General features: G+C 37.3%; 5 protein-coding genes across 5 annotated transcripts; 3 read left to right on the top strand and 2 right to left on the bottom strand.

Moving 5' to 3' along the window:
- The first annotated feature begins 47,576 nt into the window (after positions 1 to 47,576).
- LOC150080650 (insulin-like peptide receptor) lies at positions 47,577 to 562,508 on the top strand. Its single transcript, XM_090381758.1, is given in 26 exon segments — positions 47,577 to 47,771; positions 118,493 to 118,847; positions 222,584 to 223,123; positions 241,270 to 241,448; positions 245,860 to 246,037; positions 250,952 to 251,013; positions 251,015 to 251,051; positions 258,112 to 258,259; positions 285,138 to 285,352; positions 302,221 to 302,353; positions 312,407 to 312,460; positions 329,953 to 330,122; positions 352,507 to 352,677; positions 425,497 to 425,719; positions 431,991 to 432,258; positions 446,147 to 446,231; positions 474,414 to 474,565; positions 492,402 to 492,567; positions 497,809 to 497,908; positions 508,376 to 508,446; positions 517,792 to 517,934; positions 520,852 to 520,916; positions 531,613 to 531,745; positions 537,706 to 537,995; positions 552,662 to 552,796; positions 561,630 to 562,508. Coding segments are annotated over 25 exon segments (4,365 nt in total). The 5' UTR covers positions 47,577 to 47,771; positions 118,493 to 118,747; the 3' UTR covers positions 562,177 to 562,508.
- Positions 562,509 to 608,902: 46,394 nt separating this feature from the next.
- LOC150080649 (5' exonuclease Apollo-like) lies at positions 608,903 to 629,373 on the top strand. The gene is made up of 2 exons (XM_090380772.1): positions 608,903 to 609,097; positions 627,991 to 629,373. The coding sequence occupies exons 1-2, from the start codon at positions 608,903 to 608,905 to the stop codon at positions 629,371 to 629,373; spliced, it is 1,578 nt and encodes a 525-aa protein (XP_090236898.1).
- Positions 629,374 to 637,768: 8,395 nt separating this feature from the next.
- Atg7 (Autophagy-related 7) lies at positions 637,769 to 834,564 on the bottom strand. The gene is made up of 19 exons (XM_090381559.1): positions 834,478 to 834,564; positions 822,709 to 822,850; positions 815,230 to 815,284; positions 807,634 to 807,751; positions 804,997 to 805,074; positions 780,393 to 780,509; positions 776,161 to 776,301; positions 766,632 to 766,720; positions 761,344 to 761,465; positions 730,687 to 730,777; positions 714,117 to 714,261; positions 702,577 to 702,735; positions 691,812 to 691,869; positions 687,776 to 687,906; positions 683,584 to 683,739; positions 665,302 to 665,417; positions 655,349 to 655,517; positions 644,494 to 644,613; positions 637,769 to 638,057 (listed from the first exon to the last, which is right to left on the bottom strand). The coding sequence occupies exons 2-19, from the start codon at positions 822,848 to 822,850 to the stop codon at positions 638,022 to 638,024; spliced, it is 2,043 nt and encodes a 680-aa protein (XP_090237685.1). The 5' UTR covers positions 834,478 to 834,564; the 3' UTR covers positions 637,769 to 638,021.
- A 32,915-nt stretch (positions 834,565 to 867,479) lies between these two features.
- On the top strand, positions 867,480 to 874,287 carry LOC150080647 (uncharacterized). Its single transcript, XM_090380771.1, has 3 exons — positions 867,480 to 868,207; positions 872,366 to 872,514; positions 873,882 to 874,287. The coding sequence occupies exons 1-3, from the start codon at positions 867,480 to 867,482 to the stop codon at positions 874,043 to 874,045; spliced, it is 1,041 nt and encodes a 346-aa protein (XP_090236897.1). The 3' UTR covers positions 874,046 to 874,287.
- Positions 874,288 to 901,273: 26,986 nt separating this feature from the next.
- LOC150080646 (uncharacterized) lies at positions 901,274 to 901,894 on the bottom strand. Its single transcript, XM_090380770.1, has one exon. It carries the CDS (start codon positions 901,892 to 901,894, stop codon positions 901,274 to 901,276), a length of 621 nt encoding a protein of 206 aa, XP_090236896.1.
- Between the last annotated feature and the right edge of the window lie 39,314 nt (positions 901,895 to 941,208).

Here is a 941,208-nt window from a genome sequence, read left to right as displayed (position 1 = left end):
GGGCTGCAGCTTTTTTTACCTTGCAGTTTTCGGCAGCATTTGCGAATTTTTTTTTTTTTTTTTTTTTTTTTTTTTGTAAATGCTAATAGTACAAGTAGAGGCATGTGAAGCAAGAAAGCAAGCGTATGAACTTATGTAGCATCAGCCTAAAAAAAAACAAATTTTACACATCCATTCCCTCGAAAAATTTGTTCAGTTACTCCTTGAATTTATGTAAGTAATCAACTTTCACAACGAAAAATATATTCCGACAATCAACTACCAGCTGGCTAAAGGCAAATTTCCGCACACATATTCTACAACTGTCTTTCCTAAATTTGAATTTATGCCCCCGCAGGTTCGTAATCTGCGCAAGAGGAAGAATCCCATCAGAATTGATCCTGCCATTCAACCCATTTAATTCCATAATCCTGCAAACAGAGAGTGGTAATCAATGGATGCTGCTCTTCGTGGCCTAATGTTAGTGGACTGGCACATAGGGTTCGGCGTTGAGCCCACAGTTGTTTTGTATATTTATCAAGGATATTGATGAAGGTATATCAGGCTTAGTGTCGAAGTTTGCAGATGATACAAAGGTTGGTAGGGTTGTTAATGACATCAATGGCAATGTGCTAGTGAAACAGGATCTAGAAAATTTGGGCAAATGGGCTGAGAAGTGGCAACGGAAGTTTAACATTGACAAAGGGCAGGTTATGGAGTCTTGTCAATGATATGTAGGAATTTTGCTAGCAGGGACAGGGAGGTGATTATCCCGTTATACAAAGCAATGGTCAGGCCACACCTAAAGTACTGCGTACAGGTCTGTAGGCCTCATTTTAGGAAGGATGTAGAGTTGCTAGAACGAGTACAAAGAAGGGCAACAAGATTGGTGAGGAGAACAAAGGGGTGCTCTTAACAAGAAACGCTTAAATTCTGCAAATTGCAGCGACTGGAGAATAGGCACCTGCAAGGTGATCTGATTGAGGTGTATATGGCCTTGAATGGCTTGAGCAAGCTGAATGCTGATGGGATTCTTCCTCTTGCTCAGATTAAGAACCTGAAGGGCATAGATTCAAATTGAGGAAAAACAGTTGTAGAATAGAAGTGCGGAAATTTGCCTTTAGCTGGCAGGTAGTTGATTGGTGGAACAGACTTTAATCTTTTGTTGTGGAAGTTGATAGCCTAAATAAATTTAAGGCTAATTAAAGTAATAGAGGCATCTCATGCCTCTATCACTACTACTACTACTACAACGGGCTAAATGAATATTACATGAATGCAAACAATGTTTTAAACAGTTAACCAATTTTTACTCAATTCAGCTGAAGTTAGATCAGAAAAATTGATATAATATTCATAATGCCTGCCATGATTTTTTCTTTCTTTTTTTTTTTTTTTTTGGAAAATATCCAATAGTATGAAAAAGGTTCAGTATTTTTATTCCAGAAATTCAGAGCTTCATCTAGCAAACTATCGACAGACACTTCTGGTGCCTCGTGTCCTTAGCTACCCCAACGCTTAATCGAAAACAACAGCACCAGCACTTAAAGCCTCATTCAAAAATTAAAGAACATTAACGGTTTTGGGTACTTTGATCAATGTACTTTAGGTACTTTCAGCACATTCTCTGTTGATTGTTTTGGAGTATAAGGTGCATCAGGGAAATAGATTACATTACAAAAAGAAAAAAAAGAAAAAAACAATCACGGAGAACTAGGGATAATTGTATAGCTATAAATGAAGTTCTCTGAGCAGTGCAGACCGGGATAACCACGGATTTTGGCAATGATATACGATTTGCCAGCAGAGATAAGGAGGCGATCATTCCATTGTATAAGCATTAGCATTAGCATTAGCATTAGCATTAGTAGAGGCATTTGATGCAAGAAAGCAAGCTTATGCAGCATCAGCCAAAAAAAAAAAAAAAAAAAAAACCCACTTCCACTTCACCCCTCTGTTCGTTCAAAATACCTGTCCAGCTGAGCCTTAAACTTATTTAGGCTGTCAACCTCCACTACAACGGATGGACGTCTGTTCCACCAACCAACCAACCACCCGCTGGCTAAAGGCAAATTTCCGCACGTCTATCCTACATCTGTCTTTCCTCAATTTGAATTTATGCCCTCTCAGGTGAGTATTCTGAGCTAGAGGAAGAATCCCATCAGCATTGAGCATGCTCAAACCATTCAAGGCTTTATACACCTATATCAGATCACCTCGCTGGTGCCTAGTCTCCAGACACTGAATTTGCAAAACTTAAGCCTTTCTTCGTAAGAGCACCCCTTTGTTCCATTCACTAATCTTGTTGCCCTTCTCTGTACTCGTTCCAGCAGCTCTACATCCTTCTTGAAATGAGGCCTCCAGACCTGTATACAGTATTCTAGGTGTGGCCTGACCATTGCCTTATACAAGGGAATAATCACCTCCTTATCCCTGCTGGAAAAATTCCTGTATATCATTGACAATACTCCATGAGCTACTGTTGCGGCCCGTCTGCACTGTCCAGAGAACTTCATATCTGCCTGTACAACCACCCCCAAGTCCCTTTCATTCTCTACCACTGTCAGTGTAGTACCACAGAGTTGATACATTGCTCAGGGGTTGCTGTTTCCCATGTGTAGTACTTTACATTTGTCAATGTTAAACTTCATTTGTCACCTCTCAGCCCATCTGCTCAACATTTCCAGATCCTGTTGCAGCAGCATAGTGTCAGTAGTGTCCTTGACAACCCTGCCTACCTTTGTATCGTCTACAAACTTCGACATTAAGCTTGATATACCCTCATCAATATCATTTATGAATACAGAAAACAATAATGGACCCAACACTGAGCCCTGAGGGACTCCACTAATAACATTAGTCCACGACGAGCAGTGTCCATTGATTAACATTCTCTGTCTTCTCCCCCCCCCCTTAGCCACCCCTTTATCCACAGCAGCAATTTGCCTCCAATGCCACACTGCTCCAATTTGTGCAGCAGTCTTCCATGTGCAACCGTATCAAAAGCCTTTCTAAGATCCAAGTATATAATATCAAAGCTATTCCCTGCATCCAGTTCTTTTGTGACTGCATCATAGTACCCAATCAAATTGGTCAGGCAAGACTTCCCCTTAACAAAACCATGCTGTGTCCGAGCTATAACTGAAGTCTTGTCTAAATGATCCTGCAGTGCTTCTTTAACCAGTGCCTCCATTAATTTTCCTGGAACAGAAGTTAAGCTCACAGGTCTATAATTACTTGTGTCAGCCTTTGATCCTCCTTTGTGAATTGGGGTCACATTTGCACATCTCCAGTCTATGGGTACCTCCCCTGAGTCCAAGGAAGCTCTTGGACTCAGGGGAGGTACCCATATGGCTAAGGGTTTTGCTTACTTCCTTTGCTGCCTCCTTTAATATAAATGGATAGATCCCATCCACCCCGGGAGCCTTTCTTGTGTTTATCTTCAACAATTTCTCCTCCACTTTACTCCCAGTTATTTCAAGATTCTGTAGCTTACTGCTTGAGTTGAATACACCTCTGGCATTCCCCTCGCTGAATAACTCCTCATGTGTGAATGTCGATGCAAAATATTCATTTAGTTTGTTAGCTACCTGAGCAGGATCATCAACAGTTGACCCATCAATATCAAGTGGACCAATCTGATTCATCCCCCTTCCTTCTAGAGATTACATAAGTAAAGAACTCTTTGCTGTTTTTCTTTGCATCCCTTGCCAAGGATTTCTCGTAATCTGCCTTCGCCTGCCTAACCTCCTTTGTAACTTGGTTGCATATCAACTTGTATCTATCATAGTCTTCTGTGTCATGTGTTAATTTGTAAGTATCCCATGCATTTTTCTTCTCTGCCATATGCCTCATTAGTTCATCTGACCTCCATTTTGGCCTAAACCTTGAACAATATTTCTTAGTTGGTATGTAAAGCCTAGTAGCTTCCAAGATAAGTTCTTTGAATGCTTCCCATTTTGAATTTGCTGTTGGTAACATCATCAGTTGGTCCCACTGTATAGAATTTAAATACTGTCTCAGTCCATCGTAGTCGCCTTTACGGAAGCAATAACCCTTCCCTTTACCCCTAATGGTAGTTACCTCTTTGAGTAAATCCCACTTCAGCACACTGTGATCACTGCCACCTAGTGGTTCATTTATCTGCAGATTCTTAATGCATGAAGAATCACTGCTGATAATCAAATCAAAAGTATTACTCCCTCTAGTTGCCTCTCGAACATGCTGATGTAGAAAACAATCATCCAATAAATCCACAAAAGCCATGCTAGTGTGTGAGTGACCAGCCCCCAAATTCCAGTCAATATCTGGGAAATTAAAATCTCCCATTATAAGACTCTCTGATTTACTGGCCCACTCTATTTCCCTGTACAGTTTCTTATTATACTCATCAGAGTCATTAGGCCTATAGCACACTCCTACTCTCAATTTTGATCTCCCAATGCTTATGTCACACCAAACTGACTCAACACTGCACTGTCCAGCCATGTCGACTGGCTTCACTTCCTTGGTTTTTATGTGTTTCTTAACTAATAGCATAACCCCCTCCCCCCTTCCTATCCTGTCTATCCTTTCTGTAGACATTGTACTCCCCAAATTCCAGTTCTGCATCCCTTATATCTGTGTGACACCACGTCTCTGATATCCCAACGATATCTGCCTTTGATCTTTTGAGCAATACCTCAAATTCATCAAATTTATTTACTAAACTCCTAGCATTGGTGTACACGCAAGTATACCTGCACCTGTTTCTATTCTTAGCTACCCTAACACAACCCATGTGTTTACTTGTACCGCAATGGCTCCCAACAGTCTCTGAAATATCATGCATCTTGTTTTTCAGGCTTGTGCTCATTCTAATAGAAGCAGTGCAAGAATCTCTTTCACCTCTGCCAGTGGCTACTGTCAATCTATTATTGTTTGTTTCCCCCCAAGCTAGCAGTTTTCCGACCCACCTAACACTGCCTCGATAGCATCAGCAAATATTCTTGCACCCTTTCTATTTAAGTGTATCTCATCCCTGTAGAAGCAATCTCTCCTGTTAACAAGTACAGTCCAGGCTGAAAAAAATTCTACCCCTTGAGCCTTGCACAATCTTTCCAGGGCCGAATTGATCGACACGCCTCTCATCATATACTCCCTCCTATCGTGTCTGGGCAGAATTGCAGACACTTTCAAATTTAACCCTAATAAGGCAATAATTACATTGTTGTCTTCGATTGAAAGACAACTGCCTCATTAACGTTCACCAACCTCGTGCTCGTGTTCCCTGTTTAATACATGACCATGCCTGGTATCATTTGATGTTCCACAGTAATGCCAGCTGATGAATGGACCCGATATAGTTTGTATATTTTTAAATAGTTTAGTATTTTGTAAATATTTTAAATAGTTTAGTATTTTGTAAATATTTTAAATAGTTTAATATTTTGTAAATATTTTAAATTAACCAGCTTTGTAGGCCCTTTTGACCAGTTCCTCATGAGCTGGATTTTGAAAATAATTTTGATATAGTTTATTTGGATTTTAGCAAAGCATTTTACTCGGTCCCTCATGAGAGGTTACTTTATAAGCATGAACAGGTTAGGATCACCAGTAAGATTCTAAGATGGATTGTAGGGTGGCTGCAGGGCAGAAGGTCGTGATTAATTGATATTCTTCAGATTCGTGTAACGTCAGGAGTGGGGTCCTTCAAGGATCGATTATTTTACCACTGTTGTTTCTCATTTTCATAAACGACATCGATGAAGTGATAGAAGGCGTGATGTAAAAATTTGCAGATCACTTAAAGATTTACAGAATTTTTAATGATCAGTGCTTGTCACTGATCATTAACAATCAATTAGGATGACTTGAAAAGTCTTCAAAGATGGTCAGAGACGTGGCATCTTTGTTTTAATGCTGCTAAATGCAAGGTCTTACTCTTGGGGAATAGCAATCCACAAATAAATTATACACTTGGTGGGGTTGAATTAAAAACAGTGGAGGAGGAAAGGTATCTGGAAGTAACAATATGGGCAGATATGAAGTTTACTGAATAGTGTAAACAGGAAAGCCATTGGTGACCTATTGATAACGTATCGAACGCTATCCTCCAGAGATAGGGAGGTCATAATCCCACTGTATAATAAAATTGTAAGACCATATTTGGAATACTGTGTTCAAGTATGGAGACCTAATCTGAAAAAGATATTGAGCTTATGGAAAGGGTACAAAGATGGCAACTGGAATGGTGAGATCGACAGAAGGACGATTTTATGATGAAAGACTCCGATTATGTCGGCAACTAGGCACCTCACAAGTGATCTGACGTAGGTTTATAAGGCTCTGGAAGGGATTAGTAAAATTAATAAAGGTGGAATTCTCATTGTTCTAAAGAATTGCAGAACTAGGTTATAAAATCAAATTACAGGGTTTGACGTTTATATCGGATTGTAGGAAGTTTTCTTTTAGCCAGCGAGTAGTTGATAGGTGGAACAAGTTGCCCTCGTTGGTAGTTGAGGCTGCGAGTTTAAATAAATTCAAAGGTCAACTGGATACTTACTCTGATATCCTGTGTGAGGAGGAAAGCATATAATTTGTGTTTTCTTATCTGCTTGGTGGTTTTGTTTTTTTTTTTTTTTTTTGTCAGCGCAACAAAAGCGTGTTACTTCCTTGCACTGCATGGCGCATACAATTACTATTAATATTACTATTACCACAAGAGATTCCTTTTTAAGCTGGAGCATGTTGGAATTGCGGGAAAGATAATATGATGGTTCTCAGGAGGCTACAAGGCAGGAAGCAGAGGGGTGTGATTAATTGTTACTCTTCAGATTGGTCTAACATTAAAAGTGGGGACTTCCCAAGAAAATTGGTTCTGAGGCTACTGTTGTCTCTTATTTTCATAAATTATATGGACGAAGGGAAGCGAGTGTGATGACTATATTTGCAGGTGATGTGAAGATTGGAGTTTATGATCAGGGCCAAGAAACGCTCCTTGAGGTCTGAAATGGTAGCCAGAAGAGCGGCAGCTGTTTTAATGCTGGAAAAATGCTGGAAAACATCAACTTCAAATTACTTTATTAGCGTCATCAAGAATTTCTTCTCTATATCCATTTATGTGCTGTGTCTGTAAATTACGTATGTTCTCTGGTCAATTTTCCTGTTTTGCTGGACGAAAAACCCTCAGTTTCTGGGGGGGGGGGGAACCTTGCTATCTACGCCTGAGACCGACTAATTCAGCCACGGAGTGAAAAAAGCTCATTAAAGTTCCTCGCGTCGTCGACGGGATTCGAACCCGGGCCTTTTACACCCGGTGTGGGGAGGACGGTGACCTGGAAAACAGCAACATGAAAATAATTGGTGGGTTTGAATTAAAATCACTTGAGGAAGGGATTTGGGAGTTACGATATGAACAGACATAGAGTTCTCAGCGCCATATACACAGTCATCAAGGAAAGCTCCTGGTACTCTATCCATGCTTTATCAAATATTTGTTTGTGGAGAAAGAGGTCATAATACACTGTACCGTATAAGGTAACTGTAAGACTGTACTTGGAATATTGTGTCCAAGTGTAAAGACCGCACTAAAAAGACATCGAGCTTCTTGAAAAGCTCAAATAACGGGGAACCTGCTTGGTGAGATCTGCAAAAGGATACATTTATGGGGAAAGACTCATTGGGGAAAAAATATTTGGGCTACAGAGTAACCAGACAGCATAGAGGGAATCTGACTGAAGTGTATACTGTTCTGAGAGGAGAGAGTAAAATGAAGGAAGACGAAACTTTCACTGTTTCGAATGATTCCAGAATTCGGGGAAGTAAATTCAAATTACAGGGAAAGAGGTTTAGACTGAATTGTAGAAGTTTTCCTTTATAAGAGAAAAAAACTAGGTTATTTATTTTTCTTTTTTTAATTTTTTATACATTTTTTTTATTTTTATTATCTATATATACATTAAAAATGTTTTCCTCCCAGTGATATTTATTCGAGTCAATGGAAGAAAAGGGCGGGGCAATTGCGTCACTACAAATGCACAGGTAAATAATTACATTGTTGTCTTCGATTGAAAGACAACTGCCTCATTAACGTTCACCAACCTCGTGCTCGTGTTCCCTGTTTAATACATGACCACGCCTGGTATCATTTGATGTTCCATAGTAATGCCAGCGGATGAATGGACCCGATATAGTTTGTATATTTTTAAATAGTTTATTATTTTGTAAATATTTTAAATAGTTTAGTATTTTGTAAATATTTTAAATAGTTTAATATTTTGTAAATATTTTAAATAGTTTAGTATTTTGTAAATATTTTAAATAGTTTAGTATTTTGTAAATATTTTAAATATTTGTATAGTTTGTAAATATTTTAGTTAAATAATTTAGTCCTGCTCTTTCGAAAGCAACAATATTCCTCATGCATTATGGAACCCCGAAACAAAAGGGCTTTTCCTAAGTGACGTATGTAAACACAAGTAAATAATTGCATAGTGATATTTATTCCACTTTGAGAATGCCACGTGGTGGGGTAGCCAATGAGAGAAGAGGGATGCGGGTCACGTGGTACGTGTGCGCGGGGGAGGAGAGAATACGTCACTACAATATGCACAAGTAAATAATTACATAGATCATTTCCTGATTAGATATCGATTAGTGCGTTTCGACAGGTTTACTTTTACATAAAAAAGATTCGACTTACTCCGTCATACCTCTACATTTTATGTTGAAAAGCGTGCGCTGGGGTTGGTGAGCAGGAGCGAAGCCCCCTAGTTATTATTAATTTTAATTTTTCATTGTTTTAATTTTAATTTTATTTTTTTCCTTTTGTTCATTATTTTTATAATTTTATTATTTTTATTTATTAATTATTTTTATTTATTTTTAAAGTTTTATTTTTATTTTGTTAATTTTTTTTAAGTTTTATTTTTATTTAATTATTTATTTTATTATTACTTTTGCCTAGTAGTGCAGCAAAAGCCCATGGCTTCTTCAGACTGTATGACTAATAACAATATTTTCCATCATAATATCATTAATTTTGATATGAAACTCGTAATACTATCATAAAATCAGCTATATCATCAAAAAAAAATCATTACTTAGTCGGCATAATACATTGCCGCGTACCATTCGTTTAAAGAGTTCTGAATTAGATTCCCTTCAACGACTGGAGACATTCTAAAGTCCTGCTCGATCAAGGCTGTTGGATGCTGTCAAACCGGCCTGTGAGCACATATTTCTGCAAACAAAACAGACTGTTGCGTTTCGCACAGGTTAATTAGGAGACATAATATTGGTTACGGTATGCAAGTCAATTATCCCACTCGCAATACATAAACTGAGTGGCCACTTTATTTGGTACACCTACCCATTCCATGAATGGGGAGAGCTTCTTCAGTAACAGCATCACACAGTATATACGTTACATGGTGTACGTAGCACATGTGTTCTTTCTATGTGATACAAAACAGATAAACAGTTTATAAGGATGCTGCATATATGCGATTCACTGATAAAATGAGAAAGACTCAACATTTAAATGACTTTGAAAGGCCAGATGATAAATGTATGCCCCATTTCAAACTGCTCATTAAGTATTTTTGTAATCAGTGCTAAATACATATGATTTATGTATGGGTATATACATGTACATGTAGTGTACATGATGTACTTAGAAGTAACAGAATAGAATAAAAGAACTAATACGATTTATAAAAAAGGTAATGGCAAGCAATTTTATTCAAAATTATTATTCTGGATTCGCAATTTCAGATCAGAAAAGGTCATCACTTCATCAGAAATGCTTTCCAGGCTTTCCTTTGGGCAAATTCATCTATTACACCAGAAAAATCAAGCAACTTTGCCTTCTCACTGTTGATGTTCAAAATTGCTAATCCATTCAAATGTTCTTGAAGCATTGTGAACCGAAAGTATGATTTAATTCGTTTTAAGACACTGAAGCTCTTCTCATTAGAGGCCACTGTTGCAGGCAATGACAGAAAAATGCGCAACGGGATGAGGACATTTGGGAAAACATTGCCCAATCTCAAGTTCCATATTTGACCATAAATTTCCTTCAGTAACACAGCATCGAATTTGAAATTCATATCAAAAATTCTTTTAAGAAGAAGCACTTCACTCTGAATATCACTTGAAATATGACTTGGGTATCGCAGCTAAAAACTGTTTAGCTTTTTGTAACAACTCTTTCTCATCTAACTGCTTAAATTGCCACAAAAAAAATCAATAATTCCACAAATATCGCCGACTGCAGAAAAGCGACGTGAAAGGCCATCGATAACAAAGTCGATTATGGTTAAGAACATATTCACTCAGAAGTAATTTTCGGCATCCTTTTGAGTTGGGTACCCCAAGCGAGTAGCAAAACTATCTGGCACACCAATATTGATTGACACATGCCATGCTCCTTTAAGTATATCATTCCATTTCTCTCTCAGTTTCAGGATAACTGCCAGTAGTTGATCAGTGTTGTTCCTTTCTACATCTAATATGGCATCACGAGATTCTAACTAAGTTGACCTCATGGATCATTGTGAAAACTTTAATCCAAATGGCTGACATCAGTACACAATCAAAGGTATCCAGGTATTTTAGTAACTGTCAAATTAGTAACTTCACTCAGCTCTGCTACTGCATTTCTAACACTATGGTCATCGATGACCATCTTGTTTTTGACATTTTATGCAGTGAGACGTGAAGGTGTTCTTTCAGTATCTCCCACCGCTGGGAACTTGAACTGAAGACATTGAACATTTTCTGTATGATTCCAAAGAATGTTATAGCTTCACTGCAGTCTTCAACACAATCCGTACCAAAGAGATTCAGAGTATAATTTGTACAATTGGAGAAAATGCAGTTCTCATTCTTCTCCTTTAAGATAGCCTGCGCACCACTGTACTTTCCTGCCATATTGGAGCCATTGTCATATGCTTGACCCGCACAGTCTTCAAAGTTCTGATTGAGACTTACTAAGAAGTCTAAGATTTTTTCTCTGCAATTTCTTCACCAATCTTGTTGGAAAATTCATGAAATGCAAGAAATTCTTCAATTGAAAAACAGGTATCTTCCCTCTTCACATATCTGATGATGAATAATAGCTGTTCTTTGTGAGAACAATCAGGCGTTCCATCAACAGCAATTGCAAAATACTTTGCAGCTTTTACTTCTTCAATAATGCTCTTTTGCACAAATGATCCACAGATTTCAATGATCTTCTCTTCTTCAAGAGGAGTGTTTCCATTTACAATGGGATTCCTCAGCCTGCAAATTATTTCTTGCTAGGAATTTTTTCCCGCCATAAAGTGCGGTTCTGGGTGTCTTGGTCGGTTAAGCCACGTGATGTCATGAACTCCCGTACTCCATCCATCCATGTCCTCCTAGGTCTTCCTCTTCTAATTCTTCCAGGAATTATCCATTCCAGGATAGCCTTTGGATATCTGTTTTCTTGCATCCCTTTTTCCATGTCCATACCATGTTAAACGCTTTTCTTTGATGGTAGCAATAATAGTCTTTTTCACTTCCATTTTTACCCTTATGTCTTCATTCCGTTTTCTGTCTCTTCTAGAAGTTCCAATCTGATTCATCCCTTTCCATCTAGAGTTTACCTATGTAAACTCTAGAAGGAAAGGGATGAATCAGATTGGTCCACTGGATATTGATGGTTCAACAGTTGAGGATCCTGCTGAGGTGGCTAACAAACTAAACGAGTATTTTGCATCTACATTCACACATGACGAGTTATTCAGGAAGGGGAATGCCAGCGGTGAAGTAAACTCTGGCAGTGAGCTAGATGATTTTGTAATAACTGAGAGGAAATTGGGGGAGAAATTGTTGAGGATAAACATAAAAAAACTGGATACATCCCATCCACCCGGGGTGGATGGGATGTATCCAGTTATATTAAAGGAGGCAGCAAAGGAAGTAAGCAAACCCTTAGCCATAATTATGAGAGCGTCTTTGGACTCAGGGGAGGTACCCACAGACTGGAGATGTGCAAATGTCACCCCAATTCACAAAGGAGGATCAAAGGCTGACACAAGTAATTATAGACCTGTGAGTTTAACTTCTGTTCCAGGAAAATTAATGGAGGCACTAGTTAAAGAAGCACTGCAGGATCATTTAGACAAGACTTCAGCTATAGCTCGGACACAGCATGGTTTTGTTAAGGGGAAGTCATGCCTGACCAATTTGATTGGATACTATGATGCAGTCACAAAGGAACTGGATGCAGGAAATAACTTTGATATTATATACTTGGATCTTAGAAAGGCTTTTGATACTGTTGCACATGGAAGACTGCTGCACAAATTGGAGCAGTGTGGTATTGGAGGCAAATTGCTGCTGTGGATAAAGGGGTGGCTGAGGGGGAGAAGACAGAGAATGATAATCAATGGACACTGCTCGTCGTGGAATAATGTTATTAGTGGAGTACCTCAGGGCTCAGTGTTGGGTCCATTATTGTTTTCTGTATTCATAAATGATATTGATGAGGGTATATCAAGCTTAATGTCCAAGTTTGCAGACGATACAAAGGTAGGCAGGGTTGTCAAGGACACTACTGACACTATGCTGCTGCAACAGGATCTGGAAAGGTTGAGCAGATGGGCTGAGAGGTGGCAAATGAAGTTTAACATTGACAAATGTAAAGAACTACATATGAGAAACAGTAACCCAAGAGCAACGTATCAACTCTGTGGTACTACACTGACAGTGGTAGAGAATGAAAATGACCTGGGGGTAATTGTGCAGGCAAATATGAAGTTTTCTGAGCAGTGCAGACGGGCTGCAAGAGTAGCTCACGGTGTCTTGTCAATGATATACAGGAATTTTTCTAGCAGGGATAAGGAGATGAGTATTCCCTTGTATAAGGCAATGGTCAGGCCAAACCTTGAGTACTGTATACAGGTCTTGAGGCCTCATTTCAAGAAGGATGTAGAGCTGCTGGAACGAGTACAGAGAAGGGCAACAAGATTAGTGAATGGAACAAAGGGTTGCTCTTACGAAGAGAGGCTTAAGTTTTGCAAATTACAGTGTCTGGAGACTAGGCACCGGCGAGGTGCCTAGTCTCCTAGGCACTGGAGACTAGGCACCTCGCCGAGAGGGCATAAATACCCGAGAGGGCATAAATTCAAATTGAGGAAAGACAGATGTAGGATAGATGTGCGGAAATTTGCCTTTAGCCAGCGGGTAGTTGGTTGGTGGAACAGACTTCCATCCCTTGTTGTGGACGTTGATAGCCTAAATAAATTTAAGGCTCAACTGGACAGGTATTTCGAACGAACGGAGGGGTGAAATGGGAGTGGTTTTTTTTTTATTTTTTTGGCTGATGCTGCATAAGCTTAGAGGGGAACAGGTATCCTGTGTGTTATCAGACACTCAGCCTAAAACACTGATGGATCCAATATCTCTCTATTACAGAAGATTTAGGAGAAGTCCGGTTGGCCTGCCTCCCTAAAATCCACTCATGCACACCTTCTCGATGGTAAGCCCTGTTACGTCACTTAGGTGGCAACGAACGTGTAGAGTGGTTCTCTTCAAGACGCCTGGTCAGCGTGAAGAGGAAAAGACCAAACCCTCCAGCAATGAGAGCACAACAATACAAATGGCCCTCAGTCCCCAGCAGCTTTCACTCTCCCTCTTACGGCAGCGAGAGGATCAGAGTGGAAGCAGAGGGTGCTAAGAATCTCTGGGTACGACCAGGCTGCCATGCACGGAAATTGAACTTGGCCTGTTATAACGTACGATCACTCATCGGTGAAGACAGGATATTAGAGCTGGAAAAGGAATTAGAAAATGTGAATTGGAATATCATCGGTTTGGCTGAAACAAGAAGAAGAAATGAATCACTTATAAGTTTATCAAGTGGAAATCTGCTGTACACCAATGGAAACAGTGAAAGGAGTGAAGGTGGAGTTGGGTTTCTGGTCCATAAAGATTTAAAAACAACATTTTGGAATTCAAAAGTACATCACCAAGGGTGTCAAGACTAATACTCAAGATTTCTAAGAGGTACAAGCTAAAGATTATAATGATTTATGCACCAACATCGAGCCATGATGATGAAGAGGTTGAAGAAATGTACACTGAAATTGAGAGTCTTCTAGATGAGCAGAAAACCCACTACACTATTATTATGGGGGACTTCAATGCTAAGGTTGGAAAAAGGCAAAACAGCGCAGAAAGAGGAACTATAGGAAATTTTGGAATTGGTGAAAGAAATAAAAGAGGTGAAAGACTTGTGGAATTTGCAGAATCTCAAGGAATGTCAGTAATGAACACTTTTTTCAAGAAAAGGGTGAACAGAAAGTGGCCTTGGAAGAGTCCAAATGGATTAACAACTAATGAAATCGACTTCATCCTCACTAACAGAAGATATATTGTGAATGATGTTACCGTCCTGAATAAGGTGAATGTTGGAAGTGATCACAGAATGGTAAGATGTACACTTGATATAGATGTAGGAAAGGAAAGGAAAAAACTGACTCGAGTAAATAATACAAAGGTCTTTGAAATAACAGAGGAGGAGAAAAAGCAGTATGTACTGGAACTTAAGAACAAGTTTGAGCTTCTGCAGACTGCTCAGGACCAAGATATCGACGAGGAATATTACAACTTTCTGAAAGTGATAAAGCCCAAGAAACCTATAAGGAAACAGAAATCCAAAGAAGAAAAAATTAGTCAAGAAACACTTGTCATGATGAACCAAAGACGACAAATGAAGAGCAAGAAAAACACTGACAGGGAGAAAATTGAGTATACTGAGTTATGCAAAGCCATTAGAAAGAGACTCAGAGAGGACATAAGAAGATTTAACACAAGAAAAGTAGAACAAACATTAAGGGAAAACAAAGGATTTAAATCAGCAGCCATGAGCAGTAATACAGAAAGACAAATGATACTGAAACTGAAGAATAGCGATGGTGTAATTATAAACAGCAGAGAAGGCATAATTCAAATAGCAGAAGACTACTATAGGGAATTATACAAGCAGCGAGGGAATGATACCAGCAGTGGGGAAGATGGATTGGAAAGTAGCAACACATACGACATACCCGATATTCTTCCTGATGAGGTAGAACATGCATTGAAGAAAATGAAGAATCGGAAAGCCCTGGGGGAAGATGAAGTTACTGTAGAGTTGTTAAAATTGGGAGGAAGAGACATAACACAAAAACTGGCAAGGCTCTTCACAAAGTTCATTAGAAAAGGTGTGATGCCTAAGCAGTGGAATAATGCAATCATAGTTTTGCTGCATAAGAAAGGAGATAAATCAGAAATTGGAAATTATAGACAATTAGCTTGTTATCCCATATCTACAAGTTGTTCACAAGGGTCATTACTAACAGATTAGAAAGAATACTTGATGAGAATCAACCGAAAGAGCAAGCTGGCTTTAGGACAGGATTCTCAACTATGGATCACCTTCACGTAATATCACAGCTAATGGAGAAAGCAAATGAATATAAAACACCATTATGCCTGGCATTTGTGGATTATGAAAAGGCATTTGACTCCATACAGCATAAGGCAATGTTTCGGGCACTGGAAAGACAAGGCATAGATACTCCATATATTATGATTTTGAAGAAAATATATGAGAGTGCTACATCCTTTATTAGACTAGACAAAGACAGTAGGAAATTTAAAATCGAGAAAGGAGTTCGACAAGGAGACACAATATCTCCGAAGCTGTTTACTGCTGCCCTTGAGGAAGCTTTCAGAAGATTAGACTGGTCGCAGAAAGGAGTCAATGTGAACGGAGAGTACCTAAACCATTTACGATTTGCAGATGACATTGTGGTCATAAGCCACGATCCCAAAGAATTAGAGGAAAATCTTAATCAGTTATGCAGAGTTAGTAAGGATTTTGGACTAAAGATGAATATGGCTAAAACAAAAGTAATGATGAACAAGTATGCCACGGAAAGGGAAATAATGATTGAAGGAGCAGTAATTGAAAAGGCGGAGTCATATACTTATCTGGGACAAGTTATTAGCTGTAATAATGATAAATGGCTGGAAGTCAAGAGAAGAATAAATTTTGGATGGATAGCATTCAGGAAATATAGTCACATACTGAAGAGCAATATCCCAGTTTGTCTGAAACGTAAAATAATGAATCAATGTATACTCCCCACCATGACTTATGGAAGTGAAACTTGGGCACTCACCAAAAGAATGGAAGAGAAGCTAAGAACTACACAGCGAAGAATGGAACGAATTATATTGGGAATCAGACTGTTAGATAAGAAGAGAAACACATGGATTAGGCAGCAAACTCAAGTAAAGGACATTCTTATCAAAACTAAAGAACTAAAATGGTCTTGGGCAGGACACATAGCTCGAAGACATGATGACAGATGGACTAAGAAAATAACAGAATGGTACCCATGAGGAGCTAGAAGAAAACCTGGAAGACAAAGGCGGAGATGGATAGATGAAATTCATGAGTTTTTGAGTAGTAAATGGATGGCCAGTGCTCAAAACAGAAGGAACTGGAAAGTTGCTGGAGAGGCCTTCATCCTGCAGTGGATTGAAAATGGCTGATGATGATGCTGCATAAGCTTGCTTTCTTGCATCATATGCCTCTACTAATGCTAATGCTAACATCCAACGGGTTTTTTTTTTTTTTTCGCTCAATTGAAACCTTAACGTCTCTCTTCATCTATTTGGCATCTTTCTTTTGTGGAACTTCTTCAGTGGAATAAATACCTCGAATAGTACTACTATTATTATTAGCTATGTGGTGCAAGGAAGCCTGAGGCTTATGCTGCACATGCCAAAAAAAAAATTCCTAAATTACCCTGAGAGAGAGAGAGAGAGAGAGAGAGAGAGAGAGAGAGAGAGAGAGAGAGAGAGAGAGAGAGAGAGAGAGAGAGAGTCAAAAGTAGAAGGGAATCACCAAGAAGATAAGAATGATGATATTCATCTCAGGACCCTGGGTGTGCCAAACCGATACTCACCAGATGTGAGACCCTGGGGTAACTTTCCATATTGATCTCGTATCCAACAGCTTACAGTTGTTCCTCCAGTCGATAGAGCCCAAGATATACCTCAATCCACTGTGTCCCTTCTCTTGAAATTTGAAACCTTCATCTTTTTTAATTCGTTTTTTTTTTTTTTAATCGTCAATCACTACATCTACTGCTGGCGGGTGAATCTGATTCAAGATCTAGTTAGCAACTTCTTGATGACGTCAAGGGTAGACATTGGTGAGATGTTGTTGTAGTACAGTGGTCGTCATCCTTTTAATTCCTACCGCCCACTTTTGTATCTTTGTTGATGGTAAAATTTCCTTACCGCCCACCGGTGCTGCAGTAACTCAATTTAGTCCCTCGTCCACGAGTATACTTCGAGATGTGTCCGGTGAATTATTATCTATATTCAAATTTAGAGATGGAATTCAAAAGTAAACTGCAAAGGCATATTTTAAAAAGTCAAACCCGCGAAGTTGTTAGAAATGTATTCGATATATGGAGGAAGAACAAAATTTGTAACAACGGACAAAAACCCCCACCGCCCACACCATGAAAGCTTGAATCGCCCACTAATGGGCGGTACGGACCAGGTTGACGACCACTGCTGTAGTATATTGTCATAAGGTTTTAAAAGCATTAGTGACTAAAGCCATATTGCTACGTGACTGTCTGTAAATTGCGTGGGCTCTGAGAGTCGATTTTCTGTTTTTGTTGGACGAAAAACCGTGTTACGCTCGATTGAGACCGACTAACCCAGCCACATTGTGAAAAATGCCCATATAAAAATTCCTCCCGCATCGGCTGGACTCGAACTCAGGCCTTTTCCACCCGGTGTGGGGAACACGGCGATTCTACCAACTGTGCTACCGCGAAGGCTGGTGAGATGTACTCAGTGCAAACATTAGTCACAGCTGTATTGCAATCGAGAAATACAATCAATGCTTCATAATTAGTGGACTCACTTGATATTTTATTCTGTAATTTAATCAGTCGATGTTTAAACATCGACTGATTAAAAGTGCTTGAGACCGCCACGCTTATGCTGTCTGAAGGTAATAAGTCAATTTGATACACTGAACTACAGATTCCTGATCAAGTTTAACCAGGTTTCGATGATATCAGTTTGGATTGCTAAGAGGGACATCGGTTTGGTTTGCTAAGAGAATAATCTCAATGATGTCGATCTTATTTCTCACCCCTCTCGCATTTTGATGAATAAGGGAGAATAAAACTCTGAGAGGAATCCTCCTTATTTTTAATAATGTGCGCGGTGACGAAATTTCCTACTGGTGATTATAATTTTAATCGGGAGGGACATGAGGGTAATTTGATAATATCAACCATTAAGCAGCTTAAAGTAGAAAAAACCTTCTGTTATTCCTGTCTGTGTTTTTATAACACCAAGAAATACAAACAAGACGTGGCAGCTGAATAACAATTTTTTTTTTAAATAAAGACAAAAAGCATTATAATGTTAGATCAGCCACCACAACGCAAGAGAGGGTTGGGTGGGGCAATGAAGAGTTTTAGTCCTCGTTGGGTATATCTCGGGGAGCAGAATTTGAGTTGTACCCCTATAATCAGTTAATTTAATACAAAAAAGGTTATATTAAATAAATTACATATTTTATAAATTATTTGTTTTTGTTTTCAATCTTCACACGTTTCAAAGTTAATAGGTTAAAATGTTCATTCTGCAAGATGCCGAATAAGAAGAAAAGAAAGGAAACTGGATTCTTAAGAAAGGAAGATATAAAAGGCCGAAAGAACATAAAAATGCTAATGATTTGATTAATGTAATGATATAATACTGATATACATAGAGTTACTCATCATACACAAGGCCTGGGATGAATATTAACAGGTAGAATATCAAAGCTGGTACACAACAAAGCTGGCCATAACTATGATAATCCATTGGAGCCTTAAAGTTTCGTACATTTCTGTCAATACAAGTCGATCAAAATAGAAAATTAAGAAAACCGAACAAAACAAAATACAGTACAGTACTATGATTTCAGAATATGCATAACAAAAATGTTTTTGCCATGCATATTCTACATAATTTGTATATACTGTAATTGTCTGGTCTGCTATCTGTTGGAGTAGCTGTTATTCTGCCAGTAAGCTATAAAATTGTGAATAAATTATAACCTTTTTCTCTCTAAGGCGTCTGCGATTTATGGCAAATAACAATCAGAAACAGAGCTTTTGGTGGTGGCCTTTGATAACGCATACCATTCAATGTATCCTTTTACTAATAATTAGCAATAATTTTATTAATTTAATTAGTTTTTTAGGGCTTTCTCTTTGGTTATTGCTTAGGATACTCGTACCTTTTCCTTGCGATATAATTAACTGACCTATTATGCTTGGTACCAATATCTGCTATTGGCATTATTCACTTTTATTGATTTATATGCCTCTCTCTCTCTCTCTCTAAAATGCGTAGCCTTGTACATTCCCCCCCCCCTATTTTATCTAGTTCTTCATATTTTCTTATACACACACACACACACACACACACACTGATCAAAAAATGAGAAACCTTTCGCAATTACTAATGTAAGGTATGCAAATATAAGTAGTCACACGACATAATCAAAGTTCCATGTTATTAAATAAATATTTTACACTTTTTATTTTTTTTTACTTTTTACTTTCCCGGGGCTTTTTACTCGATCCGTCCATAGGGAAGACAGGCGAGTCTTTCCGGTTTTCAGAAAGGAGTTATTGTTGGAGCGCGTTTGGCAGGAGCTACAATTGAAAAAACAAAAGAACTCATTGGTGTGTGAAAGCAATCAACCATCTGAAAAGTATACAGAGTGGATGCGAAAGAATGCTACTCTAAAAGGAAGAAATGCGGCAGAAGTCGGTACTCCAAGAACGAGACAGTAGGAATTTAAAGCGTTACACTGTGCTGCCACTTTATTAGGTACACTACCTAATAGCGTGTTGAGCCTCCTTTAACCTTCAAAACAGCCTGAATTCGTCTAGGCATGGATTGAACAAGATGCTGACGTTGTGCAGGAATGGAGTACTATACAGACATGAATGTGTCACGCAGTTCCTTGAGATTCGAAGGAGGTCTAGGCCTGCAGAGAACAGCCCTTCCAGCTCATCCCAAAGATGTTCAATAGGATTGAGATCCCTGGACTGAGCGGGCCACTGCAGAAAGAAAAGTCTTTGTCATGTTCCTGGAACCATTCCATAGTGATTCGGGTTTTGTGCACCGGCGCATTATCCTGCTGGAAGTAACCATCTGACTGAGGATAAACTGTCAACGTCAAGGGATGCACTTGGTCAGCAACGATGTTTAGGTACGATGTGGCATTCGGACGTGAATCTATGGGTATCAATGGACCCAACGTGTGCCAAGAAAACATTCCCCAAACCATAACACTGCCCCCACCACCTTGCACAGTAGTCGTCAAACATGACGGGTCCGTGGATTCACGTTGTTTTCGAAAAATTCTGAGCCTTCCATCAACATGATGCACGAGGAACTTCGAGTCGTCAGACCAAGCAACTGTTTTCCAGTTCTCGATACTCCAGTGCTGGTGTTGCTGTGAACACACGAGGTGTGCTCTCTTGTTCTTCATTGATAACAAAGGTACGCGATGCCGTCGGCTGTTGTAGCCCATTCGCGACAAAGTGCGGCTAGTGGTCCGTTACGATATTTTGTTCTGCGCACCAAGGTTGTATTCTGACTGACGTGATGTGCGACATTGTGGCCCGTCTGTTTGCTTGCACAATTCTAGCCATCCTCCTCTGACCTCTCTCATCAACAAGCGATTTTCTTCCACAGGAGTGCCGTTGAGAGGATGTTTTCTGTTCGTTGACCATTCTCGATACACCCTTGAAACTGTGGCGCGTGAAAAGTTCAGGAGAACTGCCGTTTCAGAGATGCTTTGTCCAGCACGTCTTGCACCTACTACCATGCCACGTTCGAAGTCCGTTAGATCACTACTTTTCCCCATTCTTGCTACGGTTTGTACGCTTAACTGATACTAGAAAGGTTGTTCTGATGCATTTATATCCACAACTGTGGTCATGTGACTTGCAACGTGGGACAAACCATTTGTGTGCACAGCATGGGTGTACCTAATAAAGTGGCAGCACAGTGTATGTTTAGAATAGAAGGTCGGGTGTGCAGCAAATGACTGAAAAATTAAATTTACGCGAAGAAAGATCCCTTTCCAACCGAGAGCCACTTTCTTTCGAAAGATTCGACAGGAATAGAGCCGCCAACGCGAAGACTGGGCTGTGGAACAATGGAAAAAGAACGTGTGGTGTGACAAGTCATGGTATCATGATATGGAATACATTCTGTTGGTACGGACTGGGTCTGCTCAGTTAGGTACAGTTAGAAGGTCGTGTTACCGCCAATGAATATGTTTTTGTCGTATCGGACCAACTTCACTTTTCAACCCCAGGGGCTCACATCTGGTGAGTATGGGTTTGGCACACCCAGGGTCCTGAGCTGAATATCATCACCATCATTCTTCTCTTCTTGGTGATTCCCTTCTACTTTTCTGTCTCTCTCTCTCTCAGGGTAACTCGGGAATTTTTTTTTTTTTTTTGGCTGGTGCAGCATAAGCCTCAGGCTTCCTTGCACCATGTAGCTAATAATAATAATAATAATAATAATAATAATAATAATAACAATGCTTCATTTTTACCTGGATTGTAATGTATCCTTTCAAGATGGCGAAGCAACTATACGTGCAAAAATTATATCTGATGGTTCTAAGAACGTTCCCGAGATTTCCAACATCTCCCTGACTACCTAACTCTCCAGATCCGAATGCAATTGAGAATGTCTAGGATACGTTGGAAAGGGCAGTTCGACATCGTAGTTCTCTTTCGAGCAGTAGCCCACAAATATCCTGAGAAATATACAGCAGCTGACAAATATCCTGATCGAGGAATTGTCAAACCTAGAGCTAGACTCCCTCAACGGCCCAGTGGCGTATCCAGGTATTATTCTAAGGGAGGGCATGTGACCAGGTCCAGGGATCATCGTAAGGAGCGGTGCAAGCTGACCAGGCTTTTGAGGTTTTTTTTTTTTTTTTTCAGAATGCCCCCTGCGTTCTTTTTCTTTAATTTCAAATTTTTTGGTTAAAGGGGGGCATATGCCCTATCTTCCACCCCTGAATACGCTCCTGCCTCAGACACCTAGTGGAATTCATGCCAAGACATGTACGGACCAAAATGTGGCCCTACTAGATACTAAATAAAGATTTCTAATTTTTGTGCCAGTGACTATAAGTTATAAGTTTTTTTTTATAAGTTTTTATTCAATAATGTACATTATAGAGTTAACTTAAATGACAATGTAAATGTACAGTATTAAAGTACAAATTAAATAACAGTGCATTTAAGAATGATATACAGGATGTTTCAAAAATGATTGTCAATAATTTAAAGGTGAAAAGTACAATAAAAAATAAAAAAGTCCCAGTGAACATCGGGCCGCAAATGAATCGTTTTCGAGATAATGTACATTTTCTGTTAAGATCCGCCACTGACTATGGGAGCACTAGTTTAGCAAAAAACTGTGAATCCTTTGCTAAGAGTGGTTTTATTAAACATAAGATAATACATTTTTAATTTTTGGTTTAAACACCACAGGATTTTACAGGTGTTACATGTTACAGGATGTTACAAAAGGTGTCCAAAATGCTGTCCTTGCATCCGTACGCCGCTTTGTAGTCTTCTCTGCATTGAGTTGTGAATCCTCTCAGGCATTCCTGGGTCATTTCTGATTTGCTGAAAGGCTGTTTCAACCCGACGCTGCAATTCTTCAACTGTCTTAATGTCAAAAGTGTACACCAAGCTTTTTACATGAACCCCAGATAAAAAAAAAATCCATAGGATTTTAAGTCTGGTGATCTGTGAGGCCACATTACAGGCCCACCTCTACCTATCCACCTTTGACCATACCTTCTAGTCCGATACCGAGTCACAACTCGAGCAAAATGTGCCGGTGCACCACCATGAATAAACCACATGTTCTGGCGTTGCTGAAGTGGAACATTATCATCATCAAGGAGGTCTGGAAGAACATTCTGCAGGAACTGAAGGTACAGCTCGCCTGTTTGGCAGAAAGTGTGATCCAATTAGACGGTCTCCTAGTAGTTCTGCCCAGACATTCAACGAGAAACATTGCTGATGTCGTGACTCGTGAATTGCATTAGGATTTTCGTCGGACCAAACGTGATAGTTATGAAAATTAAAAATACCATCACGCGTAAACCCAGCTTCTTCAGTGAACAAAATGTTGTTTAAAAATTGGGAGTTCAGTGGATGCAACTGTTGTTGCATCCACTGAACCCCCTTCTGCCGGTGGATGCAACTGTTGTTGCATCCACTGGCAGAAGTTCACTCTGGGAAGGTAGTATGTATTGCTGAGACCTTTACACGTTGGATATGGTAGGGGTACAGTAATTGACGAGGTAAAATTCGCCACACACTGCTATCACTCAGTACACGCTCATGCAGAGCAACCCTCCTTGTCGAAATTCCTGGATTTTTTTTATTCTTTCTAACAAGAAAATGGACTGGTTCAATCCTGGTTTATACGTTACGTTTTTATATACCTGTCATGGAAGTCTTAACTTTAAATTGTTCTCACTAGGATTAAGTAACACTCCTCTCTGTAGTTGTGGTGCTCAAGAAACTGTTGACCACCTCGTCTTTCATTGTCCCCTGTACGATGATTTAAGACTGGACTTTCAACTTGTCACAAATGTATTTGACTGCTCCGAACTGCCTTCTCCACCTATGCAGAGAAATTGTTTAAACGGAGAAAAAGAATTCTTGCTCCTGAGGTTCAGTAAAATGGTAGACTGTTTCTTTGGATTACTCTTACCTGATGTATTGATCAGTCTGCTGGACTCCGAAGCCCAGTATTTATTTATGTATCATCATTGTATATAGTCTTTTTATGTACCATCATTATATATAGTCTTTTATGTATCATCATTGTATATAGTCTTTTTATGTATAATTAATCATTGTACTTTTTATGTATAATTAATCATTATAAATTGTACACAATGTATAGATTACTTTCAGCGGCGAATAGGGGAAACCCTGGAGCCCGCCAAAAAATAATAAATTACTTTGACCCGACTTGACTTATTCTTTCTAACAGTCTGCGTGGTTAGCACAGTGGTATCGTCACCGTCCACCCACATCAGGTGGAAAAGGCCCGGGTTCGAATCCGTCGGTGACGCGAGAAACTTTAATGGGCATTTTTCATTCCGTGGCTGAGTTAGTCGGTCTCAGGCGTAGATAGCAAGTTTTTTTCCCAGAAACTGGAGTTTTTCGCCAACAAAAACAGACAAATCGACCATAGAACACACGCAATTAACAAACATAAGACACAGCACGGCAAATAAATTTAATTATTCGGGTGGCCTAAATATAATAGTTTAACAATGCATGATTTTTCATGCATTAAGAACCTGCAGATAAAGGAACCACTAGGTGGGAGTGATAACAATGTGTTAAAGTGGGATTTACTCAAAGAGGTAACTACCATCAGGGGTAAAGGGAAGGGTTTTTGCTTTCGTAAAGGCGACTATGGTGGTCTCAGACAGTATTTAAATTCTATACGGTGGGACCAACTGATGATGTAATCAACAGCAAATTCAAAATGGGAGGCATTCAAAGAATTAATCTTGGAAGCTACTAGGCTTTTCATACCAACTAAGAAATATTGTTCAAGATTTAGGCCTAAATGGATGTTAGATGAACTAATTAGACATGTGGCAGAGAAGAAAAATGCATGGGATACATACAAATTAACAGGTGACACAGAAGCCTATGATAGATATAAACTAGTCTGTAATCAAGTCACAAAGGAGGTTAGGCAGGCAAAGGCAGATTACGAGAAATCTTTGGCAAAGGATGCAAAGAAAAACAGCAAAGAGTTCTTTACTTATGTAAACTCTAGAAGGAAGGGGATGAATCAGATTGGTCCACTTGATATCGATGGTTCAACTGTTGATGATCCTGCTCTGGTAGCTAACAAACTAAATGAATATTTTGCATCTACATTCACACATGAGGAGTTATTCAGCGAGGGGAATGCCAGAGGTGTATTCAACTCTGGCAGTAAGCTAGATAATCTTGTAATAACTCAGAGTAAAGTGGAGGAGAAATTGTTGAAGATAAACATAAGAAAGGCACCTGGGGTGGATGGAATCTATCCAGTTATATTAAAGGAGGCAGCAAAGGAAGTAAGCAAACCCTTAGCCATAATTATGAGACCTTCCTTGGACGAGGTACCCATGGACTGGAGATGTGCAAATATGACCCCAATCCACAAAGGGGGAATCAAAGAGAGACACAGGTAATTACAGATCTGCTAGTTTACCTTATGTTCCGGGAAAATTAATGGAGGCACTGGTTAAAGAAGCATTGCAGGATCATCTAGACAAGACTTCAGTTATAGCTCGGACACAGCATGGGTTTGTTAAGGAGAAGTCTTGTCTGACCAATTTGATTGGATACTATGATGTAGTCACAAAGGAACTGGATGCAAAGAATAATTTTGATATCATATATTTGTATCTTAGAAAAGCTTTTGATACTGTTGCACATGGAAGACTGCTGCACAAATTGGAGCAGTGTGGCATTGGAGGCAAATTTCTCCTATGGACAAAGGGATGGTTGAGTGGGAGAACACAGAAAGTGGTAATTAATGGACACCGCTCTTCGTGGACTAATGTTAGTGGAGTTCCCCAGGGTTCAGTGTTGGGTTCATTTTTCTTTTCTGTATTCATCAATGATATTGATGAATACAGAAAAAAACCAGGCTTAAAGTCCAAGTTTGCAGATGGTACGAAGGTCGGCAGGGTTGTTAATAACAGTACACTGCCTAATAGGATCTAGAAAAGTTGAGCAGATGGGCTGAGAGGTGGCAACTGAAGTTTAACATTGGCAAATGTAAAGTACTGCATATGGGAAGCAGTAATCCCAGAGTAACGTATCAACTGTGTGGTACTACATTGACAGTGGTAGAGAGTGGAAAGGAACTGGGGGTAATTGTGCAGGCAGATATGAAGTTTTCTGAGCAGTGCAGATGGTCTGTAAGAGTAGCTCATGGTGTCTTGTCAATGATATATAGTAATTTTTCTAGCAGGGATAAGGAAGTGATTATCCCCTTGTATAAGGCAATGGTCTGGCCTTGAGTACTGCACACAGATCTGCAGGCCTCATTTCAAGAAGGGTGTAGAGCTGTTGAAACGAGTACAGAGAAGGGCAACAAGATTACTGAATGGAACAAAGGGTTGCTCTTACGAAGAAAGGCGTAAGTTTTGCAAATTACAATGTCTACAGACTAGGTACCTGCGAGGTGATCTGATTGAGGTGTATAAAGCCTTGAATGGTTTGAGCATGCTCGATGCGGATGGGATCTCCCTCTTGCTAAGAATAATCGCCTGAGAGGGCATAAATTCAAATTGAGGAAAGACGGTTGTAGGATAGATGTGCGGAAGTTTGTCTTTAGCCAGCGGGTGGTTGATTGGTGGAACAAACTTCCATCTATCCTTATAGAAGTTGATAGCTTAAATAGATTCAAGGCAGAACGTTACAAATATTTGGAGCGAGTGGATGAGTGAAATAAGGGTTTTTTTTTTTTTTTTTGGCTGATGCTATATAAGCTTGCTTTCTTGCATCATGTGCGTTTGCTAATGCTAATGGAAGGTAGAACTCAAAGCAAAAAGGTTAGTAGAGGTTGGTGGAAAGGAAGACGAGATTGGAGTTTCCCTCCTCTCTTCTAAAGTTCCAAAGTTGCATAGTAATGAGCCTACAAAGAAGGTTTCGGATAAATTATTAAAAGGTAAAAATATTAAATCAAGCAGTGCTCCTAGTAGTGGAGTTAGCAATGTAAGGAGTAGTGTTAATGAGAATATACCGTAAATCTTGCTGTTTCTGGAATTATTGGTTCTAGTTCCCAGGCAAGTGGTACAGGAAATGTGGTTTGTACAACAGAACAGGGTGTCCGGGTTGCGGAAGAGGATGTGGTTATTGATTTAACAAATGTGTTGTCGAATGTTAAATTAACTGATTTTCCGGATAATCAGGCAGAGGACGTTGTTTCTGATATAAATAGCTTTTATTTGGAATCAGGCAGAAGCACTGGCACTAATGTGGGTGAAAGTGAAATTATTGTTGCTAGCATACAGGAGCAAAGGCAGACATACCCGGATGTTTCAACTATTTACGAATTTGTGGCAAAATTGAAGAAAAAAAAATTATCGATTACATGCCATGCGAAAGCAATAAAGTGACTAAAGCTGCAACTAATTTCTTATTAGACGTTTGGGTGGACATGGAGACTATTTCAACAGCCTTAGTTATTAACAATGAGCAATTGAAAACAAAAGTTGAAGAAATGGAAGTACGTGCCAGTCTTTTTAATGATATTATATGAGGACAGCCTTTCTTACCTAATGCTGTGGAACAACAAGAAACCTATGCATATAAAGTTAAGCGTGGTTTTAGTTCGTATCAACATGGAGCAGGTGATATTAAATAAAATTCCTATGGTTAATAGCCAGAGAACGCAGGTTATTTTTTGGCAAGACAGAATAATAAGGTTATTTTCAGGGCTTAGGTATGATACAAGTCAGGATGATACAAGATATGATACAAGTCAGGATGTTAAAGAGGTTATTGTTAATACATTAAAGGAAGGTTTCCGGGAGCTAAAAATTAGGAATTTGAGAACCATCCAGAATAAAGGGGTGTTAGTGGAGATAGATAATGACAAGGATTTAAATAAGTTGATACAGTCAGAGGTTTTCTCTCATAAGAGTATTAAGCAGGATAAAGTTAGGTTAAAAAAACCCAACCATTTTAGTTTATGACGTGCCAAAGAAGCTGACTCAGGAGAACATTATTATGTATCTTTATAAGAATTTTCAGGACTTTGGTTTTGATGAGCAAGAAGTTAGAGAGGGGGATTGTATTTAGATTTAGTAACAATTCCAAGGCCAGGTTCAATAATTGGGTTATTGGAGTAGCTCCGCACTTGCTGAACGAACTGATGACTAATGATAGATTGTATATTGGATTCAGGCAAATTCAGGCGCTTTACAATAGTGACTAAATGTTTCAAATGCCTGGGGTATGGTCACTCTGCACAGTACTGTACACACAAGAATGTGTCGTGTGGTCACTGTGCTCAGGGTGATCACCTCTTTGTGGACTGCCCAAATAAGAATAAGGATCCTTGCTGTGTAAATTGTAAGTGTACAGGAAGAACTTATGATCATTCATTAAGCAGTGAATGTCCTGAGTATAAAAAGGCACTTTAAATTGCAAGTACGCGTACTTATGATGAATAATTTCAGTACCTTTAATATTAATGACAGGTGTTAATCTCAAGCTGAAGCTAGGATATTTAAGCTAATACAGCATAATGCTCATTGATGCCGTATGGTGACTGATGAAATTAGAAAGGTTGTTTCGGAAGAATGTATTAACATTTTGTGTATTGATTCCTTTGCACATAATCATAAAATTTTGGTTTCCCTCTTGAAGCAAGAGTTATGTGTCACAAATGAAAAACCAAAAACAGCAATTGTTGTGTTTAACAGGCTTGTGAAGGTTACTGTACTGTCTGACTTATGCAATCAGAATTCAACACGTGTGAATATAAGTACTCCTAGGCAGAGCCGGCTCGAGGATATGTGTCGTCCCTAGGCCAGTTTCGTTTTCAGCGCCTGATCATTTTCCTTATTTTAAATTTTTAAGCTTTATAAATTTTACAAAAGGGGCATGTCGTAATAGAACATATTTTAAAAAAATCTACATAAAATTAATTTTACAAAAGGTATATAACAACAATAAATTATTCGAAAACTAAACAAAAAAATTCTTGAATTAAATATTTAAAATTATACTTATAAAATATGTGTATAATAATAATAAATGTAATAATTTTGCAAAAACAAAGCAAAAAAAATCTTTTTAAATAAAGTATATAAGCTGTGTCTATAAAGTATAAGAATAATTATTGAAAATCGTAGCAAAAAACCATTTTTTAACTAAATTAAAACTTTTCTGGCTTTTACTGTTGCAAAATTTGTTATCAATTCTACCATATCAAGTTCTTTTAAAATATCTCGTACAATCGATAATATTGTTAAACCGTCTAATCTTTCCTGACTGATAGTTGTTCTCAAATGAGTTTTAATAAATTTCAGTTTCGAAAAACTCCTTTCCGCGATAGCCACAGAGACAGGCAACGTTAGGAAAATGCAGATAGCAATGAATAGGTTTGGTAAGGAAGATGTTAATTGCTGATCACAAATGAATTGGAGAATTTTCACAGATGACATTTCTTCATTCGAATATGAAGAGTGAAGATTTCTAATATCGTGAAGCAAATCTGTTCCCGATATGTCTTTTTCTGCTGTTAAAAGCATTTCTAAATTCATACAATGTTTTAAAAGTTCTATGTCATTCATAGACTTACATTTATTTAAATTCAAAAGAATATTAAAATTATTATTGTCTTTCGCTAACAAATCAAAACGAACCTTCAAAGCAGTGATGGCGTCGTCTAAAATGTTCCAAAAAAAAGTTATTTTAAAATTTTCTTCGTCATCGCACATTGCATCATCTTTATTTTCGTTGGGAAACTACTTTTCGTCTCCGTGTTCTAATTTTTTCAAATTTTATTTTAATATCTAATTTTATTGCAATATCTTCTGCTTCCAGCAAAATATTTTTAAACTTTTTGTCGCACCTATAATCATGAAGATATTGCAACGAACTAGCAATAAGGGAATTTGCGTTTTCTAAATTTAATCCGACTTCTTACAAGAAAACGTGTTATATTATGTTGTTTAATGCATCGTGTCAAATAATTAATGAACAAATGAATTTAAAATTTGCAATGTTCTTGAGCGTGATAAAACGGAGTTTGGTGGGAAAAGTAAAATAGGCGCCCCAAAAATAAAATTTTAAAATGCAATACGGCGCCTAGTACGAAAAATCAAATAGGCAAACCAAAAACAAAAAAAAAAAATGCTAAAAACGACGCCCCTTGCAATACGGCTTTTGGGGGAAGGGAGCACTGCTCGTACCACTAACGCTTCGACTCTCTGGTCCTCTTTAATACTATTACTTTTTTTACGATGTTGGCACCCCAAAGCCATTGCGCCCTAAGCCTAGATTCGGCCCTGCTCCTAGGTCGAATTTTAATTTAGTATTCCTTTATTACCCTCCAAATCAGGATATAATTAATTCTATTCATTATAGTCTTAATTATAATTTTATAGTCTTATGAAACAGTCTTAAGCGTAATTGGTAATAGTAATTTAATTGTTTCATTGGATTCTAATGCTAGGTCTAATTTATCGTTTAGTGGTATGGCTGACCAGAGAGGTCGTTTGATGGAGGATTTTATTCTTTCCAACAATGTGCGTAGTTAATTAATAAACCAGGACAGCCTTATACTTTTAATAATGTTCATGACAGGTCAAATATGGATTTGACTTTAGTGACTCAAGGACTATCCAGACGAATTTGTCATTGGCATGTGCAAACAGATTATACGAACAGTGATCACAGATCTTTAGTTTTTCATATTAAATTAGAGGTTTTTAATGATAGTACAGATATTGATAACTCAGAGTTAATTATATTTACTTATAAGAAGATTAATTAGACACGTTTTGCAAGGTCCTTATCCATGGATTTTTCTAATGATAACATGTTTCATTTAAATTCTTTAAATGCTGGTGAATATGCTTTTTATGTTCGGTGTTCAGTGTTGGGCCTCTAAAAGACAAATTAAGAGACGTGTTGTTAGTTGGTGGAATGTTGAATTATATAGGTTAAGGAAAGAAGTTTTTGCATGTAGGAAGGCATATCAGAAGTACAGGCAGTGGGGCACAATGAGGCTTTATTTTATCATGCTTGTTATAAAAATAAAAAGGTTTATTATAAGGCTATATATGAGAGCAAATTAAGAGCATGGAGAAATTTAGTTGCTAATGTGGGCAATACAGACCCCCTGGAGCTTAATTTATAAATTAAGCACGAATAAATTAAGATCTGGAGATATGATAAACACTGATTGTGAATGGTGTGGAAACTACCGATTGGCTAACAACAGTGCAGGCAATAACATCTGAGTTGTCTCCATATGAGGTAGGCGGTGGGGGTTAGAAATAACAGAGCAAGAGAGTATTAGGCTGTATAATTTATCTTACCTTGGATCTGATGATACTGAATTATTTACTTTGAATGAGTTGCGAACTGTTTCTAAACAAATAAATATTTCTAAAACCCCGGGGCTTGACTTAGTTGAAAATGCTGCCATTCTCAAGTTGATCGAAATTTATCCTCATATCTTGGTTAATTTGTAGAATAAATGTTTACTTCAATGTACCTTTCCAGGAATCTGGAAAGCTCGTTTAGTTAAATTATTATCTAAGCCAGGTAAACAACTAAATGACCCAAGAGGATAAAGGCCGATTTCGTTGTTGGCCAATCTTGGTGAGAGGCTGCTAGTTTTATGACTTGGTCAACTCGTGGATCGAGTTGGATTGATGTTGCCACATCAATACGGCTTTAAGAGAGGGCATTATACGGAGGATGCCATTAATGACCTTATGAAATTTACTAGTCAGGCAATGGATAAGCATGTGTTAGTTACTTTTATAGACTTTACTGGAGCCTTTGACATGGCATGCCATGACAGTATCTTGTTTGCATTAAGGGGAATACAGTGTTCAACATTTTTGTACAGAACGATACAAAGTTACCTAACCGGTAAGAAAGTTATTCTTAAGTCGAAACATTTAAAGTTTGAAAGGAAGCTCTTGAGAGGGTGTCCACAAGGGACTGTATTGAGCCCACTTTTTTGGAATTTAGTGCTTAATTTATGGCTAGATCAATCAATGGAAAATGTGCAAAAAATTGCTTATGCAGATGACTTGGTCTTATGTGAAACAGATAAATCCAGATCAATTTGATGCCCCATGGTTGCTGGGGAATCAGTATGGTATTTTAGAGTTACAAATGGTAAATTTAAGCAGAAATTGTTATCTATACAGCGTTCAATGCTTTACGTTGTTGCTAATTTATGCAGAACAGTCTCGACCAATGCCATGCAGGTATTGGTTGGCCACTTGCCATTAGACTTATATATTGTGTATCGGGCACTTTGCTATTATATTAAAAAAGGTGAAGACCTTCTTGAACATTACTCCAGATCTTACTATTGGTATGACTAAAGCCAAGAAAAACATGCAGAGGTGGGACAGCAGTGCAACTGGAGAGGTGACTAGATTATTTATCCCTAAGGTCACATTTAATTTTGATAATAAGCATAACAAATGTTTTTTTTTTTCTGTTATGGAAATGTCATACATTTTAACTGGCCACGGGTCATTGAATTATAAATTACATTATTTTGGCCTGGTAAGTTCTCCTTTGTGCACTTGTGGTCAACTAGAAATTTGGAATCATATATTATATGATTGTTGTTTATATACTGAACATAGAGATAGGTTAAAACTAAAGATTAATAATTTAATTAGTGATAATGAAAGTGATTATATTGTCAATCAGGTAAAATTTGATGCTTTACAAGAATTTTGTGTAACTGTTTTCCAAAGGAGAAGACATTGGATTAGACTAATGCTTACAAATTAGGGTTGTTATTTATTAAGGTTACTTGTTACTCACTGTATATTGTGTTGTATTTTTTCTCTCTCTCTTTTTTTTTTGTTTATTTTATTTGTTTGCTTGGACAAGGGGTTGTTGGATAGTTCTCCCAGTGTCCGATTTTTTAAAATCTTTAATTTATTATTATTTATTTATTTATTATTATTTTTTTGTGTGTTTGTAGGACATGGGGTGTTGGACTGTTGTCCCCCTGTCTATTTTTTTTACATATTTTATTTTTTTATCATTATTTTTTTAAAATTATTATTATTTTCATTATTATTTTTTATTTTATTTTATTTTATTATTATTTTTTATATTTTGTTTTATATATATATTATTTATTTTGTTATTGTTATTTATTTTTTCATATTTTAGTTTATTTATTATTATGATTTTTAAAAAATATATATTTATTTTTTTATTTATATATATATTTTTTATTTCATTTTTTTTTTTTTGGCTCCAGGGTTTGGGCGGCCTGGGAGCAGGATCGCTGGCACCCAGCGGTATAGCACTACTTCCAGTGGGTGCGGGACTATCAGAATGGTGGACTCAGGCCCAGTTATATGTGCCTGGGGACGGCTATAGGAGGGGAATGTCCGGGTACCGGCTGCTCCCCGGTGGCGCAGAGGCCTCTTCCATACAGGCCCGTTTTGCAGAAGTTCTGTGTAAATTCGGCTTTTCAGGTGGTGATAGACGGAAGTCTAGGTGCCACCGTAGACATGATGATAAAAAAAACTATTATATTTAGGCCACCCGAATAATTAAATTCATCTGCCATGTTGTGTCTGTTAATTGCGTGTGTTCTATGGTCGATTTGTCTGTTTGCTGGACGAAAAACCCCAGTTTCTGGGGGGGGGGGAACCTTGCTATCTACGCCTGAGACAGACTAACTCAGCCACGGAGTGAAAAAAGCCCATTAAAGTTCCTCGCGTCATCGACGGGATTCGAACCCGGGCCTTTTCCACCTGGTGTGGGGAGGACGCTGACGATACCACTGTACTACACGCGTAGACAGACATGATGATGATGATGATAATAATAATCTTTCTAACACCCTTTCCTCAACATCAGGTGTTATGCTTCTAGGCCTACCTGCTTGTGTGCCTGCCTTCGGCGGAGAAATGCTTCTTGGTACAAACGTGCACTGGCTTTACCATACATGAAGTGCATGTCCTTTTCGTTGCTGTAACCTCTTTCCATGTTGCTCGGCGTCTGGGGTGGGCGGTTGGGGGTTTACCCCTAGCCGGCTGAACGGGTGTTTTGAGGTAGGAGGTGCAGAGTTGGTCAGGAGTTAATTGCATTTTGTGCCCTCAGGATTGTATTTAAAAGTTTCCTGGGACCCTGACTCGTTTGACTTGAGTAGGGATAGATTTTAAATTGGTTTGGATAGATTTCCAGACTCTGTTGTTAGTTTAATATTTTGTGAGTTAATATTTTTGAGTTCGGGTCTGTTTAAAACTTTTGGCCGCCAGACTCCTTTATTAAGAGTTGTATATAGTTGGCTAAATTGCCTTTTAAAAATTTTAACATGGCTAGTAAGAAGTCGAGCGCTGGCTCTCTTCCTTACGATAGAACAGAAACAGATTCAGGAAGTGAAGACTCAGATGATAGCTCTGTGTATGAATTTGATGAAGAACAGGATAAAAGTGCTGTTGCTGAAAAAAGGAAGTCTAAGGATTCTGTTTCTAAGAAGCAAAAGCAAGTTATGAGAGCAGAGTTAACAAAAACTAAGGTGACTAAGAGCAGTCAAGTGGTTGATTCACCTAGAAGTGCTAAGAGAACTGATATGTCTGTGGATAATAAGGAGCAGTTGTTTCAAAATATGAAGGTTATACTAGGAAGTATAAAAGAAAGTTCTGAAGATGTAAGTGCTGCAAAAAGATTGGAAAAAATAGCTGAATCTCGTTCTAATTTGAGATATATATCCTTTTTCAACGGGAGAATCGAATAACTAGTAAAGTATCAGCCCGAATTTTGGAGTTATGGGATGACCTAGAGATGGTTGTCTTAGAGCTTGATATTAATGCTCGAATAAAGAGGGTTAAAAAGGACACTCAAGGAATTCCTAGAGAATATGCAACTGTAGTAAAAGATAAAATGGAGAATAAACCGAAAGTTGCCATTATCTCAACCAAGAATGAGAAACATAAGAGCAGTGAAGATGTGAGAAATGATCTAATAAAGAATGTAAGACCGATACTTCATGATGTCAAAGTAAGAAACTTAAGGGCTGTTCGTGATAAGAAAGTGGTGATTGAAGTTGAAACAGAAAAAGATCTAGATATGATTACAAAATGTGTGAAGTTTAAAGAACTTAAACTGAATGCTGAAAAAGTGAAGAAGCAGAATCCGAAGATTTTGATATATGATGTTGAAAAAGACATTGATAAGAAGGAGTTATTAGAACAGCTATGGTTAAAGAACTTGAAAGATTATGGAATAAAAGAAGACCTGTTTCAAGAAAATCTGGCAGTTATATCTGTGAATAAAGCCAAGAAGAGGAATGTTAATAACTGGATTCTTCAAGTCTCCAGTCCTGTTCATAAGCAGTTAACAAGTGTGGACAGAGTATTTTTGAATTGGTCCGCTTGTCGAGTTCGTGACATTGTCACAGTAACTCAATGTTATAAGTGCATGATTTATGGCCACATTGCCAAATTCTGTAGGAATGAGGTTTTTTGTGGCTATTGTGCAGCACATGGGCATTCTTTTAAAGATTGCCCAAATAAAGATAAAGTCCCTTGTTGCGTAAATTGCAAGAGCAAGAAAATTGTAAGTGATCATGTTGCAGTAGACCATGCATGTCCAGAGTTTAATAATGCAATGGAATTAAATAAGAAGCGTACTGATTACTATTAGAAGTTAATGACATTATTTTGTCGATAATATATCAGGATGTTTTGATGTTGAGTTGCTGTGGCGGTGTCGTGGACTTGGCGAGTATGGGACTAGTGTGTGGATGTTCTATGTGTTGGGAAGAGATCTAGTGTGAGATTTGAGTTAGATAGCCAAATTGTATAATATGATTTTAGAATTTTAGTTAACCTTCTGAGCGAGTAGAGGTCTTCCTCCTCGAGGAAGGGGCGGCAACTGGAGTCGCATGAGATACTAAACTATCTTCATGCGATGACAGGCTAATGACCGAAAATTTGTAAGTCATTTAAACAATGGAATGGTTAAATGTATAATTAGGACATAGTTTGATTTGAGATTATAACACCAAAAATTTTAAAAGTACAAAATTTTCTTTAGACTTCTGTGCAGATAGGCATATTTGCCTAGGTGGCACGTTGAGGTTCCGTTGTTTATATGTTTCCATGTTGCTCGTGCGCCTGCTATCCTTTGACAAGTACTAGTATGCCTGCTACGTCTCAGAGCATTGAGAGAGGGGGGAAAGGGAAAGAATGAGCATAACCTAAACAAACAAGTCAGTGGTGGATGCCAACTCTGTACAGTTTACCTTGTCAGTGCTGGATCCCAACTAGAAATGTGCAATATCTCGAAAACGATTCACTTAAGGACCCATGTATACTAGGCTTTTTTTTGCACATTGTAGTCTGTACAGTTCACCTTTAAATTATTGACCATCACTTTTGAAACACCCTGTATATCTATACATATAATACAAGATATACATCTATCTACGAGGTTAAAGCAAACACAGCAAGTGATTGTAAAAAGAATCCTTTTTAACTAACCTATTTAGCTATTTTGAGAGCCACATGCATTGTTTATAGATTTTAGCAAAGCATTTGACTCTGTTCCGAGAGGTTATTGTATAAGCAGTAACAAGCTGGGTAGCAGAGAAAACCATGAAGGCAAGGATCAAGGTTCATTTAGATCTAAATGGAATTCTGAATGAAATATAATACGTTTTTTATAAGGGGAAAATCATTTTTAACCAACAAGCTATTTTGACAGAAATCACGTTAAATGAGTGTAAGACATTTTGTCGTACGATAATTCGGTGACAATTTGATGAAAGACAATATCAGTACGACAATTCGGTGTATCACATACAGACTACAAATTAACAAAATCAATGAAGTAAAAGGTTTTGGGAAACTATGAGAAAATTTGTAAATTAGACAGGAGGAATGCAGAAATTTAGAAAAGAATAGAAAAAAAAATATATTTTTTATCGATTTACTTTGTGTAAAGGTATTCTACTCGATCCTACTCATAGGAAAGTTGGAAACTGGTATGTTCCTATTATCTTCAGTATAACTGTCCATCCATATGTTAATGCAGTGGTTTTCAACCTGGGTGCCGCAACAACATTCCAGGGGTGCCACATAATTTGTGTTTAAGTTACTTAAACTTATTATTATTTTTTAATTTATATGTTTATTTCATTATAAAAAGGTGTACAGTATCTTTTTAATTTTGTGGTGATCTTTAATTGATGTTTACTTAGTACTCTATATAAAGAATAAAATTATATACTGTATATATATAATTTGTATTAAGAAATGTAATTTTTATAATTATATTATTGTAATAAATATTATATATATATATATATATACAGAGAGAGAGAGAGAGAATCGGATCTAACAGACAGAAAATTGAGTAGGGGTGCCGCAAAATAAAATAAATTACTTAGGGGTGCCTTTATTATAAAAAGGCTGAAAACCACTGTGTTAATATCATTAATATGAACAAACAGTCATGCTGAACATAATGGGCGCATGCTTAACCAATTCACCCTGCTATTTCAGGACTGTGCTAGTTATCCTACTAGTATAGGTATGCGGGAGCCTGATGTATAGTTGTTTTTGGGGTCCCCTTTCTTTGGGAGCCTCCAGATTTTTATTGGTCTGATTTTAATGAAATTTGGGAGGGATCAACAAATGTTTCTAAAAAAGCCAAATATAAATTTCATGAAAATCCATTCACTGAAAGTCGCGTTATTACATACGGGCTGGCGGACAAAGAAACGATAATTTCCGGATTTCTATTGCTCTGGTTTTAATGAAATTTAGAAGGATTCAACAAATTTTTCTAAAAGAGCCAAATATAAAATTTTATGAAAATCCATCAATAGGAGTCGATGTTATTACATGCAGACGGACAGAGGACGGATATGGTGAAGACAACAAACGCTTTACGCATATATGCTAATATCTGAAAACGAAAGTAGTTGTGCGATCTATCAAAAAATATGATCTATCAATAACCGTACCGTGATCTCTAAATTAGCCATTTACAGCACAGGCATGTTAAACGTTTTCATTTTCAGTCTTGCTTTGTCGTACACCGATTTCACGAATCGTCATAGTCACTAATTGTCTTTCACCAAATTATTATACAGCAAAGTGTCACGTGCAGTGAAATATCATGCACCAAATTGTCTCGTACACTGAACGTCATGTACATACTTAAGCCCAACGAGGGGAGGTGGGGGGTTAATTGTCATATAAACCGGGAACAAACTCACCTATCCATGTATATTTTGTACCTAATTTGCGTGTGTTCTCGTCGGTTTTTTGCTGGACGAAAAACTCTAGTATCCGGGAGAAAAAAAAACTTTATTTAGCAGTAACCTCAGATTGGCGTAATAACAACTGTGTGATACTACACTCAGAGTAGTGGAAAATGAAAAAGACCTGAGGGTAATTGTGCAGTCAGATATGGAGTTCTCTGAGCAATGAAGATAGGATGCCAGGACAGCTCATGGGGTTTTGTCAATGATATACAGGAATTTTGCTGGCAAGGATAAGGAGGTGATTATTCCATTGTATAAGGCAATGGTCAGGCCACATCTTGAATACTGCATACAGGTCTGGAGACCTCATTTTAGGAAGGATGTGGAACTGCTGGAACTAGTACAGAAAAGGGCAACAAGATTGGTCAGGGGGGAAAAGGGGTGCTCTCACCAAGAAAGGCCTTCAGTTCTGCATATTGCAGCATCTGGAGACTAGGCACCTGCGACGTGATCTGATTGAGGTGTTTAAAGCTTTAAATGGATTGAGCATGTTCAACACTAATGGGATTCTTCCTCTTGCTCAGCCCCACAGACACGAGGGGGGCACAAATTCAAATTGAGGAAGGGCGATGCAGAATAGAAGTGCGAAAGTTTGCCTTTAGACAGCGGTTTAAACTTCCATCTGTTGTTGTGAAAGTTGATAGTTTAAATAAATTCAAGGAAGAACTAGACAACAATTGGAGGGAATGAATAGGTGAAATGGGATGGGAGGTGTCGTGTTTTTATTTTTTTTTTTTTGACTTATGTTTGTATTAGCTTGCTTCCTTGCATTATTTGCACTGCTAATGCTAAAGCTTTCCATCGCAAGCATACTGAAGCCCGACAAGGGAGATGGGGGAGTTAAAATTGTCATATAAACTGAGAACAAACTCACCTGCCCATGTATATTTTGTACATGATTAGCCGTTAATATGCATTTCCGCGAAAGAGGAAAAATAAAAATTACACGCTCCCAATCCCCCTATAAATAAATTTTTATAAATTAACAATGAATTAATAATAAGATAATGAATTAATAATAAGATACTGTAAAATTAATGCCGCACTCATCTATTTTGCGGTATTTCAAAGCATTTACACTCTCGCCTAAAAGTTTGGAATCAAGTTTCATTTTTCTTAATTTTCAGTCATTATTAAAATAGGACAAACTTGTTTATCAGTTTTTATTCAAATATTTTCTATTACTGTATATATAAAAATCAAAAAACTGAAATAATATTTCTGAAATTTCTGCAACATTTTCGAATATTCCAGTGCTAAGTTCCTAAACAATTAATAGAAGTAATCACAGATATATATACACACCGGCCGAAAAAATGCGAACCTTTATTCAGAATCGAATGTCCACTTTTGTTACGAATAACAGAAAGTGTGCGGCATGGATTCTATAAGATGTTTTAGTGCCTTTTGTTTTAATTTTACGAGTTTTAAAAAAAAAATTCATAATGGAATTGGAAAGTTGAAATCTATTAACTGATTTCACTCATAACTAATCTTCCAGCAAAATATCCCACAGCTGAGGACAAAGTTGAAGAAGAGGACTTCATTGCCGAATAGTTTTGTTCAACATATTCCACACCTTCTCAACAAGATTGAAATCAGGTGAATGTGGAGAGCCTAAGGAAGATGGTGGAAATGCATATCACGTTCTCCGAAACATTCGGTGCGCTGTTGCATTGTCATTCATAAAGTGGCCATCACTTTTGAGATTAAAAAGTATAACATTGCAGGGTGCAATTGATCTGATACAAAATTCAGGTACTCTCTGAATAACATTCAACCTTCCATCGGTATCAACGGATCCAGTTCGTGCCAAAAAATCATTCTCCATGCCATGATACCTCCAGATGCTTGGGTTATCACAAGGCAAACCGGGTTCATCGCTTCGTGAGGTTCTCGCCACGCTCTCTGCCTAACATCAATGCAAAACAAAGTGTATCGTGATTCGTCTGACCACATGACTTTCTTCCAATGTTCCACTGTCCAATCACGACGTTGTTGGCACCACCCAATTTCCAATACCTTCAATTGCCTGCGCATGGTGCAGGTTGAAATAGGGCAGTTCTGCGCTTGGTTGAATTCAGATGTTATTTGCTGACAGCAGATATCCTATTTTTCCGTACAGTACTCCTTAGAGTACGATGGCTTCGCTCATGAAGTATTGTTTTTCTGCCACATTTACGCCTTTGAGATGTGGAATAACCGCTTGCTTTCCAGTCATTAAAAACCTTTGAGATGGATGCTTTTGAGGAAACCAGTTATGTCTTTCGTTTCTTGAATCGTCGCTCCTGCTAAACGTGCACCCACGATAAAACCTTTTTTGAAAGTCTGATTGATCACGCGTTTTCTCCATTCTGTCTTCAGATTACTGCAGTCGAACAGCCTGTGTAGTCTATATAATCTACGAGGTTTCGTAGATTATAAAGAATACTTTAAATCTACTGTTTTCTTTGCATCTATTCGCATTTTTCCTCTCTGTGACTGTCTTACAAAGGTTTGTATATTTTTGGCCAGATAATTATGCATTTATTGTCCATGTCCATGTCCACACATGGACAATAAATGCACAATCAAAACAGGTCAAATAAACACAGAAGAAATAAAGTAAGGATACTCGCTGAGTCCAACTCTTTTCAGCTTGATAATGGTTGAATTAATTAATGAAGTAAGTAGAGTAAATAAAAGATTCAGAATAAAATATAAAAATTAAATATAATCTGCTATGCAGATGATGCAGTGCTAATGGCAGATAATGAAAACAATTTGCATAGAATGCTACATCATTTTAATTTAAAAAAAAAAAAGCAAAGGCGTATAACATGGAAATTTCCACAGGGAAAACAAACAGCTAAATAATAACAGAAGAATCACCGAGATCTAAATTATAAATAATGGCATTTAAGTACCTAGGAATACAGATAAACAGGAATAACTCATGAAGAAGTGGAAGAATAAACATTGAAAGAGAGGAGAATATCAGGAGGTTAAATAATATAATTTGGAACAATCCAAACATCAGTTGAGATGCTAAAGATAAAATATATTAGTAAGACCTATAATAACATAGCTGAGACAAGAGGTACAACTGAAAAAAAAAAATAATAAAACGAATAAATGAAAACAATAAGATGTAAAGTTAAAAGTGAGGGAATCAGGAAACAATGTAAAATACAACTTATTAATGAATGGCTAGATAATAGAAAAAAGGTAAAGCAAAAACATAATAGCATGGATAATGTTAGGTGGGAAAAATGGTTAAAACTTTTCCTCTACTTAGGAAAAGAAAACAAAGGTGGAAAGATGATCCATCTTAATCCAACAAGGAGCATGCTTAATGGGAAAAGAAGAAGAATCTATGTAGTTTAAATCCTGCTGGCCACAGAAACATATTAAATGACAATATAGCCTGAAAGCAACTTGTAAAGAAGGAAATGTCACTCTTTTTTGCACGGATTCTTAAATAGAAATGCGAACGTTGATACGAGTGCCGGATTATTTTCTTAATATAATATTTCCTGATTGTGAAAATATTGATTTTTTTAAATCAAATGTACTGGATTTTAAAGTGCTTAAGATTGTAACGTGCCAGATTTTACTTGTGTGTGTGAGAGAGAAAGAGAGAGAGAATGAAATATTGCGAAATGAATGTCGCAACCATTCATTTCAAAGCATCTGTTTGAAAATATATCGAGGTTCTTGAGCTCATGGTTTCGATACGCCCAAGGAAAGTGGTGCGCACATATTGTAACTTTGATCCTGAGAACATTAATGTTTCAAGCATACTGAAAATATGCGATTTGTCCTCTCTTTTTCTGGGCATGAGAAACCTCGGCGAATGAGAGGTTATTTTCATTTATTAGTAATTTTTGCGGATCGGAAAAATCATCGATGACCTGAAACTGTAAAATCTTTATTGATAACCAAAATTAATTATTCAGAGAAATGTTTGTGAAAAAGAAGATGAACAGAAGATTATTCAAAAAGTTCAGTTCTTTCAACAAATACGAGTAGAAAAACTCACCATCAACTCCATCCATAGATTGAATAATGAGTGAAAAAAGTAGAAAGCATGAAAACCCTCAATAAATGTGGAAATCATATGTGATATTTGACACTAACTGATATTAAGCTAATTTCTTCGGTAGCTTTAATTTGTTACTCTTTTGATTTTAATTTATTCTTTGCTCTCCTTTCGGAATCTAAATTATTTATATTTCACGGTCTCTAACCACTGTCCTGCTATTCTTTGGTATTACTATTATTTCTTAATTTGGTATGTATGTGATATTATTATTAGCAGTAATAGTATTCATTTTAGTAGTGCCAAATGATGCAAGATAGCAGGCTCTAAAGCAGGGGTGGCCAATGAGTCGATCACGACGAAATTTAAATATACAGTCATCCCTCGATTTGTGCACCTTGTGCAATGAAATTTTTGAGATGGTAGATCGCGGCACATTTTGAAGGAAAAAAGTAGATCGCATCACAAATTAAGTTGGCCACTCCTGCTCTAAAGTATCAATCAAAAAAAAAAAAAAAAAAAAAAATCTAAATCCCACATTATTTGTCCACCTTCTTCCAATAGTTTGTCTATTTATTTGAACTACCTACTTTCAAAATAAATGACAGATGGAAGTTTGTTCCAACAATCAACCACCCGATATCATCAGCATTGAGCTTGCTCAATCCATTCAAAGCCTTAAACACCTTAATCACATCACCTCACAGGTGTCTAATATTATTATAATAGATGTACTGTATAAATATGACAATGTTAATTAGGTATAGTGGTCATTGGCCGAACTGCTATATAATGAAGAAAAAGGAGTAAGAATAAAAGTGTAAAAAATATTAAGACCTAAGTCGGTTGCATGTTGAAAAAAATTATGGCTGAGTAAACACCACTAAGAAATTATAACTGAATAAACAGTAATAAAAATTAATAAAGATTAATATATATAATCTATATAATATATAAATTAATTATTAAAACTTTAATAATTAATTAAAGCGACACTCTCAAAGTGATTGGGAGTGCCGCGAACTCCAATTTTTATAATAAAATTGTTATATAGGAAGTGATATTCGGTAGGAAAGTCGTACTGACAGTGCAAAAGCTATACGTTATCAGACCAAAAGAAGTTTATCAAACAAGATCATATGTTTAAATAAATGTCTGTTTATACTGTGGATGTCCGAGGCCAAAAGAGTTCACAACTTCATTGTAACTGTTTCTGTTGTAGTTGACATAACAGAGAACCAGCTAAAATGGGTCTGCACTTTTCTTGTGGCAGCGTACGGTTCGATCTCACAATATGCGAATTTGCTTCCTTGTGTGGTACGTTACCTAGGACCAAAATTTAAGGACCAGTGATGATTTGAGTCGATTCATAGAAACGCTGGCATTAAGCATGAAGAGCTGAGCCCAGCAAATCAGCTATTAATGGATTTCAAATTTCCAATTCATTAATGAAATTTTTTAAAAAAATTTTAAAAGTGTTTTGGGAATTTTAGGAAATTTTTTAAAGAGGTGTACATCTAGCAGACAAACTCTGTACTGCAAGGGACCACTATACATGTGTAATGTATGGAGAAGGAAAAAATGTGTCCACTAACAAATGGTAAAGAAGTCAAAGAATAGAACAGATGCTAAATATGGTAACAGTATTACCACAGAAATATTTTGGTATAGTAAATATTCACCATAGTAATATATCACCATACATTTCCTAAATCAAATTTAATTCATAATTAGTAATTTAGTTTACAACGTATATTAGTATTATATCTCTTAACATGCGGTCCACATCACAGAGTCAGGGCCACCATTTTTGCCAATGCATATGCTAAATTCATGTGTTTTGTATCCCTACTTATAGCATAAGAGAAATGTGGCATAGAGAAATTTAGATGAATTATACGTGAAAAAGAAAATAAAGAAATAGCTCTGAGTATAGATTACGATTGATGAAGATTACAATTTGATGTGTAACAGTATAATTAAGAGATGCTCTTGGGAAAGAGAAGAGTGAATGCATTATTAGAGGATTTAAATGTTAAAGGAAGTGAAAACTTGGGGTAGTGAATACCAGTATGTATATGTATGTATGTAAATAGTATAGTATAGCACGATAAAGGACTTTGTTGTGCTTAAAATGTTGCGTACCATTTGCTCTTGAATACATACAGATTACATAAGTAATATAATAATACATTATGTAGGGAAAAAAAGAATCTCTCAGCTCCTAGAAAATTCTGGTAATTTTACGCAGTCAGATAGCTTGCGGGTCTTAGTGCTTGAGGGGAGCTGTTGCACAAAATTTAGCAACAATTGCCATTGAAGGCAATACAGTACTAAGGTAAAGGGGTAAATAAAATGAATAATATAATATAAGAAGAAGAAAGAAGAGAAAACACCTCTCCAACAGAAGGATGGTTGCAGGCAGCGATGAGTTATCCTATAGGCAAAAAAGATCTGCCTAGTGCCCCAATTAGGGGGGAGGGGCAAACAAAAATCACTCTTTCAAAAATTCATTGCTGTTTTTTACTAATATTTTTAAGTGATTTTTATTGAAAACTGAACTTTCTACCTGCCAAGGTCAATGAACTTTACTTGAAGAACGTTTTTTCCCACTGGTTGCAGGATAGCTGTGCGAAAGTTTGCCTTTAGCAAGGGGGTGGTTGATTGTTGGAACAAACTTCCACCTGCCATTGTGGAAGTGGACAGTTTGAATAAATTTAGGGAATAACTAGACAAATTATTTGAGGTGATGTGGGAGGTCTTTTTTTTTTTTTTTTTTTTCCTTATTGGCTGATGCTTCATAAGCTTGCTTTCTTGCATTATTTTCCACTACTAATACTATATAAATCATTATCATATTGATTCTATATAGTATATTATTACGCTGTTTAAATCATTAGCATTTTTCATATTCTTTCAGCATCTTCTTTTTTTTAATACTTCCACTTTCCTTTCCTTTCCTTTCCTTAGTTCATTTAGGTTGGCATCTTGCATAACGAACACTTCAGCTTAATATTATTGCATTAAAATTCTTTTATATTATTATAGTTTAACTAACACTCTTCGTCAGCAGCTCAGTGCTTGAAGGCCATACAGTAACCATTACATACACTAACCCTTATCATTAACTATTTCTATTGGTATTTACGACTAATACAATATATATTTATATGTTTATAGGACTCACACTTGTTTCCAGTCCTCCAGTGTCCAACCAGCATGTTGTTGATACCACAGCATCACCGTCGACGGTTATCAGCGGTGAGGAGAGGTTGTGTTGTCTGCAGTGGAACCCCATAGGTTTAATTGTGCGGCACATCATAATTTGGGATATTGTTCTTGCATTCCCCGTAGTGTATTTGGATGTTACCTGTCGCACAGCGATGTGCCATTCGCGTTCGTACAACGCGCTATACCTTTCGCTCGCCACGAAAATCCACCTTGCGTAATCCTTTACAGTTCTGTCGGCAGGAGGTGGTTGTACCCGTTCAATACCATTATTTGTACATTTTAACCACAGTGGGCCTTGAGAAACCGACAAGACGTGACCAGAGGCTGACTGAGTCAAAATTTCTTACCGGGGAAAACTTGTAGCGTCCTCATACTAGTGTTTATATCCACATTATTTATGGCCAAAATCACACCGGTCTCCATCGGCTTTCAGTCTCCGGCCCACCGGTGTTTCCCCCCGGTAAGTCTTATGGCCAATCTGCCTCTGGACGTGACGTTTCCGACATGGAAGCACCCGACACACGAGCTCCCATAATTGTGCCCTTTTGCAATTCAATGATATTTTTACTACGTCCCATGAGTGCTACTTTTTTACTTTGACTTTCACGACCAGATGCAAATTACCACTGCTCTAGCGTACGAAATTGTTTGGCTTTTTATACTGTGAATTATGTGGCATAGTCCATTACGGATGGGTGGTCCCAATTCAGTGATCACTGAGTGTATATACAATCATACATAGTGACACTATGCACACTATGTATATACAATCATACTATACTTACACATCTAACACACTACATAAAAATGGCCGGTTTTGGCGTAAGCTTCTACACAAGATGTACAGCGGCGGCTGATGGGGGGAAACCCTGGGATTCCCCTCAACAACGCAGGAATTCCCCCTGATATACAATCATAAATAACCAAGAAAACTTTGTTGTGTCATTTTTCCAGAGTTTAGTTAGCAAATATGGTCATAGTACTGAACTGCAAGCCAGCTGCAGTCCTTTTATGATCAAAATAATATGGAATTTTTTTTTTTTTTTTACTACTACATGATAGTAAAAGCTTAAGATTCCCCTTTTCAAATGTACTCGTACTTGGAATGGACAATGACCATCGAAGAACATTTATTAAAAACTTTTTTGTGGCGTTTAGCAAACGGAACGCTTTAAACTAACTTAAAAAGTAAGCTATCAGCCGGAAAGGCGCTCTGACAATTCATGCGCACTTTAAGCCAAATCGCCATTGATCTGTATTATTAAAATGAAAGGACTTCTTTTTTTTTCCTGATGATATTAAAGTTTCTAGTTGGAAGTCCTTTTTGAATGCGGAAGCAATGTTCGCATTATATGCTTACTGCGAATTAATGTGTTTATTAAACTGATTTTTAATCAAATTACAACTGTGTATAGGTGTGTGCTGTGACATCACAAAAAAACATGTGGCGCCTCCGTAGCCAGGAGCAGCAGTGCGTAGCACACGCTTCTTGATTAAACAGGGATTCGAGCCCGTGACCACCAAATACGGAAAGGTCAGGGAATGACCACCGCATATCCCCGGAGCAATTGGTCTTAGTTGCTAATGCTCCAAATAACAACAAACAATCATGTATTGATTGTTAATTTATGTGACTTTCTCTTACTTAATTTATCTTTTTTTTTTTTTTTTTTTTCGTCCTATTCTTCCCGAGTTCAGGGCTCCCTATGAAACTGCACCACCTGCTCACTGGATGGTATCCCACTGTGTATGTGTAAAAATGAAATTTGAAAAATTTTTTAGAATCTAGTTTAATAATATGAGGACTGCGGTAAAGTAGTGTCATGTCCTATTTGAAAACGCTGAGGAGAAAATTTTAAAATATTAATGAAAATATGCTTACCGAATAATATTTCATATAAAATGAGAATTTCTACACACTAGAATGAAAATAATATTCTTCGTTAACAATATTATCAAAGAATACAACACAAATGAGTGTTATTGTATTACTTACAAATAAATTCGTCTCCAGTTGCGATTTGGAAGGTTTTTCTGCCTTCTACCCCCTGTAGTGGATTGGCGCTGTTTAATGGAATCGACCGTCTGTTCTAACCAATCAACGCAGACTCTTATTTACACTCTGCGATATGTGCGTAAATGATTGATTTAGAAGTCGTAAGTTGTGTAGAGTTGTTTACTAGAAAGTGACTTTTAATTCGTAACATTGCAAATACACAGGTGCTTAATTAGATATTGCAGTTAAATTTCTTTATATTGAGTGACAATAAGTAATCCTATTGAAATGAGGGAAGTCCAGGTTTTGGATTATGTATTACAGTGCGTCATGTAACATCGGGTACGGCCTCGTGGGTCATCCATTGAGGTTAGTGTTGGTATTGTTGGAATGTTGTTCGCTGTTTGTGAATGATAAACTTGATTGAAGTTAATAATAGTTTAGTTCGCAGAGATGGCAATAATATTTGGCAATAATTATCTATTGATGCAGATACAGTATTGGATACTACTGATGCTGCTTACAGAACTGGGTGGCAGTTTACTGTATTTAGAAATGAGAAGTGAGTAACCGTTTAATATTATACCATCTGTTTGTACCCGAAGCTAAGTACCCAAATATTAAATTATTTTTTTTTTTACTCATAATTTGCTTGTAGTTATAGGATATTTTAAATGGAAGGTCTGTGAATTCAGCAGAGGGTATTTTGTGTGGTATCCAGCTTTATATGAGAAGAAAGAAGAAAATAAAAATAACAATGAAACTTAAGAGGGGAAAAAAAAAACTTTTTTGAGTTTTGTGATCTGTATATGAATCTTTCATTATTGGACGTTAAGACATGGGAATATCAAACTGTTTATGAGAGAATTCTTTTATACAGTATATAAAAGAAGATGAATGAAAAAAAAAAAAAAAAACGAAATTAATAATGCCCGCTATTTTTAAAGCGCGGTGCACCCTAGACTTAAGCATTTCAAGGCTTATTTTAGTTTATATATTTACACCGATAATTGAGAACAATGGACAGAAATCTTATTCTGTACGATTCTGTCCATTATGAAAAAAAAAAATAATGCTTCGTGAACCCGTTATTTTGGGCGTCTTTATTTAAGGGTGGAGATCTAGTAGAGCATAATGCAAGGTTGGAAAGGTCTGGGTTCCAAGCCGATGTTGTGGAGGGTCAAGCCGTTCCCTCTGTTTTTATTTTATTTATTTGTTTATTTTTCTCCACGTAAACAAACCGAACATCATGCAGTTTACAAACGTAACTCATGCCTCACGGCCTAAGTTGCATTGCGTTGTTCAGAACAGTCCCTGTAGACGATGGCTATCCGGAAGGACCGGATAGTCATCGTTTACAGTCTTAAAACTAAGACGAAAGCATATCGTAAGGGCTGCCTGATTGAGCATACTTTGTTTCAAATGATACCGATTATGTTATACACCTTCCCAAATATGGAAGTTTAGCTTACCTGGCTCCCACTGGTGTTATTTTTTTAGAGCTTATTGGTGAGGAGCAACGTTCTCATTTCGAAAATGCAGTGGCGCTGCTAACGAATAACTATGATAATTTTTCAAACAATGGTCAAAGTATATAAATACCGATTGCTATCTGATCATTCGTCATAAGCATCCAGACTCGAGTGGGATGATCCTTATTGACGAGCACAGTGGCGAAACTACCATAGCCAGATTCGCCACCGCTGAGGAAGAGGGCGTTCGTGAATCTTGCGGGGGGGGGAGAGTTTTGTAGTTTCGCTGTTAACGAAGCATTAATAAATTTGATACAGGGGTGGTGGGAGAATGGAGGTGAGGTAAAAGTATTTGGAGAATCACAATATAGTATTTGTTATTTGCTCACAAGTTGCTGGTGTAAGCTAGCATAATGTTTCTCTATGGTAGACATACCCCAAGCAGGCCGACAAAGAGGAGGGTTTACTGCGAATTCTGGTAATGGACTTGATGTTTATCTTTTATTTGAATGTATCTTTAATTTCAACGCATTGTTATTGACAACCATTATTCAGTCGTTTACGTAGATAAAACTGAACGGTGTTGCAAAGCCCCTTCATGGCTAAAGGCCAGGGATTTACAATTAACAAGTTCATTAAATAGTACTGAAAATTAATATTGGGGGAGAGGGGTGATACCAATTCCATCCCCTCCCCAGAGAAAAAATTAGGAAATAAAATAATTTCAGGTCTATTTTAGGCCTCTAAAACCTGGGAACCTTGTGAATTCGGATTCTTTCCAGTGGTATATTCGGGCCGGAACAACGTTCCGGTATTTTTTTCTAAATGTCATAATAGAAAATCATTAAATTTATACACCTAATATTACGAAACTGGCATAATCAAAGGTGAGGGAGAAATAATATCTGTTTTACCCATTGCTATTAAAAATATATATTAATAGTAATCTTTAAAATTAATATATTTCTTTAAAAATTTATTTAAAAACAAAAATATAAATTTCGCAATGAAATTTGAACGTTTCTTACAGTACAATGTGTTAGATAAAGAGATCCATCAACAGCAATTTTCTTGTTTATTAAACTAAACGGTCCGCCATTAGAATTATGGATCCAAATTTTTATGTCCGAACTTGGTTGTGGTTTCATCGTTCTTCTGTTGATCAACAAACAAAAAGGGAAATCACAAGAATACATAATCGATCCTGTATGGGAATTTCTATGATTCTTCTGAACAGTATTTTTTATATTATTTTGGAGTTTTTGTTTTCCTTTTTTTTTTCTTTTCTGATTTTTAAAATTTTTTGTCTGTTTTTTACTTTTGAAAATTTTTATTTAGTAGTTATAAATAAATACTGAACAAGTATTCTAATCTTTGACTTTGACTACAAATAGTTACATACGCTTTTTTCATTTTGCAAATGAAAAAAGCGTATGTAACTATTTGTAGTCAAAGTTGATCGACGAGCGTTCCGGTACTATTTCTTTTATTTATTTATTTTTTTTTAGCAATACACCACTTATTCCCCCCCCCCGCCCTTATTCCCCCCACACCCACCCCAACCAAAAAAAAAAAAAAAAAACAAACGTTCCGTTATTCACTTTTTCTATGAAAACAACGGTTAAAATAAAATTTCCCTAGCTTATTAAACAAGAAAATTTAATTTTTTGTTTTTAAAAAATTAAAAATATTGCATAAGCTAGATTAAATGAATCTGAAATTAATACAAAATAAACTTAATGTGATGAATGATATCAGTTTTGCGCAGCTTTTTATAGTTTGGCTTGAAAACATTTGAGATTTATGCACATTAGGGTGTAAAATTATCATCTGTCGTAACTGAGAGATTATTCAATTGCATAACTGAAAAATTATTTCACACATTTTATATTAATCCAAACATTTAATAAAAATTTTATGTCATGTTCTTTTAGCTAGGCGAACCATTATTTTACGCATAAAGCTCAGAGAGAAAAAAAAAGATTACTTTGCAATTTTTATTTATTTATTATTATTTTTTTATGAATATTATCACGATTGCATTTTTTTCATTTAAACAGGGGCCCAACGGCTAAAAGGTCAGATGAACAACGGTACACAACACTCTACAATATCCATACACTTAAATTTCTGCCCTCTACAGTGTTCTGTATCACACAACAGTGCGGAAATGGGGAACCCCCCCTAATGCCGTTAGACCCTAAACACTCTATACACCATCTTCATTTAAATATTTGCATGTGCGTTTTCAACATCAAAGAAAGTGGGGCTGCAACTAAATTTAAATTGTTTTCAATTTTCTAAATAGAAACCTGTAATTTTGTCATGGACTGTTATGGTTGTACTGATTCCAGTTTTGCCACAGTCTGGAATGAAGCACCCGATCAGATTTGGCCCACCCCAGACAACCAGTTTTTTCAAAAATCAGAGGTTAACATGAGGGATGTTGCAAACCGCAGGTTGGGTGAATTTTCAAGTATTGTAAAGAGTGACCTTTATGTAGGGAAACACATTCACTAAAATTCAGCTATAATAACAATAGAGGAAAAAGGCACTTACTATAGGCAGATTATCATTATGACCAAATTAATGGTTGAAAGTTAATAACTGTTGAATAAAACAAAAGAAATTGAGAAAATATGTTGTATACATTCCCTTGCATTTATTCTTTCACTGTACTTTAATGACTACTTCAGATGTTAGTATCTTGCATATTAATAATTGCGAAGTGATTAATTGTTATTGATTAAATCAATATTAATTGCTGTTGGTGCGATTCCGATTTGGAGGAGTGTTAAGTAATGAAGAACATCTAACCCCAAGGGCTCACATGTGGTGAGTATGGGCTTGGCCCACCCAGGGTTCTGAGTTGGATATCATCATTCTTCTCTTCCTTGGTGATTCCCTTCTACTTCTGACTCTTGTTCTCTCTCTCTCTCTCTCTCTCACTCAGGCTAATTCAAATTTTTTTTTTTTTTTTTGGCTGGTGCAGCATAAACCTCAGGCTTCCTTACACCATATGGCTAATAATAATAATAATATTATTATCTCATAGATTTTGGGTATATTAGACCTGAGATCAGTCACTTTTCACATAAACCTGAAATGTCCCAGGGATGATCGCCTGGAGTAGCACACACACACATTGCTATTCTTTTGATGAGAGAAATAAAGTGCAACGTAAGTATCAAGATGCTAATAGAAATAGTCTGGAGGGGGGGAAGAAGAGCAAGTTATTTGTTATTTGTTATTTTGGTTTTTCAGGAGCATTAGCAACTAAGGCCATATTGCTCCGGGATATGCGGTGGTCATTCCCTGACCTTTCCGCATCCTCCGTATTTGGTGGTGACGGGCTCGAACCCCGGTCTAATCAAGAAGCGTGTGCTAAGCACTGCTGCTCCTGCCCACCTGGCTACGGAGGCGCCTAAGAAGAAGAGCAAGCATAGGTCCTTGGGGAAAATGGTCTCACTTGGTTGGCTGACCTTTCCCTATAGGAAGCCCAGACTCTGCACACCTTCACAATTTCCGGTATTGTTGGAGTACTACCCGAGGAATTACCCCCCACCACGCTCGTGGAAGTAATAGAGATAAACACCGTAACCTTAAACACGAAAATCTTACCCCACAATTAGATGTATACGAACTTTTACATAGCTTCAGCAGCTGCACAGTACTTCATTAATGGGAATGAAATACATACTTTGTGTTAGCTGATATTGTACACCCATGGATATGGGTGGAAAATAATTGAAGCACCTGTGATCAAGTTACAGGTTCATGTAAAGTTACAGGTATATGGTGTTGGTCAATCCTTTGCTTTTAAAACAGCATGTATTCTATGTGGAATAGATTCAGATAACGCTTGAACCGTCTTAAGAGAAATATTGGACCATTCTTCGCTGAGGAACGTTTCAAGCTCCTTGAGTGATAGTGGAGAAAATCTGTTCACTCTCCGCCCCAAACATGCTCACAGTGATTATAATGTGATTTTACAGTGATTAAAACTGGACACAAGAGGATGCGAATCGGGTTAAGTTTGGTGATTGTGCAGGCCATGGGAGATGTGCAGCCTCAGTTTCGTCCTCCTCAAACCAAGATTGGACACAACTGGCTGTGTGTATTGGAGCATTATCATCTTGAAACGTGGCATTGTTTGTGGGGAACAATTTTTCCACCATGAGATGAATTATCACTCAGAATATCAAGGTAACAGGACCTAAAGAATACCAAGATATTGCTGCCCAGACCACTGTTGATCTACCACCGCCAAACATAAACCATCCCTTATTTTGGAAAAAGTGTGAATGATTTGTCTGAAAATATGATATGCTTCCAATCATCAAGTGCCCCTTATACTACTGCTCCTCTTTCTAGCATTACCATCAAGTGGCTTCACAACAGCAGCGCTGCCATAAATCTCAGCTTTTTGAATTTCTTGTACAGCTGTTTTTCTAAAAACTAGATTGCTGAGACTCACATTTCTGATGTCATTTCGAGGGTTTAGTGTCAAACAACGTTAACTACAAAATCATTCTGTAGTAAATGTTTTTTTAATTAACCATTGACAGATTGAGTGGACCGTGACTGCTAAATATGATTAACGTTTGTATTGATGATTTATTGTAAACTCCACTGACCCCGATGGTCGTGTTGGAGTACACCGATGAGCCAAAACATTATGACCACCTAACTAATATGATGTCGGTCCTTCACGTGCAGCTAAAACAGCTCATACCCACCGAGACATGGACGCTACAAGATTTCTAAATGTCTTGTGGTATCTAGTACCAACACGTAACCAGCAGATCCTTTAACTCCTGTTAGGTCCATGGTTGAGACACCTCAAATCGGAGTTGCTGTTCCAACACAAACTGCAGATACTCGATGGGATTGATAGCTGGGGAAATTTGGAGGCCAGGGCAATACTTGGAAGTCTTCCTCATGTTCCGCAAATTAGTCTCAAACAATCCAGGTGGTGTGGCATGGCGCATTATCCTTCTGAAAGATGGCACCACCAGAGGGGAAGACCGTTGCCATGAAAGGGTATACCTGGTCAGCAATGATGTTTAGGTAGGTGGTAGACGTCAGAGTGCCCGGTACATGGAAGACTGGACCCAGGGTATCCCAGCAGAACATCGCCCAAGGCATGACACCGCCGCCCCAGGTAAACAACGCACACATACCCAGCCGTCCACTTGGTGCAACAGGAAACATGATTAATCAGACCAGAAGACCTTCTTCCAATCACTCAAGGGCTAGTTTTGCTGCTTGCGTGCCCATTGTAGGCGCTGTTGCTGGTGAGCCATGGTTAGCATGGGCATTTGGAACGGCCTGCGGCTACGCAGCTTCATTTTCAGCAGGGTTTGAGGTACTGTTAGTTGTGACACATTACAGTACTCCCATCACTAGCATTCCAATTACCGGCGAGTTGCCAGGTACCATCCGGGAGAGCCTTCGCTCACGTCGAGAATTGATTAGCTGTGGTCGTCCAACACCTCGCTGGCGGTTCGTGGGTTTTCCTTCCTCGGACCACTTTCGGTAGGTACTAACCACGGCTGGCTGTGAGCATCCCACCAGCCATGCCGTTTTGGATATGCTCTGACGCAGTCATTCGGCCATTACAATTGGGCCTTTGTCAAACTCGCTTAAGTCCGCTATCTTTCCCACCTGAAGAACAAGAGTAACACTGATTAACGGAGCTCAGTATCAGGTGTTTTTTATACTGTGTCCTGACCCGCACACGCATTGTAGTTCACCTGCAATGCTTCGATTTGCGTAACGACTCGCTGGTCATAATGCATTGTTATTTTGTAGTTAAAGTTGTTCGACACTAAACCCTCGATTTTTTGAGGCAGTAGTTTTTAAATTTTTGGGCTAAAATCCTTTTCAGTGCCCGGCAGTCCCTTTCAGTCAGCTTCGATTTTCTGCCATAGTTCGTCTTATTAGGTTTTTTTTTTTTTTTTTCATACATGGTGAATGCAGACATCACTTTCGAATACATTTTATTTGGATACATTGGACAAACCAACACTTTTAGTCATCGATGTTCAAGCTAAACGTGCACCAGCAATTTGACATCTTTGGAATTTAGACAGTTCGGTCATTTTTTTCCAAGTACCCTTTTTCGGTCACATCTGAATCAGCTTTTATCGTCTTTCCTTCACAGTCCTACCTACAATAAATAAACAAATCATGACTCACATTCATAAATACGGCATACAGGCATCACAAAAACTACTACTGTCATATCAGGTGTTTCCATTGTCCACCCTAATATAACTATTTTGTAATTAAGTGTTGCTACTCTTCTGGCACTGGGCAGGTGTGAACTTTTGCGAGATAACGGCATGAAAATTCGAAAGGACACAGATAATAATAATTTAAGTAGTATAGTAGAATCTCGATTTCCCGGTTAATCCAAAAATACAGAAGTCCCCGACATACGTAAGAGATACGTTCCAGGACTTCTTACTTCATTGAGTTTAACTCGACGAAGGGAATGACTAGTAACGTATTGCTACTATATTATTATTGACAAATTGAATTCAGCGCGATACTTGTTAATGTTTGACCATTTTCATACATCCTTATTAGTTTAATTTTCTGATCCAAATCAATCGCTTTCCTTTTGTTGGTAGATGTACCGCTGCCACTTATTCATAGTCAGCACCATGATAATGGGCAAAATAAAAATTTCTGTAAAGAACTTCACAGGGTGAAGGCGAAAACTCATTATTATCACTCCGCGCGAGCTCAAATTTTACTAAAGCACATTTCTGGAGGTCAACAAAAAACAAAAACAATTTGCACTTCCGTTTTATTTGGCGTTTCTGTTAGCGCAAGCTATTATAAACGAATAGCAAACTCGGTCTGATTGAATTTGCAATAAAACCAATAGCTGGAATTGTGTGGGTTTTTACGTTATTGTGGTGAAATGTGTGTCCCCTTCACTGAAATCTTCGGTCATATCAAAAAAACCCCATAAATAATTGTAAGAATCTTCTATTTTTTTTCCCTATTTTTTTGCTTGTTACTCCGATCTCATTTGTGCAATTTGTGCGTGCCGTGATCGTCGTTATTAATTTATTATTATTTTTTGTTGTTTTAAATTTTACAATCCTAAAAAAAAAAAAAAAAAAAAAAAATTGAGTGAAAACAAATTTACGTAAATCCGTAGTTGCGCAAGTCGGGGACTTACTGTATTGAAAAATGTTCAACAACCTACGTAAAAAAAAATATGGCAATAGATAAAAAAACTTACCACGTACTACCCGTGTGTCCAATACGATGCTCCCCTTTATTTTTTGCGATGTCGATTTTAAATCGAATAGGTTCCCTTTATTTTTTTACAATGTCGCGTATGGTTTGGTCACCAACATTATAATGGTTCCTTAGAGATTTAACGGATGCACCGTTTTCAAACTTTTGGATAATTTCAAGTCAAGCGCAACTCTTTTGCGTTTACCCATCATTTTTCGCGATTTCTAAACAGACAAAATAATAATAATAAATATTTACTATAAAAAATTTTTTTGACATCTCTGTTTATTTGTTTTTAGGAGCATTAGCAACTAACGCCATATTGCTCCGGGGATATGCGGTGGTCATTCCCTGACCGACCTCTCCGCATCCTCCGTATTTGGTGGTCACAGGCTCGAACTCCAGTCTAATCAAGAAGCGTGTGGTACGCACTTCTGCTCCTGCCCATGGAGGCGCCTATCTCTAACATAAATAACAGAACAAAATTTGACTTTTTGCGGTGTGACGGAACACAACAATCGACGCGACGCAGTAAAACAAACTAAACATTTTTTCTCTCTCTCTCTCTTTTTTTTTTTTTTTTTTTCCGAGCGGCGGGTGTGAAGACAGCAGGGATTGCAAGATAATAGGTACACTAATCTCCCAATGACGACTTATAATGTCGCTTATTTACTACTTGCAAAATATCTGTTTATATCTATTCTAGTTATTACTTCAATTTTTTGATTTCTGGTTGATTTTTTTTTTTTTTATTTAATTTGGAGCCTTGAAGTGTCTCGGTTAATCCGATCCCGGTAAATCGAGAGTCTGCTGTATTTATTTAGTATCCTGTGATTGTACGTACTGTACAATCACTTTACGCGGGCAAAGACCTCGTTTGTTGCATTGTTCCCCCGGCTCTGCCTTGTATAGGATAATGTTTTTCTTGTTATTTATCGTGCAGTACCATACATTTATTATTCAGACCGGTAATTTTCATAATAGAAATATTTTTGTGTGTGTATGTATGTAAAGTACAAATTCGGCAACTTTGGTCAGCACTGAATTATGGGTTACTATTATTTCTTCAGCCATCTTGAACAGTTTTGCTTGAACACAAGCAAAAAACTGTGCAAGTTGTTTGAAAGATTTGGAATTAGCAGCAGTTCCCCACCTTTTACTCTTTACAGATCCCTTGAATAATAGTTGAACTGTTTTTAATAGTTTATAAACTTTTAAAGTAAAACAACTTCTTAAATGTATTGAATTTAAAACAAAGAGTCTGCAACATACAGTAAATACCAGAATTCAAAGTTTACACATACAGTAAACTTTGAATTCTGGTATTGTCAGTAGTTTGTAGTTTGGGGCATTGTAATCAAAATATAATTCTGAAAACATGTGAACAATTACTATTTTTTCTCTTAAATAAATCTAAAATAAGTAAGAATTATAGTACCATGAAAGTGGAAAGGACACCATTATCAAATATTTCTTGTAAACTCCTTGGAAATTTCTTGAAAACCCCTAAATGTTCACAAACCACTGTTTGGGAAATGATCCACTAAAAATGACAATCCTATTGTGGGAACATAAACTCTTTTCAGTGGAAATGGTTTTGGACAAACCCATACCTAGAGGACCTCCAGCAGGTGAGAGCAACAGTGTTCACAAGTGGCAGTATCAGTTGAATGATCTCAGAGAGAGCTGTGCTGTAGAATATCAGTTGAATTTCATATTCCATTAACAACTTTATACAGACAAAGTTGAATCCAAATTAAAAAAATACATTTAAGCCTATTTATGGTAATGAACTCAGTAGCAGAGATAAGCAGAAAAGAATTGCAGCTTGTATCAGGTTCTTGAAACATTTGTGACAGTGTAACTTGTGGTAAAGTTATTATTTTTTATGTTTTTCAGTGAATGCACTATTTATCACAGTTATGGCATTCAAATGTTTTGTTTCTGGAGCAAAACAAATAGTAATTATTAAAATGAAATGAAGTATAGCTCATCACAATCATGTTGTGGCCACCAGTATGTAAAGTAATGTTTGGTCCATTTTTTTTTCTTCAAAAGATCAGTGAATTGGTTTATTCCCCACTTCAAGAATTAATTCCAATTAGCAGATGGGTTTCTGCAAGATGGTGCTTTAACTCTCTATGCTATCCATGTATGTGAATACCTTAATGAAGTGTTTCTGAATAAGAAGAGGATTGGTTCATTGTGTGCACTGTGATTGACTGTCTAGGAGTCCAGATCTGTTATAATGCACTATGGGAAATTACTAAAGAAGTTAAATGTTTCAACCAGTTAAATGTTATTGAACTACTGTATTAGTGAATTGAAAGATGTGAAAAGTGCTTTCAGAAATGTGAATAATCACATATTATGTAACACTACACATAGATTTTGATATCATGTTAGCATTAGCAAGGGCACATGATCCAAGAAAGCAAGCTTATATAGCATCAGCCAAAAAAAAAAAAAAAAAAAAACCCCTTATTTTACCCATCCCCTCACTCCAAATGTTTGTCAAGTTCTGCCTTGGATCTATTTAAGCTATCAACTTCTACAACGACAGATGGAAGTTTGTTCCAGCAATCAACCACCTGCTGGCTAAAGGCAAACTTCCGCACATCTATCCTATGACCGTCTTTCCTCAATTTGAATTTATGCCCTCTCAGGTGATTATTCTGAGCAAGAGGAAGAATCCCATCAGCATTGAGCATGCTCGAATCATTCAAGGCTTTATACACCTCAATCAGATTACCTCGCAGGTGCCTAGTCTCCAGACACTGTAATTTTCAAAACTTAAGCCTTTCTTCATAAGAGCAACCGTTTGTTCTGTTCACTAATCGTTTCCCTTCTCTGTACTTGTTCCAACAGCTCTACATCCTTCTTGAAATGAGGCCTCCAGACCTGTATACAGTACTCAAGGGATAAGGAGATGATTATCCCCTTGTATAAGGCAATGGCCTGACCATTGCCTTATACAAGGGGATAATCATCTCCTTATCCCTGTTAGAAAAATTCCTGTATATCATTGACAAGACACCATGAGCTACTCTTGCAGACTGTCTGCACTGCTCAGAAAACTTCATATCTACTTGCACAATTACCCCCAGGTCCTTTTCATTCTCTACCACTGTCAGTGTGGTACCACAGAGTTGATACGTTACTCTGGGACTACTGCTTCCTATATGCAGTACTTTACATTTGTCAATGTTAAACTTCATTTGCCACCTCTCAGCCCATCTGTTCAACTTTTCTAGATCCTGTTGCAGCAGTGTACTGTCATTAACAACCCTGCCAACCTTCGTATCGTCTGCAAACTTGGACATTAAGCCTGATATACCATCATCAATTTTATCCTATATGAATAAATATTTGTGGATTCTGTGAAAAGTGCTTTTAGAAATATGAATACCACAGGTTGTGTAACAGCATGTTATGCTGTATAAATAAATATTTGCACTACTGCATTTCATTTTTGTGGGGATAACAAGAACTGTAGAACACACTCTCTCTACACCGGTAGAAAAAAGTATAGTCAGGATGTGTGCCCTTGTTCACTAGTCATAAATGGAGGTAGCAAGGACTTTGAATGTCCAGCCATATTATGTGATATTGAAACAGAGATAGTGCTGGGAGATAAAGTATCTTGAAGGACTCTGCAAGGTTGACTAAGGGCTGTAGTACTGGAAAATGAACAATATCTGGCTCTAACTGCCAAAAGCATAGGAAGGTAATGGATAGTAACTCTGATGGTGGTTTGAATGTGCTTGTGGATGGAATATTTCCTGTAGCAACTGCACACTGAAAATAATTAGTCCATGGCAATGTTCATAGATTTTCCACATTAAAAGAATAATTGGAAGTATTTGGTCTTCTTTTGCAATGTGCGTATTTGTGTTCACCACTTGTTAACAAGCTAATAAAAATAAATAAGGAATACACTATTTTTAATTTTATTTGTAACATGAAATGGCTGAAAATATCCCCTCTCTCCTTTACATTACAAATCCTGATGATTCTACTGTTCAGTCAAGTTTTTCATAGAAATAGAAGTTAACAAAATGAGATTTTTATTTAAGAACAGTGCCCACCCAATGAGTTTTTAAAAAAAAAACATAATTAGCAGCTTAAAAAATAGCATGGATATACAATCCAAAAATAGAAAAGACTTTAATTTTCATTACACCAACTTATATAAGTCATGTGACAAAATTAATAAACAAAAAAAAAAAAAAAAAAAAAAATGGCATCCAGGTACAATATAAACGTAAATTTCAAACTGATTTATGAAATAAAGAAGATTTAAAGAGGTGACAGAAGTAATAAACAAGATAATTCTTTACTAACTTATATATATGTAGGGGTTTTCTGTGGTTGCTAGAGGAAGTTGCCTGCTGTCTTCGCCCTGTGGTGCCTCGCTACTGGAACATGGTTGATCGTCTTTTGATGTTGTAATTTTTAACTGACTTTGAATTTGTCTTCAAGACACTTCTCCTGTGTTCTTGATTTTACCATCCTTTTCTTCAATCCTTGTCATTACATTCCTTTTGTCCTTGTAGGACAGAAGGAATGTAATGACAAGGATTGAAGAACATTTAAAAAATATCAAATAGAATATATAAATCAGATGTTACCCAAAATTTATGTTCTTGTTTATACTCTGGCACAACCACCAGGTTAGAGGAGTTTATGATAAATCCTAAATACAATCATTAATCATATTTAGCAGTCACGGGCTTGAACCATGTCCACTCAAAGGGTGTGTGTGCTACTGCACTCTCGCTCCTGACCACTTGGAAAACATGTAGACCATTTTAGAATTATTGGAAGGTAAAAACATAATTATTTGAGAAATTAATGAAATTTATTTCATCTGTGAATATAAGTCAAAAACAATTGAAACAGGGCTTTTAATTTAAATTGGATGCACAAAATTTAAGACAACTGATATACTCAGCAACAGAGGAAGACTGCAGCCTTTTTTTTTTTTTTTGATAATTACAATACACTTAAAAAAAAAGAAAACAGATTAGCAAGTAGAAATTCAAGTTATTTTACTTTCAGAGTAAGTCACTTTATCTGCTGTAATTTGTTATGGATAATCTACATCAGAAATAAGAATGATGTTAACTCTGATTTCAGATAAATGCTAACCTGTTGTAGTTTCTTAATTATTTTTCTCTCTCTCTCTCTCTCTCTCTGTGTATGTGTGTGTAGATTTACATATGGCCACAAAACTGGCAGAAGTTTAGAAATGTCAAGTTTATTCTGTAAGAAGTCACAGAATAAAATTTATCTTTGTCATGATGCAGTTGTTTTATTCTGGATGAGTAATATTCCAATTTACTGACTGCCTTCTTTTGTAAAACAGTGACTAACTTTGACTGGACAGATGTGTGTATCTAGTTCCCATGTTCTTGCCAAAAAAGGAGTATGAGTAGCATAGAGATTGCAACTAAAGATGTCATCTGTTGGAAAACATCATTGTTCATGTGATACTGTAGGAATGTAATACTTATAGAATATGTGAATATGACGAGTTTGGATTCTGATTAACTTTAGAGGCATCATATATGGAGATTTGTTAATTTGGTTTATATAGAAGTACTTCATTTAAATGTTGTTAAATATGGATTGTCTGTTCAGGACATAAACATCCCTAAAAGTATGCTGTCACTCATCATTTGGGTGCTGTTTTGGTGGAGATGCAAGTTCATGTTTATAAGTATTATGGCATCTTGCCAGGTCACTTGGCCAAAATTTAACAACTGAATGCTGTTTACCTATAAATACATCCAAGGCAGAATAATTTGGTTGTTTATTATGCTTTAACATATGCAACTCCACATGGCTCATTTGTAACTCATCTAGGTATTTATATTGCTTTGGTATTTAATGTAAATTGTATGTAACTCATCTTGATATCCATATTGTGTGTGTGTGTGTCTACTCATTTCTTCAGAAGGGAAAGAGAAACATTTTTTCAATGAATGTTGTGTTTTGAATATACATTGTACAGAAAAAAAATTGCAAGCAAAAATGAAATAGTGATACATGGCCATAATTATTGTATATTTTTAAATCAATAGTGATTTGTTAAATGGCTAATTGGAATGGATAAACTTAATATAGTCCATAAATTTGCCGGTTTTATTGAAGACATAATTAAATGGAGTATTGAATTATTTTATAGTATTAGATTTCTAATTAAAACTGACTTTCATTATTAGAATTATCTGACTGAATTTTTGCTATATGTCTAGACCAGTGGCGTGCAAACTTATTTTGCTTGCAACCCCCTTTATTAAATATAAAAATTGAAGCGACCCCTCAGTGTAAACCCCGAGGTAGGATGACCAGATTTTTAGAGAAGAAAAATGGCATTTTATAAATTATGTAAATTTTATTTGAGTACTAAGAGAGGAATAAAAAAATTTGTTTAATATTTTAATTGAATACAGCAAAAACATCAAATAAAACTCTTATTCTTCAATTAAAACAATAAAAAATGAACAAGTACAAAACAATGAGAAGGAAGAGCCTGGATAACTGATAATATTTGGTTCATATTTTGGCACAATGTTTGAAATTACAAATTTCATGTCATCTTCTGGATCAAGTCTGGAGCACTTTTTTGTTTATATAGCTGTTAATTTAGGAAAACCAACCTCACATAAATATGTATACCTGAAAGGTAGCAATGTTTGTATCACCATTTTCAGGGCGCCTCCGTAGCCAGGTGAGCAGGAGCAGCAGTGCATAGCACGCGCTTCTTGATTAGACCCGGGTTCGAGCCTGTGACCACTAAATATGGAGGATGCGGAAAGGTCAGAGAATGACCACCACATATCCCCGGAGCAATATGGCCTTAGTTGCTAATGGGCCTAAAAACCAAAATAACAAACAACTAACATAACATCACCATTTTCGATAATTCTGGATATTCATCTCGAAGAGAAGGCCAACATTTTTCACAAGTTGTAGTTTTGAAACGAGCATGTGATGCTTTTTCAGATGACAGGTCGATAGATCTTTCTTTTGCTCAATGGTAATTTCAGAACATGAAGAAATTTCAAAAGCAAAGGGACCACGAATCCAATACAACTTTTTTTGTTTCTGGAGAGACATTAAATCATTTGGAAAAATTCTTAATTAGCATTGTTAGGTGGGTGGCAATGATATCCCTAAATTGTAAAATGTCAATATTATAACAAAATCAGAAAAGCATGGGAACATTTTAGTATTATAACGCTCAAATTCAGTTTTCCGAAGATTAAGCTTCCCTTTGAAAGTTTCTATTTTGTCACTGAGTATTAATATATTTGTTACCTGTCCTTGAAGACTTAAAGTTAAATTAAGTTTTTCAAATATATCAACAAGGGAACTAAGTTTTCCAAGCCATTTTTGATTTGTAAACAATTGAACAAGGTTCTGATTTTTATCTGATAAAAACAGTAAAATTTCACGTTTGAGGTCAAAAAAGACGAAGCAACACTTTACTACTGGACAACCACCTCACTTTCGTATATAAAAGAAGCACTTCATCCCATTTCATTACAAAGAATTGTGAAAAGTCTGCTATTTAAGCTTCTACTTTTTAATAAAGTTTATCACGCTTATTGCATCTTTCAAAACTTTGTGCAAATCAGTTTACATTTCCTTTGCTTCTGATGCTTCCCTATGTACTGTGTAATGCAATGATTCAAAACTATATTTGGAGCAATTTCCTTTACTTTGCCTTTTAAACCTTTATTTTTTCCTGTTAAGGGAGTGCAAATCCATCACCATCCGCACCATCAGTACAATTCGCAAATCAATTTTTCTATGTTAGATTGTTTGTTAGAAAGAAAATATTTATAACATCAAAAATATTCTCACCCATCATTCTTCCTTCCAAAGCTTTGCAAAATAGGAAATCCTCCAAAGTATCTCCCTCATCTGACATATACAGTAAGTTGAGCAAGGTTTTAAATATCTGTGAATTCATCTAACTGTATTGCAAAAATTGGACTTCCTCTAAATCATTTAATAAACTGAATTTTATGTTGTCCAAAATAACTGTAATACGCTGCAAGACTGTGGTGTCTGTGGATAGAGGAATGGTATTTAAATTGTTGCTGTACTTTTCTCCATGCATAATCAAAATCATTTTTTATAGCAGGACGGAGAACAAGAGATTCAGCAATAGTATGTGATTTCAAATTTTTTACTATTAAATATGAAACTTGCAATGATGCTCTTAAAGCTTTAAAGGAATTGCAGTATGTTTCTTCATGAAAGATTTCAGACCTTGTATGGTGTTGGCATCTGTTTTTAAAAGTTCAGTATTTTTCATTATCTCTGGATGTTTGTATGTTACGGCAGAATGGTATTGAGAGGTTTAGATGGGAAGGACATAACTGAAGGTCATTAGGTCATTAGCATCAGGCTAATTTGAAATAAAGGGTGGAATATCATGCTGAACCAAAAACCCAAATAATGCACAACATTACACAATGGAACTGCAGCTGCTTTAGCTCCAATTTTGATGACTTAGGATTTAATTAGTGTTATTATATTTGCAGACCTGTGTCTAAAGGAGATTTGCTTAACCCCCACAGGTTTCCTCTTTGATAAAAAAAAAAAAAAAAAAAAAAATTTCACTCTCTTCTGAATAGACAGGAAACACAAAGTACATCTTGTTTAGTTTACTAAGATGGTATTGGCCATCGTAATGATCAGAAACTGTCTAAGCACATTCCTCTTCAGCCTTGCATTGAAACTGTAAATATGTTTAAACATTGACCTCACATGCTTGTGTCCTGTATATTCCATCAAATGAAACTTGGTCAAGCAAAGAACTCGTAGGCCTATCAAATCTGCCTCTGTTTTTGTGAAATATTAATGGGCTTCTCCCACATTTAGCATCAACCATTTGAATAGATAATGAAGACTGATAGAAACATTATTTGATACACAAAATCTAACCTTATTTAATATTAGTTCTCATAGGCATATATGCTTTTCTATTGGAGTACCAACAACAGATCTGTCCCACTGCTTTCCTGTCTGCATCCAAATATAGAATGGACGTGTTAAAATAAATCTTGCAACAACTGACAAAATGTAAGAATGAAACTTTGGTGAAATATATAGACAAAAAAATTCATGGGATGGAAGCTAAATATATGAATAGAAATAAAAGTAATAAGAACGTTCAGATAAAGAATAAAAGCACTAAAAGTGATTTAAAAAAAAGTATCCACAAAGAAGCTTTTGAAGCAATGTGCTCTTTTATCAACTTTATCTTTCATTACAAGGATCACAAAAATGGAAAACACAGGGAAACATACAATAACAACAAACCAATGCAAATCATAAATGGTGACTACTAAAAAGATAAGTATTTTGGGTGCTAGACTTTGGGAAAGTAGGACAATGTATGTCAGCTGCATTATAAGCAGTTTGTTGTTTTACAGTGTAATGAGTAGTGGTGAGCTTCTTATATTGTGGCTAATATATGCCATCTTTACTTCCTTAGAGCTCTTCTTTAATCCCCTCATTTCTTTTTTTCAGTTTTCTGTTCCCCCCCCCCCATAATACCTATCTTCTGGTAGTCATTATTCATGATTTGCCTTGGTTTGTCATTATTTAATGCTGTCACATGTTTTCCAGTCTCATGAGCCTTCTGTTATATAATGATAGTACTGTATACCATACTGCTTTTCTCTAAAGTGATTAAAGGAGTGCATCACTCTGAAAGTTTATTTATGTATATATTTTGTTTTTATTTCTTTTGGCAGTTGTATTCTTTATTGCCGCCTCCGTAGCCAGGTGGGAAGGAGCAGCAGTGCGTAGCACGCGCTTCTTGATTAGACCAGGGTTCAAGCCCGTCACCACCAAATACGGAGGATGCGGAAAGGTCAGGGAATGACCACCGCATATCCCGGAGCAATATAGCCTTAGTTGCTAATGCTCCTAAAAACCAAATAACAAACAAACAAAGTATTCTTTATCTGTATATTCTTATTGCTTTTTTTCTGTTCATATATTTTAGCTTTTATCCTATATATTTTTTAATTATACTGTATTTTATTTTACCAGTATATTTTAATAAAGTTTTATTTCTTACATTTTGTTTGTTGCTGCAAGACTAATTTTAGCATTTTTATTTCCAATTCACAAGGCCTTTTTGCTAATAGAATGGAAAGTCTTAGTGACATTCTTATAGGTACAACTCTGCAATGATATGCAGTCTACACATATCAAGTGTTTCTTATGTGTTACCCACAAGAAATGGAAATTCCCTCAAGCAGAAATGATTGAGCTGAGTATAAATTATTCATCTCTCTTGATGAGAATCATATTCAACAGCAGTCCATAGAACGTGTCACTGAATATATTACTTTTTATCTCCTTGCTTCTTCAAATATTGCCATCCTCACACTTAAAAACACAAACTGTTATTGGAATGAACAGTGCATGAAAAAAAAAAAAAATTACACATTTCCTAGAATCTGGTTCACAGACATCCTCAAACTTCAGAAATTGCAAGAATCTCTGGGCGAAAATCTTGTTAATCTAGAAGACAAGCCAAGGAGAATTTTTGGACTAGATTTGCTTCAACCATTAACAAAGATTCTGACTCTAGTTAGCATGGTAAAAGATCAGACAACTTAGTGGCAAATTTCCTCCAAATTCATCTCCAATTCATTTTCTGGAATGTAAAAATCAACTCTTCTCCTTCAGGGATATCGGACCTTAGGAGAAGCATTTTCTCAAGTATATGTAGCAGAATATTGTCAGAACTTCCAGAGAGTAAAAACTTAAATGAATGGTGTAAGACTGATTTTCATACATCTGTCTTTCTGTGTAATCAATCATTTCCATTTTTGGAACTTTGTCAGTCTATTATTGCACCCATAACAGTGTTTCTGGATCCAGTTGGATTTTTTACTTAATGTTCCAGTGTCTTGATAAAATATTGTGGCATCTTCTGATTTTTTACAGTTGAATATTTCAGGAAAATGTCTATCCTAGACCTTGTGCATCATTCAGTTGTCATTCTGATCTGATCAGCACTCTTTCTGATTCTGCTACTTGCTACTGAAAGTCTGTCAAATGTCTGTCATCCAATTGTTCTGACTTCCACAAGGACAAATCAAATCCTTGAAACTGTAGACTGTTTGCAGCTGTCGTGGTAAAGTTCTTGAGAAAATGATTCACAGCCTTGACTTCTCAAAATCAAAAATCTAAATGAGCAATACTCAGGAGGCCTTCCATAAAAACAGATTCCCCCTCCCCTTGAATTCAGTGGTTAAGGCTGAATCTGACACGTGCGATGCCATTATTAGAAATGAATATCTGGTAATTGTATGTATAGATACTGAGAAAGCTTTTTGGGATTTTTAAAGACCTATATAACCTTGGACTGCATGGTAACCTTCCTTTATTCATTTTAAACTGCAGTATTGATCATTTCAAGTTTTGTTACCAAAATACTCAGTCACAGCATTTTTATTTAGAAAGGTGTTACATAAAGATTAGTACTAAGTGTTATCTTATATTTTCCTTGAAAAAATTCATATAATGAACCAACTCCAAAATGGTTGAGAAACCTACCTCTTTGCAGTTGATTTGCATGTTTTTTTTTTTTTTTATCTAAAAACCTTGGGGGAGAGAGGGGGTGGATTGGTGGAGGCTTCAAATCTTATTGAATAAATTGCTCTTGTGCACTGAACGTAACAGTTATCAACTGCCTCAGCAAAAAAACTGCAGAAGACTACCTTTACATAGAGATCTTGAACTTTACTTTCTCAATCACATCATCCAACTACTAATAGATTTGCTTTCTCCTGGGGCTATTGCTTGACAATATGCATAACTTTTAGAGCACATCAAATATGTCTACACTAGATTTCTTAAAACCTGAATATAATTGGAGTGCTCTCATCTGTGACTTGAGGTGCAGATAGAATTGCTCTGCAACATTTATACAGAACCTTGTTGGCCTTCACCTGGATTGTGGAGCACCTCTTTGTTTCTGCTACTTGCTACTGAGAGTTACTCAAGTAGCTAAATTATTCTAAAAGCACTGGCAGACTTGCCAGTGCTTTTAGAATACCATCAGTTCACAGCTTCTATATAGATGCTCATGAATCTCCATTACATCTCAGGAGGAAACTGCTCTTACTTAATTACATTGCTAAAATTAAAGTCTTTCCTCTCACCCCATTTGGAAATGTCTTTTTTTGAACTGCATTGGGAAATTTATTATGGAAACAAACTTAAAGTAAACAGATTAGCAGGCTTTAGATTAGTTGATTTGATATAGACAGTTAGAATATTGATCTTATTGAAATCCAAAAAGAGGCTGAGAACTCTGACCCACCACAAGCTTGTCTACTGACCAACCTGCGATAATGACTTTTTACACTGGAAAAAGAAATGCCTAGTAGATTTCAATATTCAACAGCCAAATGTAATGCATCTTCAGAATTATGCAGATTTACATTGATAATTTGATATTAAAGCAGCTATTTCTGATTTGCTTAGCCTAATTTATATTTAATGCTATTACCTAATAGGATACATTGATAGGTACAATATGGTTTTAGTTACTTTTGTGCCATTAAACTACAACAGCAATATACATGAGAGGATAGCTGGGAAGAGATCTGCATATTTAATGGATCAGTTGAACGTGGAGGTTTCTTGTCATATGGTTTTGGCCCAAACAAGATATATGACATTTTACTCTGCCTGTTGTACTATAAATACAAAACTCAGTGGATGCACAGGGAAATGAATTTTTTTGCAATCCACCAACATTTACACTGAGTTGCCACATTGTTAGGTACACCTAGTTAATAGCAAGTAGCAGGTCACTCTTTAGCCCTCAGAACAAGCCTGGATTCATTGTATTATGGACATTTTTGACATTGTATCATGTCAAAAATGTGCCACATGGTGCTGGTCAATTTTGACTCAGTTGCTTACCGCAATTGTTGCAAATTGCATGGTTGTGAATCTATGCTGAAAAACTTGTTCCACTCATCCCACAGGTGTTTAATTGGACGAGATCTGATAACTGGGAAGGCTATCACGGTAGGCTAAATTCACTCTAGTGTTTCTGGAATTGGCTCTGTGCAATTCTGGCCTTGTGATATGGCACATTTATCCTTTGGAAGGCTCCATTTATGGACACACACACACACACACACACTGCAGCCACAAAGGGATGTGCCTGGTTGAAAAATTTTAAGATAATTTCTGGCATCCAAATGTTGTTTCACTAATATGAGAGTCCAATGTTTACCATGAAAACACTCACCACATTTTATGCTGCTGCTACCAGCCTGTATTATTGACATCTGGCAGGATGGGTCCGTGGATTCATGGTTGTTTTTGTCAATATATGCTGGTCCTTCCATGTGAAACAGCAGAAAAAAGTGGGATTCATCAGTCCAGTTGTCCACTGTCTGGTGTTGTGGTTCCTTAGCCTACAATAACTGTTTGTTTTTTGATGACAGGAGTGGTTCAGCCTGTAATCTGGTTCAGTCATTGGCTATGATAGGTATCATCACAGCCAATGACAAGCTATGATGAGTTGGGCTTTCTGAAATGCCTCTTGCATTGGCTGGCTGTTTCCGAGGACAGGTTGCCATTGGCTGGATGTTATTTGGTTAGTTGACCAATCTCGAATACACCTGAGAGTAGTTCAGTAGGAAAACTCCAGTGGGGTTGCAATTCCTGAGGTACTAGTACTGACATATCTGGTGCTAGGTGCCATGTCATCCCAGTCACTTTAATTTTTTTGTCTTTCACTGAATTGCGCGTATACAGCATCCCTATTTATCTTCACACTTGCTTTATATCACATGATACAACATGTGATGCTGTCACTGAAGGAGCACTCTATTCCATGTAAAGTATAGGTACACCTAATAAATTGGCTATTTAATGCAGAAGTTCACATGATTGTAAGTAATATTTAAAAGGAGAAAATCCAAATAAATAGTAGAAGCAAATGTTCTGGTAGAACTTTATCACTAATTGCTGCAGTAATGTACTTTGGATGGAGCGAAGATTTTCTTTAAATTATTTCTTGTATTCTTTATGAATTGCATCTCATCTGTGATGCACAACTGAAAGTTTTATTCATTGACAAGATGTGAAGGATCCACAAAAATGTATTCAAAGCTCAGCATCATCATTCTCGAGAATTTATGCAAGCTGGATAAGAAAAAGGTGATATTACACCTCAACATGCAGTGTATACCCGAGAAAACTTGATTTTAAGAAATGTGTATTAATTCTTGGAGTGTTGGAGAACAGGTATTAAGCAATGAATATTCTTCTTGATTGTGCATGTTAGCCTTTTGGGAACCACATTCTGATGTGGGACTGTGGAATTCCTTTCTTGGTCAGTAATGAGTATTACTACAAGTAGTATTCAGGATCTCTTTGAGCAGATTGAAAGTTTCCACTGCAGTAATTTAATAAAATGTTTGCATACCTATCTCAATTTCCTTAACCCCAGGGGCTCAAATCTGGTGAGTAAGGGCTTGGCACACCCAGGGCCCTGAGCTGGATATCATCATTCTTCTTTCTTGGTGATTCCTTTCTACTTCTGACTCTCTCTCTCTCTCTCTCAGGGTAATTCAGAATGTTTTTTTTTTTTTTTTGGCTGGTGCAGCATAAGCCTCAGGCTTCCTTGCACCATGTAGCTAATAATAATTATTATTCGCTTTCATTCCTTTTGTTCTACAGGTAGCATTTGTGCATATGTCCACTGTGATATGCCTTGTCAGAGGCTTCCTAATTTGGAATCTTCTCTTTTTGATCTCCTCTGTTTTAAGATCTCACTACTTCTGTCAAATTCATCCGTTGCCTTTATCATTCTCCCAAGTCCACTAAATCACTTTGAACTCAGTGTTAAACTTCAGCTTTCTTTCTCAGGCCATCTGCCTAATTTTTCTTGATCTGGTTGCTATAGAATACCTTGATTACAGTCATTAACCCTCCAGCAACCTTTGAATCATCTGTAAACTTAGACATTAAGTCTGATATGCATCAATAATATTAATAAATATGGAAAACAGCAATTTCTTTCTTTATTTATTTTGTATGATGTGATCAATACACGAAGGAACCAGTTTTTTCTTGCTTCCTTCGTGTATCGTGGCTGGGATATCCAACCAACCGGTTGGTTCGGCACCATTGTGATATCCAGCCTGAGGTGGGAATCGAACCCACAACCTTTGGGTTGCCAGGCAGGCACTTTACCTACCCGGCTAGCCCGGTCGGTGAAAACAGCAATGAGCCATGCACACTGAACTATGGTTGACTCCATTAATAACATAATAACATTAATCTAAGAAGAGCAGTGCCCATTGATAATCACTCTCTCTGTACTTCTGCTGAATCATCCCTTTATCCATACCAGTAGCTTGCCAATAATACCACACTTCTCCAATTTTCACAAGTCTTTCATATGGAAAGACTGCTGTGAAAATTCTTTGTTACTGTATCATTAGTAGCTAATCACATTGGTCATATAAGATCATCCTTAACAAATCTGTGCTATGATTGCATTAACTGCATTCCTGTCAAGATGATCCCACATTATTTCTTTAACTATTGACTCCACAATTTTCCCAGGAACAAAAGAGCATACAGGTCTGAAACTGCTCACCTCACCCTTTGATCCTCCCTTTGTGAATAAGGAAGGCATATGCCTATCTCCAGTCTGTTAAGACCTTCTCTGTACACAAGGATGCTCATAATGATGTGTACAGTTTGCTTACCTCTTTTGCTGCTTCTTTTAATATATTTGGATAGAATCAGTCAACCCCAGGACCCTTATTCACTTTTAGTTTCAACAATTTTTTCTAATCTACTTATGAACACCACATGTACAGACATAACTACATTCAGCAGTATTGTCATGTGTACATAGGAGTCCAGGCAAATGATGTCATCAGAGCCACACAGTTTAACTGAGGGGCAAATGTGTGAAACTCATAGCTCAGTGAGTGCTTTGTTACATGTCACTTTTGTTGTACCTTTTCATGGACAATCAGAGAATTATGTGATTATAGCAGCTTTTTTAGCACTAGGAACTTATTGCTTTATATACTTTTAATAGCAATAATGTTGCTTTTAGTCCGATTTCAGTTATCATAAAATGCGTAGGTTCTCTGTTAGCTATTAGCTAGGTTACTGGTACAGTATTTATAATTTTAAAATCTTGCTAACATGAGAATGTGGATGGAAAATACTTATTCAAGTTATCAACAATCAGACTAGGCGAATCGATATTGTTTGCCGTATGTATCAAATAAGTCAGTATAATTTATTCATTTCATTTTATTGCTAGCATAAACAAAAAATTACTTGTGCTGTTCTTTATACTTTTAGATAGGAACTTCTGCTAAACTCCTTAGCATCTTTTAGTCCCTTTAATTACTGTTAACTGAGTATAATATATACTCAGGTATAAAAAACTTAGTAGCTTTCAGGATAGCCTCCTCAAACGTTTCCCATTTACTATTTGTATTTGTTAAAATTATCACTTGTCCCATTTGAAATGAGCCTGATGTGTAAGATCACTGTAATCTGCTTTTGAAAACAAACTTTTCCTCTAGTTATTTTTTATTTTATTTTATTTATTTTTTTTTATTACTCCAAAACAGCCGAAGCCTTACAGAGGAGTTATTTTTTTGAGAAGTCCCTCATTAATACTGATCACTGCTTTGCCAGTAGTAGTTCCATTATTTGAAGTTCTTACTACTTTATGAATCCTTATTTTATGGCCAAAGCCATAATATTTCTTTTCCTTGTATCAGTTATACTGTCTGATATGACATTACAATTGAAACAAGGTCACTTGTAATGTTAGTTAATGACTACTTTTTATTTCACATGATAGTATAGAAAGGAGTCATTCAGCAAATCCAGAAATGTCAGAAACGTGAGTGACTGACACACAAGTTCCAGTCAATTTCTGGAAAATTAAAGTTCCCCACAATAAGATATTCTGATTTGCTAGCATATTTTATATTTGTGTTCATTATATTCATCATGACAATTTCTGGTCTATAACAAAATCCTACTCATTTTTTGTTATGCTTATGCCACCCCAGACTGACTTGATATACAGTACTTATTTACTGAATATTTTCCTCTTGCCTCTGTACCAATGTGTCACATTGTATTCATGGGGAATTTAAATAAAGACATTACTCTCAAGGGTAAAGGGAAAGGCTTTTGTAAGGGTGACTACAGAGGTGTCAGACGGTTTTTAAATTGTGGGACCAACTGATGATGTTACCAAACACGTAAGCAATCAATCATGGAAGTAATCAAAGAAGCTACTAGGCTTTTTATACCGACAAAGAAATACTGTTCAAGGTTCAGACCTAAATGGATGTCAGATGAACTATTGAGACACGTGGCAAAGAAGAAAAAGTGCATGGGATGCATGTAAATTATCAGGTGATACAGAAGCCTATCGTAGATATAAAATTAGTCTGATGTGAAGTCACAAAGGAGGTTAGGCAAAATAAGGCAGATTATGAGAAGTCTCTGGCAAAGAAATACAGCAAAGTCTTCTATGCTTATATTAACAGTAGATGGAAGGGATTGAATCATATTGGGCCACTTGATATCTATGCATTAACTGTATAGGCAATTAGGCATTAACCTGCCCAGTTTGCAGACAAATTGAATAGGTAATTCTTTAGGGAAGGGGATGTCAGAAGTTTATCAAACTTATTACAAGGAGCTAAATGACTGTGATAACTGAAAAGAAAGTGGAGGAGAAATTGTTGAGGATGGGCATAAAAAAAAAAAAGGTATCTGGGGCAGATGGAATCTATCGAATTATATTAAGGGAGACAGCAATGGAGGTAACAAAACCTTAGTCATAATTATGGGAGAATCTTTGGATTCAGGAGGTCCCTATGGACTGGAGATGTGTGAATATATCCAAAATTCATAAAGAGGGATCAAAAGGTGACACGAGTAATTGCAGACTTGTTAGATTAACGTCTATTCCAGGGAAAATAATGGAGTCTGGTAAAAGAAGTAACGCAGGACCATTTGAACAGGCATGAAATTATAATGCAATCACAGCATGGATTTGCCAAGGGATGGCCTTGTCTAACCAATCTGATAAGCTACTATGATGTAGTGACCAAGGAACTGGATGCAAAAAATAATTTTTACATCATATACTTCGATTTCAGGAAGGGTTTTAGTACTGTTTCACACAAGACTGCTGTACAAACTGGAGCAATGTGGCATTAAGGGGAAGTTACTGCTATTGATAAAGGGATGCTTGAGTGGAAGAAGACAGAAAGTGGTTATCAGTGGACACTGCTCTTTGTGGACTAATATTATAGTGGAGTTACCCAGGATTCAGTGCTGGGTACATTGTTTTTTAAATATTTATCAAGATATTGATGAAGGTATATCAGGCTTAAAGTCTAAGTTTTGCAGATAATACAAAGGTTGGCAGGGTGAGCTGCTGCAACAAGATCTAGGAAAATTGGGTCGATGGGCAGTTGAAGTTTAACATTGACAAATGCAAGGTATGGCACATTGTAGCAGTAACACCACAGTAACTTATCAACTATGTGGTACTGTACTCAGGGTAGAAGTTTTGCAGATAATACAAAGGTTGGCAGGGTGAGCTGCTGCAACAAGATCTAGGAAAATTGGGTCGATGGGCAGTTGAAGTTTAACATTGACAAATGCAAGGTATGGCACATTGTAGCAGTAACACCACAGTAACTTATCAACTATGTGGTACTGTACTCAGGGTAGTAGCGATTGAAAAAGAGATGGGGATAATTGGGCAGTCAGAAGAAATTTTCTGAGCAGTGCATGCATGCTGCGAGGACAGCTCATGGGTTTGCTAGCAGGGATAAGAAGGTGATTAACCTTTGTATAGGACCATGGTTAAGCCGCATTTTGAGTACTGTGTACAGGTCTGGACGCTTCACTTTAGGAAGGATGTAGATCTGCTGGAACAGGTGCAGAGAAGGGCATCAAATTGATGAAGAGAACAAAAGGGGTGCTTTTACCTAGAAAGGCTTTAGTTCTTCAAATTGCATCTTCTCGAGACTAGGTGCCTGTGGATAGATCTGATTGAGGTGTTTAAAGCCTTGAATAGATTGAGTAAGCATGAATGTTAATGGTATTCTTCCACTTGCTGAGACTACACAAGGGGACATTCAAGTTGAGGAAGGATGGTTGCAGGATAGATGTGTGGAAGTTTGTCTTCAGCCAGCCAGTGGGTGGTTGATTGTTGAAACAGGCTTCCATCTGTTGTTGTGGATGTGTTGAATAAATTCAAGGAAGAACTAGACATATTCTTGGAAGACACTGATGGGTGTACTTCTTCCCTTTTTTTTTTTTTTTTGGCTGATTCTATATAAGTTGGCTTTCTTGCATCATTTGTGATTACTACTACTACAGTATTTGTCAATTAAAAGCGTACCCGCTCTTTCCCCTTTTGTTATATACTGTATATATCTCCTTCCTGTACACGTTCTGTTTATTACCAAGTTCAAATTCTGCATCCAATATACACTGAGTGATCACTGAATTATGACCCGTTGACGGTGAGGTACAAGAGTGCGGAGCTGGTCGACCTACGTAGCATAGATAATGTGGCAGTGGTTCAGTAGGTAGTAAAATTCCGAGCGTGATGGGTAAAAGGAAGGATTTATCGGACTTTGATAAACGACAGATTATGGGTGCTCGAAGAGCTGGTGCCTCGATTTCCCAAACGGCGGAACTGGTGGGGGTGTTCGAGAGCCGCCGTAGTTAAAGTGTATCAGGACTGGCGTCAAAATGGTCAAACAACGACTCGATGACAAAACTGCAAAGGTCAGCGAAAGGTTGATGTTAGAGGTGAGCGCCGGGTCCGACGCTCAAGCTTACTCAATTACTAACATTCAAGCTTACTCAATTACTAACATTCAAGCTTACTCAATCTATTCAAGGTATGGGCTATACTAGCAGACAACCCCTACGGCATCCTCTCCTAACCAAGGTTCATCGGCGTAAAAGACTCACCTGATGCAAAAAGCATGCAAGTTGGACGTTAGAAGACTGGAAGAAGGTGTGCTGGTCAGATGAGTCACGTTATTTACTCCACATCGTGGATGGTCGTTACGGATTTGGCCTCATGTGGCTCTTGATCCATCATGCATGGTATCAAAAGGGCAGGCCGGTGGAGGCAGTTGTATGGTGTGGGGTATGTTTCACTGGCAGGAACTTGGAGTCCTGGTGCATGTGGAACAACGTATAAGTGGTCTCCGTTATCGTCACTGCTTGCTGACTGTGTACACCCCGCTATGTTACACTTTTTCCCAATGGCGATAGTGTCTTCCAAGATGACAATGCGCAGAGCCATCGGGCACTTGTGCAGGAATGGTTTGAGGAACACAGTTCTGACTTTCAGCCTATTGAATGGGCTCCGAACTTCCCTGATATCAATCCCATAGAGCACTTGTGGGACACTGTAGAAAGGCATATCAGGTGTCTGGATACACCAGGGGTCGGCAACCTTTTTGAGTGAAGAGTCAGTTTTGATCTAATTAAAAAAAATGAGAATCCGAAGAGCTGCACTTCAGCTCAAGCTTGGGGGGAGGGGGGGAGTTTTTTTAAGAAATGGAATAGAGTGGGAAGGTGTTTTATTAAAAATATATATATTTTGAAATATTATTTGTTAATAATATTTTGCATCAGATTATATTATATAAGCTTATATTGCATCAGATAACCCCCCTTATTTCATCCACCCCTCGCTCCAAACGGTTGTCAAGTTCTGCCTTGAATCTATTTAAGCTATCAACTTCTACAACGGCAGATGGAAGTTTGTTCCAGCAATCAACCACCCGCTGGCTAAAGGCAAACTTCCGCACATCTATCCTACAACCGTCTTTTCTCAATTTGAATTTATGCCCTCTCAGGCGATTATTCTGAGCAAGAGGAAGAATCCCATCAGCATTGAGCATGCTCAAACCATTCAAGACTTTATACACCTCAATCAGATCACCTCGCAGGTGCCTAGTCTCCAGACACTAATTTGAAAAACTTAAGCCTTTCTTCGTAAGAGCAATCCTTTGTTCTGTTCACTAATCTTGTTGCCCTTCTCTGTTCTCGTTCCAACAGCTCTACAAAGGGTACTAGGAAAGTTTTGCAATACAGCTTTGTTTATTTAATTTTTTCAAAGTAATTTCCTCTACATTCAATACACCTCTCCATCCTCCGAAACCAATCTTTAAACCAGTTCTGCCAAGTTTCACTAGGGAGTAAAGCACACTCGTTGTCCCAAGCACGTAGAAGGTCCTCATCACTGGAAAACCACCTCCCTTTTAGCTTCATTTTCACATGCGGGAACAGTGCAAAGTCGCAGGGAGCAAGGTCTGGACTGTAGGGAGGGTGCTCGAGAAGTTTCAGTCCTGTCGTGGTCAAATATTCGGTGCAGGCTTTGGCGCGGTGAGCTGCAGCATTATCGTGATGGAGGTACCAGGTGTCCACTATTGACTTTGGCCGCAGATTCTTCATAGATCCAATGACTTTAGGCAGGCATTGTTCAGTATACCACTTAGCTGTGACTGTCTTCTGCGTGTCCAAAACGACATGTTCCACAATTCCACTCGCTTTGAAAAATACAGCTATCATTTTCTTCTTTACAGATCGGGATTTTCTGACAATTACGGGTGTGTCGTCATCATCAAAGACCCAAACTTTGTTTTGAGCCTTGGTCGGCAGATCGTAATAGTACAGCCAAGTCTCGTCACCTGTCACGATGTTGTTCACATACCGAGATTGTCCCTTATCAAACTTTTTTAACATCTCCCGGCACCAAGTCACACGTCGTGTCATCTGCTCTTCAGTCAGTTGATGCGGCACCCAGAGAGAACAAAGTTTCTTCACGTGCAAATGATCTTGCAGAATCGAACGAATTGCTGGTGCATTTAGGCCCAAAGTATCCTCTATCTGTTGGTAGGTCACTCGCCTGTTTTCGTCAAGCATTTTCCTCACAGCAGTAACGTTTTCCTTCGTAACTGACGTTCGTGGCCTTCCCGGCCTCTCAGAATCCTCCAGAGTGAAATTTCCCCTTTGGAATTCTCTATACCACCTGAATATCGTTGTACGATGTGGACAATCATCATCTAGTGCAAGAGTCATTTCTTCTAAGCACTGGTCTATGGTTAAACCTCGCACGAAATTATACCGCAAAACTGTCCCTATCTCATTTCGTGACCACGATGCCATCGCAAGCACTTTACACTCTCACTACTAATGAATAACTGAGCCCATCGACTTGGCGCGGCGGCTACTATGCACGTATGAACATGTCTCAATATGCAGCAACAAGCAGCTTCCTGTGATTCATTGTTGCGTCATATTGCAAAACTTTCCTAGTACCCTTTGTACATCCTTCTTAAAATGAGGCCTCCAGATCTGTATACAGTACTCAAGGTGTGGCCTGACCATTGCCTTATACAAGGGAATAATCACCTCCTTATCCCTGCTAGAAAAATTCCTGTATATCATTGACAAGACACCATGAGCTAGAATCTTTAATTGCAGCAGCAGCTAACCTTGCAGCCCGTCTGCACTGCTCAGAAAACTTCATATTAGTATTAGTAAGGCCAAATGATGCAAGGAAGCGAACTGCACCAGCCATTAAATAAATATAAATAATTAAATAGAAATAAATAAACGCTTGCAACAATAATAACAATAATTCAAACTAAAACAGTTTTTATTTCTACTATTTCCATTCTTACAAGGTAATCAACCAATTGTGACATTAAACTTAGTCATTTATTAACTACACTTGTAATATTAGCATGTACACCTCTGAGATGCAGTCATGTTTGTTGCGACCCTTATATTCAATGTAGTTGCTTGTGATTCTGTGTTTTTTTTTCAGGAAGTTTCATACTTAGATACGAGTTATGTTATTTATATTCGTATTATGTTAGTTTTAACACTATCTACAGAATTTTCTGTAATTCCCCATTATTTTACCACTTCCTTGGCTTCTCATTCTGTTGCAAATTCCTGCTGTGTTAATGTTTTAAGAACCTCAGTAGCCCTGTATTTCTCCTGCCGATTTCTAAGTCAGTGTGTTCTAGTATAACTGGTTCTAAGTACTGTTAGAATCGAATCTGTATCTTCTTTAATGTATCCTTTCCCAGCCAATAGTTTCCGAGAAACCAATCCTGCTAGAGTAGCATCAACAAATATCCTTTCACCTCTTCTATTTAATGTGTATTCCAGCTTTAGGAAACCATTCCTTTTTGTCGGCAATGATAATACTAGAATAGAGTTTGAATTGAATTGAACCGGAACAAAAATTTAGTAATTAATGTGAAATTGGCGTTGTTAACTATTAATCAACAGCGACTATTGCCATGAAAGCTGTAATGCTGTTGCCAAGCTGACACACAGGCATGTGACCAGTTGAACGTGCCTGCGTCAATACATTTCCGTATGTAAGTATTCTCGAGAGATGACGAAAAACGCTCTCAGATGCGATCCTGCTCCCGAGTATTGGATTGGCCATGCTTGAGTTTAAAAAATTAACTTGTATAACGCGACATCCCTTTCACTTTATATAAAAAATGTACATAAAAACAGTTAAATTGTCAATCAAAATAATTTTAATATGAGATTCTTCCATGCAGATAAAAAATCTTTCGTTTTTAATTATACTAGAGCATCGCTGTAAACGTCAATCCAGAAATTTTGAGATGAACGACTTCAGCTTCTTAACTAAGTGCGCACATAAGTGCACACATATACACACTCTCTCGCGCGACTGTCCTGACCCAAATTTTGTAACAAGGCAAACAAGATACGGAAAACAGATAACCCTCTCTTTGGAACCTGTTTGGATTTGTCATTGTCATTCCTTCCATTACAGCCCGCCTCTTTAGTGCCATTTCATCACCCCAGTATGCACAGAAAAACAGAGGAGGTCCCCTAAGGAACCAGCTGTTTGATTATCGTTATTACTATTAAGGTTACATTGATACAAAAATAATTTCCCGTTACTTAATAAATGCTTTCTGAGATAAGTAAAACGTATTCAGTAAACATAGTTTTTTCCATTAAAAAAATTATCTAAAAAGTGCGCGCGTTTGGGGGGAGGGGAGAATTGGCAAAATGCAGCCGCAGCTTGAATTTTATAATGATATGCGTTTGAAATATGTTACGAACATGGTGGTTATAGTGCTTTCCCATTGTCAAAAATTAATAACTAGATAACTGTAGCAGGTCGTATCGAAAAACGGTTTTTACATTGTATAATCAGTATGCGAACATGTAAGATTTTTTAAACAGTTAAAAAAAAAATTGATCGAAATCGGACTAAGCTATTTTATCTATCTATACATTAAAAAAGTTTCCCTCCTAGTGATATTTATTCCAGCCAATGGGAGAAGGGGGCGAGGCAATTACGTCACTACAAATGCAATTAATTATTGACAACTGCCTCCATAACGTTCACCAACCTCGTGCACGTGTTCTCTGTCTAACATTTGATGTAACTTTTTTTTGTATATTAATGAAATTGTATATTTGTAAATACCGTGGTTTAGTATTTTGTAAATATTTGTATAGTTTGTAATTTCAGTTAAATATTTTAGTCCTGCTCTTTCGGATGCAACAATATTCCTCATGTATGCCGTAGCCTAGTGGTCAGGCGCGCGGGTGCATAAGTACACGTGCCTTGAGTGACCGGGGTTCAAGTCCGTGACCACTGAATACGGTGCTGTTTCTTGTATTCTATCTATCTTGTGAACTTCTCTGACCGTTTGGTCGTCCCGGAGTATAAATAGAAAATTTAAAATTTATTTATTATGGAACCCGAAGCAAAAGGCCTTTTCCTAAGTAATCTGTGTAAACAATTAGATATGATGATGATATTGACTGAAGTCCAGGATAGTATACACCGGCAGGTACTTCGATGAAAGCAAGGAAGACTGCGATAATTGACAGGTGAAGGCACCTCCCTTTTCTGATTGTTTTGTGTCGTCGAGGCGGGGGGGGGGAACTTAGCTTAGGTAGGGTGTTTATCTCTCCATCCCGCTGTTTTAAAATGGGAAAACGAGTTCCCGATTTAAAAACATCAGCAAATGTGGGGAAATACACCCTAGGCATATCAACCTAGGATGGGTGGGGAAAGCAGTGAGTGACATTTGCCAATCACTGCTTTGTTCCTGTCCGTTTGTCGGAATTTTACCGTGATATTTATTCGACTTTGAGAATTCCGCGCACCACAAATGCACAGGTAAATAATTACATAGGTCATTTCCTGATTAGATATCGACCATTGCGTTTCGACAGGTGTGTCTTTTACGTAGAAAAGATTTGACTTACTCCGTATAGATCTACATTTTATGTAGAAAAGGGTGCGCGGGGGTGGGCGAGCAGGGGGCGAAACCCCATAGTTATTTCATTAAAAAGATTAACTTTTACGTTCGTTATAAAAAGCAGCTACACTGGGATCTAGAAATTTAAGTGTCTGCTCGTCATGCTCTTATTCTTCGTCGTCAAGATAAGCTTGAAGCTGTAGCTCCAATACAGTCGATTCGTTTTTAAAATGTTGACTAAAGGTAATCAAAACTATTACAAGCATAACGATTGTGTTATTGCAGCCTTTAGAGCGTATCAAAGACAGAAAAATGGCTCAAAGTCTCAAAGAAGAATCGTATTAAATATTGTAAGACGTTTTGAAGGAGGCCACTAGCTCCTAAGCTTAGACGTGGTCGTACTTAGCATCACAAAAAAAAAAAAAAAAAAAAAATGATTCAAAGAATTGAAGTACAACAACAGTAACAAGCCCGAACAAGTTCGTTGATATTATCTAGTGCTCGCTATACATTTTGTGTTTCCGGCATTCCGTGGAGCATAGTGCTTAAAGGTAGGTCTCTACCTGTTTCCCTATAAAATCAAACATCTGCATCGATTGGAAGACTATCAAGTAAAGTAAAGTAAAGTGTAGCCATTATCAACCCACTGCAGGATGGAACCCTCCTCAACAATTCATGCTGAGGGAAATGGACCATAATCTGCCACGCTGGTCCAGTGCGGGTTGGCAGATCGACCGTATTCAGCAGTCAGGGGCTTGAACCCCGGTCTACTCAAGGAGCGTGTGCTACTGCACTCTCGCTCCTGCCCACTCGGCTACGGAAGACTATCAAAGCAGTCGTAATTTGGCTTATTGGATAATTGACACCCTTTCACAAAATCTAGACTGATAAATCTTTTGGGTGGATGAAGTGCACTTCCTTTTAATGAATCTTGTTTGTTTGTTATTTGGTTTTTAGGAGCATTAGCAACTAAGGCCATATTGCTCCGGGATATGCGGTGGTCATTCCCTGATCTTTCCGCATCCTCCGTATTTGGTGGTGACGGGCTCGAACCCCGGTCTAATCAAGAAGCACTGCTGCTCCCTCCCACCTGGCTACGGAGGCGCCTTTTAATGAATCTGTGTTAGGCGCAAATTGTAGAAATTCGGCTACAGAGAACCCTGATATGCACGTTGAGGAATCATTCCACCCATTTAAGGTTGCAGTATGGTGTTGAGTTTTAGGCGCATGTTCACTAAGACCATATCGTGCCGTATTTGTATGTCTGTAAATTGCGTGTGTTCGGTGGTTGATTTTACTGTTTGCCTAACGAAAAATCTGAGTTTCTGGGAATGGGGGCGGGGGGGAAATCCATGCAACCCTTGCCTAAGAGTAACTAACTCAGCCACGTTGTGCAAAAATAATTCAAACTCTGGGATCTTCCACCCTCTGTGGAAGGACGGTGATTATATCAATGTGCTATCCATACGGTATGGTGGGAATTTACGATATATGTTATTATTATTGGTCTCTTTTCTTTGAAACCATTAATAATCGAGGGCATTTTGAGACATACACAATTAACGGATATCTTAGCCTGTTGTAGACCAGAATTTATCCCAGAGAATAATACTTCCTTGTTATTCACATGAAAGTATTAATTTTATAGAGGATTGTGCTGTAATAATGCCAAATATCTCCTCTTCCTATGAGTTATTTGGCATTATTCGCCCTTCCTTTATGGAAAAGCGAATTATCAGTCGGCATTTTCTACATCCTTAAAGTGCGAGATCTCCTGATCTGACAACCGAATTTTGTGTGTGTATGTGTGGCTAGCTCAGCCATAGGCGCCTCCGTAGCCAGGTGGGAAGGAGCAGCAGTGCGTAGCATACGCTTCTTGATTAGACCGGGGTTCGAGCCCGTCACCACCAAATACGGAGGATGCGGAAAGGTCAAGGAATGACCACCGCCTATCCCGGAGCAATATGGCCTTAGTTGCTAATGCTCCTAAAAACCAAATAACAAACATAACAGCTCAGCCATGTTGTGAGGGGGAAAAAAAAAAAAAAAAAAGCCTTAAAAATTCATTGCGTCCTTGATGGCCTTCCAACTCAGGCCTCTTCCCTCTATGTTGGGAGGAAGGACGAGGGATGTAACCATTGTGCTACAACGGATGGCCCTTGTGGGTAGCACGTGGATATAATCATTGTCCCACCGGGTGGAAAAGGGCTGGGTTCGAATTCTGCTAGTTACGCAAAGAATTTTTATGGGCTTTTTTTGACAACGTGACTGAGTTAGTCGGTCTTAGGGCGAAGGTCCCCTTTTTTTTTTTTTTTTTTTTTTTAATTTTTTATTTTGCCTTCGGAAACTTTGGTATTCTGTAGTCGATTTGCAAACAGGAAAATAGACTACAGGATATACGGGAACATACAGACTCTATAATATAGTACAGGGTTTTTAAAATTAAAGTATCCCTATGTAGAGGGCTCTGGAGCGCGTTCTAAGGCTCGTACTGAAGAGAAATTTGGTCAACAGGTACAATAAAGAATGCGCTCTCCATTTATTTGAAAAAAAAAAAAAAATAGTTACAAATTTTTCACCGTATGGCGCGTAACTATCTTAGTTACGATTATGCAAATAACTTACGTTATTTGCATAATCGTAAGTTATTGCCACTACTCAGCTCAACTGTACTGTATAAAAGCAAAGCAGTCTCTTCAAAATCATACAGTAGATGTTTGCCTGCACTACAGCAACAGTGCTAACAACGTTGCAGGAAAAGGCGCTATTAGTGAAGCTGTACTATCAGAACAGCAACAATGCAGCTATCAGAGAATTCCGGCGCCAGAAGCGCATAAGGCGTAGACCTATGACTATTTGTGCTGTTCGCAAAGTGATTGCGAAATTTGAAGCGACAGGACACCTTGGTGTTCAACCAGGTAGAGGTCGAAAACGAGTGGACTCCTCTCGTGTTGAAGATGTGGCTATGGCTGTCGTGGATTTATCGAGTCAATCTCCATGTGGTAGCGCAAGTGTGCCAGCTGTTTCTCATGAAGTGGACATGCCGTATTCCACTATAAAGCTAGTAATGCGTCAGGTGTTGCGGTACGATCCTTACAAGATGCACATGCTACAGCAGCACAAGTATGGTGATGCAGATATTTGTTTTACATACGCACTTCAGTTTCTGGCACGAATGACAGTGGATATCACTTGGCCATGGAACATCCTTTAGAGTGATGGAGCCCACTTCTGCTTAAATGGACAAGTGAATACGCATAACTGTCGCATTGGGGCAACAGAAAACTCGAGTTATCCATTGCATTCTTCAAAAGTGACAGTGTGGTGGTTTTTTTTTTTTTTTTGTAGTTGTTGGCGCATAGGCTTCTGTGGCCATAATGCACCTTCCCAGGTTTTTGCAGTACTTTGATCCAAGCCCGAGGCGGGAATCGAACCCGCGACCTTTGGGTTGCCAGGCATGCACTTTACCCACCTGGCTAGCCCGCTCGGCTAAAGTGTGGTGTAGATTTACAGCCGCATTCATGATTGGGCCATATTTTTTGAACAGGTAACACCGACTGAACCCGCACCTGTTCCGCCACTGGACAGCGATATTATGAAATGTTGGCAAATTTCGCAATACCAGAGCTGCAACAACGTGGGTGCCTTCAAGATACCATATTCATGCAAGATAATGCGCCACCCCACATCCACCTTTGTGTCCAAAGATTGCCAAGGCAACACTTTACAGACGAACGGGTCATCAGCCATTGTTTCCAGACATCTTAGCCAACCGGATCACCGGACCTCACCCCATGCGATTTCTAGTTGTGGGGTTTTTTGAAGAACCAGGTGTATCGGGAAGGGTGTCAAACTCTGAAGATCTGAAGGACAGCATTAGACGTCATGTGCTGGCTATTCCAGTTGACATGTTACGTTCTGCTGTAGAAAATGCTGTTCTTCGAATGGAAACTGCTGTTGACCAAAATGGAGGATACATTGAACAATTGTAGCGCTGTCCAAGTGATTTGTATTGCCACAGCGCCATATAGTGACAAATTTTGTAACAATTTTTTTTTTTCCAATAAATGGCAAGCGCATTCTTTATTGTACCTATTGTCCAAATTTCTCTTCAGTACGACGAGCCTTAGAACTCGCTCCAGAGCCCTCTACATAGGGATACTTTAATTTTAATAACCCTGTATATTATACTAATGCTTCTAGTCTTGCTTTGGCGATTAACACACACACACCACTGTGTGTGTGTGTGTGTGTGTGTGTGTGTGTGCGCGCGCGTGTATGCGTGCACTGCGCTCTGTCTTGATTGCTTATTAGAAAATAATGGTGGATACATGGGTAATTTTAATCTTTAATTAAAGATTGGTGGAAATTTTTATTCTTATTATTTTTATAAATTAATCATTTCCCATCCCGTGGCGGCCGAATTTCGAACAACTTTTTTATTGTTTAAAAAATTTGACATACACCGATTACAGTGAAAAAAAAAACAAACTATTTTTTGATACAATTTTCAAGTTATTAATTTTTGAAAGTGGAAAAGGACTTTATAACCACTTTATACAAGAGGTATTTTTCCCCTCTAAAATGTATATGCTGTGTACCGCGCTGTGGGGGAGAGACGAATACATATAAGCACTATAATGCTAAAAGCAGCCGGACACCCATGTTTCACAGAACCTTTATTGTTATACAATATTTGATAACGTGTCACTCTTTCTTTAGGTTATTCCTTCCACGTATACTCCGAACAAATTTTTTCTCCTTTTAGCAGTCAATTCAGCTGCTGATTGCAGACGTGTTGACTTGGTCCGAAGCACACTTCTCAGAAGTCTGGGAAGTCTGGGACTTCTTTATCACTGTATCTAATGGGATTAAGATCGCATATGTAGTATAATAAGCCAAGAAGCTTTCGCATGCTCAAGTCGTCAAACCAAGTCACCATGCTGTGCAGTATAACATGGTACATTGCCATTCTGAAACAGAAAAGTGCCCTTCCCATCTTCTGCCGCAGTGTAGGAATTGCCCATAATGTCATGTATAGTATAGTATCTTATGTAGGACGGCACCTGAACGAAAGTTCAACTCCGTCAGTATACCGTATGGCATTCATTTTTTCAGGAACGACAACCGATGGTGGAAGCATACAAAAACCAATCCCAGACAGTGACAGCACCGCCAAATTTCACAGCTGGAATGACACTCTGGTAAATAACGTTCTTAAGGATCCCCTTGTTAAATATTTAGAGATTATCTGAGCTCTTTTCCTAAAAAAATTTAACAGACTATTTTAACCGGGATAATCCTTAGCTGAAATTCTTCACGAGCGAGCCCCTTGTAAACAAATTGGCAGCACACTCCTGTATTCATCCCTTTCTGGTTGATACCACCAGGACTGGCCAGCTGTTTTTGAGAGCCCACAGAATTGGTCTCTAGGTCTGTACTCCCAGGGATTATAGACAGATAGGCCTGAACAAGTTGCACTGCAGAACCAAGTTACCGATGGAAGTCTGAGACATTGATAAAAGCCATGTGCAGAATTTTGACAAATTCCGTTAGTTCTCCGTAGTAATAGTAATTAAATTATCTTTCTGATTCTCCACTCTGTTGGTAATACTGCGTATACTTCAGATCCTTCTCTTCTGTAATGTAGTATGAGTAATATTATTTGAGGTTATGACAAGTATCGTGGTGAGATTCGATATTCCTTATATTTCGAGGGAACAGGGTTAAAACGGTTTTCGTTTTAATGCTGTCTTACTCGCTGGATGTTTTGGTGAATGTGAAGAAAGATTACGAAAATCATCGGCAACTTCCTGCTACGTGATCGGTAAACGGAGAGCCAGTGCTCTCGGTCATCAGCGTTCTGATACCTGCGACGACAAAATGCGAACGGAGGTAAACGAAGAAAAAGCCCTCGGTCAGCATCGTAACGTTCTACAAAACAACAAAATACAATCGATTGGAAGTTGGTGAGCAGTCTCGCAGTGAGCAGCACGAACACTGCAGCATGAACAACGAGGAAACTGTGTTTTCGTACAAAATTCGAATGTATTCTACTAACTGGACATCTTGCAAATTTATCTAAACTATCTTAACGTAACGTTTTTTATTTTTGAAATGTTTAATATTACTTAGAAACGGTTGCCAGTGGCTAATACTAGGTGTGATTAAAAAGTTCGGGGATTGACTTTGTACCCTGAAATCACGGTGTCGAAGCGAATTGCGACTTGTTGCCACATGATTGGTGACTCAACTAGTCAAAATAAAGCATAAATCATCAATTTATCTGCAGTCAATTTGAATTAACATAGGTGTTTTATGTGTTTAATCATCACATTTTAGAATGAACCATTTTACTGAGCAGCGAATTTGTATCAAATTTTATTTCAAATTATTGAAAAGTATTAGAAATCCACGAAATGTTAAAAAAGAGCTTTCGGAGAAGGTGCAATTTCGTTCGGAGACTTATCAGTGGGTCGCTTGTCCGTCGGAGGTGATCTTTGCCTTGGTTGCCCATTATCCTCAACAAAATCAGCGCTTCAGTTGTTTGTATTCGTGATGACGAGTAATCGCCGTTTAACATTTGCGAAGTTGTTAGATACCAATTTGTCTCTTAAGAAATTGGTATTTCTTAAGAGACATGTTAATTAATTTTAACGCGAGATTTAGGAATGACATGCGTTTCAGTTAAGTTTGTGTCTAGCATCCTCCCTGATCATGAATAGTGGCGAGTTCTTGTACGTTGCATTTTTGTCAACGTGTTACTGCTGCTTTTGATCCGCACTTTGTTTCCTCCATCGTTACTGGTTGCGAATTGTGGATGTATGGCTACGACGTATACAATTCCAGATACTGGAAGGCGCTACTGTGTCACCGTGTCTTCCATTTGCTGTACTGGGGAGGTCTTGGCGCAATATAGCCTTAGATGCTAATGCGCCAATAAAATCCAAATCAACCAACCAACCTGTACTGAGGTAATCCTTCCCCATGTGTGCCTGTTCCGAGGTGCCACTATCACCGAGTTCGTGTTTATGAATGATAACGCCACACCTCATCGCACTGCAGCTGTTGATATGCTTTTGGAAAGTGAGGATATTGTTCGTATGGATTGGCCTGTCCATTCTACCGATCAAAATCCCATTGAACACATATGGGACGCTCTGAGGTGACACCTAGCAGCACGTCCACATCTACCAGAAAATGTTCACCAACTGAATATGGCGCTGACAGAGGAATGGACGATGTTACAGCAAGAACTTCTCATCAACAACATTGTTCTAAGTATGGACAGGTGGTGCAAAGCCTGCATCGACATTTGGGGTGGCCATATCTCTACTGAGGACAACCTCTTTCCTTTGTTCCATCTCTGGCAGTGATGCATCTATATCATGGCAGCCAGTGCTATGTTGCCATTTTTGAATCAAGTCCCTCTGTACCGTTTTGTTTCCGTTGTTGTGTCGGTGTTGTTACCTTCATGATTTCTGTACCTCAGGAGGTTCCCTTTGGTGTATGCTTTTTCCATATTCAGGCCACTCCTACGAGAAGCTACAGGTGAAAACCTGACTGATCCTTAAATTTTGCACACCACTGTAGTATTCCTGGTTCACTATTTGAACCAGAAATTCTATAAAACAGTTCTACGGCAATCGCGCGATGATGTTCAGAGAAAATTGCAGGAAAAGTAAGCTTCAAGGAATTTCGCTAGCATCATGACAACGTCCCTAAACACTCGGTGCTTTCCATTTAAGAATGGCGCCTCCGTAGCCAGGTGGGAAGGAGCAGCAGTGCGTAGTACATGCTTCTTGATTAGACCGGGGTTCGAGCCCGTCACCACCAAATACGAAGCATGCGGAAAGGTCAGGGAATGACCACCGCACCGGAGCAATATGGCCTTAGTTGCTAATGCTCCTAAAAACCAAACAACAACAACAATTTAAGAATTTCTTGCAAAGCAGTCCATCACCGTGTCTCCCATTTGCCGTACTTGCCATATTTATCACCCTGTGGTGATTTTTTTTTTTTTTTGCCGAAGCTTAAATCCCTGAAAGGTCACAGACATGAAATGACTGCGGAAATTGTTCAGAACGCCATGCAGAAGAAACTGTCGTAAATTGCAAAAGAAGCCTGTCAGTAATGCTTTTAGAAGGCCGGGAAGCATTACTGACAGGTGTTGGAATAGATACCATGTGAGGCTACTTCGAAGGAGATCCACCCGAAGCCGGTAATCTTCATTATTTCCCAAATATTAATCCCTGTTATTAATCATTTCCCTCGTATCAAGCAGCTTTCGGAGCGGGAATGTTCGTACAGCTATTTAAAGATCTGCTAAACGAGGAATATCTCCAGTAGCAAATAAATGTGTTATTTTTAGTAATATGTATATTCACAGGCCTTTAGCATAAAATCACTGTATGTACAAATTACTACAGTGACAATTCTGCTATATTGTACAGCGGCAAATACGCTGGACTTAACACAATAAACCAGCTACAATTACAAAATTGCGTGGAATTTTTTTTTAAACTACCTGATAGGATATCCCGCATAGAGGAACAAAAGTTAAAAACTACATATTCTCTTATGTGTCTGGTTAGAATATTCAGGGCCGGTGCTGTCATTAGGCCAACTAGGAAGCCGCCTAGGGCGCTGACCTCAGATGGGCACAGTACTGACACCTTTGAGGGGAACAGTTTTATACAGATTAGTTTTTTTAACCCATGTAAAAATGCAACTGATAATTTATATTTTTTATTTTAAGATAAATATCACAACATTGCTGTGAATTATAATTAATTATAAAGTCTTAAAAAAATTTTCTATACTCTGTTTTTTGTTTATCCTTTTTATATGTTCTATTTTTCTTTTTGAAATTTAGTGATATTTTTAGCTAAGAAAAAAATCTTATTCTTCTTAGTTGGCAAAATGTGTTGTTTACACTGGATACGACGTTACGTCTTGTCATCGAGAGAGTAACAGCGGGTTTGTGCAATTTTCGCGTAATTTTTTTCTCGCCTGAAATTGAAACTTTTAAGAGACTTAAATTTTGGCATCACAATTCACAAGATTATTCAGGCGCCTCCGTAGCCAGGTGGGAAGGAGCAGCAGTGCGTAGTACACCCTTCTTGATTAGACTCGGGGTTCGAGGCCGTCACCACCAAATACGGAGAATGCGGAAAGGTCAGGGAATGACCACCGCATATTCCCGGAGCAATATGGCCCTAGTTGCTAATGCTCCTGAAAACCAAACAACAACAAACAACAAGATTATTCAAAATGATTTTTGTGCTAAAGCGTATTCTTTTGTATTTGAGAAAGATAATCAAAGATTGTTGTATTACTTATTGTTGCAATTTAAAATAAAATTAGCAGTTTCAAGTTTTGTTCTTTTCATTTTTTTTAACATTGAAGTTGGCAATTTTTTGGCGTGGGTACAAGTAGTTTGCCTTGCCGAGGACGTAAAAGGGGGCTTAGAGGGGAACAGGCATTCTGTATGTTATCAGACACTCAGTCTAAAACACTGATGAAGCCAATATTTTTCTATTTCAAAAGATTTAAGAGAAATCCGGTTGGCCTGCCTCCCTAAAATCCACTCATGCACACCTTCTCGATGGTAAGCCCTGTTACGCCACTTAGGTGGCAACAAACGTGTAGAGTGGTTCTCTTCAAGAGTCTGGTCAGCGTGAAGAGGAAAGTACCAAACCCTCCAGCACATGACAGCACGACGAAACAAATGGTCCTCAGCCCCAGCGGCTTTCACTTCCCCTCTTACGTCAGCGAGAAGATCATAGTGGAAGCAGAGGGTGCTAAGAATCTCTGGGTACGACCAGGCTACCATGTACGGAAACTGAACTTGGCCTGTTACAACATAAGATCGCTCATCGGTGAAGACAGGACATTAGAGCTGGAAAAGGAATTAGAAAATGTGAATTGGAATATCATCGGTTTGGCTAAAACAAGAAGAAGAAATGAATCACTTATAACTTTATCAAGTGGAAATCTGTTGTACACCAATGGAAATAGTGAAAGAAGCGAAGGTGGAGGGCTTTCTGGTCCATAAAGATATAAAAAAACGACATTTTGGAATTCAAAAGTACATCACCAAGGATGGCAAGACTACTACTCAGGATTTCTAAAAGGTACAAGCTAAAGGTTATAATGATTTATGCACCAACATCAAGTCACGATGATGAAGAGGTTGAAGAAATGTACACTAGAAATTGAGTCTTCTAGATGAGCAGAAAACCCACTACACTATCATTATGGGTAACTTCAATGCTAAGGTTGGAAAGAGACAAAACAGCGCAGAAAGGGGAACTGTAGGAAATTTTGGAATTTGTGAAAGAGGTGGAATTTGCAAAATCTCGAGGAATGTCATTATTAAACACTTTTTTTCAAGAAAGGGTGAACAGAAGGTGGACATGGAAGATCCCAAATGGATTAACAACTAATGAAATCAACTTCATCCTCACAGAAGATATATCGTGAACGATGTTACCGTCCTGAACAAGGTAAACGTTCGAAGTGATCACAGAATGGTAAGATGCACACTTGATATAGATATAAGAAAAGAAAGTAAAAAACTGACTTGAGTAAATAATACGGTCTTTGAGATAACAGAAGAGGAGAAAAAGCAATATGTACTGGAACTTAAGAACAAGTTTGAGCTTCTGCAGACTGTTCAGGACCAAGATATCGACGAGGAATGCTACAACTTTCTGAAAGTGATAAAGCCAAAGAAATCTATAGATAAAAAGAAGAAAAAATTAGTCAAGAAACACTTTTCATGATGAACTAAGACGACAAACGAAGAGCAAGATAGACATTGACAAGGATAAAATTGAGTATACTGAGTTATGCAAAGCCATTAGAAAGAGACTCAGAGAGGACATAAAAAGATTTAACACAAGAAAAGTAGAACAAGCATTAAGGGAAAACAAAGGACTTAAATCAGCAGACATGAGCAGTAATTCAGCAAGACAAACGATACTGAAACTGAAGAATAGCGATGGTGTACTTATAAATAGCAGAGAAGGCATAATTCAAATAGCAGAAGACTACTATAGAGAATTATACAAGGAGCGAGGGAATGATGCCAGAACTAGGGAAGGTGGATCGCAAATTAGTAACAGATACAGTGGCGGACAAAAAAACTGCATCACCTTAAAAAAAAGTAACATTTTAGCGAAACGTATAAGATATTGTTTGATTACAGTCATTTTGTTTATCGCAAAGCAAAGGTATTGCGTCAGATAACGCTTCTATTGCATCAGACTGTAATTGCATGGTATTGCATCAGCCGTTTATATAAATACGACGTTGAGAATGTATACACGCTCATTAGTATCCTGTTTTGCTGAGGTGTAAGAATGGTTCCATATATGTTCAATTGACACCAAGAAAAAAAAGTGTTAAAAAAAAAGCCCTTCCTGGGACAGAGTAGCTATTGCTCTGTCCCAGAAAGGGCTTTCTACGCGTGCTATCACTGATAAAAATAGGCTGCACCAGTCAGCAGTATCCCGGGTGCTGAAATTAAAGCGTGAAACCAGTGATATGAAGAGAACACCTTAATCAGGCCGTAAGAGAGTGACTACGCCTTCCCAAGATCGATATTTGAAACGGCTATGCCTTCGTAATCGCCATGATAGTGCCCTGATATAAAACTGGACTTTGAGATGGCCTCTGGTGTTGAAATAAGTGCACGAACTATCCAAAGACGACTATCTGAATGTGGTCTGCATGCCTATCGGCCCAAGAAGAAGAAGCGTCTGTTGACCCAACAAATGAGGAAGAAGTGACTTGCTTTGTCTAAAACGCATGTTTCATGGACAAAAGAGCAATTGGACACCGTCATCTTTTCTGACGAATCGAAATTCAAGCTGCATGTCTCGGATGGGAAGCGGTATTTCAGAAGACGAAAATCGGAGGCATCCCATCCTGACTGCATAACACCAACTGTAAAGTTGGTCGATGGTCTGGGGATGCATAACAAGCAAACGGGTGGGGGCGAATAAGTTTATTAACGGAACGGTGAATGCAGAAACCTACACTGCTGTCTTGGAGGAGTGTCTGAAACCCGTTATTAGGGATCGCCACCCAGATTTTCGAAACTGCATCTTTCATCAGCATCTTGCCACACAGCAAAATTGGTAAGTTTTATGCTATTTAGATTTAATGATGAGTTTGTCTTGTTTCACAGGGCTTAAAACGTGCAACAATGTTTTCCCACGTTTTTCTCCCTTAATGTGCAGTCATACCTCAGAAATGCTGGCATTACAGCGTTGGACTGGCCCGGCAACAAAAACAGATTTGAACCCTATCGAAAATTGCTGGTACATAATGTCGTCTAAAATTGCTCAGAAGAAGCCAACAAGTAAGATTCAGCTGCAGGAGAGCGTTGTAAGGGTTGTACCATGAAATTGGGCAACCATATATCAAGAAGTTGATTAACTCTATGCCAGATCGTTGCATTGCTGTAATTGGCAGCCGAGGAGGAACAACAAAATATTGAGGACTTATTTTGTTGATTTACAGTACATAGTACTATTACAATAAGTTGTTATTTCAGTTTGTACACGCAAATGCAATAAAATGTATGTTTGGTTGTCATGATTGCCATTTGCATGATTTCTCATATTTCCATTAATTACGCATTTACCCTTTGGGAAGATATTTATGGCAGTTAGGTATATCAGGTGGAGTCTTTATTGGATTTCATTCACAGAGATGTATATCCCATCTAACAAATGCATTTCGAACATTTCTGCAACTCACAATGCAGCCCAAAACATATTTGCAAAATTCACAAGTGATGCAGTTTTTTTGTCCGCCACTGTACGACATACCCGATATCCTTCCTGATGAGGTAGAACATGCGTTGAAGAAAATGAAGTATCAGAAAGCTCCAGGGGAAATTGAAGTTACTGTAGAGTTGTTCAAGTTGGGAGAAAGAGACATGATGCAGAAACTGGCAAGACTCTTCACAAAATGCATTAGAAAAGGCGTGATGCCTAAGGAGTGGAATAATGCAATCATAGTTTTACTGCATAAAAAAGGAGATAAATTGAAATTAGAGACCAATTAGCTTGTTATCCCACATCTACAAGTTGCTCACAAGGGTCATTACTAACAGATTAGAAAGAATACTTGATCAGAATCAACCGAAAAAGCAAGCTGACTTTAGAACAGGATTCTCAACTATGGATCACCTTCACGTAATATCACAACTAATGGAGAAAGCAAATGAACGTAAAACACCATTATGCCTGGCATTTGTGGATTATGAAAAGGCATTTGACTCCATTCAGCATAAGGCAATGTTTCGGATAATGGAACGTCAAGGCATACATACCCCATATATTATGATTTTGAAGAAGATATACGAGAACGCTACCTTCTTTATTAGACTAGACGAAGACAGTAGCAAATTTAAAATTGAGAAAGAAGTTCGACGAGGAGACGCATCTCCGAAGTTGTTTACTGCTGCCCTTCAGGAAGCTTTCAGAAGATTAGAACTGCTCGTAGAAAGGAGTCAATTTGAATGGAGCGTACCTGAACAATTTACGATTTGCAGATGAGATTGTGATCATAAGCCATGATCCCAATGAATTCGAAGAACATCTTAATTAGTTATGCAGAGTTAGTAAGGATTTCGGACTAAAGATGAATATGCCTAAAACAAAAGTAATGATAAACAAGTATGCCATAGAAAAGGGATATAGTCATTGAAGAAGCAGTAATTGAAAAGGTGGATTTATATTTTTTCTGGGACAAGTCATTAACTGTAATAATGATAAATGGCTGGAAGTCAAGAGAAGGATAAATTTTGGATGGATAGCATTCAGGAAATATAGTCACATACTGAGGAGCAATATCCCAATTTGTCTGAAACGTAAAATAATGAACCAATGTATACTGCCCACCATGACTTATGGAAGTGAAACTTGGGCACTCACCAAAAGAATAGAACAGAAGCTGAGAACTACACAGCGAAGAATTGAACGAATTATATTAGGAATCAGACTGTTAGATGAGAAGAGAAACACATGGATTAGGCAGCAAACTCAAGTTAAAGGAGGACATTCTTATCAAAACGAAAAATGAAATAACTAAAATGGGCTTGGGCAAGACACATAGGTCGAAGACATGATGACAGATGGACTAAGAAAATAACAGAATGGCAACGAAGAGGATCTAGAAGAAAACTTGGAAGGAAACGACGGAGATGGACAGATGAAATTCACAAGTTCGTGGGTAGTAAATGGATGGCCATTGCACAAAACAGAAGGAACTGGAAAGTTGCTGGAGAGACTTTCATCCTGCAGTAGATTGAAAATGGCCGATGATGAGGACGCAAAATAGCCTTGCACCGGTTCTGAAAATATTACAGCATTATACTCGATTTTCGCATGTAAAATAGCTGCGATTTAAAATTTCAAAGTCCCGTACTTGCTTCTGAGTTTTTTTTTAACCACTGCATAAATAGTCCACATAGAGGAACAAAAGATAAAATTCAGTTTATAAAATGAACGTGGTTATGATTGAGAGGTTAAAAAAAAAAAAAAAAGTTGAGGAGCAGCCATTATCAATCCACTGCATGATGGAAGCCTCATCAAACAGTTAGTTCAACAATTCATGTTGAGGAAAATGGACCATAATCTGTCGCACTGGGCCAGTGCGGGTTGGCAGATCGACAGTATTTAGCAGTCAGGGGCTTGAAACCCCGGTCTACTCAAAGAGCGTGTACTGCTGCATTCCCGCTCCTGACCACTCGGCTACGGAGGCCGTGGCCGAGTGGTTAAGTGGCCTTGTATAAATTAAAAAAGTGATTAAGAGTAGCCTTGTATAAATTAAAACAACAAAACAAAAATCACCCTTAATACCACGTATAAAAATTGCTCCTGAGAAGAATTAAATTTCTTATTTTCAAATTAGTCCGACTTTTCCAGTTCTCAGAGCTTTGGAAACTGCTTTTCAGTAGATTATGAAAAGTTACTTCGTTAAAATCTTAATAATAGGACTGAAAATATGTTACACATGTATTATTTATCTTATTAAAATAAAACTAGTCTTAACAGACCATAGGGCATTAAGCGCTGCCCGCTAAATTCGATTGTATATTAGACTCGAGTCGTTTGCTAGAATATTACTATAAGATATCGGTGTAAATACACCATAGTGAACTCATATTGAAAACTACATAAGTAGTGTAAAAGCATCGATTTGATTGTATCTTATATTGTGTCTACCTTCACAACGAGTTACCATGTATTGCACTACCTCGAATAAGTAACGTTGCACTAATAGAGAAAACTATTGTTACTTATTCTCAGTGGGCACCACCACCACCCATACGGGATCGTTTCAAGGCTTGTTGGCCTATAGTCGAATGCGAATAAGTAACAATTATCTATTAGTGAAGCGTTACTTATTCGAGGTAGTGCAATACATGGTAACTCGTGAAGGTAGTCTCAATATGAGATACAATAAAATCGATTCCTTTACCACTACTTACGTAGTTTACCATTATGAGTTCACTATAGTGTATTTACACCGATATTTTATAGTGTATTTTAAACTAATAATATATTATGCCTTGAGCATTTATAATTTATTTAAGTATTACCTTGGACACCTTTTGGCATCTCTATATTATGGAAATAACTTCACAACTGGGTTGGCATGATTGCAACACCAGGGTACCTACTCACCCACCGACGATATGCCAACAAGCCTTAAATTTGGGATTGGCCCTTAGGGCAGCAGTGAAAATCCTCCAGCCATAGGTATCCCTTATTATAATTTCTTTTTTTCTCTAATCAATATCTTGGGAAAGTAGTGGTCGTCGTCATTTTATCTACATTAAATATGGAAAGAAGAGGCTACACTCCGCCCGGAATTATCAATTTTAATGAGCATATTTTGTACAGTTCATAATGAACTGTACAAAGTGTGTGGTGTGATTTTTTTTTTTTTTTTTTTTTTTTTCTTTCAAATTTCAATCGAGGGTTATAATACAAGCCACTCGTAATTATCTGCATTTTGAATTGAAGATCCCTAGGCTTACGTAATGTAAACGACAATTTATAGAAAATTAATAGTACTACAGTATGTAGAATTACATTAAGAGGTCTTTGAGTTTTGGGCGGGCCGATCGGGTTAGTTCAGATTATGACATCATTGTGAGATTATAACAAATATTACAAAATTTCGGCCTTCTTTTCGGTTGAAAATTGAATCAGTTTTATTAATAGCAAATTGATTGTCAAAAGTTTTTAATTTAACAGTTACAGACAAATACGTGCTGTTTATCGTAGTTAGTATTAGTATTGGTAGTGGTAAAAGATGCAAGAAAGCAAGCTATACAGCATCAGCTAAAAAAAAAATCCCACATCACTTGTCTACAATAGCTTGTATAGTTTTTTTCTTGAATTTATTCATACTATCCACAAAAACAGATGGAAGTTTGTTAACAATCAGCTACCGCTGACTGAAGGAAAATTTCCGCACATCTATCCTGCAACCATCTGGCTCAATTCAAATTTATGCCCTTTTGTGTGTGTGTGTGTGTGTGGTATGAGTTGCCGATAGAAAAGAAACACCTAGGTTCAAATTTACTAGTTACTCGCAAGCCGTAAATGTTCATAATGCCACTGCAGATAGAGATGAAGTTTTCTGAGTTGCACTGTTTATAGCAGTAAATAAACCATAGCGTCTGTCCATGAAAAAAAAAAAAAAAGAAAGAAAGCTCCTCTCGTTCTTGTGTTAGATTCCCGTAGTGGGGACTCGAACACAAGGTCGGGAAGAACCATTATGGGCTTTCTTTTGTCATTTTGTGAGCGAATTAGTTAATTTGGGCGAGGCTTTACGTACTGTTTATATTTCAAGTTCAGTCTTTCAATCCCCGAAAGTCGGGTTTTTCATTCAGCGACACAGGCAAACCAACCATATAATAGACGTAGTTTATATTCACAGTATGTTGATTCTTCATCGCCGTAGTTTCCTCGTTATAAATTCAAAACAACTCGGCCATTAATAAAATTAGTGTAAAAAAAAAAAAAAAAAAAAACTAGGAGGATTTCTGTCTGGTATGGATCTTTGAATCCACTCTTAGTCGAATTGGGCCAGTCATCAGTCCTAGAAGGGCAAAATTAGAAAAGTTTGGCAGATACAGACCTCCGCGCAGAACACACACTATACATATTAGTAGGGAAAACTGGGATCCCAAAAAATTTTTTAATGGTAGCATGTTGTATATAAAATGTCAGCGAAAAAGAAAAAAAAAAAACCAGGTGTGCATCAAGAACAAAAGTGTAATGATAATAATAAACAGGTTAGTTAATCTAAGCAAGTTGTTTGCATTTCAGACGTATCCAATTTCTTTTTTTATTAAATTGAACGAGTTTTTTTTTTTAATTTTTTGTGATTAGAAATGAAAAGTAAATGTAGTTATCTCCTTATCAATTAATTACAAAGATTGTAACTTTATAGGATTACTAATAAAACTATAATTTTACGTTCTCTAAACTTAGCCGTTCAGTTAAATTACAGCTGCATAATATTTATTACTCTCTCTCTCTCTCTCTCTCTCTCTCTCTCTCTCTCTCTCTCTCTCTCTCTCTCTGTCTCTCTCTCTCTCTCTATATATATATATATATATATATATATAGCAAACCATCCCTAATCGGTTACAGTTAATCCAGGTCGAAATATGAAAAATTCTGTTCAAATTTGAAAGACATTGAAAGACATGGGATTTAGGCAGATAAGTCACTGGCTGTGCAAAGAGAGACGGAACATACGTTATATTGCCTTGCGTATTGTTCAGTATCGTTGTTGACAGAGTCGGACGGATGTTATTGCTTATATCGCTTAGAGATGCCTGGAGGCCGTGGTCTCAGCACTGTTTTATAGATTTATCCCAAGTTACTTTCAGGATCGTTCCACTACCGTTTCCTTTGGCTTTTGCATGATTAGGCGTGCTGTTATTAGGGGCTGTTCTCAGGGATCCGTTCTGGGCCCTGTATGCTGGAACTTTATCATTATCATTATCATTAGTAGAGGCATATGATGCAAGAAAGCAAGCTTATTCAGCATCAGCCAAAAAAAAAAAAAAAAAAAAAAACCCTCTCCCATTTCACCCCTCCGTTCGTTCGAAATACCTGTCCAGTTGAGCTTTAAATTTGTTTAGGCTATCAACTTCAACAACAAGTGATGGAAGTCGGTTCCACCAACCAACCACCCGCTGGCCAAAGGCAAATTTCCGCACATCTATCCGACATCCGTCCTTCCTCAATTTGAATTTATGCCCTCTGAGGTGATTATTCTGAGAAAGATGAAGAATCCCATTGGCATTGAGCATGCTCAAACCATTCAAAGCCTTATACACCTCTATCAGATCACCTCGCCGGTGCCTAGTCTCCAGACTCTGTAATTTGCAAAACTTAAGCCTTTCTTCGTAAGAGCAACCCTTTGTTCCATTTACTAATCTTGTTGCCCTTCTCTGTACCCGTTCCAGCAGCTCTACATCCTTCTTGAAATGAGGCCTCCAGACCTGTATACAGTACTCAAGATGTGGCCTAACCATTGCCTTATACAAGGGAATAATCACCTCCTTATCCCTGCTAGAAAAATTCCTGTATATCATTGACAAGACACCATGAGCTACTCTTGCAGCTCGTCTGCACTGCTCAGAGAACTTCATATCTGCCTGCACAATTACCCCCAGGTCCTTTTCATTCTCCACCACTGTCAGTGTAGTACCGCAGAGTTGATACATTGCTCTGGGGTTACTGTTACCCATATGTAGTACTTTACATTTGTCAATGTTAAACTTCATTTGCCACCTCTCAGCCCATCTGTTCAACCTTTCCAGATCCTGTTGCAACAGCATAGCGTCAGTAGTGTCCTTAACGACCCTGCCAACCTTTGTATCATCTGCAAACTTAGACATTAAACTTGATATCCCATCATCAATATCATTCATAAACACCGAAAACAACAATGGACCCAACACTGAACCTTGAGGAACTCCACTAATAACATTAGTCCACGTTGAGCAGTGTCCATTGATTACCACTCTCTGTCTTCTGCCACTCAACCATCCCCTTATCCATAGCAGCAATTTGCCTCCAATGCCACACTGCTCCAATTTGTGCAGCAGTCTTCCATGTGCAACAGTATCAAAAGCCTTTCTAAGATCCAAATGTATAATATCAAAGTTATTCCCTGCATCCAGTTCTTTTGTGACTACATCATAGTATCCAATCAAATTGGTCAGTCAAGACCTGCCCTTAACAAAACCATGCTGCGTCTGAGCTATAACTGAATTCTTGTCTAGATGATCCTGCAGTGCTTCTTTAACCAGTGCCTCCATTAATTTACCTGGAACAGAAGTTAAACTAACAGGTCTATAATTACTTGTGTCAGCCTTTGATCCTCCTTTGTGAATTGGGGTTACATTTGCACATCTCCAGTCTATGGGTACCTCCCCTGAGTCCAAAGAAGCTCTCATAATTATGGCTAGGGGTTTGCATACTTCCTTTGCTGCCTCCTTTAATATAACTGGATAGATCCCATCCACCCCAGGTGCCTTTTTTATGTTTATCCTCAACAATCTCTCCTCCACTTTCCTCTCAGTTATTACAAAATCATCCAGCTCACTGCCAATGTTTACTTTACCTACATCATTCTCCTTCCTGAATAACTCCTCATGCGTGAATGTAGATGCAAAATACTCGTTTAGATTGTTAGCCACCTGAGCAGGATCCTCAACTGTTGAACCATCAATATCCAGTGGACCAATCTGATTCATCCCTTTCCTTCTCGAGTTCAAGTATGTAAAGAACTCCTTTCTGTTTTTCTTTGCATCCTTTGCCAAGGATTTTTCGTAGTCTGCCTTTGCCTGCCTAATCTCCTTTGTGACTTGGTTACAGACCAACTTATATCTATCATAGGCTTCCATGTCACCCATTAATTTGTATGTATCCCATGCATTTTTCTTCTCTGCCACATGTCTCATTAGTCCATCTGACAACCATTTAGGCCTAAACCTTGAACAATATTTCTTAGTTGGTATGTAAAGCCTGGTAGCCACCAAGATTAGTTCCTTGAATGCTTCCCATTTTGAGTTTGCTGTTGGTAACATCATCAGTTGGTCCCACTGTATAGAATTTAAATACTGTCTCAGACCATCATAGTCGCCTTTACGAAAACAAAAACCCTTCCCTTTACCTCTGATGGTAGTTACCTCCTTGAGTAAATCCCACTTCAACACACTGTGATCACTGCCACCTAGTGGTTCATTTATCTGCAGGTTCTTAATGCATGAAGAATCACTACTGATAATCAGATCAAGAGTATTGCTCCCTCTTGTTGCCTCACGAACATGCTGATGTAGAAAACAATCATCCAATAAATCCACAAAAGCCTTCCTAGTGTGCGAGTGACCAACTCACAAATTCCAGTCAATATCTGGGAAATTAAAATCCCCCATTATAAGACTCTCTGATTTACTGGCCCACTCTATTTCCCCGTACAGTTTCTTATTATACTCATCAGAGTCATTAGGCCTATAGCACACTTCTACTCTCAATTTTGATCTCCCAATGCTTGTGTCACACCAAACTGACTCGACACTGCCCTGTCCATCGATGTCAACTGGCTTCACTTCCTTTGACTTTATGTGTTTCTTAATTAATAGCATAACCCCTCCTCCCCTCCTGTCCTGTCTATCCTTTCTATATACATTGTATTCCCCAAATTCCAGTTCCGCATTACTTATATCTGTGTGACACCCGTCTCTGATATCCCAACAATATCTGCCTTTGATGTTTTGAGCAATACTTCAAATTCATCAAATTTATTTACCAAACTCCTAGCATTGGTGTACACGCAGGTATACATGCACCTGTTTCTATTCTTAGCTACCCTAACACAACCCATGTGTTTACTTGTAACGCAATGACTACCAGCAGTCTCTGAAATATCCTGCATCTTGTTTTTCAGACTTCTGCTCATTTGAATAGAAGCAGTGCAAGAATCACTTCCACCTCTGCCAGTGGCTACTGTTAATCTATTAGTCCTTGTATCCTCCCCAACTAGCAGTTTTCCGACCCACCTAACACTGCCTCGACAGCATCAGCAAAAATTCTTGCACCCTTTCTATTTAAGTGTATCCCATCCCTGTAGAAGCAATCTCTCCTGTTAACAAGTACAGTCCAGGCTGAAAAAAATTCTACCCCTTGAGCCTTGCACAATCCCTCCAGGGCCGAATTGATCGACAAGGCTCTCATCATATACTCCCTCCTATCGTGTCTGGGCAGAATTGCAGACACTTTCAAGTTCAACCCTAATTCACGGCTTTTTTTCAACAGTGATCTGTACTTGCTAAGTAATTCCGCCGGTCTCCTACTCTTAATATCATTAGTGCCAACGTGTACAACTATATCACCTTTTGTGCCCTTAAAAGATGATATCTGCTCTACAACGTCATCAACCTTTGCCCCTGGCAGATGAGCGCTCGCTATACAACAAGAGAAAATCGTGAAAGTCGCGTATGCTGATGATTTGGTAGTGCTAGTCCTTGGTAATTCTAGGTCTGAGCTGGTGGAGCTGGCTAAAGATATCTTATGTAACCTTAATGAATGGTGTATTGTTCGCTAATTGGAAATTTCAGTAATAAAAACGAAACAAATATTACTAAATGGGAATCTGAATATTAACAGACCACCAAACATTATAATAAATAACGAGGCCATAAAAATTGTTAGAAATTACAAGTACTTGGGTATTATTATTCATGATAGGTTTAGTTTTATTCCCCACGTTAAGTACTTAGTTCAGAAAATCAAAACGCTTACTGGAAAAATAATTAGAATTACCAAAGACAGTTTGGAGTATAAAACCAGCAACATTAAAATTATAAGTGCTTATTTATACCGGTGATTTGTTAGGCAGCAGGTGCTTGGGCTTATCGGGTCAACAACTGCATGATTAAGAAATATTTATCACATGCCCAACGGTTTTTTCTGTTAGCTATACACCGATGAACCAAAACATGACCAGCGAGTCGTTATGCAAATTGAAGCAACTGCAGGTGAACTACAGCGTGTGCGTGGGCTGGGACGTGGTATGAAAAACACGATACTGAGCTCCGTTAATCAGTCTTGTTCTTCAGATGGGAAAGGCAGCGGACTTAAGCGAGTTTGACAAAGGCCAAATTGTAATGGCCAGACAACTGGGTCAGAGCATATCCAAAACGGCACATCTGGTGGGGTACTCACAGTCAGCAGTGGTTGGTACCTACCGAAAGTGGTCCGAGGAGGGAAACCCACGAACCGCCAGTAAGGTGTTCGATGACTATGGCTTATCAATGTTCAAGGTGAGTGAAGACTCCTGCATGGTACATGGCAACAGAAGGGCGACTGTAGTATAACTCATTGGTAATTGTGATGGGAATGTATCACAACAAACAGTACATCGAACCCTCCTGAAAATGGGGCTGCGTAGCCGCAGGCTGCTCAGAGTGCCCATGCTAACCATGGTTCACTGCGACAGCGCCTATAATGGGCATGTGAGCATCGAAACGACTTTGAGTGATTAGAAGAAGGTCGTCTAGTCCGATGAATCAGGTTTCCTCTTGCACCATGTGGATGGCCAGGTACATGTGCATCGTTATTTGGGGAAGTGATGGCACCTGGATGCACCATGGGATGAAAACAAGTCAGTGGTAGCGGTGTTATTCTTTGGGCGATGTTCTGCTGGGATATCCTAGGTCCAGTCATCCATGTGCCGGGCACTCTGACATCTACCACCCACCTGGCTGGAGCCCTTCCCCTTGACCTGGACTTCATACGCACTGGAATAACCTATTACATAACCAATGGAATGCCTTGCAGCCATCTAGACTACACAGTGGATAACAGTGCAACCCACAAAGCTGAAAAGAACAGGTTGCAGAAATACCTAAAACAAATCTGGCAAAACCGTTGGACAAACACAACAAAAGGGAATATCACCAAAGAGTTAATCCCAGACATGGACAGAGTATACACCATTCTCCAAACCTGGCTGCAACCTTACACGACCTACCTCCTTACGGGTCATGGGGCTTTCAATGCAAAGCTCACAACATTGAGAATAGTGGAGGACCCGCGTTGTACTTGTGGGGAACAAGAAAGCTGGGTGCAAATAATGTTTGAATGTGCCCAATACGAAGACCTTAGATGCAGACTAATGACTAGAGCTCACTATCCACAGAGGGATCTTGAGTCACATCTACTAGATACACAAGGGAGAACACTTAGCCTTAACTGATTTTGCCCAGGGATTATTTACCAAATCCACACTCTCTCTTCAGCAGATTTCTGTATCCAAACTCCTGGGGGGGAGGCTTGTTTCTCCTCGCCTCCCCAATTTTCCCACTCTGGTGGGGCACAGGCATGTCTCCCTGTCTACAGGGGCCATCTACTCTATTCTTGCCCAACCTATTTTGGTTTTTAAAACTCACTTTTACTGCACAGTCCCACGTCGCATATTATTAATACTAACTTGTTAAGTATCACTAATTCAACTGCGTTTTTTTTTGGCCCTAGCCACTGAAATCCCAGGAAAGTAAGCGGCAGGACCCGCCAGAGTACAAATATTGGTAACACCCGGCCGGCCTCCCCTTGGCTGGTATAGGTAACGTCGGGTCTCACTAGGGGCCTGGTGGCTAACAGGCCGGATGAACAATGGCACAATGTACTACATAGTACATACCCCCCACACACACTTTTAAATCCCTGGCTTGTCCGATACATAGAACATATGTTCACCCGAAGGAGGACACTTATTGCTATCTACAGGGATCAAGAATAGGCACCACGACGAAACTAACCATCCTTGGACCCAACGAAACTGGCTCTCACCCAGATACAAGACTTTCCTTTGGGACTGAACTAGCATAATAAAGGACTCGCAGGACCCGACCCAAGGTAGCGAAGGAACCCGCTCAAGATTAATACCACGGACCTGACAAACCACAGATGGACTCCAAACATCGGACTGCACAGATGGGATTTATCCCATGAATGACCTTATAATTGGTCTGATCCCTACTGGGATCAGACTGGGACAACCGGACAGATCGCACCTCTGCTGCCAAATACTACTGGGCGATCTGAGTATTGTATTGTATGTATTTAACTGTCAAAGGATGGCACCCGGACATACATCCATCTCCACCAGTTTAGCATATAATACCATCTTCTCATAATGGCCTGTTAGTATTAGTGTGTGTAATGTGTTGTAAAGTGAAACAGGCTATTCTGCCACCAGCTGATAGTCCATTGGGCAATTACCACCTGGTGACCAACCCTGGTACGAGGAGTTAAGCCTAGGTCTACTAACTCTGGTGGTGCATATTGCACCTAGATCCCGCACCCAAGAGCCAGCAAAAAAAAAAAAAAAATAAATAAATAAATAAAAATAAATAACATCCACCAACTAGGAGAATACTTCTTACTAGTGAGTGCAACAATCACCCTCATGGTCATTTCACAAAGCCTGCAAAAAAGAAAAAAAAAGAAAAAAAAAAAGCAGTTTTCTCCCGCCTCTCAAGACAGAATGCCTATCCATCCAGAGAAGGAGAGAAAAAAAAAAAAAAAGAGTACAGGTCTTTAGTCAGTATTAGTAACCACAGGTATACTCCTCCTTTTATTAAATGTCAACCTGCAAAACCGTCGAAATTCTACAAAATTCCTTTCATTAGACAGCCAAATTAATTTAGAACACATAATAAAATTAGGTACCAAATTAAATAATTCTAATCTAAATTCATCATACAAATTGCATTCATATAAGTTATGATCCCATGTTTCCAACCTGCCACAAACACAGTAAGGATCTTCCACTAAACCAAATTGATGCAACTTACTTTTTAAGGAACCATGCCCCCTAATCAAATATGAGCATTCCATACTTGGATAAAACCAGCGATGCAATTTGTTATTAAAATTAAATTCGACACTAGTGTGCGTGGAGTATAAATAAACTAGGTATAAATAAATAAGTTACTCTACCTGTAGGTGCCTCCGTAGCCAGGTGGGAAGGAGCAGCAGTGCGTAGCACACGCTTCTTCATTAGACCGGGGTTCGAGCCCGTCACCACCAAATACGGAGGATGCGGAAAGGTCAGGCAATGACCACCGCATATTCCCGGAGCAATATGGCCTTAGTTGCTAATGCGCCTAAAAACCAAACAACAAACAACCCTCCCAGTACTACTGGAATCCCAACGGTCCTGTCATAATTTAATTAATTTCACCAAAATTTCTTTCTTCTGTTTGCTAATTGCAGAAGAAACTTCATTAGTAATCCCCATAAATGTAATTTGTTTTTCCTTACGTATAAAATAACAAAAAGCTCTATACACGACTGTTAAATCCAAAGGCAATACCCCCACAATCACCCGTAGAGCATTAGTCGAAACGGTCTTACAAACACGCAAAATAGTTAAAACATTATTCTTTGTATTGATAATAATTTTTGTTTAAATTTTACATTGACAGTACGAACGTACCAGATTGATGCAGCATACGACGCAATCGGAATAAAAATAGCTTTATGATATAGATACAAAATGTGTTCTGGTAACCCTAACTATAGAGGCAGTGTAATTTTTTATTTTCCTACTTAAATAACTCAAATGTTGTGAAAACAATAACTTATCATCTAAGATAACCCCTAAATATTTTACCTGGGAAACAAGAGGAATTTGCTTACTGTTTACTAATAATCGAGGTGGTCTGTTGTAGTCTAATTTTCCTTTTAATAACATCATGAGAGTTTTAGTAGATGAAATTTTTTGTTTGTTTAACGTAGCCCAATCAGTCAAATCCTGAACAATAACCTCCATTCTACTTTCTAAGACTGCTCTAGATCTTCCTGTCACGCACAAAACCAAATCATCAGCATAAGCCACTTTATGACAATTAGGGTTGTTCTACTTAACCACTGGTTTAAGACCAGATTCCATAAAATAGGACCCAACACAGATCCCTGTGGACAACCGCGATCAATAACTATTAAATGTTAGATGTTGGGATCTTATAATAATCTGCCTATCCATTAAATAACTTTTAATAATTTGGTATAACAAATCAGGACAATTTAATTCTCTTAATGAAAAAAGAACACTTTGATACCATACAGTATCAAATGTTCCTTCGAAATCTATGAATAATGCTAGCACATATTTCTCATCAGAATTTGCACTAAAATTAATCAAATCACGTAGGGCGATCTGAATAGGGTTCTCTAACCCTATTCACTTTTAATTGCCAAACTTCTGGCAGGGGGGGAAGAACACTTTTTTCCCTCCCTTCCTTGCCGTGTTTTTTTTTTTTTTTTTTTAAGCCATGCTCCCTTGCGTGGCCCTTTGCCTCCACTCCCCGGGCGGGAGGGGGAGGTGGCTTCTGGGCTCCTCCTCCCCTCGCTGCCCCTCTCTTCCTTCTGGTGCATGGGCCTGCTCCACTGATTTGGGGGTTATCTTCTCTATGGACCTCTTATTTCTGTCTTTTCCCCCCAGCCTTCAGTCTCCCCACCCCTCTCTCCCTCTCTCTTACTTATAATTACTAGTGTCTGAACCATTGTTAAATTGCTTGAGCCCTACACCCAAAAACGTAATAACATCTATTTGCATAAATAGTACTTCTTTTGGCTGACCCATATCTATAACGGTTTTTTTTTAATTTGTTTATTACTATTATTATTTTATTTATTATTATTTTTATTATTTTTTTAAGGTCCTAGCCACTGAAATCTCAGGAAATTAGGTGGCAGGACCTGCCAGAGTAAATAACTATAATAGTGATGTACCTGGTCTGCCTCCACGAGGCAGAGTGTGGACAACGTTGGGTCCCATTAGGGGCCCAGCGGCTAAATTACCAGAGGAACAATGGTACACGACACTACACATGTACAAAATCCATATACTTTTAAACCTCTGGCATTGACGGTGTTCTGTTTCACACCCATAATGTATAGCACGCGGAGATGGAGGAAACCCCTGGTGCCGTTTGACACTAAACACACTCTACATAGAACATACGCGGAGATGGGAGAAATCCCAGGAGCCGTCAGACCCTCAACATACCTAATACTTAAACATCATTGCTGACCAGGTACATCCTTTCATGGCAATGGTCTTCCCCTCTGGCGGTACTGTCTTTCAGCAGGGTAATGCGCCATGCCACACCGCCTGGATTGTTCGAGACTGGTTCGCGGAACATGAGGAAGTTTTCCAGGTTTTGCCCTGGCCTCCAAACTCCTAGACATCAATCCCATCGAGCATCTGCGGTTTATGTTGGAACAGCAACTCCGATCTGCGGCGTCTCAACCACGGAGATTACAGGAGTTAAAGGATCTGCTGGTTACGTGTTGGTACCAGATACTATAAGACACATTTAGAAATCTTGTAGCGTTCAATCCTCGCTGGTTAAGAGCTGTTTTGTCTGCACGTGGAGGACCAACATCATATTAGGTATGTTGTCATAATATTTTGGCTCATCGGTGTATCTCGTAACTGCAGAACTGTTTCAACTCTTGCAATTGCAGGTAATTAGTGGAAAACTTCCAATACACTATGAAGTGATGTTTCATTACCTAAAATTCCATAGGCGCAAGACTTTGCCTGCTGTGGTTGAAAATTTCTCATTAAACGTAGATGTTCTAGTTAAAGAAGACAATATTAGAATTAGGAATGAGTTTGTCACAGACTGGCAGTTGCATTGGTCTGTTGCTGAACTTGGAAGACTTAAATTCTTTCCTAATGTATCAATTTTCTTACCAGAAAATGACTTGGCTTAACATAGGATTAAGTAAATCCTTTTTACTTAATGTGGGGTTCCAGAGACTGTAGAGCACATAATATTTGAGTGTCACTATTATTTAGACATAAGAAATGAGTTACAGTTATTGACAAATGTCTTTCTTGTCTGATTTCATGGACCGTGTACTGTATTTAAAAGGAGAAAGAGAATTATGAGTGTTGATCATTGAGACTGAAGATTGTTTCACAGCAATGTCAGGATTGTGGTGAGGGCTTGTCATCAAGAATATTGTACAACAGATTAAAGACTGCTTTTTGGTTTGAGAACGTTACTGTCTTGTAAATATAAACTGATAAATACTTGATTATCTTGTTTTTAGTGTATGGTTTGCACCTGATTGTACTATGGAATTGTAAATATGTTTTAAGAGTTTCTCCTCAGTGTTTGATTGAGGATATTGTTGGCAGGTTGGCAGCGGAATTAAATTATTATGGTAAAACTTTATTTTAATGGTACTGGTTACACTTAATAATTATAAAGATTAAAATCGGAAAAAAATTGTATAAAATTATTTAATCCTCAATCACGTTCTCTGTGTAAATGTTCAGTCATGTTTGAACAACTTGATAAATGGAGGGCTCTAGTGTTGGATTGGTGAATCTGCTGATTGGTTCTGCCAACAAATATTGGCTTGAATTTGCTGTTCTTGAAGTTTTGGTAACTTGAACTTGTGTTAAATTAGTTGCTAGGTGGTAACTCATTCATTTATAGTTGAGAGTTTGTATATATCTAAATGCTAATTGAGTTAACTTATTAATTGATTTCAGCTGTATTTTGATTAGTTTTATGTTTGTTTTGTTGAGCAGTATCAGATTCCACTGGTGACCTAAATTCTATAATCTGTTATTCTTGATTCTTCATTTTCGGGGCTCTCCTTCTCATCTCGTTGCTTTCTATACACTTTCATCTCTTTGCTTTCTATCCAATTTCCTTCCCCTTAATTTCCTACACTATTTCCTTAAATACTATGGGGATCCCAGGCTTGCCTGATAGCCCCAGTAAGTTTCTTTTTCTGATGGTAGAACCTGGTTGCCTGCACGTGGCTTGGGATGGGAGTCAGGGGAGCCCCTGGCTACGAAATGCCAGGCGCCGGCACTCAACACTCAACAGAATCTACACACACACGTACACACACTTGCCGGCCTTGGCGCTATGCCTTGTCAGTTGCATCAGCGGTAATAGGGGAAACCCCGGAACCGCCATACAAACACAAATATCTTGAATTCCATTAATCCCCTGTGGAGCATTGTTATTTGACTGTAACATATATTTGGATGTTAGACGTGAGCTACAAATCTTAATAGGATATTTGATTCGATCAATTTGACTCAATTCTTAGAGAGTAAGGATAATTTTATGGCTTTATATGAATATGCAGATAAGCTGTTTAACAGAAGAAAATCTATAATGAATAGAGATATGCAGTACCTTGAAGTGACTAACACAATTGTGGTTCATTACTTAATTAGTATGTATGTGGATTCTAAGATTAATAAAAGACACTGATAGGATATTGAGCTGGTTGTTTCATGAATCGAATATTGTACATAGTTGTAAATAATCTCTGGATCGAAATTTAGGTAGGTACGTGTATCTGTCCAGATTAGTGATTCTGGAATAAAACTTGGAAAGAGTATTGATGATGTATTGAATGTATTTATGCGTTAAAGACTGTCTAATTCCTTTTGTGTGAATCTGAATTCCGGAGCTCTTGTTTTAATTTCTGTGGTCTTATATTTAAATCGAACTGGTAGTGCTGGAACTATACTTTGGTGAACTGGCTGTGCTTGTTTTGATTTATTGCAAAACGTTAAACTATAGTCCTAGTAATATTAGAGTTGAATCAGACGGATGATTGGTTTAATTGTTTTTCGACAGCGTTATGTTATTGAGAACATTATGTTTATTGAACTTGGATTGCACTGCTGATGCTTCCTACTCTGTATGAGACTTGGTATGTACATGGTTGGATTTCTTCCATGTATGCAACATGGCTCACAGAAGTATTGTAGGAATTGTTGATTGGTTTATCGAAGCTGTATATATGACAGTTGTGGATGAGACAAGATCCTTAATATGAGTAATAGATGTTTTTTCTCATTTGGCCTTGAGTTGGTTGTAAAGACCAAACTTAGGATGAGGTTTGATTTGTTTGTGTTAGTTGTTAATTTGTTGGGCAATGCGGTGAGACCTGACATTCTAGGCATGAAAAGGATATATATATACTGTACGTTTATGTTCTCTTTTAGGTGTATTGTGTGTTGGTTAACCTAAGGGTTAAATTAAATTAATCTACAAAAATTAATTATTGTAGTTTTGATAACCAAATTTTTGTTGTAAATAGTGATTTGTCTATTGTCTATTCTTCTCTAATTGAGAGAAGAGTTAAATTGTTGGCTTTGTAAATAATGTGTATGTTAGTTTTACTTTTGATCTGGTTGCTGGCCTTACCGATTTGCGTAAGTTTTTGTTCACTAGTGTCTTATATTTTTTACTCAATTTGGGATAACAAGTTTTCTTGTTATCCCAATAAGAATCTTTGCTTGTTGGTGGTCTCTGGCACACCTCCATGTGGCATGGGATGGGAGTCAGGGGGGTAGTGGACCAGGTGTTCGCTGCTCCCTGGCTGCGAAGTTACCAGGCGCCAGCACTCAACATAACACACAAACTTTACACATCAATACTTATTCACACTTGCCAGCTTTGGCATATTTGCTTTTCAGACGCTACTGCGGCACATAGGAGAAGCCCTGGAGACCGCCTCAAAAAACAAGAATACTTTAAATCCCATTAACCTCAAACCACCGCAGAGCTCGTCGAAACTGGTGCCATGAACATATGGCACCAGGTGGGGTACATTTCATTTCTGTTCTCTGATGTCTCGGTTTAGCATACAAACAGATTTTATGACCGCTTTGGAGACAACGAGGAATGCGGTACCAACCCTCCAACATCAGAGAAAGGGACAATTACGATGGAGGCGGTGTTCTCGTGTGGGGCGGAATAACGACCAGTGGCCGCATCCCTCTTCATTTTTTGATAGGAGTACCGTAACTCTCAAGGATACGTAGAACAGATCCTCGAACCCTATGTGCGACTTTTTAGGGGTGCAGCTGGCCCAGATTTTCTTTTCCTGCACGACAGCACCACTACACCTAGAGCTCAAGTGGTGGAGGAATATCTTGAAACTGAAGATGTGTAGGACGGCACCTGAACGAAAGTTTAACTCCGCCTCTGTACACTGTGACGAATATAGAGCACTGTAAAAGGCCAGAAATGTGTGTAATATTATTTGTGCAGCGTGTGTTGTGTTGTTTAGTTGTTGAAACTGAAAATATCCAACGACTAGCACGATCATCATATTTAAACCCGATCGAACGTGTGTGGGACGCCCTTAGGCATCGCATTGCCCGCTGACGGCCAACTCTTCAGTCACTTGGTTAGCTAAGGTCTGCGCTGGTAGAATACCCTTCTAGCCCACTTGCTGTACAGGGGGGTGAACTTTGTGTTAATAAACTGATAGTAAATAAAAAAAAAAAAAAAAATTGTTGCCACAGAATCTTATAGACACTCTGATATCGAGCATGTTCACTGCTGTCAGGTCTGTTTAGCCGTTGGAGGGGATAATATGCATTACCGATGTCATGTGACCATGTCATCGAGGATCTTGTATGGACTTCTGTAATGTGACCATGTTAGTAATTCTTATACAACCCCTATAAATGTCTCTTATACCTTTCTGAAGTTTCTCGCTGTCTCCTCATTTCTTCGTTATTTTATGGTACACCACCATACCAAATTTTATCCCGCTTCATCGCAAACTGTATGAGTTACTCCACGTTTTCTATGTGTTCTGTTAATTTTGTCGAGCAGTGTATGTTTAACAAGCCCAAATAAAAAAATTAATGAAAATCCGTTCACTAGGAGTCTATCTATTACTTGCATCGAACAGACGGACATGATGAAGACAAATAGGCACTTAGCACATATATATGCAGGGTGTCCAGAAAAAATGTATACACGCTTTGATTTTTAATAACTTCTATGTTTATTTTCATAAATTCAGTTTCATAATTTTATAATGAATCAAAAATGAATTGAGGACAATTTGAACAAGTGTTCAAATTGTCCTCCATTCTCATCCAGGCTCTTGATATTGCTGCACATTCTGCTTCAATAGCTTGCCGTAATTCAGCGATCGTTGCTGGTTTTGTGACATAAACTTTATCTTTGAGGTATCCCCATAAATAAAAATCCAATGGCGTTAGATCTGAAGAATGCAGAGGGAACTAAACACTGCCTCTTCGTCTAATTCATCTGCTTGGGAAAGTTTCATCCATATAAGCCCTAACATCGCGATGAAAATGGGGAAGTACCCCATCGTGTTGAAAATAAAATTCATCATCATCCTCAACTAGCTCACGAATGCGTGGGACGATTGATTCCTGAAGCAAGTTGAGGTAAACAGCGCCAGTAACAGTTGCATCAAAAAAGAATTGCCCCATCAAACCCAAGGATGATAATCTACACCACACTGTAATGCCCGGTAAATTCAAATGTTGTTTCTCAGTAACGTGTGGATTCTCGGTTGGCCAATACGAACAATTGTGGCGATTAATTGTACCATTCAACTTGGATGTTGCGTCATTACTCCAAATGATCTAATTTGCAAACAGAGTGTCCTCTGCAGATTTTCATAAAAACCACTCGGAAAATTCAATCCCACGATCAGATTCTTTATTCAGAGTCTGCACTAATCTTGGAATGCACGTTTTCCATTTTGCACACTCTAAAATGTTATGCACACTGGATTTGGGGATTGCCGTTTCACAGGTAATCGGACAGATTTCGTTGGTGTTTGTCGGAAAGGTTCCAGCGCCTCTTGTGATCTCGTGGGGCTCGTGGATGTGCGAGGTCTTCCTGATCGTTGCCGGCATACATTTTGCACAGTGTCATCCGCTTCAAACTTATCACGGATATGCGAAATTGTGAGACGCGTTGGTGGTTCAGTGTGGTATTCACTCATAAACTGTGTGAATTCGTTGATATTTTCCGACTTCCAATACCACTTCAACACAAATTTCCGCTGTTCAAATGTAAGTTTGGCCTTCTCCATTATTATTAACACCTTGCAACTGAAAAAGAAAAAAAGGTTACTGAATTATGGGCTGATAAAGTGCGTATACATTTTTTTTGGACACCCTGTGTGCGCACGCGCGAACGCTTCTGAAAAAAAAAAAAAAAACATTGCTAATAAAAAAACAAAAAGAATCTGTTTTTACGTCCATATTTAATGAATAGTATTATATTACTTCCATGTATCAGTAATAATAATAATAACTAATAATAATTTATTTCATTAGTTTGCTGCCACACATCAATAAAGCATTCCTAATAATCAATAATAAATAGGATTATTTCGTTGTAATAATAATAAAAAATACACACACACACACACGAAAAATTACTTTTATTGATTTTGGCTAGTGTGTTTATAATAAGGAGAAATGCACAAGTTGTAAACAATATTAAAATACCGGGTGGTAAAAAAATAAGTTTCCCTATTCAGGAGACCCTAGTGTCAAAACGGTTAGAGTTAGCGCTGTGAAAATCGGTGGGTATGTCATTTAGGGTATGGGGAAGTGATCTGTAGAAGAAGAAAAAAAGAGAAAAAATAGTATACATTTCCGCCACCATGGGTAAAAACGGCGCTGCACATATGTAAAAGTTGTCATTTACTTCAAGCCACGCTGCTTAAGCAAATGACATCGTGTTAGATAAAAGAAGAAAGGCCAACGCCACCGTCCATAACTATTATGGCTCTTACAAAAAAGGTACGTGCTCTTTTAGTAAAACTATTCTACCAGAATAATAGTAATGCTAATGCAGCACTACATGAATATCGGAAACAAAGATTTGCGTAAAGGACCTTTGACGTCAGTGAGGCTTCGAAAACTAATAAAAATATTTGAAGCGACCGACTGGGGAGTTAGGTGTAATTCCAGGCAGGGGACGACCACGTATAGGAACGGAGGTAGTGGATAAAGTGGCGGTTGCAATGGTCAGAATGCGAAACACTACCAGTCAGTAGTGCCACAGGTGTGTCAAGAGACTTGGACCTTCCTTGGTCTACTGTACGCAAAGTGCTTCGGATAATTTTACGCTGGTTCCTGTACAAGATTCATGTAGTGCAAGAACTAAAATCTTGTGATCAGTAACAACAAATAGACTTTGCTCTACGATTTCTGGCTCGTATGGAACTTGACGATACGATACATGGGCTCGAATGATCTTGTGGTCTGATGAGGAACATTTCACTCTTCATGACGCTGTAAATGCACAAAACTGCCGAATATGGGGAACTTTTCTTTCTTCCATCTGCTGTGCATGAAAGACCACTACAAAGTCCATATACTGTATGGTGTGGATTCACAGCAGAGTTTATAATCGGACCTTTTTTTTTTTTTTTTTTTTTTGAAGAGTCTACACTTCATTGCCCCGTAAGGTGTACGGTACTGCACTACTTCTGAGAGATCACATCATTCCCACTCTGCAAGAAAGGCAATGCTTGGAGACCGTAGTGTTTATGTAAGATAGTACCCCTCCCCACGTTGGTCGACAAGTGAAGGAACTGCTCCGTTCACATTCGGAAATGACTGCATCGTTTCTAGAGACTTTCTACAGTTCTGGCCAGCCTGATCATAGATCTTAATCCCTGTGATTTCCGGCTATGGGGATACCTGAAAGACAGAGTTTACCGTGGCGGCATACAGACGCTTGTCGATTTGAAAGCAAGCATAACAGCATGTAGCCAATATCCCCAATGAGATGTTACGCGAAACTGTGTCGCACGCAGTCCTCCGTTTTCAGAATGTCATCTCAAGTGAAGGAAAGCACATAGAAGAATATCTGTAGATTTCTAAGGGTATTTCAGGTATGCCATAGCCGGAAATCGCAGGGATTGAGATCTAGTGATCAGGTTGGCCAGAACTGCAGAAAGTTCTGATATTAAAATCTAATCCTAAGGTAAGTATTCCATCTCATGTTTACAGTGCCAATTTCTCTCCTGGTGGCGGATATTTGAACTATATATATATATATATATATTTTTTTTTTTTTTTTTTTTTCTTCTTCTACAAATCGCTTCCCCATACTCTAAATGACATATCCACCGATTTTCACAGCGCTAGGGTCTCCTGAATAGGGAAACTTATTTTATAACCACCCGGTATAATGAAAAAAAAAAAACTGCCTGCTTTTCTTTTAAAGGTTCATTGGAAATGCAATGGTCTAGTCATTCTATAATTTAAATCAGGATTTTTACTTATATAGGCATACTTGTATTTAAGTATTAAAATTTAAAATTTGTTATTATTATTATACTATACGTTATTATTATTAGCGTGAGTGCGTTGTGTAAACGTTTATTTATTGCTTAAAGACTATAAAGTCAATTTATTAAATAAAATAAATATAACATGTTAATGCTACTGATACAGTTAACACTTATACATTATGCGCGGATTTGACTTTATTCCTTTGTATTGGATCCTATATAATTTATTATGGATCCAATTTCGTGGAGCGGATGCACTTATGATATGGTTGCATTTCAGGCATTTTAGCCTAATGGTGCTGACTAACAATTTTAGTTTTGTTAGTTGCAATATATATATATGCCAAGGTTTTTTAAAAAAAACTTAATCACCAATGCAAAATATACTAATCTAGATACTTAAATCTAAACTAACTAGAATTAACAAAAAGAAAAGAGAAAGAAAAATCCATTCATTCACAAGGCTATGAAACCCAAGAAATATTGTATAGCTAGGTCTCCACGTGGTTTTTGTCTTGCACTTGGTACACGTACCAAGTACATATAGCGTTTGATTTGATTTTTGCTTTGGATTTTAGTTCATTAGTTCTCCGTCGGGTAAATGATGATCGATGTGCACTGTAAAAAATTATAAAACATTATAATAACCTTTAGGCTTGATTAATACATTTGGTAACACCGTATTGCATATTGATTATCACAGAAACAGAGAATCCTTTATTTTCTGTTTTTCTTTCGATATGAGTGGTTGACCCCCGAAAAAGTCACCCAGATTGTAGGTATGCAACAATAGCATACTATCCTGTATATATTTTTAACAATCTCTAACATGAATTTACCTACGTGTACTCCTTAGATTCATTAATGTATAATATGCTATTGATTACGTTATAGTCTTAGTGTACATATTACTACGGCAATGGCACTAGCCCATAAATCCGTATAATAAATTTGATCATTAATTAGTATTTATTGTAGCAGAATAATCTAGCTAAATATATACACTCTCTCTCTCTCTCTCTCTCTCTCTCTCTCTCTCTCTCTCTCTCTCTCTCTCTCTCTCTCTCACGCACAACACACACAAAATGCCCTTGCAATAAAAAATCTAACCTTTTGCTTTTAAAAAAATTCGAAAAAGGCTTCTCTAAATTTGGTTTTGAAATTATTTCTACAGCACTTATTCCAGCACTAACTTACTCACAATACGAACTTTGATGACGTTGTTAATGATTTTGCTAATAGAAAAGGCTGAAGAAAGAATTTATCTTAGAAATCTGTGTTTAAAAATTAGTTTGCTAGAATAAAATCATGGAATTGGTCCTTGTTTTTTCGTAGACCCTAGGCACGGCGCCCTAATAGAAAAGACAGTTCTGAGGAGGAGGGAGAGCAAAGAAAGTAATTAATGAACTACAAGTATTTGAGATAGATAAGAAACGGTTTAGTCTGTAAGGCCAAACCGTTTAGGAGAACGTATAGTTCTCCCTCGTTTCCTTTGCTATCGTGGTGGCGGTAAGACTTTCCATCCGGTACCTAAATGCTCCCTCCTCGTTTTACTTGGTGTGTGTGTGGGGGGGGGGATTGAAGTTGTATCTTGACCTGATTTCATTATTTTAAATGTACGTTTTGATCAGACAGAAGTATGCAAGATGAGAAAAATGTTTTTTGTGTGTTGATGCTTTTGTTGCGTTTTTTACATTGTGTTAAATTACTTATAATGTATCTTTCTTTATGGCTCTGCAGGCATTAACAGGTTGTCTGTTTGCTTACAGTGCTTGCTCCTAGACGACTAAGAACATAGTGAAGGAATTTCTGATCAGGACGGTTGTTGTTAGAACGTCAGTTGGAGGGTCAAGGCCATCAGACGGCGCTTCAGTTAACGACTCCTTGTTTACCTGTGCTGAGTGAATCGTAGGCGCGCGCACACAAACACAAAAACACACATATACACATGGCTACAACCCCACACTCGGATACACTGTGTATGCAGGAGTTACCTGTGGTTCAATAAGGGAAGCTACTATAAGATGGCGACTGACAGCACGATATTAGTGCTGCTACTGGTGTTTATGTCTCCAGTCATTTTAACTTCCATCAGCATTGTGGACAGCAATCAGTCGGAATTCGGTAAGTTGCTCATTTTGTGTTTATCGTTTTAAATATGTATTTTATTTTAACGTTGACGTTTTAAAATGTATATTATTGAGTGTTTAAAAAGTTTTTAAAAATCGATATTGATTTTAATGGAATAGATACTCTAATAGCTTTATATGATTGAATTTTTTGAAGTACTTGAAGTACATAAATGGAACTGATTTATTGCTGGCCTTGAATATTAGAAAATTGCTGATGATATAACGTACCTTTTTATTGATAAAAGAAATTTTTGGTTGTGGTGGAATCGGTAAGTTTTTACGTGGTTGGTTTGTCGGCAGTTATGTTCAGGTATGTGTTATATATATATTATATATATATATATAATAGGAGAAATTAATAAATATCTTAAGCAATATAGTACAACTATAATAGGAGAAATTAATAAATATCTTAAGCAATATAGTACAGATCGGATTAATGCCATCATCTATTGTAGATAGAACATTACATCCGTCGTAATATTATATTTGATTATAGTCTAAGTGGATAAGGTACATGCTGTTTAATGGTATATTATGTTAGAATTTTTTATGTATATATGGTGCGTGTTGTTACCATCAATTGTGTTTTTGTCCCACTCCAGATATTGGGTCACAACTGTGAGTGACCCTAACTCTGGAGTGGAACACAACTCTTATTTATAACAGCTATTATTTATAAAATGCGAGTTCGTAAATTTGTCATTTGATAGATCAGTTAGTATGAGATTTCTAGATAAATTCTTTTTAAACGACTTGAATATGAAAAGTGTGTGTGTGTGTGTGTATGTAGCGGAGGATTGTATAAGTAGTATTTAGTTCCCATTTTATCAGTATAATTTACAAAATAATTTCTTTCATGAGAGTTATGTACTTAAATATGGTTCTGTATTTTTGTTGAGTTTCATTTAAACATATATTGAGAGAGAGTGAGAGTCAGCGTGTCATTTATTCATAATTGTTGTTGTACAAGCTTATTATGAGATTTATTCTTCTTCTTCGCTCTATTGTATCCATTCCGGAGTATTAACAGAATTATTTGTAATTTATAATCTAACTCGTGTGAAGTGTTATTTAAGCAGTGGGTTTATCTTATTGTATTTTTCGTACCATAAGAAGCAACAAATTTGAAGAATCGGGTAAAAACATTTGTTTGCAAACGCTTCGTTAGTTTAAGGTTTTTAATACTTACAGATCCAAAGCAAAAATGAAGAATAGCATGTTATTACAATGTGATACGCTCGTATATATTTTATAGCGCGTACTGCTGCTCTATTTCTGTTATGTTTTACGCATTTTATCATTTACAGTCCCCCCCCATGGTATAGAAAAACTGTTTCTCTTTTGTAGCCATGCATTTTTACCACAACTTCTTCATAAAGAAGTAAGGCGAACTGCTATACCAAGCCTTTAAACATTGACTGCTGTTTAGTAACAGCAAATGCCATTTGCTGTTACTAAACAGCAAGTGCCATTTAGCGCTCAGCTAAATGGCACTTTTTCTGCACTGACTACGGTGCTTTTAGCGAAGAAGCCAAAACAACCGTTGTGAAATCCACCAATGAAGGAGTAGAAAATTTTGTAGGGTGCGGGGAGCTGTTTCTGGTGCCATCATTATCATCAAAATATGAGTTAAGAAAAATATATGCATGATCAAATTCTTATAAAATATTTTTTGGAATATTCAATAGCCCTTCAAAGTACACGCATAATAGGGTCTTACATGTACTTTTTTATCGTTTGGCATTACAAATTCACCTTATCATGGAATATTGTTCCTAAATCTGGGGTTGTTCTCCTAAAACTTCTCAGGCTTTCTACACACTATCCAAAAGAAGGTAGTGAGGTTAGTTAATGACTGTCCTTACAAATTCTCGCCATCACGCAGGTTTCTTCTGTATGCCTTTTCTGTAGATATTTCCCACGGGCACCGTTCTTCTTAATTTACGTCTATAATTAGGAATGTTCTCTTCTCCAGTGGAGCTTCTCTCTCTCTCTCTCTCTCTCTCTCTCTCTCTCTCTCTCTCGTGGCCGTTCTCACCATATTTTCGTTTGTCATTACAAGGATGCAAATGGGATGATCTGCACGTTTTCTATCTATTGTTTTCAAATTTCCGATCCTAATGTTTGCTAGATTTGCAGTGAAATTATTCTTGTAGAGATGAAATACTTTATTCCTCATACCATTCTTAAATCTCGTCCTTTATCCAAACTGTGGTTTTACTAATACATGTGTAAAAGCTGTTCAAGTTAGCATACCGCAGTTGGCTTGTATCCAGATTTTCAGTTTTGTTTTCTGCTTTACATAAATTCCTTAATAGCGTAAGAAAAAAAAAAAAAGAAAAAGAAAAAAGTTATCAATCAATCCAAGCACTATTTCGTAGAGGCTAAGAGTAAACTTGCTTCTTTTCCAAATGTTAATAGTCTTCTAGTCTCAGGTCAAAGTATTGGCCATATCTATCCGTTCATACCTCCACTTCTGTTATATGCTGATGTCTTTTTCATTTTCATTTATTAGCATCTTTATTTTCTATTCAACCTTTGCAGTGATGAACTTTGTAAATCTTCTCCTACTGTATTGAACACATTCGGTATGGTAGAAAGAATTTAATGCCTTCGGTGGTTTTCCGACAGCAGAATGCATTACAAGAATTTTGAATAATTTTGATGTCAAGAAGTCTTTTGTGTTCCAGAGCTTATTCCTGTTTTGTGTTGTCAACTTTGTGCCCTCTCTTATTATCTGGTATTTTTCTTTATTCATGGACATTTGCTCCTATTTAACCAGTTACTAAAAATTGTGACAAATCTATCCCTTCCAACTATTGGTCCATTGCATTTACCTAAACTCTTTTCAAAGTAATGGAAAAATCCAATCGTTAACTCTTGTACTAGCTCGAAAGCTTTCATCTGATCAATTATCGTCATTGTCAATCCACTGGTAATGTACTGGCATATGTTTCACTAATCTCTGGACAAATTTGATGTGAAAATCAAGAGTTGTTCCTGACATTTCCAAGGCTTTTGACCCTGTCTGGTATAATGGTCTTCTAAAAATTTCCATCTTAAGGTTTGCCTTCTATTCTGCAATGGGTAGCCAGTTTTCTCTTCTACCGCTCACTGCAGGTGATAGTAGATTTGTGTTTTCTGACTTTTCAACTAACTGCTGGTGTTTCCCAAGGGTCACCACTTTTTCCTACTGTTTTTCCCTCATATATATTAATGATGGTCTGGAAAATTTCGGTCCATAGTTTTGCTGACGATAGCACACTACATTCACCTTCCAGTTTGGAAAAAAAAAAAAAAAAAAGAATACGTGCTTTGCACAAAATAGTTTCAACTTCTGCAATATCAGTTCGAGAAGTTGAAAACTCAGTTATTTTCATTGTAACTATACTCAGTTCTCTTCATTATAACTTATTTCCTGCAAAAAATATCTGCTTCTCCCATGCTCATCTTCCACAACACTCCAATTTCCAGGCAGAATCATATATCTTTATTTGGGATTACCCTGACTTTTATTTTTTTTCTGGCATAAACATACCACAAATATTGCTTCGTCTGGATCGAAAAAATGGGTTTTTGCATTTTCATTTCTCGGCGTTACTCTTCTTCTTCTAATCAGCTACTGACTGTACAAATCTTAAAACGAGCCCATGGAATATTGTTTGGGTCACCATTTCGGGGTAGTATCCCAAAAACCTCTCTAGATTTTAGACTATATCCAGACGAGCCCAGTTATGTCATTTATTTATTCTCTCTCTCTCTCTCTCATATACAGAAGTTAGTTTCTTTTCATGCCTTTTTAATAGATATTTCCATATGCACTGTCTTTGTTAATATCTATAATTCGACTCTCTTCCAAAACATTCAGGCCGCCGTAGCCGAGTGGTTAAGCGCGCGGGTGCATAAGTACACGTGCCTTGAGTGACCGAGGTTCAGGCCCGTGACTGCTAAATACGGTGCTGTTTCTTGTATTCTGTCTATCTTGTGAACTCTTCTGACCGTTTGGTCGTCCCGGAATATAAACAGAAGATTTGTTCTTTATTTCTATTCCGAAACACGTACGTGAATTAGTCAACATCCATTCACTGCCTCCATCTCCAAGCTCACAAAAATAACTTTTCCTCATTTATCAGTTCTGCTTCTGTTCTTTGGAACAACCTTCCTTACACGCATTTCCTAACAATTACAATCTACAGAAATTCAAGTCCAGTATTCGTTTGATACGTTGTTTGATGATCCATTTGATGACGTTAAGTGGCAGAGTCCATTGAGATGTTGTATGTGGAACGATGAGTAGTCTTTAATTTCTCAGATATTTCCCTATTATATATAAAAAAAGTCATAGATAATTCACATCAGAATTCATTGGTTAGTTTTTCATAGTTACAAGGCTGGAGTAGAAAATGGACAAATTGCAGTATTCAATCTAATAACTGTACAACGCAGATGAATTGATGAGCCAAAGTGAACAAAAGTAAGTAGGGTATACGATTGTGGCCTCTGCCACAGATGCCGATTCATCGTAGCTGCAAAATGGAGATGGACTTTAAATAATTAATTTAAAAATTATAACTTAAAAACTATGACAATTGTTATTATCTAAATCAGTTGTTATAGATGCTTTGCTTATTTTTTTATAAAGTACCATCTTACAGATAATAATTTAATTAATGTTATAATTAATTTTAAAATAAATAATGATATATTTATGAAAATTTGACACTGATAACCGGCCATCAGTGTCAAAATTCCTAGTTACATTTTGGCAGGTGAAGTTTAAAATTGGATGTGTGAGTATGTTTCTTTAAAGTATGAATTCAATATCTGTTATCCATAAAAAGTAGTTCCATCAATTTATTTCAAAGAGAGATAAGCTATTTCAAAGAGATAGTACTTATTGGAAACATCCTATTCAGAAATTGCATTTTTTTGATCTTGCTGTGTAATGGTCTGCAGTGGCATATTGTTTGATGCCCCAGCCGCTCCTCTTCCTGTTTGTTGGCATTCTGTGATAGTTAATACAGTAGGACACCTCGGGGCCGAACCAGTGCAGGTTTATGGAAGCCCATATACTATGGCCATAGATGCCGATGCGCCTAAAATATCCCCAAACAAACGAACGCCCATATACTAATGAAGCATAATGTAAGTACATGGACATAATGAAAAAAAAAAAAAAAAAAATTCAGTATTTAACATTCATGCGCTTAACAGTAATTGACATGTTGTTTAAAAGTCTACACGAAGGGAATTGATGTATACACAATAAGAAAAAAAAAGTTGATTATAATAACATTATGGTATATACTTCATAATTAAAAAAAAAAAAAACTTAAAAACTAAAACTTTTTATTCTCTGATAGAGCCCCAAAGTCGCTAGAAGTGCTGACAGCTTCATTGATTTGCGATTATCAGTCGGCTGTTCTCTTCTTCTTTTGGTCATACTCCGAGACGACCACAAGGTCAGAGGAGTTCATAATATAGAGATAATACAAGAAACGTCACCGTATTTAGTAGTCACGCCACCCGCGTGGATAGCACAGTTGGTAGAATTGCCGTCCTCCCTACACCGGGTGGAAAAGACCTGCGTTCGAGTCCCGTCGATGACGTAGAGAATTTTTATGGGCCTTTTTCACAACGTGGCTGAGTTAGTCGGTCTCAGGCGAGGGCAGCATGGTTTTTTCTCCCGGAAACTGATTTTTGTACATTAAACAGAAATCTACCAACAGAACACATGCAATTTACAGACAGTATATACGAAGCAATATGGTTTTAGTCGCTGATACTCTTAAAACCCTACAACAACGGTCACACCTGCGTTTGTACGTGTGTACCCTTGTGCTTGACTACTCGGCAGCGGAAGCGTATGGGCCCGATCTCGCAATATGAGTATATATGCATCCGCGTACCTTATTCCAAGACCACAGCAGGCCTTTACAAGTCATTTTAAGGATATTTGCTCAAAAAAATTCTGAATGAGTAGTGTCATAATTCAGTTCAATTTAATTTGGTATTGTTATGTCATTTATTACGCTGCTGGGACTACCTTGTTCAACTTTGACAAGATCGATGGTCCAATACTTCCAAAGGTCTGGTTACACAAAACATTATTCCACTGGTTTCTTTTGCTTTGCAAAAAAAATATACTAAAATGGTTTTCTCCAAGTTTAAACGCACTTTTCTTACTGACTCACTTCGAGCTAAACTTATGACCTTTAATCTATCTGAATCATCTTTGTTTCTGTGGCCAACCCGAGGATTAGGAACATGTCCTCTTTAAATGTCCGCTCTATGATGATCTTCGTTAGCCTCTTTCATTTTCTCCTGGGAACGAATCTTTTCTTCTGACACCAATGGAAATATATATTCTTCTTCAGAACTTTGCTTGCAACTCATTTACCCGCCGTAAACAGATCAGGCTTTCTCGAGACTCCAGTGATTCCTTTGCTCCAGCTTCCATCTTCTCTGAAGGTCCAAGCTGACGAAATTACTTAGGATTACGAATCTACATTGCGTCTGCTTCCGATCTACAACGCTATCTGCTGAATTTTACTGAATCCTTTCTGAACCTTCTCTTCACAATCACTGCTGGCCTCAGACTGGCTCTGTGGCGGGATTATTGCTGGCTCAGGTTTGCTTGTGCGCGATTCCTCTACATCAGTGTTTCTCAACCTTTTTTTTTAATTATCGCCCCCTAAAGGGCTTTTTTAGACAATTTTTTTCCTAATTGCCCATCCCCCATGAAAATTTTAAATAAGAATAAACTTTATACTTGCTCTTTTTATTCACTGGGATCCTTGAGCTTGATGCTTCTTCGCTAAAAGTTCAAAGTTCGGTATGATGTTAGTAAGTTTAATTCTATGTCTCCTCTTGAACATATATTAATTCTGTTTCTTTCTTTTGTTAATATTTTATTTACTGAACTAAAATCACTTTCAACCATATAAGACGTTGGAAAACAAAGAAGTATTTTGGCCATTTCAGATCACATTGTTGGATAAAGAAGTTCAGTTGGCTTTGATCCCCACAACTCAGCCATTCCACCTTTTTCAAATTTATATTTGCATTCTTCGTTACATTTTAATTCAATGAGTTCTTGAATTTCTTCACTAGCAGACCCAGCATCGTATCCAATTAGATCTAACCTCCATGGCTTCACTTCAAAAGAAAATAAATCTGAAAATCTGTTTTTCATTTCACCTTTTAAAGAACACAAGTGATCTGAATAATTCTTAAGATCATGCTCGCTGAGAGATTCGTTGATTTAAGCTAACTCTTGCATATCATGAAATTGTTTTCCCATTAAATTTCTTTCAAATATTTCCAGTTTTTCGGTGAAGACTTTTAATACGCGTTTGCAGTCGTCACCGTAATTAATTTCCCTCGAAGTTGAAGTGATACTTCATTAAGTTTTCCAAAAATCCAAGCCATATAGTGTATGTTGTTTTTGTGTTTACTGATCTCCTTTGCTAAATCCGTGCCTCCTTCGCTTTCTAAAAAATTAATTATTGTATCAAAAAGGTTTACAAATCTTGTTAGACAGTTTCCTTTAGAAAGCCATCTGACTTCTGTATGTAAAATAAGCCTCGCATACTGCTCTTCATTATCAACACAAATTTTCTGAAAAGGCGATCATATTTGCTATGTGACTTTATTTTATTGATAGTTTTAATAACTATACTGGGAGATTGATAAAGAACTGGACTAATACAAATTTTTTTGTATTTTTGGCAACCTGATGGTGTCGGTGCACAGTGCAGTGTATTGCAAGAACTTCAGGACATACTTTCTTTAGGTTGGCTATAAAACCTTTATATCTTGCAACCGTGGAGGTGGCACCATCAATGGCACAGGATATCAAATTTTCCAGTGGTACTTGTTTTTTGTCAAACCATGTTTTTATAGCAGCAAAAATGGGTGCTCCAGTATGGTCAGTTTATAGATTTTACAAACAACATCTCTTCTTGCAATTTACAATCGTCATTGAAATAGCGAACTTATGCCATAAGAAAGCCTTATTGGAACTAACTGCGGATTCATCAATCTGAATAGAAAATTTTCTCATGTTTAGTTTGTCAACTAGCTGCTCTTCAAAGTTAACTGATATCTTATCGATTCATCTTCGAATTCGTTGCTCAATGGCAATGCTTTTAAAAATACTGGAAAGATTTTGATGCATCACTGTTGAAATTACAGTCTATTCTAATGCGGGTCGTATAACAGTCTCAGCCACTGTATGAGCACTACAGTTTTTGCAATGGTTTCTGCAATTTTATAAGACACAATCATTCCATTTTGTTTGCGTGTTCTTCTTAAATAAGGAAGTAACAGTGTTACGTTGTTCAGAATTTTTTTTTTTTTTTTTTTTAATATTTGATATGTTTACCAACTTTATTAGGACGTCTCCTTTTTAAGTGATCGAAAAATCTCGATGGTTTCATAGTCCCATTTGAAAAAGAACTATTACACATAAGACACATAGGCTGTGTTGAGTCTAATGGGCTTTCGATAAAACCGTAAGCTAGATTCAGATACTGTCGACACTTTTTCTTTTCTGCACTTGACATGATTGATGATGGGTTGAATAACTACAAAGAATTAAATAATAAAATATAAACTACCTATTTTTATTTAACTCTCGTAGCCCATGTCACTCACAAAAGCACTGTGGATCAAAAATAAACAACTTCCACGAGGAAACAATAAAAATATAATACTAATTGTCGCTTAGAAAGTAGAAACAACAAATTAAAATTATTATATTAGGGCCACTCGTAATCTCTTACATATACCCATATATGTGTTTTGACTGTAAATTGCGTGTTCTCTGGTCGAGTTGCCTGTTTTGCTGGACGAAAAAACCCCCAGTTTCTGGGAGGAGGAGAACCTTGCTATCTACGCCTGAGACCGACTAACTCAGCCACGGAGTGAAAAAAGCCCATTAAAGTTCCTCGCGTCATCGACGGGATTCGACCCGGGCCTTTTCCACCCGGTGTGGGGAGGACGGTGACGATATCACTGTGCTACACACGCAGACACTGCTACCCGCTCAGACAATAGAAACCATTGCTCCATGCCTCATATATTGACCAATGAAATAAAAGAATAAATAAATAAACCACATTCACCACGCCACCGCCGATATCGCAGCTGTCGGAAAGGCGCAAACGCCATGGATTACGGAGACATTGCCTCTGAAAGAACTTAGGCATTTAATGCCTATGAAAAGTAAAGGTGGTTGAATTAAATCATGCCCACTATCTTTCTTTTATAAAAATTTATCACTCACTCCTAATATAATAAACCTAATGTTAAAAATCAGTTGTTTCGGGGGAAAAGAAAACCTAATGAGAGAAATTAAATATTAAGGAATAAGATGTTATCGTGTAGGGATGAACTTTGGAGGGCCACAAACCATTGTAAATACCCATGATTTTTTCGCCCCCTTGGGGCTGATATCGCCCCTGTTGAGAATCCCTGCTCTGCATCTTTTCATTTTTGTCATTTCCTGTTACTCAAGAAATGATGATAGGTCTTATAGGCCAATTGCTTTGTTGGTTAATATGGGGAAGATTCTGGAACGCATTATGGTTTCCAGAATAACTTCCCTCCGTGAGGTAAATTTAATTTCCACTCAGCAATGGATTTTGTCCTGGAAGATCCAGTGAGGAAACGCTCGTGGATTTTGTAAGTCACGTAAAAAATTCTTATATGTTTCTCTTAGATCTAAAGTAATTATCTCATTAAATCTCGTCAAGACGGTCAAGTTTACTGCTAACAACAAGCCACTCCACTTTATAAAAGCCTCCGTACGGTATGCAGGGAATTCATTGTTACCTAACATGTATAATTCTAAATCAAAAGTGACTGCAGAGTTAAAGAATGCCTTTTTTTGTAAGTGTATACAGTGATATTTCTATTGGAGTAATTTCTTGGTTGTTATCCAGTATGCTTTCCATAATTACTCTACTACTGTTGCTTTAACGAAGTAACTGCTGCAAAGTAACTTTTTTAATATATCAAATAATCTCAATATATTGTCATATCATATTTATAAGCACACTTACCGCGCATGTTCATAACTACTACTCATAACATACTACTCTAAACATAATTTAGACATTTCATAGGAAATATAGTCATCCTTGACAGACAGTAACCTTCACAACCTGCTATCATGCTATTTGCAAGGCTGATATTAAAGCTTGTGCCAATAAATACCACTTCTGTACAAGATCAGATCTTAGGTAATGGAAGGACTCTGGAAAAAAGGTCGACATGCACGTGCCTTAATTCGCTCTCTAACGCATTGCATACACACTCCGTCGGATTCAGATCCGGAGATTGGCTGACTTCTCCATTCGAAGAGTATCACTTCAAGTGGAAGAGCTTTATCATCCGTGAAAATGAATTTGGGATGGTTGGCGCCTCTGAGGAGCTTCATTTAGGGCTCGAGGATCTCTCCCCTTTACATTTTGAGCAATTTGCCCTCTCTGAAAGATGTAGAGAGATCTGTGTAGTAGTTCTTCATGATGCTTCCACAATGACAATAGTGGTTTCGTTACCTCATGTTACAAGATGTGAGCTTTTTCCACGTTCTTCCCATGTGAGAACATGTGGACAGGAGGGAGAGCATCCGTTTTAAGACTCATTCTTGGAAATTGACTAACTTGGAAAGAGAACAATTGTCTTGGCTCCACAGACAGTGTTGCCTACAGAAAGTAAGTCAGGCTCTCTCGTGGGGTGAGGCGAAACAAACTCTGGGCCTTGAAGCTCGTTATTCCTTGTTAGCTTGATTCAGTAGTTTATAGTATTTTTCTTATTGCGAATCCCTTGATTAATAATGTTTTGAAGCAGCCCCTTTCAATAGTAAGTAAAATTTTTAAGATAAAATAAATCCTTCAACATATAGAATTTATTGCAAGAAAGCGTATTTGACACAAAGTAGCACGAGTATATATAGTATGTTTAGAATTTCAGCTGGGACATAAAGAAAAAAAAAAGATGGCAGTATTATTTTATTTATTTATTTATTATTATTTTTTTTTAAACACCTGGGTAGGGCTTTCTAAATTGGATGGCGTCGTATCTCTTCCATATTTTGGCATCAAATCAGCATTTTTTTTGTTTTCGTTCTGATTTCCTTGCACGACCTGTATTAATGCATTTGGTTGATTAAAATATAATTATTGAGTAATACATTAAAATTTTACATTTATTTCTTTACTTGCTTTATACTCGGCGGGTGGTGAATTCTGGACCATTCTTCTTCGTTGAAAAGGAATAACTGACATGGTCGATTTCAAAATATCATAGTTAAGCCTGTGTTTAGTACTGCATATCTTTCCTTTTTCTTACTCTTGTCTACATATTTCTGGCCCCCAAAACAAAGGAAGTTGCGCACCGTTGCATTTGCCATGAACTTAAGGAGCAGGAATGGTGGGGTGTCGAGTAATTACAAAATTCTGAGTAGAGTATTGTTTTTGGCATGTACTACGGCATGTATGTCGGCATCAAAAAAGTTTGGAAAGCACTGACCTAGAGATTTGAGAAACGTGCTGTATTTTAATGGTTTGTTGCCTTTCTTTTTCAGTATGCCAGCATGAGTGGCAACACTTCGAGTTGAAGATCTATGAAGTTTTGATCAGCTTCTGATAAAGCAAACTTTACTCCTTTTCTCGATTCAGTCCTCTCTTCGAAAATAGCAGTCACATTAAGGACTTGAAAATTTCCCACTGCCCCAACTTGAATTTATTCTCTCGTATTTATTCCATCATTTTTGAGGCTCTTCCAGAATTTTTTTGGAATTGGTTATGTGTTGGCCATTTGTTTTTAAGGTTTGATAACAATGTGATTGTCATCCTCTGCAAGCAGTTAATCCTTCCCATATTTGATTCTTTAAGAATGAATGTACTTTGCAGTTAGACTTGAGTATATTCAAATTAAATTTGTTAGGTTTTCGGTTTAGGTCATCTATCATCCTCGTAACTATTATTGTTTCAAACTTCTGTTGTGATATGCATTATTTTAAAATACCTCTCTGTTCTGGAATATTGTATCATGGTTCTCCAAACAGGCCTCTGCGGTTGGGTATATCCATACTGTTTTTTTGAGTCTTTTTCACCAACCTTGCGTAGAATTAAAACACCAGGGAAACTAAACTTTTGATAACTGATTTATAATAAGTCAAAATACCCGCATCTACAACAAATTTAACTTTATAAAAACTCTACATATAAATTATTAAAATCTGCTACATTACAATCAATAAAATGCATAAAATATACTGATTAAAACGATAAAAACCGTAGCTTTCAAAGGCTCAGCCTTCTTCTTCAGCGGTAAACCTTGCTATGCAGTACAACTTTAAATATCAGCAGGCTAACGGTACTCCTCACGTGTTTCCATTCTCGTGTGCTTCGTTCTCTCGCGTTGTGGAACTGGAAGTGGCTCGAGTGGAAGCCACACGGAATCGTTCATCCCTTTTGAGGATAGTGGTCTCAAAGATGGGATGAATCCGCGTGCCTCTATCCCTATTTATGTTAATGGTAGAACAAATCCGCAAACTCTCGAGCCACTTACGGTCCCAGAACTTATGCGCCCGATCGGTGATGATAGCATCGTCCGGGGAGATCTGGTGTTGCTTCTCCCAAAAATGCTCGGCCACGGCGGACTTGCCATATTCCGCATTTCTTATTGCCTTAGTGTGCTCCCCCAAACGATCTTTAAGACGGCGTTTTGTTTCCCCTACATAACACTCCCCACAATCCGGGCATCTAATGCTATATACGACCCCACTAGTGTTCTCTTTTTTAATGGGGTCTTTAACCTGAGACACGATTGTGCGCAGCCTCCGTCCTGGAAGCTGCACACAACGCGTCTGGTACTTTCTTAGTATTCTAGCTATATGATCAGTCAAACCCGGGTAGTAGGGAATGTATGCAGTGGCTATCGGTGTAAATGGCTCGCCTCTCCTCTGATTTCCTTTAACATATTTCTCTATAATCCTCCGGGGGTAACCACATTTTGCAAGATCCGTCGCGACCCGTTCATACTCTAATTTTCTATCATCGGAGGTACTGCAATGTGATTTTGCTCTTTCAACTAAAGCTCTTACCACACTGTTCCTATGATGGTTGGTTTGGGCTGAGCTGTAATGCGCATACTGCCCTTTACACATGGACTTCCTAAACACCCTAGTCCTCAGCTGTCGACCTTCTCTACAGACCAACACATCTAGGAACGGCAAAACTCCTCCTTCTTCCACCTCCGATGTAAATTGTATGAATGGGGAGAAGCCATTTAAGCTGTTCAACACTTGATCCTCACTCCCCTTCCGAATGATTGAAAACGTATCATCCACATACCTTTTCCAGGGGCGCATAGGGAGAACACTAGCATTAAATATTCTGGCCTCGAGCTCCTCCATAGCTAAATTAGCTATAATTGCGCTGATGGGGGAGCCCATGGCTGCACCATTAACCTGTTTATACATAGTATTATCAAATACCATAGTGGTACTTGAGAGGCATAACTCTATTCCTTTCTCAATATCCTCTAGCTTTAGCTGTGTTCTAGTACTTAGGGTGGTGTCCCTCTGTAATGCCAAGCGTGCACACCACACCCCATGATCAATCGGAATACATGTAAATAGCGATTTCACGTCGAAGGAAATCATGATCTCATTTTCTTCTATGGGTTGGCTTCTAATAAACTGCACAAAGTCTTTACTATCTTTAATACTGTATTCTGAAAGTCCCACTAGTGGGGATAACAATTTGGCTAAGAAACCAGAAAGTGCATAGGTTGGACTGCCTATAAATGAGACTATGGGTCTAAGTGGCACATCCACTTTGTGAATTTTAGGCAAGCCATAAAATCTTGGCATTTGGCTACCTGTAGCGCGCAACATCCAATACTGTTCCTTAGAAATTTTGTTGGACTTAAGCCAACCCTGTACCATACCGTTCACTTGGCGTTCCAAACTAAGAAGAGGACTTTTCTGAATAACTTTATAAGTCATCTGATCTTCCAATAAACACAACGCTTTACTTCTATATGCTTCCTTATCAAGAACCACAGTTGCTCTACCCTTGTCCGCGGGTAGGACTACGATGCTATCATCCTGTTTAAGGCTTCTTAGCGCAATTCTTTGCTTCACATTAAGATTGGAGGGGGCATCCTTAGCTTGACTCAGGATCGCTGCTACTTTTACTCGAACTTCATTAGCTGTAGCTTCGGGAAGTTTGCTTATAGCCCTTTCCACGCCCATAGCTACTTCTGCAACGGGTAATCTGGGCGGCACCATGGCAAATTCCGGTCCTAAATTTAGAACCTCCAATTGCTCCTTAGTTAATTGTTTATTGCTCAAATTCACCACAAAATTCTTGGTGGTGCTATCACCACTGCCCCTAGGCTTGGTTCGTTCTTTAAGCTTGTCAAACTTCCCCATTTGTCTCCGTCTATAACTGTCCGAAATTCGTTTTGCTTTAGCTGTTACTACACTAACCACTCCTGCTAAGTGTATCGGAGACAACTTATCACTTAACTTATCCAAGCACTGCCTTTTACCTCTCCTAATGTGGTATAAATCATTATGTAATTTTCCGATCCATATATTAAGGATCTTCCTTTGATACCACTTGGTAATGTTAAATACTCGTTCATCCTCAAAGGGTAGCTTTGTTTGAAAGCCTCGTGGAATGAGATTATGCGTCTTGCATCGATGGGCAAACCTCAAATGTTGTTCATGTTTCGCCTCCCTAACACTATGCCTCTGATATTCTCTGACGCACTGCACAAATGGACGGCCATAACATCGAAATAATTCTCCAAACAGGCCTCTGCGGTTGGGTATATCCATACTGTTTTTTTGAGTCTTTTTCACCAACCTTGCGTAGAATTAAAACACCAGGGAAACTAAACTTTTGATAACTGATTTATAATAAGTCAAAATACCCGCATCTACAACAAATTTAACTTTATAAAAAGTGGCTCGAGAGTTTGCGGATTTGTTCTACCATTAACATAAATAGGGATAGAGGCACGCGGATTCATCCCATCTTTGAGACCACTATCCTCAAAAGGGATGAACGATTCCGTGTGGCTTCCACTCGAGCCACTTCCAGTTCCACAACGCGAGAGAACGAAGCACACGAGAATGGAAACACGTGAGGAGTACCGTTAGCCTGCTGATATTTAAAGTTGTACTGCATAGCAAGGTTTACCGCTGAAGAAGAAGGCTGAGCCTTTGAAAGCTACGGTTTTTATCGTTTTAATCAGTATATTTTATGCATTTTATTGATTGTAATGTAGCAGATTTTAATAATTTATATGTAGAGTTTTTATAAAGTTAAATTTGTTGTAGATGCGGGTATTTTGACTTATTATAAATCAGTTATCAAAAGTTTAGTTTCCCTGGTGTTTTAATTCTACGCAAGGTTGGTGAAAAAGACTCAAAAAAACAGTATTGTATCATGGTACTCTTTGTATATATTTGCATTAGTATTGTTAATTTGATTCTTATTTCTCGTCTCACCTGCTTTTTGCACCAATTGTTCTACTTTTTGCATGTAGTTTTACATGCAAAAAGATCTACGGACACCTTCAAAAATGAAAGAGGAAAAAAAAAAAAAAGTTCGTAGACTTCCTATATATGTTTCGCTGTGTGTGTGTATGTGTGTGAACACAGTTTTTTAAAAAGAAAATTCAAAGTTTTATGTTTAAAACAACTCAACTTTATTCTTATTTTTGCATAAATATATAATAATAACTTTATTTATCATTAATTTGCTATACATAGAACGAATAATTTGACCAGTTCCAGAGGGTCGTTTCGCGGCCCCCAGTTTGGGAACCGCTGATCTACACTGTTCTTCCACATTCAGTAATCTTCTACACCTTTCTGGAATATTCTCGAACATTATAGAAATTTTTAAAATATTTCTTAAATTTTATTTTAGCTTTTTGATTTTTTTTATACATAATAGAAAATAAAAATTAATAAAAATTGTTAAACAGGTAGCCCTATTTTAATAAAAACTTTGTTAAATTAAGAAAAATAAAACGTGATTCCATACACCTGCATATACACATGCCTTTTTAGGCAGGTGTGTACATGCAGGTGTATACGAGGTGTGGCAGTAAATTTCCCGGATCCGTGCTGTAGCGGTCGTGTTTGATGAGTTTGGAAATAAACAGAAGTGATAGATTGCAGTTCAAACTTCCTCCAACAGTCCAGTAGGCTGACAGGTTGCAAGTAAAAGCGAGTTCTTCAGTAGTGCTAACGTTCCGCGTCACGATGTTGCAATGAGCAACGAAAGAATATCAAATTTTGCTTTAAAGTGCGAAAATCTGGAACTGAAACGTTTATAAACTGTTTATGGTGATAAAACGTTAAGTCGTACCAGTGTATTTGAATGGTATAAGCAGTTCAAAGACTGACTTGAGGATGTTTGCAGTGACTCAAGAAGTAGTGGGCATCCATCAATCTTTCTAAACGAGGATAGAGTTTAAAATGTTCGGGAAATTGTGGCAAGAGATCGTCCTTTGACCCTCAGAATGATGGCTTCTAAGTTGGATATGAATAATTCGCCAAATTCTGTATGAAGATGTAGGGAAAAGGAAAGTCTGTGCAAAATTTGTGCCTCACGGGAGAGCAGAAGCAACGAAGAGTGTCATCATGCGAAGATTTCATCGAGACGTCATTCTTTCCTTCAAGGGTATGTTTCAATTTTGTAAGGTGGAAAAGTCCACCTTACAAAATTAGGTTTGTCAGGACAAACCTAATTTTCTCGACTGTGTATTGTCATTGGAGATGCGTGTAGGGTGTTTCAGTACGACCCAGAGATGAAGCCTCAGAGCATGCAGCTTCGTTTACAGAAGTCTAGGATCAAGACGATGTTGATTTTTTTTATTTTTTTTTATTTCGACAAACCGGTTGTAATTCACAAGGAATTTGTACATGAAGGGAAGGGAGTCAATGCTGTCTTTCTCTCGAAATTGCATCTTTACCCTGGCGTTTCCCGTGTGAAGCCGCAATTTCGAGAGAAAGGCAGTTGGTTCTTGTTTAACGACAATGTCCGCACATTCCGCACTTATTGTGAAGACATTCCTGAAGAAACATGGTATTGTACAGATCGACTATTCGCTATACGCTTCTCAATTAGCACCAGTGGACTTTTCCACCTTACAAAATTGAAACACCCTTGGAGGAAAAACATTTCAAGATGTTAAGGACATAAAGAAAAATGTAACAGCCGAACTGAACATCGCCTCTTTGGACGTCTTTGCTGACTTTTCAAAAATTTTTAGAACTGTGTAATAAGTGCGTTCAATCAGGTGGTGATTATGCTGAATAAAAATAAAGCACCTTCACTCCGTGTTCTTTTCGTTGCACCAGTCCGGGGAACTTTACTGCCACACGTCTTGTGTATATATGGGGAGACAGAGAGACTTAAAAGTATGTGGGAAAAGAGAAATAAATATTATATTGTTGTAATTAAATTGAACCGCTACGTTTAGAGAATGTAAAACTGTAGAGCTTTATTAAGTGTTCTGTAACGTTATAATCTTCTTGTAATTAGTTGATAAGGAAATAACTATATTTACTTTCAGTTCTCTTAATCACACAAAATTGAATGAAAAAAAAAAAAAAATCGAACGCGCCCGAAATGTAATGCATTTCCTAAATTAACCGACTTGTTTTGCTTTCTGGTGGGAAGGTGGGAAGGAGCAGCAGTGCGTAGCACACGCTTCTTCATTAGACCGGGGTTCGAGCCCGTCACCACCAAATACGGAGGATGCGGAAAGGTCAGGGAATGACCACTGCATATTCCCGGAGCAATATGGCCTTAATTGCTAATGCTCCTAAAAACCAAATAACAAACAAACTAACAAACACGCTTTCTGGAGGGGGGAGGGAGTGAAAATTTTGAAGTTTTTCATTGGATGTTGTTCTCTAGTGGAAATAGTAAAGAAAACACGATTTGTTAACAATAATGCTTTTGTGAATTGCATTACCAAGTTTTCAGAACTCCAGATCAAATGGACTGATACACGCTCAGTGACTGGGTACTCCATTTGATTTTGCGTCAAATAAAATTATTATTATTATTATTATCTGTTTATTTCTCTTTCGAGACACCCATAGACAGCACGTGGCTAGAGGGTGTGGGTACATTATAGTATTTACAAGCATGTTTACATGAACTTATTTACAAAATTTGGAGATGAAAAAACACAGAATATGTGGTTAATGAATTAATTGTTAAGTTGGTTTGTTAATTGCAAATGGTTGTTAAATGCTAAATATTATTATATAAATTATTAAATTAGTCTTCTTATTATATTTATACTTGCCGATACACATTACCAAAGATTTCTGTCCTATACACTTTGTCTGTACATAGTTTCTCTGGATCTATATTTAAATTATTAAAATAATTCACAGTATTTGCTGGGAAAAATCTCACCAGAGAGTCCAATTGAGTCAGTTGGCACTTGAGACTTGGTTCTTCCCTATTTATTCTCGGTCGTATCATCCGGGGGCGAGTGATCACGTTTCCCACTTTCGGGGAATCTATTCTCTCCGTTAGTAGCTTTGCCAGAGTTAAGATGTTTCTGGTTGTGATGATATACTTCCAGGGTGTGATGTCCAGATTGGCAGACAAGACCGCTCTTGAGATGGTAAACGGTTTCCCGGCAATCTTGTTTAGCCATCTCAGGAGCCAGTATTCTACTCCTAAGAAGGCCTTGATGTTGCTCTCAGTGGCTGATGACCAGATAGTCGATGCGTACAACGGAATCGGTGTAACGCATTTAAGGATGTATTGAATTATAAGATGAGGGCTTCGGAGACCGGTGAGTTCTTGTCTAGTGCTCCACAGTGCTGCGTATGTCTTTTTCCTAATGTGTTCGAAGTGAGGTATGAAGTTTAATCCTTCATCCCACTTAAGGCCAAGGTCAACATGTGCGGCGGAATTTTGGATTCTGGTATTGTTCACAAAAATCGTAATTTCATTTTTCTTCTTTTTGTTGGTGAAGGTCATTTGGGCAGTTTTCTTTTCATTAAGTTTCAGGCCAATGTAGTGCAGATATTCTTCTAGCTTCTTGATTGTCTTGTTTGCTTCCTCTGATAGATGGGGTGCAGTTTCTTGTCCCCTTGAGGTACTCCCCTGGAGATACAGTAAGATGCTGTTTGTTTCCCGTTTATTGCGATAATTTGTCTTTCTTGAAGGGTGTTAGTGAGAATGCTTAAAGTGCTTCCTGAAATGAGGAAATACTCCTTGAGGATTACTGTTATAGCTGGGATTGAGACGTTGTCGAAGGCTGCTGCAACATCCAGAAAAACGATGTCCAACTGTTGTTTATTATTTAAAGCTAACTGTATTCGGAGTAGAGTCTCCATTAAATTAGTAATAGTCGACCTTCGAGGAAGCACAGAATGTAAGTATTCTGGCCTGTCCCCAAAGCAGTGCTGATTGATGGTGCTCAGGATTGCTTTTTCAAATATTTTTTGCAGAGAGCATCCGATTGCGATGGGCCTGAAATCTTTACTGGTTTTAGGATTGCTTATTTTTGGAACTGGTTTTACGTAATATCTCTTCCATTTTTCCGGGATAACCCCCTCACTTAGTATTCGCTGGAAGAGGTGGTGGAGCGGTTCGATTATGTAAGCGCTACATATTTTTATCATGAATAGCGGGAACTGGTCCGGCCCGATCGTTGCTTTACTAGGGAGCGAGTTAATAGCTTCCTTTAAGTTTTCCCTGCTGATATTAATTTCACGTAATATGTTTCTAGCTCTAGTTTGGTTAGTGAGAGTGGGATCCGTCAGTTTTCTGCATCTCGCGGATGTTTTCCTCACAATTTTTCTGCTTTTCATTCAAAGGCTTTCCGAATGTGACTTCTGTCCACTCTCTAAACAGCTGTTCCGTCATTTCTTTTTTGTTGTTTTTCTCGCTAACTATTCTCTTTCCCTTTTTTAATTTTTCTTTCATAACCTCAAAGTACGCTTGTCTTTTCAGTCGAATGAACTGTGCCCTTTCGCGTTTGTACATAGCCAGATCAGTCGGGTGCCCAGTTCTTTTCCACTTTCGGTAGAGCTTTTGCTTTTTTTTAAACATAACTTTTACTTGTGGAGTGAACCAAGAGTTCGCTCTGTCGGAGAGCTTTAATACTTTTGCTGCTCCTAGACGGGCGATCTGCAAGAGTAACCTCGAAATCTCATCTATGGCTTCTTCAGTGGACATCTTATGTAAAGTTTGAAAGTTATATTGCTGTAAGCATTGCAATATGACCTCGCATTTGATATATTTTGTGGAAAATATCAAATTTGATTCATTACTCTGATGTGTGTCGCAGTTCTGATCGGCAATCTGTCTTCGAAGAGCAACTTCCATTGAAAGCGCAGAGTGGTCGGAGGAAAACTGTAAGGAGTTGTCTATTAAGTTAACATCTTGCGCGTTGTAATAAATTAAATCCAAGCACTGTAATCCTCTTGTCGCAGGTGTTGTTAATTGTTTCATTCCGAGTGCTTTCACTGTGGCGTCTAGCTCTGCTTTTGCATCTTTATTCCTCGGTAACGGCATATTCAGATCTCCTAAAATGATTGTCTCAATATTTACGTCTAAGTTTGATACCAGCCAGGTAAAGAACTCATTTCTGATCTCTCTCGTATGTTCTGGTGGCATGTAGATAAGACAAAGCTGTACCTTGCTGTTCTCATCAGAGAATGTGGCGATAACAGCTTCGAAGTTATCTGAATTAGAGCTTTGTTCTTTCCCAATCTGGAAGTCGGTTTTATATAGAGTAACCCAATCGATAACTTGTGATCGGACGGCATTACCCTCGTTTTATTCTGTCAATATACAAGATTGTGTTCGATGCTACCTGTTAATATATCGCTTTTTTTTTTTTGCTAATGGTACATCAGCTTTGGATATTATATCAAGCTTTCGTGATCTTATATTAGTGTAGGCGCAATTCAATACGTCTGCACTTCACTGACGTTTACTCACAAATTTTGATTGATAGTAGGTGGCGCTTCGATCATGGGATAGTTCAGTGGTATCTCACTCTCTTTAAAAATATAGAGGTCTATTTAGTTCTGTTGCTTTTTGAACAGCTTTTGTATTAGATAACAGAACTTCGTTGCTATTTTGGTGATCAAGAAGAGTTATGCATGGGAAAATGATAGGGGACGGCACAGTTCCACTTGATAGAATTTAAATATCTAGTGAGTTACTCAAGAAGAAATGTGTTATGATTTTAAGTCTATTTGAAGCCATGGACCGTTGTAATATTACTCTTGCATAGCGTTATTTGTTAACATATGAGTTATTCATAGCTGTTATCGGTGGGCTGTTTGTTGTTTTCCATTAGGGTTACCTTGTATATTTAATATTTCATATCATTACACAAGTTAAGAAACTAGCCTTTTGACGTTAAAAGTGTTTTTACTGGCGTTATTCCAAAAATTTTGTAACTAAAAACCGTCATGCGAAAAGCGTTACGGAAGTGATGGCATCTTCAGCTTCCGCCAGAAGCGAATTATTGTAACTTGTATTGTTGCAATCGTACTTGTATGATGACAACAGTAATTTATCTTCTACTGGACCAAATTTAATGAAATTTTGCACGGAGCTTCATCTTAGCTCTATACTAGAGGAAAAAACTTTCAAACTTATGAAAATTGCAGTTGTTTTTCAGGATAGTGGAAAATATGAACATGTAATCAAGGAAATTTTCTCACATAATAAACGGGAAAATGTGGATGTATAGCATATAGTGGGAAAGCTAAGGAATTTAGAAACAGAAATATTAAGATTTTAAGATACAAAAACGTTCGGAAACTGGGAAATGTGTTAATTCGAAAACGCATCTTGTTTTCAAGTCACCTGGTGTTTTCAGATTGAATGCAATTTTTTTTTCTTTACATTTAAACTCTGAGACTGGAAAAGAGTTGTGCACATTTATGAAAACATTCTTCGACTTGGACATGTCATCAGATCTTTCGATAAATACTACACGTAATGGAACAACTATAGATGGTGTATTTAGTCGTGAACTAAAATCTCTTCAGTGTAAAAATTATATATCCTACTTTAGTCATCACAGACCAATACTTTTAGTAACCGATATGTAATTATTATTAATAAAATAAAAACATTGTTATTTTATTATCCACGAATTTTATTAATATCTGAAAATTAAAACGTTTTTAACACCTGCCGATGACTCATAAATGTAAAAAACGTTAAATATGCTAGCGGCAGGACATATATGTACCTGTTACAGAATTTTTTTATTGTTTTTATAAGCTTAACCTTTTTTTAAACGTTGTAAGGTGTTTTCGACTAAAACTACTTCAGTCTTTCCTGTCATGAAAATAACAGGCAGAAAGTTGAATAAATATAAAGTATTTTATTGTTATTCAGTAATCGCGAGTCCATTATTTATTATGCAATTTGAAATCATAACGTTAACGTTATTATTTCAAATTTCATAACAATGAATCACTATTATTCATTAATAAAACTGTCATATTCTTGCATTGTTTAGAAATATTAAACAAAAAAATGGAGTAGCTAAACATTTTTTATCTCCTGTATACCCTTTTTTTTTTGTAAAATCCAGTAACAGTGTTCACTGGACGATTGGCATGTTAGGCTGTTTGTAAACCCCCGCGTGGATAAATCCTACACCCTCCGGCTAACTACAGCATCGAACGAAGAGGACTTTTGAAGTTCCTTCACTCGTTGACGGGAATCGAACCCAGCCTTCTCCATACGAGTGGCAGACGGCGATGCATTGTATCATGAACAAGTCAGTTATACTTGACAAATATTTAGAGGGAATTGTTTTGTAAAAAAAAAAATTTTTTTTTTGGTTGATGCTGCATAAGCCCATACATTTGCTTTCTTGCATCACATGCTACTACTACTACTACTACTACTACTACTACTATTCTTGTGGTTTTGATTCCAAAAGTTGTGCCAGTTTCTTTGAAGATTTAAATCCCGTACGTAAACAGCTCATTTTGTTCAGTTAGGTGTGGTTGTTTTCTCTTTGGAACGTCACATGGATTGGTCTTCATTGGGAATGGAAAGTTATTTTCAATTAGCTGGTTGTAGGAGTAAGACATACAAGCTAGACTGGCTTCGTTGCAGAAGCAGCTTTTGGATTTATTATTATTATTATTTATTTATTTTTTTTTTTCTCTCGAAAAATCTGAAATGTTTTTAAGTAAAAATAGCAATACAGATTAAGTTTGTTTGGTTTTGCATTTAAGGTTTATGATATGGAGCATACACACTGCATATCATACCTTGCCGTGCCCCTTCTGGTTTTATCTTCCAAGTAGTACACAAATTAGAGATAATAAATACGTTTAACCATTTTTATCCCCCCCCCCCCCAACACAAAACAAAAATTATAGTTTTTCCTTATATCATTGTTAGAGAACAACTTTATAGAAAAAAAAAAGAAAGATAATAAAACACAACTGGCCGAAAATGAGCACAAATGAAAAAACTAACACGCATAACCTGTTAGAACAGGTTTTCATGACAAAATACTCATTAACAGAATTTGAATAGCTCAGTAAATTAAGTGGCTAACATTTTTGACAGATCATATGTTCATTGGCTGACCAAAGTTAGTTTTTTTTTTTTTTTTTTTTGTATGTGTATATGCGCCTTTAGGGTGGAAGATGTACCGAATATTGCCTTTTATTGATAAGATAATGACTACTACATGTTTTTATTGGCTTGGATACCGAAATTGACATTAGCGTTAGTAGAGGCATATGATGCAAGAAAGCAAGCTTATACAGCATCAGCAAAACTTAAAAAAAAAAAAAAAAAAAACACTTCCCATTTCACCCATCTATGCGCTCCAAACTTTTGTCCAGTTCTTCCTTAAATTTATTTTATTTAAATTTATTAAATTTTTAAAATTTATTTAAGCTATCAACTTCCACAACGACAGATGGAAGTTTATTCCAGCAATCAACCACCCGCTGGCTGGCTAAAGGCAAATTTCCCCATATCTATTCTACAACTGTCTTTCCACTTTTTAGGTTTATATTCCCTCAGGTTCGTAATATGAAGCAATTCACAGAACTTAATATTGCCTTAATATTGTAAAAGCAACCCCTTGTTTCCCTCACCAATCTTGTTGCCCTGCTCTGTACTCGTTCTAGCAACTCTCCATCCTTCCTAAAATGAGGCCTCCAGACCTGTATACAGTACTCAAGGTGTGGCCTGACCATTGCCTTATACAAAGGGATAATCACCTCCTTATCCCTGCTAGCAAAATTTCTGTATATCATTGACAAGACCCCATGACCTGTTCTGGCAGTCTGACTGCACTGCTCAGAAAACTTCATATCTGAATGCACAACCATCCCCAAGGTCTTTTTCATTCTCTACTGCCCTGAGTGTAGTACCACACAGTTGGTGCATTTCTATGGGGTTACTGCTACCCATATGCAGTACTCTGCATTTGTCAATGTTAAACCTCAGTTGCCACTTCTCAGCCCATCTGCCCGACTTTTCTAGATCTTGTTGCAGTAGCATACTGTCATTAACAACCCTGCCCACCTTTGTATCATATGCAAACTTCGACATTAAGCCTGATATACCTTCGTCAGTATCATTGATAAACGTAGAAAACAACAGCGAGCCCAAACCGAACCTTGGGAGACTCCTCTAATAACATTAGTCCACGAAGAGCAGTGTCCATTGATTACCACTATCTGTCTTTTCCCACTCAACCATCCTTTTATCCATAGCAGCAACTTGCTCTTAATGCCATACTGCTTCAATTTGTACAGTAGTCTGCCACGTACAAATTGGAGCAGTATGGCATTAAGGGCAAGTTGCTGCAATAGATAAAAGGATGGTTGAGTGAGAGAAGATTTGACGTATTCAGCATTCGTTGATAATGTATTTGAATTAGACTGATTACCATCACTGCAAAAAAAAAAAAATTTAAAGTTCGTTTCGAATGCTAGATAGAAGATTCGTGGTCTGACTCCATGTACCAGGAGTGATACGTGCCACGGATGATGCATGAGAGGGAGCGGCTCAAAAAAAGATTTGTTCCACCCAGAAGTAGTTGAAATAGAAGGTTTAAACAAACCCCATGTATTACTCTTTTTCAACGTAGTCACTACACAAAGTGACACCTTTTTGCCAACTCTCGATACACTTCCGCAGGCGTTTTAAAGAAGTCCTCTGACTATTCTTCAAACCATAACTCAGCAGCAGAAATCACCTCATCATCATCAGCAGTAAAGTGCTTCTCACGAAGATAGGACTTCAGAGCAAGAAAGAGGAAGAAATCCCGAGGGTGCAAGTCCGGGAGAATAAGGGGATGCGGCAATATTTCAAACCAACTTCGTGATTTGAAACTGTAGCATGCGAGGAATGCGCAGGAGCATTATCGTGGAACAGGTACACACCTCTTGACAGCTTTCTTTTTTATTTTATAGCAGCACGCAGCTTTGAGGAAATTGGAATAATACTTCGCCGTCAGAGTACGGCCCTTTTGGATGTAATCTCTTAGTATTACACTATGGTGATCCCAAAAAAACTGACAGCATCACCTTGCCAGCACTTGGTTCCACCTTTGCGTTTTTTGGCGGTGGTGATTCTGCATGTTTCCATAGTTTTGATATTGTTTAGTTTTGTGATCATAGTGATGGATCCAAGTTTCATTTATGGTGATTGATTAGCCGTGAAAAAAACTACTCTTGCTTTTCTTGGTACATTGTGTTCTTTCCTTCTTCTGATAAAAGTTCTTAATTATACTCCGGCATGACCACCAGGTCAGTGGAGTGTACAGCAAATCAATCAATACAAACGTTAATCGTATTTAGTAATCACGGGCTTTTGAACCCCGATCCACTCAAAGAGCGTGTGCTACTGCACTCGCGCTCCTGACCACTCGGCTACGTCAGTAAGGGGTCAGAAGTCTGGGAACTCATCTACTAGACAATTGCATCCATCCACTGTGGATGAATGTTCTCTACAGGCACTACACTAATTTAGAGGCTCTGCAGTTGGTTCTTTTGATGCTAATACGGCAATTTTCCAGGATAAGTGCCTCAATTTTTTGCAACATTCTCTTCTGTTACAGCAGTTGCTGGGCGCCCTGGAATCCCTTCATCATGCACTAAAGTTTTTACACATTTTAATTCGCAATGGATAAAGTGTATTCCATTTTATCTATTGGGACACTTCAATTCATTCAGGGCTGGAAAAAAAAAATAATAAAAAAAAATAATAATAAAATAAATAAATAAATAAAAAAAAAAAAAATATATATATATATATCAGATCAAAACCAGAATTTGGTTGCATGATATAGAGGTTTCAAGGTATCTAAAAAAAAAAAAAAAAAAATCATTTTTCTATCACCACTACTTCTGTGTGAATACAAATCTTTTGGAACCAACCTTGTATCTGCACTGTGTTGAAAATAGGTGGCAGGTTTGCTAGAAAGCCAGCTGGAACTGCCTTGTTAATAAATAAAAAAGAAAAAAGTACCATTCATGGGAATAGTACTAAGTATATAAGCAGCAGTGCATTAGCATTAGTAGAGGCATATGATGCAAGAAAGCAAACTTATGCAGCATCAGCCAAAAAAAAAAAAAAAAACCACTTCCATTTCACCCCTTTGTTCGTTCGAAATATCTGTCCAGCTGAGCCTTAAATTTATTTATGCTATCAACTTCCAAAACAAGGGATAGAAGTCTGTTCCACCAACCAACTACCCCCTGGCTAAAGGCAAATTTACGCACATCTATCCTACATCTGTCTTTCCTCAATTTGAATTTATGCCCTCTCAGGTGATTATTCTGAGCAAGAGAAAGAATCCCATCGGCATTGAGTATGCTCAAACCCCTCAAGGCGTTATACACCTCTATCAGATCACCTCGCCGGTGCCTAGTCTCCAGACACTGTAATTTGCAAAACTTAAGCCTTTCTTCGTAAGAGCAACCCTTTGTTCCATTCACTAATCTTGTTGCCCTTCTCTGTACTCGTTCCAGCAGCTCTACATCCTTCTTGAAATGAGGCCTCCAGACCTGTATACAGTACTCAAGGTGTGGCCTGATCATTGCCTTATACAATGGGATAATCACCTCCTTATCCCTGGTAGAAAAATTCCGGTATATCATTGATAAGACACCATGAGCAACTTTTGCTGCCCAACTGCACTGCTCAGAGAACTTCATATCTGCTTGCACAATTACCCCCAGGTCCTTTTCATTCTCTACCACTGTCAGTGTAGTACCACAGAGTTGGTGCGCTGCTCTGGGGTTGCTGTTTCCCATATGTAGTACTTTACATTTGTCAATGTTAAACTTCATTTGCCACCTCTCAGCCCATCTGCTCAAACTTTCCAGATCCTGTTGCAGCAGCATAGCGTCAGTAGTGTCCTTAACAACCCTGCCAACCTTTGTATTGTCTGCAAACTTGAACATTAAGCTTGATATATATATATATATATATATATATATATAAGATTGTATTAAAGAGTAAAAACAGAAAACATCAGAGAGTTAAATAAACTGGATATGGCAAATGCACTGGATATATATATATATATATATAAATACATCACTATTTCCCTGTACAGTTTCTTATTATAGTCATCAGAGTCATTAGGCATATGGCACACTCCTACTCTCAATTTTGATCTCCCAATGCTTGTGTCACACCAAATTTACTCGACACTGCACTGTCCAGCGATGTCGACTGGCTTCACTTCCTTGGATTTTGTTTCTTAATTAATAGCATAACCCATCCTCTCTTCCTATCCTGTCTATCCTTTCTGTACACATCGTACTCCCCTAATTCAAGTTCTGCATTCCTTATATCTGTGTGACACCACGTGTCTGATATCCCAACAATATCTGCCTTTGATGTTTTGAGCAGTACCTGAAATTCATCAATTTATTTACCAAACTCCCAGCACTGGTGTACACGCAAGTATACATGCACCTGTTCCAATTCTTATCTACCCTAACACAACCCACGTGTTTACTTGTACCGCAATGACTCCCAGCAGTCTCTAAAATACCCTGCATCTTGTTTTCCAGTCTGTTGCTCATTCCAATAGAAGCAGTGCAAGAATCACTTTCACCTCTGTCAGTGGCTACTGTTAATCTCTTAGTCCTTGTATTCCCCTCCAAGCTAGCAGTTTTCCTACCCACCTAACGCTGCCTCGATAGCATCAGCAAATATTCTTGCACCCTTTCTATTTAAGTGTATCCCATCCCTGTAGAAGCAGTCTCTCCTGTTAACAAGTACAGACCAAAAATTCTACCCCTTGAGCCTTGCACAATCTTTCCAGGGCCGAATTGATCGACAAGGCTCTCATCATATACTCCCTCCTATCGTGTGTGGGCAGAATTGCAGACAGTGTTCATTTTTAAGCTACAAATTAAGACTGAATTGGGCTTTACCACTGCCGATTTTTGTTCCCTGGTTGAGAGTGACTGCGACGTTGTAGAACTGATATTTCGGAGCTCACAGATTTTATTCTTGAACTGAGAAAAGCGTCTCCGAATGTGGATGAAAATAATCCCAGTGGCTAAGTACACTGTTGTTTGCTCTTGAATTTGAATAGGCCGGAGGTTACTGTTGCCTACTTTTGAATCGACGTACCTCATTCTCTGTAAGTATTGTAAATCGTATCTGTTGTATGTACGGTATTGTAAATATACGGTGGGATTTCCATAATTTGGCAGGGACCGCCTGGTACAATAATAATAATAATAATTACCATTCATGGATTGAAGGCTGAGAAGACAGAAGATACTTGTTAATATTAGACTTGAATTTCTGTAGATTGTCATTTTCGGGAAATACATGTTTCAGAAGTAAAAAACAAAAGTAGAAGGCATAAAGAAAAAACATTGTACAGTAGTTTAAAGTGTTCTTACGTGTTACACGCGCGGTTGGATAGGTTTTACTAGGAAGCATATTAAAAGTTCAGAAAATAAGCCAGTCTTTATGTGCGAATTGAGGAGAATGTACACGTACATGTCGGTAATTACTCAGATGAGTAATTACCGTATTTCCCGCCATATAAGACGCATCCATAATTTAGTAAAGATTATTTAGGAAAAATAATTAAATTTTTGAGCAACTGATTTATTTTATTGCACATATCACATTACTTCTAATTCTTTTTAAACAAAAGCATTTTATTACGCATATGACTATTATTGTAATACCACACATACTAAGGTGAACTCAAAATATTTTAATCATCTCAAAATTCATATACAAAGATATTATTCTAATTCATCTTAAAAAAACAATGAGAAAATAGGCAATAAAAGGAAAAAGCAAGTTTTTATTCATTTTCAAAACCCAGATAATTGTCGTCATTCTAATCATGACGATCATCCCACTCTTCGTGGTCACTGCTGCTGTTTTATAGTGAACTCACATTCTCATCAAACAAAATATCATCTGTACTGTCCAAGGCGTTTTTGGTAGCACAACTTAAATGGCTTTCCAACTGTCTCGGTCTTCATTTGAGTTCCAAGAATTTTTACACATTGACAAGCCTGATAAATTGTGTCCTCTTCGTACGATCAGTAGGTGTTTAAGTTGTGCTGTAGTGCCTCCATTTAGTCCACTCTTCTTTCACGAAAGCTTTAAAGGGCTTACTAATAGAAACATCCAGTGGTTATAGTTAGCCAGTAAGTGCACCTGGAATTACAGCAAGTTTTGCTTTTAACTTTTCCACCCACTTTGTATTCCCTATTTTATGTGCCCGAAATTGGTCCCATACCAGTAAGTCTGGTTTCTTGAGAAGGTCACCAGAACGCTGTGGCCACACTTTTTCCAGCCATAGTTTGACTCCATCTCTCCATTCCCTTTGAAAGAACATGGACAAAAATACCTGGTGGAATTTTTTACTTTGGCAGAAGTTTTCTCTTGAATTCGAGGAGAGTTGGAAGTTTCGTTCCATCAGGACAACAAGCTAAAACAGCACTTCATCCAAATTTGGCCAAGCTCATTTGTTTGCTTCCTAGCATTAATTATAAATCTGTGAAATTCCATAATTTGTTTCATATTGTTCTGGCATTTTCTGGGCTATCTTTGTTCGTGTTCTCCTAGCTAAGACGTTTCGCTTCATAAATCTATAACACCAATTTGTTGTGCCACCAAAATTATCAAGTTCCTTTGCTGCTACCGTGACTTTTGCTTCAGAATTGTTTGTTTTTGTTGACACGGATATACTACAGTTCATCTGCTCTATTACTGAGCTATTCAATTCTTTCTCATGTCCCGTCCATTTTGCTGTTGGTCGAAGGTTATGCTTGTTTTTGATTGCCATACTGACTTTTAACGTTTTGTTTACCCCAATCCCGGGGTATCTTCTCTCTTGGTGGTGGTGGTGGCGGCGGCGGCGGTGGCCCAAAATTTCTTTCTGTAGCTCTTTTTTCTTGTTCCTTTGGCTAACTGATGACTTGTAATTTGTTGCCAATTGAGTAACTAGCCTTTTCTCTGTTGATGCCATCGTAATAGAGTAGGTAATCTGAAATATACGATTCAAGTTAATAAGTGTGCACATGCGCAGTAACTACAGATACACCATAAAATCATCGGCAAGACAAGACATAACAACATGGTTATTAATGATAGCCGTGACCATTGGCGTATAAAACGCAGAGCGATTTTTTTTAAAAATAGATTTCTGGAAAAAGAAGTGACTTATATGGTGGGAAATACGGTAATACTCATGTAAATTTTATTATTGCTAATTTTTTCCCCATCATACGGACCAACTTACGTAAAGAGCAAAAACTATGGTAGAAAAGACTTGAGCGAAGCGAGAATATTTCGTTTCTGCGCATCCATCATTACTCAAAGCTTTCACACATACCAGTGTGTATGTGTGCATTGAATGGTATGTACAGATACAACTCAGGTTGCAAACTTTGAAAATCTTTTAATTAAATTGGCCATACTGCATATTGCCCATTCATTTCTCCAATCAGTGCACAACAACATAATTACTGCTTCAGCCCCTGACAATTGGCAAGCTTAAACTAAAATTCATTCCAGTAAGCAGGCAGATTAACACACCCACCGATGACCAGTCCTGACACGCTTTTGCTGTGTATGCCCATTAACTTACATGATTTCTTTAAGGTGCTTGAAGGTGTTGATTCTCAGAAAGCAGGGCACCTTTCTGCTTGTGAGTACCCTAACGAAGGACAACGACCTGACTTTCAAGGATTACCTTCAAAGAATGAAGAAAAAAAGGCAATGGTGTATTATGAGTGACAAGACAGAAACAACAACAACAAAAAAACAGGATTTGCCGATAAATACATATCAAGAGATATACTTACAAATCAATATATGTTTAAAATCGATAGCATCAGTGGCCAAATGTGGTCACAAGAGTTCACATGATAGAGAATACAAGAACGTTACCGTATTTTAGCAGCCAGGTAGGCTCGAATCACGAGCAACTCAAATGCGTCTACGACTGTATTTCCGCTAACCATTTCGCTGTAAGAAATATTTCGCTATTATTACAGCGTATTCTCTTGACTTTCAGTGTTCTCTTTTAAGTTTTTGTTAATTTTTTAAAAATATTTCACCGATGAAGATAGTGATAAATATCTTGCGAAACGCTTGATAATTAATTGTTGTTGCTTTTTATTAGGTTAATTACATGCATTTCCAAAACAAAACAAAATTCTCTGAATTTCGCGTCAAACTAGGTGTTATAAAATCCATTTGTAGCACATAGTTGAAACATCATTTCCCTTAATCGCATATGTATTATATTATGCAATGATACAGGCCATGAACAACTGTCGATGAAGTTTTTTGGACCGGAAATGGTCTGGTCTGTTAATTTATTTATTATTAATTTATTAATATTTAGGGTGTCTCAAAAATACACGGCATAACTTCAGGAATGAGTTCCTCATATGTAGACAATAAAAATATTTTATATCAACATAGTTCCGGAAATGCTTGGTTCCCGAGTTGTTAACCGGAATGTCATCTCCCTAAGGTGATTTCCTCCATCACAAGGTACTGACAGAATCTGGTGGTTTTCCATTCCGATCATGTACTCAAATCAGGAGCAAACGGATATACACTTTATGTACGGTTTGGCGGATGGCAATGTTATGGAGGCTCGTCGTTTGTACCACGAAAGGTTCCCAGAACGAAGATGTCCAGATAGGAAAACGTTTGAAGGTATTCATCGCTGCCTTTGTGAACATGGGACCTTTACATTGCAGAATAGCAAGTTGCATTGCTATTCTGCTTATGCTGCCGACAGAGGACGACCAAGATCTACGGCTCCTGAAGTAGAGGAGGTGATTTTGGATGTTGTGCATGCCACTACTGGAATCAGCATAAGCAGAATAGCAATGCAACTGACTGTTCAACGTTACTATTTGGAAAGTTTTGCGAGAACACCAACTGCATCCTTACCATCTGCAACGGGTACAGGCCTTGTCACCAGATTACCCTTACTTTCCTGCCTTAGTGATATTCACAGATGAAGCACAGTTCGCTTGAGACGGAATCCAAAACTTTCACAATCAGCATGTAATGGTTGAGGAAAACACACATGCAATTCTTCCATCACATCACCAACAGCGGTTCAGCCTCAACATCTGGTCAGGTGTTTTTGGTGATAAGTTATTTGGGCCCCATGTACTTCCAAACAAACTCACAGGGCAGGCGTACAGAAACTTTCTGGAAAACAACGTGCCTGATTTCTTGGACGACACGCCACTGATCATTCGTCAACAAGGACATTTCATGCACGATGGTACTTCCGCACATTTCAGCGATCTAGCCCGCAGTTACCTGAATCGAAGGTTTCCTGGTCGGTGGATAGGTAGAGGTGGACCAACTGCCTGGCCTCCACGCTCACTGATTTAAACCAGCTAGATTTCTTCTTGTGGGGCCATTTAAAGTCATTGGTGTATTCGACTCCGGTAGCTGATGTGGAAACTCTCCGCAATCGAATTGTGGCAGGTTGTGAGACAATACGAAACATGCCAGGAATTTGGCATCGTCTTCGCGAGTCCATGAGACGTCGATGTGAGGTCTGTATTCAGGCAGAAGGTGGACATTTTGAACAATTACTATAAGGTGATGTGAACAGTTAAGTGTCATAGACAGACCTTCAAAACTCGAAAACCAAGCATTTCCGAAACTATGTTGATATAAAATATTTTTATTGTCTACATATGAGGAACTCATTCCTGAAGTTATGCCATGCATTTTTGAGACACCCTGTATATATTAATTTATTTCTTCTAATTCTGTTTCTTTTTTGAAATTTCCCCATTTAAATAATGATGTACTGTACGATAAATATTATGAAAACGTTTTCGGTACGAGATTAATAAGAAAATAAAATACCGTAGTAGTAGTAGTACAACACTAATTTTACACGCACACACTGTATTGTAATATAAAGTATTAATAAATTTTCTGTTTATATTCTGAGACGACTACACAGTCAGAGGAGTTCACAAGATCGAAGTAATACAAGAAACAGCATCGTATTTAGCAATCATGGGCTTAAACCCCGGTCTCTCAAAGCACGTGCACTTATTACACTAGCGCCTGAGCCTGATCGCTCGGCTTCGGCGGCCAATAACAGTACAGTAGTGGCAAATGATTTAAGGAGTAACCTTATATAGCACCAGAGAGTGGGGATAAAACCTTATCCATCCCCTCTAATTTGGCTAATTGTACTTGATTATCGTGAAAATTTATTCAAACTCTCACTTCCACAATAGTCTATTATTCTCTTGCCCATAGCAAATTTACGCATATCTACGAGGAAGGGGTTTCAAAAAAGATTTGTATTCACCAATAGTTGTGATAGAAAGATATATTTTGTTTGATACTTTAATCCCTATAGCTACCACATAAAATTTGGTTCCGATCTGACAATTTTTTTTTTTTTTTTGCGATGCTGAAAGAAGTGTTACATTGGATAAAGTGAAATACAGATTAATGATTCCGTACCTCTTTTTGCAAAGGGAACATTCAAAACAATCAACGAAGAAATGATCGCTGTTTATGGACAAGACTGCCCAGTTAGTGTTGTTACACATTGGTATTACAATTCAAATGTGAAAGGACCTCAGTGCATGTTGAAGAGGTTCCAAAATTTAAGGAAGTTGAAGTACTGTAAGTTTAATTTTGAATAAGGATGTATTGTGTCAAAATAAAAAACAATTTTTAAATTAAATTTAATAATAAAAAACTACTTCTCAACGCTAAAAATTGAACTTGTAAGAAATTGTTATGGGTTGTACAAATTGAAATGATCGACTTGTTCATCCCCTAAATTTGTTAATTGTAATTACTGTTGGTCTATTTTCCTCCTTTGGCCATTTTTGAGACTGTCACTGGACATTTGCAGTGAGTATGCAAGTAGCTGGTCGAAGTGGAGGGTGCTTCGGAATAGGCACAGGAGCAACGTCCTTGATGTTGTTGTTGGTTTTAAGATATTCTTACCTGTGCATTCAAAACAGCATTACTTACTTGTCTCACGCAATCACTCCTCACAAAATTTGTGTTTGAACAGAAAAATCTGAGTTCCTGAAAACGTGAGTTGATCTTGTAGGCTGACGTGTTATCTTGTAAATACAGCCAATGCCAACAGTGTGTCTCTGACCAGTAAACTTAATGGGAAATATAGCTCCCACACATTTGACGTTTGACATGTTTATATGTGAGCACCCGTGAGGTGATAATAATGTGTTTCCGCCCTTAGATTATTATTATCATATTTATTTATTTTATTTTATTTTTTTGTTAGACCGAGGAGTTTAAAATAAATTTTCAAAAACTCAATGTGAAAAAAATGTAAAAGGGAAAATATTCAAGTTCGCTTTCCCTTGGTTTCCTTTCCTGCGTAAATTTCGAAACATCATCTTGTCAGCACGAGCCGCATCTCTTTCCTGTTCCATGTAGTAGAGACTCAGTTGACAGTTTGATACCTTTTTCATGTTTTTTTTTTTTTTTTTTTTTTTTTAAAACTGCAGTTTTCCTTTCATAGAAGAACAATCTTTTTCCGTTTTACGCAAATTAAAAGAACTCTGAGAGAAATGTTAAAAACTGAAGGATTACTGAAATATGGTTCGAGTGAGTTTAATAGGGAGAAAGCAAAAGTGGAAATGTGGTTTTTGAGGAAATTTAACGGTCCTGACTACAGAAATATAAAATATGAACAACACTTCTAACCATGGGCGCAGGCAGCGTGGTGCAAGTGTACCACATTTGGATTTCGAAATAATACACAATTTTTAATATTTTTGTTAATTTATTGAAACATAAAATATTGCATGTATTCGAAAATTTGGTGAACAAAAAATTTATTCCCACATGCACCTTGCAAAATATCCTGCCGGCGCCAATGCTTGTAACGAATTTCACGTTTGTTATCCGACATGAACTGACTTAAACTTCTGTGGCCCTTAAGCGACTCCGGTGAATTCGCCCCTGGATAATCCGAGGGTCTCCTATATATATATATATATATATATATATAGGAGACCCTCGTATTATCCAGGGGCGAATTCACCGGAGTCTCTTATATATATATATATTAACAATGGATTTGATGTGGCTTATAGTTTTATAACCGATGTACGTACGTAGTATTGGGTTAAATAATTCTGCTTGGTTCTAGTACGAATTTATACATTTTCATTTAGCCAAGTTATGGATCGTAGAGTTCTTGCGTGACTAGTACTTGAAGTTTTCAGGACAGCGTGATATTAGTCATGGTTGCTTTTCTTGGATTTTTAAGCACAGCAGCGACTTAGATCATATTGCGTAACTGTGGTTTATGTTTTCGAACAAAACGTTAACTGTTCAAAGGTATAAAGACATGTTTCACTAAAACAGTTAACTGTTTTATTCAAAACCTTTCCTCCAGAAAAAAGAGAAAGAGAGAGAGAGAGAAAATCAGGTAGATAGTGCCTAAATTGGAATCAACATTGTATTTCTATTTGCAGATTGAAGGAGAAAATAAGCCGGCAAGCTGATCAACTGAAGTATAAAAGGGCAATGATCAGAGTATAAAAACGCGATGTTTTTTGTTGTTAACGGGAAAAGGATCTGGTGTAAACACAAGGTCGAGGAAAGCTGAGCACCTTGTAGCAAATGGGTTGTTCTGTGAAAGGGCGTTGCTCCGCCACTTGTTTCTCAATCATAGAATTCTGTAAAAGTATTTACAATGCTGGTGAATCGCCAAGTTTTGAAGAACTTTGAAGGAGCTAATCAGGATGATGAGAAAGGATTGCTGCAGACACATGGAGATGACGACTTGTTAAATGAAGAGTTGGGGTACCGGAATAGCAAAAACTGGCGATGGAAGAAGTGCTGTCAATGCACCCTAAGGAACTATCCAAACAGCTGTCTTAGTCTCTCTCTCCCAGCACCACAGTGAAGCAAAACTGAGAATGACCTGAAACGTAGCTCTGCATTAATTAGAAATCTTTGCAAGGAACTCTGATTGTGATTTTTAAAGTGTGGACTTGGAGCACTGTTATTTTGTTTTAACAAAAATTAACAAAATAGAGCTAAAGGTCCTGCAGGTGCTCACGGTATAGTCTAAACTTGCAATTGGATGTGTTTCGTTAGAAAAAGCCGAGCGGGAAACACATCCAATTGTGGCTAAAATGCTCAACTGGATCCTTTGGCCGCCGAAGTGTTTCTCGGACTGAAAAAGTTTTGAGAAACACTGCCCTATGATGATAAAAAAAAAAAAAAAAGGTCTAGGCAGGTATAAATTATATTTATTAATATTTTTTTGCATAAGCTTATTTACCTTTATTTTTGAGGGATAACTGAATTGATATGGTAAAGATACCCTCTGGCTCACATTAAAAAGTTTTCATTTTTTAACAAAAAACGTTTTTTTTTTTTTTTTTTTTTTAACTGAAGCCAGTCCAAATTTCATTTAAAATACGACTCGTAGAAATCCGGCAATTATTATACTGGTGTGCAAAACTTAAGGACCAACACTATTTCTAAAGGTTACAACCATAAAATCTTTACGTAAGGTACTCTTTACTGACGAGAGTAGATTCAGGCTTAGCAGCGATTCTGAATGTCAGCTAATCTGGCGAGAGGTTGGCACACGGTATCACCCCGCAAACATCACTGAAAGGGTCGATATGGCGGTCGAGGTGTTCTCGTCTGAGAAGGCGGATGGACGTACACAACTCCAGATACTGGAAGGCGGTACTGTAACCGGTGCACGCTACTGTACTGAGGTGATCCTTCCCCATGTGTGTCTGTTCCTAGGTGCCATTGACCCAGAGTTCGTATTTATGGATGATAACGCCACACCATATCGCACTGCAGCTGTTGATATGCTTTTGGAAAGTGAGGGCATTGTTCGTATGGATTGGCCTGCCCGTTCCGACCGATCAAAATCCCATCGAACACATATGGGACGCTCTGGGGAGACGGAGCACGTCCACACTCACCAGAAAATGTTCACCAGCTGAAGATGGCGCTGACAGAGGACTGGACGATGTTACCGCAAGAACTTATCGACAACATTGTTCTAAGTATGGACAGGCGGTGCAAAGCCTGCATCAACATTAGGAGTGGCCATATCTCCTACTGAGAACCACCTCTTCCCCTTGTTCCATCTTTGGCAGTGCTATGTTGCCATTTTTGAATAAAGTCCCTCTGTACCGTTTTGTTTCCGTTGTTGTGTCGGTGTTGTTTCCTTCATCATTTCTGTACCTCACGAAGTTTCTTTGGTGTATGCTTTTTCCATATCCAGGCCACTCCTATGAGAAGCTACAGGTGAAAACCTGACTGTTCCTTAAGTTTTGCACACCAGTGTATTTCTTTGTCCGTCCGCATGTCCTCTCAATGAATGGATTTTTATGAAATTTTATATTTGGCTCTTTCAGAACGATTTGTTTAGCAGTCCCAAATTTCTATTAAAACAGGACCAGTAGAAATCCGGCAATTATTTTGTTATTGCCATATATTGTAGCTGAAGAACTGGATGTTGTTGTTGTTGCCGTGCGCTGATTGAAAGAATGAATGGGCAATATGGCAAATGCCATATTGCCCAGAAAAGAAATGTTCATGGTTTTCGCGCATCAAAGTCATTGATCTTTGATTTATTTTTTTAAAATCATATTTACTGTTTGCTAACGCACTGCATACATTAACTGACTTGGTTATATATCGTTAAGGTAAGCATTTACTTCTATTTAATTTCTCTATGTTCGCGATTTTAAATCCATATTTCCACCAAATCGGGAGTTAGAATACATCCGTTATACATATTTAGCATTACATTTTGTGTATTACTGAATATGCTTCGCTTGCACAGTTTCTATATAGATGATGGTTTAAAGAACTCTTCTGTCAGATATATCAGTGCCTGCCTGTACAGTATTTGTTAAATTATAATTTATATAATATATATCCGTGGCATAACTACGGTATGACGGAATTGCCACGAAAATAGGAACAAAATTAAAGTAGGTGCCAAACGGTGTTAAGTCTCAAAATAAGCAGGTCTGAATTTGCGCCGCGACAATTTTCGACGGCCTGTGATTTTTTTTTTTTTTTGATTTGGTAGTTGTTGGCGCATCGGCTTCTGTGGCCATATTGCACCTCCCAAGGTTTTTGCAGTACTTTGATCCAAGCCCGAAGCGGGAATCGAACCCGCGACGTTTGGGTTGCCGGGCAGGTACTTTACCCACTCGGCTAGCCCGGTCGGCGATGGCCTGTGAAAATGGTCTCTCCAAATGTTTATTAATACTTAATTTTAATTTAATATTTGTTAATGATATTTATGTTAGAATTTCAAATTTGATGTCTAAGTTTACATGATACAAAGGTAGGCAGGGTGCTTAATGACATTAAACAGGATATGCTACTTCAAGAATATCTAGATAAACTAGGCAGATGGGATGAAAAATACAACACTGAATTCAAGGAATCTTATTCCAGAATTACTGAATTTGGTTAGCAGTAACCCTGTAATAACATACTATTTTGGTAGCACCAAACTCAAGGTAGCTGATAAGTAAAAGATATGGAGTAATTGTTCAGTTCGACATAAAAGTTCTCTCAGCAGTGCAAACAGGTAGCTGGAAAAGTTCACGGTGGCTCTGTCAGTGATGTATAGGAACTTTGCTAGTAGAGACAAAGATTAGGCCTAATCTGGAATACTGCATTCAGATTTGGAAACCTGATTTTAGGAAGGACATAGTCTGTTGGAAAGGGTGCGGAGAAGAACAACAAGATTGGTAGGGGTGGCACAAACGGTTATCCTCATCAAGAAAGATTAAGGTTCTGTAATGAAATTAGGCATCTGCGTGGTGACCTGACTTAAATCTAGGAAGCTTTAAACGGTTATCTATACTCTCTCCTTCTTTCGGACAATATAACACAGGGATCTTAAATTTAAATTAGAAAAGGATGACTGTAGAGTAAATATGAGGAAATTCGCATTGTCAGAGAATAATTGGTTGTTGAAATGAATTTCCAGCAATCAATTATTGTGGAAGTGGGTGGTAAATTAATAGACACATTCAGTGCGAATAAAATAATCGTATTTTTGCACAACAGGTTAAATTACGCACATTGCAAATGAATAAATTATTAGAAGAAATGGGAAAATTAAGTTGATTTTTCCTTTTTTCTGATGTAAACTTTGCTTTCTTGCACTTTTTTCATTTATGATTATTTTTTTTTACCAATACTAATATTGATCTCCAAGTCAGGGTTCTGTTGTATTAATTACATTATATTTTGAAATGAGGTGCATGTAAGCAGTTGCTTTAGAACTATACACTATACTTTAGAACTATACTGTACATGACGCAGCCATTTTTTTAAAATAAAAAATAGCCACAGTACATGGCTATATGTTAGAATGCACTACATAATATATACGTCGTATGTTGCTGTTATAAAAAGCATTTCTGATATTTAGCGATAGGCGCCAGAATTCTTAGTTACATCACTGATTTACGAGGAGTGGTCAAAAAGTTCTGAAAACAAGGTACTGTATATAAAATGTATTAATAAATTATAGAACAGGTTATTTTGATAGCTTACTGTCTTATAAAAAAGAACATGAAAAAAAATTGAATGTCAGTGTCTTATTTAGTTTTTAAAATTAAATTTTTTTTTTGTTTGTCGATGGGAAAAGAATGAATATCCAGTAAATCGAGCATTATTCAGTAATCAAATTTGTGACCACATTTAGTAATATTTTATATAGTAGTAGTAACTTGTAATGGAAATAAATCACACATCTACTACTCTAATCAATGTGTAAGAAGCAAAAGCAGGCCCTATATAATGATGTACTTATATTTAGAAAATAGATTTATCATTATTCTGGTTACGGTAGACTGTTGAAATAACGGCACATTGAGATTATGTATACCTATAGCGCAGATGTCTTGTGGTGCCGGGGGAAAAAAGAAAACGGCAAGTCACGTGATTACTGTATTTGTTTACATTCGCCATTTTCAAAGTGAATTCTCTACTGATATCACGGATTATACCGCTGTTTTACATTTATTTGAAATTTAAAAAACCCTTACTATGGCTCCTAAAGTTAATAAGCCTCACACAGAGAAGAAAAGAACAACATTAAAGCTTAGTGACAAACTTGATATAATCCAAACTATTATGTTAGGGTCACCCGGAATGTTAATTCATATGCCTGTGTGTATTGTGTCTGTAAATTGCGTGGGTTCTGTGCTCCATTTGCCTGTTTTTCTGGATGAAAAACCCGTTTCTGTGGGGGGGGGACTTGCTATCTACGCCTGAGACCCAATCAATCCACGGAGCAAAAAAAACCCCATAAAAGTTGCTCGCGTTCAGGACGGGATTCGAACCCGGACCTTTTCCACTCTGGAGAAGACGGTGACGATACCACTGTGCGACCGCGCAGACTTAACTTGATATAATAAAGAAAATAGAACAGGGCGCAAGCAGAAGTGTATTAATGGCAGAATAGAGGCCGCCGTAGCCTAGTGGTCAGGCGCGCGGGTGCATAAGTACACGTGCCTTGAGTGACCAGGGTTCAAGCCGTGACTACTGAATACGGTACTGTTTCTTGTATTAAATCTATTATGCGAACTCCTCTGACCGTTTGGTCGTCCCAGAGTACAAATAGGAAATTTATTTACAGTATTTATTTATAGCATTGGATCGTCAACGTGTTTATTTTTTATGGGCAGTTAATAAAATTGCATTCTTAATCTCTTTATTTCTTATTTGGCCCCATTATTTCTGTATTAAATGCATTAAAAATAAAACTTTCTAGATAACGGAAAAATCGAAATAATGTCACCTTGAAACCCCGAAGGTGCCGTTATTTCGAAAGTCGATTGTATTAAAAATTGCAGAGAAAATGTGAAACGTTTGCTGGGGACTTTTTCTGAAGGGGGCGCGAATAAAATGGCAGATAATGTCGGTTTCTGGCCGTACAACCTTAAAACCAGTTAAGAGAAGATGGATTACCCCGAGGCTTATTACACGGGGAGGGAGCTAAACTTATAAAGTTCCCATTATGTACATATTACATAACATGGGTGATGTACTTTCAAGATCTATTCATTACGAACTGGAAAATAATGAAAATATAGTAGTTCGTACATATGTGTCCAATTCTGAACTGACTGTTTGAATTTTAAAAAATGGCTGTGATGTTTTCAATGCTAATAAATAAACACGTACCTAGTATGAATAAACATTTTACTAGGTATGTGTCTGCTTATTCTTATTTATTATTTTATTATTTTTTTTTGCCATTGAAAACCTCAGCCCCATTTTTTAATTCAAACAGCCATGGCTCCGTAGCAGTTTAGAATTGAACACATGTTTTCTATTGTACTCTTTATACTAATGACTTTTTAAAATATTGCAATTATATAATTTTGCTGTATTTGTTTCTGTATTAAATATATAATTCTTCTGATATACAGCGAGTTGGCTTTGCATTAGCAACACACCCTTGTGTAGGAAGGAACTAGTCTGTGACGCTGGTGAAGATTAAAAGTTGGGAACGGCTGATATAAGATTGTAGTTCGTACACGTGTTGATTAGTTTTGGAGCGTTTGAGGGGAAGAATCGGTCGGCGTCCAGATATTTCCGACTTCGAACGCGGAATAGTTGTTGGCGGCAATGCAAGTTCCAGTATCTCAACAACAGCCAACATGGTTAAGTGCTCTCGTTTTGTAGTGGCGTTGATGGAAAGTCTAAAGCATTTAAGATAATTTTCGAGGTCGCTGAGAATTTCACTGATGTTAGTATTGATCATTTTGTTTCCACAATTGTTTCTTTTCTTTTTTTTTTATGAAACCCCCAAACACGAAAGGTATCAAAACCTATAGTACTTAGTACCATGCATGGGTTGAAAGAGAAGTATAAGGGGGGGGGGGTTTGCCGGAAACTTTGCTCTAGAGACTAAACATGGGTTTCACCACTTCAAGCCTCCAATAAGCAAAGTGGTGGTATTGCACCGGTTGATGAGTCATCTACCACCTGCACTAGTATCTTTAAATCATCGGCATCGCACATGAAGTTGTATGGAACAGTGTATAAATAATTAGACACTATTTCATATTCATTATTAATATGGAACAGTGTTTTAATTATTTCATTACGGTAGTAGTAGCAGTAATGGAGGCATGTGATGCAAGAAAGCAAGCATATGACCTTATGTAGCATCAGCCAAAAAAAAAAAAAAAAATTCACACATCTATTCCCTCTAAAAGTTTGTCCAGTTCCTCCTTGAATTTATTTAAGCTACACTTCCACAACGAGAGATGTGGAAGTTTGTTCCAGCAATTAACCACCGCTGGCTGAAGGCAAATTTCCGCACATCTATTCTACAACTGTCTCTCCTCAATTTGAATTTATGGCCCCTCAGGTTCGTAATCTGAGCAAGCGGAAGAATTCCCATCAGAATTCATCGTGCTTAACCTATTCAAGGTCTTATACATCTCAATCAGATCACCTCGCAGGTGCCTAGTCTCCAGCCGCTGCAATTTTCAGAACGTAAGCCTTTCTTGGTAAGAGGACCGCTTCGTTCCCCTCATCAATCTTGTTACCCTTCTCTGTACGTGCAGTTGAATGTCAAAAGTTGGGCACTATTTGAATATTTTTTGACCGCGGGTAGTCGACTATATACGAATTATAAAAAAAAAAGCACTGCAGATACCTGATTTATGCATTATGTTCCATTAATAATTAATAATCAATTACTAAAGTATAATAATATTGTTATCATCTTATAGTTTGCCTTCCACTGTTTGAATAAAGAGGTTCTTTATTATTACAAAACACCACTTTATTCAAATAGTAGGAGAAAAACTATACATTAAAGTACACATTCATTGCGAATAAAATAAAAGTATTTGTGTACAACTGATTAGATTATGCACATTGCAATTGAATAAAATTTTTCACTTAATGGGTTTTTCTCTTCATCTCGAAGCTGCCACGTCCGTGAGCTGTCAGTTTATTGTGTTTGCAAATTGCGTGAATTCTGTGATCAGTTAGCCTATTTTTCTAAATGAAAATCATTTTCTGGGATGATTAACTTGTCCACAGTGTGAAACAGCAATAAATAAGGCCCCAGAAGCCGAGTGGTTTAGTACGAGGTTTCAAAAGTGCACGCGCTTTGAGTAATTGTGTTTCAGGCTGTTGTTGTTATTATTTGGTTTTTAGGAGCATTAGCAACTAAGGCCATATTGCTCCGGGGATAAGCGGTGGTCATTCCCTGACCTTTCCGCATCCTCCGTATTTGGTGGTGACGGGTTCGAACCCCGGTCTAATCAAGAAGCGTGTGCTACGCACTGCTGCTCCTGCCCACCTGGCTACGGAAGCGCCGTTTCAGGCTGCGTGACTACTAAATACGGTAGAATATTCTTGTATTCCCTCTGTCTTGTAAACTCCTCTGACTTTATGTGGCCGTCCCTGAGCATAAACAGAAAATTTATCAAGTCCCCTGGGAGGGAGAAAGAAATGCGCCGACCGAAGAATGCAACACTTCGGAAGAAATGGCTACGCTGACCTCTCACCCCACCACTGATGCACATCACAGTGACTCTGAAACAATGGAAGAAGTAATAATTTAGAAAATAAAGAAGACGAGAAATATCACCAAAATTATGGCCATGAACGAACAAATGACTGTCTAAAGCATGTTAATGGGAAACACACCAGCAGAGAACTCTATTCTGACATTTTAAACGTCCTTGGTTGTGATACATGTCCCGAGGATTGTCTTCATGCAAATCCCCCTGTCAGCCCACCCTAAGGTTATGGCTAATCAGGCGAACACCCCTTTTTCAGTGGCACGAAACATCTGCTCAAAAGCGTAACAGATGAAGTATTTGGGGAATTTCTTAAACCTGTTGTAATCCAGGCCGAAGAATACATGCATAATCTAGAAGAAAAATTGCCCCGAATTTTCGAGTGCTTGTCCACCCTTCTCATCAACCAAAAACTCTGCGCACAGAAAGAAGAAATAAAACAGGAAATTTGCTCACAAAGAGGCCAGATCACTGACCTGAAAAGTTGTATGATGCTATGTAAGCCAGATTACCAAACAATACCGCGAGTGCCTCAAACCTCGGGGCCTGAACGCGAAGAGCATGGCGCTATACTCCATAGAAGCGGACAGGATGCCCAAGCTCATGCCCCCTTCTCGGCTATTAATGCTGAACCATTAGTGGGACATAGACCAAAATATGCCATATTAAATATCCCTCCCGTCACTCCCTATCGGCGAAACAAAGAAACTAGAGGACTTATAGAGCAACCACTGGTGATAATCATGAACAACAGCCCCTGGTAGAATATATGCAACAAGGATCTAAGGCCTATCCGAGCCCCCCCCCCCCATCTCCTTTACCACAGGACCTATCTAGCTCTTATTCTCCTGCCATATGTGAGGCTGATAGAGTGTGCCCTGAAAAGTATCCCAAGCTGACATATGCGGAAATAACATCAAACGGGAATACAAGGAAAACCTTATCTCAGAAGACTTATGGGAGAGAGCAGAATCAGTATGTCGAAGGCTGCCAACTGAAGAGCAACTTCCATAACAAATGTACACAATAGCGAGATCCGGAATAATAACTCTTATCCCTCTGCACAATCTCCGAGCTACAATTTTAATGTAGATACAGCGCATACAGACTTCCCTACAGATGGCCAATTGGCAAGGAGGTTCAATAATACAGCTGTCAGAACCCGAGAGAAAGTCTTTGTTAGTAATCTTGCCCCGAACACGCAGGCGAATGACATAAAGGCCATGTTTGCTCAAGGATTCGGAGTCCACACAGAAGTAAGACAGCTGAAAACAAGGCATCCTTCATATGCGTCATTTGTGCTCACATGCTCCGCTGATGACCTAAATCTAATCCTTGAAGACAACAACTGGCCAGTGGGTGCACTAGTTAAACGATATCGAGAAAAGAACACCGCATACGTGCAGAGAACCAGTAATACGCATCAACCTATATAGCCACTAAAGCAACGGAATGCCCCTTCTAGAGAATGCCAGACCATTTGCTGCTTTTTTATTCAGAACGCTAGAAGTGTTGTTAACAAACTGCACACATTGCAGACTTGCCTACTCCTTGAAGAATATGACTTTATGTGTATAGTAGAGACTTGGCTAAATTATAACAGGCAACTGGATCTGCTGGTACAATCCTCCAGTTACAGATTTATTGGGAACAGCAGAATAGATAAGTGGGGTGGAGGAGTTGCAATCTTTTATCATGAAAGTTTGCATCCTACAGAAATTAAACCAAGTCAGTCTGAAAACTTTGAAGCCATATCCGCGTCTTTCAGGAGGAAGGCTCAAGAAATCCAAGTCTGCCTTATCTATCTTCCGCCGGAACACAGTGCTGACACCAGCACCGAGCTTCTTGTGTGGATTTCAGAGAATCTTGGCACAGATATTCCCATGATTGTAACTGGCGACTTTAATATGCCTAGCCCAAGACACGATCAAGTTAAAGAATACCTTGATGCAACCCTCCAAACCTTAGGACTGACCCTACTTGATACGCTTCCGACTAGGGGAGAGCAGCATTTGGATTTATTATATCATAATCTGATAAAGATAAAAAAATGTCACCCCTCAAACTAAATTCCAGTCAGATCACAACCCAATATGTTGTGAAATTTCCCTATCCAATAGTGCAGGTGAGCAACGCATCGATGAGCAAACTCGTCAAACCAAGAAGATATACTCTCTTAAGTTCATTAGACCTGAGATTATTTTAAAACATCTCAAGACCTACAACTGGAATGCTCTATACAATAAACCGGTGGAAGAAGCTGCCAACTTGATAAAGAACTCCTATTTATTGCAGACCTGGGGCCTCAAAGAGGTAAGGGTCACCGACAAAACTAAACCGTGGTTCAACGAGTATTTAAAACAGGCGTTTGTGGCCAAGCAAAATGCTTATAGGAGATGGAAAAAAAATCAGGATTGAATGAAGAATTCACGGACTACAAGAAAAAAAAGAGCAATTTTCTTTTTGCTTACAAACCTCTTCGTAGCGAAGCTACGAAGAGGTTTGTAAGCAAAAAGGCAGCTAAATTTGAAATGGAAGAAACCACATTCGGACACTGGGCTAAGGAGTGCTTTGAAAGGCTGCCAGTTGAAGGTAAAGCAAAACATGTCCAAGGATATCAGCTGGAGAATATGGCACAACATATTTTAGCGAGAGGAGGCGTTTACGAGAATGCTTTATCCACAGTCACTATTTCTAGAGAAGATCTCATCAATGCCATAAATTCCTTGCCTACCAAATCTACGATCGGCCCTAACGGGTTTTCTATCTTTATTTTAAAAATATGCAGTGCCTATATTGTTGATGTGCTGTTGCACAATTTCCAAAACATCCTGAGAGATGAAGTCCTCCCCCAGAGATGGAATCACTACTTTATGCGACCGGTGCCAAAAAAGAAGAACCCTAAGGCCTCTTCAGACTTTCGACCTATATTCATCAGTTGTTCTCTTTTAAAGCTTTTTGAAAAGCCATCCTTCCTGCTTTAACCCAACAGTGTTTTGCGCACAGGCCACCCCACCTCCATACCGTAGTACCGAGACGATCCACTACTACTAATCTGTTGGAGACTCTCTCTTCAGAACGCAGCACGCATTAAATGAAAAAGCCCAAATTGACATCATATTCCTTGATATAAAGGCAGCTTTCGATAATGTGTCGTTACCTGCACTTGAAAACATATTGAAAGTTTATTTCCGCATTGAGGGCAAACTATTGCAGATCACCAAGACCATTTTGAAGCCAAGGCACCTCATTGTACAACACCAAGAATTCCGTGCAGAATACACCCTCACTTGGGGCATCCCTCAGGGAGGAGTTTTATCAGCTTTGCTGTTTGCTGCCGCCCTGGAGCCTTTTCTGGCGCGGAATCTGAATTTTATTTCCTATGCCGATGATATTAAGTATTTTGTTGTCTCTAACGAAAGATCTCAGGTGTCCGACGTAAATTTCCATGCCAACGCTAAGCTGTATCAACTGGAGACATACCTACGCAAAATCGGTTTGTGGCTAAACTCAGACAAGTCAGCACAACTGACAATAACTAATAAGAAGATAAAAAATCAAATCAAATTATCTATTAATGGAGCACAGATTAAGAAAGTCAACTCATACACCGACCTAGGAGTGACGTGGGACGAGAGCCTTACCTTCCAAAGGCACTTTCAGAACACGAGAACAAAAACTCTTGCTGCCATATGGACTGTAAGACAGGAAATAACTGGGATTCGAAACCAGCAGCTAGTGATCCAATATATCCAAAGATGTATCGTTCCTGTATCCTTATATGCTTCGACAATTTGGTCCTCTGCTCCAAATATATCAGGAAATTTCTCAGCCTGGAATATTGGTTGCTCCGGTGGTTAAATAGGATTGCCGGGAAGCCCTTCACAATTTCGAAATCCATACTGTGCGCAAACTTGAACACAGCTCCGTGGATTTAGATGATCACAATACGAAACATCAGCACTCTGGCACAACTTCTGACTGGGAGTTTAGATGCTCCTCAAATTGAAAATCTGGTAGTAAGGCCCCGCCCTGGAGCCCGCCTCCACAACCCTCATAGTCTCCGAAGCACTCTCAATAGCACAGACGGATTAAGCAGGATGTTTCCTGCCAATACTCTGGAGCTGTTTAGAGACCTCAAAATAGACCCGGACAGGTACTGCCATGAGAAAACTTACAGGAAGCTCATTGCAGCGGATCTGTATACGAAACTACAAATATGATGAAGAACGTAATTCAAGAAAGATGTAGCTGCCCTTCAAGTGCCCTCGAACTCATAAAAATCTTAAATGAACGATATATTATATTTCCAAAAGACTCTTATAGGACTGAGAGTATTCCTCAAGAATGACAATGAGGACCAATTCATAGTGTAAATGACGATGTAATTTTTCTATGTATGTATATTGTTTTGTAATTTTGTCATTTTTCTATGAATGCATGATTTTTGTATGTATGTAATTTTTTTCTCTATGTTTATATATCTTATGTATTTGCTGATATTTTATCCTATGTTGTACTCTAATAAGTTTAGTTGGATGTATGTATGCGCCACCCTCCTAGATAATTTCTGTACAGGGGTGTTTGTTGAATAAACTGATAATAATAATAATCTGGTTGTCAGCTCCACAAATGCACCTCAGTGACTTCTTTAACATTGAATACTGTCTTAACGCTGGTTGAGCAAAATATTTCATAAACCATTTATCATCTCTAGAAGGATCCTTTATGTCAGCCTCGATTGGACACCATGGAAGATGATGTTAAACAAACAATATTGTAATTCTGGCTAAACTCCTCACTGCCAGACTACACTCGCCAGAAATATATTCAATCGCCGCACCCTCGCTCAGCAAAAGAATTCTAGGATCTGTAGCTGGACCTCTAAGATGTAGTCTTTAGCAGCTAAGTCTGTAGGGATTGTTTCCCACCAGCACCATCGGCTTTTTAAGTCTTGGTGTTGACTGCGAAACCCTCTGCACTGACAAAACCAAACCTGCAGGATCAATGTACTGAAAGAACTGCTCACATTATCCGGTGTTCACCTCAATAAACTATCAAAAGGTATGCAATATATTTATCTCAATATAGGACTTGTGTTTATATGTACATTTTTGACTAACTGTCTAATCTGTGTGCTAAACAAAAACGTTGTAAACCCCTGGGACTATGCCGTGACGGTTTTTTTCCCCCTTGTTTCGCGTACTGTATACTTGTATTGTACATGCTTGCTGTTGTTATTGTTGTTATTTGGAGCATTAGCAACTAAGGACGTATTGCTCCGGGGGATAAGCGGTGGTCATTCCCTGACCTTTCCGCATCCTCCGTATTTGGTGGTCACGGGCTCGAACCCCTGTCTAATCAAGAAGCGTGTGCTACGCACTGCTGCTCCTGCCCACCTGGCTACGGAGGCGCCCGTACATGCTTGCAAGTAAACTGTTTGATAATAATAATAAAATTTCCATATTTTTTTTCCATACGTTTTTGTTTGGCACACAGATTAGACAGTTAGTCAATTTAGTCAAAAATGAACATACTTTTAAACAGTCCTACATTGAGGTAAATATATTGCGTACCTTTTGATAGTTTATTGAGGTGAACACCGGATAATGTGATGCAGTTCTTTCAGTACATTGATCCTATAGATTTGGTTTTGTCAGTGCAGATGGTGCTGGCGGGAAACAATCCCTGCATACTTATAGGTCCAGCTACAGATAAATAAATAAATAAAATAAATTTTCTGTATATACTCCGGCACGACAACCAAGTCAGTAGAGTTTACAATAAATCGTCAGTACAAATACTGTATTTCTCGTATTTAGTAGTCACGGGCTTGAACCAGGGTCACTCAAGGAACGCGTGCTATGCACTCTCGCTACTGACCACTCGGCTACGTCAGGCCTAAATCCTAGAATTCTTCTTTTGCTGCGAGAGGGTGCGACGATTGAATATATTTCCGGCGTGTCTAGTCTGGCAGTGAGGAGTTTAGCCAGAGTTACAATATTATGTGAAAGTTTGTAAACCATTTCGGTCACTGATAACCATATTTTCGTAGCATTGCATTAACGACTTAAAATTAACGACTTTAATTGTCTGTACATGCAAGGGGATAAATTCTATATCGTTTTTTTAACAAAATCTTATTGTTTTGTAAACCCAGTTATTTTAGATGAAATATCCTGTCTATACTGAAATCTTATAATTTTGTCCTCACTTCCGTGTACTGTGTCCCTGGGGTATCTTTTCGCTCTGTGGAAGGAGAGTGAGTAGAACACTATAGGAAGATTTGCCTTTGTTTCGCCGCCCCAGGAAAAAATCAAGTACCTGCTAAATATTTCTTTTTCTTTCTGGGCAGTTGTATTTTATTTATTTATTATTTTTTTTTTTATCGTAATAATCATGTACCTCTTATTTTATTATATATGCCTGCAATTCCGACGGCTGACACCTGTCGATGACGCTGGGGTTATGAGTTGTAGGGCAATCCCTTCTTGATTAAATGTATTATACGGCTATATTCTTTCTTGATTAAATTTGTATGCATTGTGTGAAATCTCTCCCTCTCATCTATTAACTATTTATCTTTCTCTTATCTTTCTTTTCTCTCCCTTTATTATTTATTTATTATCATTATACTGTATTTGAAAACTAATAAATCGTTCGATTGACCTTTTTATCATTACAGTTTTAAAGTAGAAATACAGGCAAAAATAAAAAGCACTTACAAAAAAAAAAAAAAAAAACCCGGAATTGATAGATACTAAATTAAACAGTTGAACAACCGAATTAACAACTATTTGTTAGTAAGCAGTGTACATTGATTAACACAAAATCAAGATGAAATTAATGTTGTCGCAATAATGACTCTTTTTGGAAAGATTACTCATATAAATTGAGTAATTAATTGACTGCGTTAAACACAGTTTCGTCATCATGTCGGACGAAAATCTATTTCATGCTGGCCCTGTCAAGCGCGGATTCAGAGACCCGCGAAAAGCATGTACTGCTTCTCCATTATCTGTAAATGTTAAGGAAATTTATTTCTTAATAGGAACAGTTTTCCTATTGCTCTAACCTCCCCCCCCCCAACATAGATGCTCTATTTCCCTTGGGGAATAGAGCATCCAAAGTGTTTTTAGAAAGATTAATAAGGCATTAAAAATTTCCCTCTAAATACATGGAAAATCACCACGTAATGTCATTTCTGAGGAGGTTGGGGCTAAAGTAGTGTTCCGAGGAATCATTGAACTTTAATCATGTAGCAATAAAAAAAAAAAAAAAAAAATCCATATAATTTTTATCATTGGGGCTATAGCCCACTTTGGGACAGCCACTAACAAAACATATCCAAAATTTAAGGCCCACTCGGTGCATTGGTTTTGTTTCGAGTTTTTCATTTGCAAGACTACCCATTTGGCACAGTGTTCATGAGCTTATAAAGCTCCCAAGAGCCAAACCAAAAGAGAAAAGAAAACCTGCTGAATCAGGCTTTAATAATTTGCTTTACCGAACATTTTTATTATAAAAATACATGAACAAATATTGCAGGCACCTGTGATTATATTATAGGTCCTATACAATGTATAGAAATATTTATATATAGATCTATTTTTTGGGCTTACAAAGATTTTAACCTGGTCCGTTTGGAAAGGTTTGTATCTACTCCTGTTACGGAGGAGAGGAATACTTTTGAGTCCCTGAGGATTTGGCAGTCTACCGTAGGAAAAGATAGGTGCACAGTTTATCTCTTAACACCGCTCCGGTTGAGTTTTTCGGCTTGCAGTCAAGCAAAACTAGTTTTAGAATATGACATATAAATGTAGATTAGTGACAAAGCGGAGGGGGAAGTTGGGAGGGTTCAGATTTGTTGGGAGGGTTCAAGGTTTGAACCTTGACTAAAACGAAGTTTTTACAAATATCAAAAAAGATACAGAAAGTTAACCAACACAGCTTTTCGTATATATTTTTGTTAGTATGCTAATTTAAAAAAAAAAAATTTTTTTTAAATAAAGTTGATCGAAAATAACGGCTTTTCACCTATACGACTGTTCCAAATCCCTGTTTCGCTACAGTATATTTTCTCTGGGCGGGAGATATTTTGTAGACAGTGAAATAAATAAAACTGCTGTTAGTTATTCATGATAGAGTTGCTGTGATTAATGTAATAATAGTGTTGTAATCTGTTTATTTTATTTTTCCTTTTCTGTCTATTCCAGACGGAGGCGTGATTACATCGTGTTGTTCTGTTGTGAAAGCTGCGCAGAGCTTGCTGAAGTTACGTCGAAGTGCGCTAAATAAAATAAGCCCATGCCGTATTTTGTCTTAGAGACCATCTGTCTAGGATAAATCAACTTCTAAGCAACTTTACAATTTATACTCGTAATTTTTTTTTTTTACCAAGTAATGATATTTAAACAAAATTTTATTTTTAAAGGATGGCGGCGCTATTTGATCCAACTTTGAAGTCTTGAAACGTGGATAGAGTGCACCAGTACTGCGCATGTGTGTCTGTGACGCAACTTGTTTACGAAAATAGTCGCTTTCAGTAGCTGTATTAAACAGAGCTTTATCAATAGAGGAGGCAGACGTATGGGCTTTCTTAGTCTAGACTGCAAAGGGGGGAGGGGTGAACATAAACGTAAATTGAAATGGGGGGAAATGGTGCCAGTGCGAGATTTGAGTGCCATTCCAAACAAGAATTTCGCTTATATATAATGTAAACTGTTGCCGACTTTATTTAGTTTATATATATTATTTTATATTACACATACACACACATACACTTTTTAATGTAATTATTGTTAATTTATGGTAAATTGCATTGTACAAATGACATTCTTCATTTCCACAATGCTTTCAGTATTAAATTCATAGGGTCTCCTTGAGAGAAATTCTCCCTTCAGGTTAGAATTTCTTCCTGCGATTAAATATAAAGTTACAGGTCTGTTTATTACTTAGCTCGCATTATTATTACGTACTTTCTCATTAAATTTTACCCCTTTCTTCCGTGTAAAGAAGTTTGAATTCATCACTGATTGCTTGCGTTTACTGGTTACCTTGCATAATTGTATTACGGGGTGTTGTTATCATACTGCATTTATATCCTTTGGAAATAAAGTGCATCTTAATTAATCCAGTATATTTATCTCCATTTTGTTAGCAGTGAACACTTAAATATAAATCCATTTATATTTAAGTTGTTCATTCAGTGACATAACATATTGCGAACATTTGGAGCTTCACCCTGCACAGAGCCAAAATATTTTATTTCTTGCTTGGAATAATTACAGATATTGCTTGCTCACTGCGTGTACTTTACCATTTCAGTGGTGACTTGGGTTGCTGTCTCTGCAGTAATTTCAACTCACAAACTTCAGAACAGACTGGTATACTTCAATTCCTCATGATTTCAACATGTATTGTTATTTTATTTATTTATTTTTTAAGTGATGTCCTTACTGCTCGGTTGTTTATGAAGGAACGTATATCTTTGAAACACTACAAAAAATGGTCCAAAATTTGAAGGTCGACTTATACGCAGAGTATAAAATAATCCTGATGTTTGAATTAAAATGCGTAGTATATTTTTATTTTTATTGTATATTTTTACAGAAACATGCATACATAATTTTTCACTTTTTTTAAAACCTCAGAATTTGTTTTATTGTCTTTATCAGGTGAAAACAGGTGGTGAAAGTCATTTTCCGGTTTACTTCTAGTTTTCGAAAGTAAACTTTGGACATTGTCAATTTTTCATAACAAATGAGTGTCCATATTGAAGCATTTGTTTAGAGAGAATCCAGTTTGGAATACGTACAGTAATACGCAGGCAGCAAGGCTACAGTCAAAGATATATGCATCAATGAGAGTCATATATCGTTTTACATATGCATTGTAGGTTTGGTTTCGTGACCAATTCTACATAAGGGAGAACTGTACAGCTACCGCTTTCTTTACAGTTTATCGTGCAGTGTAAATACAATGTAAACTTTAAAAGAAAGAGCAGATTTGATTGAATTAAAAAATACACATGGGTTCTTAATTTACTATAATACACCACTACGAAAAATGTGGAAGATTGTAAAAAAAAAAGGGGGGGGGGGAAGGGTTGACTTGTACACGCTTTGGAGTAGGGTGCCAGACGACTGCGATGTCCTGGCCTCAAGCTTTTGTTGTGTAGTCCAGATGTCAAATTTTAGAGTCCTCCGTGGCAGCTTACACTGTTCGTCCGGCACTCGTTTGGAGAAGCCATTGTCGATTGTCTATTATTGGAGGCTTTCTAAAGCCCTCTTCAATTGGGGCGTTATTAGCCGATCTCACAGGTTTTCACTGTGTTATTTCGTATCCTTCCTCCTCTAGCTCGCACTACATGTAAATTGCCCGTTCACGGGCAGTTTGCATGTAGTTTGCATGATCATTAATTAATCATTTGTATTAGTCATTTGCATGATTAATACATTCAAATTTTTGTTATGCAGATGAAAAAGAAGTCATAATAAACATTATTACAAGTTTCCCATTATAAATTAAGTGAAATACTTATTTATGAACTATGCAGACCACGAGCCGTAGGTAGCGTTATTCTAACACGCACACACGACAAGCTGCGGTAGAATTAAAAATAATTGATTTTTTTTTTGTGTAAAATTTGAAACCTATATGAAAATAATAGCACTTGGTTATATCGATTTAAGTGTATATCCGGAATTTTATAAAATTTCAATCCTAATAAAGGCTTGTTAAGCAGGTTGTGCATTGTTTGGCAATGATTGATACGTTCAAATATTTTTTTATGCAGATGAAAAAGAAGTAATAATAAAAATTATTACAAGTTCCCCCTTATAAACTAAGTGAAATACTTATTTATGAACTATGCAGACCATGAACGGTAGCCTTATTCTTTGGGAGTGCCATTTTTGTTCATTACACTATACTATACTATATATAGGGGGACCCCAGTATCCGAGTCCCCACCGTTACGACGATTTGAAAATTAAAGAATGAAAGCTTTTTCCCTTGAGAAAATTAACCAAGCACTTGAATATTATATACATCCGAATGGTTTGAGCATGCTCAATACTGATGGGATTCTTCCTCTTGCTCAGTATAATCACCTGAGAGGGCATAAATTCAAATTGAGGAAAGACAGATGCAGGATAGATGTGCGGAAGTTTGCCTTTAGCCAGCGGGTAGTTGGTTGGTGGAACAGACTTCCATCCCTTGTTGTGGAAGTTGATAGCCTAAATAAATTTAAGGCTCAGCTGGACAGGTATTTGGAACGAACAGAGGTGTGAAATGGGAGATTTTTTTTTTTTTTTTTTTTGGCCGATGCTGCATAAGCTTGCTTTCTTGCATCATATGCCTCTGCTAATGCTAATATTTTTAGTGAGAACGATCTTCTTCATGATCATGCAACAAATGTTAAGCGCGAAGTTAAAGACAACTAAATGCCACGGCACAATTTTATCTGAAAAAATACGACACACAAAAAAAAAATAATAATAATAAAATAAATAAATAACACGAACCACTCTGGATTCATTCTTTATTCGTACAACTGAAAAATAGCGTAACTTCAATAAACTTTACTTAACCTTACACTGTGTAACATATTATTATAAAAAAGTCTAATAAAATAATTTTCTCATTTTTCAGTTCCTTCAGCCATTTTTTTTACTATGTACAAGTACATAATAAACATTACTATATAATATCGGTGTAGATACACCATATCTACTCATCCTTCACAACGATTGCCCATGTATTGCCCTCCCTCGAATAAGTAACGCTTCACTTGCAATACTAGGGTACCTGCCCACCCTCCGATGAAAAGCCAACTAGCCTTGAAACGGTGCCGTCTGGGTGATGGCGCCCACCGAGAATAAATAATAATAGTCTTCTCTATTAGTGAAGCGTTACTTATTCGAGGTAGTGCGATACATGGGCAACTCGTTGTGAAGGATGAGCACAATATGAGATACAGATGAAATTGTAAGATGTAAAATCTTCCAAATGAATTAAAATAAAGATATTTGGTTTTTTTTAAAAGTAAGATTAAAATAGAAGAACGTTAGATTTAGAGATGGGATAATTTAAGGTGAGAATTAGGAATAGTAGCAAAGGAGTAAACTATCAATTCCCATAATACAAAAGAGCAAACAGGGACAGCAGGACTAGGTAAAGGGATGCCATTTGAGAATAGGCATGAAAAGGGTTGCTTGAGAACGAACAATAGGACGGGAGACGGGATTAGGCAAAGCGCCTCCTTTGATCTACAACACTGTTAGACCAAAACAGGAAGGGAGTGTTCGTTTCAAATTAAAACCGGCGTCAGGCTGACTGATATTTGAGTTCTGATACTGTTAGAAAGAAAGGTGCGATAATAAAATGAGTGTTTGTGGAGGTGGCCGGTGGACATTAAAAGGTCATGCTGCCTGTGAGAAAAAAATAAGAATGTTCGAAAAAGAGGTTGGGAGAAAGGTGTTAGCGAATGAAACGGAACGTAAATTTAAACTGTAAGGGGAGGATTGGTTGGAGTCCTTGGGGGAGGTGTGCCAGGCTTGAGGGGGCAGTGTAGAGTTCTGGGAACAAAAAGAGAGGAGAATTTATCGGGGAAAAAATGTAAGAGTTGAGTGAAATATAGTGAGGGGATAGTCAACGGAAAAAGTCGAAGTGAGGTTATTGGAAATGTAAGGGAGTAAGAAATTAAGGGATGAACGCGTATCATCATCAGCCATTTTCAATCCACTGCAGGACGAAGGCCTCTCCAGCAACTTTCCAGTTCCTTCTATTTTGAGCACTGGCCATCCATTTACTACCCAAAAACTCATGAATTTCATCTATCCATCTCTGCCTTTGTCTTCCAGGTTTTCTTCTAGTTCCTCTTGGGCACCATTCTGTTATTTTCTTAGTCCATCTGTCGTCATGTCTTCGAGCTATGTGTCCTACCCAAGACCATTTTAGTTCTTTGGTTTTGATAAGAATGTCCTTTACTTGAGTTTGCTGCCTAATCCATGTGTTTCTCTTCTTATATAACAGTCTGATTCCCAATATAATTCGTTTTATTCTTCGCTGTGTATTTCTCAGCTTTTCTTCCATTCTTTTGGTGAGTGCCCAAGTTTCACTTCCATAAGTCATGGTGGGGAGTATACATTGGTTCATTATTTTGTGTTTCAGACAAACTGGGATATTGCTCTTCAGTATGTGGCTATATTTCCTGAATGCTATCCATCCAAAATTTATTCTTCTCTTGACTTCCAGCAATTTATCATTATTACAGCTAATAACTTGTCCCAGATAAGTATATGACTCCACCTTTTCAATTACTGCTCCTTCAATCATTATTTCCCTTTCTGTGGCATACTTGTTTATCATTACTTTTGTTTTAGCCATATTCATCTTTAGTCCAAAATCCTTACTAACTGTGCATAACTGATCAAGATTTTCCTCTAATTCTTTGGGATCGTGGCTTATGACCACAATGTCATCTGCAAATCGTAAATGGTTTAGGTACTCTCCGTTCACATTGACTCCTTTCTGCGACCAGTCTAATCTTCTGAAAGCTTCCTCAAGGGCAGCAGTAAACAGCTTTGGAGATATTGTGTCTCCTTGTCGAACTCCTTTCTCGATTTTGAATTTCCTACTGTCTTTGTCTAGTCTAATAAAGGAGGTAGCACTCTTATATATTTTCTTCAAAATCATAATATATGGGGTATCTATGCCTTGTCTTTCCAGTGCCTGAAACATTGCCTTATGCTGTATGGAGTCAAAAATGCCTTTCATAATCCACAAATGCTAGGCATAATTGTGTTTTATGTTCATTTGCTTTCTCCATTAGCTGTGATATTATGTGAAGGTGATCCATAGTTGAAAATCCTGTCCTAAAGCCAGCTTGCTCTTTCAGTTGATTCTCATCAAGATCTTTCTAATCTGTTAGTAATGACCCTTGTGAACAACTTGTAGATGTGGGATAACAAGCTAATTGGTCTATAATTTCCAATTTCTGATTTATCAGCAAAACTATGATTGCATTATTCCACTGCTTAGGCGTCACACCTTTTCTAATGCACTTTGTGAAGAGCCTTGCCAGTTTTTGTGTTATGTCTCTTCCTCCCAATTTTAACAACTCTACAGTAACTTCATCTTCCCCCGGTGCTTTCTGATTCTTCATTTTCTTCAATGCATGTTCTACCTCATCAGGAAGAATATCGGGTATGTCGTATGTGTTGCTACTTTGCAATCCATCTTCCCCACTGCTGGCATCATCATTCCCTTGCTCCTTGTATAATTCTCTATAGTAGTCTTCTGCTATTTGAATTATGCCTTCTCTGCTGTTTATAAGTACACTATCGCTATTCTTTAGTTTCAGTATCATTTGTCTTTCTGTATTACTGCTCATGGCTGCTGATTTAAATCCTTTGTTTTCCCTTAATGCTTGTTCTACTTTTCTTGTGTTAAATCTTCTTATGTTCTCTCTGAGTCTTTCTAATGGCTTTGCACAACTCAGTATAATCAATTTTTTCCTTGTCAGTGTTTTTTTTTCTCTCTTCCTTTGTCGTCTTCGGTTCATCATGACAAGTGTTTCTTGACTAATTTTTTCTTCTTTGGATTTCTTTTTCCTTATAGGTTTCTTGGGCTTTATCACTTTCAGAAAGTTGTAATATTCCTCGTCGATATCTTGGTCCTGAGCAGTCTGCAGAAGCTCAAACTTGTTCTTAAGTTCCAGTATATACTGCCTTTTCTCCTCCTCTGTTATCTCAAAGACCTTTGTATTATTTACTCGAGTCAGTTTTTTCCTTTCCTTTCCTACATCTATATCAAGTGTACATCTTACCATTCTGTGATCACTTCCAACATTTACTTTATTCAGGACGGTAACATCATTCACAATATATCTTCTGTTAGTGAGGATGAAGTCGATTTCATTAGTTGTTAATCCATTTGGACTCTTCCATGTCCACTTTCTGTTCACCCTTTTCTTGAAAAAAAGTGTTCATTACTGACAGTCCTTGAGCTTCTGCAAATTCCACAAGTCTTTCACCTCTTTTATTTCTTTCACCAATTCCAAAATTTCCTATAGTTCCTCTTTCTGTGCTGTTTTGCCTTTTTCCAACCTTAGCATTGAAGTCCCCCATAATAATAGTGTAGTGGGTTTTCTGCTCATCTAGAAGACTCTCAATTTCGGTGTACATTTCTTCAACCTCTTCATCATCATGGCTCGATGTTGGTGCATAAATCATTATAAATTTTAGCTTGTACCTCTTAGAAATCTTGAGTATTAGTCTTGACACCCTTGGTGATGTACTTTTGAATTCCAAAATGTTATTTTTAAAAATCTTTATGGACCAGAAACCCAACTCCACCTTCACTCCTTTCACTGTTTCCATTGGTGTACAGCAGATTTCCACTTGATAAACTTATAAGTGATTCATTTCTTCTTGTTTCAGCCAAACCGATGATATTCCAATTCACATTTTCTAATTCCTTTTCCAGCTCTAAAGGGAATTCGGTAAACAGTGAGAATGAGAGCAGAAGATTCACATAGATGACCAAGTCCACCGAGGAAGGCGATAATACCCTGAAATAGTCTTGAAAGGCAAAGTATCAGATGCGGAAGGTGGGGTATGGAAAGGAGAATAAAGAAAAAGGTTCAAATAGAATATAGGCATTCATACAGATTAAAATCCCCCACAATTGTGTGTGTGGAGGTATTTTAAACCCCCCAAATTGTGGGGGGGGTTTAATCTGTGTGGTTGCCTATATTCTATTTAACCCCTTTCCTTACCCCACCTTCCGCATCTGACTCGTATATCTCACAGAAGAAATTGGGTCCTTGTGGAATTTCTATATTAAGTATATTCCTCCTTCGGATTGGGCTGTGTGTTCAAAATGACTAGTCTTAACTTCATTAAGACTATATGCAAATCATTATTACACAAATCTTTATATTTAAAATAATTAAATACACATGGCATAATACTTTAAATCTTAAAGTATTATGCCATGTGCATTTAATTATTTTAAATATTATCTTATACACCTTTTGGCATCTCTCATATTGTGCGATTAACTTCACAACTGGGTCGTCATGTCTGCAATACTAGGGTACCTGCCCACCCACTGATGATAGGCCAATAGCCTTGAAACATGTCTGGGTGGTGGTACTCACTGAGAATAAGTAACAATAGTCTTCTCTATTAGTGAAGCGTTACTTATTTGAGGTAGTGCAGTATCATGGCAACTCGTCATGAAGGCAGAGCACAATATGAGAAAGCGCAAATGATGCCCACAACAACTACTTTGCAGTTTTTTTAAGAGTGTCTATGGTGTATCTAAAAACCGATATTATATACAAATCTTTATAACACCACATACCTGACACAATTGTATGAACTAATTGGTTATGTAAATTTTCATTCATGTACATCACTTATTTAGCACAGGGATATTAAAACTTTCATGAATTTCCATTATGATAACTTCTCTAATGTATAATCAGTTTTTCTTTGGGATCACACTCAATTTCCACATTCAACTTTCTTATACAATCCTTCCTTCTTATATAGCAATACTAATCACAAAACCTCCTCTGGCTAAATTACCACGATACAAGTGAAACCATCCTTTTAAACTAGCTTTTATCTTAATTATCTGGTTCATACCAGCACTAAACAAAAAAACTTTCTGACTTGGTCACCATGGTACAACTGGATCATTATATATGACAGTATTTACCTTAATTATCCCTTTTAATTACCCCGTCTATATTAGCTACTTTACTTCTATTCATTCATATGTAATTTGACCATCTCCATATATTCTCCGTTCATTACTATGTTATAACACCACACCTATACTCATCTGCATGTACATGCATATATCCTAGTGTATAATTTTCCATATGACTTTTTCCTATAATTCTCTTATTATTCTGGCGGGATGTCTCCGTTAGGGCCTTCAACCTTTTCCTCATTCAGGGCTGCTATCTTCCGCCATACAGAGCAATATCTTACGGCTTACAGGGGAATATCGTACGGCATTCAGGATTGCTACTCAGCTTTCGGGATCTGCTACTCTGCCTGTCAGGACCGCTATCTTCAGTTCCAGGGCTGCTACTTTCTGTTCCGGGGCTGCTGCTTTCTGTTCCGGGGCTGCTGCTTTGCCTTTCCAGGCTATTTCAGGGTATTATCGCCTTCCTCGGTGGACTTGGTCATCTATGTGAATCTTCTTCTCTCGTTCTCACTGTTTACCGAACTCCCTTTAACTATCCCTTACACGTTCATCCTTTTTTTTTTTTTTTTTTTTTCACCCCCTTACATTTCCGATAACTTTACTTACAGAGGATCCTCTGTAAATCTTCGCGTGTGCCAATGATTGAATTATTATTGATTAATAATTTAAATATTGAATTATTGAAATGAATTATTAAGAAACGAGGAAAATCTAATGAAAAATTTTTAAAGTGACCTTATTGCGTGATGTTACAAGGTAAGCCAATTCTCTTCACAACACGTCTACTTTATCAACGGCGACGTTTCATCGTGAATCATTCAGAATAGAAATATTCAGCATGGAATTCATTAATGTCGCCCTTCATGAGAAGATAATTATTTGTAATGATCTGACGATGCTTACCATAAGCATCGTCAGCATCAGTAAGTTAGGTTAAAAAAATTCCCTTGAAAGTGTTAAAAAAGAATCAGTCTTCTGGAATCAAAACAAGCAAGCTGCTTTGCTTTTACTGCCCAATTTTTTATTATATATTTGAAACATTGTCTGTATTTCCTGTATATGAAATCCCATATATTGGTGGTATAGGGTGACCGGCTTTTAATATTTTCTCCCAGTTTTCTGAAATTTTAAAATGCACTGGCGTATGCAGCTGTGCTTGCACGAATTTATTTCTATTTTCAAACTAGATCCTATTAAATTTAACTTCATAAAGGGCATCAGCAGTTCTCTGTATAAAGCAGATATAGTCGGGAGCTGAGAGAGATTGTCTTACGATGTGACAGTGATCGTGGTAAAATAGTTATTCTTTGAAAATCGCGCATCGAAAAATCTGAGAGAATTTTGTTCTTTTAAATGTGAACAAACATTTAAAGAACAAAGCAGCTATTGACAAGCTATTTTCATTCAAAAAATCGCCGGTTAAGTTTATACTAACCGATCATTAAAATTTCAAAGTATTTAAGGCATTTTTTGTTGTAGGTCGTTGAAAAAGGTCGTTGAAATTTATTGTAAAACTTTCTGAATCGCCATGAAATGAAGAGTACTTTCCTGTTGTGCGTGCTGTGCTTTAGCATATTCAATAAGCAAGATACGAAAAATTGGATATTCTAAAAAAAAATTGCATGATACAGAATATGAGTAACCTGAAGCAGATGATCAAAATGTTGAAATCATGCATTCAAGAAAATTTTTCTCCATTGCAAAGCAAATGAACAAATTAAAAAAAAAAAAAGTGCTTGCAAAATTTTAACTGATCAGAATCTTCATGGTGAAGAAATGAAATATTTGATAAGTATAGAACTCAGTTTGGGAGGAAGTACAAAATATATTTAAAATATTATTTATGTGCAAATCTTTGGATATTGCATCATTTTAATATTAAGGCTAGTAGAGGTACTGAAGGTCCTCTTACCATCTGTTCATATAAAACAGACATAAAACAGTTTGTCAAGACTAGATTCAGCTGGATGCTGCTTTTCAATGTATTTTTTACAAAGCTCTGTGGCATCACTGCTAATGAATTCAGAACTAGTTATTGATGGACCACAGATCAAACAGTTGATGACAGATAATTTTTCTGCGTATATCTGTTATTAAGAAATGCAGTTTGGATATCATTAAGGGTATCTTGGAAAACGTTTTGGGTAATCATAAGGCAAAAAAGAATACAAAGAGATTGTCAACAACATACTAGCTGTGAAACTTCTGTTTGCGATATGAATTGGAATCTTTATTTTCTACGTCGTCTTGACCTGCTTCTTCCTCGAGTATTTTGATGCAGTTTAGGTAGTACACTAACAGGAAAAAAGCAATGCCATGCTAGATGGAATTAGGCAATGATGGCAGAAAATGCATGAGGAAGTGCAGATTCGCTCATATGAAATAATAAATGTGCATTCCCTCATTCAGTATTCTGCTTGTTGGGTTTAGGGTAGGTCATATTTCCATCTTCTTAGCCTTCCCTACTTCGTTTGTCTGTGGTTTTCAATTTAATATTTTTATCCACTTGTCTTTCTCTATCCTCCCTGTATGTGTTTCCTATTATTTTTTTTTCTTATTATATATCCGCTCATTAATATATTGCATTCTACTTTTTTTTTTCTAATTTCTTCGCTTTTAACATTTACTCGGAATGTTTTATTAGTACTTTTTCTTAATGTTTTCATTTCTATAATTTCGTGTATTTGTTTATTTTTGCTGTTGCACATCTTCTCTTATGTTTAAGAGAAGATGTGATCATTACCAAGGCATTACCGTACATTTCTACACTATCTGAACCGTTGAGAGGACTATACTTTTATGATGATTAATATTATTATGCTTCTCTGTTGATTTTATTCAAAATTGTGATGCGCTACAGCTGAACCAATACTACATTTCGTATCATTGTCCCCAGATTGTCAAAGTTCTTTTTTCAATAAGACAGCAGAGACATTTTGAGATGTATATCAGTATTTGTGTATGTCATAGTGCTACTATACACTGATATACGAGCTTTGATCAAAAAAGTTCAGGGGCTGAACTAATATTTCGAAAATTAAACTTATTGGCTATCAACGTTTCTGCAACTTCCGGAAGCATTACTGATAGGCTTATTTTGGAATTGCTAATAGTTCCTATATCACATTCACAATTTCCTCAGTTATTACAAATTTGTAGCTTTGAGCTGTGGGAGGGGAAAGCACATGTAGCTGACGTAGCCGAGTGGTCAGGAGCGAGAGTGCTTAGCACGCGTTCCTTGAATGGACCGGGGTTCAAGCCCGTGACTACTAAATACGATAAATATTTGTATTGATGATTTATTGTAAACTCTACTGACTTGGTTGTCGTGCCGGAGTATAAACAGAATATTTAGTTTTTCTATATCATCAGAGTATTGCGGACCACAGTGATGAAGTTATTCGCAAGAAGTTCTTGAATGGAAAGCGACGAGTGTGCTAGGGGCCAATCCTCTTGAAGCCAGCCGTTTTCTCCTGAACAGCTCGGCGTAGAGCTGTTTTGTTGTATTCCTGGTTCACTGTTTGATCACGCGGAAAATTACTAATGAACAATACCCTGTGAGTAAAAAAAAATATAAGCATGATCTTCACATTTGATCAAGATTGTCTTGGCTTTCGGAATTTTCCGTTGAGAGGACTGAACTTTTGTTTTCAGGTTACTACAAGCCACAAACCTACCATTCGTTACTAGCAACGATTGAAGAAAATGCGAGTTAGCAACAACATCATGTTGGCGAAGATTTTAACATACTACAATTCGTCTCTCTCTGTGATCATGTGAGGATGAAATGGTTGTCAGTGAGGATGCGAAGCACAAACTTGGTTAAAACGTATCGTATTTCAAAATCTTGTTTAAAACTGGAATGTCGCATAATTCAATATTTATTAAAATACGAAACCTTGCCGATAGTTAAAACATCGATTACGAACGTGAACGATTGAATCATTGGTTTTTGAAATTGAAGGGTGACCACAGAGAGAATAGGCGGCCCTCTTTAAACTTTGTGAACCATCGAAAAGTCTTCGAATGAAATATAGCATCTTCCCCGAAAACGCTTTTTTTTTTTTTTTTTTTTTTTTTTAAACGATTTTCGGGATGTTTCCATTGAACTTTTCCTAATTTGAAAGAAAATGATCTAAATTCGCTGCTCAGCGGTGAAACGCATATAGTATCTATTCAACGGGCGCCAATTCAAATAACCCTGCAGTTAAAAGGATTATTCATGCCTACTATGATTAGATGAGTTACCGAACATGTTGCAACAAGTGTAACATGCTGTTGATGCCGCAATTTCAAGATGCAAAATTAGTTCCCGAACTTTTTGATCACACCTCGTATTTATTTATGTTACGAACTGCAAAGTACTTAACGCTACGAGTGATCAACCGAGGTTCCATAATTCATCGCTTGTACGATTATCAGTGCAATGAAAAACGTGCCATATCGGGGAAAAAAAAAAAATGATAAAAAAAATACTCTATTAGGTTAATTGATCGTAGGATTACTGAATGCACGTTCCGGGGTCATGTTACATTTCCAACACAAGCAATATTTTTATATCTTATTACTAATATCATTGAGATTTATCTATTATTATTGTTGTTTTTAAGCTTGTTGGAGTTCAGTTTTTTTTTCTCTCCACAGAGAGGCAACTCCAGAAATTTGTTTCAAATCAAATCAAGGTGCCATTGACTTAGAGTATTTGGTTAGCAAACATAGGCTTAGTCCAACTGAATTGAATAAGATATGCTTAGACAAGCTAAATTGAATAAGATATGCGTAGACAAGCTGAATTGGATATATATAGAGTATAGCAAATTTGTGGTAATCATATGAAATGCAACTGATATATCATGCATACATTGTATGCTGCTACAGCATTTTGATGATTACATTGCGGCTCACATCTGGTATGGGCTTGGCACACCCAGGGTCCTGAACTAGATATCATTATTCTTCTCTTTCCTGATGATTCCTTTCTACTTTTGACACACTCTCTCTCTCTGGATAACTCGGGAATTTTTTTTGCTGGTGCAGCAGGCTTTCTTGCACCATATGGCTAATAATAATATTTTATTAGTGTTAAATTTTATTAATTTATTATTATTTATTTATTTTTTTTAAATGAAAGTTCTCTTTTCTTCTTAGGCTAGGTCTCTCTCAGGTATATTTGTTAAATTCACAGCGACATAACAAATTATCATTGTGTAAAATTACAGAAAATAAAATTTTTTATGTTACCGGATATTTTGCAATCACTTGGTCATCCATGTTAATATAATGGTTTTGTCACTGATCGAATAGGCCTTCTGGATCCGGGAGGTCTATTCGACCGGAGCTATAGTTGGTCGATTTTAGGTAGGGGAAGCAGGGTTTCCGTGAGTTATTCCGGGCTTTTGGCCTCTGATGCTGATGGGTTGTAAAACCATCTCTTTTTTTTTTTTTTCTTCTTTCATGAAATTATATAGTTAACTCTTTTCTTCCACATTTAATTAAAATTGAACCGTCCCATCCAGCAGTTATTCCTATTTTTCATCATATTACACATAGGCTATCCATATACCAATATATTCCAATAATATTTTCTTCTTCATTAGGAATTTTCCATTACGCAGTGGGTTTTCTTCGACCTAAAAATAAAAAGAAAACTTCTATTGTTCTAGTCTTTTTCGCCACAATTCTCTGTATCTTCCTCTCTCAGTCCACGTGTTTCCATACCTTTTCTGACTCAATCCATCCACACCAACCTTGGTCTTCCCGTGTTGTCTTTTATTCACCATCCATGTTTCTGCCCCGTAGAGCATAATGCTCTGTACTATTGTTTGGTGTATAAATCTTTGTCTTACTGATTTCCTGCACATATACTTTGTTTGGTGTATAAATCTTTGTCCTACTAATTTCCTGCACATATACTCTGCGTCATCCATGTCTTGAGTACGTATATTCCTACTCCAAAAGATTGCATTCAACATACCTATCATTTTCCTTCCATCGCTAATTCTCTTAACCTACAGTTTAGATTGATCCATCAGCCTGCATTATCGATCCCAAGTATTTAAAGTTATGTACTATTTTAAGTTTATATTCTTCTACCTCCAGAAATTCTTCTGCTTTCGATGTGAATATTCTGTCATCACAATTTATCTTCAGTCCCCATCCTCTAAGGGCGTGTTGTATGTCTCCACTAATTTCCTGCACATATACTCTGCGTCATCCATGTCTTGTGCTATCACCAACCGATCATCAGCGAATAGTAAGTTGAATATGTACGCATTGTCCTCAACGGGTATACCCATATTTTTGCATTTTGTGGACCATTATCTTAGACATATATGGATACAGATCTTAAAAAGAGTTGGTGACGTACAGTAGCCCTGCAGAAGGTCCTTTCAGGTAGTAAACCCTTGGGATACTCTGATATTTTGACTACATATGTTATTCTTATACATGGTCTTAATGATATTTATCAGTTGTTCACCGATAGAAAGCTTCCCATAGCAGTTTTCTAGGCACATTGTCATACTCCCTCTCTAAATCTATAAAGGTCATGCTGAAATCTTGACCTTTCTCGTACTCTTTTCTTTTTTCAATAATTTGTCTTATAGATATATTTGTCAAATTAGACAAATTTGTTTTAGTGTGAATATATAGTCTACACATCATCTGCCTGCTGTAAAACCGTATTGTTCTTCTGATCCCTGGAATTCCTTTTCCAATTGACTTCGTATAATCCTTTCCATGGTTTTCATAATGCAGTTAATTACGCAGATACCTCTATAATTTGAATAAGTTATTCTGTCTCATTTTATAAAAATTGAGACCATATACCCTGAAGTAATTTCCTTTGGTATTTTCTCTCCTCGAAATATACCATTTATTAGTTTTGTGATTAATGTAATCATTTTTCCCGACTCCATAGTTCATCAGTTCTAAGCTAATCCCTCCCGGTCCAGGTGCTTTACCATTCTTCCCTGTCCTCAGCTCTCTCTTTCTCTTTTTCCACCTCTTTAATCCTGTGTCCTTATGCAGATGTTCTTTCTCTTCTGTACTCTTCCCTTAGTAGTTTCTTATGATATAGTAGCCATTCCTTCATATCTGTTTTCTCTTGTGTTTTGATTCCTTATATCCTTTAATACTGACCAGACTTCTGTTGATCTTATAAACCCTAATTTCCGGTTTAAATTTGCGCACATTCTTTCCCATGCTTTATACTTTTCATTCCTTACTACCTTGTGTGTTTGTTTCTTCTTCACCTTATAAGCTATCTTATCTTCCTCACTCTTTGTGTTTAACCATTTTTGATACGCTTTCTTTTTGTCTTCTATTGTTTTGCTAATCTCCTCCGTCCACCAGTAGTTTTCCTTATGGCTTCCCTTACCTTTGTAACCAAGTACCTCCTGTGCTACCTTTTTTTATGTTTTGTGTCAAATATTCATAAATATTATCTGTGCAATCTTCAAACTTTTCATCTGTTTCACGATCCATTCTCTGAACATAGAGTCCTTATACTTTCATCATGAAGCAACTCAATATTAATTTTTTTAATTAAAAACTTTCTTTTCCTTTATTGTATTGTATCCTTCTGTGTCCAAGGCCAAAGAATTTTTGCTCTGATCTGCAATCAAATTCTCTATACACTCGCACGTCATTTAATATTACTCAGCATATTTGTTTTGATGTGACATAATCAGTGATGGATTTACATTGCTTAGTTGTTTGAGTTCATGTACATTTGTGGATAGTTTATGCTCAAAAAATGTGTTATTGATTTTAAAATCGAATTGTCCACATAACTATTAATTAATCACCGTTGTCATTTCTTTCTTCCTCTCCAAATCGCCCCACCACTCGACTTTGATCTTCCCGTCCTATCCTAGCATTCTATCTCTCATCATGCAAGCTTCCTTTCTTCTTGGTATAGATTCCACAGTCAATCTCAGTGTGTTCCAATTCCCAAAATTTCTTTCTCTTCACCTGATTTTTAATTAGTTGGAGCATACGTGCTAATTATCGCAACTTCTCTTCCTTATATCACCAGTTCTACCACTATAACTCTTTCATTCACATATCTCCAACTTCTTATCTTCTGTCTTTTATGTATGGCAATTGATACTCATGCTTTTGCTCTCATACTTTTGTCAACTCCGCTCCAAAGTAGATGTATTTTCCCATATAATCTTCACTCTTCTTCTCTGTCTCGGATAACACTGCTATATCAATGTTTCCCTTCAGTAACTCATTGGGCACTTCATTCACCTTGGTCGATAATCCCTGTACATTCCAGCATCCGAAAATCATGGTCCGAGTTCGTTTCCGATAAATCTGTCCGGTCATTCCAATTTTAGGCGTTTTAGCATTTTTTAGTGTTTTACATTGAACGAGGATAGTCCGTTACAGTAACCGCGCGGGTGCATAAGTACACGTGCCTTGAGTGACCGGGGTTCAAGCCCGTGACTACTGAATACGGTGCTGTTTCTTGTATTCTGTCTATCTTGTTAACTCCTCTGACTGTTTGGTCGTCCCGGAGTATAAACAGAAAATTTATTTTTATTTTTAATCTGGAGGATCAGGGGGGGGTGTTCCTCTTGTCTATCTCATCACCCTTGACTTGTCCAGCTTGGAAGACCCTACATGTTTCCGCTGGTATAGCTCTCAGGATCATATGGGCACTCCAATACGAACAAAGTGGAACACCATCGGGGAAGACAATAATATTATTATATTCTGTTTATTCCAGTAAATGTGTGCTTTTACCTCTTTTCCACAGCTGACTGGCTAGAACGGTATGCAAAAAAAGAGAAGACAACAATTATTTTCAATATTTATCAAAAAAAAAAAAAAGCAGCAGTTATTTACAGTATCTTATACAAGTAGTGGTTCAAGGATTTGTTCTGACAGTATTTCACAAGGTTTATTTCTAATGATTTAAGAAAGTTGACTACATTCGTTTTTTTGGAAAGAAATTCTTTAGACAGGAGAGGTTGAATAGTAAAAAATGTAACAGTAGTAGGGGTTGACGTTACATTTTAGCTAAAACACTGCATGTTATGTTTGTTACAGTGTGCTGATTGTAGGAATGAATGGGCAGTACGGTAGATGCACAGAAACGAAACGTTGCATAAAAGTCTTTGCTTTATGTTTTTTTTATTTTTTATTATTATTTTTATTTTTTTTTATAAATTTTAGATTAGTACCATTTTGCTAACGCACGTTCACCGTTATATCTTCTAACATAAGTATGGCGTATGGTAGAAGATAAACGTAGCTGGTGATGCGCCGGAAAAGTTCAAACAAACAAGCAAGCTACCGTTCCTGAAGTGTTAAGGCACTGCGTACATTAACTATAGTCCTACCGCCATGAGAATGAACTCGAGGTCACCGCCACACACATAGTCTATTTAAGAAGTGGAGGGTTAGTGAAGTAGGAGAAAAGAGAGTGATTTTTATAATGTACACAATGATCGAAGTGACACAGAATCGATTATATACATCATCTATATGATTACTTTTGTTTAAACTTAAAATCAATCAGAGTATCCTAATCACCGCATCACCTCCCTACTCTTAAAATAGCATCTGTTGGTGACCTTGAGTTCATTCTCGTTGCGGTATGACTATTAACATGTTTTGTTTTAGGCGCATTCGCTAATGCGTAACGCGCTTATTGGCCTTATGTCTGTCTGTCTGGTTTCATGTAATAACTCTACTCTGAATCGTCTGATTTCCATGGAATTTTGTGTGGGTCTTTTAGAAAGATTCTTTGAGCCATCCCAAATTTCATTAAAGTCGTACCAACAGAATCGCTCTCTCCCCTCGTAAAAATTCTAGTTCTCTATACATAAATGGAAAATGGAAGCAGAAGGGTCGGTCCATAAGTATTGTCCCTTTGGCCATAAAAATATAAATGAACAGAACAAAGTTGAAATTGATATAATTTATTGAACAAACACTGGGAACACGTCATCGACGGAACTCTAACTCAATTCTTTTCCATCTGGTGTGGGGAGGATGGCGATTCTACCTACCTACCTACACAAGGGCATTGGTCCTTGGCATAACTACTTCTCTCCTCCAAAAGAGAATATGTGTAAATTAAAGTATATTCCTTCATTTACTCAGGAAAGAAAAAGTCGGATGCACTATATTTTCATCTTATGTTTTGTTGATTCCTGTGGAGGAGGTTTTAGATTCAACCCCGATTTCATAGTCCTCTCTCTACCGAAACGTTGCGATTAATCTTAAATTTTGATCCTTTTCAAAATTTCAGCACCAATTTTGAATATTCTTCTGGTGGATCTTTGAACTAAGCTTTATTGATATTAGGTTAGTTTTATTTTAAGTAAATAGCAATATATAAATACATGACATATTTTTAGTCATCACGCTTATAGTGTCTGTCTTTTCAATATTTATATTTTAATTCTCTGAATATCGTTATTCTGTATATATGGAGCCGCAAATCTGTATTATCTGTGACTCTGTGCGAGGTGAATATCTATCTTGTAGCATCTGTTTGTACTTCTATTGCTTTAGCTGCAATCCTGCCAATCGCAAGCTATCTAGAAGAACCCCTTGGAAATGTGGGGACTACCTCCCCCTACTTCTAATGGTTATGGTAAATCTTCCACTTACTCTTCCAGTTTTCGTTTATCCAATACTCATGTTACATCGAACATCTGTTCTAAAAGAGGTTTAGTCAGTCGTTTAATCTGAAGCTTGTCTTTAACGAACTTAATTCCGTCAGAGAACGTTGTGACGCGGTCATTTCTGCTTCCAGCAAACAGTTCAAAAGCTTGCAAGATCAACTGTCAAAAACGTCATCTTTAGAGCGCAGTAATTCTCTATTATCTTGCCTTCTCGAACAGCAAATTGCTATAACAAGTAATCTCATGGGAGCAATGAATAGGTTCCAGCAAAAAGTAGAAAACCTATTTCAAATGCACAGAAAATATTCTAATCACGACTCTTCGATTTACCCAGAATTTGTTTCCAGTTCTACCATAGCTAAGACTGTAGATCTGTCATTTTACCTCATGTTTGTGTCTGCTGTTTCGATAATGTTTTTATTGAAGTTTTTTATTTTTATTTAATTCAGATAAAGTAAAAGTTACATTCACCCATAGACAGCAATCAAATACTAGGATGATAAACACAACCATAACATAGCAATACAAAATCTATATTGGGTAATATAAATATAAAGTATCTGAATATAAATATATACAAATACAAAGATACAAGGCGAAGACAGATTATGTTCGACATAAATGCTCAATATACAGTCAGCGTCTGTCCAAGCAGAGTGCAGGGATGCCGGCACGATGCTGTAAGCTGACTGGAACAGAAGGAGCACAAATGATCTTCAATTACAGAAGCCACGTAGGACGATAATGAAATGAAGGTCTAAAATTGCAAGATAGTGTAGGTTAAGTGCGCACTCTGTAAAAACTATTTATGTCAGCATTACCTCAACTTTCTGCCTGATGATATTTCTACGCCATCTTTATCGTTACTCTTTTATGTCAATTGTAGAAGTGTTGTAAAAAAATATCACTGCTTTTCGTCTCTTTCTTCTGCAACAAACTTTTGCCACAGTTGCTCTCGCCGATTACATCCACATATGCTTGGCAGTGAAATTTCGGTCTGTCGTTCGGATCGAGATCAGAGCGTGGTGGTGTTGATGTCTTTACCCATCACCTTGTCAAAGTGATAGAGTTCACTAAACATTCTTCCATTGAAGGTATCTCGTTATTAGTTAACTATGCAGGAAACTACTTATGCTTTTTACCTTGCTCCCTTAGTTTCTTTATCCACCATTCAACAATTAGAGAATATTAGAGATGAAGCAATTTTTTTTTTGGAAGTCTCCAAAAGCAATACCTCCCATTCTCGGTGATTTTAATATCCTTTTAACCGAATCGCTTGCCAAATTCACTGGCTAAGGAATTCTGCAACATTTGGCTTAGTAATGATCTAACTGAAATCTATGCCTTTCCGACCTGGAAATCTTCCTACCTTGATTTAGTTTTTACCTATGAATCAATTCTCTTCACAATTTCTAAGGAGGCCCTCGTGGGTACCACAGTCGGTAGAATCACCGTCCTCCCCACACCGGGTTGAAAAGATCCGAGTTCAGGTCCTGACGTGAGGAATTTTTTATGGGCATTTTTCACAACTTGACTGAGTTAGTCGGTCTCATGCGAGGGTAGCATGGTTTTTTTCTTCCGTAACCTCGAGTTTTTCGTCCAACAAACAGAAAATCAAGCACAGAACACACACACAATTTACAGACAGTACATACGGAGCAATATGGCCTTAGTTGCAGATGCTCCTAAAACCCTATTACAACAACAACAACATTTCTAAGGATGATAGTTTCATCCGATCAGATCACTTCCCTATTGTCATTGAATTCTTTACTTCTGTTTCTGAACCTTCCTCTGATAGATCCTTCTTTTAAGCTTTAGGAAGATTAGACTTCGTTAAATCGGTTCTGGACAATGTTGATTGGATCCCCCATCCAAAACTTTGAATTGATTGATCATTACATTAACTATCTGTACTTAATCCTCCATCGTGCGGTTTCTGAGTTCGTTCCCATCAAATTCTCGGTAATTGTAGTGACTTCCCTCACTGGACGTCAAACAAGCTTGTGTATCTAATTCGTCGCAAAAATTACCTCCACAAAAGGTATTTAAAACTCAAAACTAACTTTAGCTACTTTTAATTCTCTTCTCTTAGACGACATGTTAAGAAAGTTACGAAATCTCAATTTCTCATTATCTTCACTCATTTGAAGCTGAATTTATTCAGAATTTCAATTCCAGACCCCATTACAGTAATGGTACTAGTATTTGCCATATAGTGAAAGGAAGCCACAGGCTTTTGCTGCCCTGGCGCCCCTCCCACACCGCTCCTCATGCAGGTAATTATTCATTTGACCTTTGAATTTATTCACTCTGTCAGCTACCTGGGAGGGCAACTTGTTCCAGCAATCAACGACTCGCTGGCTAAAAGAAATTGCCTATAATCGAATCGAAACCTCAACCCTATAGTTTGAATTCTAGTTCTGGAATTCTTTACAACAGTGAGAATTCCACCTCCATTCATTTTACTAAACCCTCTCAGAGCCTTATAAACCTCCATCAGGTTACTTCTGAGGTGCCTAGTTGCCAAGCTCCTGTAGTCCACACAATCGGAGTCTTTCCTTGCACGCTCGTCGTTTTGCAGATCTCATCATTCGAGTTGCCAGTCTTTGGACCTTTTCAAGAAGCTCAATGTATTTTTCGGTTGAAGTCTCCATACTGGAACACAGTATTCCAAATGTGGTCTTACATTTGTGTTATACAGTGGGATTATGACCGCCCTATCTCTAGAGGATAACGTTCGATAAATCATCGACATTATGGGCTTTCCTGGGTGCCTGTTTACACTGTTCAGAAAACTTCATATCCGCCCGTATCATAACTCCCAGATATCCTTCCTCCTACACTGTTTTTAATTCAACCCCACCAAGTGTAAAACTTATTTGAGAGTTGCTATCACCCGAGTGTAAGACTTTGTATTTAGCAGCATTAAAACATAGCTGCCACTTCTCTGCCCATCTTTGAAGTCTGTTCAAGTCTTCTCGAAGGAGAGCGGCTTGGGCACTGATCATTAATGACTCGTCTAATCTCTACGTTGTCTGCAAATTTTGATATCACGCCGTCTATCTTTTTGCCAATGTCATTTATGAAAATGAGAAACAACAGTGGTCCAAGAACCTTGAGGTACCCCACTCCTGCCGTTACACAAATCTGAAATATATCAATTAATCACGACCCTCTGTATTCTGCCCTGCAGCCACTGAGCAATCCATCTTAGAATTTTACCAGTAATCCGAACCTGTTTAAGCTTATACAGTAACCTCTCATGAGGGACCGAGTGAAATGCTTTTGCTAAAATCGAAATAAACGATGTCGAAATTGTTTTCTACATTCAGCTCATGAGTAACTGTCAAAATAGCTTACTGTTAAACTTGATTTTCCCTTAACAAAGCCATGTTGTGTGCCCTTCAGAATGCCATATCTATCTAAATGTCCTTGGATTGCGCTCTTAATAATTGCCTCTAAGGTTTATTTCTCCAATCCAAAGGAATCCACCCCTCCGAGTCCAAATATTCACTCATAATCAACCTCAATGGTTAATTATGAGGGCATCTTTGGTTAACTATGATGCCCTCAAAACTACCGGGTATATACCATCAACTCCTGGAGCCTGTACTTGCCTTTTTGCTCAAAAGATTTTCTAATAAACAATCTGTAATTACGAAATCACTAATTTCATATGGCGGCCATCGTGGGTAGCATAGTTCGTAGAATCGGTTTCCTCCCCACACTGGGTGGAAAAAGACCTGACCAGGAATTTTTATGGACCTTTTTCACAACGTGGCTGAGTTAGTCGGTCTCAGGCGAGGGTAGCATGGTTTTTTTCCCCCGGAAACTCGGGGTTTCCGTCCAGCAAACAGAAAATCCACTGAACACATGCAATTCACAGACAGTATATACGGAGCAATATGGCCTTAGTTGCCGATGCTCTAAAACCCTATTACAATACAATAATTTCTGGCACAGCCTCTTTTCAGCACGAAGGGTCTTTTGGCAGTAAAGATCAATACAAAGTACTTATTCAATTCATCTGCAATATCAGCTGGGTTATCTAAGACTTTCCCACACCCAGTGCACAAGGGTCCGATCTAATTAGCTTTCTTCTTCGTTGTATTCACATACATGAAAATTATTTCCTTGTCCCCATTCTTTGCCAATGCTTTCTTATATGCCGCCTTGACCTCCAGAACCTTATTTGTGGTGCTATTACAGATCAGCTTGTACCTGTTGTAGGCTTCATTACTTTTCACCCCTCTATAACTATTCTATCTTTTTCTGTTCTATTTGACCAGCCACTTCCGCGGTATGAGGTATGAGGTATGAGGTATTGAGGGTCTAGCGGCTCCTGGGATTTCTCCCATCTCCGCGAATGTTCTATGTATCGGTGACAGTACCCTGTCAAAGCCAGAGATTTAGAAGTGTGTGGGTCATGAGTAGTGTTATATGTTGTGCCCATTGTTTCTCCGGCTTATTGGCCGCCAGGCCCCTAATGGGACCAGACGTTGCCCATACCTCGCCACGTGGAGGCTAGCCGGGTGTTACCATTGAGTCAATTGTACTCTGGCAGGTCCTGCCACTTACTTTCCTGGGATTTTAGTGGCTAGGACCTAAAATAAAATTGGAACGACCGCGGTTGATTTTAAATCACTTACATTAAAGCACTAATATGGGGTTTGACGCTGAAAGCCTGTTTCTAAAGTGCCTAAAAGGTTGGGCGAAAATTTTTGGTGTATTTTAAATTTGGACGTGTAGGGCTATACGCTGTGCAAGAAAAAGTGCTGGGAGGGGAGAGTGAAGGCTGGGGGGTGAAATAGGAAGAAGAGGGTCGATAGGGTAGGTGACCCCCAATTTTTCAGTGAGGCATGCCCATGCCCCACCAGAGGGAAGAAATGGTGTGGCAGGGAAGAGAGGCGACAGCAAGCCGTCACCTCCCTCCCCTGCCGGGAGTGGGAGTAAAAGAATTGCACTGCACAAGAGAGTGCAGAGCATAGAGCCAATATGGCTCCGTTGAGGCAGCAACTTGGAGTTTCTCTATCTTCGTTGGTCTTCTCTGTCATTGATAGCCATATTTTTCCTCAGCTAGGAACACTGGTCAGGTCTTCCGCGGTCCTTCATTTCGGTATCCTCCTGCAATATTTTCTTTATTATTATTAGTGGTTTTTTTTGCGGATTCTAGTGTTTTCCCCATTCGCCGCTTTGTCGTCTTGTGGTGAGGAAGCGCCATCGCCGACCGTTTGTTCGTAGTGTTGGAATATATGAAGGTGTGATGTGTTTTTTTTTTTTTTTTTTTTTTGTGTTGAGTGGCCGGCGTCAGGCGATTTAGCATCCGGGGGACAATAAACACTAGTTTGATTTCCCCCTACTCACATCTCTAGCTGCGCAGAGGCAGGCCAGATTCATCTTTTAGCTCCTGCTGGGCGACACCAGAACTGATGGTCTGGGGAAGCCCGTGGAAATATAGGAAAGGAGAGTGGATGTATAGCAGGGTGGAGATGGGGAAGGAGGGACTGGGGGAAATATAGTGATAGAAAGATGGAGACGATAGTTAGAGGCATCCACATAGAAATAGGAAGGAGGAGGAGTTGTTAGTTAAAGTGATAGAGTAGAGCACTAGACAGTATGTCCAGGAATCCCACCCCTTAGTAGGGGTCAGGAGTGCAGTCAGACTGCACCCCTGGGTGGGGGGGGGTCAGTAGCTGAAATCCCACCCCTCAGTAGGGGCAGCAGGCAGTGAGGATTCCACCCCTCAGTGGAGGTCAGCAGCAAATATCCCACCCCTCTGTAGGGGTCAGCAGGCAGTGAAGATCCCACCCCTCAGTAGGGGTCAGCAAGCATTGAAGATCCCACCCCTCTGTAGGGGTCAGCAGGCAGTTAAGATCCCACCCTCCAGGTAGAGGTCAGCAGCAAAGATCCATCCCCAGGTGGGAGTCAGCAGGCAGCAAAGATCCTGCTCCAGTTGGGGTCAGCAGTGAAGGTCCCAACTTAGGTGGGGGGTCAGCAGCATATATCCTGCCCCAGGCAGTGGCCAGCACAGAGGATCCCATCCCCGGAAGATCAGGGTCTGCAGTGTTTTCTGCCAAAGTGTGGTTCTGTAGGCCAAGTGAAGTGGCCATCACTGGATATAACTATGAATGATTGGTCACATTAATGTGTGTGACAAGATCACACACATTAATGTCACACACATACATGTCAGGAAGTCGTTGACGCTATCCTTCAGTAATAGTTGTCCTACGCCTGAAGAGGGTATTAGCATACTTACAGAAGGCTGCATAGTTAGCCCGAGTTGCAATTAATTCCGGCACTTCATCTTGGGTGTAGCAGCCAGTCTCAATTTCAAGTTGTGTCCGGATGTCCACGTACAGGTGACAGTCATACATCAGGTGGCCCCAAGATTCCCTATTTCCCCAGGTGCAATCTGGAGTGTCTGTGAGGCCCATGCTGTGAAGTTTTTCGTTGAAGCTACCATGGCCTGTTAACAAGAATAGGGCATGAAGCCCTGGAGTGAACCATTTCGTGTGGTTTTTGTTGTTCTTGGCTACCTCTGGTAGGAATTTACGGGTGATTGCTCCGTACTGTGTTCCATTTCTCCTGCCACCTCGAGACTAACAGCATTCGTATTCTATTCAGATCTTGTTTAGCAGGAATGGTTATGTCTATCTGGATGTTGTGAGCATTGTCCTATATGTTACTTTTGCGGAGAAACTTTATCTGATGATAAACAACTTCCATATCAAGAGGAATCTTGCTGGTAAGGACCTGGAGTGCAAAGGTGGAGGTTGTTCTGCAGGTCCTGGTCATTGCTAGGAGGGCAGCCCTTTGGGCCTGTAGTAGTTGATTTCTCACAGCCTGTATGTTGACTCTATGCCCCCAAGCCCCTGCTCCATATGTTATTATTGGAAGCACAATACAATTGTAGTATAGATGTTAGGGTTCGGGGTTTAAGGCCCCACTCCTTCTTAGTAATATTAATAATCGTTCTTATTTTCTTAATGATATGTGTGCGTTTCTGGCTTTTGTGATTTTAGCTTTCAAAGGATTCCATAATTCAAACGTATTCGCCCTCCCTCGGCAATTCGCCCAGTTCATAGGTGCCATAAAGCGCCTTAAACTGTCATAGCCCCCCCCCCCCTCTTCTGAAGTTAAAACCTGTGCCTTTACCTTTAACTGCAATATCTTTTGCCGTCTTCCAACTGATGATTGTATGATCACCTCCTGACAATAGTTCCTGTACTTTAAGCCTTGTGATGTTAACTTAATTTTTAATGATGAAGAGGTTAAGAATATCCTCATCCCTAGAAGATGATATCTCTAACAGCTATCGAGATCTCCCAGAATTCCTTTGTTAACTAACGATTCTAATATTTCAATCAGCTGTCCTATTGGCATTGCTAATCTTTTTGCTTATCATTTTTTGAAACTTTGTTCTCATGAACAGCAACGTTCTACTGCCTTTTATCCATTTGACTCTAATACCGGTGACTGTTATGGTAGCTTAGTTCTCACTATTGATGACGTCCAGTCAGCCCTTTCTCGGCCTAAAGATTTCTCTGCTCCTGGCCCTGATATCCTCCCTGCTGTTTTCTTCAAGTAAAGAAGTTCCTCTCTAGCTCCAATTCTTTGAAATCACTTCAATTACTATCTTCTTCATGGTTGTTACCCTTCAGTGTTCAAAGATATATTATTTCGATTTATAAAAAAAAAAAAAAAAAAAAAAAAACAGGGTGAGAAAGCTATGCTTAACTATCGATCTATTACTATACTGAATACAATCGCGACAATTTTTGAATATCTGCTTTATAAATATTTTAGTTCCTACCTTCACCCTTTTATCAATCATCAGTATGTTTTTCTTTCTAGGACATCATCTGTTTTTAAATCTGGCTTTGTTCTCCCATTCCTTACAAACTAATTTGGAGAAGGGAAATCAGATTTATTTGCTATTTCACATTATGGGATTAGGTTTTCTTTGCCTATATTATAGAGGCGTTAATTATGATTGGTATTTACCGTATTTCCATTTATACTCTAGTATAAAGTATGTGTATTGATATATTCCTTCTTTGGAGCACTACCAGATAGACATCACCATGGCAACGAGGAATGCTGCCAACAACATTTCCAATTGGACCATCCGTGAGGCCTGGACAACGTCTGATCATCGCGCCATTACGTTCAGTCTAAACAAATCACTGGCCACAGTACCTGTGAACAATAAAACCGCCCATAGATATGCCATAGCAAAGACAGATTGGGAACTCTTCCAGACCACCCTACGGAATAGCATACAACGACAGAGAGAACTCCAACGTATCGAGGACCCAAGAATCCTCCAAATTAAAACTACTGAAATCATAGCCAGCGACACAGCCATCAGGAAGAAAAATCCAACATCAGGGAAAGTGCCCTGGTGGAATCAAAACCTCCAGCGACTCAGGAAGGAGGCACAGGAAAGAAGAAAGGCCTTCTAGCGAGCCAGGCGCTCCTGGCCGATGGCAGAAATTGAAACCCTACGACAGAGCTACAAAGAGGCGAGAAACGCCTCAGCACAAATTAGAGAAAGCAAAAACCAATCCTGGGAGCGCCTGGTCCTCCACCACTGTAAACAAGGACCCTTGGGGACTTGTATACAAGCTCGTCACCAACAAACTTCCCAGAGGGGAAGTAGTTGAAGCCACTAAAACACCTGAAGGATACTTGACTATCACTTGGGAACACACCATCAACAATATCCTTGACACTGCCTTCCATCCAGAGATACCAACAATGACAGTAGAACAGAGCCGAGTTTGCCAGGCCAACGAGACTCATCAAACGGCAACAAAAGAGCACCCTTTCACCATGGAAGAGATCAGCAATGCATCAGACCAAATAAAGGGAAATAGATGCCCTGGACCGGACCTTCTGGAACCCGAAATTATCAAAAAAAAAAAAAAAAACGGTAGAGTACGCTCCGAACTTACTACTAAACCTATATAACCTCTGTCTCAGAGAAGGTACCTTCCTGAATTCCTGGAAGATGGCAAACGTTAAACTCATCCTAAAGAATCCAACAAAGCCACCACATCTTCCGGACTCCTACCGGCCCATTGCACTTTTGACAGTTATCAGTAAGCTATTTGAACGACTACTTTACACACGGATCCAACATTACTATGATGAGGCAGGCCTGGCCTCAGCAAACCAATTCGGCTTCAGACGGGGAACCTCCGCCGTGGACACCTTAACTCACCTCCTGACCAAAGTAAACAGATGTAATACAGAGTACTTCCTAGTGATAGCTGTGGACTTCGCTGGGGCGTTCGACTCACTTTGGTGGCCAAGCGTCCTGGCGAGGCTGCGCGAAGCCAACATGCCGGAAAACCTCTATAACACCATCAAAAGTTACCTAAGCAACAGAACCATCAAAGTCACCACCCCCTATGGCACACTCTCCAGGCATATCCATCGGGACTGCCCTCAAGGTTCGGTCCTTGGCCCACTACTGTGGAATATTGTCTTGGACACCTTTCTTAACATCGATCTCAATGAAGTACAATCTCAGGCATTCGCGGACGACCTCATTCTGACGATGAGGCAAACTCAAGAGCCGCGTTAGAGGTCCTCGCAAATCGGGCCCTGACCACTCTCCAAGAATGGGCAAACCGAAATCAACTCAAAATATCCCCCACAAAAACAAACTCCACCCTGCTAAAGGGACGCCTTGATCTTAGGCGGCCTCTGCAAATAAAAATTGGACAGGAAACAATCAAATTCTCCAACCAACTGAAATACCTAGGCGTGATACTGGACCAAAACCTGTCATTTCAGGACCATCTGAAATATCTCCGTAAAAAAATAAGACGCTACGCAGCCATGGTTACCAGGGTCACACGTAAAGAATGGGGATTGAAAAAGCGAGTCCTCAAACTGTTCTACAAAGCTATCTTCACTCCGATCGTCACCTACGCATCCGGCGCATGGTTTCAAAAAACTACAACAGCAGTAAACAGACGTATCACGGACCAAATTCACAGATCCATCCTCCTAACCATCACTCGCGCTTGCCGCACGGTGAGCACCCACGCCCTGCAAGTGCTCGCAGGCACTCTCCCGCTAGACTTAGAAATCATACAACGCGGCCTACTATACTACCTAGACAAAGACACCCCACAGACTTTTCTGGGGTTCACTATTGACCTAACCAGCAACAGAAATGTGGAAAAGAAGAGGATACAAACTCACTTGCAGCAGGCATGGCAGGAAAGGTGGTGCAACTCTCAAAAGGGAGAGATCACAAAGAAATTTCTACCCAATATTGAACAAAACTACCCAACCTCACCCAACTGGTTCTCCCCAGGTCTACAAGCAACGTACCTCTTAACCGGACACGGAGCGATTAATGCCAAACTGTCTCTACTTGGGATTCAGGTTGATCCAACTTGCACTTGCGGGGGGCTGGAGAGCTGGCAGCACCTAATGTATGACTGCAGGCTCTATGAAGACCTACGTGGTGTTTTACTCACCAGAATCCATTACTTACCACAGGGACAAGAACATCACCTCCTAGACACGAAGGAGGAGTATCAAGCCTTCTCGGATTACGTACAGGCACTGTTCATGAGGAGGAGGACGAGGAGAAACCAAATGGCCGCAGCCCACAACCCACTACCATTATAACCAAAGAACCTTTCCACCCCCTCCCCTGCGCCGGTGGTGGGACGGTCCCCCCGGCGCCCCCTACTTTCTCCTGGTGAGGCATGGCATGCCTCACTGACTTCTGGGGTTGCCTACTCTATCATCCCCATATTTCTGCCTTAAACCCCCCCCCCAGCCTTCAGTCTCCCACTCACTCTATCTTTATGCTAGCGAATGCCCCACACACAAAAACTTAATTATGTCAAAATTCCCGTTCGCCCATTCTTTCGGCTTTTATTATGCAAGCATTATCCCTCTCACCTAACGATCATCAAACCGACGATGATGGATATATGTATCTGTCTGTAGTACGTACGTGCATATAAAAGAGTGCGCGCGTTTTTTTTTTTTTTTTTTTTAAAGGTCCTAGCCTCTGAAATCTCAGGAAATTAGGTGGCAGGACCTGCCAGAGTGAAACTAAAACTACTGGGTTCCTGGTCTGCCTCCACGGGGCGAAGGTGGGGCAACGTTGGGCCTCAGCAGGGGTACAGCGGCTAAACGACCAGATGAACAACGGTACACGACATCACACAGATACAAAGCCCACACACTTTTAAATCTCTGGCATTTCCCAGTGAACTGGTACACCCACAATGAAAGCAACACGGAGATGGGGGAAACCCCTGGTGCCGTCTGACACTAAATACACCTTACACCTTACCGGACTTAAGCTATGAAAAGTTACCCCCTTTCTCCTATTCCCACTGCCCTATCTGACTATAGGTTACTAACTAGTTCAGGGATTCCTGGCTCGTGGAAGGGTTAAATATTCCCCTTAAATTCAATGGAATCTGTTTATAGCAGCAAGCAAGTGTCAATATCTATGAATAACTACAAACAATAAATATGATAAAAAAACAATTTTAATGCACATTAATGAGTAATTATAATTTAGATACATATTTGTCAATTTCATAAGATCTCACACAAATGAAGGGTTAAAGTTAGTCAGCTGTCAACGGCAATATGGCAGCAGCTATGTATTAATTAATTAGGCATTCTCTCCTCGATTAACAGTGTTCAGTTTCGCTTGGTTGATTTTTATATCATGCACAGTACATGGTCTAGATTCAGTTAAAGTAGTGTGTCCCGACTGTTTACCGATCTCGGCGATACGGCCGTGATTGACGGGTGCTGACTCCGCCCAGTGTCACGTGATCTCATGAACATACGGAAGCATCTGGCACTGGTGACACGCGGTGCGTGTCACTCATGTCAGATGTTTCCGTATGTTCAGGTTATGAACTTCGCTGTTCGAAATGTCACGTGGTGTTAATATCAAGCCGATTATTTAATTTTATGGATGCGTAATTAAAAAAATAAAATAAAAGTTGTTTGGTTTTGGAAAAGGCTGAATAACATGTGTAACGGGGGATGGGGCAGGAGCCCTCACACCACCGTTTATTCCATGGATAGTGATTTACTTTTTGGTTTCCCTTGGTTGAGGCGGGTGTATGTTGTATTGGCTGATTTTTTTTTTTCCTGTGAAATATTATTATTATTATCATCAGTTTATTCCAGAAAGGAAACCACCCCCGGACGGCAAAGTGCCAGGAGGGGTGCTAAGTACATATCAGGGTACGAGATACTACGTGCAGTGGGCTACACATACTGAACACGTAGTCTCGTCCCGAAATATTATATATGAATTTTATGTTTAATATATACAGTATTTACTACACATTAATGATTCTGTACATACATTATACAAATCATATATTTACAATTCACTAATAATTCCATATATAACTTACATATTTACATAACTATTAGAGAAGGTATATTTTTCCAGTCAACGTCTTACCAAATTATTATTGTTCTTAAAGCAGAAAGTTTCACTTCTACTCACAATTCTTTGGTACTTTGCAGGCGATTCATATTTTGGTAAGTCTGTACGAATTCTGGAATAAACTCTTTCTGGTATGTTGCATCCTCACACAGTTTTTTGGCATCTATGTGTAGTGAGTTAAATATTTTTGCTGCATTTGATGGGAAGAATCTTTGCAAGCTACTAAGATTGTTCAGGACTGGACGCAGTGGATGATTTACTCCTCCGCAATGCCTAGCAGTGGCACGTGGTTTGATTAGACTATTATCCAGGGCTGGAGCATCCACTCTGGCTGTGAGCATTTGTGCGAGGGTGTGTATGTTCCTGTTAATTGTTCGCAGCCAGGGTGTGATGTTAAGGTTTGAGTAGAGAATGGCCCTTGAGATAAAAGGGTGGCCAGCAACTCTGTTAAGCCATCGTAAGAACCAGTACTCGATCCCAAGGACGGACTTATGTGAATATGGAGCTGAAGACCAGATTTTCGAGGCACATATTTCAATTGGCAGGACACATATATTAAAATGTACTTGGTCGCTAACTGAGGATCCCTAATTCCTACCAGTTCTTGTCTAGTAGCCCATAAAGCAGCGAATATTTTTGTCTTCATATGGGCGAAGTATTGAGCAAAGGTGAGTCTGTCATCCCACTTAAGACCCAGGCCCAGGTGAGAGTGCACTTTTTCCACACTAGACCTGTTCACAGAGATCGAGATGTCAATTTTATTCTGCTTGTAAGTTATGGTCATTTGGGCAGACTTCTGTGCATTAATATTGAGCCCGATGCAATCCAGATAGCTCTCAAATTCTCGGATTGTGCTATTTGTCATTTGGCAAATACCTTCTGCTGATTCTCGTGGCCTTTGGAAGTGATGAAGAATTTTAGATCGTCAGCATATGTTATAAAATTGTAGTATCGTGCAAGAAACGGCTCCAGGGCGGCCGCGAAGAGGGTATTTTAATCTTTGGTATTGGAGTTACAATGTAATTTTTCAGTTCGAAAATGTTGGGTTGTTTAGAAAATATAATTCGATTGATGAGGTGAGTGCTTTTGTCTTTTTAGCATTTCTGTTGACGGGCATCGGCAATTTTCAGCGTGAAATTGTGTAATTATATCAGTGATTATTCGCTTGCTTGTGATTTACTTTTTGTTAAGTGCAGGTGTTTCTTCAACTGGGTGATTTATTCCTGCAAAATATTAGTGCGAAAATGTTGGATCGTTTAGAAAACATAATTCGATTAATAAGATGAGTGATTTCTGTCCTTTTATCATTTCTGTTGACGGGCATCAGCAATTTTCAGCGTTATTGCTCGTGAAATCGTGCGGTCTTCAGGGATTGCACGTGGTGTTAATTTTTGTTACAAATAATATGGTAATTACTTGTTTTTTAATGTTCGGGCAGAATAGCATAGGATCGGGATCCCCCTATCCCCCGTCTAGTAATATACGAGCGAGAAGAATCAGTGGTTGCACTTGGTGTGAAATTTTTTTAAAAAAAATTCCGTATTGCCTTTTTTTTTTCTTCATTTCGGCTTCGATTTATGGGGGGGGGAGCTCCCACCAAAAATTAAAACAACAACAAAAAAAGCATTCATGTTCAATCGCATCAGCAATTCTCGTTGTTAATGCTCGCGAAACAGTCTAGTAATGTACGGACGAGAAGGATCAGGGTTGCATGTCGTTCTCTCTAAAAGTCTATCAACTTATCAACTTCCACAACGACAGATGGAAGTTTGTTCCAGCAATTAACCACCTGCTGGCTAAAGGCAAATTTTCGCACATCTATTTTACATCTTTCTTTCCTCAGTTTGAATTTATGCCCCTTAGGTTCGTAATCTGAAGAAGTGGAAGAATCCCATCAGAATTCAGCGTGCTCAACCCATTCAAAGCCTTATACACCTCAATCAGATCACCGCGCAGGTGCCTAATCTCCGGCCACTGCAATTTGCAGAACCTAAGCCTCTCTTGGTAAGAGGATTTCTTCATTCCCCTCACCAATCTTGTTGCCCTTCTCTGTACACACTCAAGCAAATCTACATCCTTCATAAAATGAGGCCTCCATACCTGTACGCATTACTCAAGGTGTGGCCTGATCATTGCCTTACACAGAGGGACAATCACCTCCTTTTCTCTGCTAGCAAAATTGCTGTAATTCATTAACAAAACTCCATGACCTGCCCTGGCAGCCTGTCTGCATTGTTCAGAAAACTTCATATCTGGCTGCACAGTTACTCCCAGGTCTTTCATTTTCTACTACCTTAAGTGTAGCATCACACAGTTGGTATGTTTCTCTGGGGTTACTTCTACCCATATACAGTACTTTGCATTTGTCAATTTTAAACTTCAGTTCCCACTACTCAGCCCATCTGCCCAAATTTTATAGATCCTGTTTCTGTAGCACACTGCCCTTACTGTCATTAACAACCCTGCCAACCTTTGTATCATCTGCAAACTTTGACACTAAGCCTGATATACCTTCATCAATATCATTGATAAATATACAAAACAACAGTGGATCCAACACCGAACCCTGTGAGACTCAACTAATAACATTAGTCCACGAAGAACAGCACCCATTGATTATCACCCTGTGTTTTCTCCCACTCAATCATCCTTTTATCCATTGTAGCAACTTACCCTTAATACCAATCTGCTCCAATTTGTACATTAGTCTTCCATCCGCAACAGTGTCAAAAGCTTTCCTGAAATCCAAGTATATGATAATCAAAATTATTTTTTGCATCCAGTTCCTTTGTAACCACATCATAATACCCAATGATATTTGTCAGACAAGACTTTCCTTAACAAACCCATGCCGTGTCTGAATTATTGCTGCAGTCTTCAAGTAACTTCAAGATAACTTAATAACTGATAAAAAAGAAATTGCACACTATATTTCTGAACTTTATTGAGATAAAACCCTATGAAAGATAAATAGCTGGTTCTCAAAATTAGGGTGAAAGAATGTTCTAAAAACCTAATAACAATAATAAATCACTAATGACTTCGCACAGATTGTTAATTTACCTACCCAAATTGAATCCCGTCAATGATTAAAGGAATTTTCATGGGTCTTTTCCACAAGGTGGCTGAGTTAGTCGGTCTCAGGCGAGGTTAGCACGGTTTTTTCTCCCGGAAACGCAGGTTTTGCATCAAGCAAACAGAAAATCTACCTCAGTATACACACAATTTACAGACAATATAGACGGATCAATATTGCCTTAATCGCCGATGCTCCTAAAACCCAATAACAACATCAACAACCTTCTCGAATGCCAGACAGTCCTAAACACACCCAACACACTTGATCTTTTTCTTAAGCACATGGTCAAGGTGATTGGGCTTCCAAGCACCTCAGATCACAACTTGGCGATGGTCTCTTCTCCAAAGGAGCCTTCCTCTCGTGGCCATTCTCAACCTCATGTTGTTTGGCCTTACAAGAATGTAAAATGGGGTTGCTCTGCTTGATTCCATTACTTCTTAACCTTGGTTGGATTACTGTTTCAAATCTTTTGATGTCAATGCTTGCTCAGATCATGTCAGTGAAATTATCCTTGTAGGGATGAAATCCTTTATTCCACACTCTGGCTTAAAATTTCGTCCTTTATTTAATCTTTGGTTTTCAAATAAATGTGCTGTGGCTGTTCAAAATAAGAATGTTGCCTTGCATGCAAATTTCCAGGTTCATTTTCTGCCAACACCAAAGCACACAACAAGAGCAAAACTTATTAATCCATACAAACTATCTTTGGGCTGATTTCGAACGGGCTAAGAGTAAAAAAACTTGCTTTTTATCCAAATGGTATTCTTTCATTCTGGTCTTGCCAAAGATATTGGCTGCAACATTTGCCCATCTATTCCCACCTCTATCAAAACCTGGCGCTGTCTTGTCACTTCAGCCAAAAAAAAAAAGCTGACCTGCTAGCTTCCTACGTTTACTTTCTAGCTTGTGTAATGATTATCATGCTAAACCACCTCCTACTATTCCCAGTACGCTCCATTCAATTTGTCCTGTGGTCTTTTGTAAAAAGGAAATCAGAAGAATTTCGAACAGTTTGGATGCCAATAAAGCTCCTAATCCTGTGCTATTTCTCCTCCACATGTCACAAAACCTGTGCTCTTGAGCTTACTCCTTTTCTGTTTCGCTTTTTTTACTTTCTTTTTCCACAGGTGATTGATTGATTTCCCCTTCTGCTTGGAAATTTTCTAATATACAGCCAGTTTCTAAAAAAAGGTGACAGATCCATCCCATTCAGTTATTGCCCTATTGCACTTATTTCTACTCTTTAAAACAGTGAATAAATCCATTAACTTCCAACTGTTAATCTAACTGGAATCTTTCTTCCATGTGATCAGTGATTGCCACTATGGATTCCGTCAGTGTCGATCCATTGGTGATATTCTGGCTTGTTATCCATCTCTGGACAAATTCAATGGAAAAGTTACGTGAAACTCAAGCAGTTGCTCTTGACATTCCAAAGGCTTTTGATCGAGTTTGGCATAAAGGTCTACTAAATAAGCTTCCATCTTATCATTTACCAACTGTTTTTGTAATTGGATATCCAGTTTTCTCTCTGACCACTCACTGCAAGTGATGGTAGATGTTTCTCTGCCTTCTGCACTAATGCTGATGTTCCCCAAGGTTCAGTTATTTCTCCCACTCTTTTCCTGCATTTCCAGTCAATGACCTTCTTCCCTTGACTGGAAATGCAATGTGACGATAACACATTGCATTCCACCTTACAATTTGGGAAACCTAGCTCTGCACAGATAGCTTCAACTTCTCGAATATCAATTCCTTAAATGCTGATCTACAGGTATTCTTCAGTGGGGCAAAAATAACTTAGTTGATAGATATCCTTCTAAAACTCAATCCTGTCATATCTGACAAAAATGATTCTTCTGCTTTGATGACACTCTGATTTATGGAGAAGATCACAAAAAAACTATTGGAATTACCCTGACTGCTAATCTTTCTTAGCCTAAACTGAGCAGAAATATTGCTTCCTTTGCATCTGAATAACTGGTTTTTTTTTTTTTTTTCACTCTTGATGTTACTTTTCTTCCAAACAGCTGTTCATTCAGTACACATTGCAAATCCGCGCTACAATGAAATATTGTTCCCTCATTTGGTGCCATTCCCCTAAATTCTCTGAGTCTTTTAGATTACGTTAAAAAGAGGGCAGTTAGGTTAATTAATGACTCATCTGTAACACAGTGCCTCCACTCCCTGTCTCATAAATGCTCTTTTCAGCTGCATGCCTTTTCTACAGGTACTTCAATGCCACTTTTCTTCTGAATTGGCTTCTAAAATTCCACCCCTCTGTTTCACTTTTCTCAATCAGCCCGAATATGTGCTGCAACTAGTCAGCATTATTTTGCTCTCCAACCACTAACTGACAGAACCAACTTTTCTTCTTCCTCATTTATTCCCTCACTTCCGTTTTCTGGAACAACCTTCCGTCATACGTAATTTTTGAAAATTACAATCTACAGGAATTCAAGTCTAATATCAACCTTCAACCCATGCAAGGTACTAAGTGCTATAGTTCCAGTGATTCCAAAACTCCTCGTGTTTGGTGTTTTCATAATAATAAAAAAAACACACTTTTGGAGTCTTGGTGATGATTTCGAAGTCCACTGCATGCTCTAACTCTTTGTTTTTGGATTGTTGAAACGTCTAATACTCATCTCCAGTGATACAGTGGAGGAAATTAAGGTTGTCTTGACAAGTCTGGATGAAGTCTTTGCTTAATGACACTATGTTTCTATTGCTCATCTGTGAGGCTATGTGCACAAAATTTTGTACAGACATTCCTTTTGCTTAAATCTTCATGCAGAATTTGAAGAAATGTTCATATCCTATTTATGAGCCTTCATTCTGAAGGTCAGTCGACGATCTGTTACACAAAGTCCCGAAATTTTGCTAACTCTGCCCTCATTTCTATTGGTGGAACAGATGACCACTTCTTGGGTTATCATGAACATTCTCATATCTTTCTTTTAACCGCTTATGCCTTTAAATCGCACTGGCACAATTTAACCGTTCACGCCATAAATATTTTGAAAAATTTCATGTTTCTCTTGCAGATTTTCCCACTTTGATATCTGCAGACTTCTTTAATTTCATTTTTAACTGCAAAAGATCGATTCGAGAAGCAGCTGCTTAGAAGTTTGTATAAAGGTGCAGACACCTAGTCCTCCCAGTACCTCGTCAGGGCACTTTGCCACCACAGTGTGTCAAAGGCCCCTTTGAAGTCGACAAAGACAAAAGATATCTTGCACTAGTCTGCTCTCTAAGGGCTAAAAGCTAGACGGCATCTTTTGTGCCTCGCTCCATCATAAATCCATATTGGCATGGAGAGATAATCTTTCCTCCATGTACCATCAATAATCTGCATGCAATTAGTTTTTCTAAGGCTTTTCTCATCACCAGGAGAAGTGCAGTGGGCCTATAAGACAGCGGGTCATCAGCAAGTTTCTCTGGATTTTTAAGCAAGATCTTTCAGATAGCGTTCTTCCAGAACTTCGGAAAAGAGCAATTATTCAAACATGAGTTGAATAGGAAGATTATAGAATCTGGAGCAGCCTTCCAAGTTCTTTTTAGTATTTTAACTTCAATATAATAGTGCCCAGGACATTTCCCTGAGCGCATATCTTCACAAGAGAAAGGGGGGTTCGTGAGGATGACCAGTATAATTTAAAATTATTAATCTTGATATTAGTCTGTTCTAGAGAGTCATTAGACTCGTCATTCTGGTGTATAATCACGTCGAGAATCCTATTAAGAGTTGAGGTCCAAGAAAGCGTGTCTTGATTTCCATCAAGTTTTACAGATGTATAAATCTCCTCAGGTTGTAGTTTGCAATTAATTAGTTTGTAGACCAGTCCCCAGGGGTTAATATTTCCCTGAGAACTAACCAAGTCTTCCCAAGAAGCTTTCTTATGCCTATAAATATCTTTATGATATTATCTTCGTGCAATCGTATACCGATTCTGAAGTACTAACATTTCCAAGGGATTGCGAGTTCTATTACTCTTTTCCCTCTGATACTGATGTGCACTTCTAAGTGACTTAAGATTCTAAAGAACAGCCAATAACCACGGCACGTGATACGGTTTCCTTTTCTTGGCAGGGATAAAGTCGTCGCAAGCCTACAAAATATTTCCCTGTATGAAATTTACTTGATCATCAATAGATAGACTCCAAGTCAATAAGTTGATCAGCAGAAAGTGAGTGTTTAATAGAAGAATCAAATAATTGCCAATTTGCAGATTTGGTCTCGAATCTCGCAAAATCCGAGTTGTCGTTCCTCGAACGAATATCATTTCTAACAGTGAACGTAATGGCATTATGGTCACTTGTGGCCAGAGAATCTTCCATTCTTTAATTTTAGGAGCGATGGTGGAAGTTGCCAACGAAACATCTATATATGAATGACCCCGAGGGGTCACAAGTTGGTGGATGTCCTTTGTGAATTCAAGATCTTTAAACGATGGGTAAAAGTGAACTCTTCAATTAACTCCCCCTTGTCATTAGTCTGGGGACTGCTCCACTTTATCGAGTCCACATTTGCATCCATCAAGAAAAGTACATTTCTACCACTAAGAACCTGTAACGCTGTTTCTAAGTAATCAATAAATGGTTGGATAGAGTTCTGATACTGTGAACACTGGCAGTATAATGACACCAAGTATATTTGGCCAAACTGCCCCTCAGAAGATTCACAGGCTGCATTTCTGTACTGCTGCTCGTGCCGACGACAATTGGATCTAATGAGATGATCCTAAAGTGCATAGCAAGCCCCCCCTCTTTTTTTTTAACTAATCCTTTATAGGAATATGGTTCCTGGAGCAAGAATCTAAATACCATTATCCAAGACATTTGTAATCAAACCATTCATCACTGAGATAGTGTGCATGCAGTTTAGTTGCAAAAACTTGATCTTTAGAGTATTTAACCTACAAGAATTATTTCCTGTAACAGGTATATTACTCATGCAAAGTTTTGGCTGTAACTAACTCCAGGGCTTTTAGGTATTCTTGACATTCTGCATCTTTGAATGAATGCGCACAAAAAACAAACAAACCAAATTATGATATTAGGGTCCCCTGTAAATAAACATCTTCCTATACATGTAATTTATCTGTAAATTGCTTGTGTTTTCTGGTCGATTTGCCTGTTTGCTGAACGAAAAAACCCGTTTATGGAAGGAAAAATCTTGCTATCTACGTCTGACACCGACGTTAGTCGGTTGTCAGACGTAGACCGAGTAACGGGGATTGTCGCCAACGCAAATTCAAAATAATATTCTGTTCTTAATTTTCCAGACTTTACATGTACATCATAATGGCTTCCCTATGTTAATCTATGGAAACAGTTTACTATAGAAGTCTATGGGATCTAATTATGTCATAACACTTTGTCAAACACCTAATAAATCTTGATAACCCTGTGGAGAAACCCAGCAAAAGTTATATCTATCTACTCATCAAACTTTTATGTTTACATTATATCAATTTTTTAGCGCAAAAACCGCAGTAAATATCTAAAATACTAGGAGCATATATCCACTGGGTAATCGCTTGCCAATGGGCGAGTCCACTCTCCCATACCATGTATTATCAGAGAGAATATCAATGAATGTATAAACTTAGTGAAATGTTTAGTGATTACTGAATTGTGACGATCTACTGTGTTAGGGCACCGTTCGCATGGGTAGCAGCCGCCATTCGCCTAGGCATTAACTCCACCAGATGTCCATAGGGATCTGCTGCTTTGCTGGCTGCATGGCAGGAGATTTCGACAGTGTCGGAATAGATGACACTTGCGTGTTCATACGGCACACTTCCCATTTCAGAATTTCCCACAGGTGTTTAGTTGGAAGGTCAGGCGACTTTCGAGGAAAATCAAGATTGGTGATATCTTTACTGTGTTATTCTGACTATTCCTGCACAGTGCTGGCCATCCCATTTCTGTCCGGGAAAAAATGCCACATGGCAGGGTGTGCATGGTCTCCTAAGACCTGCCAGTAGACTTCTCCAGTGAAATGTTGGTCCGTATGCAGCAGGGGTCTTAGTTCTTGCTATCGCCATCCTCCACTCACCCCATGGAAAAGACCTGAGTTCGAGTCCCGTGGATGATGTGGCGAATTTTTATGGGCTTTTTTCACATGTCTGAGTTATTCGGTCTCAGGCGAGGGTAGAATTTTTTTTCTCTTCCAGAAATCGGGTTTTTCATCTAGAAAACAGAAAATCGAACCTCAGAACACAAGCAATTTACAGACAGTACATACAGAACAATATGGCCTTGTTCGCTGGTGCTCCTAAATCCCTATTATTACTGGGTAGTGGGCACCGTGCACGATGGATCCATGGACTCGTGTTGCTAGTACCACACAAAAAGGTGTTTGATGGCACGTTGCACCAAGTATTTGGACTCATCCGACCAGCATAGTCGTTTCCAGTCCTCCAGTATCCAACCAGCGTGTTGTTCGCACCGCAGCATTTGCCTTCGACAATGATCAGTGGCGAGGGGAGGGTGTCTCTTTGGTCGTTTTCTGTGAAACCCAGATGTCTTAGTGTACGACGTATCGTTATTTGGGCTATTGTTCTTGTATTCTTCATATTGTATTGCGAAGGCAAATGTCGCACAATTACCTTTTGTTTGAGCCTGTACAATGCGCTTCAGTCTTTTCTCTCCACGAAAATCCACTTTGCATGATCTTTTACAGTTGCTGTTAGCGGAAGTGGTTGGGTCCATTCCAAGCCATCTTTGTACATCTGAAACATATTCGGTCGTAATCAACCGACAAGGGTGCTTAGTTTCGATACTGTGGAAAGCCTTGCACGATCAGATGCCAATGACTACTGCTCCAGCGTACGAAGTTAGTCGGGTTTTTATACTGCGGGCTATGCGGCATAATCCATTACGGATTGGATGGTCACAATTTAGTGATCACTGACTGTGTATCTGATATCAGAGAATATCAATGCATTTAAAATCAATGTCATGCATTTGAAATATTATGTGACATTTGGTATGGCTGTATTTTAATTTGTTTACATTTAACAAATCGAACTGTTATTTACATTGCTGACCCTAACATCACAAATGAATTCATTTGTTAGTATTTAATGGTCATTGAAATGTGCGTCGATTAAATTGCTCAGCCACTAGGGAAACCCCCCTCCCTCTAAAACCCGGTACTTTACACTACCAGAAGGTGTTGGATGTTAATGAATCTGCATTGATAATGAGCTAAGAAAACTTTCTCTCAAGAAAAGGAAGTAAAAATGGCCAAGCAGTCTTTCTGCTTGGCCATTTTTACTTCCTTTTTTCCTCTTGCGTGGAATACTTTATCCCTACGAAGTTTAAAATAATATCGGATATAACATCACCGTGCACTTACCTTGTCAACATTCAGTCACTGTCAGGCTGAAGGCAGCCTGTAATTTCACTTTGGGACCAATATACTGTCTTTTCTTTCTGTATTAAAAAGAAATTTATACTGTCCTTTCGTATAGGGCTAGTGACGCGATCTGCTCGTAGTCGAGATGTTCAAATTTGCAAAACGATGAACGTGCTTATGAACAAACACAACCCCCCCCCCCCAATTCAAGTGTACAAAACGCCAAACGTATGTAGGCCTCGGTCCTGTCCTAATTTTTCAATTTAGAACAATTGTTGCTTAATTGCAACAGTAGTTTTTAAAGATATATATATATATATATATATATATATATACACAGGATGTCTCAAAAATGCACGGCATAACTTAAGGAATGAGTTCCTCATATGTAGACAATAAAAATATTTTATATCAACTCCGGAAATGCTTGGTTTCCGAGTTTTGAAGGTCTGTCTATGACACTTAACTGTTCACATCACCTTATAGTAATTGTTCAAAATGTCCACCTTCTGCCTGAATACAGGCCTCACATCGATGTCTCACCGACTCACGAAGACGATATCAAATTCCTGGCATGCTTCGTATTGTCTCACAACCTGCCACAATTCGATTGCAGAGAGTTTCCACTTTAAATTATTAAGAGTTAATGACTTTAAATGGCCCCAGAAGAAGAAATCTAGTTGGTTTAAATCAGTGAGCCCGGAGGCCAGGCAGTTGGTCCACCCGTCTACTTCAGGGGTCGTATATCTTGGTCGTCCTTTGTCGGCAGCACGAGGTGTAAGGTCCCATGTTCATAAAGGCGGCGATGGATACCTTCAAACGTTTTCCTGTCTGACATCGTTCTGGGAACCTTTCGTGGTACAAACGACGAGCCTCCAGAACATTGCCGTACATAAAGTGCATATCCGCTTGCTCCTGATTTGAGTACATGGTCCGAATGGAAAACCACCAGTTTCTGTCAGTACCTTGTGATGAAGGAAATCACCTGCGGGAGATAAGACATTCCGGTTAATAACTCGGGATCCAAGCATTTCCGGAACTATGTTGATATAAAATATTTTTATTGTCTACATATGAGGAACTCATTCCTGAAGTTATGCCATGTATTTTTGAGACACCCTGTATATATATATATATATATATATATATATATATATATATATATATATATATATATATATATCTTTTCTGTGGTCAGGATTTCTTTCAACGCTGATCATTCTCGATACTCATATTTAGAATGTCTTAAATATTTCAGTGTTGGTTAAACCTATCACTGTTTAATTTCATTTTCATCGATATTCGTGTTGTTCTATCGGGTGTCAGTTGAACAGGTATAGTATACTCGCAAGTTGTAAACATTCCCAGATCGACGTTCAGCCCAGTGACCTACTTTTACGTTTTGATATTGTCTGCCAACTCCATTCGTTGAACTACTTTTATGCAGGTGGCGCTTCCGTACGAGCTTCTATTACGATCAGCTCGGAATTGTAAACATCCTAACTTGTTATCGTGCCAAAGGAAGCTGGGAGGAGCATATTGAGGATTGTCCTAATAAACTAGGTCATACTATGGAACTTAGAATTAAGAGGGATGGAAATTGTGAAAAGAATATCGTATTCGGCTTTGTTGTGCATATGATACGCCGGGAGAGACCAGTAAAGTCGTTTTGTTTTTAAGGAGTAGCTGTAATTGATCGTCTTTTTAAACTGGAATTTTGATATCCTAAAATAGTAATTTTAGAAGTTAAATGTCGCTTCGGAATTCACATTCTGATAATGTCGTGCTTTGTCAGAAAAAAACAAAATTAGTTTATATGCATATTTATTCACTCATCCATATATACACATATTCACTCATCAGTGTTATGCATATTCATACCGGAACGTTTCGCTTCACAGAATTGATTACAAAAAAAAAAAAAAAAAAAAATATATATATATATATATATATATATATATATATATTTTATCAGTGATTAATTTAGCGTTGAAAATGATTACTGCTATAATGTCGAGTGCAGTGAAGTGGCGCTAGTTACAAGTATGGACCATGCCATGTTTATATGGATGCGTGGGAGCGACTGCCTCCTTGCGTAAGCTATCGGGGGAGAGATTGGGGGGAATACAGTATCACCGGGAGGACCCTTGCCTACAGTGGAGGGCAGTATTTTCTTGTTTGCATCCTGAGCTTAATTCATGATTGCCGCACTCGCTTTTCTTGAGAGTGAATATGCACCATATTACATTACATGAAGGCTTTAAAGGTAGGTTACCTTAAAGGTATTCAAAATACACTCATAGGCCAAAATACTATGACCACTACCTAATAGTGTGTTGGGCTGCCTTTCGTTGTGATAACCACTTACAGTGACTCTGCAAGACTGCCCAAGGTGTCCCCAGGTATCTTGGACCAGCTGGACATCCCAGAGTTTGGCAATGGGCAAGGCCCTGGTGTAGATTTTTTTTCCCTTTTTTTTTTTTTTTTCTGTTAGTTGTTGGTGCATCGACTTCTGTGGCCATATTGCAGCTCCCAAGGTTTTTGCATTTTTCTACTCTGATCCAAGCCCGAGGCAAGATTCGAACCCGTGACCTTTGGGTTGCCAGGCAGCCACTTTACCCACCCGGCTAGCCCGGTCGGCTGGTGTAGATTGACGAATGCTGTGTTCCACCACATTCCACAAATGTTCATTGAGATTGTTGTCAATGAACATTTGTGGTAAATTTGGTGGCCAGGGGACACACACAATGTCTCAACATGATCCTCCAACCAATTCCTGCGTGATGCTGGCTTGTGATACAAGATGTTGTCTTCTTGAAAGAGTCCAGTGCCATCTTGATATACAGTCACCCTGTAGGGAAAAACTTAGTTCAAAACAGTGCTGAGGTAGAATCAGGCAGTGAGGGTGTGTTGAGGGGGATGAGTGATGTCTGTCTTTTTATGGACTTCACTGGGTTCTCATTCCCCAAACCATGATACCACTGCTCCCAGCCTGTTCTCATCCAGCTGTGCAGTCTTGTTGCAGCTGTTCGCCTTCAAATATGCATTCTTCCATCAATATCATGGAGCTGGAACATTGATTCAATCACACCAGGCTACTTTTTTCCCCCAGTCATTCAATATACAGGAATGATGCTGCTGTGCCCGCTGTAGGTGGGGGTGTCGCTTACACATTGTCAACATGGACACATGAACAGGTCTCCTACACTGTAGGCCTATCCACAAGGGTGTCCACTGGATGGTATGCTCGGAAGTATTTCTCTGTGTGCCCTGTTTGTTAATTAGGGATTGAGCCGTCAGTTGTCCCAGATAGCAAGTGTGAACCGCAGTTCACCTCAACTGTCAATCATTGGTGGTTCCCCCAATTTTAGCACTCTGGATGGCTCTCTCTTTCTTCGGACCATTCCTGCCATGTGTTCACTACAGGGGCGCCTGAATGGCCAACAATGTGCTTGCAGTGCTGCCCCCTACCTTACTAGTGCTGTAAATCATTTCCTGTTTAAACTCCATTAATTGCTTTCCTTTTCTTATTGCACAGTCTTTGTACTGACAAACTGGCAGGCATTGCTAGTGACGGCACTATCTGTGCCACCACTATATATGCTGTGCTAGCCAGTGATGCTAGTTGTTGTGGGAAGCATCTGTTTGTGGAGACAGGGTAGTCATAATGTTTTGGCTCATAGATGTATATAAAAACCCCTTAGAAGCATAAAGAACTCCCTCCCAAAATGTATCACCATGATGATGCAAACCCACATCAAAAGATAGAAACTGAAAATAAACTAGTGGACCAACCCAACATACTGTGGGGTTAGATTTAAAGTACTGTTTTATTTTTGATTGACTGTATTCACAGATAATTGAGAATGTGTTATAAATGTCAAGGGTTAGTACTATGATTACACATTTAGTATACTTTCTATAGCATGTGCAAAGGAGCCATATTGCTTCATCTGGAGGTATGGTGGATTCTGTGACTGACTTGTAGGTTGTGTGCTGCCATGAAAAATGAATGGCCCATTGTAAACTGTGTCACTGAGAACTGGTTGCCCTTAATTAATTCAGTGGATTTGCAGTCACAATAAAAGTATAAACATGAGAAACCAGCAGGCCACATTATGCAATTTAGGCTGCTAAGAGTGTTATGCATCCCCTGATTTTAAAACTAGCATGTTACAAAATATAGTTTTGCATTGACTTTTGAAAATATCTGTTCTTAGTAATATTTGAATTTTTTGCATTGCTTTCTTATGACATTTTATGTATCTTCCTCAGTAAATTAAAATATTATAACCATATACTGTTCTAAGAATGGCACATTAATGTTATGTAACAATTGTTGGATTTTCATCTTTTAATTATTAAATGTAAAAAAAAAAAACTATAAATATAAATGTTTATATTTAAACATTAATTAAATATAACAAAAATTAAATACCATTTTGAAAATTTGAATAATTAGCAGTAAATGGTCTTGTGGGCTAATGACTTTCAGCATTTTTACATGTGTTTTGGTTTCCACAGCTCAACAAGTTGTTTTCATCAGGGGAAGAAAAAAACATACATGTAATATATAGATCTTTGGACATTGGTTTCATTTTTGGTTTCCCTCTAGCAAGTCTAATTATTGTGATGAGACATTGTATTGACATATAAATTATGCCAATTGAACAAAATTGGCATCATTTAAGTATATCTCATACTGTAAATGCCTTTATGAGTTGCCATGGTATTGTACTACCTTGAATAAGTAATGCTTCTCTAATAGAGAAGACTGCCATAACTTCTTTGTAACCTGAAGCTATTGCTCTAAACAAATTATGTAATTTTCAATTACTGTACACCATCAGGCATCTCTCATATTGTGGAGTTTTCAACTGGGTTGTCATCATTGTAACACCAGGGTACCTGCCCACCCACTGATGAAGAGCCAATAAGCTCTGAAACAATGCCGTCTGGGTGGTGGTATCCGTCGAGAATAAGTAACACTAGTCTTCTCTATTAGAGAAGCATTACTTATTCAACGTAATACGATACCTTGGCAACTTGTGAAGGCATTCACAATATGAGATATACTTAAAAGATGCCAATTTTGTAACTACTTAGTATTTGGCTACATATAAACATGATGCTATAGCACAAACCTATATGTTAACTTCTTCATAACCTACAGCTATTGCCCTAAACAAATTATATAATAATAATTCACTGCATACACACTCAGCCAACCTACATGAATATAATTATTATTTATTAATTATTATTGATAACTACAGACCTGTTAGTTTAATTTGTGTTCCAGGGAAAATAATGGAATCACTGGTTAAAGAAGCATTGCAGGATCATCTAGACAAGACTGCAGTAATAGTTAAGACACAGCATGGGTTTGTCAAAGGGAGGTCTTGTCTGACCAATTTGATTGGTTACTATGATGTGGTCACCAAGGAACTGAATGCCAAAAATAATTTTGATATCATATACTTGGATTTCAGGAAAGCTTTTGATACTGTTGCACATGGAAGACTGCTGTACAAATCGGAGAGGTTTGGCATCAAGGGGGTAAGCTGCTATAATGGATAAAGGGGTGGTTGAGTGGGAGAGAAAACAGAGAGTGGTAATCAGTGGACACTGCTCTTCGTGGACAAATGTTATTAGTGGAGTTCCCCAGGGTTCGGTGTTGGGCCCATTGTTGTTTTGTATATTTATCAATGATATTGATGAAGGTATATCAGGTTTAATGTCTAAGTTTGCAGATGATACAAAGGTTGGCAGGGTTGTTAACTCCAACTGGATCTAGATAAGTTGGGAAAATGGGCTGAGAAGTGGCAACTGGAGTTTAACCTTGACAAATGCAAAGTACTGCATATAGGTAGCAATAACCGAAGAGAAACATACCAACTGTGTGGTACTATACTCAGGGAAGTGGAAAGTGAAAAAGACCTGGGGGTAATTGTGTAGCCAAATATGAAGTTCGCTGAGCAGTGCAGATGGACTGCCAGGGCAGGTCATGGAGTCTTGTCAATGATATATAAGAAATTTGCTAGCAGGGACAGGGAGGTGATAATCCCATTATACAAGGCAATGGTCAGGCCACACCTAGAGTACTGTGTACAGGTCTTATGGCCTCATTTTAGGAAAGATGTAGAATTGCTAGAATGAGTACAAAGAAGGGCAACAAGATTGGTGAGGGGAACGAAGGGATGCTCTTACCAAGAAAGGCTTAAGTTCTGCAAATGCAGCGCCTGGAGAGTAGGCACCTGCGAGGTGATCTGATTGAGGTGTATAAGGCCTTGAATGGGTTGAGCAAGCTGAATGCTGATGGGATTCTTCATCTTGCTCAGACTAAGAACCTGAGGGGCCACAATTTCAAATTGAGGAAAGATAGTTGTAGAATAGATGTGTGGAAATTTGCCTTTAGCCAGTGGGTAGTTGATTGGTGGAACAGGCTTCCATCTTTTGTTATGGAAGTTAATAGCCTAAATAAATTTAAGGCTGAGCTAGACAGGGATAAAATGGTTTTTTTTTTTTTTTTGCCCCTGGCTGATGGTGCATAAGCTTGCTTTCTTGCATCGTATGTCTCTACTAATGTAATGCTAATTGTTTATACATTCCTATCTTTGTCCTTGTTATTTCATAATTTAATTACTTGATTATAAATTGTTTCAGGTAAGAGCACTTGAATTTCTGAAACACACTCATATTTCATGCCTTAAAAGTGTTAAAAACCAGCCTAAGAAATTCTACCATTTGTTCTTCTAACAAGATCACAATGGCATACAATTATGGGCACCAGCAGCGTGGTGCAAGTGCACTACCCTTGGATTTCGAAATAATACACAATTTTTAATATTTTAATTAATTTATTGAAACCTATGATATTGCATGTATTCGAAAATTTGGTGAACAAAAAATTTATTCCCAGATGCACCACCTTGCAAAATATCCTGCCGACACCCATGCATACAATCATTACAGATATTCAGAAAATTTACCAGTTATATTTTGACTGTTCTCTAGGTTTGGACAGAATAAAGTGTGGGTACCAGATGATGTTATTTGTACTGCTTGTTGAACAAAAGGAAATTGTTATGTAATAATTGTTGGATTTTTATCTTTAATTATTAAATTTAAAAAAATTCTTGTTTTGAAAAATGAAAATTGTATTTGCTGAATCATAAGATGCACATATTCCAAAAAAAAAATTACATAATAAACTTGATTCACACGATGAGATGAAAGTACCAGTGTTTACCTTGCTTGTTAATGTTAAATTTATGTAATGCCAACTCCCAAGGCAGCCAGCCTTGGGAGTTAGTAATATCAATCAACCTTGGGCTGTGATGTTGGACTGTCTGTTGATAATTAAACATGTGAAAATTAAATTTCTGTGCATCAATCATTAACTTTTATGGTACTTGTCTATTATTCTCATGCCAGTAGTCGGTGTCCCCACTCTAGGAGCAAAACCTTCTTCACCATTAACCTTATGTACAAACTAAAAATATATATATAAAAGGTAAATAAATATAAATATACACAGGTTTTGGTTAGGTTAGACTTACTTATAATTTATACTGGTAGGTGGGGATTATAGACAAGTACCACTTTAATCTATATATTAAATTAATGATTACCAGCATACTGAAACAACACAAATTGAAAAAAGCAAAAGACATGATTAATTACTGGTTCACTCTTCAATTTATGGGATTCAGAATGTGAACAAAGCTCTACAGGATAAACAGTGTAAAGTTTTCACAAATGAAGTCTTTGATATTTATTAATTTTTTTTACCTGAACAGTTAAAAAAGGATAAAGTTTGCTGTATCGACATTGAATAAGAAATAGTTACTAAATACTCTCCAGATAACTTTAATTTTCTTGCTGCCCATGAAAGGTGGATATGTTTCGTTCGACTATTATTATTTTCTCCTTTTGCTTTTTACCTTTGTCCAAAGTCACACTAGTCCTTGCAAAATACAAACCACAGTGATTGTATAACAAAGAATTGGCAGTTCAGTCATGTTAGACTGTCATGTAAAATATTAATTGCCAATAACAGATTTCTTAGTTTCATAGGCAACCAGGCAACAGCATTTCTTGAACCTTCTGTGTATACACTTCCATATTAAGAACACACACACACACACACACACACATTTTTTAAAACCTGTATTAATTCATGCACTGTATATTTTAAATTGTATTGTTTTATGTATTATAATGACAGCCTTTTACAGTGCAACAGAGACAGACTACCTTTGAATATATTATTATTTCTTTGATCTGTTAAGTTTTTCTTGCAGTAAATTCATAGCTTCAGTTTGCTACAAACAAAGACATTTCAAATTTGTACTTTAGTATTTCAGGACCATAATTTACTTCTATTCTATTAATGACCTAGAATGGACAGTAAATTCACTAATAAAGCAACAAATAAAATGAATATCCTAGAAGTGGTGTGCAGTTTGGATAAACCATAAATTACACAGTTTCCAGGAAAATTCCATGCATAGATTTAAACCTTTGACCTTGGAGGCGCACAATTCACAAAATGAAACTACTGTAACAACACTGGAAAAATTAATCAATAAATGAATTTATTTATCCAATATACATACAAATTATATGGAGTTGCTTAAATGATTTTCATTTATGTAATGCTACATAATTTGCTTAACTAATTCTCACAAAACAATCATTTCTTAATTGTAACTGATTTTGTTATATCTTCATTATGGTTCTGAGATCCTTTCTTATTTCAATTGATTCCTAAGCTGGAGTTTAACATATTAACTTTTGCCATATCTGGATATATTATTATTATCACCAGCCATATGGTGCAAGGAAGCCTGAGGCTTATGCTGCACCAGCCAAAAAAAAATAATTTCTGCATTTCCCCCGAGAAAGAGAGAGAGAGAGAAGTAGAAAGGAACCACCAAGAAAGAGAAGAATGATGATATCCAGCTCGGGACCCTGGGTGTACTGAGCCCATACTCACCAGATGTGAGCTCCTGGGGAAATCCCCCCCCCCCCTTTTGTATTCAAGGTGATAGGGTGAGAGGTCCACAAACTACTGAGTTATGTTTATCCAGCTTCCACCTATTGTCAATATTGATACTAGTTGATTAAGATAATTATAGAATGGAGAACTTTTCACATTATTCACATTTCAATTTTGCAATAATGTATGTATCAACTTTCTGTGCATGTATTGTATATAAGTTTACACATGTGGTAATAAGGTAAATTTAATATATATTTTTAACTTATTGTTTTTCCTCCTGCTTTCTTTTGTAGTGTGTGGAAACATTGACATTCGCAACTCTGTTAAGAACTTTAAAAAACTGGAGAACTGTACAGTTATTGAAGGCTTTCTTCAGATCCTGCTAATTGATAATGGAGTTCCAAAAGATTATGAAAATGTATCTTTTCCACATTTAAAAGAAATTTCTGGCTATTTGCTGTTATACAGAGCTTCAGGACTTCAATCTCTTGTAAAGCTTTTTCCGAACCTTGCAGTTATTCGAGGCACCATGTTGTTTCATAACTATGCATTTGTTGTATTTGAAATGCTACAACTGCATGAGATTGGATTGCATGGCTTTACAGACATCTTGAGAGGGTCAGTGAGGATTGAAAAAAATCCAAGCCTTTGCTATGTCGATACTATAGACTGGGACAGAATTGCAAGAGGTGGAAGAGGTGGCCATTTTATCAAGGAGAACAAGCCTGTTGAGCAGTGTCCTAATACTTGTCCAAGTGATGGATCTTGCCATGCTATTGGAAAGTTTGGTAGTAAGTTTGGATTGTGTTGGAATTCTCATCATTGTCAAAAAGGTAATAACTAGTTCAACGTAGTTCTCTTGGCATAAACTTGTCATATACCATAAAAGTAATTTAATTCTATAATAGCTTCCATATTGTAATCTTGAAACATTTCATAAACTAAAATGTGTGCGCATCAATGGTAAATCCTGATACATGCTACTGTCAACAACCAGTTACTAAATCATCTTTTTATAAATAAAAATCAATTTTTAGCTTTTGTTATTGAATATATTTTAAAAAATTCTGTCATTACTATTTAAAATAAATTTCAGTTCTAAATTTTCCAATAGTTGCCGTGCTGGTAATACTAAAAATTCTAGTTTTAAAAGATTTCAGAATCCATTTTTTATGAAAAATTTTCTTTGGCATATATTTTTCGAAACTGAAATTCTCCTCTCTTAAAAAAAATGACTGCTAAGAAAATCTTGTTAGCATAAATAATTTGAATATTATTTAAAAATTTATCAAAATGTTTGTTTCCCTATTCTGTATGACTGAAGTTTGGAGAATCTTCTTGTAAAAATCTTAAATCTAGCTTTGACTTTGATAAATTCGAAAAAAAAAAAAAAAAAAAAGTATTCTCTTTCTCCTGTACTGTGAAGATACCATTAGCCATTGCTTTATACCACATGATATGTGGCATAAAGCAGTGGCTAAGTCATATCTTGAATTGTGTTAGAATTATTCTTACAGTTATTTATTTATTTTTTACAGCAAATAAGCAACTAATATTATTATTTAGCTTATATTTCTGTGTTATCAGTACCTCTACATAGTTTGTACAACTGCTGTTGTTTTGCAACCCATACAGGGACTAATATTAACTATTTACTAAAAGTAAGAACAGGTGCACTAAGAGTAACAACTGATGCATGTACTTGCATATACACCAATGCTAGGAGCATAGCAAATATATTTGATGAATTTGAAGTGCTGGTCAAGCCATCAAATGTAGACATTGTTGGGATATCAGCAGTGTGGTATTACTAAGATATAAGGGATGCAAAATTCAAATATGGGTAGTACAGAGTGTACAGAAATGCCAGCAGGGTAGGAGTGGGTTGGAGTTATGCTCTTAATTAAGAAGCACATAAAATCTAAAGCAGTGCATCCAGCAGTCAGTTTGGTGTGACAGAAGCACTGGGAAAGTAAAATTGAGAATAGTAGTGTGTTATAAGCCTAATGATTCTGATGAGTGCAATGAACAACTGTACAAAGAAATAGAGTGGGCCAGTAAATCCGAATTCCTTATAATGGAGGATTTTAACTTTCCAGATATTGACTGGAACTTGTGGGTTGGTCACTCACACACTAGCAAGACTTTTGTGGATTTACTGGATGACTGTTTTTCACAGCATCATGTTAGAGAGGCAACAAGACGGAGTAATACTCTTGATCTGATTATGAGCAGTGATTATTCATGCATAAAGAATCTACAGATAAAAGAACCACTAGGTGTCAGTGAATGCATTGTATTGATGTGGGATTTACTTAAAGGTGTAGGCGCCTCCGTGGGCAGGAGCAGCAGTGCGTAGCACACGTTTCTTGATTAGACCGGGGTTCGAGCCCGTAACCACCAAATACAGAGGATGTGGAATGGTCAGGGAATGACCACCGCATATCACCGGAGCAATATGGCCTTAGTTGCTAATGCTCCTAAAAACCAAATAACAACAACAACTTAAAGATATCAAGGGTAAAGTTAAGCATTTTACTTTTGTAAAGGCGACTACAGTGGTCTCAGACAGGTTTTAAATTCTATATAGTGAGACTAATTGATTATGTTACCATCGGAAAATTCTAAATGGGAAACATTCACGGAATTAAACATAGAACCAACTAGGCTTTTTGTACCAAGTAAGAAATACTGTTTAAGGTTTAAGCTTCAATGGATGTAAGATGAGCTAATGAGTCATGTGACAGAAGTAAAATGCATGGGATGTATATAAATTATCAGGCGACAGAGAAACCCATAATGAATATGAACTAGTCTGTAATCAAGTACAAGGGAGGTTAGGCAAGCAAATGCAGATTACAAGAAATCTTTGGCAAAGGATGCAAAGAAAAACAGCAAAGATTTCTTTCCTTATGCAAACACTAGAAGGAGAAGGAAGGGGATGAATCAAATTAGTTCATTTGGACTATGTATATAAAGTGCTTAGCATCATAATACACAGCCATTTCTGTATAAACAGAAAATTTTTAAGGTGGCATCGTTTTAGGTTATATCTCATATTGTGAATACCTTCACAACGAGTTGCCATGATATTGCACTACTTCGAATAAGTAACGCTTCACCTAAGGAGAAGACTAGTGTTACTTATTCTCAGATAGGTACCACCACCCAGACAGTATTCACAATATGAGATATAACCTAAAACGATGCCACCTTAAAAATTTTCTGTTTATACAGAAATGGCTGTGTATTATGATGCTAAGCACTTTATATACATAGTCTAAATTTGTTCGCAGCTTGAGGCTCTAGCCCTAAATGCGCATTAGTTCATTTGATATTGATGATTTGACTTTTGATGATCTGCCCGGTTTGCTGTCAAATTGAATGAGTATTTTACATCTACATTTATATGTGAGGGACACTTTAGGGAAGTGGATGCTGTAAGTTTATCAAACTCTTTACAGGGAGCTAAATGATTTTGTAATAACTGAGAGGAAAGTGGAAGAGAAATTATTGAAGTTAAACATAAGAAAGGCATCTGGAATGGATAAGATCTGTCCAATTATATTAAGGGAGGCAGTAAAGGAAGTTAGAAAATCCTTAGCCACAATTATTAGAGCATCCTTGGATTCAGGGGAGGTTGCCATAGACTGGAGATGTGTGAATGTATCCCCAATTCACAAAGGGAGCTAAAAGGGTGAAAGTGAGTAATTACAGACCTGTTAGTTTTTAACTTCTGTTTCCGGGAAAATAATGGAGTCACTGGTAAAAGAAGTAATGAGGACCATCTACACGAGACTGCATTTATATTTCAGACACAGCATGGGTTGGTTAAGGGGAAATCTTGTCTGACCAATTTGATTGGATACTACGATGCTGTCACAAAGGAATTGTATGCAAAAAATAATTTTGATGTCATATACCTGATTTCAGGAAAGCTTTTGATAGTGTTGCACATAAAATACTGCTGTACAAATTGGAACAAAGTGGCATTAAGAGAAATTTGCAGCTATGGATAAAGGGATGGTTGAGTGGGAGACAACAGCGTGGCAATCAATAGACATTGCTCTTCATGGATTAATGTTATTATTGAGTCCCCCAGGGTTTGGTGTTGGGCCCACTGTTGAATTATATATTTATTAATGATATTGATGAAGGTATATCAGGCTTCATGTCCAAGTTTGCAGATGATACAAAGGTCGGCAGGGTTGTTATTGACAATAATGACAGTATGTTACTGCAACAGGATCTAGATAAGTTGGGCAGATGGGCTAAGAAGTGGAAACTGAAGTTTAACCTTGACAAATGCAAAGTACTGCATATGGGTAGAAGTAACCCCAGAGAAACGTACCAACTGTGTGGTACTACACTTAAGGTGGTAGAAAATGAAAGAGACCTGGGAGTAATTGTGCAGTCAGATATGAAGTTTTCTGAGCAATGCAGACAGGCTGCCAGGGCAGGTCATGGGGTTTTGTCAATGATATATAGGAATTTTGCTAGCAGGGAAAAGGAGGTGATTATCCCTCTGTATAAGGCAATGGTCAGGCCACGCCTTGAGTACTGCGTACAGGTCTGGAGGCCTCATTTTAGGAAGGATGTAGATTTACTTGAGCGTGTACAGAGAAGGGCAACAAGATTGGTGAGGGGAATGAAGGGATCCTCTTATCAAGAGAGGCTTAAGTTCTGCAAATTGCAGTGGCTGGAGACTAGGCACCTGTGCGGTGATCTGATTGAGGTGTATAAGGCCTTGAATGGGTTGAGCATGCTGAATTCTGATGGGATCATTCCACTTGTTCAGATTACGAGCCTAAGGGGGCATAAATTCAAATTACGAAAGGACAGACGTAGAATAGATGTGCGGAAATTTGCCTTTATCCAGTGGGTGGTTGATTGCTGGAACTGATTTCCATAATTTTTTGTGGAAACTGATAGCTTAAATAAATTTAAGGAAGAACTAGATAAACTGTTGGTAGGGAATGGTTGTGTGAGATGGGAAAGTTTTTTTTTTTTTTTTTTTTTAGCTGATACTCTATAAGCTTGCTTTCTTACATCATTTGCCACTACCAATGCTAATATCATTAACAAACTATGTGCTATTTACTATGTTGTTGGTTGGAAACCATTGATAATGAATACTGTTGTTGCCCACTGTCAAAAGTAGTAGTAATAATGGCAAATGATGCAAATAAGCATGCTTATATAGTATCAGCCAAAAAAAAGTTCACCCATCTGTACCCTCCAAGAATTTGTCTAGTTTTTCATTGAATTTATTCAACCTATGCCAACAATCAACCAACTGCTGACTGAAGGCAAACCTGCACATCTGTCCTGCAACCATCCTTCCTCAACTTGAATCTGTGCCCCCTCGTGTGTAGTGTCAGAAAGTGGAAAAATACCATTTAACATTCAGCTTGCTCAATTCAGTTAAGGCTTTAAATACCTCAATGAGATCTCCCCCACCCCATGTGCCTGATCTCGAGTCATTGCAGCTTGCTGTAGTGAAGCCACTCTTACCTAGAAAGGCTTCAGTTCCTTTTGTTCCCTTCATCAATCTGGTTGCCCTTCTCTGCACTCATTCCAGGAGATCTACTCCTTCCTAAAGTGAGGCCTCCCAACCTGTATACAATATTCAAGATGCAACCTAACCATGGCCCTATACAAAAAGATAATCACCTCATTATCCCTGCTTGTAAAATTTTTATATATCAATGACAATATCTCATGAGCTGTCCTTGCTGCATGTCTGCACTGCTCAGAGAATTTCATGTCTGAATGCACAATTATCCCTAGGTCTTTTTCATTCTCCACTACCCTGAGTGTAGTACCACACAGTTGATAAGTTACTCTGAGGTTACTGCTGCCCATGTATAGTGCAGCAGTAACCATTTGTCAATGTTGAACTTTATCTGCTATTTCTCAGGCCATCGCCCCAATTTTCCTAGATTTTGTTGCAGTAGCTCACACTGATGACTGTCTTTAACCACCCTGCCAACCTTTGTATCATCTGCAAACTTAGACATTAAGCCTGATGTACCTCATCAGTATCATTGATAAATATTGAAAACAACAATGGTACCAGCACTGAACCCTGGGTAATCCCATTAATAACATTAGTCCATGAAGAGCAGTGCCAATTGATAACCACTCTTTGGCTTCTTCCACTTAAACATCCCTTTATCCATAGCAGTAACTTGCATTTAAGACAAGACCACTCCTTGACAGATCCTTGCTGTGATTGCAATCTATTTGCATGCTTGTCTAAATGGCCCTGCATTACTTCTTTAAACCATGTTTCTGTTATTTTTCCTGGAACAGACATTAATCTAACAGGTCTGTAATTACTCAAGTTGCTTTTTGATAATACCCTTTTATGAATTGGGGATATTTTTGCACTTCTTCAGTCCATAGGGGACCTCCTATGAATCCAAGGATGATCTCTTAATTATGGCTAAGGGTTTGCTTCCTCCCTTAATATAATTGAAAAAATTCCATCTGCCCCAGGTGCCTTTTTTTTTTATGTCCATCCTCAACAATTTCTCCTCCACTTTCCTTTCAGTCATCAAAGTCATTTAGCTCCTCGTTAGAGTTTGATAAACTTCTGGCATCCCCTACACTTAAGAATTGTGAATATAGTAGTAAAACAGCTATTCCATTTGTCTGCAACCTGAGCATGGTCATCAACAGTTAACCCATAAACATCAAATGGCCCAATATGATTCAGTCTCTTCCTTCTACTGTTAAGCAAAGAAGTCTTTGCATTATTTGCTAGAGACTTCTTATAATATAATCTGCCCTAGGCCTCTGTATCATTTGATAATTGTTATGCATCCCACGTACTTTTCTTCTCTGCAACGTGTCTCATTAGTTCATCTGAACCCTCCATGTAGGTCTAAGCTTATTTCTTTGTTGGTATTAAAAGCCTAGTAGCTTCTTTGATTACTTCCCTGAATACTTCCCATTTTGAATTTGCTGTTGGCAGCATCATGAGTTGGTCTCACTGCCACAATTTAAAAACTGCCTGAGACTTCTATATTCACTCTTGAAAAAGCCTTTCCCTTTACTCTTGATAGTAGTTATGTTTTTAATTGAATTCCACATTAATACACTGTGATCACTGCCACTCAGTGGGTCTTTTATCTGCAGATTCTTAATGCATAAAGAATCACTGCTGATAACCAGATCAAGAGTATTGCTTCCTCTTGTTGCCTCTCTAACATGCTGCTGTAGGAAACAGTCATTCAAGAAATCTACAAAAGTCTTGCTAATGTGTGAGTGACCAATCCACAAATTCCAGTCAACATCTGGAAAGTTAAAATTCGCTCATTATTAGACAGTTTAATTGTTCACCCACTCTATTTCCCCATATAGCTGTTTGGTGTACTTGTCACAGTCATTAGGCCTATAAAACACTCCTACTCTCAATTTTTTTTTTATCCCTAGTATTTATATCACACCAAACTGACTCGACATTTCACTCGTTGCCTTAGTCAACTGGATGCACTGCCTTAGATTAAAAATTCTTCTAAACTAAAATCATAACCCATCCACCCTTCCTGTATACATTGTACTCCCCATATCCAAATTCAGCATACCATTATGTCTGAGTGTCACCCCGTCTCCACTATTCCTGTAATGGCTGCATTTGACGACTTAATCAGTACTTCAAATTTATTTACAATGCTCCTAGCATTGGTGTACATGCATGTGTTCTTACTCTTAGTTACCCTAATACAGCCCATGTATTCATTTGTTCCACGATGATCCACAGCAGGATCTGAAATCCCAGACACCTGACTTTCCAGGCTACTGCATGAACCAATAGTAGCAATGCATGAATCACTTTCATCTCTACCTGTGGCTCTAGTTAGACTATTAGTCTGTATCCCCCCAAGCTATATTTTCCAACCCACCTCTCACTACCTTGATTGCATCAGCAAATATTCTTGAGGTGTATCTTTAAAAATTTACAAAATGTCTTAAAAGAACATGATCTTCATGAAAAAAATATAGTTGGTTGTACTTTTGAAGATGATGCAAATACATTTGGGCAATATAATTGACCAATATATGACCAGTGTTTGGTCTCGCATGCACACACACATGCGCGCGTACGCACACACACACACACACACACACACACACACACACACACACACACACACACACACACACACACACTGTTATGTACATATTTTAAATGTAATTGCATGTGGTAGTATGCGGTCATGTGTAAAACTAAAATCATATTTCGGGTTAATTAATAAAATAGCATGTTTTTTTTTTTTTCTGAATCCTATAAAAGATTTTCTATTTAGGAAAACTGCAGTAAAAAAAAAAGTAATAAAGTAAAAAGACTTAAAAAGATTGCTAAGAGAAGATGTTGGAGCAAAAGTAATACAATTTGTAATTTTTTGGCAGTTTCAAAATGAAAAAAAATTTGATTTATTCCACAGTTCTGGAAGTATTACAAGAAATATCGAATAGTACCAATTTTGACAAAAAGACGTGCTCAGAAGCAGCTCCATTCAGAAAATATTTTGTAAATATGAAACTGTTTTGCTTTCCTTTACTTTATTACAATTATTTGAAAGTTTAACACCAGCATCTAATTACAGTCGAACTTGGTTATAACAAGCATGGAAATAACGAGATCACTGCTGTAACGAGCAAAAAGCCATAATGTTTTTAATTTACATGTATTCCCATACAATCGTTCACTGTTATAACTAGTGTACTACACAGATATACCGAAAAAATTTGGTAATTATGCAAGCATTCTTAATTGCTGGGGTAGTCACAAAAACCCAATTCTTGGAATAGACGAAAATGAAAAGGGTGACTTAGCATTATGACCACCTGCATTGGATTAGTGGCCGGTTTATGAACTTGTCTTCCAGGGACAGGGCTATACAATAGTCCGCTTTTCGCATTACCCTATTTACATTCGCATTACCCTATTTATATTCGCATTACCCTAAATGTCTTGTATTCATCGAACATAAATTTATTTCGGGACGTCTAAGAACTTTGTATGCATTTTGGGACTTCTAAGAACGTTGTATGCATTTCGGGACTTTTAGGAACGTTGTATGCATTTCAAGACTTCTAAGAACTTTGTATGCAGATCACTTTATCATTTTAAAGAAAATCACTTTATCATTTTAAAGTAAAGTAAAGAAAAAGTCGAAATTATTCGTGAGTTAGAATGTTGAGCAAAAAACATTGAAGTGTGTAAAAAGTTTTCTTTGTCCTCTTCAAGTGTATTGAGAGGAATAAAGATGTTTACATATCGGCACTGGAAAAGAACATAACTGAAAAAAAAATTTAGAAAGTGCGAGGTTACAAATGTTGAGGAAGCATTGCTTCAGTGGTTCACCACACGAAGAAGTGCTGGATTTTCAATAGATGGTCCAGTCTTGAAGGCTCAAGCGGAAAAATTTGCTAAACAATTTGGATGTGACGATTTTGTGTGTAACAACAGTTGGCTGGATTGATTTAAAAACCGACATAACATCGTCTATGCAAAAATTAGGAGATTCTCGATCTGCAGATCCAATAATGGCAAAATGAATGGATTGACCGTGTTTGGTCAGAAATCAGGAAAGATTTCAATGACAAAGACATCTACATCAGTTGTGCTACTGCAATATATATAGATTTGCTTGAGTGTGTACAGAGAAGGGCAACAAGATTGGTGAGGGGAATGAAGGGATCCTCTTACCAAGAGAGGCTTAAATTCTGCAAATTGCAGTGGCTGGAGACTAGGCACCTGTGCAGTGATCTGATTGAGGGTGTATAAGGCCTTGAATGGGTTGAGCACGCTGAATTCTGATGGGATCCTTCTGCTTGTTCAGATTACAAACCTAAGGGGGCATAAATTCAAATTAAGAAAAGATAGATGTAGAATAGATGTGCAGAAATTTGCCTTTTTTTTTTTGGTTGATGCTATGTAATCTTCTTTTTTGGATCATATGCCTCTATTAATGCTAATAATGTTCAAGGTTTAAGCCTAAATGGATGTCAGATGACCTAATGCGACTCATGGCAGAGAAGAAAAATGCATCGGATACATATAAATTATCAGAAGCTTAAGTAGATATAACCTAGTCCTTAATAAAGTCAGAAAGTAGGTTAGGTGAGCGAAGACAGATTACAAGAAATCTTTGGCAAAGGACGCAAAGAAAAACTGCAGAGTCTTCTGTACTTATATAAACTTTAGAAGGAAGGGATTGAATCGGATTGGTCCACGTGTTGAAGGTTTGACTGTTGATAATCCTGCTCAGATAGTTGACAAACTGAATGAGTATTTTGCCTCTACATTCACACATGAGGAATTCTGTAGGACAGTAGAGGACAGAAGCTTATTCTAACAGTGAGCTTAATGATTTTGTAATAACTGAGAGCAAAGTGGAGGAGAAATTGTTGAAGTTAAACATAAGAAAGTCACATGGGGTGGATGGGATCTATCCATTATATTAAAGGAGGCGGCAAAGGAAGTAACTAAACCATTAGCCATAATTACGAGAGCATCCTTGGAATCAAGGGTGTTCCCCACAGACTGGAGATGTGGAAATGTATCCCGAATTCATAAAGGGGGATCAAAGGGTGACACGAGTAATTACAGACCTGTTAGTTTAACTTTTGTTCTGGGAAAAACAATGGAGTCCCGGGTCAAGGAAGCATTGCAGGATCATCTAAACAAGACTGCAGTTAATAATTCAGAGACAGCATGGGTGTTTTAAAGGGAAGTCTTGTCTAAACAATTTGATTGGATACTATGATGTAGTCACAAAGGAACTGGATGCAAAAAATGGTTTTGATATCATATACTTGGATTTCAGGAAAGCTTTTGATATTATTGCACATGGAAGACTACTGTACAAATTGGAGCAGTATGGCATTATTATTATTATTAGCCATATGGTGTAAGGAAACCTGAGGCTTATGCTGCACCAGCCAAAAAAAAAATTCTCACGTTACCCTGAGAGACAGACAGACAGAAAGAAAGAAAAGTAGAAGGGGATCACCAAGAAAACAAGAAAGAGAAGAATGATGATAACAAGCTCAGGTCAAGTTGCTACAATGGATAGAAGGGTGGTTGAGCGAGAGAAGTCAGAGAGTGGTAATCAATGGACACTGCTCTTTGTGGACTAATGTTATTAGTGGAGTTCCCCAATGTTTGGTTTTGGGCCCATTGTTGTTTTGTCTAATTTATCAATGATATTGATGAAGGTATATCAATCAGGCTTAATGGCCATGATTGCAGATGATACAATGGTTAGCAGGGTTGTTAATGACAGTATGCTACTGCAACAGGATCTAGATAAGTTGGGCAGATGGGCTGAGAAGTGGCAACTGAAGTTTAACATTGACAAATGCAAAGTATTGTATATAGTTAGAAGTAACCCCAGAGAAACGTACCAACTGTGTGTTACTATACTCAGGGTGAAAAATGCTATACTCGGGTGAAAAATGCCTTGGGCTAATTGTGCAGTCAGATATGAAATTTTCTGTGCAGTGCAGAAAGGCTGCCAGAGCAGGTTATGTGGTCTTGCAAATGATATAAACAATTTTGCTAGTAGATATAAGCAGGTGATTATCTCTTTGTATAAGGCTATGGTCAGGCCTTGCCTTGAGTATTGCGTACAGGTCTTGATACTTTATTTTAGGAAGAAGTTGCTAGAACAATTACAGAGAACGACAATATGTTTGTTGAGGGAACAGAGGGGTACTCTTACCAAGAAAGGCTTAAGTTCAGCAAATTGCAGCATCTGGAGACTAAGCACGTGTGAGCTGATCTGATTGAGGTGTATAAGGCCTTGAATGGGTTGAGCAGGCTCAGTGCTGATGGGATTCTTTCTCTTGCTCAAATTACAAACCTGAGGGGGCATAAATTCAAATTGAAGGAAGACAGCTGTAGAATAGATGTGTGGAAATGTGCCTTCAGCCAGTGCGTAGTTGATTGCTGGAACAAACTTCAATCTGTCGTTGTGGAACTTGATAGCTTAAATAAATTGAAGGAAGAATTGGACGAACTTTTTAGAGCAAATAGATGTGTAAAATGTTTTTTTTTTGCGGTTGTTGTATAAGCTTGCTTTCTTGCGTCATGCCTCTGCTAATATCCTAATTGGCTTGTATCCAAATCTTCAGGTTCATTTTCTGCCTTCACCAAAGCTTGCAACGATTGTAAATCAGTTATTAATCAGTCCAAACTAGATTTCGAACAGACTAAGAGTAGAAAACTTCCTTCTTGTCCAAATGGTAGCTTAGCATTCTGGTCTCTTGCCAAAGCTATTGGCTGCAACTTTTGCCCATCTCTGTTCCCACCTCTGTCAAAACCAGATGGTTCTAGTGCCAATTCAGCCATGGGTAATGTTGATCTGCTAACATCCTATTTTCTTCTAACTCGTGTATTAATGATCTTGGTAAACCACCTTCCTCCATTCCCAACACGCTCTATTCAGTGTCTTCAGATGGATTTTGACAAATCTTGATGCTAAGAAAGCTCCAGGTCCTGATGGTATTATTCAACTTGTTCTCAAAACTTGTGCCCCTGAACTTACTCCTGTTTTGTGTTGCATTTTTACACTTTCTTATTCCAAAGGTGTTTTTCCTTCTGGTTGGAAATTTGCTCATATCCAGCCAGTTCTTAAAAATGGTAACAAGGCCCTCCCATCCAGTTATCACTCCATTACAATTACTTCTACTTTTTCTAATGTAATGGAGAAATCAATTAACCAACCAACTCTGAAACTGTCTAGAAACCTTCCCTCTGATCAACAGTCACCAGTACTGATTCTGTCAATGTCGATCCACTTGTGATATTCTGGCTCATCTTGCCCGTCTATAGACAAATTCAATGGAAAAGTTTGGTGAAACTCAAGAACGTGCTCTTGACATTTCAAAAGCTTTTGATCGTGTTTGGCATAAATGTCTAAGCTTCTATCTAATGATTTGCCAACTGTTTTTTGTAATTAAGTATCCAGTTTTATTTCTGACCATTCACTGTGGGTGATGGTACCTGGCTCTCTGTCTTCCAACTTCTTCACGAATGCTGGTGTTGTCCAAGGTTCAGTTCTCTCCCTCTCTCTCTTTACCTCTTCTATATTAATGACATTCTTACACTGACTGGAAATCTTATTCATAGTTTTGCCGATGATAGCACATTGCATTCAACCTTCCAGTTTGAGAAATCTTGTTCTGCTCAAACAGCTTCAACTTCTTGAATATCGACTATCAATTCCTTAAATGCTGATCTATAGGTAATTCTCCAGTGGGGTAAAGATAACTTAGTTGATTTCAATCCATCTAAAACTCGGTCCTGTTTTATATCTCACAAATCAATTCTTCTGCTCCAATGCTTGTCATTGATGACACTCTGATTTCTAGGCAAGATCATATATCACTATTGGAGATTACCCTGACTTCTGATCTCTCTTGGTATAAGCACATTAGAAATGTTGCTTCCTCTGCATCTAAAAAAACTGATGGTTTTTTTTTTTTTTTTCCCTTTTTGCTCTCTGCATTACTTTCTGCGAAACAGCTGTTCATTCTTTTCATATCTCAAATCCTCCCTATGATGGATTTTTGTTCCCACATCTGGAGTGGTGCCCCAAAACCTCTCTCAGGCTTCTAGATTCCATTCAAAAGAGGGCAGTTATGTTAATTAATAATCCACATTGTTTCTGCTGTATGCTTTTTCTATATGGACTTCCATGGGCACTTCTAAATTTGATTCTATAATTCCCTCTCTCTCTCTCTCTCTCTCTCTCTCTCTCTCTCTCTCTCTCTCTTTCTCTTTCAAAGCCCGAACAAGAGCAGCAACCAGCCAACATCCATTTACTGTCCCAATTCAAACTCACAGAACCAACTTTTCTTCTACCTCATTTATTCATTCAACTTTTATTTTCGGGAACAACCTTCCTTCATATGTGTTTCCCGAAAATTACAATCTACAGAAGTTCAAGTCTAATGTCAACAAATATCTTCTTTCATTTTCTCAACCTCCGATCCATGCACAGTACTAAGGACTATAGATTCTAATATTTCTTGTGTTTGGGGTTTTAATTAGGAAAATGAAATTCACTCAATGGTTGCTTATCCAGAGTTTTTTTTTATTGATTATCATCATAGATACTTGTTTCAATTAATTAACTTTTAATAAATAACACAACTTTTTGTAAACACTTTTAGTAATTAACTTTTCATAAAAAATAAATATAAACTGCTTTGTTTAGAGCATTTCATTTCATTATGGATAATGAGGAATTTTGCTCACAGCTGGTATGTCATGGATTTCTCTGGGCTTTGCATAAAACTTCCCCAAATCATCTCCACTGTGGCCTTACTGATTTCTGTTTGACACTACCTCATCCAGAATGATCGCACAAACAGGCATCCTTTATGAAGTTTCTGTGCTACTGCATAATTGGCTTCTTTTTAAACGGTGTTCTAAATTTATATATCAGTGGTGGCAGCTTGTTGCAGCCCATCTTGGGGTTAATCAATTCTGTCATGATTACAGTTTTGCAATTGTGCTGCTATCTACTGCAGGCTGAAATTTTCTGGTTGATGAATAAAAACTTAAACATATCCTCTATTGCTTTTGGTTTCAGGTATGCATCATGTATCTGATTCACACAATAATGTTTTTGTTTTTTAAAGGAAGTTTTTGGATTTGGAAAATCCTAATGGGTTACTGGTCAAAAATATCTGTACAGTTCTTTGGTAGAATTCCCCCCTCCCAAAGATAATGTATTACATATCTGTTCCCACACATTTTTCTTAAATGTATATACCACAAACAGATTTCTGTATTCTGACAGTACTGTAGCAAATATACTGAATCCTGTATACTTGCTACCTACAGTACTATATTTTATTATTATTATTTTTTTAAATTCTGGATACAGCATTTTTCAGTTTGGCTGTTTATTACCCTTGCTAAGTAATGTGCAACAGTTGAACTGTATTGGACAGCCCAAATAAGTTTGTAAGCATTCCTTACTAGCAGTGGTAAACATATTAATGACACATTATGCCATCTGAGTCTGTGAATAATTCATGGCCATTGCAAGTCTAAATTAGTTTTACTGCAGCGACCTTGACCTTCACTTGCCTTCATTGCAAGTGCCTATTGACCAGTTACCATTTAAAGTGTCCCATCAAGGGAGGTTGGAAGTACCAAAAGAACATTAAAGTGTCCGTGTCCATGTTAGAGTATGTCCGTTTTGGAGAGGTTGTCTATCATGTAATTTCTAATACTTCGGATTGGGACGACCCAAGTGTGAGTATCCACAACATGTTAGAAATGTCCCTTTTAGAGAGGTGTCTGTTAAAGCAGGTTTCATTGTACAAAATATTGATAATATTTTCATGTGCCAGAGTAAAGGTGAACATTAGCTTTATAATCCTCTTGTATCCTTATCTAATGTAGTTTTTCCTCTTTAGTAGTAGTAGTAGTAGTGGCACGTGATGCAAGAAAGCAAGTGTATGAGCTTATGCAGCATCAGCCAAAAACAAAAAAAAAAAAAAAATCACACCATTCCCTCCAAATGCCTGGCCAGTTCCTCCTTAAATTTATTTAACCTATCAACTTCCACAACGACAGATGGAAGTTTGTTCCAGCAATTAACCACCCGCTGGCTAAAGGCAAATTTCCGCACATCTATTCTACATCTGTCCTTTCTTAATTTGAACTTATGTCCCCGTAGGTTTGTAATCTGAACAAGTGGAAGGATCCCATCAGAATTCAGCGTGCTCAACCCATTCAAGGCCTTATAGACCTCAATCAGATCACCGCGCAGGTGCCTAGTCTCCAGCCACTGCAATTTGCAGAACTTAAGCCTCTCTTGGTAAGAGGATCCCTTCATTCCCCTCACCAATTGTATTGCTCTTCTCTGTACACGCTCAAGCAAATCTACATCCTTCCTAAAATGAGGCCTCCAGACCTGTACGCAGTACTCAAGGCGTGGCCTGACCATTGCCTTATACAGAGGGACAATCACCTCCTTTTCCCTGCTAGCAAAATTCCTATATATCATTGACAAAACCCCATGACCTGCCCTAGCAGCCTGTCTGCATTGCTCAGAAAACTTCATATCTGACTGCACAATTACTCCCAGATCTTTTTCATTTTCTACCACCTTAAGTGTAGTACCACACAGTTGGTACGTTTCTCTGGGGTTACTTCTACCCATATGCAGTACTTTGCATTTGTCAAGGTTAAACTTCAGTTGCCACTTCTTAGCCCATCTGCCCAAATTATCTAGATCCTGTTGCAGTAGCACACTGCCATTACTGTCATTAACAACCCTGCCAACCTTTGTGTCATCTGCAAACTTGGACATTAAGCCTGATATACCTTCATCAATATCATTGATAAATACACAAAACAACAGTGGACCCAACACCGAACCCTGTGGGACTCCACTAATAACATTAGTCCACGAAGAGCAGCACCCATTGATTACCACCCTCTGTCTTCTCCCACTTAACCATCCTTTTATCCATTGTAGCAACTTACCCTTAATACCATTCTGCTCCAATTTGTACAGTAGTCTTCCATGTGCAACAGTGTCAAAAGCTTTCCTGAAATCCAAGTATATGATATCAAAATTATTTTTTGCATCCAGTTCCTTTGTGACCACATCATAATAACCAATCAAATTTGTCAGACAAGACTTTCCCTTAACAAACCCATGCTGTGTCTGAATTATTGCTGCAGTCTTGTCTAGATGATCCTGCAATGCATCTTTAACCAGTGACTCCATTATTTTACCCGGAACAGAAGTTAAACTAACTGGTCTGTAATTACTCGTGTCACCCTTCGATCCACCTTTGTGAATTGGGGATACATTTGCACATCTCCAGTCTGTGGGAACCTCTCCTGAGTCCAAGGATGCTCTCATAATTATGGCTAAGGGTTTGCTTAGTTGCTTTGCCGCCTCCTTTAAAATAACTGGATAGATCCCATCCACCCCAGGTGCCTTTCTTATGTTTAACTTCAACAATTTCTCCTCCACTTTGCTCTCAGTTATTACAAAATCATTAAGCACACTGCTACAATTTGATAACCTTCTTCCATTTTCAAACTGTAATAATTCCTCACGTGTGAATGTAGATGCAAAATACTCATTCAATTTGTTTGCTATCTGAGCAGGATCATCAACAATCGAACCATCGATGTCAAGTGGACCAATCAGATTCATCCCCTTCCTTTTAGAGTTTATATAAGTAAAGAAATCCTTGCTGTTTTTCTTAGCATCTTTTGTCAAAGATTTCTCGTAATCCGCCTTCACCTGCCGAACCTCCTTTGTGACCTGATTACAGAGTAGCTGATATCTGCCACAGGCTTCTGCGTCGCCTGATAATTTATATGCATCCCATGCATTTTTCTTCTCTGTCACGAGTGTCATTAGTTCATTTGACAACCATTTAGGCCTAAACCTTGAACAATATTTCTTAATCGGTATGAAAAGTCTAGTAGCTTCCACGATTATTTTCTTGAATGCTTCCCACTTAGAATTTACTGTTTGTAACATCGTCAGTTGATCCCACTGTACAGAATTTAAAAACTGTCTGAGACCACTGTACTCTCCTTTACGGAAGCAAAAACCCTTTCCTTTACCCCTGATGGTAGTTACCTCTTTGAGTAAATCCCACTTCAGCACACTGTGATCACTGCCACCTAGTGGTTCCTTTATCTGCAAATTCTTAATACACGAATGATCACTGCTGATAACCAGATCAAGAGTGTTACTTTCTCTGGTTGCCTCTCGAACATGCTGCTGCAGAAAACAATCATCCAATAAATCCACAAAAGTCTGACTGGTGTGTGAGTGACCAACCCACAAGTTCCAGTCAATATCTGGGAAGTTAAAATCCCCCATTATAAGACATTCTGATTTACTGGCCCACTCTATTTCTCTGTACAATTGTTCATTGTACTCATTCAAGTCATTAGGCCTATAACACACTCCTACTCTTATTTTTGCTTTCGCAGTGCTTATCTCACACCAAACTGACTCAACAGAGCACTGTTCATCTGTATTAACTGGGTGCACTTCCTTTGATTTTATGTTTTTCTTAATTAACAGCATAACACCCCCTCCCTTTCTGTCCTGTCTATCTTTTCTGCACACATTGTACTCCCCAAATTCCAGTTCTGCATTCCTTATATCTTTGTGACACCACGTCTCTGCTATCCCAACAATATCCGCCTTTGATGTCTTGACCAACACTTCAAATTTATCAAATTTATTTACTATACTTCTAGCATTGGTATACATGCAAGCATACATGCTTCTATGCCTATTCCTTGTTACCCTAACACATCCCATATACCCAACTATTCCATTATGACTGCCATCCGTCCCTGAAACCCCCAACACCCCTCGCTCCAGGTCGCTTCTTATTCTAATAGAAGTTGTGCAAGAATCACCTTCACCTCTGCCTGCGGTTACTGTTAAACTATTAGTCTTTGTATCCCCCCAAACTAGCAGTTTTCCGACCCACCTAACACTGCCTCGATAGCATCAGCAAATATTCTTGCACCCTTTCTATTTAACTGTATGCCATCCCTGTAGAAGCAATCTCTCCTGTTAACAAGTACAGTCCAGGCTGAAAAAAATTCTACCCCTTGAGCCTTGCACAATCTTTCCAAGGCCGAATTGATCGACAAGGCTCTCATCATGTACTCCCTCCTATCGTGTCTGGGCAGAATTGCAGACACTTTCAAATTCAACCCTATTTCACGGCTTTTTTTCAACAGTGACCTGTACTTTTTGAGTAATTCCGCCGGTCTTTAATATCTTGTTTTCCCCAAAGGGAAAAACTAATCTTCATATACATTAAAACATTATTTGAAATATATGAATTTTTTACATAAACTATCCTAGCTGATAGCTTTTTGTTTGTAAGCTCTTTCCCCTTATAAAGTATATTTTTATAATTTCATATATTTGAAATTTTATTATAGTTTGCTCTGAAGAATGTGAACACAGAAATTTAACTTGTTCAAGGCCTAGTAGTAGTTCCTGTTGCCATCCCGAATGCCTTGGTGGTTGCACGGGTATGTCTCCATCTGATTGTCTTGTTTGTCGGCATGTTGTTTATCAAGGAAGGTGCTTAAGAAAATGCCCCATAAATACTTATGAGGTAGGGCAAAATATTTCTGAAAAATAAGCCGATAGTTTTGTTTCACCATCCATTTAAATGTCATATAAGTGTCTGTAATTTTGAGATTAAAATTTTATTATTCAATAAAAATGATAACTTGGAACAAAATAAAGAAGTGCGTTATTATTATGGAGATGTGCATATACACCTAACTTAGTGTCAACATCCACTTATTTGTGTATAATTACATAATTTTAAATAAATTCTGCTAACAGAACCGTTTTTAGGCCTGTTTGCATATACACCGATGAGCCAAAACATTATGACCAGCGAGTCATTATGCAAATCAAAGGAACTGCGGGTGAATTACGGCACATGCGCGGTCGGGACGTGGTATAAAAACACCTGACAGTGAGCTTCATTAATCAGTGTTACCCTTGTTCTGCAGATGGGAAAGGCAGCGGACTTAAGCGAGTTTGACAAAGGCCAAATTGTAATGGACAGATGACTGGGTCAGAGCATATCTGAAATGGCATGGCTGGTGGGGTGCTCACGGTCAGCTGTGGTTAGTATCTACTGAAAGTGGTCTGAGGAGGGAAACCCACGAACCGCTGGCGAGACATTGGCCAACTACTGCTCATCGATGCTCGAGGTGAGCGAAGGCTCTCCCGGATGGTGTATGGCAACAGAAGGGACTGTGGTGCAACTCGCTGGTAATTGGAATGTTGGTGACGGGAGTAATGTGTCACAACACAAAGTACATCGAACCCTGCTGAAAATGGGGCTGCGTAGCTGCAGGCTGCTCTGAGTGACCTTGCTAACCACGGTTCACCAGCAACAGCACCTACATTGGGCATGTAAGCATCAAAACTGAGTGATTGGAAGAAGGTCATCTGGTCAGATGAATCACGTTTCCTGTTGCACCATGTGGACGGCTGGGTGCGTGTGCGTACCCAGCCGTCCACATGGGTTGTTTCCTGGGGAAGTGATTGTGCCTAGATGCACCGTGGAACGAAAACAAGCCGGTGGTGGCAGTGTCCTGCTTTGGGCAATGTTCTGCTGGGATATCCTGAGTCCAGTCATCCATGTGCCAGGCACTCTGATGTCTACCACCTACCTAAATATCATTGCTAACCAGGAACACCCTTTAATGGCAACGGTCTTCCTCTCTGGCAGTGCTGTCTTTCAGCAGGATAATGCGCCATCCCACACCGCCCGGATTGTTCGAGACTGGTTTGCAGAACACGAGGAAGACTTCCAGGTATTGCCCTGGCCTCCAAATTCCCCCAGACATCAATCCCATCAAGCATCTGTGGTTTGTGTTGGAACAGCAACTCTGATCTGCGGCGTCTCAACCACGGACCTTACAGGAGTTAAAGGATCTGTTGGTTACGTGTTGGTACCAGATACCACAAGACATTTAGAAATCTTGTAGCGTCCATGCCTCGCTGGGTACGGGCTGTTTTGGCTGCACTTGGAAGACCAACATCATATTAGGTAGGTGGTCATAATGTTTTGGCGCATCGGTGTATATAGTTGGGTTAAACTTTGATTTGCCAGGGCTACCTAAACAGCAACTTTCCTTCTATGGCTATTCTCTTGTGAAACTGGTGGGGAGGTTCTGAATGTTCTGCCCTGCCCAAATGAAAAGAAGCTTCATCTGAAAAGCAGGTGTTGTGTAATGCTATATTCCCCCCCCCCCCCCATTTAGTGAATTGTCTTCTCTCTGTTTATCATTTTCAGGAAGGTTTTGCAGAACTGTAATTTTGTATAGGAACATTTTCAAATCCTATTGAGGTATTCTTTGAATAGAATTCCAAGATATTAAGGTCATAATCTGCTGTTGTTATTGACTTTCCTGGACTGCACTACATCGCAACTAGCAGGATTTCAACGTTTTCTGTAGAATGAATGCTGGTAATTCATGGTTTTTTCCCCTTTACGCAGCCTTTCTCTTCAAACTGCTGGGATAAATGAAGTATTGTGTTTCTTACAGATACCCAGTGAGTTTCAAGGAAAACCCAAAATCTCATCCATGTGTCATTTATGCTCTTGTTTCACCAAAAAAAAAAAAGAAAAAACACAGTTTTAGTCTTCTTAATTGTAAGGCATGACTTTTCTGCTAATTTGCTTTATGATGGGAGCACATGGGATTCACATGCATGGAAAGTGCTGTGACTTATTGCTGCTCTTATCAAATTTCCCAGAAACTACTGCTACAACTTTAAATGAAATTCAACTAATAGTTCAGTTTTAATTGAGGATATAAGTGTGTCAACATTTTGTGCATCACCCTCTCTTTAGCCAAACTCTGTGAGAGGTCAGCTAGATGTATCGTGTGCATCTTTTAATTTAATACTTCAAATTTATAGTTTTCTAATACAAAGTACTATCATAACTGTTAACTGTCGTAGCTGGATTTACACCGAAGGTCTAGTTTCTTTCTACCCATTCTCCTACTCACCATCTTAATATAGTTCCCCTTCCATATTTTTGACAAAAAAAAAAAAAAAAAGCAATGATTAACCACAGCTTCTCCGTTAAATTCGAAATATTTAAAAAAAAAATTGAAATTTATGCATGAAATTTCAGTGTTGTTCTCTAATTAATAAATTGGTCATTAAGTGTGCTAGTCTTGTTGCATAAAATGTGTTAGAACATGTGCAAAATTGAATATTAGATATACTGCAACTTTAAACTGTATTTTCTCTGTATGTGTGGTGTGAAACTGAATTTGATTTAGTAACATCTGTCAGTAATATGTCAGAGAAATACAATTAGTGTTTAGAAGATGTATCCGAGATGTTCTGTCTATGGTAAAAAAAGTGGAAAAAGTAGCACATATGCTTAAGTACTATATATAAATATGATTTTTCAGTCTCAAATGGCAGAAAATATGATATCAGATTTTTGCAAACAATTAAGAATAAGAATATGTGAAAATAGATGTTGTGTTTCAAAGTAAAGATGATACTATCATATGTGCTGAATGCTTATTTGCATCATTTATCGTAGAGCATGATGTTCCTGAGTGCTATGCTGATCGTACAAGCACAATATTCAGAGTGTTGTTTCTTGATTATGAGGAGGAGTAAAAAAAGAACAGAAGAATTATCATTGTTAATTAAACTGGACAGAGAAATAAGAGGTAGTGATGGCTTTGGAAAATGTACCATTTTTGATTGCTACTCCTTTTCTAATAACAAATAAAAAAATCATCAAAAAAGAAAGAAGCAAAAAGCTTTGTTTTTTTTTTAATCATTGAAGACAAAGAAATTATTTTTAATGAAAAAAGAAAGGATTGATGTACAATTGTTCTTAGGTGGGAAACTGACAAGTGAAAAAGTTAACTTGAAGTATAACAGCAAATTATTTCAAGTCATTCTTGCCATTTTAATAATTTCTCATAGCAGTGTGAGAGGATATTCAGCCAGATGAAAATATCAAATATCAGTTCAGATCTACTCTCTCTCTCTCTAATAAAACTAGAAATGCTATTGACAGCCAAGTCTAGAACAACAGATCCATTATTATAAACAAAATTCTGACCTATCATTTCTGAAGAGAGCAAATTCTGCAACAGTATCTTTCTTGATGTAGTAATTCAGTTTGTGGTGTCTGTTTATGATAAAATCATGGGTGTGCTAATGTTTGAAAGTATATTGTATTGGCAAACATGGTTTTGTTCTATTTTAACATAAAATGCATATATTATCAGTGGGATTTAATTTCAATGCCAATATGTGGATTTAAATTTGTTTTTCCTGATAAAAGTTATGAAATCTGCTTTCCAAGAGTCAAGTGTTGGCAGCCATGTTGCATGTATAAGTAGGTTATTTCCATTTTAAGTTGATTGATTAATTATTATTATTTGTAAAAAAAAAAAAAGCCCTTTATGTCAGAATGTGAGGGTATTTGTTAGTTTAATTTAATAGCTATTAAACCTAAATATGAAGCCAGCATATCATCACTTGAACTACAACTAAACTTAAATGTTCCTTATATTGAATTTTTATGACTTGCATTCACTTTCAGAAATGCCTTTGACTTCTATATTAATGCTTTCTGTTAAGTTTCTTTTACTTTTTAAATCCTGAGTTAGTGAGATTTATTCATGGTATTACCATTAATCATTTTACTCCTAATACACTCTTCCATGAGTGTATTAGGCAAAACCTTTCATAAGAATCAAGAGGATTTATCATTGTTTATAGATGGGAATCAGATAAAGTAAACAAATATAAACTCTAACTTTGCTGATTATAGATTTCAAGTAATTATTTAGGTTTGACTGATCATCTGATGATATTACTCTTAGATTATCAAGATTATATAATAGATGGTAAAATGTATGTATGTATCATTTTAAGGAAATTGTTAAATGGAAATATGGTGTTCATATTTTTTTAATTAACAGTATTTTTTATTATTATTATTATTTTTTTTTCAGTATCTAGATAGACGTTGTGTGAGAGAAGATGAGTGCCATAGTATGAATCTTCCATATGGGCCTTCTCTGCATTGGAAGCCATTTTCTGGAAAGTGTTTGCCTGAATGCCCTCCTGGTTATGCTGAGAGTGAAACAGACAAACACAAATGTATTAAATGTAAAGACAGATGTCCAAAAGGTAAGAATTAAAGTAATGAGTATTTGAGGGTAATTCATAAAGAAAAAATATGGAAGAAGGGAAAGGGGTTAGCATAAGATTTTATATAAAGCGTAACTTATAATGAAAGTCTTTCTTTTCTTTTTTTGTTTAATTATGATCAGTACCTCACACTTTATTTTGAATACCTCTTTTAATAATTTCATGTAATTTCTTTTTTGTGTTTTTTTTTTCATCTGTCACCCCTCTAAAAGGTTTAATTTCACCTTATTGTCTTTACAATAATGTTTTCTTTTGCTGTTTTGCTCAGCTGTATTGTGGCATGTTCAACATCACTGCAGTGTTATCATTTTTTAAGTAAGTACATTATATTTATTTATTTTTAAATATCTTCAAACACTTGGTAGTGTTAGAAATAATAATATATCTAGAGGAATACTGAATATTATCGTCCTGAAATTTATTTTTCTTGTCAAATACTAATTGTTGAAATTAAATTATATGATGACATTGTCGAGGGTTTGAAATTAAGAACGGGTTGTTTTAATCTAATTTTATTTAATATTCATTAGCTAGAAAAATGCATAACACACATTTCTGCGTGCACGTGTGTGTGTGAATTTTGAATTAACTGCATTTTAATTGTAAATGTTAAATATTACAAGAAAACAAGCTTATACAGCATCATCCAGAAAAAAACACTTCTCACACCATCCCCTCTCATGGCTTGCCTAATTCTTACTTGAATTTTTTAGACTGTTTACTTCACAACACCAGATGGAAGCCTGTTAAAACAGTCAACTACCTGCTGGCTCAAGGCAAACTTCCGCAATCTATTATACAGCCCTCTTTCAGTTTGAATTTATGACCCTCATGTGTGTAGTCTGAGTAAGAGGAAGGATGCCACCACCAGCATTGAGCTTACTCAATCCATTCAGTGCGTTAACTCATCAGTAATTTCTAGAAAATTCAAAATGTGAAAATTTGAAAAATCAGCAAAAAATAATTAAAAATTGTTCATTTTTTTGTGTCATTTGTATTTTAAATCTTTTTGGGACATAACCATGAAAAATCCATGTTCTGTATTAAAAACATATATTTTAAATTAATTTTTGGAAATTAAAACTCCCTTTAATTTACCTGTCAGCAAGTGAAGGCAAATTTTAAAACTGTGCCCTTCAACCTACGCTGAGAACATTTCAGTAATAGGATTACTTGCTGTATGAAATATGAAGTGCACACATAAACAGTTTGATTCCAGATGATGCATCAATGTCATGAAGCCAGGAAGTAACAATTAGAGAAAGCATGGAGCAGTAAAGTGAATTTACTATCAATAACTCTTCATGACATATGCGTGCATATATATTGGTTCAGTGCAGGGCTTAGTGTTGTTTCCTATATTTTTTAATGATATTGATGTCTTAAGTTTGCAGATGATATTAAAGCTGCCAGGATGCTTAATGATAATAATCAGAGTATACTACTGCAAGAAGATCTAGAAAAAGTAGATATGCTGAGAAGTGGTAATTGAAGTTTTAACATTTATAAATACAAGATACTGCATATGGATTGCAGTAATCCCAGAAGTATATACCCATTTTGTAGTACTAAATTCAAGGTAGTAGCAAACATAAAAGACCTGTGGGTAATTGTGCAATCAGACATGAAGTTCTCTGAGCTGTGCGGATGGGCTGCTAGGACAGCACATGGGGTTGGATTTTGTTGCATAAAACTTCTTGGGCTGTGGGGCACAATTTTATGTGCCATTCAGAAGATTTCAACTCTTGGTCTCGGGATCATGTGTGAACTGATCCCGAGACCACTCATCCCCAGTGGCTACTTTTGTTAGGAAGCTTGGGATTCTGTGAAATTTTTTGACACACATTAACCTGCGATGGCTTTCCTGCAGCTCATTTGATTGTCCAACAGACAGTGTCCATGGAACAAACTTTGCACACATGTGACACATCCCTAACTCTTATATCAGGATTGTGTGTACTGAGCCTACAGACAGTCTTACTTCATGAGTAATCTCAACACTAGTCATTCACCTATCATTTAACACAACTTCCTTCACTTTTGTGGCATTTTTGTCATTTTGTGATGTCGAAGGGTGTCCACTGTGAGGTTCATCTCCATAAACTTTTTATAAATAATGCATCATCTCTTTAGCACTTTTCCCAAGTTTAAAGAAGAACTTACGTTAGCATGCTGTTGAAACTGTGACATTCCACAGTTAATTAGCTGTGATGTGCAAGTGAAGTAGTCGAGCCAGTTTTCCCACTTGGCATGTGTGTGCACCAAGGTTAACATCAAGTCCCACGAAACCTTATGGCCATAGTACAAACCATATAAGTAGCAGCGTGTGTTGCTGGGAACTTTTTTGAGTGTACTACGTAAAAGGCAATATCACTTAAAAATATGCTTCCACACTAAATATGCAAGAGTGTAAGTAGTAAATAAAACAGCAAGATATCAACTGTAGAATTTCAAAAGTGCCATGTAATTAATGCAGCAAAATCACAGCTATTTAAATATAAAGTTTACTTTTATAATTGAAGCAACCCAGATTTGGTTATAAAAACACTGTTATAAATTATGTCAAAATTTTCTGGGTTATAGGTACAGCTATAAGAGGTAATGAGCTTAAATGTAAAAGTCCAAATCGAAGTAGAGATTACTATAAAAGTCAAATCAAAGTAAAAGTTTAAATATAATGCTAAATCCAGGTATTGATTTTCAATGTGAAACTCAGCTTAATACAATAACCAAAACTAAATGTATATAAATCAGCAATTTGTAAGGAATTAGAGATCACGATATTCTTTTGTTAAAATTAAATAGTTGTAGGAATTATGAATATTATGCCTGATGTATTCCCAAACAATATGATCTGTTAGTAGTTAGATTATGAATATAGAAAAGAAAAGTAAATTAAAGTGCTTATAAACAAATCCTAAAGGAACCCATGTAGAATATTATCATCATCATCATGAACTTGGTCCGGCTTAGGTCTTTTAAGACCTGTTCCGTTGTAGCTCTTGGAGGTGGCCTTGATCATGTAGAATATTCAGTATTATAATATAAGAACCAGAAAAGGAACACAAACTTACAAGACTGGGCAAAATGCAGAAATCATATTTTACCCAGGTACCAATTCACTTGACTCCATTATGCACTTATCCCAGATCTTACATATGTAATAATTGCTCAGTATTTAATAAATATAAAAAGAAATGCATAACTCTGATGTCTAAACACAAATAACAAATAAGCTAATAAAAATATTTTATAAATTGTATTTTATGGATATAATCTTTATCATATTGATTATGTACATTATTACATTGTTAGGATCATTAATAGTTTTCACATTCTTTTAGCTTTTAGCATTTGTTAAGGGGAAGTCTTGTCTGACCAATTTGATTAGATACTATGATGTAGTCACAAAGGAACTGAATGCAAAGAATAATTTTGATATATATTTGGATCTTAGAAAGGCTTTTGATACTGTTGCACCTGGAAGACTGCTGCATAAATTGGAGTAGTGTAGCATTGGAGGCAAATTGCTGCTATGGATAAAGGAATGGTTGAGTGGGAGAAGACAGAGTGGTAATCAACGGACACTGCTCTTCATGGACTAATATTATTAGTAGAGTCCCCCAGGGTTCAGTGTTGGGTCCATTGTTGTTTTCTGTATTCATCAATGATATCGATGATGGTATATCAGGCTTAATGTCCAAGTTTGCAGATGATATGAAGGTCGGCAGGGTTGTTAATGACACTAATGACAGTATGCTGCTGCAACAGGATCTAGAAAAGTTGAGCAGATGGGCTGAGAGGTGGCAACTGAAGTTTAACATTGACAAATGTAAAGTACTGCATATGGGAAGTAGTAATGCCAGAGTAATAGTATCAACTGTGTGGTACTACACTGACAGTGGTAGAGAGTGAAAAGGACTTGGGGGTAATTGTGCAAGCAGATATGAAGTTTTCTGAGCAGTGCAGACGGTCTTCAAGAGTAGCTCATAGCTCATGGTGTCTTGTCAATGATATACAGGAATTTTTCTAGCAGGGATAAGGAGGTGATTATCCCCTTGTATAAGGCAATGGTCAGGCCACACCTTGAGTACTGTATACAGGTCTGGAAGGATGTAGAGCTGCTGGAGCGAGTGCAGAGAAGGGCAACAAGATTAGTGAATGGAACAAAAGGTTGCTCTTGCGAAGAAAGGCTTAAGTTTTGCAAATTACGGTGTCTGGAGACTAGGCACCTGCGAGGTGATCTGATTGAGGCGTATAAAACCTTGAATGGTTTGAGCATGCTCATTGCTGATGGGATTCTTCCTCTTGCTCAGAATAATCACCTGAGAGGGCATAAATTCGAATTGAGGAAAGACAGTTGTAGGATAGATGTGTGGAAGTTTGCCTTTATCCAGCGTGTGGTTGATTGCTGGAACAAACTTCCATCTGTCGTTGTAGAAGTTGATAGCTTAAATAGGTTCAAGGCAGAATTGGACAAGCATTTGGAGTGAGTGAATGGGTGAAATGAGAAGGGTGTGTGTAGGGTTTTTTTTTTTTTTTTTTGGCTGATGTTATATAAGCTTGCTTTCTTGCATCATGTGCCCTTGCTAATGCTAATCTTCCTTTCTTCCATTTTCCTCTCTGCATTTCCTCTAGGTCTGAATCCTGCACAATGACTACTTCAGCTTAATATTCTTACTTATGAAATTATTTTCTATTTATTATAAATATATATATATATATATATATATTTACTTTTAATTGCAGTACAGTTATATTTCATCTATGCAATCAGCAATTGATATATTGAAGTTAGGCTTTATTTTTTTAATTGCAAAACAGTTTAAAAAATAAAGCCTGATAATTTCTAGTCTGATTTTGATGCACATATTTCAAAAATTTTTCTTACAGTTTGCACAGGTGGAGTTGTTGACAGTGTTGCTGCTGCCCAAAATTTGCATGGATGTACTTATTATAAATGGTTCACTTGAAATACAGATACAAGGAGGTGGTAGGTGATGGATTTAATTTAAACTCTCCTCTTTTTGAGATTTTTTTTATCTTGTTAAAATTGGATTTGCTAATTTTAAGTTAGCAGTATTAAAGTGATACAGTTAAATGATTAACATGTTTGTCGCTGCATATATATTAGAGTATGCCCAATGTACCGTAATTTTTGGAATGCTGAAAAGTGTCAACATTCTGACACTCTCCGCATTCTGAAAATTTGTGAATAATAGACAAAAAGTAAAAGTTTGGTATTCATAGCTAAAAGCAAATACTTACGTTTGTGCTGAGCTGTAAATCAGAAAAAAATTTTAAAATTTTATAAGAAGTTTGTTCATGTATATAAACTGACATCAACACAAGCAAAAATCAAATAAAATTGTATTCCAGATATAAAAACAAAAAAAAACAACAGGTTTTGCTGCAAGAGTTCAATTAGTGTGTCAGTATTTAGTAGTTGTTAATTTTCTTTGCTTTTATTTTATGGCACTTGTTTATTGACTGCTTAGGAATGACTGCTCATATGCATTAAGGCACAGCACTTGGGTGCCTTTTGGACTTGTATGTGTGACATCACATCACTTCTTGTGCCATTGATGCCTTTATATATATATATATGTAAAGGCAGTGAACGTGCTAATCCATATAGGATAAATATTGTTAATGACCAAATACTGTCTTTATAAAATCAAAATTTCTCTATGTAAAAATGTTTATAGTCTTACCAGATTTGATGAGCACCTTGCAAGCAGCAAAGCTTTAACGTGCAGATGGTGTTTCAATTCAGGTGTATTCAGTTTCCAAATCTCAGTGGTTAAAAACTTCTCCGCTGTACTGAACAAATGTTTACCAAAAATTTTATACATTTGTGTAGCAGTATTTCTTGTGTGTGTGTGGGCGGGGGGGTGAGGAAATGGCAAAGTGAATGCATAGGAGAAATGAATTAACCTAACCACATGGCTGAAATTTCTTACAAGCATACCTAAGTATATTTTAATTAATTCTTGAAATTTTGGGAAAGATTACAGCTGCTGTTTGAAATTTGTAGTAATATTTTATTTCTGTAGGCAAAATGGGAGCTATGAAATAAGCTAAAGCATACATATGAATTTTTGTCTGACCAATTTTAATTAAATTTGAGATTGCTAAAGCACGTGCGCGCACACACACACACACACACACACACACACACACACACACACACACACACACACACACACACACACACACACACACACACACACACACTCTCTCTCTCTCTCTCTCTCTCTCTTTGGGTAAACTAAATGAGTATTTTGCATCCACATTCACCCATCAGGAGTTATTCAGGGAGGGGAATGCCAGAGGTGAGTTAAACTCTGGTAGTGAGCTAGATGATTTTGTAATAACGAAAGTGGAGGAGAAATTGTTGAAGATAAAAGAGATGGTTGAGTGGGAGAAGACAGAGAGTCGTAATCAATGGACACTGGTCATCGTGGACTAATGTTATTAGTGGAATCCCTCAGGGTTCAGTTTTGGGTCCATTGTTGTTTTCTGTATTCATCAATGATATTAATGATGGTATATCAAGCTTAATGTCCAAGTTTGCAGACGATACAAAGATTGGCAGGGTTGTTAAGGACACTAATGATAGTATGCTTCTGCATCAGGATCTAGAAAAGTTGAGCAGATGGGCTAGAGAGGTGGCAAATGAAGTTTAACATTGACAAATGCAAAGTACCACATATTGGAAGCAGTAACGTATCAACTCTGTCGTACTACACTGACAGTGGTAAAGAACAAAAGGACCTGGGGGTAATTGTGCAGGCAGATATGAAGTTTTCTGAGCAGTGCAGATGGTCTGCAAGAGTAGCTTATGGTGTCTTTTCAATGATATACAGGAATTTTTCTAGCAGGGATAGGGAGGTGATTATCCCCTTATATAAGGCACTGGTCAGGCCACACTTGAGTACTGTATACAGGTCTGGAGGCCTCATTTTAAGAAGGATGTAGAGCTGTTGGAACGAGTACAGAGAATGGCAACAAGATTAGTGAATGGAACAACGGGTTGCTCTTACGAAGAAAGGCTTCAATTTTGTAAATTACAGTGTCGGGAGACTAGACACCTGTGAGGTGATCTGATTGAGGTGTATAAAGCCTTGAATGGTTTGAGCATGCTCAATGCTGATGGGATTCTTCCTCTTGCTCAGAATCACCTGAGAGGGCATAAATTCAAATTGAGAAAGACGGTCGTAGGATAGATGTGCGGAAGTTTGCCTTTAGCCAGCGGGTAGTTGGTTGGTGGAACAGACTTCCATCCTTTGTTGTGGAAGTTGATAGCCTAAATAAATTTAAGGCTGAGCTGGACAGGTATTTGAAATGAACGGAGGGGTGAAATGGGAGCGGTTTTTTTTTTGGTTTTTTTTAGCTGATGCTGCATAAGCTTGCTTTCTTGTATCATATGCCTCTACTAATGCTAATGCGGCAATCTACAGAAATTCAAGTCTAATGTTAACAAGTATTTTCTTTCATCTTCTCAACCTTCGGCCCACGTATTAAGTACTATAGGTTCTAATATTTCTCGTGTTTGGGGGGTTTTCATATTAAAAAAAAAAAAACCCATGATAATGTGCTGTGTGACACATCACTTACCATTTGGCAGTATTAGTGACAGAAACATTCCTGTTTTGTCCACACCTTATTAGCTGATTTAGCACATGTGGCTCTTGGCTATTTAAAAAGATTTCCAGAAATGTTTTGATCAATGGTAGCTGCCATGGAACAAGTGTATAGTTGTAGAAGCAGATTGTGTTGAAGAATATTAACAACATAACTATTTATCAACTGAATAACATTAATTTGTATGTAACGTTCAATAACTTTTTTTTTTTTTGATCAAACTTTTATTTTGGATTGTTTCTCTTTCAGTAGTTTCATGTTTATGTTAAATATTATTGCCCTCAACATATCTTTCCGATATCAGCTTTTGCAGCCCCCTACATGAACTTTCGAAATATTGACCTGTGTCATCCAATAAACATGTATCTATTTTAAATGTCTATAATGTATATATCTGTAATACTAGTTGTGGAGCAGGGGTAACCCACTCCCAATTAGCATGTTCCCCGAACCCTAAAGGCTTATCAATGATATTAGCAAATACATTTGCACTACCTTTGTTAAAATGTATTCCTTCTCCACAAAAATTCCTTCTATCTAGTAAAAGAGGACCAAAAGCCTAGCAGAGTCCTTCTTCACGCCTTGAGTTAATCCGCAAGAGTTTTTCCACATTGGGCAGAATTGCAGATACATTCTGACCTAACTTGCTGCATTCTGACCTAACTTGCAGCATTTTTAAACATGCCAGTATACTTATCCAATGATTCAACTATTCACATTCACTTAAATAATATTAGTCACACATGAATAATAATATCCCCCCCCCAAAAAAAAAAAAAATCCAACAAACTGTTAGTAGGATCATCAGCTGTAGCTCTGACAGCCACTGGTTCTGGTCCATTTGTCATCATTATAGAAAATATTACTTATTTCCCTGACATTAGAGCCTCCCACTAAAACGGAATCCTTTGGAAATAGAGCAGTCTGCCCTTGACTATTCTTTACTGACTCCCAAATCGGGTACCATTAAAAAAAAAAAAAAAAAAAAGTACTTATTTTATTTTCCAAATGAGGGTGTATTATCTGGCAAGTCACTAGATATTCAAGTCCCCAATGAGTTCCAAATTTTAATTGTGTTTAGAGCGTCTGCTTGTTTCTTCAGTGACTCACTTTTGTCTAGTAATGGTTCAAGTTTTAATTTAATATCTCTTAAGCCACAAAGAAATCAATCATCAATTGAGCTAGGATTATCTGCAAGATTAACTATTGAATTCATGTTGTAGGCATGCATTCAAAGTGTAAGTGATGAATTGCTCACAGGGGGAATCACCCATGGCCACTTTCATTTGAGTAATGAATCATTCAGTCAATCTCATGCCAATTTATTAAGAGTTACAGTTGCAAAACATTATAGATGTTACTTTATAATAAATTAACAAAATATTTCAATAACTAATTGAAACAGAAATACTGAAAAGAATGTAACTTACAATTAAAAAAGAATTAGCTTTACAGAAGGTAAGAATTAAATTTACAAAACATTAAAGAAATCCAGAAAAAACCAAATTTAATCTACTATAATCTAAATCTCTTGTAACTCACAAGAACAATGGAGCTTCCCTATTCCCAATCCTTATATTGGGAATTAGGAAGTTCTAGCATATATCATGAATGCTTGCAGCTGTTTCACTAACAGCAATATATGGAAGCTTATAGAACTTTTAAATCTCTTAAGTATCCACAATTAACTAGAAGTAACTCCTGGTTTGAACTTTTGCTGTAGTATTTCTTAATGTCTTTATGCAATATTTTGATATTTCTCAACATAATTGCTAACCATGGCAGGCCACATGGCATGTGGTATTCAGTCCAAATTCAGTATTTTTCATTAGTTAATATAATTTTACTGCTGTTAATCCTAATAAATCACGCATTGCCCAGAGGGGGGGGGGTGCTAGTTTACAAAATTGTCTTATTTTATTGATGATAAATTAGCAACTCTAACAAATCTAAAACTCTCTCCCCAAATTTTAAAACTGTTTTTTTTTTTATAGTAATATTAATAGTAATAGAGGCATTTGATGCAAGAAAGCAAGCATATGAGCTTATGTAGCATCGGCCAAAAAAAAAAAAAAATTCACACAATCATTCCCTCTAAAAGTTTGTCCAGTACCTCCTTGAATTTATTTAAGCTATCAACTTCCACAACGACAGATGGATGTTTGTTCCAGCAGTTAACCATCCGCTGGCTAAAGTCAAATTTCCACATGTCTATTCTACAACTGTCTTTTTTTTTCAAATTGAATTTATGTCCCCTCAGGTTCATAATCTGAACAAGTGGAAGAATCCCATCAGAATTCAGTGTGCTCAACCCATTCAAGGCCTTATACACCTCAATCAGATCACCTCATAGGTGCCTAGTCTCCAGGCACTGCAATTTGTAGAACTTAAGCCTTTCTTGGTAAGAACATCACTCTCACCAATCTTGTTGCCCTTCTTTGTACTCGTTCTAGCAACTCTGCATCCTTCCTAAAATGAGGCCTCTAGACTTGTTGTACGCAGTACTCAAGGTGTGGCCTGACCATTGCCTTATACAAAGGGATAATCACCTCCTTTTCCCTGCTAGCAAAATTCCTGTATATCATTGACAAAACCTCATGACCTGCTCTGGCAGCCTGTCTGCATTGCTCAGAAAACTTCAAATCTGACTGCACAATTACCCCCAAGAGTCTTTCATTTTCTACAACCCTAAGTGTAATACCACACAGTTGGTATGTTCCTCCGGGGTAGTAGAAAATGAAAAAGACTTGGGAGTAATTGTGCAGTCAATGTTAAACTTCAGTTGCCACTTCTCAGCCCATCTGCCCAAATTTTCTAGATCCTGTTGCAGTAGCACACTGCCATTACTGTCATTAACAACTCTGCCAACATTTGTATCATCTGCAAACTTCAACACTAAGCCTGATATACCTTCATCAATATAAAGCATCTTTTAATCACCAGCTATTTTCTGACTTATGATGAATTTACTTTATAGATAAAAATTAATGTATGTGGCACATCCTAAAACTTCATATAAATGCACAAAGAAATGTGCATTACTGATTTTAGTGTACCAAGTTGCACTATAAAATGTTGAATGTGAAACAGTAGGTAAAAGATGGAATTGTTATTATTGCATAGTTTTATACTAGGTAATCAGAAAAACGAGGAGAGCATATGACTGTAGTTGGGGTGGTAGAAGTGTGCATTGTGTAAAATGTTTAAATAATGCAGGCAATTTCTTAATTAGCTTTAATGTGAAATGTTTTGCAGGTTGTTTTTATGTGATGGCTATCTGCATATTTTATGACTAACTTTCATGTCCTTTTTCATTTTATTTAAAGCATGCAGAAATGTTTCAATAGCTTAACTATATATTATTCAAAAAATGAAAACTATTGTTCTAGTAAATTTTGCTTTCTGATATTATACGCAGTACGGCAATTAAATAAAGAGACTGCCTGTGCTCTGTGTTTAGTATTAACATAAGAGGCCAAAATAGTACATGGTTAGATCCCCTAGAGTGTGCTGTTTCCAATGAGTGCAAGTTGAAACGTGTCCAGTCAGTTGTTCGTGATTTATGACGGAAAGAATAATAGTAGTTTTGGTGCATGTCGTCAGAAAATTGAAAATGGATCAAAGAGCAGTTATCAAAATTTATTGTAAATTGGGAAAAAGTGCTACTGAAACCTTTGACGATTTAAAAAAAGTTTATGTCGATGAATATTTGTCTCGTCCAAGAGTGTTTGAATGGTTTTCTCATTTTCGTAAAGGATGAGAGTTGTTAGCGAATGATCCCTGACCTGGCCAACCGATCTCTGTTCAAACACCGGAGATTGTCACAAAGGGTAGAAAAATTGTGACTGAAGACAGATCAGCTTCAATGAGGTTGCTTGATCAGTGGCACTAAGGAATCCGTGCAAGAAATTCTAAAAGAAGATCTGGGTAAGAGAAAAATTTGTTCCCATTTTGTACTGCATTCGTTGAGTTTTGAGCAACAAGAAAAGAGAGTTGAGTGTTGCATCCTTTGGTTTTGGTAAAAAAATCGATTCCAGTCATTGAACACCCCCCCAATTCTTCGAATTTGGTTCCCACAGATTACGTTTTGTTCCCCAAAATGAAAACAGCCATGAAAGGAATGTGATACAGGACGATAGAGGACATCCAGGCTGTAGTGACTGACGAGCTTGGAAGCAGTAGCAGAAGAGGAATTTCAGAAGTGTTTTCAAAACTTGTATAAAAGACGTAAACAGTGTGTACACATCAGAGGTGATTACTTTGAAAATATATAACCCTACTTTGCCATTAATATTATTCTTTTTTTTGTAGTAGCATCAGTCTTGTTATTAATTGACATACTGTGTATAGTAAAATAGCATTACAGTGGACTAAATATTCATTAATGAAATTTATTATATTTCTAGCAAATGTAATTAGAGAATTGGAAATAAACCTTAACATGATCCAAGAAATTGATGGTTACCTGAAAGTTGCTCGTTCATTTCCATTGGTATCCTTAAACTTCCTCAAACATTTGAAAGTAATTCATGGAAATAACTTAGATAAAAAAGAGTAAGTTTGCATTAATTACAAGTCAGTTCATATTATGATATTTAAATACAATTTAAATGACAGTAAACAGCAGTTTATGAGTCATAATGCAGTATGAAGAGCAGTATCTGCATTGTTGGGAGTATGTTTACAGGCTTGCATTATAATTTATTCTAAATTAGCAATAGCTGTACATAATGTTATAAAGAGACACAAAGGCTTCTTACCACTGCTTAGCTCTTATCTCTTAACTCTATCTCCTAATAGAGGCTTGTTTAATGTATGACAGACAACATATGATTCTGTTGGATAAAATGTTCATAAATTGCCAGATCATGCTCTTCTCTGGAGCACCTTTTCTAATCTTTTAACTCTCTACTTTGTAGTCTATTGTATTGGAGGGGAAAAAAGCCAATAATTAATGATATATTGAATATTTTTATGGTGATTAATGTAATTTACTAAATTACATTAATCTCCATAATTAAATACTTATATATATATTTTTTTTTTATTTATTTTAGATAATATCTTTAACTTTATTTTGAAAAATGTAGTGAAATGTATGGATGATTAAATCATTTAACCTGCTCAGAATGGAATGGAAAAATCCTTCCACCCTACACTCATAAAAAAATATTTTATATATAAAAAATTTGCACTTCTGTACTCTTCAGTTGTTTTGAAGGAAATTTCAGTCTAATGGGTCAGTAGCAATAAACGTAATGGTCAGAATATCCTCTGAATAAATGTCCACTCCAATTCTATACATGTACTATTTATGAACAGACTTAGGTGTGCTTCCTGCCATGCAGCTTTTTTGGCAGTGACACATTTGCAGTGGCAGTGTTGTTGTTGTGTTATTTGGTTTTTAGGAGCATTTGCAACTAAGGCCATATTGCTCCAGGATACGTGGTGGTCATTCCCTGACCTTTCCGCATCCTCCGTATTTGGTGGTGACGGGCTCGAACCTCGGTCTAATCAAGAAGCATATTATTTCCACCTGGCTACGGAGGCGCCGCAGTGGCAGTGGCCACTTGCAATAGGCGCATTATAGCCATAGTAGCTTATGCATCATTAAACTCTCATAACAACAAAAGCCACTTGCAATAATGAGAAAGATACAACTGCAGGGATTTTATATTTCTTTTAGCAGTGAAACACTAAACTTTGCTATCGTTAAAGTTTAATTTTTCCTTGGATTTTTGTTTGCAAAGGTTCTGTGTATATGCATTTTATTTGTAAGTATATTTTATTTATAATCTAAGTAAGCAAAAATGCTGATTTTCACATACTATCAATGTTATAAGCTTCTGAAAGAAGCTTATAACATTATGTGATAGTATGTTATAAAAGCTTCTGAAAGAAGCTTATAAATTGATGTTGTTCCCTTCCCCCTTTCAATCAATGTTATAAGTATACTTTAAAAAAAAATTATCATGTTGGCAATTGTGGTAACTAATTTTTTATAAACACAAATTGTATTTGTGTCATTTTCTTAATCTTCTAATGATTTTCCTAAATTTTTAGGAAAAAATTTAGGAAAATTTTTTCCTAAAATGTTTTAGGAAAATCATTAGAAGATTAAGAAAATGACACAAATACAATTTGTGTTTATAAAAAATTAGTTACCACAATTGCCAACATGATAATTTTTTTTTAAAGTATACTTATAACATTGATTGAAAGGGGGAAGGGAACAACATCAATTTATAAGCTTCTTTCAGAAGCTTTTATAACATACTATCACATAATGTTATAAGCTTCTTTCAGAAGCTTATAACATTGATAGTATGTGAAAATCAGCATTTTTGCTTACTTAGATTATGAAATAAAAAAATAAAAAAAAAACCACACACACACATTTAGTATTAAAAAAAAAAAATGAAGGAAAAACTTTCACATTGAAGGATCTGCTACTACTAATAATTTCAAGGAATTGCATCTTTACCAGAAGTAGTATTATCAAAAGATACAAAGGTAAAAGTATATTTAGTTGCATTTCATTAGATTAGCAATTAGCATATATTCTGGCTTATTAGTAGACATTTGCGTTGAAAATTTGTGCTTAATCATGTATTTGCTGTATAAGTCTGCCTTCTCTTTTTAGTCATCTTTTGCATCTTGTGAAATGGTGTATTACAGTAAAATTTACTTATTTTAATTCAGTTTTTTCTGCTCTTTCTTTTAAAACTTTGCAGTATGATATTTTACTATCACAGTGTAAATTCTATAGTACTTCCTTATGTAGATGATCATGAAACCAAAACCTGCAGACCTAGGTGATAATGTGACATCACTGTTATTTGATACTATATGGGTACATGTGAAGCTTTGATTATACAAGGCATTTTTGTAAGGTCTCATCAAATTTTGAGTGTGTGTTCTACTCTGTACAGGGATAAAAAAAGTTTGTATGACTATAGGTCTGGAAACGCTTCTTCCCTTCGATTTATAGCACGTTTTCTTTTTTTCATAGAGTGCAGGTAAGGACACCTATCAATTAAAAAAAAAAAAAAATGAAAGTAATTAATGCAAGCTAAGTGACTGGTGAGAATTTTCATCAGTGCAAGTGTTCAAAATGGCCTCTTTGAGAGCAGCAATACACATCTCAGAGCATGGATCGTTGAACATGTTTGAAAATTCCTAGAGTGTTCTGAATTGTTTGACAACTATTCATAATTTATTTTTGGAGAATTTGAGGTGTCCCCACAAGAAGCAATCCAATGGATTTAAATTAGGAGAGCATGCAGGCTATGCAGTTGGTCACCTCCTTACTAATGGACAGGATGCTTATTATTGAGAAATTCTCAAGCAGTGAAGATGAATGTGCTGGAGCTCCATCAATCATGAACCACATTTGATGGCTTGTTTCCAATGGAACATCTTCCAGCAATGTAGGTGGTAGTTCTTTCAAGAAATGCTTTAATTTTGGCCATAAGATGGTAGGAAAAATGGACCAATCAAATAGTTACCAGCCGAAATGTTTAGAATGTTCCAATGAAACTGCTGAGACTGGGTGATAATGTGAGGGTTTTCCCATGTTCGTTTGTGATTGTTAAATTCGTAATGGCATCCCTTGTGAACTATGGTTCATCCACAAAATGTAGAAAGTGGAGAAAAGAAGGCTCAATACACTGTTGCAGAGACACCTCACATCATTAATATCAATTGTGTTGAATATTGCAGTCAGTGCCATATGAGCAATGGCAGTGCAGAATTTTGGATGCTCAGGTACAAAACCTACAAAAATGTCAATGGCTTAAAACCACACACATTGCACCAAACACATTCAGACAGATGGGCTTAACTTTTTTCTGTGCCTTGATGTTATTAATTGCCTTCATAGGACTTACAGAAGTATTTAATTGACATTGCTGTCTCCATCATAGCCACATTCATCTAGTAGAAATTGTCATAGGTAATAACACCTGGACATGACAAATACATTCTGTTTCAATGGCTGCATGCATGAGGAAAGCCATGTTCAAATGAACACAGCTTCTGCTGCATGTGCTTTCCATAAGCTGCATGTGAGTATGGAAAGCACATGCAGCAGAAGCTGTGTTCATTTGAACATGGCTTTCCTCATGCATGCAGCCATTGAAACAGAATGTATTTGTCATGTCCAGGTGTTATTACCTATGACACTTTCTACTAGATGAAGATATGTATTTGTCATGTCCAGGTGTTATTACCTATGACAATTTCTACTAGATGAAGATATCCCTTATAACCCAGATAACAGGCAAATGCATTTTTGAATATCCTTTCATTGCTCATGGTGTCTCTAAATCACAGTCAAGAAGGAAGGAGCTGTAACTTGAAGTCTCCTGAAGCATTGCTACTAAACTAAACAGAAAGGTAAGGTGGTCCTTAGTGACATTAAAACCTGAGAATGCTTCTCTTATTAGGAAATATGTTCTTGGGGTCATTTTTATTCCAAAACAGTCTCATGTTGTCTTCATTATAAACTAAATTATGAAGGTTATTTCTTTTTTGAATAGTGGCCCTGGAACTCATCAGGAAAGTCACTTGCTACCTTGGTGTCAGTACTTATAGCTTCACCTGTGACATGAACACAAAATTTTGTTACACTTTTTGAACTTATCAAACCAATTTTGTCTACCTACAAACCTTTTCTATTGATCCCTTGCTTTCACCATCAAATAATTAAATAAACCCAAGATTTTATCATAATCCAACTTCTTGTTTAGATTGACTTGGTAGCAATTAATACAGTTTCTTTAAAACAATCCTTAAGGTCATCTATGATAATCCTAATGAATGTGGCACTTTAGATTATTATTTTTATATGTATATATATATATATATATACAGTATATATATATATATTTTTTTTTTTGTTATTTTAAAAAATTTTTTTTTTTTTTTTGTCCAGCTCAGACTGCCTGATTATTTTTATTTTAGATCCAAAGATAAAAGAATTTTCTTTGCACTTTGCCACATTACAATCACTAGTAAGTCTTTTTACAGACATTAAAGTGACCATCAGTATTCATTTTTTATATACTGTAATTATGCACCACTAAGTAACAAATAATTCACACAAGATAATCACACCTAAAATATTGGAATATTCAGTAAGCTTCCTTTATAACATTCCTGCTTATAGCACTCTTTTTTTCTGATCCCATGGTAAATTCTATGAAGTACCACACTTTTTTTTTTAATGTCTATAGTGCAACAGAAGTCTTTAATCACATTTAAAATGCTTTCGCACTTATATCACTTTTTTTTAAGGTCCCAACAAGAAATAAATTCACATATAACATTCTTCCTTTTGATTTTAGTCTTGAGAAAGGGTTCAATAGAGATTAAATTCTAGGAGTCATTTATGGTGCAGTTTGTTTACTTCACGGAAATCATTTCTGATGCAGGTGATGTTTTCTTATTTCATGCAGTGTTTAACTTGAATTAACTTGCTTTGAAGATGGAAATATTATCCTTTACGACATCTGTCTAGCAATTTATTTTAACATTCTCATGCTCATCTCAGCTTTTTAAAACTCCATCATTGTTCATCTGCTTTTCTTCCTTTTTGTTTTTGTGCAGTAATCAGTGTCTTTTTGTGTGTTCAACCTTGCCATCAATCAAAAATGTTCAGAAGTCATTTTCAGTGGGAAAAAATTAATTTTCTTTTAAAATTAATTTTAAAAAATTAATTTTGCAAGTTTAACTTAACAATAAGAATGAAATTTTTAAAGTCTTTTAAAAATTCCATTCTCATTGTTATATGATTATTACAATAATTTCATTTATAATATTGAAGATATGTTTATTTTAATTTAATGAAATATTTAAAAAAAATTCATTCTTTAATTTCATACAAAAAAAAAGGCTGCAAGTAAAAACTAAAGCAGCATAGTAGTGGTGTAAGGCTCTCAAATTATGTATAAACCACTGCTTCATAAGCAACCTAAAAAAATTGAAAAACCAGTGTTATCTATCAAAAATATTACGAAAATATGTAAATTAGCCACAAAAAATTGAATCCTACTTATAATGCTTCCCTGCTTATAGCACTCCATTAGAGAGCACTATAAAGGGAATACTGTGTAGTGAATCTTCTTGGTAAATAGCTGATGAGAAGTGTAAACAAAATGTTGATACATATGTATTTTCCAGCTATCTCGGGAATACTTTATTTTCTGATTTTGGAGGACAAAATGGTCTCTGGGACTGAGTTACTTATAAATGAATTTTGTCTCGGAGTCTTTGTTTTGTATTACCATTATGACTATAATGTTTTAATATACAGAGAAAAGCACTGCAAAGAACTTCATTGTAATCCTCATCTATATCTCTTGTACGGTCCCCCAAACCTTGTCATAGACAATCTTCTAGATATGAGAAGACTCCTTTTAGACTCCAGGCTTACTACCTGGAGTCTAAAAGTACCTTCATCATGAAGGTACTCTGCTTGTACCTTTATGATGGCGGGACTGTTAGCATCCCTAAGTATACCCCTATGTGTGCCTTGTAAGCTGCATGCAGGTGACCACCAAGGTGAACCAACATAAGCAGAAGTCAAAGTGTGGCCTCCACGTCACGTAGAGGAATGCCGCCCTCTCTGCCACCATGTAAATATTAGGCAGTAGATGACTATCATCCAGTGTGGTGGCACCGCCACTTTGCTTATTGGAAGTGCATAGTGGTAAAACCTGTGTTTATTCTCCAGAGCAAAGCTCCCCAACTCCCATATTTTCCATCATGTAATATGGGTGATGTTTTTTCAGGTTATGATGGGCAGCATGGTGGGATACATGTTCCTTGTATTTTGAGGGTACAGCACAAAAGTGGTATTTGTAGGCCGGCTGCTAGATATTCCACTGGATCGAACCTGTCGGTAATTCTTTAGGAGACATTCAGATCAGCTAGTGTATAATTTGCTGCTTCTACTCTGTCAGCTAGTGACAGGAGGAGAGTTCAAGTATGTGTATGCATGGGGAATTGCTGAGGAAGTTGTATGTATGTGAAGAAGCTAGGTGTATTCTTGTGTATACATCATATCAAAAACTTTTCCATTAATTCATACAACATGTTCTCTACTCCTCTTACTTTATCTATTGAAAGCATTGTGAATTATCAAACTAATAGAATAAACTAATCAATAAAAAGATCTCTCTCTCTCAACAGTTTTCTCATGCATTTCAAAAATATATGTGGTCTCAGTGATGTTCATTTCCACTTACGATCTGCCAAGCCACACTTATTTTTTCTGACAGTCTCAGTTACAGTTGTCTCAATCATTATTCATCTCAGTTGCCCTAACTGTTCACTGTGATTCCTTCTGCTTCAAAAGTGGTACTTGGGCATGTGTCTGCTCTCATATTCCTTGTTAGAGACTTTGGACTCTCCTCTTGCTTAAACTCTCTCTCTACCGAATTCTGTCAAATTCATCTGTTGCCTCCATCATTCTCCCAATTCCACTAATCACTTGGAACTATTTGACTTCCTTTCTTTGAAATCCAGCTTTGTTCAGTGTAACTTTCTGTATGCTGAGGTAATTTTTTATTTTTTTGGTGAATTTAATGTTCGCAACTCCATTTGGTTTCATTTTTTGTAGTTACACAATCCAGCTTATAGAGATGTCAAGGCTTTTGCAAAGACATTCCTTTGTCTCATGGCCATTCTGAGCCTTATGTTGTTTGGCATTGCATGAATTCTTAATTGGATGACCTGTATGATTTCCACATCTCTTCCTTAGTTGGATTACTATTTTAAATCTTCTGATCCCAATGTTTCCTTATATTACAATGAAATTATTCTTGTAGGAATGAAATCCTCCATTCTCATTGTACCTTAAAGTCTTTTTCTGTAATCTAAGCCTTAGTTATAACTATTGGAAACTTTATTTTTATTAAAAATAGTCTTACAAATTGTGATACATATATGTCCGATAATCATGTTTCATTGAATTTTCTTCCTCTTCATCGCTGCTAAGCATAATCAAATGAGAATGTTTTCTCTGTTGCAGAGAATATCTTCACCTTCTGAACTTTCTTCTGCAGCATCTAGATTTTGTGTATCTTCTGCTCTCTTTAAAAAATCAGTTATCTGGATTTGTTTGCTTTTTTTTTTATAGATCTTTGTAAATTTAATAGTATTGAGTTAAGCATTTTTGAAGCTCCCTTTTGAACTTTGTGCTCCTTTCAGTCGACGAATCTTCATTCAAAAAATAATATTCTAATTGCTTGGCTAAGTTTATGCCTCCCTGTATGCCTTTTAGTGTAAAATAATCAATCAATCAATTCATCCTCTGAATTGATTTGGTTTACCTCTGATGCCATTTCCACCAAATCCACTTTGCTAGCCTCTTTTTCTACCAGGAATTCTTGAACTTATTCAGTAGTCATATCATCAAAACCTTCCCCTCCTATCAACTTAGCAAGTTTTACTATCACACTAATTTCATTTTCTGCCAGTTCGACCATATTTCCAGAATGAACTGACACTGGCCAAACATTTTGCCAACATGCATTTAATGTTGACAGTTTTACCTCTTTGAGCGATAAAGCTTTGATTCCGATATAGTCTAGAATTGAAAAATATTTCCATGCTTCTATCACTTCAATAGAGTTGGAATCAATTTTTTCCAAAACCCATTGTAACGATTTTCTGATATAATGAGTTTTAAAAGTAGACATAATGCCTTGATCTAATTGCTGAATTATAGGAAAATTAAAGAAAACAATTTATCAATATAGAGTGAAACCACATTGTAGAAGTACCATGTTATATGGGGGTTGCCTGTATACATGTGTAGATATGTAATTATAATAAATCGTAAATCCTAAACTTGAATTATGGGTATTATATGCCTATAGTTCCAGTTTAGGATTTTGTATTTTACAGTTAAATCAATCTTAAAATTTTAGATGATTTTTTTTTTGGTGCTTCAAAGGGCAAAAACTTCTTTAAAAACTTATATGCTGGAGTAGATGTATTTGGGTGTATGTGTATACATTGAGTGGCCACTTTATTAGAATAAACAGGAACCTAACAGAGATTTGGGCCCCTTTAGCCCTCAGAACAGCTTGGATTCATTGTGACATGGGTAATTTACAATAATAAACACTGTATTAGTGTTTATTATTGTAAATCGGATGGTTATAGATGACTACTCTAAAGAACTCATTCCATCTTTTCCCACAGCTACCCAATTGGATTAAGATCTGGTGACTGGGGAGGCCACTGTAGTAGGCTGAATTCAACCTCAAACTTCTGTAAAATTCTGTCCTTGTGCCTTGGCACATTATCCCATTGCACAACAGGAATCCACTGGCAGGTGGAGACACTGTAACCGTGAAGGGATGTGCCTAGTTATAAACAATTACAGATAAACTGTGATATCCAAATGTTGTTGAAGTGGTACCAGCAGGCTCAATGTGCACCACTAAAACACTTCCTACACCATTGCTGCTACAATCTGCCTGCATTGTTGACACCAACAATGGACCCACCACAAGATGGGTCCATGAAATTACACTGTTTTTGCTATATTTTGGTCCTCCTATCAGTGTGAAGCATCAGGAACAGGGATTCATCAACCCAAGCAATGTTTTTTTCTATCTTCCACTGTCTTGTTCTGGTGATCCTTAGTCCACTGTAACTGTGCCTTGTTTTTTTACTGACAGGAGTGGAACTCTGTTCATTTCTTGGCTGCAGTACCCCATCTGTGACAAACTTATTTCACTGTTAACTTTTTCTCTATACTTAACAGTTTTTATACTGTTTCGTATTTTATTATATAAAACCATACATAGATGAAATATAAAATTTATAGCATGTATGTGTGCTACTTATTTTTTTTATCAAAGGTTTGGATGATTTTAGTCATGTCTGGTAATCTGGGTTATCCGAACATCTAGCACTGCTGAGCTCCTGTGGACGCAGGATTATTGGACTTCTACCACACTGTGTGAACTAAAATTCAGTTTAATTTATTGAAAATGCAAATGTGATTTTACAAAATCTAGTACAGTCACTGAGTTAATTAACAAATGTACTTAATTTAGTAAACAGTTAAATAACAGTTGTTTAAATCAAATTACTAAACTAGTAGGGGATATGTAGTATGTCTGGATTCACTTTTGGATCCTGTCATCAGGCAAAGAGAGAGGGAAGAGGACGTTAAAATATCTAAAATACAAAGTCGAAATAATTCTGTAAGAAAAATGTAATTATAAGGCTGTGGTGATCTGATATACTGAAGAAATTTACTTACCACCTATTTAATTACACTGTAGAATTCACAAATACTTCATTTAAATGAAACTGAATTAATGTTCATTTCTTAATTTGTCCCCCCCCCCAAAGACACATGGTAAAGTTGACTATCTTTATTTGATTTGTTATTGTGAATTTTATTTTTAAGGATGAAATATATGGTTTGATAATTTTTAATATTAGTATTGGCAAATGATGCAAGACAGCAAGCTTATAAGACATCTTCCAAAAATAAATAAATAAATAAACAAATAAAAAAAATACTGCATTGCCTGTTGTCCATTCCCTGTAATGATTTGCTTAATTCCTCCAAATTTATTCAACTACTACCAACTTCCACAACAAGAAATGGAAGTTTGTTCCGATAATCAACTTCCCTCTACCTGAATGCAAATTTTTCTTTTGCTCCTGCGTGTGTTCTTCAAGCAAGAGAAAGGATGCCATCAACATTTAACTATACAGTGCATTCAAAGCCTTCAGCATCTCAATTAGATCTTTTCTCAGGCACCCAGGTTTCAGATGCCGTGTTTTGCAGAACCAAAGTCTTTGTTGGTAAGAGAATCCTTTTGGGCCTTACGATAATCTTATTTCTCATCTCTACACCAGACAGATACATATTATTTCCTAAAATGAGGCTTCCAGACTGGTGTGTGGTACTCAACATGTGGCCTAATCATTGCCTTATACATTGGAATGATTAACTCCTTATTCCTGCTGGCAAAATGCCTGTATATCTTTGACATAACTCCATGGGCTGTCCTAGCAACCCACCTGCACTGCTCAGAGAACATGTCTGACTGCACAATTGCCTTCATTCTTTTTGTTTTGATGGTAAGTTATCCTGGGAAGAGGTTGAAGGGTTGAAGAAATGTACACTGAAATTGAGAGTCTTCTAGATGAGCAGAAAACCCACTACACTATTATTATGGGGGACTTCAATGCTAAGGTTGGAAAAAGGCAAAACAGCGCAGAAAGAGGAACTATAGGAAATTTTGGAATTGGTGAAAGAAATAAAAGAGGTGAAAGACTTGTGGAATTTGCAGAATCTCAAGGAATGTCAGTAATGAACACTTTTTTCAAGAAAAGGGTGAACAGAAAGTGGACATGGAAGAGTCCAAATGGATTAACAACTAATGAAATCGACTTCATCCTCACTAACAGAAGATATATTGTGAATGATGTTACCGTCCTGAATAAGGTAAATGTTGGAAGTGATCACAGAATGGTAAGATGTACACTTGATGTAGGAAAGGAAAGGAAAAAACTGACTCGAGTAAATAATACAAAGGTCTTTGAAATAACAGAGGAGGAGAAAAAGCAGTATGTACTGGAACTTAAGAACAAGTTTGAGCTTTTGCAGACTGCTCAGGACCAAGATATCGACGAGGAATATTACAACTTTCTGAAAGTGATAAAGCCCAAGAAACCTATAGGGAAACAGAAATCCAAAGAAGAAAAAATTAGTCAAGAAACACTTGTCATGATGAACCAAAGACGACAAATGAAGAGCAAGAAAAACACTGACAGGGAGAAAATTGAGTATACTGAGTTATGCAAAGCCATTAGAAAGAGACTCAGAGAGGACATAAGAAGATTTAACACAAGAAAAGTAGAACAAGCATTAAGGGAAAACAAAGGATTTAAATCAGCAGCCATGAGCAGTAATACAGGAAGACAAATGATACTGAAACTGAAGAATAGCGATGGTGTACTTATAAACAGCAGAGAAGGCATAATTCAAATAGCAGAAGACTACTATAGAGAATTATACAAGGAGCGAGGGAATGATACCAGCAGTGGGGAAGATGGATTGCAAAGTAGCAACACATACGACATACCCGATATTCTTCCCGATGAGGTAGAACATGCATTGAAGAAAATGAAGAATCGGAAAGCCCCGGGGGAAGATGAAGTTACTGTAGAGTTGTTAAAATTGGGAGGAAGAGACATAACACAAAAACTGGCAAGGCTCTTCACAAAGTGCATTAGAAAAGGTGTGATGCCTAAGCAGTGGAATAATGCAATCATAGTTTTGCTGCATAAGAAAGGAGATAAATCAGAAATTGGAAATTATAGACCAATTAGCTTGTTATCCCATATCTACAAGTTGTTCACAAGGGTCATTACTAACAGATTAGAAAGAATACTTGATGAGAATCAACTGAAGGAGCAAGCTGGCTTTAGGACAGGATTCTCAACTATGGATCACCTTCACGTAATATCACAGCTAATGGAGAAAGCAAATGAATATAAAACACCATTATGCCTGGCATTTGTGGATTATGAAAAGGCATTTGACTCCATACAGCATAAGGCAATGTTTCGGGCACTGGAAAGACAAGGCATAGATACTCCATATATTATGATTTTGAAGAAAATATATGAGAGTGCTACATCCTTTATTAGACTAGACAAAGACAGTAGGAAATTTAAAATCGAGAAAGGAGTTCGACAAGGAGACACAATATCTCCGAAGCTGTTTACTGCTGCCCTTGAGGAAGCTTTCAGAAGATTAGACTGGTCGCAGAAAGGAGTCAATGTGAACGGAGAGTACCTAAACCATTTACGATTTGCAGATGACATTGTGGTCATAAGCCACGATCCCAAAGAATTTGAGGAAAATCTTAATCAGTTATGCACAGTTAGTAAGGATTTTGGACTAAAGATGAATATGGCTAAAACAAAAGTAATGATGAACAAGTATGCCATGGAAAGGGAAATAATGATTGAAGGAGCAGTAATTGAAAAGGTGGAGTCATATACTTATCTGGGACAAGTTATTAGCTGTAATAATGATAAATGGCTGGAAGTCAAGAGAAGAATAAATTTTGGATGGATAGCATTCAGGAAATATAGTCACATACTGAAGAGCAATATCCCAGTTTGTCTGAAACGTAAAATAATGAATCAATGTATACTCCCCACCATGACTTATGGAAGTGAAACTTGGGCACTCACCAAAAGAATGGAAGAGAAGCTAAGAACTACACAGCGAAGAATGGAACGAATTATATTGGGAATCAGACTGTTAGATAAGAAGAGAAACACATGGATTAGGCAGCAAACTCAAGTTTGCTGCCTAATCCATGTGTTTAAAACATTCTTATCAAAACTAAAGAACTAAAATGGTCTTGGGCAGGACACATAGCTCGAAGACATGATGACAGATGGACTAAGAAAATAACAGAATGGTACCCAAGAGGAGCTAGAAGAAAACCTGGAAGACAAAGGCGGAGATGGATAGATGAAATTCATGAGTTTTTGAGTAGTAAATGGATGGTCAGTGCTCAAAACAGAAGGAACTGGAAAGTTGCTGGAGAGGCCTTCATCCTGCAGTGGATTGAAAATGGCTGATGATGATGATGGTGATGATATCCTGGGAATACTGTGTATTGAAAACCCCAAATACAAAAGGTATTAGAACCTATAATACTTAGTAAAATGGATGGGTCGAAAGTTGAGAATGCCACAGATACTTGTTGATGTTTGACTTGAATTTCTGTAGAGTTTAATTTGTGAACAACCTTCTTTCATGAATGAAGGAAGTTGTTCCAAAAAAAAAGAAGTTGAAGGGATAAAAGAAGAGGAGAAAGAAGAAGAAAAGTTGGTTCTGTGCATTAGAAGTTGGACTGTAAATGGATGCTGACTGTGATTGTGGCATGTGTTTGGACTGGTTTTTAAAAATAAATGGGGAATTAGAAGATCTCTCCACTGATTCAGAAAAACAGTGCTAAGGAAGTATCTATAGAAAAGGCATGCTGTGCAAACAAATGTCCACGAGACAGAGTAGAGAGACTTTCTAAGCGGCAGGTTATTAATTTACCTGATTGCATTCTTTTGAATGGACTCTAGAAACCTGAGTGAGGCACAACCCCAAATGTAGGAACAATATTCAATGCTAGTGCAGATTTGAGATTTGTACAGAGTGCAAAGCTGTTTAGCAGACAAGGTAATGCTGAGAGCTATAAAGAAAACCCAGCCTTCTTAGATGCAGAGGAAGCTGTATTTTCGACGTGCTTATTTCAAGAGTTTATGGGGTTGAGTTTTAAAAGAATTGAAATTAATTAAGTTATCTTTGTCCCATTGGAGATTTACCTGGAGATCAGCATTTAATGAATTTATGGTGTATATTAGCATTATCAGTGGCAAATGATGCAAGAAAGGAAGCTTATAGATCATCAGCCAAAAAAAAAAAAATCAAAACACCTCCCATTTCACCTATTCATTCCTTCCAATAGTTTGTCTAGTCCTTCAAAGGGGAATCAAAGGGTGATATGAGTAATTATAGACCTATTAGTTTAACTTCTGTTCCAGGGAAAACAGTGGAGTCACTGAAAGAAATTTGAGCCACGCTGAGAAAATACAAATACACTGGTTATTAAACACGTAAAAATGGTTAAAGCAGTAAAATAAATATATATAAAACATCAATAGCTTTTGGACATAAGTTGCCCTTCCTCAGTTAGAAGCATTAATACAAAATTAAAGAATGCATAGCCGGTATGGTGGTCATGCGAGGTGAACCACGTGACACAGGTGCAGACAACAATTAGCAGCTAGAAGTAGAGGTTTGTGGTTGTAACTATCGGGTTTACTGTGTGCACCATCATTCAGAAGGATGGCTGCCTCGGTGATGGGATGGATGCGACTGATAAATATGTCATGGTAAAAGAAGTAATATAGGATCATCTAGACAAGACCACAATTATACTTCAGGCACAGCATGGATTTGTTAAGGGGAATTATGTTTGGCTAATTTGATTGGATACTACAATGTGGTCAAAAAGGAACTAGATGCAAAAAATAATTATGATATCATATACTTTTGATTTCAGGAAAGCTCTGGATACTGTTGCGCATAAAAGAGTGCTCGTGGGTAGCACAGTTGATAGAATTGCCGACTTCCCCACATCGGGTGGAAAAGACCTGAGTTTGAGTTCCGTTGATAACGTGAGGAATTTTTATGGGTCTTTTTCACAACATGGCCAAGTTAGTCGGTCTCAGGCAAGGGTAGCATGGTTTCCCCACTGGAAACTTGGGTTTTTCGTCCTACAAGTTGAACACAGAACACGCAATTTACAGACAATATACAAAGCAACATGGCCTAAGTTGCTGATAATCCTAAAACCCATCTATAACAACAGCACATAAAAGATTGCTGTACAAATTGGAGCAGTGTGGATCAAGGGCATGTTGCTACTACAGATAAAGGGATTTGACTGGGAGAAGACAGAGAGTGATAATCACTGGGCATTGCTCTTTGTTTGGTTATTAGTGTTAAAGTTATTAGTGGAGCCCCCCATGGTTATGTTGTTGTTTTCTATATTTATTAGTGTTAGTGATGAAAGCGTATTATGCTTAATGTCCAAGTTTGCAGATGATACAAAGGTTGGCAGAGTGTTTAATGACAGTAATGATGGTATGCTACTGGAACTGGATCTAGAAGAGTTAGGCAGATGGGCTGAGAAATGGCAAGTGAAGTTGACAAATGCAAAGTATTGCATATGGGGAGCATTAAGTCCAGAGTAACATACCAACTCTGGAGTTCTACACTCAGGGTAGTGGGAAAATGAAAAATACTTGGGAGTAATTGTGCTGTCAGACAGGTATTAAGTTCTCTGAGTAATGTAGACAATGGTGTATCTACCATAGACTTCTATATCTTCTATTTGGTCCTTGAAGCTTTTGCAGACATTCTCTCAAATATGCCAGACAAGCAGTGCTTGCTACCTGGGAGTCAAAAACTCTGATGAAACTCATATTCGGGTGACAGTCAAGTCAAGTGGACCTACCTTTAGTACAGTCTGTGCTAGCCAAATCCTCTGCTTGCACCGTCAGTATGATGGGACTGTTAGTAATCCTGGGTGTAACCCCATGCACAAGCACACTGCGGGTGACCACCCAGGTGCGAACCAACATAAGCAGGGGTTGAGGTGTAGTGCCCACAGCACATAGAGGAATGCTGCCCCTCTGTGTTACCAGGCAATACTAGGTGGTAGATGACTCTCATCAACTGGTGCAATACCACCACTTTGCTTATTGGAGGCGTGAAGTGGTGGAACCCATGTTTAGTCTCCAGAACAAAGTTACAGTCAACCTTTCCACATCTTTTTCATCATGCAGTATGATTGATGTCTTTTGAGGGTATGATGAACATCATGGTTAGCTCTAAACTTCCTTACATTTCGAGGATACAGCTCTAAAACATTCTTCGCAGGGCAGCCACTAGGTAAGAACACACGTGGTAACTCTCTAGGAGGCTTCCAGATCAGCTAGTGTATAATTTTGCTGCCTTTACTCTGCCAGCTAGTGACTGGAGGAAGTCTGAGTAGTGTGTATGCAGGGCCATTATCGAGGCCATATTATCTCAAGGATCTGAGTATATTCTTACTATGTGTATGCCATATCCAAGTATTTCATTACTTCATACAGCATGTTCCTGCCCTCCCACTTTTTCTTACCATTGAATACACCATGAATTGTCAAACTAATAGAGCAAACTTATCTGCAAAAAGAACTAAACCTCCCAAACACTTCCTAGTTCATTTTACAAATATATGTGGTTTCAGTTCTAATCTCAACGATGTCCATTTCCACTTACAGTCTGCCAAACCCCATGTACTTTTTCTGACAGAATCTCAGTTATTGATTGATTCAACCACTGCTCATCTCAGTTGCCTAAATTATTCGCTGTATGATTCCTTCGCCTCAGAGGTGGTACTTGTGCATATATCCATTCTGATTTGTTGGATTTGGAATCTCCTCTTTTCGATCTTCTCTCAGTTAAAATCTCTCTACCTCATTCTGTCAAATTCATCTGTTGTCTCAACCATTCTCTCAATTTCACTACTAATCACTTGGAAATTTGCTCATATCCAGCCAGTTCCTAAAAAGGGTGACAAATCCCTCCCATCCAATTATTGTCCCATTAAATTACTTATATTCTTTCTAAAGTAATAGAAAAATCAATTACTCTTTGACTTCCTCTCTTTGCTACTTTACTTTCTCCAGTGCAACTTTCCTAACAGTGAGGTAATTTTCCTTAATGATTTTAGTGTTCACAACTCCAGCTGGCTTCCATTTTCTAGTCACACAGACCCAGTTGGTCGAGATGTCGAGGCTTTTGCAATTACTAATGACTTCACACAGATTGTTCATTCACCTACCAGAATACTGGACAATCCTAACTATACAGACAACACGCTTTTATCTTTTTCTCACAAACAACCCTTCTAAATACACAGTGAAAGTGAGTGGTCCTTTAGGCACCTGAGATCACAACTTGGTGATTGTCTCTTCCCCATAGGCGCCTCCGTAGCCAGGTGGGAAGGAGCAACAGTGTGTAGCACATGCTTCTTGATTAGACCAGGGTTTCGAGCCCGTCACCACCAAATACGGAGGATGCGGAAAGGTCAGGGAATGACCACCGCATATTCCCGGAGCAGTATGGCCTTAGTTGCTAATGCTCCTAAAAACCAAAAAAAAAAAAAAAAAAAAAAAACAAACAACTCTTCTCCAATGGAGCCTTTAGCTCATGGCTATTACCACCCTCATGTTCTTTGGCATTACAAGAATGCAAAATGGAATGACCTGCCAGATTTCTTTCTTCTTTTCCTTGGTCGGATTACTTTTTCAAAACTTCTGATGTCACCGTTTGCTCAGATCGTGTCAGTGAAATTATTCTTGTAGGAATGGAATCCTTTATTCTACACTCCACTTTAAAATTTCATTCTTTTTCTAAACCTTGGTTTTTCAATAAATGTGCTAAGGCTGGCCAAGAGAAGAATGTTGCGTATTGTAATTGGCTTGTTTCCAATTCTTCAGTTTCATTTTCTGCCTATACCACAGCTTGCAACAATTGTAAAGCAGTTATTAATCAGGCCAAGCTAGATTTCAAAAAAGCTAAGAGTAGAAAACTTGCTTCTTGCCCTAATGGTAGCCGAGCATTTTGATCTCTTGCTAAAGCTATTGGCTGCAACTTTTGCCCATCTCTGATCCTTCCTCTGTCAAAACCAGATGGTTCTATTTTCACTTCAGCCAAGGAGGAAACTGATCTGCAAGCATCCCATTTTTCTTCCAATTCATGTTTTAATGATCTTGATAAAACACCTCCCAACAATCCCAACATGCTCCATTCAATGTCTCCTGTGATCTTCCATCAAAAGGATGTCAGAAGGATTTTGATGAATCTTGATGCTAAGAAAGCTCCAGGTCCTGAGGTTCTTGTCCACTTGCTCTCAAAACCTGTGCTCCTGAACTTACTCCTGTTCTTTGCCGCCTTTTTTCACTTTCTTATTCCAAAGGTGTTTTTCCTTCTGCTTGTAAATTTGCTCATATCCAGCGAGTTCCTAAAAAGGGTGACAAATCCCTCCCATCCAATTATGGTCACATTCAATTACTTCTACTCTTTCTAAAGTAATAGAGAAATCAATTAACCACCAATTTTTAAACTGTCTAGAAATATTCTGTCTGATCAACAATTGCCAGTATAGAATCTGCCAGTGTCGATCCTCAGGCAATATTCTGGCTTATGTTACACATTTATGGACTAATTCAATGGAAAAGTTCGGTGAAATACAAGCAGTTGCTCTTGACATCTCAAAAGGCTTTCGATCGTGTTTGGCATAAAGGTCTTCTAAACAAGCTTCCATCTTATGGTTTGCCAACTGTTTTTTGTAATTGCTTATCCAGTTTTCTCTCTGATCGCTCACTGAGAGTGATGGTAGATGGCTCTAACTTCTCCGCTAATGCTGGTGTCCCCCAACGTTCAGTTCTTTCCCCCACTCTTTTCCTCTTGTATATTAATGACCTTCTTCCACCAGAAATCCTATCCAAAGTTTTGCTGATGATAGCACATTGCATTCCACTTTCCATTTTGAGAAACCTCGCCCTGCTCAATCAGCTTCAACTTTTCAAATATCCCCTACCAGTTCCTTAAATGCCGATCTCTAGGTAATTCTCCAGTGGGGCAAAGACAATTTAGTTGATTTCAATACTTCTAAAACACAGTCACGTCTTATATCTTGCAAAAAGGATTCTTCTGCTCCTATGCTTATCTTTGGTGACACTCTTATTTTTAAGCAAGATGATATATCTCTTTTGGGAATTACACTGACTTCTAATCTCTCTTGGCACAAGCACATTACAAATGTTGCTTCCTCTTCATATAAAAAAACTTGGTTTTCTCTTTTGCTCTCGGCATTACTTTTCTTCCAAACAGCTCTTCACTCTGTACAAATCACAAATCTGCCCTACCATGGAATGTTGTTCCCACATCTGGAGTGGTGCCCTGAAAACCTCTCTCAGGCTTCTAGATTCCATTCAGAAGAGGGCAGTTAGGTTAATTAATGACTCATCTCTAACAGAGTCTCTCCACTCTCTGTCTCATAGATGTTCTGTTTCTGCTGCATGCCTTTTGGGCACTGTTCTTCTGAATTGGCTTCTATAATTTCCGCTCGCTCTTTTAAAACAGTCCGAACATCTATTCACTGTCCAACTTCAAACTCACAGAACCAACTTTTCATCTTCCTCTTTTATTCATTCAACTGCCATTTTCTGGAACAGTCTTCCTTCATACCTATTTCCTGAATATTTACAGTCTACAGAAGTTCAAGTCTACTGTCAACAAACATCTTTTGTCTTCTCAACCTCCAACCCATGCATGGTACTAAGTACTATAGGTTCTAATACCTCTCGTGTTTGGGGTTTTCATAAAAAAAAAAAAAAAAAAACACCTGATAATTTCTGTGCATTCCATGCTGTTCTTTTCTACCACATGTGTCAGTAGTTCATTTCACACCCATTTAGGTCTAATTCTCAAAAAGTATTTCTTTATTGGTATGAAAAGCCTAGTAGCTTCTGTGATTACTTCCGTGAATGTTTCCCATTTAGAATTTGCTTTTGGTAGGATCATCAGTTGGTGTCACTGCATAGAATTTAAAAACTCTCTGAGACCACTGTAGTCACCCTTATGAAAGCATAAGCATTTCCCTTTACCCTTGGCAGTAGTTATATCTTTAATTAAATTCCACAATAGTACACTATGATCACTGCCATGCTGTGGGTCTTTTACTTACAGATTCTTAATGCATGTAGAATCACTGCTGATAACCAGATCAAGCGTATTGCTTCCTCTTGTTGCCTCTGTAACATGCTTCTGTAGAAAACAGTCAACCAAGAAATCTACAAAAGTCTTGTTAGAGTGTGACAACCCACAAATTCCATTTGACATCTGGAATGTTAAAATGCCACATTATAAGACATTCTGATTTATTACTCTGTTTCTCTGTATAACAGTTTGGTATACTCATTACAATCATTAGGCCTATAACACACTCATGCTCTTAATTTTGTTTTTTCAGTGCTTATATCACATAACACTGACTCAACAAGACTCAGTTGGAGAAGTGACCATAATTAAGTTGTGATCTGAGGTGCCTAGAAGACCACTCACCTTGACTCTGTGCTTTGAAGGGTTGTTTGTGATAGAAAGATCGAATTTTGGGTGTTGTGAGGATTGTCTGTTTTTCTGGTAATTAACTGAACAATCAGTGTGAGACCATTAGTAAATGTAAAAGCCATGGCATCTTGATCAACTTGGTCTGTGTGACTAGAATACTGAAACCAGTTGGAGTTGCATCCAGCTAGTTTCAGTTCTGTAGTTTACACTCCATTTTCCCTAACAGTGAGGTAATCACAAAAGAAAATTACCTCACTGTTAGGGAGAATGGAGTGTAGAAAGTTGAATTTCGAAGAAAAGAAATTAAGAATTAAGAGTTGGAAGAATTATAGAGGCAACGGATGAATTTGACACAGTGGTGTAGAGAGATTTTTATCCAGAGAAGATCAAAAAAGGGGCAATTCCAAATTATTAAGTCTTTGATATATAGAATATCAGAGTTTACCTATGTACAAATATCACCTTTTGGCAAAAGGAATTGTAGAGTGAATAATTAGGACAACTGACATGAACAGTGTCAACGGCAGTTGACAATTGGGATTCTGTCGGAAAAATTAAGTGGACTTGGCAGACTCTAGGTGGAATTGGACATTAATGAGATTGTAACCAAGACAACATATATTTATGAAATGAGTGAGGGAGGTTTAGATCTTTTTGCATATAAGTTTGTTCAATTAGTATGGCTATTCATGATGCCAAAAAAATTCAACAAGTAAAGTAAAAGTAGAGGGAGTGTTGTATGAATTAATGAAAATGTTTTGGATATGGCATACAATATACCCAGCTCCTTCAGATAATGTGGCCTTTGACGATGTTCTCTCTCTCTATACACTCTTCTCAAACTTGCTCCTGTCACTAGCTGGCAGAGTAGAGGCAGCAAGATTATTCACTAGCTGACCCATATGCCTCCTAGAAAGTTACCAGTAGGTTTGGTCTGTTGCATTATCTATTGGCCTAGCCTTGTGATAAACCATTTTTGAACTCTGCTCTCGAAGTGCAAGGGAGATTGGTTCTCAACATGATGCCTATCATACTGCATGATGGAAGTAATGGTGGTTGCTGGAACTTTGTTCTGGAGACTAAAAACATGGCCACTTCAAGCCTCCAGTAAGCAAAGTGGCAGTATTGCACTGGTTGATGAGAGTATTGCCTGGTGACAAAGAGGGCTGCATTCTGCTGTGCCACACTTTGACAACTGCTTTTACTGCAACCTTTTACTAGGTTCACATTAGCATTACTAGAGGTATATGGTGCAATAAAGCAAGCTTATACAGCAGGTGTGAGAAACCTCTTACCTGCAGAGAAATTTTGCTCCCAGTCAAATTTGAAACTGCCACATAAGCTTTAAGGGCAAGACAGTCATTTAATATAAGTTGTTTTAAGCCTCCATAAACAAATTTCTGTTAGCCATATTGCTTGTCTCATGACATTAATCATGAGTTGGAATACGTATGAATTGATGACGTAATAGTTATATCATTATTACAGTCAATTAGCATTTAGCATTTGTTTCTCCTCCAAAACCATGCTTGCATGCATTGGCTCTGTCTTATTAGGTCTTGTTATTGGTGATGGATAGTCAGTATTGATTTAAGTTTTGTCTTGGTTGGTTGTCGACTGCATCATTACACCTCATTGCAAATTAAGTGCAATAATTTTGAATGTTGGCCACATTTATAGTTCATTTGCTTAGTTCTATCTAAGTCAATATTGTAAAGTGTATACAAGTAACTCCCTTTCTGCAATGACTATTAATAATAAAAGAAGAAGAGCTGCAGGCGAAAGTTCTTTATTTGATGGAATATGGATGAATAATTATTTTTCATGGAAGTAAATGGAAAGTGTGCATGTATCATTTTTAAAGAATTAGTTGCAATTTATAAAAAGTACAGCCTTGAAAACCACTCTTTGACCAAGCATAAGGGATACGAAAAACTGAAAGAGATTCTGCATTTAAACAGGCTAACATTTTTGAAAGAATCTTTATGCAAACAGCATTCTATTTTCAAAAGACATATTATTCATGAAAATACATCGGTAATGCAAGCAAGTTATGGAGTGTGTGAGCAAATTGCCAAGAAACTGAAACCTACACATTGAAGGTGAGTTTGTTAAAGAGTGTATAGTTGCTGTTGCATGAATTTTAACTCCAGAAAAAGACAGATTGTTTGAGAATATTAGTTTATTGTGGAGCACAGTTTCTGACTGTATAAAAGATAGGGCGAACAATATCCAAGTATCCTTGAAACAAGCAGCATCAGAATTTGTGTTTTATTCCATAGCTGTAGATGAGACAACAGATATAGCAAATACGGCACATTTGGCTATACATATTTGTATGTGGGATAATGGCAAACTTTACGATTTGAGAAGATTTACTTCCTTTAAAATCGATGCACAGGACTACCACCGGTGTAGATCTCTTTTCTGAAGTCAAATCAGCATATATATATAAAACTAAGTTAGGAAAGTGCAGCATCTATGGTAGGATCTCAAAAAAGGATTTGTTGCTTTAATTAAGAAAGAATTGGAGAGCCACATTAGATTAAATCACTATTAACACATTAGATTCCAACTAATCTAATGCAGTAATAGTGTCACTGTCTAATTCACCAACAAAATTTTATATGCACATTCTGTGAGAATGACCAGTGTGATGAAAGTGGTAACAAAATGTATTAACTCTGTGGTAACTACACTGACAGTGGTAGAGAATGAAAGGGACCTGGGGGTGGTTGTGCAGGCAGATATTAAGTTTTCTGAGCAGTGCAGACGGGCTGCAAGAGTAGCTCATGGTGTATTGTCGATGATATATAGGAATTTTTCTAGCAATAAGGCAATGGTCAGGCCACACCTAGAGTACTGTATACAGGTCTGGAGGCCTCATTTCAAGAAAGATGTAGAGATGCTGGAACGAGTACAGAGAAGGACAACAAGATTGGTGAATGGAACAAAGGGGTGCTCTTACGAAGAAAGGCTTAAGTTTTGCAAATTACAGTGTCTGGAGACTAGGCACCAGCGAGGTGATCTGATAGAGGTGTATAAAGCCTTGAATGGTTTGAGCATGCTCAATGCTGATGGGATTCTTCCTCTTGCTCAGAATAATCACCTGAGAGGGCATAAATTCAAATTGAGGAAAGACAGATGTAGGATAGACATGAGGAAATTTGCCTTTAGCCAGCGGGTGGTTGGTTGGTGGAACAGACTTCCATCCCTTGTCGTGGAAGTTGATAGCCTAAATAAGTTTAAGGCTCAGCTGGACAGGTATTTCGAGCGAACAGAGGGGTGAAGTGGTGAAGTGGAAGTGGTCATTTTTTATTTATTTATTTTATTTTTTTTTGGCTGATGCTGCATAAGCTTGCTTTCTTGCATCAAATGCCTCTACTAATGCTAACTTCCATAAAAAATAATGGATTGAACAACAGAGAATTTAAAGAAATGTTAAAGGACCTTGAAGTGGAATATGGTGATTTATTGTACCATTGTGAGGTTTGCTGGCTAAACAAAGAGTGCATGCTCAAGCACTTCTATGAGCTGAAAGATGAAGTGAAGCTCTTCATGGATATTAAAGGCTACCCCAGTATGAAATTAGAGTACCAAAAGTGGTAGTGTGATTTGGTGTTTTTGGTCAATATCACTAGCCACTTAAATGATCTTAATTTGAAATGACAAGGGCCAAATTAGCTTATTTCCTCTCTTCTTGTCAATATCAGGAGTTTTAAATCAATGCTACAATTGTTTGTAACTCAACTGAAAAAAAAAAACACTGCATAGTACATTTTACAACACTGAAAGATCTGAAATGGAATTGATAGTGGAGTATGCTGCATAGTGTTCCAATCTTTTGAATCAATTTCAAAAGAAATTTCAAGGTTAACAAAATCATGAACTCAAACTAAGAATGTGCAAAACTCCTTTTGATGTGATACCAGATGAAGCTCCTGATTCCTTGCAACTAGAGTTAATTCATTTACAACCGGATAATACTTTGAAATCCAAATTTAATAGTGTATCTCTTTTGGAATTTATAAATCCTATGTATGTACTGAAAAATATCAACTTTTGAGGAATCATGCATTTAAAGTTGCATCACTGTTTTCTCAACATTAAATTTAGCCAAGAACCTCTTGCATGCTAGACTTACTGATGATAATCTTGCTAACCAAGAATTACTGCATCATCAGTACCATCTAATATCTCTGAGCTTTTTAAAGCAAAGCAGGGCTAACCTTCTCATTAAGGTGTAAGGTAAGAAAGAAGTTTTATTAAAATTAAAAGATTAACTGTGGTGTGTCTTTGATGTTTCAGCATTTAAAGCATTATAGCTTTGTGATTAATTAATGCATTCTAACATTTTAATTAATACTGCTTAGTGTGATCACGTGCATACCTATAAATTTGTAAAATTTAGGATTCATTATTTTTTCAGAAAAGATGCACCCCACAGGTTCTTATGCACTTGCAATTTGCCCCTGGTACTAAAACGATTCTCCACCTATGTTATATATCAGATTAAAAAAAAACAAACACCTTCCCATTTCACCCATCTATTCGCTCCAAACGTTTTTCCAGTTCTTCCTTGAATTTATTTAAGATATCAGCTGCTACAATGACAGATGAAAGTTTGTTCCAGCAAACAACCACCCAATGCTAAAGGCAAATTTCCACACATCTATTCCACAACTCTCTTTCCTCAATTTGAATTTATGTTCCCCTCAGATGCGCAATCTGAGCAAGAGGAAAAATCCCATCATCATTGAGCTTGCTCAAACCATTATACACCTCAATCAGATCACCTTGCAGGTGCCTAGTCTCTAGACACTGCAATTTGCAGAACTTAAGCCTCTCTTGGTAAGAGCAACCCTTTGTTCCCTTCGCCAATCTCGTTGCCCTTCTCTGTACTCATTCCAGCAGCTCTACATCCTTCCTAAGATGAGGCCTCCAGACCTATATGCATTACTCAAGTTGTCGTCTGACAAAGGGATAATCACCTCCTTATCCCTGCTAGCAAAATTCCTGTATATCATTGACAAGTCCCCATGAGCTGCTCTGGCAGCCTGTCTGCACTGCTGAGAAAACTTCATATCTGACTGCATAATTACCCCCAGGTCTTTTTCGTTCTTCACTGCCCTCAGTTTAGTGCTGTACAGTCGGTACTTTACTCTGGGGTTACTGCTACCTATATGCAGTACTTTGCATTTGTCAATGTTAAATTTCAGTTGCCACCTCTCATCCCATCTGCCCAGCTTTTCTGGATCCCATTGAAGTAGTGTCCTGTCATTCATTAACAATCCTGTCAACCCTCATATTGTCTGCAAACTTGGACATAAAGCCTGGTACTTTCATCAATATCATTGATAAATATGCAAAACAGCAATGGGCCCAACATCAAACCCGGGGATTCCACTAATAACATTAGTCAGAGCAGGGTCCATTGATGACCTCTCTTTGTCTTCTCCCACTCAATCATCCCTTTATCTATAGCAGCAACTTGCCCTTAATGCCATATTGCTCCAGTTTGTACAGTAGTCTTCCATATGCAACAGTATCAAAAGCTTTCCAGAAATCCAAATATATGATATCAAAATTATTTTTTGATTTCAATTTCAGTTCCTTTGTGACCACATCATAGTATCCAATCAAATTGGTCAGACAAGACTTTCCCTTAACAAACACATGCTGCGTTTGAACTATAAATGCAGTCTTGTCTAGATGATCCTGCAATGTTTTTAACCTGTGGTTCCATTATTTTTTACAGAATTGAAGTTAAACTAACAGGTCTGTAATTACTCATGTCACCCTTTGATCCCCCTTTATGAATTGAGGATACATTTCCACATCTCCAGTCCATGGGGACCTCCCCTGAATCCAGTGATGCTCTCATAATTATGGCTAAGGGTTTGCTGACTTCCTTTGCTGCCTCCTTCAATATAACTGGATAGAACCTACCACCCCAGGTGTCTTTCTTATATTTAACTTTAACAATTTCTAGGGATATATACCTAGGGTTAAGGATAGTCTTACTGTCGTGAAAGTGCAAGCAGTGGATTCAGTCTGCTTGACTCATAAGTGTCACCTATCAGTTTTGTCAGCATTTTAGACTCCAGGAAGCCCTAACTTATCATACCTTAGAAAATGTCTGTGATAAGCTTTAGGGACAATTATCGTTAAAGTTTATTTGCTTTTCTCGGCCAATTTGCCCATTATTTATAGAACTGATTGCAATAGCATACTCTAATAACTGTTATTAACCTCCCTGCTAATCTTTGTTTAATCCGGAAACTTGGACCTTAAGCCTAATTATGCCTTCATCGGTATCATTGATAAATATTGAAAACAAGAATGGATTTAGCAATGAACTCTGAGGGATTCTACTAATAATATAGTCCAAGAAGATAAGTGCCTATTGATAATTACTCTCTTACTTTCTCCTGCTCAACCATTCCTTTATTCATAGTAGCAGTTTGCCTCTTATGCTACGTTGCTGCAATTTGTACAGCAGTCTTTCACTTTGAACAGTATTTTTGATACCTTTTTTTTTGTTTATTCTTCATAAAAATTTTATGGTAAAATAAATATTTTACTATAATTTTCTAGAAGCTGCATATTGTAATTGTTATTATTTCACATTTTTAAAATCATTGTGTTTTATATAGGCACTGAAACATTTCCTTTTTTTATTGCTAGTTATGCACTTTTGGTATTGGATAACCAAAATTTACAAGAGTTGTGGGACTGGGAAAACAGGAAAGAAAGACTTCGTATTGGCGGAGGTAAAGTATTTTTCCATTTTAATTCCAAACTGTGCCCTAGCAAAATCAGAGAATTGAAGAAATATACTGATGTTATGGATTGGGATGATAGAGATGTTTCACCAAGTTCTAATGGAGATAGAGTTGCATGTAAGTGTGATTTAACTTTTTTTCTTTGAATTTTATCATTTGAATTTCTATTTCCTGTAATTTTCTTTTAATTCTTTTTTTTAATTATTTCTTAATTCTTTATTATAATGAAAAGGATGATATATTGATATAAGGTTATATTTGTATGAATTGCTTAGTATTAGAAGGGTATGATGAAATTAATATTTCAGTAGCTATTTTAAAAGATTATTAGAAAACAATATTTTGAAGATTATTATTGAATTTTTTTGTTGAGTCCTATAATAAAATATGGAAAAAATTCAGAATCTGCAAAAATCAATCAGGATCGTTTACATTCATGTTGATAAAAAAAGGAAAATCTGAAAATTATAGATATATTTTAGATATATTGTAGCACAATATTCAATCTATAGTTAAATAAATGCTAATAGTTTTATATTTATCAGCTGTATTCAAGGAGATATTGCTATGTTTGAAGCCTACTTTCCTTCTTGTCGTATTAAGTTCTGGTTTTAATGTATTAAAATTAGAACCTTGCTATATAAATTTTCTGAATTTGTTACCTTGCTAAAAATGGCAAAAAGTTAGAAGGCAGATTTCCATTACAATCATAGAAACATCAAAAAATTACACAACATGTTATTACTTTCTGATCATCAAATTGGACTTAGAGAGAGATAGATGAGATGCTAAACATTTAATACGAATGCATTTTCAATATTATTTGCAGTAATTTAGCTATTAAATGAATGAACGAATAAATAAATAAATGCTTATTGTATTGATAAGAATACAGGCAAGTTCACCATAGCCTTAATAGCTAGGATCAGAAAGAAACAAAACTGGTGGCCTAGATACATACTGTATTTTTTAACCTACAAAGTTATTTGAAATATCATATGCTAAGCAGAGAATACCAGGAGCACACATGTGTAAAGAACGGAACATGTGTTAACAACTTAAAAGTGTTAAGACCATATTCCTATAGAAGAGACTGTTTACAAAAGTGTGGATACTGTAGCAAGCGATGAACCAAGTGAGCATCTGGCATACCCTGAAGAATTTCTCAACAGCTTAATACCAACAGGAATGCCTCCTCACCAGCTAAAGTAGGTGGTGTAATCATGCTACTACAGAATGTAATGCCATCAAGGGAACTCTGCAATGGAACAAGAGTGATAATTACATGTCTACAAAGACACATCATAGAGGTCCGCATAATAAATGGATTGAACTTAGACACTGTTCTCATACCGCGCATACCTCTTATTCTATCTGATACAAATATGCCTTTCAAATTCAAAAGAAGACAGTTTCCTATACGTTTAGCATTTTCAATGACCGTCAATAAGTCACAGGGACATTCTTTTGAAAGAATATACTTATACCTTCCGAAACCTGTATCCAGTCACAGGCACTTTTATATGTTGGTCTCTCAAGAGTTAGATCAATAGGCTCATTAAATTTTGTATTTGAGAAGAATTTGTGCAGATGCGTCATTTTAATGATGCATCTGCACAACTCCGATGTTTCCAATAGTTGGGGGGAACACAGTTATGATGACTCTGAAAATGTGTCATATTCGATTGCTGCAGTAATCAAAGAGATTCCAAGCTATATCCCGTTGTGGTAACCTGTCTTAATAAAATCATCAAATTGATCAAACAGGATCAAATTTATTAACAGTATTACTGTGAACGAAGAAAAACTGGAGGTTGACTCTCACACTGGATGAGCTCACACAGTTAGTATTAGCAATGGCCACATGGTGCAAGGAAGCCATGGCTTATGCTGCACGAGCAAAAAAAAAAAAAAAAAATATATATATATATATATAATAAATAAATAAAAAAAATCAATAAAATAAAAATAAAAAATATTAATAAAAATAAAATAAAAATAAGATTTAAAAAAAATAAATAATTAATAAGAGAAAAGGAAATAGACAACCTATGTGTTTTCCTGCTCCTGTAGGTAATTATCCAGCAGAACTTTGAACTTCCCCAAACTGTCAGCCTCTGCCACCTATGTAGGTAACTTATTCCAGTAATTTATAACTCACTAGCTAAAATAAAACTTCCTGCAATCCAGTCTAAACATCTCCCCCTGTAATTTGGAACTATGGCCCCTAGTTCTAGAGTAATTTATAACTCTGAAAATTTCGTCCTCATTCATTTTACTTATACCTCTCAGAGCCTTAAACACCTCAATCAAGTCTCCTCTAAGGTGCCTAGTTTTCAAGCTCTGCAATCCAGCTATTCTTTCCTCATATGGACACCCTTTGCCAATCTCACCAGGCGAGTTACCCGTCTTTGGACTCTTTTTAAGAAGCACAATGTCTTTCTTTAGGTGCGATCTCCATACCTGAACAGAGTATTTCAAGTGTGGTCTAACAATAGCCTTATATAATGGGATTATGATATCCTTATCTCAATTAGCAGTTGTTCGATAAATCAGTGATAGGACACCACGGGCCTTCCTTGCAACCTGTCTACAATACTCAGAGAACTTCATGTCTGACCATATCGTAACATCCAAGACCCTTTCCTCCACTACCCGCTTTAGTTCAACTCCACCAAGGGGGCTTAGAGGGGAACAGGCATTCTGTGTGTTATCAGACACTCAGTCTAAAACACTGATGGACCAATATCTTTCTATTTCAGAAGATTTAGGAGAAGTCCAGTTGGCCTGCCTCCCTAAAATCCACTCATGCACATCTTCTTGATGGTAAGCCCTGTTATGTCACTTAGGTGGCAGCGAACATGTAGAGTGGTTCTCTTCAAGACGCCTAGTCAGTGTGAAGAGAAAAAGACCAAACCCTCCAGCATGTGACAGTAAGACGAAACAAATGGCCCTCAGTCCCCAGCAGCTTTCATTCCCCTCCTCTTACGGCAGCAAGAGGATCAGAGTGGAAGCAGAGGGTGCTAAGAATTTCTGGCATGACCAGGCTGCCATGCACGAAAACTGAACTTGGCCTGTTACAACGCAAGATTGCTCATCGGTGAAGACAGAATATTTGAGCTGGAAAAGGAATTATAAAATGTGAATTGGAAAATCATCGGTTTGACTGAAACAAGAAGAAGAAATGAATCACTTATAAGTTTATCAAGTGGAAATCTGCTGTACACCAATGGAAACAGTGAAGGGGTGAAGGGTGGAGTTGACTTTCTGGTCCATAAAGATATAAAAAACAACATTTTGGAATTCAAAAGCACATCACCAAGGGTGTCAAGACTACTACTCAGGATTTCTGAGAGGTATAAGTTAAAGGTTATAATGATTTATGCACCAACATCGAGCCATGATGATGAAGAAGTTGAAGAAATGTACACTGAAATTGAGAGTCTTCTACATGAACAGAAAACTCACTACACTATCATTTATGGGGGGACTTCAATTCTAAGGTTGGAAAGAGACAAAACAGTGCAGAAAGGGGAACTATAGCGAATTTTGGAATTGGTGAAAGAGGTGAAAGACTTGTGGAATTTGCAGATTCTCGAGGAATGTCCGTAATGAGTCTGCTGATGAGGCTAGTGGGAGCCAGATGTGTTCAAAGCCCTTAAGTGGATTTTCTTATTTATTGATTTGAAATTATTGTTTTTCTAAAACTTTTGATTTAAATATAGTAGTATAGCATTATTTTGTGATTTGCTGATTAATCTGGGGCAGTTGCCCTCTGAATCACAGCCTTTTAAAATGCGCTGCTTGCATGATGTTTGCTGAGCAATCGGGTATGGGACATGATATTGCCATGGGGGATGTCTTTGTGTGTGCGCGCGATGCAAGGAGTGTAACGAAATCATTCGACAACTCAGCATTGTTATGGGCCTATATGAGAGCTTGAAGGACAGGGTGGATGCTCTCGAAGGATCTAAAGTGAGGGTCCCATCAAGCTCTCAGCTGCCCACATCAACGCCAGAGCTTGCACTTGGTCATCACGTAACACAGCGGCAACCCCCAAGGCAGAATGCACTGGTCCCACAGAAACTAGTAGTTATTGGTGACTCGGTTGTTAGGGAAACGGGGAACATGCTTTGTAAAAAGGATAGGTGGAACAGGACCAGGGTATGTCTGCCAGGGGCAAAGGTTGATGATGTTGTAGAACGGATATCATCTTTTAAGGGCACAAAAGGTGATATAGTTGTACACATTGACACTAATGATATTAAGAGTAGGAGACCGGCAGAATTACTTAGCAAGTACAGGTCACTGTTGAAAAAAAAGCCGTGAATTAGGGTTGAATTTGAAAGTGTCTGCAGTTCTGCCCAGACACGATAGGAGGGAGTATATGATGAGAGCCTTGTTGATCAGTGAGAGCCCTGGAAAGATTGTGCAAGGCTCAAGGGGTAGAATTTTTTTCAGCCTGGTCTGTACTTGTTAACAGGACAGACTACTTCTACAGGGATGGGATACGCTTAAATAGAAAGGGTGCAAGAATATTTGCTGATGCTATCGAGGCAGTGTTAGGTGGGCCAGAAAACTGCTAGCTTGTGAGGATACAAGGACTAATAGATTAACAGTAGCCACTGGCAGAGGTGAAAGTGATTCTTGCACTGCTTTTATTGGAATGAGCAGAAGCCTGGAAAACAAGATGCAGGATATTTCAGAGACTGCTGGGAGTCATTGCGGTTCAAGTAAACACATAGGTTGTGTTAGGGTAGTTAAGAATAGGAAGAGGTGCATGTATACTTGCGTGTACACCAATTCTAGGAGTTTGGTAAATAAATTTGATGAATTTGATGTATTGCTCAAAGCATCAAAGGCGGATATTGTTGGGATATCAGAGACGTGGTGTCACACAGATATAAGGAATGCAGAACTGGAATTTGTAGAGTACAACATCTACAGAAAGGATAGACAGGATAGGAAGGGAGGAGGGGTTATGCTATTAGTTAAGAAACACAAAATCCAAGGAAGTGAAGCCAGTCAACATCGCTGGACAGTGCAGTGTTGAGTCAGTTTGGTGTGACATAAGCATTGGGAGATCAGAATTGAGAGTTATTGTTTGTTTGTTATTTGGTTTTTGGATCATCAGCAACTAAGGCCATATTGCTACGGGATATGCGGTGGTCATTCCCTGACCGTTCCGCATCCTCCATATTTGGTGGTGACGGGCTCGAACCCCGGTCTAATCGAATTGAGAGTAGGAGTGTGCTATAGGCCTAATGACTCTGATGAGTATAATAAGAAACTGTACAGGGAAATAGAGTGGGCCAGTAAATAAGAGAGTCTTATAATGGGGATTTTAATTTCCCACATATTGAATGGAATTTCTGGGTTGGTCACTCACACACTAGCAAGGCTTTTGTGGATTGATTGGATGATTGTTTTCTACATCAGCATGTTCGGGAGGCAACTAGAGGGAGTAATACTCTTGATTTGATTATCAGTAGTGATTCTTCATGCATTAAGAATCTGCAGATAAATGAACCACTAGGTGGCAGTGATCACAGTGTTCTGAAGTGGGAGTTACTCAAAGAGGTAACTACCATCAGGGGTAAAAGAAAGGGTTATTGCTTTCGTAAAGGCGACTACAATGGTCTGAGACGGTATTTAAATTCTATACAGTGGGACCAACTGATGATGTTACCAACAGCAAATTCAAAATGGGAAGCATTCAAAGAACTTATCTTGGAAGCTACTAGTCTTTACATACCAACTAAGAAATATTGTTCAAGGTTTAGGCCTAAATGGAGGCCTAAACCTTGAATAAATGAACTAATGAGACATATGGCAGAGAAGAAAAATGCATGGGATACATATAAATTAACACGTGACACAGAATCCTATGATAGATATTAGTTGATCTGTAACCAAGTTACAAAGGAGTTTAGGCAGGCGAAGGCAGATTACGAGAAATCTTTGGCAAAGGATGCAAAGAAAAACAGCAAAGAGTTCTTTACTTATGTAAACTCTAGAAGGAAGGGGATGAATCAGATTGGTCCACTTGATATCGATGGTTCAACTGTTGATGATCCTGCTCAGGTAGCTAACAAACTAAATGAATATTTTGTATCGACAATCACACATGAGGAGTTATTCAGCTAGGGGAATGCCAGAGGTGTATTCAGCTCTGGCAGTAAGCTAGATAATCTTGAAATAACTTGGAGTAAAGTGGAGGAGAAATTGTTGAAGATAAACACAAGAAAGGCACCTGGGGTGGATGGGATCTATCTAGTTATATTAAAGGAGGCAGCAAAGGAAGTAAACAAGCCCTTAGCCATAATTATGAGAGCTTCCTTGGACTCATGGGAGGTACCCATGGACTGGAGATGTGCAAATGTGACCCCAATTCACAAAGGAGGATCAAAGGCTGACACAAGTAATTATAGACCTGTGAGTTTAACTTCTGTTCCAGGGAAATTAATGGAGGCACTGGTTAAAGAAGCACTGCAGGATTATCTAGACAAGACTTTAGTTATAGCTCGGACACAGCATGGTTTTGTTAAGGGGAAGTCTTGCCTGACCAATTTGATTGGATTCTATGATGCAGTCACAAAGAACTGGATGCAGGGAATAACTTTGATATTATATACTTGGATCTTAGAAAGGCTTTTGATACCGTTGCACATGGAAGACTTCTGCACAAATTGGAGCAGTGTGGCATTGGAGGCAAATTGCTGCTATGGATAAAGGGGTGGTTGAGGGGGGGAGAAGACAGAGAGTGGTAATCAATGGACACTGCTCATCATGGACTAATGTTATTAGTGGAGTCCCTCAGGGTTCAGTGTTGGGTCCATTATTGTTTTCTACATTTATAAATAATATTGATGATGGTATATGAAGCTTAATGTCCAAGTTTGCAGACGATACAAAGGTTGGCAGGATTGTTAAGGACACTACTGATGCTATGCTGCTGCAACAGGATCTGGAAAGGTTGAGCTGATGGGCTGAGAGGTGGCAAATGAAGTTTAACATTGACAAATGTAAAGTACTACATATGGGAAACAGCAACCCCAGAGCATTGTACCAACTCTGTGGTACTACACTGACAGTGGTAGAGAATGAAAAGGACCTAGGGGTAATTGTGCAGGCAGATATGAAGTTCTCTGAGCAGTGCAGACGGGCAGCAAAAGTTGCTCACGGTGTCTTATCAGTGATATACCGGAATTTTTCTAGCAGGGATAGGGAGGTGATTATTGCCTTGTATAAGGCAATGGTCAGGCCACATCTTGGGTACTGTATACAGGTCTGGAGGCCTCATTTCAAGAGGGATATAGAGCTTCTGGAACGAGTACAGAAAAGGGCAACAAGATTAGTGAATGGAACAAAGAGTTGCTCTTACGAAGAAAGGCTTAAATTTTGTAAATTACAGTGTCTGGAGACTAGGCACCTGTGAGGTGATCTGATTGAGGTTGTATAAAGCCTTGAATGGTTTGAGCATGCTCAATGCTGATGGGATTCTTCCTCTTGCTCATCTGAGTGGGCATAAATTCAAATTGAGGAAAGACGGTCGTAGGATAGATGTGCGGAAGTTTGCCTTTAGCCAGGGGGTAGTTGGTTGGTGGAACAGACTTCCATCCCTTGTTGTGGAAGTTGATAGCCTAAATAAATTTAAGGCTCAGCTGGACAGGTATTTCGAACGAACGGAGGGGTGAAGTGGAAGTTTTTTTTTTTTTTTTTTCGGCTGATGCTGCATAAGCTTGCTTTCTTGCATCAGATACTAATGCTACTAATGCTAATGAACACTTTTTTTTCAAAAAAAGGGTGAACAGAAAGTGGACATGGAAGAGCCCAAAAAATATAGAAGATATATTGTGAATGATGTTACTGTCCTGAAATAGGTAAATGTTGGAAGTGATCACAGAATGGTAAGATGTAGGAAAAGAAAGGAAAAAACTGACTCGAGTAAATAATACACAGGTCTTTGAGATAACAGAAGAGGAGAAAAAGCAGTTTGTACTAGAACTTAAGAAGTTTCAGCTTCTGCAGACTGCTCAGGACCAAGATATCGACGAGGAATATTACAACTTTTTGAAAGTGATAAAGCCCGAGAAACCTATAGGTAAAAAAGAAATCCAAAGAAGAAAAAATTAGTCAAGAAACGCTTGTCATGATGAACCGAAGACGACAAATGAAGAGCAAGACAAACACTGACAAGGAGAAAATTGAGTATACTGAGTTATGCAAAGCCATTAGAAAGAGGCTCAGAGAGGACATAAGAAAATTTAACACAAGAAAAGTAGAACAAGCATTAAGGGAAAGCAAAGGATTTAAATCAGCAGCCATGAGCAGTAATACAAAAAGACAAATGATACTGAAACTGAAGAATAGCGACGGCGTACTTATAAATAGCAGAGCAGGCATAATGCAAATAGCAGAAGACTACCATAGAGAATTATACAAGGAGTGAGGGAATGATGCCAGCAGTGGGGAACATGGATCACAAATTAGGAACACGTACGACACTCGATATTCTTCCTGATGAGGTAGAACAGGCATTGAAGAAAGTGAAGAATCAGAAAGCCCCGGGGGAAGATGAAGTTACTGTAGAGTTGTTAAAATTGGGAGGAAGAGACATGACACAAAAACTGGCAAGACTCTTCCCAAAGTGCATTAGAAAAGGCATGAAGCCTAAGGAGTGGAATAATGTAATCATAGTTTTGCTGCATAAGAAAGGAAATAAATCAGAAAAAGGAAATTATAGACCAAATTAGCTTGTTATCCCACATTTACAAGTTGATCACAAGGGTCATTACTAACAGATTAGAAAGAATACTTGATGAGAATCAACTGAAAGAGCAGGCTGACTTTAGGACAGGATTTTCAAGTACGGATCACCTTCACGTAATATCACAGCTAATGGAAAAAGCAAATGAATATAAAACACCATTATGCCTGGAATTTGCGGATTATGAAAAGCCTTTGACTCCAATATAGCATAAGGCAATGTTTCGAGCACTGGAAAGACAAGGCATAGATACCCCATATATTATGATTTTGAAGAAATATATGAGAACACTTTCTCCTTTATTAGACTAGACAAAGAGAGTAGCAAATTTAAAATGGAGAAAGTAGTTCGACAAGGAGACACAATATCCCCAAAGTTGTTTGCTGCTGCCCTTGATTAAACTTTCAGAAGATTAGACTGGTCGCAGAAAAGGGTCAATGTGGATGGAGAGTACCTAAACCATTTACGATTTGCAGATGACATTGTGGTCATAAGCCACGATCCCAAAGAATTACAGGAAAATCTTAATCAGTTATGCAGAGTTAGTAAGGATTTTGGACTAAAGATGAATATGGCTAAAACAATAGTAATGATGAACAAGTATGTCACAGAAAGGGATATAATGATTGAAGGAGCAGTAATTGAAAAGGTGGAGTCATATACTTATCTGGGACAAGTCATTATCTGTAATAATGATAAATGGCTGGAAGTCAAGAGAAGAATAAATTTTGGATGGATAGCATTCAGGAAATATAGTCACATACTGAAGAGCAACATCCCAATTTGTCTGAAATGTAAAATAATGAACCAATGTATACTCCCCACCATGACTTATGGAAATGAAACTTGGGCACTCACCAAAAGATTGGAAGAGAAGCTGAGAACTACATAGCGAAGAATGGAATGAATTATATTGGGAATCAGACTGTTAGATAAGAAGAGAAACACATGGATTAGGCAGCAAACTCAAATAAAGGACATTCTTATCAAAACTAAAGAACTAAAATGGTCTTTGGCAGGACACAGCTCGAAGGCATGATGACAGATGGACTAAGAAAATAACAGAATGGTACCCAAGAGGAGCTAAGAGAAAACCTGGAAGACAACAATGGAGATGGACGATGAAATTCATGAGTTTGTGGGTAGTAAATGGATGGCCATTGCACAAAACAGAAGGAACTAGAAAGTTGCTGGAGAGGCCTTCATCCTGCAGTGGATTGAAAATGGCTGATGATGATGATGATGTTCCCCAGGTGTAATACCTTACACTTTGCTGGATTAAAATGGCATAACTGCCATTTTTCTGACCATCCCTGAAGTTTGTCTAGGTTACTCTGAAGAAGCAAATGTCTGACAAGACATTTGCTTCTTCAGAGTTCTCAGTTGTTACAGTAGAAGCAAATGTCTTCTTAGGCATTGTCATTGGGCAGGTTGATGAATGATAGTTGATTATGTGGCCAAGGGGCTGGATCAGTTATGAGTCTGTGTACACCACCATCATCCATAATATATCAGAGTACAAGAAGGCCTGTGTAAAGTGCATTCCCAAGTATTTTAATGATGAACAAGAACATTTGTGAATGGAATTTTCTTCATATCACATTGGATGCTGCAGACAATTCCATTTGTGAATGGAATTGTCTGCAGCATCCAATATGATATGAAGAGAAAGCAAATTGCTTCTTGGATTTCTTAATGGCTATGCTTGAGATATAGTGCAGGTATGGAACTAAAGAGCAAGAAATGCAGCATGCAGTGGAAGCAATGTTTATGATGTTGATGATCATCATGGCTGAAGTCATAAGTAGTAGTAGTGGTCGCATGTGATGCAAGAAAGCAAGTGTATGAGTTTATGTATCATCAGCCAAAAAAAAAAAAAAAAAATCACACCATTCCCTCCAAATGCCTGTCCAGTTCCTCCTTAAATTTATTTATCCTATCAACTTCCACGACAGATGGAAGTTTGTTCCAGCAATTAACCACCCGCTGGCTAAAGGCAAATTTCTGTACATCTATTCTACATCTGTCTTTTCTTAATTTGAATTTAGTGCAGGACTTTAAATACCTTGGGTCGCTGGTCCAGGAGAAGAAAGTTGCATCCGCCATGGAAATCCACAGCAGAATTGGACAGGCAGCCACTGCGTTCGCCTTGCTCAAATGGTGTCTGTGGAAGAGGACCAACATTTCCACAAAGACTAAAATCCGACTCTTCCGGACTTTGATCCTGCCCATTCTTCTTTACGGATCGGAAACATGGATTTGTCTCAAGTTAGATTTGAACAAACTTGAGGTATTCCAAATGCGATGCCTGCGGCAGATCTTGGGCATCTCTCTTCGCGACCGCATCACTAATGATACCATCTGCGCCAGATGCCAACAGCAACCAACCATTGCCGACCAAATCCAGAAGCGAAGGCTCAGATGGTTTGGCCACGTATGTAGAATGGGCACGAACAGAATACCATCCACACTCCTTTGGAGACAACGACCCACCCAATGGAGCATCCAACGGACCGCGCCTAGGAAAACGTGGGCCAAGCAAGTGGAAGATGACTTGAAGAGCCGACGTCTCGACCTTAACCAGGCCAGGACTGAAGCCATGGATCGTAAGGTATGGAAGAACATCACAGAGCAAGTCCGAAACCCTGCGGCACCTACAGCAGCATACTGGTTGCGTGGCCAACCGCCTCCCCCAGCTGCCAGCTAAGGACCAAAGAAGAAGAAGAAGAAGAATTTGAATTTATGCCCCCTTAGGTTTGTAATCTGAACAAGTGGAAGGATCCCATCAGAATTCAGCGTGCTCAACCCATTCAAGGTCTTATACACCTCAATCAGATCACCGTGCTGGTGCCTAGTCTCCAGCCTGTCTAATAACACTGGGGGAAGTTATGCTTTGCTGTTCTTAGATTCACAGGAATTGCTGCTGCTGTGCCATTTCATGTAAAAGTGAAATAGTCAACTCACAAAATTATATCCCTCAAAGTTGATTTGTGAAATGCCATCAAAAACAAAAGTGCAGACCATTCATTTGACCATTCATTGATATGATATGAGGTGAAGGAGGCCTTGAAATAATGATGTTGACAACAATCAAGGACCTTTCATTAGCTGCGTACAAAAAAATCTGGTGTACAGATGGGATAAGTGCCTGAACTGTAGAATTGTTTTTAAATTTTTTTGAAAAATAAGGTGCAAGTTATTGGTAAAATAAAATAATAATAATAATAATTCTTATTTGCATTTGATTCATCATTAATAGAAATAAAATTTAAACAATTTATCCACTTGGACCTGATCTCATATCATTAGAAATGACATGGTTTTGGTAAACAGAAAAACTCTAAGGTTTATTTCTAAACCACACCATAGAAGTTGCAAAGGTTAGTGGCAGTTTCATGTAGTGCTTTTGTAAATATCAGACACTCATCTGATTATACCATACCATGTGGCTTGTGTTCTGTTATTTTGTGACAGCATTAGTACGTTGTTTATATTGAAAAAAATGCTTATATTTATTTTGTCCTCTACTACAAAGCATCAGTAGTTGGCAAAGCCCGTGCTTATTTTCCACTTCACATCCTACCATAGAAAAATATTTTACTTTTAATGTCTTTATTTCAATGCTTTGTAAGTAGCATTAACAATTTAGGTTGGAGGGAGAGTTTATCACACTATTGTTGTTGCTGGTTATTTGGATAGTTTGGCCTGTCAATCCACTTTGTTAATTATGTTTTTAAAAGAAGGCTAAGGTTAGTTTATTTATTTTAATGGTTTGTTTTTTTAAGAGAATTTGTGAAAGAAGATTTTTGAATTTTTGAAGGTTATTTTGAATGTGTTGAGTGATGTGACTGTGCTGTAGTAAGAAGAAGAAGAATCTTTATTGCAACGCTTAGAATGATAATTTACATAATATTAGTTGCAACAGCCCGGCATGGCACAGTGGGCAGGGGTTAACATTGTACTACAGAGACATTATTGCCTCAAGAACCAAAATACATAAATAAATAATAGAAATGATAAATAAGTGCAAAAAAAGTATAGGAAAATGGAGAAATGACTTTAGTATACTACATATATAGAACATTAAGTGAGTGTACAATCATTTGCTTCAAAATACATACAATAAGGATATACATTGAAGTGCATAAATATGTACATAGTTTTTTGGGTTAAGAATATACATTGCTCAAGACTCAAATTATAATAGTAGTAGCCTTGGCCACCCCACTCAGTATTCCTTTCCTATAATGTCTATCACGACAGAACTTATTGAAGTCAAATTTAGGTCCTGGACTCGAGATAGCATCGAAGGAAGAAACCGGTCCGACAGGTGAAGGCGTCTTTGCAGAGGACGTAACTTGGTTGGGAGAATGCTCGTAGACGTGCCGGTGGGATCCTCCCTGCACAGTTTTCCCAGAAGGAGGGGGAGGAGATGAGACTGGTCATGAGTTTGACTGTTGTGACGAGCCTTCTTTCATTAATGAGCGACTTGAGCCTTGGGATGTTAAGTGCATAGGCCATATCGCCGGTCCGGAGCTGTGGAGGCAGGCTGTTTGTGGCACGCCCACTTGAGAAGCCAGTACTCCGATGAGAAAACTGGTTTCATGGTAGAAGGAGATGCAGATGCCCAAATCTTTGCAGCATAGAGAATTGGCGGATACACTATTGTTGAGATGTATCTCACCATGGTGGATTTGTCTGTTACCTGGTTCAGATGTTACTCACATATCCATCTCAGTCTCGTGGCTTTTGTGAGGGGTACGTATAGTAGTAGTAGTGGCATGTGATGCAAGAAAGCAAATGTATGAGCTTATGCAGCATCAGCCAAAAAAAAAAAAAAAAAAAAAACACACCATTCCCCCCAAATGCCTGTCCAGTTCCTCCTTAAATTTATTCAACCTATCAACTTCCACAACGACAGATGGAAGTTTGTTCCAGCAATTAACCACCCGCTGGCTAAAGGCAAATTTCCGCACATCTATTCTACGTCTGTCCTTTCGTAATTTGAATTTATGCCCCCTTAGGCTCGTAATCTGAACAAGTGGAATGATCCCATCAGAATTCAGCATGCTCAACCCATTCAAGGCCTTATACACCTCAATCAGATCACCGCACAGGTGCCTAGTCTCCAGCCACTGCAATTTGCAGAACTTAAGCCTCTCTTGATAAGAGGATCCCTTCATTCCCCTCACCAATCTTGTTGCCCTTCTCTGTACACGCTCAAGTAAATCTACATCCTTCCTAAAATGAGGCCTCCAGACCTGTACGCAGTACTCAAGGCGTGGCCTGACCATTGCCTTATACAGAGGGATAATCACCTCCTTTTCCCTGCTAGCAAAATTCCTATATATCATTGACAAAACCCCATGACCTGCCCTGGCAGCCTGTCTGCATTGCTCAGAAAACTTCATATCTGACTGCACAATTACTCCCAGGTCTCTTTCATTTTCTACCACCTTAAGTGTAGTACCACACAGTTGGTACGTTTCTCTGGGGTTACTTCTACCCATATGCAGTACTTTGCATTTGTCAAGGTTAAACTTCAGTTTCCACTTCTTAGCCCATCTGCCCAAATTATCTAGATCCTGTTGCAGTAGCACACTGCCATTACTGTCATTAACAACTCTGCCAACCTTTGTATCATCTGCAAACTTCGATATTAAGCCTGATATACCTTCATCAATATCATTGATAAATATACAAAACAACAATGGACCCAACACCGAACCCTGTGGGATTCCACTAATAACATTAGTCCAAGAAGAGCAGCACCGATTGATTACCACCCTCTGTCTTCTCGCACTTCACCATCCTTTTATCCATTGTAGCAACTTACCCTTAATACCATTCTGCTCGAATTTGTACAATAGTCTTCCATGCGCAACAGTGTCAAAAGCTTTCCTGAAATCCGAATATATGATATCAAAATTATTTTTTGCATCCAGTTCCTTTGTAACCACATCATAATATCCTATCAAATTTGTCAGACAAGACTTTCCCTTAACAAACCCATGCTGTGTCTGAATTATTGCTGCAGTCTTGTCTAGATGATCCTGTAATGCATCTTTAACCAGCGACTACATTATTTTACCCGGAACAGAAGTTAAACTAACTGGTCTGTAATTACTCGTGTCACCCTTCGATCCCCCTTTGTGAATTGGGGATACATTTGCACATCTCCAGTCCATGGGAACCTCCCCTGAGTCCAAGGATGCTCTCATAATTATGGCTAAGGGTTTGCTTAGTTGCTTTGCCGCCTCCTTTAATATAATTGGATAGATCCCATCCACCCCAGGTGCTTTTCTTACATTTAACTTCAACAGTTTCTCTTCTACTTTGCTCTCAGTTATTACAAAATCATTAAGTATCCTGCTACAATTTGATAACCTTCTGCCATTTTCAAACCTTAATAATTCCTCATGTGTGAATGTAGATGCAAAATACTCATTCAGTATACATGCTGGCCGAAAAGAAGCTTTGGATCGAAACTTATTCATAGGTCAATGTGATGTTGGACAAGAGGGATGGAGGCTCCATTGAGGTTGGATTGATTTTTGTGAGAAGACCATGATTTCTGACTTCTCGGGATTGATATGGAGACCAAATTGTTTCAGGTAGATACATATTGAGGAGAGAGTGGAGGTTAGCTCTTCTGAGGCTTGGTGAGGGTTTTGGCTTACCTTTATTGGCATGAGTACCTTTAGATCGTCAGCATATACCAGCATATTTAACTTTTGGATTACCAGTGGAGCAATAAGGGCGGTGAGGAGGCCAGATAGCACTGCCCCTTGCGGGACTCCAACTGAGATTACTTTGCTGTATCATGAGTTATCTACAGATAATTTGACTATTCGGTTATTCAGCAGAGATGTGAGGAAAGCTAAGATGTTGCCTCCTATCTGATAGTGATTTTTTAGTAATTTTAGGAGAGATGGGATGTGCATGGCATCAAATGCAGATTCACTGTCTATGTAGTAGATATTGAATCTGCATTTGGAGATGGTGTAGTTTATGGAGTATGGAGTAGTTTAGTTGTAGATGATCTATCATTTATTATAGACAAAATGTCTTTTTTTGTTTCTTTTCTTCCTCCTCACTGTTGCAGGTGATGTCACTAGTATCGATATAAGCATTTTATAGTAGTCAATGCCTATAAATTGGCAGTGTGTGCTTCAGCAAACTTTGAGCAGGTCATAGAAGGTAAAGATTTAGAAATAGTCAATACTATGTAATTGAACACAAGATGGGGGGGGGGGAATTTTTTTTTTTTTTTTTTTTTTAAATATAGGCAACTCTCGGTTTACAAACGAGTTCTTTTTCAAAATGTTGTTTGTTATACGTTTTGTTCATTATGTGTACCTTGCATTGCTGAGCTTTTATGATATGTATTGTATACGTTAGCAGCCATTTTAAAGCATTAAAACCATGAACTAAACATTGAATGCTCTATACAATACATTTTATTATAATGTATGTATGTGTTATGGTTTATCATATACAATACGTAACGTAAAATAAAATTAGAAAAGAAAAAAAAAACAAGATATCGTACTTTTTAATTTTAATTAAAAACATAGAGTTACAAAATAGAAATAAAGAAAATGAGTACTAACATAATATATGTACTGTACATACATATGTATTCAACTTTTACTCATCAATATCTTCATCAGAGTTCAATAATTATGTTCACTATACATCTGGCATGTCATTTTATAAGGAATTCTATATATTGGCGACTTTAAGAAATTTGAATGAATTGTGACATTTGTTATAGCGAATGTTCGTTAACTGAGAGTTGCCTGTGCAGTTGATTGTATTTCATGATGATGTGTAATTTACCTACAGCAACAGCAGATGATGTACATTATTAGTTACCATTAGCTTGGAAGAAAAGTCTGGAAATGCCATTTGGACAGTGCCAGAATGTAGTTATGGGGCTTTCTGGCCAAAGCTGGAACTCTAATTACATGTCTTTTGTTTACTGATTTCTAAAATTTTGGGGGGGGGGAGAGAGAGAGAGAAACATAAGGGTAAGCTAATCTATTAAACTGTGTGAAAAAAAAAGAATTACTGAGCTACTGTTAATCTTGTATACAACTTTACTAGACTGCAGACTGCATACTTATGGAGTAGCTTAGTTGTAGATGATCTATTATTTATTATAGACAAAATGTCTTTTTTTTGTTTCTTTTCTTTCTCCTCACTGCTGCAGGTGATGTTACTAGTATCAATATAAGCATTTGGAGAATTGGCTCAACCCTTGCTGGACTTCGTTGGGACAATTTTAGGAATAGTCTACCTGATTCTCGTTCGCTTTTAGGTTATGTCATCTACTACAGAGAGGTGTAAGTATAGTTATTAATCTTGTCCAAAAGTAAATATGAAAATTTACAACACTGTACAACAAATTTGAACTTTTGCCTTGCCTTAAAATAAAAGTAAGTGATTCGGGTAAATTTTAATATACTTATTCAAATCAGAGATCAAATTGTTGTATTATCCATAATTTTATCAGAAAGTGAATAGAAACTTTGATTACAAATTTCTTTAGTGAAAAGTTTGGCTGTTAAATCTTAAAAAAATTAAGTAAAACATGAAAATTTTAAGCTGATACAGTTGTTCAGTCATCTAAAATTTTATATAAATGAATTCATTAATTACATGCCTTATCTAGCTTTAAAACTATTAAAGATATCTGTATAAATTTCCTACATAAGCCAGGTTTATATCACATCTTGAGAGGCAAAATGTCTGTTGGTAGCCTGTCAGCATACCCAGATTTGAAAGTTTAGCTGTATTTTGTGTAGATGATTTTTGATAGTTTTATAGCCAGATAAAGTTTTGCAGGTAAAGAAGTAATCTATTTAAAATGTTGATATCTAAATAATTTCACATTAGCAGTCACTATATTTTTTAGATGTAATTACATCTAAAAGTAATTACATAGTCAGTTTTGAAGCTCTTGTGGGTAGCACAGCTGGTATAATTACCATCCTACCCACACTGGATGGAAAAGATTTAAGTTCAAATCCCATCAGTGATGCAAGGAATTTTTTGTATGTCAGCAACTTTAGCAGGATCATCAACAATTATAATATTTGTATCTAGTGGACCAATGTGATTCATTCCTTTTCTCAACAGTGTTTACATAAGTGAAGACGTCTTTGCTACTTTTTTTTAGCGTTCCTTGCCGGAAATTTATTGTAATCTGCCTTATTTTAGGTCCTTGAGGTTGTCACAGACATTCTCTGAGATAGCCAGACAAGCTGTACTTGCTACCTGGGAGTCTAAAACGCTGATGGAACTGATATTTAGGGGACACTCAAGTCAAGTGGACCCAATTTTGGCAAAGTCCGTGACAGCCAAATCCTCTGCTTGCACCTTCACAATGGTGGGACTGTTAGTAATCCTGGGTATAACCCTAATGCGCAAGCACAATGTGGGTGACCACCCAGGTGTGAGCCAACGTAAGCAGGGGTTGAAGTGTGCTGCCCACACCACATGGAGGAATGCTGCCCCTCTGTGTTACCATGCAATACTAGCTGGTAGATGACTCTGATCAACCGGTGCAATACCACCACTTTGCTTATTGGAGGCTTAAAGTGGTGAAACCCATGTTTAGTCCCTAGAGCTAAGTTCCGGTCAACCCTAACCCATCTCTTCCATCATGCAGTATGACTGATGACTTTTGAAGTTATGATGGACATCATGGTGAGATCTAATCTTCCTTACATTTTGAGGATAAAGCTCTAAAATAGTGTTTGCAGGCTGGCTGCTAGTTAGTACACCGGAACAAACCTATTGATAACTCTTTAGGGGGCTTCCGGATCAGCTAGTGTATAATCTCGCTACCTCTACTCTGCCAGATAGTGACTGGAGGGAGTCCGGGTAGTGTGTGTGGGGGAATTGACGAAGCCACATTATGGCAAGGATCTGGGTATATTCTTACCATGTGTATGCCATATCTAAAAATGTCATTACTTCATTCAGCATGCTCCCCCTCCCACACTTTTTCTTACTATTGAATACACCATGAATTGTCAAACTAATAGAGTAAGTTTATCTGCAAAAATATGTAAACATCCAAAACATTCCTAGTTCATTTCACAAATATACGTGGTCTCAATTCTAATCTCAACAATGTCCATTTCCACTTGCAGTCTGCCAAACCCCATGTACTTTTTCTGACAGAATCTCAGTTATCAGTTGCCCAAATTATTTGCTGTATGATTCTTTTCGTCTCAAAGGTAGTACTTGTGCATATGTCCATTCTGTTATTCCCTGTCAGAGATTTGGTAATTTGGAATCTCCTCTTTTCGATCTTCTCTGGCTTAAAATCTCTTTACCTTATTGTGTCAAATTCATCTGTTGTCTACCATTCTCCCAACTCCAATAATAACTTTGAACTCTTTGACTTCCTCTCTTTGCAACTTGACTTTCTCCAGTCAAACTGTCCTAACAGTGAGGTAATTTTCCTTGGTGATTTTAATGTTCACAACTCCAACTGGTTTCCATTTTCTAGTCACACAGACCCAGTTGGTCAAGATGCTGAGGCTTTTGCAATTACTAATGACCTTGCACAGATTGTTCATTTACCTACAAGAATACCGGATAATCCTAACCATACAGCCAACACAATTGATCTTTTTCTCACAAACAACCCTTCTAAGTACTCGGTTGAAGTGAGTGGTCTTTTAGGCACCACAGATCACAATTTGGTGATTGTCTCTTCTCCAATGGAGCCTTTATCGCATGGCTATTCCCAACCTCGAGTTTTTTGGCATTACAAGAATGTAAAATGGGATGACCTGCGAGATTTCTTTTCTTCTTTTCCTTGGTCGGACCAATGTTTCAAAACTTCTGATGTCAACGTTTGCTCAGATCATGTTAATGAAATTATTCTTGTAGGAATGGAATCCTTTATCCCACACTCCACTTTAATATCTCATCCTTTATCTGAACCTTGGTTTTCCAATAAATGTGCTAAGGCCATTCAGGAGAAGAATGTTGCATATCGTAATTAGCTTGTTTCCAATTCTTCAGTTTCATTTTCTGCCTACACCAAAACTTGCAACAATTGTAAACCAGTTATTAATCAGTCCAAACTAGATTTTGAACAGGCTAAGAGTAGAAAACTTGCTCCTTGTCCTAATGGTAGCCGAGCATTCTGGTCTCTTGCCAAAGCTATTGGCTGCAACTTTTGTGCTTCTCTGCTCCCACCTCTGTCCAAACCAGATGGTTCTGTTGTCACTTCAGCCAAGGATAAAGCTGACCTGCTAGCATCCCATTTTTCTTCCAACTCATGTATTAATGACCTTTGTAAAACACCTCCCATCATTCCCAACACGCTCCATTCAATGTCTCCTGTGGTCTTCCGTCAAAAGGATGTTAGAAGGATTTTGATGAATCTTGATGCTAAGAAAGCTCCAGGTCCTGATAGTATTTCACCACTTGTTCTCAAAACCTGAACTACTTAACTTACTGCTGTTCTTTGCCAGGCACCTCCGTAGCCAGGTGGGAAGGAGCAGCAGTGCGTAGCACACGCTTCTTGATTAGACCGGGGTTCAAGCCCGTCACCACCAAATACAGAGGATGCAGAAAGGTCAGGGAATGACCACTGCATATCCCGGAGCAATATGGCCTTAGTTGCTAATGCTTCTAAAAAAAAAAAAAAAAAAACCCAAATAATCAAATGTTCTTTGCTGCCTATTTTCACTTTCTTATTCCAAAGGTGTTTTTCTTTCTGCTTGGAAATTTGCTCATATCCAGACAGTTCCTAAATAGGGTGACTAATCCCTCCCATCCAATTATCGTCCCATTGCAATTACTTCTACTCTTTCTAAAGTAATGGAAAAATTAATTAACCGCCAACTCTTAAACTACCTAGAAACCTTCCGTCTGATCAACGATCACCAGTATGGAATCCGTCAGTGTCGATCCACTGCTGATATTCTGGCTTATATTACCCATTTATGGAGAAATTCAATGGAAAAGTTCGGTGAAACACAAGCAGTTGCTTTCGATCGTGTTTGGCTTAAAGGTCTTCTAAACAAGCTTTCATCTTATGGTTTGCCAACTGTTTTTTGTAATAGGTTATACAGTTTTCTCTCTGATCGCCACTTCTCCACTAATGGTGGTGTCCCAAGGTTGAGTTCTTTTCCCCACTCTTTTCCTCTTGTATATTAAAGACCTTCTTCCATTGACTGGAAATCCTATCCATAGTTTTGCCGATGATAGCACATTACTTTCCATTTTGAGAAACCTTCCCCTGCTCAATCAGCTTCAACTTCTCGAATAACTTCTACCAATTCCTTAAATGCCGATCTCTAGGTAATTCTCCAGTGAAACAAAGACAACTTAGTTGATTTCAATCCTTCTAAAACTTAGTCTTGTCTTATATCTTGCAAAAAGGATCCTTCTGCTTCTATGCTTTTTTGCTATCTCCCTTTGTGATTTTATTGTAGACTAGTTTATGCCCCTGTTAGGTTTGTATTCCCTGATAATTTATATAAGCCTAATTGCTTCTATAGCTGCTTTTTTGTTTTCACAATGATGTACGGAAAATCAATTTTTTGCCCCCCCAACATTAGCGACAAGTGGTTAGTTAATAAAAAAAAAGGTTATTTTTTATCTCCCATTTGTAATGGTTAAATCAGCTTGAGATCCATTTGCCTGGGTAAATTAGTGTTCGACTTATACCTGTGTGTGTAATCAAAAATTTAATTGGTATTGGCTAAAAACTTTAATTAGTTCCTGATATGATGATTATTTATTTCTCTTGCTCAGTGGGTGCTTCCAGCTTCCTGCTTTTCTTCTAACAGTTCCACCTGGGGAAATTCCTTCCTTCCATACTAAATGCATTCCACTCATTGTCACCCCTGGTCTTTTGAAGAAGGATATTAGAAGAATACTGAACAATCTTGATGCCAAGAAACTCCAGGTCTTGATAGCTTTTCTCCGCTTGTTCTCATAACCTCCTGAGTTTGCTTCTGTTTTGAGTTGCACTTCCTTATTCCATTGGTGTTTTTCCTTCTGCATGGAAATTTGTTTATATCAAGCCAGTTACTAAAAGGGTGACAAATTGTTCCCTTTCATTTATTGTCCTGTTGCACTTACTTTCTACTCTTAGCAAAGTAATGGAGAAATCCATTATTTTGCTAAGAGTAGGAAACAAATTCTTTAATTGTCTTGAAATCTTACATCTGATCAGGATTGCCAATAAGGATTTATTCAATACTTATCTACTAGCGGTATATTGGGTGGTATTACTAATTTCTGGACAAATTTGATTTAGTAAAATTACAATAAAACGGAAAAGTTGGGAACTCAAGCAATTGCTCATGACATTTCCAAGGCTTTTGATTATGTTTGACAGAAAGGTCTTCTACTCATACATGAATTTAATTCTTATTGGATTGCTGTCTGTTTTTTGTAATTGGGGAGCCTGTTTTCTCTGACCAGTCACTGCATCTGATGGTATATTGCTCTCTGTCTTTTAATTTCTCAACTAATGCTAGTGTTCACAAAAGTTCTGTTCTCTCTTAAACCCTTTTCCTCTTATATTAATAGCTTTCTTCCACTGACCTAGAATCTGCTCCACAGATTTGAAGATGATAGCATGCTACATAATGACCTTCCAGTTAAAACTTGCTCTTTGCAGTAAGCTTCAACTTCTCATATACAGTATTCCCTCCATTAATGATGTCTTTGATTAATGATATTGTTTAAAATCTGGATCTCATTAGATCCCCTTTGACTGTGAACACCTGTACATGGTGATGGGACTTCCCAGTGATACTGCTGGCCTTCCAGATTAGCATCGCTGGAATCTAGTGCCCATACCTTGGTTCCAGGGTTACATCATTGGAATCCAGCATGTGCAGCTGTAACCTGTGTAAACTCAGAAAGGGGGAGGGATCCTGGTGAGTGAGTGATAGCCTTAATGCACCACTTTGGGCCCTGCTTTGACAGGATGGGAGCTCCTGAACCAGCCCGATTGGAATCAATTGGTGGGTGATTCTTACTGCTAGTGTCAACTGCATTCCAGTAAGTCTCCCTCCCTTTGGTACTGGGATGGTGTAAGAACTTATTGAAAATGTGGATATGGTGCTCTAAGAAAACGGCCTGACAAAGCCGAGTGGTCAATTTTGAGAGTGCAGTAGCACATGCTCTTTGAGTGGACCGGCATTCAAGCCATGACTGCTAAATACGATTAATGTTTGTATTGATAATTTATTGTAAACTCCACTGACGTGGTGGTCATGCCGGAGTATATACAAGAAACAAGAACAAACTTGGTGTCCCATTGATGTATGCAGTACCTGTTAATTCATGAGTGGGTACTCATAGGGTTCCATGGTGGGTGAGGTACTTAGGGCATCAGAAATATTTATTTTACTCTCATGAGTAATTTAAATCCCTCTTTTCTTCTGGGACCCTAACAAGGCCCCTACTTAACCAGTTGGAAGATACTGATAACACCAATTAAAAAAGACCCAGAACAGAGGGGATAGATTACAATCAGTGACACCGCTTTTCCCCATTCTTCATTCTACTGGAAATCTGCAATTGGAAAAAATTTTTCCAACTAGAAGGGTTGGCAGATCTCGAAAATCCATCAAAAGACTACGTTCTGGAGATATTTTAGTTGAGGCTGTAAGTCCAGACATGCACAGCAGCTTTTAAAAGCCACATCGATAGGGAGAATGCCTATCATCATAATCCCTCATAAAACTCTAAACTTTTCATGCAGTGTCATATCAGAGTGGGGTCTTCATGTCTCTGAAGAAGAGATCTGCTCTGATTTGAAAGATCAAGGTGATTTGAAATTTGAAAGATCAAGGTGGGACAGTTGTGAAGTGAATATCGATGCGGAAGGATGGGAATTTCATTCCTACACAAGTTCTCATCCTAACATTCAATACCCCATGGCCTCTGAGTTCAACCAAGGCAAGCTATTTAAACTGCCCAGTAAGGATTTTTCCTAATTAACTGAGGTGTTTTAAATGTTAAAAGTACAGCCACTCAAAAACAGCCTGTCGTGGCTCCCCTGCCTGTGCTCGATGTGGTGCTAAACTCTATCAATTTTGAATCAGCATCAATTTCTGCATACAATCTCCCCTTCATAATGTCAGAGTTGCACTATGCTCTAGCCTCTACTAAACTCAGTGCAGCAGGGCCAGATGTAATCCACTACATCATGATAACAAAACTTACTGAACCAGTCCTCAAGACTCTGTTATTCTATAATAGAATATTCAAAGAAAATACTTTCCCTGACAAATGGTGTCATACTTATATTCTGGCAGTTCCAAAACCAGGTAAAGACCCTACAAATCTGTAACATTATCAACCTATTGCATCACCAGCTGTATGAGCAAGGTCATGGAAAAAATGGTCAATGCGTGGCTAACCTGGTTTCTACCTCTAAATAATCTCCTAAATCCAGTGCAATATGGTTTCCATGAAGATAGATCCACTCTTGACCTTTTGATCAAGACAGAAATAAACATCCGTGACGCCTTCGTATGGAAAGAACACCTTGCCATGGTTCTCTTTGACACCGAAAAAGCATTTGACACTGCTTGGAGATAAGGTATAATGCAAAACCTATACGATCTGGGATTATGTGGACACCTACCACAGTTTATAAAAAACTTCCTACACCTCCACTCATTTCAAGTTAGGGTTCACAATCAGTTATCTTCAAAATTTATCCAGGAAGAAGGGGTACTACAAGGGTCAGTGCTAAATGCCACTCTCTCTTTAGTATAATAATGAATTCAATAACACATGACCTACCACAATATATCCACTACCCTATATGCTGATGACTTCAGTATCGCCTGCCATTCGCCTAATATGCGAATGATAGAAAGACAGTTACATGTCATCAACAAAATAGCTAAATGATTCCCAAACAACGGATTTCGTCTCTCGCACCAAAAAAACAGTTGGGATACACTTCTGTAGGAAACATAACCTACACCAATATCCGGAACTTTTGACTAGAAAATCAAGTCATACCAGTTGTCAATAGTGTCCACTTTCTTGGTGTGATATCTGACCAAAAACTCACTTTCCTTGAACATATAAAAATGCTTTGAATTACTGGTCTTAAAAAATTAGCATCTTAAGAGTTCTATCAGGCACAGTGTGGGGAGCCAACCGTTACACAATACTACATCTCTACCACGCATTAATACGGTCACATCTGGACTATGGTTTTGTAGCTTATAGCTCTGCTAGACCAAGTGCTTTACGTTGGTGTGATCCTGTCCACCAGTGCTCTTTGTTTTGCACTGGGGGCATACCGTACATCACCTTTTCAGAGCCTATATGCTGAAGCGCACAAAATATCCTTGCAGCTATGCAGACAAATGCTTTTATTAAATTATGCAGCAAAACTCAAAGGGCACCCAAAACACCTCACTTGGAATGGACTTTTCTCTCCTAAATGGGAAAATTTTTATAGAGCTTACCCATCTATAAATTCCCCAACCAGGATACTTCTTTGCTCACTACAAGCTGATTGGCAAATTGACTTGAGTAAGATACAGTCTACAGCCTGTCATACAGTCCCACCTTGAATGTATCATATACCGCCATGTCACTTTTCATTCTCAGCTTGGGGGAAAACACACCACACCCCAACAGAACATGCTACAAATACATGCCACACTGAGAATCCAGCACGGCCAGTACACACCAATCTACACAGATGGGTCTAAAACTGATAATCATGTTGGTGCAGCAGCAGTATTTCCCCACTGAATGTAGTAGCCATACTGCTGAACTCTGTGCTATCCACATATCCTTAAACTACACACTCTCAAGAACCATATTGTGCAGTGTTATATATACCAACTCCATTAGCTATCCAAGGCATACAACACAATACAAAGAATGATAACTCCTTACTTAGACAGATCAGGAATACTCTGACTAAATTAAACCTGAAGAAACAAGTTCTCTTTTGTTGGATCCCTTATATGTCACACTGGAATTTATGGAAATGAACAGGCCGACCTAGCTGCCAAAACTACTGCTGATCCTATTGACCAATCCTTCGCTACATCTGACTACAAGTACATTATAAATAAATGATGCCTTGAAAAATGGCAACACATCTGGCAGAGTTAAGGCAATAATAAGTTACTTGGTATAAAAAAAGATCTAAAACCATGGAGGTCTAGTCTATGTGGAAACCGACATGAAGAAGTCGTATTAGCCAATTCCAGATAGGCCACAGGCACCTGACATCTTTATTTGCTTGCGGCCACTGACTCACCACTGTGCACAAACTGCGGGCGCCTCCGTAGCCAGGTGGGCAGGAGCAGCAGTGCGTAGCACACGCTTCTTGATTAGACCAGGGTTCGAGCCCGTGAGCCACCAAATACGGAGGATGCGGAAAGGTCAGGGAATGACCACCGCATATCCCCGGAGCAATATGGCCTTAGTTGCTAATGCTCCTAAAAAAAAAAAACCAAACCGTGCACAAACTGCAACATTTTTCGTACAGTCCAGTATATACTCATTGATTGCCTCGTTTACAACAGTGAACGACAAACTCTCTTTGCCTCATTTTCAGCAACGAACACTCTGAGTATAGCTCATCTAGCAGAAAATCTTTGTTTTCCTTAAACAGATACAAATCTATAATGCACTCTAAACTTTAACCGCAATCCATATTGATAAAAAAAAAAAAAAAAAAAAAAAGCAGAACACTGAACACTATGATAGTTAGGCACATTATGGCCATGTTGCCCTTGTGCCATAAAGCCCCCAAACAAACAACAACATAACATATTACAGCATACAAAAAATATATATAAGAATTATATAAACAGAACTAGTGTTAGCTGCAAAAAATTAGTTAGATTAATTAGGAGTTAAAATAAATTATTTCAGAAACACCATGGATTAAAGTTAAATTATAGACACATTGGCAACTAGTTAACAAGAAGTATGTGAAATTGCTATCTAACAAGAAGTATGTGAAAAGTAGTAAACAAATAAATCATATAAAAGTTAACAAGTATATTTTGAAGGATGGGATGGGTTATAGGTTGCTTGATAGCACAGCATAGACAAAAGTAAATCAAGAAAGAGGAAAGAAAAGATTTTGTTTTACTCGCACTTGTCAGTAGATGGAGCTTTTATCATTATTAGGTAAATTATTTTCAAATCAGTCCTGCCATTAGCCATGGGAAACAAATGAATAATCTGTGTCAAATGCAATGATAGGTTAAATTAGTAATTCAGATTTGAATGGAAATTATGAGAAATCAAAATGGAAAAATTTTATCCTACTTTAAATATAAAATTCTTTAATGTACTAGATGTTTAAGATTATAGAATTTTTATGAAATAAATTGTTTTGATAATTCTTTTTTTAGATTAGATCGAAACATTACAATATTTGATGGTCGAGATGCTTGTGGTGAAGATGTGTAAGTAAAATATTTCGTTTTGATATTTGATACAAGAATTTATTTTACTGTTCAATTATAATTTAAGGAAACTTTACTTCAAATTTAGCTTTTTCTAACAGGTTTGCTTATTATCTTGTATTTAGTTTGCTATTAATATTATGGTGAACCAAAATACAAGAATACAGTAGAACTTCTATTTAACGAAATTCTCTATATTATTAATTTTTTTGCAAAACATTGTACCTTGAAACGAAATTACATGTAAAATTAACCCCATATAGCGACTAATATAACATTAGTGTCTCTATAATGAATTTTTAAAAAAAATTGGTAAAAACAATTTTGAAGATTTTCGAGCATTTACTTCTAAACAGTCGCTCAAATATATGGCCTCCTTCCCTCCAAAATTGCTCATTACCATCTGGAATTAATTATCCTTTTAGTGAACACTTGTGGCCATTGACGCCCATAGGAGGGTCTTGGTTTCATTTTTGTTACAGTAATAAAACCAAATGGATTTTCTTAAAAGTGGTCATAAACTTTACAATAAATAGGGTAGATTTGTGAATTGATGTTGGCTAAGGGGAAAACGAAATTTGCTGCATTAAATCTTTAGCGTGCTGCAGCGGCAATACATAGAATGCTTCCACAGTTAGTTTTTAGTAACGCCTACTGAGTGACATTCACTTCTCACCTCAACTGTACCATGTGACCTTCCTATCAATCATTATATGATAAGTCCATTCTCATCTAACTGGACTCCCAGAAGATGGTTTTCATGATTTTTTTTTTTTTTTTTTTAATTTCGTTTAGAACAATTTATCATCAATCACGTAGGCTATATGCTCTTGTATTTTTTTATTTTAATTTTTTCTGAGAAGTAACATACAGTATACATTAACCATAAATTTTCTTTCGTGTATATATGAATGAAAGCGGAATAAAAGAAATTCACAAAGTCATATGTTTCTTCAAAGTGATTGATAGGAAAGGTCACGTGATACTGTTGAATTGGCAAGCGAACTTCATTGAGTAGGCAGTACTAACAATTCACTATATGGCCAGTGCAGCGAAGTTTATGGTTCAGCAAGAGCTGCAGTCGAGTAATTTTTGCAGTTGTGGAAACAATGTCGAACAGAAAGTGTTAAGTATTAATGATAAAGTAAAGATTCTTCATGATATTGACCAGGGTTTTAAGAAAAAAGATATTGCAGAGAAATACGGCATACCTGCAAGCAGTTTATCTACGATTTTAAAAAATCGAGAATCAATTTTAAATGCATTTGAAGGAGGAGCAGACAAGAAGCAAATTAAGTTGTGTGTATACAAAGATGTTGATAAAGTTGTTCTAAAATGGATGCAAATGATACGTGAAAAGAATATACCAATATTGGGTCCAATAATTAAGCAACAAGCTCTGAAATTTGCACAGTCCCTTAGACATACAGAATTTAATGCACGCACTGGGTGGGTAGATAAATTTAAGAATTGCCACAGAATTGTGGAAATGGTTATTTGTGGAGAAAGTGTTAATGTAAGTGAAGAAGATTGCAACAGTTGGAGGAACAATACTTTAAAGAAGATTTTGGAAGAATGTGAACCTAAGGATGTTTTTAATGCTGACGAAATGTGTTTATAGACTGCTTTATTCTTTAACTGTTTACCGAATAGAACACTTACTTTTAAGGATGATAAATCTTTTGACAGAAAACAAAGCAAAGAAAGAATCACTGTGCTAGTTGGAGCAAATATGACAGGAAGTAAAAAATTAAGACTTTTAGTCATTGGAAAATCAAAATACCCAAGATGTTTTAGAGGCACAAAATCTTTGGAAGTTGACTACATCTTTAATAAAAAATCATGGATGACAAGTGATATTTTTGAAGAATGGATATTAAAACTAGACAAGCATATAACAAAAGAAAAAAGAAAAATCGTGTTGGTAACTGACAACTGTCTGGCACATCCTGCCAGTATTTCTGCCACACTTAAAAAAATTGTTGTTTTTACCACCAAATGTAACGTAAAATCTCTAGCCAATGGACCAAGGCATTATTAAAAATTTTTAATTTCATTATCGAAAGAGAATAATAATAAAGATTGTCAATGCGTTATCAGAAAATAGAAACTTGTGAGGTTACAATTAACCTTAGAGATTGCATCTCTGAACTGGCAAAAGTTTGGACAAATGATGTCACTGAATACATTATTCAAAATTGTTTTTCAAAAGTGGGATTTGCATTGAATACAGAAGTCGGACAACAACTGGACGAACAAGATCAACTGCCCCTTTCACAACTGAAAAACTTTTGGACATTATTAGAATCGTCTGGAAACACGAAAATGAAATAACACTGGATAGTTATGTTTATTTAGATCAAGATCTGACTAAAGAATATCCAAATGAAGATGAAATACTGCTGAACAGTGTTAGACGCGACCATGATCACGAAGAAATTAACGATGATGCTGAAGATGCATCAGAACAACCCGTAGAAAAGCCAACTCGTGAAGAAATGATTCACGCTTTTAAAACGGTTCGTCTGGGTCTACAGTGTGTGAAAATGCTCCTGATAATGTTTTTAATGCTCTGAATAAATGTGAGGTTTTCTTTGAGAATCAGACAATTTTTTTAATTGTACTGTGTAAACAAAAATTACTGATTTTTTTTTTTTTAATTTTTGTGATACTTACAGCAAAAATTGTCAAATATTTAAATTATGTTTACGTAATTTAAATAAGTATGTTTTTGAAATAAAATACATTAAAAATAAATGTAGATTCGTTTTAATTTTCTAATTAGATAATTTCTAATAAAAAAGATTCTCTGTATAACAAAATTTCTCTATAACGAATTTTTTCCCTGGATTTATCAAATTCGTTATAGGAAAGTTCGACTGTACTTGCAGAATATTCTTGATCTGAATATCACAAACTACCTCCTTGAACATTCAGTTAAAATCGTTTCTTTGTGTGTTAAAGGAGCTATTTTAAAGTAGAATAAGTGTATTAAAAATTATAGATTTCTAACATAATTTGTCATAAAAGCAATAAATAGAATACCAGCAGTAAAGAAACTTAAAAGTTCCAAGATGAGTGGCCAGTTGGATGAAATATGCTGCCAAATCAGGAATTATTTAGGTCATTGAGAATGGTAGAAATAAAATATCAGTTGTGGTAGGGAAATGTTATTTTTGTGTCATGGTATATTAGTTCAGAAATCTGAATGGGTATCAATTTTCTGCACGTAGACTATTATATCATAATTTTTTTTATTAATTTTAACTCATCGTTAAGCTTGTGATTTGTTGTTTTAATAATCACTTGGATATTAAGCCCAAGTAACAAACATGTTGGATCTTTCTTTTACGTTCAAAATAATATGATGCAGGTAAGAAATATTTTGCACAAATCTTGTGTTTATGAGAATCAGGAACGTTAAGAATATGACAGTGGTGTGTAGATTTCTGATATTGAAGTTGACTACAATAATTGGAACATGCAGCAATAAGAGTAGCAGTTGGGAATTGACATTAATATGCTCAGCCTATCTCCCTAAAATCCAGTTACAGAAGAACATGAAGTAACACATTCAAATATTTGTGGAGCAATCGGGTATGGGGCATGATATTGCCATGGGGGATGTTTTTGTGTGTGCACGATGTAAGGAGTGTAAGGAAATCAGGCTACAACTCAGCGTTGTTATTGGCCTATACAAGAGCTTGAAGGACAGGGTGGATGCCCTCGAAGGATCTAAATTGAGGGGCCCATCAAGCTCTCAGCTACCCACATCACTGCCAGAGCTTGCACTTGGTCATCACGCAACACAGTGGCAACCCCCAAGGCAGAATGCACTGGTCCCACAGAAACTAGTAGTTATTGGTGACTCGGTTGTTAGGGAAATGGGGAACATGCTTTGTAAAAAGGATAGGTGGAACAGGACCAGGGTATGTCTGCCAGGGGCAAAGGTTGATGATGTTGTAGAACGGATATCATCTTTTAAGGGCACAAAAGGTGATATAGTTGTACACGTTGGCACTAATGATATTAAAAGTAGGAGACCAGCAGAATTACTTAGCAAGTACAGGTCACTGTTGAAAAAAAAGCTGTGAATTAGGGTTGAATTTGAAAGTGTCTGCAGTTCTGCCCAGACACGATAGGAGGGAGTATATGATGAGAGCCTTGTTGATCAGTGAGAGCCCTGAAAAGATTGTGCAAGGCTCAAGGGGTAGAATTTTTTTCAGCCTGGTCTGTACTTGTTAACAGGACAGACTACTTCTACAGGGATGGGATATGCTTAAATAGAAAGGGTGCAAGAATATTTGTTGATGCTATCGAGACAGTGTTAGGTGGGTCGGAAAACTGCTAGCTTGTGAGGATACAAGGACTAATAGATTAACAGTAGCCACTGGCAGAGCTGAAAGTGATTCTTGCACTGCTTCTATTGGAATAAGCAGAAGCCTGGAAAACAAGATGCAGGGTATTTCAGAGACTGCTGGGAGTCATTGTAGTACAAGTAAATGCATATTGCATTTATAAAAGCAAATTGCAGTACAAGTGAGAGACGTGGCACACAGATATAAGGAATGCAGAACTGGAATTTGGGGAGTACAACATCTACAGAAAGGATAGACAGGATAGGAAGGGAGGAGGGGTTATGCTATTAGTTAAGAAACACATAAAATCCAAGGAAGTGAAGCCAGTCGACATTGCTGGACAGTGCAGTGTCGAGTCAGTTTGGTGTGATATAAGCATTGGGAGATCAAAATTGAGAGTAGGAGTGTGCTATAGGCCTAATGACTCTGATGAGTATAATAAGAAACTGTACAGGGAAATTGAGTGGGCCAGTAAATCAGAGTCTTATAATGGGGGATTTTAATTTGCCAGATATTGACTGGAATTTGTGGGTTGGTCACTCACACACTATCAAGGCTTTTGTGGATTTATTGGATGATTGTTTTCTACATCAGCGTGTTCGGGAGGCAACTAGAGGGAGTAATACTCTTGATCTGATTATCAGTAGTGATTCTTCATGCATTAAGAATCTGCAGATAAAGGAACCACTAGGTGGCAGTGATCACAGTGTGCTGAAGTGGGATTTACTCAAAGAGGTAACTACCATCAGGGGTAAAGGGAAGAGTTTTTGCTTTTGTAAAGTCGACTACAATGGTCTGATACAGTATTTAAATTCTATACAGTGGGACCAAATGATGATGTTACCAACAGCAAATTCAAAATGGGAAACATTCAAAGAACTTATCTTGGACGATACTAGGCTTTACATTATTATTATTATTATTATTATTATTATTAGCCATATGCTGCAAGGAAGCCTGAGACTTATGCTGCACCAGACAAAAAAAAAAAAAAAAAAAAAAAAATTCCAGAGTACCCCGAGAGAGAGAGAGAGAGAGAGAGAGAGAGAGAGAGAGAGAGAGAGAGAGAGAGAGAGAGAGAGAGAAGTAGAAAGGAATCACCAAGAAAGAGAAGAATGATGATATCCAGCTCAGGACCCTGGGTGTGCCAAGCCCATACTCACCAGATATGCCCAACTAAGAAATATTGTTCAAGGTTTAGGCCTAAATGGATGTCAGATGAACTGAGACATATGGCAGAGAAGAAAAATGCATGGTATACATATAAATTAATGGGTGACATGGAAGCCTATGATAGATATAAGCTGGTCTGTAACCAAGTCACAAAGGAGATTAGGCAGGCAAAGGCAGATTATGAGAAATCCTTGGCAAAGGATGCAAATAAAAACAGAAACGAGTTCTTTACCTATGTAAACTCTAGAAGGAAAGAGATGAATCAGATTGGTCCACTGGATATTGATGGTTCAACAGTTGAGGATCCTGCTCAGGTGGCTAACAAACTAAACGAGTATTTTGCATCTACATTCACACATGAGGAGTTATTCAAGAAGGGGAATGCCAGAGGTGAAGTAAACTCTGACAGTGAGCTAGATGATTTTGTAATAACTGAGAGGAAAGTGGAGGAGAAATTGTTGAGGATAAACATAAAAAAGGCACCCGGGGTGGATTGGATCTATCCGGTTATATTAAAGGAGGCAGCAAAGGAAGTAAGCAAACCCTTAGCCATAATTATGAGAGCTTCTTTGGACTCAGTGGAGGTACCCATAGACTGGAGATGTGCAAATATGACCCCAATTCACAAAGGAGGATCAAAGGCTGACACAAGTAATTATAGACCTGTGAGTTTAACTTCTGTTCCAGGAAAATTAATGGAGGCACTGGTTAAAGAAGCACTGCAGGATCATCTAGACAAGATTTCACGTATAGCTCGGACACTGCATGGTTTTGTTAAGGGGAAGTCTTGCTTGACCAATTTGATTGGATACTATGATGCAGTCACAAAAGAACTGGATGCAGGGAATAACTTTGATATTATATATTTGTATCTTAGAAAGGCTTTTGATACCGTTGCACATGGAAGACTGCTGCACAAATTGGAGCAGTGAGTGTGGCATTGAAGGCAAATTGCTGCTATGGATAAAGGGATGGTTGAGGGGGAGAAGACAGAGAGTGGTAATCAATGGACACTGCTCATCATGGACTAATGTTATTAGTGGAGTCCCTCAGGGTTCAGTGTTGGGTCCATTGTTGTTTTCTATATTTATAAATGATATTGATGATGGTATATCAAGCTTAATGTCCAAGTTTGCAGACGATACAAAGGTTGGCAGGGTTGTTAAGGACACTACTGATGCAATACTTCTGCAACAGGATCTCAAAGGTTGAGCAGATGGGCTGAGAGATGGCAAATGAAATTTAACATTGACAAATGTAAAGTACTACATATGGGAAACAGTAACAGCAGAGCAACGTATCAACTGTGTGGTACTACACTGACAGTGGTAGAGAATGAAAATGACCTAGGGGTAATTGTGCATGTAGATATGAAGTTTTCTAAGCAGTGCAGACGGGCTACAAGAGTAGCTCAGGGTGTCTTGTCAATGATATACAGGAATTTTTCTAGCAGGGATAGGGAGGTGATTATTCCCTTGTATAAGGCAATGGTCAGGCCGCACCTTGAGTACTGTATACAGGTCTGGAGGCCTCATTTCAAGAAGGATGTAGAACTGATGAAACGAGTGCAGAGAAGAGCAACAAGATTAGTGAATGGAACAAAGGGTTGCTCTTACGAAGAAAGGCTTAAGTTTTGCAAATTACGGTGACTGGAGACAAGGCACCGGCGAGGTGATCTTAAAGAGGTTTGAACCTTGAATGGTTTGAACATGCTCAATGCCGATGGGATTCTTCCTCTTGCTCACAATAATAATCACCTGAGAGGGCATAAATTCAAATTGAGGAAAGCCAGATGTAGGATAGATGTGTGGAAATTTGCCTTTAGCCAGCAGGTAGTTGGATGGTGGAACAGACTTCCATCCCTTGTTGTGGAAGTTGATAGCTGGACAGGTATTTCGAACGAACGGAGGGGTGAAATGGGAGTGGGTTTTTTTTTTGGCTGATGCTGCATAAGCTTGCTTTCTTGCATCAAATGCTTCTACTAATGCTAATGCTAATATAACTTTATATTTGAATGTGTTTAACCGTTTCCCTTCTAGGAAGAAAACTTTAGAAAAGATTACCAGGTAGAATAGAAGAGCGGGGAGATAAAGAGAGTCACACACATACACATACATTGAATCAAATTAAATGAATATAGATAAGTTCCAGTCAGCAGCAAATGATATTGGAAATCCAGCTGACATAATTCGAGCATGCTCATAATTCATTTCACCATACAGCAGAATTATGGACAGGCTACAGATAATTCAGAATATTTTCCACATGGTCATCTTGTATTTGATCAATCTTGATCCTCAGCATTCTGATGACACCCATCTCATAGATGCTCATAGACGCATTCTCATAGACGACTATCAGAACTCATCATTCTAATGGGCATCTATGAGAGTTTGAGGTGTAGGGTAGATGCCCTCGAAGAAATTGATATGATAGGCCCCATCAAGCTCTCAGCTGCCCAACTCAATACTAGAGCTCAGTCCTGTACATCTGGCAATACGGCAGCAATCTCCAAGGAAGAATGCGCTGGTCCAACAGGAACTAGTTATCGTTGGTGATATTTTCAGGGAGACGGGGAATATATTATGCTAAAAAGGATAGGTGGAACAGGACCAGGGTACGTCTGCCAGGGGTAAAAGTTGATGATGTTGTAGAGCAGATATCATCTTTTAAGGGCAGAGAAGGTGATATTGTTGTACACATAACGCTAATGACATTAAGAGATTTGCAGATTTAATTAACAAGTACAGGTCAATGTTGCAAAAAAAAAAAAGTTGCGAGTTAGGGTTGAATTTGAAAGTGTCTGCAATTCTGCCCAGACACGATAGGAGGGAGTATATGATGAGAACCTTGTCAATCAATTTGGCCCTGGAGAGATTGTGCAAGGCTCATGGGGTAGAATTTTTTTCAGCTTGTGCTTGTTAATAGGAGAGACTGCTTCTACAGGGATGGGGTACACTTAAATAGAAAAGGTGCAAGTATATTTGATGATGCTATCGAGGCAGTGTTGGGTGTGTCGGAAAACTGCTAGCTCTGGGGGGGGGAGATACATAGATTAAATGGTTAACAGTGGCCACAGGCAGAGGCAAAAGTGATTCTTGCACTGCTTCTATTAGAATGAGCAGAACCCTGAAAAGCAAGGCAATGGAGATTTCCAGGACTGCTGAGAGTCATAGTGGAACAAATAAATACATGGGCTGTGTTAGGGTAAGTAAGAGTAGGAACAGGTGCATGTATACTTGCATGTACACCAATGCTAGGAATATAATTAATAAATTTGATGAGCTTGAAGTGCTAGTCAAGAAATTAGAGGCAGATATCGTTGGGATATCAGAGACGTGGTGCCACACAGGCATAAGCAGTGCAGAATTAGAATTTGGGGGAGTACAATGTGTACAGAAAGGATAGAAAGGACAGGAAGGGAGAGAGGGAGGGAGGGGTTTATATTGTTAGTTAAGAATCACATAAATCTAAAGAAGTGCATTCATTGACATTGGTGGACAATGCAATGTTGAGAGTAGGTATGTGTTATAGGCCTAATGAATCTGAATGAATGAATGAGCAATTGTGCAGAGATATAGAGTGGGCCAGTAAATCAGAATGTCCTATAATGTGGGGATTTTAACTACCCAGATATTGACTGCGACGTCTGGGTTGGTCACTCGCACACTAACTAGATTTTTGTGGGTTTATTGGACGACATGTTTTCTACAGCAACATGTTTGAGACGCCACCAGAGGGAGTAATACGTTTGATCTGATTTTCAGCAGTGATTATTCATGAATTAAGAATTTGGAGATAAAGGAACCACTGGGTGACAGTGATCACAGTCTACTGATGTAGGATTTACTTAAAGATGTAACTACCATCAAGGGTAAAGGGAAGGGTTTTTGCAAAGGTGACTACAGGGGTTTCAGACAGTTTTTAAATTCTGTACAGTGGGATCAACTGATGATGTAACTGATTCTAAATGGGAAACTTTAAGGGACTTAGTTTTGGAGGTTACTAGGCTTTTCATTCCAACTAAGAAACACTGTTCAAGGTTTGGGCCTAAATGGATGTCAGATGAATTAATGAGGCTCGTGGCATTGAAGAAAAATGCATGGGATGCATATAAATTATCAGGTGACACAGAAACCTAAGCAGATATAAGCTCGTCTGTAATCAAGTCACAATGGAGGTTAGGCAGGCAAAGGCAGACTACGAGAAATCTTTGGCTAAGGATCCAAAAAAAAAAACCGGTAAAGAGTTCTTTACTTATGTAAACTCTAGAAGGAAAGGGATGAATCAGATTGGTCCACTTCTATAGATAGTTTGACTTTTGATGATCATGCTTAGGTAGCTGATAAACTGAATGGGTATTTTGCATCTACATTTCACACAGAGGAGTTATTCAATGAGGGGAATTCCAGAAGTTTATCAAACTCTAACAGGGGGCTAAGTGATTTTGTAATAACTGAGAGCAAAGTGCAAGAGAAATTGTTGAAGTTAAACATAAGGAAGGCACCTGGAGTGGATGGGATCTATCCAGTTATATGAAAGGAGGCAGCAAAGGAAATAAGCAAACCTTTAGCCATAATTATGAGAGCTTCCTTGGCCTCATGGACTGAAGATGTGCAGATGTATCCCCAATTCACAAAGGGGGGTTCAAAAGGTGACAAGTAACTACAGACCCATTAGTGTAACTTGTGTTCCCTGGAAAAATACTTTAATCACTGGTTAAAGAAGCATTGCAGGATCATCTAGACAAGACTGCAGTAATAATTAAGACAGTATGGGTTTGTTAAAGGGAAGTCTTGTCTGACCAATTTGATTGGATACTATGATGTGGTCACAAAGGAACTGAATGCCAAAAATATGTTTGATATCATATACTTGGATTTCAGGAAAGCTTTTTATACTGTTCCACATGGAAGACTGCTGTACAAATTGGAGAGATATGGCATTAAGGGTAAGTTGCTACAATGGATAAAGGGATGGTTGAGTGGGAGATGGACACTGCTCTATGGACACTGCTCTTTGTGGACTAATGTTATTAGTGGAGTTCCCCCGGGTTTGGTGTTGGGCCCATTGTTGTTTTGTATATTTATCAATGATATTGATGAAGGTATATCAGGCTTAATATCCAAGTTTGCAGATGATACAAAGGTTGTCAGGATTGTTAACGACAGTAAAAACAGTGTGCTACTGCAATTGGATCTAGATAATTTTGGGAAATGGGCTGAGAAGTGGCAACTGAAGTTTATCATTGACAAATGCAAAGTACTGCAAATGGGTAGCAGTAACCCATGAGAAATGTACCAACTGTGTGGTACTACACTCAAGGAAGTGGAGATTGAAAAAGACCTGGGGATAATTTTGCAGTCAGATATGAAGTTTGCTGAGCAGTGCAGACAGCTGCCTGAGCAGGTCATGAAGCCTTGTCAATGATATATAGTAATTTTGCTAGTAGGGACAAGGAGGTGATTATCCCATTGTACAAAGCAGTGGTCAGGCCACACCTTGAGTACTGTGTACAGGTCTGGAGGCCTCATTTTAGGAAGGATGTAGAGTTGCTAGAACAAGTACAGTGAAGGGCAACAAGATTGGTGAGAGGAACAAAGGAGTGCACTTATGAAGAAAGGCTTAAGTTTTGCAAGTTGCAGCATCTGGAGAGTAGGGACCTGTGAGGTGACCTGATCGAGGTGTATAACGCCTTGAACAGATTGAGCAAGCTCAGTGCTGATGGGATTCTTCCTTTTGCTAAGATTAAGATCCTGATGGGGCATAGATTCAAATTGACGAAAGACAGTTGTAGAATAGATGTGTGAAAATTTGCCTTTAGCCAGTGGGTAGTTGATTGCTGGAACATTCTTCCATCTGTTGTTGTGGAAGTTGATAGTTTAAATAAATTTAAGGCTGAGCTGGACAGACATTTGGAGTGAATAGATGGGGAAATAGGAGTTTTTTTTTTCTGTGATGCTGCATAAACTTACTTTCTTGCATCGTATGCCTCAACCAATGCTAATGCTACAGATAATTCAGTACATTTTCCAGCTGGTCATCTTCTATTTTAATCAGTCTTGGTCCTTTGAAAAATAAGAACACTGGATCATTTTTTTTTATATTTGAGTCCGATTTATACAGTAAACTACATGACCATCTTAAATCTAACATTTGTAGCAAGAAATTGTTTAATAAATCTGTATATGTACCTTTACTCATAGTAGTGATGATAAGTGGCCCTGAATTTTGCTACATAAAAGATGTTATTTTTATGATTACTTGTAAGGATTGTGGTATCCAATGCATAGGACAAATAAGCATGGAATTAAGTTTTATGAATGAGCCTATGTTTATCACAGATAAAGCCATTTCATAATAAGAAGGATAATAAATAATAAAACTGTGACTAATAATATTAATGCCTTTAATAATGAATTAGATGTAAAACACTTTTAGTCTTGTAGTTTTGCTAATAAATATATTTATCACCATTCTGGCAACCAAAATCTTAATTACTAAAAGAGAAATTATGAAGGCTTTGTTACCAATAAGGAAGTTGAATGCTTTGTATTCCATGTGGACTTAAAAAATAGATTTAATGGATTAGAAATATTCTACCATGCAGTTAGGCAATGCATTTACAATATGTTTTATGTGTCTTAACAGATTAGTAGTTGTACATTTCAACATAAGAACTAGGTTTTAGGTTGGTAAGGTTCAAGAAGAGCAGATTTTCTACTGCAGAGTACTTTTGCAGATTGATAAAGATTTGGAAGCTGTTGATGGTCATGTTTAGGATTATATATAGTACATTAATTAGGGTTGTACATAATGATAGCCTTCGTGCATTTATTGGAAAACCATGGTATAAATAAAGGACAAGATTTTAAAGGACAATGTTTGCTCAGATTGCGTTAGTGAAATTATTCTTGTACGGATTTCATCCGTAAAGAATTGTAGGGATGAAATCCCTACAAGAATAATTTCACTAACACAATCTGAGCAAACATTGGGATCAGTAGATTTAAAACATTAATCTAACCAGAGAAAAGAAGGATAGAAATCTGACAGGTTATCCCATTTTGCATTCTTGTAATGTCAAATAACATGAGGCTGGAAAGGCCATGAGAGACAGAGGCACCATTGATGATGAGACCTTCACTAAGTTGTGATCTGAGGTGCCTAGAGAACCTTAACATTGAAGGGTTATTTGTACTTTGAAGAGTTGTTTGTGAGAAAAAGATAGAGGTTTGATAAAGTATCAAAAGCATTTAAGGAAATTTAAGTAAATGATGACAAAGTTATTCCTTCTGTCCAGTTCTTTACTGACAGCCAATTGGATTAGTATATTTATTAGTATTGTATTAGAATAGTAGTTTCCTGAATGTAAAAACACCAGCAACAAAATACTCAGCATCACTTGAAATCGTGAATGCCCTAAGTAAAAGCGGGCACCTCCGTAGCCAGGTGGGCAGGAGCAGCAGTGCGTAGCAAACGCTTCTTGATTAGACCGGGGTTCGAGCCCATGACTACCAAAAACGGAGGATGTAGAAAGGTTAGGGAATGACCACTGCAATATGGAGCAATATGGCCTTGGTTGCTAATGCTCCTAAAAACCAAATAACATCAACAACAACAACCCTAAGTAAAAAGCAAATATGATCAGGCTTCCAAAAACATTTCTCAGAGAACTTCGTATCAGACTGTAAAATTAATCCTAGGTCTTGGTTTTGAGTGTGGTACCGTGCAGTTGGTATTACTCTGGGATTACTACTACTCATATATATAAGGCGCCTCCGTAGCCAGGTGGGAAGGAGCAGCAGTGCGTAGCACACACTGCTCCTTCCCACAGAGCAATATGGCCTTAGTTGCTAATGCTCCTAAAAACCAAATAAACAAACAAACAAACAAACAACAACTACTCTTATGCAGTACCTTGCATTTGTCAGTGTTAAACTTTAATTGATTGCCAATTTTCAGACCATCTGCCTAAATTTTCTGGACCTCGTTGCAGTATCATTACTGTCATTAACTACCTCTTCAACCTTTGTATCATTTGCAGTCTTAGATGTTAAGCCTGATATTCCTTCAAAAATATCATTAAGAAATACTGAAAACAACAATAGGCTCAGCAGTGAACCTTTGGGGGTGGACTCCAATAATAACACTAGTCCAAGAAAAGCAGTGCCCATTTGATAACCATTCTGTCTTGTCCCACTCAACATCTTCTTTATCCATAGCAGTAACTTTCCCTAATGCCACAATGCTCCAATTTGTACAGCAGTCTTTCCTGTGAAACAGTATCAAAAGCTTTTCTGAAATCTCAGTGTAAGAGGCCAAAATTATTTTTTGCATCCAAGGCCTTCATTACTGTATCCAATCAGATTGGGCAGACAAAATGACTTCTTAACAAAACCATGCAGTGACTGCATTTTAACTGTTACTTCTTTAACCAGTGACTCCTATTATTTTTCCTGGAATAGCAGTCAAGCTAACAGGTCTATAATTACCACCCTTCACCCTTTGATTGATCCCCTTTGTTTTTTTTTTTTTTTTTGATTTGGTAGTTGTTGGCGCATCGGCTTCTGTGGCCATATTGCACCTCCCAAGGTTTTTGCAGTACTTTGATCCAAGCCCGAGGCGGGAATCGAACCCGCGACCTTTGGGTTGCCGGGCAGGTACTTTACCCACTCGGCTAGCCCGGTCGGCGTCCCCTTTGTGAATTGGGAGACATTTTTACATATTTAATTCATAGGATCACCCCTGAATCCACCCACCCCATTATCATAGATAAAAATTTGCTTATCCCCTTAATTGTTTATCAAGATGATAACAAACAGTGCTGTATAATGATATTGGAGATTTTAAACTTTGATTATCCTGTATTATGAGTTGACAAGCATGTTTCTAAAGGTAGAACTTTTCTTCAGCTGTCAATATTGAAAATAAGTACCTAAAAAAAAAAAAAAATGTCGTCAAGCCTCTTTATAAGCATTAGATATTATTTTCTTTACAAGAGAAGTTCTGTAGATTTGTGCACTTTACAAAATAAATAACTTTACATACCTTTATCTTCATGCTTCTAATTCTTATGTAGGATATCATATGTATTGTTGTGTGTGTGTGTGTGAAATATTTTATTTATCAATTATATTTAACCATTACCACGAGTCTCTTTTGAATGGAGTCAATTCTCTTAACTCTATTCAGAAGAAAGCAGTCAGATTGATTAATGAACCATCCTTACAAAGTCTTTCCATTCTGTAATGGATGTTCAATTTCTGCTGCATGCCTTTTCTATAAATTCTTTAATTTCATTTCATGGGCCCTATTCTTCTGAATCGGCATCTGTATTTCAGACCAGCCAAAACATGTGCTGCAAGCAGTCAGCATCCATTCCCGAACCAACTTTTCCTAATTTATCCTTTCTCCTTCTGTTTTCTGCAACAACCTTACCTTTCATCCAAAAATCACAATCTACCAAAATTCATGTCTAATGTGAGGAATTACTTTCTGTCTCCTCAGCCTTCAGTCCAGACACAGCACCAAATACTATAGGTATTTGGTGCTGTGTTACTGCTAGTAACACGTCCAAATGAATGACATCAAATGCATTTTGCTTGGCTTCTTCAGCAGGAAAATAAGTACAGTAACAGCTGAATTAAAACAGAGCTTCTTTTTCACAGTTAGTTTTTCACTTCATAAGTCCCATTCTGTTCATCAGAAGTAATCATGTTTCTCTCTGTCTGTAACTACAGTGATGCCAGTGAACTCAGTTTAACGGTAAACTACTAAGCTAAGAGAGCATGTTTCTTTTAGCTTATAGGTGTGTGACAGTTTCCATAGCAAATAACCATGGTAATAACAGATTATTTCTGCCTCTTTACAGCTGCAAATGCAAAATTGAACCTTTTTTATAGTTAAAACAAAAATAAATTCTCTCTATCATAATTATCAAAATATGCCTAACTTTAGGACTTTACTTGATAAATGAATAACATTTAATAGTGCTTCATCATTTTGCCTTTGTTGCAGGAGGAATCATATCATGTAATTATGTATTAACCACTAACATACATTAAAGTGAGAATGCATCAGCAAATTAGAATGCTATGTTATATGGAAAACTATAGTTTTATAGAGATTGATTGGAACTTGTGGACTGCTTATTCATCTAGTTGTGAGGAATTTCTGTAACTGCTGGATGCCTTTGTTTTCATTTGTAGGTGGTATCTGTACTTATTTTGTGCTTTTGTAAGAGAACTAAAGCCTTCATGATTGAGGATGCTCTTGAGCATTTCTTTCAAAGATTTAACTTCTCTCTATAAGCTGTTGATTCTGTTCCTATTATACTTGGTAGTTGTCATCAAACGTTTTTTTGATGCTAAGTGGGTAATTCTGTGGGAGTTCAGGAGCTGCACTGGGTCCTTAGGTTCGTTCATTTTGGTTTCTGCATGCTGTCAGGAAAGCTAGTTGTTCCTTTGTCCTCGTGAGTTTGGAGATGATTTTTTTCATGCCTTATAATTTTTTGGATGGTGCTGTTTCCATATATAGATTTATTAAATATTCACAAGGCAAGAAAAAGCCAGGTATCCTCCCTCCTGGAGATGCATTGATTTAGGGTTGGGGAGTGCTGTTTTATTTAATTTTTTTATCATTATATTAATTTTACTTTAGTCCTTGAGATTAAACATGTTGAAGTATATGTTAATTTATAAAAGTGCATACTCAGCTAAATTTTATGTCAGGTCTTTTTATTTACAGTTGTTCTGGAAAGGGGAGGGGTGTGAAATTTATGAAATATTTTAAGGGGTAGTCACAAGGTAGAACAGTTAACCATAGAAATAGAAATAACTTAAGAAATAGAAATCTACCATACTGAAATGTAACTTTTTTTTTTTTTTTTTTTCATTTCAGTTATAGTGACACATTTTATTTGTGCAGTTCAACTGATTATGTTTGGCTGCTGGTATTAATTACCAAAATTTCTAATCATTAGAAATGTGTTGTGAGGTTAGAAATGTTGGGAAACACTGCTGTAAAATATTAAAATCTTTGTTTACATCCAGGGCTCACATCTGGTGAGTATGGGCTTGGCACACCCAAGGTTCTGAGCTTGATATCATCATTCTTCTCTTTCTTGGTGATTCCCTTCTCTCTCTGGGTAACTCAGGAACTTTTTTTTTTTTTTTTTTTTGCTTGTGCAGCAGAAGCCTCAGGCTTCCTTGCACCATATATCTAATGATAATAATAAAAAAAATAAGTTAAAATAACACACACACACACACACACACACCCCCGTATACTTGGAGGAATATAAACAAATAAAGTGCGTATTGTAATGTATAAGTATGCTGGGAATAGAGATTTTCATTTTCTGTGGTTCCATTGAAGTTTTAAAAAATTATTGTGAATATTGTAGTGTAATAATTTATGTGAACACCAAATTTTATGATTTAATTACATTCTAGGTACAAGAATTTGAAGTATTGTGCTCAAAATTCCCTCTTTCTTTCTATGCCTCATTAATCTCTGAGAAATATGTGCTTTTTTTTAAATATTAAATTTACCATTCTTGATTTTATTTATATATTTTATTTTATTTTTTGTTTTATTTTATTATTTATATATTTTATTTTATTTTTTTGTTTTATTTTATTATTTATATATTTTATTTTTTGTTTTATTTTATTATTTATATATTTTATTTTTTGTTTTATTTTATTATTTATATATTTTATTTTATTTTTTGTTTTATTTTATTATTTATATATTTTATTTTATTTTTTGTTTTATTTTATTATTTATATATTTTATTTTATTTTTTGGAATTCATTATGGAAGTCATTTATGGTAGTATATATAATTTGTATTATTTGAAATTTTAAAGATAATGTTTTTAGTGCCTTTTCATTTTTTAATTATTGGATTTTTATCCTTTTACTTTTATGTTTACTGTTCCTTTCTTATTTTCAGCTGGAAAGTAAAAGATGTAGAATTATCTGATGATGATAGAGATGTGTTTTATCTTATTACATATCTGAAACCTTTCACTACATATGCTGTATACGTTCGTACCTATACCATAGCTTCAGCTTTACATGGAGCTCAGAGTTCTATTATTTATTTTGATACCAAACCTGACAGTAAGTGTTGATGGAATTTTGTAACATATAAAATGAGAGACATATATTTTAAGTGTTTTTAGATATATTTATACATTAACTATTTTCCTAATAGTTAATTACAAAAGCAGGAGTCTGACAGCAGCGAATGTATGGTCTGATGATAGGCATCGGCAAGTTGCTTGAAATATCACCTTAAATGTATAATGGTTTGGGCTAGGGGTTTATAGGGGAACAGGCATTCTGTGTGTTATCAGACACACAGAAAAATCAGAATACTCCGGCACGACAACCAAGTCAGTAGAGTTTACAATATATCGTCAATACAAATATTTATCGTATTTAGTAGTCACGGGCTTGAACCCTGGTCCACTCAAGGAACGCGTGCTATGCACCCTCGCTCCTGACCACTCAGCTACTTCAGGCCTTCTGCTGTACACCAATGGAAACAGTGAAAGAAGTGAAGGTGGAGTTGGCTTTCTGGTCCATAAAGATATAAAAAAACAACATTTTGGAATTCAAAAGTACATCACCAAAGGTGTCAAGACTACTACTCAGGATTTCTAAGGAGTATAAGCTAAAGGTTATAATGATTTATTATTCACCAACATCGAACCATGATGATGAAGAGGTCGAAGAAATGTACACCAAAATTGAGAGTCTTCTAGATGAACAGAAAACTCACTACACTATCATTATGGGGGACTTCGATGCTAAGGTTGGAAAGAGACAAAACAGTGCAGAAAGGGGAACTATAGGAAATTTTGGAATTTGTGAAAGACTAGTGGAATTTGCAGAATCTTGAGGAATGTCAGTAATGAACACTTTTTTCAAGAAAAGGGTGAACAGAAAGTGGACGTGGAAGAGCCCAAATGGATTAACAACTGAAATCGACTTCATCCTCACTAATAGAAGATATATTGTGAATGATGTTACTGTCCTGAACAAGGTAAATCTTGGAAGTGATCACAGAATGGTAAGATGCACACTTGATATAGATGTAAGAAAAGAAAGGAAAAAACTGACTCGAGTAAATAATACAAAGGTCTTTGAGATGACAGAAGAGGAGAAAAAGCAGTATGTACTGGAACTTAAGAAGACTGCAGACTGTTCAGGACCAAGATATCGACGAGGAATATTACAACTTTCTGAAAGTGATAAAGCCCAAGAAACCTATAGGTAAAAAGAAATCCAAAGAAGAAAAAATCAGTCAAGAAACACTTGTCATGATGAACCAAAGACAACAAATGAAGAGCAAGAAAAACACTGACAGGGAGAAAATTGAGTATACTGAGTTATGCAAAGCCATTAGAAAGAGACTCAGAGAGGACATAAGGAAATTTAACACACAAAAAGTAGAACAAGCATTAAGGGAAAACAAAGGATTTAAATCAGCAATCATGAGCAGTAATACAGAAAGACAAATGATACTGAAACTGAAGAATAGCAATGGTGTACTTATGAATAGCCAAGAAGGCATAATTCAAATAGCAGAAGACTACTATAAAGAGGGGGCTTAGAGGGGAACAGGTATTCTGTGTGTTATCAGACACTCAGTCTAAAACATTGATAGATCCAATATCTTTCTATTACAGAAGATTTAGGAGAAGTCTGGTTGGCCTGCCTCCCTAAAATCCACTCATGCACACCTTCTTGATGGTAAGCCCTGTTACGTCACTTAGGTGGCAGTGAACGTGTAGAGTGGTTCAAGATGCCTGGTCAGCGTGAAGAGGAAAAGACCAAACCCTCCAGCTTATGGCAGCACGATGAAACAAATGGCCCTTAGTCCCCAGCGGCTTTCACTCCCCCTCTTATGGCAGTGAGAGGATCAGAGTGGAAGCAGAGGGTGCTAAGAATCTCTGGGTACGACCAGGCTGCCATGCATGGAAACCGAAGGCAACAAATGAAGAGTAAGATAAACACTGACAAGGAGAAAATTGAGTATACTGAGTTATGCAAAGCCATTAGAAAGAGGCTCAGAGAGGACATAAGAAGATTTAACACAAGAAAAGTAGAACAAGCATTAAGGGAAAACAAAGGACCTAAATCAGCAGTCATGAGCAGTAATACAGAAAGACAAATGATACTGAAACTGAAGAATAGCGATAGTGTACTTATCAATAGCAGAGAAGGCATAATTCAAATAGCAGAAGACTACTATAGAGAATTATACAAGGAGTGAGGGAATGACGCCAGCAGTGGGGAAGATGGATCGCAAATTAGGAACACATACGACATACCCGATATTCTTCCTGATGAGGTAGAACAGGCGTTGAAGAAAATGAAGAATCAGAAAGCCCCAGGGGAAGATGAAGTTACTGTAGAGTTGTTAAAATTGGGAGGAAAAGACATGACACAAAAACTGGCAAGGCTCTTCACAAAATGCATTAGAAAAAGGTGTAACACCTAAGCAGTGGAATAATGCAATCATAGTTTTGCTGCATAAGAAAGGAGATAAATTAGAAATTGGAAATTATAGACCAATTAGCTTGTTATCTACAAGTTGTTCACAAGGGTCATTACTAACAGATTAGAAAGAATACTTGATGAGAATCAACCAAAAGAGCAAGCTGGCTTTAAGACAGGATTCTTGACTATGGATTCTTGACCTTCACGTAATGTCACAGCTAATGGAGAAGGCAAATGAACATAAAACACCATTATGCCTGGCATTTGTGGATTATGAAAAGGCATTTGACTCCATACAGCATAAGGCAATGTTTTGACACTGGAAAGACAAAGCATAGATACCCCATATATTATGATTTTGAAGAAAATATATGAGAACGCTACCTCCTTTATTAGACTAGACAAAGACAATAGCAAATTTAAAATTGAGAAAAGAGTTCGACAAGGAGACACAATATCTCCGAAGTTGTTTACGGCCTGCATGGAGGAAGCTTTCAGAAGATTAGACTGGTTGCAGAAAGGAGTCAATGTGAATGGAGAGTACCTAAACGATTTACTATTTGCAGATGACATTGTGGTCATAAGCCACGATCCCAAAGAATTAGAGGAACATTTTACTCAGTTATGCAGAGTTAGTAAGGATTTTGGACTAAAGATGAATATGGCTAAAACAAAAGTAATGATGAACAAGTATGCCACAGAAAGGGATATAATGATTGAAGGAGCAGTAATTGAAAAGGTGGAGTCATATACTTATCTGGGACAAGTCATTAGCTGTAATAATGATAAATGGATGGAAGTCAAGAGAAGAATAAATTTTGGATGGATAGCATTCAGGAAATATAGTCACATACTGAGGAGCAATATCCCAATTTGTCTGAAACGTAAAATAATGAACCAATATATACTCCCCACTATGACTTATGGAAGTGAAACTTGGGCATTCACCAAAAGAATGGAAGAGAAGCTGAAAACTACACAGCGAAGAATGGAACGAATTATATTGGGAATCAGACTGTTAGTTAAGAAGAGAAACACATGGATCAGGTAGCAAACTCAAGTAAAGGATATTCTTATCAAAACTAAAGAACTAAAATGGTGTTGGGCAGGACACATAGCTCGAAGATGATGACAGATGAACTAAGAAAATCACAGAATGGTACCCAAGAGGAGCTAAGAGAAAACCTGAAAGACAATGACGGAGATGGATAGATGAAATTCGTTAGTTTGTGGGTAGTAAATGGATGGCCATTGCACAAAACACAAGGAACTGGAAAGTTGCTGGAGAGGCCTTCATCCTACAGTGGATTGAAAATGGCTGATAATGATGATGATGGTTTGGGCTATAAACTTAATATTCTAATGTTTTAGGAGAATATTTCTTACAGATTCTAGTAAAATAGTTTCTGCACAAACAACATTTGTAAGGGTTAATTATTAACGAATTTGCATTTTTGTTTCCCAATTAAGTTGTGTAATTTTCTTAAATTGCAATGTGAAAATTTTTTACATTCAAGATTACTGAGTTTGTTTCAGCTTGTGTCAATGTTAAACAAACATTTCCTTCTGAAGCTTCATATATTCCCAAAGGGTGATTAAAAAGGTGATATGGGTAATTGCAGACCTAGCCTAACTTCTGTTCTAGGGAAAATAATGGAGTCATTTGTTAAAGAAGTAATGCATGACCATCACCATCTCAGGTCATGAGAATAATTATGATATGAGGGATTAGAAAATGAGAGATCACGTTTTTCAACATGTGTCATCATACTCATCTTCAATACCTTGATTCCACCGAAACTGTGAAGTGCAGCCTTATATACCCAATCCATTGAGATATTACAAATACCAGAAATTCGCCACTCCCAAACAGTATGTAGAGGAATAGATGTGTGTGTGCCACCTGCAGTTTGAAGGAATACTCCCATAATGAATGCAAAGAGCAATCTCCACATTTTGCTTTGGTGAACAAAATTCATCAAATGACTACTTGTGAATCATATTTTCCCTCCTTAAATTATTGCAGCCAAGTTACCTATCACAAGCAAAGCAAGCCCTCTCCCTACTCGCTTAATTATTTTTGGAAGATAATTTTATATAAATAAATAAATGCACAAGTGGATATAAACATTCAAGCAGGGGTTTGGAAAAAGTTTATATAACTTTTATAAAGCTATTTTATACATTTTACAAAAAATGTGTATAAAAACTTTTCTAAAAATTGTAAAAAAATTTGTAGAAGTTATATAGTTTTTTTTTTTTTTTTAAGTTATAAAACCTTTAAGTAATAAAACTTTCTTGAAGTTGAAAAATAACTTTGAAGAAAAAAAATTGTGAATGTTACTGAAAATATGTACCACATTTTGTATATAAATATGTATCATATTTTCACTTGTTTTGAAATTAATTAAAATAATTTTTTAAAAATTTTAAATGCATTTTAGATTAAATAATTTTTAACTGTACAATGAAAATGTACAGTTGTTAACTATTTACACTTGACATTATGCATTTGGTATTGCAAAATTGCTACCACAGAATAAAAATACACACACCTACACACACATTTACTTTTGATGTAGATAAAGCAGATTTCTTTCTTTCCACTTGGCATTGAAATTATAGGTCCATTGTCTCTTATTTTGTCCACCCATTTTTGGAATAAAAAGTGCATGATTAATGTAGAGAGGAATTTCAAGTATAAACCATGAAGTATGAGAAAACAGGAAGATCATGATATGGATGCACAGCCCATGCGACACACACACACACACTGTGTTCTTGCTAGCAGTATTCCCTTGTGAGCACATGCGAATTATGGTATAAGCAATGCAATGCCTTGTAAATTATGGTGTCTTTCAAGATGGGTGGGAGACAAAACTCACCATTGCTATCACCACAATTTACGTTATGCCCAACCTCACTAGCTATCTACTGCATGTGATACTAGCATCTGACTAGGAAGCAAACTAATATTAACACTGACATACCTTTGCATATGGATAGCAATGATGTACTTGCGAATTTATAATGTTACTGTACATTCCCTACTCATATTGTTGCCTTCGTTATTCATTATAACCTATTTCTGTAAAACACAGGCATCCCAAAAAAAAAAAAAAACCTTGGTGGGTGCCATTGTGTCCATTGGCACAGTGTTGGAGAACACTGATATTGATCGGGTATTGGTATATATATGCTGTGGTTTTTATTGTGTGTGTGTGCGCACGTGCATGTGCATGTGAATATTACAGAATAGAAACATTTTCTTTGATTCGTTCATACCCTTGGTAATGTATTTATGTAAATTCCCAAGTTTTTTTTTTGTTATACACGAAACCTCAAACACAAAGGTATTAGAACCTGTGATAACTTAGTACCATGATGAGTTGAAGGTTCAGAAGACAGGAGATACTTGCTGACAATTAGATGTGAAATTCTGTAGATTGTAATCTTTAAGAAATACTTCTGGAGAAAGATTGTCCTGAAAAAAAAAAAAAAAAACAGAATTAGCAGGGATAAATAAGGAAGAGAAAAAGTTAGTTCTGTGAGTTTGGAGTCAAACACTGAATGGATGTTGACTGGTTAAGGCAATGTTCAAACCGAACCTTGGGGGATACCGTATTAGTGGAGAAGTTAGAAGACAGAGAGCCATCTACCATCACCCTCAGTGAGCGATCACAGAGAAAACTGGATAACCAATTACTAAAAACGGTTGGCAAACCATAAGATGGAAACTTGTTTCGAAGACCTTTATGCCAAACACGATCGAAAGCCTTTGAGATGTCAAGAGCAACTACTTGTGTTTCCCCGAACCTTTCCATTGAATTAGTCCGTAAATGAGTAACATAAGCAAGAATATCACCAGTGGATCGACACTGACGGAATCCATACTGGCGATCGTTGATCAGACGGAAGGTTTCTAGGTAGTTTAAGAGTTGGAGGTTAATTGATTTCTCCATTACTTTAGAAAGAGTAGAAGTAATTGCAATGGGACAATAATTGGATGGGAGGGATTTGTCACCCTTTTTAGGAACTGGCTGGATATGAGCAAATTTCCAAGCAGAAGGAAAAACACCTTTGGAATAAGAAAGTGAAAAAAGGCGGCAAAGAATAGGAGTAAGTTCAGGAGCACAGGTTTTGAGAACAAGTGGAGAAATACCATTGGGACCTGGAGCTTTCTTAGCATCAAGATTCGTCAAAATCCTTCTGACATCCTTTTGACGGAAGACCACAGGAGGCATTGAATGGAGCGTGTTGGGAATGGTGGGAGGTGTTTTGCCAAGATCATTAATACATGAGTTGGAATAAAAATGGGATGCTAGCAGGTCAGCTTTATCCTTGGCTGAAGTGGCAACAGAACCATCTGGTTTGGACAGACGTGGGAGCAGAGATGGGCAAAAGTTGTGGCCAATAGCTTTGGCAAGAGACCAGAATGCTTGGCTACCATTAGGGCAAGAAGCAAATTTTCTACTCTTAGCCTGTTCAAACTATTTTTTTTTTTTTTTATGAAAACCCAAAACACGAAAGGTATCAAAACCTATAGTACTTAGTACCGTGCATGGGTTGAAGGAGAAGTATGGGGGGAGGGGGATGCCGGAAACTTTGCTCTAGAGACTAAACATGAGTTTCACCACTTCAAGCCTCCAATAAGCAAAGTGGTGGTATTTCACCGGTTGATGAACGTCATCTACCACCTGCTGCAAGAAAGCAAGCTTATGCAGCATCTGCCAAAAAAAACTGCTCCCATTTCACCCCTCCATTCGTTTCAAGTACCTGTCCAGCTCAGCTTTAAATTTATTTAGGCTATCAACTTCCACAACAAAGGATGGAAGTCTGTTCCACCAACCAACCAACCACCCGCTGGCTAAAGCCAAACTTCCACACATCCATCCTACATCTGTCTTTCCTCAATTTGAATTTATGCCGTCTCAAATGATTATTCTGAGCAAGAGGAAGAATTCCATCAGCATTGAGCATGTTCAAACCATTGAAGTCTTTATACACCTCAATCAGATCACCTCGCAGGTGCCTAGTCTCCAGAATTTGCAGTCTGGAGACTAGGCATAGTCTCTGTAATTTGAAAAATTTAAGAATTCTTTGTAAGAGCAACCCTTTGTTCCATTCACTAATCTTGTTGCCTTTCTCTGTACTCATTCCTAAAGCTCTACATCCTTCATAAAATAAGGCCTCCAGACCTGTATACAGTACTCAAGGTTTGTCCTGGCCATTGCCTTATATAAGGGGATAATTACCTCCTTATCCCTGCTAGAAAAATTCCTGTATATCAATGACAAGATACTATGAGCTACTCTTGCAGACTGTCTGCATTGCTCAGAAAACTTCATATCTGCCTGCACAATTACCCACAGGTCCTTTTCATTCTCTACCACTGTCAGTGCAATATCACAGAGTTGATACATTACTCTGGGGTTGCTGCTTCCCATATCTAGTACTTTACATTTGTCAATGCTAAACTTCATTTGCTCCCCTCTCAGCCATTCTGCTGAACTTTTCTAGATCCTGTTGCAGCAGCTTACTGTCATAAGTGTCCTTAACCTTCGTATCCTTAACCCTGCCAACCTTCGTATCGTCTGCAAACGTGGACATTAAGCTTGATACCATCATCAATATCATTTATAAATACAGAAAACAACAATGGACCCAATACTGGACCCTGAGGGGCTCCACTAATAACATTAGTCCACGATGAGCAATGTCCATTGATTACCACTCTCTGCCTTCTCCCATTCAACCATCCCTTTATCCATAGCAGCAATTTGCCTCCAATGCCACACTGCTCCAATTTGTGCAGCAGTCTTCCATGTGCAACAGTATCAAAAGCCTTTCTAAGATCCAAATATATGATATCAAAGTTATTGTTTGCACCAGTTCCTTTGTGACCACATCATAGTATCCAATCAATTTGGTCAGGCAAGACTTTCCCTTAACAAAACCATGCTGTGTCCGAGCTATAACTGAAGTCTTGTCTAGATGATCCTACAATGCTTCTTTAACCAGTGCCTCCATTAATTCCCCTGGAACAGAAGTTAAACTAACAGGTCTGTAATTATCTGTCTCCCTTTGATCCTCCTTTGCTGATTGGGGTCACATACATCTCCAGTCCATGAGTACCTCCCCTGAGTCCAGGGAAGCTCTCATAATTATGGTTAAGGGTTTGCTTACTTCCTTTGCTGCCTCCTTTAATATAACTGGATAGATCCCACCCACCCACCCAGGGTGCCTTTTTTATATTTATCTTCAACAATTTCTCCTCCACTTTCCTCTCAGTTATTACAAAATCATCCAGCTCACTGCCAAAGTTTAACTCACCTCTGGCATTCCCCTCCCTGAATAACTTCTCATGAGTGAATGAAGATGCAAAATACTCATTTAGTTTGTTAGCCACCTGAGCAGGATCATCAACAGTTGAAACATCAATATCCAGTTGACCAATCTGATTCATCTCTTTCCTTCTAGAGTTTACATAGGTAAAGAACTCGTTTCTGTTTTTATTTGCATCCTTTGCCAAGGATTTCTCATAATCTGCCTTTGCCTGCCTAATCTCCTTTGTGACTTGGTTACAGACCAGCTTATATCTATCATAGGCTTCCATGTCACCCATTAATTTATATATATCCCATGCATTTTGCTTCTCTGCCACATGTCTCATTAGTTCATCTGACATCCATTTAGGCCTAAACCTTGAACAATATTTCTTAGTTGGTATGTAAAGCCTAGTAGCTTCCAAGATAAATTCTTTGAATGTTTCCCATTTTGAATATGCTGTTGGTAACATTATCAGTTGGTCCCACCATATAGAATTTAAATACTGTCTCGGACCACCATCGTTGCCACTACGAAAGCAAAAACCCTTCCCTTTACCCCTGATGGTAGTTACCTCTTTGAGTAAATCCCACTTGAGCACTCTGTGATCGCTGCCACCTAGTGGTTCCTTTATCTGCAGATTCTTAATGCAAGAAGAATCACTACTGATATTCAGATCAAGAGTATTACTCCCTCTAGTTGCCTCCTAAACATGCCGATGTAGAAAACAGTCATCCAATAAATCCACAAAAGCCTTGCTAGTGTGTGAGTGACCAGCCCCCAAATTCCAGTCAATATCTGGGAAATTAAAATCTCCCATTATAAGACTCTCTGATTTACTGGCCCACTCTATTTCCCTGTACAGTTTCTTATTATACTAATCAGAGTCATTAGGCTTATAGCACACTCCTACTCTCAATTTTGATCTCCCAATGCTTATGTCACACCAAACTGACTCGACACTGCACTGTCCAGCGATGTCGACTGCCTTCACTTCCTTGGATTTTTTGTGTTTCTTAACTAATAGCATAACCCCTCCTCCCTTCCTATCCTGTCTATCCTTTCTGTACACATTGTACTCCCCAAATTCCAATTCTGCATTCCTTATATCTGTGTGACACCAGAGTCTCTGATATCTCAACAATATCTGCCTTTAATGTGCTGAGCAATACCTTAAATTCATAAAATTTATTTACCAAACTCCTAGCATTGGTGTACATGCAAGTATACATACACCTGTTCCTATTCTTAGCTACCCTAACATAACCCATGTGTTTACTTGTACTGCAATGACTCCCAGCAGTCTCTGAAATACCCTGCATCTTGTTTTCCAGGCTGCTGCTCATTCCAATAGAAGCAGTGCAAGAATCACTTTCACCTCTGCCAGTGGCTACTGTTAATCTATTAGCAATCTACTCTAGTTTGGACTGATTAATAACTGCTTTACAATTGTTGCGAGCTTTTGTGTAGGCAGAAAATGAAACTAGAGAATTAGAAACAAGCCAATTACAATATGCAACATTCTTCTCTTGAACAGCCTTAGCACATTTATTGGAAAACCAAGGTTTAGATAAAGGACGAGATTTTAAAGTGGAGTGTGGGATAAAGGATTCCATTCCTGCAAGAATAAGTTCACCAACATGATCTGAGCAAACGCTGACATCAGAAGTTTTGAAACAGTAATCTGACCAAGGAAAAGAAGAAAAGAAGTCTCGCAGTCATCCCATTTTGCATTCTTGTAATGCCAAACAACAAGAGGTTGGGAAGAGCTATGAGCAGCAACTCCACACCCACCTGCTACAGTGCTAAACAGGTGGGTGCCAACATCCCACACTCAGGCTGCCCATACCTGAGTGCCAGCAAAAAAAAAAAGAGAAAAAAAAAACAACCCTGCAACCACTTGGAAATAAATACAGGGCAATCTTGCACCAGACAATAAATCAAAATGCCTGGCACCAGCATCCCGTGTTCTGACAACCCACCAGAATGCCTGAAAAAATGAATTAAAATAATACTAAATGAATAAAAATAATAATAAAAAAATTAAATAAATAAAATAAAAATATATGTATAAAAATAAAATAAATGAATAAATAAAAAGATAATAATAACAAGGTTCCATTGGAGAAGAGACAATCACCACGTTGTGATCTGAAGTGCCTAAAGGACCTCTCACTTTGACCGTGTACTTAGAAGGGTTGTTTGTGAGAAAACGATCAAGCGTATTGGCTGTATGATTAGCATTATCCGGTATTCTTGTAGGTAAATGAACAATCTGTGCAAGGTCATTAGTAATTGCAAAAGCCTCAGTATCTCGACCAGCTGGGTCGGTGTGACTAGAAAACGGAAGCCAGCTGGAGTTGTGAACATTAAAATCACCAAGAAAAAATTACCTCACTGTTAGGAAAGTTGGACTGGAGAAAGTCAAGTTGCAAAGGGAGGAAGTCAAAGAGCTCCAAGTGATTAGTGGAATTGGGAGAACGGTAGAGACAACAGATGAATTTGACGCAATGAGGTAGAGAGATTTTAAGCCAGAGGAGATTCCAAATTGCCAAGTCTCTGACATGGAATATCAGAATGGACATATGCACAAGTACCACCTTTGAGGCGAAAGGAATCGTACAGCGAATAATTTGGGCATCTGAGATGAGCAGTAGTTGAATCAACCGATAACTGAGATTCTGTCAGAAAAAGTACATGGGGTTTGGCAGACTGCAAGTGGAAATGGACATCGTTGAGATTAGAATTGAGACCACGTATATTTGTGAAATGAATTAGGAAGTGCTTGGAAGGTTTAGATCTTTTTGCAGATAAGCTTGCTCTATTAGTTTGACAATTTATGGTGTATTCAATAGTAAGAAAAAGTGGGTGGGACATGCTGTATGAAGTAATAAATTTTTGGATATGGCTTACATAGTGTAAGAACATACCCAGATCCTTGACATAACGTGGCCTCGACAATGCTTCCCGCATACACACTACTCGGACTCCCTCCAATCACTGTCTGGCAGAGTAGAGGTAACAAGATTATACACTAGCTGATCCGGAAGCTTCCTAGAGAGTTACCAATAGGTTCGGTCCGGTGTACTAACTAGCAGCTGGCCTGCGAACACTGTTTTAGAGCTGTACCCTTGAGATGTAAGGAATGTTGGATCTTGCCACGATGTTCATCATAACCTCAAAACTCATCAATCATACTGCATGCTGGAAGAGATAGGGAATCGTTGACCGGAACTTAGCTCTAGAGACTAAACATGCGTTCCACCACTTCAAGCCTCCAATAAGCAAAGTGGTGGTATTGCACCGGTTGATGAGAGTCATTTACCACCTAGTACTGCCTGGTAACATAGTGGGGCGGCATTCCTCCATGTGATGTGGTCGCCACACCTTGACCCCTGCTTACGTTGGTTCACACCTGGGTGGTCACTCACCATGTACTTGTGCACGGAGGTTATACCCAGGATTACTAACAGTCCCACCATCGTGAAGGTGCAAGCAGAGGATTTGGCTGTCACAGACTGTCCGGACTTCGCCGAAATTGGGTCCACTTCACTTGAGTGTCACCCGAATATCAGTTCCCTCAGCGTTTTAGACTCCCAGGTAGCAAGTGCAGCTTGTCTGGCAAATCTAAGAGAATGTCTTTGACAACCTCAAGGACCAAGTCACTAGATCCCTCGTGATCCCTATAAGTCACTAGATCCCTAGTGAATTGACACATGGAATCCATATTGGCCGTCATTGATCATATGGAAGATTTTGAGATAATTGATGGTTAATAGATTTCTCCATTGTTTTGGAAAGAATAGAGGTAAGTGTAGTGGGAGGTAATTGCATGGTACGGATTTGTCACTTTTTTAGGAACTGGCTGAATGTGTAAATATTTTTTGAATATTTGCATCTGCAAATATTCAAAAAATATTTGCAGATATTCATGCAAAAGGAAAAACATCAGTTTTGTGCTGTCTTTTAAGATGGGTGGAAGACAAGACTCTTCACTATTTATTATAACCTATTTACCACCAAACAGGATTGAACTGAGGTTTTGAGAATAAGTGAAGAAACACCATCAGAATTAGAGCTTTGTTGCCATCATGATTATAAAGAATTCTCTTGGAAAATCAAGGATGGAGTGTGTTTCGTACAGTAGGAGGTAATTTACTAAAGTCATCAATGCAAGTGTTAGAAGGAGAGTAGAATGCTTTCAGCTCTATCTTTAGCCAAGGATGCAGTAGAATCATCAGGTTGTAACAGAGGGGGGGGGGAGTGTAGATGGACAGAAGTTACAGTGATTTGCTTTAGCCAGAGACTTAGAAGGCTTTACTACCATTTGGACAAGAAGTAAGTTTTCTACCCAACTTTTCAGAATTGGGTTTGGATTGATTAATAACTGTTTTGCAACTGTTGTAAGCTTTACTGTAGGAAGAAAATGAAGCTAGACTGAATATAAGTAATTGTGAATTGCTATATTCTCATCACAGGAATGCAAACTGTCTCCAGGTTTTTGGTGAAGAATGTCTTCTTAACTCAGTTTGACCTCTTCTCCATCTTACAAATGAGTGTATTCTCACAATCATTCTGATTGGTGAGATTAATTTACATAAAAGAAAGATCTGTGAGAGAAGTGCAGAAACAATATTTGATGAACATCAAAACAAGTTTATATGGTAAACTTTACCAACCGTTAGTGCAGTTCTACCAATGTTTTGTGCATGCAATAATGATCCAATAATGTATTACAGCTACAAATATTTAACACACTTATAGAACAAGCTTTGCCTTTCCTTACTGCAGTCAAACAATTGTTATCTCAAGACAGAATTCATGAATATCAAGTGACCCAACTAAATTTTTGCAAGCAATTAAGTTAAGTGTTATTTATGATATTAGCATTATCATTAGTAGAGGCATATGATGCAAGAAAGCAAGTTTATATAGCATCAGCTAAAAAAAAAAAAACCCTTTCCATTTCACCCATCCATTAACTCCACATCTTTGTCTAGTTTTGCCTGGAATTTATTTAAGCTGTCAATATCTACAATGACAGATGGAATTTTGTTCCAGCAATCAACCACCTGCTGGCTAAAGGCAGATTTCCACACATCTATTCTACAACTGTCTTTCCTCAGTTTGAATTTTTGTCCTCTCAGGTGACTGATCGGGGCAAGAGGAAGAATTCCATAAGCATTGAGCTTGCTCAAACAATTCAAGGCCTTATACATCTCAATCACATTACCTCACAAGTGATTAGACTCCAGACACTGCAATTTTCAGTACTTAAATCTTTTTTTATAAGAGCAGCCTTTTGTTCCATTCACCAATCTTGTTGCCCTTCTCTGTACTTGTTCCAGCAGATCTACTTCCTTCCTAAAATGAGGCCTCCAGAACTCACTTCTTTAATTGGAATACCAATTCAGGTTGCCCCACACAACACACTGAATACTTCCAAGGGAGTGATCTCCGAATGGGATCTGTTAAACGTTTCTGAGGCAGAAATTGTCCACGAGCTAAAAGATCAAAATGTGTCTCATGCAAAATGAATCATGATCAGAAAAGACGGCAACTTAACTCCCACGGGAAACATAATCTTAACTTTCAGTACTCCAAATCTACCGTGTTCTGTCAAAGCAGGTTACTTGAATTGTCGAATTAGGCCATATATCCCAAATCCGCTCAGATGTTATAAATGTCAAAAGTTTGGCCATTCTCAGACAACGGCGACCGGGCTAGCCAGGTGGGTAAAGTGCCTGCCTAGCAACCCAAAGGTTGCGGGTTCGAATCCTGCCTCGGGCTTGGATCAGAGTAAAATGCAAAAACTTTGGGAGGTGCATTATGGCCACAGAAGCCGATGTGCCAACAACTAACAAAAAAAAAAAAAAATCTCAGACAACATGCTGTGGAGACGCTATATGTCCGAACTGCGGTTGCAAAAAATCACACGCAAGCAGAATGCAAGGCTCCAACACCACTATGTCCTAATTGTAGTGGCAAGCATCCAGCTTACTCCAAAGATTGTGATATATGGAAGATAGGAAAAAAAAATACAAAAATATAAAATTGAAAATAAAGTCTCTTACCAAGAAGTGAATAAAACAGGTCAACTTAAGTATACTAAAACGCACTTATGCTTCTACCATTCACAGACAGGAATCGGTAGCATGTCAGACAGAAGTATCCATCTCCCCAAAAATATCAATATCAGACTGGGCTCGATCAGTACTCTCGATCCAGCATTCATATAAACCAAATTCAGTAGACCAAAGCAACAATATGCCACTTACAATTCCATCCCAGAGACCTCCGCATTGTCAGGTAGCAGAAAATTTGCCAAGATTGTATTCTGTTGAGGCGAAAGAATCTAACAAGCATGGATACAGATGATACTATCGGCCAAGAAGAATTGCTAGAAATACATGCAGAAGGTGATATGGACATTTACATTACATTTACATTTGAGTGAGCTTTCATCTCGGTTGCCACCCGGATTTTCATCCATATGCAACCAATTCTCATTTAATATATCAGTCTCAACCTAGTTGTAAAACCCAAATATAAAAAAAACCAAATAGGTGATATGGACAATAGCAATGAATCAGGATGTCCCACTTTTCCCTGAAAAGAAAAATTAAAATCAGATCGTCATAAACAATCCGCCTATAAAAAGTAGCCAGATACATCTTCCATGAACAAATCCAAATAATGGAACACATCATTCAGTGGAATTGTAGGAGTTTTCGCAGCAATATCAATGAACTAATTCACTGCTTCCATCCTGTTGCCATGTGCCTACAAGAAACCAACTTGATGCCCCAAGTTTCCCCTACAGTCAAAAATTGCACTATCTTCAGACAGGATAGATCCGACACTAATAGTGCTCATGGAGGAATAGCCATCCTGTTGGATTTAAGAGTTCCCTCCAGATGCATTCCATTGCAAACCCTCCGTAGCCAGGTGGGAAGGAGCAGCAGTGCATAGCACACGCTTCTTGATTAGACCGGGGTTCGAGCCCGTCACCACCAAATATGGAGGATGCGGAAAGGTCAGGGAATGACCACTGCATATCCCAGAGCAATATGGCCCTAGTTGCTAATGCTCCTAAAAACCAAATAACAAACAAACCATTGCAAACCTCCTTAAAAGCTGTTGCCGCACGCATAGTGATTGGAATCACTGTTAAATTAGTTTCAATTTATCTTCCACCTAATCGTCCATATTCCATTCAGGAAATTGAAGATCTTGTGTTGCAACTACCACCTCCCTTCTGTATACTAGGTGACTTTAATGCTCACCACCCATTATGGGGTTCCCCTAGCTTGGACAGGCGTGGTAAGCTTATTGAAATGGTGATAGACAGACAGGATTTAACATTGTTGAATACTGGCTCTCCTACCTATGTTCATTTTCCTACTGGATCAACCTCCACAATAGACCTTTCCATTTGTTCTCCAGTGCTTTATCCAAGTATCGATTGGGTAACTCTTAATGATCCTCACAACAGCGATCATTTCCCAATAATATGCAAAGTTCAAACTTCCTGTTCATCACCAAGAGATAATCCAGTAAAATGGAAATTTCCAAAGGCTGACTGGATACAGCAGGCTTGTCTCGTTCGACAACTATATCATACAGTGCTCTTCTATCAACCATGTTACTGAACACATTACAAACCAAATTCTAACAGCTGCAACTGCTGCCATTCCACAATACCAAGTCAGGAAAAGGCTAAAATTAAATTATTGGTGGGACAAAGAGTGTAAAAAAGCAAAAAAAGAGAAAAACAAAGAATGGAATTAATTTTACAAACATCCAACCACTTTGAATCTTATTAATTATAAGCGACTTAGAGCAAGAGCTTGTTATATCAGACGAAAAGCAAAAAAAAGAATCTTGGATTAAATTTGCTTCCTCAGTCAATAAAAATACAGACATCAGACTGATTTGGAACATGATAAAACTGTTAAATGGCAAATTTCTTCCAACATCTACTCCACTAATTAACTGGAATGGTCAGAAACTTTCTACCCCTGCAGAAATTGCAAATGCACTAGGATCTGTATTTTCTTAGTTGTCCTCCTCAACTGCTTATGACCAATCTTTTCAAAAAATTAAAGATGTAACTGAAAAATCCAAACTGAATTTCACTGACAGATGTCCATTAACATATAATCAACCATTCACCCTAGTTGAACTGCAGCATGCTCTTACCAACATAAGGAACAGCGCTGCTGGCCCTGATGGGATATTTTATGTTATGCTCAAAAATTTAGATCCAAAATCACACTCGTCACTGCTCATCTTCAATCGAATCTTCACTGAACATACATTCCCAAGCTCCTGGCATCATTCCTATGTACTGGCTATCCCAAAACCTGGTAAAGACTATTCTGTTCCTCATAACTATAGACCAATTTCACTTACCAGCTGTCTGAGCAAAACCCTCGAAAAAATGATTCATTGTTGTCTGACTTGGTATCTTGAGTCCCAAAATTTAATCAATAACAATCAATTTGGATTCAGAAAAAATCGATCATCATTGTACCTTATGATTAAAGCTGAAACAAACATCAGAAATGCATTCATCAAAAAGGAGCATCTTGTTATGGTCTGTCTGGATATTGAAAAAGCCTTTGACACGACATGGCGTTTCGGCATATTAAAGGATCTACATTCTCTTGGCCTGAGAGGAAATTTGCCATATTTCAATCAAAATTTCGTACAACAAAGATCATTTCAAGTTCGTTATCGGGGAACTCTGTCTAAAAACTTTGTCCAGGAAGAAGGAATCCCTCAAGGGTCTGTTCTCAGCGCCACTCTATTCACAATTAGAATTAATCATTTAACTGAACTCATTCCAAAAACAGTGGACTCGTATCTTTGATCTCACAATCTCCTGCCATTCTCAAAACATGAACTATATTGAGAGAAAATTGCAGATATCAATAAATCGGATCCAGATTTGGATGACACAAAACGGTTACAGACTATCTAGCCAGAAATCCACTGCCATTCACTTCTGTACCATACGCAAAATGCATCCTGATCCTGAGTTCCAATTAGATAACCATCCTATTCCAATAGCAAATAGTATTCGTCTGCTTGGCTTAATTTTTGACAGCAAGTTAAACTATCAAAAACATATTGAACATCTCTGGACAGCTTGTCAAAAAAAAAAAATGAACATACTCAGAGCCTTATCAGCAACAACCTGGGGAGCAGATCGTTACACCTTGCTTCACTTATATAGATCCGTAATCAGATCTCGATTGGACTATGGTGTGCCTATCTTCAATTCTGCTTGGGAAAGTGATTTATCTTGCCTGAACCCTATTCAACATTCAGCTCTTAGAATAGCCCTAGGTGCGTTCAGAACATCTCCAGTGCAAAGTCTGTATGTAGAAGCCTATGAAGCTCCTCTGAAGATCAGAAGAAAGATGTTATTACCGAACTACACGACCAAGATCCAAAGCCAGTCGACCCATCCTAATTGGTCAATATTTAATGATCCGAAACTCACGACCTTTTATAGAAACAAACCACAAGCAACAAGGCCTGCAGGTATTAGGTTAACAGAACTAGCAGAAAACTGGAATATACAACTCAATAAAGTCCACCAAGAACCTATAGATCACGTTCCTCCATGGTCTGTCATTGTGCTGTCTTGTGACAATTATTTCCACCAATAGGGGAAACACTCCTTAACAGATAATAACATCCAACAGTTGCACATTGCACATATACAATGTTATCCTGACTTCTCTAAAATATACGGCGCCTCCGTAGCCAGGTGGGAAGGAGCAGCAGTGCGTAGCACATGCTTCTTGATTAGACCGGGGTTCGAGCCCGTCACCACCAAATACGGAGGATGCGGAAAGGTCAGGGAATGACCACTGCACCGGAGCAATATGGCCTTAGTTGCTAATGCTCCTAAAAAAAAAAAAAAACCCAAATCTAAAATATATACTGATGGATCGACGTCCGAGAGTGGAACAGGTGCAGCAGCAGTATTCCACGATGCTACCATTTCTGTATCACTTCCGACAGAATGCCGTAGTTACACCACTGAATTATATGCCATAAAGCTTGCTCTGGAAAACATTTTCCATCTCTCAACCCAAAAGAGCATAATCTACACAGACTCACAAAGTGACATATTAGCAATGCAAAAGATTTCCCCCACCTACTCATCCATTACTACAGCTGATCAGATCAGAGTTGATTTGTCTCAGAGATCATCGACAAAAGGTTGCTTCTGCTGGATCCCAGACCATACTGGAATACCAGGGAATGAAATTGCAGATGCTACTGCCAAGCATCCATCCAGCACAGCCCCAATGAATTTTCTGGTCCCGTTCAGTGATTACAAAATGCATATATGAAATATATATTAGGAACGATGGACACTTCATTGGCAAACACATATGCAAATGCATTGGAGGCCCATAATTGCGGTACGCAAATGTGTACAGCAATTATGGGCCTCCAATTTCTGCAGAAGCAGACAAGAAGAGGTAGTCCTGGCTAGAGCCCAAATAGGCCACACTCATTTGACCCATCTATTCCTGTTATCAGGGAATGACCCTCCACAGTGTTCACATTGCCATAGGCCACTCACAGTAAAACACATACTCCTGGAATGCACCTTGTATAACAATCCCCGTCTAATTTCATTCACTTCTCTCTCAAACTTATAGGAATTGTCACTTAGCCATATCATAGGCGAAAATTCAAACCTTGCATAATTTTTTTTCTTTCTGAAACGAATAGGTTTATATAACCATTTCTAACTGCTTCCATAGAAGCCAATAAAACTAGTATTAAATACTATGATAGGTGCAATATGGCCTAAGCAGCCTTTGCACCAGAAAAATCTAAACACAATGACAACAGCACCTTGCTTTCTGGGCTGCTGCTTATTCCAATAGAAGCAATGCAAGAATCACTTCCACCTCTGCCTGCGGCTACTGTTAATCCACCAAGCTAGCAGTTTTCCGATCCACCTAACACTGCCTCGATAGCATCAGTAAATATTGCACCCTTTCTATTTAAGTGCATCTCTTCCCTGTAGAAGCCGTCTCTTCTGTTAACAAGCAGAGACGATGCTGAAAAAAATTCTACCCCATGAGCCTTGTACAATCTCTCCAGTGCCGAATTTATTGACAAGGCTCTCATCGTATTCTCCCTCCTATCATGTCTGAGCAGAATTGCAGACACTTTCAAATTCAACCCTAATTTGCAACTTATTTCAACATTAACCTGTACTTGTTAAGTAATTCCGCCATTCTCTTACTCTTAATGTAATTTGTGCCAGGTGTACAACAATATCACCTTTTGTGTCCTTAAAAGATATCTGCTCTACAACGTCATCAACATTTGCCTCTGGCAGATATACCCTAGTCCTGTTCCAGATATCCCTTTTGCACAATATATTCCCTGTTTCCCTGACAATTGAGTCACCAACGATAACTAGCTCCTGTGGGATCAGCGCATTCTGCTTCGAGGATTGCCATTGTGCTGCTTGATGATCAATTGCAAACCCTGGCATTGATGTGGGCAGCTGAGAGCTTGTTGGGCCCCCCAATTTAATCCTTCAAGGGCATCTACCCTGTTCTTCAAGCTCTCATAAAGGTCCATAACAATGCTGATTGGCACCTAACTTCTTCACACTCCTTATATCGAGCACAAATAAAGATATCCATCCCCCCTTGGCAATATCATGTCCTGTTCCTGATATAGCTCCACAAACATCAAACAAGAATTACATTTCAAAAGGCTGTGATTCAGAGGACAACCACACCCCTCAGTTCTCCCCGGAGCCATAGCACTCCCACTACCTTGAGCCTTTTGCTTTGCTGCTCTGGTCTGAGGCATGATTTTGATTCAATTTCAATACAATTAAAAATATCACACTAAAATATTTTGCTAAACTTATATCTCAATGCAGTAATCACAGTATATATATATATATATATTTCAGTATCGAGTTGTTCCTCCTACCGGGTTAACGTTATATGAATTTCGTATCTCCTATCAAGTTTAAGTTATATGTATTAAGTTAAAATGTTACATTTGTAAAATCTAAGTAGTTATAATAGATAATAAATTTAACTATCTATTGCCACCTACGTGGTTTGAACTCTCACGCTATTTATGATATTAATTCTACTCCAAATCACCAATTCTAAAAGCTCTACAAATATTACTGTCATACATTACGGTCTACGTGACAAGTTAAATTATTAAAACATGTAAGTAGTGCCAAAATTTATAGTTCCTGGATGAGCTTAATGTTTGAAAGCAATACTGTACTGCTGTATAATCTTTTGTTACTGATTTTAATATAAAATGTGTGTTTTCAAGAAATTAAATTTTTAGTGTAGAGTGGACTTTAAAAAAAAACTTGCTTTTTTTTGAAAATTTCCCATTTTCTCCTCTTTTTTTTTTTTTTTTTTTTGTTAACTGCATTTTGCAAGAAATCTCAAGGAAAAAAAAAATCTCCTGTTTTTCTTGATTACCTGATTAGTTTTTTGTAAGTTAAAAGTTGGCACATAGGTTGTTACATGAACAGCCTTAGCACATTTATTGAAAAACCAAGGTTTAGGTAAAGGATGATATATTAGGGTGGAATGAGGTTCATCCATTCAAGAATAATTTCACTGGCACAATGCAAGCAAACCTTAGAATCAGGTTTAAAACAGTAAACCGAATATGGAAAATAGGAATAGAAATCACTCAAATCATCATTTCATTTAGCATTCTGTTAATGCCAAAGGATACAAAACTGAAAATGGCTATGAGGGGTGTGTGTGCTTTGTATGAGAATAGATCATCACAAAGTTGTGAACTGAGGTGCATCGGGTGCCAGCAATGTTAACTGTGTACTTCAAAGGTTGTTAGTGAGGAAAAGATCAAGTGTTGGGTGCATGGTTTATTTGTCTAGTATTCTGGTAGGTAAATGAACAAGTTGTTTCAGGTCATCAACAGTCGCAAAGTATCAATATCGCTACCAGCTGGGTTTATGTAATTTAAAACAATTTTAAACTTATCAAGGAAATTACCTTCCCATTATCAATGACAGATTGGAGAAAGCTGAGTTTCAAAGAAAGGAACTCAAAAAGTTCTGAGCAGTTTGTTTAGCAGATGAGAGAGGTAACAGATGAATTTGGCAGATTCCAAATCTGGAATTCCCAAATCTGGAATCTCCAGATTTGGTAATCTTTAACAAGCAATATTAGAGTGGAAATATGCACAAGCACCACCTTAAAAGTGGAAGTGATGGTAAAGCGCATAGTTAAGTTAACTGAAATGAGTGGTGGTTGGGGCAACTGATAGTTGAGATTTTGTCAGAAAAAGTAAATGGGTTTTGGCAGATTTTTGCAAGAAATAAGACAGGCCTAATGTTTAGAAGAACTGAAGCCAAATTTTATTCACTCCAGTCTGTAACCAGCATTTAAAGAACTAGCATTTAAGAAAACAAACTAGAACTTTTAAAGATGATAGTTGTATTTTCCCATTCTTGCTTGTTTACATTAAATTCATATCTTATATTTTCTGAAACAATTTTTACTTTTGAAATTAATTTGTGGTAATATTACTTTCATTTGGAAATTATTTCATTTAAAAATATTACAATTATTTTAGATGAATAATTCTAATATTTTTCTCTGTATTCCAGCTCCATCACCACCTGTATCTGTACAAGCACGTGCTACTTCATTCGGAGAAATAGTAATTTCATGGCGACCACCTAAAAGACCTAATGGAAATGTTACTCATTTTATTATAGATGGTATTCGAGAAACTGATTCTTCTGAGTTTATCAATCAGCGTAACTATTGCTCAGAGCGTAAGTATTATCATATTTGTGATGTTGTTTTAGTGACTGAACTCCTACTTTTGCATTTAAACAAAAAACAAAATGATCTTTTCAGTTTAGTTTTTTTTCCAGTCAATTCTTGTGTACATGATGTTTGTGTGCATGTGATTGATTTTAGTTTACCATGTAGGTAGTTTAAACTTCTCTCTCTCTCTCTCTCTTTTTTTTTTTTTTTTTTTTTTAAATAGCCTAAGAAGATCAAGTGTGTAAGCAAATGTTAATAACACAAAGAGAATTAAACTCATTGTAAATGTTTCTCATTAGAAACTAAATTAGTATTACCATTAGTAAAGGCATAGCTGCAAGAAAGCAAGCTTATGCAGCATCAGCCAAAAAAATAAAAAACCTCCCATTTCACCCCTCCATTCATTCCAAATGCCTGTCCATCTCAGCCTTAAATTTATTTAGGCTATCAACTTCTACAACAAAAGATGGAAGTCTGTTCCACCTATCACCTACCTGATGGCTAAAGGCAAATTTCCGCACATCTATTCTACAACTTTCTTTCCTCAATTTTAAACTGTGCCCCTTCAGATTCTTAATCTGAGCAGTATGAAGATTCCCATTAGCATTCAGCTTGCTGAACCCATTCAAGGCCTTATACACCTCAATCAGATCACCTCGCTGGTGGCGCCTCCACAGCCAGGTGGGAAGGAGCAGCAGTGCGTAGCACACGCTTCTTGATTAGACCGGGGCTCGAGCCCATCACCACCAAATACGGAGGATGCGGAAAGGTCAGGGAATGACCACCACATATCCCGGAGCAATATGGCCTTAGTTGCTAATGCTCCTAAAAACCAAATAACAAACAAACAAACACCTCGCAGGTGCCTACTCTCCAGGCATTGCAATTTGCAGAAATTAAGACTTTCTTGGTAATAGCACTCCTTTGTTCCCCTCACCTATCTTGTTGCCCTTCTTTGTACTTGTTCTAGCAACTCTACATCCTTCCTAAAATGAGGCCTCCAGACCTGTACACAGTACTCTAGGTGTGGCCTGACCATTACCTTGTATAACGGGATAATCACCTCCCTGTCCCTGCTAGCAAAATTCCCATATATCATTGACAAGACTCCATGATCTGCCCTGGCAGCCTGTCTGCACTGCTCAGCAAACTTCATATTTGACTGCACAATTACCCCCAGGTCATTTTCACTTTCCACTTCTCTGAGTGTAGTACCACACAGTTAGAATGTTTCTCTTCAGTTATTGCTACTCATATGCAGTACTTTGCATTTATCAATGTTAATCTTCAGTTGCCACTTCTCAGCCCATTTGCCCAATTATCTAGATCCAGTTGGAGTAGCATACTGTCATTAACAACCCTGCCAACCTTTGTATCATCTGGAAACTTGGACATTAAACCTGATATACCTTCATCAATATCATTGATAAATATACAAAACAACAATGGGCTCAACACCGAACTTTGGGGAACATCACTAATAACATTTGTCCACAAAGAGCAGTGTCCATTGATTACCACTCTCTGTCATCTCCCACTCAACCATCCCTTTATCCATTGTAGCAACTTAACCTTAATGCAATACCTCTCCAATTTGTACAGCAGTCTTCCATGTGCAACAGTATCAAAAGCTTTCCTGAAATCCAAGTATATGATATAAAAATTATTTTTGGCATTCAGTTCCTTTGTGACCACATCATAGAATCCAATCAAATTGGTCAGACAAGACCTCCCTTTAAGAAACCCATGCTGTTTCTTAACTATTACTGCAGTCTTGTGTAGATGATCCTGCAATGCTTCTTTAACCAGTGATTCCATTATTTTCCCCGGAACGCAAGTTAAACTAACAGATCTATAATTACCTGTGTCACCTTTTGATCCCCCTTTGTGAATTGGTGATACATTTGCACACCTCCAGTCCATGGGAACCTCCCCTGAGTCCAAGGAAGCTCTCATGATTATGGTTAAGGGCTTGCTTACTTCCTTTTCTGCCTCCTTTAATATAACTGGATAGATCCCATCCACCCCAGGTGCTTTTTTATGTTTAACTTCAACAATATCTCCTCCACTTTGGTCTCAGTTATTACAAAATCACTTAGCTCCCTGTTAGAGTTTGATAAACTTCTGGCATGCCCCTCATTGAATAACTCCTCATGTGTGAATGTTGATGCAAAATACTCATTCAGTTTATAAGCTACTTGAGCATGATCATCGATAGTCAACCCATATATGTTAAGTTGTCCAATCTGATCCATCCCTTTCCTTCTAGAGTTTACATAAGTAAAGAAGTCTTTGCTGTTTTGCTTTGCATCCTTTGCCGAAGATTTCTCGTAATCTGCCCTCGCCTGCCTAACCTCCTTTATGACTTAATTACAGACTAGTTTATATTTGTCATAGGCTTCTGTGTCACCCGATACTTTATTTGCATACCATACATTTTTCTTCTCTGCCACGAGACTCATTAATTTCTCTGACATCCATTTAAGTCCAAACCTTGAACAGTGTTTCTTAGTTGGAATCAAAAGCCTACTAACTTCCAAAATTAAGTCTCTTAAAGCTTCCCATTTAGAATTCAACATTGGTAACATCATCAGTTGATCACACTGTACAGAATTTAAAAACTGTCTGAAACCCCTATAGTCACCTTTAGCCTTGATAGCAGTTACATCTTTAAGTAATTCCCACATCAGTACATTGTGATCACTGTCAACCAGTGGTTCCTTTATCTGCAAATTCTTAATGCATGAATAATCACTGCTGATAATCAGATCAAACGTATTACTCCCTCTGGCTGCCTCTCGAAGATGTTGTGTAGAAAACAGTCACCCAATAAATCCACAAAAATCTTGCTAGTGTGTGAGTGACCATCCACAAGTTGCAGTAAATATCTGGAAAGTTAAAATCTCCCATTATAAGACACTCTGATTTACTAGCCCACTCTATTTCTCTGCAAAATTGCTCATTATACTCATCAGATTCATTAGGCCTATAGCACACACCTACTCTCATTTTTCCTTTTCCAGTGCTTATGTCACAATAAACAGACTCAACATTGCATTGTCCACCAACATTAGTTGGATGCACTTCCTTAGATTTTATGTGTTTCTTAACTAACAGCATAAACCCCTCCTCCCTTCCTAAGACAGGAAGTCTTGTCTGTGCTTTCTGTACACATCGAACTCCCCAATTCCAATTCTGCAATGCTTATATCTGTGTGACACCACATCTCTGATATCCCAACAGTATCTGCCTTTGATGTCTTGACTAGCACTTCAAGCTCATAAAATTTATTAATTATACTCTTAGTATTGGTGTAAATGCAAGTATACATGCACCTGTTTCTACTCTTAATTACCCTAACACAGCCCATGTATTTATTTCCACTATGACTCCCAGCAGTCCTGGAAATCTCCATTGTCTTGCTTTCCAGGTTGCTGCTCATTCTAATAGAAGCAGTGCAAGAATCACTTTTGTTTCTGCCTGTGGTCACTGTTAACCATTTAGTCTGTATATCCCTCCAAGCTAGCAGTTTTCCTACTCACCTAACACTGCCTTGATAGCATCAGCAAATATTCTTGCACTGTTGTACACGAGAATGTTGTACAACATTCTTGTACACCTTTCTTCTATTTATGTGTATCCCATCCCTGTAGAAGCAGGCCTCCTGTCAACAAGCACAGACCAGGCTGAAAAAAATTGTACCCCTTGAGCCTTGCACAGTCTCACCAGGGCCGAATTGATCGACAAGGTTCTTATCATATACTCTCTCCTATCGTCTGGGCGGAATTGCAGACACTTTCACATTCAACCCTAACTTGCAACGTTTTTTCAACATTGACCTGTACTTGAGTAAATCTGTAGATCTCTTACTCTTAATGTCATTAGTTCCAACATGTACAACAATATCACCTTTTGTGCCCTTAAAAGATGGCTGCTCTACAACATCATCAACTTTTGCTCCTGGCAGACATACCCTGGTCCTGTTCCGTCTATCCTTCTTGCCTAGTATAATTCCCGTCACCCTGACAATAGCGTCACCAACAATAACCAGTTCTTTTGGGACTAGATCATTCTTCCTTGGAGATTGCCTCTGTGTTGCCTGATGCACAGGAGTGACCTGTGCCATTTAGCTTGGCAGCTGAGAGCTTGATGCGCTCCTCATATTAGTTTCTTCGAGGGCATTTACCCTACACCTTACACCGAATTGAACATGTCAGTTTAACATTAACCTTAAAATAACAGTATTGCGACAACTGTAATTCTCTAATTTTTAAAATGTTTTTTTTTTTTTTCTTCATTTTCTTGAACATACAGGGTGGCAATAATTTAAGGATCCCTATTCAGAGCTCTCTGTAGCTCTAAGTAATAAGTGGAATGCCACCAAAATTATTATAACGAAACAGGCCTACGCGCTCTGGATTCATTAGGAAATTTATTATAGTTACATAGTTACTATAATAGTTACTATAGTAAATATTTATTATAGTTACTATAATAAATTTCCTAAAATTATTATGTAAACTATTCAAGGCACAGGGAGAAGGATCCCGTGAAAAAAAATTACAGTAAAACCCTGCTATTCGCGGTATCTGTATTCGCGGTCGCTGATTTAATATAAAATGAAACCTAAAAAAAATGTGAATTTTAAAGCACCATGAACATTTTCCGCCATAAAAAGCATGGGCGTGGCTAAAATACTAGTGATAGTATTGTGTATGTCAGCTGACATTATAATGTAACCCTGACTGATACTGCTTCTAACAGTGGAAATACTATTGTAAGTGTAAATTTAAATGAATACAGCCAAATAAATAACAGCGTGAGTCTAGACGCCCCAAGTGAAATTTCAAACTCGGCTGCGAAACCTTGCCTAGGAACCAAAGAAAAAGCTGAGTACCAACAACCAGATAATACTACATTCCTTCGCCTAGACAACCAAAAACTAGAACTCATCGCGAACGAAATAAGGCATCTAATAATCAACACTCTAGACAGTCAACTAATGTCTCTAGTCAAAGCCAAATTATTAAAACTCTCTGAAGATCACGACAACCAGGGTACGATGACGAATACCCCCGGGTCAATTCACACACATATCAACCAAGAGTGAGGTCACGTAATGGTCATGATACTAAAGGCACCCAAAACCGTCAACACATGACGAGTTGTGTTCAACCACTTCCAGAAGCTAGTGTTATCAACGGTATAATCCCTTCGCTAGAAATTGAAACTCAGAATTGGCAGCATTCTGATCCAGCAGTACCTCATGAGGATAAACTTAGCACAAGCAATTCATGTCATAGAACGGAGAAGTTAAGTCTCACACTTGCATCGAGTTGACTGCTGTGTGAATAATATAATTTTTCCCACATTAAATAACCCTAATGCGGTAGATCCTAAGGCCAGATATCTCTACACAAACCAACCAACTGAGTTTCAGAGAGACCACTTAACTCATATGGGAAAATGCAGCGACAGATCCACAACAAATAATCCAGTGGCAAATTGCCTTAATGAAGAAGTTACTGAGTGGCCAAATCAAGAAGCTAATACTTCATATACCAGTTTTCCGGATTCCCCGCCAATCCAGAATGCTATACACTGTCTCAGTAGCCTTATGCTGAATAGACTGAGTAACAAATCATATGGGAATAGAAATTAAATTTTCTTCAAAAGAAAAGCTCTTCAAAGACCTCCCGTCCCCTCCTACTCATATAGTCGTAGCAGGTACAGCCAAAACAACTCCATCTTGGCAGCTGGTACACAATACCCTACCAATAACAATTGCGGTAGATTGTCAGGTGCATCATTCTCCTCTTGAATAAAACCCATGATAACAATACCCATCCAATAATCTAAAGCAATCTTTGTTTCCCGAGTCGACCCTCAGACTACTCCAGACCAAATCATGTCTGAATGCCTACGACTCGTGAATATAACTCATTCATTATTCAATAACTGCAAGATCAACAATAACTAACCTCCTCACAGTTCAAGCCGCGATATAACTGTAATAGTCACCCTACTGAAGAGGGCAGCGACATATGCATCCTTCAAAATTGAGTGTGATGAAAAAGATATTAATAATGTTGCCACCACTTCCTTCTGGCCAGTGGGAGCTCTCATCAGACCTTTTTATCACAACGGCCAGCCGAGATTAAAAATACCTTGCTATGTATATCCCAGTAAGTCAACTACAAACTCACAAGTATGATGCCAAAGGAAGGAAACCAGACCATCGCAGAATATATGTACCCCGTCAGTTACACAGGATATTGAACCTCTACCGGATCGCTATTCAGATGTCAATCGAATTTCTACAATAGTCACTACCCGACATATGATACAAAGTAAGACTATACCCCGTAGAAGACCTACTAGGACACAGATAAAACCATTATCCACAGGGAAGATTTTTTATCAGAATGTTAGGAGCATACGAAACAAGTTGGACACATTGGAACAAAACTCTTGTCACGGTCTGCTGATGTTATCTGTCTTACCGAGACCTGGCTCCAGCCACATCAAGAGTCTCTAGTCGCTGCTGACGCTGCCGGATACAATGCCTACTTCAAATCCAGATCTGTAGCAAGGGGTGGAGGAGTAGCCCTGTTTGTACGTGACATAGCACTTCAAATAATCTCGGTCGCCCACTCAGATTCATAGTTTTATGAGGCATTACTTGTCACTTTAAAAATCCACTCAGCACTCTTAGATATAGCAGTCGTTTACATTCCGCCTGTCCCTAGTCTAGAAATGATAAATAATGTAGTAGACTGGCTTCTCAACAAATTACATGTGTCAGCCACCCATATAGTATGGAGATTTCAACCTTCCACCACAGCTCAATGACCTACTGGACACCATGTTAAATAAACTACAGCCATGCTCCATCTCTCTTATCAATGACCAACCTACAAGAGGTGAAAATAGACTTGACCTAATTCTGTCTTCTGGTAAATCTATAATTGATGTACCCCCCCCCCCCCCCCCGAAATGTTCTTTCCATCCGATCATAGCCCAATTGCAATGCTCATAATGCTACTGTGACTTCAATGTCAAGGAAAAAATTAAGAGCCAGCTTGTCACTTCGCCAGCCTTCCTGGACCCAAATAAATGCTTATTTGCTGCCAGCTGTATCCTGTGGGAATGTCTACTCAAATGTGATGCCTTATTTGCAACAACTCTCTTAACCAGTTGGATCAACTCTATTACAGAATTTGTAGCTTCCAAAGTAGTAAGGATGTCATCAAAATCTAAAACCTGGTGGAACTCTAGCCTTGCATTGTTTAAACTAAAGCAAACTCTGCACAGAAAATGGAAACTGTCTAATGACACACAAAACAGAATTAACTACTCGAGGGCCAGAGCAATATTTAATAGGGAAAAATCTAGAGCAATCAACCGCTACATGAAAGACACACTTGACAGGGGAAAGCTACCTCGTTGCACACATAAAAGTGACACAAATCAGGGGCTTGACAAAGAAGCGTGGATGGACCACATCAGCAGATTCTCCAGCATATGTCATGAGCCTCAAGTCAGGGAGTTTGAGTGGAATCAATTAGTTGACAATGAGATGGAGTCTGTTCGTATCACTAAAGAAGCACTAATACAGAGTATTAACTCCCCCAGGCCAACTAACACAGCTGGAGTTGATGGAGTCCCCCACTTCATGGTAAAGTGTCTCAGCCCTTACCTAATTGAACCACTCCAAGCAATTTATAGCTCTATCCTTGCTTGCCGAGTTTTCCCTGAGAACTGGAATAAGTACGCTGTAATTGCAATGCTGAAAATTACAAAGCCTAACCTTGTGGAGCACTATAGGCCAATATCTACTGCATCTACCCTATTAAAAGTACTGGAGAAAGCTCTGTTGCCAAAGTTGTTGAATCAGATACTGGCTGGGCAGCCTCAACAAATTCATTATTCAATAACTGCAAGATCAACAATAACTAACCTCCTCACAGTTCAAGCTACGATACTAAATGCTTTCCAAGCCAGAAAGGAAATTGCAATAATTTATGCCGATATAAAAGCAGCCTTCGATATTCTGGATGTATGTGCCTTACTTCATCTGCTCCAACACGCCTTCCAAATAAAAGGAAATTTGCTGAAGTTCCTACAGGCCCTACTTACATGTCGGTCCATTTATTACCGCACAGATAGCCAGATCCTTTAACGCCAACTCCATGCAGGAGTTCCACAGGGTGGAGTTTTATCTGGACTCCTCTTTACTGCCATGATGATCCCGTTCTGCAACGGTAGGGATGATGTATGCACTTATGCAGACGATATTAAGATCCTAACACCCATCCAACCGTCCATGAACAATAGGGCATTGTGTGAGCAGATTAACTATAAGCTTCTGAACTTATTCGTTTACTTAGACAAATTTGGCTTGGCCCTAAATCCGCAGAAGACTGTAATCATGGTGTACTCACTCAAAAATTCACCTACGCTCGTACACCTGAAACGTAACGGCAAACCTATCCCAGTTGTTGAGACGCATAGAGATCTTGGAGTAACATTTGATACGAAACTTACGTTCAAGTCTCATATTGACCTGATTGTAAAGAAAATGAACTACTTACGTTGGGCAACAAAACAGCACCTCTTGCACGTGAAGCAGACTGCAACAACTGCACAATATTTAAGAACCACAGTGTATTCGGCCATTTTCTATGGCGCCAAGTTGTGGGCGTCAGCCACTCCTACCCACATTAGGAGAATATATGTGAGTGAATTCTGGCTGCTGAAGTGGGCAAACCATAAGCACCATCTTCCTCAACAGTTAACGACCACGCAGCTCTCTGAACAGCTTAAACTGCAGCATTTACCAGACATCATTGCCTGGAAACTATTAATAACTACAATCAAAATGATGACTGGCACGATATCATCACCATGCTTCTGGCAGCTTTGTGAGTGGCACATCCCACCATCTGCATTAAGAGGCATAAAATCCTTGAGAATGAAGACCAACAGACTGAAGATGGCTGACAGGTTTATACCCGCCGGTGCGTTAGAATCAATTCAGTGCCTAACATATATCAGAATTGACCTACTAAGGCTCATAGAAGATCTGAAATATAGGAAACAAACCGCAGTGTGGTTCGATGAGGCTACTGTTGCCTAGTAGTTGTGTGAATTTCTGTCAAGAACTGTGTGTACACAATTGAATAATGTATATCTCGCACAAGTTGATCAGTGGATGTGATGTTAAGATGAACTTTTGTATTACAATTGCCAGGACTCTAGACAGAAATGTAGTGAAGAGTAAAGTAGTTTAAATATCATTTTTTCCTGTATATTTAACCTTTCTTGTATATTTTACACATTCTTTTATTCACATTTTATGGTAATCCCCTGGCATTTTCTGCCGTGAAGGGAATTTGTCACTTACCAATGTACACCTATATTTTAAATTTGGTAGGACAAATAAAGATTTATTTATTTAATTTATCTTTCCCGGTCAAAACAGCGCTCAGTGGGTGGGTGGGTGGGGGGAGAGGAGGTGACAAAATCGCAAGCGTGGATGTTTCTCGCTAATCCTTGTTCAGTATGTGTTATGCGCTTGCCATGGAAGGTTTCGTTGTTTGCTTTTAATTTATATGTTTATAAATTGAATAAATTTATCAATTTATAAATTAATATGCTTACAAAAGTGATAAATCTACCGTTTTGCAGTGTAAAACAGACTTTTTTGAGTGTGTTAACGGAAGAAAGTGACTTTATTGTGGACAAGTTCTTTCTAACCCGTACAAAAATATGGCTATGAATAACAAGGGAAATGTGAAAAGATCAAAGAAGGTGATGACATTAGCGAATAAAATTGAGTTATTAGAAAAAATTTCTAATGATGACAGTGTCTCCTCAGTGGCAAAACATTATAAAATCAATGAGTCAACGGTACGATCAATCAAAAAATCGGAAGAAAAAATCCACCGTAGTGTCTGTGAAAACGCGCTAATTGCTTCAAAGTAACTCATGATGTTAAATTAGAAAAAATGGAAAAAGCTTTAAATCTGTGGATAGAAGACAAAACTCAAAATAAAATTCCGTTAAGTTCACTCATCATTCATGAAAAGGCAAAACTCCTTTATCAACACTTTAGCGAAACTGGTGATAGCACTGGCGGGATAAGTTTTTAGCTATGGATGGCAAAGGCGCTGGTTTGAAAGATTTGTTTGAAATTTCTAATAAATATTACATTTAATATTAAATTGTTTCTTATTTTCATTTCGATGCCATATGCTTGCATTTCACTATGTACTGTCTATGTACATAGTCATATTTTGAAGGTACATATAATACATAAATAGACAAAATTTTAGACTAGTTTTTCTTATATATTTCATACTTTGGAATGGAACCCCTTTATTACTATGGGAGCCATAACCCAGTTTTCGGTATTCGCGGCATTTCTCAGGAACGTAACTCCCACGAATAGCGGGGGTTTACTGTAGTTCCATAATCTACCGATAGAGGATAATATGGCACTGTACAAGAGGAAAGACATGACAAAGTACCAACAAATAAATAATTAAAACAAACCTTAATAAACATACAAATTTCTCTTTGTGCTCTTCGCAAAAAAAAAAAAAAAAAAAAAAAAAAACAGAAAGAAACAACTAAACTGACAGAGGAAATGGTTTCAAAGTTTACTCCCGATTGTTGATGATGTCACTGATGGCGGAGTTGGTTTTCAATGTGATTACCATTGTTCTGGACCAGAAATTGCATTTGATGCACAGTGTGCTCCACTGTGGAATACAACATCTCTGGAGTAATGTTCCACACCTGTTGCATTACGTTGTCCTTTAAGACAGCCAGGTTAGGGACACTTCCTCAATAAATATTGGCCTTGAGATGACTCCACAGCCAAAAATTACAAGGTGTAAGGTCAGGTGAATGTGGTGGCTGTGCAAATGACTAATGACACTTTCTGCAGTAAAGTGATGCCAAAGAAGCTGCTGTACTGGTCATCCGATATGAAGAGGAGCTTCATCTTGCATAAAAATCCTCATCTAGGCATCCTCTTCGCTACAGTTGAGGAATAATGTTAACAGTCAACTTACAGAATACGCTTGCAATGTTCGCATTGTGCCTTTATAGATCTCTGCTGCTGGGAAAATTAAATTAACTCAGATTTATGTAAATTTTCTGCTCTCTTAGGTGTCTTATTTTTTAGTTTAGATTTAAAACTTTAGTGCAATTCAGTTTCTTTCTGTTTTTTTGCGAAAAGCACAAATAAAAATTTGTTATTTCATTGAGGTTTGTCTTAGTTATTTATTTGTTGGTACTTTGTCAATTATCCCCTATCAGCAGATTTTGGAACAAATTTTTTTTTTTTCCTTCACGGGATCCTTCTGCCCATGCCTTGAATAGTTCATTTACTAATTTTGGTGGCATTTTGCTTATATCTTAGAGCTACATAGAGCTCTGAATAGGGATACTTAAATTATGGCCACCCTGTATATTGTATATATGTTTTATTGCATAATTTGTGCATTTAATATATTTTTTTCTGCTACATTTAAATATTGCCATATGGAGAAATGGTTTCTTAAAACAATTTATGTTTTTATGGCCCTAATTAAGAGTGCTAAGTGAGGGACATCTGTATTCATGTAGTGATATCTTGCTGCTTTTGGTCTTATAATGTAGTGCGCGCGCACACACACACACACTGTATTGCCAAAAGTAACCAGGTATCTGCTTCTTCAGTATTAGTATGGCCAAATGATGCAAAGAAGTGGTTTATCTCCATTGGCAAAGTAAAAAAAAAGTAAGTAAAACGATATTGATACTGTTCCCATTCCTGCCTGGTAACCTTCTAATTATACTTTGAACTTAGCTAGATTCGCTGCCTCTGCCAAATTATTCAAGGCAAATTATTCCACTGTTCAGAAACTTACTGCCCATAGGTGAACTTCATGAAGTTCACTGTTCTGTTATTCCTTCAGATTTTATATTTATCCCTTCTGGTTCTAGTCTTACTTATGAGGAGAAAAGAGCTTCATCATTCATTTTACTCAACCACCTTATTATACGACCAAATCAGATCTCTCTCCCCCCTCCCCTTAGATGGATAATTGTCAGAAATACTGCATTCAACACACCTTCTGAGCTGTTCTTCATATGTTCATCATTTGCACTCATCACTAATTTCATTTCCCCTTACTCTGAACTATTTCGTCCCTGTACACACCCACCCACCCACCCACCCACCCACCCACACACACACACACGAACGAGGAGTTATCAAAAAGTTTGTACCTTTACCGAGAAAGGTGAAACTTCACAGGAACTTTAATCCTCCATTTCTCCCATCTATGGATCAGTTGTTTAATGCCTTGATCATAGATATCCACACTTTTTGCCTGAAACCACAATTTCATTTCATTGATGACTTCCAGAGGCGAATCAAAGTGCCATCCATGCAATGGTTTCTTTGTTTCTTGAAACAAGAAGTCGTCGGAGGTACTAGGTCAGGAGAATGGGGGGCTGCTGCAGTAGCACAAATCCAACAGTTGGCAAGAACATTGCATTGGACATTTCTTCTCCAAAGGCATCAGCAATCTTGGAACCCATCGTGCGGAGACCTTAGACATGTGCAGATGGTCATGTAAAATGCTGTGGGCAGACCCATAACTAATTCCCACTACATTTGCGATGAAAGAATTGTTACATGTCTGTCATTCAGCACCACCTGCTCAAACCTTGCATCTGTCTCACTGTCTGTGGATGTTGATGGCCTTCTTTCTCTTGGCTCCCCAAAGACACTTGTACGACTGCACTGGAACTCCTGTTTCTACCTTTTTATAGTATCATAGGATGGAAAATTCTGCCCATACATAGCTTTCATTTCTTCGTCAATTTCCTGAGCTTTCTTGCCCTGCAAATGCAGAACTTGATCACTGTTCGATACTCCAATTTGTCAATTCCTCAGATTATGGGCTACCCCACTGGTGTGTGATTACCTGCGGGAATGAAATTTCACACGTTAGTTATTGAATATGTAGACAACTTATATTAAAACTGCATCTTCCTACTGATGTTTTATGTAGGTCGGGATAAGAACTTTTTGATTACCCCCCCCCCTTCCCGTGTATATATATAGTCGATTCCGGTTATTTGGGACACATTGGGACCACTGCATTTTGGCCCGATTAAGCGGCTGCCTCAATTATCCGAGGTTTCATGTAAATAGTTAAAAATACAATGAACCCCGCTTTACAATTGGTTCACTGTACAATCAAATCACATTACTATGGACTCACCATAGTAAAGTACCGTTCACTATAAGATGTGTAGTAAGCGCCGGTCATTGTGATCACGTTTGTGAATTAAATTTTAATTCTATTAAACAGCGATTCTAATTAGCAAAAATAGGAGGAATATTATCCACAGGCTATAAAAGTAAAGATATAGTAAGCACAAATTTCAACCTTTATTACCTTACCAATTAAAAAATTAAATGATACGTGAAAATCAGAAGAATATACGTGATAATCGGAATAATTAATACGTACTGTAATATGTACATACTAACTAGTTGACATTTCTGTTCGCTGACATTTGTGGGTGGGGGTTAAAATTTAAAACAGCAAAAAAAATAAGCAATCAATAACAAAGAACATGGCACACACAAATTGCAAGTAACACGATATGCGCAAGTGAGAACGGAGTGACAAGTTACGAAGCTTTAAAAATAGGAATGAAGAGAAGATTCCATGTTAGTGTAAACATTTCATATAATAACTCACAGAATTACAGCTGTCGGTATTATCACAAATTCAATAAGATCGAGTTTACTGTCCATTTATGATAAATTGCACTAACAGAAGAGCCCAATAAACAGGTAACTGCTAATTGTTTTTATTGTTTTATGGTTGTGACCTCCAGAAATTAGACCGAACCATGTGGTAATGTCGCAAACAATCTTAGGGTAATCTCCAGTGCTGCAGTCTCCTGCCCCGATTAAACGGCATGTTGTCCCAAGTAAGCGGAGTAATCCCTGGCTATTTTCTCGATTGGGTTCTGTTAAACGGCTGCCCTGATTAACTGGTGGACCAAATAACCGGAATCCACTGTATATATATATATATATATGTATATAAATTGACTTATTATAATATTAAGAAAATTAAATTTGTATGTATATATATAACAATTTTTTAGTTAATTATAATACCAACTAGATAAATTGGAGAATTTAGCATAAAAGTATTAGGGGTGAAAACTATACTCAGTTCAAAGGGCTGAGTATTTAGGTAACCTAAGTTGGACTTCTTTGTTGTGTACCCTCTAAATAAACACATGGAATATAATAAAATAAAATACAATAAAAATAGAATGAAATAGTAAAATTAAAATGATAATATAGCTAATTATAGATATATGGATATGTTGAATGGAATGTTAACTCAATATATCCCTAAATAATTAGCTGAGGCTATCTGTTTCTGTTTGCCATTTGCCAGTTTTTCTGTGTTCAAATATACTGAGAATTTACTGTGAATATATAATCAAATTGTCTTAATTACTTTAATCTATACCTTAAATTTAGCAGAAAAGTGGCAGAATAACCGCTAGCCCAACAGATAGTAATGGAAGTGAATAATATATGTGAGTACCAACTATTTATTTATGTAGTGAAAAGGAAGGCTTGTGCCTAAAATTAAGGCGAATATGAATAGGGATAGTAATAGACCTTATTCTCCCTCGAATTGCTCTAATAAATTTTGAGGTATAAAAAATTAGAGTTAGAAAGCAGAAAGCAAAAGCATAGAAACAGCATATTATATAAATACTTGGGATTTACTGGAGCATAACTTTTAGGCATAAGCCTTCCTTTTCACTATATAAATAAATAGTTGGTACTCATATATATTATTCATTATTCACTTCCATTATTATTAATTTTCACTGCTATCTGTTGGGCTAGCAGTTATTCTGCCAGTTTTCTGCTAAATTTAAGGTATATTAAACTAACTAAGCCAATTTGATTATATATTCACAGGAAATCCTCAGTATATTTGAACATAGAAAAACTGGCAAACAGAAACAGATAGCCTCAGCTAATTATTGATGGGATATATTGAGTGGAGCTAGCCCTAGTTAATGTTCCATTCAATATATCCATATATCTATAATTAGCTATATTATCATTTTAATTTTACTATTTCATTCTATTTTTTTGTATTTTATTTTATTATATTCTATGTGTTTATTTATAAGGTACAACAAAGAAGTCTAACTTAGGTTACCTAAATACTTGGCCCTTTGAACTAATTGTTATTAGTTATTTGGTTTTTTTTTTTTTTTTTAGGAGCATTAGCAACTAAGGCCATATTGCTCCGTGGATATGCGGTGGTCATTCCCTAACCTTTCCGCATCCTCTGTATTTAGTGGTCATGGGTTTGAACCCCAGTCTAATCAAGAAGTATGTGTGTGCTACGCACTGCTTCTCCTGCCCGCCTGGCTACGGAGGTGCCTCTTTGAACTAATGAGTATAGTTTTCACCCCTAATACTTTTATGCTAAATTCTCCAATTTATCTAGTTGATATATTATAATTAACTAAAAATTTGTTATATATAGACAGATGTAATGTACAATCATAAATTTGATGGCATAAATCTGTTCTGCACTCTTTCGCTTTTACTATTTCTTATATTCTTCTACATAACTTTATATATATAAAATCCAATTGATCCAAAATTAAATAGAGAGATAAAAATAAGAAAAAAAAAAATATATATATATATTAAAATAAATACTAAAACTGCTGCTGGCAATTATCCTATTTTAGCTTATATATATAGGTGCAATCTCAAGATCTGAATATATTATTCCAAAATGCAGCATAGCCATTGAAGAAGATTGTCATTGTATAGAATCATTATCCTGATATATAATCATTATCCTTCTATACAAGACATATTGTCATATGTCTTGTATAGGAGGATAATGATTATATATCAGGCTTAATGTTCAAGTTTGCAGATGATACGAAGGTTGGCAGGGTTGTCAATGACAATAATGACAGTACTCTGCTGCAACAGGATCTAGAAAAGTTGAGCAGATGGGCTGAGAGGTGGCAAATGAAGTTTAACATTGACAAATGTAAAGTACTACATATGGGGAAGCAGCAACCCCAGAGTTAACTTATCAACTCTGTGATACTACGCTGACAGTGGTAGAGAAGGAATAGGACCTGGGGGTAATTGTGCAGGCAGATATGAAGCTTTCTGAGCAATGCAGATGGTCTTCAAGAGTAGCTCATTGTGTCTTGTCAATGATATACAGGAATTTTCCTAGCAGGGATAAGGAGGTGATTATCCCCTTGTATAAGGCAATGGTCAGGCCACACCTTGAGTATTGTATACTGGTCTGGTGGCCTCATTTTAAGAAGGATGTAGAGCTATTGGAACGAGTACAGAGAAGGACAACAAGATTAGTGAATGGAACAAAGAGTTGCTCTTATGAAGAAAGGCTTAAGTTTTGCAGATGCTGATGGAATTCTTCTTCTAGCTCAGAATAATCACCTGAGAAGGCGTAAATTCAAATTGAGGAAAGACAGTTGTAGGATAGATCTGCGGAAGTTTGCCTTTAGCCATCGAGTACTTGATTGGTGTAACAGACTTCAATCTTTTGTTGTGGAAGTTGATAGCCCAAATAAATTTAAGGCTGAGCTGGACAGGTATTTGGAACGAATGGAGGGATGAAATCGCGGCTTTTTTTTTTTTTTTAATTTTTGGCTGATTCTGCATCATATGCCTATGCTAATGGATAATAACATCCCTTTCCTGCTAGAAAAGGTTCTATGAATCGTGGACAGGATGTTCCTTCCTAGCTGCCCACTTATATCGCATGGAAAATTTCACGTCAGACTGAATTTTAACCCTAGAGTCTTTTTTTTTTTTTTTTCCTGTTTTGATCCCTTTTAATTCATTTTCTTCCTAGTCTTTACATAACTCTAGGATTTCTGTCTTTCAAGTGCATAGCCTTATGTTTAGAAGCATTAAATTGTGGTGTTAATTTTTTGGACCACATGTGCAATGATGCACTTCTTTTTTAAGCAATATGCCCTATCCCAAATTGGTAACTACCTTTAAATCATCAGAAAACTTCTTTTGGATACTCACATCAGTGATGTTTATAAAAATTATAAATGGGATCCAATGCCATCCCTGCGGAACATCATTTGTTACTCTTGCACTGAAGACTGACCATTTATGACAACCCCCTGTCTCCTATCTTTTAGCTAGCCAGCAATCTAGTGTAGAATTGCTGGCAAGCTGATCCTAGTTTCTTTCAGTTTATATAGCAGCCTTCCATGAGGCACTGTATAAAAAGACTTTACTAAAGTCTAGATATATAATGTCAAAATTATTTCTTGTCCAACTCTGTATGATTTCATCACATATACCATATTGGTTAGGCATGACCTCCCTTCAGTGAATCCATGCTGGGATCTGTTTGGAAAACTATTCTTGTTGAGTTAGTCCTGAATCACATCCTTAACTGTAGACTTTAATCGCTGATAGTTACCCACTTCCCATTTAGCACCAGCTTTGTGGATTTGGGAGAGAGCTTTTCTAGTGTATGGGAATCTTCCCAGCATCTAATGATACTGACTCTCATTAACATTCTGAACAGTGTGATACACTTACTTGCAGCATTTTAATTATTGCCAAATATACATACCATACACCCCTGGAGCCTTGCCCCCTTTCCCCAGTAACATTTTCTAACAAATGCTTCTCTGAGATCATTATATCAACTGAGGTCCGACTCCTTAATACTCCCCAGAGATTTGAGCTTGCTTTCAACTCTAAATCTCATTGAAATATCTGTTCTATTCATCTGTCATTTCTTCTGCCGGATTTCATATATGGCCCTTCCACTGCACCCAACAGTGTGATACACTCACTGTAAATTAAGGGACACATTTGATTTACTCTCTTCTTTATTAGGTACATTTGGATATATACATGTGCTAAGCCCCTGTTGTCTTCCCCATGTCTGTCTGTCTGTCTGTCTGTCTGTCTGTTTGTATGTAACAGAGGGACTCCCAATGGATGGATTTTAATCAAATTTTGTATATGGGCTTGTTAAAAATATTTTTTGAGCAAAACCAAATTTCATTAAAATCAGACAAAACAAAATCCGGCAGTTATTTCTTTTATTCATAAATTCATAATTTAAATTAGTTTTTTTTTTTTAATACAATATTGTTAGCATTCTACAGTCCATGCATGCTTTGCATGAATGGTTGTGTGAACATCGTATCACTTGATATATATACAGGCAACCCCCGTAAAACACAGTACTTCTACAACACGGTTTCGCTCTAACACGATTGATAAATGGCGGCAATCCTCACACAGTACTTATATAACATGTTTTCGCTCTAACATGGTTAGGTAATTTCGGTAAACCTTGCATAACAGAATTTTTCAGCTTTTGTGTGGGGAAAACCCTGTTATTATGTTGGATGTAATTTTTAAACATTTCCACTCTTTTTGAATCCCGCTGTTGACTCGTTAGTCAAAAAAAATTTTTTTTGAGAAATCCCCGTATTTTATTTTGTTGGGAAATCTCCATGTTACATTCTGTGCTATTGAAGTTGTGGAAAAATCTAGATTTCAAAGTTTTGTTACTATTGGATAGCACACAAGGCTATCCAAAAGATTGAAGTCATCTAAACATTGAAATTATGTTCCTACCACCACAGTTGTACTAGGTTAATACAACTTCTTTCTTTCATTCAGCCATTAAATCAAGGCATTATATCCACCTTTAAATTTATTACATCAGAAAATCATTACAGTGGATTTTGGAAAAAAATTGATTCCGAATCTATTGAAGTGATGGAGGCATGGAAACATTTCTCAATTGTGGACTGTATCAGAATCATAGCTTTATTGCTGAAAGAAGTAAAACAGTCAACATTAAATGCGTATGGAAAAATGTATGGCCAGAGTCAGTTTGTTCAGGAAATATGGTCGAGCCAGCAGAAAATGGAATCAGTGCAATAGTAGAACTTGCTACATCGGTAGGAGGGGAAGGTTTTGATGATATGACTACTGAAGCCATCATGGCTAGCACAGTTGATAGAATCGCCCTCTTCCCTACACCGAGTGGAAAAGACCTGAGTTTGAATCTCGTCAATGACGGAAGGAATTTTTATGGGTCTTTTTCACGATGTGGCTGAGTTAGTTGGGCTCAGCCGAGAGTAGCATAGTTTTTACTCTCGCAAACTCATGTCCAGCAAAACAGAAAATCGACCTCAGGACGCGAAATTTATAGACAATATACACAGAATAACGTGGCCTTAGCTGCCTATTACTGAAGACGTTCAAGCATTACTGGTAGAATAAGAGGCTGGCAAGGCAGATTTGGTGGAAATGGCATCAGAGGTAAAACCAAATCAATTCAGAGGTTGATAGCGCAGATGAAAATTCTAAACTTCCAAATTTAGATTTGGTACTAAAAAGCATATGGGAAGGCATAAAGTTAGCCGAGCAATTAGAATCTTATTTTTTGAATGCAGATTCTTGAATGAAAGGAGTCCAAAGTTCAAAAAGAGCTTCAAAAATGCTTAGATAACATTCACAAAGATTTATCAAGCAAAAGTAAACAAACCCAGATTACTGGGTTTGTTTACTGATTTTTTAAAGAGAGCAGAAGAAACATGAAATCTAGAATGGTGTATTTTTGTTAGTTTTTTTTAAACATTTTGTTAATGTAACCCCCCTTTTTGTGCTTTTTCTTAGTCCCGTATTTATTTCATTTTTAAAATGTCGTGTTGTGCGAAATATCATGACATAAAATGTCATGTTGTGTTTATCACAACATGACATTTTATATATATAGACAAATGTTTATTTTCAGTGTATTGGGTAGGGGTGCTGACCTGTCAATTGTAATTACCATGGAAAAAATTGAGAATGCCTGCGAGGTAAAAGAGATAACCTGAAATTAAATTAGATTGACACAAAAAATAATAATGATAATAACGATGGTACCTAAAGTAGTGGGTCCTAGGGCTTTAACTACCTATTCATGTGGCCGGCAGCCAAAACCGTGGGTGCCACCGCAATAAGCAGGGTTTCTGTTATGATGTATACATGCAAAACGTATGCCTTGAAACGTACTTCAGTAGCGTGATCTCCTATGTTGTGGAAGTTTGGTCGGCTGCACCTCCCACCAGCCTCAAGAAACGAGGTCTAGAATTCTGGGTGCTGAAGTGGGCCAATGTAGAATTGTGGCCAATGGTGACCACCAGAAGTTGGTGGTCTCATCAGATCTACACAACATTCAAATCTGTATTATGCTACAACCTGCCATACACGCCCGCAGTCCACAGAGCCCACATGCGGAAAATAAAGGCTTTCCTTCATCTGTGTTCATCTAAGCATGATCATACGAACATCTGGAACAGAGTCTGCTGACGAGGCTACTAGTGACGGTCGTGTTCAAAGCCGCTGTCGATTTTTCTTATTTATTGATTTGAAATTATTGTTTTTCTAAAACTTTTGATTTAAATTTAGTAGTATAACATTATTTTGTGATTTTTTGATTAATTTGATGTATTTATTCTTTACTCGGCCTTGTAAAAGTATCGGTAAGAGTTTCCACGTGTTCGTAACTACCGCTACCGTTAGTAACTTTCCTGCCATTGTGATACCGTACTAGATATACCGTAGGTTATATACCGTACTAGATAGCGTTAGTTGAACTTCGTTAGCAGTTAAATTGTACGTTTAAATAAATACATATAACGACTTAGATTACAAACGTAATATAATTAATAACATAACATAATTAATTAATAAATTAATAGAATCATGACTCAGACCAGAGCAGCAAAGCAAAAGGCTCAAGCTAATGGAAGTGCTGTGGCTCAGAGCAGAACTGAGGGGGGCAGTTGTCCTCTGACTCACAGCCTTATAAAATGCACTGTTTGCTTGATGTTTGCAGAGCAATCGGGTACGGGACATGATACTGCCAAGGGGGATGTCTTTGTGTGTGCGCGATGCAAGGAGTGTATCGATATCAGGCAACAACTCGGCGTTCTTCTGGGCCTATATGAGAGCTTAAAGGACAGGGTGGATGCCCTCGAAGAAACTAAATTGAGGGGCCCATCAAGCTCTCAGCTGCCCACATCAACGCCAGAGCTTGCACTTGGGCATCGCGTGACACAGAGACAACCCCTAAGGCAGAATGCGCTGGTCCCGAAGGAACTAGTAGTTGTTGGTGACTCTATTGTCAGGGAAACGGGGAACATGCTTTGTAAAAAAGATAGGTGGAACAGGACCAGGGTATGTCTGCCAGGGGCAAAGGTTGATGACGTTGTAGAGCGAATATCATCTTTTAAGGGCACAAAAGGTGATATAGTTGTACACGTTGGCACTAATAATATTAAGAGTAGGAGACCGGCAGAATTACTTAACAAGTACAGGTCACTGTTGAACAAAAGCCGAGAATTAGGGTTGAATTTGAAAGTGTCTGCAATTCTGCCCAGACACGATAGGAGGGAGTATATGATGAGAGCCTTGTCGATCAATTCGGCCCTGGAAAGATTGTGCAAGGCTCAAGGGATAGAATTTTTTTCAGCCTGGACTGTACTTGTTAACAGGAGAGATTGCTTCTACAGGGATGGGATACACTTAAATAGAAAGGGTGCAAGAATATTTGCTGATGCTATCGAGGCAGTGTTAGGTGGGTCGGAAAACTGCTAGCTTGGGGGGAGACAAAGACCAATAGATTGACAGTAGCCACTGGCAGAGGTGAAAGAGATTCTTGCACTGCTTCTATTAGAATGAGCAGAAGCCTGAAAAACAAGATGCATGGTATTTCAGAGACTGCTGGGAGCCATTGCGGTACAAGTAAACACATGGGTTGTGTTAGGGTAGCTAAGAATAGAAACAGGTGCAGGTATACTTGCGTGTACACCAATGCTAGGAGTTTAGTAAATAAATTTGATGAATTTGAGGTATTGCTCAAAACATCGAAGGCAGATATTGTTGGGATATCAGAGACGTGGTGTCACACAGATATAAGGGATGCAGAACTGCAATTTGGGGAGTACAACGTATACAGAAAGGATAGACAGGATAGGAAGTGGGGAGGGGTTATGCTATTAGTTAAGAAACACATAAAAACCAAGGAAGTGAAGCCAGTCGACATCCCTGGACAGTGCAGTGTGGAGTCAGTTTGGTGTGACATAAACATTGGGAGATCAAAATTGAGAGTAGGAGTGTGCTATAGGCCTAATGACTCTGATGAGTATAATAAGGAACTGTACAGGGAAATAGAGTGGGCCAGTAAATCAGAGGGTCTTATAATGGGAGATTTTAATTTCCCAGATATTGACTGGAATTTGGGGGCTGGTTACTCACACACTAGCAGGGCTTTTGTGGATTTATTGGATGATTGTTTTCTACATCAGCATGTTTGGGAGGCAACTAGAGGGAGTAATACTCTTGATTTGATTATCAGCAGTGATTCTTCATGCATTAAGAATCTGCAGATAAATGAACCACTAGGTGGCAGTGATCACAGTGTGCTGAAGTGGGATTTACTCAAAGAGGTAACTACCATTAGGGGTAAAGGGAAGGGTTATTGCTTCCGTAAAGGCGACTACGATGGACTGAGACAGTATTTAAATTCTATACAGTGGGACCAACTGATGATGTTACCAACAGCAAATTCAAAATGGGAAGCATTCAAAGAACTTATCTTGGAAGCCACTAGGCTTTACATACCAACTAAGAAATATTGTTCAAGGTTTAGGCCAAAATGGATGTCAGATGAACTAATGAGGCATATGGCAGAGAAGAAAAATGCATGGGATACATACAAATTAACACATGACACAGAAGCCTATGATAGATACAAGTTGATATGCAACCAAGTTACAAAGGAGGTTAGGCAGGCGAAGGCAGATTACGAGAAATCCTTGGCAAGGGATGCAAAGAAAAACAGCAAAGAGTTCTTTACTTATGTAAACTCTAGAAGGAAGGGGATGAATCAGATTGGTCCACTTGATATTGATGGGTCAAGTGTTGATGATCCTGCTCAGGTAGCTAACAAACTAAATGAATGTTTTGCATCGACATTCACACATGAGGAGTTATTCAGCGAGGGGAATGCCAGAGGTGTATTCAACTCTAGCAGTAAGCTACAGAATCTTGAAATAACTGGGAGTAAAGTGGAGGAGAAACTGTTGAAGATAAACACAAGAAAGGCACCCGGGGTGGATGGGATCTATCCAGTTATATTAAAGGAGGCAGCAAAGGAAGTAAGCAAACCCTTAGCCATAATTATGAGAGCTTCCTTGGACTCAGGGGAGGTACCCATAGACTGGAAATGTGCAAATGTGACCCCAATTCACAAAGGAGGATCAAAGGCTGACACAAGTAATTATAGACCTGTGAGCTTAATTTCTGTTCCAGGAAAATTAATGGAGGCACTGGTTAAAGAAGCACTGCAGGATCATTTAGACAATACTTCAGTTATAGCTCGGACACAGCATGGTTTTGTTAAGGGGAAGTCTTGCCTGACCAACTTGATTGGATACTATGATGCAGTCACAAAAGAACTGGATGCAGGGAATAACTTTGATATTATATACTTGGATCTTAGAAAGGCTTTTGATACTGTTGCACATGGAAGACTGCTACACAAATTGGAGCAGTGTGACATTGGAGGCAAATTGCTGCTATGGATAAAGGGGTGGTTGAGGGGGAGAAGACAGAGAGTGGTAATCAATGGACACTGCTCATCGTGGACTGATGTTATTAGTGGAGTCCCTCAGGGCTCAGTGTTGGGTCCATTATTGTTTTCTGTATTTATAAATGATATTGATGATGGTATATCGGGCTTAATGTCCAAGTTTGCAGACGATACAAAGGTTGGCAGGGTTGTCAAGGACACTACTGACACTATGCTGCTGCAACAGGATCTGGAAAGGTTGAGCAGATGGGCTGAGAGGTGGCAAATGAAGTTTAACATTGACAAATGTAAAGTACTACACATGGGAAACAGCAACCCCAGAGCAACGTATCAACTCTGTGGTACTACACTGACAGTGGTAGAGAATGAAAGGGACTTGGGGGTGGTTGTGCAGGCAGATATGAAGTTCTCTGAGCAGTGCAGACGGGCTGCAAGAGTAGCTCATGGAATATTGTCAATGATATACAGGAATTTTTCCAGCAGGGATAAGGAGGTGATTATTCCATTGTATAAGGCGATGGTCAGGCCACACCTAGAGTACTGTATACAGGTCTGGAGGCTTCATTTCAAGAAGGATGTAGAGCTGCTGGAACGAGTACAGAGAAGGGCAACAAGATTAGTGAATGGAACAAAGGCTCTTACGAAGAAAGGCTTAAGTTTTGCAAATTACAGTGTCTGGAGACTAGGCACCAGCGAGGTGATCTGATAGAGGTGTATAAAGCCTTGAATGGTTTAAGCATGCTCAATGCTGATGGGATTCTTCCTCTAGCTCAGAATAATCACCTGAGAGGGCATAAATTCAAATTGAGGAAAGACAGATGTAGGATAGACGTTCGGAAATTTGCCTTTAGCCAGCGGGTGGTTGGTTGGTGGAACAGACTTCCATCCCTTGTGGTGGAGGTTGATAGCTTAAATAAGTTTAAGGCTCAGCTGGACAGGTATTTTGAACGAACAGAGGGGTGAAGTGGAAGTGGGTTTTTTTTTTTTTTTTTTATTTTGGCTGATGCTGCATAAGCTTGCTTTCTTGCATCAAATGCCTCTACTAATGCTAATGCTAATGGTTGGTTGGCGTTTGCTAGGAAGGCACCTTCACAGTAGCCCCCCCTCTTTGCGCTCAAGGCTCCAGAGGCTACATAGTTTCAATAGACACTTCCCAAATGTGACTTTGGACACTCTGAACTTGTTCAACATCGACTTGGACCTATGGTCGATTGACAAGTCATATCAAGATGACATCTTGGGCTATCTTACTGTATGTAAAGGACAGGTTTGCAAGTGCTGATCCTAGTACACCGATGTCATTTTATATTATTCTTAATTTGTAGTCTTGTTTTTATTAAGATTAATTCCCTGTTCAGATATTTTGTCTTTAATGGTTTGTAGCTGAACTTTGTATTTTTGTGATTGGCCACTTGTATAGTGAATGTTTTGTAAGATTCCTCTGGTTATCTGTGCAGGGAATCAAAAATGTATACCAGTTAATTTATTAAAGAATTTTATTATTATACATCATAGCCGACCTGACAGAGACCAAAAGGAAGGAATAAAATTGAAACATAAATAAAAATAAGTATGTAAATATCAAATAGAGTTAAAAAGCTAAAATAATGCCAATTAAATCTTGTTAAAGGAAAAATGAATGAAAATTTGAATTCAAGAGGACAAAATACAGTATAAAAATTTTAACAAAGTAACTGTAGATTATGGAATAAAGTCAGGTTAATGCCAACTTACTGTGTGCTTGGACCAGAATCAGCGAAATTAGCTGTGTGTGGTGATTACAGAGCAACATCGGAGACCCAAAGATGAAAGCCGATAGTTCTCTGTACAGTATATTTATATCAGTTGAAGTAACCCTGAGTGATGGGGGGGAGAAGGTGTGAAATCGTCAAAATGGACCGTACCCCTGTGACAGGGAAGTAAATATTTAAACAGATGAGGCAAAGTACTAGCAAAAGTGCGAGAATCAGTGACTAACAAGGTAGTGTAGAAAAGACACTAAACTTTGTTTAAGAAGAAAAAGGAATGATAGCTGAGGAATAACATCTCGGTATTGCTTTCGGCCAGCCTAATCATGCATGAGAAATAAGTTGTAGTAATTAAGGACAGTAGAAAGCATTTGTAAGAAGGGGGAATATAGTTGTGCTCAGTTTTAGTAATTGATTATTTCCTATTATTTTTATCAATATTATATATATATACACAGTGCTTTTTTTTGGGATGGTACGGTGTACCGACACCTTTATTAACAGTATGTGACATTTGGATGCAGTGCACTTCGAAATTTGTAATATTCCTTAAATTTTTTTCACGTTTACGTACTATTCAAATAAGCTTAAAATTTAACTAAATTTGCATTTTTCACTGTCTATTATGATATTTTCTATATAAAACTGTATAAACATTGTTGTAATTCTAAATTACTCAGTCGGACCTCTGTTTAACGAAGTCCTTTTATAGCGAATTATTTTGAATTCCCCTTGGAAGTAACATTTAAAATACTTTCCTTTGAGCAAAGAAAATTTTCATATAGCGAATGGATTAGAAGAGAATTAACGTGGTACACACTGTTCACATTTCTGGCCTTTAGGCAATTAGTGCTGCTGCGTAAATTAAGAGAGCTAAAGGGATTACCATTCTACAACTTAGTGGTACCTGGTAAAACCTATCCGACCACCTGTCCCATGTACGGAAAAGTCGCGCTGGTCAACAGTGAGCAGGTGAAGGGGTATTCCCATAGGGCTCTGGTCCACCTTCTACTGTAGTGGTGTCTAAACTTTTCCCGTAGAGGAGCCATATTCAAAAAAAATTCAAAGTTAGATTTCTTTAGTGTGTTACATTTTCCATATCTTGTTGCATGTAGAAGTAAAATTGAAAATATTTGAAAATTTTATTAAGTACAGTACACAATTACATTTACTGAACAAAACATTTAATGAGAAAATTTTTTTGATAATTAACAAAATTTAAAATGCTGTTTTAGTTCACTTTCTGGGCAGGAAAGTGAGCTAAAGTAAACTTTCCCTATCTCCGTTTATATGGTCACAGCACCTGAATATCCAAATGACACTGACATTTTGGACAGTTTCAAAAAAAAAAAGAAAAAAAAAATTTAAATTTAAGAACTAGTGACAATACCGATGACAACAAAAGGAAAACGAGGACAACGAAGGTATTAAACCTTCTAAACATGAATTGTTGTCATTTGGTGAAAATAAAGTTAGAAAATTGTCAATTAGGTTACAGTTTAATGAAAGAGATACAATTCATGGATTTTGGGAATACCTAATTGAAAAGATGTTTTCGGAAGAATTGAACCATTTTATGGACCCTCTGACTATGATATCAATTTCATCGAGTGATTGTGAATAAGAATTTTCACAAATGAATCTGATCACCGGCCCAAAACCAGAGCTTCGTTGATGACAAAAACGGTTTCTTCTCTACTGTTTCTTAAAATTATACGCCCACTGCTGACCTGCTTCGATCCAGCAAAATATGTCGATTCGTGGCTGCTTTGGAAATGTTCATTCAGCAAGAGACACACAAAGAGGAAGAAAAAAAGTCAGTGTAGGGTGTCAGATGAGAACTTAATAAAAATTTGGAATATTCTACAAAAACTTTATTATGAAATTATTTTTACTTATTATTTTTAGGGTCCGTAGTCTAACGAAGGACCCTTATAATGTCACTTGGTTGTCTGTCCGTCTGTCTGTCACAGCATTGTATTCTGGAAAAACTCAACCTATTGACTTGAAATTTTGCATGGGTTTGTACGTCGTGTGGGCCAACATAATGACATATTGATCGTTGTTGACAAAAATTTGTCTGATAAATGGGGGGATAAATGTGGGGGGGTACAAAAATGTCGACAATCTATAGCTTATATGCACCGTTGGAAAGAGCTCAATGGGTAGGTTTAATGTATAATTTTAAAATTAAAAATGGTGGCACTAGACAGGAAAATGTGAGTAAATTTCATGTCCCCCCATCTATTTCCATCACTAATGGAGCTAAAAATTTAAAAATCACATTCTGCATGATTTGATACTTATTAAGGGAAAACTATTCTGATTGAAATCTATCATTTATTTTTTGTGTTAAAATTAAAAAACAATTTTTTATTGCACTTCAATAGCACACTTCTTTGTACTAAGTAACTCTCCTTTTGGTGACAAAAAGGTTGCTAAATAGTTAATAAATTTTATTTATAAAGGTCATTTATAAATTTTCTCTATGAGAAATATTTTTTAACAATTTTCAAAGCTGGAGTTATCTCGGCAAGGATGTACTCAGAGAGCCAGTGTTGAGGTGGCGGTAGTAGGGAGGCACCTGTGCGGAGTCTTGCACGGCCCTCACATGCCAGTTGCTTCCCCCGAAGACTTTAATCACTTCTCCAGGAAGAAGTCTGAGTCGCTTTTTCCAACTGGAAAAGATTAAACAAAAGACTCAGACAACAACTGGAAAGACTCAAATAGACAAAGTTTTTAGTAGTTGCTCAGTTTTAGGCCAAGCAGGGGTACTAGAAACTGTTTTCATTACCATAAAGCTCTCTATTTGAAATACTACACTAACGACCATTCGTGACTATGGACCCTTCATCCTGAGTGCCCGGCAGTCAGTAGTTGACCGATTTATTTACTTATTTTACTTATTTTTTTATATACTTGAATAATAAATTTTTGCTTAATAAACTGTGTTAATATACTAAATTTGTTGTTCTTATTCCAAAAATATTACTACTAAAATAATATCAGGAGAAAAAAAATTTTAGAGTGAAATGTTTTTTGGCACGTCGGGTCATCAAAACTGTCCCATTCGTCCAGTCTTGATATCCTTTCATATCATTTTAATTTAAAATTTTTCCTGATAGCAAAGAATGAGAACCGGCACCTTTTTTTTTTTTTTTAATAAAAAGCATTGTGTATATATATATATATATATATGTGTGTGTGTATATGAAAATGAATAAAGAAAGGAAATAAATTAAGAAAGTAACCTAATGCAGCACAAGGTGGCTAATGCTAAACCTGAACAATGTACAGTGAATAAAAATGAAATTAATCAAGAGAGGATCTTGTACAACTCACAACCAGCAATCAGGTGTCAATCACTGGAATTGCAAGAAATAATAGCAACATCGTGTCTCTATTTCTGATGTAAAATTCATGCCAATAAGAGTAAAAGCAAGTTATAAATATAAATTTTAGATTAAAATTAATAGAAATGAATAGAAACCAAAATAAAGGCAGAAAGAAAGGAAGAAAAAAAATCTACTTATATTTTCTTACTCAGGCTTTTGTACATTTTGTATATATTATGAAACAACAGGGATTATTTATTTTAGATATAGGAAGCTTCTTTTCCATCCAACTCTCCTGGTCCAATGCGCTAATAATTCTTTGGGAAGGCAATATCAATTTTACAAAACATGTAGGACATCTTCCCCACTGTCAGAACCGTAGTGTTCAGACCCCTCAGTCTCAACCTTGAGCGCTCAAGACTTCTGTCTTCAAACACCATATCTCTGGCAGCAAGGAAACCATTAGGTGGATTGACATAAAATTAAATTTTGAAGGTCTAAACCGCTGGACGGATTATTTTCTTCAGTCCAGTAGCTTGACATTAGAGTTAAATTTAGGGGTCTCAAAAAGTTTAATGGATATGGGGGGGGGGGATTATTCTCTACATTCCTTAAGTCGGACTAGAACTTTTAGGGGCGTCATGCTCACAGGAATAGAGCAACTCACAATTAATCCGAAACTTTTGTCTTATGTTGTAGTGTTCTTCACGCATGCGTATAAGTGACCAATCGTCGGACAATAGGAATGGTCTACGGATATTGATTGAAGCTTCATGTAGTTTCATCTCTAAGGTTTCCGCAATAAGTAGTTTGTGGTAGTTGTGTTGAATATTTATAATTTTTGTTTCATTAAAGCCGAATGAATGTCGTTCGTTTATTGCGTGGAACGAAAGTTCCGATGCATTTGAACGACCCGCCTGCACCAAAGCTGGGTGTAGTTTTGCTCGAAGCTATGCCACTCCCATGGTAGATCCTACATAAACAGCATCGCAATTTTTGCATGGGATGCTGTATACTAGGTTATGCTGTGATTGGAATGTGGTGTTTGAAGGTTGATTTCTGAAGAATGTGTATAATTTGTTCATGGGTTTTGCTATGATTTTCATGTCGGTTCCCTTGCATATTTGGTTAAGTTTATTGTACCAGTACTCGACATATGGAATGGTGATGAAATGTATTTTGGTCTTGTCGGATTTTTGTGCAATGTTTGTTGCGAGGTTGTTGTTATTTATTTTTTCACAGGCTATTGTTTTAACTTTGTTTATATAGGTTAGTGGGTAACCCCTATTTGAGAATCTTCTAGTTAATTCATTTATTCCTGTCGTTAGAAAAATCTGGGTGGAAGAATATTTAAAAGGCGTTAAGAAATTGATTCAGCATGACGGATTTTTTGTATGGTTGGGGATGATAACTGTGGAAATGCAAAATCATCCCCTTTATTAGTGGGTTTTCTATATATGCTGAAATTTAGTTTTTGGGTGTAATCTGTGTATGGTAAAATCAAGGAAATTTATGGAGTGGGTTTCTGCTTCAATTTCTAATTTAAATTTTAATCTCTGATGGATGTTATTAAAAACCTGTAGAATATTGTTTATTGTCAAATGATCTGTGATGATTAGGATATCATCCAGATATCTTCTATAATATGTGATCTGTGGTATAAATGGATCAAGGTGGATCTTTTCTAATTTGTCTAAGTATACTTCAGCAGTGAGTCCACTGATGTTTAGGCCCATTGGGAGGCTGAAAATCTGTCTGTATATTTTTCCTTGAAAGAGAATGTAATTAGCATTTACTAATAGTTTTGTTGGTTCGAAGATTCTGTCTTTGGGGAGTCTGGTGTTATTAATTTTTATGTTATCATTGTTTAAGTAGGCCCAGCCTATGTCTAAGGTGTAAGGTACATTTACGTTAGTGTATAGTGAAGTCACATCCGGTGAATATAACTTCATATCCTCCTTGATATGGAGATCTGGATGATATGGATATATTCACTGGATGTGACTTCGCTATACACTAACGTAAATGTACCTTATGCCTTAGACATAGGCTGGCCCACTTAAACAATGATAACGTAAAAATTAATAACACCAGACTCCCCAAAGACAGAATCTTCGAACCAACAAAACTATTGGTAAATGCTAATTACATTCTCTTTCAAGGAAAAATATACAGACAGATTTTCAGCCTCCCAATGGGCCTAAACATCAGTGGACTCACTGCTGAACTATATTTAGACAAATTAGAAAAGATCCATCTTGATCCATTTATACCACAGATTACATATTACAGAAGATATCTGGATGACATCCTAATTATCACAGATCATTTGACAATAAACAATATTCTACAGGTTTTTAATAACATCCATCAGAGATTAAAATTTAAATTAGAAATTGAAGCAGAAACCCACTCCATAAATTTTCTTGATTTTACCATACACAGATTAGACCAAAAACTAAATTTCAGCATATATAGAAAACCCACTAATAAGGGGATGCTTTTGCATTTCCACAGTTATCATCCCCAACCATACAAAAAATCCGTCATGCTGAATAAATTTCTTAACGCCTTTAAATATTCTTCCACCCAGATTTTTCTAACGACAGAAATAAATGAATTAACTAGAAGATTCTCAAATAGGGGTTACCCGCTAACCTATATAAACAAAGTTAAAACAATAGCCCATGAAAAAATAAATAACAACAACCTCGCAACAAACATTGCACAAAAATCCGACAAGACCAAAATACATTTCATCACCATTCCATATGTCGAGTACTGGTACAATAAACTTAACCAAATATGCAAGGGAACCGACATGAAAATCATAGCAAAACCCATGAACAAATTATACACATTCTTCAGAAATCAACTTTCAAACACCACATTCCAATCACAGCATAACCTAGTATACAGCATCCCATGCAAAAATTGCGATGCTGTTTATGTAGGATCTACCATGGGAGTGGCATAGCTTCGAGCAAAACTACACCCAGCTTTGGTGCAGGCGGGTCGTTCAAATGCATCGGAACTTTCGTTCCACGCAATAAACGAACGACATTCATTCGGCTTTAATGAAACAAAAATTATAAATATTCAACACAACTACCACAAACTACTTATTGCGGAAACCTTAGAGATGAAACTACATGAAGCTTCAATCAATATCCGTAGACCATTCCTATTGTCCGACGATTGGTCACTTATACGCATGCGTGAAGAACACTACAACATAAGACAAAAGTTTCGGATTAATTGTGAGTTGCTCTATTCCTGTGAATATGACGCCCCTAAAAGTTCTAGTCCGACTTAAGGAATGTAGAGAATAATCCCCCCCCATATCCATTAAACTTTTTTAGACCTCTAAATTTAACTCTAATGTCAAGCTACTGGACCGAAGAAAATAATCGGTCCATATTTATTAAATGGTTTAGACCTTCAAAATTTAATTTTATGTCAATCCACCTAATGGTTTCCTTGCTGCCAGAGATATGGTGTTTGAAGACAGAAGTCTTGAGCGCTCAAGGTTGAGACTGAGGGGGTCTGAACACTACGGTTCTGACAGTGGGGAAGATGTCCCACATGTTTTGTAAAATTGATATTGCCTTCCCAGAGAATTATTAGCGCGTTGGACCAGGTGAGTTGGTTGGAAAAGAAGCTTTCTATATCTAAAATAAAGGTAATCCTGTTGTTTCATAATATAATAGAATATAGGAATTATCGAGCACTTAATAGCTCTCTATTATCAAATTTTGTATATAGCATACGTTACTTAGTATATGATACAGGATCCAGTCACATTATTATGACTATCTACCTAGTATCCAGAATATGCACCTTTCACAGCATGCACCACAGCCAGCCGCTGTGGGAGGGAGTCAATAAGTCTGCAGAAGGTTGCTGTGGGTATCTATAACCATGCAGACTACAGTGCACCCCGGAGTTCTTGTAGGTTCCTGGTGGAGGATCCATCCATCTGATATGTTGATCGAGGTAGTGCAATAAAGTTTTAGTTGGGTTAAGATCTGGGGAAATTCGGTGGCCAATGGAGTAGTTTGAAGTCTTCATCCTGCTCCTCAAACCACTCACAGAAAATTCTGGTGACATGGCATGGCACATTGTCTTGCTGATAGATACCATTGCCCCAGGAAACACAGTCAACATGTACGGGTGTATCTGATCGGTAACAATCGATAGGCAACTGTTTGTGTTCCGGATGCCCTCCAGAGTTATCAGTGGACCTAAGCCATGCCATGAAAACATTCCCCAGACCATAACGCCACCCCCCCACCAGCCTGCCTTCTGCCAACAGTCGTGGCCGGGTATTTGTTCTCAGAGGTTTCACACCTAATACGCCACTGTCCATCCACTCGGTGGAGCAGAAACTGTGACTCATCGGAGAAGGCCATCCAGTGTTGGTATTGCTGTGCAAATTGATGGCGTTGTTTGTGATGAGTGGGCGTCAGCATGGGTGCTGTCACCAAGCATCTGCTCCGGAGCCCAGTGCGCAACAGGGTTCACTGCACCGTCATGTTGGAGTTGTTTCGGAGAAACACCTCCAACATGACAGTGGTTCATTTGGATGGCCAGTTGAGCAACAGTAGTGCGCCGATTGGTACTGACCAACCATTTCAGCCGACATTCACCTCTGGGATCAATGGCGCATGGAACTCCACAATTGCCACGTTGGGTCATCACAACTGTCCATCCATCCAGTCTTGATACACTTTCACCACTGCAGCATGTGAGCATTTCACAAAGTTTGCTGTTTAGGAAATGCTGGAACCCCTGGTCCAATAACCGATGATCATGCCTTTTTCCAGGTCTGAAACGTCGCATGCTTTGCCCATGACAGAGGCTGTTACTGTGTTCACAGATGCCGAACATCAAGCCTTATATGCTTTCAGTGTAAGAACTTGACACGTGCTGTATGATTCGCTAGGCGTGTGAGATGTCTGCATTGGGGGGGTGGTCATAATATTGTGACTGGACTCTGTACGTGTATGACATAGTCATATACTATGCTATGTATGTACTAAAATTATTTTTTGTCCCCTGTTTGTTTATATTGTTTCATATTTTCACTATTTTATGCTTTGTATTCTTATGGAATCATATTTTTACCATTTTCTCAAAATTTCTAGACCTTTCTCACTCCCCCCCCCCTTATTTTGGTTACATTAGTTTGATTCACTAGCTCATAGCTCTATATGAGGCGAAATTTCTAGAATCTAATTTTCTCTTTCTCCGGTAGAGGTCAGTGTGTATTCTTCTCAAAGCGTCCAGCCTTTTTTCTTCTGATTCTTCCACCTCCCCATTTTTGGTTAGATGTCATGATCATGCAGCTCTGTTTATCTTGATGTTTCTAAATTCATTTAACATTCACACATTTACTATGATGTAAGTTTGGTCCTTTTTCATTTTATATAATTTCAGAAGTACATTTTTTTATTATATATATATATATATATATAATTTCAGGTCTATATTCATCTCTATAGATTTTTTATCTTTCACTTGTTTACAACTATGTAATTTTAATTTTAGTTCTTGCTTAATCATTTCATTAAAATTTCATATCTGTATTTGTCTCCATTACCTGATTTGCCATTCATGCATTTATGACAATATAAAGTAATTTCTCTTTCCCTTTCTTTTTCACTTTATATAAATTTAGACCTATACCTTTATATAATTTCAGTTCAATATTAATCTCTATAAATTTATTTATTTCATGCATTTATGACTATCTAATTTTTAAAAATTTCAGATCTATATTTGTCAACAGTCAAAATTCATGACACACACACACACACACACACACACACACACACACACACACACACACACACACACACACACACACACACACACACACACACACACACACACTTTTTTCCCTTTCTTTCTGCCTTTATTTTGGTTTCTATTCATTTCTATTCATTTTAATCTAAAAGTTATACTTATAACGTGTTTCTACCCTTATTGGCATGAATTTTACATCAGAAATAGAGACACAATGTTGCTGTTATTTCTTGCAATACTGGCGGTTGATCTGATGAAGATTCCTAGAAGTGCAGCTATGATGAAAACACTTATGCTCTTAAGGATAAATTGTGGGATCCCATGAAATCCAGCACATAATGTTGGTCGGATACTGTTGATGGTCTGGATGAGCTCTCCTTTTGTAATGAAGATGGATGCGAGGGTATCTCACTGACAACTGTTGTAAAGGTTCTTATGGTCTGAGGCAGACTTGGGCTTAAATCTTGTAATGTAGTCAAGCCATTCGATCGGATTAATTTGTTGAGGGAAATCGTGTCGTCTTCCCTACCTTGAGTGTTTTATCAATGTAGGCTTTCATGGCTTTAGATTTATTTCTGTTAAATTATAGGCTTTAGATTTACTGCACTAAATCTAAATTTAGATTTAGAGCAGCCCGAGCTGTGGATGACATTGGTTTAGGGCATCCCAAGGAAAGATGGATGCTGCAAAGCAGCATTTTTGTGGATTGAGGAGTGAAGGACTAATCACAGTTTTCTTAACTGGTATCTGATGTTGCCATGGTGTCTTGGATGCATTTAGGAGACAGGGGACTACTGGTAAGTGGTCTGACATGAAGGCTGTTTTTGGCTGGCTGTCTAAGATGAGGGGTGTCTGTTGCAAAGATTAGGTCTAACAGGTTAATGTCTCTAGTAGGGGCAAAGAGATTAATGATTTAGTTAGAGACCTCTTGTATAGTGTTCTTTACTGAGGGCGGGGGAATATATATAGACTGTGCGCACGTCAAGTCTGTTGTCTTGGACACTGAGTGAGACTCGTGTAGCTTCAAACAGTTCTGCCTTCAAAGTGGCTGAGCTAGTCAGTGAGAATTTCTGTGCGTTGAAGAGAATGCCTACACTGCCACCAGTCTTCCGCTCTCTTATTACATCAGAAAATCATTATAGTGGATTTTGAAAAAAAATTGATTCCGAATCTGTTGAAGTAATGGAGGCATGGAAACATTTCTCAATTGTGGACTGTATCAGAATCATAGCTTTATCACTGAAAGAAGTAAAATCATCAATGTTAAATGCATGTGGAAAAAATGTATGGCCAGAGTCAGTTCATTCAGGAAATATGGTCAAACCGGCAGAAAACAGAATCGGTGTGAAAGTAGAACTTGCTGCGTTGGTACGAGGGGAATGTTTGATGATATGGGCTACTGAACCCCTTGTGGGTAGCACGAGGGTTTCAGAAGCCATATCATCTAACACTCGATCCACAGTTGATAGAATCACCCTCCTCCCCACACTGGGTGTAAAAGACCTGAGTTCAAATCCTGTCGATGAAGGGAGGAATTTTTATGAGTCTTTTTCAGAACGTGGCTGAGTTAGTCGAGCTTGGGTAGCATGGTTTTTTCTCCCGGAAACTCAGGTTTTTCGTCCAAAACAACAGAAGATCAACCTTGGGACATGCAATTTATAGACAATGTACACAGAGTAACATGGCCTTAGTCACCTATGCTCCTAAAAAAAATTCAAGATATGAATACTGAAGATGTTCAAGAATTACTGGTAGAAAAAGAGGATGGCTTAGTGGATTTGGTGCAAATGGCATTGGAAGTAAAACTAAATCAATTCAGAGGATGATAGCGCAGATGAAAATTCTAAACTTTAAAATTTTACACTAAAAAGCATAGGGGAAGGCATAACGTTAGCCAAGCAATTAGAATCTTCTTTTCTGAATGCATATTCTTGAATGAAAGGAGCCCAAAGTTCAAAAGGAGCTGCAAAAATGATTCTATACAATGAAATCCACAAAGATATATCAAGAAAAAGCAAACAAAACCAGATTACTGATTTTTTAAAGAGAGCAGAAGATACACGAAATCTAAAATGGCGTATTTTTGTTAGCTTTTGGAACGTAACTCCCCTTTTTGTACTTTTCCTTAGTCCCGTATAACACGGTTTTGCACAACACGACATTTTATAGGAATCTAATAGCCATGTTATATGAGGGTTACATGTATATACATTTATTAGGATGGGGATAAAGGTATACAAGAACACTTAATTTTAACTGTCTGCAGTACTACCAGGATTATTGTCAATAAAATGACTGAATTCTAACTCCTGGTTAGGAGAAGTAACACTTACATAATAGAGCTAACAGAAACATGGTGTTGCTCTAAAATAGGGGAAGGTGAGTTTTATTGTTTCATTTGGACATGCATAATGTCTTTAGGAAAGGTAAAGAAGATAGAATGTGTGGAGAATATCATGTTTCTTATCAGAAGCATGGCTAAAGCTTTCCCAGATTCAGAACAATGCAATGAACTTATGCATGTTAACATAGAATCTGTGATGTGAAGTAGTTGGATGAAAATGTAAAATGAGAGTGTAGGTTGTGATACTAACTGGAAGATAGTGAAGAGTATGATGAGATCCTCTACATGCAGATAGAATGGGTGAGCAAGTGTGAATGTATCACTGAATCACCCATATTATTATGGGTGATTCAGTTTGTCCCTTATTGATTGGAGAGCAAGTGGGAGGAGAAACCCACTGCTGGGGAGAAAATTTTTGAATAAACTAGATGACTATTATTTGCACCAGCCTGTTAGAGAAAATACTAGGAGTAAGAATATTATAAATCTAATCATGAACCCACAAACCATATGATATCATAGGCTTACATTTCAGGAAGTTATCACACAGTCCTTAGTTGGAAGATGGAGAAAGAGGTTGCAGTTGTTAAAGGTAATGGCACAGGGTTTGGGAAAGGGTACTGTGACAGTTAAAGATGCTATGATGTCATTATCAACTGAGAAGATGGCAGGGGGAGGAATAATAAATTATGAAATGTCTTTAAAGTAATAGTCATACAAATCATGAATGGATATATGCAATTAAGAAAATATAGCAAGAGGAAGAATGCTGAAAATTGATAGAGCAGCAAAAGATGGCATGGGGCAGTTGCAGAGTGACAAAGAGTACTGGATCCTAAGACAACTACAAATTGATCTGTAATGTTACCACAGAAAACATGAGTTTGGCAGAAACTAAGTGGGAGAAGGTTACTGTCTACAAGAATAAAGAATGAGGGCTAGGGATTTTTCATGTATGTAAATACAAAAAAAATCAAATTGGACCGGTGTTGTAATGGGTGTGGAAAAGGTCTAGCTAACCCAGCTGATGTTATTGATTAGTTGAACAGGTACTTCAGATCAGTGTTTACAGATGAAGAACTCTTCATAGTTAGGAGAGGCTGTCCAGGTGAGGCTGACAGTATGAAATTAACAATATCGAAATTGTAGATGGTTGTTTATTAGAAACTTTCATGCCTAAAGGCACTTAAGGCTTCAAGAGCCAATATGTTCAGTATGCTCATTTGAAGGAGTGTATTGAACCATTAAGATTAATTATGAGAGCATCATTGTCCTTGAGAGATTCCTCAAGAAGTGCCAGTATGTTACTAATACTTGAAGGCAGTTCTAAGAATGAAGTGAGTAACTGGAGGCTAGCAGTCTGTCTTTGGTGGTAGGGAAAATCATGGAGTCAGTGATAAAGAGTGCAATACACGAATATTTAGATAGATATGGAATTCTATCTCTTAACATTTTCCCTTAACAAAGCACAGTTTTGTTAAGAGAAAATAATGTTTAACTATTTTGATACAATTACTCATAAACTGGATGTAAGAAATAATTTTGGCATTGTTTATTTGGATTCTAGCAAAGCATTTGACTTGGTCCCTTATAAGAGGTTACTGTATAATCTGGAAAATGTTGGAATAATGAGCAAGAATCTAAGTTGGAATTTCAGGATGGCTGCAGGACAGAAGGTAGAGCTTTGTGATTAATGGTTACTTTTCAGGTTGGTTTGGCATTAGAAGTAGGGTCCCACAAGGATCACTTCTGGAGATTACTGTTGTTTCTGATCCATAAATGATGTAAAGGAGGAGAGGGCATGATGTCAAAATTTGCAGATAATGTAAAGATCAGGAGAGTGGTTAATGATCAGTGCTAAGCAATGCTCTAGATGACTTGGACAGGCTTCAAGGATTGGTTTGAAAATTGGCAGCTATTTTTTTTTTTTTTTTTGTAGCAAAATGCAAGGTCCTGTACTTCAGGAAATACAATCCTAGAATCACTTATACTTTGGTGGTGTTGAATTAAAAACTGCAAAGGAAGAATGTTATTTGGGAGTTATGATACAGTAACATGAAGTTTTCAAGAAGTCTAGTCAGGAGGCAAGAAAGGCCCAGATGATTTATTGAATATTTGCTTCTAGAGATAGGTAGGTCATAATCCAAGTGTATAAGGCAGTTCTAGGACTGCTCATGGATTACAGTGTCTAACAGTGACAGTGTTGTCTGGCGGCACTGGGGGTCTCCTCCCAACTCCGTGTAGCATCTCTGATGCCTACAGTTCACTGTAGAGGTCAGTTGCATATGTGTAAATGTAAGGTTTGCACAGTGTAGTGTTGGGTGGTGTTATGTTCATCTGGACTCTTAGCCGCGGAGCACTTATAAAACCAAGGATCCCTCAGTTGCCTGTCACTAACCCAGGGAGGCAGATCAGAGCAGTAGGTAAGTAGATGTAGGTATACTCTGGTGAGGGCGAACTCTATACTTCGCTCGAGCTTGCCAGGGAGGGCCCCAATAAAAAATAAATAAAATAATACTTATACAGTAGAACCCTGTTACGCCAGACTTGACGGGACCACACTCAGTCTGGATTAGTGAAAGTCTGGATTAACTGGAAGAAGCTATCTTTAACATACCAGTTTTTATTTAAAGTTGCTAAATAACAAAATTTTAACTGAATTGGTTTTTATATTAAATTAATAAAAGAATATGGCAAGTAAACAAAATACTGTACAAAGCAATAAAGTTTTAATGTAGAACATTATATTACGCAAATATTACAACACAAAACAAATAACTATTGTAGAGAAGTTTACTTGAAATAATTCTCAATGCTTTTTTGCTTTAATTTTGAAATTTGCTTTCGGGCCGCACGATCTCACAGACGCTTCAAGGTCAGGAGCTCACCAGCTGATGTGTTGTCCTGTCTCTCGAAATAAATCAGTAACTTCTCCAACATTTTGGTTGCTTCAATGTGACTCATGTTAGTTGTTTCCTCACACACTTCATCATCAGAGTTGTCGTCTTCATTAGCTTGCAATGATGATGATGAGCATGCTTGCACGATGTCTTCCTCAGTGAGGATCTGATGTCCTAGATCATTATCACACATTATCCATGGGACAATGTCTTCATTTGTTACGTCTGAACAACTCCCTAAACATTGAAATAACTGAACAAAATCATTATCATCCTTGTCATTATCAGGATCCGAAGAAATATCCATTTCCTCCTCAGATCTTTCCATTGGAACATCAGGCCAAAGTTTTTTCCAGCGTTTGATAAGGGTAGGCTGGTCAGTTTCATCCCAAGCTGCGGCAGAAAAATAAATGACTGTCTTTATGTTGACATTTTTAAAAGGGTCCATAAAGTTTGATTTTTCTTCAAGCGCCTCTTGTTGTTCTAACAATGAGATTATCAATTTCTTTCTGTACCATTACTTCACAGCCTCTATAATTCCTTGATCCATAGGCTGTTATAGTGCAGTAACGTTGGGCTGCAAAAATTTTACAAAGATGTTGCCAGATCTCAGTTGTTCTTCTGCTGGGCGGGTTGGAGCGTTATCAATGAATAAAACTGCTTTTTCTTCCAGACCTTTATCCCTTAAATATTTTTTAACTAAGGCAACAAATGAGATGAAAAAACAATCTTTAAAAAGAGCTAAGCTCATCCAAGCTGATTTTTGTGACATGTACGTAGTTGGGAGGGCATTTAAGTTCACATTTTTAAGAGCACGGGACTTAACAGATTTTCCTATGACTAACAGTGGTAACTTTAAATTCCCGGACACGTTACTGCACAAAAGCAATGTCACTCTTTCTTTACTTGATTTATGTCCTTTAGCTGAAGAGGCAAGTTTCGAGGCATCACCATTAAAAATTTGGGAGGGAACTAAACTTGAGAAACTGTACTTTAAACTCTTTGCTTGCAGCACAATTACTAGAAAGACATTCACCTGTAATTCTGAGCTAACGGATTCCACGACACTCCTTCCACCTTGATAACCACCGCAAACTCGCAGTAAAAGACGGGTCACCCACCATGTAATATGCATCTCAGCATCTCGACCAGCTGGGTCTGTGTGACTAGAAAACGGAAGCCAGCTGGAGTTGTGAACATTAAAATCACCAAGGAAAATTAACTCATTGTTAAGAAGGTTGGACTGGAGAAAGTCAAGTTGCAAAGAGAGGAAGTCATAGAGCTCAAAGTGATTAGTGGAGTTGGGAGAATGGTAGAGACAACAGATGAATTTGACACACTGGGGTAGAGAGATTTTAAGCCAGGAAAGATCGAAAAGAGGAGATTCCAAATTACCAAGTCTCTGACAGGGAATATCGGAACAGACATATGCACAAGTACCACGTTCGAGGTAAAAGGAATCATACAGCAAATAATTTGGGCAACTGAGATGAGCAGTAGTTGAATTGACCGATAACTGAGATTCTCTCAGAAAAAGTACAGTCTGTCCTCGTATAGCACGATAGTTGTGTTCCTAGAAAACCTCGTGCAATGCAAAATCGTGCAATATAAACAACAGGCCCTATGGGAAAAGTGGGGTTAGGTGCCGACCACCCAAGATTGAACACACATTTCGAACCAAAACATTACCAAGCACAATAAATAATCGGGTAATTTTAATCGTTAAAAAATACTTACGTATTTTATAACGATTAAAATACGTAATAAAAAATATAATATATATTTTTATTATAATATAATAAATAATAAATATTTTTTATTATTTATTATATTATAATAAAGTATTTTTAGTATTTTTTAATACTAAAAAGTATTTTTTACGAATAAAATACGTATGTTATTCGTAAAAAAATTATTATATTAAATAAAATAGTCGTAATAAAATACTTACGTATTTTTTAATACGTAATGACTATTACGTAATAAAATATTGCTAATGCTTTTGCTTCTATCGTAAGCAAACTTGTTTTTTGTTTGATTTTCTATCCAAACAGATGACAGCCGTTCCATCCCTTCCAATTCTTGTGTCTTAATCTAATGGATTTTAATTACACTTTGAGTTGTTCCCGCTATGAAAGTTGTTTTTATTTTCTCCGCATTCTTTGTAATTCTCGGCGTTGCCTCATTTAGGTCTGTAGCACGTGCAATATCACATGGTCTTTCATTTCGCTCAAAGCGTTTCACAATATCATATTTTTTTTTTCTATCGACAGAGGCGGACTGGCCATAAGCTTTACTGGGGAAACCCCGGTGGGCCGGAGGCCGGTGTGATTTTGGCCATAAGGTATTGTATGGTTAGTATTTGAGGTACTGCTCAAAACAGATATTGTTCGGATATCAGAGACGTGGTGTCACACAGATATAAGGGATGCAGAAATGCAATTTGGGGAGTACAACATCTACAGAAAGGATAGACAGGATAGGAAGGGGGGAGGGGTTATGCTATTAGTTAAGAAACACATAAAAACCAAGGAAGTGAAGGCAGTCGACATCGCTGGACAGTGCAGTGTTGAGTCAGTTTGGGGTGACATAAGCATTGGGAGATCAAAATTGAGAGTAGGAGTGTGCTATAGGCCTAATGACTCTGATGAGTATAATAAGGAACTGTACAGGGAAATAGAGTGGGCCAGTAAATCAGAGGGTCTTATAATGGGAGATTTTAATTTCCCAGATATTGACTGGAATTTGGGGGCTGGTTACTCACACACTAGCAGGGCTTTTGTGGATTTATTGGATGATTGTTTTCTACATCAGCATGTTTGGGAAGCAACTAGAGGGAGTAATACTCTTGATTTGATTATCAGCAGTGATTCTTCATGCATTAAGAATCTGCAGATAAATGAACCACTAGGTGGCAGTGATCACAGTGTGCTGAAGTGGGATTTACTGAAAGAGGTAACTACCATTAGGGGTAAAGGGAAGGGTTATTGCTTCCGTAAAGGCGACTACGATGGACTGAGACAGTATTTAAATTCTATACAGTGGGACCAACTGATGATGTTACCAACAGCAAATTCAAAATGAGAAGCATTCAAAGAACTTATCTTGGAAGCTACTAGGCTTTACATACCAACTAAGAAATATTGTTCAAGGTTTAGGCCAAAATGGATGTCAGATGAACTAATGAGGCATATGGCAGAGAAGAAAAATGCATGGGATACTTACAAATTAACACATGACACAGAAGCCTATGATAGATACAAGTTGATATGCAACCAAGTTACAAAGGAGGTTAGGCAGGCGAAGGCAGATTACGAGAAATCCTTGGCAAGGGATGCAAAGAAAAACAGCAAAGAGTTCTTTACTTATGTAAACTCTAGAAGGAAGGGGATGAATCAGATTGGTCCACTTGATATTGATGGGTCAACTGTTGATGATCCTGCTCAGGTAGCTAACAAACTAAATGAATATTTTGCATCGACATTCACCCATGAGGAGTTATTCAGCAAGGGGAATGCCAGAGGTGTATTCAACTCTAGCAGTAAGCTACAGAATCTTGAAATAACTGGGAGTAAAGTGGAGGAGAAACTGTTGAAGATAAACACAAGAAAGGCACCGGGGGTGGATGGGATCTATCCAGTTATATTAAAGGAAGCAGCAAAGGAAGTAAGCAAACCCTTAGCCATAATTATGAGAGCTTCCTTGGACTCAGGGGAGGTACCCATAGACTGGAAATGTGCAAATGTGACCCCAATTCACAAAGGAGGATCAAAGGCTGACACAAGTAATTATAGACCTGTGAGCTTAACTTCTGTTCCAGGAAAATTAATGGAGGCACTGGTTAAAGAAGCACTGCAGGATCATTTAGACAAGACTTCAGTTATAGCTCAGACACAGCATGGTTTTGTTAAGGGGAAGTCTTGCCTGACCAACTTGATTGGATACTATGATGCAGTCACAAAAGAACTGGATGCAGGGAATAACTTTGATATTATATACTTGGATCTTAGAAAGGCTTTTGATACTGTTGCACATGGAAGACTGCTACACAAATTGGAGCAGTGTGACATTGGAGGCAAATTGCTGCTATGGATAAAGGGGTGGTTGAGGGGGAGAAGACAGAGAGTGGTAATCAATGGACACTACTCATCGTGGACTAATGTTATTAGTGGAGTCCCTCAGGGCTCAGTGTTGGGTCCATTATTGTTTTCTGTATTTATAAATGATATTGATGATGGTATATCAAGCTTAATGTCCAAGTTTGCAGATGATACAAAGGTTGGCAGGGTTGTCAAGGACACTACTGACACTATGCTGCTGCAACAGGATCTGGAAAGGTTGAGCAGATGGGCTGAGAGGTGGCAAATGAAGTTTAACATTGACAAATGTAAAGTACTACACATGGGAAACAGCAACCCCAGAGCAACGTATCAACTCTGTGGTACTACACTGACAGTGGTAGAGAATGAAAGGGACTTGGGGGTGATTGTGCAGGCAGATATGAAGTTCTCTGAGCAGTGCAGACGGGCTGCAAGAGTAGCTCATGGAGTATTGTCAATGATATACAGGAATTTTTCCAGCAGGGATAAGGAGGTGATTATTCCATTGTATAAGGCAATGGTCAGGCCACACCTAGAGTACTGTATACAGGTCTGGAGGCCTCATTTCAAGAAGGATGTAGAGCTGCTGGAACGAGTACAGAGAAGGGCAACAAGATTAGTGAATGGAACAAAGGGGTGCTCTTACGAAGAAAGGCTTAAGTTTTGCAAATTACAGTGTCTGGAGACTAGGCACCAGCGAGGTGATCTGATAGAGGTGTATAAAGCCTTGAATGGTTTAAGCATGCTCAATGCTGATGGGATTCTTCCTCTAGCTCAGAAAAATCACCTGAGAGGGCATAAATTCAAATTGAGGAAAGACAGATGTAGGATAGACGTGCGGAAATTTGCCTTTAGCCAGCGGGTGGTTGGTTGGTGGAACAGACTGCCATCCCTTGTGGTGGAGGTTGATAGCCTAAATAAGTTTAAGGCTCAGCTGGACAGGTATTTTGAACGAACAGAGGGGTGAAGTGGAAGTGGGTTTTTTTTTTTTTTTTTTTGGCTGATGCTGCATAAGCTTGCTTTCTTGCATCAAATGCCTCTACTAATGCTAATAAACTGTAGTATGAGGCCACTATAAATTTTCCCGGGTAAGAATTTTTGACCCAGTCCGCCTCTGTTTATCGATATTGCTTCTTTTTTTTTTTCTCTCTCTGAATCTGCAGTGTCTTCGCCAGGACGCTTCCTTTTCACACCTTTTAAGTATTTTACTAATTTTTAGGGAATAAAGCACAATTACAAAACGAGGAGGCACGCTTGATACACATAAACAAAGCTGCGCGCGTATAGCAACTGAATAAACAACACCGTAAAGGCCGAGATACACTATTAACACCCCATAATTTACTAAAGCACATTTCTGGGGGTTACTACCATAAAACAATAAAAACAATTTCCAGTTTCGTTTCTGCTGGTGGAATCTGTTATAAACTGGTAGTAAACTCGATCTAATTGCATTTGCGATTATATCGATAGCTGGAATTGTGTTGGTTTTTACGTTATTATGGTGAAATGTGTTTCCCCTTCACTGATATAAAACACATAAATACATTTTCAGAATCTTCTTCCTTCCTATCGTGTTGCGTTCGGTTGGGGTGATTCCGCATTCGACTGCCATTTCTTGTAAACACAAAGGCGAATCGTGCATAAGCGAATTCGGTTCGTGTTATATAAGATATCGTTCCCCTATTTATAAATCGTGTATGATCGAATTCGTGTAATGTAAACACGTGTTATACGAGGACCGACTGTACATGGGGTTTGGCAGACTGAAAGTGGAAATGGACAATGTCGAGATTAGAATTGAGACCACGTATATTTGTGAAATGAATTAGGAAGTGTTTGTGATGTTTAGATCTTTTCGCAGATAAGCTGACTTTTTTAGTTTGACAATTCATGGTGTATTGTCAAACTAATAGAGTAAGAAAAGTGGGGGGGGACATGCTGTATGAAGTAATGAAATTTTTGGGTATGGCAAAAATATGGTAAGAATATGCCCAGATCCTTGACATAACGTGGCCTTGACAATGTCACCCCCCCTGCATACACACAAATTGGGCTCCCACCAGTTACTATCTGATAGAGTAGAAGTAGCAAGATTATACACTAGCTGATCCGGAAGCCTCCTAGAGAGTTACCAGTAGGTTCAGTCCGGTGTACTAACTAGCAGCCGACCTGTGAACACCATTTTAGAGCTGTACCCTTGAAATGTAAGGAAGTTTGGATCTCACCGTGACATCCATCATAACCTCAAAAGACGTCAGTCATACTGCATGATGGAAGAGATGGGGGAAATGTTGACCGGAAGTTAGTTCTGGAGACTAAACATGGGTTCTACCACTTAAAGCCTCCAATAAGCAAAGTGGAGGTATTGCACTGGTTCATGAGTCATCTACCGCCTAATATTGCCTAGTAACACAGAGGAGTGGCATTCCTCCATGTAGTATGGTGTGGTGTGGCACCCACACCACATGGGACCCCTTCTTACGTTGGTTCACACCCATTTAGCTGTCACAGACTGACTGAACTTTGCTGAAATTGGGTCCAGTTGACTTGAGTGTCACCCAAATATCAGTTCCATCGGCGTTTTAGACTCCCAAGTAGCCAGGCCAGCACTCGAGATTACCCTACGATTGTTTCTGACCACGTGGTCTGGTCAAATTTCTGGAGGTCACAACCATAATACAATAAAAGTAATTATCAGTTCCCCGTTTATTGGGCTTTTCTGTTAGGGCATTCCATTATAAATGGTTAGTAAACTCGATCTCATTGAATTTGTGATAATACCAATAGCTGAAATTCTGTGGGTTTTTACATTATTATGGTGAAATGTGTTTCCCCTTCCGTGAAATCTTCAATCATATCAAAAACAAAAATTTTCAGAATGTTCCCTTCATTCCTATTTTTAAGTTTTGCAACTTGTTACTCCATTCTCACTTCTGCGTATCATGTTAGTTGCAATTTGTGCGTGCAGTGTTCTTTGTTATCGATTGCTTATCTTTATCTTTTTTAAGTTTTAAATTCCCTCCCAAATGTCAGTGAACAGAATTTTTTTTTTTTTTTTTTTTCGTTAATTAGAATTTTTCCCCACAGAAAATTCAGTCCAGATTAACAGAAAGTCTGGATTAATGGGGTTCTGCTGTATATAAAAGGAAAGGAAAAGGAACAGTATAGACAGTTGGAGGGGGAGATGGAAAGGAGGAGGAAGGGTAAGGTGGAACAGGATAATTAAGAGGTAGATGAGAGTCAGAAGGCATCTGCAAAAAACAATCCCTTAAGTCTAGGAAACGAAATCAAAACTCGAAGGAATAAAGGTCTAAGAAGCGTTTAGAGAACTGATGGAGATAACAGCTAATTGGAAAAGAAAAAATTATTTTACAACTCTTATTAATGCATGGAATGGGTTATAATTTCAGGAAAGGAAATTATGGCGGCTTAAGGTGCTACATAGCAATAAAAAGTACTGAAGCCTATAGCAACTACAAATTGATCTGTAATAGTGCCACAGAAAAGATTAGACTGGCAAAGACAGATTATGAGAAATTGCTGGCAGAGAGAGCAATGAGTGGGAATAAGGAATTCTTCACATATATAAATGTAAAGAAGAGAAGGACAAACCAGACTGGACCCTTATGTAATGGACGTGGGATTATATTAGATAACCCAGCTGAAGTTGCAGATGAACTCAACAGTTACTTTGCACCGATATTTACAGAAGAAAAACTCTTTGTGCCAATGAGAAATTATGGGAGTGAAGTTGAAAAAAATTTAATTAATGATGTTGAAATTTCACATGTTTATTTAATGAAAAAACTTTTGAGCCTACAGGCCAGTAAGGCTCCCAGGGTTGATGGTATATACCCTCTAACCTTAAGGGAGGCGGCAAGTGAGTTCATTGAACTGTTGAGGCTAATTATGAGAGCATCACTGGACTCAGGAGTGATTCCATTGGATTGGAGAGGTGCCAATGTATCTCCAATACATAAGGGTGGTTCTAAGAGTGAAGTGGAAAATGGCCAGTCAATCTAACTTTAGTTGTTGTTTTTGATTTTCATAAATGACATCGATGAAGGGGTAGAGGGCGCAATGTCTAAATTTGCAGATGGTGTAAAGATTGGTAGAGTAGTTAATAATCACCGCCAAGTAGAAAATTATGGAAGCAGTGAACAAGGGTGTTCACTGCTTCCATAATTCAGAATCATTTAGATAGAAATGGAATTCTTAAGGATACTCAGCATGGTTTTGTAAAGGGAAAATCATGTTTAACTAATCTGGTTAGCTATTTTGACAGGATAAATCAAGAGCTAGATTTAGGGAATAATTTCAACATTGTTTATTTATAAGCTGGAAGATGTTGGAATCACAGGGAAAATCCTTAGATGACAGCTTGATGGATTCAGGGAAGGAGGCAGAGGGTTGTGATTAATGGTTATTTCTCAGATTGGGTTGATGTAAGAAGTTGGGTTCCCCAAGGACTGATCCTTATTAGGACCACTGTTGTTTTTGATTTTCATAAATGACATCGATGAAGGGATAGAGGGTGTGATGTCTAAATTTGCAGATGGTGTAAAGATTGGTAGAATAGTTAATGATCACCGCCAAACGGAGCTTCTTCAGAGTGACCAGGGATATTCAGAAAAATGGCAGCTATGCTTTAATCCAAAAAAAGTGTAAGGTGGAGAACAGTAACCTGGAGAACAGTAACACCAAAATAACTTTATACACTTGATGGAGTTGAATTAAAGCCAGTAATGGAGGAAAGGGATTTGGGCGTTACGATTCAGTTAGACCTGGTGTCCTATCGATGATTTATTGAACAATTGCTAGTAGAGATAAGGATGTCATAATCCCATTATATTAGGCTATTGTTAGACCACACTTGGAATACTGTGTTCAAGTATGGAGACTGCACCTAAAGAAAGACATCAAGCTTCTTGAAAGGGTCAAAAATAGGTAACTTGCCTGGTGAGATTGGCAAAAGGATGTCCATATGAGGAAAGACTTCTGATATGTGGGGTACTGAGCTTAGAAACTAGATACTTCAGAGGGGACTTGATCGAGGTGTTTACGGCTCTGAAAGTAAAATGAATGAGGACAAAATTTTCATGGTTATAAATGATTCTAGAACTAGGTTGTTGTTGTTATTTGGCCATTAGCAACTAAGGCCATATTGCTCTGGGGATAGGTGGTCATTCCCTGACCTTTCCACATCCTCTGTATTTGGTAGATCACGGGCTCGAATCCCGGTCTAATCAAGAAGCGTGTGCTATGCACTGCTGCTCCTGCCCACCTGGCTACAGAGGTGCCTAGAACTAGGGGACATAAATTCAAGTTATGGGGATGGGGGAGTGTTAAGACTGGATTGCAGGAAGTTTTATTTTAGCCAGCAAGTTATAAATTACTGGAATAAGTTACCTACATGGATGGGTAGAGGCTGACAGTTTGGGGAAATTCAAAGGTCAGCTGGAGGGAAATGCTTAGGTTATCTATTCCTTTTCTCTTATTAATTATTTATTTTTTAAAAATTTTCTTCATATTAGTAATATTTTATTTTTGTTATTTTTATTTTATTTTAATTTTTTTTTTTTTTTTTTTTTTTTTTTTTTTTGGCTGGTGCAGCATAAGCCATGGGTTTCCTTGCACTGTGTGGCCATTGCTAATACTAATCTTATAAATAAAAGAATTATAAATTAATAGTCTAGGAGGGCTAGGGTAACTAAAAAGTTAAATTATGCTAAGTTGAACAAGTTAACTGAAGTTAATTTGGACAAGTTAAAAAAAAAATATATATATATATAGTAATGAATAATGGTACTAAGAAGATAATTAATATGGGGGGGAAGTGCCTATACGAAAAGGATAATAATAGTAATATAGCTTATGGATCAGGGACACTGCATTAGCAAAACGTACCCTGCAGCCATAATGTGTATATATATATAATATTGTAAGTAGAATGCATAAGGTAGATTTAATTGGTTTAAGTCTAATGAAAATACAGTATACACTGGGAGCGATATATGGAATGAAAAAGAGGAAGAAATGGACTGGAGATTAAAATAAAGATAAGAAGTGAAAAAGTGACCAAAATGAAATAACATTGCGGTGTCTTTCACAATCTCAGTGTCATCATCAGAGGTCATCCACCGAAATTATGAAAAAGACAGCAATGTTCTTGCTTCTGTTTCTGACATGATCTGTATGTTTTAGTGGACGTGTGTAGTTGCCACATGCTGCGAAGGCAAATTTTGATATGAATTTTGCATTAATAAGTTTATAAGGGATGTGCCAATAAAAGTGGTTATAATACGTAGTGCATACAGATCATGGATGACCTTACAGAAAGAAGCAAGTAAAAAGAATTGAAAAAAAAACTGGATAAACTATAATAAGCAATATCAGTATAGGCTGGAAGAAAGGGACTTACCGTTAATTTGTAAGACTGATCAAAAGAACAATATGGCAGGGTGCCAGTATATTTATGTGGGGGAACGCTAGCGGCTCCTAGCGTTAGGTGTTAAAAAAAAAAAAAATTTATGATGTCTGTATAGATAGGAATGATATGAAATAAGGTAAAATGAAATACGATTACAATATACACATGTTTAATACACTGAGTTAGGCCAATTGGTGGGTACAAGTTTTCTAGACTGTAAGACACCACAGAGGCCTAGTGTATTGTATATATGTTATGGGCACTATGATAAATCGGAAAGTATACATAATTACTGGCTATTATGTATAATTCCCAATAATATTGGAGAATATGCTTAATTTATCAAACATACCGGATATTATGAATAATCTCCAATGCTTACTGGTAATATTGATTAATTGAAATTAGATGCCAACAGAATACAAAAAAAAAAAATCAAAGTTTAACGTTATTTATTATTACAAAATAAACTATGATGACATTTTGAATTGTACAGTTTATTACTATTTCTACAACTACATTTATTACTGTTGCATTTTCCTTTACAATTACATTTTTTGTAACCTTGACCACCAAATATGGAAAACTTCTTAACATACTCTGCAAAGATAATTCTGAGTCTGGAACTTCCGCGACACTTATAAATTTTTCATGGCATATAGAAAACTCATTTCTGGTATAAACGTTGGCCAATTTCCCTTTCTTTGTACCCAATTTATACAGGGTGTTTCAGTTAAACGTTTCAGAACTTCTAAGAGGGGTAGGGTACATCCTGACAACTCGAAATCATATAGCAATGTGGGGTCGGAAATGCTTTCCTGAAGCGGTGTTGTACACAGAAGAACCATAAAGAAAAGAGACCGTAAGTGAGAAATCGTTTTAATAATACATGAAAAGAAGCAAAAGGTACATGGATTAAAGTAAGTGTTCGAAGTTTCTTCCACGGGCTACAATGCACGCCTCACATCTCCGACGCATGGACATCCGAACATTCTGGAATACTCCAGGCGAATTTCGAATTTCTTCGGCAGCTACTGCGATTCTTGCAACCAGCTCCTCAGCATTGTCAACAGGGGTGTCATAAACTAGCGATTTCATATGACCCCAGAAATAAAAATCAAGACATGATAGGTCGGGTGACCGAGCAGGCCAATGCACGGGACCACCACGTCCGATCCACTGTTGACCAGATGTGACATCCAGGTAGTTACGAACATCTCTGCTATAATGGGCAGGGGCTCCATCGTGTTGGAACCACAATGTCTGTTGCGTCGATGCAGAAATCTGTTCATCTCTCAAAAGTTGTGGCAATACTTGCTGCAGAAAGATCAAGTAGATAGGTCCGGTTAGACGACCCGGTAACAGGTAAGGTCCGATGAGGTGATCTCCCATAATACCGGCCCATACATTGACCGAAAATCGAATCTGTGCTGCACGACGTCATATTGCATGCGGGTTCTCGACCGCCCAGATATGGTCGTTATGCGTGTTGAAAATTCCTTCCCTTGTGAAGGATGCCTCATCGGAAAACAACACTTCAGCAGGAAAAAGGGGATTTGTAGCACATTTTCCAAGGTACCACTGTGCGAAAGCAATACGAGGTGCATAATCCTCCGGTTGCTGTGTCTGGACACGCTGCACGTGAAACGGATGCATGTCTTGTTCTCGGAGAATCCTCCAGACGCTGCAATGGGAAACCCCGACTGCGTTTGCTAGACTTCGTGTACTCGTTCTTGGATTTCCCTGTACATGCTGCAGCACATTCTGTTTGACGGCTGGAGTCCGTGCTGTTCTTACCCTGTCCCTGTCAGCTCTTTCAAATGAACCTCTCTCAGCTAACCTCTGGTGCAGTCTTGCAAAGAAATTATGACTGGGAATACGCCTCGTCGGATATCGTTCCGCGTACAAACGCTGTGCGGCTGGCCCACTACAATTTGCAGCCCCGTACGCCAAATGCATATCGGCTAACTCTGCGTTCGTGTAATCATCCATCCTACTAACTTGGCGTTCTTGTTCAAGAAATTCGAAATTCGCCTGGAGTATTCCAGAATGTTCGGATGTCCATACGTCGGAGATGTGAGGCGTGCATTGTAGCCCGTGGAAGAAACTTCGAACACTTACTTTAATCCATGTACCTTTTGCTTCTTTTCATGTATTATTAAAACGATTTCTCACTTACGATCTCTTTTCTTTATGGTGCTTTTGTGTACAACACCGCTTCAGGAAAGCATTTCCGACCCCACATTGCTATATGATTTCGAGTTGTCAGGATGTACCCTACCCCTCTTAGAAGTTCTGAAACGTTTAACTGAAACACCCTGTATAGTCCACTATTGTCAGTATCCATAATAACTGCCAAGCAATTTCTTGGGTCGCTTCTGGCTCTGTCAACATCAGGAATTCTTATACATACCGTATCGCCTACTTTTCCAGTAGGAAACTTTTTGTTAGACACGTTTATAATTTTTTTTTAGCTTGTCTTTTACTATTTTACGTTTTCTATATATTTGTGCTTTCCTATTCGCAACAATACTATCCAAGTCCTTGTTATTCTCTTTAATATTCTCCTTATTCTCTTCAACGTTCTCCATTATATTGTCATTTTTGATTTCAATACTCTTTATGCTAGTGTCTCCTGCAATCTCTCCAGAATCATAAATATTTGATTCCTTGTCTATCATATGATCATTTTTAAATTGCTTCATTATGTTTTCTAGTTCTTCCTCTTCTTTTAAATTAACAACAATTTCTTTGGGAAGCCATGAGGTTTTGAGGCCAATTTTAATGAGAGAACCAAACATAGCTTCATAGGGACTGCATTTAATTCCTTGGTGATATGCTCTATTTTTCATTAATTGAACAAATCGTAATCCTTCACTCCAGTTGCGTGTTTCATTAGTTTCTAGCCACATACTCAATATATTCTCTATGTCCTGGTTTGCATGTTCGACAGAACCTTGACTCTGGCTGTGCCGAGGTTTACCATGTACGATTTTGAGTTCTTCCCAAGAAGAACATAATTCTTCGATAACTTTATTCGTGAATTTGCGACCGTTATCGCTTTGAAGGATAGAACGAGCTCCAAAAAATAGTAAATATATCCAATAAAACATAAGCAACTTCTTCAGCACGTTTGCTTTTTAAGGGATGCAATTGTACAAATTTTGTTAGGTGGTCTTGATATACAAGAATAAATTTGTATCCCTTGTTTTGCTGACTTTGCATGTCAATCAGGTCTACCTGACACCTATTGTTCATTTCGTTAAACACCATTGGCTTAACCACTAAGCCTTTTTTAGCAACTTTACTTTTCTTCTGACAAGGCTCACATAAGTTTAAATATACCATTACAGACTCAGCCGTTATATTTTTATACTTTTTTTGAATTTCGTTCATCATCCGATTTCTTCCCCCATGGCCAATAGCTATATGAATATTATGTATTGTATCAAAAATTTCCTCAGTGCAGACAATATTTTATGCTTTGGTTATTTTCTTGAACAGGGTAAATCAATTTATTACAATCACCTACTTTAATTATATCATAGCGCTCGAGTCTTTGGTAATCTGCTGTAGTTTTCCCTGTGGTTTTCAGTTTTAGTGCAAAAATGTCATTTATCAGCTGTATATATTTTTCTTTCGTTATAAAACCCTTGTTACTGCATTTTGTTTCTATTACTTTCGTTAAATTTGCAGTAAAACTTTCTTTCATTCTTTCAATGGTATCCATAAACGTTACACTTTGGCAAACTACAAAAATTTTCATTACATGTTAATTTCTCATTGTTTTTCAAAGAAAACTTACCTATGAACATAAACTAAATAAGTTTAACTTTATCTATAAGTATAACGTTGCATTAAACGGTAAGAATGCAAACTCAGTGGTTGTTCTAGTTCAGCCCAACAACGTTGCACTAACTAAATGCTGATGTGTTGTTGTATGTTGCACTAAACAGTAGAAATGTAGACACAGTGGTCATTCTCGTTCAGCCCAACAGCACTACACTAACTAAATGGCGGTATATTATAGGTTTTAGAAGCGGCTAGTCGGCTCAACAGTGCACAGAAGCACTTCCCTCATTTCATTCATATGATTTCTCTGTCCTATTTATCAAATACACTGGCGAGCGCTGGAGAATATGTAAAATGACCGGTATATTTAATAAATTTCTATATACTTATTAAATTCTCCAATATTATTGGCGATTATATATATTAACCGGTAATTACTCATAATCACCGGATTAATCAAATTTACCGTAACATATACACTAAACCCATACACACCAAGTATGTATATAGTGTATATACAACACACTAGGTTGCCGACCGGGCTAGCCGAATGGGTAAAGAACCTGCCCGGCAACCCAAAGGTCGCGGGTTCGATTCCCGCCTCGGGCTTGGATCAAAGTACTGCAAAAACCTTGGGAGGTGCAATATGGCCACAGAAGCCAATGCGCCAACAACTACCAAATCAAAAAAAAAAAAAAAAAACAACACACTAGGCCTCTGTGGTGTCTTACAGTCTAGAAAACTTGTACCCACCAATTGGCCTAACACAGTGTATTAAACACGTATATATTGTAATCATATTTAATTTTACCTTATTTCATATCATTCCTATCTATGCAGACACTGTAATTTTTTTTTTCTTTCTTTTTTTTTTTTCCACACCTAACGCTAGGAGCCGCTAGCGTTCCCCCACATAAATATACCGGCACCCCGCCATATTGTTCTTTTGGTCAGTCTTACAAAGTAATGGTAAGTCCCTTTCTTCCGGCCTATACTGATATTGCTTATTATAGTTTATCCAGTTTTTTCAATTCTTTTCACTTGCTTCTGTAAGGTTTGTTCTGTTTGTTATTTGGTTTTAAGGAGCATTAGCAACTAAGGCCATATTGCTCCGGGATATGTGGTGGTCATTCCCTGACCTTTCCGCATCCTCCGCATTTGGTGGTGACGGGCTTGAACCCCGGTCTAATCAAGAAGTGTGTGCTATGCACTGCTGCTCCTTCCCACCTGGCTACGGAGTCGCCCTTTCTGTAAGGTCATCCATGATCTGTATGCACTACGTATTATACCCACTTTAATTGGCACATCCCTTATAAACTTATTAATGCAAAATTCATATCAAAATTTGCCTTCGCAGCATGTGGCAACTACACACGTGCACTGAAACATACAGATCATGTCAGAAACAGAAGCAAGAACATTGCTGTCTTTTTCATAATTTTGGTGGATGACCTCTGATGATGACACTGAGATTGTGAAAGACACCGCAATGTTATTTCATTTTGGTCGCTTTTTCACTTCTTATCTTTATTTTAATCTCCAGTCCATTTCTTCCTCTTTTTCATTCCATATATCGCTCCCAGTGTATACCGTATTTTCATTAGACTTAAACCAATTAAATCTACCTTATATATATAGTTTAAGTACAATTGGTAAAATAGGTAAGATATTTCATATGGGATAAGCTTGGTAGCTAATTTACCCTATAATAGCCATAACTGGTCCACAAGGCCAAACCTAGTAAAGGATGATCATTAGTCAAAGCATAAGTAAAAATAAAACAATTAAGAAACATAATGATAATATATATCAAGTCAATTATAGGTAATAGGACATATTGAAAGGGACTATCGAGAGCTAACCCTTTCAATATGTTCCCCTACAATTAACCGGCTATCAGTTTCTGATATCATCTGCCTGTTTAACATGGTCAAAAGGTAAGTTATGCGATAAATGTATAAGTATAATTAAAGTTAGACAATAATTTTGCTGTTTAACAGGCTGGATGACTTTAGCCCGACTGATAGCTAAGACAGCAAAAGCATATATTAAGGAAGAAGAGTAATCAATGAGAACCAATATCCTTCAATTAATATCATATTAATAAGTACAAAAGGAGCAAAAGCTAAAAAAGGAGAATGGATTCAAGGTTTAAGAATAGCAGTAGTACCTCAATCCCCTCGAATTACTTAATCCCCCTCGAATTACTCTAATTACTCTGGATCCTTTTACCACGATTGAAGCATGTAGGAATTAGCCTTTCCACCGTCCGCTTCTTTTCCATAAAATACATTATATTATCCTATTTTGCTTCATTATACTTATGATATACCAGAATCTCTTTCTATAAGGGACGGGAAGTTACACTCCCGGTAAAATCCGACGTACTTTTGCATTATAGCTTTCCCTTTACTTTTAACTTTTACTATCAAATTCTATTTTTCTTACCTCATGAACTATTAGAGTAATTCAAGGGGGATTGAGGTACTATTGCTATTCTTAAACCTTGAATCCGTTCTCCTTTTTTAGCTTTTGCTCCTTTTGTACTTATTAATATGATATTAATTGAAGGATATTTGTTCTCATTGATTACTCTTCTTCCTGAATATATGCTTTTGCTGTCTTAGCTATTGGTCGGGCTAAAGTCATCCAGCCTGTTAACAGCAAAATTATTGTCTAACTTTAATTATACTTATTCATTTATCGCATAACTTACCTTTTGACCATGTTAAACAGGCAGATGATATCAGAAACTGATAGCCGGTTAATTGTAGGGAAACATATTGAAAGGGTTAGCCCTCGATAAAGTCCCTTTCAATATGTCCTATTACCTATAATTGACTTGATATATATTATCATTATGTTTCTTAATTGTTTTATTTTTACTTGTGCTTTGACTAATGATCATCCTTTACTAGGTTTGGCCTTGTGGACCAGTTATGGCTATTATAGGGTTAATTAGCTACCAAGCTTATCCCATATGAAATATCTTACCTATTTTACCAATTGTACTTAAACTATACAAAAAATATATAATAATAAGACTGATGTAATGTTCTATCTAGATATGTATAGATGGCATTAATTAGTTCTTGTTTAGTTTACTTTACATAAGTTATTTATTAATTTTCTATATTTTATATATATATATATATGTTCTAGATATGATAGAATATGGTAGAGTAAAAATTTATCAGATTGGCAATGAGGTAGCAAGTTGAGTGAGATTAGGTGCAGTCTGCGAAAGACCTGTGTGTCAAAAACGCCCAAGTAACGTGCAAAGGCCCAACACCGGCACAGTGGCAAAAACCTAGAAGTACAATATGTAATATAAAGTGAGAGTAAAACAAAATGAGATAAAACATAAAGCATAATTTACGTTTTATCTCATTTTGTTTTACTCTCACTTTATATTACATATTGTACTTCTAGGTTTTTGCCACTGTGCCGGTGTTGGGCCTTTGCACGTTACTTGGGCGTTTTTGACACACAGGTCTTTCGCAGACTGCACCTAATCTCACTCAACTTGCTACCTCATTGCCAATCCGATAAGTTTTTACCCTACCATATTCTATCATATCTAGAACATATCAATACAGACCGATGTAATGCACAATCTTTCACTTAGATGGCATTAATCAGTGCTGATCTCTATGTTAAAATTTACAAATAATTCTTCGCTTAATACAGATATATATATATTTGTATATATATGTTAATGTTAATATTAAGGCACAGTTAAATTTTGGTTAGACCCTAAGTTCATTGGGTTAAGTACAGAGTTAAAAATTAAGGAAGTTAACTAACTAAATAAAATGAGTGCAAATCACCACTAACTCCAGGTGGTATCTTACTGATTTCTCAGTCAATTTAATCAAGTTCTAATATGCTTTGCCTATATAAAAAGCCTAATTGGGAAAAGTGGGGTTCCCTTCAGGGTTGTTACAATTTATCAATATGTAGGAAGATCGTCAAGTATCCCTCTGCCTGGGTAAGTCCTTCTCTGGCTATTATTTCGATCTTTAATATCTAGAAAGTTGTGAATTGGATGTGGTGGTTTTTGTTGGTTAGAAACAGATATTGTTAACCCCAGGTAGGAGGCCTGTCTTTGTGATGTTGAATCCTGGCTAGTTCATAGTTCATGCAGTCGTACAGGACGTGTTCCCAATTCTCTTCCTCACCACATAAACACTGTTTAGTTAATCCAAGGGAATGTCATTTGCTGTTGAATGGTCCATGTCCAGCGATCATATCAGTTACTGCCAGGCCAAGGGCAAACCATGGGTATTTGTTCCAGTTTTGGTTGTCCACCTGTGGAATGAAGTAAAAAAGGTGGCTCGTCCAAGTGGAGAGTTCTGCCACCTCTGTTGCCATAATTCAGTAAGGTGTTGTAGAATTTGTTTCTTTTCAGCTTTCATAATTGTTATCAAAGGTTAATTTTTGTTCCCATATGTGTGGTTGGGATTTGTTTTTTTTTAGGCACTATATTAATCCTCTGTATGCAACAGCCAAGTCCAGTGGTAGATTTTCTGTGAGCACTAGTAGGGCAATACTGTGTCTGATATGGGGACTTCACCTAAAAAAGACAGAGCTTGTTGAAATGTGCAGAAGGGCAGTCATATGAGAAAAGGCTTCAGATATGTAGTCTACAGAACCTGGCAACCAGCCACCTTAGAGGGGGACCTGATTGAGGTCTATAAATCTTTGAGAGGAGATAGTAAAATGAATGAAGGTGAAATTTTTGGGTTATAAATAATTCCAGAACTAGGGACCATAAATTCAAACTACAGGGAAAGATTTAGACTGTATTGTAGTTTTTTTTTTTTTTTTTAGCTTGCACATTGTTAATTACTGGGATGAGTTACCGCTGAGGGTAGTTGAAGCTGATAGCTTGGGAAAATGTATAGGCTGTTTATTTTATAGGCTTGAGAGTATCATATTGAGGTAAATTTCTCTTATTCTTCTACAAATTTTCATTTTATATTTTATAGATTCATTTTTTTGTTATTCATTTTGTAGTTTTTATTATTTTAAATTAAATTTTTATTTTATTTTAATTATTTTTTGGGCAGTGTATCAAAATCCTATGGCTTCCTTCCACAATGTGGCTAGTACTGAATTTAATATTAATTACTTCTGGAACAGCCAGGTGGTGGTACCCACTGAGAATAAGTAATAATCGATTTTTCTGCTGGGTAAGCATTACTTGTTTGAAGTATTAGAGCAGGCAACTGATTGTGAAGGATTTTACCATATGAGATATTGTATAATGATGCTTGTCATGCAGATTTTGGTTTGTAACTAAGAGTGTACAGAAATGATACATTGCACTGACTTGTATGTCGGTAAATAATTTTACTTCATTTTTTATTTTATATTAGGGAAGGAATAAGTTTGCTGTATTCTGACACGAATGCGTCATTGATATTAGCATTAGTAGAGGCATTTGATGCAAGAAAGCAAGCTTATGCAGCATCAGCCAAAAAATAAAAAAATAAAAAATAACCACTTCCACTTCACCCCTCTGTTCGTTCAAAATACCTGTCCAGCTGAGCCTTAAACTTATTTAGGCTATCGACTTCCATGACAAGGGATGGAAGTCTGTTCCACCAACCAACCACCCGCTGGCTAAAGGCAAATTTCCGCACGTCTATCCTACATCTGTCTTTCCTCAATTTGAATTTATGCCCTCTCAGGTGATTATTCTAAGCAAGAGGAAGAATCCCAGCAGCATTGGCATGCTCAAACCATTCAAGGCTTTATACACCTCTATCAGATCACCTCGCTGGTGCCTAGTCTCCAGACACTAATTTGCAAAACCTAAGCCTTTCTTCGTAAGAGAACCCCTTTGTTCCATTCGCTAATCTTGTTGCCCTTCTCTGTACTCGTTCCAGCAGCTCTACATCCTTCTTGAAATGAGGCCTCCAGACCTGTATACAGTACTCTAGGTGTGGCCTGACCATTGCCTTATACAAGGGAATAATCACCTCCTTATCCCTTCTAGAAAAATTCCTATATATCATTGGCAATACACCATGAGCTACTCTTGCAGCCCGTCTGCACTGCTCAGAGAACTTCATATCTGCCTGCACAACCACCCCCAGGTCCCTTTCATTCTCTACCACTGTCAGTGTAGTACCACAGAGTTGATACGTTGCTCTGGGGTTACTGTTTCCCATATGTAGTACTTTACATTTGTCAATGTTAAACTTCATTTGCCACCTCTCAGCCCATCTGCTCAACCTTTCCAGATCCTGTTGCAACAGCATAGTGTCAGTAGTGTCCTTGACAACCCTGCCGACCTTCGTATCGTCTGCAAACTTGGACATTAAGCTTGATATACCATCATCAATATCATTTATAAATACAGAAAACAATAATGGACCCAATACTGACCCCTGAGGGACTCCACTAATAACATTAGTCCACGATGAGCAGTGTCCATTGATTACCACTCTCTGTCTTCTCCCCCTCAATATGACAGACAGCAACTTAATTTAAATTTAAACATGGATAATTTAAACAAAGAAGGTCATAATGCATGTCCTTATCAATTAGACTTTGCCAAATGAATGACTGAATGCCAAAATTAGATTTACCATTATGTGAACACTTTTTTGGCTAACAGCGACCAACACATTTAAATTCACTTAATATTTGACCTTTTATAATATAATAATGCTACTTAAAATAGTATTATTATACAGGGTGGGCCAAAAGTAGGTATACAGTACTGATCTGGTCATGTTTAGTCTCTTAGGTGCTCGAAATGTCCTCCATCAATGTTGCAACATTCCTGGAACCTTTCCCCGACACTGTGACACACAGTAACACACAAATTCTGGTTAGCACCAATGTCGATAAATTCTTGAGAAATGAACTCCTTCAATTCGTCCACTGTTTGGGGCTTCCTCTCAAAAACCTTCTCCTTTACTATGTCCCAAAAAAAAGAAGTCCATAGGTGTCAAGTCGGGTGAACATGGTGGCCATTGTATGTTGCCATGTTGCCCGATCCAACGTTGTGGGAAGGTCATGTCAAGGTAGCTCTGTACCAACGAAGCAAAATGAGGAGTGGCCCCATCTTGTTGAAAGAATCGGCGAAGTTAGCCCTGGTTGTGAGTTGTGGCACCATCACGTTACGCAACATGTTTAGATAATTGTTGCCATCCACTGTTGTATCAAAAAAAAACTGGCCCCATGACACTATCGCTGGACAGTCCACCCACACAGTGATGCCTGGCTTGTTCGGTTCAGTTGTGATAGTCACATGAGGATTTTCATCTGCCCAGTACAAACAATTATGCTTGTTCGTGTGGCCTGACAACTTGAAACAGGCTTCATCTGACCAGATGATCTTATCAAGACTGTCTGGTTGATCAGAAATTTGGTTACACATTATCTCACAGAATTGCAACTGACAGTCTGAATCGTTCTCCAAAAGGCCATGTAAGAGTCTTGGATGGTATGGCTTCAATTTCAATTTACGCATTAAGCATCGCAAGGATGTTCTTGGTATGGATAGCTCCTGAGACGCACGTCGTGTGGACTTTTTCGGACTGTTCACAAATGTCAGGGAGACTCTCACCTCATTCTCCTCTGTCACAGATGGCACCTCCGTAACCAGGTGGGCAGGAGCAGCAGTGCATAGCACATGCTTCTTGATTAGATTGTGGTTCGAGCCCGTGCTCACCAAATACAGAGGATGTGGAAAGGTCATTGAATGACCACTGCATATCCCCCCCCCCGGAGCAATATGGCCTTAGTTGCTAATGCTCCTAAAAACCAAATAACAAACAAACAACCTCTGTCACAAATGTCCGAGGATGTCCAGATCTTGGCACATTAACCACTGAACCTGTTGCATCAAATTTATCTCTGATACGATAAATTGTCAAATGTGTTGGTGGAGCAGTGTCAGATGCCTCTTGCTACGCTCTGCGCACCTTTTCGGCATTTTCAGTCTTCCAGTACTGCTTCAGAATCCACTTTGTTCTTAACCCAGACTCCCTGCCATCGTTCTCAATACCTGTAAAATATATATGACGACCTCCGCAGCGCATTCATCACCAAAATACAGTATCTACCATATGGCCAGGAGTACCACATCTTGGACACCAAGGAAGAATATCAGGCTTTCTCCAGCTATGCACTGGCCCTGTCCACAAGACGGAGAGCTCTTATCGCAGCAAATCGCAATCAACAACTGACACAATAAGGAAATGAACAAACCTTGAAGGAAATCATCCCGTGGAAGACGCCTGAATCCAATGGTCTCCGATAATCAAGGCACTAAACCCTGAAGTGGACCTAAAGTTAAATAAATGAGAAATGACTCTGTAAACAATATTGACGCAAACACCACATGGATGGGAAATGTCACAAGAAAGACCCCACAAACGCCGACAAGCAAACCCGGACCTTTTGACGGTAAAGACTGCAGAACGGACGGGAACCACCCCATGACCGATCATGCTTCGGTCCGATCGCTCCTGGAAATGGACTAGAACCACTAGCAGCTCCGCTGCCAAATGCTATATGGTGAGCTGAATGGGGTACCCTTACCCTATTCATCTTAAATTCCCTATCCCCGGCAGGAGGGAGAGGAGACATGCTCTGTTTCCTTCCTCCCCTGCCAACCCATCTCTTTGCCTGGTGAGGCATGGGCCTGCCTCACTGACCACCTGGGGTCGCCTTCTCTATCGTCCCCATGCTTCTGCCTTTCCCCCCCAGTCGTCAGTCTCCCCTTCCTCCCACTTTTATCTTTCATCTAACGTATAGCCCACACGTCTAAATTTAATAACAACAAAATTCTGCCCAACCTATTAGGCCTTTTAACACATCTTTCTAGCGTTCAACCCCAACCAGCGATTTGCTAACAGCAATCTCCTTAAGAATTAACGTCAAACACCTATATATTATATATATATATATATATTTTTTTTTTTAATTATTATTATTTTATTATTATTTTTTTTACTTTTATCATTATTATTTTTTATTTTTATTTTTATTTTATTATTTTTTTTTTACTTTTATCATTATTATTATTTTTAATTTTTTTTTATTTTTTATTATTATTATTATTTTTTTTTTTTTATTTATTATTATTTTTTTTTATTATTATTATTTTTTTATTAATTTATTTATTTTTTAGGTCCTAGCCACTGAAATCCCAGGAAACTAGGTGGCAGGACCTGCCGGAGCAACTCGTCATGATGCTGGACACCCGGCTAGCCTCCACGTGGCAAGGTATGGGCAACGTCGGGCCCCACCAGGGGCCAGGCGGCCAATAAGCCGGACAAACAATGGGCACAGCAGATCACACTGCACAGACATGACCCACACACTTTCAAGTCTCTGGCTTGACAGTGTACTGTCCTCGATACAGCGAACATACGCGGAGATGGGAGAAATCCCAGGCGCCGTCTGACACAAACATACCTTATACCTTATTATACCTGTAAAATAAAATAAATCATAAATGAAAAATAAAATATCCTTCTTATTACCTGTAAACTAAAAAGAAATAATAATGAAAAATAAAAATAAAATAAAAATACCATGACTCGATCAGTACTGTGTACCTACTTTTGGGATACAGTACTGAATTTATTTTTGTGACATCATTATAATTCTTAATAATGTGCACAAAAATAAATTTTTATAACAATAATTGTTAATGCACTATCAAGCATAAAGGAAAATAAAAATAATAAGTGAAATATGATTAAAGGTTAAAATTAAATTTTTAAACTATGCATAACCAAGACAATTTCATTTAAATTTTTATAATTTTGCATCTGTTAAACTGGGAAATACTTTTGAAACCTTAGGTATCAGAATCCACTTCCTACTTTAACTAGAGCCTTAACAGAATTCTTTATTAATCCAAGCTTTATATGCAAAAGTGGAAGAAGAACCTTTTTTCTTTTTTTTTGGTTCAAACAGCAGAACATATTTAATATTACTTCTCCCTGGTAAAAAATTCCTTCCTCTTTTTCCACTTTTGTACAATATAAGGTTTTTCTGTTGCATGGCTGTCGAAACATAGAAAACAACAATATTCTTTTAAACCTCCTTGTCGACCTGTGAGTAATCGAATCACATTAAGATCACTACTGATCTTGGACATACTTTCATATGTTTCTTTCAAATTGAGAACATGAAGAACTGATAGGAATGCATTACGATTGTGCACAAAAACTGCTTTTAAACATAATTTTGAGGCATCAGTAAATATACACCATCCATTACGATTGAGTTCAATCCAGTTTGTTTAGAAGCCCACTAATATCTTTAGAGAAATGCATATTGTCTTTCATAACAAAATATTTTGAAAACACTTTGTAGAACTTGTGATATACTATAATTTTAGTTCCTGCTTCAAGTAAGTTCCATTGTTGTAATCAGAACAAAGGAGTTCTGCTTGCTTTTTACATATGGTTAAATCACAAACTAATTCATTTAACTTGCTTAATTAAGTGTGGTGTGTTGTAATTGTCTGGTTAGTCCATATAGTTGAAGTGGGCAGTCCAGCAAAGCCTGCAACATAAGAATCCCTGCTAGATTCACCACTTCTCCCTTTATCCCATGATTTTGGGGGATACAATTAATTAGCAGTAGATTAATTAGCTGTTCTTAATTAGCAGTAGAGGCATACGATGCAAGAAAACAAGCTTATACAGCATCAGCAAAAAAAAAATCCCATTTTGTCAATCCATTCGTTCCAAACGTTTGTCCCGTTCTTCCCTGAATTTATTTAAGCTATCAATTTCCACAATGACTGATGGAAGTTTGTTCCAGCAATCAACCACCTGCTGGCTAAAGGTAAATTTCTGCCCATCTATTCTACAACTGTCTTTCCCCAGTTTTAAATTTATGCCACCTCAGGTGCATAATCTGAGAGGAAGGATCCCATCACCATTGAACTGATGGGATTCTTCCTCAATCACATCACCATGCAATTCCATAGTTTCCAGATGCTGCAATTTGCAGAACTTAAGCTTTTCTTGGTAAGAGAAACCCTTTGTTCCCCTTCACCAATCTCGTTGCCCTTCTCTGTACTTTTTCCAGCAGCTCTACATGCTTCCTAAAATGAGGCCTCCAGACCTTTATGCAGTACTCAAGGTGTGGCCTGACCAATGACTTATACAAGGGAATAGTCACCTCCTTATCTCTGCTACCAAAATTCTTGTATATCATTGACAAGATCCCATGATCTGCTCTGGCAGCTCATCTGCACTGCTCAGAACACTTGATATCTGATTGCACAATTACCCCAGGTCTTTTTCATTCTCCACTACTGTGAGTGTAGTATTACACAGTTAGTATATTACTTTGGGGCTACTGTTACCCATATGTAGTACTTTACATTTGTCAATGTTAAAGTTCAGTTGCCACCTCTCATCCCATCTGCCCAACTTTTCTAGACCTTGTTGCAGTAGTGTACTGTTACTATTGTCATTAACAACCCTGCTAACCTTTGTATCGTTGACGGGCAGAATTACTTAACACGAGAGACTGCTTCTACAGGGGTGGGATACACTTAAATAGAAACAGTGCAAGAATATTTGCTGATGCTATCAAGGCGCAGTGTTAGGTGGGTAGGAAAACTGCTAGCTTGGGGGGATACAAGGACTAATAGATTAACAGTAATGATATCAAGAGTAGGAGACCGGCAGAATTACTTAACAAGTACAGGTCACTGATGAAAAAAAGCAATGAATTAGGGTTTGAATTTGAAAGTGTCTGCATTTCTGTCCAGACACGATAGGAAGGAGTATATGATGAGAGCCTTGTCGATCAATTCGGCCCTGGAAAGATTGTGCAAGGCTCAAGGGGTAGAATTTTTTTCAGCTTGGATTGTACTTGTTAACAGGAGAGACTGCTTCTACAGGAATGGGATACACTTAAATAGAAAGAGTGCAAGAATATTTGCTGATGCTATCGAGGCAGTGTTAGGTGGGTCGGAAAACTGCTAGCTTGGGGGGATACAAAGACTAATAGATTAACAGTAGCCACTGGCAGAGGTGAAAGAGATTCTTGCACTGCTTCTATTGGAATGAGCAGAAGCCTGAAAAACAAGATGCAGGATATTTCAGAGACTGCTGGGAGTCATTGCGGTACAAGTAAACACATGGGTTGTGTTAGGGTAGCTAAGAATAGAAACAGGTGCATGTATACTTGCATGTACACCAGTGCTAGGAGTTTGGTAAATAAATTTGATGAATTTGAGGTGTAGCTCGGGGCATCAAGGGGGGATATTGTTGGGATATCAGAGACGTGGTGTCACACAGATATAAGGAATGCAGAACTGGAATTTGGGGAGCACAGCATCTACAGAAAGGATAGACAGGATAGGAAGGGAAGAGGAGTTATGCTATTAGTTAAGAAACACATAAAATCCAAGGAAGTGAAGCCAGTCGACATCGCTGGACAGTGCAGTGTCAAGTCAGTTTGGTGTGACGTAAGCATTGGGAGATCAAAATTGTTTGCTAGCAGCTTCGATATTCTCTCTTTGGATCAGAGAATATCGAACCCTAACAACTTTTCCCTGGAGCTCCGTTTCACTCTGTGATCCCAAAGTCTTCCACTCAGACTTTGGGACAGCGAAACTCTTATTCTTCTTTTTGGTTGCTGGTGTGACCATCTCACCATCTGCGTTGTGTTCTATAGTTTGTGGGTCATCATTATGGTTTTGGATGGTCTGTTGCCCTTTATTTAATGGTCTTTCTTTTGAATTTGAAGTGGGATCAGCCGAGTTTTCACATAAGTTGTCCATTGTTCTTATTAGTTTGGTGTGATGTCGGATAATCGAGAGGGTTTAGATTACTGAGATTTACACTGCACAGTCTGAATGTGACTTTTTTTTTGCTTGCATTAGAAATCAACCACAAGTCTTGGCAGTGCTTCAGCAAAGTTTTGGGCTTCTTCACCTAGTCATGTGGGAGGGGGGAGACAGCCAAGTGCTAAAATGACCTCTAAGAGACTGGGCTAATTTATTTTTAGGTTTTGTAGGGCACTGAGCACTATGGTAATATTTATTTTCCTGTGAGAGCAATAGAAAAGAATCGCATTTTCTTCCAGTGCACGTTTGTAGAGCAGGGGGGGGGATAACTGAACTCATGAAAAACACCTTTATAGTCACTAATGATAATCATTTGCCCCTTCCTTTATACAAGAGGCTTACCTCTATCTGGTGCTGTTCTATCGATCAAATTTTGCGGAGAATGAAGGGCCCGAAAATCTCTCGATTTTTCAAAGTTTGCCGATCTGACGTGAGTTTCGACCACGTAGTGTTCTTTTTACAGTCATATTGATAAAATTATAAAGTTAAGGAGCAGGTTAATACATCTAAACACATTTAAGTTTCGATTTTAAGTTAAGAATATTCCGTGGGCATTAATATCATATATTGACAGTTTACAGAGCTTCCAAACACGTTTCAGTGATGGCAGAACAAAAGTGGATGCCTTCTTTGTTATGCAGGCATTTCCTGCAACGTGGTTAGGTAAAAATATGGATAATTAAGTATATTTTGGGCAAAGTAACATTAGTATACTATAATAGAGCATTAGTAATGGATTAGTGCCCTTTGAACGAGAAGAAGTTTCTTGGGACACTAATGTCCAAGAATGTATGCTCTGGGCACCCACGCTACTTACATGCACGTGCTATCATATTTAAGAATTAAAAAAAATGCTCATAATTTCAATAATTCTACACAATATTTCACACAAAGTCACCTTGTGATCCAGTATCACTAGTTCTTCGGTTCCATATCATTAGTGATATTGATGATAGTATCTCAGGCTTAATTTCCAAGTTTGCAGATGATACAAAGGTCGGCAGGGTTGCTAATGATGGTACGTTGCTGCAACAGGATCTAGAAAAGTTGAGCAGATGGGCTGATAGGTGGCAAGTGAAGTTTAACATTGACAAATGTAAAGTACTGCATATGGGAAGCAGTAACGTATCAACTGTGTGGTACTACTCTGACAGTGATAGAGAGTGAAAAGGACCTGGGGGTATTGTGCAGGCAGATATGAAGTTTTCTGAGCGTACTGATGGTATGCAGGAGTAGCTCATGGTGCCTTGTCAATGATATACAGGAATTTTTCTAGCAGGGATAAGGAGCATTGCCTTATATCCCCTTGTATAAGGCAATGGTCACTCCACACTTTGAGTACTGTATATGGTCTGGAGGCCTCATTTTAAGAAGGATGTAGAGCTGTTGGAATGAGTACAGAGAAGGGCAACAAGATTAGTGAATGGAACAAAGGGTTGCTTTTATGAAGAAAGGCTTAAGTTTTGCAAATTACAGTGTCTGGAGACTACGCACCTGCGAGGTGATCTGATTGAGGTGTATAAAGCCTTGAATGGTTTGAGCATGCTCAATGCTGATGGGATTCTTCCTCTTGCTCAGAATAATCGCCCGAGAGGGCATAAATTGAAATTGAGGAAAGTCAGTTGTAGGATAGATGTGCGGAAGTTTGCCTTTAGCCAGCGGGTGGTTGATTGCTGGAACAAACTTCCATCTGTCGTTATAGAAGTTGATAGCTTAAACAGATTCAAGGCAGAACTAGACCAACATTTGGAGCAAGTGGATGGGTGAAATGAGAAGGGGGGGGTATGTTTTTTTTTTTTTTTTTTTGGCTGATGCTATATAAGCTTGCTTTCTTGCATCATGTGCCCTTGCTAATGCTAATTTTTTATGGTGTCAAACAGCACAAGTTCAATAGCACAGAACCTAACATGGGGATTTCCCAACAAAATAAAATATGGGGATTTCCCAGTGATCTTTTTGCATAATAACTAGTGAGTCAACAGTGGGAATTCGCAAAAAAGAATGGAGTTGTTAGAGTGATACCATATTATATAAGTACTGTGTTGTGCAAGGTTTGCTGCAATTTATCAATTGTATTAGAATGAAACCATGTTGTAGAAGTTACGGTGTTATACAGGGGTTGCCTGTGAATCGTATCAAAATTATTTTTTGCATCCAGTTCCTTTGTGACCGCATTATCATATCTAATGAAATTGGTCAGACAAGACGTCCCCTTAACAAACCCATGCTGTGTCAGAACTATAACTGCAATCTTGTCTAGGTGATCCTGCAGTGCTTCTTTAGCCAGTGACTCATTATTTTCCTTGGAACAGAAGTTAAACTAACAGGTCTGTAATTACTCATGTCACCCTTAGATCCTCTTTGTGAATTGGTGATACATATGCACATCTCCAGTCCGTGGAGACCTCCCTTAATCCAAGGATGCTCTCATAATTATGGCTAAGGGTTTGTTTACTTTCTTTGCTACCTCCTTTAATATAACTAGATAGATCCCATCCATCCCAGATTTCTTTCTTATGTTTAACTTCAATAATTTCTCCTCCACTTTACTCTGAGTTATTACAAGATCATTTAACTACATGTTTAGAGTTTGATAAACTTCTGGCTTCAACTTCTTCACAGAATTCCTCATGTGTGAATGTAAATGCAAAATACTGATTCAGTTTGTCTGCTACCTGAGCAAGATCGTCAACAATCAAACCATTGATATCAAGTGGACCAATCTGATTCATCCCCTTCCTTCTAGACTTCACATAAGTAAAGAATCTTTGCTTTTTTGTCTTTGCATGCCTTGCCAAGGATTTCTTGTAATCTTCCTTCACTTTCCTATCCTCCTTTGTGACTTGATTACAGACTAGTTTATATCTACCATAGGCTTCTGTTTCACCTGATAATTTATAATTATTTATTGTAGATGATATGTTAGAATATTTGATGCTATGCTTGATTTTTTCCTGACATCCCTGCCACAGCAATCTTTGATGTGGTTATGCAGATCTCACCACACCATAGGAACAGCAAAAGGTATGCTTTTAATTTTCCCATTTAGCCACATCCTCAGATTTGCGGTGCAGCACATATGTAGAGCCCAATTTTTTTTCTGATCACCAATCTTGAAACTAAAGTACAAACAATATGCACATTTTGAAATAGTGTAGATATTTTCAAACTTCCTGAATTTTGGAAACTTACTGTTTCCAAAATTTAGAGAAAATTCTTCTCTGAATTTTGTTGTAAAACCACCCATACACTTAGCAGAAATTGTCCAGATGACTCACACACTTCTTTTGTTTCTGCTTAGACATTTTATCAGTTCAGTGCTAAGAAAAACATAGAAGAAACAAACAATATGCAATAGATAAGCAAATAAATGGTATGCATACCTATGCTATAACTGTCTTTCTATTACTGAAAGAGAGGTGAGTGGGAGACAGCCATGTTCAAAATGTTAGCCCTTCCCAAAATTACCGCCATCTATGAGCACATGCAAACATTATTATTTGCAGGTAATACAACAGATCAGTGTCATATCTACTTCCCTAAACTGTAAGATATATGTATCATGGGTAATCACAGAAACCTGTATATGTAGAAATTGTGATACGTGAAATTTTAAGAATTATTTTTGAAATACACATGCAAAAATTGACTGCAAATATCTGTTATATTATTGTAGGTAAAAATCATGTTGGCTAGTATAATTATTGAAAATACATAATTATCTTCATTTTGAAAACCAACCATCTTGTATTTTTCGGTTGTTTTTGTGGTCTTCATCTCTGTTGGTAATTCCTTCCTGTTTCCCATAGCAGTGCCTTTTAGGTGTATATTTAGTTTATGGAGTTCTGATAGTTCAATACTAAGTTGGGCTGTAATAAACTCTATTCACCTGAAGTTAATCACAAAGAGCCGTTTAATTTTCCGAGAGAAATATGAAATGACTGAAGAAAATATAACAAACAGTATCTCAGAACATAAATGAAATTAAAATATTATAACAGAAAATTGACTTTACCATTGTGTCTGTTGGCATTTCACACCTTAATTATTTCTTTCCTTGATCTAATAGGTATCAGTTATTTGTTGAAATTTTAATAGAGAAACCAGAGATCAGACTTTTCTTACTGGTAGCTTAAATGTCCACATATATCTTTTCTGTCTGTAATTGTAAAGCAGAATTTTTTTGCTTCAGTTACTGGAATTATAACTCTTGTACAGAATGCTGTGTTTCTTTATTTAATTCCATGTTTTTCCTTTTGTTTTATATATATACTGTAGAACCCAGATAAGAAATTCCTGCTTAAGAAGTTTTCCCCCTGTACTAGGTTTGGTTTCTTAAGTCCCAATTTCACCTCTATATATTGTAATGTATTATTTTCCCACTTAAGAAGTTTCTCGGGTAAAAAGTTTTCCTGCATAAAAAGTTTGTGATAAAGAATACACAGTGTATTATTATTATGACGTTTTACCATTGAATTCGTTTTTTTAAATATAGAAATTATTTATTTTTAATATTAAACAATATAAACATTTGGTAACAAGTTAGTGCCAAGAATAATTTTAGTTCATAGTAAACCATCGAAGTAGGGGAAATGGCATCGTTTTTGATATACACGTATCTTATATTGCGAATGTCTTCACAATGAGTTGCCCTGATATTGCACTACTTCCAATAAGCAATAAGTGCAATCAGGGCAACTCGTTGCCCGATATTGCACTGATAGTGAAGGCATTCACAGTATGAGATACATGTATATAAAAAACAATGCCATTTCCCCTACTTCGGTGGTTTACTATGAACTAAAACAATGCTTGGCACTAACTTGTTTGATTGGTGAATTTTCCGTAGGCTGAGGCTTTCAGCCGTAAATCCCTTTTTAGTATAAACATTTTGATATAATGGAAGTGATATATTGCAATCGTTTTTATCAATATCCATATTTGGATACATTGATCGCATTAAGTTGTGATGGTTGTGAACACTTCTGAATTACTCTGTCTTATTGTAATTGTGACCTTTTAAGGTGTGTTGAAACTGCAAAGGAACTCATTCTTCCAACTTGATAATGAGTTTAATGAATAGAATGTTAAGCAATCAATAAATTCTCAGTTTAAAAATTTTTTCCATGTGCAGAGGTGCCTCTGTAGCCAGGTGGGCAGAGCAACAGTGTGTAGCACACACTTCTTGATTAGACCGGGGTTCGAGCCCATGACCACCAAATACGGAGGATGTGGAAAGGTCAGGGAATGACCACCGCATATCCCAGGAGCAATATGGCCTTAGTTGCTAATGCTCCTAAAAACCAAATAACAAGCAAACAACAACAAAACCATATGCAGAGTAAAATATTTATAAATTGTGAAATATTACTTAAAATCATCTTTAACTTATGTATGTGTATCTTTTCATTTTTATTTGTGTAGTTAATATTTCATACCCTTATGTCATTTTGCCTTCTATGAAGTTTTCCCGCGTAAGAAGTTCTAAACCTCCAGTCCCTTGGAAAACTTCTTATGCAGGTTCTACTGTATATATATAGTTTTTATTATAATTTGTATAATATGTACTTTTTCTTTCATTAAATTTATCTTAAAAATTCAATGCAATATATGTAGATTTATTTACTCTCTAGAAATGAGTAAATTTAATATCAGTCAACTTTCTTTCTGTGTGTGTATATATATATATATATATATATATATATATATGTGTGTGTGTGTGTGTGTGTAATTTTTTTAATTTATTTTTTTATAACCTATAAAGCTTTGACTCTGCCTAATTTGAAGAAACCACACAGTGATGACTTGCCATCTACAGAACATTTTCAGTTTCCTAATAGTACACTATCTAGTACTGGTGTGAATGGTGATAATACTGAATGTTGTGCTTGTACAAAAGATAGCAAGTTCATTGGAAAAGAAGAGGAGGAAGCACAGTTTCAGATACACTTTGAAGACTTCCTTCACAATAATGTATACATCAAAAAGTAAGTATAACGTTAACATTTAAATTTTTAGGACTAGTTTTAAATTGATTTCTCTGTGTGTTAAATTATTTTTAAAGAGAGAAAAATACTTTTTAGCAAAGTGCGCAGATCTTTAACTGTTTCTAGAAAGATTATTTCACTTTCCGATATAGTGGCAGAGTAGTGTGCTGCTGTGGCTATTAGAGCATATCATTCACTTCAGAAAGCTTTCTGAACCATCAAATTCTAATCCATAAGTTGAAGAAAAATAAGAAAAACCTGTTGTCACAGCAATTGTATCAACGATGATGAGAAACTTTGTCATGGCTTTCTAAAGCAATTTCCTGATAAATTTGAATTCATTTCACAAATATACAAAGTTTCTGTTCTGATCTTGGTGTTGATTTTCACATTTGATTTTTCAAGCCAGACTTACTGTTTCAGTTAGGATTTCAGTTATGAGCTGTGTCATCTACATTTCATTTCATATGTCCAAATTATTCACTTTGATTACTTTCACTTTAAAAGCAGTGGTTGTGTGCATGTTCACTCAGATATTCCTTGTCCTAAGAGTTGTGGAAAGATCAGGGAATGACCACCGCATATCCCCAGAGCAATATGACCTTAGTTTAACTGCCTTCTTGGGTAGTTGAAATGGACATTTGACTAAGTTTAAGGTGGATTTGGATAAGTGACTTCTGGCAGTAAGACAATTATGATAAAAGGGATAAGAGTTGTAACAAAGTTTTTTTTTTTTTTTCCTGATGCAGCAAAAACCTAGCTTCATTGTATGAATAAAAATTTGGAAGCCCAGAGGCTTCCAAATTTTTATACCTTGTCTCCTTAAAATATTATAAACATGCAAATAAAGGAACCACTAGGTGGCAGTGATCACAGTATATTGATGTGGGATTTAGTTAAAGATATAATTACTGTTAAGGTCAAATGGCGTGGCTTTTGCTTTCATAAAGGTGACTACAGTGGTCACCAGACAGTTTTAAAGTCTATTCAGTGGGACCAGTTGATGATGTTACCAACAGCAAATTCTAAATGGGAAGCATTCAAGGAAGTCATTGTAGATGCTACTACCTTTTTACACCAAATAAGAGACACCTAAATAGATGTTAGATGTACTGATGAGACTTGTGGCAGAGAAGAAAAATGCATGGGATGCTTATAAATTATCAGGAGGTACAGAAACCTATAGTTAATATAAACTAATCTACTAAAATTAAAATTATATTTTCCTATTAAACCTGTTACAATCTATATTTTGTATCCGTTTTGCTCTGAGCAATTGTAATTTTAATTTTAATTTTAGTAGTAATGAATCCGGAGCGCATAGGCCTCTTTAATCATATAAACTAATCTGCAATCGAGGATTCCATGATCAGACCATATAGGACTGTTAACAGCTCCTCATCCTGCCTTGTCCAAGACTGCTTGTGTGCAAGATTCTGAGCAGCCTTAGACAAGCCAGGATGAGGAGCTGTTAACAGTCTTGTATGATCTGATAATGGGAGCTGGAAAAGATCCTAACGTGTTTAGGAATTAGATAAAAGCACTTGTGCATTATCCATGTGGTAAAAGAGTACTTCATTTCAAAAAAATAAAATAATAATGGAGCATCATTTCCAAATCTAGAAACCATTTACATTTTCCATAATTGGCTATGAAGATGAAAATGACAATAAATTATCCGGCAGCAAAAATTTTAATAGTGATTTTAACCACATTTCGTAAAAATGCGGTTAAAATTTTTTCATTTTAATATGCTTTTTCTCTCTGCAAAATAGATGCCTATGATAGCTTCTGAAAAATGGTATTTTTTTTTTTTTTTTAGTAAAGAATAACCAGTTCTTTATAATTTTTCGTACTTAATTTTATAGTCTTTGTGAATAAATATTATTTATAGTGTCTGCCTTCCTCTGGAATTTATACCTTAAATATTCTTTTAGCAGCATGGGGTGCAGGTATATCAAGAACTGGAAATTGGTGATATAATGAGCACTTAACCTGTATAGAGTATAATCTGCCTTTAATTTCTTAAAGAATTATGGATTATTCTCAGATGTTTCTTGGTACTTCCTGTACCACTTCTTCACTGAACTCCTGTATTGCTGTCCTTATGATACCATCAGCCTCATATACCAACCAGTTGATATGGAAATGAAAGAGTGGCAAAAGAGAAATTGAAATAGTTAAAAACAATATACTCAAAAAACTGTTTCTAAAGGCAGTATATTGTTTAAAAGTGAAAATGTGCAAATTCAGTATTTTCGCTTTTATTACGTACATTATTACACAGGCTGTTAACCATATTAAAATGTCATTTTTTAATTAAACTACATATATATATATATATATTTTAAATACAGAGAACAGCACCATAAAAATTTTAAATGTTAAATTAAGCCATATGTATTTTTAAGCATGCAGGAAGGTATCGCAAAATTTTTGTGATAGCTATACAGATTTGGAATGGGAACACTTGGTGGATGGATACAATTCCATGCCAACAGTGTGATATGGTTTCCAAATACCAGTTTCCAGAAAGTTTGAAGTTAGATGAGATGGACTTCAAGTTGTTAAAACCTATATTGCCTAGTAATGTAGAATGGTTGAGCATTGGGAACCTGGAAGACACTTCATAGCTGAAATTGTTGATGCAGAAACAAGAAGTTAAAAAAAAAAAAAAAAAAAAAAAATTATGGAAAAAAAAAGGATGTGTCTGTTTTTGAGGAATACTCTTGATGCATATACAACTCCAGTAGCATGGATGAGTAAAGGGTTGGAAGACGAGAATTGTTTTAGATCTTACAGCACAGTAACTAATACCAAAAGTCATCACTAAAAAAGAAATACAGTTTCTGAGTTAAAAACAAGCCCCATGCAAAAATCCCTGCTTAAGATAGACTAGCTTGGTCACAGTGTGAGAAAAGATTAATTGCCTATTTGCATTTTGTTTTGAGCTGTCAATGTATTTTACGTTGAAATTAGCATTTTGCTTGTTGTGTTTATTCATTTTAACTAGAGAACGCAGCAGCCATGGCATATGTTATGTTTTTTTAGTTTGTTTTGTTCTTATTTTCTGTTTTGTATTTGAATCACATAAGGACATCTGTTGATGCTTTGCTGAATAGAAGTCAACAATTGAAATATGGTCCTTTTAAAATTCACGAAGGTTGATCTTCCTCTAAACAGTTGGATTGTTTTTTTGTTTTTTTTTGGTTTTTTTATGATTTTATTATTTTTATTTATTTTTTTTTATGACTAATAGAGGGTTTTTTTTTTTTTTTTAATTTTATGACTTTATTTTTGAATGTTAAGATATATTGGTACCTAAGAATAGAATCACACCTTAATTGCTGTATTACCATGCAGTACTATTTTGCTGGGCGCCTCCGTAGCCAGGTGGGCAGGAGCAGCAGTGTGTAGCACACGATTATCAGCAGTGATTCTTCATGCATTAAGAATCTGCAGATAAATGAACCACTAGGTGGCAGTGAACACAGTGTGCTGAAGTGGGATTTACTCAAAGAGGTAACTACCATTAGGGGTAAAGAGAAGGGTTATTGCTTTCGTAAAGGCGACTACGATGGACTGCGACAGTATTTAAATTCTATACAGTGGGACCAACTGATGATGTTACCAACAGCAAATGCAAAATGGGAAGCATTCAAAGAACTTATCTTGGAAGCTACTAGGCTTTACATACTAACTAAGAAATATTGTTCAAGGTTTAGGCCTAAATGGATGTCAGATGAACTAATGAGGCATATGGCAGAGAAGAAACATGCATGGGATATATACAAATTAACACATGACACAGAAACCTATGATAGATACAAGTTGATCTGTAACCAAGTTACAAAGGAGGTTAGGCAGGCGAAGGCAGATTACGAGAAATCTTTGGCAAGGGATGCAAAGAAAAACAGCAAAGAGTTCTTTACTTATGTAAACTCTAGAAGGAAGGGGATGAATCAGATTGGTCCACTTGATATCGATGGGTCAACTGTTGATGATCCTACTCAGGTAGCTAACAAACTAAATGAATATTTTGCATCGACATTCACACATGAGGAGTTATTTAGCGAGGGGAAAGCCAGAGGTGTATTCAACTCTAGCAGTAAGCTAGAGAATCTTGTAATAACTGAGAGTAAAGTGGAGGAGAAATTGTTGAAGATAAACACAAGAAAGGCACCCGGGGTGGATGGGATCTATCCAGTTATATTAAAGGAGGCAGCAGAGGAAGTAAGCAAACCCTTAGCCATAATTATGAGAGCTTCCATGGACTCAGGGGAGGTACCCACAGACTGGAGATGTGCAAATGTGACCCCAATTCACAAAGGAGGATCAAAGGCTGACACAAGTAATTATAGACCTGTGAGTTTAACTTCTGTTCCAGGAAAATTAATGGAGGCACTAGTTAAAGAAGCACTGCAGGATCATTTAGACAAGACTTCAGTTATAGCTTGGACACAGCATGGTTTTGTTAAGGGGAAGTCTTGCCTGACCAATTTGATTGGATACTATGATGCAGTCACAAAGGAACTGGATGCAGGGAATAACTTTGATATTATATACTTGGATCTTATGGCTTTTGATACTGTTGCACATGGAAGACTGCTGCACAAATTGGAGCAGTGTGACATTGGAGGCAAATTGCTGCTGTGGATAAAGGGGTGGCTGAGGGGGAGAAGACAGAGAGTGGTAATCAATGGACACTGCTCGTCGTGGACTAATGTTATTAGTGGAGTCCCTCAGGGCTCAGTGTTGGGTCCATTATTGTTTTCTGTATTCATAAATGATATTGATGATGGTATATCAAGCTTAATGTCGAAGTTTGCAGAAAATACAAAGGTAGGCAGGGTTGTCAAGGACACTACTGACACTATGCTGCTGCAACAGGATCTGGAAAGGTTGAGCAGATGGGCTGAGAGGTGGCAAATGAAGTTTAACATTGACAAATGTAAAGTACTACACATAGGAAACAGCAACCCCAGAACAACGTATCAACTCTGTGGTACTACACTGACAGTGGTAGAGAATGAAAGGGACCTGGGGGTGGTTGTGCAGGCAGATATGAAGTTCTCTGAGCAGTGCAGACGGGCTGCAAAAGTAGCTCATGGTGTATTGTCAATGATATATAGGAATTTTTCTAGCAGGGATAAGGAGGTGATTATTCCCTTGTATAAGGCAATGGTCAGGCCACACCTAGAGTACTGTATACAGGTCTAGAGGCCTCATTTCAAGAAGGATGTAGAGCTGCTGGAACGAGTACAGAGAAGAGCAACAAGATTAGTGAATGGAACAAAGGGGTGCTCTTACGAAGAAAGGCTTAAGTTTTGCAAATTACAGTGTCTGGAGACTAGGCACCAGCAAGGTGATCTGATAGAGGTGTATAAAGCCTTGAATGGTTTGAGCATGCTCAATGCTGATGGGATTCTTCCTCTCGCTCAGAATAATCACCTGAGAGGGCATAAATTCAAATTGAGGAAAGACAGATGTAGGATAGACGTGCGGAAATTTGCCTTTAGCCAGCGGGTGGTTGGTTGGTGGAACAGACTGCCATCCCTTGTGGTGGAGGTTGATAGCCTAAATAAGTTTAAGGCTCAGCTGGACAGGTATTTTGAACGAACAGAGGGTTGAAGTGGAAGTGGGTTTTTTTTTTTTTTTTTTTTTTTGGCTGATGCTGCATAAGCTTGCTTTCTTGCATCAAATGCCTCTACTAATGCTAATGCTAGACCGGGATTCGAGCCCGTCACCACCAAATACGGAGGATGCGGAAAGGTCATGGAATGACCACCACATATCACCGAGCAATGTGGCATTAGTTGCTAATGCTCTTAAAAACCAAAACAACAACAACAACTATTTTTCTGGTTTAGCAGTGTTCAATTTTAGGGACATAAGCACATTTTGTCTTTTTAATCAAGTTAGCAGTTGTTTCTGCCTTTTTTCCCCCCTCTTTTCTTTGTGGTACTTCCTATAATCTGTAATTCTTTAAGAAATTAAAGACAGATTACACTCCATGAAGGTTAAGTATTTCTAGTTATTTAACCTTTTTTTGTATAGCAAATCGAAATAGTAAACACAATATACCCAAAAAATTGTTTCTAAATGCAGTATATTGTTTAAAAGTGAAAAGCATTTTCACTTTTAAACGATATACTGCGTTTTGAAAAGCTTAAAATGTTTAATTTTTTTAAATATGTATAGTATAAACATTCAACTGTCAGAAATTAGTTTTTGAGATATTTGTCGTTGATTTTTACATTGTTTTTTTTAGTCCAGCATCAGGCAAAAAAAACCGTGAAAGATACCCTCGGGGAGCACTGACATCTACTGCACCACTTGCCTCTAGTGAAAGACATAGTTTCTCAAGTACTGTTGCTACTACCGAAAGTAGTACACCTAGCAATAAACTCTCTACATCAGCAGCCAATGGCGAAAATTATTCAGACACTCAAAGTCCATCAGAATTTCAGAAGATAGTATATCATAGTACCTTTCTTGTCATAAATCAACTTCACCATTTTACAGAATATACAATTGAAGTGAGTAAATATAATTTTTTATTTTTTTATTTATTTTTTATTTTTCTGTTTATTTATTGTGCAAAAACTTAAGGTTAATATAATAATAATTTCAAAAAAAAAAAAATAATAATAATAACCTTTAACCCTTTTCAAGGTATGTTTTTTTTTTCGTATACTGCATTGCAACTCACATTGAGCAAATTCATTTTCATTAGCTTGCCAGTGTTTATTACTAGAGATCATATACTATCTGAGAGAGAGAGAGAGAGAGAGAGACCAATAAGTCTTTTAGCAGGATGTCATAACAGTGTTTCATCTTTCAATTAAATGGCAGATTACCCTTTCAGAAATACCATTTGTTTAAAAAGCAGTGCAGCATCAAAACAACTCATTGAAAACAGTTTCTTCTGCTGTCAGATTAAGGCCATAGCATTTTTGTATGCAACTTAAATTCTGCATGCTAAAAATATACAGCATACCTCATGTAAAATATATATGCTATATATTTTACAACTTTATATTACTGAGATGTTGATGTAGTTTTATTTATCACACTTGTAGCATATTTTTCAAAAAGCAATTCGTAAACATACAGACAATGGACTGCATTGTCTTCAAACATACAGACAATGGACTGCATTCTGAATTGTCATGTGAGAGTCTGCCAGAACTTAATTTTATTTTTGTGATGCTTATAATATTATCGAACAGGAAGGTGGGGGTGGGGGAAGATTCATAAGATTTAAGATAATTTTTAACAATACATATAAACATGGTAAAAATAAAATGCCCTTTAATATTAGCAGTGTACTATTTTTATAATTATGCAACATAAATGATTGTGCACAGCAATTTTTACACTATAACCTTAAAAGTGTACAGTGTAAAATGAATAATTATATTATGAAATTAAAAAATGATACTACCATTAATATTCTTTTTAATTCTTAGGGAATTATTAAATTTTATACTGCCATTAAGATTCCGTTTAATTTTTTTACTATTTATAATAAGTATTGTTAAAAGCTTTATCGGAAATCATATGGCTACTTAGGAAGGAATGTTTCTCTCTGTCTCTGTTTTTTTTTCTGGCTAGTAATATTATATGCACTGTAAAAATAAAGTAAATGTCATCTTCATATCGCAGCAGCTATTTAAAAAAATATATAAATAAATTTTCACAAAAAATTGTTTACATGATCACATGGTGACTTAAGGGTTTATCCAGTTACCTTCTGTGCTAACTAAATTCACCCTACGAATGGGACTTTATGGTTCAAAACATTGATTTGTGAAAGCGACATAAAGAGAAAAGAGAACTACATGGCACTTTGTATTAGGAGAGCATACAGTTGCATAAAAAAGAAAAGTAAAACTTAAGAATTTAGAAAAAGAAGAGCTAATTTTGAAAGAGTTAGACTGTATGTTAAGATTTATTATTCTAGCTCCTTCACTGGCAGTAAAATATAAGAAAACTGAAATCTGGATCTATTTGTACTTCCCAGCTCTACCACAGCTGTAATATAATCATTAAAACTACATTTTATTTTCACCTAAACTTTTTACTGTCAGTCAAGAGTGCTGACAGTGATGAGAGTAAATTAAAATTTTTATGAAAAAAAAAAAAAAAAATATATATATATATATATAGCATTAGCATTAGTAGAGACATGTGATGCAAGAAAGCAAGCATATGCAGCATCGGCAAAAAAAAAAAAAAAAAACCACTCCCATTTCACTCCTCCATTCGTTCAAAATGTGTCCAGCTCAGCCTTAAATTTATTTAGGCTATCAACTTTCACAACAAAGGATGGAAGTCTGTTCCACCAACCAACTACCCACTGGCTAAAGGCAAACTTCCACACATCTATTCTACAACTGACTTTCCTTAATTTGAATCTATGCCCCCTCAGGGTCTTAATCTGAGCAAGAGGAAGAATCCCATCAGTATTCAGCTTGCTCACCCCATTCAAGGCCTTATACACCCTCAATCATATCACCTCACAGGTGCCTACTTTCCAGGCTCTGCAATTTGCAGAACTTAAGACTATCGTGGTAAGAGCACCCCTTTGTTTCCCTCACCAATCTTGTTGTACTCGTTCTAGCAACTCTGCATCCTTCCTAAAATGAGGCCTCCAGATGTGTAAACAGGATAATTATCTCCCTGTCCCTGCTAGCAAAATTCCTATATATCATTGAAAAGACTCCATGATCTGCCCTGGCAGCTGGTCTGCACTGCTCAGCAAAATTCATATTTGACTACACATTTATCCCTCGGTCCTTTTCACTTTCCACTTCCCTGAGTGTAGTACCACACAGTTGGTATGCTTCTCTTGGGTTATTACTACCCATATACATCAGTACTTTGCATTTGAAAACATTAAACTTCAGTTTCCACTTCTCAACCCATTTGCCCAACTTGTCTAGATCCAGTTGGAGTAGAATACTGTCTTTACTGTCGTTAACAACCCTGCCAACCTTTATATCATCTTCAAACTTGGACATTAATCCTGATATACCTTCATCAATAACATTGATGAATACACAAAACAACAATGGGCCCAGGACCGAAACCTGAGGAACTCTACTAATAACATTTGTCCATGAAGAGCAGTGTCCATTGATTACCACTCTCTGTCATCTCCCACTCAATCTTACCCTTAATGCCATACCTCTCTAATTTGTACAGCAGTCTTCCATGTGCAACAGTATCAAAAGCTTTCTTGAAATCCAAGTATATGATATCAAATTTATTTTTGTGACCACATCATAGTATCCAATCAAATTGGTCAGACAAGACCTCCCTTTAACAAACCCATGCTATGTCTTAATTATTACTGCAGTCTTGTCTAGATGATCCTGTATCACCTCTTTAACAAGTAACTCCATTATTTTCCCCAGAATACAAGTTAAACTAACAGATCTATAGTTACTTGTGTCACCTTTTGAATTTCCTTTGTGAACTGGTGATACATTTGCACACCTCCAGTCAATGGGGACAGCCCCTGATTCTAGGGAAGCTCTCATAATTATGGCTAAGGGTTTGCTTACTTCCTTTGCTGCCTCCTTTAATATAACTGGATAGATCCCATCCCCCACCAGGTGCCTTTTTTATGTTTAACTTCAACAATTTCTCCTCCACTTTGCTCTCAGTTATTACAAAATCACTTAGCTCCCTGTTAGAGTTTGATAAACTTCTGGCACTCCCCTCATTGAATAATTCCTCATGTGTGAATGTAGATGCTAAATACTCATTCAGTTTATCAGCTACCTGAGCATGATCATCAATAGTCAACCCGTCTATGTTAAGTGGTCCAATATGATTCATCCCTTTGCTTCTAGAGTTTACATAAGTAAAGAACTCTTTGAATTCTTTGCCAAAGATTTCTCGTAATCTGCCTTCACCTGATACAATATATGTGCATTCCATACATTTTTCTTTTCTGCCACGAGTCTCATTAATTCATCTGACATTCATTTAGGCCTAAACCTTGAACAGTATTTCTTAGTTGGAATGAAAAGCCTAGTACCTTCAAAATTAAATCCGTGAAGGCTTCCCATTTAGAATTCACCATTTTTAACCTCATCAGTTGATCCCAATGTACAGCATTTAAAAACTCTCTGAGACCCCTGTAGTCACCTTTACAAAAGCGATAGCCCTTCCCTTTAGCCTTGATGGTAGTTACATCTTTAAGTAATTCTCACATCAGTACATTGTGATCACTGTCATCCAGCAGTTCCTTTATCTGCAAATTCTTAATGCATGAATAATCACCGCTGATAATCAGATCAAGAGTATTACTCCCTCTGGTTGCCTCTCGAAGATGTTGCTGTAGAAAACAGTCATCCAATAAATCCACAAAAGTCTTGCTAGTGTGCGAGTGACCAACCACAAGTTCCAGTACATATCTGGAAAGTTAAAATCCCCCATTATAAGACACTCTGATTTACTGGCCCACTCTATTTCTCTGTAAAATTGCTCATTATACATATCAGATTCATTAGGCCTATAGCACACACCTACTCTCATTTTCCATTTCCTGATCAGTGCTTATGTCACACCAAATAGACTCAACATTGCATCATCCATCAACATCAATTAGATGCACTTTCTTAGATTTTACATGTTTCTTAACTAACAGTGTAACCCTTCCTCCCTTTCTGTCCTGTCTATCCTTTCTGTACACATTGCACTCCCCATATTCCAATTCTGCACTGCTTATATCTGTGTGACACCACACAGATATAAGCAGTGTGGTGTCACACAGATATAAGCAGTGCAGAATATCTGTGTGACACCACTTCTCTGCTATCCCAACAATAGCTGCCTTTGAGTCTTCAAGCTCATCAAATTTATTAACTATACTCCTAGCATTGGTGTACATGCAAGTATACATTCACCTATTTCTTCTCTTAGTTACCCTAACACAGCCCATGTATTTATTTGTTCCAATATGACTCCGATATGTTTATTTTACGTCGATGGGTCAACTGTTGATGATCCTGCTCAGGTAGCTAACAAACTAAATGAATATTTTGCATCGACATTCACACATGAGGAGTTATTCAGCGAGGGGAATACCAGAGGTGTATTCAACTCTGGCAGTAAGCTAGAGAATCTTGTAATAACTGAGAGTAAAGTGGAGGAGAAATTGTTGAAGATAAACACAAGAAAGGCACCTGGGGTGGATGGGATCTATCCAGTTATATTAAAGGAGGCAGCAAAGGAAGTAAGCAAACCCTTAGCCATAATTATGAGAGCTTCCTTGGACTCAGGGGAGATACCCATGGACTGGAGATGTGCAAATGTGACCCCAATTCACAAAGGAGGATCAAAGGCTGACACAAGTAATTATAGACCTGTGAGTTTAACTTCTGTTCCCGGAAAATTAATGGAGGCACTGGTTAAAGAAGCACTGCAGGATCATCTAGACAAGACTTCAGTTATAGCTCAGACACAGCATGGTTTTGTTAAGGGGAAGTCTTGCCTGACCAATTTGATTGGATACTATGATGCAGTCACAAAAGAACTGGATGCACAGAATAACTTGGATATTATATACTTGGATCTTAGAAAGGCTTTTGATACTGTTGCACATGGAAGACTGCTGCACAAATTGGAGCAGTGTGGCATTGGAGGCAAATTGCTGCTATGGATAAAGGGGTGGTTGAGGGGGAGAAGGCAGAGTGGTAATCAATGGACACTGCTCATCGTGGACTAATGTTATTAGTGGAGTCCCTCAGGGTTCAGTATTGGGTCCTTTATTGTTTTCTGTATTTATAAATGATATTGATGATGGTATATCAAGCTTAATGTCCAGTTTTTGCAGACGATACGAAGGTTGGCAGGGTTGTCAAGGACACTACTGACACTATGCTGCTGCAACAGGATCTGGAAAGGTTGAGCAGATGGGCTGAGAGGTGGCAAATGAAGTTTAACATTGACAAATGTAAAGTACTACATATGGGAAACAGCAACCCCAGAGCAATGTATCAACTCTGTGGTACTACACTGACAGTGGTAGAGAATGAAAGGGACCTGGGGGTGGTTGTGCAGGCAGATATGAAGTTCTCTGAGCAGTGCAGACGGGCTGCAAGAGTAGCTCATGATATATAGGAATTTTTCTAGCAGGGATAAGGAGGTGATTATCCCCTTGTATAAGGCAATGGTCAGGCCACACCTAGAGTACTGTATACAGGTCTGGAGGCCTCATTTCAAGAAGGATATAGAGCTGCTGGAACGAGTACAGAGAAGGGCAACAAGATTAGTGAATGGAACAAAGGGGTGCTCTTACAAAGAAAGGCTTAAGTTTTGCGAATTACAGTGTCTGGAGACTAGGCACCAGCGAGGTGATCGATAGAGGTGTACAAAGCCTTGAATGGTTTGAGCATGCTCAATGCTGATGGGATTCTTCCTCTTGCTCAGAATAATCACCTGAGAGGGTATAAATTCAAATTGAGGAAGGACAGATGTAGGATAGTCGTGCGGAAATTTGCCTTTAGCCAGCGGGTGGTTGGTAGGTGGAACAGACTTCCATCCCTTGTCGTGGAAGTTGATAGCCTAAATAAGTTTAAGGCTCAGCTGGACAGGTATTTCGAACGAACAGAGGGGCGAAGTGGAAGTGGTTATTTTTTATTTATTTATTTTACTTTATTTTTCTTTTGGCTGATGCTGCATAAGCTTGCTTTCTTGCATCAAATGCCTCTACTAATGCTAATGCTAATTTGTTCCAATATGACTCAACAGTTCTGGAAATCTCCATTGCCTTGCTTTCCATGCTGCTGCTCATTCCAATAGAAGTAGTGCAAGAATCACTTTTCCCTCTGCCTGTGGCCACTGTTAATTTTGTAGTCTGTGTATCTCCCCCCCCCCCTCCAAGCTAGCAGTTTTCCAACCCACCTAACACTGCCTCTATAGCATCAGCAAATATTCTTGCACCCTTTCTATTTAAGTTTACCCTATCCCGGTAGAAGCAGTCTCTCCTGTCAACAAGCCCAGACCAGGCTGAAAAAAAATTCTACCCCTCGAGTCTTGCACAATCTCTCCAGGGCCAAATTGATCGACAAGGCTCTCATTATATGCTCCCTCCTATTGTGTCTAGGTAGAATTGCAGACACTTTCACATTCAACCCTAACTCGTGACTTTTTTCAACATTGACCTGTACATGTTGAGTAAATCTGCAGATCTCTTACCTTCCTTGGACTCAGGCTAGGTACCCATGAACTGGAGATGTGCAAATGTGACCCCAATCTACAAAGGAGAACCAAAGGGAGACAAAAGTAATTACAGACCTGTCAGTTTAACTTCTATTCCAGGGAAATTAATGGAGGCACTGATTAAAGAAGCATTGCAAAATCATCTAGACAAGACTTCAGTTATAGTTTGGGCACAGCATGGGTTTGTTATGGGGAAGTCTTGTCTGACCAATTTGATTGGATACTATGATGTGGTCACAAAGGAACTCAATGCAAAGAATAATTTTGATATCATATATTTGGATCCTAAGATACTGTTGCACATGGAAGACTGCTGCACAAATTGGAGCAGTGTGGCATTGGAGGCAAATTGCTGCCATGGGTAAAAGGATGGTTGAATAGGAGAAGACAGAAAGTGGTAAGAAATGGACACTGCTCTACACGGACTAATGTTATTAGTGGAGTCTCCCAGGGTTCAGTGTTGGATCCATTGTTGTTTTCTATATTGATTAATGATATTGATGATGGTATATCAGGCTTATTGTCCAAGTTTGCAGACGATGCGAAGGTCAGCAGGGTTGTTAATGACACTAATGACGGTAAGCTGCTGCAGCACGATCTAGAAAAGTTGAGCAGGTTGGCTGAGAGGTGGCAACTGAAGTTTAACATTGACAAATGTAAAGTACTGCATATGGGAAGCAGTAACCCCAGAGTAATGTATCAACTGTGTGGTACTACGCGGACAAATTCAAGTTACGAAATTATGTTGTAGAGAGTGAAAAGAGTCTATGCACGGGTATTACAGTGGTATCGTCACCATGATCCCCACACTAGGTGGAAAAGGCCTGGGTTTGAAATCTCGTTGATGATGCGAGAAACTTTAATGCGCTTTTTTGACTCTGTGGCTGAGTTAGTCGGTCTCAGGCGTAGAAAGCAAGGCCCCCCCCCCAGAAACTGCGGGTTTTCATCCAGCAAAACAGGCAAATCGACCAGAGAACATAACGCAATTTACTAACAAAATACATATTTGGGTATATATTAGAAATAATAGGTGCCCAATTATAATAATTTTGTACTCACTGACAGTGGTAGAGGGTGAAAAGGACCTGGGGGTAATTGTGCAGGCAGATATGAAGTTTTCTGAGCAGTGAACACGGTCTTCAAGAGTAGCTCATGGTGTCTCAATGCTATACAGGAATTTTTCTTGCAGGGATAAGGAGGTGATTATCCCCTTGTATAAGGCAATGGTCAGGCTATACCTTGAGTACTGTATACAGGTCTGGAGGCCTCATATTAAGAAATATGTAGAGCTGTTGGAACGAGTACAGAAAGGGCAACAAGATTAGTGAATGGAACTAAGAGTTGCTCTTACAAAGAAAGGCTTAAGTTTTGCAAATTACAGTGACTGGAGACTAGGCACCGGCGAGGTGATCTGAGAGAGGTGTATAAAGCCTTGAATGGTTTGCGCATGCTCAATGCTGATGGGATGCTTCCTCTTTCTCAGAATAATTGCCTGAGAGGTCATAAATTTAAATTTGAGGAAAGACAGTTGTAGGATGGATGTGCGGAAGTTTGCCTTTAGCCAGCGGGTAGTTGATTACTGAAATAAACTTCCATCTGTCATTGTAGAAGTTGACAGCTTAAATAGATTCAAGGCAGAACTAGACAAATATTTGGAATGGGTGGATAGGTGAAATGAGAAGGGTGTGTGTGTTTTTTTTTTTTTTTTTTGGCTGATGCTATATAAGCTTGCTTTCTTGCATCATGTGCCTTTGCTAATGCTATTTCTTTTAATGTCATTAGTTCCAACGTGTACAACACCTTTTGTGCCCTTAAAAGATGATATCTCTACGTCATCAACTTTTGCCCATGGCAGTCATACCCTGGTCCTGTTCTGCCTATCCTTGCATACCCTGGTCCTTGAGGTTGTCACAGACATTCTCTCAGATTTGCCAGACAAGCTGCACTTGCTACCTGGGAGTCTAAAACGCTGATGGAACTGATATTTGGGTGACACTCAAGTGAAGTGGACCCAATTTCGGCGAAGTCCGGACGGTCTGTGACAGCCAAATCCTCTGCTTGCATCCTCTGCTTGCACCTTCACGATGGTGGGACTGTTAGTAATCCTGGGTATAACTTCCATGCACAAGTACATGGTGGGTGACCACTCAGGTGTGAACCAACGTAAGCAGGGGTCGAGGTGTGGCGCCCACACCACATGGAGGAACACCGCCCCCTCTATGTTACCAGGCAGTACTAGGTGGTAGATGACTCTCATCGACCGGTGCAATACCACCACTTTGCTTATTGGAGGCTTGAAGTGGTGGAACCCATGTTTAGTCTCTAGAGCTAAATTCCGGTCAACCCTTCCCTATCTCTTCCATCATGCAGTATGATTGATGACTTTTGAGGTTATGATGAACGTCGTGGTGAGATCCAATATTCCTTACATTTCGACGGTACAGCTCTAAAACGGTGTTCACAGGCCGGCCGCTAGTTAGTACACCGGACCGAACCTATTGGTAACTCTCTAGGAGGCTTCTGGATCAGCTAGTGTATAATCTTGCTACCTCTACTCTGCCAGATAGTGACTGGAGGGAGTCCGAGTAGTGTGTGTATGCGGAGAGCATTGTCGAGGCCACGTTATGCCAAGGATCTGGGTATATTCTTACCTCGTGTACGCCATATCCAAAAATTTCATTACTTCATAAAGCATATCCCACCCACTTTTTCTTATATTGAATACACCATGAATTGTCAAACTAATACAGCAAGCTTATCTGCGAAAAGATCTAAACCTCCCAAGCACTTCCTAATTCATTTCACAAATATACGTAGTCTCAATTCTAATCTCAACGATGTCCATTTCCACTTGCAATCTGCCAAACCATGTACTTTTTCTGACAGAATCTCAGTTATCGGTTGATTCAACTACTGCTCATCTCAGATGCCCAAATTATTCACTGTATGATTCCTTTTGCCTCAAAGGTGGTACTTGTGCATTTGTCCGTTCTGATATTCCCTGTCAGAGACGTGGCAATTTGGAATCTCCCCTCTTTGATCTCCTCTGGCTTAAAATCTCTCCACCTCATTGTGTCAAATTCATCTGTTGTCTCTACCGTTCTCCCAACTCCACTAATCACATGGAGCTCTTTGACTTCCTCTCTTTGCAACTTGACTTTTTCCAGTCCAACTTTCCTAACAGTGAGGTAATTTTCCTTGGTGATTTTAATGTTCACAATTCCAGCTGGCTACGTTTTCTAGTCATCCCGAAGCAGGTCGTGATGCTGAGGCTTTTGCAATTACTAATGACCTAGCACAGATTGTTCATCTACCTACAAGAATACCGGACAATCCTAATCATACAGCCAATACACTTGATCTTTTTCTCACAAACAACCGTTCTAAGTACACGGTCGAAGTGAGAGGTCGTTTAGGCACTTCAGATCACAACTTGGTGATTGTCTCTTCTCCAATGGAACCTTTATCTCATGGCTATTCCCAACGTCGTGTTGTTTGGCATTTCAAGAATGTAAAATGGATGACCTGCGAGACTTCTTTTCTTCGTTTCCTTGGTCGGATTACTGTTTCAAAACTTCTGATGTCAGCGTTTGCTCAGATCGTGTCAGTGAAATTATTCTTGCAGGAATGGAAACCTTTATCGCACACTCCACTTTAAAATCTCGTCCTTTATCTAAACCTTGGTTTTCCAATAAATGTGCTAAGGCTGTTCAAGAGAAGAATGTTGCATATCGTAAGTGGCTTGTTTCTAATTCTTCAGTTTCATTTTCTGCCTACACCAAAGCTCGCAACAATTGTAAAGCAGTTATTAATCAGTCCAAACTAGAGTTTGAACAGGCTGTGTAGAAAACTTGCTTCTTGCCCTAATGATAGCCGTGCATTCTGGTCTCTTGCCAAAGCTATTGGCCGCAACTTTTGCCCATCTCTGCCCAAACCAGATGGTTCTGTTGTCACTTCAGCCAAGGATAAAGCTGACCTGCTGGCATCCCATTTTTCTTCCAGCTCATGTATTAATGATCTTGGTAAAACACCTCCCACCATTCCCAACATGCTCCATTCAATGCCTCCTGTGGTCTTCCATCAAAAGGATATCAGAAGGATTTTGATGAATCTTGATGCTAAGAAAGCTCCAGGTCCTGATGGTATTTCTCCACTTGTTCTCAAAACCTGTGCTCCTGAACTTACTCCTATTCTTTGCCGCCTTTTTTCACTTTCTTATTCCAAAGGTGTTTTTCCTTCTGCTTGGAAATTTGCTCATATCCACCCAGATCCTAAAAAGGGTGACAAATCCCTCCCATCCAGTTATCATCCCATTGCAATTACTTCTACTCTTTCTAAAGTAATGGAGAAATCAATTAACTGCCAACTCTTCATCTACCTTGAAACCTTCTGTCTGATCAACGATCGCCAGTAATGGATTCCGTCAGTGTCGATCCACTGGTGATATTCTGGCTTATGTTACCTATTTATGGACTAATTCAATGGAAAGGTTCGGTGAAGCACAAGTAGTTGCTCTTGACATCTTCAAAGGCTTTTGATCGTGTTTGGGATAAAGGTCTAAATAAGCTTCCATCTTATGGTTTGCCAACTGTTTTTAGTAATTGGTTATCCAGTTTTCTCTCTGATCGCTCACTGAGGGTTATGGTAGATGGCTCTCTGTCTTCTAACTTCTCCACTAATGCTTGTGTCCCCCAAGGTTCAGTTCTTTCCACCACTCTTTTCCTCCTGTATATTAATGACCAAAACTATGGATAGGATTTCCATTGAGTGGAAATCCTATCCATGGTTTTGCCAGTGATAGCACATTGCATCGCACTTTCCATTTTGAGAAACCTTGTCCTGCTCAATCAGTGTCAATTTTTCAAAAATACGCTACGAACTCCTTAAATGCCGATCTTCAGGTAATTCTCCAGTGGGGCAAAGACAACTTAGTTGATTTCAACCCTTCTAAAAGTCAGTCTTGTCTTATATCTCGCAAAAAGGATTCTTCTGCTCCTATGTTTATCTTTAGTGACACTCCGATTTCTAGACAAAATGATATATCTCTTTTGGGGATTACCCTGACTTCTAATCTCTCTTGGCACAAGCACATTACAAATATTACTTCCTCTGCATCTAATAAACTTGGTTTTCTCTTTCACCCTCTGTGTTACTTTTCTTCCAAACAGCTGTTTACTCAACAAATCGCAAATCCGTCCTACCACGGAAATTTGTTCCCACATCTGGGGCGGTGTCCCCCAAACCTCTCTCAGACTTCTAGATTCCATTCAGAAGAGGGCAGTTAGGTTAATTAATGACTCATCTCTAACAGAATCTCTCCACTTGCTGTCTCACAGACGTACTGTTTCTGCTGCTTGCCCTTTCTACAGATACTTCCATGGAGACTGTTCTTCTGAATTGGCTTCTATAATTCCCGCTCTCTCTCTTTCAAAACAGTCCGAACACATGCCGCCACCAGCCAACATCCATTTACTGTCCACCTTCCAACCCACAGAACCAAGTTTTCATCTTCCTCATTTATTCATTCAACTGCCGTTTTCTGGAACAACCTTCCTTCATATGTATTTCCTGAAAATTACAATCTACAGAAGTTCAAGTCCAATGTCAACAAATATCTTCTTTCGTTTTCTCAACCTCCAACTCAAGCACGGCACTAAGTACTATTAGGTTCTAATACCTCATGTTTGGGATTCACATAAAAAAAAAAAAAAATAGTATATTCCCTGTCTTCCCGACATTAGAATTACCAACAATAACTAGTTCCAGTTGGACCAGTGCATTCTTCCTTTGAGATTGCTGCTGTGTTGCCTAATGCATAGGAGTGAGCTCTGGCATTGAGTTGGGCAGCTGAGATCTTGATGCGCTTCTCATATTAATTTCTTCAAAGCCATTTACCCTGCATCTTAAGCTCTCATAGATGTCCATCAGAACACTGAGTTGGGGCCTAATTTCTTGACACTCTTGATATCTAGCACACACACACAATGACATCCTCTTTGGCTAGATCGTATCCAGTTTTAAAATGTTCAACAAACATTTCACATTTTGTACATTTTTTGAGACTGTGATTCGTTGGAGAATCGCCCCTTCATGTCTCCTCGAGTCACAGCAGTATCGCTAGTCTGTGAACTTTGCTTCGCAGCTCTAGTGTTGGTCATGATTTCCATTTAAATACAGTTTAATTAACAATGGAATTTAATAAGATTAATAAATATTTTTGATTAATTGATAATACTATACTAAGCTTACAGATTCTTAATACAGTGCTTCGTATTACGTTATCTAGTTTTACATTTTACGCTATCAGTTTGAGATATGTACGCTGCGCTATTTCTTATTGATTACAATATGCCGGCTAGTTGAACAATATTGGCTCCAACACCTGGAGTCATAACTTCCAAAGATCACTAGTTAAATTCAAAATAAGAAGCTCATGAACGCTACTAAACCTATTTAATATCTCTGTAAAACACAAGGTATTATGTTAATCAATGATGAATACGGTAAACTATCAAAATACTTATCTCTTTACAGCAGCCAAAAATCCACCAACTGTTCTCTTCCGCGACCAATATATTTTATATCTTACCGATATCAGATATATATATCTGATAAAAAAGAGGATTTCCAGGGAAGAAGAAGGAATACAAACATATACACCCCAGGGGCTCACATCTGGTGAGTTTGGGCTTGGCACACCCAGGGTCCTGAGCTGGATATCATCATTCTTCTCTTTCTTGGTGATTCCATTCTCTCTCTCTCTCTCTCTCTCTCTCTCTCTCTCTCTCTCTCTCTCTCTCTCTCTCTCTCTCTCTCTCTCTCTCTCTCTCTCTCTCTCTCTCTCTCTCTCTCTCTCTCTCTCTCTCGGTAACTCAGAAATATTTTGTGGCTGTTGCAGCAGCATAAGCCTCAAAGCTTCCTTGCACCATATGGCTAATAATAATAATATTGTCTGAACTGTTATTGGTCTCTAATTGGAGAACTTCTCTTCATTGCAAAAATCATTTGGAAAAAGTATTAAATTAGTTAAAATTCTCTTTTACTAATCAAATCTGTTTAGGTGTGCTTTTTGTTGACAACTTTTAAATTTCTGGCAAAATCGAAATTTGTCACAAATTAAGTAAGTTATTTTTGTTATGATTGGTGTGTGTGTGTGTAATTTTTTTTTTTTTTTTTTTTTTTTTTTAGGTCACTGCTTGTCAGGAGAAAAATGATAGTGATGCAGATGTCTGTAGTTCTAAAGCTATTGCAACAGTAAGAACCCTTCCTCTCAGTAAGTATTTCCTATTAATTATTTTTATATGTATGTTTTTTTTCTTGTGTGCTGAATTTTACTATTAGGTTTCTTGTTAACAACTTTTCACATAAAAAAAAAAAAAAAAACTATTATTTTCAATTGAAGTTACTTGAATATTTAAGTTGTCTTCTAGTGAAATTAAAAGGGAAAAGAATCTATCCCAAGAAGTAATGAAAGAATTTGAAAATGTGTGACAGCAAAAATATGTGCTATGCAACGTCCCTGTGAAAAACTCGGCAAACGTCATTTATAGAGTTAGTATTAGTAGTGGCATACCATGCAAGAAAGCAAGCTTGATTATAAAGCATCAGCCAAAAAAAAAAAAAAAAATCGCATGTTACCTGCCTATCCATTACATAATTTGTCTAGTCTTTCCTTGAATTTATTCAAGCTACCCAATTCCATAGCAGGTAGTTGATAGTTGGACTAAACTTCCACAGATTAAAGTTTGTTCCAACAATCAACCACCCGCTGGCTGAATGCAACCCTCTGCACGTCTATCCTGCAACCATTTCTTCCCAATTTGAATTTGTGCCTGCTCATGTGTGCAGATCCTTGTGGTGTTACCCTCTAAATAATGCTGTCAACTTGAAAAAAAGTCTTAAAACTGAATTGATTTTAAGAATCCACAGAAAACTAAGGAACATTAAAAATTCAGTGAATAAACTCTAGTGTATTTACATAGTATTTAATATAATAACAAAAAGAGATATAAAATTTGAAAATCAATAACATTTGTAGCTTCCATTTTCATGTCTTCATTTCAGCAAATTTATTGATAACTTCATCAAAATTAATTTAACTGGCATATTCATTTTCAACAGGTAATATAGCTATATTTGCTAATCTACTCTGACCCAGTGATGAGCGAAAGTAATTTTTAATTAATTTTAATATGGAAAAGCTTCTTTTGCAAGAAGTTATAGTTACACATACTGTTAAAAAGAATCTTAAACATAATAATAAATTTGGTAGAGATTCTGAAAAATCCTACTTTATAATAAACTCTACAAACTGCAAAGGTGTCCACTGTTTTGTGTCCTCAACAGTTATTTTTGCAGCTTGTAAGTCTTAGTCGGCCAGTTTCTTTGTGATGTAATTCATTGAAAATTTCGGTCAGCTTTGAAATATGCACTTTATATTCTTTCATCACTACAGCCAAAATATTAGCATTAGCATTAGTTGAGGCATATTATGCAACAAAGAAAGCTTATACAGAAAAAAAACTAAAAAAATCTTCCCATTTCATTTCACCCATCCGATCACTCCAAATGTTTGTCTAGTTCAGCCTTAAATTTATTTAAGCTCTCAACTTCCACAACAACTGCTGTAAGTCTGTTGCAGCAATCAGCTACCTGCTGGCTAAAGGCAAACTTCCGCACATCTATTCTACAACTATCTTTCCTCAATTTGAATCTCATTTTGGTTCTTAGTCTGAGCAAACAGCAGCTGGAGACTAGGCACCTCACAGCTGCTGCAATTTGCAGAACTTAAGCCTTTCTTGGTAAGAGGACCCCTTTATTCTTCTCAGCAATCTTGTTGCCCTTCTCTGTTCATGCTCAAGCAACTGTACATCCTTCCTAAAATAAGGCCTCCAGAGCTGTAGGCAGCACTCAAGGTGTGGCCTGAATTACCTCCTTGTCTCTGCTAGCAAAATTCCTATTTATCATTGGCAAAACTCCATGAGTTGTTCTGGCAGCCCGTCTGCACTGCTCAAAGAACTTCATAACCGAATGCACAATTCTCCACCTCCCTGAGTGTAGTACCACACAGTTGGTATGTTTCTCTTGGGTTACTGCTACCCATATGCAACTTTGCAGTACTTTGCATTTGTCAATATTAAACTTCAGTTGCCACTTCTCAGCCCATCTGGGTAACTTTTCTAGATATTGTTGCAGTAGCATACTGTCTTTACTATCATTAACAACCCTGTCAACATTTGTATCATCTGCAGACTTGGACATTAAACCTGATATGCCTTCATCAATATCATTAATAAATACACAAAACAACAATGGCCCCAGCACCAAACCAATGGGGACTCCATTAATAACATTAGTCCGTGTAGAGCAGTGTCCATTTCTTACCACTCTGCCGTCTCCCACTGAACCATCCCTTTATCCATTGCAGCAACAGGGCACCTCCATAGCCAGGTGGGCAGGAGCAGCAGTGCATAGCACATGCTTCTTGATTAGACCGGGGTTCGAGTCCGTGACCATCAAATACGGAGGAAGCGGAAAGGTCAGGGAATGACCACCGCATATCCTCGGAGCAATATGGCCTCAGTTGCTAATGCTCCTAAAAAAAAAAACCAAATAACAAATAACAAATTGCAGCAACTTTCCCTTAATGCCGTACCGCTCTAAGTTGTACAGTACTCTTCCATGTGCAACAATATCAAAAGCTTTCCTGAAATCCAAATATATGATATCAAAATTATTTTTTGCCTCCAGTTCCTTTGTGACACATCATAGTATCCAATCGAATTGGTCAGACAAGACTTCCCCTTAACAAACCCATGATGTGTCTGAACTATTACTGCAGTCTTGTCTAGGTGATCCTGCATCACTTCTTTAACCAGTGACGCCATTATTTTCCTCAGAACAGAAGTTAAACTAACAGGTCTATAATTATTTGCATCCCCCTTTGAACCCCCTTTGTGATTTGGGGATACATTTGCAACATATTCAGTCATCTTCAACATCTTCATGGGGACTTCCCGTGAATCTAAGAATTCTCTCATAATTATGGCTAACGGTTTGCTTATTTCCCTTGATACCTCCTCAATATAACTGGATAGATTCCATCTGTCTCAGGTGCCTTTTTTATGTTTAACTTCAACAATTTCTCCTTCACTTTGCTCTCTGTTATTACAAAATCATTTGGCTTCCTGTTAGAGTTTAGTAAACTTCTGTCCTTCCCTTCCTTACAGAATTCCTCATGTGTGAATGTAGATGCAAAATACTCATTCAGTTTGTCAGCCATCCGAGCAGGATCATTAACAGTCAAACCAACAACATGAAGTGGACCAATCTGATTCATCTCTTTCCTTATAGAGTTTACATAAATAAAGAAGTCTTTGTTATTTTTCTTTGCATCCTTTGCCAAGGATTTCTCGTAATCAGCCTTTGCTTGCTTAACCTCTTTTATGACTTGATTACAGACTAGCTTATGTCTGCCATAAGCTTCTCTGTCACCTGATAATTTATATGCATCCTACGCATTTTTCTTCTCTGCCACGAGCCTCATTAGTTCATCTGACCTCCATTTAGGTCTAAATCTTGAACAGTATTTCTTAATTGGTATGAAAAGCTTAGTAGCTTGCAAGATTAATTCCTTGAAGGCTTCCCATTTAGAATTCACTGTTTTTAATCTCATCAATTGATCCCACTGTATAGAATTTAAAAACTGCCTGAGACCACTGTAGTAGCCTTTACAAAAACAAAAACCCTTCCCTTTTACCCTTGATGGTAGTTACTTCTTTAAGTAAATCCCGCATCAGTTGGCTGTGATCACTGTCACCTAGCGGTTCCTTTATCTGTGAATTCCTAATGCATGAATCATCACTGCTGATAATCAGATCAAGAGTATTACTCCCTCTGGTTGTCCCTCAAACATGTTGCTGTGGAAAACAATCCTCCAATATCTTCATATCTGACTGCACAATTGTACAGTCAGATATGAAGTTTTCTGAGTATTGTAGACAGACTGCCAGAGTTGGTCATGGGGTCTTGTCAATGATATATAGGAATTTTGTAAGAAGGGATGAGGAGGTGATTATCCCCTTGTATAAGGCAATGATCAGGTCGCACACCTTGAGTACTGCATACATATCTGGAAGCCTCATTTTAGCAAGAATGTAGAGTTGCTAGAACGAGAGAAGGGAAACAAGACTGGTGAAGGGAACAAAGGGGTGCTCTTATGAAGAAAGGCTTAAATTCTGCAAATTGAAGCTTCTGGAGACTAGGCACTTGCAAGGTGATCTGATTGAGATGTATAAGGCTTTGAATGGATTGAGCAGGCTTAATGCCGAGGGGATTCTTTCTCTTGCTCAGATTACAAACCCGAGGGGGCATAGATTCAAATGAGGAAAGACAGTTGTAGAATTGATGTGTGGAAGTTTTCCTTTAGGGTAGAAGATTGCTGGAACAAACTTCCATCTCTTTTGTGGTAAGTTGATAGCCTAAATAAATTCAAGGCAGAACTAGACAAACATTTGGAATGAATGGATCAGTGAAATGGGAAGGGTTTTTTTTTTTGGCTGATGCTGTATAAGCTTGCTTTCTTGCCTTATGTGCCTGTACTAATGCTAATGCTAATAAATCCTCAGAAGTCTTGCTAGCATGGAGTGACCAATCCACAAGTTCCAGTCAATATCTGGAAAGTTATAATTCCCCCTTACAAGACATTCTGATTTACTGGCCCACTCTATTTCTCTGCACAATTGTTCGTTGTACTTATCAGAATCATATATGGTTGAATGATGGCAAACGATGAAAGAATTTCGCCCATCGCTTTCGAATGAACCTCCAATTCTCGATGAAACCTATTCAGGCCTTCATACATTGCTATTTTTAATTCTTTATGGAGTGACAGTCCAGCACCCTTTGTCCTTTCTCCTCTTTTTTTTTTTTTTTTTTTATCTTTATTCTTCCTGTTCTTCCTATTGAAATGCCCATTTACTCACAAGTTGTATTTGCAACTTGAAGAGCCCTTTCTACAATTTTATTTCTTTATTCATTAATAAATAATTTTAAGGTCTGTATCTTTCCAACACATTTTTTCAGGCTTTTTCCAACTGTTTGTAAATATCTTTGTGCAAGGTTAACTTGTATAAATTCATGCCAGAAAGAAAGACAACTTCGAAAAGAAAAATCACATATGGATGATAATAAAATTTCAGCAGTCCTTCTGGTATCTATATTCTCTTGAGGTTCACACAATGTTTGTAGAATAGAAGTTATTTTTTCAAAATTCATTTTGACCCTATTTACAGATTCATAGTGTGCACTCCACCTTGTCTGGGCAAGTCTTTTGACTGTCATTCTTGTATGTTTTTTCATTATTTCCCAATAGTGTGGAGAAAATGAAAAGAAAGAGTAAAGGTTTTTCAAAGTTCCAAAGAAGGTTAAGCTTGACGAAACACTTGCAAATGAATGCATTCTGCATAAATTTAATGAGTGGTTTGGACGGGACATAAACAGTGCTGTGGGATTAATTCCCTTGATTTTAGATTGGACCCCACCATGAATTCCTGCCCATGGTTGCCGCGTTGTTGTAGCCCTAACCACTGCAGAGATTTATATCCAGTCCATCCATTTCTAAATTATTCAAAATTTCTTTTGTGAATTCGGCAGCAGTCTTTCCACAACAATGGGGAAGAAGCCTAATAATGACTCATTCACTTCAACCTTGTCACCTACAATGCGAACATATCTAATTATTTCACATATTTGGTTAGTGTGGGATACATCTGGTGTACTGTCGAATAAAATTCCAAATTATTTACCTTATTTTATATTATTGGCTACTATATATATATTTTTTCTCACATGGAACAAACGGGTGCTCTTATGAAGAAAGGCTTAAGTTTTGCAAATTACGGTGTCTGGGGACTAGGCACCGGCGAGGTGATCTGATAGAGGTGTATAAAGCCTTGAATGGTTTGAGCATGCTCAATGCTGATGGGATTCTTCCTCTTGCTCAGAATAATCACCTGAGAGGGCATAAAATCAAATAGAGAAAAGACAGATGTAGGATAGATGTGAGGAAATTTGCCTTTAGCCAGTGGGTGGTTGGTTGGTGGAATAGACTTCCATCCCTTGTCGTGGAAGTTGATAGCCTAAATAAGTTTAAGGCTCAGCTGGACAGGTATTTCAAACGAACAGAGGGGTGAAGTTGAAGTGGTTATTTTTTATTTATTTTTATTTATTTATTTATTTTTTTTTTTTTGCTGATGCTGCATAAGCTTGCTTTCTTGCATCAAATGCCTCTACTAATGCTAATGCTAATTTCCTAAACTGTCAATAAACTCATTTTGAATCCCTGGCAATAAATATGAAAGTTGTTTCCTATGAGATGAGTGTTCAATTCTTAAAATATGTTCTTTCAAAACGGGGTCATAATTTAATAGCAACTCTACCATTTCTCTAAAATTTCCTTTATTTGTAGAAAATATGAGTTCATCATGGCCAAGAAAAAGGAAGATTCTGAAGAGCAGAAATAAGATTACAGCTAAAAGCCGATGTAAAACATCTCTCTATTTCTTTCTTTCTTTCTTTATTTATCTAGTACTGTCTGATGAATGTAGTCAATAGTTTGTTGAAACTTCAACCCTGCACTTAAGGTTTTCCACTTTTCCGAGCACCCTCATGGGTAGCACAGTTAATAGGATTGCTGTCCTCCCCCACACTGGGTGGAAAAGACCAGAGTTCAAATCCTGTCGATGACGGGAGGAATGTTTATGGATCTTTTTCACAATGTGGCTGAGTTAGTTGGTCTCAAGAAATGGTAGCATGGTTTTTTTCTCCCAGAAACTCAGGTTTTTTGTCCAGCAAAACAGAAAATCAACCTCAGAACACACGCAATTTACAGACAACATATTCGGAGCAACATGGTCTTAAGTCGCTGATTCTCCAAAAATGCAGTAACAAGTACAATAATAACTCCAAGCACGAGAGATGCTGTTCACTTTTTTCATGGTCAGAAACTTTTGGGTTTAATTTCCACCAAGTTTTAAATCCCATGATAAAGTTGGATGTTTCGATTTCTTTATTCTCCAGTGAAAATAGTTTGCAGAAAAAACAAAATGAATTTCCTGATGATGGTGAATAAACCATCCTTGTTCTTAAAAAAATTTTTTTTCTCCATTTGGCCATGTCTTATAAAACCAGGAAGTTATCTGTCGACATTTTCCTTTAATTTTTTCTCCTGCTCTTTCAGCAATGTCAAAAGGTCCATCCTTATTTTGAAAATATTCACTGCCTTTCTTAATAAAATAAATTCTCAAGTTATCTGGTACTGAGGTAGGCCAAAAAAGCAGTGTCGGAATACTTAAAAAATATGTTTATTTCATTTCCTTTTCAGCATCTTCTCTCTGCTCGTGTGTATTTTCACTAGGTTGTTCTCCATTAGTGGATGAATAACTTTGTCTGTTTGATCCTCTTGAGAAGATGAACTCTTGTACTTGCTCTTCTGATTTATCATGCTGAATGTCTATTGCACTAGATGTTGAAGGTGTAACGTACTTTAACAATGATCCAGACATTGCTTTCTTTGGTTTTCTCTGTTGAAATCTGCTGGGTCGATCTCGCTTCATTTTGTACTTATACGTAGGGACCTATATAAAGCAGTTCATTAAAAAAAGGAAAATATCTATCTGTAAAATTTAAAATAAGTAGAAATCAAAGTGAAAAATGAGTTTGCAGGAAATACAAAGGCTTGTCTGTATACTTCGTATAAATCTGCTCACCAAAAATCTGATGCTAACGTAATGACTTGTAAGACAAACTCTAAAAAAAATGTGGTTAAACTAAACGTGTTTGTAAAGGCTGAATATTGTTTTGATCCCCAGTTTTATGTGCTTAATAGTATACCAAAAATTTAAATGCAAGTATTACAGTAGCAGTCGGTTAATATAAAAATCAAATTATCTTGACGTTAATTAAATTGTTCAAATAGAAATTTCAACTAGCAACTGTAAATTTAAGTGGAGAAAGATAAATTAAAAAAAAAAAAAGTTTAAATTATTTTGTTAAAGTTAATACTTTCCTTCTCGTATTTTCAAATGATGGCACCATTTCTGGCTAGTGCCCGGATGGATCTCCCCTTGCTATGCTACTGCATGTCTCTGAGCAAGAGGAATGCCATCAGCATTGAGCTTACTCGACTAGGCACCTGCAAAGTGATCTGATTGAGGTGTTTAAGGCAATACATATTTAGCAATTGCAGAACTGAAGCTTTTTTTGGTAAGATCACCCTTTCATTCCTTTCAGTAATCTCATTGCCCTTCTCTGCACCCATTCCAGCAAATCTTACATCCTTCCTAAAATGAGGCCAAGGCCTCCAGACCTGTATGCAGTACTCAAGTTATGGCCTAACCATTGCCTTCTACAAGGTGCATTCAAGTTATAAGGTCTTCTAATTTATTTTGCACAGATCTCACAAAATTTTTTTTGTGAGAAATAATTTTATTTCTCAAAAAAAAAAAAAAAAAATCACAGTATACGTGTAGGACTGCATTTAGTCTAACTGTGAATCAGTTCTAATTGTTTTCAGAAGATGCAGCACAATGCAGTATGTCACATTGATTGCAGTGCCCTTAACATTTTACAGTGGAGTCTCGACTTATGATGACATCGACATCCAATATTCTCAGGAACCAATATACCTTCCATATGTTCTCTTTGCAGGTACCGATAGCTTTCCAATATAGCTGGAATGATACATGGGTGGAAACTTTCAGATGCATGCCGCACGGAACATCACTTTTACGATTGTTCTTAACCAATTAGCATCTTTTTTATTGTTAAACAATGTTATTGTTCAACGTGTGGCGTGCAGAACATCACTTGTATGGATTGTTTCTGATCTACGACAATCTGAAACTTAAAGCTCCATCAACTAGTGGCAGTGCACTTTGAAGACTTTAATGCCAGCAAAGACTGGTTTTGAGAGCTTTAAAAAAAGGGCGAATATCAAAAGTGTTGAAAGGCATGGGGAGACATTCATTGCTGGTAAAAAAGCAGCTGAGACGTTTAAAATTGAATTCCAAGAGTTTGTTGATCAGGAAGGTTATTTTCCCCAGCAGGTTTTTAACAGTGGCAAAACCAGCCTCTTCTGGAAGTGAATCCCCATGAAAACGTACATCACTAAGCATAAGCCTATGAAAGATAGACTCACTCTCCTGTTTGGTGAAACGCCTCTTGAGATTTTAAGCTGAAGCCTTTGCTTGTGTATCACTCTAACATACCCAGAGTATTTAAACAACAAAAGGTTGACAAAGCCATGCTGGGAGTGTTTTGGCACAGTAACAAGAAGGCCTGGGTTACAGAATATGTCTTCAATGAATGGGAGCTTGAAGTTTTTTCTCCTTTAGTGAAGAGTTATTTTGAGAAAAATAAGCTTCCTCTGAAGGCACTGCTGCTGCTGGATAATGCGCCAGGTCATGATCCCAACCTTGTTCAATCTCTTGAGGCAGAATTTGAATTTGTTCAAGTCAAATTTTTGCCACCCAACACCACTTCTCTTCTTCAACCAGCAAATGATTGCAAACTTCAAAAAAATCTACACCACGAAAATGTTTTCAAGTTGCTTTGCAGTGACCTCTGGTGAAAATGCTGTCACCCTCAAAGATTTTTGGAGGTCGAAGTTCAATATGCTGGACTGTGTGAGGCTGATTGTAAGTTCTTGGAATAATGTTTCCACCTGGTGCTTAAATTTCACCTGAAAAAAATCTGGCCTTTAATCATCCATAATGTTGATGGATTTGAAGATGATGGTGCTTTGACAAATGATATTGTCACTCTTGGTAAATCATTGAGTCTGGAGGTTGGCAAAAAGGATGTGGAGGACGTTATTGACGCTCAATGATGTGAGCTAACAGAGAAGCTATAAGAGTTGAAGAAAATTAGGGACAGTGACACTGGAGAGGAAGAGGAAGAAAAAGACACCCAAAAGGTGTCAGACGAAGAGTTATTATTAGCCACGTGGTGCAAGGAAGCCTGAGGTTTATGCTGCACCAGTCAAAAAAGAATTTCTTAGTTATCCTGAGAGAGAGAGAGAGAGAGAGAGAGAGAGAGAGAGAGAGAGAGAGAGAGAGCGAGAGCGAGCGAGCGAGCAAGCAAGAGTCAGAAGTAGAAGGGAATTACCAAGAAAGAGAAGAATGATGATATCCAGCTCAGGATCCTGGGTGTGCCAAGCCCAATCTCACCAGATGTGAGCCCCTGGGGTTAAAGTTTAAGACCATCATTTCTTGTTGGGAGCGTTTAAGAGAATTGGTAAAAAGCAGCACCCTGATATCGAAAACACTGAACTTATGATGGGCAAAATGGAAGACAAAGTCATTTCTTACTTCAGGAAGCTACAAAAACAGTCCACTTTGGACAGTTTCTTTGCAAGTAGCAGCAAAAGACAAAAGAGTGAAAAGACACTGACGCTTGATATAGTCCCACCACCACTACTTCACCATTGATTTTATCAGCTGTGCTGCACTTCAAGTCTAAGGTAAATGCTAATTTATTGTTGGCGTTTTATTTTAGGATGTTTTATAACTTCAATAATCTTTATAAAACACTCATTTTTAATGTAAAAATGAAGTATAACATGTAAGAAATACCTATTTTATATGTTGATGGGGAATGAATTACAGGAAATCAATGTCTTGTTGGTTTCAACTTACAAGATTTTCACCATACAGTGGGTTGTGGGGAATGAATTACTATCGGATGTTGGGCCCCACTGTACTATGTTTATAATAAATGGTGTTCTTCGCTCCTCAGGAAGACACATGCAAAAAGACGTGTCAACTTGTAAATTTGACAATTTGTGAAGCAATATTCACTTGAGATGCTGCAGTAAATGGATCTTTCTTTCTTTTCCTCAGTTGTCATGGGTTCCAGGCCCCGGGTGCCAAGCGAATGTGATCGAGCGTTTTCTCTGTGCTTAAAAAGTGATTATCTAAAAGCGATTTAAAGTTATATTAAGTTCCTGTCCTTAAGAAATTTATTTTTTATCAGCTACTGTCACAAAAAGTATTTGTACAGAGCAAGAAAGAAAAGCTACCTTTCTTTATTTTTCATATTTCCTTTACTAACACTTACTACTCTACGCTTAATCACACCGGGCACTGCTCCTGCCTCCCCGTGGCGGAGGCGCCTCCATAGCCAGGTGGGAAGGAGAAACAGTGCGTAGCACACGCTTCTTGATTAGACCGGGGTTCGAGCCCGTCACCACCAAATACGGAGGATGCGGAAAGGTCAGGGAATGACCACCGCATATCCCGGAGCAATATGGCCTTAGTTGCTAATGCTCCTAAAAACCAAATAACAAACAAAAATAAAAAATCCCTGTGGCGGGGCCGGAAATCTTGGCAGAAAAGCTAATCTGCCAAGGGCTAAAAGGAGCAAACATGGATCTGGATCAACATGCCTTTCCACCTCCCGAGCCGACAAGCTCTCGGCCAGAATTAGACAGTGATATAAGATTGAAAATAAAGTAAGTTTTCAAGAAGCAAGGAAAGTAATTGCTCCCAGTATGACTAAGCGTACATACGCCAGTATTGCACAAAAGTATCAATCAGTGGGCACCCAAACCGATGTTACAGTACCTTCAAACACTTCAATCTCTGACTGGGCTTGGGCTGTTCTCTCCCAGCAACAGTCCAATACCCCTAAGCAGTTGAACCAGGCAAATAATACTGCAATTACAGTACCAGCAACATCTCCTTCCCCAGTGATTGCTTCTGCATCGAATAAAAGGAGCTCACATTTAAAAAAGAATATCCAAGAAACATCTATGGATACATTCGACTCATCTAGACAAGAACCTATCTTAGAAATACATGCGGAAGAAGAAATGGACACCCGTCGACCATTCTTCTCCAAAAAAGACAAACAAAAGCCTGAACGTCACAAGCCAGCCATGTTAAAAAAACAGTCAGATACAGCTTCTTCTACTAAACACCAGTAATGCCTTATATTCTACAATGGAATTGCAGAGGATTTCGTAGCAACCTTAATGATATTCAAGGCCTAATTAACCGCTACTCTCCAGTTGGTTTCTGTCTACAGGAAACCTATCTAACTCCACAAATTTCCACCAACATAAAGAACTATGCCATCTATCGACAAGATCGTAATACTTCAAATGCTGCCCATGGAGGTGTGGCCATCTTCATCAGCTCAAAGATCCCGACCAAACAAATTGTTTTGCAAACTGATATTGAAGTTGTTGCCGTACGTTTGATAACCCAGATTGCGTTAACACTAGCATCAGTCTATCTCCCACCAAGTCATACCTTCTCTTCCAAGATCTTGAAAACCTGCTAATGCAATTACTACCCCCTGTCTATCTGTTGGGTGATTTCAATAGCCACCATCACTTATGGGGATCAACAAAAGTAGATACACATGGCTGCCTAATTGAAACTTTTCTAGACAAGCAAAACCTTACTGTTCTTAATACTGGTGCACCCACTCACATACAATTACCAACTGGACAAACTTCTGCAATTGATTTATCAATATGTTCCCCGATTCTGTTTCCAATCATAGAATGGTCTGTTTTAGATGACCCCTTGGGCAGTGATCATTTTCCGATTAGTTGTGATCTGCTCACTGCACAACCACCATTAGTCAAACCTGCAGGAAATGGAAGTTCTCTCAAGCCAACTGGGTCAAATTTCAATCTTTTGTCACCCTGGATGAGCAATATATACGTACACAGCCGATAGATGAAGCCACAGATTATATCATTTCACACCTACTATCTGCAGCTAAGTGTTCAATTCCATTGTCGAATCCTCGGTCCCGATGGCACCTCAACTATTGGTGGAATGAAGACTGCACAAAAGCAAAGAAGTTAAAAAATAAAGCATGGAATTTATTTCGTAGATCATCAACCATGGCTAATCTTATCAATTACAAGAAGCTAAGAGCGAAAGCACATCTCATTCAAAGGCAAGCCAAGAAGAATTCTTGGATTCGTTTTGCATCTACCATAAACAGAAACACTAACTCCAGGTTAATATGGAAGAAAATCAGACAGATTTCTGGAAAATTCCCTACAACCCCTTCACCAATTCTTTCATGGAATGGGCAGGAACTCTCTGCTCCTTAGGACATAGCAAATGCTTTGGGCAAAACGTTTGCTAAAGTTTCAGCGGCCTCAACTTATTCTGTGGATTTTCAGAAAATAAAGACCAAGACTGAAGAACGAGCCATAAACTTTCGAACCTCAGTTTTCCTACCGTATAACCAGCCTCTTCAATATCACAAACTTCTACATGCTATGAAAACGACACACAACGGTGCCACTGGGCCGGATGGAATATCTTATATCATGTTACAAAACCTTGGTGACAAAAATTTACAAATTCTACTGGTCTACTATAACAGAATATTTATGGAAAACATTTATCCCAGCTCTTGGCATCATGCCACAGTTCTTACCTTTTTGAAACCTGGAAAAGACCCTACACGGCCATGCAATTACCGACCAATTTCCCTCTCCAGTTGCCTCGGTAAATTACTTGAAAAAATTATTCATAATCGACTTGTTTGGACCATCGAAACACAACACCTAATGAGTAATAATCAGCATGGCTTTCGTAAGAACAGGTCCTCCTTAGATCTCATGATCAAGGCAGAGTCTGCAATTCGCAATGCCTTCGTAAAAAATTAACATCTCGTTTTGGTTTCCATAGACATAGAGAAGGCATTTGACACTACCTGGCATCATGGCATTCTCAGCGACCTCCATGCCCTTGGTCTACGAGGCAACCTTCCTATATTCATCAGAAACTTTCTCCAGAATCGTTCATTCCAAGTTCGATACCACAACTCGCTTTCTATGACATTTTTACAGGAAGAAGGAGTGCCACAAGGTTCTGTATTGAGTGCAATCCTCTTTGCCCTTAAAATCGATTCTATAACAAAAGAACTTCCAAATACAGTTGAGACCTATCTTTATGCGGATGATCTCTCCATTTCTTACCATTCTCAGAATATGAGATCCATAGCCATTTCTGCTGAGATAGACGATAGCCATTGAAATGGCTATCGTCTATCTCAGCAGAAAACTGTTGCAGTCCACTTTTGTAATCAACGAAAAATGCATACAGATCCTGAACTTCAGATGTCAAATTTTACCATTCCAGTGACCAACAATATCAGATTCTTGGGATTAATCCTTGACAGAAAATTAAATTTCTTTGAGCACATTAAATCGCTGCGTACTTCCTGCCTCAAAAAACTGAACATACTCAGAGCTTTATCTGCAATGTCTTGGGGAGCAGACTGTACCTCTTTGCTTCTGCTATATAGAGCATTGATCAGATCCCATTTGAATTATGGTGCTCCAATCTACGATTCTGCCCGAAAGAGTACACTATGCTGGTTGGACCCTATACAGCATAGTGCATTGCGGATTGCCCTTGGCGCATTCAGGACATCTCCCACTCATAGTTTATATATTGAAGCACATGAGCCCCCTCTTTGTCTCCGCAGGAAAACATTACTTCTTAAGTATGCAGCCCGAATACAAAGTTGCTGTCAGCATCCTATTGGGCCATATCTCTTTAGTCCACCACTGCAAAACCTTTATAGAAATAAACCCAGTAAAATAAGACCAGCAGGCTTACGCCTAATTGAAATAACACAGAGTTGGAATATTCATAATGTCAACAGGCTAGACATAGTGAAATGCTCTCACCTACCTTGGACACCTCCTCCACAATTAACTTGTGATACTTATCTTCAAAAATGGGGAAAGAATCTTCTACCGTCACTTAACGTGAAACAACTCCATGCAAGCCATATTCAGAAATATGCTAGTTTATTGCCAATATATACTGATGGATCCAAATCACATTCAGCCGTTGGAGCAGCAGCAGTATTTCCCTCTACAATCATTTCTGCTTCCCTTCCACCTGAGTATAGCAGCTTCTCTGCAGAACTTCATGCAATAAAGTTAGCTTTAGAAAACCTGAATCTCTACCCATCTCTAAAATATATTGTATACACTGACACTCTCTAAGCTTAATTACCTCAATACAAAACTTTTCCTACAAGGTTCATCCTATTTTAAACCAAATCAGAAGCCTCCTATTAAAAATTGAGGAACGTCATCAATCAGTGACCTTTTGCTGGATCCCAGCCCATTCAGGGATAAAAGGGAATGAACTGGCTGACAAAACTGCCAAAAATCCATCAACTTATGATTTAACGCTTGCTCCTATTCCAATCTATGACTATAATCATATCATACAAACAACATGTCTGGCACTGTGGAAAGAGTTATGGCACACCCAAACCAATAATAAACTTTATCAGTTGAAACAGGATCCACAGCTTTGGCGCTCTAGCACCAAAACAGTACAAAGAGAAGAAGTAGTGCTTGCACGTGCACGGATAGGACATACATGTCTGACTCACCTTCATCTACTTACAGGAGAGGATCCTCCTCAATGTCTACACTGTTCCTCGCACTTATCAGTCAAACACATTCTCGTTGACTGCCCTCACTATGATCAGGACAGAATATCCATCCTCCTTTCCCTAAAAAATCTTCCGGAACCGAAGACATTAAAACATATTATTGGTGATGATGCAAACATCAATGAATTCTTCTCCTTTTTGAAAAAAATTGGAATGTATCATAAATTCTAAAACATCACTCTAATAAAACATAAATTGATTATATCTGAAATTTGATTTTTATCATTTTCCTATGAATAGGCGCACTATAGCCCCAGCAGCTCGTGCGCCATTAAACCCCCATCACTCACTCACTCACATGGGTTCCACTTTTCAATCCAGAAATGAAACATCAGTCTGTCCAGTAATTCACGCTGATTCACCACCACTACCCAAAATGTTTTGTATTGCTACAGTGCAGAGAAAACAATGGTTGCTGTTTTCTGGATATTGATGGAATAATCCTTAACACATTATGTACCCAAGGACACTACAGTAAGAGGAAACTCATATGAAAAAGATTTGAAGAAAAAGTTCTTCCCAGCACTTCAGAAAAAATGACCACACGTTCTTTTCCATCAGGAAAATGCTTCACCCCATTGTTCTGGAAATGTGTAAAAAAGTTTTAAAGAAAACAACATTGGGGATATCTCACATCATCTATACTCACCTGATCCTGCACATAGTGACTTTTAGTTGTTCCCAACAATGAAGGATGCTCTTCGTGGCAGAATATTTCCTAGCTGACAAGTAGCTGCTTCTGCCATTTACCAATGGGACAAACATACCTCTAAGGAAAGCTTTTCCACAGCCTTCACAGCTTGGAAGAACAGATGTGAAAAGTATGTGCAACCTATGTAGGAGTCTATGTAGAAAAGTGAGGCAAGTGTCAATTCTGTACCTTGTGTACTTTATGATAAATAAATTTGGAGACCTTATAACTTGAATGTCCCTCATATAATGGGATAATCACCTCCTTTTCACTGCTAGAAAAGTTCACTTATATATCATAGAAAAGCCCCATGAGTTGTCCTGTCAGCCTGTCCGCATTGCTCAGAGAACTTCGTATCTGACTACACAAGTACCCCAGATCTTTTTCATTTTCCACTACCCTAAGTATTATACCACAAATTTGGTACATTCATTTGGGATTACTGGTACCTATATGCAGTACCTTGCATTTGTCAATGTTGAACTTCAACCGATATTTCTCAGTCCATCTGCCTAATTTTTCTAGATCTTGAAGCAGTAGCATACCATGATTACTGTCATTAACCACCATGCCAATGTTTGTATAATCTGCACACTTAGACATTAAGGCTGATATATCTCATCAATGTCATTATTAAATATAGAAAACAACAATGGGCCATGAAGAGCACTGTCCATTAATAACCATTCTCTCTCTCTCTCTTTTCCCCCTCACTCAACCATCCCTTTATCTATAGAAGTAACTTGTCTTTAATGCCACACTGCTCCAGTTTGTACAGCGGTCTTTCATGTGCAGCACTATCAAAAACTTTCCTGAAATCCAAGAGAATGATATCAAAATTATTTTTTACATCCATTTCCTTTGTTACTGCAGCATATTATACAATCAGATTGATCACACAGAATTGCCCCCTAACATATCCATGCTGTGACTGCAGTATAATTGTATTACTGTCTAGATAAAAAAAACTCTCTAGATACTGTCAAGATCTAGATACTATCTAGAAACTACTGTCTAGATGTTCCTGCATAACTTCTTTCTTTTGATTCCCCTTTGTGAAATGGAGAAACATTTGCGCATCTCCAGTCTATAAGGATCCTTCCTGAATCCTAATGTTAGGATTCAGGAAGGATCCATAGTGCAGGCATATGATGCAAGAAAGCAAGCTTATACAGCATCAGCAAAAAAAAAAAAAAAAAAAAATGTACACACACTTCCTGTTTCACTTATTCATTCCTTCCAAAAGTTTGTCTAGTTCTTCCTTGAATTTATTTAAGTGCCTAGTCTCCATATGTTGTAATTTGCAGAACCGAAGTCTTTCTTGGTAAGAGCACCTACTTTGTTCCCCTCACTTACCCTTCTCTGTACAGTAAACCCCCGCTATTCGCAGGGGTTACGTTCCTGAGAAATGCCGCGAATACTGAGCTTTGGCTCCCATAGCAATAAAGGGGGTTCCGTTCCAAAGTATGAAATATATAAGAAAAACTAGTCTAAAATTTTGTATACGTATGTATTATATGTACCTTCATAATATGACTGTGTACATAGTGAAATGCAAGCATATGTCATCGAAATGAAAATAAGAAACAATTTAATATTAAATGTAATATTTATTAGAAATTTCAAACAAATCTTTCAAACCAGTGACTTTTCTAGCTAAAAAACTTATCCTGCCAGTGCTATCACCAGTTTCGCTAAAGTGTTGATAAAGGAATTTTGCCTTTTCACGAATGACGAGTGAACTTAATGGAATTTTATTTTGAGTTCGGTCTTCTATCCACAGATTTAAAGCCTTTTCCATTTTTTCTAATTTAACATCACGAGTTACAGAGCAAATTTTTGAAGCAATTAGCACGTTTTCACGGACACTACGGTGGATTTTTTCTTCCGATTTTTTGATTGATCGTACCCTTGACTCATTGATTTTATAATGTTTTGCCACTGAGGAGACACTTTCACCATTAGAAATTGTCTAATAACTCAATTTTATTCGCTAGTGTCATCACCTTCTTTGATCTTTTCACATTTCCCTTGTTATTCTTAGCCATATTTTTGTACGGGTTAGAAAGAACTTGTCCACAATAAAGTCACTTTCTTCCGTTAACACGCTCGAAAAAGTCTGTTTTACACTGCAAAACAGTAGATTTATCACTTTTTTAAGCATATCAATTTATAAATTGATAACTTTATTCAATTTATAAGCATATAAATTAAAATCAAACGACGAAACCTTTATGACAAGCGCATAACACATACTGAACAAGGATTAGCGAGAAACATCCACGCTCGCGATTTTGTCACCCTTATCCCCCACCCACTGAGCGCTGTTTTGACCGGGAAAGATAATTTTAGCCACGCCCACGTTTTTTTATGGCGGAAAATGTTCACAGCGCTTTAAAATTCAATTTTTTTTAGGTTTCATTTTATATTAAATCAGCGACCGCGAATACGCGAAACTGCGAATACAGATACCGCGAATAGCGGGGGTTTACTGTACTTGTTCCATTAGCTCTACATCCTTCCTAAAAGGAGTCCTCCAGAACTGTATACAGTGCTCTAGGTGTGGTCTGACCAGAGAACTTCGTATCTGACTGCACAATTCCCTCTCCTCTTTTTCATTCTCCACTACCCCGAGTGTACGCTACTATGGGGTTACTGCTACCCATATGCAGTACTTTGCATTTGTCAATGTTAAACTTCAGTTGCCACCTCTCAGCCCATCAGCTCAACTTTTCTAGATCGTGTTGAAGTAGCATACTGTGATTATTGTAATTAACAACCCTGCCAACCTTAGTATCATCTGCAAACTTATTCATTAAGCCTGATATAACTTCATCACTATCATTGATAAATACAGAAAACAATGATGGGACCAACAGCAAACCCCATGGGACTCCAATAATAACATTAGTCCACGAAGAGTAGTGTCCATTCATTTCCACTCTGTCTCCTTCCACTCAACCATCCCTTTATCTGTAGCAGCAGCAGCAGCAGCAACTTTCCCTTAATGCCATACTGCTCCAATTTGTACAGCAGTATTCCATGTGTAACAGTATCAAAAGCTTTCCTGTAATCCAAGTATATGATATTAAAATTATTTTTTGCATCCAGTTCCTTTGTGACCATATCATAGTATCCAATTAAATTGGTCAGACAAGACCTCCCTTTAACAAACCCATGCTATGTCTTAATTATTACTGCAGTCTTGTCTAGATGATCCTGTATCACCTCTTTAACAAGTGACTCTGTTATTTTCCCCAGAACACAAGTTAAACTAACAGGTCTATAGTTACTTGTGTCACCTTTTGAATCCCCTTTGTGAATTGGTAATACATTTGCACACCTCCAGTCCAAGGAAGCTCTCATAATTATGGCTAAGGGTTTGTTTACTTCCTTTGCTGCCTCCTTTAATACTGGATAGATCCCGTCCACCCCGGTGCCTTTTTTATGTTTAACTTCAACAACTTCTTCTCCGCTTTGCTCTCAGTTATTACAAAATCATTTAACTCCCTGTTAGAATTTGATAAACTTCTGGCCTCCACTTTCCTTGAGAATTCTTCATGTGTGAATGTAGATGCAATATGCTCATTCAATTTGTCAGTTACCTGAACAAGATCATCAACAGTTGAACCATCGATGTTAAGTTGGTCAATCTGATTCAATCCTTTCCTTCTAGAGTTTACATAAGTAAAGAAGCCTTTGCCAACTTTGCCAAAGATTTCTCTTAATCTGTCTTTGCTTTCCTAACTTTCTTTGTCACTTGATTACAGACTAGTTTATGTCTACCTAGGTTTCTGTGTCTTCTGATAATTTATATGCATCCTATGCATTTTTCTTCTCTGCCACAAGTCTCATTAGTTCATCTGACATCCATTTTGGCCTAAACCTTGAACAATATTTCTTAGTTGGTATGTAAAGCCTAGTGGCTTCCAAGATAAGTTCTTTGAATGCTTCCCATTTAGAATTTGCTGTTGGTAACATCATCAGTTGGTTCCACAAAATACTTAAATCCCTGAAAGCCTAGCAAGTGTGTGAGTGACCAACCCACAAGTTCCAGTCAATATTTGGAAAGATAAAATTCAATTTATAAGACATTTTGATTTATTGGTCAACTCTATTTCGCTGTACTATTGTTCATTGTACGCATCAGAGTCATTAAGCCTATAACAAACTCCTGTTTCATTTGTGCTTCCCCAGTGCTTATGTCACACCAAACTGACTCAAAATTGCACTGGCCAACCATGTCAACTGGATGCACTGCCTTAGATTTTGTGTGTTTCTTAACTGACAACATGACTTCTCCTCCCTTCATCCTGGCTCTCCTTTATGTACACATTGTACTCCCCATATTCAAATTCTGAATTCCTTATATGTGACACCATGTCTCTGATATCCCAATAATACAATGTCTGCATTTGATGTCTTCACCATCACTTCAAATTCATCAAATTTATTTACTACATTCCTAGCATTGGTGTTCATGCAAGTATGCATGCTCCTGTTCTTACTCTTAGTTACCCTAGCACATCCCATGTATTTACTTTTTCCATGAAGACTCCCAGCAGTCCTTGAAATCCCTGGCACTTTGCTTTCCAGGCTGCTTCTCATTCCAATGGATGCAGTGCAAGAATCACTTTCACCCCTGCCTGCAGGTATTGTTGATCTATCAGTCTGTGTATGCCTCCCAAGCTAGCAGTTTTCTGACCCACCTAACATTGCCTCCATAGCATCAGAAAATATTCTTGCACTCTTTCTATTTAAGTGTATACCATTTCTGTTGAAGCAATCTCTTCTGTTAACAAGCACAGACCATGCTGTGAAAAGAATTCTGCCATAGTGAGCCTTGCACAGTCTCCAGAGCTGAATTGATTGATAAGGCTCTCAACATGTACACCCTCCTTTGTCTGGGCAGTATTGCAGACATTTTCAAATTTAATTCTAACTTATGACTTTTTTTCAATGTTATCCTGTACTTGTTAAGTAAATGCCTCCGATATACTACTCTTAATATCATTAGTGCCAACTGTTAAGGGCACAAATGTCTGTATTTCCATTTGGGAATTATGAAGTGTAGCAATAAACTTCCAGGACTGGTGCTTTTGCAATCATGTTCGATGAGTTTGAAAATAAATGGAAGTGGTATGTTGTAGTTCAAACTTCCAACAGCTGGTGGTATAGAGATTGTACAGTAGGCTGATAGGTTGCAAGTAACAACCAGTTTCTTTATTAGCTGTAACGTTCTGTGCCAAGATTTTGAAATTTAGCAGTGAACAAATATCAAATTTTGCTTTAAACTGGGAAAATCTGCAACAAAAATGTATGAAATGTTGAAAACTGTTTATGGTGATGAAACTTAGTTGTTGTATCAGTGTGTTTGAATGATATAATCTGTTCAGAGATGGATGTGAGGATGTTCTTGATGATGTAGGAAGCATGTAGATTTGCTTGAGTGTGTACAGAGAAGGGCAACAAGATTGGTGAGGGGAATGAAGGGATCCTCTTACCAAGAGAGGCTTAAGTTCTACAAATTGCAGTGGCTGGAGACTTGGCACCTGCATGGTGATCTGATTGATAAGGCCTTGAATGGGTTGAGCTTGCTGAATTCTGTTGGGAAAGACAGATGTGCAGAAATTTGCCTTTAGCCAGCGGTTGGTTAATTACTGGAACAAACTTCCATCTGTCATTGTGGAAGTTGATAGGTTAAATAAATTTAAGGAGGAACCGGACAAACAGAGGGAGTGGTTGTGTGAAATTTTTTTTTTTTTTTTTTTGGCTGATGCTGCATAAGCTCATACACTTGCTTTCTTGCATCACATGCCACTACTACTATATAAGAAGTGGGCATCCATCAACCTCTCAAAACTAGGATAGAGTTGCAAAAGTTTGGGAAATTGTAGCAAGAGATTGTTGTCTCTGTTGGAGAAGATTCTTTATATTCTGCATGAAGAGTTAGAGAAAAGGTCTGTTCAAAATTTGTGCTGCCAAGCCTCACAGATGAGCAGAAGCAATGAAGAGTCGCCATGCAAAGATTTCATCCAGAAATATACAGTGGACTTCAAAATCATCACCAAGGCCCAAAAAAAAAAAGTTTCATTTTCACAAGTTTAGGATCAACACAATGCTGTTCATTTGTTTTTTGACAACAGTGTGTGATTCGCACAGAATTTGTACCTGAAGGGGATAGAGTCAGTGCTGCATTCTGTGTACAGGTGCTTCAGAGACTACAAAGACTATTCAAGTGTACAGGCACTCCTGGCTTACGTAATACTCGACTTATGGAAATTCAACTTTACGTAAATTTTCACCGGCAGGTACAAATTTTAAAAAATTGTGGAAATGTATTTTGCATCTCGTAGGAATAAGTGGAGGTATCGTGAAAATATCGTAATGTTGAACCCAATAACACTTTTTTTTTTTTTTTTTTTTTTTTTGGTAATTCGTTCCAAGACCTCAGAAGTTGAAATTTTTGCTATATAACTAAGCTATTTATCTCTCTGAAAGGTCATTTTTATAATAGAAATTGCACTACACTTCCATCATTATCATATGTTCCGTTATAGGAATCAATTTTGAATGCCTTTGTGATATTGTTTTAAAACACATTTCTGGAGATCACTACCATAAAACAATAAAAACAATTTGCACTTTCTGGTTTATTGGGCTTTTTTTGTTAGTGCATCTAATTATAAATGGGTAGTAAACTCGATCTTATTGTATTTGCGATAATGCCGATAACTGGAATTCTGTGGGTTTTTATGTTACGGTATTATGGTGAAATGAGTTCCCCTTCACCGAAATGTTCAATCATATAAAAAACTTAAATAAATTTTCAAAATCTTCTCTTCGTTCCTATTTACTTATTACAATGGTGAAGGGAAAGGGACAAACGGAAAGTGCAAGTGCTGGCAGTGCTAGAAAATGAAACAAAATTAATTTTGGAAATGAAGATGATTAATTAAGAAGTATGAAGAAGAACAAAATTTGTCATCTATTGCACAGAATTAGGTCTCACTACTTCAACAGTGAATACTATTTTAAGACGCGTATAAAAGAACGTGTTAAAGGATCAACCCATTTAAGATCAACAGTGAACACAAAACAGTGTTCAGGTGCTATATCGAAGATGGAAAATCAGATTCAGAAGCAAGTGCCCCCGAATGAGTCCAATGGCCATTTAAGAAAAAGCAAAAATATTTTAGAAGATATTAAGAATAAGTATGACAAACCCCAAGCCAATTTCCATGGCAAGCAAAGGGTGGTTTAATAGGTTCAAGTTCATGGCAAGCAATGAGTGGTTTAATAGGTTCAAGCATCGCACGGGTTTCCAAAACATTAAAGTATGCGATGAAGTTGTCATTGCCAATTCTGCAGCTGCAGAGAAATTTTGTGATGTGTAGGAAAGAACCCATTCTAAAACTTCTGTAGCAGTGTGCTTATCATGCGGAGAGTTAATTCTGGCAACGATGCTCAAAAGGTAAAACTTACTGACATTATGCCTGTCTCCTCTCTCTTTTTATAATTTTGAAATTTTGTACACTTTTGTAATTTTTTCTGCGCATGAAATAAAAAAATTGAATAAGTAATTTTATTTACATGTTTGTTGAACATTTCTTTTTTTGCTTCAATCAAATTCAGTGCGCATAGTTGCGAGTGCTGCATTAGCATTTAGGGAAATTCCGACTTACGTAAAGTTCCATGAATGCAACCCTTAAGTAAGTCGGGCAGTGGCTGTATTTCCCGGGTGAGCCGCAACTTTGTGAGAAAGGCAGCTGATCTTGTTGCAAGACAATGTTCCTGCCCATTCTGCACTTGTGAAGACATTTCTGATGAAAGTAGCACTGTATAAATCAGCCCTTCTCTTCTGACCTAGCACCAGCGACCTCTTCCTGTTTCCCAAGGTGAAAACTGCACTCAAAGGAAAGAGATCTCAGGATTTTGAGGATATAAAGAAAAACGTAACTGCTGAACTGAACATTTCTTTGGATACCATCACTGACTTCTTTTCAGAAATTTTTAGAAGGGGTAATAAGTGTATTCAATCAGGTGTTGATTACTTTGAATAAAAATAAAACCATTTTTGCGCTCTTTCATTTTATGTTCTTTTTATTCTCAATCGAAGAACTTTATTGCCTCATACATATGGAAATCAGACATTTCCATGTGTCATGTTCTTACCACTTCCCCAGTGAAAGATAGCAAATAAATGGGAAAATGAAGTTAAATTGTTATAAGTTATATAAGGTTGAATTATTAGTTAAGATTTGAATTAAATATGTGTAAGTTTAGATTTAAATTAAATATATATAAGTTTAGATTTAAATTAAATACATTTTAAAGTTATATTTGAATTGAATTTAGGAATTAATTTTAGAAAAGTTGTGAAGTTTGTCTAGTAAGGTTGTTGAAGTTAAGTAAGTAAATAAAATAGAAAGGAAAGTTGTGAAGTTGTCTAGTAACAGTATTTTAGATAAGTTTTTTTTTTTTTTTTTTTAGGCAACATTTAGCTTTATTTTAGTTAAGAACTTCTGTTTCCAGGGTAGTTAGATAGGGTTATTTATAAGCCTAAGGGATTTCCTTAGTTGAAGCAGTAGTGTTTGGTGGGTGAAATGGTATAGGTGGTGAGTCACATCCTTGCTATTGTAGTGGTTGTGGTCAAAATGCTTATACCTATTTTTAATTTAGGATAAAGACTTGTTTTTTGAAGATATGCAATGTGTTTCTGTTTTCTTGTATGCCCTTGTTGCAGTTAATATTGTTGCAAATGGCTCCTCTCAAAAAGACCTCCTCATAAAGTCTGTCTGTTGATATGTGTCTATTGATAGTAACGTGTGTTTGTCAAAGTTGCGTTGTTTTCCAGAGTATATATTACTCAGAAAATTTTCTGTATGAACCACCATTTCTTGAATGATTTCATATGACTTGCATGTGTAGCATTTGTAATTATTAATTTTAATTAATAATCATAAGAGTTATCTCTGTTTTTTTCATAGGACTGCTTCACTTCCAAACTCTCATAGTTACCACATGATTCGAAATTTAGAATGGTTAAAAATATATTACACTTTAAAATCTCTAGATGTATTCAATTCCTCTAGCTCATTAATGCCTAGAACGCACCGAGACCAGAGTTGAAGGCCCACACCCCAATTCCAGATCCATCAAACATGAGGAATTGAACTCATTGTGTCAAAGTTATCTTAAAATAAAGCATCGATAAAATTCACTGATATATAGATGTACAACAATAAATACGTTAAAATTTTAAAATTACTTTAAAAACAACTTTCGAAAGTAATTTTTAAATTTTAACGTATTTATTGTTGTACATCTATATATCCATGAATTTTATTTTTTATTCAATGCTTTATTTTTAGATAACTTTGACACAATGAGGTCAATTCCTCGTGTTTGTGAGGTGTGTTTGATGGATGTGGGCCTTCCGCTGTGGTCCCGGTGAGTTCTACACATTCATGAGCTAGGGGAATTGCATCTAGAGATTTTAAAGTGTAATATATTTTTAACCATTCTAAATTTCAAATCGTGTGGTAACTATGAGAGTTTGGAAGTGAAGCAATCCTATGAAAGAAATAGATGCAACTCTTATGATTATTAATTGTGATTTAAACGTAGGACATATCGATCCTGGTTGCTCTTGGTTTATAGGAAATTATTAATTTTAAATACACTGCATCTTATTTATTTTTGTATAAACTGAATTGTCTTTTTTACATATTCTTCTTCTTCTAGTTTCCTGCCCTCAGGCGGGTTCAGGGCTCCATTGACGCCATCTTGTGCTTTCCTTTTAAGTTCTGCATAATTTCCTCTTCCCATCCAATCCATCATTCAAATTCTCCTTCTCCCAACAGCTCTCTTCCCAGACATATTTCCCTCAATCACTTTCCTCAACATTCTTTTTCTTCTTGATACATGTCCTATAAAGTTCTTAAGTCTTCTTCTTAGTTCTTTTACTAACGTTATTTCTTCACCTACTTTCCTCAACACTTCCTTATTACTCACCCTGTCCACCCATTTCACCCTTTCCATTCTTCTCCACACCCACATCTTGAATGCTTCTAACCATCTAATCTCCTTTCTTCCCAGTGTCCTTGTCTGAGCCATATAGTACAACAGTCCATATTGTTTTCACTATTTGTTTTCTTAATTCCTTCTTGAAATTTCTTCTCAATAGTTCCTTTCTATTAATAAATGCCTCTGTTCATTGCAATTTTTGTATTTATTTCCTCCAGGCTTTTTCCATTTCTGTCATTATGCTTCCCAAGTATCTTTTTGGGACAGATACTTCCCAAGTATCTGTTCACCTGTTCCAATATTATTCCATCTAATGTTACATTGATTCTTCTTCTTCCTGGCCACTTTGAAATGAACATTTTCTTGCTGTTAATCTTCATATTGTACTCCTTTACTTTGTTCAAGATATCCAATGAGCTCTCTAATTCTTACTCATTATTTGCAATCAGTATCTGATCGTCTGCAAATCTTATTGTCTTTATATTCTCCCCTCTTACTTTTACACCTCCTTTTTGCTCTTCTTTGTACTCTTTCATCAATGCTTCTGCATATAAATTAAATAGTAAAGGAGACGTGGAACATCCTTGCCTTACACTCCTACCAATGTCTACTTCTTCTGATTACTCTTCATCAATCGAAACCACAGCTGTCTGTCCCATGTAAAGTTCCCAAATTAGTTTAAGGTCTCTTTTATCTAGGCCTATCTTTCCTAGGACTTCCATCAGCTTAACCCAATTCACTCTGTCAAAAGCCTTCTTGAGATCCATAAAACAGATTGCCAGATATTTTCCTCTTTCCATGCTTCTTTCTGCTAGTTTTCTTAATATTCCTATTGCCTTTCTGGTCCTGCAGCCTTCTCTGAACCCAAACTGATCTTCTTCTATGAATTCACAATCCTTCGCTTCTGCTATAATTCATTCTGAGAGGATTTTTAGTAATCTTTTTGAAGAGTGGGAAATTAAACTGATTGTTCTATAGTCAGTACAATTTGTTGCATTCTTCTTCTTTTCTAATGGGATGATTATGGATTTTAGAAAGTCTTTGAGCCAGCTTTCACATTCATAGATTTTCCTGCAAATCCCCCAAACAATTCTTTCTTTGCTTCTTCTCCAAGTCCTTTTATAATTTCTGCTGGTATATCATCCAGTCCAGCTGCCTTCCCTCTTTTTAATGAAGCTATTGTCTTTTTAAATTCTTCTCGGATTAGTTTTGGTCCTATGGTCACTTCATCTTCTGCTGTCACAGGCCCAATGTTCGGTTTATTTATTTTATCATATAGCTCTTCTATATATTATTTCTATCTTCTTACGTGTTCTTTGTCATATAGAATTTTTCCATTCTTGTCTTTTATCTTTCCATTAGTCTTATTCTTCCTGTTCATTAAATTCTTGACTTTTCCATAGATTGGATCAATTCTTCCTCTTCTTTCTATGGCCTCTAGTTCTCTGCACTGTTCTTCCCACTATTTTTCTCTTGCTTCATCTGTTGCCTTTCTAAGTTCATTATTCAAACTCCTATATTTAATCCTTGCCTCTTCTGAACTTTGGTGCTTCCATTTGCTTCTCTTCTCCATTTTGTCTATCTTTGCTTCTGTGATCCATGGTTTCTGTATCCTTTTCTGATCTACTATACCTAATTTACTTTCTGCTGCTCCTACAACCATCTTTTTAAACCTTTACCGTCTCTTCTCCACTTCTTCTATTTCCTTTCCATCCACTATCTCCCTGTCAGTTGCCTCTCTGAAATCTCCAGCTAGTGCAGTCTTCAGTACATTTAAATTCCATTTCCTTCTTTTTCTTGAATCCCTTATTCTCTTGAGCGTAATCTTCATTTTCATTGGTACCAAATTGTGGTCCGAATCAGCATCTGCACCTGGATAGCTATGCGAATTCTTTACAGTATTCCTGTACCTTTTGTTGACTAAAATGTAGTTGATTTGGCACCTGTCAGCATCCCCTGGTCTTCTCAAAGTGTATCTTCTTCTTTTCTCCTGTCTAAACTATGTGTTTGATACAAATGTCTCTCTTCTTTTGCAAAATTCTATCATCTTCTTGCTCTTGCTCCTCTCATTCCTTGTACCAAATCCAAAGGGAACCGAATGGGATTTTTGCATCAGCCATTTAATGCAAAACATTTCAATAATGGGAGTGAGTTTAGTATATATTATGAAACTTCAGTTGCTTAATATATAATCTGAATATAATTTATTTTGCAATATTTCAGGGGGTGCAGATGATATTGATAGCAGTACTGTTGTTGTGCATTATGAAAACCTCACAGCTGGAAGCATCCTGATAAAATGGGAAGAGCCACCTGATCCAAATGGGTTAATTGTTTCTTACCATATTGAAAGCAGAAGAGTAAATGGAGATGATGTAGGTTGACATTACGTATTGTGAACTTTTAGTATTATAACAGTTTTGCAGTGAGTTTTGGTCTTTTTTGTGTTTATTTATTTATGTGCAAGCACTACTCAATGAAGAATGATCATAATTTTTTTTTCATTCATTTTTTCATAATTTATTTTCAACATACCTTTATTAATCATCCATATTTTGATGGTCATTTTCAAAGTAGTGCCCCCATTTGATGAAATGCACTTACTCCAAAGTTTCTGCCATTCTCAAAAACCTGGTGGAAGCTATTTTTGATGTGTTTGATAATTTCCTCCAGTGTTTTTACAACTTCTTCTGGCAACTGGAAATGTTTTCCTCTCAGCTCCTTTAGCTTTGTAAATAAATAAAATCCCAAGGTGCAAGGACAGTGCTGTAAGGCAAATGAGGAACACATTTGACATTAATGCTGGCTGAGTACTCAATGATAGTATGAACAATGTGAGGTCTCATATTGTCATGGTGCAGCATCCACCCTCATGCAATGAATGCAATCCCACAGTGTCCAGTACAGTTCTGTATTAAGGTCCTGTAACAGTTGTATGACATGGCACAGCATGCTGGTAAACCATTCCTTGGATGTTAGATAAAGAGATGACTATAACCTTTCCTTTCCTACAACTTTTGCTCTTTTTCGAAGTTGCAACAATGTAGACTTCCAAACAGTTTTGTTGCTTACTCTCTGGATCAAAATGATGGTCATGTCTCATCTGCTGTTATCACTTTGTACAGAACCTCACCATCTTCAGTAACCATCTGTTCCAGCTCCTGACAAACCTCCATGCAAACTTGCTGTTGCTCAGGTATGAGTAGTCTTAGAACCAGCATGCACGTGTCATTTGCAAATGATCATGGAGAATACCAAGCTTGCTTTCTACTGATATTCTCAACATCTCTACCAGTTGCTTTCTGTTATATGACAATATTCTCTCTCACAATTACAGAAGCAGTATTTATGGTTTCTGTGGTGACAGCAATGATTGGAGGTTTGGGATTGCTGATTTTTGTGATTGAATCACATTCATATTTAAACATTCTAAACAACCTGCATGCTGTGCTGTATGGAAGCATAGATAAATGAAAAATAGATTCACCATAAGCCTCTTTTAATATTTCATACACATCAGCCGATGTTTGTTGAGATGGAAACAAAATCTTGAGTGCAGCATACCATTCCTTGTGTGTCACATCCATTGTTACCTAGACAAAACTGAGAAGGCATAAACTTGACTAACCACCAAGGTTACACCATGCACACACAAGTAAATTGCACAGTTGCTATGTGTATCAGTTTAGTTTCGTTTTAAATTCTGCAGCTCAGCTAGAAATAGCAAGCAGTGTGATTGTTTCTGAAAAATTATGATTCTTTATTGAACAGCCCTTGCAAGTTAATTAATGTTACATAAATTAGTGGTTAAAACTGAATACTAGCTATTGTTTGTGAACTTTAAATTTGTTTTTCATGTTTTAATGTTAAATCTAATGTTATATGTATTTCTTTTATAAAGAGAATTAACTGATAAACTCATCTATGTTTCTGTTAAACCATTACATTTATGTAACACTAAAGGCTTTCTGTTAAATGATTTGTGCTTGAATCTTTATAACATTGTAGTACAGGTTGAGGCAGATACAAACCAAGAGACAAAAGCATCGTGGTTTGTTACGAAGCTATCATAACATTTAAAAGGTTAAAAAAAAAAGGAAAGGTTTGTTATGAAGCTGTCATAACATTTAAAAAGAGTAAGCAAGCTTTAATGAAGCCAGATGAGAAAACATGGATAGACTTCCTGTACACGTCAGGCTAACTTGCCTAGAGTTACTAGATTGATTGGACTGTTTAGGATTGCTTTCAACAGAATTTGTGACTCATAAGTTCTTTTCATCGAGTTCATTAATTTCATTTTTTTTTTCAGAATTTCTTTTTGATCATGAACTGGATTTGTATATTAATTGGTACTACTTACTAAGCGATTAGTGATTTTTGGTCTAATTTTTAATTTAGTAACTTTGAAAAGTGCTCGTGTGTCTTTTCTCATTACCGTGTAACTTCTGCTTTAATCTTTCAACACTGAGTTTGTTGAACATGTTAATCCCTCATAGTTAATTTTTGTAGCTTCGGGCTTTTGTGGAGCAAGTTTTCGCATGGAATTTTATAAAAAATAGTGTTTTTATACATAAATTCTTTCAAATATTATTGCCAAATATCACTTCAGTATTTTTTTTCTTTTTAAATGTAAACAAATTTTAAAAAACAAATTCATAAATAAAACCTGCCATTAGCTTTTTTAATACAAAAATATCCTGTACATCTATTTTTGTATTACTTAATTGAGTTTTATAAAATTCTGGATTTCGTTCCACAGAAATTCAGTTTTGGCTTAGCTTTTATAAACCTACATTAGAAAACTGACGTCAACAGGTGTAGTCATTTCTGATTTACAAAACAATTTTCATGTTGCTGTCTGTTGTAAACTGCAAAAATTTGTTTTTTCATTTCTAGAAAAGTTTTGGGTTTTTGAATTCTGCTAGGAAAATGCTTATTTTTCATCTTTTCTGTATGGATTGTAATAATTACTGTGTGTAACTTTATTTTTTAATTAAAAAAAATTAAATATTTAAAAAATGCTGTTAATCACACATTTTATTTTCAAATCAAAAAAAATATTCAGCTGAAAATTAAAATATTTTATACATTAAATATAATCACGATTCTATTTAGTGTCTCATTCAATTTAAAAGACTTAAGTGCATAAAATTTAAAATATGAGCATAGCTGAATGTCCAAGAAAGAAAGAAAATGTATTAATTTATTAAACTGGATTATGGATCCGGGGCACTACTAGTTATAGCAGAAATATCCACCAACCATAATGATATATATACACAAATGTATATTTGGTAATGGAGCTGACCTGTCAAGTGTAATTACAATGGAATAAATTGAGAATGCCTGCAAGGTAAAAGTAGACTACCTGAAATTAAATGAAATTAAGATTAACATAAAAATAATAAAAATGGTACCTAATGCTGTAGGTCCTAGGACTTTAACTACTTCTGGGGTCAGCAGGCAAAACCGTAGGAGCCACAGCAATAAACAAGGTCTCTGTTTCTGTTATGATGTACATGTATGAAGTATATACATCATAGCTGACCCAAAAGGAAGGAATAAAAAGAAGAATATAACTCAAAAATGAATAAATAAGGGTAAAATGCATAATTATGCTAAAATAATAATAATTCTTTTTAAGAAAATTGAATAAAAGTGTTAGTGAAGGCAAGGCATCCCGTTTGAGAATTAAACAAAGTAAAGAAAGTGTAATCTTAAGATGAAAGAACAAAGTCAAGTTTTGATGACTTACTGCTGGACCAGACAGGAGTCGGTGTAAAAATCTGAACATAGTGAACGCAGGGCTGTATTGGAGACCAAAGAAGTGGCCTATAGTTCTCTGTATATTTATTGAAGTAACCCCTGAGTGAGGGGGGTGTGAATTGGTCAAAGTGAACTGTGCCCATGTGATGGGGAAATAAGCAATTAAACAAATGAGGCAAATGTGCCTATGCTGGCACATTTGTTTACGGCTAACTAAGACTTTCTAAGACTAACAAGGTAGTGTTGAAAAGACACTAAACTTTGTTTAAGATGAAAAAATTACACTTGACAGGTCAGCTCCACTACCCAGTATACATTTGTCTATACAGGTGGTGCCTCGCAATTCAACATACCGCTATTCGACAGTTGGATTTCGCGGGCCAGCGAAAACGCTACATGATATTGCACGATAGAATTCTTTGCTGGACTACGTAACTGCATTTAACGTTACTAAATAGCACTAAATAGTGACGGCTGCTTCATACATTTTAACCAATGGTATTAAAGAGCGAGAGTAACATTTAACCAATGATAGATAAAGCGGGAATAGATCACTCAATTGTTCAGCTACGTTAGCCGCCCTCAAAGATAGCTACAGGTATGCCGTCAGTTCTTCCTCAGTTATGAGACAACATTATCTCGTTAATAATCGTAGTCTGAGTTCACGTTTGCTCTAGTTGTTTGTGCTAATTTATAATTCTGCATTTCTCATAAAGTAAAAAATTTTGTACTTTGGCAATTATTTATTTTTTGAGTGAAATTTGATAATGAGTCCAAAGAGAAGTGAACAGCGGAATAATTCAGGAAAGAAACACTTGGTTGAGCATAGAAAAGAAGAAAGAAATTATAGAAAAAGTGCAGAAAGGTAGAACAATTACAGATGTAACTCAAGAGTATGGCGTCCCTAGTCAACCATGGCAACTTTTTGGCAACAAAGAGACAAGATTATAGGTTGCTAGGGTGTTTGCTGAAAATTTCTGGCAGAAACAGATCTTTAATCAATGAAGAATTGGAAAAGCTGCTTCTTCCCTGTATTAGAGAAAGACAGATGAAAGGAGATCCAGTAACTCAGGCAATGATCTGTGAGAAGGCTAGGTTAATTTTTGAAGAATTGCAGAAGAAAATTCCAGGACGTATCTCAGAACAAACTGATGAATTCAAGGCAAGTCGTGGGTGGTTTCACAGATTCAAAGGTAGAACAGGTATCCATAGTGCTCTCAGAAATGGGGAAGCAGCTAGTGCAGATAAAAAGGCTGCAGAAGAGTTTGTGAAAAAATTTGAAGATTTAATCATGAAGGAAGGCTACTTGCCGCAGCAAATTTTTGGCGGGGATGAAACTGGGTTATTTTGGAAGTGCTTACCAAATCGAACATACATCACGCAAGAAGAAGTGGCGCTCCCAGGACATAAGCCTATGAAAGATAGGCTTACCTTGTTATTGGCAGCAAATGCAAGCGGAGACTTTAAAGTAAAGCCACTTCTCGTTTACTCTAAAAATCCTCGCTGCTTTGGGAAGAAAATCATCAAGTCCAAACTGTCAGTGATGTGGAGATCCAATGCAAAAGCCTGGGTAGACCAGAAAGTCTTCAAAGATTGAATTTTTGTGGAGTTTGCCCTGAGCGTAAAAAAATTCCTCATTGACAACAATTTACCTTTGAAAGCACTGCTGATTCTTGACAATGCTAGTGCCCACCCCCAAGACTTGGCAAACATTCTTGAAATTGACTTTGATTTCATCAAAGTCCATTTTTTGCCTCCAAACACCACATCACTGATCCAACCCATGGATCAAGAAGTAATTGCCTGTTTTAAAAAACTTGACACCAAGGCTTTGTTTTCACAGCTTTTTGACGTGGCTCATTCTTCTGATAAGACACTGAAGGAGTTCTGGAAGACTGAGTTCAATATTCTTCACGCCATTTCCTTTATTAAAACTGCCTGGGAGGGAGTGACACAGAGGGCCCTTCGTGCATCATGGAAGAAACTCGTCCCTTCCTTTTTTCGGGATGACAACAATGCAGTCCAAGCCACTGAAGAATCAGAAGCAACTGCGGCCATGCGAGAAATCATTTCGAGGGCGGAGAACCTCGACATAGGAGAAGTTGATAAGGCTGATGTGGAAGAGCTTGTGGAGGATCACGATGACGAACCAACCGTGGAAGAACTCAAAACACTCAGCGAACAGGAAGCAAAAGAGAGAGAAAAGGAAATTTCACTTGAAGAAGAAGAAGAAGAAGGCAGGGAAAAAGGGCCGATGCCAACAGCTGCCATTAAAGAAATTTTATTCCATTGGGAGAAGGTGCAGTCTGCTTGTTTAAAATGGCACCCCAACACTGCTGTTGTAACTAGAATGACAGACTTGTTTAACAACACTACTATGCATCACTTCAAGGCTATCTTGAAAAAGAGAGAGAGACAGTCCACCCTTGATCAATTCCTCATCCCCATTCAAGCCAAGAGGAGAAGAGAAAGGGTAGAACAAGATAAATAAAACATCCTTCCAACATCTAAGGCTCAATGAAATGTATGTACTCATTATGTATTTTGTAATTTCGTTTGTTATATGGTAGAATATAGTAAAGTCAATAATACTGTGTATTTCTCTCTGACAACAAATTAATCAATTTTCCATAAACTTAAATGGAAAATATTGACCCGCAATTCGACAAATTCACAATTCGACTCTAATTCGGCGACGGATTATAGTCGAATTGCGAGGCACCACCACTCTATAAGGATAGTAGAAAAAAGAAGTAATGTAAATTTAAAAAAGGCGAAAGAACGTTAATATCCTAAAAGTTATGATGAATTAAGCAGATTATGGGCTGAATTGTAAAGCGAATTTGGAGGTGAAGGAACTGTAAAGTAAAATTATTAATACCAAATTATTAAAGTAAAATAAAGGTGGTGGTAAAAATAAATAAAGGTGTCATCAGATATGGGTGGGCAAATTTAGTTATAGTTCTAATACTGGGAAGGCAAAAATGCAAAGTCTGATGCCAGCAGAAGTAAATATTGATACATGGTTAGGTATTTTATCAAGGGACTTCACCTAACCATGTGTCAGGAACTGCGTTTCTATACTTGTCCCTTAGCAGTAGAAGAAAAGTTAAATAAAGCCAAAAAGCAAAAATAAAAAAATTAGCATATTCTTTTACAGTACGGTGAACCGTAAACTGTTTCCATCAACTGTAACTTTGACTTTAAATTATATTTAATATATATATATATATATATATTATACACACACACACACACACAGGGTGATTCACTATCAGTGCAACAAACTTGCAGGAGGTGTAGGGGGCATAAAGACGAATCAGAATCACATAGCATTGCAGGGTCCAAAATGCCTTCATCACGTGGTAGAGGATGTTGAATGGGAGGTCGCGTGAACAGCGATCCCGCTGGAAGTCAGCATTTGCGAACCGTTTCTGTTGAAGAAACCAAGTAGCAAAAGTCCTCCGGAGTGGATAATCTACAGGCTCCAATGATTGGACGCGTTGCAGATGGTATGAACTCATTTGGTTTGTTGGGAAATACCCAATCGTTGGCCTATCGCTTGAGTACTCGTACTCGGATTGCCTTCTGCAAGACGTAGGACATTCTTCTCATTTTCTGGCGTCCTCATCGTTCGCTCTCAATTCATGGTACCTCTCGTGAAACAACCAGTCTCACGTAACCTGTGCACGTGTGCGAAAATCGTATTATGAGGAACACGCTTGTGCAGGAAACGTTCCTGGTACAAGCGCAGAGCGGCGCACCCATTACAGTCCGCAGCTCCATACGCGAGGTGCATGTCGGCCAGTTCAACGTTTGAATACTTGTCCATCCTACTGCCTCGGGAACCGGTTTGCAAATGCTGACTTCCAGCGGGATCGCTGTTCATGCAACCTCCCGTTCAACGTCCTCTACTGCATGACGAAGGCATTTCGGACCCTGTAATGCTATGTGATTCCGATTCGTCTTTGTGCCCCCTATACCTCCTGCAAATTTGCCGCACTGGTAGTGAATCACCCTGTACACACACACACATGCAGTCGGACCTCTCTTTAACGAACTTCCATATGGCGAATTTTTCTATTTAGTGAATTTTTTTGATTTTCCCCTTGGTCATTACATTGTAAATAGTTTCTGTATAACAAATAAAATTTCCATATAATGAACTGATTTCGAGAGACATGGATATGCATTGTTTGCCTTCAAAGTGCAGAGGTGCAAACTTCAAAGTTTGCACTTCTGGCCTTTAGGCAATAGAGCTGACGCTGTAGAAAGCAGGAATTAAGAGCTAAAAGGATTAAGAATTAATCACTTTAGCTTTTAAGCTAAAGTGATTAATAATTCCAAACTAGTTCTGGTTGGCTGGACAAATTTAAAAAGCACCATGGCTTAATCGAAAATGTTATTTCTGGTGAAAGTGGGGTTGTAATCGAAGAAGACTATACCCATTGGAAAGAAACAGTTTAAAAAAAATTATAGAGGACTATGAGCCCAAAGACACTGACTTTTAAAGGTGATAAATGTTTTGGTGGTAAAAATAACAAGGAGAGAATTACAACCTTTGTTGGTGCAAATATGGCTGGTAATGAAAAACTGAAGCTTTTGGTAATAGGCAAAAGTAAACAACTCCAATGTTTCAAAGGAGTAAGGTCATTAGAGTTGGATTACAACAAAAAAGCTTGAACGACAAGTAAAATTTTTGAATGGTGGATTTTAAATTTTGGTAGAAAGATGACGAAATAAAACAGAAAAAACATTGATTGCTGGCAACTGCCCTGCCCACCTTCACTCGGTAATTTTGAAATTTATAAGTGTGAAGCTTGTTTTCTTCCCTTCGAATACCTCGTTTAAGATGCAGCCAATGAACCAAGGCATTATCAAGAATTTGAAAATCCACTATGGAAGGCACATACTGAAAAAAATTATACTGAGAACAGAAACCAAGCAACCTATAGATTTTGTTAAAAATTTGCGGATGTGCATATCAGTTTTGGCAAAAGCTTGGAGTCAAGATGTGATGGAAACAATTAAGAATTGTTTCACAAAAGCAGGTTTTGCTAAAACCCCAATTAACAGCGATGAGAGGGATGAACTACTACAAGACATTGAGAAATCTTGGGAAGAACTCAATTGAGAGGTTTGATCAGTGGAGAAATTGTTCTTGATGAATTTTTTAAAATGATGTCATAGTAGCTGAATATCCGAGTGACTCTAACGTTTTGGAGAGAATTCAAAGAACTAGTGACAATATCAATGATGAGCTGACTGAAAATGGGGGCAATGAAGGCAATGAGAGCAATATTAAACCTTCCAAACATGAAATGTTAGCAGCATTTGAAACTTTGGGTCAAGGCCTTCAGTGTGAAGGAAATGCATCAGAAAATATATTTGGGCATTTAAACAAATGCAAATATTTTTATGAATGATGTACAGTAAAATCCAGCATAAAACAAAAAATAACCAAATATTTTATGAAATAATTCTTAAAAGTGTACTAATATATTGTGTGCATCATGTAAGTAGTAATTTCTTAATATGTATGTATTAATAAATTAATTGTTTTAAAATGTTACAAGAAAATTTATGAATTCCCACTTATTTCTGATTTATTTTATATCCTTTACTGTATTTCTGAATGTTGAATTACAGTATTTTTCATTGTTGAAAAGGTCTTATTTCTTTATAACGAAATTTCTTTATAACGAATTTTTAAAGCGAATGATCAATTTTGTTATATAGAGGACCAGCTGTACACGCGCGCACACACACACACATAGCTGAGTGGTTGGGAGCGAGAGTATGATAGCACATGCTCTTTGAGTAGACCAAGGATCAACCCCTCCCAACTGCTAAATACAGTCAGTCTGCCTGCCCATACTGGACCAGTGTGGCAGATTATTGTCCATTTCCCTCAACAAGTCGTGTTGAGATAAATGAACCATAGAGATGTATATTTAATTAGTGGAAGAGGAAAAGCAAGTAACTTTTAAACAACTAAAAAAAAGTGAAAACTTTTTATGATGTTGGTGCCTATTGAGTCACACACCACTCTTCACTTGAATAGCTGCAAAAGTGGTGACACTTGGTGTACACATTTAATTAATTTGTGAAAGCAGTAAAAATTACTTCAGAAACAATTGTGGTAAAATTTGTCTGTATTTAAGAGCTATAAAAAAATTTCAGTTTTTAATCATTAATTAAAGGGTAATACTTGATTTTTATTTTAGAGCTACACCTATCAGGTGTAGTGCCACTGCCACTGGGTTAAAATCTCTTTACCTCATTCTTTAAAATTCTCCTGTTTCCTGTATATTTCTCCCAAATCTGCACATCACTCAACTTTGATTTCCTTTCTTTGAAACTTGACTTTAGGGGTCAAGGAGACTGCTAATGGAGAGAAACAGGAGAATTAGACGTGCACCTGATTATTGTTATCAGTCAAAGTTACACTGTCACTCTTCTCAAGGTTTCAGATAGGGGATGCTTGGGTTAGGCAGCCCCTATGGGAGATGATGTGGGATGAAGCTGCATCCATCACAGCTTCATCCCACTTTCCTTCGTTTTCCTTCTTCATTGACTGAAGGTCCTGGTAGAATATCTTCCCATAGGCTCTTTGCAAACATCACTTAAATTTGGTGTGAAAAAAATCCATGTGTGACTGCAAGTAGTGCAGCTTGGTTGACATTCTGTATCCCAATTTTTTGTGATTTTCATTCAATTTAATAGTTCTCTGTAATTTTCATTTTAATGTAATCAAGAAACCCATTCACTATAAGATGAAATGATTGCCAAGCATTTCGCTTATCAGCAGCCATTTTGGCTTCAACTTATTGAGAAGGCAGTGTCTGCTTTACTTTTGTTACCACCTTTCACTTTTGCATCACACAATTTTGGAAACATAGATAACATCTGTGCTATCTATGTTTCCAAAATAGTAGCTCTAATGCTTTAACAAATTATTTCACCAGCTTGATAAGGAGTTTTGGAATCGATTTGTTTCTTGAAGTAAAGAGATTGTTTAATATATTGTGTTTGCCAGGCTCTAAGTGGGTTTTGGTTGCTCCCCTCCCCTCCTTTTCTCCTTCAACAGAGAAAGATCAAGAGAACATAGTGAAACTATATTGCAAACCCAGAAAGAATGTCAGCACCTTGAAGTCTATGCTGACATCTCATCTCATACTGGTCTATAACAAATTATCACATTTCCATAGTTTTCTTTAATATGAACATAGTGTGCAGTAGGAATCACTGGGTGTATGTTCCCATTATGAAGCAACAAACAAACAGCTTTCAAACCTTTACTTTAACTGTCTGTGAAGACGTGCCATTCTTCTGGATTGTGACCAATACCAGTTTCTTTATAAAGACCAATGAAATCATAAAAATAGCAAGTTTTACACTTGCAGGGATTCTGCAAGTATAAAACATGCATAAGTGACATGTCTTCTTCTGCAAGTGGAAATTTTGCAGCTGGAATCCAATGGATTTCACTCTTTTAAATGAGATATCAGGAGCTCTGCACTGTATTTGGTTATATTTGAACAGGCTTCTTGAGTGTCATCCTAATTATCTTCACCAGAAATGTAAGAAAAGTTGCATTTCTGGTGCACAGAATAATTCCGAAACCAATTCTGAATTCCATATCCAAAGGCTCCTCCAGAGAAAAAGCTTCAGAATTGGATTGAAAATGAGCAGATCTTCATAGTGTGGCACTGTAGTAATAGAAGGTGATATATTGGGATAAATTGCATATTTTCAATCTGAAAATACTTTGATATATCTACCATACAAAAGTAGAAGTTGTAGTAGCAGTCACTGCCAAAAAAAAGAGGGCGGAGAAAAGAAACTGTCTCTCTGATATTGACCTACAAGTGTAACAGCAAAAATGAGGTATCCACAACTTATCTTGATCACCCACATACATTCCAAAATAGGCTTCATTTGCACTTCAAAATGCCCTGTTGCACCTACTTTGGATGTAAACAGTATTCACAAACATAGCTGAACAATTCTGGAGATAACTTATACCTTCATTTTGTAGCCATAGCCAATTTAAAAAAAAAAAAAAAATATATATATATATATATATATATATATATATATATATATATATATATATATATATATATAAAGATAAGAATTAAAAATAATTAATAGAAAATACTAAAAGATGGAGAAGTTATTAACACAAGGTGCCAGGCCTAATAGAAGAAAATAAGAGAAAAAGAATATTAAGAACCTAAAAAAAAATGTAGAATTAACAGCTGAATTAACAGGCCAATCATATGTACAAAAGCTGAAAGGGAAGTAGAAATTAATAAATGTAGTGAGCATCAAAATGAGGGTTTAAAAAAAAAAAAAAAAAATTTTTTTTTTTTTTTTTTTTTTTTTATGCAAACTAGATAAAAATAAATAAGATAAAATTGGTACATGGATCAGGTATTTCATCGGGGGACTACACCTGATCATGTACAAACACTGTTTCTATACAAACCCATGTTGATGGAGGAACTATTAAAATATAACTAAATATAACTGAAATATACAAAAAAAAAAAAAAAAAACGGGGGTGGGGGAGGGGAGATAAAAATAAAACCTCCAAAAACATGAGTAAGGTAGCCCCAACAAAGTGTGTGAAGGTAAAATAAAATAAAACAATTAAATTAAGTCAAAGTAAAGTTTAAATGCATGCGGGTTAAAATGAAAAGTTTTGAAAAAATGTTTTTGAGAAGGGTGATTTTATGTAACAGGCAGTGGTATAGAAATAGGAAGTAATGCAGAGTAAGGGAGGGAAAAAGGTAATAAAAATTCAAAATTAGAGGCGAAAATATCAAGAATAAGAAAATTAAGAATGTCTGAATCGCCCTCATATTGCACTAATAGTTCAACGGAGGGAAGAAAGAAGAATAGAAAGTAAGGGTGCCTCCATAGCCAGGTGGGCAGGAAGGAGCAGCAGTGCGTAGCACATGCTTCTTGATTAGACCGGGGTTCGAGCCCGTGACCACTAAATACAGAAGATGCGGAAAGGTCAGGGAATGACCACCGCATATCCCCGGAGCAATATGGCCTTAGTTGCTAATGCTCCTAAAAACCAAATAACAAACAATAGAAAGTAAAAAGATGCAAAGAGAAGGAAAAGAGTTTAAAGGATACTAGGCAAGCTAGTTGTGTAAATACCCAACCTCTTAGAGTGGGTTTCCATGGCGCACTATAACCTTGCTGTTTTTGCACCACAAAAATCCAAATCAAATCAAATCAAATCTTAGAGAGGGCCTTAGCTGTGAGAGTGTTAGTAGAAGTGGAAACTAATACCACTAGCCTGTAATATATTTTTTGAGTGCCGAATGCTGAAAATATAGCCGAAAAAACAAACAAATAGCCGAAAGGTGAAGAAAAATTAAATACCTTTAAAGTTATGCAACATCGAACTGGGCCAAAATGTAATATATAATGAAGAAAATATTATAAAGAAAATATTTTGTGAATATGATTAATTAAAAATAGAATATAAACAGAGGGAGAACTATGACGACGGTGGAGTTGCTCAGTAGCAAAGAACAATGGAAGCCCTCTATAGTTAAAATGAAATGGAGAAATATGCGTACGATTATAAATAATTAATAATATTAATATAGAAAATAACTTAGAGAGTGAAAAGGCATGAATATCGTTCAAATAAAGTCAAATAATGCAATCACTTTCAAAGTAGTGGAAATACCACCATTCAAATCTACATCTATACAGCTGTAAATGTTTGATATATACTTTGATATATCTACCTGATAATTTATAATATAATTTATAAAATAGATTGGAATATCATTAATGCGCAATTTAGTGTAAAGGCCATTTTAAAGCATTAATGAAAAGTGTTTGATTGCTGCTTTGATTTGCAAGATGGATAATTTGTGTATAGATGATGTTTTTATGAACTTTAATAGAAATATTAGAATTCCAGTTAGTTAAGCAAATAATGTTAAAATTAAATTTACTTCTTTTATCAAATAACTCCAAATTATGATGAAGAGGGGGACTAAGTAATATTTAAATCAAGGAAGTTTGCTTGTTGGTTACCCTTATTTTCTTTATTTAGGGTAAGTTCAATAGGATATATAAATTTTGCAATATTTTCAAAATGAATATTCAAAACCATGATGTCGTCAACATAACAAAATGCAAAGAAGTTAAGGTTCGAGTTATTGCGAATATAAAGATCTTCGTAGTAATGAAGAAATAAGTTAGAAACTATACTGGAAATTTGTGAGCCCATGGGAAATTCCTACAGATTGTCTATAAGTACATTTACCATCGTAAATGTAGTTGTTCAGACTAAATGGGTTGATATAGTTATTCCAAACAACCTTATCCACGGGTAGAATGTGCTTGTATTTAAAATATAATTGATTAAGCGCAGTGATAATCAAATGATGTGGTAAAGAAGTAAATAAATTAGCAAAGTCATAAGTTTTGATACTGAAAATGTTGGTATTAGAATTAAAGATTTTAATGATATTATGGTTATTATTGATGATCCAAGTGGATGGAATATTAATAAATATAGTGGTTAATAATTTAAAGAATTGTTTACCTGGTAGATAACAGCCACTTTTTTTTGGCACTAGTAATGAACCTAAAGCCAACGGGATGTTTATGGAACTTAGCTATCATATATAAGAAAGGTAAAGTGATATTGCGAATTTTGGTATGTAATTTTTTATGTAAAGCCATACGTTTCTTGACGGTTGCGTTAATGCCAAGATTACAGCGTAAAAAGGTGGTACTATTGTCAACTTCCTTTTTGACAGTGGTATAGTAAAACTGCTTGCAAAAAATTGCAAAGTTGTTAGAAGCTTTATCTACAGGGGTGATGATAAACTTTTGCTGTAAATCTAAGATGGCTTTTTTAAAGATTAGAATGCCTAATATGTGAATTATTATAAAGATCTTATAAACAGTTTTTATAATATCTTGGTATACAACAGTTATCCAGTTATAGAATGCTTCATGGGGTATTGTATACTTCTAAGCCAACTTATTGCAAAAATTTAAGATAAAGAAAAAGGTAAAGTGGCCGTTATCAACCCACTGCAGGATGGAAGCCTCCTCAACAATTCATGCTGAGGGAAATGGACCATAATCTGCCACGCTGGTCCAGTACGGGTTGGCAGACCGACCGTATTCAGCAGTCAGGGGCTTGACCCCGGTCTACTCAAAGAGCGTGTGCTACTGCACTCCCGCTCCTGACCACTTGGCTACGAATAAGCTTTATGGGTAGGTCTAAATTTGAATCCTTTTTCCATTACAGACTTGAGTGAGATGTTATTGACAATATCCAAATTGCCAGTGATAATATGTCCATGATAATATGTTCCACCTTAACGCTGTGAAGGTTTTTACAGAAAATTTCATTTTGACCATTATAGTGCCAACTAAGAGAATAAGTGCAGTACAGTACTAGTAAATCTACCACGAAAAGGAAATTGATCGATTTAGATCAACAAATTAAAATAATAAGGATGTATGAAAATGGTCACAAACATTAACAAGTGTCACGTGGAATTTAGATTTGTCAGTGTCAACAGTGAACACAATAATAAAGAACAAAGACAGAATATGAGAAGCGGTGAAGTAATTGGCACCAATGAAGTCAACTATAATAACCAAGGCTACGAAATACATATCAGTTTTTACAGTGCAATAATGTGTTTTTTTGCTTCCTTTTATGTTTTCTTTTCTTATGTGCCACTCCAGCTACTTCACCACTGCTCCCCAGATAAAGTTTTTAATTGAACCAATTAAAAGTATATAACTATTTTTCTAATTTTCTATGTATATAACTGATATATAAAAAATATATAACTAATTAATTGAAAAATATATAACTATTTTCCTTCATTCTTCTGAGGATATTGTGTGATTTTTGTAATTTTGTCATATCAGGGATATAGTAGCAATATTTTATTAGTCATTCCCGAGTTACGTAAAACTCGACTTACATAAGAAGTCCTGGAATGTATCTCTTACGTATGTCGGGGACTTAATGTATTTAGGAGATATTAGCCACTTGTTTGTAATTAGAAACATTTAGTCCTACTGGTTGCTTTTAACTAAAACATGTACTGATATAAGAGTTTGTAACAGGTAGAGCATATTTAAATTGGTTGATAATTTGCTCCAAATGAATATTGTCCATAACTGAATTATGAAATTTAAAATTGAGATATTCTATAGTGATTATGGATTTATTACCTAATTTAAATTTGAAAATATAATGTGATAAATGATTTAAGTGCTAGTTTTTATAGTTATATGTAATACTTAATTTAATAATGCTTTTAGCTTACTGACCTTTAAACCAAACATAATATCATGTATATGCTTGACTTTAATGATAGTGCTGTCCCATGCTTGTAACAATTCTTAAAATTTACCTAACTTGTTTAGCTGTATATGATTTTTTGGTAGTATTTTTTACTGTATTTATAAAGTTTTTTTTAACTCGTGTGTTTAGGTGATATACGTTTTACTAATTGAAATATTTTATAGACACATTGGTCCTGCATATTGTTTGTAAAACATTGTCCATTGAATTTATTATTAAGTCCATAAGGATAAAGTGATTTATACCCTATTATGTTAAGTTTTTTTAATCCCAGGCCTTTAAAAATATTATATTCAATGGCTAATATTGTAATAGAGATAATATCATGGCAACTCATTGTGAAGGTATTCACAATATGAGATATAACTTAAACGATGCCACCTTTACATATTTTGCTAATTCAGAGTTTAGCTGCATACTAATATGATGCATTTTCACTAACTTGTACGTTGTAATAGAGATATTATTGAAACTATGAATCTGAAAATGTTGCAATTGTATATCTTTTTTATTGATAAAAAAGTTTGGACTTAACTAAACTAGCAGATAACAAACAGAAACAAACAGTCTTAGCCAATTATTGATTGGATGTATTGAATGGTGATAGTGCTCGTAAACTAGGGTGCTAGCCTTGCTAATGTATTAGGATACATTGTGTATCCTAACACATTAGCGTGGACCTATGCCTGTTTGTGCTGTCCTCAAAATGATTGCAAAATTTTAAGCGACAGGACATCTTGGTGTTCAACCAGGTAGAGGTCAAAAACGAGGGACTCCTCTCGTGTTGAAGATGTGGCTATGGCTGTCATGGATTTATCAAGTCAATCTCCATGTGGTAGTGCAAGTGTGCCAGCTGTTTCTCGTGAAGTGGACATACCGTATTCCACTGCAAGGCTAGTAATGTGTCAGGTGTTGCGGTACTATCCTTGCAGGATGCACGTGCTACAGCAGCAAAAGCATGGTGATGCAGATATTTGTTTCACATACGAACTTCATTTTCTGGCACGAATGACAGTGGATATCACTTGGCCATGGAACATCCTTTGGAGTGAGAGCCTACTTCTGCTTAAATGGACAAGTGAATACGCACAACTGTCACATTTGGGCAACAGAAAACCCTCGAGTTATCCAAGAGGTCCATTGCATTCTCCAAAAGTGACAGCGTGGTGTGGATTTACAGCCACATTCATGATTGGGCCATATTTTTTTGAACGGGTAACACTGACTGGAACCCGCACCTGTTCCGTCACTGGACAGCGATATTATGAAATGTTGGCAAATTTCGCAATACCAGAGCTGCAACAACATGGGTGCCTTCAGGATACCATATTTATTCAAGATGGTGTGCCATCCCGCATCTACCGTTGTGTTCAAAGATTGCTAAGGCAACCCTTTACAGATGAACGGGTCATCAGCCATTGTTTCCAGACAGCCTTCTTGGCCATCCCGATCACTGGATCGGGAAGGTTGTCTGGTTGTGGGGTTTTTTGAAGAACTAGGTGTATCAGGAAGGATGTCAAACTTCTGGCAGATCTGAAGATGTCATGTGCTGGCTATTCCAGTTTACATGTTACGTTATGCTGTAGAAAATGCTGTTCTTTAAATGGAAACTGTTGTTGACCAAAATGGAGGACACACTGAACAATTGTAGCGCTATTCAAGTGATTTGTATTGCCACAGCACCATATAGTGACAAATTTTGTAACTAATTTTTTTTCCCCAATTAATGGCGAGTGCATTGTTTATTGTACCTGTTTTCCAAAGTTCTCTTCAGTATGAGCCTTAGAACTCACTCCAGAGCCCTCTACATAGGGATACTTTAATTTTAACAACCCTGTATATTCTAAAATCTTATTTTCCTCTTGGGCCTAAAGGCTAACTCTTATGCATATTAATTTTGCTTTAGGACTATATGGTATAGTTTTTATTGTCCAATGTTGTACTTTAAGCACTATTCAAATCCTTTTTCTTAAATCCTCATTTTATATACTATTGTAATTATATATATATATATATATATATATATATATATATAAGATGCATTGTTATTTTTTTTTTAACAGCATAAACGTACAGAATGTATTACAAAACTGGAATATATGAAGCAAAAGGGTCACATCCTTATTGGTTTAAGACCTGGAAATTATTCAATTCAAGTGAGGGCAACTTCTTTAGCTGATAATGGAAACTGGACTTCACCGGTCTATTTTTATATTCCTGAGGTAAAAGGTAAGTGTTGACAGGTACAGTACAAAAAAATAGTATAACAAAAGCTTTGTTGATAGTATATATGGTTAACAGTGTTTTTGGTTAGTCAGATTATGCTGGTTATCTGAGAGCTTGTACTGTGTTTCACAAAATTTTTAAAATATATCTACTATGCTTAGATCTTCTCAAGAAACTAGGGCTAGATTAAGAAATAATATGACTTTTAAAGCAACAAATTAAATTTGCTTTTACTATAAGAGATCCTAAATTTTACTTGTTGATTCATGCATAGTACTGTACTTAAGTTTTTTTTTAGTATGCAGGCAACCGCCATATAACACTGTACTTTTACAACACTATGTCACTCTAACACGATTGATAAATTCCAGTAATCCTTGCATAACATGATATTTTTGATCTTTTGTGTGGGGAAAACCCTGCTATTATGTTGGTTGTAATTTTTCAACATTTTCATTCTTTTTTATGAATCCCCACTGTTGACTTGCTAGTCGTTATGCAAAAAAAAAAAGAGAGAAATCCCAGTATTTTATTTTGTTGGGAAACCCCTGTGTTAGATTCTGTGCTATTGAACTTGTGCTTGTTCGAGACCATAAAAAATCGTGACTTTGAAGCATGCAGTTCTGGCTTTTAAGGTTTCTGTAAGGTTATTTTGGTTTTTATTTGATCGTTTATAAATTTTTCTGGGCATGTATTATTAAACTTTATTCTAAATAAATTCCAGCCCTAAATTGTGCCTAAGGAAAATAAAAAAGCACTGCTCAAACATTATTTGTTTGTTCAAACACTTTATTTCTCTAGACTCAAAGATACAAATTTTGGATCAACCCAAAAAAAAAGGGGAAATGCATTGTATGTTGCAAAAATTTTAAATTTAAATGAAGCAACAATCCAGACCATAAAGAAAAATGTACAGAAAATTCGAACTGCTGTTGCTGCAGGATCTTTAATTTCCACAAATATGACAGCTTGTCCCTGAGTGACGATAATTGAGAAAATTGAAAAAGCACTCAGTATTTGGATTGACGATAGCAGTAAAAACTGATCCCGTCAGATGGCTATTTAATTAAACAAAAGGCACTAAAAATTTATAACCATTTTAAAGAAAATGGAGAATCTTCTGTTAACCTGGAGTTTGTTGCCATCAAAGGTTGGTTTGAGCGATTTAAAATCGGCTTCTAATAAATAAATACATTTTCTGTTTATATCCCAGGATGACTACACAAGGGGAAAATGCATTGGCTGATAATGGAGCTGCCAAGAATTATATAGAGGAATTTCAAAAAAATTTTGAAGAGCATGGATACACACCACATCAGGTTTTCATTGCCGATGAGACAGGTCTTTGTTGGATAAAAATGCCCAACAGAATGTGTATTTCAAAAAAAGAGAAAATTGCACCAGGTTTTAAAGCATCAAAAGATCATGTAATGTTACTTATGTGCAGTAACACATCAGATTATATGACCGCCTGACTAAAATTTAAGTGAATCTTGTAGTACCGTATGGTACTGCTCGCTGATCTCGATCAGTTTTAATTTGAATATACTATGTGATCGAGGTCAATGTGACAGGAGCATATAATGCTAAATTTTGCAATTAATTTTTTCTCTGGATCGCTTAAGTCACATTTGTAAATAACATAAAATTTTATAATATTGTGAAGTACTACACTTCCCCACCCGGCTACTTCATAATGCCACCTGGCTGGCAAAATTTTCTGGGGAGAACGCTGAAAGGTGTAAACAAAAACGCGTTACCTGTATATTGGAAAGCAAATAAAAAAAGCTCGGGGTCTGCCGATGTATTTAAAGAATGGTTTCTGAATTGTTTTGTGCCAGATGTGGAAAACTATTTAAAGCGGAAAAATCTAGATTTCAAAGTTTTATTATTACTGGATAACATGTGAGGCCAGCCAAAAGATTTCATTCACCTAAACTTTGAAGTAATGTTCCTACCACCTAACACAACTTCTATAATTCAGCCCTTAGATCAAGGCATTATATATCTACTTTAAAACTCATTACAGTGGATTTTGGAAAAAATTGATTCCGAATTTATTGAAGTGACGGAGGTGTGGAAAAATTTTTCAATTGTTTACTGTATCCGAATCATAGCTTTATTGCTCAAAGAAGGAACACCGTCGACATTAAATGTGTGTTGGCAAAATATATGGCCAGAGTCAGTTCATTCAGGAAATATGGTTGAACCAGCAGAAGATAGAATTGGTGCGATAGTAGACTTGCTTAAGTCAGTAGGAGGGGGAAGGTTTTGATGATATGACTACTGAAGACGTTCAAGAATTACTGATAGAAAAAGAGGCCGGTGAAGTGGGTTTGGTGGAAATGGCATTGGTGGTAAACCAAATCAATTCAGAGGATGATAGCACAGATGAAAATTCTGAAGTTCCAAATTTTACACTAAAAAAAGCATACGGGAAGCAATAAACTTAACGAAGCAATTAGTATCTTATTTTTTGTATGCAGATCCTTCGACTGAAAGGAGCACAAAGTTCAAAGGGAGCTTCAAAAAATGCTTAGCTCCACGCCATGAAATTTAATAAGATCTATCAAGCAAACTAACCTAGATTACTGAGTTTTAAAGAGAGCAAAAGATGCATGAAATCTAGATGCTACAAAAGAAAGTTCAGAAGGTGAAAATATTCTGCAACATAGAAAACATTCTCGTTTGATTGTGCTTAGCAGCGATGAAGAGGAAGAAAATTAAATAAAATATGATTATTTGACATATATGTATCACAGTTTGTAAGACATAGTTCAGTTATTACTATTTTTAATAAAAATGAAGTTTCCGATAGTTATAAAAAAATGGTGTATTTTTGTTATCTTTTGGAACGTAACCCCCCTTTTTGTAATAGTTTTTAGTCCCTTTTAACATGATTTCGCACTATACAAGATTTTTTTGTGGGAACCTAACTACTGTGTTATACGAGCGTTACCTGTAGTCTAATTTTATTGCAGAAAAGCAGTGGGACAGTTTGAGTACTGCATATTTCCTTTTATTTACTTATATATATATATATATATATATATATGTATATATTAAAGTACTGTATACACATATAGATCGATAAATTGCGACACTTATAACACTGTTCTGATAATGTAGTTTATGACTACACTTATAAATGCAGTGTTAAATTCAAGGCAGATTACAATTACTTGAGCATTCCGGATGGTAAAATTTTAGATTACAAAACTTTTTTCTTTGTGTTGTATTAGTAGATTTTTCTGGGAAGAATAAACTATGGGCAGAATGGTGAAAGGAGAGTTATCTTTGCTCTGTCCTGTTTTCTGACTTGCTGGTCTCTCATCAGCTGGCAGATCATCTGCCAGCTGATGAGAGACCAGCTATGTTGTCATGTAGTATAAAGAATTTAAACTTGTGATTACTTTAATACAGCAAAAACGATTCTTAATAGCTACCTTTGAATATTCAGGCCATTGGTAAACTGAGTACAAGATGGTTCTCAGTTTGCTAATTCGTGTGCGGTATGATTCCTACCATATTCTCATTACAACAAAAAAATGAAACAATTGGTATTCTATATTAGTATTAATCAACCAAATAATACAAGGAAGCAAACTTATTCTGCATCGAGGAGAGAAAAAAAACCTGAACCGATTACAGTTTGCTCATTACTAAAAATATATGTCCAATTCAGCCTTGAACATGCCACAATTTCCTTGGGAGGCAACTTATTCCAGTGAACAACAAAACACTGCCCAACAGTGGACTTTTTTGAGATTTAATTTTCTGGTGCTTTCCTTGGTCTAGTTTAACCTGTTATTCACAAGACCAGTTTGGACAATACAGTCCACTTCTTCTAGGATATTTCTTAGTACTTCCAACTGATCTAGGCACCCTTCAATGGATCCTCTATAGAAGTTCTGTTTTTTTAACCTATTCCAAATGTGGGCTTACCATCGTTTTTGAAAGACAAATATGAAATCCTTCTCCCTGCTAGCATAGGTCCTATATCACTGATAATACACCCTAGGCCTTCCTGGCTGCCTTCTAACATTCAAGGAAAACCTCATGTCTGCTTGTATTATAATCTTTAAATCTTTCTCGTCCAAAATTCCTTTAAATTCTTTGTTTCCTAGATTATTATTTTTTTAATTCTTTGAGCATTTATTATTTTTTTTTTCCCCTCTAGATTATTGTTGTTTGGTTTTTTTTTAGGAGCATTAGCAACTAAGACCATATTGCTCCGGGGATATGCGGTGGTCATTCCCTGATCTTTCCGCTCCTCTGTATTTGGTGGTCACGGGCTCGAACCCTGGTCTAATCAAGAAGCATGTGCTATGCACTGCTGCTCCTGCCCACCTGGCTACAGAGGCGCCTTTCCCTCTAGAAGTCACATCTGTATTTCTTTACCTCAAATGCAAAACTCTACATTTAGCAGTTGCCATCTTTAAGATCATATCAGTACTAGATCAAAATCATTCTGAAATGAGCATAGCATGTTGTCAGTTACTTAACATCCTACCTACATTTAAATCATCAGCAAACTTTGGCTGTACAAACTTTCCCTGTATGCTCACATCAGTATCAATGAGGAAAATTAGTAACAAGAGGGCTACAACACTGAACCTTGAGACACCCTGCATTGCTAGTTATGCGCCTCCGTAGCCAGGTGGGAAGGAGCTGCAGTGCATAGCACACACTTCTTGATTAGACCGGGGTTCGAGCCCGTCACCACCAAATACGGAGAATGCGGAAAGGTCAGGGAATGACCACCGCATATCCTGGAGCAATATGGCCTTAGTTGCTAATGCTCCTAAAAACCCAATAACAAACAAACAAAGCATTGCTAGTCCATTCAATTTTTTTAATAACAGTTCTTTATTATTTATTAATACATTGTTTACAACAAGAAATTGCAGGTATGGTTGGTACAAATTAATTTACTTAATTTGTGTTTACAAGCAGGATCTCTTAAAATGCATTAGCAGCAGCCATTTTGTTATAGTGATAGTTAAAATATCTGTTTATTCAGTATTGTAATTTAACTATTTATTCCTAAGGAGAAGTTGCTATAAATCCAAACTTTATATAACCTTATTTCTGAATTTTGCATTAACATTTGATGCAGCATGTAGGTTTTCAAATTTTTACCTTAAAGATAGGAGTCTGGAGAATGTATTTTGTTTATTATTCTTTTATGTGAATAAATAGATGAAATTACAAAGAATAATACTTTATGAATCCCTTCTCTAGGTGGACTTACCCCTGAAGTTCTTGCTGCGGTGATTGTTGCAGTAGCATTGGCTATTATTGTGTTAATTGCTTTGGCCACATGGGTTATTGTAAAGAGAAAGTAAGCATTTGTAAAACTATTTTTGCTGGATCTGTACAACCATTTCAGAAATATGATTATTTAATAGTTTATCAGCTTTGATTAATTTTTTTTTCATGTCTAAATTTATTGCAGTATCTTTATTTATATATACATTAATGCACTTTCTTTTAACACCAATGTATATATACATTGGTGTTCAAAGAAAGTGCATTACCCCTTAAAATTGTAATTGTCATCCGAATAAAGTAAGTATATGGCAATATTTCTTACAGATTGCATCAGATATGATTGACATGCTAAGGTGATGACATAATATTGCATCAGCTGTTACTTTCAGCTATATAAGCACTCTCTGCAAGAGTTGCAGTTATTCCTTGCTTGTGTCAGGATGGCGAGTTACATGCAGTTGACACCACGAAGAAAGAGTGCTATTGTTGCCTTATGTGAGGAAGGATGTTCTTTCCATCATATTGCTTATAGAGTGTCTTGTAATCTGTTGACAGTGAGTAGATTTCTTTCAAAACTCAAGAATAGGAAAAAGTTCTGCTGATAGGAAAAAAGGAACTGGACGCAAATGAGTCTCTACGCCAAAACAGGACCGCATTTTGAGGCGCTTATGCCTTAAAAACTGTAAAGCTTCTTCATCTGAGCTGAAAAGAGAATAATGGAAAGAACGTACAGGAGTGGTAGCAAGTGCGGTAACAGTCAGAAGGCGCCTCTGTAGCCAGGTGGGAAGGAGCAGCAGTGCGTAGCACACGCTTCTTGATTAGACCGGGGTTCGAGCCCATCACCACCAAATACGGAGGATGCGGAAAGGTCAGGGAATGACCACCGCATATCCTGGAGCAATATGGCCTTAGTTGCTAATGCTCCTAAAAACCAAATAACAAACAAACAAACAGTCAGAAGAAGCCCCTCCTCCTCACACAAAAAATGAAAAAGGCCCGATTAATTTGGTGTAAGGAGCATGTCAAATGGACTACTGAGCAATGGAAGTCAGTTATTTTCTCGGATGAGAAGAAATTGAACCTGCATGGCTCTGATGGGAGACAGGCGATTCACCATAGACGTGGTGAAGAATACCATCCAGACTGTACGGTGTCTACAGTGAAATTCCTTACTGGCAAATGAAATGGAGGTGCATTTCGTATCACGGAGTATGTCACCTACAGTTTATAAAATGTTCTGTAAATGCCAATGGATACCTGGCTATATTGGAAGGCAAATTGCTGCCCATTAGACCATTTCAACCTGCCAAGTAACTGCATCTTTCAGGACGACTCTACTCCTTGTCATTGGGCGAAAACTTTAAGTAGGCACTTCTGTAGGTACTTTAGTTTCATTTCTGCATTAGAGGTTCGACAGTAATGTGTTTACATTTGTTACAGGTGAAAAAATGGTTGGAAGAACTGTCCATTACAACTCTTAGCTGGCTAGGAAACAGCCTGGATCTGAATCCTATAGAGTTGGCATCGTGTGGAATCTGCAGTTGCCAGAAAGAAACCAAAGACCCTTCATGAACTTCAAAAAGCCATAATTCTTGTTTTGAACCCTGAACTATCAGTTGATTGTCTTCATAAATTGATCTTGTCAATTCCTCGACAGTGTGCTGCTGTCATCAGGGCCAGAGGCGGTTCAACTAAATATTAGTTTGCACCTGGTGAACTTTTCATTTTGTTTTCCATTTAAAATGATAAACTAAAGCAAATTGAGGGCTTCTGATAACATTTCAGCCATAATTGTCGTGTTTACCAAAACTGTTGTATAAAGGTTGCAAATGCTCATTTTGGAATATTTTGAGAGCACCTATATTACTTAGCTTTGCCTTAACTATTAATAAATATCTTTTGTTTATATTTCTATTTGTGATGTAACATACCATCATTAATGTAACTTACCATCATGAAAAGGGGTTAGAAATGTGAAATTCCTAGGTGATGCACTTTCTTTTAACACCAGTGTATATATACCACTGAGTGATCACTGAATTATGACCACCTACTTAATCCCGTGTTGGGTCACCATTCGCATGGATAACAGCCATAAGATGACAGTTACATGTCCATATTCTCACTTCCCATTCCAAAACATCTTACAGGTGTTCAGTTGGATTGAGGTCTGGCGAATTTGGAGAATAATCAAGATGGATGATATCTTCGTTGTGTTCCTCAAACCACTTTTGCACCATATGGATCTGATGCCATGGTGCATTATCATCTTGGAAGTTACTTGTTTCTATCCAAGAAAAATGCAACGTGGCAGGGTGCACGTGGTCTCCTAAGACCTGCCAGTAGACCTCATCATAGTGGCATGGTGTTTGGGGTAAGGCACCACCAGGGGTTTCGCACATCTTTGCCATAAGTACTCTTGTGAAGAAATACAGTGCTCTGTAAAAGCCAGAATTGAGTGTAGTGTGTGGTTTATGTTAGAGTTGTGTTATATTCTGTTGTGTGTCTGGCTACTTTGCCACAGAGCCCCTAGTTGCCCGCCACCACCACTGGGAGGTGAGCCAGGCAGTCCATTTTTCTCTAGCTGGTCTTCACTAGAGAAAATGGACTGCCTCCATTTTCTGTAGTGGGAGTTAAAGTGGGTAAGAAGCAGGGAGATAAGGAGAAAAGGCATCCTCCAATAGAGAGAGAAGTAGGGAGGGATCGAAGAGTTGGATCACCCAGATTCAGGGAAAGAAAATTTTGGATTGGCACTCTACTATGCAGGGCACTCTAGTCCTGCAAAGCAAAGTGCCAATTTGACCTCCCACACCTGAAGCAGTACCTGACCCACTTTACCGTATACAGGTGAAAAGGTCCAGTAACCAGGGCACCAGCAGTCTTCATGTGGTGTTAAGGTGGCAGAATGATATCTTTCCACGTGTAGTTTTGTATGGGAGTTAGATTCTTCTGAGAATCTAACTCCCATACAAAAGTTCCTTCTCTATGAAAATGCAGAAAGTTCCTTGTAGTGATCTTCATTTGTGATGCAAAAGAATTCTTTGCTGCGAGGAAAGGAATCTAGTGTTTGATGCATTTTGCTTCTAAAAGGATAATGATGACAAATGTAAAGGACATGTTCCCAGTTCTGAGGCATACCCCAGTTGTAGAGTGGATTTTCTGTGAGCCCAAGTTCTGCAAGTTTGGAGTTGCGTGATCCATGGCCAGTGATTATATATGTGGCATAGAGCCCCGGGAAGAACCATGGGGAGCTTTAGGGTAGGTGAGTATTATATTTGAAATAAATCATTTTGTTACATTGCCCTTAATTGATTGGTTCCATTTATTTTACCAGTATTGGATAAGATGTGCTGAAATATTTCTCCTGTTTGAGATTGTTAGAGTGGTCTAGGTTATAATTGAGAATTGTAGCAGGGAGTGATTTCCAATGACAGTAGCTAAGCTCTTGAGCAATAACTTCCAAATGTAGTGGCAAAGCTCCAACAAGGATCTGTATGGCCAGTGTACTAACAGTGCAGATATCTCTGGGTAGATTCCAGCTTGCATTGGTTCCTCTGAGTGATAGCTTGCTGGTACCATACTCCCACACCATAGCATGTGGCTGGAAGAAAGATGGCTTCGTACGGAGTAGTAAGAGAACGACGTCTGAGTCTCCAGTCACGCTTTGAGTTTCTGCAATCATTGATGCATATTTTCTAATTTTTGTAGTGAGGTGAACCAGGTGGAAGTAAAATGAAAGCTTGTTGTCTTGTATTACTATAGTAATACCAAGTTATTTGATTTTAGAGATGAATTTGATGGAGGTTGCCTAGTTTTACTGTGGGAGGTCTAGTAGGACTGTTAGTTCCTTTGATGAGTATTTTTCAGGTAAAATGTGGAGCATGTGAAGGGTTGACCATTTGTGGATTTTGCCAAAGGCAGCATTACTTCTCACCTCAAGGGAGGCACAAGTATCAGCATAGACAAGCAGTAGTAGGTCATCTGCAAATTGCTTTCAGTTGTGAGTGCTCGATTTTGGTGTTGAGGATTTCGTCCATGACCATGAACCAGAATATGGGGCCAAGGACTGACCTCTGGGGACATCCTTTGAAGACTTGACGGGTGGAGCGTCTGTATTTGGTTATAACCATTACAGTTCTGTTGGTGAGGTAGTTTTGCAGACAGTGATAAAGGTTGTAGGGAATGGCTGCATGTCTGAGCTGCCTAAGAAAGCCTTGCCACCATAGAAATCAAATTTGCTGGCAAAGTCAATCAAGTAGGCTGCTAGATACTTCTGTTCCTTTTGAGTGGGAGCTGCAATTAGAGAATGGAGAGCATCCTTGGTGCAGAAGCCTTGCTTAAATCCATGCTGTATCAGTGGTGGAAGATTGGCAGCAGTATAATGTTGATTGTTTCACATATATAGGAGTCTCTCGAAGACCTTGCCAAGAACAGGAAGGAGAGCAATAGGGTATAGGAGTTTGGGTGTGGCTTTGTCTGGCTTTTTGATGATCAGTCTAAGAGAGCCTAATTTCATACTATCTTCTCTCAGAAGATGCTGAGAGAAGATAGTATGGAACTGTTTGATGATTTCGACTTCAATAAGGTCATGACCTGGTGCTTTGCTCTTTTTGTTTTTTTCCAGAACTGCTGCAAGTTCAGTATCTGTGAAAGGTTCTTCAGTAGTGGAGTTCCAGTATCTGGAATTTTTATGAGTGATGAGGTGTTGGTCATTGAGGGGAATGTGATCATTGGGAAAGATGATTGAGAGTATGTTGGCCATTGACTCATCCCATGAATTAGTTAGGGAGCCATTTGAGGTTACAGTGGAGTTTACCTCCCCTCTGGGAAGCCTGTTGGTGATGATTTTATACACAATACTCAAGGGTGGGGTTTCTGTATCCTGTACGTTCAACAAGATTTTTCCACGGGGCTCTTATCTTACTATATCTGTTGTGGATGTTCTTATGTCTTTTATGAAGCTCATCCACCTCATACTGTAGCCAGGAGGCTCTGTATTGTTGGAATTCTTTTCTGGCAGTATGTACCCAATGTCTCTTTTTTGGGATTTTAGTCACCAATTTAGATGCGTGCTCATCAGGGGTGAGTTCAGTGAAGAAATCTGGTGGCTGTATGTGTTCAATGAAGAGTGTGGGGTAGCTGCAAAGAGGTCCCAGTCAGCTTTTTTCAGGGAGAATCTTGTAATATTGTTTACTCTTGGAGGGGTTGGAGTCAACAAATGGACCAGGGAGAAGGAGATTACCTTATGGTCCGAGGTGGTCTAGGCTCATTTACAAACCAGTTAGCAAACTTACGTGCGAAAGAGAAGGATGCCATGGTGACGTCTTTTGTAGATTTGCTCAGGGTATTGGAGAAAGTTGATAGTTGGCCTGGAAGGTTTAACGCTTCAAGTGAAGATGTGGCAATAAAATCTTTAAGGAGGGTTCCATTTTGAAAGCTAGCTGCAGTGACGTTGGATAGGATATTGCTGTGCCACAGGCATACCTGGTGTCCTCACCAGGTACACCTGTGGTGCAGTAGACCTCACCAGTGAAACATTGGTCCATATGCACCAGGAGTCTGTTCTTCTTGTCAGCAAAAGGTGGCCCATGTTCACCACCTGCCTGGATAGTGGGCACCATTCATGATAGGTACATGGATTCAAATTGCTTGCACCACACACACAAGGGTATTTGTTGGCATATTGCACCAGGTGTTTGGATTCATCCAATCAACACACTCATTTCCACTATTCCAGTGTCCAGCCAGCATGTTGTTCACTCCACAGAATTCACCATTGATGATGATCAGCAGTGAGGAGAGGGTGTCTCTTGGGCAATCTGTTGTGGAACCCCATACGTTTGAGTATGCAGAACATCATCATTTGGGATATTGTTCTTGAATTCCCCCATATTGTATTGCAATGGCAACTGTTGCATAATGACCTGCCATTAAGTCTGTACAACATGCTGCATCCTTTGCTCACCACAAACATCCACTTTGCATAATCCTTTACATTTCTGTCATTGGGAGGTGATTTGACCCATTTGACACCATTCTTTGTACACCTTAATCGCCGTGAGCAACTGACAAGACATGCTGTTTCTGATATGGAAGAACCTGAAGCACGAACTCCCACAGTCGTGTGTGTGTGTGTGTGTGTGTGTGTGTGTGTGTGTGTGTGTGTGTGTGTGTGTGTGTGTGTGTGTGTGTGTGTGTGTGTGTGTGTGTAAGGCATCAAAGTAACAAAGTCAAGGAACATTTTGATAATGTTCTTTGACTTTGTCTTGAAATTGTGGTGTCATAAGTCGTGATTGTCACATCATCAGTGACTTGTCCAAATATAGTAATGTATCTGTAGGGTCTGAATTAGCATGTGTTGAATAAAAAGGTGTTTTATGTGCCTCATTGCATTTTAAAACAAGTGACTTTACTAAGCAGTGAATTTACATATTAAATTTTGTTTCCAAATTATGGAAAAATGTAATAGAAACGCACAAAATATTAAAAACATTTTTCACAAGAAGCTATGTGACATTTTAAGACTCTGCAGTCGTTTGCAAATTTTAAAGAATGCCACTTGTCCATTGAGGATGATCCTTACTCTTCCTCCCCTTCAGAAGCTCTGCCGCCAAGCAGAGCTTCTTCAGAATGACCTAGATAGACTAGGCAGCTATGCTTTAATCCAGCAAAGTGTAAGGTATTGCACCTGGGGAACCGTAACCCCAAAATAATTTATATACTTGGTAGAGTTGAACTAAAGCCGGTAGTGGAGGAAAGGGACTTTGGTATTATGGTAGTCAAATATGAAGCTCTCCAAGCATTGTAGACTGGTTGCAAGGAGGGCCGATGGTGTCCTATTGATGATTTATCGAACAGTCGCTAGTAGAGATAAGAACGTCATAATCCCATTATAAAAGGCTATTGTTAGACCATACTTGGAATACTGTGTTCAAGTATGGAGACTGCACCTAAAGAAAGACATTGTTTTTCTTGAAAGGGTCCAAAGACGAGTAACTCTTTACTCATCTTTGGACCCTTTTTACTCGTCATTTTTACTCATCCAAAGACGAGTAAAAATGGCAGCTATGCTTTAATCCAACAAAGTGTAAGGTATTACACCTGGGAAACAGTAATCCCAAAATAACTTATTCACTTGGTCGAGTTCAACTAAACCCAGTACTGGAGCAAAGGGACTTGGGTGTTACGATACGGTCAGACATGAAATTCTCTGAGCATTGTAAACCGGTTGCAAGGAAGGCCCATGGTGTCCAATCGATGATCTATCGAACTTTTGCAAGTAGAGATAGGGACGTGATAATCCCATTATATAAGGCTTTTGTTAGACCACACTAGGAATACTGTGTTCAAGTATGGAGACCGCACCTAAAGAAAGACATAGAGCTTCTTGAAAGGGTGCAAAGTTGGGTAACTTGCCTGGTGAGATCGGCAAAAGGGTGTCCATATGAAGAAAGACTTCAAATATGTGGGTTTCAGAGTTTGGAAACTAGACACCTTAGAGGAGATTTGATTGAGGTGTTTAAGGCTCTCAGATGCATCAGTAAAATGAATGAGGACAAAATTTTCAAGGTTATAAATGATGCTAGAACTAGGGGACATAAATTCAAGTTACAGGGGGAAATGTTTAGATTGGACTGCAGGAAGTTTTATTTTAGCCAGCGAGTTATAAATTACTGGAATAAGTTGCCTACATGGGTGGTAGAGGCTGACAGTTTGGGGAAATTCAAAGGTCATCTGGATAGTACCTTCGGGTCAGGGAAGCGCTATGGTAGGTTTAATTTCCTTTTCTTTTACTAATTATTATTATTTATTTATTTTTATTTATTTATTTATTTTTTTTTTTTGGCCGGTGAATCATAAGCCATAGGCTTTCTTGCACCATGCGGCCACTACTAATACTAACTCGCCTGGTGAGTCGGCAAAAGGAAAGCTTGGAAACTAGGCACCTTAGAGGAGACTTGATTGAGGTGTTTAAGGCTCTGAGAGGCATAAGCAAAATGAATAAGGACGAAATTTTCACGGTTATAAATGATTCTAGAACAAGGGCCATAACTTCAAGTTATGGAGGGAGTTGTTTAGACTGGATTGCAGGAAGTTTTATTTTAGCCAGTGAGTTATAAATTACTGGAATAAGTTACCTACATCAGTGGTAGAGGCTGACAGTCTGGGGAAATTCAAAGGTCAGCTGGATAATTACCTAAGGGAGGGGGGAAATCATAGGTTGACCATTTCCTTTTCTCTTATTAATTTTTATTATTATTTTTTAATTTTATTATTATTATTATTGATTTGTTTTTATTCTTATTTTATTTTATGTATTTTTTGTTATTATTATTATTATTTTTTGGCTGGTGCAGCATAAGCTTCCTTGCACCATCGCGATTACTAATACTAACTTTAAATGATTCAATCTCTGGTATTCATGATCTGATCAGGAGTGATCAATGTTTGAACTTACTTGAAGTTGGAAAACCCAATTTCACTAGAAAATGGTATTTCTTATGATTGTATTAAAAATTATTGTCATGTCAATCATTTTTAATACAAGATTTGTGAATGTGTTGCTTCTCAATCAAGTTTATGCCCTGCATCCTCACTGATTATCACAGATAGTGGCACATTCTTGCACGTCAGGATCTTCATCGGCATGCTGCCTCTAAGTCAAACTTTATTTCATCATTATTGGTGATGAATTTGTGTGTATGGCTATGCCCCAGAAAAAAAAAAAAAGCCTAGTCCTGGCTTTAAAAAAAGACAATCTCGATAAAATGTGATGAACATGTGGTCAATTATTGAACTGGGAATACTACAATGCAGTTCTATGGTAATTGTACAGGTCTGTTTTGGTAAAACAGCCAGAAAAGTGGGCTTCAGGAAATTGGTGCTTGCCTCATGACAAATGTACCTGTGCACTCTGCACTTTCTAATTCAAGAATTTTTTGCAAAATACTCCATCATTGATATTCTACCTACTATACTTACTGGTTTTATCTCCCTGTGATTTTTTGCCCCAAGCTGAAAGCCCTTTTCGAAAGGTGGCAGATTTGCAACAACTGAGTAAATTATTCAGAATGCAACACAGGAACCATTAGCAATTCAACAGCTTCTTCCATTCTTCAGGAAGTTTCAGAAGCATTTTAATCTGTATACAGTGTTAAAGAGGCTGGTTGATAAGAGACCCATTTGAATAAGCCAGTAAGCATCATCATTTCCCAAATATTAGCAGATATTCCCTTCATCAAACTTTTTGATCTCTCTCTCTCTCTCTCTCTCTCTCTCTCTCTCTCTCTCTCTCTCTCTCTCTCTCTCTCTCTACACGTGTGTGTAGATGGGAAGTGGTTTAAAATATCGAAGATAAAAAAACTAAAACACAGGCAATATATTAAAAATTGATACTTGTGGGTTTTAAAAATTTTTTCATAAAAAAATTTCTATTCCTTTTTCATATTCTTTCAACTTTTAGTACCTTCCTTCCTTATATTTCCACTTTCCTTCTGGGTTAGCATCCATCCTGCACAGTGAATGCTTCAGCTTAATATTTTGGCATCAGAATTTCTTTATATAATTATATATTAAACTAAATCTCTTCTTTAGCACTTTATGGTATTGGTCCAAATCCATTATACCCATTGACCAGTATATTGGTCACTAATGCCAAAAATCACTCTTCCACTAACTGTGTCATTTATGCTGTCCTATATCCTGTTAGATCTTTAACCTTTCCTCTAATGCTTGTTCGTCATTGTTGATCTACCTTCTTCTTGATCTGCCTCTGGGCCTGTTATCATTAAATTTTATCTCAAATAGCTTCCTTCTTTTCATCCTTTCTACGTGGTTACATTATCTTTTGATTGCATCTTAGTTCCATAAAGATTATTATTATTTCCTCATTAACACTTGAGGATTTAATTGCCGTTTCATCCATTCTTAGATCTATTTATTTTTCTTATAACTTTCATTTTGAAGATTCAAATTTTTGATCAATTTATTTATTTATTAATTAACCAAATTCTCAACTCTGTAGGTTAAAATAGGCTTAAAAAACTGAATTATAAACATCTAATTTTGCCTTCTGGCAAATTTTGTTTCCTTCTCTTTTTCTTTTTGTTATCCATGTTGATATTTATATGTCATATAAACTGATTTTATTTCATGTTGTTACCATTATTTATTATGTATTTAGTTAATCTATATAACTAGTTGCACATCCATATTAATGCAGTAACTCATATTATTAGTATTAGCAAAATGAAGCAAGGAAGCAAAGTTCATCTAGCATCAGCTATAAAAAAATTGCTAAATATAACCCATGTCTCCACTTATTCATTTATTTGTTTTTTATCTGTCCAATTTATCCCACCTGTCATTTTAAATTTCAAATAATTTGATCACTTCCACAAGGCTAGGCCTAGGAAATGTGTTCCAATAACCAGTTAATTACTTTTTTGGCTGTAGGTAATTAATTTTTTTATATCTAGTTTGCAGTTATCCTTTCTTAATTTAAATCTGTGTCCTCTTGTTGTATATATTACAATAGATATGGACCTGGTGTTCCGGACGGGATTCTTTATGCATCAGTCAATCCTGAATATATGAGTGCTGGATTAGGTAAATTATATATTAATAATAATAATAATTATTATTATTTTTTTTTGTCTTGCTTCACATTTTTTACATTGGAAGATTTTATAATTGAATATTTTATTTAAATGTGTTATCCATAATTTATTCAATTATTAGCTTACCATTTTTGTCATTTTTCATTAAATTCATCTTAATGATTTATTTAACCATTCTTTTATTTTGAAATCAATCACTAAATTGCTTCTTATGTAGCATTAATTAAAAAAATAATTTAATAATTAAAAATAATTTGTTTCATTTAATAATTTTTTATTCTACTTTTCAAGGAGCATAATTAATTCTCTTTAATCATATTATTAAATCAAACAATTATGCAAATTCAGTGCTATTTTGCATAATTATCAAAATACTGTGATATTTTCACACTGCTAAAAAAACATTATCTTTTATTAGTTATTAATTATTAGTTATTATAAATATTATTATCAGTTCTATTAGGAAACTACATAAACAGGAAAATGGGAAATATTTTTTGTAATAAGGATAGGTGGACTAGAACCAGGTTATGTCTGCTGGGAGCAACAATTAATGATGTCACCAACAGATTGTTGAATTTTTAAGAGTGGGGGGATAAAGAGAATATTATTATTCATGTGGGGACTAAAGATATTAAACATAAACGATCTGTTAGACAAATATAGGACCATGCTGAAGAAATGCCATGAATTAGGTCACAATGTCTATGTGTCTGCAATTCTGCCTAGACACGATAGGAGGGATCATATGCTGAAAGCCTTGTGGATTAACTCAAGACTTGAAGGACTTTTCCAGGTTTTTGGGGAGAAATTTTTATCAGTTTGGCCTGCACTTGAGGGTAGAAGGAATCTGTTTTGTCGAGACAGGATACATTTAAACAAAGGTGGTGGTTTTTGCTAGTATTATTGAGGATACCTTAAAGGTCCAGGGCAACTGCTAGTTTGGGGGGGACAAGGGTAATGATCCAAGTAACGTTTGCACATACCTCAAGAGTTCTTGTTTGTTACCGCAACAGTACATATTAGAAAGATGTTCCGAAGGCAGAAACGTTTCAAATGAGTGGGTAGCTAATTTTTTTTTTTTTTTTTTTTTTTTTGGTAGTTGTTGGCGCATCGGCTTCACTTTGATCCAAGCTCGAGGCAGGATTCGAACCCGTGACTTTTGGGTTGCCAGGCAGGAACTTTAACCCGCCTGGCTAGCCTGGTCAGCGGGTAGCTAATGCCAGGGATGCAAGCTTAAATAACTTTAAGGGGTGTATCAGGGTAGTTAACTATACAAGAACACTAAGTCTTAATTGTTTATACAGTAATGTCAGAAGCGTAGTCAATAAAATGAGTGAATTCCAACTGCTGGTTAGACAAGTAACGCTGACATAATAGGGCTTACAGAAACGCGGTGCCACCCAGAGATAGGAGATGATGAGTTTCAGTACAGTATGTACAACGTATTTAGGAAGGATAGAGCAGATAGAAGGGATGGTGGGATTGTGCTTCTTATCAAAAGCAGCCTGAGCTTGCAAAGAAAGCTTTACCAGATTTAGACGTTTTGTTTGCTAGTATAGAAGTATGGTGTATGGTGTGAGATAGTTGGAAGCAAAAGTATAATGAGAGTGGAAATAATCTAAAGGCCAGGTGATTGTGAAGATTATGATGAGAGCCTCTACATGCAAATGGAATGGCAAGTAAGCGTGAATGTCTTATGGCTGATTTTAATTTGCCTCTAATTGATTGAAGTAAATGGGAAGGAAACTCGACATGGAGGGCAATTTTGAAATCAAATAGATGATTGTTATTTGCATCAACATGTCAGGGAAAGTACTAGGGAAAAGAATATTCTAGACCTGATCATCTCCCATTAATCAGATGACATAATAGGGCTGTCAGTACAGGAACCAGTAGCAGGAAGTGATCACAGAGTTCTACGGTGGACAGTGGAGAGAGAGAGAGAGAGAGAGAGAGAGAGAGAGAGAGAGAGAGAGAGAGAGAGAGGCAGGCAAAGGAATGGGTTAAGAATTTCAGGAAAGGAAATTATGATGCCTTAAGGTGCTACATGGCCTATATTAACTGGGTAGATACTGCACAGAGAGTGAATGCAATTGAATTATGGTATACCTTTAAAACATTAATCACAGAAGCCTTGAATGTGTATATACCATTAAAAAATACTCCACGAGGAGGATTCCAAGTTGGAAGAATACTTGAGCAGAGAAAGATGGCATGAAAAAGTTACAGTGCAATAAAAAGTACTGAAGTCTATAAGAGCTACAAAGTAATCTGTAATAGTGCCACAGAGAAGATTAGGCTGGCAAAGGCAGATTATGAGAAATCACTGGCAAAGAGTGGGGATAAGGAATTCTTCACATATATAAATGCAAAGAAGAGCAGGACAAACCAGTTGGACCTTTATAATTGGCGTGGTAAGTATTAAATATCCTAGCTGATGTTGCAGATGAACTCAGCATTTTCTTTCCATCGATATTTACTGAAGAAAAACCCTTTATGTCAAAGATAAATTTCTCTTTGACATAAAGGACCCCAGGAGCCTTACTGGCTTACAGGCCATTAAGGCTCCTGGGGTTGATGGCATATACCCTATAATTTTAAGGGAGGTGGCAAGTGAGTGCATTGAACCATTGAGACTAACTATGAGAGTCTCAATGGTTCTAACATTGAGACTAGACTCTGGAGTGATTCCGTTGGATTGGAAAAGTGCCAATGTATCTCCAATACATAAGGACGGTTCTAAGAGTGAAGTGGGAAATTACTGACCGGTTGGTCTAACTTCAGTAGTAGGGAAAATCATGGAGGCAATGATCAAGGGTGTAATTCAGGATAATTTAGATAGAGATGGAAATCTGAAGGAATCTCAGCATAGTTTTATAAAGGGAAAATCATGTTTAACAATCTGGTTAGTTATTTTCACAGGGTCACTCATGAGCTGGATTTAGGGAATAATTTCGACATTGTTTATTTGGATTTCAGCAAAGCATTTGACTCAGTCCCAAGTGAATGGTTACTTTATAAGTTGGAACAGGTTGAAATCACAGGGAAGATCCTTAGATGGATAGCAGGATGGCTTTAGGGCAGGAGGCAGAGAGTTGTAATAAATAGTTATTCCTCAGATTGGGTGACGTAAGAAGTGGGGGTTTCTAAGGATCAGTATTAGGGCCACTGTTTTTTTTTTTTTTTTTGATTTTCATAAATGACATCGATGAAGGGATAGAGAGCACGATGTCTGAATTTGCAGATGATGTAAAGATTGGCAGAATAGTTAACGATCACCGCCAAGCAGAGCTTCTTCAGAGTGACCTAGATAGACTTTAGGGATATTCAGAAAAAAGGCAGCTATGCTTTAATCTAGCAAAGTGTAAGGTATTACACCTGGGGAACAGTAACCCAAAATAACTTATACACTTGGAGTTGAACTAAAGCCAGTAGTGGAGGAAAGGGACTTGGATGTTATGATACGGTCAGACATGAAGTTCTCCGAACATTGTAGACAGGTTGCTAGTAGAGATAAGGATGTCATAATCGCATTATATAAGGCTGTTGTTAGACCGCACTTGGATCAAGCTTCTTGAAAGGGTCCAAAGACGGGCAACTCACCTGGTGAGATCGGCAAAAGGATGTCCATATGAGGAAAGGCCTCTAATACATGGGTTACTGAGCTTGGAAACTAGACACTTCAGAGGAGACTTGATTGAGGTGTTTAAGGCTCTGAAAGGCATAAGTAAAATGAATGAGGAAGAAATTTTCACAATTATAAATGATTCTAGAACTATAAATTATAAATTACTGGAATAAGTTACCTACATGGGTGGTAGAGGCTGACAGTTTGGGGAAATTCAAAGGTTAGCTGGTTACCTTTGGAAGGAGGGAAACGTATAGATTGTCTATTTCCTTCTCTTTTATTAATTATTTATTTTTTAAATTTTTCTTCTTATTTTTTTTTTTTAATTTTGATTATTTTCTTTCTTTTTTTTCTTTTTTTTTTGGCTTGTGCAGCATGAGCCATAGGCTTCCTTGCACCATATGGCAATTACTAATACTAATATCCAACTATTATTAGTACCCTGTATAAATTTAGTTGATAATAATGATTTTCTTTATTATTATTATTTCTTTCCCCCCTCCATTAGTTACTTTTTGATGTACATTGTGAGAAGCATTTCAAAATATTGCTACATTTGCAGCATCTTAAAAAAAAAATGTAGAATTTTGGCCCTTTTTGTACTTAATAAGAATATTAGTAGAACTAGTAATATAATAATGAAGAAATAAAATAGAAGAGGCCTGTGGCACTGGGTTCCATAACTAAGAAATAAATTCAGTTCGTCCGGTAAAAGCAGTAGCTAAGTATATTTTATGACAATAGCTTTCGAGATAACGAATCTCTTCATTGGCTGTAGAAGTACATACACACATGAATATATAAATATAACATAAAAACATTAGGAATGGAATGAGCAGTGTGTGCTCATGTTGAGTGACAGAGCATGTTTTTATGTTACATTTATATTTATACACCGATGAGCCAAAACATTATGACCACCTACCTAATATGATGTTGGTTCTCCACGTGCAGCCAAAACAGCTCGTACCTGACGAGGCATGGATGCTACAAGATTTCTAAATGTGTCTTGTGGTATCTGGTACCAACACATAACCAGCAGATCCTTTAACACCTGTAAGGTCTGTAGTTGTGACGCTGCAGATCGGAGTTGCTGTTCCAACACAAACCACAGATGATGGGATTGATGTCTGTAGAATTTGGAGGCCGGGGCAATACCTGGAAGACTTTCTCATGTTCCGCAAACCAGTCTCGAACAATCCAGGTAGTGTGGGATGGCACTTTATTCTGCTGAAAGATGGCACCACCAGAGGGGAAGGCTGTTGCCATGAAAGGGTGTACCTGGTCAACAATGATGTTTACTTAAGTGGTAGACGTCAGAGTGCCCGGCACATGGATGACTGGACCCAGGGTATCCCAGCAGAACATTGCCCAAAGCATGACACCACTGCCATCGGCTTGTTTTCGCCCTACAATGTATCCAAGCACCATCACTTCCCCAGGTAAACGACGCACACGTACCCGGCCATCCACATGGTGCAACAGGAAACATGATACATGATTCATCAGCCAGCCAGACGACCTTCCAATCACCCAAGGTCCAGTTTTGATGCTCGCGTGTCCATTGTATGCACTATCGCCAGTGAACCGTGGTTAGCATGGGCACTCAGAGCAGCCTGCGGCTAATTAGCCCCATTTTCAGCAGGGTTCGATGTATTGTGCATGTGACACATTATTCCCATTACCATTTTTTTTTTTTTTTTTTTTTTTTTGCTGATGCTGCATAAGCTCCTACACTTGCTTTCTTGCATCATGTGCTACTACTACTACTACTACTACTACTATCCTTGGACTCAGGGGAGGTTCCCACAGACTGGAGATGTGCAAATGTGTCCCCAATTCACAAAGGTGGATCGAAGGGTGACACGAGTAATTGCAGATGACACAAAGGTTGGCAGGGTTGTTAATGACAGTAATGGCAGTGTGCTACTGCAACAGGATCTAGATAATTTGGGCAGATGGGCTAAGAAGTGGCAACTGAAGTTCAACCTTGACAAATGCAAAGTACTGCATATGGGTAGAAGTAACCCCAGAGAAACGTACCAACTGTGTGGTACCACACTTAAGGTGGTAGAAAATGAAAAAGACCTGGGAGTAATTGTGCAGTCAGATATGAAGTTTTCTGAGCAATGCAGACAGGCTGCTAGGGCAGGTCATGGGGTTTTGTCAATGATATATAGGAATTTTGCTAGCAGGGAAAAGGAGGTGATTGTCCCTCTGTATAAGGCAATGGTCAGGCCATGCCTTGAGTACTGCGTACAGGTCTGGAGGCCTCATTTTAGGAAGGATGTAGATTTGCTTGAGCGTGTACAGAGAAGAGCAACACGATTGGTGAGGGGAATGAAGGGATTCTCTTACGAAGAGAGGCTTAAGTTCTGCAAATTGCAGTGGCTGGAGACTAGGCGCCTGTGCGGTGATCTGATTGAGGTCTATAAAGCCTTGAATGGGTTGAGCACGCTGAATTCTGATGGGATCCTTCCACTTGTTCAGATTACGAACCTACGGGGACATAAGTTCAAATTAAGAAAGGATAGATGTAGAATAGATGTGCGGAAATTTGCCTTTAGCCAGCGGGTGGTTAATTGCTGGAACAAACTTCCATCTGTCGTTGTGGAAGTTGATAGGTTAAATAAATTTAAGGAGGAACTGGACAGGCATTTGGAGGGAATGGTGTGTTTTTTTTTGGCTGATGCTGCATAAGCTCCTACACTTGCTTTCTTGCATCATGTGCTACTACTACTACTACTACTACTACTACTACTATCGCCAGTGAACCGTGGTTAGCATGGGCACTCAGAGCAGCCTGCGGCTAATTAGCCCCATTTTCAGCAGGGTTCGATGTATTGTGCATGTGACACATTATTCCAATTACCAGTTAGTTATGCCACAGTCGCCCTTCTGTTGCCCCGTACCATCCGGGAGAGCCTTTGCTCACCTCGAGCATCAATGAGCCATGGTCATCTAACACCTCACCGGCGGTTTGTGGATTTTCCCTCCTTGGACCACTTTCGGTAGGTACTAACCATGGTTGACCGTGAGCATCCCATCAGCTATGCCGTTTCAGATATTCTCTGACCTAGTCATCCGGCCATTACAATTTGGTCTTTGTCAAACACGCTTAATTCCACTGCCTTTCCCATCTGAAGAACAAGAGTAACACTGATTAATGGAGCTCAGTATCATGTGTTTTTTATACTGTGTACCAACCCGCGCACGCTCCGAGTGAAGAGATTTGTTATCTTGAAAACTACTGTCATTAAATATACTTAGCTACTGCTTTTACTGGACAAACTAAATTTATTTCTTAATAATAATAAAGATTTATTAGACAAAATGTGTGTGTGCATGTGCACACAGTAAATCTCTATGTCAACTTAAAGTTAAATAAAAAATATTGCTGTTTTAAGGAAATAAAATAAAGGTCCACCTATATTTATAACTACACAGAATAACGGGAAGAAATTTCAGACTTTCTGAAATTAAGCGAACCCAGCAAAGAATAAAATCTGAAACATGATATTGTACACAAGGGTTAACAGAAATTATAGTTTGAAGAAATTTGCAAATAAATAAAAATAGAGAAATGCCTTCCATGTGTGAAACAGATGTAAAGAGGAATAACTCTAATAAAATTCTAAAAATTTAAATAAAACTCAAAGGGCCGGTGATGTTGCACACAATATTGTGTTTTTAAGTTTTATTTTTAATTATAAAATTTAATTAATTTTTTTTTTTAAACTGATTTACAAAATTATCACATTCCTATTTCTTCAAATTTTTCAGATATATTGCAATCACAAATTATAGAGTTGCATATTGAGACCACAGTAGATGTCAATTTTGTTTTTTTTTCCTACACATCTATTATCCCCCCCACCACCTTCTAGACATGTCTTGGGATTTTCATCCTGCAAACACATTTTTCTGGGCCAAGGAATGAAAAATACACATGGTGACTATAGTCAACCTGAGTTCTTCCCTTTTTCATTCATTTATCCATCGGGGAATACACTTTCTCAATAGTGTCTTTAAAAATTAGACTGCACACTTCATGGTATTCCTTAGATGACAACTAAACAATGTACCTTGTGTAATCTATAGTAAAGTGAAATGAAAACAGAAAATGCTTCACATATCATCATTTCTCTAAATGGCGAAAAGTATATGGGAGTATATAGGATGCCCGCAAACCTCCTTTACAAAATTAAAATGTGTCGTTATGCGAATAGGCTACATAATACAAACCTGAAACCACTCCCAAGTGATAGAGGATATCTTAATGTTTTTATTAGCCGACCGGGCTAGCCGAGTGGGTCAAGTACCTGCCCGGCAACCCAAAGGTCGCGGGTTCGATTCCCGCCTCGGGCTTGGATCAAAGTACTGCAAAAACCTTGGGAGGTGCAATATGGCCACAGAAGCCGATGCGCCAACAACTACCAAATCAAAAAAAAAAAAAAAAAAAATGTTTTTATTCACCAAACAGAAAATGTGCATGCTGCAGCAGATGGTAGCATAATGCAAAACTGTAATCGTTGCAAAATTTACCATTCCCTAGAAGGTGCAATGTGTACTTTGGTTTAACAAGCTGCAGTGTGTCACAACTATTATATGTAAATTTCACCTGTTTAAAATGAATCCATGAGTAAACTTATGGTTCTGCAATGATATGTAAATTTCAAAAAGGAAACCTGTTTGAGTAATCATTCTGTTGGAGGTGGTAGTAGCCAAACCCAGTGATGACACAGTGGAGCTGGTTCAAGAAAAGTTTGACAAAGATAAAGGAATCCATATGATGTTACAGTTGTCAGCCTAATGTTTCAAAATCAACAGTGTGTAACAAATTATATAGCAACTTGAGGATGAAATTACAAGTTACAGAAGCTATAGATTCGCAGCAAAATGAAAAGGATGGAATTTCATTCAGAAATGTTTCAGTGAATAATCTTTAGTGACAAGTGCACTTGTCATTGAAGATGGTTATATCATTGATCATACCACTAGGAAAGTAAACAAGCAAAATGGAAGAATATGGGGACACAAAAAAGCTACAGGAAATTTTGGAATACCAATGTGACAGTCCAATGATAACTGTCTTTTACCCTATAACTATTGATTTTTTTAAAAGAAAAATGAAAGAATGGCTCTTCTTTTGTTATAATCTTGAAAATGAACTTAGCCTAGTATTAGTGCAAAAAGAAATGATATGCTGAATAAATGAGTTATTGCAGCATAACAGTGCTAGGCTACATGTGACCTGTAAAACAGTTGTGCAGTTTTAGAACTTCGATTGTAAATCTTGCAATGTTCTACTTGCCATTGCTGATGCAATTTCACCAAATGCCATTGCGATCTCTCTGGTAATGAAGATCTTGTCTGATCTGACAACTAAGGAGTTTTGGCATTTTAGATATTTTGAAATCATTTTAAAGGTCAACTTTAAAATGTTTAAAGGTCAATGACCTTTAATCATTTTAAAGGTTCTTTCTCTTCTTCTATCAACCAAGTGATAGAAGAAGAGAACTTGCTAGATATAAGGAATCCTTGTAGGGGACAAAACTTTGTGCAACATTGGAACTCTTGTATTAACAAGAATGGTGATTATGTTGAAAATTGATAAAAATAGTTTTATTATCTAGTATATTGCATTTTTTGGTAAAATTTCTTTCTAAATCACTCTTGTATATATCAAATTTTTTATTATAGTTTATGAACCAGATGAATGGGAAATACCACGAGAGCAGATTACTCTTCTTCAGGAATTAGGGCAAGGCTCATTTGGAATGGTTTATGCAGGGGAAGCAAAGGATATTGTCAGTGGAAAGCCACTGGTCAAGTGTGCTGTAAAAGTAAGTAAGAAGGATGAATTTTTTTATATTTTGAAATAAAAGAAATTTATTTTTAAGCAACATTCCAAAATTTCTTTTTTTATGTTGGTTTTCTTAATGAAAAGAATAGGAAATTACAACTATTTTGTAATAGGCTACTTTGGAAAAAGTTACCTTTGAATTTGTTCTTTAGATTAGCATTCTGCATCCAGTGTACTTCTAGATTCTGCATTCAGTGTACTTCTAGGTGGATGGATGTGTTTCAATTATAGAAAAGGGAATAACATGGTTATTCAGAGTACAGTCAACAAAAGTTATAGGACTCAATTTGTTAAAAGTATCGGAATATCAAATAGGAAACTTTTTACTTTTTTATTTATTAAGAAAAGAAAAACTATTCTTGAAATTTTTACTGCATTTTAAATTTGAAACTGCATCAAATTCTTTTGTTTCTGATGTAGCCCAACTTTTTAAATTCCAATTCTGAACAGTTAAGCCACTTTCACAAGACAAGTAAAAGCTGAATATATAAAATTAAAAAAAAAATTTTCCCCCTATAAACCTTTCTGTTGTCTTTCAACTTTTTCAACACATGATCTATGAACTCAAAATAGTGTGGCTCCTTGGAATTTTCTGCTTTTTGCCAATTGCATTACTGTGAATTTATCAGACTCTTACTGTGATTTCAGCTTTTGATGGCGCATATTATGCACTGGTAGAACGTTCAGCTGTTCTGCCTAGACTTTCTAGTATTGGATTCTCGTCATTTGTGATCATTTTGTCTTCATTCAGATCACAGAGACTTTCTTTTTAAGGTTGATTCACTTATTGTATTTGTTCTGTTATATCAAGTAGAATAAGTAGAAAATCATCATTTCTTTTACAATGTCTCTTTAATACTTGACATGTTTAATTTCAAGTATTGAAGAATTTTTTTCCTAATTTTTCATATAGATTTGCAGCAGTTCTTGAACTAAAAATAAATGAAAATATATTAGAATCATATTCAGTAAAATTTGAATTCTACAATAAATTAATAATATGAAAAGAAAATGCTGGCATCAGCATCATGTGTATTGCAGTTGACTTGTATTTGTAACAATGCAAAAAAGAATCCAGTAAATTAATGAAATCACAGTAGCAACTTCTGGATGCCTGTCACTAGATGACAGTACATGTTCAGCATGCTCCAGCATTTTTAATAACACCAAGATGTGAAAACATGCCTTCTGCATTGGTTGATAATAACAGACTGTCATAAGAGGACATGGAGGTAAAGTGGGACATATCTAAACACATTATTATGCTTTGTTGCAGTGCATTCTGTTTTCTCAACGTTGAACAAAGAGCATAATTTGGATACTTTTTAAGCAAACTGTGTAAACAATTAAGGAATGGCAGTATAATAGTTAAAAAAAAAAAAAAAAAAAAAAAAAAAACAGTTCACCCATCCGTAATCTCCATGAATTTAGCTAGTTCTTCCTTGAATTTATTCAACCAATCCACTTCCACATCAACAGATGGAAGCCTGTTCCATCTGTTGATGTGGAAGTGGACAATCAACCACTCACTGGCTGAAGACAAACTTCTGCACTTCTATTCTGCAACCACTCTTCCCCAGTTTGAATTTATGCCCCCTCATGTGTGTAGTCTCAGCAAGTGGAAAAATATCATTAACATTCAGCTTACTCAATCCATTCAAGACTTTAAACACCTCAATCAGATCTCACCACAGGTGCCTGGTCTTGAGACACAATTTGCAGAACTGAAGCCTTTCTAGGTAAGAGCATCCTTCTGTTCTCTTCACCAGTCTGGTGCCCTTCTCTGCACCTGTTCCAGCAGATCTACATTCTTCCTATAATTAGGCCACCAGACCTATATGCAATACTCAAGATATAGCCTAACCGTGGCCATATACAAAGGGATAATCACCTCCTTATCTCCACTAGCAAAGTTTCCGTATATCATTGACAAAACTCCATGAGCTGTCCTGGCAGCATGTCTGCACTGTGCAGAGAATTTCATGTCTGTCTGACTGTACAATAACCTCAGGTCTCTTTCATTCTCCACTATCCTGAGCATAGTAGCACAGTTGATAAGTTACTTCAGGGTTACTGCTACCCAATGTGATGTGCATTACCTTACATTTGTTAATGTTAAACTTCATCTGCCATTGCCCAGCCCATCAACCAAATTTTCCTAGATCTTGTTGCAGTAGCTCACCCTGATGACTGTTGTTAACCATCCTGCCAGCCTTTGTATCATCTGCAAACTTAGACATTAAGCCTTATACCTTCATCGATATCATTGATAAACATTGAAAACAACAATGGACCCAGTACTGAACCCTAGGCAACTTCACTAATAACATGAGTCCACGAAAAGCAGTGCCTTCTCTGCCTTCTTCCACTTAATCATTCCTTTATCCATAGCAGTAACTTGCTGTTAAACATTGCTCCAGTTTGTACAGCAGTTGTTTATGTGCAACAATATCAAAAGCCTTTCTGAAATCGTAAAGCTGCATATGCAAATTTTATAACATAAAGCTTTCAGTGTTGGAGAATAAAATGCTGTAAATCTCTTTTTTTTCCCCTTTTTAACTTTTTAAAAGAAAAATAAATGAAAATTTATTTTCAAAATTTAATTTCAAATTTTTTTTATTTTTTTTTCAAAATGCAGAAAAATTCTGCTTTTCTTTTCAAAATGCTGAAAAAAAATTTCAGCTTTTTGAAATTTCTGCTTCCTTTTTCATACATCCTCTGTTTAAGATGATGAGTAGTGTATATGAAGATCTAGTTAATTAAATTACATACCTTTTTTTTTCTAGTTCTGACTTTTCTGCTGGATTTGTCATTTTATTGTCAGTAAATTATTTAAACTTTCCATTTGTAGCAATCAAAAAAAGTTGGTAATTTTAAAATGTGAATTTTATTTGCAGACAGTAAACGAAAGTGCATCTTTGAGAGAAAGAATAGAGTTTTTGCAGGAAGCCTCAGTTATGAAGTAAGTGATGATATATAGCTGCAAATAGCAAAAGTTCCATTTAGAATGAGAGATGATTATAAATGTTAAAAATATAAAATGAATGAGTATAATTTAAGGTAAAAATTAAAAAAAAAAAAAAAAAGATGCTTTTCAGTATTTTTAAATTACTACTATATAGACTTGCCCTTTACCTAATCACGTTCAAGTGTACAGTATGTGCTGCACATATTTGGCATGGATCAAAAGTGTGTATGGTAATTTTTACTTATACACACCTTAACATGTGTAAAGAATGTACATTAACATGTGTAAAGAATGTGTTAAGAAAGAAGGTACATTATTAAGTTTTGTTACAGTTCAGTTAAAAAAATAAATTGTGTGGCAGCTTATCCCATATAAACAGATATTAACACAGAAAATATTTTCTTCTATGTAATATTTCTATGATGACAGTTTAAAAGGTTTAAAGATGAATTTGAGTCAATAACAAAGATGGGGTAGGCTAGGAGTTCATCCATTTGCAATAACTGATCAAGGTGTCAACACTGCTGCTGTAGTACTTGAAGATTGGCAGGTGACTGAAAAGTTATATAGTACACACTCATTACACATGAGTTCTGTCTGTGCACCTTAGGTCCCAAGATTTCTATTGCCAGAACAAACACATGTGCATTGAGATTTGTTTGGCGACAAGGTACTGTAGGTTGCGATAACTTGCAAAGATTTTAATGGCAGATAAGATCTGGTTTCACTATTAAAATTATGAAAGCAGAAATCCTATTGTATGCATCAACTTCTCTGATGCTAAAGAAAGCAGAAGTGTCTCATCTGCTGATAAAGTTACAGCCATAACATGCTTTGACATTACTGGATTGGAACACACAATGTGTTGTGCCACTCCATACAGCAATCCGCCAGTATTATGTACCTATTATTAAAATCCTGTAAGAATATGCACTTGAAGATCTAAAGCATAGAAACTGGCACAAAGGTAGAACATTTTCTGCTGAAAATCTCAATACCAGTGGCAGATGTGCCCTCACATTGCTCTAAGTTGCCATGAAGTTCATGGCTTCCATAAATGTAAAATGTGTGTGCCACATCCTCCATTATCCTCCATATAATCAAGATTTGGCACTTTGTAACTTTTACTTTTTCTATTATAATAATAATAATAATTAAAGATGTAATTTCAACATTTTAGAAGCAATGTTCAGAGCCACAAGGGTATTTTTAAGGACATTTTGAAGAATAGATTTTCACAAGTTTTGGAAAAATATCAACAGCATTGGAATAGCACCACATCAGATAGGGTTTATTTTGAATTTTTTTTTTTTTTTTTTTATGAAAACCCTAAACACAAGAGGTATTAGAACTTATAGTACTTAGCACTGTGCATGGGCAGAAGGTTGAGAGATGGAAGAAGATACTTGGCATTAGACTTGAGTTTGAAACTCAAGTCTAATTTCAACACTATCTTCTTCTATCTTCTCAACTTTTTCCATGGAGTCAGGGTCAGCTTTATCTTTAGCAGAAGTGGCAATAGTAATTTTTAGGGAATACATATGAAGGAAGGTTGTTCCAGAAAAAGCTAAATGAATAACTGAGGAAGAAGAAAAGTTGGTTCTGTGAGTTTGAAGTTGGACAGTAAAAGAATGTTGACTGTTTGTGGCATGTGTTCAGACTACTTTGGAAAAGAGAGCAGGAATTATAGAAGCCAATTCAGAAGAACAGTACCCATGGGAAGTACCTATAGAAAAGGCATGCAACAGAAACAGAGTATCTATGAGACTGAGAGTGGAGAGACTCTGTTAGAGATGAGTCATTAATTAGTGTAACTGCTCTCTTTTGAATGGAATCTAGAAGCCTGAGAGAGGTTTTGGGTGCACCACCCCAGATGTGGGAACAATATTCCATGCTAGGGCAGATTTGCAATGTGTATAGAGTGTGTATAAAAGAAACACAGACAGCGAAAGAGAAAACCCAGTTTTTTAGATGCAGAGGAAGCAATATTTGTAATGTGCTTATGCCAAGAGACAGATTAGAAATCAGGGTAATTCCCAATAGAGATATATGTTCTTGCCTAAACATCAGAGTGTCATTGACAATAAGCATAGGAACAGAAGAATCTTTTTTGCAAGATATAAGACAGGACTGAGTTTTAGAAGGATTGAAATCAACTAAGTTATCTTTACCCCATTGGAGATCAGCATTTAAGGAATTGATAGTGGATATTTAAGAAGTTGAAGCTGTTGGAGCAGGGCAAGCTTTCTCAAACTGGAAGGTGGAATGCATCATCAGGAAAACTATGGATAGGATGTCTGGTCAATGGAAGAAGGTTATTAATATACAAGAGGAAAAGAGTGGGAAAAAATAATTGAACCTTGGGGAACACCAGAATTAGTGAAAAAGTTAGAAGACAGAGCATCTACCATCACCTGCAGTGAGTGGTCAGAGAGAAAACTGGATACCCAATTACAAAAAACAGTTGGCATACCATAAGACGGAAGCTTATTTGGAAGATCTTTATGCTGGACACGATCAAAAGCTTTTGAAATATCAAGAGCAACTTGATATTTCAACTGCTTGAGTTTCACCAAACGTTTCAATTGAATTTGTCCACAAATGAGTAACATATTAGAAGATGAAATGCACAAGGCATAATTTCTTATTGGTTTAGGTAATTAACTATATAATATCGGTGTAAATACACCATAGTTTACCCATAAATTTGAACTACATATGTAGTGTAAAAGGCATTGTTTTAATTGTATCTCATATTGTGGGTGCCTTCACAACGAGATAGCTGGTATTGCACTACTTCACATAAATAACACTTTTCTAGTAGAGAAGACTACTGTTATTTATTTTCAGTGGATACCACTACCAAGATGATTGTTTCGAAGCTATTTGGCTTCATCATCAGTGCAACATGCCATCACAATTGCAAAGTTATTTCCACAGTATGAGAGATACCAAATGGTATATAAATAATAATGTATTAGAAGATGAAATGGCATAATTTCTTATGTGAGGGCACCCACAATATGAGATACAATTAAAATGATGCCTTTTACACTAGTTCAAATTTATGGGTAAACTATGGTGTATCTACACCGATATTATACAGATGAGTAACATAAGCCAGAATATCACCTTTGACACTGAAGTAATCCATATTGGCATTCATTGATTAGATGAAAATTTCTAGATAGTTTTGGATTCTGCAGTTAGTTGAGTTCTCCGTTACGTTAGAAAGAGTAGAAGTAAGTGTAATGGAACGATAATTGGATGGGAGGGATTTGTCACCCTTTTTAGGAACTGGCTGGATATGAGCAAATTTCTAAGCAGAAGGGAATACACCTTCGGAATAAGAAAGAGAAAAAAGGTGACACAGAACAGGAGTAAGTTCAGAAGCACAGATTTTGAGAACAAGTGGAGAAATACCATCAGGACCGAGCTTACTTAGCATCGAGATTGCTCAAAATACTTCTACATCCTTTTGACGGAAGACCACAGAAGGCATTGAATGGAGTGTATTGGGAATTGTAGGAGGTAGTTTACCAAGATTATCAATACATGAATTGAAAGAAAAGTGGAATGCTAGCAGGTCAGCTTTATCTTTGGCTGAAGTGGCAATAGAGCCATCTGGTTTTGACAGAGGTGAGATTAGAGATGGGCAAAAGTTGCAGCCAATAGCTTTGGTAAGAGACCATAATGCTTGACTACCATTTGGATAGGAAGCAAGTTTTCTACTCTTAGCCCAGTTCAAAATCTATTTTTGACTGATTAATAAAATTAACCTGGAGATTGGATGCAAGCCAATTACTATATGCAACATTCTTATCTTGAACAGCCTTTCTCCAGTCCAAATGTAATCATTTGGACTGGAGAAAGTCAATTTTCAAAGAGAAGTCATAGAGTTCCAAGTGATTAGTGGAGTTGGGAGAATGAGAGAGGAACAGATGAACTTGACAGAATGTGGCATAGATATTTTAAGCCACAAGATCAAAATGAGGCAATTGCAAATTACTGAGTCTCTGACGGGGAATATCAGGATGGACATATGCACAAGTACATCTTTGAAGCAAAAGGAATCATACAGCAAATAATTGAGACAACTGAGATGAGCAGTGGTTGAATCAACCAAGTAACTGGGATTCTGTTAGAAAAAGTACATGGGGGTTAGCAGACTGTAAGTGGAAATGGACATCATTGAGATTACAACCGAGACCACGTATATTTGTGAAATGAAAGTGGAAGTGTTTTGGAGATTTGATCTTTTCACAGATAAGTTTGTTCTATTAATTTGGCAATTCATGATATATTCAGTAATAACAAAAGGTGAGAGGATATGCTGTATGATGTAATGAAATTTTTTGATATGGCATGCATATGGCAAGAATATACCCAGCAGCTCTACATCATAAAGTGGCCCTGACAATGCTCCCCGCATTACACACTGGTCAGACTCTCTCTCTAATCACTATCTGTCAGAGTAGAGGCAGTGAGATTATACACTAGCTGATCCAGAAGCCTCCTAGAGTTACCAGTAGGTTCGGTCTGGTGGACTATTTAGCGGCCGACCTGCGATCACCATTTTAGAGTGGTACCCTCGAAATGTAATGTAAGGAAGATTGGATCTTGCCATTATGTTCATCATAACCTCAAAAGATGGAAGAGATGGGAAATAACACAAGTCACTAGTCTAAACTGTTTTTAGGCTAGTGACTCATGTTTAGGAAAAACAAAATTTCAACAAAAGTTTTGGAAAAATATCAGCAACATTGAAATAGCACCATTACATGAATTAGGGTGTATTTTGAAAATATTAAATAATGCAAGTCACTAGTCTGAACGTGGGTACAATAATGCCAAGAGTGTTTTCAATGAAATGAGTAAGCACAAGTGTTGCCAATAAAATGGGTAAGTATGATCTCTGGATTAGGACAACTAACACTGACATAATAGGGCCAGCAGAAACTTGATGTAGGAGATGAAGAGTTTCACTCTGATATGTATAATGTATTAAGGAAAGACAGGCAAGTTAGGAGGAGTGTGAGAGTCATGCTTCTTATCAAAAGAAGCCTAAATTATTTTCAGATTCAGAACGTATGCATGCCATCATTGAATCTGTGCATTGTCATTTAGCTGGAAGCAAAGGGAAATAGGAGTAGAAGAATGCACCTGACCAGAAAATTATGAAGAGTATTATGACAAGAGCCTCTGTATGTAGATGGAATGGGCAAGCCAATGTGAATGCCTTCTTATGGATGATTTCCATTTTGTCCCTTATTGATTGGAGAAAGCGGGAGTGGAATTCTGTATGGGGAAACAAAAATTTTTAAATCAAATAGATGATTGTTATTTACTGATATCAGCATGTTAAGGAAAATAATATGGGCAATAATGTTCTAGAAAGGCTGATTATGAGAAATCACTGATTTCTCATAATCATTAAAGAACAGGAAAAAGGAGTTGTTCATGTATGTGAATATAAATAAATTAGATTGGTTGGATCATTCTGCAATGGATACAGGAAAGTTATAGATAACACGACTGATGTTGCTGATAAATAAGTACCTTGCATTGATCTGTATATATGAAAGATCCTTCATAGAGAGGATTAACTGTTCAATTGAAGCTGAGCTGTGATTAGCCATATTGAAAATACATAAGATTGTTTATTAGAAAACATTTGATCCTGAAGGCAAAAAAGGCCCTAGGATTAGTGGCACATAGCCAGTAATTTTGAGGGAAGTGGCAAGAGGATGCATTGAACCATAAGATTAATTATGGAAAAAATCATTGTATATCATTTTAATTTCAGTGGTAGGGCAAATTGTAGAAGAAATGATTAAAAATGTTTTATAGGAGCATCTAGATAGAAATGGTATTCTGAAGGGAATACAGCATAGGGAAATAATCTGGTTAGCTATTTTGAAAGGGTCAATCACTAATGAGTTGAATGTAGGAAATAATTTTGGCATTTTTAATTTGAACTTATGAAAGCATTTGACTGTCCTGCATGAGAGGTTTTTCTATAAGCTAGAGTGTTGGTATCAGGGGTAAGATCCTAAGGTGGATCTCAGAATGGCTGTAGGACAGGAGGCAGAGGGCTGTGATTAATAGTTACTCTTTAGATTGGGCTAGTGTTAAAAATGGGGATCAGTGATGAAACTTCAGTGGCTTCGGGAGTGGGGGACAGAAGAGAGAGTGTGCCCTGACAGTGGTGCTCTTAAGCCAAGTATTTTGATCTGCTATTTTGAAAGAAGACATTTGCTGCTCATACAGGTCTGATCTGTTTATAGTCAGATTGAAACAAAATTGCATAATTTTGCTAAAATTGTCATCTTCTAAACTAGTGTTATACAATAAATTGTAAATATCTGTTGATCGACAAACTGATTCACTAAGAAGAATTTTGATTTCTGAATCTGTTTTCCTCCAGTTTTCATGTGAAAAGTCAATGTAATGCAAAAGTAACTACTATACTGACTATCAGAAGAAAAGCCGAAAAGTTGTTTTTTCATTGTATATGGTAGTAATAAAATGACAAAGAAAACATCCCACTGCTAGTCAAATAAACCTTCACATATGCATTCATGTGAAAAGTAACACAATTTTAATATTATTGGATTGATTTTAATGTCAAATTAGAACCATCTAACCTACAGTAGCCAAATGATGATTATAAAAAAAAAAACATTTTTTTTATGGGAAAATTACATAATGCTATGATGTTCTAGCAAATTTTGCATTTAGAATAAAAACAGGATGTCTAAACACACAGTGCACATCACATGTCACATATGTGGAAGCCAGACAAGTGGATAAGGGCCTTAGTTGTTTGAACTCTTGTCCAGTGATTGCTGGACCTTAAACATGTAAGATTTGAAGCTTCAAATCTTCTTACAGGTTGAAAATCAGGATGCATAAACATGAAATTCACACACAGATAAATGAATTTTTTATTAGCACATCTGCATATGGGCAAATCAGGCAAGTGGTTAAGGGACTTTGTTTTGGACTGGCTCAATAATTGCTGGATCTTAAACCTGTACGAAGATTTAAAGCTTTGTTTTCTGCCTGCAAGTGTATGTGTATCCAAATTAATAAAGTACAGCCACTCCCTGCAATTACCTCTAAGTCTCATTCTCCACTACTCTGAGTGTGGTTATGAAGTACCTTGCATTTGTCAATGTTAAACTTCAGTTGTCACATCTCAGCCAGTCTGGCTAATTTTTCTAATCCTTGTTACAGTATCATTCCGTGATTACTGTCATTAACCATCCTGCCAAACTTTGTACCATCTGCAGACTTGACATTAAGTCTCATATGCCATCATCAATATCATTAAGAAATACTGAAAACAATGATGGGTCCAGCACTGAACCTTGGGGGAAGAGGCGCCTCCGTAGCCAGGTGGGAAGGAGCAGCAGTGCGTAGCACACACTTCTTGATTAGACCATGGTTTGAGCCTGTCACCACCAAATATGGAGGATGTGGAAAGGTCAGGGAATGACCACCGCATATCCCGGAGCAATATGGCCTTAGTTACTAATGCTCCTAAAAAAAAAAAAAAAACCCCTTGGGGGAAGGGAGGATCTTAGACTAATGTGATTGCACTAATCACATTAGTCTAAGAGCTTCAGTGCCCATTGATAACCACTCTCTGGCTTCTTTCACTGAACCATCCCTTTATTTAAAGGCCCTTAATGGCACACTACTCCAATTTGTATAGCAGTCTTTTATGGGCAACAGTATCAAAAGATTTTCTGAAATCTATGATAGTATGAATCAGAGCTGTAATACTCAATATGAAATCTATGATATAAAAATTATTTTATTCATCCAGTTCCTTTATTACTGCATCATAGTATCCAATTAGATTGGTCAGAGAAGACCACCCCTTAACAAATCAGTGCTGTACCTTTAGTATAGCTTCATTCCTGTCTAGATGGTCTTGCATTACTTCTTTACCCAGTGACTGCATTATTTCCTCTGGAACAGAAGTCAAGCTAACAGATCTGTAAATACTAAGATACTGATATCCTTCACATTGCACCATATTCTGAGTGCAACAGACAGAGTGAACTGTTTCAGAAGAGAGTTTTCGAAAATGAGTGGAATTTTTGTAGCTAGCCTCACTCTGACAGAGTGAGCTCTTTGAAGTGTATGCATGTATGATAGTCTAGTGGTTTTGTTGCTTGTCGCTGATTGGAAAGGTCTGAATTTGATTTCCATTTATGAATGGAAGAATTTCTTAAGTCGTCTTCAGTTAAGGCTGTAGTTAGCCGATCTCAAATGGAGGAAGTAGAGTTCCCCTGTGAATTATTTTAAAATTTTTGGGTGTGAGGTTACCACCACGTTGGTCAAGATTTTTGCAGCTCCGGTGAATGCTAAGTTTTCATTTATATTTAGTTGTTTTATTGACTTAATTGTTATACTAAATTATTTTCCATAAGTAGCTTTATAGTTCTAGCCAAGCTCCATGTTTATTTTGAATTTATATAGCGATTTTAAAAGTTAACACTTAGAGTGTCCATAGATTTTACGTTTGTAACTTGCCGCCATGATACGGAATACCATATGGCTTAACGTAAAACTAGATAGCGAAATATGTAGCAGTGTATTAGAAATCTGTTAGATTAGAATAGTATTATCAATAAAATTTATTAATCTTATTAAATATCATTGTTAATTAAATTATATTTAAACAGGATCATAACCCAGACTAGAGTAGCAAAGCAGCGTTCACAGAATAGCCAGAGTGCTGTGGCTCACGAGAGAACTGAAGGGGCAATTCACCCACGAATCACAGTCTAAAACAATGCGCGAAATGTGAAATGTTTGCAGACCTGTCTAGAACAGGACATGATCTAGGCCAAGGAGGATGTCTTTGTGTGTGCTAGGTGCAGAGACTGTGAAGAAATTAGGCACTGACTCAGTGTTCTGATGGGCGTCTATGAGAGTTTGAGGTGTAGGGTAAATGCCCTCGAAGAAATTAATATGAGGGCCCATCAAGCTCTCAGCTGCCCAACTCAATGCCAGAGCTCAGTCCTGTGCATCAGACAACTCAGCAGCAATCTTCAAGGCAGAATGCACTGGTCCCACAGGAACCAACGCATTCTGACAATACAGTCACAGACAACATTGTCGGTGACTTTATTGTCAGGGAGACGGGGAATATAGTATGCAAAAAGGATAGGTGGAACAGGACCAGGGTATGGCACCTCTGTGGGCAGGAGCAACAGTGCGTAGCACACACTTCTTGATTAGACCGGGGTTTGAGCCCGTGAGCCATCAAATATGGAGGATGCGGAAAGGTCAGGGAATGACCACCGTATATCCCCAGAGCAATATGGCCTTAGTTGCTAATGCTCCTAAAAACCAAATAACAACAACAGGACCAGGGTATGTCTGCCAGAGGCAAAAGTTGATGACATTTTAGAGCAGATATCATCTTTTAAGGGCACAAAAGGTGATATTGTTGTACACATTGGCACTAATGACCTTAAGAGTAAGGGATCTGCAGACTTACTTAACAAGTATAGGTCAATGCTGAAAACAGTCACGAATTAAGGTTAAATTTGAAAGAGTCTGTAATTCTGCCCAGACACGATAGCAGTGAGTATATGATGAAAGCCTTGTCAATCAATTTGGCCCTGGAGAGATTGTGCAAGGCTTACAGGGTAGAATTTTTTTCAGATGTCTGTACTTGCTAACAGGAGAGACTGCTTCTACAGGGATGGGATACACTTAAATAGAATGGGTGCAAGAATATTTGCTGATGCTATCAAGGCAGTATTAGTAGCATCTTTATTTCCTGAAATAAAGCTTATAGTTGCTCAGTATGAGTTTAACTTTCTTCATATGTCACTCATCGAGTTGCTTGCTTCTTTATTGTCGTGTGTATTTCAAAATTTGCTGAAATAAATTTCTAATTCCATGCAACACCAGTTGTGAAACCAGTTCTGACTTCTCTCTGACACACACACACACACACACACACACACACACACACACACACGCGCGCCCGCGCGCGCCGACCGGGCTAGCCGGGTGGGTAAAGTGCCTGCCTGGCAACCCAAAGGTCGCGGGTTCGAATCCCACCTCGGGCTTGGATCAAAGTACTGCAAAAACCTTGGGAGGTGCATTATGGCCACAGAAGCCGATGCGCCAACAACTACCAAAAAAAAAAACACACACACACACACAGTAAAACAGAAGAATATTACATCATATAGAAAATTACAAAATTAATATATTTTAACCGTATTATTTTGCTATATATATTTTTATAATGACCTCTGTAGCCAAGCTGTCAGCAACAGGAGTGCAGTAGCACATTATGTTTGAGTAGACTGGGGTTCACACAGTTCAAGCCCCTGACTGCTAACCAGCATGGCAGATTATGGTCCATTTTCCTCAATCAATCATTGAAGAGGCTTCCATCCTGCAGTCAATTGATAATGGCTGGAGTTTACTTTTTTTTTTTTTTTTTTACCTTTATATATATTATTCAGTATTGTAATGACTACGAATAAACTAATTTTACACAATTTTCCATAATTTTTTATAATAATATGTATTTTGATTATACCATTAATGATATTATTTAGATCAAGATGTTCAAATATTCACATTTATGCTCTAACACATTTCTGCTTATCTATCTTATTATTTTACTATATTTATTTGCATATTGTAGGGCTTTTAATTGTCATCATGTGGTAAAACTCTTGGGAGTTGTTTCCAAAGGCCATCCAACTTTGGTGATTATGGAACTGATGGCTAATGGTGATCTTAAAAGTTACTTGCGATCACATAGACCAGAATTAGAGGTATGCATTAAATAAAAATATATTTTAAAGTCATGAATTTTCTATGCTTTATAAAATAAAATATTAATGTTCAAGAACTGTATGACAGTTTTTGTATAATACTGTAATAGTATTAACAAATATCATTGATAATACCTATGGGACTTATTTTTTATTCACCGTGAATAAGATTTTACAATGTTTTAGAGTTTTAACAAATTGTTCTATGTTGAGTACAGATCCGGCTTTATGAATAAATGAAGTAGGCCCTGTACTCAACCACACTGACAGTCTTGCTCTGATGATATTAGTCATTAAGTACAGTGACCCCCACTTAACGCTGATAATTCGTTCCGTAAAAACAGAGCGCTAAGTGAATCTGCGCTAAGCAAGCACCGCATTCCCATAAGGTAACCTATGTATTTGTGAGTTGCGGTCGGTGCTGCCATAGAATATTTCCTAATCAATAATAAATGGTAGTGAAAAGATGCACAAATGTCGGTCAAAATATTTAATATTCAAATATTTGTACATGTAAAATATTCTGCATTACATACGTATATAATTATGTGGTAACTACTTACGACGTATCAAAATTAAACTTAAAATTCCAATTAAAATTATGAATTTAATTGATCTAAATTGATTTAATTTAATTAATGAATTTAATCATGAAAAATGTGTCGATTTTGGGTTGAACTTTGGCCCTCTTCCAAATAAACTAAAAGGGGTATTAATTTTAAATCCCCCACAGTGTTACCACCCTACAATAAAGTCAATCGATCCTTTGCCGCTTTGAAACCTGGCATGTTTTTTTTCTTCTTTCAACATGAAACTTCTTTTAGGCATTCGTTTCTACAAAAGTCCTGCTTCATCTATGTTAAAAACTTGTTGAGAATTATAACACATAATATCCCTCTTCAATAATTTTAACAAGTTCTTTTTTGAAAGTTTCGGCTCCTTCTGTATTTGCGGCTTCTCCCTGGATTTTAAATCTATTCAACCAGCCCTTACTAGTTTTAAATGGTTCCACATTTTTTTTTTTTTTTAGGTGAGTTTTCTTCAGATCATCATATTGGTAATCTCTCTCTCTTTTTTAAATAATATTTAACTTAACTGAATTCTGCATTGGATATTATCTTCAATAAAATTAGTTAGTCTTTCCATTTCAATCCTAATAGCCGGCATAGCCCTAATTGCTTGCAGTGGAACAGCTATCTTTCCCGCTGCTAAAATTAATTCTTTATTTTTTTTTATAATTGTTCTTACAGTTAAACTTGCAAGTCCTAAATTATGGCACACATCCGCTTGTCTTTGACCAGAATCGATTCGCTTCAAAACGTCTAATTTAATTTTCAAATTCAGTCTTTTTGTTACATTTATAGTCTTCGTACTGCGCTCAGACGTTGCTTTTTCATTCTTATCGGCCATTATTAACTCTTTGAAAATGTAACTGCGTTGGTTGCATTAATTATGATACAATGTTCAAGTAAACTATCCGTTTCGCACGATGTCTAATACTGTACTGAGTGATGACTAGACTTCGGATAAATGCAAATAATGCAAATATTACAAGCAATATATTTGATCGTTTTTTAAAATCTTGATCTCGGAACTACGTAACAAGTCACTGTACTGCAATTAAATTAGCGTGCGAGAAAATTTCACTGAGTGTGGGAAAATTTCTCAAGTCGGCGTGGGAAACGTTTTAATTCTGTTTTGCTATTCATTTTCAAGCTCTCGACTCCATCAAATGAAACGATTGCGTTATGTCAAAAATGTAATCTGTAAAAGAGCGTTATAGTGATCTGTGACAGCTTTATAGTCAGATACGGATTATAATATAAGAACAGCATTATAGTGAATCAGCGTAAAGCGAACTGCGTTATAACGGGGGCCTGCTGTATAATAGAAATCACTCAGTGTCCAATAAATTGGGCAATTTAAGCTTAGCCCTTATGTGCAGTTATGAATATTCTGTAATTCTGCTTTAGTGATATAGAACACAGCATTTCACACATTTTATTAAAAGTCCTTTTTCAATATGAGCAGGTCACATCCCCCCCCCCCCAGAAAAAAAATTTAAGATCAGACCTGCTCAACTACTAGTAGAACTGGTGCTAGTAAAAGACCGTGAAATTAATGGCACCGAGAGTGAGAGGTATTGGTTGGTTTTTTTGGTTTTTTTTTTTTTTTAGGAGCATTAGCAACTAAGGCCATATTGCTCCGGGGATATGCGGTGGTCATTCCCTGACCTTTCCGCATTCTCCGTATTTGGTGGTCACGGGCTCGAACCCCAGTCTAATCAAGAAGCGTGTGCTACGCACTGCTGCTCCTACCCACCTGGCTACGGAGGCGCCGAGAGGTATTGGTAATTGGACCTAATACCGAAAGATGTCCCTAAATAACACCCTGACACCTTGAGTATTTGTCTATTACAAAGTTGTATTTTTTTTTTTTTTTTTTTTTTTATGAAAACCCCAAACATGAGAGGTATTAGAACCTATAGTACTTAGTACCATGCTTGGGTTGGAGGTTGAGAAGACAAAAGAAGATATTTGTTGACATTAGACTTGAACTTCTGTAGACTGTAATTTTCAGGAAATACGTATGAAGGAAGGTTGTTCCAGAAAACGGCAGTTGAATGAATAAACGAGGAAGATGAAAAGTTGGACAGTAAATGGACGTTGGCTGGTGGCGGCACATGTTTGGACTGTTTTTGAAAGAGAGAGCGGGAATTATAGAAGCCAATTCAGAAAAACAGTGCCCAGGGAAGTATCTGTAGAAAAGGCATGCAGCAGAAACAGTATGTCTATGAGACAGCTTGTGGAGAGACTCTGTTAGAGAGGAGTCATTAATTAACCTAACTGCCCTCTTCTGAATGGAATCTAGAAGCCTGAGAGAGGTTTTGGGGGCACCGCCCCAGATGTGGGAACAATATTCCATGGCACGGTGGATATGCGATTTGTACAGAGTGAACAGCTGTTTGGAGGAAAAGTAACACCGAGAACGAAAGAGAAAACCAAGTTTTTAGATGCAGAGGAAGCAATGATTGTAATGTGCTTGTGCCAAGAGAGAGATTAGAAGTCAGGATAATCCTCAAAAGAGATATATCATTTTGCCTAGAAATTCAAATGTCACCAAAGATAAGTATAGGAGCAGAAGAATCCTTTTTTGAGATATAAGACAAGACTGAGTTTTAGAAGGACTGAAATCAACTAAGTTGTCTTTGCCCCACTGGAGAATTACCTGGAAATCGGCATTTAAGGAAATGGTAGCAGATTTTCGAGAAATTGAAGCTGATTGAGCAGGACAAGGTTTCTCAAAATGGAAAGTGGAATGCAATGTGCTATAATCGGCAAAAATATGGATTGGGTTGCTAGTCAATGGGCTGAGAGGTGGCAAATGAAGTTTAACATTGACAAATGTAAAGTACTACACATGGGAAACAGCAACCCCAGAACAACGTATCAACTCTGTAGTACTACACTGACAGTGGTAGAGAATGAAAGGGACCTGGGGGTGGTTGTGCAGGCAGATATGAAGTTCTCTGAGCAGTGCAGACGGGCTGCAAGAGTAGCTCATGGTGTATTGTCAATGATATATAGGAGTTTTTCTAGCAGGGATAAGGAGGTGATTATTCCCTTGTATAAGGCAATGGTCAGGCCACACCTAGAGTACTGTATACAGGTCTGGAGGCCTCATTTCAAGAAGGATATAGAGCTGCTGGAACGAGTACAGAGAAGGGCAACAAGATTAGTGAATGGAACAAAGGGGTGCTCTTACAAAGAAAGGCTTAAGTTTTGCAAATTACAGTGTCTGGAGACTAGGCACCAGTGAGGTGATCTGATAGAGGTGTATAAAGCCTTGAATGGTTTGAGCATGCTCAATGCTGATGGGATTCTTCCTCTCGCTCAGAATAATCACCTGAGAGGGCATAAATTCAAATTGAGGAAAGACAGATATAGGATAGACGTGCGGAAATTTGCCTTTAGCCAGCGGGTGGTTGGTTGGTGGAACAGACTTCCATCCCTTGTCATGGAAGTTGATAGACTAAATAAGTTTAAGGCTCAGCTGGACAGATATTTTGAACGAACAGAGGGGTGAAGTGGAAGTGGGTTTTTTTTTTTTTTTTTTGGCTGATGCTGCATAAGCTTGCTTTCTTGCATCAAATGCCTCTTCTAATGCTAATGTAGGAAGGTCATTAATATACAAGAGGAAAAGAGTGAGGGGAAGAACTGAACCTTGGGGGACACCAGCATTAGCGGAGAAGTTAGAAGACAGAGAGCCATCTACCATCACCCTCAGTGAGCGATCATAGAGAAAACTGAATAACCAATTACAAAAAACAGTTGGCAAACCATAAGATGGAAGCTTGTTTAGAAGACCTTTATGCCAAACACGATTGAAAGCCTTTGAGATATCAAGAACAACTGCTTGTGTTTCACCGAACTTTTCCATTGAATTTGTCCATAAATGAGTAACATAAGCCAGAATATCACCAGTGGATCGACACTGGTGGAATCCATACTGGTGATCGTTGATCACAGAAGGTTTCTAGGTAGTTTAAGAGATGGTGGTTAAATGATTTCTCCATTGCTTTAGAAAGAGTAGAAGTAATTGCAATAGGACAGTAATTGGATGGGAGGGATTTGTTACCCTTTTTAGGAACTGGCTGGATATGAGCAAATTTCCAAGCTGAAGGAAAAACAACTTTGGAATAAGAAAGTGAAAAAAGACGGCAGGAGCAGGAGTAAGTTCAGGAGCACAGGTTTTGAGAACAAGTGGAGAAATACCATCAGGACCTTGAGCTTTCTTTGCATCAAGATTTGTCAAAATCCTTCTGACATCCTTTTGACAGAAGACTACAGGAGGCACTGAATGGAGCATGGTGGGAGGTGTTTTACCAAGATCATTAATACATGAGTTGGAAGAAAAATGGGATGCTAGCAGGTCAGCTTTATCCTTGGCTGAAGTGGCAACAGAACCATCGGGTTTGGACAGAGGTGGGAGCAGAGATGGGCAAAAGTCGAGGTGTGGGCGCCACACCTCGACCCCTGCTTACGTTGGTTTGCACCCAGGTGGTCACCCACAGTGTGCTTGTTCATGGAGGTTTTACCCAGGATTTCTAACAGTCCCACCATCGTGATGGTGCAAGCAGAGGATTTGGCTGTCACAGACTGTCCGGACTTCACCGAAATTGGGTCCACTTGACTTGAATGTCACCCGAATATCAGTTCCATCAGCGTTTTAGACTCCCAAGTAGCAAATATAGCTTGTCTGACATATCTGAGAGAATGTATGTGACAACCTCAAGGACCAAGGAACAACCTCTAGTATGTAGAACAATCAAAAATTTGATATTCTAGTTAGCCTTTTGCAGTATCTAAAAAGTTTTTTTTTTACTTTAATAAACTAAATTAACATTGTGATGAACTGAACAAATAATTTGAGATAAATATTATTCTCAAATTATATTTTGTTTTTATTTTAATTTTGTTATTTTTTTACATATTTAATTTTTTTCAGAGGGAAGACCTATTTAAATGGCATAGCTATCAAAGACAAATCATCACTTTTTTTTATCTGTGTTTATGAACATATCTGTTCATAATATAGTCATGTAGCTAATTGATCAGACCATTGGTTTATGTAGGATTTATTGAGTTCTGTTATTGTTAGTTGTGTTTTGGTTGTATTTATGGGAAGAAAATGTTTCCCAATTAACTGTTAGTAGATTGAAATATAGCCACCAATCATTCCTTCCCATTCTCCCCACAGTGATTTTGATTAACATGAGTATAATCGTTTTTTTTTTTGTTTGCTTATTTATTTGTGGTTAGCTTGTTAATTTTAGAGTGTAGGCTCATAATGTTACATAATTTTTCAATGTTTGTTATTTTCTTTGCATACGCTGTGCATTTGTGTAGATGCACCCATATATGTTTATACTGCTGTTAATAGAAATATACAATTTACAGGATAATCCTGGCAACCAGCCTCCCACTCTGAAACAGATTTTCCAAATGGCACTGGAAATAGCTGATGGAATGGCTTATTTGGCAGCCAAAAAGTTTGTTCATAGAGATCTAGCAGCCAGAAATTGTATGGTGACAGAAGAATTAACAGTAAAAATTGGTGATTTTGGCATGACACGAGATATATATGAAACTGATTATTATCGAAAAGGAGGTAAAGGATTGCTTCCTGTTCGCTGGATGGCACCAGAGTCTTTAAAGGATGGAGTATTTACTTGTCAGTCAGATGTCTGGTGAGTTAATCTTATTTTCAACAATATTTTCTAATTTTCATTTTACCCCATTTTACAGGATAATTTTTTTAGGCATGTTAGCATGTATGCACAATGTGCCTGTTGTCTTCACCATGTCTGTCCATCTGCATGTAACAACTCAACTCCCAGTGGACAGATTTTCACAAAATGTTATATTTGAGCCTTTTAAAATGATTTGTCAAGATCAAGCCATTCTGAATTCCGTTAAAATTCGACCAATAAAAATCTGGAAATTATTATTACTATTTTTTTTTTTTTTTTTTTCTTTCCTGACATAATAAATCAACTCCCAATTAATGGATTTTCATGAAATTTTATATTTGGGCCATTTAGAAAGATTTGTAGCACTATCCCAAATTTTATTAAAATTGGACCAGCAGAAATCCAGCAATTATTATTTCTTTGTCTATCCACATGTAATAACTCATCTTCCAGTGGATGGATATTCTTGAAATTTATATTTATCAGAAAGATTTGTTGAGCCATTCCAAATTCCATTAAAATCAGAGTAATAGAAATTTTCCAGTTATTATTATTATTTTTTTTTTCATAAATCACATAGACCATCCATATATTTTAGCTGAAGCACTGGATATTATGTTTGTTGCCATCTTCTGGTTGGAGAAATGAATGGGCAGTGTGATGGATAATGAGAAAAAAAAATTTCTTTGTTCTTTTATTCAGCAACCTGCATAAAAGTTGTTGCTTTTTGATAATTTTTTTTATTATAAATCATGAATTACTACTGTTTGCTAAGTGTCTGAAATGTAATGCACTGTGTGCATTAACTAACATAATACAGTGAACATTAATTAATCTTTTTTTTTTCGGTGGTATCCAACATGATTACATTAGACACTGATACTAGTTTTATGCTGTGGTTTGAAATCCAAAAGAGTTCAGTCATTAAAGGTATGCTTTAAATATATGAACTGTTATTAAATTGATATGGTTGTGTCAATTTAATGACAGTTCATATATTTAAAGCCTTCGTAGCATAATAGCTAAAGCCTATGAAATTTATATAACTACAAAGTAATTATTAGTACTTAATCACTTCTTATTATGTACATAGCTATTAGCTGACATTAGTTTCCAAGAAATGTAAAGGCCATTGAGCTCTCATATAGTGATACACTTGCTAGGAGTTGTCTTAATATTACAATACAAATATGTTCTAAGTTGTTGATCATGCAGAAACATGTTTTTCAAAAACATGTTTCTCAATAGTGAGTGAATGGTAGTTGCCAAAGAAACCAAAACTAGGAGCCATCAGTATTTATGTGCCTGATTCTACGGTCAGTTTGCTTTTTTGCTGGATAAAAATCCTGATTTTCTTCCTAATACTGAAGAAGAGGTTAGATAGTGAAATAGCAAAAAATTCACTTGTTGAAGAATAAAAACAACAGCATTGTTAGTGAAATTGCATAGATAGGGAAAGAAGAGGTAGTGATGACTCTGAAAAATGAACCATTTTTGACTGCTATGGATAGTGATAAACAAAGTGATTTCAAACTGTATCCTAATTTGCTAACCTATCATAATAAAACAGTCGTCAAATCAAACGTAGCTAGCTCTTAATGAAGGTGAGTCTACAGGACGTCTGCAAACAAACAACCAGAAAGTACAGTTGAACTTCACTCTAACGAATTCGATAAATCTAGCAAAAAAATTCGTTATAGAGAAATTTCTTTATACAGAGAATATCTTTTTTATTAGAAATTATCTAATTAGAAAATGAAAATGAAACTACATTTATTTTTAATGTATTTTATTTCAAAAACATACTTATTTAAATCACATTTACACAATTTTTGCCGGTAAGTATCACAAATTTAAAAAAATCTGTAATTTTTGTTTGCACAGTACAATTAAAAAATTGTCTGATTCTCAAAAAAACCTCACATTTGTTCAGAGCATTAAAAACATTATAAGGAACATTTTCACAAAACTGCAGACCCATATGAACTGTTTCAAAAGCGTTAATCATTTCTTTGCGAGTTGGCTTTTCTACGGGTTGATCTGATGTGTCTTCAGCATCATCGTTAATTTCTTCGTGGTGGTGGTCGTGTCTAACACTGTTCAACGGTATTTCATCTTCATTTGGATGTTCTGCTGTGATCTACATAAACATAACTATCCAGTGTTATTTCATTTTCAATGTCCGGACAATTCTAATAATGTCCAATAGTTTTTCAGTTGTGAACGGAGCAGTCCATCTTGTTCGTCCTGTCGTTGTTTGACTTCTGTATTCAATGAAAATCCCGCTTTCGAAAAACAATTTTGAATAGTGTATTCAGTGACATCGTTTGTCCAAACTTTTGCCAGTTCAGAGATGCAATCTCTAAGTTTAATTGTAATCTCCAAGTTTCTATTTTCTGATAACGCATTGACAATCTTTATTATTATTCTCTTTCGATAATGAAATTTAAAATTTTTAATAATGCCTTGGTCCATTGGCGGAGTTTTGACATTATGTTTGGTGGTAAAAACAACAACTTCGCACTTTTAAGTTTCGCAGGGTGTGCCGGACAGTTGTCAGTTACCAACACGATTTTCCTTTTTAATTTTTTTGTTATACGCTTGTCTAGTTTTAATATCCATTCTTCAAAAATATCACTTGTCATCCATGCTTTTTTATTAAAGGTGTAGTCAACTTCCAAAGATTTTGTGCCTCTAAAACATCTTGGCTTTTTTGATATCGATATTTGCTCCACCTAGCACAGTGATTCTTTCTTTGCTTTGTTTTCCGCCAAAACATTTATCATCCTTAAAAGCAATCTATTCGGTAAACATTTAAAAGAATAAACCCATTTCGTCAGCATTAAAAACATCCTTATGCTCATATTCTTCCAAAATCTTCTTTAAGGTATTGTTCCTCCAACTGTTGCAATCTTCTTCGCTTACATTAACACTTTCTCCACAAATAACCTTTTCCACAATTCTGGGTAGGTAGATTAAATTTATCTAGCTACCCAGTGCTCGCATTAAATTCTGTATTTGCACAGTCCCTTGGAATGAAATTGCAAGGGACTGTGCAAATTTCAGAGCTTGTTGCTTAATTATTAGGCCCGATATTGGTATATATTCTTTTCACGTGTCATTTGCACCCATTTTAGAACAGCTTTATCAACATCTTTGTATATACTACTTAATTTGTTTCTTTTCTGCTCCTCCTTCAATTGCATTTAAAATTGAATCTCGATTTTTTAAAATCGTAGATAAACTGCTTGCAGGTATGCCATATTTCTCCACAACATATTTTTTCTTAAAACCCTGGTCAATATCATAACAATCTTTGCTTTATCATTAATACTTAAACACTTTCTTGCCAATACATACACCGCAAACTTCGCTGCGCTGGCCATATAGTGAATTGTTAGTACCGCCTACTCAATGATGTTTGCTTGCCAATTCAACAGTATCACGTGACCTTTCCTATCAGTCACTTTGAAGAAATATACGACTTTGTGAATTTCTTTTATTCTGCTTTCATTCATATATACACAAAAGAAAATTTATGATTAATGTATGCTGTATGTTACTTTTCAGAAAAAAAAATACAAGAGCATATAGCCTATGTGATTGATGACGAATGAAATTAAAAAAAAAAAATTCATGAAAACCATCTATTGGGATTCCAGTTAGATGAGAATGGACATATCATATAATGATTGATAGGAAGGTCACGTGGTACAGTTGAGGTGAGAAGCGAATGTCACCCAGTAGACGTTACTAAAAACCGACTATGGTAGCATTCTATGTATTGCCGCCACAGCATGCTCACGTTTACCGCAGCGAATTTCGTTTTCCCCTTAGCCAACATCAATTTACAAATCTACCCTATTTATTGTAAAGTTTACAACCACTTTTAAGAAAACCCATTTGGTTTAATAACTATACCAAAAATGAAATAAAGACCCTCCTACGGGCGTCAATGGCCACAAGTGTTCACTAAAAGGATGATTATTTAATTCCAGATGCTAATGTGCAATTTCGGAAGGAAGGAGGCAGTATATTTGAGCGGATGTTTAGCAGAAAATGCTTGAAATTCTTAAAATGCTTTTACTAATTTTTTTAAAAATTCGTTATAGAGAGACTAACACTTTGCTATATGGGGTTAATTTTACATGTAATTTCGTTTCAAGGTGCAATGTTTTGCAAAAAAATTCGTAATATAGAGAAATTCGTTAAATAGAAGTTTGTAATAGAGAAGTTCCACTGTATATGTGATTCCTCCATAAAAACTATCTGGTGCTTAGTATTGATAAGGCACCTGTTATAGTAGGCCTAAAAACTGGATTAGCATCAGAAAGACACGATATGACCCTGGCAGCCTATGCATCGTTAAATTCGACAACAACAACAACTGGATTAGCAAAGGTATTAACAGAGAAAATGGAGCATTTGGTAGAAGTAGACTGTATTTGTCATCTTACTAATTTGTGCTCTTAAATGGGAGCAGCATGCCATCCTTTGAAAGTGGATGAATATTTGGTGGAAATTTACTACTATCTAGAAAGAAGTACTGAAAGAAAAGAGAGCTGTAAACAATTTCAACCGATGCATGCTACTGGGGTAAAAAAAAAAAAAAAATTAAGCATGTGTGTACCCATTGGCTGTCTTTGGTTAATGTGTAACTACACTGGTAGAAAATTGGCAACCTTTGTCAAGTCTATTTAAAGAAGAGATTAAAAGTAGTGAGAAAAGCCAAATGAGCACTTTTTAGAGTTACCAAATAAAAATGTACAATGTGCAGTCACTAGTGAATTCCATTGACTCATATCCAAATTCAGTTCATGATCCCAAAGAAGTTTTGAAAGAAAACAAATTAACATTAACATTAGCATTAGTTATTATTAGTGTGATGCAAGAAAGCAAGCTTATACAACATCAGCTGGGAAAAAAAAAAAAAAAAAAAAATTACTTCCCATTTTCACCCATCCATTTGCTCCAAAACTTTGTCTAGTTCTTCCTTGAATTTATTTAAGCTATCGACTTCCACAACGACAGATGGAAATTTGTTTCAGCACTCAACTATCTGCTGGTTAAAGGCAAATTTATGCACATCTATTCTACAACTGTCTTTCCTCAATTTGAATTTATGCTCCCTCAGGTTCGTAATCTGAGCAAGCAAAAGAATCTCATCAGAATTCAGCATGCTCAAACCATTCAAGGCCTTATACACCTCAATCAGATCACTTCGCAAGTGCCTAGTCTCCAGCCCACTGCAATTTGCAGAACTTAAGCCTTTCTTGGTGGGAGGAATCCTTCCTTCCCCTTACCAATCTTTTTGCCCTTCTCTGTACTCGTTCTAGCAACTCTACATCCTTCCAAAAATTAATGAACTCCCAAAAAATAACTTGAATTGCAAACTTCTGGTGAGAGCAATCCTAAACTGACCAATGTACTTGGCCCCAGTGTACCTGATTCCATCTACTGTGGTCACTGCACCTAGATATATTGAAGAATTTTATGTGAAAATTTATTATACTTAATTTATTATTAATAAATTAATTAATAATTATAAATTTATTATTATATTTATTTATTATACATATTTTTTAACCTTCCATTTCATTTTGGAAGTTGTTTACATTGTTTGGTTTTGGAAGTTTGCTCTACTGGCAAACAGACCTATGGCTGTATTTTAATATAAATGTGTATAAAATGTGTATTTTGCCAGTGAAATTTATTTTCTAGTGCAGTGTGTAGTTTAAAAAATCTGCTTTTGCAAAAAACTGTTTTTCTCTAGTTTTTGCCCAAAAGCCTCTTGTTTATCTCCTACTTACAAATGCCTGATCTCCAACTTTTTGAAAGTCAAAAGTTGGCAGCTATGCAATTTATGCATCACTGACAGCCTAGTATACACAGTTCATTTAGTATACAGGTGGATCCAAAACTGACAGTTATGTTGACACAGCTGTGGAGTTCCCCAGCATCATAGCTAAGATGCTTCCAACAGAATATAGTATTAGCTGGTTGATTGGTTTAATTTTTTATAATGCATTGGCAGCTTAGGCCATAATCCACCAAGTCAAATTAGTATTAGCAGTGGCAAATGATGCAGGAGAGCAAGCTTATAAAACACCACATGACTTGTCCGTCTCCTCCAATAGGTTACCCACTTCGACAACAACAGATGGAAGTTTGTTCCAACAATCAACCACCTACTAGCCAAAGGCAAACTTCCACACATCTGTTCTGCAACCATCCTTCTTCAACTTTAATGTGGAACTCTGTGATTTGCATAGCTTTAAACTTCACATGGTCAACAACTACATCTGCAGCAATAATTCAGACACAGCATGGGTTTGTTACAGGAAAGTCTTATCAGACAAATTTGATTGGATATTATGATGTGGTTACAAGGGAACTGGATACAAAAAATAATTTTGATATCATATACTTGGATTTCAGGAAAGCTTTTGACACTGTTGCGCATGGAAGATTACTGTATAAATTGGAGCAGAATGGTATTAAGGGTAATTTTCTACAATGGATAAAAGGATGGTTGAGTGGGAGGACAGAGGGTGGTAATCAATGGGCACTCCTCTTCGTGGACTGATGTTATTGGTGGAGTCCCACAGGGTTTAGTGTTGGGTTTACTTTTGTTTTGTATATTTATCAATGATATTGGTGAAGGTATATCAGTCTTAGTGTCGAAGTTTGCAGATGATACAAAGATTGGCAAGGTTGTTAATGGCAGTGTGCTTCTGCAACAGGATCTAGAAAATTTGGGAAGATAGGCTGAGAAGTGGCAACTGAAGTTTAACATTGACAAATGCAAAGTACTGCATATGGTAGAAGTAACCCCAGAGAAACGTACCAACTGTGTGGTACTACACTTAGAGTGGTAGAAAATGAAGTTTTCTGAGCAATGCAGACAGGCTGCCAGAGCTGATCATGGGGTTTTGTCAATGGTATACAGGAATTTTGCTAGCAGGGAAAAGGAGGTGATTGTCCCTCTGTATAAGGCAATGGTCAGGTCATGCTTTGAGTACTGCATACAGGTCTGGAGACCTCATTTTAGGAAGGATGTAGATTTGCTTGAGTGTGCACAGAGAATGGCAGCAAGATTGGTGAGGGGAATGAAGGGATCCTCTTACCAAGAGAGGCTTAAGTTCTGCAAATTGCAGCGGCTGGAGACTAGGCACTTGCGAGGTGATCTGATTGAGGTGTATAAGTCCTTGAATGGGTTGAGCACACTGAATTCTAATGGGATTCTTCCACTTGTTTTGATTACAAAACTAAGGGGCCATAAATTCAAATTGAGGAAAAACAGCTGTAGAAGAGATGTGTGGAAATTTGCCTTTAGCCAGTGGGTGGTTAATTGCTGGAACAAACTTCCATCTGTCATTGTGGAAGTTGATAGGCTAAATAAATTTGAAGAACTGGACAAACATTTAGAGGGAATGGTTGTGTAAATTTTTTCATCGAAAGGCAACTACAAATCTCACTTATCAATATTGAACTATGGATGACACAGAATGGATACCGACTATCACATAAGAAATCTAGTGTCATTAATTTTTGTAACAAACGAAAGATGCATCCTGAACCAGAGCTTCACTTAAGGAATCATCCTATATCAGTCATGAAAAGTATTCACCTCCTCGGCCTGATTTTTGATAGTAAGCTCAATTTCTTAGAACATGTCAAATATCTGCGGACTACTTGCCAGAAAAAAATGAATATACTCAGAGTTCTTTCTTCGACAACATGGGGTGCAGATCTCTATACCCTGCTTCAATTGTATAGAACTCTAATTAGGTTTTGTCTTGATTATGGTGCCCCAGTCTATGACTCTGCCAGGGAAAGCGTGCTAACACGCCTTGCACCTAATCAACATTCTGCCCTCAGGATTGCTACAGGAGCATATAGGACATCACCAGTACATAACCTTTATATTGAAGCCCATGAAGTTCTACTCTATCTCAGAAGAAAGGTGTTACTTCTGAATTATGCAGCTAAAATTCGAAGCATGCCTACCCATCCTATTTGGCCTATACTTAGTGATCCACAGTTTAAAATTTTCTATAGAAATAAACCCAGTGCAGTTCAGCCTACTGATATCAGAAACTTTGAATGTACATCTCAAAAAAGTCCTCCAAGATCCAACCTGTTCAGTCGCCCCATGGGCCTATATTAAACCATCCTGCAACAATTACCTCCTAAACTGGGGAAAACATTCCCTTGCAAATATCAATATACAACAACTCCATACTGCTCACACAGAGAATTATCCTCTTTTTACAAAAATATATACCGATGGATCAAAGTCTGATAATGGAGTAGGTGCTGCAGCAGTTTTCCCTTTTAACACCATCTCTGTATCACTTCCCACCGAATGCAGCAGTTATACAGCTGAGTTATTTTCCATCAAGCTTGCCCTAGAAAATATTCTCCATCTGTCCATCAAAAAGAGTATAATATATACGGACTTGCAGAGTACACTTATAGCCTTACAAAACACCTCCTCACCAAAGAATCCTTTTATAAAAACTATAAGATGTATGTTGATACATACTCAGGAATGCTAACTAGTAGTTATCTTTTGCTGGATCCCAGGCCACACTGGGATATCTGGAAATGAATGTGCAGACTATGCTGCCAAACATCCTTCTAAATGATATTCATCATGTGCTCTCGTTCCATATGCTGACTACATATCTAATATACAAAGAATATGTAAGGAACAATGGACACTTATGTGGCAAACTAAAACAGATAATAAGCTCTTTCAAATAAAACCAGATCCACAGTTATGGGCCTCTAGTTACTGGGAAAACAGAAAGGAAGAAGTAATCCTAGCCAGAGCAAGAATTGGGCACAGTCACATTACCCACCTATTTCTCCTCACAGGCAATGATCCTCCTCGGTGTACACACTGCAATTCTCAACTCATAATGAAGCACGTTCTTGTTGAATGCACCTTATACTCACATGCCCGGCAACTCTCTTTCAGTTTTCTTCCTAATCTTAAAGAATCTTTGAAGCTCTGTCATATCATAGGTAACGATGCCAACCCCACAGAATTTTTCTCATTTATCAAACGGATAAACTTATATGATCGTTTCTGAATGAACAATCATCATGAGTATCTTCCACATCACTGATAGGTGCAATATGGCCTGAGCAGCCCTTGTGCCAAAAATAACAACAACGACAACCTTTTGCTGGATCCCTGATGATAATGCTATCCTGGGAAATGATTATGAAGACTTAGTTGCCAAAACTGCAAAAACTTCATTGATCCTTCTTTCAGTACACCAGTCTCAAAGTACAAGTTTATTATAAAGCAACTGGTTGTAGAAAAAGGGCAAAAAAGTCTGGGAAAACCTGTTCATCAAGTTATTCTGTAAAGAAAAATCTGAAATGGAAATCTGGTATCTGAGGTAATAGACAAGAATGCTATAAATTATACTGCTAGACTGCTGACAGGTTACTCCCACCTAACTCGTCTGCATCTAATTAAGCCACTGACCTACCAAATGCCCAATCAGAAATGTCTTTCATTTGTTTTCCACCTTGAGAATGCTTTTTACATTAGCCTGGCTATTAACTGATACACCAGATGTAGCAAAATATTTATCTTCCTCAAACATTTGATAAATGCTTTAAAGGTACTAATTTTTAAATTAAATAAAAATTTCTTTACTACAAAGACATCAGTTAAAGACATACCTACTCTTTTAAGAATCTTATCAAAGTCAAGTCTTGTACTATTAATGGATTTATTTTCTTGTTTTAAGCTGTCTTTTTTTTCACAATTGGAAGAAAAATGTTTTACATTGAAGAGGTGAAAGAAATCTTACTTTGGGTGGCACTGTCACCCAAAGTAAGATTTCTGCTCAAAGAATAAATTTATTGTTAAATCTGATATTAAACCATAAGGGTTAAACCATTATATTCTGTGTATCAAAATAAAGGTATTCTCCAAGTATAACTTAAGCAATTATACTTCAGGCAAAGCTTGGGTTTGTTAAGGGGTGAGTGGGTGAAGGCAGAGAGTGGTAATCAAGGGACATTGCACTTTGTGGACTAATGTTATTAGTGGAGCCTCTAATTGGTGTTGGACCTATTGTTGTTTTCTATATTTATCAATGATATTGTGAAGGCATATCAGCTTAATGTCCAAATTTACAGATGATACAAAGATTAGCTGGGGTGGTTGATGATAGTGTACTACTGCAACAGGATCTAGAAAAGTTAGGCAGATGAGGCTGAGAAGTGACAATTGAAGTTTAACATTGATAAATGCAAAATACTGAATGAGGGTAGCAGTAACCCCAGAGTAACATACCAATCATGGGGTACTACTCTCACGGTAGTGGAAAATGAAAAATACCTGGGGTAATTATGCAATTAGATATGAAATTCTCTGAGAAATGCACCCAGGCTGCCAGGACAGCTCATGGGGCTTTGTCAGTGATATACAGGAATTTTCCTAGCATGGATAAGGAGGTGATTATCCCATTGTGTAAGGCAATAGTGAGGCCACATCTTGAGTACTGCATACACGTCTGGAGGTCTCATTTTAGGAAGGATGTGGAACTTCTGGAATGCGTACAGAGAAGGGCAACGAAATTGGTGAGGGAAACAAAGAGGTGCTCTTACCAAGAAAGGCTTCAGTTCTGCAAATTGCAGCTTCTTGAGACTAGGCATCTGCAAAGTGATCTCATTGAGGTGTTTTAGACTTTGAATGGATTGAGAAAGCTCAGTGCTGATGGAATTCTTCCTCTTGCTTTAGGAAGGATGTGGATGACACCTATGAAGGGGCACAAATTCAAATTGAGGAAGGATGGTTGCAAAATAGATGTGTGGAGGTTTGCCTTTAGCCAGCAGGTGGTTGATTACTAAAACAAACTTCCATCTGTTGTGGAAGTTGATCATTTAAATAAATTCAAGGAAGAACTAGACAAACTATTGGAGGGAATGAATAGGTGAAATGGGAGATGTTTTTTTGTTTTTGGCTGATTCTGTATAAGCTTGCTTTCTTGCATCATATACTAATGAATGGTAAATTAAGTGAAAGCAAATATTACTGGTAAAATTTACTTACTTATCCATTGTTATTCCATCTTCTTGTTGAGTTGATAAGGAAACCAGTCTTCTCCATTCTCTTTACATGACCAAAACCATCTCAGTTTGTTCCTCTCAATCATTTCTTATAATCTTTCTTCTCCCACTTCTCCCGAATGGCCATGTTTCTTACTCTATCTCTCCTGGTCTTTCCATACACACCTCTCAGAAACTTTATTTCCATCACTTGCATTCTGATAATATCCTTCTCCAGGTATTTGTAAAATTGTGAATGTTAAATGCACTGGTTCAAATTCATTTTCATATTTAACCTTGCTATATTTAGGCTGAACACAGTTTTTATTCTTGGATCTATGCCCATTCATGCAAAATATTTATTTTTTCTCTTGCACTTATTTATTTATTTTCCTTTGTGTAGTATACATGTGATATTTGTTTATTTTTGTTTATGGTCCACAATTATCATTAAGCATTTTCTTAATCCATATCAAACCAACTTAGTTGGTTTGATATGGATCCTGTTAATGATTTTTATTATCATCTATTGTCTTACCCACATATGGCTCTGAACATCCTTGAGAATGATGTGCTGTCCCCAACAGGAACCTAAGTGTATGATGGTTGATATGAGGTCTTTCCCTTACTGTATAACTGAACTGATTGAAATTCTGAAACATAGCTCACATCTGTGATCTAATATTAGCTCCACCAATGCTTTTGCATGTATTGCAAAAGCATTGGTGGAGCATTGGCAGCTTTTGCTTTTGCATGTATTGCAAAAGCATTGGCAGCTTGTATTGCATTGCTCATCCCTCCTAGGTTAGAGAATGCCTAATGATATGAGTTATATTTGCAGAATGTGAAATTTTGCAGATATGATCACATTTGCTTTACCAGTGTTTTACCCCACCCCATCTCTTTTCCACATGCTATATTGATCATACACCTTGCCTGCTCTGTTATCTTCACTAACATCAATTATATTTACTTCTTTCATCTATTAAATATATATGATCTCTTTTATTGTAAGAAATTAATTTATAGTGGCAATTGAAAAACAAGACTGATGCTAGAAAAAAAGTAATGATCCCATGTATTTGTAAACTAACTTTCGTTTATTCAAATTTTCCTCCAGTGCCCACACACTGCATCCCAGTGATCAAGAAGCAACTGGAATGACTAGTATGTTGTTCAATATTCTTGTCATGGTTCTTTGAATGGTGTTGGCATCATCAAAATAACAGCCTTTCAGTGGTACATTGAGTTTTGGGAACAAAAAGAAGTTACATGGAGCTGTCTGGTAAATACAGTGGGTGCAACAATATGCAGGCATTTTTGCTATCCAAAAACTCTCAAATATTGAGAGCCATATGGCTTGGTGTGTTGTTGTGCAAGAGGAACCAACTGCTGTCCTTTCCATGCTGAAGCCACATGAGGGATTCTCTGCAACAAATGTTTCAAATTGTCCAGATAGTAGGCAGCAGTAACACTTTGACGAATGGGCATGAACTTCTTCAAACAGGCCTCTGAGGTTGGGTATATTCATACTGTAGTTTTTAGTGTTTTGCACCAACCTTACGTAAAAATAAAAACACAAAGGAAACTGGACTTTTAATAACTGTGTTTATAATAAATTATAATAACCTGTATTTACAATAAATTTAACTTTACGATAAACTATACATATAAAATATTAAAATCTGCTACATTAAGAACAATAAAATGCATTAAAATATACTAAGTTAAAAGCGATAAAAAACCATAGCTTTCAAAGGCTCCAGCCTTCTTCTTCAGCGGTATTTTCTTATTCTGCAGTACATCTTTAAATATCAGCAGGTTCATGGTACTCATCACGTGTTTCATTCTCACGCGTTCCGTTCTCTTGCGTTGTGGAACCGGAAGTGGCTCGAGCGGGAGTCATATGGAACCTTTCATCCCTTCTGAGGATAGTGGCCTCAAAGAGGGGATGAATCCGCGTACCTCTATCTCTATTAATGTTAATTGTAGAACAGATCCGCAAACTCTCGAGCCACTTACAGTCCCAGAACTTATGCGCCCGATCGGTGATGATAGCATCGTCCGGGGAGATCTGGTGCTGCTTCTCCCAAAAATGTTCGGCCACGGCGGATTTGCCATACTCCGCATTTCTTATTGCCTTAGTGTGTTCCCCCAGACGATCTTTGAGACGGCGTTTTGTTTCCCCTACATAACATTCCCCACAATCCGGGCATCTAATGCTATATACGACCCCACTTGTGTTCTCTTTTTGAATGGGGTCCTTAACCCGAGACACGATTGTGTGCAGCCTCCGCCCCGGAAGCTGCACACAACGTGTCTGGTACTTTCTTAGTATTCTAGCTATATGATCAGTCAGATCCGGATAATAGGGAATGTATGCAGTGGATGTTGGTGTAAAAGACTCGCCTCTCCTCTGATTTCCTTTAACATATTTATCTATAATCCTCTGGGGGTAACCACATTTTGCAAGATCCGTCGTGACCACAGTTATTAAAACACAGTTATTAAAAGTCCAGTTTCCTTTGTGTTTTTATTTTTACGTAAGTTTGGTGCAAAACACTAAAATCTACAGTATGGGCATGAACTGTTTATGCACAATTCCCTTGCTATCATAGAAAGTGATGAGCATGATTTTGATTTTTGACCTTTCTTGACAAACTTTTTTGAGAGAGAGTTTGCTGACTTCCACTCCGCACTTTGTCACTTCATTGCGGGGTTGTACTGAAAACACCACATCTCATCATCTGTAACGATCAAATTCAGGAAAGTAGGTTTGCTTTCAGCAGCCTCAGTAAGTTCTCTGCAGTGTTTAGCCATTCTTAAATAATGTCTCTGGATATTTACTCATTTAACTCATGCCTGTTATTGACTGTCTTAACAAATGTGAAAGGAACAAACCGTGCACTGACCTTCATTTTCTTCAAATCCTGGGTTATTATTTGTCGAATGGTTTCCTTATTAATTCACAGATCTCGGAACATTGCACATTGGCCATTGATAATGATTTCCCTCACCTTTTCTATCAACTCTGGCATTTCAGCCATTTTTGCTTTGCGTGGATGTTCATCTTCCAATGATTCTCTTCCATGGGCAAAACATTTATGCTACCCAAACACACATGCACTAGACAGACAATTCTCTCCATACACTTGATTCATTATTTGAAACGTTTCTGTGGCACTTTTGCCCAGTTGAACACAAAACTTGATGTTTGCTCTTTGTTCCATTGTCCCTCGGCAACAGAGCACAGGAGTGACAGTTTCAGGATATAATAAGAGAAGATCAGCTCATACTACTTTCTGAAATGGCAGCAATTTCTGCTGACCTTGACTGCAGTGCTTGAGGAACAATCACTCTTTCATTTCATGTTTGCTTCTAGTAGATGGCAGCACCAGTACTCTTCTTGTAACATCAGTCTCATTTTACAGTTGCCACACTGTATATTTGATTAATCGAATTATGCATTAAAAAATATATAAATGGTATACATTTCAGCCATTCTTAAATAATGTCTCTGGACATTTACTCATTTATATATAAAAACAAACATTAAACTCCTGATGAACATGATTCCTTTTAAGGTCATACGGAATAGTCTTATGGGAAATGGCTACTTTAGCTTCACAGCCATACCAAGGTCTCTCAAACGAACAAGTACTAAAGTATGTCATTAGTGGTGGGATTATGGAGAAACCAGAAAACTGCCCAGAAAGACTGTAAGTATTAATAATAGTTGTTTGTAAAAGTTTTTTTTTTATCTTATACTATAGAAGACTTCATTCAATCAGAATTTAAATTAGGATATCCAAATTGAAAAATAAAGCTTTTGAAGATATTCACAATTTTCTTGTTTGGCCACTTTAACAATTTGGCCCATTGTTTAAACTGTTTAGTTGTTGCAAAGTGGCCACATTGCAAAACTCACTCTAAACAGTTTAAACAATGAGCACATTATAGTTAATTTTTCAAATGATTTGTATACAAGATAGGATCAAAAACATCTGGGACTCAATTTGATATAAAAATAAATATGTAAACATCAAATTAAAAAAAAAAAAAACACTGGCAAAATTGAAACAGGCAAATGGGCAACTCATTTGCCACATCGGGTACCAGCTCCTTTGGCAATCCATGCAGAGATTGTTGTGTGCAACCTAGCCATTTGACTAAACACGCAGCCATCGACTGGTATCATTTTGGCTGTACATTATGTTTGAATATTACAAGTGAAGCAGGAGTGCAAGATTTCTACACCATACAAAATGAATCTAAATCCTACTATAGCAATATTGTGAACTTTACAGACAGGCTCAGAACAGTTATTTAACTCATTCTGGAAACTTATTTCAGAGTAATCCCCAATATCTCTATTGGGGATTACCCTGACTTCTAATTTTTCTTGGCATAAGCCCATTACAAATATTGTTTCCTTTGCATCAAAAAAACTTGGTTTTCTCTTTTGTTTTTAGTATTAATTTTCTTCCAAACAACTGTTCACTCTGTATAAATCGCAAATCCACCCTACCATGGAATATTGTTCCCACATCTGGGGCGGTGCCCCCAAAAACTCTCTCAGGCTTCTAGATTCCATTTAAAAGAGGGCAGTTAGGTTAATTAAAACTCATCTCTAACAGAGTCTCTCCACTCTCTGTCTCTCTCTCCACTCATAGACGTTCTGTTTTTGCTGTATGCATTTTCTATATATACTTCCATGGGCACTGTTCTTCTGAATTGGCTTCTATAATTCCCACTCTCTCTTCCACAGTCTAAACACGTGCCACAACCAGTCAACCTCCTTTTACTGTCCAACTTCAAACTTACAGAACCAACTTTTCTTCTTCCTCATTTATTCATTCTACTTCTGTTTTCTGGAACAACCTTTCTTCATACATATTTCTTGAAAATTACAATGTACATAAGTTCAAGTCTAATATCAACAAATATCTTCTTTCATCTTCTCAACCTCCAACCCATGCACGGTACTAAGAACTATAGGTTCTAAATACCTCTTGTGTTTGAGATTTTCATTAAAAAAAAAAAAAAAAAAAAAAAAAGTTTGGGATTTTTTCTGTTGTAGAATCCAAGAATTGTGTTGATGGATTCTGCAATGGAAATTACAAGACTCAAATTAATTTTTATTGTAAATTGTGTTTAATACTTCGGTCATCAATTTCACTGACTTAGAACAGTTTCATTATTATAGAAATTCGCTAAAGCAAGCAGTTATAAGAAGTTATGGAAACAAGAAGCAGAAAAATAATGCCCATTCAATTTGTTACCATCCAATGGTAAATTGCAAAACAAACTATAAACTATTAGTAATTTGTCATGCTACTGAACACATTCTTTCATTCCTGAATGTGGGGTGTTTGTTGGTCTGTTAAATTTTGGAAGGATAAATAGTGTGGATTTGTTGTTATCTTTCTTCTTCTTGTGGGTTTTTTCCCATCCCTATGATGGGAAAAACTGTTACCTGATACGTAGGATGGTTGTTTTGTCTGGCTATTATTATTATTAGTTGAGGAACTCTGACTGTCCTAGTGTTCAGGATTGTGGCTTTTCTGAAGTTCCTTGTAGGTGTTCTCTGAGTGGCATATTGTTGTTACGTTCTTATGTAAACACCATGCCAATGGTTGATATGGTGATTGGAATCATCATTTCTTGATCCATATGCCACATATCTTTGACTTCCTGTGTGAGGTCTGTATACTTCCTGATCTTTTCCCCATAGGTTTTCTGGAGGTTGCTGGTGTTGGGCACCACTGTGTTGGTCAGGTAGGTAGTTTTTTCATTCTTGTCAGCAAGGATCATGTCCAGTCTGTTGTGTTGGGTCATCTTGTTCATTCTTATGGTACAGTCCCAGTGCAGCTTTAGGTAGTGGTCTCTAGTACAGCCTGAGGTTCATACTTGTAATATAGTACACTTTCTTTAATCAACTGGTATTTCTTTGCTAGCCTCTGATGTATTATCTTGGCAACCTGGTCATGTCTGCAACTCTTCCTCTGGCTTTAAGGTATCATCATTGAGATGTGTCATCTGTCATTCCTTGGTATTTGGTGATGTATTTTCTCTAGTTCCATTGGTCTTGGGTGGTGAGCATCAATGTTTCGGCCTCAGGGAAGAGCACTGGTGAGCCATGCAATAACAGAATACACACAAACAGTTTTTGCAGTGCACTGGGTAATTCGATGGCAGGTGGCAAATAATAACACAACAGTAAATTTCTTCAATAGACTAATCTCAGTAGTTTATATTTCTTCATAGTAGGACTTATCCAACATGTGGTCTTCTCCCCATATAGACAAACCAAGACAAGACAAGGCAAGACTGGCCTGTTGTAATGTATTTCCCACCCAATGTAACATGGATGTGGATAGTGTATTGGTAATGGGCATGAATGAGTGCACATGGGATTCTTGTGTACCTGTAAAGCTGAGACTGAATGCAAGAGTTTATATTATGTGTAGGCTCTAAGTTAGTATATAACAGATTAATATATAATATACACTTACTTTTAACAACACTCCCTGTATTGTTAAAAGTAAGTGTGTAAGGGTGTATAAATGTGTATGAGTATACATACACTGGTTTACACATGTCCATGTGTGTGTGTGTGTGTGTGTGTGTGCATAAATGTATGTGTGTCTATAATCGCATATCAGTTTATTTGCATGGGCAAGAGTGTGTACGTGTGTGTACGTGTACGTACATGCATGGTTGGGAAAAGAGTGCAATATTGAGAGGAATAAATGCATGAAATTGGTTGAATTAGTTAAGTGTCCTTTCATTGTGCACTCTGAAAATGCTTTAAAAAAAATTCCTTAAAAATCACTGCAGGTTAATTTGTTTAAATTGTGGTATGAATGCCAGGTCATGTTTGTAATCTATATGGTCACTGAATGATTATGACTAGTATATAACAAAAATAAAAAAAGTGCATGTCTGCCTATGTTGTTGTTTATATTTAAGGGACAACAGTGTTCTGTCTGGATGTAAGGGTGAATGAAAGTACTGTTGTGTGTGTGAAATAGTTGTTTGCTCCTTATATATATGTCAGAAAAAAAAAAGCATCATGTACCTGTAGAGTATGTGTGTGTGTTGTTTTGGCTCCAGCTGGTCTGGACAGTGTGGGATTTATACTTACATGTCTGCAGAGCACCCACAGTGCTTTCTCCACCATCCCATCCCAAACTTTTCGCCTTTCCTCTACAGAGCTGTCCCTTTGTCCTTCTAACTTCTGTTTTCCTGGTGGAAGTATTCCTATCATCCACCTTCTTTGCCTGCACCTGCTTCCAATCTTACACTACCTCCCCTGCACTCCTTTCCAATAAAAACTTCTTTTTTTTCTTTTATATGGCCTTTCATGGTAAGCTCAGGCAAAGTCAGGGTTTGCCTAGCCAGAGAACTTAATCCCTATTACCTGGCCCAGCTCCCCACTCTTGATACAGTAACTAGGGGGTCGGTGGAGTTCCACGGGACCCCTAGGCTACGAGGCCAGGTGAACAACATAACTCTATGCTATAGTTCATAAATCACATGTCATTCTGGCCTTTACAGAGGTCTGTATTCAACACAAGAGAACTGATCACATTGTTGTTGTTGTGGGAACCCACCAGTGCCACCTGATCCTAAACACTGTGTTCTGCCTTGAGCCACGCATTGAAAGTCTTCCTATATATGTTGTATTGATGCAGGTCATTGTACTGCCTGTCAAGAGTGCCTTTTTTTGCCTGTCTTTCTGTCTTCGTTTCTTTCTTCCTTAGTAGTTGAGTTTGAGCAGGGTGTGCCACTTGTCTATCTTCCTTATTGCCTGGTAGATTAGGGTTATTTTTTTCAGATTAATCCTTTAAGTTCCAAATCACTTTATTCTGTTGTTTGATGAGGTCTCTCAAACCCCTTCACCTTCTTTTGGCTGTGGTGTTAGTGACTCTTCGTCACCACTGTCATGGTCCTTCTCGTGATCTCCACTAGCTCACCTTGAATTCGCTCCATGATCCTGAAGGAGTACTGGGAGTATGTAGGTGTTTATGGCTTTAAATATGTTTCCTCCATTTTGCTTGGTTTTTAGCAGGCTTCTGAGTCTCTGATGGCATTTCTCAGTCAGATAGGCCTTTATCTCCTGTGTTCTAGCTGTTCAGCTTGTATCCCCAAGTATTTTGTAGATCTCCCTCCTTCTGTCATGGCTTTTATCTCTTTACTGGTCTTCAGCTGATAGTAGTTTTGGCTGACTAGTTTTCCCCGATGCAGTCCATGGGTCTTGCATTTGTCTGGTCCGAATTCCAACCTGATATCAGTGCTGAACTCTTCAGTGATCCAGAATGTAGCTGTTGGAGTTGCTTCTTGGTTGCCACGTAGAGCTTGATGTCCATGTACCATCAGATGGGAGAGGGTGTACAGGTTCTTTCTTTCTTTCTTTTCTAAGAGTATATAAATACTTTTTGGTATTAAGCAGGGTGGATAGTGGGTTGAGTACTAGACAGAACCACATTGGGCCCAGGGTATCTCCCCGGAAGATTCCTCTCCTTATGGAGATAGCTTTAATCCTGATGTTCCCAACCTTGATAGTGGTTCTTCATTTTGCCATGGTTGCTTCTAGGAAGCTCATCCTTATGACTGTCATTAACCACCATGCCAACCTTTGTATCATCTGCAAACTTAGATATTAAGCCTGATATACCTTCATCAATATCATTAATAAATATAGGAAACAACAATGGGCCGAGTACTGAACCCTGGGGAACTCCAATAAAAACATTAGTCTATGAAGCCGACCGGGCTAGCCGAGTGGGTAAAGTACCTGCCCGGCAACCCAAAGGTCGCGGGTTCGATTCCCGCCTCGGGCTTGGATCAAAGTACTGCAAAAACCTTGGGAGGTGCAATATGGCCACAGAAGCCGATGCGCCAATAACTACCAAATCAAAAAAAAAAAAAAAAAAAAAAAAAAAAAAAATTAGTCTATGAAGAGCAGTGTCCATTAAATACTATTTACTGTCTTCTTCAGCTCAACCATCCCTTTATCAATAGCTGTAACTTGTCATTAATACCACACTCTGCAATTTGTACAGCAGTCTTGTATGTGCAAAAGCTTTCCTGAAATCCAAATACAAAGTACAAAGTATGTTGAGGGTCAAACGGCACCAGGAATTTCTCCGATCTCCGCGAGTGTTCGCTGTATCGAGGGACAGTACTCTGTCAAGACCAGAGATTTAAAAGTGTGTGGATCATGTGTTGTGTAGTATGTTGTGCCCATTGTTGTTCTGGCCTATTGGCCGTCGAGCCCCTGATGGGACCCAACGTTGTCCGTACTATGCCAACGAGGAGGCTGGCCAGGTGTACCTTGAAATTTATTATACTCTGGCAGGTCCCGCCGCCTAATTTCCTGGGATTTCAGCGGCTGGGTCCTATTTAAAAAAAAAAAAAAAAAAAAGATAATCGCGGTGGCATAATTTCAAAATCGCTATTACGAGATAGTCTGTGGGGTTTGTTCCCCGAAATTACCATGGAGTTGTACGTTAAAATGACAAGTTCTAGAGGCCTAATGGGGCGGGCAATAATTTTGGTGCTAATTTAAATATGGATGCGTGGGGCTTTCGCGCTGTATAGTCAAAGAGAAGGGTAGGGAGACTGAAGGCTGGGGGGAAGAAAGAGAAGTAAGGGGCCGATAGGGTAGATGGCCCCTGCAGTCAGTGGGGCATGCCCATGCCCCACCAGAGGGAAAGGGGGATGGCAGGAGGAGGAGAAGACAGCGAGCCATCTCCCCCCCCCCCACCCGCCAAGGAATAAGAGTGAAAGCAGGCTGGTCAAGGTTACCAGCCCAGATCGCCATATGGCTAGGTGGCAGCAATGTGCTGCAGTCATTTCTCTGAGCCCTTGCATGGTAGTCTTGTTGTCTTGATCAGGTTGTCAAATGCCTGTGCTGGATGAGGTTGTTGTCCAATCGGGTTGTCACTGTGATTTCTTTTTTTATTATTTTTATTTATTTATTTGTTTATTTTATTTATTATTATTATTATTATTTTTTTTTTTATTTTTTTTTTTTTTTTTAGTTGGTCACTTCCAGGTCAGGTCAGGTCCAGTTACCTTATTCATGTCATGTTCATGTATTGAATGAGATTGTCACGTCAGGTGGATACATCTGTCGGTAGTCATAGAGATTGTAACTTCAGGTAGACTCAGTTGTGAGGTTTAATTCCTTGGTTGTTTCACCCTGGTGTCAGTTCATTATCTGTGAAGGTTTCCGTGGTTGTGTAGACATTCTGCTGGTCGAACCTAACCTTTTTTTTTTTTTTAGAATCATGTGGACTAGCACATAAATTGTTTATTAACAAAATATTATTTTGTTTATTACTGTACTTTTATTTTTAAAGACACTCATGCAGATACACACGTATCATAATGTCAATCAACACCTCAACAGCTATTCACTGTGTGTGTGTGTGTGTGTGTGTGTGTGTGTGTGTGTGTGTGTGTGTGTGTGTGTGTGTGTGTGTGTGTGTGTGTGTGTGTGTGTGTAATCCAATTAATCCAAAAATTAAATAGGCAGAAATTAATAAAAATAAATAAGAAAAATAGTAGGAAAGCTAACATCATATATAATATAGCTAATATAATATAATATATATAATATAGCTAATATATATATAGAATCTTTCTTTCTTTTCTTATATTATTTCCTAACCTAACGTTTAAGGTTAGGTCACTAAATATAAGTAAACCGTTCCTATTATTTCCTAACCTACCATTTAAGATCAGGTTACAAAATATAACGAAAAATAAAGAAACCTTTTCCTTTTTTCGTAACCAAACCTAAATCAACAGTATAGTAAAAACACTTATGAACTCCAAAAATCTGCTTTTAATAATGAGAAAAAAACATGATGAAGAACATAAAAATGAACAGAACGAAACTAAACTTTTATTAATTTAGTTTTCATCAAAAAATCAACCAATGTTTAATTTTCCTTACAAATTTCTTCCATCTTTAAAAGATTCATCACTACCTGTTTACCATTCATTACAAAACTATTATGCACCGTTCTTTACTCATAAATACATTATAATGCCAACTAATGACTACACAGTACCAATCATTTCATTGTTTTCCATGCCTACCTGTCAATCAATATATCCTTCTCGATTTCGGCTGCAGACTGATAACACCTTTCGTCTGTTTACTGAGCGAGCAGCACTAGAGTCCGGTGTCGGGAAACTAATTTTCCGCGTAAGTTATCTGACGTTTCTTGTCATTCACGTGTTGGCTTTCTTTACCTTAGCCCTTAACCCTTTTGCACTTTTCTTTATAGTCTTACATGGATGTATTAGTTCATTTGTTAAAAGTTTTTTATATTTTTCTTATGTCTAACAGCCTTCATCACGGTTTTTTGAATTTCCTATCTTTGCAAACTTTCCCTCCAAATACCTCTCTTGATGCTTTCACTAATTTTATTAAATTTTGGCCATTCTTCATCTAAAGATGTATCGATATGTTGAGGCTTTTTTAAGTCTGACTGAATTAGTGCCAATCTTCAGTGGGATGTAACACTTTCCTAATATTTTCCTAGTGGCCTTTTTCATCCTGCACACTCATGATTCAACTGAAGAACAGGTCCAATTTTCAGATACAAAATGCTAAAGCCTCATTCCCTGAGTTTCCTTGGAATTAACTAATACATCCCTGCCCACAATGATGCCATTTTCATGCAGATTTAATGTTATTGATATGCATGGAAATTCTTTATATTTCAATCACTTCAGCACCTAATGAAACTTTAGAGCTGGGGTTTTATAGTGTCATAAAATATATTTTAACATAATCCTGAGTGATATGTTCCATAGTTATGATCTGTGGTCTAAGTTAAGAAAAATTAACAGTTCTTTTTATGTTTGTATGAATTTGTATTATTCTAATGTAGGAAGAAGTGCTTATTTTTCTTAATTGTAAGATCTTAGATTACACCTGTGCAATAAACCACTTAAGGATCATATATTAATTCGATATACCAAAGCAGTAATATCTAAGAAATAATCTGGTATGAATAAGAAGTGGGAGGGGATCATATCATGAAACATGCTGTTTGTATACATTCCTTAGGAATTAAAATAAAAATTTACTCTGATGCCGGAAGAAATGCTCAGTTTATAGTTTGAAGCTGATGATGCTCATTTTAATTTGAAGTTTGAAATGATGATGACGCTTATTTTAATTTGAAGATTGAAAATGTATTCTGCAACAAGGATACGACAATCTTGTTTAAAGAAGCAAATTATATAGCTATTATAGCTACTTATTATAGCTTCAAAATGAATGGAATGTGGAAGATAGTATTTTGGGCATTTTGGAAGAAAGTATTTGGGGCATAATAAAATGTTTTCCACAAAGTGGTTACTAGACTTTGTAGAAAATATTTGTTAAATGGGAACGAAAGATGCTTTTTAACCTTAGCTTTTTATTCATGTGAATTAAATTTGTCAGTATATATGCTTTACTTATATAATAATGTAAGTTGTTTCTATTGATAAGTAGAATCATTTTGTCTTTTCCCCTTCCAGATATGAACGAATGAAATTATGTTGGGAACACAATCCAAAAGCTCGCCCAACTTTCACAGAACTCATTGAAGTATTGCTTCCAGAAATTAACCAAAGTAAGTTTCAAGAAGTGTCTTTTTATTTCACTCAAAGAGCACAAATGTGTACCACTATGGAACCAGAAGATCCTGCCGACAATACAAGTCCTGCTACCCCACTGAAATCCCAGATTCAGTGGGAGGACATGTCATTTGCTAGCCATGAAAATTCAGATGATGAAATTGATGTGCAATATTTTCCCAGTGTTATGGAGGTGCCTGAAGAAACTAGTGGACAGCCACAGAACGTTTCTGGCAGGGAGTGCCTTGATGAAATGTGTAGAGGTGCTCATGGTGGTGAAGATGAAAATAAAGACCCTGTTATTCATTCCAGTGAGGACAGTAAAGGTATGTCCATTACATCTTCTGATGGCAGTAAAGGTAGCAAAATCAGTACTGTCTCCAATGGTAGTGTGGCTAATGGGCATATAACTTTTCCTGCAACAGTTCGAAGGACTACAACATGCTGATAAACATGTAGACTTGATATTTTATTTTGCTGGTATGCAAACCATTGGTTTCAACAGCATAGATCAGGGAAGTGCTTACTAAGTGGCATAATCATTCCTGAACTGAGAGATAAACTTCAGGTAATCCAGTCAGAATGCCATAATCTCTCTTTAGACATTGCAGTTACCTTTATAATGCCACTTATTAAAAGGACATGAAACTTTGTCCCAAAATGTTTTTTCTCGTGTATGTTATTCATACAAATTGTATATAGAAATGTTATATATTGTAAATATTCTTATTTATATTTGTGTAAATATTGATATATTTTTTGTTAGTCTTAATAGTTGTGCTATACGTTGATGGTAAGATAATTAAGATAGTAAGATTTTTTAATCATTGTTATTTAAACAATTTGAAAATGCTTCTACTTGTAAAACTAGCAGAGAAAGGACAAATGTTTCAAAATTCAGTTCATTTGCAGTAGAAAGCTGAGATTTTTTTATACTTTATTTGTTTGGCTTGAAATAATGTCATTTAAAAATTTCACGTCATGTATCCCACCCTGTCAGAATGATCTGTTCCATAAATCATGTCCATAAAATTCTCTTAAATCATGGAAAATCTTTCTCCATATTTTTATTTACAGTTTCTAAAAGTGGTTATTTGGGGCAAAAAATGGGACCTTTCAAAATTATCTGTTCTGTAAATTATGTTCTGAAAATTATTTTAAATTAGAGCAGATTTAAAATAGATTGTCTTTGTATTTAAAGAACTAGTTATTTAAAGAAAATTATTATTTTTTTTTTTTTGTTTTGCATATTTATTTGAAGTTTGATTTAAAATTTTGATTCTTAAAAATGAAAGGACTATAAAACTTTTTTTATTGAGCATTTGATCACTTTCAAAACATACAAAATAAATAGGATATTCAGTTTAATGACTACAAAAAAAAAAAAGAAAAAATATATATAATGAATAAAATAAGTAAAAGCCTGCAATATCCACTGTACTACATGCTTTTCACAGATTTATTTATTCATGCATTACTCATCTTGGCATTTGTGCTTAATTTAATATACCCATTTACATCATCAACTACATTCTCTTTCATTTTTTTTTTTTTTTTTTTATCTAATTGTGCATTTTATTCAAACTATTCAAAATTATGAGAATTTCGTTTTAATCAAGACAGAATTTTATTTTCCTGTAAGTGATATTACAGCTTTGTAGAATGATTCCACCTTATTTTAGCTTTGAGTGCTTCTAGGTTCACTTTATTTCTCTGCACCATCATTATTTCATTTTATAAAATAAAGATCTTAAATACGATCACATGTGTGTTATTTATTTTCAAAATGCTGAAAAGTTGGGTAGCTGTTCATAAATAAGATTTAAATTTTTTGGGTTTTACAGAATTGAAATTTGCATTTCAATACTAATTTCTGTACTTCCTCTCTCATGTGACTAAAATAGTTTGCAAATAATTTTCCTAATATAAATATATTTTTTCTGTTAATGAATTTCTACATCAAGCAGATATAACTTGTTCAACTTGTATGTTCACAAAGAGGAAGTTCATATATCTCTAAATGTACCTTAATTTCCATACTTTGATATAATATCAAAAACATGGCCTCATTACCATCTTGAAAGTTCTCCTAATGTTAATTTTAATGTTAATAACTTTTAACTTGACACACAGATATCAATGGTGTATTGTTACCCTGCCCTGTTATCAGATGTGATTCAGATGTTGTTGTTGTTGGTGGTGGTGTTATTATTATTACTGTATTATTTGTACAGAAAAGCTGCTAACCTCCCCTCAAATCTTAGTGTTATTAAAACCTTAAATAATGGATAATGCAAATTTTTTAAATATAGAGATTCACAATGCATGCAACCCAAATTAAAATCCAAATTAAATGCAATTCAAGCAAAGACCCATAATTTCTCTCATGTTGGTAACTATATTTAATTCTTACAAAACCACATTAATGGCAGGCTATATATCTCTGCACGCAGAAAAATGGTTAAGGTTTCACCTACACAAACTCAACCATACTGGTTTGTTTATAATGAAGCCATCATGACATATTCCCTGTCTGTACATGTGTTTATAGTCAGACTGTATTTTGTTCAAAATCTTATGTGAATGTCAAAGCTGAATTTTGAGAAAAATATCCTAATTCACTGGTACCAACTAAACCAATACTTTCACGATTAGTAACTTATTTTCTTGAAAACAGATAGTGTTTGTGACAAAAAAAGAACTGCATGCCCTTCATTGTTAACCAAATAAAAACTTGAAGATGTCAGTTAACATTTATTGCCATATCCCAAAAAATCATTGAGGAGAATGCAATCAGGTATGTCTTATTCGAGTACAGAAATATATATACAAAGGGCTGTTAAAAGTGAGCCCTCTATCCAATGCATATTTGTGTAATGCATGAACTTAAAGCACTTGATAAAGAAAAAAGAGATATTATATTGTCTAACTAACCTCACTTATTGATATGAATGGTATTTGGATATTGGATTATGTTTTCTTCAGTGGTAAAGCTTGGTTCCACTTGAGTGGTTACATGAATAATTAAAACAGTGAGACATGGACTAATGAAAATCTCATTTTCTTTTTCATGAAATGCCCTTAAATTTTCAAAAAAGTGGACTGTAGTGTTCCACTTTCACTTTGGGATGTTTACCTTCACTTTGCCAAGTGAACCCTCTTCTTCAAGAACACATGATATATTGAATCCCTTCATTAAGAACACAGTTCTTAAAGAAGGGATTTAATACACCATTTTATTGCAGTACTTGACAGTGATGAACATTATTGCTCATTTCATCAAGAGAGATTTGACCCACATGAGATGAAACATTGGCAATGTTGAGAGATTCCTTTTTGATGATCACCTTATTTCTAAAAATTTGTGGCCCATATGATCTCCAAATTAGCATTAGCATTAGTAGAGGCATATGATGCAAGAAAGCAAGCTTATGCAGCATCAGCCAAAAAAAAAAAAAAAAAAAAAAAAAAAACTTCCACTTCACCCCTCCGTTCATTCGAAATACCTGTCGAGCTGAGCCTTAAATTTATTTAGGCTATCAAATTCCACAACAAGGGATGGAAGTCTGTTCTACCAAATATAACATTGCAGCATGTATTCAAGAAAGTGGATATTTTCAGTGTATATTATATATATATTTTTAAAATTACTCAATATTATTATAGTTTAGTTATCATAATTATTTGATTATATATTCTGATAGTAAAAGAATTAAAAAATTTTGATTACTGATATTTGGGTTGCACAAATTTTGAATCTCCCTCTCCTATACTATTTTATAAATATTTTGTATTTTTTTTTATTTAAAAATTACAAACATTATAGATATGTGGAATATTGTGGTGGTTGTTAACCTTGCTTATCTCGGAAAAGTCAACTTGTTACCCAAAATGGGCAAGAATGAAAGTTAGCAACTTATACAATACAACTGAAAGTAAAAACTAAAACAAAAAAATTAAATTTGAGATAACCTTGACAAAGAATCCAGGTCTGCCACTAGGGGGGGGGTTGCATACCAATGATTGATAAGGTGTGGTTGTTTTACATGGTTGTGGTTGATGGTTACATGTTTACATGGTTGTGGGTGATGGTTACATGTTTACATGGTTGTGGTTGATGGTTACATGTTTACATGGTTATGGTTGATCACACTAAAGTTGTTTGCAATTCTCATGAGGGAGTTGTGGATTTATAGTTTTGCCACTGAATCCCTGGACTTCTTGTCAAGATTACATGTGAGATTACATCTCACATGTAATTCACAATTAACCGGCAATTCCAAAAACTGTTGTTGAGATCATTTCAAGTATGACTTTTTTATTTGTAGTTTTTCATTTTAGGAGATGGGTGAATCTTTTCAAGAATAGTATGGAATCAGTGCTTTCTCACAGTGTCTGCACCAAGAAAATTATGTTTGGGGTGTCAGCTCTGAATCTTTATCCTAGGAGAAGAAAATATTGAAAAATCCCAAACTCTCAGCCAATTGTTTAGCTCACTTGTGTTGTCATTCACATAAATTTTCATGCTGGGAACATGTTGCCATATACATAAGATTCAGCATCTGATGACAGAATTATATCAAGTTTCTAATGGAAGAGATACAGGTCACCAAATAATCCAGATCTGCTATAAGACAAAATGTTCTACTTATATTTAGTGTTATAGTCATGAACATTAGATAAGTAAGAACGTTTATCTCCATCATTTCTCTGTCATCATTTATCATCGTTTATAGCAAAAGGCCAAGACTTTCTTTACCCTGGCTCATTTTAGTAATTTAATGAAATAATACCATACAAAAATTTGTATATATATATATATATATATATATATATATAATTACAAATAATAAAAATTAAAAATAAATAGGATAGAATGGTGAATATATAAATATATAAAAATATCGGGTAGAAAAAAGAAATAGCAAGTGTATATAAGCTGTTCTAGTCTGCGTGAGCTCAACCTGGATAAAGCTTAGGATAATAATTATTACGAATAATAAAAATTAAAAATAAATAGAGAAGTCGGATTTGAAGTACGATAATATGGAAGTCGGATATGAAGTACGAAAATGTGGATTATGGATCAGGGACACTGCAAGAGCAAAGGCACCCTACAACCATAATATATATAAAATTATTTTTATTATGTGTAGAATTTAAATATAGAATTTAACTAGTGCTAATAATGAAAATACCGTGTATCCTGGTAGCGATATATGTGTTGAACAAAGGGTTGAAAAAAGGAAAAGAAAAAGTGTAACGATATAAAAGAGTGTAATGATATAAAAAGAATGTAACGATATAAAAAGAAGAAAAGAAACAAAATGCAAATTTTGAAAAAACAACGACCAATGTGGAAATAGCATTGCGGTATTTTTCATAATTTTTGTGTCTTCGTCAGAGGTCATCCACCAAAATTAAGAAAAAGAACAGCAATACTCTTACTTCTGTTTCTGACATGTTCTGTATGTCAAAGAGCACGTGTAAGAAGCCACGTGGTAAAAATAATTTAGAATACAAATTTAGAATAAATAAAATACAAGTTATGTAAAACTATTATGTGTTACTAATGTATTACATACAGAACATGGATGACCTTACAGAAGTAAGCAGCCCGCTAAAAAAGTGAAGACAAAGGAAGGGAGTGTCTGAATGACAAGAACTTACCGCTACTGGACGGGTTGACAGAAAAGACAGAGCCGGAGGCTAACCCGTGTATATATGTGTAGAAACGCTAGCGGCGCCTAGCGTTAGACGAATTTTGGTGTCTGTATATTATGTAATTTACGTATTGCGGTGGAGCTACGCTAGGTTAAAGTTAAGTATATGATGCTCAAACACCCGGGATAGCAAAGAAATATAATAGCTTACAAAGTAGCAGTAGAAGGCAGCTAAACTTTGTTAAGACGAAAAATATAGATTGGGTATAGTAAGAAAAATAGTACTCTGATTTTGCGGTCGGTAAACTAATGGCTCACAGAGCATAAAATGTAGAAATTAGTAAAGCAAAAAGATGATTAAATTAGGGATATGTATTTGGGCTAGGGTAGTTCGGGGTTGCAAACCTGTTCCTATAGTTAGGATCCTGAACGAATGTCCGAGAGTTGGTGCATCATGTACTTAAGTCAGTTGTGTTAAAAGTGTAACATGTATATATAAGTTACAATTAACAATTAAATAAATAAATAAATCAAGATAGGTTTAAAATTAATTACAAGGTAAATACACTATGTCAGGCCAATCGGTGGGTACAAGTTTTCCAGACCGTAAGACACCAAAGAGGCCTAGTGTATTGTATTTACACTATATACAAACTTGATGCGCATGGGAATAATTATAAGTTATAAACTAATAATGCTGTTTATATTGATATCTATTAAGTTCTTGTGCCTTAATATGTTAAGGGCTTTATTGATATGATGACGCAGGTATGTAATAGGAAAAAGATTTTTGGTCAGTTTACTGTATAATATTCTGATGTTATCAATAACTGTTGTTTTGTCGCTGCATATTGTTGCTATTCTGATGCATTGTGCTAAGATAACATTAGCATGTTAATTATTACGAATAACAATTATTATTCGTAATAATTATATATATATATAAAAAAAGACAAGTATATTTTCTTCTCTTCTCTAAATATAAATTCAAATGTACTATACCATTTTTAAATTAGTATGTGATAATTTTAGTAATTTTAGTATTTAATGTAGTAATGTTAGGATTTAATAGTGGCAAATGATGCATGCAAGAAAGGAAGGTTATACAGTATCAGGGAGAAAAAAAAAAAAAAAAAAAAAAAAAAAGGAGCAAAAACTTCCCATTTCACCTGTCCATTCCTTCTAATAGTTTGTTCTTCCTTGAATTTATTCAAACTACTCACCTCTACAACACTAGATGGGCATTTATTCCAACAATTGGCCACCTGCTGGCTGAAAGCAAATTTCAACACATTCTGTAACCATCCTTCCTCAATTTGAATTTATGCTTCCTCATGAGTTTACTACACATGTGAGAGGCATGTATATATAGTACATAGTATAGTAGATTGAGCAGCTCAATTCTGATAAGTCTTCCTCTTGCTCAGACTACACGCATGAGGGGACAAAAATTCAAATTGAGGAAGGATGATTGCAGGATAGATGTGTGAAATTAACTGTCACTCTGCCAATCACTTATCTGCTGGCTGAAAGCCAGCAGGTAATTGATTGGCAGAGTGACAGTTAATCTTTTTTCTAAGTAACTACTAAACTTAGATAATTGTGTAGCTCCTAACATTATTTCAACATTATGAGCTCCACAAATTAAATTCTTGCCATCAAATACCAAATGAACACTTAGACCAAGGAATTAGTCAGAATTTAAAAAGAAAAAAAAGAAAAAAAAAAATTATATGTACAGTGGACCCTTGCTTTGCAATATTAATTCATCCCAGAGACACCATCGTGTCATGAAAATATCTTAATGTTGAACCCAATAAACACTTTTTTTTCCTTTATTTTTATTTTATTATTTTTGTTAATTTGTTCCCAAGACCTTGGAATTTGAAATTTTTGCTATATAACTAAGCTATTTATCTCTTTAAAAGGTGATTTTTATAATCAGAATTGTATATATTGATTAAAGCACAACACAAAAAATCACTTAAACTAAAGGATGCAAAAACAAAACACGCTGTCAACACATTTACAAATACTGCTATTGGCTGAGAGGAATGACCACGTGATGCAGTTGGAGAAATTTGTAAGCCCATCCCAGCGTAAAGTGAAATAAGTAGGTGCCGGTTAACATGATCACTGGTTAGTGGAATCAGTCAGCCACTTTAATTTCAAAAAACCAATTCAAATCATGAAAATGCACTACTTTCAACATTATCATATGTTCTCTTATAAGAATTAATTTTGAACACCTTTGTGATATTTATCTGATTTTTTATCTGAACAATTTGCAGTTTCCAGTTTATTGGGCTTTTTTGTTAGTGTAATCTGTTATAAACAGGCAGTAAACTCGATCTTATTACATTTGCGATAATACTGATATCTGGAATTCTATGAGTTTTTACGTTATTATGGTGAAATGTGTTTCCCATTCCTCTTCAGTCATATAAAAAAACAAAGAAATTTTCAGAATATCCTCTTTGTTCCTGCTTTTTAAACTTCGTAAACTTGTTACTCCATATCTGACTTGTGCGCATCATGTTAGTTGCAACTTGTGCGTGCCATGTTCTTGTTATTGATTGCTTATCTTTTTTACTGTTTTAAACTTTAAATCCCCCCTCCAAAATGTTAGTGAAAATAAATATCATTTAGTTAGTATGTACATATTACAATATTAATTAAGCTGTGTACGTAAGCATGAATTTATTTTTATTTTGCTAACCTGTGGAACTTATTCTTCCGATTTACGTGTATCATTTAATTTTGTTAATTGGTAATGTAATAAAGTGTAAATTTGTGATCTTTACTTTATAGCCTGCGGGTAATGTAATATTCCTCCTATTTTTGTTTATTCGAACTGCCGTTTAATAGAATTAAAATTCAATTTGCAAACTTGATCACAATGATCAGTGCTTACCATATATCGTATAGTGAACGGAATATGGTAAGTTATTATGGAGAGTCCATCGTAAAGTTATTTGGTCGTATAGTGAGCCAATTGTAAAGCAGGGGTCTACTGTGTGTATGTGTGTGTGTATATATATATATATATATATATATATATATATATATATATATATATATATATCAGAAGAAAATTGTATAGCAGTGAATTTAGATGCCTGTTTACTGCAAGCTTGAGAATAGCAAGCAAAGAATCTAACACTATTACTGAAAATTTCAAATTGTGTCATGTTAACTAGATTTCCAATAATAGATCCTGCTGTAGAATAAGTAAATATTGGTTTATTTGTATATGAATAAATTTAGTGTTTTCAGCTGTACCTACCCTGGATGGCAGAGGCCTGAAGTTTGTGCATATCTTAATATGATATATATATTAATAAATCAAAAAATAAATTGGAAAATTTATTTTTCCAATTTATTGGAAAATAAATAAAAAAAAAAAAAAAAAAAGCAGTTAAATGTAAGAATTCTGTGACAGGTTTCAGCTTTGTACTTTCAGTCCTTCGTAAATAAAACAGGATTGATATTAAAAGAGTTAATAAGGACTAGTGGTGGTCCTGTTGTTGTTGTTGTTGTTTGGTTTTTTAGGAGCATTAGCAACTAAGGCCATGTTGCTCCGGGAATATGCGGTAGTCATTCCCTGACCTTTCCGCATCCTCTGTATTTGGTGGTCACTGGCTCGAACCCCGGTCTAATCAAGAAGCGTGTGCTACGCACTGCTGCTCCTGCCCACCTGACTACGGAGGCGCCAGTGGTGGTCCTGGAAAAAACCTGTCAAGGGATTTAATCCTATTGTCCAGTAATACCAGAGAGGGTTTGGACAGAGTATTTCAAGGGGGAATGTACCAGTCAATCCTGTTCCATATAGATGATGAGAGCCAATGCTCATTAATTAGTTTGGTGAAGGAAAATAAAGCTCTTAGTATGCTTAAGATTAGGAAACTCCAAGGTATGGAACAATTAGATTCCAGAAATAGTGTAAATAAAACCTAATTTAAGATTAGCCATATGAGCAGCTTATACTGAACTGCTAGCAGGTTCTTCAGATTGGAATGAGTGGTACTAGACCAAACATCAGACCCATAGAGAATAGATGTGTAAATATTTTGGATAACAGCTGAATTGTTGATATGTACCAACAATTTTGTCTTAATAGCCAGATACTTTTAAGAGAGGAAGTTGCAAGATTTTGTATGTGATTACTGAAAAGAAATTTCCCATTAAAGTGTATTCCCAAGTTTTTATGCACAGGGACCTTTGGAATTGATTATACATTAATATTTGGAGAAATTAGGAATGGATCCTTCATTTTTGAAGACATTGAGATAGCACAATCTTTTGAGTATTTATAGTTAGACAAAGGACAAGAAATCGGCTGTCCAACTCAATGCCAGAGCTCACTCTTGTGCATCAGGCAACACAGCGGCAATCTTCGGGGCACAGTGCACTGGTCCCACAGAAACTAGTGATTTGTCAGTGACTATTATCAGGGAGAGGGGAAATATATTATGCAAAAAGGATAGGTAGAATAGGACCAGGGTATGTCTGCCAGGGACAAAAGTTGATGAAGTAGAGCAGATATCATCTTTTAAGGGCACAAAGGGTAATATTATTGTACATATTGGCGCTAATGACATTAAGAATAGGAGATCTGCGGACTTACTTAACAAGGACAAGTCAATGTTGAGAATAAGTCGCGAGTTAGGGTTAAATTTGAAAGCGTCTGCAGTTCGACACAGACACGATAGGAGAGAGTATAGTATGAGAGCCTTGTCAATATATTCGGCCCTGGAGAGATTATGCAAGGCTCATGGGGTAAACCTTTTCTTAGCATGGTCTGTGCTTGTTAATAGGAGAGACTGCTCCTACAGGGATGGGATACACTTAAATTGAAAGTGTGCAGGGATATTTGTTGATACTGTCGAGACAGTGTTAGTTGGGTCAAACAACTGCTAGCTTTTGGGGGGGGGATTCACAGACTAATAGATTAACGGTAGCAGCAGGCAGAGGTTAAAGTGATTCTTGCATTGCTTCTATTGCATTGCTATTGAAATATTGATATTGCATTGCTTCTGTTGAAATGAGCAGCAGCCTGGAAAGCAAAGTCCTGGGAATAGTAATAGAGGCATGTGATGCAAGAAAGCAAGTGTATGAGCTTATGTAGCATCAGCGAGAAAAAAAAATTGCACAACCATTCCCTCTAAATGTTTGTCCAGTTCCTCCTTGAATTTATTTAAGCTTTTAACTTCCATGACAGATGGAAGTTTGTTCCAACAATTACCCACCTGCTGGCTAAAGGCAAATCACACTGATTCTACAACTGCCTTTCCTCAATTTGAATTTATGCCCCCTTAGGTTTGTAATCTGAGCAAGCGAAAGACTCCCATCAGAATTCAGCGTGCTCAACCTATTCAAGGCCTTATACACCTTAGTCAGATCACCTCATAGGTGCCTAGTCTCAAGCCGCTGTAAATTGCAAAACTTAAGCCTCTCTCGGTAAGAGGACCCCTTTGTTCTCCTTACCAATCTTGTTGCCCTTCTCTATACACACTCAAGCAAATCTACATCCTTCCTAAAATGAGGCCTTCAGACCTCTAGGCAGTACTCAAGGCATGGCCTGACCATTGGCTGATACAAAGGGACAATTACCTCCTTTTCCCTGCTAGCCAAATTCCTGTATATCATTGACAAAACCGCATGACCTGCTCTTGCAGTCTGTCTGCATTGCTCAGAAAACTTCATATCTGACTGCACAATTACTCCCAGGTCTTTTTCATTTTCTACCACCCTAAGTGTAATACCACACAGAGTTGGTACATTCCTCTGGGGTTACTTCTACTCATATGCAGTACTTTGCATTTGTCAATGTTAAACTTCAGTTGCCACTTCTCAGCCCATCTTCCCAAATTTTCTAGATTCCGTTCCAGTAGCTCACTGCCATTACTGTCATTAACAACTCTGCCAACCTTTGTATCATCTGTAAACTTCAAAACTAGGCCTGATATACCTTCATCAATGTCATTGATAAATATACAAAAGAACAGTGGGCCCCCACACCGAACCCTGTGGTTCTCTGCTAATAACATTAGTCCACGAAGAGCAGTGTCCATTGATTACCACTCTCTCTGTCTTCTCCCACTCAACCATCCTTTTATCAATTGTAGCCACTTACCCTTAATACCATTCTGCTCAAATTTGTATAGTAGTCTTCCATGCGCAACAGTGTCAAAAGCTCTTTCCTGAAATCCATGTATATATCAAAATTATTTTTTGCATTCAGTTCCTTTGTAACCACATCATAGTATCCAATAAAATTTGTCAGACAAGACTTTCCCTTAACAAACCCATGCTGTGTCTGAATTATTGCTGCAGTCTTGTCTAGATGATCCTGCAATGCATTTTTAACAGGCGACTCCATTATTTTACCCGGAACAAAAGTTAAACTAACTTACCTGTAATTACTCGTGTCACCCTTCAATCCCCCTTTGTGAATTGGGGATACATTTGCACATCTCCAGTCCATGGGGACTTCCCCTGAGTCCAAGGATGCTCTCATAATTATGGCTAAGGGTTTGCTTAGTTCCTTTGCTGCCTCCTTTAATATAACTGGATAGATCCCACCACACCAGGTGCCTTTCTTATGTTTAACTTCAACAATTTCTCCTCTTCTCGATATCAAGTGGACCAATCTGATTCACCCCTTCCTTTTTGAGTTTATATAAGTAAAGAAATCCTTGCTGTTTTTCTTAGCATCCTTTGCCAAAGATTTCTCCTAATCTGCCTTCGCTTTCCTAATCTACTTTGTGACTGGATTTCAGACTAGCTTATATCTGCCATAGGCTTCTGTGTCACTGATAATTTATATGCATCCCATGCAGTTTTCTTCTCTGCCACAAGTGTCATTAGTTCATTTCCAGGTCTACTGGGAGTTATCATGGAACAAGTAAATACATGGGTTGTGTTAGGATAACTAAGAGTAAGAACAGGTGCATGTATACTTGCATGTACACCAATCCTAGCAGTTTAGTAAATAAATTTGATGAATGTGAGGTGCTGATCAAGACCACAAAGTTAGATATTGTTAGGACATGGTGTCACACAGATATAAGGACTGCAGAATTGAAATTTTGGGAGTACAATATGTATAGGAAGGGAGGAAGGTTATGCTGTTAGTTAAGAAACACATGAAATCTAAGGAAGTGCATCCAGCTGACATGGGGGGACAGACCAGGCTGACACAAAGTGCAATGTTGTGTCAGTTTGGGGTGACATCAGCACTCGGAAAGCAAAATTGAGAGTAGGAGTCTGTTATAGGCCTAATGACTCTGGTGAACACGATGAACAATTGTAGAGAGAAATGAGAGAGGGCCAGTAAATCAGATTTTCTTAAAATGGGGGATTGTAACTTCCCAGATATCGACTGGAATTTGTGGGTTGGTCACTCGCACACTAGCAAGACTTTTGTGGATTTATTGAATGATTGTTTTCTACAGCAGCATGTTCGAGAGGTAACTGAAAGAAGCAATACTCTTGATCTGATTGTCAGTAGTAATTCTTCATACATTAAGAATCTGCTGATAAAGGAACCACTAGGTGACAGTGATCAGTGTGCTGATGTAGGACTTACTTAAAGATGTCATTGCCATCAGGGGTAAAGGGAAGGGTTTTTGCTTTCGTAAAGGTGACTATTCTAAGACAGTTTTTAAATTCTATACTGTAGGACCAACTGGTGATGTTGCCAAGAGCAAATTCTAAATGGGAAGCATTCAAGGGAGTAATCTTGGAAGCTACTAGGCTTTTCATACCAACTAAGAAATACTATCTAAGGTTTAGGCCTAAACGGGTATCAGGTGACAGAAGACTATTGTAGATATAAGCTAGTCTGTAATCAAGTCACAAAGGAGGTTGGAGAAGCGATGGCAGATGAGAAATCTTTGTCAAAGGATGCAAAGAAAAACAGCAAAGACTTTACTTATATAAACACTAGTGGGATGGGGGTGAATCAAATTGGTCCACTTTACATTGACAGTTCAATTGTTGATGAACCTGCTGAGGTAGCTGACAAACTGAATAAGTATTTTGCATCTACATTCACACGTGAGGAAATCTGTAGGGAAGTGGAGGCCAGAAGCTAATCAAACTCTAAAAGGGAGTTAAATGATTTTATAATAACTGAGAGCAAATTGGAGGAGAAATTATTGAAATTGAACATATGAATGCCACCTGGGATCTATCGAGTTATAATAAAGGTGGCAGCAAAGGAAGTAAGCAAACCCTTAGCCATAATTTTGAAAACTTCCTAGGACTTGGGGGAGATCCCCATGGACTGGAGATGTGCAAATGTGTCCCCAATTCACAAAGGGTGATCAAAAGGTGACACGAGTAATTACAGACCTATTAGTTTAATTTCCGCTCCTGGCTAAATAATGGAGCCACTGGTTAAAGAAACAATGCAGAATCATCTAGATAAGACTGCAGTTATAGTTCAGACACAGCATGGGTTTGTTAAGGGGAAGTCTTGTCTGACAAATTTGATTGGATATTATGATGTGGTCACAAAGGAACTGGATGAATAATATAATTTTGATATCATATACTTGGATTTCAGGAACACTTGATACTGTTGTGCATGGACGACTACTGTACAAATTAGAGCAGTATGGTTTTAAGGGCAAGTTGCTACAGTGGATAAAAGGGTGTGGTTGAATGGGAGACAGCAGAGAGTGGTAATCAATGGACACTGCTCTTCTTGGACTAATGCTATTAGTGGAGTCCCCCAAGGTTCGGTGTTGGGCCAATTGTTGTTTTCTGTATTTATCAGTGATATTGATGAAGGTATATCAGGATTAATATCAATGTTTGAAGATGATACAAAGGTTGGCAGGATTGTTAATGACACTAGTCACAGTACGCTACTGCAGCAGGATCTAGAAAAGTTGAGCAAATGATCTGAGAGGTGGCAAATAAAGTTTAACATTGACAAATGTAAAGTTCTGCTTATGGGTAGCAGTAACCCCACAGTAACATACCAACTGGGTATTACTACAATGAGGGTAGTGGAGAATGAAAAGGACCTGGGGGTAATTGTGCAGTTAGATATGAAGTTTTCTAAGCAGTGCAGACAGGCTGCAAGGGTAGCTCATGGTGCCTTCTCAATGATACACAGGAATTTTGCTAGCAGAATAAGGAGGTGATTGTCCCCGTGTATAAGGCAGTGGTCATCACGGCCTTGAGTTCTGCATACTGGTTTGGAGGCCTCATTTTAGGAAGGATATAGAGGTGCTGGAACAAGTACAGAGAAAGGCAACGAAATTGGGGAGTGGAACAAAGGATTGCTGTTACCCAAGAAAGGTTAAGTTCTGCAAATTGCAGTGTCTGGAGACTAGGCACCTGCAAGGTGATCTAATTTAGGTATATAATGCCTTGATTTGTTTGAGCAAGCTCAGTGCTGAAGAGATTCTTCCTCTTGTTCAGATTACTCACCTAAGGGGACATAAATTCAAATTGAGGAAAGACAATTGTAGTACAGATGTGTAGAAATTTGCCTTTAGCCAGGGAGTGGTTGATAGTTGGAAGAAACTTCCATCTGTTGTAGTGGAGGTCAACAACTTTAATAAGTTCAAGGTAGAACTAGACAAACATTTGGAGTGAATGGATGGGTGAAATGGGAAGTTTTTTTGTTTTTTTTTTTATTTTGGCTAATGTTGTATAAGCTTGCTTTCTTGCATCATATGCCTCTACTAATGCTAAATTCTTATTTTGTAATTGCCAAGTAATGTTTAATTAACCAGTCTGGTAGTGGCCTCAAGTTTATAATAAGTGGCCTAGATTTTCAAGTCATTTTCACAGAAGAAAATTGAATTCTAAATAGAAGTAAAATTGAAATTAAGGATGAGAAAAGTAAGACCAAAGGGTTCTGCTCTCTGAAATGCCTGTTTAAGTGGTTTTATTATACACATATGGCTCAATGGAAAGGAACAGTGACCTATAAATAAGTGAGGCTCTTATAAAGTGCAGAAAATCATTAAATTTCATCATAAAAAACATTATGTCAAGTTAGATAATATCAGGTTGTGCCTTTTGATGAAGAGCCATAGTGATAATAAAGGAGGTTTCCAATAGATTAGTGACAGTGGAGAACCTCTTCTTCCCATAGTGTATAATTGAGATTTCAACCAGAAAGATCTGTTAGGTAAGAATAAAAGGCAATGCTTTTTTGCATGATCTTCAACAGAAAAGATGATATAGAGACTGAATGGAAGTCTTTAAGAGCCCAAAGCATTTTTAATCTTGGGAACAGAAAGTTCTTGGTATTGTAATCGAGTCTGATGAAAGAATCTTTCTTTTAAACACCAAGTGAAAATGGAGGTAATGGTGTCAAGATGTACACACTTGAAGTGAAGATATAAATATTCCTGATGATAGATGGAATAAGTCATTTCTATTTTGGTTGTAAATATAGTAGTTTAATTTGAAGATTTTGTAAAGGTTGATTTTGGTTAACTGGTGCAGAGATAGTTTTCCTGGTTTTGAGATGGGGTAAAATGAAAGATGAAAAATTAATGTACCTAAAACTAAGGGAAGCCCAAAAGTTAGTAGATTTATTGAAGGTCTTCCAAATGCAATAGAAAATAAATTGTACTGTGGATTGGGAACCAATGAAGAAAGTTCAGAAGATGCTTGCAAAATATTTTAAATACAGTGAAGTGTGTAAATTTGTTTGTATTTTTAATACAATATAATACAGTTTTGTGGTTATAAATCTTTTTTAAAATTGAGTTTTAAAACAACATATCAATAAGGCCTGCTGCCTTCTTCAGTATAGGGGGTATTTAATTTTTTCCTTCTCCCTTCAACTTGAGTTTATTGAAGAGTACTAGGGATCAAAATGGAATGCTCATTGATAGAATTTTAAATATGACTCTGTTTGTATTACCATTTGGTGCAAATGATGAATCAAATCAGCATTCCAGTATGCTACAGTTCATCCTGAGCCCTGATGTCTACTGTATTTAAAACTGAAATACATGAAAACCAAAAAAATGCTCACACATTTACATGTAATGATAAACCACTTCAAAGCTGGACGAGACAGTTGATTTTTTTTTTTTTTTCAGGGAGTGATGCAAAGTAAAAGAATGGAAAGTGGTTATATACACTGAGCTTTGCATTGGAAACATCCTTAACCATAACTTCATCAGTGGAATCTACCGTGACTGCTACCATGTAGCACACTGTCTTTACTAAAAGCAGCTTAGTGGGGCATTAGCATTATCAGAGGCATACGATGCAAAAAAGCAAGCTTATGCAGCATCAGCCAAAAAAAAAAAAAAAATCCCTCTCATTTCACCCCTCCATTTGTTCCAAATGCCTGTCCAGCTCAGCCTTAAATTTATTTTGGCTATCAACTCCCACAACAAAAGATGGAGATCTGTTTCACCAATCACCCACCCGCTGGCTACAGACAAATTTCCACACATCTATCCTACATCTGTCTTTCCTCAATTTGAATTTATGCACTCTCACGTGATTATCCTGAGCAAAAGGAAGAATCTCATCAGCATTAAGCATGCTCAAACCATTCAAGGCCTTATACACCTCAATCAGATCACCTCGCAGGTGCCTACTCTCCAGGCACTGCAATTTGCAGAACTTAAGCCGTTCTTGGTAAGAGCACCCCCTTTGTTCCCACTCACCAATCTTGTTGCCCTTCTTTGTACTCGTAGCAACTCTACATCGTTCCTAAAATGAGGCCTCCAGACCTATACACAGTACTCTAGGTGTGGCCTGACTATTGCCTTGTACGACGGGATAATCACCTCCCTGTCCCTGCTAGCAAAATTCCTATATATCATTGACAAGACTCCATGACCTGCCCTGGCCGCCGTCTGCACTGCTCAGCAAACTTCATATCTGACTTCACAATTACCCCAGGTCTTTTCCACTTCCCTGAGTGTAGTACCACTCAGGGAAGTGAAAAAGAACCCAAGAGAAATGTACGTTTCTCTTGGGTTATTTTCCACTTCTATTGCTACCCATATACAGTACTTTGCATTTGTCAATGTTAAACTTCAGTTGCCACTTCTCAGCCCATTTGCCCAACTTATCTGGATCCAGTTGGAGTAGCATACTGTCATTAACAGCACTGTTATGCTTTGTATCATCTGCAAACTTGAACATTAATCCTGATATACCTTCATCAATATCATTTGTGGATGGGATCTATCCAGTTATATTAAAGGAGGCAGCAAAGGAAGTAAGCAAACCCTTAGCCATAATTATGAGAGCTTCCTTGGACTCAGGGGAGGTACCCACAGACTGGAGATGTGCAAATGTCACCCCAATTCACAAAGGAGGATCAAAGGCTGACACAAGTAATTATAGACCTGTGAGTTTAACTTCTGTTCCAGGAAAATTAATGGAGGCACTAGTTAAAGAAGCACTGCAGGATCATTTAGACAAGACTTCAGCTATAGCTCGGACACAGCATGGTTTTGTTAAGGGGAAGTCTTGCCTGACCAATTTGATTGGATACTATGATGCATACTTGGATCTTAGAAAGGCTTTTGATACTGTTGCACATGGAAGACTGCTACACAAATTGGAGCAGTGTGGCATTGGAGGCAAATTGCTGCTGTGGATAAAGGGGTGGCTGAGGGGGAGAAGACAGAGAGTGGTAATCAATGGACACTGCTCGTCATGGACTAATGTTATTAGTGGAGTCCCTCGGGGCTCAGTGTTGGGTCCATTATTGTTTTCTGTATTCATAAATGATATTGATAAGGGTATATCAAGCTTAATGTCGAAGTTTGCAGACGATACAAAGGTAGGCAGGGTTGTCAAGGACACTACTGACACTATGCTGCTGCAACAGGATCTGGAAAGGTTGAGCAGATGGGCTGAGAGGTGGCAAATGAAGTTTAACATTGACAAATGTAAAGTACTACACATGGGAAGCAGCAATCCCAGAGCAACGTATCAACTCTGTGGTACTACACTGACAGTGGTAGAGAATGAAAGGGACCTGGGGGTGGTTCTGCAGGCAAATATGAAGTTCTCTGAGCAGTGCAGACGGGTTGCAAGAGTAGCTCATGGTGTATTGTCAATGATATATAGGAATTTTTCTAGCAGGGATAAGTAGGTGATTATTCCCTTGTATAAGGTAATGGTCAGGCCACACCTAGAGTACTGTATACAGGTCTGGAGGCCTCATTTCAAGAAGGATGTAGAGCTGCTGGAACGAGTACAGAGAAGGGCAACAAGATTAGTGAATGGAACAAAGGGGTGCTATTACAAAGAAAGGCTTAAGTTTTGCAAATTACAGTGTCTGGAGACTAGGCACCAGTGAGGTGATCTGATAGAGGTGTATAAAGCCTTGAATGGTTTGAGCATGCTCAATGCTGATGGGATTCTTCCTCTCACTCAGAATAATCACCTGAGAGGGCATAAATTCAAATTGAGGAAAGACAGATGTAGGATAGACGTGCGGAAATTTGCCTTTAGCCAGCAGGTGGTTGGTTGGTGGAACAGACTTCCATCCCTTGTCGTGGAAGTTGATAGACTAAATAAGTTTAAGGCTCAGCTGGACAGATATTTTGAACGAACAGAGGGGTGAAGTGGTTTTTTTTTTTGGCTGATGCTGCATAAGCCTGCTTTCTTGCATCAAATGCCTCTACTAATGCTAATGCTAATTTATGAATACAAAAAACAACAATGGACCCCAGCATCAAACCCTGGGGGAACTCCACTAATAATATTTGTCCACTCTCTATTGTTTCCCACTCAACCATCCCTTTATCCATTGTAGCAACTTACCATTATTGCCATAAGTGACCAATTTGTACTTGTACAGCAGTCTTCCATGTGCAACAGTATCAAAAGTGTTCCTGAAATCCAAGTATATGACATCAAAATTATTTTTGACATTCAGTTCCTTTGTGACCACATCATAGTATCCAATCAAATTGGTCAGACAAGACCTCCCTTTAACCAACCATTGCTGTGTCTTAACTATTACTGCAGTCTTGTCTAGACGATTCTGCAATGCGTCTTTCACCAGTGACTGTTATTTTCCACGGAATACAAGTTAAACTAACAGGTCTGTAGTTACTTGTGTCACCTTTTGAACCCACTTTGTGAATTGTGATACATTTGCACACTTCTAGTCCATGAAGACTTCCCCTGAGTCCAGGGAAGCTCTCATAATTATGGCTAAGAGCTTGCTTAATCCCTTTGCTGCGTCCTTTAATATAACTGGATAGATCCCGTCCATCCCAGGTACCTTCCTTATGTTTAACTTCAACAATTTCTCCTCCACTTTGCTCTCAGTTATTACAAAATAACTTAGCTCCCTGTTAGACTTTGATAAACGTCTGGCATTCCCCTCATTGAATAACTTCTCATGTGTGAATGTAGATGCGAAATACTCATTCAGATTATCAGCTATCTGTGCATGACAATCAATAGTCAAACCATCTATGTTAAGTGGTCCCATCTGATTCCTACCTTTCTTCTAGAGTTTACTTAAGTAAAGAGCTCTTTGCATCCTTTGCCAAAGATTCCTCGTAATCTGCCTTCACCTGCCTAACCACCTTTGTGATTTATTTACAGATATAGATCAGCCATAGGCTTCTGTGTCACCTGATACAATATACAGAGTGTCTCAAAAATATTGGTACAAACGTTTAGGGGAGGTAGGTAACATCTAAAGCAATGTGAATCGCATAAGAACCCATAACCAGAAACTTCATGGGAAAGTAGTAGCAGAGGCACAAGAAGCAGAAATGACACAAGACTAATTAGTGGCAAACATTTATTTGACAATATTAACAATGGAGTACGAAATGGATACATTTCATGATGTTACAACAGATGTTCAAAGGTTCCACCATGAGACGCGATGCATGCGTGACACTGACGCAGCATGGATTGGCGGACACAATCGAACACCTGGAGTTTCTTTGACAGTAGCAGCAGCGCAGCAGAGTCTTGCCAAGAGATCCATTTCTGTCTCCACAGGCGATTCATACATGATAGACTTGAGGACCCCCCCACAGAAAGAAATCAGGTGAGTGTGGGGGCCAGGCAACGGGTCCACTGCAGCCAATCCATTGACGCCCAAACCGCCTGTTCAAATGGTCATGAACGCAACTTCCATAACGGGCAGGTGCCCTGTCACGTTAAAACCAAATTTTGCATCTCACATTAGCTGGAACACCGTCAAGTAACCCTGGTAGAACTTGTTCAAGAAAGATCCGATATTTAGCGGAGTTCATGCAGGATGGTTACAGGTATGGCCCGACTAAGCAGTCACTGACCATACCATCATCGGGAGTTCGCATCGAACGTGGTCTGCCCGCACTACTCCTGTTACCTCTAAATGGCCCATAATCGCACATATTTTGATGCACGCATGCAAACAAATGGCCTGGTACGTGTCTGTCCGGGAAAAGCTCTCCCTAAATTCATTGTTGTGAGCCCACACATGAGCATTGTGCTGATTGAATAAGCCTTCCCAAGTGAAATAAGCCTCATCCGGGACCAAAACATAGGCTGGAAAATTCAAGTCTTGAACACTTTCTTGGAGAAACCACTGTGCCGACCGGGCCAGCCGGGTGGGTAAAGGGCCTGCCTGGCAACCCAAAGGTTGCGAGTTCAAATCCCGCCTCAGGCTTGGATCAGAGTACTGCAAAAACCTTGGGGGGTGCATTATGGCCACAGAAGCCGATGTGCCAACAACTAACTTAAAAAAAAAAAAAAGCTCACAGTTCGTATCTATCGATGCATGTTCTGCGTGCGGCGACTACTGCTTAAATGAGTAAACCAGAAATTTTCCCTCTTGCAAACTGATGAATAGCGCCGTGTACCGACTTACAGTGACGTTTCCGGTTATGGGTTCCTATGCAATTCACATTCCTTTAGATGTTACCTACCTCCCCTAAATGTTTGTACCGATATTTTTGCGACACCCTCTATATGCATCCACATCATTTCTGCCACGAGTCTCATTAATTCATCTGACATTCATTTAGGCCTAAACCTTGGACAGTATTTCTTAGTTGGAATGAAAAGACCAGTAACTTCCAAAATTAAGTCACCGAACGCTTCCCATTTAGAATTCAATGCTGGTAACATCACTTGATCCCACTGTACAGAATTTAAAAACTGTATGAGACCCCTGTAGTCAATTTACAAATTCAAAAGCCCTTCCCTTTACCCGTGATGGTAGTTACATTTTTAAGTAATTCTCACATCAGTACATTGTGATCACTGTCACCCAGTGGTTCCTTTATCTGGAAATTCTTAATGCATGAATAATCACTGTTGATAATCAGATCAAGAGTATTACTCCCTCTGGTTGCCTCTCGAACATCCTTCTGTAAAAAACTCATAAATCCAAAAAAAGTTACTAGTGTGCGAGTTACCAACCCACAAGTTCCAGTCAATATTTGGAAAGTTAAAATTCTCCATTATAAGACATTCTGATTTACTGGCCCACTCTATTTCTCTGCACAATTGCTCATTATACTTATCAGATTCATTAGGCCTATAACACACACCTCTCATTTTTCCTTTGCCAATGCTTATTTCACACCAAACACTCAACATTACATTGTCCACTAACATTAATTGGATGCATTTCCTTAGTTTGTGTTTCTTAACTAAAAGCATAACTCCTCCTCCCTTCCTGTCCTGTCTATCCATTCTGTACACTTGTACTCCCCAAATTCCAATTCTGCACTGCTTATGTCTGTGTGACACCATGTCTGTGATATCCCAACAATATCTGCCTTTGATGTCTTGACTAACACTTCAAGCTCATAAAATTTATTAACTATACTCTTAGCATTATTGTTCATGCAAGAATACATGCACCTGTTTCTACTCTTATTTACCCTAACAGCCAATGTATTTATTTGTTCCACTATGACTCCCAACAGTCCTTGAAATCTCCATTGCCTTACTTTCCATGCTGCTCATTCTAATAGAAGCAGTGCAAGAATCACTTTTGCCCCTGCCTGCCGGCACTGTTAACCTTTTAGTCTGTATCCCCAACGCAAGCTAGCAGTTTTCCGACCCACCTAACACTTCCTCGATAGCATCAGCAAATATTCTTGTACCCTTTCTCTTTAAATGTACCCCCATCCCTGTAGAAGCACTCTCCTGTCAAAAAGCACAAACTAGGTTGAAAAAATTCTATCTCGATAGCATACATAGGATGATCTGTAAGTAAGGTAATGTTTGATAAAATAACACTTAAGAATTATTTAAATTAATATTAGCACAATAGAATGGGCATACACTGATGAGCCAAAATATTATGACCACCTACCTAATATGATGTTGGTCCTCCATGTGCAGCCAAACCAGCTCTTACCTGGCGAGGCATGCATGCTACAAGATTTCTAAATGTGTCTTGTGGTATCTGATACCAATGCATAACCAGCGGATCGTTTAACTCCTGTAAAGTCCGTGGTTGACACTCTGCAGATCGGTGTTGCTGTTCCAACACAAACCACAGATGCTCGATGCGATTGATGTCTTTGGAATTTTGAGGCCAGGGCAATATCTGGAAGTCTTCCTCTCAGCAGAACATTGCTCAAAGCATGACACAGCCACCACCGGCTTGTGTTCATCCCACGGTGCATCCAGGCGCCATCAGATCCCCAGATAAACGACGCAAAATTACCTGGTCGGCCACATTATGCAACATGAAACGTGATTCATCGGACGGTTTCAATGCTCGCGTGCCCATTGTAGGTGCTCTTGCCGGTGAACCGTGGTTAGCATGGGCACTCGTAGCGGTCTACGGCTATGCAGCCGTAGGCCGCTAAACTTTCTAGCAACTGGGATGACAAATCTTGTATTTAAATTCTCTTAAGTTTCTATTTAAGTTTGTTTTAGGTATTTTAAGTTCCAAAATTAGCTTTCTTTCAGAATTTATTTCACTTCTTTTGATAGTATCCTCTCTTGCAAGTTCCATTTTGGCAGATGTCTCTGAGATGCAAGGTCTGACAGCTTTTGCACTGTTCCTGTTTCATCAAACCTCTACAGTTTGCTCTATGGCTTTTATTGTGGATATGTTATATCTAAAAAACTTCTTGAACTAGCAGACTGCAGAATTTCGCATGGTACTTGTTCAAATTATTCTGAAACAATAAAAAGGATTATAAACTATTTATCGAATAATATACATATTTACATCAACAATTTTTCAAAATAGTTTCATTACTGATGGAACACTCTGTGTGTGAATGGCCTACCTAGCCAAATGGTCAGGAGCAGAAGTGCAATAGTGCACACTCTTCTTCGAACAGACTGGGGTTCAAGCCCCTGTCTGCTAAATATGGTTGATCTGCCAACTTGCACTAGACCAACATGGCAGATTATGGTCCGGTCCGTTCCCCTCAATATGCTGTTGAGGAGGCCTCCATCCTGCAGTGGATTGACAATGGTTTCAGATTTATATAACCCCAGGGGCTCACATCTGGTGAGTATGGGCTGGGCACACCCAGGGTTCTGAGCTGGATATCACCATTTTTCTCTTCCTTGGTGATTCCCTTCTACTTCTCTCTCTCTCTCTCTCTCTCTCTCTCTCTCACACACACTCAGGGTAACTCAGAAATTTTTTTTTTTTTTTCTTCGTTGGTCCAGTAAAAGCCTCCGGCTTCCTTCACCATGTGGCTAATAATATATGTGTTTGTGTGGGGGGTACAGTGGCACCTTTACATTAGTTCAGTTTTACTGTGGTACACTGTGATGATATATAAAAAAAAAAACTGGCCAGAAATGTGTGTATACGTACATATTTACCTCACCATATTAGCATTAGTAGAGGCATATGCAAGAAAGCAAGCTTATGCAGCATCGGCTCAGAAAAAAAAAAACCGCTCCCATTTCACCCCTCCGTTCGTTCCAAATTCCGTCCAGCTCAGCCTTAAATTTATTTTGGCTATCAACTTCCACAACAAAGGATGGAAGTCTGTTCCACCAACCAACTACCAGCTGGCTAAAGGCAAACTTCCGCACATCAATCCTACGTATGTCTTTCCTCAATTTTAATTTATGTACTGTTCTTGATGTGGTACTCCACTGTCAGTGTAGTACCACAGAGTTGATTTGTCACTCTGGGGTTACTGCTTTCCATATGTAGTACTGTACATTTGTTAATGTTAAACATCATTTGCCAGGTGATTATTCTGGGCAAGAGGAAGAATCCCATCAGCATTGAGCATGCTCAAACCATTCAAGGCTTTATACTCCTCAATTAGATCACTTCGCAAGTGCCTAGTCTCCAGACACTGTAATTTGCAAAATTTATGCCTTTCTTCGTCAGAGCAAACCTTCGTTCCATTCACTAATCTTGTTGCCCTTCTCTGTACTCATTCCAACAGCTCTACATCCTTCTTATAATGAGGCTTCCAGACCTGTATACAGTACTAAAGGTGCGGCCTAACCATTGCCTTATACAAGGGTATAATCACCTCCTTATCCCTGCTAGAAAAATTCCTGTATATCATTGGCAAGACACCATGAGCTACACTTGCAGCCCGTCTGCACTGCTCAGAAAGCTTCATATCTGCCTGCACAATTACCCCCAGGTCCTTTTCGTTCTCTACCACTGTCAGTGTAGTACCACAGAGTTGATTTGTCACTCTGGGGTTACTGCTTTCCATATGTAGTACTGTACATTTGTTAATGTTAAACATCATTTGCCAGCTCTCAGCCTATCTGCTCATCTTTCTAGATCCTGTTTCAGCATCGTACTGTCATTAGTATCCTTAAAAACCCTGCCAACCTTCGTATCGTCTGCAAACTTGGACATCAAGCTTGATATACCATCATCAATATTATTTATAAATACAGAAAACAACAATGGACCCAACACTGAGGGACTCCACTAATAACATTAGTTCACGATGAGCAGTGTCCATTAATTACCACTCTCTGTCTTCTGCCACTGAATCATCCCTTTACCCTCATAACACAAACACGGGCTAAATACCGGGTTTAAGTTACGACCGCACGATATTCTCTTTTCGAAACTGTTCTTTCTCCGCCCGCAATCGTAACTCTTGCTCCCCGTTCTTTATAAATATTGCGTAATACTCTGGTCCGAGCGATTGAGCTATATATCTCTCGTCACCTTCGAGTCGCACACCTGATATCGGTCTAATTGTTACGATCTACTCTCTCACTGGTACGGCGCCAACAAGCACACGCAAAAAAAACAAACATTCGGAGAGAAAAAATGTTATTCTACGCATATATGCAGTGGCAGAAGTATAAGACGACTGCTCTCTAGGACTGTACCAACCAAGTGAAAATGAAGACAGTTTCACACAACACTGGTAGCCTGCATAAAACTCATGGGGAAAAATCAGGAAGTACATGAACCTAAGACTGGAGATCAAAGAGATGTGGCATATGTAACAAATAACAACCATCCTGACCATCGTGTCAACGACAGGTATCGTGCCAAATACCCTAGATAACAGCCTAGCAGCAATAGGTCTCCCAGCAAACACCTGCAAGGAACTCGAGAAAGTGGCAATCCTTAACACCTATAGGATAGTCAGAGTTCCCCGACCAACAGTAACACCAGACATGACAACAACCAGCCTGTGTACTTGGTAGCAATACCCGTCACGAGGTGGAACCCACAATCAGGGAGAAATAATATAAGAGCAATAATAATAATAATAATGTGTTCTTGGCTTGTGGGACTCCAAACCGAATGGTTAGGTTCATATTTCCTCCTTTTATTGTTTGTACTTATGTTTCTACATGACATTCACAATTCCACATATGAGTGTCATCTGTTAGATTTATGTCCGTACAATAAATCGTACAAAACCTTGTTACTGCAGTGAAGTGGCAGAATTTTTTGAGAGTTCAGCCGTTATATATTTTGCGCATTGACGTGACGATAAAATAAATTCTGGGTGACAGATCTAACACTTAGTAAAATGAGCTCTTGGAACGAGATTTTATTTTGAAGCGGGAGGAAAAATCTTTTTCCACTTCTTACCTTGTGAATGAGACTAGTGACAGAAGAAAAATGCATTGGTTGATTATAAATTATCAGAGGACTCAGACAATACAAACTTGTCTAGAAAGCGCAAACTAGTCTGCAATGAAGTTACCAATGGGTTCAAGCAAGTTAAGGCAGATTAACTGAAGACTTTAGTTTTGCATCCAGTTTCTTTGTTACTGTACCTAGCTAATCACACTCTTCAGAGAAGATTTACCCTTAAAGAATCCATGCTGGGATTGCCACATAACTGCTTGAATGTCAAAATGATCCCGCATTACTTCCTTTATCACTGGCTCAATTATTCTTCCTGAAACAGAACCCAAGCTTACAGCTCAGGTTCCCTTGTATAATTACTCAATTTTCCTCTTTATTTCCTCTTTTACGAATTAGGACGGCTTTTGCACATCTGAAATCCATAGGGACCTCTCCTGAATCTAGTGATGTCCTCGCAATTATGTCTAAAAGTTTACTTACTTCCTTTGCGGCTTCTTTTAATAAAATTGCATAGATTCCATCGTCAGGTGCTTTATTGACTATTAGCCTAAAAATTTCTTTTCCACTTTCCCTTCATTTATAAGTTCATGTACTTCTTGCATGCCTGTCCTTAAACACTTCTTCATGGGTGAATGCAGATGCACAATATTTATTTAGTTTGTTAGAAACAAGATCCGCATCATCCGTAGTTATTATAGCAAGTTGTGAAGATACTTTGTCCTCGTGGGTAGCACCAAGGATATAATCACCATTCCCCACACCAGGAGGATGATGATTATATCATCATTAATATCATTATGCGAGGAATTCGTGTGGGATATTTCCAGGGGCGGATTAGCTGCAGTTGTTTCTGGCAGTTTCAAGAATTTTGGCTCTATCTTTTCTTACCACTGTTACCAGTTGTAGTCTAGTGAGTTCTTGTCCGAAGAATCCACTATACCGAACAATGAGGCTTGTCTGAGACAGAGCTACCCAAATCATCCGATGACATTTCACCATGTTAGAATGGCCCTCTAGTTGTAGAAATACTCGAGTCTCCTGAAATACATTCATTATACAATTATGGGCACCTGTGCCAATTTATTCTGAAATCCTAGGGCAAGCTCAGCATCTGGCAAAAAATAATTCTTAGAAATTTGGTTCTTATTCAAGTTCAAATGACGGCAAAATCGGAATAGAATATTAAAGCAAAAATTTTGGCCTTTGATTAAAATTTTAATACTTTATTATTATTATTATTATTATTATTATTACAAACATTTATATTAGCCGTATGGTGCAAGGAAGCCGGCCAAAAAAAAAAAAAAAAAAAAATCCTGAGTTTGAGAGAAAGAAAGAGTCAGAAGTAGAAAGGAATCACGAAGAAAGAAAAGAATGATGCTATCTAGCTCAGAACCCTGGGTGTGCTAAGCCCATACTTACGAGATGTGAGCCCTTGTAAAGGCCGAAAATTTGTAGATCCAAAGCAGAAACGGTAGCATGTGCTGTAGTTATAAGTAAAATAAACCCCAGGGGCTCACATCTGGTGAGTATGGGCTTGGCACACCTAGAATCCTGAGCTGGATATCATCATTCTTCTCCTTCTGGGTGATTCCCTTCTACTTCTTGTTTTCTCTCTCTCAGGGTAAATCAGAAATTTTTTTTTTTTGGCTGGCGCAGCATAAGCCTCATGCTTCCTTGCACCATATAGTAATATGGTGCAAGGAAGCATGAGGCTTACAGGGGACAAACTGGGTATATAAACTGAGACAAAAACTGAATCCAAAGAAACGAAGTGAAAGTGTTATGTAGTTTTTTTTTTTTTTTCTCTTTTGATGATGAGTATGAAAGAAAGAAAAAACAAAAGACGAGTTTCATTGAATGATATTTAGCAGCACAATATTATTACAGTTTTAAATGCGGCCCTTGCAACGTTTCTAGATAAGTTGTTTGGTTGAATTCATATTTTTATAAAGTTTCTTGAATTTATAGCGTCCATAGTTTTAATGATATATTTAAGAAAAACAAGCCCAAATAGTCCAAATTTTCAGTTGGGTCTGTAGTATTAAAAAAAAAATATATATATATATGTCAATCTTGTGAAACAACTAAATAGTACCTTATCAAATGGTTTAGATCTGGCTCCTGAAATAATTTTCCCCTGTCAGTGTAGATATTTTCAGCATCACAGCAAGATTCTGTGCTTTGTGCATTGGGTCACAGAGAAGTGCTCCGGGTTGGGCCATACTCTACTGTTCTTGATGTCGTATAAATGAGCGGCATGTTTGAAAAATACTGTTCACTTTCAGTTATATTATTCCCCCCCCCCCATAAAGTAACTCATTTTTGCTTTCAGTTTTCTCGCCCGTGTGAGGAGAGTTATTAAAATTAAAGCAAAATATTTTCAGAATAAGCATAAGTCATGGTAACATGTTCATGGAAAGTGCTTTGAATCGAGATCGAAAAGTAATTTTCTTCAAACAAGATTATACCAACAACGTGGCTTATTATAGACGCAAACAGTGGAATTGTTTACTTTTAATTCATTTTAATTTATAAGTATCCTTTGATTATGCACTTTTTTTTAAACTGACTGTACGGATTACGAATTCAGTGAAATTTGAATGCTAAACTAAACAGTGAAAAAAAAAAAAAAAAAAAAGGTAAGATATTTCCACTAGCTTCTTTTTTTATCCTTCCCCTATCCTTTGTGAATAGGACTCGAGCAGTCCTATTCACAAAATATATTAGTGAAATTTTTTTTTTTAAACTTTGGATAACTCCTCATTATACATATTTAATTCTCCTGCTTTATTACATAATAAAATACCCAGATTCAAGGCAGTTTTTTTGAAAAAGTTGCATCCGACCCTAGAGACATTTCTGACAATTACATTATAATAATCTCAATGTATGTCTGTGTGGTGTTAATTTCAGGACCTAAATGTGGGACCGGAGGAAATATGAAGGCAGTTTCTGAGTGGGCTACTAGCCCACTCAGAAACTTTTCAGAATAGATATCACGGAAAATGTTTGTTTGGAAACAGAAAACCTGCAGGCTGAAATGTTGCACAAAAATTCTGAATAACTAACAACTGGTTGGCCCCATCTTCTGGGAGGATGAGTAGGGTTGTTACATTTTTGGGGGGAGAAACCCCCAAACACAAAGTATTGGAACCCATCCAATATTTTGTATGAGTTGCAAAGACAAGGTATTTATTGACTGTAAACTAATTCTGTAGCTATTTTCAGGAAATATACAAGGAAAATTGTTCCAGAGAGTACAAGTAGAAGGGATAAATGCAAAAGAGGAAAACTTGGGTTGATGTGTTTGGAATGTAACTGTGAATGGTTTTTGAATGGCTGATGCTGTTAGGACTGTTTTGGAAGAAAGGTAGAATTACAGATGCTGATTCAGAGGAATTGTTATGAAAATGTCTGTAAAAAAAAAAAAGCATGAAGCAGAAACTAAATGTCAGTGTAATAGGAAGTGGAATGAGTTCACATTCTCATTCTACTCAGACTCTGAGTTCACAGAGTCTGAGTTTAAAATGAAAAAGGATGGTTGCAGAATAGATATGCAGAAATTTGCTTTATCCAGAGAGTAATTGATTATTGGAATAAATTTCCATCCTTGCTTTTGTGGTAGTGCGTAGTTTGATTAATTATAAAGGACTGGACAAATTATTAGAATGGATAATAAGCTAGTGATGTATGTGCTTTTTTTTTTTTTATAGCTCATTCTGTATAAGCTTGCTTTCTTACATCATTTTGCTGCTACTAATACTAAATATTATTTCTTCTGTATCAAAAAAAAAGCTACGTTTTCTCTTTTTATCTCAGCATTACTTTTCTTCCAAACAGCGAATGACATGTATTACGAACTGCCTTACCATGAAATATTGTTCCCACATCTGGGGTAGTGCTCCAAAAATTCTCTTAACTTTCTAGCTAGTGTGCAAAAAATAACAGCAAATTTGTAGTTGTCCTTACTTTACCAAACACTTTGGGGGGGGGGGAAGGCAAGAAATAGTTTAGAATGTGAAACTTTAAAAATTTAATCTTAATTTTGAGATTATGTATATTGTAAAGTAAGGTCAAAAAACATCATTAATGACGCTATAAAGAATTTTTTTTATAACTAAACTTTTCCAATTAAAAAATAAGGAATAGAGATGATCAAAAGTGAGTACCATACTGGAGGAATACTAAAATTCATATTTATATGATTCTAGTATTCCTACTACTAGTATGGCATATGAGAAATGCCACTTTTTTTAATTTGTAAATGAAATCAGATCCTCCCATGTGCCTTTGCCAGCCAATATTCACTGACTGGTTATACAGTATTTTTTGTTTTCATTTTGATATATTATGAATTATGAGTTGTTAATTTTTTGTTTGGCATTTAACAGATGCCAGGTAAGCAAAAGCACATACCTTTCTTCTAGGCAACTCCCACATGGTGTCTGTGAGTTAGCTAAACGTGAACAGCTGACAGAAATACAAATATTCAAATTGTGTGTGCCAGACACCATGTCAGCCTTGAATACTTCAATCAGATTTCTTTTCAGAGACCTAATTTCCAGACACTGCAATTTACAAAACTGAAGTCATTCTTTGTGAGAGTATCTTTTTTTTGTAACATTTTGTGTAAAAGTGATGCTGAAAACTGACTAATCTAGATGCACTTCTCTGCACTCATTCCAACAAATATACATCCTTCCTAAAATGTGGCTGCCAAACCTGTATGTAGTTTTCAAGGTAGGGTCACTTCTTTGTCCTTGCTGACAAAATTTCTTGAGCTGTTCAAACAGTCTCTGTGCACATCAGAGAATTTCATGCCAGACTGTCAAATTAGCCAAGGTCTTTATCATTTTCCAATATTTTGAGTTTGATACTATCCAAATTTTTTGTTATCTATATGATTATTTCTATTCAAATGCAGTACATTCCATTTACCAATGTCAAGACTCATTTATTGTTTTCAGCCCATCTGCCTAATTTAGCCAATTTTTGTTGGAGTAATATACCCTGATTACTGTTATTATTCATCTTGCCCACCTTTAGTATTAGTAGTGGCAAATGATGCAAGAAAGTAAGCTTGTACAGCATCAGCCAAAAAAAAGAAGAAAAAAAAGATATTTCCTATTTCACCTATTCATTACCTCCAATAGTTTGTCTTTCTTCCCTGAATTTATTTAAGCTAACAACTTTCACAAAAAACACATGGAAATTTGTTCCAGCAATCAACAACCCACTGGCCAAAGGTAAACTTCCCCACATCTGTTCTGCAACCGTCCTTTCTCAATTTGAATTTATGCTGCCTCGTGTGTGGAAGCAAGCGGAAGAATCCCATCAGCATTGAGCTTGCTTGATCCATTCAAAGGCTTAAAACACCTCATTCAGATAACCTTGCAGATGTCTAGTCTCCAGACACTGCAATTTGTAGAACTGAAGTCTCTCTAGGTAAGAGCACCCCCATTGTTCCCTCACCAATCTCGTTGTGCTTCTCTGTACTTGTTACAGCAACTCTGTACATCTTTCCTAAAATGAGGCCTCCAGAGCTGTATGTGCAGTACTCAAGATGTGACCTGACCATTGCCTTATACAATGTGATAATCACCTCATTATCCCTGCTAGCAAAATTTCTGTATATCATTGACAAAACCCCATGAGCTGTTCTGAAGTTTGTCTGCATTGCTCATAGAACTTCATATCTAACTGCACAATTATCTCCAGGTCTTTTTCATTCTTTGCTACCACGACTGTAGTACCATACACTTGGTACATCTGATTTCATAGGATCTGATTTCATTTACAAATTAAAAAAAGTGGCATTTCTCATATGCCATACTAGTAGTAGGAATACTGCTGCCTGTATGCAGTACTTTGCATTTGTGAATGTTACAGTTCAAGTACCATTTCTCAACCCATCTGCCTAACTTTTCTAGATCCTGTTGCAGTAGCATACTGTCATTCCTGTCTTTAACCACCCTACAAACCCTTGTATCATCTGCAAACTTGGACTTGAAGCTTGATATGCCTTCATCAATGTAATTGATAAATATAGAAAACGATAATGGGTCCAACAACGAACCATGGGGGGGACTCCACTAATAACACTAGTCCACAAAGAGCAGTGACCACTGATTACCATTCTGTTTTCTCCCACTCAGCCATCCTTTTATCCATAGTAGCAATTTGCCATTAATGCCACACTGCTCCAATTTGTACAGCAGTCTTTTATGTACAACAGAATCATAAGATTTCCTGAAATGCCAAGTATACAATATCAAAATTATTTTTTGCATTCATTTCCTTTGCGACCATATCGTAGTATTAATCAAATTGGTCACACAAGATTTCCCCTTAACAAAGCCATGCTGTGTCCTGCATTATTTCTTTTACCAGTTACTCCATTATTTTCCCTGAAACATAAGTTAAACTAAGAAGTCTTTACTTACTCTTGTCACCCTTTGATTTCGCTTTGTGAATTAGGCATAGATTCGCACATCTCCAACCTGCGGGAACCACTCCCTTGCATCCCAAAAACTCCCTCATTCATTTCACAAACATACATTGCCTCAGTTTCGTTCTCAGTGATGTCCATTTTCACCTACAATCTACCAAGCCCTGCTTATTTTTTCTGACGGCCTGAATTATAAATTTCCTTAACCACAGCTCATTTCACATGTATTAATTATTCACTATATATCAGCGGTTCTCAAACTTTCTGAGACCACGCCTCCCTTGACCTGTAAAATTTTCCCGACACCTCCCATAACGTAAAACATCTATAATTGTGCAATTTTTTATTTTTAATATGTTAATGCAATAATTATTAATACATGAAATAATAATCGGGATATTATTTTATTCTTAAAAAACATTAATGTGATGTTTGTGCTTGCTTTTTATTGCATAATTCATCAAACCTATGTGTCATTTTTAAAATGGCGACATGTATTTCTTTTTCAGCATTTAATTTTGATCTGTGCTTACATGACTGCCAATGCCAAAAATACAACTTCCCAAAGGTAAGAACTTGTAAATGACACTAGTATTTGCAAAGCTTTATTGCTACATTCTGGGTATTCGTGCTTTGCTAAACACCAAAAATCATATAAAGATAACAAAGAAAACTTTGCTTTCAGTGTGAGGTCAGTCTGACGTAAGATCAATAAATCGTTTTTCAACAGTAGATAAATTTGATGGGGACTTTGTATTGAAGGGATCTCTAATCCATATGTACTCTTCAAAATTTTCTGTAAAATATTTCTCGAAGTGTGCATGGAGTTGTTAAATGCTCAAAAATTACTGATTTTAATTCTTCATTAAAATGATGATTAAAATGATTAATGATTTTGTAATAACTGAGAGCAAAGTAGAGAAAAAATTGTTGAAGTTAAACGTAAGAAAGGTACCTGAGGTGAATGGGATCTGTTCAGTTGTATTAAAGGAGGTGGCAAAGGAAGTACGCAAACCCTTAGCCATAATTATGAGAGCATCCTTGAACTCAAGGGAAGTCTCTATGGACTCAAGATGTGCAAATGTATATCTAATTCACAAAGGGGGATCTAAGGCTGACACGAATAATTACAGACCAGTTAGTTTAACTTCAGTTCCGGGGAAAATAATGGAGTCACTGGTTAAAGATTCATTGCAGGATCATTTAGACAAGATTGCAGTAATAATTCAGACACAGCATGGGTTTGTTAAGGGAAAATCTTGTCTGACAAATTTGATTGGATACTATGATGCGGTTACAAAAGAACTGGATGCAAAAAATAATTTTGATATCATATACTTGGATTTCAGGAAAGCTTTTGACACTGAAGACTACTGTACAAATTGGAGCAGTATGGTATTAAGGGCAAGTTGCTACAATGGATAAAAGAGTGGTTGAGTGGGAGAAGACAGAGAATGGTAATCAATGGACACTGCTCTTCGTGGACTAATGTTATTAGTGGAGTCTCCCAGGGTTTGGTGTTGGGCCCGCTATTGTTTTGTATATATATCAGTGATATTGATGAAGGTATATCAGGCTTAATGTTGAAGTTTGCAGATGATACAAGGTTGGTAATGTTATTAATGACAGTAATGGCAGTGTGCTACTGCAATAGGATCTAGAAAATTTGGGCAGATGGTCCGAGAAGTGGCAACTGAAGTTTAACATTGACAAATGCAAAGTACTGTATATGGGTAGAAGTACCTCCAGAGAAACGTACTAACTGTGTGGTATTACGCTTAGGGTGGTAGAAAATGAAAAAAACCTGGGAGTAATTGTGCAGTCAGATATGAAATTTTCTGAGCAGTGCAGACAAGCTGCCAGAGCAGGTCATGGGGTATTGTCAATGATATACAGGAATTTTGCTAGTAGAGAAAAGGAGGTGATATCCTTTTGCATAAAGCAATGGTCAGGCAATGCCTTGAGTAGTGTACAGGTCTGGAGGCCTCATTTTAAGAAGGATGTAGAGTTGCTTGAGCAAGTACAGAGAAGGGCAACAAGATTAGTGAGGGGAACGAAAGGGTGGTCTTACCATGAAAGGCTTAAGTTCTGCAAATTGTAGCATCTGGAGACTAGGCACCTGCAAGTTGATCTGATTGAGGTGTATAACATTTTGAATATGTTGAACAGGCTCAATTCTGATGGGATTCTTCCTGTTACTCAGATTACGAACCTGAAGGGGCACAAATTCAAATAGATGTGCGGATATTTGCCTATAGCCAGCGGGTAGCTGATTGCCTGAACAAAAACACTTCCATCTGTCTTTGTGGAAGTGATATCTTAAATAAATTCAAGGAGGAACTGGAGATTAGAGGGAATGGATGCATGAAATTTTTTTTTTTTTTTTGTGGGCAATCTACATAAGCTTGCTTTCTTGCATCACATGCCTCGATTACTACTACATACACTTGGTAGAGTCTAATTAAAAATGGCATAGGAAGAAAGAGGTTGTGATGCAAGTGAATATGAAGTTTTCTTAGAGTAGTGTGGACAGTCAACAAGGAGGTGTTGCCTGTGGTGTTCTGCCGATGATTTATCAAACTGCTACGTAGGGACCTTAAATTCAAATTATGGGAAGATGTTTAGACTAAATTTTAGGAAGTTTTCTGTTAATGAGTGAGCTGTTACTGGAATCAATTACCTTCACGGGTAGTTGAGCTTGGGGACATTGACAAGTCAGCTATATAGGTACCTATGTGTGGAGAGAAACACATGGGTAGTTTATTATTATTATTTTTTTTTATTGGCTGATGTAGGAAAAGAGTTGGGCCTCCGTGCACCACATGGCTAATACTAATGTCACACCAAACTGATTCAAGCATTACATTCAATTGTGTCAACTGGGTGTACAGATTCAGACTTGACTTCCTGGGGAGGTTCTGAGACTGATAGGGAGGATAGATGCTAGAAGAGTTGTTTATGACTAAGCAATTGAATGTTGTAAATAGGGTGGACCAGCCCTCTTATTTTTTGTCTATACAAGGAGAGTCGAATATAGATGCAGGTGTTGTTACAAAGTCAATATGGAGAAATGTGAGTGATTGGAATGTTGAGGAGGGCTGGACTACCAGTGATCATCGATGTATTTATTTTGAAATAAAGGACCGGGATAGTGGAGGATGAACTGAACTGAGGGATAGATTGTCAGTAAAGACTGTAAATTGGAATAGATTTGATGAGGAAGTGTAAAGGCTATCGACATTGAATCGTCAAAAGTTAGACAGCAGCCTGGTAGAGGAAGTGGATCTGAGATCATATCTGATCTCAGATCTATTTTGATGAAGGGTTCTGCCAGCTCTGTGATGAAGTGCCAGAACTTCAACCGTTCTGTACTTTGGTGGAATTCACGTCTGACAGAGATGAGGAGGGTTATGCGTTCTAGGAGGGCGTTTTCATAGATTAAGAAGAAATGGTATTGAAGAGGAAATAAATGAAGTAAGGTTAAATTATGTAAGATTAAGATGTGAATATATGGTTATGATACAAAAAGAGAAAAAAGTTATCTTGGCAGCAATATGTGAATGAAAAGATGAAGAAAGATGTATGGGGTATGCCATACAAAATGTTTGATAAAATTAAAGTTGATAGATTGTACCATACTTTAGAGCAGAGTTTCTCAAACTGTGTTCTGTAAGATGTGAACAGTGTTCCGTGAAAAATCATAATTAATAATTAAAAAAATAATAAATTTTGCATATTTGTAGCATACACCACTTTTGTATCATTATGATATTTCACATAATTTTTTTTCTGCTATTAATATATTGGCATAGACTAATAATCAAATAGACCGTGGAACACTTTATTTTGGTGGGCTTTGCATAGAGAAGTATGCGTGGAGATAATTACACCTACGAAAAAGTAGCAATGTAGTGATCTAATATGTCATTTGTATGCTATTTAGCCTGAAGTACACGGGTTGAAAGAGAGAAGGAAGCGAACCGATATCATAACTAAACTCACTTCCTTGTATGAATTTTTTTTTGATAATCATTAGTATTTTGAAATATTATTATTAAAATATGTGACCATAGATTTGTGGTTGAAAAAAGGAACTTTAAAACGAGAAGCAAAGTACTTCTAGTAGTGCAACTGTGGTCGATGAAAACTAACACTATTGTTACACTTCAAAGTGAGGATGAAAAATCACAGCCTTTTGTTCCCCAGAAATCTGAAATGAAAAAAACAGGAACCAACTAATAAAAGACCAAAACAAATTAAAATGACAGTTATTTGAATTTCGGCTTTACATGTTTTGGAAATGTTGTTGTTATTTGGTTTTTAGGAGCATTAGCAACTAAGGCCATATTGCTCCGGGGATATGCGGCGGTCATTCCCTGACCTTTCCACATCCTCCATATTTGGTGGTCACAGGCTTGAACCCCGGTCTAATCAAGAAGCGTGTGCTACGCACTGCTGCTCCTACCCACCTGGCTACGGAGGCGCCGTTTTGGAAATAAATATGCTCCTGATGCACAGTGCGTCATATGTAATAAAATATTAGCAAACAGTTCTTTGGCCCCCGCTAAACTTGTGTTTCATGAGTGTTCTGTGAATATGTTGTGAGATGAAAAGTGTTCCGTGACTGAAAAAGTTTGGGTAATGCTGCTTTAGAGAATAGTGGAATTAGAAGTTATGATTGGATGTCCTCCATGAACTGCATGCTCTCCTTGTTTCTTGAGGATCGTGAAGGAACTGAGAATGAAGAACAAAGGGAGATTAGACGACTGAACTCTGAATATGAAGGAGAGGGAAATGAGTCAGACTTTACAATGGAAGAGTTAAAGGTAGTGCTAGAAAAAAACAAGTATAAGAAGGCACCAGGTAATGATGGTATCTTACCTGAAGTTGTGAAGAGATTTGGTTTGAAACATGGGCAGGAGATACTATATATATACACACATATATATATATATATGTATATATATAATAAATGTTTGAAGGATAAAGTATTTCCAAGTTTTTGGAAAGAATCGTATGTAAAGATTCTACTCAAGAATCCTGAAAAGGATGTAAAAGATCCCCTGTTCGTATAGGCCCATTTCTCCATTACCAGTATTGGGAAAGGTGTTAGAAAGGTTAATTATGATGAAAATTAATAAAGTTTATGAAGAGAAAAGATGTGCAGCTTCAGGCAATATGGGTTTAGGAGTGGTAGATCCACTGAAGATGCTGTGCAGAAAGTTCAGGGGGACTCTAGAGAACTATGTCCTGGGTATCTTTATTGACTTTTAATGGGACGTTTGATTGATTATAGTGGCAAAGTTTCTTTGCTCACTTAAGAGAGATATGTACCATTCAGATGTATGGAATCCTGAATAGCTATTTTAGAGAGAGATATGTGAGTATAGTAACAAAGTTCACTAAGATTAAGAAAAGAGTGATGAAAAAACTGTATGGTCCAATGATGAATCCCTGGGGAGCTCCCCAGGGATTAATCATTGGACCATACAGTTGGAATATGGTAATAGATGAATTATTGGAAAATCCATGGACAGGCTGATATCTGATTGCCTATGCCGACGACTTAATGTTGGTGTATGGGTAGTCAAGAAGCAGCTTGAAGAAAGATCTAGAATGGCTTTGTCGATGGTGGAGACCTGGGTTTGAGAAACATAAAATGGAAATCTCACATAGCAAGACCTATATGGTAATGTTAAGAGGTAAGCTGAGCGAAAGTAGACATCCTTCAGTGAAGCTGTTTAATATCATATGCCCCCTTGGTCAGATACCTGGGGTTATTGTAGATGAAAGATTGACATTCTTGCCTCACACCTGGTATATAAAGGATAAAATGAGATCAGTTTATATGAAGTTGAAGAAAGTAGTGCGTGTCGATTAGAGGATCAAGGGAAAATCATTTTCCCTTGATCCCCCACATTTATATAGAAGATCAAGGGAAAATCCCTTGATCTTCTATATAAATGTGGGGCATGGGGTTATAGAGTGAACAGTAGCCATGTTTGAAGGAGTCTCCTTTCTGCACGGAGATTTGCCCTGCTCGGAGTGATGCAGGCCTGTAGAACCGTCTCAAATGATGCCTTGCAAGTTATTGCAGGCAAAGAACCTATTGATTAAGTAATTGCAAAGAAATCTTTAGAGTATGCCACTAAGAAAAACTTATGTATTGAAATTATGTGTATGAAGTCTTGTATAGATATTAAATATGACAAGACAATATAGTAGGTTAGATTTAAAGAAGGAGAAAAAGAGGTTACAAGTTGAATTATGTGGCATATGGCAACAAAGATGACATGGTTCTGAGTTGGGCCATGTCATTCACGAGTTTATTCCTGGAGTTGGCCCAATTAATAAGATGAAGTTACCTCATTGGCCTAGTCTTGTCATGTTTGTGACCATGCTTGTGATGGGGCATGGGCTTAGAAAAAGATTGGGCGAACTTGGAGGTAGAGTCTAATGAATTATGTAGATGTGGGTGCATTGAGGATATGGAGCACATTATGAAATATTGTCCAAGGTACGATGATTTGAATTTGAAAGTGTCTGCAATTCTGCCCAGACACGATAGGAGGGAGTATATGATGAGAGCCTTGTCGATCAATTTGGCCCTGGAAAGATTGTGCAAGGCTCAAGGGGTAGAATTTTTTTCAGCCTGGACTGTACTTGTTAACAGGAGAGATTGCTTCTACAGGGATGGGATACACTTAAATAGAAAGGGTGCAAGAATATTTGCTGATGCTATCGAGGCAGTGTTAGGTGGGTCGGAAAACTGCTAGCTTGGGGGGGATACAAAGACGAATAGATTAACAGTAGCCACTGGCAGAGGTGAAAGAGATTCTTGCACTGCTTCTATTGGAATGAGCAGAAGCCTGAAAAACAAGATTCAGGATATTTCAGAGACTGCTGGGAGTCATTGTGGTACAAGTAAACACATGGGTTGTGTTAGGGTAGCTAAGACTAGAAATAGGTGCATGTATACTTGCGTGTACACCAGTGCTAGTTGTTTAGTAAATAAATTTGATGAATTTGAGGTATTGCTCAAAACATCAAAGGCAGATATTGTTGGGATATCAGAGACTTGGTGTCACACAGATATAAGGAATGCAGAACTGGAATCCGGGGAGTACAACTTCTACAGAAAGGATAGACTGGATAGGAAGGGAGGAGGGGTTATGCTATTAGTTAAGAAATACATAAAATCCAAGGAAGTGAAGCCAGTAGACATCGCAGGACAGTGCAGTGTCGAGTCAGTTTGGTGTGACATAAGCATTGGGAGATCAAAATTGAGAGTAGGAGTGTGCTATAGGCCTAATGACTCTGATGAGTATAATAAGAAACTGTACAGGGAAATAGAGTGGGCCAGTAAATCAGAGAGTCTTATAATGGGAGATTTTAATTTCCCAGATATTGACTGGAATTTGGGGGCTGGTCACTCACACACTAGCAAGGCCTTTGTGGATTTATTGGATGATTGTTTTCTACATCAGCATGTTCAGGAGGCAACTAGAGGGAGGAATACTCTTGATTTGATTATCAGCAGTGATTCTTCATGCATTAAGAATCTGCAGATAAATGAACCACTAGGTGGCAGTGATCACAGTGTGCTGAAGTGGGATTTACTCCAAGAGGTAACTACCATTAGGGGTAAAGGGAAGGGTTATTGCTTTCGTAAAGGTGACTACGATGGACTGAGACAGTATTTAAATTCTATACAGTGGGACCAACTGATGATGTTACCAACAGCAAATGCAAAATGTCTTTTCACCATTTTAGGTGGCCCAGCAGCATTCTCGAGACATTTCTGGATAAGAAATGGAGAAAGTGCACCTACTTGTTGACTTGTTTGAGAATGTATAATAAGAAACAGTGGTGTTTCCTTTTTGGATCCTTCTGTTCTTTGTCTCTTGGGATGAGAACTGTCAAAGTCAGTTTGGTCTGTCCTTGAATAAGTTGAGGCATGAGGCTCAACAGATGGATTACGGACTTCGTGATCCATGTTTGCTCCTTTTAGCCCTTGGCAGAGAACCTTTTCTGCCAAGGTTACCGGCCCTGCCACGGGGAGGCAGGAGCAGTGCCGCTAGAGTGACCAAGCAGTATAAGTTAGTTTGTTAGTTTTAAGGAAAAGAAAAGAAAGGTGGTTTTCCTTTCTTAAACTTACTTACAAATCGTAAGAATAAGTTAATGGTAAATTACCTTAAACGTAAGAAAAACTTTTGAAAATTAACAAGATCTGTCGCACTGAGAAGGCGCTCTGTAAATCGCTCGATCACAATAACGCTTGGCACCTGGGGCCTTTTATAATGGAAATTGTGCTACACTTTCATTGTTATCATATTCCGTTATAAGAATCAATTTTGAACACCTTTGTGATATTTTTCTAAAACACACTTCTGGAGATCACTACCATAAAACAATGAAAACAATTTTCACTTTCCCGTTTACTGGGGTTTTCTGTTAGTGCATCTAATTATAAACGGGTAGTAAACTTGATCTTATTGTATTTGCGATAATACCGATAATTGGAATTCTGTGGATTTTTACGTTACAGTATTATGGTGAAATGACTTCCCCTTAACTGAAATCTTCAGTCATATAAAAAATATAAATAAATTTTCAGAATCTTCTCTTCACTCCTATTTACTTATTACAATGGTGAAGGGAAAGGGACCAGTGGAAGGTGCAAGTGCTGGCAGTACTAGGAAACAAAACAAAATTTATTTAGAAATGAAGATGATTAATTAAGAAGTAGAAAGGGTGCAAGAATATTTGCTGATGCTGAAAAGCAGGACAAAGTTTGTCATCTATTGTATGGAATTAGGTCTTGCTGCTTCCACAGTGAATACTATTTTAAGGGACAGTGCGCTTATAAAAGAACATGCGGATCAACGGTGATCATAAAACAGCATTTAGGTGCTATATCGAAGATGGAAAATCCTCATCAACCGGTGCAATACCACCACTTTGCTTATTGGAGGCTTGAAGTGGTGAAACCCATGTTTATTCTCTAGAGCAACCCCCCCCCCCCCCCCAATACTTCTCTTTCAACCCATGCATGGTACTAAGTACTATAGGTTTTGATACCTTTCTTGTTTGGGGTTTTCATAAAAAAAAAAAAAAAAAGTGCCCCCAAGTCCAATGGCCATTCAAGCAAAAGCAAGAAGTATTTATGATGATATTAAGGATAAGTATGGCAAACCCCAAGCCAAGTTTGTGGCAAGCAACGGGTGGTTTATTAGTTTCAAGTATTGTGCTGAAACATTAAAGTATTCTGAAACATTAAAGTATTCCAAAACATTTAAGTATGCAGTGAAGTTGCCAGTGCTGATTTTGCAGCTGCAGAGAAATTTTGTGATATGTTGGAAAAAACCCTACTAAATCTCCACAGCCCTCAACTTCCACAGCAGTGTGCTTATCAGCTACAGAGTTAATTCTGGAAACTATGCTTGAAAGCATAGTTTCCAGAAAAATTTAATTTTTAATTTTGAAATTTTTGTATTATACACTTTAATTTTTCCTGTGCATGAGATAAAAAAATTGAATAAATAATTCTATTTACATGTTTGTTGAATATTTCTTTTTTTGCTTCAATCCAACTTACGTAGAGTTAGCATTAGTAGAGGAATACGATGCAAGAAAGCAAACTTATGCAGCATCAGCCAAAAAAAACGCTCCGATTTCATCCCTCTGTTCGTTCCAAATACCTATCCAGCTCAGCCTTAAATTTATTTAGGCTATCAAGTTCCATGACAAAAGATGGAAGTCTGTTCCACCAATCAACTACCCGCTGGCTAAAGGTAAACTTCCGCACATCTATCCTACAGCTTGCTTTCTTGTATCGTATACTTCAACTAATATAAAAGCAATAGCATTAGTAGTTTGATAATGTCTGTGCTTTAGTTAAAAATGCATATAGGACAAAAACTGTGCAAAGAACAGTGGATTCTTTCTTTAAATTAGATTAATATATCAAAAAGTTAATGGATTGTATGTCTCCTTTTATATTAAGATTAATTCTTTTTATTGTATATATCAAAATATATACTGTTCAATATTTTTATTTCTGTTAATTGCTTTTCTCTTAGTTTATCTTACAAAAAAAATAAAATCTTTAAAAAATGTGTTATTCCTCTAACTGTATTGTTAGACAAGGCTTTTGTTTTTATTTTTTTTATTTTATTAATTTATTTTTGATATTGTTATTATTTATTATTATTCTTAGATATATAGTATATGCCAAAAAAAACTAACTTTTGACACTTTTGGGGGACCTCGTTACTACAAACGTCATGTGAAAATTTAAGTTCCTTGAACTTTGTAATGAACAGGTTATGAGAATTAACTTTGTATGCATTGTTCCTTCCTCTGGCCTTTAGGCAGTTAAAAAGTGCGAATTAAGGGTTAAAGAGATATCAGCTACTCAGGTAGCTGAAATCCCTTAAGGGTTAAAGGTCAGGTAGCCCTTAAATGTTAAAGGGATTACAAATATTCAGCTACTGTGACCATGTAATCATGGTTACAGTAGCTGAATATCCAAGTGATTCCTACATTCTGCACAGTATTCAAAGAGCTAGGGTTTGGTGTTGGGCCCATTGTTGTTTTGTATATTTATCAATGATATTGATGAAGGTATATCAGGTTAAAGTCCAAGTTTGCAGATGATACAATGGTTGGCAGGGTTATTAACAACTGTAAAGATACTATGCTACTCCAACTGGATCTAGATAAATTGGGCAAATGGGCTGAGAAGTGGCAACTGAAGTTTAACATTGACAAATACAAAGTACTGCATATGTGTAGCAATAATCGAGGAGAAACATACCAACTGTGTGGTACTACACTTAGGGAAGTGGAAAGTGAAAAGGACCTGGGGGTAATTGTGCAGTCAAATATGAAGTTCGCTGAGCAGTGCAGACGGGCTGCCAGGGCAGGTCATGGAGTCTTGTCAATGGTATATAAGAATTTTGCTAGCAGCAGGGACAGGGCAGTGATTATCCCATTATACAAGGCAATGGTCAGGCCACACCTAGAATACTGTGTACAGGTCTGGAGGCCTGATTTTAGAAAGGATGTAGAGTTGCTAGAATGAGTACAAAGAAGGGCAACAAGATTGGTGAGGGGAACAAACGGGTGCTCTTACCAAGAAAGGCTTAAGTTCTGCAAATTGCAGCACCTGGAGAGTAGGCACCTGCGAGGTGATCTGATTGAGGTGTATAAGGCCTTGAATGGATTGAGCAAGCTGAATGTTGATGGGATTCTTCCTCTTGCTCAGACTAAGAACCTGAGGGGACACAGTTTCAAATTAAGGAATGATAGTTGTAGAATAGATATACAGAAATTTGCCTTTAGCCAGTGGGTAGTTGATTGGTGGAACAGGGTTCCATTTTTTGTTATGGAAGCTAATAGGCTAAATAAATTTAAGGCTGAGCTGGACAGGCATTTGGAACGAATGTAGGGGTGAAATGGGAGGGTTTTTTTTTTTTTGACTGATGCTACTTAGCTTGCTTTCTTGCATCGCATGCCTCTACTAATGCTAATGTTATTTGTGATATAGGAAATATTCATTTTATTTTTTTATTCACAATATTAAAATTTTATCATGAAAAAAGTATCCATTTTATTTCCCTAGTTGTAAAAAAAAGAATAAAAAAGTGGGTGTGCTGAGTGCACGTGGTAGATGGTTTTATGTGAAACATTTTTTGCATTTATTTTAGGTATTTTGATTTGTATATATTGATTATGAAATAAAAGAGGTTTTGTATTGTAAATATTATATTGAGCATTCACAAATTTCCATAATTTTTGGAAGACAATATAATGGATTTATGATAACTAAAGTAAGAGATGTATACTTGCGATTGTGACATATCTAAACTCTGGAAAACAGCATCGTTTGAGGTACCCGATTTTGTATCTTTTAGTTGAAATGACATATGCAGCTGTTAAGGGCACCTAACAATGGAATATAATGAAAATGCCAGATGAAAAAATAAATTGACCAATATTTGCATTTTTGCAGCCATGTGACAAATACTTGTATTGTTGCAGCCATGTGACATACTGCAATAGTAACTGCAAGAAGTATGATTGTAACGTTATACTATTCAAAAATTCTAAAAGGTTAGAACTCGAGACACTGTTGGAACCAGGTATCATTGTAAGGGGGAAATGACGACCAGGTTTTTGAGTGTTCTTTTTTTTAGATAGACCTAGGTACACTTATACGCATGGTTAAGGGGGGAATATGCCCCCTCTTTTCCCCTGACTCGAGATATCGTACCAGTCACGAAAAATGCATCAAGTGCTCTAATCAGGGGTTCGAGCCCGTCACCACCAAATACGGAGGATGCGGAAAGGTCAGGGAATGACCACCGCACCGGAGCAATATGGCCTTAGTTGCTAATGCTCCTAAAAACCAAATAACATAACATAACAGCTCTAATCACACTACTAGTGACTACTCAGCATAGGCTAGTGGTGTGAGCGCCTCTGACGGAAGCCATGGATGATGTCACTTCCGTGACCGATCAGATTTACTTGGTAGGTACCCCCAAGGATGTTTTACATTAAAAAGTCAGCAAAACCGAGCCCAATGTTAAAATATTCACAGCTCACCACTGCATCTATCCTTCTTGTACACATTGTACTCCCCAAATTCCAATTCTGCATTCCTTATATCTGTGTGACACCATGTCTCTGATATCCCAACAATATCAGAGACATGGTGTCACAAAGCTGTTGGTGAAAACTTTGATGTTTTGACCAGCACCTCAAATTCATCAAATTTATTTACTAAACTCTTAGCATTGGTGTATAGGAAGTATACATACACCTGTTTTTATTTTTAGCTATCTTAACACAGCCCATGTATTTACTTGTTCTGTGATGACTCCCAGCAGTCTCTGAAATCCCCAGCGCCTTGTTTTCCAGACTGCTGCTCATTACAATAGAAGCAGTGTAAGAATCACTTTCACCTCTGCCAGCAGCTACTGTTAATCAATTAGTCTGTGTATCCCCCAAGCTAGCAGTTTTCCAACCCACCTAACACTGCTTCGATAGCATCAGCAAATATTCTTGCACCCTTTCTATTTAAGTGTATCCCCTCCCTGTAGAAGCAGTTTCCTGTTAACAAGCACAGACCACGCTAAGAAAAATTCTATCCCATGAGCCTTGCACAATCTCTCCAGGGCCAAATTGATTGGCAAGGCTCTCATCATATACTCCCTCCTATCGTGTCTGATCAGAATTGCAGACACTTTCAAATTCAACCCTAATTGCGGCTTTCTTTCAACATTGACCTGTACTTGTTAAGTAATTCTGCTGTTCTACTTTTAATATCATTAGTGCCAATGTGTGCTTAAAAGATGATATCTGCTCTACAACGTCATCAACTTTTGGCCCCGGCAGACATACCACGGTTGTTATTGTCAGTGACTCTACTGTCAGGGAGACGGAAAATATATTATGCAAAAAGGATAGGTGGAATAGGACCAGGGTATGTCTGCCGGGGCCAAAAGTTGATGACGTTGTAGAGCAGATATCATCTTTTAAGCGCACAAAAAAAAAAAAAAGGAAAACCTCCTCATATCATCTATCCTGCAAGTTGTCTGACAAGTGGTGCTTGGGTATGATGTGACCAACTGTCAATGTAGGGGTGCTGAATGTTAATGGCTAAGCAATGTATTTTAAACAGATAGCATCATCAAAAAGCTAATCTGTAATTTGTTTAAACTCTAAAGCACTATTATGACTGCTGGTCAGCATACACTAGAGACGCCCTGTCATCTGATGAAACACCAGTAAGTCTTTGATGATGAAATTTGGGCTGCTGTCATTGGGAAGGCTAAGTCATATCAAAAGACAAAAAATGAATGCAGAGATGCTTAAAATTATCAAATTATGGTAAATTATGTCAATGTTATTTTGAAATCCATTGCATTACTGTTGCTATATTTTCCCCAAAAGGTAGTCAAATATCTGTTATTTTAAATGTCTGAATAATCAGCAATTACTACTGTAGTATTTTTATCAGCAGTGCTTATTAATTAATTTCTTTGGTAGATGAAGGATGAATTCTAATGGTCATATTATCCTGAACACACCTATAGCAGTTGATTTCTGGAAAGTTAATGAGTGTAGCCAGGTCAGATGTTTTTTTCTTACTCATTGCCATTCTGATCATACTGTTGGTCTTTCAAAATCATGGAAGTTACCTTTATATACATCTCCAATTTCAGCAAAATTTGTGATTAGAAAGCTACAGGTAAGTTATAAACTTTAGAAGTATACCATAAGTATTGATAGTATTAACAATAATTTTAATGCAATTTGAAAAAAGGACATAGTGGCCATTTTTTGAAATGGTATTCTGTGGTCTAAATGTATAAACAGTAAATTAACAGTAAACAGTATATACTGCATTAAAAGTAATATATACAGTAAACAGTATATACTGCATTAAAAAATTGTTTATTGGAATGTAATGGAATCAAATTGGAATCAAATTCCTGAGCCTAAATCAATCTGATCATAAATTTAATAGGGTAACATAGTTGGGAAAAGACATTACTTGGTTTTTATCCCTATTGTAAATTATATAGTATATATAATCATATTAAATGACACTATCACAATCATATTAAATGACACTATCAGAAAGTTATTAACAAAATAAGTTTTATTAAATTCATATAGAATGCAAGCTCAATTTCTTAGTGGATGTTTCAGGATTCTTATCAAACCCCCCATCAGGCCGTGAGTGTTATGGGGAAATAGAAGAACAGTTACCAACTATATAAAATAAATTGATAGATAACTAATTAGAAGTAACACTAAAAATCTTTAATTTTTAGCTTATGAGACAATATGATTTGCATTCAGGAACTTAGAAACTATAACCAAGATAAAATAAAACAGTAACCATGAAAACTGCACACACCTACAGCTAAAAATATCTGCCTTAGGCAGATATCTTTTTTGCCTATAGATAATGTGCCACTGGGCTGTATCCAGTGATTTTGGGACCACTGATCGAGCCCTAGACTCGATCAGGGGGGGGGTCCTAAAATCACTGTTTCAAAAACTTATTGCTGTTTTTTACTAATATTTTTAAGTGATTTTTATCTGAAACCTGAACTTTCTACCTGCCAAGGCCAATGAATTTATTACCTGGAGGTAATTGTGCAGGCAGGTATGAAGTTTTCTGAGCAGTGCAGACGGTCGGCCAAAGTAGCTCATGGTGTCTTGTCAATGATACACAGGAATTTTTCTAGCAGGGATAAGGAGGTGATTATCCCCTTGTATAAGTGAATGGTCAGGCCACATCTTGAGTACTGTACACAGGTCTGGAGGCCTCATTTTAAGAAGAATGTAGAGCTATTGGAACGAGTACAGAGAAGGGCAACAAGATTAGTGAATGGAACGAAGGGTTGCTCTTACAAAGAAAGGCTTAAGCTTTGCAGATTACAGTGTATGGAGACTAGGCACCTGAAAGGTGATCTGATTGAGGTGTATAAAGCCTTGAATGGTTTGAGCATGCCCAATGCTGATGGGATTCTTCCACTTGCTCAGAATAATCACCTGAGAGGGCATAAATTCAAATTGAGGAAAGAGTTGTAGGATAGATGTGTGGAAGTTTGCCTTTAGCCAGCAGGTAGTTGATTGGTGGAACAGACTTCCATCTTTTGTTGTGGAAGTTGATAGACTAAATAAATTTAAGGCTGAGCTGGACAGGTATTTGGAATGAGAGCATTATTTTTTTGGCTGATGCTGCATAAGCTTGCTTTCTTGCATCGTATGCCTCTGCTAATGCTAAACTTTACTTGAAAATTAATTTGAAAATTGCACTTTTTTTCAAAAATGGTTTTACCGATTTTGATGAAATTTTATATTTAGTTCCTATGTCATATAATTTGTTTTGTTGTCACAATAAAATGAAATTGAAAATGTTCTTCATTAGTTTTTTCTTTAGATGGGGTCCCCAAATTCCATTTTGCCTTGGACCCCATGAAGGTATAACGTGCCATTGATACAGCCCTCTTACTTTCTATGTTGCAATTTAGTTACAGAAATATTCACTTAGTGCAGGGGCTTCATAAAGAATAACAAGTTAAGATTACAGTGTGAGGCTATCCAATGAATAAGGAATGTCCTGAGGGCAAAGGCCATAAGCTACTGTGCTGGTTCTAGGCTATAGCCCTAAACCAGAAGATTTGACTGGGAGAATGATCTTAAACGGGAAATCTTACATGGAAAGCATTACATCTTGTTGGTCCCATTGATATCCTGTACATCTGGAAGGGCAGCCTAGAAAACATAAACAGTTCCTTCAACAACCTAAACTCACTTCGCCAATTCATTGAATTCAAATTTCCATTCAAAATGGAAATAAAAGAAAATAGCACGCTACCCTTCCTGAATATTGTCTGTACCCTTAAAATATGCAGCGATTACCTCCTTCTTTAAAACCATCCCTCAGCTGTAACTGAACTAGTCCTCAACAACCTGCTCCACATGATAAAGGAAATAGACCAAGCCACCAGAGAGACTAAGGATCCCATACATTTGCATTCCATATGTCCCAGGCATCAGTGAAACTGCCATAAAACAAGATGTGGTCACATTCTACAGTAGTTTATCATCCCTCAAACAATGCCTAAAATTACCCAGAGAGTCCCAGAGGCCTGTATACCTCATAAGGTGTGGTTGTGGGATTGCCTACATCAGAGAATCCTACTAGAGGCTTCAAACCAGACGATGAACACAAGAAGGATGTACAGTATGGTAGTCCAACAAATCAGATACAAACCACCATTGTCTTCCAATGCAGAACCTTTAGGAATTAGAAGATACAACAGTACTCACCACTGATAAAAAAAAATACAAAATAAGAACCTTCGAGGAGGCCTTCTTCATCAGGCTTTTTAGTGACTTTTGACCAACAGAAAACAAGGATCAAATTTCAATATTCTTTAAAAGAATGATAGAAAATGAAGTGAAAAAACTGTTACTGACTCACCATAATCCCAGTCATGAGACTGTTACCCACAAATGTTACAAGAAGAGGAGTAAAAACAGCCACATAGTGTCAGGACCAATAAGGTGTAACATTCTCCATATAAGATTTCTGAATTGAGATCATTCTCATGACCAAACCTCCCAGTTCAGGTCTATAGCCTAGAACCTGTCGTCTTACAGCTTTTGCCCTCATGGTGTTTCTTATACATTGGATAGCTTTGTACCATAATCTTACCTTGTAGTAGTAGTAGTAATGGAGGCATGTGATGCAAGAAAGCAAGCATATGAGCTTATGTAGCATCAGCCAAAAAAAAAAAAAAAAAATCCAATTTCACACATCCATTCCCTCTAAAAATTTGTCCAGTTCCTCCTTGAATTTATTTAAGCTATCAACTTTCACAATGACAGATGGAAGTTTGTTCCAGCAGTTAACCACCTGCTGGCTAAAGGCAAATTTCCGCACATCTATTCTACAACTGTCTTTCCTCAATTTGAATATATGCCCCCTCAGGTTCGTAATCTGAGCAAGCGGAAGAATCCCATCAGAATTCAGCGTGCTCAACCCATTCAAGGCCTTATACACCTCAATTAGATCACCTCGCAGGTGCCTAGTTTCCAGCCACTGCAATTTGCAGAACTTAAGCCTTTCTTGGTAAGAGGGCTCCTTTGTCTCCTTCTCTGTACATGCTCAAGCAAATCTACATCCTTCCTAAAATGAGGCCTCCAGTACTCGAGGTGTGGCCTACCATTGCCTTGTACAATGGGATAATCACCTCCTTTTCCCTACTAGCAAAATTCATGTATATTATTGTTATTCTTCATAAAGCCCTGCACTAGATGAATATTGTTGTAACTGAATTGTGACATAAGAAGTAAGAGGGCCATATCCATAGAGTTAAGTATTTACAGTTTTTATGGTTACTGTTTTATCTTGCTTTATGCAGCAAAATACAAGTTTTTACACTTTGAGAATAGCAACCACAGAATAACTTATACACTTGGTGGAGATGAATTATACAATTCTTGTATTGAATTTACAATACAAGAATTATATAATTCTTGTATAATCATGGGGAGGAAATCGAAGAACATTTAACAACTATGTAAAACAAATTGATAGATAATCAGAAGTTATCTATATGATTTCCTGATTGAAATCATATTGTTTTATACCATAATCAAAAATTAAAATTACAAGAATAAGAAGTTAACTTCTGATTATCTATCAATTTGTTTTACATAGTTGTTAAATGTTCTTCGATTTCCTTCCCTTACACATATGTTCTGATGATGAGGTTTGTAAATTCAATACAAGAATTATATAATTCATCTCCACCAAGCGATAAGTTATTCTGTGGTTGCTATTCTAAAAGTGTAAGACCTTGTATTTTTCTGCATTAAAATGTAGTTGCCACTTTTCTGACCATTCTTGAAGCCTGTTCAAGTCATCCTGGTGGAGCACTAATTGGCAATGATCATTAATGACTCTCTCAAACTTTACTTTGTTTGCAAATTTTGACATCGTGCCCTCTATCCCTTAGTTGATTTCCCTTGGGGATTCTGCTTCTGAAGTTATGCCAATCTGAAGAATGTCCATTAATTACAACCTTCTGCCCTGCAGCCACTCTGTGATCCATTTTAGAATCTTTCCAGTAATTCCAACGTGTTCCAGTTTATACAGTAACCTTTGATGAGGGACTGAGTTAAATGCCTTGCTAAAATCAAAATAACCATGTTGAAATTGTTCCATGCATCCAGCTCATGAGTAACTGTGTTAAAATAGCTTACGAGATTAGTGGAACATGATTTTCCCATAACAAAACCATGTTCTATGTCCTTCAGAATGCCATTTCAGTCTAAATGTCTCTGGATTGCAATGTTAATCATTTTCTTCCAAGATTTTCCCCTATTCCTGAAGTCAGACTAATTAGTTTGTAGTTACTGACTTTACTCTTAGAATATATTGGCGATACACTGGCACTTCTCCATTCAAGAGAAATTTTTCCTGAGTCCATTGATGCCCTCATAATTAACCTAACTAGTTCAATAGTTTCTCTGGCTGGCTCTCTCAAAATTACTGGGTATATGCCATCAACTCCAGGAGTTGATGGCATTAAGCTTGAAAGCTTTTATAATAAACTGTCATCCGTACTTTTGAAATCACTAATTTCATTTGCCTCTGCCTCGCTTGCACAGCTTCTCCTGTCCTCAGCGTGAAGGATATTTTGTCAGTAAAGACTGATGCAAAATACCTATTCAATTCATCAGCAATATTAACTGCATTATCTAAGACTTTCCTCCAAGGGTCTGATCTGAGTCATTTTCTTCTTTGTATTCACATATACGAAAAACTCATTGTCACCATTCTTTACTCTCTTAGCCAGTGCTTTCTCATACTCTGAATTGGCTAATCTATCTGTGGGTCTATTACAGATCAGCTTGTAGTCCGGCATCCCCCCCCCCCATACTTCTCCTTCAACCCATGCACGGTACTAAGTACTATAGGTTTTGATACCTTTCGTGTTTGGAGTTTTCATAAAAAAAAAAGGTGTTGGATGGTTTTATTGTGTTTCATTGCTGCGTAATTTTTTCATTCTACCTTCCACTGTATTAGATTGGCTAACTCTGTATTCATCCATCTTGGCATCCTCTTTATGCTATATTTTCTTAATGGTATATATGCATTTGTGATCTCAGTGATTATTACTTGAAAGCTATTCCATAATTCTAATGTATTCCTCCCTCTGCAATCCACCCAGTTAATAGATGCCTCGGAGCACCTTAAACTCTCATAGTCTCCTTTTCTGGAATTAAAACCCATGCTTTTATCTTTAATAACTGCAACAGCTTTCTTCATCTTCCAATTAACTGAATGCATGATCAGTACCTGCCAATGGTTTCTGTATTGTAAGCTCTATGATCTCATCTGATTCACGAGTAATGACCCTGGATATCGTCATTCTTCTCTTTCTTGGTGATTCCCTTCTACTTTTCTCTCTCTCTTTCAGGGTAACTTGGGAAATTTTTTTTTTTGTTTTTGGCTGGTGCAGCATAAGCCTCAGGCTTCCTTGCATCATATAGTTAATAATAATAATAATAAGTTCTAGAATATTCTTACTCCTAGTCTTTTCTCTAACATGCTGGTACAAATAATCATCATATAGTTTATTTAAAAATTTTGTTCCCAATGATGAGTTTGCTTGCTCGATTCTATGCTGGTAAGTGTAACTTCTGACTCAGCAAAAGCTTTTTTTTTTTTTTTTTTTTGCACTCAGGCTGCTTTTGATAAGAAGTATGATCTCACCACTTCCCTTCTATCTTCTCTAAATACGTTATACATACTATAGTGGAACTCGTCATCTCCAATTTCTGGGTCATTACTACTATGACACCCCTTGAACTTATTTAGTCTTGTTTCTATAGCTTTATCTTCCTGCTCATTTGAAATGTTGCCACCTTCAGAAAATATATTGACAACATCGGCTGTAGTGGCAAGAAACAAGAAGTTTTGATATGTATGTGCTAGCATTACTTGGACACGCATCATTAGATAAATGTCTGTATACCCTTCTCTCCCCCCCCCAAACTAGCAGTTTCCTTAACCCTTAAAGTATCCCCGATGATACTGGAAAAAACCCTTGCACCACCTTGTTCAATTAAATACTAGCTCTACAAAATAGATTCCTTCTACCTCCAAGTGTGGATCATTCTGATAACCCCCCCCCCCACCATGCCTTGCAGATCCCCTCAAGTCATGAGTTAATCCACAAGGATTTCAGCATATAATCCTTCATATCATGTTTGGGTAGAAGTTGTCAGGATGTTACAAAAAAGTGCTGTCCTATGAAATAAACAACTTATAATCAGGGCTGGCCCGAACAAAAGTGGGGCCCTGTGCAAAGTTGACTTGCGGGCCTTGATACAAATTTCATACAACAAAATAATTTATTGCATTTTGATATTTATTACATTGCACAAATTGGTTCAGTAAGAATTACATGAAAATGATAAATAATTAAATTATTTTAATAAAATTAACATTGCAGTCACAAAAAAATCTTTAATATCAAATAAGAAAAATAATTGCTTCATATACCTACAAAATACAATTTGGTATGCGACTTAATCGAATAAGGTCACAATATGTGATTTTTGTTTCATTTTCTTACATGTTTTATAGCAAATTCGTTGATAATATCATCATAACTTAGTTTTTTGGCTATTTCGGATTCGATAGATAAAATGGCTAAGAAGGTAAATCGTTCTTGACTAATGCTAGATCTCAAGTAATTTTTTATTATTTTCAATCTTGAGAAAGATCTTTCTGCAGATGAGATGGTAAGGTTAATATAATTGAATTAAGTTAATTGAACTTATTTTTAATAAGTTCAAAATTCTGAACAAATCGGAAGTCTGAATTACCTCCAGTCCCAATTAGTTTGGATTATCAACACTCTGCTGTATCTACATATATATTTGCCTAGTTTTAGTTCATATTACAATTTCTAATTATAAGAGGTTTAGTGCATATTATCCAATGTCAGAAGGCCTCTGTAGCTGAGTGGTCAGGTGTGTGGGAGTGGAGTAGCACACGCTCTTTGATTAGACTGGGTTCAATCCCCTGACTGCTAAATATGTCGATCTGCCAACCCACACTGGACCTGTTGGCAGATTATGGTCCATTTCCCTCGACATGAATCGAGAATTCTATCCTGCAGTAGATTGATAATGGCTGCAGTTCACTTTTTTATTTTATTTTATTTTTTGAAGGCAGATGCTACACAAGCTTTACTTCCTTGCATCTTTCTGCCATTTTAATACTAACCCTGAAATATGATGGATGGTTGCTGGGGAGAAGGAACTTAATGTAATCTTTAAGGACTTATTTCTATCTGTTTTTAAGGCATTCAGTGCTTCTTTAATGGTATCACAATAATTTATCAGCTATGCCCTAGACCAGTGTTTCTCAACCTTTTCGTTGTTTTGGCACAATACAATCACTATTATACTCATATATATTATATATATAATATAATTATATAATATCGGTGTAGATACACCATAGTTAACCCATAAATTTGAACTACGTATGTAGTGTAAAGGACATTGTTTTAATAGTATCTCATGTGCCTTGTGCATTTACCAACACCCTTTGGCATCTCTCATATTGTGGATATAACTTTGCAACTGTGATGGCATGTTGCGCTACCATGGTACCTGTCCGCCCACTGATGATGAAGCCCACTAGCTTCGAAATGATTATCTGGTGGTGGTATCCTCTGAAAATAAATAACAGTAAGTCTTCTCTACTAGAGAAGCATTATTTATTTGAAGTAGTGCAATACCAGCTATCTCGTTGTGAAGGCACCCACAATATGAAATACTATTAAAACTATGCCCTTTACACTACATACGTAATTCAAATTTATGGGTTAACTATGGCGTATCTACACCGATATTATATAGTTAATTACCAAAACCCTCAAGGATTATGCCTTGTGCATTTCGTTTTCAAATATAATATATTATATATATATTCACAAACTGGAAGTTATTTCTGTTGGGTATATTTAATAATACTTTAAAACAAATAATTTATTATTTGTTTTAAATGCTTTAATGTTTTTGAACATACATGAATTGCATGAAATTTAAAAGAAAATATTAAAAAAATATATATACAATTATAGTATTTTAATCAGTGAAACAGTTGGGTCTGATGGGAGGCAGTGTTTTAATACGAGGATTTATTGTGGATAGGCTTACTGTCAGCTCCTTTTCTACTGACTTTAGTCTCTCTTTTTTTGTTTAATCTCATTTAAAGCAGAAAACCCTGTTTCGCACAAGTAGGAAGTGGAAAATGGCAATAAAATTCTAATTGCGTTTTCAGAAATCGTGGATATTCATTTTGATTCAAAATTTGCTAATATTAGTGTTATTAAAGTGAATTGCCAGCGACTGATCACTACGGATCTCAGCCAATTCTTCTTCCTCTTGCAAATTACGTTCTAAAAATGTCAGAAGGTTTCTTGTAGCAAATAGTTCTCTACCCACAAATATTTTTTGGTATCAAGCGTAATGCTCAATTTTTGTCTTTAACAGCTCTAATGTTTTGCTTATTACATTAATTATTTTAGCATAATTCGTTTTGGCAGTCAAGGAAAACAGTTCAAAATTTTTTCCATATACACAGCTTGTCAGTAGAAGTAAGTAAATTTTCCTATGAGCCTTGCATACTGATATTTAATTTATTAAGCTGCGCTAATAAATCTGCTGTAAAAGCTAATTTGCAGCACCAATTTCATCACTTAAATAATCGCAAAATTCTGATTGCTCCAGTGAAAAAAAAATGAGCATTTCCCCACGCAATTCGTTACGATAATTACATTTCCTTTTGATAACCACTAAACCTGATTGCATCATTAAAAAGAAATGATCAGAGCACACGCTTCTTGATTAGACCGGGGTTCGAGCTTGTCACCACCAAATACAGAAAGGTTCAGAGAATGACCACCGCATATCCCTGAGCAATATGGCCTTAGTTGCTAATGCTTCCAAAAAACAAAAAAAAAAAAAAAACAACCTCGCATAATTTTTCGAAAATACGTATTTGTTTGTGGTCTAGTTTTGATATAATTGACCATTTTAACCGCTTGATCAAATACAAGTTTTAAATCAGGTACGACTGTCTCCACTACTAGAACTTCTCTGTGTATAAAAGTATTGTAATAATATTTGAATTCGTTTTACTAAGCTTAGAAATCCTTTTAGTGTTCCTACCATTGCAGGAGCACCATTGGTACAAATGCCAAAACACAACTTCCATAATATACCACACTTTTGTAAATAATTATTCATTATTTTGAAAATATCTTGGCCAGTTGTTCTTTCAGCGAGTTCTTTGCAACAACAAAAAAGATGAATAATTGTTGTTTTCAATAAACCTGACAAATGCTATTAATTGGGATTTACCCCTAAAATCTGTAGAATTATCTACTTGCAATGCAAACAGTTGCCCAAAATTATTAATATTTCGAACAACTTATTTTTCAATATCATCAGACATTTCTTTTATACGCCTGCTAATTGTGCTGTTCGAGAATGGTGCTGTCATTATTTTTTTTTCCAGCTTACTCTCCCAAAATACTTTTCATGATTACCAAACATGCTGGTAAAATCAGACTTTCTGCAATCAGCTGAGATTTCTTTCTTTTTTTTTAAGCTGGCTTCTTGCACTTATCAGATATTTTAGCCATATTATAAAATTCTGTACCTTGTTTTCTAGTAGAGGCCAGCAGTCTTTTAAAATACTCCACGGTTTTGGACAGTAGATTCTCGTGTTTCGTAGAAAAATGACTCTGCAATTTACTCGGCACCATTGATTCATTTGACAATTTTAAACCACATGCCACACATAAAGAACAATCTTGGGTACCAGTATATGAAAATCCCACTGCCAAATAATCATATTTACGTTTTCTTCTTTTTTGATGTTGATGGTTGTTCGTTTTTGTTTGTCATTTTCTCCAAGCCCGTTGTTATCAAGTTGTTACCTCTTTTGATTTCCTTTCACTAAAAATTTATCCATTGCTAATCATTTCTAAAAAAAATTAAAATTACTTCTAGAATATACTAATACAGTTAATCAAAAATACCTGTTCTATATGAATTAACTGAATATGATGTTTTAGAGATATAAAAACACAAAGGAAATTTCTTACTATGCTGCTTACACGTTGCACTTATACAACTGGGGTGTCTGGGAAAGTCTCTGAAATTATAAGAATGGCTGAATAAAGGTGAACAGATCTAGTACTAGGAATCAAAACGTGACGTCACACTGACTGCTGGAAGGGACTGGGATCGGTGCAGTATAAATAAATGAATTTAATTTTATTATAAAACTTGGATTTAAATTTTTTTTTTATTTGCATTTTCTGCGGCACACAGGTTGAGAAACACTGCCCTAGACACAGTGGCTCCCAAACTGTGCGCCGTGGCACCCCAGCAAACGCACAGGGGCATCGCTAGATATTTTAAATTTTCGAGGGAAACAGCTACACTCGATATCTGTCGGACACCGTGCTAACTACTAGCTTGAGGTAGTTCACAGTTTCAACATTACTTAAGTTGTTTGGACCTAACTACTTAATAAACAGAACTGTTAGGTATTTCTTTTGGCCTAGGGGCACTACAAAAAAATACTGAGACAATAAGGGTGCTGTGAACTGAGAAAGTTTGGGAACTTCTGCCTAGGTAGTTAGCAGGAACCATTTTAGAAGAGTTTCATACTGTTATCAATTGGGTTAATGTGGCCTCAGATGCACTATGCATAAGTTTTATAATTTGTGTGGAGTGAAAATACTTTGATTTTCACTTTGCTTATTCTCTAAATATAAAAATCTATTACCATCTTTATTTGGTATTTTTTATAAAGTTTTTCATTCATCGTCATCATCAACCATTTTCAATCCACTGCAAGGCGAAGGCCTCTCCAGCAACTTTTCACTTCCTTTTGTTTTGTGCAATGGCCATCCATTTACTGCCCATGAACCCTTGAATTTCATCTGTCCATCTCTGTTGTCTTCTTCCAGGTTTTCTTTTAGCTCCTCTTGGGTACATTCTGTTATTTTCTTAGTCCATCTGTCATCGTGTCTTTAAGCTATGTGTCCTGCCCAAGTCCATTTCAGTTCTTTATTTTTGTTAAGAATGTCCTTTACCTGAGTTTGCTGCCTAATCCATGTGTTTCTCTTATCTGACAGTCTGATTTCTAATAGAATTCATTCCATTCTTCACTGTGTAGTTTTCAGTTTCTCTTCCATTCTTTTGGTGAATGCCCAAGTTTCACTTCCATAAGTCATGGCAGGGAGTATACATTAGTTCATTATTTTACATTTCAGACAAATTGGGATATTGCTCCTTAGTATATGACTATATTTGATGAATGCTAATCATTCAAAATTTATTCTTCTCTTGACTTCCAGTCATTTATTGTTATTACAGCTAATGATTTGTCCAAGATAAATATATGAACCCACATTTTCAATGATTATATCTCATCCTGTGGCATACTTGTTCATCGTTACTTTTGTTTTAACCATATTCGTCTTTAGTCCGACATCCTTATTGATTAAGATATTCTTTGGGATCATGGCTTATGATCACAGTGTCATCTGTAAATGGTTTAGGTACACTCCATTCACATTGACTCCTTTCTGCAACCAGTCCGATTTTCTTCAAGGTCTGGCAGCAGTAAACAACTTTGGAGATATTGTCTCTTTGTCTAGTCTAATAAAGGAGATGGCGTTCTCATATATTCTCTTCAAAATCATAATGTAATGGGATATCTGTGCCTTGTCTTTCCAGTGTCCGAAACATTGCCTTATGATGTATTGAGTCAAATGCCAGGCATAATGCCATTTTATATTCATTTTCTTTCTCCATTAGTAAAGTGAAGTTTTTCATTAGGCCCAACTTAATGTGAAGAGCAAGTTTAAAAAAAAAAAAAAAAAAATCTGTTTATGAGACCGATGCTACATATTTTTCAGTTGTGAAACTAAGTTCGAACAGGCTATTTTTGAACTATATAATGCCATCTTTTGCTTCGCTCTTCCACCCATAGAGAAAACAGCAATATTTTTTGCAACCAAACCAAACTGCATTCCAAGATGTGCCATCATTTTCAGGTTGCCAAAAATATTTCAATCATAGTAAATACTTTTTTTTTTTAAAAAAAGCACCTGTATGTTTTCATAAATTTTTTTTTTTTTCATACGAGCAGTAGATCATCTCATGGTGCTATGCAGCCCACCAGGACCATGAGTTCAGGGGGGGGGGTCTAAAAGGGAAGACTTTGGTACAATAAAAAAATGTTGCATTGAGGTTCAAGCTGTGGTATACCACTGCATATGAATAGAATGTGCAACCAGGATAAAAAGTAAATGTTTCCATTATTATTATTATCCTTTTCTCCCAATGAGTTCTTCCCACTTGGCAGTGGTTACTGGGACCAGGTGCATGGGGTGGTTATGCCTGGTGCTATTATTGGGTAAGGAACTCTGACTATCCTACATGTTCAGGATCAGAGCTTTCTGGAGTTCCATGTAAGCGTTCTCTACGAGGCCTATTGTTGCTAGGTTCTTATGAAAGCTTTTTAGCACCATGCCAGTGGTGATTGAGATGGTCATTATTTGTTCTATATGCCACATTTATTTGACTTCCTTTTAGGTTTGCGTATTTCCTGATCTTTTCCTTGTTTTCTGAAGGTTGTTGCTATGTTGATCAGGTACATAGCCATTTCCTTCTTGTTGATGATGGTGATCTCTGGTCTGTTGTGTGGGATCATCTTTGTCTGTTATTATGACGTGGTCCCAGTATAGTTTGTGAGTTGGGGATTGTACTTATAATGCAGTACACTTTCTTTGTGTGTTGGGGTTTGTACTTGTAATGCAGTACACTTTCTTTGATCAACTAATAATTTTTCACTAGCTTCTGATGTATTATCCTGGTGACCTGGTTGTGTCTGAGCGTATTCTGGGTGATAACCCTACATCCCGCAGTGATGAGTTGGATTGTTTTTGAGGCTAGATGGCATTGGTGACGTGTCAACTGTTACTACAGGGTGGTTCCTGCTGTTGATTACACGTCCTTCCTAATTTTTTTTTTATGGAATATCTGTACTTGTTCTTGGACACAATGTACAGTAGGTTGAGTGCTAGATAGAACTACGGTGGGTTCAGGCAAGCGTGAATCCTTCGATCTCAGGGAAGAGCATTCTGCTCGCGAGCCACATATTCGAAGCCATCTTATCTATGTAGTCTTGATGGAGATCATTATAGTGTCCACCATGAGTGCCTTCTTTGCCCATCTTTTCATCTTTGTTTCTTCTATGTGAATGGGGTCTGGTTAAGCAATGCATGCCATTTTTTATCTGTCTTCCTTATGGCTTGGTAGAATGGTACTGTTTTCCTGGAAGTAATCTCTCATGTTTTTAATTGCTTTCTGTTGTTCAATGAGATCTGTAAACCCCCCTCTCTCTCTCTCTTCCTTTCTAGGTTATGGTCTGTCTCTTAATGGCAGACTTTGGGTGGTGTTGGTGGCTCTTTGTCATCATTATTCTGGTAAATCTCATAATCTCTTCCAGCTCAGTGTTGTTCCAATCTATAATCCTGAAGGAGTATGTTAATACTGGGACTGCACAGGTGTTTATGGCTTTGATCATGTTCCTGCCATTAAGCTTTGATTCCAGTAGGCTTTTTTTCAGTTAGGTAGGTCTTGATCTCCTTGTGTTCTAGCTGTTGAGCCTGCATCATCCCCAGATATTGTAGGTCTCTCTCTCTCTATGCCATGGGGTTTTTATCTCTTCACTGGTCTTCAGCTGACTGGATTTTCCTGATGTAATTCATGGATCTTGCATTTTCTAGGCCAAATGTGTGCTGAACTCTGTGATCGGAGTAGCTGTTGGAGATGATTCTCAGTTGATGTTATCCACGAGAGAAGGTGTACAGGTTCTTCCTCCCTTTTTTTTTTTTTATGGAATATCTACTTGTTCTTGGGCACGATGTACAGTAGGTTGAGTGCTAGACAGAACCACGGTGGGTTCAGGTTACCTTCCTGGAAGATTCCTCTTCTGATAAGCAATTGGTCTGGTCATGATGGTGGTCTTCCATTTCACCATGGTTGCCTCTAGAAAGTGTGTCAGTATCAGATTGACTTTGTAAATATTTAGTGTCTCTAACAGCGAGCTGTGGGTCAGAGTCAGAGGCACTGTGGCATCGTAACCACTGGCTAATCATCCTCCTTATTTATTATTATTAAAATCAGTTTATTGTATGTGGTAGCCATATGGGGGGGGAGGCACATTCAGCCAAGAGAGCAGTCTTTGTCTTACAATTACTTATTCATATTATATACAATCTAATAAATGTACAAAAACAATTTTTTTTATATACAGCATACCAATAAGCTCAGATCACATAATTAATTGCCCATATGCCAATAGGTAATGTTTACAAATTTTGGTAGCCTAAGCTTTAACAGTCTCACAAGTAATATGATCCAGGATATATGAATCTTGATGCTTTTAAGTAGCTGGATGTCTTGTGCTCTTTCCACTGGGTAGCAGACCTCACAGCCACATCAATATGGTTTTCTGCAGTTTTTTTTTTTGAGCTATTTGATTTTGATTTGCAGGAGAGGTCGATCACTACTCCATTCACAAGCTCAATGGTGTTCACAGAAACATGCTACTTAGTATTAGTAGCGTTTGATTTGCAGAACTTGAATAGGTCGATCACTAGTCCATTCACAAGCTTAATAGTGTTCCGCAGAAACTGCTACTTAGTAGTGTCAACTGAAAGCCAAAAAAAAAAACATTTCACCCATCCAACAATGGATGGAAGCTTGTTCCAGCAATCAACCACCCATTGGGGCTGAAGTCAAAATTCCATCGGCATTGAGGTTGTTCAAGCCATTCAACACCTTAAACATCTCAATCAGATCACCACACAGGCCTAATCTGCAGAGATGCCGCAATTTGCATACTGAAGCCTTTCTTGGAAAGAGTTACCCTCACCAATCTTGTTGCCCTTCTCTGTACCCATTTCAGCAGCTCTACATCCTTTCTAATATGAGGCCTCCAAGCCTGTGGGCAGTACTCAATAGGTGGCCTGACCATGGCCTTATACAAAGGGATAATTACCTCCTTATCCCTGCTAGCAAAGTTTCTGTATATCATTGACAAAACCCCAAGAGCTGTCCTGGAGAGCCTTTCTACACTGCTTAGGGAATTTCATATCTGACTGCACAATTACTCCCAAGTCTTTCATTTTCCACTACCCTGAGTGTAGTACCACACAGTTGATAAGTCACTCTGGGATTACTGCTACCCATATGTAAGTTGCCATGTCTGTCAAGTCTGTGTAGTGATAAAAATTGAATTTGTGTTGTTTTTATATTGTAGTGTTCAAAACTGAATTTGTTTTCATAAATCATTTAGTGCTACAATGAATAAGCAGAAACATAGGAAGTGTATCAATCATCCAGAGAACTTTTGTTATGTTTTTGGACGCTTTATCCCGAAGACTCAAAGGGAAAATATCTATGAGATTATTAAAACTTTCAGATGTAAAATTTGTGATCGAGACAAATCTTGGGTGCCTCACAAGTGTTGTATTACCTGTATGCCTTAGGGAGTGGTTCCATGCCAACTCAAAGTGTTGCCCTTTGCAGTCCCTGTGGCTTGGTGAGAACCATCTTCTGTATGACAAATATATCTGGTATGTCTAAAAAAAAAGCAAACATTTTAATATATCCAAATATACCTTCTGCAATTTGGCTGCGAGTGTAAAAAAATATAAAATATTTTTTTACACTTGTATTACAAACTTGAATTATACATATATATACCTTTTTTTAACATTAAACATCGGTACATCTTTTGATGTAGCCTTTTTATGGTGATTTTAGGAATCAACATATTTACTCCAGAATCGCATATTTTCATTGCAGAGGTATGACAAAAAATATTTTTTGTTGGCTAGTGTAATCAGATCAAGAATGTTGCTCTTTCTCTTGCTACCTCCGTAATATGCTGCTGTAGAAGACAGTCATCCAATAAATCCACAACAGTTTTGCTAGTGTGAGTACTGGAACCCACAAGTTCCAGTCAATATCTGGAAAGTTGAAATTGCACATTAGTAGTAGTAGCATGTGATGCAAGAAAGCAAGTGTGCTTATGCAGCATCAGCCAAAAAAAAAAAAAAAAAACACACTATTCCCTCCAAATTGCCTGTCTAGTTCCTCCTTAAATTTATTCAACCTATTAACTTCCACTACAGATGGAAGTTTGTTCCGGCAATTAACCACCCGCTGGCTAAAGGCAAATTTCCGCACATGAATTCTACATCTGTCCTTTCTTAATTTGAATTTATGCCCCCTTAGGTTCGTAATCTGAACAAGTGGAAGGATCCCATCAGAATTCAGCGTGCTCAACCCATTCAAGGCCTTATACACCTCAATCAGATCACCGCGCAGGTGCCTAGTCTCCAGCCACTGCAATTTGCAGAACTTAAGCCTCTCTTGTTAAGAGGATCCCTTCATTCCCCTCACCAATCTTGTTGCCCTTCTCTGTACATGCTCAAGTAAATCTACATCCTTCCTAAAATGAGGCCTCCGGACCTGTGTGCAGTACTCAAGGCGTGGCCTGACCATTGCCTTATACAGAGGGACAATCACCTCCTTATCCCTGCTAGCAAAATTCCTATATATCAGTGACAAAACCCCATGACCTGCCCTGGCAGCCTGTCTGCACTGCTCAGAAAACTTCATATCTGACTGCACAATTACTCCCAGGTCTTTTTCATTTTCTACCACCTTAAGTGTAGTACCACACAGTTGGTACGTTTCTCTGGGGTTACTTCTACCCATATGCAGTACTTTGCATTTGTCAAGGTTAAACTTCAGTTGCCACTTCTCAGCCCATTTGCCCAATTTATCTAGATCCAGTTGGAGTAGCATAGTATCTTTACAGTTGTTAATAACCCTGCCAACCTTTGTATCATCTGCAAACTTTGACATTAAGCCTGATATACCTTCATCAATATCATTGATAAATATACAAAACAACAGTGGACCTAACACCGAACCCTGTGGGACTCCACTAATAACATTAGTCCACGAAGAGCAGCACCCATTGATTACCACCCTCTGTCTTCTCCCACTTAACCATCCTTTTATCCATTGTAGCAACTTACCCTTAATACCATTCTGCTCCAATTTGTACAATAGTCTTCCATGTGCAACAATGTCAAAAGTTTGACACTGTTGACATTATAAGCCATTCTGATATATTGGCCCACTCTCTTTCTCTGTACAGTTGTTCATTATACTCATCAGAGTCATTAGGCCTGTAGCACACACCTACTCTCATTTTTACTTTCCTAGTGCTTATGTTACATGAAACTGACTCAACGTTGCGCTTGCCACCCATGACAACTTGATGCTTCATAATTATGAGCATAACCCCCCCCCCCAATTGTGCAAGCATTACCTTTATCCATGTTTTCAGATAAACAGTTACATATATTACCCCCACCATCCCCCAATTAGAAGGTTACCTGAAAACTTAAGGCCCCCTCCCCTTCCCCTCTAATGACATTGGGAATAATCCATGCACCATTTCAAGCATATTTTGTCGTCTATATAAATTAGATTCCTTTTACCTACTAGAATAAACCACACCAATTAAAGAATTTTCCCCCAATGCCTTGCAGCGTTTCTCAAGTCTTGAATTAATTCGCAGTGGTTTTAGCATAGTCTCACCCATCATGTCTTGGCAGAATTGCAGACACATACATTCTGACTTAACTTTCAGTATATTTTCAGCTTGGACCTATATCTATGTAACATCGTTAGTCCCACATGAATAATAATGCACTCTCTTTACCCCTTAAAATCTGAATCTGTTGATACCATCATCAATTGTTGCTCCTGGTTCTAGTTCATATATCCTTGTTACAAAAAATGTTACCCATTCCCCTGACAACAGATTCTCCAACTTAAACTAAATTCTCATGAATTAGAGCAGGATGCATTTGATTGTTCTGGAGCACAGATCTGTAGTGCGTCACCCATTATGACAAGTCATGCAACAGGTTTTAATTTGAAGTATGCTCCTTACGAAGACACTTTGGTTGAGCTAGGATTATCTACTTTACTGAGCTTGGAATATGTGTCACAAGCTATTTAAGTGATTCATACATGAATTGTCTATGCTCATTCCTGTCTAAAGTATGATATCCAAAGATGAAGTATTTGAAGTGGGTCCTTTAGCAACCATGATTAAGGTAAGAATTAAACCCACAAAATATTACAGGGGTTAAGCAATTACTAATATTTATCAAAAAGTTAACAAAAGTTTAGATGTGCAGTGGAGTTGGGTGGGGGAGAATGGATATGAGAATGAAAAAGTGGTACAACATGAAAGTATCCATCCCACTGGTTAGATGAATATAATAATTGGATTGCCCCAGTATTGTTTACCACAGTGACATCTTTATTTGCATTTAATGTATGTTATTATTTGTTATTTGGATAGTCTGTATAAACATCAATTTTTATATGTACTATGTTTTATTATAGGTCAATCCATCATTGGTGAAAGTGCTGGAAGTAGGTGAGGAATATATCATTCCACTGGATGAAGATGGCATGGAAACTATAACAGTTTGTCCTATTGATGCAAACCACTGTCCTGGTTCTGTTATGTTTTTATTTCAAGGATACTTTGGAAATATTTTGTATACAGGAGATTTTCGCTTCACTTCCACCATGTTAAAATCCATACAGATTCCATCGATAGATATTCTCTATTTAGACAATACATACTGTTCTCCAAAATGTTCCTTTATGAGTCGTGAAGATGCTATGGGTGCATTTTTACAACAAATGCATGACTGTCTTCAGAAAAGCGAAAGGGTTATTATGGGAATGGATAATTTGGGCAAGGAAGAATTGTTGTTAAAAGTAGCAGAAGAAACACAAAGTAAATTACATGTATCTGAAAGAAGAATGGAAACCTTGGAAATACTAGAACTTTCAGACATTGCTACTGTAGAAGACAGGACTTCAGCAAAAGTTGTTGTTGTTGCAACAGCTCAGATTAATGGCCAGAATATTCAGAAGTGGAACCGGGAAAAAACTACATGTGCAATTTTGGCAACTTCTCGTTTTTCAGGTCTGGGCTTTGTTCCATACTGCTGTCATGATAATATCCATATTATTGAATACTCTAATCACTCATCATTCCAAGAGTTGATGGAATTTGTGAAAATTTTACGTCCTGGATTAGTCATACCAATTTTGGGAAAAGAAACTAAAGGTTTATTTAACAGTGACATATCTGAAAGAACTGATATGAGTATTTTTTCCCAATTCTTGAAAAAAGCTACAAGAAAATTATATACACCAAGTTGCGTCCAAAAATCTATGATGTTAGGCGTTCATAGGAAATTTATTTCAGGTTTTGTCAGAAAACAGCCTTCAAAAATAGCAAAAAGAAAGTATTCACCCATAAGAAAAGTTTCAAAAGGGGTTAAATTTGATATGCTTCAAACTGATCCACAAAAACATTCAGGTTCTGATAGTGAACAGAACATACCAAGACAGAGTGAAATTTCAAAATATATCCAAGTTTCCCCACCATCACTTACTAAACAGTATTTGGAAAGGTTTACTGAGGCTGAAGATGAGCCCAAGCCATATTTGAAGAATGAAAAAAAAGAACATATAAATTTTGACAGGATGCAAAGTATGAAGGAGCTCTATTTAAAATTTGAAAACCACAGGAAGCGTACATTAACATTTAACAACTCATTTGAAAATTTTTCTATCAGAGACACTGCTGATAGTGAAAGTAATATCATTAAATACAAGTATAGTTGGAAAATTGTACACGTTAGTGATGATTCAGACCCAGAATATTGGGAAATTCCTGAAGAGGTATTAAAAAATATTTTCAGTTAGTTTGGCAAGCTAAATTTATAGTTTTTAAAATTTAATCTTTGAAACAAAATTTTTTTATTTTTTTCCCCAGTAATATGCTTTGATTTTTCAAACCCTTGATAAGGAGCATAAACTACATAGCATTATTTTCTGTAGCAGCATTTAAAATGTTTTGACAATTTTATTTTCAAAAACAAGTCTTTGCATTTTCTCTGAAACTATGGCAAGTGATGATGGCAAAATTTTTGAAATGAGCATATATAAATTCTTTCGTGAAAAGTTGTAGATATCATCACAAGGTTTGTTCGAAAATGTAGCAGTTTCAACAGTTATGTTGAATCAAATACTCTCAGTGCACCTTGTTGATATAAGAAATGTTTGACAACAACAATTATTTGTATTAGCTTCATTTCAACATATTTAGCAATTTAAGAATTGAAATTTAAAATTTCAATGCTTAAGACTGTAAAAGTAGATTGTAGTAGACTATGCAAACAAGGTATGGGCAAGTGACTTAGACAACATTACTACTAACGTAGAAGGGCATGTTTTGAATGCAGGCAGTCAAAGCGTTAAAGGACATTTCTCTGTATTAAGTGGACTGGTTTGTTTTGGAAAATATAACTAAACATTAAAGGTAAACCATATTCTTCAGTATGAGTGTATCTTCGTAAGATTATTTAACAATTAAAAACAGATTCTAGCTGCAACGTAGACATTTTCAATTGTTAATTGCTGATAAACCCGATCCGATCAGAACCTTACTGAAGCATATTTATCTTTAATGTTAATGTTCAGTTGGATGAACCAGCTGAACTGACACAGATGTGCACTTTTTACCAGGCAATGTTTAGTGGAACATCTTAATTTGGAAAGAATATTAAGAGAAGAACAATGAATAATGTTTATACGTTTAAGAGAAAAGCACTTAAAATCTTGTAATACTCAGAAATAGCTAAAATATAAGCTTATACACTGATGAGCCAAAACATTATGATCACCTACCTAATATGTTGATCCGCCACGTGCAGCCAAAGCTCATGCTGGCGAGGCATGGATGCAACAAGATTTCTAAATGTGTCTTGTGGTTTCTGGTACCAACACGTAACGAGCAGATCCTTTAACTCCTGTAAGGTCCGTGGCTGAGATGCCGCAGATCGGAGTTGCTGTTCCAACACAAACCACAGATGCTCGATGGGAATGACGTCTGAAGAATTTGGAGGCCAGAGCAATACCTGGAAGTCTTCCTCATGTTCCGTGAACCAGTCTCAAACAATCCGGGTGGTGTGGCATGGCACATTATCCAGCTGAAAGACGGCACTGCCAGAGGGGAAGACCACTGCCACGAAAGGGTGTACCTGGTCAGCAATGATGTTTAGCTAGGTGGTAGATGTCAGAGTGCCCGGGCGCCTCCGTAACCAGGTGGGTAGGAGCGGCAGTGTGTAGCACACGCTTCTTGATTAGACCGGGGTTCAAGCCTGTGACCACCAAATACGGAGGATGTGGAAAGGTCAGGGAATGACCACTGCATATCCTCGGAGCAATATGGCCTTAGTTGCTAATGCTCCTAAAAACCAAATGACAACAACAGAGTGCCTGGCACATGGATGACTGGCCCAAGGGTACCCCAGCAGAACATTGCCCAAAGCATGACGTTGCCGCCACTGGCTGCTTCCCATGGTGCATCCAGGCGCCATCACTTCCCCAGGTAAACAACGCACACATACCCTACTCGGCTGTCCACATGGTGCAACAGGAAATGCGATTCATCAGACCAGACTATCTTCTTCCAATCACTCAAGGTCCAGTTTCAATGCTCATGTGCCCATTGTAGGCACCAGTGGACCGTGGTTAGCATGGGCACTTGGAGCGGCCTGGAGCTATGCAGCCCCATTTTCAGCAGGGTTCGATGTACTGTGTGTTGTGACAACACAGTACATCCAATTACTGGCGAGTTGCTCCACAGTCGTCCTTCTGTTGCCACGTACTGCCCCGGTACCATTTTGGCGGTCTGGGTGCACAGTGTTCTTATTGCTCTGATCTAGCGTTTATTATAGTGATCTTAGTGCTTCCACAAGAGACTTGTTTACTGTGCAGTGACTACTGCTATCTGGTAGGCCTTACTTCCACGCAGTCCGGGGTGGGCGGCCAGGCGAGTCCTGGTTGGCTAAATAGGCCTGACTAACGGACTTTGTTAGTCTAAATATATTGTGTAGTGGGGGACTCTTTGGAAACGAACATTGTGTTACCATAAACTGTTATTTATTGTTGTGTTGCATCATGTCAAAAGAACTGACTACAGCTCAGCCACAGGCTAAGCTAAGCCTGACTAGATTGACAAGTGAGGAGATGGACGTTCCTGTGTGCGACGATCCAGTTGACCGTGCATGCTTCATGGAAGAAGACTCTTCTAATGATTCGTCAGTAATAGAGTCAGTACAGAGAACTGCCGCGAAGAGGCTCAGAGAGGACTCCTCCGATGAGGATGGAGACTCACAGAATAACTTCAAAGAATTGAAGGTAGTGCGTCAGCAGCTCCATGATTATATGTTTAACGACTCAAACAAAGTTAACAGAGCGGCGAAGTACAAAATTCTCAATATGTGGGACCAACTGGAAGCCAAGGCAATAGAAGTTTTTGCCCAGAACCAGTCGCTCAAGGTGATGTTAAAGATGAGTCAGTCCTCAATTAACGTTGCTTCTACTTCGTACGCGAGTGTTGTGCGAAGCCAGACGAGCTTACCACCAAAACAGAAGGAAGTGCACGGCGTATTAATAAAGGCTGATACAGATTCTCTTAAGCCCAGTGAAGATGTGAAACAAGTTGTTTTACAGACTGTAAAGCCTGTTCTAAAGAGCGTCAATGTTCGTCGTCTAAGACCTATTAAGGACACTGGAGTTGTGCTGGAGGTAGCCAGTAAAGAAGATGCACAAAAGATTTTAAACTGTGAAACAATTAAGGCAAAGGGAATGAAAACCGAGGTCCCCAAGAAGTTAGGCAAGCACCTAATTATTTATGACGTCGATCCAGACGTCAAAAAAGCTGATTTCCTGTCTGAGATGTTTGAGCGGAACTTCAGTTCTCGAGGGATAGATAGAGCTCATTTCCAAGCAAGTGTTGTTATCTGGTCTATTGCAAGGATTACAAATAAAGATACCAAAAACTGGATCATCAAAGTTCCCACAGAGTTGCGGAACATTCTGATCGAGAACGGCAGAGTGTTTCTGCATTGGTCGTTATACAAGGTGCGTGACATCTTTCTTACGGTTAAGTGTTTTAAGTGCTTTGCCTTTGGGCATCAAGCAAGAAGCTGTAAAGCCAAAGCTGTTTGTGGCCACTGTGCTGGTGAGGGACACTTTCAGAAGGACTGCCCTAAAACGGCCGAGAAGCGTGGAGGTACTACTGACCACTCAGTGCGTAGTAGGGACTGCCCTATCTACAAAAGTTACCTTGAAGTGATTAAAAGCAAAGTTGCTTATGGAACAGTTCTATAGGCACTTACTTTGGTACAGTTCTCTTTTGGTCAGTTCTCCTGCTGCTCAGCAGACAGTGTTGGGTTCCTTTTGACTGTTGGTCTCCCCCGATGTGTGCTGCTTTTTGCGGTTCCTAGTAAGTAGAACTAAGTAAGTAAGTAAGTAGTGCTAAGAGCACTGCTGTAATTAAGAGTTTTCCCCGCATGTTAGCGGAAGTTAGTTTTATGTAGCAACTGCTTGTCGTTGCAAATGTACATTTTGTGTATATAATAATTGGTGTAAATATGACGTATATAATGTAAATATGGTGCATATAGTTGTATATAATATAAATATGGTGCATTTAGTTATGTATACAATTATACATAAATTGTATATATAAATATATATAGATGTAATTTTGGTGGAAATTTTAGATGATTTGAGTTTTGAATTGGTTTGATCAGAGCAATCAGATCTTAAATAAAAACTGTGTAAATAGCTAAAAATTAAAGGGTAGTAGCGACCTGCCTCCACGGGGCTAGGGATGGTAAACTTTCTTGCTGAATTTCAGCAGGGAAGGCTAAATAGGTCGAAAATAGCTTATTAGCGTTGTTGCGCCAGGAAACGCACCAGATGAGTGTACATATGATGATGTTGCCACGTACCATCCAGGAGAGCTTTGGCTCACTTCGAGCCATGGTCATCCAACACCTTGCCGGCAGTTTGTGGGTTTCCCCCTCGTTGGACTACTTTTGGTAGGCACTAGCCACGGCCGACCATGAGCATCCCACCAGCTGTACTCTGACCCAGTCGTCTGGCCATTACAATTTGGCCTTTGTCAAACTTGCTTAAGTCCATTGGCTTTCCCATCTAAAGAATAAGAGTAACACTGATTAACACCTGAACTCAGTATCAGGTGTTTTTTATACCACATCCTGACCCACGCACACGCCGTAGTTCACCTGCAGCTGCTTCGATTTGCATAACAACTTGCTGGTTAATGTTTTGGCTCATCGGTGTATACTGTACTGTGGTCTTCACATCAATCAATCCATATGGTCTTTACTACTCAAGCATTAATATTTATATATAAAAAAGATACATTTTAAGCATAAGACAAAAGATTTTATTTTATTCATTGGCAGAGAATAAATTGGTATTGCATGTTTGTTTGCTATTTTGTGTAAAATATGTATTTTCTCCTACAACATGAGGTAAGAAAACGCCATTATTTTCCCACTATGGATCAGCAGGAGTGTGAAATAAGTGAGCATATTTAATTACTAAAGTAAAGGAAAACTATTTTTAGCTGTTTTCAGATCCTTTGTTGTTGTTGTTGCAGATAAAAAAAAACTTATAATGCAGTTCTGCATGAATAATTTTTGCTTATTTTTCTGTGTAAAATACAATTGGCCAGGAAATGCCATATAAAAATAGTATTTAATCCTTTGCTGACTACATGAGTTCATAGTATTGAGGTTACTGCTATGTGTGCTCTGTGGAGTGAATTATTTCATGTACTTTTTAAAAACTGTAAAAACAAAACCATTGATCTGTTAAGGAGTAATTTTGCCTGACCCATCTGATTCAATAATATGACACAGTAACAAAGGAAATGGATGCAAAAAATAATTTTATCATATATTTCAGAAAATCTAAATTTTAAGAAACTACACTGTTCCACATAAAAGACTGCTATACAAATTGGAGCAGTGTGGCATTAGAGAACTGCTGGACACTGCTCTTCTTGAACTACTGTTATTGGTATAATCCCCCACAGTTCACTGATGTTTTCTATATTTATTAATGATACTGATGAAGGCTTACTTGAAATGTTGTAAAGATGGTCAATGAGAGTAATCATTTAGTACTACTGCAACAACTAGAAAAGTTAAGCAGATGGGCTGAGAAGTGGCAATTGAAGTTTAACATTGACAAATGCAATAACTTGCATTTGTCAATGTTAAACAGCAGTAAGCCCAGATTAATATTCTGTGTGGCACCACACTCAGGGTAGTGGAAAATGAAACAGACCTGGGGGGTGGGGTAATTGCAGTCAGACATGAAGTACTCTGAGCAGGACAGGACTGCTAGGACATCTCATGGGGTTTTTTGTCAATGATATATATATACAGGAATTTTGCCAGCAGGGTTAAGGAGGTCATTACCATTGTATAATGCAATGTTTTGGTCTTATCTTGAAAAGTTCACCAGATACGGGTCTGGAAGCTTCATTTTATGAAGGATGTTGATTTGTTGGAATAGGTACAGATACAGAGAAGAGCAATGAGATTAGTGAGGGGGAACAAAAGGGTACTCTTACCCAGAAAGGCTTCTCAGTTAGCAAATTGCAGCACCTGAGGTGTTGTACTTTGGATTGAGTAATCCCAGTGCTGATGCATCCTTTCTCTTGCTCGGATTACAACACATAAAAGGACACATATTCAAATGAAGGATAGAACTTTGTCTTCAGGTAGTTGATAGAAAAAAACTTTCATCTGGTGTTGTGGAAGTGTACAGTTTGAATGAATTTAAGGAAGAAGTAGACAAACTCTTAGAGTGGATGGATAAGTGATACAGGAAGTTTTTTTTTTTTTTGGTTAATGTTGTATAAGAAAGCAATTCTTGCATTATATTTGTCACTAATACCTTATGAAACAATTTGTGCTTATTGTTGAGCAGTACCTGACTGCTCAACACTGGAGTGAAATTATTGCCAAAAATGAATTCACACGCTAAAATATTTCATGGTTATTATTTTTAATGTAGTAATATTCTCCTTATCTATTTATTATTTCATTTTATCAATTTCTGAATCAGAAATCTAGAGAATTTTGGTTTTTTAAACCCAAATCAGATAATGTCTCCTTTCAAAGCTATTTTCATATTGCTCTATTAAAACTTATTATTAGTTGGAAACACAAATAATTGATGGCAACCTATTGAAAGATTTCAAAAGAATTTGAATGTTTTATTTGATTCATATATGGAATGACCTTAGAAGTATTTACATATAAATTTATGTAAATACTTCCCAAAACTTGCACAAGTAAAACAGAAAGCTCAATATTTTGGCCCTAAATCAGAAGAGACCATTATGCAGGACAGTTTAGGCTTCCATACAGCTGTGAATTCTAATTTATAAAGAAATTTAGGGAATTCTTTTATAGATGGAAAGTCTAAGTCAACAAAAGATGTAGCCGGGTAGTTAATAGCAAGAGTGCAGTAGCACACGCTCTTTGAATAGACCATGGTTCAAGCCCATGATGCTAAATAAATTCATGGTTTATTGTAAACTCTTCTGACCTGGTGTATAAACAAGAACATAACCAAGATAGTTTGTATTGTATATGAATGTGTGGAGAATCAGTGAAAGGACGGTGAATAAACAGATATAAAACTGGCAGTTTCCCTGTTGAGTCCTATACTATGAATGGATTCCATGTGTAAGGGGAACTGGAATATATTCAGTATCAAGTAAAAATGAATTTTTAAATCGAGGATCTTTTCTTAGAGGAAGAAGGAAAGTATGCATAATTTAATCTTTCCATCTGAAATGATTTCAGTCATTTTGCAATTTTTTTAAAAAATATACACTGTACTGCTACTTTATTAGGTACACCCCTGCTGTGTACACAAATGGTTAGTCCCACAACGTTGCAAGTCACATGACCACAGTTGTGGATATAAATGCAGTAGAACAACCTTACTAGTATCAGTTAAGCGTAGCAAGAATGGGGGGAAGGAGTGATCTAACGGACTTTGAACACGGCATGGTAGTAGGTGCAAGACGTGCTGGACAAAGCATCTGAAACGGCAGTTCTGAACTTTTCACACACCACAGTTTCAAGGGTGTATCGAGAATGGTTCAACGAACAGAAAACATCCTCTCAACGGCACTTCTGTGGAAGAAATTCACTTGTTGATGAGAGAGAGGCCAGAGGAGGATGGCTAGAATTGTGCAAGCAAATAGACGTGTCACAATGTTGCACATCATGTCAGAATACAACCTTGGTGTGCAGAACAAAATATTGCAACGTACCACTAGTTGCACTTTGTCGCAAATGGGTTACAACAGCCAACGGCCACATTGCGTACCTTTGTTATCAATAAAGAACAAGAAAGCATGCCTCCTGTGGGCACAGCAACACCAGCACTGGACTATCGAGGATTGGGAAACAGTTGCTTGGTCTGACGAGTCGAAGTTCCTGGTGTATCATGGTGGTGGAAGGCTCAGAATTTGGCAAAAACAACAGGAATCCATAGACCCGTCATGTCTGACGCAAGTGGTGTGGGGAATGTTTTCTTGGCACATGTTGGGTCTATTGATACCCACATCGTACCTAAACATGGTTGCTGACCAAGTGCATCCGTTCATGTTGACAGTTTATCCTCAGTCAGATGGTTACTTCTAGCAGGATAATGCGCCAGTGCACAAAGCCCGAATTACTATGGAATGGTTCCAGGAACATGACAATGATTTTTCTTTGCTGGAGTGACCTGCTCTCAGTTCGCGGATCTCGATCCTATTGAACATCTTTGGGATGAGCTGGAAAGTGCTGTTTGCTGCAGGCCTACATCTCCGTTGAATCTCAAGGAACTGTGTGACACACTCATGTCTGCCTGGTGCTCCATTCCTGCACGTTTTTGGCATCTTGTTCAATCCATGCCTAGACAAATTCAGGCTGCTTTGAAGACTGAACACGCTGCTAGGTAGGTGTACCTAATAAAGTGGCAGCACAGTGTATATCACTAAGATTTGCTACAAGTTAGTTACATCTCATGTTAATGGGAAGTGCTAACAATAACATGTTTCTTTCAGCATAATCTTTATTTGAAAAGTGAAGGGAAAAACATGTGAATGAGCACAAACTTGTAGGGCTGCCTGCAGTTGGGATACGTGGACATTGTAAAATTTCAATTTTTAAAAAAACACACAATACTCCTTTCAAATTTAATTTTTAGTCTGATGGTCCTTTACACACATGTACAATTATGACTCAGCAAATTCTTTATAAGTTCAGATGCTGTACCATTTTCTGTAAGGCTCTGAATAATTAAGAATAAACTGTCATTATTGGAACTTCCAGATACTGAAAATATACATTTTATAATATCTTCAAAATAATTTATTTTTACACATAATTATCTGATGCATTCTTTACATAATTTGTTACCCATGGTTTTATTTCTTAAAAGAAAAAAAAATAGTGCTAAACAATCTCTTCATCATCTTGTAATTCCCAGATCTGTAAAAAAAATATAACAATAACATTCAGATAAAAAAAAATTTTTTGAACCAATTTTACAATTTAATGTTAGTGTTCAAAATAACTGGATAACATTTGTTATTTTGAACACTAACGTAAAATTAGTTCTTATGTTTTATCTATAGTATGAAAAGTAGTTTTAGAATAAGAAAGATACTCTCAAACTTTTAATGACAACATTTAAGGTAAGAGCTGTGGTGTGGCACAATTAGTATGCCAATTGTGAGGATTTCCAACACACAAGTTATAAAGTACTGTAGCACTTATTTTTGAAGATTAAATTCACTATGCATTCAAAACAAATGCTTGATAATCGTTGTTGTAGGTGTGGCCAACCTTTTCCTGCATTGTGCCACATATGTTGAAGAGGTGTTATGTCACCTACAAGAGATCTGAAAGCTACTAATATTAACTCCTCCCCCCACGTTGATCTGCATTTGGCACCATCAAATGTTTTTAACAACACTGGTGTTCAAAGAAAGTGCATCACATAGGAATTTCACATTTCTAACCCTTTTTCATGATGGTATATTACATTAATGACTAGCATCACAAATTGAAATATAAAGAAAAGATATTTATTAATAGTTAAGGCAAAGCTAAGTAATATTTGACAGGTGCTCTTAAAATATTCCAAAATGAGAATTTGCAACTTTTTAACAACAGTTTTAGTAAACAACAATTATGACTGAAATGTTATCAGAAGCCCTCAATTTGCTTCAGTTTATCATTTTAAATGGAAAACAATATGAAAATTTCACCAGATGCAAACTAATATTTAATTGAACTGCCTTTGGCCCTGATGACAGTAGCACACTGTTGCGGCATTGTCAAGATCAATTTCTGAAGATAATCAACTGATAGTTCGTGGTTCCTTTCTGGCAACTGCAGATGCCACACGATGCCAATATTTCTCTGTAAAATTCAAGTCTGGGCTGTTTCTGACCAGCTAACAGTTATAATGGACTGTTCTTCCAACTATTTTTTCACCTGTAACAAATATAAACACATTTCTGTCGAACCACTAATGCAGAAATGAAGCTAAAGTAACTACAGAAATGCCTGCTTATGCTTTTCGCCCAATGACAAGGAGCAGAGATGCAGCTACTTGGCAGGTTGAAATGGTCTCTAATGTTGGAAGCAATTTGCCTTCCAATTTAGCCAGGTATCCACTGGCATTTACGGAACCTTTTATAAACTGCAGATGACCTACTCCGCAATATGAAATACATCCCCATATCATTTTGGCTGGTAGGGGAATTTCACTGTAGACACCATACAGTCTGGATGGTATTTTTCACATTTACGGCGAATTGTTTGTCTCCCACCAGAGCCACGTAGGTTGAACTTCTCATCCAAGAAAATAACTAACTTCTACTGCTTGGGGGTCCATTTGACATGCTCCTTACACCAAATGAATCAGGCCTTTTTTTGTTTTTTTTGTGTGTGTGAGGAGGGGGGGCTTCTTAGGACAACGGGCTACAAGTCCATTTTTGAAGTGGTATCTTCTGACTGTTACTGCACTTGCTACCACTCCTTTTTCCCTACCAGCATAACCAGTATTCTTCAGTTTGGAAAGAAATCTACTCACTGTCGACTGATTACAAGACACTCTATAAGCAATATGACGCGAAGAACATCCTTCCTCACGTAAAGCAACAATAGTACTCTTTCTTCATAGTGCCAACTTCACATAACTCGCCATCCTGACACAAGCAAGGAATGACTGCACTCTTGCAGAATATGCTTATATAGCTGAAAGTAACAGCTGATGCAATATTACATCATCGCCATATACTTATGTTATTCGGATGACAATTATAATTTTAAGGGGGTTTTGCACTTTCTTTGAACACCAGTGTATTTAAAGGAATTTTATACTGAGTACTTATAATAAAAAATATAATGACACCAATTTTTACATTTGTTGACAAATCTTCATTCCCACAGAATCACCACTGCGCAGCAGCTCCCTTATCTGCACTAAAATATATAAAGTTTATATTTATTACTCCCGGTTCTTGTCACTTCTATTCATTCATTTTACTCATCCTTTTAGGGCCTTATAGATCTCAATTATGAACTGTGCTAAATACTTGAATTCCATGATTTTCAAATTAAAAGTATAAAACTATATGTGGTCTGATTAACTAAAGGTTAACAAATTAAATTAACTTATTTTATTTTATTTTTTCCTGCTCATCTTTTCAAAACTCCATCTTTGTTGATTGGAGAGATGCTGGTGCTTCCCAGGCAAATGGGGAGGGGGTAGAGAATACCACCAAATTTTATAACACAATAATGCCAATGTTTTGATGCAATTGTGTATAGCTTTTTATATACTTACTGAGTATATCCAATGAGCTCCTGGCATGGGTAAATTACCATTCTCTTCTCTATTTCTTATAATTTAGAGTGGTTGGAGAAAGAATAAGGCTTTCATGCTATGTATTTTCAAACATAAAAATGCTGATTTTACCTCTATGACATATTGGCACTATATACCACAATTGTTTTTCTAACTTTGCATTCATTTGGTGCCTACCTGCCATTCCAATTAGTTGCTAACACCATCAGGACGGCTGACTCACTGTTGGCCCTTGTTCCAAGCACACATGATTATCAAGAAAAGATGCATAGTTTTTGAATGCTTATTTCTTTTAATATATTGTACAGGAATTGTTCGGTTTGGTATCATCAAATGCACAGACATGCTAGTTTTTTATTCAAGCAAAAACATATTTAACATGTGATTGCTATGCATCCAAGACCATTCATAAATGTCAGCTGACATTTAGCATTAGTAGAGGCATTTGATGCAAGAAAGCAAGCTTATGCAGCATCAGCCAAAAAAAAAAAAAAAAAACCCCAATTCCACTTCACCCCTCTGTTCGTTCAAAATACCTGTCCAGCTGAGCCTTAAACTTATTTACGCTATCAACTTAAACGACAAGGGATGGAAGTCTGTTCCACCAACCAACCACCCGCTGGCTAAAGGCAAATTTCCGCACGTCTATCCTACATCTGTCTTTCCTCAATTTGAATTTATGCCCTCTCAGGTGATTATTCTGAGCTAGAGGAAGAATCCCATCAGCATTGAGCATGCTTAAACCATTCAAGGCTTTATACACCTATATCAGATCACCTCGCTGGTGCCTAGTCTCCAGACACTGTAATTTGCAAAACTTAAGCCTTTCTTCGTAAGAGCACCCCTTTGTTCCATTCACTAATCTTGTTGCCCTTCTCTGTACTCGTTCCAGCAGCTCTACATCCTTCTTGAAATGAGGCCTCCAGATCTGTATACAGTACTCTAAGTGTGGCCTGACCATTGCCTTATACAAGGGAATAATCACCTCCTTATCCCTGCTGGAAAAATTCCTGTATATCATTGACAATACTCCATGAGCTACTCTTGCAGCCCGTCTGCACTGCTCAGAGAACTTCATATCTGCCTGCGCAACCACCCCCAAGTCCCTTTCATTCTCTACCATTGTCAGTGTAGTACCACAGAGTTGATACGTTGCTCTGGGGTTGCTGTTTCCCATGTGTAGTACTTTACATTTGTCAATGTTAAACTTCATTTGCCACCTCTCAGCCCATCTGCTCAACCTTTCCAGATCCTGTTGCAGCAGCATAGTGTCAGTAGTGTCCTTGACAACCCTGCCAACCTTTGTATCGTCTGCAAACTTGGACATTAAGCTTGATATACCATCATCAATATCATTTATAAATACAGAAAACAATAATGGACCCAACACTGAGCCCTGAGGGACTCCACTAATAACATTAGTCCACGATGAGCAGTGTCCATTGATTACCACTCTCTGTCTTCTCCCCCTCAACCACCCCTTTATCCATAGCAGCAATTTGCCTCCAATGTCACACTGCTCCAATTTGTGTAGCAGTATCAAAAGCCTTTCTAAGATCCAAGTATATAATATCAAAGCTATTCCCTGCATCCAGTTCTTTTGTGACTGCATCATAGTATCCAATCAAATTGGTCAGGCAAGACTTCCCCTTAACAAAACCATGCTGTGTCTGAGCTATAACTGAAGTCTTGTCTAAATGATCCTGCAGTGCTTCTTTAACCAGTGCCTCCATTAATTTTCCTGGAACAGAAGTTAAGCTCACAGGTCTATAATTACTTGTGTCAGCCTTTGATCCTCCTTTGTGAATTGGGGTCACATTTGCACATTTACAGTCTATGGGTACCTCCCCTGAGTCCAAGGAAGCTCTCATAATTATGGCTAAGGGTTTGCTTACTTCCTTTGCTGCCTCCTTTAATATAACTGGATAGATCCCATCCACCCCGGGTGCCTTTCTTGTGTTTATCTTCAATAGTTTCTCCTCCACTTTACTCCCAGTTATTTCAAGATTCTGTAGCTTACTGCTAGAGTTGAATATACCTCTGGCATTCCCCTCGCTGAATAACTCCTCATGTGTGAATGTCGATGCAAAATATTCATTTAGTTTGTTAGCTACCTGAGCAGGATCATCAACAGTTGACCCATCAATATCAAGTGGACCAATCTGATTCATCCCCTTAAATTTATGCACTGAAGCTAGTATTTCTTCAGAGATACATTAACACAGCAGCTGTAATTTCACTTCTATATTCTTGAATGATACGTGGATTATTCTGGAGACAATTGTACTTCGAAAAACTCCCACAAGAAATATTAGAGATTCAGATCTGGCAAGTCTGATGGGAAAGATCAACCACTCCCATATTATTCCAGGATATCAGTTAGAAATGACCCTCTAATTAAAATACTCCTCAGAAAATGAATAACTGAATTTGCCTTAATGTGGACTTGCCCCACCTTGTTGAAAAAATGTTTGTGTCTTTTTGGGTCTTTTCTGCTTGATGACAAAAAGGAAAACTTTTGACATTAGGCAGAAAAAGGTTTAAGAAAGCCCAAATCTTATTTAAAGCTTACCCTGCACTGTAATAAACCTGCCAGTTTGATTAAAACCTTTTTTTACACAAAATACATATCGTGTAATGTTCACCTTGCTTACTGAATCTTCCTGCTATGTAGTATCACTAAATGGTAAAGTCTTCCATGCTTAATGATATTAAACTCACTAATGTGAGCACAATACATCAAAAAATATAGGTTCAAATCCCAGATGTCATTTTATTGATAAAAATGTAAATGATAATACTAGTTCTCAGATATACAAATGCTGTTTATTGGAATTTGTGAAGGCCAAGACAATCTGTGATGGTGGAGGGCACCCTTTTTAGAGTTCAATACTATTACAGAGTGGGGGGGGAAGGACTTTTCTAATATATGCCATACTGTGACTTTTTAGTCATGTTAGGGTTTTATTTCTGATTTTTTTTTTTTTGATTAATAGGAGAGAAAAGTAAATAACTAATCATCTTATTACCGATTAATTACTAATATATAAAGTTAATTGTTCTCGCTTTACTGCACATATCTCCCAACTTATATTCACTCCATGTTTTGTAATACTTTGTAATCAACAGCATGGTAACAAACAAACATAATATCCAGTGCTTTAGCTACAATATATGGTATATAGACAACCTCTGTATGAACAAAAGAAATAATTGTTGGATTTCTACTGGCCCAATTTTAATAAAATTTGGGAAGGCACAACAAATTGCTCTAAAAGAGCCAAATATAAAATTTTATGAAAATCCATCCACTCTCCATTCTGAATGAGTTATGTCTGGATTAACAGAAGTAATGAAGACAATAGATGCTTTATGCATATGGCGCCTCCATAGCCAGGTGGGTAGGAGCAGCAGTGCATAGCACATACTTCTTGATCAGACCGGAGTTCGAGCCCGTGACCACCAAATACGGAGGATGCGAAAAGGTCAGGAAATGACCACCGCATATCCACGGAGCAATATGGCCTTAGTTGCTAATGCTCCTAAAAACCAAAATAAAAATAACAGCTTTATGCATATATGTTGACATGCCAAAAAAACCCCGATAATACTGTTAAATTAAACTTAAATAAGATCTGGACAATGTAGTTTATTCTGAATCCATAAATTCGGAGGTTCAAAATTGCTGCTTATACTTAAATTTGCTACTGAACAAATTTATATATTTTTTCAGATATTTTAAAATTTATTTGTTGTGCAATTTCAATTAACACACTGTTAAATGAAACAACTGTAACTTTACTTAAGTAGGATTTTTTTTTTCTTAAAAAAATTGCACTAATAATAATATCTAACAGTATAGCATTTTAAAAGCATTTTATTATGCTTCCACTACTCTATGTTTAGCCTCCTATAATAATTAATTATAATGGCAAAGCTAGATGCATTAAATTTTTCTGAATGTGAAAGTTACTGAAATCAGCAAATTTATAATTTTTTTTTCTTAAAAAAAAAAAAGCATGACTTTATGCAAAAGATAAAAAATACCTCTTCATCTTTGATTGTCTCATGCAGTTTGGTCAAGCCAGTTAGATCAGCAAGGTAGTTGGAATCACTAAACACATTTTGAAGAAACTGGAATCCTTCTTTTTCATACATCTGAAGAACCTACAGAAAATAAATATTAGCATAAATTACTAAAGTTTCATTAAACTAAAACTTATCCTTTGATAGATATAAATAAGTACAAGTAATTGCTGTTTCATAATACAATGCTAGTTTGAGTGTGACTGACTGACTTGCTACTAGCTTTTTGTGCTTTCTTTAATGTAAATGGGAAGGAGATATATTTTATCCAAAATATAACTTCCATCAAGATTAAATGTGGAAATAATGACCACTACTGCAGATAATTAATTATCCATCTTCATTGTTACAGAAACTTATTTAGAAACATTATTTCCAGAATATTTTTGAGAGTTATATAAGCTGTGGCGCATTCCTGTATATAAATAAATAAATAAATCTTTATTGTGAAGTAGATTTACAGCACAATATCCCATCACGGCGACGAGCGCCAGGGGTTCACATATAGTTTAGACTACATCTCCTCTGGATAGACGGCCGTTAATGACCACAATTACTGTCGTTAATGATTGGTGACCTCAGTGGGAAAGAATCAGATTGAATGTGGACAAATCCAGGGGGAACCAGAAACTTCAGGTTTAATCAACAGCCACAGAAGAATAACACGCAAACATTTGTACGTATAAATGCCAAATGCCGGTTTTGTGTAAACTAGTTAAGTAATGCATATACTGTGTTGCATTTCAGGCAATTTTATCATAAAATAAAGTACCTCAGGGGTACTTTATTTGATAATGTACTTTTTTTTTTTTTAAATCAAGAATTGCTTACCAAAACATTAGATGATGGATAACTGTTAGGTGGGATAGTCACTGAGGAAATGGATTAACCTATAGGTATATAATTGGTATAGAGGTCCCTAAGAATATTATAAATAAGTCGTGAATTTTTTTAAAAAGCTAACTGGAATTGAGCCTAAAACTTCCTCAGGGAATAACACAAAACATATGTTGACAATCTAACTTTTCCTGCTTGAGATATGCTAGAACACCTGAAATATAGTTTCAATGATATAGGTTATGTATGTAGGGTGGGGATGGAATCAGTACTTCCCAGGGACCATCAAAATGCTGAAACACTGAAAATTTGGCTCTTTCTTAGCTATTGGCTTCTCATCAGTTGATAGGTGGCCTCTATTAGCAAATATATGCCAAACTCTGGGTAATGGTGGAACAGAAGAAACAGGCTTTCCTCTTTCCTTCGTATGTTTATGACAGCCCTTTGCTTTATTCATTGCTTTTATTTAATGTGTTAGTCAGTTTAGTCTATGAACTTTGTTATTATTATCTTAGGATTTATTCCATTATTACAATGGTTCTCTTCAACCTAACATCAAAAAAGTCATTCCTTTATTCTTTTTTTCCCCATTTTCTTCTATCTTCCCAATCTCCGTCCACCAGTACTCTTTCTATTTGTGGCTACTCTCACACCCTCTATCCACATCCTTCTTGGTCTTCCTCTCTTTTTCCTTCTCCATGGCTCTTCTGGGCAATCTGTCATCCTACATTCTCTTCACATGGACAAACCACTCCAATCTTTTCTCCTCTATTTTATCAATGTTGGTTTTTTGGACATTCATTGTATTCCTTATCACATCATTTCTAACCTTTTCAGACCTAGACCTTCTTTCTGATCTTCGCCAAAAATCCATCTCAACAGCCAGTAGTTTATTTTTTTGTCTTTTAGTTAAGGTCCAAGTCTCACATCTATATAATAAAACACTTTGTAATACTGCATTATATATCTGATGTTTAGTTTTGTTAATAACATTTTTATTCCACTGCACAGAATTGAGCATTCCTATGACCTTTCTACCTTCACCCAATCTTCTCTAAATTTCCTGCACAGATGATCCGTCAGCCTGAATAATTGCACCCAGGTATTTAAATTGCTGTACAGTTTTCACCTGGATTCTATCTAAATCCAGAACATACTCACTTAGATTCATGTACCCTGTCAATAACTGTCAGGTCCCCATGTTTCATATTCTTCTAGTTACTTTCTGCCCATGTTACATCATTATTGTCCTGTTTTACCAAAACTTGGTCATCTGCAAACAGTAGATTGTAAAGGTACTCATTTTGACCAAGGGGAACTTCACCCATTGAACTGCACTTCTGTGACCATGGTCTTAGAACAACTTACAGGTACAGCTTAAACAAAGTAGGTGACAAACAACATCCTTGAAGTAACCCTTTGGAAGTCTTAAATTTTCTTGATATTTCTGAACCAATTTTTATACAAGTATTGTTCTTTTAGATTTGTTTATTATTATAGTTTATTTATTTATGTTAATCCTGTTTATTATGATACAGTCTAACATAAAATACATATACTGTTGTTGTTGTTGTTGTTGTTGTTTTTGGCATGCAAGGGCTGCTTAGACCAGTGATATGAAAGTTATCGATGGTGACTTATGGAAACAGTCAGACGATCACATAATTTTATTCGTTTAAGAAAGCAGAATAACTCTAAGGGATTAGCATCATTGCCCATGATACGAGAGAGTTTTAGAGGTTCTTTTAGATTTGGAAGGAAGCTGAATGAGCACTGCTGAGCATGTTTGTACTAGGGCTTACAATACTGAGATCCCAGAAATTTTTTTCCGGTATTCAAATACCAGTATTGATATAAAAATACCGGTTTTTCGGTACTAATTAAAAAAAAAAAATAGTGTATAATTTAATCACATAAAGGTTATAAAATCACCTTTATGTGATTATGATGTCCTTATCTCTACTAGCACATGTTTGATAAATCATCGATAGGACACCATGCAACATTGCAACCTGTCCACAATTCTCGGACAACTTCATGTCTGACAGTATCGTAACTCCCAAGTCCTGTTCCTCCACTCCTGACTTTAGTTCAACTCCACCAAGTGTATAAGTTATTTTGGGGTTGCTGTTTCCCAGGTGTAAGACCTTGCATGTTGCTGAATTAAAGCATATAGCTGCCACTTTTCTGACCATGCTGGAAGTCTATCTAGGTCACTCTGAAGAAGCTCTGCTTGGTGGCGATCATTAACTACTCTACTGATCTTTACATCATCTGCAAGTTTAGACATCACACCCTATATCCCTTCATAGATGTCATTTAAAATAATCAAAAACAACATTTTATTATTATTATTATTATTTTTTCCCCCTCGGGTTGGGCAGCCTGAGGACTCCTGTCCTTTGATATTGCACTCCTTCCACTGGACGACAAATTGGTGCAGCAGCACTAGATAACAGAACCAGGCACAACTGCTCATGCTTAGAAATGGGCAGTGATTGACCAGGTGTCGCTGTAGAGTGTAGACAGAGTTACTTTCTCAACACAGATTTTCCGAGGTGGAGTTCAACTAAACGTCTAGGTGCCACCCAAAACAAGTAGATTCGCATATATAGTATATCTCTTATTGCATTTTATTGCTTGCAAGTGAAGCTGTATAATTAAAATTGTTTCTTATGCAGATTGCGATGATTGTAAATAGAAAGTGTTTGTATCTATGTATATATGTAATAAAAATGTATGTAAATAAAAAATAAAAAAAAACAGTGGTCCCAATACTGATTAACCCCGTTTCCCCTCTTTGCTCTCTTTATTCCTTATCCAAATATTTTCTAGGGCAAGCTTGATGGCGAATAACTCAGCTGTATAACTGCTACATTCAGTAGGCAGAGCTAGTGTTAAAAGGGAAAACTGCTGCAACACCTATTCCTATCAGACTTTGATCCATCCATGTATATTTTCGTGAAATGCGGATAATTTTCTGTGTGAGCAGTATGAAGTTTATCGGATGTTAATATTTGCAAGGGAATCTTTTCCCCAGTTTAGGAAGTAATTGTCACAGGATGGATTAATACAGGACCATGGGGAACTGAAGTGTGGATCTTGGAGGACTTTTTCATGGTGTACATTCCAACTTTCTGATAGAGCCTGCAATCTGATGCCAGTAGGTTGAACTGCTCTGGGTTTATTTCTTTGAACATTTTAAACTGTGGATCACTAAGTATAGGCCAAATGGGATGGGTAAGCATGCTTTGAATTTTAGCAGCATAATTCAGAAGTAACACCTTTCTTCTGAGGCAGAGTGGAACTTCATGGGCTTCAGCGTAGAGACTTTGTACTGCCGACGTTCTATAAGCACCTGTAGCAATCCTGAGGGCAGAATGTTGAATAGGAGCAGGCCGTACTAGCACACTCTCCCTAGCAGAGTTATACACCGGGGCCCCATAATCAAGACGAGATCTAATTAGTATAAATGCAGCAGAACAACCTTTCTAGTATCAGTTAAGCGTACAAACCGTAGCAAGAATGGGGAAAAGGAGTCATCTAACAGACTTCGAACGTGGCACGGTAGTAGGTGCAAGATGTGCTGGACAAAGCATCTGTGAAACGGCAGTTCTCCTGAACGTTTCATGCACCACAGTTTCAAGGGTGTATCGAGAATGGTGCAACGGACAGAAAACATCCTCTCAACGGCACTCCTGTGGAAGAAAATCATTTGGTGATGAGAGAGGTCAGAGGAGGATGGCTAGAATTGTGCAAGCAAACAGACTGGCCACAATGTCGCACATCACGTCAGAATTGATGCGCAGAACAAAATATCACAATGGACTACAACAGCCAACGGCCACATCGCGTAGCTTTGTTATCAATGAAGAACAAGAGAGCATGCCTCCTGTGGGCACAGCAACACCAGCACTGGACTATAGAGGATTGGGAAACAGTTGCTTGGTCTGATGAGTCGAAGTTCCTGGTGCATCATGTTGATGGAAGGCTCAGAATTTGGCAAAAACCACATGAATCCATGGACCCGTCATGTCTGACGACTACTGTGCAAAGTGGTGGGGCCAGTGTTATGGTGTGGGGAATGTTTTCTTGGCAGACATTGGGTCCATTGGTATCCATAGATTCACGTCTGAATGCCACATTGTACCTAAACATCGTTGCTGACCAAGTGCATCTGTTCATGTTGACAGTTTATCCTCAGTCAGATGGTTACTTCCAGCAGGATAATGCACCAGTGCACAAAGCCTGAATCACTATGGAGTGTTCCAGGAACATGACAATGACTTTGCTGCAGTGGCCTGCTCAGTCCGCAGATCTCAATCCTATTGAACATATTTGGGATGAGCTGGAAAGGGCTGTTTGCTGCAGGCCTACACCTCCACTCATGTCTGCATGATACTCCATTCCTGCACGTTTTCAGAATCTTGTTCAATCCATGCCTAAACAAATTCAGGCTGTTTTGAAGGCTAAGGGAGGCTCAACATGTTACTAGGTAGGTGTACCTAATAAAGTGGCAGCACAGCATATATGATAACTATTTGGTTTAGACCCATTGACTGTCAACATGGAAATTAGAATTTTGTGTGTTACATTTGTTCAATTTAATTATCGAGAATAGTGGACATGGCATATATTATGTATTTAGTTCAGTTTGTTACTTTCTGTTTTGTATTTGTTGAGCCATCTGTTGATTCTTTGCTAGGTAGCAATCAATGACTGAGATATAATCCTTTTGAGATTCAAAAATTCTGTTTTTATTTTATTGAACATGGGTGTGGTACTCATCTCCTTGGGTGGAGAGTTTTGCATTTGCACTGCTGTTTGCTTTTTTTAATGTCATGAGTTTATTTTGAACATTAAGATATCTTGGTATGTAGACAGAAGAATTGCACCATGCCAAGTCTAACCAAGACTTGGCATGGTGCAATTGCTATATCAAGGCCGTTAATAATTATAGCTTTTCTAAGGCATTAATCATATGCCTTAGAAAAGCTATACCGGCCCAGTCCAAAGGGATAGCAAATACTAATTCATGTAAATAGCAACAACTAACTCATGTAAATAACAAACAACCAATTCGTGTATATATTATTTTCACCACGTAATTTCTAATAAATCGGAAGTATTCCCCCCGGACTCAGCCCCTCACCCCCCCGGCCTATGTAGAAATTAGACCTCTCATCTCATGACTTACAAATTGCATCGCACTGCAACAATATCAATTAACAATAGGCACGGCTGCACACTCAAAACCAACCCTGTTACAAACAGAGAACGGGACTAACCCCTCTTTTTCCGACAGACCACCAACGGACAGATACCATAAGTATAACTCTTCTCCCTTATTCCAATAATTACCCTTTGGCTTTGTTTCTCCTCCACCAGTTTGCTGATTACGATGCTAAGATTAAAGTTTTTGTAAAAATTAAAATTATCTGATATTACAAATTAAATTGTATCTATCCACATTCAATTAACTAAATAATTTATAAGAGCAAAAATAATCTCAATACAATGGCAAAACTGATAAGGAGTTAACAGAAACAGGTAATTATGAGACATTCTGTTAATCTGGCTATCGATCCGCTCAAAGCCCCCGATGAAGTAGCGTGCAAAGGAATGTTTAGTTGATATTGATTTGATGATTAATTAATGCTATTTAAAGTTTGTTAAAATAATTATAATTTTAACTTTAACTTCATTAAGTATTAATCATATCTTTAATACCATTACAGACCCCCAGGAATAGGTTAGACTACACATTCTAACTGAATCTCCTGTTCCGTATACACCTTAATACCTTTATAGAAAATAAATACCAAGAAAATTGAAGTAATTTAAACAATCAAACTATATATATATATATATATATATATATATATAAGGCCCTAAAGAGAGTTAGTAGAATGAATGAGGAAGGTACATATCCACTGGTAGAAAAAGAAAGAACCAGGGGTTGCAATTTTGGGAAGTAACAGCTGGATCTCATAAAGTTTAGTTTGGGCATCATGTTGTAGATCACTGGAATAATTACCTGCCACAATAGTCAAGGAAGTGCAAAACAGAATTGAATAGCTACTTGGCAATAGGGAAGGTACAAATCCCTTTGGCAGATGCAGAAAAAAAAGCCCACTTCTTTGCATAATTTAGCCACTCTAATGCAAATATTAAGAATATTCTAATAATAAGTCCTGAAACTAAAAAAGGTTGTAGCTACAGTTCCAAATTTACTGCAATCTTTCTTGGGGGGGGACGCTATTGAATTGGATAGATCAACAAAACATGGGCTGAAAATTTGGCATTGATCCAACTTCTTAAACAATGCCCAAAATACTTTCATATATATAGATTTTTGCAGAAGAGGAACTGGGATAATGGGGCTAGGGTATTAAAATTAGGCTTTAAAACCAGGGATAAATAAAAAAAACCCCACTATATCCTGAAAATTTGGAATTTATCCAACTTTTCCTTCTCAACATTGAAACCCATGTTTAGATTTTTTTTTTTTTTTTTTTTGGTGGGGGGGTTAATGGGGTGTGGAATCAGAATTTATCCTGAAATCTTCCCCAGGATGAACAGGCCATATGATCATGATTTTGTATCAATTATCAAGTAATGCATTCAGACAGCCAAAACATACATGCAGTTTTACATAGAGAGAGAACTCAAAATTTTATTGGGGGGGGGGTGAATTTCTATCACTCCAAATTTTAATGAAATTTCGAATGATAAAACAAATATTTCTAAAAGAACTAAATATAAAAATTTAAAAATCTGATCACTGAGAGTTAAGTTGTCATATTGTGGCAGCAGATTGACATGGTGAAGACAACAGGCATTTTAAACATTTGTGAGTGTCCCTAAAAACTCTTGCCTGTTAGAAATTCTTTGCCATATTCTTAAGTCTTGTTTTATGAGAGTTGTTCAAGAGAGAGAGAGAGACCAGCACTGAGTTTAATATAATATATTAACAAGTTAAAGATTTTTAAATGGAATAGGGTCTTTTTTAAAATAATATCCACTACTGTATATATCTTAATGACTAGTTATTTTTTTTTTGAAAGTGAAGCAGTTCAATTTTGGGTGATTAACATATGCATAAGCACCTATTGTCTTCACCATGCCTGTCCACAGGTAACAGAGAGACTATCACTGGATGGATTTTTGCAAGTTTTACATGTACAGAAACTGTCTGATGTTTGCTATGTAAGACTTGTGAACAAATACATATACACTCAGTGAACACTGAATTATGATCTCCTACCTAATACCATGTTGGGCTGTCGTTCACATGGATAACAGCCTCTATTTGTCTAGGCACTGACTCCACCAGATATCTGAAGACATTCATAGGGTTCTACAACCATGCTGCCTGCAAAGCTTTTCCACAGTGTCCGCGAATAGATGGCAGCTGCGTGTCCATAAGCCTCACATTCTGTTCCAGAACATCCCACAGACGTTCAATCGGATTGGGACAAGGCAAATTTGGAGGCCACTCAAGATGGGTGATATCTTCACTGTGTTCCTCAAACCACTCATGCACAGTGCATGCTCAGTGACACAGTACATTATTGCCTTGGAAGATCCCATTCTGTCTGGGGAAAAAAATGCAACATGGCAGGGTGCACATGGTCTAAGAGCTGCCGATAGACCTCAGAAATGTTGGTCCATATGCACCAGGGGTCCTAGTTGTTGCCAGAAAAGATCTCCCCTATTAAGCAACCATCTGCCACCATGCATGATGGGTCCATGGACTAGTGTTGTTTGTACCACACACACACGAAGGAGTCAGTCAGCATGCTGGACCAGCAGCACCTCATTTCCAGTTCTCTAGTGTCCAACCAGCATGTTATTGACACCACAGCATTCACTATCGATGATGATCAGCAGTGATAACAGGGTGTCTCTTGGGTTTTCTGCGCTGTGGAATCCCCATATATCTAAGTGTGTGGTGCATCGTCATTTGGGATATTGTTCTTGCATTTTCCCTATTGTCTTGTGATGTCAACCGTTGCAAAGTGATCTACTGATGAGCCCATACAACACTACACCCTATGCTCACAATGAGCATCCACCTTGCATAATCCTTTACAGTTTTATCAATGGGGTGGTTTGAACAGTTTAACAACCGACAAAACATACCATTTCTGATGTGGAAGCACCCAATGCATGAGCTCCCACAATCATGCTCTTTTGAATCTCTGCAATATTTTTACTACATTCCGTAACTCCCACGTTATCACTTTGACTTGCACTGCCAGATGCAAATTACAACTGCTCTAGCATATGAAGCTCTTCAGCTTTTTATACTGTGGGCTATGTGGCATAGTCCATTTCAGATGGGGGTGGTCATAATTGATAAGAATATAACTATGTTTACTTTTCACTTCAGTTAATCACAGAAAAAAAAGAAAAAAAAAATTGTATAATTTTAAGAAAAAAGTAGAATGTGCCTAAAGTAACACAGTATACATTACCTAACTTGTAATGGAAGTTACTGGATGTTTAGACCTACCTAATAAGGAAAGGTTCAGTTGATATTGCATTTTTAACATATGCTTTGTTGATCCCTGGTCCCTGGAAAGCTTTTAAGATTAATCATAGCCCCCTGACCACAGAAGCTATTCTCATAAATGAAAGGGCATTAGTAGAGGCATATGATGCAAGAAAGCAAACTTATACAGCATCAGCAGGGGAAAAAAAAAAAAAAAAACCTCTTCCCATTTTGCCCATCCATTTGCTCCAAACATTTGTCTAGTTCTGCCTTGAATTTATTTAAGCTATCAACTTCTATAACGACAGATGGAAGTTTGTTCCAGCTAGCAACCACCCGCTGCATAAAGGCAAATTTACGCACATCTATTCTACAACTGTCTTTCCTCAATTTTTGCATATTACTCTAGAACAAAAAGTCGGATTGAGGCCAAGTTTTCAACTTGTGTTGGTCCTTGGGAAAATTTCAGGTCCAGTTATGATTTCACAATCCCCCTACACACAAAAATTGGTATAAATAATATTTTTGGATTAATTACCAAGAAAAATGTGGATTACTACCAAATTTTCAGCCTATATTTTGTTGGCCCCTGGAATGGTTAAGTTTAATTCCAATTTCATAGCATTCCCTCTCCAGTTTCCCATACAGAAATAAACTATAAATTTGTAACAGGAGCTCTGTTCCCTTTCAAAATTTCAATGCTTGCTTAGAATATTTTAGGAATCTTTGTAACAAACTTTCATGTCAGTGGGTTGACTTAGTTTGTTATAAATCATAAATTATTACCATTTGCAAATGCACCCAAAATGTAACGCATTGTTTATTTACAAACTTGTAGATATTCTTAATGATTGCTTCTGCTGACTTGTACAGCTTCAAAGTTTGGATCCAAATAATTTTTTTAAGTGGGGGAAAGCCAAGTTTAGAGTGAAGAGGAAGTTGAGTAGGCAACATTTTATTTAGAGAAGTTCTAGTTACAGTGTGCCTTTGACCATTTTAGTAAACATCTTGTGTTTATTTTGGATGAAATCATTATAGCAGTATACCAATTAAAATATCTAAGTATAATGCTTGTAACATTCAGGTAGCAGTTGTGTAACCAAGACTGCTTCCTAAGTATGTTACACACTATCTTCAATAAAGATCTTATAAGATTGTGCAGATTTTTCAAAATTGAAACAGAATAAGGGTGGCTCATTTTGAAGTTATCTATCTTGAAAATATCAGCACACCAAATGCACATTAACTCCACACATATGCAAGTAAATACCTTTCTCCACCTTCATGAAAATTTTTGTGTAATATCAAGGTGCTGAATGGTTTCATGTATTTTTTAATTCATTAATTTTATCTATATCTATTGTACAAGCTATTAATAAAAAATATTCTTGTAATACATATATAATTGTTTTTAACAATTATATATGTATTACATAACCTATATATATATACAATTATATATGTACATTAAGGAATACTTACAGGTGGTGAACATGCAATACAGTTTTCAAATGATTTTGTAGCAGGAAGTATATGTTGAAATCTAAATAAGAATCCTCTAATCTGATGAGGAATAATTCCAAGGAGCGATATTAAATTTGACTCTACATTAAAGCTCTCATCACTTGAACTGGTAGCTGGGGCTTCAGCACTGTAATAAAATAATTTTAGATGAAAATAGGCATTATATGTCTGCAACTACAGAGGAAATTCAAGCTCTTCACAAAATGTACAATGGCCCCGAAGTTAAATTTCATGGAGAAAATTTTTTCAGTGCAGTCAGAATATTTTTATAAAACAGCACCAGATGCTGCTTGGTTAGTCTATTTAAAGAACAGAATGGAAAAAGTATTAGCGATGGTCATTTTGCTATGTGCTAAATCACTAGGACCCTATTTATTTTGTTGGTAGCAGATGAAGTGAGGGCTGTGCCAGGAGTCAAAACAAATCAAAATATTCTCCTTCCAAATAATTTTTTATCAACTTATCAATAGCACATTTAGTGTGACACATTTGGAAAGAAACCTAATGTCCTATCAAGCACATTAAGTACACTGCTTTACAAAACTTTAACAGTCACAAAATGAAGCATATCATGGAAGCCATTCAAAATATTCTAATTGAAAGTTTACATGTAGATGATCTTTAACAAATATAGATTGGTAAACATAAAATGACAATGAATATACATGCACAAATCACAGAGAACCACTGGTTGATAGTGAAGGGATATGGCTCTCCTTAACTGCAATATAAGACCCACAAAAATGTGCATGCTATGGGCAATGTGGATTTTGTGTGGATCTTTAAGTGAGTTTTTAGATAAAAAGAACTTTTACAAGTAGTTTGTAAGGTTTGTTCAGGGGCATATGAGGCAGAAAAACCTGATAAGCCATAAAATTTATTTTTAGTTTTACAACTTTACTTTTTTAAATAACATAACATAACATAAGATGTGGTGGCAGTAGATAATAAGAGGCCTGTTTCCTGATGGCAGGGGTGGAAAACCTACCATATGTTTTTGATTTGAATATATCAGAAAGCAGCTGGGGAAAAGTGTATAAAAAGTAGACATAGGAAATAAATAGGTAAGGAAGATTAGTTTAAGTAAATAAGAAATAGTTTTTTTTTGTGTGAATGCATTTTACTCAGAAAGCAAAAAGTTAGGTTACAAAGGTAACTTAGATGATGATCTGTGGAAGCACACTAAGCTCCTATATAGATAGAAAGACAGAAATTGTGGAAGTTGTCAGAGTAGACATATAGCACTGAGGACAGGAGACTGTGCTGACCATGCTGTATGAATAATGGTGTTTATCGGCAGATAGCAAGCAATCCTAGTTCTGTATGATGAAACCACCCAATAATGAACCAACAATGTTCCTGTATAGATATAGATATTACCTGTATACTCTGTGCACAGTTACTGTACCCTCTGAAAGCATATAAGGTTGGAATGCCAATTAGTAGTAGTAGTAATAATGGAGGCATGTGATGCAAGAAAGTATCCATATGAGCTTATGTAGCATCAGCCAAAAAAAAAAAGAAAAAACCAATTTCACACATCCATTCCCTTTAAAAGTTTGTACAGTTCCTCCTTGACTTTATTTATTTTTTTTTTATGAAAACCCCAAACACGAAAGGTATCAAAACCTATAGTACTTAGTACGTGCATGGGTTGAAAGAGAAGTATGGGGGGAGGCTCTAGAGACTAAACATGGGTTTCGCCACTTCAAGCCTCCAATAAGCAAAGTGGTGGTATTTCACCAATTGACGAAAGTCATCTATTTAAGCCATCAACTTCCACGACAGATGGAAGTTTGTTCCAGCAATTAAACACCCCCCCCCCCCGGCTAAAGTCAAATTTCCACACATCTATTCTATAACTGTCTTTCTTCAATTTGAATTTATATCCCCTCTGGTTCATAACCTCAGAAAGCAGAAGAATCCCATCAGAATTCAGCATTCTCAACACATTCAAGGCCTTACACACTTCAATCAGATCACCTCACAGGTGCCTAGTCTCCAGCTGCTGCAATTTGCAGAACTTAAGCCATTCTTAGCAAGAGGACACCTTCATCCCACTCACCAATCTTGTTGCCCTTCTCTGTACATGCTCAAGCAACTCTACATCCTTCCTAAAATGAGGCCTCCAGACCTGTACACTACTCAAGGCATGGCCTAACCATTGCTTTATACAAAAGGATATCACCTCCATTTCCCTACTAGCAAAATTCCTGTATATCATTGACAAAACCCCATGACCTACTCTAGCAGTCAGTCTGCACTGCTCAGAAAATTTCATATCTGACTTCACAATTACGCCCAGGTCTTTTTCATTTTCTACCACCCTTAACACACAGTTGGTAAGTTTCTCTAGGGTTATTTCTACCCATATGCAGTACCTTGCATTTGTCAATGTTAAACTTCAGTTGCCACTTCTCAGCCCATCTGCTCAAATTTTCTAGATCCTGTTGCAGTAGCATACTATCATTAGTGTCATTAACAACCCTGCCAACCTTTGTATCATCTTCAAACTTGGACATTAAGCCTGATATATACCTTCATCAATATCATTAATAAATATACAAAACAACAGTAGGCCCAACACCGAACCCTGGGGGACACCACTAATAATAATGCAGCATCCATCGCTGCTCTTATGTTTAACTTCAAGAATTCAGCTCACCGTTGATCTCAGTTATTACAAAATCATTAAGCACCCTGTTACAGTCTGATCAGGATATTAGCCTTGAAGGCTAATAGCCTCGAAGAAATTAATATGAGGGGCCTGACTAGCCCAACTCAATGTCAGAGCTCATTCCTGTGCATCAGGCAACACAGTAGCAATCTCCAAGGCAGAATGCGCCGGTCCCAAAGGATATAGTTATTGTTGGTGACTTTATTGTCAGGGAGACAGGTAATATTGTAGTTTTAAATGTTTTTCACCAACCTTATGTAGAAATAAAACACAAAGAAAACAAAAACTGGAATCTTGATAACTGTATTTATAATATAACTTATTATAAATACAGTTATCAAGATTCCAGTTTTTGTTTTCTTTGTGTTTTATTTCTACATAAGGTTGGTGAAAAACATTTAAAACTACAATATGAACATACCCAACCTCAGAGGCCTGTTTGAAGAAAAAAAAAAAAAAAAAAAAAAAGGACAGGTAATATATTGTGTAAAAAAGGATAGATGGAATAGGACCAAAGTATGTCTGCCAGGGTCAAAAGTTGATGACGATGTAGAGCATATATCATCTTTTAAGGGCACAAAGGGTGATATTGTATACATTGGCACCAATGACATTAGGAGTAGAAGATCTGCAGATTTACTTAACAAGTACAGGTCAATTTTCCAACAAAGTCACGAGTTAGGGTTAAATTTGAAAGTGTCTGCAATTCTGCCCAGACACGATAGGAGGGAGTACATGATGAGAGCCTTTTCAATCAATTTGGCCCTGGAGGGAATGTGCAAGGATCATGGGGTAGAATTTTTTTCAGCGTGGTCTGTGCTGGTTAACAGGAGAGATTGCTTCTACAGGGATGGGATACACTTAAATAGAAAGGGTGCAAGAATATTTGCTGATGCTATTGAGGCAGTGTTAGGTGGAAAATTGCTAACTTGGGGGGATTCACAGACTAAAATCACAGGCAGAGGTGAAGGTGATTCTTGCACTACTTCTATTAGAATAAGCAGCAGCCTAGAGCGAGGGGTGTGTGTGTGTGGGGGGGGTTCAGGGACTGATGGCAGTCATCGTGAAACAGGTTATATGGATGTGTTAGGGTGAATAAGAATAGGTGCATGTATACCAATGCTAGAAGCATAGTAAATAAATTTGAAGTGTTGGTCAAGACATCAAAGGCGGATATTGTTTGGATATCAGAGACGTGGTGTCACACAGATATTAGGAATGCAGAATTGGAATTTGGGGAGTACAGAAAGGATAGGAAGGGAGGAGAGGTTATGCTGTTAATTAAGCAAAACATAAAATCAAAAGAAGTGCATCCAGTTGATATAGATGGACAGTGCACTGTTGAGTCAGTTTGGTGTGACATAAGCACTGCAAAAGCAAAAATAAGAGTAGGAGTGTGTTATAGGTCTAATGACTTGAATGAGTACAATGAACAATTGTACAGAGAAATAGAGTGGGCTAGTAAATCAGAATGTCTTATAATGGAGGATTTTAACTTCCCAGATATTGACTGGAACTTGTTGGTTGGTCACTCGCACACTAGTAAGACTTTTATGAATTTACTGGCTGATTGTTTTCTGCAGCAGCATGTTCGAGAGACAACCAGAGAGAGTAATACTCTTGATCTGGTTATCAGCAGTGATCATTTGTGTATTAAGAATTTGCAGATAAAGAATTTGGCAGTGATCATAGTGTACTAATGTGGTATTTACTTAAAGATATAATTACCATCAGGGGTAAAGGAAAGGGTTTTTGTTTCCATAAAGGTGACTACAGTGGTCTCAGATATAAAGGTGACTACAGTGGTCTACAGTGGGATCAACTGATGATGTTGCCAACAGCAAATTCTAAGTGGGAAGCATTCAAGGAATTAATCGCGGAAGCTACTAAACGTTTCATACCTATTAATTGTTGTTCAAGCTTTAGGCCTAAATGGTTGTCAAATGGACTAATGAGAGTCATGGCAGAGAAGAAAAATGCATGGGATACATATAAATTATCAGGCGACACAGAAGTCTACGGCAGATATAAGCTAGTCTGTAATCAAGTCACAAAGGTGGTTAGGCAGGCGAAGGCAGATTACGAGAAATCTTTGGCAAAGGATGCTAAGAAAAACAGCAAGGATTTCTTTACTTATATAAACTCTAAAAGGAAAGGGATGAATCAGATTGGTCTACTTGATAATGATGGTTCGACTATTGATGATCCTGCTCAGATAGCAAACAAACTGAATGAGTATTTTGCATCTACATTCACACATGAGGAGTTATTATGGATTGAAAATACCAGAAGGTTATCAAATTGTAGCAGGGTGCTTAATGATTTTGTAATAACTGAGAGCAAAGTGGAGAAATTGTTGAAGTTAAACAACATAAGAAAGGCACCTGGGGTGGATGGGATCTATCTAGTTATATTAAAGGAGGCAGCAAAGAAACTAAGCAAACCCGTAGCCATAATTATGAGAGCATCCTTGGACTCAGTGGAGGTCCCCACGGACTGGAGATGTGCAAATGTATCCCCAATTCACAAAGGGGGATTGAAGGGTGACACGAGTAATTACAGGCCAATTAGTTTAACTTCTGTTCCGGGTAAAATAATGGGATCACTGGTTAAAGATGCATTGCAGGATCATCTAGACAAGACTGCAGCAATAATTCAGACACAGCATGGGTTTGTTATGAGAAAGTCTTTTCTGACAAATTTGATTGGATATTATAATGTGGTTACAAAGGAACTGGATGCAAAAAATAATTTTTATATATACTTGGATTTCAGGAGAGCTTTTGACACTGTTGCGCATGAAAGACTACTGTACAAATTGGAGCAGAATGGTTTTAGGGATAAGTTGCTACAATGGATAAAAGGATGGTTGAGTTGGAGAAGACAGAGGGTGGTAATCAATGGGCGCTGCTCTTCATGGACTAATCATCTATTAGCGGAGTATCATCTATATGTTATTAGTGTAGTCCCACAGGGTTCGGTGTTGGGTCCACTGTTGTTTTGTATATTTATCAATGATATTGATGAAGGTATATCAGGCTTAGTGTCGAAGTTTGCAGATGATGCAAAGGTTGGCAGGGTTGTTAATGACAGTAATGGCAGTGTGCTACTGCAACAGGATCTAGATAATTTGGAAAGATGGGCTAAGAAGTGGCAACTGAAGTTTAACATTGACAAATGCAAAGTACTGCATATGGGTAGAAGAAGTAACCCCAGAGGAACGTACCAACTGTGTGGTACAGCCAGGCCTCGCATAACGCGAGTTCGATTAACGCATGTTTCAGTTACCGCTATTTGAAATAATCATACCACTTTTCACTTTACTCGATGCAAATTTCCAGTTAACGCGATCTCTTTTTTTATGCGATAGTTGAAAAATATTTGAATTACACATTAAGCTTACTGGACATTGGACGAGCAATAAACACACGTTTGCCTGCTGCCCGCCTCAGTGTGTTCCATCCGCTAATTAAGTCAATGCAGACTTGCAGTCAAAAATTCTAATTTTTAAATGAGCCAGATGAAAATGTTACCACAAAGGAGATAACGGTAAAAGAACTAGATGAAATCTTTCGTATCGCAGAGAATCTCAAACAAAAGGTGTGAGGTTCTCTGCGATATTTATTTCGCCAGGACCCAGAGAAGATTGTTGGCTATCAGAAATTGATTGATAAAAAGAGGAAGTCAATGCTGTTCAAATATTTCCACAACAGTCATTTCTTCATTGTGTATTTTATGTCAGAGGTTCCCAAACTTTCTCAGTTCACGGTGCTGTGAGTGTCTCAGTAATTTTTTCACGGTACACCTAGACCAAAAGAAATATCTAACAGTTCCGTTTATAGTTAGGTCCAAACAACTTAATAAGAATTGTTGAAACTGTGAACTACCTCAAGCTAGTAGTTCGCGTGGTGTCCGACAGATGTTGAGTATCGCTGTGCTTCCATCGAAAATTTAAAATATTCCGCGGCGCACAGTTTGGGAACCGCTGTTTTATGCAATAAACATTTAATTCCATAATTATTTTCATTATTACATTGTATACAGTTAAAAAGTTATTTAAAAGGTATTTTTAAAATTCTTTATAGATATTCCAGAAGTCAAGGTCAAGGACCAATTATAATTTTTCTATTGATTATTATATTCGATTAACGCGTTTCCGTTTTGCGCGATGCATTCCCGGGACGAATTAATCGCGTTAATCAAGGCCAGCCTGTACTACACTTAGGGTGGCAGAAAATGAAAAGATCTTGGAGTAATTGTGCAGTTAGATATGAAGTTTTCTGAGCAATGCAGACAAGCTGCCAGAGCAGGTCATGGGGTTTTGTCAATGATATATAGGAATTTTGCTAGCAAGGAAAAGGAGGTGATTGTCTCTCTGTATAAGGCAATGGTCAGGCCACGCCTTGGGTACTGCATACAGATCTCGAGGCCTCATTTTAGGAAGCATGTAGATTTGTTTGAGCATGTACAGAGAAGGGCAACAAGATTGGTGAGGGGAATGAAGGGAACCTCTTACCAAGAGAGAGGCTTAACCACTGCAAATTGCAGTGGCTGGAGACTAGGCACCTGCGAGGTCATCTGATTGAGGCCTTGAATGGGTTGAGCATGCTGAATTCTGATTGGATTCTTCCACTTGTTTAGATTACGAACCTAAGGGGGCATAAATTCAAATTGAGGAAAGACAGCTGTAAAATAGATGTGTGTGAATTTGCCTGTAGCCAACGGGTGTTAATTGCTGGAACAAACTTCCATCTGTTATTGTGGAAGTTGATAGGTTAAATAAATTTAAGGAGGAACTGAGCAAACATTTAGAGGGAACGGTTGTGTGTTTTTTTTTTTTTTTTTTAGCTGTTGTTACATAAGCTCATACGCTTGCTTTCTTACCTCACATGCCATGCCACGATTACTATTACTATAAATTTAAGGCTGAGCTGGACAGGCATTTGGAACGAATGGAGGGGTGAAATAGGAGGGTTTTTTTTGCTAATAAACTTCTGGCATTTTCCTCCCTTTTTTAATAACTCCTCATGTATGAATGTAGATGCTAAATACTCATTCAGATTATCAGCTATCTGAGCAGAATCATCAACAGTCGAACCATTGATATCAAGTGGCCCAATCTGATTCATCCCCTTCCTTCTAGAGTTTATGTAAGTAAATAAGTCCTTGCTGTTTTTCTTAGCATCCTTTGCCAAAGATTTCTTGTAATCTGCCTTCGCTTGCCTAATCTCCTTTGTGACTTGATTACAGACCAGCTTATATCTGCCATAGGCTTCTGTGTCGCCTGATAATTTATATGCATCCGATGCATTTTTCTTCTCTGCCACGACTCTTATTAGTTCATCTGACCTCCATTTAAGCCTAGAACCGTATTTCATGGGATCGGTATGAAAAGCCTATTAGCTTCCATGATTAGTTCCTTGAATGCTTTCCACTTAGAATTTGCTGTTGGTGACATCATCAGTTGGTCCCACTGTACAGAATTTAAAAACTGTCAGTCCACTGTAGTCACCTTTACGGAAGCAAAAACCCTTCCCTTTACTCCTGATGGTAATTATATCTTTAAGTAAATCTCACATCAGTACTCTGTTATCACTGCTACCTAGTGGTTCCTTTATCTGCAAATTCTTTATACATGAATAATCACTGCTGATAACCAGATCAAGAGTATTATCCTCTCTGGTTGCCTCTCCAACATGATGCTGCAGAAAACTATCATCCAATAAATCCACAAAAGTCTTGCTAGTGTGCAAGTGACCAATCCACAAGTTCCAATCAATATTTGGGAAGTTATTCCTCCTCCCCATTATAACACAATCTGATTTACCTGTCCATTCTATTTCTCTGTACAATTGTTCCTTGTACCCATTAGGCCTATAATATACTATTACTCTCATTTTTGTTTTCCCAGTGCTTATGTCACACCAAACTGACTCAACATTGCAACTAAATTAATCTTTTAGTCTGTGAATCCCCAAAACTAGCAGTTTTCAGACCCACATAAAGCTGCCTTGAAAGCATCAGCAAATATTCTTGCAACCTCTCTATTTAAGTTTATCCCATCCCTCTAGAAGCAGTCTCTCTCATGACTTGTTTTCATCGTTAACCTGTACTTGCTAAGTAAAGCTGCAAATCTACTCTTAATGTCATTTGTGCCCTTAAAAGACATCATCAACTTTTGCTCCTACCCTGGTCCTATTCCGCCTATCCTTTTTACACAATATATTACCTGTCTCCCTAACAATAGTCACCAACAATAACTAGCTCCTGTGGGACCAGCGCATTCTGCCTTAGAGATTGCCACTGCATTGCCTGATGCACAAGAGTGAGCTCTGGCATTGAGTTGGGCAGCTGAGAGCCTGATGGGTTCCCATTTTAATACCTTTAAGTGCATCTACCCAACTTTTCAAACTCTTATAAGCACCAATCAGAATGCTGAGTTGGCACCTAATTTCTTGACACTCTCTGCACCTAGCACACACAAAGAGATCTTCTTTGGCTCGATCATATCGTGTTCCAGAGAGTTCTGCAAACATTTCACAAGTTGAACATTTTTTAGGCTGTGATGCATAGGAGAATCACCCCCTTGGTTCTCCCCTGAGTCACAGCACTCCTGCTACTTTGTGCCCATTGCTTTGTTGCTGTAGTCTGGGGAATGATATTAAAATTAACAATGAAAATTATTAAATTGAATTAATTAATTAATTATCAATTCTACACTATCTAATAGTTTCCTAAATGCATTGATTCGTATTATGCTATCTAGTTTTACCTTAAAGCTACCTATTTACCAAAATTCAAAATTTGAATTCCCTACCACTCACTATACAAAAACAATGGCTGAAAGATTCAAACGAAACAACGGATTTACATATATTAAGTAGTAACCTACAAAAACTCTATCTAAATTAAAAATAACGAGCGTAACTAGAACTATAAAGCTACTTATAAAGTACAATATAATATGACAATTAAGTAAATAAAATAGCAAAACACTGATTTTTTTTTGGAGCTTGTAGTTCTGTCCAAATTCAAAGAGTTTGGGCAGAACACTTGTTTGTGTTGCAGTTTCCATATTTCTCTGAGAACTGTAAAGTGTTAATTTTACAAATGTAAAAAGATCTGTGGTTTGGCTAATAAAGCTCTCAAAGAATGCAAAATTCATTTGTGAAAGAGGAACATAAAACTCCTACATGTGTAATGTCTGCTTATGGATTAAAAGAATGATACTTACCCATCTGGATGTTGTAGGATATTAATCATCATCTCCACTGCTAAAGCAGCCGCGATAAAAGATACACCAGGTCTAGTAACTGTGCACTGTTGATCCAAAGTTCTATCCTGTGTAGACTGTTCAATTAAAAAAAAGTATATTTTTTTCAAAAACATATTTTCACTAGATATACAGGGTGATTCACTACCAGTGTGACAAACTTTCAGAAGTGTAGGGGGCACAAAGATGAATCGGAATCACATAGCATTGCAGGGTCCAAAATGCCTTCGTAATGCGATAGAGAATGTTGAAAGGGAGGTCGCGTGAACAGTGATCCTGTTGGAAGTCAGCATTTGCGAACCGGTTCCCGAGGCAGTAGGATGTACGAGCATTCAAATGTTGAACTGGCCGACATGCACCTTGCGTATGGAGCTGCGGACTGTAACGGACGCACCACTCTGCGCTTGTACCAGGAACGTTTCCCGCACAGGCGTGCTCCTCATCATACGATTTTTGCACGTGTGCACAGAAGGTTACGTGAGACTGGTTGTTTCACGAGAGGTACCATGAATCGAGAGCGAACGACGAGGCCGCCAGACAATGAGGAGAATGTCCTACGTTTTGCAGAAGGCAATCTGAGTACGAGTACTCGAGTGATAGGCCAACGATTGGGTATTTCCCAATCCACTGCATGGAGGATACTGTCAACAAACCAAATGAGTTCATACCATCTGCAACGCATCCAATCATTGGAGCCTGTGGATTATCCACTCCGGAGGACTTTTGCTACTTAGTTTCTTCAAAAGAAACGGTTCACAAATGCTGACTTCCAGCGGGATTGCTGTTCACGCGACCTCCCGTTCAACGTCCTCTACCGCATGACGAAGGCATTTCGGATCCTGCAATGCTATGTAATTCCGATTGTCTTTGTGTCCCCTACACCTCCTGCAAGTTTGTTGCACTGGTAGTGAATCACTCTGTATATGTAAATTATTTTCTCTTACATTGGTGATATGAAAGTATGCAGACTGAAGGAGAGAGATATGAAGAATAAGAGTAATGAGTGATGGAAATCTCAAAAAAAGCAATTTAATGCAATTACTGTTGCCAATGGATACACTGATACAGGTTTTTCTTTTTTTTTTTTTTCTTTTCTTTTCTGCAAAAGTAGTTGAGGTGAGCATACAGGTTAGTTGTGGGTTCTTATAAACCCACAACAACCATGATATTGCAGTCAGTTTTGGCAAAAGCCAAAACTGACTGCAATATCATGGAAAGTAAGGGGGAATTACTGAATTAGACGTGGTTGGTTTTTTATTGGCAGTGATTTCCACATTTTCCAGTTGAAAAATGTGAAACCACCCATTCAAGATGTTACAGTTAAAAAAAAAAAAAAAAAAAAACACCATAAAAACACATTTTCTAATATGCTTTTAAGGATTATAAATTAATAAATTTGATGACACCGAAATACCAGTTAAATTAACAAATGCCAACATAATAGGAATAATATCCATGAGTGATGAGAAAGCAAGATTAGGATTATCCCATTCATAGAAACCAGTATTGAGGAATAAGGAATATGATGACAATTAATGAAAATGGATTGGGAGAGCACATATGAGTGTAATAAGATAATGTGGGGGGGGACTTCACTAAAAATGATCGGCAATGTTCTGTTCTAAATGGAACATAACAGTAAAATTTTTTTTCCAATAGAGATATGTTAGAATTAGTATATTTTTTAACACTGATTTTGAAGCCCATGTTTTTGATTTAATATAGATCTTAACTGCTCTCATAAATTTATATTAAATAATTTGTAACTGAAGTTTCACACTGCTTATATACAGGGTGTCTCAAAAATATTGGTACAAATGTTTAGGGGAGGTAGGTAACATCTAAAGGAATGTGAATCGCATAGGAACCCATAACCGGAAACATCATTGTAAGTCGGTACATGGCGCTGTTCATCAGTTCGCGAGAAGGAAAATTTCTGGTTTACTCATTCAAGCAGTAGTCACCGCACGAAGAGCTTGCATCGATATACGAACTGTGAGCTGGCAGACATGCACCTAGTGTATGGATTAGCAGAGGGCAATGGACAAGCCGCTCAACGAATTTATGGAGAACGCTTCCCAGACAGACATGTATCGGACCACCGTTTGTTTGCATGTGTGCATCAAAATTTGTGCTATTATGGGTCATTTAGCGGTAACAGGAGTGGTGCGGGCAGACCACGTTCGACGAACTCCCGCCATGGAAGAAAGTGTGTTGAATGCCGTCCAGAATAATCCTACTACCAGCACACGTGACGTTGCCTCTGCCTTAGGAGTGTACAGTGTACAGTGTGTCTGGCACGACGATTCCTTACACCCATTTCATCTCTAAAGGATTCAAGTTACTGCTCCCCCAAGATCATCATGCACATGTGGCTTCTGCGCAGTGGCTTCTCCAAGAAAATGTTCAAGACTTGAATTTTCCAGCCTATGTTTTGTTCACGTATGAGGCTTATTTCACCCAGGAAGGCTTATTCAATCAGCACAATGCTCATGTGTGGGCTCACGAAAACCCACATGGTGTGCACCCCCATGCGGCACAACATCGCTTCACAATAAATGCGTGGGCAGGTATGGTCGGTGACTGCTTAGTCGGCCCATACCTGTTACCATCCCACATGAACTCCACTAAATATCGGATCTTTCTTGAACAAGTTCTACCAGTGTTACTTGACGATGTTACAGCAAATGCGAGACACAACATTTGGTTTCAACATGACGGGGCGCCTGCCCATTGTGGAAGGTGTGTTCGTGACCATTGGAACAGATGTCGATGGATTGACCATGGTGAACCCGTTGCCTGGCCCCTACGCTCACCTGATTTATCGAGCCTTGATTTCTTTCTGTGGGGGCCTCAAATCTATTATGTATGAATCGTCTGTGGAGACGGAAATGGTTTTTTTTTTTTTTTTAAGGAGCATTAGCAACTAAGGCCATATTGCTCCGGGGATAATGCGGTGGTTATTCCCTGACCTTTCAGCATCCTCCGTATTTGGTGGACACGGGCTCAAACCCTGGTCTAATCAAGAAGCACGTGCTACACACTGCTGCTCCTGCCCACCTGGCTACGGAGGCGCCTGACGGAAATGGATCTCGGGGTGAGACTTGTCTGCGCTGCTGCTCCTGTCAAAGAAACTCCAGGTGTGTTCGACTGAGTCCGCCAATCCATGCTGTGTCGGTGTCATGCATGCTTCGCGTCTCATGGTGGAACCTTCGAGCATCTGTTGTAACATCGTGAAATGCATCCATCTCGTACTCCATTGTTAATATTATGTCAAATAAATGTTTGCCACTAATTACTGTCTTGTGTCATTTCTGCTTCTTGTGTCTCTGCTACTACTTTCCCGTGACGTTTCCGGTTATGGGTTCCTATGCGATTCACATTCCTTTAGATGTTACCTACCTCCCCTAAATGTTTGTACCAATATTTTTGAGACACCCTATATAATTAATATCTTATGAATTTTAGATTTAAATGAACATACATTTTACTCTGCTTTATAACTTTCTAATGTGGCTGAAAATAAAACTAAAGTCATGAAAATTTACAGCCCAGAAACCTTGTGATTCTAGTCTAATGCTCCCCAATATGCCCTTCAACACATTCTTCATCTGGGGAAATTTTCTGGATTAATTACATGGCTGCTTCATATATGAACACATGATGCTACACAGAGGAACAGTATTCTTGACCTTATTTTTACTATGGATTCAATTAATACTGAGAACTTTTGCATTATGGAATCAATTCTAAAACAGATGCTAGTGAGAATATACACCAATGAGCCAAAACATTATGACCAGCAAGTCGTTATGCAAATCGAAGCAACTGCCGGTGAACAATGGCATGTGCGCGGGTCGGGACATGGTATAAAAAACACCTGATGCTGAGCCGTTAATCAGTGTTACTCTCGTTCTTCAGATGGGAAAGGAAGCAGACTTAAACAAGTTTGATAAAGGCCAAATTGTAATGGCCAGATGACTGGGTCAGAGCATATCCGAAACAGCAGCACGGTTGGTGGGATGCTCATAGTCAGCTGTGGTTAGTATCCACCAAAAGTGGTCCGAGGAGGGGGAACCCACAAACTGCCGGCGAGGTGTTGGATGAGGATGGATCATCGATACTCTAGGTGAGTGAAGGCTCTCCCGGAAGGTATGTGGCAACAGAAAGGCGACTGTGGCGAAACTCGCCGGTAATTGGAATGCTGGTGACGGGAGTAATCTGTCACAACACACAGTACATTGAACTCTGCTGAAAATGGGGCTGCATAGCCGCAGGCCAGTCAGAGTGCCCATGTTAACCACGGTTCACTGGCAACAGCACCTACAACGGGCAGTTTTTTTTCAGTTTATGTATAATTGTCTCTGGTGGCACCCAGACTGATGTCCATCTCCACCTATATTCATGTATCCAAGTGGAACATCCAAAAAAAAAAAATAATAAAAATAAATAAATAAAATATATAAAAAACAGTAGACAGACCACTTATCCACCAGGAAGTAGGCAACACACAGGCAACCACATCCCGGTGTCCGTCCCTCCTGCATGTCAGTCTACTATACTGTCTGTGTAAGTATCACAAAAATCCCGCACCCACCAGCAGTTGTGTAAGTCTGATGGGTGCCAGCGTCTCCTGATTCTAAGCTGCCAAACCTTGCCTATGCCAGCTTCGATGCTCGCATGCCTACAATGGGCATGCAAGCATCGAAACTGGACCTTGAGTGATTGGAAGAAGATCATCTGGTCTGATGAATCATGTTTCCTGTTGCACCATGTGGACGGCTGGGTACGTGTGCGTTGTTTATCTGGGGAAGTGATGGCGCTTGGATGTACTGTGGGACGAAAAAAAAGCTGGTGGGTGGCAGCAGTGTCACGTTTGGGCAACGTTTTGCTATGATACCCTAGGTCCAGTCATCCATGTGCCGGGCACTCTGATGTCTACCACCTACCTAAACATCGTTGCTGACCGGGAACACCCTTTCATGGCAATGGCCTTCCCCTCTGGCGGTGCCGTCTTTCAGCAGGATAATGTGCCATGCCACACCACCCGGATTGTTTGAGACTGGTTCACGGAACATGAGGAAGACTTTCAAGTATTGCCCTGGTCTCCAAATTCCCCAGACATCAATCCCATCGAGCATCTGTGGTTTGCGTTGGAACAGCAACTCCAATCTGTGGCGTCTCAACTACAGACCTTACAGGAGTTAAAGGATCTGCTGGTTACGTGTTGGTAGCAGATACCACAAAACACATTTAGAAATCTTGTAGCATCCATGCCTTGCTGGGTACGAGCTGTTTTGGCTGCGTGTGGAGGACCAACATCATATTAGGTAGGTGGTCATAATGTTTTGGCTCATCGGTGTATTGTTTGAATAGAGAATCATAATTCAGAGAATAACTTCGAGTCCACTCAGAACTTAACTATTATTTAGCTGTCCATTCTCATCTCTAAAAGTATTACGGTTGTAATTAATATTTATAATGGGATGTGGATTCATGTGGTGATTATTTTTATTATTATTATTTTTTTGTGATGTGTAGTAAGATAAAATTAAATTTTTGTTATATTTTTAGATAAGTCCAACAACTGAAATGGCTTTATCATGTACATATGTGCGTGGGGGAAGAGTTATACATTATTTTTTTTATTTGTTTATTTATTTGCTTTTTTTTTGGGGAAAGGGATAGAGGTTACTTCTTTTCTTCTTATTATTCAGTTGTTGCCATACATAGTACAGGGATGGAACTTGGATAGTAGATGGTGGTAAGACATTTCTGTTTAGTTATTTTATTTTTATTAGAAAAAGGCGGCACCCAGAACGTAAGTTTAAATCCGCCTAACAACTCTCAACTGAGTACCTCACATCCTTCATAAAATGAATAAATTAATTAAACATTATAAAAACATAAAATATATAAATTATTAAAAACATAATAATAAATAAATAAAAGACAACACAATTTACACTAGCAACTCATCCATATCTTAAACAATTGTGGTTACCAAGAACATCATAAACAGACTTTTAAAACTAAGTATTGTCCAGGTCTTCCTGGTAAAACAAATCTTCATATTGTCCAATTTTATCTTCAGACTTGATTGAGGCAGAACCGGGCTTGCCCTCAGAATCAGTCTCTTCCTCCAAGCAAAACCTTCTTTTGCAAAGGCCTGGAGTGCTGCAAGATTACTTTGTTTGAATTAGTTTTCCACTGCAGCTGGGGAGAATCCCTGGATGTTATTACTCAGCTGTTCTCTGGATTCATCATATATTGCACAGTCGAAGAGTATGTGGGACCAGTTCTCCTTCGCTCCACAGAAACAGAGGTCTGAATCCGGATGCCTAAACTGAAACAATTTCTCATTGGCCCCATGTCCTGTGACTAGATAGCAGGTTTCCATCGTGAGAGTAAACCATTTTGTAACAGATTTTGCCATGGCAAAGGTAACATTTGGTATGAAGTTTTTCGTGACTAGTCCCTTGTTGATTGTGTCTCATTGTGTCTGCCATATATGAACTAGCTCATTAGAACAGCGTTAAGTGGATGTTAAGGTGGATGCCTAGGAGAAGTCCCCACTGGACAGAGTTCAGCTTCTTTAATTTTACAATTAACTGCCCGATGAAACCATGCCCCTTCAGTGAACATGACTATGGGAAGGAACACTGTTTTGTAGTAAAGGAGTATTGTGTGCTTGGAGAAACCTCAAGTTTTACTCCATTTCTGTTTAGTTAATGGTTCCGCTAATGCGAGTCCTGTCACATTAGATTGCATCTATGGCAATCCTTAAGATTGCTGTGGAATTGTCACATAGGTGCCACCACTACAGTGAACAGCTGCATGTATACACAAGCAATTATATTGATACACCAACCGTGTTGTATTAAAATAATAATTTACCTTTAATACTGCAAAATATTGTACATATATATTTACAATTGAAACTATTTACAATAAAATAAAATAAAAGTGATAAAAGCATTATAAAACGTTAAAATATATTAAAATACGTTAAAATACTGGATACCGAAGCTTTCAGAGGCATCCGCCTCCTTTCTAAACAGTACATTTTTACTTGCAACATATCCTTAAATAATAGCAGGTTCACGGCTCACATGGTTCCACAGGCGCATAGGCGGTATTCCCCCCATGCGTACTAGAACCGGAAATGGCTCGGGAGCGTGCCAGGTGGAATCGGTCATCCCGTCTGAGTATTACAGCCTCAAGGAGGGGATGCATACGAACTCCCCTGTCTCTGTTAATGGTATTGTTCTCAGATGAACAAATTTGTAAGCTCTCAAGCCATTTGCAGTCCCAAAATCTATGAGCATGGTCGACGATGACAGCTTCGTCTGGGGAGATCTGATGATGCTTCTACCAAAAATGTCCCGCCACAGCAGACTTCCCATAATCCGTGGTCTTTATAGCATTCATATGTTCCCCCAGACGGTCCTCGAACCGGCACGTTGTTTCACCAACATAACACTCCCCACAATCCAGGCATTTAATCTCATATACTACCCCACTACTACAATCTTTTGTTATGGGGTCTTTAACCTGGGACACCACTGTATGCAACCTCCATACCGGAAGCTGCACACAGCATGTCTGGCAATCCCGTAATACTAGTGCTAAACGCTCAGTAAGGTCCGGATAGTAGGGAATATAAGCTGTGGCAACTGGTGTGAAAGGCTCTCTATGATACTCCACACCTCTAATGTATCTGTCCATGACCTTCTGGGGGTAGCCGCATTTCTTGAGGTCTGCTGTGACTCGTCTAATTTCCTCTTCTCTGTCCCCGGGGGTAGTGCAGTGGGACCAAACCCTATCCAATAATGCTTTAGCGACACTATTGTTTATGTTGATTAGTTTGTGCAAACTATAATGAGTGTATTGGGCTTGGCACATGGGCTTCCTATAGACTCTAGTATTTAACCTAAGGCCTTCTCTATAGACCAATACATCAAGGAACGGTAGGGTACCATCAACTTCCACCTCTGAGGTAAACTGAATGAATGGGGAGAAACTATTGAGAAAACTAAGAACCTCATCCTCTTCTCCCTCTCCAAATAATGGTAAACGTGTCATCGACATACCTTTTTCATTTGCGCATGGGGGGGGATCCAACCCATCAAAAATCCTGGTTTCCAATTCTTCCATAGCCAAATTTGCTACAATGGCACTTATGGGAGAACCCATTGCTGCGCCGTGAACCTGCTTATACATAACATCCTGAAATACCATAGTGGTGCTGGACAGACAAAGCTCCACACCACTACAAATATCTTCTACATTAAGGAGAGTCCTGATACTTAGGGTATCATCTTTCTCTAGTGCCATTCTTACACCTCGTACACCATGTTCGATGGGAATGCACGTAAAGAGAGAGACTTTTCATTATGACATCAAAAGATATCATAATCTCACTCTCTTCTATACTCTGTTCCTTTACAAATGTCACAAAGTCCTTACTGTCCTTAATAGTAAAGATGGAACGCCCAACTATGGGAGAAATCAACTTAGCTAAACATCTGGATAAAGCATGGGTAGGACTACCAATAAAAGATACGATCAGTCTGAGTGGGACCCCCTTCTTATGTGTTTTCGGAAGACCATAAAATCTGGGTAGCTGACATCCTGTTGCGTGTAAAGTCCAGAACACCTCCTTAGTAATTTTTCCCGCTTTCAGCCAAAGTTGTAACATCCTATTAACCTGTTGTTCTAAGCCGGCTAGTGGATTTCTCCGGGTAACTCTATATGCGGAACTATCCTGTAGAATGTAGAAATATTCCTCTTTATCCATTATCACAGTTGATCTGCCCTTATCGGCGGGTAAGACTACGATTTTGTCATCCTGTCTAAGTTCTACGAGGGCTTTTCTCTGACTAAGACAGGTTAGAAGGCGCTGTTTTAGTCTGACTTAAGACCGCTGAAGTTTTTACACGTATTTTATTGGCCAAAGTCATCGGCAATTTACTAATTGCTCTTTCGATACCTATAGCTATTTCTGCAATGGGTGGTTTGGGAGGTATCAAAGCAAATTTAGTCCCTAAATTCAATACCTGCTCCTGCTCTTTGGTTAATTGTTTACCACTCAAATTGTGTATAAAATTGCTGGTACTATTATTACGTTCAACCACAGATTCCTCTAGTAATTTACTAAACTTCCTTATTTGCCTTAGTCTATAGGTATCTGATATTCTTGATACTTTATCAAAAACCAACCTCATTATAAGTGCTGAATGTACTGAAGTTACACTACTATTAATCTGACCCAAGACCGCCGAAAAACTTCAGCTGTCTTGAGTCAGACTAAAACGGCACCTTCTAACCTCAGTCTTAGTCAGAGAAAAGCCCTCGTAGAGCTTAGACAGGATGACAAAATCGTAGTCTTACCCACCGATAAAGGCAGATCAACTGTGATAATGGATAAAGAGGAATATTTCAAAAAAGCCTTAGACCTTCTACAGGATAGTTACCTGGAGAAATCCATTAGTCTGCTTAGAACGACAGGTTAATAGGATGTTACAACTTTGGCTGAAAGCGGGAAAAAATTACTAAGGAAGTGTTCTGGACTTTACACACAACAGGATGTCAGCTATCCAGATTCTACGGTCTTCCGAAAACACATAAGAAGGGGGTCCCACTCAGACCGATCGTATCTTTTATTGGTAGTCCTACCCATGCTTTATCCAGATGTTCAGCAAAGTTGATTTCTCCCATAGTTGGATGTTCCATCTTTACTATTAAGGACAGTAAGGACTTTGTGACATTTGTAAAGGAACAGAGTATAGAAGAGGGTGAGACTATGATATCTTTTGATGTAGTGTCTCTGTTTACGTGCATTCCCATCAAATATGGTGTACGAGGTGTAAGAATGGCCCTAGAGAAAGATGATACCCTAAGTATCAGGACTCTCCTTAATGTTGAAGATATTTGTAGTGGTGTGGAGCTTTGTCTGTCCAGCACCACTATGGTATTTCAGGATGTTATATATAAGCAGGTTCACGTCGCGGCAATGGGTTCTCCCATAAGTGCCATTGTAGCAAATTTGGCTATGGAAGAATTGGAAACCAGGATTTTTGATGGGTTGGATCCCCCCCCCCCATGTGCAAATGGAAAAGGTATGTCGATGATGCGTTTACCATTATTCGGAGGGGGAGAAGAGGATGAGGTTCTTAGTTTTCTCAATAGCTTCTCCCCGTTCATTCAGTTTACCTTGGAGGTGGAAGTGGATCGTACCCTCCCGTTCCTTGATCTATTGGTCTATAGAGAAGGCCTTAGGTTAAATACTAGAGTCTATAGGAAGCATATGTGCCGATGCCAATACACTCATTATAGTTTGGCACAAACTAACCAACATAAGAATAGTGTCGCTAAAGCATTATTGGATAGGGTTGGGTCCCACTGCAGTACCCCCGGGGACAGAGAAGAGGAAATTAGAAGAGTCACAGCAGACAGCAGTCAAGAAATGCGGCTACCCCCAGAAGGTCATGGACAGATACATTAGAGGTGTGGAGTATCATAGAGAGCCTTTCACACCAGTTGCCACGGCTTATATTCCCTACTATCCAGGCCTTACTGAGCGTTTAGCACTAGTATTACGGGATTGCCAGACATGCTGTGTGCAGCTTCCGGGACAGAGGTTACACACAGTGGTGTCCCAGGTTAAAGACCCCATAACAAAGGATTGTAGTAGTGGGGTAGTGTATGAGATTAAATGCCCGGATTGTGGGGAGTGTTATGTTGGTTAAACAAGGCGCCAGTTCAAGGGCCATCTGGGGGAACATATGAATGCTATAAAGACCATGGATTATGGCAAGTCTTCTGTGGCAGAACATTTTTGGTAGAAGCATCATCAGATCTCCCCAGACGAAGCTGTCATCGTCGACCGTGCTCATAGATTTTGGGACCGCAAATGGCTTAAGAGCTTACGAATTTGTTCATCTGAGAAGAATACTATTAACAGAGACAGGGGAGTTTGTATGCATTCTCTCCTTGAGGCTGTAATACTCGGACAGGATGACTGATTCCGCCTGGCACGCTCCCGAGCCATTTCTGGTTCTAGTACGCATGGGGGGAATACCGCCCATGCGCCTGTGGAACCACGTGAGCCGTGAACCTGCTATTATTTAAGGATGTGTTGCAAGTAACAATGTACTGCTGAGAAAGGAGGCAGTGCTTCTGAAAGCTTCGGTATCCGGTATTTTAGTATTTTAATATATTTTAACATTTTATAATGCTTTTATTTTATTTTATTTATACTATATATTTTATTGTAAATATTTATGTACAATATTTTGCAGTATTAAAGGTAAATTATTATTGTGTATCACTATAATTGCTTGTGAATATGAATTCTCCCAACCTCATAGGTCTATTTGAAGATATAGTTGCATGTATATATTTGTATATATGTAAATAAAAAAAATAATTGAAAATTGTGGAATTGTCACTAAGCTTTGTCGAAATTCTAGAGAGAAAATTCTGCTGACGAGGCTACTAGAGACGGTCGTGTTCCAAGCCGCTAAGTGGATTTTTCTTATTTATTGATTTGAAATTATTGTTTTTCTAAAACTTTTGATTTAAATTTAGTAGTATAACATTATTTTGTGATTTCCTGATTAACTTGGTGTATTTATTCTTTACTCGGCCTTGTAATTGCATAAAAGTATCGGTAAGGGTTTCCACATGTTTCAACTCCGCTACGTTCGTAATTTTCCCGCCATTGTGATACGATAGTTGTATGCCGTACTAGATAGCGTTAGTTGAACTTCGTTAGCAGTTAAATTGTACGTTTAAATAAATACATATAACGACTTAGATTACAAACGTAATATAATTAATTATATTTAACATAATTAATAACATAACATAATTAATAAATTAATAGAATCATGACAGAGCAGCAAAGCAAAAGGCTCAAGCTAATGGAAGCGCTGTGGCTCAGAGCAGAACTGAGGGGTGCAGTTGTCCTCTGACTCACAGCCTTATAAAATGCACTGTTTGCTTGATGTTTGCAGAGCAATCGGGTACGGGACATGATACTGCCAAGGGGGATGTCTTTGTGTGTGCGCGATGCAAGGAGTGTATCGATATCAGGCAACAACTCGGCGTTCTTGTGGGCCTATATGAGAGCTTGAAGGACAGGGTGGATGCCCTCGAAGAAACTAAATTGAGGGGCCCATCAAGCTCTCAGCTGCCCACATCAACGCCAGAGCTTGCACTTGGGCATCGCGTGACACAGAGACAACCCCCAAGGCAGAATGCGCTGGTCCCGAAGGAACTAGTAGTTGTTGGTGACTCTATTGTCAGGGAAACGGGGAACATGCTTTGTAAAAAAGATAGGTGGAACAGGACCAGGGTATGTCTGCCAGGGGCAAAGGTTGATGACGTTGTAGAGCGAATATCATCTTTTAAGGGCAAAAAAGGTGATATAGTTGTACACGTTGGCACTAATAATATTAAGAGTAGGAGACCGGCAGAATTACTTAACAAGTACAGGTCACTGTTGAACAAAAGCCGAGAATTAGGGTTGAATTTGAAATTGTCTGCAATTCTGCCCAGACACGATAGGAGGGAGTATATGATGAGAGCCTTGTCGATCAATTCGGCCCTGGAAAGATTGTGCAAGGCTCAAGGGGTAGAATTTTTTTCAGCCTGGACTGTACTTGTTAACAGGAGAGATTGCTTCTACAGGGATGGGATACACTTAAATAGAAAGGGTGCAAGAATATTTGCTGATGCTATCGAGGCAGTGTTAGGTGGGTCGGAAAACTGCTAGCTTGGGGGGAGACAAAGACCAATAGATTGACAGTAGCCACTGGCAGAGGTGAAAGAGATTCTTGCACTGCTTCTATTAGAATGAGCAGAAGCCTGAAAAACAAGATGCATGGTATTTCAGAGACTGCTGGGAGACATTGCGGTACAAGTAAACACATGGGTTGTGTTAGGGTAGCTAAGAATAGAAACAGGTGCAGGTATACTTGCGTGTACACCAATGCTAGGAGTTTAGTAAATAAATTTGATGAATTTGAGGTATTGCTCAAAACATCGAAGGCAGATATTGTTGGGATATCAGAGACGTGGTGTCACACAGATATAAGGGATGCAGAACTGCAATTTGGGGAGTACAACGTCTACAGAAAGAATAGACAGGATAGGAAGGGGGGAGGGGTTATGCTATTAGTTAAGAAACACATAAAAACCAAGGAAGTGAAGCCAGTCGACATCGCTGGACAGTGCAGTGTTGAGTCAGTTTGGTGTGACATAAGCATTGGGAGATCAAAATTGAGAGTAGGAGTGTGCTATAGGCCTAATGACTCTGATGAGTATAATAAGGAACTGTACAGGGAAATAGAGTGGGCCAGTAAATCAGAGAGTCTTATAATGGGAGATTTTAATTTCCCAGATATTGACTGGAATTTGGGGGCTGGTTACTCACACACTAGCAGGGCTTTTGTGGATTTATTGGATGATTGTTTTCTACATCAGCATGTTCGGGAGGCAACTAGAGGGAGTAATACTCTTGATTTGATTATCAGCAGTGATTCTTCATGTATTAAGAATCTGCAGATAAATGAACCACTAGGTGGCAGTGATCACAGTGTGCTGAAGTGGGATTTACTGAAAGAGGTAACTACCATTAGGGGTAAAGGGAAGGGTTATTGCTTCCGTAAAGGCGACTACGATGGACTGAGACAGTATTTGAATTCTATACAGTGGGACCAACTGATGATGTTACCAACAGCAAATTCAAAATGGGAAGCATTCAAAGAACTTATCTTGGAAGCTACTAGGCTTTACATACCAACTAAGAAATATTGTTCAAGGTTTAGGCCAAAATGGATGTCAGATGAACTAATGAGGCATATGGCAGAGAAGAAAAATGCATGGGATACGTATAAATTAACACATGACACAGAAGCCTATGATAGATACAAGTTGATATGCAACCAAGTTACAAAGGAGGTTAGGCAGGCAAAGGCAGATTACGAGAAATCCTTGGCAAGGGATGCAAAGAAAAACAGCAAAGAGTTCTTTACTTATGTAAACTCTAGAAGGAAGGGGATGAATCAGATTGGTCCACTTGATATTGATGGGTCAACTGTTGATGATCCTGCTCAGGTAGCTAACAAACTAAATGAATATTTTGCATCGACATTCACACATGAGAAGTTATTCAGCGAGGGGAATGTCAGAGGTGTATTCAACTCTAGCAGTAAGCTACAGAATCTTGAAATAACTGGGAGTAAAGTGGAGGAGAAACTGTTGAAGATAAACACAAGAAAGGCACCTGGGGTGGATGGGATCTATCCAGTTATATTAAAGGAGGCAGCAAAGGAAGTAAGCAAACCCTTAGCCATAATTATGAGAGCTTCCTTGGACTCAGGGGAGGTACCCATAGACTGGAAATGTGCAAATGTGACCCCAATTCACAAAGGAGGATCAAAGGCTGACACAAGTAATTATAGACCTGTGAGCTTAACTTCTGTTCCAGGAAAATTAATGGAGGCACTGGTTAAAGAAGCACTGCAGGATCATTTAGACAAGACTTCAGTTATAGCTCAGACACAGCATGGTTTTGTTAAGGGGAAGTCTTGCCTGACCAACTTGATTGGATACTATGATGCAGTCACAAAAGAACTGGATGCAGGGAATAACTTTGATATTATATACTTGGATCTTAGAAAAGCTTTTGATACTGTTGCACATGGAAGACTGCTACACAAATTGGAGCAGTGTGACATTGGAGGCAAATTGCTGCTATGGATAAAGGGGTGGTTGAGGGGGAGAAGACAGAGAGTGGTAATCAATGGACACTGCTCATCGTGGACTAACGTTATTAGTGGAGTCCCTCAGGGCTCGGTGTTGGGTCCATTATTGTTTTCTGTATTTATAAATGATATTGATGAGGGTATATCAAGCTTAATGTCCAAGTTTGCAGATGATACAAAGGTTGGCAGGGTTGTCAAGGACACTACTGACACTATGCTGCTGCAACAGGATCTGGAAAGGTTGAGCAGATGGGCTGAGAGGTGGCAAATGAAGTTTAACATTGACAAATGTAAAGTACTACACATGGGAAACAGCAACCCCAGAGCAACGTATCAACTCTGTGGTACTACACTGACAGTGGTAGAGAATGAAAGGGACTTGGGGGTGGTTGTGCAGGCAGATATGAAGTTCTCTGAGCAGTGCAGACGGGCTGCAAGAGTAGCTCATGGTGTATTGTCAATGATATACAGGAATTTTTCCAGCAGGGATAAGGAGGTGATTATTCCATTGTATAAGGCAATGGTCAGGCCACACCTAGAGTACTGTATACAGGTCTGGAGGCCTCATTTCAAGAAGGATGTAGAGCTGCTGGAACGAGTACAGAGAAGGGCAACAAGATTAGTGAATGGAACAAAGGGGTGCTCTTACGAAGAAAGGCTTAAGTTTTGCAAATTACAGTGTCTGGAGACTAGGCACCAGCGAGGTGATCTGATAGAGGTGTATAAAGCCTTGAATGGTTTAAGCATGCTCAATGCTGATGGGATTCTTCCTCTAGCTCAGAAAAATCACCTGAGAGGGCATAAATTCAAATTGAGGAAAGACAGATGTAGGATAGACGTGCGGAAATTTGCCTTTAGCCAGCGGGTGGTTGGTTGGTGGAACAGACTGCCATCCCTTGTGGTGGAGGTTGATAGCCTAAATAAGTTTAAGGCTCAGCTGGACAGGTATTTTGAACGAACAGAGGGGTGAAGTGGAAGTGGGTTTTTTTTTTTTTTTTTTTTTTTTGGCTGATGCTGCATAAGCTTGCTTTCTTGCATCAAATGCCTCTACTAATGCTAATGCTAATGCTAGCTTTCAGGATGGTGCAGAATACAGCAGAGCAGCAACGGCTGCATATATCAGCATCTATAGCTATATTGGCTGAGTTCACAGAGGTCTCCTACCTGAACAGTCATATTGGCTGAGTTCTGGTAGAGGACCAATATGGGGAAGGGAGAATTTATCAGAGAAAGGAGAAGTTAAAACATGGGCGGGGGAATAACTCATGATGTAAAAAACAAAACTGGAGCATTCAGGGTGGAGGGTAGTAATGGATGGGACGGGCAGCAACCTGTAAAGGGGCAACTCATCAGTGTGAAGAGTATTACTTTAATTGTACTGGTTGTCCCCACTGTTGTGCCCTTTTGTTGAATATGGCACTGGCAAATATTTGAAATGCATACAGAAAGCACAGGAGGGGAGTTACTCTCTTGGTTAAGTATCACAGAATATAAGGCCATGCACCCAGCTGATGCAGGCAGTCAGTACAATGTTGAGTCAATTTGATGTGACATAAGCACTGGGAAAACAAAAAATTAGAGTAGGAGTGCATTTTAGGCCTAATGACGGTGATGAATATAACAGCTATACAGACAAATAGAGTAAATCAGGATGTCTTATAAGGGAGGATTTTAACTTTCCTGATACTGACTATAACTTGCGAGTTGGCAGAAATCTGGATTTACTGGATGACAGTTTTTTTTACAAAAGAAAACATATTGGAGAGGCAACTAGAGAAAGCAAGTCTTGATCTGTATACCAGGAGTGACTTCATGCATTAACAGTATCGGATATAGGAATCACTATGTAGCAGTGATCATAGTATAATGATGTGGGATTTACTGAAAATAATAACAATTGTCAGGATAAAAATGTAAAGAATTTTGTTTAGTAAAGATGGCTATGATGGTCTTAGTTGTAAATTCTTTTCAGTGGGACTAAATGAAGATGATATCAACCTACAAATTGTAATTGGGAAGCAAGATATTGTTCAAGGTCCAGACTGAAATGGATGTCAGATAAACTGATGAGATTAGCAACAGAGAAGAAAAATACACGGGACAATTATAAATTATTAGGAGTGGGGGAAACAGACTTACAGTAAGTACAAACTGGTCTGCAATCAATTAATCCAGATCTAAATCCCATCAAACACATATGGGACACTCTGGGGAGACGTCTAGTGGAACGCCCACACCCACCAGAAAATGTTCAGCAGCTGAAGATGGCACTGACAGAGGAATGGACGATGTTACTGCAAGAACTTAACAACATTGTTCTAAGTATGGACAGGCAGTGCAAAGCCTGCATCGACATTAGGGGTGGCCATATCTCCTACTGAGGACTGCCTCTTCCCTTTGTTCCATCTTTGGCAGTGATGCATCTGTATCATGGCAACCAGTGCTATTAAATAAAATAAAATTTATCTGTACCGTTGAATAAAATCTCGCTGTACCATTTTGTTTCTGTTGTTTCCTTCATCATTTCTGCCTCACAAGGTTCCTTTTGGGTGCTTTTCCCATATCCAGGCCACTCCTATGAGAAGCTACAGGTGAAAACCTGACTGGTCCTTAAGTTTTGCACACCAGTGTATAAGGCAATGATTAGGCTGCATCTTGAGTACTGTATACATGTCTCATAGCCTCATTTTAAGAAGGATGTGTTCTTGAAATACGTGCAGAGAAGAGCCACCAGAGTAGTCAAGGACACAAAAGAGTACTCTTAATCTAAAAGACTTAGGTTATGAAAATTGCAGTGCTTGGAAACTATGCACCTGAGAGGGGACATCATTTGAAACATTTAAGGATTTAAATGGATTGAGTAAACTAAATGCTGAGAGCATTCTTACTCTTTCTCAGACAACACACAAGGGATATACACTTAAATTAAAAAAAGATGACTGCAGGATAGATGTACAAAAAATTTGGTTTCAGCCAGAGAGTGATTGTTAAAACAAACTTCTAACTGATTTTTTGAACGTGGATAGTTTAATAAATTTAAAGAAGCATCAGACAAATGTTTGAGATGGACATAAAATATGCTGATGCTGAATCCGTTTTTGTGCAGCCATTCACTTTGTAATATTTATGCAAGATACTACATCAACTTTATTTATTTCAATAAACATTATTATTATGGATAGAGTGATTAAAAGTGAATATGCAACAGATTTTCTCATTTCCTTGTATTTTCTTCAGCGTTTTGCACTTTTTATTACCATAATTTGGCTACAGCAAGACTGCAGTAATGAGTATTTTTTCAGATTTTCTCAGTTCTTATTATAGTGGACGTTGATGACTCTGTATACAAATATTTAACACACACACACACACACACACACACACACACACACACACACACACACACACACACACACACACACACACACACACACACACACACACACAACTTAGATAATATGGCACTTACATTTCCAGGGACTACTACATCATTACAAAAATAACAGCCAAGCTCAGAACCAGGGATACTATCTCCAGAGGGCACCGAATGCTTCACTGAGTCATTTTTCAGTCCATGTCTCATTACAAGAAAGGTATCAAATCCCAGGGCTGCATTGATAACAAGCTAAAATCCAAAATGGTTGTGAAAAAGTGAGGAAGGGGGGGGGGGAGAGAAAAAAAATTAAGTTTTCAATATATCTATACCTTGAGATAATGAAGAGATGAATTCCTAGAAACTATTCTGTTAGAAATATTTCTATATTTTATGGGATTAAAATTATCATCTTTTTTTTTTTCCCTACATAAAATTATCAAACTTTTCCATACCTTACTAATTCTATTATATAATTAAAAGTATAGCTGATAATATCATTTAAAGCTGGAACCCCCCAACAAATTACTTAACTATCCTTTGACGCTTCCTCTTAGAGTTTAATTCAATCTTGTTTTCCTTCAAATCTTCCTTTATTATTCTTTCTTTAATGCAACTATTATACAATTATTTTCTGTCAGTTTCATTTTTTAAGGGAGATGCTTTACTATATTTTAAAGAAAAAGAAATCAATAGATAAGCTATTAGAAAAGAGGCCCTTGTGCGTTGGGTTGCATTATATCATCAAAGTTTCTTGCGATGACCGACTAACTGTTAAAATAAAAATATAATATATACATAAGATAAAACAGAAATAAATAAAAGCGTTAAAATACAATAAGATAAGAGTTAAAATATATATAATAAAAGCAATAAAATATATAGTAGCTTTCGAAGCAAAGTGCCTCTTCATCAGCTAGTCTGTGACTGGTGTACTTCAGTATATATTAATGGTTACAATAGCACAAGTCAGCTGGGCATGATCATGTATCACGAGTCTGGTGTCGGTAAGGCAGAATTATGTACATGTGATGATCGCCAGCACCCATCACACTGCAATACAATTCTATAATAGGGTGTAAATGTACTCCCCTCATCCGATTCATAGTACTATTATTGGTGGCTATGTGTAGTGCTTCAAGCCATGAGCGCTGGCAATAATCACGTGAATAGTCGATGATTTCAATATCCTGTTGAGGATCAAGATTGTGCTGCTCAACCCAATAATGTTCGGCGAGTGCAGAGCGTTCAAAATTAGCCGTTCGCAGAGCCACCTCATGTTCAGAAACCAGATCTTTCAATCTTCTATCAGACTCACCTACGTAACACCCCCCACAAACCGGACACGTAATACGGTATACGGAACCACTCCGTAGGAAAGGAGGAACAGGTGTTTTCATCTTAGAAATAATGGATTGTAATTTCCTCCCCAGAAGTTGTACGCATTGTATATGATGGAGACACAAAATCCTAACACGACGTTCTGATACGCCCGGATAATAGGGGATGTAGGCGGTAGAGATAAATTGATTGACGCGAGGCGAGTTAGATTTCGTAACAAATTCATGAGTCTAAGGCTCACATCTATCTAGAACATGAGGTGGATAGCCGCAATTTGAAAGCTCCGCCCTAATTTTTGAAATCTCCGAACTAGAGTGCATCCAAGCGCAGGAGAATAATGTACGCGCAGTGCTACGTAAATGATCAGGGGCGTGTGCAGAGCCATAATCGGTAAATTGGCCTGTGCACAGTGGCTTCCTAAAAACGGAAGTTACTAAAAGCAAATCCACGCATTGGACTAACACATCCAAAAAAGGAAGGGTATTATCAACCTCTAGTTCAATTGTAAACTGAATGACGGGCGACAGGGAATTGAGATATTGCAGCAGCCCAGATTCTGATCCCCGGGGTACAACTGCAAAAATATCATCAACATAACGACACCAGATAGGACTAACAGGGACACCCATAGCTATGGGTGCCCCTGTTAGTCCTATCATGGCCAATATCGCCATGGAAGAACTTGAGAGTCAGATTTTCTTGAACTTACCAATTCCTATCACTCTCTGGCGTCGTTATGTTGACGATATTTTTGCAATTGTACCCCAGGGATCAGATTCTGGGCTGCTGCAATATGAAATCTGAAACTATATATCTTGCTCCCCACAGCATAATGGCCACCTGAAGAGAATACTGGGTTTTGTGATATTGTCTTTACTCTGTGAAAACAATAATAACTCTTTCAAAAACAACTAGGGTAAGACAGTAGATGTTTGTTAAACAGTGGGAGAGGAAAATCAAGTAACCTGAAATTTTAAACAAATACAGCATTGGCACTTATCTAGTACCATGCTACTCTTTGAGCAAAAAGCCAAATAATGCAAACCAAATGCAAAGATGATGGTGGATCACCATCTGACATCCTCTGTTCCTATGATTCAATAACTCACACTTTAACTAGTTTACTGTACCATCTACAATGAAAAGTAATGGCTATATGCCACTATTATTATTATTAATGATTTATCAGTTTTCAGTACAAAGGCAGTATAAGTCCACCAAACATATGTTTTTTTTAATGTAAGTGTTAAATTTATTAAACTAGTTAAATTACGTACATGCAATGCAACATAAAGTATTTTTCAGCAAATGTTATTTCTTACATTAGTCATCATGTCCTTCAGCTCTTATATTTCACATAAAGTATCTTTTTTTTTCTTCTTGGTCCTGAAGTGGGTTCAAAATATTGCCATAATTGTGTAGGATTGCTGAGTTAAGTGAAATTTTTTTGTAATTATTACTTAGAACCAGTTATTGTAATGTGTCAGTTCATAATTTATTTCATACATCTTAACATGATGTTTTTATTATTATATTCATGTATATAATAACTGATTTATATACATGCATATAAGCTTAGAACCAGTTTAATTTTAACTTGAAATTAGAGTAAATTCCCATGTGTCTTTCACACAGGTGAAAGATATACATGAAAAAAAAAATCTTTTCTTTCAAACATTTCAAAACTTGAAGATAAATATTTGATTGACAGTTTGTTTTTGGGGAACAAATTCTGAGCATACTTTTTTTTTCCCTTTAAAGAAAGTGGTGTTTTGATTTTCTTATCCTTGCTTTTTTCAGTCATAGAGAATACCACCATTTCCACTTTGCCATTTTCATTTTTGGATCATACTGAAATATCCATGTTTTTCTCTCATACGACATTGTTATCCAGAAGGTTTGGTTCTGCTTGAATTTTGTACAGAATGTCAATATAACCTATTCTTGCCTTAGTCATTAGTTGCAAATCAAATTTTTTGAAACCATCTTTGCACAGACCATTTCAAGACTAATCGTTCAAATTTGATGAAAACTTTATATATCCTCAATTTTTCTACTATCATTCTGAACAGTTATTCTTTGATCAAGACAAACAAATTCTTGCATTTTGTATTGGTAGAGGCAAAATGATGCAGGGAAACAAAATTAAAAAAAAAATAAAAAAATACCCACTTCATTTGCCTATCGCTTCTAATAATTTGCTTGATCCTTCTTTAAATAAATTCAAACTACTCAGTTCCACTTCAAAGTCTTAACCTAACAAACAAAATAAAAAAGAAATTATTTGGGTTATCCATAAAGACTGATGCTAATTACTTATACTCTTTGATAAAATTAAGATCTTTGATAAAATTAAGATCATTAATAAAATTAAAATCATGATAAAATTAAGTATTATTCAGCAATGCATTACAGCACTTTGACTGCAGCCTTGATCTCACTTGCAAACTTTTTATACCTTTACAGCAGAGTTTACCTTTTCATTGTATAACAATGGATTGCATATTTTTTGTGTGTAAATGTATGGGTTCAATCTCACAGCATGCATGTTAGTGACCTCACAAACCCTTTAAATGCTGCTAACCCCATAAACATTTTGTGAAAATTTGTACTTTTCTCATAGTTTTCCTCCATCGATCGGCAATGATCTATGCAGAAATTTCAGGTTTACAATTTGTTTGATAAATTTTCTGATTTTTTACACTTCTGATGCAATTTAATTTAATATTGTGAGAGAGACAGTAAATGCACAAAAATACATGAGCATTGACAAAGCACTGCCCTACCATGGTCATCCCTGGAATTTTCTTGCCACACCTCATGATATATATGCATGCATGCACACATATGTGCATATACCTTTGCAAAGCAAATAAGGAACTATTTGTTTATTTAAAAATTTACCAAACCAAGAAAGTTTTTCAAATAAATATAAATAAACTCAGACCTTCTTTTTCACAGCAGCAATAACAGTCGGCAGCCAGCGACTTTCTCTTGTATCCATTAGCATAAATATCACATCGTGGTTAGTAATTAATTCTTCTAACTTTGCAATATCATCATGAACTTGTTTCTCAGCTGAAAAATATTTTTAGAGAAGTTAGTATGTTACAGCTTGAGAAAAATTTTAACATTGCGTGCAAAAATTAGTCTCTTAACTTAGTAACATTAATTTCATAGGGCCTCTAGAAAGGATCCCATCAAGCGGGAAAACATAAGGTGAAGATAATAAAACTGTAATTCAGTACCATAGAACTACAGGAAGATATTTCAATATAGTAGGCAAAATCAGATAAAATTTGTATGCTTTATTGCATTCGATTTCAGTTATGCAGATCTTTCTGCACCACATCCCATTAAAGACTAAAAAAAATCATTAAAGATCAAAAAATCTATTTATTGCTAATAGAGTCTAAAAATCATACATTTCATGGATGTTTTTCTCCCCCTTCTTTGGTGACTGTAATCATGCTGTTACAGCATCATCACAAAAAACACCAAAAAACCAAAGTGACAAACTTTCCCTGTTTTGTGATGGCATAACAGCAGGATTACAATTATTGAAGAAAAGTGGGGGGAAAAAAAAAATATATATATATATATGGGTTTTAGACTGTATTACTATAAATAGATTCTAAACTTTATGTAGATAAAGTGATTTCATTTTCAGTATTCTAGAAAATGATATTTACATATTTATTGATATTTACAGTATATGCAAGGATATTTCCATTTTTACCTCCTAGGGCATGATGAGGAATTCAAGAAGAATCTGTAATTATATAAGTATTATACATTTTTAATGGTAAACTAAGGGGCTTTGCTCCCCAACACCTGCGAACACTTTTCTACGTAAAATGTAGAGGTATGACGGAGTATGTCAAATCTTTTCTACATAAAAGACACCCGTCGAAATGCACTGATGTTCTTCCTCCCTCTTTTTACTCCCATCCTTCAGTGATCTCCCTCACTCATGCTTTTTTTTTTTTCTTTTGTTCTCCATCAACTCAGGAAACTATTGTTTTCCAAAAGCTCAGGCAACCCTTGATGGAGAACAGCCAGAGTACTGGTGACAGCAGGCAACAGGGAGTCCCACTAGGGGCCCTGTGGTCAAGAAGCCAGCACTAAACTACACATGCAACACACACAACACTTTTCTGGCTTTTACAGAGGTTCTTGTATTCATAACAAGGGTACTGATGGTGCAGAAGTGGGAAACCACAGGTGGCGCCTTACCCAAACACCATGCCACTATGACTGATATCTAATCAGGAAATGATTGATTGTTTCGGGATTTATTAAGTGCATCGGCAACTATGGCTATAGTGCGCCATCAGGAAATGACCTATGTAATTATTTTCCTGTGCATTTGTAGCAACGCAAATGCCCCGCCCACTTGTATCATTTGACCCGCATCCCTCTTCTCCCATTGGCTACCCCACAACACAACATTCTCCAAGGTGGAATAAATATCTACCTGCTTTTACATAGGTCACTTAGGAAAAGGTCTTTTGTTTCAGGTTCCATAATGCATGAGGAATATTGTTCCATCCGAAAGAACAAGACTAAAATATTTAAAAACTGTACAAATATTTAAAAATTATACAAATATTTAAAATATTTATAAAATACTAAACTAGTTACAAATATACAAACTATATCGGGTCCCTTCATCAGCTGACATTACAATGGAACATCAAATGATGCTGTGCATGGTCACATATTGTAGCAATGCAAACGTCCCCGCCCACTTGTATCATTTGACCCGCATCCCTCTTTTCTCCCATTGGCTACCCCACAATGCAACATTCTCAGGAGTGAAGCACGTGCATGAGGTTGGTGAACATTATGGAGGCAGTCTTTCAATGGAAGACAGCAATGTAATTATTTACATGTGCATTTGTAGTGATGTAATTGCCACACCCTCTTCTCCCATTGGCTTGAATAAATATCACTAGGAGGAAACCTTTTTAATGTATAGAGAGAGATAACTACATTAAAACCTTTTGTTACCATGCAGAAAGTACTTCCTTCCAAAGCTACAAGGTATATAATAAAACTGACATTTTGTTAGTAAACAATTTTTTTATAAAAAAAAAATGCAGAGCAAACTTGCATACATATGTTTTACATATCGACTAGTAACATATATGTCCCTTCCAATGTTATACACTCTTGGACATGAGTGAAATCCCTGAACTTTGTTGAGTGTTTTTTCATCTATCCCAGCAACATCTTCATAGATAAGTGTCTTTGAGATTTTCAGTAATTTGTGGTTTCACACACACACACACGCACACGCATGCACGCACCCCTTGCATTATCCATATAGGAGGAAATCAGGTACTGTAAGATTTGGTGTGTGTGGGGGGGGGGGAAATGAGGCATTCATAGCACATCTCCAAAGCAAGTAATGAGCCAGACAGGAAAGATTTTGTTGAAAGATCCACTGCTGCTCAAAATTTCACAGTATTGTTTTGCATTTACTGAAACCGCTTGGACATCTTCATTTTAAAAAAAAAGAAAAAAACCAATAATCTTAAAACTAAAAATAGCAGATCATACCATCAACATCAGTAAACAAAGTGTCAATTCATGACTTAACAAGAATTATTCAGAGACAACAGCAATAATTCTGTTCGTTGATATCATCATTAAAATGAATTCTTAAATGGTTTCTTTTCAAGTACTGTTTTACAAAAATATGGAATTAAGGCATTTTAGGTATCCTAAAATGCTTTAACTTATATTTCTGCATACAGAAATTAGCCAATTCATCTTTTCATAATTTGCACTCCAATGCTCCATAATGAACTGTTTTCTCTGGCCTGTTACACAACCTCAATAAAAGCAGAGATTCCAAACACACATGGACAGAATAAAAACAGTAATGAAATTGGTCAGTTGTTTTTGATGCACCCTATATAAACCTATGTGACAAGAGTGCCCTTCCTAGCTCAAATTAAAAGTAATACTGCTGCTATCTAATACTCCAATATATCATTTGGCAAGTTCAAGATCTCTGCCATCGCTGAAACAACCAAGCCAGAGACCATAAACAGCCATTAAGAGCACTGAAAATAAGAGGAATGGAGGCTTTCACACCACATTCAGTTAGGAATAAATGACAAACAAAAATGCACAGCAACAAACTAAGAAAATTAATATTGTATATACTACTCTACAATTTTGAACAGTGATACTCTCACAGGAGTTTCTCCAGCAATTTAATTGCAACAAATGTATTTAGATATAATGAACAGTAGAGGGATCAATGCAGTCTAGCAACAGCAATTCCATAATAGCAACAGCATTTCATGGAACATGAAAACTGAAGTTCAATGTTTTAATTTTATTTTGTGATCTATTTCTCAAATTATATTAATTCTTTTTATTATTGGAAATATTTCTTGAATTATGATTTAAAAAAAAAAAAAAGCGGATTTCAAGTAAAAACCCTGTATCACATGAGCAAAAATAAATACTTTTCCTTCCATTGATTTTGGAATAATCAAGAAAGTTAAAGTTTGTCAGGTTATCAAATACTCAAAATGGACTTGTTTTATTTCTGCTTGCAAAATGATAAGTCAAAATATGCTGATGTTCTATTGTAATAGAAGTAGTTTTCGCGACACTTATTATTCTGATAAAGAGCAGCCTTTATTATTCTTTAGAAATTGCTTTAATGAATTCAACAGTAAGTTAGAATGAATATTACTTCTCAGTACAGGTGAAATAAAAATGAAATCATGAATATCAGTCATAATATGAAGAAAGCAATACATACAGATTGAAACAAATCATTTCCCTCCAGTTAAATAACAACTCAAGTAAAATGTTTATTCTGAATAAGTAATAATACTTTTCAGATGAAGTCATTTTAGACATATAATGCAGAAAATATACATTCTCGTAAGTTTACAAATATTTTGAATATAATTTTTACACACATATATTTATGAAAAAATATCTTTTTTACTTACTATTTTCTGAAACAGGATGCCCAGGCATTGGAATGGTAAAATTTACTCCTTGTGCATTCTGTTAAGAAAATTTTGATTTTCTCTAGATAACTTTAAAATTACTTGACACTAAATATAGAGAAACAAGAAATCAAACACAAGCAAAAGAAAAAAATTGCAAAATTAAAAATCCAAATGTAAGTATAAATCAAAACATTATATAATAACAGCAGTAAATTTTATGACAGGCAGAAACCATACAAAAAATGCAGAAAAAAAAAATAGATGCAATTAAACGAGAATGTTTTCTCTGTTGGAATATCTTCACCTTCTGAACTTTCTTCTGCAGCATCTAGATTTCATGTACCTTCTGCTCTCTTTAAAAAAATCAGTAGTTTGGGTTTGTTTGCTTGATAGATCTTTGTAAATTTCTTCATATGGAGCTAAACATTTTTGAAACTTTCTTTTGAACTTTGTGCTCCTTTTAGTCGAAGGATCTGCATTCAAAAAATAAAATTCTAATTGCTCAGCTAAGTTTATGCTTTCCTGTATGCTTTTTAGTGTAAATCTTGGGACTTCAGAATTTTCATCTGCACTATCATCCTCTGAATTGATTTGATTAACCTATGATGCCATTTCCATCAAATCCGATTCGCCAGCCTTATTTTCTACCAGTAATTCTTGAACATCTTCAGTAGTCATATCATCAAAATCTTTCCCTCCTACTGACTTAAGCAAGTTCTACTATCACAGTGATTCTGTTTTCTGCCAGTTCGACCATATTTTCTGAATGACTTGGCTGACTCTAGCCATGCATTTTTCCAACACGCATTTAATGTTGACTTTTTTACTTCTTTGAGCAATAAGGCTATGATTCCAACACAGTCCACAATTGAAAAATGCTTCCATGCCACCATCACTTCAATAGATTCGGAATAAATTTTTTCCAAAATCCACTGTAACGATTTTCTGATGTAATGAGTTTTAAAGGTAGATAGAATGCCTCGATCTAATGGCAGAATTAAAGAAGTTGTATTGGATGGTAGGAACATTACTTCAGCGTTTGGGTGACTTAAATATTTTGGATGGCTTGGCATGTTATCCAATAGTAACACAACTTTGAAATCTACATTTTTCTGCTTTAAATAGCTGGCAACAAAACAATTTAGAAATCATTCTTTAAATAAATCAGCAGTCCCCAAGCTTTTTTATTTGCTTTCCAATATACTGGTAACTCATTTTTATCTACACCTTTCATTGCACAAGGATTAGAGGATTGATAAACTAGCATAGGTTTCATGTAATCTCCTGATGCGTTCTGCACATAAGTAACATTACACGATCTTTTGATGCCTTAAAACCTAGTGCAGTTTTCCCCTTTTTTGAAATAAACGTTCTGTGGAGCATTTTGCCCCCCAAAGACCTGTCTCATCAGCATTGAAAAGTTGATATGGTGTGTATCCGCACTTTTCAATAATTTTTTGAAATTCCTCTGCATACTTATTGGCAGCTTCATTATCAGCCGATGCACTTTGCTCTTGAATTGTTACGTTATGTAATGAGAAGCGGTTTTTAATGAAATTTGGGATGGCTTGACAGATTTTTATAAAAGAGCCAAATATAAAAATTTATGAAATTTCATCTACCAGGATGCCAAGTTATTATGTAGATGGGTGGACATGGTCTGTCAGTATCTGTCCACATGTAACAACTCAACTGCCAGTGATGGATTTCAAGAAATTTTATAATTTGCTCTTTTAAAATAATTTGTTGAGCCTTTCTAAATTTTATTAAAATTGGGCAAATTGGAAATGGTTATTATTTCTTTGTCCATCCATGTGCATATAATAACTAGACTCTCAGTGGATGGATTTTCATAAAATTTTATATTTCTCTCAGTTAAAAAGACTTCTGGAACCTTCCTAAACTTCATTAAAAGCAGACCGATAGAAATTTGGCAATTATTATTTTTTCATACATGTCACATAAGACTATCTATCTCTCTCTCTCTCTCTCTTTTTTTTTTTTTTTTTGTTATAAATAACGAGAATTATTATTTGCTAATGGACCTGAAATGTAATGCACCGCATATATTAACTAACTTGTTAATGGATATATTTTAATTAAAAAATAAAAAAATAAAAATACTGCATTGTGAAAGTCGAAACTGTTTTATATTTTCCTCTAATAACATGAATATATTTCAATATATGTATATATGTTTTATTATTATATCAAAAATTGTCCAAATACATCCAAATTTATGAGCATCTTGTCATTAAATAAACTCTTAAGTGAAGATTTATTCTATTCTACAGGCAGTGGCAATGTAAGTGTAAATGTAACTAGAATAGAAGGGAGGAGCAGCACTACAGCAACTCCATTCTATCTAGTAGTCTGCCAGCATTTGTCATATTGCAGAATTACTGAATTTAAGTTGTGGTGTATACCACAATCTCTTATTATGTTCTATTTTATCTTTCTCATATAAAATTGTGATGGTTTCATATATATTTCTAAACCTGCAATGGTGCCATGTAACATTCAAAGCATTAACAAACTAGGCCAGATAAATTTAAATTTAAAAATAAATTTAAGCACAATGGTTTAATTTCTTGAATCTACAAATATTTTAAAGGAAAAGGTTTTGCGACCCTGTTCACTTTTAATAAGCATAGGTAGATGAACTTACAGCATTAAGTTTTAGCAGAAACATAAAAATTGCAATATAATATAGATTATTTATAATAGAACAGTCTCAGGAAATTTTGGCAAATGCTTCAACTTTCAATTTCTTAACTAGGCAATCTCTTCCAATTTCATACTTTTAGAAACAATTTTAATTTCAACTTCAGTTTTAACTTTTTCTTCAGCTACTTGCAAAAGAGTTTTATAAAAAAAAAAAAAAAAAAAAAAAAAAAAACACACCTTACATTTGCATCAACATCCAGAAATTGAAAATGTATCCTACTGCACATGTGCAGTATCTGTACATAATAATATAATGCTTCCAACCATGATCTTCTGGCACTGAATTTTCACAGAATTCTAGCGTTTGACAGTGAAAAACATCAAACTCTTACTTGGTCCTGCAAAGATACTGCTTAGTGTAACGTCATCTTGCAATCTTGTGTCATCTTGCACTTTAAGATGACACTAACTCACTCTTTTAAAACCCAGTCCATGTGATTTTTTTCTTCTGTCTCATCCATTGCCTGGGTTTTAAAAACTATGAATTCTTGACAATAAGCTTGTGTGTTTGTCCGACTTAGAATTTTTGTCTGATAACAAATGTATATCAAGCCCACTTTTCCCATTGAATTTGTTCATGGGTGGGTAACATAAGCCAATATATCACCACTGTATCAACACTGAAGGAATCCACATTGGCAATCATTGATCAGATGGAAGGTCTTAAGATAGGTTCTAAGGTTTCATGATATTTTTGAAAGTAATGGATTTCTCCATTACTTTGGAAAGAGTTGAGGTAAGTGCAATGAGACAATAATTGGATGGGAGGGATTTGTCACCCTTTTTTGGAAATTGGTTAAATATGGGCAAATTTTCAAAAAGGAAAAACATTAGTGAAATAATAAAGTGTACAAAGGCAACGCAAGGGTAAACTCAAGAGCACAGGTTTTGAGAACAAGTGGTGAAATACCACTGGACTTGGAGCTTTCTTGGCATCAAGATTGTTCAAAGTTCTTCTACCATCCTTTTGATGGAAGATCACAGGAAGCATTGGGTGGAGTGTACTAGAAATGATATGAGGTGGTTTACCAAGACTGTCAACACAACAGTTAGTTAGCTAATAAGTCGGCTTTATCTTTAGCTGGGGTGGCAACAGAACCACCAGGTTTTAAGAGAAGTGGGATAATAGATGGACAAAAGATGTGGTCAACAGCTTTGGCAAAAGACCAGAATACTATGCTACCGTTTGGACAAGAAGCAGGCTTTCCAATCTTAACCTGTTCAAAATCCAATTTGGACTGATAAATAACTCCCTTACAATCATTGGAAGCTTTGGCGTAGGTAGTAAATAAACCTAGGATGCAGCAAACCAACTGGTGATATACATTATCTTGAACAACCTTATCACATTTATTGGAAAACCAAGGTTTAGATGAAGGACAAGATTTTAACGTGGAGTGTGGAATAAAGGATTTCATCCCTACAATAATTTCACTGACACGATCTGAGCAAACAATGACATCAGAAGATTTAAAATAGTAATCCAACCAAGGAAAAGAAGAATAGAAATCTTATGGTTCATCCCATTTTATATTTGTGCAACACCAAACGACATGAGGTTAAGAATGCCCACAAGCGAAAGGCTCCATTGGAGAAGAGACCATTGCCAAGTTGTGATCTAAGGTGTCTAGAGGACCACTCACCTCGACCACATACTGGGAAGGGTTGTTTGTAAGAAAAAGATCAAGAGTGTTGGCTGTGTGGAATTCTGGTAAGTAAATGATTTGGGAGAGGTTATTAGTAATTACAAAAGGCTAGGAATCTTGACCAGTTGGATCTGTGTGACTAGAAAACTGAAGCCAGCTGGAGTTGTAAACATTAAAATCGCCAAGGGAAATTACATCTCTATTAGGAAAATAAGACTGGAGAAAGTAAAGTTTCAAAGAAAGGAAGTCAAAAAAGTTCCAAGTGATTAATGGAATTGGGGGATCAATAGAGGCAACAGTTAACTCGACAGAATAGGGTAGAGAGATTTTAAGCTAGAGAAGATCAAAACGAGGGGATTAAAAATTAAATACGTCTCTGACACAGAATATCAGAGTGGACATATGCACAAGAACCATCTTTGAAGCGGCAGTACAGTAAATAATTAGGAAAACCGAGATGAGCAGTGGTTGAGACAACTAATAATTGGGATTCTGCCAGAGAAAGTAAATGGGGCTTGGTAGACTCTAAGCGGAAATGGACTTCACCGAGATTGGACCTGAGGCCACGTATATTTGTGAAATGAACAAGGAAGAGTTTGGGAGGTTTAGAGCTTTTCACAGATAAGCTGTTTTATTAGACTGACTATTCGCAATGTATTCAATAGTAAAAAGGTGGGAGGGCCATGTTGTTTGACGTAATGAAATTTTTGGAAGTGGTATACACAGCAAGAATATACCCAGCACCTTGACATAATGTGGCCTCAACAATGCCCCTACATATGCACTATTGGATTTCCTCCAGTCACTATTTGGCAGAGTAGAGGCAGTGAGATTATGCACTAGCTGATCCAGATGCTTCCTAAAGAGTTATCAATAAATTCGATCCGGTGGACTATCTAGCAGCCAGCCTGCAAACCCCATTCTAGAGCTGTGCCCTCAAAATGGATCTTGCTATGATTCCCATCATAACCTAAAGGATGATACTGCATAATGGAAGAGACAGAGCGTTGCTCTGGAGACTATACATGGTTTCACCACTTCAAGCCTTTGACAAGCAAAGTGGTGGTATTGCCTGGTAGCATTGCCCTCCACTATATCAAGTACATCAGGTATTTCAGGACTTGTACATGGAGGTTATACCCAGGGTTACTAACAATCCTCCATTGTGAAGGTGCAAGCAGAGGATCTGGTTGTTGCAGAACAATCAGACTTTGCTAAAATTTAGTCAACTTGACTGAAGTGTCACCCGAATATCAGTTATATCAGAGTTTTAGACTCCCAGGTAGCAAGCTTGGCTTGTCATACCTGAGAGAATGTCTGTGACAAGCCTCAAGGACCACTGAAATTGGCCAGCCAATCACCAGATTTAAAGCCTATAAGAAATATATCTGTTAGACTCAACATTTATTTTCACCCTCCATCAGTTTCTCACTTCAAAAGGTTGTTGCCCATAGAATGCTATTGGCTGGATATTTTCTAGTTGTACGATCATTTTTATTTACATTCTGGACACTGTTGTGTGTGAACACCCAAGAAGGGTGGCAGTTGTTCATGTATCATGGACATTGCCACCCTACTGGAGCATTACAGTCAGCAACAGACACTGACAGCAAGCACTATCATATTGCACTCAAACTCACTGTTAGCTCGTTCTCTCAATGAATCACATATACACTATCCCTCAGATCTGACTACCTGCTTCACATAGCCTGGTACAGACATATGGCATTGTCTCTGATTGAGTGGTCAATTCTTTGGATAATGAATGTGTGTGTGTGTGTGTGTGTGTGTGTGTGTGTGTGTGTGTGTGTGTGTGTGTGTGTGTGTGTGTGTGTGTGTGTGTGTGTGTGTGTGTGCACGTGCATATGATATTAAAAATTAATAAAACTGATTTTATAAAACTAAATTCTTCCTAATCATATTTGAAGTAACAAAACAAAGTGTATATAAAATACAAGGTGTTCCAAAAGTCACTGTGTATTTTGGTGAAACAGTGTAATTTTCAAATAAATTTCATTACAAGTATATTTATTCTTTTTTACATAAAACATAAGTATTTGTAATGTGTTAGAGATGTTATTATAATTTTTATTAATTTTTTTAGTGTTTTCTTTTCAGACCCATAATTCATGATGAATTTTCAAGAGCGAATTTTTGTTTAACATCCCGCATCAAAGGAATTAAGTTTCGTGAGATTAGGGAAAGATTTAAGGAGATTTCGTAGTCCTGGTCCTACAGACAAGGTGATTCGTGCACTGGTGAATAAGTTTAAAAGAACTGGGTCTGTGCATGACAAGGAGAGATGTGGATGCCCAAGGGCAGCACATGAAAGCATTGAATAAATTCAAGAAATGTTCAAAGAGGGGCCAAATTTATCAGTTAGGGAGGGATCTCAAAGACTGAACATACCCAAGACACCAGTTCACAGAATTTTACATTTGACACTGATGTAAAAGCCCTACCACATCCATGTGTTGCAGAACCTGCATGAAGAAGATTTTCCACATCGAGCAGCAGTGTGTGCAGAACTTATTGATCAAATCCAAAATAACGGCTTAATGGACCATATTTTGTTCAGTGATAAGGCAACTTTTCACATGTGGTAAAATTCAATCGCCACAATTGTCGTATCTGGGCTTCCCAAAAACCATCTAAGTTCACAGAATGGCAAAGAGACTCTCCTAAAGTAAATATGTGGCTTGGGATGACAAAGTCAAAAATATATAGACCTTACTTTTTTTGCAGAAGCAACAGTCACAGGAACTGTGTACATTGATATGATTCAGCAGTTTCTTGAACCCCAACTTCTTGATGATGGTGTTATTTCAAGTGTAGTGTTTCAGCAGGTGGGGCACCATGTCATTATGTTCGAACTGTCCAGAAATACCCCAACAGGCACTTTTCAAATAGGTGGATCAGATGTGGAGGACCTAGACCTTGGGGATGCATTCTCTGGATTTAACTCTCTTGAATTTTTTTGCTTGGGATTTCATAAAATCAAAGGTTTATTGCAAGAAGATTCAAGATTTACCTGATCTTAGACAATGCATTCAGGAGGCAGTAGAGGAAATTATGCCTGAAATGTTTGCAAATGTGTTCACAACATTGCTGAGCGATTTGAAATTTGCAGGGATACTGATGGGGGTACATGTGGAATGCAATAATTAAATTCTTGACCTTTGTATGTAATAATTTTTTTTCCTGTTTCAAACTTCGATATTGTATAAAAATAAACTCGTAATCATGCTATTGTCATTCGTCTCAAATTCACCAAAATATGCAGTGGCTTTTGGGACACCCTGTATAACAAAACTCATATTTGCAAGATATTTATTTTTAATTCATAACAACTATTAAAATTGTACAAACTAAAATAATAAGCAGTGCACTAGTAACCATTAATTAATTACTTGGCTATTGTCAGCTATTGTTTGTTGTTGTTTGTTATTTGGTTTTGAGGAGCATTAGCAACTAAGGCCATATTGCTCCGGGAATATGTGGTGGTCATTCCCTGACCTTTCCGCATCCTTCGTATTTGGTGGTCATGGGCTTGGTTTTTTTTTTTTTTTTTTTTTTTAGGAGCATTAGCCACTAAGGCCATATTGCTCCGGGATATGCGGTGGTCATTCCCTGACCTTTCCGCACCCTCCGTATTTGGTGGTGACGGGCTCGAACCCCGGTCTAATCAAGAAGCGTGTGTTACGCACTGCTGCTGCTTCTTCCCACCTGGCTACGGAGGCGCCTTGTCAGCTATTGTGAGCCAACAGCCAATTAATTACTTGGCTATTGTGAGCCAAAAGTTTATTGATTGGTTCAACAACAAAGGGTAGGCTTAACTTTGGCACAGGTCAACACTGTACTCTTCAAAGTAGTCCCCTTCACAATTAATGCAGAAAATTTAGCATTTCTACCACTACTGGAACTCTTTTTTTTAATTTATTGAACTCATTGTTTTTTTAAATACATTCAGCAACACCTACAATCCTATGTAGATCTTATAGACTTTGCCAAATCTCCATTCTTTGAGCTGGTTTTACCTTGGGAAACAAGAAATCAAGAGGGGGCCAAGTCAGAGGAGTATGGAGAGTAGGAAACGACAGCTAAGTTTGTTTTTGGTCAAAACTTCTGCACAGACTGCGTGCACTGGCACATTATCGAGTTGCAATAATCAGCCACAACTGCACCACTTTTCTGACATTTTCTCCTATCTTCCCTCAAATGCCTGAGGACTCCCCAGTAATACTGTTTATTGACAGTTTTCTCCAAAGGAACAAATTCTTAATGAACAATTTCCTCACTACCAAAAAACAAGTTCTTCATGCTAGACAATCTTTTTTTTTGTAGATGCGGAGAAAATGGGATCTTCTACTAAGATGATTTGCTTTTTAACCTAGCTTTTATCTTCTATTATCTTTGAAAAAAAGCTTGTGTCTTTTAAGATGTGACCAGCAGGTTCTGGTGCACAGAGAAGTATCTTTCCACTCATAGTTCAGTAGAGAAGACACAAACTTCACATACAGCAATCTGCTGCATATTCAAATCTATTAAAATGGATCGGCATGTTTTCATATGATGGGCCTAACATTTCAGTCATATCATTTATTAATGGTATATCATTGGTCAAGTTGGGTTAAGTCTTTGTGGAAGACCTGACTCAACATTTTATCACTTTTGAATCTGAAAAAAAAAAAAAAAAAAAATCTGTATCCATTTTACAATATCATCACTGAAAGCTGTTTTCAGAATTTCATGGGTCTCTGAAGCAAAACTCGATACAACCTCTTTACTCCTTCACATCAGCCATTTAAGTAATCTCATAATGCACTTACACAGTAGTTACAACAACCATGTAGCACACTATGATGGAAAAACTCAACAGTCTAACTCATAATGAACCAATACAGCAAAAATAGTTTTGTATCCAGTGGCAAAAAGTTGTACTGTGTGTTATTCGTGCTTTCATGCTCATAATCATTAGTCTGGTAACTTCTGTCTCACCATGTACATGTGTGATAAAATAATTCATCATATATAGGGTGTCTCAAAAATATTGGTACAATTAGGGAAGGTAGGTAACATCTAAAGGAATGTGAATCGCATAGGAACCCATAACTGGAAACATCACCGTAAGTCGGTAGACGGCACGGTAGTCGCCGCACGAAGAGCATGCATCGATATACGAACTGTGAGCTGGCAGACATGCACCTAGTGTATGGATTAGCAGAGGGCAATGGACGAGCCACTCAACGAATTTATGGAGAACGCTTCCCAGACAGACATGTACCGGACCACCGTATGTTTGCGCGTGTGCATCAAAATTTGTGCGATTATGGGTCATTTAGAGGTAACAGGAGTAGTGCGGGCAGACCACATTTGATGCAAACTCCCACCATGGAAGAAAGTGTGTTGAATGCTGTCCAGAATAATCCTACTACCAGCACATGTGCCGTTGCCTCAGGTGTGTCTCGTTGCAGTGTACAGCGTGTCTGGCATGACGATTCCTTACACCCCTTTCATCTCCAAAGGTTCAGTTACTGCTCCCACAAGATCATCCTACACGTGTGGCTTCTGCGCAGTGGTTTCTACAAGAAAGTGGTCAAGACTTGAATTTTCCAGCCTATGTTTTGTTGACGGATGAGGCTTATTTCACCTGGGAAGGCTTATTCAATCAGCACAATGCTCATGTGTAGGCTCACGACAACCCACACGGCGTGCGCCCCCATGTGGCACAACATCGCTTCGCAATAAATGTGTGGGCAGGTATGGTCGGTGACTGCTTAGTCGGCCCATACCTGTTACCATCCCGCAAGAACTCCACTAAATATCGGATCTTTCTTGAACAAGTTCTACCAGGGTTACTTGACAATGTTCCAGCAAATGTGAGACACAACATTTGGTTTTGACATGAGGGGACGCCTGCCCATTATGGACGGTGTGTTCGTGACCATGTGAACAGGCATTTTGGGCATCGATAGATTGGCCGTGGTGGACCCGCTGCCTAGCCCCCACGCTCACCTGATTTATTGGGCCTTGATTTCTTTCTGTGGGGGTCCCCTCAAATCTATCTTGTATGAATCGCCTGTGGAGACGGAAATAGATCTCGTGGCGAGAATCATCTGCGCTGCTGCTACTGTCAAAGGAACTCCAGGTGTGTTCTACTGTGTCCGCCAATCCATGCTGCATCAGTATCTGTTGTAACATCATGTCAAATAAATGCTTGCCACTAATTATTGTCTTGTGTCATTTCATTACCGGAAACGTCATTTCTCGTGACGTTTCCGGTTATGGGTTCCTATGCGATTCACATTCCTTTAGATGTTACCTACCTCCCCTAAATGTTTGTACCAATATTTTTGAGACGCTCTGTACATACATTAATATGAACTTACTACACCAGGGAAGATCACTTTTAATGCTTCTGCAGCTGTCTGTGCTTTAGCTTTGCCCTCATGAATGCAGTCTTCAAATGTAAACAATGACTGGCGAACAGGGTTAGAATAGGATATCTGACCATTATCAACAAGTGTTATGTTTCTGATGCCCCAGCCCTGGAAGATAAAGTTTTTTTTGCTTTTGGATAATTACGGTGACAAAAGTGAACTAAAAATACAAAGAACTATATAAAGAATAAAACATTAATTATATTAATAAAGGAAAAAATATAAACTTTAAAAAATTATTATTTACATTTATGAAACAAAGATTTACATATACATGAACATATTATATATATACACTGGTGTTCAAAGAAAGTGCATCACCCCTTAAAATTGTAATTGTCATTCGAATAACGCAAGTATATGGCAATATTTCTTACAGACTGCATCAGATAAGATTGACACACTTAGGTGATGATATAATATTGCATTCGCTGTTACTTTCAGCTATATAAGCATGCTCTGCAAAAGTTGCAGTCATTCCTTGCTTGTGTCAGGATGGCAAATTACGTGCAGTTGATGCCACGAAGAAAGAGTGCTATTGTTGCTTTACGTGAGGAAGGATGTTCTTCCTGTCATATTGCTTATAGTGTCTTGTAATCAGTCAACAGTGAGTAGATTTCTTTCCAAATTCAAGAATACTGGTTCTGCTGATAGGAAAAAAGGAACCAGATGCAAATGAGTCTCTATGCCAAAATAGAACTGCATTTTGAAGTGCTTATGGCCTTAAAACTGTAAGCTTCTTTGTCTGAGCTGAAAAGAGAATGGGAAGAACACACACAGGAGGGGTAGCAAGTGTAGTAACAGTCAGAAGATGCCTTTTCAAAAATGGACTTGCAGCTCGTTGTGCAAAGAAGCCCCTCCTCACACAAAAAACAAAAAGGCCCGATTAATTTGGTGCAAGGAACATGTCAAATGGACCCACAAGCAGTGGAAGTCAGTTATTTTCTCAGATGAGAAGAAATTCAACCTGCATGGCTCTGATGGGAGATAAATGATTCGCCATACATGTGGTGAAGAATACCATCCAGACTGTATGGTGTCTACGGTGAAATTCCCTACCAGCCAAATGACAAGGGGGTGCATTTCGTATTGCGGAGTAGGTTGTTTGTTATTTGGTTTTTAGGAGCATTAGCAACTAAGGCCATATTGCTTCGGGGATATGTGGTGGTCATTCCCTAACCTTTCCACATCCTCCGTATTTGGTGGTCATGGGCTTGAAATCCCAGTCTAATCAAGAAGCGTGTACTATGCACTGCTGCTCCTGCCCACCTGGCTATGGAAGTGCCCTCGCGGAGTAGGTCACCTGCACTTTATAAAAGGTTCCGTAAATGCCAACAAATACCTGGCTATATTGGAAGGCAAATTGCTGCCAACCATTAGAGACCACTTCAACATGCCAAGTAACTGCATCTTTCAGGATGACTCTGCTCCTTGTCATCGGGCGAAAAGCGTAAGTAGGCACTTCTGTAGTTACTCTAGCTGCATTTCTGCATTAGTGGTTTGACAGTAATGTGTTTACATTTGTTACAGGTGAAAAAATAGTTGGAAGAAATGTCCATTACAACTGTTAGCTGGCCAGAAACAGCCTGGACCTGAATCTTATAGAGAACTGTTGGCATCATGTGGAATCTGCAGTTGCCAGAAAGAAACCAAAGGTCCTTCGTGAACTTCAGGAAGCCATAATTCGTGTTTGGAACCACGAACTATCAGTTGATTATCTTCAGAAATTGATCTTGTCAACGCCTCGACGGTGTGCTGCTGTCCAGAGGCAGTTCAACTAAATATTAGTTTGCACCTGGTGAACTTTTCATTTTGTTTTCCATTTAAAATGATAAACTGAAGCAAATTGAGGGCTTCAGTTTATCATTTTAAGGAATAGCAAGCATCACATAAAAGTGGAAAAATTTAGTAAAATAGTTTAAAAGGGGGGGGGAGAAAATTACAAAAAAAGAATGTGATGCAAGCTAAACATAAATATTGATACATAATACATTGTATTATGTAATTTATGTATTGATACATAATTGTATTAAGTAGCAATATTTATGTTTAGCTTGGATCAGATTCTTTTTTTTTTTTTTTGTACTTTTCTTCTCCCCTCTTTAGACTATTTTACTAAATTTTTCCACCTTTATCTGATGCTTGCTATTTCTTTATATATTTAACTTACTTTTGCTTTACAGTTCACTCCCTTTTAATTGGCTTACCAATTCAGCCTATAATTTGATTTAATTCATCATATCATTTAAGGTATTTTCATTCTTTCTATCTATCTTCCATCTTCAATACTTCCCTTTTCTTCTATCCTTCTCCTTTTAGTTTTGGCACTTTATGTAATTTACACCTCCATCTACATGCTTTACAAGTTTTATTACTAGTACCACATATTAATGCATCCCATATATAGCGTCCCACTAAAAATTAACCATTTTATATTTTTTTGTGATCAGCACAAGGATGCACAACTTAAGTTTAAATCCATATGGAACATTTAGTGTGCAATATTTAATGTTTTTTTTTTTATACAATTTTAAGACATTTAATTTATATTTTACTTTTTTTTTTTTTTTCAGAGTGAAACATGGTAGGTTGCCTGAGTTTGGATGAAAAGGATTTTTTTTGTTAAGAGTGAAGTTTACAAACTTCACTCTCAACAAAAAATATTATTAAACATATTTACAAGTTTGCTGAAAAAGGAACTTTGACATCACCCAACCAATAAAGAGATAAAAATCCAAGAGACTGCTGATCAAGTTAATGAATCTATTTGCAAGCAGAATGTGTATCAAACTTCTTGGGACGGCCATACATTGTATAACACACACAACTGCATTAAAAGTAAAATATAATACTACATTAACCTATAGAAGGTAATGTGTACATCCCTCACGTTTATTAAAAATAAAATCTCAAAAATTAAGACACCAGAAACTGGACAAGTTTTCACTGAAATTCATATTCAGCTGAAGTTAATCTAAATAAGCACTACAGAGAAGATGTTAATTATAGTAGGAATGTTGTGATTGCAGGTATTGTCCCATGTTCACATTCATCAGTACTTTTGAATGCTCATAATTCAACAAAACAAATCTCAAATCTGCAATACTTCCTTTGGTAGGTATGCATTTAACTCAGCAGTGATTATGCTAAGTTCTAAGACAAATGGTTGTGGTAATTTCTATACCAAAACTCATATACTTATGGCATGGCTGTTTTTGAATATTTCCCAGTCATTTTTTGGCTGATAGTCAATTCAGGGGAACCTTTTAATAAAACTTCACATGCATAATGTTAATAGTTATTTTTTTTTAAAAAATGTCTTCACACACAATTAAAAGAGTAATTTTTTGCCTCAATATTTAGAAGTATATAATGAGGCTAGAATTAGAGATTTTTAACTCGGTTTTTTAATCGGAAAATAATAAAAAATATCAAAGGTAAAATTAATATTCATACCTTAAATTATTTTTTTTTTTTAAAAACTTAACTTTCATAACATAAGTAGGTCTGTATAATCAATTTCTATCCAAAATCAAGATGCTAATAGTACAGCTGCATATGATTTCTCAACAATTTTTTTTATCTTTGGTCAACAATAACAATATTCACTCTAAAACAGCAGTTCCCAATCTTTGACTTGTGAACCCCTTTCAACATAATATTTTTACTGGGAACCACTAAGCCTGTATTCTCTGAAATTGTATAATAGTTCTGAATTTTTATTATATACTATTTCCAGTTTTTATATGGAATATTATATAATATAAAATTATTATTAAGTACCTATACATAACAATGGTATTTGAGAATGAAAAAAAAATTAAAGATAAATTTTAAAAAATAAAAAGAATTTAAAGTTTAAAAATACTATATGAATTCACGCTAAAAACAATTTAATACTGTATAACGTTCAAATCCAACACAATATTGTGCAGTACAGTGATCAATGTTTATCAGAGTTTGTCTTACATGTAACTGGACAGTGATACATATCGGCAAGTTTACACCCAATCTCCCTCACTAACGTCCTATCACACACGCTCGCTGTGTAAGGGCACATGACCCAAACCACAATTAAATATAAATTTTAAACTGAACTGCATAAATTAATATTAAATTATTTTGTGGTTTACAAAAATATACCTATGTAAATCTAAGCAGACACCATTACAGAATTTTTCATGCAAACCTCCAGGGGTTCGCAAACCACCAGTTGGGAACTGCTGCTCTAAAAGATAATTTTCATACCTTCAGTAGGTATTCTTTAAAAACACTTTCCCACAAGTGATTTTTATACTGCAAAGTTCAAAAGAAATTACTTCTCTGTCCTTGAATTTTTTTTTTTTTTTTTTTTTTTTTATATAAGGAGGATTTGGGTGAAGTCAATTACAAATTGCATACTTATTGCAAACAGCTGTTGTTGTTGTTGTTTGGTTTTTAGGAGCATTAGCAACTAAGGCCATATTGCTCCGGTGCGGTGGTCATTCCCTGACCTTTCCGCATCCTCCGTATTTGGTGGTGACGGGCTCGAACCCCGGTCTAATCAAGAAGCGTGTGCTACGCACTGCTGCTCCTTCCCACCTGGCTACGGAGGCGCCAATGCAAACAGCATATTGCTTTCCAGAAGGGCTGTACAAGTGGGATCGCACGATAAAATTGACAACTCCTTATCCCGAGAAAATCCAATTTATATAAATTTTGTGCAAGGTTAATCTACAATTTAATTTTTTGTTTAAATTACTAATAATTTAATCAAACTGATAACAAATGAATTAATTTAATTAATTAAATTGAGAAAAAACAAATTTATTTCATGTTATAGAAGATTTGTTATTTGTTTGTTATTTGGTTTTTAGGAGCATTAGCAACTAAGGCCATATTGCTCCGGGGATATGTGGTGGTCATTCCCTGACCTTTCCGCATTCTCCGTATTTGGTGGTGACGGGCTCGAACCCCGGTCTAAATCAAGAAGCGTGTGCTACGCACTGCTGCTCCTTCCCACCTGGCTACGGAGGCGCCTGTTATAGAAGATAAAGAACTTTAGATAAGTGAGGAGTAGATCAAACAAGTATGGTTCAAGCAAATATGGTTAACTAAAATATAAAATAAGAAAAAATCTTTATAAGAAAAGCATGTGCATTTTAGCTGTAACAGTGCTTGATCTGAACTCTAGACTTCTTTAGACCCAACCTTTATTAGACAAGAGATTAATGTTTTAACATATGAAACAAATAAATTGTGTGAATGCAGCTAGACAAGTTTGAAAGTTAGATAATTGCCCTTTAAACTTTTAGGCAACAACACACACAGCATCTTCAAAAAGGCCTATGGGGCTGGGTTATTCCATATTGAAATAATTACACTCAAACACCAGCCAAGCGGCTAAAATTTTAAAATTTTAACCACTTGGCTGGTGTTTGATTGTAATTATTTCAACACACACACACACACACACACACACACACACACACACACACACACACACACACACACACACACACACACACACACACAGCAACTATATGTTGTAACATATTTTTATAATTGTAAACCGGTAAGGTTAACCTATAATTTTTTCTTTGAGTGGACTACTTCACCATTTAAGGAGCACTCATTAATTGAGAAGAGAATTAATAAATACAAAAAGAACAGAAGAAGATTTTGAATTGAAAAAAAGGCATGTGCAACCAAAACTAATATGCTTTATTAAAAAAATGTATAGAAGAAATTGTTGCAAAATTAGCCTCTGTTGATGGATTCTCTATTAATGCGATTACAAAGAGTGAATTCATAGGAAAATATCGTGGTCTAATGAAGGTTTGACTTTGTCCAGACACCTATATGATGTGATGAATACCAGCCAAGCGGCTAAAATTGTAAAGCTAAGCTTACTTTCTTGCATCGTATGCAAGAAAGTAAGCTTATGCAGCATCAGCCAAAAAAAACCCCTCCATTTCACCCATTCATTCATTCCAAATGTTTGTCTAGCTCTGCCTTGAATTTATTTAAGCTATAAACTTCCACAACGACAGATGGAAGTTTATTCCAGCAATCAACCACTTGCTGGCTAACAGCAAATTTCTGAACACCTATTCTACAACTGTCTTTCCTCAATTTCAATCTATGCCTCCTCAGGTTCGTAATCTGAGCAAGATGAAGAATCCCATCAGCATTGAGTTTGATCAACCCGTTCAAGGCCTTATGTACCTCAATCAGATCACCTCACAGGTGCCTAGTCTCCAGTGGCTGCAATTTTCAGAACTTAAGGCTTTCTTGGTAAGAGAACGCCCTTTGTTCTCCCCTGACCATTGCCTTATACAAAGGGATAATCACCTCCTTGTCCCTGCTAGCAAAATTCATATATATTATTGACAAGACACCATGAGCTACTCTTGCAAACTGCATGCACTGTTCAAAAAACTTCATATCTAACTGCACAATTACACCCAGGTGCCTCTCATCCTCTACCACCCTGAGTGTAGTACCATACAGTTGGTATGTTTCTCTTGGATTACTGCTACTATTATGCTGTACTTTGCATTTGTCAATGTTAAACTTCAGTTGCCACTTCTCAGCCTATTTACCTGTTGCAGTAGCATTCTGTCATTAACAACCTACTAACCTTTGTATCATCAGCAAACTTGGACATTAAACTTGATATACGCTCATCAATATCATTGATGAATACACACAACAATGGGCCCAGCACCGAACCCTGGGAAACTCCACATTAGTCCATGAACAGCAGCGTCCATTGATTACCACTCTCTGTCATCCGCCACTCAACCATCCCTTTATACATTGTAGCAACTTGTCCTTAATGCCATACTGCTCCAATTTGAAATAGTCTTGCAAGTGCAACAGTATCAAAAGCTTCCTGAAATCCAAGTACAGTAAACCTTCGATTTAATGGACTAATAGGGGAGAAGGGGTGTCCGTTAATGCCGAAAGTCTGTTAAATCGAATGTAACCTGGGGGCATTTTTAATGTTCTTAATGTAAAAAAGAGATATCAACACGCGTCTTAAAGAAAAATGTTGCAATTTGGCCTTTGATTTATGGATATAAGAAACAGTTTTTTTTTTTACGCCGTAAATTTCATAAACACATGCTACTGAGATGCCTTGTTATAATTTCTCAATTAGCTCTAATTTCTGTGCCACATTTAAGTTCACATGCTTTTTTTAACTCCTCTATCACTTGATGCCATTTTAAACTGTAAGGATTGCAAAATTATTTAATAAATAAAGTCACAATTCAGAAATCACAGAAACACTGTATACAACCTGACCGCACAATAGCTTGAGGCAGACCGAGACCGAAACAAAACGAGTTGGTAGACCTGCAGTTTAGTGTCCCGAGTCACATTCAGCTCGCAAGTCACCACCTGCTCTTATCTGTTATCTGTAATCTGGGAAAACAGCTATTTGAACACATTTTCAGAAAGAATAAAAAAACAATTTCCTGAATTTTATTATAAAAATAATTATCAAAACAATACTGGAAATAGGTAATTATTATTAATTTTCAATTAATAATAACACTGAAGTTTTATATAACCTAAAAAAAATAATATGGTCCAGATTAATATGTACATTACTGTACTATTATTTGTCCGGTCCATTAAATCCGAAATCCATTATATCGGGGTCCGTTAAATCGGCGGCTTACTGTATATGATATCAAAATTATTTTTTGCATCCAGTTCCTTTGTGACCACATCACAGTATCCAATAACATTGGTCAGACAAGACCTTGCTTGAACAAACCCATGCTCTGTCTTAACTATTACTGTAGTCTTGTCTAGGTGATCCTGAAATGCTTCTTTAACTAGTGATTTCATTATTTTCCCCGGAAAAGGAGTTAAACTAACTGGTCTGTAATTACTCTTGTCACCCTTAGATCTCACTTTGTGAATTTGGGGATACATTTGCACACCTCCAGTCCATGGGGCCTCCCCTGAGTTCAAGGAAGCTCTCATAATTATTGCTAAGAGTTTGCTTACTTCCTTTGCTGCTTCCTTTAATATAACTGGATAGAGCCCATCTACTCCAAGTGCCTTTTTTATATTTAATTACAACAATTTCTCCTCCACTTTGCTCTCAGTTACTTCAAAATTACTCAGCTTCCTGTTAGAGTTCGATAAACTTCTGGCATTCCCCCCCCCCCTTGAATGACTCATGTGTGAATGTAATGCAAAATACTCATCCAGTTTATCAGCTACCTGAGCAGGATCATCAATAGTTGAACCATCTATGTTGGACCAAATCTGATTCATCCCTTTCCTTCTAGAGTTTACATAAGTAAAGAACTCTGTGCAGTTTTTCTTTGCATCCTTTGCCAAAGATTTCTTGTAATCTACCTTCGCCCGCCTAATCTCCTTTGTGACTTGATTACTGACTAGCTTATATCTGCCTTAGGCTTCCGTGTCGCCTGATAATTTATATGTATGCCATGCATTTTTCTTCTCTGCCATGAGTCTCATTAATTCATCTGACATCTATTTAGGCCTAAACCTTGAACAGTATTTCTTAGTTGGTATGAAAAGCCTAGTAGCCTCATAGATTAAGTCCCCAAAGGCTTCCCATTTAGAATTCACCATTGGTAACATCATCAGTTGATCCCACTAAATAGAATTTAAAAACTGTCTGAGACCACTGTAGTCACCTTTACGAAAGAAAAAACCTTTCCCTTTACTCTTTATGGTAGTTACACCTTTAAGTAAATCCCACATCAGTACACTGATCACTATTACCCAGTGGTTCCTTTATCTGCAAATTCTTAATGCATGAACAATCACTGCTGATAATCAGATCAAGAGTATTACTCCCTCTAGTTGCCTCTCAAACACGTTGCTGTTGAAAAAAGTTATACAATAAATCCACAAAAGTATCGCTATTATGCAAGTGACCAACCCACAAGTTCCAGTCAATATCTGGAAAGTTAAAATGCCCCATTATAAGAATTCAGATTTACTGGCAAATTCTATTTCTCTGCACAACTGTTCATTGTACTCATCAGCGTCATTAGGTCTATAACATACTCCTACTCTCATTTTCCCTTTCCCAGTGTTTATGTCACACCAAACAGACTCAACATTGCACTGTCCACCCGTGTCAACTGGATGCACATCCTTAGATTTTATGTTTCTTAACTAACAGCATAACTCCTCCTCCCTTCCTACCCTGTCTTTCCTTTCTGTACACATTGTACTCCCCAAATTACAATTCTGCATTACTTATATCTGTGTGGCACCATGTCTCTGATATCCCAACAATAACAGCCTTTGATGTCTTGATCAGCACTTCAAATTTATTAACTATACTTCTAAGTGTTCTTCCCAGGACTTACTGAATTGGGCACATTGCCCGGTGAATTTAACTGACTGCCCGGCTAAAATTTAAGCGATTCTTCTGGGTACCGTATGGTATTGATCTTGATCAATATTAATTCAAACATACTATGCAATTGAGATCAATGTGACAGTAGCATATAATGTCAAATTATGCAATTAATTTTTTTCTCTGGATCGTTTATAAATAACAGAAAATTTTATAATATTGCTAAGTATTACACTTTCCCACCCGGCTGGCAAAATTTTCTGAGGAGAACACTGCTTCTAGCATTGGTGTACATGCAAGTATACATGCACCTGTTTCTACTCTTAGTTACCCTAACACAGCATAGGGTACACAAGCACAATATACAACTGCAAAACAAATTGTAATGAAAAAAAAAAAAAAAAACAGCCAAGAAAATTTTAGAAGGTGAAAGAGTTACTGTTTCAAATATAAACACCAATTGGCCAAAACATTATGACCACCTACCTAATATGATGTTGGTCCTCCACGTGTAGCCAAAACAGTTCGTACCAACACATAACCAGCACATCCTTTAACTCCTGTAAGGTCCATGGTTGAGATGCTGCAGATCAGAGTTGCTGTTTCAACACAAACCATAGATCCCCGGCCTCCAAATTCCACAGCTCATCCATGAGCTGTGGAATTTGGAGGCCACAGCAATATCTGGAAGTCTTCATCATGTTTCACGAACCAGTCTCGAACAATCTGGGCAGTGTGGCATGGTGCATTATCCTGCTGAAAGATGGTACCGCCAGAGAGGAAGACCGTTGCCATGAAAAGGTGTGCCTGGTCAGCAATGATGTTTAGGTAGGTGGTAGACATCTGAGTGCCTGGCTGTTGTTGTTATTTGGTTTTTAAGAGCATTAGCAACTAAGGCCATATTGCTCCGGGTATATGTGGTGGTCATTTCTTGACCTTTCCGCATCCTCCGTATTTGGTGGTCACTGGCTTGAACCCCGGTCTGATCAACAAGCGTGTGCTACGCACTGCTGCTCCTGCTCACCTGGCTATGGAGGCGCTGAGTGCCTGGCACATGGATAACTGGACCAAGGGTATCCCAGCAGAACATCACCCAAAGCATGACACCACCGACACCGGCTTGTTTTCTTCCCGCAGTACATCCAGGCGCCATCACTTTCCCAGGTAAATGATGCACATGTACCCGGCTGTCTACATGGTGCAACAGGAAACGTGATTCATCGGACCAGATAACCTTCTTCCAATCACTCAAGGTCAAGTTTTGATGCTCGCATGCCCATTGTAGGCACTATCGCCGGTGAACCATGGTTAGCATGGGGCTAAGCAGCCCCATTTTCAGCAGGGTTCAACGTACTGTGTGTTGTGACACATTACTCCCATCACCAGCATTCCAATTACTGATGAGCTGTGCCACAGTTGCCCTTCTGTTGCCACATGCCATCCAGGAAAGCCTTTGCTCACCTTGAGCATTGATGAGCTGTGGTCGTCCAACACCTCACCGGCGGTTCGTCAGTTCCCCCTCCTCGGACCACTTTTGGTAAGTACCAACCAGGGTTGACTGTGAGCATCCCACCAGCCGTGCCATTTCAGATATGCTCTGACCTAGTCATCTGGCTATTACAATTTGGCCTTTGTCAAACGCGCTTAAGTCTGCTGCCTTTCCCACCTGAAGAACAACAGTAACGCTGATTAATGGAGCTCAGCAACAGGTGTTTTTCATACAGTGTCCTGACCCGCACATGTGCCGTAGTTCACCTGCAGTTGCTTTCATTTGCATAATGACTCGCTGGTCAATGTTTTGGCTAATCGGTGTGTATATATATATAGCCTATCTACTATATATAGCAAGAAAGCTTACAAAGCCTACAAGAAAGACAAAGCAAGAAAGCCCACAAATTGTTTTTCAAACACAATATTAACTAAGAGAAACTTATGTGGAGTACTTTTTTTTTTCATACTTTGACATGCCCTGGATTACAAAAATTTTCCTGAAATCACCTTTGAACTACACTTTTCGAGCATTTATGGCATGCTGCTTATTTGTCTTTAATATAATTAATTTTTAATTAATTAATTAATTAATTAATTAATGTTTTATAAAAGCAAATAATTTAAATTAATACAAAGCATTATATTTAAAAATGCTTACCATTAAACACCGAGCAACATTACATCCAAGAGTTCCTGAACCCAACAAAAGACACTTGGTTGACATAATGAGCTCCAAATTTAATTCAGGAACAAGACGCCACCTCATAAGTTTCAGATTGAGATCAACAGCAGATTCTGATAATCTGTACAAAACAAGTTCGTCTGCTTTTAGTATTTATACTACAATGTAGAGACATATGCAATAGCTATCAATCTATTCCTCTTAAAATTTATAAAAACAAATCATTGCTCATTTTCTCAAAGAGTTTCAAAATGCTAAAAAAAAAAAAGAGCTAAAAATATTGATATACACTGGTGTGCAAAACGTAAGGACCAGTCAGGTTTTCTCCTGTAGCTTCTCATAGGAGTGGCCTGGATATGAGGGAAAGCATATCAAAGGAACCTCATGAGGTACAGAAATGATGAAGGAAACAACACCAACACAACAACGGAAACAAAACGGTACAGAGGTACTTTAATCAAAAATGGCAACACAGAATTTAATCAAAAATGGCTGCCAAGATACAGATGTATCACTGCCAAAGATGGAACAAAGGGAAGAGGTGGTCCTCAGTAGGAGATATGGCTACCCCTAATGTCGATGCAGGCTTTGCACCGCCTGTCCACACTTAGAACAATGTTGATAAGTTCTTGTGGTAACATCGTCCATTCCTCTGTCAGCACCATCTTCAGCTGGTGAATATTTTCTGGTGGGTGTGGACATGTTGCTAGGTGTCTCCCCAGAGAGAGAGTCCCATATGTGTTCGATGGGATTTCGATCGGGAGAAATGGGCAGGCCAATCCATACGAACAATGTCCTCACTTTCCAAAAGCATATCACAGCTGCAGTGCGATGGGGTGTGACGTTATCATCCATAAACACGAACTCTGGGCCAATGGCTCCTCGGAACAGATGCACATGGGAAGGATTACCTCAGTACAGTAATGTGCACAGGTTACAGTACTACCTTCCAGTATCTGGAGTTGTGTATGTCCATCCAAGATAATGCCTCCCCAAACAAGAACACCTCTACCGCCATATTGATCCCTTTCGGTGAATTTTGCGGGGTGATACCGTGTGCCAACCTCTCAACAGATTAGCTGACGTCCAGAATCGCAGCTGAGACTGAATCTACTCTCATCAGTAAAGAGTACCTTATCCCATTGCGCTACTGTCCAGTCCTTGTGTTCGATACACCACTGTAAACTGTGTCTCTGATGGACAGGTGTTAAAGGGACACAGCATACTGGCCATCGGGCAAACAGTCCACCTTTGTGGAGTCGCCTGGTCACAGTAAACCGCGATATCCTGCATCCTGTGCACTTTTTTACAATGGATCCTGCTGTCTGGTGTTGGTCACTCTTGGCCTGTAGGAGCATATAGCGGTCATCATTAGGCATTGTTTTTCTGGGATGACCACCACTAGTCCTTCGAACAGCTGTACCTGTCATTCTGTAGGCCGACCATTTGCATGAGACGATGCTATGGACGATACCGAACTCTGCAGCCACACTCCTCGCACTTTGACCCTCCTCGAGCTTCCCAATTATTCGACCCGGGGTAAAGTCATCCAGATGTGTACTGGCCATTTCGTTGTCTGTAGCACTGTACGAAACCAATCGAACATCTGTAACAATCATGCTCACCATTTAGTAATTTGCACTGAACTGCTGCTTTTATCTGTTTATGTGAGCTTCTCATCACGATTCAAATTTTTGCATGTGTACCAGCTTTCTATCGAACGGCCACAGTTATGAAAACGCCACAGGCTGTTTCGTTTGATTTTGTGGTTGTAACCTTTAGAAATAGTGTTGGTCCTTAAGTTTTGCACACCAGTGTATAATGCACTAAATTGGATGCACAATTTTTTTTTTTTTTTTTGTATTCAAATAATGTGTATATTTATGTCAATTCTTAATTAACATAAATATAGACACTTAAGAAGTTAAAAAACTGTTACTGAAAAACCAAACTGCACTGTCTAGGTAATTATTACTTAGAATAATGTGAAGTAACAGACACATAACAATATACACTAGAGAACAGTGAGATTTTTTTCAAAAATAACAAGCCTGATTTAATTGATATTTGAAGATAAAAGTCCATGATTTTCTGTACCTTCCTAAGCATAAACAAATTTTTACTTGGTATGGTTTCTGCATTTTTTTTCATTAAAGTTATTACACGAGAGAGGCTATCTGGTCATGCACAACCCCACTGATATGATAATGATTCTAAGGGCGGAAACACACTACTACCACTTCACGAGACTTCACTTGATTACATGTCTAACGTCAAATGTGGGGGAGCTATATTTACTAATTAGTTTATTGCTAGGAGAGCACTGTTGTCATTGGTTGTATTCACAAGATAACACGTCGGGCTTCAAGGCAGAATGACGTTGTCAGGAGCTCAGATTTTTCTGTTCGAACAGAAATTTCGTTAGGCATGACAAAAGGAAAATGGAGGAAATGCTAATAGAAAATTAAATCAGAAGTAAATAATCTGTTTTGAGTGCACAAGTAAGAATATTCGAAAACAAATAACAACAACATCAAGGACGTTGCTCCTGTGCCTTTCCGAAGCACCCTCCACTTCGACCAGCTACTTGGCATATTCACCGCAAATGTCCAGTCACAGGGATGTTCAAAAATGGTCAAAGGAGGAAAACAGACCAACAGAATTACAATTAACAAATTGAGAGGACGAACAAGCTGATCGTTTCAATTTGCACAACTCAACAATTTCTTACAAGTTCAATATTTAGGGTTGAGAAGTGGTTTTTTGTTGTAATTAAATTTCATTAAAAATTTTTGTTTGGTATTTTGACAGAATAAACCTTATTCAAAATTAAACTTGCAGTATTTCAACTGTCCTTAAACATACAACTAATTTTTCCTTAGCACTGACTGAATTTCAAAATTGCGTATTTTTTGCCCTTGAATGTCATCCTTAATTGGATTTAATTTTCTATATAATCCTTAATTGGATTATATAGAAAATTAAATTCTTCTTTATTCATCTGTAAGTACATCTTGAAACAATTTTCATCTTCTTCTAAGTCCTGCAGTAAATGATGGAATTTGCCATTTTCTGTTCTCTTCCAGTTGATGTTGTGTATCCATTGCTTACTCTCTTTTGTTTTCTTGGCTATAAGAGAAGCGCATGCATTTTCTAAATCTTCTTCAAAATCTGAAGAGGATGACACATATACAACGTTACAGGTTGCCAAACGTACCTCTTTTGGAATTATAATAAAATTTCCAAGATACCCCCCCCTTTTTTAACATTTGAAATGGGGAATTTGAAAAAAAAAGCAGAAATCATAAAACAACTTGTTTAGATGATTATTTAGGAAGAAAGAATTAACTGACAATAAAGTTGTTGTTGAAATGCACCCTTAATTAAAGACTCAAAAAACGACATTCTATCCTATTTACAAAGAGGGTTATAGAATATTTATATTATGCTTGCTTTGTAACCTTTTACATTCTATTTGACTTTTTTTTTTTTATTTCGTTGTAATGATTTAGGGCTCAGGCAACAAACGTTTTTTATTTAAAATTCCCAATATCAATATCAATTTTTTTTTTTTTTTTTTTTTATGAAAACCCCAAACACGAAAGGTATCAAAACCTATAGTACTTAGTACTGTGCATGGGTTGAAGGAGAAGTATTGGGGGGGGGGGAGAGAATGCCGGAAACTTTGCTCTAGAGCAGGGGTGGGCAACTTTTTTCGTCAGCGGGCCGAATGAAATTTTCGCATCATGATGCGGGACGGAATAGATTGAACGATTTTATAAAAAAAATCAGAACCTAAAAAATGTTATATTACTTGAATTACCAAATTATTAATGTATTTTTAAAAAAAATATCTGAATGTCCAATTATCATTGAAAATGCGGCATTCGGCATCAATTTTTCTTTTTTTTTTAATTGGCTCATTTTATGGGCTATAAATTAATATTAAATTAAAAATTGTAATAATTAGAAAAGGCATAAAACATAATATCTCGCACCAATATTATTTTTTTCAATAAGAAGTCAAACCCAAAGGAACTTCGTTCGATCGATGCTACAATAATAATTAGGAAATAACTCTTTGACGCTGCGTAGAATCACTTGGTTACTGTTGTACTGGCCGCGATTCCCGATTGAACCGAATTAAGCCGAACGTTTACGGCGAGTGTAGTCAGGTATGGATTTTCTATATTTATGCATTTACCGAGGGGGCCGGATTCAACATCGTCGCGGGCCGGATGTGGCCCGCGGGCCGGCTGTTGCCCACACCTGCTCTAGAGACTAAACATGGGTTTCACCACTTCAAGCCTACAATAAGCAAAGTGGTGGTATTTCACCGGTTGATGATTTTGCTGTATGAAGAATATGTTCTGCTGAAATCATTTCTTAAAAATATTGAGACAAAAGACTCAAAAATACCACAGATGTTTGGATAAAAATTTTAAATGCGTATGAAGTACGTAATACAGAAAAAAATATATTAATTTTGTTTTTGCTTTGCCTCACTCAAATGCAATAAGTGAGCGGGTATTTAGCTCAATGTTTAACGCATGGAAAAAGGATAGAAACAAGAATGTTGAAGGAGAACTGTTGCTGAAAACCAATCACAATATGTCATGCAAAGAATTTTATGCAAATGCACTAAAAAATAAAAAACTGTTAAAGAAAATTTGCTCAAATGAAAAGTATTGCAAGGTAAATATTTTCTTTTTGATAAAAGAAATCAGGCTTATTGAATATGTATTGTAAACATTTGATGTTAATATTTATAAAAGTTTCCTTTAGTGTTTATAACTTTTGGAATAAAATTTTCCGAATTAAACGAATTAAAGCACAGGCTATAATTCAGTTAATTTTATTCAAGTTTGACTAATTTTTACGAACTTGTAAAAATCAACAAAATATAGAAATAAAATGGTTATTATTAAAATTGTTCAGTTTTCAAATGCACATGTGTAAATTTGAAATTGTGTGCGTTTTTTAAGCACATTAGCATATATGCACAGAGTGGCTATTATTTTCACCATATTCAACCGTCTGTCCATATACATATAATAACTTAACTCCCAGTGGATCCATTTTCCTAAAATTTTATATAGGTTATTTTAAAAAGAGTTGTGTAATAACTCAACTCCCAATAGATAAATTATCATGAAATGTTATATTTGGCTCCTTGCCACCGGTGGTATTCTCCACCTTGTCACAGTGGGGAGGCTTGCATGTCCCAATGACCCGGAGAGCTAAGTCAGTGGTAGCTTAGCTACTGGTAGGGCCTCCCAAGCCTGACAGGTCAAAGGGTAGGGGCCAGACTAAGAGAGATACCCCGGCCCTCCAGGTTGGGGGTTGCTGCAACGGGCTAGCTCCTCGTTCAGTGTAAAAAATACAGAAATGCTAAATGACCTACAAGTAAAAATGAAAACGGATTGTACTTTTGGAAATGACTCGGCAAACAGAAAAGGACTATGATTTTGGGATGCTGGAATATTCAAGGCCTTTCAACTAAAAGAAACTTTCTTCCGGATGAACTGCAAAAATTCAAGTTAGACATTGTCGTGTTATCAGAGACAAAGAAAAAGGGATGTGGAGAGGAAATAATGGGCGAATACTACCAATTTTGGAGTGGAATTGATAAGAGTGAAAGAGCAAGAGCAGGAGTTTCTATTGCTGTTAAAAAGAAATTGAGACAACATCAAAAACTGGCAATTTATTAATGAAAGAATGATCTCATTGGAACTCAAAATGTATGGGAGAGAAATATGTATTTTGGGAATATATGCCCCGACTAATGACACCGCCGATACCTTGAAGGATGAATTTTGGGAGGATCTGAGAGAACTAATAGAAAAAATCCCTAAGAACAAAGAGATATTCCTAATGGGAGATTTCAATGCAAGAGTAGGAACTGAACAAAATAGCAAAGTTATTGGAAGATTTGGAGAGAAAGAGAGGAACGAAAACGGAGATAGGCTATGCAATCTTTGTGAACAGTTCGACTTGAGAATAAACAACACATTTTTCCAACACAAGGATATCCATAAATATACTTGGTCACAGGAGAAAAGACAAATTAGATCAGTTATAGATTACATTATTTCAAAACATTCAGGGACATATGTATTGAAAGATGTCAGTTTATAGAGGAGCCAAATGTGGATCTGACCATTTTCTTGTTAAATCAACACTGAGGTGGAACTGGATTAAGAAAATATTGTGAACAACCAACAATGCAGGGAAGGAGAAATGCTACAAGTGGATCAATTTAATGTTGACCTACTCCAGGACGACAGCATTAGAAACAACTTTACCCAGAGACTGGATGATGCAATTAACATAGAGATAAAAGGTAATAATGAAGAAATCTAAGAATATTTAAAAATACTGTTAAAAAAATAGCTCATGAAATCCTAGGCAAAAAGAGAGCCAAGGACCAAAAAATACATGGATTACAGAAAAAGTAAGAGCTGCTGTAGAGGGAAAAGAAACTTGCATATCAGAAATGGCTGGGTAATAGGAATGATGCATATAGGAACATTTATGTTGAAAAGAAAAAAATAGCCAATCGGTTTGAAGTGAAGTGAAAAAAGAAGAATGGGAAAGGAAATGCGCAACTATTAATAGCAAATTGGGCTTCAAGCAATCAGCGGAATCGTGGAAGGTCCTTAAAGACTTGAGAAAACAGAATAAACACAATTCTGGTTTGCAATTAATCCCTTTGAAAGACTGGATGGAGTACTATGAAGGACTTTTAAAAGAAGACCGGGGAGAGTTCAAGACTATGGAAGATTTTGGTGTAGAAGACTCGGGCTTAAAAGTTTCTGTTCGGGAAGAGGAACTCCTGCTGAAGGAAGGAAGGAATGGCAAATTACCTGGACGAGTTTACATGGAACTTCTGAAATATGGAGGAAGAGGAGTGACTGTTCTGATACAAAAACTGTTAAACAGTATACTGAGAGGAGAAGAAATACAGAAAGAAATGATAACAGGATATATTACATCAATTTATAAGAAGGGCAATCGGAAAAGCTGTTCAAATTACAGAGCAATATGCGTCCTGAACCCGCTGTTAAAGATCCTTGAAAAATAAATCAGGAACCATTTAGAAGCCCGAATCGAGATATCAGAAGAACAAAGTGGTTTTTCAGCTGGGAGGTCATGTATAGACCATATCCCAACAGTACGACAGATCCTTGAAAAATGCCAATCAAAAGGGGAAAAAAAATCTTTATGATTTTCATTGACCTTGAAAAGGCATATGACAGTGTTCCAAGAAAACTCTTATGGGAAGCACTGAAAGAGGCAAATGTTGATGGACAACTGATTAACATTATTAAGGCAATTTACAGGAATAATAGATGCAGAATTAAAGTTGGATCAGCTTTGTCACCTGCATTCCACACTTCAAAAGGCTTATTACAAGGTTGTTGCATGTCACCAACACTTTTCAAAATTTATATCGACATCTGCCTAAGATCCTGGTCGAAAAAATGCAATAAAATGGGATTGCCAATTAATAAGAACACCTATATTCACAATTTACTTTTTGCAGATGATCAGGTGTGATAGCACAAGACTTAGAAGATGCAAAGTATGAATGTCGTCAATTGTTTGAGGAATATAAACAATGGAGTCTAAAAATCGATTTTAGCAAAACTGAAATGTCTTCAGGACCAGGACACGTTCTAAATATTGCAGGTTTTAAAATCAAACAAGTCAATAAATTCAAATATTTGGGAACAATCTTACAAAGTGATGGATCATCCAAAGCAGAGATCAATAAGAGAATTGCAGACGGCAGAAAGGCTATCGGCATGTTAAACTCTGTTCTGTGGAGCAAAAATATCCTAAATAAAACAAAGAAACTTATATTTCAAACAATTGTACAAAGTCTTCTATTGTATGGAGCGGAAACCTGGACATTGAATAGGCGAGTAGAAAACAAATTGCTCTCCACAGAAATGGATTTTTGGAGATGCTCAGCAGGAACTTCTAGAAGAGACAGAAAACAGAAAAAATGGAAGTGAAAAAGACTATTATTGACACCATCAAAGAAAAGCGTCTAACATGGTATGGACATGTAAAACGGATGCAAGAAAACAGATATCCAAAGGCTATCCTGGAATGAATACTTCCTGGAAGAAGGAGAAGAGGAAGACCTAGAAGGACATGGATGGATGGAGTAAGGGAGTGCATGACAACCTGAGGTTTAACTGACCAAGACACCCAGAACCGCACTTTATGGCGGGAAAAAATTCCTAACAAGAAATAACTTGTAGGCTGAGGAAACCCATTGTAAATGGAAACACTCCTCTTGAAGAAGTCAAGCCATCCCAAATATCAGTAAAATGGGAGAAGGTAGGGGAGGCTTCTCTTGAATGCATGTGCATGGATTTGGGAGGGCCATACTCTGACATGTTGCCTGTATTTGGCATTGATCTAATTGGGAGAATCTCAGACAATTAAAGTTAAAACTATGAAAGTCACTATTCAATAACACAAGCATGGCTGAATTAAAGGATGTGATTTTCTGCTCATAAGATTGCACTGCCACCTGGTCTTTCATTGTAGCATCAATTGCATCTGTCTGCCACAGAAGTACAGGTACTGTACTGCTGCAGCAGATAGATGTTTTGTATTATTACAAAAATCATACTTTGCACAACTGCATATCGCTATACAATTTTGTATTTGACAGTGATTCTTTTGATATGTATAAGAAAAACTGTAAGAAAAATGGTCTGTTTTGGCTCTGGTGCTGAAATGGTCCTGTCATTTCCATATAATTCTCACATTGAAACTAGATGCAGGTTTTGCTTAAAAGGAATCTGATGTTTACCTAATATCATATGATATAGAAAGAATTCAAATCAATGCTTTCGGTTTATTTATTTTTTTCTGTGATAGGTTATTTCCATTGAAACTAGAGCCAAATGCAGTGGAATACTTTTCCTAAACAACAACAAAGTACAAGCGGTAAGGGACATCCTCTAATATTGTCACTTGGGTTCTGATTGCTGTGAAGAAGCCAATCTACTTAAATAGTTGGGTACATACCTTTTGTTGACTTGTATTTAGAGTATCTCTCATGACTTACAGAACCATGGATGCTAAACATTTCATGATCAGATGGTGCTGTTCTGACCTATGTAGAAATGGAGGACAGAGAGAAATTTATATCTTTCTGTTTCAAGATACTGCTTCCACAAGCCTTAATGATCATTAAGCTTCACGAAACCATCAGAATTTTGAAACACTGAACAAAACCAGAAGAAATAGTTTTATGTAATCTTCGATTTGACTCTCACTCAGCAGGTGTACCCCTAGTTTCCCATCTGACCCCCTCTACACCTCTTATACATTTCTGGAGTTCTTGCATCTTCTATTGCTGGTCTGTATGATCATATGCCTTCTTAACCAGTGACTTCTCTAATGGCAGTTGACACAGTCTACATTCTCCACATGGTGTTCTTGCATACTTAAGGTGGTATGCATTCAGTGGGTGCAATCCCACTTGAGGGTCCCTTGAATTATTTGGGAAGATCACTTGTCATATCAGAAGTATCACAGTATTACTTGTAGGAATTTTTTGAAAGATAACTTAGAATTCCCTCCTTGTCTTCCCCAAACATTTAAGCAATGATAACAGGATGGTCTTAGTAGCATTCAAATCAAAATTTACACTTGATTTGTAACTATGGGGGTAAGAAGACAAGTCTGATTCAGAATTTTGATTACATCATGATAAGTTTTCAGAAAATGGAGAAAACAATCCTGCATGGCTACACTTATGTCAAACTTCTGTCCTCACAAAAATTCTTTTAATGGTCCAAGACATGTAAATTTAAAGGAGACTTGTCTGAACTATTAAAGGATGGGGGTCCAGGATCTCCCAACCCAAAGTGTTGAGTGTTACAATAATCTTATTAGCAGTATAAGCCAAGTATTGTTGTCAAGAAAAATTATTCCGTTCTTGACCTCTTCTGGGCAATCTTTTCCTTAACGTTGCTGTTGTCACATCCATTGACATGATCAGATAACAAATCAAATAACACTGGAAATTTACTGTGGTACCATGCACCAAAAATCTGTACAAATTAAGCTATCCCAGAGTCCCAGAACACTGAGGTTATGACTTTTCCAATAGACTTCTGGACTTTGAATGTTTTTTGTGGTGAAGAATTCATGTGATGCTATTCCATGCCTCACAATTGGATCAAGAATCAAGATCATTGCTTCTCCCTTCAGTGATATTTCAAATGCTTATAGCAGTGGTTCCCAACTTACCTTCTTTTGCAGCACAGTAAATTTCATGTGCCACACTTGCCTCCTCTCCTCCCTATCCTTCTACTCTTATGTATTCAATGTTTATTATAATTCTTATATTTGCTGAAATTTTTTAATGCAAGTTATGAATCTCTACGAGTACAAAAGCTCTTATCATTTTTTATTAAATTTAAGCAATAATTACAAAAAATTTTAAATTTAACATTATAAGAATACAATATGAATGCAGTCAAAGCTCTTTATAACAACTCTCTTTTTAGTGTTCCAGCATGTTATAACAGCCTACAGTGGTAAGTCCAACCAATTTCCCATAAGCCTAATGCTATTTTACATTCATTATAACAATCTTGAAAGGTCTCCGTAGCAGAGTAGTCAGGAGCACGAGTGTAGTAATATACACTCTTTGAGTAAACCGGGGTTCAAGCCCCTAACTGCTAAATATGGTAAATCTGGCAACCTGCACTGGACCAGCGTGGCAGATTATGGTCCATTTCCCTCAACATGAATCATTGAGGAGACTTCTCCTGCAGTGGATTGATTTTTTAACAACCTTGAAAGACAAAAGAATTCTCTATAATGATTCAAAAATTTCAACCACTCTATCCTGTTTTTTACTTTTTTTTATTACAATATTCACATTTCAAAATGAAAGAACACCAATTTATTGAAGAAAATGACAAGCTTATAATGATAAGTCACTCACTATCATAATGAAATTAACTTTAACTAGTTTATTTCATTATACAGCATGCATAGATTGCATATTTATCAATATGGCTCTTACACAGTCTGAGCTTTACCAACTGCAAAGAAAATTAAGATTTTACAAGCAGTAGATGATCACACGTGTTCTAAGAATGACTTCACTAAATAGTTCAGCATTTCTAAGAGACATTATTATTAGTGGAAGGAAGCAAGCTTATAAAGCATTATGCAAAAAAAAAAAAAAAACCATTCACATTATTTGTCCACCAGCTCCAATAAACCTGCAGACTAGACAAAAAAACCTCCAAGACCTGCAGACTAGTTATAATGATAGGCTTAGTGATCTTTGTTATTATATTTGTTACTTTCATATCTGTTATCTATATGCATGTAACTGATGAATTTCTACTAAGTACAATTGCTACATGGTCAATGTTTCTCATACACCAACTAGTTAAACATGCATTTTCTGTCTACAGGAACATATTTTGCATGATGCATGCAAAAAAAATGTTCCTGTAGACAGAAATCTTTTAAAAACTAAGGCTGAATCATTTGCTCATCGGATGAATACTGATAATTTCATTCAATTTCTCTGATGGATGGTTCTAGAAATTTAAGACTCATGGGCTGTCTTTCAAAAAAGTGTGCAGCAAATGTGTAGCCACTAACACAGAATATTTCATTTACATATGAACATTGTTGTTATTGTTATTTGGTTTTTAGGAGCATTAGCAACTACGGCCATATTGCTCCGGGGATATGCGGTGGTCATTCCCTGACCTTTCCGCATCCTCCATATTTGGTGGTGACGGGCTCGAACCCCGGTCTAATTAAGAAGCATGTGCTACGCACTGCTGCTCCTGCCCACCTGACTACGGAGGCACCTTACATATGAACAAAATGATATGCTTCTTCAATGCTGACAAAACCTTTTTAAATTTTTTTTTTTTTTTAAATGCTTACAATTAAAAGTGAGAAATGTAATGTCAGAAAACAGGCAAAACAACAGATTACCATTCTTCCAGCATCAAACATGTTTGACACAGAAAAGCTTTCTCACTTAATCATTGGCAATGATTAAGAAGCTTTGATTATTTAAAGGTTTGACGACATTGCCACCTATTTATCAAGCAACCAAAAGATTGGATGTCACCAAAAATCTGTGAAGATTGCAAGATAAGCAGGGAGAATAGAAAAGTTTTACTGTTTGTAGATAATAGCAACCCATGTTGTCAAGTGAATGGTCTACATGCAATCACTGTTGAATACCTGCCACCTAATGTGACATCATTTTCTCAGCCACCTGATCAAGGTGTAATCCAATGTTTTAAGAAAAACTATTGAAGAAAGCTAATAAACAAAACTGGTGTCTTGAAAGCAAAACAGTGCAAAACTGATGATGTAGGCAATGTATTTATGTGTTTCAACATGGCATGAGGTTGATGAAAAATGATTGCCAACTGCTTCCAACATACGGGATTTTTCACCTTGAATGATGTAGCAAATGAAACTTTGAATGTTTCTTCTTCTTCTATTAATTGCAAAGTAGTGTGATGAATTTATTTTTCCCATCTCTTTAACAGATATGTACAACATAGCCCTTATTTTTTTAAGTTTTAGTTTTTCAATTTAATGTACAGCTCTTTAGCTTATACACGAAGACCTGAAGACTAATTATAATGATGGGATTAGTGATCTTTGTTATTTTATTTACTACTTTCATGTCTGTTTTCTATATGCAAGTAACTGATGAATTTCTATACAGTACAATTGCTATGTGGCCAATGTTCCTCATATCAACTAGCTAAACACAATTGTTTATTCATAGACATGCCCACCAAGAGAGAGGCCAAATAATTCTAAACATTTTAAATGAGAAAACTGTGGAAATTCTCTACAACATTGTTGTAATACCACATCTGACATGTTCTTATGTTGTTTGGATATTCTGGTCACATATTTCCACTTAATCCAGTTTTACTGTACCTGGATATAATTTTATTTTAATTTTGTCTGGAATTAAACTGAGCTTTTGGGATGAAGATAGGACAGCACAGTTGATCCAAAAACATAGCCTATAACAATTAGTTCAGAAGAAGTTATTTTACTATATGCAGGGTAACATATGCTTGACAGTTGTACAATAGTGGTTGGTTGGTTGGTTGGTGGAACAGACTTCCATCCCTTGTCGTGGAAGTTGATAGCCTAAATAAGTTTAAGGCTCGGCTGGACAGGTATTTCGCACGAACAGAGGGGTGAAGTGGAAGTGGTTATTTTTTATTTATTTATTCATTTATTTTATTAGTTTTTTTTTTTTTTTTTGGCTGATGCTGCATAAGCTTGCTTTCTTGCATCAAATGCCTCTACTAATGCTAATGCTAATAGTAAAGTTTTTTCTCCTCTCCACAAGAAACTGTCTTTTATCATTAAAAGAACATTATTATAGAACTTGTCTGAACATAAATGCTGCTTTATTTTAACTGTTTAATCATAAAATACAATGGATCAATCAGCATTTATAATTATAAATTAGGTTTTATTAAAAACCATAAATAAACAACCTTTATTTTCACACCTCCGGGCAACTATATTTATGCAAATTAATATTTCTCCAATGGAGAAAGAAAGTGCTGTTCTTTTCTTACATCTTCTTTGGATGAGTTTTACCAGTAATGGGACAATAAGTTGTGCACTTCCAAACAGAATGGCCATTTTGGTCCTTGGACCTGAACCCTATATTTTTGGCTTTGGGAGTTTTAAAGGGATAACACTTACTGAGCAGACATTTGCAATCCTCGTGAGCATGACTAGCAATATCCAGTACATTGTTAGCATCTTACTGATATGCTGTAAGTCAAAAAGGATAATATACGGAATAGCTTATTTCCTAGTATCTGTAGATACTAGTATAATTCCAGATAGTATCTGTAGTGATACTATCTGGAATTATTACATTTTTAAAATAATTTCTTTTGAATCTTTGTACAGTCTTATAACGAGCATCAAGGGACCGACAAAATTGTCCTCGTTATAACCGTTACTCACCATATCAGTGATAGTGGAATGGGGAAACCCCTGTGGCCGTTAAACAATGAACACTTTATATCAGTGATGAGTGAAATCTACCTCCTATTTTTTTTCAATTCTCAATAACTTGATAAAAAAATAGATTCAAAAAACCAAAGAAATATTAGAGAGAATAAAAATAATATAAGTATATACCTACAATACACTTAATATTAAACACAATTTATTTCTCTGTAATTAAAAACAATACTATTTAATAATAAACACGATTTCAATTAGTCTTTATTTATGAATCTTAAAATTAATGTTTGTTTTAAAGATTTCACTTTGATATTTCTTAAGTTTCCCCTTAAAACACTCAATGCGTTAAAAGTCTCATTACTTGCCTCACTTCAAAAAAATTGACTAATGTGTCCATTGCACCTTGAGCTTGTGAGATTGTAGGCACTGAATTTGATTCACTTTCAATTGTCATCATATCATCATCACAATCATCTTTACCATCATCGTTATCATCTTTGTTGAACACAACATCTACAACGTCACTCTCTGTAGGAAGACCACTAGTTAATAAGTTGTCATCAACTCGTACAAATTCATCGATGTTATCTGTATTAAAACGTACAACGCTTTTATGTAGCAGCCATTCAGATAATGGTAAGTTGTTTCCTTCATTTCCTTCTTCATCTACAATTCAAATTTCATTTGAATTTAATTTCGATTTCTTGAAGCAATTCAATATGGTTGAAGTAATGCTGTTCCAACGCATCATTCAATAAATTTATAGCATCCAATATCGATATAGACTCGGTGAGTTTCTGTTCTCTTTGACTGATCAGATGTAGAACTAGAAAACTTTTATAAAATCCTTTCAAACTCTTGATTAGACCTATGTCCATTGGTTGTAAAATTGATGTCGCATTGGGAGGCAGAAACACCAGCTTAACATTGGACAAATTTTCAATCTGGGGATGTGCAGGACAGTTATCAACTAACAGTAAAATATTTTTCTTCTTTTTGAATAGCTCCTTATTCCAATCATTTACATATTGCCGAAAAATATCCGAAGTCATCCAAGTTTTCTTGTTTGCAGTGTAATCTACAGGAGGTTTCCTTATATTTTTGAAACAGAGATTTAATGATTTTCCAATAACAGACAGTTTTTTTTATCAATTCCTGTCATATTTGCACATGTGAGCACCGTCAAGCAAGCCTTTGATTTTTTTTCCACCAACACATTTTTCCCCTTTGAATTTAAATGTATTGTCAGGTGTCAAATCATAAAAATGTCCTGTTTAGTAGGCATTGTAGTTGTCTTCGTCATTAAAATCTTTCTCGATTTCTGCACAAACATGGCCAATCCATTCATCTGCCATTACTGGATCTGCAGATTGAGATTCTCCACTTACTTTTGCATAAACAATGTTATGTTATTTTTTAAATCGATCCAGCCAACCGTCACATTCAAATTGTTTAGCAAATTTTTTTGCTTGAGCCTTCAAGATTGGACAGTCTATTGAAAATCCAGCACTTCTTTGTGTGGTGAACAATTGAAGCAATGCTTCATCGATGTTTGTAAGCTTGCACTTTCTAATTTTTTTTTTTTTTTTTTTTCAGTTATGTTCTTTTCCGGTGCTGACATGTAAACATCTTCATTCTTCCACAATGTTGATACACTTGAAAAGGACAAAGAAAGAAAACTTTTTACACACTTCATTTTTTGCACCATGTTCTAACTCTCAAATAATTTCAACTTTTTTGCAAATCGAGAGACACTTTCTTTTGTTAGTAGACATGTTTCTGAAGAAGGGTTCATTTCTAACTGATTTTATTTTAAAATGATAGTAAAGTGATTTGAATACAAAGTTCATAGAAGCCCGAAATGCATACAATGTTCTTAGAAGTCCAGTTTCCAAAATTCTTAGAATTCCCGGAAATAAATTTATAGTTCAGTGAATACAAGACAATTTGTAAATAGAGTAATGTGACAAGCGGAATGGCAATGCACTATTGTATAGCCCCCCGTTCCCTGGAAGGACAAAGTCATAAACTGGCCACTAACCCGATGCAGATGGTCATAGATCTAAGTCGCCTTTTTCATTTTCGTCTATTCCAAGAATTGGGTTTTTTCGACTACCGAAGCAAATTTTGTCTCAAAATTTGTTTGTTTGGTATATCTGTGTAGTATGCTCGTTATAGCAGTGAGCGATTGTATGGGAATGCAGGTAAATTAAAATCATTAGGGCTCTGTTCGTTACAGCTGTGATCTCATTATTTCCGTGCTCATTATAACCAAGTTCGATTGTATATGGTATGTATGAAATATAATGTTTTCCATTAGTCATCTCTACAAAGATCTAAATAACAAAAGAAAAGGTTTTTATTTTTATTTCATCTCAGCTCCTCAAAAATTAAGTGCATAATAATAAAAATATGGTATTACATTAAAAAATAACTAAAATTAGGGACTAGCAGAAAACTGATTAACAAAATCATTAGTTTCATTAAAATGCGAACCTAATAAACTTACTTTCTTGGATCCATTGTAGAACTAAGGTTAACAAGTCGAGGACCTAATTTCTTGTTGCTATTTTTTTCCCATCCAATGCATCGAGGGCATTCTGCAAACATTTAATTCAAATACATTACATATTTGTAACAGATGTGCAATGTATTTAATTTATTTACCATTAGTAATTGATGAAAAATTAAATTTTACAATTTCACTTCTTTAAAAACTAAAAGGTTCATAATTTTCAGTTAATAAAATTAAAGCATGCATATGCACACAGAGGAGCAAAAGTCAGGACACACTTGAAATTTTTATATTATACGTTAAGCTTTACAAAATTTGAATTAAATATAATGTATACATTAAAAACAAAGAACACCCTCACTGATAATCCAGTAATAACAGAAATAAAATAAATAATCCAGCAATGACAAAATCAAAGTAACATACAATAAGAAATAAATTAATTAGCATTAGCATTAGTAGAAGCATTTGATGCAAGCTTATGCAGCATCAGCCAAAAAAAAAAAAATAAAATAAATAAATAAAAAATAACCACTTCCATTTCACCCCTCTGTTCGTTTGAAATACCTGTCCAGCTGAGCCTTAAACTTATTCAGGCTATCAACCTCCACGACAAGGGATGGAAGTCTGTTCCACCAACCAACCACCCTCTGGCTAAAGGCAAATTTCGTCACATCTATCCAACATCTGTCTTTCCTCAATTTGAATTTATGCCCTCTCAGGTGATTATTCTGAGCAAGAGGAAGAATCCCATCAGCATTGAGCATGCTCAAGCCATTCAAAGCCTTATACACCTCTATCAGATCACCTCGCCGATGCCTAGTCTCCAGGCTCTGTAATTTGCAAAACTTAAGCCTTTCTTCGTAAGAGCAACCCTTTGTTCCATTCACTAATCTTGTTGCCCTTCTCCGTACTCGTTCCAGGATCTCTACATCCTTCTTGAAATGAGGCCTCCAGACCTGTATACAGTACTCTAGGTGTGGCCTGACCATTGCCTTATACAAGGGAATAATCACCTCCTTATCCCTGCTAGAAAAATTCCTATGTATCATTGACAATACACCATGAGCTACTCTTGCAGCCCGTCTGCACTGCTCAGAAAACTTCATATCTGCCTGCACAACCACCCCCAGGTCCCTTTCATTATCTACCACTGTCAGTGTAGTACCACAGAGTTGATATTGCTCTGGGGTTGCTGTTTCCCATATGTAGTACTTTACATTTGTCAATGTTAAACTTCATTTGTCACCTCTCAGCGCATCTGCTCAACCTTTACACATCCTGTTGCAGTAGCATAGTGTCAGTATGCTACTGACACTATGTTACTGCAACAGGAGCATAGTGTCAGTAGTGTCCTCGACAACCCTGCCAACCTTCATATCGTCTGCAAACTTGGACATTAAGCTTGATATACCATCATCAATATCATTTATAAATACAGAAAACAATAATGGACCCAATACTGAACCCTGAGGGACTCCACTAATAACATTAGTCCACGATGAGCAGTGTCCATTGATTACCACTCTCTGTCTTCTCCCCCTCAACCACCCCTTTATCCATAGCAGCAATTTGCCTCCAATGCCACACTGCTCCAATTTGTGCAGCAGTCTTCCATGTGCAACAGTATCAAAAGCCTTTCTAAGATCCAAGTATATAATATCAAAGTTATTCCCTGCATCCAGTTCTTTTGTGACTGCATCATAGTATCCAATCAAATTGCTCAGGCAAGACTTCCCCTTAACAAAACCATGCTCTGTCCGAGCTACAACTGAAGTCTTGTCTAGATGATCCTGCAGTGCTTCTTTAACCAGTGCCTCCATTAATTTTCCTGGAACAGAAGTTAAACTCGCAGGTCTATAATTACTTGTGTCAGCCTTTGATCCTCCTTTGTGAATTGGGGTCACATTTGCACATCTCCAGTCTGTGGGTACCTCCCCTAAGTCCAAGGAAGCTCTCATAATTATGGCTAAGGGTTTGCTTACTTCTTTGCTGCCTCCTGTAATATAACTGGATAGATCCTATCCACCCCATTTGCCTTTCTTGTGTTTATCTTCAACAATTTCTCCTCCACTTTACTCTCAGTTATTACAAGATTCTCTAGCTTACTGCCAGAGTTGAATACACCTCTGGCATTCCCCTCGCTGAATAACTCGTCATGCCGACCGGGCTAGCCGGGTGGGTAAAGCGCCTGCCTAGCAACCCAAAGGTCGCGGGTTCGAATCCCGCCTCGGGCTTGGATCAAAGTACTGCAAAAACCTTGGGAGGTGCATTATGGCCACAGAAGTCGATGCGCCAATAACTACCAAAGAAAAAAAATAAAATAAATAAAATAACTCGTCATGTGTGAATGTCGATGCAAAATATTCATTTAGTTTGTTAGCTACCTGAGCAGGATCATCAACAGTTGACCCATCGATATCAAGTGGACCAATCTGATTCATCCCCTTCTTCTAGAGTTTACATAAGTAAAGAACTCTTTGCTGTTTTTCTTTGCATCCCTTGGCAAAGATTTCTTGTAATCTGCCTTTGCCTGCCTAACCTCCTTTGCAACTTGGTTACAGATCAACTTGTATCTATCATAGGCTTCTGTGTCACATGTTAATTTGTATGTATCCCATGCATTTTTATTCTCTACCATATGTGTCATTAGTTCATCTGACATCCATTTAGGCCGAAATCTTGAACAATATTTCTTAGTTGGTATGTAAAGCCTAGATAGCTTCCAAGATAAGTTCTTTGAATGCTTCCATTTTGAATTTGCTGTTGGTAACATCTTCAGTTGGTCCCACTGTACAGAATTTAAATACTGTCTCAGACCATTGTAGTCGCCTTTACGAAAGCAATACCCCTTCCCTTTACCCCTGATGGTAGTTACCTCTTTGAGCCACTTCAGCACACTGTGATCACTGCCACCTAGTGGTTCCTTTATCTGCAGATTCTTAATGCATGAAGAATCACTACTGATAATCAAATCAAGAGTATTACTCCCTCTAGTTGCCTCCCGAACATGCTGATGTTCGGAAGGCAACCAGAGGCAACTTTATCATCCAATAAACCCACAAAAGCCTTGCTAGTGTGTGTGAGTGACCAACCCACAAATTCCAGTCAACATCTGGGAAATTAAAATCCCCCATTATAAGACTCTCTGATGTACTGGCCCACTCTATTTCCCTGTACAGTTTCTTATTATACTCATCAGAGTCATTAGGCCTATAGCACACTCCTACTCTCAATTTTGATCTCCCAATGCTTATGTCACACCAAACTGACTCGACACTGCACTGTCCAGCGATGTCGACTGGCTTCACTTCCTTGGATTTTATGTGTTTCTTAACTAACAGCATAACCTTCCTATCTGTAGACGTTGTACTCCCCAAATTCCAGTTCTGCATTCCTTATATCTGTGTGACACCATGTCTCTGATAGCCCAACAATATCCGCCTTTGATGCTTTGGGCAATACCTCAAATTCATCAAATTTATTTACCAAACTCCTAGCCTTGGTGTACACGCAAGAATACATGCACCTGTTTCTATTCTTAGCTACACTAACACAACTCATGGGTTTACTTGTACCGCAATGACTCCCAGCAGTCTCTGAAATATCCTGCATCTTGTTTTTCATGCTTCTGCTCATTCCAATAGAAGCAGTGCAAGAATCACTTTCACCTCTGCCAGTGGCTACTGTTAATCTATTAGTCTTTGTATCCCCCCAAGCTAGCAGTTTTCAGACCCACCTAACACTGCCTCAATAGCATCAGCAAATATTCTTGCTCCCTTTCTATTTAAGTGTATCCCATCCCTGTAGAAGCAGTCTCTCCTGTTAACAAGTACAGTCCAGGCTGAAAAATTTCTACCCCTTGAGCCGTGCTCAGTCTTTCCAGGGCCGAATTGATCGACAAGGCTCTCATGATATACTCCCTCCTATCGTGTCTGGGCAGAATTGTAGACACTTTCAAATTCAACCCTAATTCACGGCTTTTTTTCAACAGTGACCTGTACTTGTTAAGTAATTCTGCCGGTCTCCTATTCTTGATATCATTAGTGCCAACGTGTACAACTATGTCACCTTTTGTGCCCTTAAAAGATATCCGCTCTACAACGTCATCAACCTTTGCCCCTGGCAGACATACCCTGGTCCTGTTCCACCTATCCTTTTTTACAAAGCATGTTCCTCGTTTCTCTGACAATAGAGTCACCAACAACTACTAGTTCCTGTGGGACCAGCGCATTCTGCCCTGGGGGGTTGCCGCTGTGTTGCGTGATGAACAAGTGCAAGCTCTGGCGTTGATTTAGGCAGCTGAGAGCTTGATGGGCCCCTCAATTTAGTTCCTTCGAGAGCATCCTCCCCTGTCCTTCAAGCTCTCATATAGGCCCATAACAACGCTGAGTTGTTGCCTGATTTCGTTACACTCCTTGCATCGCGCACACACACAAAGACATCCCCCATGGCAATATCATGTCCCGTACCTGATTGCTCCACAAACATCATGCAAGCAGTGCATTTTAAAAGGCTGTGATTGAGAGGGCAACCGCGCTCCTCAGTTCTCCTCTGAGGCACAGCACTCCCATTAGCTTGAGCCTTTTGCTTTGCTGCTCTGAGTCATGATTCCGATTTACTTTCAATAAAATTTCAATTTCAGTACAAAATTATAAGCCTAAACTTGTATCTAAACTCAGTTATAACAGTATATATATTTTTCAGTATCAAGTATTAATTATCTAAGAGTTCCCTTTATATAACTTCCGTATCAAGTTATGTATTAATTAATTATGTTATGTTTGTAATTAAGTCGTTATATATTAGTTAAAAGTACAATTTAATTGACAACGAAGTTTAACAAGTTTAATAGATTTTACCAATTAATTGACAATATTATACTATACTAATGCTATCTAGTTCAGAATATAACGTATCATATGAGAAAGGCGGCAAGTTACGAACGGTAAATCTACGGACACTTAAGTATAAATTAACTTCCAAATCTCGCTGTCTCAATTCAGAATAAACTAACGATCCTGAATAGGTCTATAAGCTACTTATAGAAAATAATTTGATGTTAAAAAATAATCAATAAAGCGGCTAAATATGGCTAAAAAACTTCTCGTTCGGCGGAGTTGCAACTTGTAACACGTGGATTTGATACCCTTACCGATACTTTTATGCAATTACAAGGCCGAGTAAAGAATAAATACACCAGATTAATCAGAAAATCACAAAATAATGCTATACTACTAAATTTAAATCAAAAGTTTTAGAAAAACAATAATTTCAAATCAATAAATAAGAAAAATCCACTTAGCGGCTTTGAAAACGTCTGGCTCCCACTAGCCTCGTCAGCAGACTCATCAGGCTTCTTTGGTGGCTTTGAAGCTTTTATTCTTGCATACTTCTCTTGATTTCGTTCAGCTAGAGTTTTAGCCATCTTCGAAATACTCTTATAGGTTGTTAACTGACATTAGATTTGGTATTTTTACAATTCAATAGTTAGCAAAATCCATTTGTAGACTAGTAATGACATCATAATTTTTTTATTGTTGCGTTCTTGAATCAAAACCATTTAAATTTTTAAATGGTTTTAGGAAGCCATTTAAGAAGTGATGTCATCTGCATCATTTAAAATCTAACAGCCACCTAATAGGAAGTGACGTCATTTTCATAAGAAACTTTTGTTACCAATGAATTGCTCAATTTTCGTAAGAAAATTAGAGGTGGGGGCTAAAATTTTTCTTCATCTCCTCCAGTACCACCACTTCTAGTGTTCATAGCCAACTAGGGCAAAGTAAAATTACTGCTTTCTGTCTAACCACTAACACTTCTACACACACACACACACACACACACACACACACACACACACACACACACACACACACACACACACACACACACTTCAAAGTTCTGTAGGTTGCTATGACTAGTAACAACCCACAAAAAACTCAACCAAAGTTCAAATTAAACCCATAAAATTGTAAATAAAACTCAAAATTTATATATATATATATATATACTAAACTTATATTTCTTATTAAATTTGGTTGTGGGAGCATTGGGTTTGTGGTGAACCCAACAAACCCTCTAGTTATCTATAAACTAGCAACCCTGGAATGGATAGCCTAATGTACCATAGATACATATAAATATATATTAATATATAACACATCGAAATTAATGTAAAATTTAAAGAAATTGGAGTCATTTGGAGAAATTAGAGAAATTTAAAGAAATTAAATAAAATTAACATTCTCCCTCTTGGCCATATATCTGCTACTTCCTCAGGGGGTTTGAGCAGAGACATAGCCAAACTAGAAGAATATTTCATGCATACCCATTTCTGTAATCTCTATACCAGTTTTGCTAGGTTAACTTTAGGTCATAACTTGGTGGAAAAATTTTTGGAATAAGGTAAGTAAATTATATGTACTTAAATTTTTATCAAACAGGGTGGTTTATGTAAAAGACAGCAAACTGTGATAGGAGATTCAAAGCCCTATGGGTATGTGTCAGATTAAAATACCACTGTACCTCACCTCCATATCCTGTGGTGGTCAGACTGAAAATGTTCATTTTTCCTGCCTTCTTTTGGTTTTGTGTATAGTTTTATTTGTTGCCCAGTCGTACTGTTTTTTTTTTTTTTTTTTTTTCTGTGGCATGGTAGTTAACGTGCGGTAGGCAAATACTAATCTTCTGCTTTCATGTGAATGGTCTGGATGCTACTTATAATTTACAGTTTGGAAAAGGTATATTATATTTACTTGTTTTTATGTAGGATGAAGATAAAATATGATTTTAATTCATTTAATAATGAGAAATAAAAGATATTAATATTTAGGAATTAAAATTAATAAAGTGATTAATTAATTAAATTAATTAATTTCATTAATAAAATTATTAATTAAAATTAATAAAGTTAAAATTAATCATGCTATCCGTAAGGCTTGGACTGGCAATGCTTTTCTAAGGCATGAAGGCCCAATATGTGCCCTTGGGGATAACTATATACATATACAGGGTGTCTCAAAAATACACGGCAAACTTTAGGAATGAGTTCCTCATATGTAGACAATAAAAATATTTTACATCAACATAGTTCCGGAAATATTTGGTTTCCGAGTTTTGAAGGTCTGTCTATGACACTTAACTGTTCACATCACCTTATAGTAATTGTTCAAAATGTCCCCCTTCTGCCCAAATATAGGCCTCACATCGATGTTTCATGGTCTCGTGAAGACGATGGCAAATTCCTGGCATGTTTCGTATTGTTTCGCTATGTATCATATTTTCATATACTATATTCAGATTTTGCATATTTGCCAACCCCTGATTCAACCTCTTGCTAAAATTGTCCTCCCATTCTGAATACAGTGTTATTTACTTATTTATTTCTTCGTTATTTATTATTTTTCATTTTTATTTTTGTACAATTTTTTTTTTTTTTTTTTTTTTGTTTGCTTCCTCAGTCCCAGTTCATTTTTTGTACTAGGTTTTACAAATTCTTTCACCTGTTTAACCACTACTTCACTTCCACTTTCGACTACCCCTTAAACTTCTCTTAGTTCAGGCACCGTGTGTACTTTTCATTTCGATTTTCACAGACACTATTTATTTTACAAACCACACATTTATATATATATATACATACATACATACATACATGTGCATGTAACTTGCAAAATGTATAATTAAACTCTCAGTATATAAATCAAATTTACAATACTCACAAAACTGAACACAATTAACTTTAACTCAACTCATAGGCAGGTACAAGTGAATCTCACTTCAATCAAGGCTCAGACCTCTTTAGTCTCTTGATTCATCTAGCAAGGGACCGGAAATGCTAACACACAACACAGTTTGCATCCTCAAATCCAAAGGTTCTACTTTACTAACTGGCTGCCGCCCCAGACCACACAGAGGTGAGAGCTTATTAAAATCTTTTCAGAACAACAAACATCAACTAAAACACAATCAAGTTCAGAGTTCACAACAATATATGTACTATAACACCAAATCACATTTGGCTCCTATGACACAGGATATTACATAGAGAAATATACGACATGTTTCAAATATATAGAAAGCATATGACCTAAAGTATTTGGACACACCATGAATACTGTGTATTGTGCCAGAAGTCCTTTGAGCATGCATATCTGCTCAAGCATACTAATATAAATCTAGTGGGTCTTACTCTAATGTACTGACAGCATAGCAGCAGTACATTAGAAGCCAGTATAGGTCATGGATTAGAACTTACACTTTCAATGTGGGTTTGTGATTGGATACCACATCAGTGACCTTTCCATGTACAAACCTCTGACTCATCCAAACCTCCCAAAATCCACTGTGGTGGATGTTATTCAAAGATGAAAGACCATAGGTCAGCGATGGCAAATCTTTTCCATCCACCTTATGTGCCAAAAAAAGCTGAAACAAAAATATATCAATTTTTGTGTGCCATAGGAAAAACATAAAAAAAAAAATAAATAAATAATAACAATTTTCACATGCCATAGAAAAATTTTTTACAATTTTTGCATGCCACAGAAAGAAAAACTGACTAAAATTAGTAAGCAGTCTTTATTGTTATTATAAAAAAAGTGAAATTACGTGAAAATTTCTAATGAGAAAATTTTCATTGCATAACTCTGAACATAATTATATTTAGTTTTCAATGGCAGGTGTGGCTGACAGACCATAAAACAATTTTGTCTTAAAAAAATATATAAACTTTTTAAGGGTGGCCTGCATTACCATATATTTTCTTATGTGTGGCACACATTGATTGCATTCCACTGGAATTGCCACTCTTGCTGTAGGTAATACCTCAAAAAAAAAAAAAAAAAAAAAAAAAAAAAAAAAGGACTGGCCTTACAAACTCAGTTATTCAACAAACCAAAGAGGTAGTTCATAACTTGCACATCATCATCAGTGGAAAATGTTATGTAACTGGTTTAAGAAGCCACAAGAACATTCATTAGCATCAGTATGTCAGCTGTGTGCTGTGTGTGTGTGTGTGTGTGTGTTTTGTGTGTGTGTGTGTGTGTGTGTGTGTGTTGTGTGTGTGTGTGTGTGTTGTGTGTGTGTGTGTTGTGTGTGTTGTGTGTTGTGAGGAGTGGGCAGTGAATATCAGCCCAATATCATGGTCAACAATGAAACAGCATTTAGAGTGACAGTTCTGTCATTCATGGACTCTGGAACAATGGCAAGAGGTGCTAAAGAAGGATAAATTTGCTAATATCTGGTGAGTATGGGCTTGTTACACCCAGGGTCCTGAGCTGGATATCATCATTCTTCTCTTTCTTGATGATTCCCTTCTACTTCTGACTGTCTCTCCTCCTCCTCTCTCCCACAGTAACTCAGAATTTTTTTTTTTTTTTGGCTAGTGCAGCATAAGCCTCAGGCTTCCTTGCATCATATGGCTAATAATAATAATAATCCAGACTGAGTACACTCATAGACACAACCAGGTAGCCAGGATAATACATCAGAAGCTAGGGAGGAAATACCAGTTGACCAGAGAAAGTGTGCCATACTACAAGTATGAACCTCAGGCAGCAATGAGACCCCAACCCACAAGCTGTACTGGGACCGTGCCATAATAATGGATAAGACCATCGCACACAACAGACAAGACAAAACCCTTGTGGACATGATGGAAAAGGTTACCTACCCGATTGACATAGTGGTGCCCAATGTTAGCAATGTCCAGAAAACCCATGAGGGAAAAACTAGGAAGTACATGAACCTGAGACACGAGGTCAAGGAGATGTGGTATATGCAAGGAGTAACGACCATCCTGATCATTATGTCGACCACTGGTATGGTGCCAAAGACCCTACATAGCAGCAATAGGTCTCCCAGAGAACACCTACAAGGAACTCCAGAAAGTCACGATCCTGAACACCTGTAAGATAGTTAGAAAGTTCCTTGATCAACGGTAACACCAGACATTACAATCACCCTGTGTACTTGGTAGCAGTACCCATCACGGAGTGGAATCCCACAATAAGGGAGAAATAATATAACAGCAACAATAATAATAATAACAATGTATTTTTAAATTCTGATGGATGTGTTTTGGGGTGCAGAGATTTCCTGAAGAGCACTTCCCATTGATATGTAACATCTTCACTATGAAGTTTGCCAGAGACAATTTGATGGTATGGGGCTGTTTCAAGTGGTTCAAACTTAATCCACTGCAGTAACTCCTGAAATTAAGTCCATGATGACCTACTTAGACATTTTGAACAATTATGCACTACCTACAGTCTAGTGAAATAGGTTGTCGGTATCAGCACGACAATGCTCGACATCACACAGGACTGATTTATGGACATTGATGTGCAGCCCTGGGCAAACTGTGGCAACTCTGCTGTGCACTAAGTGAAGATACAGTACAATGACGTTGGACCAACCAGCTCACAGCCTGCACCTCAACCACACCGAACACCTGTAGAACCAATTGAAGCTAAATTAGGTTACAGCCAAAGTGGCCTCCTTCCAAGTTAGCTCTGGAAGCTACTTTGCAAGAGGAATGGAAGTAAATTTCAACTGACATCTTACAAAAGCTGGTAGAAAGCATGCCCAGCAGGGTATACTTTTCTACCAATATAATATAAAAAAATATATAATACATAGTAAGGATGTCATACAGGCTACTTCTGGCCTGTATGACACTGTGTATTGTGATTTTGAGATTACCTATTTTTTGCAATTACCTATGTATGTCCAAATACTTTTTTGTCATATAATGAACAGAACACATTTTAAATACAGAGGAAATATTGGTCAAGTAGAAGCACTGTTCTGGCCATTCTTAATTAGGTTTTACATTTGCAACTGCTGTTTATCTAATTATTACTAGCTTGTTAGACAACAGTTAAGTTTATTCAAGAAATGCTGAGAAGCATCTTGGTTATACAAATATCTCCGAGATTCAAGAGATGTAAAAGCTTAACATACTAGAGTGCCAATGAGATTGTGAAAGCTGGTCAAAAGAACAACACCACTGCTTCACTTCTGAAAATTTTAACTGACCTAAGCTAAAATAGGCAATCAATTTTTATACAGTCACTGCTTAGAGTAAAGTACTCAGAGTGGTTACAGCCAAGCTACATCACCTTGAATGCAACCATATGGGAAAACAGCTAATTGTCTCATAATAACTGCAATAAATGCACCAACCCATACATATATGACAAGGCCATTAATAAAATAAAATTAAATTGGACATATCCATATCCAAGATAAAACTGTATATTTAATATGAAAATAAAATACATTGAAAATTATGGGGTTAAAAGTAATAAAAAATAATAAATAGATAAATTAAAAAATAAAAACAGATAAAGCAGTGAATCTGTTTGTATTATTTAAGGATGTTCTGTGGCTATAAAGTTCCACTATTGATAAAGGAGGAAATCACCTTTTAAAGCTTTGGCATTGTCTTTATCACTTTTAACTCCGTAATATCCATATATTTTAATTTTATCTATTTATTATCACCTTTAACTTCATAGTTTTTAGTGTATTTTATTTTTATATTAAATATACAGTTTTACTTTGTGTTTAATTAATTTAATTAAAGTCCTTGTCATATATATGTGTTGGTGTATTTATTGCAGTTGTTATGATTAATTTTCCCATCCCACGAGGCCTATTTAATGAAACAGCTAATTGTGCAGATGAAATTTAGAATGGACAGTAATCAGTAATAAATGCAGGGTAAAGTTAAAAAAAATTAACCAAAAGTTTGAAGGAAAACACCTAGAAAAAGGAGGACCTGCTGATAACAATTTCTCACTTAATGTGCTCTTTAGGGCTGATCCCTTCAAAAGCACTATAATATTAGTTATACTGTAATCCTTCACATCATGCCTGGACTGAATTGCAGGCACATATACATTATGACCTAACTCAGAATTTTTTAGCATGCTTCTATACTTATTCACCACACTGCCAGTTCTGAAGCTCGTCACCTGGGAGTCTAACATGCTGACAGAATTGATATTCAGTCTCAAATGAAAGTCAAGGGGACAAGAAAGTCCCCTTGCACCTTTGCAATAGTGGGACTGTTAGTAACCCTGGGTATAACCCCATACACAAAACACTGCGCCTAGTATACTGGAAGCATCCCCCAGGTGTGAACCAAAGTAAAAAGGGGTCAAGGTGCAGCACTCACATCACACACACAGGAATGCTCCCCCTCTGTGTAACCAGGCAATACTAGGTGGTAGATGACTCTCGTCATGTAATGCAACACCACCCACCACTCTGCTCATTGGAGGTTGGAGATAGCAAAACCCATGTTTAGCTTTCAGAGCAAAGTTCTAGCAAACCCACATCTCTTCCATCATGCAGTACGAGTGATGTCTTGTTATGATGGACATCACGACGAGATCCAATATTCCTTAAATTTCCAGGGCATCTAATATGGTATTTGAAGGCTTGTTTGTTAGTTTGTTATTTGGTTTTTAGGAGCATTAGCAACTAAGGCCATATTGCTCCGGGGATATGCGGTGGTCATTCCCTGACCTTTCCACATCCTCCGTATTTGGTGGGCACGGGCTCGAACCCCGGTCTAATCAAGAAGCGTGTGCTATGCACTGCTGCTCCTGGCTACGGAGGCACCCTGGTATTTGAAGGCTGGTCACCAGATAGTCTACCAGAGTGAAACTATTGGTAACTCTCTAGGAGGCATATACAGACCACCTAGTGTATAGTCTCATTGCCTCTACTCTGACTCTAGTGAGTAGAGGAATCTAAGTAGTGTGTATGTGGAGGCATCAAAACCATGTTATGAGGCCATGTCAAGGAGCTGGTGGTATTCTTGCTGTTTTTATACAGTCACATCCAAAAATTTCATTAATTCATACATTTCCCCACTCCCTTTTTATTACTGAATGCATCATGAATAGTAAAACTAACAGAATAATCAAAAAAGGATCTAAACAACCCAACCACATTCTCATTTCATGTCACAAATATATGTTGTCTTCTCAGTGATGTCCATTTCCACCTACAATCTACCAAAGCTCATTACTTTTTCTAACTGTCTGAACTATGAGGTGCCTCAACCACTGCTCATCTCAGTTACCCTATTTTCTCTATGAGTCCTCTCTCACTTCAAAGGTGGCAGGTATTTATGCATAGGTCTGCTCTGATATTTTCTGTCAGAGACTTTCCTAATTTGGAATCTCCACTCTGATTTCCTCTGGTTTGAAGCCTCTCTCTGCACCATTCTATGAAATTCATCTGTTGTCTCTATTGTTCTCCCAATTGACTTCAGTAATCACTTGGAACTCTGACTTCCCTTTTTCAAAACTCTACTTCCTCCTGTCTAACTTTCCTAACATTGAGGTAATTTTCCATGGTGATTTTGATGTTCATTCACAACTCCAGTTGGTTTCAGTTTTCCAATTACTTCAGCTCCAGTTTTCTAGTTATTTAAACATCTTGACCATGTGAGTCCACTGCCATGGACTCAAATGGTTGAGATGCCGAGACTTTTGCAATTACTAATCACCTTACATAGCTTGTTCATTTGCCTACCAGAACACTATGGCCATAGTTGCCGATGCACTAAACCAACAACAACAACCAGAATACCAAACAATCTTGACAGCACACCCAAGCACATTGATCTTTTTTTTTTTCTCACTACCAAGTATGGTCAAAGTTAGTGGTCCTTTAGATACATATGATCACAACTTGGGTCTCCTCTTCTCCCCTGCACTAAAGCTCACAAGTGTAAAAGAGTTATTAATCAGTCATAATTTGATTTTGAATAGGCTAAGAGTATAAAACTTGCTTCTTGTCTAAATGGTAGTCAAACAGTCTGGTATCTTTATTGGCCATAAATTCTGTTCATCAATACTCCCTCTATGTTAATCTGATAGTTCTATTGCATCCTCAGCTAAAGAACACAAGGTGAAGTAACTAGCATTCCATTTTTATTCTAATTCTTGTACTGATGATTTTGGTAAACCATCTTCTGTCAAACCCAATACACTACACTCAATGCCTCTTGTGGTCTTCTGACAGAAGAATGTTAACAGAATTCTGAAAACAATCTTGATGCCAAAAAAAGCTTTGGGTCCTGACAGCATTTCTCCACTTGTTCTCAAAACCTGTGCTCGCTCCTTTCTGCATTACTGTTTTATACTTTCTTATTCCACTGGTGTTTTTCCTTCTGCTTGGAAATCTATCATATCCAGCCAGCCAGTTCTTAAAAAGGGTAACAAATCCTCCCTTCCAGTTATTATCACATTGCACTTACCTCTACTCTTACCAAAGTAATAGAGAAATCCATCAAATTCCTATTCTTAAACTGTACTATCTTGAAACTTTCCAATGGTTGCCAATGTGGATTCTGTCACTGTCAATCCATTTGTGATATAATGGCTTATGTTACTCACCTTTGGACAAGTTTGATTGAAAATTTTGGTGAAAATCACACAGCTGCTTTTGACATTTCAGACTTTTGGTTGTTTGGCTAAAGGTCTTCTAAACAAACTATCTTATGGGAGGTCTGGTATTCAGTTTTCTCTTTGAACACTCACTGTAAGTGACAGTAAGTGGTGCTCTGTCTTCTAACTTCTCCACTGACACTAGTGTTTCCCAAGGTTCAGTTCTTTCTCCCACTCTTTTCCTCTTATACATTAATGATTTTATGATGACTGGAAATCCTATTCATAGTGTTGTTGATGACAGCACCTATTCACCTTCCAGTCACTAACTAATTATTGAACTTAAAGCAGTTGACAAGTGAATAATTTTAGTAAAAAAAAAAAGTCCTTGTAGCAGTCTTAAGAGGTGATATTATCCCTCTGATTTTCCTTAGTGTTGTAAGACAAATAAACATTTCTCATATGAGAAATACAGGAGTCTACTTATACAAACCATTGGTTAACAGCATGTATTGAGGTCACTCTGGTAACAGAGTGCACAATATTGGATACGGAATGAGATATTTTTCATCAGGTGGTAGAGGGCAGTTTCACTATGAGAGCAGTGGTATTTGAGGAATAGTATATAATTTATCTCCAAATAGGCCTACAAGGCTGGGACAATTCATATCGAGCAATTAGACTTCACACCAGCCTGTATTTAAATAAATAAATTTCAATACTGCAACTAAAACACTTTATTTACAATAAAATAAGATAAAATTACAAGTTAAAACTGATGTCGATTAATTTACAATAAATGAAATGTAAAATGAAATATAATGTTAAAGCGATAAAAATAGGGAAATAATATACTAAAATACCGTAACAACTGTAGCTTTCGGAGACAGCGGTCTCCTTTTTCAACAGCATACTTCTGCTGTGCGGCACGTCCTTAAATAGCAGATCCATGGCACTCGTCACATGGTTCCTAAGGAATTATGGTTGTAATTTCCCATTTGCGCACCGGAACCGGAAATGGCTCAGGAGCGCGCTAGCTGAAACTGATCATCTCTTCCAAGAACAATGGTTTCAAAGAAGGGATTTAAGTGTACACCTATTAATGGTATTGCTAGCTGCCCCAATACGTAAACTCTCAAGCCATTTACGGTCCCAGAACCCCTGTGCATGATCCATGTGATGACAGCATCGTCAGGGGAAATTTGATGTTGTTTCTCCCACAAGTGTTCTGCCACGGCAGACTTCCCGTAATCTGCAGATTTTATTGCATTCATATGCTCCCTCAGACGGTCTTTCAGTCATCGCCCCGTCTCACCCACATAACACACCCCACAATCCGGGCATTTAATTTCGTATACCACCCCACTGTTGGCTTCTTTCGTTATGGGATCTTTGACACGAGATATCACTGTGTGTATCACCTCCGTCCCGGGAGTTGCACACAGCGTATCTGATACCCCCGAATTATTCGTGCAGTGTGGTCTGAAAGGCCCGGATAGTAGGGAATGTATGCAGTGCTCACAGGGGTGAACGGCTCATTACAGGTGGACTCTGCTCTAAATAAATCTGTCCAACATCCTCTGGGGGTAGCCGCACTTCTTGAGGTCTGCCGTGACACGAATAATCTCATTATTTTTATCCTCGGAGGTGCTACAGTGGGACCACACCCTATCTATTAAAGCCTTGACAACACTATCCTTGTGTTGGCTGGCTTGTGGTGAGGTATAATGGGTATGGCACATGGGCTTTCTAAACATCTTGGTCTAGAGCCTACAACCATCCCTAATTACCAACACGTCAAGGAATGGTAGGGTACCCTCTGCTTCCACCTCCGAAATAAATTTGATAAAAGGGGAGAAGCTATTAAGTACATTAAGTACCTGATCCTCCCTCCCCTTTTGTATAATGGTGAATGTGTCATGAACAAATCTTTTTCATTTGTGCATGGGAAATTCCAAACCCTCAAAAATTCTGACTTCCAATTCTTCCATATCTAAGTTAGCCACTACGGCACTAATGGGGGAACCCATGCCTGTGCCTGCCTATACATGATGTCTTGGAAAACCATGGTAGTACTGGATAAACAAAACTCCACACCTTCACAAATATCTTTAATACTTAGGGGAGACATACTTAACAATACATCCTTTTCTAATGCCATTCTAACACACTGGACTCCAAATTTGATAGGGATACAAGTGAACAGTGATGTAACATCAAAAGAAATCATAATTTTATCTTCTCATATAGTCTGTCCTTTTATAAAATCCACAAACTCTTTGCTGTTCTTGTATCTCTATCAACTTTGGAGTCCAATGTGTTAGAATGGCATTAGAAAAGGATGTATTGTTAAGTACTAGGTCTCCTCTAAGTATTACTGATATTTGTGAAGGTGTGGAGTTTTGTTTATCCAGTACCACCATGGTTTTCCAAGACGTCATGTATAGGCAGGTCCATGGCACAGGCATGGGTTCCCCCATTAGTGCCATAGTGGCTAACTTAGCTATGGAAGAACTGGAAGTCAGAATTTTTGAGGGTTTGGAATTTCCCATGCACAAATGAAAAAGATTTGTTCATGACACATTCACCATTATACAAAAGGGGAGGGAGGATCAGGTACTTGATGTACTTAATAGCTTCTCCCCTTTTATCAAATTTACTTCGGAGGTGGAAGCAGAGGGGACCCTACCATTCCTTGATGTGTTGGTAATTAGGGATGGTTGTAGGCTCAAGGTGTTTAGAAAGCCCATGTGCCGGGGTCAATATACCCATTATACCTTGGCACAAGCCAAGGTATAATGGGTATATTGATAGTGTTGTCAAGGCTTTAATACATAGGGTGTGGTCCCATTGTAGCACCTCCGAGGATAAAGATAATGAAATTATTCGTGTCACAGCAGACCTCAAGAAATGCGGCTACCCCCAGAGGGTGCTGGACAGATTTATTAGAGGAGCAGAGTCCACCCGTAATGAGCCGTTCACCCCTGTGAGCACTGCATACATTCCCTACTATCCGGGCCTTTCAGACCACACTGCATGAATAATTCGGGGGTGTCAGATATGCTGTGTGCAACTCCCGGGATGGAGGTTGCACACAGTGATACCCCGTGTCAAAGACCCCATAATGAAAGAAGCTGACAGTGGGGTGGTATACGAAATTAAATGCCCGGATTGTGGGGTGTGTTATGTGGGTGAGACGGGGCGATGACTGAAAGACCGTCTGAGGGAGCATATGAATGCAATAAAATCCGCAAATTACGGGAAGTCTGCTGTGGCAGAACACTTGTGGGAGAAACAACATCAAATTTCCTCGGAGGATGCTGTCATCACGGATCATGCACAGGGGTTCTGGGACAGTAAATGGCTTGAGAGTTTACGTATTGGGGCAGCTAGCAATACCATTAATAGAGACAGGGGTGTACGCTTAAATCCCCTCTTTGAAACCGTTGTTCTTGGAAGAGATGATCGGTTTCAGCTAGCGTGCTCCTGAGCCATTTCCGGTTCCGGTGCGCAAATGGGAAATTCCAACCATATTCCTGAGGAACCATGTGACGAGTGCCATGGATCTGCTATTTAAGGATGTGCCGCATAGCAGAAGTATGCTGTTGAAAAAGGAGACTGCTGTCTCCGAAAGCTACAGTTGTTACGGTATTTTAGTATATTATTTCACTGTTTTTATCGCTTTTATCATTATATTTTATTTTACATTTCATATTTTATTGTAAATTAATCCACATCAGTTTTAACTTGTAATTTTATCTTATTTTATTGTAAATAAAGTGTTTTAGTTGCAGTATTGAAATTTATTTATTTAAATACCAGCTGGTATGAAGTCTAATTACTCGATATAGTATATAATTTATTAGTGTAATGTGTAAAAATGGATTTTTCACTGAGAAGAATGTTTATTTTTTATTCTCTCTGGATTCTTACATGTAGAGTGTACTCAAAACTAAAGCTTACACAAACAAGCTGCAGATTCTGGATGAACTGAAGCAAAACTTGAGAAACATATTTGTGCCACCGATGAACACATTTTCTGTAAAGTAACATTAAACATACTAAAAAGGGGAGTGATTATATGCCTACATAAATAAGGTGGACACTTCCAGCACATTTGGTAATTGTTTAAATTAATTTTGGTATTACTATGATTGACTAAGTTTATTAATGATACTGCATGTGGATGGAAAGAACATCTTAAAGAATTATATGAGGGACAACAACTGGAGCATGGTGCCCTAGAAACGGAGGAGACAGGTGAAGAAAGAGCATTCTCAGAGAAAACTTTAAGAGATGACCTTACTCACAGTAGAATTTTACAAAGTTTTAAATGAACTAAAACATTATTAAGAAAAGGGATGTGACAATTTTCCCACAGAGCTACTTAAAAACCTGGGTGAAGTAGCCAAAGAAATTATTTAAGAAATTGGCATAATACAATTCTGAGGAAAGCTTAATAATTCCAATTAAAAAAAAAAAAAAAAAGGAGATAAATATGAAGAGTATGGAACAATAAGTTTAACAACACAAAAAATAGTTATTTTTTTGCAAATAGTTCATTCTGGGGATATTGTAATATTTCTGATTTAATTTTCAACAAGAGGGTTCCACCTCAAGATATACATAAAACAATCTATTTCAAAGCTTTTCCTTCTTTTAATTTTCACATTTTATCTCAGCAGGTACATTACAGTTGAGGTAGTCTTAGCATAGGGCCACAGCCTCTTGACTGAGTAAAATGCTATGTTCTTTCCTGTCTTTTCCTTTGCCAAGACATTGTGGTATCCTAATACAGATGGGACCCTTGCAGTGAAATTTGATACTTTGGAGAATGGTATCCTAAATTAATGCAAATCAATTTACAATTTTTGGATATTTTGTTAGTGTTTTTCAATCTATTACATAGATTTTACACTGTAACTGTTAACAAGCAGATAGAAGGACATTAATTTCTACTTTTTATTGATCCTTTTTAAATTCCTTTCAAAAATGATAAAACAGTGTAGCGATAAAACTAACACATTTAATACCAGTAACAGTATTGGCAAAATGATGCAAGAAAGCAAAGCTTATACAGCGTCAGCCAAAAAATAAAATAATAATTTTGCTCACTTCATTTATCTATCCACTCTAATAATTTGTCATTTCTCCTGTTAAATTTATTCACAAACTTCCAACTGTTACAACATTGGGTGGAAGTTTATTCTAATAATGAATTTTTCTTTGGCTGAGAAAAAATTTCTAGCCATATGTTCTGCACCTATCCTTATTAAAAATTATACCCCTTGTATGTGTTGCCTGAGAAAGAGAAGCTGCCATCACCATTTAGTTACTCAACTCTTTTAAAGCCTTAAGCACTTTAATTAGGTCTCCATGCAGATGACTAGTTTCCAGACACTGCAACTTACAGAACTCAAGTCTTTTTCCTGGTAAGACTATTCCTTTGTGCCCCAACAAAGGGACAATCACATAGCAGAGTTGGGGGAAACCCCCAGGGCTGCATTACAAATAACACTTACTCTTCTTTTCTGCATAAGAACTGACTGAACTGAATGAGTGAAAACAAGTGACAAGTCGCAATTAAAGGAAGTTTCATTACATAAATGAGTGTGTGTTATTCTATTGACTTATAGTTTATATTTACCTATAGTATATTTATCCTTTTATATTAGATTAAATTAAATATTGTTATTAGTTAATTATAAATATATATTATATTATATTATATTATTATATTGACTGCTTACCCCCTCATGTGAAAGAGTCAATGGATGAATGAAAAAAAAAAAAAAAAAAAAGCTGTAAACAGGTAAAAATATAAATAGGTAAATAGTAAAAAAATTTAAAAATGTAAAAATGTGTGAAAAAGTATAAAATAGAAAATGTAAGAAAAGTATAACATAGAGGGGAAAAAAAAAAAAAAAACTGTATAAATGTTATTAATTGCATGTTCTATTTCAGCCTCTTCACTGGACATCCTGATGGCCATGGGAGTCCTAGTGACCCCATGGTCATCCATTCTGACACCATGCTGTTTGTTTTTCTTAGCTGGCATTGTGTGCGATGCTGACATTGGTCAGTATGGTAAAGGCCAGCGTGGGACAAGTTGTCTAGGCACGCTTAACCATAGGGTTGTTGTTATTTGGTTTTTAGGAGCATTAGCAACTAATGCCATATTGCTCCGCGGATATGCGGTGGTCATTTCTTGACCTTCCGCATCCTCCCTATTTGGTGGTCATAGGGCCGAACCCCGGTCTAATCAAGAGTGTGCTATGCATTGCTGCTCCTGCCCACCTAGCTATGGAGGCGCCCTTAACCATAGGGTACACTTTTCCTATGTTCTTTCATTCCTACCACCTGGGGCAGTTTAGTCTCCTTCCCCCACCCTCCTCTTTCACCTGGTGGCCCACCCTACCACTCACTTTCAATTCCCCCAACCTCTGGACACGATGAGCATCCTGGTGCCTCCACTACTGTCCCCCACTGTCCTACCTCTTTTATCCGACCCTCTTTATATCTCCCCATATTTCCTTTCACCAAAAATGTTATATTTTTTCTGGGCTCTCCCTGGATGCTTCAGCCACACCAGGGTTCACCCCGCCAGATAACCATCCACAAAGGTGGGATCATGCTAGTCTAACCTATGGTGGGGTAGGATTGCAAACCCTGACACCTGTTAGGGTAGGAGCTGCCAATCCTGCATATGCTGAATAGGATGACCCTGCTAACCCAGCCACATCCCTGGGTAGAAATTTGTGATTGCTAATACGGGTACTTCCTGGGTAGGACGTTGCTAACTCAGTCCTTGGACTGGGTAGGATTCAGTGGCCCAAAACCACTCCGAAAAACTGAAGAGTGGTTTTAGTGTGGTGTCTTTACCTCCTCCTTCCTGGGGTTCTCCTTGAATTTTTTGCCTGATGGAACTAATGTTCCACTGATACCTAGGGATGCCTTCATCTTCATCCCATCACCCTTACTTTCACCCCCTTATAGTTGTGTACACCCTGTACTTCCCCTGCACTCTACTTGTTTATTTTAACTTGGGTTTCTGTTCAGAAAGTTCAGGTGACCCTGGTAGAGACCATCCAGAATAATGGGCAGCCTGCTACCTCCTAGTGGTGTGTGGGGGGGGGGGCAATGTGGGGTCCCACCAAGGGCCTCACAGCCAAAAGCCAGAACCCAACACAATGCTACACAACACTTTCTGGCTTTTACAGTGGTACTGTATTTCTTTACAAGAGTGAGAAACCACTGGTTGTGCTTTTCTCTGCATCCTTTCAAACAGATGCACATCTTTCTTAAAATGAAGTTTCCAAGCCTGCACACAATACTCAAGAAGTGGCTTCTGCTACTGCTTTATACAATGGAATAATCACCTCTTGAATATGGCTGAAAGGAGCACATGAGATGTTCTAGCAGCCTGTCTACTCTGCTTAGAGAACACCCTACCAGCCTATACAATTAACCCCAGTTTGATCTTAATTATCAATTATTCTGAGTTTGGTCATGCCAAAATTGATATGTCTTCCTGAGATTACTGCTACCAAATGCCATACTTTGCATTCATCAATGTTGTAACTCAATTGTCTTCTTTTTTTTTATTGTCCAACTGACAAGTATATGTGTAAAGAGTTAGGCGATTACAAAGATTTGCTTAAAACATTACAAAAATAAGATTAATGGCAGTGTCTAGTATATATGGGTCATTTAAGGCAGGAAAATCTGTAAACAGTAGAGAAATAGTTCATAATGTATATTCATACTTATGAATAAAGGAAAGAGAAGTTATTGAACAGAATGATTATAAAGGAGAAGTGCTGAATTATAATATTGTATCTATAATTTCTGGGTCACTAAAAGCAGGATATATAAATGAATGAAAATATTGTTTACATTCTAACAAGAACCAATTATTCTCCAGGAATAACTAAAATCATTCTTTCCAATTTAAAGCTGGTTGACTATTGAAATTTTTACATGATCTGATGGGTAAAGGTGGTTATACTCATTCATAACCACTGTGATTGATGGTATAAATGGAATTTATTACCGAAACAAATTAAAATTATTCCTCCATTTTATGGATTATTCATTGGAGAACCAGCAAACCAGGACAAATAAATACATTCTACTATGATTTAAACTATCACAATAAAAACCTAAGTTTTAATTCCCTGAATTTGTTTATTCTTTTCCCATTTCGCATTGATTCAGTCACTGTTGGTGATGGAACTCTCAATTCTTGCAACTAAACCCAAACATTGAAGGCTACTCCCCAAAATTTCTGCACTCACAGGAACTTTGTTTAAAGAACTGCTTTCACATAAAACTGATTAATTTTATTTATCTTACTGAATGATAAATAAAAAATAAAAAAATTAATTAAAAAATAACCAACACGGTTATTGGAATTCTACAAGGGTTATCCCAAAAGTAATATATAAAAGAAGTTAATTTAGTGAGACATGATCACCAGTTATAATGCCCCATAACTGTAGGTCATAATGGCCTACAGTCATAATTGTTTCACCTTTGTTGGTGACATTTTGAGGGGTGTGGCAAAGATGGGTGCTTCCAATGAGCTGGTTGTGACATCAATTCACGTTCAAAGTTGTGTCATCAATGGCAACAATGCACTTTAAAAACTCTTCACCTTCTCGTTGGTAATGTGCAAGGCAACTTCAATTGCTTTACAATTTGCTTGTTGTTCATCTAACAGTAATTGTGGGACCCATCAGGTGGCGATCTTTTATTTTTGTAATGCCTCAGTTAAAATTCAGTCAGTGAACAGATGATTTTGGTATTCCAGGTTTGTTGCCTATTTCTTCACAGGTCATACGTGCCTTTCTCCAAAATGGTGGTAATATGGACTGCCGATGTGCTGTCCATAGATGTTCTCGGTCTACCCGAGCACTGCTTGTCTGCAACACTGGTCTGACCTTGGTGAAACCATTGAGGCCAATGTGAAATCATGCTAATGATCTACTGTTGACTCACTACACTCCCCATAGCAATTCAGAAATCTGTGTTGGCACTCAACCATGTAAAGTTTCAATTTTGATAGATCTTTGATCTGAAACTAATCTAAACTGAAGCAATATCGACATCCATTTTTAAAGGCCTCCATACAAACATTCAATGAAGGAATTCTATTTCAAGTACACTAATGCCAAGATTAAACTTCAAATTATTATCCTGATAAATGTCATTCGTGCAGGTATAGAGTGAGGAACATGTGCACAGCGTACATTACTTTTGGGGTAGCCCTCGTATCATTAGGCTGATGACAGAACTCCAAAAGCAGTATTCTGGGACATGTTGGTTAGAAGAGTTTTCAATAAAAAAAAAAAAAAAAAAAAAAAAAATATATATATATATATATATATATATATATATATAATTATTATGAATAATAAAATTAAAAATAAAGAGAGAAGTCGGATTTGAAGTACGATAATATGGAAGTCGGATATGAAGTACGAAAATATGGATTATGGATCAGGGACACTGCAAGAGCAAAGGCACCCTACAACCATAATATATATAAAATTATTTTTATTGTTATGCGTAGAATTTAAATACAGAATTTAACTAGTGCTAATAATGAAAATACCGTGTATCCTGGTAGCGATATATGTGTTGAACAAAGGGTTGAAAAAAGCAAAAGAAAAAGTGTAACGATATAAAAGAGTGTAATGATATAAAAAGAATGTAACAATATAAAAAGAAGAAAAGAAACAAAATGCAAATTTTGAAAAAACAACGACCAATGTGGAAATAGCATTGCGGTATTTTTCATAATTTTTGTGTCTTCGTCAGAGGTCATCCACCAAAATTACGAAAAAGAACAGCAATACTCTTACTTCTGTTTCTGACATGTTCTGTATGTCAAAGAGCACGTGTAAGAAGCCACGTGGTAAAAATAATTTAGAATACAAATTTAGAATAAATAAAATACAAGTTATGTAAAACTACTATGTGTTACTAATGTATTACATACAGAACATGGATGACCTTACAGAAGTAAGCAGCCCGCTAAAAAAGTGAAGACAAAGGAAGGGAGTGTCCGAATGACAAGAACTTACCGCTACTGGATGGGTTGACAGAAAAGACAGAGCCGGAGACTAACCCGTGTATATATGTGTAGAAACGCCCATAGGTGTTCCATTGGTTTGTTGATATACTGTGTTACCATCATATATGAAGTTATTGGAAATACATAAGTTCAGTATGTTGTTCCAGTAATATGTGTTGCAGGAAATAAAGTCCTTATGTTTATCATAGATATCTTTTAGTACCGATTTGAGATTGATTTGATTGATACTGGTAAATAGGGTATGGAAATCAAAGGTTTGAATATTGTTGACTTTATTACTCTGCAAAAATTTTAATAGGGGTTGGTTGTTGCCTATGATTTTGCTGTTATGTATGTTATGCATTAGTGGTTGCAGTAGTTGTTCAAGTTTCTTTCCAGATTTGTGTACATAACTATTTTTACATGAGGTTATGAATCTGAAGCCTATTGGTTTTTTATGAAATTATGTTGTCTGTAATATGTGATATTAAACTGGTAGCTATAGATTTGTAGTTACAAGCTAATCTATAGCTATACAAATCTATAGCTACCAGTTTAATATCACATATTACAGACAACAACAACAACTGCATTTGTCAACAAAGCAACATGCAGCAATATATTGATCCAGACTATGGACATATCATTACAGGAAATCTAAACATAGTTACGGACCCAATGCTCCGATATGTACTATCACAAGGATTCAAATTCAGGCCGCGTACCAAAATAAATGTAACCAACTTCAATAAGCAGATATATCAGGACCTGTTAAACTACTCCTTCCAATTAGCCTACAAAAATAACACACCTATAGAAGCATACCATATGTGGATTAGCCATACATTCGCCTTATTCAAGCGTAAATATGCATTGCACAGTTCAAATGTATATTATCAAGGTATATACTACAACTTGACTAAATTAAAACAAAAACTGCTAGAAATACACAAAGACTTCGTAATCACACCGGTAGATAAAGCAGCCAATAATTTTGCATTCATTTGCAAATATTTTTATATACATACTTTAACTAATGAACTTAACTCAAGCAATACTTACAAACCGATATCCAGTACATGTAATATCATTACAAAAAAACTAATGGCCTTCAATAAAAAACTAAAGCTCAACTTAAGCAATTACAGCTTACCTTATATCTACTTCATTCCTAAATTTCATAAAAAACCAATAGGCTTCAGATTCATAACCTCATGTAAAAATAGTTATGTACACAAATCTGGAAAGAAACTTGAACAACTACTGCAACCACTGATGCATAACATACATAACAGCAAAATCATAGGCAACAACCAACCCCTATTAAAATTTTTGCAGAGTAATAAAGTCAACAATATTCAAACCTTTGATTTCCATACCCTATTTACCAGTATCAATCAAATCAATCTCAAATCGGTACTAAAAGATATCTATGATAAACATAAGGACTTTATTTCCTGCAACACATATTACTGGAACAACATACTGAACTTATGTATTTCCAATAACTTCATATATGATGGTAACACAGTATATCAACAAACCAATGGAACACCTATGGGCAGCCCAGCCTCATGCATAATAGCCAACCTATATTTATACTGGTCAGAAACCTCATTTCCACAGGACCTAATCCTATTCAGATATATAGACGAACTCATAGTAATCAACTGCCCGAATTTCATCCAGGATTATGGACATCTATACCCTAACGAACTTGTACTAGAAAGAACAAACTATTCTGATACAGCAGCCCATTTTTTGGATCTAGACATTAATTTAAAAAATGGTATAGCCTCCATCAATTTGTACAACAAACGTGAAGCATTCAACTTTAGCATAGTAAACTTTACACAATGGAATTCCAATATTTCCAAACAGGTACATGCTAATGTTATCTTAGCACAATGCATCAGAATAGCAACAATATGCAGCGACAGAACAACAGTTATTGATAACATCAGAATATTATACAGTAAACTGACCAAAAATCTTTTTCCTATTACATACCTACGTCATCATATCAATAAAGCCCTTAACATATTAAGGCACAAGAACTTAATAGATATCAATATAAACAGCATTATTAGTTTATAACTTATAATTATTCCCATACGCATCAAGTTTGTATATAGTGTAAATACAATACACTAGGCCTCTTTGGTGTCTTAGGGTCTGGAAAACTTGTACCCACCGATTGGCCTGACATAGTGTATTTACCTTGTAATTACCTTGTAATTAATTTTAAACCTATCTTGATTTATTTATTTATTTAATTGTTAATTGTAACTTATATATACATGTTACACTTTTAACACAACTGACTTAAGTACATGATGCACCAACTCTCGGACATTCGTTCAGGGTCCTAACTATAGGAACGGGTTTGCAACCCCGAACTACCCTAGCCCAACTACACATCCCTAATTTAATCATCTTTTTGCTTTACTAATTTCTACTTTTTATGCTCTGTGAGCCATTAGTTTACCGACCGCAAAATCAGAGTACTATTTTTCTTACTATACCCAATCTATATTTTTCGTCTTAACAAAGTTTAGCTGCCTTCTACTGCTGCTTTGTAAGCTATTATATTTCTTTGCTATCCCGGGTGTTTGAGCATCATATACTTAACTTTAACCTAGCGTAGCTCCACCGCATACGTAAATTACATAATATACAGACACCAAAATTCGTCTAACGCTAGGCGCCGCTAGCGTTTCTACACATATATACACGGGTTAGCCTGGCGCAATATAGCCGAAGTTGCTTTTGCGCCATTAAACCCCAAACAACAACAACGGGTTAGCCTCCGGCTCTGTCTTTTCTGTCAACCCATCCAGTAGCGGTAAGTTCTTGTCATTCGGACACTCCCTTCCTTTGTCTTCACTTTTTTAGCGGGCTGCTTACTTCTGTAAGGTCATCCATGTTCTGTATGTAATACATTAGTAACACATAATAGTTTTACATAACTTGTATTTTATTTATTCTAAATTTGTATTCTAAATTATTTTTACCACGTGGCTTCCTACACGTGCTCTTTGACATACAGAACATGTCAGAAACAGAAGTAAGAGTATTGCTGTTCTTTTTCGTAATTTTGGTGGATGACCTCTGACGAAGACACAAAAATTATGAAAAATACCGCAATGCTATTTCCACATTGGTCGTTGTTTTTTCAAAATTTGCATTTTGTTTCTTTTCTTCTTTTTATATTGTTACATTCTTTTCATATCATTACACTCTTTTATATCGTTACACTTTTTCTTTTGCTTTTTTCAACCCTTTGTTCAACACATATATCGCTACCAGGATACACGGTATTTTCATTATTAGCACTAGTTAAATTCTATATTTAAATTCTACACATAACAATAAAAATAATTTTATATATATTATGGTTGTAGGGTGCCTTTGCTCTTGCAGTGTCCCTGATCCATAATCCATATTTTCGTACTTCATATCCGACTTCCATATTATCGTACTTCAAATCCAAAATTATTCACAGTTTTAAACACCTTAATACTGCACAATTATAAAATGCCCAATAAAAGCAACTTTGAAACAATAATAATTAACAGCGCATATTAAAAAGCAAGTATATTATACTTCCCTTCTGGCACTGGGCTCTCCATTGTGTGTACAGTAAGTGAACAGCATATTTCTATACATTTATGCATTTTATTTCATGACTTCAGCTGGGATAACTAAGGTGACAACATCTCATATACAGCACTGAAAATTGTGCATATGCCAGTTTGCACAAAAAACCTATACAGCTCCAAAGACCAACTAATAACAGCCTCAAGTGCAAACCATCTATGCAATTCCTCCACAGTTTGCAATGGAAATCCAATCTCACGTCATTTCGAATAGGGTGGTGAGTGCAAGGCCAATACATTGAAATTTGGTGTGGAGCAATAAAAAACACTGAAGCCTATAACAGCTACAAACTGATCTGTAATAGTGCCACAGAAAAGGTTAGGCTGGCAAAGGCAGATTGTGAGAAATCACTGGCAAAGAGTGGGGATAAGGAATTCTTCACATATATAAATGGAAAGGAGAGAAGGACAAACGAGATCGGATGTTTATGTAATGGGCATGGGTTAGTATTAGATACCCCAGCTGAAGTTGCAGATGAACTCAATGGTTACTTTGCATAGATATTTACAGAAGAAAAACCCTTTGTGTCAATGAGAAATTATGGAAGTGAAGTTTGAAAAAATGTAATTAACGATGTCGAAATCTCATGTTCTTATTTAATGAAAAAAACAGGCCAGTAAGGCTCCTGGGGTTGATGGCATATACCCTATAATCTTAAAGGAAGGCAGCAAGCGAGTGCATTGAATCATTGAAGCTAATTATGAGAGCATCACTAGACTCAGGAGTGATTCTGTTGGATTGGAAAAGTGCCAATGTATCTCCAATACATAAGGGCAGTTCTAAGGGTGAAGTGGGAAATTACTGGCTGGTCAGTCTAACATCAGTAATAGGGAAAGTCATAAAGACGATGTGGAATTCATGTGGATTGAGTGGAATTCAGGATCATTTAGATAGAAATGGAATTTTGAAGAATTCTCAGGATGGTTTCATAAAGAGAAAATCATGTTCAACTAATCAGGTTAGCTATTTTGACAGGGTCAGTCAAAAGGAATAATTTTGACATTGTTTATTTGGATTTCAGCAAAGCATTTCACTCAGTCCCACGTGAGCGGTTACTTTATAAGCTGGAACAGGTTGGTTGGTTATTTGATTTTTAGGAGCATTAGCAACTAAGGCCATATTGCTCCGGAATATGCGGTGGTCATTCCCTGACCTTTCCGCATCCTCCGTATTTGGTGGTGACGGGCTCGAACCCCGGTCTAATCAAGAAGCGTGTGCTACGCACTGCTGCTCCTTTCCACCTGGCTACGGAGGCGCCTGAACAGGTTGGAATCACAGGGAAAATTCTTAGATGGATAGCTGGATGGCTTCAGGGCAGGAGGCAGAGGGTTGTGATAAATGGTTATTCCTTAGATTGGGTTGATGTAAGAAGTGGGGTTCCCCAAGGATCAGTATTAGGACCACTGTTGTTTTTGATTTTCATAAATGACATCGATGAAGGGATAGAGGGCATGATGTCTAAATTTGCAGATGATGTAAGATTGGTAGAGTAGTTAATGATCCCTGCCAAGCTTCTTCAGAGTGACCTAGATAGACTTCAGAGATGGTCAAATAATTGGCAACTATGCTTTAATCCAGTAAAATGTAAGGTATTACACCTAGAGAACAGTAACCCCAAAATAACTTATACACTTAGTGGAGTTGAACTAAAGTCAGTAGTGGAGGAAAGGGACTTTGGTGTTACAATACAGTCAGACACGAAGTTCTCCAAGCATTGTAGACAGGTTGCAAGGAAGGCCCATGGTGTTCTATTGATGATTTATCGAACAATTGCTAGTAGAGATAAGGATGTCATAATCCCATTATATAAGGCTATTGTTAGACCACATTTGGAATAATGTGTTCAAGTATGTAGACTGCACTTAAAGAAAGACATTGTGCTTCTTGAAAGGGTCCAAAGACAGGTAACTCACCTAGTAAAATCAGGCAAAAGGGCATCCATATGAGGAAAGACTTCAAATATGTGGGTTGCAGAGAATGGAAACTAGGCAACTTAGGGAGACTTGATTGAGGTGTTTAAAGGCTCTGAGAGACATAAGTAAAATGAATGAGGACAAAATTTTCAAGGTTATAAATGATTCTAGAACTAGGGGCCATATTTTCAAGTTATAGGGGAAGATGTTTAGACGATTGCAGGAAGTTTTATTTTAGCCAGCGAGTTATAAATTACTGGAATAAGTTACCTACACGGGAGGTAGAGGGTGACAATTTCTGGAAATTCAAAGGTCAGCTGGATTACCTGGGGGGGGGGGGGGAATGCATAGGTTGTCTATTTCCTTTTCTCTTATTAATTATTATTATTATTTTTAATTTTCTTATTATTATTATTTTATTTATTTAGTATTATTTTTTTTTTCTTGGCTGGTGCAGCATAAGCCATAGGCTTCCTTGCACCATGTGGCCATTGCTAATACTGATACGTACACAATTAAATAATAATAACACATATAACCATAACTGTAATTAGTATGTGAGGGAGAGATCAAAAAAGGTATTCACCTTTAGGAATTTCTGGGATGTGCAGATGTACCGAAATAATAAAACTTCGACCAGAACATGTAATTCCATCTTTAGTGAACTGTCTGAAACAAATGATATGCCATATCTTCTTATCTTGTCCCCTGTATAGATGGATATTTTAGTCAACAAAATTGATTCATTTTTCTTTGAATTCATATAACTATATAACTATTGATAACTTATTCTTATAACTTATGAATTAAAAATTTTTTTACTTAATGAGATTATTAAATGATACTATTTCATTTCAATTCCAAGTATATATCAGTGAATGCGTAGTTCTAGCAAGATTATATCTAACACTAGCTAAAACTGAAGTAAATTCCAAATCCTACCACATTATAGCTTAATGACAAAAGGTATAGATATTGTAAAAATGTACAAAAAAAAAAGTTTTCCAATAAAGAGTGGTCTGACCACAATACCAAGTTGGACAACTCTAGTTGGCAATGAAAATCTCAACCCTTTAAAGTAAATCCTCTTGCAAATTCTGCTATCCACTGAGGGGCCAGTAGTCCTGAAACAGGCTCTCAGAGCAGTCTTATCTTTTACACAAATCTGTTTGAAAGTAGTACAATACTAGAACAACTCAGTGCAAAGCAATTTTGTTCTACCACGAGAAGTAAGATCACTGCATTATCTATGCAGTTTAAATCCTGCTGGATGCAAAAACTGATGAAAGGAAAAGCCAGTCCTGTATACACCCCTTATAATTTCTCTGCAGCTATATAGTTTTACCTATCTTATATCCTTGAATTTCACTTTTAATGCTATCTCTTATTCGGAACACTTCATAACTTGGCAGCTCTTGCAATTTACAGCTATGTAGGTCATACAACACAGTTGGTGGCTAAAGCAGAAAGATAGAAAATGTCCAGTATGGGTACAGCTGGAAAAATATATATTTCATTAATCTAATCACTTCCATAAACAGCAATACTTACAAATGCATAAAAACAATAGATTTAATTCCACACAATCAAGACTTTTGCAGCCATTATAACTGGTCATATAGCTTGTCAGCAGAATGACTAAAGCAGGGAGATAAACAACGGATGACTGCAGGTCACTCACTTGGCTTCCCACTCCACACTAATGCAATGGAAAAGAAGCTATTTGGATTTTAACATTTGGTTTTTTTTAAACTGACTCAGTCCTGGAACTTATCTGTCAATTATAGGAGGGAGTATATGATGAGAGCCTTGTCGATCAATTCGGCCCTGGAAAGATTGTGCAAGGCTCAAGGGGTAGAATTTTTTTCAGCCTGGAATGTACTTGTTAACAGGAGAGATTGCTTCTACAGGGATGGGATACACTTAAATAGAAAGGGTGCGAGAATATTGGCTGATGCTATAGAGGCAGTGTTAGGTGGGTCGGAAAACTGCTAGCTTGGGGGGGATACAAAGACAAATAGATTAACAGTAGCCACTGGCAGAGGTGAAAGAGATTCTTGCACTGCTTCTATTGGAATGAGCAGAAGCCTGAAAAACAAAATGCAGGATATTTCAGAGACTGCTGGAAGTCATTGCAGTACAAGTAAACACATGGGTTGTGTTAGGGTAGCTAAGAATAGAAACAGGTGCATGTATACTTGCGTGTACACCAATGCTAGGAGTTTAGTAAATAAATTTGATGAATTTGAGGTATTGCTCAAAACATCAAAGGCAGATATTGTTGGGATATCAGAGACGTGGTGTCACACAGATATAAGGAATGCAGAACTGGAATTAGGGGAGTACAATGTGTATAGAAAGGATAAACAGGACAGGAGGGGAGGAGGGGTTATGCTATTAGTTAAAAAACACATAAAATCCAAGGAAGTGAAGCCAGTCGACATTGATGGACAGGGCAGTGTCGAGTCAGTTTGGTGTGACATAAGCATAGGTAAATCAAAATTGAGAGTAGGAGTGTGCTATAGGCCTAATGACTCTGATGAGTATAATAAGATACTGTACAGGGAAATAGAATGGGCCAGTAAATCAGAGAGTCTTATAATGGGGGATTTTAATTTCCCAGATATTGACTGGAATTTGTGGGTTGGTCACTCACACACTAGCAAGGCTTTTGTGGATTTATTGGATGATTGTTTTCTACACCAGCATGTTCGGGAGGCAACTAGAGGGAGTAATACTCTTGATCTGATTACCAGTAGTGATTCTTCATGCATTAGGAATCTGCAGATAAAGGAACCACTGGGTGGCAGTGATCACAGTGTGCTGAAGTGGGATTTACTCAAGGAGGTAACTACCATCAGAGGTAAAGGGAAGGGTTTTTGCTTTCGTAAAGGCGACTATGATGGTCTGAGACAGTATTTAAATTCTATACAGTGGGACCAACTGATGATGTTACTAACAGCAAATTCAAAATGGGAAGCATTCAAGGAACTAATCTTGGAAGCTACCAGGCTTTACATACCAACCAAGAAATATTGTTCAAGGTTCAGGCCTAAATGGTTGTCAGATGAACTAATGAGACATATGGCAGAGAAGAAAAATGCATGGGATACATACAAATTAATGGGTGACATGGAAGCCTATGATAGATATAAGTTGGTCTGTAACCAAGTCACAAAGGAGATTAGGCAGGCAAAGGCAGACTACGAAAAATCCTTGGCAAAGGATGCAAAGAAAAACAGAAAAGAGTTCTTTACCTATTTAAACTCAAGAAGGAAAGGGATGAATTAGATTGGTCCACTGGATATTGATGGTTCAACAGTTGAGGATCCAGCTCAGGTGGCTAACAATCTAAACGAGTATTTTGCATCTACATTCACACATGAGGAGTTATTCAGGAAGGGGAATGTCGTAGGTGAAGTAAACATTGGCAGTGAGCTAGATTATTTTCTAATAACTGAGAGGAAAGTGGAGGAGAAATTGTTGAGGATAAACATAAAAAAGGCACCCGGGGTGGATGGGATCTATCCAGTTATATTAAAGGAGGCAGCAAAGGAAGTAAGCAAACCCCTAGCCATAATTATGAGAGCTTCTTTGGACTCAGGGGAGGTACCCATGGACTGGAGATGTGCAAATGTAACCCCAATTCACAAAGGAGGATCAAAGGCTGACACAAGTAATTATAGACCTGTTAGTTTAACTTCGGTTCCAGGAAAATTAATGGAGGCACTGGTTAAAGAAGCACTGCAGGATCATCTGGACAAGAATTCAGTTATAGCTCAGACACAGCATGGTTTTGTTAAGGGCAGGTCTTGTCTGACCAATTTGATTGGATACTATGATGTAGTCACAAAACAACTGGATGCAGGGAATAACTTTGATATTATATATTTGGATCTTAGAAAGGCTTTTGATACTGTTGCACATGGAAGACTGCTGCACAAATTGGAGAAGTGTGGCATTGGAGGCAAATTGCTGCTATGGATAAAGGGATGGTTGAGTGGCAGAAGACAGAGAGTGGTAATCAATGGACACTGCTCAACGTGGACTAATGTTATTAGTGGAGTTCCTCAGGGTTCAGTGTTGGGTCCATTGTTGTTTTCTGTATTTATAAATGATATTGATGATGGTGTATCAGGCTTAATGTCCAAGTTTGCAGACGATACCAAGGTTGGCAGGGTTGTTAAGGACACTACTGATACTATGCTGCTGCAACAGGATCTGGAAAGGTTGAGCAGATGGGCTGAGAGGTGGCAAATGAAGTTTAACATTGACAAATGTAAAGTACTACATATGGGAAACAGTAACCCCAGTTCAACGTATCAACTCTGTGGTACTACGCTGACAGTGGTAGAGAATGAAAAGGACCTGGGGGTAATTGTGCAGGCAGATATGAAGTTCTCTGAGCAGTGCAGACGAGCTGCAAGAGTAGCTCATGGTGTCTTGTCAATGATATACAGGAATTTTTCTAGCAGTGACAGGGATGTGATTATTCCCTTGTATAAGGCATAGGTCAGGCCACATCTTGAGTACTGTATACAGGTCTGGAGGCCTCATTTCAAGAAGGATGTAGAGCTGCTGAAACGAGTACAGAGAAGGGCAACAAGATTAGTGAATGGAACAAAGGGTTGCTCTTACGAAGAAAGGCTTAAGTTTTGCAAATTACAGAGCCTGGAGACTAGGCATCGGCGAGGTGATCTGATAGAGGTGTATAAGGCTTTGAATGGCTTGAGCATGCTCAATGCCGATGGGATTCTTCCTCTTGCTCAGAATAATCACCTGAGAGGGCATAAATTCAAATTGAGGAAGGACGGATGTCAGATTGATGTGCGGAAATTTGCCTTTAGCCAGCGGGCAGTTGGTTTGTGGAATAGACTCCCATCGCTTGTTGTTGAAGTTGATAGCCTAAACAAATTTAAGGCTCAGCTGGACAGGTATTTCGAACGAACGGAGGGGTGAAATGGGAGTAGTGGTTTTTTTTTTTTTTTTTTTGGCTGATGCTGAATAAGCTTGCTTTCTTGCATCATATGCCTCTACTAATGCTAATTAGATATGTTCACCTGCATGGCAAATCCTATAATGCAGCACACAATTCACAGACAATATTCTGATGCTTCATGGCCTTAACTGCTGCCCAGACTACAATGAAAATAACCTATTTCATTACACTTTTATAAATTTTTTATTTGGAATTGATTTTTGATTTATGTATTGAAATTGATTTGTGTAACTGAAAACAACATATATCAAGATTCATTGCCCTGCACAGATCTTACCCACAAATCCAGAGGCCAGTTTCTCTAAGAATGATATTAGTGCAACTGTTACTCTGTGGCTTTCACTTTGACAACAAAATCTGTGTTAATGCAAGGCTCTGAACATAATACTCTGCATGTACATTGACAAACTATTCCAGTATGTTCTTTAGCAACTTCGGGCACATTTTTTGTGGAAAATATAACTAGCAGTTTGATGTTCAGTATTAGCATGACCAATTGCTGTCTGCTTGCTTATGATATTCCAGAATGTTGAGAATTTCCAATATCAATATGCAAGTCCTGCCATTCAACATTCTACCAGCTGTCCATATTCAAATTTATTCACTGGTACAGCATGTGGAAACAAGCTTCCACATGCCATACTAATGGTAAATGGTGTCTCTTGCTTTTGAAGCTTCATTTATACCACTGTACTCTGCAATATGCTCCATAATATTTGCTTAAAATGTACTTAATCATTAACATTCCAAAAGTATTGGAATGTTAATGAACATAATATCCTAAGGAATAAACTAAGTTTTCATTTTAAGATTTTTTTTTTTTCTAGTAATCATGATTCACCTTTATTAAATTATATGTCAATTGCAGTACTAACCAATGGTAACTAATCAGAGCCAGTAAATTTCTCAGCGGCCATCCTGGATAGTCTTCAAGTACACTTGGATCTGAAAATCCCAGAAAAATCTGAAATACAAATTCAATAAGATATTTAAAATAGATCAAAAAGAAAAGAAAAAAAAAAGCAATCAGTAAATATAATAATAAACTTCATATTTTGTAAAAATGCATGTACTTTATTCATATCAGAATTCTGAGGGATTGCGGCCAGGTTTAAAATTCTTCTACATTCTAAAATTTTAAAAATCAGCCAATTTTCAGCTTTTTGAAAGTCTAAAATTGGCTGTATATTTAGAATATCTCTGTCTTTATTTCATTTTAAATGCAATAAGGATTCTTAGAGATATTCTAAACATACAGCTGCCAATTTTTAGACTTTCAAAAAGCTGAAAATCAGGTAACTGTAAGCAGAGAAAACCAGAAGATATGCAAAAAGCAAGAGTTAGTCATAAAAAATAGATAGGAAAAGCAGAATATATTTTTTTGGAAAAAGCAGGTTTAAAAATTTTTTTTTAAAGTCCACACTGCACAATTTCACTAACAACATACATTTTATATTAAAATGTATTTTAAGTGTATTAAAATACAGTGGAACTTTTCTATTACAAACTTCTATTTAACGAATTTCTCTATATTACGAATTTTTTCGCAAAATAATGCACCTCGAAACGAAATTACATGTAAAATTAACCCCATATAGCGAAGTGTTAGTCTCTCTATAACGAATTTTTTAAAAAATTAGTAAAAGCATTTACTGCTAAACAGCTGCTCAAATATATGACCTCCTTCCCTCCGAAATTATGCATTAGCATCTGGAATTAATCATCCTTTTAGTGAATACTTGTGGCCATTGACGCCCATAGGAGGGTCTTTGTTTCATTTTTGTTACAGTTATTAAACCAAATGGGTTTTCTTAAAAGTGGTCATAAACTTTACAATAAATAGGATAGATTTGTAAATTGATGTTGGCTCAGGGGAAAACGAAATTCGCTGCGGTAAGCCTTTAGCGTGCTGCGGCAGCAATACGTAGAATGCTACCATAGTCTGTTTTTAGTAATGCCTACTGAGCGACATCCGCTTCTCACCTCAACCGTACCACGTGACTTTCCTGTCAATCATTATATGATATGTCCGTTCTCATCTAACTGGACTCCCAGTAAATGGTTTTCATGATTTTTTTTTTTTTAGAACAATTTGTCATCAAACACATAGGCTATATGCTCTTGTATTTTTTTTTTTTTTTTTCTGAAAGTAACACACAGCATACAATTAACCATAAATTTTCTTTCGTGTATATATGAATGAAAGTCGTATATTTCTTCAAAGTGATTGATAGGAAAAGTCACGTGATACTGTTGAATTGGCAAGAGAATGTCATTGAGTAGGCGGTACTAACAATTCACTATATGGCCAGCGCAGTGAAGTTTGCGGTGTATGTATGAGCAAGAGTTGCAGTCCAGTAATTTTTACATTTGCGGAAACAATGTCGAAGAGAAAGTGTTTAAGTATTAATGATAAAGTAAAGATTCTTCATGATATTGACCAGGGTTTTAAGAAAAAAGATATTGTGGAGAAATATGGCATACCTGCAAGCAGCTTATCTACGATTTTAAAAAATCGAGAATCAATTTTAAATGCAATTGAAGGAGGAGCAGACAAGAAGCGAATTAAGTTGTGTATATACGAAGATGTTGATAAAGCTGTTCTAAAATGGGTGCAAATGATATGTGAAAAGAATATACCAATATCGGGTCCAATAATTAAGCAACAAGCTCTGAAACATACAGAATTTAATGTGAGCACTGGGTGGCTAGATAAATTTAAGAAGCGCCACAGAATTGTGGAAAAGGTTATTTGTGGAGAAAGTGTTAATGTAAGTGAAGAAGATAGTAGTAGTAGTAGTAGTGGCACGTGATGCAAGAAAGCAAGTGTATGAGCTTATGCAGCATCAGCCAAAAAAAAAAAAAAAAAAAAAAATCACACCATTCCCTCCAAATGCCTGTCCAGTTCCTCCTTAAATTTATTTAACCTATCAACTTCCACAACGACAGATGGAAGTTTGTTCCAGCAATTAACCACCCGCTGGCTAAAGGCAAATTTCCGCACATCTATTCTACATCTGTCCTTTCTTAATTTGAACTTATGTCCCCGTAGGTTCGTAATCTGAACAAGTGGAAGGATCCCATCAGAATTCAGCGTGCTCAACCCATTCAAGGCCTTATAGACCTCAATCAGATCACCGCGCAGGTGCCTAGTCTCTAGCCACTGCAATTTGCAGAACTTAAGCCTCTCTTGGTAAGAGGATCCCTTCATTCCCCTCACCAATCGTGTTGCTCTTCTCTGTACACGTTCAAGCAAATCTACATCCTTCCTATAATGAGGCCTCCAGACCTGTACGCAATACTCAAGGCGTGGCCTGCCATTGCCTTATACAGAGGGACAATCACCTCCTTTTCCCTGCTAGCAAAATTCCTATATATCATTGACAAAACCCCATGACCTGCCCTAGCAGCCTGTCTGCATTGCTAAGAAAACTTCATATCTGACTGCACAATTACTCCCAGAACTTTTTCATTTTCTACCACCTTAAGTGTAGTACCACACAGTTGGTACGTTTCTCTGGGGTTACTTCTACCCATATGCAGTACTTTGCATTTGTCAAGGTTAAACTTCAGTTGCCACTTCTTAGCCCATCTGCCCAAATTATCTAGATCCTGTTGCAGTAGCACACTGCCATTACTGTCATTAACAACCCTGCCAACCTTTGTGTCATCTGCAAACTTCGACATTAAGCCTGATATACCTTCATCAATATCATTGATAAATACACAAAACAACAGTGGACCCAACACCGAACCCTGTGGGACTCCACTAATAACATTAGTCCACGAAGAGCAGCACCCATTGATTACCACCCTCTGTCTTCTCCCACTTAACCATCCTTTTATCCATTGTAGCAACTTACCCTTAATACCATTCTGCTCCAATTTGTACAGTAGTCTTCCATGCGCAACAGTGTCAAAAGCTTTCCTGAAATCCAAGTATATGATATCAAAATTATTTTTTGCATCCAGTTCCTTTGTGACCACATCATAATAACCAATCAAATTTGTCAGACAAGACTTTCCCTTAACAAACCCATGCTGTGTCTGAATTATTGCTGCAGTCTTGTCTAAAGATTGCAACAGTTGGAGGAACAATACCTTAAAGAAGATTTTGGAAGAATATGAACCTAAGGATGTTTTTAATGCTGACGAAATGGGTTTATTCTTTAAATGTTTACCGAATAGAACACTTGCTTTTAAGGATGATAAATGTTTTGGTGGAAAACAAGAAAGAATCACTGTGCTAGTTGGAGCAAATATGACAGGAAGTGAAAAATTAAGACTTTTAGTCATCGGAAAATCAAAAAACCCAAGATAAAAGAATCCTTTTTTGCGAGATATAAGACAGGACAGAGTTTTAGACGGATTGAAATTAACTAAGTTATCTTTGCCGCACTGGAGAATTACCTGGGGATCAGCATTTAAGGAAAGAGGAACAAAATCTTTGGAAGTTGACTACACCTTTAATAAAAAAGCATGGATGAGCAGTGATGTCTTTGAAGACTGAATATTAAAACTAGACAAGCATATAACAAAAGAAAAAAGGAAAATTGTGTCAGTAACTGACAACTGTCCAGCACATCCTACCAGTATTTCTGCCAAACTTAAAAAAAGTGTGAAGTTGTTGTTTTTACCACCAAATGTAACATAAAAACTCTAGCCAATGGACCAAGGCATTATTAAAAATTTTAAATTTCATTATCAAAAGAGAATAATAATGAAGATTGTCAATGCATTATCAGAAAATAGAAACTTGGAGGTTACAATTAACCTTAGAGATTGCATCTCTGAATTGGCAAAAGTTTGGAAAAATTATATCACTGAATACACTATTCAAAATTGTTTTTCGAAAGCAGGATTTGCATTGAATACAGAAGTCAAACATCAACTGGATGAACAAGATGGACTGCCCCTTTCACAACTGAAAAACTTTTGGACCTTATTAGAATTGTCCGGAAACATTGAAAATGAAATAACATTGGATAGTTATGTTTATGTAGATCAAGATCTGACTACAACAGAACATCGAAATGAAGATGAAATACTGCTGAACAGTGTTAGACGCGACCATGATCATGAAGAAATTAACAATGACACTGAAGACACATCAGAACAACCCGTAGAAAAGACAACTCGTGCAGAAATGATTAAAGCTTTTAAAACGGTTTGTATGGGTCTACAGTTTTGTGAAAATGTTCTTGATAATGTTTTTAATGCTCTGAACAAATGTGAGGTTTTCTTTGAGAATCAGACATTTTTTAATTGTACTGTGCAAACGAAAATTACAGATTTTTTTTTAATTTGTGATACTTACCGGTGAAAATTGTGTAAACGTAATTTAAATAAGTGTTTTTGAAATAAAATACATTAAAAATAAATGTAGATTCATTTTCATTTTCTAATTAAATAACAATTTCTAATAAAAAAGATATTCTCTGTATAACGAAATTTCTCTATAACGAATTTTTTTGCTGGATTTATCGAATTCGTTATAGGGAAGTTCGACTGTATATGAAAATTCAAGCCTGTCATTTTACTAACCCCTCTCAGAGCCTTATAAACCTAATCAGGTCCTCTCTAAGGTTGCTGGCTGCCAAACTCTGTATCCCATGTAATCGAAGTCTTTCCTTGTATAATCATCCTTTTGTTGATCTCACCATGCAAGTTGCCCATCTTTGGACCCTTTCAAGAAGTTCAATATCTTTTTTCAAATAAGATCACCATAGCTGGACAGATTATTCAAAATGCAGACTACAATTGCCTTATACGGTGGGATTATGACCTCCCTATCTCTACAGCATAATGTTCGATAAATCATTGACATGACATGACATCCTGGGGTAGCATTTCCACTGCTCAGAGAACATCACATCTCCACATATTGTAACTCCCAGATCATTTCTTCTCCACTGTTTTTAATTCAACCCCACCAAGTGTATAAGGTATTTTGGGATAGCTATTCCTTTTGGATCATTTAAATATTACCATTTTTCTGACCATTCCTGAAAAACCTGTTCAATTATTCTGTACGAATACTGCCTTGCACTGATCAATAATCACTCTCCCAATTTTTATATCATCTGTAAATTTTGAAATCACATCCTCTATCCATTGGCTGAAGTCATTTATGAAGATAGAAACAATAGTGGTTCAAGAAATGATCTTTGGATGTTTCCACTTCAAACGTTATACATCTGAAGAAGATCCATTAATCTTAAAATCTTTCCAGTAATAGTAGTAGTGGAATGTGATGCAAGAAAGCAAGTGTATGAGCTTATGCAGCATCAGCCAAAAAAAAAAAAAAACACACCATTCCCTCCAAATGCCTGTCCAGTTCCTCCTTAAATTTATTTAACCTATCAACTTCCACAACATCAGATGGAAGTTTGTTCCAGCAATTAACCACCTGCTGGCTAAAGGCAAATTTCCATACATCTATTCTACATCTGTCTTTTCTTAATTTGAATTTATGCCCCCTTAGGTTCGTAAAATGAACAAGTGGAAGGATCCCATCAGAATTCAGCGTGCTAAACCCGTTCAAGGCCTTATACACCTTAATGAGATCACCGCGCAGGTGCCTAGTCTCCAGCCACTGCAATTTGCAGAACTTAAACCTCTCTTGGTAAGAGGATCCCTTCATTTCCCTCACCAATCTTGTTTCCCTTCTCTGTACACACTCAAGCAAATATACATCCTTCCTAAAATGAGGCCTCCAGACCTGAACGCAGTACTCAAGGCATGGCCCGACCATTGCCTTATACAGAGGGACAATCACCTCCTTTTCCCTGCTAGCAAAATTCCTATATAACATTGACAAAACCCCATGACCTGCCAGGGCAGGTCATGGGGTTTTGTCAATGATATATAATCCCAACATGTTCCAGCTTATACAGTAACCTCTCACGAGGGACTGAGTCAATGTCTTGCTAAAATCTAAATAAACTATCTCAAAATTGTTCCTATATCCAGTTTATGAATAACTGTGTTAAAATAGCTTACCAGGTTAGTTAAACATGATTTTCCCTTAAGAAAACCATTTTGTGTGTCCTTTAGAATGCCATTTCCATCTAAATGTTCTTGGATTGCATTCTTAATCAATGCCCCCAATTTTCCCTACCACTTAAGTTAGATTAACAAGTTGTTTTTTTTTGTTTTGGTTTTTTTTTTTAGAAGCATTAGCAACTAAGGCCATATTGCTCCGGGATATGCAGTGGTCATTCCCTGACCTTTCCACATCTTCCGTATTTGGTGGTGACAGGCTTGAACCCCGGTCTAATCAAGAAGCATGTGATACGCACTACTGCTCCTTCCCACCTGGCTACGGAGGTGCCGACTAACAAGTGTGTAGTTACCGTCTTCACTCTGAGAATTGCACTGGTGATATGTTGGCACTTCTCCAATCCAAAGGAATCATTCCCAAGCCCAATGATGCCCTCATAATTAACCTCAATGGCTCACTACACTCTGTCTACCTCACTCAAAATTACTGCGTATATGTCATCAACTCCAGGAGCCTTACTTGCCTTTAGACTCAAAAGTTTTTCTAATAAACAGTCATCTGTAATTTCGAAAATACTAATTTCATGTCTCAGCTTAATTCGCATAGCCTCTCCTCAGCATGAAGGTTCTTTTGGAGCACAGACTGGTTACCTATTCAATTCATCAGCAACATCACCTGGGTTATCTAAGACTTTTCTATACACAGTACACGAGGGTCTGATCTTGATTTATTTTCTTCTTCTTTATATTCACATACATGGAAAACTCCTTGTTCCCATTCTTTGCTCTCTTAGCCAGTGCTTTCTCATATGCAGCCTTGGCCTCCCTAGCCTTCTTATCTGTGGTACTATTTTGGATTAACTTACAGCTGTTTAGGCTTCAGTATACTTTTTATCATGCTGTAATGTTCTCATGCTACCTTTTTCTGCTCTATTACACTGGACAGCTCTGTATTCATCCATCTTGGCATCCTGCTTGTGCTTAATTTTCTTAATGGTATATATGTGTTCATGGCCTTCTGTTCTTATTGCTTTAAAGGTATTCCATAATTCTAATGTATTTACCCTCCCTCTGCAATCTACCCAATTGATGCCATATGATACTTTATAGGTCCTGATACAAGTCCTTGAGATTACAGTCTATTTCCTAAACTTATAGATGCCATTTTGTGCCTTAAGTCCGAATATGAGTCCTTGTTATAATCTTTCCTCCAAGCTCATTGTGTGAACAAAGATTTGTCTTCAGGAGCTGCATTAATACATTTAATGCTTTTAAAGTTAATTATGGTTTAAAATAAATTCATTTTAAATTAACCATTTTTATGCTTAATTTTGGAATATCCCTTGTAATAGGAAGAGATTCTCTATTCATGCTTCATATAAATATTTACCACATTGCATACTCAATGCACTAATATATGACCATCCCTCTTGCTGGTTATATCCATTACGTGCTAATATGTGCAGTATTTGTAAACTCTTAATGGTATCAAGCATTTTCCTATAACTATGTTGTGTGTAGCATGGTTTAAAAGAGTAGAAATTATTGGTACCAGAAGTGTAAGCACTCCTCCTCCCTGAAACAAGATGTCTAGTGAGATGTTAAAAAACTACTGTCATGATAGTATTCATGAACTGGAAAATTGAGAGTGCTCAAAAAAGAAAGTCATATCTAGGCTGATAAGAGAATGGTATAATATTTAGAGCACACCAATAGGCCAATAGCAGAGGAAGCATCCCGAAATGCAAAGCTAAGAAGTGCAGACCGATTTCCTAAAGCAAAATGCAAAATATTGGTTGGAGTGTAGCAGCAAAGTCCAAGTTGAATCCTATCCCCCATCCAAGATGATTCTGTGTTCACTGACACCTGCAATGTATTTTGATATAAGCAGGATAATATCTGAAAGTTGTGAATTATCGAAGCAATGCTGTAGGTCAATTTAATTTAAAGTTAAATTATTAATGTGATTTTAAAACAGAAACGACATTTTTGAACAGGGCAATGCCCTATGCTACTGGATCAGATGTGTAGATGTGGCAGAATGTGTGGATCACCACTGATCATGTGGTGCAACTGTGGAACAAAATATGCTTTTTTTTTAATGAAAACCCCAAACACGAAAGGTATCAAAACCTATAGTACTTAGTACTGTGCATAGGTTGAAGGAGAAGTATGGGGGGAGGGGGGATGCCGGAAACTTTGCTCTAGAGACTAAACATGGGTTTCACCACTTCAAGCCTCCAATAAGCAAAGTGGTGGTATTTCACCGGTTGATGAAAGTCATCTACCAGACTATATCTCTGGATGTGTTTTGCAATTTTGCAGCATCAAATGCTTTATGGTAGTGTTCAAGACATCAATGCATGAGGAAGCTGAACACATTATTATTTGGGTGGCCATTTTAATGGCCTCTGAGTATAATATGAAAATATATTTATTTAGAGATAAATACAAAATAAATAAGAGTAAGGGATAAGTTTTTTTGGAAAAATTTAAATTGTCCAAAAGTTCATCATCAAAATATTAATTGAATGAATACAGTAGATGCTCATTATAACATGGTTCACTATAACCGTTCTTATATCTCGCTATAATACTATCACAACTCACTATAACACTTTTAACAGCGTACAGATTTAATTTTTGAATTGAATTCTTTTAAGATTGAATTTTTGGCATGTTTAACAAAAATGTTTCATCTAATACAGTTGATTGCATGAGAATGAATATCAAAACAACATTAAAACATTTCCCACACCGACTTAAGAAATTTTCCCACACTCAGTAAAATTTTCTCCCACGCTAATTTAATTGCAGTCCAGTGACTTGTTACATGGTTCCAAAATCAATATTTGAAAAAATTATCAAGTTAAGGAATATGCAGTATTACTTATATTTGCATTATATGCAAATATCCAAAGTCTAGTCATCACTGAGTACAGTGTTAGACATCGTCCGTAACGGACAGTTTACTTGAACGTTGTATCATAATTAATGCAATGCAGTTACATTTTTGAAGAGTTAATAATGGCAGATAAGAATTGCATTTTAAGTTTAATTTTGATACGTAATGTGGTTAGTTACCACATAATTATAAACGTACATAATATAGAATATTTTATGTGTACAAATTTTTGTATATTAAATATTTACTGACATTTGTGCATCTTTTCATTACGTTTATTATTGACTAGGAAATATCCCATGGCATAGACTGCAACACAAATACATATGTTACCTTGTGGGAATACGGTGCTCGCTTAGTGCTAATTTACTCAGCACTGTTTTTTGGGAACGAATTATGCTGGAGCATTAAACAGGAGTTGCCCGTAATTATTTTTATTATAAAAAGAAGCAGTAACCATTAAAGTAAAATATAAAATGTAATTAAAACAGCCACACCTGTCCTCGTTTCTGCTTTATAGTGTTATATTCCTTGAGTGGCAAAACAGACACATTTCCACTTTCAGATATATAGGTGATAAAGTAAGCTTTGCTGCTTGGATCTGTTAATTTTTTATAGCTCTCTTGGAGAAGCAGAATCTAAATAATAATTTAAAAATGAATAAATTAATATTGAATTTACAAATGAATAACAATTCAAGGGTCTTAAATTGCTAACACTAGAATATAACATTGTACTTCTTCATAAGACATTAATCAAGATGTATACATCTTTCCATTAATCAAGATGTATACATCTTGATTAATGAAAAGATGTACTGCTGAAAGAGGATACATTATTCAAAATAATGTAAATTATAGGAATGCTTCAGACGGCAAAAGATGAGTTCTAATTTTATTAATAAGTCAATTATATTATATTTTATACAATTAAAATATTAATTAATACACACCAAGTGTCTAATTTATTAGGTGCATTCCTCATTCAAGGATTCAAATATCCCATCACAGATACCATCATATGTGAACCACTTTATTAGCATTATTAGTAGCATATGTTGCAAGAAAGCAAGCCAAAAAAATCAGCCAAAAAAAAAAAAAAAAAAAAAACCTCCCAATTTTAACTATCTATTTCACTCCAAAAGTTTGTCCAGTTTTTCCTTGAAACTCCCATGACAGATGTCGAAGTTGAGGTTTGTTCTAGCAATCAACCACTCGCTGCCTAACAGCATATCCATTCTGCAAGTGTCTTTCCTCAAATTGAATTTATTTCACCTCAATCTCAGCGAGAGGAAGAATCCTATCAGCATTGAGCTTGCTCAAACCATTCTAAACCTTATACACCTCAATCAGATCACCTTGCAGGTGCCTGGCCACCAGACACTGCAATTTGCAGAACTTTCTTGGTGAGAGTGTCCCCTTGTTCCCCTAACCAATCTCATTGCCCTTCTCTGTACTTATTCCAGCAGCTCTACATCCTTCCTAAAATAAAACCTCCAAACCTGTATGCAGTACTCAAGGTGTGGTCTGACCACTGCCATATACAAGAACATAATCACCACCTTATCCCAGCATATCATTGACAAGACCCCACGAGCTGCTCTGACAGCCTGTCTGCACTGATCAGAAAACTTCATATCTCACTGTACAATTACCCCCATTTTTCATTTTCTTTTTTATTTTCCATTACCCTGAGTGTAGTACCACATACTCTGGGGTTGCTGCTACCCATATGCAGTACTTTGCATTTGTCAATGCCAAACTTAATTTGATGCCACTTCTCAGCCCATCTGCACAATTTTCTAGATCCTGTTGCAGTAGTGAACTGTCATTACTGTCGAATATAAAAAACAACAATGGGCACAACACTGAACCCTGGGGAATTTCACTAATAACATTAGTCCACGAAGAGCAGTGTCTATTGATTACTATTCTCTCTTTTCTCCCACCCAACTATCTCTTTATCCATAGCAGCAACTTGCCCTTAATGCCATACTACTCCAATTTGAACAGCAGTTTTTTACGTGCCACAGTATCAAAAGCTTTCCTGAAATTCAAGTATATGACAAAATTATTTTTTTCATCCAGTTCCTTTGTGACCACATTGTAATATCCAATTAAATTAGTCAGACAAGATTTTCCCTTAACAAACCCTTGCTGTGTATGAACTATAACTGTAGTCTTGTCTAGATGATCCTCCACTGCTTCCTTAACCAGTGGCTCCATTATTTTCCCCCAGAACAGAAATGAAACTAACAAGTAAGTAATTACTTGTGTCACCCTTTGATCTCCCTTTACAAATTCCGGATACATTTGTGAACATCTCCAATCCATGTGGACCTCCAATAAGTCCAAGGATGCTCTTAATTATGGCTAAGGGTTTGCTTACTTCCTTTGCTGTCCCCTTTAATATAATTGAATAGATCCCATCCACCTCAGGTGCCTTTCTTATGTTTAACTTCAACAATGTCTCTTTCACTTTGCTCCCAGTTATTACAAAATCACTTAGCTCCTGTTAGAGTTTGATAAGCTTCTGGCTTCCACTTTCCTACAGAATTCCTCATGTATGGATGCAGATGCAAAATACTCATTCAGTTTGTCAGCTACCTGAGCATGATCATCAACAGTTGAACCATCAATATGAAGTGGACCAATCTGATTCATCCCCTTCCTTCTACAATTTAGATAAGTAAAGAAGCCTTTGCTGTTTTTCTTCGCATCCTTTTCTAGAGATTTCTCATAATCAGCCTTCGCTTGCCTAACCTCCTTTGTGACTTGGTTACAGACTAGCTTGTATCTACCGTAGGCTTCTGTGTCACCTGATAATTTATATGCATCCTATGCATTTTTCTTCTCTGCCACGAGTCTCATTAGTTCATCTAACATCCATGAAAAGTTGATTTCTTAGTTGGTATGAAAAGCCTAATAGCTTCCAAGATTAATTGCTTGAGTGCTTACCATTTAGAATTTGCTGGCGGTAACATCATCAGTTGGTCACACTGTATAAAATTTAAAAACTGTCTGAGACCACTGTAGTCAGCTTTATGAAAACAAAAATCTTTCCCTTGATGGTAGTTACATCTTTAAATAAATCCTACATCAGTATACTGATCACTGCCACCTAATGGTTCCTTTTTCTGCAGATTCTTGATGCATGATCACATTCACAAATATAATATATAGTAGTTATACAATTCATCTCTGGATTGTATAACAGCCTAAAACCTTCTACCCATACTTTCTGCAAGCTTCTGATAGGTATTAGCTAAAATTCTCTCCCATTCTTTCTGCAAAGCAGCTGTCAGAGACAGTTTGGAAGAAGGCTGTTTCAACTCCAGCATAATCCATCATTCCAATTCATCCCACAGGTGCTCAATGGGGTTGAAGTCCAAGCTCTGAGCTGGCTAGTCCACCATTCGATGTAATTGTCTACAAACAAGGGTGATAAAAAAAATCCATGGTCCATGTTGTGTATGATATGAAGCATGGTCATGCTGATACCAGTACCAGTTTCATCTGGTATTGAAGATGTTCTTCAGTCATGTTGGTTTTCATTATGGATTTTGCAAGAAATTATACGCTGGATATCTTTGTGGATTTTGCTGCTGCTCTGATACCATAAACTGGAACAGTGTGTTGAGGATGTTCCTTCTATCAAAAGGTTCATCTGCAGTTTTCAGTGTTGTCAAGGGTTACTTCAGGAATAGGTTTCCTGAAGTAAACAATCATCTGCTGGCAGTCTTGTGTGTGAGGTAGTAAAGGGATGAGGGGGGCTTGTATTTGAAAGATTGGTTCCAAAAGGACTTTTGAGATGTAAACACAGTTGCCTATGCTGATAACCTTGTATTGCTAGTCAATAGCAAGTCCAGATCCCAGACTGAGGTCAGATCAAGGAATCTAATGCAAAAACTAACATACTAATAGTTAGTTCTTGCATTAGGTTCCTTGATATCACAAATTTAAATAAATACACCAACCATTTTAATTAAAATAGTTTAATACTGTAAAAATATAAAATATAAATATAATAAAATGTACCAAGCGATACAGTGGATACTGTAAAATAATATTTACAAAACTGATTTACTATAAAATAAAATAAAATTTATTACGAAAATGTTAAAATACAATAAAATACAAAAATTAAAAGTGATAAAACAATGATTGTAGCTTTCGGGGGCATCTACTTCCTTTCTCAACAACAATGCTACTTGTTTGTTATTTTGTTTTTAGGAGCATTAGCAACTAAGGCCATATTGCTCTGGGATATGCGGTGGTCATTCCCTGACCTTTCCACATCCTCCGTATTTGGTGGTGATGGGCTCAAACCCTGGTCTAATCAAGAAGCCTGTGCTACGCACTGGTGCTCCTTCCCACCTGGCTACGGAGGCGCCTACAATGCTACTTGGGCAACACTGTAGCCTGATACTAAAGGATGTGTTGCCCAAGAACATGAAAGAGAGCAATATACAGTAAAAAATCTGGTCTCTCATGGGAATTTCTAAAGGAAATGAATAAGAACTGAAAGCTGAAATCACTGCTATTGTGAAGAGTATTACCGAAGAAACATGTGCTGTGGTTACAAAATACTTTTGTATGAACAAATACCAGAAACAATGCTGCAAGTTATTCAATAAATATAAGCAATTCAAAGTAAATTTTTTTTTGATATTCTCATAGTATTATACATTAACATAATATATTTTTATGAAAACATGGAGATGATATACCTGATTTTCATTAAGGTAATCACTGAGAGGCTTTGGTTTTTCTTCCAAGTAGCTGGTTTCTGGGAAGCAGAGAGCAGGAAATGCAAACCAGTAGTAATAATTATACTTTTTCAGATCCTAAAAGAATGGAATGAAAAAAAAAAAAAAAAAAGGGAAAAAAAGTTAATAATCTTTCCAATTTGCATAGACTGTCTACAAAGTTGTCACCACAGTATAATACTAAGGGATTTTTGTGACAGGTTTGAAGCACATCACTGCATCGCTCAAATCTGTCAGATTCTGGTTTCTACATTAAATTACCTTCTGCAATCCAATATCATTTGAAGTGATTTTTTTTAAATTTTATTTCAGACTAACTGAAAATGTGATACCAGTAAAAAAAATGCAACACAATCAAAGGTGCATGAGCAACTCATAATATCAGTTCAACAATGGCATTTGTGTAGGATTAACAAAATGGTACAGCTGTGCAGATTTTTAAAGATGAATTATTCTTTTCAGTTAGGAAAAGAAACCATTTATGACAAGATTGTCATAAATGATAAACAAAGAACTAGCATATCATCACCAAGAGAACAACAACAGTATGAGTTAGTTCTGTTTTAGCCAAACATATCAACCCATAAACAATTATAAGAATGTGGGATACCATGTTCTATGCACAAGCTCAAGAACAACACTGATTTAGTTTGGAGATGGAAACTATGTAACTAAGATACACTGGCATTATATATTAGTAGCTATTTGATGTAATACCAAATACAGAAATCATCGGTTTTGATGAATATGCTATGTGCTGGTGGTCAGGTCCTGGTCATTGATCCTCATTACAATAAAATCCATATTTTGCAGCAGTATTAAATACAGCCATTCTTATGCAATAAAGGACAGCATGAACAGCAGTCAATTCTTCAAACTCGATTTTATCGATTTTGTAAACCAACACAATTACATGCAAATGGTAGAAAACTAGTTTGTGCTAAACCAATTAATCTCAGTATTTAGATGTCTGGTTAAAAGGATAAATTCATGACTCAGTATGTCATTAAAGTAAGGAAATATATGAATAATGTCTTCTCAAATTAGTGAACATGCAGTTGAGTTCAAGTACATTCCACTGACATAGCCTTGAAGAAATTTTGACCATTCAACATCTAACCTTCTTCATGGGATCCATTATCTCAGCATTCCTATTGGGGATAAGAAAATGTGTTGGCTGCAATTTTTTTTGCTATGAAAGCCACAAGCATGAAAAGTATTAGAACCTATATATAGTAGTAATACTGAGAATGGGTTGAAGGCAAGAAGACAGAAGATACTGATATTAGACTTGAATTTCTGCAGATTGCAGTTTTCTGGAAATACATGTGAAGGTTGTTCCAAAAAAACAGAAGGGATAAATGAGGAAAAGTTAGTTCTGTGACTTCATAAAGGTGAACAGTGAATGGTTGTTGACTACTTGCATCATGTGTTCAAAATGGTTTGGAGGAGAGTGGGAGAATTACTGAAACAAATTCAGAAGTTTAGTTTCTGCTGCATTTCTTTTCTGTATATTTCCATGGGCACTGTTTTTCTGCTGCATGTCTATGAGACAGAGGATGGAGACTTTGTAAGTGAAGGATTATTAATTAATCTAACTGCTCTCCTCTAAATGGAGTCTAGAAGCTTGAGAGAGGTTTTGGAGGGGACCCCACTTCAGATGTAGGAACAATATTCTGTGTTAGGACAAAATTGAGGCTTGTACAGACAGTGAGTAGCTGTTTAGAAGAAAAGTTAGGCTGAGAGCAAGAAAAGCCAGCCAGTTTTGTTGATGAGAGAGAGAGAGAGAGAGAGAGATTAAAAGTGAAATGTTGGAATAAGTTGCCTTCCAACATGGAGGCAGTGAGTCTAGCTAAGTTTAAAGCAAAATGGATGATAACTTTGTTAAGAATGTGAATGGTATAAGATTCTGTTTTTTTTTTTTTTTTTTATTATTAAACTATTATTTTTTTTTATGGGATTTTTTCCTGCCCTGTGACAGGCACTGGTACCAATGCATGGGGTTATTGGTTGCTTGGTCACTATGATTATTGTTGGTCAAGGAACTCTCTTACTATCCTACAGGTGTTCAGGATCACAGCTATCTGGAGTTCCACTTCATAGAATGGCTCCAGCAGACCACCCATACAATATGGAAACATGCTGATGAACTTTGGCATTGAGTCAGTGCTCCCTCATTATCTCCTAGCACCAAAAACCAGATTGTAAAATATCTCCGCCGAGCAATATTGATAAATTACGCTGTGCTGCTGTCATTGACTATTTATTGACATCACATTAATCTCCCTTCGTAGATATATTCATGATGGATTTTGAATTTGCCATCCTCTCAAACTATATTGATATGTCTAGCATTAGCATTAGTAGAGGCATTTGATGCAAGAAAGCAAGCTTATGCAGCATCAGCCAAAAAAAAAAAAAATAATAAATAAATAAATAAAAAATAACCACTTCCACTTCACCCCTCTGTTCGTTCGAAATACCTGTTCAGCTGAGCCTTAAACTTATTAAGGCTATCAACTTCCACAACAAGGGATGGAAGTCTGTTCCACCAACCAACCAATCACCCGCTGGCTAAAGGCAAATTTCCGCACGTCTATCCTACATCTGTCTTTCCTCAATTTGAATTTATGCCCTCTCAGGTGATTATTCTGAGCTAGAGGAAGAATCCCATCAGCATTGAGCATGCTCAAACCATTCAAGCCTTTATACACCTCTATCAGATCATCTTGCTGGTGCCTAGTCCTCAGACACCGTAATTTGCAAAACTTAAGCCTTTCTTCGTAAGAGCACCCCTTTATTCCATTCACTAATCTTGTTGCCTTTCTCTGTACTCGTTCCAGCAGCTCTATATCCTTCTTGAAATGAGGCCTCCAGGCCTGTATGCAGTACTCTAGGTGTGGCCTGACCATTGCCATATATAAGGGAATAATCACCACCTTATCCCTGCTAGAAAAATTCCTATATATCATTGACAATACACCATGAGCTACTCTTGCAGCCCGTCTGCACTGCTCAGAGAACTTCATATCTGCCTGCACAACCACCCCCAGGTCCCTTTCATTCTCTACCACTGTCAGTGTAGTACCACAGAGTTGATACGTTGCTCTGGGGTTGCTGTTTCCCATATGTAGTACTTTACATTTGTCAATGTTAAACTTCATTTGCCACCTCTCAGCCCATCTGCTCAACCTTTCCAGATCCTGTTGCAGCAGCAGCATAGTGTCAGTAGTGTCCTTGACAACCCTGCCAACCTTCATATCATCTGCAAACTTGGACATTAAGCTTGATATACCATCATCAATATCATTTATAAATACAGAAAACAATAATGGACCCAATACTGAACCCTGAGGGACTCCACTAATAACATTAGTCCACGATGAGCAGTGTCCATTGATTACCACTCTCTGTCTTCTCCCCCTCAACCACCCCTTTATCCATAACAGCAATTTGCCTCCAATGCCACACTGCTCCAATTTGTGCAGCAGTCTTCCATGTGCAACAGTATCAAAAGCCTTTCTAAGATCCAAGTATATAATATCAAAGTTATTCCCTGCATCCAGTTCTTTTGTGACTGCATCATAGTATCCAATCAAATTGGTCAGGCAAGACTTCCCCTTAACAAAACCATGCTGTGTCCGAGCTATAACTGAAGTCTTCTCTAGGTGATCCTGCGGTGCTTCTTTAACCAGTGCCTCCATTAATTTTTCGGAAACAGAAATTAAACTCACAGGTCTATAATTACTTGTGTCAGCCTTTGATCCTCCTTTGTGAATTGGGGTCACATTTGCACATCTCCAGTCCATGGGTACCTCCCCTGAGTCCAAGGAAGCTCTCATAATTATGGCTAAGGGTTTGCTTACTTCCTTTGCTGCCTCCATTAATATAACAGGATAGATTCCATCCACCCCAGGTGCCTTTCTTGTGTTTATCTTCAACAATTTCTCCTCCACTTTACTCTCAGTTATTACAAGATTATCTAGCTTACTGCCAGAGTTTAATACTTCTCTGACATTCCCCTCACTGAATAACTCCTCGTGTGAATGTCAATGCAAAATATTCATTTAGTTTGTTAGCTACCTGAGCAGGATCATCAACAGTTGAACAATCGATATCAAGTGGACCAATCTGATTCATCCCCTTCCTTCTAGAGTTTACATAAGTAAAGAACTCTTTGCTGAAGGCAAACTTCTGCACATCCATTCTGCAACCATCCATCCTCAATCTGAATTTATATCTCCTCATGTGCATAGTCTGAGCAAGAAAAAGAATTCCATCAGAACTGTGCTTGCTCAAGCCATCCATCAGCAACTTCCATCAATGCAGATGGAAGTTGCTGCAATTTGCAGAACTAAAGCTTTTCTTGGCAAAAGCACCCCTTTGTTCCCCTCACCAGTTTCACTGCCCTTCTCTGTACCTATTTCAGTAGCTCTACATCCTTCCTAAAATGAGGCCTCCAGACGTGTATGCAGTACTCAAGATGTGGCCAAACCATTGCCTTATACAATGGGATAATCATCTCCTGATCCCTGGAAGAAAAATATCTGTATATCATTGACAAAACTCCTCGAACTGTTCAAGCAACCTGTTTGCACTGCTCAGCGAACTTCATATCTGACTGCACAATTGCCCCCAGGTCTTTTTCATTTTCCACTACCTTGAGTGTGGTACTACACAGTTGGTACATTACTCTAGGATTACTGCTACCCATACAGTAGCTTGCATTTATCAATGTTAAACTTAAATTGCCATTTCTCAGCCCATCTGCCTAAATTTTATAGTTCTTGTTGCAGCAGCATACCTTCTTTACTGTCAAACCACCCAACCGTTGTGTCATTTGCAACCTTAGACATTAGCCTAATATACCTTCATCAATATCATTAATAAATACAGAAAACAAATATGGGCCCAGCATCGAACTCTACTAATAAGACATTAGTCCACAAAGAGCAGTGTCCATTGATAACCACTCTCTGTCTTCTCTCACTGAACCATCCCTTTATATCCATAACAGTTACTTGCTCTTAATGCCACACTGCTCCAATCTGTACAGCAGTCTTTTATGTGAAACAGTATCAAAAGCTTTCCTGAAAGCCTACTTGGCTTTCAGGAAACATAAAAATTATTTTTTGCATCCAGTTCCTTTGTCACTGCATCATAGTAACCAATCAAATTGGTCAGATTTCCACTTAACAAATCCATAAATGAGGAAACTGATACAGTATTGTAATGATTTGCACAATCACCACAAAATCAGTAAGGCAAGCTCCTTGTGAGACCTGGAATTAGCAGAGCAATGCTACACTGAGAAATACTGGGTTATAAATGGTTTTGTGTGCACCAATTATTGATTGTATTGAGGGTACTTTTTAAGAGCTAACAGGCATCAGAAGCAGGGATAAATCTGAGTAGTTTTGTATCATTGGAAAATAGCATTAGTGTTGGAATTAGTATTACAATGACCAAAGGATGCATGGAAGTAAACTTATTCTGGAAAAATAATAAAATAAAAAATTAATTTCTCAATGCCAGAAAGTATTCATCAAATTCTGCCTACAGTGGAGCTTGGATAATTCAAAATATTGGTTATTGAATTTATTTTTCTGCCCTTTGAACCTCATATTCCATATAATGTAAGAAATTTATTTTTAATTCAAAGTTTGGTGCTTATTTTGTTGAGTGATTCTAAGTTGGTCATGCAGTTTTTATGAGGAATTTGCTTTGCTGTACATGTGACCCCCGTTTAACGCTGATAATTCGTTCCTGAAAAACAGAGCGCTAAGTGAATCAGCACTAAGCAAGCGCCATATTCCCATAAGGTAATATATGTATTTGTGAGTTGCAGTCTATTCCATAGAATATTTCCTAATCAATAATAAATGGTAGTGAAAATGCGCACAAATGTCAGTTAAAAATATTTAATATTCAAATTTTTGTACATATAAAATATTCTACATTACATATGTATATAATTATGTGGTAATTAACTAACTAAATGAATTTATTAATCTGATGGCCCTGTGCTCTCGAGTTTTCAGACTGAAAAATGTGTTGATTTTGGGTTGTGCTTTGGCTTTTTTTTCCCTCTCGTACAACATCATGTAGGGATTCATTTCTTTCTTGAAATTTCTTATTAACTTGGCACTTCATTCCATGTCAGGGTCATTCTCCCGGAAATCACACGTTTTTGCAAAGTATTCAAAAGCTTCACTAAGTCCTTTTGCAGTCAGCAACTTCATCGGTTCTTCATCTGTAGTATTCTTGATCATCTTCTCCCTCAAAGCAAGCTCTTATTCTTTTATCATTTCCATTAGTTCTTCATTAGAGAGGCTGTTGTTGTCGATCATCTCTTGTACGTCATCATTGTCAATTTCATCTAATCCTGCTTCTTTACCTAGCTCAACAATCTGCATTTTAACATTTTCTCCGGAATCATCAGGTTCCTGGGAATGCTTTATGCAATTATTCCAAACTTTCCTCCACACTCCATTCATGGTTTTCTGAGTCACTTCATCCCAGTCACTTGAAATGTTGTAGATGGTGGTTTTAATGTTATAGGATTTCCAAAACTCCTTTAGGCTTGGTACATTTTCAGTGTTGATGGCTTTAGTAGATTGGGAAAAGGTGTTTCTTATGCAGTACGCTTTAAATGTGGCAATTACACCTTGGTCCATTGGCTAGATCAGCGATGTAGTGTTTGGAGGCACGTAAAAAGCTTTTATGTGAAACTCTCTTTGCTTGGGTGTCCTGGCGCATTGTCCATGATCAGAATTGCTTTGTAATCAAGGTTAATTTTTGCACAATATCTTTCCACTGCGGGACAGGAGAACTCAGCGGCCTGGTTACCTAAGCTTTTTTATTAGCCTTCCAGATTACAAGTAGGTTGGTTTTAGCTAAACCTTTAAGAGCTCTTGGATTTTCCGAATGGCAAGCTAAAAGGAGTTTTAATTTAAAATCCCCTGCAGCATTACCACCCAACAACAAAGTAAACTGATCCTTCACTGCTTTGAAGCCTGGCATGTTTTTTTCTTCTTCCAATACAAAACTTCCTTTAGGCATTCGTTTCCAAAAAAGACCTGTTTCGTCTATGTTAAAAACTTGTTGAGCAGTATAACATCCCTCTTCAATAATTTTAACAAGTTGTTTTTTGAAAGTTTCAGCTCCTTGATCTGCACTTGCGGCTTCTCCCTGTATTGCTATGTTGGGTAGGTTATAGTGCTTTTTAAATCTATCAAACCAGCCTTTACCAGCGTTAAATGGTTCCACATTTTTTTCGGGGTGAGCTTTCTTCACATCTTCATATAGGCTCTTCGCTTTTTCTTTAATAATATTGAACTTAACGGAATTCTACGTTGAATATTATCTTCAATAAAATTATTTAGAAGTTTCTCCATTTAAATCATAATAGCCGGCCTAGCCCTAGTCAATTTAGTTGCCTGTAGGGGAACAGTTGTTTTTCTGGCTACTAAAATTGATTCTTTATTTTTTATAATTGTTCTTATAGTTGAACAAGCCAGTCCTTAATTATTGCACACATCCACATGTCGCTGACCAGAATCGATTCTCTTCAAAACGTTTAATTTAATTTTCAAAACTCAATGTTTTTCTTACCTTTCTAGTCTTTGTACTGCATTCAGACATTATTGCTCTTTCATTCTTATCCGCCAAAACTCTCTGAAAATAACTGCATTGCACTGATTGTGATACGATGTTCAAGTACAGTAAACTGTCCGTATGTCTAACACTGTATGTACTGAATGATGACTAGAATGACTCTGACAAGTGAGCTGAAGACAGTGACAACAAGGTTTTATTTATCTGAAAAGTTTGAATTTACCTTGCAGTAAAATCAAACGGTTGTACTGTAATCCTTTATTGCACGAAAAGTACTGTAATCAATTGCGGTGTGAGTCATAGAGAATGTTTTCTGCTTCAAATGGATGGAAAGTACTTGTCAATATTCCATCTGGAAACAATGTCAAGTGGTGTGAAGACAGTAACAATAGGCGTTTTATTCTGAGAAGTCCCATACAGTAAAATCAAACAGGGAAGTTACCCTTTATATTACCGAAAGTAATTCGTTATGGTGGGGGAATGTAAAGAACGTAAACTGCTTCTAACAGATGTATTTGCCAATATTCCCAAAGGAGATAATCTCAAGGCAATGCAGCTTAGAAGACAGAATGGAGTACATTTGGACAGTAAAACAAACAAATTTTCTATACTTTGGGATGACCATACAGTCAGAAGAGTTCAGAAGGTAAGAGGATACAAGAAACAGCACCGCATTTAGCACTCATGGGGTTGATTGTGTGAAATAACCTTTTTGCAAGTTATAGTTCCCACAGTAAAACAAAAGAAGAGGTAGGGAGTAAATCTATTTTTCAATAGGGTATATCTTTCTATTACAGGCCAGAACAGGAAATGCAGACTTCGTAACAGTATGACACTGGATGACGAATTTTTTCAGCTTGTGTACTAAAAAAGAATTTCTCCCTTGAAAATTTGTGATAACATCAAATCCACACCAAGTAAATAGAGCATATTGAAAGTTTCAATTTTGTACCTAGAGTAGAAATTATAAAAATAATCAGTAAATTTCACGATAGCAATTTTCTCCTTTTGCAAAAAAAAAAAGGCCTTAAAAACGGATCGGACTGAAGCAGGGTTTGCCAAAAATTCAATCTGTATGCTAGTAAAATAGCGTTATAGTGAGATAAGAGCGAGAACTTGTCGTTGACCGGAATCGATTTTCTTCAAAACGTTTAATTCAATTTTCAAATTCAATGTTTTTCTTACCTTTCCAGCCTGTGTACCACATCCAGACATTGTTAATATAAGAAGAGCGTTATAGCGAATTAGTGTAAAGCAAAGCGCGTTATAACGAGGGCCTGTTGTACTTCTTATTTGCCTAATTATGAATTTCTCTTTAGAATAAACATGAATGAGCAATTGAATTAGTGTTTATTCATTAGAATAAACATGAGTCAGCTTGGGAGAATATTGTTATGATGACTGCTAATGCCCTCTATGCTTTAGTGATCGTCATAACAGTATTCTCTGGAGATGAAAGCACTACTGGTAAATATGTCTAAAAGTTATACATATACAAGCTAACACTTGCCAAAAAATGTAAGTGATTAACAAAGTAGAAAAAGGAATAAAGAGCAAGTCTAACATTGCTAAAGAATATGGAATTCTGCCAAACACGCTGTTGACATATCTGAAAAGCAAAGAGAAGATAGTAATGGAATCGTGGAATTCACAGGCTGGACAAAAGAAATGAGTCCAGAGGGGCCAATCTTCCTCAAGTTGATGAGTGTGTATTAAAGTGGTTTAAGCAGGTACACAACAAAAACATTCCATTGAGTGAGCCAATGATACAGGGAAAAAAAAGCAGAGGATTTTGCCAAAAAGTTAGGGTTCAGTAATTTTAAAACAAATTCGGGATGGCTGGCAAGATTTAAAGAAAGGAACAATATTACATTTAGACGAGCTTGTTGATAGTGCCTCAGTGAATGAAGCAGAAGATGATTGAATTAACAGTCTCCCGCATAAATTAATAAAGTATGAACCACAAGAGATGTTTTTAACATTGATGAAACTGGTTTATTTTTTTAAGTACATGCCAGATAAAACAATTTCTTTTAAAGATGATAATTGCAGAAATTAAAAAAAATAGTAAAGGAAGAGTGACAATTCTGGTGGACCGAATATGGAGGGCTCAGAAAAATTTCCACTATTAATAATTAGAAAATTGACAAAACTTAAGATGCCTTGAAAAAGTTAAGCCTACCAGTGCCATATGAGTTTAACAAAAAAGCCTGGATGACAAGTGAGCTCTTTAAAGGTTAGCTTGTTAAATTAGACAAAACTTTCTCTACTAAAAATAGGAAAATCCTGCTCTTTCTTGACAGAATAGCTCACAGCAGTATCCCTCATATGAAGGTGAGTGCAGTAATCTTTTTATCACCAGACATTACCTCTGTCATGCAGCTAATGGATCAGGGAACGATTCAGAATTTGAAACACAAATAACGTGGGCTGATGGTAGCAGAAATTGTAGTTAACATTTCTTCAAACTGCAGATCAAAATTAATCTCTTGGTTGCTAGTCAGATGATCACAAAAGCATAGAAACAAGTTAAGCCAGAAATCAATGCAAACTGTTTTCATAAAGCCAGGTTAAAACCATCTTTTCTAAATGAAGGCATGGTGGCTGACTTTCCCCTAGAAGATATTCTGATCCCAGAGCCTGAAGAAAGAAAAGAAGGAACTGAAAGATGGATATTCCGTATGAAACGTATGTTGATGAAGATTCATCTCGGGAACTTATGGAAGCTGAGATGTAACGAAGAAAAATCAAGATGAATCATTAGAAAAGGATGAAGAGCCTGTTTTTTTGAAAGAATCAATCCCTGCAGCTAGTGAAGCAAATAAAATGCTTGAACTGTTACACAGATTTGTAGAAGTACAGGACAATGTGAATGATGAAATTTTCAATTTCTGAATGAACTAGAAAATTTTGTATAGTATTTAAAAGGAACAAACAAACCCAGACAAAAATTACTGATTTCTTTAAGTAAATATTCATAAAGGTACGTACAGTACACTGAAAGGACAGAAATCATGGGATACATGGTTCCTGGACTATGAGATGCTGTCATCCCCTCTTGCTAGTGGAGGAACCCACTGCTTCGCAGGTACATAGGTACACTGCATTCACGTAGACAGTAATTCAATGTCAGTATGGATAAATGTCGTGAGTTAACTGACTTTGAAAGAGGGATGATAGTGGGTGCCTGACGCATGGGTCGCTCTATTGAGGATGTGGTATTGCACTATCCTCGTTTGACAGTGTCAGTGTATCGGGAATATGCCATTTCTGGAATAACATCTCATCATGGACAGCACTGTGGGTGGATAAACATGGTTGTCGACATCTGTCTCGCATTGCCAACTGGAGAGTGACAGTGGCACAAATCACTGCTGACTTCATCAAGGGAGGTGCCAGAAACGTCTCCACCAAGACCATCAGGCGATCATTAGCCACAATAGGTTATGGGAGCCGCTGACCCACCAAAGTCCCATTGCTAACAACACAGGACTCTACGCCTTATCTGGGAAAAAGAACATTGGCACTGAATGATTGGAGATGATTCACCTGGTCCGATGAGTCCTGTTTCCAGTTATTTTGAGCAGATGGGAGGGTGCGTATCTGGCAGAAACTGCATGAAGCTATGCACCAGTCATGTCAACAATGAACTGTTTGGGCAGGTGGACGGTCAGTAATTTTTTGGGGTGTTCAACTGGCACACATTGGAACCTCTGGTACATCTAGACATATCTCTGAATGATCCAGGTTATGTGTTCATCCTTGCATCCATCTGCATCCCTTGGTCATCGTGCACTCACAGGGCAATGGACTCTTACAGCAGGACAATATGCAGGACAGAGCATGGGAAGATGACTAGAACATAGTTCAAAGAGCATTCCGCAGATTTTACCACCATGGAATGGCCTCCCCGTTCACCGGACATGAACTCTGTGGAGCATCCTTGGGATGCTGTGGAAAGGTCTTTTTCAGCCCCACCCAGGAATGCAATGGAATTATGGACAGTGGTGCAGCAAGTATGGATGGAAATACCTGTGGAATGTTTTTGTGAACCAGTTGACTCAACGCCTCGTTGTGTGACTGCCCATATCCGGGCAAAAGGTGGGCCTACCCTTTACTAGGTAGGTATCTTATGATTTCTGTCCACTCAGTGTACATCAGCTTCCCAGTAATGTACTGTATAACATTTGTAGAGCTGTTATGCATTACTGATTTTTCTTCTTCTATTTTTTTTTCACTAGCTCTCAAAATAAATCTTCCTATATTTTCAATGGCAATGAAAAAAAAAAAAAAAACCTTCTACAGTATTGTTTGCAATTCAAATGCAACCAAAAGTTTGCTGTGATTTTAGGACCCCCCCCTTTTCATATTCATGAAAGAAACAAACCTCATGAACAGTTACACGGTTTCATAGAATCTGCTTAACTACAGTACATATATTTAAATATAGGACAGCGTGAATATCATACTGAGTTAGAAGGTAAATTAGTTTTTTTAAACATCAGTACCAAAAAAGTAAAGAAGTTAACTTCTCTATTCAATAGCAGCTTTCTTTCTCTGAAGAAACATCAGAAATTAGTAAATGTTTATTTCTTATCAGCACCATAAACAATAGATTTGGAAGATACTTTATGATATGAACAGTTATTTTTAGATTAATTATCGTTCTATAACTGAGGCAGTGGAGAAAATGGAAACATGTCTTTTTTTTTTTTTTTTTTTTTTTTTTTGGTAGTTGTTGGCGCATCGGCTTCTGTGGCCATATTGCACCTCCCAAGGTTTTTGCAGTACTTTGATCCAAGCCCGAGGCGGGAATCGAACCCGCGACCTTTGGGTTGCCGGGCAGGTACTTTACCCACTCGGCTAGCCCGGTCGGCATGGAAACATGTCAAATGTTCGCTTGTACAGGAGGAGGGCAACAAAATTTTATATATTTTTTGTGCTTTTCTGAAGAAAAAAAAAAAAAAAAAAAAAAAATTCTGAAAATGTAATAGATAATGGCTAACCAAACAATCTTGTCTGAAAATGTAAGCGTTATATTGCTAATTTTACATTAGCACATTTTTTTGTTATTTGGATTTTAGGAGCATTAGCAACTAAGGCCATATTGCTCCGGGGATATGCGGTGGTCATTCCCTGACCTTTCCGCATCCTCTGTGTTTGGGGGTCCCGGGTTCGAACCCGGGTCTAATCAAGAAGCGTATGCTACGCACTGCTGCTCCTGCCCACCTGGCTACAGAGGCAACTAGCACATTTGTGAAATTCCTATTGTGCAAGGTTTAGGCTAAGATAAATTGATATACAGTGGTGCCTCACAATTCGACTATAATCCGTCGCCGAATTAGAGTCGAATTGCAGGTCAATATTTTCCATATAAGTTTATGGAAAATTGATTAATTTGTTGTTGGAGAGAAATACACAGTATTATTGACTTTACTATATTCTACCATATAACAAACGAAATTACAAAATACATAATGAGTTACATTGCATTGAGCCTTAGATGTTGGAAGGATGTTTTATTTATCTTGTTCTACCCTTTCTCTTCTCCTCTTGGCTTGAATGGGGATGAGAAATTAATCAAGAGTGGACTGTCTCTCCCTCTTTTTCAAGATAGCCTTGAAGTGATGCATAGTAGTGTTGTTAAACAAGTCTGTCATTCTAGTTACAACAGCAGTGTTGGGGTGCCATTTTAAAAAAGCCGACTGCACCTTCTCCCAATGGAATAAAATTTCTTTAATGGCAGCTGTTGGCATCAGCCCTTTTTCCCTGTCTTCTTCTTCAAGTGAAATTTCCTTTTCTCTCTCTTTTACTTCCTGTTCGCTGAGTGTTTTGAGTTCTTCCACGGTTGGTTCGTCATCATGATCCTCCACAAGCTCTTCCACATCAGCCTCATCAACTTCTCCTACGTCAAGGTTCTCCGCCGTCGAAATGATTTCTTGCATGGCCACAGTTGCTTCTGATTCTTCAGCGGCTTGGACTGCACTGTTGTTATCCCGAAAAAAGGAAGGAACAAGTTTCTTCCATGATGCACGAAGGGTCCTCTGTGTCACTCCCTCCCAGGCAGTTTTAATAAAGGAAATGGCGTGAAGAATATTGAACTCAGTCTTCCAGAACTCCTTCAGTGTCTTATCAGAAGAATGAGTCATGTCAAAAAGTTGTGAAAACAAAGCCTTGGTGTAAAGTTTTTTAAAACAGGCAATTGCTTCTTGATCCATGGGTTGGATCAGTGATGTGGTGTTTGGAGGCAAAAACTGGACTTTGATGAAATCAAAGTCAATTTCAAGAATGTTTGCCAAGTCTTGGGGGTGGGCACTAGCATTGTCAAGAATCAGCAGTGCTTTCAAAGGTAAATTGTTGTCAATGAGGAATTTTTTTACACTCGGGGAAAACTCCTCAAAAATTCAATATTTGAAGACTTTCTGGTCTACCCAGGCTTTTGCATTGGATCTCCACATCACTGGCAGTTTGGACTTGATGATTTTCTTCCCAAAGCAGCGAGGATTTTTAGAGTGGTTAACGAGAAGTGGCTTTACTTTAAAGTCTCCGCTTGCATTTGCTGCCAATAACAAGGTAAGCCTATCTTTCATAGGCTTATGTCCTGGGAGCATCACTTCTTCTTGCGTGATGTATGTTCGATTGGGTAAGCGCTTCCAAAATAACCCAGTTTCATTCCGTTAAAAATTTGCTGTGGCAAGTAGCCTTCCTTCATGATTAAATCTTCAAATTTTTTCACAAGCTCTTCTGCAGCCTTTTTATCTGCACTAGCTGCTTCCCCATGTCTGAGAACACTATGGATACCTGTTCTACCTTTGAATCTGTGAAACCACCCACGACTTGCCTTGAATTCATCAGTTTGATCTGAGATACGCTGGAATTTTCTTCTGCAATTCTTCAAAAATTAACCTAGCCTTCTCACAGATCATTGCCTGAGTTACTGGATCTCCTTTCATCTGTCTTTCTCTAATCCAGGTAAGAAGCAGCTTTTCCATTTCTTCATTGATTAAAGATCTGTTTCTGTCAGAAATTTTTATTGCTCCAGCACCTATAATCTTGTCTCTTTGTTGCCAAAAAGTTGCCACGGTTGACCTAGGGACGCCATACTCTTGAGCTACATCTGTAATTGTTCTACCTTTCTGCACTTTTTCTATAATTTCTTTCTTCTTTTCTATGCTCAACCAAGTGTGTTTCTTTCCTGAATTATTCCGCTATTCACTTCGCTTTTGACCCATTATCAAATTTCACTCAAAAAAAAAATAACTGCCAAAGCACAAAATTTTTTACTTTATGAGAAATGCAGAATTATAAATTAGCACAAACAACTAGAGCAAACGTGAACTCAGACTACGATTATTAATGAGATAATGTTGTCTCATAACTGAGGAAGAACTGACGGCATACCTGTAGCTATCTTTGAGGGCGGCTAACGTAGCTGAACGATTGAGGGATCTATTCCCGCTTTATCTATCATTGGTTAAATGTTACTCTCGCTCTTTAATACCATTGGTTAAAATGTATGAAGCAGCCGTCGCTATTTAGTGCTATTTAGTAACGTTAAACGCAGTTATGTAGTCCAGCAAAGAATTCTATCGTGCAATATCATGTAGCGTTTTCGCTGGCCCACGAAATCCGACTGTTGAATAGTGGTACGTCGAATTGCAGTACATCGAATTGCGCGGCACCACCTGTAATTAGTAAAACAGAGGGGGGGGGACCCATTGTGCCCTGCATCTGCTGGCATACATAATGTTTTGAGTGGGAATGAGAGTAGCTCGATGCGAGCGAAGATTTTAAGGCTCCAGCTAATAGAGAAGTTTTCCTGAAATTTTTGCCATTTTATTGACTTTAACTGGCATATTCAACCCAAGCACGGTACTAAGTACTATAGGTTCTAATGCCTCTCGTGTTTGGGGTTCACATAAAAAAAAAAAATAAATAAATATATTAATTTATTTCTAGAAGTAGCTTTATATTCCTAGTTACAATACTTAGTTTATCTTGAATTTAGATAGAGATTTTGTGGGTTATTACTTAGTATCAGTAAAATTTGTACCATTCGAAACTTGCTGGCATTGTTTTAGATTGATATGGAATGGCATAATGAATATCTTGAACTTGAGTGTAACATATAATGCAAAACTAGATAGCACTGTATTAGGAATCTGTTATCTTAGTATAGTATTCACAATTAATCAATTAAATTTATAAATCTTATTAATTTATATGTTAATTAAATTGTATTTAAACAGAAATCATGCCCCAGAGTCCCAGACTAGAGCAGCAAAGTAACATGCACAAAGTAACGAAAGTAGTGTGGTTCAGGGGAGAACCGAAGGGGCGACTCTCCAATGCATCACAGTCTAAAGAAATGTGCAAAATGTGACATGTTTGGGGACCTTTCTCAAACAGGACATGATCTAGCATGGAGGATGTCTCTGTGTGTGTGCTAGGTGCAGAGAACATGAAGAAATTAGGTACCAACTCAGCGTTCTGATGGGTGTCTATGAGAGTTTGAAGAGTTGGGTAGATGACCTTGAAGGAATTAAAATGGGGGGCCCATCAAGCTCTCAACTGCCCAACTCAATGGCAGAGTTCACTCTTGTGCACCAGTCAGCACAGCGGCAATAGTTATTGTCGGTGACTCGACTGTCAGGGAAACGGGGAAATATATCGGGCAAAAAGGGGTAGGTGGAATAGGACAAGGGTATGTCTGCCAGGAGCAAAACTTGATGACATTGTAGAGTAGATATCTTTTAAGGGCACAAAAGGTGGTATCATTGTACATGTTGGCCCTAATAACATTAAGTATAGGAGATCTGCAGATTTACTTAACAAGTACAGGTCGATGTTGAAAAAAAGTTACGAGTTACGGTTAAATATGAAAGTGTCTGCAATCCTGCCCAGACACAATAGGAAGGAGTATATGATGAGAGCTTTGTCAATTAATTCGGCCCTGAAGAGCTTGTGCAAGAACCTTGGGGTAGAATGGGTGGAATTTTTTTCAGCGTGGTCTGTGCTTGTTAACAGAAGAGACGGCTTCAACAGGGATGGGATACACTTAAATAGAAAGGGTGCAAGAATATTTGCTGATGCTATCAAGGCAATGTTAGATGGGTCGGAAAACTGATATCTTGGAGGGGGGGGGGGAATTCACAGACTAATAGATTAACAGTAGACGAAGGCAGAGGTGGAAATGATTCTTGCACTGCTGCTATTGGAATGAGCAGCAGTCTGGAAAGCAAGTTGGTGGGGATTTCAGGAACTGCTGAGAGTCATGAAACATGTAAATACATGGGCTGTGTTAGAGTAACTAAGAGTAAGAACAGGTTTGTTTTGTTGGTTTTTAGGAGCATTAGCAACTAAGGCCATATTGCTCCGGGATATGCGGTGGTCATTCCTTGACCTTTCCGCATCTTCCGTATTTGGTGGTGACAGGCTCGAACCCCGGTCTAATCAAGAAGCGTGTACTGCGCACTGCTGCTCCTTCCCACCTGGCTACGGAGGCGCCTGTAAGAACAGGTGCATGTACACCAATGCTAGGAGTATAGTAAATAAATTTGATGAATTTGAAGTGCTGGTCAAGACATCAAAGGTGGATATTGTTGGGATATCAGAGACGTGGTGTCACAGAGATATAAGGAATGCAGAATTGAAATTTGGGGAGTACAATGTACACACAAAGGCTAGACAGGATAGGAAGGGAGGAGGGGTTATGCTATTAGTTAAGAAACAAAATCTAAGGAAGTGCATCCAGTTGACATAGATGGACAGTGCAATGTTGAGTCAGTTTGGTCTGAATGAGAAAGCAAAAATGGGGGTAGGAGTTTGTTATAGGCCTAATGACTGTGATGAGTACAATGAACAATTATATAGAGAAATAGAATGGGCCAGTAAATCAGTGTCTTATAATGGGGGATTTTAACTTCCCAGATATTGACTGGAACTTGTGAGCTGGTCATCGCACACCAGCAAGGCTTTTGTGGATTTATTGGATAATTGTTTTCTACAGCAGCATGTTAGAGAGGCAACCAGAGGAAGTAACACTCTTGATCTGATTATCAGCAGTGATTATTCATGCATGAAGAATTTTCAGATAAAGGAACCACTGGGTGACAGTGATCACAGTGTACTGATGGAGGATTTACTTAAAGATGTAACTACCATCAAGGGTAAATGGAAGGGTTTTTGCTTTTGTAAAGGTGACCACAGTGGTCTAGATATTTTTTAAGTTCTATACAGTGGGACCAACTGATGATGTTACCAACAGCAAATTATAAATGGAAAGCATTCAAGGAAATAATCTTGGAAGCTACTAGGCTTTTTGTTCCAACTAAGAAATACTGCTCTAGATTCAGGCCCCCAATGGATGTCAGATGAACTAATGAGACTCGTGGCAGAGAAGAAAAATGCATGGGATGCACATAAATTATCAGGCGACACAGTAGCTTATGGTATATATAAGCTAGTCTGTAATCAAGTCACAAAGGAGGTTAGGCAAGCAAAGGCAGATTATGAGAAAGGATGTAGAGTTGCTAGAATGAGTACAGAGAAGGCAACAAGACTGGTTAGGGAAAGAAGGGGTGCTCTTACAAAGCAAGGCTTAGGTTCTCCAAATTGCAGTGTGAAGATTAGGGACCTGCGAGGCAATCTGATTGAGGTTTATAAGACCTTGAATGGATTGAGCAGGCTCAAAGCTCATGGAATTCTTCCTCTTGCTCAGATTACAAACCTGAGGGGGCATAAACTGAAATAGAGGAAAGACAGTTGTCAAATAGCTGTGCGGAAATTTTGCTTTAGCCAGAGGGTAGTTTATTATTGGAACAAACTTCCATCTGTTGTTGTGGAAGTTTAGTATTTGCATTAGCAAGGGCACATGATGCAAGAAAGCAAACTTATATAGCTTCAGCAAAAAAAAAAACCAAAAAAAAAAACACACACCCCACCTCATTTTACCCATCCACTCGCTCAAAATGTTTGTCTAGTTCTGCCTTGAATCTGTTTAAGCTATCAACTTCTGCAACGACAGATGGAAGTTTGTTCCAGCAATCAACCACCCTCTGGCTAAAGGCAAACTTCCCCGCATCTATCCTACAACTGTCTTTCCTCAATTTGAATTTATGCTCTCTCAGGCAATTATTCTGAGCAAGAGGAAGAATCCCATCAGCATTGAGCATGCTCAAACCATTCAAGGCTTTATACATCTCAATCAGATTACCTCACAGGTGCCTAGTCTCCAGACACTGTAATTTGCAAAACTTAAGCCTTTCTTCATAAGAGCAACCCTTTGTTCCACTCACTACTCTTGTTGCCCTTCTCTGTACTCATTCAAAGAGCTTCACATCCTTCTTAAAATGAGGCCTCCAGACTTGTATATAGTACTCAATGTGTGGCTTGACCATTGTCTTATACAAGGGGATAATCACATCTTTGTCCCTGTAGAAAAATTCCTGTATATCATTGACAAGACACCATGATCTACTGTTGCAGACCATCTGCAATGCTCAGAAAACTTCATATCTGCCTGCACAATTACCCCCAGGTCCTTTTCACTCTCTACCACTGTCAGTGTAGGACCACACTGTTGATACGTTATTCTGGGGTTACTGCTTCCCATATGCAGTACTTTACATTTGTCAATGTCAATCTTCAGTTGCCACCTCTCAGCCAATCTGCTCAACTTTTCTAGATCCTGTTGCAGCAGTGTACTGTCATTAGTGTCATTAACAACCCTGCTGACTTTCGTATCGTCTGCAAACTTGGACATTATGCCTGATATACCATCATCAATATCATTAATGAATACAGAAAACAATAATGGGCCCAACACTGAACTCTGGGGGGACTCCACTAATAACATTTTTGTCCACGAAGAGCAGTGTCCATTGATTACCACTCTCTGTCTTCTCCCACTCCACCAGCAATTTGCCTCAAATGCCAAGCCACACTACTCCAATTTGTGCAGCAGTCTTCCATGTGCAACAGTATCAAAAGCCTTTCTAAGATCTAAATATATGATATCAAAATTATTCTTTACATCCAGTTCCTTTGTGACTACATCATAGTATCCGATCAAATTGGTCAAAGAAGACTTACCCTTAATAAACCCATGCTGTGTCCAAGCTATAACTAAAGTTTTGTCTAGATGATCCAGCAATGCTTCTTTAACCAGTGCCTCCATTAATTTCCCTTGAACAGAAGTTAAACTAACAGGTCTGTAATTACCTGTGTCTCCCTTTGATCCTCCTTTGTGGATTGGGGTCATATTTGCACATTTCCAGTCCATGGGTACCACCCCTGAGTCCAAGGAAGCTCTCATAATTATGGCTAAGGGTTTGCTTACTTCCTTTGCTACCTCCTTTAATATAACTGGATAGATTCCATCTACACCAGGTGCCTTTCTTATGTTTACCTTCAGCAATTTCTCCTCCGCTTTACTCTCAGTTATTACAAGATTATCTAGCTTACTGCCAGAGTTTAATACTTCTCTGGCACTCCCCTCCCTGAATAACTCCTCATGTGTGAATGTAGATGCAAAATATTCATTTAGTTTGTTAGCTACCTGAGCAGGATCATCAACAGTTGAACAATCGATATCAAGTGGACCAATCTGATTCATCCCCTTCCTTCTAGAGTTTACATAAGTAAAGAACTCTTTGCTGTTTTTCTTTGCATCCCTTGCCAAAGATTTCTCGTAATCTGTCTTTGCCTGCCTAACCTTCTTTGTGACTTGGTTACAGACCAGCTTATATTTATCAGAGGCTTCTGTGTCACCTGTTAATTTATATGTATCCATGCATTTTTCTTCTCTGCCACATGTCTAATCAGTTCATCTGACATCCATTTAGGCCTAAATCTTGAACAATATTTCTTAGTTGGTATGAAAAGCCTAGTAGCTTCCAAGATTATTTCTTTGAATGCTTCCCATTTTGAATTTGCTGTTGGTAACATCATCAGTTGGTCCCACTGAATAGAATTTAAATACTGTCTCAGACCACCGTAGTCACCTTTACAAAAGGAAAAACCTTTCCCTTTACCCCTGATGGTAGTTATCTCTTTGAATAAATCGCACTTCAGCACACTGTGATCACTGCCATCTAGTGGTCCGTAGTCACCTTTACAAAAGGAAAAACCTTTCCCTTTACCCCTGATGGTAGTTATCTCTTTGAATAAATCGCACTTCAGCACACTGTGATCACTGCCATCTAGTGGTCCCTTTATCTGCAGATTCTTAATGCATGAAGAATCACTACTGATAACCAGATCAAGAGTACAGTAAACCCCCGCTATTCGCGGTATCTGTATTCGCGGTTTCGCGATCGCTGATTTAATATAAAATGAAACTTTCAAAAATGTGAATTTTAAAGCGCCGTGAATATTTTCCACCATAAAAAATATGGGCGTGGCTAAAATTATCTTTCCCTGTCAAAACAGCGCTCAGTGGGTGGGGGAGAGGGATGACAAAATCACGAGCGTGGATGTTTCTCACTAATCCTTGTTCAGTATGTGTTATGCGCTTGTCATGGAAGGTTTGGTCGTTTGCTTTTAATTTATATGCTTATAAATTGAATAAATTTATCAATTTATAAATTGATATGCTTACAAAAGTGATAAATCTACCGTTTTGCAGTGTAAACTGTTTTACAGACTTTTTCGAGTGTGTTAACGGAAGAAAGTGCCTTTATTGTGGACAAGTTCTTTTTTACCTGTACAAAAATATGGCTACGAATAACAAGGGAAATGTGAAAATATCAAAGAAGGTGATGATTAGCGAATAAAATTGAGTTATTAGACAAAATTTCTAATGGTGAAAGTATCTCTTCAGTGGCAAAACATTATAAAATCAATGAGTCAACGGTACGATCAATCAAAAAATCAGAAGAAAAAATCCGCCGTAGTGTCCGTGAAAACGCACTTCAAAAATTTGCTCTGTAACTCGTGATGTTAAATTAGAAAAAATGGAAAAAGCTTAAAATCTGTGGATAGAAGACCGAACTCAAAATAAAATTCCGTTAAGTTCATTCATCATTAGTGAAAAGGCAAAACTCCTTTATCAACACTTTAGCGAAACTGGTGATAGCACTGGCATAAGTTTTTTAGCTATAGCAAAGGCGCTGGATTGAAAGATTGAAATTTCTAATAAATATTACATTTAATATTAAATTGTTTCTTATTTTCATTTCGATGCCATATGCTTGCATTTCACTATGTACTGTCTATGTACAGTCATATTATGAAGGTACATATAATACATACAGAGAAAATTTTAGACTAGTTTTTCTTATATATTTCATACTTTGGAACGGAACCCCTTTATTACTATGGGAGCCATAACTCAGTATTCGCATTTTCGGTATTCGCAACATTTCTCAGGAACGTAACCCCCGCGAATAGCTAGCGAATCTCTAGTTGCCTCCCGAACATGCTGCTGTAGAAAACAATCATCCAATAAATCCACAAAAGTCTTGCTAGTGTGTGAGTGACCAACCACAAGTTCCAGTAAATATCTGGAAAGTTAAAATCTCCCATTATAAGACACTCTGATTTACTGGCCTGCTCTATTCCTCTGCAAAATTGCTCATTATACTCATCAGATTCATTAGGCCTATAACACACACCTGCTCTCATTTTTCCTTCTCCAGTTGTCACACCAACAGACTCAACATTGCATTGTCCACCAACATCAATTGGATGCACTTCCTTAGATTTTGTGTGTTTCTTAACTAACAGTATAACCCCTCCTCCCTTCCTGTGCTATCTATCCTTTCCGTATACATTTTACTCCCCAAATTCCAATTCTGCACTGCTTATATCTGTGTGACACCACGTTTCTGATATCCCAACAATATCTGCCTTTGATGTCTTGACTAGCACTACAAGCTCATCAAATGTATTAACTATACTCCTAGCATTGGTGTATATGCAAGAATACATGCACCTGTTTCGACTCTTAGTTACCCCAACACAGACCATGTATTTATTTGTTCCACTATGACTCCTAGCCATGGAAAATCCCCTTTGCCCTGCTTTCCAGGCTGCTGCTCAATTGCATTACAATAGAAGCAGTGCAAGAATCACTTTCAACTATGCCAGCAGCTACTGTTAACCTATTAGTCCATGTATCCCCCCCCCAAACTAGCAGTTTTCCAATCCACTTAACACTGCCGCGATAGCATCAGAAAATATTCTTGCACCCTTTTCTATTTAAGGGTATCCCATCCCTGTAGAAGCAATCTCTCCTGTTAACAAACACAGACCAGGCTGAGGAAAATTCTACCCCAAGAGACTTGCACAATCTTTCTAGGGCCAAACTGATCGACAAGGCTCTCATCATATACTCCCTCCTATCATGTCTGAGCAGAATTGCAGACACTTTCAAATTCAACCCTAACTCACGGCTTTTTTTAACATTGACCTGTACTTGTTAAGTAATTTTGCCAGTCTCCTACTCTTAATATCATTAGTGCCAACGTGTACAACAATATCACCCTTTGTGCCCTTAAAAGATGATATCTGCTCTACAACGTCATCAACCTTTGCCCCTGGCAGACATACCCTAGTCCTGTTCCATCTATCCTTTTTCGTTGATAGCTTGAAAGCCTGATAGCGTAAATAAATTCAAGGCAGAACTAGACAAACATTTGGAATGAATGGATGGTTGAAATGGGAAGGGGTTAGCTTGAAGGCGTTGATAGCTTGAAAGCCTGATAGCGTAAATAAATTCAAGGCAGAACTAGACAAACATTTGGAATGAATGGATGGTTGAAATGGGAAGGGGTTTATTATTTATTTATTTTTTTTGGCTGATGCTGTATAAGCTTGCCTTCTTGCATCATATGCCTCTACTAATGCTAATGTCAAATAAATTGAAAAGACCAAATAGAGGGGTATTCTTTTGTTGAATGGACAGAACTGTATCTTCCTGGCTTTTAGTTTACTAGGTAGTTTTCTATAATATTATTTAAGCTATATCACTCAATGCAGCTTTAATAAACTGCAGTCCTAAATTGTCACCAATTTAGGACTGCAGTTTTCACCTCGATATAATAAATAACTGTGAAATAATTGTAAATTATTTTGATAAGCCTTAAAATCTTTTCAATTTGTAAATAATATTACTGAACTTTTTGTATGTATCTACACTGTTACTTAGGGTTTGTCCCTGGTCTGTAGATTTCAAAATAAATACTTGAATACAAAAACTTCCAAAACACTGGAAGACATATATTTTGAAGGAGAAAGAGCACCTGAATAAGTGAATGTAATTTTATTCTGCTGTGTTAATTTAATTGCACAATTGGGAAAAAAAAAAAAAAAAAAAATGAGGTTCAAACCAAATCTGAATTCCCACTGTATTTGAAACACTCAGTTTAATTTTGAAGTATCAAAACAAGAGAAATTTGCATTTAATTTGGAATATTCTGGAATTAATTACACCTCTGTCATATCAAAGGCATTAATATATTGTAAGGCCAATTTATTGTGATGTAGAATTAAATTCAAAATGTTTGATTAACTGTGTTTATTTTATGCTTAAGTCTAAAAATTTGGACTCTAAAAATTAATACCCTTGTTATAAGCAGGGGGCTGGACTAAAGCAGAGGACCAGCTACAGCACATCTCCCACACCTGCTTAAAGTTAGTTCTGCACCTACTCATTGAATATGTGCATGACTCTCATTTGAATGCAACTGAGCATATGTATGTCTCTGGAACTTATTTTATTTTAAATAATTAACATCTGCATCCTTTTGAAATATGTCTACCAAATATAAATGTTTTTCTTTAATTAGAGTTCTCCAGAGATGCAGCAGAGTAGATAAATTTTAATTACAAGCCACCCTGTATAATATTTGAAAATTATTTACTGTGTTTTGTTATTTCAGAAATTATTTACATCAAATTAACAAGCAAAAAAAACAAATAAAAACAGTTAATTGAAATTACTTACTGCAAAAGCCAAACAAACAAATCGAGACATTAAGCATGGATCAGACACTGCTTCTCCTGAGGTAATAACATTCCACACCTGAAACATTAGAATTTAGTTTTTGTTGCTGTACAGACAAAAACTGTTATTATTATTAGACTATATATTTAGTAATTTAAGTAACATTTTAAGAACAACATATATTTTTCATTACGAATTCACTTTACTACATAATTATTCCATATAAAATAATGTTTCAAAACTTTTCCCTATAATATCCTCTTCTTGAACTCTCAATACAATGAAAACCTCTGAAAAACTGTTTTTCCCCAAAACATAAAATATTAATTCCATAAATATTTGCAATGCTTCTATCAGCCTTATGATTAAAAATAAGGTAAACTATTGCAGAAAAACAGGACATAGTAATCCAATGATACAAGAATATACAAAACAAAAATATAGACTACTTCAGGAGGAGAGGAGGGGCATAAGTGATGCAACATGCATGATGAGAAATGTAACAGAAATATATTTGAAATGAACAAATGGGTTGAGGAATTTTAGAGGAGCACATTTCGATAAACATTAAGCACAAACAAGGGCAATACCAAGGATTTTTTAAGAAGGGAGTCTAAATCAGCATTCCAAAGAATCATTAAGCTTTAATCATGATACAGCATTAAAAAAATTCACATTTTAATCATAAGGCAAGGAGAGTTATAACTCTTTTAGTCCCTACCCAGCACTAACCCCTGAGCACAAACAATTGAACTTATTTACATTTGTAAACATTTATGGCTATTTTATCCTTTCATCTGTTTCTGCAGCCAGTAAGATTTAAACTGCAAGGATAATGCAATGGTCTTAATTCTCACAGGAGAAGAACAAACTTGCCTTTTTAATGAGTTACCCCAATACTGCATTACTTTCACATCAGACAGTTTAGTTATATTATAATTTTTAAAACTGATTTTGTAATAACAAAAAGTGATGTGTCAACAGATAGCATTAGCTATGTTAGAAGTTTTTACCATACAAAATCAGTTTTAAAAGATGAAAATCAGTTTCAGTCATATAGTATTAGGCAACAACTCATTACAAAGACAAACCTGCTCTGAGAACCAAGACCACTGCACTATCCATGCAGCTTAAATCCAGCTGGCCACAAAATCGAATAAAAGGACAGCACAGTCCTGCAAGCATCTTATAAAGGCAACAGGATCACTTTTTTGCATGGATTCTTAAAGACAAATGTGACTGTTGATAAGAGTGCCAGATTGTGTTCTTAATATTTCCAGATTGCAAAATGTACCAGATTGTGTTCTTAATATTTCCAGATTGCAAAATGTGCCAGATTGTGTTCTTAATATTTCCAGATTGCAAAATGTACCAGATTGTGTTCTTAATATTTCCAGATTGCAAAATGTGCCAGATTATGTTCTTAATATTTCCAGATTGCAAAATGTGCCAGATTTTAAAGAATTCCAGGGCAACTTTAAAGGATTTCGGATTGTCAAGTGCCAGATCTTCAAGGGTTTACTGTATATTGTTTTATAGATTTGAAGGCTTTTGATCAAGTAGACTGGCTTAAATTATTGAATATATAGGAAAAACAGAACTGGATTGGAAAGATGAAGGAATGATTAGTATATTATACTGGGAACAAAAAGTAATAATTAGTGTAGGACAAGATGACTCTGAAAGTGTAGAGAAAAAGTGGTGTGAGCCAGGGGTGTTTCACTCTTAAAGAACACCTTATGGGCCTTCAAATGCAATTGAATCAATTTTCCTATTACTGATATAAGGAATACCTTGATTTTAAATTCATTCTTTCAGATATATCAAATAAACTTTTAATCAAAAAGAACAATCTGAAATATCCTGTAAACATCAAAGTATTATATACTGCCCAACATTTAATATCCAGATATTTGAATATCTACAAAATTTCCTTCATTTTGTAGATATAAAAAAGGTATGCTGAAATCTTTAGCTTTTATGACAGCCTCTAGTCTCCATGAAACTCTCTTCACCAGTTTTTTTTTTTTTTTGTATATATCCTCCAACATCTTCTGCCATTTAGTCTTCAAAATGGCTACCAGTTCAGCTCTGTTGTTTGGGCAGTCTCTCCTCACATGCACCCAATGATCCAATTCAATCATTCCAGAGGTTCTCTATAGGTTCAAGTCAGGATTCTGGGCTGGTCAGTCCAACTTTTTGATGCTCATATCCTCAAAGCAGTCTGCACAATGTGAGCAGTATGATGGAAATGCATTTATTCTGAATGGGAAACTGAAAACAGCAAGCTGAAAGTCTGAATGGAGGAACATTTCAACCACATCGAGCATGCCATGTGGCAGTCAGAAATGTACCCTTCCACAACATTTTGAAGACTACTTATTTAAAGGGAGAGGCAGGGATTATGAGACAGAAAAGGTTGTTGAAGAGCTGTGGGATATGCAGCTGAATTCATGATGAGAATGTGTTAATCCAATCACAGGCTTATTCGGCACACATAAATAAATTTAAAAGCAGTCAATTAGCCACCAGTTAATTTATTCTCTCTCTCTCTCTCTCTCTCTCTCTCTCTCTCTCTCTCTCTCTCTCTCTCTCTCACACACACACAGTTCTGATAAAATAAAATATCTGAATTACCTCTATTCCAACATTCTGTAGGAGCTGAACCTTGTCTTTTTCCTTGAATTCAGTGAATGTATTTACATTATAAAGATTGCCAATCAGTGGAAAGCAGAAAGGCGGTGTCTGGTGGTTCCTAATTGTTTCAGAGAATGATAGATAATAAAATGCAATTTCTGCAAAATTCAAACTTTCTGCAGAAAATTAATAGAAAGCAGGATATATCTGTGAAGTAATAGAAATAATTAATATTCAGCATGTTAATTATACATGTTAAAAAGTAGAGACAGATAAATGACAGTTGCTCTTCTAATAAGGTCATTTATAAATCAAGTAATGGTGGAAACTCAATTTGATATTATTATGATTTGCTCACTTCCTTAACTGTCAACATACACTGTTGTTTGATACTCTACCATGAAATACACAAAGTCCTCATTGTTCATCATAGCTACATTCCTAAAACTGCAACAAACAATGAAAACAAATGTGACCCTCCCATCAATCTCTATAAATATTGACTTGCAAATGATATGTATTGCACAAAAGATTGTCAAAGGCAAAAAATATATATTTTATTTATGTGCATAAAAAGCAGATGTTCTTTAAGATTGCATTTATCACTTTTAATAAAGATATTTAAGATAAAGAAAATTAATAAAGATTTTTAATAAAAATATTACTAAACAGAAAAACAATTGGCAACTCAATCCCTTCTCAGTCCATGAATGTCTTGCTTACTTCCCACATAAATCGAGTTGCCAACTGGATTTCTTCTTAGTATAAACTAAACTTCACATAATGCAAGATATGAATAAAAAAAGTCCCTAATATATTTCTGAAAAGACTCAGACTCTGCAGCCTCATTTTTCTTAAAGAAATTACTGATTTTCAGCATTTTATTTGCTTTTCTTTGTCTTTAACAGGAAATTGCATTTAAAGTAATCAAACAATTCATAAGAATATTAATAGCTACTCCATTGACACTTTTTGCCAAGCTCTTGCTTTATATGCTTATGCAACCTTCATTAGAAAAGTTATATTAATTAAATTAATAATAATGAGTATTTTAAAACATCTGAAGATATTTTTAGCTTCTTTAAATTATACTACACAATTATCCACCAGGCATTATTCATTCTCCATAACCCTGAGTATAGTGCCACACAGTTGATATGTTACTGTGGGATTACTGATATCCATATGCAGTACCTTGCATTTGTCAATATTAAAACTTCAACTGCCACTTTCAGCCCATCTGGAAAATTTGTTTAGATATTGTTGCAGTAGCATATCCTGATTACTATGTTTAACTACCCTGCCAACCTTCACGTTATCTGAAAACGCAGACATTACGACTGATATGCCTTCATCAATATTTTTAATGAAGATAGAAAAGAATAATGGGCCCAAAATCCAACACTGGGGATCTCAGCTGATACCATTAGCCCAAGAAGAACAGTGTCTACTGATAAGTACTCACTGTCTTCTCCACAGAACTATTTCTTTATCTAAAGCAGCAATTTGCCCATAATGTTACACTGCTCCAATTTTTATACTAGTCTTTTATGTGCAACAGTATCAAAAACTATTCTGTTTCATAAATAAATGATGTCAAAATTATTTTTTGCATCCAGTTCCTTTGATATTGTGTCACAGAATCTAATGGCACAAGATAGCCCCTTAACGAATCCATGCTGTTAAAAAAAAAAAAAAAAAAAAACTTCCCATTTCACCTGTCCATCCCTCTAATAGTTTATCTAATTCTTCCTTGAATTTATTAAAGCTATCCACCTCTATGTATGTAGCAGATGTGCATGCAGTTTTTTTTGTTTTTTTTTTTTTTGGTAGTTGTTGGCGCATAGGCTTCTGTGGCCATAATGCACCTCCCAAGGTTTTTTCAGTACTTTTGATCCAAGCCCGAGGCGGGAATCGAACCTGCGACCTTTGGGTTGCCAGGCAGGCACTTTACCCACCTGGCTAGCCTGGTCGGCTGTGCATGCAGTGACTACAGTATAACTGCATTGCTGTCTGTAATTACTCATGCCTCCCTTTGATTTCCCCCCACCCTTTGTGAATTGGGGATACATTTGCACATCTCCAGTCTGGCATCCTCTCCTGAATCCAGTGATACCCACACAATCATTGCTAAAGGTTTTCTTACTTCTTTTGCTGTCTCCTTTATAATAACCGAATAGATTCCATCCACCCCAAGGTGCCTTTGATATGTTTAGCTTCAACAATTTCTCCACCACTTTCCTCTCAGTCATCATAAAATCATTCAGTTCCCAACCAGAATTTGACTCACTTGTGGCATCCCCATCCCTAAAAAATACCTCATGTGTGAACATGGATACAAAATATCCATTCAGTTTGTTAGCAACCAGAGCAGGTTCATCAACAGTTAATCCATTATTATGTCTAATGGACCAATATGAATCAATCCTCTTCCTTCTACTGTTTACATCAGTAAGGAATCATTGTTGCTTTTCTTTGTATCCTTTTCCAGTCTTCTCATAATCTGCTTTAGCTTGCCAAATCTTTGTGACTTGTTTGCAGTCTAGTTAATATCCAATCTAGGCTTCTGTATCACCTGACAATTATATGCACCCCATGCATTTTTCTTTGCTGCCACAAATCTCATCGGTTCATATCATCCTTTTAGGTCTATGAATTGCATCTCTCAGTTGGTGGAAAAGCCTAGTAACTTCTACAATAGCATCCCTGAATGCTTCCCATTTAGAATTTGCTGTGTAGCTTTATTAGTTAGTCCATTCCATAGAATTTAAAAATTATCTATAAGATTGTTGTAGTCACCTTTACAAAAGCAAAAGCACTTTCCTTTTTCTATGATAATAGCTACATATTTAAGTAAATCCACCATCAATACACTATGATCACTGCCACCTAATGGGTCTTTTATCTGCAGATTCTTAATGCATGAAGGGTCATTAATGATAATCACATCAAAAGCATTGCTTTCTATTGTTCCCTCTCTTATCTGCTGGTATATCAAACAATTATTCAATAAATCCACCAAAGTCTTGCTACAGTGTGGGTGACCGACCCACAAGTTCCAGTCAATATCTGGAAAGTTAAAATAATCCCCCATTACAAGACATTCTGATTTATTGGCCCACTATTTCTCTGTACAGTTGTTCATTGTACTCATCAGAATCATTAGGCTTTTAACACACCAAACTAACTTCTGAATCCCTTTTATCCGAGTGACATTATGTCTCTGATATCCCCACACTGTCTGCATGTGACAATTTGATCAGTCAAAATTATTATACCACCCATGATATCATCAGCAAATATTCTTGCACCCCCTTCTATTTAAGTGCAATCCATCCCCAGAAATTTATTTACTATGCTCCTAGCATTAGCATACATACACATTAGTATACAGTATACCTGCAACTGTTTTTTCCTCTTAGTAACCTTAACACAGCCTATGTATTTGCTTGTTCTGTGAGCACCCCTAGCAAGTCTTGAAATTCCTGACACCTTGCTTTCCAGGCTGCTGCATGTTCTAACAGAAGCAGTGCAAGAATCACTTTTGCCCCCTGCCTGGGGGGGGGAATACCACCCATGATATCATCAGCAAATATTCTTGCACCCCCTTCTATTTAAGTGCAATCCATCCCCAGAAACAGTCTTTTCTGTTAATAAGAAGAGCCCACAGAGAAAAATTCTTCATTGTGTATTTTATGTCAGAGGTTCCCAAAGTTTCTCGGTTCACGGCGCCTTTAATGTCTCAGTAATTTTTTCAAGGCGCACCCAGACCAAAAGAAATACCTAACAGTTTCGTTTAGTAGTTAGGTCCAAACAACTTAATAAGAAATGCTGAAACTGTGAACTACCTCGAGCTAGTAGTTCGCACGGTGTCCGACAGATGTCGAGTATCGCTGTGTTTCCCTCGAAAATTTTAAATATTCCGCGGCCCACAGTTTAAGAACCGCTGTTTTACGCAATAAACATTTAATTCCATAATTATTTTCATTATCTTTTACATTATATACAGTTAAAAAGTTATTTAAAAAGGTATTTTTAAAATTCTTTATGAACATTCCAGAAGGTCAAGGACCAATTATAATTTTTCCTATTGGTTATGATATTCGATTAACGCGTTTCCGTTTTGCGCGATGCGCTCGCCTGTACTTAATATACAAAATTTTGTTTGTCTTAAAATTCAACTAAGTAGTAATGATGAAACTGAACGAAACAATGACATTATTACTATTAAAAGGTAATTATTGTATAATTAAATTCCAATTACATGATAAACATCATATGTTTAGTCAATCATGCACAAACTTTTCAAAGAAACTCTAAAAGGACAGCATCCTCTAAAATTACTAAAAATGTCCTAACATTTGGACAAGGCTAAAAATTGCAAAGGATGCAAATTAAAAACATCATAAATGAAACTAGGGTCCCAGAAACATATTCATATATTTATTTATCTTAAGTTGTAAAGCTTAAAAAATGTCAAACATCAAAACCATGAGAGCGATATTTCCCATTTATTGTAGTTGTATTGGTCAATGAGACACTGTTGTCATTTGCTGTATTCAAAAGATATTTTAGGCCAACTCATGTTTTCAGCAGCTCACATTTTTCAGTTCAAACAGAAATTTCATGAGGTGTGATAGCGTGAGCAAAGGAGTAGATTTCTGGAGGTCACTTAACTAACATAAAACAATAAAAACAAATCTGCAGTGAAAAGGAAAATGGGCTCATCTCCTGCATGACTGCCTGGCCTACCTTGATCTTAGGCAACAGCTTCTCCATCAGACCAACCTTCCAGATCTTCATTCGCTCCATTCCCTGATTATAAACAAGGAAGCACTCTTCCTTCAGTGCTTTCCTACAATTTTGCACAGCTCTCTTCAAGCATAGAAGACATCTTCTGGCCACTGCTTCCACACCTGCCATCCCACTGGCTCCTGACTAGCCCGCTCATTTGGGCTACACCCAAATCCAGTCCTTTCCACAATCAGGCATGAAAGCGAAACCTCAAGATCGTTGCAAACCCTTTTGGGTAAGATTTCATCGCAGACCATTATGTTGACGTGGAATGTCTCTGTGCCAGCACTCTTCCTCTTTTGGGAAGGAGTGCCTTATCTATCGATCTCTCAGTGCTTTCCTGTTTCTATCTGTTATCAACTTGCACTCTTACTGTGCTTACTCACCCTTCTCAAGGGTGTTCCCCACTAGCGGTTCTGATTTCCTGCTCGCCAGGGAAACCCACTCCGTGTGGTTCCCACTGTTACTCAATACTTTTTATAATCCATACTTCATTTCTTGGGTCGTCTCCCTCCTCCTTTGGCAGGAGGGGTAGACTCCAACAGGCATCCCTCTATTGATCTGGTCCGGCTCCTCATGCCATGGACAAATGCTGGAATTCCCCTTCCTGGTGAGGGGGCCTTTTAGTAACTAAGTGACCAGATGAACAACACAACTATATTCACAATATCCACACTACTCACACCATCTGGCCTTGGCAGATTTTGCTATTTCACAGTGACACTTTTACACGGTTTTGTGGTACCGCCGACAGATACACACTATGTCGACTATTTTCTGTTAGTGCAATCAATTATAAACGGGTAGTAAACTTGATGTTATTGCATTTGCAAAAATACCGATAGCTGGAATTGTGTGGGTTTTTACGTTATTATGGTGAAATGTGTTTCCCCTCCCACGAAATCTTCAATCATATGAAAAACATAAATAAATTTTTAGAATCTTCTCTTCATTCCTATTTTTTAAGCTTCCTATTTTTAATGTGCGAAATTGTTACTACGTATCTCACTTGTGCAATTTGCGTGTGCTGTGTTTGTCGTTATCAATTGCTTATCTTTTTCACTGTTTTAAATTTTACAATAAAAAAAAAGTCAGTGAACAGAAATATCAATTAGTATGTATATATTACAGTGCTATATTTACTGTAATATTTATTTATTTATTAGAAATTTAAGATGTTTAAACCTGTGTTAGCAATTTTACTGGGTTTCTAACTTTTTTTAGTGTTTTACTTACCACACTGAACATTTTTTTTTTTTTGAGTGCTCTGCCCCTATCCCTATTTTTCCTGTAAGCCCGGTTGTTATTAATGCACAAAATGCCATAACACAGAGATTTTTAGGAACACGTGTACTGCATTATAGCAGAACTGACTGTATGTTTAACAGTAAGCTGTGTTTTATATGAAGTGCACTGATAGAACTTCCATTCATAAATAAATGAAGATAGGCAAGGTGTCTGTGGTCAGTGTACAATCATGCTAATATAACTTCCTTTTGTTGGTTTCGGTGAGCACTAGAAAACCAGTTGTAGTTCCTTTTTAATTTGCTGGAGTTATTACTAGTTTGTTTCCTCCATATTTGAGATCCATCAAGATTGCATGCCTTTTGGATAATGCTCTTATGATTAAAATCTGCAATGTTATTCAAAATTACAAGTTACTCCTCTGTCAACAAGTATTTTCTGTCTTCAGAGTCTTCATACTATGCATGAGGTTTTCATTAAAAAAAAAATACTCTACTTATAGCTTCCTTCTTTATGTTCTGTCATACTTTATACAGATTTCATCAATGCATTATCAGAATGTTCAGAAATATTCGCAATAATCTCTCCACTTCTCTTCCAATATTGAAAGACATCTGGTCTCGTTTTCAACATTATCAAGAACATGATAAGGAAATAACTTTCTGCTGGATATTGGGATACTCTTGTATTCTGAGAAGTGAGAGAAGAAGAGTAGATAATAACACATAAATGACTAGATCATTTGTCTGTCTTCTTCTCTCATTTCTTATATGGATTATAAGAGCTAGCTGGACTGCATACAGCTCATCTGTCGGTATCCTGCATTCCAAAGGTAGCGAAACAGTGTCCATGAATGAAGAAAGGAAAGACAGCTGCTGCACCCACATGATTGTCAGATTTTGTGCCATTTGTGTATTCTCTGAAGTATGAGCAGCATGCAATTGTAGCAAACTATGAATTGGTAAAGTTATTATTTTTATCTGAAACTTTGAATAGCATCAAGATGTTGTAAAGCACTTTCCTGGTTGAGGTAGATACCAGGTATCATAATCTTGCCACAATCTGAATAATGCTTTTATAGAGATGTAGTGGTGAGTCTCTATTTTCTCCCATAATGTTGCTTATACTGATCAAAATATATAGAGTTTGTTTGAAAACATGCCACATGCATCTGAAAGTTAAATTTATTATCCATTATTAAATCCAAAAACTGATGGTATTTGACACTGGGATTGAATATTCTTTATTCAAAATTTAGGGTCAGGATGTAGTGTGTTGTTTGCAGAAAGCATTGGGCTTCTTAAAAAAAAAAAAAAGACATCAACATCTGGGCCCAAATCATTGCTAATTTTCTACATGAGATGCTGACTAGTTGCTTTATTTAAAGTTTTGATTTTTAATTCCTAATAATGATAAAGCATTAAAACCTATTTTTCATAAATAATCTAAATAATTAAGTACTTATTGGCCTCTATTAATTTTTTAATTTTTTTATTATCTAATTATCAATTTATATTTAAGAAAATTAAGTTTTGTTTTATATTGTTTCTTACTTACTCAGAAAATGCAGTATAATCTACATTAGCCAAACATGAAAGACCTGGTGCTCCTCCTGTAATCATAATTTAACATTAAAAGCAAAGTCAGATGTATGAAATATTAAAATATCAAACAAACTTACAATAACAAATCTAATCCCAGTCAAAACATTTACTTTTAAAAAATTTTATAGGAGTCTGCCTATGGACTTGAATGTATTATTATACTTTTATAATGCATTATTAACCAGAAAGTATTATTATACTTGTATAATAATAAGTTTTCAGAAATATATGTTACTGTAAAAGCTTGAAATACCAACACATTTCACTTCATTTCAGAATTTTAACACCCTGATATGGTAAGTCCTAGGATTCACCAGTTTATGTTGGTAAAAGCACATTTGATAATTGCATTTGTGAATTCTCTTCCATTATTTGTGTGAGGTAGTGCATATTAGGCACTCTGAATATAGTGACGATGTTACCTAAAACCTCACAGGGATTAGAGATATCCCCCCCATGACCTTTTTTAAAAATTGGAAAAGTGGAATGTATTATTAATAGGGAACATTTTTGAAATTATTACTGTTTTCCTTTTCGAACTGTTACCAACAATCTTTTGTAAAAGGGAATATATTCTCTCACTATGTCCATATTTAAAATTCAAAGAGGTTCATGCTAATTGCATCTGCAATTGTCAACAATTGTGATTATCATTTTTAAGATTTTTAAAGAAGAGGATAAAGGAGATATATCTCCTATTCTTGTAAGAATGTCTGAGAAGCATATTTGTTATATTCAAAGCAGTACTTAACTCGGATAATGGAAGAGAATTTGCAGGTTCTATGTAGTGATGCTACAAACAGGCTTTTACCAATGCAAACTTGTAAATCCTAGAATCCAGAGCAATAAAAGGCTGAAATAAAGTGAAATGGGTTGATTTTGGTATCCCAGTAATTTTGATATTCCAGTAAATCTTATGATTTACTGGGACATAAAAATTACTCCTGGCCATAACCGTTCTAATAATGCTGCCAACATGATAGTAGCTAATGATATTCTTCAAGTCAAGAAATCAGATAAGGACAAAATCCAAAAGTTCTGAGGTCATTCAATGTATACTAGTTCAGCCAACGTGGACAACTTTTTATATTCACTATTCAAAGTTACAAGTTTTACTGTTTGGAATAGAGAAAGCCATAAACGATGTGATGTCAATTTGTTAATAATGGGCTCACTTAGAAGAATTTCAAAGGGTCATTCCAAAATAGTCTGTCATGTTTTATCAAACTAATTTTTATTTAACAAGGGGCTCTTGCACATCCCTGTTCTAATAATGCTGCCAACATGATGGCAGCTAATGATATTCTTCAGGTCAAGTAGCATTCATAATGTTACTTTCAGAAAAAATAATATATCACGTATTCCCACAGCACCAATAAACCTATCAATTAACATCTGCAGAATGTGTTTAGCTTAGTGGTGAAAAGCAAACCAGCCAACTTTCAAATTTTAAAAATTATGAAATTTTCTGCTTTTTATTTAAAAAAAAAAAAAAAAAAAAAAAAAAGGAATTTTTTTAATCTAGATGTTTGTCTTGAAACTAATTTTCGACAATGATTTTATACAACTTTTATATTAACCTTGATCACCAGTGAAATTGAACATTGAAACCCTAACTGTCAGCGAAACATTTTTTTAAAACATTAATAAAATAAATTTTTCTGTTTATACTCCGGCACGACAACCAAGTCAGTAGAGTTTACAATAAATCGTCAATACAAATATTTATCGTATTTAGTAGTCATGGGCTTGCACCTCGGTCCACTCAAGGAACGCGTGCTATGCACTCTCGCTCCTGACCACTGGGCTAGGTCAAAAGTTGTACAACTTAATAAAAATTATTTTTAATTAAATTTATTCATTACATGAGAATTTTATTCATGAAAAATTAAACAACAATTATAAGGATGGTTACTAGTTACATATTAATTTGGCACTATCAACTGACTGATTTTAGTAACTTTGATTGCTCATGCTAAAATACTATTACAGGTTTAGTGTTTGAAAATAGCCCACTTTCTAACCTATCACTAATCAAGCCAAAACTCTTAGTCCCATGGTGTACATTTCAACAATTTTTTTAATGGAGAGTTTGTAAATTTTTAATACAGAAATGAAGGAAAAAACTTTTCATAAAACATACCATGATTTATAGTGTTACAGAATTATATAATACAATAACAACTGCAGGATGAACACAGTGATTTTAGAATGCAAAAGAACTGCAAAAAAAAAAAAAAAGAGGGGGAACCGGTTAATCCCATTCTTCTTCTTTATGTCCAGTTTTCACGAAATATGGACTGCTCTTTTATTCTTGCATATTCATTTTTTACTATTTCACTGTCTGAAATATTTTTTGAAAAAAATGGACTAACACTATCAGTGCAGCTTGGCAGCAAATTATATTCTATGATCAGTAACAAACAAACAGGCAATCAGTATTGCCTGTTTGTTACTGATTTGGATAGGACCTTAACAGATTTCATTTCACCATGACTGAGGACCCAAATGTTATAGACCTTTTCCTCAAGAAATTCCCTTAGGGATGGATTTCTTTGACTAGACTAGAAGTCTTGATGAGAGTCTTGTCTGTTTTGGTTTTTGATACTGACACCACCATTGTGGGACTGAAATAATTTTTATGTTCTCTGCTTTCCCCCTTTGTCTGTCCACAAAGAGATGTCTGTCCATCTGTCCCTTTGTGGATGGACATTGACCAGATCAGAAATATTGTTCTAAAAGTTCTTACTGGACCAGGCTTTCACTGAGTAATGTCATCCCGATCTCTGGGTGCTGGACTTTTCACACCTGGCTGGAGATTCTTCTTATCAGACATAGCATATTTTCATATTGGCCATGTTTGCATTTTTTCTGAGTAATTTTTTGTCTTCAAGGAAGCTTCATGGGCAGTATGTGCTCCTCTCATTGTTCTTGTTTTCTTGTGATGCAGGACTTTCAGTTTATATTTCTTATTCTTGTACAACTTTCTGAGGGCTCTCTTTCTGATTCTGGGGATTACAGTCAGCAAGAAATTACTCTAGCAAGGAATTTCCTCACAACATGGATTTTTGATAATTTAGAAGCTGCTCCTCCTGTCACATCAGCAACCCCAAGATTTGCCAATTCCTGTTTGAGCTTCTCAAGCTTTTTCATCTTTCTTTTTTTCCCCTTAGCTCACAGGCCTTCACTTTAGCCATGACAATTGCTCCAAAAAAAGAAAGTAGACAAAAGTTTTTGTAGCTTTTGAAGTAGCTTTTGTGAACCATATGAGGTTTTACTTCCATGCCTTGTTTGGATACCTCTACTGGAAACCCTCCTAATCTGTGTTTACCTTCTTTGGGACTTCACTGATTAGGAACTACATACTAAGAATCTGGGTACTTATCTACATTAGATACTTCACTTAACAGGCCTTACATATCAATTACTTCTACTGTTCAGAGGGCCTTCTTCTACTGTTAAGAAATTTAGATTTCTTTGTTCATTTGGAAGCATCATCAGAAAATCTTGTTTTATGTCTACTTGGAGACTCCTGTGAATAGATCTTTAATACTAATAAGCCCAACAGGACTATATTCCTGCCTCGGAGCCTTCACTGATCAGGACTTAGCAATAAACTTCAAGCTCCTCATGGCTATATTTACCTATTGAAGACTTCACCAAATAGGACTTATATACTAATAACTTTAAGCCCCTCAGGGCTGTACTTTTATGGAGCTTCTCACCCTGTATATCTCAGGGCACACTTTTCTGCTAATGTCTTGCTCCAGGCATAGAATTCTGCAGACCACATGAAGTAGGGTTGATATATGGATGTAACTGTCCAAATTTACTTTCTTTTCTTTCACTTTTTCTTATGAACTTTGTAATTTCTATTCATGGGGACGTCTCCTCCTCTCATCCCCTAACTTTCTCTTCCTACCCCTCCTTAATCCCTTTCTTCTCCAATTGTTTACTCATTCTGTTCAATGTTTATTTCAGACCCTCAGAATTCTCTGGGAAGCCCAGTATGCTCCCTACATCCTGTCCCTAGCCACCATATGGTGCTAGAGACAGGATGTAGGGAGCATACTGGGCTTTTGGTTCATCCCACAGCGCCAGTTCTGCTTTCGAAAAGAGGCCCACTGGGCACTGACATCCTTTCGTAAGGGCTTCGAGTCAAGCAAGCTGGACTTCTCACCCATTTAAAGTTTGAGAATAGGTTGAGGTCGTTTCGGCCCCAAGGCCTCTAATCATTCGCTTTACCAGATAAGACTGATTCCCTCGAGCGCCAGCTATCCTGAGGGAAACTTCAGAGGGAACCAGCTACTGGTTGCTCGATTAGTTCGATGGCTAGGGACAGGATGTAGGGAGCAGTCAAAAGGCATCCACTGCCACTGGCCAAAACACTCCAACACTCACTGACTAAACCTTATACCAACCCACACTTCAACTACACGGCTGGCATTTGGCTTCTGCCAAGTTCAGAAGACAGAGCAGAAAATAGGAGGAGACTCTGAAGACTGCATAAAAAAAAAAAAAAAAAAGTAAAGTGCAGCCATTATCAACCCAGTGCAGGATGGAAGCCTCCTCAACAATTCATGCTGAGGGAAATAGACCATAATCTGCCACGCTGGTCCAATGCGGGTTGGCAGATCGACCGTATTCAGCAGTCAGGGGCTTGAACCCCGGTCTATTCAAAGAACGCATGCTACTGCACTCCCGCTCTGACCACTCGGCTACAGATACACAAAACACAGTACATTTGCCTTTATCATGGCATTTAATGACAGTAATCACAATATGCTACTGCAACAATATCTAGAAAATTAAGCAAATATACTGAGAAATTGCAATTGAAGTTTAACATTGACAAATGCGAAGAATTGCATATGGGTAGTAGTAATCTCACAGTAACATACCAACTGTGTATGTAGTACTACACTCAGAGTAGTAGAAAATGAAAAAAGATCTAGGGATAATTGTGCAGTTATATATGAAGTTCTCTGAGCAGTGCAGACAAGCTGCCAGGACAGCTCATCTGGTTTTGTCAATAATACATACGAATTTTGCTAGTGGGAATAAGGAGGCGATTATCCCATTGTATAAAGCAATGGTCAGGCCACATCTTGAGTACTGCATACAGGTCTGAAGGCCTTGTTTTAGGAAGGATGTAGAGCTGCTGGAATGGGCACAGAGAAAGGCAATGAGATTGGTGAGGGAAACAAAGAGATGCTCTTACCAAGAAAGGCTTCAGTTCTGAAAACTGCAGTGTCTGGTACCTGTGAGATGATCTGATTCTTCCTCTTGCTCAGACCACATACGTGAGGAGACATAAATTCAAACTGAGGAAGGATGGTTGCAGAATAAATGTGCAGAAGTTTTCCTTTTGCCAGTGAGTGGTTTATTGCTGCAACAAACTTCCATCTGTTGTTGTGGAAGTGGATAGCTTGAATAAATTCAAGAAAGAACTAGACAAACCATTGGACAGGATGGACAGGTGAAATGGGAATTTATTTATTTTCTGGCTGATGCTGTATAAACTTGCTTTATTGCATCGTAGAAAACAAAACAGTATTAGTAGTTTCTACTACTAATACTGTTTTGTTTTTTGCAAATAATGACTATCACTATTCCTGCTATGTGCACTGGGAAATCTCATGCTGCTTGATACAAACAGATTGGTTTTCCTGAACTGAACAATGCAAGGAAACTATTCAAAATGCAATTTCTGTTAAAAAAAAAAAAAAAACTGCTTACTCTTTATCTGTGTTTAAAACTGTTCTGTACTTCTTTACCATTATCTTAAAGGATATAATTAAATTTTTTGAAATTTAACTGTCCTTATATTCTAAAACTAGAATATAAATCAACAAAAAAATCATGTAGCAAACAATTATGTTGAAATTATTTTTAGATTCAAGCAAATCCTTTGTTTGTTTGTTTTGTTATTTTGGAGCATTAGCAACTAAGGCCATATTGCTCTGGGGATATGTGGTGGTCATTCCTTGACCTTTCCGCATCCTCCGTATTTGGTGGTGACGGGCTCGAACCCCAGTCTAATCAAGAAGCATGTGGTACCCACTGTAAGCAAATCCTTTGGATAGATTTAGAACTTTAAAGAAGTATTACAGTTAATAATACTTCCTGAAAGAAATATATACTTCTCACAATACCGACGATACAGCTATGATGATACTGATTCACCAATGAACCTGAATCCACAGTGCAGTGGTAGCCAATCAGGCTTACACATATCCCCTAAAGATATACGAGGTCGTTTCAAAGGGAACAAATAAATATTTTAAAGCACGTTTTCTCAGGCATCACTGATGCAAAAGGTAAAACTGGCTCCTACAATTGGCAGAAACACTTCTAAGTATTTTTAACTGGTATTTTTAACATACTAAGTATTTTTAACATACCAGTTAAGCAATATCTGAATCTAAAAACAAGGGTACGAGGATCCAATTCTTGTCCCTTCTTTCACCATTTTGTCCACTTATTCTGTGGGCACTAAGTTTCACACAATTTTCTTTTTTTCGGGACGCCATCTCCTTGGTATTTATGAGCCAAGTTAAATTTGAGGTAATTGTATTCTCCACTATGAAATTATCAGAGATATAAAATGTCCTATGAGAATATGTTTAAATCCTCTATCTCAGTAATTAATCTCAAATACAGTGCCTGCAGGCATTACATTGTGAGCCCTACCACCAATATATTTCCAGGTGTCTATCAAGGTATCCCTCAAAGGAACATGCCGAATCATTCTGTTGCCTGAGGTTAGATAAGTAATTGCGCATGTGTACAGATGGCTTATAATTGTTTATTAAAAAATTCAATTTCTACTATTAATAAGTGTATGCATTATGTTTTAAGAATATTCATAAATTTAAAACCCACATGACTTCTAAAATACAGCAATATTTATGTATTCTCTCTATCATATAAACTCCTCTGACCTCATGGTCATCCTAGAGTATAAACAGAAAATTTGTTTTTATGGTGGTGCTCACTTTTCTTCTATAAAATGTTGGATGCTCAGTGTAAATAAAAGGTTGAGAACCAATGTTCCACCTATTTACATGCTAAGAATTGTTTTCTCTCTTTGCTTTATTTCAAGGTTGGGTTATAAGGATTACCCACAGGCCTAACCAATATAGCTTTGTAAAAACTGTAATATGGTCTAGTCTCAAGAATCTAGAAACTCAAGTGTGAAGCCCTAAAAGTTTAAGACTGTGCCAGAAGAAAATTATGGAAACCATATTTAAAGAAGTAATACAAGACTGTCTGGAACAGATAAAAAAATATATTTGCATAAGTGTAACTAAAATGCTATTTTAGTTACATTATATAAAGATTTAGTAATCAATCTAAAGAGAATGTAAATTATTTTAAAAAAAAATAATAAATAATAAATAATTAAAAGTCAAGAAAGCATAATTCTTACCATTGTTATAAAATCCTTTGATCTGTACTGGCCCATCATCAAGTTTATAAATGTCAAGTTTCCTCTGAGTAAACTGATACCAGAAACCAGTATCCAAAGCAGAAGAAAATGGGACAAACTGCAGTAGTTCAGGATTAGACATCTTTAACAAAAAAGAAAAAAAAAAAAAAAAAAAAATCTGATATATATACAATTACTATAGTAAGAGTATAATTGTACTCAAAGTGTATAAAGGCATAAAAGTACTCTACAGGCCATAAGGCCAAAAGAACCTATAAAGACTAAGATAGCCTGTGCTGGTCTACATTGCTATACCCTAGAAATAAACATATAATTTATATCCTATTATATAAAATATTCTATTATATAAAATAGAATAAAATAAAATAATGATTATGTAGCTAATTATTGATATTCGAATACATTAAATGGAACTTTTTCGAGGGCCAACCCCATTCAATATATCCCAACAATAATTAGCAAGACTGTTTCTGATTGTTATCTGCCTGTTTAACTAGGTACAAATAATAAACATAAAGGCGTTTTAGAATAAACTTTAAATTTAGCAAAATTTTCAAAATGAAAATTATGGTTGGCACTTTTTTTTCTGTATTATATTCTGTATATTCGTTTCAAAGCTATCTGTCAGGCTAGCTGTTATCTTGCCTGTTTGCTGTTAACTTTTTAAAGTTTAGCATAAAACACCTTTATGTTTATTATTTGGACCTAGTTAAACAGGCAGATAACAATCAGAAACATGCCTTGCTAATTATTGTTGGGATATATTGAATGGGTTGGCCCTCGAAAAAGTTCCATTTAATGTATTCGAATATCAATAATTTGCTACATAATCATTATTTTATTTTATTTTATATAAGATTGCTAATTATACGTTTATTTCTAGGTTATAGCAATGTAGACCAGAACATGCTATGTATATATACACACCAGTTTTAATAAAGATGATTTTATGTTCGCTTTTTTTTTACATACAAGTTAGTGCAATTGCTTTATTTCTGTACATAGCCAACTACTTAAGTAGTTATTAAGTAGTTATAAATTGACATCATTAAGTATATCTCATAGTGTGAATACCTTCACACAAAGAGTTGCCATGATATTGCACTGCCTCGAATAAGTAACGCTTCACCACAGGAGAAGACTACTGTTGCTTATTTTCAACAGATACCATCACCCATATGGCATCGTTTCAGAGCTTATTGGCTCCTCAGTGGGTAGGCGGGTACTCTGGTGTTGCAATGATGACAACCCAGTTGCGAAGTATAACTCCACAATATGAGAGATGTCTGATGGTATGGAGTAATTTAGATTACAGAATAGTTTAGCTAAAGACTCAGGTTACGTAGGGAGTTAACTGATGTTTTTTTTTTTTTTTTGGTAGTTATTGGCGCATCGGCTTCTGTGGCCATAATGCACCTCCCAAGGTTTTTGCAGTACTTTGATCCAAGCCCGAGGTGGGATTCGAACCCGCGACCTTTGGGTTGCTAGGTAGGCACTTTGCCCACCCGGCTAGCCCGGTCGGCAGTTAACTGACGTACAAGTTAGTGCAATTGCATCATTTCTGTACATAGCCAACTATTTAAGTAATTATAAATTGGCATCATTAAGTATATTGCCATGTTTATTTGAGGCAGTGCAATATCATGGCAACTCGTTGTGAAAGTATTCACAATATGAGATATACTTAATGATGCCAATTTATAACTACTTAAGTAGTTGGCTATATACAGAAATGATGCACTTTCACTAACCTGTACATCAGTTAACTCCCTACCTAACTTGAGGCTTTAGCCCTAACTATTTTGTTCGTTTTTTTTTTTTTTGTGAAGAATATAAAATCATTCATTTAGCATAATTATGTTAAATTATTATTAAAATGAAAACTTAATTACTTATGTTAAAATCTGATAAATTTATATTCAGCAGCTATGTGAAACTTGGCTGACATATTTCTTCTACGTGGTTTCTTTTTAAAATCATTTTATGAGTCCAAAAATGTCAGTGAAGAAATTAATTGAGTTGCACACATCAGAAAAGCGAGTACACACAGTCTTCTTGATTCATGCCATCTATACCTTATTTACCATGACTTGAGCAAGTATCAAAATAATGCAGTCATCTCTGCTGGAAGATGAGTAAAGCTTCAGAAGGGCAAATTGGCAGAAACAGGCTCAAGAAACTACTCATGAACTCTGGAAACAATCTGAATAACATCACATTCCAAGAAAATGAATGTACATACTTGGTGATTATCTTTTTCATAAAGATATGCACTATCAGAATAGCTTTCACTATTATAACAAAGTGTCATCTTTCAAAGGGCAACCAAACTGAACCAAATCAAATCTAACCTCACCAAACAAGATTTAGATCCAGTTAGAAAAACTAGCAACTAAAAATATTCACAGTGATTTTAATGATAACTTCTTAAAAATAAAATATTCTTAAGGATAAACACAATAAATAACTTAATGTGTTTTCAAATATTAACCTAACCAAATCTTTAATTGGTGAAAGTAAAATGGAAGGAATAAGTTTACATCCACTGTTGTAGAAGTGGATAGTTTGAATAAATTCAAGGAAGAATTAGACAAACTATGGATGGGGATGGATAAGTGAAATTATTTTGATTTTTTTTTTTGGCTGATGCTGTATAAGTTTGCTTTCTTGTATCATTAGCCAATACTAATATGATTCACATTAATACAAGACTAAACAAAAAATGACAACTGACAGGTAACAGCATTTTCAGACAAAGTTTTCTTGAAGAGTAACAGACCGTCCAGAATACGGAAGGATATTTTTGACTCCATTACTCTTATAGACCAATAACTTAGAAATTATAGAACAATTAGATTGTTATCCCACATCTACAAGTTGTTCACAAGGGTCATTACTAACAGATTAGAAAGAATACTTGATGAGAATCAACCAAAAGAGCAAGCACCATTATGCCTGGCATTTGCAGATTATGAAAAGGCATTTGACTCCAATACAGCATAAGGCAATATTTCGAGCACTGGAAAGACAAGGCATAAATATCCCATATATTATGATTTTGAAGAAAATATATGAGAACGCTACCTCCTTTATTAGACTAGACAAAGACAGTAGCAAATTTAAAACTGAGAAAGGAGTTCGACAAGGAGACTATCTCCGAAGTTGTTTACTGCTGCCCTTCAGAAAGCTTTCAGAAGATCAGACTGGTTGCAGAAAGGAGTCAATGTGAATGGAGAGTACCTAAACCATTTATGATTTGCAGATGACATTGTGATCATAAGCCATGATCCCAAAAAATTAGAGGAAAATCTTAATCAGTTATGCGGAGTTAGTAAGGATTTCAAACTAAAGATGAATATGGCTAAAACAAAATTAATGATGAACAAATATGCCACAGAAAGGAATATAATCATTGAAGGAGCAGTAATTGAAAAGGTGGATTTATATACTTATCTAGGACAAGTCATTAGCTGTAATAATGATAAATGGCTGGAAGTCAAGAGAAGAATAAATGTTGGATGGATAGCATTCAGAAAATATAGTCACATACTGAGGAGCAATATCCCAATTTGTCTGAAACATAAAATAATGAACCAATGTATACTCCCCACCATGATTTATGGAAGTGAAACTTGGGTACTCACCAAAAGAATGGAAGAGAAGCTGAGAACTACACAGCAAAGAATGGAACGAGTTATTTTAGGAATCAGACTATTAGATAAGAAGAGAAACACATGGATTAGGCAGCAAACTCAAGTAAAGGACATTCTTATCAAAACTAAAGAACTAAAATGGTCTTGGGCAGGACACATAGCTCGAAGACATGATGACAGATGGATTAAAAAAAAACAACAGAATGGTATCCAAGAGGAGCTAGAAGAAGACCTGGAAGACCACGATGGCAGCTCTTGGGTAGTAAGTGGATGGCCATTGCACAAGACAGAAGGAACTGGAAAGGCCTTCATCCTGCAGTGGATTGAAAATGGCTGATGGTGACAACCCTAAGATAGCCATGATACTGTTAGATTTGCACAGCTATTTAACAAGATTAATATAAGAAGTATTCATCAAATAACTACAAAATTACTAATACAAATCTGATTAAATATAATATTTTAATTACTTGACTAATACAACATAACAAATTAACAAAAGAAATTTGACACTTGAAAATATGAATTTATCTAAACAGCATTAGCAGGGCATATGATGCAAGAAAACAAGCTTATATAGCATCAGCCAAAAAAAAAAAAAAAAAAAAACCCTTCCCATTTCACTTCAAATGTTTGTCTAGTTCTGCCTTAAACTTATTTATTTGACCCGAGGGGCTCACATCTGGTATGAGCTTGGCACACCCAGGGTCCTGAGCTAGATATTATCATTCTTCTATTTCTTGGTGATTCCCTTTTGTTCTCTTTCTCTCAGGGTAATTCAAAATTTTTTTTTTTTTTTTTTTTGGCTGGTGCAGCATAAGCCTCAGGCTTCCCTGCACAATAGGGCTAATAATAATCATTTACAACAGATAGTAGTTTGTTCCAACTATCAACCACCCACTGGCTAAAGACGAATTTCTGCACATCTATTCTACAACTGTCTTTCTAAATTTGAATTTATGTCCCCTCAGGTGAGCAAGAATTCCATTAGCACTGAGCTTGCTCAATCCATTGAAGGCCTTATACACCTCAATTAGATCACCTCACAGGTGCCTTACAGTATTAAGCCTTTCTTGGTAACACCAACCCTTTGTTTCCCCTCACCAATCTCGCTGCCCTTCTCTGTACTCGTTCCAGCAGCTCTACATCTTTCCTAAAATGAAGCCTCCAGACCTGTATACAGTACTCAAGGTGTGGCCTGACCATTGCCTTATACAAGGGGACAATCACATCCTTATCCTTGCTAGCAAAATTTCTATATATCATTGACATTGAGCTACTCTTGCAGCCTTTTTGCACTGCTCAGAAAGCTTCATATCTGACTGCATAATTACCCGCAGGACCTTTTCATTCCCCACTACCCTGAGTGTAGTACCACCCAGTTGATATGTTACTCTGGGGTTACTGCTACCCATATGCAGTACTTTACATTTGTCAATGTTAAACTTCAGTTGCCACCTCTCAGCCCATCTGCTCAACTTTTCCAGATCCTGTTGCAGTAGTGTACTATCATTACTGTCATTAACAACCCTGCCAACTTTCGTATTGTCTGCAAACTTAGACATTAACCCTGATACACCCTCATCAATATCACTGACAAATACCAAAAACAACAATGGGCCCAACACGGAACCCTGGCGGAACTTCCCTAATAACATTAGTCCATGAACAGCAGTGTCCATTGATAACCACTCTGTCTTCTCCCACTCAACCATCCTTTTATCTATTGTAGCAACTTGCCCTTAATGCCATACTGCTGCAATTTGTACAATAGTCTTTCATGTGCGACAGTATCAAAAGCTTTCTTAAATCCAAGTATATGATATCAAAATTATTCTTTCCATCCAATTCCTTTGTGACCACATCAATAGCATTAGTGAGGCATTTGATGCAAGAAAGCCAGCTTATACAGGATCAGCCAAAAAAAAAAAAAAAAAAAACCTTCCCATTTCACCCATCCGGTCACTCCAAACGTTTGTCTAGTTCAGCCTTAAATTTATTTAAGCTATCAACTTCCACAAGAGATGGAAGTCTGTTCCAGGAATCAACTATCCGCTGGCTAAAGGCAAACTTCCGCACATCTAATGAACAACTGTCTTTCCTCAATTGAATCTATCCTCCCCTCAGGTTTTTAATCTGAGAAGTATCCTGCCAGCACTAAGTCTGCTCAAACCATTCAAGGCCTAATACACCTCAATCAGATCACCTCGCACAGTAGTGTAGGAATGCCTTGGCACTTTCAGTGCCAAGGGCACCAGTATCAGAAGGGTGCCACTGACAGGACATATCAGTTCTGTGCCAAGCTATTTCAACACCCAAGGCTAGCTGACGAAATGGCACCCCTAGATGATGTCGCATCAGGATGAGAGCAGAGGGTGAGGTGAAAATTAATTTTTACCAAATGGTGTGTTAACAGATAGCAATTCAAGTCTGTATGCATCCATAAATCTGAGTACGTACTGAATAGCAGCATTTTGTCTGTGCTGGTAGCACAGTAGTATCATCACCATCCTCCCCAAACTGGGTGGAAAAGGCCCGGGTTCAAATCGCATCGATAACGCGAGAAACTTTAGTGGGCTTTTTTCACTCCGTGGCTGAGTTAGTCGGTGTCAGGTGTAAATAGCAAGGTTTTTTTTGTCCAGCAAACAGACAAATTGACCAGAGAGCACATGCAATTTAGTCAAAATAAATATATGGGTAGATGTAATCATTTATAGGAGACCCTAATATCATAATTTGTTTTGTTTTTTTTTTTGTATAGCAGCATTTGCCGTCCAGAACGTAGCTTTGAAGGGACCATTCAGGCGATTGCTTCATCGGTGCATGCATAGCAGTTCGTAATTGATGCATTGTGTCTGTGCGTGTAGCACAGTGGTATCTTCACCATCCTCCCCACACTGGATGGAAAGGGCCTGGATTCCAATCCTATAGATGATGTGAGGAACTTTAATGGGCTTTTTTCACTCTGTGACTGAGTTAGTCAGTCTCAGGCGTAGAAAGCAAGGTTCCCCCCCAGAAACCGGGGTTTTTGGGGTTTTTTCGTCCAGAAAAACAGGCAAATTGACCAGAGAACACACGCAATTTACAGACACAAATACAGGTTTATGTAAGAAATTACGGGTGACCTTAATATAACAATTTGAATTTAAATTCACATATAGTGTTTTGTGCTTAAAAACTGGTTATCATGAATATTGTGATTTATAATTTAAATAAAACAACAAAAGCCCAACCAACCAGAGCCTACTGTCTAAATGTGGAATACGCCTTGATCTGCCCATTGGCTATGGATACATAGAAAGTAGTTGACCAGCTCGACTTCCTGGGGTGTTGGAGAGGTGGTTGGATAGGTTTTATGGGTACCACTAAGTTGCAGCACTATTATTTAGCCGAGTGGGCAGGAGCGGGAGTGCAGTAGCACACGCTCCTTGAGTAGACCGGGGTTCAAGCCCCTGACTGCTGAATACGGTCGATCTGCCAACCCGCACTGGACCAGCGTGGCAGATTATGGTCCATTTCCCTCAACATGAATTGTTGAGGAGGCTTCCATCCTGCAGTGGGTTGATAATGGCTGCACTTTACTTTTTTTTTTATCTAAATTGAAGACCAGCGGTGCAAACAATGCTACCCAGTTAAGTCTCTTATATTCGTTGTATGGAAAATTTTCTTCATTCTACGGATACTATTTTAAATGTAATAACCAAGGGAAATTAAAAAAAAATTCACTAAATAGAAAAATTTGCTAGAAAGAAGTTCATTAAACAGAGGTTCGACTGTGCTTATTATTATTTATTATAATTTTACCAATTATTGAAAAAAGGCACGTAGTCATGAATTTGCCAAGGGCACCAAAAACCTAGCCACGCCTCTGACCTCGCAGGTACCTAGTATCCAGATGCTACAACTTGAAGAACTTAAGCCTTTCTTCGTGAGGGCACCCCTTTGTTCTTCTCACCAATCTTGTTGTCCTTCTCTGTACTTGTTCTAGCAACTCTACATCCTTCCTAAAATGAGGCCTCCAGACCTGTACACAGTACTTAAGATGTGGCCTAACCATTGCCTTATACAAAGGGATAATCACCTCCTTGTCCCTGATGGCAAAATTCCTACATATCATTGACAAAACTCCATGACCTGCTCCGGCAGCCTGTCTGCACTGCTCAGAGAACTTCATATCTGACTGTTGGATAGGTTACCCCCAGGTCTTTTTCATTCTCCGACTCTCTGAGTGTAGTACCACAGCTGGTACGTTTCTCTTGGGTTACTGCTACCTATATGCAGTACTTTTCATTTGTCAATGCAAAGTAATAAACTTCATTTGCCACTTCTCAGCCCATTGGAAACCTAATGAGATGAATGCTTGAAGAAAAGTAAGGCAAAAAATTATGCTTTGCTTTTATTCCTACAGGTCAAAGTCGAGGATTATTTGCTATTAGAATGCGAATATTTTCACAGACTGTTTTCATCTATGCTGGGACAGTGGCGGATTCAGAAAAAAATGACAGAGGAGGCACCATTTTGTGCACAAACAAGGCACAAAATAATGCACAGAACAAAACAAATGACACTCAAACAATGTAACTTGCAGACACAGGCATACAGCTACAGTCTTGAATTACTTTGAAGTAAACATTATGCACGAAAAAACTGCGTGATGCCTCGAACTAGAATGCGATCACATCAGCATTAGTGTTGCCAACTGTAGTCAGTTAAAAAAAAAACAGCTGAGCCACAATTCTAAAATGCTATGTTAACAATGAAAAAAAATTTTTTTTTTTTGTAGCTAAAGGGAATTTAAACAATTGGTGTATATTCTTAAATGTGTTTGTTCATTTAATTTATTTATCAAAGTTCAATCCATTCATCCAGCTCGTGAGGGTCACTCACGAGCTGGATTTAGGGAATAATTTCGACATTGTTTATTTAGATTTCAGCAAAGCTTTTGATTCAGTCCCACATGAGCGATTGCTTTATAAGCTGGAACAGGTTGGAATCACTGGGAAAATCCTTAGATGGATAGAAGGGTGGCTTCAGGGAAGGAGGCAGAGGGTTGTGATAAATGGCTATTCCTCAGATTGGGTTGATGTAAGAAGTGGGGTTCCCCAAGGATCAGTATTAGGGCCACTGTTGTTTTTAATTTTTATAAACGACATTGATGAAGGGATAGAGGGCGTGATGTCTAAATTTGCAGATGATGTTAAAATTGGTAGAGTAGTTAATGATCACTGTCAAGCTGAGCTTCTTCAGAGAGACCTAGATAGACTTCAGGAATGGTCAGAAAAATGGCAGCTGTGCTTTAATCCAACAAAGTGTAAGGTATTACACCTGGGAAACAGTAATCCCAAAAAAAACTTATTCACTTGGTGGAGTTCAACTAAACCCAGTACTGGAGGAAAGGGACTTGGGTGTTACGATACGGTCAGACATGAAATTCTCTGAGCATTGTAAACAGGTTGCAAGGAAGGCCCATGGTGTCCTATCGATGATCTATCGAACTTTTGCAAGTGAGATAGGGACTTGATAATCCCATTATATAAGGCTTATGTTAGACCACACTTGGAATACTGTGTTCAAGTATGGAGACCGCACCTAAAGAAAGACATCGAGTTTCTTGAAAGGGTGCAAAGAAGGGTAACTCGCCTGGTGAGATCGGCAAAAGGGCGTCCTTATGAAGAAAGACTTTGAATATGTAGGTTGCAGAGTTTGGAAACTAGACACCTTAGAGGAGATTTGATTGAGGTGTTTAAGGATCTGAGAGGCATCAGTAAAATGAATGAAGACAAAATTTTCAAGATTATAAATGATGCTAGAACTAGGGGACATAAATTCAAGTTACGGGGGGAAATGTTTAGATTGGACTGCAGGAAGTTTTATTTTAGCCAGCGAGTTATAAATTACTGGAATAAGTTGCCTTCATGGGTGGTAGAGGCCAACAGTTTGGGGAAATTCAAAGGTCATCTGGATAGTACTTTCGGGTAAGGGAAGCGCATAGGATGATAGGTTTAATTTCCTTTTTATTTATTTTTTATTTTATTTTATTTATTAATTATTATTATTTAGTTATTTATTTATTTTTTTTTTTTTTGTTTTTATCATTGTTTTGTTCGGATTTTTTTTTTTTTTTTTTTTTGGCTGGTGCAGCATAAGCCATAGGCTTTCTTGCACCATGCGGCCGTTACTAATACTAATACTAACATTGAATTATGTATTTTTCTGTATGAAAAATAAACCCCAGAGGCTCGCATCTGGTGAGTATGGGCTTGGCACATCCAGGGTCCTGAGCCGGATATCATCATCATTCTCTTTCTTGGTGATTCCCTTCTTCTCTCCCCCCCATCAGGGTAACTCAATTTTTTTTTTTTTTTTTGGCTGGTGCAGCATAAGCTTTGGGCTTCAATTCCATAAAAAATAAATTGTTTATTTAATGTATTTTTTCATTGAATTCACTCTTTTTCAATTGAATCTTTCTTAAAAATATCAAAATCGAATTTCTGCATAATTACATAGCTTAGTTACAACCACAGGTTGTTACCGCAAAGCAAAAGGGTTTAATTTTTCTGTACAAAGAAAAATAAATTGGGATTGATATAGCTAAATAATTATGCTATATTTAATTATATACTGCTATATAATAATGCTGCATTATTTTACGTGCTATATTTTATGGATGCAAACACATTTAATTAAAAAATAAGACAATGGGGAAGTTTTCACATACACAGGCCTGTGGATGCAGATACCAGCCTGCAAGGAAAAATAATTGCCCACCCCTGCTCTAGATCACAAATTCCAGATTCAGGACCTGATGGCATTTGTTCAAGAACAACTTGTGGAGGTGGTATTGACCTTACATGACATAATTGGCCTTACAGTTGAATTAATGCTGTTGGGGTACACAATGCTCTGCTTGTTCTTCATGTTAATAGAATAAGAGTTGCTGTCATTAATATGATCAAGAGGATCATATTGATGACAGAAGCTGATATTTGCCATTCCCTCCACACCATGGGAATGGCAAATATCATAGCTTCCTTTTTACATTTCCACAACTGTAAGCCACATATATAGTATAAAATAAATACAAAAAAAGTTTTACAGTTATTATTATTATTAGCCATATGGTACAAGGAAGCCTGATGCTTATGCACCTGCCAAAACAAAAAAAATTACCGAGCTACCTTGAGAGAGAGAGAGAGAGAGAAGTGGAAAGGAATCACAAAGGAAGAGAAGAATGATGATATCCAGCTCAGGACCCTGGGTTTGCCAAGCCCATACTCACCAGATGTGAGCCCCTGGAATTATCCAAACTTTTACCTAAAAGATAGGTAAAATTGGTTTGGATTTTTAAAATTAGCACTAATAGTATATGCAGCTCAGAGACTTTGGCTCTTTGCCGAGGGACTGCAGTTCGGACAATACCACTTTTTTCACTTATATCATTCTTCATCAGAAAAAGGGATCCAACTAGCAGATGGGTTCCAAAACTTTTAAGAGCTCAAAGATTACCTGTCAGTGTTTACTGTGCATTCTCAGTAGTTTGCTTTTAACGTTTATGCTTTATCCAACTACTGAGCGGTGATTTAAGGAGGAAACGTGGATATATGCAAGAGAAATGTTGTACTAATTCCTGTGCTTTAAAAAAAAAGTTATATGCTAAAAATTATATTAAACAAAATTAACACTGGGCACATTTCACATAATATACAAAATCAATTTTTAATCTCGGAATGTACTGCATCCCGGTTTAGACTTTTTGTTCTGCTTTTTACTGTCACTCAGCTAGTAATTCAACGTATTATGAACAAGACGGGTGCTGCTTTACACTCAGAAAAAAAAACGCTTTTCCCTTAGGGCTCCTATTCGCTACTTTTCCCATTTTTTTAAAAGTTTTTATTTTTTAATTGATTTACTATTTTCCTCCACTTAATTAACAAAGCACAAAAAAAATGGTAAGACGCGCCTCATATAAAAAAGGTCGAAGCTAAGTACACATTTAAAATATTAGAAAGCTGTAGATAGTTGCTTTATTTAATTAATGCTAACAAAATCTTTGTGTAGTGTGACATCAATTAACAATAAATAGCAATTAATTTACCTTTCTCCTATTATTCTGCAAAATTTGTTCTTCTTCATTTATTTAGCAAAGGAGAGACAATTTTTCTTATTGCATCATGGTTTCGCCCCACACGTGACATAATATTAAATGTTAAAAAGCGCCTCACCAAGGTCTTTTGTACAAATCAAGACCTGTAAATTTAAGATCGTCGGTAAGTTCTTAAAACAAACAAGGGCCAACCCTACATACACTGATCGACAAAATTAACAGAACACGTAGAAGTAGCGTAGAATAACGATGAAATGAGGAGACAGCGAGAAACTTCGGAAAGGTATAATGGAAGTTATAACGGTTGTATAAGAATTATCAAAAAAGGTCACATTACAGAAGTCTTTACAAGATGCTCGAAGATATGGTCACATGACATCAGTACGGCGTATGATCCCTCCAACGGCTAAACAGGTCTGGCAGCGGTGAACCATGCTCAACATAAGGGTGTCTATAAGATTCTGTAGCAACAAATCCCATTCTTCCACCACCGCATACATTAGCTCACCAAGTAACCGAGGAGTTGGCCGTCGCAGTGCGATGCGACGTTCAAGGGCGTCTCACACATGTTCGATCGGATTTAAGTATGGTGATCGTGCAGGCTACGGCAGTCGTTGGATCTCTTCAGTTTTAATATATTTCTTCACCACTTGAGCTCTATATGCAGTGGCGTTGTCTTGCATGAAAGAAAATCTAGGCTAACCACACTCTTAAAAAAAAAAAAAAAAAAAGTCGCACTTAAAGTTAGAGGATCTATTCTGCGCACTTACGGTACCCGTGTCAAAAACATGAGGAGGGGTGCGGCCGTTTATCCTTCCGCCCCACACGAGATGTGGGATCACCGTCTCCACTGTAAGCGTCGCTTTCTCTGATGTTAGAGAGATGGTACCGCATTCCTTATTGTGTTCAAATGAAATAACGTCTAAAATCTTTTTGTAGACTAAAATGGGACTCAGAGAACAGAACTTCAGGGTTCACACCTGGTGATTATGGGTTTGGCAAACCCAGGGTCCTGAGCTGGATGTCATCATTCTTCTCTTTCTTGGTGATTCCTTTCTACTTCTCTGGGTAACTCAGGAATCTCAGGCTTCCTTGTACCATATGGCTAATAATAATAACTGTACTCCATATGTCAGGGCTCCAAGTCACATAAATAAATAAATAAATTTTCTGTTTATACTCAGGGACGACCAAACGATCAGAGGAGTTTTCAAGATACACAGAATACAAGAAACAGCACCGTATTCAGCAGTCACGGGCTTGAACCCCGGTCACTCAAGGCACGTGTACTTATGCACCCGCGCGCCTAACCACTAGGCTACGGCGGCCTCTACATGTTCATGGCACTAGTTTCGACGAGCTCTGCTGTGGTTTGGGGTTAATGGGATACAATTACTGGTTTCCTTGCATAGAGTCCACTGGAATTTTACCTTTTCAATACAGTCCAGTTGGAAATATTTTCAGCTGTGGGCGCAGAAACAACCACAAGAGACAGTTGATGACAGGAATTGTAAGGTTCCGTCCTGGTGTTAGAGCCAGATAGCGGTCTGTTCTGGTTGACATGTCCCTCGGACGACCTTGGTCAGCTCTTCTTATAATGGTTAACGTCTCCTGAAACTGCTTCAATAAAACTATTATATTAAGTCACCTGAAAAGTAACTTTCAACTGCCCATGTATGTTGAAAAAATTTGCATTATAGAAGGAAGGACAGCCTATTGGCGACCCAAATCCGCACTCTCTCAATCGGATCTTTCTTCCCAAACTCCTGGGGAGGAGGGGAGGAGAGGCAAGCCTCTCCTCCCCTCCCCAATTTTTCTCACTCTGGTGGGGAACGCGCCTGCCTCACTGCCTGCAGGGACCATCTACTCTATCGATCCCTTATTTACAATTCCCCCCCCCCCCATTTTCATCCCCTTCAAACTTTTTCTTCCACAGCGTTTAGCCTTACACGTCAAAAATTAAAAAAGCATAACAAAATTCTTGCCAAAACCTATTTGGCATTTAAAACTCACTTTTTTTACTGTATAGCCCACATCGCATACTAACTTGTTAAGTATCACTAATTCCAACCGCGATCCCTTTTTTTTTTTTTTTTTTTTCTGTCTTAGCCACTGAAATCTCAGGAAAGTAAGTAGGACCCACCAGAATACAAATATTGGTAACACCCGGGCGCCCAACCCGTGGCTGGTATTGGTAACGTCGGGTCTCGCTAAGGGCCCGGCGACTAACAGGCTGGACAAACAATGGGCACAGCATACTACATAGTACACACCCACACACATTTAAATTCTTGGCTTGTCCGATACATGGAGATGGGAGAAATCCCAGGAGCAGTCAAACCTTCAACATACCTAACACATAATACCCATGTGTATTGTGTCTTTAAATTGCGTGTGTTCTCTGGTCGATTTTCCTACTTTGCCGGAAGAAACACCCCAGTTTTTCGCGGAAAAACCTTGTTATCCACGCCTGAGACCGACTAACTCAGCCACGGAGTGAAAAAAAAAAAAAAACATAAAGTTCCGGGTTCGAATCCCGTCATCCACGGGATTCGAACTCGAGCCTTTTCCACCAGGTGTGGGGAGGATGGTGACGATACTACTGTGCTACCCGCGCAGACAAACTTTTTCCATAGTGACATAGTGTTTTTTGAAAAGCAGCACCGGTGCTTTCGCCCAACTCTGCATTTGGATCTCTTGTGAAGTAAGACAGTACTGTCAAGGCTAGATAGCATATGTTAGTGTATGTTCATGTTTGCTTAGTGTGGTTCATTTGGCCGCTTAGCCTAGAGTCTGTGGAGCACCACAGACTGCTAGTTACCGTCACTGGCACTGGGAGCCGGACCAGGTAAATAGGAAGAGAAACTTTTCCCATAGTACCGAGGCGACACTGCGTGACAAATTAAGCTAACTTGCCACCTCCGCCTGCGACTGTCCGGCTTCAAGTCATCCAACGGCCATAACAAAGAATCGTTTAAACGACGATGAATTGCCATCCTGAATACAGGAGATGTAGCATGAATAACTTACATAATTAGCATTTGTAGAGGCATATGATGCAAGAAAGCCAGCTTATACAGCATCAGCCAAAAATAATGTGCGGCTCTGTAAGGTGGGAGATCGATTTCTATTGGACACTAGGAACTTGCATGCCAGGCTGCCTGTTATATCAAATATTCGCCTTAAGCAACACTGTTCACAATAAAATATCCACGAAAAATATTTTGTTCTTTTAATTTTGTCGATCAGTGTATGTTGGCATCCCTAAGCAATTTCCAATTGAAGGCACTCTAATTTCCCCATCAGGCTGCTATTAATAAGCGGTCTCGATTCAGTGCTGACTTCATGAAATTGCCATCAGTCTTGAAGGAAAAACAGTATTTGCTTTTATAAAATATAGCGGCTAGCCGGGTGGGTAAAGTGCCTGCCTGGCAACCTAAAGGTCGCAGGTTCGAATCCCGCCTCGGGCTTGGATCACAGTAGAAAATGCAAAATCCTCGATAGGTGCAATATGGTCACAGAAACCGATGCGCCAACCAAAAAAATATAGCCGTAGCAATTATTTTTTAAAACACTGGCAGCCATTCAACAACACCAAACGTTTACCTTTTTCATCGTTACGGCAGCCATTACAATGTTGTTCACGCAATAATACAGCCTCACATTTTCGACTACCACTTTTCATACTTTTACACTCGAATTCAGGGTTCAACTGAATTAGTGTTCTCAAATGAATATCTCTGACTGCAAACAGCACCATTGGATCGTGGCCTGCGCACAAACACTAAAACACAGGAAATAGTTTATTTAAAAAAAAAAAAGAAATAGCGATGTAACCTGATGACGAATCAAATTTTCATTATGAGACGACACCCTCCAACTCGGTCACTCACAATGACGGATTTATTAAGGTCACGTGGTATAACTGTTCCAGGGTTCCAAGATCGTGGCCGTTCAGGAACAACTAAATTGTTCTTGGTTTAGGAGTGTTTTCAACATTATCTTCAGAGCTTCTATCCCTTGTAGTGGAGGTTGATAGCCTAAATAAGTTTAAGGCTCAGCTGGACAGGTATTTTGAACGAACAGAGGGGTGAAGTGGAAGTGGGTTTTTTTTTTTTTTTTTGGCTGATGCTGCATAAGCTTGCTTTCTTGCATCAAATGCCTCTACTAATGCTAATGCTAATATGTGAGACTAGGCCTAGACTATCTAAATCAGTCATTGGTCACACATACCCCAGGGGCTCACATCTGGTGAGTATGGGCTTGGCACATCCAGGATCTGAGCTGGATATCATCATTCTTCTGTTTCTTGGTGATTCCTTTCTACTTTCTACTTCTCTCTCTCTCTCTCTCTCTCTCTCTCTTTCTCTCTCTCTCTCTCAGGGTAACTCGGGAATTTTGTTTGTTTTGGATGATGCAGCATAAGCCTCAGGAGTCCTTGCACCATATGGCTGCTAATAATAATAATAATAATACAGCACCACTCCACCAGGAAGATAGAAAAGTGTTACACCCCACTGAACCTAAGCGAGGAACGCTCTCCCGCCCAGACGGTACAAGAAACAAAGTTAGAAAGACTGGCAAAAAAGACACTCCATGGCAGACACTACAATGACCTCCATCAAGATCACATCGATAACACTGCTTCCAATGCATGGCTCACAAGCGCATCGCTCTTCCCCGTGACTGAAGGATTCATGCTGGCCATCCAAGACCAGGTAATCAACACCAGAAACTGTAGAAAATACATCGCAAAGGAGCCTTGAATATCAGATGACACATGTCGACGATGCCACCTGGCCTCAGAAACGATCCAACACATTACCGCGGGATGCAAGGTGATCACCCGGACTGAGTACACTCATAGACATGACCAGGAAGCCAGGATAATACATCAAAAGCTAGCGAGGAAATAGCAGTTGACCAAAGAAAGTGTACCATTCTACAAGTAGGAAGCCCAGGCAGTACCAGAGACCCGAAACTACAAGCTGTACTGGGACCGCGCCATAATAACGAATAAGACCATCCCGCACAACAGACCGGACATTACCTTTGTGGACAAGATGGAAAAGGCTACCTACCTGATTGACATAGCGGTGCCTAACACTAGCAATGTCCAGAAAACCCATGAAGAAAAAATTAGGAAGTACACGAACCTGAGACATGAGGTCAAGGAGATGTGGCATATGCAAGAAGTATCACCCATCCCGATCATCGTGTCAACCACCGGTATGGTACCAAAGACTGCATAGCAGCCTAGCAGCAATAGGTCTCCCAGAGAAAACCTACAAGGAACTCCAGAAAGTCACAATCCTGAACACCTGTAGGATAGTCAGAAAGTTCCTTGACTAACAGTAACACCAGACATTACAATCACCCTGTGTATTTGGTAGCAGTACCCGTCACTGAGTGGAATCCCCCAATCAGGTATAAATAATATAAGAGCTAATAATAATAATATTTGGTCCACCGTAAATAGGCCAACTCCGCGCCAGTTGAACGGTGGTTATAATCACCGTCTTCCCCAAACAGGTGGAAAAGACGCAGGTCTTTTCCACCTTTCGACTCCAGTCAATGACAAGAAGAATTTTTATGGGGTTTTTTTTCACCCCGTGGCCGACATGGACATATTTTACCTATAATCATATGTGTTTAGTTCTCGAGTAGTCCTAATATCACAGGTTTTTTTTTTTTTTTTTTTTTTACCTGGACCAAGGTTGATATAGGTAAAAAGGAATGTGCTTAGAGTATCAAATTTTGAAGACACTACACTAAATCAGTCGAACGTTTTCCATCCTCTTGTTTAAAAGACCTGAAAGTGGTAGCAGTTTCAGGTTGTTTAAGTGAAGTGTTGGAGGTATAACACTTCACTGAATTTTGGAATAAAAAATAATTTACTAAAAAAGTATTTCGGAAGTTATACCCTAAGTAAAAACTAAGCGGGACGAATTTAATATTAGTAATGGTAAATGATGCAAGAAAACAAGCATATACAGCATCATCCATAAAAAAAAAAACTTCCAATATCATTGGTCTATTCCATCTAATAGTTTCTTCACTTCTTCCTTGATTTTATTTAAACTATCAACCTAAAGAAAACAGATAGGAATTTGTTCCAACAATCTAACACCATGTTATCCTCAAAGAGTCTGGAGGCAACAGATGATTTTTTAAATAGAAACTGCTTCGCAATTATATTCCACCATGGAAGTTTTGGCTGTTTGAAACAATCTATGGAAAAATATGTACATTGAAGAGGACACATCAAGTGCGGTGTTTGCTAGAAAGCACTACAATAGCGCTACTTCTCAAATTAGTTCATTAAATAGGAACAGAGAGCATCAAGAGAAAAGCAGTGTTGGTGCTGAAAAAGCAAAGCACAGAAATAAAAGGACTGGAGGCAAGCTATGTGGTCTGATGAGTCGCCATTGCACTTTTCAGGACTGATGGAAGATAGCACATATTGTGTACACTACTGTACAAAACTTAAGGACCAACTCTACAGAAGGCCGCCATAGCCTAGTGGTCAGGCGTGCGGGTGCATAAGTACACGTGCTTTGAGTGACCGGGGGTTCAAACCCGTGACTGCTGAATACGGTGCTGTTTCTTGTATTCTGTCTATCTTGTGAACTCCTCTGACCGTTTGGTCGTCCCGGAGAATAAACAGAAAATTTATTTATTTATTATTATTTCTAAAGGTTAGAACCAAAAAATCGAACGAAACAGCCGGTAGCGATTTGCATAACTGTGGCTGTTCAGTAGAAACCTGGTGCACAAAAGACCTGGGAGTAATTGTGCAGTCAGATATTAATTTTTCTCAGAAATGCAGACAGGCTGCCAGAGCAGGTCATGGGGTTTTGTCAATGATATACACGGATTTTGCTAGCAGGGAAAAGGAGGTGATTGTCCCTCTATATAAGGCAATGGTTAGGCACGCCTTGAGTACTTGCATAAAAGTCTGGAGGCCTCATTTTAGAAAGGATGTAGATTTGCTTGAGCATGTACAGAGAAGCGAAACAAAATTGGTGAGGGGAATAAAGGGATTCTCTTACAAAGAGAGGTTTAAGTTCTTCAAACTGCAGCGGCTGGAGACTAGACACCTGCGAGGTGATCTGATTGAGGTGTATAAGGCCTTGAATGGGTTGAGCACGCTGAATTCTGATGGGATTCTTCGACTTTTCCAGATTATGAACCTAAGGGGGCATAAATTCAAATTGAGGAAAGACAGCTGTAGAATAGATGTGCGGAAATTCGCCTTTAGACAGCGGGTGGTTAATTGCTGGAACAAATTTCCATCTCTCGTTGTGGAAGTTGATAGGTTAAATTAATTTAAGGAGGAACTGGAAACATTTAGAGGGAACAGTTGTGTGAATTTTTTTTTGGTTGATGGTACATAAGCTCATACGCTTGATTTCTTGCATCGCATGCCACGGTTACTATAACTATTACATGCAAAAATTTGAATTGCGATGAGAGCACTCACATAAACAGATAAAAGCAGCAGTTCAGCGGTTATGTGCAAATTACCGAATAGTGAGCACGATTGTTACAGACCTTCGATTGGTTTCATACATTGCTACAGACAACGAAATGGCCAGTAGACAACATCTGGTGGGCGCCGCCGTAGTCAGGTGGGAAGGAGCAGCAGTGCGTAGCACACGCTTCTTGATTAGACCGGGGTTCGAGTCCATCACCACCAAATACGGAGGATGCGGAAAGGTCAAGGGAATGACCACCGCATATATTCCCGGAGCAATATGGCCTTAGTTACTAATGCTCCTAAAAACCAAATAACAACAAACAATATCTGGATGACTTTACCTGGGGTCGAATAATTGGGAAGCTCGAGGAGGACAAAGTGAGAGAAGTGTGGCTGCAGAGTTCGGTATCGCCCATAGCATCGTCTCTCTTGCGTGGTTGGCTTTCAGAATGACAGGTACAGTTGTTCGAAGGAACAATGGTGGTCGTCCCCGAAAAACAACGCCTAATGATGACCGCTTTATACTGCTACAGGTCAAAAGTGACCAACACCAGACAGCAGGATCCATTGCAAAACAGTTGCACAGGACGCAGAATATTGCGGTTTACACTGGCCAGGCGACTCCACATACCCGATAGCCAATATTCTGTGTCCTTTTAACACCTGCCAATCAGAGACAGCGTTTACAGTGGTGAATCGAAAAGAAGGACTGGACAGTAGCACAATGGGGTAAGGAACTCTTTACTGATGAGAGTAGATTTAGTCTCAGCAGCGATTCTGGACGTCAGCTAATCTATCGACAGGTTGGCACACAGTATCATCCCGCAAACATCACCGAAAGGAATCGATATGGCAGTCGAGGTGTTCTCGTCTGGGGAGGTGTTATGTTGAATGGGCATACACAACTCCAGATAATGGAAGGCGGTACTGTAACCGGTGCACGCTACTGTACTCAGGTAACCCTTCCCCATGTGCGTCTGTTCCGAGGTGCCATTGGCCTCGAGTTCGTGTTTATGGATGAGAACGCCACACCCCATCGCACTGCAGCTGTTGATATGCTTTTGGAAAGTGAGGACATTGTTCGTATGGATTGGCCTGCCCGTTTCTGTCGATCTAAATCCCATCGAACACATATGGGACGCTCTGGGGAGACACTTATTGGCACGTCCACACCCACCAGAAAATGTTCACCAGCTGAAGATGGCTCTGACAAAGGAATGGATGATATTACAGCAAGAACTTATCAACAACGTCCTTCTAAGTATGGACAGGTGGCGCAAAGCCTGCATCGACATTAGGGGTGGCCATATCTCCTACTGAGACCACCTCTTCCCTTTGTTCCATATTTGTGAGTGATGCATCTGTATCATGGCAGCCAGTGCTCTGTTGCCATTTTTGAATAAAGTCCCTCTGTACCGTTTTGTTTCAGTTGTTCTGTCAGTGTTGTTCCCTTCATCATTTCTGTACCTCACGAGGTTCCTTTGGTATGATTTTCCCATATCCAGCCGACTCCTATGAGAAGCTACAAATTACTATGTTAGGGTTACCCGTAAATGATTACATTAACCCGTATTCGTGTCTGTAAATTGCGTATGTTCTCTGGTCGATTTGCCTGTTTTGCTGGACGAAAAAAAACCCAGTTTTTGAGGGAAAAAATCTTGCTATCTACGCCTGAGACCGACTAACTCAGCCACAGAGTGAAAAAAGCCCACTAAAGTTCCTCGCGTCATCGACGGGATTCGAACCCGGGCCTTTTCCACCCGGTGTGGGAAGGACGGTGACGATACCATTGTGCTACCCACGCAGACATGAGAAGCTACAGGTAAAAATCTGACTGGTCCTTAAGTTTTGCACACCAGTAAATGATGCAAGGAAGCAAGCTTAAACAGCACGCCGAAAAAGCTACACACCTCATCTGTTCATGGGCTCTAGTAGTTTGCTTAATTCTTCCTTAAATATTTCAAACTGCCCACTGCCAGGATACAAAATAAAAGTTTCGACCAAAAGTCAATTTTTCTCTGGGTTAAAGCATATTTTAGAACAATCTATCCGCAGCCACCCTTTTTCAATTTAAGTTTATATCCCCTTACATATTGTGCCCTAGAAAGGGTAAGGATGCCATCAACAATTTGTTTACTCACCTAGTAAAAGCCTTAAAGACTTCAATAACATATCCATCCCAACAAATCCGCGTACTTTTTGAAATGAAGCTTCCAGATCTGTATTCAATATGCGGCCTAGTCATTACTTATACAATCACCTCCATATCCCTGCTGGCAAAATTCCGGTAGAACTCCATGTCTCAGCAGCCTGTTTGCACTGTCAAAGAACTTCATATCGGAATATAGAATTATCCACAGGACTCTTTCATATTCCACCACTTTGAGTGTGGCACCACCCAATTAGTATCTTTTTCCGGAATTACTGCTGCTGCCCAAATGCAGTACCTTAAAATGATCAATATTACAGCTCAGTTAGCACTTCCCAGTGCATTTGCTTAATATTTATAAGTTTGTCGAAATAGTGCACCTTGATTCCTGCCATTAATCACACTACACTACCGACCTTTGTGTCATTTGCAAACTTAGACAACAGGTTTGTCACGCTTTCATCAATATCATTAATAATTATTCAACTTGGACAATAAGCTGAGCAAACTTAGAAAATAAACTTGATATACCTTCACTAGTATCATTAATAAATGCTGAAAATTCTAAGGGGGGGGGCACTCGGTACTGAAACCTGAGGGAAACCACTTATAACATTAGTCCAAGAAGAGCAGTGCCCATTCATAATCACTCTCCCTCTTCTGCTGGTCAACCATTTTTTAATGATTGCATTAATTTTGCTATCCAATTTGCTCCATTTTGTACGCCAGGCTTTCTTTTGGAACAGTGCCAACAGTTTTACCGAAATCTATGTAAATGATATGAAAATTATTTTTGCATCAATTCCGTTGTACTTCGCTATTCATATTAGTCAGACGAGATCTCACCTTAATAAATCCATGCTGCGACTGCAGTGTTGTTGTTGTTGTTGTTGTTGTTGTTGCCGTAGCAGAACTTTAAGAGCATCGGCGGGGACTAAGGCCATGCTGCTCCGTGTATATTGTGTGTAAATTGCGTTTGTTCTAAGGTCGATTTTCTGTTTGTTGGGAAAAACCTGAGTTTCCGGAAGATAAAACCATGCTACCCTCGCCTGAGACCGACCACATTGCGAAAAAGGCCCATAAAAATTCCTCGCGTTATCAACGGGACTCAAACTGAAGTCTTTTCCACCCAGTGTGCGGAGGACAGCGATTGTACCAACGGTGCTACCCATGGGAGTGCAACCGCAGTATAATTGCATTCCTGTCTAGATGGTCCATAGCGTCTTTAACCAGTCACTCAAATATTTTCCCTGGAATAGAAGTCAAGCCTATATGCCTGTAATAATTCACTTTGTCATTTATGAACAGTAGCAACATTTGCGTAAATCCAGTCTATAGAGAGTTCTCCCGAATGAAAAGATACCCTTAAAGGATACCAATATGAAAATCGGAAAGGATACCATATGGGCAAAGTTTGGTTCAACTTTTTCTACTTATTTTAATATAACTGGATAGATTCTATAATTTCCCCAAATGTCTTATTTACTCTTTTCTACAACAATTTCCATTCCAGTTTATTCTTAGTTATTACAAGATCATTTAGTTCTCAATTATAACTTGATATACTTCCGTTGTTGTTGGGTTTTAGGACAATCGACGACTAAGGTCATATTGCTGCGTGTATATTGTCTGTAAATTGCGTGTGTTCTGAGGTCGATTTTCTGTTCGCTGGACAAAAAACCCGAGTTTCCGGGAAAAAAAAAAAACATGCTAGCCTCACCTGAGACCGACTAATTCAGCCACGTTGTGAAAAAGACCCATAAAAATTCTTCCCGTCATTGACGGGATTCGAACTCAGTTCTTTTCCACACGGTGTGGGGAGGACGCGATCCTACCAACTATGCTACCCACTAGGGGGTACACTTCTGGTATCCCAACCATAAAGACTTCTTCAAGTATGAATGTATATATATAATAGTTATTGAGTTTTTCGGCAACCTGGACGGACAAGATCATCAATAGTTGTCCCATTCATATATATTGAAGAAATGTGTTTCATGCCCTTTCTTCTAGTGTTGACATATGCAATTCTTTGCTGATATATTTGCATTCCTAGCCTAAGATTTCTCGTAATCTGCCTTAGTTTACTGCAAACTTCTTAGTGACTTGATTGCAAATTGCAGCATGCACCTTAATGCTTTTCAAATTAGCAAAAAGCATAATAATAACACCGATCATGAGCAGTTCCATCTCTTGACGGGTATTGCTACCAAGTACACAGGGTGGTTATTGAAATAAATAAATAATAAGAAGAAGAATAATGAAAGATAAAACTAAAAAAAAAAAAACCAAACTATTATTTTTAGGCCACCCGAATAATTAAATGCATCTGCCGTGCTGTGTGTCTTATGTCTGTTAATTTCTGTGTTCTATGGTTGATTTGTCTGTTTGCTGGACGAAAAACCCCAGTTTCTAGGGGGAAAACCTTGCTATCTACGCCTGAGACCAACTAACTCAGCCACGGAGTGAAAAAAAGCCCATTAAAGTTCCTCGCGTCGCCGATGGGATTCGAACCCGGACCTTTTCCACCCGGTGTGGGGAGGACTGTGACGCTACCACTGTGCTACCGCGCAGGCAGTGAAAGATAAATAATAATAAAATAAACATCGGCAAGTTGTTCTAGCGGACCACCCTTTCCCAAGGTCGGAGTGACGGCTAAGGCATGTAGTGGCGCCGTCTGGTGTAACTCCCAAGAACTAACTCTACCACTGGACATAAGCCGGTTGGACATAAGCCATAGTTGGATGATGTCGAAGAGAAATAATACTGCATCGAGTGTGGCGCAGGATAAAGTCACTCGCGTTCAGGCCTTAGGCAGAGGGGTCGGTTCGAAAAGGCGGAAAGTCTCCCGAGGAAGACAGTGGAGTAAGTGGCGCTTTTCCCCATATGGCTAGCACAAGAGAAGGGCAAGACCATCCAGCCCTACCAACTGGAAGTGCTTTCTGCGCAACTGCACTAGGGACCATCCAGGAAGGAAGAAAACGCCAATGCACGAAGTGGAGCATCAAAATGAATACATACATCATGCGAGCGTACTACGAAATAACCAAGCTAGAGAACGATATGACAATGTGCAGGTCGAGACTACATACCAAGTGGTTTGAATGGTTCCTGGATACTCAGTTCACCAAACAGAGAACAGCGAACCAGAGAAGGACCATCGTGACGAAGAATCTGACAGCTCCTGCAATCTTGAAAAAAAATTAAGCAGGACGTGAACAGTCAACTACAAAAAAAAACACGAGAAACGATAATACGGAACCAGAGGAGGAAGATCAAGAAGAAATACAACCCAGAGCGGTTGAAGTGGAAAGAGACAAGTTCATGATATCCAGAATAGAAGATGAGTGGAAGAAGACCCTAACAGAATTCGAAGGAATGGACCCCACAAAGACGAATGTGAGGCCCAAAGCAGAGGCCCAATAGAATCCTGTGGAGAGTCACAAATTCAAGCTATTTTATTAGTCATTGTATAAATATGATATTATATATGATATACAGGCCTGACGTAACCCAGTGGTCAGGAGCAAGAGTGCATAGCACGCGTTCCTTGAGTGAACCGGGGTTCAAGCCCGTGACTACTAAATACGATAAATATTTGTATTGACGATTTATTGTAAACTCTACTGACTTGGTTGTCGTGCCGGAGTATAAACAGAAAATTTATTTATTTTATTTATATAATATCATATTTATACATATACAGGGTTATTCAAAATGAAGTCCGGGGTTTCAAACAATTCCTGTACACACATGAGCAGACATGGGAAGAAAGAAATATTTCCAGAATGCAAGTATAGTAATGAAGTTTTTTTACATACCTCATAAATGTTCAATATGAGAGCCTTTAGTGAAATCGCACCAAAATCGCACATTCTGCTTATTCATTTTCCCCGACAAATGGAAGGTCGATTCATCAGAAAAAATCACTCTGTCAGTAAAGTGGCGTTGCACAACGGTAACAGATTTACTTACATGAAACTCCAACACAGTAAAAGTTTTCTCATTACATTCCGAAGCCCTGTCGCAACAGAGCAGAACTAGAGTCACAGGCCAACGAATGACTGCACAGCGGTATGCGTCCAACGCCATCTGGTGGTTAGCCGTACAGCATACCGAACATCGCGAGCGTGGGAACGAAACTTGAGATGTTATGCGTTCTTTCGAAATGGCTACAAATGATTATGACACATGCGCTTTCCCAAAAAAAAATTCTGAAATCCCAGACTTCATTTTGAATAATCCTGTGTATATTATATATATTAGATATATATATGATATTATGGTCACCCGTGAATGATTACATCTACCCCATATATTTATTTTGTCTGTAAATTGTGTGTTCTCTGGTCGATTTGCTTGTTTTGCTGGTCGAAAAAAAACAAGTTTCTGGGGGTAAACCGTGTTATCTACGCCTGAGACCGACTAACTCAGGCACAGAGTGAAAAAAAGTCCATTAAAGTTCCTCGCATCATCAAGGGAATTCGAACCCGGGCCTTTTCCATCCGGTGTGGGGAGGACTGTGACGATACCACTGTGCTACCCAAGCAGACAGGTGTCCACAGCAAACAATAGATCAAAAATCAGAGAACGGGGGACTACTTGGATACACTGAAGCACAACCTCCTCGCACTCAGCAAGCGCCCAGAGGAAAATAAACAACCGAATTTCGATGAGGACCAAAGAGCCTTCTACAGGAGTCTAAGAGAAGACGGGAAAGACGGAAACAGACCACCCGAGCAGAAGACGATCGAGGAGTTCTGGTGCAACATGTGGAGAAGCGAAGATAGAACTAAAACGGAAGAAAATCAAGGACGTACTAGAGATGAGAGAATGGGAGATTCTGGAGGAAGAAGTAAAACAGTCGATCAGAAACTTCCACAACTGGAGAACACAAGGAATAGATAACGTCCACAACTGCTGGCACAAGACGTTGACTTGCACACACAAGCACCTAGCAGAGAAGTTCATCCGAATGATAAGGCACCCAGAGAGAACCCTGAAGTTTCTCACCCAAGGAATCACATTTCTGAAGCTTAAAGACCACGATACAACAAACCCGGCGAAATACAGTCAAATCAACTGTCTCCCAACAATGGGCAAGATCCTGACCAGCTGCATAACCAAGAAGATATCAGACCACTTGGAGAGCCAGAACACAATGACCAAACAGCAGAAAGGATGCAAGGAGCAATTGACCGGAGATGCCGCAGTTATAGAGAAAGTCTACAAGAAGCGACGCAATCTGTACACGGCCTTCATCAATTACCGCAAGGCCTTCGACTCCGTGCCTCATAGCTAGCCAATAGAGGCGCTGAAGATTTACAAATTCAATCCGACAGTGACAAACTTCCTAGAAGCAACGTTGGCGAAATGGAGTCCACCATTAAGGTCGAGAACTTCACAACCAGACCGATTCCCATCAGGAGAGGAATCTTTCAAGGAGATGCCCTGAGCCCGCTGTGGTTCTGTCTAGTACTCAACCCACTATCTACCATGCTCAACAACAGCAAGTATGGATATAACCTCAAAGAAGAAAGGGAAAACTTGAACTACTTGTTGTACCTGTATGATATTAAGCTCTACGCGATAAGAAACTCCAGAAACTACTCCGGATCACTGAAGAATTCAGCAATGATATCAGGATAGAATTTAATCTAGACAAATGGAAGATCCAAGGATTGCATCAGGGGATAATAGTCGGCCAAAACTACGAACTGCAGACTGGTCAAGAGATCGAAGCCATGACAGAGGGAGAGATTTACAAATACCTGGGATCTATGGAGGATCAGAGTTACAGCACAAGGAAATCAAGGCCTGCCTGACTGAAAAATACTACCAGAGACTCAGAAGCCTACTGAAAGCAAAGCTGAACGGAGGGAACACAGTTAAAGCCATAAACACCTATGCAGTCCCAGGGCTAACGTACTCCTTCGGGATCATAAATTAGACTAACACGGAGCTGGAGGATATCTTGAGAAAGGCAAGGACAGTGATGACTAAGAGCCGCCAACACCACGCGAAGTCAGCCGTGGAGAGACTCACAATAGATCGGAAAGAGAAAGGGGCCTGATAAACCTCATCAAGCAAGAGAAAACAGCGATAGCTAACTTGGAGGATTACTTCCAGAAAAACGCAGCAGCACTCTACCAGGCCATAAGGAAGATAGACAAGCGACATACTCCCATCAACCTAAGCCAGGAGTCCCCTCACGCTCGTGGGACACAAACGAAGCTAGAAAGATGAGCAAAGAAGACATTCCATGGCAGACGCTACAATGACATCCATCAAGACCACATAGATAAAATGGCCACCAATGCATGGCTCATAAACAGGACGGTGTTCTCTGCGACTGAAGGATTCATGCTCGCCATCCAAGACCAGGCAATCAGCACCAGAAACTATAGAAAAATACATCACAAAGGAGCCCCGAATATCAGATGACACATGTCGACGATGCCACCTGCCCTCAGAAACGATCCAACACATCACCGTTGGATGCAAGATGATCAGTCAGACTGAATACGCTCGTTGACACGACCAGGTAGCCAGGATAATACATCAGAAACTCGCAAAGAAATGCTAGTTGATCAAAGGAAGCGTACCTTGTTACAAGAATGAACACCAGGTAGTACTAGAAACCCCAACCCACACGCTGTACTGGGACCATGTCATAATAACGGACAAGACAGTCCCGCAAAATAGATCGGACATAACCCTTATCAAAAAGAAGAAAAACGCTACCTATCTGATTGACATAGCGGTCCCCAACACTGGCAACTTCCAGAAAACGCATGAGGAAAAAAATCAGGATGTACACGAACCTAAGACAGGAAATCAAAGCGATGTGGCATATGTATGCCACAGTAACAAGTAACGACCATCCTGATCATCGTGTCAACCACCAGTATGGTGACAAAGACCCTACATAACAGCCTAGCAGCAATAGGTCTCCGAGCGAACACCTACAAGGAACTGCAGAAAGTCGTAATACTGAACACCTGTAGGGTAGTCAAAGAGTTTCTCCATCAACAGTGACACAGACATAACAACCACCATGTGTACTTGGTAGCAATATTAAGAGGAATAATAATAATAATAATAATTGATGACTTTATTTTTAAACTCAAATCTGTGATGTTTTAATGATATGAGCCTTTTTGTTTTTTGGTCCAGAGTTTAATTTCTTCAAGAATTACAACATACTTCACAGTTTTTTTCACACGACTATGACTTTAACTAACCGTGCACATTCAACAACCAAACTATTATATTAACAGAAATCGAGGATGGTGATTATATCTACTGTACTACGCGCGAGGGTAGCAAAGCCGAACAAAATTTCTCTCCTATTGACGGGATTCGAACACAAGCATTGTTTCGTATGCTGTAAAGAATAGCAATCATAACCACTTTGCCAACCGCTAGGGCTTTGTTGTGGGCGCCAAACTTCATACAATTGTGGTTAATTAAATACTTGAAAGATAAGATTTTACGGCTTACTCTCAGTGTTCATTCCATGTGATAATTTTTTAAGGATTTCATAACAAGGAACTAAGCACAGAGGAAGTTTTTCATGTTGTATCGAAACATTCATCACTGCGATTAACAATTCTTTTTGTTCCTTCACAAATTCAGAGTAAAGGATATGATAATGTTATCAACCCATCACATCATTCAGATAAAAATGTCACATGCTGCATATCATATTTATCAAAAACACAATGTAATCACCAGTGCTGTAAATCGAGTCTCTCTCTCTCTCTCTCTCTCTCTCTCTCTCTCGCTAATCTAAGCATTGAATTTATATACTGTATCTCGATGACTTGTAGCTTTAACTTTTAAGATATCGTTTTGAGTTTATTAGGAAAAAAGAAAATAGTATCATTGCTTATATCGGTAAAACCCATAGTTCTACCACAGAATCAATGATAACAAATTAATTTTGAAAATGTATATTTAGAATTAAAGAATACAGTATACAGTTAACTTAAGGGTATCAGCAATTTAATAATCATTATATTATAATAGACCAAACACGGTGAGTATAAAGTCATATACAACTCAGAGTGAACTTATTTTTATATTTTAGCCTTAAGAATGAACAAAATTACGGTATAGATTAGGGCTAAAGCCTCTTATGTAAATAGTTTAACTAATGTACAAGTCAGTGTATTTGCATCATTTCTGTACATAGCCAACTACATAAGTAGTTATAAATTGGTATCATTAAGTATATCTCATATTGTGAATACCTTCACAACGAGTTGCCATGATATTGCACTACCTCGAATAAGTAACGCTTCACCATGGGAGAAGACTATTGTTACTTATTCTCAGCGGATACCATCACCCATACGGCACCATTTCGGAGCTTATTGGTTCCTCATCAGCGGGTGGGCAGATACCCTGGTGTTGCAATAATGAAAACCCAGTTGCGAATTATAAATCCACAATGTGAGAGATGCCTGATGGTGTGGAGTAATTTAGATTACGGTATAGTATAGAGCTAAACTATACCGTAATCTAATAAGTAACAATAGTCTTCTCCTATGATGAAGCTTTTCACTCAGTTTGAGTTAACCAATCTCAAATGGAGATGAGACAATTTTTCCCCATAAGTTATTCCGGGTGGGGGGTTTCTCTCCCGAACAGTATTTTTTCCCTTGTTATAAAGGGTATAACTTAATAAGAGAGAATGGGAAACCATCGCATATAACTCGCATAAAATTCCTGGATTCGGGCATAATATATGAGTGGTATGTAATTTTACATAATAAATATTATATAACTTTAAACCCTGTACATTTGTGCAGACAAGTAATAAAAGCATAGGCTCAGAGTTATGCTCAGAGGGTGGAGTTCACGTGATATTATCAAAAACGGTGATATTCTTGAATTGGGAAGTTCCTGACTTGTCGTTGCCGATTTTTAATAGCTGTAGATTCAAACAATTGCATATATAAATTTACTAAGGGGGGGGGTGGCATTGTTAATATAAGAGCTGGATAGAAGGTATGACTTCAGTTCCTTTGTTTCTAGTGCAAGGATGGAATACATAAATAAATATTGGTTTTAACGGCTCCCAAATGCTGACATAAGTGTAATATGTCTATGGAAGCATGTGTTCACGAGTTCGTAAGCATTGAGCTGTGTGCAGAGTGAAAACCTTACTTCCTCCGCAGATACCGGCAACTACAACCTCGATTAAAGCGGACTCTAGAAATTCCTCCAGTCGCAGATGGAAATCGAACCCAGACCTCTAAAAGTGATTGGAAGACGGCGATGAAATTAGGCTGCAAGGATTGATGCGAACAATAGTTAAAAGTATTGTCTAATTTTAGTGAAGAATCTACCAATAAGTACAAAGTACTTAGGGCAGTTGCCGTTGATAACTTTAGCCCTGAGTATATTTGATGGATCTAACCCACAAAGATAACAATTCGTTCAAGAACAAGATTAAGGCAGAATTGCAGTTTTGTTAGCAACCTGAAAATATTTGATTACCGAGCAGTGATCAGATATTTTGGTATTTTTATTAACAAAAACAATTTTCTTGAAAGAGGATGGATTTGCTAAAAATATGAAATTTATCCCTAATTATCCCAAATATCTGATCACTACTCAATAATGAGACACAATCTAAATTCAGAATGATTACCAAGTTGAAACAGGTCATGGCGCTTTATGCCATGGCCCCGGTAATGACGAAATCATTTCAAGGAAATAGCTCCCACTATAGGCCATCTTTTAAAAATCGAAAAACACTCGAATTTCCATTGCAAACAAATAACCGAAATTCGGAATTTTCCGGGATTCACCGGAAAATTTGAACCCCGGTTTTTAATGGTTAACTCGAATTCGAGTTAACTGAGATTCAAAATGTTTGGAAATTTTGTAATATTCTCAATAGGTTGGGGGCGGGGGGGAGATAAAAAGAAAAAATATACGTACCGGAACGTCCATTAACAGAATATTATTATTATTATTATTATTATTATTTTATCATGGTGCAAGGAAGCCTGAGGCTTATGTTGCACCAGCCAAAAAAAAATTTCTGATTTACCCTGAGAGAGAGAGAGATGATGATGATATCCAGCTCAGGACCCTGGGTGTGCCAAGCCCATACTCACCAGATGTGAGCCCCTGGGATATGTTATTTTTCACAGTATACACGAGTTCGTAAGGCATTCAGGTGCGATCCAAATTATTCCGAGCTACGGTCTATGTTTAAAAATTGAAAAAGTCAATTCATTTACAAAACCAGGAGATTTGGGGTAATAGATTTGATTTTGCTTGATCGAGCCATGACATAAAAACCAATAAAAGAATATTACTTTATTACATATCAGATAATGATAAAAAAAATTAATGATTATAAAGACAACGGCAAACTTATAATGCATAATACAATAAGAATCAAGAAGAAATGTATTTATGATGTAGTAAAACAGCAATCGAAAATAAAAGATAATACGATTAATGAGAGAGAATCAATCGAAATAAAATAAAACAGCAATCGAAAATAAAAGATAATACGATTAATAAAGAGAATCAATCGAAATAAAATAAAACAGCAATCGAAAATAAAAGATAAGATAATTAATGAGAGAGAATAAAATGACATTAATAAAAAGAAATATGGGGAAAGATTAATAATAAGAAACAAAAGTGAAAAAAAAAAAATATATATATATATAGTAATAATAGTAATAGAAGCATGCGATGCAAGAAAACAAACGTATGAGCTTATGTAGCATCAGCCAAAAAAAAAAAAAAAAAAAAAAATTCAAATTCACGCCATTCCCTCTAAATGTTTATCCAGTTCCTCCTTGAATTTATTTAAGCTGTCAACTTCCACAACTACAGATCGAAGTTTGTTCCATAACCAGCCGCTGGCTAAAGGCAAATTTCTGCACATTTATTTTACAACAGTCTTTCCTTAACTTGAATTTATGCCCCCTTAGGTTCGTAATCTGAGCAAGTGGAAGGATCCCATCAGAATTCAGCATGCTCAACCCATTCAAGATCTTATACACCTCAATCAGGTCACCTCACAGGTGCATAGTCTCCAGCCGCTGCAATTTGCAGAACTTGAGCCTCCCTTGGTAAGAGGATCCCTTCATTCCCCTCACAAATCTTGTTGCCCTTCTCTGTACACGCTCAAGCAAATCTACATCCTTCCTAAAATGAGGTCTCCAGGCCTGTATGCAGTACTCAAGGCGTGGCCTGACCATTGCCTTATACAGAGGGACAATCACTTCCTTTTCCCTGCTAGCAAAATTCCTATATATCATTGACAAAACCCCATGACCTGCCCTGGCAGCCTGTCTGCATTGCTCAGAAAACTTCATATCTGACTGCACAATTACTCCCAGGTCTTTTTCATAGTCTCATACACCGGTTTAACAGTTAATGTGGGGCACTCTTCCATTAAGATTTTCCACCAATATGTAGATGCCAAAAATAATACGTATATTTCCTGAACAATGTCAAACAAATTTTCAATTTCTAGAGAAGCTTTTGCGGCATCATTTATTACTAAATTTAAACTATGCGCTGCGCATGTCACATAAAATGCTCTCGGGTTGATATCTAAAATTCGTTTCTGAAGACCACTATTTTTACCCTTCATGTTAGCCCCGTTATCGTAGGATTCGCCACGCATGTCATTAATATTGATGTTTTCTTGCTTTAAAAAATTAAGTACAAAAGTACTAAGACCTTCAACTCTTTTATCTGAAATTAAACAAAAGCTTAATAAATGTTCTTTTATTTCAATTTTTTTTTGCTTCATTATTTAAGTTGACAAATGTTACAATTATTGTTATTTGTTCTTCGTGATTAGCATCTGGCGTACAATCTAATATAATCGAATAATATTTACTTTGTTTTAACAAAGTAAATATTAACAAAGTAAATATTATGAGCCTTGCATATTCTCTCGAGGGCCGAATTGAATGACAAGGCTCTCATCATGTACTCCCTCCTATTGTGTCTGGGCAGAATTGCAGACACTTTCAAATTTAACCCTAACTCACGACTTTTTTTGCAACATTGACCTGTACTTGTTAAGTAAATCTGCAGATCTCCTATTCTTAATGTCATCGGTGCCAACGTGTACAACAATATCACCTATTGTGCCCTTAAAAGATGATATATGCTTTACAACGTCATCAACTTTTTCCCTTGGCAGACATACCCTGGTCCTGTTCCATCTATCCTTTTTACACAATATATTCCCCGTCTCCCTGACAATAGAGTCACCAACAATAACTAGTTCCTTTGGGCCCAGCGCATTCTGGGCTTGATTGCCGCTGTTGCGTGATGCCCAGGAGTGAGCTCTAGCGTTGAGTTAGGCAGCTGAGAGCGTGACGGGCCCCTCATATTAATTTCTTTGAGGGCATCTACCCTACACCTCAAGCTCTCATAGACGCCCAGTAGAACGCTGGGTTGATGCCTAATTTCTAGACACTCTCTGCACCTGGTACACACAAAGACATCCTCCTTGGCTAGATCATGTTCTGTTCCAGAGAGTTCGGCAAACATTTCACAAGTTGCACGTTTTTTTAGGCTGTGATGCGTTGAAGAATCGCCCCCCCTCTGTTCTCCCTCGAGTCACAGCACTCCTGCAACTTTGTGCCCGTTGCTTTGCTGCTCTAGTCTGGGGCATGATATTTTAAATTAATAAGATCAATAAATTTAATTAATTAATTGTCAATACTACGCTATCTAATAGAATCCTAAATGCAGTGATGCGTATTACGCTATATAATTATACGTTAGAGCTATGTAGTTACCACAATTAAAAATTTGAATTCCCTACTACTCTATACAAAAACAATGGCTGCAGTTTTACGTATATTAAGTAGTTATTATTATTATTATTATTATTATTATTATTATTATTATTATTATTATTATTAGCTATATGGTGAAAGGAAGACTGTGGCTTATGCTGCACCAGCCAAAAAAAAAAAAAAAAAAAAAAAATTCCTGAGAGAACGTCATAAATAGAAGGAAATCACCAAGAAGGAGAAGAATGATGATATCCAGCTCAGGACCCTGGGTGTGCCAAGCCTACAAAAAACTCTTTATCTAAATTAAAAATAAAAATAACCAGCGTAACTATAACTATAAGACTACGTAAAAAGTACAATATAAAATAACAAATAAAAGGCAAACACTTATCGCTTTTTCGGAGCCTGCAATTCACAGCTGTAATTTTTAAAGAGAGTCAGCGCCCTCTTCAAGAGGTTGGTGCACGAAGTTGGTGAACGTTATGGAGGCAGTTGTGAATAATTAATTGCATTTGTAGTGACGTAATTGCCTCGTCCACTTCTCCCATTGGCTCGAATAAATATCACTGGGAGGAAAACTTTTTTAATGTATAGAGAGATTACATATCGGTTACTGAAGTATTGGTCTGTGATAACTAAAGTAGGATATATAATTTTTACATTGATGAATTCACGACTAAAAACACAATCTATAGTTGTTCCATTACGTTTAGTATTTATCGAAAGATCTGATGACATGTCCAAGTTGAAAAAAGTTTTCATAAATGTGCACAACTCTTTTCCATCCTCAGAGGTTAATTGTAAATAAAAAAACTAAAGCTCGGTTAAGTGGCGAAAAAAGGACAAATCGAGAAAGTTTCTTTAATGTGAGATCAACTAGAGTTTATTTTAAATCATACGTGACGCACAACAACATTAAGCCGACCGGGCTAGCCGGGTGGGTAAAGTGCCTGCCTGGTAACCCAAAGGTCGCGGGTTCGATTCCCGTCTCGGGCTTGGATCAAAGTACTGCAAAAACCTTGGAGGTGCATTATGGCCACAGAAGCCTATGCGCCACGACAAAAAAACAACAATATTAATGGCGTCGCAAAGAAAATATGAGGTCATTTTTCGAGATGAACTATTTTAGAGTGATACACTACCAGACGACAGTGTTCTCTCCCCCATAAACAATCACCCTTTCTTTTAATGGCACGTTCTTAGCATCCCCTTTCGTGATGGAACAGCTGCGTCAAGCAGAGGCCGTTTCCAAGGTTTCCCAAACAGTGACAGAAGGTTGCGAGAAGAATTCAAATCAGAAAACTACTGCAATTTTCAGAGGTTTGAAAGTTTTTGCTCTAGTATAGAGTTAAGATGAAGCTCCGTGCAAAATTTCATTAAATTTAGTCAACAGAAGGTAAATTAAACAGGAATAAATTTTCGTAACGCTTTTCGCATGACGGTTTTTCTTTACAAAATTTTTGGAATAACGCCAGTAAAAATGTTTTTAACATCAACAACTTATTTAATATACACAGATAACAGTAATAGCATTTGCCGTATAGTTTAAGGAAGCCACTGGAAGCCAAGCCAGCTGCACTGACGAAAAAAAAATCCCAAGTAGATAAGAAAATACAAATTATATGCTACCCTCCTCACACAGGTAATTATCCAATTGACTTTTGAATTTATTCGAACCGTCAGCCTCAACTACCTGCGAGGGCAACTTGTTTCAACAATCAATGACTCGCTGGCTAAAAGAAAAGGTCTTACATTTCAAGACGTGTTAGCAAATAGTAGTAATCCATGGTTTATAACAAAAAAAAAAAAAAAAAAAAAGAAAGAGCAAAAAGCAATGACCTTTATGCTCGAACAAAGATATAATAACTGCCAGATTTCTGTCAGTCCAATTTTAATGAAGTTCGGAATGGTTTGACAAATCGTTATAAAAGAACGAAATATAACATTTCAAGAAATTCCATTCACTCAGAATCGAGTTATTACATGCCGACGGACAGATTTGGTGAAGACAATAGGCACTTTAAGCGTATGTGCCAAGGAGCCCAAAAAATTAAGAGTTTCTAAACTAATAGAATCATACCTGGATCTCAGAAATGGGAGAGAAGATATAATAAATTTGATTTCTAAGTAGAAATCAGTAGGTAAAGGTAAAGATTAAATAAATAAAAATTTATTACTGCCATTATAAAGACTACATCGAACTGCATAAATACTGTATGTAGACTAAACTTTAATTATTTATGAAAATGAGATAAAGATGAAAGGATATAACTAGTTATAATCCAAGGAATGGTTAAAAAAATAATAGATAAGCTATATAAATACCTAGAAAAAAATAAATGATTTACTCAGAACAACATGCATATATATAGAACAATAGAATAATAAAAAAAACTGTCCTATTATGGTCATCCAACTGACGTATATGCCCATGTGTACTGTATATCCATAAACTGCGTGTGTTCCCTGGTTGATTTGTCTGTTTGATTTGTCGCGGGGGGGGTCTACGCCTGTGTTAACTCAGTCATTGACGGGACTCAAATCCGGGCTTTTTCCAGCCAGTGTGTGTAGAGAACTTTCATTCACCGCCTTCATTATACCACTCTTCGGACATCAACTTCTTTCTTTGACATCCCATACATTGTTATAGATAAAACAACGCATAAGATGACAATATATACAGTGCCCTATGCACTGCAACACGTGTATGGAACTGATTCTGATCAGTCAAAAATCACTTCAAGTGTCAGAGTCAACCACAATAATATCGATTTCAGAGAAACGAGATAAATTCTAAATAACATGACGTAAACACTGAATGCTAGTTAACAGAAGCAGATTAGACATTACTTAAAATATACATTAAACATTTTATTTTATTTATTTATTTTTCAAGTACTTTTGGTTGTGTGTAGATTTTTCGCGATATTCCATTTATAGGATAATACTCATTCACTGTAAAAAGGAATTTCCAGTGAATCAATCACTTAAAAATGAATGAAAAAAGAGGAAAGCTTCACTGTATATAACAGTTTCTCTATGCATTATCAATATCCTGTTTAATTGTTATCCTGTACCAGATATAGCATACTGATAAGCAGAGGATAAAGTATAAAATGGGATACTCTGATTTTTTTTAGTCGTCTGTGTTGAAGATTAACATCGCTGTTATCATTACATACCAAAATTTCACACTGTGTGCTATTTGAAATAAAGGTAAGCAACATTGAATATTTTTTATATAATTTTTTCAGATGATTTTTTATTTATAATTTTTGTTTGCAATTTCTAGGAGCGTTCACAGATGCGTAAGCATCTATTAGATTAAGCATCTCCGTCCATTTTGTAATCATAAAGAACGGAATTTCATGAATTTTCTCTTAATTCTTTTTAGAAACTTCTGTCGAGCCTTTCTGACTTCATTAAAATCGGACAAATAGAATAAAATGATTTATTACATTTAAGTGAGATTATTGATTTGTTTAAATTAATAAAATTTATTTAAAATATATTAATTACTTCATAAAAAATTATTAACGAAATTTAAGAAAAATTAATAAAAAAATTCAAACGCACTTGAATGTACAATACGCATATCACCTAGCTTTTTCTAGTAGTACTGCTCTGGCCTACAGTAGAACAGTAGGCGTAAGCAGCAGCAGCACTGTGTCCTCTGTGACAATATGGTTAATTGACTAATTGTCACTCGAAGTGTGGGTTGGAATCCCATCGAAGGTTGAAGGAATTTTTAATGGTCTCTTTAATCAAAGCTGTGATACCGATTTCAGACGAACACATACTTCTGCAGACAATATACGTACTCTCATGGGTATTACAGTTGGTATAATCACCGTCCTGCCCGACCTAAGTTCGAATCCCGTCAATTACGCGAGGAATTTTTATGGATTTTTTCACAACGTGGCCGAGTTAGTCGGTTTCAGACAGGAGCACATGTTTTTTTTTCTCCAACAAACTGCAAATCGAACACAGAACCCACGCAATATACAGACATATTATGTAAACACGAAAAAAGCCAAAAAAATACGAAACTTTCAGTATCGAATTAGCTGCTTTTGTTTCGAATAACAGCAAGTGTGTGACGCGGCATGGATTCTATAAGGTGCTTTAGCACGTTTTGGTCTAATTGTAATTATTCTTCCAGCAAAATACCACGCAGCTGTAACAAAGTTGAAGGAAGCGGACTTCGTTGCCTAATTGCTCTCTCCAGCATATCCCACACATTCTGAATACGATTGGGATCAGATGAATGTGGAGACAGGGGCAGACAGTGGGAATAAGTGTCATGTTCTCCGAACCATTTTTGCACGATTCTGGCACAATGCGCTGTTGCACTGTCATCCATATCAATGTCATGATATGGATGACAGTGCAATGTCATCCAGTGGCCATCTCCTCCGAGATAAAAGTGTAACATTGAAAGGTGAACTAGATGTGATACAAAATTCAAGTACTCCCTGGATGACATTTGACCTTCCGCCAGTATCAATGGACTCAGTCTGTGCCACCAAAACATTCCCACATCATGATACCACCTCCAAGCGCTTGGTTGTCTTAAGAAGGCAGGCAGGGTCCATCGCATCGTGAAGTTCTCTCTACACTTTCTGCTTACCATCAGTGCAAAACAAAGTGTATTGTGATCCGTCAGGCCACATGACTTTTTTTCCATTGTCCACCATCCAATCACGACGTTCTCGGCACCACTGCAAGCGGATTTTAATATTTTTCTCTGGAACAAGTGGCTTTCGAATAGGCAGGCGACTGCCAATACACAATTTCTTGAATTCCCTGCGCATGGTACTGGTTGAAATATGGTAGTTTTGGGCTTGGTTAAATTCAGATGTTATTTGCTGCACACTGGATGTCCTATTTTTCCGTACGGTCCTATTTGGAGTAGGATGGCTTCAATCTCGAAGTATTGTTTTTCTGCCACATTTACACCACTGAGATGTGGAAGAACTGGTTGCTTTCTAATCATTAAAAACCTATGAGATGGATGCTTTTGAAAATCTAGGTATGTCATTCGTTTCTTGAATCGTGCTAAACGTGCACCCACGATAAGACCTTATTCAAAGTCTGATAGATCACGCGGTTTCCCCAATCTAGCTTCACAGCCCATGCAGTCTTTATATTCAACGAGGCAACACGTCATTACCCCACGTCACAGTTTTCTTTGCATTTCTTTTGTCTGTGACTATCTTAACACAGAGGTTAATATTTTTTTGGCCAGTGTGTGTATATACGGCGCGATATGACCTAAGTTGCTGATGCGCCTAAAACTCTACAACAACCAACAGAATATATGTCTATGACAAGTGTGTTCACATGTTAGTCCATATGAATTTGTCGTACTGTGATTAGAGTAGTTCATGCGGCACGAACTACTGATCATGCCCAAGGAACACCCAAAGCAATTAACTAACCTAGCGGTACTGTGTAGACCTATAATATCGGTGCGTTAGAAAGGAAAGGCTGTGAACCGGCGTTCCTTATGGTGCTTTCACAATGATGCAGGTTTCTTTTAGGCCTGCTGGGTTACTTCCAAAGGCGCAGAACACTAAACTTTTCCAAAGGACTGAATAAACTATAAGGATTAAGTATTATGACTGTAAGAACAATGAGGGATATTTTATTGCTGTAAACAGTCTTCTTTCTTTCGTTAACACGCATTAAATTCAATAATATAAAGTATTGCTTCATTTTTTTTTTAACGGAAAAGGCGATTAATAGAAGGGAACTACAAAATTACGAGCCAGGGCAAATCCTTTTATTATTATTTTATTATTATTATTATCCATATGGTACAAGGAAGCCTGAGGCTTGTGCTGCAACAGCGAAAAAAAAAAAATTTCTGAGTTACCCTGAGAGAGAGAGAGAGAGAGAGAGAGAGTGTCAGAAATAGAAGGGAATCACCAAGAAAGAGAAGAATGATGATATCTAGCTCAGGATCCTGGGGTGCCAAGCTCATACTCACCAAATGTGAGCCCCTGGAACATTGATTAATTTATTAAGCCAATGAGATTATAAAAACTGGTTTCTGAAGCTTCATCTTCATAAGCCCTTTTAGCAATACTAGACTATACTGTATAATGGAAAATGTACCCAAAGGACGCAGTAGTAGCACAGGAGAAAACAGTATGTGTGTGTGTGTGGAGGAAATAAGAATGGTGTCCACAGAACACCACCAACAGTACAATACTGTATCAATAATAATGGTGACCATATAAATGTAAAAGTCACCGACAAATAATTTTTAGATTCAATCTGTGAATCAGTTAACTGATACATTGAACCAAAATGAATGTTTTTTTTTTTTTTAATATAAAAAAAAATTGAACGCTGATTTCGAATGTGCAGTCCGTATTTTCCAAGTACCTTTAGTTCTCAAGATATTTCATATTTTACTTTTCATGTAAATACATGTTCTATTTCTTCATATTAATTGCATTTTCTGATTAAGAAGTTCTGGAGTAAGGAGTCAATTTTTTAGGGTTTGCTGCCAGTCATCAGTTTCCTTCAGTTTCTGGACTATTCTACCCCAGTAGCAATTAACTGCAAGAGCATACTAGACTGATACAGAAAGCAAACCTCCCAGACAGGTCAATCAGTCAAAGCTTTGTGTGTGGGTTAACGTTGTTATATATTAGTATACTCTTGCTGTTTTTGTAGTTTTTGGTCTCAATTGCAGTCGAACTTGTTTTTAAAATGCTACGTCAGTGCGTTAATTCACGGATAGCTTCTCTTGCGCGGCGATTATGCAATTAAATCTCACAGAGAATCTATAACGTTCCTATTAAAGAAAGCATATGACTAAACAATACCATAACTAAATTTCATAGAGAGAGAGAGAGCCTATAACGTCCCTATTAAAGAATGCAATCATTAATTTTGTAAGACACTTAAAAGGAAACTAGTATAAACAAAATCCACAAACGCTCTAAGAACAAATGGAAAATCGCTTTTAAGTAACTATAAGGGGTGTATCAGAGTTGTCTAAAGCAATAAAGTGCAAAACATAATTTGTCTAGTATTGGTATAATGTATAGTATTCTTATTGGCTTACAATATGTCAATAGCACTATAAACAAATTAATGAACTTGAGCTTTTGATCAAATAGCTGATGTAGTTGGGCTTACTGAAAAATGGTGCAACTCAGAAATACGAGATGGAAAATATCATTTCGGTGAATATTTTGAGGGGTGGAGGAGAGATGTTTCTGGTAAAAAAAAAAAAAAAAACTGCGTGAAGGCGGCACGAATATTCTATGAATCAGATCAAGGTAACGCCGATATTGAATCAGTGAGTCAGTGTGGTGTGAAATGGCTTGCAATGATGGGACTATGATAGTAGGGGTATATTAAAAGCTAACTGACTCCAAGCTCTATGAAAAAATCTCTTTAGGCAGATTGAATGGGCTAGTAAGTACGATTGTCTCATTATCCAAGACTTCAACCGACCGTCTTGTAGACTCTATTACATGGTAATGGTTTTTTGAACAAACTGGATGGTTGCTAATAGTGGCGGCTCGTGACTAATGTATGGGAGTACTGCTTCTTAAATGCCATTAAATTGCCTTGGTTATAAGATATGTAGATATAGATAGTAATAATAATAAGCAACTTAAAAATACTACAAAACATTAACTGGACACTTACCATTAACAGATGGTAATCTTATTACTTATTAACAGATGGTAATCTTATTGGGTAATCTTATTACTATTCTCATTGCGTTGCATTGTTATTTACAAAATTTCATATAACTCCGTTGACTGTATATTTAGATTTAAAAAACTGGGGGATGCTGCAGTTCCGCAGTGCCTACCAATGAGCCGCCCCGATTGCTATTTATTCCAATGTGATTGAAAGAGTACAAAGAACTGTAATAGTCAAACTCTGGACCTCACTATACTGCAAAATAGGTTCTGTAAGACGAGTCTTACGAGTATTAGTAATTTAGAAAAAAAAATGCGGACGATGTACTATTATTAAATAACATACTAGATACAACAAAAACGACGCTATTTCACCTACTTCGGTGATTTAGTACGAACTAACATGATGCTATGCACTAACTTGTTCGATTAGTGAATTTTCCATAGTTTGAAGCTTTTTGATATTCTGGTGTGGACTTTTTTGTCCACACCAGAATATCAAAAATTAATACAGGTAGAATTACATTTGAATTTATAATGGATGAATAACAGAAAAAGACATAATGGTACGTGATTAAGTGCAGAAGAAAGCAGAACCTTCTGGAACCACTTTTGGAAGCTTTAAGACAAAAAATTATGATATTAGGGTCCCCTGTAAATGATTACATATACCCATATATTTATTTTGTCTGTAAATTGTGTGTGTTCTCTCGTCGATTTGCTGACGAAAAAGACCCAGTTTCTGGGGTAAAAAACATTGCTATCTACGCCTGAGACCGACTAACTCAGCCACGGAGTGAAAAAACCCACCAAAGTTCATCGCGTCATCGACGGGATTCGATGACGCGAGGTGAGAAGGTCAGTGACAATATTACTGTGCTACCGCGCAGACAAGCTTTTAAGACAGCTGGATACAATCCTTTAGGACATCACTTTAAACATATAGCAGCGGCTTTATACGTAAAAACTAGGGTTCCTTGAGGAACTTATATACGAGGTGTGGTAATAGAGTTCCTGGACTGGTACTGTTGCGGTCATGTTCGATGAGTTTGAAAATAAACTGAAGTGGTGCGTGCTACGGTGCGGCAGTGTGATGTACCAGAGCCGAAATCCAGCAAAATAAAACTAAGTTGGATTCAATTCAGAGAGTTATGCTCCTCACAGTTACTAGAGCCTGTCGCACTGTTAGTACGCCAGCCCTTCAAGTCCTCGCAGGATATCTACCCCTGTACCTTGAGGTGATCAAGAGAGAGAGAGGCCTATTTCAAAGACTAAAAAGAGATATTTCCTCTGAGATCCTTGACATCCACCTTGATTTGGCTAACGATCCTAAAAGAGAAAGAAAACGTATGGCAAACAAACACGTCGAAATTTGGCAAGACGCATGAGATAACACAAGCAAAGGAGCTATTACCAAACTTTGAAAAGAAGAAGCTATTACCGGTGAAAACTAGGGAGTCTCCTCCCTAGTTTTCACCGGGGCTCCAAGTAACATTCTTACTTACTGGACACGGATTCTTCAGGAAAAAAATAACAGATCTGGGCATCGAACAAAACCCACTTTGCACATACAGACAACCTGAAAGCATGTAATGTGCTACTGTCCTTAATATGAGGATTACAGGAAACCTACGCCATCAGGAACATCTATTTCTGCAAGACGAGCTCTACTATCATGCCCTTACCGAGTTTGCTCAATCAACCTTCCATCTCAGGCATACTAATCAGGGAATCAACAAAGGGAATCCCACCTAAACGCACTGCAAACCCCTATGGGGTAGCATAAACTAGTTCCTCTGCCGGGATATGATACGCTGCAAACCCCATCCGGGGTAGGATTAACTTCAAACCCTGCTGACACCTTCAGGTGTGGGATAACTTTGCACCTGTATACTGGAAAGCGGGTCAGGTGCTACAAATTCCTTCGATTGCTAAATGCCATATGGCACCTCTTTGCAGGGCAACTCTAACCCTGCAACCTTTTTTCTTTCCTTGGGCCTGGATGGGTGGGCTCCTCAGGCCAGGGGTTCCAACCTTCATTCCCTCCCTACTTTCGTCATCTGGAGGACGCCTTCTTTCCACGTCCTTCTTCTTCCTTCCCACTTTTCCTTTTTTTTTTTTAACTTGGTCTCTGTCGGGAAACTCAAGCGACCCTGGCAGAGGCCAGCCAGAGTATTATGGGCAGCCAGGATCATCTCCCAGAGGTGGTGGCGGGCAATGTGGGGTCCCATTAGGGGTCCTGCGACCAAGAAGTCAGTGACATAATAACAGAACATAACATTACTCTGACATAAACCAGACATTACACTTTTTCTGGCTTTTACAGAAATTCTGTATTTCTTCACAAAGTACTATGGCGCAGATGTGGGAAACCACCGGTGGCGCCTTCCACAAAACACTATACCAGTATGTTACTTCTCGTATGTATATATATATATATATTTTTTTGTTTGCGATTGATTTGAGATATGTCGGGACATTTTTTATTCTCATGATACTCAACATTTAAATACATTTCATTTGATTATTAGTTTAAAAGTAGATAGCCTACCCCTTAACAAAGATAGCCTGTAATAATCTTTCATAATCCGATCCTGTTTCTGCATATCGACAATACTTCCATTTCGTGTAGAGCTATTAATTTTTTTGTTTATCAAAAATATGCTGGCTATACTATTACGTATGTTAAAATATGTATGAAATAATCTTGTGTGAATCCTTCACAGTATTCTAGAACATGAAGATTTTAATTCGAAGCAATTTTGTCCATTGTTTTTGTTATTATTATTATTTTTTTTGTATGAGCTTTGATTATTATCTTAATTACAAATTGCTTTACATTAGTATACCGTTATTTACACGACAAATTGCTCTATATTGCAGATATCAGCATGAAGGGCTCATCATTGCTGGTCCTGTTATCTTTTGCGTTTGCTGCTACCTTAGTTTATGGTGGCTCCCTCTGCCCTTCGAAAGAAGCGATCGCGCCTTGTGCTTGTACTCGAAAGGCTCCTTTAAATACTTCCTTCGAGACATTAGTACACTGCAATAATGTGAAATCACGCTGCGCCCTGACAACGGTGTTCTCCAGAGGTCTACGTCGTCGCCTTGTTGATACTCTGATTCTGACAAAGATACCGCCCGATCTGGACGAGCAATACATTAATTTTCCCCACGGGTGGCTTTCCAGTCTTCGGGTTAGGCAGCTGGAAATCAGGGACACTGATCTCGCTTCAAACGCGTTCCTTACTGGAACTCCATTTGTAGGCCAAGAACAAAGTTTAATTAAGTTGACATTAAGGAATTCCATTCCTTCCCCCGGATTGTCTTATAATCACGTGGGTACTTTCACCTTACAAGGACTTAATGTACTCCTGCGTTTGGAGACTCTGGACTTTTCCAATAATGCAGTGACCACGATTGGTTCTGATGCTTTTAACAATCCTGCACCTAATCTGAAAAGATTAATTCTCAACAATAACAGTCTCAAGTCACTTCATCAGTCGTTTCGTCAATTAGCCAAACTCAATTTCATTGATCTTTCCCATAATTCCTTAGAAGTTGTGAATAGAGATTTATTTCATTCAACAGCACCTCTACTGGAGGCAATAGATCTGAGGTGAGTGGTCTTTGTTAATTTTTTCTGATTGTGATCATTGTTGCTAATTTTTGTTAAAAGTTATCCAAAACAAAAAGTTACAAATAACAAGAGCATTTAAAATATTTAGAAATAATCTTTAAACACCGACATATAGTATGATTCTTTGTCCTAAAATATTGCTTCTGTAACTACCGTTATATTAAGACAGAGTACAAGTTTTGTAAGAGTTTTCTTGGAGTCAGAGTATGAGAAAGGATTTATTTATGTCACAAATAATAAATATTGGTTCGTTGTTCCAATTTACTTATTAAAGTTTTATCAAGGATCGGGAGTTGAAGTTATTTAATTTCTAAAAGAATTAAAAGGGGAAAATCACTTTTTAAATAAACTTTTCAATAAATTAATTTAATTGATCCAAGATCGTTGTTACATAATTATCGAAATTTCCACTTCTGATGCCCAGAAAATACAAGGAACCCATGAAATACAAAAGTACAGATCTCATGATAATCAGGTAATTCATGGAATTATTTATATATATATATATATATATATATACACTGTATATATTTTTACATATCAGGAGCCTGATTTATATTCGGTCAACATAAGTAATTGCCACGTAATTTCATTTCCACAAATTAATTTCCCTTTCCCTATTCTGATAGCTTTACGCTAGAAAATGCCGAATACATTGGAAAAACTTGTCAGTTCTCTTCACTTACACAATTAAGAAACATTTAATACCACTCGGAAGGATTTATTTCAAACAGTTCTATATGATTCTCCCAGGGGCTCATATCTGGTGAGTATGGGCTTGGCACACCCAGAGTCTTGAGCTGGATATCATCATTCTTCTCTTTCTTGATGATTCCCTACTACTCTCTCTCTCTCTCTCTCTCTCTCTCTCTCTCTCTCTCTCTCTCTCTCTTAGGGTAACACAGAAATTTTTTTTTGGCTGGTGCAGTATAAGCCTCGGGCTTCCTTGCACCCATATGCCTAATAATAATAATAATTGTGCAAATTTTAATAATGGAGCGGAGATAGTATGCGGCATTATTTTACTTAATTTCTTCCCCCTTACCCTAAAATATAATAAAAATAATAGATCCGAACAGTGTATCAAGGACAATTGAGCAATTGCCATAAGGGTGGCGCTTCGAGGGCGCTTTCAACAACAGATAAACATTTAATATTTTTTATTATTTAATTTAAATATTATTATTTAAGTACTATCTAATGTATTTTTATTTTAAGGTTTTAATAAACAATGTTTGCAAGTTATAATGAGTATCCTAATACGATATTCTGGAGGTGGGAGAAGTGCAGCAACTCTTCTATCACGCACTCTTAATAAATAAATGAAGAAATGCAATAGCAAAGGCACATGACGCAAGAAAGCAAGCTTATATAGCATCAGCTAAAAAAAAAACCTTCTCATTTCATCCATCCACTCGCTCCAAATGTTTGTCTAGTTCTGCCTTGAATCTATTTAAGCTATCAACTTCTACAACGACAGATGGAAGTTTGTTCCAGCAATCAACCACCCGCTGGAACCCGCTGATTTTATTTCCCGTTGGCTGCTTTTGTCCTCCTTGGAAGCTTAGTTGGTGCCGGTCCAGAAGTCATCTCAGATAATACGGTATCACCAGTCCTGGCTTTTATGCGGCAAAAAATTCTGAGTAGGGATCGAATGAACACTGGACTACAGAAATTGTTTTTGATGACTGTGAAATTGTAAAATTCTTCGAAATAATTCACAATTCAAAAAAAAGGTTATAAGAATTTAACAGAAAGTTCGGCAAATATATTAGCATTAGAATTAGTAGGGCATATGATGCAAGAAAACAAGCTTACATAGCTTGTTTTCTTGCATCTAGCACCCATCCATTCACTCCAAATGTTTGTCTAGTTCTGCCTTGAACTTATTTAAGTTGCTGACCTCCACTACAACGGATGGAAGTTTGTTCCAACTATCAACCATCCGCTGGCTAAAGGCGAATTTCCGCACATCTATTCTACAATTGTCTTTCCTCAATTTGAATTTATGCCCCCTCAGGTGAGTAATCTGAGCAAGAGGAAGAATCCCATTAGTATTGAGCTTGCTCAATCCATTCAAGGCCTTATTCACCTCAATTAGATCACCTCGCAGGTGCCTAGTCGCCAGAAGCTGCAATTTGTAGAACTTATACTCGTATATATTCCTAGTCAATAAGAGACTAGGAAATTTACTTTTCTTACGAATCAGCTGGCTTGCCGATTCTCCGGGATTTGTCACTTCGCATGCCAGTCAAATTGCGAGAATCCATTTATGCGCTGCAATTAAATGTGCCAGTTACAATATGTAAATATGTTATATTACAAAATTTAGGCTTTTTTATGAATGATTTCTGGAAACTTGTTATATTTTCTCATAAGATCAGGGTAGATCAGATTCGGGACGCATAGAGAGATCCTGAAAGGTCCGTGTAAGTTATTTCGATTACAATCCCTTCAGGAACTCGTATACGTTTTGATATGACTTAATTCTATCTATTCATAAAATCAAGTTAAGTACCCAGTTCTTAATCATGTTGGGTTTCGCTTAAAGAACAAGAATATTTTTAATATTCGACATTGTAAGGAAAAACCTGAAATTATAAGTTACAAAAGTTTACGAAATATTTTTTTTAAAAATGGTGATTGTTGATAAAGCATTTATTATTATTTATTTATTTTAATTTAAATTTTACACTCTTTATTTTTTGTCCTTTTACTGACAATCGAGTTGTTTTCACCTCGCCTGTAGTCAAGTAACCCGAAAAACGTCGATTCGTTAAAAAAAAAAAAAAAAAAGACAACGTAATTTATAAATGACGCTATGTGATGATTATCTATGAATTAATTTTAAAATGAACCACTCTTTTTTCACTTGGATAATGAAAAATTAGTTTATCAATTAAATTCTTTAAACTACAAAAATATAATAAAACGAACGGAACGATTAAAAGCCACTTCGGAAAACAAATGACAACTGAAACAAAATTACGACTGCACAACATCAATTCAAAATCAGCCCTCTTATACAGCTGTGAGACTTGGGTCATAAATAAGAAAGATGCACAAAAACTAGAAGCAGCACAAATGAGATTTTTAAGGCCATTATTAGGCTTTACAAGAATAGACCAGCAAAGAAATTTAGATATTCATGAAAAATTAAAAATAGATAACACAGTAAATGACATAAAACGGTATCAGAAAAAATGGATCAGCCACATAGAAAGAATGAACCCAGACCGGATCCCAAAATTAGCCTTTAACTACAAACCTACAAGGAAGAGAGATGTGTGTCGACCAAGACAACGATGGCGAGATCAAGACTACCTCCAAGAGCTACAACGGAACAGGTCTTAAAAGACCTAAGCCGGACCAAGTTCATGATGATGATGATGATGATGATGATTAAATGCCTTGACCTAATTCCTAAACTTTTTACAAATGTGACGTTTCAGGATCCTTTTCTGATTATGGAATCTGGCAAGGATCCTGAAACATCACTTTATAATAAGTATAAGAATTTGGTCAAAGCACTTAATTAATAAACTAATTTTGTATTATCCAGGTGTAAAACAAGTGGTTCATTTCAGAATTAATCCAAGAAAAAGTAACTTTTTCAATCCCTTGTTGGAATATTTTCCAGATGTTCTAAGTATACTTTCTGTTTCTTTTAAAATGGTAAATAATGGAATTTTCTTCAATCTTGTTTCAAGGAATTGTGATTTGGTTCTTATCAGACTGTAAACACTAAATTCATTTCGAGGAGTTGTAAGTCCGCTTGCTTTCCGTAAGCGCTATAATCTGTTAATCAAATTTAGCAGGTGAACAAGAAAAATAATCCTCCTGTCAGGAAAAATTCATACTAACAAAAAATAAACAAGAAGAGAACATACGTCTCGGGAAAATATACTATCAGACAGTTTGTGTTGAGCAACTGTCTGATATACACTGTTTGTAAATCGACCCTGACCTTAACATTTCATTGTTTTTAGGACAATCGACGCAGATTATTTCCTCTTATCTGTTTAAGATCTATTACAGGCAGAATTTATGGTGAGCAAAAAATTCTAAATAAACCTATCTGTTTACATACTCATAATTACTCATAATATGATGATTTTATTATGTTTCCTCCAACAGCTGGAACAACATTAAAGATCTTCCAGCAGGATTTTTTAATCAAATGCCTACTCTGAGCATGGTAAACTTGCAACATAATTATCTCTACCGCCTTCCAGAAAATGTGTGGCGAACAAGCTTGAAACAATTACATATCCTGGATGTCAGAGGTAAGTGCTATTATTCGTTTTCTATACATTTTTCGTTAGTTTTCACCATTTTTGGTGCAATTACTTTTATGATGTTTAATAATATTTTAGGCCAAAAAGGCCTAAAACTACAATATTAGTGCATTTGCATCATTGTTACATAGTTGAATTTTTTTTAGACAAACCGAAGTTCGTACATTGGCCTCAGTTGAGGCCAATTGAGATGTTACGTGAGATGTAACATCTCATTGTAACATGAGATGTAATATTAGATGTTACAATGATGATCCTGCATCATCATTGTAACATCTCATATTGTGAAATCCTTCACAACGAGTTGCCCTCCATATATTTCGAATAAGTAACTCTTCCCCATTAGAGAAGACTACTGTTACTTAATTTCAGTTGAGTATTACCACTCACACAGCACTGTTTCTAAATAAATAAATTTTCTGTTTATACTCCAGGACGACCAAACAGTCAGAGGAATTCATAAAATAGACAGAATACAGGAATACAAGAAACAGCACCGTATTTAGCAGTCACGGGCTTGAACCCGGTCATTCAAGGCACGTGTACTTATGATGCACCTGCGCGCCGGACCACTAGGCCACGGCGGCCTTTTCTAAGCTATCTGACTTCTCATCTGATGAGAAAATATGTAAATTCAACTATGTAGTAATGATGCAAATGCACTAACTAATGTCATAGTTTTTATGAAGTTTTTAATTATTTACGAAACGAAATGAGAGTTTTGAGTTCCTCACATTAGCTTAATTGATCATTTGAATCGTAAGAGACTGAAACAAGGGCAGAAACTAACGGAATCTACCAGAACCGTGCCTAGGAGCAAGCAGTTCATACTGTATCCTCCCTTACAACTTAAATTTTATTTAATTTCATTTTTGCGCACAATGCTTAAGGATGGGTACGCCCTGGACGTACCTGTCCTTTACCTTCCAATTTCTATATTTTCTATTTTAGGATGCAACTCTCTTCTGCTTTCGTTATAACGCTCCGTTACTGAAACCCACTCTTCCAAGAGAGTTCAAAATTCATGTAAGGTTCTTGGAGAGGGGAGTGGAAAGTAGAATGCAATTTAAATTTTATTACGTTAAAATTCAGTACAGCATTTGAATTCCAATCAAACTAATTTTACTGCAGTTTGATCTTATTTATGTATATATTTTTTAATTTTTGTCGTGAATACTAAAAGGAATTCAAAATACTAAAATGATTTATGATCATTTGAGCACAGTTTGGGAAAAAAAATATTAACCAACCATTTATTTTTTCTTGTATGAAGAGTGGTATCTAACCAGTTTTTAAATTCATTTATTGTATGATTTGGTGTCATTTGTATGCTAACTAGTGTTTAATATTTCTAGATAATTATGTCGAATGTAGCTGTGAGATGAAATGGTTTCCTACTCAAAGAGAAGCTACTATCAACGGAACCAAGAGCTTACGTATCCTAGGTTCTTGCACAAATCCAGACACACTAGAGGAGTTCAATCTGCTGCAAGTTGGACAAAATGATCTGTTGTGCTAGAAGTAACGACATTTTTTTTTTCGTACGATTTTTGTGAGAATAGGTAAATCAGCAAAACAATTAGTTTAGATCCCGGCAGGTACACATGGAGGGCAGCTTCCATGTCATACGGATTAGGTGGGCAAACAACTTAGCCACGGACCAATAAAAAAATAATAATAAAGATAAACTGAAGATGGTGAATCTTTTTTGTTTGCTTACAATGATTTTTATTTCCAATAAAAACAAATTTCTTGTGGAAACAGGTATGTTTAATTCGTGTTCCTCTCGTTTATTTTCCATTTATTGTTATCGAAAAAATCGATAGCAGAAATTTCAAAAAAAAAAAAGAAGAAGAAACCGCTAGCACACCTGGTGAAACTAACTGTAATTCATAAAAATATATTTTTAAATGGCTTCACTATTCTTTTTCATTGTCTTTCCTGAGAAGAATTAAGTCCTGTCAGAAGATTGAAAGTCATGAACAGCCTTTTGACATAAGTTCTTTTTTAACAGGTTTATTGAGTGGAATAGTTTCTTTTCCTGGTAAAAGTGTCTTAAAAATATGTTAATTTTCACACATATTAAAAATTATAAACAAAGACGGGACATGCCGAACAACTGTCTCAGGTACAAAAAGGTCAGTGGAGGTATTCTCTAAATGAAGAGAATGGTGCATATGTACTACTTTGCTTTGGGCCCAAAAAACCTAGTTAGGTGCTGTTTATATGTTGCACAAATAATCACTCTCTCTCTTCCCCTCACTACCAACTTTGCGCAGCTCGTTTGTTAGTTACTATCTCATGCTATTGACCAGGGCTCGGTGCTAACGTACGGTATGTTATCATAGAGCAAGGATGTTCAATCTTTTCGGCAGGCTGGCCATACTGAAAGATATAATATGCTACGAGGGACAGAGCATTCAACTATCTCTACCACAACCATCACAAAAGTACATTACACTAAAATAGCCCAAACTTACCTTAGGTCTGCCTTTGCTCGGCAAGAGAGTTAATATTTGGTTCCATTTTCGAAATGTCAATTCTCATTATATCACGTAAGTGTACACGGGTGATGTAATGCTAAAATAATAGACCTTTATTGTTGGGAAAATCGTTATAGCCTGTAATGCGGACAGGTCGCAGTAGAATGCAAAATCTTTCGTTCCATAGTTCAACGTGATGGTGCATTGTTCTGACATCTCTGGCCAGAATAGCAACCTCGAATAGGCGAGACATTTCAAGTGTTACAAATGACCCATATTGCAATTGACCGTTGTGTCTTACACTGTGTAAATATTTCATATAGGTCTTTATGATATAAATCTTTTGGGATCATTTATTAATACTAGTTTTCATATAATTTATATCATATAATCCGGATCTCAAAAGTGTAGTGCTTGGGGACGGGAGATATAACACTCTGTGGTATTTTATTCTATTCTTTCGCATAACAGGTCTTACATCTATTCAGATATGTACATATTAAAAGCTATAACGACAAGCACATTGAGGTCAACTGTTTGGTCTTAAATATGTAGGCTTTCTTTAAAGAATCCATACCATTTTTGATGGGTACAACTGCAGAAATGAAATGCCATTTAAAAGAGGATTGAATATTTATTAACCTTTCAAGAAAAGCTAGGTATCGATTAGATAAAAACTGAATATCCTTCTTAAGCAAAATGATTAGCACTGTTTCATTACTACAAATTTTAATGAAGTATCATCCATATACTACTGAGAATATACTATTAGTTATAAAGTATGATAAATGGCAAATGGTCACTACTGAGATCTTATCAATGGATGGAATTCTATTAAGAGATGATTTAGTGCATTATTTATGTACTGCGCAAGTCAACAGATAGCCAAGCTATGGAAGCAAATAATTCAATTAGGAAATGTTTGCGAAATATCACACTTTAACAATTTGAAAGACAGTTTCTGTGTCTCCATAGCCACTGGTTTGTGCAGTTGCACTACAGCGATACACTCCGTGTTCTTCGGGATGAATGTCTTTGATGAATAGAATGGCTTTGCCATGGTGATCGTAAGTGCTGATGCGATAGTCCTTGGTGTCAGGATGATGATAAGAACAATGGTGACAATGATAAGGAGGTGGATGAGCATCAATAGGGTAGGATCCTGAAATTCTTGTCCACACTACGTTCTGAAAAATTAATAAAGGGAAAAAAACAATAAAAAATGAAGAGGTAAATAAAATATAAAGAAATTAGCTAAAATGATTTGATAAAATTAATTAAACTGTATAATAGACTCGCAATTATCTCGGGTGGATGAAAACAAATTTTCCTGATTATCGAAACCTCACCTAACCCGTAAAACGAAAGAAAAACTCCTAAATGCGACAAAAACATAAAATTTTTACATAAATATTGTATTTACGTGCTACATTTACTGTATTTACTTAAATACTTGTATACTGCCGCGTGGGAAGATTAAACATAATATTTAATACGTACACATTATTTTTTTGGAAAAGAAAAGGAAATAATGAAATTCGCTTTTACTTTCTTGCGAATTTTGAAACATCATCTTGTCAGCGAGATCGGCGTCTCCTAATTCTTCCACACAGTCAAGTAATACTTTAGCACCTTTTTCAGTTTATTGAGAAATTAGAGGGTCTTCGAGGGTCACGAATATTATAAAATTCAAACAAACACCAGTAATGATTGATTCCACATGATGTATTTATTTTTGTTATCCGATCTAGACTTCCGTGGGCCGTAGATACCCTGGTTAAAGCGCAACCCGAATAATCCGTCCCTGTAATCAAGAGTCTATTGTATATAACAATGTACACTATAGATGTCTAACTGAAGAAACAGCCATACAGTCGCTTAATAATAAAAAGAAAATAAATAAATTAATTAATTAAAACGAATAAAAATAAATAAGAAATAAAATAAATAAATATGAAATAAAATAACTAAATAAATGACAAAAATACTGATAAATATAGGTATCAAAATTACTGAACTTTTTAAAGATCGACTTTAAAATGGCGATAGGAGAAAAAATCTCAACACAAAAAGAAATTATCAAAAATCTCAATATAAAATTGATGACTTGAACAATGCACCGTCCAAGTTGTCATCTTCACGTCGAGATTTTTCAGCACCCTGAAAATCAACATTTTGTATTCGGATTGGACAATACGCCGATGAGTTCCGAATATAAAATCCTAGTTATTGCTTAGTTGAACAGCATGGGATTTAGCAAGCATGGGTCATAAGTTCAATAAAATGCATTTTATAATTGGACTCGATTATATTATTTTTTTTTTATAGGAAACACTGTTCAACACAATGTTTCTAATACAGGAAAAAAAAAAATCTAAACAAAGCGGCATGAAACTTGGCATAAAGGTCACTAAAATAATTTTGAAAACTTTGAAATGGATCGATGGTGCTCTTCCCATTTATAACAGTGTTTCTGTGTAGGGGAGGGGAACTGGGATGTGTCTGAAAATTTGGATTTCATCCGACTTTTTTTTTCTTGAGTTTTCTTGAGTCCAGACATCTGAATGCGTAGTAGCGAAGTGAGCAGTCACTGCTCTCTCTCTATCTCTCTCTCTCTCTCTCTCTCACTTACGCCGACTGGAGATGGTCTTGGTTAGATTCTTGCTAGGGAATACTTCCAGTTAGAAAGTTCCACGCATCCCTTACTTCACGTGTTCTTAACCAGGGAAGTGAAACGGCCTCCCACAAATCCATTCATAATTAAAATTTCTGACCATCACGAGATTCATCCTAAACTTGGATGGACATTATGGGGGAAGAACACTGCGAAGAAAAAGTGCACCACTATTTGCATCACTATTCTTTAATACCAAAGATTTAGGGAGCAGCCCAGAGTTTCCTTTTTTTGGATGAAAGAAAGAAACGAGAAATGCATTAAAAGAAGGGTGAGCCTTGATTGCAACAGACTGTCTATTTTTCTTTCTTACTTCAAGCTGCGCCTCAGCTTGTGGTAAGAATCTAAAAATCAATCAAAGATGGTTTGGAATTCAGACAAAAACAAAAAACAGCAGAAACTAAAGTAGCGTAATTAGGATGCGAAGAGGGCGAAAGCTTCCTTAGTGCTGCCTGAGTGGGGATATATATGTATTCAAATTGTTGGTTCTACAAACTGGGGAAAGGGACACTGTGGGACTTTTGCCTGATGTCAGAGTTTGTATGAAAAAAAAAAAAAAAAAGAAGAAATTCATAGATTAAATGTAGTTTTAATGCAGTATTGTTATGCAAGATTAGTGAAATGTTGAGAAAGAAAGAGAGAGAGAGAGAGAGAGAGAGAGAGAGACTTAAAAAAAAAAAAAAAAAAGAGTATATGGGAGGAAAGTAATAAACAGTATATAGTTAGCATTAGCATTAGCATTAGCATTAGTAGAGGCATTTGATGCAAGAAAGCAAGCTTATGCAGCATCAGCCAAAAAAAAAAAAAAAAAAAAAAAGTAACATAAATAAATAAAAATAACCACTTCCACTTCACCCCTCTGTTCGTTCGAAATACCTGTCCAGCTGAGCCTTAAACTTATTTAGGCTATCAACTTCCACGACAAGGGATGGAAGTCTGTTCCACCCACCAACCACCCGCTGGCTAAAGGCAAATTTCCGCACATCTATCCTACATCTGTCTTTCCTCAATTTGAATTTATGCCCTCTCAGGTGATTTTTCTGAGCTAGAGGAAGAATCCCATCAGCATTGAGCATGCTCAAACCATTCAAGGCTTTGTACACCTCTATCAGATCACCCCGCTGGTGCCTAGTTTCCAGACACTGTAATTTGCAAAACTTAAGCCTTTCTTCGTAAGAGAACCCCTTTGTCCCATTCACCAATCTAGTTGCCCTTCTCTGTACTCGTTCCAGCAGCTCTACATCCTTCCTGAAATGAGGCCTCCAGGCCTGTATACAGTACTCTAGGTGTGGCCTGACCATTGCCTTATACAAGGGAATAATCACCTCCTTATCCCTGCTAGAAAAATTCCTATATATCATTGACAATACACCATGAGCTACTCTTGCAGCTCGTCTGCACTGCTCAGAGAACTTCATATCTGCCTGCACCACCACCCCCAGGTCCCTTTCATTCTCTACCACTGTCAGTGTAGTACCACAGAGTTGATACGTTGCTCTGGGGTTGCTGTTTCCCATATGTAGTACTTTACATTTGTCAATGTTAAACTTCATTTGCCACCTCGAAGCCCATCTGCTCAACCTTTCCAAATCCTGTTGCAGCAGCATAGTGTCAGTAGTGTCCTTGACAACCCTGCCAACCTTCGTATCGTCTGCAAACTTGGACATTAAGCCTGATATACCATCATCAATATCATTTATAAATACAGAAAACAATAAAGGCCCCAATACTGAACCCTGAGGGACTCCACTAATAACATTAGTCCACGATGAGCAGTGTCCATTGATTACCACTCTCTGTCTTCTCCCCCTCAACCACCCCTTTATCCATAGCAGCAACTTGCCTCCAATGCCACACTGCTCCAATTTGTGCAGCAGTCTTCCATGTGCAACAGTATCAAAAGCCTTTCTAAGATCCAAGTATATAATATCAAAGTTATTCCCTGCATCCAGTTCTTTTGTGACTGCATCATAGTATCCAATCAAATTGGTCAGGCAAGACTTCCCCTTAACAAAACCATGCTGTGTCCTAGCTATAACTGAAGTCTTGTCTAGATGATCCTGCAGTGCTTCTTTCACCAGTGCCTCCATTAATTTTCCGGGAACAGAAGTTAAACTCACAGGTCTATAATTACTTGTGTCAGCCTTTGATCCCCCTTTGTGAATTGGGGTCACATTTGCACATCTCCAGTCAATGGGTACCTCCCCTGAGTCCAAGGATAGTTGTAATTAAACTGAACGGGTAAGTAAAACTATAGAATTTTATTAAGTGTTCTATAAAGTTATAAAGTAATTAATTGAGAAGGAGATAACTATATTTCCTTTTTACTTCTATTAATCACAAGAAAGAGAGAAAAAATATTCAATGAAATTTAAGGAAAAAATCGAACGTGCCTGAAATGTAAACTGCCTATATTAATTAATAAATAAATAAATTTTCTGTTTATACTCCGGCACGACAACCAAGTCAGTAGAGTCTCTCTCTCCATATATATATATATATAGAGAGAGAGAGGGGGGGGGGGGGCAGTGTGTAACATTCAACTTTAATTGATATGCAAATCTTGTTTTCAAAATAACTGAAAAAAAAAGATTCAGTGTACGGTCGAAGCTCTATATAACGACCCCCCAGGGAATGAGAAAAACGGTCGTTATATCGATTGTTAATAAAATAGAATACTGTATAAGGTTAATGAGAAATTGGATCAACCACTAATAGGGTCGCTATAAAGCGCTTCGACTGTATTTTGAAGTTCTGTTGCCAGAGGGGGGGGGAACCTTTTATTTTTTTTATCGAATTATTCCTAGAAATAAACGTTTGAAGTTCAAAACGTTTTCCCTCCAAGTATTGCACTAAGTAATTTTACTAATGAATACCTGGATAAAGAATATGACTACTGAGATGAAAATAATTATCACAAAAAAACCCTTCATATGAATACGTTTTTGAACAGCCGTGTACTAAATTCTTCGAATCATTAATATTTATATTTTAGAAATTCGAAAAATATAAAAGGATGTAAAAATAAAATTAATCGAAAAGCACTGGATTTTCATTTTCCCACAAGCTGAATGTTTTTGCTGCAGCATACGATGAATCGTTATTAAACAGAGCTTGGGGGTGGGGGATTTGCTAAGCTATTAGGACTGGGATAAATTCAGAATGTTCGAGTGACTCATTAATAGTTGATTTAAATATACTTCAAATACTAATTCTCGTTATGGAATGAAGGCTTCAGACATTAGTACTTAATTTAATATATCAACATGCTTAGCCGCATATCCGTGGAAGCATTTTCTGCTTCCATGGTAATTCGTAGGAAAAGAAGGGATGTTCGCAGGTAACAGTCCGTGTGATTTCCTCTGAGTAGCTCTTCGTGTCTTGAATATTAAAGGAAATGGGCGATTTCATAGTTGACGAAATTTTCCTGCTACCGCTGCTTCACGCGATATTTCATGTTGAAGGGCAGGGCGGGAAAATATTCGAGGTAGTAACAATGTCCAATTACAGTGTACCAGAGTGTCATAACATTATTTCGTTGTTCACTCAATTACGCTTCGACTGTTTCATTGCTTCATTCGTCAACGTTCCACAGAAAAAAACAATGACGACACAAGCATTAAAAATGGACAAATCAAACGATTTAATTTGGCCTGACTAAGTAAATTCTGCTTCGATTACATTTATCCAGTTTTCCCACTGTTTTTTTTTTTTTTTTTTTTTTAATGCAATTTCTCATTTCCGTGAGAGACTTCAGTTCCCTTCGCATCAATTTTCATTTGATGAAAGAGGCGTGTGTGTGTGTGCGATTGACAACAGTTTTAGTTTTATTCTCATAGATATATGTGAACCTGACAAATTTTGTCTCTACCATGTCCATCTGCCCGAATGTAATAGCCCGGCTACTAATGAATGGATTTCCAAAAAAATTGCAGATTGATTTGCCTCTTTTATAAAACTTGTTGAGCCATCTCAAATTTCATTAAAATTGGAGCAATAGAAATCCGGTAATTATCATTTATTTTTCAGTCTGCATGTAATAAGTCGACTCCCAATGGATGGATTTTCATGAAAAGGAGGCTACAAAATTTTTCCCCAAGAACATTTTGTTTTATATTATATAACACTACTGTCACGTGTTGAAGCTTGTAACAGCTACCAATGTGGAATGTATGAGCTTCCCAAGGACCAAAATTTCCACTGATGACAAGTTTTTTTTTCTAAAAAAAAAAAAACAAACTCGTTGTTCTGCATCAACTTTCTTCTCTTTGCCTTCAAAAGTGAAATGAGATTTGAAATGTGCGTTAAATAAAATAATATGATTATCATATAATTGCTTAATTTATATAATACTTTCCTTAACGAAATTTCCTATTCCCTCAAAAATTAATTAACGAAGAAAAATTACTTGAAACAGTTCTTTGAAAATTACGCACAGAAAAGGAATTACAGTGCAAATGCATCCTTTATCGAGAGAAAGGTAACATACAGTACGTAGAAAAGTACACCGTACTAAAAATAAATTATTTTCTCCTTCCAAATTATACCTGTAGTCAGTGGAGTAACTATGCCAATACAGTCAATGCGGTGCATTGGGGCCCACTGCCCTCCTGCCCGAAACAGAAAAAAATAAAATAATAAAATAAAATAAAAAATAACTGAGTAAAAATGTAAGTTTTTTAGTTATGTTTATGATAAAATTTACTATGTCTAAGAACAATAATTTTTTTCACAAGAAGCATGTTTATTGTTAGCTGAACAGCACAAGCGAAACTGCAGTGAATAGAGGTGAAATGGTATTAACATATCTGCTGCTTCCAGGGCAAATTTTTAAGGATTTGTGATTGCGGGGACCAAAGTCAAATAGGAACCCACTTATTGGGGATAGGGGCCCATTTATTGGGGGTCATTATTGTTGAGTATAATATTGCTCAACATTTTCAGGGAGGCCCACACTAAACTTTGCATTGGGGCCTACTTCTTTCTAGTTACGACATTGCCTGTAGTAAAAAATAAATCAATTTCCCTTGCAAAACATCTTTTGGTAGGGAAATTAATTTATCTTTACTACAAAGCGTTAGGCCAAACGTTTCGAACCACCGCTTCGCTAATAAGTCATGCTGTCATTTTCTAACATCGCAATCTTTCCCCTAGTAGACAGGACCTCTATGCGTTTTGAACCTATACTCTATGGCTCTTCTTTTATGCGACATATGGGCAAATACAAATGGATGAAAGTATTGTGTTCGATATTGCATACAAAAACGATAATCCAAGAGTTTTTTAATTAATGAGTTAATCCCAGAAACGTTTTGAGTAATCTATTGCTAATTATAACGAGTTGTTAATTTTGTTCATGAATAGTGGTAGAAAAAAGACTTTCTAAAAAAGCCGTTCAGATATGTTCGAGCATGTTAAAAACTTAACGGCTCTGAGATGAAATTCCGCACCGCACAGGTGACTGTGACATCAAATATATAACAGTTGATATATTAAATATATTTATCAGAAAAAATACTATATACTGAGTTATACACTATCTATTCTAATCATCTTTTGAAATGTTATTGATTAAATATTTGAGGATACAAATTTGTGTTTAACTTGTTTAGTAAAGACATCTCTAGAATAGAAAAGGTTAAGATCAATTTGGTTGAATGTTCTAACTATATTGGTAGTATAAGTGGCTAGAGTGTGGATAGCTTGGTCTAAAAATAACTGCATTTCTAGCATGTCGAGTTGGAGAGCAAAAAATTATAGCAGCCAATAGGTTGTTTATATACATTTCGGATGAATATATCATTGGAAATAGTCACCTTGAGACTCTTCATTTGGACATATTTATTTCTAAATTGAAAGAAAATATCAGTACCAGAATTTATGACAAAAAAGAAGCGTTCAATTTCTAAGCGATTAATGTTCCAAATTGGTAATCTAATACTGTTTCTAAAAAAGGGTCCCAGCAATATTATAAAAACACAATGCATTAGGATCATTAAAATTTGTCATTCTTAATTGTGTTATAGATGAAATCACAAAACAGATTAAAAAATTAAAGCACAATGGTATACCCGCACGATTTACAAAATTTCACTTGGATAGAACACTGTGCATATTATGGCCTGATTACTGCATGTCCAATGACATTCTACATAGACATAGGGAGTGGTTTGTATATTGTAATAGAGGCATGTGATGCAAGAAAGCAAGCTAATCAGCTTATGTAGCATTAGCCAAAAAAAAAAAAAAAAAAAAAAACAATTTCACACAACCATTCCTTCTAAAAATTTGTCCAGTTCTTCCTTGAATTTATTCAAGCTATCAACTTCCACAACGATAGATGGAAGTTTGTTCCATCAATTTTTGACCATCCGCTGGCTAAAGGCAAATTTCCGCACATATATTCTACAATTGTCTTTCCTCAATTTGAATTTATGCCCCTCCCCTCAGGTTCGTAATCTGAGCAAGCGGAAGAATCCCATCAGAATTCAGCGTGCTCAAATCATTCAAGGCCTTATACACCTCAATCAGATCACTTCGCAGATGCCTAGTCTCCAGCCGCTTCAATTTGCAGAACTTAAGCCTTTCTTGGTAAGAGGACCCCTTCGTTCCCCTCACCAATCTTGTTGCCCTTCTCTGTACATGCTCAAGCAACTCTACATCCTTCCTAAAATGAGGCCTCCAGAACTGTACACAGTACTCAAGGCGTGGCCTGACCATTGCCTTATAAAAAGGAACAATTACTTCCTTTCCCTGCTACCAAAATTCCTGTATATCATTGACAATACTCCATGACCTGCTCTGGCAGCCTGTCTGCATTGCTCAGAAAACTTCATGTATTGGTCTTCCATTAGTTATTATATATGTTAGAGCCAGGGGCTCACATCTGGTGAGTATGGGCTTGGCACACCCAGGGTCTTGATCTTGACTTTGGCACACCCAGGTCTCAAGATTCCTGATGATTCCCTTCTATTTCTGACTCTTTCTCTCTCTCTCTCTCTCTCTCTCTCTCTCTCTCTCTCTCTCTCTCTCTCTCTCTCTCTCTCTCTCTCTCCTTAGGGTAACTCGGGAATTTTTTGGCTGGTGCAGCATAAGCTTCAGGCTTCCTTGCACCATACAGCTAATAATAATAATAATGTCTTACAGCAGCAGAAAAATTGTACTCATATTGCTGTGGTTATGGCTATTTTATTTTTTATTCTTATTTTAAAATATAATTTGGAACTTCGAAATATTTTAATTTTAGCTGACATTCTTATCGGTTACTATTATGTCAAATTAAACAAATATTAGTATTATACCATAAATTTATGAGCTTTTTTTTGTCGTTGTTATTACCACTACCTTTATGTGAAATCGCAGCGGTTCTGACGTGCAAATCGATCGTCAGACCCGGGTATAGGGGCGAAAGACTAATCGAACCATCTAGTAGCTGGTTCCCTCCGAAGTTTCCCTCAGGATAGCTGGCGCTCGAGGGAATCAGTCTCATCCGGTAAAGCGAATGATTAGAGGCCTTGGGGCCGAAACGACCTCAACCTATTCTCAAACTTTAAATGGGTGAGAAGTCCGGCTTGCTTGACTCGAAGCCCGGACGAAAGGATGTGAGTGCCCAGTGGGCCACTTTTGGTAAGCAGAACTGGCGCTGTGGGATGAACCAGTTCTGCTTACCAAAAGTCAAATTAAACAAATATTAGTATTATACCATAAATTTATGAGCTTTTTTTGTCGTTGTTATTACCACTACCTTTATGTGAAATCGGGATTTATTATATAATTACTATTTATATAATTATATAATATTTTTTATAAATTATATATATAATAATATAAAATTATATATATAATAATATAAAATTATATATATAATAATATATAATTATATATATATAGTATTTTATAAATTATATATAATTTATATAATTACTATTTTAGGATAAATTACGATAATTTTTCCCCCCGAAATTCGCTACTATCGAAAAGCATAGTGGGCGCACAATTGCCAGTATAGCGTTAAGTTTTCATATTCGGCCATTTGTTATTAGAAGACGATAAGGTAGGCAAGTTTGTTTGGTTCTTTTGTGGCTATCATCTTTTTGATTAAAATTAGGTTACTATCTCTCAGAACATATCGATCCCTTTATGTCAAATGACAGAAAAATTAGTCCCTCCCTTATAATTATTAAAATATTTTTAAAATTTTATTTTCTATAAGGCCACTCCAATATAACTCTATTCTGAGTTTTCATAGGCCTGAATAATGCTGGTATCGTATGAGGTACATAGAAACGGATAGTAGTTCAACTAATTACTTTTTATATAAATACCCATTTATATATATAGGTGTTGGTACCTGATGCAGTATCTATCAGTGTGTGATGATAGTTTTACATATATATTATTTGATTAATCTAATTTTGGCTTATTTAATCCGATTAATCATGAATATATATTCACAGGTTCATGTCATTATGGGTAGAAGTAACCCCATAGAAACGTACCAACTGTGTGGAACTATACTCAGGGTGGTAGAGAATGAAAAAGATCTGGGGATAATTGTGCCGTCAGATATGAAGTTTTCTGAACAGTGCAGACAAGCTGCCAAAGCAGTCATGGGGTATTGTCAATGATATACAGGAATTTTGCTATTAGGGACAAGGAGCTGATTTATCCTTTTGTATAAGGCAATTGTCAGGCCACGCTTTGAGTACTGTGTACACTGGAGGCCTCATTTCAGGAAGGATGTATAGTTGCTAGAAAGAGTACAGAGAAGGGTAACAAGATTGGTGAGGGGAACGAAGGGGTGTTCTTACTAAGAAAAAGTTTTTTCTGCAAATTGCAGCGTCTGGAGACTAGGCACCTGCCAGGTGATCTGAATGAGGTTTATAAGGTCTTGAATTGGGCAGGCTCAATGCTGATGGGATTCTTCCTCTTGCTCAGATTACGAGCCTGAGGGGGCATAAATTCAAATTGAGGAAAGACAGTTGTAGAATAGGTGTGCAGAAATTTGCCTTTAGCCAGCGAGTGGTTGATTGCTGGAACAAACTATCATGTGTCGTTGTGGAAGTTGATAGCTTAAATAAATTCAAGGAGGGACTGAACAAACCGTTATAGCGAATGGATGTGTGAAATGAGATTTTTTATTTTTTGGCTTATTTATATGCCTGATCACATGCCTCTACTAATGCTGATTAACTAATCACGTTTCAACACATCGGTAACAATTATATTGCTTCTTTACTAACTGGTAATTTAGACATAATTTTATACATATCAAATTTAGGAAGTAATAGATTTTTTTTCCCCACAAAACTACTATTTTTCAAACATTAATAAATACTTGGACCGCGTAATGTTCAGTTTTTTTGCAATGGCATATTTAATGTTTTTTGTTTTGTTTTTTAAATCATTTTTCGATAGTATCATCCATATTAAAAATATCCGAAAGGCACGCGAAATAAGCCAAAAAAAGTTGGACAGCACTGCTTAACACCGCTGCATTGCACTGCGTTTTACTGGCACTGATCAAGAACCGGTATTTAAATATGTGCTGCCACCGATACCACATTTACGAAAGTTATTTGTGAGCAGGGCTGATGTGTTAATAAACGGTGATGCAAATAACAATGTTTATGCGGAAAATGGTTCGAAGCTGATAGTAAAAATTCGAGCACAGCTTTTCCACATTATTTAAATCAGGTCTGCCTAATTATATAATTTCAAGATTATTAATATCGAATTACTGTGGCACAGAGCGAAACGGAGTCAGAACAAGTTATGATAAGTTTAATAAAGGAAATACATACATATATTAGATTAGATACATACAAATCTAATCTAATATATGTATGTATTTCCTTTATTAACGTTATCATAACTTGTTCTGTCTCCGTTTCGCTCTGTGCCACAGTAATTCGATATTAATAATGAATCCAGAGTGCACAGGCCTCTTTAATCAAATTTCAAGATTGTTATTGTATGACAACGACCAGAAGATTTTTTAAAAATAAATTATTCTGGTCTTATTCTTATTCATTGAGAATAAACATTGACAGAAGCACTTGAGACAAGCAAACTGGGGGCCAAGATTATTGTGGCACATTAAGCCCACCTTCGCCAGTAGGAGAATTCCAAAAGGTCTCTATGCGCACGCATCCGTTATTTTCTATTTTCTATATGTAAGAAATAAGAGCTAGGTTTAGAGTGGCACAACGCTTTGTTCTGCTAACGTTTTAAATGTATAACCGATAATCTTATAAATACAAATCACCGATAAACGCGAAATAAGCACAAGTCAGTAATATCTATTTATGTTTTTTTTTTTTTTTTGTGGTATCACTGCCATGGCTCAATGACACTTCATAGCCAGCCACCACTCGTTCGCGGCTGGCTATGAAGTTTTCGCTTTTTATGCGCTTTTATGATTTCTGAAAAATTTTTGACTTCTGTGTGTTAAAATTATCGAATTTTATCATCAGTTGATTGACGTTTTATGTTGAGAATGCAGCACCCGATAGAGCAATGAAATTAGCATTAGTAGAGGCATATGATGCAAGAAAGCAAGCTTATGCAGCATCAGCCAAGAAAAAAAAAAAACACTTCCATTTCACCCCTCCGTTCGTTCGAAATACCTGTCCAGCTGAGCCTTAAATTTATTTAGGCTATCAACTTCCACAACAAGGGATGGAAGTCTGTTCCACCAACCAACTACCCGCTGGCTAAAGGCAAATTTCCGCACATCTATCCTACATCTGTCTTTCCTCGATTTGAATTTATGCCCTCTCAGGTGATTATTCTGAGCAAGAGGAAGAATCTCATCGGCACTGAGCAGGCTCAAACCATTCAAGGCTTTATACACCTCTATCAGATCACCTCATGTAAATAGAAAGTTAAAGAACGCTATAAAGAAGACATTTAGATTCAGTACCGGATTAAGTACCAGCTAGCAGGGTCCTTGCCCGGGGTGCCAAAAACAGAAGTACAATGAGGGAAAAAAAATATATATCCTTAGTAAAAGGCGCCGAAAAAACATTCTGCTCGGGGTGTCGAAATACCTTGGTCCGGCACTGTTTAGATTGCTATCTAAGAGAACAAATCTATACGACAAAACACAGTTGTCCACGTTGCTGACTCCATGTAAAGCCATCTGCGCAGCTGAAGCGAGAAATACTGTCTCACGAGTATACAGTCCCCACTTGGTTCTGCAAAGATGGTTTACACAGAAAAAATGTTCCGCTCAGCCAGGAAAAATAGCCGAGCAATGTCTGTAATCATTTTGAAAAGTAATAGAACCAAGTCATCACGCTCCGTACTAGTTTAATTACAATAAAACAAATAAATCTGGAAAAACAGAAGTTAATTTATGATTACTTAACAACCCTTTCATATTATGTCGGCGCACATATAAATTTAAGGTCAAAATAGAATTTTAATAATTGATTATCGAGAACAAAAGTTCAACCGGTTCATTTGTGGTGTAGATTGAAACCAACCAACCAAGTACAGAACTTTATACAGCAATTGCATGAAAGTGTGAGGTCATGAACTTCCCACAGTTAATTATAGATTATAAGGGTTATGATCTTTAGAATGTTACATTTGTTAAAATATTCGATGAGGGGCCTTACAGAAGAGTGCAGTAATTCGAGAGCTTATATAATAATCTGAAAGTCACTTTCTATAATTTTACGTTCTGTGAATATAACTTTCACTAAGGCCACTTTTTTGTCATGAAAGAAAACCAGAGTTTTCGCAAATAGAAATTGCATATAATTAATAAAGAATTTAAGAGTAGAGGGGCAGGGTGAAACTGTGTTGCGAACCAAAGCTTTTCTTTCAAAAACTTTTGTTAAGTTATAAAAGAAAAGATGAAAGCATTCCAAAGCTATTCGAGGAAAGAGGCCACTCATTTCTTGCCTGGAGCACGCTATTTTACACATTGTCTCTAATATTTCTTTGGGTGTCTGCCAACAGCGGAGCTACCTATTACTCTCTCCAATGAGCACTGATTCCTTCTGCCCTTTGAATGAAAGGAATATATTTCTTAATTGATGCCGCTGTTTCTAACTTTTCAGGGTTTCAAACTTCACAAGTTTTCGCCTCACCTCACTTCAGCATTTCGTTCTGAAGTATTCTAACGATTTTCGAAAGAGCTCAAGTCCTTGAAAGCAGCAATTCGCGATTTTCTTGATTTAGAAACCTGCTTTGAACTCTTTGTTAACTGCTAATGGAAGCCTTGACTTTTTAAAATTAAATAATGATCGCTAAATTGTTCCCAGTTTTCATCATTGGCTGAAATACAAATATATATATACACTGGTGTGCAAAAATTAAGGACCAATCAGGTTTTCATCTGTAGCTTCTCATAGGAGTGGGCTGGATATGGGAAAAGCATACCAAAGGAACCTCGTGAGGTACAGAAATGATGAAGGAAACAACACCGACAAAACAATGGAAACAAAACGGTACAGAGGGACTTTATTCAAAATTGGCAAAATAGCACTGGCTGCCATGATACAGATGCACCGCTGCCAAAGATGAAACAAAGGGAAGAAGTTGGCCTCAGTAGGAGATATGGCCATCCCTAATGTCGATGCAGGCTTTGCACCGCCTGTCCATACTTAGAACAATGTTGTTGATAAGTTCTTGCGATAACGTCGTTCATTCCTCTGTCAGCGCAATCTTCAGCTGGTGAACATTTTCTGGTGGGTGTGGACATGCCGCTAGGCGTCTCCCCAGAACGTCCCATATGTGTTTGATGGAATTTAGATCGGAAGAAACTGGCAAGCCAATCCATAAGAACAATGTCCTCACTTTCCAAAAGCATATCAACAGCTGCAGTGCAATGGGGTGTGGCGTTATCATCCATAAACACGAACTCGGGGACAGTGGCACCTCGGAACAGACGCACATGGGGAAGGATTATCTGAGTACAGTAGCACCTCTCGCCAGATTAGCTGACGTCCAGAATCGCTGCTGAGACTGAATCTACTCTCATCAGTAAAGAGTACCTTACCCCATTGCGCTACTGCTCAGTCCTTGTGTTCGATGCACCACTGTAAACGGTGTCTCCGATGGCAGGTATTAAAGGGACACAGCGTACTGGTCGTCGGGCAAACAGTCCACCTTTGTGGAGTCGCCTGGCCACAGTAAACTGCGATATCCTGCGTCCTGTGCAGCTGGTTTGCAATGGATCCCACTGTCTGGTGTCGGTCCCACTTGGCCTGTAGGAGTATATAGCGGTCATCATTGGGCGTTGTTTTTCGTGGACGACCACCAATGGTCCTTCGAACAGCTGTACATGTCGTTCTGAAGGCCGACCACTCACGTGAGACGATGTTATGGGCGATACCTAACTCTGCAGCCACACTCCTCGCACTTTGACCTTCCTCGAGCTTCCCAATAATTCGACCCTGGGTAAAGTCATCCAGATGTTGTCTACTAGCCATTTCGTTGTCTGTAGCACTGTATGAAACCCATCGAACGTCTGTAACAATCGTGCTCACTATTCGGTAATTTGTACATAACTGTTGAATTGCTGCTTTTATCTGTTTATGTGAGCCCTCTCATCACGATTCAAATTTTTGCATGTGCACCAGCTTTCTACTGAACGGCCACAGTTATGCAAATCGCCACAGGCTGTTTCGTTTGATTTTGTTGTTGTAACCTTTAGAAATAGTGTTGGTCCTTAAATTTTGCACACCAGTGTATATATATATATATATATATATATATATATAACTAGGCTTATTATTATAAGCTTAGCGAGGCTATTCTTGACGTGATACTAAATCTAGGGAATTTTTAAAAAATTTTTTCTTCACGACCATGAATAAATTATAAAACTAATAAGTCATTAGTTTTATAAATAAATAAATATCTATTTGTTAATAAGTCATTGTCAGTATAGTCATAGTGGTTACGCTTGTCGCTAGTCTGAGGAGGTCTGAGTTCGCAACCTGTTGGATACCGTACGAATCTTTAGAGGCTTCTTCCATCAGTTCTGCAATTTACCGATCGAAGGCAGAGGAGTAGAGTTCCCCCTTTTAGTTATTCTAGATTTTTTCAGCCAGCACAACATACAGATCAGCCAGTGAATGCATGCATCTACGGACAAATGCATATATGGATAAAAGCGACAGGCTCCGTCTTTTGTCGTCTTAATTTCCAAGTTATAGCCACGTTTTTAACATTGCATTTTCCGTTCATCAATCAGCAGTGCTTCTCGACAAAACAACTTCTTAGGTTAGCTGTTTCCAACGATTTTTAACGGGAGTGCCACTATCGAAAAAGTAGAGTTTCCTTGTACTACTGTTTTTGATACTCCGCATATCACATCTCAACAGTATACCAACCACCCTCGCTATAACACAGTGATCATTCTGATCATAGTCATCGATCCTCCCACACCGGGTGGAAAAGGCCTGAGTTCGGATCCTCAGTGTTTAAATTAGTTTGTCTTAGCGAAGGTTGCATGGTATCTGTTTATTGCTCTGTTCAAGAGCAATCTGTTCAAGACCACTGGACATCGGTAAGCTAGGGATGGGGGGGGGGGATATTTACATTCAGAAGTTAAGGCAGGGACATGTGTCCGGCGGTTACATGGAGTACATGTGTGCTTAACCTGAAAGGTACAGAGCTTACAGTGTATATTATTTTACATACTTGAAAGTTGTAGAATACTGAAGTGTCCCAAATTAAAGGATATTATTTTATCAAAAGTGCTGTAAATTACAAAAACATGAGAAATATGTACAAAAATATAAATGATTGAGGCAGTCCATCACTGGTTGTTGCTCGTGGCATCTCTTCAATCTTGACTGTCTTAGTGCTCATAGCCAGGAGTCTTTGGAGTAATAGATGCCAAGAGAGACCAGTGACAACTTCACTTTATTTTATTTTACATTTATCGTGTCATGGGAAGCATTGTCGTGACAGTATATTATAATAACTCCGCCCTGAATGGATCTCCTACAACGCATGCCCGCACTTGCTCTGGTTGGTAGGAGCATCCAGAGCCAGTACAAGCCTAGGGGAAAATAGCCTCACCGCGCTGACATGTTTTTCCTCGTAAGGAGACCAGACAACAATTTCGGGCACCTTCCACGATGTCCGGGTCCGGGGAAACCGATCCGTGTACCGTCCACCTCCACCTCAAAGCTCCTGGGTAATGGGAAAGGGAATGTTGGAGGCTTGAGGTAGCGGAGTGGTCATGGGCAGTAATGCAGTAGCCGATGAGTTTGAATTTACCGTGGTTCGAGTTACGTTACTGCTAAATACGGCAATCATAATATTGTCAAAAAAAAAAAAAATGTTTCAAGCTGTTCTGATTTATGTGGTCGTGCGGGAGTGTAAACGATCAGTTAGTCAACCCGAGAAGATCTCATTCATGTAACCATAAACTGCCGGCGCATTTTCTCCAACATTCCTCGTAGTGAATGACCTTTCCGTGGTACATGGCAATAGGAGTGGGAACGATTTCCTGCAGTAAAGCACATGTATCTCAATAGCGCGACGATTATTGTCCTTAATGGTGAGTTTCCAGTGTTGAACATAGTCTCCAAAATCTCTTTTCAGGAGGCTATGCACGTTGGCGCTGTGTTCAGAAGACACGTGATGTACACGGGGGTATCTTTCGATCTTCACGAAACATGTAAATGTGGGAAAAGACATGCGACCGTGCGTGCGTGCGTGTGTCTGTGAGAGAGAGAGAGAGAGAGAGAGAGAGAGAGAGAGAGAGAGAGAGAGAGAGAGAGAGAGAATTGCGAGCTCGAATCCTTAAGCCACCACAGAAAAATGATGTAAAAGGAATTTAATATATACATGCTGTACAGTATTCACAAGTTTTCCAGAATATGAAGAAATACTGATCAGGATGGGAATTGGTGTGAAGGGAAAACGGGTTTCCTAGAGACAAAAAAAAAAAAAAAAAGTAATTAGAAAAATGGAATATAGAGGTTTAACAATAAATTATATGGTTATGTATTGTTTTAAATTAAAACTAAGACAAAAAAGTAAATTAAAAATGAGAACTAAGACAACTTAAGCTACAGTTATCAACAGAACTGCGAATGTATTAAGGTGGGAACATCTATTTAAGGCATCCTGTAAAAACTCTGCGTTTTTATTTGATTCGACTAACTCAGTTCTGTTTTTGAAAATACAGGATTCCAACTATGACTTTATCAAATAGGTGGCAAGTGACATAGCCACTGTCCATTCATGGATAACCTCAAGGTATTATGCAACAGACAGAGAAGACTCTTTGAGAAAGGTTGGGAAAATGTTAATTATTAAACAGTGAAGGGCCCGAAGAGATTCAGAGTTGCTGGACAATTTATCCGGTAAGTAAGAAATGTGAGAGTTGCAGTCTTTTGTGAAATGAGTTTTTGTTCTGGTTTCCGAACAAGGAGAAAATCAGACGGGGGGGGGGAGGTAAGGAAATAATGGCTCTTTCATCTCCTTTTAGAAAGGAGCACTCGCGGATAACACAGTGGTTACAATGGCCTGTTTTCGAATTCAATCAAGGGCAGGAGGAATAATTTTCACAACGTGAAAGAATTAGTCAGTTTCAGGTGAGGACGCTATATTTTATCTCCGGAAACTGGAGTTTTTTGTCCAGCAAAACAGGCAAACTAACCAAAAAAAAAACACATGAGCTATTACAGTTATTATTTTTGTAGTACGTGCGTGTGTATATGTAAGCTTAAGGCTACGAGGTGTCAGTATATTTTGTGTATATGCTTTGGTCGATTTGTTTATTGGACGGAAAAACCCGAATTTATGGGACAAAAAATCATGCGATCCTCCTGGGACCGACCCTCAGCAACGTGTTTTTTAAAAAAAGTTTATAAAAATTCTTCATGTCATTGACGGGATTCAAACTTGGGCATATTCCAATCGGTGTGGGGGTGATAATATTCACAGTGCTACCCACCAGGGCATTTATATAGCGTATTAGCGGCTAAGGAGAGCAGCTTCAGAACTAGATCGATCACGGATCTTATTTTTACTGTGAGACAAATGATGGAAAAATATTTCGAGTATGGAAGGGATTTGTGCATGACTTTTTTGGATTTAGAAAAAGCATAATATAGCGTAGTGAGAAGAAAGGTATGGAAAGTGTTAAAGAAACGGGGTAGGGAAGTCGTCGTTGGTATTAAGTCTGTACAGAGGGACTGAAAGCTGTGTGAAAACAATAGTTGGAAATATAGGCTGGTTTGAAATTAATACAGGGAAGCGTTGTCTTACTTCTGCTATTTATACTAGTAATGGGTGATATTGCAAATGCTGTGGAGAAAAAGAATGGAACAGAAAAAATTCAAGTGATGATGTTTGTTGATGATTTAAAGGGATGGAGAGGAGGAGGTAGAGGAACAGATAGATGGGTGGAAGAAGCAAAGAGATACAATTTAATGTTTAGTGATGATAAGAGCAATGCAGTGAGAATGACAAGGAAGGAGAAAAGGGATTAACATCTTTATTGAGGGAAAGAAGACAGAAGTGGACAGTTTTAGATATTTAGGGAGTATAATAGATAAAGAAAAGAGAATTGATAAGGAGATATGAAGAAGGGTCGATCAAGGAAGAATGTTTTATGACAGTAAACGATCTAATTTGGAGAAAGGAGGTACCCGAAAAGCGATGGTACTATATAGAGTCTATTATGTACCAAAATAACCTATGGATCAGAATGCAATTTCTGAGATATGTTTATGGAAAGACTAGGAGAGATATGGCCTTCGCGGATAGCACGAGGGCCATATCTCCTAGCTCCGTCCCCCTCCATATCGAGTGGAAAAGATCTGAGTTCGAATCTTGTCAATAACATGAATAATTTTTATGGGCCTCTTTCACAACGTGGTTGAGTTAGTCAGTCTCAGGCGAGGATAGCATGGTTTTTTTTCATAAAAAACTCGAGTTTTTCCTCCAGCAAACTGCAAATCGACCACAGAACACACAAAATTTACAGACATATTACATATGGCGCAATATAGCTTACGTTGCTGATGCGCTTAAAACCCTACAACCAAACTAGGAGAGATAACATAAGAAACGATCCCATTCGGAAGAAAGTGGGAGAAGGACAATTACTATAAAAGATTGAGAGGAACAGACTGAAGTGGTTTGAACATGTAAAGAGAATAGAGAATGGCAGAAAAAGTGTGTTAGAAATGGAAATGGAAGGTAAAAGACAAAGAGGTCGAGAATAAGATGGTAGGAGGAGGTGAAAAGTTAAGTGGAGAGAAGAGGCGTTAGCTGGGAGGAGTTGGAAAGAGAGGAATGGTTGGAGGATAGAGCTAAATGGGGAAGTCTGGTTTGTTATCAACCTGGCAAGAAGCTGAAACGACAATCAATAAGTAAGTATTAGCTTTTAAGGCCATAACGTGCTGCGGTTATTACAAACATAATGTACCAGAGGTTTATAAGCTTTGGCTATGGAAAACTCCTAACATGAAAATGTTCGTTTGCTCTAAAAATGGTATCGTTCATTTGTGCTGTCAGAAGTGGAAAAAAAAAAAGAAGAAAAAATCACCTGGTTCCCTGAAAACAACATGCTGTTGAATATGTACAGTGCTATTTTTGAAATTAATATGTTCCAGAACGGACCTCCCGATCCCTAACTTGTATGAGATCCCCATCCAACCTTTCTGCTTTCCTTAGTTATTTATATTTAATTTATTAGAGATTCTATATTAATTTAAAAAAAATTGGTATCTTAATAAGAACCGTCCGTATTATAATTTGGCTCAGTAATATTGTTTTATCTTTTCAGTATTAAGAATACTGCCAGAAGCAGAAATACACTTGTATTTCTGCTTCTGACATCTGTTTAAACAAGGTTCAGGAACAGTAGTATGGTTATTACATGCATTTAAAAAGGTAAGAATCTCCAAAAAGATAATATAATATTTTACAAAAATATCTTATATATATATATATACTGATCCAACCATTTTTTTATTGTATAAAATATATGCAATACAAAAATATCTTGTGAGTACAGGATCCAATCATACTTTTCTTCCAGGCTTTTAAGCTAACTAAGCGCTGAAATCTTGAGGAAGAATATAAATTCGCGATTGACAAAGTTCTTGTAAAGTGGAACAAGTTCATTTCTTGTTACAAAACAGAGGAATTCTTTAGGAAGACTGTTCACTTGGGATTGTGGTTGGTTGGAATCAGGAGGAGGTTTAAATAATAAATAAATGTCCGTTGTGGACGGCCGAGGATAAAAGAGTTTATAACTTCGTTGTAACTATTATTGCAACTAACAGCGGGCTCTGCGGTTTTTTGTGTCAGTGTACGGGGTCGATCTTTTCTTTCTGGAAATTTGAGTTCTACTTCTATATACAATATCATGTGCTGCTGCTACTGTTGGTTTTCGTTTTTTTCCCAAAGCAGCTAAGGCTTTGAAGTGGCATTGTGCCTATTTATGGTGTGTATTGTATGGTCGATTTGTCTGTCTGTTGGATGAAAAACCCGAGTTCCGAAATTAACAACCGTGCAGCTACTGACTTAGTCGGCCCTGGTGGAAAAGAAAGACCATAGAAATTTATCCCATCTTGATGGAATTCGAACCGAGGGGTTTTCCACACAGCATGGAAGAACAGCGATCGTCGCCACTACTATCCATGAGGGTTATCAAATTTGTAGACGGGCCTAGAATACGCAGTTTTTAAGATACGCTATTCTTACGCCTAATACGACGCGGAGCTTACCAGAAACAGTCCAATCCAACTGCCTCTTTCTTTCTCTCTCGTCTAATTTTTGGAAGCTTGCCCCCTGAGTAACAGTAACAATCAGAAATTTGACTTACCGACACTATTTTTCCGCTTCCAGAAAAGACGCAACTGATTTCAACATCGTGGCCTCCGTATTCTCCATATTTGTATTGCACTGATCCCATTCCAAGATAGTGACCAGGATAAGTGGTTTCAGGGTCTTTGACTGGCTTGAGATGATGGTGGTGGTTGTGGTGGTGGTGATCATAGTGGTCGTAATGATGGTCATAGTGGTCGTGATGGTCGGGTTCGTGGTGGTGGTGGTGGTGATGATGTTGATAATACCTGGATATCCAGTAGTTGTCCCAATATGGAATGTAGGCTTGACTCAGAACCACAATTGCAGTAACATAAACGATACTTGAAGTTATGGTAGCCATAGACTGCAAATTGTGTCTTGAGTTTGCGAATGAGTTGGAAAAAACTAAATGCAGACATAATTCAGAAGAATGGTTTTAAATGATGGAAACAGCCACAGTAGCGAATTGCAGCCTTTTGACTCCTCCCATCCGATACGCTTCACAGAAGCCACGACCTTTCTTTCTTTCGCTCTTATTTCGACCACAAATATGTCAAGGCGAGAGCCATTTCCTTTGTTAATTCGCGTGCTCCGCGCTTGTTCCTCCTTCATCTGGAACCTTGGTTTGATATGGGGAGGGGACAATGTATAGTGGGGAATGAAAAAGGGTGAACGTTTTGTTTCACCCGGGCAGAGGTCGACGAGCAAAACTAATAGTCGATATAATACTTACCTTAACAAAGCTGCATGACGACAAAAGTCGAACGAGAAGTGTTTGCTGAATTTTTCTTTCATTATTTGTCTCTCTTGAACAATCAGTTGCCGCCATGTGAAGTTCAGACAATTTAGGGTGTACTTTTAACTTTATAATTAATTGGTCTCCTTTCCGGTTAAAAATTTATCTCATGAATGAATTAATTTCACACGCTCGTAATTAACAAAAACAGTATCTTGAAATTGGAGTTGGTCTTAAATAGATAGCAAACTATTTGTTTCGTTCGTTGTTCATTTTCAAACCTCCTGGGTCAGGCTAAACATTTCTCATATGTATATAAGGTCACTGTGCTTCATCATTCGTTTAACTATATTGTCTAATGCACGGTTTTAATATGTCAGTGTATAGTGCAGAATTATTATTTAGAATATGGTTCTATAAATTTCACGCGTAAGTTAGTCTCATAACCTGAATTACAGATAAACGATATTACGCTCTCTCTCTCTCTTTGTTTTTTCTTCATGTCCCACCCACTTCACTGTCTTCTCCTGTTTGTTGACTACTATACATAATTCTGTTAGTAATAAAAACCGCAGTTCGAGATAAGGAAGGCAAAAAAAAAAAAAAACATTTATTAGTACAAAGTTAAGAAGTGGGTGTTAAGCACTAAAGCAACTAAGGTTGTGAGGCATCAGTATATTGTGTCTGTAATTGCTGGTATTCATCGGTCGGTCGGTTTGCTGTTTTACTCGAATAAAAACCCGGGTTTCAGAGCTTTTATTCCGGAAACCCAGGTTATTTAGAAACCCGAGTTTCCACAGAAAAAAAAAAAAAAAAAAAAAGAAAGAAAAATCATACAACCCTCACCTGAGATTGACTGATTCACTTATATTGTTCAAAAAAAAAAAAAAAAAAAAAACAAACTCAGAAAAATTCCTGGTGTTACTGATTCAAACTCAGCCCTTTTCCATGCATGTGGGAGGAGGGTGATTATAACGACTATGCTACCTGTGAATGCCTATGAGCGCAAAAAAAAAAAAAAAAAAAAAAAAAAATTAAAAATTTCCTCTGCTGAAACAAAAGATATAGAAACAAAAGATATTTTAGTTTCATAGGGGATTCATAGGGGAATCATAGCTATGGTATAACATTACACTATATACAATGTCAGAACAGTTTCTTTCGAGCCTTTTTGGATGCAAACTTATCAATTCCTTGGTTGCTTGCAGGTTCACCAAAAATGAAAAATTGCCAGCTACACTGCTATACAATGTTGCACTTATGTCTAGGTTGGCTTCAAGAGTATCCGTGACAGGGATACAAAACTGCCTACTTTTGATAGTTTTGTACTCTACATCCGGTAGAGTAAATTTTGCTTGTTCAGTTTCATCAAAATTAGTTCGAGTGTTTGATACGAACTGCAATAGTGAGCTGTAAATATTTGCACATGTGCTCAATGAAATTGGCGAACTTTGGGGTGCCTTGTTAACTTGATCTTGAAATTGATCTTGCAAATGTGTCCAAAGGTGAAGCATGAAAATGGTTCTTCCATTTTCTGCATCAGATTTTTAGGCTGTCGTCTAGTATCTCCTTTTTCAGTTTCTCAGAGTAAATATGACTGAGGGCTTCAACAATGTTAGCATAACTTTCGCCAATAGTTGCAGTAGCTTTGGCGTGAGCCTCCCATCTTGTGTCTGATAAATGTTTAGGAACTTTTGACTCAGGAGGCAAGAAATTATTTAGCACTGCCCATCTTTTTGTAGAAGCTGAGAGAAAACAATAAAGTTCATTTATTGTGCCAAAAAAAAATTACTGCATCCAGACACGAGTGAACTGCGTTCATCCAACTAGATTTAGGGAATATTCAGCGCATGGAATAAACTTTGCAAACTTGTTCCTTTCCAGATTTTTTGTTGAACGGCGTTATACTTTCCAGCCGTATTGGCTGCATTGTCATATGATTGTCCTCTACATTTAGCATTAGCATTAGCATTAGTAGAGGCATTTGATGCAAGAAAGCAAGCTTATGCAGCATCAGCCAAAAAAAAAAAAAAAAAAAAGCCCACTTCCACTTCACCCCTCTGTTCGTTCAAAATACCTGTCCAGCTGAGCCTTGAACTTATTTAGGCTATCAACCTCCACCACAAGGGATGGAAGTCTGTTCCACCAACCAACCACCCGCTGGCTAAAGGCAAATTTCCGCACGTCTATCCTACATCTGTCTTTCCTCAATTTGAATTTATGCCCTCTCAGGTGATTTTTCTGAGCTAGAGGAAGAATCCCATCAGCATTGAGCATGCTTAAACCATTCAAGGCTTTATACACCTCTATCAGATCACCTCGCTGGTGCTTAGTCTCCAGACACTGTAATTTGCAAAACTTAAGCCTTTCTTCGTAAGAGCACCCCTTCGTTCCATTCACTAATCTTGTTGCCCTTCTCTGTACTCGTTCCAGCAGCTCTACATCCTTCTTGAAATGAGGCCTCCAGACCTGTATGCAGTACTCTAGGTGTGGCCTGACCATCGCCTTATACAATGGAATAATCACCTCCTTATCCCTGCTGGAAAAATTCCTGTATATCATTGACAATACTCCATGAGCTACTCTTGCAGCCCGTCTGCACTGCTCAGAGAACTTCATATCTGCCTGCACAACCACCCCTAAGTCCCTTTCATTCTCTACCACTGTCAGTGTAGTACCACAGAGTTGATACGTTGCTCTGGGGTTGCTGTTTCCCATGTGTAGTACTTTACATTTGTCAATGTTAAACTTCATTTGCCACCTCTCAGCCCATCTGCTCAACCTTTCCAGATCCTGTTGCAGCAGCATAGTGTCCGTAGTGTCCTTGACAACCCTGCCAACCTTTGTATCGTCTGCAAACTTGGACATTAAGCCGGAATAAAGCCATACTTTCACCAGTGTGATCTTTCAGTTCAAAAAAACTCAGAAAGCGTTCAACTAGTAATCCATCACTAGGAGAAACATATCTAACAATGACAGTAAGTTGATCAACATGGGAAACATGAGGGCTTGAATCGACTGATGAACTAAAATAACATGCTTGTTTGATGTCGCTCAGTATTGATTCTCGAACTTTATAGTCATCAACTGGATAACCTCTTCACATATGGATTTGGGTAAGTACGATGGCAGACCAGAGCCTTTACCTCCGTACTGATTTATGTGAGCACACAGGAAGGGATCAAATTTGGCAATTAATTTAAGCAATCCAAGAAAGTTACCATTTGATGAACCAAATGTTTCATCATCTCCCCTAAATGCCAAGCCACGTTCTGCCAAAAGGGAAATCACTGCAATTACTCGCTGAAGCACGTGCCTCCAGTAATCTTGCTCTGCATTGATTTGCTCTTCGAGTTTTGATGTGAGCGTTTGACCACGCTTTCTTGTTAAGTATGTTAGCATAGAGTTCATATGATTTTTAGAGTTTACGTGGGTTTGAACATGATAAGCGTGATGCCAATCATCGAATCCAGTAGAAGCTAAAGCTGTAGTTGAGGTAGTTTGGTTAGAGAAAAGTTTGCACGCAAAACAGTACATTTTTCCTTTTGTGGGAGAATACACTAGCCATTCTCGAGGGTAGGTTTCTCCATTTACTTTGGTGGAATGGAATAAATTCTTTTGAGCAGAACGGGACTTGGTTTTTGTATGTTCGCTTCGAATTGGTAAAAGGTCCATTCCAGTGCTGACATTCCGATGAATCTCTCTCAATCTAGAATGATATTTCCTCGTTATTCAATGTGATTCAATAAGCTACGCCAGTATTGTCTCTGAAATCACTAGTAGCATGAACAGTTGGTATTTTTGTGTCTACAATGCTAGGGTTTTCGCTGAGATTATTTGCTTTGTTTTCCAAGTCTTTAAGACGGTAATGAGCCTGAACTGCTTCTTTTGGTGCAACTATCTCGTGGCATGTTCCTTCAGCGCCTTGTGTTAATTCTTTGGCTGTAGGTCCTATCACTTCATTGTCACTTTCTCCAGAAGTTTCTGTACTTGTAGTGGTAGTTACTGACAACAGTTCTCCTTGAAGTTATTGGGAGGCTGTGTTCTGTATATAAAATGGTTGTTCCATCTGCTCAATGTAGTCTACTTGATTTTCTTCTGTTTGTAAACACGAATATTCTGATTCAGGGATTATATACGACTGTTTCTGCCTGCTGTACAAAGCCATATGACATGATTGGCTTGAGTATTTCCTTCTGTTATTTTTGTCGCTTTCGATTACTAGCACCACTTTCATATCGCTAACTCATTATTATTTCCACAAAAAGTCAAAATTAAATATTATTATGATTCACAATGATATAAAAGAATCCTCACTTGTTCTCAAAACGCACGCTATAATGATAGCGAACCCTTGTATTTCTTCATAACTGACTTTATCATTTGATTCTGAGTAGCTTTAAAGCCTCCACAAACTTTACAGTCATAGACTCATACGTCACGTGTTTAATGTTACTAAGCAACTGGGCCTAGATAGTAAAATCAAGGATTTAAGGGCGAATTCCTTTCGGCACTCCCATCAGTGTGTTCCTGAATTTTGGATTTGTGCTTACACATTATTTTGGCCTAAGTACGCCCCTGATTTTTATCGTTACAAATGAAATAAAATTAATGGTAAATTTTTTTTGGCAGGAGGCCGAGGCCCCCCTGATTATGCGGCCCTGGACTGCAGACCGCTCAGCCCATATGTAAATCCGGCACTGTCAGCCATAACCCACGATTCATACATTACTGACCTACTCCTTTGTGCTTTTAATTGCAAAATATTTATAAATCTATCCTTACTATGAGTTTTAAATACTCTATAATGTTCAAATAGAAACCCCTCTATCCATTTTTTACCTTCTTACTTGCTATTTCCAAAGCTTTAATACATTCTGGACAATTATTATCCCGAACTGAGTGATCACAACTTTTACTTTTTCTTTTACAATTTACACATATAGGACTCTTTATCTTTATTAGTACAATAAGCAAACACATTCCCTCCTTGGACACAATGACCACAGGAAACACTTTTGTGGGAACAATAATTTGCAGAGTGTCCATACCCTAAACATTTAAAACATTTACTTGTCACTGTAAATTTTCTAAATTTATAAGATGAATATCCAATAAATAACCTATCACCCTGAAAAATCCTCTTATTCATTTGTGTATCAACTCAAATTACCCAGTTTGTCACTTTACTTTTCTTCCTACTTCACTTCCTCCTCAGTATAACCATAATCTCTCAAATTCTCCAAGTAAAAATCATTTACCATTTCTTTCTGTGTCACCTCTTTCGTTATGTTATGTGATTGGTAATGTTTATTATTATATTAGGGTCATCCGTAAATGGTTACATATACTGTACCGGTTTATGTATTAAATTGCGTGTGTTCTTTGGTCGATTTGCGTGTTTTGCTGGACGAAAAAATCCCAGTTTTTTGGGGGGGAATATCTTGCTCTCTATGCTTGAGACCGACTAATTCAGCCACGGAGTGAAAAAAGCCCATTAAAGTTCCTCGCGTCATCGACAGGATTCGAACCCGGACCTTTTCCATCCAGTGTGGGGAGGACGGTGACGTTCCCACTCTGCTACACGCACAGACATATGATTGGTAATTAGTGTGAAATGTGTTTAGGGTCAAACGGCACCAGGGGTTTCTACCATCTCCGCGTGGTATACATTGTCTCATGATACAGAACACTGTAAAGGCCAGAGATTTAAAAGTATATGGGTATTGTTTACGGGTAGCGTTGTGTACCGTTGTTCCTCTGGCCATTTAGCCGCCAGACCCCTGCTGAGGCCCGACGTTGTCCGCACTTCGCCCAGTGGAGGCAGACCAGTCCCATAGTTGTGCCTGGCTAGATTTTGCATTTGCATCAACAGCAACCAACAAATTTCCATTACCTTGTGATTGGTAATTAAAATTTAAAAAGTTATGATATATAATCCCGGGGGCTCACATCTGGTGAGTATGGGCTTGGCACACCCAGGGTCCTGAGCTGGATATCATCATTCTTCTCTTTCTTGGTGATTCCCTTCTATTTTTGACTCCTCTCTCTCTCTCTCTCTCTCTCTCTCTCTCAAGGTTACTCGGGAACTTTTTTTTTTCCTGGTGCAGCATAAGCCTCAGGCTTCCTTGCATCATATGGATATTAATAATAATAATAATTAGGGTTCCCTGTAAATGATTACATCTACCCATATATTTATTTTGTCTGTAAATTGCGTGCGTTCTCTGGTCGATTTGCCTGTTTTGATGGACGAAAAAACTTTACTATCTACGCCTGAGAGACTAACTCAGCCACGGAGTGAAAAAACCCCACTAAAGTTTCTCGCGTCATTGACGGGATTCGAATCCCGGCCTTTTCCACCCAGTGTGGGATGACGGTGACAATACCACTGTGCTACCACCCAGACCGTGTGATTGGTTATTTATTTATTATTATATTAGGGTTACCCGTAAATGATTACATTAACCCGTATTCGTGTCTGTAAATTGCATGTGTTCTATGGTCGATTTGCCTGTTTTGCTGGACGAAAAAACCCCAGTTTCTGGGGGGAGGGACCTTGCTATCTACGTCTGAGCCCGACTAACTCAGCCACGGAGTGAAAAAAGCCCACTAAAGTTCCTTGCGTTAACGTGTGATTGGTAATGTATGAGCTAGCCTTGAGTAATTCTGCTACTATCAATAGTAATTCAGTTGACGAGCCCTCGTGGGTTGCATAATGTGCTTAGTGTGCATAGTATTAGGGTCAGGCGCCACCTGTGGTTTCCCACATCTGCGCCATATGTTCGCTGTGAAGGAATACAGTACTACTGTAAATGTCAGAAAAGTGTTGTGTGCTGTATATGACACTCGTGGGTTGCACAGTTGGTAGAATCGCCGTCCTCCCCACACCGGGTGGAAAAGACCCAAGTTTGAGTCCCATCCATGACGTGAGGAATTGTTATGGGCCTTTTTCACAACGTGGCTGAGTTAATCGGTCTCAGGCGAGGACAGCATGGTTTTTTTCTCTCGGAAACTCGGGTTTTTCGTCCAGCAAACAGAAAATCGACTACAGAACACACGCAATTTACAGATAGTATATATACAGCAATATGGCCTTAGTTGCCAATGCTCCTAAAACACAATTACAGCAACAACCTCAGTGGACGAGGAAGACTTCATTGGAAAGGTGTTTTTTTTTTTCTTTTTTCAAAATGTTCTTGAAAGTTAAACTGTGTCAAAAAATCGAGCTCTTTATAGAAGGCTGTTAAAAGATAAAGGAGTGAAGTTAAGGAGACATAATATACTGTCCTACAATTAATATTTGGACACCTCTCCGTTGATAACTGTTTACGCCCTACCCAAACACCACTTGTTGGAATGAAAAAAAGTTGTGAATGAAAGATTCTGCGATTGCTAGAGTTAACGGACTTCCTGCACGGAAGTCACTGATAATAAGGTGCCACATAAGCTACCCCAGGGCTCACATCTGCTGAGTATGGGCTTGGCACACTCAGGATCCCGAATGGATATCATCATTCTTTTCTTTTTGGTGATTCCCTTCTAGTTTTGACTCTCTCTCTCTCTCTCTCAGGATAACTCCGGAATTTTTTTTTTTTTTTTTTTGGCTGGTGCAATATAAGCCTCAGACTTTCTTGAACAATAATCAGGGGCGCGCCAAGGGTGTTTGTCGCCTGGGTGAGAGAAAGAATTTGCCGCCCTTTAGGCCTTTTACATCAACTGTTTTCTCGTAAGTCACTGAAAAGTTAATGAAGACGAATTCGATTCGTATGTACATGTCTTACTTTGAAGACTAAATGCACAAGGCATAATATATTATGGGTTGAAATTAACTATATAATATTGGTGTAAATACACCATAGTTTACCCATAAGTTTGACTAGATGTAGTAAAGACATCGTTTGATTTTATCTCAAGCGAAATCAGATTTGCCGCCCCAAAATATTTGGATTAAAAAATAAAAAAGGCGTAAATAATTATTATTAATTTATTGAAAAAGAAAAGAATTACAACATATCTCACACGTAATATAATCAAACGAACAAATATAAAAAAATCATTAAATTCCAAATCACAGTTAATCGTACCCACAATAATAAAATAAAAGGAAAATTATAATGCTAAAAAATTATACAAATTTATGTTTCCGTGCTTCAAGGTGTGCGAATTTATTATTTCATTTATGTTTATTTGTTCCAAAATATCATTTTCTATTGAAATTATTGCCAAATTAGAGGTTCGTTATTGAGACATCGTTGATCGTAAATAATATTTGATTTATTTTAATTTTGAAAAACTCCGTTTACCTGAGGCAACTGAAACTGGTAAAGTTGGAAAAATTCTTAATGCATCTGCTACATTTGGCAAATTATCTGTAAAATCATTTTTAAAAATTCAAATGGAGTAATATTGTCTTTAATATAAATTTGAAGTTGTTGTTTGGTTTTTAGGAGCATTAGCAACTAAGGCCATATTGCTCCGGGATATTCGGTGGTCAATCCCTGACCTTTCCGCATCCTCCGTATTTGGTGGTGACGGGCTCGAACCCTGGTCTAATCAAGAAGCGTGTGGTACGCACTGCTGCTCCTTCCCACCTGGCTACGGAGGCGTCCTAAATTTGAAGTACTCTCAAGTTCTTCAGATAATGCTGAACCATCGATATCGGACTCATTACGATCAATGTCACCTAACTTAATATGTAAATCTTTGCAATGATTTAATAAATCATCTGACCATTTTTTTTTTTTTTTTAATTCAGAAATGTTATAAAGCATTTAAACATTTCGGCATGATCTTTCATATTTGTAAACGAGAAATTATTGGGTCTATAATTTGAAAGAAAAAATTAATTTTGAAATTTTATAGCGGATCCTGAATAGCTTAATTTCTACTTTCATAATCGAAATGACGTTTTTTCCAACCTTTCCTTACAGTACTTCCTTCTGGAAACGACACTTCAATGCCAGTGATAGCAGCCATATCATTAGCCGAATCAAGAATTGTTCGAACTGCTTCCTCTATTGTTTTCTTTAAAATATTCCGTGATAAAACCTGTCTCTAGTAAATAATAGGAAGATCTTTGAGATAACAGAAGAGGAGAAAAAGCAGTATGTAGTGGAACTTAGAAATAAGTTTGATCTTCTGCAGACCTTTCAAGACCAAGATATCAATGAGGAATACAACAACTTTCTGAAAGTAATAAAGCCCAAGAAACCTATAGGTAAAAGAAATCCAAAGAAGAAAAAATTAGTCAAGAAACACTTGTCATGATGAATTGAAGATGACAAATGAAGAGAAGCAAGGAAAACTCCAACAAGGACAAAATTGAGTATACTGAGTTATGCAAAACCATTAGAAAGAGACTTAGAGAAGACATAAGAAGATTTAACACAGGGAAAGTAGAACAGCAGTTAAGGGAAAACAAAGGACTTAAATCAGCAGTCATGAGCAGTAATACAGAAAGACAAATAATACAATCTGAAGAATAGTGATGGTATACTTATAAATAGCAGAGAAGGCATAATTCAAATAGCTGAAGACTACTATAAAAAATTATATAAGGAGCTATAAGAATCCTTTTTTTTTTTTTTTTTTTTTTTTTTGAACATTTTACTTACCTTACCGGATTAATTTTATTTAAAGTATCATGCCAAATTATAATTGAACAAAGAAACTTATAAGATTTTATTTTTAAAGCTATTGATTCCTTGTATCCATATTTTTATTTTCGTCTTCAGTGATTATAGTACAATCATAGCAAATATTTATCTTCTCTAGTCATTTCTAGTATTTTATCTGTAATAATATTTTGTGAAATTATTTCAATAATTTCATTTTGTATTTGATCACCCAGATAATGCGCGATATTTTTCCGTTCAGATTTCTGAATACGGCGAATATGTTCTGCCACAGCTGAATCAAATTTAGCAATTGTTTCAGTAATTTTTAAAAAGTTACCATTGTCATTTTCATATAATTCTTTTGAAGATCCCCAGAACGTTGTACATTGCCTTGATAAAAATAGTATCATATACACTGTATCTTATTCTGGCTAACTACAGAACATGGTATCTCCGTTGCGGGTGTGGCCGAAGAATGAAGTGATTTTCAGTCAAGTTCTGTGATTGGCTTATTACTGGGAATGCGTAATTTCCCTCATTTTGCGTTTCTGGATTGCTTGATTGGATGCAAATTCGCTTCTGATTTTAGCGCGAAATGCGAAATTATCGTGCTGTTGTTAAGTTGTCGTCGTGTTGCTCCGCTACCTCGGTTATTGCGTGTTATTCCGTTTGCAAAAGGATGGTTTGTTGGCATTAGCAACTAAGGCCATAGTGCTCCAGGAATATGCGGTGGTCATTCCCTGACCTTTCCGCATCCGGTGGTGAAGGGCTCGAACCCCGGTCTAATCAAGAAGCGTGTGCTACGCACTGCTGCTCCTTCCCACCTGGCTACGGAGGCACCGCAAAAGGATGGATGTAAGAGTGTAATTGAATGGTGTGTGAGTGTGATTCTGATAGCTTCGGAATACAAGTGTTTTCCGTGTGGATGTTTGATGAGTGTACCAGCCGGCATCTGAGCAGCAGACCCAAAACATTAAAAAAAAAAAAAAAAAAAAAAGAAAGAAAGAAAAGGAGCATTTCTGTAAACTTGCATGAGCAGTTCTCGTCATTAATGCACATGAAAACGTCTAGTACGGAGGAGAAGAACGAGTGGTTGTATGTGGTGTTAATTTTTGTTAGCTGTTTAAAAAAAATGCTGTTTTCCTGTTTCTTTTTCTTTATTCCTTCTATTTCTTGCATAGTAGCACGAATTAAGAGCCAAACTAATTGTCTGAAGGCCAGAGGTGTGAGCAGCATTCCCTGTTAAGGCTCTCGTAATCCCTCCGTTATATGGAAATTTTCTTTGTTCTACGGAAACTATTTTAAATGTAATTATCAAAGGGAATTCAAAAAAATATTGACAAATAGAAAATTTCGCTATAAAGAAGTTCGTTAAACAGAGGTCCGACATGTATATGTCAAAATAAAATTTGGCGCACTCCTGAACTGACCCATAAGCGATGCCTACCTCGCCTGCCCACTTGCAGCGGCCCTGGCTACCTGCACGATATACCAGGTATTGCACTACTTCGAATAAACAACGCTTCTCTAATAGAGGAGACTACTGTTATTTATTCTCAGTGGGCACCACCACCCAGACGCGTTTCGTAGCTTGTTGGCTCACTCATCGGTTGGTGTCTCCTTTATTTTTTTTTTATTTTTTTTTTTGGTAGTTGTTGGCGCATCGGCTTCTGTGGCCATAATGCACCTCCCAAGGTTTTTGCAGTACTTTGATCCAAGCCCGAGGCGGGATTCGAACCCGCGACCTTTGGATTGCCAGTGGTGTCTCCTCTATTAGAGAATTGTTGTTTATTTGAAGTAGTGCAATACCTGGTATCTCGTTGTGAAGTTAGCCACAGTATGAGATAAAATCAAATGATGCCTTTACACTACTACATGTAGTTAAACTGATGGGTAAACTATGGTGTAAACTAATATTTACACCAATATTATACAGCTAGGTTTCGCATAACGCGATATTCAGTTAACGCTATTTAAAAATTATACCACTTTTCACAATGCAAATTTCCAGTTAACGCGATATTTTTTTTTTTTTTTTTTTTTATGCGATAGTTGAAAAAGATTTGAATCGCACGTTAAGCCTACCGCGAGTCGTACGGTCAATAAACAAACGTTTGCCTGCTGCCCGCCTCGGTGTGTTCCACCAACCATCGGAAGAAGACGTGTTTATCTCCTGCTAATAAAGTCAATGGAGACTTGCATTTAAAAATTCAAATTTTTAAATGAGTCAGATGAAAATGTTACCGCGAAGGAGATAACGGTAAAAGAATTAGATGAAATCTTTCGTATCGCACAGAACCTCAAACAAAAGATTTGATGTTTTCTGCGATATTTATTTCGCCAGGGTCCAGAGAAGATTCTTGTCGGCTATCGGAAATTGATTGATGAAAAGAGAAAGTCAACACTGTTCAAATATTTCCGCAACAGTAATTTCTTCATTGTGTATTTTATGCCCAGACCAAAAGAAATACCTAACAGTTTCGTTTAGTAGTTAGGTCCAAACAACTTAATAAGAAATGCTGAAACTGTGAACTACCTCGAGCTAGTAGTTCGCGCGGTGTCCGACAGATGTCGAATATCGCTGTTTCCCTCGAAAATTTAAAATATTCCGCGGCGCACAGTTTAAGAACCGCTGTTTTATGCAATAAACATTTAATTCCATAATTATTTTCATTATCTTTTACATTATATACAGTTAAAAAGTTATTTAAAAGGTATTTTTAAAATTCTTTATGGACATTCCAGGTCAAGGACCAATTATAATTTTTCCTATTGGTTATGATATTCGATTAACGCGTTTCCGTTTTGCGCGATGCGCTCGCGGGACGAATTAATCGCGTTAATCGAGGCCAGCCTGTATAGTACATGTCTTATGTGTTTACATCAGTCCAGCAAAGGTGCCGGTGTGATACTGGTATATTGTCTGGTCGTCTTAACCATCATACACTGCAAAATTTAACAACCAATCAGGTTTTCACCTGTAGCTTCTCATAGGAGTGGCCTGGATATGTGAAAAGCATACCAAAGGAACCTTATGAGGTACAGAAATGATGAAGGAAACAACAAAGAAAACAAAATGGTACAGATGGACTTTATTCAAAAATGGCAACATAGCACTGGCTGTCATGATACAGATGCATCACTGCCAAAGATGGAACAAAGGGAAGAAGTGGTCCTCAGTAGGAGATATGGCCACCCCTAATGTCAATGCAGGCTTTGCACCTCCTGTCCATACTTAGAACAATGTTGTTGATAAGTTCTTGCAGTAACATCGTCCATTCCTCTGTCAACGCCATCTTCAGCTGGTGAAAATTTTCTGGTGGGTATGGACATGCCGCTAGGTGTCTCCCTAGAGCGTCCCATGTGTTCAATGGGATTTAGATCGGTGGAAAGGGCAAGCCAATCCATACGAACAATGTCCTCACTTTCCAAAAGCATATCAACAGCTGCAGTGCGATGGGGTGTGGCGTTATCATCCATAAACAAACTCTGGGCCAATGGCACCACAGAACAGATGCATATGGGGAAGGATTACCTCAGTACAGTAGCGTGCACTGGTTACAGTACCGCCTTTCAGTATCTGGAGTTGTGTACGTCCATCCAAGATAATGCCTCTCCAGACGAGAACACCTCGACTGCCATATCGATCTCTCTCAGTGACGTTTGTGGGTTGGGGTGATACCGTGTGCCAACCTCTTGCCAGATTAGCTGAAGTCCAGAATCGCTGCTGAGACTGAATCTACTCTCATCAGTAAAAAGTACCTTACCGCATTGCGAAAGCCCATCTTTTTTCATAGTTGATCGTAAATGATTTTTAATAATCTTAAGTATTGAAAAAGATCCCTGCCTTTATGTAACTGTAACTGGCATTGTTAAGAATATTCTTAAAGCTACAGTAAGGTTTTGCAATAAACTGACCATGTCATTTGAAAAAAATGTATTCTAAAATTGCCAAGGCATTCATTTTAGATTTTAATATAAGTTAAAAGAATACCTATTTCATCGCAGAATTTCAAAGCATTTATGTCGGATTCCTGTTGTGCACTGTCTGATAATTTAATTTGTAAATCCATACAATATTTAAATTTCGTATCTCTTTCAAGCGATTTTAATGAAAAAATGTCATCTAAAAATTGAAAGCTTTCATTATGCATATGCATAACGTTGAATCTTTAATTCTGGAAATTGCTGTATCCAAAATAGTAAAATAAAAATTGACATTATAAAGACATTTTGGCGACAAAATACTTTCATCTTCCACATTTTCATACAAAAACAATCTCTTTTCCTTATGCGGTCAAATTATTTCAACATCTGGAAAAGATGTCTAAGTATTTCTTCAGAAATTTTCTTAGCTTCCTCTAACATGGTTTTGAAGCCATCATCAGTTCTACACTCTTTGAAATAGTCATTTACTTGTTTTAACATTTCTATTATTGTCGGTATGACTCGATCAGACTTTTGCATTAAATTACTCACAATATTAATTTTTGATAAAATGTTGTACCAAACTGCAACAGAACATATAAATATTTCGACTTGATTTTTGTTAGTAAAGATTTGGCAGAATTTCGAGTATTACTGTCCCGAGATTGATCATTATACAAAGTAAATAATGCATCATATATTGCATCCAAATTGTACTTGAGTGCTTTTATTGCATCAACCCTGCTTTCCCACCTGGTTTCACAGTTAATTTTGGACACTCTTTCATTAAGAAAGGTTATTCCTCAGTCTTCACTCAGAGCAGAGCAGTAGTAAAACCACAAATTCCTGGCACCCCATGTTATTCACATAGTCTCCTCAATGCTTTTTAACAACCATGAAAAAACCATCTGCCTGAGCTATTAGGAGTGTATTAAGTGCCTATAAAAGTCAGGTTATCGGTATATTGTTTGTATTGTGTGTTTTTTTCAGGTGGTTTTCTAGGCGATAAACCCGTTTCCAGGAATAAAAACCGTGCAACCCTTGCTTGAGTTCGAACAGGCCTTTTCCACCACATCAGAAGTTTTATATATTGCAATTTTATAGGGCAAATGCTGCTCAGTTCTAGGACTCATAACAGTAATGGTACTCATAACAGTTATGTTTATAATGGAAGTTTACTTGCACATATCATTTAGCAATTCAACTTGGACCCATATTATTCACAGTTCGACATATCTTTGCTAATAGAGACCATCGACCATCAGGCTTCAGCATTCATGCTGGAAATTTCGGATTTTTAAATGTATTTTAAAAATCTGAGACAGATGTTTAAATTAGTGCAGTTTAAAGATATTAGCAATGCGAATATAAATGTCATATAGAAGGGTTACTCAGGAACAACCTGATCCACTCACATATACAATGTCCCTAATTACACTGGTTGGCAAAAAAAAAAAAAAAAATTCACTCCGTTAAAATTCAGGGCGATTCTTGTAGATCTGGTGTTTGCTGAATTTAAATATGGCAACCATATTGCTGTAACACCCACCAATTTTAAGAAAGAAGGGATTAGCTTCAAAAAGTTTCTAGTAAAAAAAGATTTAATACTGTATATCTTAAGAAAATGTTACATACACTACTAAATGGGTCTGTTAACCTTATTCTATTTGCAAAAATGTTTATATCTATAAGAAAACACTTTTGTTTTTCCCTTTTGTAATCGTCTATTAGAGTCTCCCATACAAGGTTCCAACAGTAGTCTGCCAACATATTTGGACCCCATTTTCCCTGGATTTCCATTTGAGAAATATCTTGGTGAAACCCTTTACTGTGTTCATTGAGACTGCTTCCAAGTTTTCAGGATAAAAGTCTAAATGGAAATGAAGCTTTAACGACATGTCTTTAGCCTACGATATTTGAAAACTGAAGGTGATGAGAACTTTAACAGAAGTGTTCAAATGCAATTATACAGGGTGTTCCACGTAAAACTGGCCCACCTCATACTGGTGTGATATTCATTCTTTGAACAACTCCCATGCAAAGTTATTCAAAGAATGAATTTTAGCCAAATCATTTCAGTTTGTGTTGCTCAACATACAGTCGGCGTTTGACGCTCGCAAGTGATAGGTGTGTGAGAGTGTCGTCAAGAATGCCATATTTTGTGCAAGAAGGGATCTGTATAGTGGAAGCCTATGTACATACTGGCTCTTTTAACACAGAATTGTTTTGAGAAATTTCCTATTACTACCACATCCCAGCTAAGAGTATCATTTAGTGCTTACTTGCAAAATGGCAGATAACAGGTTCTGCTGTAAACACACAGAAATTGTCTACCCTCTGTTAGGACTACAGAGGCAGTGTTGAACATTCAAAAAGAGAATTTTAGCTAGCCCCGGAAAAGCTATCAGGAAATTGTTGCAACAAACTGGAGTGAAACCAACTTCTTGTTTTCATGTACTTCATTACCTGAAATTGAAACCCTGTCGGGTGACTTGTGTCCAAGAATTACTGCTACCTGATGCAGCAAAACATCTGAATTATTGTGAGTGGCTCCTTAACAAGACTGCAGATGGTGAACTCGACCCACTGCTTTATTTCATGAGTTATGAGGCATGGTTCCATCTTTCTGGTCATGTGAATTCTCATAACACTCGATACTGGTGTGCCAGAAGTCCTAACTTACATCAGAAACCACTTCACGACCAGAAAATTGGTGTATGGTGTGCGGTTTCTGGCAATCGAATCATTGGCCCAATATTTTTTGATGCTGCAGTGAACACAGCAGTTTATTGTCATATTTTTGAGAACTTCTACACTCAGTTAACAGAACACGAGTGTGAAAACTGCTACTTTCAACAGGATGTTGCCACATGTCTCGTGAATCACTGGCCAGTGTTCATGAGTTTCACAGAGGAATGTACAGTTGGCAAAGGATTGTGGCCTCCGTGTTCTCCAGATTTGTTTTCGTGTGACTTTTACTTGTGGGGATATTTGAAAGGAAGAGTTTATGAGCACAACCCCCACACAATAAATGAGCTGAAGGACAGCATTCAAAGAAATATCAAGGCTATCAACGTCACAGTTTTGCATCGGGTCACCTTGAATACGATTAAACGTGCATAAAAGTGTATAGATGCACACAGACAATTTCCAGCATCTCTTATAACTGTGTACATTCGGAGAGAATAAAGTTACTTTTGACTGAGTTTTTTTGTGTTTATTCCATTTTACTCCTGGCTAGATTTCTCTTATTATTTTGCTAGTGACTGGGCATGGTTTTACATGAACCACCCTGTAGAAGATCATACAGAAAATTCTGAAACAGGATTGGAAATTTGCCAAACTAATTTGAAAATACACTGGTGAAACCAATAACTGAATCTCTATGTTTTAAACATAGATTGGAGTTGTTTTGAGTAAAAAAGGCACTTCCCAGGTAGAGTTTATCACACACTGGTGAAAAGGCAACTGAAGTAGTGGTGCATCTAATACACATTCATATGCTATTCAGGCAATGATATCTACAGATGTCGAATTAAAGAAGCTGCATAGTCAAGAATCTGGTGGGAAATTTGGAAAATGTTTTGAGCAAGAATACTGTACCAAATAGTGTGAACAAATGTAGCTCTGGTAGTAAAATGTCCAGCCACTGATCATGTCAACCTTATTATTTGTTGAATGCAACCAGAACTGCAAGTGTCTTCTCCTGGCTTATTTGAGGTATGGATCCCTCTCAGATAGATGTAAGCCTATCATTTAGAGCCTTTTCTGAAGAAAAAGATTTTCAGATCAAAATTAAACTTCCTAAAACAAAAATGATATTGCCAACCCACTCAATATATATATATATTTTTGTCAATACAAATTATTTGCAAAACACCTTGTGGAATATATACTCAGAACCTGATAGTATAAACCAGAGCTATGATGCTCAAATACTCAAAACTTGCACAATGGAGTTTTCATTATGCAAATGCATGCTCTTATTTATGATAAATTACTCTTCTGAGTACCATCTGATGCTTTGATATGCATAGCAAAGCTTCAGGATATTTTCTTTGGGCAGAGATGGCTGATTTTCATGTGTTGGAAACCCACTTCCAAACAATATCAGATGTGGTACTTCAGAATGGAATGAAGCAGCATTCATAGTTTATTCCTGGTGGACATCTTGTGTGTGGGGGGGGGACATTTTTGTTTAAATTTATTTTCAAACACTATCAATACTGTGGAATAAATCTATTGAATGAACTAACAGTTCTTGATACTTTTCTTATCTGACTTAAGGACAGATTTATGTTACCATAAAGAGCAAAACATTCTGTATCAGCTAAAAGAAAAGTTCCATTGTTTTTTAAAACCCCTCAATGCCCAACAACTTTCATTTAACCTGTATTTGAAGTGATGAATAATCACTATAGTTCAGCTGCCATTCCATACCTTTGCTTCAATAACTCTGATTGAAATGATTGTGAAAAAAAAAAAAGCTCATCACACTTTTTCATATTTCACCATTTACCTGTATTTCCCTATATTCGACTTGTAGACATTTCATTCTAATCCAATTCTGGATTATTGTGGCCTTCCCTTGTTAGTGTATAAGTCATTCCCAGATTAAATTTTAGAACTTTTTTGCTTCAAAAGTCAACTTATATACTGTGATATATTGGTATTTAACAGATTGGTATATTTAATTTATATAGAACAATCTTTTATGGCTATAAATCAAAACAAATGTCATATATTTTTTTACTGGTAATTTTTAATAATGCAGTATGTAACATATGAGAAATAACACTATCAAAAATATTCATTCTCACATAAACTTCAACATTTTACCATTTTATTACAATAAAACCACATTTTATAAAAAGAATCCTGAAATAAAACATTCTTAACAAATATATAAATAACATTGCTCATTATGCACAATCTGTACAGGCTTTCACTTATTTTAAACTGAAAAAAAATTTGTAAGGCAAAGACTGCTAACTGTTCTACTTAAAAATAACATATTGAATAAGACAGCATATTAATTACATAAAATTTTCATTACAAAAATTATCCAATTAGCACTATTCTTATTTTTGGCTTAATTTACAGTGGATCTATCTTGTGGCCTTTTGGGAAAGGAAGAAACCCAAACTGCTTTTTTTTTTTTTACTAGAAATTTCTTTTTTTTTTTTTTTAACTAGAAATTACTGAACTCATTATTTGTAAGAATACAGTAATATCATTGCTTTAAGATTAATAATTATTTTCCTTCAGTTATGTAAGTAGTTACTATAATTACTGCATTTCTGATAGAGAAGTGGTACAGGTTTAATGACAATTTCTGGGCACTATAGTGAGGCCCTCCTATGCTTTTTAATAAACCATTTTGAATTTACTGCTCTCCCATACAATGATAATTAATCTGGTGGTATGGCTGTTTCACAACTGCGTAGAAGTCAAGTAGGACCACAGATGCATTACAGAAACAGCAAACTATTTGTAGTCAGTATTTGTACGGACCAGTCAAGTTTGTCTACTCTAAAACAATTATACAGCTTCAATTCTGCATTCCCACTTCCACACTATAACTGATATTTTTAAATTTAATTATGATTAATTATGAATTGTTTTAGTTATTTTATTTTTTAACTCTCTTTGCTTAGTGGTAGTATTTTAAATACTTAAGAATATCACTCATTCTTTCCATTTGTTGCAAAAATTTTCCATCCTTCAACATTAATATAAAAAGTACTTTCTATACACTCCTAACATTTTTTATATCAAATATTATACATACTCTGGAACATAATATAGCATTATATGCTCATATCAGATTTATATTTCTTTGCCACTATGGCTAAATTTTAAACAGACATTAATATGCACATGTAAAACATTCATAGACATGCATATGTTATTCTTAATTCTCCCATTATCATTACTCCTTTGATTAATTATGATTAATTGTGAATTGTTTTAGTTATTTTATTTATAACTCCTCTTTGCTAAGTGGTATTTAAATACTTCAAGAATATCACCCATTCTTTTTGTTCTTTTGATTAATAATAATGGGAGAATTGAGCAGTATTTCTTCAACATGAACAGTATTTTTTCTTTTAATCAACTTTGTTAAACAATTTAATCTATTCATTACAGATCATATCAGATCACATTTATTTGTGTAGCAACAAGAAACTGACCATTATCACAAAAATAGTACATTTTTAACAAAAATGTTAGCTTTCAGTGATGGTTTTTAAAAAAAAACACACGAAAAGATATTGCAAGTAGAGATTATTATAGAAATCACATTTCAGTAATTCTTGAATATTGTAACAAGAAAAATGATCAATGTAATATTGGCATAAAATATTTGGATGTTGTCTTTGCTTTGGTGCTAAATATACATTGCATGATACATTTCTATTCACTGGAACTAATGATTAATTAAGGGAGTATGTTTCACCAAATTTGAGACAAAAATTATTATTTGAAACTTTACTAATATGAAAAAAGAAATGCATAGCTGTATTATCTAATGTTTTCATTTGCTGAGGAAAGAAAGTAAAATTAGATAACCAAGTAAAAGTCAACCGTAGGAGTACTTCTTTGAACACAAAAGTGAACAAGGGATCTACAGCTTTTTCGGTTGAGGGATAATGGCTAATGGAAAGCCAGATGGAAAGCTCAAAGTTTGTGAAAAACTTATATTTCCAATGTACATCACATAAAAATGAACTTTTGCCTTGCTGTTCCAAAGTTGGAATGGTTAAATTCAACAGATGAAAGTGCTAGATATAATTCAACTCTATGAAAACATACAGATTCTTCACAAAAATATGCAACAATTTTATGTTTTTTAATGTATTGCATGTGCAATGCCTATCCAAAATGATATTATCAAAATTATTTAAAAAATTTATCAAAAAAAAAAAAAAAAAAGACTTCAACCCTTTTTGTTGGGGGGAAAGAGGACCAACCAGTCATGCTGTAAGGTTTTAAGCATCATTGCTTTCACTTAACCAACATGACAGAAGGCTCATGGGCCATAAGTTAGACACTTCTGTTTAAACATAAACTGAAGCTTCCCATTTTTTTCAGTATAACTATATTTAAATTTATATTTGAAATTGTCATATGCTTAAAAAAAAATATATAATATACAGATACATTACACTTAACAAGGATAGGTTCCTTGAAAATGAGTTAAGTGATTGGCAGTTGCCACATACTCTCCATGTAAAACGATAGAGGGATTCCTTAAAAAAAAATTTAGTAAATTTTAAAAATCACACACACTACTTGCTTTTATTACAGAATGGTTATTTGCACAGAAATTTGCATTCAGTATAAGCATATGTTGGATTTTTGAAATGTCTCCGTCAAATTAACAAAAATCATAAAAATTAAAAAAAAAAAAAATTAGAGTACTATATATAAAGCTTTGTAATTATATTTTAATTGTCCTATGCATTAACCATGAAAGAAAGGAAAGTTACAGATTTTTTAAAATCTAATTTAGTATTAGTAGTGGTAGATGATGCAAGAATCACCTGCATAATCTGCTAAAAAAAAAACAAAAAAACATATATCACTTGTCTGCCCCTCCCCCTCTAAGAGCCTATCTAGTTCTTTAAAATTATTCAAACTGTTCATTTCCAGATGGAAGTTTGTACCAACAATTAATTACCTCCTGGTTGAAGGCAAATTTCTTCATATCTAGCCTGCAGTCATCCTTCCTCAATTTAAATTTATGGCCTCCCATTAAAAGGCACCTGGGGTGTATGGAATCTATTCAGTTATATTGAAGGAGGCAGTGAGGGAAGTAAGCAAACCCTTAGCCATAATTAGGAGAACATCCTTAGATTCAGCAGTGGTTCCCATGGACTGGAGATGTGCAAATGTATTCCCAATACAACAAAGAGGGTTTAAAGGGTGACATAAATAATTATAGACCTGTTAATTTAACTTCTGTTCCAGGGAAAATAATGGAGCCACTGGTTAAAGAAGCGTTGCAGGATTATCTAGACAAGACTGTGGTCTGGTCTAGATGATCCTGCAGACACAGTATGGGTTTGTTAAGGAGAGGTCTTGTCTGACCAATTTGATTGGATAGTATGATGTGGTCACAAAGGAACTGGATGCAAAAAATAATTTTGATATCATATACTTCGATTTCAGGAAAGCTTTTGATACCACTGCACATGGAAGACTGCTGTACAAATTGGAGCTGTATGGCATTAAGGGCAAGTTGCTACAATGGATAAAGGGATGGTTGAGTGGAAGATGACAGAGAGTGGTAATAAACAGACACTGCTCTTCGTGGACTAATGTTATTAGTGGAGTCCCCCAGGGTTCCATGCTGGGCCCAATGTTGTTTTGTGTAATTATCAATGATAGCAATGAAGGTATATTAGGCTTAATATCTAAGTTTGCAGATGATACAAAGATTGGCAGGGTTGTTAATGACACTAAAGGCAGTATGCTACTGCAACAGGATGTAGAAAAGTTAGGCAGATGGGCTGAGAAGTGGTAACTGAAGTTTAACATTGACAAATGCAAAGTACTCGGTGTTCTCCCCAGGACCTATCGAATGGGTGCACCACCTAGTGAATTTAACTGACCGCGCAGCTAAGATTTTAAGTTATTTTTGCGGTACTGTATGGTACTGCTCACTGATCTCTATCAATATTAATTCGAACATACTATGCGATCAAAGTCAATGCGACAGGAGCATATAATGTTAAATTATGCAATTAATTTTCATTCTGGATCATAATATTTTCTAAATATTAGAAAATTTTATAATATTGCAAAGTATTACACTTCCCCATCTGGTTACTTCATAATGCCAGCCAGCTGGAAAAATTTTTTTGGGAAGAACACTGGTACTGCACATGGGTAGCAGTAACCCAAGAGAAACATACCAACTGTGAGGTACTACACTCAGGGAAGTGGAGAATGAAAAAGATCTGGGGGTAATTATGCAGTCAAATATGAAGTTCTCTGAGCAGTGCAGATGGGCTGCCAGAGCAAGTCATAGAGTCTTCTCAGTGACATATTGTCAATGATATATAGGAATTTTACTAACAGGAAGTTTTATTTTACTAGATAAAATAAAACTTCCTGAAATCCAGTCTAAACCTCTTCCCTGTAATTTGAATTTATGGCCCCAAGTTTTGAAATAATTGATAACTGAAAATTTCAGCCTCATTCATTTTGCTTTCATCTCTCAGAGCCATACACCTCAAGAAAGTCTCCTCTAAGATCTAGTTTTTAAGTTCTGTAGCCTGCATATTCAGTCTTTCCTCATATGGATGCTGTTTTGCTGATCTCACCAAGTGCATCACCTGTCTTTAGATCCTTTCATGAAGCTCAGTGGTGTATGTTTTTTTTTTCCCTTGTATAAGGCAATGGTCAGGCCACACCTTGAGTACTGCATACGGGTCTGGAGGCCTCAATCTAGAATGAGAAGGGATTGGTGAGAGGAACAAAGGGGTGGTCTTACCATGAAAGGCTTAAGTTCTGCAAATTGCAGCATCTAGAGGCTAGGCATTTTTAAGTTCTGTAGCCTGCATATTCAGTCTTTCCTCATATGGATGCTGTTTTGCTGATCTCACCAAGTGCATCACCTGTCTTTAGATCCTTTCATGAAGCTCAGTGGTGTATGTTTTTTTTTCCCTTGTATAAGGCAATGGTCAGGCCACACCTTGAGTACTGCATACAGGTCTGGAGGCCTCAATCTAGAATGAGAAGGGCAACAAGATTGGTGAGAGGAACAAAGGGGTGGTCTTATCATGAAAGGCTTAAGTTCTGCAAATTGCAGCATCTGGAGGCTAGGCACCTGCAAGGTGATCTGATTGAGGTGTATAAGGCCTTGAATGGCTTGAGCAGGCTCAATGCTAATGGGATTCTTCTTGCTTGCTCAGATTAAGAACCTGAGGGGGCATAGATTCAAATTGAGGAAAGGCAATTGTAGAATAGATGTGTGGAAGTTTGCCTTTAGCCAGCAGGTAGTTGATTGCTGGAACAGACTTCCATCTGTTGTTGTATGTAGAAGTTGATACCTAAAATAAATTTAAGGCTGAACTAGACAAGCATTTGAAGTAATGGGAAGATTTTTTTTTTTTTTTTTTTTTTGGCTGATGTTGTATAAGCTTGCTTTCTTGCATCATATGCCTCAACTAATGCTAATGCTAATTAATTACCTCCTGGTTGAAGGCAAATTTTTTCATATCTAGAACGAGTATAATTAAAATTTTTGTCCTCCCATGTGTGCATTATGTGGGCAAAAGGAAGGATGTCATCAGCATTTAGCTTAAGCTCAATGTACTGATACAACTTCTTGCAGGTAGAGGCAGTTGAGGTCATTTAAAATACGGATCTATTGACGTCTACATACTCTTCTTCTGTTAGCTGGTAATGTTCATATGCTTTTTATGTCCTTGTTAACTCTACCGCATTTTTGTGTGTCTCCATGTTTCTTAGAAAAGGCAGCCATTGAAGCTTCTAAATAGGTAATGGCTTCTGACATATCCTTGGTTGTTCAACCAAGAACATTTCATGTCAGAACATGATAAAAATGATCAATGCAACTACTGCATTCCCAATTTTTGAGAATGTACATTAGCATTTTTTCAATCATATCATGCATTCTTTGGTTTCCAAATTGGAGTTCTTTTGTAGTCAAATCTTCACGACGTGATTTATATAAATTGACCCCCCCCTTCAGCACCGACTCTACAAATTCATCAACAGTTTTTTGGTATTAGACAGATGGTGCAAACAGGCTCTAGGCTTTTGCTGAAGTTGCACCAAAAATAAATAAATAATAAGCTACCTATTTTGGCTTCCTCCTCATAGTATCTATTCAGCTGACCTTTGAATTTCCCCAAACTACTAGCCTTAACCACCCATGACCTAATAAAGGCAACTTTATTTCAGTAAACAACTTGTTGGTTAAAATAAAACTTCCTGAAATCCAGTCTAAACCTCTTCCCTGTAATTTGAATTTATGGCCCCAAGTTTAAATAATTTATAACTGAAAATTTCAGCCTCATTCATTTTGCTTTCAACTCTCAGAGCCATACACCTCAAGAAAGTCTCATTTAAGGTGTCATGTAGCCTACATATTCAGTCTTTCCTCATATGGATGCTGTTTTGCTGATCTCACCAAGTGTACCACCTATTTTTAGATCCTTTCATGAAGCTCAGTGGTGTATGTTTTTTTTTTTTGTAATGTGTGTGTGGTATCCATACACAGTATTCCAAATGTGGTCTTACAATTACTTTATACAGTGGAATTATGACTTCCCTATTTCTATAAGCAAATTTTTGATACATCATTGATAGGACACAATGTGCCTTCCTTGTTGTTTGTCTATGCTGCCCAGAGAACTTCGTGTCCAACTGTATTGTAACTCCCAAATCCCTTTCTTTCTCTAATGTTTTTAGTTCACTTTGCCAAGTGTAAGTTATTTTGGGGTTGCTATTCCCCAAGTGTAAGACCATTTTTGCTACATTAAAACACAGCTTCTACTGCTTTGATCATACTTGAAGTCGAAGGCATCCCGAAGAAGTTGTGCTTGGAATTGTTCATTAACTACTCTGCCAATCTTGATATCACCTGAAAATTTTGACATCACACCCTCTATCCCTTTGATGTTATTTAAAAAATCAAAAACAACAGTTTCTCTTAAAGTTGGTCATATTTCATGTTGTAACTTTCTACTATGATGCACCTTCCTTTCATCAGTGTTTCGAATCATTTTAAAAGGGTCTATCAAAGAAAAACCAATAAATGAATCTAGTAAACAGAGAACAAATGAAAATATGTACTAAATATACATGGAAGGTACATCTATGTATATTTAGTACATAGAAGTACCTTTACTAAATGGACTTCAGTTTGGTAGAAACATTGCAATGATGATTTATTTTTTTTTAATCAGTTGATGGTGCATTTCTTAATATTTGTAGAAATTATTTTTAAACTGTTGTTATAACAAGGTGAAGGATGCTGCAAGGTGAATACTGGTGGTAATTTTCATGTGCTGTTATAATTTCAAGTATAATAATGTTTAAGTGAAGTGTTCAAGAGGTATACCTGTACCTAAAAGATGTGCGGAAGTTTGCCTTTAGCCAGCGGGTAGTTGATTGCTGGAACAGACTTCCATCTGTTGTAGAAGTTGATACCTAAAATAAATTTAAGGCTGAACTAGACAAGCATTTGGAGTAACCGGACGGGTGAAATGGGGAGGTTTTTTTTTTTGGCTGATGCTGTATAAGCTTGCTTTCTTGCATCATGTCTCAACTAATGCTAATGCCAATACTGAATGTCTACAGCAATCTACGAGGTGTGATCAAGTTCCCAGACTGGTGTTGTGGTCATGTTAGATGAGTTTGAAAATAAACAGAAGTGGTATTTTGTAGTTCAACTTCCTCCAACAGATGGTAGTATAGAGATTGTCCAATAGGCAAAGTTACAAGTGACAACCAGTTTCATTAGTAGCATTACTGTTCTGTGTCACAATTTTGCAATGGAGCAACAAATGAATATCAAATTTTGCTTTAAAATGGTAAAATTGCAACAGAAATGTATGAAATGTTAAAGAAACTGTTTATAGTGATGAAACCTTAAGTTTGCACCAGTGTGTCTGAACAGCATAAGTAATTCAAAGATGGATGTGAGGATACTTGCGATGACCAAGAAGTTATCATCTGTCAACCTCTCAAAATGAGACAGAGTTGCAAAAGTTTAGGAAATTGTGGCAAGAAATCATTGTTTCGCCCTGAAAATTATGGCTGATGAGTTAGATATGAATAAGGAGATGATTCATCAAATTCTGTATGAAGATTTAGGGAAAAGGAAAAATTGTGCAAAATTTGTGCTTCGCAGATGAGCAGAAGCAATGAAGAGTATCATCATGTGGGGACACATTCGGAATTCTTAAGACAATCCTAATTGTCAATCCTTCTAGTTGTCACTGGAGATGGGTGTTTCAGTATGACCCAGAGATGAAGTGTCAGGCCATGTGGACTTCAAAATCATTGCCAAGGCCCAAAAAAATTTTGTTTACAGCAGTCCAGGATTAAGACAATACTAATGTTGATCATGTTTTTTGATAAATAGGGTGTGATTCACAAGGAATTTTTACCTGAAGGGGAGAGAGTCAGTGCAGGAAGTTCTTGTTGTATGACAATTTCCCTGCCCATCCCACACTTGTGAAGAGAAGACATTTCTGATGAAACATGGCATTGTACAGATCATTCATCCATCCATCCTACTCTCCTGATCTAGCACTAGCAAACTTCTTCCTTTTGATCAAGGTGAAACTGCCTTCAAAGGAAAGAGATTTCTGAATGTTGAGGACAAAGACAAACACAACCACTAAACTGAACATCATCTCTTTAGATGCCTTCACCGACTCTTCTCAGAGACTTTTAGAATGTTGTAATAAGTGCATTTGATCAGGTGATGATTACTTTGAGGAAAAATAAAACCATTTTCAAGATCCTTCACTTTGTGTTCTTTTTATTGCATCAGTCCAGGAACTTTATTGCCATACCCTGTATATGGATACTCAATGAGAGCCTTACTATGGTCAAATGTTTAGAAGAATGGACCAATCTCACCTTTCCTTTTCCTTGAAGGTTACTTTTTATAATTTTTATCCTGCATTTACTTGCCATATTTTCATCAAAGTATATATGGCAATGAGAAATCAGTTTGATTTATAGTCATATGTGCATAGTTTCTACAATAGCATTTTGTTGTGAACTATTGTATGTTTTTTTGTATATGGAACTGTAGCTCAAATGCTATGCCATCCTGCCAGTGGTAAGGTATCTGATATCACTAAGTTGCATTGACAGTTAATTAATGCAATTGTAAGTTCATCCAAAATCCACGAGAACCATAATTAAGGTTTATTGTGGTGTTTGTTTCTTTTGTGGTCAGGATGATAAAGTGGGATTCTTTGGAGTATTTTTCTCTTCATTATCAACAAAGCAAAAATAAAAATGGTCATTCCCAAATCATGTTTATTGTGAATTTCATATTAAGGATATGTTGCAAAATTAAAAACAGCAGAAAATAAATAAATTAATTTAAAAAAAATGCTGATTAATGTATTTAACACAATTTATGAATCCTTTTGGATTAAAATTGTCATTTCCTCAATTTTAACACTGTTCTTTGGGTTTTTTTTTTTTAATTCTCTATATATTATATTTTAATGAATGGCTGATTAGTTTATCACATATTATTTAAAATTAAAGTAAAACTGCTTTTTGGTGCAATGCACAGTTCCATCTTTTTTTTTTTTTTTTTTTTTTAAGGCTCTTTTGTTTGTACATAACGCTCTTTAGTCTATTTTTAATTGAATATATTCTGCATTAATTCGTGAATTAATGCTGGTTGAATACTAATAATCATAAAATATAAATAAGATACCCTCTCTTAATGACACCAGCATCAAAGTTCAGATTTATAATTATAAGGTTAACTAGATAGTAATTTTGCAAAGAGGATAGATGAAACAAGGTTTATGTGTAATAGCATTTACACACAGACACACTTCAAACTCAGTTGCAGCTCATTTTGTAATGCTTAAAGAACAGTAATCAGTAATGTTCTGTGACAATCATATACAACCTATTTTTATATAACATAACTGCATGTACATGATTTAGGTAATACATTTATATTACTTACTGCAATAAAATTCTTTACAACTAGGACTTAAAGTAAAATCTCACTCAATCCATTAAAATTTAAAAATAACTATTGCTGAACGTTAAGATAGGAATGGAATAAAGAGGAAAGTTTTAGCCTAACTGCACACAACTCACATTAATGTTACCTCACACTAATAGACATGTAGTCCCAGTGAAGGTGAAACTATTTTGAACTGTGCGGTAGTTCATTTATTTCTGTAAACAAATAGTATGCTTATGTAATATGTCTTGTAATGAAAAAAAAAAAAAAAAAAAAGTTATATGTATATGACACTTTCAGGGAATTAGACTCTTTTTTCAAAATCTGTCTGTTAGATATTTAAGGACATATGTATAACAGAAATAAGAGCCAAGCTATTTTCTTTCTTTTCCAGTTGAAATCAGATCCAAACATTTCAATTCATCATACGTCCCAACAACATAGGACTTTTTAACAGACCTTAAGACCATATTTCAAGTTCTATTTTTAATTTATGGTTACTGTTTGACTTTAAAAATGGCATTTGATATCAGCCAGTGCTGTAAAACTATTATTTAATTTATAAGAATCAAAACTTTATAGAAAATTAAATAATAAAAAAAAGAAAAAAAAAAGAAAGCAAATTTAAGATTTTAAAATAAGTTAATGACCAAAATATTATACTTTTCTGATTTATTACAATTCCTGGTCATTTTTCTTTATTAAAAAACATTAAACATTCATTTATTTAATGAGAATAAAATAAGCCAAGCAAGGACTGTAGCTACTTATACATAATATTTTGAATAATAGAAAAAGAATTACAGCTAAGAATATCATATGCTGTCATCACAGCAATACACTTAACACTTCAATATTCAACAGATTTAAAAAATAATTTTTTTACTTAGATCACAGATGCCAGGCAATATACAACAAATTTTTTGTTTTGTACAACATCCCACATCTGAAAGAAAAATATTTCATACTGTCTAATTTAATCCTCTGAACATAGCATATTTATATATAAAAAGAAAAAAACAAAAAAAAAAAAAAAAAAAACAGATGCAGCTGGTTTAAATCTGCATGACCAAACAGATGAGAAGTGTAAACCATTCCTTGTTGAAATTCTCATACACAATACTTTTCAATTAATAAAATCAATACTTAGTGTAACATCTGACTTACTATCCGTCCAAACAAAGTTTTTCTCTGTCTTTTCACAAAACAATAAAACTATGATATTGCAATTAAAATTGGAAATTTTTTAAAAATTCTGCAAGATTCTGCTTAATTTCGGTCATCTCTAATTAACAAGTTAGCTGTCAAGTATGTAGTCTACATGGCATAAAATGTAGAACAAGCAAAACATAATTAGCATTAGCATAGGCATATGATGCAAGAAAGTAAGCTTATACAGCATCAGCCAAAAAAAAAAAAAAAATCTTCCCATTTCACTGATCCATTCATTCCAAATGTTTGTCTAGTTCTGCCTTGAATTTATTTAAGCTATCAACCTCCACAACAACAGATGGAAGTTTGTTCCAGCAATCAACTACCCGGTGGCTAAAGGCAAAATTCCACACATCTATTCTACAACTCTCTTTCCTCAGTTTGAATCTATGCCCCTCAGGTTTGTAATCTGAGCAAGAGGAAGAATCCCCTCAGCATTAAGCCTGCTCAATCCATTCAAGGCCTTATACAACTCAATCAAATCGCCTTGCAGGTGCCTAGTCTCCAGAAGCTGCAATTTGTTTCCTTCCCCAGTCTTGTTGCCCTTTTCTGTACTTGTTCTAGCAACTCTACATCCTTCCTAAAATTAGGCTTCCAAACCTGTACACAGTACTCAAGTGTGGCCTGACCATTGCCTTATTCAAGGGGATAATCACTTCCTTATCCTTGCTTGCAAAATTCCTGTATATAATTGACAAGATCCCATTACCTACTCTGGCAGCCTGTCTGCACTGCTCAAAAAACATATCTGACTGCACAATTACCCCAAGGTCTCTTTCATTCTCCACTACCCTGAGTGTAACACCACATAGTTGGTACATTTCTCTGTGGTTACTGCTACCCATATGCAGTACTTTGCATTTGTCAATGTTAAACTTCTGTTGCCACTTCTCAGTCCATCTACCCAACTTTTACAGATCCTGTTGCAGCAGCATACTGTCATTACTGTTATTAACAACCCTGCCAACCTTTGTATTATTTGCAAACTTTGACATTAAGTTTGATATGTTACACATCACAGAATATAAGTTTTATTATGTGTTAGGTAAGTTGTAAAGTTAAATTGACTTTTTTTTTTGTACACAAAGCTAAATTTGATCCAACTGTATTTCAGTAAGATGCAGTGCTTAAGAAGATAACCCTTCTGCTCCTCATCCTAACATAGTTTTTCCTGTCCTTTCGCAAAAAAAAAAAAAAAATAAAAAAAAGGAAAAAAAAAAAAAAAAAAAAAACCAAAGTAAAACTATGGCTTTGCAATTAAAGAGTAATTTTTTAAAAATTTTATAAGTTTCTGCTTAATTTCAGTCAGCTCTAGTTAACAAGTTAGCTGACAGGTATGTTAGTTTACATTGCATAAAATGTAGAATATGCAAAATGATGTTATATTTACAGAGTATAAGTTTTATTTTGTGTTAGATAGGTTGTAAAGTTAAACAGTACTTTTTTTTTTGTATGCATTCTTCAGTAAGATGCCAAAAAAATATGTAGTGTTTACAGGAGATATATATTTTGTGTATTATAAAATCTGGAAAAGGTAACACACTTGTAAACAGATAAGCATGAAGACAATGCATAGTGTGTAAAAAATGCAAAAATAGATGTTGTGTTTCAAAGTGAAGATGAGTGTCAAGTGTGGTTTTTATAATTAAAAAAGTTCCAGATTGTAATCTCCACTCCCTCATCATTTATCTTATAACTTGAAAAGGAACACCTGTTACATTCAGAATGTTCCCACTGGACTGTTAACAGTGCATATAATTACTAACTGAGAAACAATTTGAATAAAGAAATCTCTATTCATTGCTGCATTATGATTTTCTAAAACTGGAATTCTATGATAAAAGCTATATATTTATGTTATAAATTAAAAAAAAAAAATTATGATAAAACTGGAATGCTATGATAAAAGCAATATTTATGTTATAAATTAAAAAAAAAATTATGATTAACTTTTTATTTTACTGTGCCTATAGCTGTACTAATTAGAAGAGAAATTTCAATGAAAAATCTCTATTTGCAACTGGGCTTAATTTTTTTAAAAATGGAATTCTGTGATAAGGTGCTTCCATTAAAATAAAAAGAAAGTACTTTTGTAATGCATACAGTAGTATTATCCAAGAAAAAAATGAATACAAAATCTATAGGATATTTGAGTTGCAGTTATAAATACAATTATTTATACTAATTGCTTCTAGAATAAAGTGACCAGATCCTTAGCATTCCAATGCGGGACATATAGGGAGGGGTTTCACCCCCCTAGAAAAAATATTCACATACAAAATAAATACATTGACTTCTTTGAACTAAACTTATAAAATAAATATCAAACTTCTTAAAAAAAAATTTAGCGTGTATATATATATATTTATTATTATTTTTTTTTCACAGAAAGGCTGAAATTCAGTATAAGTACCATATACTGAATTTCAGCCTTTCTGTGTTACGCTATGTAACGAACAGAAGGTTGACTGAAAGATATGAACTGAGAAAAATAATTGTAATCAGAAGGAAAAAAAAACACACTTATTAGTGGTTTTTTTTTTCCTTCTGATTACAATTATAAACACACAGAGGGTTCATGTTTTTAATCGATTTTCATTTTTGTTTAGTGAAAAAAGGTTGTTTTTTTTCTGTGAAATAATAATAAAGATACATATTTCTTTTAGCAATAAAAACTAGATTAAATAATATAATTAAATATATATTTTCCGCTGAGTGAATTTTTCTTAATAATTCTTCATTATTTATTTTTTCGTAAAATTCTTCACAAGAATTAGCAAAATTGCACTTAACTTGTAGTATTGCTTTCAGCTTTTCTACGGTCAGCTGTGTTTTTGTTGACGTCCACAACTTATTTACTATCGAAAAAACTTTCCGTTGTACCACTGGTTCCCAGCAAACATAATGCAAATTATTTGCATTATGTTTGCAATTAAGTATGGAGGCTACATGTCCGATTTGGGACATTTTCTGGGAAAATGTTCTCAGAAAATGTCGTTTGCCCTCCATTGCAAATGGAGGGCAAACGACTGAAATCTGGGACTGTCCCACATAATCCAGGACATCTGGTCACTTTATTCTAGAATAAAAAAAAAAAAAAACTCAGCAGTATGGAGCAGTTATAGGATTTAAATCTTGGTATGCAAAAATCAACCTGCAAGGAGAAGGCTAAAAACGCTTCTGGCCAATTATAAGCAGAAATTAAAAACTTGTTTGCCACTCTTTCATGAAACATGGTAGTTTTGCACTGCTGGTTTTTCTCATGAGAATATAATATTATAAATCAAGGTCTTATAAACAATAACATGATAGAATCATATATCACAATTACAGCCCTCGTGATCATTGTTGTCTTGGTTTATGAAGAGTGCAGATATATTTTCTTAAGCCCTTCAGTTTCAGCTAGATTATATATATGCATATAAAAAAACAAACAAACTTGTTTCTGTATGCACTTTCATATATATATATATATATATTTTTTTTTTTTTTGGTAAATGATGGTATATTTTAATTAGTGTGAAATTACATATTATATACTGTAGCATAGAATTTTTTAAAGGTACATCCTTGTAGTATAATTATTTTGTATTGTATATATATATATATATATATATTTGAATAATGTTTAAAATGTTTAATGAGCAGCAAACAGCTCACCATGGAGCAGCTCAATGTCTTGTCCACCGGCATGAAGTTCGCCGTCGTACCATCTAAACCACCTGTCACACAGCTCGCTATGGGGAATAGAAGCCAGTATTACCAACCCCCCAGAAGAAACTGCGAACGAAATCCGTTTCAGAACAGCTGCCATCCTCCGCAGCACTCGGCCCATCTACTCAAACCTTAACCATCGTCAACATGCCACCCTTTTCTCTATAAGAAAGGACAACTCCATCGTCATACTTCCTGCTGACAAAGGATGCCGGACTGTTGTATTAGACTGGTCAGCCTACCGAGAGAAGGCCCTGGCCCTCCTACTAGACTCAAACATTTATGAACCTTTGGCAGGTCCACCCATTAAGGTCTTAAAACATCTAGAGGCATGCATCAATAAGCTCGTCCATGCATGGTTTCAAAAAAAGAAAATCTCGGCTACAACTCAGCGACTTCTTTATGCCACCGGCTGCCAACTGCCACAATTTTATGGATTACCAAAAATTCATAAGCCAGGTGTTCCTCTCAGACCTATAGTGTCCTGCTGCAATGCACCCACGTATGAGTTGTCTAAGTATAGTGCGCACCTCCTCTCACTTCTTGTAGGGAATACGACACACACTGTCAAAAATAGCGGCGAATTCATCCACCTCATAAAAGAGCTCTCCATCCCTGACAACACCGTTATGGCATCATTTGATGTAGTGTCATTATTTACATCAATCCCTGTCCAACAGGCTGTACACTGCACCAGGAGGCTCCTTGAGAATGATTTGAACCTTTCAACCAGAACATCACTATCAACTGATGATATCTGCACCGCCCTCAACCTATGCTTATCAAGCAGCATCTTCACCTTCAAGGGTTCCGTATACCAGCAAGCACATGGCACCGTTATGGGTGCCTCTGTCAGTTCTGTCGTAGCCAACATCGCCATGGAAGATCTGGAAGAACAGATATTCCTGAACTCACCTGTGCCTATTACAACATGGTGTAATAGGCACAGGATACGTGGACGATATTTTCACCGTAATCCCACGTGGCTCTGAGACAGCATTACTTGAATATCTCAATTCCCTGTCTGATTTCATACAGAACTCCCATTCCTGGATGTCCTAGTACAAAGTGTAGGCCCATGTCTGGAGACCTCGGTATACCGTAAACCTATGTGGTGCTGTCAGTTTACAAACTATAGTTTACAAACCATGCACCCAGCCATCTCAACAGCACTGTCCGCACTCTATTCTCCAGAGCTTGGAGCCATTCTAGCACTGATGCAACTAGACGTAGAGAGATTTCTCGTGTGAGGGTGGACTTAATCAACTGTGGCTATCCAACTCACATGCTAGACAGGTGCCTTTTGCAAGCACAGGAGCTCACAGTCCACCCAAGAACCCCGAACCAGGACAATACACCGACCGCCTATGTTCCCTACTATCCAGGTGTGTCAGGACGGATCTCAAAAATCCTCAAGAATACCGCATAAAATGCATACAGTTGCCGTGCAGAAGTCTACGTTCTCTTGTCTCCAGTGTAAAGACTCCTGTCACACCTCTTATGCAGCAGTGTAATATACCACATAACCTGCACAGACTGTGACAGCTGCTACATAGGCGAGACATCAAGACGTCTTCAAGACCACCTTACCGAACACGACAGAGCAATCTGTCTTGCTGAGACCGACCAGTCTGCAGTTGCGGAGCACTTTTGGACTATCCACCATGATCTCAATCCAAAACGTGACTACAAAATATTAGACCACTCACAATACTTTCGCCACCATCTATGGTTAGAGTCACTCAATATGTTGAACAGTTCGAAAGCCATAAACCGCTGCAAAGGCATGAGATTGCACCCCATCTTAGAGAGACAAACTATTTTATGCCTCGACAGATGCTGGAGTAAAACAGTGCAAGTCCGTGCGGCAACAATAGAAACCAGTTTAATGAATAACGTGCCTTCACTCGCCTCACTGCACTCATAACTGTATATGTTATGTTCAAAATTAGTTGATAAAGAGACACAAATGTCTTGAAAGCCCCTATGTATTTATAGTTAAATAAATATATGATTTACTGATAAATACGTTAATATTCATTTAATGTTTAAAATAGTTGAAACTGAATCTTTCATAATAAAAAAATAAAAAACTGAAGCAAACATCAGAGGCAGCAAAAAGCATATTCCTCTACATGATGCTTGAAATATAAAAATTTGAATAATCATTCTAATATATATATATATATATATATTTTTATTTTTTTTAAAGCAAAACCTCAACACAAAATGTATCAGAACCTATGGGAAATAATTCCATAAAATAAAGGAATAAATAAGGAAGAAGAAAAGTTAGTTCTCTGAGTTTGAAGTTGGACAGTAAATATGATGCTGAATGGTTGTGTGTGTGTGTGTGTGCGTGTGTGTGAGAGAGAGAGAGAGAGAGAGGGGGGGGGGTTATTGAAGCCAATTCACAAGAACATTGCCCATTAAAGTATCTATAGGAAAGGCTTGCAGCTGAAACAGAATATCTCTGAGATGGAGAGACTTTTTAAGAGATCGATTGTTAATTAACCTGACTCTCCACCAGCGTGGGTTTACTCCCCACTGGTAGGTATATCCCACCATGTTGGGAATAGCCATGAGAGAAAGGCTCCATTGGAGGAGCGACAATCACCAAGTTGTGATATGAGGTGCCTAAAGGACTATTCACTTCGACCATGTACTTAGAAGTGTTGTTTGTGAGAAAAAAGATCAAGCATGTTGGCTGTTTGGTTAGGATTGTCCAGTATTCTTGTAGGTAAATGAACAATCTGTGCAAGGTCATTAGTAATTGCAAAAGCCTCAGCATCTCGACCAGCTGGGTCGGTATGACTAGAAAACGGAAGCCAGTTGGAGTTGTGAACATTAGAATCACCAAGAAAAATTACTGTTAGGAAAGTTGGACTGGAGAAAGTCAAGTTGCAAAGAGAGGAAGTCAAAGAGCTCCAAGTGATTAGTGAAGTTGGGAGAACGATAGAGACAACAGATGAATTTGAAAGAATGAGGTAGAGAGATTTTAAACCAGAGAAGATCGAAAATTGGAGATTCCAAATTACCAAGTCTCTGACAGGCAATATCGGAACGGACATATGCACAAGTATCACCTTTGAGGCAAAAGAAATCATACAGCGAATAATTTGGGCAACTGAGATGAGCAGTAGTCGAATCAACTGATAACTGAGATTCTGTCAGAAAAAGTACATGGGGTTTTGCAGACTGCAAGTGGAAATGGACATCGTTGAGATTAGAACTGAGACCACGTATATTTTTTGAAATGAACCAGGAAGTGTTTGGGAGGTGTAGATCTTTTTGCAGACAAGCTTACTCTATTAGTTTGACAATTCATGGTGTATTTAATAGTAAGAAAAAGTGTGTGGGGGGACATACTGTATGAAGTAATGAAATTTTTGGATATAGTGTACACATGGTAAGCATATACCCAGATCCTTGACGTAACGTGGCCTCGACAATGCTCCCCCCACACTAATTGGATTCCCTCCAGTCACTATAGGGTAGATGTAGCAAGATTATACAAGCTGATCCAGGAGCCTCCTAAAGAGTTACCAATAGGTTCGTTTCGGTGTACTAACTAGTGGCCAGCCTGCGAACACCGTTTTAGAACTGTATCCTCGAAACGTAAGGAAGATTGGATCTCACCATGATGTCCATCATAACATCAAAAGTCATCAGTCATACTGCATGATGGAAGAGATGGGGAAGGGTTGATCGGAACTTATCTCTGGAGACTAAACATGGGTTCCACCACTTCAAGCCTCCAATAAGAAAAGTGGTGGTATTGCACTGGTTGATGAAAGTCATCTACCACCTAGTATTACCTGGTAACACACAGAGGGACTGCATTCCTCCATGTGGTATGGGTGCCACACCTCGACCCCTGCTTACGTTGTTTCACACCTGGGTGGTCACCCACAGTGTGTTTGTGCATGGGGGTTATATCCCGGATTACTAACAGTCCCACCATCAGAAAATTATAAGCCACAGAAATTCATGTCTAATGTCAACAAGACAACAAAAATAACTATCTTCTGCCTTTTCAACACACTACCCGCCTCTTATCTATCTTCTCTAATAATTTTTATAATTCTTTAAATTTATTCACATCACAGACATCCACATCATATGGATATTTATTGTAGCAATCAATCAGTATCTATCTAAAAGAAAATTTTTGTACATATATCCTACAGCCATTTGTTTTCAATTTAAATTTATATTCCTGTATGTGTGTCATCCAAGCAAGAATTAGGATGCCATCCACAATTAATTTACTCAATCAGATCTCCTTGTAGGTGTTCAGTTTCCAGATGCTGCAATTTTCAGAACTTAAGGTCTTTCTTTATAATAGTACCCTTTTGTGTACCTAAAATAGAATGGTAATGCCATACTGTATATTGATTTTCACAGAAATAGAGAATCCCCTTATCATTGTTTTTCCTTGAGTCTGGGTGATCCCTGAAAAAGTCACCCAGACTGTAGGTATACAATGACAAGTATTTTGTATAAATCTACCTATATGTACTCGATAAATTTAGCTAGGTATGTCTATCAGCTATTCATTACTCTTTGCCAATACTAATACATTGTGTGTAACATAATATAATATACTATATATATATATATATTTTATAAGTAGATTTACAATGCAATGCTCCAAATCTGTATTATAACAATCTAAGAATGAAATATACAGTTTTTTCATACTTCAGTTTTCTAATTTTGGAAAAAAAGTTCTTCCCAGCTTTTGAAATGCAATAAATATATTAACATTAATAATTCTAACCAAGGAAGCACGTTTTCCAAATCATGTTTCCATATAAAATTAAAAATTTGTTACTCTTGCTCTCGATAACTGATAAATCAGATTTAACATAGAAAGTAGTCATGTCCAATAAGTATTTATTATTTATGTTCTTATAATTTTAGAAGAAAATGAATTACCAAGATCTTTTAATCAAATGATTAAAATTAAGTGTACTTCCTGGACAGGGTAATATATTAATGGAAGTATTGCACATTATTAATAAGAATGCTTTTAATAATGTGCAATACTTCCATTATATTTAAATCACTGCATTATTGCTTGAAATATATTTTGATAATCAATATATATAAAATATCACTATTCTAACAATATTCTTGTTAAAATATTAGCTTTGTTCATTAAAATCAAATGAAAGAGGTTATCTTAAATTCAATTAAAAATAATGGGATTTTAGATAACTGCTAGATGTATATAAGAAAATTATGTCAGGGCTATATAGGCTGATTAAAAATATATAAATATTCTGTAATTCTACACAATTCTAAAAGAAAGCATTAACATATATTGTCACATGACTACGATTAATGGCACTGAAAACTAGCACAGAGTCCAGCAGACAACCTCTCTGTCCCCCCCCTCCACCTTGTGTTTGCTACTTTCTAGGATGAAATTACTTTACGAATAAAGAACATTAATATACACTCTACTGGGCAGAGAAGTGAAACTCATCTGCGCTGCCAAAAAAAGAAAAAACCCTTAAAAAGAGATATAATAATGACGATTCACGTATATAAAAAATCAACACTATAAGCTACAAATATTATGCTCAAAGACCATGTAAACAGCTGTTGATACAATGATTATCCATGTGTTTCTTTTATAGGGTTGTCATGTTCATTAATATTATGTCAGTTATCAAGTTTTTGTGTATAAAAATGTTTCATTAAGAGTATGTTCTAAACTTTTATCACCCTAATGGTTTTTTTTTTTTTTTTTTTGGAAACTAAATTGTAAATTATTAAAACTCTAAACTACCTTTAAATAAATAGTTTTAATTATCAGATAAAAATGAGTCTCAAATTTAGAAGATTTCATCTGTAATTTGCATGAATATAGAAAAAGAAAAAAAAAAAAAAAATCAAATCCAGCCATATGGTCATTGAACCAAGATAAAGAGTTCTATAGTGAATTTATGATTCTAGATACCTGAGAGCAAATTATCAGAAACTGTACAAGCTTTTAACACACACACACACACACACACACACACACACACACACACACAGACAGAGAGAGAGAGTTGTTGGTTTGTTTGTTTGGTTTTTAGGAGCATTAGCAACTAAGGCCATATTGCTCCGGGATATGCGGTGGTCATTCCCTGAATGACCTTTCCGCATCCTCCGTATTTGGTGGTGACGGGCTCGAACCCCGGTCTAATCAAGAAGCGTGTGCTACGCACTGCTGCTTCTTCCCACCTGGCTACGGAGGCGCCGAGAGAGAGAGAGAGAGAGAGAGAGAGAGAGAGAGAGAGGAGAGAGAGAGAGAGAGAGAATATCATATTTGTAATTGAGAAGGTTATCAAGTAAGGAGGTTTTCAAATAATGTGCCAAATTCAAATGTATGTCTTTTTAACTTCTTACTTGCATGGTAAACTTTCAGTTTATGTTTTAACATGTTGGGATCACCTACCAGACAGTACCAGAGTGTCTAGTTCTGTGAATGACCCATCGGTGGGTCACAAAGTGTTATGATATACTCTATGGGCTACACTACTGGTATCTGATGAAAATGTTGTTTCATCATACTCCTTTACAGACAAATTGTATGTCATGTGAGCACAGCAGGAAAATACTTTATAATGTTTATTACAAAACCAGCATGTTTTGCTCATTAGCTACCTAACAAAAAAAGAAACTCATTAAAACTCATTAATTCAAGTGGGGTGACCAACTGGCAAGCCATGGCATATCTAGTTCTACAGCTTGAGTGGTCCACCAGTGGGATGCTGAATATAACCAACAGTAAAAATTCATGTGACTATGACTCAAATATTTATCCTCTGCACTTCATACATCAATTATATTTGATTATAATACAAGAACAAACCTAGCTTTTTTCTGACCAGTGATCTGACTATTGTTAGTTGTCATTACACTTCTTGACTTACAAACAAGCGGTAGTTGAAATATAAATATGATCAGAAAATGCAGTAATATCCTTTGCTAATTATATATCAATAATATCTGATAGAGATCATGAATTTTTATGACAAGGGAAAGACAATTTTCCTTCAAATGTGGTTTTTTTATATAGGCATTGTCCAAATGAAGAAAGGCAGATTTACAAGGGGCTTTTATTTTATTTATTTATGTTTTTTGAAAATGATTATGAATAGTTTCTGCTATGCAAAAAACATGAAACATCTCTGATGTTGATGTGCTTTTGAACAACAAATATAAATAAATCATGTTATGTTGTGCTACAGAAAAGATAAGCAAAAACCAGGAGAACCTTGCTGTCCATTTCATAAGGCTGAATGACCCAACAGTAAGTTGCTGCAATTTTTGACTAATGTTATCTCTAATTATTCATATACTACACAATACAAAACAACACAGGAACTTTTCAGATTTTATTTTGCTTTCTGAATATCTTGAGGGAACTGACTGTGGCAGAGACAATGAATGAGCAATAATGTGTGTGGACCACCAGTGAGTTAAAAAAACCCCATTACATTAGTTGCAGTCCATCAGGCAGGGTAATACATTGATGGGTTATTGCAATTAATGGCAAGTTATTGCAGAAGTTAGTGCTACTTAAGTGTGAAATCTGCCAAGTCTCATGTGAGTGAGTGAGTGAGTGAGAGAGTGAGAGAGAGAGAGAGAGAGAGAGAGAGAGAGAGAGAGAGACTTTCTGCCAGAATGAACAGATTTTGTGAAAATGCATATGCTCATAGGAATAAATGTGTAATTGCAGCTTTGTATGAACTCATTAAAGTACAGCAATACTTCGCATAGCACTAATAATTGGTACTGAAACTGTTCCGTGTTATGTGAAACCGTGCTGATTGAGGTATAATTATAATGGGTTTTAATTGAATGCGTACCAGAGAAACAGTCTATAAACAAATTATAATAAATTTATAAACAATTTGAGGTTGATAGCCAATTCAAAGCATTTGAAATTAAAAATATTGTAAAAATGTTATTAATGAAAGGTAACATCATTAAAGATGAGAAAAAAACTTTATTGTTTATTTAGGTATTTCAATAATAAAGTCCGGTGAAGTTGTCTCTTCTTTTTCTCGGCATACAAGCTTTTGTAGCATCAAAATCCATCTTGTAAAATTTGCCGCATCTTGATTCTACGTTCCACATCCAGATCTCCATTCATAATTGCCTTGCAGGCCATGTCAATCGCCTCCCCCCCAAAAAAACTTTCTCCAATTCTGTTGAAAATTCTTTTGGTGCCACTTCAGAATTGTTTTCCTCTTCTTTATATGCAGTTTGCTCGTCAATTTCAAGAAGAGTTGCATCATCTAAGTCATTTGCATGAGTCAATGCAGTCACGTACATTGGCAGTGTCAAAAAGTTTAAAATCCCAATTCTCTTCCGATCTTTACAATGTCTTTGGCAATTGTCTGAATTTGTAATTCAAAACCAGTGAAATAATTTGCCAAATGGGGCAAAACATGCTGCCAAACAGAATGCATGTTGTTGGCAGTGATTTCTAGCCAAGATGCAAATATATTTTGATCGTATTTAAAGGGGTAAAAATAAATTGTGAAATGAAAAGCTGTCATGTCGCCTTGTCATGATGGAATTAAGAATGCTGAACACTGTTACACATTGCCGGTTACTACCTGAGGGAAGCTATTGGACCATGTGCATATGAGACAATAGAGTTGGCACTGCAGCATATATGTATGTGTTCCTAGGCTACAACAATGCAGCATATATATAGAGTACATGTCTAGGCTATTGAATGAGTTAATATGTACAGTAAATTTTTGACTTAAACTTAATTGAAAACCGTGTTATAGTGAAACCCGTGCTGTTTGAAGCCGTGCTAAGCGAGGTATTGCTGTATTTATTTTATTTTAAAGGCAGTGCATTTTAGTATTGTTGATTATTTTAAATATTGGTAAATAACAGACAAAATAACTCAGAAAGTTAAATTAAAAGAATTTTTTTCATTCTCTACTGTGAAATAATGATAACATTCAAAGGATCAATATTACACTTTAGAAACTTATTTCTTTATTTATAAAAACATAAATAAAGAAATAAAAATAAGTGTCATGATAAAATAAAAGAATTATCAAGACTTAGCAGAAATAAAAGAAATGTTTGACATATTCAGGTTAGAAAAAAAACAGACACCTTTCATGTAGGTACAAATAGAAACATAATTCAAATTAATCTGAATCAGGAAATTTTTTGCACAATCTTTAGTAAAAGTATTTTTATTGGTTACATATAATTTGTTTTAAATATCACCAGTTAAACTCAAAATAATTAAAAATTTTACTAACTATTCAGATATTTAAAATGTATTTCAGAAAGGTAAAGAATATTTATGAACTGAATATTTAAAACTGGCATTTATATAAAAATATTTAATAGCTGAGATATGAATAATTTGATTCCTTAAAAAAAGTATAATCGGCATATTTTTTAAACTGAACAGCATGGAAATTTTTTTAAAAATCGTACAATATTTACATAACAATAAGATTCACACAACATTTCCATAACAACAAATTAGCCAAAAGTAATCCCAAATGTTATTTACATATATGCTAATTTAAAGTATTTTTGTCACACTGATTTAAAACATCATGCTGTGAATACTTCCATAGTAACAAACTTTCTACATTGACTTAAACGAGAATGATAATAATGTGTTGATAACAGTTTCATCTCTCTCTCTCTCTCTCTCTCTCTCTCTCTCTCTCTCTCTCTCTCTCTCTCTCTCTCTCTCACTCACACTCACGCACACACACTCCTTTGTTTTCACAAATGAAAACAGATGTATA

Source organism: Mastigoproctus giganteus, chromosome 9 (assembly GCF_048544385.1).
Source record: "Mastigoproctus giganteus isolate SK-2022 chromosome 9, ASM4854438v1, whole genome shotgun sequence".
Classification (NCBI taxonomy): Eukaryota; Metazoa; Arthropoda; class Arachnida; order Uropygi; family Thelyphonidae; genus Mastigoproctus; species Mastigoproctus giganteus.
The sequence above is the reverse complement of the archived record's forward strand: the minus strand, read 5'-3'. Positions and strand labels throughout refer to the sequence as shown.

Excerpts from the sequence above, each read along its gene's own strand:
- LOC150080649 (XM_090380772.1), top strand. The coding sequence starts at position 608,903 with ATGAATTCTAATGGTCATATTATCCTGAACACACCTATAGCAGTTGAT. Across the intron at positions 609,098-627,990 it reads TTGTGATTAGAAAGCTACAG|GTCAATCCATCATTGGTGAA; the intron begins GTAAGTTATAAA and ends GTTTTATTATAG.
- Atg7 (XM_090381559.1), bottom strand. The coding sequence starts at position 822,850 with ATGTCTAATCCTGAACTACTGCAGTTTGTCCCATTTTCTTCTGCTTTG. Across the intron at positions 730,778-761,343 it reads CATCCCAGAAATTCCTAAAG|AATGCCCTCGATGCATTGGA; the intron begins GTGAATACCTTT and ends AAATGTTTGCAG. Across the intron at positions 687,907-691,811 it reads GCATCCTGTTTCAGAAAATA|CTGAGAAACAAGTTCATGAT; the intron begins GTAAGTAAAAAA and ends AATATTTTTCAG.
- LOC150080647 (XM_090380771.1), top strand. The coding sequence starts at position 867,480 with ATGAAGGGCTCATCATTGCTGGTCCTGTTATCTTTTGCGTTTGCTGCT. Across the intron at positions 868,208-872,365 it reads CTGGAGGCAATAGATCTGAG|CTGGAACAACATTAAAGATC; the intron begins GTGAGTGGTCTT and ends TTCCTCCAACAG. Across the intron at positions 872,515-873,881 it reads ACATATCCTGGATGTCAGAG|ATAATTATGTCGAATGTAGC; the intron begins GTAAGTGCTATT and ends TAATATTTCTAG.
- LOC150080646 (XM_090380770.1), bottom strand. The coding sequence starts at position 901,894 with ATGGACCTTTTACCAATTCGAAGCGAACATACAAAAACCAAGTCCCGT.